The following is a 1,080,678-nucleotide window of genomic DNA, read 5'->3' on the forward strand; positions in this document are numbered from 1 at the left end:
GGTGTGACTTTGATGGTGTTTCTAGATGAAATAAGCATTTGAATTAGTGGATTATGTAAAGTAGATAGCCCTCCCCAAAGTGGGCAAACATTGTCCAATTCCTTGAGGACCCAAGTGAATAAAAAGTAGAGTAAGGGAGAATTCTTCCTCTTTCTACCTGCCTGGTAAAGTTGGGACATTGGTCTTCCCCTGCCCTTGGACTGGGATTCCTAGGCCTTCAGACTTGAGTTGGAATTATATCACTGCTTTTCCTTGGTCTCCAGCTTGCAGAATCTGTTGAAGACCTGAATAGAATAAACGTCTAGGTAAGAAAGAATTCTCTCTCTGTGTCTGACTGTTTTCAGTATGGGACATTAGCCTTCTGCCTCCTGGACTTTAATTGGAACTTACACCATTGACTCTCCTTGTTTAGGCCTTTGGTCTCAGACTAGAACTCCACTCTTAGCTCTCCTGGGTCTCCAGTTTGCTGACTACGTATCTTGGGACTTCTTAGTTGCCGTAACTGCATGAGCCAATTCCTTATAATAAATCAATATCTATCTATCTATCTATCTATCTATCTATCTATCTATCTATCTATTCTCCTATTGATTCTATTTCTCTGGAGATCCTAGACTAATAAATATTTTGGTACCAAGGACAGCATTGTCCAGTAGTGCTTTCTATGATGATGTTTCGAAATGTTGTCAATCTGTGTAGTCCAATAGAGTAGTCACTAGTCACTAGTCACATGTGGCTATTGAGTACTTAAAATGTGAATAGGATGACTAAGATGTATAGTTTAAAATTCTCATCTCATTTTAATTAATTTAAATTTAAACAGTTGGACTGTGTTAGTGTCTATCTTTTGGACAGCACAGTTCTAGGAACAAGCCATAGTTTTAAAGCTATGCTATTCCTTATAGTTGACTTTCCAGGCTTATTTCCTCCTATTCTCCTCTGTCCTTTTAGTAATTGTTTGCTACTTCAATATGCTTTGTTATTCTGATTATTTTTATTTTATTAAGGTACAAATAAGATGTTCCCTAGAGATGTAGAGCAACTTGGCTGCTCAATCATTGGAATTATAAGGTAGCTTAATATTTCACTAGGAGTCAAGTAATATTATATTTACTATTAAATAGAGTTCTTCAAAATTCTTTATTGCAGCTATTTATTTACCAACATAGCTCCTTTTATTTGGCCAATCTGGACTAAAAACTGAGTTCTCATTTGGTTTTGGTATTGTTAATCGAACCTGGCTTATTCCGTAGAACTCTGTAATATTCCTAAAAGAAGTTATATTAATACTAGTACAAATACAAATAATCTCCTAAAACATCAGACTACAAAAATGAGAAAAAACAGTTGTGTATACTTTAATATGTAAACTGTAGTTGTTTCTATCTATATATTCCAAACATTTTGCTGTCGAAAAAAGTGAGGGATAGTTAACAATGGTCAATAGTGGTTATGTATTGGGAATAAAATCACTAAAGTAACTTTTGCTGGGTGTCTGTTTTATTTATTTCAGTTTATTTATCTCTACATAATTTGTATTTTGCCAACTCATGTGTTTCTTTTGTAAACAAAAAGCTAAATCTAATTTTTTATAAGCACTGAATTTGTAGTTTGAGTGGTGCCACTTAATACTTAGAATTATTTATTAAGGAAAATAATGCCTAAAAAAGATACAAAGAGGGAAGTTAAGTAAGTCTGTATTTATACAAGTTAAACTAGAGGATAATCAGCTTTTCATGGATTCATCCATTCTTTCAGTAAGTATATGTTAAATGATTAATGTGTTTTAGCTCTTTAATTCTAGTTGCTGAAAATCCAGTCAACAAGTTGAAGTCCTTGCATTCTTCCAACTTGTATTCTAGTTGGGGAGAAAACAAATACACAAGTATAAAGTAAATTAAATAATATATAAATAAGTTCAGGTTTATAACGGGCATGAAAATAATAAAACAAAGATAGATTTGGTTGGAGGAGCAGAGGATCATCAGTAAATGACTCTCTGGAAATGCCACATTTGAGTAGACTCCTCACAAAAGTAAGAAAATGACTATATCATGATCTTGAGTAAAATGTTCCACGTAAAAAACACCCCCCACACAAAAACCTTGTGGCAAGTATGAAATTAACTTGAATGAATAGATAGAGTCATCTTCTTTAGAGATCTTTTGGTTTATTTTGCTTTGTCTTTTAATAAAGCTGATTTTCAATATTACTGTCCAAGAGTTGAGAGTTATCTCCAGAATATTTCCATTTACCTTTGGTCATTTGTAAAATAACTATGGTACATATTAGTTGCTATTAAAAGGAATCATCTTTTAGGATGAATTTAAGAAAGTGCATGATGGCCACATATCTTAGATCATTTAGATTCAATCATAATAGAGATGGAAGTTATACTACATAACATCACAAGGTCATTTTTACTCTATATATTGCAATTGCATATTTTAAAATCAGGCAATATATAGATGTTGGTATATTGCCACTTGGTTTATTCATGGAAAAATGAAGAAATAGTTAATCTTGAGATTGTAAATTTCTGAAAATTTGTGAATTTCTTTTCAATATTTATATAACATCATCAATATAAGTTGAAATTCTAGCTATAAGGTATTTCAAGTGGGGTGGGGTAAAATAATAGGTCATAACTTAAGGATATTGAATGTTTTGTAAGTAGTAGCAAAATGCTAAGTTAAAAATGCATTTAAAGGCAGTTAATATTGCTATATACTATCACACACACATGCACATAAATAAATAATACTATATAGTATGCATTATACTATATATACTATATACCAAACCCAAGGATTCTTAATGTCTCTGCAACACAGGCAGCTGACCTCATATTTAAAACGCTAGAGAGCTGGAGAATGACAGTCAATGCTTCCAGTATTCAATAAGTTAATTTTCTTTCACAATGGTCTACATTTTCACCAGGCCATGAATTTTCTTTTTCTAGGTCCATTTACTGCAAGAGTCAATTTTCTATGAGAGTCAGTTTAGCATGGATTTTTAGATTGTTTTAGTCCTGATATCTATAATGACTGTATATTTCAAGTGTTTAGATATTTCACTTAAATTTAATATTTTAAAAGAGAAATATAAATATTTCAATTAACGATGTGAAATCCCAGTAAATTTATCCATAGTTGTCAAAACTTGACACAATTTTCCCATTCACATTTCAAAAACTTTTGCCACAATTAAAACTTTTTTATTTGTTATTTATTTTTCCAGCTTTGAAGTATAACTGACAAATAAATTTGTGATATATTTAAAGTTTACGTTGTGATGATTTGATATAAGTATACATTATGAAAGGATTTTACCTGTCTAGTTAATTATGACACCCATCACCTTAAAACTGCTGACAAATTACTTTGCTCCTAATTGAATAAAAAAGGCATAAATACCACATTTATGATAAATACCAAAATTTTCAAACTGGTGGAAAAAAGTCATAAAGTACAAGCTTACTGTGGTCTCCTCTGTGAAATCTATCTTAAAAGAATTCTAATATCTATAGTACAATTGGAGGAGGAGGAGGCTGTCATCCTCTACTGTGACAGTACAGCAAAGAGAACCATAATATGCAAGGCAGGGAAAAAGTATTTGCTATCATTATATAACTTTTAAAATGAGTATTAAATGCAAGGCTTGTATTTAAAACATTTAAAAATTACTTCAAAACAAAATATTTTTGCCATAAAGTAAAGGAGAATACAAGACTTAATTATTAAAAAAAAAAAAAGTATAGAAAATCTTCCAAACAGGTTTAATATTTTATACTATTGCATATAGGAAAGCATAGATAGATGCCATCTTTTGGCAATTTATGAAATTAATTCATTGTGTGATGACTCATAAGAGGTCAGTTAATTCGTACATTTACAGAGACACTGATAATCTATGTAGATAATAATAGCCTTAAAATTATGAAATTAAGATATGTAAAGATATTTAATTTCATTCTAAGAAATGTTTTAAGTTTTAGAGATGAAGTTATCCATACAATGACAACTCTACAACATATTGACCCTTGTCACACTTTAAAATATTGAAAGATTTTACAACCATTGAGCATTTTATATTTTTAAGTTAATTGATTAATAGCATCTAAGAATCGACTATTTAGAAAATATAGCATTATCTATTCTTTGTACTTGAGGATGACATTGTTTATTCAAATGGCTAGAGCTCATGTTTTGAGTGTCCTCCCTACCCCCCGCCCTGCCCCAGGACTGGAATAAATGCAAACTCTCTTCCATTCCCCTGAGTGTGTTGGCTAAAGAGAGCTCTTAATCACATTAAAGTTTATTACTCTCATCACAGTCAAACCTACAACCATTTTCAACCTATCTAATTAAATTAATCAATTTGTTCTATGGTTTACAAGAAGAGTTACTTTTGTGTTGGGATGACAAGGAGACTCCTGGGGTTCCTGAAAATAACAATGTAACAAAAATCCTCTTGGCCTTTTAGTCTCCTCCATTTCATAGAACACCCACAAAATTCTCCCTGGGGTTGAGTGTGCAGTAAAGCACTGTTAGAGACTAGAACTTCTCTAAAAAGTCTACAAATAATAAAAGCTAGAGGATGTGGAAAAAAAGGTACCCTCCTACATGTTTGGTGGGAATGTAAATTAGTGTAGACACTATGGAGGACAGTATGGAGGTTCCTTAAATAAGTAAAAATAGACTTACTATATGATTCAGCAATCCCACTCCTGGGCATATATTCAGAAAAAACTATAATTCAGAAAGGCACGTGCACCCCAATGTTCATAGCGGCACTAATTGTAATAGCCAGGACATGGAAGTAACCTAAATGTCAATCAACAGATGACCAGGTAAAGGAGATATGGTGTATGTGTGTGTGTGTATATATATATATACACACACACACACACATACACACACAAAAAATTATTATAAAATAAAGTATTACTCAGCCATAATAAAGAATGAAATAATGCCATTTGCAGCAACAAAGATTATCATATTGAGTGAAGTAAGTCAGAGAAAGACAAATATCATATGATATCACTTATATGTGGAATCTAAAAACAAAATACAATTTCTATTTACAAACCTAAAACAGACTCATAGACATAGAAAACAAACTATGATTACCAAAGGGGAAAGGACTGGGAGGGATAAATTAGGGTTGGGGATTAACAGACACACATTACTATATATAAAATAGATAAACAACAAGGACCTACTGTATAGCACAGGAAACTTATTCAATTTCTTATAATAACATATAATGGAAAAGAATCTGAAAAGAAAATGTATATATGTATGTATATGTACAACTGAATCACTTTGCTGTACATCTGAAATGTACATTGTAAATAAACTATATTTCAATAAAATTTTTTTTAAAAAGACTGGAACTTCTCAAACTTTGCATAGTACATATAAATCACCCTGGAATCTTGTTATAATGAAGAATCTGATTTTGTAGGTATGGGGCCTCAGACTATGCAGTTCTAACAAAATTCCCAAGTGATGGTGGTAGTGTTGGACTGAGATCACATACTGCACAGCAAACCTACAGACTGTTTTAGTATATAAATCCTAATTTCTCTGGCAGTTACCAAGAAGAAAAAGAATACAGTTTGCTTCTGAGTATTGACCACAAATGCTGAGATACTCATGTTTAATTGGGGCATTTCCTTGACTATAACAATATTAGAGTAATAATTTTTTTTTTTTTTAGCTCAGTGAGACTTTAGAAGTCATCAAATGCAGCTTCCTCATACTATACTATAGTTGAGGCAACTGAGGGTCAGAAAAGTTGAATATATGCCCAAGGTCATACAGCTGGCAGAGGATGTGCCCTGGAACCCAGGAACCCTGACTACAGTTTCAATAAAGAAACCTTAACTTCTTTGGCATTTCCATCTTTATATACTCCCTGGCACAAAACATAAGCAAGAGTCAATAATGATTAAAATTTCACCTTTTGATGCTCACAATAGTTTAAATGATAGCAGTATCTTTAGACTTAACTGACTTTCCTAACAGCTAAAACTCACAGTAGGCAACTATCTACTACAATAACAAGAGTATTCACACATCCTCTTTCTTCTAAAGTCCACTCTCAGTTTTATTATGGACATTTTGCTTCTTAATTTTGAAAACCTGGGGAGAAAGGTGGAGAGAGAAATGAATGGGTCATTAGTTAAAAGGCAAGAGTTGAATTTGTGAAAGGTTGTGGCAAAGTAAGCAACAAATGGGAGAGAGCGGAGGGCCTCAGTATTGATCCTGCCTCTCATCTTTCCCTCCGTCTCCTTGCTTGCAGGTTTCTATTGTGTAGTCTTGGAAACAAAGCAGACTTTATTTATGGTGTGACTGATTTAACACTACTGAACTAGTCCATCATCTGCTAATTTGGTCCAGTTAAAAACTGGTCATAGGGAAAAGCCTGAGAATCAAGCTTGTTTGGAAACACAACTTCTGATTAATTTATGTCCTGTTTATTTATATCTCTGCTTCTAAAGGGCACTTTCAGGGTGCTGATTTATAGAGGTGGTTCTTTCCAGATTCCTGAGTTTCTTTTTATGATCACTTTTGGTTGAGTCTCTGAAGTAAGTACAGTTATGCTTTTTCTCCCTTCCTTAAGGCTGTTGTTAAGACATTTATAGAGATTGCCTAAGATTTCCTGCTATCCTGAATTAGAAAAATCCCACTAAACAGCTAGAGCCGTCAAAGCCCTTACACATTGCTGTACTAACATGTTTGCATTCTCACTTAATCCTTACAACTCCAAGAGTTAAGTACTATTATTATCCCCATTTTGCAGTTGAGGAGGCTTCTGATTTAAACATTCAAGTAAAATAAAGCACTGTGAAGCAAGAAGTGACAGCTATGGGATTTGAACCCGGGTCTACCTCATCTAGGTATACCTGACCTGACCTGTACGATACTGTCACCTGCTAGGCTCTACTGAGATCTATGCGTAGACTAAGTCAAATTCTCATGAATAACAACAAATTAATTTCCTCCACCCCTAACATTTTTTCCCTCTGCCACACAAGTTCTTGTAGGCAGGTAGGTGTTCCGCTCCCTATACTTAGCCTCTCCCACGCCCTCTGCAATCGTTCCCTTTTGCTGCTGGGAGCTTCAGAGAATGCAACTGCAGCTGGTGAGTGGGCAGGTGCAGCCACCATCTGCTCTAGGAGTCCAAATGCGCAAAAGAACTTCGCACCCAGGACCTGGCCCAGGCACCACGGATTCCAGAACCTGCTGGGGACACGCTAACCCCGCCCCCTCGCGGTGGCGATTGGCTGAACCCTTCCCGAATGCTAGGCACTGATTAATGAAGGCGCTGTCTTCTCTGCAAGTTAAGGCAAGACTCTCTAAGGAGGTGAGACCCGCCGGGGATGTGTGAATGGGGGCTTTAGTTCTTCCTGCCCGAAGGGTCCTTGAGAAGCCTGTTTGTTTTTCCCGGCGCCTGTCTCCACCCATCCCTTTCTCTCATTGGCCGGCCCTGGTGGGCGGGTGTGTTTCCATTGGCCAGGGGGCGGTGTCTGTCCCTGGCCAGGGTTGGGGCGGGGCCTCCGCCGCGCTGAGCTTGCCCTTGTGTCTGGTGCTCTGTAGAGCTGCCGCCGCCGCTGCCGCCGCAGCCGCTGCCGCCGCCGCAGCCGCTGCCGCCGCCGCCGCCTCCGCCGCCACTGCCGCCACTGCCACTGCTGCTGCTGCAGCCTGAGCATCCGGGAGCCGCCGCCGCCGCCGCTACTGCCTCTAGCGCCGCTTCCACCGCTGCCACCTCCCCTCCCAGGACCCCGAGACACCCCGAGCGCGAGCGCGGCTGCTGCTTGCTTGCTCCCCCTCTTCACCGCCCCTCCCTTCCGTGACCTACCCACTCCTTGCAGCCCTCGTCCGCACCTTCTCCGACACCCCGGCATCCTTGCACCACCTGCTCGACAGCTCCGGCGGGCGCTGGTACTTGCTGTGCGCGCCGAGAGGAAGGCAAGCTCCGAACCCGTGCCTGGCAGACCGGCTGTCACGGCTGCACCACCAGCAGGAGGAAGAGGAAAAGAAACTATTTTGCCCACCGAAACCCCATTCTGCGGGTGCTTTGCCGTTGCCGCTTCTGCAGCTGCCGATCCGCGTCCGAGGGTTCGAGCACCGCAGCGGCGCGGACCGTGGGTCCGGCGGGCTCCGCAAGGAAGACACCGGCGGAGCTCTGAGCTCTGGTGCCCCGCTTATCAGCATCTCTTTGCCCCTCTCATTCCTTCCCCAACCCTTTAGCGAAGGGACCATGATTTGGAAACGCAGCGCCGTTCTCCGCTTCTACAGCGTCTGCGGGCTCCTGCTACAAGGTAATCCCCGCCCCGCCGCGGGGAGCATCAACTTCACGCCCATTCCCCATCATCCTCACTCCACCCCATATTTCCACTCTCCCCCTTCCAGTCCCTCAGTCCCCGGCGATTTCCACCCCCTCCCCCTACTCCCCGGTGCGGCAGGGGGCAGTGGCAGTTTGCTCCAGCCCCTCGAATTTCTGATGCTGGCTCAACCCCACTCTCCCAGCAGTCAGCCCCTTACGCGGCACCTTTCGCCTTTTCATTCACCTGAGCTTCCTACATCTCTCACTATCCATCCTCGCCGGCAGCCCCTCCCCACACGCACACACACACACACACTCCCACGCCTTTTGGCTGGCAACTTGTGCCTTCTCTGAACATTCCACCCTCCCACCAACCCCCATCAGCCACCTCCCACATCACGCTCCTGACCGACCCTCTCCATCTCTTGTCATCTCTTTAACCTCCTCCCCCTTTTCGGGTCGCCTTTCTCTTTCCCCTTCTTCCCACCATCATCATATCCGTGTGTCTTTAAAAAGTGTGTGAGAGTCTGGGAGCGAGCTATTGAGACGGCGAGAACAGCAGCAGCGGCAGCACCGTGTGCATTGCAATAACATCCCCAGGAGGGAAATGTGTTGTGAGACATGTCATTCACCTAGGAAGAGAGGAGGCTGGGGTTAAGAAGATAAATTAAATAAATAAATAGATAAGAGAGGGGAAAAGAGAAAGGAAGAAAGATACGATAGGAAAAAAAGAGTGAAAAGAAAAAGAAAGAATGAATAAATGAACCAAGAAATAAAAAGAGCCAAGGGAAGGGAAAAATTGAGACTCAAAGCCACTTTGTGAACAAACCGACTTTTTTTTGTTGTTGTTGTTATTCAGTCTGTGTGTTTTTCTTTTTCTTTTCTTAAAGCCAAGAAATATATGCACTGTAGCAGTTACTTTACTGCTAAGGGATTTTCGCTTAGATTCCCTAACCTCTCCATACGCTCTCTGCCGCTTCTTTCCATAATTAATATTATCCTTTCACGTGAAATGTTAGAACCCCGGCGACCGCAGTGGAGGGAAACGGCACAAAACACTGTTATTATGCAAATCACTGGGTTTGGATGTGGACTGGCTATGGAACTGGGGTGCACTTTTCCCCAGACCCTCTCTTGGAGGAGGGAGGAGGGAGCTGTGTGGAATGGGAGGACGAGGCTGATTATGAAATAAATGGCAATACACGGAGTAGGAGTGCTTGGGGAGAGCACACTTTGGGTGGTGGTGGAAGCAGAGGCGGCATGCTAGGACTGAGTGGACAGGGGCTGTAAGGTGGAAGATTGTTGCTTTGAAGAGAGTAGTGTAGGGATGTGGCTTGAGTGTGAGATACAGGAAGGATGGATGTGAAATGATGGTCGTATGATTTTTTTTTAAGCTAGGTGATTTGATTTCTTGATAATTCTTTGCCCACCTCTAACCCTTCTGTCATCATTTGTGTATTTGTAGGAAAGATAAGTTGATCAAATTTATTTGTCCCTGGGTAAAAGGAATCTGAAAGTAAGACTCACGTAGAACAGGAGTGCAAAACCCAGTCGGCCTTTGGAGGATTTAAATGAGGTCAATGAACCATCTTTCAGCAAGTTCTTGGAATGCATCCTCTCCTGTCCTCCTCTGGTATATAGACCAGGACTGTATTTTATTTATGCATGTTTATGAATGTGAAAGAGATAATGGGCATAATTTTCCTAAATTAACTAACTGACCTTGCAGAGATATTTCTTGGAATATTTTGTGGTAATTATGTGTATTTTTTGTTTGATGTAAATTTTAGATATGTCATGTGCCAGAATCTCTGAGAAGGCAGACAGCCCATTCTTCCTGCTTATGCCGCCTGATCCCATTTCCCTCACACCCCTACCCTCGCGAGTAACCCGATGGCGGACACATTACTTGGGTTTTCAATCCGTGCTGAAACATCCTTCCGGAGACCTCACTTCACCTCTCAGTAACTTGTATTTCTCAGCTCTGCTATATGTGTGTGTGTGTGTGTGTGTGTGTGTGTGTGAGTGTGTGTGCCCGCGCGCGCGCATCCGCTCACACCACGCCGGGTAAGGGGAATGTGATATGAGGAAATCAGTTAATTTGGTGATTGCGATGAAAATTCGACACCGCTGGATGTGTTTTCCCTGCCAATCTGTGTGTGCCGGCCCCGGCACGTCACTGCACACACTGCTGGGCTGGTGCAAGAAGATTATTTATTATAGAGCATGTGGGCAATGGACTACACTTGGGGGTCGCCTCCTCTCTGCCTTCAACATTTCCCTGTGAATTGTCTATTCAGTGCACTGCAAAATAACTGTCTGCTAGTCTCTCTCTCTCTCTCTCTCTCTCTCTCTCTCAGCCTGAAGGAGGATTTACTCTTTCTCTACCCGGAGAGATTCCATCAGCTGCATTATGTTTTATTAAGGGCATGGGTCTCTTTTATTAAGTATGTAAACCAATGATTAAGACAGTGCTGCTTTTCACAGCAGACTGGGGTGAAGGGGTGAGGGGGAGTGGAAGGGGTGTTGATAACCAGAGAAAATGCACCACTGCAACCAGCAGCAGCACCAGCATCAGGTCCAAATAAATAAATAGTGTCCTAAACAGAAACCGTAGAAAGAGCACCAGCTCAAGGATTATCTGTACTTCTGAGCATCTTAGATCAAGCCATATTAATACACCAAAAGAGAGAAGAGAATTTAAAGGGGGAAAAAAATAAAAAAATAAACTAGAAGGGGGAGGAGGCGCAAAACCCCTGTTGAATTGTCTTCTCATGTTTATGGCTGCCTCACATTTATCAAACACCGTTCCAACAGACACATCACACTTTGTTGATATTGTCAGTTCCTGCTCAAACAAATTGTTATGCCTTCCTGGTCTTGGTTTTGGCTGAAAAACATTGCTTGAGGGTCCAGGTTTATGTTTCTCCCACCACTCTACTGTTTTATTAGGGCTTGGTTAGGTTGTAAAATGAAAGCTTTATTTCCTGGACACAGATTAAATACTTAGCAGGTCTTTCCTCTCTATGCCCAGGAAAGGAAGAGTAGTGAGGGAACTAGTGAGCAACTGATTTTGGACAGAGGTAGTCTGCTCTGCCTGCTAGTAGTTATGACTAGGCAAATAGTGTAGGCAGTCTCCAGCTCCTTATATTTAGCATTACCACCCCTATGGTGGTATTTTGTCACTTAAGTAGTACTTATCAATTTATTTATCCTTTCTTTATTATCCCCTTTTTTGCAGTGTGCATTAGTTTAGACAGGAATATTCATTTGAACGTATCTTCCCTGTGGCTTCACTGTGTTTTACATTGTCATCAATTTTTTTTTAACTTTTCTAGGAAGCAAACTCAATCTTTAGGCCTGTTAATATGTAGATTGATAAGCCAGTGGTGAGAATCAAGTTAATGACAAAATGAGTTTTTTTTTTTTTTAAAAAAAGGCTTAAATAATTCTATTCGACGACAATTCTATTCTACCAGCTCATCCTCAATGAGTCTTTAGGACATGAATAGTTAGATAGAAAATAAATGTATTTCTGACCAAAGGATAACTTGGAATGTAGACTATGTAGATTACAAAATTTGCTTCATTGTTAAGCTATATAGCATCCTTTTTTATTTTCCTCCGTCATAGACAGGGAAAAATCTGGGGCAAGGGCAGAGGACACTTTAGACAAATGAATTTCTTTACAATGAAGAGTGCAGAAGCTTGCCACCTGTAACTAAGACCTCTTCTTGGCTACAGAGTAAATCTAGTTCAATTTCTAACCCTCCCTGAAGCTGTATGCCTGAGGGGACACTGCAAAGATGGAGGCTGTCTTGTTTAGCACAGGAAATAACCCATAGAAAGGACAAAAAAAGAAAGAAGGGCAAAATATAACTAGAAAATAGACACACATAGAGAAGCCCTGATTTTGTGGAGAACTTTATTTCCTATTTAGAGTTAGTCTTACACAAAAACACATCCAACACAAATACTGGGGCTTTAGTTGTTTCTTTTGTTTGTTTTCGTTTTTGCCATGGGACATTTTGGTAAATGATGTGTTATAAAGAAAGATCTTCAAATTAAAGACCTATTGGACATACATATTTCTTGCCTCAGTGTGTGTCCTGCACCTCCCCTTACATTTTTAGGAAACACATTATAATACAAAATACACTTACACACTCAGTAAAATTCTGGTACCTTAATACTTCCTAAAAGCATGTCTCTCCCATTCTTTTACCTCTGCATGTGGTAACCTTAGTCATGTCGAGCTCATTTCTTATGCTGAAGGCAGTTCCTGGGATAGAGCTCACTCCTCCCTTTTTTGACTAACAGCTGAAACTTTGAAAAGATTTTGTACATAAGAGTCAGTGACTATGACTTAAACAGTCAAACATCAAACACTTAGTAATTAGGAAAATCTCTCTGCAAATGTAAGAATTTCCTTGACTAATTTAGTATCAAGATATGGAAGCTTACATTATTGTCTTTTCCCCATTTCTACAACTATTAGAACTCGGGGAGCATAATATGACAAAGGTAAGCATCAACTGAGATGGCTGACCTCTTCCTGTCTTGTCCACCAGAAGGTCAGATGCTTGAAAAATAATTGCCCCACATTTAAATAGTGAGGTAATGTCATTTTTCTTAAAGAAAAACTTACTTAAATCACTTAAACAGCAAGTAGAACTGCAAAAAATGTTGGAAAACATTCTAAGCATGCTTTTTTAAAGGAGCCCCATGTCAACATCAAGTGGTTATCAATTTTCTTTTTAAAATAAAGAATCTCTGGGGAATAAGATGATTGAGAGAAGTAAAACATGTATTATGAAGGATTTGGGTACATTAGTATTAGAACATAGACATATCATATTGATGTTTTATTTGATCAGCTGATGCATTCTATGAGATTTATTGATTAAAAAAAGTCCTTGTTTTAATAGATTGCATTAAACCTCCTTGGCAAAGTCACCCATTGTGTAGCAGCTGGCCGAGTAGGTACAGGAGGCAGGGAAAAGGGAAATTACAGATCAAGTAAGTGGAACTCAGAAGCTGAAGAGCTGAAATCAGAAGTCCTTTGTGGAATTGTTTACCCTCTTAAAACAGCTCTATTGCCTGATTTACATTCAATTTAAGCTTCCTGAGGGCAAGCCCTGAGCTTTATTATCTGTGTAACTTCTTATTCTCAATTTAGTAGTGCATAATAAATAGTGTTGGATTGAATAATGAGTATGTTATAATCAGTCACGATGGTGTTAAATGGTCCCTTCTCTTCATAATATGTCAGCACTCATACTTTGTTAAATAGTGTGTGTAAGAGTTAATTTTAACATTTTGTAACATTTTGTAGGCTGTATTGGTTTAGGAAACAGTTTTCCTATAGAAAATTATAATAGCAATAGCTCTTGAGAAACATCCTTAAACAAATGCAGTTTGATCAGTTATTCTTTAACTTGATATACCCCTACCCATGTTTTTCTTTTCCATAATTAAAAATCCCAGATTTCACAGGAGATCCATGAGAGGAAAAAAAAATGAAGGGCATGATTTAAATTTACTGATTTAACCTAAAATATTTGAAAGGACAAGTTCATTGCCAACATTTTATTTGAAAATGTCAAGCATTTTTGGAGTGCAGTTCTGTCGTATCAAAAAAAGACATCTTCTGCAAATTCCTTGTGTAAAGAGGTGGGTAAGGATTAACCTAGAGTTGTGGCAGCTGAAGCCCCCTGCTGTGTGATGATGCAAATGGCATCTCAGGTCTAACGTGCTCTGCAGCGGCAGACAAACTCGCAGGAACGCAGTCATGTGGCATAAGTGAAATGGGAAGTCTTTTCATAGCTTGTAGTGGACATGAACCATCCTTCAGCTTTTCATAACCAGAAATAATCCAGAGAATATTTCTAATCACGTGAGCTCATGACACAGCAGAAGAGAGAATTTTGTTTAGAGATGAGTGTAATAAATAAATCCTAATAAAATTATCAACGTTTTCATCAAATGAATGGTGAATAGTCCAAACTTGCAACTATCTTGCAAACTATCAGGACCACGGGTCAGTTTAATGAAAATAAATAGCAAAGTTAAAACAGGATTTCTATGCAATTATTTACATGTGTTGGACCTAATAAATGTTGAACTGGGCAATAATCTATTATCCCTCTCTTCCTTTAGTGAGTAAGAATCAGTCCCTTGGCTTTTTTTCCTTATTAGAATTTTTCCTGTTTTATGAGAATATAGTAATTTTAAAAGAAATAGGAATTAATTGTTCAATGTAGTTCAAATAGTTTATTTAGTGCCATAAAGTGAAATTTCTGTTAATGTCAAACCAGCAGAGAGTATTTCTTTTCTGAACAATTTTATTTATCATAGAGGCAAAAGCATCAAATAGGTTCCTTAATAAAAGTAAGAGTTGTGGACCAATTGTTATGGAAGCCTATCAGATAACAGTAACTAATGTAGCATTGTTTATTTTCATCCCATTTGCTACAGAACAAAATAATTGAACATACTATGCACATTGATTTTTATTCTAGAAATAAGTCCAATTGGTCTTGTTTATGTGCTCAGTGGATTTCTTTAAACAGATATGAAATTGTTTTCATGTTAGAAGTATGTATATATATGAAAATTAGGAAATACTCTGCTTAATTAGGTATGAGTTAAATATTAATGCCAAAATCAGAGGTGTAATTATTGAGAGAGGAAATATTCCTCAGTCATTTATCTATATATATACACATATGCACACGCTTAAAATACACAGTTATTTTTAGGTCTGAAGGACATTTTGTGAGTAATTAGAGTCTGGGGCTCTTAGGGATGAAGTGTGAGGAAAAGGGAAAAGTTTATTTTGTTTGCATTCATTATTTTCTTTTACCCTTTTTATGGAGGTTAAAAAAGGTACTTTTAGACTACATTTTCTTAGGCTGTAGCAATGATTAACTTTTCCACTTAAAAACATGCACACGCAAGGTTTAGAGTTTCTGAATTTGCGACAGAGCTGAACATTTGTTCTGAATTTTCTTTTGTGCTTGTGAAACTGAGTGATGGGAACCCACTGCTACCTGAATAGACACGGGGCTGAGGTTGTAAGGAGATCTGCCAGGGAGAGAGCCGGACATTAATTATTCACATTCTATTTTAGACGTCTTTGAAGTAAATATTAAGACAGTCATTGTTCCACACTGGGGATAACTCTTTCTGAGTCAGCAAGTAGCTTTCACTTGAGTATTTAAATTATCTTTCAGCCATTTGAATGCTGAAGGGGGAAGCCCCTGTTTAGTCACAGTTGCACAGTTATTCTAGGGGCTAGATACTGACGTCACTAGGGATAGTTTAGAAAATAAAAATAAGCATTCATTGGCCTTAAGGAACCAAAAAATCTTAAAGCTAAGTGTGGTCAAAGAGTGCAAATAATTTTATATAAGCAAAGAAAAGTTCATTTATAGGTTAAATTGACTCCCTTAATAATTTTATGTGTTTGATGTTGGTTTATTTACAGTAACGGTGCATTGTTTATCTGAAGTCTTCTTTGAAAACAGAGTGAGAAGGCACCTTTCCTGACAAGGATGTGCTGCCGACTGCTAAGTGTATAGCTGTTATATTGATTCAGTGTAATTTATAAAGCCAATTAATTTGTTCTTGTAAAGAAATATTTTTAGCTTCTTTGCTAAATTGTTTGCATTTAAAGATGCAAGTGCCTCCCATAATGCTTACTTAAACATCAAAGCCTAAATTTATGATGCGTAAAATATGTTTCTACTTTGGTAATAAATTCATATTTTACATTCACTTGTCCTATATCCTCCCTGGGAGAAAATGTCCCTGACGCCTATACCTTCTGTTCCTTCTCCTACCTTACCTGTCCGCTGCTTTCAATCTTAAGTAGGAGACCTAAACCGAAATGAGAGATGATTAGAGTATTTGTATTTAAAAGCAAATAAGAAAATGCACAATAAGCTTCTTATTTAATTGTTGTTCCTTTATTACACTCTATTTTATGGGCTGAAGTTTGATTAGTAACTCAGCTTCCTTTACACTCTTTAGGAATATAAAATCTCCCCACTCCACACCACCTACCAACCTGAAAGTCCCATTAAAAGAAATTAACATGGAATGAAGAATAGTTAAAGGGAGTTTTGCTAAATCTAGTCTGTGTACTGAATACCTACAGATTGGGTGTTTTTTCTTTCAACCTAAAAAGCGTGTACCCCAGTGCTTTAGCAAGGCTAGAACATGTACAATGTGCTTTTAGTAGTTTTTTGTTATTGTTATTATTGCATTTTCTGAGAGTGCAACCTCCTTAGTCTCATAATAAAAATGGCAAAAAGAGGAGGGAAGGCATATGAGTCAGCCAGCCAAACACACACAGAAAAGCCTGGCAAAGCCGACTAAATTAGCATATGCTAGGCTGAGTATTTCCCTCTGCTGTTACATAACCCCGTTCTAATAGGAAATCACTTCTCCTACTTAACCCTTTCAGGTGGTTTGGAATTCTACTGTTATGTTTCTATTTTGCTTCATTTATTTTCTCACAAATTGTGTAAATCATCTCTTGGAAGGGCTTTTATGCCAAATTCTTTTTTTTCCCTCTTCAGTCTTTCTGTATACAAATGTTCCATTCTGTGCTCAACTTCAGGATTCAAGAATCAACTTTTCTATAGCTTTCACAGAGAGGATCTAATTAGCATTTTAGGCTCTCTTCACTCGTGTGCAGCTTTCTTTAGAAAATGTATTAGTTCTATGAGGTTCCCCTACGGATTCATAATACTCTGGTTTGTTACATGTACTGTGATATTCAGTGTGCCTTAATTATGCACGTGTCCTCATTTCAAAGCCTTTTCAGGGATCATGTGGGATAGAACAGGGGTCTGGCTGTAAGTTCACTGTCATGTATTAATGTGTAGGTGGTATTCAGAGAAGGAAGTTTCTGAAGGCGATTATATATCTGTGACTCTAGTATAGCAAGCAGTTACATTCTACACTTACTAGTTACCCTGCCAAGGCAGAATGAAATTCACCATTGTGATACATAATACACTATCTGTTATTTCTAAATAGCTCTTTGCTCTGGGAATGAGATAAAATAATGAGTGAAAATGTGTATCCCCTATCCTGAATAGGGATTGTTCCTTTCACTCTCCCAAACGAAAAGACGACTCAGAAATTGTTCTTAAGTCAATACTCTGTTCCTTAACTAGCCCATTAACACATTTTTGCTGTGGTGGGATCTTGAAGTTGTACTGGTTATTATTTGAGGCTATAGATTTTTAGGTAGTATTAATTGCTTGCAATCTTATGTGCTGACAAATGTCAGTGCATTGCCAAACTTGAGGCATTATATTTTCAGTTTTTGATTTGGATGCAATGTGGACAACTGTAAAAATATACAGGGATATTGAACAAGAGAGAGAAAGAGAGGGAGAAAGAGAGAAAAACATTTTTTTTTTTAACAGGGAATACACTAGTGGAGGGACAGGTGCAATAAGGGGCTCATTTTGGTACATGTCATCATTTATAAGGAGGAGATTTTCCTACATTGCGTGAGTCTGAGAGTGTACATATGTTAATTTTACCCTTTGACTTGCATTCCTGTGTGCTATATATCATCAGAAAATTTGAATTTTATTTGTAAACATAACTTAATTTTTTTCTTTTTTTATGGCTATTGCAGTAAAAAAAATTGTAAGTTGATATACTAACAATTTTAACCAATTTTTGTTTCATTATTTTGCACAACTTTTTTTGAAGTCATATTATTATTAATGGTGGCTAAAACAATGTTGATATCCAGGAACCCATAGGAGTTTTTGATGAGAATTTTTGAGCAGAATCTGATGTGTTTTAGTAGACAAAAGAATGCCATTTGCCCTTTATTGATTATTTTAAGCATTTGTGTCTTCTTAGTTTATGAGATACCTAAGCATTTTATTTTGTCTATGCTATGATCTATATCCCTTAGTATATTTTTATTACAGCATTTTGAATGTTAGGTACTTATCTATCCACCTCCCCTAGTGGACTGTAAGCCATTAGAGGGTCATGGTCTTCATTTTATTTCAAGTGCCTAATCGAATGTCTAGCCTGTGTATTTTTTTAATGTTTTCATTCCACTGATTGATTAGTTCTCTTCTAATCCATTTCATCCTGACACATCTCTTTAATTGGATCCAAATAATATTTGTCTTTATAATTGTCAAAATGCCTATATGGTATTCTGAATAGAATAAATATTTGCAATCAACTTAAATTCGTATGTCAAGTACGAGGGAGAAGACAAAAATGGATACTAAGTAACATAATTCTAAATAATGACATACTTCACAAAAAAATGCAGAATCACTCCGTTCAGTTAAGGTAATCAGTTCAAATTTGTCCTAAAAACATTTGTCTCGTAGCTTTGAATCTCCCTGATTTCTGTCGGCATCATAACCCCTTGTCTTTTTTTCCACTTATTAAAGATTTCTATGCCTGGCCCCCAAAATATTCCTGATGATGACTGTGGGTAAACATGAAGCCAAATCACCTTACTGTTCTATTTAGAGTAGCTGGTATTTCTGGATAAATGTATAAACAAAGAGGAATTACGAACTGACCTTGATCTGCCAGATTATCAGTGAGGACTGACCTGCTTTTGTTATTGCCAAGCTATAGAGTAAAGGTTCTCTGAGTAGTCTCTGAAGTACAGATTCAGGGTACACTCTTCTCAGTTTAACCGAGGTAGATTCCATTTGTTTTATTTAAAAGAACTTTTAAAGAAAATTCTAAATATATATATATATATATATATATATTTTTTTTTTTTTTAAATGCTTAGTCATACCTCTGCATTAAGGACACATGTTTGCTATGGTTGAATTTGATTAGTTTTCTTTCTGCACTTTGAAAGACAGTGGGAGGTAGGATGGGAATATTAACCACTTTTTGAAGATAATTTAAATATAGTTAACTGGGATCTGAACACCAAGGGAGAAAAGACTTTCTACAATTTGTAGTGACGCTGTTTCCACATAAAATGTTTTAAGAAAACTTTTTCTAAAATGTACCAGTGAAATGTAGCTTTTCTTAACGGTTATATAGTTTTTCTTCAAATTTGAAAAATCAGTTTACCTGATGTCTTTCAGATTTTTGACTTGTTTCATGACTCTGGGCATTTGAAAGGATATTATTAAGTAAGTTAATTTAAGATTTACCTGAAGCCAAATCACTGTATCATCCTCGTGTAGAAATACACATTCAGTAAACAAATATCCAAAGTAAATTAAACTAGCTCAATTTATCAAGCGTTATTGCCACTTTATGGAGTTGATATTAAGAATTATATCCTCCCACAGCTTCTGTTAATACCTAAAATCTTGCTTTATGTTAAGATGTGAGTGTCAGTATGATGCAACAGCCAAGCAAGAATAACCTCGTCTTTAAGGTGGCTGCTGTTCAAGCCTTGCTGATCCACCTTCTAGAGCCTAGTGAATAAAAGGGACAATAGTTTGGGAATAGTTTTTTGTTGACTATGTCACGTTTTGAAGAAAAATTATTTTAATATGTTACCGAATTTTATTCATCTTATCGAGGATATCCCTATAAATCTGTGGTTAGAAGTGACATTTTATTTTTTTATGTGTAACCACATAGTATCTAAAACATTCAAAAAGAATCACACCTTCATATTTCTCAACATTTTTGTCATAATGGCCTATTTAGAAATTGAATTTTCAGTTTGATGTAAGAAGGAAGGGCCTTTATCTGTTACTTTAAATGCTAAAGCATTTCAGACCAACATTCTTGTTCAGCGTCACCAAAGAACAATACCTACAATATTCATTAAAAGAATATTGTACTAAATACATTGTCTTTATAAAAAGATTTGATGCTAACTAGCATGAGAAAGAATTGTGTGTTCAACAACACTTACGAATATATTTTTAAAGGTCAAGAAACATTTACAGAGGAGAGTTTCATCTCCACTGGCTTACTTTTTTTTTTTTTTAACATAGAAATGTTATGGGTGAGGTTAGACTAATGGTTTTGTGAAACTTCAATCCTCCACATCCTTTTACTTCTATAGAATAGCCAAGATAAAGATATTGATAGATGGGTAAGTTCATAGCATTTTAGAGGTTTGGTCATTACAGTCAGATTTACTTTAAATTTTTGTTTGGCTTTACCCAATTTTATTGACTATACAAATACAGACTACCAAAAAAGCTGAACAGATTATCCTTGAGGGATGTAACAGCATAAAAGTGCATTTTATAATACAAGTGTTTTTGACAGATGGGTGTGGACAGATTGGAAGACTGATAATCTTTTTATTGTTTAATAATGGTCTTCCTATAAAATAGCAGTAAATGTGATCAGGCATTAGGAATATTTTCTCCTAAGACGTTTGCATCATCTTGGTGTACCAAGATGGAGAACGGGAATGACTCGGTGATCAAGGAAGAGATAATAAGAGATACCCATGATCCTTGAGTAAATACAAGCAGCAGCAGTGCCAATATACAGTTGGTGCGGAAGTGGTACTGAGGTTGGCCTTGTGAGTATTTTTACTTTGTAGTGAGAGTTCTCTATTCTGTAGGGGGAAGAGGTATCATTGGACTAATTTAGACTTTGATTTTTTAGAAGTGCCCTGTAGCAGCAAGACATAATGGTAGGAATCAAAGGACCCAAGTTCTCATCAAACCATTCCACTATCTGAGGGATGAGCAAGTTAGTTCTCTTGTAGCTTAGTTTCATCTGTAGGTTGAGAGATTGGAACCACATCCATTCCTTAGCAATGTTGTAGAAAGATCTTAGGGATGATGACAAACTGCAGAAATGTCATTTTTCTTTTCACTTTCCACCTAAAGATGTTTTATAACACACTCAGCATAACATTAACAGTGTGCTCTTAAAATACCTTTTACTAAAATTTAATATTTTATATCTACTCATGCATTTATTCAGTATTTAAATTTTCTACATATGTTAAGAGATTTTTATTCTGATACATGTGTCTATATAAATTTCATAACTTTTTTTCCTCCATCAATGACTTTTATAAATTAATTTTGTAGGCATTTACCTGAGTTTGGGTCATACATTTTTTTCTAATGAAATTATGCCCATAGATTAGTTTTGAAAATTAGTAAATTATTGCTCCTTTATCAGGGAGTGGACTGAATTCAGGTTTAATTTTGAGTTCAGTTTTGTCTTTCTGTGCATTTAATATGTGCATATGTAAAAATTTCTACAATCATTTTATTTGTCATAGCCTTTGATTTTCTTAAACATAACATTTAAGTATTGATCCATTTTTCAACAAATACGTACTTGAAGGCAGTGTTGTAAATGTTGGATGTGAACAAGATGGAAATTTTCTGTCCTAGTAGGGCTTACACTCTAGTGACTGAAACACAGAATAAACAAATCAAAATATTGTAATGACTTAATTCTTTTTTCTCTGAAATAAAAAATGAAATTTTTGTTTTAGTGTTAAAATCTCTTCCACAGCAACAAAATGTGGGTATATCAATGAGGATATGAAATCACTGATTTAGTAACAATATAATAAACCTCACTGGGCTGTTAACATTTTTTATTTAAGGTTGGATTAAAGAGCTCTCATTTCCTGCGGTCGTTTATCCTGAAAACATTCTCAGTAAGATGCCAGTTTCTTTTTTTTTTTATTAATACAACTTGAAAGAAGCTGACAAGTGAACAAGAAATATTCAAGCATGCTCTATTCTAACTGATTTGTTCAAGAGGATGATTCATTTAATTTCATAAAGGCTCAGTGGGCCAGAACTGCGGATGACCAGGTCAGCAGAGGGAATGTAGGGGAGAAGAGGTCTGTGAGAAGGATCTATGTAACAAGCAACAATATTTAGTTTTTTAGAGCTGAAGTTCTGCTTGAGCAATTCTGATGTTACCAGCAACAGTCATTTAAAGAGCTGCTGATGCCTCAGGGAAAACACTTTTAAAGTGTCCTATCTAGAAACAATGCTCCTTGTACTGTGTCGTATATATTAAGTCTCCATCCCTTGCTTATATTACAGTACATCATGCCTGATTAAAACCTGTACGACTGTAATATGGCTTCTTGAGAGTGCCGATTAAATGTTACTCCTGAAATATTTCTTCCTGCTGAATCTCTCTGAATATGATTGAAATATTGATCACCTGGTAAACAAAGCTGGAAAATGGATGAGGATACAATTTTAAAATTTTAAAAATAGAATGAATTTTCTATACAATTATTTAAAATGTTAGGAAGTACAAAATCTTCTGAACGGGCTACAAGTACTCTTAAGGTCTTTATATTACTTCCTTCAGTATTTAACTTTGATGACCTCAATGTGCAAATAATATTATATTTCTATGTTTTTAAATAGTATAACTCATTGGCCAGTGGTATCCCTGGAGTAGATGATAAGTATCTTGTAACAGATAAGATAAAAAATTGATATATACTTTGGAAATCATAATGAGGTGGTCTAGCTTGTATAGTTCCTCTATTTAGAGACTTACTTATCTGGATTACATTCAACAGTACATCGCACAGCTAGAAAAACCTCAGCATAATCATTATCTTTAATTTTGCTTTCTTTTTATTTTAAAGGAAACTTTAAAATTAAAGCAATTCAAGTAAATGTTCTGTTGCACGTGGATAATTTGCGAAAGCGTAGTTTATACTAAATGATTTATTTTGAAAGTATATTCAGTTTTCCAAAGTAAGTCAGAGATGCACACATATTTGGAAACTTACAGAAGGAACTAGGTGGTGCTGTTCTGTCATCTTTGTGTCTTAGTGACTTCTTTGGTCCTGTTCTTGATTCATTAAACACTTTCTTACAATAGGTACATTAGATAAGATACAATTTTGGTCTCATAGTGGTATTATTTTTATTAACCAACTAAGCGTATGTTGATCTTGCATCTTTCTTTTCAGCAGTATTTTCATATAGCAGATAAAAACCTTCCTCCTAAGCAGTAAGCTATGTCACAGTTTACAATGTCTCTCATTTCTTCACTATTTAAGATAATATATTAAATTCTGAAATCTTAAGATATTTATGTTATTATGTGTTTTTAAATCCTTTGTTTTTTTTTAACTTGCCAAAACTCTTATTATCAATTTAATCAAAATTTAAAGTGATCAAATATTTGCACAGAGTTGATTTAATATAAAAATGCCACAAAATATACATGCTTAAGGAAAACTTACATTATTTGAAATACTAAAAAAAATTGAATTAAACCTTTAAAAAAGAAAAAATCCTTCTCTTGAAGTTGTTTGTTCAATTTACTTCCCTATAAGAAAAGTGACCTCAATTAGGCTGTCAGTTAATCTTTTCATGTTTCAAGATATCATTAAGTTAATTGTGTCTTCCAATCATCTTGGTGGTACCTGATGGTCTGAAATAAAATAATAGACTTATTTCAAACTAAATAGCAACAAAGGTACTCCACTGTCCATGTGTATTTTGTACACTGGTATTTCTGAGGTATATTTATTTTCTTAATAAGAATTATGGCTTCTTTCAGATACCATTAGGTTTAGGGAATCAGATAAGAGGAAACTTAAAAGGGTTGCAGTTTTTTCCATCAAAAATCATCTTGTAAGTTATGTTTTTTAATGATTTTTCAATACCTTTGCAGAAGAGTATATCATATAATTTATTTTCTAATGTAAATCTGGATATAAAATAAGGGCAAAGTGCTTCAAGAATTTTATCCACGTGCTTTCTTGTAGAACTATAGTTCTATCATTTTGAACGGGGACAAAAATAATTTATATCCTTCTTTTCTCTGATACAATAAATCCTCCTTGCTGTTAATTACATCATAAAATATTTCAGTTTTACCTTAATGAAAAAGTGAATGTTACACAGAAAACTCTTCTGTGTTATCTCCCAAATCTTTATCTTTGGAAGACAAATCAATATGGAATTGCAGAATGGTTCCATGGCATGTCATCTTACAATGCAGAGAGAATCTCTGAGATGAGCATCTTCTAGGCTAATAAGCCTAAATGAAAGTGCTGCTATACTCCTGTGCCCGTGTCTGGTCCCCTGGAATACAGCGGAAGTCACAAGTATTAAGATGAATATCAGTGGCTAAACATTTGTCAAATAAGAGTTCAGACTAGGGGAACTGCATAAGAATATTGAGATTATTCATTCCCAAGAATGCCTTCATTTTCTATTAAATGAGAATTTTCCTAAGAAGGATTATGTAAGTCCCATTTTATACTGCCGTAACCTTAAAAGGTGAAGAAACCTAATAATAAACATTATAAGACTCAATAAAAAGTCAATATTTTTATTTTGGGTGTTAATTATTTGTATTACAAAAATACTTTCTAACTTTTACATACTATTGTTAAGAGAGTAAAGCTTGGATTAGACAAAGAAATTATGACGGGTATTCATAGATAGGCCATATCTACATGCTCAAAAATATGCAGTGCATTTCTGATTTTGCATCATCCACTTTTTCAAAGTTGACATTTTGGCAACAATACTAATAATAAAGTACTCAACGTTAACATATTAGATGCCAGATTTATATTATGGAAAGTCAAATGGCACTGTCATTAGGACCAATCATTTGTAGATAGCCTATTTTTAAAATACCCCAATACTTTAAATAAAACATGATATTTGGTGAAAAACATCTAAATCATAAATGAATATATTTTAAGATTATTTTTCCTTCCAGAATATAGCAAGTGTACAGGTTATTTCATTTTATTTCTTAAGTGTCAAAAATACAAAAACCTGTATTATAACTCTGACTACTTACTGTTTTAGAGGTAAAATTAGAAGGGAAGACACTAAAATACTTCCCTGACAATGTGTTTACTTCTTGTAGTGAGGCTCCAGAATTAACACGAAAAATATGGTATGATCTTTTCATAATTTATTTTGATTATTTATTTATTAGAGATCTAGTATTAGAATAAGAAGAGGTTTTCTTCACAATTATTTTTGATGACGATTAATCTCAGGCAATGTAGCATAAGCCATTGACTATTAGTAGTGGCAGCAGATGGGTTACTTGGCGTGTCATTTTTTTCGGAAGAGCTCCATCTTTCCAAATGCTTCTTTGGTAACTTCTGACGAGGATCCTTTTTCATCTTGCCATGTTTCATCAATGATGAAAGATTTATCTCTCACGGATCTAAAGGTGTTTTTCACTTTAAAAAAGTAGACCAAAAAAAAAACAACCATGAGTAAGGGATTTCTGGATTTGTTTTGAGATCAGAGTCAGATAGCAGAATAGGTGAAAAAGTCAGAAAAAGGACTGATGATAATTAAGAGAATAAAAACAACAGTATTATGGAGAAGATGGATGTAGATCTTTTGTACCTTTAAGTATATTTTTCTTTATTATGCTGATAGAAAATAGTATCTCCAAATGAGGCCTGATAAAAAATTATAGTTGATATTAACAATCAAATTTTGATGGACCTAATGGATAGAGACACTGCAATGGTGAAGGAGATTAGAATATAACTAAACAAGAATTTTACATGATTTTTGGTGCAGCATGTCCAGAACCTAATTGTAGTGAGACAGCACAAGTAATAATTCTAACATTGTAACAGATAGGTATCGTTGATATTAATCACATATGACCAAGAATAACACAATAAATAACTTTTGGGGGAAATATTTTATCACAAACTCAATATACTTTCATGTACAACTTAGAACAAACTGAGAACTTTCTAAATATACCTCGCCTAGTTGGCTTTGATTGTGTCAATTTCTAATTCGTCCTAAAACTTGAACCCTGGTCTTCTTGTTATAGCATTAATATGAGTGGAAATAATGGAATATGATAATTAGGGAGTATTTGTGTTTTGAAGTTCAGTCTCAGGAGAAGCTCTTCTTATTGAGATTTATTGTGGCAGTTTAAAAAATGTCAACTTTTCAAAAACTTTATTATTACCCAAAAAAGTGGGTTTGCCTCTTGATGAGTGTTGAGCCAAAACACACAACCAAACTAAAGATCAGGAGAAGGAAGGATTTATTACTTGCAGAAAATGGGAGGAACACTCGGGATCTTACCCAAAGCACTGTTTCCACAAATGGCAAAATTGGGGAAGTTTGAAGGTAGGGGTATATGCATATTCATGAAGGGGCTTGAGCAGAGGAAAATTCAGCATAGAACTGGAGGCAAAGGTCTAGAGAGTCCAAGCTTTAGCTGACTGAAGTCAGGACGGTCAGGAAAGGTCAACATCATCATCCCTTAGGTTCCAGTTGATCTGGTATTTGAGCGCTTCAGGCTAACCTTACCCGTGAAACAGAATTGGGAATCTTTACAACTGATATATTATCTTTGCTATTGGTACTTCTCTTGCTTGATAACAGTCCTGCATTCTTTTGTTCCCTTAAGATCTTAATTACTGAGACCTGTTCAAGGACAAGCATTGTGACCAGGCTTAGATTACAAAGTGACTTAGATTTCTCTTATGTCCAGAAAGCCATGCCTAGTTCTCTTTCTCTGGGGACCCCTCTAACTTGTCTGCTTACAATGTCTTATTATTAACTACATACATTCAGATGTGAAACTGGGAAAAATACCACAGCAGAACAGTTCTTAAAACAGAACAATGGTTTAATCATGGATTAGTTTCCTGAGATATTGACTTCAAAACAAAACAAAACTTACAAAAGGAGTCTCTACATTTAATACCCAATATGTCAATCAGCAGGTGCATTAAAGGCAACATTGCTTGTTTGAAAATAAAATTTTTAAAATTAGGGAGAATTTGACATTTTACGGAGCCATCTTCCTTATCCAAAAGTCTAAACATAAATAAAAACTTTTAAAAGAGAATTAAGGCAGTTCAAAAAGTTTGTCTTCTCATTTCACTTACCGAAACAAAAATATCTTGTAAATTAAGAGAGATGTGACAAGCATTTAGAAATTAAAAAGGTATATTGGCTAACCTAAACATCAAGAATTTAATCTAAATGTAATAATAATCTAAGGTAGTCCCCCTGACATTATCTAAAACATTAGTATCATCAGAAGTTATCTTGTTGTCTTATTAACATGTTTGTATTTTCTACCTTTTCTCTGTTGAGGATAGGCTCTGGGAGTGCAGGGATATTGTTTTCTCTTTTTATCTCCTACTTTCGGACTGTTACCTGGCACACAGTTGTTCAATAAAATTTTTTGCTTGAATGAATACGATGCTCTTGATTTATTTTTTAAATAAAAGACTTTTTGAACAACTTCCTATAGTGAACAGAAACCAAATTAACACTTATATTTAAAATATACCTACTTAAGATTAGTTAATATGTAGTAAAGTTCTTTAAGTCCTTTTTTTAGACATATGTCCCACATTTGATTATAGACCATTTGCTGTTTGAGAACATGTGTAATTCTGTTTATTGCATGAGACTTGAAATAAAGCATAGCAGTGTTGTTGCTCATTTAAAAGCAGGGGAATTTACTTTTTGAAATGCCATATGAAAAAATTTTCAAAGTATATATTTTCTATGTTAGCTATTTATCATTGCTAGTATATAGTTCAGTGTGTGTGTGTGTGTGTGTGTGTGTGTGTGTGTGTGTGTATTTGTTACGGAAACAACAGGCCAGTCAAGAAACAAGCACCACTCGGAGGGTTGGAGTACTCAGATGTATTATGCCGGCGGGCTCAGAGGGGCTTCTGCTCCGAAGCTCTGAGCACCTCCAAGACGTGCACATGAGGTTTTATAGGGTAAAGTACAAGCTTGGGGTATTCTGCCAATAGGCATGGAACAGCTTTAGCAGCATTATCATCACAAAAGTGGAGGTGGGGAGGCAGCAAACCAACATTCCAAAGCCAGATATGTATCTTTGAAAATCCAGCTGGCTAGCAAAAAAACATAAACAGCAAACCAACACTAATTAACTTAGATTTACAAGTTAGTCCAGCAGAACTCAGATCAGTATTCCAATACTTAGATTTGTGAGTTATCCTGCCAGCCCAGCCCAGCCTCTCCACATTCCTAGACTTGTGAGTTATCTTGTTAGACCAGCCCAGCTTTTTCTTCACATATTTATATCAGAAATTTGTCTGAAGTCATGGAATAATAACTGCATTATATGAAAAAAATAAAGCCAAGGATCATAATAGGCCATGGGGGAGATTCTACGTGAGAAATATGTTCTAGTAAAATTGGATGAAAGTTTAAAATAAGTTCTGCTGTACTTTAGATTTAAACATGATCTCATTCCAACCCTATTTAAATCTTATTTCAGAGGCAGCATAATGTAAATGGAAAGTACAAGGAATAGGGCATCAAGAATTAAAGTTTTGATGACGACTGTGCCATCGGCTCTGTCACCTGGGGAAACAGCTCGTCTCTCTAGGGGTCAGTTGCTCAGAAGGTGTTAGACTTGGATCATCTCCAGTCTCTCTCACCTTGAACACTGACCACAAGTCTGCAGTTAAAATAAAATAAATGGATATACTTTGCAAAGATTAGGATATGATTATGTCTTCATCATTAAATTGAAAGTTTTAATTAGATAAAAGTGTATTAAAATGATGAAATCAATCACCAGCTGTGTTTATAAATTTCTACTGATACATAAATACTGTGTTTTTAGAAATGCATGAGTATATGTATTTGTATATGTATTATTATATGGCCTACTATTGATATATTAGTATACAAACCAATACATCTTATTCTAATTTCATTTGCTTTAAAAATGTGTGTGCATGATAATTTATTGCATTTCTGACTTTTCACCCTATTCTCTGTTAAGAGAGGCATGAATAACTAGAAAAGGGATCATTGAAGAAATACTTATTTTGTAATACACTTACAAGAAAAATCTTAAAACTGTTAAAAAGTATTATCTTAAAAGAGATTAAAAAAAAAAAAGCTTGATGATTCCAGGAATAGACTTCAATAAATACAGATTATTTTACACCAAGTGCCATAAACAACTATTTCTTATATTCATTAAGGCTCAAAACAAAGATAATGTTCTTAAACTACTCCAAGAGTTCTTTAGACTTTAATTAAGAAATAATTTTCCAGGCAGGAGTACTAGACTTTAGAATAGAAAGTGGTGAAATGCTTTCTTGGTGTCTAAAAGGACAGATTTTTTTTTTCATCTTTATTGAATGATTTGAAAGTGTGGCTTCTTAAAGATAAATTAAGAGAACTGAAGGGCTTCAAATCATGAGATAGCTCTTCAAGAAACCAGTTTGCACAAGTTCTAACGAATCCAAATTTTCACTTTTATCAAACAGAATTTGTTCTTAAGAAAGCCAAACGCTTATTTCCTTTGTAAGTATGTCATTAGATAAAGGTTATATTGATTAATTTAGAGAGGATTCATTAATAACCTCTAATCACAATCGTACAAAGAGTTAAATTCCCTTCATTATGGAGCAAGGCAAAGGCAGAGTGTTTATACGCGCTCTGGAAGGTCGATACTCAGACCAATTCACCGACAGCCCCAGATGCCTGGTTAAGCTGCCAGCACAGTTGCTTTCCGAATCTGCCAGAAAGTCAGCTGCAGCTGCAGAGAACATTCTTTTTTTTCCCACCCATCGCTAAGCCTGTGGATTTTACAATTGCGACGGAAAGAACAGAATTAGGAAATGTAATTCAGGGTGATGATCACCTCACTTACCCTATTAATGGATTTCAAATTAATTTATTATGAACAGCAAAATATAAACAGATAAGGAGAGTTTTTGCACATGTGCATGTTCTCAAATAATCCATTTAGTCACATTTGGGAAACTAACCTGGGGAGACTATCTTCAGGCTCAGTTCTATTTTATTCATTTTTGGTATTCCCAGTCATAATAATAATAAGCAGTAACCGTTTTATGCTGTGCTGTTACCTGCAGTTAGAGAAATATAACCACAGGATAACCGGTGCAGAGGGGGTGGTATATTCTCTCTTTGAAATTACACAGGACTGACCTCTTATCCTGCTTCGCTGTGTAACATAGAGCAAGTGATTTTACCTCTCTAAGCCTAAGGTGTTTCACCTAAAAAGTAAGAATTGTGATAGCCATCTCACAGGTAATTGTGAGGGCTAATTAATTCACATAGTAAAATGTCTGATAATCATGTTTGGAAAATTGTGACACAATCAATTGTGAGAGAAAATTTTAAAAATTGTTAAATCTAAAGTTTGCATTAGGTCCTCAGAATTTTGGATGCACATTGCTCAATGGTATTTTGTAAAATATTTTAAAGACAGTATTATAGGAATTAAAAGGTAATCAAATGAGGAAGATGGGAGAACCCTTAAAATAATTACAGAAAAATTTAAAAGGATATAACATCATATTCTCTCATTTCATAGTCTCAAGTTGTTTGGGCAGGAGCACTGGGGAAGGGAGAAATATGGAAGGAAAAGGGAGGATGCAATGTAGTATATTGCTGTTTATAAATTTATATGTAAGTATTGGGAGAAGAGAGGCAGTAAAATGTTGTAATAGCGATATACTTTAAAGCTAAGTAGCTTCATTTTAGATACTCTATAGCCATAGAGACAACTTGAAGAACGCTTCTGTATTTGAGTGTAGACAGCTTCGACTTGCCTATTTTTCCCTTCCTTCCCTTCCTTCCTTCCTTCCTTCCTTCCTTCCTTCCTTCCTTCCTTCCTTCCTTCCTTCTTTCCTTCCTTCCTTCTGGTAAATCAAAATTCCATATTGGAGAGAGGCTTTTCCTTTGATGAGAGTACTAAATGCATTCCTGAAAAGAGTCATCTTACTTTTGTATGGATGGATTTCAGAAACTAAATGAAATCAAATATCAACAGCATAGCCAAAAACTGTACTACCCAAGTGGGAGCTGTTGCCAAAGTCTATAGAGTGATTATATTCTCCTGTTTTTTTTTTTTTAATTTCAAGTACAATTATATTTTCGTAGAAGGCATTATTTTAAACCACAAGGGAAACCCTGCTCACATTGTCTTTGAGCTCCTCTTTTAATCAAGCTTTCTAGAAAATTCACAACGTTTAAATGGTTTCATTTAAATAATCTAATCAAGTTTTAAATGGCTATCCTGAAAGTTGGTAGTGGACCTGCTTTGCACACATTTGGATACCAAAATATGGTATCTCCCCTCACTCACTGACTTTCAGTTGAATAGATTAGTGTGGGCTTGTTTGTCCTTCTGATGTTGTGCTAAAAGGACACTTTCTCAGTGAGAAAGTAGGTCTTTTTAAGATTCATCATTTTCAAGGTCATAGAATATGCACATTGGCCATGTTTTTTTACTAAATAAAATATTCATTTGTGTTTTTAAATGTAGCTGTAAAATGAAATCTATTTTTAGTATTTTACAATATAGAACATAAATTTTAAAATAGTGTTTTAAACACATGTAACTATTTTTATGATAGTTTATGCAAATAGTCTGTACCAACATGAACTAAATATCTGAATATGAAGCTAAAATCCAGCATTGATATTTCTACCAGGCCTATAAAAAATTGAATTTTTAGGTTTTTCTTATAACACACACACACACACACCATTTTTTAATTGAGTGAGTATTATGGAAAGGGCAAAGAAGTATGTTTTTATACTGAGGAAAAGATTAGGATTGGAGTTATATTATTTTGGTTATATGTGTGAGTACTATATATATAAAACGGGAAAATCATCTTTGTTCTTTCAAAGAATTCTTTAGAACTTGAGCTGGGATTTAAAAAGATACTTGTTTGAAGATATGAAACTAATTAATAGACAAAAATTACTTTTCTCTAATAAAATAAGAGCACAAAAGTGTATCAAACACTAAAATATGAAATAGCAATATATTGTATTGAGATATAGATAAAAATTACAAACCATACAATTTTTTTGAATGTTACTTTAGTGAAGGTGGCTCTTTATGGTACCCCTTTTGAAATAGAATAGTTACAATTCCCTATTTTCTATTTAAATATTAAAGTCTTGATATTTTATTTTCATATGTATCATTTATGTGCTTTAACTACAAGACCATTAAAATGCATATTAAGATACCTTTCATCAGTTTCTTGTTTTGTACTGAATACTTCAGAGATTGAATCTTCTGCTCTGTACGTGTGATGCTGAAAACAAATCCTTATAAAATCAGTTTGTTTCTTCTTTTGGAGAGTTCCTGTCTAAATCTATTTTTTGCTCACTGAACATACAGATTTTCTTATTCTGTGTAGTCATTTGGAATTTTACTATTATGCCTGGAATTCCACAGATACCAATTTCTAACAAAACAAATTGTATAAGAAATAACTTTTAAGAGATAATTTTTAAGAGAATGTTGATGAAATGATACTTGTGCATTGCAAGGAAAGGCTTTTTTCTGTGCAAAGTTTTTTAGAGGTGTCGGAAGTCATTGTCTACCTCCCTTTCTGCTGAGAGCCAAGCAGGGAATTAAGAAAGGAAGAAAAGTGCTCTGCACACAATGGCCTTCAGTGAATATTATTGATGACTGGACACCTGCTAGGATGTAAAGGCATTTAATCCATATTATTTTGCCTTTTAACTTGTCAACTCAGATGTGGCAGCCAGAAGAGTTTTCTGTCAAACATTAGCCTTTGCACTACATTATATTTTTATTTTTCATTCTTGCAATTTCAATATACAACACAGCTGTGTCTTTAAATAATGTAAATTTTTTTAGCTATATAAAGACAAACTGAAAAAAAAATGTGTTCTCTGAATATCAAAACATCCAGAGAGTGTGATATACATAGGTGCAATTATCAACTTCCCCAAATTATTTTTTATAAAAAATTTTGCCCCAAATTTTAAATTACCTGTGGATTTTCTATCTTTACAAATGCTTTTCTTCATTGTGGTTAATTATCATGTGCTAGTAATGTGCACTAAGAATTTAATTTGTTTACCAATATACTTTAAAAGGGAGATAATGTAATATTTTTTTCCAGGAATCAGACTGACTGATGTATTTCCAGGAGATAGAGACAGTGGGTTCCTGCAATGTGGATCTTTGTCCCGTGCCTGGGTCTGTGTCTACCATGTACAGGGCTCCTAGCCTTACATCCTAAGAAATCAGTTCATTCAGACATGTTTCAGTTTTCATCTTATTTTTCTACTTATAATAGAATATAAACATTGTATTTCAACTTTTGACCTTAGAGTAACGTAATGTAACCAACATCTTGGGAGAATGTTTTGCGACACATAAGAGTTTTATGGACACCTGGAAAATTCTTTTTAGCACTTTTGATGGAAACCTTTCTCTAACCTACTATTTCTTCTTTTGTGGAAAATGAGAAAAATAATTTAACCTTTTCTGAGTGTCTCAGGACTTATTAGCCCATACTCTGCTGTGCTAGACAGCAGAGTTCTACAAATGATTTTGAGCTTTTCATGCCTCTCTCCTAATTGTGCATTATGCTTGCCTTTGACCGTCAGGTCCTTAACTTCTCTTTACAATTTGATATTAAGAATGCAAGTCAAAAAGGAAAAAAAGTGTTAAAATCCACTTAAATAATATATTGATCGACTTATTTAATAAGGCACAAACAAGGACGCAAGGGCTAGAACCCAACAAATCTAGCTATCCAGGCCAGAACTTTTTCCCATATAACAACCCCTTATTTTTAACTGCTTCCTGGGTATTTTACCAAAAGATGTGTAGGCACATAAAAACGTAGCAGGCCCAAAGAGCGAACTCATTATCTTTCCCATTCAGCTACCCGCTCCCAGCCCTCTGCATCTCTGGAATTCCCCATCTGAGTTAATGCCATTGTAGCTGCCCCAACACTTGATGTTGTCTTTAACTTCTTCCTGACCTTTTACTTTAACTTAGCCCACAGTCTCCAATATGTGGCCTTTTCTTTTCACCTCCATTGTTAGGATCTTGTTTGAATTCTTGCAATCTTTCATCTGTACTATTGTTACATTCTCTTATCAATCTGTCCCCACTCCCCCTCACCCTCCACACTGTCTCTAGGGTTATATTAAAAAAAAAAAAAAAGTCTGGTTGCTTTTCTCTTCTACGTAAAGTTCACTACAGGCTCTCTATTCTCAACACTAATTAATTAAAGCACAAACTATTGATCATGACATAAAAAGGCGTTCTCATTCCACCCCCAAATGCTGGGCACTTGTGGCTAACCACCCCACCCACTCTCTGAGTCCTGTTTCCCTTGAACTTGCAGCATTTCCCAAAGCGCACATATTTTAATATGACTTTATGCCTTTCACATGCTAAACATTAACAAGTAAGAGAGTGTACTAATCAGTCCATGCGGAACTTGAAGTAATCTTGAAAATAAGCCACATTTGATGCCCAGAGCTTTATGAGAAAGTGTTTCTAATAATTAAATCTAATTGATAATAAATTTGTTAGTCCAGGTCTGTACAGATACCAAAAGAAGTGAACAAAATGAAATCAAAGAAAACAGATTTGGGGGTTTTTGTCTTTGTAGGCTCATGCTTTGGTCTCAGTAATTATTGTTCTAAGTGTGATCAGGTTTTGATTTAATTATATAACTCCAGTACTTCAAGCCAAAGTGAATTTTTATAGGTCTGTGTTAGTTATAATCTAATATTTAGTTGATAATATTATGTTATAATCTAATGAACTATGTCATAATTATCACTCAATATTTGAAGTTAATATATTCAAAAAGGCATGGGCACTTCTGGTCAGCTGATATTTTAATTCTTAATCAGAATTGCAAAATCTGAGTCAAAATAAGGTTGATTAAAACTAGGTAATATCACAAGGTTTTAAAAATATAATTTTTATTAAGCTAATAGAATATTAAGAGTTTTAGTTTATACTTTGTCACAAAGATTTGAATCACTCTAAAAATTAATTTTTAATCATGGCTCATTAATAGTAATTAAGATGAGTGGAGAAGAAAAATGCATGTTCATCCACATTTACTTCTGCGATACAAAATGATTACACATATTTCATTTAAGATATTTTGATGTATACTTTACTCTGCCAGATGTATAGCACATGACCCATAATATCACTAAAAGCAAACTATTCCATAACATTTTTTTGCTCTTTAATGAAAGCAGCTATTTTAGTAGCAATGCTGACCTGATAATTGCTAGTGGGTCTAAATTGGATGTACTTCAGTTAATGCATCAGTAAGTGATGTACCTTAATGCAATTAAAAGATTCTAATCTAACCTAAGGAAAGCTCTTGTTCATATTGACTGCTTTAAATTCAGACTATGATTTCATATTTTTAAAATGGTCCATGGCTTCACTGACCCCATTAGTGGTATACAACTTTCCTTTGGCGTAGCCAGTTGCTGCTGAGTAAGCATTTATGAAAGCCTCGAATGAACTTCATCAGACAACTACCATTGCTTAATTTCAGAGAAAGGAACATTGAGTAAAAAACAATCAAGATATTTAATGTGGAGATTGAGGAAATACTAGATTGAAGTGAGGGATAAAAATTTATTAAGGAACCATAGTTATTCCATTTGCAATAAACTTGAGTGTAACCTTTTCACTTGATACTAACTTTTTTCTGCAAGGCATTTATTCAGATTTTATCAGACATTAGTGATGTGACTTGCAAAGTGATCAAAATGTTTAGTTTTCCTCTTGTAATTATTTGGTGATGGTACTTTTGTGTACCTGCCCACAGAACCTAATTTGTGGGGATTAAGTTTCCCTGAATGCAGGGCAGGTGGCTCACTACATCTTCCACTACTATTAGAATGAAATTCTTTAATGTAAAAAGGAAGATATTAATAGTGTGCCAAATAGGTACACTTACAGGTTAGAAATGTGCTTCTGATTTTCCCTTTGGAATGGACCGTGCATTTCTAAATCAGTGCAGACATTTGAAGAAGGACGATAGGCTTCCTAACCACGTTAACAAGGGTGTGATTGTGTCTAAGTGCATTTGGATTCCAGATTCATGGGTTTTGTATGGATTAGAGCAGTCTTCCTTGATTCTAGCAATGGGTATGTGTATCATAGCCTGGCTGACACACCAGACACCCTCACTGAGGTAGTGTCTTCTCTTGGTGTTTGTACCGGGAAGTTGGGAAACAGTGAACAAGGATCTCTGCCAGCTAGATGCCATTTTAAACTGCTAGTCTCTGCTTTTTTGTGAAATGCAAGGTAATTTGCTGGGTCTAAAGGATTTTCTCTCCTAGCTGTGAAGGAGAACTAAAGTGCAGTGCCAATTCTCTTTCAAGAAATGTCTTGGACACCCTGAATTCCTTTTCTATAGGACTCTGAGTCTATAATAATTACTAATAATATCACCCATCATATTTAATCTATAATTAATCATAGTCTTCTTCATATTATTCATGTGAATGTCTTGCCCACCAGCTGACAAACTTTCTAAAGGCTAGCTTGCCAGGTTTACCTCTCTTCTACTATGCAGTCTACTTGAACTTGGTAGGCCGTCTGTAAGTGGTGTGATTTGAGTTAAAATGGGCTAATTTGCCCCAATTGTGTTGATAATGTAACCACAATAGTATTAACTGTGATTATTAATGTGTGTTTGTTAAAAGTTACAGTGTATATAGAACTTTCCAAGCAGTCAGCATCTCATATTTGTTTATGCCTAGCCCAGCTGTCTCCCTGACTCCCTAGACCATGCAGTGCCTTGCCATCTACTAATGCACCACAACTGTTCTGTGATGCATCTGTTTTCCTAATTGCTGGAACTGATAAGGATAAATGAGTCCAGTTCCCCCCCTGCAGGGATGTGTGTGCTGTCATAAACTCACTGAACACAGCCCTTATCTGGGGGTAGAAGGATGAGAATTATCTCTGGGGAGGGTTCTGATTTGGAGGGAGAAAAATAAGAGAACACTTGAGTTGCTTTAGTGATTCTCCCATGCTCCCCACCCATTTATTGACCACCACACAGCCAGAGCTGGGTTGGATGCTGCTTTTGGATCTTCTGCCTGCCTGTTTCAGTTTCTGAGAAACACAGAGAGAGCATTTCCTTCTAAAAGACATTTTAGGTAGGTGCCAGATCTTAGTATCCTTTGATTTGGCACCAGCCTCTGGTATACATTTTATCTACTACCTCTGTTTCCTTTTCCTTTATAGCACCCTTGGTAACATTAGCCTCAGGCCAAATTTTAGCCAGTGCTCCCCTGTATTATTGAAAGAGTGGGAAATTAACAAGATAGCTATTGAGTTGTTCAGGCCTGTACTTTTAGCTAAACTGATCTTATGACTAACATGCTCCCCTCCCTGTGCGTTCTTTTCTTAGAATAACTTAACCTTTTACCCTAGAGGTCTTAAAAGAAGGTCTTGGACTGATCCTCAAGAAAATGGGCCAACCCTTCTAAATTTCTCCATAACAACAGCAAGTTCTTATCAAGATGAAAAGAATGTAACACCCTGTAGAACGCCCTGATTGTTATTACCTTTTATGTTCCATCCAGATTTTCTGTAAAACCTCAAGATCGCAACTCCACGATGGGCTCAGTCTTTAAGGCATCAGCCTGCTGTGGCTCCCTTTGCCAGGCAAAGCAATAAAGCTGTTCTTTTCTATCCTCCCAAAACTGCCTCCGAATCTCAATTCCTCTATCCCGGTACAGAGGCTGGTTTTGCAGCAACAATTTTTTTCCGGCAACACTGTTGTAACTTCCTAGATATAGAACACTTGTCTATTTATAATCTCATTAAGGACTAGGGTTTTTAGCTGTTTTATTCATTGCTCCATCCTGAACACCTCGCGCTGTCCCAACATATGGTAAATTTTCAATAAAAATTTGTTGCCATCATATAAATGTAACTCTTTTCACTTTGATTACATTCTTAGGATCACACAATATTATTGTACAGTCTGTCTTAGGTTCTTTTGCTTTAAAACCCTAATTTGTCATTTTGAACACTACCTCAATTTTTGTCTTATTTATCTATGGCTCTCAAACATGTTTAACTGAATTAATTTAATCATATGGTTCCTATTATTCAAACTTTTAGTAAGTTTTGAACGTGTTGGTATTACTGTTTTTAACTCAGTAACCCTTTTCCATATCACTAAATTCAATCTTGAAAGCCTATATTATCTATAAATTTTTCTCTTACTTAAATAAAGGATGCAATTAGCTTTTCTCTCCATCCACTGCATTGAGCTGTACTCTGCTTAAACTGTTGTAGCTCAAATATTTGTGATTTTTAAAAATGATTAACTTAGAAAATGTATAGTGAACACCTGTTAGATTCTAGATACAGTTCTAGGTTTGAGGATATAGACAGAAACAAAAGACAAAGTAGGAGGTGGTCAAGTGTTTAGGTTAAGGTGCCATTTGTGGCTAATTTAGAATTCCTGTTTGGCAGACTTTGCTATTCATGCAAACTTGGAGGACAAATGGAGTTTCTTCATGTGAAAAAGAAGTAGATGTACTACACCGCATCTGAAGTTTCTTGTGGTTTTAAAATTTAGTTATCTTTGTGTTAAATGGGATAAGATTTTTAAAAATAATTATTCTTAATGTAAAACAAGGTTGGCCAAAATATTCCATTGAGTTTTCACCTAGGTTTTAAATCCCTTCGGTTGGTTGCCTTTTGGGACAGGTTTCATTATAGTTGACTTTAAGCCTGGGTTAGTTTTACAACAGATGATCAGGCTAACATTTTAAAATATGTAGTTATGTAAACAGGTAAGTCAATAACATTGACAATTAAAATTAACATATTCTGCAAGTAGTTTTATAGCTGCTTTGATGCTTTTGTAATGGGCACGCTATCTCTGTTGACCATAATGATTAAAAGACTTCCAGTTTCATCTTGTGTTCCAGTAGAATATTTTCCTCTTTATGCTTTTCTTAGTGTATATTTTCATATATTTGCAAACAAATACTTGTTTAGCTAATGTATATTGTAAGAACTAATATCTTCTTAACTGTCAACTTCCAAATTTTAGTCAAAATTAAAACTCTTAATGCCTGGCTGCTCCCCAGCAAATTGCATGTGATTTTGTGTACATAGCTTGGTTTCTTCATCTTTGACGCTGTGAGGCTGACTTTAGCAGGACTATCTACTTTGTAGTGTTAATGTGATAATTAACTGCAATAATTTTTTAAACTTAGCACCATGGTTGTCATGTGGTAAGGTTTCTATAAATTTTAAGTATTAACGATTATTTTCTTCCCCAGCTCATTTATCATTTCTACACTTACCTGTTTTTAAGGAAACATTATAAAATAAAAGGATAATGAAAGAAGAAAGCCTTGTTATTTAAAAATAGAAGAAATAAACTAAGAACAAAGTTTAATAGGGTTATAGATTTTTATGAAGACAATTGATGAATACTTTAAGTGCAGTACTTAATTCATTGAATATTGTATATTCTGACAATATTCTACTGAAGGAAGTATTTAATATTTAATGATCTCATTATATTTAATAAAATATGAGAGTGTATGGGTTTCAAGAATATAATTCTATTAACAGAAAGGTTTCATGTAAATGAGTATCTGTGTAATTGTCCTTAAAGACTAAGCACGTTTATAATATATTAAAATGGCCTCTAAAAACCTTGTCTGAATTTCTTGGTATTTTAGATAATTAAACAAAATATTTTACTGAATTGATTTATATAGTATTTTTATTTGGGCACATGATCCAATGCAATTTTATGTAATGATTTTGCTTTGGAAGCACTGTTTTGAGTAATTCTAAAGTAGCTACAGTAACTGAGATATAACTAAATTTATAATATTTCAACATTAAAGTATAAAACATTGATTTTAAAATAATTTAAAGACTCTTTCCTGCATTAAAAAAAATCAGTTTTTAGTTTTAATTGCCTTATTCCTGTAGCTGTAGCTTAAAAAAAAATTCCTTCATTTTGCCCTCAAAAGACAAAGAATCTACATTCTTTCTTCATTTATTAAAATTATTTATAATTTTTGATTATATGTTTAATGAAGATGACTTGGAGGAGGTATCTCTTTATAGGAATCAAAGTGATCTGTAATTTACTCTTAGTCTAACATTCCTTATACAGTTACTTTTTCAACTCCTTTCTCTGTTCAAAGAGAAAAATCAAATGCATAAAAAATTCACTCATTAATTTATGTAAGTTACAGATTCTTAACTCTTTTTTCTTAGATAAAAAAATCACAAAGGTGAAAAGCACCCAACACTGTATTCTAAGAACATTTATAAATGGTGTTTAATTTTTTTTACTGTTTTATTTAAGAAATAGGTAAAATAATATATAGACATGTATAATGGGTTACAACTCTCTTCTTTAACTTCCTGTTTTGGTAACTGTCAAAAGAAACACATTAGACCTCTTTTTTTTACTGCCTTTTACTCTTTTGGGTAAGTCAAGGTTAATTATTCCAAGATAATTCCTGGCCCACGAGGCTTGTTCATTTTATTTCCAAACTATTTTGTGGTTCTGTATGTTAGCTTCATGGCCTTTACTCTGGTATTTCAGATCTCTATAGAAATCTTCCAGGGTCTGTTTTACACTTAAGAACTTATGAATCCATATAGGGCTCTGAAATGTACTGGAATATTCACTGGACCACAGGCCATTCTGGAGTGAGACCCAGATTCTAGGTGCAACAATTCCTCGGTTGCAACCTACGCACTAAGCCTATCCTGGAAAGGAGCTGGGGCAAAACTGTGAAATAGCAAAGTGCATTTGTGGTATTTTTTAATTTTCTGGACAGCCCTTTGTCTCTTTAATGCTTTCATAATCTCTCTTATAAAACAATTTCATAAATGAAATCAATCACAGATCCTAGAAAAAAAAATTGATGTTTTAGATTCATTTATAGAATTTACATTGAAAATAAAATATTTGGAAAATGCTACTTAACATACAAAAATGGATCTTTAGTAAAATAATTAGTCTCTTTGGTTCCTGGATTGAGCCAGATAGTTAGGGACTTTTTGTACCTTAAGTCATATTCTAAAGGCAGCTGCTAATCAGTAAGACTAACTCTGCTAGCAGAGTCTCACAGAGACTGCCACTCAAAAATGGCTAAAAACCAGAAGCAACAGATCTTGCTCTGCCATGACAACAGGTGTAGTGGATATGAGAATTTGTGCAAGAAGTGGAGGTGGACAGAAGCAGCCTTTTCAGGTAGTGGATGTCCTGCCCCAACATAAAGGATGATTCCCATATTTAGACCGGGTGTTGAATGTTGTCAACCCTGATTGTGTGGTTTAGTAACTCTAGTAATTTCAACTCTTACAAAACAAACTAGCTTCAGAGAAAAAAATATGAACTGGCACAGGAAGCTGGGGAGTCTTTCAGTAGCCCAGGCTGGTTCAGTATTCCACTGCTACTTCTAGGGATGCGACTGTTTATCAGCCCCAGTAGGAATGCAGAGTTGAAGAAGAGATTCCTCAGAGAAGGGAGGTTTGTTGTCAAAGGAGAAACAGGAACGTGCCTGTCCACTACAGTCATCTTTAGGATCTCATGTGGTAACTAATATTTTGACACCCGCTGATGTGGTCCAGTATCAGAAGCCACCTTAATGACTAAAGCGCTGCTGGTTCCCAAATCATATGGAGTAGTTTCCTGGGCAAGGAAAAAGGAACACTGGGAGAAAAGAGATAATACTAACTGTGGGAGAAGAAGTGGTGGTAATAGTTAAGATCAACTTACTGCAGGTCCTAGTTGTGACTGTTACAGGGTCAGCTTTAAAGAGGAGGTTTTGAACTGCGCACTGGTGATCAGTGGTGCACCATTAGGGAATGAAGAGCAGAAAGTCATAAAGGTGTGGGCTTTCCGCGGAAAACACCTTGACTCCAGCTTCCTGAAGTGAAAATCTGAAAGCCATTAGCAAAAGCACACTGGCTGATAAGAACTGTCATTTTTCCTTTCGGAAATGTTTTAAAAGAAGCTAGGTTGCTTTATTTAGCTCATTCCATGCTTGGTAGCCTTAGGGACCAGAACAAAGGATGAACTATGACCCGTGTTTCCTGCTATTATCTCTAAATGCACCTTAATATGACACTAAATATTAATGTTGTAATAGGAATTGTGACACAAAGGTAACAAAATTAAGGTTAAAGTTCTTTGTCTTCGGTTAAAATCATACTTCATTAGTGGTACAGCCACCAAATAGAATCTATTCTTTGAAATTGTTATACTTGTTCAAAAGCTTGCGAATTAGTGTAAACTTGGGACCTGCCGAACATCCTTTCAGCATTATGGGATTCCAGAACATGTGAATAGGATGTTTCAGTTGTTAGGTAATTTTCCAGATGCCTTTTTTTGTGCTCAGATAATTCAAATGGCTTCCTTTCAACACTTCAGGCTTGTCATGTACACCGTATTAGAGTGTGTAACATTTTTGAAGGAATTTGGCACAGATATCACATTTCCACTTTAACTCTCTAAGTCTGAAGAGTGCCTGCCAAGATCGGTATAAATACATCCTAATAAATATATTTTCACCATTTTTGAAGTTCCCTTATTTCAAGTGTCAATATTGTATGTGTTATGACAAGAGTGGTTTAATTAGTTATGGTTTTTACTGATATTTTGAATAAATACATTTAGACTGTATTTACAGCAAACCTCAACATTTGCAAATGATAAAGACAGCATTGATTCACATGTGATCACTCATTAAGATGCACATTTAAAAGCTTGATTTCAGTGAAGCTTTCTATGTCCTTAGGTGAGTAGGAAGGTCATTAAAATTCTCCTAAACCCTATAAGTTGGACAGTTAAAATTTAGAGTATTTCCTTACAGTCTTTCTTTTAACTGCTTTTTGGCTTGGTTGAGATCATCTTTATATACAATATTATATCCTGTTTTCTCCCCTTAACATCAAAATGTTTAGAGGGTGATTTAATAAACTGTTTTAAAATAAATTTTATTATTATTGGATATATCAAAAACTATTTTTAACTAATTTAAAATATACAAAGTTTAGTCCATCCACAAACATTCATTTCCTTGAGTCTTTTAGAAAATCTTTCTGCATAAGAGTACAAACAGCTATCAGAAGCTAACTATCTGAAATCGTTGAGGCAGCATATGTGGGCAGTGACATTCTCTAAAGGTGCCATGCTGCTGAAGACCTGCTATAATTTCAAACTAATATAATTTAAAACTGATCCTTATGGAGGATGGCAAATGTATTTGTTAAGCAGCTAAAGTGGAAATTAAAAGCAAACACAGTTTAGAATTGATTTAGTCCACCAACTTTGATATTATGTGATTCACAGCAAATTTTATAATTTCTGGAATTAATATAATTTCAAAATATGTGAATTAAGAGAACTTGCACTAATTGAGATTTGTTTAATTCAAATATGACTGCACTGTATTAGAAAGAAACTTAAATTTGGATTTGAGGACACCTGCCTTGGAATACTAGGTATGGGTGAATTTGGGGAAGTTGCTTTATCTTTCCAAGCCTCAGTTTCCTTGTCTATAATAGGGGATAATAATACTTCAGGCAATTGTTGGGGATTATGCGTAGTGCTTGTCTATATACTTGGTCCATAAAAGAGACTAGTATTATACTATTTCCTTTCATGATTGAGAATTTTGACCATTCCTCTGGCTTCTTGTTTCCGTAACAGGCTTTTAAGCCTGTGTGGAAATTCATTTCTTCTACAGAAGAACCTGGTGATTTAAAGTTGGCCAAAGATGGTATTTATCCTTGGGCTGATCAAGTGATGGGTTTTTCATCACTTGAAGGGGATTAAGAAAACTGATAAAAACCCCAGTGACATGAGAGGTTATAACCTGCTGTCTCAGTTAATTGTTAGAGATGTGAGCAGATACATGTACAGGATCTTTTAACTCAAGCAACGCCTAACCTTTCTACCTTCCCACCCCTGCTCCCTGATGGAATTGTTCACTTTATGTGTTCACAATTTCAGATGAAATGTGGATAACACCAAGTTTATTTAAATTAAAAAATAATACATAATGAAAAATAGTGACGCATGTTTATACTCAAAATATAAATTGGGTACAAACTTGTTTTCTTTGGAATAGGGTAGTAGCAAATGACAAGTTTTTAAAAGTAAGTTAAATTGCCTCATTAATGTTTGGAGTATGGTTATGAGGAAATAATGATGTGACTCACAAGTATTGGTGTACTTATTTCCTATAATCTGTGCTTCACCTTATAGTTAATTAACCTGTATAAAAAGAACTTTATTATGGTATATACATAACTACATTTTCAACTACTCTGAACTAGTCTTAATGAGACTGACTATGCAAAAAACTATTTTTGGCAGCTTTATTTACTTACATTGCTTTACTTTTTTGTATTTTTTTTAACAGTGAGGTCACTCATTCAGTGGTTTAATAGTAAAAATTATTATGCATTTTCCATTATTAATTAAAACCATGCTTTGTGTAATTTATTCAGGTCTCATATGATTTGTATTTTGTATAGAAAGTGCATTACCCTATGCTTCCTTTTCCTTTTGTCCAGGAATTTAAAAATACAACCTACTTATCTAATATCACTGTCTTTTCAATTAACAAGATAATTATGAAGTCAGCATCATTGAAAATATTCTAGTGATATCCTTTGGATCAATTTGACTAGATAAATTTGAATAAACCTATAATGCTCAAAGATATCTTAGAAATACATTGAATTAATTGAGATGGAAAGAAAATACATGGGGACAGTTAGCTTCAAGAAAATGTTTAGATGATGCTTTTATTGAAAGATACTGAAAAAAAGTACTGTTTCTCAACCCTTACATCTCCTACAGACAATAAGAGTGATTGTTATAAGCATCATTTGGGTCACAGCATGATTCTGTTTCATAACCATGTAGCAGAACTCTTTCCCAGAATTAGATTTTAAAATTAGCATTTAAATTTTTTCTTTATCTCAACAGTATTTAGAGGATGCTTTATGTCAGTTATTTTCTCTGATTTGTTCAAGGAAAACTTTAAAAATTTGAAGTTTTTACTGCCTCCTGGAAAGGATTTTCACATCTTGTACTGAGCTGAGGCACATGTTCTCATATTTGTAATCATTTTCTATGTTAAACAGTATTACTTTCATTGTCATCCCAAGATTCATGTGATGCATTTTTGGATGAGTAGACCCTAAATCTCTCTGAATTAACAAATATCTTAAATTTTGGACTGATTTCACCATTAGTTTTTTTTTTTTTTAATTGAATTATAGTCAGTTACAATGTGTCAGTCTCTGGTGTACAGCATAATTGATTTTCATGTTAGTATTTATATTATCTGAATTACAAAGAATTGTATTTCTTTTTAGAATTTATTTAAAAGCCAGAGAGAGACTTTTAAAACATGGAAAACATAAACCTGTTTTTCTCATTTCTTTTGTGAATTTGGAGAAAAATATTGGCATTTCTTATGAAAAGAAAAAGATAAAGTGAAAATCATTTGAAGTAAGTGTTTTTTTTCCATATGTTGTTTTGATTTTATATTTATTTTATATATCATTTGGTAATATTTGATCTTGTATTTATTTTATGTATCATTTAGTTACTGACTTGTATTCTTAGATTTATCTCCTTTTATAGTTTTAAACACTATCAAACTTATATATATGAATGTCCAAGAAAAAAAAAAACCTCTCCAAGTTGATATATTAAAATTGAAAACAAACACAAACAAAAACTCCTCAAAACCAACATCATGGTTCTCTTGGATTATAATGAAATGGGTGATACAGGGTTGATTTTTATCTGATAATCCAATCAAAGGTTAAAGATAGTGACATTCTCAGTATGAGAAAGCTGTTGCTGAATGTTGACAGAATATTCTGAAACTCATTTCCTTTGTTGTCATCCTGATGAAACGCGTGTTATTTAACTGTAAAGTTCATTTTTCCCCTCGTAAAATTTCAGGGGGCCCTTTTACTGCTGGATTGTCTTTGCCCGTGGGCTGTATCTTCTTAATTTGTTCAATAGGAAAAGGCAATATGTAGATTTCACAATAAAAAACAAACCTAAGTAAGCCTTCCCTATGTGTTCTTTTTCATAAAGGCTTATTTTTAACCTGTTTAAGGTACAGTAAGATATTCTTTATGAGGCTCAGATAATAAAATGGAGGAAATTATTTTGTGAAACTTGGCCACACAGCATGATCTTCCAAAAGTGATCTTTCATTAGAGTATCTTTATAAACTTAAAGATAATCCTGTGTATTTTAAACTCTGAGTTTAAATTAATAACAGATTTTGCTGCCATTTTAATATAGCAACTATGTTTTCTAGAACCAAAAATTCCCACGTAATTTTAAGACCCTAATGTTCCCTTTTTAATACGTAAAGTACAGGATGAAGGAAAATGTGTAACAACAGAGGCAGGTACTGAGGAACAAATCTCAGCAGCTACATAACTATTGATCTAATTGCAAACTGTGAAATTTTATTTTGTGATGTTGTTTATAGTTGAGCGAGAGTGTGGATTTGACTAGCTTGCAGCTCTGTAAATATTTACGTTAAGTTTTAAGTATTGTGACTAGTGCTAACAATTGTTTAGCAACTCTTTGGATTTCTCAGCCTTCATAACAGCCATATAAAAGTTTGGCTGGGAGGTTTCCAGGAGCAGACACAGAGCAGTGCATGTTATCCTATGCGGTCAGGGGCAGGCAGCCAGGGGCTCAGATTTGCAGATCCCCATTTGGCACTAATAAATAGCCACCTGGTTGACTGATGGTTATAGCTTTCATGATAAAGAAGTAAATGCTAAAAAACAACAACAACAATGACAAAAAACCTTTATATGCTACAACATTGTCTCTAGATAATCTCCCAGATAGCTTGATCTCATACTGTAAGAGTACGGACGAGACATTAAAAGTTACGTGTATATCTGGAGTATGGCAAGATTTTCCATTACAGAGCTAGCAGACTTTCCCCAAACATGATTACACTTATCACTGGTTCACAAAGAACACACTATGAATGCCAAGCCATAAGGTATTCATTTGTGAAGCTAAGTTTAACCTAGATCCTTTCGTCTCCTTGATTGCGAACACCTTTGAGAGACTTATGCATTCAGTATTAGCTTTATGTAGGGAAATACTGTCTGTTCTCATTATTGCAGTGGTTGTGTTCCATGAAGTCTCTGAAACACTGATTTAGTGAGTACTGAACCCTTGCTCCTTGGAAAAATACTGGAGAGATTCCTTGTCATGACATTTTTGTCAATGGATCGTTACATAACCTTGTTGATGTGTGTTTCTGTTTGAAGACACTAAATTTAATTTATATTGTTGATTCATTAACATTAAACTCATGGCCAACAGCACTACAACTCACGCCTGAACAAATCTTATCTAACACATGTATTTTCTCCCTAAGGCCCATCCTGGCCTTCTTGGGCTTAGGAACCTTAGATAGCACTTCAGTGCAGTGCTTGAAACCATTTTAAAGAATGAAATCATCAACATAAAGCACAATAATGTGAAAATGTGACACTAAATAGACCTTGAAAAGGACACTTTTTAGAGTATGAAAGCTGAAACCAGAAGGCAGAGTGTCCCTTTTTTCAACCTCAGCTGGGAATGTGTGCATGAGGCAACTTTTTTTTTTTTTTTTTTTTTTGCTGTTCTGCACATGGCTGCAAATGACTGAAAGCACTGAAAGTATCCATTTGAGGGTGACAGATAAGTTTTAGTGAGGAGCTGAATATTCAAATTATGGAATCTGGGAAAAATGAGGACCCACTGTACCGAATGTTGTCAACAGAATGATTTTGAAATGTGTTTGTGTCTATAATGTCTGAATGCAGCTTCCTCTTAATGCTGGAAAATAATTATGACATTTTTAAGTTGGAAGAGATCTTAGGGATAAGACTAGTTCAAACTGCCATAGCACGTAAAAATTCCCCATAAACCATCTCTGAAGAATTAACATGGATTTTAAGCTTTAGCACTTACTATGATTGGTACCCTATGAATTATACCAGCACTGACTATGATTTTTGGCTGTTTTAATAAAACCTGTATCAGTTGCTTCTACTTCTCGTCTTTTAGAGATGTAGAGCATACATCCTTTTCTTTGTTCACATGAAAAATACTTTAGAAATTCCAAGGTTGCTAATACACTGATATTTTTCTAAGTGAACTATCTTAAGATTTCTTAGTACTTGTTATGTTTTCTGTGCCTTCATTCAAACTGTTGAGTAAAAGAATAAAAGCTAAATGCAGACAGTCTTAAGCACAGTTTTAAAGCTTTCTACCAGATTGAATATGACTTTTTGTTCAATATTTTACAAATCAATTGGCTGATACAAATTCATTTTTTGTTTCTATCTTCAGTTGTTTTGTCCAAATGCTTTTTGAAAACACACAAATGCACACACAGAAGTGTGTGTGTGATTGTTCGTATTATATGCATATATATTTATGTATATACATTGTACCATAGTTAGTCATTCTGGTGACATTACCAACAGGGAAACAAAGTTAATGGCTTCACTAATAAAATTTGGTCTTACAAAGGATTAAATTCGTATGATTGTGCAATTTTTCAGTGTACTTTTCTCTACCTTCTGCCCATAAAATAAGACATGGTGGATATTCTGATTGTTACAATTATATTAACATAGATAACTTAATCTGTCTTGGGCTTTTAAAATGTAATGAGTGAATTGAGGTGTAAAAAAAAAAACTCATTAGGATCTATTTGGATTTATATGTCTTGTAATTGCCCACTTGGCATTCTTTTCCCTCTGTGTATCTCTTTTCTTGCCTTCTTTCTCTATCCACTTGTCTTCAATTTCTTTAGAGTTACTCAAATTCTTTTTAGATATCTGTTTTTGAGTTCATACCAAAATTTATGCTGTCTGTGACCCTATTCAATATTTTTAATACTTTATCATTACCTAATTAAATTTTGCCTATCTATCTATCTATCTATCTATCCAGCTAATTATCCCTTGGGGCATAACTATAATAGCTTATGGTGCCCTAAATATGCAAATTTATTTTTTGTCAAATTTATTTAAAATAGTAATCAATATGTCCAAAGATAAAAAAGGCAAGTTCTTTTTGTTGCTCACCTAGTGATGGTCATTTGTTAATCTGAATGACTCTCTTCATATCTCTACAGATATGTCTCACAGAGGTGTATTAAAGGTATATGAGATTAGATTCATTGCACCACAGCATTAAAAACATGGTAGTACCTTCTGGAAGGAATTGCTGTTGATACTGATAGCTTGATAGACAAAAGGAATACTAAATAACTTTAAAGCATTAGTATTCTTGAGACCTTTGAACTATTTTCCCTTTGAATACAATTTATTTCATGTGAAATTAAAAAAATAAAGCACTTAAATATTCTCCACTCCATTGTCTTAGTCCAATCAGGCTACCATAATAAAAATATCAGAGATTAGGTGGCTTATAAATAACAGAAATTTATTTCTCAGAGTTCTGGAGGCTGGAAAGTCCCAGACAATTCAGTGTCTTGTAGGTAAGGACTTGCTTCCTGGTTCTTACATAGCCTCTCACTGCAACCTCACGTGGTGGGAGGCTCGAGGGATCTCTCTGAGGTCTCTTTCATAAAGGCACAATCCCATTCTTGAGTGCTGTACCCTGTTGATGTCATCGCCCTAATCCCAAAGGCCCCCCACCTGCAAATACCATCACTTTGGGATTAGGTTTCAACACATACATTTTAGGGAACACAATCTTTCAATCTATGTCACCCACCAGATGTCACATACCTCAATTTGAAATTATTAAATACTTTCAAATATCTGATTGACATTTGCAGAAACACTCAGTTGAATCAAAACTACTAAATATTTTGCTGGTACTCTAATCTAGCCAAGAAAAACTGGGATGACTTCTTTGACTAATAAGTATTTGTTAGGTAAACTAATACTTTTTAAATTTCAGTGTGCATTAGGACTATATTCGGTGGTTAGGATCATAAATTCTTTTTCTTTAGCATGCTTTGCTCAATCTGATATTTATATTAATCTAATTTCATTTGTAAATATTGCTGGTGAACCTCGGCCCTAGTTATTATATCTATCCATGGAATCTTTTCTGGCTGTGTTCTTGGCCCCCTTTTCCTCTGCCTCTGCTCTATGTGTGTTCTGTTCTTTCCCCAGGGATGGCCTTCACTTCTTAGGTGCTTTATTGGTACGTCCCGTGGTGTTTTTCAAGGCTGCACCTCCTGCCGTGCACTATGATATACCTTTCTGTCAGTGAGTGACAGCCAAGAGGAATTTCCTAGACTCTTGATCTTGTTAAAGGTAGTGTTACAAAGATCAGAATTAAGAGTCAATTTCACTTTACTGCCCAGCACAACCAGAAGCATACAAATTGTAAAACATACAACATAAAGTAAAAGCATAGAGATTCATTCAAAAGAAGCAGAGAGTGACCAATTTTCAGATAGCTTAAAAAGAAAATCCTGTGTTTTTAGAACTACAGGTTATTTAGAGAATGATTTGCTGGAGTATATATGTCCCATTTTTTGTTTTTCTTTTTCTCTCTTTACAACTTTGGCTTTCTAACAACGAGCTAGTGAACACATTGATGTTGAAAGTGTCTGTTTGCAGCGTCATTTGGCAAAATTTCTAAGAAATGCCTTTTACCTGGCTTTCCTTGGAGGACCTTTATCATGAGAAAGATGTACCTGTTACAACTCTTGATGGTTTGAAATAAAAGGGCCAAATATTAAAAAGGCTATTCTAATTCTTCATTAAAATGATTTCTTCCCAGTCTCAATTTAGCTTTATTCTCACTTTTACTTGGTATGGAATGACATGATTTCTAAGAGTTAAGAAAAACTTGTTTCAGATCATTCCTTGTTAAGAAGTAAATAATGTGTTTTGCCACAGTGATCTATTATTGCTTGTTTTCTCTCAAAGATGAGACAATTTTTTCAAAGGTATTACAACTTATGGGGCTGGAAATCTTGTGGGAAAACTAGGAAAGTAACTGGAAGCGTTAAAAATATTAGATGGCTAAGATAGAGAATTCACCATATTTGGTGATAGATAAGGATCAGACAGCAAAATGGAATCTATTTTTGGAAGCACAGTCTTTTGTTGTAATCTGTTAGGCTGTTAGAGTTAGCAAGTTTTATTATTAACAGCCTGTTTCAACTGTGACTACTTTGACTAAAAAAACTGGGTTTTGTGATTTTTCTGCTATGATGTACACATTTCTTACAGAGTGTGGTGCAATGATAAAGGACTCCCAGGGAATGCTTTGATGTATTGTTATACAAATAGCTCTTACTCTACTGTTGAAAACTTTATGAAGAAAATATGATAACAAAAATCCTAATTTTAAGCATTAGCCCTGGAAAGGAGATGGAAATTTATGCATTTACAATTTTATTACTTACCTTATGGCCTTGAAATAGATGGTTTAATTTACCTGTGTATGTATGTTTCCTCATCTGTAAAATATAGATAATAAGCTAATTTGAATGTGTAAACCGTAATTATAGCTTCTTAGTTGTAAAAGGAGAGTTCTCTAGTAGCTGTATTAATAATATTTGCAGATAGGATAAAAACAAATTTTCAGTTCATAAACTTAAGAAGCAGTTGACAGTTGCCCTTTTCCCACCAAACAGTGTTGTGGTAACACAGTATCTTCTATCATTGAATTATTAATTGCTGACAATATGAAGAAGTTAGGATTTAATTTTTTTTTCACTTGGTCATATTTTTTTAAAGGGCTGATTAAAAAATTTTTTTCCTTCTAGTTTTATTCAGGTATAATTGACATACAGCACTTTATACTTTTTTGGGGGGGGCAATTAAGTTTTATTTACTTATTTTTTTAATGGAAGTACTGGGGGTTAGATCCAGGATCATGTGCTTGCTGGCACACACTCTACCACTGAGCTATACACTCCCCCCAGTCATTATGTTTTATTCATTTGTTTTCCAAAAGTTTCAGTTGTAGAAGGCGGAAGCCAAAGAAGCCTTTGTTAATTAATATGTATATCACAAAAATAGCTTTTTCTCATCCTACACATCTTTGCTAGAATTATTTTCCAGTAGGCTCTTGTGTCTTACCAAAGCAGAGGCAGTACTCTGCTTATTCAACATTCAAGAAGTACTTTCTTTGTTTTAAGCACTTAAAAACTAAAAATCAAAATAAAATAAGGCCCTATCCTTAAGATGCTTAATTTTAAAATACATCATTGAGCAAAGTAAAGAAAATGATTCCAATGTAAGTTCATACTATCATGATAGGACTGATAAGGTCATAGTGCCAAGCACATATGTAGGGTCAGGATAAATTCAGGACATTTTCTTGGTAGATCAACATCTGCGCTGACTCTTTGGATGAGTCTTTAGCCAGGCAAAGGTTGAGGATGTGGCCTACTGCTTGAAGGCCCTGAAGCAAGAGAGGAATTTCAGATAGCCAGTTTGTTAATAAGTTGAATACAAGATTTGATCCATCTCATGAAGATTATTTGAAGCCAGACTAAATAGTTTGACTTTATTTTAAAGTACATGGGATGATGCTTACAGATTTTAAGACATCCATGTCAATTTTGTCTTCTCAAAGCTTTCGTGGCAACAATATGGAGGAGTGACTAAAGGATGGTTAAGATTAATGTCTGGGAAGAGGAAGAGAATTTGATGACTTGGCATGTCCAAGCTGAAAGGACCAGTACACAGTTGAGTGCTCTGGTCTGAAGCTCAGAAAAGACGTCGGTCTAATATCATAAGAAACAATGTTCCATGTCAGTATTAAGTTTCTAGTCTCTGAATTAAATATCTGGACTACTTTATCTTCCACTGCTCTTGGTAATCAGAGGGCAGTACTCCTGATCTGAGACCATAGTCTGGAGAAGCTATATTCTGGAGAAGCAGTTGACAGACTTATCCTTAAGTGATCTTTTAGTAAATCTTTTAGACTTCCTGGCCTTAAGATCTCTGTTGAAACTACCCAACACTGTTGCTGTGAATGTAGCCACAGACAAATGTACGCAAATGGACATGGCTGTCTTCCGGTAAAACTTTATTCATAAAAAGAGACAGCTGGGTGTCTGGCTGTAGTTTGCCTCATGGAATGTGGCCAATGGAATTAAAACCAAGATACTTCAGGTTTACTACATTTAGCAGAGTACACCTTTGATTTCACTACACACACTGGGAAAATTTTTTCCCTAATTTTTTAAAAAAATTATTAGTTTATACCGTGGGTCACAGACAAGATGAAACTGTGAGGAGATAAATTGGGACAAATCCACCATGCAATAAGAATAACAGCATTTTATGCACTTGTCATAATAAGCCAGCAGCATTGTCTGGGAATACAGAGTCCAGAGATGGCACAACACAAGTTGTTTTACCAAGAAGCAAGTGATTCTAAGTTCTAATAAACGTTTGTGTCTATCTACCATCTATCTATCTATCTATTTATCTACCTTCTATCTATCTTTCTATCTGTCTGTCTGTCTGTCTATCTATCTATCTATCTATCTGATAGTCCTTGATCTGATTTGGATTAAGACCTGGATAGGGGTCCTATTGTTATTTTCCTGTCTTTCTTAGTGGAATGGATGTTTTATTTTCCAGTTGCCAGCTCTGAGTGGTTTAGTAACAAATTTTTAATTTCTCAGCTTAAAATGGGATACAGTTATTATTTTACCATTAATTTTTTTTTCTTATGGCATTTTAACTGAGTAGGAATCTAAAATTAACTCTAATTGCTGCTCTATTAATAAATACCAAAGAGAATGCTCTCCTACTAGTTTGTATAGATGTATGACCAGCAAAAGTAATTGCACACAGTCACAGGAATAGAAATGCTTTTAAGACTTACGGAAATACAAATGCAAACAATGTGGCATAGCTGGGTAGCTGTGAAATCGAAGTAGCCAGCAGATCAACCTCAATGCAGCTTTACGGAATTCTCTTTACTTAAAACAAACTTAGAGTTGACTCTGAGCCCAAAAGAGCTATGACCAGAAATAGGTCTTAGAGAAGGAGGCAGAAGTTTACAATCAAATAACGTATTTTGTGAGTGCCCAATGGGGAAAGCACTTTGGGAGCTACACTGGCTGTTTGAGCTACACAACCTTAGATCACATTCACTGTCAGACAGATTATCTGCAAACCTGAAGGAAAGCATCAAAATAGTCCCTTTGTTTCTAGTGGTATGTGGAAAAAATATATATGGTTGTATATGGTTGGAAAGGGGTTTTTCTGACTTACAACTAAATGTATGTTTTATTCTAATTTTGAGAAAAATTGAAGTTACTGGAAGTCTAACTTTTTGGACTGCAATTCCTATACCTATGTCTCTGGATGTATCCTCATAATAAATGCCAGAAACATTGTCAAGGATGGAAAAGCCAGCCTGGTTTGTTTATCCTCAGTTTGATTAACCTTTTTGTGGGACAGCGATATTTATTGCTAAGTTAATAAATGTATATTGAGATATATAATCTTATCTTCATCACTACATGTGAAGGTCAGTAAGAGGATTATTAATAATTCTAGAGAATCCATTATAATAATATTAAAAAATTTAGAGGATAAAATCTGTAAAAGGAATCACTCATGCCACTATTTTTATTTGTCTGCTTTGTTTGAATTTGCATGTTCTCTAGTGCTTCTGAAGTTGACAGCCTAATCCCTCTTATTTCATCTTAAACATCAAATATTCCTGCATTAATATACCTTAAGGTATTTTCCATCTATCAATTAGTGTGTAATAATATATTAGACACTAGGTTGAATAGTGTCTAATAGTGATATTGCTTAGATTTGAAACCTTAAACAAATTCATTTTTCTACATATGTATTTTGTACATAAGTAGTGCCAACTATGTACTAGGGTTATTGGAATCATTCAGTTTCTTCATGAGAATTACTTCTATAGATGAGAGAGCATAAATAAAATATTAATAAATGTGGAAAAAGGTCAAGAAAAATTTATCCATTTATTCAACAACTATTTTGCTCCCTACTCAAATAGTATGCAAGCTTGTGGATATACAAAGATGAATGTGGCACAGGATTCATATGTAAGGGGGTCAGCAAGCTTTTTCTGTACAGGTACAGAGAGTGATTGTTTTTAAGATTCTAATGTCTCTTTGGTGACTACTCAATTTTGCACCAGTACACAAAAGAAGCCATAGACAATATGTAAACAGATGTGACTGTGATAACATAAAACTTTATTAACAAAAACAGAGGGTCATATATGGGCCAGTGTCTAAAGTTTCTCAGCCAACCCCTGGTCTAATGGGTAATAGGAACGTATAAAGAAATTACTAAGTTTAAATGTAGTATAGGATGGAGATGTTCTAAGGATGCAGAGTTTAAATTTAACTGAGGCAATGCTTTACACAGAGTTTCGCATTTTATTTTATTTTTTATTTATTTTAATTGAAGAGTAGTTATTTCACAGTATTATATTAGTTTTGGGTGTGCAACATAGTGATTCAGTATTTTTGTAGATTATCCTTCATTTAAAGTTGTTATAAAATAATAGCTGCATTTCCCTGTGCTGTACTATATTCTTGTTGCTTATTTATTTTGTACAGAGTAGTTCACATCTCTTAATCCCCTTTGCCTATATTGCCCCTCCCCTCTTCCCTTTCCCCACTGGTAACCACTAGTTTGTTCTCTTTATCTGTGAGTCTTTTTCTGTTTTGTTATATTCATTTGCTTATTTTATTTTTTAGATTCCATATATGAGTGATAACATAGAGTATTTGCCTTTTATTTCACTAAGCATAATAACCTCTAGGTCCATCCATGTTGTTGCAAATGGAAGAATTTTATTCTTTTTATGGCTGAGTAGTATTCCACTGTACATAGATACTATATCATCTGTTAATGAACACTTAGGTTACTTCCATGTCTTTACTATTGTAAATAATGATGCTATGAACATTGGGGTGCATGTATTTTTTTGAATTAGTGTTTTCATTTTCTTTGGATGTATACCCAGGAGTGGAATTACTGGATCATATGGTAGTTCTATTTTTAGTTTTTTGGAAACCTCCATACTATTTTCCATAGTGGCCACACCAATTTACATTCCCACCAACAGTGTACAAGTTTTCCCTTTTCTCCACATCCTCATCAACATTTGTTATTTGCAGACTTTTTGTTGATAGCCATTCTGACATGTGTGAGGTGATATCTCATTGTGTTTTTGATTGACATTTCTCTGATATTAGTGATGCTGAGCATCTTTATATGTGCCTGTTGGTCATGTGTGTGTCTTCTTTGGGAAAATGTATATCCAGGTCTTTTGCCCATTTTTTAATTGAGTTGTTTGTTTTTGATATTGAGTTGCATGAGCTATTTATATATTTTGGATATTAATGCCTTATCAGTCATGTCACTTGCAAATATTTTCTCCCATTTAGCAGATTGTACTTTTCTTTTGTTGATGATTTCCTTTGCTGTGTAAAATCTTTTAAGTTTAATGACATCCCACTTGTTTATTTTTGCTTTGTTGTCTTTTGTCTTATGAGAACAAATCCAAAAAACAAATATTGGTATGATTTATATCAAATAGTGTTCTTCCTATGTTTTCTTCTAGGAGTTTTATGGTTTCCAATCTTACACTTAGGTCTTTAATTCACTTTGATTTTATTTTTGCATATGGTGTTAGAGAATGTTCCAATTTCATTCTTTTACATGTATCTTCCTCTTGCCCCAGCACCACTTATTGAAGAGAATGTCTTGTCTCTATTGTATACTCTGGTCTCCTTTGTCTTAGATTAATTGACTATAGGTCTGTGGATTTATTTCTGAGCTCTCTATTCTATTCCATAGATCTATGTGTCTGTTTTTGCACCAGTACCAAACTGTTTTGATTACTGTAGCTTTGTTGTATAGCCTGAAGTTGGAGCATATGATACTTCCAGCTTTGTTCTTATTACTCAAGATTGCTTTGGCAGAGTTTAGCATTTTAAATGGACACTTAAATAATGTGTAAAAATTAACTAGCTAGAAAAAGTAAAGAGTAGCAAGTGAACAGTTAGTCCTAAACATAAGACACAGAAAAAAACCCATAATGTATTATTTAAATAGCTCTTAAATCTGGCATTGGAATATACCAGGTGTACCCAGAGATGATGCTGGCATTAACATTAGTGCCTTGTATAGAATCCTAATGAATTTGGTGTTTGTTAAGTACTCATCAATGATGTTGACATTAACGGGGTGAAATGACAATTGTCTGTTAGGAAAATACTTCTGCTAAGAAATGGAAAAGAAGGACCTGGCAACAGTCACTGGTCTAGCTGGCTTTGTCAGAAGAGCTAATGGAAATGCCAAATTTCTGGGAATTTGAGAGGAGAGTTGGATATTCCTGGAGATTTTAGACTGGATAAATATTCCTATATAACTGTCTAAAAGAGTGAGTCTGACAAGGATCAATGCCTCTAAGATCAGCTGGTTCAGCTACCTAAGATGCTGTCATTTCTGCGTGCAAATTATGTTTGCAGACGGCACTAACTCCAGAGTTTACATCTGTTAGTTTTCAATTGATGGAATGAGGTAGGAGGCCCCTTAACTCATTCCTGGCTAAGTATTCATGTGTGAATTTTTCTATTACTTCTTGCATATATTATAAAAAAGTTACATTGGTTTTTATTTTATTTTGAAAATTTTGATGCGAAAGAAGAACACATCTTCATTTTTCCCCAGTCAGATATGGTCTCATTTGATGGCAATACACCCATTCATTTATCAGCTGGATGTTGAATTACCTTACATTTTACATTTAACTTTTCATGACTTGGTACTAACTGTCAGGGTGCTTCTTGTTAAGCAGCATAACTGGGCCCACTTATTCTTAGAATCTTATTGCCTGACAAGGTTTTAAACTTCATTGGGAAGTCTTGAGGATCTAATTTTCATTATATCAGTGGAAAAAAAAAATACAGGGAAGTAGGAACAGAGAAGAGACAGATTAGAAATCAAAAAGGAAAAGGACATACATAAATACAAGAGAGACAATAACCAATTGACTTCAGAGGTTGAAAAGGAGGCAGAAGGAATTAAAAAAGATTAAAGCACTTTTTTAATATACAGAAAGTGTTTATGGCCTTATATGTATTTCATTTTGGTTATTTTTCTTTTTTTTTTTCTTAAAGACACCAAGAAAATTAGGTTTTGGGCTCATGTCTTCCATCTCTGTACTTTTAGAATGGAGATGAGCCTGAATGACTTATAACCAATGGAATCTTTAGTATGCATTTTAGAGAAAAGGTAGCAAGAAAACGAACAAAAAAGGTAGTATTGGAAGGATTGGGGAAAAGAGAATACAGAGCTGGTGAAATGTGTTGTTGGGATAGCTTTGGCTTTCATTGCTTGTATAATAAGCTCTCCCAGGGGATCTACTTAAGAGAACCAGCCTAGTTTTTAGGAATATTTTCGGATAGGGCTTATTCTCAGATTGTGGATCACAGGAAGAGGCTGAGAATAAGTGGACCTAAACTTTCTCTCAACATTTGGCATGTCTTCTAGTATTTAGGGCTTCTTTTATCTGGTATTTTTAATCTCTGCCTGCAGATTCAAACACTGAGAGATGGAAGTGGCTTCAAAAGATTAATAGGGAAAAATGTGTAAAAGTTACCTGTGGTTGATAGGATCTGAGTGAAAGATGGATTTTATATAAATGGTGGACCTACTTAAGTCACAGCCCTAAAGGAGGCAGGAGTCCTGGGTTCTCATTTCAAAATTGCAACTACCTAAATGTGTAGCTTTGGATAATTAACCTACTCTCTCTGATGTTTGTGTGTAAAGGAGAACTGTACCAGATGACATTGATTCCAGTCACTTTATTTATTTCATTTTTGAATAATTACAAATTCCTGGGCCTTGGTAACATCTAATTTTAATTTTAAAAATATAAAATTCACTATCACATATATAACAGTAAAAGATACTCAGTATTTCAACCCCCTAAAAGTCACATGGTGACCTGTTGACTCTTAACAAAAAAAAACAGTTACGTTTTCTTTTACAAGAGTTCCTTATCATACTGGTAAATAGAGGGTGTCCCAAAAGGGATTTTGGGACAATTATTTTCAACTAATTGAAAGCTCTTTTTAAAATGTGAATACCTATAAGGAGCGTTTAGGTATCTGGGAAAGTTGAAAAATGAGTAGAACATTTTTTTAAAACAACTCAATATCCCTATATATTACCACCCCCACCCCCCACCAATAAAAAGGAACATGTTATGAAACCACAAAAGCTGAGGTTAAATCAACCTAAGAAAACAAGGGAAAACTGAAAACTAACAGGGTGTTTGATACAGTAACTAGACTGTCAAGTCCTGTATTTTATTATATCCCGGTGCTAGCACTACAAAATAAACAGAATGAACTGAGCCATCTCACATCATGTTAAGGGCTAAGAGTATTTCTGCCTCTAACATCCCATGATTCTATTACTGACAGTAAAGTTGAAATAATTTTCTAACTCTTCATTCTAAGCATTTAGAACTCTGTCGATTCTTGGCATTAAAGTTACCTATAGAATAAAAAGAATATTTTTACTACATCATAAAAATTCCTTCCCTAGGCTTGACTGTGACCTGCCCCTGTTTCTCTCTTCCTGTGGCAGGTATTGAAAGACTGTCATATGTGTCTTATGACACATAAATGTACTAGCTAATTCGTATTGCAATGGTCATTGCAAAAATAATTTGTGGATTTTATTGTAAGCCCTCTGAAACTTTTTTCTTCTTCAGTTTTCCAAAATCACTCTTTAGATCATATTTGGCAGTCATATTCTGACCTGCAGTAGAGCTACCCGTCTATTCAATTTATCTATCTTTATAATCTTTAAGGTACGTGCATCTACTCATTTCTTTGTTCCCTGCACTACTTAGCAAAGTGTTTTATTAAAATATTTTTATTTACTTAGGTGGGATTTCCAGCTCTGATTTGCTTATAGGCAAGATTTTGATGGGAAATTTTTCCTTCACAAACTTCAGAATTAATTATGGGATAAGATTAAGCTTCTTGATTGTGAAACCAATTTACATATAGCATCATATAAATAATTGATTGACTAAAAAAAATGAACATATGTATTTCATGTAGCCTGTTGTGGAATATAGTAATCTATTTCTAAATAAGATATGTAAAAAACAAATAAAAATAAATATTATGCTTGTTTTCCAAAGATTCAGTAGAATTTAGCAGTCTTCTGACTACCAGAAGATTGAAGAGAATTTTTAAATATATGGAAGCCTGACATGTGCTTGTTGTTTTGAGCAGAAATACTGTTTACACACAGAATGTATTCATCTATAAAAGATTAAATTATTTATTCAACTCTTGATTTAAACTCTAAAGAAGTGAAGAGTTTAGCCATTGAGATATAATGGCAAAGAATCTGCTTTTCTTGATATTTTAAAGGCAGAGATAGAAAAATCATTTTTTCAGTCATGACTTAGTTATGAATAGTTTGGATGCAAAGCATGAAAACATTGTTATATCTGTCTTTGTTACAAGTCAGCTTTTGAAAATAATGGTGGTTGTTGAGTACTATGGCTCTGTCAACATTATGGCATATCTCCTGTAGTAAACTTAAAGACTTTTCCAGTTTTTTCATACTTTGTTCAACTCTGTAAATGACTATTTTCTTCCAATATTACCTTTTATAAACATTTATTTATAAAATGTTTACTTTATTATCATTAATTTGTATTTAGCTTCTTAAGACTTTCATTTTAGGGGGAAGGTGTAGCTCAGTGGTAAAGCACATGCTTTGCACATGTAAGGTCCTGGGTTCAGTCCCCAGTACCTCCATTGAAAAAATAAATAAATAACCTAATTACTACCCCCCTCCGAAAAAAAGGCTTTCATTTCTTACAATATAAAATAACATATGAAGTTTAAATATATGTATATTAAATATATGTATAATATATTCTTTATTTATAACATGCAAGAGATCCCTGTTTAATTTTTTAAAGTAAATTAGGTCATAACCTGGAACATTCTATTATATTTAAAGAAGTCATTTTCTTTTCACTGTCAGTAATAAGAAAATATACAACTGTTTAAACATTTTATGCATTTACATAAAGTATGAAAAAAATTTTAAAAGCCTTACTTTCTTCCAGCAAAGATATTCCATTTTATAAAAATGAAATAATATTATATATAATGAATTCAATTAAAATTTATTTCTACATTATATAAATTATGAATCATCTAATATTGACCTTATTAATAAAATCCCAGTATCATAGTATTATTTAGATTGATGGAGCCAATTATATGCATAGCTGCAGGACACAAAAAGTACCAAGATTCACTTATTTGATATATAGTCTTATTTTTTGTATTTTTTATTGGTTCTTTACTAGCAAGAATATACAATTTTGGAGATATCCAAAAAAGAGTCAGTATTAAAATTAAAAGTGCCTTTTAATTTTCTAAGTAATATTTTTAAGATAAAATCTTGGCATAGTGATGGATATATCATAATATTAATTTATATATAAAAATTATTAACAAATTTTTTTCACTCTATGATCTGACTTACTCTGAGGATTCCTGTAACTAGAAATTTAAAAAATAAGATTCATAGAATCATGGAGAAGAAATTGACACATGATAACTGACTGTACTTCAATTAAAAAAAATCGTGAAAAAAAAATTAAAAGAAAAGAATCATGGAGAAGAAAAACCACTTCTGTCTTTGGCCTGTATGTAGCAAATCTAAAAACTGGTTCAACGAAACACAAGGAAGGGATCTAGGAAGAAAAATGTACTTTATCTTTTTCATATGACCTATTGCTTTTTCTTGCTATGTCCAAACAGCAGTTGAAAATTCTATATTTCTGATCTTCACCTACACCTTGAAACTTACCTAGGATCCTTATTTTGAGAAATACTAGAGTAAACAGAACCAAATCCTTAAACATTTTATTTTAAAGGAAAAGAAAAATAACCCACAGTTGTTATGGTTTTAGAAGTCCTGAGAAATCAAATCTTTCGAACTAAGGGGTTGTAATGACTTTAATTAAATATAATCTAAATTCTTAAAATAAAAATGTTTATTTTCAGGAAATTTTATTGATTTAGTTAATAAAAAATTGTAGTCAACAAAATCCTTTTTAAGGTACACATTATTAATTTTATTATATAGGCTTAGTGGCAAAGTTTCTCCCTATCTGTATATGTGTAGTTACCTATTGCTACGTAACAAAATATCCCTCAATGTAGCAGCTTACAGGACACCTATTTATTTTCTCACAGAGCTTGGGAGGGTTGGAGGTCTGGGTGCAGGTTTACTGGCTGGTTTTGGCTCAGGGTTTCTCACAAGGTTGCAGAGGCTACAGTATCTCAGGCTCAGGTTGTGCTTGTGTTGCTGGTAGATGTAGCCAGTGTCCAGATTCTTGTCCCATCCCAGAATTCAGAGACAAGATGCAGAGGTTAAGAAGGTAAAGAGGGGATTTATTAGGTGTAAGATAGTAAACTCCCAAGGGGAGAGTGGGCAGGCTGAAGTGAGCAGCTGCCCATGAGCTTTTTTGTCAAGTTGGTTACCTAGAGTGTAAAGATGAATGGGTGGAATATTCATTGGTAGCGGAAGGGTCCTGGGTCATATTCCCTGATTTTCATCCCAACTCCACCTTCCTGAGGGGAGGAGGGATTTTTGTCCATGTTTGGTTTGGATCAAAAGTGTCATAGCATCGTTGCATGATGGGCACTTCTAATCTTTAAGCCTAATTTTATTGAAATGAAGGCATAATGAGTAAGAGGTTACATTCAGACACTGGCAATTTCTGCCTTTTCCCCACCTTTCTTTGTTGGCCTCCAGGCTGCTCATCATCTCAAAAGCTGTGACCACTTATCAGCCCAGGGATTCCTGCTTTTCTTTGTTGTCCAGGGACTCATGGTGCGTATATGATGTAGGGTTTCCTGTACTTGGCCTGTGTCCCTCCTTTCTGTGTAATTCCTGCCATTTGGCTGTGTCCCCCTTTCTCTGTTCATATCTGGCTATATGCCTGCTCTAACACTTCCAAGCTTATTCACATGGTTGGTAGCAGCCTTCAGTTTGTCGTGGGCCTCAGTTCCTCAGTTGTCTTTCGGCTAGGAGCTTCAATTCCTAGCCATGAAGATTTGTCCCAGGACTGCTTACAATATAGCAGCTTGCTTCCCCCAGAGCCAGGGTGAGAGAGACTGAGAGAAGATCTGAGTGTTTGAGATGGAAGTCCTTGTCTTTTATAACTTGATTTAGGAAATGACATACATCACCTCTGCTATATGCTTTTGGTGACACTGAATAACTCTAGTACAAATTGGAAAGAGACTACATAAAGGCATGAATACCAGAAGGTAGGAGGCCCTGGGAGTCATTTTGGGGCCTATCTAGCATGTTCTATTTCTTTTTAAAGTTACTTCCTAGAAACACAAAATCATCTTCTGACGTAAGAGAAAGAGTTACAGTTTGATAATATAATTGTTTTTAAAAGTTCAAACTGCCAACATTCTTATATTTTGATAGGACATTCCATTTTTGTTATATCATATATATACATACACACATATGTAAATATATAGAAATAGAAATTTTTATATAGTTTTATATTATTTTACCTAAACCAGAAAAATACATCTAGAAGTTATTTTCTATGGTTGAACTGTTCATTGGGAAAATGTGGCACTTTTGAAAAATAAGTTAGCAGCTATAATTTACTGAAATTTTACTTCCATATTTTTTCACTAGATAAAAACTTGTTAATCATCATATGATACTTACTTAGAATGAATTTGCTTCATGATTATCTAAGTTTATTCACATTTTACTGCATCCCAAACAGCTCCATATATACTCCCAAGCATATACATTTAGACTCTTTGGTATTTCATTGTTTCTAAAACAATACCTTACATTGGATGCTCTTCCATGCAGATGAACCTTTTTTTAGGAAGTACTGTTTGTAAAATGTGTAAGATATTTATTATGCTAAGCATTTGAGATCATTCAAAGATGATTATTATAATGACTGCTCACAAGAAACCTTGAATTGTCTTTGGGAAAAACAAATTCACAGGAGATTCCATTATTTGAGCTAAGATAATTATCATAAGTGAAGCACAAAGAGAGTGCTTTGTGGGTTCAAGGAAAAGGGTTATCAAATGGCCTTTGGTAAGGAGAGAAAGAAAACTTTTATGGATTTTTTTGAGCTAGGTCTTAAACAATGGTTGAGGTTTCCAAAGGGGTGAACTAGGATGGAGTTTCCTTGGTGAAGAGTTTAGAACTAGCAGGACTAGGGAACATGTTTGGAGGATGCAAAATCGTCTTGCTGATTTGGGGAACACACGATTGTCTTACTTGGATGAAACTTAATAAGCAGGTGTTATATGATTATAAAGGCATCTCTGAGGAATATTGAGAAGGATTCTAAACACTAGATTGAGGTGTTAATTCTTAATTTGGGTGGAAATGGACATCCATTTTGAGCAAGAGAGAGACAGGAGCACATAGGTGCTTAGATTAATCTAGAAGCATATATCTGAATGAATTATTGTAAGAAAAGATGGATGAAAATTCATTAGGCAAAGAGAGAAGTCCACAAGGACGTAAAGTAACTTAGTGAAGCAGATTCATTCCTACGCTATAAGGACAGTTCAAGGCCAGCCTCCTCTAGAATGTTCACAGTGAGAATGGGAAGAAGGAAGCTGAATGAGAAACATGGAGAAGCACTAATTATATGAATAAATGTTTTTTTAAAAAATAAGCAAAGAAAAGTAAAAAATATTCTAAACAAATTTAAGCAATTGGAACAATCAGAAGAAAGGGAAATAAGGAGAGAAAATGGTTTATGGGATGGATATAATTATGAGTTTGAATTTAGCTCAACAGATGTAGGATTCATTGCCTCCTCCTTTGCACATTTTAATCTCAGGTAAACACCTGTCCATCCGTCTTTCAAGAAAAACTTGGAACTAGAGCCAAAGACCACAGTTTGGATAGAGATAAAGTAAGGGTAAATAGAAATGGATGTAGATAAAATACTTGAGTGAAAGGGCATTAGAGAGTGAAGAGCAACCTCAAGGGTCATCTATATGGTGGAAATAAATGAGACCCAACAAAGAGTGAGATGGAGCATTTGGAGGAGTAACTAACACCTTTATGCCATACCTAAGATTCAAAGCATTTGACGGAGCAGGTAGTTAGCAATTTCAGATGCTACAGAGAATTTTAGAAGGTGGATAAAAATTTTTGAAAGGACACATCTAATTTTTTGAAAGCAGTTGGAAAGAAGTAATGAAGACAGATTGTATGGATTTAAAGAAGGAGTGACTAGTAAGTAAATGGACTTACTAGAAATACATCATTTTTTCAAGAAATAAAGGTGAAAAGAAGAGAGAATATGATAGTATAAGGAGATATTAAAGTTGAAATTAGTTTGTATTTATTTGGAAGTTGCAAACAGATTATTAGAGGAAGAGTCGAATTTCTGAAAATATTCGCAACTCTAGATACTTTGGCATAAGGCTCAACCGATGATCTGATCCAACAATATACTGTAATGTTCTTCCTTTCTCATTTTTATCTTCATGTGAAAATAAGTGTTTCCCCAGTTGAATTCTTATTTCAGCCATAGGGAAAAATAATTCCTATCCTGAAGTAATTTTGCTAAATATTAACTTTTAAACAATAGAGTTGATGTCCTGTATTTCTCACTTGATTTCAACAAAATCCTGCCAATCAAGTTTTTGTATAGCTTTTGTCACCTTGTCTTGATTTTAAAATCTATTATTATTGACTCTACAGCTAATTTTTTTTTTAGAAGTTAGGTGTGTAATAAGGTTCTCTGCAAAATAAACTCTTAATCTTAAACACAGTACTATTGTGTTTAAGTTTCAGGCTTGTTTCCATGACATGGAGGAAAATAGTATTCATTTATGTAACCTGAGGGTTTCATTTTGTTATGAAAATTCAGGTTAAAAGTCATTGAAAGACAGAGAGAAGAGCATTATTAGACTGGAATAAATATGACTTAGGAAAGGGAATCAGAAAACTTAAAAAAAAATACTGCTTAACAGTGCTGCATAATGTGTGGTGAATACGTGTTATCAGAATGACTGTATTTCAGAACAAACTTGTCAGAATCTCAATCAGATTTTGCAACTCCTGACAACATTCTGGGCAGATAGCTGTAGGTGTCTTCATTTGAAAAGAACATGGACATGTTCTCACTATAATTATCGCTTTGCAGTATGTGTGTATGTGTGTATACGTGTAATTATAGGATATGTAAAAAAACAGCTTAATCAAAAAGTATGGAGTTTGGTATCAGAAGTCATGAGTTTTATTCTTAGGATTGGTCTTTATCTTTGTGCAAATTAGGGGAGAAGAAGTGACCATTCTAAGTCCTTTTTTATCCTCTGAAATGAAGGAAATGGTGCTACTTGCCTGTTTAGGTTAGTGAAAGCAGTAAATCAGTCCGTGGATAATTCGAAGTTGCTAGGGGGACTTTTCTTAGAACAGCGTGTTGTTCTTGAAGACTGGCCCTTCTATAGCTGCCATGTGTGTGCGCAGAAGAACAATTGACAAATTACCTTCACTTTCAATATTACTTAAAAATAGGTTCTGTCTTTTAATTAGGCACACTAACTAATGTAATAACTCCAAAACCTCAGTGATTTAACACAATGAAGTTTATTTCTCTCATTTCACAGTTTGATGTGGTTTGGAAAAACCTCCAAGCAGTGATTCAGGACCCCAGGCTATCTCCACCTCGTAGGTTTCAGTGATCCTGTGGCTTTAAGACTAGCATGCCTTTTGCCATCCATCAGCAGATAAAAAGAGAAGAGCTCTGGGGAGGTCCACTGGATACTCAACTTCCTGGCTCAGCAGTGCACCCTTATTCCACTAGCCAGAGCTAGTCACATGAACCAACTTAAATATCAGAGTGATAGGAAATTTTCTGGCTAAAATATAGTTAAGAACAAGGAGGTCAAAACTTAGGTGATCACTATAGAATGACTAACCATTCTAGTTTACTGAAACTTTCCTAGTTTGAGCATTGAAAGTTCTGCATCTTGGGAACCTCCTCAGTCCTGAGCAAACCAGGACAGTTGGCTACTCTAGCCCTGTCAACCATGGGTGCCACAGGCTTGAATGAAATGCTTTATTTATATACATAATTAAATTTCATAGTAGAGAAATGAGAATAGCAACAAGAGCTCCAAAATATTATCCAGGAATTACAGTTTAAACCTGAAATTAGCCCAGGGAATAAGCAATAACAGAAGCCACTATTAATCGTCATTAATTGAGAGCCTACAGGGTGCCAAGCAAATTATATATAATCACCAAGAGAATAGCCCAGTAAAGTATATAAAATACTCCATTTAAAGTGATGGAACTTGAGGTTCAGAAAGGTTAACTGACCAGTCCAAAATCACACTCTCCTAAAAGGTAGACAAGATTCTAAAACAGCTGCAAATGCCAAGTTCTTTCCTTCAGGTCACTGATCTTAGATGATCACACATACACACACATTTGAAATGATGTGGACTCCTAACCATACCATTTTCAATGTGTACAGATGTAGTCATCTTCCAAACAGAGATACCATGATTGATCAACCTTTGAGCTTTGAAGAACAAATTACTTTCTGGGACAGTTAATTTTTTCTTCTCTTAAAAATGGATTGGAATAGGTTTTAATATCAAGTAAAAACTATTGTGTCTAGGACTGATCCTAAATTAAGTAATTGAAGTTTTTAAATATAAAGATTGTCATAACAATTGGACCCTCTTTATGTTGTCCGGTGGTTTCAGTGAGAAACATTTTGAATTCCTGTTTAAAATATCCGAAGAGGTAACACCCGGTATAGCCCTTTAATAGAGTTAAGTATTTTTTTGCTGCCATTTTCTATAGGATTAGGTAATAAATGCTTTGGCTGCTTAGATCAGAGTTTTCCATACTCTCACTGATCATGGAAACAATTTAAAAATTATAATAGGTATCTAGCTATCAGCAATAAGTCATGAGGTAGAATGATCACATCAATCAGATTTGAGGTAAAAATAGTGATGTGCATATATCCATAACTGTAATGAACAGTTTCATTTTATTCATGATTTATCCTTTACAAGTGAATGAAATAGAAACATAAATAATGTTATCTGATTAAGAGTAAAGAGTACAAATAATGAAGAAAAAGAGAAGCATCTTTCATTTTACATTTTGGTTATAGTACTCAGCTTAAAAAGTATCACCTTTAGAATGAGAACATCTTTCTCTGTCTTTATCACATATCAGTTTAATATTAGCTATGAAGTTGAGAAATCAGATAAAGTATCGTATATGTGTGTATATTTATACACATTATACACAAATATATATTTATGTGTATATATTACATACATATATTATCTATAGTATTATATGTATAACAATACATAGAAACATATTTCTATGAATTTTATTATTTTTGAAACATAATGTAAAATGCCATTTTTTCATAGTTATTTTGTAGCAGAGGAGAAAACTAGAACTGACATTTTGGGTGCTTATCATATCATTCAGGGAGTCATGTTATATATATATATATATTTTTTTTTCTTTAGAAACAAAGCTGCTTATGTCATCTTTACAGTGAAATAGTTCAAATTTTTTTTCTGTTTTTATTACAGTTTTAAAAGCACAGGGTCCTGCTTTTCATTTTCAGCATGTGTTCCCCAGTAAATTGGTAAATGCTTCTGATACATCAATGAACGAAAATTACAAGTTGGTGCATCAGGCAGGTGACTTTACACGTTACATCTTGGAATCTATCAAGAATGGCACCAAAACACAAATGAACTTATTTACAAAACAGAAACAGACTCACAGACATAAAAAGCAAACTTATGGTTACTGGGGAAAAGAGGGCGAGAAGGGATAAATTAGAAATTCAAGATTGCAGATACTAACTACCATATATAAAATAGATAAACAACAGGTTTCTACTGTATAGCCCAGGGAACTATACTCAATATCTTGTTGTAACCTATAATGAAAAAGAAATTGAAGAGGAATATATGTGTGTATATGTATAACTGAGTCATTATACTGCACACCAGAAATTGACACAACATTCTAAACTGACTATACTTCAATAAAAAAAAAAAGAATGACATCATTTCTGAAAAAGATAAACATTATGGAATAAGCCTAGCTATGGAAATATGCCCAGAATTTTTTTTCCTTCTCATATTTAAAAATACTCTTTAGAGGAATATATTGCTAGCATCTATTTGTGTTAAGTTTGGGAAGACCTATTATGATCTCACACAATTCAGTCTGGGAATTCCTAATGGAATTAGGTTGTCCCATTAAAGTATAACATGCCTGTTTCTTCCACTGTGTCTCCCCATCCAGGGGCTGAAGCGTTTTATCACTCATACCTTTCCTCTAATAACACTGTACATTTCTGTCAATGTCACTGAGCTACTAAGAAAGGGAATGAAATGACATAGGAACAAAACGGCTTAAGAACCCAGGGCTTATCGATGGTATTGGACAAAAAGAAGAAAGAACAGCTTGACATGAGATCATCTGGAACACTGCCAGAGTAACACTGTCTGTCTTCTAAATTTGTTTATAGGAATTCCCTTGAGAACACCAGGCTTCCCAAAATCCCCATCTGCAGATGTTCTAAGCATCTCTGGTCTTTGTCATATATTTTACCCTGATTATTGAGTTTGTAATTGATGCTTGTATACACTTGAAGCTTGTAACTTCAGAGACTAAATACAGAAACATCTTTATTTTTGGAGCAGCAACACAGAAATGGTCCTCCTTGGGTCTTTCTTATTTTCCTAGTAGTCTTTATTCAAGAACAAAGGTAGATTTCTACTCCCCAAAAGAAATGTTTCAATTGTCATTTATTTAATTCTCAAACTTTTCTGATAATTGCCTTCACAACATCCTTACTAGATCCTTAACCTAAAATACTTTTCCCTTCCTTTTCCACTGGATGAGCCTCCAAATCACCCTGCTTCTCGGTTCTACCATTGCATGTTGTGTGTACCCCTACTATAACTGTTGCCCCACAGCATTGGAATTATTCCAATGTGCTTTTGTCTCATTGTTCTTTGAATTCTGTTAAGGCAGAGGCCATGACTTATTCATCAATATATATTCACTGTGTCTACATCCTGTAGTAGAGACTCAATAAATATCCATAGAGAAAAAGAAGTACACATACAAGAGTTCACACCATCTAGTTTTATCTTAATCCTAAATACAGTGCATTCATTAAGACTCCTGAATTTTATGCTAGACGCTTTTCTTATTTTATTACCTTGTATAGAACCTATTTGACACTCACTTTTTTTCGAACATCTATTAGAGGAATCATCTTAGCTGCTATGATTTAAATTTCCTATTTTAAAAATAAGTGTTTTACTCTATATGAGATAGCAAAGGCCATTGAATTGCTGAAATGCTTTCATATTAATTCATAGCATAAGCAAAGTGAGTATTTCTACTAGAAAAGAATTTTGAGTTAAGTGCCATTAACATGGATGAAAATTGCAGAACTGTTTGATTTTAAAATGGATTCATATCAGATTCTAGAGGGACATGGCAAAAATTTTACTTAGTTTCTTGTTGCTATTGGCTTTTTTTATTTGTTTATTTTTTGTGGATATTTTTTTTCTCTCTTTCTTCTTTTTTTTTTTCTTTTTTAGTATCCTGCTTCAGCTAAGAAATCCTCTGTACCATTTTTACTTATTACCTCAGTAGGATTGAGTTGTAGGATATTTTTTTCCTTTTAATATGTCTTCTGTCTTATCAAAAATGCCTTTTATTTGCGATTTCTCAGGCAATTTTTCTCTTTCCTTTCTTCCTGAAACAAGGTTGTGTCGACTGCACCAATTTCACGTTTTTGTTGTTTTTCCCTGCCTGCCCTGTCAGTTTTCCCAGTAGGCTTATTACTAGTTGTATAGATTGGATTCCTTGTTTCACTGAGTCTGGAGGAAAAAGGTCTCCGCCTCTTTCCCTTTACTTGAATTGAATTTTTTTTTTTAAATTCAAACCACAATTTTATTCAAACCAGGAATATAAAGTATATCTTGCTATTTAGACAATAAATATCATAGCTTTAAACGTGAAGGATAAAAGTTGTGTAACTTAATGTTTTAACATAGAATAAGTGACAATCTCTCCTAAATAAAGTACACATATGAATATTCTGTGCCATTTAGTTACCTATTTTTATCATTGCCTTTGTTCTTAATTTAGTGCTCTGTGTTTTAAAATGAGATGCTTGAAATAGCTGTGGTCTCTTTGTTTCATTATACCATTATACCTATTTTCTATGAGCTTAAGAGTATCTTCACTATCCAGAACAAATCATTTTTTATTCATATTACCAAGAATTTGGGATTTGCTCCTCTAGTCATATAATACACAGGTAGTTAATAGTTCTAGAAGTTTTTTGTATCACTTCCAAATAAGAAGTACATTAATTTGTCTTTCTCATATTTTGTGTGGCTTAAATATGAAGGTACCAAATACATATTCATTTTCACAGCTGTGACACTTTTAAACTTAAGTGATTCAAAAATACAGAACGGGAGTGCTCTAGTGACACATGAGTAAATCCTTTTTTTGTCTAAAGATATGAGAAGCACAAATATCTCACAAATTATATGTCATCAAAGGAAAAATACAAATAACAATAACTGTCACTTAATGGTGAACCCTAGGAGTCCAGCACTGTCCTGTGCTTCCTCTCATTTCATCTTCAGGTAGATTCTTTGAAGTGGCTCATATTCCTTTTCCGATTTGCAGACAGGAAAGGGAATCATGGAGAATTTAAGCCAGTTGCTCAGGGTGAGGTAACTTTTTAATGTGGAAGTTAGGATTCAAAACCCAGGTCTGTCTGATTCCCAAGACTGTGCACTTAATCATAATCCTCTATTTCCTATGTAATGACCATTAGTAAATTATTAAAACTTCTGATTATGCATAGGGTGATCTCAGCTTATATGTAACTATTCCACTTCACTGTGTGATCAAAATAAATTGATGTTATATCCTTATCTACATAACAAGTTATATAAGCCAAATTATAAAGCCAATTATGAGATATTAATATAGATTTGTAGTTGGTTAAATAAGGGATGCTATTATACAGTATTATAGTGTTTTTCTTTTTAACTGTTTACTAATATTTAGAGTTACTAATGGAAAAACATTAACTAACTAAACCATTATTTTTTTTATTTTGTATTTATTATTTTTAATGGAGGTACTGAGAATTGAACCTAGGACCTTGTGCATGCTAAGCATTCACTACCACTGAGCTATTATCTTCCCCCTAAACCATTATTTAAAAAAGACCCAAAACACTAAAAACTGAAACAACTAAGTAAAGGAAGTAATTTCTGCGTTTGAGTGTACATGTATATTTATTTGATTCAGAAGGAAAATTTGGTTAATATGTAACATACAATAGGTTTATTGAAAATCATGTGAATATTCATGGAAACATGAAATCCAGTAAGTGGGTAAGGTATGAATATGTTTTAGTTGAAGTTTTCTTTTTCTTACTTGTTTCATTAAATATAAATCTAGACGAATGTCATTCAGAGTTGAAAAAAACAGTATTTAAGCCAGGTATTTCTATAGCTAATTAAAACTAACTTGGTCTTTGTCAATTGAGACTGAAAAAAATAATTACACTACTTAACATTCCTTATTCAGTTCATCTTTTCAAAGTACAGAAATTCAGTGATCTGTAAAACCATGAGGTAATTTTTATCCAAGTGAAACAAGCTTCTTTCATGTTTCAGTTGAGTCAGTTAAATTATTTTTGGTTTATGTTAATTGGAATATAACTTTTGACTGTGTTCTTGAGGTTCTTAGCAGGTTAACCGAGGCCATGTAGAAGTAGTTACAGTCAAGAAACTTACTGATTCAAATGTCAAAATCATGGAAAGTTTGGAGACATACTTTATTTAAGCATGGTTTAGTTTAAGTTCAGAGAAATCATATTCTTTACTCACTAGGGTCATTTGTTCTTTTTTCCATGGGGAAATGTTAGAAAATACTGCCCCTATTAAACAAAAGATAGCTCACTTAGTAAGATACATTACTCTAACCTGACAAATTGGGCTTGTTAGCTTTTGCCCTAGTCATTGTCCTCATGTATGTCCTCTCCTGTTTGCCAGTGAAAAGTCACAAACATTGAACAATGGAGTTAATAATATCTAAGCTCATGTAGTGCATTGTTTCACATATTAGTTCCCCTGGTTCTCAAAACATCCCTGCAGAATAAGTATTGTAGAGTATTTCTCCTAAATTTGTTCAAATAGTAAGAGATGGAATTAGTAGTAAACAAGTTACTCGTTTTTAATGTTTTCACTATACCACGTTTCATAAAACACATTACTTCTGGAATTCCAAAGATGGCAGAGAGCTTCTGGATCATTGATCTAAACTCTTCTTTAATGGGTTAGAAAAATTAGGTCCATAAAAGTGTAGTGACTTGTTCAAAGATATAAAGGCTTTCTGGCTCCCAACCTCGTTTACCTTCTTCTCACCTTGCCAACACATTATTCAAAGGCAGTGCTCAAGGACTTTATGGTCAAGCCAGTGAACAATAGAACACTATATAAATGGCAGATCTAACTCATTTTATGTCAGTCTCAGACTTGTAAAATCGTAAGTTAAGAGTAAATATTTTCTTTCAGAAGAATTTGCATTATTTTTAAGAGTAAGTTTTCACAATAGTTTAAGATTTCTTTGTAAATTTTTTTTGATTTCCAAAAGTATTGTCTATTATCTTGTACTAAATATTCATTGTATGAAGTGAAAATCACATGTTGTTTTACTTATATGGACAAATTGATTACTTACTCAATATTTAATTGTAAGCCAGTTGCTAAATGAAATACAGAATGATTGTTCATTTAAAAAATTAAAATATTTTGCAAATATATTTGTGTGAAAATAATTGCATAGTTTTCAATCTGATTTAAAATATTTCCAATAAAGACAAATAGTTTTCAATTATTTTATTTGTTATTTAACTTGATAGTTAATGGAATATGAGATTAATCCTCCTCATAGTTTTATATTTTCATCAAATTATGATAATTTTCCTTTATGTATGTACTACTGATCCTCATGATTTATTACATTAAACTAAATTTTAAGAGAAACTGAAAACAAAATGCATCAGTGAAGCATATCTTCTATGTGTACCCCAAAAGGCAATGTACCAAAAATTCCAACAGTTCTTGAAAACATTCTTAATTGAATAGAGAAGTTGCCTGGAGGAACTGAGCAACAAGTGACTTATTGTTAGGGCTGGCAACACTTTTTAGAAAGCATTATTTTTTATATTGGGTTGAAATTGTGGTAGGGATATAAGTACATGTTCTACATCAATCTGCTTTGTTGAAAATGGAGATACTTGGTTTTATCTTAAAGATACTAGTGTGGACATCCTGTAATAAATTTCTTGTAAGCAACTATTTTATATACTGCTTTTAACCAACTTATGGCAATAAGAGACTAATCAAATTTAGGCATCTGCTTTTTGCAGGCTCTCTTTCTGTTAGCACATCTTTTTTTTTAGTGTTCTTGATATTTATTCATGTGATGCTTTTAGGACACTATTCTTAGCTCCTTTAAAAGAATCTTTTTAGGTAAGTAGGTGGAATAACTGAGAAAGTTCATTGGAATAATTTTTATTATGCTATAAATATATAATTATCTTAATAATCATGCTTTATACTTGATTTATGTTCTTTTATATTTCATCATATGTTTTAATAATTCTATGTTTAAAAATGAGCAAATGTATTCTTTACAATGGCATTTATTTTGATTTGGAAGTGGAAATGTTGCCAGAATAATGAAGTCTAAGGTTTTCAGATTACTTACCTTAGGCCAGGCACTGTGTTAAGAGCTTTGCATAAAATATTTTATTCAGTACTCTAATCAAACTTTTGAGGTAGTTATATTGTTGGCATTAGAACAGTCATGTTAGTGATATTGCTCATCACAGTGTGTCGGTGGCAAAGAGGTTTTGAATCCAGGTCCGCTGACATATCTGCCCAAACCAGTCTTAACTTTAATGTAAATCTCTATCATAAAATTAATTCCCTATAGTTTCACTAAAAATCCTATTTGTATATAAACATATAGAATGCTCTTTTCTTCTCTTTCAAATCATGTTGCTATTGTGCTCTAAAAATCATACATATTTTTAAAGGAGACTGATGGAAAAAACATACTCCTTGAGTTGCTAGTGTATGACAGGCACTATGTTAATTATTTACATAGATTTCCCACTTACTCCTCTGTAGCATAATCTGAGCTGAATATTGTTGTTCCCACTGTACAAATACGGAAACTTATCCTCAGAGAGTTTAAACATATCAAAGTGAGACACATAACACATGATAGAGGCCAGATTTAAACTCCGTTCAGAACACCTGTAGCGTCGTCCTTTACATGGAACCAAACCACCTGTGACTGTGACTTTTTCCCTCAACCACTATTCTCAAGATGAGGAGAGAATCAATAATGTCTAATAAATATATAACAGCTATCAGGCTTGTAGAAGATAGTATCATTAGTTTTTCTTATTTAATTTCCACAAATACATGTGATGTAGGCATCATTATTTTCATTTTACCCCTAAGAACACTGAGAATCAGAAAATATATATGATTTATCCAAAGCATAATAGTACCAGTCATTAGCTTTGTACATAGATGTGTCTAATATCAAAATCTCTGAAAGCCTTGATTTGGGGCCTCTACTTTAATGCAGAGAAAGGCAATTTATTTCAGCATATTCAAGGAGGAGAACAGAAATCTTGTGCTATTTGGTGTCAGGGTACACAAGACTGGAATACTCACCCATGTAAGAATTAAGAGTTCCATCTCCATGGACAAGTCTGAAGTTTTCTAACATCAGAGTGAAAACTCATGAAATCAGGAAACAAGGTAAAAATGATCCTCCTGTCACCAATTTCCACACCAGGAGTGTCATAAATTTGTCATCTCAACTCTTTAAAAACATTTCAAAATTGTTATCCACATCCCTAGAATATGTGTAGTTTATTAATTGGATATTCAAATTTATTCTGTTAGAGTTTTACTTAAATATAGTAATTTAAATGTGTTTCAATACTTTTTATAGCATTTATTTTCTTCTTCGCTTATAGATTTTAGACCAAAACTTGGCTACTTATCAGCTAGTTATTAAGTAGAATTATACTCTCGTATCTATTTCTGTTTGAAGAACAGAAACTATTTTAGAAGTGTTTTTTTAATATATGGAGGAATGAAATGTGCTTTTGCTTTTTTCACTCTAATTCAATTTGGTATTAAAGGTTTGCCATTTGACTGGTGTTCTGTGCATATAATAGCGAATTAAACACAATTTATTTAGGTATTTTGGCTACTTATTGACTGAATTATTCATCATGCTTGGCATTTTGTCAATCCAAATAAAATTTTTAGTGCAACTGAAACAATGAGTTTCCTATGAGACGGTAGAAGTTATTTCTTAAGATGGGATGAAGGTCTCTTTGGTGAGGCTCTTTCTCTTAAATGATGTCCATAAAAATAGATGCTAATTGTTTTCTTTCAGTTGACTTACTTTGCTAAATTTCACAAGGCAAGAAAAGGTGTATCTTGAGCTGTAGGGATCTTGAAAAGAATAGATATCAGTGGTGGCCACAGCCACTCATGTATGGATTCTGTTAATACCAGTGGGTAGTGGATTCCTCACTTTCATGATAAAGTGAAATATTCATTCAGTGCTAAAGTTTAGTGGGCTTGTATCTTCAGGATTGTCATTTTTATTCATTTCAGACCTCACTCTTTACATCCATTCTCCACCTGTTTATCTCCCTTCAAACTCTTGGTACTGTGTTCTCTGAAAACCTTCTATAACAGTTAAACTGAATCCTTACCTTGAATTTGACTAGCGAGACTAGCTCTCATCCCAGACTTTCTACAGAACATTGCCTGTATGCTTTCACTTAGCATTTTACATGAGTGGCAGGGCTGACATTCCACCAGCACTTGTTCATCCTCTTACTCTCATCCTTCTAACTTTAAATCTGGACCCCATGCTAAAGTATTTCCATTATCTGCAGATGTCACATTATTAACTTTAACGGATTTGTTTTGTTCTCACTTCCTCTGCTCCAGTCCACTTCAGCAACCCACACTTCTGATCCCAGGACGTTATCATTCCCAGAACTACTTTACTTTACTCTTTCAGACTCCAGGATTCACTCTCTGACTACCTCTCTCTATTCTAATAACACTGCTCCCTTTGTTTCACTTTTTAAAACACGTAAACCATTAACTACTCCCTCCTATCCTAGTCATGCCAGTTTAATTCCTTTTTTATTTAACCAGAATCACACAGTGAAACAATCCAGCTTCTCACCAGGGCTTTGCATCTCTTTGCTCTGTTCTTCTCATCCCTTATCTGCCCAACAGATGTATCATTAGTTGTAAGACGCTACTAAAGAAAATGGCCAGGCTTTGCAGATGAGCACATTTATGCATGAATATTGTCCAAACTCAGCTGATTAGTAATCTTTATGGTTGTCAATATTTGGCTCCTTTTCCCACAACTAATCAAAATCATTCTCTTTATCCTTAATTTTTGAGACCATCTTTTACTTCCTAAAAATGTAAGAAATTACCATGCCATCTACTTAACAGAGTAAGTCAAACCTTTCAAACATGATCTTCTTTAACTTCCTGTGACCTTCCATTTTATTCATATCGCTCTATAATATTCTTCCTTCCTGTCTCAGAGTAAGAGAACACTATTTACAACACACACATTTCTTTCCCAGCCAGATCTTCTGTCCTGGATCATCTGCCTCCTCCATGATGTTGGTTTTTGGTTAATTTCTACTCTGAAACTTTCTGTCTCACTTCCTCCTTAACAATCTATAAATTCTTTTCAGTTTGCTTATCAATCTGGGTTGCAGCAGAAAACAGATAGTATACTAAAATTAGTTTAATTTGAGTAGAGCTTCATAAAGGGACTTTTTACAGAGGGGTAGGTAGGATGTAGGGAAAATATAATGGGTAGTAAAGTACCAGGGACTAGTGACAGTGGGGTACTTTACTATTCAGAGACTGAAAATGTGAGGGGAGAATGTGGATCCTGAGCTAAGATACAGAGACAGGGCTTCCTGACAGCAGCTAGGGCCTTTGGTTGATAGATGCAGCAAGTGCCCCATTCACAGATATGGAGCCAGGGCAATAAATACTCAGAACTCAGAACTCTAATCCCTCTCCTTTCTTTGGTCGCCCACCAATGCTTTGTGTTGATTTAACTCAACATTCAGTAAGAGGACAAGGGAGACAATTGAATTAGTATATCAACCTTGCAGAGCATAGAACATGTTAAAGAAGAATCGAAGATGAGTCTAAAGGGGGACGTGAAAGACAGTCACCATATCTTAATTGGTTTTCCTTCTCAGCCCTTCTGAACCACTTGCTGATCCCAGAACATAGTGTACTCTTTCGGGGGACTGTCTGGGTAGTTGCACATGTTCCTCCAGCCCAGATTGATTTTCCTTTTCTTTTCAAGCTCCTGAAATTCATCTTCATTAGCCAATTCAAATGTTTATTTTTGAATATATTTAATTGTTGCCAGGTAATTAATCACCCCATCCTATTTTCCATTAAATCTTTATATTTCTCCAAAATAGGAATTTTTCCATTTTATGATCCTGCAAGTATCTTTACAGCAAAGTCGCCATCTCATTTGTCTTTGTATGTTCTGTACTTACTTATTGCTTGGTTAATGTTAGATAGTCAATAATTATGTATCTTATTAATCTGCATGTCATTTGTCTTTCTACCAGTCCTGAGTTCCCTACTGCTACACTAGTGTCATCTATATGCCGAATACAGTTTGTTGTGGGTAATCTGCTTGAGAAGTAAATGAAAAAATGGCTATATTTGAAATGGAAATCACTTTCTAGAAGGTTCAATAGTCCCCAGTTAACTATATGTTATCTTGAGTTACATACTTTGGAAAGGATGACCTGGAAACAAGGTCACAGAGATAACATTGGCATCAAAGACAATTCAAGGGAATCTGTTGGCAGAGGACCATGTTACATTTTTGGAAAAGCAGCCTTTCTTTTTTCTTTTTTTTTTTTCTTTTTTTTTGCAGTGCTGTTGCAAAAGCACAGAGACAGGGGAAGTTATGTAGGGACACTCAGAATTAAAAGAGACAAATTTACCCCTAGAGACACATGCACAATTTACTAAAATTGTGGTGTTATTTTTACAGAGAAATGTGAAGGAAATGATCTAACTCAGTATAATTGTTTTGAATTAAAATATATAAATTTAGTCTATGGTGCATTTTTCTCTTTAATGTTATCTATCAATCATGTATGCATTACAGTGAAATATTTAGCTCCCCCTCCTAATCCCCCAAGAAGAAGTCTGAATTCTTGTATTGAAACTTGTGCTTGGGTAGCTTCCGCCAAATTGATCGTGTGGAATATCATGCTTTGACTTTTAGGAATATTTCTCTCACATGGTTTCATTGTTCACATGCTATGCAGGCATTCCTGCATGACTTACCTTGACAGAGAGAGAGAAATAGATTAAATATGTGTGCTGTGACTTCAGTGCCCTTCTTTGCTGCCCAGTTAAGGAAAGATTGCACATTAACCTTGTCACGGCATCTGTGAGAAAAGAACATTTCTTTTTCTTAATAAAACCTGTCTCAGCTTATTCTCTAATGCTGAGATATTTTCAGTATATGTTCTCTCTCTCTCTCTCCCGCTATCTCTCTCTTTCATAGCTATCAGTGTTTTGTATTTGGAAAGGATAAGAAAAAAAAATACTTTCTGTATTTAAATTTGCAGATAAAGAAATGTAGCTGATGTTTTGCTTTTGTTTTTATTTAAGTCAAATTGAAGGATAAGTCTCTATGCCTATGCGCTATCATTTATGCTTTCTGGGGTGAAAAATTCATGTTGTTTTCACACACAAAAAAGTGAAATTAACTAGTTGTGGGGACTATATTCTCTAGCTGTCAACAGTAATTAAAAGGCAGTTTTATTCCCTAAACACACATTACATTTCACACTTTCCTGATTGAATTTTTCTCCCAAGGTGCTCACTGAATGGGAATTTAAAGTTTATTTTTAGGTAGCTCCTTTGTATTTATACTGTTTACTTTCAAACTCTTGGCAACAAGTGTAACTAAATGGCAACGTAGAGAATTTTCAACACTAAATAAAGTTGTTATAGGTTTGCTGAAACATATCCAAGACAAGCATTATCCCCTTTCTCTACTCCTCGAAAATGTTAACACAGAGTCTCTCTATTGTTTCTTGTATTCTGATCATATTTCCTTTATTTCATGATGGGTTTATGATGCTGGGCAAAAGAATTACTGTCACAAATAAAATGATAAGGAATAAATTGTCTAAAAAGGGAAGTTTTGTAATGAAGAAAGGAGTGAGACATAAAAGCAGGGGAAAGAATGACAGTTTGAGATTTTATGGAAGCTTGGAGACCAATTAAACATTAATGAATATGTTGGCTTGTTTGTGGACAAAGGGGAAAGGTAAATTCAATATATCTGTATCAAAAGGAGAAATGGCTTAAGTGGTTAGCAATCAAAAGGACCTGTAGATTCACCACATTCAGAATGCCACAAGGCGATTTATGAAACCTATTTTGGATTTTCTTTTATTGTCTAACTAGAAAGCATTATTGGATATTTCCGTATCTTTCTTTGTATGTGTGCATTTATGCTATGCTAATATTGGTTCCCTGATGGTTCTAGTCATTATACTTAGGTATTCCATTTTTCTAATAGTAACTCTCCCATAGCCTTCCAATGTTTTTCCTTTAAGATGTCTTTCAGGAAAACATGTGTTCATTGTTTTAATCAATCTGAAGTTATAGAATGATTACTGATAATGACCATTTTTGTCTTCCTACTACATACAAGGCACAGTGCTAATCATTCTTCCTGATACATATTACCTATTCCATTGACAATAAGGGCTAGATATCACTATTCCTGGTTCACAAATTATGCAAAAAGATAAACATATCTTCAGATAATAAGGATGTTTCAAAATAAAAAGGATAAATTTTAAATAATTATAAACAATTGATTCAGGGGTAAGGAGGAAAGAAATTAACCAAGGATTCTGGACTACTGACAATTATAATGGTTATAATTAACTTGTCTATGGAATTGGGAGATGAAGTATTAAAAGTCCATTTGATCTTCTCACCTAGTTCAGGTATCTCTCTGGTAAAACCACAATGTGGGACTTGTATTAACATGGGGATGTGTATTGCTATCATTGAGGTGTTAGCTGAAGCCAAGATTGGTTAGAGTAGTAAGTGTGAATTAGTTAGGGTGATAAGTATGAATGGTCTCTGTTAGATATATTCTTGTATCGCCCTGCTCCTATTTCTTTGACCCACATTTTCCACTTTGCACAGTGGACATGCAAATTAGCCAGATGAATAACAATGTGTTAAATCTGCACGGACACTCACTATTTCTATGTGGAGTTGCCCAAAGTTGATTCTTGAAAGTATCAGCTCTAGGCCTAGATTAGAGATCACCAACAGTATGTCACTCTTGCCTTTTCTATTTCTGTTCATGGTTGCTTTGTACAGAAAACTTCTTTTATTCCTATTCAGGTACTGCAGGAGGTACACCGATCTTTTGTTACCCCTTTCAAATGATCTCTGAAAATGCCTTCTACCTCTATAGTGGCCGGGAGGGTGGGAGTCTCCATCCCTGTCTCTCTAAAAGCATATCACTTAGCCTGACTGTGTGGCAGACTCTTCTCCCTTACCAAGAAGACCTTTTCTTTGTGTCTGTTTCCTTTATCTATTACTTTATATATGCCTTGGGACAGAGCCTTGCCTAGGAATGTTGCTACTTAACTTAAAACACAAGACACCTTTCTTATAAGCAGAGACTGCTTATGAGAAAAGTGTCTTCCTCCTATCTAGAAGTGGCCTGGTTCACTGCACCTTTTTTTTTTCCTTCTCCGTTCCTTCCTTTAATCTTTCTTTTCAATCTCGCTTTCTCACTTTCACTTTTTTCTTCTTCCATTTCATCCAATTTTTTAATAACAAAGATAATTACTGGGGCTAAGGTTAGCCTCTCTAGTAGCTTGAAAACTAAAACATAGAAAAAGAAAAAAGCTGTTGAGTTCTTAGAGGTCAAAGTAAGGACAGAAGAAAGCTTCTGAAAATGGGCGAAGTGAAAATCCGAAGGTCTGGTATAGTTTGCAGTCTTTTCTTTGTACTTTGTTAAAAGACGCCTCCATAATTTAACCTAACTTCCTCTGATAGTTTGAAAATTCATCTCAGTTTCTGTTTCACAAATATCAAGGACAAGTGCAGAAGAGCAAAGCAGAATCTGATCACCATGTCTAACGTGAGAGAATTTAGGCTCATTTTATCACAGCCACGTCTTCCCAAGCAAAGGAAAGGACACCTGTTATACCACAGAGGATTGTGTGAAAATTAAACAAGAAAATAAATGACATATATATAGTTCAGTTCCTGTCCTAGAACATAATAAGTACTAAACACGAAGGTAGTTTAGCTAACTTTACTGTGTCTTATTCTTATTGTATACTATACATCTCAGGGGATACCTTGATAATACCATATTCAGGTATTGTCAAATGTGCTGGTTACAAACTCTGTGGGTCTGATGCGGGAATCCACTGTCCAGGTACATACATTTTTAAATCAGTCTCAACAGGTGGCTCTGCTACTGTTGAAAGACACACCTCAGTGATTGGGTGCTGAGACATGGGATTTATACCTTTTTAAGCCCAATCCAATCTTTGATGCTAGCATGTAATTTGATCTAGTTTTTGAAACACTTTAAGCTTATTTTAATGGGAGTAAGTAAGTTGTCTATGTAGCATATAGTAAATACTTAGCAAATCACATAATTATAATCACATAATTATAATGTAGTGGGAATATGTTCCTACAAAGAAATAATTTGATGACCTTCCCAAAGTTGGCTATAACACCAAGATTAAATAAGAAATACTGTTTTGCACCTGGGGTTATCTATATTACCAACACAAATGTAGCGGTTTTTTCACTCCCTTAGCATTATAAATCCGTACTTGAGTGGAGGAATTTGCATCAAAGATGGGCTTCTGAAAGTATTTTCAAAACCTTTCTATCTTTTTATATACTTTATATTGTCTTCTCTGTTTTCTGCAAAAGGATAAAACGTAACACACACACAGAGAAATGATCTTAAATAAAGGAATGCATTGGGTACATTTGTAACAAGATTACGACACTAAGAGAACACTAGAAAACTATTGGGCAAATTGTGGGATTTTTTTCCTGTGATTTGTGAAATGAGATTCTTTTGATTTAAATTGGTTATCAGTGAGGGGTAAGTCTAAATACCTTAGTTCTATTTTACAATCTACCCCTCAGCCCTTGTGGTTGTAGTAATTAAGTTTCAGCTTCCCACAAATAATTCATGTATTTTATAAATTTTCCTAGAGCTATAGTATACTCAAAGAAAGATGAAATAAATATATTTTAACAACATTTAAATGACCTATAGTTACACAAATTTTAGTTTTTGCTCTTATGTGTCTTCCTCTTAAACCTGTATGTTTCTCTCTGAGTCCCACCAATGCTCTCTCTCTTGAAAGGAAAGTACAAAGATAGAGAATGGAGAGACCAGTAGGAGAGTTTCTTCCTTGTTTAATGTTGCTAGTATCTAGTTAAGTTAAATATTGAAGGGGAAATCAATTACCTTCTCCTCCACTTTTAACATCAAGAATCCCAGTGTTGTCCTGTCACTTGCTGCTCCCTATCTTAACTGAGTGGCAATAACAGTGAGGGGGAAAAAAATTGGCACCACTCAGCTATAGTCTTGGCAGCCAAAATCAGTACCTCCTTTAGACTTAATAAAAAGCAAAAGTTCCACACATTAGATTGATTTCAGTAAGACCAAACCTTCAGACAATATAAATGAATGTAGTTCCAAGATTCTCAGTTCACAAAGGATTAAATTCTATGAATTTTCACATAAGGAGAAATATGAGCACACAAGTATTGAATATTCACGAGTCTAATAATGAGCCTGAAAACAAAGGAACATTTCACGCAAAGATTTTGAAAAATATGAAGGAAATGTGACCTCTTTACAGTTAAAGTTACACTTTATGCTTTTCCTAAACTTTGCCTGGAGGTATGAGAAACTGAAATTGCTAAATGCAGAAAGTACTTGAACCCATGCAGATTTCAGACCTATAAGCTGATCAGAGAATTAAATGTTCATTAGTTGGAACATCCTTTAAAGGATTGATTTGTTCCTTGCCTTTGTTAGCTTGTTTGCTTGTTTGTTTGAATCAAGTCCATCCTTGCTCCACTTCTGCGGTTACCTGGAGTGATAGAGACTCATTAACGCAGATTAGTGTCTGGAAGTGAGCAACACTTAGAGATAGCAGTTCTTGTTTTCCTTTTCGAAATATTCTCTTGAGTGAAGAAAAGCCAAGGGGCTAGTTGCTAGAGGAGAATTAAGCCATCTCAAACAAACAAACAATCGGCTTAATCCTTTCTTACTCTGATGTTTATAAAGGAGCCGATTACCCATCCTTGGAATAGATGTTCTGCTACTTTGCATTCTGATTATGGTAGCTGATGGCAACAACACAAGCACAATCCTAAAGTTTAATAATAATGCATATTTTCATTTTTTTTCAGAAACAAAGTGATGAATGTTCACTAGATTCAGCACTTTAATCTCTGCTGAGGTGGCACAGCAGAAGGAATGCATAAATCGGAATCTAAGTGCAGGGAGATTTTTATTACATGAGCATTTTATTACATGATGTAAGAAATGATACTACAGGAGTTTGGCAGGAAGTCAAAACTCATTGTACAAGATCCGATTTAAATATAGTATCATGTTTTAATCTATTTTTGCCTTTGTCAAATTGACAGTCATCTTTTGTCTTGTAATTAAATATCAGTTTGGACCCTCAGGCCTCTGAGACAAATTGGTTGTATTCTTATATGTTAAACACTGACTTAATTCAGTTCAATCTTTTAATTCTTCTTCCTTTAATTACTTAGTAGCTCAAACTAATAACTGGTTTTGTTTCTTTAAACTTATCATGTAGTCTTGCCAAAGCAAATTGCTATATCTGATTTCATGTGAGCGCCAAGTTGCTTAGCAACTTAAATCTGCCTTATACTTCATCTTTTTGCATGCTCTTTAATCTTAAAAATTTTTATCAGAGTTTAACTTTAGTCATGGATCTCTATTTATTCACACAATGAGCAGTTTGTTTTTCATTGAGTTTGTGGGTGAGTTTATGTGGGATGGGGACACAGCGAGGGGGAGAGAGAGAGACAAAGAGACGGGTAGGCATCTAAAACAGACAGAAGTGGGAGTCTGAAGGGGAAAGAGAAAAGAATAAGAGAATTCATTTGTAGGGTCCTATTGTATTTTTTAGGCTCTTAAAATCTTATTTCTTTTTTACCCTTCATGTGTGGCTCACGTGTTCTGCTTTGTCTTCCAGGTACCAAGGTCCTTATTTCTAACCTCAAAGAGAGGGGACTTAATCATCTATGGTAGTTCCTGCACTATTTTGTGCATAATTGGCATTCAGGCTCAGGAGACTCTTAAAACAGACCTGATTCAGAGCCTTGTGTGGCTTTATCCCCAGGGAGAAATTATCCCTTTGGGAGGTTTGTCATCTTTGGCAGGAAGAAAATGGTGTTACTATTTCGTATTTTCATTGTGTCGTGGCAGACAGGCAGTGACTTTCCAGCCAGATCCATAGGCTAATTGTAGAAATGATGGAAAATGTCAGAATTTAAAGAAAAAAAGTGACTTAAAGTAAGTGACAGTTGTCACTTTGCTTATTTTCTGCTATTTGCTGTAACAGGCACCAAACTATAAAGGAGCATTTGAAGGAGAATAAAGATTTGTTTCACACATGCATAATGTTGAAAGGAAATGATCTTTAAATATTGGTGTGCATTCCTTCAGAATGTAATTACCTTACATTACCCTATCAGTCACTCTTCTTCATCAGGGGCCAAAAATAATTTCTCCAGCAGTCATCCATTCTTCCATACCCACTCTCATAAATGCACACTCAGAGGTGCGTTGCTTACAAATCAGGAAAACAAATGTCAACGGGGAGAGTGAGCGCCCATTAATTTTGTGCTTTCTTTTTGGGAACAACTGCTTCAACCCAGCTATTATTTGTCTCAGGCATGAAAGCAATCTTCATGCTTAAAACTGAATTGTTTATTTAAACTTTATTTATTTATTTATCTGGAGCTCAGATTTAAATAAGGCAGCGGCAGTGCTTGCTTAATGAACACCAAATTAATTTTCGATTTTGTTTATGGGATTTTGAGGCGGTTTTTGTGGATATCTTTATATTTTTCCACTCTGCTTATTTTTGCATTTCTTTTATAGAAACTCTGCAATATGTAACTAAGCCTTTTTCAGTCAGGTTTCCTTTCTTCTGCATCTGTATCACTTGCAAAATTTCTATCATGTTTTATATGAATGGTGTATGAAAGTGTCTCTTTACGTTCACCGCGGCAGAATGGTTTTGTCCAGGCCACGTGCCACCTAGCCTGACAGCTGCACGTGAATGGTAGCAGTCTCAGTCCTCTTCCAGACTGCCCTCCTGGTGATTTGAGTCAGTAACCTAAAGGGAAGTGTGTGGTCACATGTGCTTGCAAGCAAGTCTGTCAACATCAGGCACCGTGTGGTTTCTTCCAGCCCTCATCAGCATCTTCCTTTACTGGTTGTTTACAATTATCCTTGTCCAGAGGACCCAAAGCCACTTGGAAAAAAACCATACCTCTGCTGTTATCTGAGATGTAAAACCCAGTATCCATACACTGGAGCTATTTTTGGATGATCCCAAAGGTCTGATTTTTTTGAGCACCAGAAAAGAGGTCTGGTTCCAGTCATAAACAAAAGAGTGCTTTCTTCCCCACTTTAAGCAATACCATGTCCCTGGACGTCTGAATCTCTCTGTGCTGGACACTCACAGTGTGAATACACACTGGTTCATCAGTGTTTCCCCCAACTTCCTTTGGGCCTGAGTAAGGACAGGTACCATCACCTTGCTGTACCTTGCTTCTAAATCACTGAACCTGTTTCTCTCATTCCACCTAATACTACAGAGGCTCTTGTGAGTATGATTTGAGATGAAGAGATTCTGGGACTTGTGTGTTCAATTGGGGTGAGGGGAAGGATGCTTCCTATTTGTTGCAGACAGCCAAAACCATGCTCAGAACAGGGACAAATCTATTCTTGGTAAATGAAATTAATCTCCAAAAAGAGCTCGGGATTGTGAGATATAAAATGTAATCCCTCAGGCAGTTTGGCTTTTCTGCTTGGTGATGATCTGTTATAGCACTGAGTGATGAAACTTGCTTCTGGCAAAGGATTTCAGGTCAGTTGGAAAGGTCTGTCCTCTCTCCATTATAGAGGGATACATTCCAGAAGAAATTAGCAGTGGTTGGTATATCAACTTTCTAAAATTGCTTCCTCTCAGCAGTGAGGATATTCTTTGATATAGGTTATATTTCTCTCTTAGACTTTCTGCCAAGTCTTTTCTGGGCTAAAATATTGTACACTGTTCTTACCTTTTAGGAAAGACTTACCAATCAGACAGGGATGGTTCCAGGAAAGTCAGTTGCCAAGAAAAATCAGTGAAATTCTTGGGTGGATATTTGGCATCTAAGCTAAGAACATCTCGTCTATAAAAAAAAAGTTTCAGTGTCTTTTTCTTTTTTGAAAAAATCTCAACTGATAGACAGCCAGCTAGTGAATGGATATGGAATAGAAAAAATAATCCCTCAAACTGATATGTTTCCAACACTCTTCAAAAGTGGACCCAAACAAAGGATGTCCTTTGGTTCATTATAGCTGTCACTGCAAGAGTGCCTAGCAATCTCTGAAATGTCACCCTGCCTCTACACGACCTGGTATGCAAGAGATATTCTTTTAAAAAGCTACCCCATCTTTGACTGTTAGGCTGGACTCTATAGTTGTTTCCCAGCAGCCCACTGATTTATCACATCATTTGATGTTGCAGTTTGGTGTATCTTTCAAATATTTATTCTGAAACCCAGCTTCAATTACCCTACTTTAACTCACCAGGTAATAGGGGAAATCCTGAACCTGGATATACTATTTATGTAGCCTAAGAGCTATTTCATTTGGCATTCTTGTTTCCTTCTAGAAACTTATGATAGAAAATCTGATCTGCCAATTTCTGGTTAGCTATTAGTTATATAAGATGCAAATTTAATAGGAGGAAATAAAGTGTTCTATTTACATAACCTTTCAAAAGATATCTAGTTTTTGGTTTAGCTTGTTTGCATGGTGCCTTCTTTGTTTTCGTGCTTCTTGGTATGAGTATGTTGCTTACAATGTGAGCTGTATACGAGATAATCTGCTCTAGCATGGAAAAATATTAGAAATTTAATTTCTGTTTATTTTCATCTCATCTCATTTTAAAATTGATTTTATGTATATTTTACAATATTTGTAATGAGTAAGTAGGTTAGTATGTGTGTATATTTTAAAAATAAAAGTGTGCATATGTGGGGAGTGTACACAAACTGTTTTTTTTTTTGCTATGAATATGCAATTGAAGAAAGATGGAAAACAAAATTAATGACATCTTTCAAAATTGCTTTACTAAGAGATATATTGATAAATGTCTAGCACTCTACTGATGTAAGAATATATAATATCAGTTTCATGGAGCATGACTTAATTCTTTTTTAAAAAAGTACATATTGGGAAAAGGGTCATATAATTTGATTTTTAAAAATTCCATATTCTTATGTGTATTTTTAGTATAGGTCTATTCAGAAGCATTCCAAAACAAACATTTTAGAAACACTGACTGTCTTTTCCACTTGAAAGAGTGTCAGAAAGGTTGAAAAGTAGGAAGACAGAAGAAGCCAAGACAGGTGTTCACATTAATGAAAAACTTATTATCTGTGTTTTGATTATAAGTAGTGGTTGATGTATTGGAAACTAACAAACAATGTACACAAATTCCATTCCTGAGAGGTCTAATTATTTTTAAGGAAGTTTAATAATTCTGACTACACTGTCAGTCAGAAGTCATTACTTGTTCATTTGGCCTCTGGTGGTGATTTGTTTAAAATAGCCAAAGGACCTTACCATGTTGCATTATTCCAAAATATGTACAAAGATTTAGTGAACCAAAACTTTACTTCTCCTTCAGCTGCCATATTCCCAAATCCATCATGAATTTCTTTTTTTTTTTAAGAGATAAAGATAAATCCCTTAATTCATTATGACCCTAGGCATGAAATTAAACTACCATTTTCATAACCAACAGCAAAAACCCGTGGGTTCAATTATAGTTATTGGTCTGCTTTGTTGATTATATCTTCTAAAGTGTAAAGAACAGTATAGCAGTTGCCAATATTCAGTTATAATTAAAAATTTCAGCATGTAAGCATCTACTAATTAGTAGAAAAATGCAAATTCACCTTATCTCTAACAGAATAAATAAAATTAAAGAATGAATTACAAAGAAGTATAATTTTAGAATATCATTTTAAAATCTTCATGTTTTGTGACTATAAAAATGACTAAATATAACTTAGAAAAATTATGAAATTAATATAAAACGTTATTTGCCATTACATTTTAGCTATAATAATTCTTATGGACGGGCTAACATTGTAAAGTTTTTGAAAAGGTTACCTAACATGAAATTAAATAATGAAAATAATAGCTTTTAAAATACTCTTGATTACATGTAAAGATTATTGTTACATTAATTAAATAGTGGTTAGGATGTATATTCTTTTTCAGTGATCACAAAACTAGGTGAGAATTTTACCATGAGCCCGAAAAGAAAGATCCACAATAGTGAGCAACAGTTTAGCATATCCCCCAAAATAAGAAATGAGGAGTCCTGTTTATTTTTTATAACATGGAGTCAATTAAATAGAGATATTTAATGAACTACATGTTAAGTAACATAAAAAAGATTTAGCATCATATTCTGAAAGTTAACTTTTCTTTTTATATCACATTCCCTTATACAAAAATTCCTATCCAATTTTCTGTCACCATATACCTTGGCTCCAGCCTTTTTTTCATTATTTCTGTCACCAGAGACTCTGCATTTTCTTCTGTTGTAGAGCAATGATGTCCTTGCTGGATACTCTTCACCACCCTTTCACCATATCATTGTCCTTCATGACCTACCCATTTTTCATACACAGAGTACACACACACAAAATCGTTATTCTAATGAAAATAGAATTTTCTACTCTTGCTTTATAAGCTACTGTGGGTCTCACATATCTTCGTATGGAAATTGCAATACAAAACCTAATAGTGGTTCTATGACTCTACTCATAGGTAATAAAGCCTCTCTGATGATGGAAATTATAATAAGGGGTTCCCAAGCCTATTTCAATTTACTAATGGTATTTTCAATAAAGGGTAACTCTTACAGAAATGTCTATATTTTTCTCTTTAAAAAGTTGAAACAAAATCAAGGAGCAGGAGTTTGCAATCAAGGTACTGTGCTGGGAAAGAAAATTATTAAAGGGAATAAAATGGATTGAATATATACTGTATGTCACAAGCAATGTTAATATTTTTACATAAATTATTTAATCTTCACAAATGGTTTTAAAATTAATATTTCTTTTTTATACACAAGAAAAAAACTAAATTAACTAAGGATTATAAAATGCTTTATTCAATGGTTTACTTCAACTCCTATGTCCAATTCTTACAGACCAACTTACATATAATCACTCATAACTCAGCCATGACTGTCGTTGAATTATCAAGACAATGGCATAGAAATTTAATTTTGAGGGAAGTGAGAAATTATAAAGTTTATTACCCATCTTTTGACTCATGTACATCTGCAATACAGTTGTGGGGCACATACAATGTTCTAAGCATTGTGTAATGTACTCGCAGGAGAAATAAAAATAAAAATTCAAAAACATTTTTTCAAGAAACTCTTAACTTATTGGAGAAATAGTTCAGAGTCAGTGTTCTAAGAAATGAAAGGATGCATGGAGAAAATGTTGTTAGTTCACAAATGAAGTATATCGTGTTATAGGCAATCAGAGGGGGATTTGATTTGGTTTATATAATAGATAAATTTTGACATCTGTCTTAAAGGATAATTATGAGTTTGTGAATAAAAGGGTTGGAGGAAGGTGTTCTAGATAGATAAAAACATATTCAGTTTCAAGAGATTGCATAAGGTGCCTAAAACTGTACTTGTACATAGGGAACTTAAGTATGAAAAGTGGTCAAGGGCAAAATTTCCCAGAGCTTGTATTTCATGTAGGGAGTTTGGACTATGAAAGGATAAACTGATTATAGTGGCTATCCAAGAAGCAGCAGTAAAATGTCATAGCAAACATCAACCTTGAGAAAACAAAGTCAGTTTAACTGTTGTAGTAATCAAGATAAGGTACCTTTAGGATTTACACTGGGATGGTTGCCATAAAAATGGAGAGGCAGAACTCCAAAGTTCTCAAAATAAAATTAGGATGTGTAATTGAGAAGACTTGGTGACCAATTACATGTTCTATGAGGAAGAGGCAACTGTGGTTGGAGTTCCCCAAGATTCCCAAGATGTGTAAGAGGGAGTGATGAGTTCCATTTCAGGGTAGCCAAGGTTGAGATTCTGTGAACCATAGAAAGAGATAACAGCCATATATGTGGCCTAAAATGTGGTCTAGATTGGAGAGAGAAAATTCAGGATCCACAATGATGGCAAAGTTTGGGGCATAAAGAAAGTCAGCAGGGAGGAGTATTCCAAAGGAGATCCAGAAGAAAATGATGGCTAAGTTGAATATATGGAAATTCAGCATTTAAGAGTCCTTAGGAAAAAATAATAGGAAGAGAACCACATGGTCTTAATGAGAATGAAGTAAGGAATGGTGAAGTTACAGTGAGAAGGAAGTGGTTCATTGTATTAAACAGTACAGTGGTTAATTATGATGAAGTAAATGGTTCATTGACTCTGGCATTTAGATTATTGGAGGCTTTAGTGCAACAGTTTCAGTGAAAGTATTAAGAATGGAAGTTATCTTTTCTGGGTCTCATGAATTGAAAGAGAAGTGGTAGAACAATAAGTATAATATTTTGTCAAGACCTTGAGTGTGAAAAGTAAGAAAGGTAAATTTAACTTATATGGGTTGCGTGTTTAATGTTTTCTTTATCTGTTTCCTTGAGATCTGAATGTATAATTAGAAATTCTGCATAGAACCTATATTTAGATGGGAGCAATGACTTTAAAAAAATTAAATATTAACACCTACATAATGGAGTGTTCACTTGTTTCTGAAAACGAATGATAGGGTGAACAACAGGTAGATAATTAAATTCTCATCCAACTTTTTCAGTAACATAATTTTCAGTGATTTAACATTAGTTTTCCCCCCATTATACTCCTGCATTTTAAAAATGGAATTTACACAGCAAGTTTCTATAATATAGTTTTGCTTTGCCAATTTGCCATCTTAAACTATTATATCTCTTCTAATTTAAAAAGCTTTCTTTGGGGTGAAGAAAGAAGTATACCATAAGCTTCTAATGTGTGTAAAATAATATTCATGTATTGTGACATACATATAATGTTAATAGTATAGGCCTTCTTCAATGGCAAAGAGTTGCAAATCACATACTATAACAATCAGAAGTTCCAGGATTTGAGTCCTTATTATTCCAAGAATTAGCATCTAAATCTTTTCAGGTTATTTAGTTTCTTTATAGGAAAATAGGGAATTGATTTCAAATACACTTGTGAAGATTAAATAAGGTAATTTATGTAAAAGTTTTACACAATTTCCAGAATATATGTCCACCCTTTTAAAATTTTCTATACCCCCCGAGTACCTGATTATCTAAACAACTGCTCCTTATTATTTTCTTTTCCAAAATAATTTTTTTTTCTTTTAAAGGAATAAGTTAAAGGTAAATGTTGCTTAAAGAGCCTTAGGGAAACTATATTTTAGAATTTCCAATGCTGAACAAAGTATACATTTCATAGTAGGATAAATGGCTTTGAAAATGACTCCCCTAAAATATTTTGTGCAACTAAATATTTTGTATGGTAAAACCCTTGAATAATCTTAAAGCAGCACTGCTCAACCTTTGTCACATGACAAATGTAGAAAATATTATTTTAAAATTTTTATGTGTACTGGCTAATACTAGAAGGAATCAGGCTATATATGAGTCTTGTGAAAGATTTTTTATGCCTCTATATCAAATATTATGATAAAATCAATAAAGAGCATGGGGAAGATAATATAGATTGAATTTATTTAAAATTCCAAACAAAATGTTTGCTTTCAGATTTCAAGTTTCCAATCCAGTGAAAACCTGGTATCAAATATTCAAAATACTGATGAATCGCTGATTTCCAGAATTTGAATTCAGTGTTAGAACTGTAACTCTGCAGTTTATCTTGGGCACCACAGAAACAATGTATCAGCAGCAGGTGGAGAAAATTTCCTGACTGGTTTGAAGACAAAGATTCAGGGCTGCTGCATTTAATAGGAATCCCCAGCTGACCTCTCCATCTCCTCACTAGCCACACATTGGGTTGGCCTCCCTCCTTCTTGACAAGTGGAAGAGTGATAACCTTCCGTCACTCCACCAGTCCTCTTGGTAATCAGTGTACTCCATGGAGGGCCCCTGAGGCAGAGCAAATAGAGCATCTCTCAGGCCAGACTCAGTGTGGAGCAGAGAGCTATGGATTACCAGGCATTGCTCACCATGCTCACTAATAGGAACCTGCTAGCCTCTGATAACTCTTGTGGGAGACCAGAAGTCTGAATGCCCTGGTAGAAGGATCAAACTGCCTTTGCCTCAAGGAGTTAGGGCATAAGGATCTTCAAGGACATCTACACCCCATATGCAGAATTTATTTGGGCAGATCTGACCTCGAGTAAGTAGGAAATACATTGAAATAAATAAAAATATATCCAGAGAAATAAAACTCTGGAAAATGACCAAAACTTCAAAACCTGGCATGGACTAAAATGGAATGCAATTTGAGGATTTCCCCATGACTTATTATAATAAATCAGCAATCATTTGCAGAGAGTTCTACAGTTTTCTAAGCATATTTTTCTCATTAGATACTAAAAACAAAGCCATTAAGTAGGAAAAGAGGTATTATGAGCATTTTACAATTGAGGAAATGGGGAAGTGAGAGATTAGAAATCAAATGACTTGCCCAAACATTAAAAAGGTCTCTAGGTAGCAGACACATTGCTAGAATTTGGTTAATCTCAGTTATTCAAGCTAATTATAGGAAAGTCTGCACGCAATTATATATTCTTGAAAATTTAGTAACAAGGTATTCAAATTGTGGAAACTATCTTAAATTGTCCTTTCTCACTCTTCCCTCATATACTTTAAAAATGACTGTGATGCATAATTTCTGTCTAAAGAGTAAGGATATGAAGCTTTGAATTCTCCATATATTCCAGGCACACATGATGAAGGGGGCAGGGATAAGCCCCTTTCTCATGTCAGTTTTGACTTGGCATGAGGGAGTATACTAGGACTGTCAGAAGTCACTCAACTGCTGCAGAAAGTCTGCCAGCCTGCTTCATGCTATTCTTAAAGGAACGAGCAAAAAAAGCTTTCAGGCCCTTCCAAAGCTTATATGGAGACTAGCCAGACTTCTGGGATTCAGAATGGCTTGATGACTTTCTCATCTGTCACTTGAGCTGCCCTGACATTCAGAAACTTTGTACAAGTCCTTCTAGGTATAAATTTAAGGTCATTAAGTGACTCTAATTAAGAAGTCCTGCCTCATATTACTACCTTCAAAATAATTTTTCATGGCTGGGGGCTGTATGAAGGCTTTTCAACTATATCTATTAAAACAGAGATCTTCACTATTTAAGTATAGGATGCTTATTTTTTTCCCTCCCCATAAATACCTTGCAATTATATTAAATGTAGACATCTTCAGATACATGCATGTAGGCACTTCAGATGGAGTAGGGAAGAGTTGTTGGCTTAAACTATCACTAGAGATACTTCAGAAATCTCTCTTTATCAAGGTCAAACTATGCCTACATTACATAGCTAACAGATGAATATTCAAGATCTCATGTTTTTGAGGGCTGGGTTTGCTGGTGGTTTGGCAGCATCTTAGGAAGACTACTGATGGAAGACATGTTGGTATCACTACTGATATTTTTTTAAAGTATCAATATGCATCTAAATACCCAAGAATAACCCCCAGCCTCCTGTGAAAGCAAAGTGGGTAGACATGCCCTCTACATTTCCACATAAAACCATCAGTCCCTCCTTGAGGCAAACTTTACTCATTTTTTCAATTTGTTTCTCTTCCAGAGTGCCCTTAATATTTGTTTTAATTAGATCTCATTATTAAAATTACAATTGAAACAGTAGTTGGGGCTGAGACATAAAACAAAGACAATCTGCCCTTGGTATCTGCAGAGTATTGGTTCCAGGATCTCCACAGACATCAAAACCCACAGATGCTCAAGTCCCCATATAAAATGGCTTAGTATACATTTCCACTGCTATGGAAGGCCAACTGTAAATTATTTCTATGGGATAATTGGGATAGAAATTCCCCTTTAAGATACTACAGATAAAGGGATTTTTTAAATTTTAATTACACCATTTGCTCCTCAGATCTTAAACTTGCCTAACTGGATAATGAGAGTAAACATGCCCCTGAAGCTAAGGTTGAGGAAAATCTCTGATAACATGAATGAGTCTGTGGAAAGTATCCAACTCTTCTCTATCCAGTAATCACTGACTTAAATCAAATGACTTAATCAATTGACTTAAATTTTTACCCTGCCCTACAGAACCTACAATAGTTTTGTGCAGGAGCTCCATAAATGTTTGCCTGATAAAATTTCCTTGAATTCCTAATGTATATAACTTATAATTTAAAACCATTCTACTTTTAAAACATGTATTTCCATTAGTTTACATTTGTAAAATGTTTGTTACATATATACAGCAATGTCTTTTATATTACAAAAGCCATATAATTACATTTTTCAGACATGAAAAATGAATTAGTGCTGCATTATAAGTGGTGACAAATTTTCTTGTTTTTTGCAATTTCAATGAATAGTTATAGCAAGCTTCCTTGGCATAACTCAGAATAGCTCATTTGGCTCTGAATGAAAAAACTTCGATTAGTGTGAAGAGACCAATACTGTATTAAGGAAATTAAATCACAATTTTAAGATTCTGGAAGACAAATGCTGGTATCAAGGATTTCTCAGTGGGATGCGAAATATGGTTCAAAATTATTAGTGACGGGAAGAGTATTTGCCATGCTAGCAAAAATGATTTAATTTATATAATAAAGGCTAAACTTTTTAGAGCTAAATCAAAAGTTTGAAGTTATAAGCTCAAAAGTAGTGAACTACATTACAAGACTGTCAAAATATTAATGAGAAATTTGAGTGAATACAAGTATAATATCCTCTCACCAAAAGGTGAAAATGCTATTGTTTTCTTTGGCCCATCCCTACAGTCTGGAGATTGTATTAAAATTATATGGAGAAAACTATTTTGATAGCACAAAGTTTGCAGGAAGTCAAAGGAAAAATCACCTGTCAAATTCATTGTAAGAACTAAGAATAAGCTAGTTGAAGACAAAATTTGTGATGACCAACATCATGGTTTTCAAACATTAGAGGGCTCTCCTGTGAAAAACAGATGTCTCATTCCAAATGATGATTGTTGAGCAAATAAGGCAAAGCAACATTTTATAAAGAAGATTCTAGAAATTAGATTTGTTCTTCAAATGAGAAGGCCATTCTAGATATAGTGAATTCCTAATCTGTGAAGAGGATTAAGTAGAATTTGGGATCACATAATTGTTTGTAGAAGAAATGATTCAGATACTGGTTTAAACTAGATGAACTTAAATGTCCCTTGTTACACTGAAGTTCTCTGACTATGTAAAACTTTTTATAAATATGTCTTTACCATCTGGAATGACTGCCACCCTCATGTTTAATTGGGACAGCCAATCAAATTCTAAGGTCTCTTTTCAGATGGAAATGTTTTTAGTTAATTGAATTTCTTATTTTAACAGAACAGATTCCTGTAGTCCTCATGATTGCAATAAACCTTCTGTGATATTTCTTCTGTTAAAAGAGCTAAGTAATTTTAAAATGCTTACCTAATTATCACACTAATCATCTACTGTAAGAACTATATAGTTAAATTTGTTGTTTGTATTTACTGAGAGCCTTTTATGTATAAGGCAGATATAACAAAGATTATTTGAATTAAAAATAGTGCCATAAAGATGCAAGAAGGAAAAAAAGAAAAAGAAAGAAAGAAAAGAAAAATAGTTTATCTCTTTGGAAAATCAGGAAAAGCTTCAGAGGGGACAAACAGGGAGGTGATATTTAAAATAAGTGTGAGAGATGGAAATTATTTGAATTGGCAGAGACAGAGAAAACAATCCAAGTATATGAAAAAGCTGGAGAACATGGAAATGAAGAAGAATATAGAACACATAGTAAGTTGTGATTTAAATAAACTGAGAAATGATGCTGGAGATGTGATTGGAAGATCTCAGATATGGCTTTCTTAAGGCTTAGACGTTTTATAGTTAATACCATAGGCAACAAGAAATGATTAAGGGGTGAGCTAGAGGACTGCCCATTGGAAAGGTTAATTTTATGAACTACATGGCATGGGTTAAAAGAGGGGCAAGCCTGGCTTCAGAATAACCAGTTACAAGGTTATTAAAATTGTCTGGCTGAGAATTTTTGGAAAGAGGGTGCTCGTTGGAAGCGAGAAATACATTCTTTGTTCTTCAGTCATGTTTGGAAACCCTTGAATGCTCTTGGTTAGAAAAAAATGTGGCCAGGAGAGCTCTTGTAACCATTTCTGTCCACTAAATGTATAGATACAGACTTTATCTGGCAAAGGACATGCAAGTCCTCTTGATGATAAATGACACTTGCTTGGAAACACTACTTAAAAACATAAAACAATTGCTTCTCTTTGTGATGCTTGATGTACTTGAGTAAATAGCCCCAAGTCTATATGAATCTTGAGAAAGAAATATTTATTAAATATTTGAGAGGCTTCACTGGCGTGAAAAATGATTATGACTACTGCTGCAAGCGGTGGATGGGGCCTCAGAAATGGAATGTTTAATGTACTTAATATCAAGTGCTGAAAAGGTTTTCATTTTGTCCCTAATGCACTGAAAGTGTTTTAAACTACAGCATTTGATGGGGCCTGTCAGTGTACTTCTGCTATGATCCCCCGGGACCATTATTCTGTTCATTTCTTTCTGTGAATTCTTACTTATCATAATGAACCCAAAGGCAAGCAGGGCCATCCAAGGTGTGGATAAATAAAAAAGGACTATGTCATTTTAAAACTGAGAGTTCAATTGACTGTTCACAGAACTGTTTAAAAACCAGTAAGACGACATATTTTAGGGCTTAATCACAGCCTATGGATCAAGGACACAAAACTTCTCAACGTGATATGCTTATTCTAAAGCTGTCCTTGGCAACTTTCTTTTCCAAGTCATGAAAAATCTGTTTTCAGACTTATCATGAAGTTAATAAAGTGAAATTGCATGCATGCCTTACTCTGCTTCCATCATCATCCACATTATTAGAAAGTGAGTGTCATCAGCAAGTGGGATTTATTAAAAGCTCGCATGCACTAAGTGCCTTCGCTTTAAATTCAAGTGCGGATTCTCTCACGTATTTTATATGCATATTTTGGCAGTATGTCTATTCTTGAGCGTTTATGACAGTTTTTAGAGTGTCAGCTGAGGGAGGCTGAAGAGGGATCTGAGGAGTTGAGCTGCCCAACCGGAAGAAGGCGTGAGGAGCTGACATGAAGCAAAACAGCACTTTATTGCAGTACAACCGGGTGGCGCGCACAGGTGTACGCACTTGTCCTTTTATAATGCCTGCGCATGTCTGTTGTTCACAATGCGTACTCATGCTGTTGGCACATGCGTATTGTTCATAATGCGCACTCATGCTACTAGCGCATGCGTACATTTACTTCTTACCTCATACGCATGCAAGTTACTGTGAACTTTGACCTGGGTCCCACGGCCTACTCACTTAAGACGGCCAACATAGAGCCTGATGTAACTTGTGAATTATTTGCTGCTTGTCACTGGGTGTCCATTGTCGCAGAGTAGCATAACTTCTGCCATTGCAGACACCTGTTGTTCTTTTACTGTCTTTTTTTTCTATTTGTAAAGTAATTTTAATAGGCATTCCATTAATGATGCTATAGGATGCTGTGGTATGTTTCTGTTACTTGCTAGTCAAAGTGAGATCCACGGACCACATTCTGAGTAGCATTGGCATCACCTGGAAGCTTGTTAAAATGCAGCACCTCAGGCCTTAGCCCAGAGCTACCGACTCTGAAGCTGCATGTTAATTAGCTCTTCATGTGATTCATATGCCCTGTAAGGTTTGAGAAGCACCACTCTTTTTAGCTTGCAGTGTAAAATAGTTTGAAGTCAAATTATCATAGTCAAGTTCTGTAACAAGAGATAAGCTGGGTGCTCTTAACTTTTCTGTGAATATAAAATATAACTATATAGATGGTGAACATTATGTTTTTAGCCATAAGATTGCTGAACCACTGAGGTCAAAGTTATTATACAAATTAATTATTCCTTAAGTGATAGTTCCTGAGTATATGTCTAGCACTTTCTCTTCTTAATATCCCTCATGCTTTCACCTTTGCAAGGCAATTCTTTAAACGGACTCATCTGTTAAAGGAATGCAGTACTCATTCAATCACGAGAGAGAGTGGACAGTGTGGGGCGGCAGAAAGAGCTCAGGATGGAAGGTGAGAAGAAATGGTTTATAAATGTAACTTTCTTTTGTGTTAGTGATATGCTGTGAGGCAAATTACTTAAAAATGTCAGTCTTAGTTTCTTGCTTAAAATGAGGGGATGAGTTTGAACTAGAGTGTATCTAATGTTTTCAATGTAAAATTTTAAGGCTAATATTACCAATAAGAATTTTTTATTCATGTTTAATTATAAGCTCATATTGAAATCTTTATATTGCCAGGGTTTCTTTGATATAAATAGGCAAGGGGGTTAAGGTTAGAGACTCAAGTTTTGGATTTAGACATATGTGCCACTTACAGAAAGTTGTTTGGCTTTAAGCAATTATCTATTCTTTTTTCTACTTAATATGTCTATGGAGCCGCTATGAAAATTAAATGAGAAAATGTATGTAATATATCCCCTAGTATAATATCGTACACAAAAGGTCAATAATAATTGCACTTACAATGAATTTTCAACTTCTACAACTAAAATAGCAAAAATATATTTATTGATAATGCTTTGGAGGATATTACATTTAGATATAAATACTCATTATTTATAACATTGGTATCTACATTACATAAAGGGTTACTGACTGTAAAATACTTTCCAATCCTTGAGGAGTATCCAACAGATAATCAAATATGTCCTGGTTGTAAGGTTTATTGAACTAAGTATATTCATCTGACATGTACTTAATCCTAGAATAGCTGTGGTTCTAAGCTGTTGGGTATTATCAGTTGACTTCTGGTGGACACTGAAGGAAGGATGTAAATTAAATGTGTAGATCTGTGGTTTTAAATAACGACTGCTCAGTATAATCACATGTGAAGGTTTTAAAAATACCCATGCCCAGGCCCTTTCTACAGAGTTTCAAAATAACTTGGTCTCAGGTGTCAGGTTTTTACAAGCTTTTGTGTAATTCCAATGTGCGACTACAGTTGACCCTCCCTGGTGCAGAGAAGCTCTTGAATTCATTGTTGGCAGATGCTATAAATGAACAGAATATATTGACAGATTTCTTAAACAGATGAAATTCAAGCCCTGTCAACAACTTACATGTGAGTACACTTATTATGCACACACACACTCCCTCATCAAATCAAAGGCAATACTTAGTAAGATCCAAACAACATGTTTTCAGTGGAAAAAAAATAAATCTCTAAACAACAGCAGAAAAAGTCATTTAAGGATAATTATTAACTAGAAACTCATTTTCTGAAATGTTTCGCTGTGATAGGATCTTCCAGTTGGTTCATGTGTTACTATAATCCTTCATTAAAGAAAAAAGTTTTATGCCATTTTCAATCTTATACAAATTCAGGATATGCATCTGGATAATCATAAACATTATTAAATAATTATATTAAAATATGTTAATATTATAAATATTTGACTTAGTTACTATTTACCTGCAGAATCAGATTTTCAAGATTTAGCAGCATTTGTGATTTGGATTTTTTCCATTGTTAGCACGTCTTACAATGTTTATAGCTGTCCATTCTTAAATATTCAAAGTTGAGCAGGATGTAGTTGCTTATTTTCAAATAAGCAAGATAGAAAATTTACCATAATTTGATCAAAAGACAAATTAGAATAAGACAGTTTTAAATATAGCATATTGTTGTTGCCACTGGTGTTTCTAATACAAAAGAATGGAATCAGGTCCTCTGTTGCATGATTCACATCTTGTTTCCAGAAGACTGATGATTAGCAGGTGTCTTGAATGTGAATCTTTTTATTGCAGAAGTCTTTTTTCCTAGTACACTTGAATTTCCTCCAGAAGTTTCTGTATTTTGATAATAGTATTTTTACTGAAGGATTTTTTTTTTCCAAAGTAGATTTTAGGCATCTTTCAAAAGCCTTCTGACTCTTAAGATTTAGATAGATTCTTTTATCTTAAAATAGTGCAGCAAATAATTCTTGTAGAATCTTTTAATGTAATTATCATATTCTGTCTTTGTGTCTCTTTGTCTCTCTTTCTCTCTCCTATGTGTGTGTGCACATGTGTGAAACTCCAAAGAGTAATTATTTGGTTGTAAATTTTATGAAGTGCAGAATTGGTTTGTTCAGGTTATCAAACTATAAATTTATTATAGATTTAGCAGAGAAGAAAAAATAAAAATAGTTACATAAGAAAGAGAATCTTCCTAGACCAACATAAAATTTAAAAAGGGGGGGGGCATTAATATATATGGATACATGTGAATGTATGAGTATACAGAGATATATAGATGTATGTATACACACATATATATGAATTTACTCATAACTGCATTTACACACTCAATTTTGAGATCTTTTTGATATGCCCATATTATTTTTATTGTTAAAATGATTTTAAAATTAGTATCAATGTTTCTAAACATTTTATTTTAAATTTTATTAACTTGTTTTTTATATACTTGTTTATATAACTTGTTTTTTAGAAGTATCAAAATTTCTAAAAACAATTTCTGTAAAGTCTTATGGATTCACTTTAGAAAAAGAAGTGAAGATAAAAGGATTTAGGATATCAGAACAATTAATTTTTATGACTTTTTCTCTTTAAATACTGTCATTTATCAATAAAAATGATAAGAGACACTAGGGAGTAGACAAATAGAATCATGTGGTTCAGCTCTTGTTTTATAGATGGGCCAATTGTCATCCACAGGAAATAAATTATGAACCCATAAATATATAGTTAAAAGGTGAGCCAGGGATAAAAGTCAGTTCTATGCCTTCATGTCTCACTACGGTTCTTTAATGTCAATAATTCTCTATTTCAGTCTTTCTGATTTCCTGTGTCACACTTCCAGAATCCGGATTTAATATGCATGATACATTTTTGTACTCTTCAGGCTTTTATTGGTGTCAAAAATAAATATTGGTTTTATTCCTGCTTAAAACATCCTGAAATATGTCCTAATCATAAAAATTAAGAACAAGTTTCCTTTGGAGTTATCTTGTGGTAACTGAAAGTATTTTGTTTAAAAATATTTACTTTAGGCCTTACATGTTTTTGTCCAAATCATTAATCAAAAGTACACATCAAAAAAAAAGTATCCATCATTTTCACAATACTTATTTTGTTGAAATTTTAAACCAGAGATACAAATCCCAGCCTTTAGATTTTATGTAATAGTCAACAATGTTCATTTTTATTTAATATTGCAATCTAATTTTATAATGTAAGAATTTTTTAAGGACAGTAATTCTAACATTGTAGGTTAAAGAAGGGATTGTTTTATTATGTTTGATAAATATCTATTTAAAAACTCTTAGGAGAAATAATTTTATCATGATAGATAATATTCTTGAGAATGCAAGAGAACATAAAATTAAATGGATGTAATGGAAATTCCACTACATACCGAATAATACAAGTGTGCTATTGCTGCTATCATTTAACCTTTAGCTATTAAAAGGAGAAGAAAAAGTGTTCATTATTTGCAGATAATACGATAGCCTCAAAATTTCAAGAGAATCAATGAACAAAATTATTAGAATTAATATGAGACTCTGTCAAGGTGGATAGATACAAGACCAACATCCTCAAATCAATACTGTTACTTTATATCATCAACAAGCAGTTAAAACATAATAGAAAAATAGTCCCATCCAAAATAGCAATACATGACAGTACATCTAACAATGCACGAAGAGTTTCTGAGCTAAGGACAGTTACTGAAGAACTATTCATCTGTAATAATGATAACAAAGAACAACTATCAGAAATGATAGATTCTTATTCCTAAAATGTTGCCTTAAAAATGAATATTTGAAAGTTAATTCATACTTCCCCACCGACTTTCATAGCAATGTGAGAGATGTACTTTCGACTTATGAACAACAGGATTTGAACTGAGCTGGTCTACCTACAAGAGGAATTTTTTTTTTTCAGTAATAAATGCCACAGTTCTACAGGATCACATCCACCCCAGACGGTTGAGTCTGTGGTGCCAAGCAGATAGAGGGAACCTTCTACATGGGGAGCCGTCATTAAATTACAGGAGAATTTTTGACTGCATAGAGGATCACCCCAACCCGCAAGTTGTCCAAGGGTTGACTGTAATTTTCACTGGAAACTGTCCCTCCAGCATAGTATTTAGTATTAAAATGCTTCTTTTAATGGGGGAATAATACTACTACCAATAAGAGTTTAGAATGCTCATTTCTAGTCATGGACAATGCAAGGGGGACTATTTTATAAGGAGTTATTCTCAGCATTACAATCCATGTCAGAGATGCATGTAAATGGTCTGCATGTAACTCAAATAATATATATTATACCAGAATCTCATATCAGTGATACTACTGGCAATACTATATTCATAGCCAATATTTGATTTTTTTAATAAAAAGGGCATAGAGTTTACAAAACATTTCTTAGAAATGATTAATTTGTCAAAGACAAAGCAGGACAGACATCTCACCAAGTTTAGATTATTCCTACCTGGCCTATTTCCTTTGGGTCTGTTCAAGGATATATGTGGGTAGCAGTAGCTGATAGCCTGTGAACAAGCTGCAGTTGATGGTCATGGGCAATCTAACTGAATATGAAGGAGATTTTTAATTATTGTCACTAGGAAAGGCTTTATTCTTCCAGTCCAAATGCAAGTAGTACCTCCTAAACTTCAGGCACATTGATGCAGCTGTAAACAAAATAAAAAAAAAAAATAAAAAATAAAGCACAAATAGGGTGTAGGATATCAATACTGTTTATTTGCATTTAATATTAAAATGAAGTAGCTTTTTTATTATAGTTTTTGCTTTTTTGTTGATTCGCTTAGCTGCGTATTTCCTTCACTTAATTTAACAGTACAAATGAGAGCAATAAAAATATTCTGGTAGAGCATTTTTTTTCTAAGAATATACTACAAGAAAAACAATACTTTCGAGGAGTAGAGTAGAAAGTTCCAGTTCATAACTAAGTTCATAATTAAGAGCTTACACAGACACACCCCCACAGGCATGTAGACAGAGTCAGATCCCTACTTCCCACACACAACTTTTTTCCAAACTTCTAGTTTGTTGCTATTTTAACTAAATTCTACTTTTTCAATGTATTGTAAAATAAATCTTATACAATCAACACTATGGTTTAACATTTTAGCTTTAAAATTTGGAGGGAAAAAGATCATAAATACTATTTTTGGTAGAGCATTGCAGACCTAAGCAAATCAAGCAAAAAAATCAATCAATGAAAAATAAGTAAATGACAAAAATTTCCCATAATCATTTTTTGCTTTTATTTAATATTACCAGCAATTAAGCATATGTGTTTTTCAAAGTTATTTTTGCATATATTCTTATCCTAAGTGACTTTAAATGGATTGGAAATATTCCACTTAAAATAAAATGAAAATACTTGAGTCAATAAAAGCCAAATAATAATCTGAAATTGTCATTTAGTTTTAAATAATTTTTATTTAATTTATTTAAAAGTCCTTAATTATTTAAAAAGCTCATAACAAGTGATATAATGGGATCATAACATTAATATAAAGGGTAAAAAAGCACTAATACAATATTTTAACTGTTAAAAATGAATGAATATGACATTCTATTATTTTTCTGTCAGTTTTTGACTGTACTCAGAACTTTAGTTTGAATGTGACAACGATGGAGGATTTCTATAACATGAAAATCCAGAAAATTCTCATCCCTAACAATTGTTATGTTTGTCTTCATTATGGAATTATTTTAAAATTAAATCTCAGCCTACAAATAATATCAGGAATATATCAGATATTATTTAAATATGTATTCTTCTTTTGCTCTAAACTGGTTTACTGTTGGACTGTTATTTACTATGGACTATATTGGTTTAAATTAAGGCTTCACTTAAGGGTTAAAGTGTCTTAAAACTCAACTTTTTAAATCCTCTTATAAATGAATAAATGGGGAGGTTGAATAAGTAACACAGTATTCAGGAATCTCTTGTTAATCTGATTTAAACTGCAAATATATTTATAAGCATTAACTACAATTAAGTAAATAATAATTTTCAATTTTCTACTATAACTGATAATAAAAATATAAACTTTAAAATGTTTTTTACTTACATTCCAAAGTAAAGCTAACTTGTCTCTGAGTCATGGAAAAATATATTATTTCCATGAAATTACAATAAGGTTTTGATGGAAATTTAATTAAATCTTTTTGACTAATAATTTAAACAATTTTCTAAATGTCTTGATTTAGATCAAATTCACTCTAACTAGGGATATGTTTTCTGAATTTAATTTCCAATGATCCAAAGAAACATAATCAAAGAAAAGGCTTTAGTGTGGTAATCGGCAAACAGCAGATTTTAGAAGTACAGAGCTAATGCTGTGTACTAAATGTCATAGTCAAAGGCACATATGAGATGACATAAGTCTTACTATCAAACTTTAATATTTTTAAACATCCAAGTATTTGGATCATAGAAAAAGATAAATGAAATTTGAATCATGAGTCAGAATGAAAGAAAAGAGAGCTAGTAGTGGTGTGAACTTTCAGTGGGCTATTATTTTAGTTGGCTTTAAAAAGAAATTAATCAGGTGCCTTCGGGATAAAGGGAATTGTATTTGAAGTGGACTATTTTATTAATATTTTGAAATAGAATAAAGATTTTTTTAAACTAGTCAATTATCTGAAAATGAGAACAGGAGTTCCACCTTGACAAGCGGAATGTCTTAAAATAAATACTGGGGGTATATTAAAACTCATTATAAAGTGCATGGAAAAGATTTCCTGTTTCACTTGACAGCTCACTCTAACGCATTAGCAGCTTCCTCCTGGGTGTTGGAATTAATTCTGCCACAAACATGTTTAGTACATTTCAGGTCCCCTCCCCAGTAGGTTTCCACACTTCATTCTTCGAGTTATTGCTGCTTTTCTGTGTCTCAAGCTGTGTAGAGAAATGATAAGATATTGAAGGAAAACCGATTACTTTGGATAGTTGACATAATCTGTTCAGTTGTTTTTGGTACGGTTGCTTCTTTTCCCCAAGGAATTCTCAGAGGTTCTTTGCCTTTGCTAACCTTGCTCCAGGAAGCAAATTTGTATCAATTGTTATGCATTCTGTTTCCAGTATGAGATAAAGTTGGACTAATATTGCTGCTGTCATTCATTCTCCAAAGAGTGCTTTGTTTCATACCAGTGAGATTTAAGATTTTGAGATATTCTTTAGAGAAGAATATTGGAAGAGTACATGTTCTAAAAATGAACCGTTTACCTGATTCTGACATAAGCTTTCTTTCTCTCTTTTTTTAATGTTTTTGCCCAAGAATGATCAAATGATCTACTTTTCCCATGTTATGATCATCTATTTTTTCGTTGATAGGATTTTTTTTTTGCCTTGTGCTTTAGTGAAGATAAATGGAATCTTAAACAAAATAATAAGAGACTTTTCAGATATTTTATTGTGAACTATAATTTGTAATTGCTAAATAGAGCTATATATTTTCATAGGGTTTGTGATCAGAGCCAACATTTTTCTTAATCTTGCCTCTTTTTTTAAAAAAAAAATTTGGTCTCACTTTGTTCATAAAGAAGAAGGACTATTGCTCTTTGAGACCAGTGAACAGCTTCCTACCTAAGGAAACTAGAGAAATGAAATTTTTTAGGGAATACTTAGGCATTATTGTGGCAGTAACATATGTTTGATTGCTCATTGGTCAGATTAGACCCATTATATAGTTTTATTTCTCCCTTTTCCTTGTTAGCTGTTTGAACAAAAGATGAGAACTGCTCTTCTAGCAAGGTGGAATACAAGTTCTACTGGTTTAATTGAGATTATTTTACTAGAATTTAACAGAGCAATATGTACATTTCCTCTTCACCAGTGTGCCTCATGCATTGTATTTTACTGGATGGATGTGCTTTCAAAATAGTACTTTTATATCATATTTTCTATTATAGAACATAATAAAAAAGATTAGAAAGGTTATTTTTATAGACATGGAGGTTTAAAATGAAGTTACAGTATGCAATAATAATTTTTTTATAGATAATGTTAATTTTCCTTTAATTTGCAAATTAGTAAACCTTTATCATGGAAATAAACTACAGTGATGGCTGTTATCTGAAGTATCCTTATCTGATATTTCTCTTTGAATAATTTACATTTTAATTTGGAGATTTTAAATTTATTTCATACAGATCTAGTGAATGAAATCAAGTTGAAACTACATTTTATATGTTAAAAATACTATAATTTTAGTCTATAAGCTAGAACATTTCATTTCAAAATATATTGGGTTGATATTCCTCAATTTAAAATTAATTAGCTTTTGATATCAAGATTTAACTACTAGTAATTAACAGTTTTTTTTTTAATATTTTTTTTCTTTCTGGTCCCTGGATTGTACTTGTAAAATAAATAGATTGAACAGAAAATCTCAACTGTACCTTCATGCCCTAAACTTCCTTGATTTATAGCAGTGCTTATAAACTGTATCAAGCTCATAATTAGCATTTACCTTCTGAAAGAATGATTTCAAAGCATTTGATGATCTAGCCTCTTTTTTTTTTGAAAAAATATTGTTGAATGATTGAAAATGTTGAATGATTAAAAAATGACCTTTTAGTTGTGCTGTTACTCATCCTTCTAATCACAAGCAGGTAATGTGGGCCACAGAATGTGTATGTAATCCATTCTGCTCATCTTCACAAAGGAATTATTTGCCTGACAATCAACTTCGATTGTGTTTGCCACAGAAGCTGATGCAGAACTTCACTTTCGTCCAGATTTGGTTTATATAAAAAAATACAAGAACATTTTCCTTAAACCACAACAATTTATTAAGAACCTACTCCCAAGCCACGAGCCATTCTAAAGACGAGGCAAATAAGCATTGAACACTACCAGTTATGTTTTCTCAAGCTGAGGCATCATTAGGTTGTGTATATGTGGATAGAGTGGGGCTGAGACTAGACAATAAACAAATACATGAACAAATAACAGGCTAAAATGCTACAATATGTCTTAAAAAAAACCAAAATTTTTAAAAACCTAAGGAGACATTAAGTAACTGGCAAGCTACCTCAGATAGTGTAATCTGGGAAGTAAGCTCTGAAGTGGTGGCCTTAAACATCACTTATTGAATGCTGGACAAGAGGATTGTCATTGTCCCTGAAGCATAGCTGGGAGAGAAAGTCATCAGGTAAGGGCCGTCCTGAAGATTTTTTGGCTTCCTATTGATGATAGACTGTAGCAGTTGCTCCCAAAGCTGGCTGATCATTAGAGAAGTTGGGTGGAACAAAACTAATAGATGCCCTCTCCCACCCCAACTAGGAAGGGAACCCCAGGATCTGTATTTTTTAAAATTACCAGTGTGATGTGATATGCAGCCATTTTGGGAGATTACTTGCAGTTCAAACCTTTAAATGATGTTTTGCCTTTATAACCAGTCATCACCAATCTTTTCAGCCTCACCTCTTAAACACTATAAACCCCTTCCCTCCAGTACACATGCACAAAGTGATACACATGCCTCGATATGAATGTAACATTTCCAAGCTGTCACATTCTCTTCTTTTTTTCTTTTTCCTATTGCTGTAAAGATATTTTAATATCAGTTTTGTTGAGATTCAGTTCATGTCCCATGAAGTCCACACTTTAAAATGTATGATTCGGTGAGTTTTATTCACACAATTGTGCAATTATTACCACTATGTAATATTAGAACATTTTCATTAACCCCCTAAGAAATTCTGTTCCCATTACCTATTATACTTCACATTCTCTTCTGACTGGGTTGCACTCTCAGCTAAAAAATGTCTTCTAGTCTTCCTCTGCTGTGCTCTTCCACCTCAAACTACCTCACTGGTCCTCTGGTGAAATCTCATTGTCCCTTCAAATTCCAGTTAATTGTTATCTCCTTTGTGATGTCTTATAGGGTGGCACTTCCAATTTCTCCTTAATAGTGTTCTCCCATCTGTTTCAATCAATGGGGTTTGGTGATCAGTCAAGGCACTATTACAAAATATTTTTTTTAAAGAATGATACAAAAATTCCATTAAAATTTTAATTCATATTCTTACATCATCTGTTGTTCCACTAGATGGACTATTCCATAAACTCTGTGATATTCCATGAACTTTCCTAACTAACGTGGATTCACCTTGAGATTTATTCTATAGACTAAGCCATTCATTTTTACATTATTTCACACATGTCCTTTTTTTTGTATATCATATTTTCCCTTATCTCTCATTTCCTTGAGATCTTGCAGTGCTGTGGGGAGATTTGATTTTTATTTCATAGTGCTATATTGGTATTATTTGCATTTTTAAGATAAGATATTAATCATTTAATCTAGGTTAGTATATAAATAAGATTAAGAAAATTGTTAGTTACCAACCCTCTACTCCCCTTTTAATTGATATACTGATTTTCATATATTTAAAATTTTATTCATGAATAGCTTGTATTTGCCTGAATTTTACTAACAGCATTTGCTATCTGAATTCTCATGATATTAAATATTTCATAAAAGTGTCACTGTTTTTAGGAAAGTATAACTAATATTATGGTGTTGCCTACAGTAGTTTCAAAGCAATGTGCACTTAATTGAATATGTGTGTGTGTTTGTTTGTATGTGCATTAAATATTCTGGGTCCAAAGAAATACTTTTCAAGGAGGAATGAAGTGTTGGCTTTTGATTATAATCTGAAGCATGCTTTCCTAACCTATTTATTATAGGAGTTTAACAGGGACATTTATTTCACTTATGCTTGAAGTTTGTAGAATATATTCATGATTCTCTTTTTTATGAAAAGCATGTAAAGAGAGGGAGTTTCTTACTGGTTTTACCCAGAGAAGTAGGAACGGTGTGATATCTGGCAGCACTGTGGGGCCACTATATTTTATTTGTGGTCACTATTGTTAACCTCTGTGGAAACATCATTAAAGCCCAACCACAAGAGAGTTTCCTTTCTTTTTAATTCTGCAGTGTTGTCAATGGAGTTCCATTTTCATTTACCATCTCTTTCAGGTATTTGTGTCAAATAATTATTTTCCGTCTAGGTAAACCAGTTTTTGCATTGGGGACAGAATTAGTTTAAGCAGCCTTTTGTTTTTAAAATACTTATTTATATTGTTTCTTTATTAAGAAATTCAGTTACTGTAATTTTCAATAGAGTGAGGAATAAATAAAATTTATGTGGGCTATCTTTGCACACTAGGCATTGTGACATGGTTAGGGACTATTTATTTAATCATTTACCACCAAATGTCCCCCAAGAAGTGTGTATGTGTCTGTGTGTGTGTGTGTTTATTTTTCTTTTCTTTTTTTAGGGAGGTGGAGTGGAAGTAGGAGAGCAAACTCTTAAAGGAAAAAATTATAAAAGCTCAAAGAAAATATTTTCATTTTTTTCCTAGATACTGTTTTTAGAGTATACTTTAGAGAATGGTTGTTATGGATAGATATTGAGCAAGCCTTCCATTATAATATTTTCCTGGCAACTTTAACAATGGGAAAATTGGGGAATATCTATTTATACATTGATTTCCTCCCTAAACAAAACAAGACTAATACTCATCACTCTTTCTATCCATCAGTCAGTCTATCCCACCACACATTCATCTATTATCTCCCCAGCCAAGACTCAGGAAATGCACACTTAATGAACTGAAGGAGCTGGAAGAGGACAGCAGTAGTGGGACTGCATTCCAGACACACAAAGCTGGAACTCTGTAAGGACAGATCAGTCCATATTGCTTGGAAAGCTCTATTCATTAAGTTAGATCCCAAGGTTGAAATTTAAACTTTGAAACACAAAGTTAGGCTTAGAACACTGAAGAAATAAGAAATAATCCCAATAGCCCATTTAGGCAGAAAACACATTAGAATATTGCTCACTGAAGTTCCTCTGGCACTGTGTGTTCTGAGTCATGTCTATAAACTACACAATCCCTGATGTAATGGTGGCTCAGGAAGCATTTGTATAAGTGTTCAGAGTAAAGTGATTATTGCCTCATCACGAATGTTTCAAATGTTTTCAGAATGTCTACAAGATACAGTATACATGCTTCAATTAAGTTTTGTTCTTGTTTTTGTTAAGTAGCATTCGTTGAAAGATCTCTTCATATGGAGACTTTATCTTACTATACTACATCATTTTCTGAAGATTGTCCTGTGGTAATGAATTAGTCACTTTCATGTGAGCTAGACTCAAACCAGTGATTTGAAGTAATAGAATCTTTGTCTCATCAATCTCATGAACCATTTAGTCTCCATTTCAAGAGAAGTTTTAAGTCTATTTCTAAATGTGTGTTCTATTTTTATATTATGCCAATCAAATATGCTCTCAAAGGAAAGCTGAGTGAATGGCTCAATTATGGCTGTCGATGCCTTTCCCCTCAATTTCAGGACCAGTGCTCCTGAATTACTGTGGGCAAAACTTGGATGATCCCCATGGGGAAGAATAATGGAAAAGAGAGAAGAAAAGATTTGATACTATAGATTTAGAATTCAGCATTTTGGCTTAAATCTTTGTTTCCGTGACTGTTGTTACGGAGTTATATTCATTTGTGATTTGTCTACAATTTTAGGATATTGCATTTGTTTTATTTGTTCATTTAAAAAATCATTTCTGCCAAAAAATTCACTATTTTTTGCCAAAAAGCACAAAGATACTTTTGCATAATATACGTGTAATTATATAAATGTGATACAATAAAGCAACTCAAATTTTTTTTGTAACAAAGTCAGAACCCTCTTTTAAAGCACAAGTTAAACAAGGAATTTTTTTTTAGTTGTTTTAAGCTTTCTAGTAAAATCAAGTTTCCTTTGATGATCATTTTTAGGCAAGAGTTGGAAAATCAGTCCTGAATTAGAATATTTGCTTTTATTTTTTGTCTTCACTATTTGTAATTTGCTCTGTATTTACCACCTATAAATAGAAAATAGTCTAAAGAAGTGGATATCAATCATAACGATGACAAGTTACAGTTCTGTAAAGCCTAGGCGTAAGAAGTATATGAATGTGTGAGCTACATATCATTTTTCTTAATGACTACATACGACCTAACCATTCAGACCATTTTGTTTTTTTGAGTGTGAATAGATCTGAATAAGCTGATGTGATTCTCCTAAACTTGATTATGACTGCTGTAACCTAGACTGTGTTGTTATGTTTTTGCCACGACTTGGGTTTTTACCATCATCTATTTTTTTTTTTTTGGAAAATTTAATAATTGTATACATTTCTAATAACAGTATTCTAGTGCACTCATATGCTAAGCATTGTCTTCTCTTCAATTGAAAAATTGACTTTCCATTTTAGACAAGCAGAACTTTTTAAAAAGTATTTTTTATTATACATAAATGATAAGAGCGTGTTAAATACTGACATTTGACTATATTTAAAATTATACAGCCTATCTGATTTTATCTACTGGCACTCTTTTTTTTTCCTTCCCCAGCTAAGCAGTGCCCTTTATCTCAAAATGTGGTGATAGTGTGGGCTAAAATTACTGATTTTTCAACATATGCCCAAATGGTTGAATGTGAAATGTGAACAAATTAGAGAAAATACATGTGGATTTCTCTTTTATTCATTTAACACAAATTTCCAAAATATGTAGCACCACTACATTTCATAAAAAATTTATTCTTATGGAAAAATTAGATTCCACTCCTCCAGATTATTCAGAGCCATGTTCTTAGAGCATTAAATAGGAAAAGTAGTTTCATCTGTTAATTTTTAAACACTTCAACCTAAGGAAAAACAAATTATAGATTACCATTTTGAGGGTCTCAGTTTTCAAATTAAAATTTATTTCTATATGAGTAGGAAACAGTCTTTTTCACTATAACCTGAGCTATAAAATGAAATAAGGTTAAGTAAAAAAAGAAATGAAGTGTTACTTCCTGCAACTTAAAGCAAATGCCTAAGACTAGTACTCCCAAGGTGTGGTTTAGAAAGGAAATGTAATTTAATTCAAAATGTCTTGAATAGATGTATGAACCACAGCATCATAAATGGTTCTTAAAAGAGGCTAAAGTAGAATTGTACTTTAAAGCTGACATCTATCTGGAAGTTCGCCAGCAATTCTTAGGCTAAATAAACCTGCATCTGAATTAACTTGACAATTTCCTTCTTGTAAGTTTTCAGAAAAAAATAATATTTTTTATTTTTGATAGACTCTGAAATTTATAAGAGCACCATAGTGTAATAGTTAATAACATGCATCCTCAGAGTCATAGAATCTTGATTCTAATCCTCACCATTTTACTTAATAGACACATGATTTTCAGCAAACTGCTTAAGAGCTCTGTGCCTTGGTGTCTCTATGGGTAAATAAAATGGAGATACCTTTATTGTCAACCTCATAAGGTTATTATTTGTTAGTATTTTTAAAATGTTTTCAGTGTCTTGTACAGTGACTAGCACAGAGGAAGCTCTCTATAATCAATGTTAAATAATTAATAAATATTAAAATACTTTGTTAATGTCTTTGCTTACAAAATAGAAAATACATGCATTGGTATAAAGCTCTAAAAATATGTATGACGGGGAGAGGAGAAGGAAAAAAGGTAGGAAAGATGGATGGACAGATGAGAGGGGAGGGAGTGGGGGGGCAGGAGAAGAGTGTGGGAGGGAGGTGAAGTCAAGAAAGAGATTTTCCTGAGGTACAGATGTCAAGTTCTTATAAAACATAGTGGAGAAGGCATGTTACTTTTTGTGTTACAAAATTTCTTAGAGTCAGTTTTGCCCATGACAAAGGAATGGGAAACCTAAGTAGTAACTTTTCAGCAGTGTTCCCAAATTTTGTCAGGATTCCTATATTCAATTCTCTATGCTCTTGAAAAATATAACCTCAAGGATCCTTTAAAATATTTTCAATAGATTGCCTTATAGGTGGTCTTCAGTTATTTCATTGTAAATATCAAATCATGTGTACATTTGTTTTTAAGGTCTTTGAATGATGACTATGTATTTTTTTTAAGGGGATGGATAGATAATTAAGTCCAAGTAACCAATAAAATTGTAAAAGCACATGTAAATTAAGCCTAGATTCTAAGTTTAACTCAAAATAAAAGGAGCAGAATCCAACTTTCTTATGTTATGTATTGTACATAATTCTTTGTAAAAGTTGTTGATATATGACCATTTTTCTAGGACAAAGAGAGATGTTTAATTAGAAACCATAGTTCTGTCAGTAAGGTCATTCTCCAGTTATATATATTTTTATAACCATAGTCAGGGAGCATAGAGTTAGATTTTCTTCTATATCATAACAATATTATGTAAATATGTATTAAATAAAATAATATATTATACCAAAGTTAGTTTTCATGGTACTATCTTTAAACAAAAATATATTGCAATCTATAAGTAAATTATGACCCAAATTGGATAAGCTTTAACTTATTTTTACCCCTGGTTATTTTCAAATAATCTTAATTAATGATTATTATGAAAAAAATTAAAATAACTTTTCTCATGTATTATGGAGGAATATTAAATGTAAACCTATCCTTACACAGCTGTCAGTCTTTCTCCCTGAAAACTGAACAATTTATAATCCCAAAAGGACATATCTTTGAAAGATTAATCTATTTTGTGTCCTTTAGTTTGCTAATAGCTTCCACTTATTAAATATTCCCTGATGAGAAATTGCTGCTTTTACCATCCAGTCTCCTATTTTAAAAACCCTACTTCACAGGTATTAGGAGAGATGTAAGTGAAAAATAAGCCTAGTGAATGGCTGTTCAATTAGTGTGTAAAACCTTTTTAAGTGCCATTTCAAAAAGTCAGACTATAGTACTTCATAGAACTTAGAGGAGTTCATGTGCTAAAGAATTACTTATAATGATTTAATTCATTCATTTTATGGATTACAATTTCCGTTCTATTGATGCACAATGGTTTTATGTGTTTAACTCCCATTAATAGTGATGGTAGTTTTGTGCATAAAACAGAAATACACTTAAAAGAAATAGTCTCTTTTCCTAACTTTTAACTACATACCCCTTTCTTTTCTAGACCTATGTAAAATTTTGAATTTAGGCAGAAATTTAGGAGTTCCATGATAAGGGTATTTAAATTATTGACAGATTTACTTTAGAGGGATCTTTCTATCATTTAAAATCTTAGAATGATTGCCTTACAACTACAGAGGGTTTTTCTTTTTCCTGAATATGATTATTTGGGGTTAATCTTGCATGTTGCTTATTGAATCATCACAGGATATGGGAACCTTAAAAAAAAAAAACCTTGAAAATTAATTGATGATTATTAGATTGTTATAGATCATTGAAAGCTTAAAAACTATACGTTTCCCTTGGTTAAACATTTAAAAGAAGATTTTTTTCCAGTTTTTGTTGACTTTATCCAACTTCTTAATTCCATTGTGGCTTTAGTGTAGAGAATATTTAAGGCACTTGCAGTAGGGTGTCCAAAATAATTTCTTTGACTCATTGATTGCAAAAGCAAAATGTATGGACTTTTTTCCTCAATTAAGTAATTTTTTAATTGAGGTGTAACTGACATACAACATTATATTAGGTTCAGGTGTACAACATAATGATTTGGTATTTGTATATATTGTGTAATGATCACCACATAAATCTAGTTAACATCCATCACCATACATAGTTAAAGAATTTTTTTTTCTTGTGCGGGAAACTTTTAAGATCTACTCTCTTGAAACTTTCAAATATGTAATTATATTCACCATGTCATACATTACATTCCCGTGACTTATTTTATTGCTGGAAGTTTGTACCTTTTGACTCCCTTCACCTATTTTATCCACCCCAATCCCCACTCCCTACCTTTGGCAACTACCAATCTAGTTTCTGTATCTACTCTATGAGCTTTTCTTTCTTTTCTTTTTTTAAGATTCCACATATAAGTGAGATCATATGCTATTTCCCTCTTTCTTTCTAACTTATTTCATTTGGCATAATGCCTTCAGGGTCCATCCATGTTGTCATAAGTGGCAAGCTCTCATTCTTCTTTATGGCTGAATAATATTCCATTGTGTATGAGTGTGTGTACACACACACACACACACACACACCCACATTTTCTATATCCATTCATCTTTTGTGGGACAGCTAGGTTATTTCCATGTCTTGACTATTGTAAATAACGCTGCAGTGAACAAGGGGGTGCATATACCATTTCAAATTAGTGTTTTTCTTTTTTCTTATAAATACCAACAAGTGGAATTGATAGATCATGTGGTAGTTGTATGGACATTTTTTATGAGTTACCTGATGTATCAGTTGGGAATTAGCATAAAGACTTGAAGGTACTCTGAGTTTCATTTCTAGAGATAGTGGACACAACTTGCTAGTGTTGTCCAAATCTAAGAAAAGTTAGAATGAGATAATATACAGCATTTATGTGGGCTGTCCTTTTCTTTCATGATTAGATGAACTTATAAAAATGAATAATAAGTAATATAATTGGAAAGAAAGATAAATCACTTGTCTAATCAACCAAATTATGCCTTATCTGTGTTGCAATATGCATAAAGTATGAATCTATCTAAATATTAATTTACAGGAGGAATGTAAATGGCAGCTATAATTAAATAATTGATTAAAAAGTGGAACTAAAATACAGTTCTTATTACTCTCTTGCTGAAAACCTCTGATGGATCCCCATTTCACTTAAAGCAAAAGCCAATCTCCTTATACTGGCCTATTGTACTTTCAGTAGAATTATAAAAAGTAAAATTCAATAGAATATAAGAAATATAAGTAATTGTACACTTTGTAGTAGTTACATTAATAGGCAGCTAAAATTATGCTTATATAATATTTTATATGATTTGGTTTATATTTTATTTAAACCAGTATATCTAAAGTGCCAATTCAATAAATAATTAATACTGAAAATTATTAATTAGCTATTTTCCACCTTTATACTCATCTTTGAAAATCCAGTGGATATTTTACACCTCATCTCCTCTCAGTCTGGACACTAAATTTTACACAGGGATACACGTTACTTGGACTTCATAAAATTTACAATTGAAAAGTAGATTCACATACTCAAGATGTTTAAATATACTTAAAAATTTTCCAATAACTGAATTAACTGCCAAAATAAATTCCTTGTCATATCTGCATCCACACTGAATGCTTCAGTTTTAAAAGATAATTTATAAATTTATATATAAATTATAAAATTATAAATTAATTAAAATTATGTAAAATTAAAAATTTAATTTCTAAGTTGCATCAGGAACATTTCAAGTGCTCAGTGGCGATGTGTGGCTAGTGGTAACCAAATTGCATAATGTAGCTTTATTTAATACAGCTCTGGTTTTCACTCTGACCTTGCTTTCTACTATTCTCTTCCCCACTTCTCTCCAGCCACATCAGCTGCCTTCCTCTCCCTTAAACTCTGACATTCTCTCCTAGCTTGGGTCCTTTGCACTGTTTCCTCTGACTACAATGCTTCTCCTCCAGATATTGACATAGCCAACTCCCAGAACTCCTTCAAACCTTTGCTCAAATCTCAGTTTCTCAGTGGAATTTACCCTGACCCTGCTATTGAAAAATCACTTCTCTCACTCTACATTTATCCTGCTTTCATTCTTTTCTCCTTGAAACTTCTCTCTTGCTAACATCCTAAGTGATTTACTCTTATTTAAAATGTTGATTATGTTCTTTCTCCCTTGAATAGGATATAAGTTTCAAGATGATACGAATATTTTATCCCTCTTCCTTAATGACATATACCAAGCAGGTAGAGCAGTGTTTGGCACATAATTGGCATTCAGTAAGTCTTTGCTGAATTAATAATTAAATAGTTTCCTACAGTTTGGGTTTGCAAACTGAGGGGCAGTTAATGGACCCTACTTTGTGATATTCTGTTTAAGCATCCAACTTTCTCCTGTACTAAATGTCCCCTGGGAAAAGGATAGGGTCAGCGAGCACTAGACAGAGAGCCAGGGGACCTAATTTCAGCTCTCATCTCTGTTGCTATGTATCCTTAGGTAAGCCAAGTCACAATTCCCGGACTGAGATTTTTCTCCTCTATATTATGAGGAAAATGGAACCAGCATTGTAGAATTTCCTTCCATCTCCTTCCATTTCTAGAAATCCTACTTACAGCTATTCCTCTCTAACAACTATTCCAAAAATTTTTGAATAAATCCATCCACTGGGAGCAAAATGCAATTTAGCATAGCTCAGTTAGCAATCTGATGCTGTACGTATGTACAAGTCTCTGCACTCCAGAGAGTATGGTAAAAGCAGAGCCAATAATGGGAAAACAGTGAACAAATAAATGAGAGGAAATGGACATGGCCAATATTGGAGACAATGAATAGGGAACTTATGATGGTGAAGAACTCGTATTGAGAGACATAGGTATAAAATTCACTAAAATAAGTTTAATTTAGTGATCAGGTTCAAGCAATTTTTTTTTAACATCATAAGGGGCTATAAAACATAATTTGAAACAATAGAAGTTTAGCAAAGCCTGGAAATGGTATAACTTGCTACATGTAGACTTTTCTTCTCTAAATAATTGAGTTCTGTATGCCAGGGAAAATGTGAAAATAAATAACTCACTGCAGCTAGGGAGCATTTAGTTAAGAAGGGCATACTTGAAATGATAATATAGAAAGTGGAAATTTCTTTATGAGACCTACAAATTTTAATAGGATTCCAGAGGTGAGGAGAAATTATTTGTGACAGAAAAGATGAACTTCGTTGGGGGGACATTATCAGAGCATTTTAACTTGTATCTGTTACATTTACTTAATATTCCCACTTTGCCTTGTTCCTGTTGTGGTTTTATTATCTCTCTGATATGGTAGTAAATATAAGATGTATAAAAGTTTTGTAGTGAGAAACTAGAACCAGTTTCCAATTTTATATTTGTTTATACATATATATGTATATATGTATATATGTACTATATATAATTATGTTTTATATACATTCAATTATAATTTTCACTCATAATATAGTATAAACTATGAAAGAAAAAGTAATGAAAAGTGATCTCTCTCATCTTAAAGTGATAGTTCAATGCTTGAAAAGACAATGGAGGAAAATAGTGTTGATTGATTAAATCAAATTTAATGATTTTTAAAGTGCTTGTTGTTATAAAGCCAAAGTTATTACTGATATTTTAAATTGTTTTAGGGATGGACAATGATCTTACTAAAATAGTATTTCCATTAATACTACTGAAAACTAATCAAAACTGAAGTGCCATTTTAATAATTAATATCAATTATATTGCTAGCTATATTCATTAGGTTAAGTCTCTTCAAAGAGTTGTAGGTTTCTACTTTAGGATAAAAATAACCAGGAAATAAGTCAGTTTGATATTTCTTAAATACTAAGACTCTCAGATCTGTCTTCTCTCTGTGAGGCAGGTAAGGACTTGAGAAAAAAAAAGTTTCTAAGATATAATATTGTCAAGGTAATTGTGTGTTTGTTGATGTTATTATGTTTGCTGTTGTTCTTTTCATTCTGGGTTTTAATTTTTTTAATGGGCACAATTTTTAACATGATTCATATTCCTTATGGAAAACAATTAGATGAGTTCCTTTTAATGTAAAACTAACATCACTTAACCAAATGTTATTCATCCACAATAAAGTGTACTTAAAATCAGGTATTTAAAGCCATGTTGGAAATGAATCTTATTTACCAGAAGTAGTCATTATTTCTTGGGGAAAATGTCATATTAAAGCATAACAAACTTATTCTCTCAAAATTTAACTCAAGTATTGAATTAAAATGTATTAAATTATTGAGAGCTTATTACATGCCATCAGTTTTCCATATATCCAACTAGATAAACACACAGAGGCACTGTCAAATGTAGTTGCATAAAAAATCATATTAGAATTGACTTTAATTACATAATAGTTGCAATGCTTAATAGTGAAGTCAGGATATATTATTTTTAGTGTGTAAAAAATTTTAAAAATATGAAAAAGTATTTCTTTTAGGGAAAAAAATGTCAAGATTTTCATCAATTGTAACAAATGTACCACTCTGGTGAGGAAAGGGAAGGTGTTGATAATGGGGGAGAGTATGCTTGTGTGGATACAGGGAGTAAATGAGAAATGTTTGTACCTTCTTTTCAATTTTGCTGTGAACTTTAAACTGCTCTAAAAAAAAATAGTCTTAATTAAAAGGTTATGATGACTAAATGCAATGTGATATCATAGATGGGATGGTGAAACAGAAAAATGCCATTAGGGGAAAGCTAATGAAATCTGAATAAAATGTGGAGTTTAGTTAATAATAGATCAATATGAGTTTGTTAGTTGTGACAAATGTACAAGAGTAATGTAAAAAGTTAACAACTGGGGGAAAGTGGGTACAAGGTATATGGTGCTCTCTGTAGGGTCTTTGAAACGTTGCTGTCAATTTAAAACTATGCTAATATAAAAATTTACTTAGATATATGAAAAAATGTCAAGATTATCTAGGTTTAAAAACTTATAAAATAGTTACTATGTGGCAAGTACTTTTCTGATGCTCTCCATGCATTATCTCACTTAATCCTTACACAAATCCTATGGGGCAGATTCTATTATTATCCCCCCAAAATGGCTTACGAGAAAATTAAGGCACTAAGAAGTTAAACAACTTGCTCATATTAGGGATGCAGATAAGATTATGTTGTTGTTAGTTCACATAATGGCTTGTCTTCTGGTTCATTGAAGCCGTAGATCAGACAGTATTGGCCACGATAATATTTGTCAAAGCGGCTCGCCATTAAAACCCCATCACATTCATCTGAAGGGCACTCCTGATGAAGGCAGCTGATTTTGCCATTCTCATTCCCTTGATAGCATTTCAGGACAGCCAGATTGATTAATTAATCTTCTTTGTCTTATGCTTACTCTTCTTGGGAATGATGTTAAGACTTCTTCCCTTTTTTGTAGCCAGGATTTTAACTGAGGAAATTTGATGCTAGACACTGAGTTATTAACTTACTGAATCACAAAAAAGAAAGAAAAAAATATGTTGAAACAAATTCTAATTTTACGAACAATTTTATAATATATGGTATGTGTCATTTAAAATGGACCAATGAAAACTCCTTGGGAAATGAAATCTAAACCTCTTAAATATTGGTTCTGTTTATGCATGCTAGAAGACACCTCAGGATCATTAATAGATCCAAGAGCTCTTTACCTAGAGGTTATCATTGCATCTCATCAAGGTCAAAAGTAATTAAAAATTGTTGCCATGTGTTCAGTGATTACTAGCTGAGGTTCCTTGGCAATATTCCAGTATTATGAAGAGTTTTATTATAAATGGAAACTTTTTTATTGGAAAGGATGACTAAGGATTTAATAGTTAAGAGATACGAGATATGCTATCAGTTTTTCTCTGCTAAAAATTGTCTTTGGAGACCAATATTGTTTGCTCTAAAATTTTGTTTTATATAGCATAACCATAACTGTTATGTTCAAGTACTAAATTGTTTAGTCATTGTCACTTTATATGTGCACTGTCACTAACAATCACAGGTGATTCATTTTGAGATGATGACTATATATTTGTAAATCAAAATTATAAAATCTCCATTGATTTATTTTATAAGTATGTACTAGGTTTTATGTCTTTTTAAATTCACCTAAATATATATAAACTTATAAACATATTTTAAAATGAATTCTTCAAATAAAAGTGTGTGAGATTAAATATTTTACTCAATTTTGACATAAAATAACGTAATAATTTTTTTTGCCAATTGCCATGTCATAGTTGTGTTAATAAAAAAGCGACTTCTTATCTAATGAGTGTTAAAAGTAAGCAAAATTATAAATGAAATACCATTCTTTGGTAAAGCACAATTAATTTAATAACATATGATATGTTTTTAACTACTGTGTCAAACCTTGGTTTCATGTTTGGTGCACACAAACTCTACCAAGAAAAAAAGAAAGTACCTTTACAACTTTTGCTCCATTGACTGTTTTCAATGTTTAATTTTTTAATGCAGATTTATGTGCATCAAATTTTACAGAGAATCTGTATGGAAATATGGTTCAAAATAACACTGCCAGTGATCTTATTGAGAGAGAGCCATTTAGTAAAGGAATAAATGCCGGTAGCTATCCTCTAAGCATTTTTAGCTCTTTGTGCCACTGACTTCTGTAAATTATCCTATTTTTAAAACTTGTCTTGCAGGAAAGGAAAGAACAGAAAATCCATATTTAGTAGTCAACCAATAACAATTCTTTTGTGTTTTTTGAATATCTCAGAAAACAAATCATATTGAGCTCCATGGCATTAATACAAATAAACTGTTCTTTCCTACCACAGCTAGAAGGTAGCCATTGTGATTTGGGATCATCCACCAGCTTTTCAGAGCTAAGAAGAACAAAACAAAGATGTTCAATTTTGGATTAACATAGCATCTTTTATAACGTTTGCATATAGTCATGTAAAAAGAGCTGGGGTAAGGACACTTTTGTAGCATTACATCATCAGTGTAAAGCTTTACAGGAATCATTGAAACAAAGAGCATTCATATGCAGATATCTTATCAGCAGAAAGCCCAGAAACTGTCTCCCAATTTTACATTCATAACTTACGTTCAGAAGAGCTTAAGGAATAGACGTTCTCTGCAACGTTCCATTATTTCTTTCCTTCTTGAAATGAGCTTTTTACAATCTATTGGGGAAAGATATATCCACTTCCCCCCTTGGGCATGTTCAGGTGCATACAGGGCATCACTTAATACTATTTGCAGCCTTATTTTTCTTTCCTGTCAAAAGGCTTTCTTTCATTTTCACGCTTCCTATAGGGCAATAAACTTAGGTAGTCTGCACTTCTGGGGTGTCTAAAAGGAACAGAGAAATGTTGACAGAGTATTTTGCATTACTGCTGTTAAAAAACACTTCTATAAAAAAGGAATATTCTAAGTGGTCTGCTTTTACCACACTGGATTGCTTTTTAATGGTTATTTTGTGCTATTAATAACTAAGAAAACACAGTAAATCCAAATAAGCTCAGTTTAAATTAGTTTTGTAGGTATTCTTTAAGTTTTATCCTCCAAAAGGAAAAAAAAATTCTCAATGATAACTAGTATTTTGTAAATCTAGGTATTTCTAAGAAATAGTAGAAATTTAAACATATAAAAACATCTATAATGAGTATTTCAATAAAATAAAGCAGTTTTAAAAACAGGCATATATTACACTATTTTATGTGCAACAGACATTTTTTTGTTATCTTGGAAGGATTTTTAAATACCTGGAAATGAAATGTGAAGTCAAATGCATCACTTAACTTGATCGCAAACTTCCTCACACCCTAGTCTGTTCCATAGCTGGTCAGACTAATCATTACAATCTTACAGATAGATAGGAAGATAGCTACCTTTAGAAATTTTATGACATGCCTCTTAACTCCTCTTTCATGTGAATATTTCACTGTATAGTCACTTTAGCAAACCATGGATTCATGCTTGGGCAAAACCCTAGCGAATACGTATTCTTTCTGTTTAGCTGATGTGTCAAAGTGATTTAAGTGCTAAAAGAGGAGTAGGAATTCAAAAAAAGCTCAATAGTATCTTCAAGTCAGGCAACACCAAACATATAGCTTCAATTGTCATATACATCAGAAAGATTATACATCTTATAATCAGAATAACAACATCTAAGTTTGGAATTTTCAGTGGAAATATCAAAATAAAAATCTTATTAAATTTAATGTTACCTCGGTTTTCTTTTTTCCTGGATATAATTAAATTTTTTTTGAAATATTATCATCATTTATGTTCTCTTTTCATGCCAATGGCACATGCAAATTTTTTTTGAAAAGTTTTGATTTTATAATTTTGATTTAAAACATTCTCAGATGACCCCTGACTTGTTCACTTCTGATGTTGCTATTTAAATTTAGATCAACTTATCCTTGTACTGTGCCTCTTTCTCCAGGTTTTTCAGTCCTATATTAAGAAATCTTGGGGAGGAGGTTATAGCTCAGTGGTAGAGTGCATGTCTAGCATGCATGAGGTCCTGGGTTCAATCCCCAGTACCTCCGTTAAGAAACAAATTAGTAAGTCTGATTACCTACACCCCCCAAAAAAAGAAAAAGAAAAAGAAATGTAGGTTATTGTCATAAAACAAACAGAAAAAATGGAAAATAATATTTATGTTTCTAAAATATTCTTCACATTCTCCCTTTTAGATTAAAACTAATGATTAAAATGAAATCTGGGACTGTGTATTTTATTTATAGGACAGAGAAATTAGACATATTTCCTAATGTGGAAAAATGGAAGGTTTCTGAGCTTAAGGAGTCTGAGTAACCACCTACACTTTACTTTAAGAGTCATATCTATATATTGCTGTACCTCTGGTAATCTTGAATACATTACAGAACCTTTGCTTTTATCAAAAATATGATATGCAGTATGAAATCTTCATAATGTAGAATGGTGAAAAATCTTCATAATGTTGATTGGATTGCACTTTGTTTTAGGTTTATTTTATAGCAAATTATTTGCTCTTCTGTTAGGTTGGTGACTGTTGACGTCAGACACATGCAAGCATGTTACTTAGCCACTATCCAGACATGGGCAAATTTCAGAAATTGCCTGGGTCCAGTTAACTTATGTCTAAAACTACAGTGAGTTACCCTTTGTGAAGCCTCATAGACCTCATAGGAACAGAATATGTGGTAATGTCCTTCACTCTGATTCCATTTTGATTTGAGCTGGTGCCATATAAAAATATATATATAAATATGAGGAGAATTTCTTTCTACATTTTGTGGATAACAATTTAATTTCTACTTAGAAAATAAACTTGTGAAGTACCTTTCCAAGTTCAATTATCTCGATGGTTCCTTTTGTGTTTGGGATGTGCTATATTCTGAATGTCTGTGTGCCCCCAAATTCATGTGTCACTTAACCTTGAAAGTGATGGTATTAAGGAGGGGCCTTTGGGAAGTGGTTAGGTCATACAAGTGGGGCCCTCATGAGTGAGATTAATGCCCTTAGAGAAGAGGCCTGAGAAAGTTGCCTTGCCCTCCCACTGTGTGATGTTACAGTAAGAAAGTGGCTGTCATGGAGGAATTGTGATCTTATAGGACACAGAATCTTCAGGGCCTGAATCTTTTCTTTCCAGCTCCCCGAACTGTGAGAAATTTCTGTTGTTTATAATCCACCCAATTTATGTTTTTTTTTTTTTTTTTTTTTTTTTTTAATAACAATCCCAACTGACTAAGACAGGAAGATAAGTAATGCCCCACTCTGGGTGTAGAGTGAAGGAGAGCTTGATTACAGCCTCCTTCCAGGCCCTTAGCATCTCTCTAATAGTTCTCTTCTGGGCTTTGGAGATGGAGTCCAGTTTCTTTACTGGGCTTACCAAAAAAAAAATGCTTACAAGGAGGATGATTACAGCAGAGTGTGTACCACTGTCTGTCATGCAGATCTGTCTGGATATGAACAAGGAGTGTTTCAAATGTTTCAAAAAATAAGACAAAAGGGAGCCTGAGTTTGTGGCAAAAAATAATCCAGTTACCAGATATTGTTGCTGAGTATTTGTCAGCTTGATGATAGAACAGTTGTGATAGATTCTTGAGAATTAATATCGCAGAAAAACTTAATGTCACAGAAGAACTTTCATAAATACCACCTCATTTTACCTCACAACAATTCTGAGAGTTTGTGTGTGTGTGTGTATGTATATGTATGTATGTATGTGTGTGTATATATATATATATATATATATATAAATCCACATTTAATGCAGGAGGGAAAGAAAAAAAAGTTAAAATTTTTGCTCAGGTTTCCTCCATTAGTAAATGACATAGTCAGATCAAAACCAGGTCTTCTGTCTTCTGGTCCGTATCTATCTCATGTTTATAAATATATTGAAACCAGGTTACTCTCTTGAGAATCCAAGGCAGGGAAAAAGCATCATAAGGAGGAAAGAGAGAAATAATAATATTAAACAGATTGAGATATACTTGGCTTAGGGCCCTATTGAATACCTCATCATATTTTTGCAAGATAAATTAAACTGCATGCATGCTTTACAGAATAGTTGTGATTTTTTTGCTGAACCCCAATGAGCGGGATATATTATTTTGCAATACATGGACATAATGTGACTCTTTATGAAGGACAAAGTTATTTCACAGTTCTCAAATGCCACACTCTTTCTTTAGAACAGTGACTACAGATTGAAAAATGCAAAGCCCTTTTCTCTTCATAGTTATTTTTCCTCTCAGTTAATGGCATAAATCACTGAACTTTTGTTAAAACTCAACACATTTCTTTGACCTGTGACATAGAAATGACTCGATAACTAGGTGCCTGGGTGCTTGAATACATAACAATCAAGATTTTCTTATAGATGTGTAGACTTTAAGGTACATTGGTAGGAGATTTTTTGCACAGGTGCAGTGAGTAATTTTCTAGTAAAAGCCTGAACAAGGGCACTTCACATTACAGTCTGAAAAACATAATCTGAAAGAACAAAGGCATATTTGATTACGGGGAGATGTGTAGCAATGTTGGCAGCAAACACAAAGCTTCCCTAACCCTTCCTCACACGCTATTCAGTGGAATCCAACTAACTGCATATGTCCTAAAGAATTTTTTGGGAGGATGTTTATGCAAAAATTTTCCAAGTTGTAGTTTTCATGTTTTAAATACCATTTTTTTTAACTTTGAGAATGCCGTATTTGGTTGATGATAGCCATCTGTGTGTTTCTGTATCTCCGAAATTTATATATATATCTCTATATATATTTGTATAGATACTTATATATTCTATATACACATAAATATATATATATGTCTGTCATCCAGATATGAAAGCTTATTTTTCATATACTTGGTACATAAGCAGTCAAGTCTTGACCTTGATAAGGCCAGAATATAAAACTGTGGTGGCAAAAATGGTTGGCCAAAGACTGAAAAAGTTATCTCCATCCTTCACTTTTATCTTTCCATCAGAGATTTTCTCATTAAATTTCAATCAAAAATATAACATTAATAATAAATGTATTCCATGTAAGAAATCTTACTTTGCCCTCTCCTATCTCTTACCTAGTCTTGGGTAAGGATTATGGACAGTGTAATTGCTTTTGATATGTTATTTTCTCCTTTTACATATATGATCTTGAATATAAAAGGATCACACCATTTGGAGAGATAGTTTTTAATCAGGTACATTATTTTCTTGCTCCTGAAGATCCAGTTAAGAATATCCTACTCTAAAAAATATCCTACAGGGTATTTCATGGTGTATAGTTTTGGGGAACTCAGCCAACAATAAGAAAACGGTCAAAATGTTTTTCTCTACCTTTAGAAAAGCTGCGTTTTAAAAATCTCCTTTAAATCTTTTTTCCTTTGTCTATCTTTTTTTTTTAAACTCTTAATATTGTGGATACAATATTTTGTAAGCAAAATAAAGGCATGCAAACAGAAACTTCCACAAATATATGTGCTTCACAATCATAGAATGGCACAACATGTATTCCATAGAAACAGAAAATGTTGTTAGCATTGAATTTAAGTTCCTATGGAAAGAAATAGCCCATTAGAAAATAAACCTATAATGATCGATTGTATTTCTACCCGCATTAAATACTTTTACTGATATCCTGACGGAGTCATTAGCATGCAATGAAGTACCCAATTATTATATGCCCTGCTGTTTTCAACTCTTGCAGATTGTCAGTCCTCAGTTTGAAATAAGCTGCATGATGTGAAAGGCATCTCTCTTTCTGTGACTGGTCTGCTGAGCTGATACGCTTTCTGATTTCCTTAGGCTTTTCTTCAGTTCCAAGTCAATGCTAATAGCATGATCCATGCTTTTGCTTTTAAAACCATTTACACAGCAAAAGAATCCTTATAAGTTTTTCTTTATGTACCCCAGAGTTGATTTCTTTTTATTTTTTTCTTAGAATATTGGAAATGCATACATTAAAATTTGCCTGTAGCCATAGAAAACTTTTGTTTGTTTTTGTTTTTTAAAGAGTGGACAGTCTTTTTCATGTTAAGACCAATGAAATGCCCTAATGTTAAGGTGTTCAGTATCCAACTCTCACTTCTGTACAGTTTGCTTAGGGAAAAAAACAAAAGAACTTCAGGACAGAGCACATTAAACCAGTACTGCCGACGACCGAGGCCACTAGTCACATAACCAGTTCAGCTGTGGCTAGTCTAAGCTGAGGTCTTGATGACTTAGTATGAAATATGATGACTATAAAGTATCTCATGTATAACTTTTGTATTGATCGCATGGTAAAATGATAATATTTTAATAAATTGTGTTAAATATGTTAATGAAAGTTAAGTTCATCTTTTTTTCATTTTTAAAATGTGGCTACTAGAAAATTTAAAATTATATATATGACTTGTATTTAAACAGATTAAGCTATGCCATATTTTAGGTATATCTTTCAATATTAGGTTTCCTTTGGTTCTTTCTAAAGATTTTCAAAAACTTTTTGGGGAGTAATTCTAGTAGTGGAGGCGACATATTACTTTGCTGGATGTCATTTATCAAGTACTTTATTATTTATAAGTCTTTGTTTCTTTTCTTCCATGAACAATTTCATCCTTCTTTGTACTCTCCAGAACTCTCTTCATATCTGTATGTTGTATGTGTTGCAGTCTTAAAACAAACTAATAAAAGCGAGCATAATATGTACTGAAGTGGGCCCCCACGTGTATCCGATGCACCAGCAGTTAATTCCCCCAAACAACATCGTGCCAGTCATTTCTTCTGTTTCTTGCACTTTGTTTTCGGTATGCCTATGGGCATCACATCACAAACACTTGGGAAGATTTAAAGTAACACTATTCATGGGTAGAGTATCAGGGTGGGCTTGGTGATCGCAAGCAAGGGTTAAAAACTGCACATCATCATAGTGAGGACAGTCTAGGCTTAGATTTTGCTTTTTGATAAATCAAGAGGATGTCCAAGGGCAAAATGTTTTCCTTTCACACAGAATACTTAAAAAGAAGGCTCTGATATCTTTTACCAAATTTTAACGAAACTTTCTAAGTTTTAAATTAAAGAGGAAAAAATTCTAGCACAGTACCAAATAAGAAACATAGTAAGATGGGATACCAGAATTAAAAATTCTCAAAAATGGGCCTTCGATCCCAGAAGTAGTTCACAGAGGAAAAAAAAAAGTTAAAATGTTTTTAATGTGTATTATTTTCTCCAGCTAGGAAAATATATCCTATATTTCAACACAAACTGATGAAAAGTCCCAAAGAAAATCAAAAGAAAGGCTCATAGAATTAGTTCCATGCCTCTCCCATCCCTCATCCCTGCCACCCAAGTCTCTCCAGAAAAGAAGATAAGGCATTTGCTGTTTGGTACAGTCCATTAAATGATATTTATTTTTGAATAAAATCTACATTTATTTTCCCTAATCAAATACTGAAACATCAAATGATAAGCTTTATTAAAAATACATTTAATCTGCATTTTATCCAAAGTCAGATCTTTATTAGCACTTTTTATCTGGTGTGGGTATTTGCTTTTTAAGCAAATTTTAGTTTGCATTTGAGGACAGTAAATGTTTGCGTCCAGTTTTCTCAGAATCACAAAACTATAAAATGTTGCAAACCAGAAGAAGGATGATGCTTTCATTTAAAAAAAAAAAAACAAAAGGAGTTTTGTGGCTTGAACACTAAAAATATAAAGATAAAATTGGAATTCTAGAGCAGTTTCTTGGGGGAAGAAACAGAAAGGTCAAAAACTTCTGATGACAGCAGAAAAAGGTAATCCTTTTTGTAAGATCTAAAAGATGATCCTTGCATCCATGAATCTCAGTTAACAGCAAGGTCAGTGAGTAGTTTACTGACCGTCTCAAGGGTTTTAGCTACATGATGCTGGACTTCCACATGTTTCTAGATATTTATAGAGTTGGTATAGGATAAGAAAAATTTCTGATTAATTATGTATTTTTTTCTATTTCTATCTGCATATATTTGTCTTCATGTAAACAAATCTTATTTAACAATTATACCATAAGTTATTCTATATATCATTGTAAGCAAATATATATTTTACTTCAAACAGGAAAGACTTGTGAGGTTTCTAAATATTAGTTATTAATCTTCTAGGCTCAGCAATACACAGAGACTATGGAGCTGGGAATGGTAGTTTCTTTTTGCCCTTATTAGTTCATTTTGGATTTCTATCTTGATAAAGAAAGCAAATATTATAAAGTAGTCTTAGTTTGGGAGATATAATTCTGGTCCATCGCTGTTAACTTGGGATAAATTTTTTTTGGATAAGTTATTTTTATATCTCTCTGGGTAATTGAGAGGCTTCACATTTTTTTTTAGCAGTTTCACATATTTTTGTGAGCATTTGTTGAGTGCACACATGTTCATACAGAGTTATTCATTATTTTCAGAGGAAAAAATTTTATACCTCTGCATAGCATCACCTCCTCATATACTTGCATATTCTATACAGAAGCCTGAATACAAATAGTGCTAAGCTCTTTCATTTTTTCAAAGTTTTCTTACCAGTTTCTACATATTTCTACAATAGCACTTAATATTTTTATTGACTGTTGATGCCTGTTTGACTGCAGACTCTTTCTCATTCCTTTTACATCTCCACTGTACATCATGGTATTCTGTAAATATTTGTTTATTAAATGATAGTTATTTTATAGCAAATCAGAAGACTGAGGACCAATAGAATAAACACAATTTTCTGTCTACTCCTGAGTGAAAATATTGCTATCTACTGTTCCATTCTGACATCTTTGTCCATAAATTTTACATACTTTTTCAATTTGATTAATTCTACTTCTTGGACCAGCTACTGAGTTTATATTGCTTCCTGACGCTTTCCTCACATGCAGTGTAATGGCTCAAGTCCTAAAACCAGCTGAGACACATGTATCTACAAGAGAAAATATTTATAAATTTTTAATTAAGAAATTTTTACAATACCAACTGTATACATTTAAAATCTGTGGGTGAACACCAACTGCATTTTGGTGTGATAATCTGTTAAACATACTGTTTAGCAAAATTTAAAAGTATGCAAGGCTTGCAAGAATCTGAAAAACTACTTTTTATGATATCATTAATGAAGTTTATCTGAAACCATTATTTATTTGTTTTGGCACATATGGTAATACCTTCAAAGTTGGAAAAGTAAGAGCAGAATAATTGATCATAATTGGGAAATAGGCTCCTGAAAATAACTGGGTGCAGGTCTTATCAGGATCAAATAAACAGAAAGAGGGAAAAAGGAATTTCAAGATTATAGTTAAGGCCCACATAGTCAGAACTGAATAAGCTTACAATTGCATGACAAGCATGCAGTATGAAACAAAAAAAGACATACTGATTTGACATAAAAATCTTTTTTATAAAGGAAAATAGTACTGCATTATTCTACCCCTATTGGTTTATTAAGTGATGCAACTGACATAATTATTCTCTCTATTGACAATTGCATGATTAGAAAGTTTTTAATTGATATTATCAACTTGTATTAAATGTGTGCTTCCATAGCATTTTTATCCTAGAGTAATCATTATCAGAAGTATTTTGTAGGCATGGGAGATGTATAAGACAATTAATGAAACTTATTAATAGATGGGAATTTGTTGACTTTAAATGATGATTTATAATATAGCGCTGTAGACTATTTGAAGCATTGGTCTTAAAGCTGAATATTTTCTGCCTAATTACATTTAATTATTATTAATTGAAACTTTACTGAGCCATAGTTAAACAGTCCTCTGCCTAATCTGATCTATTGATCTCATGGAGGTTGTCTGTATTCTAAACAAATCTGATGATGATGTAGAATTTTGGACTTTAAAAATGTGGTTAATGCTCCAAGGATGATTTTTTTTTTTTTATTTTAAAGAATAATGGTTCAGTACATTTTGGCATTAAATTATCTCCTCCAGTCTTGATTCCCTAGAAAATTGTCCCATTTTTCTCTCTTGAATATTTTGCAACAGAACTGCAATGAAGTAATTTGACTATTTAAGAACTTGATACAATACTTCATTCCTCACATCCAAGTCATTTAAATTCTTTCCCCAGTGCCTGTTTTCCACCAGATTGTGTCCAACTTCAGCAGTTTAGTCCAGAAGTTCATTATCAACTGAACTTTTGACTCACATAAATAATTTTCAATAGATTATAATTAAACTTATATCAGAGGATTAGACCAAGTCAGAGGGGTTTCTATTTCAATAAATAGAAAATAATATTTCAGGGCTGAGGAATGAACAGTAGTATTTCTACCCTTTAACTAGAACATTTTTTTGTCTTAATTAGGGTACATTTATTTACTTTTGGCTTCCAGACTGCCCGTACTGAAAACAAGCTTGGGGTTTGAATTTTTAATACCCTAAAGAAAACAGAGTAAAATAGGACAGCATGAGGTGTTCTTGCCCACAGTTCTTTTCTGTTTGTACTATGTTTATCTTCATATACTGAAAAATGTTCCTTTTTCTGCTTTGAAATGTTGATGTGCCAAACAAATTGAATTTCTTTTTTCTCCCACGTCTCTATTGGCTAAAACAAGGAGTTTCTCTGGATTTCCATGTAACTGTTGTTTATCAGTGTGTTTTAGTCCAGTGAACTGGCTCAGCATTGCTAAGTGCTAATATTTTAACCTTCTTTTAGTTCATACCCCAATTTTTTTCAGGCATATATTGAGTTGATATTTAAATTGAATATGAGAGAAATGTGTATCAGGTAGGTTTGTATATAAAATAGCTCTCATATTTTGGGTATATGAATTTATGTAAGTCTTTTTTGGCTTGATTTGAAAACTTAATTTTAATTTTTATTATGACAAGTAATCTATGTGAATATTAAAAATAGTCACAATGGATATGTTCATCTTATGTGAGCTTGTTGTAAGATGCCTATGTAAGTATGTTCGTCAAACTTGTTTCTCAATCTGATAATTATGCATTATTAGATATGATAATTACAATGAAATATTGAAATTGACAATGGTCATTTAGAGAAGTGAATTCTTATGGAAGCATTTCTTAGTTTTTGTTTTGGTTTGTCTTTGTTTTTGCTTTACTTGGGAATAATAGTGTCATAAATTGATAGTGGACTTTTTCTATGCACTAATAAAAAAAAAGATTAAAAATCATTTTTGTTAGCCTATTAGCCTGTTTGATTTCTCCGGTATCTCCTTCAACTCAACAAAATTCTATGCTCTCCAGCCAGAGAGTTTAAGACTCATAGCAGGGTGGGTGGGGATTACCAGGAGTTGATTAAGCTGGAGTGCTTGTTTAAGTGTAGAATGCACAGGAAAAATAGTTCTCAGTAGTCTGCATGTATTGAATGTAAAATATAACTTCAAATTCCATACTGTTTTAAAATATAAACATTAAATTGCTTTTTAATTTATGTATTAAAATATATTATAAACTGCTGCAACTAGTTTTCTACTTTTTTTAAGTTTTGATCAATTTAAGTAGAGAAATATTTGCTGAAAGTTCTTTTAAAAATTGTTTCAGAAATATCTAAACAATATGAAATATTTCACGTCAGTATTTATCTTGTAAATTGCATTGTAATGCATTTCTAATTTTTTTATTTGAAGATATGTTTTTGCTTCAGCCACTGAGTTTCATCTAATGAGTAAGGAGAACAATCTTTAAACATCAATTCAAAAAATGTTAAGTGTCTCTTCAGCCTAGGAAACGTGTGGTAATTGAGTAAATAGTTGTATATGTGACTAGATTTTCAAAATCTAGCCTGACTTTAATTAATTAATTAATTAATTAATTATTTTTGGCGAGGGGAGGTATTAGGTTTATTTATTTATTTTTAGAGGAGGTACTGGGGATGGATCCCAGGACCTTGTGGATGTTAAGCATGTGCTTTACCACTAAGTTATATCCTCCCCTCTGGCCTGACTTTGATTAAATTGATCATTTTAATGTTTGAAATAAATTTTTTGTTTTAATTTTTATTTTAATCTATATTTAATTTTGTTTTAATCTATATTAAATGGAATCCCTTGTGCTCTTTTGTTTGTAGTTTTATAAGGTAGCCACACTTAAAATCATGCAAATGATGCACCCTGTGCTGAAAAACATTTTTGTATTTTGGTGATAGCTGGAAGTAGAGAGGAATAATAAAACATGAGAAACCTACTCTCAAGTTTATATGACTTCTTGTCTAAAGCCTATGATAAGTGCAACATTTCTTCTCGATGAATTTTCAGTAAGCAGGTTTTATGACCTCTTCTGTGTGAGAAGAGTAGCAGACTTATATAAATTGTTGGAAATATAGACTTAAAAATGTAAGGTTATTATCTATTTAAGGTTAAACTGATGTAGAGCACACATTGTGGCCAAAGGGGAAAGAATTTATTTCAGAGACATCTATTTATTAATGAAATATAGATAATTATTTTACAGATTAGGCTCTTTAATGCTATATTTTGTCAGCTCTACCACTGAATCAATTCTACAGGAAAGAAACACAGAATAGTCCTCTGCTTTGTTATTTCTTTTACTCTTGTCATGGTTTTAACTACTTTGAATATGTGTTTCTATTTTTTGATGAATTGTTGCTTTGATCTTTTCATTTTAAGATAACTGGTATATATAGATATTTTATGAAGTAGAGAAAAAAACAAAATTGTTGTCATTTTTATAAACAATAAAATGTTTGCATTTTCCATAATTCATTGTTTTATGATTGATCTAGTGGCTATTAGCTGTCTAAAATAATTGAATCATCTAGGTTTCTAGATCAAACTAGCTCAGCTACCAGTTTAGTGCTTTTATTGCATGTCTCACAATGTTGCCATGTCCAAAATTCAACAATGGTTCCAACTTCAAGCACATTATGAAAAAATTACTTCATATCAGTAAATAGCTTGTTCTTATTTCATAGTCAAGGTCCTAAGAATCATCCTTCACTTTTCATTTTCATTTTAATTTTTCTCTTTTTTTTAACAGCCAAACTATTTTCAATTTCCATTGCTTCTACCTCTTAAATATATCTCAAATCTGTCTCTTTTCCTGTTTCTCCTGCCACTGCTTTGTTTGACACCTAATTCCTCTACACTACTTTTACTCTTATGTGTCTTCATTTTCACATTCCCCAAACTCTTCTCCATTACAGCACATTGATTCTTAAACTAAAAAACAAAAAATATTATAAAAGAGATCACAGTCTTAATTAAAATTACTAATTTCTGTTGTAGCATTCATCACAAATTTGTAAATTTTACTTTTAAGAAATCTGTCTCGGTCTTGAGAGGCAAGATGGCAGAGTAGAAGGACGCTTGTAGCTCACCCTCTCCCACAAATACACCAAAACTCACATCTGCGGACCCACTTAGCCAACCAGAGCACCAGCCAAACTCCGACAGAACGTTGCCCTCTTCGAAAGATGAAGACGCCAAAAATCTGGTAGGAGAAAAGGAAAAAAGAAAGAAGAAAAAAGCAAAACAGTGAGGGACCAATCCCGCGGGGAGGGAGCAGCAAAGGAGGACTGGCGCTCGTTTGCTGTGTCTCTCCTCTCCATCAGAGAGGCCAGCGGGACTGAAGGGGAGCCTCCGAGGCTCAGATCTGCCCCGAGCACCACTTGACCAACAGAACTGAGTTAAACAGCCACGGAGGGTCCCCATGACACCCAGCTCGAGATGTGAGCCAGCAGCTGGGGCCAGGACGGGCCGCCCAAGCCAGGCAGAGGACTGGGGCAACTGCACTGAGGCAGCCCCAGGGAACTGCAGGGTTCTGCGCACTGTGGCTGGGAGGGGATAAGGAACAGAACAACCTCGGTCCCCCATAAATTGTGAAAAAAGCAAAGCAACACTGCTGGTGTGCCCTAGGGGGAGGGGCCTTTATCTCCTCAGACCTGCACCGCCATTACTGGCGCTTCTCGCGAGGAGAGGCGGAGCGCAGCCACAGCTGCCATCTTCTCCTGCGCATAGTGCGTGGGCGGGGGTGGGGCCGAGACCTGAATCCGGACCTGGGGCCTCTGCAACTTCCTAGGCAGGACTGAGTCTTGTTTACAGCCCAAGGCAGATAGGGTCTTTCTGCCCTGGCACCTCAGAGAACTTGCGCAGCCAAGACAGACAAGGAGTTGAGATTTGGCACGGAGCAGGGGCGGGGCCATTTCGTAGTCTTCCCTGAGCCCACCTTTGGAGTGCCAACCTGAGGCAGAGCGGGCAGCTGCACAGAGCAGCGGAGCGACCAGCGCCTGGAGAGGGTGGGCGGCCAACGGCCTTCCTGGCAGGAGCGCAGCACCTGACCACGGTGCTGGGAGGGGGAACGATCCGTTCACCTGCCTCCTGAGTGCAGCATCTGACTGTGGCATTGGGAGGGGGAATGACCTCAGCACCTGACCCAGTGTTAGGAGGGGGCACGATCTGCTAGCCAACAGCCACTGGGAGCAGCACAGATGAGGGCGCCAACAGAGGGCCTCTGGAAACAGCAAGCTGAGTTCATGAAACAGGATGAAGACACAAAGACCTCTGGATAAAATCATTAAGAGCACACCATCTCCAGGAGAACTAGATAACTGATACTCCTTAAGCCACAGTGCCAGAGAGATATGAGCAATATGAAGAAGCAGAGGAACCGCTTCCAATTAAAATATCAAGAGAAATCCCCTGAAAGCACAATCAAGGAAATAGACATTGATGGCCTACTAGATCAAGATTTCAAAAAAGGAGTGATCAAAGTGCTGAAGGAACTGAAAAGAAATAGTGTTTAGAGATATAAAATATGTCAAAAATGAAACAGAAGCTATAAAGAAGAACCAAGTAGAATTAGGAAATTCATTTGCTGAGATGAGAGCTGACCTAAAGGCTGTACAAAGCAGGCTAGATAATGCAGAGGAACGAATTAGTGACCTAGAAGACAGGATGAAAAAAAAGAAGTCCTGAATGAAAAAAAGATGCAGCCTAGGATACTCTATCCAGCAAGGCTATCCTTTAGAATAGAAGGAGAGATAAAGAACTTCACAGACAAGCAAAAACTAAAAGAGTTTAGCAACACTAAACCCATGCTAAAAGAAATAGTGACAGGTCTACTGTAAATAGAAGAGAAGCAGGATGCTACAAAAATGAGAAACTCATAACTGGAAAGTAGATAACTGCCATGAATTACAAAAAGAATAAACACAAAATTGTAAAAGAAGACATTTAAATCATTAAGAGTGGGAGAGGGAAGCAAGGAAAGCCACTGTGGAAAACAGTATGGAGATTCCTCAAAAGACTAGGAATAGACTTACCATATGACGCAGGAATCCTGCTCCGGGAAATATATCCAGAAGGAGCCCTACTTCAAAATGACACCTGCACCCCAATGTTCATAGCAGCACTATTTACAGTAGCCAAGACATGGAAACAGCCTAAATGTCCATCAACAGATGACTGAATAAAGAAGCTGTGGTATATTTATATGATGGAATACTATTCAGCCACAAAAAATGACAACATGACACCATTTGCAGCAACATGAATGTTCCTGGAGAATGTCACTCTAAGTGAAGTAAGCCAGAAAGAGAAAAAAAAAAAAATACCATGTGAGATCACTCATATGTGGAATCTAAAAACAAAAAAACCCATAAACACAAAACAGAAACAGACTCATAGACACAATACAAACTTGTGGTTGCCAAGGGGGTGGGGGGTGGGAAGGGACAGACTGGGATTTTAAAACACAGAATAGATAAACAAGGTTATACTGTATAGCACAGGGAAATATATACAAGATCTTGTGGTAACTCATAGTGAAAAAAATGTGACAATATATATATGTTCATGTATAACTAAAAAATTGTTTTCTACACTAGAATTTGACACAACATTGTAAAATGACTACTACTCAATAATAATAAATAAAATAAATCTGTCTCCTAATTTCTAAATTTCTGAATTTTATGTACATGTGTAATGTTCACTGCCACATTTTCAGCATCTTGCATTGCTAATATCCATGGCATTGCTTATCTGGTACATGTCCAATAAACATGGATGAATGAGTGAATGAATGTATGAATTCTTGCTTTAGATGCACAGGTGATTATGGGCAGAATTTACCACTGCACATCAGCTTAGACCTATTTGTTTGGCATTTCAATCTTGAGGCTCAGCTTTTATTTCTAAGTGTAACCCCCTCACCTCTTTCACAGATTAGTCCAACAGTTTAATCTCTTTGATTCCAAATCCCTTCTCTTTCACAACCACTGCCTAAAATTCATTCTACATATAACTATAATATTTATCATGTACCTCCACTGTTGGAAACTCTCCAATTATTTCCTTTTGCCTTTAAAATTAGTCCAGATTTTAAAACGTGATGCATATTCTGATGTCTTCTTGTTGCTTCAAATTTACATTTGTAACTCTCCCACCTGGAAACCTGCAGTTCTTTCAGGCTTTATTTTCTTCTTTTATGTGAAGTAAAAGCCTTTTGTTATGCCAGGACTTTGGACAAGTTTTCCCTTTTTTCTAGAACATTCTTCCTTTTTTGCTTAACATCTATCTACTCTCTCAATTTAAGGTTTTTTACATTGCTGGATATCCCCAGACAAAATTTAGAGGCCCAGCCTTCCTACTATATAAATCAGAGGACTGTATTTCTGCCATGGTGACCATTATCTTCACTGGTGCTGACACACAGAACCAGGTTAAGACACATTGATACAAGCAAATATATCTTCACATGAACTGTTAAGTTTTATGATGATTCCTTTGTAAATTTCATTTATTAAACATAACATTAGCAAACTAAAGGGAATATAAAGAAGCCATGTGAGGTTTGTAAGCCATAGATCAAAGGAAAATCAAAGAATTGAATTGAGAAGAATTTATTTACATAAAATAATGTTTCCAACATTAGTCCTAAACTATTGCTGTTATGTCATTACAAATGCTATTAAATGAAAAACTGCCCTGCATATCAAATATCTGCACTAAGGCATATATCCACTATACTCCGAGAGTGAAAGTGTTATTATTTTAAAATTTAGACAGGTTTTTCCAGAAGTGGTTTTGTCGACTTTCCTTGGGGAGGGTCGGTGTGCTGGGAGAGGAGATGCTGATTGGGGGAGGACAGAAATAAATGAGTCCTTTCCAGCAGGAGGGCTGACAGGTAGGAGATTGAAGGTAAGGTAATTAGCAAAGCTAGGTGGGAGGAGAGGTGCTTCTAGGGCAGTTCCTGAGATGAATCTGTAACTGATATCCCCATTTGTACACTGGTGTAATAGATTTTCATTTAAAATGAAATTAAAACATAATGAAGCAAATTTGATGTCTGCCAAGTTGGTTAAAATAGAGCCCTACATTTACTCACACTTCTCAGCTGAGCTGATACAATGTAGAAAAGTGAGACTAGAGTAACCTGATATTTGTTCTACCAATTTTGATAGGAAGCAAATTTACGTATGTATTTTAAAATCGTTTATAAATTAGTTTCTTCTAGAGACTTACCATTCTACTTATACAATGATAATTACCTAAGAAGTAATTTTAGTGAGTTTAACACAGTGAGTTGAGGCTTGTATTTACCTAGTAATGTTGTTCTGTAAAAGCAATAAATTATTGCCTTTCTGATGGACAATCATTTTATAAATGTATAGTTATTTATGTACATATGCCTAACTACATAGCTACATATACAAAGCCGGAGCGAAGGGTGGTAGAGATCAGCATTGTTGTGGTTTATTGTTGGGAAAATGTTAAAAACAAAACCTGAAACATTTTAAAATGTATTTTCTTTCTGAATATGGGTCAGTAGTTTCACTGAATTTTCTTTAAAAAGATAACTTTCCACATCAGCCAGGAAAACATAAAACAAAGACAAAGAGTTCAACAAATATTGATCAATTCTAGGGAATTATAATTTGGCTTTTAGAACTTTATACATTTGCACAAAGATAGATTTAAATGATGACTATCTGTAATGGTACAAGGGGAGAATGACACATTAACTACTTTATCAAATGTGTTACCTTCAATGTATAATACCTACTTGTTTGCCATTAATAAAAAAATTGAGGTGCCAGTACTCATGGGAGAATGTTTTTGAAAGTAGATTAATTTCCAACATAAATTGATTGTTAATAAGTGCCAAATTCTTAAAGGGCCATTTATCTGAATTCTTGACTTACTAGATAACAATTATCTTGATATTCCTTTCTTCTGAATTCATTTCAAATATTTTTATTCTTTCTCCGTGGATTATTTATAGAATATGAAAACTCTTACCCAATGGATTGATTTTGATATCTTTATAAACTACATTTGGTTTTTAAAATAATCATTTAAAATATTTTATTTGTAAATAGAAAGGCAGGAAATAGGGAATTTTACTCATTGTGTTCTTGTTAAATCCTAGATATGTGCATACATATCAAAATTTGGCCCCTGCAGTCATTCCAAAAGCACATTGATGGGGCTCCAGGATATTGAGGGACAATTGTCTTTAACAGGACCTTTCCTCAAGTATGGATCTTCTAGTGTGGCCCAGTAAGTTGGAAGTACAGTCTTGTTTCTGGGTTAACATGGATGAGTCACATTATTTGGTAGGCTCACAAAGAAACTATGTGACATTTTCTTATTTTTTGCTTTTGGAATACCTGGTCCTCTGATTCATTTATATGATTGGATACATGCTTAATTATATATAAATGATCCTTAAACAAATATTTATGATGCACATCACTAGGTTTTATGGGGGAATGCATAGTCCTCATTTAAAAGATGCTTAAAAGAAAAGCCAAACTCAAAATAGCATATTTTCCCTAAATACATATTAATTTATATATATATATATATATATATATATATATATATATATATATAATATTAGCTTAAAGCTTCTTTGGCCTAATAGATTTGTTTGAAAAATCCTGCTACACAAACTTGCATAAATGAGTTTAAATCAGTTTTCCAAAATTATTCAACCATTAAGCATGTTTGTTTCTGTCCAAATTCCTTTTGCCAAGCTATGCAGCACTAGAGTTTCTTGAGCACATCTGACAGACAAGTGGTGGACCTTAACTCACAGGCCCAATTACAGAATTCTACAAGAGTCATTGAAAGTCTCAGCCTTACCATCTACATTTGTAATACATTGGGTGATTGGGGTAGGTAGTCTCTATAAAGACTCCCCAACTTCCAAGTCTGCATGATTTCAATTAGAGATTAAATAGTAAACTCTATACTGCTATTAGTGTGGTAGATCTGAGAGGGGAGAGATCAATGTGGATTGTTTGATGTCTGTCTAATTAGATTTGTCCTACAGGAAGAGAGATTCTTAATAAACATTTCCAGATATTTACTCTAGGACATCAGGTAAATAGGTATTTGATTTATAAGTTGGGCTCCGTGTTAATTTATATTTAACATGTCAGAATGTCAATATATCTGTTAAAGTGTTAGTGCAGCAAATTAAATTTTGTGTGTTTTTTTGGTTTGTTTTTGTATTTGAAAAATAATTTTATATACATTTTATACTAAGAACAGCATCATATTCCTGTCAATTATAGATATGAACTATTCCCAGATCCAGGGTTGATGTAGATCTCCTAACATTTCAGTGAATATATTCTTGTACTTCGTTCTATTGCAATGTGTAGTATTTACTAATACATGACTGCTAGGTAATTTCGTTATATTCATCTCACTTTATTGTCTTATCTTTAATCTCCAGAGAATTTGGACTGCTAACTTATTTTTTTTGTTCATTATTGGTATTACCTTTCACATTTGGAGTGATAGGAAAGATTTTGAAAATACTAAATATGCCAGTATCTTTGTTTGGAATTCCATTTAGATTTTAAAGGGGTTTTAGTATGTGTGTCTTTGGTCTTACATATGGCTGCAGTTGGCAAATTTTCTCTCATAATAATTATTTTTCCCCATTTCCCCAACCCCTTTATTATCTACTCTGTCAAATTTATATACCAATGAGTAGAATAATCTTAAAGCTGAAAGATTTTTTCTTTTGTCCTTTCATCCATCCATTGCCTCTTTCCTTATCATCCATAACAGCCCCTAAGTTTATCATTATCAAGTTTTATCTTCCATGAAATTCATCTATTGTGCTCATTTAAAGTGCTTATTTCTGGGCTTCATTCACAAAACTTCCAATTTAATAGGATCTAAATTTTACCCAAGGAATCTGGAATAAACTCTCAAACATAAATTGGGGAAATGGGAGTTGTAAATAATTGGAGAATGATTTTGCACTAAAAGAAATGGGATCGGTTTCTAGGATACAAGGATTGATGTGGCACAGCGTGACATCTTCTGCACCATTGTGGTTGGCATTAGTCTTTGTTTGCATGATAGAAGCATCCAAAGGGCATTCTAGGTTGAGAAGGAGAGGAAGCACAATCTATTGCTTGCTAGATCCGACTGATTGAATTTCTGGATTCTTTATTCTTCCATACTGGAGATCACCTTCAAGAAAGTGAAAAGTCCTGTTTCATCTAGAATTTTGCCCAAAGCCAAAAGGTATAAAATATATACAGAGTAAAAGTAAGGAGAAAGTATATCAGACTAGGCCAAGGAATCTTAACTTTCTGTCTTTAATCTACCACTTATCAAATTGTATAACCGTGCATAAATCACTTCACCTTTTTGAACCTTAGCTTCAAAATTTATTACATGGATTAGATAAAATCAAAATGTCTTCCAATTCTTATATACTGAACTTGGAAGTAAGGAAATGATTTAGTTACTATTATTTATTTTCTCTTTATTTTGTAGAAGCAAGATAATATAATTTTATAGGAATTCTGATATGATCCTAGCATTCTACGGAAGACTACAAATTACTAATTTTATGAGAGCTTGATACATACTATTTGTTGATATTTAGCATGATATCCTTCTCGTGCGCACAGCTATTTTCATTACGGCAATGTTTTTGTTTTCATACCACAGTCCTCTTACCTAAAAGTTTCTTGAGTTTATCTGATCCCAAATATAATAGGCAATGGAGTTCAGTACTGAGGCTATAACATTTAGACACTAAAGCTAGTGAACTGTAGATCTGTACAAATTAACTTTGTTTTCATAAATAAGATGAAATTATGTAATAGAAGAGCAAAACTCTTAAAGAAGAGGAATTTTAGACTTCAGAGAAAACTCAGTATTCATTACAGCCATAATCAAAGTTTCATGGCAACTAGCAAACATAAAGTATAGTTATCACAAGTCTAAATGTTGGCTTTTTTTCTCATCTGTTCATAAATACTATTACAACAGTTACTCATTTTTTATCCTGGTAAGCATTTTGGACTTCATGAGAAAAAAATTTTTTTAAATGGAGGGGGGTGGGAAATCGATGCTTGAAATTTCTGGTTTCTGATGAAGACTATACTCCTCTAAAACACTTAATTTATCACCATTATTTTCAACCGGTCACAAGCACAGAAATTCAGCAGGAACTTTGCTGGGATAGAACAGAGCTTAAAAATGTGTGCTTCTTTTGTCCTTCAGTGCTAAACCAGAAAAAAAACTAAAGAGAATATCAAATATTCATGTTCTCTATAGACAACATAATTTGCCTCCAGGGAGAAGGCACCTGGCATCTTTAAGAGAATGTTCCTGCAACATACAGAGGAGGGAGAAGGAAGTGTAAAGATATTTTCTCAAAGTGCAATAATCTGAAATGGCACAAGATTTTACATGCAGGGTTTTAATGTTTTACTTGCATCTAAATGTTTCTCAGGAAGCATGAGGTGAATAAGATAATCATGGGGAATATGTGACTTAGTTAAAATTTCCCTTAGTTTCAGTAACTTGATGTAGAACATGTACTAAATCTCTTAGTAAAAGCCGATACGTATGTAATCCTTCACATGGAGTCAAAAAGAGAGGCTTATATTCTCATCATAAATATGAGTAAACATGGTAATTATAACAACATTTAAATTTAAAGTATCATATTATTTTAATTAGAACATTAAAGTAAATTGAAAGTCTGAAAGCTAAGAGACCTATCATTGCTGTATTGTTGTGTTGGGTACGTTAATAATTAGTTATTTCAAGTTCCACGTAATTAATTATTTCAATAAGCATTTATTGATCATGTACAAAGTTGTAGGATACGAAGATAAAGTTAGCAGTTTAATCTTTCATGTTTAGAATGTTCTAAATATTAGAAACTTATTCTTATGTTAAGTCAGATATATCTTTTATTATTCCTAGTTTGGACCGTAACTTCTAAGCCAGCCTCATCTTTAAATGAAAAGGTTAGATTAAATCTTCTCTGGGGATCTTTTAAACTTTAATTTTATGAGTCCATTTGATAGCCCCATAGAATTTTCTTAACTATTTTTGGAGATCTTTCATTATCTGAAAATGTACTAATTTTTCAACATCATCAAATTGACAAATTGATTGTGTGGGACTAAAAGTACTCAGATATGGTCTTCTCAGAACAGAGTACACTAGAATTCTCTAACTTCCCAAGATTCAGAATAATCATTCATGTAGCCTGAGACTGATTTAAATTTTTCAGTAGCTCTATCTCTTGTTACATGTTAACAGGAAAAATTCCAAGATGACCCCACTTCCCATAAAATCTTGCCAAGATACGCCACTCCTGCTCTGTACTATTACAAATTGTAATATTATTTTTAATATAACCACAAAATTAGCATTATCTATATCAAATTCCATCTCATTCAACTGTGTCCAACTAGTCTGTTTAAAGTGTTTTTTATTTTGATTGTGTTTCAATTTTATTAACTCCAGTCAATCCTAAAACCAGCTTAGTGTTATCTAAAATTTTGGTAAACCTGTTTTGTCTTCATTCTAAATTCTTGAATATTTCTTTTAAGAAGTATCAAAGAATCCTTGTATCTTCTGCCCCACTGCTCCCCTACCATTCATTCGGCATTTCTGGAGCTATTGTTTAACCCACTGTACCTAGCAACCATACATTCCCCCACCCATTCTAATATAGAGCATAGTGTGCTCCCTCTCTTCAAATAATTTGTAAAAGAAATTTTGTTACTGATTGCTAAAGATAGTATTTTCAGCCAGTGTATCAACCCCCAGTTTCTCAGCTCTTCTCTCCTGTAATTATTTTCTACTGAAATGCTCTGCACACGGGGCAACGTGGCAGCCTAGGGATGGAAATTTTAAAGTGACAGCATAGGTTTCACATTCTTAAGCTTTTTTGGGAAGCAGGGGACCAGAGCAATAGAGAGTCTACCTTAAAGTATGTCTATCATTGCTCATCTTTGAAGTTTAGAATTGAATTTTTATTTATTTCTTACTGTTTTTCTCATTGCTCTGCTTCTCCTCCTGCTTTCCTGCTGACTAAGGGAGCTAGAAGCAATTCACTCAGTCACCATGGCTCCTTGAGATACAGTTACACATTCTCTCCTAGGGCTTCTGCTGCTCTACATTTTTTTTTCCCAGGTAAAACACTGTTCCACAATTTAAAAAAAATTCCCAAGTGATGGCTTCATGGTTTTCTTGTAATACTGTTTCTTTTCCACTCCAGGATCTAAGTGTGCTTTTGAAATAGCTGTAAAGCTAAAGTGATTTTGGTTACTATTTTAAATCACATTTGTTCTACATGTCTAATTAAGTTCTGCTTGTCTACATAACTGATCAGTCATAGGTTACCTCATTAAACAGGGCAGAGCACTCTTTCAAGCTTGCAATCATTAGTATGGCTATATATTATTTTCTTATAACATTTTTCTTCTTACCTTGTTGCTGAATATTAAAAATTTGACAAAAAAATGCCTTATTTCTCATAATCAGTTAAAAAAACTACTTCCAACCAAAACTAGGATTTATCTTCTTATGAATGTAGTAGATTGGAAAGTTGACGAACAAGTTAAATATCATTAGCTCACCCTTAGCATCTATAGGATCTTTTCTGTAAATGTTACCAAAATATATTTAAAACATAAATAACATAGTCAAGATTTAAAATGAATTTGGATCTTTAACTTGAAATTTTATTTTCCTTAAAATCCTGAGATGCAGTAGACTTAAAAATACTCTGAAATGAATCTCTTGCAGCTGCACAGATCTTTTAAGTAAGAATTGTCACAGATAACAAGAAATGGGAAAATCCTCATCAACTGCATTTTTAGAATCAGCTTTTTTTTTAAGTACATGTAATTCAAAAATTATTTTCAGTGGTGTCATATGTAAATTAGATCCTGTATAAAGTGGTCTTAAAAAATCAAATAGGGTTGTTATATACTTTTGTCAAGTGCAATTCAATCTAACTACTGAACATTAGGAAAAATCTCAGGCAAAGAATAAAATGTCATCCAGATCAACAAACTAGTCAAATACTATTTTATGATGCTAGTCTTCTGCAGTTGTTTTGTAATAGCTCATTATTCTGTCAAGACATGGTATCAGATATACAGCCCTCCAAAAGATAAAAAGCAGACCATTTAAGTATCTTAAAATGTAATATGTTATAGTGTTAAACCTAAATTTTCTTGATCAGTTATCAGTCTAATATCTTACATGAGCATGTTTCATCTTAGAAGCATTATCCTATTAAAATCATCAAATGTAATATAGTAGACACTAATACAAGAAATGCATGTATCTAATCCATTTTATTAACAGTACTTTTTAAAAAAAAGTCTCAAACTTTTTTTTTTTTTCAGAATTGCAGGACTTGAGCTTCGAAGTATGTTTCTAAAATTATAGTTAGGGGTGAGTGAACACTATAATTTGATGAAGTTGCTGAGTTTAATCGGATATTTAATCTTTGGTTGGACAGCTTCAATTATACAATACTTAGGTGATGCTTGAGTGAATAGGATTGGGGATTTTATTATATACAGATGCTTGAGTCCGTATTTCAGTATGTTGATGATATTCACAGTTGAATTATGTGAGGTTGTGAGTGGTGAAGGGGTAGAGGGAAAATGATTCATTCCTTCCTTACAGTTATAAGATGAGTCCTACAGAGTCCATTAACCTCATCAGGAGTTGTTCCTATTGGAACACAGGCCTGCCCTAGTAGTTGAAGACTGCTGGAGCAATGCCCTTGCTTCTTAAAGTCACATAGGTCTTTGTATGGAGGGCATACAAAGTCACATGGCTTTGTAAGGAGGGCAGTCTATTAAGGAAGTTGATGCTGTTTTACAAGGAAATGAACACAGGAAATGGAATGGGAAGCAAATTACTATAACCAATAAATTACTGAGTTGACTTAATGATTTATAGAGGATTGCATATAGTTTCTTAAAGACTTTACATGACATGCTCAAATAGAAGAACTTCTTCCTTCCTTTCTCTCCCCCATATTTCAAAGGAGTCAATAATTAATTATCATATGGTACCTGGGATAAGCTAGTTATTACACTTAAACACAGGTTTAAATAGAGTCACTTCATTGGTGGTAATTTTTCTTTCACTGGCTCTTGCTTTTCTTCCTGTTAGAGGGTCCTTGGCCTTGCAGTGTCCCTGACAATGATTTCTGGGAGTTCTATATATCACCTGTGCTGAGTAATTCTTCTAGTTGCCAGGACACCTACAGTTTCTTACTCACCTGCTAACCTCACTTTCTTGGTACTGTCTGCTAATGTGCCTGTTATCTCTGCAGACTTTGTATCTGTGGATGCTGTACATGGATGCCTGGTTCTGCCTGTGAAGCCTCGTGGTACTTCATTCCATGAGATATCACTGCTGCCTTTTCAAGGCCCTATGAACCCTGGCAAATATCGCTCCATTTCTAGCATTAACCAGTGTGAGGAACTGATCAAAACTTTCCATTTCCTAAGTAATGTCTTGCCATGTACACTCCAGTTGTACCTGAGCCCTCTGGATATATGAAGCAGAGTTGAGGTTTACCACAAGGCACAATATTCTTTGTTGCAAGAAAGATAAATCATTAAACTTTGTGTAGAGAAGTTTGTGAGTTTTAACACTTTCTCTTTTAAATCATAGCTTTCTTTCCCCCTAGGAGGGACCAGAGGAAGAATATGTGAATATATTCAGAATCTTAGTCCACATCCAAAGACCAAAAATTAGTTTTCTATAATTGGGTCAAATATTTTTCTTTTCTTCAAGTATATTATCTTTGAGGAAGCTTCTGGGTCTCTAATGTACATAGACTAGTGGGCTTCATTACCAGCTTTTCAGACACACAGGCATATCTGAATCCCTGGGTTAGATATAACCTAGCCTACAACTGCTGACCACATTACAGTTTGAAGGAGGCATTTGTTTAGAGAGATGAGGAGATAAGCCTAAGAGGGTTTTTTGGTCTGTTGACTGGTTTTAATTGAAATATAGTTGACAATCAACATGGTGTAAGTTTAAGGTGTATTACATGTTGATTTGATAAATTTATATATCGCCATAGCATTAGCTAACACATCTACCATGTCACATAATTATCACTTCTTTCTTGTGGTGAGAGCATTTAAGATTTGTCTCTCAGCAACTTTTGAGGTTTATAATACAGTATTGTTGATTGTAATCACTATGCCATGCATTAGATCTTCAGAACTTAACAATTCATCTTCTAACTACAAGTTCATACCCTTTAACAATATCTCCCCAATTCCCCATGCCCAGGTCTCTGGTAATGACCATTCTACTCTCTATTTCTATGAGTTTGGCTTGCTAAGATTCCACATATAAGTGACATTTTAGAGTATTTTTGTCTTTCTCTGACTTAGCTCACTCAACATAATGTCCTCAAGGTCCATGCATGTTGTTACAAATGGCAGGATTTCCTTCTTTCTCGTGTTTATGTAATATTCCATTTTACATATATACTACATATTCTCTATCCATTCATCCATTGATGGGATATTTAGATTTTCATATCTTGGTTATTGTGAATAATGCTGCATTAAACATGGGGTGCTTCTTAATAGAAGAATGGAATATAAACCACTAGCAATTAATAATTAACATGTTCATGATGCTATTTATTTAACATAAAGTCTTAAGTAAGTCTGGCAAATGTTTGTATGCAATTTAATCACGGGTGGTTTATCCAGAAAATTCCTGAATTGTTGACATTTTGTGTGATTTATTAAAGAGGAGTAAAATACACGCTTTGGACACCGGAGGTGCATGAGATGGTATTGCTAGTATGTTGCAAAAATCTTGGAGCCTGATTTTTATTCTTACTCAGAAATCAGAATGGCAATGGAATTCTAATTTTTTTTTTTTTTTTTACTGTTTTAAGTGGCCTGTGCTGTTTTCTCATAATATAAAGTTTAATTTGGCTTTGAGCACCCATCCTTACTATTCCTATGCCATAGACTTTAGATAAAATGTCATTTCATCTTCTTTTAGATACTGTGCTGTGACATTTCTGTTGGAATATTATTTATTGGAATATTATTAAAGCAATAAACATGTGTATTATAGATAAAGAGAAAATTTTATAAATTTATAAATGTTCCTGGGAAAACAAAAATAATTGATGTGGCATTTGCATTATTAAAGCAGTTCATAATTTATTACAATTATAAGCACAGAGACCATAGGAAAAGATTCTGATATTCAACATACCTAATCATGACTGGAAAGAAGGAACATTTCCCTTTTATCCTCCTGCTGGTCTTTGCATCTCTCTTGTAGTGTATAACGGGAAACAATGAGGAACAGTGCTCCTTCCCAGTTTCAAAGAAGCCCCTTCTCCAGAGGAGTAAGAAAGAGCTGTAATATTTGGAGAAGAGTTCATTGGTGACAGAACATGCTGATTTTTCACACTGACTTTAAAGTAGGGAAGCACCAAGCTTCAAAAACCAGAAATATTTTAGTAATTTACGTTGTGGCCATTCTTGACCTGTATTTGGGCTGCTGTGAGCTGAATTTCCTGTATTTCTATTTATAGCATAAGTGAAGGTATCTAGGACTTCAAATTGCTGCATTATTTTGCCAGATTTTCCTTGCACCACCTCCTACACCAGTGTATTTTACTTTAAAGAAAAAAAAAAAAAGAAAAAGAAAGGAAAAAGCACATATAAATGTTTCCATAAAGTAATCAAGACTTTGTTCATAGGTATTATGAGTTAACAATATGGTAACCTAGAACTCATTTCTGAACAATTCAAATATAGAATACGGGCTGTGTGCATTCTATTGCTGGGCAACAGTGGACAGTCCTCAATTTCCTAGGAAACAGAATCTTAAATGGGAAAGGCTACCTTGGAAATGTTCAGGGTAAATAAAAAGCACTTACAATGAATATACTTATGTGAGTTTATGGAGGAATATATTCCCAATGGATAGTTTTAATATCTTCTGGCTAGTTAAGTCTGTGTTGCAGGAGAGGAAGGAGTGGGGACTAAAAATCAGAGATTTTAGAGACTAGGAAGAGAGTCTCCTGGCAGTTTGTAAGAAAAGACTGAGAGCCTCTAAAAATAAATTACGTACATATAAGGAGGGAGGAATTTCAATGCAACTATAAATAAAATCTCATACATTCACTCACTCATTTACTCACCTGCTTAAGAAATAATTATTGACCGTCTGTAAAAAATATAAAAAATTCAGTGTGCTAGTCTCCTATATAATTCATTGTGAAGGAATAAAAGATAAATAATCCTAGCATCTTGTCTGCAAGCACCTTTCAATATATACAAGAAAATGGTACATTCCCAAATAAGAATACTTTAAAAGGAAGTTGTCAAATGTTATAAGGAAGACACAGAGTAATTGCATTGATGTTCAGTGGAAGGTGTAATGAATTCTAACTTTCATTGAATTGGAAACAGGGTAATTCCCATGGAAGAGAAAATATTAATTTTGGCTCTAAATGACGAGTAGGCTTTGGATATCTGGCACGGGGAGAGGCATCCCACTTGAATATAAGGAAAGACATATAATGTGTAGGAACGTTGAATAGTTGAAAGAAGCCAGTGCTTGAATTACATTAGTGAGTTGACCTCAGTGGATGGAGAGCAGGTGGAAGAGGGAAGATAAGGAACTGGGATACCTTGTTAGGAAGGCTGTGTAATTTTTGAAAGGAAGTGGGATTCACAAATGATTTTTTAACAAGAGAGAATTGTTTTGGCAGAACAGAGGTCTGGTGAGTCAGGGAAGTGGGATTATATTAATCCAAACAAAACTACAGGAGCTACTGAAGTAAAAATGGGTGAATTGGGAATAGAGAACAGGAGTGAGTTAAGGAACATTTTGAAAGTGATATAAGACAGAGCAAATGATAATATGTAAACAAAGATGAGCAGATGAAAATAATTAAAAGACAGGGATTTTCCACTTAGCATTCCAGAGCAATAAAACTAATAGTATCAGAAAAGGAAATAGCTGAGGAGGAACAGGTTTGAAAGAGAAGTCACTTTCTTCAGTTTGCAGCATCCTGGTTTGAGGTATTAGTGAACCATCCAAGATGAGCTTCTCAATGCATATTATAAAAGAGGCAATGTGTTTGGACATAGGTCCCTTATTCACTTATTTCACAAATAAATGTTATGCCCTATTATGTGATAGGCACTATGCTAAGCTCTTGGGAAGTGATTAAAAGATGTAAATATCTTCTATATATGAATCTAATGGAAGATGTATCCCTCTAAACAGTCAATTATAATTCAGTATGTGTAGGTTAGGATTTGGAAATCTGTAGAGTTCAATGGAAACAAGCATGTGGGAAGTTCAGCCTTGGCCCATCGAGGAACTTGCTATGGCAGATAGCTGAAGAACCTGTAAGAGTCAACTAAGGCAGAATAGGGATGGGAAATGTGAGGGAAAATGGTCAGAAAGTGTAGCATATATATTCCACATTCAACATATAACTTGTCAAAGCTGGAGAAAATCATTAGCCTTTCATAGGTGTTCAGGTAAGTCTTAAGTTTGGATAATTTTAAAAAGGCAAAGAATTATGAGAAATAGAAGAGACTTAAGGTAGGTATATCCTTTCTGAGTATCCACGTAAGGTACAAGAAGTAGGAGGAGGAAAAGCAGAAGTGAAGACAGGGAGGAAGAAGTAGCCGGGGAAGTAATTTAACAACTGACTGTCATAAGGAAGATATGAGTTGATCATGCTATCACTGTCCCGTTTTACAAGGGCAGAGCATTAGCTGAGAATTTGTATTGGTACTGACACAAGATAACATTAGGCTCCTAAATAAAGTCTATAGCATACAGGGATGTGTGTTGAAAGTTGAGATAGAGAGGTTGAAAGGTTTTGCAAAGAAGAAAAGTGAGTATGTATGTGATTATTTTATGAGTTTTGGCAATAAAAGGAAGAATGAAAGAAGATCTACAAATGACTAAACAGCACCTGAAAAGATGTACAATATCACTAATCATTAGGAAAATGCAAACCAAAATCACAATGATGTAACATTTCAGAGCCATTAGGATGACTATTTAAAAAAAAAATAAGAGAGAAAATAACAGGTGTTGATGAGGATGTGGAGAAATTGGAACCCCTGTGCATTGCTGATGAGATTATAAAATGTTTTCCATTTCTACTGTGGAAAATGGTATGGTAGTTCCAAAGAATTAAACATGAATTACCATATGAACCATCAATTTCACTTCTCAGTCTATACCCCAAATAATAGAAAGCAGAATTGAGACAAATATTTGTTTATTTATGTCCATCACAACATTATTCACCAAAAGTTGGAAACAACCTAAATGTTCAATAGATAAATTAAAAAACATAGTATATACATACAATGAAATATTAACCTTTAAAGGAATGAAATTCTGATATATGCTACAACATGGATAAATCTTTAAGACATTATGCTAAGTGAAATAAGCCAGATGCAAAGGGACTAATATTGTATGATTCCATTTAGAGGTACTTAAAATAGTCCAATTTATAGAGAGAGAAATTAGAATAGAGTTTCTGAGGGGTTAGAGAGTGAGGAAAAGGCGGAGTTATGTTTAATGGTTACAGAATTTCGTTCTGAAACTCCAAAAACATTCTGAAGATGGATGGTGGTGATAATTGCATATAAATGACAATATATTGAATGCCACTGAACTGTACACTGTGAAGTTGCTAAAACTAAATTTTGTAGCATGTATATTTTACCTCAGTAATACAATTCTGAAAAATGAATAGAAGGCAGATTAAGTGGGAGCTTGAGGATATGTAAATTTAAGAAGAAATTATTATAGAATTTGAATCAGAAAGAACTAACCATGTTTTTAAGTTGTGGAGTAATTTAAAAAGAAAAAAGAAAAAGTAGTGAGGATGGATCTTTAGAAGAAATCAAGCTGAAATACAAAACACAAGCCTTTTATTAGGCAATTAGGACATAACTAGATAATTAATTAAGACCCAAAATAATAAATGTGGGATTAGCTAGTTTATTACACCAGCTGTGGCATATATTAATATGGTCAGCATCTATTTTGTGTGGTTTTCATTTAACCATTTTTTTTTTTTATTACTCTTCAGTTTTTCCATTTAGTTCAGCAACATGCTGGGTTTTGGGCAATGACTCAGGGAAGAGTTAGGAGGAGGAGGAAGTGGCTCCAATCAAGTTACTTAAAAAAAATCAAAACAAAGCAAAAACCCTCTGATGGTTTTGTTATGCAAACAGTTTATCCATAAGTACCAACTGTCATAGCAAAAAGCCATCCCCCAAAGGTGACAAAGGTTTCATGTATAAATTCTTTTTCTCCATAACCAGAGTGCCCATATAATTTATCCTCTGAATCAGGACACTTGGGAGTGAAAAAGGATGACAAAGATGCTATAAATACATACACTGAGACATCACGCATAAACTGGCGCAGTCCCTAAAGAAATTTGGTACTCTACTTAAGGCTAATTTTGAGGATTATCAAGGATCTAAAGTAAAGATTCAGGATGTCTGTGTTTAAAACCTCAGCCATTTAATAGTTTAGTGAACCATGAATTACTCAAGCTGGAGGGCTACTCTGACAACATTAACATTGTGTAAAATTCTTGTTATGAGGGAGAAAATGAAGAGGTAAGGATGGTACCATATTAGACTCCAAACCTTGGATTTCTAAAGAAACAGGAAGCAAAGATTCTAATTGCTTATCATAGTTGATGTGTTTTTAAATAAATAAATACTTGTGGTACAGTAGAGTGGCGATTATATGTATAATTTTGGTAAGCTTCTTCACCATGTCTTGGTTAAGGCTGCTATAATAGAACACGATAGACTTGGTGACTTACAAACAACAGAAATTATTTCTCACAGTTCTGGAGAAGGAAATCTGAAATCAAAGTACCAGCCTGGTAGGGTCTGGTGAGAACCTTCTTCTGGATTGCAAATGGCTGTTTTCTCATTGTATCCTGACATGGTGGAATGAGAGTGAGAGAGTGCTCACTGGAGTCATTTTTGTAAGAGTACTAATCCCACTCATGTGAGTGCCACTCTCATGACCTGATCACTTCCCAAAGGTCCCACCTCCTAATACCATCACATTGGGGGTTAGGATTTCAACATGTGAACTTTGGGGAGACACAAACATTCAGTCTATTACTCCACAATGCTGTATACAATCAATATGCCTAGCAAATGTGTGTTTATATATAGTATTGGTGTCAAGTTGTTTTATTTTATTGTCTTCAAGCCATTGTTTTACATGCCTATGTAATTTTTCCTACTAAGTCTTTGATTTTAAGTATATCAAAACACTTTGTATGAGAAAAGATAACCCACTTTAAAACAATTCTCACTTACTTGAACATTGAAAGTGGGTGATTGTCTGCAATCAATACCTGGTCTAAGAGACACTGAGAAAGAGACAAGTAGTCACTGAGGAGGATGTTCGAGGTTGCTGTATAATAGTTTCATCTGGAGCAGGGCTTCCCTTATACTATTGAGAAGAAAACAAATTGGACAAGAATAGTTTTATGAAGAAGAAAAAAGGAACAATTAGGTGGGACTAATGGTCCAATTAATTCCTTGTTATCCTGTTTTTACTAGGAGGTCTACTCAAATAGATACAACTTCAAGAGGAGTAGTTGGGACAGATTTCATTTCTACCAGCTCCATTCTTTTTTCTTCTTTTTTTTTTTTTTCTCACTTTGTCCACCATTGATGTGAACAGAATCAATACAGACATATCACCCTCATTCTTTAACCTAATACCTTTACAATTACCAGTCCTTCACCTGAAACACAGGTAGTGCTGAAAATGGGAAGTGAAGGACAAACAAAGAAGGAAATTCTTCAAAAATTATTGATTAGGGGCCGCATATTATAAAGCAAGGATATAAATCCATAAAAGGTTTTCAGTAGATCAGCAATCATGCTTTAAATAAACATGTTGGCACTGTTGGAAATTCAAGGCTTTTCTACTTTGTTTGGTTTGGAGATATACACTTCTGCTTTGTCAGAAAAAGTTACACTCATTTGCTTTGACATAAGAGTGTTAGTAACTTATTTAATTATCTTGGTGGAGACAAAGGAGGAGCAGAAGGATATAACAGGAGGGCAAAAGAGGAGGAAAGATCTCAAAGCCTCTTATTTAAAGGTTTATCAAATTGTCCCATTAGCCATGATCTATTTCTTTCAAGTTCACAAAGAAAGCAGCAAACCTAGGAACATTTGGTGTATATATATATTATATCCAAAGTGATTCTCTCCTCATATTCTGGATAGATATATTTTAATTATTCAGGGCATCAGTGAGTCTTTCTGTTCTACAGTTTTTTTCTGACATGCCTTTATTGTAGATAGATAATGCACCATGAGGAACTTCTTTGTGACATCAGACCACTCTGGGAGATTTATAATATCAGTTCCGAGTCCAGAGCAACTTGCTTCTTAAAGAAATCTGCCTCCCTTCTGAGCACTTAAGATCACATAGGTATGAAATAATATTTAATAATTTATAAAATGTCTTTTTCATCATAATAGCTGTGGTGAAAGAGAATAGAATTCAAATCAGATAAAATTCAAATATATAGGAGATCATCCAGAAGTGTTTTAAATTGTTTTTATAAAAACTAACATTTTCTTTTCAAATTTCACTTTCCTTTATCAAGAGGCCACATGGTTTAAAAAAATAGTTTCAAATTTATTCCTAACTTATTCTATGACAATAGTGATAACAACTGGTATTTATACCAGTTACATATTCATTTTATACCTTAAAAAATATATATAATTAAAACTTCCCCTGCTTTATTGCATTTAGTTTTTCTGATTTCATAGATAAGACACATAATCTTAGAAAAGTTAACTTGTTAAAGATGATGCAGCCAAAAAACTGATACAGCCAGGGTTCAAATGTAAGCCCTTATATCCCAGAATTTGTAATTTTTACAGTATACAAATTTGTCGATTGTGTATATTTATATGAAGGTTCTGAAGTATTTTGATTAAAAACTTACCGATGTTCCTTAAAAATGTCCCCAAATTTCAGTTTATCTCAAGCCTCATTCATCAGGGGATGAGTGTGTGGGGAATGTGGGGGGTGAGTAGTGGAGGAGCATACGGAAACCCTGTGACCTGAATTGATGAGATGGAAGTATAGTTGTGGTGAAGGTTGGTGTGGACGTAGATGGGAGATAGGCACCCTCAGAGGAGGTGTCAGTAAATGAGGAGGGGTTTTTGTGTTTAGCTGAACGACAAGTAGTAGGTACTCAGGTCGCCCTGCCCTTGCCTACTCGGGACACTGCAAAAATCAGGTCTTGGTTACAGCTGACTTTATAGAGAGAGTCTGGAGGTGGAAGTCACTGGAAGTGCAATTAGCAAGCCCAAACATGGTTCAGGAACTCTGTGGTTCTGAGAATAACCTGGCTGCAGTATGATGAATTGGTTCTTTCATTGTTGAATTCAGACATAACTGGGCAGTGCTTATTGTCATTAATTGGCTTAGATAGTTCAGTGAGCAACAGATCTGGTGTGAGAAAGGTTGGTGTTTAAAGACTGTTCTCCCACCTATTAATTGTGTGACCTTGGACAAGTTCCTTAACCTCTGTAAGACTCAGTTCCCTGATATGTGAAAGCAGGATAATAGTCTAGTGCTGGTTAATACTATGTTATCATTAGAATCATTTTATATTCTAATGTATTCTAATCATATAAAAAGCACTCAGTGCTTTCTCTGTGACCATTCATTATATTAAAGGGAAAGGATTAGGGGAATCTGGATCTTAGTTCATACACAGAAATGTTCATGTGTAGGTTTTCATATAGTGGAGCCAACTACAACCACACTGAAATATTTTATACAGGCCCTTTTACTATTCTTAAACGTTCTCCAAACTCTAAGTGAAGTCTTAAATGTTATTTCATTTATCTCCACCTGGAATGCTTAAAATTTCAAATGAGAGAACAGCCAATGATGATTTAATAGCCAATTTACTTCTGATAAATTTCTACTTCTTCTTTAACTACTTGAATGCTCTTTTTAATGAACATCCCACTTCTTGCTACCATACAAGGTCTGAGCTACCTTAACTTATTCCTGGAAATGACAGTCAATCTGAGAGGGGAAATGCCTATAAGTTAATAAGCAGAATTTTAAAATGACCCTCAAGAGCAGCAGATGAATTTCTAATTACAATTATCACTGTTGCCGCAATAATACTCTTCTGAGGTCTGAATTATGTCAGGACATTAAAAGTAAAAAGTGCATTAATATTTTTAATGCAGATCTATTATTTATAAAGCGAGTATGAAGTGGGAGCATAGATGTGAGTATATTGCCTGCTTCTTACTGCCTGTCATCCTGGTTTGTTATTCCTCCTTCCTGGGAGGACGAGGAGAATGGGCATGGACCCTGTAGTCCCATTGAGCAGGGGTCAAGGTCCAAGGTAAGCACTCACCAGCTGCATGACCTTGAACAGGTGATTGAATCTTTCTGATCTTCACCTTCCTCATTTGTAAAAGTCTGGGATAATAACTGCCCCACAAGTTTATTATGCCAATTTAAAAGATTATTAATGTGCAACTTTCAAGTTAATAGTAGATTTTCTATATGTGGTAATGATTATGTGCTTGTTATATTTATTGTTATGTTATTGTTTCTCAATCATAAGGCTTTTCTTTTCACATTGAGATGATGATAGTGACCCATAGTTTAAGATCTGTAAGCTCATACTGATGACAAGTATGTGCTGAAATAAATCACTCCCTCTCATGTGGTCCCTCTTGTATGCATCTTGAGCAGGGTATTGGTTGATATGAATGGGAGCATAAGTGATTCTATTAACTGAACCATATCACTAACACATCCATGACTTTGTTTTCATTAACAGTAGGATCCAAGTAATTGGTAAACCACTGACTTTATATAAATATACACGTGTTCTTATATAGAAGGATTCTTTTTTCTCCTTTCTTTCTTTGTAGCACTACTTTAAATACAAGAAAATTAGAAAAATAAACTTCAAGCTCCCAGGATTTCAAAGCTAAGTTAGCTTTCATACATTGACTAATTACTAATAAATAATCTACACTCTTATGAGTCAAACTTAGTGAAAGAGTTGAACGAATTTCATTGTGTCAAACTTCTAGAAATAATCATTATCACAAAAATCATGTCCTTGCCTTAGGAATTATTTACTGGTATAGAGTGCAGTATGAATGATGACATGTAAGCTTTATGCTTCTCTATTTAAATATGATGGTCAAAATTCATTCTCAATCATTCAAGATAGTGAAGGATGTTTTAAAAAATAGATATAAATGAAAATAATTCTAGGAAATACCATCTATTGCAGAAGGAAAGCTAAACAATTCCAAGCTTGAGTATGGCTGACTTAATTAAAACACAATTAACATTGTTATTGTGTAACTAATGGCTTGAAAATGGCAATGTCATGAGCCATCAATTATGGAACAGTGTATAAAACAGTAGGCGCTATAGGCTGGAATGTCACAATAAGCCTTAGGGCTTTTTTTGTTTTTTTTTCTCCTAATCTATCTGAAGTGTATTTGTCAGATTTCAACATGGCATTACAGTTGATTAAAAATGACAAACATAATGTCACTAATGAATTGTTTTTCACTGAAATACTGTTTATAGGATGTTAATAGGGATTAGGGTATTTTTATCAAGTGATATTATTTTTCCAAACCTAAGGCATTCATTTACCATATATTTTATGAGTAACTCAGCCTAGAATAAACTTTGAGGTTTTAGATACTTACAAGCCATATCAATGTCACTACGTATTTTCCTCCTATATATGCAGTTAACAGTTATTTTCTTTTTGATATTCTTTGAGAAATTTTCATTTGTGGATTTCACCATAATGTCACTGGAAATCCACTTCAGTGGATAATGGATTTCACCCTGTTATGAGGAAGCTTCATGAGGCTCTCTAAGGGTTCAGAAAGTGCCTTTCTCTTCCCAGTTTTGTTTCCTGTGTCTCCTTATTGAAATTCATTTTCAAACTTTGCATCAGTCAAATTGCTAGTCCCTTTCACCAAAGTATTTTCTTCAAACTCTCTGCCCTGCACAATACCCACCCTTTTATTTAGAACTTTTGCCATTGCTGCCTTACAAAAAATTTTTCTCTATTTCTTAGTATATTGTAAATTCTTCAAGCACTGTAATTTAAAACTGTTTAGCCGTTGATTCTCTGAACATTTTGTATACACTTATGCAAAATACATAATCAACAAATATACATTGGGGACTATAAAACATTAATTTAGAATTCATACATTAAAAATATCACAGTGAATTTTTGGGTTTTTTTTAAATTAGTGAATGTGTTCCATATAACCAACCTTTTTTGTGAAAAGATCAATTAGGTTTAATATTGTCCACTTGTTGTTACACATGAAAATAGCCTCCCTCAGCTCTAGTAGACGTACATAATTTTTTAGTTAAGAACTTTTGGTTGTTTAAAATCTAAAACTTACTAGACTCTACCACAGTAATGGACTTTCATGTAGAACAACAGACTACTTTTTCCCTGTCACATTGTTTCATTGTCTTACTTTCTGGACTTCACTGTCATTCTTTTAAAGGGTTAAATTAATTTAATTGTTTACTTGGGTTTTATGCGTTTATGCCTAGAGGTTTCCTAGAGCAAGCACATAGCTCTGTAAGATAGTTGGCCCTGCGTCTCCGGAAATCTCAGCTGGGCACAATCACTTGACAGATCTTCAGAGTAATAAAAGGCAATTCTAATGAAACACCCTGTGAAGCAAATTCCAAAAGTGATCTTTCCAGGAAGAAGCGTAAACCCCTTGGAAAAGTCATCACCTAGAATCCAGAGATACTTTGAGATGCAAATGATCCACTTGAGACAAGGGGGCACCTGTGGTTCTGTCTTGATTAGGTCTTCAGGACTCAATTTCAATAAATAAGAGAATAGAAGGAGGAGGTTCTTTTCATGAGCTCTGTCCTCAAGGTAATAAAGGCAGAGGGAAGAGTGCTAGGTGGTGTCCATTCATAATTCCTTGCTGGTCATCAGTAATTACAAGCCACTTACTGTCATTTTGAGATGTGTGTAAGGTATAACCTTCACTGTATGCTGCCTGTTTTCCTTGAGTCTTTAGTAGTGAAACTGCAAATTTTAAAGAGGGCTTATTTACTGTCTTTGGAAAAAACAGAGAAAGAAATACCAAGGGAAAAATAATCACATCCTCACTCTGGTCTTGAGGGAAACAGAACATCAAATAAGAGTGGATGGTGACAGCAACAAAGAGGCAGGACAAGAGCGGTCCGCAGGTGTCAGGAGAAAGGAGAACATGGGGAGGCTCACAGCTGAGAACAGGGCTTCAGGCTGAGCACACAAAGAATACAGTCATGAGATGCTAACTCAAAGATGCCCGTGCATGACCTAAACTATGCAAAGGACAAGAGAGGAATCAATAAATGATTTAGAAGTACTTTGTGTTATTTAGTCTTCAGTACTACTCATCAGTAATTTTCCCTGTCTTTGGACAGCTCTTGCATTTCCCCATTTGACTATATCAGCCATTACTTCTTACGTTTCCTACCCACTCACACCTTTCTTACTCCAGTATATCTACAAATTCAAAAACGTAATTAAAGTCATTTAGCATAAACTAATTTAGTGTTCTTCTTTCTCCTTTCAGCTATATTGACATCTTCATTTATCTCCAATTTATCTTCACTTTCTTTTTTTTTTAACATTTTTTATTGATTTATAATCATTTTACCATGTTGTGTCAAATTCCAGTGTTCAGCACAGTTTTTCAGTTATTCATGGACATATACACACTCATTGTCACATTTTTTTCTCTGTGAGTTATCATAACATTTTGTGTATATTTCCCTGTGCTATACAGTGTAGTCTATTCTACAATTTTGAAATCCCAGTCTATCCCTTCCCACCGTCCACCCCCCTGGTAACCACAAGTCTGTATTCTCTGTCTGTGAGTCTATTTCTGTCCTTTATTTACTCTTTGTTTTTGTTTTTGTTTTTGTTTTTTAGATTCCACATATGAGCGATCTCATATGGTATTTTTCTTTCTCTTTCTGGCTTACTTCACTTAGAATGACATTCTCCAGGAGCATCCATGTTGCTGCAAATGGCATTATGTTGTCGGTTTTTATGGCTGAGTAGTATTCCATTGTATAAATATACCACATCTTCTTTATCCAGTCACCTGTTGATGGACATTTAGGCTGTTTCCATGTTTTGCCTATTGTAAATAGTGCTGCTATGAACATTGGGGTGCAGGTGTCATCCTGAAGTAGATTTCCTTCTAGATACAAGCCCAGGAGTGGGATTCCTGGGTCATATGGTAAGTCTATTCCTAGTCTTTTGAGGAATCTCCACACTGTTTTCCATAGTGGCTGCACCAAACTGCATTCCCACCAGCAGTGTAGGAGGGTTCCCCTTTCTCCACAGCCTCTCCAGCATTTGTCATTTGTGGATTTTTGAATGACGGCCATTCTGACTGGTGTGAGGTGATACCTCATTGTAGTTTTGATTTACATTTCTCTGATAATTAGTGATATTGAGCATTTTTTCATGTGCTTTTTGATCATTTGCATGTCTTCCTTGGAGAATTGCTTGTTTAGGTCTTCTGTCCATTTTTGGATTGGGTTGTTTATTTTTTTCTTATTGAGTCGTATGAGCTGCTTATATATTCTGGAGATCAAGCCTTTGTCGGTTTCACTTGCAAAAATTTTCTCCCATTCCGTAGGTTTTCTTCTTGTTTTATTTCTGGTTTCCTTTGCTGTGCAGAAGCTTGTAAGTTTCATTAGGTCCATTTGTTTATTCTTGCTTTTATTTCTTCTAGGAGAAAATTTTTTAAATGTATGTCAGATAATGTTTTGCCTATGTTTTCCTCTAGGAGGTTTATTGTATCTTGTCTTATGTTTAAGTCTTTAATCCATTTTGAGTTGATTTTTGTATATGGTGTAAGGGAGTGTTCTAGCTTCATTGTTTTACATGCTGCTGTCCAGTTTTCCCAACACCATTTGCTGAAGAGACTGTCTTTATTCCAATGTATAATCTTCACTTTCTTTTTTTCTTCACTTAGTTTACCAGAGATGAGGTGCTTCTTCCCTTGATGGAAGCCAGTCTTTTCACATTTATACTTGTTCTCATCCCTTTTCTTGTCAACAGGGACTTTATTCCATCAATATCTTCTCTATTTCATTTACCTTTGACATCAAACTCTTCTAGTTATTCTTCTCATCCTGTATGTAAAAATTGTTCTTCTGTCTCCCCTTTCCATAACCCTCTTCAAATAAAGTCTTTTATTAGCTCTATACACTCTTAACTATATTCACCATCTCTCATCTCTCAGATTAAATTGATTCACCAACATATTACAATTTAGTTTAGTCTTCACCACTCCAATTAAACATCTAAAGTGAAATTAAACAATAACTCAATATTGTCAAATCCAGTGAGACATTAATTTGACTTACTGGAGTGTACTGTTGCCAGACATGACTTCCTAGAACTCATTACTCTCTGGAATACTGTTATTATTATTAATACAATACTTTTGTTATACTATTTACTGTATGTACTTCTCATTTCTGGGCTCCTGCTCTACCTGTCACTTACATGTTGGGGTTGTCCACAATTCTCTCAGGTTCATTACTCTTGACTTCCTCTGAGCTATCTCATCTATTTTCAAGTTTTATGCATGATCCGTGAATGGCTTTTATAATCCCCAAACCCACATCTTTGATCCGGGCCTGTTTCCTGACTTTATGTTCATATATGTATTTGTGCTGGACATGTTACGGAAATGACAGGCCAGCCAAGAAACAAGCACCACTTGGAGGGTTGGAGTACTCAGATGTATTATGCCGGCGGGTTCAGAGGGGCTTCTGTTCCGAAGCTCTGAGCACCTCCAAGACGTGCACATGAGGTTTTATAGGGTTAATTACAAGTATGGGGCTATTAGCCAATAAGGTTCAAACACAAAAAAACAAGGAATCAGTACACTGGAGCTTATCAGTTTGGAACAGATCACGTTACTGACACTTGTTGAGTTTGGATTTACGAGTTAGCTTGTTAGCCCAGTAAACTGACACTAAACTTTAGATTTACGAGTTAGCCCGGCAGAACTTATATCAGTAAACTGACACTTATCACACTTAGATTTGTGACTTAGCTCGTTAGCCCATCTGGGCTTTTTCTTTACAGACATATCTACTTAAGATTCTGCAAACTTCCTAAACACATCAGCTTTCATCTATTTTTCTTAATACTTGCCTCATTTCATTTGACAGTACCACCTAGTCACTCAAGAAAAGAGAACTAAATGTCATGTTAAAACTCTCTCTAACTTCATTGTTTGGCCAACTCATTCATTTTTATCTAGATTTAGATCTTTTGGGGAATTACCCTCTCAGAAAAAGTCCATTAAATCTCAGATTAAGCTATGCGTTCTCCTCTGTCATCCCATGGATATTTAGCATGGCATTGGCCCCAATAAAATAACCCTTTTCTAATGTGACTGCGTACCAGTGAGTGTGTTTTGTGCCTTTCAGGACAAAGAGTGATGCTTTATTTGTTATCTCAGAATTTAGCAGTGGCTGACACATCTTTAATGATCAGCAAACGTTCATTAAAGTCATCTGAATTTAGTCCATCAATATTAACTAAGATTCCTATGGCTTTCTCTTCCTTAATAGGAAAAACAAACAAATAAAAACAGCTTCTGGGCAAGTTAACTGACACTGTGTTATTGGACCTGGTTTATTTCTTTGTCAATAGCTCCAGAGTGATAACACTACTAAAAGAAAATTAAGAAACAGTGTCCTTATCTGTCATTATAGTTTAAAAAGCAAAGCAATGACATTTCTTGAATATCTTATAATTATCAATCATTGTTTTTTGACTCAGGGTACTTCCTCATTTCAGTGGATGGTCATAAGATTTATCTTTAAATTCTTATTTTATTATTACTTTTTTTGGTATAGTTAGTATTGAATATTACTTATTTGTGCTAATTGTAAAGGTCCAAAAATCTTGAAAGACCTCTGTGAGGAACAATTATCAGATAACTAATTACTCAAAAATTAACAAGATTGTTTTCTTGAATAAATCTGCTAAGTTTTGATGAACCAACAGTCATCCAAATAATTGGTAAAAGGAATATAAGTATTTAGGTAAAAGAGATTTAAGTATTTATTTAAATGTGAATAATCTTTTTCCTAGGAAGCATATAACTGAAATATGAGAAAAAAGTCTTAAAGGTCTTCAGCAGTTTCTAGGCACAATAGGCAAGTTGTTTGATATATATATATATATATACACACACACACACACACACACACACACACAGATAGCAACATATATATGAAACATATATCTATGTCTATATATCTATATATTACATATCTCATTCTGCTCTTCTGTGCTCAGGTTTATTTATTTTGGTTCATTTTTTCTGACCCTCTTGGGTCTTGCCACACAGATGTTCAAAGGTCACATAATGTTATCCAAAGTTACAAATGATTATTGCATTTAGATCTTATATTTAACATAGATGGTTTCAAAGCAAAAATTGCACAGAACAGAGTTAATTAGACAAGAAGATTTTACTCAAAGCTGTTGCAGTAGGGAACAAAGCCTGTATCTAAGTCTAGCCTCAAGTTTACTGTAACAGCTGGTGGAGGGTTTTTAAGGGTGAGCTGGGATGAGCTAGTTGAAAATGCTGGAGGATGTTATGGAGGAGGGTGCTCAGTGGGATGTGTGGAGCACAGTGAGTTATTTCCTCCATTTGTAAATGTTTTTCTCTGTGATTGGGCCATCTGTATTTGCTATTTGGTACCTGTCAAAGTTAGGCTCCATCCCCACAATAGAAACTGGGGGATATAGGTGCTATTTTCCTAAATGAATGTATTTCAGGGGATGGCTCCCAGGTCCTTGAAAAAATATTCTTGGGTAGTAAAATTGACAGGAGATTTTAAAAAATATTTACATGTATTTCAAAGGAACAGAGAAAGAACCAAAGAAAATCTCTAAGAAAAAAAAAGGAGGTCAAGTCTAAAGTCTAGTCAAGCTGAGGAAAACAATAAGGACATTTTGGTTCATAGGCATTTTAAGAATATTCAGATTCTATAGATCCATGTTAAGTAGAGGAATATGCCTGTAGTTTCATTTTGTTATGAAATTTGCCTCAGAGTAACAGAGCTAAAGACATCAGTTAGGAGGAAAGCAGTGTGATGAACTAATTTACACTAATGAAGAAATGGCAGTCTAACGTTTCACGTGAATTTGCATATTTAAAAAACGTTCACATAGGTGACACCATAATGGATGTGACAAAGTTAAAGAAAAGAATTTCAGAGGAGAGGGAAGATATGAGTGATCTTAGATGCTTGGGAACTCTTGTCACTTTACCTAAAGAGCTTCTGTGATTTATCTACTGCCTGACAGTATTCCATTACTTACTTAGGAGGCTTAAAATAAGTGAAAGAAACACTGCATTATATTAATAAAGAAAACTATAGCATTAAAAAGTGATTTGCATTTGTGAAATTCCCGAAAAGACTATTTCTCTAAAAATCTTGAAAATTTTGAAGGGAGAGATACCTTAGCGAAAACAAAATGTCTAGGTAGAGGCTAATTTTTTATCCTTCCTAAAACCTCTTTTTATTCATGAGATATTATATCAATTATATTCAATTACATAATATTTTGGCAGGAATTAAAAAAACTTAAATCAAAAAAAAAATCTGTCAGAGGTTCAAAATAATGGGAAGCTGATACTTGCAATTGATTTAGTATATAAGTTTGCCTGTTTGTTTATGCTAACTTTCATCATTAGTTTGGTACTTGCTTGTGTTATGGTAATAAAAATATATAACAAATATTTATGTATATAGAGAAAATATTTATTTTATCTGAAATGGGAAGACATTTAGTGAACTATTTCAGTTTTTGAAATTGATTTATTTCATAATTTTTTGAGGCATCTTGAAAGTAAAGAAATGAGATTACTTTCATGATCAAAAAATAGTACTCTATTCATTGTGTATGCATCTTAGATCAAAATCATCGCAAGCACAATCTTAGGGTATATTTATTTAGCTTCATTTTGGTAAATATGAATTTTGAATAAAAATGATTTTATATTGCCCCAAATTTAAAACTTTTTTTTCTTAAATCCAAAACTAACCCATAGGTAAAATGTCATTCTTTTTATTTTAAGAGAATTGTATAATATTTACAGTAACTAACACACAGATAAAATGTCATTCTTTTTATTTTAAGAGAATTGTGTAATATTTACAGTATTTTTGTTTCCATATTTTCTAGATAATTTCGGGGGAAAAGTAACCAATTTCAGAGTCAGTAATAACAATTACATATTATCATAGGCTATCATTTAAACATAAATAAAAGTAATATGAATTACTTTTTAAGTAGCATTCAACACTATGAAATTTATCTGTATGGTCATTGCAATTGGATAGCTCCACTGTTACAGCCTCAAGAATTTGTTTATAGGCAGTGTTTCTCCTTAATACTTTACTAGTTAGAATTAATGAGGATAGTAATTAATTTTTTAATTAAAAATATTTATTTTCCCTTTACTATGTGTGAGGCTCTGTCTTAGAATCTTATACAGTAATAAACCAAACAGTGACAAATCTCACATTCCTAGTGTGTAGCATCTGGGAGAAAAATATAAACAATACAGTATTTTTAAAGATTGTAAGTGCCATAGAAAAAAATAAGAAAGTAGGCAGTTCAGGGGTTGGAATTTAAAATTTTTAACATAAGAAAATATTTTTTGTTGCAAAGTTATATATATAGATAGATAGATAGATAGACAGATAGATAGATAGATATATAGATATATATTTAGATACATTGCCTCTTAAAAATTTTTACCTTAGGTCTTTTATGTTACAATATAAAATATGCTACTGTTTTCATTCCCATTAAAGTGTCTATTTTTGTATTAACCATACCTGGCATACATAGTTAAAATTAAGAAAATTACTAAGATTTTCTTAGTCTATAACTTTCTTAAATTTATAACCTGTCAAGTATGATGACACATTGTGACACATTATAACGAGTTTGCTTCTTTCCAAAATAAATTCAAGGAAAATAAAAAATAAGTAGATGTTATAGTGTTTTTGTTTAATATATATATATATATATATATATATATATACACACACATACACACACACACACACACACACACACATATATATATTGCTTTATCTTTTCCTGTTTGTTGGTATTTTTGGATGGGGGATTTTATTTCTGTCAGTTATTCTGTTAATTTATTTTTTCTAGTATAGAGGAAAAGCACCTGGATTGAGTTTAAAAACTAATTTCATTATGCAAATAGCTATATAGTATGTGCATGCATTGCATGTTATTTGGATAGTAAGTATCTGCCGAGAATATTATGATTTCATTATGCAATAAATCGGAACCTTATTTTTAAGGACAATTTTTAGTAGATTCATGATGAACTCTAAATGATATGAATTGTTAACCTTTAACTATTAAAATGTTATTATTAGTATTCAGCATGGGCAATCCATTTCCTAAACATAATCAGAGGGAAAACCAGCTTTTATTCTCCTAATGTGTAGAAAATATGCATACTGAAATGCATTTACATTTATTAAACCTCCTCTAAATAGCTGCATGCTCCAATGGAATAGACCTACTAGGAGATTTTTTTAAAAAATAGAAATTAAGTTAATTTTGTTAGAGTTATGGACCTTATGATTCCATCTTGCATTATAATGCTATATATTTTGTGTAAAATCAGTTGTAAGATTATATGGAGTTCTTGGAAAAGTGCTCTTATAAATGGCTGATAGATCAAATTTCAACCCAAGCTGAATGACATTGTATGATTGGCTCCCCATTACATGATACTGACTTCTAACAGCTAGTTGAGTTGGGGGCTTCTAGCTGGCTCAGTTTTTAAAAGTCCTGAATTCCATATATATTCAATAATTTATTTATAATTTTACCTGGAAAAAAATTTAATAATAATTCTTCCTTTACAAAGGCTGTAGGTTTGACATTGCCATATTGTGACTTCTATTTTCTTCTGCAAATTGATCCTTTTAATTAATTTTATGCTGAGTTTTCAGTTAAGTCAGGTTCAACCTGGACTCCCTCTACTATAAGGGTTGATTGAGGCTATACATTTCTCTAGGGATATCCCTATTTATGAAACATATTTTGTTTTTAGAGACTCACTCAAGACTTACTCATTTGTGATAATGATCCATGATTTTTTTTATTCTTCCCAATAAATGTATTCAAATACTGTGTATATTTGCATTGTCCAATATGGTATCCACTAGCTGCCTGTAACTATTTGTTTATATTTAATCATTTAAAATTAATTACATTAAAAATTTAGTTCCTCTATCATCCTAGCCTTATTTCAGGTCCTTAAGAACCAGATGTAGCTAGCAGTTAGAGTGGTACAGTAAAGATACAGAACATTTCCATTATTGCAGAAAATTCTATTGAGCAGTGCTAATTCATATTTTTCTTACTGATTAATAATGTACCTGAATTTACATTTTAAAAGTCAGCCTGAGTTCTTCACAGCTCTATGAATAGCAAAGCTGAAACTAGACTCCAGGTCTTTGGGCACCCAAAAAGATGCTTTTTGAGAGTTCAGCTGTCCCAGAAAGATCAGCCATTTATAATGCTCCATTTTTAATTTCCTATCCTCTCATCATTGACCCTACAACATGGGGTAAAGTTTGCAGTCAGGTGCATTTATACAAAGAAGATAATTATTAAGAGCTTCAGAAATTATATTTAATTATTGGTTTAAAAAAATGTATGGATCTGTTTAGGTTCTTCATTATGACCTAAATATTGATGTTGTTCCATAAAATGTCTGCACAGTTTATAAGATTCAAACAAGCTTAGTGATGATAGTAGACTATGCAAGTGGGCTAAATTTAATTTGTATCTTAAAGACCTTAAATTAGTCTGATGAACCTCATGACTAGTCAGAAGGTGAATGGTATTATTCAGATAGATTACTTACAGGCCATGAATATATATACCAGTGAATTCCTCTTCCAATGAGTCTTTTGGGGTTAGATCTCCCAAAGATCTAAATATCTATAAACCAGATAAATGAGCATGTTAAGACTAATCCAGTACTTCATCATCAAGGTACAGTAGTGGAAACAACTTCTATTGCTATAAGAAGTAAAAGCAGAATTTTAAAGACTATTTTATGATTCTATTTACTGAGAGAAGAGAAATTATCATTATATATAGTTTATTTCCTATGTAATTCCTCCTCCAAAATCAATTATAATTTTTCAGAATATACATATCAGATATTGAGATTTAAAAATATATTTACCTACTAGCAAATATGGTCTCCCTCATTTACACGTGATTCCAGTTCTAATCATCCTTCCCTTTGTGAAATACATGTTCATTTTCTTACTTACATACCAAAATATCATTAGGTGATACAAATCACAGCAGTGGCACTTGGACCTGGCCTGTGGCCAGTACGTCATGTCAATGTTTGGGTCCATGGAAGTTTAGGATAGCTCAACAGAGCATCTGGGAAGTAAAGCCTTCTACCTCACTTTTCCTGGAAATGGTGATTCTCTGCAATATAGCCAAAGTAAAAGAATAAACTATGAATCTTACTTAAACAATAATCTTTAAATTCTTTTTTTTGATTTTCCATTTAATGATTTTACCCTCTTAACTGCATATCATTTGTATTTCATTTGATTTATTTTCTCCATTTTATTTCCCAAATTTAGGTGATTACATATTTAAGGAAAAATTACTGTATCACTTTAATTTCCCCTTTCTTTCCTATAATTTACTATAATCATAAAAATATTCTTAAACTTATATGTCACGTTTGAGTAATAGTTTGATTCATACTGAATCCACATTAAAAATCACCTATCTGACCTACTGATGCTTAATTCATATGACTTCTTCATGTAAGTGGTTCTGACCAGCATATTCATTCTTATCACCTGAGGAATTTTAAGGAAAAAAATGCTGATGCTAGAAATTTCCCCAGACAAATTAAGAAATCTCTACACAAAGTATGATAATGTATTTTTATTTGCCAGTTCATCTCTATTTTTCTCAAATACTTGTAATTCCACCCTTCATGGAATTTAGCTAGAACCTGAAAACAACCTGATTGTCAGAAAGCTGGTATGTGGGTATATATGTATGCATGCTTGTATTGTGTCACTCCAACTTAATTAATAATTGGGGAATACCCCGTAAGACATCTTAATTCTTTATCAGCAAGTTTATAGAGGAATATTTTGTGGCTGACTTCCAATTATTTAATCTATATATCAGAATGTAGTTTGGTCTGGATATTACAAGAATCCCACAGATAGTTCCTTCTTAAGAATACAGTTTGAACTTTGTTATTTTTTCTCTGATTTTGATTATCCAATGAAAGCAATTTGAATACAAAGGTGGAAGAATGCATAAAAACTTATACTAAACCCATTATATACCCATCTGAAAACAAGTCTGATCTATTTTATGACACCTTTGTTCTCGTAGCTTTCAGGCTTCTCTTGTCACAGTATAGGCATATACTTCCCTAGAATTGTGCTTATTTACCCTGATCAAGATTATTGGTTGAATACAAACCAAGGTGACATTTGTATTGTAAATTTTAAAACTTCATGTTTTCCTGATGCCTCAAAATTCCTGCAAGCAATCTGAGCACCCAACCCAGGTGACCAAGAGCACCGGCTGGTCCCTGCCACAAGTTCTTCTTGTTCTCCTCTGATAGTGATCTAGTGATATTCAAACAGTCCAGTGAAATTCCCTCACTCCTTTTACTTGTATTCTACCTGAATCTGTGATAAAGATGCTTGGAGGTCATCCCATATGGTCCCCAGCATGGCTTGAAGTACCTCCCTCTTCTAGACCATATGAATAAAATAAATCCTTTAATTTTATATGTTTCTTCAAGGGTAATTTATATAGCTATGTTCAAGAGATTCTTAAAGACCCCCACAAGGGGGATTTAGTACCCTATTATAGCACTAGTAGAAAAACAACTTTGATATATTTCTCTTAACCATTCTGAGTTTAAAACATTGTTTATTTTAAACTGTTAAATAGCATTGTTTTCTCTACACTTTTCCTGTAGCCTTACCATTGTTGAATATAATCTGATTGCCACAAAGATGTATTGCCTAAGTCCAGGAAAATCTGCAAATATAGAACCAATGAAGTCTTTAACCAGTGTTTTTAGTGGGATATCCAATGTTTCTAATCAAGGTCAGTTCCTAAGTAACATGTAAATTTATTCAATCTAATATTGATGAGGTTAGATACAACATAGTGATTAATTGTACAGGACTTTTACGAAGTTTTCAAGATAAAGATATTCTGTCCCTGTATAAAATAATTGGTCATATGGAGTATGTGAATGCAAATAACTTACTTTAGTCCTAATATTATATGGTGTTTTATTATGGTCTCTTGAAATCTATTGTTTCATAAGCAGACTTTATCTTATCTTTCATTCACCTTAAATTACCAATAGAAAGTTGTCACTCATTTTATATGAATTCTTATATGTAACCTTATCGATGTATAAAATGTATCATGATTTTTCACAAGTAATGGCAAGTAATATTTAATTTAGATACATCAAAATAAATTTTGTCCCATGAAAATTACAGCAAACAGTAATGGGTAAGTTCAAAGAAGACTTTAAGAGAATTAAAAAAATTCCCTTGGCTCTCAGAAATTATTGTGTTTTAAGGAAGCAAGATAGGTGGGTAGATAGAAAGGGGGAAGGAATGTGAGAACACGTAAATATCTCTATTCCTAGAACACTTGTGCTCAAACAAGACACAATTTTTTATCCAAAATATTTGATCCTTGCATCCTCATTATTCACTGACCTATACTAAGCCACTTAGAAGACAATACATTTCATTAATTTATGTAGCATTTTCTAGTTTCAAAAGGTTTTCATCTTTCAAAGGATGCTCATAATATCTCTGAGATATGTTTCCACACATGTATTTTACAGGTAAAGAAATAAATTGACTACTATATACCAGGCTCCATGCTAATTACTTTAAATACCTTACCATTAGTATTCTCAATGTTTCAGAGAGTATAAGTGACTTACCTAATTGTGTCACTCTACATTATACCATAAGGACCCATTTGAAATGTGATGATTCTTTTTACAAGCTTTAGTGCAAATGTTTCCTTTTAACCTATTATTTGGCAAAGAGTATGTTTCTTCTGAATTGATGTGTTGTAATTGAATGAAATATCCACATAGCCTTCCATTCTATTGAATTCTACTAAATCACAAGCCTTCCCATTAACAATGGGACTGCTTTAAAAATCCTGATCTGGAGAGATACACATAATAATCAGATACATTGGAATTACAATGCAAATTGATAGTTAATTTAGAACAGAGTTTGAAGATGATATACCTTAGTATGAATAATATTTCAATTTACAGTGTATCTTCATGTTAAGAAAAAAAACTTTTAGAGCATATTATTTATGAACACAATCACTAACTTTAAAAAATAAGTCAAATAATTTTCAAGATGCATTTGGATGAATGATTACCACAAAAATGCAACTTTACATTTACATAAGCTACCATATTCTGAACTTGCTCTTGTTTTTAAGCACAAATTCATAGACATACAAAAATACATGCCAAATACATCACCTTTTGACATTTTGTATCAAGTGAATTATGAGGTTCAGTTTACATTGTAGCAACATGTTAATGAGAGGGCACATCTTTTATATTTAAAAATATATGCAAATAAGATACTTCCCACAATTAAGTAACAACAGCAATTAAGAAAAAATATATAAATATTTCTTTCCTATATAACCCAACTGTGGATTATGTTAGGGGTATCATAACATGGAAGTATAAATAATTAATCTACCCAGGATGTCTTTAGAATTGTTTTGGTTCTATTTTCCTGAGGGTATGACACATCATTAAGATACCAATTAAATCAATGAAGTGGATTTCTTTCAATCTATGTGCTCAAAGAAATGAACAACTGGGAATTCTTTATTTCTGAAACTAAGAAAATGTATTTATTTTTAAATTTAACATTTATAAAGAAACTTCATGAGAATTTTTACATCTTTTCACTCGCTCAGGGCTATTATTTGTACTGTTGCCAAAAATATTATTTTTCCAGATCCACAGTATTTTAGAAGAATGCATTTAGTAGATAAAATAAAGCACAAATGCTTACACACTTATTTTTACTATCAAATATAAAAACATGTTTTCACAGAATATTTAGGATAGTTGTCAGTAGTTTAATAATGTTAATAAATTTTGACTTAGCAGTTTTCTAGTGTTTGAATAATTATATAGATATATATTTTCTATCCTGGTGATTTATTATAAACTCTGATATTTAGATGATATCAGAATATAAATACCAATTAACACAACTTCCTGAGTTTCCAGTGTCTTTACCAATGAACTTTGAAATGATTTAATATTTCTAGATTTAAGTTGCCATGATTTAAATGCACAGCAGTCACTAGTAATAGAAATAATTTTACTGATTGATTTTTAGGTATATTAAAACATAATTTTAGTATTAGAAGATATTTGTTTAATTTTAGTGTATCAGTAAAATGACTGAATCTCAGTTGCACAATTGCAAAAAATAATGTTTATGTAATATGTTGAATAAATATATATTAAAATTAATGTATATAACATTCAAATACAGAATCATTAGTGTTCTTAATCCTGAAGTAGACAACTAAAAGGTTTTTCTTTATATGAATATGTATTCACACAAAAATATTAAAATAGATTCTTTTCTATCTTGACCACTTTCTACCTTATCAGAAAGAGCAGGATAAATTTATTTTCATAATTCTTAGGATGGAGTAAATTTTAGCTACTGGTAATTCACCAGTGAGAGTCAGAATTCCTTAGTGAGTCAGGTCATTGGTTTCAGCTGTTCTTTCCTTTGTTGCATTCTGTCCCCAGCAGGGAAAACTGCACCAACACACTTTATCTGCAGTGTCATGGAATATATTTTTATACTTATTATGTATTCCTAGTAATGGGTTACAGAGACTCTCCTCAAGAATGGAAAAGTGCTGCTTTTGGAGTGACAAAGAACACTCAAAGTGGTGAGAAAATACAGGAAAAACTCAATGATTTTTTAGAATGTTTTTTAGGGTGTGTGTGTGTGTGTGTGTGTGTGTGTGATATTAGTGAACTGTCCACACTTTATTTTCCAAATCCATTTGGAAATTTGGAATTAGGGATTAATAATCCATAGATTATTATGAAAAAATATCAAGTGAAATTAAATTTTATTATCTAGCAAGGTATTTCCCTTCCTAAGTTTTCAATGCTTATTTTCTGTAAAAGGCAATTTATGGTTGCAGTTATTGGCATATTGTACTATTCTAATAATTCCCTTCATAAGGACAAAAATTTACTGTATCTTATCAGTAGTTCCTGGTAAATATAATTTGTGTAAAGTAAATGGTGAACATCAGAAACTATTTTGTCTTTATAAGAGTACTATATTCTTCACAGTAGTCTCACCATCCCAAAGACAGCCCGGTGTGATGGAATACCTGGGGACTAGTGTAACTCTAACAGCATCACTTTGAGCAAACATTCACATTCCCTTGGCTTTAGTTGCTTTGTAGTAAGCTATAGTATTTAAGGATTTGAAAGGCAGGATGGGTGTGGCTTCTTTCATCCTCATTTAGGAAGCTGAGGGCAATGCTGAGAAATGGTAGAAGTGCAATTAACCCGGCAAGTTTGAGTTTTGCGTATTGAGCTCATTATAAGAAAAGGTACTGCATCCATCGTAGTCATCCAGTTGTGCAAGCTGGGAATTTTCTGTCTGGTTGGAACATGAGGGCCAAACACAGGACACAGAATTAACCCTGCTGCTAACCCTTCTGCAATAATATCGGTCTTCCTATTGGTCTTTTAAAATTTTACTCCCTTGAGCATCCTCTAATTATTTAAAAATATCCTTGAGAAGTAGGTATGAAGTTATTGTCACTATAAATACATTTTAACAATGGCAACACACACACACACACACACACGTAACATCTATTTTCTCCTGTGAGTAAAGAGAGCAAGATCTTTGGTATTTTCTTGAATTATCAAGTCATATGCTTAAATTCACCATTTGAGGCAAGACAATTTAAGTTTATGGGAATTTCATCTGAATGTCATATTTTGGCTTTTGAGTTATTTCTTTGCATTGATCAATATTTATATGTTCATAATTACATGATATAGTTGGCATGTGCTAACTTCTTATCTCAGAGTACTTGTGCTTTACCAGCTTATACAATTAATAAACTGTGGCTCATTGATTTTGTATTTAATACTGTGAGTTTTTCTTTGTAGACCAAATCACATATGTATTTATTATATGCATATTTTATTTATGAGAGCTATAGGTTATCATGCAGAAAAGCTACAAAGAAGCTTAAGGAAAGCATGAAAGAAAGACATTCTAGAATAGTCAGTCAAAGTAAAAATGTAAGTTGGGCTATGATATCTAATTAACTAATGAGGAATTGTATCCATTTTTATGGGCTTTGGTAATTTTAGCAAAAATGAGAGAGGATTTTGGGGCTCAATTTTCTCTCTCAAATAAGAGGTAATTATATTTATGATATATAAGGGCTTTTTTTTTTTCCAAAGAAAAATTACCTTGCGAGAAGGGAGAAACATCTTACCTGTGGACTGATGGGAGGAACGTGGGAAGTACAAGCCTGGGTGGGGAGGTACCTGGAGATGAAAGAGGACAGGAAAGTGGGGCTGAACAGAACAGATGGCAAGTTTAGTTTCAGCCTGGAATTCAAGACCAGTGGATAGGGAGGGCCATTAGCACATGGGCACAAATACTTAATCACCTAAAGATGAACATTCCATAAACCGGGGTTATAGTTAAGATTCAGGAACCAAAGAGTCATCAGTTTAAAAATGTGGGCTCAGCCCTCAGAAAGCTACATATATGTTCTTAAAAGGCTTGCACTCTACCAGGTTTTGTTGGATCATGCATAAAGTTACATAATAATTACATAACTTACATGCATAAAATTATATCTAAATTACTGTATATATTTTTATTTGGCATTTTAAGCACAATTATCCTTATTCAGTGCAACTGGGATTCATTGTTCTTTCAGTTGTGAAAACTAGAAAATGTATAGTTAATAATGCTAATACAAGTTAACACAAATTAAATTCTTTATTAGAAAACAATAATTTTTTTTTGTAAGGTTCTAAGGTCATGGAAGACATAGTGTCTTCAATATGTATTCAGTAACTCAGGAGGAAAGTGAGAAGATTATGGGGGAAATTGAAGTTACAGGGCAAATAATGCTCCAAACTGAAACTAAATATATAAATTGATAGTATATATTAGAATAAGGATTTAAGACACAGCTGTATTCTCAAGCACCTTTTAAAAACTGTTCTTATAAGCCCTGTCATATCTAGAAACACGCCTGGAAATGTTCCAAGTGCTTTGCAAACATTCTCTCACTTAATTCTACATTGATCCTGAGGTAGCATTATTATCTTGAGGTTTTTGTAGCTTAAAAAGGTTAAATAACTTGCTAAAATTCACATACCCAGTGATTAGAAGTTATTTAGACAGTTTGGACTTAGAGCCAGTTTCTCTGGGTCATATATCCTTTTAAAATTGCTGCTGCTTCTCAGATGCATGGCATAATATCACAGCTTGTCTTTAACCTGGCAGGATTCACAGTCTTGCTTTTAATTAGCTAATTATAAATGCTGGTTATCTAAATTAGCTGTTCTCACTCCTTAGGGGTGTAGAACCCAGAGACTCTGCTTTTGAGAGCGCCCTGGTCCTCGCTGAAACCAACTTACATAAAACCCATGATGTCTAATCCAGGTCCTTTAAACTTGATTTCTTGACAGTGAAGGTAAATTTCGTCAGGGACTAGATACGTGGATCACATAGTATTTAGTCTGTCATTTTCCTCTGTCTGGCTTCATCTTTTGTAAAAAAACCCCCCAGATTTCATATGAGAACTAGCTATCTTATTTAATACAATGAAAGAAATTAACTTCTCATGCTTCCTGAGCAGCAGTAGATTACAGTTTTCAAAGCACAGACTCTGGAGACGAGATGTTTGGGTTTAAATCTCAGTTCTGCCAGTTAGTACCTGTATAACATTGGACAAAACAGTTAAACATTTAGTGCCTCAGTTTCCTGAAATTTCTAAAATTGGGATGAGAACAGTACCTAACTGGTAGGATACGTTTTGTGAGAATTAAATATGTAACACATATAAAGTGCTTCAACAGGCATATAGGAAGCATTGTAAAAATAAAAAACAATTTGTTCTATTAGTACTGTTTGAGGAAGAGGAAGAGGAAGAGTAATAGTAGTAGCTTCATACAGAAACAGCTATTGATGTGCTTTGACCAAAACCTCTTACTTATTTCTTAACAGTAAACCCTATTATATATCATATTTTAAATATAACAGTATGCTTTTATCTATAAGATTTTAATTGACTTCCAACCCATTTTTATTCCAGCATATTCTCTAGAAATACAGATAGAAGGAGATACTGCTGATAAAAATAATTTAAACTTTCTTTAGATAAAACTCACAATTATCTGGAACTCCCCTGGGCCTCATAGTCTCTTGTGTTTTGGGCAATTTAGCACATTTTCACATCTCAATATAGCTACTTTCTCTAGTCTTGTTACCATCTGCTTCTTTCAGTAGATAATAAGATTACTTGCTCTGTCTGTGCAGCTACAACCATCCAACCCCCAAATCTATTAATGACCCCCAAATCTCAGTGGCTTAACTTCATGGAGGTTTATTTCTGATCCAGCTAGATGTTGGCCCAACCTGGGCTAGAAGAAGAATCTGTTCATTTTCACCATTCAGAGATCCAGGCTCCTGAGACCCCACTTCAGCATATGCTTCCCTGCTTTTACCATCATTCCAGTAGAGGGAGGGAGGTGGTGAAGTAGGAGAGGTTCTAAAACAACTGACAAGAAGAAACTCATATCACTTCTACCCATGTTTCTTCAGCCAAAGCAAATCACATGTTTACACTTCAAAGGAAGAAAAGGAGAGTGGATCTGTCTGTGTCAGAGAAGAGTTTTTGGAAACAGCTCTCATGATCTTCACACTGGGAAACTCACTTATCTTCTCTCTTGCACTGTGATCTTAGCTGCCTAGCCACTGGCCTTTCAAGTTAGCTTTCTGATCAAATATATACTGTGAACCAGTTAAAAATGTACAAACTCTTGATTTGAATATGGAATTTTTTCTTAACATTTGGTTGCTTTACTAAGCATGCTTTATGTTCAAGGATGTGAAAATATGAATGAAAATGGAAATTATCCAAAAGGACATGGTGTTGGCAGACAGCCTCTTAGCACTCTGAATGCATATGGGAAGCTTGTCCCCCACCTACATTGCTCACAATATATGTATAATTGCTATAGGTATTTTTTAGATTATTTTTATTGAAATAGTTTAAATGGTTATAGACTTAGCATTATTATGAAGAAGAAAATGAACTAATTATTCCCAATGAGTTGAAGTGAGGATAAATTGCAGCAAATTTAGGTGATGATCTACCTTTCATCCCTGTGAAATGAAGAATCATAAGCTATGCACCTTTTAACTGAATCTCTTCATGGAAAATGAATAGGGCATGGCAGAGTCAATCTGTTAATTTCAGCTGTATTAACCAGCCAAAGGAATTCCTGCACTGTCTCTCTGAGTCAATATAAGTCAGGACGGTGACCTTAATGAACAAATTGTCTGCCAGTTAGTGGGGTTTGCTGAAGTGTAAAGGCAAAGATTTTGTTTTGTGTGTTTAGAAAGTAATTATTTTTCCAATTTATCTCATTATCTCATTTGATATTGTATTTAAAGACATACTGTAAATTTTCATAGCAAATATATTGTAAATTCTTTTAGGGATGAGATTACAATTACAGGCTAAGAACTCTAGCTAATGATGAGCAAAACAATAGTACAAAACCAAACAAAGCTTCACAACCTAAATACTAAACACATTTTATATTTTAGTCTTTAGAATTATAAAATAATTTTAAAGTAAAATTAAACTAAAAAAGAGTAACTCCATTGTGAAAATAAGTGTATACTTAAAATATTTAAAATTTTTTTCCAGTCTGATTTCTAATGGTGTACCACAAAATGCTTGTGTTAACGTTAACACTTCACTTTGAAAAAAAAATTAATCCCCAAAGTATCATTTCTGTTTCAAGAACTGTTCAAAGGTCAACTTTTAACTTCTAACTCTTTGTCTAAACTGTAAATCATCATCATCTCTATCCTAGGATATTGCCCTAACTTCATAAGTGGCCTCCCTATTGCTACCTTTATTTTTGTTTTCAACGTGGCAGCCAGCATGTTTTTGATAAAAATATGAGTCAAAACATGTAATCCCATGGCTCACAGCTCTACAGTTGTTCCCATTTTACTCAGAGAAAACTAGAGTCTTCCCAATGGCCTATAAAGCTATACACAGCGTGGCTATTTCTGACTTGGTCTCCATATACACCTCCTACCACGTATGTCTGCTCCAGTAGCTCTGGTCTCTTTCCTGTGCCAGTAACATAGCTCAGATATCTCTTCATCAAGCCTCTTCATCTGTTTTTGCTGTTTGTTCCATTAATAATTTGTGATCCATTTGGGTTTTTACTGCATCAGAAATGTTGCAGGGTCTTATTCAAAAGTACCCTCTGTTAGCCTTTTCCAGACCACTCTCCTGACATACTTCCTCATCATCTATCCTTACCCTGTTCATTTTCCATTATACTTACCACCAACATATTCTGTATTTTATAGATACATACACACACAATCTTTCTCACTTCTGTAAAATGTAAGTTTCATGAGAGCAAGATTTGTTGGTCTGTTTTGTTCAATGCTGTGTCTCCAATACATGGAATTGAACTTGGAAAATGTTATTATTTGTACCAATAGACACAGAGATGCTGAAAGATGTAAAAACATGGAACCTGAATAGAGAGCAAGCCATTTTTATCACTCAGAACAGAATTAATACAGTGCACATGCAGTCTGGAGCATATAAGATCATGTGCCAAGTGTATGCCAAGCCATAAGGTAAATCTTGCACATCTTTCTGTAAAATCAGTCTAACCCAAAGACACGAGCTCTCACATAAAATGGACCACTTATAGCCAAGTTCCATGTTTGTATAGAATGTTTACTGTTCTATGTCAAGGAGAAAGTTTTGTGAAATTTTTTTAGAGACATTGCTTTAACACATATATGTTTTTTGAATTTGAATTCAACTTACATCCATGAATGTTTATTTGGTTATCTACCATGGGCAAGAAAATCATTACTATAGTTTCCAGATTTCTTTTATTGCTTCACTTCTTTGTATAGTTTTTTTTTTTAATGTTGGGTTGATTTTTATCAACCTTCTTAGAACAATACTGGGTACATATTAATCAATATCTATCTCATCCATATTTCTATTTATATCAGGTTTCCTGTGATTCCAATAAAGAACATTTTCATTTTCTCAGTATTCTGTTTCCTAGTGTCAATGTATAGAACTAAATAGCAGTCTCTTATTTGCAAATCTATATGGTAAAGAATAGGGACTTTACCAAATAAACTAGCTTTCAGGATTATCATAAACATTGAAAGACTATAAGGCAGGGGAGAAATTAAAGTTGAAGACCACAAATATTTTATATTAGTGTAGTTTATCACCAGTTTGATAGACAAGGGGATTATTGCTGCCATGCTCAGTAATATAGGCAAGTAGAAATAATGGAATGATACAATTTAAATTGATCTGTGGGCAATTAAGTCCATGTATATTAGCTAGCATTTTTACTTGTGTGCACACAGATGAAGATCAAGAAACAGGATATTTCACAATATGTGACATTTTGGATAAATTTAATTTACATGGAACATTTAATTTTTTCCCATCTCTACCTAATCTGCTAAATACCTGATGCTGACATGACAATATTATAAGCTTTGGGCCAAGCAGATTATCTGGATCAATATCAAACTAAGAAAAGTTATTTCAGTTTGGCATAAAAGGTTAAATACAGACAATGAAGATAAATTCTCTGGGTTTGAATTCCAACTTTGTTGCTCAGTAGCTGTATGACTTTGGGCAAGTTTTTTAACCTCTCTGTGCCTTGATTTCCTCATCTGACAGATGAGATTAATATTCACACCTCCTAGGATTGCTGTGAGTTGATATCTGTAAACATTTAGAACAGTGGCTGCGTGTACTATGTTAACAACTAGACTTGGCATCCATGGTTTCTTAAGCAACACTCAGATAACCCAATAAGGTTCTTGTTGGCTTTCTGTAATTTTAACAGTAATTGTATTTTAGTATCTCTATGCTTTATGTAAGGGTATAAATTAAAACTTTTTTGTGATGACTCTTGTTGATGAATGTCTCATCAAAGCATCATCATTCCTTCTTTGATTTTTAATTAGGACTTTGTTTTCTGCACTGGCAAATGAGAGCAAGTAGAATCTACAAACCGAAGTAAATTACTCTTTGATAAGTATTTTAACTCTATTAACTTTCTTTATTCACATATCATGATAATTAAATTTTAAAAGTTATTTTAAGAATAACTAACGTTAAATATTTTAATGAAAGTAATCATTGACTTAAAGAAATAATTATTATGTTGTCACATTTTGTATGATTGTATTTATTCCTTGAAATAAATAAAATTCTGACATGAACTGTTAAATTTCCAAATATTACTTTTGTGGGTGCATAGTTGTATAGGTAGCTTGTGTAGGTTTATCTACCTAAAAAACACAGTCTAAATAAGTGGTTTTGAGGCATTATTTCATGGAGTTTGAAGAATGATTATATTATGTGACACTTTGAAATTTACATTCACAAGATTTTGGTGTTTTGAGATGTAATTCCTTAAAAGCCACCCTGAAGATGAGGAAGACTTAAAGGCATTGAAAAGGAGTAGGTTGGGCTTGAATAAAATAATGGATTGAGCAGACAAAACCATAAGAACTAGGTGAAGTACCACATTAGTAGGGAGTAAGATTTCATTAACAGGTGACCAGATTGTTTAGGCAGTAATATAATAAAAATGACCAGGATTGAAAGGAAGAAAATGAGGCATTTTTATGAGAGAGCTCTAGAGATACATATTGAGATGTAAACTTTTCGGTTAATCAAAGTATGTAGATACCCTTTGTAAACTGTAGAGTGTGAACATTATGAGTATTAGTATAAAAATTACTAATATTACATTTCTTTTTAATTTAATATTTTTTAATCCATGTTAGTTTTTCTTTACTTTATGCTGACAGTTTTCTTAATTCTGCCGTGTTTGAATTGTTTACAACCTTCAGAAATATTTGTTCATTTGCCAATGTGGGAAACCAGTGTAGATCAATTGAATGTACCTATTTATCTATCTATAAATTTGTTCAGGATGTTACATGATTAAGAATTTCATTTATGCTCAACAATTTACGCTATTTCCATTCATGTCCTTTACAAGCTATAAATATGACATATATATGGAAATTAAGACCTGACTATGAAAATTAGAAATGGAAAGCCTCTGTAATGTTTTTAGTATTAATTACTAACCACTAAGTATAAATTGGAATATGTACATAGTGGTGGAATAGCACGTTTGTTAATTTACATAACTTGGAAACGATTTAGAAATATATAATCATACCAAGTTGCTGTTGCTTGATGAGTGATCCCACTTAAAGTTATAAACTTTATATATCAGATGTTGTAGCACTCGCAATTTCATTGTTAGGCATGATATTGACCCAACCCCATCTAGACAGGTCATTTAATGAATATCACAGTGTGTAAACAGACATGTCAGGTTCAGAAAAGCATTAGCCTAAAATGAGGTCAACGAAGGTTGATTCTCTAAGCTGTATGGACAGCTGAGCCCTCTCTCAATTCCAGTGCTCAGCCTGGCAGATAGCAGAGCCGCTTAGGCTGCTCAAAGAGGAACAGCTGCAGCAGTGACCAGGCAGTGTCCCCCTTCAGCGCTGCTTGAGAAGAGGGGGCAGCATGCAGCTTATCTCAAGAGCTATGAAGAACATGGCTAAACAAATAAGTCTGAAATTTTCAACTTTCAAAAGAAATATGCAATTTTTTGGTAGAAAACTACATTATACTTCATGTGGCATATAGAAATTATAATTATTGGACACAAATGCAAAATGTTGAAAAGGATATAGCAATGTGTTTTAGTTTTATTAATAGCACATACAACTGAATATTTTTCATGTCCTGAATGTTAAAAAAAAGAACTCCCACAAAGCAATCGTGTGACAAATATTTTCTTTTAATTTGGCATGTCTTTTCAATTTCTTCATGATTCCTTGTGATAAGCATAAGTTCTTAATTACAATATAGTAAAATTTACAATTTTCTTATGGTTAGTACTATGTTGTGACTTTTTAAAGACATTTCAGTTGTTAGATATTTTCTTCTAAAAATTTCTTTAATATTTTGATTTGCACAATTGAGACTTTAATCCCCCTTTAATTGGTACTTTGCACATGTGGAAAGTTAGACTATTATTTAGTCCTTAACACATATGTAACCGCTTGTCCTTGACTTGATTTATGAATAGCTCCCCTTTACCCACGAAACCACGAAACTGAAGTGCAAATTCTGTCTTATGGTCCAGTTGCAATCATGGGTGTGTTTCTCTCTGGGTTCTATTCTGGTCAGTATAGCTACCTGTTCCTGAATGCCACAAACTTTCATCACCATAGATTCATATGAAGTCTTGATACCTTGCAAGGTAGTATCCTTGCAAGAATACAAAACATCCCCTTGCTAACTACGGAAAACTTCTTCGGGAGTGCCTTATCCATTCTTTGAGAAGCTTATGCTCCATTTCTCAGCCACTCCTCCCTAGTTGTGCGGGAAACTGGGGTACAGAGAGGATGATTGTATCCCCAGAGAAATCCCTGACCCTTTGGGAGATCAGCAAAACCTCAAAAAGTGTTCCGTGAAGTTGTTCTCTAGTTGGAGCACATAGTAAGCCATAATATTGAAAATAGATGTCCGCAGTTCAAATAGTGTCATTTTAACATTACTTTTAAAAATAGGACTTACAAAGAATTAATAAATAGTGGCATATAAATATGCTTGCTTTTAATTTTTAAAAACAGCCATTCAGTCCACCTAGATTAAATCATCTACATCTTCTACATAGGTTGTTTATAATTAAAGTCTGAGTCTGTTAAATAGGAAATCAACTCTTATATCCACAGTATCATAGAATCACAATTTTCTCAAGCACCAACTCTTTCCCCCTCTATTTTTGCAGTGTCTTAACAATGGATATTGGTAGGTTGAATTTTCTGATAACTAGAAAGAAGCTACATGATCTTTTCTGGTACACCAGCGTGTATATCTGAGTGAAGGTTAAGGTTAACTTAATTTCTCACTTCAGCTGAAAATCAATTCTTCTACCCTTTTGTCATAATCCTATCAACTACATAGAGAAGCTGTTCTGTTCTTGAGTTATATTTGAATTTGCACAGGGAATTAAATTTTAGCTTTCAGAAACTGAAAGATTTTATAGGATGACAGGACCTTTTTGTCTGTATTTACCATAATAAGTGGTGACCCTGGAGAACTAACGGGTTTTTCATAAGGGGCCTTTGCTAAGAATAAAGGGAGTCAGAGGAGGAAGGCCAGGAGTATATCATCTTTCTGCTGCTGGGAAACGGTATACAAAGGCATTACTACACTTACACAGATAGAAAGAATGCACTTTTAAAGGACATTTAAACTGTGAGTGTTAGTAAATAAAATAATCGCTTAAATGTATCTGATGATATTTCTTGCACAGCCAGAGATTTTTTCATTGAAGAGAAAATATTTTCCTTATGAAGCTATAAGATAGTTAGCATACAGGTGTGATCATTACCCTTACCAACTTGCTCAGCTAGGATTTTAAGTTAATTCATTTGCTGAAATTCAATCTGTTAAAGTAAATCAGATGGCAAGGGCCATTTTTAGAATGTAATATGGGTACACCATCTAATTATACCAAAGGGCAAGGTTCCCCTGCGTTTATTGAGACTCACATCTTGGAATTTGCCTTCAAGTTCAACGAGCAGAGCAATGATAGATTGGAACACAAGGATGTAACAGAGAACGAATGAGTATGGGTATCAAATTATACACCTAGCCCCAGCTCAGACTCCAGATTGATGTTGTCCCTGATTTGGGGAGCACTATAGAGGCTGCCCAGTTAACTATGTACAAATTTCTCTCCTTATTTAATTTTGAGCTTTTCTTTTACTCATGCATCACTCTATCCCTGGCCTTGTTCCTGTGCTTTGAAATCCTTCCCTCCAAAAGTTCCCTTGTTGATGATTATGGATTTTTTTTTTTCACTCCTGTATTGTACCTTCCTGATCTGGCCTTCTCACAGCTAGTTTTGCCCTTTTATATACTCCCACTATCATTGTTACTGCAGAAAGGAGCCCTATGTTATTTCATCCTAGGGTAGAAGACGAAAACACTTTCTCTCAAATGTTAATAACCTTACAGGTTGTACTGCCAAAGAAAAGCATTAATCTTCTCAACACATTGCCTTAGTATAGCTAGTCATTGGGAAACTGCACAGAAAGGTTCTCACTCCAAGATCTCAGAGCTTCCTGTTACTATTACTGGAGCAAATAGCTACTATGGCAGGTAATTAAAACTCAAAATGGATTTAGTACAGAAATAAGTTGTGACACTGGTTAGTTCTGTATCATTATTTAGTTGTGTATGGTGTGGTATAAAAACATATTTACAGAGTACTTGGTTTCTTTGCTAGACATTGTAATAGTTTCTTTGCAAAAGTGATATTATTTATTCTACATAATACTTCTATCAGAGTCTACCAAAATCCCAATTTTGTAGCAGTAGAACTGAGTGTGAGGGAGGTTAAAAAAATTTTGCCCACATTACAAGAAAGCGGGTCTTAGAGTTCATAGCCCAATGGAAGTTGACTAAGTCTGAACATCAGAATCACCTTGAGAAATCCTAAAGTCACTCTGATTTTACCTTTGCATACCACTAAAGTAACAATTCACTCCTTTCAACCAAAGAAATCAGAATCTCTGTAGTTGGGACGCCAGTATTACTATTTTTGGAAAATCTGTTGGTGGTCCTAATGGTCACTGAAGGATGTTCAGTGCCCCATCTTGTGCTCTTTTAATCATGTGAAGGATTAAGATGCTTGAGATATACTCATTAGTATTATCATCAGTATTTTGGTAGTTCCTGTGGGGAATGGGTTTGGGAAGGATAAGCTAGAAAATTAACGTTTTATCACACATATTTCTTCCTTGGAAGTATGTATTTCTGGTTTTAGAAAACTAATGAAGAAGTACTGGGAAAGTAGACAGTTTCATTTGAAACTGCCTGTATTTTTCTCTCATAAATTTCACAATCGCTTGCCTTTCATCGTCCAGTCTTCTGAACATACTGCACTCTAACGTGCCTAGGATGAGCTCAGCAACTAGACTGGCCTGCCTTGTTACAGGTTTATATCTCAGGGCAGATCGATTTGAGCTGGTCATAGAGAACTGGAAACAATATTTTATTAATATTAGGAATGATGAGTCTATTAAAGAGCTTCTAGATTATAGAATATTGTATGCTTTAAGAAAAAGTTAATTTGATTTCAAATGTCTGTTGACAGTAACTTCAGTATTACAAAAATTTCTTATAATAACAATTCAAGTTTATATATGTTGTAAATCTCAAACTATTTTGCTCCATTTCTTATTATCTGTCTTCCCTGGAAGACAGAAGACCTAGTGATTGCTTTCTGTATTATTAATTCACCTTTTAGCTTTTTAATCCTAGTCTAGTTAAACCCAGTTTGTATTATTTACTAGTAGTCTGTGTAATACTCGTTAATGTTAGCCTACTTTCACTCCTATTTTTCATATCCTTAATTACTCTTGACTGGAGGCTTTGCCTGCACACACACAGGACTGTGTTAGGCCAGTGGTGAATCATGCATGTGCAAGGATGTGGGCCTCTAGGAGACTGTAGTTATGGTAACCTCCATGTGGACCACTGCCTGCTCCATTACCCTGCTTCTGACTGAATCAGTGGTGACTGGGGCTATTTGATTCTCTTATACTGCATTTGCTTACAGCACTTTATCTTGTTCATTAGAGTAGGTTTTTCTGTCGTTTCTTAGCACTTACTGACTGTGCAGTTTTGTGATCATACCCCACCTCCCCCCAAGTTCCCTTTTATATTCCTCTTTTTTAGCTCACCACATGTGACTACATAGATAACCTTCTGTCATATATTTCTTCTGATGTATTTGCATTCAAAAAATGAGCATTTTAAAAGTATCCTGCAATTGGCAATTTGGAGAAGAAAATTATGAAGATGGGAATAAAAATTACCTGTATTGGAGATTAACACTTTTTTTATTTTAGTGTTTGGTTGTGTTCATGTGTGTATATTTGTGAAAGAATGATGTGTGTGTGTGTGCGCAAAGGGAGGCGGGTGGGATGGAGAGAGAGAGAAACCAAGAGCAAGATCTGACAAAATAGTTTACGTTCAAACTGATAGCACATGTGTATATACATAAAACCAATTTACCATGGATGTGTTTTATAAATTCTTCATTTAACCATTTGAATTGCTAACATCTTTCCATATAAATAGACTTCAAAAATGATTTTGCAGTGATTGCATCATAGCCTATCATAGCAATAGAACATGATTTATTAACTATTCTCATGTTGTTTACAATTTATACTATTTAAGCTTTGTAATGTATATTTTTATGTAACTATCTAATTATAATCTTATGTTATATTAGAAGGGGAATTTACTGGAGCTAAATGTATACCCTTAGAATACTTTTGACAATTTGCTTTTCACAAAGTTTTATAATTTGAAATTCTTTTCAGCAATTTAACTTTGTTTTTTAGTAATCATTAATATGATTAAATAGATAAAAGTAGATATATATCTGTATAAATATGCATACACATACATATGAAAGGAAAGGTGGTAGCTGAAGATGGCATCAAAATATTGTTTTGTTTATTATTATTGAGATGGAATATTATCTATAATTTTAATATATTTTTCCAGAGTGAGGGTTTTTAGTACTTCCCATGATTTATTATGTTACCCATTAAATCAATCTGTGTATTTTTCCTTTATTCTTATGCTTTTAAGTTACTTCCCAATTTTAAAGTTATTTATTCACAACTTCTTTTTATGGTTTTATTTCTGTAGTTTAATTTTCTGATTTAACTCTTTAATCCATCTAGAATTCATCCTAATGAATACAAAGTAAAAATCTAATTTGATTTTTGAAATGAAGCTAATTTTCTTACGAAAATTAAAAACTATGCTTTTCTCATTGTTTTGCAAGTTTCCCTTACACACATGAACAGTGCACATTAACAGATACAAACACACACATCTATATCCACATCTACATTAGGATCTCTAAGATTAATCTATTTGTTGTCCATTTTGTAGGTTTTTAAAAAGTGAGGTGTTTAAAAATCTAGTATGGAAGCCATCTCATTCATTATCCTTCTCAAAATCTGTCTTGGATATTTTTTTTTCTTTATTCTTTTGGATAAAATTTAAAAGCATTATTTAAAGTTTAAATGCTCCATTGTTATTTTGTCTAAGCTTGCACAAATCTTACACATTTGTTCTCAAGAAATTGACATTTATGCAATAATTAGTCTTCCCATGTAGGAATAAAACTCTAAGGAATTACATAACCAGCTAAGGAATTTAATAATTGGAAGAGTTTCACATCTAATGGGAGACAGAGGAAATAAATATTACTCCTGTCCTGAATGTAAAATAAAAATGATTGAATAATTTATCCCATCTCTTTGATATGAACTCTAAATTATTAGCCAGTTTCCCCTTTCTGTGGACTAAGTCTGTCTCAGAGGCAAAGTGAGCTTGTAAAGCTGCAGGACAGATGTGTATCTTGGTAAAGCCATTTTTTGTCCTGGTTCCATTAAATAAAATATAGATGAAATATTAATTCTATTTGTCCCATTCTGTTATAAAAAAAAAAAAACTATGCTCTCCTGTTTTCTAATATTGATCACTTTAGCTGAACCAGAAAACATTTTATATCACAGCACTTATTGACCGGTTTTGCTGAAATGAATTTCAGTATATTCAAGTTTTAAACATTTGCTTTAGAGGTGTGGGGAAAAAAATGTTGAACAAAAGTTTTCAAGGATTTAGCTGGGAAAATTGGAGGGGCAGGTGTCAAATAGCTCATCGTGCCTGGCTGAGTGCTTACGTGAAGTCTGAGAGGAGGTCCCAAGACAGGCTCCCTCCTGTTTTGGTATCCCAAATGGATGTTTCAGGTCCTCCATTTTCTCAGGGCCAGCTGCCAGCTTTGAGATTCCCACTTAAGAAGCTTGGTTAAGCACGGTATCCCTCTGAGCACAGGGCATCCACAATTTCAGGGCTCAGGGTTCACACAGCCTACTAAATCCTAGGTGAAGTACACAGAATGTGCTGTCAGGAATTCTCAGTTTAATCAACAACCACAAATAAATGAGGGCAGGAACCTGGGGATGGGATGCATTTGTCTGCTGAAAGTGAGGGCATGAGAGCGTGTATCTGAGTCATGTTGTTGATACAGGTAGGAAGGTAAGACTATATTAAATCAGGATGTTGAATACAACTAGAGAAACTAAGTAGCTTTTTTTTTTTTTAAATCAATGACTATTTGTTGCACAAATATTTATTGAGCTCACTAAATGAACCAGATATGTCCTGTTAGGCTTTTAGCAGTTACCATAACTGGCCAGTTCCTCCTTATATTGTGGGGTATGGGTGAGGTCTTACAGTTTAGTCTTTTAGTAGATCTCAAAATCTTTGTCATTGTGAGGAAGAAAAGAATGAATGTATGATCAAAGAAGTTCATCTATAGGAAGAAATATGTATATTGTAACAGGAGTTCCACTATGTGTAAATAATCCTAATTATAGAGATTTATAGAAAGTGTTTACCAAATGTTTCTGATCATCATGCAGTAAATACTGACTTTTTAATTTGTACAAATTTGTCAGAAAATTTTTGTGTGTTTGTGAAGGTTTACACTTCTAAATATTCTTTCTAATTTCACCTGTTAATTTAATGATTATGGTAGCATCAGAGTTAACTAGAAAGACCATTATTCTGAAGTTTCAAAGGCCAAATGGAAGTCGGTTAACAGATACCTGATATTAAAAAAAAACGTGGTTGAGGTTTGTGTTTCTAGGGTTTATATAAAAAGGAAGACCACTTAATTTCGATGAGATTTATATATTATTTATTAACATAGTATTTTAAATTAGTAAATCTCTACAGGTGACATATTAGAGTCTTAGGATTTAATCTTAGAATTTCAGCTTTTACTTATATATTCAAATTGCACAGCAAAAATTTTTTCCAGAAAGTTATCAAGATTTATTCTTGTGTAAATCATGTACTGGCAGCATCCTTAGCAACAAAATATTTGTAAGTGTAAATAGTGCCACTATAATATCAAATAATAGCATGTATTATGCCAATGGAGACAGAAATATATTAAAGAAAATAGACATATATATGTAGGTCACTTGGAAGAAATATGTAATTTAGTTATTACTTTTCTGATAAACAAAAATTCAAGTAACCTCAGACTCAAACTCACTATGTAAATTTGAAATAGTCATACATAATGGTAATTCAGTTGTCATTCTCCATGCAACAAAGTCATATTATTGCACATCATATTCAATTATAACATGAAATTTGTAATTAGTATGATCATATCATTAACAAAAACCAATATACGTTATTGCATTTCTGCGAGTTGCAAATCTCTAATCTGTGTTAAAAAGATTGTAGAAGTCTTTGAAAGGCTTTGTAGTTTGAATGTATTATAAGCAGTTTATTTTTTGGGATCCATAGCTAAGTAAGTAGGTGTTTACCAGATGGCATTTTAGATAGATCGTAATACTCTGGTAAAAACTTCTTTGAACAAGATGGGAGAGGTGATGAAAAGCATCTTGGGGTCAGGAACCACATGAACTGAAGTGCAAAAGGAGGAAAAATTTCAATAAACACTGAGTAGTACCTCTTAGCTATACTAAAGATAAATTGATATGTCAGTGGCTGTCAGGCTATGAACAGACTGAATGATATAGACTTTGTAATTTATTTGGCAAGTAAAATGGACCCTCTGGACTTTATACTCTCAGACCATAAAGCTGTGTATTTAAGATCTAAGAAACACACATGGAACACATTCACATATTCCTGTCTCCCCAAAATGAGAACTGCTATGTATTAAAATGAAAAGACTATAGAAATCCTTATTTATTTTTCTCTTCACTTTTAATCATTGTACTTTGTTTTTATGGCCATCTGTATTCATATAATAGTTTAGAAGTAATTTTTATGTGTTGTCACAAACTTTGGCATCAATTTCAGTACTTAAAACTTGATACCATTAAGTGTGCATGTATTATTTTTGAAGAAACTGCTACTGTGAAATGAATAGACACAAGTTTCATTTTGTCTTTGGATTTCCTTGCCTTCCTTGCTTATCTGATATATTTTAATGTGCAAACTTGAGATAGCTGTGTGAAGGCAAGCTGGCATATGATGGGGGGAAAAAAGAAGGAAAGATAACTGGGAGATACCGGCAAGTATCATGAAATGTTTAGTTACTTCCTGGTGTTGTCTTTTTCAAATATGTTACAGGCAATATCAAGATATAATTCATAATTTCTCCCTCAAGGAGAGAACTGATATAGGGAATATTGAGAGATGTCTGGGTAAATCTTTGTTCCTATTTGAGCCTTTTTCTAACTCTAGCCTTTGCCTCCAATGAGCTGTCTGACACAGATCTTATTTTCAAAATTCTAAATACCCAAACATCAGTCCATCAGGGGAATGCCTGGCCTCATTGAATTCCAGTATTTAAAGTTTCTTCCATTTCCTGCTAGAAGATGCTGTAGGCATACATCTCCTGAGACTTGTTCAGAATGCAATCAAGCATGTCTTGATTTGTATAGGCAAATCTCTGCAATTGCTTTATTATTTCTTTTAGAATGAGAATCTGCCCCAAATGAATAGACACATTAGGATGTGCCCTTACTTGAGGACTTATCTTTCACATGTTTAAACATGATGATATTTATACATTATTATTTTTATAGAATAGTACATTTTACATGAAGTATTTTTTTCCATTTTGAAATGACAAACTTGCTTTCAAACTTGATAAGAGCATGTGACATGTTTTTCAAAAAAATGTTTTATATAGAAGTAGTACTTTGAATATGAAATGTATTTTAATACACATATTTAATATCAGTATGAGACATCACAAGGAATGAAAAATGTTGAAAATACCTAAAAGTCCAAAGGTCAATAGCTACATGATAAAGAGTCCTGGAATATAAGAAAACTATTTTAATTAAATCTGCTAACTGGGGACTGTAATAAGATATCGTACCAATTTCATAAATTTATTTCTAGCTCATTTAATCAGAGCTCTTGAATTACATTTATCCTTGCATATATGCAAAACACATCACAAAGGACAGATGTTAAAATACTTCATCCCTTCCATGAGATGATATTGCTTCCACAAAGATTATTTATTTTCTAAATAAAGCTAAATATATTCGTAAATCTTAAAAGAGAAATAGTTAACTCAGTGATCTAAGAAATTCTTAAGAACTTAAAAATGCACTTAAAAAGGAAGTTCTAAGCTATTTTAAAAATTATTCCTAACGTTATATTGCTTTAGGCTTCACTTAATAAATTTGCAAAAGGAAATAAGTGTTTTTTTCATATTGATGTAATGTATGCTTAAGGGTATACAGTTTTGACTTTTTTTTCATAGTGACATATGCTTCTAATAGTAAAACTAAAAACTAAAAAAACTAAAAAAATATTTAGGGATTCCTTTGCTTTTGTGTGTCAAATAATGAATAAATGTGATGAATATTATTCTTTAAGATAAAGAGTTTATACCAACTTAAGAAGTTACGTTTAAAAAATGCTCACAACAATCTATAAAATGTCAAGTTTACATTTAAAATTGGTTACTATTTTTCTCGGAAAGTGAGTGATATAGTATTTGCCTCTTAGGAGAATTAAATTACTAACCAGTAATTATATTTCTCTGAATGTAATATTCTCAGTGGATTTGTATCAACTATCTTGGGGGCATTTTGGCATATGAGATGTAGTCATGTAACTACATGGTAAAATAAAGGAAATTAAGTTCTGATAGATTGTATCTTAAATTGTCTAGTATCTTTTTATAAAAGCAATCTTTCATTTTTCCTTCCCAACAGTTTTGTGAAGTAGATTGAGTTAACCCAGATATAGTTCTTTAAGGCATAGAAGTTTGAAATATAGGCCTGAGATCATAATGTCATTTATAAAGCTGGAATTACAATTAGTGCTTGATAACTCTTAGTGAAGCTCTACTCCGTTATATTGAGTCTGCCTTTGTATTTGGTAAAGCATCTAGCAAACCAGTGTAAATGGAATGTGCTAATCTTTAGAAAACAAAGATTTAAAACACCCCTTACGCCACAAACCATGTGCTGTAATTTCTGGAAAATTTAACTTGGTGTGACATGTTATATATTAAACTGTGAATTAAGTATTAAAATACATTTAAAAGTTTGTATGTAGCATAGATATTTGATTATTCTGTAATAAGGTAGAAAGCATGAAGTATGAGAATATCTATATTCTAGAGAAAAAAATTTAAACATACTTGTTCTAGTCACAGTTGTAAGAACAGTAAGAAATATTTCACCCTTTTGAGGGTTCATAGCAAAATACACATTTCTATTGAATCAAAATTTTATATAGTATAATATGGATTAGAAATAACTAATAATTTCTTGAAAATATAAGGATCATTAGTCTTCATACAGTGCTGATTTAGGGAAATTTTAAAATAATAATTTAAAAGCTTAGATTTTTAAATGCCAAGTCAAAATATCTTTTTTCTTTTATTTATGTCAAAAACAGTAAGTTTAAATACTATTTATAAAAGACATGAGTTCACTCATCAATAGAGAGGTAGAAAAGCTGATGTATGCCATTTTATTAGATACTTGGAAAACATGCCAATCATGCCATTAAATTATACCTTCATTTTCCTAGAGCAGAATTCTGTTTATTAACATTTCACAGAAATAAAGTTAAATAAAATAGATTTATTTACTTACAAGATCATCTGGACACAAATGTTCAATTAAGAGAAAAATACCTAGTTCAAAATATCTATTTCAAAAGCAGATTTTCATACTATTGAAGCATTCCTTAGTTTTCCTTTTAGAAATAGAGATTTCATGATAAAAATAATTTTCTAAAGGCTTTATCAGTATATTTGAGGCTGTGAGATTAACCTTTGTTTCAGATGAACATTTGTGTTTCTTATTTTAAAGAATGGATGGTTTCGAATGATTCCAGTATAAAGCATGATTTCCAGGGAAAGATTTTGAAGCTTACATGGGAACTAGGTAATTTTTTTTCCTCCAATAATGCATTATTAAGTGGAAAATGCAGTGTAAATTTGAGTGAATATGCCCAGCTCTAAATTCCATTTAAAGTTTGAGAAATATTTTATTATGTAATCAACAAAGATAATTGTTTTTGCAGTAATTTTACTTTATTGGAAAGAAGTAGGCAAGAAAATGAGTATAATTCTAAGTATAAAGAGTCTATAGAATACTCACTTTAATATGACATTTTATAATAATAAAACCAGCTATCATTTGAGAGCAACTAACAATGACAAATCTTTTAGGCATTATTTCATTTCAAGTTTACAGTAGATTTGCATGGAGAAGTAAGTCATCCTACTGAACTAGAGGGAATTCAAACCCAAGTCAGCCTGACTCTGAAATGCATGCCCTCAACTACTGTGCTGTCCTGGCATTAATTTTATTTCATAATTAAAACCTTAAAATCAATTTCTAAGTTCTAATTTATAGAAGATATTTTAACTTACATTTAATGATATTCAGTACCTTTGTTTGAAAGATAATATCCTGCCTTATTACAAAGGTAGCCTATGCTGATTATAAAGTACACAAACAATGAAAATTACATCAGAAAAAAAAATTAAATACCCATAGTCATACAACCGAAAGCTTATGTATTCATTAACCACAAATTCCTTGGAACTTTTCCATATGTTTGATACATATAGGTTCATAATAGGCCCATGTACGGACAAGCAAAATTTAGGTTCCCTCCATCATGAATCTTGGAGCTTAACAGTGAAAGGAACTAAGATTGAATGAAACTTTTTGGTTATTACATAGAGTGAAAATGTTAACTAATGTTTATAAGTTGATTTTTCTGAAAGGATTATAATACGTATAATTTTGCATATTGTCAATTTTTATAATGTCTATGTTACATTCTAGTATTATACATATTTTAAATATGTATACAAATAACTTTAATATTTAGTTTCTTTAATTTTTCACCATTTACTTGGTATTTCAAGAAATATAATTCAGATAACATTTGAAACATATTTTTGTTGTATAAAACCGGACAAATTCATACTGGTGATATTTGGTGTTGTTTAAAACCATACCTTTTGCCTAAATTTTTTCTAATCTGTAAATTTGCCTTGTTGGTACTGATTTTCAATACATTATTTTCTCACTTCACTATCTCAGTCAAATTTTTGGGCCCCATGTAAATATACTATAGATTCTGAAGTAAGACTAAGTTAATGTATCTCACATTCGCTTTCAATGCAATCTGGTTTTTCTTTTGTAAAAGTCAGCATAGTCATCATTCTTCATATTCCTTACTGGAATACTAGCTACACTAAAACAAATTCCATGTCTGTCTAATTCTCTGACATACAGCAGGCACCTAATACATATTTGAAAAGTAGAAGTACAAACACCCCAGTTTTAGAATTTTAATTGTTGAATTATAGTAAAATTTATTACATTTTTGTTTCCAATTTGTGTCCATATGTCTATGCTTATTTAGATGATTTAAAAAATTAAGTTACATACGCTACTACATCATTACAACATAGTGATTTGATATTTTATACATTATGAAATAATGACCTCAGTAAGTTCAGTTTCCATCATCACCATACAAAGTAGTTGCAGTATTATTGACTGTATGCCCCATTGGTACAGTCTGTCTCCTTGATTTATTTATTTTATAGCTGGAACTTTGCACCTATTAATCCTCTTTACCTATTTTGTTCATCTGCCCTTAGCTCAATCTTCATAGTAAATTAAATGTATTATCTATAAAGTATATTTTATGTAGGCAAAATAATGCATAGCTTGAAATGTAAGCAACCTCTTATCACTCTTCAGAAGGGTTATAATGTAAGATTATGAAAGATGATTTCCCTATAGAAAGCAGGATGTTTCCATCTTCATCTTTTTCTGTGAAAACTACCAAAGAAAATTTGAAATAAGATTACTAAAAACATACAGTGATTTTCAGTGTATCGAGAAAACAGTTCATCAGATAAGATTATGATAGTATTATTTTATTGTGGAAATATTTTTTGTCAGAATTACTCATTCACGGAAGATGTTGTGTAAATTATATTTCTTTGCCACAGAGAATTCAAAAAATGTATTTTCTCCTGTTCTGATAATATGGTATTATTGTCACAAACTAAGAAACCTCAACAGGAAAATGGCCTTACTATCTAAACTACTACCAGAAATAATAGTTGAAATCAACTGCATTAAAATTAAAATAACAACAACAATAATTTTTAAGCTATTCTCTGCTATTTAATTGACATCTACTCAATATCTTCGTACATGGGTCAAATTACTTATTTAACCAGGGATACATTTGGCAATTAATTTACCCTGAAGCTTTTTAGAGTAAATTATGCTGCAGAAAATTAGATGTGTCCTGGGTAAAATATTGTGGCTTTTCAATGAGTGTGATGGTGGATTAATAATATCTGTTTTATAAATTTTCCAAGGGAAATTTTTGTGCCCTTTCTCTGCAGTGTTGAACTTTGAGGCTTTATATGTTTGCTTCTCCTTTTGTTGGTGGAGATGACCCAGATCTACTCTCACGGGAAAAAAATTATTGGCTCAGACAACTCTCACTAACCCCATTTACCTGAATAAGTTGAGTGTTCAATCACTTGGTTAAGTTTCTTTACATAACAGAATAGTATTTTAATGCTATTTCCAGCTACCAACACCACAAAATACATAAGTCTGCTGTGATTTGAAAACAGCATGACTGTTTTGCTCAAGTATCAAAAGCCTGAAACTTTTGTGCAGCCAATTCATATCCTCAGCTAGTCAAAACATATATAGATTAATCCAGAACATTGGAGTAGTGACCTTAGATGACAAGGTTTTGGTCCCTGAAACAATTGTTTTCATTGAATTTTAAATATGTATACATTAATCATATTGGAAAGCAAAGGTAAATTTTTTTTAAAGCTAATGACCTGAAGTTACAAGTGTTTTTATTCAAACAAAATAGTGCTTATCATCTTCCATTGTATTATTTTATGGCTTGCTTGATTCCATATGGACCCATGAGATGATTTATACCTTAGAATTGTTAATTTGAATACTACTTAAATGTGGCCAAAATAAATACCAGCCAACATCCTTGAAATAGATGAGTCTAGAAGGACTTTTGAGAGTGACTACTGGCTTTATGATAATTATAAGTTAAAAGTGTGGAGATTTTCTATTAAAAGAAAAGAATCATTGTTCTTCATATGTGTTGTACTTTAAGGATTTCTTTTTTTTTTCTTTTTGAATATAGAAAAAGAGTTTATTAGGTTATGCTCCCATAGACAACAGTGGGCCACACAGACGAGAGGTACCTGTGTGAACCTTAAGGGTTTCTCAGTCAGCTAAGACTGCTACCAGAAAGAGGGGAATAAAAGTTACCTCAGTTCTTAGTCTCCCCGCCCCCAAAAAAAGAATTTTTAATAAGAGACAGAAAGCGTGACATAAACAAGATTTTATTAGTTAAGTAAAACGGTAGTAAAATATAGTACACTCCCAAGAATTGGGAGCAGGCCAATCCAAGAGAGGAAAAAATCGCACTGCTACTTTGTTTCTCCTGTCTTGTATCCTGGCTTAGGGGGCATTTTTGTGATTGATTGATTTGTGTCCCGTGTGCCTTGTGCTCAGGCACGCCCATCTCTTTTGCTTATGTTCTTACCCATGATGCACACAGAGAAACCTACAGGAAGGGGTCAAACTGCAATGTTAATTACATTGTACTGAGCATTGGGTCAGGTTAAGCCAGGTCCTTCTCTCTGTTATTTTCTGGGTTGCTCCTTTCCCCTTCCTCTCCCAGTGCTAATTTCTATCTAACTGCATAACAGTACAACATGATAAAATAAATTATTCTTAGGGATGGAATAATGTGTATTTTTATACATGTATGCAGTCAAAAATAGCCTTTCACATTTAAAATGCTTTGTACATACTAACTAATCCTTATGACCTTCCACTGGAGTAAACATTATAATCCTTATTATAGATATGAGACTCAGAAAGGTTTATCTACTTGCTTATTGGTACATAAATGTAGGGATGGAGCTCAGATTAATCACCTATATTTGGTTCTTATTCATTCTTCAGTAACCCCATGTAAGTTGCTTTTTATCAATTGATTTAAGGATTAAATAATTCTATATGTATGGTTCTGTCTTTTTGTTATTTCAGCAAAAATGTAACAACACAAATATGAATATTTTAATTAATCTTTGAAATATAATTTCAAATCAAACAGTGTAGGTCAATCTCATGGTGAGATGTTTCAAGCAGCAATTGCATATAAACAGTACCTGACTTATTTTTGTGTCTCTAAAACTCAAGATTTGTCTGAATTTACACTCCAAGTAGAGTATATAATTAAACTGATATTGCATAATGAACTTCAGTTTTAAACTCAGAATATTTATATTTTACTTTCTTGTGCAATTTATAGAAATCTAAATAAAAAGCTAGAGTTAAATGTATTATTCTAATAAATTAGTCTCACATTACTTTTCCTTTAAGTAATTATTTTTGTACTACAGTTGCAGAGCATTGCCTGCTGTCAAAAAAAATTAGGTTACCTGGGGATGAATATTCTCTAATGGTTAGATCACCAGACTGCAGTCATGGGTGAGCCCCAGTTTCTATTCTTAGAATCACCCAATAATGCCCAGTCTAATCTTTTGCAAGACTCTTTAACAGCCTTCACTTTTGTTTCTTCAGTTGTAAAAAGAGAGTTCAATTCAACACGTACTTTTGATTACTTTCTAGCAAAGTAATATAAAAAAAAAAGTGAGGACACACACACACAAAATAAAAGGTTGTAATAGCCCTTAAGAGACTAAGTACCTGATGAGACAGGCATTATAAAAACAACTATTCAAATAAAATATATAGAATTTATAGAAGTTAAAGAGCAGTTGATCACTTTCAGATGGTGAGCTCAAAGATAACTTGTCTAAGTGAAAAGTGGTTGAAATGAAGTCTAGGAGGTTTTGAAAATGATAGGACATTGGTAAAAGAGATAAGGACAGAAATAAAGGTGGAGGAGACAGCATGAACAAAGGGCCAGAAATTGACAAGAATAAAGCCTGTGATGGTAGTAGTGATGGCTGCATATGGAGTGAAGGAAAATATTCTGAAACTAGTTGTGAAAGTCTTTGAAGACCAGGCTTAAGAAGTTTGAATGTTATTTTCTAGACAATTTTCTATATATTGAATGTTTTAAAGGCTGGATCTAGGTAATCATGTGATCTAGAATTACAGCTATTGGAAGATGCCCTAGGATTGACAGATCTGAACTAGAATAATGGCTGTGAGAAATGAAAGACCATATATGCTAATATCTTTCAATCTCTGTAACACATATTCAGAGGATGAACCACTCAACGTCTGAAGCTTGCAACCTCATATATAATATGTATATGTATTTAAGAAGTTGAATAAACAGGAATTTAAAAATTCCAGGTTAAACATGGAATAGGGAGGAGGCAATGTTACCTTACAAGTTACATAGATGATTTCTGACGATTTTGTAAATCAGTTCAGAACTCTTCAAAATAAAGAATTTCATGTAGTTGTAAATTATGAATGATGATTCTAACTTGTTCATGTAACAATAGAGAATATTTTTATTTTTGAGCATTTTTTAATCTGTGTTACTGATTCATTTAATTCAACCTTTCTGCTAAAATTTCTTGAGGTTTCTGTTGATCAAATATAATAGTTCTCTCTGACATTTTATGATTTTGAATCATCAAGTTTTTATTGAGTGACTGACAATTTGATAAATTTCTGAACTATCATATACGTATGTACATATATATTTGGCAGTCTACAAATAAGAAATGATAGGAAGACATTTTAGAGAGTAAGGAATTTTATTTTATTTAAAGAAAATCCATTGAAGCATAAGGGAATGAGGCATTTGAGCCCAGCAGTAATGCAAACAATTCAATTTTTAAGGCTGCTGCTACTGGCAAAATCTTTTCTTAGAAATCAGCTACTTTCCTGAATAATGCCTGATTCCTTTGTATGTAGCATTCATAGTGCATATTTTAGTTGTGTTGTTGTTACTTATTATTTTGTTTACATGTTTGGTCCTTAGGGTAAAAACTTTGTCTTTTTATATTCCATACAATATTTAGGGGAGCCTTAGAATCAAAGAAACACAGGAATTTTAAAGAACTCAGGAGGTCATCTATTCTAACCTCCTGGTCAAAAAAAACAAAAACAAAAACAAAAACAAAAATCTTTTGTGATACTCCTGGCCTCTGATTCTCTTATTTATCCTTGAAAATGCACAGTGAATTCACTCCTTTCCAAAGCAGTCCATCCCATTGTTGTGCAGGTCTCAGGATTAGAAAGTTCATTATTAAACTGAGCCGGAAGTTGCCTCACTTTAACTTCTAAACGTTGGCTCTTTGCCTTCTTGAGAAACACAGGAGTCTAATCTTTCTTTGACATAATAGACTTTCAGATATTTGAGGACTGCTTTGTGCCCTGAGAGTATGTGAAATGTACATATGAGTGGGATAAATTGTCAGGTTTATTTTTTGTTTTCTTCTGTTTATTTATCTGCTCAGAAAAATGAGATTAACTATTGGAGAATGGTTTATTATACCCCACTGCATTGATATGGGTTGTTTCTTCCCCATAAGAAAATTTCTGTTTGAAGTTTCTTATCACCAGTTGGCTCCTTTCTTAATTAAGCTTGTCTTAACAGTCAAATAAAAGCATAAAGATGAATTTTAGAGAGCCAATAGTTGAAATGAATTCAACTAATATTCAGTATTTGTCTTTTAATTCCTCTTTATTTTATATACAAATACATTTATTATAAACTATATCTGCTCTCTTAAGCTTACTAAATTTTGTATTGACATTATAAGATTTGGAGAAGTATTTCCCAGTCATTGTTGATCATATTTAAATGCGATTGAGGGAAAAGGGAAGATAGAAGATTGACTTCATCTAATAAAATGATGATGTACCAAAATCAGGAAGTGGGACACGAGTACCTCATTTATGTCCTATGTATTAGTTTGCTTTTGATTCTGTACCCAAAAGATTGTTGTTACAACCAAAGAAGAACAACAAAACAAAAAACCCAATTTAAAAAATGGGCAATGAACTTGAATATACATTTCTCTAAAGAAGATATAGAAATGGCCAGTAAGTACATAAAAAGATGCTCATCACTAGTCATTAAGGAGAGGAAAAAAATAAAATAAAACCATAAAGTGATAATATTTCACATCCTTTGGGATGGCTGTTACCAAAACTAAGCAAACAAACCAACAGAAAATAACAGGTGCTGTTAGGATGTGGAAAATTCAGAACACTTGTGCATTGCTGATGGGTATAAAATGGAAAATATTTTTCGTACTTACCCTGTGGAAAATGGTATGATGATATCGTAAGAAAATTAACTTAAAATTACCACGTAATCCAGCAATTTCGTTTCAGGGTATATAGCCAAAAGAAATGAAAGCAGACTCAGAAGATACTTGTATACCATGTTCATAGCAGCCTTATTTATTAAAGTCAAAAGGTAGAAGCAACTCAAGTGTCCATCAGCAGATGAATGTCTAAGCAAAGTGTAGTATATAAATACAACAAAATGTTATTCAACCTTAAAAAGGAAAAAAAAAACTTGACACAAATTAGAACATGGATGAACCTTGAAGATACTCAATTAAGTGGAATAAGGCAGACACAAAAGGACAAATATTTGTATGATTCTTCTGATGTGAAGTTCCTAGAGTAGTCAAATTGACAGACAATGTAGCATGGTGGGTTGCCAAGGGATGGAAAGAGGAGGTAATGAAGAACTAATGGTTAATAGGTATAGACTTCAGTAGGGAATGTGAAAAAGTCCAAAAGACGGGTGGCAATGGTTGCGAAATAATTTGAATGCACTTAATGCCACAGAACTGTTCAGGTAAAATGCTTAAAATGGTGAATTTTATGTTATGTCTTTCTTACCACAATTTTAAAAACAGGTCATTTGTTCCAATGAGAAATGAAGTAGTACAAAAGGGGGAGCAGTGAATGCAAAAGAAATTCCAGTTAAAGTATGTGTCTGTATGTAATTTGTCACATCCAACAATTTATGTAAATTACAGTATAGTTCATCTGAGTCACATCTTAATCTTATGACGTGTGGTACATTAGAAAATGGAAATAGGCAAGAAGACAAAACAATAACATTTAAAACTGTGGGTCAGGCCAATACACAATCTTGACAAATCCATTTAATAGGTTTTGAAAAGTTACCTTGAGCATTCTGAGAAAGGCTTGCCTTTGTGATGCAATAGACTGCTCTGTCACTTTGCAACACTACATACTCTTCTGTGAGCCACAATGCCTTGCCAATTCATAAGGCTCATCTGTAGATTTATATCTACACTTCTTTTGATATTTTATGTTTTCTGTTATGCAGGTATTGCCTTTATCCTTGACTTGTATAATAAGCTAAAGCAAAATTAGGTCAATACTATTAGGCATAATTTAAAAAGTGGTATCTTTGAAACAGTTTTATTCAATGAGATACTCTTAGATGAATGTCAGAAACCTCACTTTTTTCTATCAGTGATGTGCAGTTTGCTGTGGGATTTTATAATTTTCTAAAACTGACGACTTGATTGCTTTGGGGAAATTCACATGCAGATTTTACCTTGAAGAGTCAAAAAGCATTGCTAAATGATGGATCAAGTGTAATGGGATTAAGGATTTTTTCCATCCTTTTTATATTAATTACCCATCCATAAAGAGAGAAACTAATCACCCTGTCCCTGACTAATGCTCTGTAGGCTTTTGATATCTGTTTGATGAAACTATTACAAAAGATAAAGCTGGAAAAATTATTTTCTACTTTAGATATGCATATAACACTAAAGTTGGCAGGGTTTGAGTTTCGGAGACCAAATGAATATGAAGTGATTGAATGCCACCTCGCATAGAGAAGCAAAATTTAACAGCTATCTTTGATGTTAAAAATAAGTGTGATATGTGTGTTTCTAAAACCAAAGTCTGACTGCCCATTAATCAGGCTCTGCAGGCATCAATCTGTGGCCACTTGCAGTTGGCTTAGGGAAGACAAGTACATACAAGACAGTATGGGCTCATTCTCTATCTAGAGCTGGAGTCTGTCTATCCTGGTTAGACCTACCATGTCCTAGGAAATAGGAACTGTGCATGTTTTAATGTAATAGGTATACTTGTTCACCTGTTAGGACTTAGTTCTATATAAAGATAAAATCATTTCACTTTTTTCAGTTACTCCATGTGCAAAGCGATGCCCCAAAACCAGTTGGGGAGAAAGCCTCCATTAGCCACTCCTGGTGTAAGGGGAGCTAATCTCCTCTACATATATGAGTGAGTGGCCATTGACTTCAAGCTATTTTGTCTTATGTGCTCTTGATTACAGATTTAATGTTAAACATGCAAATAATTTGTACTGATCTTCAGAAATAAGTCTATAATCCAGTATCTACTTTGAGATGGCCTGGGAATGATAGCAACAAATATGTATAACACTAGAAGGTATTATAAACAACATAGAGGACAGTTTTTTTTTCTTCCCTTCGTATATGCTGATTAAGCATTGAATGTAGCACTTTGGCTAATGTATATTTCAATGGCTTAAATTAAAACTATTTACCTAGGAGACCCAACCAAGTATAACCTGATGAGTATTTTTTACTCTTCTAGAATTGCCATAATCGCTAGACATTATATATGAAATTTATGAATGAATAGGTAATTTAAACATTTACATGTAAATATTACTTGGAATAACACCTTAGAATAAGCTTTAGATTATTCAGAAATTGTGTACTGAGTTCTATTCTTTATATCTTTTTGGAAACATTTTTACCTATTAATCTCCAAAATGCATTATACTATTTTTTAAATGAGAAATTAGACAAATTTAGAATTTGTGACAGTGGATGCCCATGTGTTACATACTTTCTTAATTCTGGAGGTTTTGAATAAAAACCTGCAGAAATTTTCAGAGAAGTTTCTTTTACTTATGTTTAAATCCTAATTTTTAAACATAGTACAGGTCTTTTTCAATAGGCTTATTGAAACAATTTTTAAATTTCTAGACTTACTTTTTTCCTTATTTAAATGGATTATCTTTGTATCTATTTATAATTCTTTAATAAGTCTTTAGAAGATAGTTTTTGGATATATTCCTTCCACATGTGAAACCGACAACAAATGGTCAATGTATGATTAGCTGTATTAAGTTGACACCGATCAGTCAAATATATATAGTACACCCTGAAACACAGAGTTAAATTTATTTTATATTTTAAATATAGAATTTAAATCAGCCCCACTTTAGTGTTTATGTTGAGATTATATTCTTCATTTAATAGAATGTTAATATGATCAATTATACAAATTCAGTTTCATTTGAGAGGATCACTTTAGTACTTTATTCACATTTATAGTCCCACAAATATTTATTGAACATCTGTGCTACGCAGAGCAATGCTTCAGGCACTGGGTTTGCAGAACGGTACAGAATGGCAACCTGGGAACACAGAAAAGTACGTAAGAAATGATTAATAGATATAATCTATTATAGTACATAATAAAATAATCTCTTTTCTCTTCTACATAGCAGGACAGACGCATAATAAACAAGTTACTATATATATAGTATAGTATTAAGTGCCTGATTAAGATGACTTCTGACACTTGAAGGAAGCATAGAATTGGGAAAAATCATTTCAGGCTGAAAAAAAGGGGGAAATAAATTTTTCTCACTTGTTCACTTCTAAACATTCAGTCAGTTTTCTCCTTAATTTAAATGTTTAGTTTTCACTATTTCTATTTAAAACACGCAAAGTTCCACAGGATTTTTATATACTATTAGAAAATACCAATCATGTGGCAGAGCTTAAAGAGAGACTGGATCAGAAAAAAAAAAAAAATGAGAGAGGGAGAGGGATAGAGAGGGAGAGATTGATTTGTAATAGACGTGATCTCCAACGTCAGAGAGACTCAGGTGGAATATTACAAAAGGCCAGCATTGGGCAATATCTATCAAAATTTTAGGAATAGATACATGTAAATTGTTCTGTTTAGCAGTAAAGAATGAGAATACAAGGTAAACTTCTAGTATATATAGTGCTTTTTTTCCCTAATGTGATTCAGATCCATATTTATCATCAAACACATCTTGAAATATAATCCAGAAGGTACTGGATAAGACACACAGATCCTTAAGGAATTTGTGATACTGTTATTTCTGGGGTATAAATGATTAGGCTCTAAAAGGGAATGTGATGGAATATTTTCATGGATTTAGGTAGAAGGAAAAACAGAGGGTCTATGGCTCATCGTTGAGAAAGTTGTATGTGAAATAGTGTATAGTAATAGAATAAGGAGATACCAAACATTCACTCGAAGGGCTTAAGTGAATACAATAATTCTGGATTGAAAAACTTGGTAATATAAGGAATAATCTGATGAGAATTTTATAAGGGTGCAGTGGAATATGCATACAAATGAGCATGACATATCCACTTAACAAGTCAGATAGGTTGAGTTTTATAACAGGGAAATGCAACAGGAGATTTTATTAAAAATTTCTCCCAAGAGACCCATTTAGTGATTCAATAATGCATTTATTCAATTAACCAATAAAAATCTATGGGAATGCAACTAAGTGGCAGACACTGCTTCTATGGTCTTCTGAAGCTTAACCTCCATTGAGATGAGAAAAAAAAATTAAGAAAATAGAAAATAGAAGAGTTATATGAGAGAGTGACTTCAGTAACCTAAAGAGTTAATGAAACTCTTTCTGAGGAGACAGCATATAAGTTGGCAATTGAGTGTAAAGATATCATTCTTTGCAAGTCTTGGGGGAAATTCTCTCTATAAATGAGAGAATATTTGGTATAAATTTAGCCCATGCTGGTTGAAATTCCTCCATGGGCAAATCTACATTTATTTTATTTACCATTTTTTAAACTTTTATAAAGATATTATCAAGACTACTAACAGAATTATTTTCTATTTGTTTCTTTAACAATATTTTATTTATTACACATGTATCTAATAATTATAATTATATTATTATATAATAATTATATATATATCTCAATTTACCACATAAGAATTCTGTAAGAGATACAGGGATAAGCTGATGTAAATCAAATGGCTAAGAGAAGAATTGAAAGAATGTGTATATATATATATGTGTGTGTATATATATATATATATATATTCTTTATACATGTATATTTTAATGTGCATCATTTATATTAAATAACATTATATGTTAAATAATATATATCATTATAGATATCATATATACATCATATATATTTTTCCATTTCTAGAGTGTAAATGGTAGATTGAATGCCAAATTAATGGCAAATATATAAGAAGAAAGAAGATAAATTTATAGCGTTAAGTATCTCCTTCTAAATACTCATTAATTATGGTGCTTTTACATATGTCTACAATTCTTTGAAACTACTCCCTCCACAAGGAGGAGCTTTGTTACCCTCCTCTTGAGTGAGAGCTAAATTTAGTGACTCACTTTTATTTTTTAAGTATAGTCAGTTACAATGTGTCAATTTCTGGTATACAGTATATTGTCCCAGTCATGTATATATGTATACACATATATATATACATGTTCATACTCTTTTTCATTAAAGGTTATTGCAAAATATTGAATATAGTTCCCTGTGCTATACAGAAGAAATTTGTTATTTAATCTATTTTCATATATAGTGGCTAACATTTGCAAATCTCAAACTCCCAAATTTATCCCTTACCACCTCCTCTCCCCAGTAAACATAAGACTGTTTACTATGTCTATTTCTGTTTTGTAGATGAGTTCATTAGTTCCTTCAGTGTATGTACATATGACAACTTCTTTATCTGGTCATTTGTCGATGGACATTTAGGTTGCTTTCATATACTGGCTATTACATATAGTGCTGCTGTGAACATTGGGGTGCATGTATATTTTTGAATTAGAGTTTCCTCCAGATATACACCCAGGAGTGGGATTACTGGATCATATGGTAAATCTATTTTTAGTTTTTTGAGGAATCTCCATACTGTTTTCCATAATGGCTGCAGCATACTACATTCTCACCAGCAGTGTAGGAGGGTTCCTTTTTCTCCATAGCCTCTGCAGAATTTATTCTTTGTGGCCTTTTTAATGATGGCCATTCTGACTGGTGTGACGTGATACCTCATTGTAGTTTTAATTTGCATTTCTCTGATAATTAGCAATATTGAGCATTTTTTCATGTACCTATTGGCCATTTGTATGTCCTCACTGAAGAACCGCTTATTTAGGTCTTCTGCCCATTTTTGAATTGGGTTTTTTTTTTTTGTTGTTGTTATTAAGTTGTATGAGCTGTTTATATATTCTGAAAATTAAACCTTTGTCAGTCGTATTATTTGCAAATATTTTCTCCTATTCCATTGGTTGTTGTTTTGTTTTGCTTATGGTTTCCTTTGCTGTGCAAAAGTTTATAAGTTTAATTAGGTCCCATTTGTTAATTTTTGCTTTTATTTCTATTGCCTGGGTAGACTGCCCTAGGAGAATATTGCTAAGATTTATGTCAGAGAATGTTTTGCCTATATTTTCTTTTAGGAGGTTTATCATGTCTTATCTTGTATTTAAGTCTTTAAGCCATTTTGAGTTTATTTTTGTGTATGGAGTGAAGGAGTGTTCTAACTTCACTGAATTACATGCTGCTGTCCAGTTTTCCTAACACGACTTGCTGAAGAGACTTTCTTTACTCCATTGTATGTTCTTGCCTCTTTTGTCAAAGATTAATTGACCATAGTCCTGTGGGTTTATTTCTGGGCTCTCTATTCTGTTCCATTGATCCATGTGTCTGTTTTATGCCAATACCATGCTGCTTTGATTACTGTAGCTCTGTAGTATTGTCTGAAGTCTGGGAGGGTCAGTCCTCCAGCTTCATTCTTTTTCTTCAGTATTGCTTTGACAATTCTGGGTCTTTTGTGATTCCATATAAATTTTAAGATATTTGTTCTTGTTCTGTGAAAGATGTCATGGTCTAATGGAGTCTAGAAAAGGGAAAATAATAACTTATACTGGAGAAACTTGGCAGATACTCTCCTAACCTAGACATCTAAGTTAACTAGTAATGTCACATTGGTGTCTATACCCATAATATAATATGATGGAAAAAGAATTTCACCTTTGTAGTATTCTCTCCTAAAAATCAATAATCACATCTAATCTCGAGAAAATGCAAGGCAATCCCAAATACAGTCTACAAAATAGCTAACCATTACTCTTTAATCCTGTCAATGACAAGGAATCAGAGATTGAAAGAGGATAAGTAATATGACAGCTAAATGCAACATGGTATATTGGCTTGGACCAAGAACACAACATTTAATTTTTTTAACATCTTTTATTGATTTATAATCATTTTACAATGTTGTGTCAAATTCCAGCGTAGAGCACAATTTTTCAGTTATACATGAACATATATATATTCATTGTCACATTTTTTTCTCTGTGAGCTACCATAAGATCTTGTATATATTTCCCTGTGCTATACAGTATAATCTTGTTTATCTCTACAATTTTGAATGCAACATTTAATTTTGATCAAAGTTCTATCGTTTTGTAAGGTGCTAATACTAAGGGGAAATGGGTAAAGGAATAAGGGATCCTCTATACTGTCTTTGCACCTCTCTTAAAAATTAGTTGTTTTAAAATACCATTATTTTATGATTAAGTGCTTTAAAAAATGTTATTTCTGGTAAAGCATGTATTTTCAGTCTGGAATGGAGAACTCTTGTGCCCTGATAACTTTTACAAGTATTATATTGTGATTTAGAAACCACGTTGTTTCACTTTAATTTTAGTGACTGATGTTTAGACTGCATTATTCATTCCCATGCAAAAAAAAATAAATAAGGTGAATACAATTCAATTATGTAAAGTTATATGAAAACGGCTCTACAAAGTGTGCTATGTATAATTGCAATTTACACGAAAAGCATTCTGAATCCTCCTTTCCAGATGATGTAAGCAAAAGTTATACTCTCAAATTAATACTTAGGTTTCCAGAGGTTGCATCAGTGAAGCTGGGGAAGGATTAAGGCATTAGGGGCTAAAATCTGTCAAGTGTGGTTATGCATCTGAGATTCATTTACTGAACCATGAACATACTTTTTATTATCTTCCATGAAAATTTTGCTTCTGTAAATGAATACTGCATGTGATTATTAATACCAACCGAGATAAAAATAGAGCATGTTTGTGCAATACATTCTGTTGTTCTAGTTTGTAATCGTGGTCCTGAAATATTATCCTATGAAAACGCACAATAGGGTAATATCTTTTCTAAATTTATTTAAAGATTTCACACACACAAAAAGAACAAACAGTATGTTCCATTTCAGTATATACATGTATGCATTTAGGTGCTGAGAGAAGCCAGATATGCAGTAATTTCCATGCCTGAGACACTTTCTAACCTGCTGATGCTTAGCCCAACCCTACCAGTGCCTTCAGAAAGCTCTTTCTGCTGAGACAGCAATTTGAAACAATGGCTATTTTGAACATGTTTAGATTTGAAGATAAAAACTAATCTCTTCATAAATCTTACTGTTTCATATTAAGTTGAGCTATACAGAGAATTATGAAAAGAGCAATTTTTACCTATTTGGTATTAATACTGTCTTAAGCCCTGAAGATTGCAGAGTCTATAATGTGAGGCTCAATTTGCAGAACACAGTTCCAAAATAAGAAATGGGAGTATTTTTCTTACTATTGTGACAGTGATGAGACAGGAGGAGAATGATGCATTCAGTTCAGTCAGTTTGATAAATATTTACTTCGTGCAATCTGAATTTTAGAAAAAGTGAAGGCTGTGCCTTTTAATCATAAAGCAACAGATAAGTTAAAATATTACATTAACTGGAGTAAGAGTATGATAATAAAGAATAAAAGTAGATGTTTAGGTATTTAAATGACAGGATATGAATAAAACAGTAAGTAGATGATCAGAGAAGTGAGTTGAGAAAGTAGGATGTCACAGAAGCCAAGAAGTGAAAGCAGTTTAAGATGTATGTGTGAGAGGCAAACACAGCAAGGACGTTGATAAAGAGAAGAAAATGAGAAAGATATTTGGACTTTTGATTGAGAGATGATAAGTGACCTTGATATAAGTGTTTCAATAGATTTAAGAGCATGTTTCATAATGGTTAAAAAGCCAGTGGCTTACAAAGAAATGCAGGCGAAGGCATGTCTTTTAGTAAGTGGAATAATGCAGAAAAGGATATTGGTCTGAAGGCCAGCATTCCTTTAACAACTGATTACATTTCAGGGCTGAAAAATGATCCAATATTTTATTTCACTTTTTCTCCCTTTTTGTAATGAGAATATACCAGTTTGTTTTGTTTTATTTTACTTACTATTTCCAGTTCTTCAGACATTTGTTAGGTTTCCACTGTGTACAAATTACAGTCTTAGGCACTATGGGTGGCATTAAAATGAACAAGATAATGCTCCCTCTCCTTGAGAAAATGAAATTTTTATAAAAAGTATTTGTGGAAAAATGATAAAGAGTATAGTGTAAGGAAGACCATGCTCTAAAATACATAAGAGAATTCCTTACGTGCACTCAGGAGGGAAAAGCACGTAGGAAACTGGGCTGAAATCAGATTGGTGAGAGCTTTTAATGCCAAGCTTAGGAAATCAAGTTTATTGTGCATCCTTTATGATTATAATAAATGTTTATTTTTATGTTTGTGAAGTGTCTAGAAGATAGGATTTTGGAAGATCCCAGACCTCAGTCCTTTACCTATAGGCACATGAGCTCTGCTGAGAACTTCGGACTGCCTGAAAAGGTCAGTTAGGCTGTGCTGAAACTAGGGGAAAACGCATGCCTTTGCAGCATCTTCAGTAGTACTTTCCGACACACCTGGCATGTTGACTTTGAATGACCTTACAAAGTGCTAAAGCAGTAGGCCTCTTACAAGAGAAACATAATCCTGACTCCAAGACAGGTGACAGATAGGCTATTATTTTTGACATTCCCATGAGAAAGTACTGGAGTACTCTTCTGAATCCCAAGGTGGAAAAAGCAGAACACCAGGGGTTCTCTAGAGAAGATGCTCTATCTTTTTTGTGGCTGGGATAAATCTGGAGACAGTTCCCAGAAGTACCATGACTAATGTTCTTGGAAGGAGTCATCTATATATCGATCCAAATGAAGAATATTTATTTTAAGATTGGCATCTAACTACTCTCTCTTCTCCTCAGGAGAAAGGAAAAAAAAGTGGTGGTTCTTATTGGAAATAGAAGCATATGCTTCTCAAAATATTTAGCAGACTTTTGTATTATCTAAACCTTGATATAAACCAGGAGCAATTAAAATGTACTAAACAAAATATGCTCTTTTTTCATAGACTATGCAGTACAAACGCTTAACATCTATAGTGTTTTGAGAGGTAAATTCACATTCTTTATTATCTAATATGAATTTATAAATCAGCTTATTTATAGTAGTAGTGTATAATGACATATTTAGACACACATCTCTACTCTGCACATCCGTCCCGTCATTAAATGCTGATATTTTCTTAACAAAATACAAATGGAACATATTACTCTTGTTTCTGTATGATGGAACATGAATTTCCTCTACAGTGGAGCCTCTGAGGATTTGGTAAGAGCAGTTGAAGAACTGTGAACTGCACTTAAGCATCTTTAAAATAAAAGTCTTTAATAAACGGGAGTCATTTTGCTTCTTTAGCTGCTCTTAAGGATAGCAGCCCACAGAGGGAGAAAATACAAGAATGAATGAATGAATGCTTAATAAATATTTGTTGAATTGAATTGGGTAAGTAATTGATTATTCTTCAACTGCAAAAGACTTTTCTGGAGCTTTTAGAAGGAAGGTACTGTGGCAATTTAGCTTGATCCATGTAGCATTCAGCAGAGTGCCACGTAGCTGGAAGGTGCCGCCGTGGTAGGGCGGCGTGGAATTGGATGTGGTACAGGCATCTGAATATGATCTCAGGGACATGGTTGCTGGCAGTATACAGGGTTAAAAACTGTATATTTACGTATATTTTTAAACTAGAACAAAAGGAGGTGGCAGTTTCTGACACATAATAGATCCTTAGATCTGCCAGGAATGTTGTTTTCTTTTCTTCCATTTCAAGGTGGAAAATGAGACAAGTTCCACCAAAATTATGAATAGGTTCCATCTAGGAAAGAGCCTATAATTGCCTTCCAGTGCAATAGTGAAACAGTGCTACTGGTCACCAACTTGACTTTGAAAAAAAAAAAAACTAGAATATCTCATAATCTAAAACCCAGCGACTCACAAATGGATATCACAGTGACATTAGCAAACCCCTTTTTAAAATCTTGAAACTAAACTAAATCTGATAACAAAACAGTGTAGGTACATCTTTCCCTTTTCAGGCATGTTTCTGTCACTTTATTTATTATAATTCATTTCTTCACATGGTAAAATGGCTGCCTGCAGAAACACCTGGCTAATACAAGCTTCTCCAACACAACTCAGTCGAGATCTGGAGCTGGATATTCCTTGTTCTGAGGACACTGTGTATCTGAAGATGCTTAGCAGCATCCCTGACACTAGACACTAGATATGCCAGTAATAGACCCTCCCTAGTCTTCACAATCAAAAATGTCTGCAGCCATTACCAAATGGACCCTAAGGGATACAACAAGGCTAATGGATACATTACATGTGTGTAGTTCTATTTAGTGTAGGTTTATACTGTAGACCTAAAAGGCACAGATAATTTTCATATGAATATATTTGGTGAGCTTTCTTTATTTTAATATGCTTTGAAAGATTTGTCAATTGCTATTGTGTTAGTATTAATTGAATGATTATTACACGACATTTCTCTTTATGTTCTTGTAAAATAATGCAAGTTCCTTTTACAGTGAATGGCAATTGAACTTAAGGTACTGAATTAGTCTACACATATTATTTAATCTTAAAAATACGTATGGGATGTACATATCACAGTTAAGAAAGTTACTGTCCAGAGGACTTATATTGTCCAAGGCCACACAGCTAGAATCCAAACTTAGCTCTTCTTAATAAAACAGGTAGCCTTTCTTTCTTAGTATAGTGAAATTGCATGGTTTAGGAAGCTATAAGAAAATACTGTATCATCTCTATGTTTTGTAGGCCTCCAGTATAATATTTAGCTGGCTATTATTTTAAAACTTTCCCAGTCTTTTCAGACTTCATATTCAATAAAATTTTGAAACAATGTAATATTAATTATTTTTCCAAACATTTTTTCTTATTCCTTTTGGGAGTCCTTCCAATAATGTAACTCAGACATAAAAGAGAAACATCCCTTCCCTTCATAGTTTTTTAAGAACCTCTTTACTAAAACTGTATTGAATTTGTTATTTGAAGAAAAATGTTGGATTATAGTATTCATTTGTAATTTTGTTTCTTTGTCATTTAGTAAATGCTCAAGTTGCTGATTTATGAACCTTCCCTTGCCTGAAAGAGCCAAGGTAAATTGCAATTGGCAGTTCTGTAAAGGAGTCTAAATTATTTTCTTTCATGAATAATATGAAAAATTGAAGTGTCATTGATGTTCATTAAAAAACGCCGTGGATTTTTACAAGTACATAAATAGAAACTCTCGTCTAAAAAAAATGTAATTGAAAGAAGTGATTTTAGTGGGTTTTTTTTTTTAAACATGAAGACACTTGTCAAATCTTTGCAGACCTTGAGGCTTTTTTGGAGTATTTTGTATAGGCATATAAAGTAATTATCGTATTTCATTGGAATAACATGCACAATTTTATTTTCACATTTCAACATATCTGAATTTGTGAATCATCTTAAAATCCCCGCTGTATCAGAGTTTAATTGCCAGGATTTTTCTTTTCTAAGTACATAAAATAATGATGCAAGTGATAATTAATGTTTATATTCAATAACATAAGCATTAATGAGATTTATTAAAATCTATCAATGTTTAAAATTTTGATGCTAGAAATATTAACTCATATGTTAATTAATTTAGATAGTAACATTAACTGCTAATTGTAATTTCCATTGGATAGAATTTAAATTCTATAGCAAAAGCCTTGGCAGGACATACATTTCTAAAATATTTTCAGCATAACTTTTCTATGCTGTCATATTTTGACAAGTTACTTGTTCTTTGTTTTTGTTTTATTGCTCAGTGTATACACAAACCATTTTGAAAGATATCTGATAAATCTTTTCAAAAATGCATATGCAAGTGGCTACAAAAATGCTGTATGTCTATCAGATATGCTTATCAGTTTTAAGAGTGGGTTTTTGGCCCAGTATATGTACTGAAAATGTATTTGATTAAAAAAGTGGAAGTGATAATTATACATATTTATAATTATTTCTGTCTTTGCTCAGGATGCTTTCTGCCTATTACTTGTTTTTTATCACATAGGTAGAGGAATTTATTATATTGATAAGTTTGCTAGGCAGACATTTTATTTCCAGAATACATGGAATTCAATGAGTGTATTTCTGTTTTTCATATTTTCATATTTGTATGCCCATAAAAATATCCTGTACATGTCAATCATTATAACCTAGTTTGAACAGGAATATTATCTTAGGATTACATTTGGTTATCTGTCTTTTTTCTAAGCATGAAAAGCCCTTGATACTATATCTTTTAAGCAAGCATTTTAAAAATGAAGAGCAAATAGACAAGGGTTTTGAAGTTTGCATCTGTTGATGTAGAAAGTAAGCTATTAATATTACATATATTCAAACTAATCACAATTTATGGAATTAACTGTAAGTGAAACCATGTAGAATGACATTTCATGCTTTTGGTTTCTTGTGATGTGAAAGGGAGATGTTTTTCTCTGACAGATTACAGATTTGGTATCAACTTTCCATTCCTCAAGTTTACATTGCAAGTTATTTTTTTTTAAGTGACAAACAGAAGAAAACTGAACCTTGAATTAATAATTTTTCAGACCCAGTACTCCAAAGCTAAAGTGAAACAGGGCTTTCAAGCAATTATTTAGGTAATTGAAGTTCAAATCCGTAGCTCATTTTGGTAGAAAATCCTATTATGCTCATCAAGAGAACACATTAAATAACTGATAGGCATCTATGTTCTGAAATAAACAATGTGCAAAACTTGTCAGGCATTACTCTGCCTGTCCTCCGGAAGTTTACTGTTTTAACAGTAACTTCATAGACGTGCATAGGCACAGATAACTTGGGATAAGTGGAGTAAATGATGGTCCATTTAAAACAACAAATATTTATCATATCTTAATTTCTGTGAGTCAGAAATCTAGGCAAGCCTTAGCTGGAGGCCCTATGGCTCAGGGGCCCTCCGGCTCAGGGGCCCTCCCAAAGCTGCAGTCAAGGTGCAGACTGGGGCTACAGCCAATTTAAGGCTCAACTGAGGGTCGTTGTCCAAGCTCACTCATGTGGCTGTTGGCACTTCTCAGGTCCTCAGTGGCTGTTGTCCAGAAATATCAGTTCTCTTTTGGGCAGCTCATACGTGGCACCTGGTTTCCCTCAGCATGAGTGAGACAGAGCCAGAGAGGAAGGGCAAGACAAAAGCCAGAGTCTTTTGTAACCTAATGTGGGAAGTGACATCCCATTACTTTTGCCATATTGTATTTTTTAGAAATGAGTCCCTAGGTCCAGACCACACTCAAAATCAGGGAGTTACAAAAAAGTATAAATACTCAGAGGCCAGTATCATTGGGGGTAATTTTAGAGACTGCCTACGACAGCACCACCAGCCCTTAGTATGATGCTTGTCCTCTTCTAAAGCTAAAGTTTTTTTTTTCCTCTCTCCTTTTTGTGGTTATTTCATTTTCCCTCCATCAATAAATGTATTTTGTTTTCTCCCTTCATCACATGTTTTCCATATGCTGTAAATCTTTATAACCACACTTTCTCAATCATCTTAAACGTGAGACCAAGGAGGTACATTCATTTGTTGAATTTTATGTTCTTCATGTTGTGCAAAGTGTTGTGGTCTGAAAGTCCTGGTTATGTTGTGGTTGGACTTCAAATGAATGAAGGAAATTAATAAGTGAAATTTGCCCATGGCATTATGTTATTCCCCAAACTTACACAAAATCAATGCCTGCAGAAATTTAAAAGAAAGGTGATCATTTTGAGCAGGGCATTTTTAGAGGGGGTAGGGAACAAGAAGTGGTAGGGAAGTACTGAGCAAAGTAATGTTCATCAAATCTGAATCACTGGATGTAACGAGGGAATGTCCTCCTATGGGCTGCCATCTTCAACTTGTCGAATGTAGTGATTATTATTTCTTACCAACTTCCGTAAGTTTTAATTTCCCTTGATGAAGTAGGATTTATTGTCCTCATAAAATTTTCTTAATAAATGCAATGAGATTGGCAACTGCACCAATTAATTAGTCAAGTACATATAAAATCCCTAGTGTTCAGTTAACTCGATCTTTTAAAAAAGAGTTAAAATACAGGTATATAAAGAGCTAAAATATATAGCAAATATTTTTTATTTCAAATTTTATATTTAGAAAAGGGAAATGTAAAGCTTATTTTGTGCTTTGTAATCAGTATAGATGAGTGATATTTTATAGGCAAAACATTTATAAACAAGTAGAAGTCCCTTAGAGCAGATGTAGGCCGGTAAACTACTAATTATCTTTGAAAATAAATAGCTATGTGAAGTTCCATTCTTCTAGAGTTGCCTACTCTTTCTTTTTATATAACCTAATCAAAAGTCACACTCTTCACATTTTCTTTTATTTATACATTTTTAGGTAAATCGCACCTTGTTTTTGAATCATCAACAATAAGCAACTAAGTTTGCAACAAATACACATTACTTACAGTAATCATAACATATTAAATTAACCTGCAGCAAACATTTATTTAGCATTTACTGTGTAATACTAAAAACAGAAACTTTTCTTAGTGTTTGATAATATTAATATATTTAGTCTTCAGGATAATATTTTGACAAAAATAGTTATAATATCTACTTTTCAGATGAGACACAAATAATTTAAGTAATTTACCCACAGCTGGAACTGTGAATCTATAAGAATTTGTGCTCTAAGTAGACTGTGGTGTAATTACAAAGTTGTAGTAACTGATGTAAGTCAACAGCTCTGAATAAAAGCACCATAAAGGTAGAGGCTGTATTTTACCCTCCATTTTATATTCAAATGGTTGTTGAATGAATGAATGAGTGAATAAATGAAAATATAAACATGTTACATGACTAGCTGGGGTTTTAATAAAGCATTACTGAATTCAGAAAGCCTAAATTATGACCCAGCTTTTACAAATACCAGTCATCAGAGACACTGTTTTGTTAATTTCCAGAGGTGTTTATTTTGAACCAGCATAAAACCTGTAGTTTCTGGAAGGCTTTCACATGCAGGGTCACCAAATTCATCTTATGGAAGAGCTGCTTCTGAATAAATAATAGAATAAGGCAGCTATTTTTCATTACCTACACAAAACTCAATCTAACTTTGTTGTCATAAACTCTTTTGTTCAGATGAAATAGAATTATACTTATAAAGTGATATATTTATTGACAACTCATAATAAATCTTTCATAATGAGAAACAATATATCACATTGTCAGGAAATAAGGGCAGAAATAAGAGGCCCCTCAAATCAACTTTAGGGTGTACTAAATGATACAATTATGTTACACAAAATTGAATTTTCAAGACCTGAAGTAGTTCTTTACTGGGAAATTCTAATTGCTTCTTCCTCAACTTCTAAACAAAAGTCTTTGAGAACTCAATTATTTGGTAAAAAAATGGCACTTATCCTCTCATTTTATTCAATAGCAGATTTCATTGTGTCATACTGACATTAAGGTAAAACTATTTGGCAAATCTTAGTTTTTTCATTGTTCTTGTGCATTCATATGAGCTCATCTTCCCTTAGTCATCAGCAAGAGAGCATACTGAGCACCTGGCATGTGCTAAATGCCTTGCTACATGCTGTGTGGATGCCAAGAAGTGATGGAGGAGGAAGGAAACCCAAAGAGGTTTAAAAGTGAAAATATGTATCAGAAGTTTCACAATAAATGTGTACCGAAGAAAGTGAAAAAATGGAGATTAGTGGGAAATGAGAAAGGCTGAGAGTATTTGTGGAGGAGATGGGAAGTATGATTTTTACCAGGCTCTTAAATTGATGACAGGCATGGCGTGAAATAGGAGAAAAGGAGAAGAAAAAGGCGGCCATTTTGTAACCATAAGATTTAAATTACTATAGATTTCATGTTGGAGAACAGAGTTAAGACAGGTATGTTTCTGAGGGCCTTAAAAAGACTAAATTTGACTTATGTGTGCAAGATGACAGAGAGCCATCACAAATTCTTTTAAGATGAAAGCATGGTTTATGGAGATGGTTCTGGCAGGATAATGAGTGGTGGATTATATGGACAGTAGACATAAGAGATGGAGAAGCTGTTTATAAAGGGGGATGCTTCGGCTTTTCATGGCCAGGTAAGGAGGGTTCACGTTTCCAGAAATTAGGATAGTGTAAATGAAGAAGTATAGCTATATTTCCAAGAAACTTGATATGGAAGAACACATATAAAAACATCAGGTTTATATGGTAGAGACGAGGCAGTTTCTGTAGCAGTCACAGCACTTTGTAAGTTTGAATTTACGAGGTTGTATATGGTCTCCTTGTTTCAGTGTCCACCTTTATGCTGATGGTTCTAGATTTGGAGCAGCAGACTTATGCATAATTATAAAACCTTCTCATGGATAACTCACTGTTTTCAACCATGAATTTATACTGTTCTCCAAAATCTGCTTCTCCTTACCTCCTTACGAGGAAGAATGTCCTCCTATCTCATTCTCCTTGTTTCTGAATATGCATTTATTAATGATCCCTGTTACTCCCATATTGCTCTCAAACGCTAGTCTCCCCACTCCCCAACCCACTATCCCATGTGACTTTCCTTGTCTGGACCCTCACCCTTTCTAACTTGGACTGATATAGTAGCTCTCTCCCTCTGTCCTCACTTCCAGTCTGTTCCCACTCCAGTGCCATCTCCCTTTGCTGTGAAGCATCTTTCTACATCATGGATCTGATTATATGCCCAGTTTACAGAGTTCGTCACCTTGTTGTTCATAGAATAATTCCCAATTACCTAGAAACACAAAGGACCTTTTTAATATTTTGTACATTCAACAGATGTGTGCACCGAACACCTAAAATGTGCCAAGCACTGGCTGGGAGGGCGTAGGAAAGCAAAAACTGACATGGTGCCCACAGCCATGGTACCTAAAGTCCAGTGGGGAAGGCTGTGGCTAATCAAATAATTACATCAAAAATGTAAAATTGCAGCTGTGAAAAGTGTCACTGAGGAGTTTGCAAGGTCCTATAACTGGGATTGTACCCAAGCAGGGAGGTCAGAGATGACTGCCTATGAAAGTAGTCTAGGAAATAAAATCAGGGTAATAGATTCATGGAAGAAGAGTCTAGGGCTATCATGCTGTAGGGTTCTAGGGAGAAGAGCATTTGCATAGTCATTTGCATGCAGAAATATGCTGGGTAGTAAGGACTTAAATTTTGTCAGTTAGTCTAGAACAGAGAGAGTGGGGGCAGAATGTTGCGAAACCATGCTCAAGAGAGGAAATAGAACATGCAGTGCTTTGCAGACTGGTAAGCTTACTCTGAAATGTTGGGAGGCTAATGGGAGGTTTTATGTAGGAGGGTGGCATGAACAGAAATGCATTTAGAAAAGATCAAAGATGGTGGGTTGGCAGGGACTAATCAGTCTGGGCAGACCCAAGAGGCCAATGAGTGCTTGCTAGGACACATGGGATGACAATGGTGATCTTGAAGATCTGGGAAGAAAGAAGTTACTGTCTGATAACTGAAATGAAGTAAATGCCTATATTTGACTACAGTACAGAATGAAGAAAGAATATAGACAAAGAGTAGAAATAAGGGTAAAAAGATGAGACAGAATACAGATAAGTGGGAAGCCAGAAAGTCATAGGGGCGGCGGCAGAATGACATCTATACTTGTTATGGAAAATTTAGAATCCTAACCTGTTAGGACCATCATAGACTTGCTACCCAGGAGTCTATTTCCTCAGCAGCTTTGCCATTTGGTTTAAGAAGCTATGCAATCCCATTATTCCAGGAGCCACCGTATCACATTTTCTTGAAGTTTAATCTGAGAACTACCTGCATTGGTATCATCAAGCATATAAAAATATCTTGAGGGAGGACAGGGGCGGAGCCCAGATTCTGTATTTTTAACAAGTCCTATGAGTCTTCTTGATGGAATCTAACCTTTGAGAAATGGGCAAAACATACCTAGGTGGAGTTTAGTGTCAACATTCTCAAAATGTGTGTGGCACGTGTCAAAAATGCACATGCTCACAATACTGGGAAACCTTTGCTCATACAGATTTGGAATTCAAATTATAGTTGCATCACTTGGCTGGGTAACAGTGTATAAGCTTTTAAATTTCTGTGGAATCTGTGGATTTTTGTGGAAAATATTGGCTTTTTCAAGTTTCCTAACTCTCTCATTAGTCAAAATTATGTCCTCTGCATTTCTGAGTTTTGAACCCTACCTCTGTGAGCAGCTTTAGGGGCAGCCAGTATCTCTGCGTCATATCATGTCACACCTGGGTACTGTGAAACCTTTGTGTCCCCCACCTAAGGTCTGAACTACCTTGTGCAAGGCTGAGACAGTGGTGGCCTTCTCTACTCTGTGTTAGCAAAATGCCAGTCTGTAATGTAGGGAGTGTTTAAGCTAGATTTGGTGCAGTAAGCATCAAGAGGAAGGAGAGTCTCTTCCTCTATTCTATTGAAATTATTTTAAGTTTTGCAAGTGGTTAAGTCAGACCCATGAGTTTTTAGCCATTTCATCATAAAGAGCCAATATATTTTTGACAATATAAACAAACCATGAAAGCCAGCAAACACACACACACACACACATTTTGTAATGGGTTCAAAAACTTTCAATAGACCTGAGTTGAGAGTATCTAGTTATTGTAAAAATTCAGCTTGCAGTTCATAGCAAAGTAGGCTATAAATTTACATCTATGTGCTAAGAAAACTGAGTGACAAGTGCATGCTTACCTAAAACTCTTAGGTTAATAGCAAGTCAGTTTCTTTTCTGCTTCCAATTACAGCAGGCTAAAACCACAAGAATGGTTAAATGTTGTCTCATCACCTATAAGAGTGAGCTATTCAATAATTGACAAAAATGAAACGGAATATAAAACAATTGTCGTTTTAAACGGAGCTACTGCAATATTTGAAATACAGGGAGGAATACGATTTTTATTTTCAAAATTAATAGAAGTTTCACTCAAATCATTTTGAATACTATTGTTCCCTGGATGAAAATTCAATCCGAAACTGACAATTATGCACATGACAAATCTTTATCCTGGCTTAGAGTGTCCCCAGCAGGTAGTTTACTTATGATTAATGATTTACAATTCTTGGATATTCAGATTGGTAAATGTGCTGGAGCTTTTTAATTGCCAAACTCTTTTTACCCCCAGCTTGCCTTATGACAGCTTGCTTTCATTTTAAACATGTCGTTATGAACATGACTGAAAATGAGTGCCAAAAATATGAGGCGGCTTCGTGCATTGACTGTTATGGGCAAACACCCTGTACGAGCTTTTCTTCTGTGTTAACAAAAATAAAAATAAATTATAATTTTCTGATAGCTTGCTCAGTAGGTTCAGATTTTAAAAAGACAGTGACTACTGTTTTTTTTTGGTTATCTTCCATCATGTTTTGTTATGAGTCACAAATCAAAATATGATCAAATACCTATTTTATAATCTAGCAGATGCTAATACTTAAAATTATAACTTATGAGAAAATAGTTCAACTTTAATAATATTTGGCAAAGCTAAGAGGATATAGAAAACTATAAAGAGGTTTACAGGTTTAAGATAGTCTATCTTAGAAAAGATAGAGCAGTGCATTGATTTCTGTTTTGAAATACATGAACACTTGTTTTGGTTGATGATAGATGTGAAAATATATAAGAAAACATAGTGTGTTGAAAGAATCCTATTCTTAGAAGACCTTGACACCTATTAATTATCATCTGGGAAAAGTTATTTAAGTATCTCTAAGTTTTTGTTCACTAATCTGTACATTGAAGCTAAAAATGGCTGTCCTAATTATATCACAAGGGTTTTTGAGAATCAGATGACTCAATTTCCTGCTGAACTGTGGGCATGGTGTGGGCAAGGACCATCTTGCTTTCATTCCCTGGTAGATAATGGGCACTTCAGAATTTGCTAATGAATGAATGACTCAAATTAGAATATAAAAATGAAAGTCAAGTATAAATGGTAAAGCATTTTGTGAGTTTCCGTAAAGAAGGAAATCTTAATTGGCCTAGGGAAAATCTTCTCTGTGTTTTAGTACAATAATTGGCAGTTATCAGTTACGGAAGCTGGCATACCCTAATAACCTGGTTAGAATCTTTTTTCTTTGTTTCTTTTTGTTTTTTCAGTCTTGAAGAAAAAGAATCAGATGTATTGAGTGCTTATTTTATACATGGAGCATGTATTTATTGAGTATGTTTAGTTAAAGGTAAAGGAATAAAAACAATGCTAAAGAAATAGTTTTATAATCAAGTTGTGATTAATGCAATGTTACAATGGTAGCTTAACAAGGTAACCTAACCCCACAGCCCACAAAGTCGAAAGCAATATACCAGGAATTTTATAAGTATTTTTATTCAAGAAACGTTTATTTAGTGTGTACTTTGTGCCATTCTGTTTGACACTAGAGATAAGTGTTAGTACACAAGATAGGTTGAGATGACCTTAAACCTATGTATTATCTCCATTTTACAGATGGAGAAATAAAAGCTCCAAGACATAAGGTTTCTTGTCTAAAATAATACAGATAGTTGATTAACTGGGACTCCAACCCAAATATGTTAGATTCCACTCTGCTGCTTCCTCTAATTCACTTAGGCACTGAAGTTGGACAGGACTGTTTAGGGACTCTTCCATTTTGGGGATTCAGTGTGTCCAGTATCACTGACACAAGTCTACATAAGAGAATTATCTAAGTCTGGTGTTATGTTTTTCAAATGTCATAGTATTTATTTCTAATCCTGGTGCTGCCCTATATTTTACTTTTTTAAATGGTGCCTCCGAGGAGGACCTATGTTTAATATAGTTAAAATGTATAATCTGCCCAAGTGAATGTTCACACTGTCTGAAAGGCCTATTGCTTTTATAACCAGATCTAAGATCCATCATCCCTATGAAGTCTTTTGTCTTGGGGCAGGTTGCACTGCTTATCACAATGGTTTTCCCATAAATTCTCATCACTGCTTATTTCTGCAAATATTTCCCCTGGTGCGTTGGCTTGCCCTATTTAGTTACCCCAGTGAAGCTAGAGATATAACTTATTTAACTCTGCTTCTCTTTCATTCTATCCTCTTCAGTATTGAGCACAGAGCCTTGGATATAGTAGTACTTAGAACACAAATGTTGAAATGAATTGGCCTAATTTATAGAAATTATAACTTTATAATTATTGTTCCCTTCCAGTGTTTAGAGAAGCAATGCTATTCTGAAATCTCCTAATTTTTACGAACACTGATAACCTATTAATCAGTGTTCATTTTCAAAATAATTGTCAGTATAAAAAATTTAGCAATATTAAAATGTCCATTGGAACACACTAGAGGAGGAGTTTATTCTAATCATATTTTCTTGTATGTCTATATATCCTTTTTCTGTGACTGTTTACAATCTAATTTAACTTTCTTATGTGCTTACAATAATGTTGGCAGCATGTTTTGTTTTTTGTTTTTGCATCATACCAATACCCCCCATACATATTATGCCCCAATTTAGGCATAAATCCCACTAGTAGTATCACTTGGCTAACATCATATGACAAACTACAAGAGAACAATGTATCTTTCACAGGTAATTTTGTAATTTGATTAAAAAATTTGTTAACATATGATTTACATTTATTAAGCATATATATATATATTATAGTAGACATTAGACACTTCTGTAGTCTGTGAACAACAAAATGTATTGATTCTCTCAATGTTCTTACCTGTATGACATAAGTTCACTTATTTCTCCCCATGTGAATTAAATGTTGTCTTCATTCTTCTTTAATTGCAATATGCTTAATTTCCCTCCACTACAAGAGTGCAGCTATTTATGGCTTTAACTTCTATTAGATTTTCCATCATTTGATCTTTCCTGTTCCATTATAATATATTGTCCTTTTATGATTCATGTTGTCTTACATTTATTACTACCAAACTACAGGGCTTTTCTTCATGACATTTTTAATATGTGCTTTAGTGTACATAAAACATTAAATGATCTACAGTGAGCAATTGGTGATTCTAACTGCTCATATTCATGTTATAATGTCTGAGCCATTATTTCTGTGATCTTCTCACTATGGATTAGCAATGTGGGAAGGACAAGAAGCCAGAAAGTGTCATCTGAATTAATTCTCTGTGGTGCGTGTGTGTGTGTGTGTGTGTGTGTGTGTAAGAAAGGGAGAGACAAATGAAAACAAGAAGACAAAGAAAATCAGAAAAAAAGAAATAGAAACTGACAAACATAAAGAGAGAAAATAATTTTTTCATTAGATATTTCAAAAATTAATTTTTATCAGACTTTCAGTGTTTACAAAATTTTAAGAGTAAATGTAAGTTTTCATTTTATCTTCCCCTCCATGCCTAGCATTGTACATTTTCATGGCAAATGTTTTCTTGAATACGGGTGAATTGAATTCACGCATCTCTAATACATGTGATGGAGGAATTGAACCATGAGTTTCTGATAAATACAGCAATGCACGGATGTAAAGAAGAGTGTTTTGAATTAATTGAATAAATGGGAAGAAACCCCTAAGTTTCCTAACATCCAACCTATCATGCGCAAGTGGGGGAAACAAACCTGGAGTCAAGTGGTTATAATTAATCCTGGGAAGTCCTACTTAGACATAAAAACACACTGAAATCATGCTTAAGAGGAAAATATGACCAGCTCTGAAAAAACCAGTGACATTGTACAGAAAAAACTTCAGCTGCTTCTTAAAAAGGACACAGTTTATGACCTGTGATCTATGAAACTCACAGATGTCTTATTTAGATAAACTTGTATAATGTGTGTGTCAGTGCTTAGTAAACTCTAAAGAAATACATGCAAGTAATTGATGTTGTAATTAGAAACATCTATTTTTATGTCCCAATTGCTCTTTCTAGGAGTAATTGAAAACAGTGAAAATATTCATGTGGAGTCCTTAGCTAAGATATGTGCTTTTAGGCACATCTCTAACTTGGAAACTCAGGTTTCTAATCTATAAAATGGAAGTGAGTTAAGTGAATAAAGCCCTCATTGCAGATTTGTTGAGGTTTGTGAGGTTATGGGTATGATAGAAGGAATACTGGTATTAGTTGGTATGCAAATTTGTTAACTTCCAATGACGTCTCCTTAGTCATCAATTAACTCTTTCTGGGAAAATATTTTCACTCACTCAGTGAACATCTGGAGCACCTATTATTTCCTAGATGCTGGTAACATGGGACACAGGGCTAAAGATAACTGGTGAGGAGCTTAGAGAAGGTTGAGTCAATGAAAAGTGCTTAGACTATAAGGAATAGATATGCAGGTCACTTGGACCATACAGTGGCCCTGAAAGTCTTTCTAGAAAAGAACAGTCAATAAATAGTGACTGACTCCTATAGTATATGCTGTTATAGAGTAGTGACAGAGCCAAATCAAGGTTTGACTCTCAATAAAAGTTTGAAGGTACCATGAAAGGGTTTGGGCTAAGCTTTCTTTTGACAGAAGAACTTGATGTCAGTATAATATTATCAAAAACTTTTCTAGTTCCCAATGATTATATATTTGTGAACTCTCTAAATTTAAAGGGAAACAATATGAAGTTAGACAGCACACTATACTAATATTTGATTTTGAACTCAAGATAATCTGAATATTGAGCCCATGATGTTCCCTTCACTTCTTTAGACAGATCTTGTGATTCCTGTGCCCTTCAATATTCATCATGTAAAATTTTCCTTTGGGAGGTATCTTAAACTTATTGAAAAACAAAAACATGAAGCAAACAATAACAAGCAACCAAAAAACATACTTCATGAAGTTTTATCTTCCAAGGGTTCTGAATTTTGAGCCCCATAATCCATTTTCCAAGTTTAGCACTTACCTGTCACCCAGATTTGTTTTGTGTGTTGTTATGGATGATAACATTTAATTTTTCTTAACCTAATTTTACTCATCTGTCAAAACAGACCCTGGGATATTTGGTCACTGAAGTCATTATTTTGTTATAAATGAAATCTTAGCTTATCAAATCATACAATCAAATCACAGTGGAAGAATTTAGGTCATTTTATAAACTGTTTTAAGTGACATTTTTCAGCCAGTTGTGATAAATTAGTTAAGTTTTTTTCAAAAGTCAAGCTTTTTTCACTGTCTTTTTTTCCAGTTGTAAAATCTCAATTTAACTGAATCTTATCTATTTTATATATGTTTTGATTTTACATAAAAAATGACATTTCATATTTTAGGTCTTATGAACACACAAACAGTTGAAGATTATAAATATTAAATTGCTAAGAAAAAGACTTGAATTAGAAATACTTTTTAATTAACTTCACAATCATAATCTTTGAAATGGAATCTAATTACTGTCTTGACCTTCTCTAGGAAAATAATATTTAAGACCCTGCAAAGAAAAGACATTAAAGAGAAGTGTCTACGAGGCAGTATCAGTTACTTAGAAAAATACACACACACACACACACATACACACATATATGATGATTACAAATACTCACTTTACTATTAAACAGTAGCAGGATATTTCAAAATTGAGAGGTTACAGGCCATATGTTTAAATATTTGCATGAAACAAGTTTTAATGCAAGCACATAACCTTTTGTCAGAATGATAAATGTTGGTTCTCATTTCCTTTGTGAAGGATAACTCTTTTTATCCTCTATGATATCAATCCAAACTGCCTGTTCCAGATCTCTCAGGATATGGATAAATGAATGGGCCATCTATGGTTATTTGCTTCCTCCTCTGAATATTTATTTTCATTTTTTAGAGCCATTTCTGCTTTGTATATTGGGTAACTGACATTATCATTTATAACACCTATAGTTTATTCAAGTAAAACATATTTTGGATACACATGTATGGTATCTAGAAATTCTTATGTCTTTCTGTTTTATTTTATATCAGCTGTGTGGTATAATCATTCTCCCAAGAAAATCCCAAACTTCACTGCTATTATTTTAGCAACCATCAATCCTAAAATTCAAAATTATCAAACTTCAAAATTATAATGTATACTGAAACATTTCTACTAATCAATGTATTTTACGGGTTTAATGGAGACTAAAAAAGTCAAGAATATGATTTAAAGTAGGTGAAAAAGAAATAAAGACATTTAAGTTCAGTTAGGAGTCTCTTCAAAATAAGGAAAACAACCAATTGCATAATTTTAATTTGATTCTATTCATTTTGACAAACATTTGGCATATTATAGTTATTATATGCTCAACTGGACAAGTTAATAAACTATATACCTTGGAAGGACTTTAAAAAAAATCAGGGCATAAGAAAACTCATTCCTTTTCTCCCCTTTATTTCATGTATTTTTGTTATTATGGTAATTATTATCATTAACCTTTATTGTAGTTAGATACACATGCAGTTCTTCCAGTAGACTGGAAGTCCCTTGTAAGAGTAAAGACAGTTTTTTTTGTTTTTAATTCTTGCTACCCTGACCGTGCTCAACACATAATGCCTTCTATAAAGTCTATATTCTGACACTGTATGGTGACTCAAATGTCATCCAAAGGCACTAAATATTAGCATCTCAAAAAAGGAGTGATTTGCCTTGCACTTTTCACATTATTGATATGCTTGAGTGTTGAGTTTTCCCTCAGTATATGACCTAAATTCCCCAGGCTCTAGGTCAATTCACAAATACTACAAAACTCAAATTTAATTTTATGATTTAGGGATACTTTGTTATAACACCCTTTTGTGTGCTGTTACGAGAAATGTTTTAATAAAAGTACAATGGTAAGACTGTAACAAAAGGGTAGCAATACTGGAAGGTGTATGACTTAGTCAGATAAGACTTGCCCTAAGGATAGCAGAGCAGCTTTAATATACACACAGATGGATGGGAAACCAACAGTGAATTGAAAAATGCAAAGTTTTGCTCACAAGGTGACCGGAGAGAAAGGCAGTCAGTGGGGGTGAGGATTTTACTGGTTTAATAATAAATAGGTATACATAAATAATTAGTTTGTGACAGTTTTAATGACAACCCAGCCATGGGAGAAGATAAATCTACATATTGAAAGAAAGCAGTTAAAATGTTGACTTGCAGAATGACAGAGGTAAAAAGGATACGTTTAAGTGGAGACAGGCAGCTTGTCTAAATATGGCTAATATTAAATACAGGTGATTATAGCATTTGAAATTGAAATTAAAAATAATCTCTGATTCACGTATTTTAAAATTGCCAAGTCCCCTCAGCTGCATATTTCACCAGGTGCTGGTGCAGTTGGAACAACAAGCAGATCCAATGATTTAAAAATAACATTCACGGGTGTCACCTGATGTCACTCCAGATAAGAAATGCTGTTCCCAATCAGGGAGAACACTCTCTGGTATTCATCCTAACACAGCCCAAACCTGTGCTACATATTTATGTCATGTATTTTTAAATAATCTTTTGGATCTTGAACATATTAAATAGATTAAGCTTTCTGAGAGTTGTAAACATAGGAAAAAATGGAATGCTTTAGTTTTAGGAAGTTTATGCCTGTGTAGAGCTCTTTTAGCATGATTGGCTTTAAAGAAAATAAAGATGTTTTGATTTTTTCTCCAGATACTACAAACTGAGTCAAATATTAGTGTAATATTCACGATTTCTTCTTCAACATGATGTTGAAAGCCTACGATTTCAGGCAACTCAAGGACACAGCCTCCTAAATACATAAGCTCAGATTTGGAGAATGAAACAAACATTTATCAAAGCATTCAGGCAAGCAGTGTGCTAGGTGCTTTGTGTGCATTTACTTTTCCCAATAAAAGTCCTAGGAGGAAGATATTTTATCTATTTTACAGATAAAGTAACTGAAGTCCTGGAAGGTTAACTTGATTTCCCAAGATCAAAAAGGAACACAGCAACAAAGACAAGATTGGCCCTTAAAATTCTCTAGAAAGCACAAGCTTTTCTATATATGCACCTAAATATCGCTATAAAGGTTGTGTCTCAAATTTATGTGGAAATAAATAATGCTATAATTTTTTTAATGCATTGATACTCACTCTGATCACCCTCCTCCCACAAATTTGACTTCATAGTCTGAAAATGAAGCAGCACGAATCACAGATACATTTATGCCTATGGCTCAAATCACAGATCAGGTTTCTTTAGGCATGTGTACCACACACACACCCCCCCAAAAAAAAGAAGAAAAAAAGCTTATTTGAAACATTGTTGTGCACGACATTCACATTTCGTTAGTCTGAAAATGAACTAATTTGACTTAATTTAGAATACTACCAATTCTGTACTTTCCAAAATCTTTGAGCAGATCATGGACGGAAACTCTCTAATCTTACCAAGCAATTCTGAGTGAAAAAATATAATTGACAGGCTTATAGAAGATAAAACACAAAATGGCAGAGAGAAGATAAATAAACATGAAGTATCTAGTAACATATCATAAGTATTGTGATGATTCTAACATGTGTATATAGAACCATAGCTCACCCATGAAGGTTATGGAATTCTAGAAGAAAAATAGAGACTGAAGGGAAATATCAGACAGGAAAAGTCTAGTAATGCCATAATGCTATTTTAGAAGGTGTCAAAGAAATTAGATAACTTTGGTGTTAAGTCATAAGAAACATCAGTTGCTTCATTTTGACTTATTTGGGTGGTCCTGTAAGTCTGTTGAGACCTTTGTGAAACCAGACTTTAGTCTCTTGGCATTTTGACAATCACTTCTAGCATCATTTTTTTACCAAATATCATAAAGAATAGTATTTTTTTCTTCTCACTAATTAATAAATTGAAGAAGACAGTTAATTACTAATGAATATATTAAAGAGAACAGCATTTTCTGAAGTCTTGTAGCTTCTCCCCCCATTTTAACATTAGTGTTGTTGTTTAATTAGACTGTTCTTCAGCTTAATCATTTGCATTAAGCCTATCAACCAGTCAGTTTTCTTCATATCCAGGCTGCATTTCTTCATCTTGCACACAAAGCTTTCTTAGAGATGTTGCCAGATTCTTTGCTGAGTCTATATCCATCAAGATGACTACTTTTCCCTAAAACTAAACATGTCAAAATAACAAATAAGTTAATATGATGTGATATGAAGTGAAGTCATGCTGCCTTTATTTGACTCTACAGATAAGATATACCTTTCCTGCTAAAGAAATGGGGGGAGGAAATTAAATGCAACACATATCTAGAGAACTATGGGAACCTGTTTCAATTTATATTCCATCAAACACTAGGGAGGCTTTTATTATGAATCTTGAAACTGAAATGATCTCTTTCCTTTCTCCCCCACCCCCTTATTTAGATACTTAAGCTTTTCAGAAAATCGTAGACTTGTGCTTCTCTCTTGAGGACATCTCCTTCATAGAGGGGCTAGAAGCTGTTACCAATAATAGCTTGGTGATGATGCTACCTAATTTTTCTTGAGTGGGTGGTGAGAGGAGAGAGATTATCTCCCATCTGTGAATTGACATCTTAAAGTGGAACTCTGCAAGCTCTTCCTCATAAAAATCATACAGTATATGTATTTGTACATATATAATGACTGGCTTCTATATCTTGGAGACATTAGCGGAATTTAAATAGCTGCATCTGAAATCATAGCTACATTTCTATAATATTATTTCAATGGGAACATATTATCCCAAATTATAAAGAATATATTTGCAAATTACTTTGGGGTCTTAGTCTATTAATATTTTTAAATGATTTATGTAAGCTTTCATTTCCAAATGAGATTTAAGGCACTTATAGATAATTTGACAATTGCCTATGCAGAGATTCATTTATAAGGGCTGATTATATTATCACTCTAAATTCAGAAATCATGGATAAAGATGACCCAGAAAGTCAAATTCTTTGATACAATAAACTTGGTCTTTAAGATTGACAAAAAGCTACCAAATACCTTATTGACACCAATGTTAGGTAATGTTGTCTCATTCAACGTTTTGGTTTTAAAAAAAAGGCATATAAAAGAAACTTTATAAATTTGCCTTTTCAAAAAGATTGATTTATTGTTTATCCCACCGTAAAGATTGTGTTTATAATTATTTACAGAATTTTAGCTATTTGTATCATTGCATAATGCAGAGATAATTTTTAATAGGGTATCCATGTATAATACTCTTCTTAAAGAAGTGAGAAAGTATCATTAAAAAGGTAATAAAAACATTGATTAAAAGTTTATTATAATGAGATTTTTTTGTACTTTTTCTTAAAATTTACACTTATGTTGTCTATTACTTGTACCATCTAACCTCATTTTTCCCTCAAAGGAATATATAATGTAATTAAGTGACAACATATTCTTCCTTATAATTATATATTACATATTTAATTCTCAAGTAAACTGAATGAAAAATTAAATTTGTATAAAATATTGGGTAATTGTTCACGAAACGTAAGAGTGCTTAGAAAATACTAAACAAAATAGCTCGCATAGAAGTATTCATTTGCCTGTATGTATGTATATCTTTTTTTATACTTATCATAACATTAACGTCATTGTTTGCTAATGTTTATTTGACAAAGCCATAAAATAAACATAGCCAATTTCATTCATATAGGGCTGGAACTGAAATCAGAAAAGCGTCAGAAAATATGTCATTGTAGATTCAGCTGAAACACAGTAACAGATGAAGGATGTGAGCACTTCAGCGTGTAAGGATTTCTAAATACACACACACATCAAGTAGTGTCTATTTAGAAATAAAAAATTATAATCTGCAATTGAAAGTGGAATTGTTTTAAAAAATATAAATGCCAACTCACCTCTATTTGCATATTAATCTGTGGGACTTTTCTTATAAATAGAAATAAATAGTCTTTCCCTGCATGAAAATATTATAATACTTAATACCAACATAATGATAGCAATTGTTGAAAATAAATTAAAACAGCAAAATTATAGGCATTTGAGGAATCATTTATGGCTATTTAATGTTATTTTTGTCCTTGTAAATACAACACTTTTGAATTATAACAGACTGTCTCATTCTCAACTTTCAGGAAAATAAGAAATAGAGTTTAAGTATCTTTTTAAGTATAAGTGGAAATTTAAAAAAATGAAATATAATGATAAAAGTGTTATTTCATTTTCAGAAGACCATGTTTCCATCAATGATAAGAAATTACATTTACTTAAACATTTCTATAATTTTTAAATGTTGGTCCAGTTTCTTTTTCCTTTTCAAAGAAACTTACCGTATACTGAGAAATCAGACATTCAGCTGTGTGTTTGTAAGCCAATCATTTAAAAACATTTCTAGCTAAACAAACTGCATTTTGCAATAGATAGCTTTTCTCATGTCTTTGAACATTTGATAATAACAACAAACTTTATTTTATTTGTAATACCATAGTTGGTTTATGAAATAAAATATTAGATTATGTGAAATGCAAGGTAGTATTTTTTTTAAGTAATTGTAAAGATAGGAATTGTATGCTAGCTTGACATAGATGAAAGGTTACTTGGAAGTGCATCATAGTCTAGGCTTAGCCAAATCTACCGTTAGAACAGTATAAAAATAATTTGGAGAAGAAAAATCCATTTATCCTAAACTTCCCAATTGTTTAAATAGTTATAAAAAAATCTCTAGCATGCATAGGCAAAGGATCAAACTATAATGACTCAACATTTCTGATAAAACTTTGTCCCCTGTTTCCAGGATTGAATCCTCAATGCAGAGGCCATCAGTCTGATATTTAAATGAATTGCAAATAGTATTTTAGTTACTATTGAAAACACGGGAGTATAACCTAGTTATCCTGCATGACTGTCCCTGAAAGTCTGCCTTGCCTCCTAGTTGAAACTTACAAGAAATAAGATTAAAAAAGATGAAAAGGATTGCAAGCAATGATTAACTTGAATATTATGAAGATAATTGTGTAAAATATAAGATTATAAACCTTATCGGTTGTATAAACCTTAAAGACTTACTCCAAGAGCAATTTGAAAGAGAAGACCATAAAAGGCATAGGAGGTATTATAGTACTGGTTTTGAATTGCTGAAAGAAAAAATAATAGGATATTGGGAGTGAAGAAAGGGATAGTGTTGTATAACACTGCCAAGGTGAGCAATGTGTGCACTGACACAGAGTAGAAAATTTCCTCATCAGAGAGCTTTTCTGTCTTGTTTTACTTTATTTCTATTTTATTTATTTATTTTTTAGTAAAATTTAATGGATTGAGAAACTCAGCCACTTCTGAATGTAATGCCCTAAGAAATAGACAACAAAAATAACACTGACCTTGTCATAACCTAAAATGTTCATTTCGAAACTGTTCAGTTCAAAACAGAACTGCACTTGCTCTGTCACAGTGCTGCCAACAGTAATTGAAGGTAACTGTCACTTTAAAAGTAGCCATCAGCTCTGCCTAAATATACATTATTTTTATATAAAAACCCTGGTATCTTCTTTCAACATATATTTCAAAGAGAGCTAATACAGTGAATAAGCCTTTAAAGCAACTACATTTCTCTGTTATGCTACTGTGAAAGAAAATTGTAGTCATTAGTCAAAAAAGTGAATAAAATTGGTTATATGCTACCTAGTGACCTTGATATTGATTTTAAAAAATATTCTTATAACCTGCATGATGCCAAAACAACTACTGTTCACAACCTCACCTATATAAAGAAACTGTTTTCCATTTGAAAAACATTATACATTTGTCAGTTAAAGAAAGAGCATATCGGCCAAGTACATTTTAGTAGCTGGGATTATACTGAAGGTGAGAAATGATATCATTGTAATACAACTGCATACAATTTGATTCAAACTAATTATTTTAAATTTATCTTAAGCTCTATGGAGTTTAGAATAAGTAGGTCTGCATAAGAAATAATATTATTAGCTAATGTTAACAGCTAGAGTGAAGGCTGATGAAATAAACATTCTTATGTTTATTGGTTCAATTAGTCACAAATTTTGATAAGTTGTTAATGTGAACTCTCATTTTTTGCACCTCTAGTGTAACACAATAGAAATCCGTATAGATATTCCTACAATATGCTAGTATTTTCTTAAAGAAGTTATGTATGAGCCTCAGGCAATTTCTAGGTCTGTTTTAGTTCCTGGGATTTCAACTGAGAAAAGTGCCAATTAGTTCCAATTTTGATGATGATATTTGTGATGTGGTCTCTAATATAAAATAATTTTTGGTGGGAAATTTGGTGACATGTTTCCTCGGGATACAGACAAAGACCAATATACTCAGCATTCTATACCACTGTTTAAATGTGACATAGTCTGTCATTACCAACACATTTAAATAGAAAGTGAAAAATATCAATCCTTTTTTATGATTGCCTCTGTAATTTCAAACATAACAGTTCAGATCCTTGGAAGCATCTCAGTGTCTGACTAGATTAAACATTTAGGGTTTGTGCTTGTAATCCAATGATAATTGTTATTGGTTATATTGACTATGCCAAGGAAAGTAATTGTCATATTAAATTTAAGTCTCCTCAGCTAAAATCATATCTGGAATACTATATTCAGTTATTGGACCCATATTTGAAGGAGACATTGATAAGCTAGGGTATACCCATAGGATAATGACCATGCCAGAAAGAGGGCTTCATACCATGGGAAGAATGATCAGGGTTACTGAGAAGTTAAATTTAAGAAGAGAATGGTTGGTTAGGGAGAATCTGCTTTTTAAAAAATACTGAATACATTGTCTTGTGGTTGATACTCTAACCTGAGTCTATAAGGCACAAGAAGCTAAGATCAGTGGGTAGATTTCCTAGGAAATTTAATATGAGATAGAATTCCCTCAAAATTATAGCTGTCTAAAATTAGAATGCCTTGCTGTTGTTAGATATCTTCAAAGAGCAGATGATGTAAGCTGCCTCGGAGATTACAGAATTCATGCCTGGAGTAAAGAATTGGGTGAGGAATTCTCTACAGACTTATGTGATTTTGATGTTCTGTGAATTTAATAACTGAAATATTTCCTTGTGATAAACTTTCCCCAAATGTTTCAGTGTTCCAAATGTTCAAGACAGGAATCTATTAAGTTGAAACATGAAATTGCCAGGCTTATAAATTCAAAGTTGTTGAATAGTCGCAATTTCATTTACATCCATAGTTTTCTGAGACTAGTCTCTGAAACCGATAAAAGTGAGCAGGCCAGAAAGAAAAAAATACTGCTATTAACCTCCATTTTCTTAGCATTTGCTCGCTTAGCAAAGTTGAAACTAAATTCAGGAGATGACATGGGTTTCATTAGTAATTGGACTGGCCACAAAAATGAAATAAATAAATGAAGCTAATTGCCAGTATAGCAATCTACTTTCATAGTTGTTGACCAAATAGAGAAAGAAACAACTGAACTAAAAACAATGAAAATCACATGAGCTGGTAGTTATGAAAACTCTTCGAAAATAGAAGAGACTATGCAATTTATGCTAAATCTTTAAGGATACTAGTTTTTATGTAATAGTAAGCAGGGCGTGATAAATGAATTTATAAGGATATCATGATAGAAGTAATTACATAGAAGGAAAGTTAAACTTAATAAAAGATGAGAAATAGAAGGAAAAAAGTAGTGGGAAGTGGTGATAACCACTGTAAACAGGAGGCAGGACATCTGCACTCACTCCCAACTGTCACTAATTCTTTTAGGGATTCAGAGCAAGGCATGAAATTTCTCATGGCCTGAATTAGCTCATCTGTAACATGAGTAGGTTAGACTAATTGACCTCTAGATCAATCTAGGCTTTTGAAACCTAAAATGTTACTGATTGAAAATATTCAGAAATCAAAAGAAAATCTAGAATTCTAGCAAATGCAATCTAAGAAGAATACAACAAGAAATCAACATTTTATCATGACTAAATTAATGGTGAAAAAATATTTAGAGACCAAATTATTATTGAAAGATGTAGTCTGTGAGAAAAAAATGTACACATAATACTGGTTTTTGTGTGTGTGTTTCTTTTTGTATTTTGGTTAAATTCATCACATGGAGTTGGTTGGAATATTTGTTCAGTGCCTTGTTGGGTTTGTTACTGTGGTAACCTTGAGAATAGATCTCTGCAGGAACTACTGGACCTATGACCCCAGGTTCTGTGGTTGGCATTGAAACATCATTTCCCACTAGATACTCCTAGCCAATGGCTGAACATGGCAGGGATATTAAGATAGGTCCATTCTGGAAGGACGATTGATTCCTCTGATGGTGATTCTTTTGAAGAATACCAGATGGCCTTGCCAAGTTTCCTTGAAACTTCATTGCACTTTAAAGTGTTTCCACTCAACTATTCTTCCTTCCTTCTCCCCTTCACTCAGGGTAGGGCTGCCTCACAATCTGACAGTTCCAGCCTCTAGTGGCTCCTACCTCTTTAACTGACACAGGAATTTTCTCTCATAAATTTCTTGTATATGTAATCATCTCTCCTAGCATCTTCTTCCTGGAAGATATGGAATAATGGGTCACTTAGATCTTTTCCATTTCATTTAGTTTGCTCACTTATACATTGGAGATAATAATACCTGATTAATTTGGCTAGTAGGAAAATTATATATCATCTGTGAAAAGATAGCATTTGCTTATATGCTAGTATTTATTATTATGCTCAAAGCAAAATGGGCAACTGAGGTTTTGTTTTTTTTTATCTCACTGCTCTTATTCAAATTATGCCCTCAAACTAAATTGTCCTCTCTGCCTACACATTTCTAACTCCTCCATGACTTAGTAGAACAATCTTTAAGGCCATCTCTTTCATAAAACTTTAAAATTTAATTTCTTTCATCTTTAAAAATGACTGGTACACTTAAAATATTTTCTCTTGCATGGTCATTCATTACTTTTTGTCTGCCCCATTTGATATGGAAAATATAATGGGATCAGTGTTTTTGTTTCACCCCTATTTCTGGGAATCTCGAACCTAGGGTATCATTAAATTTTTTTGTTTTAAAATGTTTTAAAAAAATATTTGTTTGCTGGTAGCTGGTAGGTGTCATAGCAAGTAGAAATTGGCCATAGAAAAGTTTTTTTTTTTCTGTTAAATGCAATGAGAAGCCATTTATAGTTCTAAGCATGGGTTGTCAAAATAGGATCTGTGTTTTATATTGATTACCATGGACACTCTGAAGAATACAGGGGGGATGGGATTTCAGGTCTGTTCTGAAACTGAATGTTATATTTGTTATACCAAAGATGTACTGTTGCCCTTTACGTATCACTGCCTGTAACTTACTAATCATGCATTTTTTAAAAGCAGTCACTCCATTATTTTCCACCATTAATAATGAATCTGTAAGCTAACTTGTGCTATTAAACTGATGAGAAAGACATTAAGTTCTCAGGAAATAATGACCTTTCCCATATTTAAATCTGACCAGTAACTGTGATGCTGGGAAATCAATTCAGACTGGCAGCAGCAGAGATTAAGCAATAGAAATCTAATGGGGGATCTTTCTCCCTATGCGCTGGCCTGGTCTGATAAATGGCACATGTTAAAAACTTAGAGGATTTGTTCCCTTGTCCAAAAAACTACAAGATTTATTTCTTGCTTCCTCATCAAGGAGCACGATGATAAAGGAATCTTAGGCACAGATGTATGGTGGTAGGCTTCAGAGATTCTGGTATTTGTTTTAAATACTGTAACTTCATTATTTGGATGGATGTGGGTCCTTAGACTATTAAACATGAAGGAATGAGAATGCAAAACGTATTCCAAAGCTAAGCCAAAATGACACTCTCTCAGATTATCTGTGGTTCTTATCCCCTCCATTAGTGCAAGTAATCGAGTGTTTGAATTTGAAAGTGCAAGTTTATCTCATTGTTCCATTATAGGTAATAAAAGTGACCTACGTGAGGATATTAGATTAGTGATTTTACTTAGTATTCACCTTATGCTTAGAAAGTGTGAAATTGTTAACTCATTCAAATCAAGTCATTATCCAGTTATGTAACAAATAGACTCGTGCTTAAAAAGCTTAACTAAGCAGGTGCAGAGAGAAAGGAGCAGCTCTATCAAATGCTTCAGGAGACCCTTTCTACTGCTGTTCTTTATTTTTACGTCTCATTAACAGCAGTATTAACTATCACATACTGCTCATATAGAGAAAATCAGGAGAAATTAACCATTCTGCATAATCCTCTTAAAATCTTTTAAGTACAAGAAATAGTTGGCATTTTTTGTTTGTTTGATTTGTAATAATCTAGTTTCATGTCATCTTGAATCCTTCTTTTTGCCAATAGGTGGACACATGAGGACCCCTGGTATATTAGTTTGCTACAGTTGCTATAATAAAATACCATGAACTCAGTGGCTTAAACAACAGAAATTTATTTTTGCACAGTTCTAGATGCTGGAAGTCTAAGACTGAAGTGTTGGCAGGTTTGGTTTCTTGTGAGGCCTTCCTCTCTGCATTACAGATGGCCATCTTCTCACTGTGTCCTCTGTGGGTTTTCTCCATTCTAATCACTTTTTCTTATAAAGATACCAATTATACTGGATTAGGGCCCACCTATATGACCTCTTTAAAGGCTTTATTTCCAAATGCAGTCACATCCTGAATCACTGGGGGCTAGGATTTAAACATATGAATTTTGAGGGGACACAATTCAGTTCATACGAACTGGGAAGTTTTTTCCATATATTCAGTGCATATTTTTCTTTATTTGAAAAATATCCCTAATTCACATGAGGGAGAGGCTCTGTAGTAGCATCAGCTCTGACACTGTGACATCACCTCTTTAGTTTTCCATAGTTACTTGCTTTTTACAATTTTTGACTGCTATGCAGAGTGAACATGGATAATCAAAACAGAAAAGTAGGAAGAAAAGAAGAGGGTGAATAAAAGAGAAGGAAGGAAAATGAATTGAGGGATGGTCAAACACAGGTCAGGACCTCTCAGATATTATAATCAGTTTTCTCTTCCTGGGTTCCATGAAGGACACAGAGGTAGGGTGTTTCAGGAGCTTTATTGACCAGTTATCAAAAAAAGGAAGTAGAGATGGGTAGCTTTTGATGTTTTTTGAGCCCAGGCTTCTGAAAAACAAGAGAAAAAAGATGTCATTATTTCTCTTTCTAAAGGAGGTAATAATCAAAGCAGTAGTTCATTGAGCTGGAACATGCCAGTTTCTCAATTCCGCCCCCTTGGGTTCCTTTTTTGTAGTGTCTTATTTCAAATTTGTTTTGTTTTAGTAGTTTTGTCCAATGTGAACGTAAAATGCTGATTTACTGGTCAACATATGGCAAAGCCTCTAATATATGAACTATTTTTAAAACTGTCAAAGAAAGGAACACAGGGACAGCATGATCTCAGGCAGCTCTGAGACATTTCTAGAAAGTACCAAAGCAGGGCTTAATGTGGAAGACTGTGTCCCTCACCCAACTGTGCATACTTCTTTAAGATGTTTTCCTCTGAGCTTATATTTGTTTGTGATCTTTACCATGAATAATCAGATTATTGTACAGTCTCTTTTTTGTACTTCTTTAATTTAAAAAATATGAAAAAAGGACAGGCCACAGATTGGGAGAAAATATTTGTGCAACCTACAGTTGACAATGAGCTTGTATCCAAATATATAAAGAATGCTCAACAATAAGAAAATAAACAATCTAATCAAAAAATGGGCAAAAGATCTGAATATATGTATAACCAAAGAATATATACAGATAGCAAATAAATATATGCAAAGATGCCCAATACTGTATTACTTCAGGAAATTGCAAAAAACATGGAGATACCATTACACACTCCTAAGAATGCTAAACTGGCAAAACACTGACCAAACCAAATGCTAGCAAAGATGTGAAATAACAAAAAATCTGATGAATTGCTGGTGGGAATGCAAAATGGTGTTAACTACTTTGACAGACAGTTTGACCTTTTCTTAAAAAGCTAAACACAGATTTACCATATAACCCAGTGATTGCACTCCTGGGTATTTGCCCAAATTAGTTGAAAATTTGTGTCTACACAAAAACCCACGCGCCAGTGTTTATAGCAGCTTTTTTTCATAATTGCCCAAAATTGGAAGCAACCAAGATGTCCTTCAATAGTTAAATATATAAGCAAACTGTGATACAACCATACAATGGAATATTATTCAGTGATAAGATATGAGCTATCAAGCCACAAAAAGACATAGAGAAAACCTTAAATACATATTACCAATTAAAAAAATAACTAGTCTGAAAGTTACTGTATGATTCCAACCATATGACATTCTGGGCATGGCAAAACTATAGAGACAATTAAAAAAAAACAATTAGTGGTTGCCAAGGGCTCAGGGTAAGAGAGAGAAGGAGGCATACCTGGATTATGGGGACTTTATAGTTCATTGAAACTATTCTGTATGATACCATAATGGTGGCTACGTGACATTATGTGTTTATCAAAATCCACAGACCTTTTACAATACAAAGAGTACAGCCTATTGTCAACTATGGACTTTAATTAATAATATTGTTTTATTCATTGTAGGAAATGTACCATACTTCTTACAAATGTTCAAATGTTAATAGCAGGAAAAATTGTGTGGGGATAGAGGGGTTAATGGGAACTCCTTGTACTTTCTGTATAATTTTTCTGTAAACTTAATAAAACAGTCTATTACAAATACATAGGAAACAAAAAGTGCTTTAATGTAGTCTCTACCCTTCTTTCCAATACTGATATTTGCTCATTGTTTTATGCATATTAAAGAGACAGTGCAGATGAGATTTGATTAATTTTATTGAATATGCTAAGAAACATAACTTTTTACTTATTTCTACTTCATTGATAATAGATCTTGAAAAACAAGAGCTAGAAATAAAATCTCCAGTAGTTTAGGAAGATTCTTTCTGGAAAAAATTAAAAGTAGCATTGTTAATACTGACCTGTTTCACAAAATATATTATTAGTCAAATTAGGAATATGAATCACTATTAATAAAGTCTAATATAAATAATTTAAAGTATTGTGTCATTAGTAAAAATATTTATTCATAAAAACTTAGAATTAATTTTACAAATATTGTAGCGTGTTTGCCACTCTCAGCAAACCAATATACGAATGTTACCTGGAATTTACTGAGTACTTACCTATGCCAATCACCATTCTGAAGTTCTGTATGGACCATCTCAGGTAATCCTCAAACTTTACCACTTAATTAAGCACTATTATCCCTATTTTACAGATTAGAATGCCTGGGCTCTACAGAAAGTAGTAAATTTTGCAGGGTTCCACAGATAGCAAGTGGTAGAACAGGATTTGAACTCTGATTATACAGTCACTACACTGAATAGTTAACTGCTGCGTTACCTTCCACCATCCACCATTGCGGCCTCTCTTTTATTTCAAACACTTACATATGTATGGTATTGAGATAAATTGTCTACACAGGGAATATTAAATGAGCTACATAATTACAGTGGCGTGTTCATAGAATTTGAGGTTAGGCTTGTGAAATGTTCTTGTTAAACAACTGTAGAAAACATAACAGTAGAATAAAATTTATAATCCAAAAGCTAGTCTGAACTAATGAGCTCTGTGTGGTGAACACTGGGTGTGACAGTTATGCTGTCACTTTCACTCTCAAACATCAGTTCTCTGGTCTATATTATTATGAGTGGCATCTATCAGTCTGTCTCTGTCTCTCTTTCTCTCTCTCTCATTCTCCTACTATATAATCTGTAACAAAGAGAGATGGAGGCCAAATCTCTAAACTGAAAAACTAGTCACATCCCCCTTCGAGATGAAATCAAATATAGGATCCTTCATGCGGATGGCTCTTTGACATTTCCACTGTAATAACTCTGGACATTTTCTGACCACAATCATTGGCTCTATTGCTTTTTGATCAGGTGTCGCCTGCCCTCATGAAAGGCTGAGTGACATTTGGCCTCCTGGGACCTCTATACATTGGAGTCTGTATGAGTGACAACAAAACTTGTAGTGCAACCCTAAATTCTATTTACTTTGGAATTCTATTCAAGTGGACTATCAAAAAAATACCCAAATAATGTCTTCCCAATCCTGATCATCAGGGTCTATGCTGTATTTTGATGCAAGAATTATCAATTGCTGCAATGATAAATTGTAAAACACAAAATTGATATACTGTTAAAAGCACTGCATTTGATTCAATTTGCTCTTCTTTTAATAATTGATGTAAATATTTATAGACATTCATTTTTTAACCTACATTTTATAATAATTTCATTAACATCCTCAGAAGTTGTATTAGGGTTTTTATTTTCACTATAATTTCATTACAATTACATATTATTTTGGGCTGTCATCTCACCATGGCAAAATCTCTCTCTAAATTTGTTTCTTGGTATCTTTTATAGATATTCTTCCCATCTTTTTGCTTTTTTTGCCTTTGTAATAACATCTCAAATTATGTTTTCTGTCGTATTTTTTGGTGAATAATTGATGAGAAAGTATAGTAGATTTTTAAAAGTTGATTCTGTAGGCAACCATGCTGAAGGCTTTTATTTGTTCTCTTTAAGTCCTGTTAGATCATCCCTATGGATGTTTCAGGGTATGTTGGCCTGCATCTGTTGTTATCTGCTCTCCAACCATGTCAGTTTCTATTGCTTCCCTGTTGTTACCCAATTGAAACCTGGCTGGCATTAGGAGTTCTCTGCCTCATAATATTTTCGGGATGGATGATGTTATTCCCAGGGCATTGTGGGAGAAAAAAGTACAACTCACAGTTGACCCAGCTAATCATCCATCTGTAGTAAAAGATGGTGCTAGCCCCTATTGAACTCCTTGCTGCTTCTCCCCACAAAGGACCAAATACCTCTGTCCCCTCAGGTGTCCTTCCATACATTAATATTAGTTATTGGGATTGTTAATATTCCTCACTTCTGTAGCATCTCTTACATTATAATTGGGAGAGAGATTAAGATATCCATTCTACGCATAACTAACTATACAAAATGCAAAGAATATTTGTACAAAAGTATCTTTTTTACTGGAGGTTTTTTTTGTATTGTGATTATATTAAAATATTTCATTTGCCTATTTTTCTAAAGTTTACTTTTAAATAACATGTGGACTTGTGGAGCTAATTGTAAAATATGAAAATGTATGCTATTTTTACTACTTGTGTTCTTCTAAACTCTTTTTGAGTAGAAAGATGAGATTGTGGTTTAAATATTTTTTTTTAAATCACTAATATATAGTTAACATTAATTTGGAGACTCACGGACAGAACTCTTTACATGTATGACAAGCTATGCTGCAAATGGGTCTTCCATACCAACCATCATTAGCTCTTTCTCTACACACATATTAGTGTATTTCAAGGTATTGATGGATCCTGTGTGAGAAAAGTCATTGATGAGATTGATGTAAGTATAAGTGGGGACTTCAGTGACAGAGGAGTCCTTAGCAGTAAGGGCTGTAGAAAGAGAAGCAATAAAATAATCCCTTCTCTTAGGAGGTCACTTTCTGGCATGAATGAAACTGTACTAGACTTTAAGCAACTCCAGATAGTTGTATAGAAACTAGTATTTTAAATAGGCCCTTAAGCAATATTTGCTGAATGGGTAGTTAATATTTATTAAACAATATTTGATGAGGGCTGTTATGGCCATTTTGAAGATTAGGCAACTGAGGCTTAGAGCTGTCATTTTCCCCAAGGCCACACAAATACCAGAGGTCAGAGAGTAGTATTCAAACTCAGACCAGCCGAACTCCAGAGTGTTACAGCTCTTAACTGCTAGACTAGACAGAAAGAAGGGAACGCAGGGTGCTAGGAGGGTGAGATCAACTCTTAGTGAAAACTGTAAATATCTATTAGGATTAAATTTGCCTGCATGTATTAGAAACATGGATTTAAATAATATATCATTCCCAGTGATTTGTGGTTTAAAAGTAATCTCTAAGAAAAACTAATTTCATTACAGAGCTTATTCCCAATTTTATAGGAAAAACTATCAGGATACGTGTCTGTGTTACCTCACAGTGATGACAACTTTTCATTCTATATATAATGGAAAAATTGACCAGATTTGAAAAACATCTTACAACTAGACAACTGAAAACTTACTCTGATTAATTAAATTAATTCTAATAACCACTTATGTAAATAATACAAGTTCTAAGTCAACATAATTGCATGCCACTTTAATTGTTCATCTCTCTTATTAAAATTTTTTTAGTTATTAAAAAGATTGTGCTTCTTAAATAAAGTGGATTTCAAGTATCAAAGCATCAAATTTTATACTTTCATGTACTATGCTTTTTATAAACATGAGGAGGTAAATACATATTTTATGGGGGAGAGTTTTGGAGGATTTTGAAAATACTGATCTTTAATGATCAGTGTAGTTGTTTGGAAAGTGATTGTCATATAATTAATTACCATTCTCCCTTTAAAATTGGCTTTGAATTATTGTATTTTATTTGATTTTTTTGAAAAATACTTTGGGTTCTAACACTAGTCCCACCATTTACCACTATTATGTTTTTTTAATATAAAAATAGAAATAATAATAACATCTCTTGATAGCACTATTTTCAGGATTAACTGATACAGTTTATGAAAATCTTCTCTTCTGGCTTGGTACATTATAAATTCAAGATATGTAGCTATTTTTCTAAAAATATATCAATTTTTATTGGCAATAAAATCATTTACTATTGTGCTAATTTCTCAAGGAGAGGAAAGAACCCTCTAACTCTCCAGAATTTTCCTTAAAAACTTACCAGTTTGCCATAATTTACATCCTAGAAGGGAATACAATCTCATTTTAATGAGTATATAGTAAACAACTAATTTCTGTACGTTATTTTTCACTTCTTATGTCAAGTTTTGTAATTTCAGATCAAACCATTCTCATCATTTTAATACTTATTTGTGACAGGGAAAAACGATGTAGAAAGAATTCCGGAAAGAAAACAATGTGGTCTCAGACCACTGAAGAACAGCAACTTCTGGTGATTCAGCTCCCGGAGGTTAGAGGAGTGAAGTAATAATTTCCCTTGGGATAACCTGTCTTTCCTCTGAGCTCTTTGAATGTAGGGAAAGGCCCAAAGGGAAAAGTCAAGTAGCTGATCAACAGCTTAGATGACAGTGAACAAATACTTGACTAGAACATTTGTTTTAATTAAGTAATTTGATAAAGTATTGTCCAAGGTAATGCATTTGGAATATTAAGATACTTTGTTCAGGTGGCTAAGTTGATTATTTCCTGCCAGGTTTGTTTGTTTGTTTGTTTACTTATTTATTTATTTTAAGTAAGTTGACATAGAAAATAAAAGACCTTCCTAAAATCTTAACAATGTAAAATCCTCAAATATAATTGACTTTGCAAAATTGTTGTATAAATATACATATCAAAGTGCAAGGCAGTAAGGAATGCCCTTTTATATTACGATGCTCCTTGAATGTAACAAAACATTAAGTATATTAAATACTAACCATTATCCTTCTTTCTTTTCTCTTACAGGTGAGTAACTGAAGGTTAAAATCAGAGTTCCTGGATATGAAGTATTATATGCTTTTTTATTAGTGTCCTGTGGGTAAGTAAAGAAACAGACTTGGCTTAAGCACCAGATTGAATGCTGAATCATGCAAAAGACATAAATTAGTGAGGAGTTGGGCACTCTGTCACTGGGAGACATGATCAAATATTGAAAACTATTTAAAGTTAGGCCCATAAGTACTGAGGGCTGAATATTTTCTTATTTTTATGTTTTGTAATTGTGTCATTCAGAACTAGTATGCAAGTAAATTAGACTGCTTTATATTCGAATGCCAATGACTTGCTCTGATACAGTTAGTGTCAGTGGATGTTACTTCAAATGGAAGATTGTTTAAAAAATGTAACTGGAGATGTGATTTTGACTATTCCAGCTATTAACACTGAAGAGTCTATAAAATGGTAAAAAATAAAATTATATTAAGTCTAGAAATAAACTGCTTTACTGAAAAACCTATAGAAATTAGATTTTTAATCTTGGAAATATGATAGATTTCATTTTTTTAACCAATGTAATATTAAATATAGATCAAATGGAGCACACTCACAGTGGGTTAATATTTAAGAACAAGATCTTGAGAGAAAATGAATCATTCTACTCTTAAAATCTAGTAGAAAAACCTTTCAAATTATTTTATTAAAAGGGCTTTTATAGAATTAGTTTGGGAATTGTTTTCTTTTGTCAGTCATTTTTTAACAAATGCTATTTGGTCCAAGTTATTAGAAGTATTTAAAATAAATGACTCTTCAAAAATCATTTAAAAGGAGAAAACAGCTTTTACTGTGAAATCCAAATGTCAGCAAAGGCTTCTTTACTAAATATATAATTGTATTCATGGAGGTTATTAGTGCACATTGAAATTTATGAGCTGGAAATCTATTTCAAAAAATGAAAGTATTAGTTTCCTTAAAATTTGATTGTAGCATTAATAAATTATGTTATTTAAAGAATATATTCTGGAGAATGTATCCTTACGGTATGGATGAATGAATCATCAGATTTCTAATGTGATTGCATGATGCCATTTTGTAAGGAATTTTTTCTTTTCCTTTTCTTTGTCTGCTTCTGGTTTGCTAGCATTCATAAAATATGATATTGGTTTTGCTACCAAATTTAAGTAAAGTAAGATGATAAATATTTTAGACAAAAGTTTAGTTTTTTATATTGTTGCTTTATTTAATATATTGTTAAGCATGGAAGAAGATAGAAAAGAACTAGGTATTTTTTTCTTTTTTAAAATTTTTTAAATTAATTAATTGATTTATTTAACATTTTTATTGATTTATAATCATTTTACAATGTTGTGTCAAATTTCAGTGTAGAGTACAATTTACTAGGTATTTTTTCTATGTTTACATTTATGACTTTGTGTTTCTTGGCATGATATATTTTTTAATATGAAAAAAGCTATTTCTTGAAATGATTTACTTGTGATAGGATTATGTATTTACTTTAATTCCTGAAAATTATTTGTGAAGTTTATAGAAATTAACAAAATGCGTACCAGTGCTATCATGTCTCAACTTCTGATGTAATACTCTTGTCCATAAAATACTTAATTGGACCAACATCAATAACATATTCAAGCTCATCAGTCTAGGGTAATGGCTCTTATTTTGGTGGTGATTAATATGACAAAATGAATGATCTGGGGACACTTCTAATAGGGAACTTGTCCCTGAGTTTGGTACAGCATTCTCAAGGGGACAAATCTACCAGGTTAGTTCTTCTGAGATTAAGCTGTTTCAAAATTCTGCTTATTTTCTCAGTCTGCTAGGACACCTAGTAAAGAAGGTTTTGTTTTGGATGATATATACACCTATTATTTCAAAATTTGTCATCATTTTAATGTTATCACAATATTTACTCATAAATATTTGGGGCTAAATTGTCAAAATTTGATGAAGTAGCATAAATTTTGAGCATATAGAAAAGTAAGATAAGTGTTGGAATTGAACCTCTTTTATTTTTTGAGAATTAGTTCCTAGGCATCCATGTGTTTAATTATAAGTGTATAGATTTAACTTACTCTTGAGATTGACAGGAAAGCAGCAATAAAATTTTATTAAGCATCATAAACCTACAAGTATGACCTCCATGTAACATCAACAAAAGTCCAGAGCTTCAAAAATAAGAGAATATTGAAAAGCAGATTAGACTAGATGATGATAGGACATTCATTGCTGATGAAATGCATGATAAGGCTTTGATTTTAGGGAACATTCGGCTTTATGAAAAGAAATGCTCTGGGGAGAAGAATTACAGTAGGCACAAGTTTTTAAAAGACAGTTTAAAGTTGATATGTAATACACAGGAGACTTTAGATAACTGAAATATTTTTCATTCAATGAAAATTCAGTTTTCATCCAAAATGTACTTGGCTTATAAAATAGACTCTTAGGATAATATCAACTGACTGATGTTCTTTGTTCAAGAATGGGCAGTAATCTTAGTTTAGATGTTCAGCTGGTCAACAAAACATAGTTGATAAAATAATTTAGGTTAATTATACCAGTAGATACTATCATCAAAATTATTAAAGATATTCATTTTTTGGTAGATATATATTATCAAAAAGCACATTTTCTATTAATTTCAAATTTAAATAAGCTAAAAAATATCCTCATCTCTTTTAGGCATATGGTTTAATTAATTTTAAAAAATTACATTTCTGGAGAATTATATTCTGTGAAGGAAAAGCTAAATGCATCTACTCTATCCAGAACTAGCATACTAGAAATTTACTTGAAAATATTCACAATCCAATCTTCCTCTCTAGACCTTTCTTTTGAGTATCTTGTGAAAGGTGATTCAGCTGATAATAATAGAACAGCTGCATGCCCAAGATAACATCCCTTAGTCAAGAATCTTATTTCTTATATAGTTAAGGAAATCAAAATTTCAATTTGAATATTTCTTATATACTATTTGGGACTCAGGAGAGTTTTTATATAAAGTATTTCTAAGTATTCTCATGAAGTAGTGTATATAAAACTTTTCTACGTGGACTTCTCAACTATCTATATAAAAACATGTTATAGGATGTCAAATTAATACCATATAAGTTCTCTTTTTTTTTTCTGTTAAGTTGTATGTATTTCTTTTTGTTGTTACATTTGCTCTGAGTTTTTTTGTTGTTGTTTGTTTTTTGTTTTTAATATAGGGGGAGGTTTGTGTTTTCAGAGTGGTGAAAAGGACAGTATTGCTATATAGTCCTCACTTTGTAAATAAGCTAGATTTTATTTGGAAAATATAAAGCTTATTGTTTAAAGAAACATCATAAAATTCACTTCTCACCTTTACAAATACATATATATGTATGTATGTATGTGTATATATATATATATATTTCTTTATTGTTTCAAGTCTAATGACCGTGTATTAAGACTACCACATATCTGGAGAAAAAGGAACTCTCCTGAACTTTCAGTAGAATCGAAAATTAGTGCAGCCATTATGGAAAACAGTATGGAGGTTCAAAAAAAAAAAGGTTGCCATGTGATCCAGAAATTTCACTTTGAGGTATTTACCTGAAGAAAACAAAATACAAATTTGAATACATGTACTCCATTGTTCACTGCAGCATTATTTACACTAGCCAAGATTTGGAAGCAACCTTAGTCTTATGGATAGATGAATGGATAAAAAATAGATGTGTGTGTATATATGCATATATATGTATACACACATCTCTTTTATATATATATATATATACATATATATATATAACATGAAATATTACTCAGCCATTAAAATGCATTCTTGCCATTTGTGACAAGATAGATGGATCTAGAGAATATTATGCAAAGTGAAATAAGTCAAAGACAAATAATGTATGATCTAACTTATATAGGGAATCTAAAAAACAAAACAAACCAAATAAAAACAAACTCACAGATACAGAGAAAGAAAGAGTTCCAGAGGGGAGGGGGAGAGTAGGAGAGTTAGGGGCAAAATAAGTAAAAGGGATTAAAAGATAGAAACCTCCAATTATAAAATTAATAAACCACAGGAATGTAACATACAGTGTAAGAAGTATGGTGTATAATACTGTAATAACTTAGTATGGGGACAGGTGGTTGCTAGAGTTATCATGGTGAATATCTCAAAGTATACAAATGTCAAATCACGGTGTAGCACACTTGAAATTAACATAATATTGTACATCAACTATATTTCAATTTTAAAAAAGACTACCACAGATCTTTTTTAACGTATTAATAAATAACCAAATTTTAAAATATTGAACAAATTTTGAAAAGATTAAAAATCACTAGGGATTTTTTGATACTGGCTTTTTGGTCCTCTGAATATTTAATTGATTCTTTACCTTAGGAGATGCTCAGGTTTTAATATTATCTTGCCAGTGTAGATTCACTAGTAATTATTTTTTTTTTAAATCATAAAGTCAAAGCCTAAATAATGGTGCATGATGCCAGTTCTGACAGTTCAAATCTGAACTTTTGTTCGTAAAAAATAATTTTCAATATTGTTCCTCCTCTCATATGGTTATTTTACTTTTTTTTTAATGATGCAATTCATTACTCATTGCTCCTCAAAAGACCTGAAATTACTACATGCCAATGACCTTGTTTTATTGAGAATAGAGTCAAAATATGTGATCAAAAATTAAACTTTAAATGAATGAAAATAACTCACATTGGTATACTGAGACATCATATTTCTGCTGCATTTTAATAGCATTGCATATGTTTGACCTTAGTTACTAACAAATATTTATGAATGATTTGCTTAATGGATGATGTTTTCTAGAGTTCTAGATGTTGTTCAATGAAAACTACAAGGCAGTATGTATCTTTATAGCATGATGTGTCTGGTTCTTATGAAATTTCTTGATTTCTCATCAGGAATGTAAGATAATGTAACTTAAGTTATTCTACTTTTCACATAGGTGTGTGCCCAACTGATTAGAAGGTCATTTCTAAAGAACTGTCATTCATATATTAATATTGTCAAGTGGTACTCCTTTATTACTAAAAGCACTAATTACTTGCCTCAAAGTAATAATACTTTGCATTTGTAAAGTACTTTTATGCTCTTCAAAGTGATTTTGCATGCATTATCTCATTTGGTCTTAAAAGAGGGAGCCTGCTCATTAAATTGTCCAGATGGAGTGAGGAATCAGAGTGTTCAGCCATAACTAATGTCCCCTCAAACCAAGGTGAATACATATCTGGTAGGGACCTGTCTATAATAAAGAAAGGGGAAAAAAAATCAACTTCCCTGGTTATATTAGAATCAGAATTTCTCAAAATAGGCCCACTGTCCTCTTCATGTACTTTGCATAATCCTTTCTTCCCAGGTTAGTTACTGTCAGAACAAAATTCAGAAATCAGTGTATTCTGATAGATCAGACCTAATCATCTTCATTATTGTTGTTATTTAAATATTTAATATTCAAATATTTATATTAAAAAGCATTATGAAATTGATTATTTAAATCCCAAACATATTGTGCATTCCTTCCTCTAACATCTTATAGAAAAATGGACTGTAGTAATTGGATATTGTTAAAGATCAGAAGCTAAATTTTAGAGTATTTTCTACACTGAAGAGCCATAATCTGAGTCTCTTACATTGCTAAAAAAAATCTCCTACACTAAATACAGATTTCCTTTTAAATATGTATAAAAGTCATTTTATCTATGAAAAGGTTGGGTACATAGCTAATCATGCTGACCACCTTTTCAGTCTCTAGTTTATTATAACAAATAGTGTGGCAAAAATTTCAGCAACATGCAAGGGCTGTGTACTTGACTGAAGGATAATGTCTCTCTTGGGTCCTTTTGAATAAAGAGAGGTAAAACCTCAGCCAAAAACCTTGCACGGTAAAAGGTTTTAAAATAAGCATCGATTGAACTTCCTCTGGCTCAACTTATTGAAACCAAATATGAAAATATTTTTATTTATCTATCTTTGGCAGCTCCAGATTAAATAATATTGGATAAAATTGTAAAGTTTTATTTTGATTTTTTATTGACCTTGCAAAAAAGGAAAGTATTCTGAAAACAAAGTTTCTGCAGAATACTTTGCGTTATGTTTGTAACAATTTCACTATTATTTCTTGTTAGCCATTATTTTTCATTTTCAAAGCTATGATTTAGAGCAAAAGCGTAAGTATAAATCTTTGGAATCAATTTAGTTCCTTTCCACTGCAGGCTGCCATTCCAAAGTAGCTCTTTTTATAGGACCCTTGGGATGTCAGGTTTCTGAGGTCACTGAATCCATTCTATCTACTTGTTGAATAAGTCCTTCACTCCCACACTTTTCACCATCCTGCTACCAAGCATTAATTTGCTAAAATTTTGAAAACTATAGGAAAATATTAATAGGCTTTAATTTTTTTTTACAAAGTCTTGCCAAGTATTGGAATTTGGAAGGTGATTAGAAATAGTATAGTTTGATTTTTTTTTTCTTGTAAAAGTATACATTGGCTAAATCCCTATTATTTTAATCTATTTTACAAAAGACAAAAATAATACCTAGAAAACAGTGTCAGTCTTGAGTCATACAATAGCTGTTCCTACATGATTCTTTATAAGTGGGAGTCTTGCCAGGAAAACTAGACAATCCTTTACATAACTAGGGAAATCCAGGCAACCATACTGAAGTTGTCATGTGAACCATCAAAGAAAAATGATCCTGGAGTATTTCTTAAATCTGGATCAGCTTTGTGGATTCCAGAACATGTAATAAAACCCTAAAACAGTTGGAGAGTAAACTAAATACCCACTAAATGAGAATTCAGCCTGAGACTTTCCTCTTCATCCACGTTTGTGTGTGTCTAGGTGGTGTCCCTTAGACTTGACCATTTGACCAGTATTCAAGGGTAAATGATTCTTTGCTAATCTAGTCACCTGTTAAACTTATTTCTACCTTTCTTCCTCAAATTCAATGGCATGTAAATCGCTTGCAATTAAAAATGACTATTTATAAATATATTAACTATAATATATTAACTACCATGTGCCAAACAGTATGCTATATGCATTGCATATTCAGCCTCCCAAGAGCCAAACAAGAGAGAGGTTAATAACTTGTCTGTGAATGATAGTGGCTCATGGTGGTAAATTAAAAGCCAGAGGTCACCTAGCTAGCAAGTGGTGATGAGGGAATTAAAATCCAGATTTGTGTCATTACAAAGTCTATGCTTTCCCTCTACATTTGCATTATACGACCTAGAAAGTTAAAGATTGTTAATGTAAATAGATTTGGTTAGTTACTTTGTGTGTGTGTTCTAAACATCACTTTTCAAACTTCTCAAAAATTGTCATTGGTATTAAGGTATAAAATCTGTAAGACTAAATGATACAAATTAAAATTAGGGGTCATTTAACACAATGTTTGGAATGAAAAATCATCTTCAGAAGAACTGAAAAATACAAACTTGTCTGATATGAGGGGAGCCTCTTTAATAGTTAACAAATCAGAGTTTGTAAGAATTTAACCAGGCTTCTAGCAAAAACACTTCAGAAATATAGTTTAGTGACTGAACAAACTATACATCAGATAATTTAGTCAGAACATATTGTGAAGGAAATGCAAGAGTTCAATTTTTACTCTCAGTCAGTAAGACACTCAGGAAACATAAAGCTATTTTGGTTTTAAATTGCTTTTAGAGTTCTGAAATTTATGTATATTTTTATTTGTGTTTGTGCAAGAGGAAAGAAAAACTTTTTGCTACAGCTCTTTGTATTTTTATTGATATTTTATTTTATACCTGTATTGATTTGTTAAAAATCAATTCAACTAGTATTTTAATCTATTCATGATATATTGATGTTTAATAGCATCTGACTTTTTTATTCCCAGTCACAAAGAAATTGAATTAAATGGTTAAGATATAGCAATTAATAATGAGAAGCTTTTTGCTGTTGATATTGCACATGATACTAGAAATGATAGAATAAACTGCATGTCTAAAAACATGATTAACTTAACATCTTATTCTGAAAAGGGCATAACAAAGAGCTATAAAAACATTAAATTATATCAATTTCAGCGTAATTGATACACCAAAAAAATCTATAGTAGAACAAGTATGGTGTTATGTTAGATTTTTCTTTTTTGCCAAACCAAAACAAAATATTCTAAAATCTGTGAAAGAGTAATTTAATGCTCAAAGTATGAAACAAGCTATATGAATAATTTTTTTTTAAGTTTACACTGAAAGTACCAAGTGTAGTGTAAACATTTCCAACTAAAACAAGAATTGGGATATAATTTACAGAAGATTTTTTTAAACTAGAACTTGTTTTTACATTGAACAAATACTTCAAAAATAACTCAAAACGATTTTTCCTTTTAAAAAAAATTCAACATACAAAATTATATTTTATACTTAAATTAATTATATTTTCCATGAATCATTTTAAATTGGGTCAATAACTCTTACATTATTATACAATTTCTTGATTATTTAGAAATTAACCATTCATTTTGAATAGTGTGAATTTTGTTTGTCTCTGCTCTTCATTATAATTTTGACAAAGTCAGATTTCTGGGATGTTTGCTGATGCTGACTTGGCCACTTTATTTTTTCCTTTATCATGATGGGTAATTGAAAATGAACAAAAAAATCCTAATTTTAATTCAACCAATACTTGCCAAACATGTATTACAATATTAAACTATAGTGGATACAATGGAGATGCTAGTTCAGTGTCTTATGTAAAACTGATCTAAGATTCTTGATATACATGTGTAATTTAACATTGGTCTTATTCATTAGAATTATTAAATTCAACCCAAAATGCATATCTAACAACATTATAAAAATCTGTCCTGTTGTTAATTTGAAAAATTCTCAGTCTGTCATATTTTACAACAATTACTTGTTTATGAATTATTCTCTTTTCCTAGCAAAAATCTAAAATATCATAAAATTATACTTTAAATGTTTTAATATTAATTACAACTTTATGTTTAAACCAAAGAACAATAATCTTCTTGAGTTACATGCAGAGCAATTGCCTTCTGAAGTTTCTCTCACATAGCCCTATGAACTGCCACATTATCCACATTCATATATTCACTTAACAAATATTTATTCATTACATGAAGTTTATTTACTGCCTCCTATGAGCATGCTTCTGTGCTAGGCTATAACTTTGTATATTCACTGTCTCCAAATAAGGATGAAAGGTAGACGAACAAAATATTTAAAACAGAAGTGGGTCAAATATATAAAAGAAGTAATACCCAGAATACAATTATTTATAGATAGTCTCTAATTTGGCAATAAATAAAATGTTTCATGGAAACATGATCCATTGACCTAAATGAAAACATCTGATGTCATTTTTAGGGATCCTTGGTAAATCAACTTTCTCATCATAAGTGTGTTCAATCATAGAGAAGTCTGAATGAAAAAACAGTAAAAATTAGGCAACTTGATTTTGGAAAACAAAATATTGTAGAATTAATAAAGTATATGAAAAGTTTTTCATCTGTAGCATAATTACTTAGCTTCAAGAAAAAATTTATCAAGCCTCTTTTATCAGTGTTACTACATAGTGTAATTGAATACTCCTTGCTATGTTATAGTGTGAGAAAAAATAAACTGCTGTTATCAAATTGTTTCTCTATATTATTATAATTTAATATTTTTATTTGTATTGATTTAATTATTTTAGATCAAATATTCATATGGTAGTATCTCCTGCTCCAAAACAAAGCTATTACTGTAGCTTATGTTTAGATCAGGTTATGAATTTTTTTATAATTTTTAAACTTAGCAACTTCTAGTTAGCTATTATCTGAGATATTTAATGTAAAGTGAGCTAATGCCATTGTAAAAAAGCTTACTCTCTAGAGCCATCAGAATATTTCTAACTTTTTTCTTTTTTTTTTTTTTTCCATATTTGCTGTCTGTTTGAAATAATGTTTTTGCAAAACGATTCTCATCACTTTCAAACACCTGGGGTAAAACCAGATCCTAGAATTTAAAATACATAGGGCATTTGATGGTTTCAGTAGCTGGTTAAGTCATGGTTGACTCAACATTTATATTGTCCATATTAATTTATTCAACATTATATTAAATCATTATCCTTTCACATTGCCAGGATATTTTCCCTTTGTCCCTTGGAAAACAGTTTTGTGACTCATTTGAAACCAAAATAATACTTTATACATTTATTTTCATATAGAATAAAATTCAGAAAGACAACATCATAAATTTTAAAAAATATATACAATTTAAATTTATTATTTGCTCTAATTTTTTTCTAATCTCATTTGCTCAGTCCCTCGAGAAGTATACAAAGAGATAATTGAAAAATTTTAATGGATTAAGCAGACATTTGTGATTAATATATTCAGAGTTGTTAGCTCTAATTCTCATTCAGTTTACTTACCAGTGGGACAGGAAAGTTAACATGAAAAACTAAAAGAAAGAGCCTCTATAAAGGATCCTCATTAAATTTCTAATGAATTCTCTAATGACCATACTGACGATCCCATAAAACAACATAAATGAAATAACTTATTACATCTGAACATTTTTAGTTCACCAATATTTTGTTAATGGTATGGGTCATTATTTCAGTTTATAAATCCCGAACAAGTATTATATATTATAGTATATTTTATTTCACCATATTAGCTGCTTCTTTTTATTCCCTAATTCTAAAGAATATTCTAGCCATTCTTAAACAGTTTACCTAGTAACAATGTTCTGCCAGCTTGGTCTAAGCCTCCAGTAGTAAAGTCAAACTACCTCTTGCCCTTAAAAATTAATAAGAAATGGAATTTACTTGGATTATCATAAACTCTTATTAAATATATTAGTATGAAATTGAAGTAAACTATCATATGGTTAAAGTATACTCTTCTGTTTATTTAATCCAGCAATTGGTAAGCAACCAGACAAAATCCTACTAATATTTTATCAAGGAAAATGAATAGTATTTTATTTTCTCTGTATAGAGAATAAATGTACTGATGCCTTTCACAGGTACTTTAAAATAATGTGAGTCTGAAAATGACAATGTTATTATCTAGACCATAATACACAACTACATAAGTTGAGCAATTATATCCTAGATATGTTAGGTAGAATCATATAACATTGCCAATCTCCAACCATTTTGAACTACAAAAACAATATTTTCAGGTGGTTTAATGTAATGTATTCTGTGAATGAAAGGAATTGCCTAAAATAAACTAATTGATATATATCAAGTTAAATGTATTTTATAATCTGAGTATTTTTGGAAATGAATAAAAAAATAATAATTTAAACACAAATAATAAAACTGGAATAATGTTATTGGTCCAAATCTAAGATCTCTATTTTTATAGATGGACAGTTATTTTGGTTGTATAATAAATTCATGTGGAATCTCTGACAATTCTCATTTATGAATATTCCCAGTTTTAGTAATTGTCTGGGAAGCTATTTGTTAAGTATATTGGATTCAACCAAATGAATGGAAATAGCAACATTAGGGATGAATTTCCTAATGTGCTAGAGAGGTGTTTATTTGAGAGGGGGTTTACTTATGCTGTTCTTTTTATTGTATAGGTTTATTATGAAGTTCCAGTGTTATACATGAGAAAGCTCTTTGTTCCAGTTAACTCAAATTCTTTATGACTGTATTTTTGACATTTAATCCCATCCTCTTTTAGGAATTTATTTTGGCCTATAATGCCTAATTTGGTTCTAAATTGAATTTTCTTTCACTTTTCTGTTTAGAAAAATAGCTATTATTGCATGATCTTTTACTTATCAATGATTTGTGTCAGCTACTTTGGCCTTGCCTGCCTCTCAGCAAAAATGACACTTTAACCCATTTCATTTCTTCACTGTCCCATTCTCTAAACCTCTCTTCCTTTCATGGCAATTATCCTTTCACTGGCAAAGCCTCGTATGTATTCTAAGTCCAGATCCAACTTGAAAATTACAGAGACAAAAATATTACAGAGACAAACATCTTGATTTAAATGGGTCATAGAGACAAGAAATCATATAGACTGAAAAGAGACTTCAATCAGTTATTTTACCAATATGGCAAATTTGTTCTTTCGGTTAGGATTTTTCTTACATTGCTAAACTGAATGTGAAAATAGAACCATAATGACATTAGCAGAAGCAGTTAAATAACCCCATAGGCAGAAATCTGTGTTATCATAAATACTGTATCATCTCAACTTCTAGTGTCCTTCCTTTGGTCAGTGCTCATTACAGAAATATAAAAACAAAACCCATTGCAGAATAGTGTCTTTTATAAAGATTAGGATACAGGTAACCCTAATAATTAGTATATTTCTCTACTCAAATAAAGACAGGAAAACTACATTTATTACCACCATGCCGTTTTACTTTTCTGATATTTTCAAATAACTATCAGTTACTTTACACAGAAGGCAATCAAAACCTAGAAGGAATTGTGAGACCTTGGAAGAAACTTCACAAAAATATTCCTTAACTCCATAGAGTTGGAAGGATTATCAGGTCAACCTGAATGACATTCCCTTTTTCTGGTAATTTATAGATTTTTCTCGTAATGGTCAATATCTCCCCCTACCGTTATCAGGAATTTGTCATGTTAACACTCTTAATCGCCTTGTCACAAGGCCAGCACTTTCCATCAACTCTCATAAGATTTAGGAGATAGGGTAATAAGAATTAGCCCAGAATGAGAAAAGTTGCCAAATATTCTTCTGATCATAGCTCTTGACATCTCATTTTTTTTTCTCTTGATCCACTAAACAAAGATAGGTACAGCTTATACAATTTATCATGAATGCTGTAAACAAAATGAATTGCTTATGTCAACATATGGCAATAACTATTTTGAGATATACTCAGGAATAGGTGAAATTTCATAGGTCGTCTTTAAAATCCCCAAGACTCCAAATGGCCACTTGACACCACCAAGTAATTCTGTAATAATGAAGAAGGAATAGATAAGTGAGAATGAGCTGGATGTGGGATTTCATTCAATTATTGGATGCCACATGCTCTAGAGTTTGTTATGGTGTTTTATATGTAAGCAGAGATGTACAAAGTAATAAGTAATATTATTAGAACATGGCAGCTAATGTGTTAATGTCTTTAATCATAAGACATAACACTTGTATGGTGCTCATTCTCAGATATTATTCTTAGTGCTTCATGTGTATTACTTCAGTCAGTCCTCCTATACACCAAGGTAGGTGGTGTTATGCTCATCTTTAAACATGGAAACAGACACAGAGGGTTAAACACTATTCTGTCTCAAGGAATCTGACTCCAGAACCTAGCCTCTCTATGTCTACCATTGAGGTTAAGTTTATCTTTTTTTGTAAAGAACTCATCTGCTCTCAGTATTATCTGCCCCTTCTGCTGACTGTGGAGTATTTCTCAGAATCAGACTGCTCACAAAGACAAATCATGTCACCTAATTTAATGACCTTGTTGTTAGGTAAAAAATGCTATCAAGCTTAGGAAAACAAAACTGTATACATTTTGAGGTTTTATACAAGCCCATATGTTAAGATAATGTTTTAATTTTTTTCCTAATACAGTCATAAAGTTTAACCTCCATTAAAAGTTATAATGACTCTCTCAGTAACTAATAAAACAAAAAGATAAAACAGAACAAATATTCTCTAAAGAATGCCACGCTGCATTTAAAATTATGCTCACCAACGTTCAAACTCTTTGGGCTTTAGGTATTACTAGCAAGATATTTAGTTTTCTCGTGGCACAGAGGTAGGTAACTGCACTATGGCCTATCTATATGTATACAATAGATGCATGATTGCAGAGGAAATGTATGCAAATGTCTGCATACATACTGTCTTTAAAATCAAAGTTAGTGTGTGATTATGATCAAGCTTTGGGAAATCAAGTTAAATTTTCTGCTCACTCAGGCTTATGTTCCTGTTAAAACCCTATAGTTTCCTTCCTTGACGAACACCCCTTTTTTTCTCTTATTATCTAGTCTCCTGGATACCTTTACAAGTTCACTTTCCACCATTCCTGCTTCCCTGCAAGGCAGCATCAAAGATCTGTTTGTAGTTTCCTCAGTCTTCCTTTACCTTACTCTTTCCTGCTTTTACACAGGATGCTCTTTGCCTGCAATGTCTTTTCTGTTTGTGGAACAGATGAAATTCTAGAATTTCTAAGAGCCTCTGTAAAACTTTTTCTTAAGTCCTCAAAGTTTGCTGTTTCCTCTCTTTGTTGCCTAGCATCATACGTCTCTAACTGAACTGAACTTACTTGCTGTGTGACCTAGAGTTTCCTTAGATATAAATTGGGAGTAACAGTACTGCGTGGGTCAGAGTCCTGTCGAGAAAGAGATTGAATAATGTAAGTAATTAAATTGTGTTTAAGGAGAATTTAATAAAGGGTTTATTTATAAATGTGGGAAGGATACAGTAAGACTAGAAGACTAGCACAGTACAATGTTAGTAATAATAGGAGGTCCTGACCATCCCTGCACCCAAAGCGGGTAGGGGATGAACAATTTGTGAAATTGGATAAAAAGGGATATGGAGTTGTACAGGAAAGGCTGTTTAGGGGGAACTCTGATGTTTTTAGTTGAAGGACGTGGCCAGCTGAGGAAACAGATGCCCTGATATCCCTCTCCTTCCTTCCTGTCTCCAGCTGGTATTTCCTAATGGCCAGTCTCACCCAAGAGCCAGAGCCAGCGCAGGTCAGACTCTGGGACTAAAAGTCAGTTTGTGAAGGGTGATGGCACCTATCTTTTATAAAGATAAAATGAAATCATATTAAAATTAATATTCCAATTATATTTTTTAATTTGTGTAATATAATTTACTTAGTAACTGCACACAATTTTTAAATTATTCACTGTTAAAAGTAAACAGTACCAACATGAGTCTGTTACCCCAAAAGGGGAAGGGAAAAACTTGATTCTTGTCTTAACCCAAAAGAGAATGATTGAGACAGGAGTCAGAAGCATTGTGTAATGAAAAGATTTTAAAGGTTTTGTTTAGCAAAGGGAAAGTACACCTTCAAGAAGGGAGGCGGGCTGATCCAAGGGCGGAGAGCAATAGCCTTTGTCCCTTCTCTTATACCCTTGCTTAGAGGTGGTCTCTTGATTGATTGACAGCTCCTGCTGTCATGCTTGTCCCCTTTTGTGCATGTCCTTACCATGATGCACCCAGAAAAATCCAAAGGGGGGCCTAAACCACAATGCTAATTATATTACAGTGAGCAGTGGGTCATGTTCAGTTAGGTCCTTGTCAGTACTGCACAGTTACAGCTGTCCCGGTTCTAACCAGTTTCTTGCTGGCACTCATTTAGAGGAAGTAAAGCCTCTTTATGCTGAAGGCAGGCCTACCACCATTTTCCAGACCATCTTCGCTCTGCTCCACCTATCTGCTTGGTGCCCCCACTTATCTAACTACTGAACAGGTCTAATTGCTTGAAAGAGGAACTGAGGAATCATCTTTGAATCCGCATACTCCTTCATTCCCCATGTATAGTGTGTTTAGCATGGCATTTGAAATAGATCTCCTGTCAGATTGCCTGGGTCCAAATCCTATAAGATTGTTACCTTCAAGCAAATCAGAAGAAGCTATATTCCTTTAGGTGGCAGACACACTATGACTTGGTTAATGCAGCATGAGCTGGATTTCAGTCCCAATGCAACCACTGCCCGCTTTCCTTCTGGAATGAAGCACCAACACAGACACACATGAAGGCCCAGAAATCATGACTCCCTCACTTCATAGCTGTCTGACTTACCTTAACTCCTTTAGAAACTCATTTTCTTTTCTGTAAAATAGGGAGAATTGTAGTACCTACTTTATTAGATCCTTGTGGGAAGTAAATGAAGGCATATATGTAAAACTTCTAGAAAAACTCTGGAATGCATTAAACACTAGATACATCATTTCACATTCAAAATAGATCTCAATCTTTTGCCACATCCCCACTGCCTGCACCCATTACAGGCTTTATTTCTTACTGGACGATAAAAATATGTCTTTATTCATTCTCCTCTTCCAGTCTTTCCCTACTTCTAATCCTAATTCCCCACACAGAGCAAGAGTAGACATGCTGATTCTATTCTACCACATACGGAATAAAACTTTATTAATATTATTATATCTATATTTCTAGAAAAAGTCTACCTCTAATGTAATAGATATTTTGAAAACCTCCACTAGCTTAAAAAAAATTCTGAATCGCACTATCCTTATATATGAAAGTACACATGATTGTAAGAATTCTCAGCATCCAGTGCATCTCCAGCCCATGCCGTTTCCATTTGCTACAGTCTTCCATCTCCTGGCTCCTGCTCTCAGGCAGTGACACACACTCCTTTCCGGACTCTCCCTGTGATGCTCTCCTCCCTGACAACTCCCAGCTAGCAGTTCTCGCTTTCCCTGTGGACTTCTACGTCACAGTTCCTCTTCCAGCTTTTTTTCCCCATCAGGATCACTCTCTTCCATTTTTATTCCATTGCTCTGTCATTCATAGTAGCATCTCCCAACAAGGATGTGTCATTTTCATCAGCCTGAAAGATAAAATAAAACTTCTAGATCAGCAGTACCTGTAGGATTGAAAGTCTGCATTTATGAGCTATATAAAGCTTTTATGAGGCATATAAATCTGCCGGAGGAAATGCACCTGTGGAAACTAAGCAAGCTCTCCTATTCAAAAAGCTGTACCTCTGAGGCCAAAGGCCTAAGCCAAACCAATAGAAAATGAATTTTTGGATATTGACTTTGTACAAAATGCTATAAAATATTTCTACCCCCCAAAGTAAATTGTTGAACTCTAGAGATTACTCAATTATTGGTATCTTCACTCTCTCAGAAATCTCATTATTTACGAGTCTTTTTAATGCTCACAGAGTCTAATTTTGATTAACACCAAGGTTCGAAGATTATAAAGGCTCATTACAAATATATTAAAAGCTTAACTGCATTTTTAGTACATGCCTTCCACTTTGTAACTGTTTTGGCTCCTCTGTTGCTTTTCTGAAAGTGTGGTATTTTACTGCATTGTAAAAACAGTTATATTTCCTTTCTGTGGTTTGACTTTGATTTTCTTCTGCCACTTACTTCTTGGAAAAAAATAGATACATTTGCATCAGGATTTATCACACAGAAAAAACCCGTCTTCTGAAAATGTATTTTATTTTACCATTTTATATGCCAGACAGCCTTTTTACCATTTTAAGGATATTAACACTTTTTATCTGTCTTATATCTCTGAGTGGTAGGCACAATTACTTAGTTCCATTTTACAAAATAGGAAATTGAGGAACAGGGAGGTCAAGTATCGCCAAAGGCGATGCAGCCAGTGGGTGGCAGAGCCAGGTACTGAAGGCAGACACTAGGCAGACACCTACTCTTAACCACCCTATATTATGTTTTAGTGGTAAACCACGTTTTTTTATCTGACCCCAAAGTATGTACAGAGTACTAATGTAGCAGAATGCTTTTACTCATATGTGATGGAAAAAACCTCAAAATATGATTATCCTTTCTTATCCATGACAAATTTATTATTTTACACATATTGATAACTGCACCTGGACAGTATATTCTACTTTTTCTTAAAAACCACCTACACTAATGTAGTCGATTAAGATAGCACAAGCATAAACAGCTAAACCTAAAATAGCTCAGGGAGAGAGAGAAAGACAGTGAAAATCAAACACTGATTTATTCCCCTCTAGTTGGGTCTGTTTATCCATCTTTGGCCTATTTGTTAAGTTTTGAAGCTTGTTAGGAGCATCATCTTCAGTGTCTGAAAATGTAATTTTGAGGGTTTTCTTTTCATTAACAGAAGAAAAGATTAACACTTAGACGTTTGCATTGATGGGTTGGTGTCCCGTCCCAGGGTTAGTGTCTGGAGGATTATGGTCACTGACCGGAGACGTGACATCCTTAGATGTTTCTCCTTCGTCAGTTTTATGTAGAGGATGGGATTTAAAGTTATTTCTGTTATACTTCCTCATTTTTACCACTTTTTTCTTCTCAAGAGGTTTTATAAAAACCATATATATATTTATATTTGTAGTGACACAAACTAAACTAAAATGAAATGTCAGACAACTGATACTGTACAAACATGTAATTAGTGAAGTATTTCAGATTATAATTCAGGCAATTTGCTGTCATGTAAATATAATGCTCTTTTCTCTAAACTGTGTGGCTCCTCCCATTTCAAAAAGATCTTTATTTCACAGGTGCAATTATCAGAAATGTACAAGGAAAAATACAAGGTACAAAAGGGTAGGAAAAGAAAGATTATCTTTCTTTGTGGCATGAATTCAGATTCCCCAGCGGTCACTGCTTGTGTATGAGGCAACGTGGCCAACCTGAGTAGCCAAACTTGTGTTCACAGCTGATTATCCAGGATATTTAGAAGCTGGACCTTGCTTCTGCAAAGAATGTGCCTTGAGCACACTAGAAGACTGTCTTTGCAGCATTAAGAAAAGTTTTGGCAGAGAACAAAATGTTGTAAATGGCCATTTCTGGTAATTAATGCCCAAGCAATTTCCATGGTGTTCCTCTTTTTTTTTTTTTTGTTCTAAAAAGTTTCTTTCTGACATCTTGTGCTGTTACCTTGGATGCCTTTCTTCTCAAAAGCCTACTGACTAGCTGCCAAAGAGAGGCCGGTTCACACCTTGCCTTTTTTCCAGCGTGCTCTTCTGCTCCATAGAGATAGACAATACTCACAAAAGGAGGAGGGGGGAAAAAAAAGCAACTCACACAGTACCAAGATGTGCATATTGGGTGACTTTCTAAGCTGCCAGATTGCCAGAACAAAGCCTCAGGAGGATGCCAAGATGCTATCCAATCCTTGAAAAGTGAACAAAAGTACCATATCCATTAGGATCAAAAAGCATACAGAAAGAAGACAATGCTTTTTTATTTCTTTCCAACGGGTAAAACTTGATTTATTTTACCTAACATGTTAGAAATTGGTCTCTATCTTCTATGATTTTTTTTTCCTGCCACTTTGTTTTAAATGATTATGTTCCAAATAAAACTGAACAACAATTAAAAGAAGAATGAAAGATGGCATGTTCACGTGTGCAAACAAGAAGTTTTCTCCAAACTTTATTATTTTTTCATTTTTCTTTCATTTTAGAAACAGATAGATAAGTAGAATACTGTTCCAAAGTGAAGGCAGTGAAGTGTGCAACTGCCTGCCCCTGTCAGATTGATAGAGTGAAGATGTTGAACGAGATAATGGAAACTTTCTATTCAGCGAGGACTGGAATAAAGAAACCATTTCTAGTCATTCATCAGCATTGATTGGCTTAGTGCTTGAGGCACAGATCAGGAATTAGGCGTTACAAAGGGAAACTAAAACAAGTGCAATGATCCACTTTGGGAAGTGTGGTTGGCTTCTGCTTATCGTTTAGTACATAGCAATCATAATACATGGCAACAAAAACTCAGCAAAGCCTTGAACATGCAGCATGGCAGCAATGTAGGTGCATGTTTCTTCCTGTATTCTGGTTCTGCAACTTATGAATATTTTATTCTGGTAACTGGGGACACTAAGTGAATTTATATTTGGGTTTTAATCATGTTTAATTTAGAGGAATTTTATTGGTTTCTTTCTTCATCATTTGTGATGATCAAATTTTAAGAATTGTTTAGTTTTCAGAAATGGTTTAGTGATAAATAGCTACACCAAAATGCAATTTAGTGAACATGTGTGAGCGTGCATGCTGTAATTTATTTTCTGTAAAGGAGGTACTGAAAATATGTAAATGATACCTTCAGTCGTTTTCAGTTTTATTTTCCTTTAAACGTTTACAAACTTTATATGCCACAAAATGTGTATGTATTTTCACTGCACTGCATGAATGTGGTAGCTCACACGTTTGCTTTTGGGCAATTTATACCAGCAAGATGGAGTGGAGAACTGAACCAATTATCCAAATCACTCAAACCACAGGAGCACTCTGGCCTCAGTCATTTAGATACAGAATTTGAAATCAAAGTATTTCTTGGACTTGAATGGCATGGACAATTGTCTCAGTGCTCCATTATCGCTGACTATAGATTTCCAATCTGATTATGGGTCTAACATAAGATGGAAAAAAATAATAACATATAATTGTTTTTTGAGAACTTGGCTCATTCCAAAATCATTGTGCCAGGGTTTCCTAGTTCAGACACAATCTGCAAGGTTAGTCCTCTTCTGAAGATGAGTGACCTCTTAAAGCCACTCGAATACTATTTAGAACAGAGAAGTAGACACTCCTTCCTCGGTTAGTTTGCCTCTTCAAAAATCCATTTTGCTTCAACAAATTTTAAATATTTTCTTTCTGAAATGAATAATACTCCCCAATTCAGTGGAATACAACAATCCATGTAATCACAATGAATGTGAAAAAATGATTTAAATTAGTTTGACATAAATACATGTGATTATACTGGGTCAGCCATTTTAATTTGATTTATGAATTTGTAAATAATAAAAGCCAACGTTTTCAGGAAATAATTATTATTGTATCAATTATTGACACCAACTTGAGACACTTTCCAAACCAAATCCCTTTTAATTGATTTTTTTAGCATCATCTTTGTCTTTTGGCAATTTACAGAAAAGTGCTAGATTCAGCTGAAAAAAAATATGAAATGCTATGGCTTTTTCTGTGTTCAGGACTTTTTTCTTCTAGGAAAAGAAAATGAACAAGTCCTCAACATAACCAAACATATTTCTGAAGTGCTAATGGGTTTCTTGCATTTATAAATAATTGTACTTATTGCAATGGCATTCCTAAAATGCCTTGATAGCATAAAAGCTCCTAAGTAATAAATGGAGTTTGCAGTGGGTCTCAATCTGTTTGTCACCCTTGACAGACGTCCTTCACATTGGCATCATCCTATCATGCCCTGCACCTCGTCAGGAAGATCCCAAGTCATGTGCAGTTTCCAGCGTACTGTTTTCATTTTACCTTTATCCTCTGGCAGTCAATCAACCCAGTGAATACAGTGATAAGTATAATCTTAAATCTATTCTAAATAAGTCAGAGAGTAAACCATTCAAAAGCTATAGCTTTTCAGCTATAATTAATTAGTAACAAATTTTTGCTACACCTGGCGACACCATGTTTATGGATCACAGGTCTTAAGATGACTCCAAGAGGAGATCTCTAACCAGTGGAGTTTCCATTAGGTTTCTCAGAACTCTGACAAGTTAACAGTGTATATTCCTTGGGCTCCACTTTGAATAACATTGGACAAAACAGTTTTGACATTGTTCATTTCTGATGAAGAAATACGTCTTATTTCTTTTTTTCCCCTTCTCTGTTGCCTTTTCTATTACCCCTAACGTCAACTGCTTTTCTCTCCAAGTAGACATTTTGATCAGTATTAATCATAATTGTGCCAATTTCCTACTTTATTTAAACATAAAATCTCTTTTTTGAATCACTACTCTAATCATTTTCTGTCCTTTTTTTCATTTTACATTACTGACTTATGAATACTTTTCTATGGCCTTCAGTGAGTATTCTGTTTTTTATAGTAAGTTAATGTTGATTAAGTGTTTACATATCAGATCTAATGTTTCACTTGTTTTGTATCCACTAATCCTTGTGATAATGTTGAGATGATATTTACATCCTCATTTTAAAGAATGGATTTTTTTTAAGGGTCACATTGAATTACTTAACATACAGAGGAGCCTACAGGCATTTTTGGCAATTTAAATAGCTCTTTAAGAAAAAAAAAAAAAGCTTCCGCTAATATCACAACCCTTGAATTCAATAGTTGTTAAATCTGTATTTCTGCTTGTTAGTCCTAACCCTGGTCTGACTCTTCCCGGCATTATTTGAGATTTTTGAAGATAGCAATCAAGCTACTTCCACACATTCTTTTATTCAGGTCAGATGCTTTCAAATTCTTGAAAATAGATTTCATATACCACACCTCATCTCTATTTTCATCTTCATCATGTAACTCAGTGACTTTCTGAAAAGTTATGTTCATGATGTCTATGATTATATTAATAACGCATAAGCATGTATTTGCTTTCAAAACTACAGTATTAAACCTTATTGGATTTGGGTGAAATCAAACTGCATAGATTCAAATGAGACCCAATTTTTCTTAACTAAAATGACTTGTTAGGCATATTTAACCCAATTTAACAATTCTCTTCATGTTATATATTATAATTTTCTGTCAATACTTGAGATGGTTTTGAACCTTAATTCTGGCATCCAGCTGTCTCGACTCTTAATGATTTCTGTCTCTTCTAATCAAATCTTTCATTAAATATATTAAACCAAGGACTCATAAAACCATATTGATATGGATTCTTTATTCAATTTATTAAAGTTTGTTTATTCAATGAAGCTGGATTTATAATATTTTCTTGGGAAAATTCATAATAAAACCAAGATTAATTATATATTTTGTTTAAATGGTTCCACAGTATAAAAAGTACTTTTGTATAAAGTCTTCAAATTTATTTTCACAAAACCCCTGTGAATTAGTCACTGTTACTCCCCTTCAATAGTATGGAACTGAAACTCAGAGAGTTAAATAACCTATCAAAAATCATAGTTTACACATGCAGAATCGGGAATAAAACATCCCGATGTCCAGGGAATCTTCTAGTGCACAAAGCTGTCTCCCACTTTGCTCCTCCAAGAGTTGCCACATCTATTTAAATAGAAAAAATACACCCTACACAGATATTTTGATAAAGTAATGATAAAATAAAAAACAAATATATGTGTTAAATCAGTTTTTAAAATATAACATGATTTCAGAAGATTATTACTATTTTTATCTTTATAGTTATATGATACCATGATCTTTGTATGTACACACACACACACATATATATAATATACATGTATATATTATAAATGTGTAGATATATAGACCAATCTAGATAGAAACAAATATTTATATATATAGATCTGCCTAGAAGCATTTATCTATCTATCTATGTACAGTTGATGCTTGAACAACTTGGGTCTGAATTATGGAGATCCACTTACATATGGATGATTTTCAAAAAATATTTACTGCAGTACTACACAGTCTGAGGTTGGTTGAATCCACAGATATGGAACTGTGGATACAGAGGTTCAACTCTAAAGATTTTTGACTGCACGGGGATCAGAGCTCCTAACCCCACACCACTCAAGGGTCAACTGTACATATGGAGTCAGTAATGAAACCTAATCCTTTAACTGTTAACTATGATGTCATACCAGGTGATTCACATACAATATTATCTTTAATCTTCTCATTCATGATATATTATTTAATTTTCTCATAACCGTAATCCTTATATTGGAGTTGAGGAAAGTAAGATTTAGGGAGGCAATTCTATTTTGCAATATTATAGCTAATAAACAGCAGCACAGGATTTAAATACAGGTCTCACTGACCCCAGTGTCAGTGCTCTAACATATTAACACATTCTTGAAATGACTTATTGTATTTAAGAATTTTTCCCAGTAATGACATCAAGATCACCCTCTCCTAATTTCTAATGGTTATCATTTGTCCTCTTTGCAAATTAGAAACTTTAGCATCTCTGATCTTTTGGAACTTTTTATATTTTTCTGAGATTTCAAACAAAAATTGAAAATAGTGCCTCTCTGTTTGTATCTGTAACCTTCATTCTTTTTTAAAAAATATAATCTGGAAGATGACTTTGTAGATGTGTAAGTGCTTCAAAATGCCTATTGTTTTAGTAGTATCTCCTGTCTCTCTTACAATGTCCCTGACTTTTAAATGTTTTCTCTCACTTCCAATTTCCTGTTCGTTCTGGGGGGGAAATATGGAAGGGAAAAGGGAGAGAAGGAATTTTATAGGTTCTCTGCCATCTGTCATCATTAAAGCGTCTGCTTATGGGCCTGACCTTTCTTTGCTCCCTTCTTCAAACCGTAGTTGACAGAAAATGATAGAAGTGTGTTTTCTTTCATTTTGATTTAGAAACTCAGCAAAGACTTTCATATTCATTCTCTAGTCCTATCTTCTGAGCCCCACACCTGTGTTCTGAGTATTAAAAATCAACTCCAAACCTAAAACTAACATTTAACACCCTTTTCCCCAGTCCAGCCATGCTGATTAGAGGGAAATGACTGTTGAAAGAACTTCTCTTCATCTTAAGTGTGTTTCTTCCAAATGCTATTGTTCTCTTAATGTTTTACACCACATGATGGGTAAAACGCTACTTCTTCATAGTCTAGTTAAACTGTGATTGAAAAATCCTATGCTTGTTACAACATCAGTGGTAAAATGCTTTCTTTCCTTTCTTCTTTGGGATATATTTTACTCACCTAGTTATAGGCAGTGGTTTTGCTTGACCTCATTCTCTGATTCTTCTTTGGGCTTCCTTCTCAGACTATGTTTCTTTGCATGGCCAGCCCATCTAGAAACTATTGATTCTCTACAATTAATTTCTTTTTAAACTAATTTTTGCTAGCAGATCTGTGTAGCTTCAGAGCTGACTGTAAGTGCACATGCCAATGCTGAATATATCACAGTCTCTACATCTTCCGGATGGACTGTAGCTGGGTAGGCTGTGGCAAGTCCAGAATGTGACAGACCAACCTCAAATTTCACAACTAATTTTGGTGTGCTGGATTCATTATAAATCAATAAACATTTGGTTTTTGTTTACCAGGCCAACTTAAAATTCTAGTCTGTGTTCCTCAATATCATTCATTTTGGGTTGGCCTAATTATATTATATTAGTTTTTTTTAAAGCAAGATACTATAGCATTGTGTGAAACACCATCTTTGAGGGAAAATAAGTGATGTTTTTAACAGTTGGTTCTCTGGAAAAAAAATACGTGTATGTATACATACATAAGATTATTAAAAATTTTATTATGAAGGATGTATAACACAATTTTTAGAAAATAATAAAATATATATTAGTCATTGCAAAATGCATATGACCAATTTGTTCTCACAGAATGTTTTTGTTAATTTTTGCCCAATTCTTGTGCCCATAGCCACACCATAGGGCACTTTACAAATAAGAATACTTCTGATAAGGATGTTCTCTGATAATTTTAATTTAATAGATGAAATGTTTCTGGAAAAAAGAAGACATATGTTGGAACTACAGCCCTGAGTCAGTGATATGAGTGACTTCTTGCTGAATTGGATAATGGTTTTTGAATACTGTGAGAACCTATCCTCAATGTTTGTGCTATTCACTATGTAACAGCTACAGAGACTTTTAAAATTTGATCTGCATTATTTTCCTAAGTATAGAGTTTAGACAGTCAACAAAATGTATGTACAGCCCTGGTTTGTAATATTTGCCAGTTTCTGTGGTTGTAAATGGCCAATTTCAAGCTACTAAGGCACTGCTACTGAATCCTGAGTTGCAAAAAGATATGCAATAACACTATAGTATTTTGTCCATACAACAGTCATAAAACACCTCAAGAATATAGATAATAGTAAAATTTAGAAATTTAATTAGTAAATGATGAGTTTTGAGTATGTATTGCCTTTTAAAGTATAACTTATATGTTACTTTTAGTGTCATTTAATTTTTAATAATGCTTGTTTTTGACAAGTCAGACAAATTCCTGAAATTTGAATAGTTGGCTCTCACAAGCCAGTATAAGATGTTTCCAGTAACCCACTGAAATAGGATGAAACCTAATTTTGCTCAGTATTTTCCTGGCATTTTATTTAACCTCTCTGACCCACGCATTTCATCATCAGTGAGAATTAGATAAAACAACATACATAAAGCCTTTAGAACAGCATTCAGAACGTGTTAAGTGATCACTAGTAGATACTGCTTGGCTCCTATTTAAAAAAAAAAAAATCTACTTAAGTTATAACAAGAAAGACCAGACTCCATATTACCTTGAATATGACATGTTATGATTACAAAGATAAAATGTGACTTCTTGCATTATAGCAAAAATATTACATAAAAGATTGTATTTTATTCGTTGTAACATATCCGAGTTATTTACCCCTCTCTAGTTACAAATGTACTATCTATTGGAATACTTTTCCTTATAAATAACATCTGTGGATTTTTTTCCCTTAAGGCACATTTCAAACTATCATATCTGAGAGGAAGATTCCGAATTACAGTACATCATGTAGAGCACTGTGAAACTTTAAATGGGAAGACTAACTTCTATTCGGAGCCTTCAGTTTTGCCAAACTACTTTCTTTGTATCATATAATAAATACATGCTTTGCCGACTTCCTTTCTCTTCCTTCCAGCATTAAGTCTGAAGAGACTTTCTTATTCATCCACATGTTCGAACGTAGCTGTTTCTACCTTAATAGAGCCAAAATTGTCAACTTTTTCAAACAGTAATTTGTTTTCTGTGCCCTCAGGTTTGGAAGAAAATAGTCTCGTAATAGAAAATAGTAAGCTGGCTTTCTGAATTCATAAATGACTCGATTCTTTCTCGGGCTATGTTGTGCTACCTGTCTGGAGGTGTTGAGATGGCCTTCGAACAATAGGGAATGGAGTTGGTGGATAAATATGCCATAAATAACAATTTTTGCTATTTCCCACTGAGTTTTTGTGATCTCAGAGTTAAACTCTTCAAACTTCGAGACACTAACCTAGAATTGTTTTAAATTGTAAAATGAATTTAAATATGATACTAGGAGGAAAAATAATGTTACGGCTATTTAATTAAAAATTTACAAGCCACTTTCAACTAAATATATGATATATAGCATGGGTGATAGATACAGACTATGAGAGAAGGCTGACAGGTGAATAGGTTTATTTTTAATAATTATGTCTCATTATTAACCATGGGGTACTACTAATAAAAACAATACTAGGGCAAGACAAGACTAAAGTGATACAGTTTTTTAATGACTCTTTCACATCAGCTAAAGATGAGAAAAAAATAAGTATCCCTTATATAAAGGATCTAGCTAAGCAAAGTCAAGACTGCAAAGTTTTAACTGCTTCTGCATATGTCTTTAAAACACCAGGTATCATTTTATTAAGATAGAAATACAGGAACAGATACTGGGCATTTCATATTGAACTGTGTTTAATGATCTATTTTCATGACATTCCTTTGGGTAATCAGCAATTTTATTGCTTTAATATTGTAGAAGAGCTAGATTATTTTTGAAGGGGAAATAGAGGGGAAAACCCACTTTGGATCAATGACTTGACATTGCTAGTTAACTTAAAGCATAAAAATACCTATTTAAAAATCTAACTAGCAGCTCTTCATCAGTAATCAACAGCAGTCCTCTAATTATGTAGAGAAATCTGACAATGTATTAAAGAATTTCTCTTTATCAAGTAATGTGCATGGGGATTTAATATTAAGTAACCTAGACGAAGACCAAAGGAGCATAATACATTTAAAGAAAGGTGTAAACGACTATCTTTTCGAAAGTATTTTGAATGAGTTACAAATGTATCCTTTTTTTTGTCTCAATCTAGGGTACAGTTGAAAAATCAGCAATTAATAAAGTAATTTTAGACAAAAGCAAATTTCTCTACATAGTAGGATTCTTAATTGTCTTCCCAACTTTCAGTACAATTCACATAAGAAATGTTGAGTTAAATAAGGGACCTTTTTGTCGGCAGAATTGGAAACAGGTTTTAGATAAACTTACAAAAAAAATGAACTTACAGATGTTATCAGTGAATTTTATTAAAATTTATAATAAGGTGATATGACTTAGTCTGGAATATGATGGAAGGGTTCCCTGAAGAAGTGACAATTAAACTGACATCTGAGAATGAATTGGTTAGTATTGGTTACTACGTAAAAGAGAAAGGGCAGAGAGCTCTGTGTTACAGGGAAAAATTTTTGGAAAAAAACCATGGCAGATTGAAGCAACCTGATACACTGCATTTATTTCCATTAATACAAATAATTTTATTTAATTTGAAACTATTTAGATTCAAATGATTTTCAATAGGATTTAACATCATGTGGCACATTTGTAATTCTTTTTAATATTTATTAAACTAAATTGAATATAATGTGAAGCCTTCCTTCAAAACTGAAACATTGAAGTTTTATTAAGTTAATAATTTCTGTTAATCAAGAGGGAAATAGATGCTTCACAAACTGACATTTTTGATAGTCAACTTTGTCAATTTTGGTAATTCCTTTATTAGATGTTTCCTTGAACATATACAATGTAAGCATCTCATCTAAGCAAAGAACACCACAAATGTATAAAGCAGTTACAATTTTAATACACATTTGCATATATACTGTAATTTGATACTCACAAAAATATAAAAACTCATTGAATCCCATATTATTAATTAGGCATCGAAACCCTACGAAGATCATACATTCAGATTGTATGACTCCAAGCCCTTGGACATCTCTGCCATGCTGCCAGAATTTCTGGCCATTATAAAGAAAACTAAAATTAAAGAAAATCAATAAAGCTATGTTCTATGAGGCATAAAATTCTTTTCAAATACTCAAGTGAAATATAAAAAAGAAGTAAAACATTCTTTCACTCATATATAATTCTCTTAATTTTGAATGTTACAATTTTTCTTTGAACTACTCCCTAATGATATTGCTAGTCATAGTTTGTAAAAATTCATTTTCCATACCACTAAATGAATCAAATTTTATTTTATGCCATCTATTTTAACATTTAAAAAACACACAGCATCAACAAAAATCTAGTGGAGGTATTCATACTTAAATAAGATAAAATATGATAAAATAAGGTACTTTGAATTAGAAATAAAAAGTACCTAGCAATATCATCATGCTAATGAATAGAATAAATACAAATGCTCAGGAAATTTTTTTAAAATATTATAATTAACATTAAAACTAGAAATATAATACTAGTAAATAGTTTGAATACTTACCTCTAAAACCAACTAATAAGACATTCTGATGAAATACGGACACCTACAAAATTATCTAGAATTATTCATATATACTGTAACTTTTAGATAAAATATTGTCTTGAAACTTGGCTATTTACTTTTTTTTACTTGAAATAAACAAATTTAAAAGCTAGATATTTAGTTTTTAAAATATAGAATATAATGCAAAAATATCAGGTAAATTATTCAATCTTGGTCTCATATGTTGAAGAATTAATATCACAATAAAAGTATTAACATAAATCTGCTATCTGAGGAAAAAATGTGTTTAAAAAAGGATGTAGCTTCCCACCACTGGGACCTTTTGGTTAGTTTCATGATGAGAGAGTCCATTTTGAATAGTTGATTTACCATTTCCCTATCTCTTGTGCACTGAGTCAGATAACATGCCACTGGGACTTTCCTCTTGGGATCACTATATTCCATGTGACAAAAAAGACAAAAACAAAAAGAGAGACATATGGCCCTAACAACCCTCAATTTCACTTTCTTTCTCTTTTGAGGCCAAATCAATGCAAACCATCTGTTTCAAGTAGAAAATGAGTATTTTAAATTTCTTTCTTTCTGACACTTCTGTTTATATTTGTCTTTTGAGTTTTATCCTTGTTTTTAATTTTTAAAATGTTTCAGTCATACAATGTATTATTTGCTAAGGTGTCTTTCTCATTATGTTGGGACCAGTAATTTCATTTGCAGGCAAAAGAATAGTTTTTCATTAGAGACTTAGGTTTCTGGGGAAAAAGGAGCACAAACCCCCTTTAATAATAATACAGTTTTTCAAGTACCATAGGGTTTGGGTCAATCTGCTTTGCCTAATATATTGCAGAATTTTACTTTCTTCTTACAATTTTGCAGAATTTTACTTTCTTCTTACAATTACCTCAAAAATTCTACTCCTAAATTATTCACTAGATTTATTGGCCTGAGATGAAATTTTTTATAAAGCATTCAATCCTATTGACACATTCAGTCATGAAATTCATCATTTCTTTAAACCTTCATCATACTTTATACGATGGCTATTTTCAAGTAATTTCCAGTATATTTAGAGTTACATTAAGAATCAAAGAAAATCTTGATTTTACTTGAGTTTCCTAAGGTCTGGGGTGTCTGGTTTATATACCATATTCACCCAAGAAGGAAATTAAACTCTATATGCATGTGTGTATACCTGTGTGAGGGTGGGGTTTGTGTGTGATAGATTCTACATGTTTCGTATTTGGGATGTAGATAATTAATATTTTGTACAAGGTTATTACCGCCACTTTGCCTAAAATATTCTATTTGGAAAACTAGTTTTATTTTATTTATATGACCTTTTAAGCTTTATGGCTAATACGTGTGTGACCATGCTGTTTTGCCATATGTTCTGTTTACTCTTTGGCATCAACATTCCAAATCTATGAAGCTGGCCATGGTATGGTGAGAAGAAGCTGAGTGATTTCTGGTCCTCCACCAAGCCTCATGTGAATCCAGCAAACAGTAAAAAACTCAAATAGCAGGTCCCCGCTGTTTGTCCAGGGCATAAAATTCACTGTAATCTTCTCATTGGTACTCATTCCACACATATCTATAAACATGGTTAAAGCAGAAGAGAAATAAAATCTCATATGTAAGCATTGATTCTTTCTAAATGCTCCTACCCCAAATATGAATTTTATGAAAATATTTATTAAGTATAAGTTCCTTCAATAAGCTATGAACATGGAAAAAAATAATGAAAATGATTATTGCCATGTCTGACCTATGGATTCAAACTTTCTAGTTTGTCTTCAATTTTTTGAATTTTAAGCTGGGGAAGGTTAATTGCTGTTACTCTTTCATGTTTTTTGTTACACAATCACTCTGATTGGAACACCATATGAAGCTTTAGAATCTCACAGTGCCTGGGCCAGAAGTCAATGTCATCTGAAGAGATGAATGATTAGCAGTTGGTCTTGAGAAAAATAGCCTGCTGGATGGAAAATAGTTCAGAGTGACTTCATGCTCTTATTTGAATACTGCTGTTTGGTAAATCAATGCATAAGTTTGTTTTTTGTTTTGTTTTGTTATAATCTTGTATCTGCTTTTATTTATTTAAAACATTTATTACCAGAGATCAGTAAAAGATTTGCTATACTAATAAGTGCCATAATAATAAAATTTTATGGAAGGTTTTATTATCAAAATGCCTTCCTGTCTTTTAGGGCACAGAAGTATGACTCAAAAACTTGTTAGGAAATATCAAGATAGCAAGTGACATACTCTGGTTTAGTTTTAAGTTTTGAATAAGAAGGAATTTCTATAATTCTTTATTTTGTTTCCTTCATTTCATAGAAACAGAACTGGAGGCCTGGAAAGCATTAGTGTGTTACCCCAGGTCATAATGCTTGGTAATGGTAGAACCAGAAGAATAACCATCTCTTCTGACTCTAACTCTTAACTTGTTAGGACAAGTTGTCAAAATTAGAATAGCACTATATTAACTTCATCATGCATAGATTTTGGAGCTTCACAGTAGCTTTTAAATTAAAAATAAATAAAATCAGGGGATTGACATGGGGTTTTCAGAGTTTTATTTCATCAAAAATAAAATCCGAAAGTAAAATTAAATAATTATAAGGAAAGAAAAGAAAACCATCTAAAAATCAGAAATACCTAATAGCAAATTAAAGAAAATCCCTTATATAATTAATTTTAATCTAAAAATCATGCACCCTATCATTGATACTTATTTTTGTCATGTCTGTAGACCAAAGGATATCCTAACACTGGCCAACACTAATCCAACATTTTATTAAAGACCACTGTTGTAAGTTATCTGGCCTCATAACCACCCATTGAGGAAGGCTGGGCATGTCTCTTCATTTTACAAATGAGATTTTAAAAAAAGTTTCCTGTGAATGATCCAAGGTCACAGGACTAGAAAATGGCAGAGTCAGGCAAAGGAATGACAGATTCTAAGCCAAAATCTGATGTTCTTTCCACCATACAAAGCAGCTTCAGAAAAGAGAAAAATGGCTTACTCACTTGAAGAACAATATTTTTTAAATGCAGTAAAAATATAACATGAAAAACAAACATGTAAAATAATCTTGCTCTTAAGGAGCATATACAACTTGTTCTACAGTTTTCTTGATGAAAAAGAAGTATATTATTATATACAATTTTAAATCATATTCACTTTTATGCTGAAAAATACTTAAAATCAAGTTATTGTTATGAAAAAAGGCAGTTGTTTGCACAGTTCTATTGAAACAACTTTCTATAAAAATGCTTCTTTTCTCAAATGAGAAAAAAAACAAAAGGATGATATTAAATACAGACTCTTAAATTTATTTGAGATTCATTATTATGTAGTGATACAAATGGTGATTTCTCTCTGTCGCAGCACTAAAATGAAAGAAGTGAAAAATAGTACCAATCATCATATGGCTGACTTCCCACATTTATGTTTGCAGTTACTGAATTTTATTATTTTAATGGTTATAAAGAGTTTCTTTATGATTAAGCCAACATTTCTCCTGTGCTTATTCATCCATTCAGTCAAAAAATACTTATAAATCCCCTATCTTCCAGACACTGGAGATACAGCCATGAACAAACGAGACAAAAATCCCTGCCTTAACAAACATTTCAGACACTAGACAAACTGATAAGTGAAATATATTTTATGGAGCAAAGTAGGTGGTATGAAGAGTAACAACGACAGCAAAATCAGGAAGAAGGCTGAAAAAAGTGCCAAAGAGATGAGGAAGGGGGAAGACTAGTGTTCAGAAAAGGACTCACTGAGGTGGTGATTTTGAATGAAACCCAGCAGGAAGTGAGGGAGTGAGTCACATGTGGACACTTGGAGGAAGAAGATGTAGTCAGGAGGACCTTAAAAGGCAAAGACTCTGTGGCAAGATTGTGTATGGACTATTTTAAAATGACAAGTAGGCCAGCATGGTTGGAGCTGAATAAATAAGGGAGAATTTAGTAAGATATAGTAAAGTAAAAATGAATGATGGTTTAATCTGATAGAGTCCCCTGGGCCATTGAAGGGCTCTTTCTAACGAAATAGGAAGACACTGAAGGATTTTGAGTAGAAGAGGAGCATGACCTGACTTACATTTTGACAAAATCAGTCTGACAGCTGTGTTGCCAGTAAACTAGAGTTATCACAACTAAGAGGCTACTGCAAGGATCTTACAGAAACATGGTGGTGACGTGCATCCACATGCTTGCAATGGAGGTGGTGAACATGACTAGATTCTGGACGTAGTTTGAAAATGTGGCCAGTGGGATATGCTGACTGACTGAATAAAGAACATGAGGAAAAGTAGGAAAGCTGAGAATGACTCTGAGATTTTGATCTGAGCATCTACATGGATGACGTTGCCATTTGTTAAGAGAGAGGAAATTAAATGGAATTGTTTGGAGGAGATCAGAATTTTGATTTTCGACATTAGGTCTGAGATAGCTAATAGACACTTAATGGAAGTGTTGAATAAACCCTTGGATATGTGAGCTGAGAAGAGGCCCATATGGGTGATAAAATTTATGAGTCATTATCATATAAATGGTAATTAAAGCCTTGAAACTGGCAGATATCACCAAGGGAGGAATGTACATCAGAGGAGGTTATGTTCAAAGTCTGTGCTCTGAGACATACTAATGTTTATAGGAGAGAAAAGAGAGAAAATTAAGGAGGAAGTATCAAAGGTGAATGAGAGAAGGAGCCACTGGTGAGGCAGCAAAAGAACAGCAAAGTGAGATGTCACAGAAGCCACGTAGAGGGAGTGTTTCAAGGCAGAGCAAAAGATCAGCTGGGCCAGGTGCTATTAGTAGGTCAAATAGAATTGAAATTTCAATTCACTGAGAATTGGAAATAGAATTTAACAGTGTGAAGACTATGGGTAAGTGTGACAAGAGCAATTTCATTGACATTGTGAGTTAAAAAGAAAATGGGAAGAGAGGAATTAAAGATAGTGAATACAGATTTTTTAAAGAGTTTTGCTGAAAAGATAACAGAGAAATTGAGCAATATTTGAAGTGGAGTGAGTTTAATAGATATAGATAGGAGAAATAGAAGTGTGTCTGAAGCTGTTATAATAAAACAACAAAAAAATAGTTGATATAGGAGAGAGAGGATCAGATTAAAGGAGTGGTGATGTCCTTCATACAGCAACATAGGTTATCACCATGATGTCCTAGATCAGACACGAAGGGATGGATTCTAGAACACAAATGGCATGGAGCACAAACCTGAAGTTTAGAGCACAGAACACTCATTCACTAAGGAAAGATATCTAAGTGCATGGACATAAATTCAGGATGGCAGGAGACGAGGTGGTGGTGGCTTGTAGAAGATCCTTCCTAATTCATTTTATAGTCTAAGGGCTTTGAAAGCAAGATTTTCAGGTGAAAGAAAAGATGTAGAGAAGGTGGAGGAGTTTTGATGTAGACTGAAAAGTTAAAAAGTTCACTCGTAGGATGGGAGAGAAAGTAGATTCTGGACGTGCAATATTTTTTTATTTGAAGCATTAAAAGTACACTTGAAGTGGATGAGCCTAATCTTACTGAAAATAGCATATTCATTTATGTGCTTTTCTTTAGCCACGTTTAACTGTGTGAGTACAGGCATGGGATGGATTTAGAGTTAGGTTTAACTGTGGTTAGGATTTAGCTGAGTAAGTATGACAGAAGTGAGAAAGGGACAAGGAAGTTGAAGGTACATGCAAGGTAGTGATTACGATGGTAGCCGTGTCACTGAAGTGAATAATGGGGAAAAAGAGAACTTGTGGGAGTGAGTGACAGTGAAAATGTGGGCGGTTTATAGGTCCATATGCAGTTAAATTAACTTTTTGAAGTCACGTTATTGGAGAAATTGAGCTGGAGAAAAAGGAAGTATGATTAAAGTGTGGGATTCTTGACACCGAGGAGTCCTTTGGAAGTGCCAGGTAGAGCACACGCCCACCTCCAGGCACAGTGACAGGATTTTGAAAGAGGAAACTGCTGTTAGAGAACCTCAGGGAAAGACTTGTCTTCGGGTGAGAGCCAAGACTCAGTAAAGAAAGAAGGTAAAGGAACTATAAGCATAGTTCTTAATTGGATATTGCAAACAAGAAAGTCACGCTGGCTTTAACTTCACTTGAAAATGTTTCAGGCATATATGTCTTAGTACAGTGTTTTAGTAACTGCTTTTGTTTCATCTCAGATGTTAAGTTTCATCTCCATTCTAAGATTAAAAAAACAATCCAAGTAACATTAAAGTATTTTCTTAGATCATTCAGCTTGTAAATGGCAGAACTGGGTCTTAGACCCAGGTCATGTACACAGTATTTCATCAGAGTCTTTTTTTTTTTTTCTAGAGTACAGCTGATTTACAATGCTGTTAGTTTCCGGTGTACAACATAGTGATTCAGTTATACATATATATTCTTTTTCATATTCTTTTTAATTATAGGTTATTATAAGATATTGAATATATTTCTCTCAGATATACAGTAGGACCTTGTTGTTTATCTATTTTATATATAGTACTTAGTAACTGCAAATGACAAACTCCTAATTTATCTACTTCCCCCCTTTCCCCTTTGGTAACTGTAAGTTTGTTTTCTATGTCTATGAGTCTGTTTCTTCAACATTCTTAATATTTTCCCCCATAGGGCTTAATCAATCTTTTTAAATGAGGTGCTGAGAAAGTAATCCAAAGATCATCTACCTAATGCCAGGATTATGGGATGGAACATGTTTTTACTTGTTGCACATGATTCTTACATTTTCTTTCAATAAGTGAATAGGACTGTGGCCACTGGGGAAATTGCAGTGAACACAATAGACAAATTCCTTGCCTTCGTGAAATTTCATGAAGTATCTGAGGCAGGAATTAAGTATGTAATTATGCAAATGAATTTAAAAGTCTACAGCTGTAATAAATTTCAGACAAGTGGTAGCCTGCTTCAAGTGATTGAGAAGGTTTCCCTGAAGAAGCGGAACTTTAAAAAGTCATCAGTAAAAGTGGTTAGGAGTTGGGGCTGAGTAGAGAGACTCCAGCCAGAGAATCTGTGAAGACTTTGAGATGGGAAGGACCTTGGAGTCATGAAGAAAGAAAAAGAAGCCTAGCTATAAAATTTGATCATCAGGGAGGAAGAGACAAGAGACTTGGCTGAAGAGGAAATGAGGGACACATTAAGGTCATTTTATATACTCTATTTTTGTCTAAAAGCTCTAGCAAAGGTTTTGAAACAGAAGAGGAACTTGGGGCATTCTCATTTAAGAAACTGCCTAATTGAATTCCTTCTGAACAATTATGAAAATATGCAACTTGGTATCCAGTGACAGTATTGGATGTTTTTCTTCTATATTTGGCACACTTAAAAATTGCAAAGGGTACTTAGAAGTTCCTAAGGCAACTTCTAAAATACTTTTACATAGTGCATAAATTGAAGAGTGATTTAGTATATGCCATATTTGCCAGGTTTGGTTACCTTAATGATTAATTTTAGTTTTATTTTATTTTGCAATAATTGTCCCTGCTTTCTACAAAAATGTCTTTTTATATGTATATACACATATATGTACATATATAAGTATATATAAAATCTGCACATCTTTTTGGATTGCACTTTTATCTTTTTAATGAAAATATAAAATCCATATATACACAAAAACCTTGCATGGGTTTGAACATCGTGATTAAGCATTCAGTTCCATTCATTTTCTCGTTGATCTGGCTTCTGCTCTCAAATTGTTACAACTGCATATTTTGCCAAATGTTCTCTTTTAATACATGCATTTGCTAAGTGATTTCTTAGGTGCTGGGCTAACGATCATAGTATCTTTGATTTCCTTTACTGAAGCCAAGGATATATTTAAAAATAAATTAATTAATATAAAATTGACCCTGATTTCATGGTTTCGAAGCTATTTTTCTTTTTGAATTGTAGATATAAAGCAGACTTATTTTTCTGACAAGTAACACTTATTACAAAGAACCTTAGGGTCATGATGTGTGAACTATAGTATAATATAAAAATGAGGACTATTATTGGTATTTCCGAATAATTTAAAATTTCTTTGTCAAGCAGTGACCCATGTACTAACATTTTTGTCAGTTAGTCAAAGCAGATCACTATTTTCAAGGAAAAAATGAAGATACTTGTTTTGCAATGATATCTCACTTTTATGGTGTTAATGTTATACAGTGAAATGTTAAGATATATAATCATTTGTCAGTATCTCCTACAAAGAAAAACAAAAAAACAAGCAAACACACAGGAGTGTGTGCATGCACACATGCACACAGACACACTTTCTTTGACCTTGATATTAATTTAAGCTTAAATCTTTCTCTTTACTACATTCAAAATGTTTATATCTGTATAACTTTACATAGCCCTTAATCCTGGCATCTGGCTACAGCAGTCTTTATACTGAAACTATGCACTTCAGTGTAATTGAAAATCACAATTGGAAGATTCTTTAAAAAGTCCTTTGAATCAACGACACAGCATGGATTTAATAGCTTCTATTATATCCCTGTCAATTGATCACCCAACCACTATTTCAGAATTCCTGATTTCTCAAGGCCATGCATTCTGTCTTTGACTCCTAGTAACTTCTCCCGTATGTTTAGCAGTAACTTGTCTTCTTGTGCCTTCTCTCAGTTCGAGTTTTCCAACTTGGTCAACATAATGGCTAGTTTATAGTTCTCATCCACTTTGAACTGCATTTTAAGATAATAATACTGTAAAACTAACTGTATTAAATGCTATGTAAGTAAATGCTAAGTGGTGGTACAGTATCCTATTTAAAGATCCTCCTTTCTGTGGCTAGAGTTGACTCTTCTATTTATTAAATGTATGGTATTTTTGCCTTTTTAAATTCTAACTTAAATGATTCTTTATAAAAGTTAGAGTTGGAGAATTAGATGAGTTATAAATGCCTCCCATGAGCCTCTACCATTCCTTCATAAATAACTGTTTCTTTCTTCTTTTGGTCTAAAATTCTATTATTTTCCTACTGTCTAAAGCTAAGATATTGATGGCCGTGTATGACTCTGCTTCCTGCGCATATACAGGTAGCAGTCCTGGTGATTCTTCCTTTATCTCTTTATTTCTATTTTTATGAAAACTACCTTTCCCCCACCACTGGCTCCACAAATTCCTTTTTATTTCACTAATTCTAGTCTCTTTTCTAAAATCTGTGTTATATGTTTGTCCTTGAACTTTACTTAACACATTTAATAAATTAAAAATAATAGGTATCTAATCCCTAAATATTAATCATTTTCTTTTTTAAGATTGATCTTTTCAACCAACAGTCACCTATAAATTATCCTCCCCAGTAAACATAACCTGGGCATTATTTCCTAAATATTCTCCCATTCCCATTCTCAACTCTACAGCGTTGTTTACTCATTATGCATAATGCTGTCTCACTTGTCTCTCTACCCATGTGAACTCTACCTTCATTCTGAAGTACAGTTCAGGCTACTTTCTGAGCCCTTGGAGGTGTCTCCTTTAAAATTTTAAAGCATGATAAGACTTGTCCTGCTCATTTAGCACGTAGTATTACATTAGTTACGTTGATATTTTAAAATTTTGTATCTGTTCCTTTCTTCCAAAATATATCTTGAATCCTCTGAAGTCACATATATTATTTTATTCTTCTTTATCTTTGTATGCCTAACATTGTGCTTTAGAAAACATACTGTTATTTTTGTTTATATAGTACCTCAGACTCTCCTCCTAAGCAGATGTATTTCCAGGAATGGACTGATGTTGATGGTGTGTGTGTGTGTGTGTGTGTGCATGTGTGTTAGTAGTTTTAGGAAAAGTAGGAATGTTTTAAGCACCATTGCAAAATGTTTTATTTTTATAAATAGATATATGTAAATATACCTGTAAATATATGTAGGTATACAAATGTTTTACAGATTGATAAATTGATAGATTATCTTTTATATGTTGAAAATATTTCTGACTTAATGTGAGCAGGTTTACAACCCCAGTTACGGAATATCATATAATAGTACTGGACTGTGACCTTGACTTTTCTACCTTGACTTTTCTACTGCACTACCATAGTTGTGCAGATTTGATCAAATTTTGGAAATTCATATAGCTTATAAATAAATAATTATAGCACAGTTGTTCAATAACAAACAAGGTGTGTAAACATGGCTTATATTGAAGTGTCAAGAGTAGGAAATATGCTTTCATTTAAATCAATAAATAAAAAGTAATGGTGATTTACCACTGGGGCATAAATGTAGCATGTACTTTTCGGTAGTATAAATCTCTGCCATAGAAATCCCAGTCCCTAATCACTTCTATAAATATGTTATGAGATTCTAGAGTTCACGACAGTCTTGTACTCTTGGCAACCTTTCTACTGAAATAAATGAATTGGTCTGAATACACTGTAATAATGAGTCAGGGACACTCAGTGCAAACAAGCCAGGACACTTTTACTCACTTTCAGGTTTTGACAACTGAAAATACACAACTGATACTTGTATTAATCATCAAAATATTATGTTAGGGGATATAATCATTTTTTTCTAAAGGAGATTCAGTGTGTATATGTTGATCTTTTTTTATTAATGGGAATGTCTAGATATATCTTTTTGAGGAAATAAAATTTAAACTTTTGTTAGATTCAATTTTATATATCCTCCTGAAGAAACATTTCTTTATTTCTCCATGTTTATGAATTTTTAAGCTTTTTATTGACAAGGTCTTTTATTATGTTTATTAAGTCAGTGCTTCTCTTACTTTAATATTTATTGATTACCAATTTTTATTAGTAATAAAATTAGTAATTTCATCTAAAGTGTTTATTAAGATTTCCATTTTAAGAGTGTGAATTTCAGGAGTACTGAAATGAATATCTGAATATTTTAAAGGTCCCCGTGTAACCAAGTGAGAAGTGTTAGGGTAGAGCAGTAGGAAATTTTTTAACATATGTAAACTTTCAGGGCATTGAAGAAAAAATAAAAATTGACAGTAATACAGAGAATAAAAATTCTACATCCTTAAAATTTTTAAATGCAATTCTAATTTCAGATATTTGATAGTTCAAACTATTTCTACCTTAGGTAATTTTGTAATCTTAGAAATGTTGTTTCTAAAAAGGATAAAAATCATAACTTTCCTGGACCGTATGTTAATTTCTTTTTATGTTTAAGAAAATTCTTGAGTGTGGAAAGCATGTAACAGTGAAATGATGAAGAAAGAGTGCATGGAAATCATAATACAAAACACTGTAATAGCAATAAAAAAAAACATAGTGCAAATTTCTATGATCAGAATAGGGTGTGAAGAGGGAACTCCGAAGAAATTTTAAACACAGGAACCATAAATTCAAAGCCCCTTTAAACCATCACATACACACACATATCACAACCAACACCAAGCATTTTCTGAGAATAGAGTCTTAAACAGGTTATTTGCCTGTGAGGATTCCAAGAATAGAATATGGGGTATCTAATATAGCACATATAGGAGGAAAGCCAGAATCATAGAAACAGGAACCAAGATTAAATAAGAATGCCCCTTATCACAGACATAGTAGAAATAATTTAGAAAATAGGAACTTCACAATTTCTTCTGGCATCCTCAGAGTTTGTTAAAAAAGTAAAAAAATTAACAATTGAATAAACAGGATTTAAGACTAATACCTGTCATAAGGTTCAATAAATTTCCCAGAAAGTAAAACAAAAAAGGAACAATGATAGAAAATATGAAACAAAAGAGAGAGGATAAATATGAAAATTCCAACATCAGTATAATGCAGGTTCTGCAGGAAGAGAAGAGGGAAATGGATATGAGAAAAAATACACACACACACACACACGCACACACACACACACACACAGAGGAATTTTGGTTACATTGAGTTCACATGCATCTTTAAACAAGAAGTGAAAGACAAATATGATTAAAATAACTTTAGCTCAAACCTTCCTGTTACTTTATCTTACTCTCTTTCGTTTCCCAGACATTCCCCCTGCCCCAATAGACATGTTGTATGAAACTCAGTTTCGTGGCTTTGCGTCTCTTTTTTTCCCCAAAGTATTTATTCTGCCACTTAGCACTTTATAATCAGACTGCAAATGGGGATAAGTGTATAAATTGTATTGAAAAACAGAGTGCAAATAAAAATCAACAAAAGCGAAAGCCCAGGAAATATATGTAGTATTTCAGTTTTGTTAGTTTTTTACATTTTTATATGATACAAATGCTATTTTGAAATACACACACACACACACACACACACACACACACACACACACATACACATATAATGGTGTTCACATTCCAGGGTAATTTTTCTAAACTAAAATAGAATATACATCTTCAGATTGAAAAGGCCCACCAGTGCTTAGCAATGTGAATTAAAACAAAACAGGAAAAATGAAAGGAATAAAGAAATAAAAGATAAAAAGAAAATTCCAATTTCATGATAGTTTAATAAGAGATTACTAAAACTGAATGATTATCTTACTGCTATTAAAAAATTTCACCAGCAATGGCAAGTACTACAGAAGGAACAAGGAAAGTATTTTCTCTGTTCCAAATAAAAGCAATAATTTTTGTTTAGTGTCACATAGTTAGCAAAGCAATCAAAATAAAAACAAAATTCTAGACAAAACTGAAGATATATTTATTGAAGGATTTTGGAAATATGCCTCCTATGCACTTCACATGGAAAGTATTAGCTAAGGAGTTAGTAGAATCAAAAATAATTACAAGAAAGAAAATGACACGAAATAGCAAAATACTGGTCGTAAATAAGTCCAGTAAAAAGAAACTAAAACCAAAGAGAATCTTCAATCCATGATCTGGGATGGAGCATAAGTTAGTACAACCATTCAGAAATGTATTTGTCAATGTATGTAAAGAGTACATAAAATATTTAAAACTTTTGACACAGTAACTTAAGATAATTGAAAAATCAAAGATATAGGCAAATATCATAGCACTAACTCAAATAATAAAAATAACTCTGAAAAACAAAGATGCAAATAGGTAAATGACATCCCAGTTCAAATATTATTTAAAATTGTGGCCATGTTATCAGAAAATATTCTCAAGACCTATTAATCAAATTTATCTCTGGAAGTTTTCTATTTCAAAATCAAATTTACAAATGATATTTGTGACTAGAATATTGTTTCAATTTTTGTTTTTAAATAATGGATTAAGGTAACACATCTCATAGAGTCAAATATGCTTTAGAGAACTTTTTAAAGAGTGGCAAACTGTGTTAATTGCTCATTTAAACACATTTAAGCAAGTGTGAGAATAATTTTATGCATATGATGATGCAGTGAAATAGACTAAGCTCTTTGTGTTTTTGAAGAACTCACTAAATAGGTTCAACATTTTAATCATGTTGCATCAAATTATTATTTGACTGCTAAATCTACCTAAAAAAAAAATCAACAGGACTTCTTAGAATGGTTGAATAGCTGCAGATTTTGTATGTCATACCCAACATGTCTAAAAGCTTTCTCTCATTATGCAAAAAGTCATGAATAATCAGGTCAAGGCAGTATGCAAAGAAAATTATCAGACTGTGAAACTAAGGGAAGGCCTATTAGGCACAAGCTGTACACCTGTTTGCTCGTTTCTCACTTTAAATGGTTTGTCGTTCTGTTTATAAAATCTCATTACTCTGAGAGTTCTGTGAGTGAAGAAAAAATAATCCTAAAATAAATCCTACTCAACAGTAAGGCAAATTATATTTACCTGAAGAATTCTTAAAAATATAGCTAACCTATACTTAAAATGTTACATGTATGAAATATATAGGAAACATATTTTAAAATTTATATTTCAACATATATAGAATAAAACTTTTTTACTATAAAATACTGACCAATTCTAATATGAAAATCTGTCAATTAAAAAAAATTCTAGACAGTGTTATATAAACCAGAGTCAATGCTTGCCAAAATACTTCAAATATAGATATAATTCTCCCTTAAACTTAAACCTACATAGATTGCAACAAACTAAATGTGAGGTGTTATTCTATTTAGTCCTTTTACATACTGTTATTATACAGACATATTCTGCTAAGACTATACCTCAAAATAGGAATATTTCTGTTTCAATTTCATATTGTACATATCCAGCATAGTAAAACAGTAATAAGTAAAGCATGCACAATTCTTCTGTAAATCCTCAAAAAAGTCACAGATGTGAAGATTTGTACATAACATGTACATACTAGAGATTTATATTTATGTACATAGGAAGTTAAATTTTATGTGCATGGAATAATGATTTCCTTTGATATATTTGGCAAGTTGTTATATTTTATATTTTAAAAATATGTTTGAGTCTAACTTTTTTAATTGAAAAATTTCTAATATTACAATGTGACTTTTTGTTTCTAACTTTTATTTTTCTGGAATTATTACATTTAATAATATTGGTAGTACTATTATAGAAAATTAAAATAAAATATTTCCACAGAAATTTCACATTTTCATGGATGCATTTTTCTAATACTAGAATCTGTAAATTTATTCTACTTATTCAATTCTTTATTGTTTAATTCTGTAAATGTAAGGATTGCACATGAATTATGCCTATGCACCAAAAAACAGTTATTTTCAAGAAATAGAGATACTCTTAGATTCACATCATAAAGCAAGCAACAAAGATTCATTATTTACTAAAAGACTGGTATATCTGATATTTGCATTTATAGTGCTGTATTACTTGCATATGCTAACTTATGCATTCGACGAACATTACACTTTAGTTGGTCTTTTATTGTGGTTCTCACCAATGCTGTGACTTGTTATATTTAAAGTGTGAGACACTTTATGAAAAAAGCGTGCAGCAAATGAATCCTATAATTTGCCTCAGATTTGTTTATAATATATCTGTGATGCACATTATGCTTTTAGATTGTGAAATTGAGCCAATTTAATATGAACTAGAACAAGGTTTACTGAGAGATTTGAGGACAACCAAGTAATAATTTGGGAGCAAGTCATAACCTAGAGTTTGCAGAATTGCTTATCAAAGCCTCTGAAGAAGGAGTCTGGAAATATCAGTAAAAATTGCCAAAGCAAACATTTGAAGCTGTGACAATAATTTACTAATGGTGTTGAGTCTGTGTACATGAAGAAGTGGATATTGTAATAGCTTAATAAAAGATGACCAGAGGATTAATAATATTGAACTCCAGAATGTAAGAGAGGTTATACCCGATGAATACATTTTAAAGTTTCAAATCTGATGATTAAACTATATAGAGTAGAATCAATAACTTAAAATTTGACAAGAAGGCCCAAATTTTCTTTCTTGAGAACTGGGTTGAATCGCATTGTCCCACTGATTGACAGAATAAGTTATAAGGATTGCTGAGGGAGCAGCATTCCAGGTAAAGAGAACAGCAAGTGATAATATTTAGAGACAGAAGTTGGCCTACATTATTCAAGATTTGGTAAAAAAGATTCCAAATTTTACTAATTGGGATCATCAGAGCTACTGAGCTGGTGAATAGGGGATTGATATTGATGTAGTAAATCATCTCATGGGGGAGGTAGGGAAAAGTCAGGGAAGGAGTGTGGGAGCAGCAGAAGGCAAAGGCATGACATGATGTTGCACTGGGAAAAGAGCTGGCTGCTGTGTCCTATGTAGACTGTAGGTAGAGGAGTAAAGAGAGGGCAGTGGAGGAAGCAAGCGGATCACTTTGTAGGCTACTGAAGTAATTCGGGAGAAAAATGGTGGTTTCTGGGGTAAAGAGGTAGCGCTGAGATAAGATGGTAGTAAGATACTGGCTGTATTTTGAGGGTGGTGGAGACAGAATTTACTGATGCCCTAAATGTGGAGTATGAGAGAAGGTTCAGGGATGGTTTCCAGGTTATTGGAGAAAGCAATTAGAAGTGCAAAACTGCTGTTTATTGACTGTGGAAGAATTAAGATTTGAGGTTTGGACAAACATGGTTTAAGAATCCTATTTGATATTCAAGTGGAAATAGTAAATATATGAATCTGGAATTTAGAGGTGAGTTCTACCTGGAGATACAGATTTTGCTATTTTCAGCACATGTATGGTATAAAAGTCAACGTGATTATAACTGATGACTGAGAGATCAGTGAGTGTAGATGGAGAAGTGGCCTGAGGACCAAGACCCAGCATATACAGAGAGAGACGTATTGTGGCAAGGAAAGTGGGAAAGGCACTGGAAACTGTCTCAATGCTGAAGGAAGTTATGTGGATCATATTTAGAACTGAGTTAAAAAGTAAAGATGAAAGCTTTGTAATTAAAACTAAATGACCACAGGTAATTTAACTTGGGATAGAGAAGTAACTGAAGTTACTGAAATTTGCATCACAATTTACAATGAGTACAAAAATTAAATTATGGTTGCAAATTACATACAAATAAGATCTAAAGATTGCTGTCATTTAACTTTTAGTCTTGAAGCTAGAAAGCACTTTAGCTACATTTTCTTAAGTATCATTTGATAACTAAAGCCCAAATAAGTTAGTTGATTGCTACTAATTGGCCTAGTCTTGAGTCTTATCTTTCTGAGTATAAATTGCACTTTTTTCTTTATTGTCATGTGTTTTGTGCTAGAGGTATGGGTGGGATATTGTCTATACTAACATATAATAAAAGGTTAAAAAAACAAGTTTTATGATTTCAGAATGTATATTTTAGTTATTATTTAGTATCGGTAATTTGAAGTCCTAGAAATTTACACTAAAGAACCAAACCAGAAAGATCCAAATTCCTAGAAGCCTTCTTGAGAGTCACTCTTTCTGATTAACGTCTTTGGAGTAGACAGAATTTAACGGGACAAATAGCTTCAGATTTACTGTAGTCCTGCTCTCAATTGAATTGGTGGCAACGTCTTGAATAAGTAATAAAAATGTAATCAAACCAATAAGGAGTTAATTAAATCTGCTGTTAATATTATCGTTGCATTGTTTCCCATCTAATCCTTTGACAAATTCCGAACTTTAAACTACTGGGGCAATACCCTGTATCTGTATCCTGTCTCTTCCTTTTTCAAGTTAGTCACTAATGACTGTCCCTGAAAGTAACACATTGTTCTTTGAATAGGCTATGCATCCTGATTTTTGATCATGAAAGAAATTTTACGTTCACTTTTCTTAATAGCCTTATCAGGCAGTTTCGTATTCTGTGTTGCCTAACTTGTATCTTAATGGGGAAATGGGATTGTTTGGCTTGCTAATTATAGTAATAATAATTGAACACTCAAGAGATTTCCTCTCGTTCTCTTGTCAGAATCAATTTCCTTTAAAAAATAGATTATTCATTTGTATTTATCAGTCCTGTGGCATCAAAATAATAACAAAGTCATTCTTCTGATTGTTTATTCCAAATACGCAAGGACCTTATTCTTCTGGATATTTGCCATTATTAATTATTAGGCAGTTGAGAACTAAGTATTTCACTTTAATAATTATAGAATATGACTGCATGAAGTGTTCCAATTATTATTTCCTGTACATTTCCTGAAGAAAATTATATTGATACACTATAAAGAAGCTACCACTAGCATAGAATTCAATCAGTCCTAGCTTTTAAATCTCAGATCAAGCTCTTGCTAGTTAGAGACTGCGAAATCACAAAAACTTTCTGAACTTCGGCTTCCTCATCTCTTAAACTGGTACAGCATTCTACCTTGGAATATCACTGTGAGACTTTGAAGTAGTGTAAAAAGGACAACTAGTTAGAGACAGGAATATACTGAATTACAACAGGTAAAGTAAAAATGCCTTCTGTGTAGAGCAATCTGCAACCATTACCATTTGTAAGCTTTTAGAAATGTACTTTTTCCTCTATATTTACATGGATGATTTGAATTTGGTTTTGGTTAGTAATTGTTGTTTTAAATATATATATGTGTATATGTGAGTATATATACATTTTAAGTACATACACATATATGTATGAATGTATATATTCTGCAAAGAAAACAGTGTAAAAAGAGTGCAAGTACTTTTAAACGTATTAAAATATATAATAATTATTGCTAAATTAATTTATATTTTAAAAGTAGGAGAAATGCACAAATTTTATGCTGGCATATAAATTACATCTGCAGAATTTGTAATATATTCAATTACATGCATATTTCAAGTAATTGCACGGGTGAAATGGAAAGTTAGCTAGGCTAACCTGATCTGTATGCACACATGCAAATCTCAAAGATAAGATTCAGATGCAAATTTGAGTGCTGCAGTTTAGGTGTATATTCCTTTAAAGATACCTCAGTTAGAGTCAGTTTTATTTCCTCCAGTCTTCTACTTTACCAGTAAATTCTTTTTTCTGTCATAGCTAATTTCCCAGAGATAGATTAAATTGACAACCTTGACTATTATTGTTTTCTTGATTGTTTTTTGGTTTCTTCCTAGACAGATACTAAACTCAGTATTTAAGTAGGCTACTTGTTTTACCAATATTTCAGGAGGTGAATATAAAGTATACCTTTTTTTTGGCTGGAAACATTAGGTTTAGTTCTATAAATATTTATTGCCTCCTACTGTGTATCATACATTTTGCCAAGTACCAAGGTTCCTGAAACAGTGCTTGCCTGTGAATTTTCTTTGCTAAGTACCTCTTTCTTATCATCCATCCTACTGCCATTTTACAAATAAAAAAAAAATAAAAAGATACACTTTAGTAATTTGCTTAAATTTACACATCTAGTTAGTTACAGAGAGTGAGGAAGGCATTGTGTGTATCCTGACTTCCATTCAAATTATAACACGTTCTCTCCACGTTGCTAATTATGGAGGGGTGAAGCACAGAGACTACATTTTCTTTTAATTCTATGAAATCTCTGTGGAATTTCTTTTTTAAATGAGGTTGGCGACAGGAATGTCAATGGGTTAATGAAAGCAAAACTACTGCACATTTTGTGTCAAATTCACTTTAGTCTTGAAATAGTGCATGGCACTTAGGCTAGGACTTGCCTATATGCTTATAATACAGCATTCAGATAAGAGATGTCAATTATCTGGTTAATTTGTCAATGTAGACGGCCAGTCAAGCCCCAACATGAACCTTCTTTAGTGTATATAATCTGAGTTAACTGTAGACATAGTCTGAATTGATCTGTTAATTGCTAACTTTGCCTTCAATTTGATTTCTGTAGACTTTAGATGGATAAAAGCAATAATGTCACTAAAGTGTATGGCTTATCTTCTCCCTACTCCAAATCAATCTCTTAATTTTAAGAATTATTTAAATTAAAATAAAATTGCCCTTTGATAGGAGGAAGTGCCTAGGATATAACAATAAATGCTGTTTTTAACAGGCACTTATTGCTAAGACTGTTTAAAGAATTTTACTTTTAAAGATCAGGAAATTAGAGAGGTTAAGTAAATTAACCAAGGTTATATACCTAGGAAGTAGTAAAGTCACAATGTGAATTTTTCTGTAAAGCGTGTCAGATGTCTCTATTTAAAGTTCATGACTAAAGCTCAGTATGAAATCTTGTGTGTAATTAATAGATGGGTTTATCTGTAGTTTTTATTTACTATAATTAATATCTATAATAGATTAAAGATAGTCAAATTTTTGAAAATTATGAAATGTGTGGAATGTAATATCAAATTAGCCAATCCATATTTTCAATTTAAAATAGAGCATTGATCCAGAGAGACAAATGATAACTTTAAGAAAGCACATCTAGCTTTAGTTTATGAAGTCTAAATACAGCTAAGAATGCAGCAGTAGTATTCTGAACAGTAGTGCTAGAACTAGAAGATACTACATATTGTTTATAGACAACAACACATACCTTAAATTTAATAATTTTTTAAAGTTCTAAATAGAGACCTTTACAATTATCTATGTTAATAGAATATTATAATAAACATTGTTGGTTTATCTCTTTCAAGGATTGTTACCCCTGCCGTGCTTGTATGGATATGATGTACTTGTTCATTAGCATGTTTTATAGTCCAGTAATCCAACAAGACCTTCCAGCCTAGTCTTTCCCCACCACTAATTCTCCTACATACTGAAACACAAATATATTACTAAAGGACACCTAACATGTCATCCTTTAATATGAAAGATTTAGAGACTCTCCATTTCTACAAGATAAAATTCAGTCTCCCAAACTACATTCCCAGCTTCATTCTCACTATTTCCTTTTATTTATGAGATCTGATCAAACTAGATGGGGTAATCGTCTTCAAACAAACCCCATGATTTCCCACTTTCAGATGTACAGATGCACACCCTTATCTGTTGATTGCAAATACTGTGTAATTCAAGGTTTAACACATAAAGATAACTTCCCCCATTTATAGTCCCCCAGCTAAAATATAATACATTTTTACTCTAATTCTAATTACACTTATTGATTTCTTTCCCATGGTGTTATTACTTTTATTACTTTCTAATGAGCCTTTTGTAGTTTTTATATGTACTTTGTCACCCTTATAAGATGCTATGGACATTTAGGGAAGAGGCAATATCTTATTAATCATTTTATACTCCACACTACTTAACTTACAAGCTTTCCAATATAAGATGTATTAAATACACTAAGATAGACCAACATAGACTAACGTGAACTTTTATGAATACAGCTAGGAGTCAGAGAGGTTAAGTGATTTCTTATGATCCTGTGGACCAGGATTTATACCTAGATCTCTGATTCAAAAAAAAAAAAAATTCCTTATGTCTTTCTGGATGTAACAGTACTATTCATGAGGCTTTGAACTGTGATATTTAAGGGGTAGGGTGAACTTTGGCTTCATCTGCACTGGTGTTTTTCTCTAAGGGTATATGTCTAGTGGTGGGGAGATGGAGGAGCACGACAGGAGTTCCTGGGGGTGGTGGTGACACTCAGACTCCTTTACGTGGCTTCTTGGTTTTAGGTTTGCTTTCACTTTTGCACAGGATGCCTGTAATAAAATAGGGAGCAGTGGGAGAGAAATACACAGGACCATAGGGTCCCAGCCAAGCAACTGAGCTTTAAGGAAAACTAAGAACTGCCAGCCTTGGGCCTTGAACTGACTCTTTAGCTTGCTCAGAAATCTTGCCTCCTTCCCCATCCCATGCCACGAACCTTTGCATAATTACTTCCTTCTCACCACTCATGACTCCACTAAGTGTTTTGCTCCTCATAGAGACCTAACTTCTTGGAGAAGAACTAAAAACATCTATGAATTATGGAATGAGGATATATATGGCCAAATACTTTCTACTCCAAGTATTTAGGATTTTTTATAGTTCTCTAGTGTCAGATGGCATCATGCAGACATGTCAGTTTCTTGCATAAATTCGACATAGAAGGGACTTTTAACCCACCCCAGTTCTGTGGGGTTGATGTATACAAATATTCATGTCATATTTTGGGGATAATCATAAGAGTGTAGATCTAAGGGTAACATAGGAAATGTGGTACGGATCAGAAAATGTCAGTATTTAACTTTATTTTTTAAATTTTTTTTAATTGAAGCACAGTCAATTACAATGTGTCAATCTCTGGTGTACAGCATAATGTCCCAGTCATGTATATACATGCATATATTCATTTTCATATGTTTTTCCATCAAAGGTTATTTTAAGATACTGAACTAAGTTCCCTGTGCTATGCAAAAGAAACATTTTTAGATCTGTTTTTATATACAGTGGCTAACATTTGTAAATCTCAAACTCCCAAATTTATCCCTTCCCACCCCCCTTTCCCTGACAACCATAAGATTATTTACTAAGTCTGTGAGTCTTTTTCTGTTTTGTTGATGAGTTCATTTTTTTAAAAATTAAATTCCACATATGAGTGATATCATATGGTCTTTTTCTTCTCTTTCTGGCTTACCTCATTTAGAACGATGACCTCTCAGTCCATCCATGTTGCTGCAAATGGCATTATTTTATTTCTTTTTTATGGCTGAGCAGTATTCCATTGTATAAATATACCACAACTGCTTTATCTAATCATCTGTCAATGGACATTTAGGTTCATTCCATGTCTTAGCTATTGTATATAGTGCATATATCTTTTCACACTAGAGTTTCCTCCACATACATACCCAGAAGTGGGATTGCTGGATCATATGGTAAGCTGTATCTGTTTTTAGTTTTTTGAGGAATCTCCATACTGTTTTCCATACTGGCTGCACCAAACTACATTCCCACCAGCAGTGAAGGAGGGTTCCCTTTTAGGAGATGTCAGTATTTAGTCTAGTTCCCGTGAGTCCACTTGACAGTGGAGACTCTGCTGTAGAGCTATGGTACCAGGGCTCCTTTCTGCCTGTATCACTTCAGAGGTTGTAATGGAGGTGAGGGTAGTAGAGGGCTTTCAAATCCAAAACAACCAGTTTACTGATTTTCCTTTGCCTTATGTTATTGGCTTGTGATTTTTCCAGAAGCATGAGAACTATAGTACATGAAACTTAGGTTATTTTTAAAGATTCAGCAGCAGATTATTATAATGTAGTTTCTTTTCCTACTCTGAATTCTAAAGACTCAGGTAGACCCTGAAGTAAAAATATTTTTGTTTCCTTTGTAGAGGATCTATCAAAAGGAAACAAAGAATAACAAATTTCCAACAATATGACCAATATCCTCAACACTAATAGCTAAGTAGATCAACAAAGCATTCTATTATTTATAGGGATCTTTTACATATATTTTTGTCCTTTACTTATGGGAGGCATGAATAATAGATATTTTCACCCCATTTTCAAATGGAGACCCTGAGGAATACTTCTCTGAATCATTATGATTCCTTGTCCAGACACTTTCCACAAACTTGTAATCCAAGTGTACAAAATACTATGCCAATGGTTCCCAGTTACTGGTTTCTAGATCAGATCAGATCTCTGGAGAAGGTTCCATAGATGTGCAGGAAAATGAGAAAACTATGTATATTTTTAAGTTTCACATATTGTGCCTTTCATAAAGATTATATAAGTTATTCTGAGATTGTCTTTCCTAATTCTTTGGTGTTAAAATACCCTATTTTTTATAAATGGTATTCTATAGATGGCATTTATTTAAGAGTTCTTGCTTGATGAATATGGAAACTTCCTATTAGTTACCATTTGTTTTTAATTGACTGGTTATAGAAATAGAAAATACTAGATCCACTGTCACAGAGAAATATGTTGATAGTAAAATTGGCACCTGATACTTCCCAGATCTCTTTTAGACGCCAGGCTTACTGTTGAGGGAAGATTTTGGTGCCTTTTCTGAGCAGCTATAATCTAATCAGTGTCTGGGAGAGATCCAGGATCAAGAACTCAGAGGTCAGAATGCCACATGAAGGAGAGAGCAGAAATCAGAGTTAGGTTGCTGGAATAAGAAATAAAAGATCAAGATCCCATAGGAAGAAAATGATTACCAAAGGAAGAATTCTAGGTTGTCCCCTTTTATTAATAAAACTATGATGGGTATCTGCAGTGAGACAAGAGCTATACATTATATGCACAGTGAATAGGGAAAATAAGACATGGGCCAGACTACACCACAGGAAGTCTACATTTCAGGAATGATCACATTTGCTCAGTCCTCCTCAAACTGGATGTAATGTAAACACAGCCCCTGCTAAAGGGGACCCTTCCAAGTAAATCTTCCCTTCACTTCTCAAGCTGTAATTATAAAGAACATACGCTGGGTCAAGACATGCAGCTGCTGGAATGGACTGTTCGTCTTTCCCACTATTTGGTGGGGAGTGGAGGAGAGAAGAGGGTGAGATTATAAATAGAATTTTATCACTTTAATGTTTTCCCCTCTAAGTTTCCCTTCAACGTTGTAATGCCTGCTACCATTTGTGTGCTAGCATTTATCCTAGCAGCCACCAAAAGTGCTTGAGAAAGAAATAATACATAGGATTAAAATAAATAAACTCTAGAAGATGATTCCTAAATCTTTAGTTTCCCTGGGGATGGGTGGGGGCTACGTTTACATATGATGGAATATTATTTACATATAGTCTGTTTTCCATAATAAAATTGTTCTGCTGTTTATGGGTGTAAGGTGTCCTATAACGAGAGAACATGATAACTATAGAATGCTTTGGAATACTGCACTTCAGGGATGCTGGGCAAAGTACCGATAGGGCTGATGACTGTCCTGTTATGATACATTTATCTCCTCGTGTGAGTAGTTTCAAATCTCCTGATATCCTAGTTAAAATGGTTCCCCAAATAGTGTATTTTGTTGTATTATGGGGGGAGGAGATTAGGTTTAATTATTTATTAACTTTTTTTTTTACATGGAGGTACTGGGGATTGAACCCAGGACCTTGTGCATGCTAGGCAAATACTCTACCACTGAGCTATAACTTCCCCACAAAATTGTGTATTTTGAATAGCATTTCTAAAGCTTCTTAAACCTCAGAAGAAAAAAATGGTGGGTTACATGTGGTTCTTTAATAACTGAAATTTTTATATGCTTATCTTTTTTGAAATGAGTATTTTTTAGAAGTCTTTTTTTCCCTTCAACTTAAATGGTGGGTCCTTGTTTTGCTAGAAAATCATGTGTGATGATATCAGACTGAATAGTGTATTCGAATATGTGTCATTGTCATGCAAACAACTAAATTACTTTGTATTAACGTGTACACCACAAAGTGAATGGAACTCTTTGCCTCTATGATCCAATCTATTTAGGTTCTTGATCATTCATATATCCTTACATACTGTTTAAATATGGATGGCATGCTTTCTTTTTTTTGTGACTTTCACTGTAGATATATATGTGAAATTGCTTTATTGCATTTTTTAAATTAATACTTGAGCCTATTTCCAAGATATTTCCCAGATTAGTGCCAAAAAAACCCAACAACTTTTTCTGTGTAAGCTTTAAGACAATGTAGAAATCCTGAGTGCGTCCATTAAAAAAATATGACTTTGCCTCGCTAGAGATTTCATTATATTGTCTAAGAAAATGAGCAGTCTAAACCTTAAGAATTAAAAGTAAGCAATTGCTGATAATTCCATACTTATTCTTCCCCATCTTGAATACTTTTAATTATTGAAATTTTAACATATGTAAATTGTAATTTATATACTTCCTTATTAACCATCTGTAGTGTTTTTCATATATGTAATCAAAGTTTAAACTGGTTAAACTGGACACTGTATGAACTATAATCATGGCATATTGTTAGTAATAGATAGGAAGAATGCCATACAGCTGTTGTAACGTTTTCCTCAACATCACTCTGGTATATCTGCTTGAGTGAATCTGACGAAGCTTGTTGTAATTTCTAAGGAAATAATTTGCATTTTTCTTAACATTTGTATAATATAACAACTATGTACCCTTACTGGCATGATCATTGACTATAGATATTGAGAATCAAAGGTTAGACTTTGATAAATGTTTTCATTTAAAAGCCAGACAGCGTTTTGGCTGAATATTAATCACTGAAATCTGAGGAATTAATATTAATATTGAGTAATTACAATAATTTAGAATTTAGATTTTTTAAATGCAATCACAAAGAGTCACTTTTTTAGAAAAAAGCTCTTTGCAGCTATATACAACTCCTATAAAGTCTAAGCATAGTCTTTGTTATTTATGTTTGGACAAAATTTTTGTGTGTGTCTGTGTGCGTATAAAAGTACTTTTCTCATAGCATTAATTGCGCGTTGCCAAAAGGCTTCCATTGCATGACACTGTTGGAAGTACACAAAAGAGCTGTATTTGTTGCCAGTCAGAGGAATGTGTTTTCAAAACAAGGATAACATTTTATTTTTCTTTCTCCCTGGTTCTGCAGTAGTGTAAGTGTTAAAGCCTGAGAGGTTTAGAAAGCTGCAGTGAATGTGTTAAGACTGTTAATGAAGCTTCTGAATCTAAGGACAAAATTAGCTCTCACACCCACACTGCGCAAAGTACAGCAACTGTCTGATAGAATTGCATCATGACTTTTACCTGGGGACACGGGTATTATATTCAGCTGAATTGATGAAATTGGAAAGACAGATGTGCCCAAAGGACATTTTAAGAAGCTTGTACCTACATAAATTGCTTGTGAAAAATCTCTAAAATTTGAATAAGAAACCAATGTAAAATGCTTTCTGCCTGTAAACTTCAGGTCATATGATATATATTATCCAGTGTACCCCTTAAGGAGAGAGAACATTTGACTTTCTCTTTCTATCGGATAATGTATATAATGTCAAGCCCAATGAATTTTTTTTTCTTTTTTCAAAGATAAGTTCTTAGGACTTTTAGTTTAACAAGAGATGTTAGTTTGTGTCGTAGTTTGCTTAAAAACATTAAATTCAGGCTTTCATTGCAATGTGACTGGCATATAAAGTAACGCATAAAATTAAATAATTTGGATAATGTATGCAAATAGAAATAAATGGCAGAGTAAAAACAGCAATGTCAATGAACAGCTTCCCCAAAACAAGCTACTAAGAACTTTAATCTAGGTCCTTAGAAATTGAGAACTGAGAATTTAATCCTATAAGTCTCATATAAGTCTTAAATGCTTGCTTTTACAAATGGAACTGTTTCATTCCATTTTTAAGACATTTCCCTTAAGGAATGTTATTACTCGCAACTCCGCTCTATAAGGTCATGACCATTTAAGGAAGATGGCAGATACACAGATTTGCTTTAGGTTTGCTTTTCTAAGAAATGTGGAAAAAAATGTCCAAAGTCCAGAAACTTGTGACTGTCAGTAGTGAAATGATCACGTGGAAAGGGTAGCTGTCTTATTCTTACCTTACACCTTCATAGAATATCAAAATACTAGAGACTTATATGATTGTGTTTAGAAATTTCACAGTGCAGATCACAATTGAACAGAACATTCTTTCAGTATCTTAGAAAATTCTAGAAGCTGTAATTATGCCTATGTAACTGTGAAAAATGAATTCTTTGCAAAATGTTAATTCAGTGACCTTTAAGACACTAAAAACCATCTGATACTGACAGTCCTGACTCCACTTCTAACACACGCTTATTGATATTGGGAAAAAAGATAGGGTCACCTTCGAAATTCGTAAAACTGATAGTCCTGTCCACAAGAGGGCATGGGTTTTCCATAGGAAAAGGACAGCATATTAAAGTTGAAAAATAAATGATTGTAATAACTGACCTTTCTTTTAACTGACCATACTCTTAACTTTGTTTTTTAAGATGTAACAATTTAGAATTGATTTGCATAAGGACACCAATGACTTAATTTCATCATGACCCCCGACTCTGATTTCCCACAGAATTTATTACCTCTTCCACTCCTTTGGCAGTTCACATACATAACTCTTTATTATCATGTGCCTTCTTTTTATATGCTCTTTCTTTCTGATTATACTGTAAGTCCTTGAAGGACATAGGCTTTTACTTATAAATCTTCATTCCTATAGTAAAACACAATACCTTTGTTCAAGGTAGGTGATAAATTATTTGTCAATGAAGACAATAATGGTTTTGAAGTACTAAACATTGTTATAGGTATTGAAAGGTGATTTTACTAAAGAAATCGATAGTTTACAAAACATATTTACACTTATTATTTATTTGTCCCCAAATAACCACATTCTCTATTTTTACTTTACATTCTAAATATTTTTCCCTCTAGGTTTGTAATGATAAATAAATTACTGATGCAAAATGAATTTTTAACACAGACTTTTCTAATAGAGAATAGTGTCCACTTAGTGGCAAAAGCAAGATATTTTATGAAATTTCCTGTTAAATAATCCATCATGAGATTATTTCATTTTCTTTTTACCTCACTAGCTTAGCTATATTTGGAATTTAAAATTAAAATAATTTATTTTTATCTGAAAGAGAAGAATCCCACATTTTTCTTCTCTTTCTATTTATACCAAAAAAAAAATGTAATGATGTGTATGAATTACCTAGCCAGAGATCCTATAATACGTTTTTAATATGTACAGACATTAACAGAGAATTAATAGTAGCAATTTCTTGCCAAATTTCAGAGTTAGTAAATAGAACTTGTGAAAGTAACTAATCCTGAAGGATCACACAACTAAATTATAGTCGAAATAGTAAATTGACAGTCAATTCAGTGATTAAAAGCCACCAGTTACCAACAATCATGTTTATTAAATCTGCACTTTATTAAATCTAAATTGCGAAATGGATTAACACTAAAAATATAAGCCTTTTCAAAGTCAGGATATTGGCAATGTAGTTCAACAATTTCATCACCATCTTGCAAATGAGAATATTAATTTCTATTTTTTTTTGATCTTCTGTAATTTTTTTTTAGGGAGTTCAGAGTTCATCCACTGAAGTTTTAATTTATTCAAGTTTAAGCAATTGAATTATTTAAGTCCATTACTTAGAACCCATTTCAAGTAAACAAATGGAACAAATATAAATACATATAAAGCTTCTTGCCTCTTTATTCTTTGAAATAGAGGTACTACATTTGGAAAACAAACATCTAACAGGATTCAGCAATGAGTATATTATCACTCAACACAACAGAATCTGCTTTCCAATCTTGACCAACACATTATATAGAGCTTCGTGCCCAAGGTCTCCAGAGAAGGAGGACAATATCATAGAAATCACTGCTAGAAAGAAAACCTCGTATTTCTTCCTATTATAATTTCTGAAATGAAAATATTCTTTGATGAATTATCCAAAGGTAGCTCAAGATATTTTTGTTCCCAAGATTGTTCCAACTACAAATTTCCACAGCAATTCTCCAAATATACAATCTGAACTCTTAAATTTCATAAATAAGAAACATCAATTTAATTAATTTTTGGGTCCGGTTATTCTTAGTGTAAATATATCTTATTTAAGTATAAGTCTTATTGTTAAAGAACTGATTTGTGAGTGATATAGATAAAACTAATTCTTCTATGGTCAGTAATCAAGTAAACAGATTAGTGATCATGTCAATCTCATGAAGGAAATTGTATTCTATATAGGTCTCTTTTTCTGAGCAAATACTGAATAACTGTTAACTACACCGGTCAAAATCTGCATTAAAATATATTTCCATAGAAAATTAAAAATGTTTTCTTTCACTAATCCTAAAGCATTCTTTCTTTCACTAATTCTAAAGCATTCTGATATGGAACAGTTTTCATCAAATTTTAAGATATGATTAAACTCGTTCAAACTAATGTTTTGTTTCTTCCTCTATAATATGTTTTTTTATACAGCACTATAGATATGCTAGGCTGTAGGTTCTTCCAAGTGCATGGGGGCTGAAACTCTGCCCTTTGCTGTTTGTCAAACTTTATGCCCAAGAAGCTGAATCTGTCCAGAAGAAGTACCCTCTGTAACTCCATAAAGATATTATGTAGCCTGGAGGGAGTACTGCTTTTATGCCTAGGCTGTATACACACAAGATGCTTATTTTTTCTTTATTTTAATTATAACACATGCAATCAAATGCCTAAACCTTAATTGTGCAGATTAATTCTTTTTTATAAATAAAAAATTAACTTTTTATAGGATCTACTGAGCAATCATTAAATTCTGTAGAGCCATTAACTCAATATAGATCACAGGATCTTAATTATTTTTTAGAGGCTTTATCCCAATACCACCTTTAGAATTAGTATGGGTAGTATAGGGCTTTCCAGTATGTAAAACGGAACCATGTCCTAGCCAGTCTCTACCAACATGCGCATCTTCTGTAATAAATATATATGCAAATCAAGATAGAATACTTCAACACCCTTTATATTCTTTCTTGGTCAATATCCCTTCTCCCAGATGTAACCATTATCTGTCCCCATAGAAACTTTAGTCTATTCTTAAACTTCATATATATAGATGTGTGTTTTTTTAATATAACCATTATTTCACCTTTTATCCCCACAGAAACTTTGGCCTGTTCTTGAAGTTTATATATATATATATATATATATATATATATAAAAATGTGTGTTTTTTTAATTCTCAGAATTTTTAAAGGAAAGCTTTTCATTCACATATCAATTGAAATCATAACTATGTGACAACCAATACTTTAACTTTTGTATTAATTTACGTATAGAGTATATTTATATTTTAAACCAGCTTTGTTTGCCTTATTATTTAAGCTTCAGAATTTTGTTTTATACCTGGCCATTTTTGTTAGAATAAACTGAGGAAGCATAGAAATCCAGAAATTTCTGTGAACTTTTTTCAAAATAAATATCAAAGGGATGTTATACTTTTCCAAGGTGAAGGAGTGAGTTATTCCTAAAATCATCACTGAATTTCTTTGTTCCTTGATTCCTAGATTGGTGATTTATCTACTTGAATATACCTTCCCCCAAAGCTCTTCTTTTAAACATTTTATCCTAATCGGCAGAAGTTTGTTATTGAAATGACAATTAAACTAAAAAAAAAATCAATCTTTACTGTAATTAATTTTTTTTAAGCTGCAATTTTATTTCATTGTTTAGGATGTCAAAGTCTCAACCATGCTTCTCTGCTCTTTGTTAAGATAGTGCTTTGTGGTGTGAGAGAAACAATTCCCAGCTTACTAGGTCGCATGATTTCTTCACCTTTCTGTTATCTCATAAGAAAAAAAAGGTCAATTTTAATGTTATTAATTACACATAAATATTTACAACTCAGGAAAATCAAATATTCAAAAAAAAAAAAAAACCACTAGGATAACAGCTAAAAGGAACAACTTATTTTAACTTAAAAATAAAATTATATTGAAAATTTTCTTTTAGCATTAGAATTGAATCTGATAAGTGTTTTAAAATGCTGCTATTAACAATAATTATACCTTTTTTCCAAAAGTGCACCCTTGAAAAAATAGCATAAAATTTTCTATGATTGGAAAAATGTTTAAATGTGTGTAATTTGCCTAGCCTCACCCTGTACAAATACGTAATTATAAATTTTACTCATATATCTTGAAGATACCAGACACTTTTCAACCAAGACTCAGTAATTACTTTTGTTTTAGTGTCTATTTAAGTGTTTTAAAATTGCATACACATTTGGAGAAACTCCTTCTCTTGTCAGACAATTTGCCTCTTATTTCTCATTTGTTTCATCTTATTAAAAAGGGAACTAGGCTTTGGAGAAATCCTATGAAAATATTATAATTTTCCAAGTATTTTTCACACGTTTTCCCCCACGTTACAAACCTACGAGTCCTATTTGTATCCCTTCCAGTACACGGATACTTTCTTTCTTCATTCAATTAAGTACCAAACAAGCATCAGTTAAAAATTCTGAAGGACTTCAGGGAGGGTACAAGGTACAACTTACTGAGCTTAGCTACTCACTGTATTCTCCCAATTAGAAAATTAACTTTTTATAGGATATACTGAGCAATCATTAAATTCTGTAGAGCCATTAACTCAATATAGATCACAGGATCTTAATTATTTTTTAGAGGCTTTATCCCAATACCACCTTTAGAATTAGTATGGGTAGTATAGGGCTTTCCAGTATGTAAAACGGAACCATGTCCTAGCCAGTCTCTACCAACATGCGCATCTTCTGTAATAAACTTACTCAGTAACTTGATTCAATTCTTAGATTCCTTGTACACATATCAATTTACCATATCAAATAAGACAGGCAACTACATCTTTGAGACTTTGTTTCATGCTACAGCAGTACAGGAGTATTCTCAATAAGCACAAGAAGGTAGTAAAAATTATTTTTGCAGTAACAAAGATTTATTGGTGACTTTCCACAATTGGTGATAAAGTTCTCACTCTCAAAGACTTCAATTTAGTTCTTAAATTTTGAACTGGTCCAAAGAGCCGAAATGAGTTTTTCTAATTAGGGTAGATAACTGAGTTTTTAAAATCATGACTGTTTCTAGAGATACTTATGAGGCTTACTTCTATGAAGACATAAAATGAATCTTCAGTGAACAAGACTACAAGCTGAACTATTTTATTTGGTAACAAAAGGACAACTTTTCTACCTATAATTTCAGTGTCTAAAATATAACGAGCTCACAGAGAATATTGCCACTGAGATCTGAGGTGAGATTTCTTGGACTCAGAATTCCAACTTTTGGATTTACTCTCCGGAGCAGCACGTACAATTTACTTAACCTCTGTAAGCTGCAATTTATTCTTCTGTACAGTGGACAGGATATGAAAAATACATACTTCACGTGATTGTCACAAGTCTTAAGTCATGCAAATTAACTAGCATGGGACCTGGAACATAGCAAGTTCTCACTAAATGTTAGCTATTATTATTTTCATTGTTCTTGCTGTCAGTTGTTGTTGTTATTATGTAGGTTTCTAATAATGAACATCGCAGAAAAAATAAACATTTTAATGCCCAACAGAAGTCTCAATGTTAAATGGTCTGATAACTGAGTTGATTGAAATTCCAGAGGAATTGACAGTCTCTGGACATGTCAACCATTCATCCCTCTAGATTTTCTAGGCTTTATCCCAGTATCAATCAGACCATCAGAATGGTACATACCAGGCCTCTATTACTTTGAACCCCTTCGGAAATGCCTTCACAGAGCTCTGATTTGGCATCATGCCCTTGGCTTCTTATCAAAGGTCACTGCAAGAAATGGCCACAGGAAGAGTGCCTCTGCTCTTTTTGCAAAACTGCGAGTGAAGATAATGTCCATTTTAGTGTTTAATGTCCCTTAGACAAAGACTCTGGCTATAAATTCTTCCTAGAGCTAAGTTTAATGATTTTAGTATATCTTTTCTTTTGTTTTAAAGTGCCTCATCCTTTTGGGAAGCAGGAAAGCACTTTAATAATAAATAGAAGATTTCTTTTAACGTGTACAGTTCTAGAAAGTGTTGCCATCCACTCACCTATCTCCATGGTCAAGGAAGAATGAAAACTAGGAAATAAATTTTCCCTTTCCTGTTTCGAATGTAAAATGTTACCCTAATAGGAAATATTTGTATACAGAAAGATTGCCTTCAGGAGAGAGAAGAGGATGTATCATTGATGATAAAATTTCAGGGCACAAATTTTTTGGAGGGCAGAGGGCTTTACAGTCACATCATGTAAACCAGAAGTTACGAAGTGGCAGATCTTTGACTTTTGTTTGGTCTGCACAGTGTTCTAAAAAACGTTGTGAGAGGGAGGTGTTACACTTAGCCAGAATACAAGCATTCGGGCACCTATTGTCGTGCTCAAGAATTTTTCCCTGATACATTCATCTCTGTAATCAAGGTCATCTTTGTAAATGGTAGAATCTGACATAATAGCCCCACTGCATTACTTTAAGCAGAAGAGTCCCTTGAACATTTATGTAAAAGCTTGCAAAACTTGAAGCTATATTTTCTGGAAAGCTAAAGAGAATGAGAAAACAGATTTATGCAACCATCCATCAGTCGTTTCTAAAATACACTGCCTGCTTCCATTCCCTTCAGCACCATGTGGGCGCCTGGTGATGGCCCTCTCAAGGTAAACAGGGATGCTCAGCAGTATTGGTACCACCACTCCTCTCCCAGAACCTGTTCTCTTCAGTGTGGACATAGAGAAATGTAGAACTGGATTTTCTTTATTAGTTTATAAAAATTATATGTTCTGTATCATAGAGTTCGAAATATTATTCTCATAATGAAGTATAGTGATTTTGTAGGAAAAAAATGAATGCTTCTAAACTATGCTGGAGGCCAGTAACATGAGAAAATGGTTATTCTGCAGATTGGAAAACACTATCAAGCATCAGCCAGAATGATCAGCAGGCAGGAACATCCTAAAGAAAATAACTTTGTCAGTATCAGTTGGCCTTAATTTTTCTTTCCCCAACAATTTCTAGTAAATTGATATATACATGTATTACTTATCCCAATTATCTGCTGATATCATTTTACCAATAGTTATTTTTGATTAAATACCATTACTAATAAAACTCTCAGTTGTTGATAAATCTGAAAACCTGAAAGTTAGATCTTAATTTAAAGTGTGCTCTTTTGCTTTTAACAGTATACACTTAAAAACTGAAATAGCCAGTATGCATATTTTTGTTTGGATACATTGGCTTTATAATCATTTTTGTTTCAGAGTTGGGATTTATAAAATGATCAAGCCCACTAGCTCCTAAAGCAAAAACTTTCTGGGTTCCTAAGTTCTGGGTCATCACAAATCTCACAACAAAACAAAATGGAAGGTGAATAATACTCTATGGATTTCCCCCCACCCCAGGCAAAATTTCAAAGTCTAAATGATTTTCAGAGATCTGAAATCACAATAAATCCCCTGGCAATGAACAGTTGTGGGCTTATAAAGCAATAAAAATTTCACAAATGTGACTATATACTTGCAGTTCAGCATTTAGGTAAGGGTCTGTACTCCATCAGTGCGGGTACCACAATTATTTTGCTCACCAGAGGACACTGAGGGTTCTCTGTGTTCTAATATGTCAACTCTTATTCTAGAGGTCCCTCTTTGTTTATTCACTCACTTATTCTTTTACTCATTCATATATTCATTAGAGGGAACATTCTGCCTGACCTTCAGCTTCTAAAATTGACAATCCTACCTTGTGCCTTTGATTCATCTCTTTATTGGTAAAATACCGATAGTTTATTGAAGTACATCATAAAAAAGATCATGTTTCTTTCTAAGTATCAGTGGATTATGACTTAATTATGATAGTTTAGAAAGATTAATAAAGTAATTTAAAGTTAATTAAATAGAATGTCATTTCTGATATCAAAATGTAAGCTAATAATTATTTGTTGTTCTTTGTGGTGTAGTTCTTTGTGGTGTGGTTGATGATGTTTAAATAATGGTCCTACCTAAAAGAGAGACATAAATAAGCTAGACATTAAACAAACCTGATCTTTCCAATTCTAGATCTTTCATTCTTTCATTCTGTAAAATGGATTATGTGAGCACATGAAGAGCCATGATTTGATATCATCATTTTACTTGCTATAAATCACCCATAGGAATGCTTTTGTTCAGGTATTATTCTCTGTTTGGAATATTCATGTTGATTATTAGGTGAACATTAATATAGGAAAAGATGCATTAATATTTTTCCAAGTTTACTTTATTAATACTCACTGTAAAAATCTAACAGAAGGCTTGAATTAACATAATTACCAAATATTAAAATTTAAAAAAAAGTTCTCTGACAGCAACTTCAAACATCAATGGGGAATAAATCAATTTATAGCAACTTCTATTTCAAAAGAGATAAAATGAATTATAAGAGTGCATACTGACTCTAAAACCTCAGGACATTATTAATAAATATTGTTTCTATCCTAAGGTTTAGGGAGCTATGAAGTTAGTACAAAATATTATGTATTAAGAATTAATTTAGTTTTCAGCCAGGATTCCTACAGGAGGAAGACTTATGAAATTGCTCCAACTGTGCATTTCCCCTTACGACATTTGATCCCAGAGGCATATTTTAACTAAATTTGACAGCAGGAAAGAAAGTCCAAAGCTAAACAGCACCACGCGGGTTTTTGAAACAGGTGACAGCTAATGGCCCAAACAGTTCATGTTAATAATCAAATGCTGGCTACCCTGTGGATCACTACCATGTGTTAATGAGGAGAGCCTTGCTTTCTCTCTAGGCAAGCAGCTCTCTGTGAAGCTGCTAATACTCCTAAATGCTGATGGATATCCAGAGACAGAATGCAATGGTTACTACCTGCTACTAGCAACTGATGCACATCTAACTCATAGGAAATCTGATTAGTTGGGTCAAGAGTTGAGCTTTATTTATGTTTATTCCTCTAAACCACTTTAACAAGACTTTTTATAGCAAAGTTAAAAATACTTAAAATGTTAAAACGCTTCTCCTATAAGCCACAGGAAATATTTCCAGGGTTATTGCTTATGCTTTTGTATTTTCTCCTCTTAAAGGAGGAGGGTAAAACATTGTCCATGGGTACCAAATCTTTGGTTCACTTATGGCCCAATATGCCTTTGATGAGAACACACATTAGTGTCCTGCAATCTTGAGCAAAGGAGATGGTCTCTGCTGTCATGGCATGCAGTGGTGGCCACTATCCAGCCTGGCGAATGACTGTACAGCTGCAGTCCCTGGTTAGATGAAAGTCTGCTGTCATGTCCCATGGCTGAACTCACACATGAAGCCCTCACATTCCTTACACAAAAACATCACAACCGATGAGAAGTAATTCTTTATGAGTCATAGGGTGATAGATTGCTTTGCTAATCTCTTCTGGTTATACTACTTTCTCTCTTAAGACAATTGGTTACAAAATGCAATATGTAGAGGAAGACATTAGCTCTGCTTTGAATTTAGCTTTGTGGGTCACTCCTTCATTCTTGCTTTTCATTGTTTTCTCCCCCTTTCACTGCCTTGTTCAAATACAACAAAAATGGTAACTTATTGTTGCTAGCTGTTCTATAAGTACTTTAAACTTTTTTTATTCTGAATTAGTTTTCATTTTGTATTAAAGCATAGTTGATATTGCAAGATTATGTAGGTTACATATGTACAAAATAGTGATTCACAATTTTGAAAGATTATACTTCATTTATAGTTATTGTAAATACTGACTGTATTCCCCATATTGTACAATATATCCTAGTAGCTTATTTTATACCTAATAATTTGCACCTCTTACTCCCCTACCCCTATATTGTCCCTCCTCTCTTGCCTCTCACCAAAAGTACCACTAGTTTGTTCTCTATATCTGTCTGCTTATTTTTTGTTACATTCACTAGTTTATTGTATTTTTTTAGATTGCACATAGAAGTTGTTATCATACAGTATTTGTTTCTATCTGACTCATTTTATTCAGCATAATACCCTCCAAGTCCATCCATGTTGTTGCAAATGACAAAATTTTATTATTTTTTATGGCTAAGTAGTATTCCATTGTAAAAATAGACCATATCCTCTATCTATTCCTATGACGATGGACACTTAGGTGGCTTCCATATCTTGGCAATTGTAAATAATGCTGCTAGGTACATTGGGGTGCATGTATCTTTTCAAATTAATATTTATTTTTTCAAATATATACCTAAGAGTGAAATTGCTGGGTTGAATGTTAGTTCTATTCTTAGATTTTTGAGAAACCTCCATACTGTTTTGCACAGTAGCTGCACCAATTTACATTCCCACCAACAGTGTCCCTTTTCTCCACACCTTCACCAACATTTGTTATTTGTATTCTTTTTGATGATAGCTATTCTGACAGGTGTGGAATGATATCTCATTGTGGTTTTGATTTGCATTTCTCTGATGATTAACAACGTTTAGCATCTTTTCATGTGCCTGTAGGTTATTTGTATTTCCTCTTTGGAAAAATATCTATTCAGTTCTTCTGCCTACTTTTTAATTGGATTGTTTTTATGATGTTAAGTTATAAGAGTTGTTTATATATTTTGGATATTAACCCTTTATTGGTCATGTCACTTGCAAATATTTTCTCCCATTTAGTAGGTTGTCTTTTCATTTTGTCCATGGTTTCCTTGCTATGTAAAAGCTTTTAAGTTTAATTAGGTCTTCTTTTTTTTTTTTTTTTTTGCTGCTTTTATTTCCATTACTCTGGGAGAAAGATCCAAAAAATATATATTGCTTCCATTTATGTCAAAGAGTGTTTTGCCTATGTTTTCCTCCAGGAATTTTACGGTATATGGTCTTACACTTAGGTCTTTAATCTATTTTGAGCTTATTTTTGTATATGGTGTTAGAGAATGTTCTAATTTCATTTTTTCACATGTAGCTGTCCAGTTTTCCCAGTACCAATTATTGAAGAGACTATCTTTTTTCCATTGTATATTCTTGCCTCCTTTGTCATAAATTAATTGACCATAAGTGCATGGGTTTATTTCTGGGCTTTCTATCCTGTTACATTGATCTGTTTTTGTGTCATTACTGTTTTGATTACTATAGCTTTTTAGCATAGTCTGAAGTCAGGGAGCCTGATTCCACCATTCTGTTCTTTCTCAAGATTGTTTTGGCATTTGGGGTCTTTTGTGTTTCCATACAAATTATAAAATTATTTGTTCTAGTTCTGTGAAAAATGCCATTAGTATTTTGGTAGGGATTGCATTGAATCTGCAGATTGTCTTGGGTAATATGGTCATTTTAACAATATTAATTCTTCCAATCCAGGAACATGACATAACTTTCCATCTTTTTGTGTCATCTTCAATTTATTTCATAAGTGTCTTACAGTTTTCTGAGTACAGTTCTTTTATATACTTATCTTTCTCAAACTATTCCCAAAAAATTGCAGAGGAAGGAATACCTCCCAACTTATTCTACAAGACCTGATACCAAAACGAGGCAAAGATATCACAAAAAAAGAAAATTATAGGCCAATATCCACGAATGAGCTATTCTATATGTACTTTTAGTAATGCATTTATAACTTATGTTGCTTTATGCAAATTTTTTCTTACAGAAAAGTCATACTATTTCAGTTTTCTAAATATTTTTAACAAAATTGGTAAAATAGTTTTTCACATTAAAAATTATTTACTGGATATTAACAACTAATTTTCTTTCTATTTTTTTTTAACATTCTTTCTATTCTTAACACTGCCTTTTATTAGGTGCATCAACAAAAATTTAGTATTCTTATCTATAACACAAGAAAAGTATTACCTGGCCAATACATTATCTATGGTTTTTTTTGAAATACCAACTCAGGTAATACATATAATTCTGTAATAAATGCTTAATTTCTTTTTAGATGTAAGATATATTTATACTTTATTTTAGTAATAACTCTTTTCCTTTAATGATGGCTCCTAATAAATAAGTAAATTTTTTTTTATATTTTTGTAAATTTTTGCCTTTACTCTTTCCTGATAGTAAAAACCATGTCTCAAATAGAAGAATCTAAATTTGAACTCTGGGGAAAAGCCTATTGGGTTTAAAGGGGAAATTGTGAAGGCAAATACCCATATAATGTAAGCCAAAAAAAAAAACACCCATAAATAGATGGTTTTTGTGTTTATTTCTTTTGTAATAATAAAGACAGGCATATAAGACAATTTTCACTTTTCTCTTTATACTTCTATATTAGTTTCACAGAGCTGCCCTAAAAAGGAACCATAAACTAGGTGGCTTAACTAACTTCCTTTCCTAGTTTGGGAGGATAGAACTCTGAAATTTAGGTTTTGGCAGGACCTCCAAAGCTTCTGAAGTAGTATCCTTTCTTGCCTCTTCTAGCTTCTGGCAACCTCAGGTGTTTCTCAGTTTAAAGACCGGTCTCTACCTCTTTAATACATGGCTGTCTTCTCATGTGTCTCTTGTTTTCACTTAGCAGTCTCCTCTCTTGTCAGGGCACCAGGCATAATAGATTGAGGGTCTGTCCTACTCTAATATGATTTCATCTTACTAATTACATCTACCAGGACCCTATTTACAAATGAGGTTACATTCTGAGACACTGGGTTTAAGACTTCAATATATCTTTTTGTGGCATACAATTCCACTCATTACAACCACTAGAAGAAAAATAAATTTGAAAAATTTGAAGCAGCAAATATAAATGACAAAGAATGTGACTGAAATGTAACGGAAATAGGGAATAGTGAGGATGTAGCAAATTGTTGGGGCTGTATGTGACTTTTTTGGATAATTGTCAAAATAGCTGCCACTTATAATTTTTACCATGGTAAAATAAAGGCCTAATAGTCAATCTCTTAATTACCAAATATTAGCAGCAAATACTTTTTTTTAAATATAAAGTGAGGAAAAACTGAGTTCTGTGTACATACTTATTACCCATGACACAGCATTGAGTTCATTAATCTTATTTAAGATCAGAATTTCTTTTAGAAAAGTTAGAGTTTGGGTAATTTTGAAAATATATTAGCAACATAAAATATGTTTTCCCTTAACAAAATTTTGACACACTGATTTATTATTTAATGAGTATTATGTATACATATGTATTATTAAGGAATATCAAGAAGGAAGATGTTTTAAAAAGAGAAGTATTAACAAGTTGTCTTCTAACCGTAATCAGAAATAAACAAGTGATATTAAGAAGAGAGTATGCTAACAGTAATCCATCTTAGTTTTTAATCAAACTCCAGTTTAAATGAATTAATTTCAGATAAAACCAATAATGAAATAATACGGGCCCTATCTGTTTCTCTGTCTCTATTCCTAATCTCTCTGGACATCAGTTTCCTCATCTGAAAGTTTCCTTCAAATATTTTATGTCTATGCTTTATAGACTATGCAACCAAATCTCTTCCTTTAAGCACTTAGGAGCACACAATATTTTTAGAAACATATTTCCTTCAAATAATTTTCAGTGTAGAATGTCATTCCCAGAATATGCATGTTCAGCTTTGATTAAATAGTGAAGCACAATCACAGGTTAGCTGCAGAGGGATTCTAATCCTCTGTTTAGTATGCAGCTGAAATGAGGAACTGGCTGAGTGTGGTGTGTCAGTAACAAAGATCTCATTGTTTTGTTTCCACTGTGGCTTTCTCCATGGTTTTGAGCACATTGGAATCTACATTTTGAGTGCTTTTGTGAAACATTTGTTAAATAAGTTTGGCCCTCTGTTGTCAAATAGATTCACATAATATAATGACAATCTCTAATGCCCCTTGGCCTTTCTTTATCATAGAGTGTATTTCCTTGCTATTTAATTCATTTAATTTTCAACTACGACAAAAATGTTAAGTTTTAGACCTGTTTGTTTAAATAAGAAAGGGAGGGATACTTGTGGTAACATAGCAAACTGAGTTGACACATGCTAGCTCCTATCCCATTCATGTAGAAACGCTACATAAAGTAGAAAGTAAGAGAAATTCCCAGATGGCAAAACAGAGAAAGAACTCAAAGCCAGGGTATTAAGGGCACAATCTAATGCCCCAAGGGTCTAGATGTGTTCCAGTAACATGTAATGGCTATAGACTCAGACTGTGAGCTAGAGTTTTGATGCCAAGACAGATATTGGTGATAGGGCTTGGAATCAGTGTGAAATGGGTAGATTAAAATGAGTCTTCTGAGCATATCTGGGACCCTATGAGAACCCCTCCCCACAGTCATAAAACTAATATAAGAAAAATACTGTTGTCAGAAGAAGCTTGTCTACCTTCCTAGATTTTTGAATGTTGAAAACATAATTCTCTTTGAAAACTGCAGCAAGCATGGGTGTGGTTTCCTGAACCTTTATAACCTGCTGGGTACAAGAAGCACAAACTAAGATAGCATCGTAACACTTCACCTGGAACCAGCGAACTCCCTAGGGACCGGGCAGATGTATTCTGTAAAGAAGTTCTCTTACCCTATTTGAGTACAATTCCCCTGTAGGAACAAAATATTAAACACGGACCAATAATAACATATAAACTACATGAGGGAAAGTAGCCCATTAAAGCATATAGAATAAGTAACATAGCATGAACATTTGATCAGGGAACAATGTGAAAGAGACGATAAAAGAAGAATGTTTAATGTCAAACAGATTAAATAAAATTTTTAAAAAATATATGGAAAGGAGACAAAAAACCGTATTTAAAATAATATCTTCCAGACTTCAAAATGTACACATAATGCTCAATTTTAAACTATGGGTTAACCAGCAGTTTGCAGAACAAGAGCTTCCAACTAAAGTGGAAGACAGTAGACATTACAAAGCTGTAGCACTGAAAAGTGAAAAGGAGGAAATATAATGGAGGCAGAGACATAGGAATGATAAAATGAAGCAGTACAAAGATAAAGGACATGAGAAGAGGCAATATTTTAAGATAATGGCAGATACATTTCTATAATTGAATAAAAGGAAGATACAGATCCTAATTTTGAAGAAGCATGTCAAGTCCTGAACAGGATAAATAAAAACAAATCTTAGACCTAGACTCATTGTCATAAAATTACAGAAAACCAACGACAGAAAGAAAAAAAAAAACTTAAAAGCCAGAAAAAAGCAGAAAGACAAGGTAGATTACTGCTATTTTAAATCTTGTTTCTTTGTAAGTAGATTTCTCATCAGTAAAAATGAAGACCAAAAATAGTATATCTTCAGATTCCTCTAGAATTCACTTCACGTATGAGTATTTTTTAAAATTAAAATTGAATTAAAGACAATATATTTTATTGGAATTTCAAAACTCTTACTTGGAACATTCAAAAAAAGCAATAAATAATGAAATAGTATTGAGTTAGGTAGAGCATTGTAGAATGAGTTAGGGTGCTAATTTAACAAGAAAGGGTACCATATGTAAGTTTCCATGAAAATATCCATCATTAGGTTCCTTTTCTAATAATGTGGTATAATTTAATGACATATTTCATTCAACAAAATGAATAATAGAAACTACTTATTATATTTACTATTAAAGTTGCAACTTTAGGGCTCTTCTCTTAACTTCAGGTTTCATGATTAAACTGTGGCTTCTTTTGAACAGTGTTTTATGAGAGAATAAAATTTAAAGGAGCAACTTCATATGTTCTTTTTCTTTTTTAAACTTAAATGTAAATAAAATTAAAAAAAAAATTAGGCTAAGAGCTTGTATGATAGAAGATGTTATATTAGAAGTTCTGATGATCAAAATAATAACTATTATTTATTTAAAATAAAAAATGTTATACTTTCATTCATTTTGTCACTTACACCTTGTGAGTCCCTTAAAATACATACTGTTAAAATCTCCTTTTCATAGAAATGAGATAGAAGTAACAATAAATTTTAAAATTCTGTCACATTGATATAACTAAAATAATTATTCTAGGACAATGACACTCAACAAGGAAAAATTTGGTCCCCAAGGGAATTTTTGGTAATGTCTGGAGACGTTGTTGTTTGTCATAATTCAGGAGCAGGGATGCTCTTGGATCTAGTAGGTAGAAGTCAGCGATGTTGCTGAACATCCTACCATGCACAGGAAGGCTCCCACAACAAAGAATTATCTGGACCATAATGTCAGGGGTGCCACAGTAGAGAAACACTGCTCTAGGATTTCAATTAGATAAAATGCTAATCAAATTGAATAATAAAAATATGCTCTGTTTAATATAAAGCAAAGCAAAAATATGAACTTTTTTTCTACAGTAGAACCACTACTTCTCTGTGGTTTGAAACTGACTGGCATCTCATAGATGCTTCATAGTTTTCACGTAACACAAGCTCCAGTATGAAAGTTTTCTCTCTGCAGGCAGTCTCCATAGTATGATTTCTGTAGCTGCCGGCAACTTTCCCCTGACATCAGTTTGGTTCAAGGAGACAATCTTGACAACATAGCAGATGCACACCAGGGCAGCAGACTTCCGCTTTGCTCACTCCAGTTTCAGAATTCTACATGCATTTATATTGAGACAAAAATAATAAAAGATATTGACACACTTCCCTTTAAGTATTAATGCCTTATCTTTTCCAGTGTCAGCAATCTCTCAGTAATATAGCTTGCTCTAATGCTGATAAAGCATTTATTTTGTTTTCTGTAACTTCCTTTTGGGGTCTAGCTCATTTATTTTTAATTCATAATACTTTCCAGGATTTTATCTCATCGATTACTGTGTTTCAGATACCAGTTATCGTGATCCATATCTCTAAAAGGAAGTATATTGGAAATGAAAACGAAATTTCCCACAGTGGTGATCTATTCCTGTTTGATTACTTTTAAATTCTATCAGCATCTGCTATCATACCATTCTAATTCAGGAATTTCTTATTTAAGTTTTAAGATGATAAAACTTGCATTTGAAGTGAAATAATATTTCATTAAATCAGGAAAAATAAAAACTATATTGCTTAAAATGTATTCATGATATATCTTTATTTCAGCTAATGATATAGAGGAGGTATCAATTGGTTAAAAATATTACTATCTCTTTAAAAATTATATGAAGTACTATGTTGTCCTCAATTTTATTTTTTCATGTTTTTCCTCAAGAAATTAATTGAAAACAATATGATTTGACCCTATTAATTTTTCATGAATTGGGCTTATGAATCTCAAGATCTATTTTTCTAATCTGAACTGTGCTACATATGAGTCTTTGATCAGTCAGTCCATGAATAAAGAATGCTGTTTTCCAGAATTAAAAGGAAATGAAGCCTAAGGAGATATATTACAGAATAATAAGTTCTAAATAAAATATAAAACTCTTAACTTTCAGATCTCATTGTATAAATATTATGTATTTTTACACCAAATAATGTGTATTCCTGTTATATTTTTCACACTTATAGTATGAAGCAGTATTTTATATAAAGCATTTATCCTAAATCATATGCATGATTTGATAAACTAGAATCTGTAAGTTTTTCCCATGCTCAAAATATTATTTACATATATATGCCCAGTGAACAGAAATATCAAGAATTGTATAATAAATTCCATCTAGAGTTAAATATTGCTTTATGGAAACAACTAATTTATCTAAGAGTCAAAGCACATTCCAAAATACTTAATAGTTGCAATATAATATAAATGTCTTCCATCAAGTTTATGAATCTCAATAATTATATGATAATATTATTCAATATTATGTGAAAAAAAAATCACTCTCTAAAGTAGCCAGTTTTGTTTGCCTCTTATGTTTTAGAAAGCGGGTCCTGTTCTTTTTCCCTCAAGATGTCATTTTAGTTGTTGTCATCTTTCAATCATGTCTTCATCTTCCACGCAAAACTCAAGGCAAGGGTTTCAAGCTCTGCACTTGAACATGCATCTTATGTAGAGGAATGCTTTCTAATTCACAGTCTGTAGTGCTCCTCACAAGGAGTCTACACCTTTGGTGAAAAGTGTTTCATTTTTACCTGTTGGCAGCCTGATGACACAAAGTATTTGCTCATAATGCCACAATCCCTCGCCTGTGAATTGTCACCAGGCTCAGGAAATTGTTAGTAGAAATGTCCATTCTGAAAGTGTAAATAAATAAGTATGCAAAAATAATGGGGAAAATAGTATATTGGTTTCTGTTCTGTAAATGACATCTTTAGTTGTTTTGTTCTGTTTAAGTTTTTCCTTTATTCCTTTCCTTTATAAAGAAATCTCTATCTTTAAACAGAGCTCTTAAAAGTAGCCTCCAAGACAAATCATTGAGACCCATTATGATGATGTGGAAATTCAGATGAAGCCCACATTAGAACAGAGGCAAGAAGCTGTTGGATGGGATAAGAAGTTCAAACTTGTCCAATGAAGACTAATCCTGAAAAAAAAAAAAGAAATCCCTTGCATATCCAGACACTTTGAGAAAACAGTAACAATCAATATTGACTCCAAGAACAACTATTATTGTTCTCTCATTCTGATGATTTATCTCTGCCTGAGTTTCTCCAAGTCTATGGATTGGTCCTGCCCATTTTAACACTTCATACACATCCAACAAAGCAATTTTCCCTTTTTATTTCAGCTTTCTTAGCCTTTCTAATCCTGATTCCCCATAGCCTGGATATTCTTGAAAAGTTGTTTGTACTTGCTTTCTTCACTTGTCACTCACTCTGAAATCTGATGCAATCTCTACCTGTGATTTAGTAAGAAATATCTATTTAGTCTTTGTTCCAGGTTCCTGGTATAAAGCTTCTAAAATCCTTAGAATTTCCTGCGTGGTAGGGGTAATAGGAGCATCTTTTGCTATTAATAACTAGCCCCTTTCAACCAAACCTGAGCTTGTGCTAAGCAGGTGAAATGCCAGAGGAACCAACCACGTGATTGGAGGGTTCACATTTTTAGACCCAAGGATGGAAGATGGACTAGGCATCAAGTCAATCATCAATAGCTAAAGATTTAATCAGTCATGCCTACGTAACAGGAACTCCACAAAAACCCTAAATGAAGAGATTTGGAGAGCTTCCAGGTTGTTGAATACCTTCCGTTGAGAGGCTGATTCTCTTGGAGGGCATGGAAACTCCACACCCCTTACCACTTCATTGCCATATGTGTGTTTTTCTATTTAGTGGTTCCTGAATTATATTCTTTATAATAAACTGCTAATAGTAAGTACAGTGCTTTTCTGAGTTCTGTGGCCTCTTATAGCAAATTATCCACCCCAAAGAAGGGGTCATGGCAACCTATGGTTTATAGCGAGTCAGTCAAAAGTTCAGGAGACCCAGACCTATGACTGACATCTGAAATGCGAGGCAGGCTTGTGGGACTTGGCCCTTAACCTGAGGGGTTCTGTGCTAACTCTGGATAATTAGTTCCAGAACTGAATTGTCAGACACCAAATTGATAGTGTCCCAAGAGTTGGAGAATTGGTTGGTATGAGAGAAGAACACACATACTTGGTGTCAGAAATGTTGTGAGTAGAGAGAGAGAAATAGGATTCCTTTTAGTCGATATTTTTCTTTACCACCCTCTACCCATTCCTCCAAAAAGACTTCACCAAGCATATCCACAATTTCCTTTTGACTGGATGCAAAGGGAATCCCTAAGACCTTACTTAAACTTTTTGACAGCATTTAATTTTAATTTTTATATATATCCATATATATATATATATATATATATATATATATATATGTATCTTGAAATATCTATCTTGAAATTCTATCCCTTTAACTCCTTTATCTAGGTGTTTTCTTAGCATTCCTCTTAATTGTCTTAATACTGCTTTTTGTTCTCATGTGCAGGCTGCACTGTCTTCTGCTCTGTTATACTGGTGTTCCTCCAGATTGTGTCATAGCTGTCATCACCTATCACTCAATAGTTCAGATCTCACTCATGACCTGTGTAGCCCACTGCCTATCTGACAATTCAGCTTGCACATACCTTGGAGATTTAAAGACCTGTCCAAGTCTAAACAAATCCTCCTACCTTCCTACCACCTCTCTGTGTTTAATGAGCCTCTCTCTGGATCCCATTTTTACTACCAAAATAAGCAATTACAAAATCATATCAATTCTACCTATGACATATTACTAGAATCATTATATATATATATATAGAGAGAGAGAGAGAGAGAAAATATATAAATATATATATATATATATAGAAAATCTCTCTCTCTTTCATAATAAAGCTAAAAGCAATAGCATCATAACTAGATTTCCTTGCTCCAATATTCTTGCCAACTATTTTGATTCCTCTAGAAAAGTCACAATGGTCTTTCTGAAGTACAAGCCTGATTAAACCAGCTTTCAGTGCTTCCCAGAGTCACCTGTATATGGCAATATGAGGATAATGGTAGTTGAGAGAATAAGGTTGTTGACAGTATGATATGAAATAATCTAAGTCTATTTCCTAATATAGAATCTAGCGTGCAGAAGATGATCAGTAAGACTGACTGTGCTGCTGTCAATAATGCCAATGTATCTATATTTCTGTCTACACCCCATTAGCCTTAGTAGCAAGAGGACAGAGACTTCAGTCTCTTCTATGTCTTCTGTGCCTATCAGAGTACTGGCTCAAATTAGTACTCCAGACATATTTGCTCAATCAATAGATAACAAGAACAATAGAGATTTGTGTGAGACCTTATTGTTTGCAAAGTGTTTTCACTTTTTTCCCTCTTTATAAGAAAAAGGAAAATATACTTATTACTCTTACTAGCAGTGTATGGGACTAAGGTTCAAAATATTTGAGTCATGTATGCGAAGTCACAGAGCTCTTAAGTAACAGAACCAAGTATCAAAATCAAGTCTGTTAGATCCTCAGCCCTTTACTCTGTTTCCGCCTACTACCTTGACTCTTCTTAATGGCTGTATCAGTTAAATCCAGTCCTGCTGAGTCTTGACAAGGACTTTGTGTATGGTCTGAAAACAACACCCAAAATAAATCATAGCCTTTCGAGCTGTTCTTCTCCAGAAATGGTAGTGAATGAGATAGGGACCAAAAAAGCACTTTCTTTAAAAAAATACATTGTCTAAATAAAATATGACAAGTTGTTTTTTGCATAAATTGTCCCTAGGTTATTTTAAACGTAATCCCCCAAATATATCACCTGGACATAATATTTTAAATGAGCATGACTCTATGTTGAAAGAGGAATTGCTTTGTATTCTCCTAACATATTGTTTTATATTCACCTTGGCTGTATTCCAATTTACACTTGCAGATGTCTATATTTAAAAACATTCTGTGAGCATCTTCTCCCTAGTTCCACTGTCCCAGCTTCCACGGAAATTGGAGCATCAAGTCTGGCCTTTGAAGTCAGCAGCAGTGTCACAGTCTTATTTCCCATTAATTAACTGTGTGTTCAGTTTATCTCAATGTGCTCTCTTCTGTCAGCTCTGCGAGCCCTTGCCCTCTGCTGCTGGTTCTGCACAGAGCAAGAGTCTACATAAAATTAAAAATCAAAGCAGGAAGGTTTAAACTTTGCCTGATTTTTCTTACCTGGAAAAGTCTAGCAACACAGGCTGCTTTATGTTCTATATAGAATGGTAGCAAAAACACAAGCTATTGAGGCAGAGAGATGTGGTTTTGAATCATAGTCACCAACCAGCTCTCATGTTGAGGATGTCTTGTAACCTCTCTAATTTTCAGGATCCTCTTCTGTAGGAAAACAAACAAACAAACAAACAAAAACACCCCTTCCATAGAATTGTTTTCAGATATCAGAACTAAATGAGTTAATAAATCTTGAATGTTAAGCATAAGTCTGGCATATGATCTTCAAAAGATTTCTCCCTTTCTCCCTTTCATTTCTCCCTTTCTCTCTCTCTCTCTCACCCTCCATCTTTCCTTCCTTCCTTCCTATTTTTTCCTTTTCTTCCTCCCTTCTTTCCTTCCCTCCTCCTTATCTCTTGAGTAAATTTTTCTATTTTTTCCACTCTCTCTTTGTGGATTTTAATATCAACGAATCACTTTTCTAATCCACGAAGTAAAGAGTGAATGTCTACCTTGGATAGGTTGTCACTTAATTTTCCATCAGGTGACCTGATTTTAAAACTCAGTCTATGCCCCACTGTGTTCCAGTGATTGAGTCAGCATTGAGATTCAGATAAATGACAAAGGGCCTTTCTTTAAGGGACTTAACAAGTTGCTCTCAATAGCAAATATACGAATTAGAATTTGAGTCTAGAGTTAAACATGTAAGAAAATGATTGATGACAACTTAGACCTCGTATTTGAAAAGTAATAAAGTTTTATTATTGAATCAACAGAAGTTTAAGTAGGAATGATACAATATGTCCTCTCTTAACCTTCTCTGTCTTCATCCATCCCCTCCTCTTTTTCAATAACCTGTGTTTCAAGGCTAAAATAACATGACAAATATCTCTCAGAGACTGAGACAATTTCAATAACTGAGTAAGTAATCTTTGATTTCAAGTGTTTTGTATATATTCGAGTAAATCTAAAATCTCTATTGTTTTTCTAGTGAAATGTAAGTATTTCAGAAATTAAAAATAAATGTAAAGTTAGGAAAATGGAAATTCAGTTTATTTTTTTTTTTCCATTTAAGAGTAGTTGTAATGGTCAGAACACAACAAGTATGCAAGGATATATTGACTGACTTGAGTCTCATGGAAAGTGTACTCTTAGTATACTGATCTTTCTTGTAGGAAATATGATAGAATGGCTTTTAAAATGACCTGAGTTTATTTCCAGTTAAGCCAATGAAATAGCCCATAGGTTTAAGGAGTTAAACCTATTTTTAAAGGCAAATCAATAATTTTGAGTTTATTTTCAATATCTACAAATTCTATAAAATCAATAATTGTATCAATTTTGAAAAATAAAATAACTGCAGTGAATCTTGGAATGATTCTTCACAATGAATTTAAGTTTGGCCAATTTGACAGAATGTCAAGATTATTTACCTCTTTCTGTGGTAAATGCTTAATAGAAAAGGTTAGTGCCCACCTCCACCCTGCCCGGGACTACCCCAGGAAGGAGGCCAATAGTCCGCTCATGTCCACAGGCTTATGTTTTTAGGAAATTTAAGCATTGAAGCTGTTGTGCTTTTGCCATGGTTTAAATAGAAATATATGTTAGCTTGGTGGTGGTGGTAATTAAATCCGTTCTATAGCTTTTCATAGTATAAACACAATTACCAAAGAAAGTGAGAAGAAATAAGAATAATGGATGATTACAAAATTCCACAAAAAGTTTGGATTGATTTATGTCTGGAACAAGATATTAGGGTTGATAACTAAATGTCTTTTATTTTGTAATTTTGTTTGTAATCTCAGGTCACAAAATGTTTCCTTCTGCCTTTTCAACTAAAATTAAACAAGTTGCTGTAGGGTGAGAGGAATTGCTTTGTCGTGGCTTATAGTTCTGTACTTCTGCACTTCTAAAGTTTCAGTCTTTTAAAAGTGTGACTTAATAAAGAAGGAATCATTCTCTCTGTCTCTTGTTCTCTCTCTCTCTCTCTGTGTATATATGTACATACGCACACACACACACACACGTATCTATATTTATAAATATATAAAATAAACATTTTTTCATTATATATAAACTATATGTTTTAAATGTTTATTTTATATATATATATATATATATATATATATATATATATATATATATATATATATAAAATGAATATATATAAAATGAATCAATTGTCCTGTAGGCTAAATTTAAAACCAGTGATAATGACCAGATAGTTTATCAAATGATAACAATTGTTTTCTACTGATAATGTATTGCAAATCCTAATTTTATTTCTAAATTGTATTTAGCTTGTTCTTCGGTAATTCATATGCCATCTCATGACTGTGAATTACACTTCTAGTCTGAAGTATGTAAAAACTATTCTAAAAGTAGCCATTTGAAATTGTCCTCTTGGCAGCTAATTTAGGCATTCGCACGGCCCCTTGTAATCCCCAGTATTCTCAATTTACTTTACCAGCTAAACTTAAGGCATAATATTAAGTTACATGGCAATCTTTTTTAAACCTTCTAGATGAATCTCTGAGTATTGTTTTAAGTCAGACTCCTTTCTATATCCTTGAAGAGAGGAATTAGCCTTCTAGTCATTGTTTTTAGCTAAGTGTTTAAAATTGGTGAAATAGTGCAATTCTGCAGTTCTCTGGTAAAGAGTAACGCGGCTCTCATGACCGGTGGTATCTCTGAAACCCTTAGTGATATCTGATATCTGATATCTTACAGGTCAAAACTGTTGTGACCCTAACAAAACAAAACAAAACAAAACCCTAAGGATCTTTAAACGATAAAAAGGCTTTTGGTATATTTATGTATGATTCTAACATGTACTGTTTTTCTAAAAATGAATTAGAGGGGGAAAAGGTCACTATGACTTTAATTTAAGTAAGTCTTTGCTTGTATAAGCTGGAATTAAAATGAAAATTTCCAAGTTGGTCTGCCAACGTGCCTCATCTTTCCTGGGATTTTCTGACAATAATTGCAAACTCTGAAATCGACAGCTCAACCAATGACAACTTTTGGGTTTTTTCCACATTTCCAAATCGCACTGGATACAGCAGAACGATCAAATTATGACAGGCTTTTCTCTTCCAAATCAATCAAATTTTAACACAGAAATTTCCTCAAGTGTCACAAATTCTGAAGTAGAAAGGATTAAATTTTGGATGTTGCAAGCTCAAATCAGCAAATGAAATTTTATCCTTGAACATCTAAATCAATAATTAAAATATTTAGTAGATAGACTGAACCTTGAAAATATTAAGTTTAAAGAAAGCCTCCTCAGGAGATTTGTATAGATAGATAGACATCAATTGATTTGGTATTATTTCCATGGCAGTACAAAAATATTCATATTAGTCTATAATTTTATATAACCACAGCCTGATGTTATGGATTGAATTATATCCCCCTTTTCCCAAAAAGATATCTTGCAGTCCTAAAACTCATTATCTCACATTGTGACCAGAGGTAATTTGATCACAAAGACTGCACACACAGAAGGAAGACTATGCAAAGACACAGGGAGAAGGCAGTCTTCTACAAGCTAAAAGGAGAAATGCAGTTCTCAAAAGTCCTCCAGAACCAATCCTGTCAATGCTTTGATTCAGACTTTCAGCCTCCAAAAATGTCACAATAAATGTTTGTTGTTTAAGCCACCTAGTTTGTGGTAATTTATCATGGAGGCTGTAAAAAGCAAATACACACATTTATTTTTCTTAAATTCCAAAATGATCTATATAAATACGTATAAATATACACATATATTACATGTATTAATTACATAACAATATAAACTATATTTAAATGCAAATACATGAAATATTTTATGTATTTCATAAATTCAACTAGTAATTCTTAAACCATTTAGAATTTAATATTTTCCTTAAAAATATGTTTTGTGACAACAAATGACAACATGCAATTCTGGATTAGCTGTTTTGAAAAAAAAATAAGGCATATTTGAGAATTAGAGTTTTAGTTTTCATGCTTAGTAATATTTAACAGCTCTTATCTATCTTTAAAAATACAAAAATCAATTTTCTTGACTGCTGTTTAGGAGATAACTAATTTCTCACAGTTCTCTTGATTAAATTCATCTTGAGGATATTATTTTAATATATGGTAGAAATAAAGTCATTCCTAATGCTATTTCATGTTCACATAAGAGAAACCCTACATTTTCAAAGAATTGCTAGATTTTTTTTTTTTTTTTTTTTTTGGTGTCTGGACTCACAAGGATCTCCTTAACATCAAGAAATATTTGGGCCACTAACCAGCAGTTTGAACTTGGCTACTTCACCTAACCTCTCAGTCTGTTTTTCTGTTACACTGTAGGAATGTTGAACTAGACATACTGCTCTCTCTCTTTTGAACTCTCGTAAGACTTACCATCTCTACCAATAATGTCACATTTTTTGTATTATTATGATTTATTTAACCTTGTTTAAACTTTTGTATGTTTTTAACTTTCAAATATTTTTAAAGTACTGGAGATGGCAAATGAATTTAAAATTTTTATTGCAGTCTTCCAGCAACACTGGTACCACTGGAGTGTACATATTTTATTTTTTTGTGTATTCATTTCTATATTGCCTGATGCATTTTTTCTAATATGCATACAGTAAGTTAGCTGAAATATAAAAAATAAAAATATACCTGGATTTTCCCCAAAAAGGAAAAGTCTTTATAAATACATCCCAACTTATTAAAAAAAAACACTTCTGAAATTTGACAACAATAAATTTGGGGGGATGTTTACATGAAATTATAATGCTATATAATAGGAATATTTTTGTTTCCTACCACAAATAATACCAAATCAATTTCATATTTTTTCACCAACAAAATCAATTTATGAAAATTTATTAGACACCATGTGATTGGATAAAATAGTAAGCATGGATATGTTAACATTTTAAAAAGGCAATAATTAAATTCATATGAATCATTTATATTTAGGATGCTAAAGCAGCTTTCTTAGGCTGTAGAAAAAGAGTTTAAAGCTAAGTAGGGAGTTCTATTCTGTTTGACCCACAACGTTGGTAGAAGTAAGTAAGATTTCAGAATTCCTTTTATCCTTCTAGCTTTTTATGTAATATTTTTTGACTTAAGATTATTTAAAGAAATTAAATATATATATGTATCTTTCAGTATTTTTTTTCTTTTTAAAGAAAATTTAAACCTTGAGATTTAACCAAAAAAGGCCTATGAGAAATTTAAGACTTTAAAAATATACTTCTATTCTGGTCTTGGGAGTATAAATATTGCATTTTATTATTAAGCAAGGCTATTTTAAAATGAAATGATAAGAAATTATTTTGGTCACATTAAGTGGTTCAGTGAATTCCTGATGCAGTTGTCAATAAATATATCATTAGGAAATATGATATATTTTTAAATTACCAAAATGTAAACCTGTCAGTGGAGTCTTTTAAACAAATGATCTAAAACTGTTAGATATCTGTGTCTTAAAAAGGAAATTGACCTATACCTTACCCTGTGCAAAAAAAAAAAGACTAAGTCAAACCTAAAATAAACACAAAAATTCTGACTACCATAAGAAGTTTGTTTTCTATATCTATGAGTCTGTAATGAAAAAGGATATGAAAAGGAATCACTATGCTGTAAACCAGAAATTAACACAACATTGTAAACTGACCATACATCAATTAAAAAAAAAATTCTGGAAAAACATAGGGAAAATATATTTTAGCTTTATGTGATAAAAGACATATTCAGAATATGTATTTTTAAAAACTCTCAAAATAATAAGAAATGAAACAAACTATTTAAAAAATATTTGAGCAGACAACTTTAAAATTTTGACTGTTATAAAAGGTTCTTCATAGTAAATGTTTATAAGCAAAATGGAGGAACTGAAATATTCATACATTGCTAATGGGAATGTAAAATGTTCCAACAACTTTGGCAGTTTCGTAAAAGGTTAAATACACATTCTCTATGTGACCCAGCTCTTTCACACTTATTATTAACTGAAGAGAAAAGAGTTATTTATACAATTTTCAATACAAAGCTGTGTATACAAATGTTCATAGCAGTTTTATTTGTATTAGCCCCAAACTGGAAATAATCCAGATGTCCATCAACAGGTGAAAAGTTTATCCAGACAATAGAATACTACTCAGCAATATAAGGGCACAAAAAACTTTAGAAGGTAATGAATATATTCATTATCTAGATTGTGGTCATTATTTCATGGGTGTATGTTGATTGTGCAGTTTGAATCTGTATAGTTTATTCTGTTGATTCTATCTCAATAAAGCTCTTCACAAAGACAGCAAAATTTTTGTGTATACTGCCATCTACTTTGCTACACTGCTTCTAATGTCACTGCAATTATGCCACAGAAAAACTGCATATATCCTGTTATCACACAAATATGGATTTGTGTGTGTGTATATATACACACACACACATTCATATATGTGTTAATTCTAACTTAAGCCCCTGACCACAGCATCAGAACTAGTTGAGACACTTATTTAATGTAAAAAGTTCTAGGTCCAACCCTGGTCTATTAATTTAATGTTAGACAATATATTTCTAGCAAACATTCCACATGACTCTTCTGAACAGTTCAGTTTGAGAACCACTAATCTGGAGGAAATGACAAATGATATCTTCAAATTATTCAAAACTTTTAAAAATTTAAAGTTATTCTATTTCTCAATGAAACACATTTTATTACCCAAAAATAACTTTTTGTGGAGATTGAGGACCCTAATAAAGATATTTCTGAATGAAAGGCTCCAACCTGTTTAGAGAGTAAAGGAGAACATAAATATCCCAGAAGAAAAGTCCTGTATTAGTAGATGCATGAATGGATAATTAATTTGAGAAGCAAAGCATTATTTCACTAAGAATTGTTTCAATAATTTTAGTTTAAAATATTTACAGAAAGTATAACCCACAACTCCACCTTAATTTAAAAATACTGTTTTCAAGGCAGCATTTAAGTTGCATGATATGCCTACCTATTCTATCCTCCAAGAGAAATGATGGTAAAATGAGTACCTTTGAAAATGAATCAGATAAGTTCAGATAAGCTTCTATGCTTATTTGAAAACTTTAGAACCGTATCTACAAATAACAATAACCCATATTACAAACCACTGATTCTCCTTTCTGGAGATAGTATCATTGAAGAGCTATCCCAGTTAGTCTGTGAAACCCAATTATTGTTATTTTAGTGGTACTGCAGTATTATTTGCACATAAATGAATATTTTACCAGTGGAGGAGAGCAAAAGGATAGATCAGCATCCTTGACAATTTCTTTAAAAGTTAAATATACACTTACTACATGATCCAGCCATAGTAGAAATTACTGTGTTATGCATTGAAAATGAAGTGTTCCCACATCGGTTGGATCTATTATTCTAAGCTGCTTTCCTTGATAGTGTTCTACTATAGGGACAAGTTTGATGGCCAGAATTCTATAAGAACTTCATGCTGTCAAACCTATAGGTGATTCCTATCTGTTGAACAAAGCCTGAGAAAGGATCAATAAAAATTCCAAATAATCCTGGCTGATTGCTCAAAATGTCATTGCAGATAAAACTGTCAATAGTGGGATAGTAGGTGCAAGCTTACTTTATAATGCTGGATCCTGAGAAGTGCAGGCTCTCAAATTTTCGAACGAGAAAGTAGTAAATATTTAGTGTTATATAATAAGCATAGATCTGTAATATAGGGAGAATTAAATATCCCAATTTAAAAGTGTGTCACACTAGAGAAATATATCAGAATTAGTGCTAATTAGATAAAAACCTGTGGAAAGTCCTGGTACAGTGGAATCCTTGAAAACTTGTGATGGCAGAGATTCTTCCCTAGGTTTGTAGACTTGACCTTTTAAATAATGGATAATATGGGGGATATTTACTGAAATTCATTCAAGATGCAACCTGGGTCTATAAATTTGGAGCACTTGGGAGTGTTATATTATTTTCAATTCCTATTACATAACAATGAAGTGAAATGTGTATATTACTTTAAAATGAAAATTCTACTTTATAAATAACTGACATCTGTGTGAAATATGTACTGTGGAGTCCTAAACTGAATTCCATGTACTCTGAGTTTTCTCTGTTATAAAAAGGTTGTGGAAATTCAAATAATTAAAGGAAGATGAAAGACTCATTGCTAGCTTGTAGGTAGGATTAAGGATTTGGCTCAAAAACCTCTAAACTGACCTTCTTATCCCCATTTCTTAGCACAGGGCTTGCTATGCATTAAGTAATTGATGATATTTATAAATCACTGGATAAGTAAATAAACTAGTCTCATTGTCCCATCACTTATAACATTTTCAATACTTTGTAAGTAAACCTCGTTACATATGTAAGAAATTGTTTACATACTGGTTTTTTGCTGTTACTGTAGCTTTTGGCACTCTCTTCTTTTTAGACATGTATGTGCATTGTATCACCCCCTTGACTTAATACAACATCCCTATGAGACTTAATCTTTGCATTACACATAGAATAGAATCTTGCAGTGGAAGACTCAATCAGTGTTTAATTATTAATTATAAAGTAATAAAAGAATGATTGTATGGATGATTTTGAATAAATGGAATATTCATGATATGCTACAATGGTGATATACATAAAAATAATAAGCTTAACTTCTCAAAATGCCTACCTCATTCTTCCATTTTTTGTAACATGAGGGAGCCATTTTAATAGTGAGTATGAGAATATACCTCAAGGTGATACTTAGAAAAAAAGGAAAGCAATGGTTACATTGTTTGATTACAGACTAAATTTTATATCTACACTATGTCTGTAATGCTTAGGAATAACTTTTTAGTGATAACACTCACTTCTGTGCATGCAAATTGGGTAATTGTGTATCTAATTGACCACTTAGTTTGTAGTTGAGTAATTATTGTCGTCAACTGCCTCTTTGCGCATTAAATGAAGACCAGGTGAAAATGTTAATTAGGTTAATGATTTTAAATAATTTTTGTTATTGAAGAAACATGTTTTTCTGCTCCTGCTGCAGTTTTGAAATTGCTACTGAAAATGTTTTTAATATGGCCTTCCAATATTGAGGACACAGATTACAAACTAAAATTCAAATACTTGATTGAGTCAATACATCTCATTAAGGGAATCATTTTATAAAGGTTTATCATTAATTCATGAAAAGATATCAATCATGTCTTGAGGTAAGTTGAGAAGAGCTAGTAAGGTGGGACAAGTACTAATTGTCCCAATGATATATTGTGGTTTTCTATATACTTATGGCCACATTCTTTTCACTTTCTTAGAAAAATCTTAGCACACATAATTAATTTCCTTATAAGCGTGTGCATCAGTGAATGGGTTTGTTTTTTTAAAATATATAAGTGATAACATAGGACCTTCATTTCCATTAAATATGAAAAAAGTAAATAATTTTATATTAACTATAACTGAAATATAACCAAATATTTGCATTTGAAGCAAACAAAAATAATTTGAAGGCCTAGGTTTTTCATCATTTCTGCTAGGATAGCGGAAAACCTTTTATGTAGGCTTGCTTAGTCAACAACTTGTAATCAAATCTCTCCTGGAGCAAATACTGGATGATTTTCTATCATTTTTTTCAAGTTATCAAAACTGCCTCAGGTAGTTGGGTCATTAAATAGCAATAGGTATCAACAAAAAGCAGCCTCACATCATTAGTGCTAATGATGTCTCAGGCTTACATCTGAAAAATGACATATGGACATCAGAATAATTTAGGCTGATTTCAGTGAGAGATGTTTACTGCAGGATAGTTTGTAACAGCAATTGCCAGCTCAGGAAAAAAGCACAATGGGAAAGATTTCGACAAAAACATTTGTATCATAGTATAATAGTGCACTTTTACTGGTCAGCTTAATTTTACCATGACGATAAATTAAAGTTCAGCTCTGACTGGTAACATACACATGTATTAATATATCATTAGCTTGATTACTCATTTATTATAGTCAGACTCCTTAGCAAAATGATCCTAAAACTTAACTACATTTTATGATCTTTTAGAGAAGGAACCAATGTTGTTTCTACCAGTTTTTAAGTGTTAATATATAAGAATGTCTAACAAAGTACCTTAATATCTATCTATCTATCTATCTATCTAACTAACTAAACTTTTAATATCTTAATTATTTTCAATTTTAAGAATTAACTTACCTTCCCTTCAAATACTGAGGTTAAATTAAACCATGAAGAAGCCAAGATAGGAGGTGTGGCCACTTTCAATCCTTAATGTTGTTTTACATTGAGAGTGAAAAAGTAATATGAAGGGAGATCTCAGAAACCGATTATTCATTGTAATTCAGTGAATTATATTTTCAGAAATTAATCAAAATAGAACTACCAAGTGACTCAAGTTAACAGGAAAGTATCCCAGCTCAAAATGGAAAAAAGGGAAAAATTACTTGCGGGATTACTTCTATGTTGTAGACATGGAGCAAAAAAGAGGCAAATAAACAAAATACTGCAAACAAAAGAAATAAAATATTCTTGAAACTAAGTTGTCCTCTCTAACCACAATGATTTTACCATTTCCAACCTATTTTCACAAATTCACTTTCAGTTCACATCTCAAGTCACTGCAATTTGGCTCACATTCTCCACCAACATAATTCTTTTTTTAAAGCTGTCACAAGACGCCAATTACCTCCTAATTTCCAAAAGTCAGTGACTTCCAACATTATATCCCTTTAGTATCTGGCACTTTTCTCCATTAAATACTCTCTTTGATTTTACTACCACCTCCTCCTCAACACTAATCAGACCACTATGCTCTCTTTGTCAAGTCATCTTTTTCTCTGACTATTAAAAGATGGTGTAACCAAGTTTATAGCTTCTGCCTTTTTATTGTGCCTTTCTGATCTGCTCCTTCTTCTCTGAGGAGTTTGTCCTTTCATATGACTTCCATGATCTATAATTTCTGACAAGATCTGACTCATGAGTGGTTCGCTAATTTCTGGGACTAGTACATGTCTTTGGAGGCAGTATGGGCATTTTAGAGTCTGTCTGTTCAAGTGAATTATTTTCTGTTTCCCTTGACAGCATGAATTAAAAGAGTAGGCAAACCACAGTAAAACCACAAAAGACAGACTATCTTCTCTGCATTCCTTGCTTTTTGAATGGTGTTGATATGTACAAAAACAATAAAATAAAAATCTTGGGTATCTTTGTCCTTCTCATTCACCATCAACCAATTGTATGTCCATACTCCATCCAGTATCCAATTTTTATAGCTCCCAGTTTCTAAACATATGTTTAGTTTATCAGGTCTTACCTTTCAATATCAATTCACCTCAGGCCATTAACATTAATTTCTGAACTATCATCAGTCACCTCCTTTAAAGTCCCCTCCTTGAGTGCCTCACCATATTCAAGTAGAACATTGTGACCTTTCCAAGTTTGTTTCATCCTACCTTTTAATTCTAACTCTTGACATTTTCCTGAATATAACTAAAATAAAAGCAGTTTTTTCTTGTGGATATTAACAACAGCTTTAATTCTAGCATGATATAATTTTATTGGTTTTAGACAGATTAAATTATAATTAGTAATATAAAGTTAACAATAATGAAAAAATTATTTGATTGTTAATTTATATTTTAGACCATCAAAATCACATTTTCAGAAAGCTTAATGGCAACTCCTAGTTTTTCTCACTTCAATTTTTTTTAATAAAAATGTTTTTAAATATATGTTAACAACAGAGCTGAAGAATACTCTTCAGTTTTTATTGTAAAATATAAGATTTATGTTTTCAACTATAAACCTGGATTACTTAATTAGAATAGTCAAGTAGAAATTATTACATTCAGCAATGAATATCAATGATTTTTTTTTCAAGAAGTAAATATAAGAAGGAAGAATTTTATGTTACTAAGAAGTAAATATGAAATTGTTCATAGTTTACCTTCAAAGAATTAAAAATGAAAACTTTATATATAGAGATCTTAGGGTTTTTAATAATATCTTGCCATTTTAAAGATATAATTTTTCTTAAAGTTGATAAAAATACCAAAATCATAGCAAGGAACAGTTGCTATATATACAGTTTACTTGTATATTTCATTACTAGAATTGTACCATTTAAATGAAGACATACTTAATATTTTGGCCATCCATCTACCATCTTGCCCCTGACATGGCACTGGCCAATAACAATTGGTTTAAAAACCAAGAAATAAAAATGTTAAACTGTCGAGATGTGTTAGCTTCAGACTCAGGCAAACATTCATATTTTAATGTGATGATTAATCTGAATTCCAATATGTGGCACAGTGAAAATGATATGGCTTAAATCTAATTTTAATTTTGAATAATAGTTTAAATAGTAAGACAGTTTACAATTTCCAAGATTCCTCTAAGTATATTAATTGTCTCAAGGAATGACATTGTGAGCTAAGTCATATACATCATTGTTAATTGGTGGTATGGAAAAACATGAAATAAATATTTACATATATTGCTATAATTGGATTTTTTTAAAGCCTAGAGAATGAAGGACATAACCTAGTTACCCTTTCTGACCTTCAAATAACTATTCATTATAGTATTTCTGCCCTCAGGTGAACCTGCTTAACAAGAAAACTAATTCAAACTCTTTCTAGATACTAGTTGCCATTTTGACAGTCTAGCCATAGCATAAATGAAGCAAATGGGCCCAGATCTAAGTATTTTTGCATTCTAAAAAATTCTAAACACTCAGAGCATAAGCCTTGATCCTGAGTAATAGAGTGTGCAGATGGCAGGCTACATGAACATTTATTTGAAATAGAATTTTTACTTTCTCCATCTTCACTCTTTTCCTTATTTCATAGGTTCTTTGTCTTACAGGCCCTATTTATAAATAATGCTGTGACATTCATATAGTCTCACATATTTTTAATCTCTTGGAACCATTTCTGTATTAGTATCTAGACATTATACTTTAGGGAGATATTTACAGTGTTAGAAACATATTGCATTTTGTTACAGTCATTCAAAATACTGCCTTAAGCATCACTGCCGCCATCAGCGCCTCTGCATATGCCAAGTATCTGGAAAGATCTATTAACAGACGCCTGCTTACTCCAAAGTGATATTAGCATTCCTTATCAGGCTGAATTAATTGATTGAGTATAGTAGGGGAATGACTTGCATAGAAGATGTGTGTGCCTGCAGGAACAGCAAGCCTTATCAGCTGGTTACATATAAGCTTTTTTACATTAGAATTGTATGTCTCATGTCACTGGCAGAGTCTAGTGCTCTGTACACAAAGAAGATACTTATTAGATACATGCTGATTTTGGTCTGTTTAATGGAAACAGTTTAGTAACTCTTTAATACAATCCATCCTTATACCTAGATGTTCTTCTAACAGTATGTTTAATTTTGTTTAACAGTTATATTAGTTGCGGACAACCTTCATATGAAGTAATCTGCACAATAATCCTGGACAGGCCAATAATATAATAATAATTTAATAATTGTCATCATTATTGTAACAACAACTTACATTACATAATGTTGCAATGAGGTTTTTATACTTGCAATATTTTATTTAATTCAGTAAAAACCCTGTGAGATAGGTAATCTTTTCTGCTACAGAGCACATTCTTAATAACTGTTAATTTCATCCATTTTCAGTAGATTATTGAATTTCCCAGTTATGAGCTAGGATGTGGCAAAATCTGAACAAAACTACAGTTTTGCCAACTCCCAAGTATTTTTTCTGGTTCTTGATATTCTTACCATGGACTATACTACAAGTACTAATGCAATGACAGTGATGATGAAAGACATTAGATTTTGGCTCTAGATTATTCTAGAATTCCACTGAATTTCAGTTCTTGAGTAGGATAAAGTAAAATTGAGTGTACATCACTTGTGTTTTATTTATCATGCCTATATCTGCTAAACCACGAGAGTTAGCAATAGTAGACAGTTAAGTTTTAAATAATATCTTTAAGTTTTATCAAGTCTTTAGAATGTAAAAAAAGGTAGATGAGGCCAAGAAGAATTTTACGTATCTGAGATAATTTAAAATGCCTTTGCACCACTCTGAAAAGTTTAAATCTGATAGCTAACCTTTATGACACAGTGAGGCTGTGTAAAATATTCAACTCCACTTTTGTGAGCCTAGATTGGAAAACAGAGATAATAAACCCATTTTATATTTATGTGCAAAGCACTCTGTACTCTATGTCTGGCATACAGTAAATATTCATCAAATGTCAGATATTACTATTTGAATAAAAATAAATACTGCAGACAAATTAGCCTAGTATATTTAAATAATAAAAATATCTCTAATAACCTAGCTAAAGACAAGCTATTAAAGGATAGATTTTAAAATATTGAAAGAAAAATATACCTCTATAACTGCATATAATGCATACCAAATAAATAAGGACTGTATCTTTCTAATTTACTATCTCTGGTTTCTTGAGTCATTTCTTATTATTGGGATATCTTGGTCTCCTCAGAAGTAGAAATTTATGCAAACATTTTCATCTTTTTTTTTTTCTGTGCCCTTTGCCTCTTTCTGTTCCCTTTTTCTTTCTTTCTCCATTTTACTGCTTATTCTATTTTTAAAAAATATTTTCTTCAGGTGACACAGCATGAACCTATAGGCATTATCCCAAGTCACTAGGACAATTTTTGTGGAGTAATTGAGTTTCCAAAATGCTTTCAGTGACTTGGTATCATTAGGCTGTGCTAATTGCTTCTAAGGAATTGACTACAAGCCAAATTTACCCGAAGTTTAGGATAATTCTTTTTATAAAGGAAATCCTGGATTCTTCTATTTCTAAGAGTTCTTCTATTTCTAAGATCTCTTCTGACATTTTTAATCATTCTATTTTTATAATCAATGATATACCTGTAATGCATAAGTAAATAAATGTCATGATTAAGGACAAAGATAATTATGGCTTCTTAATAAAGGAATATAATATATTTTATTATTTTTCTAGAGCATAGTCAAGATAACTGAATACATGTGAAAGTTTTCTTCTACCAAGTGAGTCAGTGGAGATGGGTACATTAATTTGAATAATAGGTTAAAAATTACCTGAAAAAGTGCATCTTAATGCTATATATTTTTAAAAAGCATTGCATATAATGATATGAATATAGCTTAGGAAATATTGAATTTCTAATAGTAGAATCCATTTGGCTACAGCTCTTTATAAAGAAATAAAACCGCTAAAAATTAAAGCCTCTGCTATGTGATGTTTAACAGGAAATTTTACAACCACATAATGTTCTCTGCAATTTCCACAGGAAGAAATTTTAGGGATTATAAAGAACATTTTTTTGCCTTGTGGTAGCTTCTAGACTAAGTGCTAATTCAATAAGCTACAGCCTTTGTGTGTGTGTGTTCATAGCACATATAGGCATAGATAGACAAATATAGGTACATATATGTGTACCTATAAACATATATTTGTATATATTCAAAAAAATCTTTTTCTTAATTAGTACTTGCATTTTGAATGTGTATTCCACAGTGCCTTTTCTTTCTTCTTTCTTTCTTTTTTTTTTTTTTTTTTTTTTTTGGTTTAATTTATTGAACCCAGGATAGTAGAACTTTTCTGATCACCTCAGGATTGATAAAAATGATTGGAAAAACATTTAGGTTTTACATCCTTAAAAGTATCTCTGGAAGCCATGGGAAATATTGTCAGTTTATATGGTTGTTTTTATTTGAAGGCCCATCCACAGAATTTAATAATTTTCTGAGGTGATGAATTTATGAAATCCCTGAAGAATAATCACCACTGTCTTTGGAGATTAATTATTGTGTTATTTGCTGTCATTGATGAAGCTTTTTATCTCATCTTGCATATATTCTGCCAAGTTCCTTCTACCCTCAAATTACCTTTAGTTAAAGGCTTGCAGGGTTGGGGAATTTATCAGCAAAAACCTAGGATTTTGCATTTTTGTAATACTAAAGACTTAGTCATTGTGTTGCAGGTCTCAGGCCCCAATTCAACAATGATATTAATATTTATTGTTCAAGCTCTTTTTTTTTTATGTTTATGCCCCAGTTCTCTCTCTCTTTTCCTTCTTTCAAAGCTTGCCACAAAATAAAGTGATAAAAATGAAATCAGCAACATATAGAACATAAAAAAACTAAACTAAAATTTTTCAACTGATGGTGAAGAATCTAAAAATGTTCTAATTAGAATTTTTAGACAAGTATTTATTATATCAAGACATTGGATTAAAGAGAGGAATGAGAAGGAAGTGAAATACAATTATAGATTAAAGAGTATTATTAAACTTGATTAGTATAAATATGCCTTATTATCAAAAGAGACATTAATTTATAGAACACTGGACTGTGAACTCTAAAAATGTTGAGATAATGTGCTTGGCTCAACTATATCTGTCCGTGTTTGGCAAAAAATAAAACACTTAGGAAAAAGAAGTTGGAAGAATTGCTAAATGCAGCATATATAAATCCAATGAAAGATAAGAAATCAGAGTGATTAATATCCCTTTGCATGTATGAAGCTTAAAAATGAACTGAAACATAATGACTTCCAAAGACAAGAAGAATAAAGGAGCTTAAATAAGGATTTTTTTTTTCAATAAGCATTTATAGAACGATTATATGTCAGTTACTGAGCTGGACATTAGAAATACATATTAATACAAAGACCCTAACAAATATGTTTCTACTGAAGAAGAAATTTGATCACCTGAAAGAAAGATGAATTGCAAGTTGTAAAAACTTTTTAGGTTCATAGTCAAAAATGCAAAATTTACTCTTTGATATGGAAATTTTACTTTTTTAAATATGAAATTATAGAATATTATAACTTCTTTATTCAAATATATATAGATTATTGCCTTTATTATTTAATAATCAACTGTTTATTAAAAATGACATATTAGATTAGAGACAGTCAAGACACAACAAAAAAGTCTCACTCAGAGGAAGAGTCACATAAACAAAAAGCATGTAAAGAATGATTTTCAAGTTTCTCACAAAGGAATATTCTTCGGCAGGCCTTGTAAGATTAGAGTAGGGGATGCGGTATTACTCAATGTGGTCTTTGACCCTTGTTCATTGTATTTGGGCAGGCTCTGCTTTAGACCCGTATTCTCTTCTTTTAAGAGGAGTTATCTCAATTTTTAAAACCAAATCTTACAAAGTGGAAGGTGAGGTAGGAGTAGGAATGCGTTTTTACCATACACAAGCATATCTGAAATTGTGAAGATTTCTACCCCAAGCTGTGACACAACAAGAAGAGAATCATATATATGTCATGTGAGGGCACATCTGTAGCTGGGATTAGGAATTACTTCTTAGAAAGGATTGCTTCTCTCCCTTTCTTTAATCAGTCAAGCTCTAGTCCCTTCTTATTTGTCCTCCTCAGCCCCACCATTGGCCATTCTTCCTTCAGCATCAGTATTTTGTTTAGTGTGACCATATCTTACTACAAAAAGAGTTCACAAAAATACGCTGTTGATAACCACTGACTTAGGGTAATAACACTTGTATTAACAAATAAACACCTAAATTACTATCTGTTTTTATCTATTACCTTCCTATATCCTTTTTTTCTTGGCAATAGTTTATCTTATACATTACTTTATATGTAAATGGCACTTTATGCAGTCAGCTTTCACATTCTCTAAAATTCTACAACCACTGAGTAAATACTTATTAAATTGAATATATTTTTAGCATTCTCCAACTGTATCTTCACTATCCCAGTGTTTACAAAAATATCCCAGTCTTTATTTTCAGACCACGTTATACAAATTGAGCTTTACATTATAGGCTTGTCAACCTTCAGATCTTAAATTAGTATTAAAACATAATAGATGAGCACTGCTTTTTTCATAATGCACTGCAAAATCTAGACCAGTAGTTCTCAGCTGAGGGTGGTTTGCCCTCAGGAGACATTATTGAATGTTGAGGATGCGAGTGCTATAGGCATCGAGTGGGTGAGCCTCCCACAACACAGAATTACCTGTGTCAAGTGTGGGCATACTTCTCCATAATGATCCACAATATTTCATTTAATCCTCACAAGAATACTTGGAGGTACATAGTAATATATCAAGTTTTATTGCTAGGAAAACTAAACCAAAGAGAGGTTATGTAACATTTCCAAATTCATAGAACTAGAATAGGAACTCATATAATCTGGACCTAGAAATCTCTTGCTTAACACTATTCTAGAGTCTCTCCATATCTTCTAGAATTATTTCCTTCAAGTTATACACTGAGCACCAAATCTTTTATAGCACCTTTCTTTTATAAATAAGAACAATATAAGAATTTCTTTTTCCCCTACTCTTCTCCAATCAATTGATAAATCTTCCATACAGTGCAGCAGATAAATCATCCATCTAACCAATCAGCATTCTCTGAGTCCCTGTTCTGTTTCAGGAAAATATTAGGTTGCGGACTAAAAAGAAGAGTAGAAGATGAACAATATAACTAAGATAAACCAACACTCAGTTGCACTGCTTCAATAGCATCTACTAAGGCAATTCATAAAAGAGAATCTAAGAGTGTTTGAATCAGGGAGAAAACTTTCAAAAAGAAGCTGTATTGTATTTGAGCTTTTTACCGTGCCCTTGATTTATTTATGAATTATCTTGTTTTTGTATCAGTTCCACCTTCATAACCTCTTTCCTTTTTCAATTTTTGATTTGATTAAATTCCTTACATATTTATTGAAAATGTACTGTGTATTTAGCTCTTTGCTAGACATTTTGCTGGAATTATTTTACAGAGCTTTTGCCTGTAAAATGATAAAAATCTAGTTAAAGAGACAAGGCATGATTATACTAAAAGTTACATAATAGAAAAATAATATGAATGATCTTAAAGTAGTGTATGATTAAATGTTACAATAATTACAGGGATAGTCAAAAAAAAAATCTGAGTCCAAAAATGCAGAGTTTTTTTGTTTTGTTTTCTTTTGTTTTTAGGATGCAAAGAGCAGGGAAGTATTTGAGTAAAGATGGGACATAAATTAGACTTACATAGATTGGTTACTGTAAGTAAACGGGGAATGGGAAGGTTTCTAGGCCATTAAGACCAAGCGGAATTAAGTCCCAAGGTGTGAGAGTGAGCATGAAGTTTCTCATGCAAATACTTTCTCTGTTTATTTGTAAAAAGTAGATTATAAATATATATTTCAAAAGATATGATCGCTCCTTAATATCTGCATTGGTCAGCTCATAGGAAATTCGTTAACTTTGGTTACACTTGCACATTATATATGTAGACTGATTTGCTCACTAAACAATGAACTGTGACTACTGGCTGGACACAGTGAAGCTAGGGATAGACCCAGTTCTTAAATTTACCTCGTTAGGAACACTCTCTTTCCATTTTGTCAATCTAACAAAGTCTGGTAAGAATATTATAATTCATATACATCAAATGTACTCAGATAATTTGTCAGATAATATCTCTGGAGACTGGTCTCAATGAAAGATGATTATTCTAGCAGTTACAAGTAAGGGCTCCGAAGTTAGATTAAAATGCTTAAATCCCAGTGAGGCTTTTTGGTTTCTACTTTAAAATTGGCACCAGGATTATAAAAATTAGTATACATGTTAAAATATAGTATGTAGCACAGTGTCTACTGCATAGTAAAGATTCGGTGCATATTTAAATCATTTTATTTTGTTTTGATAATAGTGATGAGCCAAATCTAAGTTTCTAAGATTGCAAAAATGTAACATTTTAAACAATTTTATTAATTCATGTTTATCTAGTGATGGATAAATTTGGAGGTTATTTGATTTTAGAAACTTAGAATTTTTAATGATTCAATACCTGTCATTAGTATATTAGTTACAAACTATTATGTTTTCACCTCTAAACAAAAGATATATACAAACCTCTGCTTCGTGAAATTCTGTGTACATACGTGGAACAAGACAAACTTGTACATCTTGGGGTAACCCTCACAGAGGAATTTAGCTTGGGAAGTGGATTTTTTTAATGGCGTTTCACCAAATAATTTAGTTTTACTGGAAAGATCAAATGTTATGATTATTTATGGGAATTTCATTTGAGTATATCTAACAACTTTTTCTTCCAAATAGCAGATCAGTAAAGATGACCTGTATGACTTAATGCCCCTAATGCTCCTCCCAGCCCTCTGCATGCCTATCTGTCTATCTGTTTACCTATCTGGATATGCAGTGTGATCTTTAATTAAGCAAGTTATTGTACACATTTTTCAAGACCTGATTCCTGCAAAGACAGAAAGGTTATTGAAAATAACTCAGGCTCTTAGATGATTTTTGTACAATTTCCAGAAGCCATTTCACCTTGTTTTCTTGAATGTGATACTCAGTTATTGGCAAAAAAAGAAGACTGCTTGGTTTTTAAAAAATAGAGCAGGGCCTGATTCCAAAAGTGATTTTTTAGTAATTTTCAAATGTTAACCTTTCAAGTGTATAATTTTCTGAGGACCAGTTACTCATTCAAATCATTTCAAAGAGTAAACACAGCCTAGAAACACTAAATGTTTACCATCTAAGGCTTGTGATAAATGCTATGGAGGATACTAATGATCCAGAAAAAAAAGTTTTTTTACTTTAATGATTTTGTAACTTCAGCGAAGGAACGAAACAGACATAACTATAACATACAAGAAAATAAAATAAAAGACCTTTAAGGGATACAAGACTGCTCAAGGAAATTGTAAAGTGTTTTGGGAGAAAATGAATGTGAAAGGAATGATGATACAAACAAGACAAAAAGTCGTGAGGATGGACTTAAACAAAAGGCAGGATTAGAAAGACACGTAGGACATTGGGGAAATAGCAAATAACCTCAGGTTTACCCTGAGATCAGAAGGCAGTGGAAGTCTCTACTCAGCGCAGTCTTATGCTAGAAGATGCAGGGATGTTTTGAGGCTTATTGGTAAACTTGCTATTTTAAATAAGCAATTTTTCTTCTCCAGTATCCCTTCCTTCCCTTTCCTCCTTTTTTTATCCTTTCTTCTTCCTTCTTTTTCCTCTCCTTTCTTCTTTCCCTTCTTATTTCTAATGAGGGCTAATTTAAAAAGAAAAGAAAAGAAGCCTAAAGAGGTCTAGAAACTACAGGAACCAAGCAAGGAAGGTGGCCAGGCAATGTGACTGCTTAGTGGTTGTCAGCACTTATCAAGGAAGGAGGCTGAGTCAGGAGGCAGCCGGACAGCTCGGGCAGTTTAGGAGATTGGTTACAAACAGCGAAAATAATATATTTGAGGCTAATATGAGCCAGGATTCTCACAGTTGGAGAAATAAATTACAAATATGGAAAGCCTGAATAAACCCCAAGACTTGTGAGCTTTATCCTTAGTTATTGCGATTTTTCATATAGATTGATAAAGAAAGAACTATAGATATAAGTATGTATGTGTGTGTGGGTGTGCATATGTCTTCTCCCCTGAGAGGGCTTGGGAGCAGAGATACCCCAGTAGCAAAAAGCAACATCTAACACCCAGATCTTGGTTTCTTTGCGGGGAAATTACTTATTCTAAAGCTGGAACAGGAAAAGTACGAAAGGTGCCTAGAACATAATGTTGTGTCAGAAATTAAGGAAGGACTCAATGAATGACAAGCCCACACTGCCAAGTAAAGGATAATTTGAGCATCAAAATAAATAATGGATGTGATAGATTAAGACATCTTGAATAAAATAAGAATCCCTGAATCCATACTGATGTAACTAAATAAATGAATGAACCCTTTGGGAGAAGAGAAAGCTTTCTTATAGGGAAGTACCAGCTAATGAATGCAGATGGAATTAGAAAAACACCACTTGGTAACCAGGATGGTAAGGATTCAGTCAGAACTCATCAGCAGATGCAACAATTAGTGGGTGGAAGTTTTATGAAGACTAGATAAATCATATAATTTCAGTGGCTCTTCCTCTCAAAATATTTATTAATTACAAAGGGATAAGGAGTATACCTTTGCACCTTTTGGGGGGAACTCTGGAGCACAACACCTTTAAAAAGTGATCAAAGTTACCATCTCCAGTAATAGGAAGAATCAAACGCATGCACCACCTATAGCATGCAACGAAAATACAGCCTGCCTCCTGTGGCATTTCTGTCCAAATGCTTAACCTGAATCTAATCATATGGGAATACCAACAAACCCAAAATGGAAGGGCTTTCTACAAAGTAGCCTTTAATTATTTAAAAAAAAAAAATGCCAGTCATGAAAGTAAAGAAAAAATTGAGGAACTGTTTGGGATTGAAGGAAACCTAGGAGGCATAACAACTAAATGCCGAGTGTGACTGGTTTGGATCTATCTGCTGTAAAGAGAATCACTGGACAATTAATACAAATTAATTTGTTCTATGAATTGGACCATGTGTAAACATCAATTTCCTGATTTTGATTGTTGGACTGTGGTTTTTTACAGGATTGCCCTTATTCATAGAAAATATGTACTGTAGTATTCAGGATAATATCAACTTTTTCAGAGAAAATAATATGTATACATTTATATATACAGCAAAAATTATAAAGCAACTAGTATAAAATGTCCACAATTGGGGAATCTGGATGAAAGTCATATGGAAGTCCTTTCCATTGGTCTTATCACTTTGCTGTATACTTGAGATTATTTCATAAAAAAAAAAAGTTAAAAAAAAGTAATCATGGAATCAAGTCATAGAGAAGATATTTCAGCCGACTACGCAAAAAACCAAATTGAGTTTAAAGGAAACACAGCTATAATTTAAATCTACACTTAAATTAAGGTGTTGAACACTTTATTAAAACTGTCTTAGTTTCCCTGATAAGTTGCCATGAAAATTTCACACCACCATTTGAATTCGTTTTAAATAACTTCCTATAGAGAATAAAGTAGACAAATAGATCTGCTACTGTGTTACTTTGAAATTTTCACAGGAGAAGGACACTCTGCTTATAAGATGAAACACTTTTTTTTCTTTGTTTATATCCACTTCAGGCAATATGCAAACACACATATTTTTCAATAAAAACTTTGAATGGCCCAGGTGGCAAGACGCATGATAATGATTCTCGGTCAGATAAAAGTCACTTGTAGTTTGTTCTGTTATCTATAGTGAAATGGTTGTCATAAAGCACTTTTTTTTTGAATAACAACAATAATATTGAGGAAGGGTAGTGGGATCCTAGTTACTCCTCCTACATTTAATTTTGGGGAAAAAATTACACATATTCACTATTGGTTGTCATCTAACAGTGGGAAAAGGGTAGGTCCTGGGAAATGACACAATAATACACACAAATTTTTAAGTTCTTCAAAAACTTTTTATATTAAAAAACACAAAGTGTGTGTTCATTTTTCCAACTCCTGTCAGTTCCATATTGTGGGCTATTAAAGCCACTACTCAAACTAAATTTGAAATTAAATAGTATCAATATTTTACCACTAGAGAGAAATAACTTAAACCAGGACCCAGATTATTTATACTGTGTATAATTTAAAGCTTAGCAAAAACAGGAGGAAAGTGATATAATTTGTCTATAAGCTAGAGGTAATATTTAGTCATTTTCCTTATTAAGGAATAACAGTAATTTGGGGCATAATCTTTTTAAAATTCCATTAAGAAATTAAGAGAAGCAAACTATCTTAACAAAAAATAAGATCAAGTAGCTAGTTTTTCAGGACAGTACCATAACTTTTTTTCTCTTTTTTTTTAATTGAAGTATAGTCAGTTTACAATATTGTGTCAATTTCTGGTGTTTCAGTCATACGTGCACATACATATATTTATTTACCTTTGTAATATTTATTCTGTTTAACACATTGGGTATGGCGATAGTGTGTGACAATACAACAAATACATCTATTCAAACTCTCACAGTCCAAGTTTTGTCTAGAATTTGTTTTAAATACATCCTATTTTAGAATAGGAAAAATTACTCATTTTGAAGTGTCTAAAAAATTTCAGTTCTTAAACTGTTTTACTACAAAAGCCTTTCCTGAAGTAGTTTCTGGGAAGCGGGCTGAGACATGGGAGGATATTGTGAGATTTAATAAAATTTTACATTAGAGGAGTGAGAATTAGCAAGGTTGACTGTACATGTCAACATTTCAAACTTTCAGAAAAGTATATAATACCACATTCAGGTAACTTTCAGATACCAGGGAAAATTGATTTTATGTCATAAAAATGTATGCTTCTGAGTTGAAAGGATGTGCCACTTTTAAAGGCTTAAATTTTTATTTTACATTAAGTATACCAGAATCTTTTACATGAGCACAAAAGCCATTTATGTTTCAAAAACGCAATTGTATTCTTAGAACCACATATGCGTGTGTGCCCCCCCAACACACATCAATTGGTAGTGAAGAAAGGTCCTCTGCATAAAATAGGTGGCTGTAAATGGTATAATTTAAGGTACATCCAAGCCCTTATTTACCCTGTTTTATTAAGACACCACTTTATTGCATTGCTTGTGTCAGATTAATCTATTTAAATTCTTAAAAATGAAGTGCAAATATCGTATTTAGGTGATATAAATTCTAGGCCATTAAGAACCTTGGCCAGTATTTTTCAGTTGTCATAATCAACCAATGAGCCAGGCTTTCTGCCAATATGACACAGAATGGAAAGGTTTGCGGTGAGGGAGTTGGGGAGCAGAGTTCAGGCAGGACACTGAGCTTGACAGGGAGAGGGCTTCCAAGTGAAGCTTTAGGCTGAGCAGGATACTGTAAACGCTGTTTGCTACATCATTTTCATCTACTATCTTTAATGCTTACAACAAGATTGGAAATGTTATTACCCACATTTTAAAAATGCAGAGACTGAAAAACAAGGTAAAATAAATAGTCCAATGTTATACGGAGATAAAGTGGCCATGCTAGGATTCAAACTCAAAATTGTATTCTTCTACAGTTCATGCCGTTTGACTAAGTCGTGCTTCAATAAGCAGACGTGGGTCCCCATGTGCACAGGGAGAAAGCTCGCTGTCAAAACTGAGTAGAGATGTTGGATAAAGGCTACTGGAGCAAGGACTATAAACTCCAAATCTTTCTAAGACAGTTCCAAATCTTAACTCCATTATTTCCTGGTGCTTTAAAATTATATAAAAATCCTAACTACTATATTGCAATGACTGTCGTACTGATCTACTAAGTGTGCCCTAGGCTGTAGGGCACGGACACCTCTACCCGCAGGCCCAGGTCCAGAGGAGTTATGAAGCCTGGAAATAGATGAGGATCTTTTACTGTGAAAATGAGAAAGCATTTCCCTCTGTATCTTCAAGACCATTTCCTTCCAGGGAGTTACCTCTAAGTCAGGATGTTGTCAGGCAAGGTTATAAACTAAGGAAAGCAGACATCAGGTTCTACTGGCTTCCGCTTCTAATGAATCCTTGTCATCTTTTAGCCTTTCCTAACATCTTCAGCTTCTTTTTCCTACATCCCGCTATCTCCTCTGTATGTATCATGTTGTTACCAGCTGTGCTGCAGGCCCCAACCAACTGCAGAAGTGCCCTGTTCCCCTTGTTCTCTCTAATGTTGTCAGAAGTGATGAGTTTTGTCCCCATTCACTCTGAGATCTGCCTTCTCTGTCTTGATTTACGCTAGCTCAATTGTTAACAACTAGTCTTTTACCAAATAGTGTGAATTAGTTTAAATTTGAAGTTCTCTGTTAATTGATTTTATTTATTAATAGTCACGGTTCTCCAGAAAAATAAAACCAACAGAAGGTGTATATATATCCATATTTATATATCCATGTATATATATGGAGGGAGCGAGGAGAAGCGAGAGAAAGAGAGAGGGAGAGAGAGCACTTTATTTTAAGGAATTAGCTCACACAATCATGGGGGCTGGTGAGTTGGCAAGCTGGAGAACCAGGAGATCTGATGATGTAGTTCCAGTACAAAGATCAGCAGGTTCAAGACCCAGGAAAGCTGATGTTTTAGTTTAGTCAGAAGGCAGAAAAAAGCCCACATCTCACTCTAAAGGTCATTAGACAGAAAGTATTCTGTTATTCAGGCTTTTTTTTAATATTCAGGCTTTCAACTGGTAGGATGAGATTTACCCTTATTATGGAGGGCACTTTGCTTAACTCAGTCAACCAATTTAAATGTTAATCTCATCCAAGTCACCCTCACAGAAATACCGAGAATTATGTTTGACCCAATATCTGGGCATCACATGGCCCAGTTAAGTGACAAGTAAAATTAACCATCACATCTTAGCACAGGAAATCCATGTAAGCCTCTAGGGATATCAGCTTTTAGTAGTGAAGTTGCTTTCCAATGAGCATCTTTAAATACAGTAAGACAAAATGTACACTCAGAGGTCCATCCTACTTTATGAATTGCTGGTCAAGTGTTTGACCCTGTGTGTATGACAATAAGCCCTGTGAAATATTTAGATACCAACAAGCTCAGTTAGAATTAGGCAATCAGAGGTTAAAGGATGAGAGTTTTACCTATAAACTTGAAAAATGACTAGGTCTTATTAATACAAAAATTTGTGAAAAGATTTAACCCTACTCAAGAGAGAGTATTTTAAATAGATTTTCAAATACTCTATTTCTTTGTAAATAATATAATTTTATACATACAGAAAAATACTTTCTTATTCTTCCAATATACTTCAGTATCTTTCTTCAACTGATTTGATTCAAAGACAGAGAATACAAAGAAAAAAACACTTGCCCTATTACACACATGCTAGTATTTGCTGTGATAACAAGAGTCATTCAATGTCCTTTTTTATAATCATAATTTTCTGTGTAATCTTGCATTTTCAGAGCTACCTACTATGGACTCTGTTCTGGACATCTCTGTCAAGACATTTGTAATGCAATCATTACCTACACTGTCCTAAATGGCATCTTTTATCTCCTATTCAGAGATTTCAATTGCTCTTTTAAGCGTCTAGAGATTGTTTTCTCTTCACACAGCCTCTCAGCATTTATTAAGGTTCAGCGTCCAGAGATTTAACCATAAATGAAACAGTTAAATGGAATGAAGTTGTCTTCTTGCCAACACCAATCTTTTCTGTTTCTTAACGTGTTTGCATGTGAACCTGGGTACAGCTGAAACTAGCTTCACTGATGTTTATCCTGGGTGTTTATTTTTAAAGCCTCGCTCCTTCTCATTGCCTCCTCTTCCCTTTTCTGTCTTCTTCCACAATCTATGTTTACTTTCAGCACTGAACAGGGGAAAAGAAATGTTCCTATAAGTTCCTCAGAATGACTGTCTTTTAGTTTTCTTTCTTTGATTGCTTTTGTTTTTGGCTGAGGACAAACAAGTGTCCACTTGAATATACAACCTAAGTTGAATATGTCAAAAGCTTACTCCTTAAATATCACCAATGCAACTTGTTGATAAGAAGATAAGACAAAAGTGGTGAGGGAGAACACAAAACAGAACGAAACCTAGATAGTAGATAGTGTCTTAGAGTTGGGGAAGATAAGGTCAGAATTTATTGAAAATTGGACATTTCCAAAAAATGTTTGTTTCAAACAAAAATTGAACAGTCAAACCCTTTGCCTGGGCAGAAGACTCTGGAAGAATAAAGTCAAGATAACTAAGACAGGAGATTAGCACAAAATCATGTTAATGTTGACAGTAAGATGTGGTTTCAGTTCTTATGTCTGGGCTGAGTATGAGACTAGAAGATTTGGTTCTCAAGTGGTATCCAGTAAATGCTTTCATACCTCTGCTATATGAATTTGTTTCATATCCAAAATGACTACAAATTATGTTCATGTCAATGTAATTTCCTTTCAAAACAAAGTACATGTCTAATAATGAGGCCACTTTTGAAATCAGTATTCACAAAATCAAATATGTAACCTATCCTTCTTTTTGATAAGATTGTCATTTTCCTTCATACTTTGCTTTATTCCTAGTTTACTTCACAACCCCCAACAGCCAGGTTTTTTTTGCATCTTTCCTTAATATACTTCTACTCAATTATCTTCCCCCCAAACTTCTTACTCTTTTATTTTCTCATTCCTAACAACACTGAATTAACCTTTATGTAGTATCTATCTATCACTTATTCAGTTACATCATTCAGAAGTTCAAAAATACTGTGCATTTAATATAAATTAGAGTCTGAACGTGGAAAGGGGAGTCTGCTGTATTTGTACCCTCACAGAGTATTCACTTCAGCAGGGAGGCAAGACTGTACCCATTCTCTGGGACAAGAAAGTTTGGGTTATTAGCAAGGGAAAATGGGAAAGGGGGAATAGATAATTTTCCCACTTCATGGAAGAGGTGGCTTCTTGTTTTGAAAGATGGGTTGATGTTTCCCTATGGGACAAGGAGCGACTTAAAACAAGGGTATTTACTTGAAGCATGAGTTAGTGTGGAAAGAATGTTGCAATATTTTGCATGTAGCTATGATCAAATGGAAAATATTTTCAAAGAACAAGGAAAATTTTTTTTCTCAAAAAATCATTTTTTAAAGGCAAAGCTAAGTTATGCTGAAGTGAGTATTTGATGTAATAGACTGTTTCTACCTTTTCATGTTTATCACTCAGTACATTTCTCAGAAGAGTGTGTGAACATTTGATACATACATGCATTAAATCTATTGATTATTTGATGAATCATATTCCAGCTGCTTACTCAAATAAAATATTTCTAAATTTGGCATGATTGAACTAAGAAAAAGGATTATCTTTGCCAAGTTAAAGAGTTTTTGATTGAACTTAAGAGGTGTTCCTACCAGCTGGTGTTGCTTACCACAGTGGAGGAAAATGTTTCATATTTTAGAATTAGCATGTGCTCTGTTCAGGCAAGGACATCAGAATGATATCACATCAGAATAGGCATAACTTATAGGTAAAGGCAAAACTGGTTCTTCTTCAGGTTGTTGAAGGGGCGTATATTGGTAAAAAAATAGTAAAGTCTTGCTGCACTTTTCTTCCTATTCTCTCTATTTTTCCATCAGCCACGTTCCACTTTGTCCCTCAGGTGACCTTGAGTATTTAACCACCTGCTCATTTGATCAGGGCACACACAGACTCTGAAAAGCTGCCCAGGGAAGACCTGACAGGAGCATCCTTCCCACATTTGTAAAGTTTACTGCACAGGCTGAGGGAATGCAGGAATTGCTCAGCTGGCAAGTATGTCTAGTCCTGAAAACTTGGGAAAGTGCTTCTAAGTGAGCTAACGCGTTCAAGGCCTGACGCTGGCTGTATTTGAGTGGCGCCATTTAAAATGCGATTTAGAATATCGTTCTCTCGGGTGGGATTATTTTTTCAAGAGAGACTGTATGAAAATTGTGGAGACAGTTTTGCCTAGCTTGTGGGTCACTGATTTCCTTGCATATTTACTGTTAGAAAAATAGTGGAAAGATTGTGCGTGCGTGCATGTATTTATGTAATTTGTATATCCTAAAATTTGTATCATGGTAGTTTTTAGAAATACTGCATAAGCTATATCTCAAAGTTGACTTTGATTATCTGCTTAAACACATAAAGCAGATACAAGTGTATGACTTTTTATCCCTTGATATAAAAGTACATGTAACTCCCATATTTGACTGTATAATTTGAATGGTTCTTGACAGGTTAGGAATTAAAGCACTATAGGACATCTAATAATGATACGTCTGGTATATCCAAGATAACTTTATAGAATTTATGCAAATTGATTAAGTGTTATCATTTTCTGTATTATGAAAATAACACCTGAAGGCAAACCCATTTAGAAAACAACAGCGTCTACTTCTTTTTAAGTTGTGAGTCTGACTTTAGTAGAACTGTCTTGCCAAGTAAAATGTAAGAAAATAACTGCAAGATTATTTAAGCTAACAAGTTTGCATTCATATGTTAATGGTGGAAACATCAAATTTCATGTATGGTTATCACATTTTAAAGTCAGGGATACATGTGGTTTTAATTGAGGATTCAAGCTTAAAAGTTCACCTCACAGTTTTATTCATTTGGGGAATCAGCGCTGACTTGATTAATTTTTGTTTTTCTCAGAGTTTCATAGGTGTTGATCTTGTTGTTGTGGTTTTCTTACTTCCTGATTTAGAAGGTGACATACAGACTCACAATGGCAGGAGGGTAACATGCTAATTTTGCTTCCATACTATCTAGACTCCCCATCCCCCCCAAAAAAGAGGCTTTTTGATATTTATAATTTTGTGATGTAAAAAGAAAAATCACCTTTTGTCTAAAATGACTGACCATGTCAAATCCAACTTAGCTTTTCAAATAATGCTGTATTCTCTGGACCAACTGCATCCATGTGGTTCGGGTTAGTAATACACTTGAATTGTTCTTCCTCAAAGGGACAGACAGTGTGCTATGCTGCTGCTCACAGAGTCATGCTAAGCTTTACAGAAATTTTAATTTAGTACCACTGAGTCCTTAAATAGAAGTTTTTTTAAGACAGTCTACACCGAGTTTTGTTGTTTTTTTTTAACACATATGAGTTCTTGAACATTTCTCTCTCCACAGTGAACATTTTCCACTTGATCTTCTCTAGAGTGTGTGCTAATCTAGTCTTAGGGATCTTCTAATAAAATAATTTGTTCTGTCTATTATTTTTTTCTAGATAATAGTGTTTTAATATATTTGCTTATTTTTTATGCTTTAAAGAATTGAGGAGACAAGGTATGTTCCATGGACTAGAAGAATTCCAAAGTTCAGTCTTTCCTTAGCAAACTCGAAGTCAGTGGCTTTTATAACTGAGAAGAAACATGCAATAGGAGTCCACTGTATTAGAACCCTTCAGGAAAGAATCCCAGTTATGCAGTCACCTACCTCTGAATTGCATTGTAGGAAACTTTATAAAAATGACAATTGTCTCTATAATTTTTATGTTTCCTTCATCTCTGTTCTTGTCCCTTCAACTTCATCTCTCACTCCTCCCTTCGCATATAAATGAGCATAGTTTCAGAGCTTCAAGGAAATAGTTTTGTCCTTTGTTTTTCAGCTTAATGAATTCTATTTGGTTTTTTGGCATCAAGTATTTTTTTCAATGTTATTTTATCATAGTGAGTCATTATTTAGGACTTTTTGGTTTCTTTTTCCTTAGATCTTTTTTTCCCCCTAGGTTACACTCATTTCAAAATATCTTTGGCCATAATATTTCTATGTAATTTGATTTGTATGTCAAAGTAAAGCATCTTCATTAGATATCTTTCTTGCTTATTTTTTTCTTTATACACAATTTTTTAAAAATTCTATTTGCAAATCAGTGCATTAGAAATTAGTGAAGGATTAAGCAATAAATCACTTATCCTGTTTTATAATAATTGGAGTATTTGAATTATACAAATAAAAATGTTCACTTTGTTTCAAAGAAAAGTGAGAATATTTAACTTTTCATTTCAATAAACATTAAATTAGTTTAGGCTCTAAGAAGAGAGATGATTATGCATAACCACATGTGTACATTTTTCTTAATTAAATCTAAGTACAAATATTATCCTTTACTTTCCAATGTGATATTTTAGAAGGAGACCATGAATCAGGAATAAAACAGATTTACAGAATTGGGCATATCAACTTTTAAAATATGTCTTTATTTGTAACCAACTATGTGATATAATGAAAAGAGGTTTTTATTTTTAGGTAGAATGGCATATAATAATTAATTCTCTAGTGGCTAAATTAATCAATATTTGGAAAATGTTTGATTCATATATGAAATTTTAGACAAATAGTTATTCTTTTTTCAAAATGTTACCAAACTCAAGTTCGTGTGCCTGACGCACTGTGAGGCCAAACAAACCAAAATGTTGGAGTTTGGAGCATTGAAAGGCCAACCAAGGAGAATGGGGTGGCTCATGTCCAAGAAAACCCCAAACTCCCTGAAGGGTTTCAGCTGAGCATTTTTAAAGGCCCAGTAAGGGAGTGTGGGGTCACATATCAGTTCGTGCACAATTCTCTGATTGGTTGATTGAGGTAACAGGGCAATCAACACTATAAATCCCAAGTCACCAGTCAAGGTCTTGGGGCCATGTGCTCATGATCATTAAGTAGTTAATTTCTTCCATTTGGTGTTGGTATTTAGCATCTGAGAAACTCAGAATATATATAGGAGATACTATTATCTGGATGCTTCAGAGAGGAGCTACAGCAGAGGATATGGGGGGAGTCTCTTCCAGGAAGTCCTGCAGAGTCCTACTCAGTGACAAAAATATATCAAACAAAAGTACAGTCTATTGCACAGGTGAAAAAATAAGTATGTGTACATGGTTTTGTGTGCACATGTGTATTTTACATACATATGTCATTGTATAAAAAATACCAAACAGAGTGAGAAAGGCAAGCCCATTTTTTTGTTAAATTCAGAAATGTTAAACCGACTTTGTAGATTCTTGACCTCAGACAAATTGGACTAGTTTCTTTCAGTATAATTTAATAAGAAATTTTATTCAGGCTTTTAAAAAATGTGTTTTATTTAATAAGAGTTTATTGAGTATTTACTATGTGCCAAGTACTATCCTGAGTGCAGAAACAAAGCAATTAAAGTTCACATTACTCAAGAAACTTGAACTGTAGCAGGTATGTAGATGATAAAACATGGTAAGTGAGTCACATATGTAGTATAGTGATTGTGGTAAGAGGTAAAGAGGGAATAGAACAGGGAAAGGTGGAGTTGTAATATAATGCAGAGTGGCTTTTGAATAAAGCCATGTGGTAACAGAGGAAAGTATTTCAACAAGTGGTAAGACCCAAGGAAAGAGTGGGTCTATTGTTTTTGAGAAACAGTGAAAGGGCTGCTGTGGTTTATACAGAAGGGAAACAGAGAGCTAGTTATTAATTTACCCAACTTGCTCTGGACAAACTGGACAACTGCTGCCCAAGTTCCATTTTTGTCATAACATGAGTTGGAAATAAGACATCTGGTCCAAAAAAAAAAAAAAAAAAAAAGAGTCAAGGCTAAACCTAAGTGGAGGTATGAGTGCTGTAATCCACTGAATAGGTCATTTTCAAAGCATGTTCTAAATAAAGAATTCATTCTAATACTGTGGAACATGTCTTATATGGAAAAATAAATGGTTATTAAGTCAGAATTTGAATAGATTCTCTGCCAACCCTCAACAACAATCTATATAGTGGGTAGGTAGATATATTATCAGAATATTTCAACAGAAGATACAGCAAGAGCAAGCTAGATAGGAGTGTTCTAGGGCCACAGTGTTCAGGGATGTCTTCCTCTGCAACCAATTGAATTCTACAATCAGTCTTGAGGAATGATTGAGAATTAGCATGGAGAAGAGCATAAGGAAAAAAAATACTAAGGGGTGGTAGAGAAAGAGCTGTGGTGTGATGGAGCAGAGCACCCCCTATCAACTGAGAAACCATCAGGGTGGTTGGTACCCAGAGCTCCAGGAGACAGTGAAGAGCAGATGGAGTTAGTCCAGGGCCAGCCCACATGCACAGTCTGCAGGCCTGAGAGGGACTCTGGTATTTTGGCAATTGGAAAGTAGAAAAAGATTTTCTGTAGTGGAATAAGATGATGGGATCTGCATTTTGAAGACCTATAAGATATAAGTTCTTGACTTTTAGTAGCCCACAAGGCATGGGAAAGAGAATTACATACACAATATTCTTTTGCAAGGTGCACTAAGGATTCTAGAGCACAGGTAGAAACAGGGCAACTGGGCATGTTCAGATGCTTTAGTTTTCTGTTCAACTTGACATTTGTATTGACTTTTATTTTACAACTGTTACATGGAACCCCTACTATTTTATGACGCCTCTGAAAGGGGCATTTGACACAGTGACAGAAAACAATTATTTATAAATACAAAATTAAGCAAAAATGTTGGAAAATGTTAAATGGTTTCTCCAAGCCAAAATTCTACAAAATTGATTTAAAAATAAACTGAGTCAGAGGATTCATGGTATCAGTGACATTCTACTCTCTGATGGCACAGAGTACAGGGATTAGTTAGCACAAGCTTTTCTGTGATTAATGAGGCTATTGGAAAAGGTTTTTTCAATTTTATAATTGCATTGAGATCACTTTAAATTTTAATATTTTATTCTAGTTTTTTCAACTAAATACTCTGTTTTATTTCACATAGACTTCAACATATTTGGAAAAAATACCCTAAAAATAAGAGTGAGGTAGTCATTACTGGCTTAATTTTTAAAATATGGTTTGTCAGCACTCTCTATCACTCTCAGTACCAATTTATAGAAATCACAGCCAAACTCGGGGGGAAAAATGACTTACTGTAGAAATCAAGTATCACAGAAGGCAAAAAAACGTTTTAATATATGTGTCTCTCTGACTCACCTTTGAATATATATTCCTACTACCTTTCACATAATTATTTATATTTCTTCCACCTAACTTTCACCAAATTCTTATTATTGGAATCATTCTTTGGATTCAGACCATCTTTCAAAAGTAAGAAAATTAACATTGATTACTGAGTACCCATTATAGCCTATTATTTTAAACACATAGTGTTTTATTCAGTTATCCCACCAATCTTATTGGGAAGGAATCACTTTACACATATTGCAAACGAAAACTCAAATTCTCCAGTATCATGTAGCTGATAAATGGCAAAACTAGAAATTTAACCCTGTCTGTCTTACTCCCATAACTGTTCACCTATATTATAATACCTTCCCAAGAATTATGTTAAAATGCACTCATATTTCAGAGCCTGGAAGGCAGGACAATGCAGGAAAATGCCACGTCTACTCTCCAAAGAGATACAGAGTATCAATGGCAAAAAATCCAGTACAGATTGCATTATTTAAAGTTATTAACCACTATCCATAAGGTGAAAAGTGGACTTAAGGAAGCAAGTTACATTCAGGAAGACTGACAAGACAGGATGCAAACCAGGATGAGAACTCAGGCTGTACCATCAAATGGAGGAAGGGCAGCCTGACAGAGTGAACTCAGATCTCTCTGACTTCACAGTAGTTTCTGGGGCCAGTTCTTATCCTTTTACAATTCAAATGCATTTTTAGGGGGTACTGTAGTCTAAGGTATCTCAACCTAACACTGTTGGCATTTTCGTCTAGATTATCCTTTGCTGTGGGAAACTGAACTGTACACTATAGAACATTTAGCAGAATCCCTCGTCTCTACCCACTAGATGCCAGTGGCAACCCCCCCTCCCCCGACTGTGACAATCAAAAACGTCTGCAAACATGTCCGCTTCAGGAGCCAACTCACCCTCTTGAAAACCATTGCTGTAAACTATTCTGAGCTTTGCTTTCTAGACTTACTTATCTAAGAACTTCTTTGCTAAACCAAGACCAGTCTTATTCACACCAGTGTCATATCAATCCTTTCCAAGGAGATAACATAGCTCAGATTCAGAGGAAAGATTTTTGCAAGTCACTTGTAGACTCAGAGTTTAATGAAACGAAGAGCAGCAAAGTGGGCAGATTGTCTAGAAGTGCCGTCGGTAGGTGTGAGTGCGGTCAATTAAAACTGTGAGCTGAATATGCATTTTCATGTGCCTAATGACTTCTGAAAATCATTTGCTGTGATGCATTAAACCAGCCAATTTAAAGAATGATTGACCAAAGTAAAGAAATTGCATAGCCAATAAAATTGAAAACAAATTTGGGATAAATTGAGCACTGATCTTAGAAAAGCTGTTTGTGTGTAACATCCGCAAGAAATATTCATTATGAAGACATATCCACTGCATGCTGTTAAGTAAATTGTAAATTAAGGGTATAATATATGTGTGGTACAGAAATGGATAACTTAAGACTTAGAGGCTATTTTAGTGCCTGGTTAACCAAACATTGATTTCCATGAAAAATGGAAACTGCAGAGAGGAAAGAAGCTTGTGGATAGTGGGTTGCACTTAATGTGAAAGTGTGCAAAATCAACTGCAGGTTAGTAGCTGGTCATTTCTGAAACACTTTGTAATGTGACAGTGGTGTTATGTAAACTCAAAAATAAATCATTGTCTCAAGAGCCCTAAGGGAACTGGCACCATCTCTCCACCAGGATGTCTTCTTTTACAGCCTCATTACGCTTGCCAGTGATTCATGGGTGTTAGGCTTGACTGAGAAGGGTGGAAGGGGCTAAGGAACTCAGTATGCTATATTTCAACCATGCAAATGAGCATATTTCCCTGGGACTAAAAGGCAGCATTTCTAGAAGAAACGGATTAATCTCTGTCTATTCTTATTATCCTTCTGTTGAGATTTTCAAAGTAATGTAATCCATGAAAAAGCATTATCAGGATAGCGTTGCATTGCCTCTTTAGAGCTGGTCAGAGCAATTTTATCGAGTGGTGCCCTGACAGTGGACAAGCATAAGGATAACAAGGGGCAGAGGCAATATGCGTGGAATGGAAATGGTTAAGGACTAAACCTCTTGGAAATCAGGTTTTCCAAGATGTCTTCTAGGGCACAGTCTTTGGCCAGGTTATGAGTCAGTGAATAGCATTCTTCCTTCTGGGATAGAGCAGGGTCCTGACACAGCATTAATAATAAACTCCTCTTTTTTATCAGAACTACTGATTCTTTTTGAGATTCTCTTTTTTCCAGGCCATTGTGGACATAGATTTGTGAGGGGGAAAAAGAGGGAGACCAATGTAGACTCTTATAACTCCACTAATAGGCAATAAGTAAATTGAGACAATAATATTTTATTAGCATCTGTAGCACTGTCCCATGTGCCTGGCATATTGTAAGTGCTACAAAAAATGTGGCCCTAGACCTGTGAAAACAAAATTATCCTTTAAAAATTAAACTAAATTACAATATTTAAGCATAAATAATATTCTATCAGGCAGACTATCAAATTATGTTTAGGGAATCAAATCTGCAATTCTCTAGTAAAGCATTTAAATTCAGCTTTGCTATAATGCCATTGTATCCAGGGCTTCTGATAATATGATAATTATGTTATACTGAATATTCAATTAAACTAAAATGGTAAACATATACACATACAAAAGATAAATACACAAGTTTGTTCATTTTTGAAAATAGCAAATAGAGCTTCTCTCAGTTTCTAGAATACAAGTGATTTTAATAAATTAAGCAGATTAAATATTATAGATAATTACTAAAGAGAGTACTGAGAACCATTAGTAAGCAGAACATAGAAAGCTTCTATGTATTTCTGGAAAAGTATAGGAATTATATTACTAGTGACTCATCTAATATATTCACCTAATAAAACGGCAAGTGTAAAGTAAGCTTAAAAATACGTGTAATGCAGGGCAGGATAAAAAATATATATACATATATGATCCATCTATGTATTAAAAGGTAGTGTCTCGAAAAACATCAATATTCAAAACATAGCGATAAACTTTAAGTATGCAGAAACACAAATCTGACTCCCATACATCAAATTTACTCCTCAGGCCAGACTTATTTTTGATCTTTGGATCTGTGTATCTAACTGCTAGTTGGTTATCACAACTTCCACAGCATATGGACAGTTGAAGCTTGATAGGTAATAACAATTGAATCAATCATATTTTCTACTAACTTGCCTTCTCCTTGAATATTTACTTTTTGGCACCACCATTTAGAATAACCTACATCTGTCTCACCTTCTCTCCCAAATCCAGTTCATCAAATTAATCATTCCTATCACCACTGCCTTGGTGTAGGCCCTCACTATATTTTGCTGGAGCATTACAAAAGCATTAATTACTAACTCATTCTCAACTCCAGACTTGTTCCTCTCAACACATTCATCCACCTATTGTAGAGCTCACCAAGCCACTCCCTTGCCTCAGAGTCATCGTGTAGCTACAGAGAATCCTCTGCAGCATAGCATCCTGAGCATACGTACCGTTTCCCATTCATTGCCTTTGATCATGCTGCCACCTGCAGGTCCATCCCTCCTACGCCCCAGCACACACTATATCATTCATAATTCTGCATTTATTCATCTCTTTCTTGTTTAGACCATAAAAAAAATCTTGTGCCAGAGCCATCTTTTATTCCAAGGGACTAGCATAGTTCTTGGTCTATAGCGAGTGCTGAATGGTTATTGAATGGACTTTCTGAGCCATAGTTGGCAAGCACACTGACGGTGCTGACATTCTGAGATAATACTTGCAGCTAGAGCAGATTCTCTCCCAAACTCCCGTGGTTCAACAGAATAGCAGCTCCTTTCTTCGTCATCACCTAACAGTCTAACCTGAGTGTTGCATGTCAGAGGGTGGCTTTTCAGGACCCAAGTTCCTTCCATCTTGTAGCGTCACCATTGCGCAGGGTGTGGGAATCTTTTCCTTCTGGTCAGCAGAAGGAATTTGAGAAACTGGAAACGGACCAAGGCTTAAAAAGCCCTACATTGTAAGTGGAGTAAAGAAATACAGTCATTGTCTGGGAAGCTACATCCACCGATACTCTTCCCTACGAATATTTGGGAGTTAGCTCTCCATCTCTACCACATGACTTAGGAAAGCAAGAACATGTGTACTGTATTTCAGTGGAAACTAACACTTTCTGAAGGTGTTGGTAAAGGAGTAGATTTCAGTTATCTGGAGACGGTCCTTGTTTATAACTTTTTGTTACCAACAACTCTGGATGGAATTTGAGGTAGCATCAGCCTTGGGAACGCTTTTCAGAAACAATGAAGCCCATACAACTTTTGTTTGGACCTTCAACAAACGTAGGACCTGCCCAATGAAATTAGGCATATGGAATAGCTCAGATCTCCCTGCAGTAATCACATTTTACCTTCTTAAAACCAGATGTTCCCCAGCACAGGGAGAGCTGCATGTTTGCTGAAGCAGGTGGAACGTCTTCAAATAGTTCCACTTTTCGCAGAATACCATTTCGAATAAAAGAGACAGTATTTTTTCTACCTTTCAAGATAGTGCCCACATTTCCCTTATCAAAGACATCTTTTTTGAAGAAATTGCTAAATTTCTTCATAGGAATATCAAATAGCTGTAACTTCAGTTGCCCACACTCTTCCATTTGATATATGTGAAATTAAATGAAAAATCTGCCCAGTAGAGATCGGCAGGTGCTATATAAACACATCTGTAGGTCATTTAGAAATTACTATCATCACTCTTTTCATTAAAGTGACATGTATATATTTAGAAACTACTTTTCAAAAACCTAATGAAAGACTGTCCTTGGTAACTTCTCTTTATGTACACCTATAAATCAGCATTAAAATTCTCTACATGATGAAATACAGATTCTTGGCAAGGAAAAAAAAAGATTTTAATTTGTTTTACTATTTTTAAAAACTCCTGTTTGTTTATAGCATTTATACATTTGTTGTCACTGTATATGTGTAAAGGTGTTTCCTTCACATTTTCAGAGTTACACGGTTATGAATTTTCTGGTATCACATTTCCACTAACATTGAAACGATTGTATTACAATACAGAAAGAAACACATAGTTAAGGACATATCAAAATTCATACACTTACATCTACGAGGAGTGTAAGTTGTTCGTGTGAAGATTCTCAGGGCATCTCTATTGAGTTTATTGCATACTTTCAGTAAATCATTTATGCTGACATGGTGTCATGGATAAAGCCTGAATTTGTATGAGTTACAACAGCTGTTTTCTGCCTGAGCACTCAAAGTCTCACCAACGCCTGTGTTTCGCCCTGGATTCATGGAATCCCTAAGCTACCCAGCACTGCACAGGAGATGAGACATAAGCGTTTTAAGCAAATAATGGGTTTCTGTGATCATCTCACACGTGATTTCTAAATTTGATCCTTCTTGTATAGAGTTTTATATAAGGTCATTTCATAGCCTGTGTATATTGAGAAAGATAATGAACATGCATAATTTACTGAAACAGACATCTGTTAGAGGTAAATCAGTGAGGTCATTTTTATACTGAAATCTGTCGAGAAAGTCATGGAAACCAAATACTAACTTCTGATTAAAACACCTGTGGATTCAGTCGACAACACTTCATGTTGATCTGCACTGGAATTAGTTACAAAACACCAAGCTCTGCCAATGCTAACAAGTCAGAAGCTCGTTTAAAAATCCAGTTTAGCCTTTACACAAAGCATGCACATCTTAATATATGTAATTTTCAGCTATTGATTATGTAAAGGGTTGTAATGCTTTGATTCTATATTTTTATGTAGACAACAGAAGCATTTGAGAGAATCTTTACATAGGTATCTTTGGTTGTTTTCATTCTGCATTGCCTTGTGTTTATAAGGTGAGCCAATAGGTAATATAAAAGTTAAAGGGATTGTTGAAGTTAACTATAAACCCTCCACCAAAATGGACACTGAAGCCTGGAGAATTGTCTATGTTAAGACTTTATTAAATCAGAAAGCTTTTCAGAGACAGCATGTGCTGTACTTGTCTCATTAGAGTGATGTTACTGTTTTATGACTAAAAGGGGTAGATTTTAAAATATATATAATCCACAGAAAGCAATCCTCTGTATAAACTCTTCTTTCTATAGCATGTTTATTTTTGCCAATTAAATCTGGCAGTACCTATAATAAAAATGATTACAAAACTATGACCAAAATGTGCATTTATGTCTTATTTTTAGTTTATTTTAAAAATCGCAGTAGTTATATTTGAAGGTGAAAGCACAAGCTGTGTTTTCAAGACGCGTTTTTCCTCAGTAGAATTATGTCATGGGGAAACACTGCAGATATCCATCAAAGTGAAGCCTACAAGGACATAAGAGCTCGTTATTAGTGAACATTGTTTGTAACCTTCAGACGGCTTCAGCATTTCTGTCACAAAATGGCAAGCAGAATGAGAGATTAAAGCCCATCATACCCTCAAAATTAACATCACTACATAAATTATGGCTTTTATATCAATCTAAAAGGATCTTTTTTTCTTACTTTAAAACAGTGAATTATTACATCCTCCAATCTTTGTAATAAAATGTTACAGCAAGTTCAAGTTCAGTTAGGTCAGTGCTGGCTTCAGGTTAACATTATTGATTGAAACTTTCTAAAGCATCCTGGCAGATGCAGTGCAATAACTTCGGTCAGGAAACTAAGTCGAGGAACATAACATTGTGGTTCTGATGCTTGTTCTGGATGGTATGTTTGTTCCCATTGCAAGAACTTAGAAAAAAAGAAAGATAATTAAATGTAGGATTGTATAACATTGGTAAATGACAGAATGTTATTGGTCACATAGTGTTGCAAACTTTGGTAGCACATTTGCAATTAGATCTTTTGTTTATATTTTTAAGAAATAGTTTTGATAAATGAATATTTTATTCTTATATTTTAAGAAATCTAAAGCTTAAGAACGTGTAATGCTGTGATATATTTGCACTATATATTATACATACTATTTAGATATATATACTTTGTATTTTGAGAGCATATGTATATATAAATATACATATGAAATTATATATATACACACACACACAACTGGTATATATATATAGTACATAAGCATTCTTTATGGGTCAAGAAGCCTTTTTTTTTTTTTTAGCATTATTCCCTCTTTTAAACAAGGTTGATGAGATGATAGAAAATGTTGAGATGAAGGCTGCAGTCTTCTTGCATTTAATTATGTTTTATTTTGGTGGGAAGAGGGTTTTATTTAATTTTAGAGGAGGTATTGGGGATTGAACCCAGGACTTCATGCATGCTAAGCATGCACTCTATGCAATCTTCTGTAATAGAAGAAAGCTTTTCTCTTTGCCACTCTGACTGATATGGTTAATGTGTGCATCTATGACCTTGACAATTTTCAACAAACATACTTGAAGTAAAGAGAACTATACTTCAGGCAAAATATCATAACAATCAAAACCTTTGGTGGTTAAATTGACTAAAAATATTGGCCCATTATTCAATTTATTTCATTTCTGTTAGTAATAGCCTTGATTGACAGAGAGATTACTGGGTGCTTTTATTGAAATATATGGACAGAATTCAAGTTTAAAGAAAGTAATCTACAACTGATATTCTGAGGGGCCTATCATTAAGATGATATGCCTTTGTGTTGTTTATCCATTGTTTATCCATGGAGTCGTAAACCACGGAGATGACATTTGAAAATACGTAAGTGGAAAATTCGAAAAGATAGAACAATTTTCACCCTTTCAAGCACACATGTAGACCTGATATCCACTACAATGGGTAAACTCTCACATTTAAAAATTTAAATTGCACCATTTGAACTTTTTCCTCTGTGAGAAGCTCTCAGGCAGGTGAACATTCCTGTAATTGAAATCATCATGTGCATTCTGACCCTTATTGGGGAAGTTGTGTATTAGGTTCACACCAAGCAATCATGGAAGCAATTATGGGCACTTGTCCTGGGGCTGCCACAGCCCAGGTGCTGCTGCCTGATTGTCATTTGGTAATTACCTTGGTACTTCCCAACTTCTCCTTAGCATCAGTTAACAATGCAATATACTTCAAGTGAAGTCGCCTTGGAAGTACAAGTAAATACTTAATTATTTAGTTTGTGGCTTCATATAGGTGCTGTCTGCTTCACCTGGAATGCACAGATGTATAATGAAAACTGCCTTTTGAAGAGACTTGCACAGAAGTCAAAATTGGAGGTGAAATCTTTGCCATTAGCCACACAGTTCCTTTTGAAATCTAGAAGATACGTTAAATAATAGTGATGATAGAGGTATTGCCAACTTTAGGATTTTTTTCGAGTCTTTGAAGTCTGACTTTGCAGAACAGATTGTAACTCTCTGGCCCATTACACACCTGCGGAGATTTTTGGTGTTTTATTTCTCTTGGGTGAAACTGCAGAAGCCCAAACCGTGTTAATCATTGTCAGAACCAGTTGTATAAAATGCCAAAACGCAGTGAACCAAGTGTCTTATAATAAATATGACAATACAGTTAGAATGTTGTTTTGTTAGGCTTGTTATTTGTTGTAATTTTTCATTTATAATCTTGGAAAGGAGAAAGTTCTAAGGCTTTTATCAGAGAAAATTTTAACCACAGGGGAGATGTCACCATATTGTGTAAATAAGACTTTAAGTCCTTATATGATAATTAATTCAGACCAAATAAATAAACTAATTTAATAGAAGTATTTGATTAAATGCCTTAAACATGCCTGTTTTAAAAATCTTTGATATCAAACCATTACTACTAAAATCTATATTTATCTGTCACTCTGTGAATGGCATATAATTAATACAAGAATTAATTTTTTCACTATATTATTTCATATATATCTTTTATTTTATTGTCTTTCTTTTTCATTTACAACTCAATCTTAGATTTCTACCAAATAGCAAGTATAATAATTGGGTTGTGGAAAGAATAATTTTAATCTTCTAACAGTGCTTTTATGTAAAATATACATTGAATTAACTAGATTTAAAATTATTACAGATAGCTTAGCTATGTCATTGGTTTTTCCTTACACAGTAAGTATCCTGGCATGTATTTTCAACTGATTTCTCAAAGGAAACATATTCTGTAAAAATAAATATATCATAGTATATCATAAACTGCTATGTCTAATTCATGATGGACAATTCAGATACATAATATCCAAATCAAGTAATATCCATCTATTTCACATTCATGATGATGTAATTTTAACAACATATTAATTTTGAGGAAGACTTTTCTCCCTATTGAATAACTATTTACATAAATGTAAAATAGTTTAAATTTACTTGCCATCAACATTTGTTTCTTGTTAACCAACTCATAAGCAAAATGCCTTATATTATTATTTGTTTCATAAATATTTATTTTGCATGTATCTGCCAGTAAGTAATACACAAAAGGCATGCAAAGAAATACAATACATTCTCCTGGGCTACAGAACTTTACTTTGAAGTACAGTGATACCAAGGCTGAGAAAATCACTTCTCTATGTTTCCGTGATGTTCAGACTATTTTGCAGTTGTCTGTTCGCTGCTTGGAGCCTTAACTCAAGATCATAAGCTTCTTGGGCAGCGACCGTATTTGTTCATCATTACATCATTAGCTCCCAGGATAGCTCCTGGCACATAATAAGGAATCAATCAATATTTCTTTTACTGAGTGGGTTAACTAAATGCTTAACTGCTTGTAAAAGTTGGGGGAAAGTTTATGTAGTATGAGTTCTTCTGTACCATATATATTTCTTAAGGTCAACATTATAGACCCTGCTATGCTGCTCTGCCTACTTTCAGCCCAGTGACTTGCATTAAAAGGAGTGAGATTCAAATAACTGTGGTGATATAATATCAATCTTTGTTCACTGTCTTCAAGTCCTTAAGTTTCCCACTTCACTCATATATATATCACATACATGGCTACAATTGAGAATCTGGAATCTGCAGTTAGAAAGTACCTGAAATCAATTAATATGACCTTCTCAAAATTGTGATGAGGGCTGGAATAGTATGTTCTCAAAATGTGTTATCTTGTGGTGTGTTTAGGCTACACACTGAAGAAATAATTGAACTAAAAATGCACTAATGAATTATCTAATTTATCTTAATTTGCGTACATTTTTATGGCCCCTTAGCAAAGATGCCTTTCAATAATTTTAGAAATTACTAAAGCTATTATCAACTGAATTTACAATTTGACTAGAGCACTTGAATGCTTCTAAATTTTCAGGTCCAAGGCTCTGAGTTACACATCCCTAACTATTGTTCAACAATGAAAGAGAAGTATTGTGCCCTTCACAGACCACTAGCATCTGATGATCTAATTCCATCTTCAACAATAGCTACAAGGAAGAGCAAAAAATACAGTGTTGAAAGTGGTGTTTTAGCTATTGTACATGTAAATGATTAGAAGGGAGTGGGCTGAGCCCTGTAGGGGCCAATATTATTTCAGACATTTCCCTGCAGTCAATTCCCAATTTTCCATGGTAATAGAATAAGTATAGATGAGAGTCATATACACTATCTGAAAAAAAGCATTTTAGTTGGTAATGCAAACCTACATTTATTTTGCCTTCTCCACATATGTTACCTACACATGCACATATATTGTATAAATTATTTAAAATACTTACATGGCTCCTTTTCCCAAGCAGAATACAATTTATCCTGGCAGGGAAGACAATATATTTCTAATTATTTTCATAGAGAGTTTAGATGTAAACAGATGAACAGGGAAGGGAAAATCATCATTCGTTAATGTCTCTCTGTTTAAAGACCACTCTGTGTAGCCCATTTGTGTCTCAGTTGCCCACTCCATGCACTGGTTAAGGTTGTAATGCAATCTCTGTTCACAACCAGTCTCCAACCCCACCAAGAAAAAAGGACTAGGCCAATAACAATAGACTGTCTCACTTTATCTTGGGAAAAATAAAATCTAATGTAAAGGAAAAAAAAATTTTAAGAAGTCGTGATTTATTTCTCTCTATATACACCCTTCTTCCTAAATAATTTTTTGTAATAAACATTTTTTAAGGTTGAAGATGTTACCAAAGGAAGACAGAATTTTTAAAATATTTTTATTCCAATTAAGTGACCAATTTATTGCACTAAAATCCTGAATGTAAATAAGGGTGAGATTCTCAAAGATTAATGATGGAGATTTGGACCAAAGAATAATGATGGGAAATTGTTATATAAATATATTTTAAGGAGATAGTGAGAAGTGCCTGGATAATCCATTGACTGTATCCCATTCATCTTTGACAAATCCCTTGTGTTCCTGAGTTTAAAAAAATTGATTTCATAAATAGTTCTATAGGAAATTACCACTGGAAATCTCCAAAATATTTAAGGACAAAAAACTGGTATTAGATGATGCTAAATATATTTTGACATGATATACCTTTACTCATTGAAAGAAATGTTTTATTTAAAGAAATAGCAAAATCAAAAGAAGGATTATAAATAAAAGTTGCATTCTTGCTTAAACAGAATTTGAAAACTAAATATGTCTGGGAGAAAACTAAACATAAGGCTGTAACATCAGCAGTTATAAATGCTGTTATACCTACACTGATCGCAATTCATAGATTTTAAAAATATTTTTATAGCTACCCAAACTAATTTCTGAAGAACATCTAGAGATAATTCTTTTTAATTGAAGTATATAGTCAGTTACAATGTGTCAATTTCTGATGTACAGCACAGTGTCCCAGTTGTGCTTATATATACATATATTTGCTTTCATATTTTTTTCATTAACGTTATTACAAGATACTGAATATAGTTCCCTGTGCTATACAGAAAAAAAAAAGTCTTTTTAATCTATTTTTGTATATAGTGGCTAACATTTGCAAATCTCAAACTCCCAGATTTATCCCTTCCCCCCTCCTTTCCCACAGTAACCATAAGATTATTTACTTTATCTGTGAGTCTGTTTCTGTTTTGTAGATGAGTTCATTAGTGTTTTCTTTTCTCTTTCTTTTTTTTTTAAGATTTCACATATTAGTGGTATCATATGTTATTTTTCTTTCTCTTTCTGACTTACTTCACTTAGAATGACGATGTCTAGGCCCATCCATATTGCTGTAAATGGCATTATTTTATTCTTTTTATGACTGAGTAGTATTCCATTGTATAAATATACCACAACTTCTTTATCTGGTCATCTGTAGATGAACATTTAGGTTGCTTCCATGTCTTGGCTATTGTATATAGTGCTACTATGAATATTGGGATGCATGTATCTTTTCAAATTAGAGTTCCCTCAGGATATATGCCCAGGAGTGGGATTGCTGGATCATATAGTAAGTCTATTTTTAGTTTTTTGAGGCATGTCCATCCTGTTTTCCATAATGGCTGCACCAAACTATATTTCCACCAGTAGTGTAGGAGGGTTCCCTTTTCTCCACACCCTCTCCAGCATTTATTGTTCATGAAGTTTTGAATGATGGCCATTCTGACTGGCGTGAGGTGATACCTTATGGTAGTTTTGATTGTCATTTCTCTGATAGAGATATTGATCAAGCATTTCTTTCACTTGTCTATTGGCCATTTGTATGTCTTCACTGAAGAATTGCTTGTTTAGGTCTTCTGCCCATTTTTGGATTGGGTTGTTTGGTTTTTTCTTACTAAGTTGTATGAGCTGTTTATATATTTTGGAAATTAAACCTTTGTCAGTCACAAATATTTTTCTCCCATTCCATATGCTGACATTTTGTTTTACTTATAGTTTCCTTTGCTGTGCAAAAGCTTATACATTTAATTAGGTCCCATTTGTTAATTTTTGTTTCTGTTTCTATTGGCTAGGTAGACTGCCCTAGGAGAACATTGCTAAGATTTATGTCAGAGAATGTTTTGCCTATGTTTTCTTCTAGGAGGTTTATCGTGTTGTGTCTCATATTTTCAGTCTTTAAGCCATTTTGAGTTTACTTTTGTGTATGGTGTGAGGGAGTGTTCTAACTTCATTGATTTATATGCAGCTGTCCAGTTTTCCCAGCACGACTTGCTGCCAAGAGACTCTTTTCTCCATTGTATATTCTTGCCTCCTTTGTCGAAGATTAACTGACCGCAGGTCTGTGGGTTTATTTCTGGGCTCTGTATTCTGTTCCATTGATCCATGTGTCTGTCTTTATGCCAAAATGCTCTTTTGATTACTGTAGCTCTGTAGTATTGTCTGAAGTCTGGGAGGGTTATTCCTCCAGTTCCGTTCTTCTTCTTCAGTATTGCTTTGGCAATTCTGGTTCTTTTGTGATTCCATATAAACTTTAGGGTTATTTTTTCTAGTTCTGTGAAAAATGTCATGGGTAATTTGATAGGGATTGCATTAAATCTGTATATTACCTTGAGCAGTATGGCCATTTAAACAGTACTGAGTCTTCCAATCCAAGAACATGGGATATCTTTCCGTTTCTTTAAGTAGAGATGATTTTACCTGGATAGAGTGCAAATAAATTGAGTAGGACTTTAAAATCCAGGGATCTTGGTCTACATATGAGATAGCTAGATATTTCTGAGTTTGATACTAGAAATCCTCCTGTAGTGCTAAATACCTATTTATGTTTCATTAGTTCCATTTTGTTACTTAAGAGATTCTTGATGTTTCCTCAGGTAAAAACAGCATTTAGTCAATATACTCAATAAGCATTATCTTAAGACATTACTATGTCCCAAAAATAATTGCTAACTAAATGCTTTAATACGTATTTTCTAATCCCCTAAACGAGACTATCATTTAGTTATACAACTACATTTTTAGGATGAGGAAATTCAAGTTCAGAGAAGCTGCACTCGGGGCCAAACTGATACAACCAATGAGTCATCGAGTTGGCATACAAATATCTATTTGATTCCAATTAAAGTTCTTTTCACTATGCAACTTCAGTTTTTCTTCTAGTCTCTTCTTCTCATCTTTCCCAATAAGGTCACATTCACTGTCTTCTCAGCTCCCAATATAGAAATGAAAGAATAGTTTCTCAATTGTATAAGCTGAAAATAAAAAGTGAAAGAAAAAAAAAGAACAGGTTGTTGAGTTGGAGATCATTTCAATAGGTTTTTTGTCTAATAAAAATGAATGTACAACATGCTCTCTCTTTTCCCAGTTCATGTAAATCATCTTTTTGTTTATGTAAATTATAAAATTATAAAATATATATCTGATTCCCAATTCCTTTCTCCAGATAACTTAGTCTTATTAACCCTTTCCCTATAAACACTTTAATACTTTGTTCCCTTGGCAATTATGTGCTGTTTGTACAACATATTACAGTCCCTTTGCATTAGTGAATAAATCCACTTGTGATTATTCCCTTATTATTTTATATAGATTTCAATAACAACACTTAAATTTGCCTAAGTAAATTATAGTAAGTGATAGTCATTAGGTACAGACTGTGATCTGTTTTTACGCTGAGTATTTCATATGCATATGTAACAATTCTCATAGGAACAGCGTGAAATAGGTACTATCATTAAGCCATTTGACGGTAATACAACTAATGATTTCAAAGAACACCCAAGCCCTTGGACTCAAGATCATCTACACTAAATTGTTTTGAGATTTAGGTGTACTTTTAAAATGCATGCTCTGGTTCTTCATACTTGTCTCCTAAATTACACATATGTTCCCTCAGTGCACTTTGAGTTTTCACATAACATTAACAAATACATCTCAACAGGATTTAGTAACTGAAGTAATAGTGAGACATGTTTAATACCTACTCAGAGCAAGGATCATAAGACAAGATTGTTGTGTAACTAGTATTACAGTTAACTTGCCAGTTGATTAATTTTAATCTACTTGACCCATCACCTTATTAATCTCATTGTAAATGTAGCAGAGGAGAAAAAAAATGACAGTAAAACATGTTACAGATATAATATAAAAAAGGAAAACTGTAAAAAAGAAATGAAGCCACTGCACATAATAGAAGTCATTTAAAGAACTAGGAATTTAATATTCTTGCCTAAAATTATGAAAAATAAGCTGAATATCAGGCAAACATTATATATTTTTTTGAAAAAGGATATGCATGATGGTTTGCTCTCTTGTTTGAACTTGTTAGTGTTTTCTTAGTTTAATGATGTGCCATCCTGTTATATTTTTAAGGAAGAATATTGTTTGGCTATCTCTATATTACATATCAAATTTACTGCACATATTGTTTGAGCTTTGTAAGCAACATTATTGAATATATTCAATATGAATATTTTACTTTTAAAATGAAAAAACTAGAATTTTGGTATTCAAATTTAAATATAATGCCAAAAAGACAAGTTTTCAATGAACTAGAAGAAAAGTTTGGTATTTTGATATAACAGAATTTGAAATATTAATTTTTATTGAAAATTCCTTTGAGCAAATAAAATAGTTTCACATCATTAAAGTATTTGTTTCTATATAGTCACCAGATCTTTTTATGAAAACTCTTCCTACGTAATAGACTCTGCCCCTCGCTTTCATTTAATTTGCTCTTTTCTGTTGTCTCCTTCTCCTGTAATAAGAGCTTATAATAATGAACATGATATCTGGTTAATGAAGAATGCATTGCATATTTAGAGATCTACATATTTATGTGACCTTCTTTTGTTCATAAATGCTAATATTTATTGCTTCTTTGTTGAGATTTTATTTTATGTTTCATAACAAACAAAAGTATGATTAGTGAAGCTGTAAAGTTCTCATGGTAGCTGCCTGTGTTCCCAAGATAGCAGCATTAGTGTCTACAGAAGCAGTTAATGCTGTTTATCATTAGTGACAGAGGCTGGGAAGGACCTTCTGTGGCTTTTATCTTTCACCTTGCCAACAGAAGTTGATGAGCTTTCTGATTTAAATTCATAGGTGATGCTTCAGGATTTATATGCATTTCACCTGGACAAGCACACAGGTAAACCTGTCCTGCTGATGAAGACTAATTAAAATCATCCTAACATTCTAATCCTGGACATCCTTATGAAAACCATTACTTTATCCATACTCAATGCCAGAGTTGCCCAATGGAAACATGAAATATAATACAGCTCATGAAGGAGAATTATCCCATTAGTGGCTTCAAAAGGGTTAATTGCATTATGAGTGAGGTTTTTTTTTTTTTTTAGGTGGATATAAATAAATGAATGCAAGGCACATTCCTATAATGACGTAAGTCTTTACAAATTTAAGTTTTTAATAGTTACAAGAATTTTGAAATGAAGCAAGGCAGTTCCAATGATATAGCACACTTGAATCATACTGATCATTTTTTAATATAAATATTTTCCAAAGCATGGTGCCCAAGAGAAATGCCAGATGTCATCAGAAAACCCAATTTTGAGGTTGGGTTTATTTGGAAATTTGAGTGAAAGTTTAAGCAGCTTTTGCCATTATAAAAATGTTCTGTATTTAAGACAGTAACGAATATTATGATTATCCAAAAGGGTAATATGGTATCTAGTATTTCCTAAAATTTTGAGGAATCATTCTGTGTGGCTAGCTTCCCATGAAACAATATTAGAAAGATTCTTTTACCATCATTGCTCCCACAACATGTTGTTTTCAAATTTTAAATTGAATAAATCTCCATTCTTATCATCCTGCCTAATTTGAATGGTTTTCTCTTGCCCTCAGAATAAAATCTAAACTCCTTACTATGAAAAGGAGGAAGCTGTGTGGCCCAGCTCTGCTTTTGTCTTTGAACTGTAACAGGTCATTCTGCTCTTGGCTTCAGCCACACTGCTGCTAACCTCCTTGAATATGCCAAATTGTGCAATATGCAATAGTTGGTGCCTCAACACCTTTCTATTAGCTTTTCCTCCCAACAGGAGGCTCTTTTTAAAAAAATATCAGTATCACTTTTCTCTGTTCAGCGAGGTCTTCCTTCCCTTGTCTTTTCTAAAGTCTAGTGTTCCTGACTATCTCAGCTGCCTGGTAGTACTTCGTGCCTTCTAAAATTAGTTTCTGTGTGTGGCAATAAGCCCTGTGGGGACAAACCATATTAATCTTGTTCACCATCAAATCCCCAGCATGTGGGATGGAGCCCGCCACAAAGCAGGTATTCTGAACATTTCCTTGAATGAATACTTAAGATTCTCTCATAAAAACTGAGGGAAATTGGGTAAGAGGAGAGACTTCTCTTTCTTCTTTCATTCTATTCTAAAGCGTAAATACTCAGAAAAGAAAAGCAAACTGAGTATGTTATTTTCAGGAAATGAGGCATTGACTAAAATTTATTAGACGTCACCATCAAAATAATATAATATTAAATATATAACAAGGTGGTGTTTTGAAGTTGTTACTGATGAAGGTAATAAGACGTAGTGAAGAGGAATGATTGAAAACTACAGATTCCGAGATTCAGGTGGCCTGGTTTCATTACATATATAATAATAAAAGTAATCATAATAATATTGATAACAACAACAACATAAGCAAGTGGTTTTGGTATCTGAAATCAATTAAAAAAAACCAGTTAATGTTGTTAATTTACTTATTTTACCACAATTTCATAAAGATTGCTTGAGTGTTGCTAACCAGAAAACACTATTATCTAAACAATATGGTAAAATTTGTCACACCAGATAGTTTTGGGCTCATCTATAAATTATTTTTAAAGGAAGATAATCCTTTAAGTGTAATGGTATTTATTTTAAACTGTAGGTTTTAGATTAAGGTAAATACATGTTGTATATTTTCCTAAGTAACTGAAGAAGAAAAACTTTGAAAATAAAAGTCAGCTGTTTTATTTCCCTTTGGAAATTGATCTGAGTTTACTCTGATATGTGTTTGTAGGCTTGAGAAATTTGGATGGGGAGGCAAATTCTTTGACTTTCATGTGCAAGTATCCAAATATTTCATTGTAATGCAATTTTGCTCTAGCTTTAATGATATCAGCTGTATAATCTCATTTCTTTTTTGCAAGAGAAAAGCATCAGAGTAAAGGGAATAGATTTTAGTAATAACAACACACTCCACAAATCAATATTATATCCTTCAAAGGAATCTGAATTCACAGGATCGAGAAATTGTGACCCACAAGTTTATTTTCTTTTTTTATCAACAAAAATACATTTTATTCAACTTGTTATGTTTTTGGTGCTCCATCAAATTCATTTTATACAACTGGCAACTGTTACACAATAAAGACTGAAACAGTGGCTTTCATTCTATAACTAGAGTTGATACCACACTCAGCTTTCATTCTTTACTGTGACCCATCTTATTTTCTGATATGTTCTGAAAAATGCACATTCTATGCAAGAAAGGTTTGGCAAACATTCCTATTTTCCAATCTGTTTGTCAAAGTCAGCAGCAGCTGAATGGAAGAGTATTTCCGGAAAATGTGATATTTAATGGTAAGCAGTGTTGAGTCCCCTTTCAAAGAGTAAAGTTGAACTATCTTCCCCATATTACATAAATCACCTTGATTACTATATGCACATGAGTAAGGATTGTAACAGTAAATTTCTATTATAAATATCTATAGATGCACATTAATGTAGATTATAATATAAATAGATTAATAATATTTTAGGCATATTATTACAGTATGCAATTAATATAAATATTGACTGAAACTATCAGTGGTATTTAAGTTTTCAAGAACTTAAAGTTTTTCCTGACCACATGAGAAGTAGGAAGTAGGAGAAATCTGCCAGGTAACCCTGTAGCATTGATTTAGAATCATGACATCTTTTAAAGATAATGTTAAATTGAGGTAATCATAATATTTGTAAATATATATATATATATATATATCTCAACATAAGTATTGATATCTTTGCTTTATAATCAATATAAATTTCAAGGTAAAATACTTATATGAATCAGAAAAATAATATCAAACATTTTAACAGTTTTAGAGTACACAAGTTAAGTTGCATATATATTATATAAAGCTATTTTAATAAGCATATTTAATGTGAGATCTAATTTTTAATTATTAAAATGTTAATTTAAATTAAGTATGATTGCTTTGGTTAAACTCAAAAATATGCTTGAGAAAGTATCAATGTGTTATAAATCTATTAATTTCTTCCCTCTCCTAATTGTGAATTGAAGCACAAACACACTCATCCAAATAATTGAATAACAAAAATCCAGTTAAACTTTAATTCATTCACATTTTTGATATTAAATTCAGTATAGATATTTATAAATCATTGATTTTCTTAATTCAGGTTATCCTACAGTTTATGTTTCCTTCTGATTCAGATAGTCAATTATTCTTCTTTGAAGACAGATACTGTGGTTAGAGTAAAATCAAAAAGAGTTGCAAAAAAATGTAGAATAGATGTCATCCTATTTAGTTAAAGCAACTTAAAATAGCTCTGATGAATTTCATACGCTAGCTACCCAATTAATACTTTAATGAAATAATCTTCAAAGGAGAAGACTAGGATAAGCACCTCCAACATCAAACAATATTTTAGAAAATAAATACAAAGTGAGAAACTATAGCTATGAAAACATTAAATAAATGAAGAGCCAGCATTTGTTAGTAAATATTCATGTTTGCTAAATACCCCTACCTATATATTTTATTCTTTCTATGAACATAGTACTTGTGTATATGTGAATGTGTAAAATATATAAAGAAGTAATTTGTAAAGGCAAATATGGTTGATCAGAACTGATTTCTGAGTGACACATTCTGCTGAGTCGGGAATACAGATAACAGTACAGTGTGCAATTACCAGCTTTGTCCCTACGTTTTCTGCTGAGTAAGCATTACATGTAATTGATGAAAACCACATTTCATTTTGTACTGATTCCGTGAGATTTTGGCTTCTGATTTCTTGGGAGCCGATACTGATGGTAGAAGAATTAACCCTATACTCTGAATTATCTCTACATTATTTTAAAGTATAAACTGTTTGTTGGCAATTTATTCTAGTTACTACAATAATGTATTTTACAAATGAGAATTTTATGTGTTCATTCCTTTTCATTAAAACCTACATAGCCTTTTCCCAAAAGTCTGCTTGCAATGAGATATATCTTTAATAATGAAATATTTTTGAGAGTCTGTACTTTATCCAACCAAGTAAAATTTTGGTTTTATGAGTTTTGGATTGTCATAGGACCTTTCAATGGCCTGTGTAGTCTGCAGGATGCTGGGTGAATCGTCAGCAGCCAGGGCTGATTCTGTAGGGAATGCTGTAAGCTTGGCTTTCTGCTCTTCATTGGTCTTTCAAAATGTTGATATCTGGGAAAACTCAGAAAACCATTGCCTGAATCTCCAAAAGGCAGGCCCAAGAAAGAGTGCTAGAGGGTTAGAAGAAGATGAGGCCTTCTTTACTTGGCCTTTATTCAGCTCTAGAAATGACAGTTTGGGCCCCTGTAAAGTGATTAAGGCAGAAAAGACTTTCATAGATGTTGCTTTTGCTGCCAACACTTCACTTCCTCTGGAATCAGCAGGAAATCACTGCCATACATGTACTTAATCTTATCAAGTTCATTGTTTTATGTCTTGGCAATCTGTGCTAAAAATTTAGTGTGATCAATTACAAATAGAGTCAATCTTGAAACATTGCAGTGTGGCTTTCAAAAAATTATTGTATAAATACACACATCCTTGGAGACTTACTGTATGATAATTCCTTATTTCTGAAACAAAAATGAAACAAGCTAAAGCAATAACAACACAAATGGAAACAAAGTAAATTGTATTCAAAATTATTTTAGATCATTCTAGAATATGGGCAATATTAGCACAGAAGTGTTTAGGTGGTTTCCAGGGTGGTCTGTGCTAAAAAGAGGACTCTATCAAGTGTAAACAACAAGCATTAATTTAGGTCCAGAGTCACATGAGATAATGAGCAATGGCTAGACCCCTTAAACAGAGGTAGGGGGAAATAACACTACAAGGGTACCAGATGCACAGTTGAGCTCTAATAATAGTCAAAAAGCAGCTTGCTTTCTTACCTTTATTCTGATTCCTGACTCTCATGTTCTACATATTTATCTGATTTTATATATATGTGTGTGTGTGTGTGTGTATATATACATATATTTATATGAAAATAAATAAATCTTATTCACTAAATAAAGCAAGACATCTATTTTAACTGCATTTGTTTAAGAATTGTTTCCCAGTATATTTTGAAATTATGTATTGCTTTTTGATAAGATATAGTATTTTTCAGTCCTTTAGTAGAGCATAGCAATATATATTCATGTCTACAAAGCAGAGCAGCTATTAAAGTCAAAACACAATGATAGAAAATAAAACTTTTCAAATGATCCTATCATTTACAACATCATTAGTGTCTACCACTGACTTGCCTATAATGATGGAATAGAGAAAAGAAACAAATAATACACAAATCAAAGATCTGATAATTTCAAATGAAGAGGGAGGAAATTAGAATTTATTGTACTTCTATATCCTTGTAACATTTTATGTGAAATCTACATCAGTAAAACTATCAACATTTAAAAATGCAAAATTTAGATATAAGAAAATATAAAATTTCTGATTACTAGAAAAATACTAGAGTGATAGTCTAAGCATTTTATAGGCAAGACAATGGAAGAAATTTTTGAGGTTAAAAAATGCTTTTAAAAAATATTTCACACATAAATGTCCGCATATATAAACTTTTATCCACCAGAAAACTTTTAGTCAATAGTACTAGCAACCATACCATTGAATGTCTCCCATGCTTCTCTCCAATGCTGTTCTCATTCTTCCTAAGGTTAATCACTATTTTTTTCTATCATTTACTTCCTTTTTATTATAGACATGATATTTAAGCTTTTTATGATTTTTAATTTTATATCAATGATTTCATATTGTATATATTCTTTAACACCCACTTTTTCTCTCCCAACATTTCACTTTGAAGATTTTCCATTCATTTATTCATAAATTGATTTTCATTGCTCTATAGTATTTTATTTAATGAATGTAACTTACCCAATTTATTCGTCCATTCCTTCTTTGATGAATATTTGAGTGATTTCTATTTTTCTTCTTTTAAACACTGCTTCCCTGAAAAGTCTTATAAATGATGTACCAGTACAATAATTTCCAAGAATGGTATTGCTAGATTAAAGAATAGGCAAATATTCAAATTTATAGGACAAAGTCAACTCCCTTTTCAGGACAATAATATTAGTATATATATAGCAACTATTTTCAATAGGATATAGCTTTTCTTTTTGTATTATAACCTTTAATAAATAAATGGTTTAAATTTCAATGTACTGGAATTTATTGTTTTTTTCCTTTAGGAAAAGAAACAGGTTATAAACCTAGGTGCATAGAAATAGTTTCCTATATTCCCTGATAAAAGCTTAATTTATTTGCAACCATGGTGCCCAGTGTATGAAAAAAAATCAAACAACATGCGTAATTTTCCAAAACAAAAGTAGTATCTGTGATGTTTGTGTGTAGATGGAGCAGGGAGAGACTATAGATTAACTGACAACAGGAGAGAGAATCACAGACATGGCCCATTTGTTAATGTTTAGAAGTGCGTATCCTATGGCTTTACACAAATAAATAAAACTTAATCATGGACATGTTTGGTAAATAACTTGTTCATCCTTGTTTTATGAGGTTGGGCTATGATGTAGTAAAATCTATCAAATGAATAATAGCACAGGAAAGAATTGATTTTTTTGACAGGTTCACATTGTTAAGAGCCATTTATTTGAGAGATCTCCATTTTTTTTTCCCAGTGGAGAGAGAATGTGATTTTTTTAATTATGTGAAACATTGACTTTTTGTAACTGAAAATACCCTTTAAGAAACACTTTATTATCTTACAGGTGTTTTAATGTTTTGGACAGAGAACATTTTTGATGAACTGGATGCCTTAAGTCTGTATATATTGAACAGCATTTTCCCTTTGACTTAAAATTGAGTATCCTATTCTGAAAGTTTCTACTGGGTGTAATGCACACACTGATTTTGTGTGTCACATTTGTAAACACATTTTAAGGACAAATGAAGATGTTCTAATTTGTATCAAAGATTATGTTTAGAGCAAATAATATAAATATAGGACCAAGGTCCCTATGAAAAAATGTGTTGTATGGAGTGAGATTTTCTTTATGAGGAGCTCTTCGTTGAAGGAATCTTTTTTTTTTTCTTTTAGCTATATGATACTTTATTTGCATCTTTGCCTCAGTGCTCATGAGGCTGTAAAGAGTGGAGCCCACACGAATTTCAGGAATGATTCCATACTTGGAGATGCAACATAAATTCACCATAGTTAATTAATTTGGAAGTCGTTTTGGGGGTTTGTTACTTTTGTTGCCAGTGACGACTAGGTTCTTTTCCTGTCACAGAAAGAATTCAGAGAGGGGACATGGAGGTTAAGAAAGTAAAGTGAGGATTTACTAAGTGATAGATATGACACTCTCAAGGAGCAAGCGGGCAGGCTCATGTGAGCAGTTGCCCTGAGTTTCTTTGGCAAGTTGTTTACATAGAGTGTAAAAATGAATAGACAGAATATTCACTGGGGAGGGAAGGGTTTGGGGGTCTTACTCCCTGATTTTAATCCCAACTTCACCTTCCTGAAAGGTAGGAGAAGTTTTTGTCCTTATTTAGTCTGGATCGGAAGTGACATGGCATCAGTCTGTGATGGGTACTTCTAATCTGCAAGGCTGATTTTATTGAAATGATGGCATAATGAGCAAAAGGTTGTACTCAGACTCTTGAGATTCCTGCCTTTTCCCACCTTTCTTTGTCAGCCTCCAGACCACTAGTCACCCCAAAATGTGTGACCACTTAACCAGCCCAGACATTCCAGCTCTTCTTTCCCTGCCCAGGGACCCCTGTTGTTTACACAGTGTATGGTTTCCTGTATTTGGCCTGTGCCCCTCCTTTTGCCTAAACCTACCATTTGGCCTGCATCCCCCTTTATCTGCTCATATCTCACTATGCCTGCTCTAACATTTTGAGGAATATACCCTTGACCAATAAATCCTCCATAAACTAGCAGAGATTGTGGTGTATGTGATCCTCTAGAAAAAAGAGGACAAGAGAAATCCTAGGGCACTAAGGAGAGCAGGGTACCATCTGGAAGCTGGAGGGTAGGGGTGGGGTAGGGCAGGGCAACTGACAGGTCACCCGAGCAAGCTGTGGATTATGAAATCAAGGCAGTGGGCTGGGGGCTCTGTCTGTTCCTTAACTGGCAGTATGTCTAAGGACTCAGATTCTCAGTTCATCCCTGTCCATGTGGAATGCTCACTCCAGCTAGAGTAAGAGAACAGGCTTTCAAACCTTGGCTGTGCTTCTCACCAGCATTGTGTTTGTGAGCAGAGAATTTAAAAGTTTTAGTGCTTCAGGGTTTTTTGTTTGTTTGTTTTTTAATCTGGCAACTAGAGATGCAGTACCCCAGGGTTGCAATGATAAAGGAAACAATGCAGTCTGAGCACCTTGAATACTCTCTTTTGCATACAAAAAGACCACTGTTAGAAAGTTAGGGGCTTGGTGGTGGGGAATGGAGGGACTGACAGATTTACTGAGTACAGACTTTGAATTCAGAAAATCTCCACATGTTTGTTGGAAAACACAGCAAACAAGGCCTGGAACAACATGCTTCCTTATTCATATTCAGTATGCATCAGAGAGGGACCTCTTTCTCCAGTGTAGCCCTCAAATCATTCCCTTCAGTAGGTTTCTGTCTTTCTCATTCCCTTGTCTCACCCCACAAATAATAACAGGTCTATAGGCTGGCCATACCTCCTGGCTAAAGTTGGGGTTCCTAACGCAATGTCCTTCTATGGGATAACTGTGATGGTTTCAGTTTAACCAAGGCAGGCCCTCGGAACTAGGAGACAATGAAACTCATGGATTACTTGGGGCAAGGGTACACAAATTAAGGTTCTGTAGAAAGTAGCAAGGAGGGAGTGAAAACAGACCAGCTAACAAACCATGCCCACTACGCTATATTTACTGCAGGTGTCTAGAAAAGTGATTCACCCTTGCCCCAAGTCATTATGTGAGTCTGACATCATATTATAATTACCTATTCTATTTTACATGGCATGCGTACTGAAAGAAAATTTTAAGGAGATAATGTAGAAAAATAAATACTATTTGCCATAAATAAAATGAAAATGTAATAAGATCTCTCATTCAATTTAAATTGTATACTTCTCTTATGATTTTGCTACCTAGAAATAGAATCTTATTAAAATTAGTTATATGCTTTTCATTTAATTGAAGTGGCATTTATTTTATTTTCAAGTGGTAAATATGTATTACTGCAATTTTTTCTGATAATGACAAATAAATAACAGAGAAGTTAAACACTAAAATTATTTATAAATTTTTGGAGGCAGAACTCTCAGAATGAATATTTATATTAATTGGTTCCATATTTTTCATGTAATTTCATATATAAAGAAATAAAATTTTGTATTTTAGTAATTATGTAGGCTCACTATTATTTTGAACCACATATACTATTATAGGTATTCTTCTAAATAATTAAAAATTCTGTCATCATGCCTTTCAAAATTATTTATTTTACTTAGTACATGTGATTTATGGGCACAGAAACTTAAGATGGAAGCTTAGATACAACACTGGAGATCCTCGAGTCTATACATAGACACTTTGCTTTAGTTTTATATGATCTTTTGCGTCTCACTTTTGGTTGCTGAAGAAACTGTTAATGGTTTTGAATCAGATCACCTTGCAGATAAGAAAAATCAGAATAGAAGTAATTTTCCAAGAGAAGAATTGCTCTTAGAATAGGTTATTTCCTTAAAGACTCAAGAAAAGTTATTGGTTTCTTTGCATAACTCTTGAAGCTTTAAAAAATGTGGTTTTAAAGTTAAAAAAATAATTTTTTAAGAAAGGACCACATAGGTATATGTGTGTACATATGTATAAATGTGTGTATGTATGTAAATATGTATATAATATATATGACATCTTTTTGAAATGACAATAATCCTTCTCACTTCAATGTCTTTTTTTTCCCCCTGAGAGCCAAGGAAAGCTATGCAATATATAGAGTATACAACCTTATTATATGCTATTTCTGATTACGGGGAACAGCACTTGCCAGAGTGATTGATGTTTTAGCTAGTCCAGTCTTACTTCTTACTTTAGCCAGGAAATTCTGGCCAATTAAGGAGGAGAAGGGAAAACCATCAATCAAATCAAATGTGACAACCACCCCACCTCTACCATTAAAAAATACAGTTAGAAAAGTCATATCTTTCCATCTAGTCCCTTTCAAAAGGCATCAAGTGCTTTGATTTTTTTTTCCCTTGTGCACATCATGATAATTAATAAGTATTAGAAAATATTTTACAACAAGTTTCTTTCTAAAGACAAGGAATATTTCAGTGAACATACTTAACCTAGACCCACTAGGGGATCTGAACAAACGGAAGTTCTGATATCCTTTCCCTTGTGACCTGAGAGAGTTGATCTATTTCCAGTGACACTGAAGTATTTTCTCAGGTGTTATTTAAAACAAATTCTGCACATTGATTCTTATAGTTAAAGCTAAGCTTTGGAATGCCCCCTTTTAGGCATAATGTATCACCTAGGTACATTTCTATAGTACCATATAGTAATTAGATTGATTAATCATTCAAAAATTATCCTAGAAGGTCCAGTTCATGCCCATAATTTTTTCTAAATAAAATAGTCATAATCAGAACAGAGTGGAAGGGCATATTAGTGAATATAATTGTTCCAGTAATACGATGCCATAAATAGTATAAAAGTAATGTGTAAAATGTCAGGGCAGCATTGAATGATTCAGTAATGGTCCAAATTTAAAGGAGGTTAACATTTATAGAAGATATGAGGCAAACCTAGGGCCTTTGAGTTGTGGGTGATCCAAGAGTATATCCAGGGGTAAAACAAGAGCTTCACAGATAGTCTGAGGTACCAATTATATGGAGCAAGGCAGAGAAGTGAGATTTATTTGTGAGACTAAGTCAAAAACTACTCACTTGACTAGAATAATACAAATTGCAATAATCTCCTGAGTTCCTGGAATCAATCTAGCTAGCTAGCTAGCTATCCATCTATCTATCTATCTTTTATCTATCAATCTATACACGCATACCCTTTACATTGCAATTGCTGTCAAGCATAGCTCTATACAATAGAGATGAGTAGGATATCAGAGACCTAATTTAATGTGAAATAACGAGTTGTATTGATCCGAAAGAGATTTTTTTTTTATTCCTATCAAAATCTTACTTGTTCTTTGATTGAAATGAAACTGGAAGTTTTTGAGTTGATCCAAAATTAGGAGAATATTTATGAGAAAGTTAATGGCCACTTTGGGATGTCTTGACCCTGTGGTGACAAGGCATCCAGAAGGTGATGTGTATATAAGCTCCTCAAAATAACAGGAAGAATTTCTAAAATAGCATTGGAAATGAATTTGTAGATCTGTGAAGCATGTGCACAGGAGATACAGTAATAACCTTGAAAATGAATGAGATAGCAAATGATCAATCATAGGGAAAGGAGAAAAGGAGCAAAGAAAAGACCTTAAGACCACTGGCATATAGAGACTGAGAAAGGAAAAAATTACATTGAAAGTCAGCAAAAATGTAGTTAGGAAAAAAAAAAACTGCATGGGTGGTATAGCATCTTAGAAGCCAAGAGAGATTGTTTCAAAAATAAGGCAGTACTCAACATAGTACAGCATTGCAGAGATGTCAAAGAACATCAATGCTTAGAAAACTTTCTCTGATCCAATTAATATAATGTAATGAAATATTGGCAACATTTCTAAAAAGCAAGTATAGAAATTATACATATGCTGGATTACCAAGAACAATAAAGGATTTGAGCAAGGCTAAGATTTTCTTTTAAGTTTTTTGGTGTTGAAAGAATGATACTGCATGGCAGCTTGAAGGAATAGAAGTATTTAGGTCACAAGTTAGTTTTAGGCAAGTGAACCAGTAGGCACAGGGGATGGTAGCCATTTAGAAGGAGATGTGCAAAGCATGCATGAGGGAGCAGAATTCATTCCTTGAACAGGGTTCTGGATGGAAGACGAGGAGATAGTACTGTTCCAGGGACCTAGACTATAACTGAGTGGATGAAATAAAATATATAAGTGAAGGAAAGGATTAACCACAGGAAATGGAAAAGATGTTAATTCTGGTTTCTATTCTCAAATTTATTCTCAAATAAATATGTAGCTTTCAATGGGATGTCGACTGTATACTCATATTCTCACTTGTGTGTACCTTTGTGTACATATTTATCATATATACATATGGTTGAATACTATTTATATAGTATAACCCTTTCTCCATATAAAATTTTTAAGTTCCAGAAGTGAAGAACTCTTTTCTGCCCATACACTTATTGTCAAAACATTGCTTCAGCTATTCCACAGTGTCGTATCTCATCTTGAAATCAAGGACTATGCTACTTACCTATTATCTGGAGTTAGACAGACTGTGAGATGGAAGGCATAGTCTTTCAGGCTGCCAAGTCTACTTAAGGCTTGTGATTCCAACTGCAAGCAATTAGGGTTCAACTACAAAGTTAGAAAGAATAGTCTGCATATGACTACCCTCCCTCCTGATAACAGTTGTGTGTTGGGGGATTTCCCAAGACCATCCTCAGATACAGTAATTCACTAGATTCACAGATCTCACTGAAACCTATTATACTCCTAGTTATACTTGTTATAGGGAAAGGATGCAAATCAGAACCAGCTGAAAGAAGAGTCCTATAAGGTAGAGTCTACGAGGGCTCCAAATACAAAGCCTACATTGTTCTCAGGATGTATTCCCTACTGGTATCAATGTGTGACAATAAACACAGAGTGTTGCCAACCCAGGAAGCTCACTCAAACTTCAGTGTCCAGAGTATTATTGGTCCATCATTACATAGGCATGATTGATTGGTTAATTGCCCATGTGGTTAAACTCAATCTCCAGCAGCCCCTACACCTTTCAGGGAGGATGAACTGATATCACATGGTTGAAGCTCCCTGCTAAGCCTATGATTGGCCTTTCTGATGTGGCCAGTCCTAAGACTATCAGGTGAGGGCAGCCTCAACCTGAATTATCTTTTAAGTGTAAACTCCTAGGTGTGGTCAGACAGGCTTATCTTGAATAGCAAAGACACTCCTATCACTTAGGGAGTTTCAAAGGTTTAGAGTTTACCTATTAAGAGCCAAAGATAAAGAAAGGCCAGACCTCTTTGGGTAAGGCTAACTTCCTTACTTTACAATATTCTTCCATGTTTTTGAGCCAAACTCCTCACAAAAGTTGTCCAACTTTTGTTTCTAATCCAGTTGGTTTTCAGTAATATATATGTATCATTATTTACCTGTTTGGGAGAAAAAAACATATCCTATCTCTTATTCATAATAATACCACTAGTATCTTCCTTTCTGTGGCCATAAGTATATTTCTATTGCCATCCAATTATTTTCTCCCATTAAATTTCAGCAATTTCCTAAATTCTTTAGTCCTAGACATTTTTGATATCATTTGTTATGTCACTCCTTCCTTTCCACATTCCTTTTACAGCTCTCACGAAGTCTCTAGTCAGGCACTTTCATCGCCATACTTGTGAGATATTCTTGCTAATGGCCTAACTAGTTCATTTTATTATTTTTTTCTATATTTATTCTATATTTTACATTTCTGTCTGTATTCTACTTCAGTGTTCTATATGTACTCTTTATTTTGTATTCAAGCCCAAGTCCCAATCTTCTACATTGAGAATATACCATATGTGCCCCTCAAATCCTTCTTTGGTTAGGGTATTTACATTCACCAAAATATTTTCTATCTTTTATGATTCTCCTTAACAATACTTTTCCAGTAAAATATTTTTGCTTTCCCTCTTACGATTTTATGTGTGAAAAATCAAATGGAAAAACAAAGGATTGCCTTCAAAATTTCAAGACCAAGTATGTTACTTATTCGTTCGATATTTGCAAAGTACTTCGACAATTAGATGCATTTCATATTATTCCTACTCTTCCTATTTAATGATTTTCTGAAGAGAATTGTTGATAAAAGGGCAAGTAAATGTTAAAAATGTATGCATATTTCGCAAATCCTTGTAAAGTAAAAGAATGAGTCAGCACTGTAATTTCGGAAGACACAATTGGCACAGTAAATCAAACCTGTGAAAATACCTGTAAGAAGAAATAGAGGGATGATTTGAAAAATGCATTACGAATGTTTTACGTTATACATTTTTTCCCCCTGGATAATACTTATTTAACAAATATCCAATATAAGACATCATGCTAGACTCTGAGAATGAATTTTTTTCTAAATTTAAAAATACAGTTTGCTTATTTTATCTTCCACTGAAGAAGCAATCAACATTACTTGTCTTCACTTCTATTTCAAAAACACGTAAGCTTTAAAATCGTTAGTTCTTTGTTTATATTCTTAAGTTAATCAATTGCTCTTCAACCATGTCTCTTTTGGTTGTTTTCTCTCTCCTTTTCAAGGCATTGAAGAAGAAAGTCACACACACACACACACACACACACACACACACTCCCATACACCGTGTTATTCATTGCTGCCTCTGTACATTCATTTTGTCAGCCTGGCCCAAACTCCATTAGAACTGTGTTGCAGTCTAAGACTCTTCCTACCCGTGGTCCAAAGACTCTCTCTGCCTACTCCTGCTCCCTCTCCTTTATGTTTCACAGACATTTCCTCCAATATGTCTCTTGTAGGTTTAACCCTGTTTGGTGTCTGCTTCTTGAAGCACCTCAGCTAACCAATCTTTGTCCTGAAAAATAAATAAGCATACAGTGTATTCAAGTTCATAGACAACGATAAATGCTCTCATTTCTATGACTTTTTTTAAGCACAAAAATTTTCTCGTCACCAACTTAAAAATCATTTAAAAATTTTCTCAGCTCTATGAATTCCAATACACCACAGTCTCCTCCATTCATAGCCAAATTGTAAAGATCAGTTTTTGCTTGTATCAAGTTCAGTGTTGCTACCATTTATTTAGGGCAGCTTTCTAGTTATATTCATGTGATGTTAGGAAGAAGGTGAAGAGGATGTTCCAGAAAGCCATGCATATATCCACCTATGAAAAGCCAGGTTTGGTTTAAATGTGTAATGAGTAGAATTGGAAAAGTTAGGAGCTGGACTTCCTTAGCACTTCTTGATGCCTCCACTGCAGTACCTCTACTCAGACTGAATTTGACAGTCACATGTTTCTCCTTCGCAAAATATTGAGTTTTGAGAGGGTGTGAATTGTGTCTCTTGTCTCTGTAACTCTATATCCTAACACAGTTAAAAAGAGATCAATTAATTTTAGTTGAAAGAAAAAAAAACTGACTAAAAATAAGAAGCCAAAAAAAAAAAAAAAAAGGAGGAGAAATAGTAAGTTAGTTGTGAAAAGAATATATGGAAAATTTTACTGAAAGACAATTAGCTCCAAAGATCTACCCAAGAAGATATAATAAAGACAAAGGCTTTTAAAGTAGAAGAATTCACTGATGTTTAGGAATAATTAGAAAGATTTTCTGGTGGAATTAGGACTTAACCCAGATTTTGTGGGAGTAGGAGAACTGAGTGACAAGCAATGAGGAAGAAGATTCAGGTCAAAGCGAAGACTTGAACCTTACTTGTAAATGGCATGCTTAAAGGAAAATGAATAGTCCAGAGTTGACAAGATGAAGGAGGCAAATAAGAATTATACTGTACTGTATAGTACTCTAAGCTTGGTTTTGATAAGGACATTAAATAGTCTGTTGGCCTAAATGCCAAGCAGGTAGTTTCTAGCTGGGGTACATAACAATCTCATCCCTTAAAATACAGATCAGTTACATATTGATTATGGATTCTTTGATTGAGAATGTGATCTGCTCAGACCTTTTAGAACCCACACACACAGAGGGGTAGAAACTGATCATTTCTCCCTGGCCATTTAGATTATCTGCATCAATACTGATGATCAAAAGTCAGAAGAGGCTGTGGCCAGGTCACCCTCAGATCCAACTCTATGAAGAATTCCCTTTACAATGAATTTGAGATGAGAAACACCAGTATCTGTTTGTGCACTTGTAAATGACATAAAATCTATTTTTATTAGCTGTACATCACAATTTGGAAGGATGTTAGCATTGGAAATAGAGAAATCTGGAAGTTGTGAATTTTAAAAAAAGATACTAAATTGTTGGTAGAAGAGGAGTAATATTTCTGCAAAAATGTTTAAGAAGATAAAATAACAAAGGATCCCAGAACTTGGGAACTGACCTTTTAAATATTCAGTATGGTTGAAAGATTGCCCTAGGTAAGCGTGTCTTGCTAGATTTCTCCTCATCTATCAAGGTGTGATCTTTTTAAAGCTAAACCGCAATATCCAAATCCGATACCCAAAGTGTGAGAGAAGAGATTGCAAAAGTCCCTTTCTCTCACTTAGATGTTTTCCCACTTGGTATAGCTGAAATAACTTTTCTAATAGTTGTTAATCTGAAGTTTTCGCATTAATGAAGACACATAACTGTGCAACACACTCTAACGGGACTAACAGCTACAATTATTATCAATTTTTAATTTATATTGAGACAAAAAAACATTTAACAATATCTTAGTTTGCTCCCTGGAGTCTACAAAATAAATTTAATTTGTCTTATACATGACAGTCCTTAAATATTTCAACAGACTTACTATGAGCCTCTCTTGCTTAGGCAGAACATACATCCTCTTATTCTAGTAACACTTCTACTGAGGACATTTAGTATATTATTAGATTCCTAAAGCAGCTCCCCAAATTTAAAACAATTTTCAAGATAAATTCTGGCCAGAATACAATGAAGTAAAGTTATTTTTCTGGATATAAGAATTCTATTAACTCACTTTGTGGGCACCTTCATTTCACAATAATGCTTGATAAACGTAAAGTCAATTCAAATTCTATATTTCAAACCAAAACAAAATACAAATTACTGTTGAGTCAACTTCTCTTCACCTGTAGTGTAGCTAATTTTTTTTATCCCTGTGTGGAGACCTTCATATTTATCCTTATTAGCTACTATCATTTTTAACTTTGGCTCATCCTTGTAGCTTACTGGGAACTATTTGGACAATGATTCCATGCTCCATTTAGCACACTGGGAGCAAATAAGGTTTAGATCCACTTACAAGGCTGAGTTGCGTGAAGTTTCAGGGATGCAGTGTACATGTTGAGATGAAGTACAGAAAAATTGGAAGCAAAAGGCCTGTTAGCAAATAATTGGCAGTAGTCCAGGTATTAGGTCAAACAGTCCTAGAGTAAGATGGTAATTGTAGGCAAGACTATGAAAAAAAAAAAACTAACAAAAAAAAATTCAAACTAACAAAAACTAGTGACTTACTAGATGTATGTAGTAAGGAAATAGAATGAATCAAAAGCAGCTGGACTGTTAGGTTTTCAGTTTGGATATTTAGAACCTGACAGTAACTTTGACAGATATACTGAGTCCCAAAGGAAAAGGTGGTTGGAAAGAAGGATGAGGACATTGACTTAGATATATTAACTTTGAAGTGATGGTGGTACAAACAATTAGAAAGTCCCAAAGTACATACAGGTGATGGGAGGAGGCTGACCTGAAACACAGAACCAAGGTAAATGCTAAAGGTAGATACTTGATAGTCATCTATTCAGAAATGATATCTGAAGCCCAAAGAAGGGCTCAGCATTTTTCTAAGAGCCATAAATTTTCATAAAATTATTAACTCATGGATAACAGAAGTTGTATACCAGCCTAAGGAGAAAAACCTTGAGGAAGTTCTATGAAAACACATGGAAGAGTTAACATAATAGGAAGAAATGAATTGAAATAGAACAAAAAATATTGTACTTGTCTTTCAAGTATTCTTCTAATGGAGTTCTTTAATATTAATTTTTAAAGATTCAACATAAATTGTAACCACTCTTAAATCTTCATTAAGTTATTTTTTTAAATGGTGACTATTTTCCCTTACCTGTTATTAAAATATTTTATTTTCAAAGCTTCATCTTTAAGAAGTTAAGTGTATTACTATGCTTCTTAAATTCAGCATTAATTTCAGAACAATTTTTTGCTGTTTTTTTACTTTCAGTCCTGACACTCATATTTAAATAGTCTGGATAAAGTTAACTGATGGTACTTGTATAACCCTGGCTTAATTTGAAGGCAGTCCACATTTTGTATTATCTTTCTGGAATTTCATTTATCATGATTTATATATGTATTGGATCATTATTTATAAGCTATTCATTTATGTCAGAGAGAACAGTTGAGGAAAGAGTTTGTAGAGTATTATGATTGCTTAATTCTTTTATCTTTTCTCATCCCTGTTTCTGCTTGGAAAAGCTCAGCATGTGTAGAATTATATGCCTTTCATGCAAAGGCAAAAACACAATCTCTGATTATAAATTTATATTTACTGATCTTGACAAAACGACTTTCCCATATTTTTCTCCTAAAATATCATAACATTCAACATATGATGCTTTAAAAATTCAGCAAAAGAAGCAGTTGTTTGTGATTTTTTTTTAATCATGTCATCTTAATGCTTGAAACAGAAACACATAAATAAAAAGGAATGCATAATAAGGTATATATTTGATTTCAGAAAGTGATGAAAAATTGATTGTTTTAGTGTTGAAAATAATTAAATCTAATGTAATTATTTAAAAATTGATTTCAATATAGATTTGAATTAAAAAAGCATATTATATCTCAAAATTGAGAAATCCCTATCATTTAATAAATATAAATGAAAATAATGCCAGCATTAAAATACATGCAGTACAGGTGAGTTTGAAATTTTGCTTCACAAAGAAGTATGTGCCTCTCTGGAAAAGCCTGTGGATTTTTTACACAATAAAAATACAAGAGAATATATATAAACTGTTCAGTATAATGAGACCAATATTTCATATATTGGCTGGGAAAAAATCTCATTAAACTAACATTCTCAAAAGATAATAAGAAATCAGTATTTTACATCATTTAAGAGTTACCATTATGCAAATTGTACAACAATGATTGAAAGCTTTTCTTAAAAGTTTTTAGAGCAGTTTCTAATATTTCTTCAAGATTGCATATTCTATGCCAATTAAAAAATTATACTCATGTTTTAAATGTTCTTCTGCCATGAGTGTAAACATATGCTTAATATTAACTTACCATTTTCAAAATGGTGATAAAGTGATAATTAATCATTTTAAAAAATAAATATGCAATTATATTTTCAATATTGATCCTGTAGTCAAAAGTCCAAACTTTCAAGAGAATTTTTACTTAACCGTACTGAGAATTTAATTATTATTTTTATTTAATTAGAGATTTTTAATATTTTGCTGTTTGTTTATTTAATAGGTAAGTGCAGGAGATGCTCAAATTTAATTTTTCATGGCAAATTATATGTTATTTTTAATATCTACATTTTTATGCCTCACCATATTTGCATTTACTGGAATAGCAGGAATGGTAACTCAAGCCTCTTTTCTTTGATGAAGTCATCAGTAATATTATAACTTAGTTGTAATATTCCTCATGGGACTGGTAATGATTATTACTTTATTGGCAAATAAAATTACTTAAGTGAATACATTTTTCCTTCACATCAAACATTTAAATTAATTGCAGCAGCAGATCCTGTATTGTCCACATGTTGTGGTTATCCCATATTTACTGAAATTCCATGTTATTCTGTCTATAAATATAACTAAAGTAATGTTGGTATTATTCATTATTTTTCAAAATTATGAAAATACCCTTTGATGTTTATCATTTAAAATGACAAGATAATGGGGAAAGTATGGTCTTCTCAACAAATGGGGGGAAGGGTATAGTTCAGTGGTAGAGTGTGTGCGTAACATGCATGAGGTCCTGAGTTGAATCCTCAGTACCTCCATTAAATAAATAAATAAACCTAATTACCTCCCCTGTCAAAAAAAATTAAGAAAAAAATAAATAGATGAATAAAAACTTAATTACCCCCCCAAAAGACAAGAAAACAAAACAAAATGTAATAAAAACAACAAATGGAGCTGGGAAACTGGATATCCACTTGCCAAAGGATGAAGTTGGACCCTTACATTATGCCATATACAAACATTTATTCAAAATGGATCAAAGACCTAAACATGTAGAACTGTAACACTTTCAGAAGAAAATATGGAAAACCTCATGACATTGGATTTGGCAATGATTTCTTGCATATGATACCAAAACTCAGACAACAAAAAATAGATAAATTGAACTTCATTAAAATTAAAAACTTTTATACATCAAAAGATACTATCAAGAAAATGAAAAGACAATCCCTAGAGCATGTTTTTTCAAAGCATATGTCTGATAAATAATATCCAGAATATGTAAAGAACTCCTACAATTCAACAACAAAAAACAAACAATCCAATTTAAAACTGAACAAAGGACTTGAATAGACATTTCTCTAAGGAAGATATACAAATGGCCAATAAGCACATGGAATGCTAAATATCACAAACCATTAGGGAAATGTAAATCAAAACCAAAATGAGATACCACCTCACATGCATTAGAGATGGCTATTATAAAAAAACAAAAACAAAAACCAGCAAATACCAAATTTTGGTGAAGATAATGAGAAATTGGAATCCTTGTGCATTGCTGTGGAAAGCAGTTTGGCAATTCCTCAGAAAACTAAATATTGAGTTACCATATAATCCAGCAGTTCCACTTCTAGGCATGTACCCAAAATAATTAAAAGTGGAGGCTCAAAGAGATACTTGCACACCAATGTTCATGGCAGCATTATTCACGATAACTGAAAGAAGTAAACAACCCAAATGCCTATCAGCTGTTGAATGGATAAACAAAATGTATTGTGTACATACAATGGAATATTATTCAGCTTTAAAAAATGGAGGAGATTCTGACACATGTTACAACATGATGAACCTTGAAAACATTATGCTAAGTGAAATAAATCAGAAACAAAAGTCAAATATTGTACAATTACCCTTAAATGAGGTAACTTTCTCCTAAGATGTTACAATTGGAATCCAAGTGTCTGAGCTAATACCTTTAAGGAAACACCTTCATCCTCTCCCCTGACTGTCTACATTGACCAAACACAAAGGAAAAACGGAGCCTTCAGAGGAGAGAGATCCCTGAGATCTTGGGAAGCAGGATCAAGTTCCCTGTGACAGAAAGAAACTTTAAATCAGGGAAATGAGTTTAGGGAGGTAGGCCTCCACCCTTATGCCCGGAAATGCTCAGATGCAGAGAAGAGGGTTTGGCATGACACTGCTTTGATGTCTATGTTGCTGTAGGGCCAGGTGGGACTTAGAGTGGCCCTGAGCTCCAGGCTTGTCTTGGCAGCCATCAGCACTTTCTATTTCCCCAAATGCACTGTACAAGTAATCACTTCTCCTTGAGCTATAAGCAGAGCAAAGTGTGAACTATTGTCTAGAATCTGAATGTCATCCCCCAGCCTCAGCCCAAGTGATGGTCTGTCCTAGTTGGCCTACAATTGTTTGCCTTGTTAGAAATGGAACATTCCACAGAATTCCATGTGGTTAGATGTGACTCATAGAATACTGGCAGCCTGAGGCAGAGTGACCATGCCTCCCGAGCTGTGGAGGGCCTGCTGACTGCCTCAAAAATATGTTCCCAGCTTGTTTTGGAGCCTCATGCAGGACTGTGCTGATGTTGTCAACGCTTGAGACAAGTCTGAATTCTCTGGGAGACTCTGGTATGTACTGCTATGGTGATCTTTATATTAAGGAACTGACATGCTTCAAAATAAAAATGCTTCTCAAAAGATTTTCTGCCTGGGTAGAAGTATCAAAAAGCCAGTGAGAAGATTGGACTAATTACACAAGCCCGTGAAGCCCTCAAGCTGCCTGTGGTGGGAGCCAGCACCACCACCTGAAGTTATGAGTGCTGTATTTGGCATCACTTTATAAAAATCTAAACAGGTCTTCACTTTAAGACACAGGAGACTTTCTCAAAAAAGGACAGAAAAGTGAGTCCCTGAACTTTCATTTCATAGACTGATGATGGCTTACCTTTAAGGGCAGACAAAATCATTCAAAGATGCATCAAAGTTTCCCCAGCACCAAGTGACTAATGAAAAAAGCATCTTGAAAGCTTTTCAGAACAACGTAGAGCAACTTTAGTAGAAAATAATGGAGAATTCAGACGTCAATACTCATCATAAGGGAAGTCTATTGCTGCTTGCTCAAGAAACTGGAGGACGGAAGCAGAGAGTGCAGAAAATGAAGGAACAGAAAGAAATGTTTGAAAACTCAAAATGTGTGAGACAAGCAGGTCATGAATGGTAGCAAGACTGAAAAATCTTGGACTGAAGCCATGCTGAATATCCTAAGTTCGCCTTGATCTCTTTTGAGAGGATCTTGTGGATGGCAAATTGGAATTAGAGGAAAAGAGTAAATCAGAAGATGGAGATCACCTGGAATAAGTCAGGATTCGTTTTGAAGAAACTTATTATATTTTTCAGGGTCTCCTTTAAAAACAAACAGACAAACAAAAACAAAAAAACAAGAAACATCCAGAAAATTAGGTGAAGAAAATCAAAAGAATGAAGAGTTTATAGGAGAAAGAAGTCTCCAAACTGAGCAAGTATCTTAAATCTGAAAATACTCAGCTTGAATGTGAGGTTAGAAGCTTAAGATGAATGACAAATACTCCTGAAATACCTCAAGAACATGGATTGCAACTTCAGAGAAAATCAATTGAGGAAGAAATTCACTGCTTAGAGATTGAGAAAGTGTATGGAAATGTGAACTGCACATATTAGAAGGGGAACTTCTACAGGAAGATGGCCATAGCCATAGACAAAGAATTGGAAAGAACCATGTTGTTCTATCAAAACCAGACACTTTTCTCTGAGAAAAGAGTTTAAGAAACTTGGATGGCAGTTCTGTTGACTGAGAGAAAGCTCAAGAAACACAAAAAAGAAAATGATTACGACAGACTAATGCTAGTAAAACACAAGTTTAAGTTTCAGCCTTTTCCAAGTGACCTGTTTGCTCCTACTGTTCCCAAGCAGCCCACAGAGACCCGCAAGTATCAGAGATCCCCTGGATAATCAGGCCCCCCAGGAAGAAGAAGGGTCACTCACACTGGAAAGGCTCAAGGATTCAGGGTCACATGCCCGTTTAGTTCAACTTTCACAGCAGGGAAATTTGGACGGCCACAATGATAGCATGATATTTGCCTGTGTTTTCTCTCTTGAAAAATGCTTTTGGTTTATATCTTTAGTTTCACTGTGGTTATTTAGTTGATGTTACAATCACCCTTATTGAGTTTTGATAGTAGTATAGTAATACCTAAGATAGTATTTTTCAAATACATATGTTTATTATAATTCTGTGATTCCATTATTTCCACTTCATTGGACCTTCTAGAATTAGATAGTAAAAGTATTACACTTATATTTACATTAAAGAACAACTTATTTCAACCATCATTGAAGTTTGACAGGGATAGAGACATTTAAGACAATAAAGACCATTTCTATTAAGAACAGCAACAATACACAAAACAAAGAAGATGGCACTATGTGAGTACAAACAACAAACCAATCTATTTGGATCCTTAACCATACATTACAAACAAGTTCTACCCTCCATGGAATTAGCCACTAATGATTACAGAAAATGGTAGCATTTTGCCCCAATAATTGTAGGTAGATTTTTTTAAATTAATTTATAAGTTCAGTTGCTACTACATTTATGCTCCTTTTATACAGCTACACTAATATTTGAAAGGACATCAAACTCAATAGGTTTACTCATACTATTTATTGGTCATCTCCTTTATAGATTTTTGTCTTGAGATTTTTTTTTTAATTCTATATAGGATATTCTCCATATTTTACCTTTTTGTGGGTCACAAAAGAATATTTTTCTTAATAAAAATTTGAAGCAGCTAATAAAAAAAAAACAAACCATCAACTTGTTATTAAACTTATGAACTAGGAGGGCTGACCAAAGCAGTGAAATAGAATGTCAGAACAAACTGTGACTTTGCAATTCGAGCCCAGGAGCGCACCAGAGGTCCTGCTCCAGACCAATTTATCTTAAAATGTGCAGTCTTTCAAGTAATACTTCAAGATGCCAATGCCTGTACTAGGAGCTATGATCAAAAACTGTAAATCTTTTTGTCACCATGAATTGTACAAAGCAATCAATCTCAATCCCCTGGGACAAGAACTTTGCAAAAAAATAAGAAGAAATTGTTTCACCCATCCTGAAGGACTGGTAAATCATTTTCAAAATGGTGTCTTATCTAATGTCTATACATATATATATACATATATATATATACATATACACACACACAGACATACATGTATGTAAAACCTATTTTGACAATGTAATGAATAATTTAATGATTTGCTAGGAACCATGTTTTCAGCATCACTAGTATCTCACATTAAACATACTTGAAAGGCTAGGATGAAGCTTTACTGTTTGAGATGTTTTTGCTATGAACTAGTAGTTTTTCTGTGTTTGATTTTCAGAGGTTCTAAGTTTCAAGAAAAGATGTATGAATTTCTTTCTTTTGGGGGGGTATATTCTAAAGTCCTACTAGATCTTTAACTGCCTACCTCATGCCAATTTTATACTGCATAAGTTGTTTCTCTGTGAATTCAATGACACTGTATTCTTTAAAATTTAAAGATATGGTTCTTCACTGCATATCAAACAGTGAAACTGAGTGGAAAGTGCATTGGACGAAATAATTCAGTGGGATCCTCATGTGTTAATATTCACACCTTCTTTCTCAAAGGCAGTTCTGCTTGTACCTAATTTCTCTGTAGCTATGCTATACACCAGTATAGCTGTACATTTTTCTTGTAACACTTTTATGGAAAAACAAACAAAATCTTAGCCATCTGAGTTAGTAAGGATCTCTTATCTCTTCTGACATGCAGTTTGCATATAACATAATATAGAAACATTAGGAGAGATCTTATTCTTGATAAGGCACATTTTCTAGCTTTGACAACAGGATGCATACTAGAAGCATTTTTTAAAAACATAACCAACTTAGATATCATTAAACCTTCAAACGCATACATGTCCGTTTATTTCTGGGGATATATATATTTTGACATGGAGACATAATCTTGGTTTTTAGATTTCTAACTTTTAGAACACTAAATAAGCAAAGCGTTTCTTATTATGCTCTTATCTACCCAAAGCTGTCATATGTGGTTAGCTGAAGAGTGCTGAGGACAAAGGCTGTGTTGATATGACATGCTAAAAATGCATTCAATTTTTAAAAAAAATCAATAAATATTGTACTTTTTGTCAGGTTGTATAACTGAATTATATATTATGTAAAAACTAATCAAATGTTCAAAAACTGGCCTACACCAGTTGAGGTGTAAAAATGGCATGGAATTTTATGTGTAAAGGGAAATTAAATTAACAACTATATTTATGGCTTATGTGTAATATATACTTTATATACTTTATATATGAATATATGACATGCATATTTAAAGTGCAAATGTAAGTAATCAGATTTAAAGTTATAGATTGCACCTTTATTGTGCTAGTTTTGCATTCTTTAATTTAGCTTGTAAGTTTGATTTTACCTTGGAATTTTAAACTTGGGAAAGATTCAAGAATTTATTTTGGAAATTTTACATGTGGTCAACAGGCCATTTTGCCCTTTCCCCTCTCTTCATTCAGCACAGCAGTCTTGCTCTGTAAGATGCCTGTCTTTTCCATTTCATTCTATCTTCTGGCTCTTGGAACCTAATGATAATTTTAGTGATTAAATAAAGATTTGTATATTGCATATGTGTGTGTACTTTCTATCTTCCTTACAAGAAATAGTAAGTTATCAAGAGGTGAGGTGATTGGAAAAGAATAAAGGAAAAGAGTTAGGAAGGGCATTTCCATAGCGTATGCTAGAAACCATGTGCAATGATTATAAGAACTAACTGGTTTTTTTGGAATTGTTATTCAATTGCCCTGAATTTTCTGTAAACTATAAATTTCTGTAAATTTTAGAGGAAAAAATCAATCTTCAAGACAAAGCTAAATGAATTTTAATTTTTAATTCTGTTTTGAAACCCATCTGCTTGAGTTGAATAATTCTAAAATATAAAAATACCAATAAATTTGGGGACATCTGCATAGAGTAGATGTCAATGGCTTTTTCTTTATATTGTCCTGAGATTATACTAATATAAGCTTTTTTATGTACAAAATTTGCTATCAGGCACTAAGCTTGTTTGCTTACTTTGAATAAAATCTTTAATAAATTTCAGCTCTTTTAAAGTTTGTTACTGCCAAAAATCAAAGTGGGAGAAAATGGTTTTGACAAATTTTGGAGTTGTAAAAAAGTTTAGCAGTTTACACGGGTCTTTTCATGTTAAAGTTGTATTATATGTGATAGATATAATGGGTGTATTGGACACTGGACATACGCTTCTGTCATGACAAATTAGCAGAAAGTAATAACGACTTTTAAGAAATAGCCAACTGTTGGATAAAGTGCAACTTTTCAGACATCGTCAGTAGTTAAACACATAATGTTAAAGAACTTGAGAGACAACTTTTTGAGTTGTGTTGCAACTGGTCACTCTGAAAGATCTACCAGAATATAGCATCCATTTAGAACATCTTTATGTATTTTTTATTTAAAATCTCTTTATTTCTTTATACTACAGGGGTTTTGGTAGCCTGACATAGTATTACTGACTGATAATAATACAGATAACTTAATTGAGTCAATACTCTGTTCCTGACACTGTGCTAAGAGATTTACATCATGTTTCATTTTCTCTTCATGGTACAGCCATTATTATCTGGGTACTGCAGTGGGAGAGATTGGGAGCTTGAGACTAGAACTAACCAACCATGGTACCCTCTACAGGTGGAAGGGCACCGTGAGCTCCAGTTAGCCAAATTTCACATCTTAATATCTCTGTGGTACTGCTTTTCTGACTCAAATTCCTTAACAAATTCAATAATTTATATATAGATTTAGATATAAATATATTCACTCAATGTTAGCCTGGCACAAATTTAATTATGAAACTAACTTCCTTCATAAATTGAAAAGCCTTTTCTGAGCTAGCACTTATTAAAAGCTCCTACATTTTCAAATAGAATGAAATTGTACCTCCCTGACCTCTAAATTTCTCTATATATGGAACATTGCATAATAGATAAGTGCTTGATTTTGCAGGACCATTCAAGAGATACTTTTCTATTTATTTCACTAAATGTGTATTAAGCTTTATTGCTGTATTGATTATGCAAATATACCTACTTGGATTGTGTCTTCTAATTTCCTCTCTAAAGGTATTTCCCTTTAAACTTTATCATTGCCTTTGCTTTGGAGAAGAGGTAATACCAGAAGCATATGCTTTTTTTCTCAACTTCTAGAAGAGTATAACTGAAGCTTATAAGGTTTTACTCTGGGAAACGGAGACGGGAAAGTGGACTTTCCCTGAAATTTAATTATAGTCAGCATCATATTAAGTCCTTCCTGGGGATCAACTAAAATGATGTTGAAGTAGAATTGTAATGAATTTCAGAATTGAGAATTTTGCCAGGTTGTTGAGGGGAGAAATGGTATAGGGATGTAGACAGATGCCACATTGTAAAGAGATTTTATGCTATACCAGGACATTTGGACTTTCCATTATAGGTGATAATGAATCACCAAGGAAGTGAAATGGAAGAGTGATATGATCAGATGTAAATTTTACAGGTCTACTTTGGGAAGCATGGCAGATGATATTGGAGAGAGAAGAGAATAGAGATAGGGAGACTTTTTCATAGACTGTTGCCTTAAACTGGGTTAAGTTGATAAAGACCACAGAGAAGACTCTAACATTAAATGCAGACATATTTACAAAATTGCACTGAGTGAACCTCATGACTAAATGGGCAGGTTACAGATATGTTAGAAGTTAGTTGGCCACAAAATTTCTATCGGAGACAATTATATTTCAGCAAAAACATCAAGAATTGATGGCAGATTTGAGAGTGGAAAATGTGTAGATATTAACACCCTGTTCCGTTCTCTGAACAGTTTTGCATACAAGTTCTACACTCCAGACATCCTCTGAGTACTCCCTGTAGTTACTCATTTTCTCCTTTCAGCATGCTAACTCCTTCTTTTTACATCCTCCCTGGTTTAATCATCGTACTTGATATGTAAGGGGAGAAGGACAAGAAGGAACACATGCTACCAAGTTTGATCCAGCAGTAAAAGAAGTAGAACAGAGCTATTCCAAATTATGTTCTCGTTTCAAACTCCAGTTAAAATAATTAAATACACAACTGTGTGCGTTCATATGCATACCGCCCCTGAGGCCCATCATACCCCATGATTTGTGAATTTTAATTCTCACCAAATGACTTTTAAAGAATGGTTATGTTTATTTGAGAGCCATACTAAACAAATCTAGTGTTCTTCTAGCATTAGGGAAACTTCTAGGTAAATGTATTCTTGAGCATTGTATCTGATTTCACACTCATTTCAATTTTACATGTATCTCTTCTTTTTTTAAAAAAAAATCACTACATGTTGAGTTTTCTCATACAGCACACTTTCCAAACATATTTGCCATTTTGGGGTAATTTACATATGTACTATTATTGGATCACCTTCATAATTTTCTCTTTTCTATTTTAATCAAGGACTATTTCTAATGGATTTTGCCTTAAAAAAGAATTAGGTAAAACAAAGTAGTAAAACTATCTGATGTCAGATTTTGCAAATTGGTTAACAACAGTTAACTCCATTGAGAACAAGTTATTTTAAGCAACAGCCAAGTTATCCCCTGAAAAGAACCATCAGATTGAAGGAGGAAAAAAATGTTTTAGAGATATTGAAGTACATCATGAATTAAAGCTCTTTGTGGTGATAGTTACAGAAAAGAAACAAGTGTACAGGAGAAATATAATGATCCTGATGAAGAAGAGTATAAATTATGAAAGGAAACAGGCAGAACCACAAAGGAAGAACAGCCTCAGACACCAGATCTGGTGACCCACCTGAGGGCTGGTGGTGTAGTCTACTTCTAATTGCAGGCAGAACTGTGCAAGCAAATAGCTTTCTCATCTGCAATCCCATGCAAAGGATGCAGAGGTGTCCTTTTTCTGTACAAAGGATAAGTGTTCAAGCCATACTTTGACAAGGGCACCCTGAAGTACATAATGCATTCTGCCCTTGAAAACATGTTACTGTAGGTTATATATAGTTTGACATGGTACCAAGAAGACATGCTGTTATAAACTGATCTATTGTATGGTGGCTGATAGAGTGAAAAAGCAATATGATTTAGAAAGGAGGTTACTCTAGGGGTCTTATTAGAGTATATAAAGGCTTAGGAAGGGAACACAAGACGAGGGAAAGATGAATTTGTGCTGAGCTGCAGTAGGATTCATGAGCATGACTGGAAATCCCAACGAAACGTGTGCTTCACCTGCTGTGTTAAATGTTCATAGAAACTTCAAAGTTTAGAACTTTGTAGTGCTGGTAACATCAATAAAAGTTCAATATACTTTAGTGTGTTCAATTAGGTTCTTTGATTAAAATATACCTATTTATTTGTTTTCATTCTTTTTCACCTTTAAGTTACTACAAGATATTGAATATAGTCCCCTGTGCTATATAGTATGAACCTGTGGTTTATCTATTATGTATATATTAGTTAATGTCTGCAAACCTCAAATTTCAAATTTATCCCTTCCCACCTCTTCCCCACCAGCAACCATAAGTTTGTCTTCTACATCTGTGAGTCTGTTTCTGTTTTGTAAATAAGTTTGTCTTTTTTTTAGATTTGGCATATAAGTGGTATCATATGATAGTTTTCTTTTGAATATATGTATGTTCATGTATGACTGAAGCATTATACTGTACACCAGAAACTTACACAACATTGTAAACTGACTGTACTTCAATAAATATATACATATGTGTATATATAGAATGAAATAATGCCATTTGCAGAAAACATGGATGAACCTAGAGATGATCATACTAAGTGAAGTAAGTCAAAGACAAATATCATATGATATCACTCACTTATACATATACCTATTTAAACAAGGTGGTGGTGGTCATTCTTTTCTGAAAGAAACTCATCACCAAATTGTGGATTATGATTTAAAAAATTACCAGTAACAAAAATATAGATTTCCATACTGAATGGTATCATAAAGGTAGTTTGGGTCCAATCTAAGTGGCGTATTGATAAATGCTTAACAGCTGGCTCTCTGGGGGCAAAAAGTCCTGATCTGCAGCATTTAACAACTTCTGTGATTAAAATACTCTAACTATAGCTGATTTCAAGATAATACATTGGCAGCACTGAACACAGAGTTTGGAGAAGTGATGCCTATAAGGGCTCTTATAGGAACTGGCTCCAGGACATCACGGAATTTAGATTAAAAGCATCATTTCAAGAAAGATATCATATCATGCATATCACAATTTTTTGTAAGAAGTTTACCAAAAAAAGGGAATTTTGAATCAGAAGAATTTTATTGAAATTGTGGTTTATTAAGTGAAAATCAGTAATACACAGTAGATAAACTCTAGAATTTTAGAACGAGCAAAGTTTTTAGAGGTAGAAAGTTGCAAATCCAAACCATAAAATCAATTCTCTTCATGGCACATGATCAGTTTGTATTAAGACTGTAACTGAAGTCTTCTAGTCCCAAGCTAGTTCAATTTTCTATCTTGCTCTTGAGTGACCAATTTAATGGAAAAGGTATAATTAAATCAACCTGGTACAGTCTCTAATAAAGGGCAAGTGAAACTCTAGTGGAGAAGAGAAGTATCCCTTCCTGCAAAATTATTCTGCTGTTGGAAATAAAAATAGGAACACACAATTAAGAACATGGGGTTGATAGTATGAAACTTGCTTAAGGCCACACAGTACAGGTAGTTAGCAAAATGTACCACATTCTAATTATGTATAGCTTGAGAAAGGATAGTCATGTGTTTCAAACTGATGTGGGTTTTCATTACTGAAACACTGATTTAAAAAAAATGTTTTTAAGTTTGTCATTTCAAGAAAACTTGGAAGTTTTTTGAGCTAACACAAATTTTCTTCATTGCTTTTTAGCAATAATTTTCTATTTTTCTGTAGGTATATAATTTACATAGGCCCACATTCAGAAGCAAGTACATTTTCCTTAGTTTGCACATATGATTAAGGTGAAGAAATGTCCAGCTGTAAGAAAATGAAATGGGCAAGAATAGGGAAAGTGTGGATAGAGGGGCTTCTATTTCATTTATACATTTTGGTATGGAAACACAATTCTATGTTTCATGCATTTCGGTGCTGGCCAGGAGACTGGTAAGATATTTTGATAAATCAATTCACTTGTGAAATTAGTGAATTATCATAGCTGATCATATGATCTCCTTTAAGGCAAACTTCTCTAACTGTAACAATCCACTGAGTAATTAACACCATGGTGAAATGATCTTCAGCAAAACCAAAGACTTCAACAAGAGTTAGCAAATAAACATTGTTGGGTAAAAACCTACTTAGGTAAATTCTTCATAAAGACGGAAAAAAGCAGACTTGAAAACATTAACACTTTACAGATATGAATGGTGGCCATTCAATGGTCAGGGCAACTATGTCATTTTGATCTGTCCAGTAAAATGTTTATTATATAAGTAAAACTAGAGTTAGGAGACAGTTCCCCTCAAAATTCTGAAGGATTTCATGTTTTCTTTTCTCTCCTCTCTTTCCCGTTTCTCTCTCTCTCTCTCTCTCTCTTTCTCTCTCTCCAACCTGTATGTGTTGGATTTTTTTCTTTCTTTCTTTCTTTTTTTCTGTCTGTAGAGCACTGTTCAGTCCTGTAGTCTCAGTTCTTTCTGCTGGCTAAGCAATCCAGGAGCAACTTTTGATTTACATTTTTATTATGGAATTCTTAAAGCTGATAATTCTAATAAGCACTTTACCAGTTCCCCTATGGATTTCTGCAACCATCTCAAGCTTTTCACATTTTCTATTCAAACTTTACCTTACATTGCCTGTCATTTCTCATATATTTCTGACACTCTCCTTTTTCTGCCTCTGTGTAACTGGGAAAAAGAGTGAAGGGGAAATGCTATTCCTCCTTCAAGCATAACGTGGTTTTTTGTTTGTTTGTTTTTCCTATATTAGAGGCATAACTTTTCCTGAGAACTCTATCGAGTTGTTTTCAATTATTAGCTGAAAGTCTGACTATTAGCCAGAAGAATGTGTGTGTTCTTTAGTTTAAAAAAATAAGTGTTGCAAAACTGAAAGAAGTTTGTAAAGTGCAAGTGTTGACCAGGCAATTTTGGCATGACATTAATTTTAAAGAACCTCAATCTGAACCACTGAGAGTTTGTTACGTGTAGTGTTATCTCCACTATAAAACTTTGTGTTTAACTCTGTATACATAGATATTTTATCATCATACCTATAAGCAGTGGTCGTCTCATTGACTTTCAAAGAACCTGGTATCAATTTACTTACCCTCCGCATCTTCAGGAGATGTAGAAAGAGAGATGTTTGGTACAAAATATTTGAATGCATCTATATACATAGTTTAAAGCCATGGTTCTCAAACTTAGTGCACATAAGATTCACCAAAAGTGTTTGTTTAAACGTGTTTCTAGGGTCCTCCCATTCAGGAATTCCAATTCAAGAAGTCTTGAAAATGGATAAACAAATAGGCTTTGCCAAACCTGGCCTAGGAAATCGTACGTTCAATGAAGAAAAAAGTCTATTAACTGTCCCACTGACTATTTTTTCTACAAATGAATAGAAAAGATAAAATAGTTGATAGAAAATCTCTTTTATACAGATTCTTTGGGTACTTTTCCTCTGTTTTTCATTTTAGTGGTAGTATATTTTAAGAGACATTTAGACACACTTTACTCAATATTACTAATGCTGCACATTTTATAGCATGAGTTCATGAGAGCTATTAATTACATTTCTGATATAAGCTATGTACTTCAAACAAAATTTTAGCCTAATGCCTTGATTTTATGGTTATGATTTGTATACAAATAAGGGATTTAAAGGCTCATCTGCAGTAAGATCAAAGCCTGTAAGAGAGAGATGTGTTGTCAGAATCATACATAAATACATTAGAGTTTCTCTTAGGGATAAAGCAGCAAGAATATTTAATTATTGCAAATTTGTGGGGGGAGCAGTGTATAATATATTATTTATTGTGGCATTTCATGCTAGATTAAGCAACATCATAGTAATGCCAATGCCATTTAGAAGCTAAAGAATTAAAATAGAACTCCCCAGAGGACAGAAAATCATCATGTTGTTTTATACCAAAACATTTCTTGGCTAAAAATTTAACTTTTCCTATACATGCATATTTATTTCCTTATAAAATAGCTTGATGAATATATGCTGTGATTTAAAATTTTGTTCTTTTGTAATAGGAATGAAGCCCAGAGGTCTAAAATCCATTTTTTTAAAAAAAGTAAATACCCCTAAAAACCTTATTTCCAGAGTTTTCTAACTTATAGGGAATTCATATACTTGTAGCAAGAACTAAATATAATATTTTGAAATTTTTCATTATTCAATTATTTTTATGCTTTTGATGATAATCTTTCAGTTAAATTGTTCTTTATTTACCTATACAGTCAAACTTATATTTCTTAACTCACTGTATTTTCCATTTTAAAAAGGTACAGTACTGTTAGAGGCAGAAGACCTTAGACTCATGAAAATAAAGATTTCTGCGTGTATCCTGCAGAGATGTTAGAAAATAGAAATATTTTACATATGCACAATGAATTATACAGCAGAAAAGGATTATTGAACTGGGCCCCATACATTTTGTAAATGACCTTAAATTGCCACTGCTCTTCAGGGCTTGCTTTGCCCGTGCTAGTCTGACCCCAAATGAGCAATGAGAAGACAGAAGTCAGGGTGCTGTGTAGAGCAATCGAGCGTTTGTGTGAGGATGAGGGGCAGGTCTTAAATGTGAAAAAAAAAAGTTTCATGAAAGTATGCCTATACAATTTATTTTTTCTGATTAAATAATACTGTGTCATATAATAAATATTGATGTAGATACATGCATACGAAATGCATAAATTGAAAACTTTCAGTCATTAACAATTCTGAAGTTAAATACTGTGTCAGGAGAATGTCCCATATCCCAGGCAGTCTCAACATCTTGTCCCTGCAAAGTTAATCTTAGGCTCATTAAAAGGATAATGAAAAGTAGGCTGAGTCTTAACTTTTGACTAACACTCAGCTTTACTTTTCAGTTGTGCTCTATTCAAGCAAAGGCTTTGGTTATAAAAGTCTGTGCTGTGGACTTCCAGTTTGAAATACTGCATAAGATGACTAAATGCTAATGTATAGAAAAACATTCAATTTTTGTAGATGATTGAAAAGCTTATAAAAAGTTTCATCAAACATGGTAAGACGAGGAAACAGGAAAGCCTTGAGTTTTAAATTTTAAAGTCATAAAAATTTGCACTTTGTATTCATACATTCTTTACCAGCTGTTGCACATTGCATAGTGCATTCCAACAAAATCAACGTGGAAACTAACTAAATTCATATGTCAAAACTTGTTTGCAAATCCTGCCTTTTATTTTCTTCTTGTTCATTCACATTTTACTCTGATTTCTCACAGTTTTGAAGGCTGAAAAGTCCAAAATCAAGATGTTGGCAAGATAGATTTGATTTTCGACCTTTCAGCCTCCAGAACTGTGAGAAATAAATAATTGTTGTTTAAGCCACCCAGGCTATGGGAATTTGTTATAGCAGATGGAGCAACCTCAGACAAGCAGCAAGGTGTTAGAGCTTGAACTATACCATCTTCTCATATATTTTTATGTAAGTATAAGCTTTACTGGAAACATTCTTTAGAGTTCAGTAAAGAATGAACGTTAAATATCGCCTATAACTATCCCAAATGGATTTTAAACTGTCTTTATCAGTATAACATAATTAAAAAATAAGTCTGATCAGGGGATTTTAGAGCAGTGAAACTATTCTGAATATCATTGGTGGATACATGTTGTTATACATTTGTCAACATCCATAGACTATACAACGCAGAGAGTGAGCCCCATTGTAAACTGTGGATTTAGTTAATAATAAAGTATCAGTATTGGTTCATCAGTTGTAACAAAGGTACCACAGTGATGGAAGATACTAGTGGGGTGGAGGGTATATGGGAACTCTTCTATACTTTCCTTTCAATTTTCTGCAAACTTGAAAGTATATGAAAATAATTCCCATTAATTAAAAACAAACAAACAAACAAAAAACTGCTAGGCAAGTGTCACTTTTTTTCACTTATGACGAGTGTTACCTATTTTAGTTGGGTTAGACCCAGAGAGTGATCACTGTGATAAAAACTTTTTTTACGTTTCTTTTATTGCCATTGAATCTTAGACTGTATCCTGCTTATCCAAAAAACATTTTTATGTAAAAGAATATATGGCTTGTTCATATTTCTAGTGAATTGAGTAATTCTTGTAGCAATTGAAACAATCAGGAAGTAAAAAAATTAATTAACTCAGATGTAAAATTTAAACTGCACTCTCCCTCCCTTCAAAATAGTGTTTATAGTGGCAGCTGAGCATTACTGAGGTGGTTACAGGAAGAATTTCCTCTTCTAATAATTTAGAAGTAAAAGATACTGACTGTCTAACAATAGTAGAGCCTGTAGCTTCTCCATCTATACTTTTTCTCAATATTCGATTATGTTTGACCCACTTTCCTAATTTTTAAATCTTACTGGCTCATTTTGAGAGAAAAAATGAGTAGGGTTAGAAAACAAAGAGTGCAAAGATTCCAGACAAGTACAAAAGCAATTTTGTTGTCCACTGTTTTAGACTGACCTGTTCTGTGGATACTCATATTTCCACACTGAAACATTGGCCTCACTCATGTAGACCATCTATTCATCACATAATACTGACCATATGCTGTGAAAAAAACATGGGCTAAAGACCGCTGTCACTTATTGTTATGGGCTGCTTGATCTTGAGTTCTAGAATATCAAGTTTGAGAGACCACTTTGAGTCTTGAATGTTGAACAATAGAGGCTTAAGCTGGGTGGAATGAAGACTCATTTTTCTCCTCTTCTTATGGATGAATGTCCTCCATGATATCATGACAGGTGCCACTTAGCATTTCCAACAAATTTTCATGCATCTTGTATAATTGCAATAAATATAACATCTTAGGACCCATCATAGAAATATGGCTACTACTACTACAACTAATCATCATAATATTAAAACAACAACAATAATAATAATAAACTGCCTTTTTAATAATTAAGCTTGGCATCCTCTAAACCAGTGATTCCCAAACTTTGACATGTTTCAGAATAACGCGGGGAGTTTTCAAACCCAGGCGTCTGACCTCCTGCATCTACAGGCTTTCTGATTCCACAGGTCAGGACAGGGCCTGTGAGTGTGCATATCCAACAAGCTCACAGCAGATGTGCCAGTGTTAGTGACCTCAGGTCCATAGTTTGAGGACCCCTATACTGAATCAAATGACTGATGACAAATCATGCCAAAGCTTCATGAGATAAAATAGTTTTCACCATGGAAAGAGGGTCCATTTAAAAAGTGAGGCACATGTCAAGGTTTCTTTCTGAGATGGTTTTAAAGGCAGGCAGACTAAGAAAGAAGACCTACTTGTTATTTAACATGCCTACACTGGCACTGAGTTCTCTTTCAAACTTTTGCTGAACTAAAATTAGAAATAATGCCTAATGACGCTCTTTTGATCTTATACAGGCACCTACTTACCCGTGTCTGATATGGATTTCATTTTCTGATGTATTTCTTCCAATCATTAACTGCTAAGTATACTTTAAGTTTAGTTCTACATTCCAAATTAGACAATAATGCATAAAAAATGAAAGACAGGACATAAGTGACTTACTTTAATTTCTATGGTGAATATGCGGTAACATGATGATGAAATTTTCAAGGTTTCTATTTGGATGTCCTATGGAAGGAAAGGAATTTATAGCCCAAACCACTCCTCTGCAAAGAGACATGCAATGTGTTTTATTACAAAACCAAGACCCATTTTTTTCTTTCAGGTTTCCAGTTGGAAATTGTTAGAAATGGATGATAGTGGAGGCAAAATAATGAAAAAGTGAAATAGAAAATCTTCGCATCTAGGTACAGAGAGCCATAAAATATTTTTGCCAATCATATTACTTTAACAATAACAAAAAAAGGTGAGGGGAATTAAACTGTGATTCAGAGAAGGATGGCACTGAATGAAGCAAATGAAATTTCTTTGGTTTCTGTTTTTAATTTGTCAGAGTTGATGCTTACTGTACCTTTGTTGGCTTATGATAAGTGCTATATTTGAGTTTCAGTTTTTTAAAGACAAGGTAAATATTTTGGGGTAATTTTGTGAACCACAGACCTGCTAACAGTTTTGATATCACAGATTCTCACTTGCTATGACATTAATAAAATATGTGTAATTTTTGTTGTTATTTAATTAGAAGAATAAAAATTAATACACTCTTTACCTAAAGCAAAATATGAATGCTTGTATTTTTAGACTTACTGATTAGAAGAATATAAGACTCAAGGTGAAGATGAAATGCTATCATTTGACTTTGAGAAAAGACATACAAGATCAAAGAATTCTAGGCTACAAGACAGGTAGAACTGAGGAACATTTGGGAATCTGGGGGGTTTTACCCCATGTGGAGCTCTCTGCTTTCAGTCCACCCTCTATGATTATATTCTCTTTGTGTTTGTTCCTGCTGTTAAAAATAGAGCATTTGGCATTAAAAGTGATCATCATTTACTGCTTATTGTTTTAATGTATTTCTATAGACAAGTGTTTCTCTTTTTGAGTGTAGGCAGTATTTGGGAGCTAACTTAAATTATGGTTGTTATCTCTTCAACTTCTTTATTTAACATGTAGAAATTAATTCATGCAGAAGAATCATGTTTTCAAAGCCAAGAAGGATGAGAAACATTTACTCTCTTAGGTTTCTTCTCAAGTTGCCTACTGATTACTAAGTTATTTGTGATAAGTTTGCCATGTGTCCTCCAAATGTACGTGCAAACTGATTACCTCTACCTAATGGTTTTACATCTTCTCCTTTTCACTTCCAGTTAGTTTTTTGTTTTTTATTTTTTGTTTTTAATTCAGCACACTATTTGTGCTTTGCTGATGTTTACAGTATTTTGGTTCATTTGCTGTATTTACTCACAAATTGGTCACCGTGCATAATTGCTGTATGTGGACTTTTGTATAGGTTAATTTGAATTGAGTGGTTTACAAAGCAAGAAAGAAAAGGGCAGCAATTATGCAAGTAAATATGGCATATAATTCCCTTTCTGTTTAATCAGTATGGTGGCATTAAGTATCAAAACAAAGATTCATTTAATCTGTTTCTTGACATTTTCTATTGCTATTGTTTTATAGAAAAAAAATGGGAAAGAAAACAACCTAGAAAGTTTGTACCTTACTTGTCAGTGATAACTTCAGTTGTGTCTTTGTTCTTTCCCTAAGGGATTGACATTAGAGTTCAATGCAAGTTTTTTTGTGTACACATATATTTCACTTCTACATTTTAATTAAAAGTGTTATTTAATTATGCATTATAATCTGCATATATAAAACTTTTAGAATGCATATATAAATATACATGAGCCACACAGGATTGTAATAACAATTCATGTTACTTTTAAAGTTTTGCAATGTGCTGAAAAAATCTCTCTTCAAAAAACAAAAATCATCATTATTCCTGAATGCCAGAAGCAGGATTAATCATTTACAATTAAAACAGCACATCAATCTTTTAAAATACTTCCATATTATAGCTTCCTTTCACTCCTGCTTGTATTAATGTTTAATGGAACTATTCATATATAAAGATCTTTGCACATTTGTATACATTTTGAAGGTATGTGGACTCATTTATTAATCTTAGCCTATGTCTCTCTGTAAACCAAGGATAGGAAAGGGGAATAAAGTGTCATAACAGGCCAACCTAGAATAATCTAAATTCACCTCTGAGACTATGGAGGCACTCAACCTCCCTTGAAGCAAATGGTATTAGAGCCAAAGCATGTGTCTGTTAGCAGGGAAACAGAAGTTGGAGGGTGGCCGTTGGATGTTTGTCTCAATTAGCAACTCATTATTTTGTCATCAGAATTACTCTAGTCCCTGTGATTGCCAGTGGGCTGAGCCTGGTGTATACCCTCTAAAGTTCATCAAGGCCACTCTCATTGCTACGCATTCTCTCAGTCTTAGTTTCATTTACTGAGTTTTAAATTTTGTGTATGAATCTAATCACCCTGTAGTAACTTGTTTGTTTCTACATCAGCAGATTTGCCAGGTTGAAGATACTAATTCCTTTTCTGAAAATTTATACTTGAGCTTCCCTTTCAGATTCAACTATTGTCTTTTATTTAAAGAGCCTTTATTATCAGCCAGTACCCGTTTTAATCCTTTTTCTTCCTTGTCCTTTTTCGCCCAATTCCTGGTAGAAGTAAAACCTGCTTGCCTGTATATTATGCTTTAAAACCACAATAAAGAGAAATAATAATAATTATGATGATGATAATATAATTATTATTGTCATTATTATTACATGTTAACATGTAGAATACTGCCAATAAGTTAACACAGCAGTGGAGAGATTTTTGAGAGAAATATACCTTGTTTATTTATTTAGAGAAATTTTGAAATAAATTAGGCTCAGACTTTTAAAATACCACTCATCAGAATCTCAAAGTAGCATTTGTAATTTAACTGATTTGAGATTAAAATAATACTTATTTTGTATTATAGTCAAAACCATACAGAGATAGTAGACTCTTAAAAACAAAGGAAAGAACTTGAAAGATTATTTCATCTTTTTCCAAAACTTGAAACACCCTCTCTAAGAAAGTAAGAAGTAAGAAAGAAAAGTATTATTTTTTTAAATGGCTCAGTTTTATAAAGAGGATTGTACAAATGGTCCTAAATGTAAGAAACGTTGAGAGTATGTAAATTTGACAGATGTTAACATATTAGATGCACTATGGGATAAAACAGCTATTAATTTATGTCTGAAGAGACTCAAAAAAAAAAAAAAAAAGGTCAGAAGATCAGACGTTCCTAGTGGACAAAAGCTGAAAAAAAAAATATGACAGTCAAATCCTATATGACCCCAGATTAATAACAATATGACATGGTAGAGATGGGACCTAGGCAAGATATGTCAGGGTTCTCCAAAGAAACAGAACCAATAGAATATAGATAGATATAGATATACATATAGATAGATAGATATTTATCATAAGAATTGGTTCACACAGTTATGGAGGCCAAGAAGTTCTATGATCTGCTGTCTAAAAGCTGAAGAATCAGGAAAGTCTGAGAATAATGAGTTTGATGTCAGAGGGCAGGAGACGATGGATGTCCCAGCTAAAAACAGAGTGGTTTTGCCCTTTCTCTGCCTCCTTGTTCTATTCAGGCTCTCAAAGGACTGGATGGTGCCTACTCACATTGGTGAGAGTAACCATCTTTTCCCAGTCTACCAAATCAAGTGCTAATCTCTTCCAGAAATGCTCTCACAGACACACCCAGAAATAATGTTTTACACGGTACCTGGGCATCCCTTAGCCCACCCAAGTTGACATATAAAATTTGCCATCTCAGTCATTCTATTATAAATATTGATGAGATTATATTAGAGTTTTTGTTTTGTTTTAATGAATTGAGTTTTTTTCTTTTTAAAATGGATTGAAAAGAATGGAATAAAAATTTTAATATGCTTCAAGTCATATTAAAGCTAATAGAGTTAGAAGAGCAAAGACCTGAACATGGCTAACATCAAGTTTGTGAAAAGTTACAACACAGAGGACTCTTAAGCAGCCTGGTAAATGGACTTAAATAACAGGAAAAGAAAACTAGATCACATTCCAATTCTCTTAATTGTGATTGAAGTTTCAACAGTCTTTTTTTAGCATTTGGATTTGTTCTTTAGGTGAAAGAAATTCAGTAATGATTTAGATCTTACCAACCTAGAGATAGGTTATGGGATCTATTCCTTTCCAACACTGATCATTTATTATTTGATAAATGTAAAGAGTGAAAAGATGCCTTTTTTCTTTCTTAATGACACTACCTCTCAACTTCTCACCTATTTTAAAGAATTGGTGGTCAACAAAATTTTATATGTATTTTACATATATATATACACACACACACATACATACACACACACACACACACATACACACATCTGTCTTAATTGACAAGTATTAACACAAAACTGAAATAAAGGATTCTGGGTTTTCTGCCATAAATCCCAACATCATCCTTTTTAGAGAGGGGATTATATCTGGCTTCCTGAATGGTTTTTAACATCTGCTTGTTCAAGGAGAATATTAATGTGTCCTATAAAATCCAAATAGAAAAATAGGCTAATTATAACAATTGTGTCTTAAATATATTCAAATATGTAACTTTTCATGTTCTTACTGGATAAGTGAGCTTTTCTTATGCCTATTTAAAAACCTCTTTGATTTTATATAATTCCTAATGTTTAAAATCATCACGTTTGTGACTAAAGTGGTGCATACTAACCTACATAAAATATTTTCATAAACGTTTGAAAATACAGTTAATTTCAAATAATACACTTGCTATTATATGCTAGACTTGACATAGTAATAAGTTGATAAAATTTGATAAAATACAAGTTAACCTAAGATTCCATTTAATAAGAACCAAAAGCTTCAAAGACAGCATTACAAAGAGTGCTAAAATAGAAAAGAAAAAAAGTTCATCTGGAATTCCTCCAAATAAGAGAAATACAAGTCTTATTAAGATATAAATATAGGAGGTCACAAATACTGTTTACTCAAAAAATAAGTTGGTACATTTCTAATCAGTACCTTTGCCCCACCTTCTCCATCATGCATACTTAAGCAAATTAATCTAAGTAGAAAAAGTGAGATAGGGTTCAAAAGAGAATGTTTAGCTATAAATTACCACACTTAATGATCCTCTCTTGGAAACAGTAATGGCTAGTTAAAAGAGCTGAAAATGTACAGTATTTTCATCTTTTTATGCCCTATTTTCAGCATTTATTTTTTCAATCATTACATACAGGCTTAATGCAGCAAAAATATCTTTATTTTAAGCTATCTTTTAAGAATTTTATTTAATAGGATTTCCTAGTAACCTTCTCCAAAGCAGAAAGAAAAGTTGGGAAAAGATCCAGAACTTCCTGCTTGACCTAGAATGTGAACATAGCTCTCAGAAATAAATCCATGAACATGTTAGGATTATGAAGAGAAGAAGTTGAGACCATGTTTTTAATTTGTGACTTTTTTGGGGTTTTTTCTAGAATTATGTCCTTAAATTTTAATGGGCCTGGTCTTTGAAAATTACAATATTTTATTTTGCTTACCACATTGTTTCTAAGAGGAGAACGGTCCATGAAACTTTCCAAGTATATGAGCAATTTATATATCTAAGTTATATTTAATCTCTAGAATCACTATTAGTAACCCCTAAAACCAAGAATCATTTATTAAGTAAGTTGTAACATTACTCACTTATATCTTAGAACTAGATGACAAATTTATAGCTACAATAATTTGAGGGGAAATAACCAAATTCATTTTGACAAATACAAAATAGATGAACTACAGCTGACTGAATGGCTAACCTATGAATTAAATTGCACAGTAATTGTAAGCTGAAGATAGGAGCTCATTTTATCCAAATCCAAGAAGTCAGACTGTGGGTGAAATGTTGAAGCTGAATATATTTTATGCATCAAAATTGTTTGATTAGAAGGTCAAGTAGTAGGATGTAAAATATCCACCATTCTCTTCCCTGAAATTTTTTTTACTAGCTTCTAGATTTGTGATAGCTTAACCATCTAGTATTTAGCCTTTTCTTGAGAGTATAAAAGAAATAGTTGGCCAGTCAATTCACTAATAGTCTAAAAGTCAACACTGTGTGTCATAATTCCTTTTGTAAAAGCACCCAGTTTTAAGAGTCATCACTTTCTGAATTCATACTAAAATATTAGGAAATGACAGAGCAGGTATTGTTTGTGACTTAAATCCTTCACTCAGAATGTAACAGCTGTATTATCAAACCATCCTTAGAAACCGCTGCTACCTTCCAGCAGTTTATGAAAGTCACAATAGTGCCAGCATTATCTCCAACAAATAATTAATTTCATGCAAAAACTTCTGTCATCATTTTGAATATGTCTAAATCTCCATGTAAAGGCTATTGAAAACATCCTCCTACTCATAGTTAATTACATCTTGCTTTGGATAATTCTAACATTAAGGAAATAATCTTTTTTCAGCTCTTAGAGATGAAACATGGAAACCTTTGTTTTGTAGTCTGTGCATCTGTAACTCCAGTGGAATTGTAACATTTGTGATGTATCATTTGAAGCTATGAAGCAATTGTTTCTATTCCAGTTAACTCAGGGATAGCTTTTGTATTAGTTCAGCTGTAGCTAGGTACTCATTCTTGCCGTGCTCATAATGCGGCTGCAGAAGCATTTCCAAATTGCCTTGCACAAAATGTACCATTATTAATGCAACACTGTTTTTTCACTGTGAACCACTGAGTACTTTGTCATATAAAATTCACATAGATCATAGGTATGTATATAATTTATATGTAAGCTGAAAAAATTAAAAGGCACAGGGTAAAAAAAAATCATGAAAAATGTATAGTCTTACACTTAAATAGTAATAGTGAAACAACTTTCTCACTACAGGTAAGATGCAAAAATTAAAAAAAGAAATAGAGCAACTACTAAAGGGATGTGCATAATACAAAACTAATTGAAAGGCATTTTTGTGACAATCTGCATCTATCATCCATTTTGATTTTCTCTTGACCCAGTGAAGTTTTTTTTTCTTCACATTATTTTGCCTCTTTAGGTTACTTGGGTTATTGATAATATCAGGAACTACTTTAAAAGCTTGATCTCGGCAGAGCCCCGATTTACTGAATTGAAAAACATTTTCAGGGGCATTAATAGTTAAATTCTTCTATAAGCTGCAAACTCAGGGAGAATTTTATTCTTTTGGCTGAAAAGTTTGAAGCTCCTGGTTTAATTGACTGTCATTTTGGCAATAAAATATTATTTGAATTTTGAAAGAACATCACTAGAGAGTTTAACAAATATTTCCTTTTGATGTGGAAGCAGCAAACTTATAATGAGGAGGTCCTGGATGTGTGATCAGAAGACTAGGTTTGTGTTCTGACTCTGCCATGTTCTAGCTATGTTGTATTAGAGAAGTTATATGATCTCTTTATGGTCAGTTTCATCATTTACAATATAAGGATAACAATATCTCCTTCATAATATCTTTTCATAATGTGATGATGTAAAATGTATTTAAAAAGGTTTTATGCACCACGTGATGAAAGCAACTGCATGGTTTTAAATTATGTGGCTCAATGCTGAATGCTGACCTAGGATAAACAAAGGAATAAGGCACAATCTCTCCCTCCCTGAATAAGAAACATGCACAAATGACTATGTTATAATGCACTCATCATATACGGTTAAATAGAAGTATATATTTATACTTACTATAAACTTAGTTAAGCCATTTAACATTTCTCTTAGTGCAAGTTCTTTTTCTATAAAATGAAATGCTTGCCTGCATTTTTTGGCACGGACTCAGGATTAAATATCACTTATTTACTTTACATTAATTAACACCTAGTAAATGACCAAATATTGAGATAATCACTAAAAAATAAAAAAAGATAAAACATTCCCTATATTCTCATTGTAAAATAGGGAAGATAGGTAAATTATAAAAATAATTATTATCTAGGACAAATATTGGCAAATTATATCCTACGGATCAAATCTGGCCCACTGCTTGTTTTGTATGTACCAAGAAGTAAAAATGATTTTTTACATTATTAAATGTCAGATGTAAAATTTAAACAGACTATTAGTCTTTCCAAGAAAACAGTTGCTCAGTTTTGCCTCTAGGCCCACAGAGCCTAAAATCTGGCCTTTTACAGAAACAGTTTGTTGAGCTCTGATCTAGAACGATGATCAAAGCGAATGAAGTATGAATAGTTTGTTTGTAAAGGAAGTTAGGGAAAATCTGAATGAGCATATGGTGGGTCATGTAATGTGAGTAACATACAGAGTTAACTAGACAGAAGTGTGATTCTGTGTGGGCGTGTGTGTGTGTTTGCGTGTGGGTGATATGTTGGAAAGGAAAGCAGAGAATGTTCGAGTGCATGGGCAGGTGAGGACAAGTGCAGAAAATTACCAGTAGCTCAGGAGGGCTGGAGGACAAGTCCTTGTGTGTCTTGCCTGGGAAATTTTATCCTTAGGCTCGTGGAATTCAGTAGTGGACAAACTGATTATGATCATGTTTTTGTTTTAGAAGGGACACTCAGAAGGCAGTAAAAAGATTGGTAGGAGATTATTACTATAATCTGCTATCTGTGAATAAGAAGGTAGGAAGAGAAACAGAGCGAAACAGAGATAGATGGAGAGACAAGAAGGCAATAGAGAAACAATAGATTTGGAAACAAGGATGCAGTAGTGTTGCACCTTTGTGTCAGCAAAAGGGGCTTGGTATGAAAACTCCAACTAGTGAGAGTCCTTGTAAAGAGAAGGAGAAGAGATCTTGAAGACAGACAGTGCTTTCAAGAATTCGGTCTGTTAAGGGAGAAAAAGATGCTAGATAGGATTGGGTGATGTTTCCTCCACTATAAAATAGGGACTATATGACTATTTAGTTAATAAGCTTATTGAGAAGATGACATTACTGAATAAAGTGGTTTGAACTATGCCCGATAAGTAGTAAGAGCTAAATTAATATTAGCTGTTATTACCTAACTGGACAAGTAGTAGAGCTTGAATCTCAGATTTCTGCTGTAAAATTAGGATAATGACACTCACCTTTAGGGTTTTCCGGGGGATATTTGTAAAGAGCTTGCATTACAAGATTCATGCTCAATAAGTGTTGTTCAATTAGTGATGCTTATTTTCATACTTGAATACTCTCTCTGCCTTCCCCTCCTCAACATATCACACACATACATCTCTGATGCTCTAACCCCTGAGCATCATTTACATCATGTACCTGCTGAGAGGAAGGAGTCAGTAGATGTGTTAAAGACAGGGTAAAGCTACAAACATGTGATAGGGTTGTTGATATGGAAGGGACCCTGAGGAGATGAAAGGATTCATTTGGAGCCTAAACAAGCTGAATGGAAGGGTAAAGGGATTACTTTTGATGACAATTCATCCGTAAGTGCAATAAGTTTAGTTTGCTGAGAATTTTCTTAGGGTGTAGGTAACAAGTTTAAGAATGGGTACTGAAACTTTGGAATGACTACTGAATGGGAAAATAAAAAAGAAACAAAAGTACTTTTGAGCTGACCAGCTGAGTTTGAAAACCACTGACTTATACTTAATTGCATAATTTTCTTCAGCCAAGCTTTCTCGTAAGTCTAAGTGAATGAATGAAGGGGTGAGGTTTTAGAGAGCAACTTAGGAAGGAGGATAAGGTGAGGTGGAGTCCCCGGTAAAGTTGAGGGCATTGTTGGTGTAGAAGATGACACAGTCTCTTGATTATGAATATAACATAACACCTGAAAGTAGCTTTCCTAAAATTGGGAGAAGATAGGACATCAAGGAACTTGAAAGTCTCTGTGAATTTGAAGAACTTGGATATCGGCAAGTGAGAGTGAGAGACCTAGAAAGACTTGGGCCAAGAACTAGTAATTGACATCAAAGATACCCCTAGAAATATCAAATCCATAATGGCTGGTGACACAGACTAGGCATAGCCATGGGAATAAGATGCCAATGTCTTCAGTGAGCTGTGGTGGAAGGAGAGTTTAGAGTTGGAAGGAGCCACAGAGCAGTGGCAAAGGACAGGAGTGACCTGAAAATTGTTGCCTCAGGGGCTTGAATTTGGGGGCAGGGCCAAGAATTTCTGTAGAAATGACTCATTTAAAGTTTGTAAATAGAAATTTGGAATGAGTTCCCCTACCCCAAAGTTGTGGGGAGGATTTGAATGGCTGAATTCTTTAGTCATTTTTTATTCTAGAAGTCTATGGAAATTTATACTAGTAATAATTTCAATTAGAGGGGTTTATTTTATGCATTGGAGGAAGAGATGAGAACTATTCAGATTAACGGTAGCAGAACTTTATTGTACATAAAACATCACCAAAAGAGTGTGTTCAAAATACAAAGCCCATGTAGGTATGTATATGCATGACTGGGGTATTGTGCTATACACCAGAGATAGACATATTGTAATTGACTCTACTTCAATTTAAAAAAAAGTTACATTTTCCAAACAAACAAACAAACAAATGCAAATTCCAGACTCCAATCCTACAATTCCTGGTTCAGATAACTTTGAAAGGGCATAACATTTTATTTTTTAAAAAAAAAACATTCCTCATGGCAATTAATGAGCTTTGCATGAGATTGACAACAAAGTCCTGAAATCTCTAATATCACCCTAATACTTCCACCTGTATGTCTGAGGTCATAGTCATCTCATACCTTTGAACACTTTTTTGACACTATCTCAGAAAAAAAAATTCACTATGTTCCAATCATAGAGCTCACTATTCCACTGAGAGAGAACAGAACAAAAATATTCCAAACAGCTGAAATAAATACTTTAGGTGATGCACTTCATTCTATTAGGTATAAGTCATAGATATATATAAACAACTATTGAGCACATGTACGTTAAGATCTCAATTTAAAATAAAAACATACATTTATTTCTGAGTCTTTTTTCCAAAAAGGAGAATTTTTAAGCTAATAAAATACTAAATATGGAATATTTAAAACAAAGCACTCCTTGAAGTCTAAATTTAGTCAAGGCCTAGAGAATATATCAAATGACATGCATAAATTGTTGTCCCAGACAACCTTATATAATGATCAATTTATTTATGCATTTTTTTTAACACAAGGAAGTGTGTGTATGTATGTATGTATGTATGTGTGTTTTCCTCCTTCAAACAGGCTGCTAGAATTACCTTTTCTTTCCCCCTGTGGTTGGTGAACGAACTCAGTGAGGAAAACCTTATGGATGGCCTCATTAGAGGATTCCTGAAATTGCTTACTTGTGACTACCCGCCTGGAAAGCAATCTCTTGCTCCTTTGCCAGAGTGCTGGAGAAGTGGGGGTTATTGAACCCTCTGTCATGTAAGGAGCTAGCAAATAGAGATAGGTTATGCTGAGAGAAATCACAAAACTCCATTGTGTAGATGAATTCTGATTTGCGTATCGCCCCATAGAACCAGAGAATGGAATTTTTTTTTCCGATTATGGGTAATATAGAAATATGGCTAGACTAACAATCAGCTTCTTTCTTTGGATCATGCTTTAGAGCTACAAGTTTAACTATTTCTCTATAAATTGCATTATTTTGAATGAATCAAAAGAGAACTTCTACAGGAAACGATGCTTAGAATCATAGTAACACAATATATCACAGTGCTCAGAGACTACAATTTGAAGAGCATCTAATTCATTCTCAGGCTGGGTTAAAAATCATTCATTTGGAACGCTGGTGCCAGATTATACCTCTAAGCTTTCTTTGGATTTCTAGTGCCTATTCCAATTCCTGACATCTGTGGGCAATCAGTAAATGTTTGTTTGGTAAATGATAAAATAGATGTCAATCTATTGATTAACTTTGCTAAATGTATCCTTTGCAAAATTTTAGCAGGGTCACAGTTACGAAGTTTTCCTAGTATCTCCTTCACTTTAAGCAGATTTCCTCCTATTTTTTCAGTAGAAAGAAATAATTTTCAGTAATTATACTTGTACTACTAAATTTATATGCTTAAAGATTTTCACTAACTGCTGTTATTTTATCAACTAAAATCAGCGTGTAATTTCCTTTTTACTTAGATTGTAATTTCTTAATTTCGTAAGTTCTGTTACCTGTCTCTTAACCGACCTCAACATTTTAATTTTCACTTTTTTTGAGTTTGAAACTTTCAAACTAATATAGCACTAGAAACCGAAAACAGTTATTAAAATATTGTGTCAAAGTTAAGATTTTTCTCAAAATATCAATATAACCACACATTCATTCATTCACTCAACCATTCAACAAATAAAACCCCATCATGTTTCAGAAACATGGGGAATACAGCTATGGAAAAACAAATTATTGCTTTATTTATACTATTACCTGCACTTTGAATTTTACATTCTCATGAGGATTGTTGACTATCAGATTACATATTGTCATTCTGCTTTGGTTTTGTACAATGTTTCTTGTTTTGGCTGTCTGCTTATTTTAACGAAATTTTATTCTATATATTTCTGATAATACCTAAAGATCATTTTGAAGTCATTTTCAGTATTATCCTCTCAAAGTCAAACCAATTTATTTAATTTCTTATTGCTTCTGAAAACAAAAGTAAAATTGCTGAGCCATGATCCCTCACCGCCTGTTACTTGCTCATGTTATTGTGTCATTTTAAAGTTAAATAGGATCTTACTGTTTTGCTGTCTTACTGTCTCAGTTTCTATCCACTTAGGAGAAGAGATAGTGTTCAATGGAGGTGATAAAATACACCAGTATATAATGATTGTTTATAACTAGTCAGAAACTTACATTTAGGGATTATGTACAAGCCTAGTTTTGATCGTTTTATTTTTCAGGCCCATTTCTCAATGAGTTATTCAAATAATAGATGACAACTCAGCATATTTACTGTTCATACCAATTCTTCACATGCTATGGATTTAATTCACTGTGATTTTTAGCTTTCCACTTGTTTTTTGCCATATCAAAGAGTTGAAAAGCTTGGACGTTAGAGTCAGGCACACCCAGCTTTCGGGAACAGCTCTATAACTTTTACAGCGTGATGACTATGGGCAGGTTTGAACTTCTCTGACTCTTGGTCTTCTCATCTGTCATAAAACCATTCCTCCTCCTCTCCTAAGGTAATAGTACAAATTACTTTGCATTGTGTTTGGCATGCAATTGGTACCCAATAAATGGGGTCATAATGCAGCTCTTATATTTTACACCATTGAATCTTTGACATATTGTGGGCCAGTGGTTCTTTCAATCCACTAGTAAAATGAAGAGGGATGAAGCAGCAAACTTTGATTTAAGGTAATGAGAAGATAATGTGTGACTGAATTAGATCGACATTGAGGGAGCCTTGGTAGTTCTGTGATTAGGCTGGGGCCGGTGTAAACGTGTGCCACATTTCTATTTTGCCAAATTAGTCTGGACTTTGAAGCCTGATGAAGTGAGAATAACTATGGAATACAGAGATTAATTTGAAAAGAAAATCCTACAGAATTAAATGAGAGAATTTATTTAGTAAACTAAGTAAGCCGTGTGGTTTCTCTTAGCACTGATTAGGAGTTTTGAAACTTTTCTTCTTCGCTGAAGAAGTTAAGAGACTTTCAGCCACTCGGTACACACTCTTTAAACTCAGCTTCCAACAGGGTTTTAGAAGAGTAGAGATAATTTTTCTTTTTCTTTTTAATTTGGTCATGTTTCCAGTAAAAAATAATAATAAAATATATATCGTACATACATATAATGATTGTCAGCATTTACCAGGATTCCAAATAGTAGTTTGAAAACTCTAGATAGATATCATGTGATTATACTTTTACTAAAGGAACAAAATCACTATTCAACTAAATCTGACTTTAGAAAGTATATTATAACAAAATTTCTCTTAAAAATACTTCCTTGAAATGATAATTTTTAAAAATTTGGTTGATAGTGAGATAAACTATACGTGAAGAAATTTTTAAATAAAAGTAAACATTCTAGAAAACCACCATGTTTTTACTTGAATAAATATTGCTTTCACTAGAGGAGGACATCCCTATTACCTAAATCACATTCACACTCCACATACCAGAACTTTTATGTTTACTTTTCCATCATACCCTTCCAGTCCCGCCTCGTTTATGAAACTGCATTAGAAACAGCCCATAGGAATATTTCCTTCTTAACTCAATATATTTGCTTTAATAGCCATTTTATTATTAATCACACATTGGCATTAATAGTAAATTTTTATTACTTTCTGAGTATACAAAGAAAGCATTATTGTTAAGAAAAACACATCAAAGGAAAGAAAAATCACTCATTACCTCATTGTGCAGAACATTAACAATGCTCATTGATACCCTACAATCATTGTACTAAAATTATGTGTTAATGCTTCATTATATCTTGGCATGTTTTCTTTCAATATTTTCTCAATAGGAGATAATAGTAATAGTAATGATAATAATGTAAAATGGGAATTGAGGCAAGTAGATGACTGCATTCTTCTTTTGTTCTTATTCTTTTGCTTAGTATTAGTTTTGAGCATGTATCTAACCACTAAAAGTTTATCAAAAATATAATTTGATTACTAAAAATTATTCCCTACAGAGTTTTTTTTTAAGTCTTATTTAATGATTCCCTTATTTTAAGGCATTCAGTTGGTTTACAATACTTCAATTTAATAGAATATATAATGCCACAGCAAGCATTTAAGTGCAAATGATTATCTGCATCTTAGATCTGTTTGGTTTCTAACTCCTAGTGTTTGAAAGCAGCCACATTTGATAATTTTCCATGAATATAAATGCCAAAGGATGTACTCAACTACTTGTCTTTTATTTATATTATGTATATTATTATTTATATTATTTATATTATTTTATTTATATCAACCTAGTCAAAATGATGGTTAATGATTTCCTCTTATCAATAGTTGTAGATTTCAATCCTGTCCTAGTTCCAAGACAAAGGAATGATAGTTAAGGGTCATGTGCCATATTCTGAAAAAAATTATTTTAATTCTTATATGCACTGTGTATACAAAATAGTCATAAAGGACAGATTGATAGATATTTCACTTTCTTTCTCAGTGAGTATGGTTGCATTTTAATGCCTACTATTCATAAAGACAAAGTTCAATAGATAACTAATATAGAACAGGAATCTGAAATGAGTTTGGGGAGTGTATATTTTGAAGAGATAGGGAAAAAGTACACATATGACTTACTAATGAGTTGATTTATTTAACGTGAAATTCTGGTTGAATGTAAATTACTTTATCACCTTCTCTATGAATTGCAAACAAATTCTCCCTTTTGTACTATAATTTTTCTGTGCAATGTTTCTATGAAATTTTTCAGAGATTTAGCAGAAAATCAGTATATTTAATCACTTTAATTTCTCAAGTCAAATTGATTGCCATCCATTAACTCAATCAACAATTCTATACTCCAGTATGCCATGCATTTTGGGCTGCTTGACTGTCCCTGAAATTTTATGGACAATCTACTAAGACAAATAAGGAATATGTATCAAAAAGGACAATGTAGTGATGGTATTTGCACTCTAGAAATTTTCTAATCAAAATATTCAGTTGTCAGGAATATAACAGTAGAAGGTTAAAGTAATTTAGAGTCAGACTCAAAGTCATCTTCTTATCTGTATAATGTAAAAGCAAGGTAGAGTTATTTAATGTAAAACATTCTTATAAATGAAAGTAATTATTTCATTTTGTTACATTACTATTGGAGGAATTCAATCTAATGCAATTCCATTAGGAGAATTGCTTATGTGCAACATATTTTAAGATTAAAAGGTGAGACTGGTACATTGCAGTTAGAAGTCAGAGAATTGATGTATTTCTGAGGTTTTTGCAGATATGTCTACATTCATGAATGGTAAAGGCAGAAGAGATGGCAGAGATGCATGATCTTGTGCCTGAGTTTAAAGTAGTTACAGGATATCACTTGATCTGCTCCCCACAACCAGAGAAGGTGCCATTTTCATTTTAGTCATTATTAGGAAAGTTGGTTGCTACTCAAGGTTATAAAAACCCAGAGAAGAAACCTGCCCTACTTCATTATTCAGCCTCTCATTCCCCTCCATTTGGTCCTTAACCTCTCCTGGTCTTAGGCTTCTGTCTGTATAATTAATAGCCTTTTTTAGGGACTCTTCTAAATCCAAAATTCTATTGATCAACTTTACAAAAACATAGTTAGTATAAAAATTGAGATGAAGAGGCAGCCGGGGGTAACAAGTACAACCACCAGGTCAGAGTCCTAATCTTGCTCCACCACTAAAAAATTATGTGACCTTAGGTTTCAGTGTCGTCACCATTAAATGATGGTCTCAGGATCTCTGAGATTTATTTTCAGCCTAAAATCCACAATGATAACATAGGCCTTTAATTCTCTTAGGCAAGAAAAGGAGCTATCTGAATTCTATTCAGTGACATGATATAACATTGTTTCCATCACTTTTTATTAATTTAATTTCTGTTAGTCAATATTTTTCAACTTTAGATATTGCTCTCTTTTAATGTGTATACACACTCAGTCATAATTCTCACAGGTAGTCAAGTATTTCGTATTACTTTGGTCGCCTTCAGTGTTTCCTTCCTTGGATTTTAATCCCCCTATCTTAGTAATGCCATTTAATCAATGCTAGTCAATGAACTTAACATTCATGACATGTTTCCCATTTTTTAGTTGATTCTCATAATAGGCAGAGTTATATTTTAACATAGTTTACCAAACTTGATTTTCTTTATTTTGGCTATCACTGTTCATAAAAATAAATATGAAGTTGATTTTAATTCACTTTATTAACATTCTGGATTTGCCATCTTGGTGCAGAATCCCTCCAAGTATGGTAATATTACCTAGGTACCAAGATAAAACAAATAACCACATTTACCTAAAAATAATTTTACAAGTATCTCCCATGTAGAGAGACATAGTGGTGGCAAAAGAAAATTACATGTAAAAGAAATCAAACTGTAATAAGAAAGGAGGTCATGACAGAGGAGATGAAAGAAATATATGAAGAATCATTTGAAGTTCATAGAGAACTTTAAACAATGTAGAAGTGATAGAACTGACTGAGAGAAACAATATAAGAAGAGGAAGTGAAGAACAGGGAGAAAAGTTCAAATTGTAAGAACAGAATAAGAATGTGCAATAAATTAACTGAAAATGTATACAGACAGAGACCTGCTCTAAATGTAATATCGTATTATGTCTTCTGTTTGCTGCCCATAAATATTAATTTATGTATACAAAACCAGAGAAAGCATGTTGGAAATGGACACAATCTGCCCATCAACCAAGTTTTGTTCACATAATATTATACAGATGATTCAAGAAAGTTTTCATGTGCTTCTTAAGAGATGCACTGTTTTGGTCATCTCCTGTTTACATTTTCCTTGCCCTCTATCTAACCTGACAGTTGTGACACTGATGTCTTCTCCTTCTCGATGATTTGTGAATTCCTTACCCCTGTTCACTCTCATTGTTGCTCTTGCATACTGATGGAACCACCCCCCACCTTCAGACAATAAAGTTTAAAATTATTCACAGTAATCTATACTACATGCCATTTGACTCATTATAACACAGTAAATGGCTACAGAATATCAAAAAGCTTGCCAAGAAGTCAAAGACATCAGTTTTTACATGAACAGGTGTATATACAGACATCAAGAAAGTAGATAATTCTCTTTTGCTTTAAAACAGAATGAAAGGAAGTAGAATGGTTAAGAATACAAAAACAATGTAAAATAAAAGCCCAAAAACTATTAAAAATAATGCTTTCCATAAATATATATTTGTTCTTTTTCACAAAAGGGATTTTAGTTATTGAACAGTCGATGACATTTTCTGGTCAGTTGACAATATAAATGTTGCCCTCAGCCAAGAGGCCAGATTTCAGAGTTTGAGAGTCTAAGCCTGTGTTTGTTTTGTTTCTGCAGTCTTTGAAGTATTAAATATACTATTAGAGAAGGGACAAAGGGATATGTTTATAATATTATCTAAACCCAAAGATAACCTGCATGAATACTTTGAAAATAATTTTCAATGAGAAATAGAAACAATAAAAGAAAAATGATTCAAGTAATGGCTATGATATCAGTTCTTTTTTTTTTAACATTTTTTATTGATTTATAATCATTTTACAATGTTGTGTCAAATTCCAGTGTTCAGCACAATTTTTCAGTCATTCATGGACATATACACACTCATTGTCACATTTTTTTCTCTGTGAGTTATCATAACATTTTGTGTACAGACTGGGATTTCAAAATTGTAGAGTAGATAAACAAGATTACACTGTATAGCACAAGGAAATATACATCAGTTCTTGAATAAAGTTAAATATGAGTCCTTTTTTATAAGAGAGGGTTTGTTGAGCATTTCTTCTTACTGTTCGGATATACTTGACTTATAATAGGAGGGCATATATTGATATACTAAATATCTTATATCTACATCATGAATTAGGATAAGTGTGTAAGTTCTTTAAGTCAATCCTATAAATAATCAGGATGCAATCCTGTTAAGTAAACCAATATGCTTAATTGTTTAACAAACTATATTGTAATAAATGCCCTTGAGTTGATTTTGGAGCAAGTTTGATTTCTTGTATACCTCAAATAGGGTGTAAAGCCTGTGTGTTGCACAATTATGTCATGTTGTTTCTTTTAATTGAATTATGAATTATTAAGTAAATTTAAATTATACACATCACAGACCTACTGTAATCTTGGCCATAAATTATATGAAACCATACTTTACTAAATTGGTGCTATGGAACAAATTATAGGGAAATAATAATCATCCAACCAGTATTTCAGTTCAACTCACTAATCCTATGAATGGCTACCATGTAGCCTCAATATTTTCTCCAGCCCCATCCCATTCGTCTGCAGACATTTCGAGTCAAACTCCTCAAAAGATGACTTCAATGCCTTCTTCTCTTTCTTTCCAAACCTCTTTCAGTCAGGCATTTATGCCCACTATTTCACAATTTTGCTTTTGTTAAGATCATCAATGCCTTCCATGCTGTGAAACACACTTCTGTGTTTCTCATGTTACTTGACCTGTTGGCGAATAGGAAACAGCTGATTACTCTGCCGTCTCCATGAAAACTTCACCTTGACTTTTCAGCCCAGCTGGCCACTTTTTAACTGGCACGTGACTCCTTCTCATCCCACTGGTGACAGGGAAGCACTCAGTGTCTGCCCTTGAACCCGTTTTCTCCTTGCGATCCCTTGATGATCTCTTCACGGCTCATAGTTTTAAAGTTCACGTATATGCTGATAGCACTCACGTTTATATTTGTTTGCTCAGATCTGTCCTTTGCTGCCTACTCAGCATGTCCATGTAGATGTCTAACAGTCATCTCAATTTTAATGAGTCCAAAAGCTTTCTCCTAATTCCTATCCTCACAACCAATTCCTCTGACCGTATTTCCCACCTCAGTTGGCCACTCCAACTCTCCAGTTGCTTGGATCTAAGAAACTTCTCTTTCATATCCAACACACTACCCAGTAAGAATCTTACTGGCTTTACTTTCAAATAATCAAGTTTTTAAAATTATATCTTAACACTTACAGAATCTGTACTATGGCCAAATCTACCGCCCTATTTTGGGTCTGAGGGGCAGTTACTGCAAAAGTCATGTACCAATCTTCCGGCTTCTACTCCTAAGGTTTGCTACCCTAAATCTATTCTCAACACAGCAACAAGGGCGATCCTGTGAAAACATAAGTCAGTGTAGGTCACTTCCCTACTTACAGCTTCCCATCTCAATGCAATAGAAACTAAAATCTGATGAAAACGTTAGAATTGGATCTATTATTTGTCCAAACTCATATCCTACTATACTGCCAAATTTGAAACCACTCTAGTCACACTGACTTCCTGTTTTTTCCTTAAAACACACCTACGCATGCACACCCACCCGCCCCTCCATGCATACACACAAACACACACACACACACTCTCATACCCACAGCCTGACCTCAAGATTTTCATCCTTATGATTCTCTATGGTATGCAGTGCTCTGAGACACCCACATAGATCACTCCCTCAGCTTTTCAAATGACACCTTATAAATAATGCTTTCTCATCATTTAACATTGCAGTCCTCAGTCCCTACTCCCACACTCCTATCCTTTCCTACAACTATCATATAATATACTATATAATTGGCTTATTTGTTTTGTAGATTATCTGTCTCCCAAATTTAGAAATTAAGCCCTATGAGTGTTGGGCCTTTTTTTTTTCTTCCAGACGAAATCCTTCTCTATGATTCCACCTAGAACCACTCTTTGTATAATTTTTATTTGTTAAATTAATTAACTAAATACAAACGTTAGAGAAGAAATTACAGGCACTGTCCAGCAGGGGGTTGCAATATCACAAGGAGGTATTCTTGACATATTCCCATTGAATCATTAGTAGATATAAATATTTAGAACAAGCCTGAGGCATAATAAGTGCTATGTGTTTGTTATCAGTACTTACTGTGCTTTATCATTCGTATCATTAAGATCATTATCGTAACTACTGCTAAATGAGTACATACACTGTGTGTGTAGTCCTGACAATAACTTTGAAAAAAAGTAGTTTTTGGTATTATCATTTTGTTGATGAGTAAACTGAAACTTAGGGAATTTCAGTAATTTGCCAAAGGAAACAGCTTATATGCTGCAAAGTTAATATGCAAGTTTAGATCTGCCTACATCTAATGCTTGTAATTTTTCATTAAACTATACTTGTTTTCCATTAGGTTTGCTTCAAAATTGTTTAATTTACTAATAAAATACTATAAGCAGTACGTAGTCATGAATTTGTATTTAAATCTGTAGAAAAATATTCTACTGTAAAATTGTAAAACTTTGCCATGGCTATGAAATTTAATACAGCAAAATTCTTAAAATGTATGTCAAATAAGACAATAATATTATTTTGTCTGTAATGAGATTTAAGCAGATAAAAATTGTTGTCCAAAAATATGTCATAATATTCCCAAGAATTCGATTCAATTAATATTTGTTAATATACAGTAGAAAATAGGTTTTCTTGTCTTAAGGCAGATTATTTATCTGTTTGTTTAGTCAATCCACAAGCATTTATTTAATACCTAAAATATGTCAGATGCAGTCTAAATTTTGGAAATAGGACAACAACATTAGTGAGTTCCCATCACAAGGATTTCATAGTGGGAGGGGTAGAAATGAAGAGATGATAACACTGCATTTTGATACAGGCTCTGATTGATGTATGAACATAGTGCAGTGAGAGAACAGGCTGCCTTCTTGGAAAAGGGGACCAAGGGTTGAGAATTTTTTAAAAATGCACTAGCTAAAAGGGAATAACCCTTTCTGAAATAATATAAAAGTATATTATTATGTAAATATAGTACAAAATGTTCATAATATATGAGACTATTGAAAATATGCTCATCCTCAAAAGTGCAGACGAGATGCTGAACTTCCACAGATGTTTCTCTGATTATACCTGCAGGTGAGGACTAAGCACCCTGACTAGTCATCACACTATTTTTACCTCACAGGAGCATCTGTTGCATTTTACCTTGTGGTATAGTTATTTGATACTTCTTACTTTCTCTAATAGATTATAAGTTCATTGAGGACAGATATCAGCTTCTTTTTCCTTTTTTTGTATCTCCACTGTGCTTATCAAAGTGTTTAAGCATAGAAGGAAGTCAGTAATGAATGATATAATGAATTAATGAAATGATGAACTTTGTTATTCAGTGATACAAGTTGGAAGTGTAATCAGAGCCTAGGACATGAATTTAATTAAAATTTACGTAAGAGTTATGTATTCAGAAGGCCCATAGGGAGACATAAAAATGCCCCATAATTGTAGTTTCAAAGTATTATTTATGTCACAGCAAGACCATGGTCAGTAGGATCTTTCTGAATGATGAGTTCCTCAGATTTCAGAAAATCTTTCCTGTAGCATCATTTAACTACTGACTCTGTCAGAAAGTTAAACATTTGCTCTGCTGTTCAGCTTTCCTTATTTGAAAAAGAATTAGTGTTTGAAGATAAGGATAAAAAGATTATTAGAATATTTTATGAAAGATTTTCAGTGCCTCTTCAGTAATATGTTTATACATCACTTCTGGCAGCTAAATATTTAAATGACTTAGGATTAATATATGTTTTGTCAATTTCATAGTTGTAATACATACAGTAATAGAACTTGAAACTATGCCATGGGTTGAATAGGTTTTTTAAATTGCCATATTGGGCCCTAGAGGAGAAGCTCTATGATTCAAGGAGTAAGTGCCGAATCATGGGGACAGGTGCATTAAAACAGAGATCTACATTATCCTAGAAACATTATCTACATTATCCTGGGAAAACTGTACATGGAGAAGTGGAATAAGACATGTAAAAGAACATTTTAGACAATAGTTGTTGCCATTTATGTTTTAGATACTATAGTTTGATACATCCTTACTGTAATGTTACTTCTATGGTAAATTACTTGATTTTAGATTCTATTCAATATATCCATTCTGCTAAACTTAACATCTAATTTGCTTTTAATAATGGTTTTAAAATATGGTCACACTGTTCAGAATCATAAAGCTTTGCACCTTAAACATACAGGCAATGGACTGAGTAGTCTACATAAAGAATGATAAAGCAGTGACTACCCTTCACTTCACTCATCTTGTTTATTCAAGATTGCATTCCACCTACACCACAGGTTGTTGCTACAAAGGATTGCTTAAGCATTTATATTTTGCAAACATGCTCACGAAATTTTTATTACCTACATGCCCCAGTGACTAAGCAAATGACATTCGGTATTACATCAAAGTCTGTTGTGCTGAATCAAAAGCATTTCTGATTTGGGGTCCCAAGGCTTTTGAATATTTGTTTGTGTTTAAAGACATGAGTTGAATGTATTCTTTTCCCATCATGCCTCTGTTCAAGGTTAAAGTCTAGTTACTAATTATACATTGGCCAGTGCACTGTACAGTGCAATAGTTCTTATTTGCTTTTAGTTAAGGCAAAGCAAAATTTTATTTGTAATCCTGGTCCTTTCTATGTGCCAGGCATTATAGGAAAGAAAATAAACAAAACAAAACAAAACAAAACAAAAGGTGACTCTTCAGTGTGCATAATCTTAGCAAATATATCTATTTTCACTTAAAATTGGTGTTCTTACGATTTTTTATGAAGCTATTGAAATTTTCATTGCATACTTTTCATCTGGGTATACGTCCTCATGATTCTAAACAGATAATTGAAAAACTGAAAAATTCAGTCTTACATGGCAATGCACCAGTGTGTGTATAACACAGCCAGACCTAGGGATTCTCCCTATAAAGCTGTCATCATGTATGGGGTTTGTATGTTTATGTGTGTTTACACGTGTAGGACCGCATACTGATCCCTTCCTTCAACAGATTCATGACCTTGTCAAAGTCACTTAGTTATTGAATCTACATAGGCATTGGTTGTCTCATTCATCAAGCAAGAAGTTTGGCCTCACTGACTGCCCAAGTCTCCTCTAGCTTTTTAGTAATAAAACATTCTATAATTTCATTATTCTACCATTGTACGTTGATTCACATGGATTTTTTATAGGTAGAGATAAACCAGTCTTCAGCATGTCATTCTATAATTTTTCATTAGGGCTGTTAAATAAAGTCCTTTGATATGAAATATTCAAAATATTTCATGAAAGATAGAATCTGGATGAAGACTCCTTTATAGAAAGGCTAGTTCCTCTCAGCGAAAACATCTTGGAGATTTAGAATGTTTCTTTTATTATGTCAAAGTGCACTTCTGTGAATCATGACTGTCAAGAGAGTCATCACTGCTTTCATACAAATTCAGAAATAGTTCATTTGAATGAGTTTTCCTTCTGTGTTAAATAGTTTTAGTAACAGAATAAAGTTGGAGGATATTTGGAAGCAAAACCCCCAAAACCTGATGGTAAAAAGTCTTTTTCAGATATAATACATTATTTAAATATGACTTTTTTTTTTCTGAAATTAATTCCTCCTTGGCACATAAAGGGATACTCTAATCAACTCCTTATTTCCTATGTGGAAGTTAAAATGTTGACTTAAATATTACATTCATGTTAAAGTGAATGTAAAAATGAAATAAAATAAAATAAAGTGAATGTAGAAAGCAGACTATCAGTTTTTAAAATTCTCCTATGTTCACAAGAATATTATAGGGCTAAGAAAACTGTAGACATGAACTCATCCAGATATCTCATTTTACAGATAATGGAAAAATGAATAAAAATGGATAAAAGTAGATGCCCATGGTCCCTTAGCTAAATGGTAGTGGAGCTGATACTAGACTTTTTGTCGCAGTCCAGTGATCTTTCTAGCATACAGGCTGCCTCACTTTCAATGCAAATTGGTTCCAGTGGATTAATTTTTAAATGAGTACTTGCCTTATGGCTGACAGGTAAAGGGCCTGGGATGTCAGGATAAGGTTAGGAAATAGGTAAACCGAACAAGACTGAAAAGTTGTTCCCATCAAACTAAATGAGCTGCTTGCCTGATTCTTGTAAGAAGATCTAAAAGATTAACCTTTTTATTCCAATGAAGCCAAAACATCAAATCAGTGAAGAAAAACCTGTCAACCAGAAGCTTATTCTTCGTGTATTTCAACTGCATTATGTAGGGGACTGGTAAAAGTATTTGGAGTAAATTTTTTTAAATGTCATGTATAATCATAGCATAATTTACCTGTCTCATAAGTAAATTTAAATAAATAAATGAAAATAAATGCATCACCATATCTCCTTGCTGGCACCCAGGGAAAGTTAGTTTATTTAATTGTATCTGTTATAATCTTGCACACAAATACACATACATGAGTCTGAATCTCAAATTAAATGACAGCAAATTATGCTGAACAATAGATTTAGGTCTGCTGTTCAGACTAACAATTAATTTAGAACTCAAATTGAAAATGCAGATTAAATAATGCAGTAATATATAAAAGGATAGAATGAATGGCTCATTTTCACCATGTGAAAGTAAACTTCCATGAAATTTGATACTTAGGTACTCTGAAATTTTGTGGTTTAACAGAGGTATAAAACTTCCAGTCATAGATTCACTAGTACCTTTTTACAAGAAAAATCATAATGTTGTATAAACATATTCAATTTATTAATTGAAGTTTAGGTTTTCCTTCAAATACTGTATAATAGTAAATAATCAGTTGAACTTATCTTGCCTGAAAAAATAACTCGAAAAGAACATGAACTTCAAATTCAAATAGTACTGAATTTGAATCGAGGTAAATTACTTGGACAAATTTCCCAATCTCCATAATTTCTGGTTAAAAATAATGAACTGGAATGATTTTGAAGATTCAATGAGATAACATATAAGCAGCTAGGCTAATTTAGTAAGTTTTAAAAAAAAATAAACTCTAGACTGTTTTCAGCATATTTTCTCTGGCTCCAAATCCTGACTTACAAAGATAGGTAGATAATCAAAAATTGAATTAAAGTTTAGGGTTCTACTTTTTCAAGAAAAATAGATTATGGTCTTTTAATTTAAATTTACCTTTTATTTATATTTAACACAAGATGTTCAACACAAAATGAACATTTAAAAATGGGATGATTAAAAATCATGCAGTTTCATTCAAAGAGAATATGAATATTTCTATATGTTAAGATTTTTTTAATTAGCAGGATTTATGAAAATCCAGTGAACCCAGATGAAATCACATAATGCTCAAATTACTTAGGATCACACTAATACTTATTTCAGGAAAAGGAAGATATTTTGATGAGTATTTAATAACCATCTATAGTTGCATTTTTGTAACTGCTTCAGAAAATATTCTGTTAATCCTAGCCAGAAATAACAGTTCTGTCCCTGAAAACCCATGAGGTTTTGTTGTACAATTTCTGGACACCTCATTTACTCCCTTGCTAAATAGGGATTGCAGACACATTGTAGAGTCCCTTCTGGTTCACAAGCTCATTGTCTTATTCCTCTGAAAATCTCAGAGTGCCTAGCACAGCAACTTTCACACCATTTGCTCTTGATCATTTATTGGTTAGTGAATGAATGAATTACCAGTTTGGTGTTTGCTATTCTGTGCACAGAGCTGATGTCTTTAAAATGACATTTTATTTAAATTACTACCCAACAATGTTATTCTAAAAATCTTTATATCCGTTTTGTATTTAGGAACACATTAACAGCGGTCAATAATTTAGCTATTAATGTGAAGTGTCATTTCACCAGGGATCCGTCCTGTGAAATGGATGATATGGAAGCATTTATTTAAAAGAGTTTTAAGGTACTTATGTGCAGTCCAAAGCACTCAATTTCTAAGCTAAATGCTTCACTAGTTCACTCTCTGGCAAGTCTAGATGACTTTGGCTTTAAATTAGAGAGCAGTGCTTCTTCACATTCTTACTTGAAATATCATCTACATCCCACAACACTTTTTCACGTGCTTTTGTCACTCAAATAACACTTTTCTTAGTATGTGGCAGTTTCAAAAGATTCTTAGAGTATATTTTTGATTCTTAGAACAGCACCAGTATTGTTAGGGGAATTTTTTAAAGCCCCATTTGATAGTTTAAAAATCCAAGACTTGAAGAGTTTCAGCTTCTTTGCCCAAGGTTTCATATGTTAGGTGAATGGCCAGGTGAGAAGTGGTATCCAAGACTTTCAGTATCATTCCAAGTGTTTTTTTTTTTTTCCCTTTCATACTCTTTTCTTTAAGATGGCATAAAAACAGCATTACCAGAACAACAACAGCAACAATGGATATTTAAAGATAAAGCAGAAAGGGAAAAGATTGCTTTAAAGGAAACTCTCTGACATCCTCAAAGTCTATAGAATCTCATGCTTCTTTTTATTCTGTTTGTTGTCTTTGTTCTTCTGCTTTGTTGGATTTTGTTTTAATTTCTCTATTAATTTGTTGCATGTTTTCCAATGCATTTAATACATACTGTTGTTGTTTCATCCTTAATTGTATGGTGGTGAGTATCCCCACCTGTGACATTCTGTTGTTGTTTAAGGCAATTTAAAAAAACAGAGACAAATAGTTGTACCAAGCCATCAGTCTTTGTTCTTTGAAAGAACTTTTTAAAAATTCTCTTTCTTTTGGACTCTGTAGAAATTCTCCCCTAGATCATCCCAAGAGATAATCCTCAGATAAAAGGTCAGAGGCAGTTCCAATCTTGGAAGTTGCCTTGTTGCAGCAGATGTGATGTACGGCGACCATTTGGGGAATGTAATAAAATATTTAGCAAAAAATTGCATAAAAGTTATGACAGTATAATTTTATGAAAATGAAGAATCTCACGTACACACACAAACATGCAGACTCGCACACTCACACACACACACAAACACACAACACACATAAACGTACACTCTTAAATTTTGCTTAGAAAAGTCATTTAGAAACTAAAAAGCCTCCTGAGACAGAATGACTTTTTAAAATTTAAAGTTATCTTGGTAATTGTAAATAATGCTGCTATGAACATTGAGGTGCATGTATCTTTTTGAATCAGTGTTTTTTATTTTTTAGATACATACCCAGGAGTGGAATTGCTGGGTCATATGGTAGATCTATTTTTAGTTTTCTGAGAAACCTCCATGCTGTCTTCCACAGTGGCTGCACCAATTTATATTCCCATGAACAGTGTACAAGTGTTCCCATTTCTCCACATCTTCACAAACATTTTTTATTTGTGGTTTTTTTTTTTTTTTTTTTTTTTTGATGATACCCAGTTTGACAGGTGTGAGGTGATATTTCGTTGTGGTTTTGACTTGCATTTCCCAGATAATTAATGATATTGAGCATGTTTACATGTGTCTGTTGGTCATATGCATTTCCTTTTTGGAAAAATTTCTATGCAGGTCTTCTGCCTGTTTTCTAATTGGGTTGTTTGTTCATTTTTTTTTTTTTTATGTTGAGTTGTATGAGCTGCTTATATATGTTGGATATTAATCCCTTATTGATCATATCATTTGCAAATATTTTGTCCCATTCATTAGGCTGTATTTTCATTTTTCAACGGTTTCCTTTGTGGTACAAAAGCTTTTAAGTTTAATTAGATCCCATTTGTTTATTTTTGCTTCTATTTCCTTTATTTTAGGAGATGGATCCAAAAAAATATTGCTGAAGTTTATGTCAAAGGCAGTTCTGCATATGTTTTCCTCCAGGAGTTTTATGGTTTCCAGTCTTACACTTAGATCTTTAGTCCATTTTGAGTTTACTTTTGGATATGGTGTTAGAGAATGTTCTAATTTCATTCTTTTACATGTAGCTGTGTAGTTTACTAAGTCTCTTTTGAAGAAACTATCTTTTCCCCACTGTACATTCTTGCCTCTTTTGTCATAGATTAATTGAGCATAAGTGTGTGGGTTTATTTTTGGGTTCTCTATCCTGTTCTATTGATCTATGTGTCCGTTTTTGTGCTAGTACCATACTGTTTTCATTACTGTATCTTTGTAGTATAGTCTGAAGTCAAGGAGTGTGATTCCTCCAGCTCTGTTCTTCTTTCTCAAGATTATTTTAACTATTCAGGGTCTTTTGCATTTCCATACAAAATTTAAAATTATTTGTTCTGTAAAAAATGCCACTGGTAGGTATTTTGGTAGGAATTGCATTAAATCTGTAGATTGCTTTTGGTAGTATAGTCATTTTAACAAGATATGGAAGCAACCTAAGTGTCCAACACACATAATGGAATATTACTCTGTCATTAAAAACAATGAAATTTTGCCATTTGCAGCAACATGGTTGGACTTGAACAGCATATTGCTAAGTGAAATAAGTCAGACACAGAAAGACAAATATTTTATATCACTTATATGTGAAATCTAAAAAAATTACAACAAACTAGTGAATATGACAGAAAGGAAGCAAACTCACAGATATAGGGAACATGCTAGTGGTTACAGTGGGGAGGAGGCAGGGGTAATACAGAAGTGGGGAGTCAAAGGTACAAACTATTGAGAGGTTCAAGGATGTATTCTACAACATGGGGAATATAGTCAATATTTTGTAATAACTAAATGTAGAGTAACTTTTAAAAATTACATAAATATTTACATAAAATGTCCTAGTTTTTCATAGATTACAAAAATACCAGTATTAGAAAAACACAGCTAACCTTTACTTCTTTACTTTAAAATAACTTTATTAGCACACATAAGTAGGTAATTAAATTTAAAGGCACAAATTATATCATTTAATTTTTTGTTGTGTATTTTTGTAATATACAGTGATAAAATACATATCCTGAATAGAGAGGGTATCTCTTCTAAAAAAATTTCACACTCCTTTCAACTCTTTTAACATGTATTCCACATATTAATATTATTTTTGTGTCTGGTTTCCTTCAGTATATTAAAAGCACTTCCTAAATTAGCATGATTTTAGCAGTTACATCCTACCTTCATAATAAAGTTAGTATGAAAAATGATGTATGTGACTCAAAATAATACAGAATATATTTATTTTTGTATTTACTTGCCTAAAAATCTCTTTAATATACAACTTTAAAAGTTTAAGAGGTGTATGAAAAATTCTCATGAAATATACTAATCACAAATGATAGAGCAATTCTGGAATATGTGAAAGGAAATAGTCACAGTTTTTGCATAGATTGAGTATTCTGAAAATTTGGCATTAGTCTCTTGTCCATTGCACTACAATATTACAGGTAAAAGCAACCATAAAAATTAAAACTGAATATGACAGTATTTCATATGGTAAAAATTCTTATACATAGTAGATAATATTTAAATATTAAAAAGAACCAAGAAAAATTAATTAAATATAAATAAGCATCCATATTAAACTAAACTTGCCATCTCAATTTTTAAAAATACAGGAGACACAATGAACACTTAGTAGTCAGAGTCCTACTAAGAAAGCAGAAGTCAAACTGAAAAAGTGTAACTGAGCAAATGAAAGAACTAATGGTCAATGGACTGAAAAAAATGTGAAAACATTACTACTCCTAGGTTTGAAGGGGCAAAAGAGCTTAAAGAAACCAGATATGGAATCAAAATGTCCACTGGTATCAAAATGTGGGAGTTAAATTATCAACTACATCAAAATAAACGTTCACATTCAATTTAGACGTAAAAACTCGCCGAATAATATATACCCATTAATTCGACATACGCTGTGAACCAATTTGAAATGCTTAAGCATTGAGTACATTAACCATCGTTCCTGTATTTAAGGAACTTACAGTTGAATGGGAGAGGATATTATTATTAAACAAATTTTAACACATATAAGCATATCATAAATTGTGATACGTGCTATGAAAAGCAATTGTGCAATGTAGTTTATATCTTCAAGAGATGGTTTATTGACTCAAAGTTACCATAGCTTTTGATGGTTACATTGGTTGGTGTAAGTCATTTCAGACTGATCCACATTCACAACCAAAACAGCTTCACTATATAGATAAACTATGCTGTGGTCAACACAGCTGTAGTCTAAAGTAATATCTACATGGGTTAATGAAATTTTGATATGTACTTCCCTTAAAGTAGATTTCCCATGAGGATAATCTACCTTATTAAGTGAGTTTAGCTAAAAGAAGAAAAAAGTTTAAAAATTAAAGCCACAATAAAACATAAATGCAGAAGATTTAAAATTCCCTTTGAATTCAAAAGTAAAGGGTATTTAGGAAAATATTGCTAAGTAACTCAGTACATGTCGCTAATTGCACTAATTATTTTGTCGCATTTATTACCTTCATCTTTCATAGCATGAGTAATTAAGTGACAAAAACAGGTTTTATATTGTGATCAAACAGTATTCTGTTACATCCACCCTACTGATGTCTTCAAAGAAAGTGCTGTCACAGTTTTACCAGTAAAGAACTTGTAAGTTGATAAGTAGAAAAATGTCTCAGCTTAAAAAACGTAAGCCTAAGGCCTGGATGGACTTGATAGCATGGGTAAAGATACTCAAAGAAGGACTTCCGACAAAAACTAATTTAACTGCAGTTCTTCCTGTCTGTGGCATGTGGATGCTCTTTTTTAGCATGTCCATTGTAACTCATACTTAATATCACAGGATCCTGTGGATGCAACTGGAGGCATCACAAAAGGTCTTCTCAGCAGAAGGGGAGTTCTATTAATGATTGTGTTCACTGGCCAGCAGCCAACAGAAACACAACGCTCATAAGCCTCAAAAAAATTATATGACCGGCTGGGACACAGGAATAAAATAGTATCTGTGTGTGTGTGTGTGTGTGTGTGTGTGTGTGTGTGTGTGTGTGTGTGTGTGTGTGTTTAAAAGATACTGGTCAATCTCAATCTCTAGGAGTACTCTGCCTTATGATAGCAAAGATGAGATAAAATACCCAAACAAACCCAAGCAAGACCAGTATCATCTAAAAATATGTGACATGAAAAATAATGACTGCCACAGACAAAAATAATAAAATGACGTTAAATGACCTTCTTTCCATGCTCAGAGGTGCAGAACTTCAGGTCTTTACCTAACTAATTTTGACCCATAGGGAGATCAGAAGCTGCTTTCAAAGGAGTGTTTTGTGTCTGCCTGTCAGTGCATCCAAAACACACTTCAGTTGATATTGGCTAACTTTCTGATTTTAAGCATTTTTTATAACAAAAAGGCAGTATTGTTTGGTATCAGCAGACACCATTTTGAACCATCTGGTATCCAGACAGCCTGAGGCCTGGTTGAGAAAATTGATACCTGAGACTGATAGTCTATTTGGCAGCCATTCCTAGACATTGTCTAAGCTCTGACCCCATACCTACTTCAGTCACTACAAAGTTAGATTTCTAGATCACACAATACTACATAGACAGTATTATGTAACACTTGGCTATTAGGTTTCATATGTGAGTAGAGATGGCCATATAAAAATATTCATGAGACTGTTATATATCTAAGACATTGCACAAAGTATCATTCAGCTCTCCTTATCCGAATATCCACACAACAACATTATTTTGGAGTTTTAATGCTAAGAAAACACTAGTGTCTCCCAATGAATGATGTGCTAACTTTTAGTTATACGATACACATTTCTTGTCATGTTTCCCTTTTCCTTGGACTTCCAGGATGCATAGATATAATTTTGTGCTCAAACTTGTTATAGGTTTCCTTTCTGCTTGTATTTTAATATCTCTATAGTTTAGATGACTATTAGGAACAGCTGAAAATCCTTTTTGAAAGTTGCCAGGCTATATATAATAATTCAAGGAGGCTAGATCACTTAGTAAAAACTATGTTTTCCTTACAACATCACGTTGGTTTTAGATCTTCCTTTTTTTACTAAGCAGGACTTAAGCTGTCAGGTTGTTTAATGACAAGAATAGATGATTGCCCTTTAAAAAACAGCTGATACTGTAGTGTAGAGGCAAATTAGAGCAATATTTCTATAAACTTTTGAACAATTTTTATTTCAAGACACACCAGTTAAGATGTACTGTTGAAAGTCAGCCTTTTTGGGGGGGGGGTGCGTGATTTTTAATCATCCTCAAATCTATTATCAGATTCTTTAATAGGAAAAAAAAGATCTATTATAAATCTCATATTTTAAAATTTAGTGTTTGCATGAAAGGATTAAAGTGTTAGTAGTATGTCTTACTTTGTATTTCCCATTTTCTCTAGTTTAATATTAGGTCTCAGCCTACATAAAAATAAGCATCAAATAACATGATTTTTACTGACAATTTACAGTATATGTGAACATATCAACTATTATCTCATTTCTTAAAGACCCAAGTAAGATAATTGAGGACTTAGTTATAAATATTACAAATTGAAGTCTAATGCAAATTTAGCATTATTTTTATTAATGGACACTATTATATTACAGATTATGATAAAAAAGGATGTCTTCTTAATTTATTTTTATTTTATAGTAACTGTTTAAAATTTTCCATTTAGGCTAGATATTTTGAATTGACTTTGGATATATTTTGAGAGTGTGTCCCGAGGTGACAGAATTCTTTTCAGCATTCAGTGATTCACAAAATACAATTCTCAAGTTCTTTTCCACTTTAATATCCCCTGTCTCTCTTTATGTTTTTGGTATTTAAGGAAAAGTGGGCTACTATTTTACTCAGGAACACATTATCATCTCTTCCATCAAAAACTCTTTCTTTCACATTTCTCTATCTGAAATTCAATCCCCCCTTCAAGGTCAATCTCAACTGTCTCTTCATGTATGATCCTCCTTACATGACACAAACCCTTGTTTTTTGAACGTCTAAAATACTTTTTTACTTCTCTTGTGACATTTATTTTCTGCATTGTATCTTGCGGCCATGCCCCTTTTATCCTGTCTCTCTTACTAAATAATGTTCTTCTTTGACAGAAACTGGATCTTATCTATTCATTGTTCCCTGGAAATGCCTAGCTTCATGCTGTGCACATATCAGGGACTTCCCAAATATATACAGTTATTATTTTATGTCATACCACTCCTTTACTTGTGGGAAGGACATCTTTATATAATGGAAAGTCCTGCTTACAAAAACAACAATAAGCCTGGGCTCAGTCTGCAACCCAGCGGTCTGAAAGTTTTATCCATTCATTCAACAAATATATATTGATCCCCTGTGGTTATTGGTATACTACCTGAGTTGGGAAGTAGAGAATTAGAAAACGTTGTATTGACTTGCATTTTGCCATTCTTTTCCAGAACGTCTGTAAAAGATCAATTTGATTTCTCTTCTCATTGCCTTTTTGCTTCCATTCTAAGACTAGAGGAGTGATTTTGAAAGTGTGTTTCTCATAGTCATTTAGGTGCTGTTGAAAAAAGATAGGGAGCCAAGTGGGGAGTGAGCTCTGTGACTCCACCCTCTTCCTCTTTAATCAGGACAATACTAACATTCTTTCTTGCTTTATTATTAGAATTCTTGGGGTGGGGGGATAAAGAAATTTTAATCGATGGAATAAAACAAAAAAATACTTTGAAAGTCATGGTGGAAAGAAACACGGTACTAAAAAAAGGCAATCTCAGAAAGGTGAATTACATTGCATTGTTATATTATGTTGCTTTTGTGCTGAATCACTGTCAGTGTTCAAAGTGGAACTTGTTTTTGCGATGTGCCACACAATTTAAAGGGAATTGTATCATTTAACTTAATAGAAAATGGGACATGATTATAGAAGATATAGTGTTCCTGAAGACCAAATACTTTAGAAGAGACACAGGATTGAATTTCTTTTAAAAGGTAAACCAGTGCTCAGTTAGTTGTTTTCTGGTACAAGAACACTCAAGTAAAACGGCTTAGATAATCATGGTCCGGGTTGGTTCAGTGGCCCATCTTCCCTGAGATTCTCTGCATCTTCTTTTTGGAGCAAGATAGCTGCAGCAGCTCCAAGCATCTTGTCCTCTCATGATTTTGTCCCAAACAAGAAAGAGAAAAAAAAAAAAAATCTTCCTCACATCTCACTCTCCTCTTGACCTGGAGCAAAATTTTCCCAGAAGCTATCAGCATACCTTCCTTAGGTGTGGGTTGATGGCCACGCTCTACTAACAAGAGAGGCTAGAAAGTGTAGTGTGTAAGCTTTTCAGTTTCTTTCAAGGGTAGTGGATCCTGCTAGCAATAAGAAGGCAGCGAAATGTCTGCTTTGTACCAAACAGCAATGGAAAAATGGTGCTGAGGAGGAATGCTTAAAAAGAAAGAAAAAAAAAAGGGCCAAATTTTTATCTATATTTAATTAGTGTGACCCTAACCAGATGCTGAAATAAACTATATTTAAAGCATTTGTTTTGAATAAACAGCATCATTTTAATTTATGATTTTTCTTCTCTTACAGTATTAACATTACAAACGGTTAATTGTGTATCATTTGTTTTATTGCTGATTCATTTTCAGTTTATTCATATTTGATTGTCATTTACTACTTTGCCTTTTGAAGAAAGATTAAAAGCAAGTCTGTTTGAACTCTGCATGCATTTTTGATTGTTGGTGCCATTTATGTATAGTGTGAATTAAGATGTGCTTGTGTTTTTCCCTTCTTTGATGCTTGTTTTTCTGTCCACCAAACACGGGTCTTTGTTACTACATTGTTTCATCTCATTATTCTATTTTATATCTGCCAGAGAAAAAAGATTAACATATTTTTAAAAGACTTGCTTAACCAAAAGATAAATCATTTTTTGACTTTATGTGAGAGAACATTAGATACTGTGGAAAATATTTTCATCTCTTCTACCTCAACTTTATTCCACTGTATAATGACACCTTAAACTACAGAAAACCAGTTTGCAGAATTAGTATTCAAGAACTTAGCATTTATAGTTTTCCCATTTAACATTCATACTAAACTTTACATATAGTTCACAGTTTTCCAACTCAGTAGTGAACACTTCTTAAAATTGTGAAACATTAGAGGTTCAGAAAGATTGCATTATCCATTTAATTTGTTACCAAAAAGCAAAGATCACTCTGAAGATAGAGCCCAACTTTATAAAATATGCCAATTTTCAGCTTACATAAATTAATAATTGATTTTGCACTCAGACACACTTACTGATCTATAATTAAAAGACCTCCAAAAGCTATTTTTAAGCTGTCTTGCATTCTAAAATGTAACTGAAGTTTTAGAATGCAGGAAAATCTGAAGTTTTGAAGGAGGTTTGAAAGAATGGAGGCATACTCTCCAATCCATGTTTTCAGGAAGATGCCTTTAAATTTTTATAGTGAAATTTTGTATTTTGTTTTATCAGTAGGATCTTTTTCATGTATCAGGCATCTTGGTAACAGTACATAGGCAGGTGGGTAAAATTCAATATCAATTCTAACTACTGCATTTTGAGTTGCTGTCAATGTAGTATTAATATATAAATTAATATATAAGTTAATACATAAGTGTATGTACATATATATAGGACATCACCCCGATACTATCCCCATTCCTTTGAAAGGTAGGTGAGGCAAAATGCCTGCTATTAAATTGCTTTAATATTTTTGGTGTACTTTATTTACATTTGTGTTATGTGTTATGTTAAGAAAAATGTGACCATCCCATTAAAAAATTTTCCTCATAAAATAGGAGAGTTGCTAGGGGAGGGAGGTGAGCTCAGATTTATGGGAAGTAAGAACAAAGCTGTGAGGTAGTTTCTGGAGAGGCAGAACACTGAAGAGGAAAATACTCAAACCAAAAAGGGAATTTTTCCTTGTCGCAGGGAATATGAGCTCTGTCCTCCAAGACAGAAAAAGAAAGGTCTGGGAATGGAAAGGAGAAAGATTGTATTATTTTTGCCTGTCATTTCACTTTCAGTTGATTTTGTTTCATTTTATTTATTAATTAATAAACTTTATTTTTTATAAAGCAGTTTTAGGTTCACAGCAAAAATGAAGAGAAAGTACAGAGAGCTCTCATATACATTCATTTTCAGCTTTTATCAAAGAAGTATTTGCTCTTGTTTTGGCATGAGAGGTCCACACTTTAAAGAAGACTTTAAGCACAGCAGTTTAACACATAAAAAGGCTTGCTCTCTCACCCAGTCAACCCAGCAACCTGTAATATTACACTTTGTCGGATAATCTCTGCAAGATTTCAGACACAAATCAGCAAGTTTAGCAAAGACAAGCAGAGATCATATTAAATAAAAAGGCAGTGAAGAGGACCTTAAAATAATTTGAAGTCGTTTTCCTTTACACTTTCTTTCCGACAACTTTATAACATACACTTTTATGATATGTTTACTGAATTTTTTATTGATATTTTAGTTTATTTAGAGTAAAAGTTTAGCTACCATGAGTCTATGGCTCTGAGTACTCGGTCATGTTATGACTCAGGAGACAAGAATGATAACTTTCTCTTCCCCAAATGTTTCTTACACCTGTTCTTTTATTTCTGTCTGTAATCTCCACACCAACCCATGTCAAGTTCTTGGTGCCTTTGGGCTGGGTTTTACAATAATCTTTCATTTTTCAATCCTGACCTATTTTAATCGATTCTATTTAATACCATCCATGAATATTCCCAAATTGCAAATATGACACAGTCAATTCTTTACTTTGAAAGAAAGAAAGAAAGAATAAAGCTTCCATTGCCTTTTTCCTGTCCTCTATGGCTATCTAATCAATACTAAATTTTATGTCCTAAAACATTAGACTTAGATAAAGTTCATTTAAGAACTATATAGCAAATTTGAACATATTGGAATAGAAGAGAGTAATGACTTTTCAGGGGCCTGGATTTTCCACTGTTTCTGTGGAAATGAGCAGGAGAAAGGTGCTCTGATTCCACAGTACCTTGGCCCAGTTATTTAGATAGAAACATCAGCAGAACAGGCGGGAAGGGCAATTAATCAGGTTACTACTGTCTGATAAAATGATCCCTTAACACCACTCAATTCCCTTTGTTCTAATTCTGTGCTCTCAAGAGAAACATCTAATCTATAATTTCTGCCCCCTAGAGAACCTACTACCCAGGAGGGTATGCCCTTGCAGATGACTTGTCCCACTTGTCAAGCCCCAGAATATCCCTCCAATATAATTTGAAGCTTTGCTTCTAGCTTTTGAATTAGTCTCATGTGAATTTATCTCTAGCGACTTACTCCCCTTAGACCAGAACACCTGTAGCAATCTATGGATGACAAATCCATATTTCTAAACCCACACCAAGACATGGCAATTCCATTAAACTATATTTCTTGAGGCACATCCTGAAAATGTAGCCTAAGTCGCCCACAGATGTTATTAAAAAAATCAGATTGGTTTGACACACATCTTTTAAGCTTCTGCTTGATTAGTGTGATGAAGGTTTTTATTGGAATCTGTGTTAGGCATTATTTCATGGTGACTTTAGCAAAATAACTCATTCTGCTGCAAAAATTATTCTGGGTTAGTTTTGTCTTAAATCATTCCAACATCTAGACACTAAAGATACAAAACACTATGTTAGCCTTAGACTAGAATGGGATTTGCAATTCTAGAAAAATAAGTTTCAAAAGCATAAACACTGAACTCTAGTGTCTTTGATATGCATTGCACACTCCCATTAAGCAGATTTATACCATGTAAATTTTTGCATTGTGAAAGTAATATGACCACATTGCTGAAAAATCATCTCAGTATTAACCTGGTAGATATAGTTCAACAGGTATTTGTGTTTAAAGTACTTGGTTGGAGTTTCACTTTTGGCATAGGGCAATCATTTTGCCATGCCATGCCTCAATTTCCTCATCTGTACAAGGAAAATATGGTACCCACATCACAGGGCTATTCGAAAGATTAAAATATTTAACACATACAGAGTGCTTAGAACATTACATATAGCAAATTTAGTTCTTGTGATTATGTATTCTCAGATATTGGCTTATTGAAGCAGATTAGGTAGTCAGAGACCTTTTGCTTCACTTTTTGTGACTGACTTTACTGAGACCTCCAGAGTTGTGCCCATTTCATGAGTCTTGTGAATGTGAAACAAGTTCCAGGGGTTGCGGCATTCTAAAATATTTCCCCATTGTTCTAACAGATTTTGGATGGCAGATGGTCACAAAGTGTCTCTTCTCATAAGCTTTCATTATGAGGTGAGAGAGTCTATAACTTTATTGGCTTGGATTTGGTTGGTCTGAACAAATCTGTCCCTCTCAAGGAATCATTTTCAATATTTCAAAGACCCACGGTCAAGAATTCTTTATTGACTCAGAGTCTTCTGAGGGTCTAAAATAAACTTGGAGATCCATTGCTCTTCAGGTCCCAGTGGATTCACATGGTCATAGTGTCCTATTTTCTGTTTAAGAGGAAGGGATGCTATTCACAAATTTTCAAAATGTATATCAACAAATATCTACCTATGAGTGAGATAAAAATATCTGCTCTACATTTCAACCTCCACTCCTGACCCCTCAATAGAAAGACATGCTATGTGGCTTAGGTAGGTAAATAATTTGCTTTAAAATGATTCAGGAAATTATTTTACAGGATATGTCCTAAGCAGTTTTAACAAACCAAAAGTTCAACGTTAGTTTTATTATTTTTAGTTCTCTTTTAGTTCTTTTAAAACCTCTATACTCCTATACTCTTTGTTTGTATTCCTGCCAAAGGAAAGAGAAGATTCACCAATTGTAATAAATTTCATGTCTACTTCTTACCTCAAATTTTTAAGTACATTATTTCAATAGGCTTAATGTTATTGAGGTATAATATCTGATTCAAATGGAAATTTTACTTGAACTTTGGCACACCATACATTGTATTTCTCTACTTTGGTGATCAATATGTAATTCTCCAAGATGGAGTATGAGCAGTGAAGTGTAAGAATAATGAGCATATTCTGGATATGAAGCTCTGAAAAGAATTTTGGTGAGTGATGAAAGCCTAGTTATTAAAGCTTTTTCAGTATTTATGAATGACTATGACATCCTAAAAATCTATCTCTTTCCACATGTGTATAAAATTTAGACAGATTTGAAATGTGATTTTATTTCCTTTTTTAAACTGATTTTTTTCTTTGCTATTCTGACAAAAAAAAAAATGATCACTTCAGATCAAGCTCCTAGAACTTTCTTTTTTCCTCCTCCATCTTGAACTTTTTGCTTGGAGACATTTAATGAAAAGGACAAAATGAAAAAAAAAAAATCCCATCTGTATGTCTCTTTGGAAATTCAGGTTTCTTGAAGATCAGGGACAGAACTCAATAGATCCTTTAACGTTTAAACTTTCTGAATATGACATGATTTGTAATGTAGAAGTAAAGACACATCAAAGTTGGCAATTCAAAAATGTGACCTATCTATTGTATTTAACTATCAGGTGAGTTCATGAGTTTCTTCCTGCTGTGTCTCTTTCCTGTCCCATTTTAGGCAGATGGAAGAATAATAGCAATGATTTTTTTCTCTGTGTTTTTTAACAGCATAGTTTATATGAGGATACTATTAGTTTTCTCATTTAAAAAACGAAGTACAGTATCTAGATAATGCAAGTTTACAGCTCTGTACCTAAAAGAACTATAGTTACATCCAATGTTCTAATATAGAAAATAATTCTTAATCCTAAAATAGACAACTCTAGTTTGGTTGATTAAATATCTTACAGCAATATTCTCTGCTTCTTTGATTACCTAGGCTCCAACACCAATAATATGCTTAACAAAGCATATTAGGCATAGCCATATGAGAGATTGCTTAAATAATGTTTTAAAGAGCTAGAGATATCTGGTTTCAAATATAATAATCGTATGTAGTTGCTACCACCATTCAGCACCTGGGCATGCACTGAAATTGAGACATAAATGTTTATGATTGAAATTATAACTCATGAGTTATGAAAAATGTCAAATAACATCATATATATGTATATGACATGATTTATATATATATAACTATATATGTGTGTGTATATATATATAAAACTAAACAACTTTTAGTTCATAATACCTCTCTACCAACTCCAACTTTGTGTTTATTGGGTCCAAAATCATGTCATTATTTTTTATGAGTTACATATACCTAGATAAAGAGAGAAATCATTGGAGACTTTGTGTTTTATAGAGTTGGAAAGAAAGGTAAGAATATTTTTAAACTTAAATCTTAGCTTTGTCCTAATACATACCCTTGAAGATTATAGGCATATGTGGCTTTTCTTTGTTATCTTATACCCTTTCCCTTCAGTGAGAAAACCAGTCGAATGCTTCCTATTGGTAGTCATAATTAAAGCTCCATATATTAATAATATAAGGAAAAGTTTAAGAGATCAAATGAACACAGTAATTCAGTATAACTTACACAGACTATGTGTTTGTTCACTTCTTGTAGGTTATCCAACTGCATAAAGATTACCTAAAGACCATTACAGAAGGGACAGAAAATGGAATCTTTTCTGAAAGCAGAGAATTGCTAACATATGAAGTACTTGTGTTTATTTGTTAAAGCAAGTGACACCCCATTCTCTAAAGGAGAATATATTTGATCTTCCATTCAGCAATCTTATATCCTTGTAGATAAATCTTCTTTCTGTATGAATAGATATAATTCTAAACACCGTGCGCTTGTCAGATTCATGAAGTGACTTGGAGAAGGCCTTATTTTCAAAATTATCTTGTCAATTTCATTGTGACAGTAACAGAGGCAGGTAGCAGCAGTTTTCTTCTGATTATGTTAAAATCTCATCTATTATTTAGTTTAAAGCTGACAGCATATATTAAGGCTTAATGAAGGCTTTCAGTAATTTCAGACTAAATTTATCTTCCCCAATTTTATACGTTTTTGTCATTTGGGGGTTATAATTTGATCAAAGGTTAATTTCAGGAGGAGTTTTTCCAAATTACTTTAACATTAAATAAGTAGAGCATGAATTTTGCGGGAATATATCCATGTGAAACTATTTTTAGTAGAAATGGAATTATAAGACAGACATTGAAAAAAAGCTTTGACTTTTTTCTAGTTGAAAAATGAAGTAGTTACCATTTTTGCTAGTCTCATCTAGCAGTCATCACATCTAGCTTGTCCTCTCTGCACCAGGGCCAGTCATTCTAATTCATAGAATATGAATAATCTTAATCTCAATAGAAAACACTAGACTTCAATGGTCTGTGGAGTAGTATCAGATTAATTTCATAAAGATAAGAAGACAAATATTTAGATGAAAAAGTTTAAAGGCTAAACATTTTGCTAATAAAAGTAATATTGAACTTAGTTCTTTCCTTTAATTATTTAACAAAAAAAAATGTATTACTTTTCTGTAGTTTCCCTTTTCTGACAGTTTTCTCCCATTGGATGGTATCAGCTGATAGAAAATGTTTTCAGCCAGTCTGGGAAAATGTGAATTCTTAGAACTCCAAAGAAAGAGAAATTGCTTTTACTTTCCTCTCACATTCTGTCTTGGAACTAACTTAACATTTTGATCCAGCAGAGAATTGGTCTCCTGTAGCCAATACTGTGAATAACTGCCAGCTTCAATGCTTTTTTAGAATTCTCTAAATGTTATGTGGAAAACAGTGTCACAGTACATATGTTGGGGTTAAAAACCCTCCTAGCCAGATACACAACCTAAATTTTTGTAATTGCCCTATGTTGCTAATAAGATATATAGTCTCCTTTTTAATGTAAAAGTGCGGTAAACCAGAATTCATAGGTTAAAAACAAACCTGAATTCTAGTAAAAAAAAATGGTGAAGAATCTGGGTGCTTATAAATTTTTTTTGAGTGACACAGTTTGCCATTTGGTATATGATTGCTAAAAACTAAATTAAGATAGCAATCTTAGAATTTATAATTTGGTATGCTCTATTTATTAAAATTTTTATATCAATTATCACTTAACAGTTCAGCAATGCTACTTTTATTGATTCTAAGAAATGTATTGTGTTTTATGATATTGAATACCTCAAATATTAAAAATTTAAAGATGGTAATTATCATTGATAACTTGTTACCATGCTACAACTGTAAATTGGACATTTACTTCAGATTTTTCTGACCAGAAAACATGACCCAAGTCCTTGAGAAGTGGTAGCTATATCAGGAAAGCTGAGCAAGCATAGCAAAACTATACAACATAAAACTTATGGGCTGCTTTTTAAAAATATTCTCTTCACTGCTTTTAAATACTGTTTTAGTATTTTAAAGAAACTACTAACTGTGAGATAAAAGAATGTTTTCTCCGATGTGTGATGTTGTAAAACATGAAAAACATAATAGGACTGGTCAAATATATCGACACACATTCTTTCATCTTAACCACAGTTTTTGTGTTTCCCTGAAAGCTGACCCTCATATAGAGACTTGTGTGCAAGTAGTTGATTTGACTAGTGATACTAGGAAGCACTGGTCATAGAATAAAGAAGTGATTCTGTTACGGGAGTGAATTAAAGTGGAGGGGTGCTCATGAACAGGTTACCACTGTGGGCATCTGGAGCTCAAGGTTGTTGGCAACACCTGGGGGAATGCATAGACTCTGGCTCAGAGTTGTCCTACCTAAGATGAAGGAAGCTGAAGGTTACTGGATGTTTCGCCACCTCCCCACCTGTCATTGGTTGAAGACTCTTCCTGGGGAGGGACATTAATTCCCTACCATTCTTGCCTGCACCACTGCACAGTTCAGGCCTGTGCAAGTCAGAAAAAGCTTTCACGCTTAATTTTTCAAGAGTTTGTAGCTTGAATGCAAAGTGTAAGGGGTCATTGAGTGCCATGGATATATAAGCAGGGTATCCACAGCTTCTGTTAAACATGGATTAAGTTTTTGATATGGGAGTGGGAGGAGTAAAAGTAAAATCATTTTTACAGATACCTATTTAGCTTATACTATAAAACAGTGTGATAAAATTAGTGGTGGGAGTGGGTTAAAGTAGTGTAATAATTTAAATTCAAATGTTATACATGATGGTACCTTGGTGACATGCTGTCTGTTAGAAATGTGATTGAACTGGAGTCAACAGGAAGCTGCTCAGTATTGTAAAGAATATGGAGAAGTAACAGAAAAGACTAGTCCTGAGTGGGCAGGTGTGCCATGCAGGAACGGCATCTAAGGAGACCCAAAAGTTTAATTCAAATAATAGAAGTGATTAGAACTAGGTTCCATCAAACAGCATCACGTACGATCTTTAGAGTATTTCTTGGGAATCAGGCAGGAATGCGCAGTACTGTAGAAACTTTGGAAGCGAGAGAAAAGAAGAAAGAATTCAACTTCAGTTAAGAAAAGATAGCAAGTGGGTTGTGACTCAAGGTAAGAGTGAAATTTACAATGGGAGAGAAGATATGGTGTACCATGCAATATCACTAGTAAAATTTAAAGGAAGAAAACCTGAACCAAAGTCTCATCTTTTCAGTTAGGCTAGAATTGACTACAGTATTTAAAATCCAGAAGTTTACCTGGTCTGTTTATCCACAAATGTATTACAAATGCCTAGAACTGTGTCTGACATGTAGAAGGTGATCAAAAACTATTATTAGAATGGACAAATGGGTACTTCGATCTGTTTGTTGATCATTGTTCCTTGAGTAATAGAACATGATGAGCCAGGCAAAGAACATTTTTGGCAAGGGAGGTTGTGTTAGAGAAAATCAGAAGAGGAATTCAGCTGGACCATTCCATCCTTAGTACCAGAAAGTGACTTACTTCAAATTTCTACTGGATTTAATAAGGTCTATTTATATTCAAACTGCCTATTTGAATTACACCCTGGATAAAATGGAAGGATTTAATAGGTTTAGATTTCAGAATCTTAGAAAAAATGAGACATATCATTATTTAACACTGCCTTCAAAGAACTCACAAACTTTTTATGGATATAAAATATATTTGCATTTTCACACAATCAAATAACAATGCAAAAAAAAACTTGTACATTATAAAGTGGTGATGCAGAAATTCATATGAGTTAACAAGGCAGGACCACTTGGTGTGGAATAATTATGACCTAGGAATAAAGGTAAAAAAGGAGGATGTTGGGATAATTTCAAAAAACTTAAAAAAAAAATTAAACCATATGCTGAAATGTAAGTGGAATTTGTGATTCAAAAGAAAAAGGAAATAAAAGAGAAATAGAGGAAGGAGTCACATGGAGTTTTTTCAAAGTTGAATTTAGAAAAAAGTTTGTGAGAATTTAGTAGTTTAAAATGGGAAAAATGTATTGGTGATTTTTCTTCTGGAAATGTTCCAAGAGTGACTATGATGATTTTCTGAAAAGATTGTAAAGGAAAAATTTTGCAACTAATTGTAGATAGTCAAACAAATGTTTTCCAAGGTTATTTGTATTTTAAAATTCAGGGTTTGATGATATCATGAGTGTGTTACTAGATTTCAAATGAGAAGATGACTGGAGTGGCATAAGCACGAAAACTGGTGTGAGAAAGTCAGAAATAAACGATGTAAAATAAAAGACGATTTCTTTATTTCTAGCTCCTTCACTTACCTCTCAAAATTGCACTGAGTATCCTTCATCCTTGAAAAAAATCCAATGTTTAACATGTCATATCAGTTAATTTGAAATGATATCACTTGTTTTGTGATACATTAAAAACAACTTTAAAATACACGAAAATTCCACAGCTGCATGCTGCAGATTTGTTGTTTTATTCATGGTATTTTTATTTGATGTGATATTTAGTGGTTACCTTTATCACTTAGGGCAGAGGCTAAAGCTGCTCTAATGGACATTTCAAAATAGACTAATTTAAATACATAGTTTTTTTATGGCTCTCTTATGCAGTAGCCTTAAAGCAAGGGAGTGTTCCAGGCTGTCAGGAGTCTCAATTTCATATAATCACTCAGGGATGCAGGTTTGGTCAATCTTGTCCCTCTGCCATATTATAGAATGCTGACTTCTTGTCCATGTGGTCCCATTTGGATGAAACCATTGTTCCAGCTTCTATGAAGTAGAAAAAAAGTTAGGAAGGAAACGAGATCAAAGTGTGAAGTCCCAGATTCAGAAGCAATATACTTCACTTCTGCTTAATTCTATCAACAAAAGCTTAATTATACCTAACTTCAAAGGAAACCGGCAGCCATCTGCCCTGCTACCAATATATTGCTAAGGAGAGACAGAAAACCAAATTTAGGTGGCCAATCTGTGCCAAACACCCAAAATAAAAGACAGAACATGAGGTATCAACCTACTCAAATCATCAGGGTGTTTGAATTTTTTAAAGTTACATTTCTCTAAGAGTATGTATCTTTTGGTAAACAAAGGAACATGAAAATTACCATAGTTGATTTAAGGATAATCTACTGTCATTTTCTTTCCTGGTTATAGTTTTAGTGTCTTTATGCTTTTATTGTGAAAGTTTGTTTCTGACAGAGGCAAAATGGAACTAATTAGACATTAGACATTAAACATTAGAATTATAAAGCAGTATTTTTATTAAAAACAAGTCTCTGTAATATCTTCACTTAAGATTAATATCAGTTTGTACATAAATGAAGAAACTCCTAATCCTAATACACCAGGTCATTTTATTCTTCATACATTTTCTCTACCTTAGGGATCTAATAAAATCCAAATTTAAGTGTAGCCTTCAATCTCTAGGCAAACATAAGAGGATTCTTTAACAGACTGTATAGAACTTGATGATGGAAGCTTCAATTATTTTAAAGTAATCCAGACTTTTCTTATTTCTGGTGACATAGTTTAATGGAATGATTTATTTTTAATGATGTATTTTTATACCACAGTCTTCCACTACAACTCAAAAATTCTTTTTAACTTAATATTTACTATATGTTTTTCATTTCTCAATTATTTGTCTATTTTGTTCATTTAGTTGCTTGCTAAAACATTTTCTTTTTAAATTACACAGAACATTTTCTTAACTATTCTCACTTGTCCTGAAGAAAATGTGTAAGATTTAGATTTTTATATACAGATATGTTTGTAGATAGATGGAATACACAGAAATGTAAATATAGATACTGATATCTACAAAGATACAAAGACATAGAAATATAGACATGAATGCAGATGTAGATATATACAAATCTACTCTGTGTTCCTGTATCTAATTTATTGTGACATTTCCACCAACATTCACAAAAATTGGGTCACATTAGAAAATATGATATATAGTTATTGAAATTATAAATCTAAATATGAAATCTTTTCAATAATAATCTTCAGTGATTACATTTAAAATGTTCATTGTTCTTTTTTTTTTTTTTTTTTTGGCTTGTGCAATTTTGAGCTGATGTCATGTTATATATGTTGGGGGAGAAATACTTACTAAAAGCCTGGCATGCCCCATGTGTTTTATATACATCTTATTTATGCTCACAAAACCTCCACATGGTACATAGTATTAATACTTCCCTCTCTTTTCTAAAAGATGGGGAAATTAAGTCTCAGATAGATTAAGGTATTTGATAATTCTACTGAGCTATCAGTTGGTAGAGCATCTGACTTTAAAGTTTGGGCCTTTCTGTCACAATACATAAATTCCCTTTGTAAATTACTGCTAAATTTCCCTTTGCATATTGAGTTACTAGTTTCTTATAAAACAGTGATGGCAATTATGCATACTATCTTTCTTTCATATATGTGTAATTAATACTGTATCTATTTCATACAATCAAAACAGAATCTTCTTAATAAACTGAACAGTTAACTTGATTATTTATTTCATTGGATTTATATATTGTCAGTTATTATAATGAGGGTTAGATTTCCATTGAAAATGAATATTATTCTTTAAAATTCTGCCATTTAAAATGGAGTTTCAATAAATGACTGTATTAATTATTTTACTGAGCACAGTGAGAGATAATGAAGGCAGTAACAATCATGGCAGAAATACATTAATATTAAATATTTACCACATAACTCATTCTTATTGGACACAGCTGTCGATAAAATATGCCCTTACTGTTGACAAGTAGCTCCTGTGTTTTGCTTGTAGATTAGCTTGCAGCCCTGCTCTGTATTCTTTATCTTCATCACTGCACCAGTCCTTTAATTAGGCAGTGAAATCTTCTGCATAGTGATTAGGAAATCACAGTTAAGAAGGTGTTACAAAGAGATGTTTCTGGAAGCTACTCAAAATAGCTCTATGCTTTGGAAATTCCTCCATGTATGTATCAAGGAAACATGTTCATATTTGAAAAGCAAGTGACAACAGATCTTCAGTTAATCAGATTTACCCAATTTTTAATTCTCAATCCTAAATTGTTGGGTGCAAATAGAGAAAGTCTTGAACCATGGTTGGCAAAGAATGGCAACTTCATCACTTAACTTCGAAATGAAGTGGTAAAGCACTTTTGTATTGGAATTTAAACTGATTTTAGAGTCCAAGAGTATATTTGATCCCATGCAAATAATTTTGTGACTATTTTATGCTAATAAAATTTGAAAATACACATTAGAAAATTGAGAAACGGATCTATTTGCATAATTCTCCCATTACCAGCATTTTAAATTACAATATTTTATAAGAAGTACTGATTTCAGAATCAAAATTTATGATTTCAGAATTCAAAACTATAACTGACCAAGGTAAATATGACTTAATATTATCTAAAAGACTATAGGATTTATGAGACAAGTCATATTTACAGATCATTTTATCACTATGGAAAAATTATTTTTTGTTAATACAACATGTAACATTCAAGTGTAACATTCAAAGTTATTACTATTACACAAAACCAAGGTAAGAAAAATACTGTTACTATGAGAAATAATTTTAAGACATAAAAATTCAATGAAATTGGCAAGGAAAGCTGATATGCTTCTAGAATGCTAATTAGCATCTTTGAATTTTTTCATCATTTTATGCATTAGAGAGGGTTGATTTTTTCTAAGTCCCCTTTTTTTGTGATTTGGATGAGCTTTTAGTGATGGCAAAGATGATGAAAGGTAGATCATGCTGTGGGGATGAAGATATTAATATAATTTTGTTAACAAACAGAGCAATGTAGACTATGATAAAAAATAATACGGAAAATACTTTGGAAAATTAAACATGCTGCAATCAGTATCATCATATATTTTAAAGTGGTTCAAATAATATTATTTGACAAGATTTTATGTGGAAAAGGAGTACAAATAAGCTTTTTTTTTCACCAGTGTAGAATTATTTTAATCTAATTCCAGTTTTTCCTATAAGGACCAAACTATTTTTTGGTGAATAAAATTTTATCTTGTAGTTAGTCACCTTCTGGAGACAGTTCTAGATCTTTAAGTCACTGATAACTCCCTGGGGAAGATTACAGACTTTCTCTTTCCTATCATTTTTTTTCTCTGGTTCAATTTTGGAGTACGTATTCTTTCCTACTAGGCAGTGAAGGGTAGTTCTTAAGTGTAGAAGCTGTGGATCCAAACTTCCTGGATAGAAATCTGAGCTTCTACCACTTGGACAAACTCTTACATCCTTGTGACCAAAATTTCTCATCTAAAAGATAAAAATAATAATCTGTGTGCCTCATTGGGTTGTACTGATGAAATGAATTGATGTAGATTAAGTTCTTGGAACAGTGCCTGGCAAATGGTGGGCACTTAAGAGTATTGTTTTTAGGCCAGCAAAGCTAACTAATGTGTGCATTAGTTCACTTTCCTGATCTATTTTTCATAGTTGGATCATCTCCCCACAATCAAATGAAAAATAAAAAAAGAAATTGGAGACCACATAGCAGGTCGAAATTCAGTTTCAGCATCTATGATATGTATGTATTGCAGTATTCTACTCAGTCCTACACCTTATCTCAGTTCAGGACCTCTCATGTTCACTTTTCCAGAGTAAAGCCCACCAGTTTTTACATGGGCGAAACGGGAGGGGGGCATTTGTTGGTGTCCTGAACAGACAATAAACCCGTTGCATTCCCACTTCCATTTGTAATGGTGAAGATGCCGAAGTTTGGGGGATATTTTGCTGTGTAAATCAATTTGGTTTTCAACTTTACAAACTACTAGTTTAGGATTCTGTTTCTTCCAAACATCTGATAGGCAACATACCTATTTGTTCCTCTGTTTTTCAGCTTACAAATATCTCTCCTTCTCTCCTCTTCTTCCCTCATTTCTCTCTTCTATTTCCCTTGATTATATATGCTTTTTTTGAACATTATTTACCTTTCTTACAGGGCTTGAGGAGGGAGTAAAACGTAAAAAGTATGTAAAAAAAAATTTTGATCTCAGAGCCTAGAAAATACTCTTCAAAAATTTTTAATTTTTAAAAAAAATTTAAAATAATTGAGGATATTTAATGAGGGACTGAAGGTTGTTTCCTGAAAAACTCTGTTGATATTTTGCCAAATTTTCCAGCTCCTTGAAGGGTGAGCATTGCTTAAAAATATAGGTACAGACTCCTGCATCTTTTTCAGGCAACCATTTAGCCTAAACAGGGGTTTACATGAGGTCCTGATGATGGAGATGTTTGAGAGCCACTGAGTCACACATACTCTTTATCTTTCCTTTGCATCAGGGTTTAATCATCTTGCTTCTAGACTATAAGAGTAATCGAATAGTTTAAAATATGGAGAGACAGATTTTATTTTCTTTGTTACTTTTAGGCCACTTAAGCCAGGTTGACATTTCTTAGAGTTAGAATTCCCATATAATTTCAATTAAATGTGGAGGAAGCAATTTCTATTTCAAGACTTAACCTTGTGTTATAATTCATTTTGTGAAGATGTTCCCAAATTGTAAAATAAGGAGAGTGGGTAAGTTAGTGGAGAGGATATGCTGCTAGTTTTCATAATTTGTGTGAATACACATTCAAATTTCTCTGATATTTTTGGTTAAGGCCAAGTTTAAATAAGTTTTAACTTAACTGTATGAGTTTTGTTTTGTTTCAAACCAGGGAGGAAGAGAAGAAATAAAAATATAAAGCATCACATATTTCCAGCTCTACCCCCAGTTTTCTTTTATTTGCCAAGTAAGAGTCACCGGAATTATGCTGAATGGAGACAGCTAGTGAGATTCCATTTCTGTTAAAGAACTGAAACGGAAAAGTGGCAGAGGACCAACGACTAGGGCGAATAATGGATTACGGAGGCCAAGAAAGAAAGACCATTATCAAGCAGTCACAAACTCTGAGTTCTGATCCAGCAATGCCTCGAAACTGGAGCTCTCAAACATTTTGTCCAACCTCTTTTAGCTACAGTTCTCTTACTTATGAAATAACATTAAATATAATTCGCTCCTTGCATTCCTTAAGTATCGTTGCAAAGATCAGGAGAGTTTTCACTAATGAAAGTAATGAAAACTTGAGTGATAACACATAATATTCAAAGTTATTTTTATACCTTTATCCATATTAGTCGGAATTCTTCAGAGAAACGGGAGAAACAGTAATTACGTAAAGAGAGGCAGGGCGAGGTGGGGTGGGGGCAGGGCGCTGATGAGAATTAGGGTTTGCTTGAGCTAAACTCCGTAGCAAGGCGTCTGGAATTGGAGGCGCCGGAGAGCTGGGCACCAGGTGTGTCTCATCCCAGGATTCCCGCGCCGCCCCGCGAGAACGCCTGAGATACCGCGAGATTACGTTGCTTCTGGGAACAGTGGATTGAGAAAGCGGAGAAAGAGTGGAGAGGGAAGGGCAGGGGTGTATTTAAAGTTATTTCTACGTGAGATTGCAGAAGTTTGGTAAATTCAGATTCAGCTTGGTCAGCTGGGAGGCTGGAAACTCAGGAAAGAGCGGCAGCTGAAGTCTGAAAGCTGTTTGCTGGTAGAAGTTCGTCTTGCTCACAGGAGGTCAGTCTTTGCTCTGTTAAGGCCTTCAACTGTTTGTTTTTTAACGAGGCCCGTCCACATTACTGGGGGTCATCCCTTTTACTCATAGTCGTCCACATTGCTGGGGGTATCTCTTTTACTCACAGTCCACCAGTTTAAATGTTGAACTTACTCAGAAAAACACCTTAACAGAAAGCTTTGAGAATAATGTTTGACCAAATACCTGGGCGCCATGGCCCAGCGGTTTTGGCACACAGGTTGTCAATCACGTCACTTCATTGGATGATTAAAGTAGTCCTATGAATATTTCAAATATTTACATCATATTTCAAGTTGGAAACTTGCACCTTCAAAGAGGAAGTATCAGGATCTAGAGTATAATTTATATAATAGCGACAGCCTGGCATTTAAAATGTGTGTTTGTGTGGGTGTGTGTGAGCTGATATCCACTTAGAGGGCTGTTGTGCAGATTTGAAGAGTGGGTCTATGTAAAGCACTTCACACAGCTGGCAAGTTTGAAGGACTCTATGTTATAAATTATTTGTATCTTAAAAACGACTTAGTCGACATGGGCCAGGCCTGTAAATGTTAACCTGCTTCCTGGCCAAGAGAGAAGCTCCATGCGTTGATAATCTTTCTAAGCTGCAGACTCAACGTCTTTGCAGCTCAAGGAACGATTTCACAGGTGTAGCTCCAGGCGACATAACAGTTACACCTGGCAGGCACGCACCTACAAAACTCTCCAATCTAGCTTGATACTGAGAAAATAAATTTTTTTGGGAAGAGTAACAAAGAGAAAGCCAGGGAGGTTCTGGTAAATACGTAGGGTGTTTTTACCCTCCTGCGGGTTTGATTTTCAGGTGTTTATTTGGCAGTGTAAGAGTTAGGCAAACGTACAGATTATTTTCAGATGATTTTAATACTGGAATAGTAAGTATAGAACTCAGAGAAAGTTGAATTTAGGTATTCAGACCTTTTTAATTGAGGTTTGCTTCAATTAATCTGATTGCAGTACGAAGAAACAGATGTGTGCTTGGGCATTGCCGGGCTTTTGGCTAGTGTGGACCTGGCCAGTAATTATTCTTTTCAGCTCTGTTAATTTTACCAATTGGTATATTGTATTATGCTAAATTTTATATTGAACAATATGTTTTTCAGCTCTTGCAATAATCTTGAATTATAAATAATCATTGTAATGAGAAGAGATTTTAAAGACTTCCATCTTTTCTCTTTCCTCCTTTGTTTTGAGGACCCACATAGCGTCTACATTTATCTGATTTGGTTATATTCTTACAATGTAATCATTTATTATCTGTCTAAATAGGTACTAGTTTTTGCTAAGCTGTCATGGATTTTATGTAATAATGCATTGGAGTCTAAGGACTATGTCAATCTGTAAATACAGACCTACCTAATTATGAATATTTTTGTAGCAAAAGAATATGCTTATTTAATTATTTAAACTGCTCAGATTTTAAAAAAAATTTAACTTCTAAAATTAATGGAAATTTAAATATATGAAAGAAATTTTAAGGACCAGGCACTGTTTCTAGTTGTTTTAATTTTCTAAATGGATTATTATTATTATTTCATTATTTTGATTAAAATCAGTTGAAAGCATTTATTATTTTGCAGAGCTAGAAATATTCAAAATATTCAGATTGGAATGTCTGTTACATTCATTGTACACAGGTACTTAGAAAGGAAAAAAAATAACAGAAAACTGAGTTCCTGCCTATCATCTAAGTAAGACAGAATAATGAATCATTGAAGGAAAATTGTCTGCGGGTTGTCTTTATTTCAATCTAATTATACACTGCCTCAGATGATTCACCAATCTATTGAGATGTCTGTTTTTTTCAAAAAGAGATTTGCCTCAGAAGACCTGACATACTGAAAAATAAATTGCATCTGTTGGGTAAAGTTGTATCAGTATGTTGATGCACAAAGTTTTGAGAACTGTTATAAAGAGTGAGCTTCTTCATAAAACTTAATAAAATGGGGAAGAGACAAGTAGAACAATTTGAACTTTTATTCTAGCCTTACAATTACATGTAAACATTTTTCAGTATTAAGCTATTTGTATATGCTTAAGAATTTTCTCCTCCATCTCTTTTTAATAATATACATATTGAAGAAAATATTTCTTCACTTAAAAAGTAATATTAAAAAAATAAAGGAAGTTTTCAGGGAATAGTATAGAAATGTCAAATTGAAGAGGGTAGATGAATGAACTCAGCTTGTTTTGCTTCTTGTTCACTCTTTGAGATTTTTTCATGTTGCATACACGTTATCTATTGCAGTGCAAGATCGACGATTTGCCAGTGCGCTACAGAGCTGAGAAAAGCAGATTGTGCAAACTACTCAACCTGTTAAAATCTATCCCTTCATTTTTAATAATCAATTGCCATGCACAGAGTAAACTATTATTCTTAATACTTAGCTTGCAAAATAATTTAGAGACTCAGGAGCAGAATCTACTTTAAAACTGTATCCTTAAAAAGTACACTATGCTAGTTTTGTCCATCTGTCTGTCCATCTACTCACCTATCTATGAACATGACAGTAAAACCTCAGGAGTTTGGATATACTTTTGTGAAAGCAAAGATTTTGGACACATTCACCCACCCATCTATTATGGGGGCAATTAAAACATTCCTGAAAGATAATCATTTCCTCTCTATTTCAGTATTCATCATGACCGTATAGGAAACCTCTTTGATGACATTCTATTTTCAGCTCACATGATTTGCAGCATGTTAACATTGGGCAGCAGATTAGTAGCGTGATTAGTTAAAATTTTGCCTGAAGACATAACCATTAGGTATATGTTTTCCAAACTTCAAGAGGCAAGAATACCATATGGTCAAAAAGTCATCTGTTTCTTTTCTCTTACTCTTACTGACTGAAAAAACGTTAAAAGTTCGCTTTTCAATGGTTAAGTGATCTCATCCTTTTTTTTCAAAAAAAATGCTAGTATTAGTTATTTATAGGAAAATTCTCTATTAATAGTCCTTTACTTTAACACCTGGCTTGTCAACATCCTTATATATCCAAAGAAGGGAGAGATTTAAGCAGAAGGTGAATATAAGAAAAAAAAAAAGAATGTGTTAAAATTTTTAGTAGTGGTTCTAAATACTCTGAACTGTAAAGGTAGTTTAGAGTTTATATAGCACCTTTTATAGATTATAGAAGAGTAGATTAGATCCTCTTCCCATGTATATATTATTTTCTGTGTTCTCATGGAGCTTACATTTAGAAGAAAAAACTAAGGAACAAGGTGATGTACAGTGTTAAGTGTTACGATGATAAAAGAGTAGAGTGAGCTAGAATGATTGAGGTCAACATTTTCTGAAGCATTTATCTTTCTCTAACAATTCTTTTAATGATATCTTCTGGGTTATCTAGATACTGTACTGGACCATCCTCTTGCCTTCTGCAAGGATGATGAAGGAACCCTGGGCTATGTGTACAATGAACCGGTCAGATAGTCTTGACCCCTGAATAATTTAATAGCAGCTCCATCTGGCTCTATCCCCTAAATCACTCCAGTTAACTAGCAAAGTATTAAAATTCTTAGCTATTTTAAGGTTTTATTTATTTTAAAAACATAGTTGGAAAACTATTAATGGGCTACCATAATTCAAAATAAGAGTTATTGTGAAATATTAAATTGAACCGTAATATGGGCTTTCTAATAAGGCTTTAATATCTTCTTTAATTATATAACAATTTGAAATGAAAACTGTAGATAGTATGATTAGTTTAGAATCATTTCCTGACCATGGAGACCTTTCATAAATTAGTTTTTTATAAACCTCTTTTCATGAATTTGATAAGGCTTTTCCACAGCATGTTATATATAACAGTCTAAAGGCAAATGTTAATACAAAGTTTTCTGTTTTGAAATCTATTTACTAAATGTGAAATATTCGTAATGATGTTGAAAATTGAGATTATTCAACAACAGTGATGTGTTATGGAACATGAAACACTTTTGGCTTACCTTATAAGAGAATTGAGTCCTTGTTATCAGTGATTTTATTTTTAAATCTGAGTCATTGTATACATCTATAATATGTCTGAAAATGTGAATGTGGTAATATAGTGATTGAACAAGGTGCTTTGAGTGATAAAGTTTTGTTCGATTAAGTGGCAATGAGATTTGGCTCTTCATTTCACCTTCACAATTGGTTGGAAGAGTTGACCAGAAAATGAAACAAACAAAAAATGGAAACTTACCATTTCCTAGGGTAGGAAGCAACCTAGGGAATTTGATTATTGCAGAAACAAGTTTAATAAGGGATAAGCTGTATAATGTTTTATTGAAATGGAACTCTTTCCTTGACCTAATGTCTTGAGACTTCATTGAATTCTGGTGAATTGTAAAGCTAAAGAAGCAGGGTGGAGGGGAGGCAGGAGATGGATAAAAAGGAGCCATTGGACATGGCCAAGGGGACATTGGCAGTAGGACATAGTGTATTGTTGTTATTGAAGTTATTACACACTTGCAGTGTGCTCAGCCTTATGCCATGTTTTTCATAGGCATTTATCGCTTACTTCTTGGACCACATATATAAAATATGAAGTATTTTAACTATTGCACTGTGAAAAGGTAGCTATTGGTTGGGGAAACTCCCATCTAGAGTCCAAGCATCAAGAGAAGTTTCATGTAAGTGGAGTGATACAGGGGAACTGAACTGCTATGACATGCCATCCTCTATTAACTGCTCCATATAATGTTATTACATCAAATCCTGACAACAGTCTTTCTAAGGTGATATTGGCTCTTTCTGATTTTACAGAGGAGAGAAATAATAGACCCAAAGAGGTGAAATAACTTCCCTTAGGTCACATAGCAAGATAGTACTGGAGCAGGTATTCAAATCCAAATTTGTCTGCTCTACAAATCCGTGTAATTTCCTCACACCTCAATGTATCCTCACCACAGCTTTCCCCTTAGATTGACCTCTGATGTCATTTATCTGAAATGCTGAGTTTCTAAATTATACTTCAGTCTAAGGCTCATACTTGTCAAGGCTCTCTCTATGGTAGATCTGTCCTAATTTCCAATCTGAGTGGCACAGTATTAGGGAGTAACTTACTAAAGCACACTTTACTGTCAATCTTGACTCCTAAACTTTGGTTAAAAAATGATTTCTTTTACTTCAAATTCTCAAATTTCTGATCAAAGTACAGTTAAATTTAGGATGTAAACAATGATTAAGTTGTCGAGTTACTTGATTTGGAGTCTTGCTATTTTCGGTTTATTATGTAACTTTTTGGTTTGGAGGTACATCATTTTAGAGAATATTTATATATTTTATTCTAATTTAAAAACTCTGCATAGAAAGTAAAGCATTCAAAGATAGTCCTAATATGAGTTCATGGATTTCAGCGAAAAGTAATTTTACCACTTTGATAGTAGAGGCAACCAAACTGCTAAGATTAATAGATAAAGTTATTTTGGTCATTGTTTCTACCACTGGATCTTTCCAACTTTCATTGCATTTGTCAAAAAGAAAATTTAATTACATTATTTTTTACCCAATCCTCCACATCATGTAATGTATACTGCATCTGGTGCAGAAACTCATGACCAAGTCGTTCTGTCTTTGGAGAGAAGGATAATGATATAGGCAATTTACTATAGGTTGTTCACTTCATATCCTCAGTTATATGATGGACAAGATATACAGTAGCAGCTTTTTAGGACACATGAATATATTTTTTTAAAAAGCAAAGAAGTCTAATGTCGCTTGTATTGTTGTATTTTTATTTTTTCTCAAAGTATTTATATCAACAGTGCTCTCCTTTATTTGTGGTAGGAATACATTTTTTCCTCATAAAGTATAAGTGTACTTTTCTCGCTCAGTACAATTGGAGTCTGAACTTGATTCATCTTTCATCTTAAGCTCTAAGGCCTGTATTTGCATACAAGAGGAGGTAGCAAAATAGAAATAAATGTAGCTATGTTTTTTTTTCTCAGTTTACTCTTTCTTTGCAAATTTTAAATATATAAACAATATTTTTAATGTCTCATAATATATATAGCATATATGTATATAATGGTTATGTTATATTTTTATGTTTTGTGTTTGACGTAGAATCAAGCCACAGTGTTTAGTATTTATATGTGTGATCAAAATAACTCAAAGTACATACTTAAGTGGTTAATTTATCACCAGTGATCTAGTTAGGTACTCCCATATTGACAGACAAGTAAATTCTTCTTTTATTCATACTGCTTAAGCCTCTTCTGTGAATTCTGCAAGAGTGAATATATTCTTATTTAAATGAACAACTTTCTTAGTTGGATATAATCTCCTAACAGCATGACTATTAAGATGGTGAATAAAAATGTTGGAACCATTTCATTAACAAGTCAGAAAGGGCACTTTTATTTGTTTCCAACTTGGTAAAGTTTTTGTGATTTCCACCCATAAACATGGGAGGTAGGGGGTAAGAAGGTTTTGCTCTATAATAAGAGAATTACCACTGAGATTTTAGGGGGGAAAGATTTAATATCCCTTAGCACAATGTCAGTTTGTTTAAAGTGTATTTAAATTCTTGTGCTAGGATTTCTGTCAGCACAAGATAACAATCAAAGTGAAACTTTCTTCTTTCAGGTATTCAAAAGAACTTATTTTTTTCTTTCCTACTCTTAAAATATAAATACCCTGATGAACACTCTATTGATGTTATTAGTGTTCTTTGTGCGTTGGGTAGAAAGTTGTACCTCAAAAGAAGTCAGAAAGAATTGAAAATGCAAAACAATAAACACAGATCAGTGGAACTATGTGTGCTGTTCTCCTTCCTGCTGGGCAATTTCGTGTGTTACAGATGTAAAAGGGGAAAGTGTACAAGATGATTTGACTTACTCGAATACATATTAGAAAAAAAGACTTCATTTTTGTAAATGTTTATTGAAATTCAAAATATTTCTTTTATTCTTAGTGCACAATTAATATTCTCTATGCTGATTTACTGAGTTTGTAACTCTTCTCTGTGGATATGGGAAATTCTCTGTGGCATCCCCACTACTCAGAAGAAAGCACAATAACCTACCTTTCTCCTGAAGAGAAAAACGGAAGTCAATTAGTTAAGAGTTTCAAGTCTAAGTTTAATGAAACATCTTGGGTTTATTTTGGTTACAGTCATATTTCTGGGAGGTCTGAATATTCCATAATAGTTTTGGGGAATTTTTCAGAGACTTCCAAAAATAGTGGAACAATTAAAACCATTTCTTAGTTTAAGTCAATCTTAAAGGCCTTGCTCTACTTAGCAGTCTCCTTGACCTTCTCCCCTTGATTGCAATGAGTAATTTTATATTTGAAAAGCATATTACTGTACTGGACATGTGCCTAGAGTAAGGCAACCTACAGCTGTGAGGTATTTATATATTATAGATCTGTTTAAACAAGTTGTGTGTGAGGTTTAGCTTGATATTTTTCAAAGAGAATTTAGCGCATTTTTGTTGATGGTTCATAATAAAAGGAAGGATCCCATCTTGGATTAACACTCATGAGACTATTATTATGTAAGGGGCATTATAAACTAGAGAGCACATTTCCAATTCTTATACTCTATAGCTTTTAATGTAGAAAATATGCATACTTTGGATGAAACAGTAATGCAAGTGGAAATATTCAATTTTTCAATTTTGATATTTAAAGTTAATTTTTATTTGAAAATAATGTTAAAGATATATTGAGACAACTTATGTATGTCCTAGCAAGTTTTTAGAAGTATTTTACGGATACATAAATATTTTAGGAAATTATAATTGTTACATCATTCCCTTGACTTCACTGTTAGAATCTAAACACAAACATATTCACTCAGTCTTCACTAACAAGCACTTACAAAACTGCCCTTTCTGCATTCCCTTAAACATGATTTGCCCTGAAGGTGATAGAGCATAGTATGTTTTTAAACTCATATTTATGTTTTATCAATTTTGATAAAATGTATATAATATAAAATTTGCCACTTTAACCATTTTAAGAGTAAAATGTAGTCTTTAAATGCATTTATAATGTGCAACCATCACCACTATTTATTTCCAAAGCTTTTTCATCACCCTAAACAAAAAATTTCTACTCATTAAACAGTCCCATAGTAAGATTTAAAATATACTTATTGAATTTGTGAAATGTAATTGTATATAGTTTATAAGTATATAGAAATAATGATTTCTTGTATGCTTTTTCATATGTATATGTATGTGTGCATATATATACCAAGAAACAAATTTTTTATCCAAGTTGATCATATAGTGTAAACAGTTTTTTACCCACATGTTGATCATATAATGTATCAATGATATACATATTTTTAAGTGCATCAGACATAGACACACATTATAAATTGATTCTGATTTCATATGTACATTTTAATATGCTCAACTTGTATATACATAGTACTGGCATATAGTTGTGTGAGTATGTATATATATGCACACACTATGTATGTATAATGTATATATTTTATATAGATGGTCCCCAACTTATAATGTTTCAACTTAAGATTTTTCTTTCTTTTCTTTAAATAGGTCTTTTTAAATTGAAGTATAGTTAGTTTACAGTGCTGTGTTAATTTCTGGTGTACAGCATAGTGAGTCAGTTATGCACATATATATATATATATGTATATATTTCTTTTCATACTCTTTTTCTTTATAGGCCATTACACGGTATTGAACATAGTTCCCTGTGCTATACAGTAGGGCTTTGTTGTTTGTCTGTTTTGTATATAGTAGTTAGTATCTGCAAATCCTGAACTCCCAATTTATCCCCCGACCCTCTTTTCCCCAGTAACCCCAATGTTCATAGCAGCAGCATTTACAGTAGCCAAGATACAGAAGCAACCTACATGTCCATTGTCACATGATTGGATAAAGAAGTTGTAGTATATATATATATAGTAGTTGTAGTATATATATATATATACATACATACATACACATGTACAATGGAATAGTACTCGGCCATAAAAAAGAATAAAATAATGCCATTTGCAGCAACATGGATGGACCTGAAAATCGTCATACTAAGTCTTACTTACGTCTGAGTAAGCCAGAAAGAAAAAGAAAAACGTCATGTATCGTTTATATGTGTTATATTAAATTACCCAAATGAACTTATTTACAAAACAGAAACAGACTCAGACATAGAAAATTGACAAGATTTTTCAACTTTACAATGGCATGAAAGCGATAAACATTTAGTGGAAACTCTACTTTGGATTTTTATCTTTTCCTGGACTAGTGATAACTGGCACAATACTCTCTCTTGATGCTGAGCCATGGCTCCAGCTAGCTATGTAATCACAAGGTGGGACAACCAATACACTTACAACCAATCTGTTTTTCATTTTCAGTACAGTATTCAATTAACTATATGAGATATTCAACACTTCATTATAAAGTAGGCTTTGTGTTAGATGATTTTGCCCAACTGTGAGCAAATACAAGTTTTCTGAGTGTGTTTAAGGTAAGCTAGGCTAAGCTATGATTTTCAAGACATTAGATTATTAAATGCATTTTTTACTTACAACATTTTAAACTTACAGTGGGCTTATCAGAGTACAACCTTATTGTAAGCAAGGAAAGATATGTATATATGACCATGTCTAATGTCATATTCTGATATATATAAAATAGAATGAAATTTCTGTAATGTTAAATAACTTTGAAGAAGGAATAATATACCCTGTTCGAAATGAATGGTATTCTTACATTTACACAAATGGTATTTTTACTTTAAAAATCTCCCCTAATTGCTATTCTGTAACTTGGTAAGAAAAGTTACCATTATCTCTTGGCCTTTACTCTTTTTAAAAATTCTAAGGTATATAATTTCCTAAGAATGAGCTACTAAATTTGTCTACTTCCTTATTGTTAGGTCCTACTATTTTTGTTTTGAACAATTCAGTATCCTGAGTTTTTTCTTCCCTCTTCCATTAAAATGTCTGCTCTGAAAATATCTGAGTTTCTTCTCCAATGGTCTGTAGTAGCTTGGAAGCAAATCCAACGTATATATAAGATACAGATTTTCTCTGTGCAGTTACAACTTTATTTTAACAAAGAGAACCAGGCTACAAAGTTCTGCTTTCCTGGAGGTGTTTGAGCAAGGTACTTTAAATTGGTTATTAGATATTAGTGTGCCATCTCAACATGCTTCTAAGGAGGCACTGACTCTAGCACTGAAGCTCTCTTGATGTTTGTGCCTCTTATGCTCAGTATTAAACCGTGTCGTCCCTTTCCCTAAGTTGAAGGCCTTCTGCTTTATGTGTAAAACTAATGGTATGTTTTTCTTAGAATTATATAAACCTTAACAGAAAGTATTTGATAAAGGAAAAGTGTCAACACCCCTTTCCTAGCACCCAGAAACCTTTCCCAGAAACCAACCCTCTTACCAAATCAAATTCTACAACCTTCCATATTTTTTATTTTAATTTGTATTTATGAAATGCCATCAGATACATTCATGCTGATGAGATTTTTCTATTTTAGGGGGTCTGATAATATGACTAATAACTACCTTTCCTTTTAACCTCCACGTTTGTAGTCAAATAAAACTTCCGCTTCTCACTACAATACCTTAAAACCATACACATCTCTGCCTCCTATCACTGACCTTGTCAGCATTAGGACAAGTTAAATTTCAGATCTTAAAAATGCAACTACTATAAATTATTCTGACATTCTTTATCCTTAATTCTTCATTGGCCTCATAGATACTCTGTGAAACTATTTTTAGAGACTCAAATTTAATCTAACAGTCATCCATCTCCCACAGTCATACAGTCATATGACAGACTTCATATTTTTGACTCATATTTTACAGAAAGTCATTTGTTGCCTTTCATGCAATTTGCCAATATAGTATAGCAATGATTGTATATACTTGAGTACTCACAGATCCTTATCAGTACAGTAACACTTAAAGAATAAAAAGAAAAAAAGTAACATCTTTTTAAAAACAGTATAGCAATCCAGAATAATATAGATTATAATTTACATTTTTCAAAATGCAATATAAGATTAATAATTCGTATGTGTATGTTTATGCTCCTAATTAACAATAAGATAAGCCTTGACACCCAGTAAATATTTAGAATCTATGTTGAGCACCATCGCAGGTATAGAAACACAAAAAGGAATCAGGCGTATCAGGTACCCATGTCACTTACATTCAGCTGTGCAAATTGCCAAGTGTCACATATTTTAAAAATTAAAAGTATTATCCCATATTTTGAGAATAAATTACTATGCACTTGAAGAAAAGACATTCTGACTCTATAACCCTTTGGACTTGCCACTATATATAAATTCATGTTTGAAAATCAGCCCAAGCCCAAAGCATTGTTAACTTCTTTCTTTCGTGGTTCGCTGCACCTATTCAGACATTGGCTTCAAATTATTCCTTAAAGAACCCCAGCAGGTGATTGATAACTGGAAAAAGAACCACATCCATAGAAATAAATCAAACGCATCAACATCCTGCATGTGTGGTAGCCCACAGTTATTTGAGCAGCTATGTGTAGCAGCGGCATCTATTTCATTGAGGTGCTAGAATTCAAATTGGCCATCAGCAAAATCAGGATTAATTGCCTATAAACTTATAAACTACCCTCTTGTCAACGTAATTATATTTTACTAATGTGAAAAGTAACCATTTATTGCATTATATAAAACCTATAAATTAAAAAGCTCTCTGATTCACTTTTTTCCCCCTTCTCTAAGAGTTCTTAGAAGAAGAAATAAAAGGTTTTACCCCAGGAGGCATGTTTAACTCTGTGCCTATGGGTAATTCATTGGAAATTCTGTGATGTTTATGGAAAAAGATGATGAGTATGTGGTAATACAAAATCTCATAATGTACTGTTTCAGAATTCAAAGGCTCTGCTAACATCAGGAACAGTATTTTACATTCAGTAGAATTCATATTTAAAGTTAATGACGACCTTCAAAACTTGCTCTTATTTATTGCTGCTGAGTTAGGAACAGAATAGCAGAGTAGAAAATGGTGACATCAGGGTCACAGCAGGTAACTTAGGCACATTTAAAGTAAAACTCATTTGCTCCTCAGTGTAACATATGATTTATAATTTTTTATATTGCAAATTATTTAAATGATCTAGACATTAAATGCTATCTTCAGAAAATCATTTCTCAAAAATATTATTCTTTCATCTGTAAGAATTATCATGAAAATGAATGCCATCTTAATTTTTATAGTTTGTGTAATTTACATTGCATAGGTATGCATTTTTATAGGAAATTATGGAGGGGGGCAATAATAAGAAATGGAAAGTTTTTTGAGCAATAATGGAATACTTACATAAAGTTATATTGTCTGTTATAATCTTATATACATAAGTATGTTTGATTTCCACATTGAAAAGTGTTATAATAGCTTAGGAAAAAAAGATTGTTAATTAATCTAGTTTAGGCATAAATGCCTAACTAGATAAAGTGTAAATTTTATTTCCACTTTTGTTTTAAATAGTTGGAAAATTCTGTTATTTAGGAAAAGCTCTTTTTTCTCATTCTCTATTTTGTAATATCAAACTATATCCTACTAGTTGACTACAGAATAGCAAATGTTTTCCAGTAGGTTCTATTAAAAAGATTTCCAGCAGGTTTGATTATCCTTCAGATGTATATGTACAATAGCGAGGCCAATTGGAATGCATATATTTTAAAGTTACTTTATGGTAGAAGACTCTCAGTAGGCAGAGGGAACTAGGTCTGATTCTAAGTAGCTTACTGAATCCTGAAAGAATAGAAACTAACAAATGCCAGTCTCAAACATGATTTTCTGTGATATGTGTCAGATCCAAAGGAATGTAAGTTCAAAATATTATCCTTAAGTTTTTTTTCCACTCCTTTGGAAATAGAACATTAGTAGTTTTAGTTAAAAATAAAAATTCATAGTGGAGCACCCCATCTACTTCATTGAATGAATGTTTCTTGAGGCCAGGAAATGATCTGTAACTGACTTACAGAGCTGAAAATCTCTTCTGAAATACCAAACCTTTTGGCCTCAATCTTTTTCCATTTCTCCAACTCTTACCTTAATTTCTTCTTAGTACAGTGTTAGTAGGCAATGCCAACACCACGATGGGCTTCCCAAAATACTCTGATCCTTCTAGCATGCCTGAGCTGTGTTTGAACAAGTCCGTGCACATTATGGGAATGAATAAAAGAAAAACCTATCGGGGAACTGGGGCATTTAATGCCTAACAAAAACTATCTGACAAACGACACCTTATTCTTTTCTTCCATCATCAATGGTAAGGTGTAATTTCCCATCAGTCTCTTAGTTACTGTAAAATTTTGCTGCTTTTGTCCCTCCAAATGGCACACCCCATTTTGCACTGAATAGAACATCTCTTTAATTTTACCTGTTTTCTTTATTTGCATTTATTTTAGGAAGGTATTATCCAGAATCTCATCAATATAAACATTTTAAAAAACTTTATACATCAGTAATAGAACAATTATAGAAAGTTATCTACAAGTAATAAAAATGTGATTTGCTGTATTTTTATGATGCAGAATCCTTCTTTCTTCTGTTAAAGATGTTAAAACTTACACACACAGTAGTGAAGGTAAGGTTGAATCTACTAACGCTGAGGGCCTCTCAGTTTTTCCCTTGTTCAAATGTTTGAATAGATGGTAGATGAGGAAAAGAAATTCAGGTAAAAGTTAAATTAGTTTTTCCCATCAAAGTACTTTTATTTCACAAGGAATAAAACAAGGTAAAGGCAATTTTTATTTATATTAAATATTTTATATTAAAATTATATAGTTGGCATGTCTTTAGGACAGGTACTGAAACATCTTCAAACATACTACATGTAGTAGCCATGACTGGAATTTTGAAATACTTAGTAGTCCGCTTTTGGTGTATTTTTGATGCAGCCCTTTCTGAGGATTATGAGATGACGTAGATGATTTTATTATTTCTTTTGTTCAGTATTACCAAGGGTGAGATGTGTTTGTCCCTCACACATGAAAGATAGAGTAAAAAATAATTAAAATAGACCTTAATTTAATGACAAAAATTTTTTTTCTATGCATCGCTATTAAATTTGTTCAGAATATTGCGCCTATTTATTTACATCTATCCATGGCTACTATGCTGAGAATCTCATAAAGGTACTTCTCAAGGGTCATATCTATTCAACAAATGAAAGACTTCAGTTTTAGTATTATCTCAGAATAATTAATACTAACATTTTAAGAAAGAGAAATACAAACCTTATCTTACATTACTTCCTATATGATTTTTATAACTTGAAGACTGAAGGCATCTGTGTTTATAGCAGTATAAAATAAAATTCTATCTTACTATAAATGGCCAAGTAAAAAATTAACCTTGTTCTTTTATAATTAGAGTAATGGAGAATAAAATTCCTCAAATGAAAGGATTCATTTATTTATGTTACATTGTATCTCTTTAGTCAGATCTTGATAGCATAGTAGTCTTTAAATTTACAGTAAGGATAGTACAGTTTCTAGTTTAATAGATTCACAAGTTTAACATACATTTCCTTTTAAAACTATATTGTTTAAATATTTTTGTGATCTATAACATCAAGTAATATATCAGCATTAGTAATTTAGATAAAAGGAACTGTAAAATAATGAATCCCTAAAACTTACCTTTTTTTTTTTTTAAAGAGGATATATTCTAAATGTAGAGGAAAGAAACAAGCAATATCAAACCAAACTAATATGTAGATTTTATGTACAAAAATAACCCTGTCTTCCTAGAGTCAGTACATGATCAAATAACTGCCATATACTTTTTATATTCACCACTGAAATCCTGTATAATGCAATTTTATTCTGAATCATAATTCTAAAATACTAGAAAGATTGGGTCACCTAATAGTTGATTATATCCATTAGCAAATTTTATGATACCTTAGCTTCTTAAAATTCTTTGCTTTTTAGAAGCTACTTCTACTTATATTTTCTTATTTAATTCACACAAAAATCATTTTAATAGGTATTGATATTCCTATTACACACAGGCAGAAACTAAACTCATATGGACTAGGTTATTTGCCTAAGGTGATAGATTCAGGGTCACACACCTAAGGTCATAGGCTCAAAACCTAAACTCAAGTCCTTTGACTTCATAGTTCTCACTCCCCTGCGTTTGGCTACACAAGTTATAATAAACGTGCTAAGAACCATTTTAAGAAAAAAATCAAGAATAAAAAAGTTTTCTAAATGTTTTTAACTCAAAGTAAGAAAATTTGATTAATCACAGTATTCCTTTCACTCAATATTCTACTTAATAAAAAGCCTGCTGTGTTTAAGTGACCTGCTCTTATTTCTGATATGTAACATAGAAAATTGAACATTTCTGACGTGTTTTCACGATAAATACCTTGCAAGAATAATTGCTATCCACAGTTCTTAAATCAGTAATATGTGATTTGTCTTTACCAAGGAAAAATATCAACTCTTAGTTTTAAGAGAAAAATAACACACCACAGATATCCTTGAATGAAGATACCTGCAGGGAAAAAAATTGAAAATAACTTAGGCCACATCTAGGCAGGTACAGACTTATTTTTATTCAAAGTGTTTTTAATATTTAAAAAAATATATAAAATTTTTCTTCGATTTTTCTCAGAATACCCCATTCACCGTTTGTCACGTTAAGTCAGAACATTAGAGCGTATATCGTGCCATATAACCTAAAACTTGAAGACTGCCTTGTGCAGATGATAAATGTGTTCAATGGTTGTGATACTTTGCTCATTTTCAAAGCAAACATGGAAAACTCTTGCCTTAGATCAGTGAAAAGTATGGACTATAGAGCAAACGTGCCTGTAGTTATATGAGAGCTGAGATGGAACCCTGTGTCATTCTGTATGGAATGGATACGTTAGAGTTGTGTTTGGATTTGAAATTTTTAAGTAATAAGTCAAAATGAAAAAAAAAGCATAGTAAAAATGTCAAGGGAGTTGCTTACTTGGCTTAACTTTAACTTGTTTCCACAGAATTATAGCTTCTGTTTTATGGGAAATTAATTTGCTTGATAATTTTTCCAATAAAATTACAGCTATAAAAACAACCAAGAAATATAGTTTAACATCCTGTGAGCATATATGGCATAAAGAACATTTGAAGTTTTGGAAGTTATTTCAAAACATTTTAGAGTTATTTAAATTGTGTGAAAAGCTTAATTATGTCTCCTTTGCTTCATCTCTTCTTGGCAATATACCAGTTGTGGTCACACATCCATTCTTCTAGCCTCTCAAATGTTTCATTTGCATTACTCCATTAATATCTCCCATAAAAGATACCAGGCATCCCAAAATGGAGAAGGTTACTCTTTTAATCATAGTTCAACATTTAATTAATTCATTCATTGCATTCTGATTTTAGGAACCAAATTTGAAGACAACCAGTCCTCATTATCATATATTTTAAGAACTAAAAATGTGCTCTACATACTCATTTTTGAAACAGAAATATTAAAATAAAATTCACTAGTAATTTATTTAACTTACTAAAAATGTCTTGATACACTTTATGGGTCTGTTTTTCCTCCCCTTAACATCCAAGTAAGCAAGGCCTTTCTCCTTGTAAATTGATTGTTTCTAGTTAAAGAGACATTTCGTTCAGAATAAAATTGTGTGTGTATTATTTTTACTTATCTAGCGAAGATAATTTTCATTATTGAAAATTATATTTGAATTAAGAGCTACTGTCAACAAGGGATTATATCTGAAAACATAAAAAGAAGTAATAATGAAGATTCTTATATTTTGCCAGATAGTAAAGTCATCATCAAAGTGCAAGATATTTTATAGGAGAGAACAGGAAAGCCAGAATTGGTAGCATGTGGGTTCTTATTTATTCTGATACTAGACTAATAAGTACATTTCAATATCTGTATAAATAAGGAAATATTAACCAATCAAGGAGGACCTAGAGGGAAGGTTGGTTAGAACGGAAGTTACTAGTTACAGCTTGAGGCTACCCAGGCAAAACAATTCTATCCAATAAAAAATCAAAATCAACTGTTTAATGTTGGTTCTGCTCTTTTATTGCATATACTAAAATGCGTCTTTGCCAACAATGTTAGTATCAGTCACAAATACAATCATTTTAGTATCATTTCAATATATATTAGTATCTAGTAAAAGCAGCATACAATGAATCAGTTTAGATGTACTTCAGGAAACTGATTGTAAGGTTTTTCCAAGTAAATTTTTGTGATTACCAACTGAAATTTAAAGATCCTCTTTCCTATACTTCTAATTCCTTGTTACTCCCCATTGTGTTCAGTTTTCCCTTCTTGTTCGGACACAAGTATTAATTATATCCTTATGAAAATGCCCAATTTAAATAATATGAATACTCTGTAACGTACATACCAGTGTTTATTGAACTTCATGTTTTTCCTCAGACACTGCACTTTTCTTTTCTCTTAAGTAATTTACTGGAGTCATCTATGAAGGAACATTGTTAAAAATAGAACTTTGGCACTGAAACAAGCACAGGTGTTAAGTTGCCAATTAAAGTGAAGTAAACTGTCAAAAGGAACATTTTAATTATACTTTCTACATTTTGACTTTATATCTTTTCACTCTGCCAGAGTCACAACAGTGTCAATTTGGGCATGCTGCTCTAATGATTCGGCCCCTGAGTTCTCTGAGTAATCTCTCTTGCTCACCGGTCATCAGGAATGTGGTCACTGCTTTGCCTGTCTACTTGTTTGCTGCTGTGACAATATTAAACATTTAGATTTCTTGACAGCTATAAGATTTGTACCTCTGGCAGGAATAAAAGAGATGTTACCTGAGCATATCCCTGTGTGGGGTATGATTTCTCCTAACTGATAGATTATAAAAGTTCCATTTTTATAGAAACTGCCATTTAAATACTTCTGACAAGTCTCATTTCAGAGGAAAACAAATCCTCACATGTAGCAACACAACAGCAAGACTGAACTCTTTATTGCCTAGAAATGCCATGAGTTGGAGGTGTTGGTGTTTTTTGGAATAAGAGTATTTTTAAATACATTGCAAAATCAAATTTTTTTTTTTTTTGGATTTTATAAACTTGGCAGACATGGGGAAATTGGAGTTATTCTAAATTAAGGAAACAAAATTTACTCAATTATGTAATATTTATTTTTGTAACAATTTAAAAAGAAAAAAATTAATTGGGCTTACTTTTAATCAAAAGAAAGTTAACTCCCAGTTCCTTCATTTTAAATTTCAGGAAAAAGTCTGAAATTTCACACTTCTTAAAATACCACAGTCAAATATATTTGTTTTTATATGCTTCTCATTCGTTATATGCCGTTTTGTTATTTAAATTTATACAAGATAATTAGCCTCCATTTTATTAACAAATTCAGAGGTCACCTAAAACATGTTTCCAAATTCCTAAAATATAAAATATTGCATTTTACATTTTTGTTTCAAAAAGGATAGTTTTTAGTATATAGTATTCACTCCATAACTGCTTATATGCAGCACTGTCTCAAGCATGAAGTTGATCTCTGGATGACCTTGAGATTTATATACTAAAAAGTAAGAAACTAAAAACAAGCATTAGACATGGCTGTACTACACAGACAAGAAACTGAGGTGACACATTAAGCCATCATCCCCATTAAGGATTATATTGACATACTGAATTATTTTAGTCTTAATTAAAAATAATTGTGCTGCATGTGTGCTTTCTTAGCCTTTAATTAACATAAGCTCTTCAAAACCAAAGTGGCAGCATAATAATACATTCATAATTTATAGTATAAATGCTAGCCCTAGGGAAAATGCATTGCTATAATTCCCTTGTAGGTCGCTCCCGATGTCACACTGCTGATGAGAACGCCAATCAACTAGAGGATGAACAGAGAGAAAGAAGGCATTAAACATGATTTATATTTTTGAAAATATTGTTTTCTTGTTTTACTATCATGCATGCCAACTGATAGCATCTTTTTTTCTGACTTGTGTGTGTGGCATGAACTGACACATTTCCCAGTCAGGTAAATCTGTGGGTGACGTTCAAAGGAGTTTAAACAAAACAAGCTTAAATTATGCTTCCAACCAAGTAGCCTGCAAGTAGTTAAAAAGAAATGGGTGATGGCTGTGGTAAAGCAGGCACAGGCTCTTCAGAGTTACAACTAATGTTAATTTTGTGTTCTTCCATGAATATCTTTATTCAGTCCATGCCTGATGAGCTGCATTTTTGTGAGGGATCAGTGGGGCAGATAATTTAAAATAACAGACCCCCCCCAATAATTGATTTATGACCTTGAAACGATTTATAAAACTTGAACCGAGGATAGATTCACATTTTTTTTTATTATTTCTATATTTATCTTGAAGTGCAATATGAGGTATCCCAAAGGAATTCAAATTAACAAGGGAAAGTCCTAGTATTATCAATTCAGATTACACATATGTGAATTGGTCTCAGGTCATTTTGCTTTTTTTCTCTAGCTAAGAATCTAGTGCCTACTTGATCCCTATTATTCTGCTGATTTATCCTACCCCAAGACCAAATACGTCAGTGTAGCCTAGGAACTCTTGATTCATCCTTAAATAACGTGGCAAACATTAGTCTGAATGTCCCTCTTGAAACATGTTATGCAAAATGTAATAAACATTTTTCTTTAAAAACTTTAGAATTTCTTTTTGATTTCTAACTGGTAAACTGAATAAAAGTCTAAAACCAGTAGTGCGCTTTTGCTAATCAGTGCAGGAACATTTAGGGCTACCTCTCGCATGCCATGATGAAATTGTTTATCTCTTAAGGAGATAGGAGTTTTCTTTTTCTCTGTTTTAGTTTAAATTAAATGTTGGATAATAACCACTAACTTAAGAAATTTCTTCACATTTCCCATTCATTCTTTGCCAGGAAATAAAAATGATAGATTTTATTTCTGGATTTGATTTTAAATATATGCTTATTTTAACATACCATGTTCCCCCTCTAAGGAGGTAGATATATTAGTTGTCTTATACATAAAAAAATGAGGATTTTCTTTATATATTTGTGAAAAGTGAATAATCATATATAATTTATCTCAGAAATCTTCTAATGTGATGCAATTACTTCTTCATTAATTAGAAAAAAATTTTAAAGATTATTTTCTTAGACTCTCAATGTGGTAATCAATAAAGTTAGTTCCACCAATAATTGTGTATTTGTTAAATAGAGATTAGTCTTCCCAAATTATGTAAGTATTACCAATGCATTTAGTAGGATAATAATAGTTGCTATCATTATGAAATGTATGAATTGTTACCTAATCGCTTTCCCAATAATTATCTACTCTTTTGAAAGTGCATATTGTGAATCATAACTGAAATACATTTCACTAAACAATACAATAATTTTGGATTGTATATATTTTGGAAGTGATATTTGTTTGTTGAAACCACTATATGTTAAGAGAAAAAAAATCAAAAAGAATTGGAATGAGCTTAGAACTCGTCCCCCTCATGGGAGGAATTCTTTCTGAACCATCTAAAACACAGGTCATTTCACTTTTCTTCTGTCCATCTACTGATAAATAGCTCACTACTCTGCCAAATTGCCCAATTCCTATTGGACATGCTGGACTTAGAAATCTTCTCTAAAGTTGAAGAAGAATCTACTTTTCATTAGCTTCTAAATGTTTGTCCTTCTTATATACCCTTAGGGACAAAGTGGACTATATCTCCTGATTCTGCCTTGGAAAACTCCTTCAGATTCTTGAAGGGTGCTTTCATCTCCTTCAGATTTTTCTCCTTTTTAAGGTTAACACCACCAGACTTCAGCATTCTTCTTTCATACCTCTAAGTATAAAGATTTAGTGCTTCAGTGCAGCTAGTGACTTCAGACATTCAACAGCCTTACCATCACTGCTGTTCACATTTGAATCCTCCAGTCTCTATCAGTGTTACCTATTCGTAAGTTCCCATTTGGATCTTGCCTGACTGGACTGACTTTAATATCACTTTTTTATCTTATTCTGGAATTTTCCAAGCAAATTTGATGTTGATGTTCAAAAAATTTGAAAAAAATTTGATGTTCAGTTTTTTTGTTGAAGACTGGTTAAAATAAGAAAACAGGGATGCCCTTCAAATTTATATTGATACAATAGTTCACTATTTGGGGGAGCAGAATTTTCTTTAATTGCTTGTAGAATTTTTTTGCTACCTTTCAACACATATTTCTTCATCTTATTCACAAAGATAACAAAATAAAATTGATTCAATTACTTTTAGAAGTTGAGATATTGTAATTTGGTTTATGGCATCCTCTTTAAATATATTAGGTGAAACAACGAACAAAAGGTGAAACAATTAGTTTGGGGCATATCTCATTCTTGAATAATTTAACATGATACAAAGTACTTGGTATTTTCAGAGTACCTAAAATTCATGATTTTTGATTTTTTTCCATTTTAAAATGGAAAAAAAAAAACCCACCTGGAATATTTCTCACCATAAATATTTCTTAGTTTCTGAAGGAGTATCAATTAAGTACGCACTTTACTTGGACTAGAAAACTGAAAAGTATTTGAATTTCCTGGGGGCTCTCCTACATTTCTTGCACCAAACTTATCCTTTAAAAAATGATTTTCCCTCTTATTTCCACCTTAAAATTCTCTCTTTGAGAAAACAAAAGCAAAATAAGAATGCTTTCTTTTTCATCTGTTAATCCTGCACCTTCTAAAAACTATAGGACCCCTAACTCTTTAACTAATTTGTTTATCAAACATTGGGGATTTTATTTACTTAAGTTCAAGGCATTCAAAGTTGAATAAAACCTAAGTCTACTTAAAATATTTGTTAATCTTTAGTACATTTTCTTCTAAAATTATGCTTTATTATGTTTTAAGAATTTGTCTTAAATGTCATAGAATTTTTTGTCTTTAAAGTTTATTTTTAAAGTCCACTATATTATGTGGTGAAATAAGTATTATAAATAATAAGCAGTATTATAAATATATAATAATAATTATTATTTTTATCATTTTTTACTTCAGTTTGTGTGGGTCAATGCAAAGAATGAGAAGACCCAGGTTGACATATTCAGCAACTTTATTATTTTAAGTCAAAATAGATAGTATCTCCAGAACATCTATTGTGGCTCTTAGGGCAGTTAAAATGGCCACAACCAGGAAGCATTTATGAACCTGTGCATCTGGTGAAGAAAAGAGAATAAAACTTTTCATCAGAGCAAGTAGCATGTACAAAAATGTGAAGAACTCAAAGCACCCTACTATGGCATGAAGTATGAGGAAAAATTGGTAGAAAGTGAAGCTAAATTATTTGGCTCTAGTCTCTCCACCCATTTTGGAAAATAATAGAGTTCCAAAGAATTACAAGCTATTATGTTTACATATTGGAATAATAAATTTTCATTCAGCTAAATATAGGAAATACAGAAAACTATATTTTAAAGTATTCATTTAATTTCTGAATATACTGGAAAAGCAAAAATAATGTGTTTGAGAAGCTATTATAATTCTTAAAAGCTTTGTAATTCTATTTATTGTATGATTATTGTATTAGGGATATAACTTCAAAAACACTGATATATGAACATGTAGGATTTCCTAAAAATGACTCATTTTCTTACATTAAACACTTTATTTCTCTTAGAAAAGACACAGGGGGAAGACCAAGGTCTATTAGTTGGGAGAATAGCTGAGATAATTGGCCTTTAAATACTGAAAACTGCACAGTGGATGGCACTGTTCTTAGGCTGAAAGCCAAAGAAGTGAATGTTCATGGTACCCATAGTCATAGTCAGGAAAACATTAAACCCTTCACAGCTAGTAGTTTATTAAAAGTAAACACTGCACATTATTATAAAAATATGTATTATAGTATAAAAATGCGTATTAAGTTATCTTTAAACAGAAACACACGTAAAACAAAATGTTGTGTATTGGTCGCTGACAGAAATGTTATTACCAGAGGCTTTCAGGAACCTACCTAACCCTGCATTTCCCCTAGGAGCACTGGCTTAGTATTCACTAATTCAGTGTCCATGGTGACTGTACAAAATAACTGCCATGAATAATGAGCATTAACTACACATGCACACACATACATACATATAGATAGATATTTATATACACATACACACATTTTTTACTCAGAGTCAACTTTAGTGACTATTTTGAGAGTCTAATATATCACTTTAAAAGAAGTAATGTTAATAACTGACATGTACATAATGTTTTACATATTAGGAACTTAGTCTTTACAGATACATTTGGGAATCAGATTTTGTTTAAAATGTTATTTTAAAGCAACAGTGTTGATGTATGTATATCAAAAACCAGTTCTGAGCTCATAGTATCAGCAATTACATGTTTTGAATATAGTGAGAACTTCTGTAATTATACATTTTATTTGTCTCACAAATTTTGGAATGTTCTTGTCACTTCCTCCTAGAACAACAAAAACACTAACAACAGTTACAATTATGATAACAACAAAGCACACTGCTTTTCTCCAAAGACACAGTGTGACAGAGTGTCAAAAATAATCACAGGGAATGATGGAACATTCTCATGGGGTTTTTGAATTATTCTGTAGTAAATTTCACAGTCTGACAATGTTTGCTTTCCAGGCACCATGATTTTTGGTCTGTGGCAAAGAGGTCAAGTATTTAAAGGTCTCCTACTGGTTAAGCTGTCCTATAGCTCCCTTGGTAGATTGACAGTTTTAAGACCCAAATCGTCTTAACTTTCCAGTCTGGCATTTGCATTGGGAGTCTTGGAAGTGAAAATTCATCTTATCTGCATGTGAAAATTAACATTGACTTTAGTTTATTTGAATATGAACATACTTCTCGTAAAGGCAATGTAGTTTTTTGGTCTGGGCTCACATAGCTTTTTCACATTCTTCTGTGAAAAGAAAGTACTGTGTGTAATTATACAATTATTTCCTGATGGTTATGGTAGTAGGGACATTGTTGATGGAGCATCTCAGGGGCCTCTTTAAAATTTCATTATTTTGTAACTTATAAGCAAGCTACAAAACTAAGACTAGTTTTTCTGATATCCGGGAAGTCTTTTCTGGGGTTTCCAAAATATATGTCCTTTAGATTAAACTCTGTGTGTAGAACTGTTAAAATCTATCAGTAAACCAAATAAAATTCAGGTTTTTAAAAAACTGATATAGTGAGTGGGATACCTCTTAATTCTTTAATCAGACATTATTGATATTATTTAGAAATATTCTGGTAGATTTAGCCTATAGACTCAATTTTTAATTTAGTGACCAGTCAGTATTTTTGTGAATAGAGTGCTGATATAATGATTCTTCTGTAAGTTTAGCCCCACCTTGAGATTATTTTTCTGTATACACTTTTCCAATTCAGTTGTCCTAATTCTCTGACAAATTTGGTGAACAATTTGTACCAACTATCCAGTGCTTTTTAAAACATGTTTTCCAGACAGTAAAAATGCAAAATATTTAGTCTTTAGGGATCATTAAGAATTCCTTTTCTCAGAAAATCATATGTTACAGTTCATCAATTCTAAGGTACATTTTCCATCTCTGAAATTGGGATGTGTTTGATAATGGTGTATTGTAGTTTAATTTATGCAATTTCTTCTCATTGTGATACATAAAATTACTATATGCCTTATAATAGATGGCTTATTGTTTTGGTGAAGTAAATTCCATTTCTGACATATTTTTGATAAGTGGAAGAAATGTTTTTGAATTGACTTGAGGAGTTCCTATTATTGGGATTGTTTGCCATGTGATCGTTTACATTTCTCAAGGTCTTGCTTCTTCAAAGGGAGTTTCACAGTTTAGTCCTTAGTAAAAGCCAAAAATGGGTGATTCCCTCATGCTAATTCCAGATATATTATCAAAGTCTTAATAATACTTAGAGTCAGGAATATATTCCATAGCAGCTGCAGTTTAGCTTTAGAGTTGCTTTATAAAATGGTATTTTGTAATAACACATTTTTGGCTGGCACTGGTTTTTGTTTAATTTTTATGTCAGTATATACTAGTTTGAAAAAAAGAGGAAGAGAAAATTTTGGGCAGTATTATAAGTGACAAAATTATTTTTTCCTGCTACCTTAGAGTTATAATGAAATACTGTGAATATTTAAGCACTTGTAATAATATCAAAATGCCTGATGTATCAGGTAGTCGGGAAGGAAAATAACAAAGGGCAGGAAAAAAAATAGAATGAGGACTTGGTTGCCTTCTAAATGTTACTGAGCTTATTCCTCTTTACAATTCGTACTTCAAGAAATTTATAAGCAAAAAATAATGCCTACATTTGTATATGCTCTCACAAATTATTATAACACTAAATATCTAAATTTATTAAAATACTAAACATTAAATAATGGTATCACTTTTTAAAAAATTCTGTACATTTGTATGTGGTCTTTGGTTAGGTACTCTCAAACATTTTAAATGTATTTGGAGGGATTAAGCAGAAAATGATACTTCATGGAATTGGATCAACCAGAAATCTGAAGTATCCATGCAGTTACTTCAGTTCAGTTTTACTTTTTTCCAAGTGAAAAACAGAAAAAATAAAAATAAAAAAACTTTGTATCAAGCCTTCAGCATTTGGGCAAAGCAAATGCTGAGGATTTATAAAAATGTTGTAGTTATGGTGATTTAGCATCAATTTTTTAAAGAAGGTCCGTATTCAATCCCAGCTGCTTAAAAAGTTTGAAAATTCTTTTCTAAGGGATAGGAGAAGAAAATAAGCAGAATGATGATGATGCTTTACATCCTATGCGAATGACTATCTGGTGCAGAGGAAATCAATTTCACCTATGTCTTTTGCTCCTGTTAAGTTAGGAACAATAATATTTTTCAAAGAAGCTTACCAAGCTTTCGTTGAGATGAAAAATAGTATTGGAACTATAGCAATTACTCAAATATTTGGCGGTGAAAGAAGAAAGGGATCATCAAAGTATTAGAGCTCTATGAACTTTTCAAAATTACATTGATTTTTAGCTTGGAAAAATACAAATTACTAGAAGAGAATAAAAATGTATTTCTATCATTTATGATTTTTACAGTTATTACCTTTATATTTACATTATTTTTACACTTAGCAGGTATGTATGCACACAAATATATACATGCACATATGCGTATCTCCTATGTTTAATTACCTTGGCAGTGCTTTGGTATCATGCGGGCATGTTCTTAGATTTGATAACTAATTATATAAAAGGTATATGACATGAGAATAATGTAAATGAGTTTGAAAAGGAAGCCAAATTATTACATGTTTATGAAGTCTCCTTCTTAAACTGAACAAAATCTATTTCTAAGATAGTATACAAAACTGTCATAAAATTGGCAAAAGGTTGATATATTTCTTCCTTAAAAAAAAGCAAATTTAAACACTGAAAGATGCAGGAAGTCTTATAAAATAAAGAATGAGAGAGACGTAACCAAGACTTCAGGACTCAATAAAATTCCCATCAGAATGAAACTTCATGGAGAGTGGTTTCAGGTAAAGGACACACATGGTGTAAGTAATTGAGTAGATGAATTGAATGACAAGAAATATTATTGAGTTATAATGTGGTGCACCTAGGCAGAGTTTATTTATTTGTTCTTCAGATATCCTTAATCCACCTAGTTTCCTTGTGACTGCTATTTCTTGCCACCTTAGTGAATGAAGTTCAGAATGTTGTGGATTTCAGGTCTTGCAAAGGAAAGCAAAATTGCTCAGTTAGACTCTTGAGAAAGGCTTCATTTGTCGTTGTGAATTTCTTTGGTCATTGGCTACTATTGAGGAAAAAGGGAAGGGAACAAGGGATCATGCTCTGTGAACAGGGCAGATTAAACTAGCCAGATAGGTTCGTGGTATCATACATATCGTAGGAAAAAGGAAAAGAAAAGAAGGAGCTTTGATAGCTGATAACTTAATTATCTGCCACTATCAGTTTGGAAGGGCTTTTAAACATGTCCAAAATGTCTACCAAATTTTCAGCAGGAGTGACAGCAGATTTTTAAGTAAGGATAAAAATGCAGCAGTCTTTCTAGAATAAAACTCTGACAGACTGTGATGAATTACCTTATTATAGTTGCTTGCATGACAAATGTACTTGATCAGTGTTTCTTCCTGGGAATAGTTGAGCTTATCCAGAGGCAAAAGTTGAAAGGAAATGAGAGCTAACTAGTAATCCTAAGTGTAATACATCAGCATTTCTCTGAAAGTATTCAAGAAAACCTTATCAATTACTGTTTATGTCAACAGAAAGTACTTCCTCTATTCCCTCATGGTATAACCTCTTTTTGAGGATTTATTTAAGTGACTTTTTAAAAAGGGAATATAGATCACAGAAAAGGTTTTTTTTTATGTTTTCTGTTACAAGAAATGTAAGTTATTTAGCTTTTTATAAGTTTCTCAGATATGTTCCCAGCCCAAGTTTTAGATGATACAGTAGTGACACACATTTAATCATATTCCTAATATATTTTTATTTATTCAAATATCTTTATATCAGAAAATGAACAATTGGGAAAGTAGTGGAATTAAGAACACTGTGGATTGCTAGAAATATTTAAATCAGTGAGTAACAAGTTTTTAAATAAATTTATTTAATGGAACAATCATCTAAAGTATTTCTGCAACTGGATAACCTTGCTGCTCTTAGAAAACATGATCAGGAAATCAAAGGCATTGCCAAAATAGTTGAATTAATTTATATGTCACTGTTTAAGGACAGGTTGTAAAAGTGTCTACCAGGTTTTACAGTTCTACATAAAGAACAATGTAAAGCTAAGGTTTTTTTCATTACCTCAAAATTAATGGGAAAAAGTTAGGTTTCATTGTTTTGTTTGTGTTTCTTTATTTCATGTGAACATAACACAACTTAGATCATGCTGGCCTCATCTTTAATTCTTTCTTTGAAGAAATTTTATTTTCTGAGTAGTTTGAGTACTTTTATTTTCACACATGCATTAATAGGTGAATGATAATTGTGCATTGCCAGTGCCTGTGTATACTTCTTCACACATCTATTTCGATACTTGATCAGGTCAAATGATAAATATGTAAGGAGAATCTTAATGTTCTGCCACTTCTGCCTTTAAAAAATATATGCTGTGTCCAGATAGTACATGGTATATAGAGTGATCAGTTACAAAGCTCACAACCACCTGATAAATACACGTACTCATTGAAGTTTAGTTTTTGAAAAATGTGTACAGAAACAACACAATGAATGGATGACTATGTTCTGGAGTCTACAAGCAGACAAAAATCTCTCCTGTATTTTTCTAATTTTCTTAGAGTACATTATGTCCATGCATAATGTGTTCCATGTAAATGAAAACTGAGCAATGATTTTCAAACTGCAGAATGTGACCTATTAGTAAGTTATGTTAAAAGTTTGTTTATGACTAGCATTAAAAAACAGAAGAGAATAAAAAGATACAAGTATATGAATTATAGGTTTATAAAACTTCTATTTTAGTTAAATATATACACGTATGGATTTATATGTTCAAATGTATTCATAGGGTTACATCAGACAATGCATTTCTTTACTGTGGGTTGGAAAGACTGTAAAAATTGCAGGTGTAGTGATCAGGAGAAGAATCAATGATTAACATAGTAACAACAAATAAACTAAATTTGAGAAGATTAAGACCTTAGAACAGGGTTCTTATTTCTGCTGTTTATTTAGAACTACCTGAGATGTTTTGAAACATACAGATGAATGGTCTTTAATCAAATCAGTAAGTCCCAGCACTTGATGTGGGCAATATAGGTGTGTTTTGTTTTTTATTTTAGAGCTCTCCAGGTGATTAGGACATGAAGCCAAGTTCCAGAACCTCTGCCATAGAGTAGCAATCATGATAATTAAAAAAAAATTCATTTTGCTTTCACATTGTGATTTTTGACAGTTGGCATATTAGGATTTGATAATATTTAGACACCAAAAACTACAGATTAATAAATGAAAAGGGAAACTTGGGACAAGTATAAAAATTGTTTAGGGGCTATTCATATATTTTGAATACATTACATTCTATGCTTATTCAAATTTTTACTTTTGTACCAGTCAATGAGAAGAGTATCATAGAGACAAATAGTACAGTTAATTGATCAACACTGGAAGTACTGGAAACATTAAAAATGTTGTAATTGATTTTCCATCCTCTTTCAAGTAATTATATGTTAGCTCTAGTTAAACAGTAATTAAAGAGAAATAGTTGGTGGGGTTTATTTATTTGTGTATTTACGTATTGTGTGTCTTTTAAGTTTGTAATTTCATCTTTTTTTTTTTTCACCTGAAGGTCAGCTTTTCTCTTGTGAATCCTCAGAGCTTTATAGTCTCTTCTCGTTTGCAGTCACATCTGCTCTATTTTTTCACTCACGATGAATAACAAAATTTAATTGTAATGATTATGAAATGGTTAGCATTAGTGTAGAGATGTGCAGAGATTGAGGGCACTGAATACCTGTAAGAAGTGCTCTGAGCCTTTGCATTTGTCCCTCGCCATCACTACTTGGTACCTGTTGTTTCGTACAGGTGGCTCAGGTTTGTAGAGAAGAGCAGCATACACTTAGTGAATGAGTTGATTTGGACTTCAGTGTTCCTTTTTTTACTGGTGCTGTTTGTTTTGTTCTGCTTAATTTAGCTGCTCTTCAGCGTGAAACTCTCAAAGTCATTGGAAAGTCAAATTCAGAAAAGATCTAAATGATATAAACAAGTTTGACCAGCCCAAGTGATGTGAATAAGTTTGACATCTATTTAGAATGTGTGAGCAGGACCAGGATATGCAAGGCTAACTTTCCAGCCTTAGTACTGATCATTTTCAGTAACAGAAGGTCAGTCCTCAGTAACACATGTGGAAATGTAAAATGAATACAGCACAAATGTGAAAGGAAATAATTTCAAAGTTTGTGTATTCATTTGACAAAATTCTGATATTCTGTAGTCATGTTCAGGCTTTGTGCTAACTATACTTAACCTGATATATACTTCAAGTAAAATCAATTGCCAATTTTCTAAATAAATATTGAGTTGCTAGTTTGAATAATTGTTGCAAAACAATTCATCTCTTTTATTGAAGATAAAATTATCTTTGTAGAATTAAATGCTAAAAATAAGTGTTGTCTAACATTTTAAAAAATAACAGATCCCAGACCAGGTATCTCATCATTCAAGCTCTTTACCTTAAAACACTTTCTCAGATAATTTAACCAAATCAAATATAAAAACCATTAATTATAATAGCCAGATAAATTTATGAAGGTAGCCAAGGTGATTTTTTCAAAGCTTTTGTCTGAATCATGCTATGCAGCTTCAGTTGTAAACCTATTTATTATTGTGAAAAAGACTCATGTTAGCTTTTTTAAATAGAACAAGGTGAATAGTATCTTTATAATGAAGAATTCGTTTATTCAGATCTGATTAATATCCACAGGATTTGTCACTTTACAAGTCTAACTCCTCCATTAGACCATATTCTCCTTCAAGGAAAAGAATCGTAAACAAACTATTTGTCTTCATAGCTCCAGGGCCTCCCATGATGTTTAAATGAGTGAAAGAAAAGAGGAACTTAGTCCTTCAGTCTCCTCAGCAATATGGTATTTATGGATTTTTATATTCAGTACCTTCTCATGATCTCAAAAATGTAACAGAAAAGTCACTAAGTATATCTGTCTTTCAGGGATAATTTAACCAATAAGCAATTTTACATTCATGACTACATCCAGATAAACAATAACAAATAAAATTTTATAACATTTTTAAAAAAAATGCAATTATTGTTTAGCCAAGTTAATAGGAGTTATAGACATGTATAGAATTTTGCACTAGGTATTCGTTCTTGCTCATTTTTACACAGTGGTGAGTCTCTTTTATCAATAGTAATGATTTCTAACATTTCCCACCATGTCTCAGTGTAAAAGATCTTTGGAGATTATCTGATCCATATGCCTTCAATATGGATCAGGAAATAAAGTGCAAAGAGCCGAAATCCTGGAGTTGTCTTTGTGGCCACTCCTGAAATAGACCTCCGCAAGCACATATTGTTTCTTGTATTACCTCTTTTTGCTATTTATGACATATTCTTTCACTTGATGCTCACAATATCATGAGTTGGTAAACAAGGTATATGAGATAATTTTTTCCAAAATTAGCTAATTTCAGTGGTCAGCAATCTTTGTCCCTTTACAGAAATAATTTGCTGATCCTTGATTAATACTATGTTGTAAATAATGTGTATTCTATAAAGAGAAAGCCAGTTGAGCTGTGCATTAAATTGTTAACAAATATTTTTTCAAAAACAGTCTTTAAAAACATGCTTTAAAAAGACACATCAGTTTTCAGCTTACAGTTACTTGGGAGGGTTCTAGAACCTAAGATGGGGTGACAGTAAAGAATTCAGAGTGAAAAGAAAGTTGTCTGGAATGGAAATTCAAAAGGAAGGATTAGGATGATGGGGACTGACTGAGGCAGGGAGACTGGTACCTCTCTGTTTGGGACTACAAGTTCAGTGGGAGTTATGAAACTGCAACATGAAAAATAGTGTGGTCTTCTTTTGAACTTAATAAGGGGAGGCTTAAGTCCAGCAGTTGGGAACTTGTGAGATGTTAATACTTGAGAGCAAATCAGTAACAGAGCTGCTGAGAAGAGTGAATTAGGAATAAAGAACCTGATTCTGAAATCCTGTCAGCGTACTCTGTGTCTGTGTGTTAAGCTGTGCGTGCACACGTTTCCCAGAACGAGTGGCTAGAGGTCACTGTCCAGATGAAGCCAAATTATATATGTCACAAGTATGCTATGAATATATTAAATCGTATTTGGATTGATGTTTCTATAAAGAATGTATTTATTTTGAAGAGAAAAAGGGACAATAATGTCTGAAATGAAGTGAAAAGACCATTAGGCTAGAAATCAAGATCTGTAGGATCCTGGACACATCACTCAACCTCTCTGGACATTACTGTTTTTCACATTTAATATGTAGACCATGTCTAAGTTCCTTCCAGTCTTATGTTCATGTATCTATCCAAACAACCAGGAACTGGGCGGCGGGGGGGGGGGGGATGTGTTATATAAATAAACCCTAATAAGAGAAAGTAGTAATCACCATGAACTACTGGCACAAGGTTTCCGTAAGAGTCAGACAGCAGAGTATGTTGGAAACATGCTTGACGATATCATTGTCACTGTCATGGTCTAAACAACATTGCAGTCCATATCCTAGGAGGCCACTGTGGTGTGGTTAGGAAATTGATATACTATTTAGCTTTCCCCAGTGACTGTATTTAAAAAATAAATACAGACACAATTAGATGACATGATTAAAGGGTTCAAGTTACATTAATTGTTTTCAGTTTTCAAATATTATACCCCCATGTCTGTAATTTATAAGAATTTATTTGTGGCTTTCATCTATGAAGGTAGAGATAGTCTACTGCTTTAAAAGTTATAGTTTATTTGCAATCTCATATTTTCAAGAGGAACATTATGGAACATGTGACAATAATAAATAATTACATTAAAAATGAAATAAAACCAGTCTAGAGATAGGTTTCTGATTTTGAACAATAGCCTGACACAGTTGAAATTATATTGTGTTCTGAACAGTCTAGACATATCAGAAATATTAAAATTAAAATGCTCTATCCATGTCATGTATCACTAATAAAAAAGTATAGTCTTTAGCTCATTATGAAATAATGAGTGAATTATATTATAATCTCACAGAATACCAGTCTTCCTATAATTATGGTAATAATAATTTGGAATAAGCCTTTTCAAAAGAATCTAGGACAGTCTACAGATAATAAACAAAAAATAAAGCAATCTGGGCTCACTGCCCAGATTATCACAAATATATATAATGTAGCCAAGAAAGATAATAAATACTTAATACGTGTAACTGACTCTATGAGGAAGAAAAAAGAAGGAACAGTAATTGGTCGAAGCCTTGATCAAAAATTGTTACCTGTCATGAATCTCTTTTGATAAAAACCTATGTGTGTCTGTATATAGGGGTTTTTCTTGTTTGTTTGTTTGTTGTAGAATTCTTCACAAGTCCCTTTGAGATAAATAAAAGAAAACAAAGGAAGCTACCTGTCCTTTCAACATATTAAATATAGAAGAAATATCACCCAAGGAAACTGCGGTTTACCTAAAATGTTCAAATCTGCCTTGACTACGTTAATTAGAAAGTCAGTATACTCCAATTAGAAATTCTACCTCTCCATACAGATATTATATGAAATGAATTACATTTTTATTTGTAAATAGCAACCTGGGATTATTGTTTTCCATGCCTAAAATTGTCCCCAAATTACTCCCTAATGTCCTATTGATGTGGCATTCCAGTTTATTGAATGACAAAACTCTATTGCTTTATTTCCAGTTTAATTTTAAAAAGTTTAATGAAATTTTGTTCTTTGGGCTTAACAAAGTGAAAGCTAAATAACCAAATAAACAAAGAATACGTTGTGTGTTTATTACTCAGTTCTCTATTCAGTTCTCCTGGATTTTATTGGGCAATAGCTTAACTACCAATTTTTAGTTTTTCTGTGTGATAGTTCAAATATTCTTTCATCCATCTATTTATTCATTCTACAAAATACATTTTGAGTTTCTGCTAAACGTCTAACACTGTGCTAGATGTTAGAGTCAAAAAGTAAAATAGGATTTATCATCTCATGGCACTCAAAAAAAAAATGGCTACAAAAATAAAGAATCCAAAGAGAGCTGATAAACTGTGGTCTGAAATAAGGAATATAAAACACAGATTCCTAAGGAAAATATGAGAGGAAGCAACTAATCATTTCACAAATTTAATTATATTTGAGTTTTAAATATATCTTTTTTCATTTATGACCCCTAATAAGATAGTGATACTTCACACATGAAACATTTGGAATGCTGAACCTCATAGTTCAGGTGATGTAAAGGACTTCTGCTCAAACCAGGTCTCCCCTATAAGAAGGGACTTCGGTGCCCTACGAATTTGGGCTCCTTTTTCAAAATAGAAAAATGTAAACTTTTACCAATCATGAATACTCTTATTTTGGAAGATCCCAGCAGTTTATTTAGCTTCACCTCTAGGTTTGCTAATATGAAGTAGAAAAAATATGACACTTCTAGTCTTACTGTAGGCCTATAATTTGCTTTTAATTCATAGGCATATGACATTTAAAATGTACATGCCATGTAACATGTAATATGATGTGTAATTCATAGACATAGCATAACTCTTTAGACACTTTATTATTTCTACTTCATTATTACTAAACCTGATGTTAAACACTCCTGCATTCTAAAAATTCCCAGGCGGGATAGTATGATTGATACTGTAGTAGAACCATGAACAGAGCACTAATTGTAAGGATGTTTCTAAGATCTTTGGGGAAGTAATACAATTCCACAAAACTTTTGTTGTTATTTTTTATTTGAATCATTGTATGCTGATGGCAGAAAAGAAATGACAAAAATACAAGTCTTCAACTCAATAAAAATGTACTTGATGCCAAGTCATCTGTAGAGGCTCTTTTGGCTATGTGGCTTTGGAAACAAATTATTCCATTTGATTTTGTCACAACCATAAAGATCTCTGGGGTGCAAAGGAAAACAGATTGGAATGAGGGTTGTGATTGTTTATTCGCTATGTCTTATTTTGTCCACTGCAAACTTCAGAGAAATATTCTTTTGAAATTAATAGCATGTTTTTGTTTCTTTCTGTTTTAGGTAAGCACATAAATCATTCCTGGTATAATCAGACTGCATCAAGGTAAAAATGATAAAATTATATTTCGTAACACTAATCAGCATGTAAATATATATGATGTTTTAGGAAAAATGGTTAAAGACATGTTTCTTTTTGAAACTAAAGACTGAAAATACCTGTAGAAAATCTATATGTTGGGTTTTTCTGTTTTATTCTGATGTTAGTACTGTAAACTTGAAGTATTTGAAATTGTGTGTCATATTGAGTATTAGAAATATGTATTAACTACTTTAAGACATAAGAAATGCCCTTAACATTTAATTAATATATTATAGGAAATATTTGTTCCATATCCAAAATTTTTTATTTCAAAATACAGTAGAGTGCTTATAATTCCTTTGGGTTTAGCTTGCTACTTTGACTTTTTGCACTGAAGGCCCGAAGAATTCAATTTTGTATCCTGTACAGTATATGCAGGCATTTTTAGGGACACATAACTATATTTAGTTCCTTTTAGGACAAAGACAACACATTGATGATCCAGGGACCTACATGGCTTTAGAATTTATTACTTTTGAGCCTGGTAACACTGGAAGGGGAGGTGGAGACTCACTCATTATCTCAGAAAAGGAGAAAGTGCTTTTAATTAGTAGAAGAGCCATCATCATTCATTATAGTGGTTTGAAAGTAAATAATGTTCTAATTGGTACAGCAAGGGTGTTCTTCCTCCAAACAAACATGTGAACCTAGTCTTTAGTAAGTAGAGAGGCTAAATTTTACTTGCATTTTTAAATAGTCCTGCTGAAGGTATGGTTTAATTTTCTGAATGTAATTATTTGATGCTGATTTTAAATAGAGATATTATATCAATGTCAATATGATACAAAGGATCCTTTATAACAGGGGACTGAGAAGAGAGAAGGCTTATTTGACTGTTGTTTTACTCTCTTTTTACCTTTTCTTTAATGTGAGTCATTGGGACTCTGTTAAAGTAAGTGCTTTTTGGTTTTAATTAGGAACTAATATTTAGTGAATTTAATTGAGACCTCTTTTTGTTAGCATTGATAAACGTCTATGATATAAGAAAGTATGGGCAACTTCCTAAATGCTTCATAGCTGAGTATTTCTCTGGAAAGATTTAGTAATATATGTTGAAATGAGTATTGTAGTTATATTTGAAACCATTTATTTTAATTCTAAAAGTTATTTTCATTCTGTCAAAATGTATCTGTTAGGGAGAAAAAGTTCAAAATTTTTGTCAGTGTGACCACATTTTATAATGATAATGAAATAGAGATAATTTTATAGAAATTTATAATCAAAACTACCCTGTGACCTCAAAACAAAATATTTTGACTTACTCTTCCATATTCAAAAACCTGAAATTTAAGTGAAGATTATTATGTTTTTGATTAAATGAATTTTTTTTACATTTTTTATTGATTTATAATCATTTTACAATGTTGTGTCAAATTCCAGTGTTCAGCACAATTTTTCAGTCATTCATGGACATATACACACTCATTGTCACATTTTTTTCTCTGTGAGTTATCATAACATTTTGTGTATATTTCCCTGTGCTATACAGTGTAATCTTGTTTATCTATTCTACAATTTTGAAATCCCAGTCTTTCCTTCCCACCCTCCACCCCCCTGGTAACCACAAGTCTGTATTCTCTGTCTGTGAGTCTATTTCTGTCCTGTATTTACGCTTTGTTTTTGTTTGTTTGTTTTTGTTTTTGTTTTTTAGATTCCACATATGAGCGATCTCATATGGTATTTTTCTTTCTCTTTCTGGCTTACTTCACTTAGAATGATATTCTCCAGGAGCATCCATGTTGCTGCAAATGGCATTATGTTGTCGGTTTTTATGGCTGAGTAGTATTCCATTGTATAAATATACCACCTCTTCTTTATCCAGTCACCTGTTGATGGACATTTAGGCTGTTTCCATGTTTTGCCTATTGTAAATAGTGCTGCTATGAACATTGGGGTGCAGGTGTCATCCTGAAGTAGATTTCCTTCTGGATATAAGCCCAGGAGTGGGATTCCTGGGTCATATGGTAAGTCTATTCCTAGTCTTTTGAGGAATCTCCACACTGTTTTCCATAGTGGCTGCACCAAACTGCATTCCCACCAGCAGTGTAGGAGGGTTCCCCTTTCCCAACAGCCTCTCCAGCATTTGTCATTTGTGGATTTTTGAATGACGGCCATTCTGACTGGTGTGAGGTGATACCTCATTGTAGTTTTGATTTGCATTTCTCTGATAATTAGTGATATTGAGCATTTTTTCATGTGCTTTTTGATCATTTGTATGTCTTCCTTGGAGAATTGCTTGTTTAGGACTTCTGCCCATTTTTGGATTGGGTTGTTTATTTTTTTCTTATTGAGTCGTATGAGCTGCTTATATATTCTGGAGATTAAGCCTTTGTCGGTTTCACTTGCAAAAATTTTCTCCCATTCCGTAGGTTTTCTTCTTGTTTTAATTCTGGTTTCCTTTGCTGTGCAGAAGCTTGTAAGTTTCATTAGGTCCCATTTGTTTATTCTGCTTTTATTTCTTCTAGGAGAAAATTTTTGAAATGTATGTCAGATAATGTTTTGCCTATGTTTTCCTCTAGGAGGTTTATTGTATCTTGTCTTATGTTTAAGTCTTTAATCCATTTTGAGTTGATTTTTGTATATGGTGTAAGGGAGTGTTCTAGCTTCATTGTTTTACATGCTGCTGTCCAGTTTTCCCAACACCATTTGCTGAAGAGACTGTCTTTATTCCATTGTATATTCTTGCCTCCTTTGTCGAAGATGAGTTGACCAAAAGTTTGTGGGTTCATTTCTGGGCTCTCTATTCTGTTCCTTTGGTCTATATGTCTGTTTTGGTACCAATACCATGCTGTCTTGATGACTATAGCTCTATAGTATTGTCTGAGGTCTGGGAGAGTTATTCCTCCAGCCTCTTTCTTTCTCTTCAGTAATGCTTTGGCAATTCTAGGTCTTTGATGGTTCCATATAAATTGTATTATAATTTGTTCTAGTTCTGTGAAATATGTCCTGGGTAATTTGATAGGAATTGCATTAAATCTGTAGATTGCCTTGGGCAGTGTGACCTGATTAAATGAATCTTAAACAGAAAACATTTTAAAATTTGATTGATGAAAAATATTTATTAAATTAGCATAGTTGTCTACCATAGAATTAGAAATATACTTTAGTCTTTCTCTGGTAACTGAATTATGCTATGTATCAGGGTCCATTGCAGTAAATGGCCTAATAGAACATTGTGAGACGAAAGATACATGTATCGGTGCTTTTACCCAAACAAATAAAAAAATGTAAGTACAAGCAAAAAAAAAAAAAATTCTTAGCCGTCTCATACTTAGCTCATTTTATTTGACATTTTCTCTGAAATAAAAAGCAGAACAAACTTTTTGGCATTGTTAGTTGGATTCCATATAATTGATGCTTTACTTAATGTTAGTATTTCAGACTATATGATATATGTTCTTTGTCCATTGGAGGCTATACTTTGAATGTGAACACCCAACAATGACATTATGAGTCTAAGATTGATAGCTATTTGATTTAGCAACATCTGTTGTTGTTTGATGTACTCCAAGCAGATGCTCTTCCTTGAAATTCAACATGCAATTTGATTTATTCTTATGACATGTAACCTCAACAGAAGAATACTATTGCTATTTATGCACAGTTATTATAATTAACAATTGTATGTGTCTTTGGTCAAGTGAATGTCTGTAGATGGGGTCAAACATCATTAACTTTAATAAGGACAACAATGGGCAAACACTTTGAATCACTTACTCCATAAACTGGCGTAGAGTTCTTTTATGTTTCAGGGCATCTAGAGTCATTTTTTCAATTAGTGATTCACTCTTTTAATACTCTTGGAGAGTTAATGAAACACAATAACGTATGTTATCAGAATGTTCCTTTCTGTGTTTCTCGTTGTATTTCAAACCTGTCACATTATACAGAGTTGTAATGAGAAAAATATCAAGAGACAGACACTACTGTTTTTTGGATTCTCTATGCAGGTCTTGTAATATGCTGCAACACAATAAAAACCAATGTAATTGTAACTGAATTACACTATTTCATAGTTTATATGAGGACACACAGGGATTTAGGATAAATATGAGAGTGATCATGCTGAGGATTAGAGAGGTCTGATCAGGGGTTTTCTAGGCAGGAAAAAACAATCTATAAGCTTAAGTGAAAGTGTGTTTGTCCTAGGAAAACTTGGAAAATTATATAATACCATAATAGTGATTATATGTATTATAATTCTAAGGAGATCTGATAACTTGTAATGGAATATGAGTCCGATTCCCCTTTTCTGAGGAAGTCTCTTGCTCAGTGTTAACAGTCCAGTGATATCTTGTGACCTTTTATATGCAAATATGAACAATTTGGGGCTATCACAGTCTCTCATGCATTGCTCCTTAAAGGGACATTCTTAATTTCTTTTATAGTCTCAGTTTTATTTTAACCTCCATTACCTGTATTATCTTCTTTGAAGCTTGAAATTAACTTTTCTTTCTTCACCATCTTATCCTTTTCTATTTTGGTAAGCAAAGATTTTACTTTTCCACTAAATTCTAGGGGGTTTCATGCAACATAGACATGATTAATTTAATATGGTACAGTGCATCATTATTACATTATCCCATTAATCACATTCACTGAAAGAGAAGTATATCCTTTTCTATGGAGATCATTCAGAGATGTGCTGTCCTTTTGCACATGGAAGCAAAACTAATGATACTGTAATAGTAGAATATACACTTCGTCGTATTTACTTGATAATAAAAGCTTTTGCACCATCTCAACTAGCTTCTTATTAACTCGGCCTTTTGTGATCTATAGATAAAAATCTATTAAGAGACTGACCTGGAAATCAAAGCCGTGACTTTAGTCTATTTAGAATGGTACTCTAAACAATTAAGCTAACCAGCCTTTTCTAGGTCATAATTTAGGAGAAATAACAGGTGAGATCAGATAACAAAGCTAACATTACCTTTTGGATTTTCTTTTTCTACCTAAGTGTTTCTTTGGGATAGGTTGAATATGTCATCCCATCCTTAAAGTTAAATGCATTGTTCTTAAAATGTACTCTCATCCCTGCTCAGTTATGAGGCAATGACAATGCGTATCTCCTTATTCTAAAAATAAAATAAGGCAATTTAGCCTTTGTATTCTTATAATTAGCAAATGGTGGAAAGTTAAATTTTTAAATGACATAAACCTTCATCCTTATTATGGAAAGGAAATCAAATATAATTCTAATAAAATGAGCAAGTGTTTTAAAATTTCACATGGGCAGTGGATATACATTCATAAAAATGTTAATAATATCCACGATCATCCTGTTATCATTGCCACAGTCCTCAAATGGTTGAAGCTCTTATTTGAATAAGCAACTGATGGCCAAATTTAGCCTATCCTGTTGGATGCTGCCTGAGTGGAGATGCTGTGTCCCATTCCCCTTTGTGATGCCCCTTTACCTGCCATAATGGTTGTTACATTTTAGGTTCCTGTGAATACTTTTGTTGTTGTTGTTGACCTATTGCTTTACAGGGAAAAACTCTATATTGACCACATGCCAGATTTCACACAGTATAACCATAATGGAATTTAATGAATTATTTATTACAAATTATTTATTTTAAACTGCTTCTTAAAAGAGGCAAGGAAAGGTAGGTTAGTAGATTGGTAGATAGGTACTTACTTACCTACCTACATACATAGATGTATAGAAAGATTAAAAAAGAATGACTTCATTTAACAACAATTGTTCATTGTCATAGTCTTTTAGATTACCAAAGATTCTGGAAATATAACCATTAGTATCACATATTAGTTTCCTTAATAAGCAGTAAATATTCAGTGTGCAACCATTTTTTCTCTTTCAGAACCTATGCCAGGTTCTTGAAATGTATAAAGAAGGCAGCATGAAATCTGTTCTCAAAAAAGTCATTTTCATTATCTAATTGTAGAACAAAACATAAATATATGAAGTATTTTATTTATAAAAGGAAATATAAGAAACATGGTCCAATTGGACAGTAACCTCTAAATGTAAAAAATACTTTGTTTTAACTGTCATACTTCCAAAATTGTAACTTTGAACTACTTCTATTAGTAGTTTAGTGTTTGACATTAGGAAGTGAATAAATGCATAGGTGAATTAAGTGAAAATTATTTGTTTAGTACCATTTGCAGTATATAACTTAGACCTATTCTTCTTCCTTCATTTTTTTCTAACTTGCGTTGGATAACACTTATTTTCCGTTATTCCTTTGACGGTTTTGTCATTATTACTCATGCATAATTCTCCAAAAATATACTACTGTGTAAACAACTAGACCACTCTGGTTATTGTAAGTTCAAAAGAATGCTCTTTTAATTCTCCTATAGTATCATAAGCATGGATATACAAATACCTAGTCTCTTAGCTCAAAAAATGTTGATATTATTATGTTAAAGGTTTTAAAAAAATAATATTCACATTTGAATTTCCATTTTCCCTTGTTTCTACCTAAAACAATTTAGAAAAGCTTCTCATAATATTCTTGATGCTACTGCTACTTGCAGTTAAATTTAATACTTAGAGCTTTGGAGCTATTTCAAATATATCTACTGTTTAAATTTTAGAACACTGACTATTGAATATTAAGAAATTATTTTGAATACATTCTGGGATTCATCTACTGAAACTGTAAAAATAACATTGTTTCTCAACTTATATGCTTCTCCATTGAACAAACAAACAAACAAACAAATTCTGGTATAAATCATTTTGCCATATGCCAAAACTCTGGCATAAATAAGCCAAGTGCCATTATCAGTGGGAATCTGCTTGAATCCATATGTTCATTTTCAACTGAAAACATACTCTCTGTGTTCCAGCCTAAATTATGCAGTCATTTTACATCAGGAATTTTGGGCTGTTAATATCACTGTCATGATTTTAATATAATGACAACAGAAAATAGTAGTTATCCTTGAGTCTAAATTTCAGGCTTTTTGACTTTTAGTTGGCTCTTTTAACTGCACAGTTCTACAGATAGTATCAAGGATGCTTTCCAGACACTTTTCACTTAGTAAAACTATTTAATAACAACTAGAATAATAAAAAAGAAATTATTTACAAAGCAATGTATATATAACATGCACCCCATTTTCAAACAATGTGAAGACTAATGTCATAGAGCCAAATACCATTTCTCACTTAAAAACACCATCCATTACTCACTGAGCCACATACTATTTCTAATGCAAGGTCTGATTCAACCACTGAATCAGGTTAGTTGTCCTGGGGGGAGGGAAGGATGGCAGTAGGCGTATGATGAATACAGTGTTTGTTTTTGCTTCTATTTGACAGCACTCTTTTAATTATAGTGAATATACTGTCTTCTTAATTATTTTAAACGATAAATGCATAGCTATAAGACATAGTTCAGTGAAGTTCTCTGCCACATTATTACAAGGATCAACTTTTCTGCAGTTTTCCATAATGTGTTCTTCATTTCATCTTGAGACCTCAACAAAACATCTTTCACGTCCCTGTTTCTACCAACATTCTAATTTAAACAGTCTAGGTTTTTTTTTTTTTTTTTCCTATTCAATGCTTCAGAGTTCTTTCTGCATGTACCCATCAGCAAATTCCAAAGTCACTTCTAGATTTTTAGGTATTTGTTACAACACACCTCACTTTTAGGTATCAATATTTGTATTAGTCTCCTATGACTATTGTAACAAATGACCACAGGCTTGTGGCTTAAACCAATATACATACTTGATCATTTATTTACCAAAATATTTTTGTAAGAATGTATATAAATACATGAATCACTTTATTTCGTGTATATAATGCAAATTTTGAATTTTCAGAGCCAACAAATAAGGAAATTAATGTTTTTAAGCACCCATGTACTGTGACTTAGAAACTTTATTTGCATTGTTTCAGTAAGTTCTTGCAGTTATCTTAGGTACATTAAATAATCTCAGTTTCTACTTACATCATGATTGTGAAGAGTTGGACTTTTGGATATTTGCACAGATTCGTTTTCTTTTAGACACTCATCGGCCATTTGTAGCTTAGGTCAGATAAGAAAAATAATACAAATTAGTTACCTTAATAATTTCCTTTAAATAAATACATCAAAAAAATCAGAATGATTTTCAGTACATTTAAACTAGAAATTTTAAGATATACCAACTAGCTTGTGATTTTTAAAAAAATAACATTTTCTTCCATATCATTGTAGTTGTAGATTGAGAGGTGAATAGCATTATTGTCCACTGCAAAAAAGTTTTTGGTGTGGTTTGTTAATATGCTAAGCTCTCATAGTTCAGTTAGATTGGACATTTCCAGGTTCCAGTTGGAATATCTGCTATTCCACTTAAAAAAAATGCTGTGTAACGTAACTTATCTTCAAAAAGGATTAACTGTCACTATACAGGTACACGACATACCATGTAATCTCCCCGGTTAACTCATAAACTCATTCAGTGATGTACTTTTTCCCAATGTAATCTGTTTTCTATTAGCATTGTGAAAATGAAAATAATTGTCTAGAAAAAGCCAATATATTCACTCTTCCTCAAAATATCTAGAAAATTGAAGAAAAGTGAATACTTTAGGACAGGTTTCTGCATGCTTCTTTGTATTCTCTGCTTAACTTTAGATGTATCACTGGTATATATATATTTTTTTTTCTTAACTTTAGGAAAATCCACTATAAAACTTAACTAAAACAACTATAATAAATGGCATCTTTTTGAGGAATTAACTTTTTTCCCAAAAACTGCATATCCATGTATGAGAGCTTTCTAGATCTTGGCTATCTGTATCCACTTTTTTACGCTCTGCGTTATCAGGTACTTATGGGTATGTGCTTATTAACACCATTTGCGTTTAAGTGTGATGATTTGGGTCACTCTTTTATGTTTGCATCTTTGTTTATTGAAACAAAGCACTCTTTAGGATTTGTTTGTTTTAACAGTTGTAAGCTCATAATTTTCACTGAAAGTAATTCCTTTCTGTAAATGAATATTTTGAAAATGAAAAGTAATTAAAGATTAACAAAGGTAAGCAAATGGACTTTTAAAGCTCCTTAATTATTTAAAGCACAATGAGTATTTAAGATAACCAATCTTCTGCAAAAAATTAAAAACCCTGTAGCTAATTTGCATATTCAGTGAGTCCTGGAATTTCATTCACATTTGACAGGTGAGGGAATTGTGGCAGAGAGTTTAAGTGATTTATGGCAAGTCGTTAAAAAAAAAAAAAAGAGCATGTTAGGGTTAGGGTTATTTTTGCCACACATTTTACTTTTACAGTTTGTAAACCTCACACTATGTTGTTCTCATTTCTGTTCAAAAACTCACTTATCTCTTCTCCCCAGCACTCTCTTCTGAGAACTATGGCTGCCTTGGGAGTCAGCCAGGCTCCTCCTGGGTTTCCCGTCCCTGCAGCGAAATGGAAATTATCTCGATACAGTGAGCTGGAGTATGTCAACGGCTTACCTCATTTGTCCATCTTCAGGGCTCACTCTCTTTTATCTCTTGTCTGATAAACAATATTTTGCAAACTGCTACTTCATATATTTCGTTTGGCGCAGTAGGAGAGTAAATCTGGCCCTTGTTACTGCATTTTGGCCCTCTAAAGTAAGTTGAGTAGACTACACACACACACACGCACACACACACTTAGCTCCTCAAATCCCAAGCCTTCTTGGACTAAGAATTATGGAGGTACATTTAAAACAAAACAAAGATTTAATTCTGTGTGAGATATAATAGGAAGAAACTGGACTTTGGAGTCTGATGACCTGGTTTAAAATCCAGGAATGTAGCTCTGTGAGACTCTGAACAAATGACATAGTCTATCTTAGACCCATTTTTGTTGCCTGAAAAACCAAATTAAAAATTCCAAGCTCACAAGATTATATTGAAGACCAGAACACCAACCCGACTATTTAGCTCATAATAGAACTTCTAAAATGCTTGTTTTATTCTCCATTGAAATGGCTATGTTTCCGTATCAAGTTGCATAAATTTGAATGCTCAGTGTGTCAGAATACCAGTATGTATACTAAGTTACCATCTTAAAATTCTGTGAAAATAAATAACCATCCCATTTTTATAGTTAAGGAGAAGGGATCTCCATAAAATAAGGTCGGATACACAAAATAAGTAAGCATTTCTTAAAGGATTTGAACCCAGTTCACTTTTCATACAGATTTTTTCTACTTCTCTCTGCAGAGTTTAGCCTCTTTTTCATAAAATAATTTCCAAGAATGTTTTATTTTTTGAGATACAGATCTGTTAATACTAGGATTTTCAAACACTCTTCACTAGCGTTTGTTATTTCACGAACTAAATATATCTCAAATTCCATAGTATCTATAGCTATGTACTGCTGCTTCCATAAACTCTGCGTTACAATAAATATTCCAAGTGTTTTTCTCAGTAAGTGAACTTAATTTTATACACAAAATTAATGTTACTGTTTTCCTTAAAATTCTGTTTTTGGCTCTCACACACCCAAAAGACTCTTTAGTTCAGTCCTGGAAAAATATCAAAATATATACCTGTAAGGCAGTAGCTTTCACTTTTTATAGTTTATGATGGAGCATGTTTTGGTTATTCTTTGTGATAAAATATAAATTTCTGTCATGTGTGCTATAAATTGACAATGTCAAAGAAGCAGCATTTTGGAGGCTTGACAAATGTCATAACCACTTGTAAAATCACATGCTACGATTTTATGGCAGTATTTTAAAATGTTTTGCATTAGCTGCGCTCTGAATCATTATCAGGAGGATTACACTTTTTCCCTACTAGTAGTATTTTATGCTCTTTCAGTATGACATTTTCTTTTAGTCTATTTTGAGTTAATCTCCCTTTCTGTCAAATATTCTTTGGTAAAATGTTTTAACCATCCATTTTTCATACATGATCTTTGAGACTGTATTTCTCAGTCTGATTCCATGTCTCCTGTCTGCACTTAGAGACACATGCCACTTCTGCCACAATTTCACAAGCACAGATATCCACCTTTTTATCACCTTTTAAATTTATACATTTTTCTAGTGACCAAACTCAGCGATCCGTCTTAGTACTTTTTCATGTTTCTTTCCGCAGGAACCTCTCCTGTCACCTTCCTCATGTAATCACTGCAGGTACACTAAGTGCCACATTATCAGTTTGCTGCTGTGCTCTCCCAGGACATTTTGGGAAAATCCTAGGGTAGCTTAGTTTTCGAGAAATAGTGGGGAACATCAGCACACCCACATATACATAGAGGAGTGTACACGTAAAATCTTTCTTTTTAGAGCTTGGTGCTTAAGAGTGCAGAATCTGGAGTAAGCTTCCTGGGTTCAAAACCGAGCTTTTTTTTTTTTTTTTTTTAATTGAAGTATCATTGATTTACAATATTGTCTTAGTTTCAGGTGTACATCTCAGCTCTTTGAAAAATAATTGTGTGACATTCGACAAATTGCATAATCTTGTTGCGTTTCAATCTTCTTAGTAATAAAATGGGAGTGACTAACATACTTACCCATGAGTCTTGTTATGCTGAGAAGAGGGCCTGATATGTAATAGTTATCATGTAAATGTTAGCTATGACTACTGCTACCGCTAATGCTACTACTATTACTATTGCATTGACTATGATAGTAAAAGTAAAGATTCATTTAGGCAAACGTATGCCAGAAACAAAATACTGATTTTGGTGATTCATGTCATGTACCTCTCCCACACTGTCCCCAAATCTAGAGCATTCCTAGTAATGTTATTTATTTCCTTCTTATCATAAACGTCTTCTCTCAAGGGAAACAATGAAATAAGGAAACAAAAACATGGGGGCCAGGGAATAGCTCAGTGGTAGAGTACATGCTGAGCATGCACGAGGTCCTGGGTTCAATCCCCAGTAACTCTATTAAAAAAATAAATAAGTATGATTTCTTTAACCATGATTATAAATGATACTTACTTTCAAAAATTTTCTACTTATTTTTAACAGAAAGACAAATAAGGGAAATAGTTAACTTTATTAAATAAATTTTTAAGCATTGCAAAACTTGACAGTATCAATTTTTTTTAATCATCCAACTACCCTGTCAAGAAAATACCATGGGGGAAGTGAGGGGAAGGGATAGCTTAGGAGTTTGGGGTTAACAGATACACATTACTATATATAAAATGAAGAGCAAGGACCTACTATATAGCATAGGGAACTATATTCAGTTTCTATTATAAGAAATAGATTATAAATTATAAGATAATTAAATTTTTAAAATTTCTTTACAGATAAATTTAAGTTTATAAGATTATAAATTTATAATTTTACAGATTACAAGAGCCATAATGGAAAAGAAACTGAAAAAAAAATGTGTATATATATATACATGTGTATAACTGAATCGCTTTGCTGTACACATGAAATTAACATTGTAAATTGACTACACGTCAATAAAAAATAAGAATTTTTAAAAAGTAAGGCCACTAGACTTTGCAAAAGAGTATTGTACCATTTTACAAATAACGTTATTAAAGTTCATTAAAATAAATAGCTTGTTCAAGATCAGATATAAAGTAAGAGTTGGTGTTAATTATCAAGTCCTGTCTTTCTGGTTCTAGAGATAAAGAAATGAAATCTTAAGTCCAAATCTGGAATTTCTAATTGAGTAACATTCCATAACCAGCTGAATGGAATGAATAAAAGGGTGGATACTATCTTAACTAAAATTATATGGGTTTCATAATCAAATTGGTATATGCTAAAAAAAAGAAGAAAAGAAAAAAAAATCATTACTGGGTGACCTTAGGAGGGTTCCTTGATATTCTTGAAACTCAGATTCCTCATTGTCAGTGACATGGGTATAAACACCCCCTCTTTGTGAGAATATTTTGAAAATGAAATGTCTACAGCTTTTCTGGCTCAGTATGTGTGTTTCCTTCTCTTTCCATTCAAGACCTAGCACTGATTTTTACATGTGAGCACTATTCAGTGGACATCCTTTCATTAAAATCACAATTGCCTTGTAAGAGTAGCTCCTTAGTTTTCTTCTAGTTGGTCATTATTTTGATTCATTTATTTAGAATGATTTTTTTCCTTACAAGCTCATGACTAAATATGGTGTTACTTTCTTTATTTCAGAAAGTTGGTAAATGATTATAGTAGTTTTCAATCACCTCTGAAGATTAGAACTAAGAACCTGTAAAGAGGCTCGTGATGGTTGTGATGGTTGTGATGGTTGTTTCTGTTTTAAGTAGCTTATTTCTTGGCAGTCCGGACTCATAAACTATTGGAGATGCTAGTTTTTTGTGGTCTGAGTATAATTTACCACTTGAAACGAGACATAGACGACAGATTAAGGGTTTGTGAAATAATGTATATTAGTGCCAAATTTCACTCAAAGGGATATTTTTAATTTAAGTAACTGTTAATATTTGCAAGACTATTGCTCCTACTATATACATTTGTAACTCTCTGGCTTTCCTGATCTGTTTTCTCATTCTCTTCTCTCAAAATGATTTATCCAATAAAGGTAGCTAGGAAAATATTCACTTGCAAAGAAAGTGCCTTTTTTCTCCCAAATCCAAAACTATGGCCATGATCTATAAAGAAAAATGGATAGGTCAGAAAAATGTATATGAAATGAAACAGAGTAGTCATTTGCCATGGGTCAGTCCTTCAATTGCTGTGATTATGGTACATAATTATATTTTAATATTTTACACGTGACACAAATGAAAATATGGAGGAAAGTAAGCAGGCAGCATTTTGATGTTAATAATTCTTAATGAAGAAGCTACATACAGGCAGGATTTCCCTGCTCAAACTGTAATAATTTGAAGTACTTGTTACCATTGACTTGAAATATATGAAAGTGAGAAAACCTCTGTCAAAGCATATGTGCACCATCCCTGTCACTTAGGGCAAGATTTTTCACCTTTTGTTCTTTCTTTAAATTTGTAAGTGCATTTCACAAGCTATTTGCATTTTCAAAATCTTTAAATATCTCAGTAGAGCAAATCACTGTTTTGAAGCTACAGCCCTCAACCAGTTAACCCTGCTCAGCTCTACTCATGCTCATTAATCTTTACCCATGTAAAGACTGCTTTACAGTTTTAAAAACAGAAGTGTAGATGTTTGGTGGCAAATGGCTAGAGAGTGTAGATTTCATTGGCTCCTCAACACTGTAGCCTTAAAAACTCCTAGGGCAGCTGATTTTTTGCATGTTTGGGTATATTGGCATGAGCCTCCTAGAAAACTTGGTCTATGAAGTTTCCTTTGTAAGCAACCCATGTATTTCCTGTCCTCTGATGTCCAAAGGAGAATAGAGGTGGTCTTTTCTGTCTCAGTAATCTATAGCACAGCAGGTGAGCTTGATTAATGATTGGTATGAGAAACTTATTTATATACTTTAATATGTCCAGTATGGACACCTAAATGAAAACTGATTTTTAAAGTATTTCTGAGGAAGCAAAAATACAGTTCCAGCAGAACAAATTTTCTGAGATTTCATCAAATTAAGGCATAAATGAAAATTTGGCTTGTATGAATTTTATTCAAGTGGCAAGTGATACGAGCCAAGATGTGACCATTTCTCAAAAAAAAAAAAAGAAAAAAGTAAGCTTCTTGTTTTCAAACAGAGTTGTGGTGATCGTTATAAATGCTCTGCTCCCCCAAAAAGTAAAGCCCTATAAATCCAGACAGAAATAGGAAGAATAATAGGTTAAGGAATTACTATAGCTGGGGGTCATTAGCTATAATCAAGGGCCAGCTTAGAGACAGAACAAGAAGCAGAAGGTGAGTTTGATCTTTAGCCAGATCAGAAGCCATGCACTGTGGAGGCCATCTGGACACCAGAAAGCTATTTTAAATTGTGGTCAATGATTTTTATTAATTTGGAATAAGTCCTTAAATTCTAGGACAAGAACAAATCTTTCTATAGATAATCTGGGAATCTCCCTCTCTTCAGATCTCTTGTTAGTGTTATAAACTATTCTAAGCCTATCATTTTAGAAATACTACTGTCACAGAAGCTGAGATGCATGATGATATATTGCAGTTCAGTCCTAGCAAATCTGATCTCTCCATATTTACTCAGATGTGCACCATATGTTGATAATTTCTTTTTTGTATTCTTTAGGAAAAAATTCACCATCCACTTAGGAGAATACTCAATTTATTTGTGTTTAAACAGCATGTATTGAGTTTGTGATATCTGATTGCTTAAAGCAATCCATTGTCTTGGAATGTTAATGTTTCCCATAATTCTTGCTTTTCAACTGTTACTGTCATAGAGAACCATCTATATCTATACTGTTCAATACAGTAGCCACTGGCCACATGTAGTTATTTAAATTTGAATTTAAAATAACTAAAATAAAATGTATAACAAATTTGTTTCCTTCAGTGATACTGGCTCTATTTCAAGTCCTCAGTAGCCATAGGTAGATAGAGATTCATCCATCATCAGGGAAAGCGCTCTAGGACAGCCCCCTCTTCGAGACCATGTGTGGGCAAACCATGGCCTGTTAGTCAAATCCAGCACACCACCTGTTGTTATGAATTAAGTTTAACGGGCACACAGCCATGCCTGTTCGTTTAAGTGTTACGTGTGGCTGCTTTACTCCACAGAGGCAGTGTGGAGTGGTTGTGACAGATAACAGTGTCTCCCATGAATCTTAAAATATTTAGTTTCTGGCCTTTGGCAAAAGACGTCTGCTGAACTCTGATCTAGACCATAGTCTAAAGTACATTTTTAAGAGTTATAACAAGGAGCAACTCTTGACTTTTGTTTTCCATTCTTTTAATTTTTATGTAATTGATATTTTATGTAAATATGTTTCAAGGTCCCAGTCTTTTCTTGTCTAGGGCTCTTCCCGCAGAGGGATAGCCTTAAGTGCTTTTTCAGATCCAGGTAGGAAAACGATTGTAGGGAATGGCTGCTCTTGTTTATGTCAAATTGAAGTCATAAATTCTGTAGATACAGGGAATGCTGGGTATTACAATGGCTAAGCCTGCCATTACAGCCCCAAAATGTATCATAAATCAGTTTGGAGTTGGAAATATTTAGAAGCCTCTTTCTTCACGTCTGTCTTATATGTAACAAATGCAGTTCACGATGTTCCTCAGTAATTTGAAGTTCATTTTGTATTTACAGACTCGATTGCACTTTATATGCAAATGACTCATTATACTTTAGAAAAGCAGTATGTTAATTTGATTAATTTCTTACTTTATTTAGATCTTATGAAATATCACCTGCCATTCAATCTACACACCAGTTATAACAAAACAAACATTACAAAGAGCTGCAGCATTAAATTTCTCTTAATCAGAAGACAGGTATGACAGGGTTCACTTTATGCACATGTGAATACTGGATGTGCTGGAGATTTGGAACTCTTGGCTACCAATCCCTCCATGGGCCCTAAATAACCATCTCTCTGTAATAAAACTGTCTATCTAAAATAGACACCTGACAATGTTGATTCCATTTTCTATGTGGTTTGCAGTAGTTTGTGAACTAGGCAATTTCTGTTTGCAAGTCTGAGGTACAATGTAAATAAAACATTGCTTTGCAAGTATCTTTTGTGGCAATTCCTTGTATCTCACATGATGCCATCCCCTTTGAAGGAGTTTGTTTCCTCTTGTCATTGCCTCTGGTCATGGGGAATGATAAGGATAATTATGTCGTCTACCCCTGTGATACTTGGTGCTGTATGTCTCCCTGGTAGGATGCCATATTTCCTCTTTTCAAAGCAGCTTCCGTTCCTTCTGTCCACTGACTCAGCGTTAGGAAAAGGGGAAATGTTCAGCATGACACCGCAGGCGAGAATTTATTCCTGGAAGCCACAGAAGGGAAGCTAGCATGGTCTGCTGGAAAAAGCAACCCTTGAGCAGAGTAACCCTGTAGGGTCAGTTGGCCATCACACACTAGTGCTGTGTGTAGAAGGAATGATACTTTAGGACTTTGGACTTATGTCCTCATGTGGTCCTTATGGCATAACTGAATGGCTTATTAAGGGGAGTAAAATTTAGCAACTCTTGTCCCAGCAATGCTATGGGAAATTATAGCACATGAGAAGGGATATAGAGGTGGGGAAGCCTCAGACTAGTAGGGTGTTCTAGGGTATTTAGAAAGCAAGCTATGGAAAAGAAACAGGCATTTTATGTTAAACTGATTAACTGATAGAAGGGAAACACCAATTGGAAGAAAAATAAGACTATGAGAAAAGTGGAAGAGAGGATTGGTTTAAACAAAAAATATTCAGATGTGAGAAAGGATAATACAAACCCGGGATCCATTAGGAGAGGGAAATTCAGAGGAACGCTGAACAGTCCAATAGAAAAGAAAGTATAATCAATCATGGTAATTGGCCTGATAATGCTTTAGCAGCTAAATATTTTAACTTGTTTTTACATTTATATTTAGGCTCAAGATTGGCCTCTTTTGGATACTTTTAATTGCTGTATTGTTTTCTTTTTTCCTCCTCCTTTTTTTTTTTTTGAAGATCAAAAGTGATATTTATCCTACCTAAGTTTTTGCAAGAATGATTATCCCACATTGATTACATCAAGTTTTATATAAGATACTCATCCAAGGTTGTTACCACTTGGATTTTCTTTTCACTGAATTTCTTAATAAGGAGCTTTTATAGCTTTTCCACTGAGGAACTTTGTAGTGACCTTGAGTAAACTAGAAGTATGTAGGAAGACATCTGGTAGTTCAGAAATTTGTTGTTTGCATGTGAAGTAGGAGTAAGATTTAGTAAATTTGAGAGATATGTGTAGTCAGATTAGTAGAATATTATTAATGACTTTAGACTATGGTATATATTTTAATTGATGTTTATAAATAGCTTTGTTCCCTGTGGTTTTGTAATATAACATTTACCAAACTCCCTTTTTGATGGAATTTACATATGGCACATCAGGATGATTAAAAGCCAGCAGTCTTTTCACAGCATGGCAAAAAATAGGATTTGATTTATCTTTCTGCCTTGCCTACCACTTGCTGTGATGGTACTTTTGAAATTTTAATATTCTCATTTCTCATAAGGAGTTTGTTATGTAAAGTATTATGTAAATAACTTTTTACACTTCTAAGAATTGTTTTTTTGAATCTTTATTTAATAAAATAATTGTATGATGAGAGAAAAGGTGTGCTTGGTTCTTACAGCCCGTAATGTTTTCTCAAGGGATAATATGTTTTAAATTTAGCAGAATTGTATGTATTCTAACATATTGGAATGTTGAAATCACTAAGACCATGACTTTTTAATAAGTACTTAAAAGGTTTCAAAGTATTCAACATGTAGAATTATCTACCTTGGCATATATTAGCATTGCTAGAACATTGTTAAAAATTAGGACACTAACAGAGTTGAATTTGTTACTCTTCCAGCAAATGCAATTCTGAATTCTATGTTTAATTGGTAGGATATACAGAGTAGAATATATGTTAAGATATTATATGGTTATAGAGGCAGATTGATGATAATACCTGTATGGTGTGTGTGTGTGTGAGTAAGAGATAATACAATGTTAATATAAGAAGAAAACAGTTTTCTTTCCATAAATAGAATCACACTATATGGTGAGTATTTTAACATGTCAGGATTATAGCAAGTTCAATTGAGTGATATTCTAATTTAGGTAAAATAGACTGCATACTTGTTTTAATGATTTCATCCCTTGATTCCATCTAAAATAATACTAGCTACTATGAAATAAGAACTCATCATGTGTGAGAGATTTAACATCATTTTACTCTAGCCTTATCATAACCTTTTAATTATAACATTTATATTCTATGGTTGGGATAAATTTAGACTCAGATTTGATTCACATGGCAGTGGTCACAGGTAGTAAGTAGCAGTATCAAGATTTGAATCCAGATACCCATGACAAAAGCTCTATTCAAACCAACATCTACATTGTTTTATTTAAAAAATGGTGTTATTCTTCCCTTTATTAGTGAAAACCAAGACATATAAAATTTGAATATTGCAGTTACTCATTTTCCTTCCAGTAGATTGTCCTTGGATGTGGGGTTATGAGGTGAGTATTTATTCTATTGGAGAGGTGTAGGAAATTGTTCCCTCTAAAGCCACAAGACATAATTCTAACAAGAACTCTCTCCTATACAGTCCTTTAATAGCACCGTTTCATTTCCAGTGTCTAAACCACTTTCATTCTAATGGTTCCCTTTTGATCCTGTTGAACTTGTCAACAGCTCTCTGAAGTAAGTCTCATTAGATCTGTGATACAGGTGGAGATGCTGAGCTCCTGGTACAGGGGGACACAGTTGTGAAGGGGCTGTGCTGAGACTTGGGTCCAGGTCTAAAAGTAGCTGTGCCCTTTCTGCTTCACCACAGCTGCTTTCATGAATGAAAGAAGAAGGAGTCTGCTTTGTTCATGTTTATTTTAACTCTTAAGGAAAAAAAAATCACTGAAAAGTTTGAGATGCTGGTAAAGATTTCAAAGTTAAAAGCCATGGGTCTGGAAGTCAGGGTCAGATGACAGATACTGTATTATATGAAATTTTTATCAAGAATACTATTGTCAGGAAATTTTGATGCCATTTCCAGCCTGTTTGTAATAAAATCATAGTGTTAAAAGTCACCCCACATTGACTGCTTCTGTAGAAGATTTGATACTGTGGGATGTGTTTGGGTTTCTGCCATGTCAGTGTGACGTGGGAAGTGAGAGAGGTGATGGTTGGGATACAGGAATGGGTGCCTAATCAGCTACACTCACCTTTAAGGGCAACGATATGAAGTGACTACATTGTATTGTAGAGCCATTTGTGATGTTATGTGGAAGAGGCAAGGGATATGAAATGTACACTTTCCACGAGTGAATATATTTGTAAGTCAGAAAAGCTTTTTAATTCAACACTCAGATTGTGGGTATTTTCGATGGGGAAGTCTGCATTGAAAATCTCTGTGAGGGATTCACAAACATCCATTCTTGGTTTAAATGATACTTAAAGAGCTTTCATGATGACAGCTGTTTAGATCAAAATTATAAAGATTACATTTTCAAAAAACAAAAATCCAGCTTTGTGAGATTCTTCCAGAGTTTGACTTGTAATTTCACACCTTTGCCAAGTATACTGATACATAAGAATGTCATAATAGATCAGCATGACAAAGATCAATTATATTGACACATAAATCAGCATAGCTTGAAAGGTCACAATGACCTAATTTTATCAGTAAAATAGAATATTTTAAGATGATACTAAATTTTTACAAAGACTTCCTATTTTCAATTACTGCTATGAAATGTGTCCAGAATATGTGAAACCTTTGAAGTTTTCATGTTTCTCAGTTCTCGTTTTTACTTCCCCACTGCTCGTGATACCCAGTGTGCAGGAATGTCTTTGCAATTCTATCCCAGCACCCCACTCCTCAACTTACTTGTGTTACATACTCCAGCTCTATTGTTCCATTTAATATGTATGTCTGGACTTCTGTTGGAAGTCTACCAGGTAGTTTAATCAAATTTTTGTAAGTAGTTCATGTTCTTGTCAATGACTGATACTTTTTTAGTCACAATATGTCTCCATTCGTTAGTTTTTGTTTTCCCAAAGGAGAAATGAGAGAGGAAAATGAAATGGATTGAATAAGAGACGAGGATTAATTAAAGATGACCAATGTTTTTGACTTGAGCTTCTGGATGGATGCGAGTACCATTTTCTAAAATAGGAGAAAGTAGACAAGGTGAAGTTTAACTTACAGATGTTGGTGAAATTGGATAAAATCAAGAGTTCAACTTAGGAAATGTTAAGTTTGAATTGTCTCTGTGACTTCAACGCAGAAATGTTACTTAGAAAGTTCAGTATCTGTCTAGAGTTAGAAAAGGAATATTACTAGAAATAAGGATGTCTGATTCGGAGAATAGTTACAGTTATCTCAAGAGAAAATAAAAGAAAGACCAGTGCCTTGGAGAAAGCCCTTGGGATCTTCATCATGATAAATCAATCCTCCCATTAAGTGTGATTTTAATAAAATTTTTACTTTCAAATTTCATGTTATCATACTATTCATGTTATCATGAAAGCCAAATGAAATCCCTTAGGAGTATATTCATTTTTATAAAAATCTGTAGGATAAAGGTGGTTGTAATAAAACTATACTAGGTTATCACCTGTAGTAAACAAGTTACCCCCAAATCTCTCTTAATTTCCAGAGACTTACACAACAAAGCCTCTTACCAGCAGTCTACCTGCAAAGTGTTTTGATTGTTTTAGGTTTTGTACTCTTCTGTAGGTCTTTGTTGGATACGGAAGTCAATAGATAATCCTATAATATTTCATTGACATCTTTAAGGACAGATTCTTTTCATGTTAGACTGGAGGCTATTTAAAACATATTGAATGTAAAAAAAAAAAAAAAGTTAGAGATAACAAATATGCTCATCCATGAAGCCATCCTCAACCTTTATGCCAGTGGGAATGTGATCAAAATTTAAGTACAGTATTTTTGAGGCCAGACCTGGCTTCAGAGTACTACTCTATACCCTGCACATCACACAGAGAAGGTTATTTCAAACTCTGATTTTTAGTTGAAAGGTGAATCCCATTTATCATCCCCCACAATGATTTTAATGTGCAGTTGTCAAACAGTAGTCAAATAACTATTTCATAGAAAGCATTTATTGTGATGGACACTGTATTCATCTGCTAGGAGGTACCATAACAAAATACCACAGAATGGGTGGCTTAAACAATAGAAATTTATTTTCTTATAATTCTGAACGTTGGAAGTCTGAGATCAAGGTGTCAGCAGGTTTGGATTCTCCTGAGGCCTCTCTCCTGGGCTTGCAGATGACTCTCTTATCCCTGTGTCCTCACATGGGCTTTCCTCTGTGCACATTCCTGGTGTCTCTTCCTCTTATAGGAATACCAGTTCTATTGGATTAGAGCCCACCTATTTGACCCATTTTAACTTATTTACCTTCTTAGAGCCCCCAGCTCAAATTACTGTCATTTATGGGGTTAGGGCTTCAACATATGAATTTGAATTGATATTAAATCCAATAAAATGATTATTAAAATATAATCTTTCTCTCAAATACTCCCCAGTCAGTGTAGCACAAGTATATGTATGTATATATTCAATATATGCATTATGTGTATATACACATACGTGTGTATATATGTGTGTACATAGACACATACGTACACACGTATATAAATTATAGAAGTTATTATGAAGTAACTTCTTTATAAGTATAAAGTGTTCTTAGAGTGTAGACATGTATCATTAATAAGTAGAGAAATGAGAGTAGGGACCATAGGAGGATTTAGAAAGGAAAGATAAGAGGACTATATATTTAAAAATAACTAGACACCATACTACAGGATGACAGGTGCCATGTACAAGGGGTAGAGAGAATAGGTTTAAATCTTGGCACCACTGACTGTATAATCCAGATCAATTAGTTCTTCCTATATATAAAAATAATAACTTAAATTTTTGATGGAATTAAGTTATGTGATATAGGTAAAGGGGCCTCAAGTATTCCTTATTATTACCCGTGGGTTAAGTGGAAATAAAAAGTGGGATACAAATAGAAGGACAACAAGGAGTGTACATTGTTAATATTTTCTGAATAATTCAAAAAAATCAGCCTCTCCCAATCTTCTCCCATGAAAGTATAGTAGTAGCTCAGCTGCTCTCCACTAAGACATAATCTGTCATTTCCCAGAGTGATTGATCGCTCACCTCTTCCCACAAGTTGATTGCATTATGGCAGCCCATAAATTTCACTGCTCTTGTAAAGCCTTGGGATGCCTTGTGACATCTCGCCCAGATTTTAAAGCTGCCTCTCATTCACTGAACCACAAAAAGCTAGCCTTGTCCTAGAATGTTCACACAGTAGGAGCTCAGTAAAGGCCAGCTCTCTCAGTACCAAAGCAGCACCAGGAGAAAAGGAGTATCACACTGCCAGAACTCTCTGGTCCCTACCATGAGAGCTGGTTCTGTTCCCATCAAGGAGTTTGGCCTAACATTAATGCAGTTTATTAACAAAAAAACACTGAGCATTATTAATTATATTCCAGACATTGTACTAGATACTATTACAGCTCCTTCAGAGCAGAATCAAAGATTCTCTAAAGCACTGTTTTCGTTAGCCTTCACCTTTTTCACTTTGTGGGATAAGTTGTATATTTATCAGTCTTTTATAGCATTCTCAAAACCCATGTAACCATGCCACTATTAAAACTAGAGTCATTATAAGAATGATTGTATAACAAAGTAAAAATCTCATTCTAAATGGTAATCTGTGCCCTAGCTCTCCAGTCAAACTTAGTAGCTACTAGAATTGTTGGCATAGCTACTAGGGTTGGCTGCACGTCCAGCTATTGCAAAAAGAGAGAAAAACATACCCATCATTGCTGACATGACTTTATTATTTCTAAAAAAGTATAGATTTGGAAGCATTTGAACCTATTAGCTAATTATTATAAGAAAAAGAGTTTAGCATCAAGTATGTGAAACCTATCATCAATAGTGATAGATACTCTACGTTTAAGTGAGCGACACTTTATTATTTCATGTAATGATTCAAATCATTCAGCTGTTTAAGAATGCACTGTTTAGCTAACTCATCCTGGAGGACCAAATGAGGGCAAAGCTGTCAAAATCACATGGTACATAGGGTCAGATTGTACCACTAATAATTTTTATCATAAAATGTTCTTATTATGTTTTATGTTGCAAAACTAGGAACTCAAGAACTTGTACAAATTTGTTTGCATATATTGTTACTTTCTCAAGAAGTTCATTCTTCTGAATGGTAGCAGAAGTCCTGGGTCTCTGTGCAGGCAAAAATAGAGCAGATTCCACAGTGTACCTAACAAACAGGTACACTGCCTCCTAAACACATATTTACCTTTATAAAACGCCTTTGGCCCAAAGTTCAGAATATAAAAATGTCATGCATTCACTAAAAATTCATTTCATCCCAGTGTCCTGATAGCATCTATTCTCTGCTCTGAAGTAATCTTCCTCTTTTCTACTTAGTTATTTAAATTGTCTTTTACAAATTATAAGTTTAAGATTTCTTGGATGTAATATCCAAAATTGAAGAAAATTAAGATGGAAAATAGTTAAAATTATAACACAACTTAAAAGGAAACAATAATGTTGAGTAAGATGCAGGCAAGTCATCACATACTTGTTTTTGAACAGATGTGTTCTGATTAAATGTAGAGGAGAGACATATTCAACCTGGGGTCAGTGTGTAATTGCGAACTTCAGGAAGATCTGGAAGGAGGCTTACTGAGCTGGGCCTGAATTATATTATTATGAGAGAAAACCAATGAGAAACGTTCTCTGCTTTAGAGGATTATTTGAGGAAAAGCACAGAAACACAAGCAAAAGATCAAAGAGAGATGCAAGAGAATAAGTCAGTTTATGTGATAGCTTTACTACCAGGGTGGAAGTCCTAGACTGGACATAACAGACAATGGACCACTTTTATGAATTTTCTTATTCCATGGCTAAAGTCAAACTTGATGATTGATATATATATATATATATATAATAGAGACAGAAAGGAGATGAGTAAGGAAAGAAGAAAGGAAGGATCTGCTCTATTCAAACATTTAACCCAATGTTACCTAGATGCCTTAAAATTTGTAAGGTCTTTTTGTCACATCTAGGTTGGGTACATACAATATTGGCAGCCTTAGGCAGACCTATCAACGCTGCTACATATCCCAAACCCAGGCCCACATGTGGCTTAGGATCAAAACTGTGAGATGTAGTGCTTTCCAAGTCATCTTTCACCTTCAACCTCCTCCTCCTCCTCAAAAAAAAAAAAAAAAAAAAAGCCTCACTTTTTAAAAACCAGGTTGGATGAACAAGAACCAAGATCTCTATCTTATACTCTCAGCATACCAGACATCTAAATCTTGGGATGAGAATATATAGGTAAGAATGATTTCTAACTTCAGTCCTGTTTCTTCCTTCAGTCCTGTTTCTTCTCTGTCCAGTTTCTTCTCTGTCCAGTTTCCCAGCACCAGAAGAGATGACCATATATAGAGAAACTTATACTTCTTAGGGGAAGGTTTCGTTTTCTTGGAATTAAATATCACACACTATATAGACAGTAGTAATGTGATTACCTGGAATATACCTGACCATGGCAGCTCATAACACAGGAATAGCTCTTAAGAATGTCCTCAATTATATTACTCCATTGCCTTTATGCTGAAGTCACTAGGATATAGATTTTTATATACCTAAGAAGGTGATCTGATAAGGATGTTCTTCAAAATTCTGGCATCATGCTGAGCAAATCTTAGGTGGGCCTGTTGTTTGTCAACCTTGACATCTCTTTCATTTTTTAAGGTAATTAATCACCTGCAGAGATACTAAGGTTTGCCTGGCAATTTTACGTTTTGAGTTGCAACTTTAATAGCACCATCCAGATTTTATTTAAGTGGGAATTCAAATAAACAATTAAAACAGCTAATCATGCCACCTCCGTCTCTTCCCCCTTGATAACAGATGCAGAAAGCATTTCTGCCTTCTTTCTTTTCATCCTTCCCAACATATTCTTCTTTTTTTTTAAAAAAGTTGACCAGAAGAAAGATACCCTAAAGATATATAACCTAGCATTTGTTAACACTAGAATGTGTTTACAGAAATAAAAAGGATATTACTATCATTAAAGTATACCCAGAGATGATTCATTGGATTAAAAGACCAAAAAAGGATGGTAAAGGTAGTAAACTGAGCTGCAGATTACCAGCTGCAGTTTACTCACAGACATTCAGAATTATAAATGATAACTACTTTGATGAGGTCATTTCCCTGCTAACATCTGTCTATCTTTGCTGATGAAGCACAGATCATATAATCAAATGGAAAGAAGTGAGTCGAATGAGGCCAGAGAAGGTAAATGGAGCATTGTATAATTCAAGGTGTAGTCAATGGAAAAAGACATTTTTTGAGACATGTAAGCCAAGACTCTCTGCATATTGAGCAGTGAGAAATATGTCATAAACCATCTTTCTCTATCAAGGTTTTATATTTGACATTGTCTATATATTCTTTTTCATTGTCTAAGCTTTTTATGATTAAAATGAAAATGAAGAGATTTCGTTGTTTCTTATGTTTTAATAAGTCTGGAAGTAGGGATTCAAATACCTAACAAAACATGTTTTGTTGAATATGTTATTTTGATGATTATATATGTACATATATACATTGAAGTTACTCAAGTAAAATGAATTATTTGTTATAATAATGCAGAATTTCATTTGAAAACTTTTTTTTTCAATTTAGTGATAGCAGATCTGTAATAGAAAAATATCCAGCAAATGGATAGTTTTTTGCAAATATTTGTTCAGTGCTAAGCACTTGGAAATTTTGGCATGGTGATTTTATAAAATTCAAGCTGCTATCGATGATTGTTTGAATTATACAGTGCAATGGATGGCAGCAATTAACCAAGAAAATATGAAGTAAATTATCCAAATAATTAAATCAGAGCCTAAGCTGTAATTACATATTGAAAATCCACTTGCAACATTTAATAAGCTTGTTTTATTTTTTGTTATAGGAAGCTGTCTGGTATCATGTAAAGAAGGCTGACCTAGCAACTAGGGACCCTCAGTTCTACTGTCTGTTCCAAAACTAACCTATTTAGTGTCTGATTTCATCACAGGTTCTTTGGTTTTAAAATAGGAAGGCATTTGAGGAATGCTTAGGCCCTTTCCATCTCAAAAAGTGTTATGAGTCTTTGTAACACCTGTAAACCAACCAGCCACAAAGAGGAAGCTCCACTTTGTCCAACATGTTATGTATTATTTATACTGAAATAGCAGATCACTGGTGTGCATTATAATTAAGACAATCAGTATTTGGACATGCATTGAAAACTCCAGCAAAGTCCTTAGCATGGAGATCACAAGTCATCTCCACATTCATTGAATTGGCTTTTAGAAGTAATTGGCCCAGATAGGTAGGGCAGTATTTGCCCAATACCAATTCAGTGGCAGGGCCAAGGCTGATCTGGAGACCACACTTGGACAAACCACTTTTCTGCATTTCTCCTGGCCAACATGGCAGTCAATAGACATACGTGTTATGTAGAACATTAAATGGAGCCAGTGAAATTGTAGAACCAGATTTTTAGTTTTGTTCAATTTACACAAGTTTAAAAACTATTAACTTGATTTAGTTATTAGAAAACTTTAAAGTATGTTAGGAACTTGGGTATGTGAATCTATTTTTCAACTGTACCTTTTATGAAACCCACAGATCAGGTCTTTCTCATGAAAAATTAGTATCCAAGTTGAGATGTTATACAAATTGAGAATCTGAAACACACTAATCTTTTAAGACAATTACAAAAAAAGCAAAATACCTCATTGTTAAAAATATTTACCCATTGAAAATGATAATGTTTTGAATAGGATGGATTAAATAAAACATTGAAGTTAAAAAAAAAAAACGATTCATTCTGCCCTTTAGTGGCAGGGCCAAGGACGTGAACTTCATGTGGACAACTACTACACAATATGGACAAAACAGTGTTAGATCATTCTTTATTTATGAGCCTGATCTCAGTTCCAAGAACTGTGTTGTATGTAATCCAGCCTCACCTTGCCACTTGTTGCATTAACTAGGGCAAGTTATTTTATTTTTCAAGAATTAGTTTCTTTTTCTATAAAATGGCCCTTGCTTCATAGTATTCTAGAATGACTGAAGAAACTGCACTTTATAGTGGACCTACCATGGTGCTCACCAGACAATAAGTGCTCAGTAACTGAATTCAGTATTATTATGATAAAAAATAATGGTTGTGAAAGGAAAACAGGATAAGAGATGAAGAGTGGCTGACATGGATAATTTAATTCACATCCTCTCCCATCATATTCCCTAAATGATTGCTCTGCTGAGGAGATGGAATCCCTGGAGTTCCCCCCTCCCCCAGCAAATTGGCTCATTTCCATTTGTTTGTGTTTTTTGCTTTCACAATTGTTCAGGAGTATACTCTTAGAGTCTGGTAGGGGTGTGCTTACTCAAGCTTTATGCATTCTTTTTTAAGTTAGACCAAACAGCTTATCTTTGTTCCACAGAACAGCATACAGTACAGAAGAGTGTGGACTATTACAGAGAAAGCCTCTAATTCTGCTTGGAAAGATTAAGGCACTGTTGAAAAATGAACCCTTTGTCTAGCCACAGACCAGGGAAAACACAAGCCCAGAACACTACCTTCTTCCTGCCTTCTGTGCTGCTGCTCCGTGGCCTGCCCGAAAGGCACTGCCACTCATTGACTGCCCAGCCCCTCCCCAGGCCTCAGGGGTGGTGCTGCAGCAGGACTGATAATTCTCTACCATTGGGAAGAGAAGTGGACCCTCCACAACATGTTTGTTTCTGTTTTGAAAAAAACCTACCAAGAGAGTCCCCATATTATTTACCTACGGCAGCTGTATAGAGCGTACAACAAGTTGGAGAATAATTTCAGACCCTTTCAATGTTTTTTTTTATGTTAAAAAGGATCACAGGGGACCCATCTGAGATTTTGGAGGGGGACTTAATAAATAAGCTGGCATCTATCTCTGTTCCCTTGACACCTTAGGCAGTGTGTTGCGTGAGACTGTGGGCCCCAGACCTTCTCTGTGGCACTATTAAAATCAACACACACTGCCTGATTAAATCACAGGTGATTTGGATTTCACGTTGCTGACAGCTTGCTTGGAACTCTCATTTAATCCTTACATTCATCAGAAAACTCGACTGAATTCACCCTCTTTCATTGAGTTTGAGCAATTTCCTGTTATGACCTCAGAGATAACATGCCATCGTCTTAAGATGTTTAGCTAATATGAAACTGTTTTAGCCTGTGGCTTTGCCTTAGGGGAAATGTGCACCACTCTGGCCAACATGAAGGGGAAATCTGCAGCAGTGAGAGCTCGACAGTCTAATTAATTATTTAGAGGTTTCAAGGGGGAAAAAGAAGTCTGGAGTCCCAGAGTTCCCATTTGCAATGCATTAAATAATCAGAATAATAATAAGAAAAAGTAGAGGGAGACTGCCCTGGCTGTCTGGAATGTGTAAGATGTAATTTAAGGGCCAAAATTAGAAATAACCTAGGATCTTAAAGACAATTTTAAGGCTGAAGGTTATGGGAAGGCAGATCCTTCTAGAATTGTAATACTATTTTTTCCTCCTTTTGTCTTTATTTTTATATCTTGAAATGTCTGCAGAGCTTCACATCCTTGCTTCCTAAATTGCCTTCATGTATTAGAAGTCTTTGGCTGGGCATATAATTAAAGAGTCCAAATGTGAACACCAGGGAGAAAGGTGTCTAATAAAGTAAGTGGCAAATGTGAATTAGTTAAAAGTAGGTCACGTCATACATTGTAATAGCCTCCTTTGGCATCTCTCCTAACTTAGGAGATAAAAGTAATGAAAGGATGCTGCACACTTAGATCTGAGAAAGGCGTTTGTTATAGTGCTACATTATAAGTGCCTATAAATTAGATAAATAGCTGAAAGAAAACCTGGTCATAGAGAGGAAGCATAATCAGGAAACCCAAGCCCTCTAAGTAGAGAGCTGCAGGGAGTCCTAAGGGGTCAGTATTAGCACATGTTAAGTATTTTGTTAATGACATGCTCACATCTGTGGAAGACATTTTCTGATACCAGAATCAAATTATCCAGGAAACACACGGAAAGACAGAGCAACCTGTGGAGTTAACAGTAGTGAGATGAAAGTCATAATGAATGTAAACTAATGTTAAGATAGAGAATACAGAAAAGACAAATGTAACGGAGTACCTGGTTGAAAAACTGAATTGAAGACACATGTATGATATCTATGGCAATTAATTTTGTATGGCTCTTATACTTTAGAACAATTGCATGCATTAGAGAAATAACAGGAACCATAGATATAGACATACATTCACATAATAGAGTTTTTTTCCGTATACTTCCAGTATGTGAATAATCAGTAGATGAACATTAAGAAATAAGAACAGATACTTGATAGAAGAAGAAAGACAAAAATGGCTAATAAGCATGTTTACTACTCTTTAGCTATTAAATAAATTTAAATTAGAAATCTTTTTTACTAAAAGTAAGAAAAAATGATGAAAATAGTAATAGCAAACATCACTTACTACATACAAGACATTGTACTAAGTGACATATTAACTTATTTAATAATCATCACACTCTTAGGAGGCAATGATTATCATAGGCTTTTATGAGTGAGGGAGGAGTGGGGAATGAGTAGCATAAAGACACAAAACTTACGATGAAATTAACAATTTGAACTCAAGTAGTCTGGTCCCAGCATTTGTGCTTTAGTTTATGACTTTGTGCTACAACTATCCAGTGTTTCTGGAGTTGAGAAGATAAAGGCTACATCACATATTTTAGATTGAGACTATAAGCTATGAATTGGTTCTGATCTAATTAAGGAAAATTCACATGAGACTCTGATACGGGACAGAAGTTCAAAAGTTTAGGTCCATGGTCCATTCATTGAGATCAGTGATTCTTGATGTGTTGTCTCCACAAGAGCAACACAGCGGTACCTGGGATTTTGTTACAGGAGAAAATTCTTAGAACCTAGCTCAGATATATTGAATCAGAAATTGGCATTAGAGCCTGGTGATCTGTGTGGTAACAGTTTCTCTGGGAGATTTCTGGAACACTTTTAGGTTTGGGAGTCACTGCTAGATAGCACAAGCTGTTTCCTATTGGCAAATTAGATCATTGCAAATCAAAGAAATGTGTTCTTTAAATTTCCTAAACTCATATGCAAGATTTGAAAAACAGCTCATTGTATTGCTATATCCCAAACTCCTCTTTCCACCAAAAAAAGTTTCCAATATTACAAAGCAAAAGACAAAAATTCTTAACTTGACCTAAAGAATCTTACTTTCTCATTCCTCTCCCTTCCTCTCTAGGCTCCTCTTGAACTAAGCTCATCTTGGCATTCTTCATTCCAGCCACAGGTGGTTCAGTCCCCTGAGGCCACGTCATTTCCCTCCACAGGTCTTTCAGCATACCTTCCCCAAAGTTAATAATAATTTTGACCTTCTTCTCTACTAAACCCAACTCAGTCTTAGATTTGAACTTAATGATCATTTCCTTAGAAAATCCTTCACTGACAGCTGTGACTAGCAAGTCCTCTTATTTTTTGATTTTATACCTAAAATGACCTCTCTTTCGAAGCCTGTATTGTGGTTGCATTTGTATAGGTACTGATATGATTAATGTCTTGCCCCTCGAATGGACTGTGAGCTTTGTTTGGGTAGGTACTGTAAGTGACCTTTGATCATATGACGATTCATTGAACAAATGAATGCATGCATTACTTCCTTTGTATTTCTTTAAATTCTAAGCATGCAATGATTTATGAATTAAAAAGTTGATGTCTTTTGCCTTTTCAAGAATTAATAATGAAGTGTCTGTGTAAAGATTTTCTCAAATTTTGTGAAAACAAACAAAAAATCCTTGTCATTTAAAGTATTATTCATGGTGTTACCTACCTTTCCTACTATCAGGTCCCACACAATGCAGTTCTTTTTGGAGTACCTTTATGGAAATCTGAAGAAAATTCTGTACCCTCTCCTCAAAAAAAAGTCTACTTTGCATATAATTTCAAAGAACTCACAGACACCCTGAAGTCCAGATAAAAGTATTTTTGCATAATTTTGTCCTGTGAAATTTTCATTCTTCCGTATTTTGAATTATGTTTTACTGATAGTTATTAATTTAGTAAAAGGACTATAAATCTTAAATTAATTAAATTAAAATGTTTTTGTGACTATACACGCTTTTTCATAAAATGAAAAATTTCAAATTTGCAATATCCTTAAATTGCAAAAATAGATACATTATGATTACTATTTAAAAATTTTATCATTTGTATTATTTTTTCACTTTATTGGAATCAATCTTTGGGACAAGTAGTATAAAAAAGGCATGGCTAAATAAATAAAATTTTTAGAATTTTAAAACTTCAAAAGTACAAAAAACTTTAGATGTTAACTGTCCAAATATTTTATTTATACATGATGGAACTGAGATCTAAATGTGATAATTGACTCATTAGAGATCAAACAATTAGGAAGCAGATCTAAAATTAGAGCTCAGTTCTATGACATTTGATGACAACATTTAAAAAATAAATTGGAGACAGATGTACTTTATCAAATGTTAGAATCCATAAAACTTAAAATAAATTACTCTGAAAGCTGTTTAAGAAGACTTAAGTTATTCAGGGCAGTCTCATTGGAATGGGACTTTGAAACTATGTGTTCCTTTAGGAATGCGTCCTGTTTTTGATTTTAAGAGTTTATGTTCTTGACTACATATGTTTTGGTATATGTCATTAACATACTGTTCTTAGAAATGTAATTTCTTGTTTTCCATATTTAAGGTAAAATTACTCACCTATAGTTAAATAAACAACACTGGGGTACATAAGAAAATAAGTGAATGTGAGAAAAGGAAACACAGATGTACTTCTACAACAGAGTTGGAATTAGGACCAAAAAGTTAATGATACCGTTAATGATGATAACTATTTACCATGTATCAGATACTTTAGATAATTTATTATATTCTATTCTTCAAAGGAAAGCAGATACTATTCTTTGTATATAGGAAAAAAATGAATTGTCAAGAGCATAGCTTTCCCATAGACATAATTGTTAAGTGCTGCAGATCTGGCCGGTGTTGAGAAAAGCTTTTTTGAACCACTCTGCTACACAAACTATTTAGTCATGTGAGAAAATCACAATTTGGCCTCAGTTTCTTTATAAAACATTAGAATTCTATGCTTCTGCTTAAGTGATATGTGTGAAATATGTAAGTCAGTCTAACCTATAATCTTCTCCTGGAAGGCAGTGGTTCTCAGACCTGGGCATACATAAGAATCCAAGGAAAGCATTTTCAAAATGCCTTCTCCTGAGCACTTACTGCCAGAGATTTGGATTTAGGACTAGTGTGGGGCCCAGTAATATGCATTTTTATATCCACATCCAGGAGTGATGGTGGTCCCAGTGCCCTTGTAATTAAGAAAACTATTAGAACTAAACTATTTTAAAAAAAACCCCAAACATTAGAACATTAAAAATAAGTGTTACAAAAAGGTTCACTCCCTAGCTCTAGGAATGACCATCTATAAACTCTATCCTCGACAGGTATGACACAGATTATTCACACAGCTATTTTATCAGAAAAGCACCAGAGTATTTGTTCTGAGTAAAAAGGAAATCTGTGCTATATGTTATAATAAATGGTAAATAGGTAGTAAATCGATGTACTGTGTATACTTCAAAATTAATACTATCTGTGTTCTAAGGTGATACTGTATTATCTTTGAGACCTCAGTAAATGAAATTTTTTTAAAAAAATGAATGACAGAAATTAAATATGGTTCAAAAGAGGTTTATCCTTTTAAAAATCAGTGTTACATACAGAGGTACAGGAATGAGAAATTTTCATCTTTTTGTTGAAATATGCATCTAAATTAAAGGGCATATAGGATTTTAAAATTTGATTTGCTTTCAAATTGACATGAGTTTATGCTAACTGTGCTTGTCTTTAAAAACATAATTCAAATCATTGTATTACTTAACTTAAAATCTAGTGATTTTATTGAAAAAAAAATAGTATAAATATGTCACTACTTCCCCTGGGTTTTTAATGTAAAGTAAAATGTGGAGTTAGGACACATCATTCCAGTATAATAATCATACCAATTATAGGAATATTAAACACAAAAAATTGTTTTATAGGTAGTTTAACCTACACTTAATGTGTGTGATCATGGACTTGAATAGTTGCTAGTTGATGCTTTTCAACAATTTAAAGTAACCCATATTGCTTCCATCACACTCCTTGTCTCTTGCTTGGTATTTACATTCAAGCTAACATTTTTCCCACAAGATCTTAGATGCGGTTATTCTTGATTTAAAATAACTACCTTGGTCAGGATACTGACAAAATATGACAAGAACAGGAGGATGGAGTGTCTAGTAGTATTTGTCTTTCAATGTGATTCAAATTTATTTAATTTAAATATACTTTGTATAACCAAAAGTAATTACGTTGCAGGAAGATATACATGAAAGGAAATGAATCTTACTTTGAAATTTGGTGTTATTTTGATTTGTACCCTGAGTCTATATTATACTTTTAAATGTTTGTTAGAAAAAAAGTAGTAAATTTTTTGAAGCATAGAAGTACTTTATGACTTACTGTTGAATATACCTTCATATTGTCATTTGTCTCACAAGATATTTTAAATCAAATCTCCAAAGTTACATGTAGGAGAGGTTTCATATACTGTCATTTTAGTTATTCTTCATTAATTACAACAAAAAAAGTATATATACCTAGTTATAAATCAGATTTTAATGTTCATTTCAGAAATTGGAAATATATTTTAAATATTTTTGCATTTAAAATATTTATTTTTAATATTTAAATAACTAAAGATTTAATGTATTTACATACATACAGATTTTTGTATTTAACTAAAACCAGAGTAAGCCCTAAAATTTAAAGAATGGGTATTGTCCATATATCACATATAGAAGTGTGTTGTGTTTATATATTTAAACGTATATCCTTAACAATATACTATAACCTTTTAAATGTTTATAGATTTACCTTAAGAAGTGTTACTATTCAGAATATTTTAAGGTAAATTTAAAATCTAAGCAATGTAAGTGAGTTATAAAATTTCATGCAGTTTACAATGGTAGCAGTGATTATTTGTATCTTGAATCTTATCTCAAAACAGCATTTTAATGTTCATGAAGTCAGTTGAGAGAGAGCACAGATTGCTCTAGGTCAGTAAAGAAACTATTTCACAATTGTAGCTCTCTCTGAATAGCTTTGTATTCTCTCATTAAGAACAACAGTACAGAAAATCATTTACTGCTCATTTTACAAGGCACATAATATCCTGTGCATGCTTAGGCAGCTATATGGTGATTTACAAATCAGGACAGGCATCAAAATTACTGAGCTTAGAAAATAATTCACAGTGTCAATGTGAATAAATTTTTAGATTTTAACAATATATTTAGCCCAATAAAATAAGATTCTTTATTCATGAACGAATTTGAAAGGTATTCAAGCAGGACTCCTAAACCATTTACTCTGAATTATTGTTTTTATTATTTTAATACCATTTCCATGTCACTTTGTGGTAACCTTGTGATTGCATAACAAAAACTAGAAAAAGAGATCAGTGCAGGGCAGGATGAAGAGTTATAAATCAACAAGGGCATTTTTTTGCCTTTTAAAGAAGGTAGGGGAAATTTCTGTTACAGTTGCTTTAATGCCTTGAGATTTCATATAAAAATGAGCTTAGGTGATAATTTTTTTTAAAAATTGAATTAAAAACAGCATACAAATCTATACACACATATATGTATGTTTTTGTGTGTGTATATATACTTAACTGCAACTAAGATGAAAATTATCTCTGCTACTTATGAATTTGGAGAGAACAAGGAGATCAGAGAAATGATATAGGAATTAAAATAAACAACCATTATTGAAATAGTAGATTATGGGAGGGAGGGTACAGCTCAGTGGTCGTGCATGCTTAGCATGCACAAGGTCCTTGGTTCAATCTCCATTACCTCTGTTACATAATAACAAAATAAAGAAATAAAGCTAATTACCTTCCCCCTAAATTTTTTTTTTTAAAAAACACTGAAAACATAAATTTCCAATTTTTCAAAAAAATGGAAAAGCTTAAGTTACTATTTAACCTATTGCTTTTATTTAAATCTTTCCATTTATGAAAAGGATTTTCTTAGCAAAACCAAAGATAATTAAATATAATGATCACTAGCGTATGACTCAATTTGTGGTTCTGTTTAAGAATTAAAAAGAAAATGCATCCCTCTCTACAGTTTTAATAAGAGTGTAAGATTATACACACAACTAAAGTATTCCATTGCAACAATATTTTCTACTTTTGTGTTGAATGTATCGATGCACAAAATGATTCACTTAGTGGTAGGAAAGAAAAAAGCCACAAATAAACATATACTCATTTTGCTACTTGTAGGCATTTGAGAACACTTAAATCTATTGAGTCCATTTCTCATCCTTTATCCCATGTTCCTTGACAACATGACTTGGTCTTTCATAAGAAATTATTTCACTACTGTTATGATGATAATAGTAGGTGTTATTCAAAATTCAATTTCATGTTTAATCCAATAGACATAAATCTATATTTGTAAACACAAAGCCAGTCTTCGTGTTTACAAATATAGACAAAGCATTTGAAGACTAAGAAAAAAGGAGCAGAGGGCATGCTTTCAGGTACTTCTCATATTTACTTGTCTGCTCATAAAACCAGTCTTAATTGTACCTTAGGAATGCAGACCGCAAGTACTTTCCTGATGTGCCTATAGGGCATGTGAGAAGGGGAGGGAGGAATCCTTGTGTTCGCTTTGTTTCTCAATTCCACAGCATTTTATTAGAAATTTGCTAGTACTCATGTGCTGCTCATTAGATAGAATCAAATTGTTATGAGAAATGTATATATATGTCTGGAGGAAGAAGCCTCACTCTATTACTTTGCATTTAAATTTTGTACCTTAAGTTAAAGCTGGATTAATTTTATGGTTTGCAGCAAATAGTGGCTAAGTGACTCTATTTGGGGAATAAAAAAGAAATGGTATTAATGATGTTGATTCTGCCATATAAAATCTGGAATGCATTTTCTTCTCAAAATGGCTTTCAAAACATCTACCAGTGTACTTAATATTATGGTGCTTTTTTCTTACTGGACTCAATTTATAGATATATAATAAGTTAATTCAGAATTCTGCAGACTTTAAATTTATGGTTCTGTTAATGCCATCAATTTTACAAAGGAGTATTTTCTATAATATCTTCTATGTAAATATGTGAATATTTGTACATTTTATACTTGCAGCTACTTATAATAATAACTTGAGTTTTTCTAACCAAGGCTTAAGTATCCATTTTTTCTACTTTTCAGTTAGAAGTGTTGTCTGAAAAGCTATCCCAATATTTAGTATGTATGAGGTCCCATGCAGGGTACAGATGGCATCTTAACCCCATCCATATGTTTAAAGCATCTCCTTCATTTGGAAGTCTTACAGGCACCAAAACAATCATGGAAAGAAGTGGTCTTTAAATTTCAATTTTATCAAAATAAACCAGATCTCCTGTGTCTAAAACCTTTGCCAAGAATGAATTTTCTTCAGCAGACAGTAAGCCAAACCCATTTTTAAAGGCCAAGGAAAAGACTGATAAGTATGCATTAGATTATATGAGAGTTAAATTGAATTATCTTTGTTTTGGTTGTGCTATTTTTATTTATGCATACACTCTCTTGAGTATTATAAAATAACTTTCAAATAGCTTGTGTCTGTTTCTGAGAACTTTTGGATTTTACTCTCTTTATTTGATTATTTGTTATGCTGTTATATAGTATATATCATAAACATGTAATAGCATATAAATATATAATGCATTACCTATTATAAACATAATAACATGTAAGCATACTATATATTGCATGTTATAAACATGTTCATGAAAATATCTGAGATAAATACGTACTAAATGTAAGCATATATATATACATATACATCAGTATTTTATCAAAATCTTAATTAGTAATAGTTTTAATATGTAAAAGTAATTTGTTTTTTAGATTTTGTTTTTATATATGAGGAGGCATCTACTTTGATAAACCTAATATTATGTGCATTTTCCTAGTCAAGATCTAAGTGGAAATGACCTATATTAATAGGTTTCCATTTTATCAGAATACAGTCTATGTTTAATAGTGACATGAACTGTCAATGATTTATTAAGCTCCTAAATTAACATATATTAACACACTCATAAGCCACAGTTATTTCCATAGACTGAAGTTGGGTGGAGCATTTTATAGTAAATGTGGTTTTAGCTGAGTTTCTCTTCTCTTAGTGGGATCATTAAGCATTCAGAACACACAAATAACTTTTTAGAAAATTATTTTTGTTTCCTGAGCTGTAATTCTACAACAATTCAAACTTCATATGATTTTGAAAACAGGTTAAGATTTGCTGAGAGATGGGTAGAGGGAATCTCCATTCAGTGATGACAATTTTTTGAATGATATAACTCAAAGAGAAAATTTAAGGAGTGAAGGAATTTTCAGATTAGAATTTTGCATCTAAGAAAAATTTTGCCCCAAGCACCTCCTAATAAGCCTCCCTAAAGAAATTGAGGTAAACATGCCCATGTTGACCACTGAAGTGTCTTGGAAAGGAAAGGAGTTAGTTGAGTCCTAGTTCCAGTTTGGAGACTTAACTTACGCCTCTGCTAGTTCTAAAATGAATAAAAGTAATTGTTTATGGTATAGGAAAATGTAGAAGAAAGCTTATAGAAAAAAAATTATTCCTGGGAATGTGTTCACTCTTTCCATGAGACATTCCTACATGCCCGCGGTGGCTTTCAAAGCTAAACTGGTGAAGCATGAGGGGATTACAGTTTTATCAACAGCCTGATGCTGCACCAGCAGCAGGTGCACTGGCTGCATGACCAGCAAGGCCACTGGTGCCACAGAACCTGAGTCTCTGACCGTAGTCACTCTGTGTTAACACCATTATTGATGGCTATCCAGGCAAGATAGCAGTTGCCAAGGAATGAGCTGAAGTACTAGATGTTGCTTTAAAAACATAGAGGAAAGAAAGAATGAATTAAAAAAAAAAAGACCCGGATTCAAGCGCTTGGCTCATTTCTTATATTACGACTGCCAAATGTAGCCAAAGCAGCCGTGAGAGCTGCTGCCACTCCAGAGGCAGACACGCCGCGTGGAGGAAGTTGGAAAGACTGAAAAGTCAACGCTGAAACTGAAAGCAAAGTGCCAGTTCAGATGCTGAATTGTGCAAGAACAGGATGTTTTCCTTTCCTTTTTTCACAATGAGGCATTTCTTTTACTCCCTCCTGTTTTGATCAAAGACCAATATTCTCAACTCTCAGTCACCAAATTGCTATGGTTTTGCTACGTGTTTATATTTTGCTACATGTTTATACAGTACTTCTTGGTGTATATGCTTATTAACATAGATTTACTCAAAAAATAATTAAACATTAGAACGTATGGTAAATAGAATGGCAGTCACTCATGAACTCAGGCCCAAACATCAAATGCGAATATTTTGCCATATTTTACTCAGGTTTTAAAAATGAAATAAGCTGAGTGATATCCCTGCCATATGTATCTTTGAATTTTATACATTAATATGTTCTCATGTTAATATAAATTATTTATTTGAAAATGTATATTATTGATTTTGTTCTCCGTACTGTACCCCTTGCCTAGAATAAGAGCTTCTGCATAAAAGATTCTCCAAAAGGGAATCAAAATTTTTGATTGAATGAGTGCTAATGCACTGATAAATTATCCCTTTGCAATTTTCTGTTTCATTCAGTAAAATGTTTTTGATATTTATTCATGTTCAGGCTCTTCAGGTGTTAGGTAGTAATCCAGTGTGTGACTATACAGCGGTTTATTTAGTCACCCTAATGTCCATTTAGAATGGTTCTATTTTTTCTTTTCTTTTTTTTTTTTTAATATGTCAAATAGTATCCAATAATCTTTAAGTCAAAATTCCAAATTAAGGTGACCGTCAGTACGTTGATGCCGTGTTTAATATGTGCAGTGTTTCTTGCTCAATTAGAAGACGTTAAATTTCTTGGAATAATAAATGTTACTCCATTTTCATCATTATTGCCAATAATGTCATTCAATAAAGGTTAAATGGATTTCTTAGGTAAAGAAACTCTCACTTAAAAAAAAAAAAACTTCAGAGGACATATAATTTCAGTCTCCTAGGGGAATACATATTTCCTGATTTGATCCTCCATAATAATAAGACCTTGACTTACATAAAGTTGTTTAGGAGTTCAAAACAAGAGGAAGTCTGATGTTTTTGAATACCTTCATCTCAGTGCTTACAAGCAGCATTGGAGATACATCCATGAACAAAACCATCTGTTCATCTTTTCATTCATTCATTCAGTAAAAATATTTTATTCCTGTCCTTTTTAGTGTTGAATGCTAAAATGTTAAAGGCAAATAATATATTTTAATTTTAATTTTTTTCTAATTTTAATTTTTCTAATTTAAGACTCAAATTTACAAAATATCTTGCTTCCACTTACTATGTCAGCTTTATAATTTTAAAGTGGCATTTCTTGATTATAAGCAGGAAGTAAGCAAGAAAGAATAAAACCATTTGGTAAGGAGGTGATAATAATAATCAGGAAAATTCTGAAGATAATTTTGCAAAATACTTCAGATTATAGGTGAAAAAACAGGTTCAGTGAGACCAAAAACATCCCCATAAATGTATTTCAACCTTAGTACTTGAAGCTGGGTAGTGTTCACTATGCACAGATGAATTTTTGGCTTAAATACTGTAGATGCTTTGGGAAGGAGCATGGAATCCAAACATCTAGATGTGAGTCTGACTACTGGTCTTATGAACCTTCTCATAACTGTTAACTATGAAATCAAAACAATAATACCTACTTCAACTCAGAAGACATGCATAAAGTATTTAGTGTAATTCCTAACACATGGTAGAAACGTAACAATTGCTAGCTCCCTTTTTATTAATTTCCATATTTTACAGCCTGTTCTAAAATATGCATGCACTCCTCTTTTTCCTCTATTCACCCCCACCCCGGGACTAAATGGGTAACAAATGCACAAAACAGACACTAAAATGTGGTTGCTATACTTTGTTCTTGTTACACTACTTTTACCCTTGCCCAAATCCTAGAAACTTGTCCACATGTAAATATGCCACAGTCTCCATTTTATTCTTCATTGAGAAGTTATGTAATGTGGAGAAATACTTAATTTGTGACTTAATAACATTAATTCTAAGAAAGTTATTGTACAAGAAAGGCAATGATGTCCTTACAGTTTATAGTCAAGATTCCTTGAAATGTGAACACAGCACTGAACTGAAACATTTGGTTTCTGTCGTCTTGCTCAATTTATAAACTGAAACTGGTGCTACAATATCACACAGGAAAATAAGATTTTTATTTATTAGAAAATTATTAGACAACACAACTGTGCCAGAATGTTGAAAGCACCAAGCAAATGAACTTAATAAATTATTAAAAACATGAAATTCTACTGGGATTAAGAGGAGGACAGTATCACATAAAATTCATTCAAACAGGAGCAAACCTGGCAGGATACCTGCAATAAAACCTGCTCATAGTAATACTGATTTTCAGGAGTTGAGTCAGAAGACTAGGCTGAAAATTTGATAATGAAATCAAAAACCTACCTACCCACACCACAATTGTAGATCTTTTATGGCTTAGAAAATGATTCCAAATATTGGAAAAACAGAATTTTTATGGAGGAAAAACAATTTCGTTAAAACAGGAGACCCAAACTAAACTGTTCAATTGATGTTACTCAGTTATGAGACAGAAAATACAAGGAAGAGAAACACTGGAGTTTCCTAAAGATATGAAATTGTGCATTCCAAAAATATTTATTTTCATACAACATTTTGAGAATGAAGCCGCATCTTTAAAATCTGTATTTAGCTGCAATTAAACTAAAAATAGTAAATACTTCAAAGCAAGGCATGACAAATTTCAGTTAGTCAAAGTAAAATTGTAATAAGACTGAAATAGGACTGTAATAGGACTAATTTTTTGCATCACTAATAATATGTGATCTATTATATTTTAATACTTCAATCATAGTGTATTAGGTGTTTCAAGATACGAGGAAAGCCAGTAGTTTTGTTTCTCCTTAGAGAAACAAACTGTCAGCAAAATAGCTTTTTAATTTTTGTTTTGAAGAGTAGGGTAGATAAGCGCCATTTTCAACTCTCTTGATGTCTGTGTACAGGCCAGCATGACTCCTTGAACGAAACCTCAGATTTATATAGGACCACTGGAAGTCACTAAGGGGTTCTAAGGGCAATTCTCATTTTCCTGGGAACTTAAAAAAGAGAACAGATTTCCAAGGCTTTGAGTCAAGATTTCTGTTTACTTATGGAGCCACAGAGGACAGAGGCAACTGGAAATGAAGCAAGTGACTAAAATCTCCCCCATTAATTACTGATCCCAAAGGACTGTCATACGTGATGATTGCAGTGGTGCCACAGATGTCAGGAATCACAGAACAGGGGCCTCCCTGATTATTGTGACCACGCTTCCCTTACTGACAGAACCAGTATCTTAAATGAGCAGAGCTGTTTAGTATTCATTCAAGTCTTTAATTTGTCCAAGAATATTTTAACAAAGTCCGCCCCTGAATTCCTTTAGCAACATTTAGTCTTTTCAGTTGCTTGTTTTGCCTTTATGATAAGATTGTTAATAATTTCAGGGCTGGATATGTCTTTAGTCTCTATGCACATTACTGCTTAGCATGATTTTGAAAACTTAGTTGTTCAACACTATTAGGTGAAATTTGCATGTAAATAATGTCGAAAGTCTATTGTATTCTCTTTCTTTTTTTGCATTTTTTATTGTAAATATATAGAACAATATTTAACATTTAATCATTTTAGGTGTGTAATTCTGTGGCATTAAGTACGATCACACTCTTAGGCATGCTCCCTTAAAGCAGTTGGAATTTAATGGTAATAATTATAGCATAAAAATCTTAGAGATGAGATATGCGTCAAGGAGATGAGAAGTCCCAGAGGAGAGTTTAGCCTGGATAGTCCCTTGGTCCTTCATATGAGAAGACTAAAGTTAACTGAGACAGCAAACATTCTTCAACATTGTGCAGTCCTGTCCCTATATCGATACTCCTATGAACTTTTTGCTTGATTTAAGAAGTTTATAGAATCTTTATTCTACACTTTAACTGCAAAATATTAGTAAGACGTGATGAATTTATCTTCAGAACATCAAATCATGTATTTATATACATGTGTTCATTGGAAATAATTTTAATATGCATGCTTATATGTTTTTCTTAAACCAGGAAAATATATTGGTGGATCTTTAAAAATACCTGCATGTAAATACTTAGATATTATAAATTGCAGGAAAGGAGGATCAAAATATATGAGGTGTACTGATGTACTAATTCATGATTGGAAAATGAAAACTACCCTAGCATGGTAAGAAACAACTCACCTAAGACATACTTGTCTTATTTCTAAATGTGAACTTCGAACTTTGTGAAGTACATATGTTGAATAGTTATTCTGCTGAAGAGTACTGAAATGTAATATAAAAAAGTACTTAAATATTCTATAAGGATGCAAGATATACAGCCCAAAGTTTCACATACATGTAGACCTAATTTATGCCAATCAGGGCACATCTGGCAATTTTAGGAGCCAGACAAGGATTCACTAGCCATTATGCACAAAACAGTTAACTGGGTTATGGTGCTTTTAATTGCAGATGGTATCATGCCATCTTATTCATACTTCATGGAGTTCTTATGTTTATGCTCATTGAATAGCACAGTTTATAATTGCTTATAGAGTTGTTTAATTTCCATTTCATTTGAAAATGTCAAATCGTCTGAGCAAGTATGTGGCAGATCACAGAAAGAAAAGAGGACTGTGGGAAACGAAAAGGCTTTAGTGTCTAACAGCTGAGGAGACTGATGGATGTCATTCAAACTTCTCATCTCCTTCTTCCACGTCTTTCAAATTGAGTACCTCCAAAGAACCTTTGCCCTTTGTCTCCTTTTTTCTTAGCTCATCGATTTCTCTGAAGCAGCCAGGGTCAATGAGGCACACAGTTTCTAACTGTTGATTGTAGTCTTCGATTTCTACAACCTTGATCAGAGGCTTGAGTTTCTCTTTTAGCTTCTTCTCTTCGTTCACTGGAAGAATGAACCGAAGTCTCATGTGAGCGCGTTCTATCTTCATTTTCTCCTCCAACTGCTTTATCACTTCCAAAGCCTGCTGTTTGGTACTCTTGTTGGGCTTGACTGAATAGTGGATGTCCTTCATGGCTCTCTCGATAAGGATGACGGTGTACGGCCTCTTTGTTTCAGGGTTCACACATTTGTCAGCCACGATAGTTGCAATGTCCCTAAACATCTGCTCCAGCTGTGTGTGCCGTTCTTTATCTGACACCTGAACCTCTCCTTTCGTCAAAATCTGTTTACAGATTTCAGTCTGGTCATCTGTTCCGAATGCACTGATGAGATCTTCCTTCCTTGCAACCTGACCTTTAGAAACGTTTACAAACACTGAGTGGGTCTGCAGAACTTCATCAAGGTCTTTTAACACGCCGCTCCGCCAGCCGACGACCTTGTTTTTGTAGCAGGCGATTTCGAAGCGCTTCCCGGCTCGCTTCATCCGTACCACGGCCACATTGGTTAGGCGGATCTGGTTGGTGGGGGTGAAGATTGACATTGTGGCTGCTCACAGACCAAGGTCCAGCGAACCAAGGCAGACCTGCGCCTCCGGCCTGAGGGCCACCGGCGGCTCGATGTAATCACCCGGCGGCGCGCAGCACAGCAACGCCCGCAGACTGCCCTATAAGTGAAACAATTGTTCATGTTTCTGCCAACCAGTTTGTCTAGGAAAAAAAATACTTTGAAATATAACTTGAAGCACATTTTAGGCTATTTGCATTAACTATCTTTAAGAAGGGTTTAGAGTATTTTAAGAGACTGACATTTAGAGTGCATAATCTTTCATGTAAGAAGTTTCATCTTTGTCTCCTGAGGCTTCTGTTTATATATGAAGAACACTGCAGTGTGACATTTGCTAATAGTGTCTGCTGCAGGAATGTTACATCTTCAGGGTACCTTTTAGACTTATAAATTATGGCAATTATTAATGAAATAAATGAAACCATTTTAGAGCACAGAACTGTTTATTTTTAGTGTAAACTCATTGCATTTGATGTATGCCAAATTTTCTACCCTAAAAAAGTTCTAAATTTAAGAAATATCCGTATCTCTTTGTGAATCATATCTATATTCTCCTTAAACAGAAAAAAAAGCACATTTTAAATTACCACTTATTAGGTGTGCAAACTTGGAAAATATAACTCTTCTTAGCTCTAAGATAGGGATAATTAAAGTTAAATATTTTTTAGAATTATTTTACATTTAAATAATTCCCCAAAACTTTCATCTTTTTTTTAAACTAATGCTTTTTTTTTTTTTTTTGGCTTAGGGATTCCAACTTGTTTATAAATAAGTATTTGAATGTCCACAAAAATGTATAGTATGGAATATGATTCGATACTACTCAGCCATGAAAATAAAATCATGCCATTTGCTGCAACATGGATGGACCTGGTTATTGTCATTCTAAGTGAAGTAAACCAGAAAGAGAAAGAAAAATACTATATGATATAACTTATATGTGGAATCTCAAAAAAGACACAAATAAGCTTATTTACAAAACAGGAACAGAGTCACAGACATAGAAAACAAACTTATGGTAACCAGAGGGTAAAAGGATGGGAAAGGATAAATTGGGAGTTTGAGATGTGCAGATACTAACTACTATATATAAAACAGATGAACAATAAATTTATACTGTATAGCACAGAGAACTGTACTCAATATCTTGTAGCAACCTATGATGAAAAAGAATATGAAAATGAATATATGTATGTATATGTATGACTGAAACACTATGCTGTACACCAGAAATCGATACGACATTGTAAACTGACTATACTTCAACTTAAAAAAAAAAAAAAAAAGGAAGTGCTGGCTGGCTGTAGCCAACCATGTCTCTCCAAGTCTCACTTGAGTTGTATAATAATATTTGAATGCTAGTAACTCTCCAATGCTTTTTAAAAAAATATTGCTTAATACTTCATATTGTTAACTAATCAGAATTATTGCTTGATAAAATATTCCAAATTTTAATTTTGCAAATGGCCAATAAATCCTTAATATACATAGCAAAAAACTTTGCATTTAGTTCCAAGGATTTTTTTTAAAAACAGATTCTACATGAGTTCTCATCAAAACATTAGTAATAAGAATACAAAACAAGAAATGATGCATTTTATTTAGATATTTCAAAGGCAGGTGATGAAGTTTCAGACTTAAAAACTAAGAACCAATTTACTAACCTATCTAATACCCTTGAAGTATATTTTAAGTTATGAAAAAAAAAACTCTACGGTCTTTCACCCACAATAAAAATAATCTGTCCATTGAATGTATGCATGATTTCACCCTAACAGTATATTTTAAGTCTTATTTAAACTAAGATCCAGACAATCTACAGGCAAGTGAAAAATAACTTAGGTAAAATGCAAGCAACTAGAAACATATTTTAAAATATCAACTACAGAAATGTAAAATTATAAAATAATAAGTAAATCTCAGAAGCATTGCTTTTCACTGTAGAAGTTGATTTGAACAATTATTTATTATATTTAGAGTTGAATGTATGTAACCTGATCTCCCTTATTTGGGTCAGTATGAACACATTTCTTCATTTCTCTTTAAATAAAACATTTATTTCTAGAAAATACTGAAAACTTATTAATAAATGAAACTATCTCATAGTAAGATACTGCTTTACATTATTTTTGTGTGTAATGATTGAGGAGAATATGGACTTTTAAAGTTCTTTCTAAAAGTGTTCTAATACTTAAGCAGGACAGTCAATTTACAGAATATATTATTCAGTTAATCCCAGCCTCAAACAAATAAAATGCCTTGTTGAGCACTGTTTCTGCTTTGAACCAAGACAGTGATCAGAAAAGTACTCTGCAAGCAGAGATTCAGCATGTGTGATTCAGCATGTGTGCTAGGCTGAGACTTTCTGTAACTATCAGGCAATAGCGAGAATCAGATATAACATCACCTCACCTTAATAACTCAAAATTTGGAAAATCTATTCAGTGTATTAGAATTGAAATGTGTTGAATTTTTGTGTTTACTTCAGTTGAAGTAAGTGTTGTAAACTTCTGGTACTTTCAAGTGATCTATGCAGTATCATTTGATAAACTATTCCTTTTGATCACTGAGTAGTATTCCATGGTAAGAATATATATTACAGTGTGCTTAATCATTCAATCATTGAAGGATATCTGAAGTGTCTTTCTCTGTCAGAATTATTTCATTTAGCTTAATACTCTCCAGGTTTGTCCATTTTGCTGCAAATGGCAATATTTCACTCTTTTTGTGGCTGAGTAATATTCCATTGTATGTGTTTACACACGCGCACACACACACACACACATCTTTATCCATTCATCTATTGATGGACACTTAGGTTGCTTCCATATCTTGGCTATTGTAAATAGTACTGCAGTGAACAAAATGGTACATATATCTTTTTAAATTAGTGTTTTTATTTTTTTCGATAAATACCCAGAAATAGAATTGCTATACTTTATACTTTATAATCCTATTTGTGTTTTTTTGAGAAACCTCCATACTATTTTCTACAGTGGCTGCACAAATTTACATTCCTTCCAGCAGTGCATGAGGTTTCCCTTTTCCCCATGTCCTCACCAACACTTGTATCTTATCTTTTTGGTAACAGCCAGTCTGACAGTTGTGCTGTGTTATCTCATTGTGGTTTTGAGTTACATTTCCCTGATATTTAGTGACGTTGGGTACCTTTTCATGTGTTTATTGGCCCACTGTATGTCGTCTTTGGAAAAATATTTAGTCAGGTCCTCTGCCCATTTTTAAATGAGGTTTTTTTTTGATAATGAATTACTTGAGTTCTTTTTGTATTTTGGATATCAGCCCCTTATTGGAAATATGTGCAAATATCTTCTTCTATTCAGTTGCCTTTTCATTTTGTCTGTGGTTTCCTTCACTGTGAAAAAAGCTTCTTAGTCTGATTTAGTCCCATTTGTTTGCTTTTATTGCACTTACCTTGGGGAATTTTTATAGTCTCAACAGAAGCCTAAATGGGTTAATAGTTCTTACACATGAAAATGGAGGCTACCAGGGAGAATCCCACAATTACAGGGAAAATAGTATATGAAACCCAAGTAATACACTTATGAAACCCTAATAAATAGAAATTAATACCAAAACTCAAAAAAGGAATGACATATCCTGTAAGGAGCTGAACTAATTGATTTCATCAGTACAAACTGTAATTGTATGTTTAGTTTCACTTTCATAGACACAAAGCAGTTAATGTACAGATTCTAGTATTAAAGTTCTCCCGTGCTCTAACATGAATTCTTTTCTGGCATACAGAATTTTTGTGAGTACAAAAATAGGTAGTTAAAAAAAAAAACTGACTCTGAAACTTAAATTAGAGTATTGAAAAATACATAACCTAACACAGTGAGTGGATATACTGTACATTATGACAGATGGTTGTCTTATTATCTAAGGGAAAAATACAGAATTCTGGGTTCTTCTATTACAGATAGAATCTATTGCCACAAATCTGAAAATCAATAGAACTTGTTTCAGGAGAGTACATGATTACTTGATAATTTATCTTCTACACCATCTTCCAGTGAAAGTATTACCGAGATTGTGTGAGAATCTAATCAGCTGTGGAGTGCTATTGAAAAGTAAGAGTTGCAGCTCAGAAAAGGGGAACTTGAATTAAGATTTTTAAAGAACTACCTGTTTTTTTATTTTTTAACTTTATTATAAGAATAACTAAATATTAACAGTATGATCATTATTTTTCTTATCCTTGTTATGCAAAGCTGATGGTCAAGTATGGGCTCATATACGGAGCTGCTCAGAGGCTACTCTAGAACAGAGTTCCCATTACTGCACATAGGCTGTTGCTATCTGTACTTCTGCTTGTACCATTCTGAAGTAATGATTCTATACAGAGACCATCATTTGACATAAAATTCTAATTTTTTGCCTTTGAATCTGCAAAGTAAGAACATTAAACTAATACATTATCCATATGAATGTACTTTCAAGATGTTAATAATTTATGCCAGGTATTCTCATTTTATATAATTTCTTTCCTCAAAATGGCTTTCTTCGGTTGAGTTATAAAGCTTAATGAAATAGAATTATGACCTTGGACTCTTACAGTTAAGAAAACATGACAAAATTCTCCAAATAGTTTTTTCTTTTCTGCTGATTTTTTTTTACACTACTCATTTGGGAAATGTTAACTTGGAATATGTGTATGTGTGTATGTGTTTAAACATTAAAGAAAAATAGAAAAAAATTAAAAGTAACAAATTGGTGGTTTAAAAATCAGTTAAGTTTTCTTGTTAATAATGATTATGAATATATATTTCTATGTCCTTTACTTACGGATAAATGTCTATAGCATATTGGATTCTTACATCACACTGTGGACTAAGATAACTTTTCTCATGCTTTATTGAGAATTTAATATGTTGTCTCACTCAAGGATGTTAAGGTAATTCTTACCTCTAGTTGTTGATAGATTATATCTTTTGTTAAATGAGTTTGTGGCATTGATGGACAAGTTGGTGACTATTTTGTGAAAGAGGTCTGTTTTCCAGGTAGTGTTGAACTCCTGTAATACAGTCATCAGCCCTCCTTAACCTAATGTCATGAAAGGCATGGACTTGAGACAAAGTCTACTCATAGTATGTAATGAGCTCTGATATTGCACATGTCAAACATAAGGCCAACTTCCCAATCTGTCATGTAACTAATAACAAGCTAGCTTACCAGAGCTCTAATCCAAAACTTGCTGTGAATTTTCATGTTACAAAGTTTATATGAAATATATGAATTAAAATAGCTTTTTAAAGTCTATACATACAGACACACATACACTTAAATGCGTGTACATAGTGCTCTAAAAGAGTATACATAAAATGCAATGACCAGTAAATAAAATATTTTAATCAAACAGATCTCATTGCTAGAAATGGGAAAGTTATTATTGTCTTCAGACAGAAATATAGTTTAATTCAAGATTCAAATGTCAGTAACAATATAATGTAGAAAAATGTGTGCTTTCAGTGACTATATTTCTGTTACCTATAACCATACAGTGAAAGATTAGAAATCTCTTGAATTTTAATCCAGGTTTATCTTGCAAAAATATGTGTTCTCAGGAAGGTAATTTTTCCTGTCCATATTTTGTCCATTGAATTGAGTAGCCAGATTAGGGTCCAGATCTAAGATACCTAAAATGAAACTATGACATTCACAATGGCTTGCTGACACTACAAGTTGATCTGATCTTGTTCCCTGCTTTACCCTTTGTAGAATCTTTCTCACTACTAATGTTGAGTCATTTTACTGTACTGGTCTTTATGACATTTCTGCTGAGTGCCCAGTCCCCACAATCCTCTGCCACATCACTGATACCAGTTGAGAACCTACTGTAGTGATTTGCATATGAATTAAGTGATAGTTCTAAAATTCAGCTTCTGCTGTTCTTCGCTGTCCATAGTCTGATGGGCTATTCCTGATTATGCTCTAATATATCCAGGAAATAATCACTTTATCGTTCTGTGCATCCCTCCGCTTCACTTTACCTGATGTCCTCATCTGTGTAAGGCCAGACTTTGTTCGGTTAAAGTTCAAGCAAAGCCCGTCTTACTGGTCCTTGGTTCTGGCAAGTGTTTTAGTCTTAGACATCCCCTTGCTCTTTATCCGTGTTGACTGGAATTTGGATCTTGATGATTACTGCTGTCACTCAGTGCCTGATCATAAACAAAGGATGGGCTGGCTTTAGCAACACAGTTTATCTCCTTATCTAATTAGTGCATCCTTGACTGGGGTGCTGCTAAGGCAGCAAAGTTTTGGCTTCTGGTTTTGTGCTGCTAATGAGGATTTTAGTCTGCAAATGTACTTTGCCTGTAGCAACTTGGTTTATTCTCTCCATTTTCAGTCCACTTATCATCAGTCCATTACACTGTTCCAATTCTGTAAAATGATACATAGTTACAAGATTGTGTTCCTGTTGTCTCCAGGGCAGGATCATCTGCAAAAAGTATCCTCTGGCTGAATCAGGTACAGACCCACAATCTGCTCAGCTTCCTATGGCATTGCTAACCTTCACGAACTTAGTTGTTTTATCTCTTTTAGCATCATAGAAATATTCATATGGATCTATGTTAAGCAAAAATTCCAATGTCGTAAAATGTGTAGAAAATCAACATGAAATCCTGTATTGCATGATATATTCCTTTGGCTATGCATCTAGAATAGGTATTTCTTCTTTTTTATATTAGAAGCCCCATCTATGCATTGGAAAATTTCTCCTCTCACCCAATCCACGTGTTTCTGATGAAATTATTCTTTATTGTACTTTGTGCACTCTCTAGTCGGAGGAAGGGACAAGTGGCCCTGCCCTAGCCAGTCATAGAACCTCATCCTTTTCTCCAGAAGGAAGACCTATTATCCAAGTGGGATTGGAGTCCCTCATTGAGATGAAATGGATGCTGAGAGAGTGAGCATATTTCTCTTCTATTTTTAAAATCACCTTCTGTAAGGGTATTTAACTCTTTATTAGTTTATGGCCCTTCTGGCCCTGCCAGTGTCAGGCTGAGTATGAAATACAGATGGTGGTGAAGAAAGAGGTATGGATGTCTGGATCCAGCCAGCTTTTAATGAGACTACTCCTGTAATTTCCACTTACACATACCAATAAGAAGGGTTTCTTAAAAAAAAAGTGTCAAAGTATAGTTGATGTACAACATTATATATTATAGGTGTACAAAAGAATGATTCACAATTTTATAGGTTATACTCTATTTATAGTTATTATAAGATATTGGGTATATTCCCTGTGTTGTATAATATATCCTTATTTTTATACATATTAGTTTGTACGTAATAGTTTGTACCTCTTAATCCCTACCTTCAAGTTGCCCCTTCCCCATTCTCTCCTCTACACTGGTAACAACTAGTTTGTTCTTTGTATCTGTGAGTCTGCTTTTTGTTATATTCACTAATTTGTTGTATCTTTTAGATTCTACATATCAGTGATTTATACAGTATTTGTCTTTGTCTGACTTATTTCAGTTAGCATAATGCCCTCCAAGTCCATCCATATTGCTGCAAATGGCAGATTTTCACTTTTTATGACTGAGTAGTATTCTAATATATGTATGTATATATATATATAAATACGTATATATCTCTCACATTTTTATCCATTCATCTATTGATGGACATTTAGATTGCCTCTGTAGCTTGGCAATTGTAAATAATTCTGCTATGAACGTTGGGTGTACATGTATCTTTTCAAATTAGTGTTTTGGGGTATTTCGGATATATATCCAGAAATGGAATTGCTGACTCATATGGTAGTTATATTTTCAATTTTTTGAGAAACCTCCATATTGTTTTCTACAGTAGCTACATCAGTTTATATTCCCACCAAAAGTGTGCAAGGGTTCCCCTTTCTCCACACCCTTGCCAACATTTGTTACTTGTGTTCTTTTTGATGATAGCCATTTTGACAGGTGTGAGGTGAAATCTCATTGTGGTTCTCGGTTGCATTTCCCTGATGATTAGTGATGTTTAGTATCTTTTCATGTGCCTGTTGGCTATCTGCATTTCTTCTTTAGAAAAATGTCTATTCATTTCTTCTGCCTGTTTTTTGGATAGGTTACTTTTTTTTTATATTGAGTTACATGAGCTGTTTATATATGTTGGATATTAACTCCTTATCAGTCATATCATTTGCAAATATTTTCTCCCATTCAGTAGATCGTCTGTTCATTCTGTCAGTGGTTTCTTTTGCTGTACAAAAGCTTTTAAGTTTAATCAGTTCCCATTAGTTTATTTTTGCTTTTATTTCCTTTGCTTTAGGAGACAGATTCAAAAAACATTGCCACAATTTATGTCAAAGAGTGTTCTGCCTGTGTTTTCCTCTAGCAGTTTATGGTTTCCAGTCTTACATCTAAGTCTTTAATCCATTTTGAGTTTATTTTTATCTATAGTATTAGAGAATGTTCCGGTTTTCTTCTTTTGCATGTAGCTGTCCAGTTTTCCCAGCACCACTTAATGAAGAGACTGTCTTTTCTCCACTGTATATTCTTGCCTCCTTTGTCATAGATTCACTGACCATAAGTGTGTAGGTTTATTTCTGGTCTCAGTCATTTTCCATTGATCTTTGTGTCTGTTTTTGTGCCACTGTCATGATGTTTTGACTATTGTAGCTTTGTGATATAGTCTGAAGTCAGGGAGCATGATTCCTCCAGCTCCATTCTTCTTTCTCAAGATTGTTTTGGCTATTTGGGATCCTTTATGTTTCCATACAAATTTTAAAATTACTTTTTCTAGATCTGTGAAAAATGCCATTGGCAATTTAATGTGTTACATTGAATCTGTAGATTGCCTTGGGTAGTGTGGCCATTTTAATAGCATTCTTCCAATCTGAGAACACAGTATATTTATTTCCATCTGTTTGTGTTCTCTTCAATTTCTTTCATAAGTGTTCTATAGTTTTCTGAGTACAGGTCTTTTACTTCCAAGCTATTTTATTACTTTTAATGCAATAGTAAATGATAGTGTTTCCTTAATTTCTTTCTGATAGTTCAGGTTTTTTTTTTTTTTTTCCTTTTTGCTTAACCTAGTTTCAATTACAATCATTTAAGCAAGAGACTTTGATTTGCCAAAAACATACCCTTTAAAAATGATTCTTAATAGTTTGATAATCAAATGGTTTGGTAGATTTTCATGCAGGATAAAAAGAGATAATATGGAATATTTCTTTTAACATGATACTGATAGATTATATTGATTATCTGTAATTGCATACTTGATAATATTATTATGGAAAAATGGCTGACAAGAACTCTGTAAAACATAACCTATTTATGTGTACAGGTTAGGTTTTTTCCACAGAAAATATTTAAGATGACACTTGTAGTATAGTAAGATGTTAGGTAAACTGTTGAGCAAAAGAAAGGAAGGGAGATTGCAAGTGGAAATGTATTACAGATATATTTTTAAAATAGAATGCACAAATATATGTAATGAAGATTTTTAGCAAGCTGCAAGTAACTCAACATACCATGAGCTTAGGACTAAAGGTGGCAATCAACATAACATGTAAGCAGAAGTCTATGAAGAGCTCTGAACATTTCTCTGAACCTTAGTTCCATTATTCATAACATGGAGATAAGAATGATACTTTTCCTGTAGGGTTTTGTAAGTCTTAATACAGTTTGTGGAAAGTGCTTAGCCAAAAAATTGCTCAGTAAATGGTTATTGCATTAATTTTTTAGAGAAAATAAATTATGTGAATTTCCTAGTGTATCCCACAGATGGTCAATTTTACTTTAAACATAATTTATATATTGTAAAAACTAGTTATATAAGCAGTAAATTTACATCTTTTCAATAAAAAGATTTTCGTAAAGAAAATCATCTCTATTGATTTATTGTTTGCCTGACGAAATAGGCAAGACTGGCCTCTGGTGGTAGTATCTTAGAACTGCAGATGTACAGTCCCCATAGCTGAGAAATGGTTGAAAGTACTTGCCAGATTGAAACTGCATGACAGCTTCATTTGAGAATAAAAAATAATCTGGAAGCATCAAATATGAATTCTTTCCAGATAGGTTCTGTCAAAGCCCTGAATCTGAGAGATATTTTTAAAGATGAGTTTACAGCAGTCCTTCCCAAAAGCCACCTTAAAAACTGAGAAGTCGCATATATATACATATATACACACACACACACACTGTGTACACACAGACACTTTATGCACACATACCCATATATATTTGTTGGTGTAACACATATTTCATCTCTTGGAAGTTCTGTCTTCTTTTGTAAAATGTTAGTAACAGTATGTTATTGCTCTTTTGTTTGTTTATTCATTTGGATTTAATGTTCTAACTTCTCAAATTGAGGAGTTGGCAGTACTATATAAATTCTCACATTTTCTTTAAAAGTTGTGCTTTCTCCCCAATATAAGTTTTAAAATATTTTATCTCTATTCATGTAGTAATCCTTTAGTGTTTACCAAGAGCCCCCAAGAAGGGACAACAACAAATGGAACATAATTGCTAACAACATCCTATTGTTATTTAACCAAAATAAAGACCATTGTAACAAAATTCTCCTAGATATCAAGTCTAGGAGAAGACATTTGTCTCTATCAATGAACTGTTAAGCTTCCTATATAGACAGTGAAATTTATATAATCCATCTGAATGTTATTGTTTCTCTGTTTTTTGCTGATTATAACGGGTTTTCCAGCTTACATTGTGGATTCATCATTTATAAACTAACTACAAATTTTAGTTCCTTTTAGCTGCATTTTAATGACAATGATTTTTCAAACATTTTCTATTAAAAACACATTTTAAATTTAGCATTGAAGATTAAAGCCTATTTTTATGGTTGTTTTGTTGTTTTTTAAAAAAAATAGTTTCTTAAATATTCTGCTGTAATTCTTTCAAAAACATTTCTATGTAAAATCAGACAAATAGAAGACATTTCTTAGAAAACTATATGTTCTGTTTTAAAAACAGAGGTTCCATTCAGTCTCCCAAATCAGGTCCTCTTTTCCACTGAAAAATTCTCCTCTAATATTATAGGATTTATACAAACTTTCCTTATTAATCTCTCCTCATTTTTTTTTTTCCATTTAGCTTTCATGTGCTGACAGGTAGGAAGTCAGTATTGTCAGATGTACTGATGATTAGGTAGTGTTTTAAAACAAAACTAACAGCACAAAAGAGTGTATTCCAAAAGGTCAATCAAAAGACACACCACTCATCCCCTGCAAACCTTTTACCATTGCATCAAATGGATTGTGTGCAGTATCACTTTGAGAGTAGGCCCCGGGTTTTCTTTTAAAATAGATTTTCATAGTGGTATAATAGAGATGTTTTGTAATGAGAGTTAAATGAGGTTAAAAACAGGGCAAAGGCCATACAGTTTTTTGTAACACTCTAAATAGATCAAGACTTTAGAGTTGTTTTGTTTAAGAGCCCTTCTAGAAGGTAAATTTATATGCAGTTCAAGCACTTGAAACCATAATTTATTCGTCAGCATCGCTTTGTCTAGCTATTCTTCATGAAATAGCATCATGATACTTTGCAATGGAATGTGATTGTGCAACCCGATATTACTTATGTGTGCTGATAAAAGAGGAAACGATGATTGTATTCTTATTCTTTTGCATACTATGAATTTAAATTTCAATTAAGTTAGATTAGATATTCTGTTCTATGCCATCTTTATTTAACACTAGTGGTGATTAGTTTCTAATTTCAATTGCTATTGATACCAACTTTATACCCTCCCATCTGTGAATATAAAGTCAAGGCATTCACACATTTCCATTATATTTATTTGTGTTTGAAATTTACATTTTAAAATATCTTAAAATTTAACTAAGTGTGAAATGTTTCAAATTAAGAGCCACAGTTTTCTAAACATTAAAACACAATGTCAGATATTAAAGTTCAGAGCTGGTAAATTTTTTAAGCTAATTTCAAGTTGTGTCTTATTTTCTTAAATGAATAAATGAATGAATGAATACACAAATAAATGATTTTCAAGTACCTTAAATCCTGCACTAATATTTAAAACAACTAATTTGCAAGATACTTACATTAAAGTTAGATTGATTTGAGCAAGTAAGTTTGAATCATTAGCTTAATGCATAGTGTTTGAAACCTAATTCTTTTAAAATATAAAACTTCTCTGTAAACCTTCATCCTTATTTTTTTCCCCCTGTATATTCTTTGCAACCTACTGAATACCAGGCATCCACTGACTGTAGGATTCTTCCCTTATTCTCTGCCTTACCCCGCATCTGTTTGATTCCACTGTCACTGCCCTAGTTTAGAGCCTGACAGTAAACTCCTAGATGGCATGTCTGACTAGCAAATTCACCTTCCACAAAGCTGCTAGACCAACTTGTCTAAAATGTAAATTCAATCAGTGTACTCTATGGCTCCCCATTGCTTAATGATAGAGTCATGTTTTTGAAAATAGAGTGAGATAGCTATTGATTTATTCCATGTAACTATACTTACTTTGAGTTTGAGAACATAATGGCAAAATTAAGTCTCAGAGTTACTGAAGCAGTGCCATAAGCCAAAGGATGCAGAAAGTGAAAATGGAAATGGCTGTTGATATTAATTACATTTTGACTACCTCCAAGAAACCAGCAGAGACTAAATCTCATCATAATTGACAGCATAAGACTAGAAATCTGCGTATTAGAAAAATTGTTCAAAAATCCACAGTTGTCACCCTTTTTGGGTAAGGCAGCAGACTGATTGCTGGTAGTCAGGAGATTGGGTGCTAAAATGACTCTCCTTCATTTCTCTCTAACTAGGTGACAAGTCCCTTCCCTGTTTGCTGCCTTAGTCTCTACATCTGTCAAATGGGGGTAGTAATGCCTCACCTTTGTCCTAAAGGAGAAAATGAGAAAGAGATGTCATATCACTACAAATCTAGTAAAAACTAGAATTTGTAATTCTTTATTGCTGGCAAAGTGTTTTCAAATATTTTAGGCCATTTGATTGTCACAATAAGGCAGTGGTTAAAACTCTATCAGATGCTAGACACCTTTTATGTAACAAATATTTTGTAATGCTTTCTTTGCAAAATGAAATTAACAGATAATATAATTACAATACATATGAGATTTTTATAAGATAAATATAATAAAAGGAGTATGACTCAAAAAAATTTTAGTGACTGAAATTATTAAAGTAATAATATAAAATAAGAGCCAGTTTCCTAATAAAACACACTTAAAATAATTGATGGCCTTCTGCAAATAAAAAAGGGGCTCAGTATATTTTTCTGGTTTACATAAATACATTTATATGTTTGTGTGCATGTTTTTATGTGTACACATGCATTGTGTAGTATGTGAATGTTTATATATACATACGGGAGGAAGTCATCAGTCTGATTTCTTGGTATACAAATACCTCAAATAGGTAAATATTTCTACTCAGCTAAGTCATTGTCAATGGCTTTGACATCAAAATTTTCAGGACAACAAAGAATCAGTTCCATCAGTTTTTCAGTTTATAGCAGTTATTTGGAATTAAGATCATTCATATTATTTAAAACTGGGAAGATTTGAAATTTAGACAATTTATTGACCCATTTAATAATTTTAATTGTTTACTACAATGCCATCAACTTAGAATTTAGACACATTTTTCCATATTATATGTAGGAGAACATTATCTCCAGTAGGAAGTATCAAATTGCCATGTGTCACTTACATTTTACTATTTCCTTTGTTCCATTTAAGAAAAGGAAAAAGAAAAAGGAACTTTTCTAATGCGTCTTAGTTTGTGGAAAACTGTGGGTGGTAATTTAAAAGGTGGTTAGAAAATTATCCCCTAAAGACATTTTAGGTTAAACAACTTTCAGAGTAAGATTGGAACTAACCCTAAGGTATTGGAATGCAGGGGTGACGTGGGTGGTAAAGGTGGCTTGTGGCTAGAAACTAATTAGCATTGAATAAATTACTAATCAAATTTCCTTTTTCAAATATAGGTATGATTTATTCCAGGGAGGGTCTTGGTATAATTGACCTAAATATTGACCTATTTTTGCTGTCTTTTTTGGTGTCAAATAGAAGACTTTTGATAAATGGAAATTGTCAAAGGACTTTTTAAATGTTATTTCATTAACAAATTTACGTTTTTGGTAAACTATAATGCATAGCAAATCCAATTACAAAAATCTTGCAAAGTGCTGTGTAAATTTTTGTTTATGATAGCCTTGAGTTAGTATCAAATTTTGTTTGTGAGAATTGAGTGAGTTAGTACATGTAAAGTAGTTTAGAACAAGATTTGGCAAATACTAAATGCTCTGAATATGTTAGCTATCATTATTACTATTATATGTAGATTCATTCCAATATATGAAGGTATAGATTTCTATATGCATGCAGTTTCAAAGAGTAGTACATTAACATATCCAGCATTGCTTTAGGGTTTTTTGTTTGTTTTCACTTGTTGAGACTATTGAACATAAATTATCATTTTTTGGAGTATTTCCATAGATTACTTTTTTAATGATTTCTTTTCCCATAGTTTTTAGGAACATGTCTATTTTTCTGGAATGATTTCAATCACGTGAGTTTACATTGTATATAAATCTGTTTCAGCAGTAATTAACATCTACATTTGAATATTCTTTTAAAATATTTTCACATTCTCTTATTCATTAGATCAATCAACAAACAACAGAGATATGACATACTGAACAGTAGGTCCGTGAACAAATAGCTATAACATCCCTTTTAGGAAAGAAGCTAATATTAAAGGATGAAACTTATATGAGTAAAAATAATTATCTGTTATCATAATTACTAAGCAGAGATGTCTAAGAATTAGAACAAATCCTGAAGAAGTCAGTAAAGATCTTGTGAGTAAGTAGGAATTTATGAAGCAAGAGAATGAAGGGATATGTGAGGAAGAAAGTATGTTTCAAGAAATCTAGTCATTGCAACAGCATTTAATAGTTGCAACAAAATTACAAACAATCCATTGTTAAATTACTTTTAATTTAAGAAGATTTTAGAATTGAACCCTGCAACACTTGAGAGCTTACCCAATAATCCCTGGAGCAGAATAAACCTGCTTACATGTGGAAAGCTGGGCTATCGTGTCTTTATTTCCCAGAGATCTGATAATTACCTGGACAATTTCGAGACAAAAGTAGAGCCAAATAAAGACACCATTAGACACTGCAAATGCTTAGTGAGCTCCATGAATATTTAGGCTTCAAAGAAAGGTGAACTGAAGGTTTTAAGGTATGAAGTCTGGTTAAGATGTATTTTAAACCATGGTGTTTAATTTGCAGTTGTTATTTCAGAGTTACTCAGTAATATTTTGAAGAAAAAATAAACAAGCAAATAAAGTATGAAAAGTAACGAGTCAGAAATCATAGTTAGATAAACAAGCGAATCTACAAGTTGTTCAAGTAGATGATAAATTATTAATTTTAATATGCTTGGTAAACAATTTTTAAGACTTTTTATTGCAAAGGTAGTATAAAAGCACTGTCTTAGTCCGTTTGGGCTGCCATAACAAAATACCACATACATGATGGCTTAAACAGCAGAAACTTATTTTCTCACAGTTCTGGAGGCTAGAAGTCCAAAATCAGGGTTGCTAGCATGGTCAGATTCTGGAGAGCTCTCTTCCTGGCTTGCAGGTGGCACTCCTTTTTTTTACATAAAAAATAAGAAAAATCCAGGTGTCTGGAAAGCAGTCTATAGAATATTGATAATATTCTCTTGGGAATATTCTGTATATTTCAGTCTGTAGGAAATTAATCCCTCCACCTTAATCATTTCTACCTGGGCTCATTTTTATACGAAGATATAAAGTTCAAATTTAAATACAAACAGTATGCAAATAATATTATGCCATCCATTTATCTATAGTAATGCAAAGAAATTCCAATACTTAACTACTTAGTTTTTTGTGTTTATAAATATATGTTACAGTATTTGTCACCAAACAGGAATTGGGTTGCCTGCACCAAATGGTGCTATATGTGTGAAAAAGTACCCCCTTTTTGTCCCCGATATTCACATAGCCAAAGTTTGTTTCAAAAAAAAAAAAAAAGCCAAACAAGAGAAACAGGGTAGTGTTGGAACATGGATTGTTCTTGCATTCTTGCTTAGGGAAGCACAGTATTTTTAAATTTTTATAAGTTCTGAAAGTGACTGGCTCTGCTTGTAGCATCTGAAAGTTACAGTGTAGCAGTTCCCATATAATTACCCTGGAACCTGTGGTCTTATACTGTTATTCCTGAAATTCAAAGCTTGTGGTTATAAGCTGACTTTTTGGGGGAACTCTAAAGATTTTATCAATTAAACTTAATCTTTACTAGAGAATGAACTAGAATAAAGCTTTGTCAAATCAAATTTAGTGGTTAGGAAATTTATCAAAATATGTTGTGTAGAATATCTATTCAGAATGCAATTGTCTTTAAAGATGGTACCAGAACCACAATAATAAAAGATTTGGAGTTTGGAGACATGACTTTGAACCCCAACTCTTCTGATTACTATGTTGAATACATTGCTTAACACAGCTGAGCCATATGACCTTATAATATGAGGAGAAAACACATACCTTGTTTATCCCCCAGGGCTTTGGAAAGATCAAATGAGATAATACATGTGTGAAAGCTCTTAGTAAAACTTTAGTCATATAAGCATACATGTTACCATTGATTTAATGGATGTGATACTGCTTAATGGATCCCATCTAAAATAAAGTTAAACCTAGCTATGCTGCTGCTTGGGATTTTGCTCTACAATCTAATATGTACTTTTGTTTACTGAGGAGCCACCACTAATTAAAATGTGGTTGATATTCATGCTGTTCACATTTGTCCATTTTTTACCCCATCATCTATGGATAGTACTTCAGCAACACTGACAATGTACGGCAGCCATCAGCTGCAGTGTGGCTTGCCTCACACCCTCCTCTCACATGCTGGGCTTTCACAGTGGAGCCTGCTGAGACAAAACCGTTTCACAGTCTTCTTCTTCTTACTTTCCATTTATCCAGGATCAACTGAATTCTAAGCAATTCATAGCAAAAGCCTAGTTAAAAAACCAAACAGACAACCCCCCCCCAAAAAAAAACAATGAAGCACACAGAATTTCTATGAAAATCAAATGTATCTGTCTCTCCTAATGAAAATGTGAATGAAGCAAGGTAAGAGAAAAGGATAAATTACAAAAAAGCATTTCATAATTAAACTGCTATTTCCCATTTAGATTTCATTAGACAAGATGTGAAAAATAAGGACAGTTACAGATATCTCAGTTTTTACAGTAACTGAGAATAAAATTCATTTTTGGAAGTACAAATATCAATTTAAAGAAGACAAACATCATTATTTTAAACCATGTATATTAGTAAAGCTCAAAGAAGTATATATACCTCCTAATTTGGCCACACAACTTTAATAAATAACATCTTAAAAGTCCAAATCTATGATCATTTTGAAAATCCAACGTTAAGCATTATTCTCAAATGACTTATTGTTTCATTACAAAATAGAAGATGCATTCAAAGCACTTTAGCAATTGAGAATCTTTAAATAGTCTCCACATTCTGTTGTGTAGGCCTAATGGCTTTGCAGTAGGTCAGGAATTAACTTTTAGCCTATATGCAATCCTGAGAATGGCCGTATGGAAGTTAGGAAGTTTGCCACATGGAGCTTCCAGTATATGGAAGGCAAAATGAAGAATGGAGAGCACATGGGATTTATCAAGATAAAGTGATTTTGGTACCCTACAGTTGAAGATTCTAACCTTATATCTACCAATCTTACTGAAGTTTAGTTTTCTAATCTGTAAAATGGGCATACTACCACCTACCTCATTGGGAATCTATAAGGACTAAAAAAAACTTGGATACAAAATGGATGAGATAGTGCCTGGCAGAAATGTGTTGTCAATAGAAGCTACTAGGTGGTATTCTCTGGGAAAAGATAGGAAGTTAGACATAAACCAAGGCCAGGATGTCAGAAATATGGCTGCCCATGAAAGACATTATTAATGCATCAGGAAAAACTGAGCCCACATAAGTTTTATGAAAAACTTACTTGCTCCGGTAAAACTAAGGTGTATTCCTGTGTAATACATTCTTCCATGAATTAAGGTGAGGGGTCTCCTCATCCATATACCAAATGAAATGTCTTCGGTAAAGAATTCAAAGAGTATTAGGAAAACTGCCTCGAAATAACCTGCCACTGAACATACGCTAAAGTAAGATGACAATATTGGAATTCCTGATTAGTCACATTAAATGGTCAACTTCTCTGATCTTTGAGTGTGCACATCTCTTGGACCCTTTGCTTTAACCTGTTTACCAAATGGCTGTTCCAATCCCATGAGCTTCTTGGCCATTCATGAAGTGCCTCTTCTGAGAGATACATGAAATGACAGTCAGAAATAGCATGCCCATAAATTTGTATGAATTGATCTCAATTCAGTGGCAGGATCTTAAAGGAGGGTAATTTGTAAAATCCACAGCTGACTAATTTCAGAAATAAAATGTGTCATAGTAAACAGTGCACCCCTCACCTATTATTAATGTAATTGCCACACAGTATTACTAAAAAACACAAATTCAGGTAACAGAAAGATACAGATAGTTGTTAAAAACCTGACCACCACTGATGGTACATAGAAAAAATTCATTCTAAGACTCTGATGCTTTAATTTCAGTAGAGCTGGAAGGTGACCCGTGTATGGTTAAGGATGCAGAGATGATGTCTAGAAAGCATGCCTGCTAGTTGATTGGAGGGAGAATGCTCACCCCACACTGACAGTTAAGTTTATGATACCAGTGTTGCAAGAGGAGGATGGCAAGCAAGCAGCACTAAGAGCCAGCAAATCTGCATTAACATTTTATACATTGAATTTAATAATGTATTCTTCATGCTAAATAACTTGCTGAAACTTATTTCATCTGATTTGAGATGTGATTTGAGAACTGCCAATATGTTAGGCAATCTGCTGCAAAATTGTCTGTTTTCATCTAAGTATCTCTGCATCATCTTTAGCTCTGCTATGTACTGAGATTTTTTTTATGCAGCCCTACTCAGCAAATCAGAGCTTAAACTTATGTTTCCAATAGCAACAGTATGCTAGAGGGAATATTTTAGCTATATTTTGAGGCCATAAGCAAAGGTAAATGTCAGCACTAGGGCAGACATGAGGACGTGTGCAAATAGTGCACCTGCGCAGAGAACCAATTACATTAGACTGTAAACGCAGGACACCAAGTGGGAGGTAACTGCCCTCATGGTGGGATTTCCAGAGTCCTGAGAATGTCCATTCCGCTTACTGCTGGCCGATGCATTAAATATCTAACCGGTAAAAGTTCATTGTTTTAAGTCTTATGTTTCCAAAAATGCTACCCCTATTCAAAAATAAACACCACAGGGAGGGTTAAAAGGCTGTAAGTTATATTAGACACATACAGTATGAATGGGCTCATTAGAGCCAGTCCTGAGTAAAAATTTTGATTAGGAAGGTGGGGAGGGAATAATCTAAATAAAAGAAATGATGTTTGTGTGTTGTGCGTGTGTGTGTGTGTTTGTAGGGGGTATGTAATGAACATTTCATTTTAATTACTCCACTGTTTTGTTTGACTCACTGCCCAGAAGTGAGAGTTGCAGCCTCATTTGGGAACTCCCATATATTCCTAGTTCTCGTGCCATAATATTTGAGTTCCTGACTCTAAAATCTGAATTATTTAGACAAAGTGGTTTTGAGTTGAATCATCTCACTCTGGAAAGTAGTTGTGATTCACTTGAAAGCACAACAAAGTAATAGCCAGTTCCCCTGCTGCCTAGCTGCAGGACTATTTACTCTAACCAGTCCACAGTACACAATCATGCTTCTGGCCCATGACTTCCAAATCTCACAATTGTCCCTCCTTTTGTATCAGAACTATGAGCTTTACCAGTGTGTTATGCTGTTTTACCACTTGTCTTCATTCTTGGCTCCACTTGGTATATGAATATGACAATAACATCTGAATATACACATTGAAAATATAAAGACAAAAAGAATAGTTTTACATTGACTTATATTTGCAATTTTCTCTTTGCTTCTATTAAGAAAAAATTATTGAATTATTTTGAAGTGCATTGCTGCTATTTAAAAATAAAACTGAGAATGATTGTAATCATCAGGAAAGTCCTGACCAAATTACAAAAAACTTGGTGGAGTTAGGGTTGAGAATTTATAAAATGACAGTGAATAGAAAGAAGGAGTAAGAACATAAAACTGAAAATATGTTAATGGAAGAAGTGAAAAAAATGTAAAATCAAAGTAAACTTACCAGGTTTAAGGGAAAAAAGCCTCGGCCCAAGTAGGAAATTAGGAAATATGAGTATTACTACAAGGCTAAGGATAAGAAAAAAGAAACATGGCACCAAGTTGATCTTAGGAGACAGTTTCATGAAAGATAGATTTAAGAACCGACTCAAAGTGTATATTTTGTTTAGATGATAATAAATTTGACATGAAGCTATTAGCTTGGTGGTCATTGAAAGTTCACATAAAAATGAGCCTTTCTGTAAAGTTCACTGGAATCCAGATTAAAATGCTTTTAGAATAGGTAGAGCCAACCAGAGAACTGGAAAATTATCTAGGGAAGTTTATTTTACTAGCTACATCTACTCCAAAGTAGCCTTTGACATATCCCCAGAGTCCCAGCTTAGGTACAGAAAGTAGTTTGTCATAAATATCAAGGAGTGAACTCTCGAGGCCACAAGTGTAGAAGCTGTAAGAAGGCAGATGTTTCGTTGTGCTTGACCACAGTGAACTCATTACCTAAATAATTCAGATTTTCAGACTGAAAGCAAGAAAATCACTAGGACAGGTAAATGGACTAGAAAAATAAACACATGGTATGTTATAGTGAATTGAAAGGATATTTGAAAGAAAAGGCTTACAAAGAAAGCATAATTTTATTTACCAGGTACTGTGACAGTAAAACAGCTAATTATGTGAATTCCATTTTAAGTAAGAATGAATGTTTTCAGAACTGTTATAGACTTAAAAGGAACTTGGAGGGACAAGAATTAAAGGAAAAGCATTGAGGAAAAAATGGGTGAAAAGGGTCTGGAACATAGGTGATAAGGAATTATTTGCTAAGCACAAAAGGACTAAACTATGAAATAGAAATTGGCCTGTTGACAAAGACAGTGTCCTAAAGGGAAGCTAAAGCAATTTGTCTTCAACAAAAATAAATTTAATGTTAATTAAAATATCTTCATACTAGAAGCAAAAGAGAACTAGGAAGAACTTTTAGGTTACATTATACACAATTTAAAAAAAAATGAACATCAAATAAAAATATTGGGGAATTCGAATTTTCTCTTGCTTATAAGGTTGTTTCTGGTGAGTTGGTTGGTAATTTAGAGCTGTTAAACTGGGATGATTCTAGTTTGCAGTGCCTTCTGTGAGGAAAACAAGAGTCTGCTACAAAGCAGTACCGTTGTTTTCACCTAGTAATACTTCAGTGTGTAAGTCACTGTCCTGAAAATCATAAACATGGTGTGCAACACTTGTTCCTGCGTTCCTAGTTGAGAGATTGTGAGTCTGTTACTCAACTGAGCATTCAGATATTTTGTTTTTTCTTTAATTCCAACGAAACTGAACCTTTCCTGATGCTCAAATTCTGTACACTCTACAAATCTGTGAAAATTACAAAGAATTGAAGATGATCCATTTTCTTAGTGTATGTACTTTTGGAAGTCTGGACAAGTAGGAGTATATTTAAAATGCAAATATTGTACTGAGATGCTAAAAGAATTTACATTCTGAGGCTGTAGTTTAAATATAATTGCATTACATTAAAACACAGTTGGGTTTATCGTGTGATATAAATTTGGTTTATTTCTTACAGATTTTTGGTGACGAGGATTTTGTTTTGATCTTGTAGCATATACAGAAATTTCACAACCATCTCTTATAATTTGTGAAGCTTTAGCAGCAACATTTGTAAACACAAGGGGATGTTTTCACTTTTTAGTAGGGGAAGAGCAGATGGTTGGGATTAAGGGAATCACTCCTTCGTGTTTAATAATGCAGCAGGGAAGGCAGTGGCAAGCTAACTTTTCACCAAGAGAGAATAATTTTTCAGAGCATCAGCTGGATCTTTCCTAGCTAGAATAGAGCCCCTTCAGATGTGTACCATCTGCATGGGAGTGAGTCACAGCAAAAGATCTAATAATACTTGTAAAATACACTTTGTTCCCAATGAGTTCTATACAGAGAAATAATCTCTGGATTTGATGGAAAGGAGTGGTAAGGAGAAACTTGCATGTAAGTAGAGGACTGGTGGGTAGAAATTCAATAAGACAATAGAAAAGACATAGACCATGCAGTCAAATATACAAGAAACCAAGTGAAAAATCATTTAGGTAATGTTTTGGATTTATTGCAGTATATAAAAAACTCATTAAAAAAAGTATGATTTTTAAGAGAGATTATTTAAGTATAATTTAAAATACAAATTTAGTCATCACAAAAACTTTTAGAAAAGAGTAAATTTATAATATAATTAAAAAATACAAATTAATTTTACATTGAGTATAACAGGATAGAAAACAAAATATTAGTAAAATATATTATTATGTAATGCAAACAGCAACACAAAAGAAAAATTAAAGAAGGATTCTAATGACCACAAATGGTCATTGTGATTGACCTTATTACAAAGACTTTGATATATTGAAGATCAAGGGATTCTCTCAACACCTACAGTTTCACCTCCTCCACTAAGAAAAATGCAACACAGCCACACCATTTAACAGTTGTCTCCGTTCAGTTTTTGAAGTACCAGATTCTAAAGGAGATGCTTTCAAACCGTCAGTGATATGAATAGAAGGAAAAAACTGTAACCACAAAATCAGTGAGCGAACAGAAATTTGGCCTGAAGGAATCACAAGGTGGAGGATGAAATTTAACTCTTTTTCATAGTTTTGGGTCAGCAGTACTTTTATATCTAGGCCTTCATAAAAAAGAGAAAAAGCATGTGTTGTGGTGAGTATGATAGTCTCACAGCCACAGATTTAGGCATGACTATAACTAGAGAAATTGCCTTAATAAGAATTTTATGAGTCCTACATTTAAAAGGGACTTCATAGAGCCTGTACTCCATCTGCCTCCAAGTGCTTTGCCAGTGGTTGGTGTCATATATAGTGCCTTGGTTTGAAAGAGTATTTTTTCCTATTATTTGAACATAGTGTCTATATTTTTCAGGGTTTTTCCTCCATATACAGTCTAAGCTTAGCTTTTTAAAAAGATTATATTCATTTGAAAGTGTAGGCAACAGAATAAAAAGAAAAATAAAATCACTATCCTTTTTTCCCCTTGAATAATGATCCAGACAATTGAAATTCTACAACCTTAGTTTCTTCATCTATAAAATGAACAGTGTGGATCAGATGATTATTAATATAGCAACCATTAAAAAATTTACGTAGCTGTATTCTTGCCCTTTGTGAAGGATTCCTATAGTCTTAGAATATTTGTTAGGTATGAACAAAGGGGTTGTTTCAAATGACCTGCGGATAAAAATGTATGAGAGACAGAGTAAACAGATGATGTGCACATATAAGACATGGGTGCTGCTGTGATTAATAAAATAAAAATTAATAATTTCTAAAAGATCTGATAGGAAAATAAACAAATTTGGATGTCAGATTTCTGATGTTGAAATAAGGATTTTTATACTCCAAAAGGCAATGAATCTTTATGGAGTGCTAAGCAGGAAGGAGTCAAATGAAAGAATTTACATTATCTGTTAACTTGGTCAAGGACTCTTTCCAAACACTTGAAACAATTCTCATCGTCACTCCTTTCTGAGTACGAACAGAGGGAGACACAATAGAGATTTATTTCTGTTAATCATTAGACAGATTAATATAGGTTAATTGAAGATTAACATTGGAGTTGTATCAGCCAAGTGAAATGGAGGGGGAAAAAGGTAAAGCAGATTATAGTTAAATATCCTGAGGATGTATGTTATATCCTGACCACAGCTGGTTACATATTTACTCATGTAAATGCTCAAAAACAGTAATTATAATATCAGACATCTCAGCCCTATTCTCTAAAAGTATACAGTCTTCAAAATATTTTCTTTATTAACCTGAAAACAGTTGAAAGGTAATTGCAACTATTCAATGTAAAAAAATGCACGGATCCTTAAAGATCTTTTAAAGATCCTCCCTTTGTCTGGCTCAGGCTAAAGGTTTATAATGTTAGCATGCAAGTTTTTGTCTTGAACAAATTGGAAATAATAAAATATAAAAATCCCAGAGATGAATTAACCAAAATCATTTAATTTATTTAAATGAAAATATAGACATAGAGTTCACTGATAATTCAGTAGACATTTTAAATATAATTATATTTTTCATGCTTTGGAGGGAAGACAGTAGGAAGTTTTTTTGTTGCTCAAAAGTGGCTGACAGGGATGTGAATGATTAAAATTAGAAATGTTTTCAAAAGTCAGGAAGAAAGCACGAGGACCAATTGTGTGTGTGTGTGTGTGTTTGAAGTAAAAAAAAAATATATATATATATATATATATATATGAAAGAGATAATATATTTATGCTTAAGCTTTTGTTTAAAGATAGGGGTATAAGTAATCTGTGACTAGAAATGCAAAAAGAGAACATAGAGTAATACAAGTTATTCTGTGATTAGGAAGATTTTTTTGTGTTTTCATAAACAAGATATATTAAAAAAATGTTTTACTCATGAAATGCAGTGACAAAGAGCCTAGCCTTTAAATTCTGTTGCATTTGAAATATTATAACCTCAGGCTGTGGGTTCATACATTAGCCATGCTTAAAGTATGCTTGTTACTACTTGGCACCGTCAATTTTAATGCAGCTTTTGTTGGCTTTAAATAGTGAAACAAATAGAAAACAATCAGGCTCTAGTGACTTGGAACCTGGATACTAGCCCAGCTTTCATTTATTAGGACCCTGGGAAAATAAATTTAAAAGGGAAAAACTTTCAAATCTGCTTTCGGGTTACATTTAACAAGTACTTCTCCCAAGGATTCCCAAGCTTTTTTTACTTCAATTTATTCTGCTGGTTGGTAATATAAATTATAGTAGGAACTAATGCATTGCAGGACTGAAGTGTCTGTTCAAATAATTCTTGAGGCTGAATAGAGCAACAGTATTTATAGATGATTTATAAATCACAGAGACTTCTCTATTAGAGTAGCATCTGTAGCTGGGCATGGAGGTATGTGCCCTAATACTCACCTTTAGAAATCTTTGTGTTATTTAATAGTATATTCAGTGATCTACTTTGTCCACTGAAAATTATTCTGGGTATTCTAATGTTGTCCAATGGAAGAACGTGGTTAGACTGGCAAAATATGTAAATACCTTACAGAACTATATTAAATTACTGTATCATTTCCATAGTTCTACCAATATTCGGCATATCTTAATCTTACCGTTTTGTGAGAAGTCTTTTAGTGAGTGACTTGTGAGGCATTAGTCACACTTGGTAATGTAATTGTAAATGATTAGCTACCATGAAGAGTATTTCATAGTATTCCTGTTAGATGGGTGAAAAATATAAGAATTCTCCTGTTTTAAACACTGCAGATTCTGGATTATAATTGTCCAATGTAAAATAAAACCAGTAATGAAAATAAATCCTCCATATAGTTCTTGAATCTAAGACGAACACTTCCTAGAATAGATCATTTCATTTTACTTACTGATTTCTCTGTTATAGTCTAGTAACTTCTCTTCTCTAGAACTGAATTATGTTTATCTTGCTCCAAATTTTAAAAGGTCATATTTAAACACAATGTGTTCTAATTCTCTCTTTTAATAAAACTACTAAACAAATGTATTATCTCTTCAGTGGTGAGGTCTTCAGAAAGATTACCTTTCTTTTTTTTTTTTTTGACCAGGAAGCTCTGGTAAATGCAAAAAAAAAAATCCCATTTCTGTGAGAGAATTTTGTACGTTGTTAAAGCAAATTTAAAATATGAGAGTAATTTTGATACACGAAAAATGAATGTGGGATGAGAGGAGGGCTGTGTCCCAGGTCTCGGTTGAGCACCTGAGGCATGCCCTGCCAATTGTGGGTCCTTGGCTTCACGCTGAAAAGAATTCAGGCGAGCCACAGTTGAGTAAAGATAGATTTATTTAGAGAGATACATACTACATAGAATGTAGGCTGTTTCAGAAGGCGAAAGAAAGGCCATGAGTTGTAGGGGTTGGGTGCTTAGGTTTAAGTAAAAGTAGGTACATACTCCATAGGCAGAATGCAGGCCATCTCTGAAGATGAGGCAGCAAGAGAGGCCATGAAGTGCTATGTTGCTAGTTTTTATGGGCTTGGTAGCTTTACATGCCAACAAGTGGGAGGACCATTCCAACTACCCTGAGGAAGGGGCTGGGATGCCCAGGAATTGGGACAGTGCTCACTCTTTGACTTCTGTGGTTAGCCTTGGAACTGTCATGGCGCCTGTGGACATGTTATTAATCATGCTGATATATTACAATGAGCACATAATGAAGCTCAAGTTCTACTAGAAGTTAAATCTCCTGCCATCTTGAGCCTCAGGGCCTAGTGGGAGTTGAATCTTCCACCATTTTGGTGTAAATTGCTGCAACATTCCTTGAATGGCTATGTCCTTCCCCATTCCCTCCTGTCTCAATTTTATCATGTATATTTGTTTATCCATCACTGAATTATCAACATACCAAGTTATTGCTTGCATTTTTCTTCAACCTAAAGTAAATTTTGCTATTTAAATTAATTGCTGTTTGTTTTCTTATGGGAGTATTATTTTATATTTTTGTTTTTGGCATATTTATTTAACTATCTGCAAAATACATAACATTCATTCTTGACCCACACATGTCTCTGTGACTCTGTCTTCCTTTTGGTTTATGTATATAGTTTATTACCTTATTTTATGTTTTGACCATCAAGGTCCAATAGAGTAACCACACTTGAGGCCCACCTTGATCTGAGTTTGTCACTTAGGACCCAAATGACTAATTTATGAATCAAGGATGCAATATTTTCAGTTAAATTCAGATCATAGGTTCTGCGTTTAAGGAGCTTGGAAGTCTCTACTACATTTTAACAAGTAAAAAGGTGAACAGCCTAAAAATCAGCACCTTTTCTTGGATCCATAAGCAAAGGGGAAAACCCAGGGCAAAGTTCTCAAGATTGGAAAGACAGGCACAAATCAGGGAGTCAAGACACACCCAAGCAGAGACTCATAAGTGCAAGCCACCTTGAAAACCAGTGCCAGGATAGGAAGACCTGAACTGTAATTGATTTTTTTTCACAATTTTTAGAAACTTTATTTTCCATCAACCTGTTTCCATTTTAAGAGTTTGAACTGTAATTGTTGAAATGCTGAATACTTAGTGTGTACACATTTGAGAGTTAAAAAAAAAAAAACCTCCAGGGGCCTCAGCCATAGGGAAGACCTCAAAATAATGTAAAGTTTACTCGCAGGAGCTTGACCAGGCTCCCACAGTAAATATCAGAGAAAAATCCCACCAGGCAATCACAGAAAGATACTCCCCATCTCCTCCCTGCCATCTCCATGGGGGAGGTGAAAAAAACATGTGAAATATACCAGAGCATTTTGTCTTCTCAACAAGGCCTGCCCTCAAGGGAAACTAGTTAACTAGAGCCAAACCTGCTGGAGTATGATCAGAGCCTAACTGACCTGAAGAAGGGAAATTCCCAACTCCAGCTCACTCTAGCTTTCCTGTACCGTCTAAGCAGGGAGGAAAAAAAGAAAAAGAAAAAGAAGAGAGAAAAAACAAACCTGAGAAACTCGTGAAGTTTGCAGTCCAGAGGTAAAAAGGATCCCTACTGACTGAGTGACTGAGACCTAATTATAGGAATGTAGAATGCTTCCCCTCCCGGCACACCTTACCACTAGATGATTATTAAATGCCTTTTTACATTAGTTCCTTTTATGTAGTATGTTGTGCCTAGCTATTGAGAAAAAAATCACAAGGCATGCCAAGAGCAAAAATTCAGTTTAAAGAGTCAGCAAGTTAATATGCCAAGTGTGCCAGTAGATAAAGTAAATAGCATGCTGGACCAGATGGTCAGTGGAAGCAGAGTGGAAATGTTAAGAGAGAACCAAAAAGAAATACTAGAGATAAAAATACTAAAATTGAAATGAAGAATGATTTTGTTGGGCTTGTTAGTGGACTAGACACAGCTGAGGAAGGAATCTCTGAACTTGAGGAGATCTCAATAAAAATCTCCAAAAATAAAAGGCAGGGAATTAAGGTTGGGGGAAAAAAAAAACAAAAAACAGAATAGAATTTCCAAGGACTGTGGGACAACTACAAAAGGTGTAACATACACTTAATGGGAGTACCAAAGAAGGAAGAGAAGAATATTTGAAACAATAACTCAGAATTTCCTCAAATTAATGTCAGACACCAAATCACATATTCAGGAACCTCAGAGAACATCAAGCAGGATAAATGCTTAAAAAATACACCTAGAAATATCATTTTTAAACTACCAAAAATCAAAGTTAAAAAAAAAAAATCCTAGGGAAGCCAAAGGGGAAAAATATCTATTGAGGAACAAAGACAAGAATTATGACATATCCTCAGAAAACATGCACATAAGAAGAGGGTGAAATATTTAAAGTGTTGAGAGAAAATTCCCACCAATCTAGAATTTTGTACCCTGTATGATTTTCCTTCAAAAGTGAAAGAGAAAGACTTTTTCCAACAAACAAAAATTCAAGGAATTTGTTGCCAGTAAACCAGCCTTGCATGAATATTAAGAAAAGGTCATTAGAGAGAAGGAAAATATAGTTGTGTCAATTTCTGGTGTACAGCATAATGTTTCAGGCATACATATATAGATATGTATTTGTTTACATATTCTTTTTCATTATAGGTTACTATAAGATATTGTATATAGTTTCCTGTGCTATACAGTATAAACTTGTTTATTTTATATATATAAATATTTGCAAATCTCAAACTCCCAATTTATTCCTTCCTACCCCCTTTCCCCTGGTAACCCTAAGTTTGTTTTCTAGATCTGTGAGTCTGTTTCTGATTTGTAGATAAGTTCACTAGTGTCTTTGCCTTTTTTTTTTTTTTTAGATTACACATATGAGTGATATAACATGGTATTTTTCTCTTTCTGGCTTTACTTAGAATGATGATCTCCATACAAAATTGTGATTGCCAAGGGGAGGAGGGTGGGAAGGGATAGACTGAGATTTTGAGATTTATAGATACTGACAGGCATATATAGAATAGATAAACAAGTTTATAATGTATAGCACAGGGAAATATATTCAAGATCTTGTAGTAGGTCATGGTGAAAATGAACATGAAAATGAATATAGGTATATTCATGTATGACTGAAAGATTGTGCTGTACACCAGGAATTGACACAACATTGTAAACTGACTATAAATCAATTTTAAAAAAAGAAAAGATTTTCTTCAACTCCAAAAAAAAAAAAAATGACGATGAACATGATGATCTCCATGTCCATCCATGTTGCAACATGGCATTCCTTTATTCTTTTTTTGGCTGAATAGTATTCCATTGTATAAATATACCACAGTGTCTTTATCCAATCATCTGTTCATGGATCTTTAGGCTTTTTCCATGTTTTGGCTGTTGTATATAGTGCTCCTGTGAACATTGGGGTGCATGTGTCTTTTTGAATTAGATTCCTTCCAGATATATGCCCAAGAGTGGGATTGCTGGATCATATGGTAAGTCTATTTTTAGTTTTTTGAGGAATCTCCATACTGTTCTCCATAATGGCTGCACCAAACTACATTCCCACTAGCAGTGTAGGAGGGTTCTCTTTTCCCCACACCCTCTACAGCATTTATCGTTTGTGGACTTTTGAATGATGGCCATTCTGACAGGTGTGAGGTGATACCTCATGGTAGTTTTGATTTGCATTTCTCTGATAATTAGCAATATTGAGCATTTTTTCATGTGCCTATTGGCCATTTGTATGTCTTCATTGGAGAATTGCTTGTTTAGGTCTTCTGCCCATTTTTGGATTGGATTGCAAAAGTGTAAAAACTTCTAGAAGATAACATAAGAGAAAACACAAGTGACCTTGGTTTGGGTATGGTAATTCCTTTTTAGATTATAACACCAAAGACATGATCCATTGATTAAATAATTGATAAGCTGGACTCCATTGGAAATTAACAGCTTCTCTGTGAAAGACAGTATCAAGAAAATTGAAAGCTAAGCCCTAGACTGAGAGAAATATCTGCAATGGACATATCTGATAAAGGACCCTAATATAAAATATACAAGAAACCCTTAAACTCAACAGTAAGAGAACAAATAACCCAATTAACAGATGGGCTAAAGACCTATACAGACTGTTGACTTGAAACCATCAGGAGTTTTCCAGGTGAAATCTGAAATTGGTTGCCTTACCTGGAGGGCAAGAGAGATGAAGAAAAAGGTAGGCCTCTCCAGATGGGAAGATGCCAGTTTTAATAAACATGGGAACTTACATTTTAGGATTGTTTTGGGTGGCTTCAGCTGAGTAGATTTTTGCATCCACCTACCAGAATCTTAAGAGTATATAAAGAAGCTTTAAGGGGGTTCTGTCACATACACAGTCCAGATAGTCTCAGTAAAACATTATTCTCTCAAGGCTACAGCTTTAAAGCAACTCCTACTATAGGAACAGTGAGTAGAACACACATTCCAAGGGTGGAGGAATGGATAAGAAGCCTCTGATTGCCTGAGTCCAGCATTGGAGGTCAACCAGAGGTCATGTTCTCTCTATGACCTTCTCCAACACAGATGCTTCACCAAAGAAAATACACAGATGGCAAATAAGCATATGAAAAGATGGTCTACATTGTATGTCATCAGGGAAATGCAAATTAAAACAACAATGAGATACCACTACACACCTATTAGGACAGCCAAAACCCAAGACACTGACAACATCAAATGCTGGAGAGGATGTGGAGCAACAAGAATGCTCTCATTTATTGATGGTGGGGATGTGAAATGGTACAGACACTTTGGAAGACAGTTTGATGGTTTCTTCGAAACTAAACATAGTCTTATCATATAATCCAGCAATTGAACCCTTTGATATTTATCCAAAGGAGTTGAAAACATGTCCATATAAAAGCCTGCACAAAAATTTTTAAAGCACCTTTATTCATAAGTGACAAAACTTAGAAGGAACCAAGATGTCCTTCAGGAGGTGAATGGGTAGGTAGACTGTGGTACATCCAGAGAATGGAATATTATTCATTCTAAAAATCAATGAGCTATCAAACCATGAAAAGTCATGGAGGAAACTTAAATACATATTACTAAGTGAAAGAAGACAGTCTGAAAAAGCTACATTCTGTTTGATTCCAACTATATGACATTCTGGAAAAGGCAAAACTATGGAGACAATAAAAAGGTCAGTGGTTGCAGGGGTGGGGAGGATGGTGAGAAATAGTGGCAAAGCACAGAGGATATTTAGGGCAGTGAAAGTACTCCATGTGATATTATAATGATGGATATATGTCATTTTACATTTACCAAGCCCATAGAATGTACAAACAACAAGTGTGAATGTAAGGTGAACTATGGACTTTGGGTAATTATAGTGTGTCAGTTTCCTTTGTATGTTAATTATAACTTTGTATTGCTCAGGATTAAATTGGTATATTAGATATTATGGTGTTTTGGGAGAGAGGACAAAATAAATAATTTATATTTAATTTCTAGAAGGGTGCACAAGATTGTCAAGAGATTAAAAATTACTCTATACAAGAAGTAACTCAATACAGGAAGCTTGTAAAACTCTCAAATCCATATGGTACTTGAAAGGTTAGATATCATCTTAAATTTGTTTAAATCTACTTAGCACTACAATAATGCTTTGCAATAACTCAAGATAACTGAGCCTTCAACGTGCTTGTCTAGATAGGTGCATATCTTAAATACTATTTATTCATGCTAATCTGTATATAATGTACATATCTATCTCTTTGCAAGTCACATTTTTACTCTCCATCCTGCCTTTATGCTTTATCTATGTAACACCGATATTTTAGTTTCCAACTCTCGAGAGATTGCATGATAGTGGAAAACAAATTATCAAAGCAATTGCAATGTTTTCATACCTACAGGAGCTAGAAATCTCTGCTTTTAAGATTAATTATTAGTTTCAACTCCTGAAATGTAGATAGTGCTACAGGTACTCAATCAAGCTGTTGGAATGTGCTATTTTGAATAATAATGAAAGACATTTTTGTCAAAAGTGTATCTTAATATGTGAAGCTATCAGAAAGATTTATTAAATGTCAATAAAAAAATCATTTAAAAGCAGCAAGGTTGATTAGAGGATTTTCCCCCTCTTTGATTAAAAAAACAGTACAAATCTAATCACTATTTACTAAAAAACTCAAATCATAGTACTTGTCACAATATATTTAATATTCCTTAAAACCATCTGTAAGTTATTTACTTTGTAAAATAAGTCTGAATGTTGAGAAATTTTAAACATTTACTTTTAAGTACTTGTAGATAGGGTGTTTGAAATATATGTAAGTTATCGACTCTCTTTTTGTAACATTATTTTAATCATTTTATATTTCATCTAGACTGACACTATGGTAGAAACTTATAAATTTATAAGTGTGACTTTTTCCACTATACTTTGACATTGTGCTAATTACCAAAGTAAACAAGCAAAAAAACAAAAACTCACACCAGATCAACATTCTGAACGACTTTTTTTTTTTTTTTTTTTTTCAAATGAGATGCTAGCTGACTTCAGCATTCAGGCTGGACTTTAATCTTGCTCTAGGAACTCTCACTGACCTCAGAATTTCCCATAAAAATGAAACTAGATTAGGGACCTATAATTTGAAGCAGTCCTGAAATTTACCTAAAGATAAGCACCCTTTTTCTGCCTCTTCTAGAATACTAACAGTTCTGGAATTTCCAGAATCAATACTCTTTTGAAGTTTCTTAGACAACATTTATTTCTCCATTTTGTGTCACTTAAGTGCTCTATCTGCATATTCCATTGTAAAATATTTAATATCCCACATAGGGAGCAAAATTTCATGAGTTTAAATAATTTAGTTTGAAAAAAGAGCTCTAAGTATAGTGAAAATATTGCTCTAGTCATTAGAAAACTTGAAAGCTAGCACTGGTTATGTGTCTATTTAATTGATCATCTTTCAAAATATATTTATTGACATAAATATGTATTATTAGTATGTGCGAAACTTTCTGTTCTAGGCACTGATGATTCAGTAGAAAAAATAATTTAAAAAATTCCAGCATTTAATGAGTTTACATCCTAGCAATTATCTTGTGGAAATTGCTTAATTTCCATATTTATATGTATCTATCTCTCATGCATGCATATACTTAAGTAGATGGGTAGATATAAATAGATATTTTAATCCAAAGACATTATAAATATATCCTGAGGACCTCAATAATATGCAAGGAAATGCTCATTTTATTGTTGATTTTTACTAATCAAATCATTTCTAACACTTTAGAGTCATACTGAACTTCCGATTTCAAGTGCTAAGTTGCATGATGTGAAACTATTGTTTTCAGTTTTGCTGTTGTGTATCCTACAATAGCAATGACCTTTCTTTACTGTCATACTGAGTTTAAGGCAGACACCTGATTTGTTATCCACCTTAGGATTCTTTTTGGCAGTGTAACCTATTCATTTTCTTTTATCCTTTGAGTCCCTATCTTTTAGAATTACTTGCTATAAAAGTTGTATTTGTTACAGAGCAAAGGTTAGCAATTACTCTGACTTGAGGCCACTATTAGGACTTGAATATCTTTTAAGGGCTGAATTATAACATTACATTGTAGTTGGAATTAAAGTCTTTTCACCTGGGATGGGTCTTAAAGATCATCTAGTACTATCCTGTGATTTCACAGTGTTTAACCATCGAGCACAAGGTCACACAGACCGTTGGTAGCAGAGCTGGAACCAAGTCCAGAGTCCAGAGTTCTTTCTACTATCTTCCTGCCAACAGAACCCATCATTTGTATGCATTTACATCATTCTGTCTTTCTTCCTGCTCCTGTTAACAGTGTACTCTATTAACATAGATATTTGGGGTTGACTCTATGGGATTGTAAAGATTAATCTTGTCAATCTAATTCAATTTACTACTAAAACAGAATGGAAGGATAGTTAGATTGGTTGGGGATGGGGATAGCAATTATGATCATGTTTCTTGACTTTGAATACAGTTCCACAGACACAATCACAAAAATTAGGTAACTTGGAGATATAAATATTGAAACAGATAAATGCCCTAGAAATTATTGTATACATATATGTATGTTTACATGTATTTCTCTATATTTGTCTAATCTGTGATCTATTTACCTATCTTTTCCATGTTGAACGGAAACAATCAGCATACTCTGCATGTGTAGATATGTTTGTCATTTGCTCTCAAATGAGATATAGGAGACATGAAATTGTGTAACATTGATGTCTTTCTATGCTGAATATTTAAAAATATTATTTTTGAAATATGAGTAGCATGCTATGTTAATTGCATATGCATTTCTTTTCTCTTTGACTGGGGAAGCATCTTTATAAGAAGGGTATTTATTTTAAAAATATCTAAAATAACCTGTTATATTGCAATTATGATACATTAATTCAGGTTGTTTGTCAGAACATCTGAGTTTTTTAACATCACATATGATAGGATATTTCATTTCATGGAATGTTTTTGTTATTCTCGTTATTTGAATAATTCCAATTTTAGATCAACTGACAGATCCCAATTAAAATCATCATATTTGTAAACAATAAAATCTTTTTTCAGCTTTTTCTTCTTCTTTGGGATAATTTATACTAATTTTTAAACCTTTATTCCTAGGTAAATATATATTCAAATCTGTTTAATTTACTATTATTTTTTATCTAGACCATATCCCTATGTAATTTCTCTACTTCCCTTTTGGAATTCTTTCTTTGTATTCATTTATTATGCATTAGGCTCAGCAATTTTCATGAGTCTGTTGTTCATATTACTTCATATTCTCTCTTTAATTGTGTCAATTTTTTCCATTTCTGTTTTCCTCAGTTGTTATCCTCACATCTTCCATTTATGTATTTAAATTTATTTAAACAGAAGTGTGACTTAAAATTGATGCAACGTCAGCTGAAACCTTAGAGCGGCCAGAAACAATACAAAGCAAGTCAAATTAAAACTGTCAGCAGGAAACAACTTCAAATACCCTTTCTTTTCAATGGCTACTGCTGTAATTCAAACTTTCACTTAGAATTAAAAGCAATTGTGATTAAAGGCTTTCAGTTTTGACTTTTCCTTAAAATGTAGCAATGTAAGTCTATTAATGCTACAAAGGTAAATTTGTTTGAGTGTACAGTTGGGGATTTAAATAAAATGTGGTTATTTAAAACTCTTTTAATTTATGTTCCATCGCTCCCTGCTGTTAGAACCTGTTTCAGAACTTAATTATCTTGATGACTACTATAAAATTCTGTGACAAATTACCCTAGGAAATATAAGAACATAATTTAGGACAAAAAGATTTTAAATTAACTAGCTTTCGCTTAATGGAGTTCTATCAGACAACCTTTATTTTGTAACTAAATATCGATTGAGAGAGAAGTGGAAAAGATTACAGAAATCTTCATTCATTTTTGCAAACTTAGTTGTCTTCCCATGCCATATCAAATAACAAATCATATAGCACTGTCTAAAAACTTGAGGCATTGCTTTTTTCCACATTTGCTTTTATATAGAATCTTCACTTATTTATTCATTGAAGACTAAACAGAACATGAGTCCCTCTTATCTTGGTTGCTGAGCATATGATTAAAAATAGGATCACGTATTAGAATGCTCATATTTGATTCTCATGGAACAAATCAGTCTGAGTTCAGTAGTAGAACTTGGAAAAATACTCTGGTAGGGAAGGGTCAGCCACACCATCTTCAAGATCAACAAAGGCACTTTTAGATGTAACATTTTGCAATTAATTCTAGCAAAGGTATTTAGTTACATCATCCCTTCTTTGTAATTTGCATTTGACCTTTGGTGGTACTCGCTCTTATATTTCAAATTCAATGTTTTCAAGAGATTGTTTTTCATCAGAAATTCCTAGATTTCTCATCTCACCATTGTACTGTTTGCTTTTGTTCATTTATGTATTTATTTTTGGAGTAATCTTTTCTTTGCATTGACTTACACAAGAAGAGTAAAGCAAAACCCTCTTTATGCACCAGGTTATAGTGTCTACAATAAGACTAATCATGTTATTTTACTTATGCTGGTTATGTTCTTTTACCCTAAGAGGTAATACATTTCTTAATGCTTTCTCATGTTTATATTCTTTACATGTTTGTAAGTTTCTCGTATTTATATTCTTAGCACCTAACACAATGTCTGTCACATAACAGATCCCAAATTTGTGTTCAAACCCTGAACGCATAAAGGAGTAGAAATCTCCCACCCTTGAGACTGAATCATGCAGAAACTCGGTTCCCAGGCTGTATCTCTTCCAACAGCTCTGTTGACAGTACTTCTCTTGGGGGTCTGGGAGATGTGGTCTAGAGTTCATGTCTTTGGGCACTTGTTCAACTACTTAACTTTGCAAACAATGAGTTTTTACATGACTTCTTTTCATTTTTTTCCCCAGAAGGTCTTAGCTTATAAACCTTTGTTTTTCATCAATTCCAAGAACAGACTCATGTGTCAGCTCACAGTACTCTATCAGCCTTCTTGGATAATTCCCTCAGGAACTCCCTCACTGTTACTAAACTGAAAAAAAAAAATGGGGGAAATGAAGAGGGGCTGTGCACTGTTGTTAGTCACGAGGCTCTTTTCACCGGTTTGGCACCTGTCTCCCAGGCAGATCAATTTTAGTTTTATTAGTGCTTTCTGTTTCCTCTGTACTTGGTTGTGATCTGATTTCATTTCAGCTTGAGCAGTTAAATTTCAAGCAATATACTTGAAACATGTTTTAAAAGTTCCCTGCATATTTTGAAATGGGGTCTTCCAAATTAATCCATACAACCAAAAGTGAACTAGATTTCTTAAGGACTTTATTCTCATCAAGTAAGTGGTTATTAATTTTTTTTGCTATCTTTTTAATCCATATTCTAAAAATGAAATCTGTTATTTAAAGTTATTATTTAGTTTCTCTTTTTCTTTGCATTTTTAGTTAAGAAAAGGTTGAAATTTAGAAAATATTTTCTTAAACCATTTATCTCCCCTTACAGAAATTAGAACCTTACTATAAATATTCAAAGTGCATTATTTTTACTTATACTTTTCTGGTTTCCTTTCTTTCATTCACATAATTATTATATGTAAGAGAAAAAGGATCAATATCACATATACATATGATTAATGCTTCAAATTTATTATACTTTAAAATATTTTATTTAATCTTTATGTTCCCTCACCCAGTGAAATAGGCTGAAAAGATGACAATATTTGCACCAAAGGATCTGATGCTCAGAGAGGTGAATAACAGGTCTGTCTTGTGACAGTCTGTGTGAAGACTTGATATCATCTTGTCTCACATCTAGTATGTTTTGCATCTACCTCATGATGTATCTACTATGAAATCCTTTCATTTCCTTCTCTTACCCAGTGTCATTTCTAATGACTGCTACTACCAAATGTACATTGTGAGCCATGCATCAAGAACATTATATTAGTTTATGCATACAAGATCTGTGAGTGTGTGTGTATGAAATATCTGGCAATAATATAAATTTTGAAGCTCGCAATTGCTGTACGATGATGAACCAGGTGTTACCAACCAAAAACCTCTAATGATGATCATTTATACTTTCAGAAAGTTTAGTGGATGTTTTACCAACTCTTTAGATCAGTTTCATATTGTGGTGAAGATCAATTCTAGCATCTTTTCGTTGTGATGTTAATTAATTTCTGCCTAGATTCTACTTTTCTTACATATCCTCCTAAAGTAATCCATCATCATGCTAAGGCAAGGGAAATTCAATCCATCACTGCTGGATTCTGATAGCGGGCTTAGGGGGAATGCAAGTCATCTCCCCAGAAGTAATCAAACAGCTGTGATACATGCCACTTTATGCTTATATCATCATATAATAGATGACTTTCCTCTTCATGGAAGCTTGCCTGAAAATTTTCAGACAGATGGACTCTGATGCAAAGGTTTCATTTTGTGGAATTTAAGGCTGTGAACTAGTTATTGACAAATACTACATCATCAGTTCCAGTTGAAGACACAGCCTAATAAGTAGAACATTGGCACTAATCCTTATTTAATCAGGCTTAAAATGGTAATTTCAAATTGATGAGGGCACAGGGAATAGATTTTGTACTCATAAAGTGCTTCTAAAAATACCGGTAATGTGTATATACAACCCAAGGATGAAATTAAAGAGCCCCCAGCACGTATAATGAGAAGAGTAAACTATAAAGAGCATGACAAAAGTACGGCTGAAGGATCTTATAAAAACGCAGAGAGGCAAATTCCTTCTGGTCTCTCCAGTAGCACATATTCCAGTTTATAGTCTTGAAATTTAATCTAGGGAACAAATATTCATAGGATTGAAAGAGGAGGATTTTAGAATGTGAGTATAATTATCATTAAGAACTTCTGTCCTTTCTGAAGACAGTATAATCAGAGTGAACAACTCAAATGTTGAAAGGGATTTTAGAGCTCATATGACCCAAACCAATTATTTGATGGATAAGCAGGCTAAGTGAGGTTAAATTATACTCATACTGAGCTGGTCAGCGAAGATTGGAATCAGGACCTCCAGTTGCTCTGTGTTTTCTGATTTTGTCCTGCCTCTGCATACACACTCATAAAGAGCCAGCTTAAATCCATCCTGTGGGGACTCAAGCCCCATCCCCTTTCCAGCAGCTCTAGCACCCCTAATTCTGGGTACAACTGTGATGCAAATAAATTTTACTATTTACATACCTTTCCAATTTTTTTTATCCTCCCAGTGAGCTGCCCTCCAGGCCATGTTTTCCCACCCTTCTTGATTTTTAGCTAAACCTGATTTCAGCAAGGATTTATACACAGTAACACATGATCACCTCACCTGTGTTGAGAAACTCTTGCTTGAGTAACAAACCTCAAAGATAAAGCTTCGTGACCCCAGGATAAGTCTACTTGTGAACTTTTAGTACTTAAAGAAGAGTGGGACAAGAGAGCCTGTGAGGCAGACATGCCTTCCTTTCCGTGCTGCAAATGACTTTCTAGAGGCGGCTTCTTCTTAGCCACAATTGGGAATTTGGCTTTGATAACAAAAGCAGCAGCAGCAGCCAGCAGCAACTGTAGCTAATATAGGCTGGGCATGGTACTGAGAGCATTGCAGACAGCAACTGTTTTCTTTACACAACTTTTTTTTATCCCTATTTCATACTTTCATGAGGAAAGTATGGAGATGTTAAATTACTCACTGATGTCTTAAAGCTATTGAGTATCAGAGGAGGCTTTGCACTTTCATCTATCAGTGTAAAAGTTTCCTCCCAATAATACGAACGCAACATTTACTACCCTAACTGCCTTCCATGTACTAGAATTCTCTACATCACACTTGCTCCCTGTCTTTTGCATTTCCTGATCCCCAACAACTGAAAGTTAATATATGCATAGCAGAATCCTAGAGCCCACATCTTAGTTTCTGTAGAATCATGATTTAATATATCTCACTTTTGGAATAATATACAAGAAACACACATATATACATATATATATGTGTGTGTGTATATATATATATATATAGAGAGAGAGAGAGAGAGAAGATGAGATATTCATTAATATTTTGTAGCCAAGAATCACACTGAAATCTGCGACAATAGAATCAACCTTTCAGTTTTCTTATAATAAATTAGAATTATAGAATATATAATATAATATTTAATAAGTAATGTACATGTATAATAGAGGCTTGTATTATTTTACAATATTTGGAGGCACCTACTTTCTTCTAGCCATTATCTAAGTGATATGAGACATATAAAAATAAAGTCTGAAAGTTTCTGGAGCTGAAGGAGGATAGGATATCTACAATGTGAAGCAGGTTGGGCAAAGTGCCTAGAGGGTATTGCAGGTTCCTGCAGGCAATCAGGATGGGGATACTGATTTCTTACTAGGATAATCAATGAAGATTTCATGAAAGAGTTCATATCTGATCCAGAGCTTAATGTATGAATAGGATTTTGAAGAGATAAGGGGAAAGAACTGATTTCAGGCAAACACAAGGTAATAGGTGCAAGTTGAAGGTGATATGAAACATCCTGCTTTTTCTGAGTCTCTTTGGGGAATAATGTGTGAATGAGCTAGAAGGAAAGATTGAAGCCACATAATTGGAAGTGGGGAATATTGAAGAGATTTGAGCCTGCAGACAGTTTTCAAATTATTAGCAGTGAGAAAGTTTGCTGACTGAATTGGAGAGAAATTGAAGATGGAGAGGCCAATGAGAAGGCTGTGATAGCAAACAAGAATAACAATATTGAGCTTTTGTGCAGTAGCTACTTTACACATATTATGTTGGTTATTTCTTCAAAACTTCTAAAATCAGGTATCAGTTTTTAACAAATAAAAATATTAGAATTCAGAGGAGTTAGTTTACCCAAGGTCATCAGAGTTTTAAAAAGAAGGGATTTTTTTCAAGAGGTTTAAGAAGATGAAGAGTGATTAACATTTAATGATTAAATGGGTGTTGGTGAACAATTTCTTCACAGGGATGAAGGCTATAAACAGCAAAGAAAGTAAAAATTAAACTATTTTCATAAATGAATGAATACACATTTGATGACAGGAGTGCATAATAAGCTAAGGGCCTCTTACATGTTCATGAAGACATGGAAATGAATGGCTTGATGGCTGGGGGTGTAGGAAGGGGAAAGTAGGTTAACTAAGCAAGTGTCACAGGGGACGTCAAGGTAGTGAAAGATTAAGAGAGATCCTCAGAGAATTGAGAGTTTTGAAAAGTTAATAATATTCAAGCAACTATAAGTTTATTTGAAGTGGATCCTCTTTCAATTCATAAACTCATAATTAAATTAATAGTTAAACTGATACGTAGTAGAGTTTCTATCCTAGCCACTGCATATAAAGCTGCTTAACACCGCCCCCTATTTCAGTATTCTATTTTCAAACTGTGCAAGCAGGGAAAGTTTGTTCATATGTTAACTAGTTAATTTTAGTTCACAGTTGCTCTTTGTCACCAATTATCTGATAAAACTTTATTTTTAAAATAAGATTTATATTTTTGAATATATGCTCATATATTGCAAAGTAGTATATTTTCAGTAAATATTTTAGACTTGAAGGGATAGTCTCTTGCGTAGAACCACCTATTAATTAAGTCATAGATTTACTATAAATCATCACTCTGTTTCACCTCAGAATTTCTGAATTTAGTCACGTTAAATTTCTTTCTGGTTAAGATTGCAAAAAGCTTGATTTTGTTTGCCTTTTACTTGTTTAAACTTTGTGGGGCATGTTAAGAACGCTACTGACTGGCTTTGAAAACTCCAGTGGTGATAAATAAGTCACTTAGAACTATTGAATTTTGTTAATTCAGAGCAAACACAAACGAATGGCATTATAAAATACATTAGATAAAGAATCCAAACATACCAGCTATGTCAGCTTAAAAAGTCAAGGTAATTCAGTTGTACGTTATTATTTAAGAGACTTCAAGGCTTATTTTATGCTGATCAAACTAATTATACACTGTAGAATACTCTCTAGGATAATTGAACTTCTATCTTATCACTAAGATTTCTCCTGTCCTGTTGCTTTGTTAGTAGTTAAACTTAATTTGAAGTTACTTTAGGGTAAGTAATAATCTAATAAACAAAAAAGCCCCAATGAGAGGGGAAAAAAAATCAAGGGAGACATGTATTTAAAAGCATTCTTGGTTCACTTTAATTTTTCTCCGCATACCTGAGTTTGAAAATAAGTAAAATTCAAGTTAAATTAACTCCATATTTTCAGTACTACTTATCTAAATTACAGTCTCAAATATTTATGTCTTTATTTTTAATTTCAGTTGATATTTTTTTGTTTTCATTGACGCTGCTACCAGATTTCCTTCATGCTTTTACAAAGCTCTTTCTCAGCTCTACTTTCTACCTCCGCTCTCACAGGATGTCCACCTTGTGACAAATTTGTGTGACAAGGCCCATCCCTGGCTTACCAGCTACAGGAATTGCTCTAGATTGCCATCAGTGTGAAGGATGATTCCCTAACACATGTTTCATAATATACTAACTCTTTGAATTTCTGTAGTCTGAGAGGCAGTAGGGAAATGACAGGCACATGACTAGTTCATGTTAAGAGCTCTATAAACATTGTTGAATGTACATTGAATACAAAAAATATATATATTTAACTTTACTTCTTCATTTTAAATATTATGCTTTGTTCTCGTCCTTGAGTGGGAAGAACAGTACCTGATAGATTAAGGCAATAACCATTGGTATTTTGGGTTAAATTTATGTACCTAATGTATCTGCAACATGCACCTGACCAGTCTATTATGACTAAAATTGTCTTGACCTATTAATAATTAAATAAACTAATATTTTACATAATTTGAAAATAAATAGTAGGCTACATAGTGGAAAAAATAAGTAGTCCTAGAGAAATTTGTTGCTTTCATTGCTACAGTTATAAAGAGTCCACCAGTAGTTCTTATACCAAATATATGGAAGAAACAACTTCCTTGTTTGAAATATTAAATAACAAGTTGTGAGAGACATTGCATAGAATCAAATAGGAGATAAAGATCCTCCAGTGGGTAGAATCAATAATGGATAAGCATTTCCACAAATTTAGGAGGGGTGCCAACATGTTCATTCATTCAAAAAAGAGAAATAAAAAAGTGCCTGCTATATTCCCCGGATCTTTCTTGCTTGGGATACAGTTGCCCAGCCTCAAATACCTCCCTATCCTCAGTGTTTCTGTCTACTTCTACCAATGTGCTAAACACATTCAAAATTAGAGTTACGTTAATTTTTAAACAAATCAGCTCATTTTAGAGCGTTATTTCACCTTGTAGTATTACTGATGCAGATTCTTTCATTCTTATAGAACCTGGCACAGTGATGGGTACAAGATAGGTTCTCAAAAATAAAATGTCAACTGAGTGAATCAAAGGCCTTAGGTATTTCAAGCTAGGAATTTGAATACTGACACTACCTGTCTAATTGCCTTTAGGCTAAAATAGCTTGTTTTGAAAAATGAATGGGGGGGATTTATAAACCTATTTTATAATCAAGTTGATTTGGAGATCATGTCTACACCTCTTAACTGTTGTTTTGTTTTATTGTTTTTAATGTTTGGTCAGCAGTGCTGGTACAAACTGAGGCTCTAAGTTGATAATTATAATAATGTGTTTTGATTTTTAAAAAATGATCAGTGGAATGGAGTTTTATTTTCCAGGAAAATCAAAAGAATAGAAGCAGCAATCATAGAGAAAAAAGGGATTTTTTTTTTTCCAAGTCAACAGAGGGTCAGTTTATATAAGAAGCAGCTCCTGAATGGAACCACATACGTTAGCTGAATCATATTTGCCACTATTTATATGACATGTTTTATCCCGAAATTCTGATTAATTCTTCCACTATGATAGAGATATATAGATACCATTTACAAACTACTTATTGTTTTAAGCAGAACTGAGAGAGAAGAGCTTTCTAATGGCCAAAGTGACCCATCCACTTTGTAGATACCTGTTTATCTCTAACACAGTACCTGAACCTTAAAATACTAAATAAAAACTGTCAAGACAATCTTTCTGTAGCAGATTTTTTAATATAAAAGTGCTAGTGGTTCCTATTATATAGTTATTTGAATTCAAAATATTTAAACATTTTATTAATTATGCTTATACATAATTATAAAATGTTTCTTTTGGTAATTTGTTTTTTTTAATTAATCCTTAGAACAATTAATCTTTAAATTAATCTCTAGAACAATTAACGGTGTCACAAAATAGTGTATATTAAAGAGTTGATATTAATAGATGTAATAGGCAGTTGACTAAAATAAAAGCAAAGCAAGGTACTGAGTCAACTATTGTGTGTGCTACAAAGTGTCAATCACTCTTACAATTGCTTTATACGTATTAATGAATTTAATTCTTGTGAAACATGATGGAAGCTAAGGCACAAGAATATTAAAGAATCATCACCAAGATCACACAGCTAGTAAGAAACAGATGAGATTCAACTCAAAAATATCACTCTTTTGACTGCTCTTAACCACTTCATCATGGCAACTAGGAATAAATGTGTTAAGTATACCTCAAAAATGTTTTCAAATTCATAATTTATAAATATTAAGGTGACATATTAAAAATATCAATACAATAAAGGTTTTAAAATACTTTGAGAATGATTATGACAGATTTTATATTTGATTTTCAGTAGAGTAGTCAAATACAGATGATCTCTGGCTTATGATGGTTTGACTTGAAATTTTTTGACTTTATGAGAGTGGGGTGTGCATACAGTAGAGGCTGTACTGTGGATTCCAGATGATCTATTCCCAGGGTAGCAGTAGGTGGTACGGTACTCTTTCGTGATGCTGGGCAGCAGCAAGAAGCCGCAGCCCCTGTCAGCCACGTGATCACAAGTATAAACAGCTTATGTACTTTCAACTCATACTATACCCAGGCAACCATTCTGTTTTTCACCTTCAGTACAATATTAAATAAGTGATATGACATAGTCAGTACTTTATTATAAAATAAGCTTTGCGTTAGGTGATTCTGCCTAACTATAGGCTAGTGTAAGTGTTCTGAGCATATTTAAGATAGGCTGTTCTGAGCTTGGTATGGTAGGTAGCTTGGTAGGTAAGTTTGATAGGTTAGGTGTATTATATACATTTTCCACTTACAGTATTTTCAGCTTATGGGTTTTTTAGGACATAACCCCATCATAAGCCAAGGAAGATCTGTATGGACTATTTCATTTTGTTTTTATTTGTATAATACATCCTCATGAGTTGAAACTTGAGAGACTATCCTGTACTCATTTCTCTGGACGTCATAGTGTAACACAAGAGAAGTGTAGATCAGTGGATTGTAACTACTACTCACTTTGGGATTATCAGACGTGACTGACCATGTAGATGTGAAGGTCAATTTGCTGGCATATGAAATCTAATAAAATAAAAGGAGAGGAGAATGTGTATAATTAATCAAAAGAGATACTGTCAGAGGATTAAGAAAAACTCATACATAATGCTTTTCAAGATGCATTTCACGATTTGGATATAACAAAAAATATGTTTGATTTAGTCAAATGTTAGAATGTTTGATCACTGCTTTGTCATGGGTAATACAAAATTATTTCCTCAGTGAAAACATACATTTGCTTCATTGATGATAATATGATGCTGATGATGTTTCCCATGTGTCTTCATTACCTGTAAAAATCATTCTTTTGGCTACCTTCAGAACACCGCCAATAATTTATTAATAACAGACCTCAGTACATCTCACACACACACATACTCACACACACACCAGATTTCCATTTATCAAGGATTAGTTGAGTGCCTAACCTATAATGAAATGGATAAGGAATACATAAATGCATAAGTTTATCTGTGGCTCAAGATACAGTATGTTAGGTTTATAAAACAAGTTAGCAAATTTAAGATTTAAATGCTATAATGCCAAATTTTCAGCACTTTGAAAAATATTAAATATTACCTGTGATAGTCTGAAATCCACTTTCCCGTTCAGTTGAACTTTGTAACATAATAGATTTATTGTGAGGGACATTTATTGAAAGATAATAACTATAAATAGGAAAAAGCTATATTGGCAACAAATTTTTATTATTAGCTTGACAGTTAAATCTCAGTAAGTATATCAATCTCATATTGATGTCTGTTTACCTTAAGGTAACTGACTTACTAAACTGAAATCAAGCCTTTTTTTTAAAGACTCTTAATTTGCACTGTGACCAGTCATCCTGTTGATTACATGTTTAAGTACAGCCCTAATTGATCATGGAGTCTTTTGCTATAAATTACAGAAAGGGAATAACAGATTTCACAGGTTGGTTGTGGCTTAATGACAAATTTCACAGTTTGAATATAAAAAGGGTATAAACACACACAGGAATAAGGTAGTTACATGGATTCATGATGCGAAAAGTTCCTTTCTAACGCATGCAGATATATTGATAAATCAAAAGCAAGAATACAAAGGAACTATTAAGGAGTGAGGAAGTCAAAGAATGTGCTACCAATTGCATCTGTCCAAATTTTTTGTTTTAAAAAAATACACAGTTATATGCAGGCTTTAACGTTGAATATTCCTCAACATATTAACCCATTAAATAAAAGCATACAACTTAAATAAAATATTACAAAGTAAAAGTTTAGCGCTACTTATCAACTCTTAGTTAATATTTCATATACATATATATACACACACATATATATGTATATATATATGTGATATTTGCCACCCATTCTGCCTTTGATTTTTAAAGGAGTCAATCATTGTCAGGGTGTAGCACTTTGTGAGAGTGTAGCATCCTTCCTTTCCACACAACCCTGAGGGTCCTTGTATCAGACTCATAAGAACATTAATTCTGAACATTAATGATTTTGGTGAAGTTTATGAGTTTTAATGATTAAGATGCCAGGTTGAAGAAACAAAATTCTGATTCTTTCTCTTTGGGTTTGAGGATGATATAATATCTAGCATAATTTAAAATTTCTTCTTTGTAACTAGTTTTGTGGATCTTTAAAATGACTAAGAAACAGTTAAATGATTGCTAATTCAAAATGAGATAATAGAAGAATGTTGGACTTTCTTCTTATACTATTTAGAAAATAAAAGGATTAAACATAGAATTTAGTTAATAAAATATATTTTTGTTAATATCAGAACATTAAGGACATAGTAAAGTGTTTAGTCTGAGTCAGACATACCAACATCAAATTCTTCCAGGCAGTGAAACCTTATATGTGCTCTCTAAAGTCACTAAGACTTAGAGTTTTTTTGTCTTTGAATAATACAACCTTCACATTGTAAGAAAAATAATTATGATACTTAGGTTAAAAATAATATAATGGATTGAAAAAGATCTTGTGTAGCTCTTAAATAGTCTTAGTTGGTCTGCAGTACAAATAAAGCAAAAGAGGGGGAAAAAACATGAGTTTTACTTACATTCTACTCCCCTTCACTTTAGAATGATTTCTTCATGAATTCATATACTCTCTCCTTCATTTTGGTATCTAATGACACCAGTGTGCCAGGGATAGTGACTTGCTCATAATCCCTTGCTTTGGCCTGTGTGTGTATAATGCCAGATAGTTACAAACATACAAACTTCCCATGTGAAAAAGAGTTGACTTGTGTATACATAAAGTACCTGGATGTTGAAAATTTGTGTGAATTTATGGCTACATGGCTACTTAGTTTTTTTGTTTTATTTTCTTTTATTGTGCTGGCATTATTCAGACCAAGCCTAATAGGCCCTTTTATTTCTAGGTGAACTTAGTGTGTTTGATATAAATGTTAAAGTGACCACTTTAATTCCAAAATATAGTTATAGTTACTTGAGCCATTGATTTCACTGTCTTTTAGCTAAATGAAGTGTGCAGCATTGCTTTAGACACTTAGGGTTGCTGTTAAAAAGTACTACTGAGTGAATATTTGCATGCCCAATTCTTTATTATTATACAGATAACTTTATATCTCATATTCTTTATTTAATCCTAATTTCATTATTATTTATTTACTTCTTTGATGTAGATGCCTTTATGCCTCTGGATATTCTCTTTGATACCTTGTTAAATAAAAACAAGAGAGAGAGTGAGGGAGAAAAGACCATCTTTGATTTTTTGATTTCCTAGGGCCAGTATTTTCTAGAAAAATTTTCTATTTCAGTGAATCTTTATGACATTGTGAACCTTTTTGGTCTTTTCAGCCACTGCCATGTTACTAAATTTGAATGGCCTTCAAATATACAACATGGATTTAGAATAAGAATTACTTACTCCAACCAAAATAAGACAGTCTTGATAAACAGAATTTGATCAGATTAATTCCAGATATCATAAATGCTTGTCAGTTTTCTTTTTCTTTCTTCCTTCCTTTCTTTTTCTTTCTTTCCCTTTCTTCCTTCCTCGCTCCCTCCCTCCCTCCTTTCCTTCCTTCCTTCCCCTCTCTCTCCCTCCTTCTCTCTCTCTCACCCTCTCTCTTTCTTGCTTTCTTCTAGAAAAAAATTCACTGCAAACTAGACATATGAGAAATTAAAAATAATGATGACACTTTTTTAGGCTAAGAGAATTTCTTTAAACTCATCAGATTTCATTTGCACCACCAGTTCTGTATCCATATGGTGTTATCCCCTGGATCCAGAATTCCCTCATTCCAAAAGCCCCTGATATTTATAGTCACATGCTGAAAAATTTGACTTTACATCATTTATACCTTTATAGAATTTAAGACATTTGATTACTCTCCATCTCATTTCAAGCCATGTCAAAAGGTATAGTGTTCTCAGTTACAATTTCAAGAAAATCATTGACTCAGCAGATTTTGGGAACCCCCCCCCAAAAAAAAAGACTATAGTAAGGGAGAGGACTCTGAGCTTCTATTCTGGGAAGGACAGGCAGGCTTTGAGTAATAGCTAGGAAATCAGAGTTGTTGTGTGACATACTGAATGGGTGCGTGTTCAGTTACTCTGTAATTTATCAGGCATTTGTTACTGAATTGATCCACATTTTTAAAGAGTCGACAAAATTTGATAATAACTAGTAATGATATGCATTATGATCTGGGATACTAGATCAGTACTGGAATAAAAGCAGTTCATGAGAACTAAGATCTACTTCTTGATTTATTATTAGTCATATTAACATCCAAATTACCCAATTTAATTGTAAGTTCTCAAAGCAAAATCTTAAGCATGGTGTAAAGTATAATTTACAAAGATATAGATAATGCACAAACAAACACTGAAATATTATTTACACACTAAAGTTATCAGAAAGCAAGTAACTTCTACAAAAACATTTTCTTCTGGTTACATTTAATGGTTATACATATTTCTTTAAATTTGATGCTTTAGAATATTTTATCAATGTGTCAGGTGATTTTAATGTATTCAGTCCTTAAGTAATTGATATCGTTGTCACTCTCCTATAGATGTGGACACAAAGTCTAGCAGATACGAAATGAGAGAGCCCATGTGCGTGTGACCTAGAGCTCAGTGGATCTTGTCACTATATATAAAGTCTCAAAATAACGATTTAATAATTTAAACTCTCTAAATAATTATAATTATAATGAATTTGTATGTCTACCATTATAGTAAGAGTTTATTAAATAATGTCATTCAAACAGAATTTATTAACAATTCTTAACATTTATGTTAGCATCTAAATGATTTCAGTGAAAAACAGTATGATGCTTTTTTAAAAAAATAATGTTCAAGTACATTAAAAATGGAACTATAAATAGGAAAATTATTTCCATAAATAACAATTTCAAAAACTGAGTTTTATATTTGTTCATTGTATATGGAGTATATGTGGGATAGAAAACAAGGAAACTAAATATTTTGGAAACATAAATATTCATTAAATAAAGCTTTATAGGCAAAGGAATAGAAATACCTAAAGTCTTTGGCACTAGAGCTTTGAAGTTTCTGCAGCATCTGACTCCACAATTAGAATTCATACATTAATTTCCCTAGGTCTCATTAATAACAATAACAGGAATTACCCTCAACACTCTCACACTCCCTCTCTCTCTCTCTCTCTCTCTCCCTCTCTCTCTCTCTCTCTCTCTCTTTCTCTCTCTCTCTCTCTCCGAAAAACCCAGAAAACAAAACAGTAAACGCCGACCCTCTTTGTCTTATTTCTCATCGCAGGCAGGTTCTCACATCAAGAGAATGCTGTTTGAGTCAACTGCTTTTTTTCTTTCTTTCTTTCTTTCTTTTTTAACTAAGACTTTATTGTTATAAAAGTAACTGCAAAATTCAGGATTCTTTCTATAGTTTCCATACTTTTCACTTTATTCCCAAAATAAAGATCCGGATTGGGTTACATAGTTCCTAGGCAGTCCAGAGTGTATTGGTGTCCTCTGACAGAGCCAGTTCACTCTTACATTCAGATTAGCCCCTTTATCAGGCCTTCAGACTGTCTGTTGCCTTTTCCTAACGTGTGGTATGAATCCTAGCCACTCATTAGATTGCATCTGTTAGTGCTTAACAGTGGTTGAGAGCATAGAATCCAGTAATTATGGCTGAGTTCTAATCCACTTATTAGTTGTTAATTTTAGGTAATTTATTTAACCTCTCTCTGCCTTAACTTCCTGCTTAGTAAGATGATGATAATAGTGGTGTGATATGAGCGCCTGGCATATTTCAAGTCCTCGGTAAAGAAAGCCATTGTTATTTCCTCATGCGTTTATCTGCATCTCCTTCAACAAGTATTAACTGAACGAATATCAACTCAACACCAGAGGGCCAGACACCATACCATGCTCAATGGTAAATGAGAAGAAAAACAAAACACACATTAGACACTTAAAATCCTTAATATCTCACAGGAGAACAAAAATGCCTCCAAAAAATTAAAACATAACTCAATAAATCCTCTTCCAGAACCCATGGATCCAGAATACACGATGGGGTGTGGTCAAAAATATTCAAATTGTGGGTGCTACCACTCTGCCTGTTACTTTAGCAGTGAAGGTGCCGTGAGTATTGACATACAGTGGATGAAAATATAAGCATCATTTCAGGCAGTGTGTCTCTTGAAATTACAAAAACTATGTGTCACCAGCACCTAGATTTATAGATATTCACTCCTTGGAAATTCTTTTTTTTTAGGGAAAAAAATGCTATAGGAAATTAAGCTGTCAACAAAGAAAGAAAGCAAGGGAAGGGAGGGAGGAGTGGAAAGAGGAAAGAAAGAAGGAAACCAACATCTTAAACCAACTGCAGTATCAATCCTCATTTTACCAGTTTCCTTGCTGTATCACTCAAGGGACCCTCGGTCAGTGCAGATCACTGTCTGTCAGTTACATAAACCACCTCATCCTTGCAATCATAGGTTAAATTCAGTTTGGGTCTTTTGATTATAAGCTCTCTGAGGGAAGAAACTAGCTTATCTGAATCAGACCCATCAGTGTTATTTCAAGAGTTGCTGTGAAAGGACTTCTGAGGATTAAGATATCTTGAAGATCACTTCTTCCTTGCTTTTGCCTTTCTAGAAGTTTGTTTCTTTCATATTCAGGAGTTTACACTTGAAATTCTTTTCATCCCTTAGAAAGAGATTTAGATAGTGTGATCATGCATCTTATCTTTAAGGAAGAGTTCCACCACCACCCCTTGCCTCTATTCTCAATGCATGTCAATGAGTAACTAAAACTCAACATTGCTTACATAAGAGCAAAGCAAATTTGTAACTAAATTTCCTAAATCTCAGACTGTTAGAAATTCTAAAAAGACAAACACAAAGCAACCCATCAACTGATAAAAATCATTTTACAATCTATTATACAAAGCTGACTACAAAGTGTGATTAAATGTCTTTTCATGAAAGTGATAGTTATGCTCACATGTGTGAATAGACACTGAATATGATGCCAAAGCTTTAAGCTATTGGCAAGCAAAAGTGACTCATGTCCAATAACCCAGTATCCTCTCTTTTGTCAAGTCCATGGATACCAGAGTGATGAATTGACATGGAATAGAATTAAAGCTAAAGAGATGGTATTAGAATGAACAACTAGAAATATTTATATCATGTACTGTTTTAAAACAAAGAACATAAATAGTGTAATCGAATAAACAAGACATCTTTATTATTTGGCTTGCATTTTCCTGTAGAAAAGTGCATTTTAAAACTTAATGTAAAATGATAGAATTTTATGTGTAAAATTCTTAGAGCAAGCAGTGAACACACACACATACACCTATGTATAAGGATAATAGATAGACAGACAAATACAATATTGGGACTATTATGAAGGAAAAACTTAGTGAAAATTCCTTTAAGAAGTATCCATAGATTGAGATGTAAACGTATGAATAGTGATTACTTCGTTACTAATAGTATACTCTCTCAGTGCCAGCCAGCATTTTTGTAGAAGTACTGAACATACAAAATATTTTTCGAAAGAAAATTTTAATTTTAAATGTCTGTGCAATCCTCAAAACATCATCTTTTCAACAATGATTTGATATAATCTAGATTATGACACAAAGTATCAGTCCTGGGGGTATTGCTACAGTTAGAAATGTTAAAGATCAAAAACTGATCTATCCCCACCTTTCCCCAATGCTGCCATATTTTTTTGTGACTGTGCTGGTGAATATCTAACTTAGGCAAATACTTCTAAGATTTGGAAGAATACCATTTTATATGGCAGTTTTTTTTTTTTTTTGAGTTCGTTCTGGTTGTTAAAATGTTATTTTGAGGTGACATCCACTTTCTCATGCTTTCCATTTTGAAGTAAGATGTTCTTTGTTATTTTTTTAAAAAAGGAAATAAAGCTCAAAGGATGCTGTGTCAAGATAATGTTCTTCAACAGTGAGAGGCTTCCTCTAATAATGGTACTGTATTTAAACACCAGTATATAAGTTGTCCTCTTTTCTGACAGAAACATACAGTGGTTTTCTAGCTACATTGTAGTAAATCCAGTATCTGCCAGATTATCAAAAAACTATGTTTTACAATTATATATTTAAAAAAATAAGATGATGAATTGTGCTTCAGAGATGTGTTATATAAACGAGTGTATAGAAGCTGCTTTTAAGTTCTATGAGTTGTTTTTTTACATAAAAGGTAATGTCTGCTCATGAATGAAACATTTTAAATGAAATAAGGAGAGAATGATTCTGAGGGGACATCATATTCCTATGTTAATAATTTATAAGCATCTACCTATTAGAATCACTAACTAACTTTGAAATTTTGCATTAAATTCTTAGATATATTTTGCCCAGTACATATAATAGAAAGTAACTTATACTTGAAATGTGTTATGTCTTTATACGTCCTCTCTTGGTTCAGTGCAATTACTCTGTTGTAACCATGAGAGCCTGTAATGAAATAGACTCAAGTTTATTCTGGGGAGATACTCATTTCTACTAGATTCTATTGCTTCAGATCTTTTTTTTATTTCCTTTCCCTTGGAAATCTGAGAAAATCCTATGATTTGGATAATGAACACAGGGTTTTCAGATTTTTTAAATCCATCACAACGTTTCTGACACATCCAGCAATCACAAAACCAGCACTGGCCTGAGCATGATGACAACTTGTCAGACTGAAGTGCTATGCCTGCCTACCTAGGCATTTTCATGTTTTGTAGATAACAAGGTGAAAAGTGAGTAAACACTACACAACAAGAGCACAAAAGAATTTCCCATTTGCATTCCACTGCTTACATCTTCTCCAAGGATTACTGTAGTTTCACAAAATGAAAGTATATATGTAAGTTAAAATTGGCACATGAAAGATATGAATACAGATAAAACTATAAACTTAGAAAATTAGAAATTCAAACAGTTCCTTACCTTACATGAGAGATGGCCTATTTCCATATGGTCACATATGGTTAGAAACAAGGTCTGAATTCTTACAAGTAGATTTTGTAGATAGAAGTCCTTCCCCATCACCACAAATAATGATAATGATTTGGAGGACTCTTCTTTTTTTTTTTTTTTTTTTTTGAAAGGAGAAATGCAGAGCAATAGTTTACTTTATAATTAAGACACTATATTCTGTTGTTAAATATAAATCTCTGTCTAGTATTTCTTTAAGATATGTCAAATACAAATTCTACATATAGTGCTAATCTTGTTCTCTGCACCAAACTAATTTATTATCTCCATGTTAAAGGAATGTTGTAAATCTAAGATGCGTTTTAAGAATAGGATATCTTTAGGTACTTTACGGTAGTTTAGTTCATGTAGACTTGCTGGCATTACGTGTGTGTTTTCTCTTGCCTTTTTGTATTTTCCTATCTAGAATTATCACATGCAATCTTCCACAAGTTCTTTTACCTGGTTTTTGTAGTTGATTCTTCCTCTGAAGATTTATTGTTCTTTAACCATCTTTCCCCCTTCAACAAATGTTAGCCTAAACCTACTGACTTTATTTTCTTCCACTGTTTAAAGGTACATACTCATGTTGGTGACTAACCATCATACTCCCCACTCCTTTCTCCACTGGGTTTTAAAAACCTCAGTTTATTTGTTTGCAACCACTGTTGGTCAGGTATTGCAACAGGAAGATGTTATAAACCACCCCAAACCTCAGAGGCCTGTGCATTTATTTCTCACTCATGAGTCTGTAGGCTTTCTGGGGTTGTTCTGGATTCATTTGGGATGGGCTTCAGGCTCTGGGTTGAGGTCAGGTCTGACTCATATGTCTCTTATTCTTGGCTCCAGTTCAAAGAGCCCGTGAGTTACTGGAGCAAGTGCTTCTCACGGTGATTGACAGGAGTAGAAAAGGCCAAGACAAATCATGCAGCCACATTTAAAGTTTCTGCTGTGGCAACATGGCTCATGTCTGCCCACATTCCAGTGGTCAAAGCAAATCAAATGGCTGCACCCAAACTCAACGAGGCAGTGATGTTTATTTTACCAACAGTGAAGTCATAGCATGGACTGGCAAGAAAGGCAGAATTGAGAACAAAATGCCATTTATCACAACTAGTAAGAAAGCATTTTATTTCTTTTCAATGCACATGTTAACTACACATAGCTTCTGCTCCATTTAGCACCTGAAGTGGCTTAATAAAATGGCACTGGACATTAGCTTTATTGATGTGGGAAGCATATGCCCTTTCAGGTTTACAGGGTTAATTTAAATATTTTTGAAAAATATGTATCTTTAATTATGTTTACTAAAGATCCTTGATTCATTTTTTCAGATAAAGGTGTTATGTTGACTGCGTAGGGATTAACATCAATACTAAGTTGTCTTTTCTTTCCCGATAAAAGAAGCAGGTGGTAGGCACAGGAACTGAATGATCCAGGCACACACTGTTAAGTGTGAGATCCCTGGGCTGAGCGTAGACAAGAGTACTTAGATGAGAAAAAACAGGGTGAGATGAGAGGGCAGAGGGTAAGTTAGAGAGATACTACATTCCTCTTATGTTGAGTTCTTGTTTTGTAGGAAGTTGTTTGGTGTGTCCCTAAACTGGAAAATTTTATAAATACACTGTGTCAATTCAAATAACATCAATCACCTCATAACTCTTGATTCATAAGACAGCATTTCCATTCACAGTTCTCTTATAAACTGTTACTTCAAGAGTATTGTATGAATGGTTCAAAGATACAATATTTGGAAGTTTCATAGTAGTCTCCTTTTTCTTTTAAGAAAAGTAATTGTGTAATTATTGCGGATGATTTTGAAGCACACTCTCTACTGGGAAAAGAGGTAAATGTATTGCTTTATTTTGAGACTTTTTTTTTTTTTTTACTATTTGTAACAATGTTTTAATAGCTAACTATATTTAATGGTTTCAGTAATCATCTGTCAGAAGTGTTGGCTTAAGATCAGCTGCTTTAAAACTAAAAATCATATTTTGCATAATTCTTCAGTATAAAATTGGCATATTTGAAAATACTGAAGAGCAGGCCAATTCATGTAAGTCTATAGTGATTTACTCTATAACAGGTGTTCATGGTAGTTTAACCAAGAAGCTTTTTTGCTTAATTATAGACAGTGTATGTGTGGATATACTACCTACAGTTAGGTTATTTGACAACAATTTGAACCTGAATTGAATAATTTTTGTTGAAAATCCAGTTAATTTTAACAATTCACATGTGTAATCATATCCCAAAATCAAGTCAGACAGTTGTAGACCTGGTGCATAATGGGTTGGCTTCTCATAGAGAGTGTTTATAGTGTTCGTAGAAACTCATCTTCACATTATACTCCTGCCTTGTGTGGAGGGACACACTGAGAACACATCCTGCAAGCTGGTCTATAAATTTACTTTCGGGAGTTATAATCTACTACTTAATTTGCATTGTTCCCTGGCTATGAAGATCAATTGGAAAAATGTTTTTGTCTCATGAACAAATATTGTTCATTATTGTAAGTCCATGTGATAGACTGGGGAAGTAGATGGCTGTCATAACTAGAGACATGGGGGTTCAAATATCAGCTTAATATTGGTTAACTTTCTAGCTTCAATTTGCTCACCTGGAAAATAGGTACATTACTCCCACACAGGATTTATATGAGGAAAAAATAAAAACACATTGGCCTTTAAAGTTATTAGCATCATTCCTACAGTCCCTAAAATTGCTCAGTGAATAGTTTTTGATACTACTGCTGTTACTGCTATATCTTACATCTTTTTTAAAAAAATTTATGCTCCCTGAAAACTCAGATCTAAATTCTTTATCAAACTTGGGTAATTTGGCAGGACTTCAGCTGCATTCCTGTATTTTATTTCCTCTAGTATTATTAAGCATAACTTTAAGTAGACAAACGCTACATGGTCTTCTTGGTAATGTGTAATTTCACTCAACAAAGTAATATGTTTTTGTTGCATCCCATTGAATAAAAGCCCCTAATATCCTTTAAAATTGTAGAGATGCAGTCTAAATGTGTACCTCAGTGAGAATGTTAACTTTCTGAAAGCGTTTTATTATTCATAATATTTACTGGGAATGTTTAGAAGAGTGAAAATGGAGAAGACTTAGGGTATGTGAGAAGGTGCCTACCTGTCATGATTTTTAACTTTATATAAGTAATAAACTTTTATTCTATGCTGTGATCTAGAGATAATTTAAAATGAATGTAGGTTCTGTGTATCAGAACTAAGTTTCTCTCTGTTGTACTTTAATTAAAAATAAAACACTGATTTTAAATCTGCTTTTATGAATTGCTCTCAATATTTATATTTAAAATATTATAAATCAACAGATACTTTGATCCTGCTTTCATATCAAACTTCACTGTCATTCATTTTGGAAAATTGTATATAAAGCAAAATTCTTTGAAATTATACAATATTATTTTAAAATCAGAAGGCCAAATTATATATCTAAACATATGCACATTATTGCATTTTTAGTAATAGTAAATCTTTATCAGTTTTGTAACCAATGCTTATAAATTAAATGTATATTACTAATTGGCTTGGATGAAAACCTGAATACTGTAGTAGTATTTTACACAGTGTGTGCTTTGGAGATTTGCAGTTGAGGAATACTTTCTAGTTAAATTGAAAGGTCATAAGAAAGGGAAAAGATTAAATGATATCAAAGTGACAGCCTGCCTATGACAATAATTACAAACATCCTATTTAATATGAATATAGCTGATCTATCAGCTCTCTCTTAGTTATCACTGATGTCCCTTCAGTAGCAGGTAGTATTGAAAATGTTGAGTTAAACAGTTTAATTTACAATGAAATGAAATGAATCTCAGTAGAATAAATCAAATGTCTCACCCATGAAGGGTAATAATCTTTCTTCTGATAAAAAAAAAAAAAATGACATCCATGACTGAGTTATGTCTTTTCACACTTAGAAATTACGGGAAACTATTTCTAGGTAGATATTTATATCTTATTATTTAATTTTTAATAATTTTTAATAACTTTACCTGATTTTCTAAAAATATTGTCAATAAAACAGCATTTACTTTGTCAGTTTATATTGATGGCAGAAAAGTTTCTTATGTAATTGAAGAATATCAGTTATTAACTCAAAATCTGTAAATTGCAGGAACTGTAATTATTACTATGAATGTCTTTTTTTCCCCTAACTTTTAGCATTGTGCATTCTATTTTTAATGATGCCATATTTTCTCCCTTTATTTCCTTGAAAGCAGTTAGATACACATGAAAGGGAAGTTGAAATTGCCTGCTGGCATATCAAGTCAGTGCACATAGCTTGGCTTCAATCAGTGAGAGCAGAAATGAAACCCGTTACTGTGGATGAATATTTAACTGCCACAGCTAAAGGCACTGGTCCTTCAAACAGCTTGTGGAGACTGTAGGGTCAAACTAGAGAAGTTTTCATTGAGCACTATGTAGGAATTTTAGTTAAATTGCTTTCATTAGTATTAGTAAGGGACTCAAAGAAAAGACTGCATTGCACTTTAAAATAGTAGCAATAAACTAAACTTTCATTAAAATAGTTTGTTTTTTAGTAAATATCCCTTTATTATTTTGTGAGTGTCTAGAAACCACTCATAGTCAACATTATTTAGAAGGTCAGTAAAATGATGACCTTTTGTATTACTGAATATAATTCAGTCCCAGTTCTTCTAGATGCTGGCTTTGTAATTCTGCTTCCTTTCAGAAACCATTTCACCTTCCCTGCAGAGATGTACTTTAAGGACCAGCAATTTGGAATGGATCTTAATTGTCTTTCTATGAGGTTCCAATTGTGTATGTGTATATATAGACATATACACACATCCTTATGTAAATATTCGTATATATCCATATGTGAGTATATATATACACATATATTTTGTATATATATGTATCTATACATACAAATGCAAAAGAACTATGTGTAGATATGTAAAAGTAATACATTTGTAGTAAATGTTAGTCATATAAGAAAATAGAAAAAGGCTATTTGAATCAAAATGTTTTAACATTAAAATTTAGTATTCTATATTGTGAGCCTGTGAAATGACCAACCATATAGCTGCAGCATATGAGATATAATTTCGCCAGAGGTACTCAAATGAAGATAATTATGGCTTTTTCTTCACTAAAAATCTAACACTCTGTTACTTAAAATTTGAGGGACAAAAAATAAAAAGATAAAATTATACCCGATAACAAAATAAAACAAAAATAATACCCAAATAAAGGAATATACAGCAAGGAAAATATCAGCCCTCCAACAGTTCATTTCTCATTTTAGTTGAAAATAAAGTTTAAAGTTTTTATTGAAGATATAAACCAGTTAGAGAATTTGGACAATTGTGTGCGATCAACTCTGGTACAGGTACGGCAAACTGATTGCCTGTTGGTATGACTTTTACTGGATTCCCTAGATTTTCTCATCCTGATGTGGTTCTCTGCTCTATTTCAAAATAAACCACTTGCAAACGCTTCCCCAAGCGCTGGAGTTGTTTGAATGTTGGGCCGAACAGTATGAATCGGTAGTAATAAAAGCATCAGCAGGATTCATTTGCAGCCTCCTGCCGGGAGACACTTTACCTTAGCAGCTCAAATTACATTGAATCGTAATGAATGAAGAAGTGGATCCCTGCCAGGGAATAGTTTGCAACTTGGAAAAGTAGATATAATTACATAATAATTCTGCCTTTGCAGAAGGTGGCTCTGCTTTAGAAGTACCTGATGTTATTTACAGCTGTTACTTGCAGCTCTGTTTAGTCATCGTGTTGGTATATCAATCAAACCCAAGAATTTTATGTTCTTTTTATTTCTGCTTTACTGCTAAACAAAAAATGTAGTGGCATCTATTTCACTCCTGCAATCTATCTAGGATTTCAGCATCTTAACTCCTAACACTCCATTGCAGTCATTTACTAATCGTAGCTCTCTATAATATAGAAATATTTTGTAGTCTCTCTCTTCTTCTTTCCATATATATACATTTGCTTGCTATAGGATTTACCTGCATAATATATCTATCAAATACTTATGTATTTAACTCACGCAGGTATCCTATAACAAGAAATAACAAAAGTTTGAAGGGTTATTCCATGAGAATACTTTAAATCCACAGAGTTCTTTACATGTGTGTCCACATTTATTTTTGATTATTTGACTTTTTATCATTTTTCTCTTAATATTCCAAAAATTAAGGGCCATAAAAGTACTATATTGTTATCATTTTAGGTTTTTCCTGTTTTCTTAATGTGGCATAACATCATGTATTTAAGCTCAAAACATAGTAAGTATTTGAAATAAGATCTTTCTCTATTTTAGATGTGAGGATTATGATTTTATAAAAAACTTATTTATGCAGTTAGTTTTGAAAGCATATAAAACACAGGTAATAGTTTATGTACATACATATAATAGCAATCTCTGTGAACTCCATGTGGTATATTATGGCCATAATATATATGAACATATATATGAATTTTCAAGTAACTAATCAAAGATACTTTGGAATATCTTATGGATAGTACTTTATTGAAAGTACAAAGGATAATAAAACTTAATTTCCATTTAATATTTAAATGCCAAACTTATTTGTGCTTCAGAAATGTCATCCCAATTTTGTCAACAAAATGGTGGGCAAATTCTCTGCTGAAAGAAACAAGACACTAAAGTGGTGCAATAAGGAGTAAAGACCAGCAAAGGCTGATGATAAAGAGGTCAGAGAGAAAATGGCCTAATCAACAACACTGAGAACAACATTTGAACTGACTAATTTTTATAGGTGAGTTGATGTGATTGGTTGCAAATTAATAATAGATATTTTAGTAAATGCAGTTTGCAAGGGGGAAGGGAGATTAAAGCAATGGCAATTATCTATGGCCTCTTAGATGTCAGGCACGTGCTATTAGATGGCTTGCATGTATTTTACCATTTAATCTTTGCAAAAAATAAAATGCTATGAAGTTGACATTTTATAAGAAGGTTCCTTTACACACAGAGGACAAGTAACTTTCGCAAGGCAGACATCTAAACGGAGGTGACCTGTAGGTCGTCTAATGCCTGGCTAATGCAAAAACCTACCATTGCAGAGATTCACAGTGGACTTTGACTTTATACATTCTGTAGATACACAGCAGACCAGACAGGTAACAAAATTAATTAGAGATGAGCAGATAAGTTACACAACTGTGTTTCATTAAATTTTTCAAATTCCTCATTTATAATATGGGAATAATGAAAGCACCTATTTCATAGGGCTGTTATAATGTTTAAATGAGTTGATATGTGTCAGGTGGTTATTAAATGTTTCTGTTTATTTGTTTTTCTCTACCACCTGGTCTCTGTAGGGGTTTGACATTAATACCTATGATGTAAATAATAAATGACAAACAGTAAACAGACAAAAACAGATAAAATGTTCTTGATTCACTTTAGATATTTGCAATACATTTTTTCCTCTAATTATTTATCCTCTATTATTCATAGTTGTGGTGATTATGCGAGGTTTTAGGGCCTGGATCTTTGCCATGCTTGGTCAGTTCATGAATTTGCAAGATTCAGATATTCCTTGGGTTGGTTTCTTCCTCCCACCCTGGCCCTGCTTCCCTTATATCCCTGAGATCTAATCATGATAAACTTCCATTCAGACACCTCCTGACCATCTTTAATTGTGTATCATGTTGCATAGAAAATACTTTTATCACATTCTCTTGGCACACATTGACTTCTCATTCAGGATTCAATTTGAGAATTCTTTTTTGTTGGAAGTCTTACCTGGCATTACTGCCAGGTCTGCATTGTAGGAACAGTCCACTCCTCAGAACAATGGTTCTTAAATGTTCACATGCATAAAACTCACCTGAGTAGATTATTAAAAAGTGTATCTTCTTAGGTTCTATCCCCAGACACTAATTCAAAAGATATAAAGATGAAGTCAAAGAATCTGCATTTTTAACTGAGGTAAATGATATTTGTACAGTCCAGGATAATACTTGAAAGTTTGTTTTTATTAGGAAGATATGTAAAATTTATATCAAGTATTAGTTTGGAATAATTCAGTAGGCATAGTGAATGTGGCATTAAAAGTAGACTTACTAAGAAATAAAGTTAAGCATTTACCTCTTAAAATCTCTAAATGCTAATTAGGTTTTCACCTTTGATCACATTTCTCCATATAATCCCCTCCATCAGAGCAGTTAGATCTTTTAAAATATCAACCAGATCCCCTGCTTAAGACTGTCTACTAAAGTTCTATTGCCAATAGAGAAGAAAAATCCAAACCTGTTTCTCTGCCTACAAGGCATGTCTGGTCACTTCTTATCTTTCTTGTTGTAGTTTTTAGAATAATTTCCCAGTTTAAAAAAAAAATCTTTTCAACTGAATTTATTTTTAATTGCTCAAAAACACCAAACTTGTGCTCACAGTAAGGACTTTTGTCCCCACTTTTATCTGGGCAAGGATCACTCCTCTTTGCAGACAGTTGCTCAGTCTCATCACTTCAGATATCAGCTCAAATATCATCTCTTCAGAGAGGCACTCTTGAACACCGTATCTAAAATATTTCCCATCACCTCCAGCCCCTTTTCATACTGCTCCACAGTATTTCCAGCACCTAGGACAGCAGCTGGCACACTACAGCTCAATAAACATGCATTGAATAATGAATGAATTACATATAATAAAAGCTCAATTCTGTTTTCTATTACATATCTATAACATATTCTTATTCCATGAATTACAGAATTTTATGGCTAAAATATTCACATTTGTGTATTGAAATAAGTCTTTCACTAGTTATAAAAGGGCAAACTAGGCCATAGGTGCATCCACAATTTGAATGAATGTCTCTTCCACTTGAGCCAGTAATGAAGTTATATGAAAATATAGATAAGAGAAATCAGGGAGGAAGCAGGAAATTAACTAGGCAATTAAGTCTTTCCCTAAAATTACTTTGTCACTGAAACAGCTACTTTCCTTATAAAAGCTTTGTATACTTGATAGCCTAAATGTTTTAAAGCAATAACATTCTAACAATCATTTTGAATATTAGTGTGTCTATGTTTTTATATTACTAAGAGAAATGATGTCTTAAAATCAACAAAAAATAATAGGGAGAGTTTGAACAATTAGTATTAATCAAAATATACACCTTTGCTAAAATGTCCAGTTTAAATCTCAACAGATGATAGTGGTGCTATTTCAATTCCATACAAATTCCTGTTTTTATTTTATTAATACTTGCCAAATATCAGCAAATTGACTGGAACTTGAAAATTAGTATTATAACTTTGATTTTGTTATGGTTTGCTTTTTCTCTGCAAAACTTAAATGCCTTTTAATGTGAATTAAGCAAATGAGCAGTAATACCAAAACCAGAATAATTTATCATTTGATGAGCTGTTTTGTGACCAGATACTTCTATGGAAGACACTTTTGTTGGCTGAAATAAGCGAAGCTTTTTGGCTGGTTCTTTAAAATATGGCTAATTTTCTCCACTACCATATGGTTTGTAACTTCAGCCATAAGTGCTGAAATTATCAAGAACTAAATTTAGACTATGCCCATGACAGCAACACATTCAGAGATTCCCATGAGGTAAATGTCTTGCTTTTATTACTCCCATTATGGTGCACTTTTGTGAGTGTTTTGGAAATCTTCCAGTGTCTACAATAGACCCTGAGTTCACTGGCAGTTTCTTCAGAGTCACTGTGGGGACAAAAGTTTTCCTCATGAAATGTTGACTTGAAATTACATCTTTTGAAAATATAGTATATTATGTTTGCATGGAAGTTTAATGTGAGTTGTCATACCACTCTGGATAAAAATGTTGCAGAAAATACAATAAATTGAGTATTGTCTTTCTTGAAAGGTTACTGTTAATCCACATGGTAATACTTGGAAATTCAATGTAGAACTTAGGAAATCAGTAAACTATTGTCAAGTACATGTGCTATTCATCAAATCTGTTGGCAACTATAGCAATTTTTATAGCCAGGAACAATATCAGTATATGCAGTTGACTTAGTTTCCAGAATTAAATCTTGATTAATCATAATGTTTATAGTTGAGTAATATTTGTGGCTCACTGTTACCATTAGTTTTTGTTGTTGTTACTTATAATCTTTTTTGTTGTTGTTAGTTATAAAACTAGAAGCAAAAATAGATAAACTTTTTGGGGGGTTTTCAGATTTATAGCTAATTTTGTTGCACGTTTTCCCATGTGACTTACGTTGCTGGTTCAGCAGATCTAACTTACTGAAGATAATGCATCTTTCATTGATGATATTTGCATTTTTAAAGTGAAGTGCCACTACTTTCTGTTTAAGCAACCTAGTGTAATGATTGAGTCATTGAGTCTTTAATCCTATATTTTCTAATTTAGAAAATGGACATAATCTCATTTCAGAATACCATAAAATATAATGGTTTTGAGAAGTAAATATGATAATCTATTCTGCTGAACAATACAAAATTGACAGTGAATATGTCACTAACACTGAATTTGACATATCCCATTCAGTGGAGTCATGTTCAAACAATATTGATGTCCAAGACCTACCACAGACCACTTAGATCAGAATTATTAATGGTGGGGCAAGGGCATATGTATTTCCTGAAAATTCAAAGTGATTTTAATATGAAGGTAGGATTAAGAACCACTGATACATTTTTTCATAGCATCTCATATTCTCCACTTCTATAGAGACAGTCATTATATGGACAGAATAACCCTTCCATACAAAAGGATAAATAAAAGTTAAAAAAAAAAGAAAAGGTTTTTTTTTTTTTAATGAGGCTGCAAAGTCAAAATATTTTAAAATGTATTCAAATTTACTTTTGTGCCATGTAGCAGTCAAACATGGACTTTCCTAAGTGGATGATAAAGCAGTGAAAGTGGTTGTTAAGAGTATCACTGATCCTGCCTGATTTTAATTAAGGCATAAGTCCCCCCACCCCCCAAAAAAAGTATTTCTGGAAAAGTATGATCAAGTTTTGGAAATAAATATACACATGCATGCATGCATACACACACACACACACACACACACACACACACACACAAGAAGCGCTCTTTCAGTTCAAATTTCAGGGCTATTTAGATTAAAGTCTCCCTTGCCTGAGACTGCTATTAGGGGTTTTTAAGGCACAGAGAGAAGAATCTAGATGAAGCAGAGATGTTGGGGAAGGTAGGAGAGAAGAGGGTATAAGACAAAGTAACTAGCTAGTGTAAACCTGGCTATTTTCAATAAAGTATTAAAAATGCACTGCAACTCTCCTCATAGATAAACTTGATAATAAAGAGAAAGTTTTACATGATGTATTAAAGGAGTTGCAAACATGTGAATTCCAAAGTTTTATTGTTTCATATAGATAAGTATTTTATGAGACTAGTAGACTGAGCAATGCGCTGAAATCAAGACATTGCCCAGGGACTTCTTTTTCTTTTTTTCTTGATAAGTTTTTCTTTTTTTTAACACTTTTATTGTGGTATGATTCCTGTACAGGAACTACACATTTTTCAGATGTACTATTTGATGGATTTTACGGGACTTCTTTTTAAGTATTGTTTTCAAGGTATTTTCATTTTCCACTTTCTTGTAAAAGGAGTATGTATAGTTGCACCTAATTGCTGGCTTTGACTTATGTGAGTTTTAGATAGCTTCTCAGGAAGAAAAGAAGGAACTGTCTCCTTGTAGTAACCTGTGTCAAAAAGGTTGCAAAATTGCTATCAAACCAAACTTGAGTTAGTACACTTTTGTATTCTTTGGCCATTTTTGAAAAACCATTGTTTCCTGGGGATGATTATCATATGAGCCTCTAAAAAATTAATTTATCTATGGATACTACAATTTTATCCATATATCCATATAAGAGATGTACACTTAACAAGTTCTCCATGTGGTATATCAGGTCGGTCCCTAACTTTCTGATAAGACAAAGGTAGATTTTGTCACAGAGACTACATAGGAAATTTAAAAATTATATAGCTACTCTATACATTTAATTTTGAAACAATTCAAACATTTTTTAATGTTTTGAATATTTTGTTTAAAAAAGCTTTTAAAGTATGTGTTGATATGTGAATACATATTTTGACAATTTATTCCAATAATTTGTGGACCATGTTTACTGACCTAGAAAATAGGGATTACAGTAGTTCCTACCTCATGTAAACGTTGTGAAGATCAAATTATTTAATCATGAGAAATAACTAGCACAGTAACAGTCACATAATAAGAGGTTAAATAAATACTAGTTATAAAATTAATGGAATTAGTGGATGCTTCTTATGGTTCCTTTCTTTGTAGCTTGTTCTAAAACTCCATCGCTATACAGCTTCTTTTTTTTAATAGTCTCATTAAAATGATAGGAATCACGTTCTGTCTGATGCATAAACATTTCCCAAGGACGCAAGCAGTCAGTGGTACCTGTAGGAAAAGAACCTAGATCCTCTTTTCGCTTTTTTTGAAATATTCTCCTAAATCACACTGGGTCTACTTTTTCACATGGTAAAGATATTATAAATGGCTAAAGAAATTGCTATTACAGAATTGAGTCCAGCATTCCGAAGGCTAGTCACAGTAGCCTTGTGGAATAGTCTTTAAAAACAATTTTTTGATAGTGTTTCTAAAATTGTTGCACACTATAAAACAGTTTTATAGAAATAATTTCCCTAAACATTCAACATTTTGCATATTCCAAATCTTAAAACTGAAAGGAAAAAAAAATCTGAATTAAGGGTTTCCTTTTCACTCTTTTCATGTTGACTTTTCCTTGTAACACTAGTGAATAGTATCTGCTATATCATGCAGAATCCATTTTAAGATATAACAAAAAAATTAAGTGCATACAGTGTTAGAAATTAAATACATACTAATCTAGATGTTTTTACTATATAATAGTTATTTTGATTTGAATCTGGGAAAAATATGTTAATGAAAAATATATGTATTTATCTGTCCATTCAATAGGAAATTGTTGAATGTCTACTGGATTTCATTACATAATTTTTAAATAGAATAACCAATAATTCTTCTGAAAGCAAAACATTACCCTTAAATCCTTCACTTTTTCGTACTGTTTCAGCACCAAATAACCTGGTTGTGACTGCAGTCACACATATTCTCTCTTTACTGAAACGTGTGCATTTGTTCCAAGTTTATATATCATCTGATATAAAGAAATGCAAAAAAAATTGCAGGTTGATATTAAATCACATTGCAAAAACTATAATATTAATAAAAATATTACATAATTTAATTCAAATGTAACCTTTTTCCCATTTAATATGTTCTAGGTCTTGAGTTCCTTTTGCATTTAATTTTCATAAAAGCCATAGGAAGAAAGCTATGTTAAACTTTTTTTTTTGGAAGAACTAAATTTCCAAAAGTGGTAATAACTCATTCCAGAGCACCTAGTAAGTGAATGCAATAACAGAACTCAAATGCATGCGTGTCTTCTGATTTCAAAACCTATGATTCAAGACTGCATCAGGAAAAATAACATACGGAGGAGGAGATATTTATCACAAACTAGATGAGAATAAGGCCAGAACAAATCTCCTAGCCCAGTAGAATCAAGTCTAATCAAGGCGCCAAAGCTTCCCACAGCCATGTGTTTTGTGCTATACTCTGCTGATCCTAGTTGTTTCTATATATGAACAAGAGAATATGTAATTATGTAAGTAACATTTCTATAGAGTACAATTCCTGTGACCAAAAAAAAAAAAGACTGTTTGAAGAAATAAACTCCCTTAAGGAGTTTTACTGACAGTTAGGGACTGTTTAGTGGATGCTGATGTACACTACCACTGTTATCTACTAAGTGAATATGTAGACATTACAGCTGTCTCCTGAGCACTCAAATTAAGCCAGAGAGAATATTCTTTAGAAGAGTTCAACTTGAGAGGAAAGCTGTAATTTAAACATTCATATAAAATGCATAAATTTCAAAGTACATTGAAAGAGTATTATATTATGAATAAAGAAGTTTGCTCTAATTCTGGACTTATTTCAAAATTATAACATTTTATTTCTGTATTTCAGAAATTCCTTTACCAAATAACTACCTCCACAAAATAGCTGCAGCTAAATTTGTGGAAACATTCAATATATGTTTTCAAACACTGAATGTTTGTTATTGGCCGAAGTTACAATGTTTAGGACAAGAGGCATTTTCTTTCTACATACAGTTTTTACATGTTTCAGTAGAACTACTTATAAGTTCTATTTTAAGAAACTCATAGGATGTCAATGTTTTAAATTTACTGCAAATGAAAGATATTTGAGCTACACTTAGCACAGAGAATATATTACAGAGAATTTTTACTATAAGCATTTTCTTACTTTATCCTTTATGTAGGTTTTTAAAAAATAGGTAAAATTTGAAAATGCTACTGAATGTTTTTTAAATTTTGATTTAAGTGCCTTAAGTATTCCATGTATATTTTCCTTTCCTGTAGTTTATTTTTTCTTTCTCTCTAAAGAACAGTATTTCTTTGCTTTTTCTTTCCTTAACCTCAAATATAATGTCAGCAACTCGTAAGCATGCATATAAAGTACATAAAAAGATAAATATTAAGATTTTTTTTTTACTATAGTAGTTACCAAGGTGTTTTTTTCCAGTGTAAATTTAGGAACTATTTTTAAAAAGGACAGAAGGGAGAAATAGAACACCTTTTAAAGCAACAATATTAGACCTTTATGATTCTAAAGGTAGCAGTTACAGAGCAAATGCCTTGTAAAGAGTAAAATAAGAACCAAAAATAATTTTAAATTCATAGAAAACAAATTGATAGTTTGCTTTAAAAAGTTATGATATACCAAAGATGTTATTAATTAGTTTCTTTTAGTTTTTCACTTTGAACTCTGTTAGGACAATATCATGGAAGACAATATGTGTTAAAGGAAAATGCAATGTCAAGAGTGAAAAGAAAACCCTTAATTCAAAGATGTTTTTCCTTTTAGTTTCAAGATATGGATCATGCAGTCACAATTAGAGATGTGTTTAAGTAGTTTACAATCATCAGAAATTTTGGAAGGGAAATTTATACGTCTCCATTACCTAAACATTGCATTGCACACTGGACTTTACATGTTTACTGTAATATGTTACACTATGTGTGAAGCTCGGGACCAACCATTAGTGGGTACAGGGAAAGGTATCAGCTATGTGAAAACTTTTTTTTTTTTAACCACATACCATTGACTTCTTCAGGTATCAAATTCAGTTACCCTGTAGAGTGCTCCACATCCTGAATTTGTCTTAGTTTCTTCATGGTGTCCTGTAACATGTTGCTCTTTGTGTTTTCTATAAACTGATAAACAGGCCTATAATTTGTCTTCCAATTTATTTTTTTATTAACAAGTAAACATTTTTGATTCTTTTAGATTGGTAATTTAGAGGAAAGACATTTTCTTCTGAGGTGCTTGAACAGTAAATTTTGATATAAAGGAACATTAAGAGAGAGGATGCCAGCCAGAGGGATGAAGGATTCAGAGCAGAGGCAGGGAGTATCAGACAGTTTTTCTTCTACCAATTTTGACTCAGGTTTACCCTAATCAATAGTAAATTATTTGGAGAAATGCAAAGCATCCTAATAAGATCAAGCCCTGGATCCTGGTATGAAATGTGTAATATATAAAGGCCGTAGTAACTCCAATCAGGATCAGGAAAGGTGACATAAAAGGAAATATAAAATATTGAAAAAGGAAACTTTCTGCCTGACCTCCAACTTTCTTTATGGTCCAAAGCTTCAGAAAATAAGACATATGACATAAAATAGAAATACAGCATCCAGGTTAGCTTTTGTCTGCTAATTTATTCATTCATTATTTCAAAGCATGTCTAATGAGCACCTACTAAGTGCCAGGACAATGTGTTAGCTGCTCTGAGAGGACTTTGTTCATAAGTGCCCTCCATGACACTCTGATGTCATCTGCCTCTGCTTTGTGCTGCCATAGTAGCCTGTATATTTCACAGCTCTAGAACACACCACTAGGTATCGCAGTCATCTATTTCTCTATTTCACCCCCAGTAGACTGTACATTCCAAGTCTCATTTTTGTATTTGCACTACTAAATTTAATACCTTCCAATTACAGTTTCTCAAATGTTGAATGAATGAGCAAAGCACAATCCTTGCTTTAAAGAATGTTTACAGGCTTACAAACCCTTGTATTACAAGGCTCAAAACCACAAATGGTGCTTTTTATATATTATGAGAGAGTATATTATGGGAGATTTGATAATGTTCATATAGGGGAGATGACATTTAAGTGATTGTTATAATCATAATCAGATATTTGCTAGAGCTGAGGAGGAGCTGTGTTGATATGGGGAAGTTACAAGGGATAAGAAAGCATGACCTTTTTAGAGAACAGTAAGAGATCCCATGTGTCTAGAGCACAGGATTGGTGGGGTGGAAAGCAGGCTGGGACCGGATGATGACATGACTCAGACACTGTGCTAAACATTCTAGATGTTTTCCTGAAGGTAACAAGGTGTCAGTGGAAGTTACCCAAGCCAAGTGAGAGATCATTCTGATAGCTCCTTAGAGGATAAATAAGTGAAAAGGGACTGTTGGCAAGGTTTAGAAATGCTGAGAAATCCAGGAGGAAGGTTCTTAAGTAGGTCTGAATCAAGATGTCTTTAACTGGGTCTAATGGATTTTCAGCAATTTTAGGAAGTCTTTGAGCTACATTTCTACTTAGCTTCAGATGGTAAGGTCTATCACTATCTTAGACTTTGACTGAGCTACACCCCATTGTGTTTACATTCCAAACCCAGCTGAACATCATTTGAACAGTCAAACCAAGGTGATAGCATTATTAGCCTAAGCCCAGAGCCTGGATAATGACTTAGACTACTAAATCCTAGCTTTATAAGATACAGCATGTTCAAATTTAAATTAGGCACCGTCATAGAATTAAATGTCATGAACATGTTATTGTTCTAATGTACTGAATTAATGCGTTTCTAGCCTTGGCTGTTGCTGCTTCTTCATTAAAAATAAACAAACAAACAAACAAACAAACTAGTAGTAGGAAATGCTCTTTTTCCAGCTCAGTTAACCATCTATTATATAAAATTCTCTTTTCTGCCCAACATCTCATCTCTAGCATCATAAACACATAGAACTATAGTGAGAAAGCTTCGTAATAGGTTGGTTTCCAGAATAATTTTCCTAATAACATGGTTTTCATGGGAAAGAGGGAGTAATTAGAGCTGGATATTTTCTAACAAGACTCAAATCAGGTTGAAGCCGCCTACAGTCTTAGTCTTAGGTTATTTCCCTCCCCCCCAAATTCTGTTGTTAGCAGAGAAGGAAAAGGACTTTGAGATAGTATCTACAGAACTACATATAATATTTTAAAGAAAATATTTTCTTTAAGCCTCTTGAGAGAGAGGAATATCAGCTGTGATGGCTGGAGTATAGGTATAAATGAGGTGAGTGCACTTGGTACAGTTCTGGAGCTTTCCATCTCTTTGACCTTCAAAAGAGAACTTCAAAATCCACTTCACAGAGTTCAGGTGGAAATGGATACATAAGAAAAGAAGGAAGTTATTCATGCATTTGGCAAAGATTAATGGAAGGCTGTTCCTGTATGCATTACAGAGTTGTGTGACGAGTGTCTCCTCACACTTTGATGTAAAGCAGTTTCGAATGTTACTCCCTAATTTCTGGCTAGCGTGGATAGTCACCAAGAAAGTCATTCAAAGATAAAACATAGAATAAGGCCAAAATCTGAGCACAATAAAGATATTATTTGAGCTATGAAATCTAGGAAGTACTGGTTTACTACTAAAATGAGCAACTAAAATGTTAAATTGTCTAAGAAAAACAAAAAAATAAAAAGACTGAAAATGAAAAGTAAATAAAAAATACCAACTTCATAGAGAGGAGGAAGAATAGAATGGAAAGTCTGAATAAGAAAAAATTGTCATTTTCGTTGCTCTTGATGATCATGGTAAAAGGAATAAGAAATTAAAATATGATGGCAAACATCGTAGGAAAGAATTCAGGTGTCTGCTGTTTGTTCAGACAGCCTAATGCTACAGGATATAGTTGTCTACAATTTCATGTAACTTTACTTCTGAAGGTACTGCTTGGAAATGCTGTTAATGAGGCAGTGGTAATAATGAAATATCTCCTGAAAAGATGATTCATTATTCAGTGCAGTGTAGTCGAGCAAGTTTCAAGTTGTGTAATTGTGACAGGAGCAGAAAGTGACAAAGATAGAGGAAACATTGTTACTGGGTACAATTTAAATGCAGTGTTTGAGAAATGACTGGGAAAGACATTTTCCCCTGAAATTAGAATCAACTCATCTACCTTGCTTTCTTTTTCACGGTGTTTCATCATAATGTTTTCCCTTGTTGAATTTAAATGACATTTTTTTCGTACCTTGGCATATTTTTCAAGGAGATATTGTCTTAGGTATATTAATAATTCTTAAATATGTTTTAAAATACTGATTTTAATTGGAAAAACAGTTATAATCTTGATTGTTCATGGCTCAATTTCTTGGCAGATATTTCTTCTGCAAACTACTGTTGACCATAAAATCAGAATGGTGATTTTGAATTATATTGTTCTTGTTTAATGTAGCATGTACGCTTTCCTGGCTCAGAATGTGCCGTTTCACAAAGCTGTATAAAACTGGCTTACTTTTTAAAAAAATTCTCCAGCACAGGGTGGTACACTGCATGCATAATTCAACTTGTTGAAGCATCCTAGAAAACTTTTCTTTATTTTTAAAATTGTAGCAACAAGGAGAAATTAATTATTTGTTACAACACAATGAACTTTTATGCTGTATTCCCAATTTTGTTTTACACTGAAGTCTTGATTTGCAAATGTGAGTGAAAGATTGACTTTAAATATCCAGAGATGATTAGCTGCCAGCTCTAATCAAATTGAGAAGTAATTAGCAAATCAAAACTTGATTAGCTCTTTGCTTGATTTACTAAAATTATAGTTTATACCGTTTAAATAATGGGGGAGGGGAGTTTTCTATACTCCAGATACAGTAGAGTCTACTATGTTTGGGCAGGAGGGGAACTCACTACTTTAAGGACATTCTAAACTTGAAAATCCTTTTATATTCCTTTGTGATACTACAGTACGACACATTAGCATCTTACTTTTAGTTTTCTGAGAACGGAACTTTCTCTTAATTGCTACATATAATACAATGTTATATATAATTTAACTTTGTAAGGATCATTTTAAATATATGTTGAATCATTGTTTAATCATGGGTATATTCAGGATTTTTTTCAAATTCCTAGGATATAAAAACCTTGCAAGGTGTACTGACTCATGCCTAAACGACTGGATATTTAAGATTCAGGAAAGAGAAAACCATCCACCACTGTGTTAGTCAGCTAGGGCTGCTGTAACAGAAACCACAGGCTAGTGATTTAAACAACAGAATTGTACTTGCCCACAACCTCAAGCCTGGAAGTCTGGGACCAGGGTGCCAGTAGGTTGGTGTCTGGTGTGGAATCTCTCCTTGGGTTGTAGATGGTCACCTTCTTCTGTGTCCTCATGGCCTTCTGCATGCGAGGCAGCGGTGTTGGGGGTTCCCCTGATGTCTTTTCGTAGTCTTCTTAGGACACCAGTCTTGTCAGGTTAGGGCCCCAATTTTATGACCTCATTTAACCCTTATTACCTACCAAACTGTAGATCCTACCTCCATATATAGTCACATTAGTTGGAAGAGGTGGTCAGGGCTTCAATATGTGAATTTGGGGAGATGCACTTAAGTCCATAATAACCTCTGATCAGTGTTCCTGTACAAAACAGACTTAATGCAATAAGCAAATGACAGAAGAGCAGAACCATCACTGCCAGCAGCAGCTCAGGGCAGTGGGAGGGGCAGCAGCAGGATTTAGAGCCTAAAGTATCCCCAGCACCTCTGGAGGAAACAGGCAGAGCTGCAGGAATCCTTTTAGAGTTGACCCTCAAGGAATGGGTTGTTTGGTCACAGATAACAAGCTTTGGCCCAAAAGTAAGTGTGGTAGCTCTTGGCCAAGCATAGATGCAGAACTAAGTGACTTGCACTCATTTTTACAAATCCACTATATATTTCTGTAACATTGAAGTCTCAACAGTTGCCAAACCAGCAGAACATTACTGTCTGACAGCTCTTTGGTGATTTAGTCATTCATCTCTTCATTTGAGCCAGAAGGTTCAAAATATTGTTTATACATCCAGAAAAACTTGTTTTCTGGTTTCCTAAGTATACTGGCACAGATACAAGGATTTGCCCTATTAAGTGCTTTAAAAAAAAAGACTTAATAATCTTAATTGTTAAACTTATTTCTGAATTTTCAAAAAAAATGATTATAAATCCTCTTGTCTTCTCTTCACTAGAAAGTGTTCTGTGGGACATATGCAGGCATCAGTTTTTATACTTATTTTAAACCTCTGATTTTTGAAAAATTAAAATTTGATATTTAAGAATTTTACTTTCTACCCCATATCATTTATTTTTGGATATTTTCAAGTAAGGTATTTGATCAGTTTTAGAAATATGACAAGACTGTTGAAGTATTTACAGGGTGAACTTGTTTTATTGTGTTTTGCTTTGTTGTGCTTTGCAGATACTGCATTTTTTACAAATTGTAGGTTTGTGGCAACTATGTGTCCAGCAAATCTATCAAGGCCATTTCTCCAATAGCAGTTGCTCACTCCATGTCTCAGTGTCACATTTTGGTAGTTCTGGCGTTATTTCAAACATTTCTATTATTGTATTTGTTATGGTGATCTGTGATCAGTGATCTTCGATACTACTATTGCTATTGTTTTGGGGCCCCTGAACAGTACCCATACAACAGTGAACTTAATTGATAAATGTCTGTGTTCTGACTGCTCCACTGACTGGCTGTTCCCTCATCTCTCTTCTTCTGCTTGGGCCTCTCGATTCCTTGAGACACAATATTGAACTGAGGCCAGTTAATAAACCCTACAATGGCCTCCAAGTGTTTAAGTGAAAGAAAGTCATACATCCCTCACTATAAATTGAAAGCTAGAAATGATTAAATTTAGTGAGGAAGGCATGTCAAAAGCAGAGAAAAGCCAAACGCTTGGCCTTTTAGACCAGTTAGCCAAGTTGTGAATACAAAGGAAAAGTTCTTGAAGGAAATTAACAATGTAAGACTAGTGAATACACAAATGATTAAAAAAAGTAAAATAGTCTGCTGATATGGAGAAAGATTTAACGGTCTAAATAGAAGATAAAAGCAGCCACAGCATTCCCTTAAACCAAAACTTAATCTAGAGCGAAGCCGTAACTCTCTTCAATGCTTTGAAGGCTGAGAGAGGTGAGGAAGCTGCAGAGTTAAAGTTTGAAGTTAGCAGAGGTTGGTTGATGAGGTTTAAAGAAAGAAGCATCTCCATAACATAAAAGTGCAAAGTGAAGCTACTTGTTGTAGATGGTGCAGAAAGTTCCGAAGCTCTAACCAAGAAAATGAATGATGGTAGCTATGCTAAACAACAGATTTTCAGTGTAGACAAAACAGCCTTATATTGAAAGAAGATGCCATCTAGTTCCTCCAAGAGAAGTTAATGTCGGGATTCAAATCTTCAAAGGACAGGTTGACTCTCTTGTTAGGGGCTAATGCAGCTGGTGACTTGAAGTTAGAGTCAGTCCTCCCTTATCATTCTGAAAATCCTAGGGCCCTTAAGAATTATGTTAAATCTTCTCTGCCTGTGCTCTATACAAAGGAACAACAGAGCCTGGGTGACAACACATTTGTTTACCACATTATTGACTAAATATTTTAAGCCAACTCTTGAGACCTACTTTTTAGGAAAAAAGATTTATTTCAAAATATTACTGCAGATTGACAATGCACCTGTTCACCCTGGAGTTCTGATGTAGGTGTAAAATGAGATTAATGCTGTTTTCATACCTGCTAATACAGCATCCATTCTGTGGCCCATGGATTAAGAAGTAATTTTGACTCTCAAGTCTTGTTATTTAAGAAATACATTTCTGAAGGCTATAGCTGCCACAGATAGTGATTTCTCTGATGGATCTGAACAAAATCAATTGAAAATCTTCTGGAAGGGATTTACTATTCTAGATGCCATTCAGAATATTCATGATTCATTGGAAGAGGTCAAAATATCAACATTAAGAGGAGTTTGGAAGAAGTTGATTTAAACCCTCATGTATGACTGAGAGGGGTTCAAGACTTGAGTGGAGGAAGTAACTGCAGATGTGGTAGAAACAGTAAGAGAACTATAATTTTAGAAGTGGAGCCTGAAGATGTGATTGAATTGCTGCAACTTCATGATAAAATTTTAATAGATGAGAAGTTGCTTCTTGTAGGTGAGCAAAGAAGGTGGCTTACTGAGATGGAATCTACCCTGGTGCAGTTGCTGTGAAGACTGTTGGAAATGAAAAAAAAAAGTTTTGGAATATTGCATACACTTAGTTGATAAAGCAGTGACAGGATTTGAGAGGATCAACTCCAATTTTGAAAGAAATTCTACTATGGGTAAAATGCTATCAAACAGCATTGCCTGCTGCAGAGAGATTGTTCATGAAAGGAAGAGTCAGTTGATGCTACAAACGTCATTATTTTAAGAAATTGCCACAACCACCCCAACCTTCGGTAACTACCACCCTGATCAGTCAGGAGTCATCAACATCGAGGCAAAACCCCCACCAGCAAAAACATTACATTATGACTCCCTGAAGGCCCAGATGATGGTTAGCATTTTTTAGCAATAAAGTGTTTTTAATTAATAACACTTTTTTTTTCAGATATAATGCTGTTTCACACTTAATAGACTACAGTATAGTGTAAACATAACTTTTATATGCACTGGGAAACCAAAAAATTTGTGACTCACTTTATTACAATAATCACTTTATTGCTGTGGTCTGGAACCAAACCAGCAGTATCTCCAAGGTATGGCTGTATAAAAGTAGCTACGTTGTAAATTAATTTTAAGCAGAAGTCTTTATTGGAAATAAAGTAATAAAATTATAAAAATTTTCTATCTAGCAAATACATTTTTCAAGAAAATGATATTTTAAACACATTAGACTTTTGAGGCAAAGACTGTGCATTTAGATAATAGTCCTCAATTTTTCCTACTCATTTGGTTTTCTATATAAAAACAAATATAAATTTGCTTCTGTGTTTAGTAAGGAAGCTATGATACGGTTATATCAAAGTCACTGAGTAATAATAAAGATATGTTTACTTAAAGAATTAAGTATTATTTGTAATGATTGTTTTTAAATAAAAATATTCTTTGTTAATACCCTTTATAAAAGTAATCTTAGAAATAATAATAAAATAATGTATATTGAATTGAACTTTCAAAAAGTAAAAAGAAATTAAAAAGTTAAAAATACCTTTCCATTATGAATATGATATTTATTTCTGTTTTAAGAATGAGACAATGATATTTTAAATGAAAATATTCAAAGAGAAAAGAGAACAACAACAAAAAAATTGTTTATTTTGAAAAGTTGAACTTTTTAGGGGAGAACTCCCTAAGTATATTCTTTAAAAAAATCCTCAAAATGGATCATTCTTGACTTTAGATGTCCTTGCTGTGGAGTCTCTTCTAGAATTGTGTTTGAACTGGATCTGCCTTCATAAGTTAGGAAAGTGAAGTATCTAGACCAGACTCAGCAAATAATACATTTCTGTTTGTAGACTTTCCTTATCAATCAAGGCACTCTAGCTCAGACAGGATCCTAGTGGAACATTCCTTGTCATTGAAGATAGCCTCTGAGATTAAAATTGTATTCAGTGTCAAACTCGAATATTTAAGCCTTTGAATCTCCTTCTCCTTTAGAACATAATCTTTATATGAGTATCCGTAACAGCTGACTTCAAATCTTACCATTTTTTAGGAGACTGAATGAGTGCTTAGCTTTAGAATTGTTTGTGGAGGTACCAACCCAGTTAAATATCAGATAATCACTCCAAAATCAATTTCATGTTTATACGATTTGCTTGAAAGAATTATTCTGAAAATCCTGAAAACCTAATTTGTTTACTGGTGAGTAGTTACTGAAGGAGATCATTGGTCAAACCAGCAGTAGGAGTAGGATTACAAAAACTGACTTCTTGAAAAGAGAAGTCTTCCATTGCAACAGAATGAAATTATGAACCTGGCAATTTGTCTTCAGTTTCATCGCCTCTCCCAATCCAGCTCCAGAAAACCACTCTTCCATTCAGTATCTCTCTCCTAAGCACACATATGCTTATAAATGTATTAGCTAATCATAAAGTAGTTTTTATCCAAGTGTTTTACATTTTAGGAAGGGGCACTCTAAATAATCCATTAAAAAGTCTTGAAGACCCAAAGAAAGGAATAGATTTTAGGTGCCATGACACCTGGAAGAAGGGAAATTATTTGGAGTAGCAGTCTTTCTAGTTGCCCTTCAAAGCACAAGATCTGTTATACTTAAAGACCAGGCCACCTTTAAAATTAGGAGATAAAGTAATCATAAGACATATCTTTCATATTAACTGCCAATGTATATTGCTGTTGTTGATCTAATCTAATTTGTTTCTGTTTAAAAAGTAGCAATAATAAATAAAGTCTTTGGAGTACCGTCTATCTATGGTTTATGGTAAAACATTAAATATGGTATAGGTCTCTTGTAGAAATATAAAGTATGTCTGTACATAATATATAATTTTTTTTTAATCTATGGAAATTGGGAAACCTTCGTTCTAGAGCTTTTTCTAGCATTAGTTGGATTTGCGATTTTGGATGATTTAATGTTTAGGCTTTGATGTCATATGAAGGGAATTGAATTAGATCAGGGATGACAAATATGAGAGACAAAAATTCCCACAACCTCACCCCTCGCTACACCCCCATGGAAGACTCAGATAATCAGTCATGTATTCTTTCTTACTCAAAACTTGGAATATTTGTCCAAAATTTCACCACATAGCCATTGAATATCACTTGGCTTTAGCACAGAAGATGACGCCTTTTTGTAATCCTAGTATCCAGATAATCACAAAGTCTTCCTTTTGCCTCAAAAATTTTCATTGTATGATTTCTTGTGTCTAGAATGGTGCCTTATTCATAGTAAATCCCAATAATTTATTGAATATATACATTTGTAAAATCAATTTGAAGTTCATCTGTTTTGGAAACTTGAGGAAATTTTTGGAAAGTGAATATTTTTGTGATTTGAAAATTTGAGGAAACTCTTCAACATGTAAATGTTTTTATGTTTCCAGCTGATTTTAATCAAATGCCATCTTAAAATAATGTGTATTATGTGCTCACATAGTACAAGAGGCAAAAAAATAGTTCAGATGCATTTTATTTTATAATTATGTTTAGAATACTAATTATCTTCAGACATTTCTGTACTTAAAAAACTGAAGAGTCAAGTAGATATCTGTTGTCATTGAACATCAGCTGTGATCAATATTTCACATGTCTACAAAAATAAAAGGAAGGAATTGATTTGCTACTCAGTCCAGTGTTCTTATACCTGTAGGTCTTTACTGGGGTTAAGTCAGTCTACTTCTATAATTTATCTAGTATCCCACACGTATTTCCTCCTTCATTTATTCTACATTTCTATTAAATCATTTCAATTGTATATTAAATCAATAAATAAATGGAATTATCTCCTGCACATCAAGGAACTTTTTCACAGTGCTCTTGTCTGAACTTGAATACAGATTTCTGTCCATGTTTTGATAGTGTAATTTAGGTAATTGGCAGAGACAAAGCCAGTTCACAAAGTTAATTAAAATTTTCCATCTCTTCACTTTCAATTAGTTTCATTGATATGACATATTTTTTCCTATTTAATGTCTCACCATTACCACTAGGCAGTACACAGGTTATGCTAGTCTGTCAAATAAATAGTGATTATTAAAATAATCTTTAAGTAGACACTGTTTTGATGTTTTAATTGTCCTCTTGTCTTTAAGCTGAGTGTTGTAAGTAGTATTTGCTTCATTTACGTAGTATTTTAATTTGCTCTTGAAGGTTTTTTGTGTTTTTTCTTCCATGCCTGGAAACCAGAAAAGGGTAATGGAATACAAAGGAAGAAAGGAATAGAAGTATAATATATCTTACTACAGTGTGGTGGATAAAATACTTAGTTTAAAACTAGAGTCCTTAAATTATACCTGATTCTTTATGCCCGCCTTACTGTATAAAAATCATTTATGATATGGAACAAATAACTCTGTTGGCTTTGTTTAAACCTAAAGGAACTTTTATAGAAATGCTATTAAGAAAAATTTTATAGAGAAATGTTATATTCACTCTGAGGAGAAGTCTAATAATCATTGAACATTTTCTCTAATTCTGAGATTTCACCTGAATGGCTTAGTTTTACATACATACATACACATCCATTATAAAAATATTAGTATTTTTTCTTTTGATGTGTTTTTGAATTTTGCTTTTGTAAAAGTCATGTAATATTCAAAGAAGTAAATAGTATGTCAAGAATAGTAGTTTAGGTTGTTATATTTTTACTTAAAATTCAGACTCATAAAACTTCCCTCACTCTTTTTCCCTCCCACAGTGGATTTCATGTGATGTAAAAAAAAAAAAAAAGTAATACCTTACTGTTTTGATGATGTATATATTTACATATTCTACTTCCCTTCTCTTCAGAAAAAAAAAGTTAACCAGGCTGTCTGGGGGAATTTTTTTTTTTTTTAACAGAGTAACATCCTTCTGTATGGAGATTGAGATCATTTAAAATAAAATGTGTTTTAAAGCAATAATAGAAGCAATTTAGACAATAAGTACATTACAGAAAGAGTTATTTGAATTTAAGCTACTTGACCAATTCCTAAGAGAAGAGATTAGCATTATTTTTTTCTATAATGGACATCTTAACATTAATCTCTACTTTCTGAGACCACTTCTGTTTCTTAAGAGTTTTTTTTAAGTTATTTAGGAGTAAACGATTATATGTGCTATTTAGGATTATATATAGTGTAATATTTTTGTAGAGTCCTTGAAATGATCATTCTAAATTATTTTATAGAACAGAAAAGCTAACAAGTAGCCACAAAGTATGGCTGAGATATGTGTTGCTTCTGAATTTCTAGATTGCATTCTGTTTTTCAGGAAGTTCTATTTTCCATGTCTTGAAATCTGTGAAAAAAATATATTCTTAAAATGAGCAACATTTAGTTATTATGCTTCATTGTGATACTGATCCAGATATCACTGTTTTAGGGTGCATTTAGTTACAAAAATTATAATTACATGATATCTTAAGAGAAAGAATTTATTATAAGAATATGTATTCATAGAATTAAGGAAAGGCTTAAAAATGGACGTCACCAGAGTAACTGGCAGATCACCAAAGGCTCTCGTCTTGAGTTCTGCCATTCTGAGCTCATTCACTTTCTGTTTCTCATGGTTCAAATTCTAAAAGTTAGTTGGCTCAGTCCAGTTATGGATTTACTCTTATTTGGTCCAGTACTGGTTAGCTTTGGTCAGAAGAGGTTCTGTCACATTGCACAACAGGACAACCTGGTCTTTGGGAGCAGGAGCAGATGGGAGAGGACTGGGGAGAAATCAGGATTGAAGGAGAGCAAGGAAGCAATCAATAGTCATGACAGTCACCACTGTAAGGCCTTTTCAGACTTGTTCAAGTGTCTTCTCTGAAATCTCTTCATTTCTGGAGCGAGTCCTTGCCTCTCCTTTTAAATCCTAGTAGCTCTAATTCCATATAATTAAAACGATCTTGTTATATTCTGTCTTGTATGTTAGTTCTTTTTTACCACTTATTTTAGTTCCTCAATCATTGTTACTGTTCAGGTAACTGAATATCCTATATATATGGCAGAAGATTATGGTCTCAGCATTCAGCTTCCCCTGTGCACTAAGGGCACAAGGGGGGAACTTTGAAAAATTCCTCCAGGAGAAGTTGAGATCTTCATGTATACCCATTACATGATGAGGAAGTAGGGAGAAACATTTCTGTGACAAATGTTGCAAGTAATCAAGACCTATTTTCTGAACAGCCTTTGCTAGTAGTATTGGAAAAGACAAGCAAGTACATGTAATAATGTGGAGTAATGCTATAATATTCTACTAAATAAAGCAAAAGACAAAAAAACAGTTCAAACAACAAAAGATACTAATTTGTGTTTGAATATATGACTATATGAATTTGTAGGTATTTCTATACATAAATTATATTTTAGGATAAAAAAAATCTTTTGGAAAGATAAATGCCAAAATGTTAAATATGATTTCTCCAGATCAATGGTCCTCACAGTGTGGCCACCAACTGTTCTCAAAGTGTGGACATACAGCATCATTGTCACCTGGGAACTTGTTAGAAATACAAATTGTATCTGCTGAGTCAGAAATTCTGGGAATGGAGCCCAGCAATCTGAGTTTTAATACGCCTAAATACCATCAAGGTGATTCTGTTGGTACTAAAGTTTGAGAAACAGTACTTTAGATGATGTGGTTACAAGACATTTATTTTCTCCCTGGTGTTTGATGAACAAGGGTTTGTTTGATTTTAGAATGTACCACGATGTTAATTTTCTAGAGAAAGATGCCCTCTTAATAGCACATTGTATATACTTCTTTGTAAATTCCGCTCTTGCAGCACTGGTTTGCTGATAGCTTGATTGAAATTGGCTCCCAAGTATATCTCCATCTCTGCCTGTTGCAGATTGAAAGGAATATATTGAGTATGGTCCACCAAGGTTAAGGTTCATGGTTTGAATAACTTTTCAAAATGAAATATGAAATAAACTATTTTATTGCATTTCTTCAGAGCTACAGCATACGTAAAAATGTATCTTGTATAAACCATACCACATCACAAGTATGGAATAATTTAATTCATTTCAAAAATTCAAATAGTACTAATTAAATACATTCTGGAAAAGGCAAGAAACATTTTCTATTGAGCTGAGAGTCAATGTAAATGTCTCATTGCTATTCCTGAGTTTATTGATACCTTCAGGCCATATTAAAGGTCGCTTAACAAGAGCAATAACAAGGAAGAAAGCAGGTTGCAAATCAGTCTTATCTTTGGGGATTTGTAATCTACCTGTTTAATTTTTCCAGTCCCTGAAGATTTATAACAGTGATTTTACTTACATATTTTGTACTCTGGGCAATATAAAGGCACAGTGAATTAACAGGAAGGAATTTGGATAAAGAGGAAGCCTGATAGAAATGATTTTTAGGAGGCAAATAAAGACTTCCACAGGACTATAAGGAAAGAGAGATGAAGAAGGACAAATAGTGATTTCAGATATAATAAAAATGTTGAAAATGGATTATAATAAAATATTTTCAGTTGTTTTGTCTTCTTTAGAGATTGTATAAATTTCTGTATAGACTTATCTTTCTTTAAGTGAAGTTCAGGTCATACTAAACCATGATGGGTCCCAAACCTTCCTAGACTTTTTCTTTCTAAACTCTGACCACACTTATGATTTACATTCTATAATCTTAGCATTTGATTACATTAGTCTATTAACTAAATTAAAAAAATGGTTTATGAGGTCATTCTTATTTACCCAGTTATGGGGTGCATGTATTGAGACCCAAGAGTTGCAATGACTGCTTCCCTTACACCCTCACCGTGATCTTAGTAATTGTTTCAAAGGTCTATTAATTGGTTAGGGCTTTCTAGAAGCAGGAGCCAGCATGCAACATATGCATTAGTTATCTATTGAATGTTAACAAACCAACCCAAAACTTAGTGCTTTCAAACAACACATGTTTATCTCACAGTTTATTTGAATTAAGAATCTTAGGCTCAGCTTAGCTGGATCCTTTGATTCAGAGTATCTTACAAAGCTAAAATTAAGGTTTGGGGCTGGTGCAGTCATCACTAAGGCTTGGCTAGTGAATGGTCTGCTTCTAAACCCACTTGTGGTGATTAATGTCAGCATTCAGTTCCTCAGTGACTGTTGGACTGACTCAGTTTTAATGCACACAGCAAATACAAAGGTCCTAATAGCAAAGAGGAATACAGAGAGTGATGGGAGAAAGTGATAGAAAATGAAGTCAGAGGAAGAGAAGTGGAAGATTATTTATGTTGATTTTTCTCAAATGTCAATTTGCGTATGAATAACTTGGGGATCTTTTAAAATGCAGATTTAAATTCAGAAAATCTAGAATGGTGCCTCAGATTCTGCATGTCCAACACAGTGATGTTGATGTTGCTGGTAGCAAAAAAATGAGGGTATTAGAGATTATTATGCAGATTATTGACTTTTACTGGGAGTGAAGTAAACCCTGGAAGGGATTTGAATACAGGTGTAATCTGATCTTCTCCCAGGCTGATGAGTTTAGAGTACACTTTCACTGGCAGGGGTAGAGATAGGGAGACCAATAAAAAGCTATTGAAAAAAGCAGATGACAGTGACCCAGGCAAAGGCAGTAATAGTGGGAGGGGTAAGAAATTGAATTATTCTAGGTATATTTTGATGATGGAACTTACAGTATCATTTGATGTCTTGGCTATTGTATGTGAGTAAATAAGAGGAATGTAAAAGGATCTCAAGGTTTTTGACTTAAGTGACAGGAACATGGTGAGTGTTGGTTTCTGAGAAGGGAAAAACTAAAGGGAGTAACAGGTTTGTCAAGGGGAAGATCAGGAATTTTAGACAATTTAGATTTGTGATACGTATTAGATATTCAAAAGGATATGTTAAATACACTATTCTGGAGTTCAGATAATAGATCTTTTTGGAAAAAGCAGAATATAGATGGTTTTTAAATTTATGAGAGTATATGGCATTGCTTAAGGAGGAATTTCCACTAGAGAACCAGTCCAAACATTGGAACACTTGAACTTCAGGAGATTTATAAGACGAGGCTAAGGCAGCAAACAAGACTCAAAAAGAGTGACCAGTAACTTAGGAAAAAAATCAGAAGTCACCATCCCACGAGCCAAGCAAGGGAAGCATTTCAAACATTTAAGGAAGGATCAATGTTGTTCAGTGTTACTGTAAGTAAGACTTAGACTGAGAATTAACCATTAGATTAAGCATCCTGAAAGTCACTGATGACCTTGACAGGAGCAGCTCAGTGAATTTGTGGGGACAAAAGCCTTAGTGGAGTCAGCTTAAGAGAATGAGAATGAGAGTGAGAGAGAGAGTAAAAGAATCATGAATGTAAACCCAGCACCATGTTCCTAACCAGATGTAGATAGTGACTCTCCAATTTTAAGTGCATCAGAATCACCAGAAGTGCTTATTAAAACACAGATTGTTGGGCTCTGTTCCCTAAGTTTCTTAGTCAGTAGATCTGAGATGGAGCCCAAGAATATGCATTTGTAACAGTTTCCCATTTGATGCTAACACTGCTGCAGGGACCCCATTTTGAAAACTGCTGCAGTTCATCTTCCTCTTACCACTGACACCTCCCTCATATTGTTCCAAAGGCCCCCCTTCTTTTTATTCTCCTCTTCACTAACCTAGTTCAAGCCTTTCACCCCCTACTCAGTTTCCCTGCTCCCATCCCCTCCACACCTTGAAACACTGATATTCTAAAAGCATCTCACACATATAATACTGGAGTATCTTTAAAAAAAATTATGGGAAAAAAATAGAATAAATGAAACTTCCATAGATCCATCTGTCATTATCAATAATTAGAATTTATTTACATATAACTCTGACATGTTTAAGCAAAATGGACCCAGACTATTAAAATTTCTTCCTATGTGAGCATTTTGTGTCCTGTCTCTTCCTCTTGTATCCAAACTACACATCATAACTAAATCAGTCACTCAAGTGAAAGTCTCATCAACCCATGGCTCAGCTCAGGAATTTTCAGTGAATTAAGTCCAAACTGAACACCTTGAATTTAGAGATATACAGTATGGTATCAACTAGTGTATTCAGTCTAGACTCCCAGTTCCATCTCCCTGTATTCAAAACAGTTTGCACTGATTCTGAATATGTCCTAAATCTACTACAACTAAGCAAGTATTCATACAGTTTTATTTTTCTTGAATGTTCTTAACTTTTTGAAATTCTCCCACGGCCTCTGTCCTCAGATTAAAGGCATCTCTTCTGTGAAGACTTTCCTAATCTCCTGGCTAGCTGTATCTTCTCTCTCCCTCTTTAGGCCTTTTATAGCAAATTCTAGTACTTTTTCTCATCAAACTTTTTAAGGTGACACAGATCTGGATAACACAAACAGAAGGGATTTAAACCCAGATCTTAATAATTATCTCTACTTACTTAATCTCTCATCCTCAATTTTCTTGTCAATAAAGTGAAGATAATAATACATATGTTTATGTACATAGTGCATTGTAGGAATAAGTCAAGTAATTTATTACCATTAACAGGTCATGGTATACTCCTCTTATATAAAGCATTCTCAGTAAGTGTCAGTTTTGTTAACAGGCAGGAGACTTCCATTTTTACATTACAGAAATCTAATTTACACTACCTTTAATGGAAATGGAATTTAATGTTCTAATATCTTGAAAGATAAGGAATTTTCAGTCTAGGATTTCAGTCTAGGCACGTCTAGACCCAAGGTTACAAATTATATCATTATAGTTGTTCCTCTTAATATCCTGGTATCTTTAGTTGGCTTCATTCTGTATGTGGGCTTTTATTCATAGATATGTTGATGGACACTTACACTATTATAAATAAATATTTGCATGTATTTCTCTCTCTCCATATGTGTGTGTGTGTGTGTGTGTGTGTGTGTATGTATGTATGTATATATACATATATAACATACATCTTTCTTGATTCCAGTTAAAAAAAATTGATTTCTGTTAGGGTCCTTATATCATTTCAGTAGTTTATGATGGACATATTTGAATCTCTTGTCCAGCTTTGTCCTTAATGTCAAGAATATAGTCCTATGATTTCACTGCCTGGTCTTAAGCCCACCTCTGGAAAATATAATGTACAGCCTTGTCCTTACTCTTTCACTATTTAATGAAAGTGGTGGTTTCCTCGAAGAGGGTATTCCAGTGTACTAGAATATGCCTACTGCACTTTTTTTCTCTTTATTCCTTTACAGTATTATAATGTATTCCTGATCACCAAGCCGCCAGCTATATAGTTGTTTTGAATTATTGTTTAGTTGTCTCCTAAAATTTAATATACTTGAGGATATGGACTATATGTTACTCATCATTGTATCCCTTATGTAATAATACATTGCTCAAGAAAAAATTTTCAATGAAAGTTCTGGGATCAACTCGATTTAACTGAAAAGGAAAAAAGCAAACCAAAAAATAATGCAGAAAAACATCCACACACATATCTCTCTCTCTCTCTCTCTCACACACACACACACACACACACACACAGAAATCTGCAAAAATGTAAGGGGAAAATCATTTCAGGAATGCGTGCTACTGGAAATTTATATTTTCTGGCCTCCTTTAGCTCAGAATTCTAGAGAAAGTTTTCTATAAAACTTTTAGTCATATTTACATTTACTAATAAATTCAGGTGTGAATTAGAAATAAAACTTGTGACCAATATCAAAAACATGATCAGTCCAGGGCAGTGCTTCTCAAAGTTTGATGTCCATTTGTGTCACCCAGAATCTTGCTAAAATGCAGATTTTGATTCAGGTGATCTGGGGTAGGGTCTAAAATTTGATGTATCTAACAAGTTTCAAGATGTGACTGATGGAGCCCTTGTGTAGACCTCACTTTGAGTAGCATCATTTAGACTAGAGCACAAAGTGAGAATCACCTGCAGCTATGAACATATTTTTGTTTAACCAGCATAGGATTTCACCTTTTTTAAAAAGGAGTTTAAATGCCTTCTTATGATCTTAAATTCTCCTGTTTATCCAGTTTGTACTTCGTTACTTCGAAATCTATTACCTCTGTAATTTAAATGATCAGTTTTCCACCGGTGAATATTTAGGGTTTAGATGCCCATTCATTCATTGCCTCTGTTCATGCCAAATGATTCCAGTGATTCATCTGTTTCCAGGAGAGGCTCCTGATGAGAGGTGCCCTCTCTGGGACTACAAAAGTGGTGAGAGATTCCTGTATTCTTGGTCAAAATATTTGAGTAGATTTATATGTTACTCTAATCATTTCTGGTAGTTTCTAGTCTTTCTAAAATGGATGGAATACATAGTATGTTGGTGGGGGCAGGGAGGCAGTGGGGAGATGAGGTGATGCTTTGCTGGATTTTAATTTTTAGGGAACAGCAGACAGTCTGCAACCTTTTAGGCTTTCTCTTTAAGAACTTGCCATGTCCAGATCAAAGGAATTTATTAGGCTTTTAGCTCTCCTGTTTTTTTATAGCTCAAAATGAACAAATTTTCAAGTACAAAAAAAATGCTTTAAAAGAGTTCTTTTAGTCTTTATTTGAAATCTCCTGCTCTCCTTCAGTTCACAGATGTCGTACACTGAATGGAGGCATCAGACTACTACACTTTGATCATTTCACTATCTTGTTTGATTAGTGTTTCCAAACTATGGAGTTTATCAGCAGGGGGCAGGTTGATCCCTGTGGCTTATAATGGGCAAAGTATGGGGGGAAAATAGGTTTTTAGAAATCGTTTAAGATCAATCAGTTTCCTCCTTCTTCAAGGTTTAAAAATAACATCATGGACAGATAGACTTTGACACAGAATAAGATCAGATATTTCCAAAGAGAAAACTGACCAGCATGTATGGTGCACTTTTTCCCCTTTCTCTCTTTAAATTTATGACTTCCAGTCCTTAGATGATTATAAACTATAATCAAACTCCTTTTTAAAAAAAGGAAGCAAGAGGTACAACTGCTCAATTTTAACTTTCATTTACTGAGCAAACATCACTTTCAGAGTGAAGGTTAGGATTGTTAAATGAGATTTTAAAGACTTCAGCTCTTTGAAAAAGTACTGAATTGTATTGCATTGCAGCAGTTTTAACTATTGCTGCGACCTGGGAGCATGACCGTCCTCCACTTGGGGGTTGTTAATTTGCAGTTCCATAGCTGTAATTCAGGAGTAAGAGCTTTGCCTCTGATAATAAATTAACATTGAAATATAAGCCTTCTTCTTTGGTATTTTGAAAGTATCTTTGGTGGCAGTGCTCTGAGGATTATCAGCTGCTGACCTTTCAGTATGGCTGGCAACATATTAGATTAAGGATTGACTTCCTTGTAGATCTGGAGAATGCTGTCTGATTATGGATTTTTCAGTTTGGGGGTAAATGAGATCATGCGGGACTTTGGGTTTAAATAAATTTGACTAGTTTTCAATTTTAAATGCAACTAGGAGCACAGGGACCTAAAAGAAAAAAGATGCTAGTGAGACCAGATTCTCATTGTACAACTTTGCCTTGAGTATAGCCTCCCTGTGAGGCATTCAGTGGGAGCTTCATGTGATGGAGGCTATCTCAGTTGGCCAGCTGCCAGAGTTTTTCATGATATAAAGGGTCTATGCCTTCTTTATTACCCTAGTTATGTGAAGAAGAGGGCAATTCTGGATAAACTATCTCATACTAAAAAGTAAATGACTACTAGCTCAGATGACCAAATTAAAAGAATGTTAATGAAGAAAATCTCAGGTAGCTGTACAAAATAAAATGAAGATTATACCAAGGCCTATAGGAGACACTTTTTGGATTTTATAGGTACCCCAAAGTCATTTTTTAAAGTTTTACCGAAAATAATCAATAACAGTTTTAAGTTTTAGTTTCACATAGAGAGAATAAATATAAATACTTGTAATATATTGTTGTCTTTAACTAAAAGCAAGATGCCATTATATGTTATTATTTCTCTCATTTAGTTAAACAAACGAGTAGGTAATTTTATTACTTGTTTGTTTATATCTACCTTAGTTCCAAAAGGATTTAATATATTTGAGTTTTTTGGGGACATTTCAAAGTTTGTTAGAATAAATCTATGCCAAATTTCTATGGCAGTTAAATCTTCAAAATGAGATTGCTAACTACAGCATAAGCAATACTTTGACAGAAGAGTTTGATATCTGTTCACTTATTGATTATTGATAACAATTACATTTAAACAATTAATTTAAAATAATATTTAACTTTAAAATGCTGAAAATGTAGGTGATTTTTTTTTGGTTCTAGATGTACCAAGAATGGGATAATGATTAAAAAGCAGTATGATAAAAAGTGAAACAATTTCGAGAGATTTCTGTTAGTCAGGAATTCATCTCTTTCTTCATTCTCACAATTGCCACTTTACCCTCAGTTACTGTGCAGCTGTAATAATCACTAAAATGGTCTCAGCATCTCAAATATTCCCTCTCACTCTCTTTCCAGTATATCCTTCAAATTGAGTTCAGTGTTTCCTTCATAAGATGCAAATCCTCTTGCCACTCCCCCACCTCTGATTTCTAAATAGCTCTCCAGCTCTTCCCAGCCTACCTTTCATGTCTCATCTCCCTACAGTTGCCCCATTCTTCCCAGATGGAGTATTATCAGGGCCCTGCAAGTGATATTTTTTTCATGCCTTTGCACATTCTGTTCTTTGCCTGAGGACTCTATTCACCTTTCAGGAACCTGACTAACCATCTTACCATCTAGGAGGTGTGTGCTGACACCTTTTCTTCCCTCCTCCTCCAAGAATGGTGAGCACTCCTCCTCTCTAGTTCCATTAAACATCAATTATAGTACTTCTCATGGTATATTGTGATTGTTTCATTGCCTCTTTCTCTCCTAAGAGCCAGAGAGCCAGAACCTTGTTCTATTTCAGAAAAATTCACAGCCCCACCTCCACTACAAAAGTACAAAATTCCAGTAATTTCCTAAATCCTTTGTTTCTGTGCGTGACACCTTCTCCCCTTTCTGCACTCTGTATCTTGAACAATACCAGTAAGATCACCTTGTTGCCCTGACCAAGTACTTGGTCTCTTCATGGAATACAGAATTCACAGAAGCAGTAAGTATATTGGGAAGTGATACAAGCTATGTACAGATTAGAATCTAAAGACTAATGCTGACTAATCTATGATCTTGGGTAACTTCATTAAGCCCTCTTTGTTCCTGCATTTCTTCAAGTCTACCTGAGGGTGGCAGCTGTACCTACCTCATAGGGCTACAGTGAAGATTACTGCATACTCCCTGAAGCCCAATAAAGTTGCAAATGAGCACACACGGCATGTTGGTTGGACTCTTTAGATTTATGCTCACTCATTTGATGGTTTCTAAGAATCATACTATATTCCCAGTCTGTCCAGCTTTTCAGTTAGGTGACCGTGTTCAACCTTTCCCTTCTCACCTTCGACACATCTCTCATTCTTGCTTTCATCTAATGATTCTGCTTCTATTTTACGGAGAAGAATAAAAGCAATCAGAATTGAATTTGGCACACCAGGCCACTATATTTCCACCTACGTATCAAACTGTGTGCTCATGTGTGCTACCTCTTCTCTTAACATTACTAGTTGTTACTGGTGAAAACTCACTCTGAAATTATGTACAGACCCCGTCTTCTCTCATTTGGAGCTGCTGCAGAGCCTCAGCAAATGGCCCTTTCTCTTTTCTACATCAGCATAAAAAATTTCTTAAGCATAAATTTTTCACCTTTCCACTTAATCTTTCTTACTGGTATAATAGCTTGCTGCTATTTTTCTCTACTGTGAATAATTGTTGGCCCTACTTCCTTTGTAGCTACAGGCCCACTCTCCCTTCTGTATGATTGCAACAGAGCTCCTCAGAGGAGCTATCAATGTTGTCACCTGTTCCTCTGCTTTCATGCTGGCTTGAACTCACAGAAACTTGCTCTTCCACTGCCACTACTCCTTCAAAACTGTTCTAGGCAATGTTGGTGGTAAATTGTTGAGTTCCCACCTGACTTAATTAAATGAAAATATTTTATACAGTTGACTACTGAATCTTGCTGGAAACATTTGCCTGCCAGAAACCCACCCTTCAGATTTCCCCTCATTCCTCATAGGATGCTCCTTCTCAGACTCTGGGTGGTGTCTTCTTAACTCCCCAACATCTAGACTTTGATTCATCCCTGGGGCCCCTTCTCTCTTCTGTCTACTTTCATTTTATTGTTGACATTGTTCAGTCCATGCTTTTAAAAACCATCCATAAGCTGGTGATTTTCAAATTTATATCTATAGTTGAGAGCATCTGCTCTCAACTTCAGAATCACATATTCAGCCAATGTCCGCTTCTGCATCTAAAGGCATTTTAAAATCAGCATGTCCAAAAGTGAAATCCTTCTCTTCCCCTAAAATGCCTTTCTTTCATATTCTGCTACTTTTTCAGACAGTGGCAATTCCATCTTTTCAGTTTCTCTGGCCAAAAGACTTGGAGGTATCTTCACACCTCGTTCAAACACCTCTTTTAGTCACACCCTACTTCACATGCCTCAACACAATTCCTAGTGGTTCTACCTTCATTGTTTACCCAGAATCAATCCAGTGCATATTACTCTGTCACACAAGTACCCTGACACAGGCCATCACCACTTCTTGTCTCTGTAACAGCCTCCCTTGTTTACTGCCAAATCCCTGAAACTTTGAAAAGTGCCATGTATGTAGTACAGTCTCATTCAGTATTTCTGAGTAATGAATGAAGTAGGAGCTGTTAGTATTTTCAGCTGTCTTTTCCATGTTCTCTTCTATTAAACACAAGTATTTTCTACTTGAAGGCTGTATAGCAGCATCTGACATGTGGTTCAGGCTCAGTAGTTGTAAAAATCTTCACTTTCATAAAATGACCATTTCTAAAATCTTAAAATGCATTTAACTGCCCAATTTTGCTGACTATAATTTAATTTTGATATTTTGAAAAAATATTTAAATGTTGTAATATCTTGGGATCCTTATCGATACTATCCTACAGAAAATGATACGTGTTTGCTCTTTCAATCTGCATTGGTTCTTTATTATACACTGGAAGTTAGTTGCTATTTAAAATAGATTTCTAATAACAGTTAATTTTGTTTTTGATTGGTTTCCTTCAAATGAAAGTGAATGGCAGAAGTTTAACTTTGTATCCAGGCTGTGCTACCCCATTACTTTACTGCCAATAGTTGTTAATGAAAATAGAAGGATCCTTTTGCCAAGTGATTTTATTTTTTTCACTAAAGTCTTTTGTGTCTTGAAAAGTGTCCTTTGTTTTCCTGGTAATCACCCATTTCCCCCATTGTTTCCATAGCAGTGCTGATAAATTTCACTTTAAATTTTGATTATATTGTACTTCTCGTCTTTATTTTTTATTAAATGTTTATAGTTCTCATTCTCATCCGATGTTATGATTCTCTTCTACTTCCCACATCCATTCAGTCTTCTCAATAAAGTCTCAGATATGGAATCCTGATTCCCAAGTAGTAATAGGGAAGCTTTTGCTTTTGTAAGCTCTTTGAGCAAAAAAATCAGCCCATCTCAGTGTTGAATTATTACACCTTCGGTTATTCCATCTCTTATGGTATCCATTAATGCCATAATATTCAGCCCCCAAATCTTTGACCAGATTTAGACATGCTACCTAGGTTCTCTTGTCTGTCCTGCAGCAACTGAAATGATTAATGTGGTTTCCTCTATATATATGTGTCTGTGTTACCATGAGGAGGGGAGAAAGGCCTTGGTTCTTTGTCTTACCCGAGAAAAAGAATTTAAAAGGGCAACTGAAAGTGTGATGTAAACAGATAATTTTATTAATAGAGCAAAAATTAGTAACGTAGGGTACAACTCCAAGAATTGAAAGCAGGCCAACCCAAGAAAGGAAAACGGCGCAACTCCTTTGTTTCTCCTGTCTTGTATCCTGGCTTAGGGGTGTTCTGGTGATTGATTGATGGCTCTGGTCTCTTGAGTGCTCAGGCACGCCCATCTGTTTTGAGCATGCTCTTACCCGTGTTACACACAGAAAAACCTATGGGAGGGGGCCCAAACCGCAATGCTAATTACATTGTAATGAGTCATCTGTCAGAACTACTTACTGTTTAAGTAATGTTAACTCTGACTTTCTAAATCTCTATTTCCTCACCCATAAAATGGGATTCTTAATACTATTTTCCCCATAGGATTGCAGTGGAAATGAAATGACATCGTGGGAGTAAGAGATCAACACAGCACCTTTGTCAGTAATTATTGCTCAATAAATGTTAACTGGTACTATTCATTCTTCATATTCAAGACTAATTTAACCTACCTCTATATTAACAATGTTGGCTCATTGTAGATCTTCAAAAATTTTGCTTATAGAAAGTGCCTATCAATCAAGTAGCAAGTAGTTTTTACTGCCAGTTTTGGATATTTTGATATTTTTAGAATCTTGGAAAATCACCAGTTATGTCATGGTAGTGGACAGTGGTGGAGGTGACCTTTTCCTTTTCTTGACTTGCTGCTCTTTCTCCTTCTGAGAGCATACTCAGAAAATGACGAAGACATCAAACACTGAGCTTTAGCATCATTGCCCTGAGAATGAGAAAGACTGATCATGTTGTCCTAGTGCCCAAGCAAAAAGTTCTAACAAACCTAGCTTTTAAACATAAATGAATTAGATTATTGCTTTTTAGATGAACAGCATGGTTTGTCACTCATCTCCTTGAGTGTAAATGCACTTGCCACGTAGTTTATATATGTTTGATTCTGTACAGTGCCTCTGGTTATTCTCATTGTCATTAATAGTCAAATACATTTATTTCTCCAGGAAGAAATGGATGTGGATTTCACAGATGACAGACTTGTCTCACTTTTCCCCTGATAATAAAAAAATTCAATTTCCCTTTTTGTTGTTTAAAAAGCAGAAATAATTTCACCTGATAAAATGTAAATGAGGTTAACATGTCCTCTATCTCATCCACTAAAGAGCTTGTTGACTTCACGCTTGTTTACTGTATCTGTTTCTTCCTCAACTTCATTTCCCATCGTTTTATCTTGACATTTTTAGTATTCTCTTAGTGCTAAAGAAAGTTGCTTTCTTCAATAATTGATAAGATAAAGAACCCTGAGACTTCGGGACTAGCTCATTTTTTACCTAGATGGTTCCACAGCCATCATTTACAGCAGAAAGCACATTCTTTCCCCGAGGCCAAAACAATTATCTGTGACATCATAAAGAAGTTCAGCTGGCACATGTGAGAAATGCTTGATGCATTTCACTCAATGAAAGGAGGAGCAAAAGGTTAAAGGTCTTTTTGTAACTGGTATTAGGAGGTATTGAGCATAAGGAGTATGCAGCTACAATGCATAGATATATCTTTTTAAAAAATAAGCCCAATTTTACTTGCATTCTTAAAATCTAAGCAGTGGTCAGTCTAAAAGCAATTATGGTTGTCACAGTTTGAAGAGTGATGTACGCTTTCTGCCCTGAAGAATCTCAACACATTGTGAATGCCTAAGTCTTTTGGAGCAATTTCAGAAAACAAGGAGGCATGTAGTCAACAGAAGTATATAAAAGACAGATATAATAGTACAAAAGGATAGGATCTCTTTCTTTCACTCATCCTTAGAATAACACACGTCTAAGCCTATGAATAATGTAAGTACAATTAATATACAGACAATGAATTATTTTAAAAAGCAGCATCAATTGAAAATAGCAGCACTTAACATGAGGCCAGAAGCACAGACTACTTTTTCTCATATGTAGATCACTTTATTGTTGTTGTAAGTCTGTACCATTATGATGAGGGAGCATGGTGTAAGGGAGATAGTGCTGTGGGACAGAGGACCCTGGGGTTGTCTTCTCAGCTCCCCTGTTAAATGTGATCTTAATAAACTCAAACTGTCTTCCTGGGTTTCAGTGTCCTCATCTGTAGAATGAAAGAATTGGATTAGATACTCTAAACGGTCTTTTCCAGCACATTCCCCAGTTCTAATGATATTACCAACCTCCTTCTAGTCCCAGTGCAGAAGACATAGAACCCACACATCAAGCCTCAGTGAATAGCGCAAAAAAATGAGCAATACTCTTCATGTGATTTCTCAGGTTCCTATTCACATGTGAATTACTTTTGCTAATTAAAAAGAAATCTGTATTTTTTTTTTGTTCAGGAGAGAATGTCTAGAAAGAGATGAATCATAACAGTAACATATATTCCTTTTTTCTATCAACAAGCAAGAAGTATGCCTTAAATTGTCTTGCTTTTTCCAATCTCAAGTATCCCAAATACAACCCTTATTCAAGACTCTCTATTACTTGAGGTTCGTTAAGCATGATTTTCAAATCTCTGCTTTTTCTGTTGTTGGTGTGTCATTATTCTCTTCTTCCAAGTCCCCGAGCTCTATCCACCTGCAGCCTTCCAGCATTCCTTCCTAGGTCAGCTCGGATCCAAGCCAATCAAATTCATTTCCCAGCAGGTAGCACACACACACACACAAAAAGACCAAGAATATAAACCAATAGGAGTGAAAGCTAAGTATGAAATGTTAACTCATTTCTGATGGCATGTGTGATCTGAAGTTGTGTTGGGAGCATTAACTCTGAGGCAGAGATAAAGGATAAAGGAGAGAGAGAAGGAAACTGCCGGTCAAAAGAGCAGAGACCTGACGAGGGCCGCCTTCCAGAGCAGACATTGGGGTGACTACTGTGGTCACTGTGATTTGGGGCCTGTTCTTTGTGTGTTGTCACTCTACTCTTGCCCTTCCTAAGCTAAGTGGCTTCGGCCCTTCTCATCCATGTGCTGATATCCACTCCCCCTCTGTCTATTGTTCCTGACAAAGAAGAGTCAAAATGTAATATTTTAATTCAACTTTTTTAAGTGGCACAGTGACTCAGTGATCTTTTTGCCCAGACAACCCTTTTTTGGCCAAGTGTCTGTAAGATTTGGCCTTTCTTAGCCAAACTGGGCATCAAAGCACTTTGTTGAACAAAAGAGCTGCCAGTTCCTGCAGCTGAGTGATGATTCGCCTATCGAAGGAAGAATTTGCCACCCTCACTGTTTCTATTAAATTGCTTTTTTTTTGGTCTCTACACTTACAATAAATCTCCTGTCACTTGGAGCAACATGAATGAATCTCTGTAGCTTGCAACCACAAAGGCCAACTAAAATTATAAATATTTGTTGCTTGATTTCAAAGCTTGTGTATTTTGGGATGAGGATAGGAGAGAAATGTACTGCACCTTTTTTCTTCCTCTGATAATTGTCACTATGTGATTGTTATCGGAGAGCAAAGGACCTATTTTCTAACAATTTATTAACTTAAACATTAATTTCTTTTTAAATTTAATTTTATTTTTATGTGAAGTGTAGTTGATTTATAATGTTAGTTTCAGGTGTACAGCAGAGCAATTCAGTTATATATATATATTTAGATTCTTTTCCATTATAGCTTATTACAAGAAATTGAATATAGTTCCCTGTGCTAAACATTAATGTCTTTATAGTTGGCTACTACCCTTCTATTTACAAGGCAGTTACTCCTATTGCAAATGTACATATGGTGAATAGCTGGCAAGTGACTGAAGTGAGAAATGAAACCAGGATTGATCTCACTCCTCACCTGATTTCCACTGCATCCCACAGCCTTGAAACCAAAAAGACCCTACATTGGCTGACATCATGGCCTACTTTTCCCTTCTCCTTCCCTAAATCTACACCAGGCACACTGGCCCTCTTCCTCTTTCTCAGATACATCAAATGACTCACTTCCTCAGGACTCTTGCACTTGCTGTCCCCTAAGCATGAAATATCTTCCCCAGATACCTACATGGTTCACTCTCAGTTTATTCAAACCTCTGATTAAAATTTATCTCCTCATATGAGAATTCTTTGATCCCTCATTCCACCATTAGTACCATTCATTACCCTCTCTCCCCTGGTATTTCCTTCTGATTTTTCATAGTCCTTAGCAATACCTGACATTCTCTTATGTCCATTGTTTTTCTCACGTTATTTTAAAAATACACTGCCTCTGAAGTAAGCTTCATGAGTGCAGAAGTTTTCTCTTCTGGTCACTACAGAATCCACAAAAAATACTTTAGCATCTGTCATAGAGTAGATGTTCAATGAACATTCCTTGAATGAATGAAGCAAAAAATTAGCATAGGAAAATAAGTTGAAATTGTAGTAGAGTTCATCAAAAATAAATCAAGAGAAAGATGAACAGGCAGGTAATACCTCCATGACTTTAAAATATACTTCTAAGTTTTTAAAAAATAATCTATCTGATTACACTGATACTGAGTAACTGGGTAAAAATAAGCCTCTGCTCTGTGGTTATTTAAATAGCAGTATCTCTTAAAGTAACATATCACTGAGATTAGTACTCATTTGGAGGAGGAAAGATAAATGACTCCTTTGAGTTTCTGGTAACTTTGATGAATCAAAAAATATTCCGGTTGAAAACATTCATTTAGCCACTAATTCAATTGATTTTTAAATCCTCTGAAATTATGCCAGAAACACAATAAAATTAGAAAATACCTTTTCTTTTTTGACATGTTAACAGAAATGGTTGTGTATATAAAGAAATGTTTAAGCAATCTTAGGGCTAGGTTATTTAGAAAATACATAGATTTTTCTTCTTTATTTAATTTAAACTGAATCAGATTTTGCAAGTAAGCAGTAATGGCAGTTTAAAAGCCTGATAAGAGCTGAATACGTGCAGTGTTATAATACCTTATGCTTCTGTAGTTTTTCCCTTGACTGAATATAAGAACTGTGTTAATGCAGTACTTCTTGCCTGCCTGTTTATCAAACCATGGTGGGGTCAGGCTTTCTGGGACTACACTGGTAGCCTTTGAGTATAAAGAATGTCAGGTAAATGGATGTAAATTGTCTGTGTCCTGACCTGAGGGCTCAGACACAGCATCAAGGGACAAGTGTTCCACAAACCCAGCCCATTAACCAAGAAAGCCCTCTGCCTGTGCATTGCGACAGAAGGTTATAAACAGCATGCAAGTAAAAAAAAAAAAAACAAAAAAAAAACCAAAACACCTCACTGTCACTTAGTCACAATTTCTCTTCCAAGTGTAAAAGAATGCATTCTGTGAGCCAACATTATTCAGCTAGAGATTCTGTCTGCTCAGTTCTAAGACCCTGGCTACCCACCTAAAGGTCTGATTAAGAAGGAAAAATTGGGTAGTCTCCAGGGGCATACTAATTTCAAGCTTATGTGAGTGTTCCCATAGATAAATTTACTGAGGTTCCAATGTGCTTGCTTGGCAATCTATCTAGATTACTGTTGTAGGAAAAAGCCTTCCCCCAAAGCTAAATAATCATTTCTATCCATTAGGTATGAAGAAGTACCTAAAGAAACTACAATCCAAACAGAACTATTGATGATAGAGATAACAGTACTGCTCTCTCTGAAGGACCTATACTTAGGATGTTAATTGGAAGGGAGGGAGGGAGGGAATGAGACAAAAAGAGATGAAGGGAAGACAATATACTTCCTACTCTAGGTTACCAGCTCATTTAAACCCAAATGAATTTGATTAATCCTTGTACTTTCCTTGAGATTTGTGGACTATGGAGAAAAGGACGCTAAATCAGAAACACTAAGTCTTTTATTTGAATGAAGACTTTTGTGCTAGGATTATCATTGAAAGACTTTACCCAGAAATCCCATAAAGAAAAAGATTCTGGGATGCTTTCTGCCTAAGATTCATTCCAATTGTTTATATATGGACAACTTTCACTCCTCGTTGTTTCTCAAGATCACCTGTTTATTTAATAAACTCCTAATAAGAGCTAGAATAGTGTTAAGTTGGGAACATAACAGCCAATGAGAACAGAAAGGATTCCTGTACTCTGGAAGATTACATTTTAATAGAGGAGACAGATATTAATAAAAATATAGCACCCACACAAAAATGCACCAAGTTATTGTACACGCACACACAAACGTAAAGATAAACATTAAACAAACAAAAACCTACACACTATCAGTACGATGAAGGAAAAGTCTTCTGTGTTATGACAGCATATAGTTAGTCTGAAGGATTAAGGAAGGATTTTTAAAGTTGTGGTGTATGATGGTAATTATATGAGGTAAGAGAGGTGTTAACTAACCTTACTGTAATCATTTTGCAGTATATATCTGTGTATCAAATCATCATGTTGCACACCTTATACTTGTGTGGTATAATGAGTCAGTTACATCTCAGTACAGCTGGGGTGGGGGTATTTGAAGACAGTAGAAGGTGTAGAGGAGTTAAACAGGAAGGCAGCAGGAGCATTCAGTACAGAGGTACAGTGGTGGGAGAAGGTGAACCAAGACAGCAGAAAGGGGCCTGCAGCCCAAAGGAAAGCAGGCCCTGCAGCTGGATGTGGGTGGAGAGGTGGACAGGCTCTCATCATTCAGAGCCTTTTCGTTCCCATTACCCACGAAAGACCTGAAGAGGACTGTAAAGCGAGATACAAAGATTACAGATGTTCTCCCATAGTGATTTTAAGTCCATGACATCCTACGGTAATTACAGTCTCAAGAACCTAAAACTCATGTTATTTAAAAAAAATAAAAACCAGTGGTTTGCCAATAATAATTTGGAACAGGATAATCTGAATTTTTATCTTCCTGTAATTAGGAATGCATTGCTCAAATGATTAATGAAAATTATAATTAATGAATAAATACTTTATAAACATTATACTGTACACCAGAAATTGACACATTGTAACTGACTGTACTTCAATTAAAAAATAAATAAATAAAAAGAATATCAGCTTCAAAAAATAAAAAAACTATGGCTGAATATTTTAATTACTATACTCAAATTAGTATTTTATATTATCTTGAAAGTTCTCTATTGTGCTTTCAGTTCAGATAGTGTTGTAGAAATTATTATTTTTATTTTGTGTTTTGACTCTAAAGAATGAATTATTAGGTTTTACATTTGAGCTACATTACAGTTGACTAAGTTGAAATCTTTTAAACTCTCTAAGGTATCTTTCAAAGAAGTCACCAGGAATATTAATAAAGCAGAGAAGAAAAATTGCTATAGAAATATTTGGGCTCTGGAGAGCTGTTTTCTTTTATATTTAATTTCACTTCCTTGCTATGACTTCTTGGTTTTTGAAATATTAAAATGAGATAGTTTAAATAGATGAGGGCAAAATCATTAATTTGCTTGTGATGAACATGGTTTTCATGGTCCTTCAGCAAGAAAAATGTCCAAGTAAGATACCACCAGTATTTTTGGAATGATTTGTATTGATTTGCCTGCAAAGTTCATCATAAAATCTTTCTCACCACATTAATATCCTTCCTGGTGAAAACAGCTCTACTTTGGTGTCATTCATGTGACTAGAATTACAAGCATCATAAGAGACATTTTGTGCTTAAATGTTGACTTTCTGTTTGTAAAAAGATGTTTGCCCTTTATGCCTACAAGTGAACAGTTATGTTTTGGGCCCAATTTTGACAGGTAGGCCATTCTTAAGTTTTGCCCTGAGTATAGCAAAAATAGGAATATCTACATGGTTGATTTTATTTTCACCTTACTCAGTATTTGCTAACATCTGACTAATGTTCAGTTATTTGACTCACTCTTAACTCCACATACTACTAGAAAAATGGAAAAGTATTCACATGCCAGTTTTTCATTTATACTATTACGGCATATAAAATTTTAACAAATCTCATAGTGATAATAATTTAACGAGTTATCCATATCCAGATATGAATGTTCCAAATCTCCATTTTTAAGGTTATATTTAACTCTTCTACCACATAGTATTTAAACTTTAATTGATATTTTATAGAATTTCAGAAATTCATTTAGTTTTTCGAATCTCACATTTCCACTGGCCTTAGAATTCATGTTTTACTTTTAAATACAGCTATTTTAACTTCTTATGAAAATGCTTTCATTTTTCAATATATCTTTTTAATGAGAAATTTAAATGTAAAAAGAAAAAAGTAGTGAATATAAGTACTGCTGTGTTTACACCATGGATTAGAGAACTGAATTTTAGAAGCCAAGTGGCACACATACGTACTGTCCCGTCTGTTGTTCTCATGCACGCACATACAGACAGACAGAATTCTCTGCTTTACACCTCTCTCCTGGTATTGTTGTCTAGTGTTTTGCATAAAGTAGTTATTTAATAACAATTTTTTGTTGGTGGAGATAAAGAAGAAGAAATGGACAAATCAGAGTGTCTCTGTAGGGCAAGTTAAGGAAGGATTTCATAGGATGTGTTGGGAGAAACCATCCACACTCGGACGTGCATTAATCACAGACAGTGTAACTTTGGGACCAAAATGTTGTCTAAATATGATCAAAGAATTTAAGAGGTAAAAGGGACTTTCTTATTAGAAAGGTAGATTTGTTCTTGTATGTGTGTGAGTTTTGGTTAGTGGGTAGGAAATGGAATGGAGAGGAAATAATCTTCATGGCTTGAATTTGGGGGAAAAAAAAAAAGAAATCCCTGCATATTTTAACTACTCTCAGATTTTCAGCATTTTCAGGCTAATTAGCGAGACCATCCTTTTTTGAAAAGATACTGTATCATTTGGCTTTCGGCACTCATTTGTACCGAGGTAGCCAGCAGTCACCAGGCAGCTCGTGGCTGTTGACACCACAGCAGACACCTCGCTTTGATGTCTTCCTGATTCCCATGGATAAATCTGTTGCATGAGGCCTCCGTGCCTAAGTATTGAAATATAGCCCATTAACTCCATGGCGCTTCTGTCCTTTATAATAAACACGCTTACAGTCCCCTTAAAATCAATTAGTTTTACATCATAGAAGTCTAGACTCTGAGGGTGTAATGTTCATCTTGTCTGCTTCCCTCCCAAACCCCAATAGAAAGCTGGGATTCTATTTGGCATAAAAATCCCTGCCTCCTGCTATCTGTGTTACTCAAGAAACTCTTGATGATAGAATCTCCCAATGAACCCATGTCTATTATTTTAAAATATGATGCTGTTTTAAGATGAATAGTTTTTCTTTTTCTTTAACTTGTCTTAAATTATCTGTTTGTTAAAAATGTACTTTTGATTATTGCAGCATAGACCAGAGTAGTAAGAATTAAAAGCTAGTTGTTAAAACCATGTGAAATGATTTCTGGATCACGTAGAATTGTCCATCTTGAGTATCTTACTGATGATTGCAAATAGTTTCCTTCTATCAAGTTGATACTTGATTTCTTCCCATAGGATCCACTTACACCTGTTACAGTCTATTCATAAAGAGCATGTATTATTCCTCTGCCCATGACAATCCTTCCACTACATAAAAACTACTTTTTTCCCAAGCATCTTATCTTTCTAAGTTAGACATCCCCAGTTGCTTTAACATTTCCTTGTCATCCTGTTCATCATTGAACACCCTCTTCCCTCGTCCTTTTTTAAATTACCTTAAAAATGTGACGTCCTAGATTATATACAACTTTCACATGTTGTCTGCACAATGGACAAGGGACTATAACTGCCCTGTTCAGGCCCACATAGGACACTCCCAAAAATGTGGCCTAAAATTGAATGAACTTTTTTAGTTTTATCTCATTATTTCATTATGTATTGACTTTATTGCTGATTAAAATACTTATAAACAACCTTCTATCTACAGTATATATTTATTTAGTTGTGTGTATTTTTTTTAATCAAAGGAGTGATTTTACAGGTTTGGGGATAGTCATCTGGCTGGATTCAACCAAATACTTGATAATGCATGAATGTGAATATATTTTTAGCTTTTTTTTTTCATTATTTTCAACTTTATGTCATTCTTAGTATTTACCCAGGCCCTCCCTCTATGGTGTCATTTATTTCTCCAGATGCAGTGAGAGCTGGTTGGTACAAAGAGATAAGCACAACAGGGAATAGAAGCTATTTTACATGAACATGATTGGGGGAATGACCTCAAATTATAGAATAAATATTTACTGAAGATTTATTGTGCTGTGTTAAGGTAAACTAAGAGTGGAATTAAAATGATTAAAAGAAACACAGTGAATCCCTCGTCTTAAGAAATGTTTTATACAGATTACAGGAAAATATATACATAAAATAAGAGACTATTTTTGAGCAAATATGTTGCAAATTCAAAAGGGTGATATGCATGACTGAGTGATAAAGGATGGGCACTAAGGAGATATTCTGAACAGGATGTGAGTAGCTACACAAAGCATCCTTGAAGAGTTGATGTTTACATATATAAAAGAAATGATCAAGGACAAGACTTCCAAAAAATGTGGTGTGATGAAATAGTGATCTTCCCATTACTGGAGACAGACAAGCAGCATCTGATTAATCATATTTCTGATGGTTGTAGTGGGAATTCATGAATTTTCTGCCGAGTCTGCTACCTGATCTCTGCCTTTTTTCTACCTTTAATACCCTATGACAAAGAGAGTAAAAAATAAATTTTTTAAAGAAAACATTACTTTCTATACCTACATCTGCACTTAGATATCTCGAAAAAATCAGAAACAAAGTCTAGCCTCACAGGAGCTTACCAGAAATGAAAGGATAATGCAGAAGGATGTTAGACAATGATTTGCCATACTACCTGGAATTGACAAGAAGTCCTGTCTGAGAGATCCATGCAGGCCAATAATGTCAGATCAGTTTTCTTTGAGAGGTGGGAATCGAGTGGTGCTTTGAAAGCAGAGAACAGGAGGAAGATTGATGTCACAGGGGAGATGTTCAGTAAGCAGTGAGCCAGGAAACAGAAAGTAACAGATGAGTGAAGGGAGTGAGACCACCACCTTTGTGGGCATCTCATCCTAGTTCAGGACCTTATTCATTTATTCAGTCTAAGGGACTTAGCTAATCCCAGAAGTTGTGAAGGTCCCAGGCTATTTCTAGAGTGGTACCTTTTAACTAGTGCTGGCTCATGGTTCCAATTTCATGCTGATTGTTAACTAGTTTCCATACCTTTCATTTCCTACTAATACTAATCCTTGGGGTACTTACCCTTCATCATCCTACATACCATGTCAGACCAGTCCTCTAAAAATACTGCTGTGCTTAACAATCCATAATGATGGTCAGTAGTCCATGTCTGTTCCATATAGCCTGATAATAAATTTCATTCCTAATAGTATTGCTAATAGTTATTTACTGAAGATTTAACATGTACAAGGAACTGACCAGATATTTTCCATGCATTATCTCTTAATTCTCATAAAAATCCCTATGAAATTGGCAACTTAACCTTGGCACACATGGTCTAGTGTTTGTGTGATGCCTGTATCAGTTCATTGATTCATTTACTCATTCAACAAATATGTATTAAATGTGCATTATGTGTTGAATACTAGCATAAGATGGTAGATCTCAACTGAGGAGAGTTTTGCCCCCTAAGAGACATTTGGCAATGTCTGGAGATATTTTTGTTACACCTGAGAGGAATGGCTATTGACAACTGTTGAGTAGAGGTCAGGGATGCCACTAAACCTGTCAGGCAAAGAGCAGCCCCCCACAACAAAAGATCATCTGGTACCACGTGTCCATCATGCTGAGGCTGAGAAACCATGATGTCAGGTTAACAGATATAATGCCTAACAAATCAGACACATTTCTTCCCTTGTAGAACTTATGTCATTAGTTTGGGAGGCAGATATAAAATCAATAACCACTAAATTAAATATATAGATATTAAATGTGATAAATCAATGGAAAATAATATATAGGGTGCTGTAAAAGAAGAAAGCTGGAGGGGTTAATTTAGATTCTGTTGGAGGGAAGTGTCAGGGAAACCTTTTTAGAAAGCAATATTTAAACTGAAATCTAATGGAAAAGTAAGAGTTCACAAGGCTAAGCATGTGCAGAGGATCTGAAGAGAGAAGGAGCATCACATATCGAAGAGTAGGAGAAAAGCCAGTGGGAATGGACCAGAGTAAACTGGGTGTGTGTGGTGAGAGATGAGGCCAATCTCTGGTTGCCTTATGTATGTAAGTCTTTTCTCTCTAATAAGTTTGCAGATTCCCAGGAGGAGAACATGACAAATACAGTATTTATTTTCTATACTATGGAGCACCTTGAACAATATTGGGACATAATAGGTACACAATAACCTTGCTAACTCGACTTATGCATTTTTCCAGGGAATCCAATTTCTAGATTGTATTATGCCTGTTTCCACTTTGGGGGAATCGTAGGGCCTTTGACAATCTTTCCGATTAATTCAGGGATTGCTTCCCATCTCAGACCCAGCCTGACCGCTGCCATTTGTCAGGGAGTCACTGTGTCTGTAGGCTGCCTGGGGCTGCACTGAGCTTTTTATATAACCACTATTAGGAAATCACTTGCTGACAGCTGGCCTTGTTTTTGGAATTTGAATAAAAACCATAGGTTTTGTTATTCTTCCTGAAAAATTCTTAAGTACCATTCCTCTCTACTGAATATTTGTAAATTGTTTAAATAGTAAGACAAATAGTCACTTGGCTACATGAAGAATTCAGATGATTTGTAAGACCCTCAATTACCATAATCCATTTAATATCAGCAGTAAGTTAACATAAATACTCATAAAATACTTTAAGATATAGTAAAGAAAAGAAAAACCCTTTGGAATCTGAGATTTTCTTGTGAAAAATTTTCAATTACTATTAACATGGGAGGATGAATTTTTCAAAGGCCCTTGTTAGACACAGGGAAATGTCCTAAAAAGAATACTTTTGATCCATTCAAAATACTCCCTGAATTTACATTCTATTTTATAAAGGAAGTGAAGGTGTCAGTGTGGATTAGTGAAATTACGAACATCCTTCATGTTTCTAGAAAATGAGTAATACATACTTTTAAAAATCATTTTAAATAAAAGTTAAGAGAATCATCTTTGGCTGAAGTGGAATTTTGATGAAATTTCTTTCAGAGAAAAGATAAAGGGCTGATCTTTAAAATTTCATAAAAGGAATAACCTGTTTCTATTGTAACAGGTAAATAAAATACCTCTATGAACAGCTATATACCCCATACACAATTGATCTCTAGCAACTTAAGTATGCTGAGCTTAATGTTTTGTGAGATTATTTTCTTCAATGTTTCTTAGTGTATCTAGCATATAGTCAGTGCTCTGTGTGCTCCGTGTTTATTGAATGACAGGGTGAATAAATAATTATAAAAGGCCTAATTGTGTCATATATACCATGCAATATAAATTGACAAATGGTGTGTATATACACCCATATACATACACACACAGCATTTTACGTATCATTTTACTAGGACTTTGCTTTAGGCAATATTTAAATTTAGAGAAATGCAAAAATCTCTCCCTAATTATCACTCGCTCTTTTTTCGTTCTATTGATTTATGAATCGCTTGCTTTCTGGAGTTAGCATGATATTCTTCCAAGGCTGCAAAAATGGTGCAAACTTATCAAAAGGGCAGTTCCAGCTCATGTTCCTTTGGCCTCTTGCCACTCAGGGAATAAAGTTCCTGGTAGAGAACTGTGTAATTACTTCAGAGAATACTGATGTTTGAAGGAGTAAAGAAGGAACAAAATATATGAAAAATTCATGGTCCTTCATTGGCATGCATACTGTTCTTCGATTTCCATCAGACAGTAAATGAGAAGAACCTGAAGTCTTGTTTGTGTTAACAGGGCTCTTTTAGATGCTGGACAGCCCCTGTAAATAAACGCTCAGCGTGTCATGAAAAATTCTACCACTGCATACAAAAATAGACTTTGTCACATTGGGTCCGAAATATAGGTAGTGATTTTCATGACTGGCCACTGATAATAAAAAATTTACATTAATAACGAACGCATGGAAGAGAAGATGCATCATGAGTGAATGTTACCATATAGGGTCCAGAGGCAGGTGTGAGATTTACAGTTCATTAGGCATGCTGATTACATTCAGAATTAAATTAATAGAGATAAGAAGGATATCAATTTTTGCAAGTATATTTGGGAAAGCACATTCTACCTAATTTTTAAGCTAAGTGCTGCAAGTGAGGTTGAAGAATTTTCCATCTATAACAAAATTTAATGAACATACTGAATTGCAGTGCAGATTTAGTGGCATACATTAAATATGAAGCTTTCTCTAAATGATAATCTTTAAGTCATATATATATGAATGAGAGGCAGTGTATGATTTATGACATTAAAATAGCATAGCATGTTAGAACTGAAAGTAACCTTAGAAATCATCTAAAACTGGCTGCTTCATTTTGCAGGTGATGGAACTGATACCAGTGGAGTCAAATGAGTCCTCAAATTTTCATGATAAATTTCTGAAAGTTTTTAAAATTATTTTTTCCTACTCTACCAATCTGTTTAGCCTCTTATTATCACAGAAAAAAAACTAAATATCTTTTGCTTATAGGATTCCCAATTAAGTTCTGGTCCATTTCTTCTTATTAATTAATTTAGTAATTTCCAGGTTAAGATCATTGCAAAAACATAGCAGTGGACTTCTGCAAATACCTGATTTATCTCGTGTCAATGGTGTGTTTTTGCAAGTTGAGAAAAGTGTGGTAGAGACCTCAACATGCATTTTGCAATGTGTAAGAGACAGGCATTTTTATTTAGCTGTTGATCTGTTACTTTTAGCCAGGAAGCAAGGAATGTGCTTTGGTTTGCTTTTCTCACAGCTTCATTCCTCATGTGTCTCAGAGTGACACAAATAGACAGGCTGACAACAGATTTATTACCTAAAGCTCAGCTGAAAAATTAAATGATACAGCTAAAAGTCACAGTCTGCCTCAGCATCCACTTACCATTATAGGAGTGAGTGAGCACTAAAAATGTCGAATAATAAAGTGGTGAAAGTACTTGGTAGAAAAAGAAATTGGGCATAAATCGTTAATTTGATCAGTCTTGACTAACTGACCAGAATAGGACAATAATTCTTTAAAAATCTGTCCATCTTTAAATTCTTTGCCTTTCTAAATAGAGGGAAATCTAGTCCTTTCTAGTAATCTATTAGATTATCTCCCCACATTTTTACAAAGTGATAGTATTTTTTAATAGAAATTTTCCATATTTCCTTAGATTATCTGTTGAACATTACAGGAAGCTTGTTCCAGCTAAGGGATGTATGAAGGTGTTCATCAAACTGAATTTAGAGACCAAAAGAATGTTAATTTACATCTTTTCAGATGACACTGAATATATTGAATGCATAATTTAAGATAGCTAAAAAATCATTTATACAGTAAAAATTGCAAGAACACTACATATTTTTATTTTGTACTTAATTTCATCATAATTTCTGAAATTAGATTGACTCCAAAGTTTCATTTAAAATAAAAGCCAAATTCATATTCTGTATTTAGTACAAAGAAGATCTTGAATTTCGCCTTATTAAAGGTAGTTTTGCATGTCTTTCTTTTGTATTGTTTCAAAAGGAGCATTTAATGACTCTTGTGTCCTTTGTTATTTAATTTCCACAATCATGGTAGAGTTATAAGAAAATAAAAGTATCTTCAAGTCTAGGAAATTTTGGTTGGTGGGAACAACATGACCAAATGTAAAACTAATCTCATGTCTTACTGAATATGTGCCAACGCCTTCTCTTTTTTATGATTAAGTGAAAAAACCAGAAACCCCCAAAAAGTTATTTAGAAAGAGCTGCAGGGTTCAGTATCTCAGTGTACTTATGCAGTGTGGGTGAGATTATATGAACAGAATAAAACTGTTTTTACTCGAAGTGCCACTTAGACAACAAGTGTATATGATCATAGAATATATTTTAGGAGGAAATACATCCTAAATCGTTGAACTTTTCTATTTTTTTTTCCAGGGGTGAACAAAAAAGGTAGAGTTGAGAGGTTGAAAGATATTTTTGACAGCTCACTATTCCATCTAAAAGCCTCAAAATTCCCTAATGTATTTATTCGGAATTACCTCACACGATATTGTTCTTTATGGTTGTCTGATTTGCTTATATGATGCTCTCCCTGTTTTAAGTTAAAATCAGTGTGAATGCAGTAGAGCTGGGTGAGTCTTTTGATGAATAGAACCATTAGTGGAAATCTAATAACTTCACACTGATCCTGCTCCACTTATTTTTGTGCTTTCTTTTAAAATTATACCAGTTTATATTTTCAAGATTACATGAAAAATAAAACGTAAAGCTAAAGTTTGCTTTCCAAATTATGACTGATTTATCCTTTGTGACTCTGAAGGTCAAATTCTTTGACTGAATAGTTACAGTAATATTCAACATGACAAAATGCTCAGATTGCCCAGGACAATAAAGAACCAGCCTGGTATCAGTAGGAAAACTGTCTTTTTTTTATATTTTCAGCTGCATCCTTGATTCCCTCAGTTATAGAGAAAACAGTGGACATGTTAGCAGAACCCAGATGTCCTAATTTACTGTCTTTCTTTTTACTCCTGCAAGAGGTCTCTTAGAGAATAAACCCTTTGAATAAGTAATCACTGTACTTTTTCCATCTGTGATAATATTAGTGGGTCTGTGTGTGCTTGTGTGTCTTGTGTGCTATAGCAGAGAGCTGCTCTCCTCAGCAAACCCTAGGAATCATTTCTCCTGAATATAACTAGAGAAATATGATATAATATGTTCACACCTATTTGCAGACCAACCCTAACATTTGCAAGGTGTGGACCAAGAGAACAAATGGAAACCTACATACAGTAGGTCTTAATATTTAAAAATACAAATCATGCTAATAAACTATAAATTAAAATATTTTTGAATCGATTACCTTGACATTTGCATTGCCCTAAAGATCTGGAAGCATTGATTTCCATTTAGGATACTTGGATTCTTTGAATTCTCCACTTAACATGGTGATGCACACAGAGCTGTACCTGGTCCCTGGCCACTCACTTTCTACCCTAGATTTCTCTTGTGTAAGAGAAATCTTTGCTTTAAAGTGTGGACACCCCAAATCACATGTCAACTCTGCATTCACACCTTAAAGACAATTGCCTATTAGTTTAACAGTGGGCAAACCAGAAGAGAGACCCATTTATGTTCTGAAATGGCTGGAAAACATTTGGACAGCTAGCTCCAGAGTCTTGTGTGCCTAGAACATAATCAGGAGCTTGCTATTCAAAACAGCCCCCTACAAGCAGAAATGGTAAAACCAGGGATCTTGCTGGAAATGAAGAATCTGCACCTCAAAATTATTCAGTCAGAATCCTCATTTTAAAGGATCCTCAGTGAGCCCTGTATGCATCTGTGTTTGAGACCCGTTGGTCTAAAAGATGGCAGTGTGTGTGTCATAGGGGCACATCCCCTTTGCCTCTCAGATTGTTCTCCCTGTGATATCACAAACTTCCAAATCTAGGTTGTAAGATACATAAAGACATGTCTTAGCACCTCTGTAGCAAATGGCTGCTTGGGGTTTTTTTTTTTTTTTTTTTGATGAAATTACAGACTAAAGACATGCTCCCACAGAATAATTCAAATACACTGTGCAATTCAGATATCCTATCTCATACTGATAGAGAATAATGTTTTTTATAGGAGGCCTCAGTTTAAACAATCACATGATTTTATTTGGCTATAGAGATTTAAACATAAATTTATTATGATTCGTTTTCTCCTTAAAGGCATAAGCTCAAGTTCTTCTCTATACATGTAAATATGTACATTCTGCTACATGACGTATATAAGCAGCTGTTGATTATAGCCCAAATGCTGGCTGCATAAATTCACAGATTACAATACAGTTCCTTCTATTTAGCATCTAATATATTTCTAACATCGAAGACTACAGTTGAAGTTTACATTGGTGCTTTCTAAAATTTTAGTTTTACCTCAAGTCTTTCTTCAGTTTCTGCCAACATTAATCACGTGCATATTGAAAAAAATAAAAACGATGGCTATGCTTGCAGTCTCAGTTGCCTTACATGTACTTGTAAAGTAACGACAACAGTTGGTATCCTTAAAATGTTAGTAAATTTTTAATTAAATATTTAGAAATATATCTTCAACATATATCTTTATGGCTTATGTGATTAGTGACACTGTTTTTGATGATGAACATTAACTTCTATACCAAGAAGAATTAATATTAGAGGGCTAGCAATATTTGGCCTTAAATTATTTATGGATTATGGTCACTAATAACTTAAAATATTAAAATCTTTAAATCACTTAATGTTCATTTTATATAATCAAGTATGATACCAAAAATTTGGTTTTGAAAATTTTAATTTGGTGTCAAATATATCATCAAATAACCCTCAGCTGAATTAAAATAGCATTGTATATCATACAGTAAAAAAAATACATATATATTTGATAATTACATTTACTAGGTCAACTGAATTTCAGCATCATTAATTATGATTATTTACCTATAGACTAGAACATTCAAAATGATTTATAGTTGGGAAACTTAAATGAATGCCATTATAATAAGTCAAATGTAATTATTCCAGCCAATGTTTATTTTATTAATAATGTTAACAATCTTCTTTAACTTTATATAAGTTAGGAGACATGCAAACAAAGAAATGAAAGATTATGGATATAAAAATAATAATGGTGAAAAAGAAGTAATTAAAATTGTGGTAAGGAAAAAGAATGATAGAATGGATTTCTGTTTTGTGTAAGAATGAAAGATTTGTTAAAAATAATATAATTCAAGAGGAAATAAAGGACATTTGGATGAAATGTATATAAAGGATGTATATAAATGTTATGATTGGTTAGTAAATAATATTGATGTGTTTTATTTTTTTCTAATTCTTGGAAGAGGAAGACAATCCAAAGCAAAATAAACCAGTGTGCCAATGTGAGAACATACAATTAAAATGTGTGAATGACTTAGATATGCATAGTTCTCTTCTTGTTTCAGCTTCAATAGTCTTGGATTCCTCAGCTTGATTTTACAGAATGCTAGCAGTTCTAAAACATAGGAACTCGTAGACCATGAGCCTCAAGTAGGCACCAGGTGTATACATTTCACTCAAAACTCAATGATAAGACAAACACCCCATTTGAAAATATGTAAAAGATTTGGACAGTTACTTTAGCAAAAAAGATACATGATGGTAAAGAGGCAAATGAATAGATTCTTCACGTCATTTGTCAGTAGGAAAATGCAAATTGCAACCAGAGTGAAATACCATTACATACCTATTATAATATCCTAAATGAGCATAGCAAGTGTTGGTGAATGTCTGGAGGAAAGTGGAACTCCCATAACCTACTACTGGGAATGAAAAATGCTATAACCTCTTTGGCAAACCATTTGGAAGATTTTAAAAATTAAACACTCTTATCATATGGTCCAAGTTTTTCACTCCTAGGAAATTACCCAGGAGAAACAAAAACACTTTCATGACAAGACTTGGATATAAATCTTTATTACAACCATACTTGTAATAGTCAAGAATTATAAACAACCCAAATGGAGGAGGAGAATGGATAAACAAATTGTGGCATACTCATACAAAGAAATACTACTCAGCAATGCAAAGGAAAGATCTGAGAATGAGTGCAACAACATGGATGAATCTCAGCTTACTAAGTTGAGTGAAAGAATCTTGACAAAATAGAGCACATGTTATATGATTCAATTTATAAGATTCTGGAAAACAACTATAACAGAAAGATCAGTGGTGCCTGGGGATAAATGTAGAGGTAGGGAAAGGCAGGAGGGTGGTGTTAAATTGCAGGCTTTAAATATGTACAATTTATTGTATGTAATTTTTGTATTTCAAGCTATTTTAGAAAATACTACAAAGATAAAATCATGAAAAGTTGGGCACCAATACAAAAACAGTAAAACATAATGTAGCTCAACATTCTGTATTTATATGTAGTAAATGTGTATGTATGTGTGTTTATAAATATATATATATATGTGTGTGTCTATGTAAGTGTAGATATATGAGCATAAATGCATGTGTGTGTAGAGAGAGGAGAGTTAAGTATAAAATGAAGTTAAAGTAGAGGCATCATAGAGGACAGCTAAGGTGAAGCAGTTCAGGACAGCTGACTGGAGCAGAGATTATCAAGAGTTAGTGAGGACAGAATAAATAGGTACAGAAAGACAAGTTGAGACTAGATTGGCAAATGATATAGATTTTTCATTGAAAATAAGGAATTGCTGGGTCATGACATGTTTAGAGCTGTTCTTTAGGAATTTCTAAGATGTGAGGTATAGATTTGATTAAAAAAAAGATACTGAAAATGAGCAGATCATTTATGAAGCAATTATAAAAGGGGTAGGAAGAACCAATAAAATCCAACTGTGCTTAAAGATAGGGCCTGTGAAGAATGTGAAGATGAATAAGACATGAGTCTTCTTCCCAGAGTCACGCATATGAAATACGAGTATAAAGTTATTTATGAAGTAATGGGAAGCTTGCTAGGATAGGGACAACAGGAAAGGAAAAACAGAGAAGGTTCTGAAAAATAATTGGAAAGTACAGCATTTACATATGATTGGATCTGGACAAAAAGAGAAGCCAAGAGATGACTGAGGTTCTTTGCTGACAGTCTCTGAAGTGTGATACAAGGGAAATGTGACAGGCAGTTGATTAGAAAGGAGTTGCTTCATGCTTTTCTACTATAGGAGAGGAAATAAGAGAACGGAGATAGTAGAGCCTTCTCAGGAATGGGGCTGAGGAATTAGTGATGGATAGAATCAGCACAATGCCTCTACCACTAGTGTGAACCCCAGTGACTTGCCTGCCTGGGGGATTCAGATCCACTGGGGAAGTCGGTAGAGCCTGTGTATGTAAAGTTTCTGTGGGGAGAATGAAAAGTACAGGACATTTAGAGAGAAGGCACAGCTATGAGAAAATTCAAACTGATTAATACAATTAAAAGATAATCAAAACACACAAAAGGAGACATAAATAGAGGGAGGAGAGATATGGATAGAGTGGAAATGAATGTCATGCTACCCTAGCTGATAAGAGGAGCAAAACTGAGTGTACCAGCTGGCATGTTGCTTCCTAGCAGCCAAGGTAAAAAGAGAAACAAATGTGTTACCTGGTTCCTGCTGTCTCTTAGTAGCACACTTCATTGTTAGGAGAAGCAGAATTTCCTGGGACATCGGGCAGTATTCTTGATGACCAGTTTCCACTGAAAACTAGGCTGACTATTCCATTTATGTAGAGCAACAACTATCCCATAGGGCAACTTAGAAAAAGGTGCCTCATCCCTGGCAGGCAGGCGTACACTGTTGGGTGTAGGCAAGAAGATGGCAGTTTTGGAAGAAGAAAAGAAAAGCATTCCTTAGACTTCCAACAGCCAGCTCCAGAGTCACATCTTGGCCAATGAGGTGCAGGTTGAAATTCAACCAGACATGTTTATGCAGTGCACATTTGGCACTACCTAGCAATTCTGTATATAATAAGGTCATTTAAGCCACAAATTTTGTGAAATCTTGATATTACTAAGAGAAAGTATTGAAGCTACTAGAGAAAAAAGAAGTTAGAAAGTCAAATATTCAGGTGTAGAAAATATTGAGGAAAAGAGTGAGCATGTTATAATTTTTAGAGTAAATTTAAATATTTTAAACTCCAGTCCTTCCAGTTTAATTAGTTGAACCTGCAATTTTAATCCTTCTTTTGCTTTATGGAAGTTTTTTATTTTGAAGTTTGGGCTGGTGAAATCATCAGTTTAACTATCAGTTGATTTAATGCATCCTGTTTATACACCATCAGTGATTGAATAACTTACCCTCTGGTTACTGATTGCCAGTTATTTTCCATTCCAAGGCGTAGAGGCCATTAGGTTTCTTAAACTATGAGATCAGAGATATTTAGCGCAAAGCCCTATTTCAGCACTTATTCCAGTTCTTGTTCATTGTCCCTGAGGGAAGCTCATTAGTATATTTTGATGGTGCAGTTTGAAAGGATACCTTTTCCTTCCCCTACATCCCACCCTACCAGCTGTTCTAAACTCCATTAAAAACTTACAAAGAAAGGAAGATATTTTTCTTGAGAAATAGATACAAGGAAAGGGATGACTGGCTGTTGGTGGTTTTGAGAAATTCTGGAGATATTTCTAATAAACCCTTTAAACTTAAAATATTTTTTTGAAGGCTATCTGATCTGTCTTTCTTCAGACTAAGGAGCAGTTTTTCTTATCTATTATGACAACAATAACAACAGTGATTGAAATAAGATATAAAACAAAGCAAGTTAGTGTGTGTGATGGACTGACTTGTATCTCTCCCATCCCCGAATTCATATGTTAGAGCCCTTACCCACTAGCATGACTGTATTTGGAGACAGTGCCTTTAAGGAGGTAATTAAGATTAAGTGAGGCTCTGAGGGTGGGACCTTAGGCCAATATGACCAGTGTCCTTACAGGAGGGAAAGACACCAGGGAGATGTGCACACAGAGAAAAGGCCATGTGAGGACACAGCAAGAGCCAAGGAGAGAGGGCTTAGGAAGAATCAACCCTGCCAGCACAATGCTCTCAGACTTTCAGTCTTCAGAAGTGTGAGAAAATAAGTTTGTGTTGTTTAAACCAGGATTCTGTGGTATTTTGTTATGGCAGTCCTAACAGATTAATATAGCATGTCTGTTTTTCCGGTATTTAATATAAAGTATCAATAAGTACCAAATTAGTATTTATAAAATGTATTCATGCATTTATTAATTTGTTTACTGAATTGAATATTGAACACCTACTGTGTTCAGGCACTTGCTGGACCCTGGGAGTCCAAAAATGAGTGACATGGCGTGTGTCCTCACTCTGTCAGTGGAGCGTATAATTCTTTCCCCAGTTATTTCAGTTAGACATATCCTGAGTTACATGGAATGAGAACTAAATGACCCTAAATTGAAACATTTCTGTCCCTCTCCTTGACCTTCTCTCTCAGAATGTAAGCTCCTAAAGTCTAGTGCTGTTGTTTTTTTGATTGTTGCTGTGTTTCCAGAGTTTAGTGCCAGATCATAGTAGCCCATCGTCCCCTCCAAAAAACTGTCAAAATAATGATTTAAATATTTATTGTCTCATAGTGATGATTCTTCAATTTCCCAAAAATGTGAGAAGTTTATTGTAAGTATATATATTCTTAATCTATTAACATTATATTTCTTAACAAATTTCTATTCTTTTTCCATTGACATTTCACTTTAGTTGATAGAGAAATTTCACAGACTGTGCACATACATGTTACTTGCCTTGCCATTTTGAAATTAGGAAGAATTTATTAAAGGTATACGAGTCAGGAAGTTAAAGAGTTTTCATAGGTCAAGGACTCTGATCCTGTTCTTGATTCTAGGTTCTTTCATTCTTCTTTTGTTGGGCTTCCTTTGTTGGAAGTTTGTAGCACAGAATAGTTTTGAAGAAAATGTATATTAAAAATTGAATGAGCCAAAACAATATAGTTTTGTGCTTCAGTAAAAAGAAAGTTTACCCCCTTATTTCTATTTTTCTTGGTGTAGTTTATCTCAGCCCTCCATCATACCTTGTCTGAACAAGGACCTCCTAAGTGGTCTAATCTTCTTCATTCTTTATACTGATGACAAAGTTACTCTCTTAGAAAAACATAATGGTGGTTGTGCTAATGCTCTACTCGAGAAAAAAAAGATTCATAACAAATAAGGTGTTTCTGGAACCTGCAAAGTACAGTTCAGTTAATCGGTGTGGTATTTACAGTCTTTCAGTTTATCTTTTTGGCTCTGGACTCCTTTACTGTGTCCTCATGTACTTTCGAGCCCAGAGTGGAAAGTTGCAACACTCCACGTTCAAGCACTTCTGTCTGTCTTCTTGCACTGTTTGAAGTATGCTCCAACCCCATTTCTGCTTATTAAGATACTACTAATTTTTCAAATTTGAACTGTCATAACACTCTCCTTCTAATAGGATTCTCACACCATCATAGTGAAAATAAATTGCCCCTCACATTTGATCCAATCCATCCTGGTTTATAACTCTGTTATAGCCATCACATACCATATTGCATTATTAATTGTGGTCTCTTTGGTGAACTTAAGTTGCTCAAAGAACTTCCTTGTTTCTCTGGAATAACAGTAGGAAGTGGATTGTATGTGTTTGGTAAAGTGAATTCAAATTATAAAAAAAACCCCAGCATTTTAAAGAATATTGCACATAAAATAATTGGAGTATAGTTTCATATGAAAACATAAAGCTAAATTTTAGGTATGTTTTATAATAACATGTTAGAAGCATATAGTTTTCCTTTTATTGATTGATTGGAATACTTGGTAATTCATATTTATGCTTGAAATAATTTTGGTAGTGGGTCAGTACATTCTTTAGTTCCTTTATATTTATGAGAAGTTTAAAAATGTATTTATTCTTTAAGTTGTCTTTCGGTTTATTTTAATGTAATATCTACCTGAAGTATTGGTATTCAATTAGAGTGATAACATCATGTGCATGTCTATATCGGACTATAGTGTCTCAGAAGTGCTAGGTGACGGCTGGGGTATCCTGTAACATCTAGACTGGATTCTCAAAAATGTCTCACCTCATCTTAAAAATTAAAGACATAGATTTTGTGCTATAGTGTTATACTTCTGTGAAATATTTTTATAAACAGAGGAGTAGTATTAAGGTCATTGTGACTATGTCACAAGTTGGAGATTCAAAGCACTAACTAGACTTGATAGAGCCCTATTTATTGCCACAAGCTCTACTTTATTGTCTAAGTTTCTGATTGCAGCTCCATTTAGCTTTTCTGCACATAATACGAACCGTATTGCAGCTAGATTATATCTGTCATCGATGAAAGCAATATATTTTTCCACTTGTAATTCATTCTTGGTTTTCTAGATCCATAATCCTCTAGGGAGTGTCATGAATCCACATAATATTCCCCAATGCTAGATATTACATTTGTATATGTGATTTAACTGACAGATGTATAAAAATCACACACAGCTAGATAACCTCACAATGACTGTGCAGCTGTGAATCCTGAAAAATGTCGGTTATTCCAGCTGAGTTAGATGTACAATATAATCAAAATAACCAAATTCCAATTTATTCCCCTATTTTAATTGCATATATGCTGAAGATCTTAGTAACAGTGAAACAAGTAACCTATTTTCAAATATTTGTAAAGTAACACACAGAAACAATGACTCCAGATAAAAAATAATTATGTTCTTGTTGTACTTCTTTAGTGGGAATTATAAGCTCTCCAGTTCTTGGTATAGTGCAGCAATTACTTGTTTACATGCCAGTTGATAAATATCATCGTGACCTTCCCCTTTCCCTAGTGGTATAAATGGGAGGGAGACTTGGGATACAGAATAGGTGAGAAGCATATGGGTAGATGCAAATTATTGGTGATGTTCTCTTTCTTGGATTGCTGGTGTTTTCCTCTTGTTCATTATATAATACTTTATAACTGATAGGTGTATGTGTTTGCAATGTTGTATAGCTCAAATATATTTGGAACTTTTATAAGAGGGAAAGAGTATGATACTGATTTCTTTGCTCCATCCTGCATTAATCACTCAAGTTAGTATGTATGTTCTGCTAAGGAACTAGGGAGAGATTGGAGGGCCACAACTGTGTGGTTACTTATATCTTTGCATTGCTTGTTCACTGATGTAATAATAACTTAAAGTAAGATTAACTATTGATAGATTTGATTCATCTTTCTCACTGTTTAGATCTTGTGACCTCCCCTAACCTAGTTATCTACCAAAACACTTAGTGGCTTAAACAATAGCCATTTTACTATATCTCATGATTCTGGGGAGCAAAAATTTAGCCAGGTCACTACTGGGAATTTCCCTTTTTATGGCATCAATGAAAGTCACCCACTGAAATTCAGCTGGTAAAAGGGCTGGTCTGTAGAGTTCAAGAAAGTTTCACTCACAACTGACTGGTGCCTTGTGACTTTTGTCTGATGAGTGCCTTAAGATGGTCAGAATCGGACGTGAAGGCTCAGGCCTCCAAAAACACGTTTTTTAGAAAGCAGGATGGAATCTGCCGGGCCTTCCTAGCCTCGGAAGTCATGTGGCATCTCTTTGGCTGCACTCTACTAAGCAAAGGGGTCACATGATTGCCTGAATTCAGAGGGTCAGGACATAAACCCATGTCTCAATGGGAGGGGTGTCAAAGAATTTGCAGTTATGTGTTTAAACCATCACATCCATACGTGTATAGCATTGTTTTGTGCCATCATTTTATGAATTCCATATCTCTATACTTTCACATTTTTCCTAGAGGTCTCAGTCTTGTCAGATTCTAAACTGGTAAATTCTGCCAGGACCCATAATGAAGCTTGGATAAAAGTGCCCTCTACCTTTGTTTATTTATTTTCTTTACACATTGTTGCCACCATTCAATGCTCTTTAGTTTGTATGAATTGGTAAATTCTGTGGTATAACACTGATACGTATCTTCCACTACATAGATAAATAGGTAGGTAGACAGATGGAGGGAAGGAGGGAGAAGGGAAGGAAGGAAGGAAGGAAAGGGAGGGAGTGAGGGAGATCTCTATCTCTCAGTTCTGTGGCACAGAGAAATAGCACATCATGCTCAAGTTCACATCAAAAAGTGATGAGGCCTGGGGTTCTAGGCCTGGTGTTGAATGCTTTTCACAAGTAGTTGTGTTACATGAACATGACAAGCGACACTGTGTAGGCAATTTTAACAGAAAATTGATCACCTTGCAAAAACCCGTTCTTGCATTTCCATTTGTTCCATGATCATCCCTCAATTGGTTTGTAAGTACAAGGACTCAGCTCCGGATCATAAGCTTTTGGGGGCTTTCATTATATGTTCTCTTGAACTCCACATGTTGAGGCATTTAACTTATCCCGCAGAACTTCCTGCCATTTGTGAGCTTGGCTCATTAAATGTTTGCTAACAGTCTGAGAAGTCTGGGATCTGACCCCCTAATCTTCACATTCAAAAGGCCTAAGAAAAAAGAAGCTAATTGGAGTCTAATTTAACTCTGAAAAATGTACCCTACAGTTACATATTCCCCTCACATTTTATCTTTGATTATGTATAGTGAGCCCCTTCTCATTCATATAATTTGCTCATTGTGGCATACAATCTAGAAAAAGTGTTCATGGAATATGTATACTGTTAGCATGACCTCAGATTAATCTCTTTAAAAATGTTGCTTAAAACTATATTCATCCAAATAAGTTCCTTTTTATAGATTCTTTGTCTTTTTATTTTCCTTAGTAAATCTAATAATATGATTAGAGTTGCTCAGATAATCTTCCATCTCAAGGTTTTATTCATTTCTGATTCATTGTGTCTATTATTAAACCCAGCTGTTGATGTTTTTGAACAAACTGATTTCTGAATTAACTCTACATTGTGTTCTATAATAACCCCACTTCAGTATTATCATGGGTTGCTCCCAATTTACTTTTAGATAATTAAAGCCTCTCTTTATTCCTATCCAAGTTGCCTGTTTTATTTCCCAGAACACAAGGATGTGATTTCATTCATGTTGCTCTAGGGGTCTAAAGTTGATAATCATTTTTCTACATCTGCCCTCATCAGTGTCTGCTTGGAAAATTCGCTGCTGTATCCTCATCTCTTGGCTTCCTCTCATTAGCATTTGCATTCCCACTGATATAGTGCGTTTTTCTGCCACAAGCCATTCCTTGTTGTTTTCCTATGAAGTCAGTACCTTTGCATCAGAATTGTCCTAATTTCCCTAGCATATTAGATATTTTCCTTGTATTGACTTGTTTACGTGGTTTATTTACATATGACTATGTCTGCTTCAGAATTGATGACATCTATTACTGAAATATGAAAAATGCACATATATATGTATCTCAGTATCTGAATAAGCAATTCACAGATTGGTATGGGAAAAGAAAATCTAGGTCATCATAAAAAGCCTTGCTTGTTTCTCTTTAATTTTCATGCTGAAAAGCCTGTAACAATTTATATACTATTTTTTAAGTCAGAACAAAGAAAAAGTGGTTCAGATAACCGTCATAACCAATATATTCTACTGGATATTCATGTATGGGATGGCATAGCTTTAATTATATATATATATATATATATATATATATATATATATATATTTAAATCTATACTTATACAGGGTACAGGTATATTTTATATTCTATATACTTTACAGGCTTACTTGATATTTTATATACTTTGTATTAATATTTAATTACGGTATGATTTCTTACCGAATATCTACCCCTAATGTGACAAAATGAAATTATAAAAATTGTGAGGAATTTGTAAAATTTCTACTTCTCTGTAGTTATGACTTAGAACTGATGTTCTGAATGAAGCTTCTTAGATTTTATACATTTCCTTGTATAGAATACCATTATTTTTTTGCTCACCAAAATATAAATTTCCTATCAAGACAATCATTATGTAGTTTATTGTAAAATGGGCATTGAAAAATATAGTTGATGTAGTTAGGAAATTTCCTTAAAGGTAAAAGTCACTATCCTCATTATATGCCTGTATTGCTTTGTTATATGATGTCTTTCTTACTTGCCTTTTCTTAACCTGAGGAATAAAATCTACACCGAGAAGTTTACATAACCAGAAAACAGGAAGGTGCATTGTTTGAGATTATACAGATTAATTTAATGTTATGTAGTAATGTAAAAACACTTCAGTTTTATCTCTTGGAGACACGTAAACCTCTGTACTTTCCCACAGTTTTTATCAAGCAAAAATATAGATTCCCTTAGTTTAGCATTTTTAAAACAATGTATCAGTGGAATTTGCCTTTTAAGGTGTAAGATTCCCTTCATTTTTATTTTAATGTTTCTAACAGCATGCACTTGAAAGGAATTAGAGTTAAAATATCAGTAATCTGGATTTTCCTCTTACTTTCCTATGCTCCCCACCTGTGTGGGATATAAGTCTCATCATAACCAGATGTGAAGAGTTTTATTTGAAAGCCTTTCTATTTTACAAAAAGAGGACTTAGGAAAATACTTGCCTACATATTTAGCCTTCTATCACTTGCTGGTAAGGATGTGAGATATAGTTATTTTTCTGCCTTGAGAATTTCAGGTACTTGATTCTAAGCATTGAACAGAATTTGGGTGCCAATATCTGATGTTTAGAGATTTTTCTGTACAGTTCTAGAGGTTCATATATTTTGTATAATAAGCATCTCAGATCTCTTTAGTAGATAGGAAGGATGTAGATACAAAAGTAAGTAAAGTACCCTTTATCCAGCCATCATGAAGACAGTGCAATGTGAAAATACAGTCTTACAGTGTTTTTCTTAATGTTATTGAGGACATAGAAATGACAATGAACTTGATATTTGCAGAAAATTGAATAGATAGACCTGCCCCAGTCTGTTATGAACAGGTTGTTTGTGAGGACATTTTTAAAATAATAAATATATAAGGTCAATTGTGTGGGACAGTTTCAATCATGGAGTTTCTATATTTTGTTTGTTTTTTGTTTTACAACAGCTCACTTTAGCCTTGAATTAGAGCCTTTTGCCTAAAGCAGTTATTAATTTTCATTTAAAAATCCCTCAAAATGTATATATTTTAGTCAGTGAGAACTAGAAAATTAGTCATAACATCTGTTCATGATTTTTAGTAAAAATTTAGCTCCCCACATTACCAAGGTCTTTTAAAAACTATTATAATGTTTCATAACATTTGATATTTTTCAACTCAGTTTTGGCTTTTTAGTTTATAATTTTACCAGTGTTTCCAGTTCCCACTACCCATAAGAATTAAACTGACGAGTTAAAGCCACTTGTTCTAAACAAAATGGCAATGACCTCACTTGTTCTAAATACAATTTTTAGTTTAAATTTTAAACAGAAAAGTTATTTTTGACAGTATCTCTTGGCATTCAAGCAGGTTAAAACGTTTTCTCCTCTCTTTTATAAATGTCAGTGAAAACTGTCGATTTTGAACCAGTTGACACTATATGACACTCTGTTTGTATGTTTTGTTGCTTTACATGCAAGGTTTTCCTTATGGTTTATTTCTCCCTAAGAGGCGGCACTTTGTTAATATGGCTGTGTACGATTTTCTGACAAGTGCTGAACCTACGCTAACAAAAAATGGTTCTTATTTATGATATGTCAAATTACTGTTCTGAGAGTAGACCTTTTAGGTTGCATTCAGCCTTTAATTTGACTGAATTTAAACGGCATAAAATGCCTTTTAGTTGGGCCCTGGCTGGCATATTATATATCTCATTTCAATGAAAAACATTCACATGCAAATACAATTTGTTTGGAGTGAGGACAAATGTGACTATCATGACTGATGAAGGCTTTTGATCACAGTTCTGCGAACTGAAACCTTGAGAAGAAGAGGCTATTTGGGCTGGCATCTGCAGTCCCATGCATTATTTAGTTCACATTACTCATAAATCTTTTGAAGATGGGGTTTTGTGAGGCTTTAAGGAGTCGTCGTCATAGCTGTGTTGCCAGCATCAGTGTAGGCTGGAAGTGTCTGCCTGCATATGAACGCTTCCTTTAAACGTTAAGTGTTCTATAGCCCATAAAGCGTGTTACCTGAGTGCTCTAGCCAAGTTACTTTCTTAGGAAATGGAATCTGATGCCCATCCCTTCCTTACTCCTTCCACCATTGGGTCTATTGGAAGGAAAAGTTGGATGAGCATATTGTGGAGCAGTTCGCATGGATTATATGTAGAAGTGGGCAGAGCACATCAACAGAACACATATTTTTTATTCCAGCTTCAGATTAGAGTAAGCTAAACACCCACCTTCCGCCAACACCATGATCCTCTTTTCCTCCTTACCTTTTCACTGATGCAGCTGCCTGGGAAGTCCTCTCTCCTCTTTTTTCAGATTTCCACCCAACTTTTTGTAGCTGGTGAGTTGATTTTTCTAAAACTTAATCCCACTGCTGATGGAGTAGCCTAGTACACTTACATCCCTTTGGATTACTTGTTTACATATTTGTTTCTTTTTCTAGGTGGTAAGATGCCTGAGGACAGGGTTCTTGTATTAATGATATTCTTTGTTCTAGAGCAATAGCATCCCTGTAATTTATAGGGCGTGTTCAATAAATGGATATTAGAGTATCTTGACTTGAAATACCCTCACACTATGTCTCCTAATGAAACCATGGATATATCTAATATTGCTTCCAGTTTTCATAAAGGACTATCGCTTCAAAATTATTTTAAAATGTAAAATATCAAGGGAAGTTTAATGTTGGGTACACTTTAAGAAGAACATCCTATTTAGGGATCTTCTATTGGCTTTCAACTGTCACAGGGGAGTGACTCATGTTGAGACCTAGTTTTCAGAGAGTGAGTTGAAAGGCTCAATTGTAATTTGTTTGTTTTAATTTTTAAGTAATGCTTCAGAGTTTTAAAATTAATGAACAGTTGCAGTGTACGCTGCTCAATCGATGTCTCTTGCCCTCTATTTAGAGTGCAGAGTATTTGATAATCAACACTGCTGAGAAGGTTAGACCACATAATCTCTAATGGTATCTTCTAACTCTGAGATTCTCTGATTCTCTGAAGTCATCCCAGGTGGGATTTAGGCTTAACAGTAGGTGCAAATACAAGCATCCTGAATAAATTTACTTACAGTTTGACTATTTTAAAATCCTGAGAACCAATTTTATTTTATTTCTCTCTAAAATATTTTTTTCTGTAAACTGTTGGGACTTCTTAACATGTTTATTAATATGTACATATAAAATGGTTTGTGAAATTATGAAAAACAGCATCATCATAGGAACATTCTCTTCCCTGGGTAGATGCACTATTGTTCCACAGGTAGGAAGAATCAGTACCTGGTACTAAAAGTCAAGATGTATGATGTGAGGGAAAGTCCCTGTGCCAGGAGAAGGAAGATTCGGAACTTTCTCCATTCCTCTCCTTAGAAGCTGGTTAGTACTGAGAAAATCTGGAACTGTCCCTCAGGCTTTAATTTCCACATTTACAATTTGGAATTAACAGTGTCTGACCTCAGAATTTCCTTGTGAATCCTATGCAATGATAAATATGGAAACTTAAAAAAAAAGCATTAAATTATTTCTTTACTGTGAGATTTGCTAGTATCAACCTTACAAAATTTAGGATAAAGCATAGTCTGTAAAGAAAGCTTTCTGATCTTAAGAATTCATTTCCAATTTGATATAGTGAAGTTGTTGTTGTAGGTCTGTTATCTTTTCAACTTTACATTCTAGACCAGGTTGGTGTGTTTATGAATTTTTTATTTTATTTTTTTAATTTTTATTTAAGGAACTCACATTAGATGTTAGTGCTAAAATTATCACTTTTTTATTGTGAATGTGACTATTACAGACCTCAAAGTAAACTGTTACCAGCTTTAAAAAATAATGTTAATAACTACGAGCTTCTTTAACAATTTGCTGTTATTTAGTTATAAACTGCTTCATACCATTATACCTTACAGATACATATTTAAAACTTTATAACTAGCAGTATTTGTTGTGTAAAATGAACATATTATTTACCAATTCAGCAGTATTTTACAATCCCAAACTAGCAGCTAATTTACCTGTAGCACAGTATGATGTAATCTTTCTACTTGTTCTCAGTTGCAATCCGAGATTCAGGGGAAAATCGGGATCCAGAACGTATTTCTGTATAATTGTCTTCATCAAAAAGTATTTTGTCCCTCTCTCCAGGGATAAGGCTCATTTCAAATGGCGGTGTTCTGGCTATAATTTTAAACTGCCTGAATCTAATGTAAATATAAAATAATAATATTGGTTTTCTTAAGTGGATCTTGAAATCTAGATCATTACTTTGTACTTTTAACTTTTTCCATCCAGCCTTTCTCCTAGCGTTTGGCACTAATCTAGAGATGACATTTGAAGATATCTGTAGCCTGATTTGCTTCCATATGCAAAATTAAAAGTGGCTTTGTAGTAATGTTGTAACTATGTATTTTGTAACTATAAGAGTTTTCATCTATCTGCAACTCCCTCTGCTATTTTGTCATCATATTTTAATAATGGAGCCTGTTTGAAGTAACTTTGTCCCAAGATACTCTTTTGGGCTGAGTTAATGATAAACTAAAAAAAGTTTACCCAAACTGGTGTCCAGAAGATGCTGCAAAGTACAGCAAATACATTTTCTGAAACTAAACTCCTATAACCATTTTTTCCAGTCTATCTCCATATGATCTGATTAATATTATCTATTGGCATTTTACCAATTGAGGCAAACTATGTTTGGAAGCTTCTTCCCTCAAAATATTGAAATAATGATGGTTATAATACTCTGTTTAGAAAATATTTGTCTCAGATGAAAACATGTGTCATCCAGATGGTATGTCTTTTTTTCAATTACTATTCAGGTTTAAGACTGTATTTGACACAGAAGTCTGGGCCATGTTGGTTCTATAATTCATTTATAAAATAATTTTAAAGTCCATTTAAACAAGTATCTAAAGCTCTAGAAGTGGTCCAGATTATGGTATATTTAATTTTGTGTGTGTGTGTGTCTTAAAATAGAGTTCTCATCATATCTCTGAGAAATGTCACCTATATTGCTCTTGTTCTGGTGGATTTCAAATTAAGATGTGGTCACAGTAGATCCTCAGTTACTCAACATTTGTTGTTAAGCCTTAAATAAAGTGTTAATCATATCTTTCAAACCATAATATTTACCCTAAAATTCATGTTATGATTAGCCTTACTATATCAAAGTAGAATAATAATACCTACTGACCTGTCTATTGACCCAGAGGGTAACATAGCACCTAATGAAGTTTTCCGGCAAAATAAATTATGTAGAAAGCACTGACTACATCAATATAAAGTAAAAGTGTTAAATAGGAAGCACAAGCAAAGAAACATAGGAAAAGAAGATGCCATTGAGGTTCTCCGTAACATACACTGGAACCAAATATCAACAACCGAGTGCTTACCCACCTATTTACTGTTGAATCAGTAATGAAAGTTCTCTTGTCACTCATTATGGCTGTAGGTTTAATAACATCTCTGTGTCAGAAGCCGATGATATAATATTATAGTAAAAGCTCCTAGAGATCATATCTAAAGAATTTGAAACTGACATTTCTAAGTGATCATATTCCCTGCATTTAGTTTATGGAAGTGATACACTATAAATAGGCATCTAAGTGCTCCTTAAATTAGCACGCCTTAAATACTGAGTGTATGTTAAGTGTGTGTATTCTGGGTCTGAGCTCTTTTAGTGTGGGTGGCTTAATTTTAGGGAATCATGAGTCCACCTGAAGGATCAGGCAGGATGAGATCAGAGAAGCAGCAGTGGCTGATGCACAGCATCCCGGGGGTCACCTTTGACTTTGTGGGGGCTCCTCACTGGGATGGTTCACTAGAGGGCACAACCAAGTATTTTTCGATCATGTACTTATGCACGGAAGGGCTTGATCTTGCTAGCATGCTGAAATGATTGCCTTTGGATCCCCTGGAAATTGAGCAAGTTACCTGCACTACACTGAAGCAGATTAGATAGATTCCCTTAAATTATTCCTAACCACATTCTTCGTTTGCACAGCTTTTCTAGAATTAACCCATTATCTAGTAATTAGGAGTTAGGAAACATTGAGTTCATATTTACTTCATAACTATTTACTCAGATGCTGTAGACTAAATCAGCAGACGGTCCTGATTTCATATCTCTATTTATGCATCTCAAAAAAAAAAATCTCATGAAAACATTAGATTACTTCTGTTAAAATTTTTTTTCTGTTTCTGCCCCTTAACCCATTTCCTGTCACTACCCTCCTTATGCCAAAGTTGTAAACTCTTGGGGGTCAGTGTAAACCCCAGGTGGTATGAATTCTCTTCCTTTATGTCAGTGAATCTCAGTCATCCAGTATAATGATTGCAAAACTGTTATCAGTCGTTAAATGTGTTTACTATGTGATGCTTTGTTTCCGTGGTTGAAAATCATCCTCAACACTAGTACAGGGTTCAGCAGTTACTCTTTCTAAATAAGAATAAAAGTAATAGTTACCAATAGTATAATGAACTGGTTAAACTGTTATATGTGTATATGATTATATAAAATGATTGCATAATACTGTGTTCTCTATACATACACACATATATATGTATACAGACATGGGGAGAATGTTTATTATGTCCTGTTATTTTTCTCATGTCACCATCTGCCTTTGAATGTGAGCTTTTGTTGGTGGATACCATACCATTATTGGTTCCACATGACAGTTGGAGAATTTTGATGACTCAGAAAATATTCAACATATATAGTTAGCTGCTTTACTATTTTACCATTACCATTTATGGACATAAAGGTATCATTTACTTAACATATGTTTAAACTAGTAAAATGGAATATATTTTTAAATAAATTATTGAGTAGAAAAATTCTGATTAAGATGGTAATTTAGTAGAAAAATGAAAATGTAATTATAATATCTAGAAAATTAGAAATGTGACCAATCTCACTGATATGGAATTTAGTTTTCTAAGTATCTGTTTATGAAACATTTCTTAAATCTAATAGTCTTCATGTCATTGACAATAACGTATGTATACTCAATTTATCCATCAAAATTAGCCACTGAGGATCTGGGGTATAAGATAAGACTAATCTCTAGGGCTGTATTTTATTCCAGTTGTAGATTTAGGGTATTTCTAAGATAGCTTCCTGGTTTAGTAACACAGACATAAAATATAACTTCAAAGATTGCCCATGTACTTTATTTATTGAGAATCTTTTATCCTAGTATTACCTTTGTGCTTTCATAATAATATATGACTCATGTATCTAAGGGTTTGCATTTATTTTATAGTCTCTTCTAGAGGCATGAGTTTGAGCCCAATTTTTTTTACAAGGTCTTGAAACCTTCTCTCTATACTTACCAGGATAAAAGTCATAAGCCTACAGGGCAGTATGTAATATAGCATACAAATAAATTTATAAATTGGTAGTGACTCATGAAGTTAAGGGATTCTTGACAGCAAAAGAAACAAATATAGAATAAAGTAGTGTAAATATTTTATTTGTAAATTATCAGTGCTAGAAGCATAAAAACAGTGGAGAGAAAAATTCTTAATACAAAATAACAGTTAATCTTGATACATATAATTAATTCAGTATTTATAGAGTGAAGAAACATGGAAAAGAAATAATTATATAGATTACTTAATTCTCAAAATACACATGAATAAAGTGGCTAGAAGCTGAAAATAAACTTATGTTTCATTTCTGTAGAAGCAAAATGGTTATTTCGTAGAAGAAATTACTACATTCCACATTTTAGAGACTAAATTTCGTAAGCCAGAATTATTTCAGTGATTCTTGTTTGCCCTGCATATACCATAAAAACTTACTTTCATGATAGAGTGGTCTCATTCAATATAAACACCAATAATAGCTGATACTGTGCTGTTCTATATACACTATTACATGTAATCACATTATAGGAAAATTGATGTCAAGAAATAAACCTAGATATTTAATTAAATATTTAAAGACTTTTTTATTATCAGAAATTTCAGTCATCTACAAAAAGAGAGAAAATATTGTCAACAAAATGCATCCTAAGATTATTTTAAAAAGAACCCCAGGCAATAGGTCATTTTTCACAAATGCTTAATTTTGTGAAATATAATGACTTAAAAAAAAACAAACAGTGCAATATGATTTACCCCAACTAAGTATTAACAGTAATTCTGTGATACCAGAAAAGCCAGTGCTCAAATCAGGATCCAAAGTAGTCTGCACATTTGTTTGATATGTCTCTTAGGTTCTCCCTTCAAATAGTTTTTTTTTTTTAATCCCTGATGTCTATTTACTAAAGGAACCAAATACCAAAATTCCTTGTGTGTGTTTTCCCCCATTCAGGGTTTGACTAATTGCATTGATTTCATGCATTTTTTTAAATTCTCTTTATATTTTGGACATTGGAAGTTCATTGTAGAGGCATGATTCTATCCAGATTTGATTATATTGGCAAAAGTATTTCTTAAATTGTGTCCTTCCATGAAAATGTATATAATGCCTGGTAGTCACCCATTAATGGTGTTAGCTAGCATTATGTACACGTGTCTGCCTATGTATGAAAACTTAGTAAAAATTGCAGAGCAGTGGTTTTTTTTTTTTTTAGTTCTATTATTTCCTCTTTATTTGTTGGCTGGAGTATTTGTATGAAGAGAAATTTCCACTCATCAAATATTTGTTTACTCTGGGGTATAATTTTTTTAGCAAGCGTTTTTTTCTCGAGCATCATTTTTACACATTTTTTCCTAGTGTGAAAATTGTGTGATTATTAAGAAAGAAAAACTTGTGAAAGAAATTATATGAAGTCACACTTTTTCAAGTCTTCAAATTCTAATGAGCCTTCGAAGAAAATTCTTACGTTTAGATGATGTGAGTTGATAGCTAAGAAAGATGTTATTTTAAATAAATCTCAATTGATTAGTGAAAGAATGTGTTTAGCTTTGTATGGGATAGTTAGAGAAAAAGGGAGAAAATGTAGGTAGTTATCTAGCCCTGAAATATAATTATTTTAATTTCCATTTCTTGAAAAGACTGTAATAATGTGATATCTGATGAATTTGATGTAGTAGTGCTTCTTTTAAAATCAGTGTGATTTCCTCCTTTATAAAGAGGAATCAAACTCACCTGTTATTAATTAGCACTATATTGCTATACTATATCTAATGATTGCATTTTGATACAGTGGATTTTAAAATATATAATTTCAGCATGGTGTTTAGGTTGTAATTTTGCTACTAGTGGGTGACATAGAAAAAGTCACTTACCCTCTCTGGTTCTCAGTTTTGAAGTATTTTGGATCTCTTAGTTTTCATTGTATTTTTTTTCCAGGAAGTGGTGGCAATGTATTTTCTTTTATTTTTATGATTTAAACATACAAGAGTAACTTTTTCATGTTAAAAAATTATATTGCATGGAATCTACCAATGGCAATGAGGTTTTGTTTGTTTGGTTTCATTTGATTGTAGATACATTTTGGGCAAAAGAAGTATCTAATATATCTGAATATGAAGTTATAGATGTCAGGAACCTCTGTCTCCTTGGAAAGTCTAGTACTTTCTAAGTTTATTGCTTCCCTATTAAGAAACAGCAATCTCTTACCTATAAATTTGTTTATCGAAGGAAGAGTAAAAAACACTAGGCTGAAATATCAAAAGTGTTTCAAAAAGAGTCTACGTAATCCTAAAATAAAAAGGTCTGTAATGCTTTAGCATGAGCTCTGTGAATAAATTCCAGTAATGTCTTTGCTAGTTACTGAATGCTTCATTGCTAAGTAACTTCAGTAAACACTTCTAAAGGCAACCACAAATCCACAGTCACAGAATGTTCTACGTTATCCACACATTGCAAATACTAATAACACATATCACCATTTTGTTATGACACTAATCTTAAAATTAGAAATAGAAATGAAAGGAACTGGGAAAATGTGACGAGGTCAAATCAATTTTGGGGTAGGTAAGATTAATCTTCTCTGAGAATGCCCTTGTGCCCTATTTATACTCCCTGTACTTCATTCTGAGAAACACTGTTTTAGATCCACCAAGTCTGCAGAATTCTTAGTGATACTTTTCAAATAGACAGTCAACTAATGCAACAAACTAATTAACTAATTGGTAATGCAATCAGTTAGTTGTATTTTTCCTTTTTCATTATTTGTATTGGAGTTTCTAGAAATCAGCCTCATTAATATAATGCCTAATATTCACTATTTAGCATCCATGTGTAAATAGCTCTGGTATTTCCATTATTATTCACATGATTTTTCTTCAAAAGTTACATGCATAAATTTTCACATTATTAATAGTATGATTATTAGCAGTTACAAAGTTAATATTATAATTAATTATCTCTGGAAAAAGTAGTGAACAACTGTAATATAATTGCAACTTGCTGCTTTTATTATAAAGGTGAAGAAATGTTAATGTCATATCTGAAACTTTTGTCTGGTCAAAGTACCTTTACTTCCTTTCTTTTCATTTTAACTATGAACCACTAAAATTGTATTTTTAAGATAATTTTCAGTCACTTTTGGGTGGTGTGCAGTGTGCACTTTACAATTGACTTATAATTGGACTGTGCTGACAATGGAAAATCTTACAAGTATTGAACATGACATTTATGACAGTATTGCTGTCATCTTGGCTTCTTTTATTGAATATGCAAAGAATTATAATTGGGCTAACAAGCCTGGTAGCCTGGCCTCTTTCCAATTATATTAACCAGCCTAGTCTAGTATTAGCTGCCTGAACACACACAGAAACAGACACAGAGCATTTGTTTTCTTTCCTATTTTATTTTGCTATCTACCCAACAATCTAAGAGTAAAATCATCTGCCTTCATGTAATGTTGGAGAACTTTCAATAAGTCATCTCCATCCCACTGAGAAATGTGAAGATTTGCCTTCTCTATTTTTATTTCAATAATTTTTAAATAAAAGATGATTTTAATAAAAGATTAGTTGTATCTGTTACATATTTGATGCTAACTGTTACCGCAAAAACTTCTAAAGGTTTTTGGCAATTTTTCTTTGAATGTGTACTAAAAGTTTTAAGTGATGGATTTGAATTTGAAGTAAAATTTATTTTCACGTGAACAATTCTATATACTGATATATTGAAATATTTTCTTTGAAATTGAGTCAAATAACATTTTTTGTATGATCTACAAATGTCTCTCAGCTCTGTGTAATCTTAAAACAATACACAAGATGAAAATAATTTCTTAATGATTAGAATTCTGAAGTCCACTAAAATTCTACCAAGGAATTAAAAATGGAATTTTTAACTGAAAAATAAAAAGTAAGAAAAGTTAAATGAAACAGTTTGTGGTTTAAAAGATCCAAGGAGGAGGTTGTGGTGTAGCAGTTATTTGGAACACTAGATTCTGTACTTCTGTTTCTCTCTTTTTTCTTTTTGCTGATTTCCTCTTATTTTAGAACATTTCATATACTTGCATATTTTTCTCCCAAACATTCTCCACAGTTCCATCTGCAGTATTTAAGGTCTTCATCTTGTCAGTGGTTTCCTGGATAGAAATATAGGGAAAAAAAAAAAAAAAAAACCCTGGGAATCTGTCCTACAGAAGCAAAACACCAGTACAGTACACAGGGATGTGACACAGGATGTGTATTACAGTACTTTTATTAGCAGGGAAAAAAAAACCAAAACACTAAAGATAACCTGATTATCTATCAACAGGGAAATAGTCCCATAGTTCATATACACTAGAGAAACATATACAACTATTAAAATTAGTGCACTAGAACTCCATGTATTAACCTGGAAAATGTGGGAAAAGCAGGCTGCAAAGAAATGTATATAGTATGATCCTGTTTTTGGAAACAAAATACACAAAATGTACATGTTATTTCTTTTTATAAGAATAGCAAAATTTATTTTTATAACAGAAAACTTTTAATATTGATTATTTCAGCAGCAGCTTTTGGAGAAGGATGAGATACTGTTTTGTTATCTTTGTCCCCTCTTATTTTTGGCATCTGTCAATATTAAACTAAAAGGAATAGAAGCACTTCATTCATTAATTTGGAGCAAATTTCCTGGTAAAAAATGACTTTTAAGGTTTTTAAGTTTTAATATTAAATATTTTAGAGAATCTAATGGACTACAAAGTTTGTTATGAATTGTTATATCATAGGAACAATATCGCCAAAATAGTTGGTAGTTTAATTTTGTCTTTTTTTTTTAAGTTAGTTTAAATTTTATATTCATAGCAATATTGTGAACATTCTTCCTCTCCGTCCACTTTTTTTCATTTTAAAGTTGTGGAATAAACAGAGTTTGAATGGAATTATGACAGGACTTAAGGTTTCCTGAAATAGTTTTGCTTTTATTTAATATATTTTTATTTGAAAAAAATATTATTTAAAAATATGTACATTTTTTATGAACTAGTAGAAGATAATACAACAGTAAGATAGTTTTTGTGATTGTGGATAGAAATGAAGTTCTCTGTGAGTGGTCTGGCCTGTACCTAGACTTGCTAGAAATTTTTGTTTGACTCTAAGTGACTTGAAAGAATAAAGTGTACATTAAAAATTTCCATATGCTGATCATAAATACTATATCTACAATCTAAATTAAACCTCACTGAGGGTCAGTATGCCAAACTGGAGACTGCATATTTCCCAACTAGGGGATGTGTTACTTCATCTGGAACATCGTTTAGAGAATGAAAGAGCACTCCTTCTTCTGTCAATCTTTTTAAATAGTATTTAAGTCAGAATAGAACATACTGCTTCACAGTGTTTAGAGGTATCTGATCATGCATTTTGTCAAGAGGTCTTCCTTTGAGTAAAGAATTCTCCTATTAGGACTGTACTAACTTCCTCATTAAATTTACTTCTGCCCCAAATAGTGTTTACCACTAGATATAAATAAACTGAAGTTTCGACTTCTTAATGAAAATAATGCCATTTAGAGTAATGAAGTTTTCTAGTTTCATGAGCAGTGTGTTCAATCAAGCACCAAACAGCTGAAGGTTAACGCATCGTGCGATTTTGCTTTGGCTTGTAGACCTGATATTTGCATTTCGGTTAGTTGTTGACTCAGTGCATTAAATCCCAGCAGTATAAGGTAGTATCTTAGAGCGCAGATTTCAGAGTCAGATACACCTGGGATCAAATCCCAAATTTGCTTCTTTCCAGCTGTGCCATAGTCAGCAAGTAATTTGACTTTTCGAAGTTTCAGTTTTCACATCTGCAAGGCAATGATAGCAAAACTTACTTCTTGAGATCATTGCGTGGAAATGTATGTAAAGTACTCAACCCTCATCTCTGACATTTAGTAAGCACTCAATAAATGCAAGTGACCTGCCCTTGTGATTTATCCAAAAGTTATGGATTACGTTTTAATTGTTAAATAATACGAAATGTATTTAAACTGTATGTTAGTATTCTTAATTGAGTTATTAACTAAAGCTTAAAGTTAAAAACAACGTACTGAAAGAAAGATACATAGTTCTTAAAAAAATCTGATGCCTTCTGGTATTTGGAATTTGTGCTCTGTGGCTCCTATCTTTTATTCTTTCTTATTCAAGGACTTTAATCATATACTAACAAAATATAACCAATTGTCATTTTCTTTGTTGTAAGTCATATTCATCTAAAGTGTATTGATCATGTAATCATAAATTTATCATTTAGACTTTAACTAATAATAATAACATGACTTTTTTTCTTTTGAGAGGCTCTGTCTAATAATCTAATATGTTTGTTCTCTTCTCCTTGTGCAATCTTTCCTTGGTACCAGCGGCTGCTTCAAAGAATAAAGTTAAAGGTGAGCTCTTGTCCATTCTGCATGATTCACTGTGATTGTCTTCTGCTCAGTCTTCTAAGTCATCTTAAACAATAGAGCCAGTTCTGTTGGTGATGATACCAGCCCAGTGTATAGACACTAGTTGTACATTGCTCCAGATACAAACATATATTAATTGTTCAGTTTCTGATATATGTCTCTGTTTGCATGATTGCTTATGAGTTTGCTTATTTTCTTGTTTTATTTCCCACTTTATTCCAAGTGGAATAAGGTGTTTTTATGCCTAAAATTTTGCCTGTTGACTTTAGTTTTCTTGATCAAATTGAGAATTGAAAAAAATCCAGCATAAAATAAAGCTGATGTAAAGCCTCAAAATTGAACATACCTTCATAGAATTATATGAAAAGAAAATGTTAGTGTTTAGAAATTGAATATTATAAACTCCAGTTTTCTATTTATGATGTTTCTTCCATTTCCTAGTTGTGTTAAGTTTGCATTTACTAGAATCCTGAAAATATATTTTCATGAGAGAAGATAGGCTCTTCTCATGCCAGAAGAATGTCTCCCTGAAAGAAAAAGACTTTTGACTTGATGTGTCAAAGTCTTTATGGTTTTAGTAGAATTCAAACATATGTGTATATATATACATGATACTGCATAGGTTTATAGGTTATGTGTTTTTACTTCATGTTCTCTAGAACAATCTATATATTTAAAAAATGTTTTCTCCTTCTTGTATAGCAAATATATGTATTTCCTTTTTCATTTATTTTTATACAGCAAACTGAAATAACCTTACCAGTCATGTAACTGTTAGCTTAAGTTTTCTTATCCACAGAGTGTGATAACAATAAATACTTCAAAAGGTTGTGAGGATTAAGTAAAATATTTAAAACAACAGTAAACTTCTGGCTGCTACTAGTGTTTTAAACAATGCTAGTTTCCTTTTGCTTCTAACAGACCTGCTTCTTCTTTGAGGAGAATTTTCTGATTCTTTATCATTCAGTATTGTCCTGCCTAATACCTTCCTTTGTCCTTAGGAGGAATAGCCAGGTGGTTTTGTCTCTTTCTTCCCTTCTCATATGCACATCTACCATAAGGCCACCCTCCAGCCCTGCTCTCCCCCAGGTACTAGTTTTCACACTACACACAGACTCATCTTGGGAGTGTTAACTGCTCCCTGTTTATAAGACTAAGCATTTAGTGTATAGCTATTATTTTCCTAGCTGTGTATTTGTTTTATAGAATACTAAAAATGTAAAGAGCAAGATGGCAAATATCTTGTTACCCTTTGTTGAATCCTCCACATCTAGCCTAGTCTCTTTTTCAATAAATGTGCTAGAAGATTTACGTAGTCCTTGCCGCAGTAATCTTCTGATTGTGGACAAAAATAAATACATTCACAAAACAGTTAAGAAATTACTTGATAATGAATACATGTTTAATGAAATATATTTACATAATAAAAATTAAGATGTACAGCTTTAGGAATGAAGAATTAAGAACAATGTATAATATAGTGTGTTACTGGTGGGATGCAGAACTTGAGTGTCAAAAGATTTAACGAGAGGTATATATTGAGGTATCCTTACTCTTAGAGAATGCTTTATGTGGGAGGTGGGGCTCGAACTGACTCTTGAAGGATAGGTAGGATAGATATAGAAAGAAAGTAGTTCATGGCAAAAAGAATTTTAAAGTGTAGGTAAAGGTATAGAAGCAGGGATAAGTATAGTTCATTTCATATTGTGAGGACACCTTTTGAAAGAAGACCTGTGGTTTTATAAGAGTGGAGAAAATAAATTTGATGATGCAGTAGGCAGTGGAGTAATCATGAGTCATCACTGCATTTTATCATATAAAACCTCTCATAATAATCACATCTATGTTCACTTGACAGTTCTTAAAATCAGTGAACAGTAATTTAAATTATAATACACAGGTTACAAAGTATTAAATACAGGAAACCAATTCACCACTGAAGGATTACAGCTATAAATTATATTACAGGTGTCTGTCAAGTCACATCAGGACTCAAACTGGCTAGGATTTTGCAATGCAAACATATTTATGTGCCCAATTTAGAGTGTCCCACATCACCATCCCTGTTGTTCCACACCTATCCGTTTTATTTGAATCTCTTTTTTCTACTTGTATACAAGCCTACAAGGGGCTTTAGGACATAGTTTACCCTATGCGTATATTTTTTCATCTGTAGGGTGTTGTAGAGACAAGAAATAACACTTTATAAGATGAACTATGCCTCGAGTAGAAATTGAAAATTTTTCTAACAATTGAGACAGATATATATTATGTAGATAATAGAAAGAACTACTCAATGCTTTTATTGTCCAATTTCTATGTCAAGGCAAATGGTTTTCAAACAGGAAAAAAAACATTGGGTACGAGGAAAATAAAACCCAAGATAACACAAGAACAGATTGCTTAAAACTACTACATTCTCCTGGCCTGAGCAAGGTACATCCCAGGGACTCCAGGGAAGTTTGTAGAGAATCACAGTTCATTCATTTATCCTTATGGAATCATGCTAATGTTGGGAAGTTCAGAAACATTAGAGAGAGAAATGGGTTCAGATATTTTTTAAGGAGAAAGAATTACATTCGAGAAACCATAGACTGGTAAATTTGACATCACCTTCCCAATAAAATTATTAAACTCTAAAGCCAACAATTTGTGGGTACTTAAAGTCAGCAGCTATTAGTAATAGCATAGAAAATTAACTTAATTTTCTCCCTTTCATTTTTGAAAAAAAATATTGGTTATTATACCAGTATCTGAGGGCAGTAGCATAAACAGAATATATCTGAATGTCATCAAATTATGTGTCATCTTTTTTATGCAGAAACTGTCATCCTGAATATCACTAATTATTCTTTAGTGGTTAAAACCAATGTTGATTTCACAATTCTGATATTACTAATTTTTTTTAAATCTAAATGTACTGTTTCTTTTGATTTTCCATTTCCTTTGGTTTCAGTATCTTTGTACAGACTTAATTTTATTTATAACTGCTCTTTGCCTCTTTCTTTCTCTCCTTTTCTATCTTCTTCTGAAATACAGGTTTCATTCAGATTATATATTTGATCCTTGAAATCACTTCTCACAGTAATGGTTCAGGTCTCCACATCCTTTTTGAGAGATGAACTTCGATTCCTACAAAAGTTTTTAAAAGCAGCCATTTTCTACATGATTGTAAATGCACAACCCATGTTCCTCACCATTGTTGACTGTTAAGAGAAGGATAAATGATACAATCAAATTCTTCCCTTAAAAAACTTAAAACTGAGAAGGGAGAAAGGAGACAGAGGAAACTGAAAGGGAACAAGAGAAAGGAGGAGAAATGGGGAATCAATTTTGTTACACTTTGTGGCCATTGTTTTTTGTGTGTAGACTGAATAAGAAGAATTAAGCCTGAGGGGGGAAAAAAAGAATGAAGCAGGAATATACAAAGAGTGAAAGGTCAAGAGAGTGCCCTCATGGTGCTTAAATCCCTTGTTCTAACATAAGGTTCTATTTTGTTTTTGTCCTTTGGGTCTTTGACACAACTTTCTTTTAATTAAGCTTTCTATACAAATCTTTCTTGCTTGCAATCAAAATAATAGTTTTATTTTAAATTTTTTAAGTTGATTTCAGTTATCACCTTTCTAGACTTGACCTTACTACTAAGCTCCTATCTGACATTCCCATTACCCTGCTGAACACTTCCACTTGAATATTAAAGGCTAAAACTCTAATTTTTCTTTGCAAATCTGAACCCTCGAGGTTTGCTGTGTCATCTCATTTGCCTAATTTCCTAGTTTAAGGGACTTGAAACATCTTGGAGGAGTTAACCCCATAACCAATCGATGATCAAACTGTCCTAATTTTATAGGAATAAAATTACTGTCCTAATTATGTCCTAATTTTACTATGAGAATAGAAGCATTTGCAAGGATTCCTCTTCTTCAGATCATTCATTCCTCAGAGCTTGCCTGGAGTAGTTTGTAACTTGTCTCCTGCTTCAATTCTCAACACTCTGCAATCTGTCTTACCTTCATATATCGCAGTGCATTCGTATGTTAACACTACAGTCTATCCTACATTCATATACCCTACATTCATACATCTTATTGATCAAGGCTTTGCCACATAGAGAAAAAGGTACCTTAGAGTATTACTAAAATTTCTTTAAATAAAATGATTTCATTTCACTCTGTTACAAACTTATAGACTAAATGTATCTTAATGATTTATTTTCCAGAATAATATACAATTCATAAATAGTTTTAGTTCAGTAAATATATTTTTATTGTTCAATCTGATTTTTAGACTTTATTTTTAATTCAAAATTTGACAACTATAGTGGGGATAACATTTTATGCCATTTCTAGAATACCAGATTTTAGATACTACTTGTAATCATTTAATCATAATTTGTGCTCATATAAAAATTAGTACAATTATTCTGACTTTGTATAAGAATTAAAAGATAATGCAGGACACTCAGCAGTTGAAACTGAGATATATGTAGTTTAGAGAAGACTCAATTTCAATTTATTCTATTTATGTAATAGTCATACATAATATTATTAAATAAATTATTCAGGTGTGAATAAAAAAGTCTCATATTTGACAAATATGACATTTAGTGTGCCTCATTTCCCATCATATTTATACCTTTTGAGGGTGAATTGAAAGGCACATAAGAAATTGAAATTGAGGCATAGCTTCTAACTATTCTGAGATTTTTTTTCTTACGTGGGGCATCTATATTTCAGTCTGTCCTATGCAATATTCACTATATATTTTGAAGTTCTGTTTTGTAGTCACCTAGGCATAGGTCAAATCCTGGTTTTTCAGCTTACCTGATTTGAGAAACTGGACAATTGATTAAGTTCATTCAACCTTCAGTTGTGACATTTGTAAGAGATAATATATAAAAAGATATTAACTGGGAGGAGGTGGGTGGGAGAGGATAAACTGGGAGTTCGAGATTTGCAGATACTGACAGATACATATAAAATAGATAAACAAATTTATACTGTATAGCACAGGGAAATATATTCAATATCTTGTAGTAGCTCCCGGTGAAAAACAATATGAAAATGAATATGTTTATTCATGTATGACTGAAAAATTGTGCTGTATACCAGAAATTGACACAACATTGTAAACTGACTATATAACTCAATAAAAAATATTAAAAAAAAAACAGAAAAAGATATTAACCTAGGAAATGGTACATAGTAAACACTCAGTAAAATTTACCTATCATTATGGTTGCTATCATTACTACTATTATTTAAATAATATTCGTAGAAAATAAAGTGAAACAAAACAAAAAGCTATGTAGTTGAAGACAAGTCCCAAACTCCAATTTTTGTATGAGTACCAGCTTATTTCATCTTGATGGTGGCAGTCGTGTGTTTCTATTTATTATAACATTAAAATAAACATGTATAATTTAATGTAAATGATCCACCAAATAGATGTATTTTTTTCTTTCTTCACATTTAAATATTAAAATCCAAAGTATATAAATATCATTAAAGAATTTCAACTTAATGTCAAAAGAGAAAAGTTATAAAAAATATGTCACAGAAAGGTTTATATAATACTTAAAACAAAAATTACTTGCTTTTATTATCAGTAAAGAAACTGAGGAATAAGGCTATATAACTTTTTTTTGGAAAATATCACTTAACTCCTTTTTTTGAACTATGTGTAGATTTTAATTTTAAAAATATAAGGACTTATTTAAACTTTTGTGTAACAGCTACAAAATCTTCATCAAAAATAACTCAAGAAACAATTACTGAAGCTTATGTTTGTTTATCCCACACAAAGCTCATCTAAGGAAATATGTTGGGAGTGTTAGACATATGTAAGGGAATGTAAAAGCATGTTATGTTTCTGTAACATATTTACTAAGGGAAGGCACTGAGATGGTACCTTGTAGAAGGTTGTTTTCTTAATCCAGCTTCTAGTTCATTTCACTTCTCCAGGAAAATTGCTGAAGATGTTGCTCTGTGTGATAGTGCCATAATGTTTTAAAGATATAATTTATCACTACAACCTTTCCCTAACTTTTAAAAAAGTACATGACAATAATTATAACAGCTAATATTTCTTGAACGTTTACTATATGCCAGGCATTACAGTAAACATTTCACATGTGCGTTTTCTAATTTAGTCTTCATAAAACTCTTTGAGATGGGTACCAGTATTGTCCTCATTTTTAAAAGTGAGAAAAATGAAGCAGAGTTAGAAGTTTGTTTAAGTTCACGAAATGAGTCAGAGGCAGGGCAGCAATTCCAAATCTGTCTCCTGAGTTCAAGCTTTTAATCTATTAAAGTTTCTAAAGAGAACAGGTTAATCAACATTGCAGTTGACCTAATCTTTTTCATTTCTTGAAGTGCATTTACCTAGGTCCCATCCACCCAGGTAGGAATAGGCCTGGGAATGTGAGTAAAGTAGAATGGTGATGTTATCAGGAACAAATAAATTGGACCTACCTTGCTAGATATATTGGTAAAGAAAATATTATCCCAATAGACTTGTTTCTCATTGTTTTTTATTCTTTTCCTTCTGGGTTTCTCATTCATTCACCTTATGTTAACCTCACTTACTTTTTTTTGAGAAAGTGAGGAGATAATTAATTTTCAATAAGATGACTAATGTTCTAGAAAAGCTTTAGGCGTAACTAATATAACATGTTGAACTCAGAAGAGTGTAACAGGGTTAAAAAGTGTGTTCATGAAAATTTTATTGTGAGATGATTCAGTGGGTCAAAATGTATGTAATTTTACTTGTTTTTAAACTGCAGCTTCATTTGACCTGGTTTCTGTTTTTTACTTCTCACTGTATTGGGGTTTTGACTGTATTTGCTCTGTGGAGCATCTCAGTACTTACTGTTGTGTAACTGTCCCTCTTCGTGTTGCAAAGTACAGACTAGTGTGTGTTGGGTTGAAAAGACCATTCTGGATGCTCTATTTGTAAACCTAAAAGAATATTGTTTTTATTTGATTTCATGAAGCTTCGTTTTCCCCTCTGTTCTTTCTTCTCGAAATGCAAATACAGACTTGCACTTTCCTGTGGACATGTGGATAAACTTAATTCATTTACCACCAAAACAGGGTACAGCTTTGTAGAGCAATTAGAAATTAGCTTAAGCATTGCTACTTTAAGTTTATATCCTCATTTCCTTCATAAATAAATCATTGTAATACTTTTTATTCTATCTAAACACATCTCATCTGAAAGACAAGATCTTCTGGGACTCAGTTCATTCAGTTGGTTTATGTCATTCCATTATGTTAATAAAATTGATATTTGCTTATTCTACAGCTGCTGTGTGGGGCTTTAGAGAGTCTGTAATTAAAATCCCAAGGTTTGTGGCTTCTTACAGGTTTCTAAACAGAAAAAAGTCTATAATAAGGAGAAATAAAGTGATCAATGTATAATAGGCATTTAAGAGCATTTCACAACAAGTGCTATAAGGCCAACAGTTAAATTACACTAAAAATAAATTTGACTTCTTTATTTCAAATCAGATAGAGTGATGGTTCCATGTTTTTAGTAGGAAAAAAATCCTTTAACTTGACAGCATAATGTAGCATATTTATCACTAGCAGAGTGTAATGTTAAAGGCTTTGGAGGTTATCAGAGTACCTGGGTTTAGTATCTCCTCTACGATTTATTTGCTCTTTGTATCAGTAAATTAGGGATAAAAATATCAGCACTACCTAGACATAGAGTTACAACAATCACAGGAATATATGAAGGCACTTTTAAAACAGCCAACTGGTATCCAGATGTAAATTTAGTAAATAATGCACTATCACAGAGCCAGGAACGTGATACTCAGTAATAAATAAATGTGGCCTTTACTCTGATTACCTGTGTCAGTGATCCATGTGCATAGAAAGACCTTGTGATAAGGATACTCCTTTTATGCTTTTTCTTATTGAACATCTTTGGAAAGGGAGTAAAGCAAATATGTTTCTTAATTTGATAAAGTTTTACTGGATATCTGTACCTTGCTAAGATATAATAGGGAGGAAATATATATTATATATATTCTTTATTTTTTTTTTTACTTATGGGCCATTCATTCATTCATCCCTTTATCCAACATTGCCAGAGACTATCACAAATATATCAGTTAAGTTATACACTGTAGTGTGTTTTAATGTGGTAAGTGTTATGAAGAAAAAATAAAGCAGAAAACAGACAGGAATGCTTAGGTAGAGTATAGAAGGCAGGCAATTTTAATTTTGAACAGAGATCTGATAAAGGAGACATTTGAGGAGAGAATAATGTTGAGGGACCAAGCCATGTGGACATCTGGGAGAAACATTCCAAGAAGAGGAATCAGTAAGAGCAAAGGCCTTAAGCTAGTAAGGCACCTAACTTGTTGAAGGAACATTCAACAGCCCTGGGTGGTGAGAAAAGTCTGAGCTTAGGAGAGTAAATAAGAGAGGAAGTCAAAGAGGGAATGAGGACCCAAGTCATGTAAGGATTTCTGTTTTGCTCCAAGTGAGATGAAAAGCCACTGGAAGTTTAAGCAGAAGAGAGACATGTGCTGGTGTAATTTTAACAGAATCTGTCTGGATACTCTGGTGAAAACAGATTGCAATTATTACCCTTGGAAAGCTTTTTCAAGATAATCAGGGGACAGGTGATGGTAGCAGAACTAACTCATAGCAATGAAGGTGATGAGAAATGGTCTTTTGAAGTTACACTTAGTAGAATTTGCTGACTGGAAATAGGGCATGATATAAAGGATGAAGTGTAGGATGATTTCCATGCTTTATTTATTTTGCTTTTGCCTGAAGAACTGGAAGGACATAGGTACATTTACACTGTGGTGGAGACTTTGGGAGGAACATGATAGAACAGTGGAACTCAGTGAAGTTGGAAATACCTATTAAGCATCAAAGTGAAGATGACAAGAAGAAATTGGCTATATAAATATGAAATTCAGGAGAAAGTTCTACACTGTAGATAAAAGATGTGAACATTTTTATGTATGAATAATAAGTAAAGCTATAAAGTTCGATGAACTCATCTAAGACATCAGTATAGAGTAGAAAACAAAAATCTTAGGACTGAGTTTTCCAGCATGCAACCCTTAAAGAAATCACACAGATGATGAGATACACGCAAAGGAATCAGAGAAGAAGGAAAAAAGATAAGTGAAAAAAATGTTTTCAAAAAGCAAATGGTGTTCAACTGAGTTAAGTGTTCTTGGTCAAGAGAACTAGAAACTTACCATTGGATTTAGCAGTGGCAGTCATTGGGAACCTTGGTAATTGTCATTTAGTATAAAATGCAGAGATTAATCAACTATGCACCTAAAGGAATGTAAATCTGCCACTGTGAAACAAAGGTACAATGGTGTAATAATATCTGATTGCAGAGACATATACTGTAGTAAAATAAGGCTCTGGGGAAGACTTCCTGAAGGAAGTGATGATCAGAGGAGAGCTGAAGAACTAGGCAGAACTAAGTATACAAAGAAGTGAGGAAAGAACTTCCTAAGTCAAGGTAATGGTAACAGAAAGAAAGCCTATTATAGTCCTTGTGGAGGAATCAGTGGGAGCCAAGGTCAATTGAGAATGGATATCAAATCCAAAGTATCTTTCAAGACCAATGTCAAGAAGCTTACTCCCTATATTTTGTTCTAGGAGTTTTATAGTTTCAGGGTCTTATATTCAAGTATTTAATCTGTTTTGAGTTGATTTTTGTGTATGTTGTAAGATAGGGGTCCAGTTTCATTCTTTTGCATGTGGCTGTCCAAGTTTCCCAACACCATCTATTGAAGAGACTTTCTTTTTCCCATTGTATATTCTTGGCTCCTTTGTCAAAAATTAACTGATTACATATGCATGAGTTTATTTATGAGGACTCCATTCTGTTCCATTCTCTTATGCATCTACCTTTATGCCAACACCATACTATTTTTATTATGATAGCATTGTAATATAGTTTGAACTCAGAAAGCATGATGCTTCCAGCTTTGTTCTCCTTTCTCAAAATAGATTTGGCTATTCAAGGTCTTTTGTGGTTCTATACAAATTTTAGGATTGTTTGTTCTATTTGTGTGAAAAATGACACTGGAATTTTGAGAGGGATTGTATTGAAACCATAGGTTGCTTTAGGTAATATGGACATTTTAACAATATCAGTTCTTTCAATCCACGAACACAGAATATCTTTCCACTTGTTTCTTCTTCACCTTTCTCCATCAATGTCTTAATAGTTTTCAGTATACAGATCTTTCACCTCCTTGATCAATTTATCCCTAGGTATTTTATTATTTTTGATGCAGTTATAAATTAAATTGTTTTCTTACTTTCTCTTTCTGATAGTTTGTTGGTATGTAGAAACTCAACTGATTTTTGTGTATTGATTTTGTGTATTGCGACTTTACTTAAATTGTTAATTAGTTCTAACAGTTTTTTGATGGAGTCTTCTATATGTAATGTCCTACACAGTGGCTTGAAGTTTCTCTTATAGAGGAGTTTTGTTTTTGTTTTTCCTATTCTAAAAACAATGGAAAACCATTTAAAGATTTTAAAATGGAATAGGGGTGGGGATGGTAAAATATTCTCATGTTTATACTTTGAGATTACTGGATATTCATAAGAACAAATTAGAAGAGATTACTGTAGATGACAAAGAGACAAGTTGAATTGTCTGGAAAATTGCAGCAGTCCCTGGAGAAATGTTGGCCTAGAGTGTTTAGTAGTAACATCAAGGAGAAACAGACAGATTTGAGAGCATAGAAATCTGTTCAAAAATACAGTTGAAACATTTAGCAGGAAAAAAAACAAAACTGAACCATGAATTAAATAAGCACCTCTAAATATTTATGAAACGTTTTAAATACTTTATTATTCTTCATTCCTATTCATTGTCATCAACACTGCAGACCTAAAGGCAGAAACCTAGAATGATAGTCCTGATCTTGTCAATATGTCAACCCACAGAAAAGTACATTTATGTTGTACTGTGGAACAGAAGTGAAAGTGAAGGAAAGAATTATAAATTGTATTATCAGAAAAATATTAGATTCCATCTTCTTTCCCCAAAATACTTCTTACCTATATTATTGATTCTTCTAATTGAAATAATTGAAAAGTTCCATGTCTAAATAAATCAGGGGGAAGAAAACTACATTTAAAAAAACTTGTCAGGAATAATATGCTAAAAGTAATAAAAATTGCAAATCTTAATTGTATATTCTAGTTTTATTTTGAACACAGCAGATTAAAAGTTACTTATGCATTAGATTCCTGGCTATAATTCAATATAGCATTATTTGAGTGACACCAAAGCAGTAATAATGTGTGTGGCATAAGCTTCAAAAAGGTCATTAATTTAACTCACTACTTAGGTGTTTTCCCATCCTGGCCAAATAAAAACCGCCTCCTGGCAGAGTAAGATTCCAAATTCATAACATGTAATCTGTTTTATCCAAGATGGGATAATCATCCAACAGGCATTGGGTTCACTCAGTAAGCATGCTGTCTAGACACAAGGCAGGAATACTGTTTGGCTTGAAAAGCCACCGAATAGCTCATAAAGTAATTGTCTTCCAACTCATCCAGAAGTCATCTTGGGAAAGACGGTCAAATCTCTCAGCTGCCTAACCAGAGTTTAGAAATCCCAGTAATATGTATTCACAATAGCAGGCAAACTAGTTTGTGATAGCATATTCAAATGGAAACTGGGAAACAGGAAGCTAAATCCGTGTATATCAGGATACAGCTTCCCCTAAAAATTGAGATAGATATTTTTATGTAATCTGATGTTTGACTCATTGAAAACTGGGTATTTGCTTATTTGCAAATAAAAGTTACTCTTCATGCGTGAAATAGTTTCTTTCTTATAAAACTGGGGGATAAATTTAGACCTAGGTGAGATACAGCTATATAGCTAAAGATAGATTTTAAAACTACTTATAAGCCTTTTGGGAGGTGTTAACAAAATCTTTGGTATTTTTTACACATAAATGTTATTTAATATATCTGGCATGGTCAAGAGGTCATTTCAGCATGATCGTTTGACTCCATATTTATTAGAGCTAAATATGTGTTTAATGAGTATTTCTTTTATAGCTATTTCAGTCATCATAATTCACCCCATGTCTTTTTTTTTCCTTTTGTTTTTTATTTTTTTTTTAGCAGACAATTTGAGAGAAGCCAAGTTTTAAAAAGTCCTAGTCATTTTTAGGAGATTTCTTAGAATAAAACAAAAGAAAACCCATTTACTCACAGTCTAGTAACAGATAGGCTGAAATAAAGCATTTCTTATCAACTCCAATTATTCTGTTTTAAAATGTAGCAACTAGAAATGCATTTAGTGGCATAGTAATTCATTCGCATAGAATTATCCATCTATTCATTTCCAGAATATTTGTCAAATTTATGTGTAAGTCACTAGTCAAAAATAGTGATAGTATATTTTATATTTTGAAATCAAATCTAAATCTTAGCAACCATGTCAATATCAGTGATTCAAAATAAACTCTGTGTAGCTGTAGAAATGAATATGTCTTCAGGACTTTAAAAAAAAAAAAAAGACTGCATAATGCTTTTTGCAAAAACTTTCCCCAAGAAAATTAACATCACAATTTTGTCCTAGATTATCTCATTTATCATTGACTTCCACATAGCATAATGGAATGGAAGATTGCATTATCAGTCTATATATTCTACTATTAAACTTTGACTAGTACTGATTTACATACAAAACAAATTTGGGGGGAATAAAATCAGGCTGCTTTTGTATTTGGAAAGTTCTCAGTAACCTTAAAAGAGACTGTCATCTTAAAATAGATTGAAATATGGGCAGTAAGTTTTAAGATGTCAGTCATACACTATCACTTCTGAAACTGGTAGAGAAATGACTACACTAAGATATATTTTATGTTATCACTCATGCTTAAACAAATTGGACAGGATTTGCTTTCCTTGAAAATTATCTAATTGCCTCAGCTTTATCAGTAGTTCGTACGAATATAAATGACAGATCCAAAATTAACGATATATAATTGATAAAGAGAAAAGATGTAATTTATGGGGAAGTAAAGTGGCTGGAAAATGAATAAGATGACAATAAATCAATGAAAAAAACATATAAAATGTAAGTTGCATTTACTGTGAGGAATGCAGTGTAAGAGAGTGAGTGCTCTTACTCTGAAAGATAATGAAACTACTTTAATTTTAAATATCAAAGCATTTATAGTTACAGGTGAGGAAACACTGTAAATAGATAAAATGTAATAATTGCCTAAATATAAATTAAAACATAAGTATCTCATGAGACAACTGAAAATTTTAAAAAAGAGGTATGTGAGAAAATAAAATTTTAAAAATGTGAATTCTTCTTATTAAACCTCATGACGTGACATCCAGATCTTCATTCAAAACTATTATTTGTTTATTTCAGTTATTGAGAGTCATATGCAAAGGGCAAATGTGATCTCTGATATGAGATGAAAACATTCAATTCTTACTCTTGCAAATAGACTTACTTAATCAGGTGGTTTTACCTTGGAAAAATCTGTTGTCTGTGTATAGAGTGTGCTGTTCCTACTCACTTTAACTTAGAGAATGTTTTACTCTTCCAGTAGGTAAACAGTATTCCCTGTTTGCATGCCTTTTCCCAATGGGAGCTGTAATAGTATTTGATCCAGTAGCTTCAGTAAGAGATCAGGTATATTGACCTCTTCCAGACATCATGGAGACCAAGTAACTCACACTTTTCCACACTAATTCTAAAAGTTTGCTTAAGTAACCATTTTTTCAGTCTTCAGTGACTATTCTTCAGGTTTCTTATTTGAGAGACCAAAAGTTTCGCTCCACCTTGGTACTTTCATTATCATTACCGGTTCCACTGTCTTTTTATTCTCTGTCTTCATTTTTGCTTTCTCCCTCCTCTTTTTCCTTCTTGCGATTATGTGGAATATGAGGCCCTAATTTCTTCTTGTATCAGTATAGCCATTTACCACCATATTTCCTACTTTTTTTCAAATTACCAAAACAATTCACATCCATATTTAAGAAATTCAAATCCCTCAGTCAGCTGGCTCTCTTCCATTAATTGTTCTTTTCCTGTACAAGAAATTTGCCCCACAATCCTACCATGAAACACTTGGAGCCAACTTCCTTCTTTTCTTAAGCAACTCTGCAGTTCACCAGCTTGAATGAATTCCTCATATCTGATATTAATATGTATGTTCACTTTCAAATCATTCTCCCCATTCAGAGCTCAATTCTGTTCCCACCTGTTCTAGCAGCTTTTTCCAGAATAGTTCAAATAGGCATCAATAATTCTTGTCCGGGGCAAGAGTTCTTCCCTTTTCTGCAAATGGACAGACCCTTTTTGTTTCTATGTGCCTCTCACATAGCTACTGACTGAGATACCTAGTATCACTTAGTTAAATTTGATAGAATCATGCCATGAGCTTTGTTCATTTCTGTTATAGGAATTAATAGAGCCATAGGCAAAGACAAGTTGAAATTCTTCAAACACTTGAGCTGAACATCTAAGATGTTTAGATACAATCTTCTATTTCTGTATAAGGACATTAATTTCAGCCATAGCTGCCCTGTTTGTATTTTTGAAATTTCTCCTTTTAATTGGTAAGTGCATTAGTGTAAACTTACTCCTTCCTGTTTTATATAATTTATTTTTGCCAAAGGAAAAAAAATAGAGTAACTCTTATAATTTGGTTGCCACATAACAGATTATCTCACATATGGAAAATTTCCTACCTATGCCACAACCACCTTTTATTATTCAAGCTGAGATTTAAAAATCTAATGTACTTGTTACTCTATCCATTTGAGTTGTATATTTTACTCTTTCACTTACTTAGAAGTAAAATTGGAACTAAAGCATATATAATTTACTTTCTTGCCAAAGTTATCCTGGGGCTCACAGAGACAATTGGAAATTACTATTTCACAAGTCGTTTGAATTATAAGGAATCATGTAGTGAATTTCTAAATTCAAAACACTTCTTTTTACAAATTACTACTTCCTTAAAAGTTGTTGAGGGATATAAGATATATGTTTTTCCGGATATAAGATACATGTTTTTCCAGTAAGTTGACTACCTATTATGTGTTTAGCACAGGTGTAGCAGCTAGGAATACAAAGGGCTTTGTCTAGGAGTATCTAACGCTCCCTCATTTCCTATTACCAGATTATAGAATGCAGGAGCACACACTGACATTTCAAGAATCTTAAAATAAGTGTATTGTTATTTTACTTTCCCTGTTAGAGGTTTAGGATTATTGATCAGAACTAGCATTATGATAGTGTCACCTAGTGGTTCCTATGCCAAGTTGTGGGCATTTGACTGTAAAGGTTGCTTTTACTTTCAGCAGGTGAATTTCACTTGATAAAGCAAACTGTAAATGCTATGCATATATATCTTTCTCCATGCGTTAACCTTTCCTGAGACCTTGTATTAAGAGCCACTATAAAGAAATATGCTCATCATGCTAAGTGAAATAAATCAGATGGACAAAGCTAAATATCACATATCACCAATACATGGAATCAAAATATGACACAAATGAACAAAACAGAAACAGACTCACAGATACAGAAAACAAACTATGGTTAACGAAGCAGAAGGGGGAGTATAAATTAGGAGTTTGGGATTAGCAGATACAAACTACTATATATAAAATAGATTAGTAACAATGTCCTACAGTACAGCACAGGGAACCATATTCAATATCTTGTAATACGTATAATGAGAAATAATATGTATATATAAATGTATGACTGAATTACTGTGCTGTACACCAGAAACCAACACAACATTGTAAATCAACTCTACTTTAAAAAAATAGGCAAAAATAAATAATCTCAATAGGTCACTGAATATAATGATCCGAGTATATCTGCCTCTCCATTATAAACCTTTAAGAAATAGATGCTAAAATAAGTTGAATTGGTATTTTTAAATTAACTATCAGTAATATAAATTATACTTCATTGCATTTATTGATAATATCTGAGAATACTTGGGAGCAGAAATAAAAATACATAACCTGGGATATCATGAAGAATGTGTTTGCAAAACAGATCTGAAATTTATCTTTCCCATATTTAAAAATACTCAGCTACGAATATAAGTCCAGTGTTTCAATTGGCAATGCTGTGGCATTCTCCCAACGAAAGATAAAGGCCCCCTACAGAAAACAGATACAACTTTGTGGCAGGGGCTTATTGGATCAGTTCTCAAGTTCATATGCAGCACCATCATTCCACCATCTGTTTTCTTTAAAAGATAATGTATTTTTGTGTGAGATTTTTCTCCTCCGACAGCTTGTTATATATGTACTTCATTGATTTAGTTCTTTCTACGATGCAATTGCATTTTTCTTTTCTGAGCCTACCAATTTCTGCAAAGTTATGGCCAGGGCAGCTCACATTACTCTCTGGGTGGTTTATGTAAATAATAATAAAAACCCCTGAAGCTTTATCCCTGTTCCCAGTAGTATCCCACTGACCTCTTTTCAGCTTGAAAAGGTTCTATCTGTGGCTGATTTTTTTTTTCTTCCCACTGGCAATTTTCAGCCTACTGTGCTTCTTCATCTGATTTCTTGACTCTTTCTTGACTTAAGAATTAATTATTGAAATGTATCAGATGCACTCTGAAAATGTCAGTGTATTTGGTTGGATTTACTAAGAAGCACAGCTTTTCAGCCAACATGATATTGGAATTGAATTTCAAGTAGTGCCTTTCTCCACACATCGCTTTCACAGGCAACACAAAAACATAATGCAGATGATCTATACCATCTCTGAAAAGGTTTGTGCAGTAGAAGGCCATTTGTCTCTATCACTTTACAGCAGAATGTTTACCTTTGCATTTTAGTGCCTTTTTTCTCATTGAAACTTTAACAAACACTTTGTGTAGAACTACAAGAGACTCTCAGAAGCTGTCCATCTCTCCTCCTGCTTCCAAACCAGCCTGTGGCTAATTTAATCTGTCCAATTCAGATGGTTATTGATCCTGCTATAAAAGGAATTCACACCTTCTCTTGTATTTGGTGGCATATTCTGCAAGCCTTATTCTCACAAACTCAGGCACAGGAATTCATACACTGAATAGCACAGAACAGCAGCTTGACAGTGAAAGTGATTTAAACACAAAGATTAAAATCACCTGAAAAGAGATTTGAAAGCATTTATTAAAACATGCCAAGGGTGGATTTAAGAAGGGAAGAGAGGCTTAAATTCACAAGATGTAATTTTAAAACAATATTAATAAAATAATATTTTAAATAGATTGCACTTCATCCTTATTTATCAACTTATAAAATAATTATTAGGCACCTACTGTAGGACAAGCTCTGTTTCAGGTGCTTCTGTGAAGTGGAAAATGAAGCCAAAGAGAAAATCCTTATCCTTATAGAATATATGTTCTAGTGGGAGAAGTCAAACAACAGCATGGCAAAATGAGAGAACAATATAGTTATATTTGAAGGTGATTTGTAAGTTGAAGAAAGCAGAGGAAATGAGGTTGGGACATGTCTGGAGGTGGGGCAATTGCTATTTTTAGATGAATTAGACATGGCAGGGCCTTACTGAGATGATGACATTTGGACAGACTGAAGGCAGCAAGGGAGCAGACCATGAGAATATTGAGGGAAGAGGGTCATGTGTAAAGAATAAGACCAGTGCAAAGCACGTCTGGCAGGCATATACTTGTATCCCTAAGAACAAGCAAGGTGTCTGGTGTGCGTGGAGCAGACTGAGGCAGGGAAAGAAAGGAAGGAAGACACGGAGAGGAGTAGATGAAATCAGATGGGTAGCTGGACCTGGTTGCACAGGGCCTGGTAAGTTAGCTCATGGATTTGGCTTTTACAGTGAGTCAGTGGGACAGCATTGGAGGATGTCCAGCAAAGGGGTGACATGATCTGCTTTATGCATTTAAAGTCTGGTTGCTGTGTTGGGGGTAGAGACACAAATGTAATTTATCATGTGCTAGCATGAAGTTGGTGAAGAAGAAATTGCAGTTGATGTGAAAGGATAGCCAGCTGAAATTTCTCACAGTTTGTGGGCAGAATGCAAGAGAAAATAATGAGTCAAGGATGTCTACAAGACTTTGGTCCATGCCACTGGAAGGATGTCTTTCCTGTTAGCAGAGATGGGAAGACTACAAGAAATAACAAGATATATAGAGAGATATATCTATATTTATATATATGGAAAAACGTATAGTTTACATTCTATCTTCACAACTGAGGTAAATAGCTGATGTATATTCCCAGCTCTGGGAACTACTTGGAGTTGCTCAAGGATCCCCACAACCATCTGTGGCTTCTCTTTCTTCCCGTGACTCAGGGACTGACTGGCCCTACTTCCAAATCACTCTCCTACTCATGGGTTTTTCTTCTTGTGGATGTGTCTTAACTCCCCAACTCACCCTCATCATGTTTCTTACCAAATCTTTTGTTTAGGTCCAAATTTTTACTTCCTAAGATCTGGGCTTTTAAAATCTGAAAACCAGGAAAACTTCATTTCCTATAATGTTTGAACATACATATTTTCCCTGTATCATGATGCTGAACAGCCTAACTACTACCGAGTTTAGGACAGTGGGGTAGAGTGAGGAGGAGACGTAGGTGGATTAGGAGATACAGGAAAGAAATGCAATAATCGTATTTCAAAACTCCGCCACCATATTACAGTAACTACCAGAAGTATTCCAAACAACATCATCTACTTATCTGACCTTTAAATGTTTACCAAGCACTTTTACATATATTTTTTAAATTACCCTTTATTCAACCTTGTGAGACAGTAGCTTTATAGATGAGGAATATATGGCTAAAAGCGTTAAGTAATTTCTTTTAGGGTTATCTATGAATAGTTAGTTCACACATTACAGAACCTTTATCTTCATATTGCATGACAAATACTCTTTTTTACTCTACACTTCCTCAAATGTTTGTAGGTTAATAGGAATAAATTGTCCTCTCTCTATTTAAAAGGAAAGGGTGAATAAGACACTTACAGTCAATAGTGAGAGATTGACAGAGCACTGGAGAAAGTGAAGGCACCATCAGTGGGAACGAGAGGATGAGGGGCATAGAATCAACCCAGAAATCTGAGTCCTCTGTGATGTTCTAATGCCTTAAAACTGAGCAAAGGATATTTGACATTTATGATAGCAGGGTGCAATACAAAAATAGAAATCAGTGGTCAAAGATATAATATGAAGACTGTTTCATTGTTTGAAGTAGAATGAAAAAGTTTGCAAGTTTATGAAAAATTTGGACCATATTAGTGTCATTGATCTCATCATTGTCTTTATGAGATCATCAAAATTGATCTAGTGTGATCAATTTCATGTGTTTGTATATATTATGTGGCATTTGGGAAAGTTTTCTAATAGGTTATGTGCTATAAGACAGCATTCAGAACAACTAATGTGGGCCCAATACAAGGAAGCATAACAATTGATATATTAAAAAAAAAAAACTTTGATGTAAAAAAGTTTTCTTCCATAAGCTATAATGGCATCTGAATCAAAGAAATAGGGTTAATTTTCAACATTTTACTATAATATCAAATATCATTTCAATGTGCCTTTAAAAATTCATGAGTATGGAATTGTTTTATAAATTGGGAACTTTTTTTTTTCCTGTTGAAGCATAACTCCATTAGTGGGTAAAGAAGACTCTTTATGGGACTTTTTCAGGATTTTTTTTTCTCTATGAAACCTTCAAGAACATTCCTTTTCTACACATCAAAGCCTTACTCTTGTCATCTACTCTTAATAGGTCCCAATATTGTTAGCTTTTAAAATAAAAGCACTGAAAAGTTCATTGAATTCTTTTAATCAACTTTATCACATTTATGTCTAGACAGCCATTAAAAAAAATTAGCACACAGCATTGCCAAAAGAAACTGAAGCGGGCAAAACAGCTTAAATTGTCCTTGTCTCTCCTTTCTAGTCAATTTATTTCTCTACCCAGGTGTCTGATGGGTATCTGTGTTTGCGCAGGAACTCTGACTTTATCTACTCCAGCTGAATGCTCACTTATCTGAGTCTAATGATATCAGGGCTCTAGACGCAAATGGGATGGCGAAGACTTTGAGGGGGACTGTGTTAGTCACATTGCGTATGGCTGAGTTTTACTTGCTCTGCAAAGCCTTCTCTGCCTGGTTTACTCCCTTTCCACAGCTGTGTTCATCCCCATCCCATTTGGATGGCTTTCTTTTATGAGCTGCCATGGTCCCCTGGCCTTCCTCGACTACAACGCTTACTACACTTGATTGTCTTTATTTGTATGTTTCTTTATCTTCTGTACATAAACTGTTATTATCTTCTTATATAAACTGTAAGAAACTCTACTAGTCCCCAGTACAGTGCCTAGTAATCCACAGGTATTCACTGTATGTCTGAATATATGAATTATGAAAACATTCAAGCACTACACATAGATAAAGCTAGCCTAAGATGTGCTGTAAGTGCAGGACTATAAATATCATTAATGAAAACAGTAATAGCTAACTCTTATTGAGCACTTACTAAGTGCAGGTGCTTTTCTAAGCGCTTTCAGCCATTATCTCATTTCATCCTTACTACAACCTTAGAAGAAAGGGAACTGTTATGGGCTTCATTGTTATGAAAATAATTAGCATGATAATTATTGTAATATCTCTACTTTTCTAGTATAACCTATTTTTTCCTACTTATCTTCTCATTATTAAATGCTTTAATGAAGTGCAGATCAATTTTGTTATAAATTGCCAATCTAAAAAGAGAGTATTACCTCCACTAAAATGATACAATTTAAGATATATCTGTATCTTAGAACATTTTGTGGAAATGACTTAGAAAAAAAATACTGGCAGGGAAGTCCATGCAGTAATAAACACGTTTTGTGTATTTATGTTGTGTGACTACGTGCAGGGAAGGCATGCAACAGCAAAGTCACTGTCGCTAAATCCGGAATATTTTTATACGCAGATGTTCAGGAATCCACTTGAAACTGAAAAAAAGTAAATGTGTCATGATTCTACCATTCCACTTTTTTTCAGTTTCAAGTGCTAATATTTACTTTTACTATAATTATTTTTGTTTGTATAGTTGGAAGGATTTGAAGATACATTTGGTATCAATTTTGTCATTATTTGTTTACTCTCTTTACCGTTTTTGTTTTGTTTTAGTAGTATCTGACTGTTCTGTTTTCAGTTTACTGATCATCAGGAGCAAAGTGCAAAGCTGTCCTGTAAGGTCATGCCGTTGCTTTTCCCAGGCACTACTCTTGTCATTCTCCATTAGATATGAATTAGAAGCACTTTAAAAGCCACACTCTGAGAAATTTGTTGAACTGTCTTTAGACACTTTTTTGTATTCCTCTTCTTTTTAATATCAAAAGTTCAACATTGATTATACATTTTCATTTTGCTGAAAATGTCTGGTGACTTTCTAGCTAACTCTACATTTTTTGTAATATGTTTTCATCTTGAATGAGTTTATTTTGATGCTGAGGTTAGCATTTTCTGAAATGTGAGTGTTGTCTTCTCAGCTAGTTAATTTTCTAATGTCACCCCCCCCCCCTTTCTAAAATTCCCTACATGCCTTTCCGTCTTAAATCCTGCATTTGGAAATCTGGGAATAAGGCTGAAATGTTAGACTAAACACACCAACACTCTTCCTCTTGATTTCCTGCCATATTTGAAACATTCTGTGATTCACTGAAGATTACTTTGAGTTACAACCTCAGGCGTTATGGCAAATATATTCAACATTCAATTTTTATGTTCTTTAAATACATTTGTAATACATATGAAAAATAGGAGGGGAAGCATTTTTAGTATTTCTTTTCCCAGTGGTAAGAAGAATTAGATTTCTTAGTTGGACAGTTTTATGTTTCAATAAATTATTTTTTAAGCCTATTTTAAGGTTTTATTAACCTATTTTAAGGTTGGAAAAATGTCAAATGCTGTGGCACAAGATAGTTAAGAATTTTGGACATTGCTCTGATATTGCTGTGACACTGAGAGAAAAAAATTGGGGCTGTTATTTTATCAGCTAATTTACTAAGCTAGTCCCCTCCCTGCTATCAATCTGCTTACCCACAGGGGCACAAACATAACTTCAGATGTGACACTATTTACCACATCTTACAATTTAATAAGCCTAGTGAAAACTCGATTCATGAAAAGTAAACACTTACAGCTCTCTTTCTCAGAAGACTCATTACAAAATTAAATATAAGTATTGGATTTGGATTTCAGAGAAAAGAAGAGCTCAGAATTAACTAAAGTAAGTGCAATAGATCTTTTAAAGAAGTAATTAGCCAGGAGTCTTGAGAACATGAATAAAGGATGCAGATTAACATTGGAGATAGTAAAACATGGAGAGTCAGTCATCAGGGGAGAAACTCCAGAGCTGAGGCAGGAAGGGGGCAGTGACAGTGGTCTTGAAAAGGCATCTAATTTTTTACCTTCACCTTAACCCTATCCCCTAACCCCTAAATCTAACTCCTAACCCAAACGCTAACCGTAACCCTAACCTCTAACCCTAATCCTGTCCCTAGTCAGTGAATCTAAAATCCATTAAGGGAGTATGTTTGGGGATGAGAAGGACTGCATATTATACCTCACTAGAAAGTGAGCCAGTTGTAAATTAAGCTTCATTTTTCCAAAAGAAAATATTTTTTTAACTGTCTTCAAGATTTTAACAGTTAAACTTTTAAAGATATTCTTGGCATGGTTAGATATTATCTTGCAGTATTTATCACTTTAATGAGACATTTAAATTAGCATATTTTATAAAATCCATTCATTAAGAAATGGTACTTTATTTCTACTCTCATGTTTCAAGGGTGTTTTATTCAAAGTTCTCACGTAAATGTTTGACATCAGAATTTTGCCATCACCAAAGAGACTTGAGTCATTGAACATGATTTTCCTAGAGCACAGCTTTACATCTGTTTAAGTTAAGATATTGCAGCAGTTTTGATTTGATGCTGGCACTGGATATTTTAGTGCACGTCTGAAGTATCCATTTGCTATTCATAATTTACACAATATAATAAATTAATACATTTCTTAAAAAAAATTTCTTAAAGTATTTTTTAAAGACTTGACCAACCCTTGCAATTATCAAGGCATGTGCTTATAACTAAGTCCATGTTAAATTCTGTCTACTGTTATTTTTATGTTTGTAAGGATTATGTTAGGTGATTTTCTTAAGTATTCAGAGCTAGAGCTAAATGAAATCATTTGGTAGATACGTAGAGTCTTTATAAGGACTGATATCTACAGTAACTTTTCTTTTTTCTTTTCAACTTTGTAAATTGAGGTATAGTTGATGTACAATGTTACATGAATGTCAGGTGTACAACATAGTGCTTCACAATTTTTAAAGTTTATACTCCATTTATAGTTATTATAAAATGTTGGCTATATTCCTTGTGCTGTTTAATATACCCTTATAACTTATTTATTTCATGTATAATAGTTTGTACCTCTTAATCCTCTACCTCTAACTTTCCCCTCCCCCTTTCCCCTCTCTTCTTCTTCCTCCTTGATGGTAATCACTAGTTTATTCTCTGTATTTGTGAGACTATTAACAAAGAAGTGGGCAGCATGTTGGAAAATCATTATGGACATCGTGCTATCCCATGGTGGTAACAAAGAAGTGTTACCATCCTGCAACCTCAAAATGAAAGACAGTGAATATGGAGATAATGATTTCCAGGATTAGAAAAGAACAGTCTAGAGAGATCCCCTTCAAAGGTGAGACCTAGCCAGCTTGATGTGTCCCAAAAGGAAGAGAGATTCTGATTTCTCTCTCCTCTCCTCCTCTCATCTCCTGAAAGGGCCCTGCAGTTATCTTAACTAAAGTAAAAGTCAGAACAAGAGAGGCCATTGTGTAAGTCAGTGTCTCAGGACAGAAAAAGAGGAAGGGTAGAGTGTGGAGTGTGGATCTAGGCAGGCAAATGGAAGACATATGTCACAGGGAAAATTTTAATCCCTCTCCTTTCCTCTGTGTGTGTGTGTGAGAGAGAGAGAGAGAGAGAGAGAGGGAGAGGGAGAGAGAGAGACTACAAATTTAAGCTGTTCTCAAATCCGCTGACATACAGGATTTGAATTCTGACTGTACTAATGGGTTAAATTCTTGAATAGTTATCCAGAAAGAGAGAAGGCAAAGGACTGTCTGGGGAGCGAGCATCCATTCTTATGCCTCCTGCCTCTCCTTAGGAACTCTAAAGTATTCCTGCCGAAACTCAAACATGAATAAGCAGATTGCCCCGCCTGTGGAAAGGAAAAAAGCTCTAGATGTTTTAATTCTTCAGTTAAATAAAGAAGTTTTATCATGTAGATATAGAGTTGAAGTAACAAAAAAATTTTCAGAAAGAATTTAATCATTCAGTCATCAGATGTGAAAAATAATCTGGAAAACACCAGTCAACTAAGGTGGATAAAGGAAAAGGCTATCAAAGCAGAGGCTAAGTAACAAATCACCTTGAAAAAATGAGAAGTAGACTGAACAGGATTGCCTGTGATAAATTCTTTCCTTACTGGGTAGGTACACATAAAATACATGGACAGAGATATTTTTGTCCTGCAGCTGCAAAGGTAGGCAGGTCTGCTTCTTATGATTGATCATACTGTTTTTCCTTTTTAATATGGAAGAATCTGTTAAAACAAAAACAAAAACAAAACAAAATAATAGTGCTCCCAGGGATATTGGGAGTTGTGTTCTGTACAGAAGACATATGGTTGGTATACAATATTCAAACACATCAAATACTTTTCAAATGATGTGCTTTATAGCGGAAGTAGTAAGGCAGTCCTGGCTTGGATGAGGCAAGAAAGAGAGCACACTATAAGGGGATGTTGGAGGGAGAGAGGAAGAGCCTCCATGCCCTCTCCTGACATTCCACCCACCAGACACTGATGTAATCACCAATCTCAAAGCTTCCTGAATCTTGTTGTTCAAGAGTTTTTGTTGAGACTCCAATACTTAGGCAAGATTGAGTGAATTGATGCTTCCCTGACCTCTGGAGGTTGTGGCGTGGGACTGAAAGTTCCAACCCTTTACTCATTTGGCCAGCCCCTCCCTTGAAACTTTTTAAGGGCCCACCATTAGTCATCTTGTTAGTATAAACTCAAATTTGGTTGAAAGAGGCTAATTATGAATAACAAAAGAAATGCAGATCACTCGGGGTTTTGAAATTCCAAGAGTTTTTGAAGTTCTTGTGCCAGGTTCCAGGGACCAAGACCAAATATATTTATTTTTATTATACCACTGCATAAGAAGGGATTTATTGGTTTAGATATATGAAAAGTCCATGGTGAATCTAGCTTTAGACATAATTGGATATAAGGGTTCAAATAATACCATTATCTTTATGTCTCTTTCTTGTCAACTTTTGGCTCCTCTTTTTCCTAACTTGGCTTTATTCTTAGATGATCTTTGACCATGGTAGGCAATGATGGATTCTGATAGTTTCAGATTTTCTATATCTACATGATTGCCCCTTCCAAAATGAAAATGAGGAAAAGTCCCTCCCTCCCTCCCTCCCTCCCTCTCTCTCTCTCTCTCTCTCTCTCTCTCTGTCTCTCTCCCTCTCCCTGCCTCTTTCCCTCCCTCCTTCCCTCCCCACCGCTTCCTCCCTCTCTCTCTTTGCAAGTTTATATTAGTCTCTGAAAGCCGACTTTGGCCAGTTTGGGTCATGTGTCTGTTGTAAACTAATCACCATTTCAGAAGAATTGGGATTGAGTACTCTAAGTACCCTGCATGAGCCTTGTGTTCACCTTTATAAAGATGGAATCAGAACTAAATGATAGGCTGTTGCCATCCCCCCTCCCAGTCCTTTGGAAGTCAGTTTCTGAAAGTAAAAGATGCTAGGCAGAACAGGAATTAGGAAATGTCCACTTCAAGTCTTTGGGTGATATTTCCCTGAAGGATCAGTTTTAATGAAGAAAAGAAGGTAATAATAAGACACTGAGCACAGTGTAAACCTTGAGGCAATTGAAGAAACAGAGAGTAAGGCCTGAAGTGTTAGTCATTAAATATTAGTGAGAATAAATATTTCAGCAAATCTCTCTCATAGTTACATTTATTAAAAACCACAAACATACGTTTTATTGCTTCTAACAGCCTTTCTCTGTCCAGAAATTTTTAAATGTGTTTGCAGAAATAAACTTATGATACTAAGTATCTACTTCAACTTCAAGATGAAGTTAATGTTGTGATTTTAAACTTTGCTTTAAAATTAGAAAATTAATTTCCCTCAGCCTTTAAAAGGAACTCTTAATTTATCATGATAATTGAACAAACTGTGAATTCTGTTTCAACTCAGCATGTGGTGTTTCTTGTTTATAAATTTATTTTTAAGGATTTTTGAAGAAACTGATTAATTTTGATAAAATCATATAAATCTCTTAAGGTAGAAAGATGAATCTTTCTTTCCATGGGTCATTCAGTTTCTTATTTGGAAATAACACACATTTAATGGCTTGTAATGATTGAGGTGTTTTTCTTTTTAAGAAAAAAAAATAGATTTCAATGAAATTTGTTTGAGTGAAAAACAGAAGGATATGCAATGATATTCATTATGTTTTGCCAATGAGAAAACACAAGTAATTTCTAAATGACAAGATTGTTATAATAGATGATACTTAATGTTTGAAAGCATTACATATGGAAAAGACAAATAAGTAATTTATTCAATTAAACTGGTCACAGTAGTTTCACTTCATACTGTGTTTATCCAAGAAGGATATTTATAAAAGGAGATCACATGATATTTTGATTGTGACATTATATGTTTTGTGTTTATTTTACAGATAGATAGACACCACATTAAATATGAAAACTCAGACTGATGTCAAATAATTGATTTTCTTTTAAATTATCTTAACATAGCTAGTAGGATTATATTAGTGTTTTTTTCAGTCTTCCCTTATTTTGATCCCATTGAACAACACTGAATAGTTCTCTGTAATGGAAAATGGATTGCTGTTTTATTTCTTTATGAACTTTTCACAAGGTTATTCCCAAAAGTTGAAAATATAACTTACTGTATTTCTGTAAGATTCAGAAAAATTTTATATAATGAATCTCCTGCACAGTAGATAGAGTAGAATAGCATGGTTTTAATAAAAAAACATCATTTGAGTTTTTGGCACAGAGAAGTGGATATTTTAGATAATTCATTGATTTCTATTTGGGTTGTCTGAGCTCAGTAGAGGAAGATTATCTTAAGTGGAAATTGCTGAATATTAGCTGTTTATGGCCTCAAAAATATTAAATAAAAGAAAGTCTCCACTAATAAAATTTGCTTTATACTTGGGCTTAAATACCACAACAGCAATTAGGAGAAGAAATTAATGTTTATAATACTTGGAAGATAATAAGAAAGGAACTAAATAAAAAGTTTGGCTTGTATACACATATTTGCTCATCCTTTTATGTATTGATACATTTGAATATTTTTATTGAACATCTACTACATGAAAGGCAAATTGTGCTAGGTTCTTGGGCTCTGAAAGTAAAGAATCATGGCTCATGTTATTTCAGGAGCTTACAGTTGAAGGGACACAAAGACCTTGATCCTGGCTTTATGAAGCAGATAATCTGGTCAGAGAGATAGATATGTAAATGGATAATTCAAAAAAGGTATGATAAATTTTATGGATTTATAGTCACTAGATATTATAGGAACATAAGTAGAGGTGTGTTTCATTAACTGGCATAAGAGTTTGAATAAGGGGAGTGACAAATACTTGGTTTTGAGAGCTTAATAGAAGTTGAGCCAAGTGCAGAAGAAGGGTCTAAAGCCCATAAGTGCATTGAGAAGGGTCATAGTGTTGTAGATTCTGGGGACTTCAGATTTTTTATGGTGTACGTGTATGATACAGAGAACAGAATGATGGGAAATGAGGCTGGAGAATGAGAGATGATTCAGATACTAAAGGAGGATTTCTAATTTAATCTTTATGATCCATTGAAGACTCTTTAATTAGTAAGTGACCTATTCAAATTTAAGTTTTAAAAGAGTTTCTAGGTAAAAGAGTATTGCTTTGTCCTAGGCCAGCTGAATTTAGAAACTCAGGGGAAGTTTTATGGATTTCACCAGGATGTGGAGAGGATGTAAACTACTACAGACCAACAGATGGAAAAGTGTAAAGTTGAGTTGCTTTATTTGCTTTTTAATTACTCTGGATATATTATTGACTTGGCAGTGCTCACTGAGAGACAAAGGGAGGTAGAAAAACAATAATGGGCAGGGCTATATATAAACTGAAAAGTGTTTTCTTGGTAGCCCAGAGTTCAGTAAATTAGCACCAGGTTGGTACTGTCACATAATTTGCTGGTAGGAGCACAGCAGAGCAGCTTGTAAGAACAGATGAGCCAGGGCACAAATAAAGTAATGAACATAAATCAAAGGAGCCTAATTTAGCATTGGACATCTAGATGGCGGTCAGTGAGCTGATCATTAGTACCATAATGCCATGCCCAGAGGAGACTCAAAAAATATTTGTTGATAGTAATTATAAACTCAAAAAGAAACATGACTAGCATTCCGCCCCCAACCCCCTTTGGCCATCTTTGTCCAGAAAGCATTTAGGTGTTTATTGTGATTAGTCAAAGATGCTTTGCAGAGAACTGTTTTGAGTGTTATCTGGACCTGAAGATACTGTAAAATATCTTGTGTTCTTTCTAAAACAGAGGCAAATTTATTTACACCCTGTATTCTCTTTCCAGTAAAATGTCTCATCTGTGCATGTTTCTGATGATTCAATATTTGGTTTGGTTTTATTTGAAAAAGAGGTTTAGTGTATAATCCATTAAATTTAAAGACAAATATTACTAAATATGAGTGGGACTTTCAGTGTAGCAGTAATCTCACTCAGGATTAATTGCTTTGACTTTTATATTGCCAGTTTAGCTTGAACTTGTCAATCTCACATTAATTCCTCATTTTTTGTGTGTGCACTTCAAGTCTCAGTGCTCTTGCTTGACTGTTGAAAAGCCTGTCTATATATTCCTTTATTTTGCCAAGAAGAGAGAAAAATATAAATATTATTTTTAATGCATGGTCCTGAGTATGAGAAGAGGTGGAGTTGGAGTGGGACACAAAACCTAAAATAAATTATTTACATTTGGTATACTCAGACTCAATAAAGTCCACTTTTATAATAGGAAATAAGAAACACTATTGAATATGTAACTCAGGATATTATTTGGGACCGATTCTCATTTGTGGTTTGAGTTGGGACTCCAACAGAATTTGATTTCATTTTTGTTTTTAATTTAGGGGAAAAATAACAGTTACATCAGTATACAATAAATAGTCTGACTTTAATTGTCTTTTTCATTATTGTTAGAATTGTTATCTGAATATAAAGGGCACTATTTGAATTCCTATATTGTAATTGATTATTCCAGCTTAGCTAGCTCTCTTCCTGATAGTTACAGTTTCTTCAAATATACCCATTTAAATCATTTAAAATTCAAGCAAGAAAAGAAAGCAATGCAAAATTAAAGTATTTTCACTTATGATGAAATACAGTACCACACAACACAATAAAAGAACTTAGGTTGTTTTACAAGCAATTGAGATGACTCCTACATGGACATTTTAGATATACTGTTCTCTAGAATTTTTGCTTTCAATTTCATCATTGTAGATGGCAACATCTTTTATTTTAAATGTGGTGTAGAGGAAAGGATAAGTAGGGAAGAAGAGGCATTTATATACTTTTTATTCATGAGCTGCCACATAACACGTCTGCTTATGTTCCATTAGTCATAATGTATTTACATGGCTACACGTAGCTGCAAGAGAATCTGGAAATACAGTGTTTATGCTGGCAGTCACAGGCCCAGATAAAATTGAGGAAAGGAGGTCAGATATTGAGAAATGATTAACAGTCTCTACTACATTTAGTACCTTGGGAATTTTGTGTCCTCTCTCTACTTTGATTTTTGTTTACTAGCTTATAAACAGCAGAATTATAAACTCTTTTTCCCATGAACTTTCTTCAAACTTTTATATTTCCTATGAGAATAAAATATTTATTGTGGTAAATAAATGCACATGGTAAATACATAAACTTAAAAAATAATACATACATTTATGAGAAAAAGGCCCCAGTACTTCTTTTCTTAGTGTTTTACCATCTCATAAAATATTAGACCTTTTGTGATTTCTCTTTGAGAGTTTTTTATAATTTCATTTTTATGAAAGAAACATTCATATATAATGTCAGACATACTAGAAATATAAAGTTTTCTGTGCTCTCACTGCTCTAAAAAAAATGCTTTTCTAAAAATAAAATGTACACATTGGGAAAATGTTCAAATCAATGTGCTAGTTGTTACGTTGAAAATTCCATTACTGTTAATGAGGTTTGCAGGCATAACTTGCACAGCAAGTTTCTCTGAAATTTTTCCCAGCTGTGCCCTTGAAAGATGCCTACTTCTTCTTCTTTTTCTTCTTTTTTAAATCATTTTATTGGAGCAGTTGCTTTTCAACTTGTCACTTTGTGTGTTGATGGCATTTATTCTACATAAAATGTTGGACTCAAATGTAAAGGAAAGGTGTCTGTCCACTACCTTTAGTTACAAACAACTCATTGACATGAACTTTAGCACCTTAGCATAGTCCTGATATGGAACTTCTGCATAATTTATTATAAAAGAACATGAAACATTCAGAGGTTAGTGTTCGTTCAGGGATGTGCTGAAGTATTAGCAACACAAGGAACTGTGCCTTCTCTGTACATAACTTACACAAAGCAGCTGATACATTTTATGGTTCATAATAGAATTATTTTGATCCCTTTATAGTTGTTTGGAAATATTTTAAAATAATACATTAAGAGAAATTTTATTAAAACGAATTTTCTCAGCATATTTTATTTTCTGTTTTGTATACATTTCCTTAGAAGACACTTAATAGTGATTAAATCCATATTTCTTAAAAAGTACTTTAAAAATAAGTAACATATTCACATGATCTATAAAACAAAACTGTGAAAGGTTATATACCCTTTAAAATTTGTTAACATGATTTTTACACACAAACTTGCTATTTCCTAAGAAATAGAAAATTGATTTATATCACACACAAGTCCTACTGGAAGTATTGTATATTATTAGAATGAATGCCTTTAGCCATTTCCTTCAACTTCATCCTCCAAAAGGCAGGAGAGAAAGTACGTATCAGGATCACCTACAGAAACATTTGCAAACCACCCCCCTCCCCACCACCTTCCCACACTGTGCCTTACTGAGTCATCAAGTATTATCATGATTGAACTTTTTGTGTTCCTTTGTTTGGTTTATAAGTAGAGATGGGAACCTCTTTTCTTAAAATTCTGAAACACATTTATTTTCCATTTAAAAGATAATTACCAGGTCTTTTAAAGGAAAAAAATATATATACATAAAATTATTCTCCATGTATTAGTAGGGACACAACCTAAGTAAAAGCAATTAATCCTATGAATAAAATCTATCAATCCGATAAAATAAAAACCTACAGGAGGGACATTATATTGGTAACAGCATAATGAATTCAACAACAGCATTGTGCTGTCTTTCATAGAGATCAGGCTTATAGTACTTAATGAACTCTGCCCTCAAGGAGCTTATAATTTTTAATGGCTTTATGATGGATGCCTAAATATAAGTCAGACAAGGAACATGCATGATAATCTATTTTATTCGGCCAGAGGAGAATCTGGGTATGGTTGTTTGTTAAATAACTTGCATATTAGATAAAAGCAGTGAAATGAGAATGATAAAGTTACATATCGAGGTAGACAGGAACAATAAAATTTGCCCATTGTCTTAGGTGAGCTTCTGGAGGAAAAGACTCTGAGACAGAGATCTGCATGCAAAGAAAGCAGAAGTGGTTGGAAGTCAGAGCTGCAGTGCAGTCACAGCAAAAGGCTCAGCTGATCCCCTCAGGAGTGTGAACTAGGATGACTTCTCAAAGTTGTCCCTCTTGAAGTGCTGTGTGCTGGGGAGGGCGGATGGTGTGCACGGGTCAGTTGGCTTGTTTTGACTGAAGACAATTCCAAGAGAATGGCTCAGCTGGGAGTCCCCAGCTGCTGGGGAATGAGCACCTCAGGCCTGATGTGGAGTCTGAGAGGTGACCTTCATCATCCTCTCTCTCATTGACTTGAAGACAGTAAGTCATGAGTGGAAAACCTGGATTTTGAAGAATTGCTAAATGAAAGGAGGAGACTTCTTGATTTGGGTGGGAAAGATTGTTCAAATAACTAAGGCGTATTTTAAAAATTTAACACTGGAAGTCCTTTACCCAGGTAGGTGAACCCGGGAACAAGCAACTGGTGGTGGAAGAAGGTAAGTTGGAGAACAGTAGGAAACCCCACTTCATAAAGCAGACAAGAAAGTCTGTGACTAGTGAATTGAAGAAACCTAAAAATAGTGAGGTTTCAGTCCCCCTGGGGGCCCTTCACCAATTTACCACCATTGGGTACCAGTTTACTTTCTCCAATGTTACTTCTTTGGGCTCAACTCCCGGTTTGTTTCTGAAGTACTCACTAGTGACTGGAATGAGCACTAATTTTACGAACTGGAGATGTTTCTCATGCTGCTCTCTCACCTGCTCTTTCTTCATTTCAAGTCCTCCCATCCTTCAAGTCCGTCTCAGTCCCCATTTCCCCCAGGCCTTCCCTAGTGTCCTCCCTCCTGCCTTTTCCTAGTAAGTCATTGCATGTCCTCTTTCTTCTCCTCCCCTCTTCCTCATTCCCTCCCCTTTTTCTCCCCCCCGCCTTAGTTTTAACTTTCCCATTCATGTTTCTACTCTTTTTACTTTTATAATAATAGCATAAATTGTATACTATATACATTTATATGTACATATGTGTATATATACACTATGTATAGTGCATAGAGGTGTATAGGATATTATATAGTAGATTATTTCTATACTTTAGGATTTACTTTTTTCCCCACTTATCATGGCATCATATGAGATTTATTCACACATTTAGATATGTTCATTTACCTGAATTCATATATTATTATATGAATAAGGCAAGTTTCATTTACTGTTGTATCTGATGATGGTTCTTTAGATACTTTTTAAGTTTTCATTATTACAACAAAGCTATAATACATACCCTTGGACTTGGCATGTATTTGCTAGAGCATCCTAACAGGAATATGAGATCCTTGTAGGGAGGGATACTTTTAATTCCCTATGATTTCTAGCATGGGGCTGACTGCATAATTATTAATATCCTGCTGACTAGTTGGAGAGAGGTGGCTTTGAATCCAAAAGCAAGAGCCTCTGGCTTAATTGTTAAAAGGGACTAGTAGGCAGACAGTGTTTATTTGATATCATATACTAACTACGCATAATATAGGTTCTATCAACTAAAGTTACGTTACTTTCTTCTGTAGTTATGTAACGCTTACCGAATCATTTCATTTAGTTGCTGTATGTCCACTTGCTGATATATCCACAATACTGAAGTTCTTTGGAAATAATGTTATCTCCACCTGTACAAAGGTAGCTTTATATTAATTTCCCTTCCAGTAGCTCTCCTAGAAGCATATGATTTATTGCCATCTCACCAATTTATTCTGAGCGAATCAACTGTCCCGTTTTGGAAGCATTTCTTCCAGCTGTTTACAGAGGTCAGAGATTGACCATCTCTCATTTTGACCACAGCACAGCTCCTCCCTGCTCAGCCCACTTTAAACACTGTCCTCCAACCAATTGCCAGTTTGTAGCTGCCAGAATGATCTTTTCCTCTCATTCTTTTGACTGTGACTCTTTTCTCATTTCTTTCTTCCTAGTTTCATAATCTAGACATCAGGCCAGAGAACAGCAGTTTCTACCCAAAGTTTTTTATCAAAGGGCTTTGCATTGGTTTTCTCTGTCTGCACCTGTATCCTCTTCACTGCTATTACCTGGCGATCTTACTGCATTTTTTTTTTACAGTCGTTCTACTTTGCCTCCCTTTCTCTTCCATACATTTTCTGACTTGGCTTGCAAGACCTCTGTCCTCTGCCCCTAAAATATATATATATATATATTTTTAGTAGGCATGTTCAATGATTATGTAATTTGTGAGATAAATAGAGGGAAATAAGGAAAAGAAGAAAATAATCTTACCATCTAGGAATGTTGGTTGTCATCATGCTAGCGTGTTTCTTTTCTTCTTTCTGCATTATGTTAAAAAAAAATTCAGTCCCAACTATATGCTTAATCTGTATCATTTTTTTGGCTAAATACTATAAGTATTTTCCATATACCAAAATTTTTTTTGTGAACAGCATTTTTCCAGAAGAAAATAAAACTACATGGAGATACACTAGAGAGTACTTGACTGTACTCTAAAATATAATTAAAAATGAAAGAATAAGTAATATGACTGAAAAATTCAGGTAACCAGTTTAAAAGAATTACTGATAATTAGTAAAAGATTGAGTCATTTGAGAAATAGGAAGTTTAAAACTGCAAGTAGAAAAACATCATGAATAGAGAAACATCATGAGAATTAACATTCTGTATAAGGAAAAAGTGGATAAAGACTTCAGTAAGGAGCTAGACTGTAGCTTCATAGGAACTAAAAGGAATAATCTTATATACATCGAATTGAGAAAGACTCCACTTTCAAAGTAAAATCTTTAGTAGCAAAGTGTACTTGTTATACACCCAAACCTAAAATTAGCATTTGAAAGACTTAACAAGCGTTTTCCTGTGACAGGTTTATGCAGTTCCAAATTCCTTATTCACTGAGAGAAGTATCAGTGCACCACAAGTAGGGTCATGTCCAGAAAGGAATGTGAAAATGACTGTTGTTCCTCCTAAACAATTTGCAAGCCCCTAAATGATTAATAATAATTCCTTACATTTGTATAACAAAAGTGTTATAAGATCAATTTTATATTAATTATCTCCTTTTATGCTTACAACAAAGCCATGATTATATTATAATTATTATATTTTTAAATGGATAGACCAAGGTCAGAGAAGTTAAGTGATTTACTGAAGATGGGTGATACTGAGATATGGGGATAGCAAAGGGAGTCCAAACCTAACCCAATTCATTCTGTTTTTTGATTATCTTTTTTCTAATAATGTTAGGGAGGTGGCTTTGGTAAGGATGACAGAAAATGTCATCCTTTTATAACAGAAACTTTTTAATCTTAAACTCTTAATTTTCATGTCCTTCTTGGTTGTTTGGTGTATGTCGGGTATGTAGGAAATAATATGTTTTCTAAGCTTTCATAATGAACTACGTTAGTGGATATGAAAGTCTTCTCTGACTTTTAGCTGTTACACTTTTGTCTTCTGGCAATTACTACTGAAAATAAGCCCTAATGATCCTGCTTTTTTTTTTTTGAGAATTACCTAGTTGGATGCTGCTAGAATTTTAAAATATATTCTTAAAATGTTAAATGTTTCCAGCATCTGCCTGACTGAGGGTTCATTAGCCTTGTCTATGAGGTGGTAAGGACATTCAGTCTTCATATATGTGCATTTCTATTTCAAGATTTATTTTTAATCTTTACAGTCCAAGTTATGTTTTATTCTCTCTCATATGTATCTGAAGTTGAGCCCCAAACCTTATCCACCATATTTGTCATCTTCTTTCCTACTGTTTTAGTTCAGTTGTCATATTATCTTTACATTCTTGGAAGCTTTCAATTTTTCCTTTAATTCCTTTATTTTGGTTTCTAGTATCAAGATGCTCTTGAGTACTTCCAAGTCAGACTGTAGTTCTTCAGTTGCTTTGTAAAGTTACCTTGCATTTCTTTCTTATTTTATACATTTTTTTCATCCTGTGTTTTTGATTTTTCATATAACTCTATGATAAATAGAGTTCTCTTCTTGTTTCATTCTTCTCTTGTTTCATTGAGACTATTTTCCGTGTCTGATTGAGTATGTTGCTAGGAAATTGTCATCTTAGAAGAATTACTATTCATAGTCAGACCGTACCTATGCTTTTGTTTTGTTCACTCATCCATGAATTAGGAAAATTTATCCAATATTTGTGCTTTCCAACAGAGTATTCAGACTGCCTTCGATTCCACTCTCTTTTAGCATGAATATTCAGTGAATATCCCTTATATCCAAACAAGAGGGGAAAAGATGTGCATAGTTCCTGAACCAATTAATGGTATCTAGTTGGCAGACAAGTTACCATAGACCTGTTGGGTTGAGATGCAATCTTCCTCAGTTCTTACTGCCTTTTGGTTTGGTACTCTGAACAGAAGAAGTACATAAACAATGATAATATTAAATAATCACGAGGGTGATTTCTGAATTAATTTTGTCTATTTTACTTTAAAATGTTGACATTTCCTCCCTGATTCTGTAAGCAACAGCCAATTCCCCAGCTAACCAGCTGTATAAATAATGTACCTGGAGCTTATGTGCTGTCAGACATGTCTGACCAAAAAGGAAGATCTGAGACTGACAGGAGACTCTGTTAACATCCATGCCAGGGCACCGGCGTGTACTAGGATTATCCCAGGCAAACTGGGAAGTATGTTCACCCTAATTCTAGGATGTTCAGATGGATATGGAATACTAATCCAAGAATAAGGTAGCTGGGTTTTGTTAGTGTTCTGCTCCTTGAAATGGGAGCTTCCATGTACTAGAAGAATAGACACTAAGTTTTTACTCAGTCTGGTAATGTATCTCTAATCATGTGTTAAAATCTAGTCCATGTTCTCTCTTTATGTATTACATTCAATAAATATGTGTTCAATTTTGCCCATCCTCTTTGGCATAGATTAGCAGCTCCTAGTGAAGGTAGAGCAACAAATGGATTCAATAAATATTTATATGGAACATCTACTAGGGTATCATATTTTTTAACTTACTTGAAGTATATCCAAAGCATTACCCCAGTGAGTAGGTGTCAGATGTTTTAGCGCTAGTAACTAAGTATGTACCATAAAGTGAACATTTTCAAATTATATTTAGTTCTGTTAGTGGCCACCTCAAAGCTTAATCTAATGATTTAAATATATTACCTGATTTACCTTGACGTGCTCGTAACTTCTTAATGGCTGATTGTGTTAATACTGAGCGCTAGTCCATAGAGCACTGCTCCCAACATGTAACTGACCTGGATGGCTGCTTCAAAGGCACTTAGTGAAAAGAGAAAGTCTGCTTAAGCAAGAGGGGGTTTAAAAATGTAAAACTGCGTCTTCATGTTTATGATCTAGCTCCAAGCAATATGCTTAATTGTGTACCATATGCAACTGTGCCTATGTTTATTGATCAGAAGGAATGAAAGTTGCAGGGTAGCCGCAGTGCTCGTTTTCTGTCATTAAATTTCGTGCAGCCGGCTGGACTGTTGGGATCTCTTCTTTTATCACCTGATGTCTAGTCTTCTTGCCGTAGCTGTCAGTTTCACCCAGGAGAGTGGTGCTACTTCCACCCCATGATGTTATAGCACTTCCCACTTCCCCAAAACTGCATGCGACAGTACAGACGCAGTTTGAGCGTTTCAGAATTTTACAGGCCCAAAAAAGCCTCTGCTGCTGCTAGAATTTTAAAATATATTCTTAAAATGTTATAAACTTTTTCCTGTCCAGATAACCATAGGTCATACAATCGATTATCTTATAAAAGTTATGTAAACATATTTTATGAGGAAAATGCTGTGCCTTCCATGCTTAGTTTGTTCTTCTAGATATTTTATATACTAATCTAATACTTCACATGTTAACAGGTATTGCCTCTTCATTTCCTTTGTAATAGACAGCAATGCTTGGTTTTGTCTGATTTTCTCCTGTAAGTAAAAAATGCAGTAGTGTGTGGCATCTACATGACAGTGCTCAGAATACAATGAGAAGAAAAGAGGAAAAAAAAAAGTAGCAATTAACTTTCTTTGGTATTTTGCTCCTAGGACATAAAATATTGATAGCTCAATTAAAAATACGAGTTCAAATGAAATGTACTTGCTCACTGTGAATTTATATGTGATTCATTAAAAAAACAGCTTTTCTGCAGCCTCTTTCAATGGAATGTTGTAGAGCGAGGATACTGGACTGAGAAGCTGGAAACTCGTTTAACTCGTTCCTCTGCCGAGTCTGCCAGTGACTCCCTGTGCCCTGGTGGCAATCAGTTCACCTCTGGAGGCCTCAGTGTTCTCATCTGGAACATGACAGAGTAAAATTGCACACTCTAATGTCATTTCTAGATGAAAATCCAATGCTATGTGTTTATTTGGGAAGGAGACTGAAGTTTCAAGTTATCTTCACACTGTTGTACAAACCACTAAAATCGAAGCCCCAAATAAAATAATTTTATGTGATAGGAAGATGAAATGTGAAGCTTGCTTTGTGATTGTTGTTCTAGAAATATGTGAAAGTCTTATCCAGATAAAAGTGGCAGGAGGATGACAGATAATGGGAAACATAAAGCCATTGAACTGTAATATCTGGCATATCTTTTCTAATTCCTTATTTTCCACTAAATGGGATCATTTCCTTGTTGATTCCCTCATTTAAGGCCAGCAAATGGTTTTCCACAGCCCTGAATCTAGACTTGTTTGGCTGTACACTTTGGTAATCTGCTGCATGATAAGGGCAGGGATACAGTGTTCTTAACTTCTGTACTTAGCAGTGCAGGGACGCAGTGCTTGGGCTTCAGGGTCTGTGATAGATGTGGTCCGTGATCGCTGTCATTTCCAATATGTTCCTCTATGGCTCTGCTAACTCCTTTCTCATACACAACAAGCCAATCCTCTTATTTTCTATGAATTAGAAAACAATAATTCCTCTAGCAAAGGTGTGTGAGCCCTGGAAGTGAACACTTTATCAATCTAAATTAGACCATAAGCATTTTGTTCAGTGAAGCATAGGCTACAGTTCATTGGTTCAGTAATATTAAATAATTATCATGTTGGGATAATAGCACTTCCTGAACTTCTTAAACTTGTTGGTCAATCCATGAATCAATCCTTATCTCTTTTTAGAGAAGGAGGATAAAAATTAATCTTTCTCTGAATGCATTAACAGAATATGTTTTTAGTACTTTAAGTTTAAAAGAACTGAAAAGCATCTCAAGGAATATTCTAGAAATTAGTATTCTTGTAGAGTCTGGGTAGGAGAAACATAGCTTGCTTATAAAGTGCCATAAGTTACTTGAGTAAAATATATGTCTGTCTGGTATTATTCATACTTAATACTTTTAATCTGGCCTCAGCTTTTGAGTCTATGCTTTAATGTCACATGCTTTTAAATATTGTAAATATATTTAAAGAAAATGGTTAGGAAAAAATGAAGAAGAGAGCTAGGTGAGAATGAACAAAGGAATCCAAAAAGGGCTCCTCCTTTGCAGGTAAATATTCAAAAAGAAATGGAGAATGGGACAGAAATTTATGGCATGCTGATAGAATTACTTCTGAAAAGCATTTTTTTCCAAAATGAAATACCTGTCTGTCTTTATGTTCTGTCTATCTCGATAGCTGATCTATAATGAGCTGAAGAAAAGATTTTGATCTTTTCTAAGAGTGTTTTGTCAGTGATCAGAAAGAACTGGTTCAGTTTCTTTCCAAGTTGAACCAGAATGTCACAAATCAAGAAAGGTGAGGTTTTTCAGCAAAAGGGGTAGTAAATGCACTGAACCTTTACAAGCTGGTATAGTATTATATATATATATATTTTTTTTTTTTTTTTTGGTGTGTGAGTAAAATGTATGGATAAAAGGATCTGTACACCTCTGACACTATTGGAGGCAAGTGGAAATATCATGGGGAGAGAGTGAAGTTGAGGTTAGCAGGATGGTTCCTAACCAAATCATTTATGAAACATAAAACAAGTTGGACTAGTTTTAAACCTGTGCAAATAAGACACACATTCATTTGGAAAGAGAGCTTTCGTAGTGTTAACTAATCTTTTTCTTTTTTCATTAAAGCTCTTTCCAATCACTTTTAGCTTTGATATTTTTGCATTTGAATATTGAAATTTTCTTTAATTTACTTAAGCCTATATTTAAGTGATGTGTGTGGAAAGTATGTGTATGTTGCCTTTGTCTCATATGTGTATGTGTTTAAGGAGAATTTATAGAATACATAAGTTCTTAAATATAAATCATGAAAGAACACACAGACTGCTTCTCAGAAAAGAATTTGTGTATTTCTAGCTCAGTTGTACTTCCTTTGACACTGGTGACCAATATAAATATATAGTTCATTACAGAATTTCAAAGGGCTAATGAATAATGAGTCATCATTAGGGAATATTATTAACCTACTTTTTCTTTGTCTCTCTCTCTCTCTCTCTCTCTCTCTCTTTTTAAAGTATGGAGTTGGGAGAGGGGACTGACATCCAGGGATAAACTAAGAAGCTCAGTTTAAGACAGGAGGATGCTTATGCAGACCTCAAAATACAAAATCCTCTTGAGGGTCTACAAGTATCTACCTACATTTCACTTGTATCTTGGTTTAGAAACCAAATTTTCATTTTTATCTCATCTCTTATGAGTGCAGTCTTTAGTGTTTAGCAATGAGGTTTCCTTTTGGTCTGTTTTCATTTCCAGTTTTCTTCACTCTTCACTCCAAATCCTCATCTTCATTGTTCTTTCTAGCTGAAAAATGTGGTCTTTTTGTCAGATGAGTCCCTTGATGGAAGTTAGGCAATACTAGATGCTCTAACAAATAGACCCCAGATGATGATTTGAACATAGTTAATGTACTTTTTTTTTTTCACTGTTACACATCCATTGCCTTTATTACCTCATCTGCTTTTGTCCAATTTCTCTATCTGAGGCTTTATGGTGGGTGTCCATGACCAGAAGAAGAAATCATCATTCTCACAATATAGTACATAGAAGATCATCCCTGGGACTTGTTTGAAGTTTATTTTCTCAGGTCCTAACCACAGGTATTTTTGTTCAGTGATTGTGGAGCAGGGGTCTTAATGTTAAGAGTGTCTGACATGATTTTGCTTCAGCGTTCTTCACACCATGTTGCTGCAAGCACCTCTGTCTTAGAGGAGCCTTGTTCCCCGGCTCCTTTCAGCTGCTGCATCTGATAGCCCTCTGCTTGGGTGACCCCTCCCCACACAGTGGCCTGGGAAGCTGCTTCCCATTACTTTTAACTCAGTTCTTTTTTTTTTTTCTTTTTGAGGGTTAGGCAAATCTTTTTTTTATTGAGTTATAATCATTTTACAATGTTGTGTCAAATTCCAGTGTACAGCACAATTTTTCAATTATACATGAACATACATACATTCATTGTCACATTCTCTTTCGCTGTGAGCCACAACAAGATCCTGTATATGTTTCCCTGTGCTACACAGTACAGTCTTGTTTATCTATTCTACATTTTGAAATCCCATTCTTCCCCTTCCTACTCCCCATCCCCCTGGCAACCACAAGTTTGTATTCTATGTCTATGAGTCTGTTTCTGTTTTGTATTTATGTTTTGTTTTTTTTTTTTAGATTCTGCATATGAGCGATCTTGTATGGTGTTTTTCTTTCTCTTTCTGACTTACTTCACTTAGAATGACATTCTCCAGGAACACCCATGTTGCTGCAAATGGCGTTATGTTGTCAGTTTTTATGACTGAATAGTATTCCATTGTATAAGTATACCACCGCTTCTTTATCCAGTCATCTGTTGATGGACATTTAGGCTGTTTCCATGTCTTGACTATTGTAAATAGTGCTACTATGAACATGGGGGCGCAGGTGTCATTTTGAAGTAGGGTTCCTTCTCGATATATGCCCAGGAGCGGGATTCCTGGGTCATATGGTAAGTCTATTCCTAGTCTTTGAGGAATCTCCATACTGTTTTCCACAGTGGCTGCACCAAACTGCGTTCCCACCAGCAGTGTAGGAGGATTCCCTTTTCTACACAGCCTTTCCAGCATTTGTTATTTGTGGCATAGTCAATGTACTTTTATTTTCTTGTTTACCTATTGATCTGAGGTGAGTGTTCCTGATCTGAGGTGTGGCCCTTCTCAAGAAAGTTCATAGAAACAAGCTACCAAGGGCTTTGTCATCCTCTAAAGAAAAAAAGAGGCCTTAAGAGGCTATCTCAGTCAACTAGAAAGAGAGGAGGACATAGCAGAGTGCTGTGGGAATTTTTGGTGGGTCAAGCCTACAAAATAATCCCCTCTGCTCACAATCCTTTGTCATTCAACCATATGATCACACTAAAATTGAAAAGTAGAGAATGGGCAATGCGATCTACCATAAGGACAGGAAGAGGAAGAGGAACATTTTCATAAATAGCTAGCTGTCTCTGGACAAGAAATAACACTAAATGCTAGTTTTAGTCCACTTAACCCTACAACAGAAGCACTGATATCATCAAACATGTATTTTCAGATTAGAGAAATGATCACTTAAAAAGTCTTTTGTTTGTTTCTATATTCAACATATCAATTTTTTTTTAATTTAAGTGGTCAAATATGCCTATGAATTAATCACTTACAGAGGATTTACTTAGTAATTAACTTTCTAGCCAATGGAAATGTTGTCAGGCACGCTGATATGTGAGTTGATCAGTCAAATAGGGTATAGTTCAGAGAAAGACTGGAGATTGCTGTATATTGGTTTAATGTCCTTGATTTTCCCAAACTTGAAGTTGAATGAGGACTAATGTCTGTTTCAACCTTGATCATTTCTGATACCTAACATAAAGAATGACACATTGTTCATAGTAAGTGCTAAAATAATATGTATAAACATGTATCAAATGAACAAAAAAGACTAAAAGTTGATGAGACGTATAATTTCTTGTAAGTAATAACTAAATTATTAACTGTAACAGACTAAATATTTCCCTTTTAAAGGGAAAAAGTTCTACCTAGCCAGAAAAGCATTACATTAGTTTTTGAGGCTGATACTTCTTGTTTTGAAATTTATCTTGTGTTTGTGGAACTTGTTTACCTTTGATTACGCTTGGTATGAAGCTCTTGCAATCTCATTAAATTCTTTGCTGTTTTTCAGCCTTACACCACTGTTTCCTCTACATCCTTTTGCTTTCTCAAGAAAAAAAAAAAAAAAAAGGAATTTTATGTCTGTATCTGAAAATGTACCAGAGTCTAAGAACACTGGCCAAGCATTGTCTATCAATAAACACATGTATAGTCTCCTCGTTTAAATGGACAAGGGAAAATATTCAGTTGATTTCATATGCATATGGATGTTTTAAATTTAATGTGAATGTCCTAAAGACATTTTATACAGTATTATTCATGGTGGAGTTTCTTGTCATAAGACAGAAGCAATTAATAACAGAAAAACAACTATTTTCAGTGGTTTAAAGAGGAAGATTCTATGAAACATTTTTATATGTTAGTACAGCTACCATACGCAAAACAGCATACACAAACATGCATTTTAATGTAAAGATATTCAGGAACTAGTTTTCATTTTACAACAATCCCAAGGGACATTTTATTTAATGCTCATTCTTTATTATACCTTCAGTTGTAAAAATATATTCTCATGAAACCTTTTTATCAGTCTTTTGCAACCAGACAGATTACTCCCTCTTTTACACTAAGAAAAGCTCTGGAATTAGAAAATGTTTTCTTTAAAGTTTTGTATTTAATCTTTATTTTCCTGAAAGATAATGAAGACTGCCATTTCAATAGATCATCTTTAAGTCAGACATAAAATCATGTGGCACAGTAACTTTGGATAATGTTAGTAACTATTGTTAGGATAAGGAAGGCTGTAAAAAAAAAAAAAAAAAACTGGGAAAATAGCACAGCTGTATAGTTTATATTAAATAGCCAAGAGCCCCACAGCCTTAGTATTATAAATCTTCATGATACTAAAATATGATTTAAGTTTTCATTCAATTTTTCCACATGTATAGCTAAATTATTACCAATCAGTTGAATCTAGAAAATACACTTAAATACATACATATAAATTATACACAGATGCACATACACATGCACATACATCATAATGATGAGGATGAGTCCTTCACTATCAAAATTTTGTCAAGTGATTTTAATAAACCTACATTAAAACTAAGGTGTAAACAAACTCAAATTTAGAAATAAATAGAATGTTTAGCAGATGATTACTTAAGGAGACATCTAAGCAATAAGGAACTTCAGTGTCACGTATTGCTAAGACCCAAACCTTTGAATGCTTCATTTGCCAAAATTGTTTTGTCAACTTTTCTGTCAGTTATTTCAAATCTTAAAAATTAGTACATTGACTTTTCTGCAAAACAGTTAAAACTATCCCATCTAAAAATTTTTACCCTTTTCTTGTATAATGAATTAGTACAATTATCATTGTTTCTGTTAATGAAGGAATTAGTAATATGGTAGTTCCTGGCCCAGGTCTTAAAGGTATAATTCAAAAAATTTGCATAGCATTTAACAGATTATGATGTATATTATATTGATGGTATTATATTGTAGCTTCATAAACCTGAAAAATAAAATCCATTCACTGTGCCTTATTAAGAGAATCATTTTTATTCAGAATTTTATAAACTGCTCTTTCCATTTGTCTATGATGACTTTTCTTCTTTAGCTGTTAGATATTTTTGCTTCCTCTAAATTCTACTCTGTGATATAGACTCTGTGCAACACTAGGTGAATTTGTGTGTTACAAGACTAGAGGTTGATCTTCCATTATTTCAGTTACATGCAATCTGATACAATAAACTTACTTACTGACATGCAAAATGAATTATACTCTCACTTATGAGAAAACCATGCTCCAACACACAGTTGCTATTCAGATAAATCCATTCACATCTACATGTTATTAGGTACTAAATTACCTTTAAAATAATTCAGTAATTTAAAAAATAGAAGATTTTTATTAAAGGATTCTTAGAGCAAAAGAAGAAATGTAATTTTAGTACAGGCAACCATTTCTAACATGAATTCGCTGATCTAGAAAATTACTTTAATGCGCATATCAATATATAAGCCAGTTGCTTATATTTCAGCAATTTTTAAAATATCTAGAATTCCATTTTGTTATGTAATTAAAGTACAAAAGAGTTTTTCAAAGTAAAATAATAATTATGAATTCATTATTTTATCCCAGTAAAAGAATGACATGTTTATTTAATTAATTGCAATTTATTTTAAAAAATTTAAATGGGAAAAAAACTATGTTGATTCTATCTCTCTGTCTTCTTATATTGAAAAAAATTAAAATGTATTAATAGAAAAATACATCTTTAATTTTTTATGATAAAAAGACATGGTAGCTACAATTTAAGAATTGAAAATGAGGATGTTGCAAACACTAGAGTACAAGAGAGAGAAAGCAAGAACAAATGCTCTTTATGAAATACCTCTACTTGGATGTCTCAAATTCATGTACACTACTAAACTCAAATCATCATTTTCATTTTTAATATTTAACAACTTCATGCCTGTCATAATGTTTGGCATACAGTAGACGCTGAACAAATTGTTTTTGAGTGGAGAGGTGAACAGAAAATTATTTAATAAAAGACTGAATTTGAAATTCTCATCTTGCCATCCCCTAGCTATGTACTTTTAGACATATTACTTATCTTTATTTATATTGCCGATGACAATAATATTACACGTTGAGATTATCTCTGCATTTTTATTATAAGGAACTATATTTTTGTGCATTAGAGAAATGCTCTTTCAACAAAAATGGGAAGTTATTTTTAACAAAATGTTTGATATATCTTACATAAATAAACACTCATTGGTAACTGTTTTTACTTTGCAGTCATACTTATTTTATCTATTTAACTAAAGATTTCTACATTAAAAGGGAAAGAGAAATCACACATGAGTTTAGTAATATGGTAAGTATTTGAAAAACAGGATATATCTCTGATATGCCTAAAAGTTTTGTTAAATGATATGACTTGATTTGATACGGTCTTTGAATCACAGTTTAATTCATTCCTGTTTATTTGTTCCTCTAGTATAAATCAGGTTATACATTATTTATTCATGTTTCCTTTTAAACCATCTCAAATCCGTTGCTTATTATATTTCCGAGATGTATATAAATATGCATATATTTCTTTCTCTTACTTTCTTCTGCTTATGCAAATTTTTCATTTTGTATTTCAGCATTATCATTTTCATAAATACATTTTAGATGACATTCTTCTCATGACATTCCAGTGTATCTAGTTGAATGGAGCATATTTGCTATATTTTAAACTCATTTTCATGGTTGACTCTTCTCGCACCTTTACCCATATTCTTTTGCTATTCTTTATACCTTCTTACCCTTTCTCATTTCAATATGATTGACTTAAAGTGAAATCCAATTTTTGAAGCATCTTCCCACAATTTATGTTATTTCCTATAAGTGTGTAAACTCAGTGTTAGTAAGAACTTTATCTCAAATTATCTAACTTATGGGCAGACCAGTTTAGAGAACTTCTTAAATGTACCAGTTCAGAGTAGCAATAGTAGGCAGTCTGGACCACATAGAAATGATGAACAATCTTTGTGAAGCAAACTTTAAAATCAAAGTGGATAAATTCACCAATGTTACATCCCATCTCATTTTAATATGCACACCTTGTAATTGCATACATAAGGTTGCATATTCCATCATCTGTGTAAAGAAAATCAGATAGAAGTTGTACATTTGTTGGGATTACTAGTCAGTGAGAAACTGCATTTATTTCCTTATGTTTCTTGTTTGATTTCTTTACTTATTTATTTCAAGAAGGAAAGGAAATAGTACAATGGCCAGTTAACAATGATTGGATTGGGAAAGATGTAAAAGACTAAGTAATATGTAATGAGCCAATAGCCTTTTACCAACATATGACAAAGAAAAAAAATGAATATTTCATGGGCTTTTATAGCACTTGAAAATGAATAATAATTCTCAAAATAAAGACCAAGATTATTTAAGACAGATTTGCAATGTTAGATGAGGTGTAAGTGTACTCTTATATACTCTCATAGTATTTTGTATTTTTATTTCAATTTAAGTTCTATTAATGCTCTCATGAAGAAAAATAAGAATGTGATGGGTGATGTTTATATAACATTAATGCTACTAAGTTATGTGAAGTCTTAAACAGTAAAACAACAGAAATCTCTCTCAAGCTCTGTACTCTCTTTTAGCTTTTGTGAAATCTTTATTGTCAAGTTTCTTGAAAAGTGTTGGTTACACCTAATATCTTCACTTCATCACCTCTTGTTCACTTCCTAAAACACTGCATTCTGCTCTCTTTTTATGTTTTAAATTAATCTCTCCATAACAAAGCCCCTAAGACCTATTGATGGTCAGTCCCCATGGACATGTTTCTGATCTTTTATAAACTTGATTTTCCTCCAACATCTGAGGTGCAAAAATCTTTAATTCTTAAAATATTCTCTTGCCTTGGAATGTATCATTCTCTCTTCAGTAATCAACTACTTTAGTTTCCTCATCCAGTGGCTGCTATTTTGTTCATGTTCACTTGGGTTGTCTCTATCTACACTGCCCTTGGGCTTGACCCTGTGACTTGGGCAATGGAACAATAGCAAGCTTAAAGCAAAAAGAGACTTGAAATGTGCTTGCTGATTGGGTTGTACTCTTGGAACCTAAGAGCCATGAAATAAAGCCCAGTCACCACCTGTCACCCCTGCTGACAGCCAGCCTTCCCCCAGAATCAGAGCCCCCAAAAGCAGCAGACTGGCAACCATAGATAGCTTAGGGAGCACAATTCAAAATTAGAAGTGCCCTTTGGAGCTCTGTACAAATTGCCACTTCACAGAACTATGAACTATAAAAATGGTTGTTGATATAAGCCACTATGTTTTGGGGTGATTTGCTCAACAGAAAAATTTAACAGATATACTACTTTCCCTTTTGTATCTAAATCTTAATTAGTGACACCACCATCTATTCTATTATCTATCTGGAGACCCAAGGTCATTCTCAATTTTTTTTTTCCCATTTTGTCCTTCATCTAATAGGTCTTTAAGTTGTGCTGCTATTTTTAAACTTCAAATTATTTTAATATTGAAATGTTTGAAAATTTTATGAACTTTCATAATTGTGATTATGAATATATGCTAGAATTATTAAACCCCAATAATTAGAAGTGGAATGATTTGTTCATTTTGGAATATGAATTTAAATACCTCTCTCTCCCCTTAGATTCTATAGGCCACTGTCTCTTTCATAACACACACAATTTCTGATTGTCTTATATGATGCAGATATGAGCCTATTGCTAATCCTTTTATTTTATTTGTTACCTAATTAATTCTGAGCCTCTGAAAGGTTTTTGTAGTCTTCCTTCTAAAAGATAATATAGCGAATGAAAAGATGGTCTATTTGTTGAGGATTTTTTTTTTATTATTATAAAAACCAGAAATTGTGTCTGTGGTTGTTTCACTGAGATGTAAAATCTCCATCATCTTGATTCCTTGTTTAACCAAAGACTGTTTGCACAGCTTGCAAAGAATACTTTTCTAGGAAATTAATTCTCTATAGTGCCTCTGTCTCATGGCCGTGTTTGCCAGCTTTCAGGACCAGAATTTCTATTCTCATTCACAAAGCTAAGTAATACCCACAAAATCCTTGAAGGAATTTAAAATTAAGTTTCTGATAATTAGAATACAAGAGGGGAAAATTGTTAAATATTTGACACTGGAAATTCATGTGAGTGTGAGTGTCTTTTCTAATCACACCTATCATAAATGGTATGCACAGGAAGCATTTTAAAATACGGCCAACGTTATTTTTAGCAACTTAAATGCTTTGCCACTTAGCTCAAAATGACATGCCCTTTCTAAAGTAATCATGGAAACAAATGAAAATAAGGCTTCTGCCGAGCAGCCACTCAGTATAGCTTTGGAGTTGACTGAATGTATCATAGGACATTGGTAATGCTGAGCTTATTGAAACAATGCCCATCAATTGTTATACTATGTTGTCTGCTTATGCTTATAGCTGTTTCTTTTTGTTTGCATTTAATATGCCTTACTTGTAGCAGCTGTTCAGTAAATAATGTTAGAATAGATGAAAATCAACCAATATTAAGTTATTTATGTCTTAAATTTTCTTTCCTAACTTTTTAAAATCGCTTTGTCAGCAGAAAATATATCCTGCTGTGTTATAATACATGGAGGAAATACATAGTTTTAGAATCTAAGAAATCTGCTCTACCTCTTTTAAAAACTGTTCTCTTCCTTTAAATCTGTGTGTCGATTACGGAGAAAACTTGTGTAGAGACAGTGCAGAATTCTAAAATACAAAATTTGAACATGGGTGATAAAAATCTAAATCACACCAAATTGATGGGCACTCAACTGGGTCACTGTAGTTGAGTGTGGGGAGATGGAGATGAGGAACAGCAACATGAATTTAATCAAATTGCATTCTTCAGAAAGTACATTTAAAATTCAACTGAATATGAATGATATTCAATAGAGTGCTAAGCTTAACACTGTAGTTTTTCTTGGAAATTTTTTATCAAAACTGGGCCTGTTATTGCTACTTTTTAACATGACGTCAACAAAATTAAGTCTAGAAAGCTGCAAGTTACAATTAGATGATTTTTCCATTTCTATAAGAAAAAATTATTAGAAATCAATAATTTTCCTACTTTGTACATTTCAGATTTTTTGTTTGTATCTTGAAACAGCTAGCATATTCAAGAATTAGATTTACATGTTTAGGATAAACACTGTTATGTATGTATAGAAGGATTGGTAGGGGTTTGGTTAAATGAAGTAGCAAAGGTACAAAAATAAGCCATTAGAAATGGCTTAATAGTCAATGCAAACCACTGATGACCACTATTTATGCATAAGAGTGTACCCTACTTTCTACCAACCCTTCTGCTTCCTATTTGGCGTGTGTCCAAATTTCTGCTGTGTTAACATTTGCTTCTGGGAGGAGATGAAGGAAAAAAGGTCCATAAGGTTTCCATTGGCCCAGATAGTAGAAACATCTGCTGAATTCACAAGCAGCTTGCTGGCCCACTCAGCAGGGAGAATTGATGCTTATCAACCCTGCCATATGAGTTGATGTTTCCTGTGCCCTGGGGCTACACAAGCTTAATCAAGAAAGAATAAGGAAGTGCGTTACATGTCAAAATACCCTCATTAAGCAAGCATTATATTTTTTAAAGTAACTATCATGGCACTGTAAGTTATGAATTTGTAGTAATGAAATTTAAATTCTAACAAATAGTAGGGTTTATTGGATCATTTTATCATTAATTAGATATTCTGGGTAATGATGGATTCCACGCATTTAAAACTTTCCTTAAAAAGATTTAACCTTTAAACTGGAAGAGTTGGTTATCATTGTCCTTAATAAGAAAAAGTTTGTTGTCTTTATAGGTAACTTTAAAATTAGTTGGTCAATGATTCCAATAGTAAGAGTTGGGATTATAGTCCCCAAAGTGAATTTAATGAATTGTTACTAAGTATAATTATTGATTTGAATATACATACACATATATTTTCCATTTTGAAAGTAGTTGTATTTAAAAGTGTACACTCATTTCCATGTTGCTGCCAATACCCCAACCCGTTGGAACTTCTTGCATTTGCACTTTGAGTCCGTAGCTCATTCTATTCAGTGCCTGACATTTGAAAAATCTATACCTTCCAGTTATTTATTACAAATTTTGAAAAACACAATACTCGGTAGATATCTAAATTTGAGCCATGAGATGAATCAGCTACTATGAATAATATATAATCAGTATAATATATATATTTTTATTTACAAATACAATTTATAATACATAAAGAGAAAGATATCTACACCTCTAAATCTATGTGTCTGTCTCTATAGCACATATCTTTGGTTTCATTTCTATCAAAACATATGACTGGGAATTTGAAGTGAAAATCAGTTGTTGCATAAATTATAGAATTCATGAAATATGTCATAATGTATTTAGTTCCAATTTGATATGGACAGGAAACAATACAAATCAGAACAGTTTTGAGCATGAATAATGTGATTATTCTTGTAGGAAGAGCCTTTACTTCAGCAGACAGGCTATGCAGAAATGTTTTTTTGTTAATCTGATATTACCGTTGCAGTGCCCACTTTGCTAGAGCAGCAGTACAGTTTTGGTTTCATATATACACGATAATGTCCATGAGACTCAAGTAGATTTATCCAACATCAGATTTACCCAAAGGTCACAAGACAAGTGATTCAGGGATGTCAACGTCTAGCCAGAGGCTTTGTAACTTCCTGAAATGCTTCTGAATGTGCTCAGTCACTCCTTACCCGAGAGTAGACCTACTTGGTATGAGCTGCCTCACCTCAGAGAAGCCTCCACTCTGGTGTCCATTCAGCTTTATGCCTTGCTAGTCACACAGCCTTCTCAGGACTGTGTCATCAGTTCCCAGTCTCTAGTACAAATACATCTAGTCAATACTGATCATTTATTATTCAATAGATAACCTTGACAGTGAAATGTAGGTGCTTAGTCCAGTACATAGATCCAGTATACATCCATGGATTCCTTGAATAGCAAAGGTGATTCAACCAAAGTCAGATTTTTAGGATTTCCTGAGACTAGAGAAAAGACCCAGAACCAGCTGCTAATCTTTTCTTTCCAACATTATAGTGAAGAGACTATCAGCTTTGCTATAGATACATATATTTTTTCCAGATACCATTTTGCAACCATCTCTTCAGAAAAAACACCCTTCAAATTTAAGAAACTAGATGAGATAGTTTAAAATTCCACCTCAGTTTATTTTATTGAAGTTTAATTTTGATAATTTCCACTAAAAACACTTCAATTTATTCTAATATTCTAATTAACAGATTAAAGATGTAGTAACCCACCAAAAAGGATATGAGAAGATGGTATTAATTTCCTTCTCTGCCTAATCAAAAATATAATTCATATAATTATTTGAGCTGAGTTATCTGTACAAATCTATACAAAGTATCAAGTTTCATTTTAATGTTTTCCCACAGCAGTTTCCCCTTGCTCTCACAGGGCAATGTTCCCCTAGATCTAATGTGGCACTACAAAGGACTTGAACATCAAAGCATGTAAACATGGACAAGATGGGTGAAATCAACATTAATGAAATCTTTGTGCATTCAGAAATGATCAAACAGTGAAAAACACACCCTATTAACCACTGTGTTATTACATTTTTTTTCAAAAGGGAGCTTGTTCTTTGGGGAATATTTCAAGTAGATTCATAAGTTACTGCATATTGATCAACACTTAAATAATTAAAGGGATATCATTTTGAACACAGTGTTCACGTGTTCATAAAAATGTGCCCACTAGGTCCAAGGCAGAATGAAAAGTGATTTGTTTCTGCCTGTGCTATCAAGGACTTTTGACACGTCTCAGATTTATATAACAGTGGTTGCCTTGGGCATAACAATTCAGTTATTGGAAAAGAAAACACTTATTTTTATGATATTAGTCAGAGGAATTATTTTATAAAGTTTATAAAATGTACTCTTATACAGGAAAAAACTCAAATGTCTTTTTACCTCACTTTTGTTCTCTTTTGGGAACTCATTATTTATTTGATAGCATAGTATTACTATCCACCAAGGGAACTCTATCTTTGAAAAAGAAAACTGTTTTAAACATAATATTTATATCACAGATAGTTTACCAGCAAGACTTTCCTTTCTCCCAAATAACTATTGCAACTTTAAAAATAAACACTAAAATGGAAGTCCTCCATTATTAATAACAAGGATCTTCTCAAGGCAATGACACTTGAGAGTGGAAGGAAGGGATAAATCCTCTATCAAAGAGTAGGAGTTATGTGGAAATATGAGTAACAATTTTGTTTTAGTATAAGTTCAAGTCAGTAAATTTGGGTTTTCATTTACTGGAAGGTTATTTACAGTATAAAATAAAAAATACCAAGAGGTTGGTTACCTTTACAATAAATCCCCCTGATTTCATGGATTCTTTGATATTTTCTCAGTAGGGTTCTTGACTGTAAACAGACTTTTTACAGTGATTCATCTCTGAGATTAAAAAATTCTTGATTTAGGGATAATGATTAATGAGCAGAAAAAATACTATCTTCTGAGAATGTGTACTGGGTCACAGCATTTCCTTGAATGGCTTACAGTTGCATGTAGAATAAATATAAGCTCCTTATTATGATATAAAAAAATTCCTGCCATGCTTTGCCTTAACCTTCTTTCCTACCTCACCTTGGGTCATCTCATATCTCATCTGTTGCTTCTCTAGGTCCAGATGCATTGGGTTTTTTTCTTTTTCTTCCTTCCTTCCTTTCTTTCTCTCATCCTTCCTTCCTTTCTTTTCTTTTCCTTTCTTTTTTCTTTTCCTTTCTTTTCTTTTCTTTTCTCTTTTCTCTTTTCTTTTCTTCTTTTCTTTCTTTCTTTTCCAGTTTTTTCAATAGCCAGCCTCTTTGCTGCCTCTGGCTCAGGACCTTTAACAACAGTTAATTACTTTTTGACTTACTGGCTCCCTCTCAAACGTTCTTGTCCTCTGGCAATTTTTAAATGGGTAATTCTTTCTCCTCATTTGGGTTTCAGCAGAAATAGCAACACCTTTTTAGCCAGACCTTCCCATTGGGTCTCTGTGTTTTCTTGTTTTACAGTCTATCTTTAGGCAGTAATTCTAAAGATAGAACTTTCTGTCATTTCTACCTTGCTCCCAGTTGTAGCCCCAGCACCTACCATGTGAAGCATATTCTAGGCAGTATTTGTGGAATTAATTAATGTCTTGGAAGTATATTTCATAGGCAAAAGCCATTCCAAATGGAAAGAGAAGTTTCAGAAAGCATTAACATTATATATGTGTATTGTTAAAAATATATGTTTAACATATGTTAAAAAAAACAATGTTTAACCAAGTAAATTTAACGATCTAATTGGTTTTAGTAGGCAGTTCATGAATTGGGCAGCATCACATCTAGCAACAAGGAGGGTGCTCTGAGGGGTGGTACAAAATGGAAAGTTTTTATAGGAAGAAGGGTGGAGCAAGGAAGACTGTTAGTAAAATTATAGGAAGGATTATTTCTAGGCTAGGCTATCTTTGGGGGCAAGGGGAACTTCACCAGTTTCATCATGCAAGTCACCTCTTCTTCCTCTAGGGGGTGTTGGGATGTGGAGGGCCCACGTGACAGAAGACCTCATTGGTGTTGACCAGAAAATTTCAAACTGGTTGATTAAGATTATGTTTCTGGGGAAGGTCGAAACTACAGTTAGTTTGGGTATTAAATCTAGGTTTGGTATCCTGGGCTTTAGCCCAAATGATGACATTTTGGGCCTGTGTTTTTTCTGTTATATATAGTTCATATGCCTAATGTGAACTGATTATACATGATTAAATGACAGAAGTTTGACATCAGTCACATTTTTTCTTACGTGTATCTTGTGTGAAATTCACCTCAAAATTCTTTATCGCATCACAGAATCCAAAGAGTTATAATCCAGGCATCTATGTCACTCTTTTGTATGTGTATTTCTATTCAGTACACCATTGCAATTATTTAAATTTTCTACAGAGAATAATAGATGAAAAGAATATTAATGTATAGGCAACTACAGATGGTCAATATCATTTTATGCTTGCAGAGCATGCATAGATGTGGTACAATCCAAAAGAAAGATGTTACCAAGGTATATTTACTACATCTAAGTTAAATCATTAACTAGCAACAATATATTAAGCAACAATTAGAATTGGTATAATTTTTTTTTCATTTAGGATTAGGAAGAATTTGTGTGAAAACTAGATTGAAGTCCTAACATTTTCTGAATTTATAATTTTTCTCCCTGTCTTTACCTTATTTTGTTAGTTGTATTTTATATATTTGAAACAATTATGCAGTTGAAATTAGGATTTAATGATACTTGCTTTCTTTTCTTTTTTTTTCTTTTCATTTAACTTACTCCTAGAAATGTTACTAGACATTTTAATTTTCCTTGAGGTTATTAAATACTTTAAAGTGTACTGTAATTCATATTTTTGCTTTTTTAAAAGATATCATTCTTATGAGTCCTACCAACTGAAACAAAACTATTTGTATTTTTTTTTTCCCTTTTCAGTAGTATCAGGTTGAAGTTTTTCCCAGGGACTTCAATTTTAAATAGTTATGTCCCACCTAGTCCACTTTTTTTTGCCTCCAGAAGATTGATGATTGTACACTCAGCTCTGTATGACTCACCCTGTCTTCAGGAGAGTCTTACCATCTGTGTGTTTCTTTCCGGAGTATTTCCTCCAGGTTGACATCTCAATTTAGAATTTAGTTACGTGATTGAGCTTCACTGTGAACCAGACTGTGATTGTGGTCATAAATTTTTTTTCTATGGAAGGCTGCCTCTCAACTGTTCATCAGTTAGCAAGTAAAGCTAGTCAGTTCTAGGTCTTGCTCATTCACCCTGAAAACAGTATTCTAGAAAGATAAAATGACTTTATGCAAACATGTTAGTTACAACATAAGTGTGTTTTGACGTTACAGAAATAATTTGAAAATTCTCTTATTCTTTCATTTTGCCTTACAAGACATATAGTTTCCTTTTATTTAAAAATTGTTTCCTTTGCTTTTTCTTCTTCTACCTCACAAACTTGGAAGATTTATTTGTATAGGAAGAAAAGAATCGTTGTGAATATAAATGTGAACAATTCATCAAGTTCACTTTTTCCTTAAACATTTATATGGCTTCATTCAAGAAACTCTTGTTTGAATTTTTTGAGAGAAAGCCATGTTAGGGAATGAATTAAATATAGATAAATTAATGAAAACCAAAAAAATGGTTTATTTTTTAAAATAAAATTCTATTTTGGTAGTAAAGCTAGGTATATTTAATCTAGTCCACCAAGTCTGTGGTATGTAAACAGTTCTGTTTATTATGCATCTTGGCAGGGTAATAAGCAGAAAAGAAAAAGCTAAGAATATAAAGAACTGATTTTGTGCAGATACAGTTAAAAAACAATTGGAATTTTAAAAATCAGATGTTTTAAAACATGCTAAAGCAATACAACCACTAAGCAAGAACATAAAGCAGCCATAAAACAGTGTTTCCTAGGATTTTATAGGTATTATCTGAAGCTTAGAATTTTGTAATTTAGGGAAAACATACATTTTGTGATGTAGCTTAGCAATATAAAATCAACGGAAGAAACTGGAGAAATCTACTTTATGTAGAAAGAATATCTGTGGTGGGAATATTTATAATACAAAAGGCTGAGGTATACAGTCCCACAAAAACGCTTTTGAAATGCAAAAGAAGTCATTAATGTTATATTTCACCCATATTGCAAATTTCTCCAGGGCTAGCCCTGATCCTGATAATCAAAAATCAGCTCTAACTATAAATCCTATCAGAGACACAGCAATTGGCAACTAGTCTTGATGGAATGTTTTGGAGTTAAATGGGTCACCTACCTACTCAACAGTCACAGTGTAGGTCAATTGGAAACAACCCAACAGTTATCCCATAGGTCCCCTGGTCTACTGTGAGTATACAGGAAAACCTATTACCACGTTCTGGAAAAGAGAAAAAAGTGAAATTTCTATAGGAGAGTTCTGATTCTCTGGGTCAGAAGCTGTGGGAGCCACTGTAAATCTGAAAGAGCCTTTTGTCATGGATCAGAAGCCAGCAAAAGACTAGGGCCAACCTTTGGGTACAGAAGAGTTTCTGCTCCAGGAGTTGGGAGCAGAATGGGTCACCCACAATGGCCGTAGTGAACACCAGGATCTAGTCTACAGGATTGTAACTGCTGAAGCTGCCAGTTTGGCATTGTTACACTGATATCAGGATAAGAGAGCCCTTCCAACCTTTCCTGGCCTTGTAAGACCCACTGCCTGCCAGCTTTATTTCTTCCCTGCCTTGGTCTGGCAGTTGCAATGGAACACAGGTCTCCACAGTACTTCCTGTCTCTATGGAAACTGGCAGGCAGCACCAGATGGATGGCCGTGCTCCACAGTGGCTGGGCAGGGGAGGGCACGGGAGGTGGGTACTAGGTGTTACACTCTAAAAGCCACGCTGAATCTGAAAGGATGAAGTAGAATCAAAGAAAAATAAATTAATGTGGAAAAAATAAGTTTTCCTGGAAACTCATAGCAGACCCAGGGACCTCTGGGAAAACTACTAGATTGTTTGCAAGTGAACTACACAGTGACTGTGAAAACAGAATACTTCGTTTTTCAGACAAGCCTAAAAGCTAGAGTGAAATGGGCAAAAAAAAATAAATAAATAAATAAATGAGTAGGAGACTTAAGTATTTGAAAGAACAAAGGGGCATTCCAAAAGTGGAAACCTTCTACACTTGTTTATCAGCCTTAATTTTCCCTCTAATTTCCCTTCTCACATGACGGAACATTCATCGGACTTCTCTTGAGAATTATCAGCCTGCATTAATGACATTGGTGCTTTTCAAACCAGTAGGCTTTAGTATGCAATATGTGTTTCAGTCCACACAACTACTGAGCCACAACTTTCACATTAGAAGGTTATTTGTTTAGAATGCCTTCAGTAATTTAGTGGAAGTAATAGCATGCTGTGTGTGCATTTAGATATATTTTTAGACTCTAAGCAACAAGAATGATCTTGAACTTTCTAAAATGCAGGGGTTTTTTGTGTAAATACCCCAGACCAGTTGAGAGAAGAGATGAGAGAGAGAAACACAAAGCGGAGAAGAGTTAAAGGGAAGACCATAAATAATAATAGGCTATCTTTGTATTTCCTTCAAAAATGAATTACCTGTTTCTGTCCTTTCTTGTTGAGGTTTGTATTTAAGAACCTTCAACCTATTCTGCATCTACTGATCTATTTGGCTTTTGGGCTCTTCATACCCAAAACAGGAGAACCTTAACATGAGGTCACTATTTTACATGTAAAACAGCCTTCTTGCGAGGACACAAAATTATTTTAAAACAAAGCAAAACATTATGTATGCCATTTGATTCGGGTGCCAACACCTCTGCTGAATTAATTTTGTAGGTTGAGTTGACAGTTTTTACTTCTCATAAATATATTTCAACAGGAAGGGTTAAAATCCGCAGCATTTTCTAACTCATGAAAGGTTTACACTTTTTTACTGTATCTTAAATTCTCTGCAAATCTTGTCTTTAATTTGTTCCCATTCACTGTTTTTAAATCTGGTTCTTCCTTTGAGAAAATTTTGCTCATTTTCAGGAAGAAAAAAAATAATGAGGTCCTCAGTTCCTGTTGAATAACCCACAAAATTTGATCATTAACCCTGGAAAGTCGCTGACTGTCACTCCCTCTCAGATGTTCAGTGCCTCAACCTCTGCCTGTCTGTCTAGATATATCTCAGGTGATTATTGCTTTTACTAAGTAAGCACTCATGCACTCATGCCACTGTTGTGGCCCACACTTAATCTTTAGCACAGGAAAAGAGATGGAGAAAACCATTGCTTCCACTTATCATCCTTTCAGGAGATAGCAAGGCTTGAATAACGCCATTTATGAAAACAGCCTTGCTTTGGGATCGGTGTTCAAGCATGATCTTCACCTGTATGCTCTCTTTCAACAATACTGCTGGCTTCAGAGACCTCTCTTCACTGTTTTGCCTATTGCTTCTCTGTGACAACGGGCACATCACAGCCTGTCACCAAGGTTGAGGTGGCCATAATCTTAAAATTTGTTTCTTTGCATGACATGTGCTAGGCTCTTGGTGGTCAGACAGGAGGGTGTGCATGAAACGTGTGAGGGGAAGACAACTCTTAACTAACTGAGGTGAACAGAAGCCAAGATTCAGTTCATTTGATTTTGAACTTGGTAATTGCTAATCTAGACAAGGAAAGGTTTGAACCAATCTTTCCCTAAGTGTACAACAGATGGAAAACATTGAAGGAATAATGACAGCTATTTAAAAACAGGGTCAGGAGAGCTATTTTTTTTCAAAATATTGACAAATCATTCTTCATTAATTAACCTGTCTTTCACAGCAGTAAATTAGCAACTTATTTACATGTAATTACTAACAGTGACTTAAATGTTTTTCAGCCACTGATGCTAGTTAGAGAGAAACTCAGCAGCCTAAGAAAGACTTGAAGTTCAAGATCACGGTCCACAGAGTAGAGAAAAGAGGAGCTTATTTGAAAGGTTTTTATTGGAAAAACGTTATGTGGGAGGGGAAAATGGCTGTTTGGAAAGTGATTGGAGGAAAAAAGGAAAAAAATGATTAAAGAAGAGACTCAAAATATGATGAAAAAGAACTTCAAAAACAGAACTAAACTGCAGTGGAGAGAGCTTGTTGGCTTTCAGACACAACAACAGCAAAACCTTATTTATGCTGAAAATGTATGTAACAGCCCTCAGAAAAAGCATTAAGGATGGCTTTTTCAGTGCTGTGCTGTAAATGTTTAACCACTGGCTCCATGGGAGAAAACACTGACTTGAGTTGTAAGCCAATTACCACGGTGAGAATACTCCCACTGTGGTCAGTTTCACGCTCCTGACTTCTGTCACTGAGTGTGAAGAGAGAGGCCCTGCAGTCGGCTGAACCTCACAAGCTGGAGTCAGCCAGCTAGCTTGAGCACATCACTGCTTTTCCTTTAATCTCAGATGTTCCTTCACTTTATTAAAAATAGATGTAAAAGGTCTAACTGCATCTTAGACATTTTTGACTGCAAGCTATATGTTTCTTTTAGAACAGCCATTGAATCAGAATTAAGGTCATTTTATTTTCAAAGCAGTTCTCTGGTTAAGCACTTGAGGTCTCAAGACCGAAGGCAAAAGTTCAAATCCTGCCTGCTGCACTGTCTAGCTGTGTGACTGTGGGCACATTGTTTAAGGTCTCTTTGCATCAGTTTTCTCATCTTCGAGATAGAGATGATGGCTGGATTGGCATGAAGATTAAATCAATCATTGATAAAGAAAATGTACTTAGAATACTGCCTAGTATATGTGAATGTTCAGTTAAGGTTAATTGCATTTTTCATTTATTTACTGCTGACTTAGTGATGGATGAGGGATGAGATAACACAGGAAGGGTATTATTAAAATGGATGCTAATGCAAGGGAAATTGGACCAGGAAAGGAAGATAAAATATTTTCCATTTCAGAGGTCTGTCTACCTAAGAGGGCTTAGGTAGGGTTCATTATGCTTAATAAAAGAAGTTTTTGTTTTCTATGTTTTTTTCCCCCTTCAGAGCATACATTTGTCACAATCTGTCTTTTCATGTCTGTTTTGGGAGCTGAAAATGGTATTAGATATGTCTGTTCTAGATCACCATCTGTTTTATCTTCTCACATACACCTCTCAAGATTTTCAAGTAGAACTTAAAAACAAAATGTTTTAAGACTTTATACTTACAAGGCTTTTCTGATTTAGTTTTCCCATATTTTTTCAGTGAAGAATCATTCTCTCCTGTCTCTCCATTTTTGACCATGAACAAATGCAGCAGACTTGAGTTACTTCAGTCATTCTACTGTCACAATTCCCGTACAAGTGCAGTGACTGCTCTAAGAAGATGCTTTCATTTTGTATGGTGGGCACCTACACAGATACAGATTAACATATACAGTTAAGCCCTGTAGCCAATTCCTAGAGAAGTAAAATGCCCTAGGTCACCTGACTCTTATTAATTAGCTTAGAAACAAGTAAGGGAGATCCCTATTTATGAAAACAATGAAAGGACATAAATTCAAGGAAAGGAGGAAAAAATTTGGGGGCATAGGTTGCCTGGAAAAATAACCAGCTTCCACAATTCCAAATTTGAAATTGTGTTTCCTTTAAGTCTCATCACAAACTTGTTTGAAAAAAAAGTCTCCTTTGAAATCTAGGATGGTGATGAGCTTAGCCAGAAGAAGGATCTTTCTAAAATAAGGCCTCAAAGGTATGACCAATGCAATGCTTGGTAAACAAGATGAATCCTGCACCACACCTAGACTGCCTTCTCTGTGGTCTTCACACTCTCTCCTAGTTTCTGATTACTTTGCAGACTCCTTAGCAAGTTTCTCTTTCTCTATGCATCTTTTGGTGTTGATTCATACAAGGCAAGACATGATGTAACCTCCCCCAAATATTTTTCTGATGAATACATTGAGGATAAATCCTTAACTTCGTAACATACTGATATTTCTAATTGGAAAATTTAGTGATGTCTTTAGAAAGTCTCTCTGAGATCTAATTAAATGACAACCTACTGACCTTGGGCCAGGAGGAATTAAAAGAAAAAAGCAGCAGCTGACTTGATGCTGTCTCCAAGTTATAAGCAGAAGTAAGAAGCAATTCAAAGCTTTGAGAAGTAGTTTGACTGCCTACAACACTGGCTTTTGAGTTGATTTTGTAGACTACATACCCTAAGGGTATTTAGGATTAGTAAATTCTCCACATGAGTTTGCTCTCTATTGGGAAAAGCTAAATTATTTGACTGCAGGGATTTTAGGCTGCAGGTCCCAGAGAACTAAAATCATAATACTTTAAAGTCAGAATCCATGTGGGGAGAAGATGGAGGGAAGCTGTCCTCATCACCTACTGGAAGGACAAGCGTAGGTGTGCTAGTGTCTGTGGAGCCCCTAACAAATGTTAGTTTTTTCTTCTATAGATTGTTAAAGAAAGACTGAAATAATTATTAAAAGTAAATTCTAAATAGGATAGGACGTTTAAGGGCAGTTCACATTGACATCCTCTCGGATTTTAATATTAAAACTGAAATTTATGAGGACATAGTTCAGCTAGGTATGCAATTTAAAGTTTCATTGTTAAAAGAGTATTCTTTTTTTTTCATTGTTGTATTATTCACATTTAAACAAATATGAGATGACCCAGCAGCCTTTGTGGGAAAATAAGAATAAAATGTTAAACTTTCTGAACAAACTTCAGATGGTTCGTTGACTGTTTCACCATGGAGAAATCACTTAACCTCCCAGTGTCAGTTTACCCATCTGTGAAATGAGAAGGATAATATTTTCTTACGGGGATGTTTTGAAAATTATTTTGCAAATGTAGTGGATGAAATTGTTGCAAGCATCACTGCGCTTTTTCCACTTCTTTAAAGAAGAAGACACTATTATTTATGTACCCATTGATAGTCAAATTGTCATCTGGGATGAATCATGTATATTTATTAGTAGTTGTGTGCTTTTCATTACCTAAAGAATCCCCTCTTCCCCTAGATTGCTCAGTTTATGCATGATGTCAATAACTGGGGACCTGAGCAAAGTTATCTTAAAAACATTCTGAGCTCCATATTTATGAGCTGCTAATCTGGTATCGCTGGTAATTATTCCTTCTTTCTGTTTTAGCACACCTTTTCTCTGCTATTGTTTTTTGCCTCACCTCACTTCACAAGATTGATAGTTCTCCATGTTTCCCTGCTAGAGGTCACCTCTGAGCTGAAGGCAAAACATATCTCGCTCTGGCATCTGTTGACTTTCAAGTCAACTATCAAAGAATTTATTCCAGACATTGCCTAACCTCAATTTAAAAACTCCACCCTTAAGTTTACAGGAAGCTATCCTGGGAGTTGCCATAGTGACTCTTAAGAGGTTGGCATTGAGGAGGCAAAACTACTGATATCAGATTTTTCTACTTGATAGGCTTAATTATATAAGGTGGTCATGAACCTTGTGTCATTTAGGGCTGGAAAGAAATTTTCCCCTTCAGGCTCTTCTCTCTCTTATGGTGCCTTCTTGGTAGTAAGGCTTCCTGGTAGTAAGATTCTTTATGCCAGTAGCTCCAGTATAACCTCAAGTGGTGCTTGTAGTAATGATAGAATCATTACAAAACTAAAGAAGAAAAGGAAAATATATTTCATGGGTGTGATTAAGTCATCATAATGTTCTTGCACATGTAAATTATCCTTGACTTAATGAACCACCTTGCTCACATAATAGTGTTTTAACCTGGCTCTGGAAAGTCATTTTTTCTCCATGTTGATAATTGTTACCAGACTTGGCAGAGCTCATCTCCAGATCATCTTGCTGTAGTGAAATTTATGTATTATGTTCCGTGTGCATGAATTTTGTTTTAACTATTAGAAATGCTTTTACTAAGCCAAGTTATTCCATGAATTACTTTCATGAATTAGTGGGACACATAGGAAGCTAGAAATTTGATTACATTCTAATGATATCCAAAGTGACAAGGGTCATTTATAAATATATTTTTTCTTGATTATAAAAGAAATGTATATTCATTGGAAAAAATCAGGAAACTACAGAGATGAAACAAAGAAAAGTATTATCTCTATTTCTTGGTTTAGAATAATTACTTTAAGATTTTGATGAATATTCTGTAAGATGAACACTTTTTGAAGAATACTTACCTTGTTTTCTCCAACACATTCTGTATTTCTAAAAACAGCTACGTCTACAAGAAACCCTGGTGAAGTAGGATCCTTTTTTAGTCTATTTTATCAGAAATTAAATCTAAATTTCTAGTATCCATTTTTTATAGATTTTCAGCAATTATAAAAGCTACTGGCAAGTATTTTGCTTGTTTCCTCTGCTGCTTTATAGAGTTCAGTTCATCTAAAATTATTATCTTCAAAGATGACCAGGTCTAGCACCCTATAACTAATGCCAGGCTAAGGAAAATTAATGATAATCATGTTATTATTTAAATATACATCTTTATGTGTGGCTAGGAGGAAAAGAAGGTTTTCTGGAGCATGCAAAGAAGTATAAAGGAGTCCTAATGATCTGTCAAAACTGTTGTCCTTGATTAAGAGTTTTCAATTTTTTTTTTTTTTTTTTTTTTTTTACCATTTTGTAATATATAGTTTTGCTGTTGTTGTTTGGTTGGTTTGAATTTTACTTGGAGTGAGGAGTTAAGTCCATGTAGTTTTTGGGAAGTTAATCATTTTATAACTTTCATTTAATCAACATTTTCTTTAATCCCCTTTTAGGCAGCCAAGGGCAGTTTCCACTAACACAGAATGTAACGGTTGTTGAAGGAGGAACTGCAATTTTGACCTGCAGGGTTGATCAAAATGATAACACCTCCCTCCAGTGGTCAAATCCAGCTCAACAGACTCTGTACTTTGATGACAAGAAAGGTGAATACATTTTCTTTTAAATGTTTTAATCATATTCTAAAATATCCTAATTATAATGAATTTATTTTTCTGAGATGATTCAAATGATTCCTTTTGATTACCAAACTGCTACTGCTTGTATTTAAACATGTTAAATATTAAATACTTTAGTTTGCAAGTCATAAACACTAAAGATAACCTATGTCAACTTTTTAATAAAATAAACAGTTCTAATTCTGTTTCAAAAATAGTTTTATGCCTTCTCTTAACAATTATCTTTGCTCCATGTACCATATGCTTTTGTTTTTATAGATAACTTGTACATAGATTGAATATTTTGTCCTCACTCTTGGCAATAGGATATGTCATTTTTATTAACCTTAGTTAAAATATTTAGAAGATACTACATGATTTTGAAAAGTTTTGTGATTTTATTTTCATGAATTGAGTTTGAAAGAATTTCGAGAAATGATTCCTGTAATAACGTTGAGAAGTAACTAAGGAATATCTAATGTGATATTTTTAAGCTTTTAAATAAGGATTTTAATCAAAAGCTAAAAATTGATTTTATGAATTAATTAATTGCTTTAAAGTTCCACAAATATAACCCACATAAACTAGTTTAGACTTCAGATATATTCAATGAGAATGAAATTTGTATAAGTAGAAAATAAAGTATAATTTTTTTTTTATTTCATTGGTTTCTAGCAAAAATATATCTAGGTTTTATCATGCTAGCTTTACGTAAGCTTTGTGTTTTGATCTTAAATTTACTAGTGGTTTTAGGGTAGAGAAGTCACATTGACTAAAAAAAAAAAATTCAGTGTTTACTTCTCTTAGCTTCTTCATGGTGTTTGTAGGAGTTTGTTTTAAATCAAGTGATTTATGTTACTTTCCAAAGAATGAAGTTCTGTTAGTTACAAATTTAAATACATAAGCAAACAGTCACATACAGGGATTTAATAACCTCTTTTTGTTTATGATAATAATTGATTACAAGTTTTTGTAAGTAAATATTTCAAACATATGTGCCCAAACATAAGGTGACTCCAATTTTAAGGAAACCTCTCATTTGCCCAATGATATATTTCAGAAGAAAATGTTTTGGGAGATAGCAGACTTTTAAGGATGTTCATGAATAGTTAAATATATAATTGGACTAATTTGTCAATTTGATTATATGTACCTATTTAAACTAATATAAAAACATAATGAGAGGGAGGGTATAGCTCAGTGGTAGAGTGCAGTGTTTAGCACACATGAGGTCTTGGGTTCAATCCCTGGTACCTCCATTAAAAAATAATAATAATAAATAAACCTAATTAACCTCCCCCCAAAAAACAACCAAATAATAAAAAAAATTAATTTAGAAATACTGCTTTTTTCCACTCCTGCATTTAACACAATAATCTTGCTTAGCAGCACTTTTTTGAAAATGTAATATACTATCAATGAGAAATTCGTCTCAAGCAACAACTATGCATTTTTGTAGCATGGGAAAAACTTTTGTTCATTCATCCTGCAGGAGTATAATAATGATTCCTATTATATATCAACTTATTGTACTGCTTTTTAAGGAGATATTTGAGTCATGTTTACAGTGACATCTACAACAGTGAGGTCAAATACTCAGACACAAAACCAAAATCTATATGAAATATCTTTGCCTTCTCTTTTAGTGATTCTATAAGGTATCCCCCATAGAATATCTGAAGCAAGAGTTGATTCAGAGTATTTCAAGCAATACATCTATCCCGTAGAAAAGAGAGAGAAACTTGTAGTATGATATTTATAAAGACTTTATTTCTAGAAAGTCCCTCTTTTCTGTGGGACAGTCATGGTGAGAAAAACCCATCATGTTATATTTGGGATATTTAGCAATGTTCCCAAATCTTTACACTGCTACAAAACACCAAATACATCTGACCCTATGTATTGTTGAAGTATGCATTGCTTCATTTCATTTTTTGCCTTTCCCGATTGTTTTAACAGCTTAGAGCTACGTTGAAAAAAGCCCGTCTGTGTGTGTGTGTGATGTAGGAGGTTTCTATTTTTGGTATTGGACTTTTTCTAATTCTATTGTGGTTCTAATCATCAGTTGCAACAGAATGAGGAAAAGTATTGAATAAAGAAACCTTTCAGAAATGGCAACCCAATCTATCTATCCCTCTCAAGTCCTTGGTTCAGTTCCTGTGTGATGTTGTAGTAGAAGGGATCTTTGGCATTGATGTCCTTCAAATGCAAGGGTTAGAAAATTAAAGCACTTTCTGAAGATTCTATATCACAGTTTTCCCCACAACGTCTTTTTGTCTGCATTTACCTGCCTAGATCTCCTCAATCCTAAGGCTAATTTCGAGCAAACAAGCATGCTAAATTGTGCCAGAGCCGAAGTGTGAAAGCTAAGTGTGGGTTAGCATGACTAGAGTAACCCACACGTGTTGTGCAAGTGACAGCTGCTCAGGAGAACAATAGGGAAGATGAAAGGTTGTCTGTGTCACTAATTTCACCAGCTTCTACAGGTGGCTGCTACTTAAAGGCTTCATCCATGGCTCTGTTCTTATTTCTGTCTCAAATTACGTTGCCAGTTGTTCTCAGGAGCTTTCCAAACAGACTCTTTCAGGTGTATGCTTGCTGTATTGCAGTGTTTTAATTGCATCTCAAAAGATTAAAAATGCAGCTGAGGTTGAGAAGCTTTGGATGTAGCAAGTCAGTTCTCACGTGAGTTCCATATCCCAGAGCTTTAATTTCTATACTGACATAGAGTGATGAGAAGGAGGGAAGGAAGGGAGGGAGAGAAGGGGGGAAAAGGAGGGGGACAAAGAGGGGAGAGAAGGCCAGAACAACAAAACAAATGCTTCTCATTGACATTGCTGCTGCCACTATGAGCCCCAAGAGGCATTTCTAAGTAGCCTTCTATGCTACCTGGAGGTCTCCAAGGATTCTGGCTGTGAGGACTGAACAAGGATCTCTTGCGATGGTGGCCCATTGGTTCAATTAGAATTGAATAAGCCTTTCCTGTTTACTTGGAATTATTAGCTATAGTAAAGCATGCAGAGAGTGGGCAGTTGATGATCAGCTAATGGAAAATTAAGCTGAACCCCTTTTCTTAGGAGTTAGGGAGGTTAAATGTGAATATTCAGGAATTTCTTCCCAAGGGAGATAGGTATCTGGGGGTGATGGAGGAGAAATTGGCTACAGTGAAGCTAATAGTGTATTTCTTACTCAGGCAAAATAAAGAAGAGGTCAGTGCATTCAGGCTTTGCTACCTTCAGCACATTTAATGTGATCAGTACCTTTCCCCAAGTACAAGGGGAGAAAATGAGGGTCAAACACTCAAGGAAATTTGTCCACAGACATTCAGCTAATGACTAGCAATGAAGGGATTTGAATCCAGGTGTGGCATATGTTAGTTTTAACTAGAATGCTCCTGAGAACAAAGGTGCCTGGGCACAGGTCACATTAAGTATAACCCAGGTGGCCTCTGCCATTGATTTTGGCAGCTGCCTTTTAGTTAAAGAGCAGCAGTTCCTTTCAGACTCTTGAAGATGGACATACAGTAAGACAGAGGGATGCATTAGAGTCAGCACTGCTCAGTAGAACTTTCCATGATGATGACAGTGTTCTGTATCTGGGTAGAACAATTCTGTAGCCAGCAGTCACGGGTGGATACTTACATTTAATTTTAAAAAAATTAAAATTGTTTTTTTAGTCACACCAGCCATGTTTCAAGTCCTCAAAAGCCATGTATGGTTACTATTTGAAAAGCATAGTTGGAGACCATGATTCACTTGTTAGATGCCAAAATAGATCATGTTCAATTCCAGCCTTGGCTGCAAAATACGGATTTTCCACCTGAGAAAACCCCAGGTCATCATAAAAACCTACCAAATATTCAGTACATGAAATTTTGCTGTTTAAATTGCACAGGTTTGATGGGGACATTGTAGTGTAGGAGACAGGGAGTCAGATGTGACTTCTAATTCTGTTTCTGACATCACCTGGCAGAGAATGAAAAGGGGCTCATTGATATCCCACCAAATCAGATCCTCTGGTCTTTGGATCAGAATTGCATTTTTAACAATTTCCCTCTCTACTTTGTGTGCACCTGAAGACAAGAAATCATCAACCCATGAAGTAGCTATTCAGTTACAATTCCATTTTATCTTCACATGATTTCTGTCGGAAGAATTTGTTCTATAGCACTTAAGAACCTATAAATCTAAATAGAAAATAAAAATTAAGAGGAAAATTTACAGGTCTTATGGGTCAGAGGGACCTAGAACAAATGTAGCTAAAGCAACATTCACTTGTTATGGGCTGCTTCTCTTTCTTTTTACACAATTGTTACCACATCTGTTATAAATAGTAGGTAAGCATTTGGAATAGAGTAGGGAGAATGAGAGAGTAAGGAAGCGAGTTCATTGAAACACCACATGAATGCTGTGTGGTATTTGGCAATAAAATTTTTTTAAAAAAATCAATTAGATCTGCAGGTATGGGGAAAAAACAACTGAAATTATACAATCTGATCACTTAATGCTCAGGAAAGAACACTTCAGTTCCTTCCTATTATTGACAGAAAATACTTTGAACAAACATTTCCAGGAGTGCACAGTGTGTGCATTTAACAGACGTATCTGTGTGTGCTTGTGTTTGTTTTTATATCAAAATGTTAAATACATGACTTTTTTTTCTGATATCTCTTCTTTATAATAGTTTTGCTTTTTTGAATTATGCTTCAGTGAATCTCAAAAATTTCCTGAAGGAAATTTTATTCTTGAGGGAATGAAAATAAATTTTTATTAAGGGCATAGCCAAAAATCACTGGTGTTAATTATCCAATTATTCTGCTGATAATGTTACACTAATACTGGGGACAGAGAGAGAGGAAGAACATAAGTAGGGTTCCCTCAAACAAGCAGTGATAAAGAGAAGAAAAATGAGATGAACCTGAAATGAAAGTACACGTTCTCCTGGCTCCATGCCAACCAATGTCACCTGACAGCATCTAGTCCCACAACTGGTTTCAATCAATGTGACAGCCTTTAAAATAGCGAAGATTAACTCAGTAAAGCAGATATTAAGGTGGCCAATATCACCCTCCTTTTTGCTTTCTTAGGAAAAATCAGATAACATGTAAAAGTTACAATCAGGACATGAAATCAGTGATGAAAACTTGCAGTTACACATGTCTAAAAGTTTTAAATCACTCAACATGTTTACCTTTTCTTGTGGGATTCGCAGGAACCCTGAAAGGTCGGTTTTCCCCTTTTATATATGAAGAAACTGAGATTTGCAGACTTGAATAACTCAAGTAGTAAATGACAAAATAATGATAAGATGTGAATTTTCTTAAGACAAGCCTAATTCACTTCATGCTGTATCATTCTGATAAGGACTTCATTTTATTGCTTTTTGGGAGTTTGTTGTTACTTATTTATTTATTTATTTATTTTACTTTTCCTGTGGGAATTATCACTTCTTTTAGGTCTTTACTCCAAAGTCACCCTCTCAATGACAGATCACCTGAACACACTTTAGCTCATATTTTAACCACATCATGCAAATAATTTAATATGTATTAGCAGATTTGTTAGCAAGTGCATCCATATTAAATGAGTAGAAATCAGGTTCCCACTAGGAAATAAATGATACACTTGAGTTAATGACGTATGAACACACTATTTACAGATGTACAGGCTTAATTAAGGAAACTAGTCAAGATGATGTGGCATCCAGGAGCTAGGAACAGTAGGAAACCAGTAGTAACAGTAGGCAATCAGTAGTAGGCCTGAAAGGGTGACAGAGGGAGCAAAAGCTACCGTTTTGGGAACAGGCTTCTGGTGAGAAGCTGAGGCTGGTTAGGAAGGAGGGGTGTGTGGAAATATGTAAATTGACTCCTCTTTCCTCCTACCTTCTGATCTCTTATCAATGCTTCCCATGGGCAGAGCCCAAATGGAAACCATAGGTCAAGGAATCCTGGGTAGTTTAGTCTCCCGGGGCAAAGGCCAGGGAAGATAATGGGTCTGGAATATAAGCAGAAGGTAACCAGTACAATTTACCGAGCATAAATAGATATTTCTCCCTGTCCAATTTTCAGTAAAGATAATTACCATCAGAAACCTTATGTCACTCTGTGTTCACAACTACCTTCAATTGGATTACTTCTTTTTGGGAGAAATAAGTTGCAACACTCAGCCCTTTTCTGAAACACATTACTTGTTTCAGTGTTATATCCCTCAGTTTTAATACATATTTTGAACTGTGTGCTATTAAATTTCTTACAAAAATAATTTGCTTTCACTTAGTCTGCTAATGATAAAGCCACTATTGTAAATTCTCACTAAGCAGAAGGAAAATTTTCAGTTGTACATTGTGTGATTCCTACCTTTATCTCTTTATGCTAAAACCTAGCAACCTGAAGAAAAATATAATCATATACATTGTAAGTTGTATTAATTATATGGTATCTATAACAGCATCAAGATTTGAAACTTTGACATTCAAAGCCACAAATATGTGTCTAATGCTTTCCACAAACTTTAATGTTTAAGCGTTTTAGAATTCAGCATAATTCCCATACTTGATATTATATTTTAGAGAAGTTAGTTTTCACTGATATTACTACTTTTTACCTTATTTTTTGTAATGTTTTTATTTAAAAATAAAAATAAAATTTACCACAAATAAATCAATTACCTCTGTGAAAATGACCAAATTCTTGAATTAAATCCTCTTAGTTATTTCACATTGCCATTCACTAACATTTTTGTAGCAAAACCTCATAAAGAGAAAAGTTATTTCTGCAACACCAAAATATTTTATTACTTTCCGATGATTAACATGTTTTTATTCAATCTTTCATTCATTAAATAATTGACCGTGTGCCATGTGATAAGCGTTGTGCTAGGTTGTTTGCAGTTGCTGTAGCATGTTGATTTTTGAGGAGCCCATTCTATGTTGAATAGAGCTACTTGAAAGACAGGTTGTCCTGATTAAAATTAGATTTCCTTTAGTGTCTAATCATGTATGTTTCTGGGCATATATTTTACAAATATGTTTGTATGTCTGTAAGACACACAGAGTCAGTACATAGCAGTGATTTCGATGATCTTAAACCATCTGGTGAGTACCACTTCTTATGGTCATGGCCGTAGAAGTGGGATGATGGCTAGAGTCAGATTGGGTGGATAGTCAACAGCATCATGCCATCTGTTTTCATCTTCTAAAACAATTTTAAAAAATGCAAGCAATCATCAACCAGATTCTGGGGAATTGCCTTGATATCTTTTGTGACATTTCAGATCCTCAACTTTTAGAATTAGTAGTTATTAAAGAAAGCATACTTCACTAAGTAAATGTTCTTTATCTAAATATCTAAGCATATTGCTATTGAAAAGATTTCCAAGTCAGTTTCAGTTCAATTCTGTGCATATTTGTGAAATACTACTGTCCTAGGAATTATGCTGAGCATTGGAACTACTAAAATAAATAAAACATGAGTTTTTGCCCCCAAGTAGCAAGTTGTCATATATCGCCTATATGTAGAAATGGTGGCAGATATAGGGGGAAAGTATTGGGTCAAGCATTTTACAAGTAGATAAATGTAATTCTGCCTGCCGCATAATAAGACTCATTGTAGAAGATGCAGAATGCCCAAATAAAGGATAAATATATCCTAAATGAACCTAGGAAAAAATAATCTGACTTGAAAATATACATAACTGAAAACATACCTTTTTGATAATATTTTAATGAAATAATTGTAAGTAAACTATTATGTACCATTTGTCTAATATAAGAAATAGCAAGTACTATACAGGGACCTGATTTCCTTTTGAAATACTGATACAGTATCTATGTTGAATAGCCTTTTAATCAGCACAGAGACCATGGAGAATTTAATCTAACATTTTTTAAGTAAGTTCACTTCAAAACAGCATCAGTGTTATAGTTCCATAGGAAAATCTTAACAGTATCAAAAAATACTGTCCATAAAGTATAAGTTTAATTCTATTTATAATTACATAATTTTGATTCAGACTGATATAATTCTATTTTAGATTAAACATAGTGTTTATAGTTTCACTATTTAATTTTAGTGTGTTTTCCCATTTTATGTTTTTCTTAATATTTTACACCAAACTTTGAGAGTCATAACCCTATGTGAATCTACATTGTAGAAATGGTACTGATTTTTTTGAGTTTGAGGCTGATAAAATAGTGCTAGAATGCTGACATAAAAGTCATTTTACTCAAAAATTTAGAGTCCACTGAACTTCTCTGTTCTAGAGTTAAATTCCCAGGAGAAATGGATCACTTAAGCTTATACAAGGTGCCTCTACTGTGCTTTAAGGTATAACTAGGGGTGTGTGGCCACTGAGCCCAGCAATAATATAATTTTCATCTTCTACTTTCAAGTGAAGGTTCTAGTCAATAGGCTCACTATGTAGAATCCATGCAGAATATTCTTCTCACTTGACAGAATATTTTCTGTGAAAATAACCGTAACATGAAGTACAAAATGAGTAAGAAACCTCATTTTAAATATCATTACTTGGATACCCCTAATAAGTACAGCCTCTTTTTGATCCCAAGAAGCTTTTTTTAATAAGTAACTTGGAAATATTGGTCTAAGTACCAAAAAGTAGAAATAGAAACACACACAGCCATTCATTAATGGCAGTACTAATTAAAAGACTATTAAATTATGAATTTATTGTGGTTTAAAAAGTTAATGAGTATGATCCTTTCAATTTATTCACTTGGTTTTCTTCAATTATTTTAGATATTTCCTATATTTACAAATGCTGAATCTTTCTCTTCTCTCCTGTAGCTCTTCAGGTAACATTTCTCCACAATTGAAACAAAATAAAACAACTGAGAAATACCTGTTCCCAAATAAATATTTTTAATGTATTGTTTTATATTGTGTGAGCATGAAGAGTTATAAATTAGTGTAAGTACTCTATTTTCCTTAATTTATTATTGCTTTAGTCCCAGCAGGATCTTGTGAGCGATCCTTTGAAACAGCAGTGAATGAGCATTTTGCAGCACTGTGAAATGTAGGAAGCAGTGGTATTTTGGTGCTGAAGCGTGGGTGTTTGTGAGAATGAAGGCTTCGGTTTTACAGCTATTTATATTGAGAGTGGTAGGTGGACTCGAGACAAATGGAAAATGGGGAGGAGAAATGCTGAGTGATTGGACTGCCTGTTCTATGATACTCACTTTTACATCTTAGAAAGAATGGTAGTAATTTAGAAAGAATGATACTATTTTGAATATAGATGTAACATATTGTGTTTGGACTTGCAAAACCCTTTCAGATACATATAGCCCACCTGTATTTTAATGCTGAAAATTGCATGATGTGAGATTGAATGAGATTTTTCCTAAATTGTGAATTATGATAAAAGTATCTTCGGGGACCAGTAATTATATTGTTTTGTGGAAATTATCATTGGTTATTTGTCACTGATTTCTATGTAACTTAGAACCCGACCTCATGAAATTTTGCAGACATTATAGATAGATTGGTTTGTTGAAATTTACAGACTTTGTAGTCAGGACAGCTGCATTTGAATCCCAGTTTCACCATGGATTTGTGCATGATCTTGAATTGACCTGGACTAATTGCATAAACCAATCTCAGTTCCACCTTGTAGGCCTCTTGAGGCCAATGGGTTGTGAAGGGCCACCCGCTGCTGTCCAGGTGTACAGGCTGAAACTCTTCTCAGAGTTTGTTTTGTGCTTTTTGAAATGTTGGAAAACTGATGCTGTAACATCAAATGAAATAAAAACCAAAACAAAAGTCTGCCGTTGAAGACTTAAACAGTTTCTATCTAACAGGAAGTTGAGATCTTCAGTACTACCCTTAGACTGACAGTGGCTGTCAATGGGTAAATACCTGGAATAGGCCTTTTAGATAATGGAACATAGGCCAGAGGCCCTGTATTTAAATGGCAGTATTTAGCTTCACCATTTCCTAGGTGCTGTACCTGTGTTGAAGGTGAAGTGCAATGAAGGTTTCTAATTTGGAGGCTGAGTTGCTACCCTAAAGGCTTTGGGGGAAGGATGACAAGTTAGGAGGAGAGAACCTAGGAGGGAAAGGGAGTTCTTTCCCTGTCCTCCCTGCCTCACTTCTTTCGTGATTTTTTATTGAAGTGTAGTTGATTTATTATATTAGGTTCAAATGTACAACACAGTGATTCAATATTTGTATAGATTATACTCCACTTAAAGTTACTGTAAAATATTGACTATATTCCCTGTACTGTACAATATATTCTTGTAGCTTGTACATTTTACACAGTAGTTTGTGCCTCTGTCTCACTTCTTCTTATGCTGAGTGTGAGCTCTTGCAGTATGAGATTTTCATAAAGAGAGCTTGAGGCTCTCTCTCCTACAGAGCTGCCACTGAGTCTGTGTGGCAGAGTGGCATAGAACAGGAATGAAAACCAGTCCTGATACCCCAACGCTGGCAGCTACTTGAACTGATTTCTTTGCCTCTTTCTATATAGTCACTGGATATCTAGCAAATCAAAATGCATATTTCTATTTTGGTTTTACCTCCTCACTAAATACTCTCTGACTAGTCCTAGTAGTGTTTTAAACTTCTTTTGGAGTTTCTCATTATACTACCCTGCATTGTCTACAAATAACTGTGCTTCTGCCTTTCAGTAGCCACATTTCTACTTTTGTTTCCTGCCTGAGCACATCAGCTATAGTATACATCCTTTTAAAATTAGAGAAATGAAAGAAAAAAATTTAGTACTTGAACAGCTATGGGGAAGGGAGGCTTCGAGTATAGAAAGGTGAAAATAAAATAAAAATGATTTTAGCAGCTAAGGTGTGATGTGATGATGACCTGGACCAAAAAGAGAGCTAAGGAAATAGAAATAATATATTCAAAAGGTATTCAAGCAAGGAATTGTCTAGGCTTGGTCAACCAAAAATTAATTTCTAGTCTTCAAACCAGGAGCAAAGGAATCTAATTTTGAGTAGCCACACGATTGATTATATTATTAATCTACCACCATCTATTTATGTCAGAGAAGATATGACAAAGGAAATTAATTTTAATTCTCAGTTCCTAAGGGGTCCTAAGATTATAGACTCAAAATAAATTAGCAGACATTCATTTACTGTATCTTTACAATTTGACACTACATGCTCATTAAAAGTAAAATTAAGATTCAGTCATTTATTCAGGAACACTTACTGAACTGCTTTTTGCCAGGAGTTGTTCTCAGCATTTTGGATGTAGCAGAGGACAAAACAGGCAAAACTCTGCCCTCATGCAACTTACGTTCAAGTAGGAGGAAACTGGCCAGTAGTGAAATAAATACATACATACATAGTTTGTCCAAGGGTGATGAATTCTTTGAAGGAAAAACATTTAAGAGGGAGAGAGGAAGTGCCGTTTTAAATAACGTCTGAGGGAGAGCCTCATTAAGGAAGTGACATGGAAGCAAATACCCAAAAGAGAATAAAGAGCTAAATGTGCTACTGTTTCTGGGCGTGAGCAGAACAGAGGAGCAGCCTGAAATGAAAGCTCTGAGCATGTTTGAAGAAGGGCTTAGCCAGTGTGTACCGATCAGAGTGAATGGGAGAAGAGAGGCGTTGAAGGTAGAAAGGTAAGGATGTGGGGAGTGTGAGCAGTTGGGACCTTGTTGGCCACTGAAGGATTCTGGCTTTTTCTCTGGGTAAGATGCGAAACCATTGGAGGGTATTGAGCAGAACAGTGAGGTTGTCTTTTGAACATTTTACCAGTATCACTCTGGCTATTATGGGGAGAACAGACTATGGTGGGTAGGGGGTGGGGTGGGATCAGAAGCAGAGAGACCAGTTAGGAAGCCAGTGTGAATAAACCAGGTGAAAGATGAAGCTGGTTTGGACCAGATACATAGCAATGAAGGTGAGGAGAGTAAATGGAAGTCTGCGTATTTGAAAGTATTTTGACTAACTGATGGCAAGAATGTGGGGTAGAAGAGAGAAAGAGGAGTCACTTCTAGGCTTTTGGTTTGAACACCTGAAATAGTGGACTTGAAAAGAAGATGGACAAGATTGCAGGCAATGGGGGTGGTGACTGTTTTGGGGAAGATTTGGATTTGGCTTTATTACATTAAGTTTATTACACGTACAAGAGGGGGTTATATAATAAGCAATTAGGTATATAGCCTGGAATCGAGGGACTGGTTCAAGTTGAAGACCTTAAACATAGAGTGGGCATGTGTCATCAGAGTGGATGGTTCTGCCAAGAGGTTCTGGGGGAAAGTGGTCAAAGAAATGCACCCTGGAATCCATCACTAACAACAGGTTAAGGAGGTGAGGAGGAATGCCTATTTGAATCATGAATTTGAATACTCTTTTCCTTTTTTTCCCCTACTTTCCATTTATTACAGCATTTGGCCTGTGGAATAATTCTGAAAAACATATAGTGATAGAATTGAAAAGCTGATTAGTATTTTCTTTGCAATTTAACAGTTGCAAACATCCCAACTTTCATTTGCTTCCTTTGATGTTTATATATATTATACTTATCCAGAAAGTAAATTGATGCTATTGTGGTTCTTTGCATAAACCATGTTTCTTCACACATGTAAGTGTTTTAGATGAGGTTCTCTACCTTAAGGGTGCCCTTCCTTGTCTTACTTAACCCTCAAAATCCTTATAGCCAGGTGGGATACTTTGTCCTCTTTCCCAGGGAGATGTCAAGGTCAGAGAGAGGAGGTTCAGACATTGGTACCCTGCTAGGGAAATGACATCTACCAGAAGGCCATGGAAGTGGCAGGAGATCATTCCCAAGTTGGCCCTGGACATCCATGGAAGCTTCTTAGAACATCTCCAACCTTTTATGGGACTGAACCATCCACTCCCTACTCTTAGGTTAAGTTCCCTCCTATCACTGAAGAAAATAAAGTGAGAGCAAGAACAGCCATAAACAGAGCAAAACACTCCCTAAATCTTTATCTTCCCTTAGCTTAATCCAGTTTTGCTATAGGAAGTAGGAGGGAGGGGAGCAATTTGTTCTGGTTGCATGCAGAGTGAGTCAGAGGATGTGCCTCCTGCAACTTTCAGGGCAAGATCCTGGGTGTGGAGCTGCAATAGTGACCACAGCTAACAAACTGCCTCCTTCGTGGAGCCCAGTCAGCGCTTCTCACGTCATCGGCAGTGAGGGCCGTCTGTTTTCTCTAAATAAAGCCCGAGTCATACTTCTGTAAAGTACAATAAAAATGGATTATTAGCAAATGAAATACTAAAGCATACAAAATGAAAGTCCTGACTTTTCATTATTACATTTTACAAACATAGCAAATGAAAACAGAACAGCATTACAAAATTGTGTGTGTTCATTGAGTATGGGTGTATTGGGAATAGTACAGAGAATTATTATTATCCTTGTAATTGTTTTGTTATCCTGTAATCAGAACAAAACAAAACTTTACAGAATAAATAGTAATTGTTCATATTAACAATCTATATGCACACTTTGAATGAACATCGTATATATCAATTATTAAAATATTTTAATGTGACATGTGCTTCCTCATTAATTTATCTCATCTCCTTCAATTGGCTGTAGCATTTTTTTGCAGGGAATAATGTATAATCTAAACTGCTTCCATGTTTTATATTAATAGTACTTAGAGTAGAGAAATGAATCTCAGACAAGTATGTTGGCAGAAATGGAAGAGATTTTGAAGCAATTTTGAAGCAGTCTTAAGAGAATCATTTTAAACTTTTATCCAAAATAAGGCAAGTTTTACGGTAGGTTCAAAATTCATTTTCAATCCTTTCTTACTAGCCAGTTCCAGTATTTATCCTGTGACGTTATAGTTAAATAAATTTTTGATAGAAGATATCGCTTCAGGATCTATGAGTTTCTATGTGTGGCTCTTTTTTGATGAGACATACAATTCAAAATGTCCTTTCAGTATTGTAGGATAGTCTGTGATCACTTTTTTGCAAATGAGCAATATCAAGATTATCACATATTTCACTAATAATTGTACTTAATTTATAGATCATGTCTTAAAAGAATAGATTTTCTACAATTATTTTAAGCTTCTGACTTTTGTTTTGCCCTTTCACCTTACCTGCCATTGCAAAACATGTTGCATTTCTTCCTTGCAGGAAGTATTAAGACTATCAAAGACACCAAATATATCAGACAAATAAAGAAGGCTGGCTGTCTAACTCACATATATAAAATGTGAGAATGGGCTGGTTTCTTATCTTGTAGAAGCAAGAGCTTTTTTGTTGTTCAGACATTTTCAACAGAAGTTTTCAAGCTATAGCTTTTGCCTTGGTGTGCAGTAGAGTTGTCTATAATAAACTTCTATCTTGTCAGATGAAAAAGAGAATAATTTTGCACTTAATGCATTAGCTTTAAGATAATTTGAAAATTTTACTACACTGCTATAATCCCTGATGGCTGATTTGTCTTTATTGTATAGCAAGACTTTTTTTGATGAAAGAAGCAGTACATTAGTTTATGGTCTGCATTAGCTCCTTTAATCAGATTACTCCAAAATGTTTCCCTGACATCGTGGCATGCCAATCTACAGAAAACTTAAGGTACAAACCAAATTTATTGACAGAGATCACATGCTTGGAAGTCATGGCAATGTCAGGTTACTGTAAAAGTTTCTAAGCATTTATTCTCAACTTCTGTAGTTATCTCTTTGCTAGTAAGAAAGTTTGTAACTAGCACTTTGAGAAGCACTATTGTGTGTGAAATGGAGATTACACCTACTTTACAGAGGTGTGGTTAAGATTAACAATAATCTTGGAAAAGTGACTATCGAATAGTAAGTATTTGATTTAAAAGATTGTTAAATTGCATTATACAATATAGTCCATTTTGAGCAAACCTGTATTTGCAGGAAGAGATAGATAAAACATTTTATCTGAACTTAAAAATGTGGAGAATCTTATGGAGAAGTGTATTTGTCTATCTCTACCTAAGTATCTACATATAGGTATAAAGATACAGGTATGTAATTAAGAGTGTCTCTTGTAAGAGAAACTAACAAACTGATAAAGAGTGGTGACAGCTTAGACAGAGTAATTATATCAAATTAGAGAAAGCAGAAAAAGACTCAGAAGAGACGATCGATTTTGAGATTGACTTAAAAAGATGGCAGAACAAGTTGCTGCAGTTTAAGACAGCGTTCAGAGCTTTCTGTGGGTTTTGCTGCTATACCTGTCTCCTGCCACAGTTTTCCCCATGTAGGATGTACTGGGGAAATCGTGGCTAGTCTGTTTTAGCTGAGAGTGTTTGAAAAGCTTTGACTCATGGAGACTCACGATGGAGGCATTGTTATATGCAATTTCCATATAAGGCTACTGAAGCAGAGACAAGTGCAGTCACTTGCTTAAATTGGAAATGAGAGCAGTGGTGCAAGGGCATAATCGTAGGCTGTGGGACCTCACTTACAGCCTGTGCTCCCCGGCAGATGACAGTGCCCTCTCCTGTGGACTAAGTGGGAGCTAAGAATGGAAAGGTTAGGGTGAATTCACACGGGGAAAATAATAAGCACAAGGTTTTCCAGGAAAACTCAAGGTGAGCTCATAGCACACAAGGCACCCTGGGACAGATGGCTGAGGGGACAAGGTGTAGCCGTCCTGTTCACTGGCAGCGCTGTGCCCGAGGAGCCAGTGACAAGTGGGATGAGGGTGAACTAAGCACAAAAGCCGGGCGGAGTTTCGTTTCATTCTTTAGTTAAGTTTACAAAGTACATGAAGTCGCAAAAAAATCAGTTGTAGGTTTAAGCTATTTGAAGTGCCCCGAATCATCCTTGTATGTGAGAAGCAAGGCTGTCTGAGGAAAGAGCAGGGCTACATCCCTCCAATCGCATCTCCGCTCTCGGGTATTTGCCTGCCAGGTGGAGTGGCAGTCTTTCCCATGTGCAACAAGGCTGAGTAGTTCAACTGGAAAACAGTAAGGACCCAAACCAGAAAGTGGGGAAGGAAAAGAAAAAGCAACTGTGAGAAGCACTGAGAACTTTGAATCTATAGAGGCAGTAAACTTACCAAATATATTTTAGGGGGACTTGTGGGTAAGAGTCAGTTAAAATCAGTGATAACTCAGGTCTCAAACTCCTGTGAATATGATGCCCTAAAAAGAAATCAGGACTTCAGGAGAAGATGAATGTGAAAGAGTTAAATGGATGAAAATAGGGAGAATGATGAATGTTTTTGAAAAGTTTCCAAAGAAAGGGTAATTTGTATTGAATGATTTGCATACATAAATGTGTTATTACATAAACTGAAGTGTGCTCAGTTTGGGTGTTTGAGAACAGTACAAAACTAATAAGCATTTAAAGTGAAATTACCATGAGAATATGTAGCCAGATCACAGCCAAAAACACATAGCACCATCAACATGTTCAAGTTAAGAGGGTTTAATAATGAAAGTACTCATAAAGGTATGGGGAGGCTTACAGAAACCAACAAAATGCCGATGTCTCAGAGACCAACAATGTGAGAAGCTAGTCCTCTCCCTCAGCCTGAAATGGCATGTGACCTAAACCATAACCAGAATGTGCAGCCAGTACCAAAGTCAAAAGGAACACCCTGCCTTGCTCTTCTCCTGCCCTGCAGTCTCCTGGCATTGCCTTTCTTTGGCTGAACTTAATTGGAAACCTGAGGACAGAGGTTGAGGGCTGGATGCTGGGGAGATGCATTCTAGAGGGTCAGCTGCTCGGGCTGTTTGGTGTACAGAGGTGAAATGATGAAATCAGACACAACCACAGTGAGTAACAAACTTATTCACTGAGGAATCTTAAAAAGGACTATCTGTAGGATTTGGAATATATATTTTATTAATGTTTTCCAAATGAACTTTATCTGTTTTAAAGTCACTATGTGCAGTTACTTTGAAGTGCCAGGTCAGGTATGAAAGCTGACTTTCAATACTATGAAAGTTTTTTTTTTTAGATGATTTCTTTACTGGCGAGAAATGTGGATTGCATTCAAATGATTTAGAGTATTAACTATTTTAATTAATAATTTCTGTGTTCCACAATCCCAGTAATAAATCTTTGGGAGGAGAATAATAAAGCTAAAAGATTAGTTTTGTAATTGTATCAAGACAGTATAATTACTGACCTTTTGTATTATCATGTACTTTTGTAGAAAATCAGCATAATTTTTAAAAGGCCTCATTGTGATATGACTCATTTATTATAAATTTTCCAACTACATTATCAGTCACTTTACTTGGAGCATCATACAGTACCAGTGAGTTTATCATGGCATATGTGTAATTACTGGCAAACCTGACAACATTTTTGGATAAAGTTGCCCACTATACTATTTAATGAACAAATGTGCTTGGACGTAATCATTACTTTGCACTCTACTTCTGTTAAAATAATGACCGATCACATATTCACATTTCAATCATTAAAATAACAATAATTAATGGTTTTTCCTGATGGTAGGATTTTTATAGTTCTTTTCCAGATAATTTTTGTACGATTATGATCATGATTAGCATACATGTATATAATAGGGATTGTTTTAATAGGCAGATGTTAAGAGAAAGTGTGAAATATTCCCTCTTTCTCTTAATTGCAAGATGAAAAGATTCCCTCTACAGTTACCAAATGATAGTGAAAAAATGAAGGATTGGGGGCCGAAAAGAATAAACTCTTTTCTTTGAATTGAACCATGGGGAATTTCTGTAAGATTTATAACCATATTGGCTCATTGATTACTCAGATGGCAGAAAGATACTCTCAGTGTGTGCTCCTTTATCCTAATGGAAAAAGACTATTAACCCGCCTCAAAATGTATATTAAAAGTTTTAGTTTTGTTAAATGGAGAGCTCTGTTTAACCCAGTTGGAGAATTGGACCTCTCCTTGAAAAATGAGCAACCACTTTTAAAGAGTATCACTGCAATTACAAATGAAGTGCAAGTTAGAATTGAGATAGTGTTATTATATTCTGATTTCAAGATAAACGTAGTCAGGAACTATTGAATTCTTTGTGGTCCGGAGATTATGCCGAAAATTGTAATTTCAGTAAGTTATCCCCAATTGACCCCAAAATGGAAGGTCACATAAGCAGGCTATAAACTGCTTCAAGGATGCTGAAAAGCACCATTAATACTGCCTCTTTCAATGACCTTAAGTGAGAGTATTAAGGGAATCACAGCAGGTTTCATTGAGATCATTCTTTTTATTGAATAAAATTGATCATTTAAGTAAATGAATAATCATTTTTGGACAACATAATATGAAAATATATGACCATGAAAACTTGATAGCCCTCCAGCAGTGCTTGTGGAAATTGCAATCTCTCACAAATGTTATAGTGGCTGGTAACTCAGTAGAAAATTATAATGGCTGTCTAAATTCTAGTACATTTCATTTCAAGTACATTTCATAAAATATGCATTTTTACTACTTTTTTTCAGGTGCATGTGGTAATGTATATATACTGTATTGTGTAGTGGGCTGTGTAGTTTCATGGAAATACTATATTTTCTCTAGCATCAAAAACTTTGACAAGGAAGTTATAAAACTCTCTAGAAATTCAAGTGATTCACAATAAATTAGACAATGGAGAGATTATTTTACTTATATAAAGCTTAATTATTTTCAACCCGTTTTATCACTTTAGAAATTCCATTTGCTGTATTGTGTAGGAGTCAGTACAGAGACTACTAACGGGACAATTGATTAGAGAGGTTCACTTGAAAAGTTTCACAGGGATAAGTCTTCCTGAGGCTTGTTTCAGTAAGTGTTTAGAAAGAACAGTGAATGCTTTTGTACTGTGTTTTCCTCAAATACATTTAACCATATAAAGAAATCTCTACATATTTCTTCTAGGAAATCTTACAGCATTTAAACACCAACCATCTATAAAAGCTCTATTTTATGAAAAAAAAAGTCTAAAAATAGCATTGTTATGATTGTCAAAGTAAAGGCAAAATATCCTGGATTTAGTACTTATTTACATTTTTACATTTGACTTTGTTTAAAATGAGAGAAAATTTTATTGTATACTCACAAGTTATTTAATGTCCATAAATGTTACACTACTTACCCTTAAAAATCATAAATCTAGGAAAAGCAAGCTAAACACAAATACTATCCTAAATGCAAATCAAAGATTTCCATGGTGCTTTTAATGGGCTAGAGTTTTTAATTACATGGGCTTAATAAAACTTGGCTGTAGCACAGCTCAAAAATAGACAAGTTAAAAATCATCAGCTAATGAGATGGATTTGGGGTATAAACAGAAAAATCCACTTTCTGCTCTTAATCACATTTCATTTTGTGATTTTGTATTATTGAAATATGCCTTCTTTCTGACTCACTCTGTGTTTGGCGACTATGTTTCTAGGAATAAATGATGTACTTTTACTCATCAGTACTTATTCCTTGTCCAGTCTCTATAATTCATGTTCTGAGTTTGGCTTGTAATTAAAGCTACTGAGGCAATAGAACAGGACGAATCTACTGGATACATGGGGAGCAGAATGCTTACAATTGTGGCCTCATTTGCAGGGTCAAGTACTGCTTGCTCAGTTCTCCCCATTCCTTTTAGGGGAAGAAGAGGTTAGCTTTGGGTGTATTGTAATGGAATTAACATTCACAGGTGATTTCTGTGTATCACCCACAGTATTGAGTTTTCATAGGTGACATTTTTTTTTAATCTCCTCAACTTGAACACGCAGAGGCCCAGAGAAGTTAAATTGTTAATAATGACCGAACTCATAACTGGCACAGCTGAAATCTAACTATATTAGCCAAGAAATTAAAATGAGCTAGTTGGATACTTGTACGGCGTGTGGGTGTGTGAGAATGTTCCAGCACGTGAGAACGCACGTGTGCGAATGTGGAAATCACAGGTGTGATGGCCTCTTGACTTCCTTGAGATGATAGACATTACAATAAAAGATATGTTTAGCTTCCTAAAAGACGTCAAACCTGCAGTGGAAAAAATAGAAGAAAGAAAAGAAGAAAGGAGAAGCATTACTCTGCCTCCAGCCCTAGTAGCTTTGTTGGAGTTGCCTTTCCTTTTTCCTCATAGACTTGTGATTAATGTTTTGATAGACATATTTTGATACCTTTTAAAAAGCTACACTTTAAAATTTGAAAGGTGTGAGAGGCCGCTACTATAAGAACAGTTTCTGCCTCTTTTTTTTTTTTTTTTTTCCCTGACTTGTTGGCTTTATCCTGTTAATCACTGTTTACTCTGAGCTGTAGGGAAATAATCAAAGGTTGTCTAAAGTGGAGATCACAGGGGCATTTTTCATTTTGGAAACTTCAAGAAGCTGTGCTAGGTACTGTGAACCTGTAGGCAAAGCCGAGCCACAGAAACTTTCAGTGTGGATTCTGAATGAATTCTGCTTCCCCTAAACCTCAAGTGTATTTTAGAGAATTGCAATGTTTTCTGTTTGTTTTTGATTGTTGTTTTTCCTAAGGAGCCTCATGTACTTTGTCTTTTATTACTTTTTTTAGTAAAGGCACTTGCAGTTTGATTCCTGGGGGGAATTGTAGAGACCCTGTTTGTGGCTATAGCAAGTGTCATATGTATGTGTGTCATTTATGTGTGTGTGTGTGTGTGTGTGTGTGTGTATATATATATATGGAGAGGGAGAGAGAGAGAGATGCCTTGCTTACAGAAGACAGACTCATATAGACTGATGCTACTATAGCATATTCTCTCTGGCCTCAAATTCTTGTGAGTGAATTTTCCCTTTAATTAGGTCTTTTCATGTTATTCCTTTTATTTCTACCAAACGACATCGTATTTCTAGTTAAGTCCTGGCTATAAAGCACTGCATGTGTTTAAAAACCCTCAATAAAGAAAATATTTCTCTACTACTCTTGTACAGGCAGATATTTTAAATGTCATTAATTGCCCACAAATTGTCAGTTCTGAAAAAGAGTTTTAGTTTTGAGATGCCAGATGGAATAAAAATGATGTTATTGACTTGCAATGAAGGGACTGAAGCACACTGATAGCATCTGACCTTTTATCATCACTTATTTAAAGAGCTTTCAGGGGAAAAAGCGAAAACTCCCTTTAAAGACTGTAGTAACTTGCTAGTGAAGTGCATTTTTCTCAGAGTGTAGTGAGCTGAGAATAGTCAAAGGAGAAAGCCCAGAAGGCATGATTGTAAAAATGACCAGTTGCTACTGGTGGAGATGATAATTTATTCCAGTGAAAGCAAAGAAAGTATTGTGGTCACATATGGCTTCGGGTTCTGATTCTCTCCACCTTCTGCTAACTGCTAACAATAATTAGAAATTTTTAGAGGCAAACTGATCAAGGCCTAGAAGATCAGGCTTCTTCTTCAAATGTCAATAGCAGAGGTCAGGATTAATTTGTTGCTTTAAAATGTGGAAATTACTCTCCGTGTTTGAGAGCAGTATGTGGCACCCCTTAACTATATGATAAAAAGGGCCTTGGATTTCGCTGTACGTGTGTGACAGAAAGGATATCTATTTGGAAAGATTTAATAGGCTTGGAATAGAGGGTAATAGAAACCGAATTGGAGTAATTTATGTTGTGCACAGAAGAAGGTGGTCAGGAAAACTTCAAAGACGATCCTCCTGCATAACTGAAGCAGAATAGGCATTTTAAAACTATCTTCCTTTTACATGAAACTGAGTATTAATCTATTGACTCTGAGTTTATATCTTTAAAGATTTTGATATGAGCAAAGTGGCATTGATACAGCCATGTTTGTGGCTGGTCAGCTAAATCGAGGAAACTAGTTCAGATAACAGGTGAAGTTTGTCAGTGACTTATAATTAAACCTTAGAGAAAAACTGATCTTGTTGATCACGACGGTCATCAGAGAGACCGTTAGCTTCCTCAGCTCTGAAAATGAAGGTTTTAGTTTCCATAGGCCATAGTGCAATGAATTAAAAAAAAAAAAGTAAGCAAATGGCAAAAACAATGTACTACTCTCTAGGTTGGTTAATAAGGGACATTTTATGGTCTGATGTGATAAAGAACATGTACAAATCTTATTTATTTTAGAATAGTCCTCATGGTTCAAACAACACAAATGAAAATTAGCATAGCTAATTATGTTAGGAGATTTTATGTTTACCAAGTTAAATTGGGGGATCTCTGCTTCGTTCATTGGTGTGAACCAATGCCACAAAAATAAAGTGAAAATAAGCACACTGTTTCCCTGAACTATGTAGTATTTTCCAGCTTTTGAAATAGAAACCCAACTAGGCACTTATAATAGTCCTCCTTTTGCCTAAATTTCCATTAGGAAAAGAAACTCAGATACAAAGAAATTCTATAACCTTAAGGAAAAATAGTCCACTGTGGTAGATTGAAAGCATCAGAATTTGGGTGGAGCAAAGGGAGCAAGGGAAGGAGAGACGCTTTTGTGCACAGCGGTTTGTGTGTTTATTTTTGTTTTGTGTTTATTTTGTGTTTATTTTTATTATTTATGCACAGCCAGTGCATGTCAGTTATGTCTTGTCATCCTCTGGAACTGACGTGCTTCAGCCATCATTTTTGAGGTTCTATACACACGAGAATCTTGGACTAGAACAAGAAGCTTTTCTTAAAAAATAGCTAAGTAAACTCTGACAAACAATATACTGTTTAACTAAAAAGTGCTCTACTCTGTCGCTTTTTTGCCTTACGGTATATTTTTACCATAAAATATAACTTTTGAAATTAGACTTTACTGAAGGGGTTTTATATAATCAGAATGTGTTGGCACCTTGTCTTATGTAATAATAGGAAATCATTTAACTGAGATATTGTAATAAAAAATGATTGAAGTAAGTTGTCTTCATGATGGCTAATTCTTCATATAGTTCCTTCTTCCGGAGCCCTTGTAAGATGTATATTACTGGCGTAAGGTACACTGCCATCAGTTCATGATGATACTGTTATTAGCATACATAAGTCAAATGAAACGTTTGGTCATTTAGATAAGCTTCAAGCTTTTTTCATTCTTTCTTTTTTGACAACTATATTTTATAACCACTTCATCTACATGCTCAATTTGAGTTTCAAGTGCCTGAGGAACCAGTCAATGAAGCCAAGTGGCCAGTGTGGGGATCTCACTTCACCACTTAATAGCTATGTGAATTTGAACAATGGACTTGAAGTACCTGCATCTTTAAAAGGAGACAGAAATCAAAGTCTTGATCTCATGGGTCAAGACCAGCTACTTAATCAGTGGGTCTTAGCGAAAAATGGAAATGTGTGGCCCTTTGTTCAAAATTTATGAGCAATTTCAGGTTAACAACAGGAGAGTGTTAAACAAACCATTAACAGCAGAACTTTAAGCCAAGCGTGGAGCCCTTCTAAGCACTAGAGAGCTGTGTGACCCAGCTTGGAACTGTGAAGAGTAAATGAGTTTATAAGTGGAGAGAACATAGACTAGTTCCTAGCACATGTTTATTAAGCACTCAAAATATTTTTAGTAGTTATTTTCTTCAGTTTTTATTTGCAGTGTTTTGGCTATAATTTTTTTTGAAAAAAAATTTTAACTTAATAACCTATATTTTGTTTCTGTTTTGAAGTTTTAGTGCTATTGTAGGTAATAACAAAATAACTGCCTCTGAAAAGCCAGGTGGTCAAGTGATGTTATTTATTCATTTGGAGGAGGTGTGCAATGTCGGGAGTGGTAACAGGTCAAGCAGAACAAAGTTATGTTAGAGAATTTTCTTTTGGAAGATCTTTAGAGGAGAGCAATGTGATCGTGGGAGGCTGGATTGTAGGAAGATTACTTAGACCGAGATTTTAATATCCAAGACTGCTTTGGGCACAGGTGATGGAAACCCAAGTTGCTGTTGGTACCCAAAATAGGAATATATTGGTAATTCAATTCAGAGGATTGGGATAAAGTTAGGTCTCAGAATCAATTGCAATCTTGGACTTAAAATCCACTTGCTCTCTTTTTTTTTATACTGTTGCTTTTTTCTGCTTATTGCCTTTATGTTCTCAGAATAGTGACTGGCTTGTTGAATATGAAAAAAAAAAGGTTCCCAGCAACCTACGTTGTTTACATCATTTGCCTCCCAGGATCAGAGAGGGAGTCTTACTTCCCATTTTTGCACTGTAAAGAAGGTTTAATGAAAGAGGTAGGATTCTGCTGTGTTTGGTCACCTAAATACTGCACCGTGGACTGCTAGATTATGGTTGGGTTTGGGGATGTTTGCTTACCTGGTACAGACGTGAGTACTGGGAGCAGAAGCTTTGTCCAGAGTACGGCAGCCACTGTGAAGGCAGAGGTGCTAATTAAGTTCCGAAGAGAAACTATACTCTTCTCTTAAGAAGAGAGAAATTAACCTAGAGATTTAAAACAGTGAGTAAGGAAAAAGTTGAGGAAAAAAAAAGTCAAGCCTTGCTATCAGAGCATAGCACAGAGGAGGAGAAAGTACTAACTAAACCAAGTCTACAGTAATTAAGTTTATCAGAAATTTAAAAATCTCTTGTTAGAAACTTACTACTGTTGATAAATTGCTCTCACTGTCCTATGGTCACTGACTTCTCCGTCTCTGCTGTGCCTCAGTACCACCTGAGGGAGTTTAACAAAAATGTGCAAGGCCTACCCCCTGGGATTCCGATTCAGTTGGTTTGGAGCCCGGTTCCAGCAGTTTTATTTTAAAGATCCCCCTGGTGAATCTGATGTGTGGCCAAGATTGAAAATCATCAGGTATTTGACTAAATTACTTCTTATTGCTGCTGTGTAATATTTTATATTTGTATAATATGTAAAATACCTGTCATACATTTTTTTTTTTTAAATTGCCCAGTTGCAATAATAGAATAAAGATGGGGTTGTGAAGGTAACTGAGACCATTTGGATGGTTCAGAGGTGAATAAACAATTATTGTCTTTAAGGGACTTATAACCTACAGCTCAAATGTAATTGAAAGGCCCTTGCAGCAAATCCACTTAGGGACATTTATGAAAATTTCAGATGCCTTGGACTCAACCTGGCCTACTGAATTGGAATCTCTGAGTCTGGGCCTCAGAACAGGGACTTTACCAAGCTCCTCTCTTGAACAGGTGTGCATGAAAGTTTAAGAGCCATGGTCCCGTGCCTCATGCCTACTCCTCACAGCTATTTTTTCCTGAAGTAAATCTAACAGCTGAGATTCCAGTACCTTAATTAGCATTGCTGCTCACCTGGTCACTATACTTCATTGCGTAGCACGGTGCCTGGGAGGAATAAAAAAATCTCCTTTGATTTTTTCTTTTTTGTCTAACTAGCTGCATCAACCTCTTTTTAGTTATTGAAATAGTGCAATTTCCCCTCTATTTATTTAAATAACTATTCTGGATTATATGGAAATTGCTGTTTTTATATACTCTTGTCCCTGTTGTAATATTTACGGTAATTATTCTAACAGGCTGTATATTTTTTTTCTTCTGCACTTAGGTCTTATGAAAAAAGGCTAAATATAAGTAATGATAAACAGTGAAAACACGTGGTTATTATTCTTTGTGCTTTGTTCTAACCTGGAGACTTTCTTTACACTAGCTATTCTGTGGTATGTGTTATGGAGCTCGGTGAATGCACATTGCCACTGGCATACTTAACTCATGGACAAAATTCAGCTTTTTATCTGCTTGACATTAACCAAGATTAAGGGAAGGGAGCTGCAAGTGAAAAGGCAATCATATTTTGTAAGTGTAAACATGGAAGTAACGGTCACTCATTTCATGATGAGGAGGAAAACATCAGTATCCTATGTCCATACATCGCTCATTCAGGAAAAATACCAAATTTAGTTACCGTCGCTTAGATTAAGTAAATGTCAGTGTACTCTTTACAGATTTTATGAAATGGTTCATACAGTCGAAAAGAACCAATTTATCCTTGAGAATTCCAACTAATTATGGATAGTAAAAGGGGACAATAAAAGGTAGCATCATTTTTTTTCCCATCTCTTATTACTCAGTAAGATGCAGTAATTAAAATCAAGATTCTTCTAGAAATTGTGTATTTCATATTTCTCTGTATTTGTTTATAATATACCAGTGCTTTCTATGTTTTAGCCTTTTTCTGTAATTACTTGAATTTTATTCCACATGTGTCCTTTTTTGACAGTCATGTTTCTTTAGTTCAATAAATGTTATCAAGCATTCTTTGACTGTTCCTATTGCATCAACCTTAATTAGCTTTTGATTACTGTTAATTTCACAGCATTTTCCCTTTAATAAGTTGCATCAAAATGCTTTCATTTCTGTTGCAGCAAGTTTAATTAGTTTTTGAGCCTTGTTTCTGTTTTCCCTTCCATTTTTAGAAAAAAAAAATGACACCCACTTTCTTTGTTTCTATGAGGATATCCATGACTTACAACTTGATGTTCTCCGGAAGCCCTCACCTAAGACTTATAATACAAAGTCATGGTAACTTGGAGGAATGTTCCCACGGACTTACATATTTAGAGTTGCTACTGATTATTAAGAGAAAAAATAGTGTAACTTGATTTTCTAATCTTAAAAGATCTAAACTTATTTAAGACAACTCTAGAATTCTCATTGGCCCGTCAATTTAGTTAAACTGATTAGCACTTCATGTATTCAATTATGTGATACAAAATATCTGTATTTTGTCGAAACTTTATTGTGCATTTTATCTTGGGGAACCAAACTGTTACCTATAATATCTCTTAGGATAAAATGACACCCAGACTACTTTGTGTAACTTTATAGTAATGAGTTATGATTTTTAACATACTGGATGTATTTACTATTTTAAATAGCATGTACAAAATTATAATAATACATTATGCATTCATATCATTTATATTAACCCTTTGATATTTATTTATGTGACTTGAACTATGAACTGGGTCCTCTCTGGGAATTTAAAACTTTTAATTTCTTCCACCTCCCCCCTAAACATTAATAAGTAAGAGCAGAACAACTATGCATACACTGCATATTATTATTGACAACCATTCAGATATCAACTTTTCTGAATTTGTTTGTAGTACTCTATATTATAATCTACATTGTAATAATTGTAATATTAGCATAATAATCAATATAATTTTTGGGGTTCAGTGTAAGAAAAGTAAATAGCCAATTAGAGGATTGATTAAATTGATTATTATACCATAGTCCCTTGTTAACGTGAAACTCCTCAGAGAAAAAAATAACAATTGCAAAACTAAAAATTGAGCATTGCAGGTAATTGCATCCATTTGGCACATATTTAAATGCATTTTCCAGTGCTTGGTTAGAATTATTTATGGGAAGGAGGGAAAGGGGAGTAATGTAACAGAAGAGCATTACAGAGAAGAAAAGGAGCTATGTCTAGTACTATATGAGTTTAGTTCATCTTGCTTAAAAAAATACGAATCCTGGCATTTGAAGGATCTTAAAGTTCATCTAGACCTACCTTCTTTCTGATATTTTTAATTTCCATATTATTCTTCCAAATGCTCCCTCAAACTTTGGCTATTCCTATTAGGGAAAACTTCCTATCGTTAAAGGCAGTTCACACTATCTTCAGCCGGTCCTGAAATACTGGTTTTAAGCTTAAACCTGTAAGGTTGTCACTTTCACACTTGGGTTCTAATTTTACCCGATCAATCCATATGAGTGATAATTGGTGGGGCCAGGGAAATACATCGAATTACTCTAGTACACATTATATAATTAACTTTCAGAATAGCATGATGTTTGTTTAGATTCACAGATTCTACTCATAACTATACAGCAGTAAAGATAGTAGATAACAATAAAGATATATGCATATACAATTCTTCCTCATTTCATATTTAAGCAGTGTCACTGAATCTGTCACATCTTCCTTTGATTGACCTTAAAATGACTCTGATCTCTCTAATTTCATTGATATGCTTTTATTCAGAAGCCCTTATGATAGGGTTAGAAAATTTTCAGGGCATGTAGTTTGTAAAATCAACAGTTTTTGTCTTGTAACTAATTTTAATATATGTTTATTTTCTATAATAAACCCCTCTGTCACACATACACATTACTGGTATGTTGTGTCTTTTACATTTTTTTTTATATTTAATTGCTTTAATGCCTGTATTTTCCAACCCTGCAGCTGCTGCAGAGGTTAAAAAAAGTCTACCAAGAAAACATTCACGATGAGCCATCATGATTAGTGCCTCTGCGTATTGCTCCAGAGAAAAACAAATTAGCACTAGAAGGAAAATCTGTTCTGGGAAGTCCCACACCGCTGGTGTAATGGCCCATCCCCACAAGAGGATTGAATAGAATAGATCCGTTGTGACTTCCGAAATGATCGTGGCGGGCAGCCTCTGGGAGATGGGGAACAACAGCTGAAGTGATAGAGAAAATAAAATGTTCTGCTTGAATGCAAGCCATATTTGCCTGTTTTCCCCAACTCTCTTTCAGGAAATGTCGCCCTTTCAGACCAGGACACCTGCTATTTTTTTGTCAAAGCTCTGTGGCAAAAACTAGACTTGGATCAATGAGGTCTATCTTCCTGGGTCAAATCATTTCCTGTTCATGGTCACTGAAATTCATCTCAAATCTAAATTTCTTTCGGAAAGCTCTCCTATATACTAGGCACCATCACATGTCTTCTTGGCAAGATAAAAAGGTAGGAAAGCCATGTCTCTCCACGCCTCCTCTGCAGACCCTGCTCAGGAACTGAGGATAAATAGAGGATGTCACATATGTTTTCATTCAACCTCTCTTCTGTTTATTGAATTCATCCTTATGTCCCTTTCAGTTGTGATTTTGCCCTTGCTGTTAACTTCTTGCCGGAGGCAGGATTATGATTCACAAATGGTTATAGATTGATTCCTTAGATATTCATAAATTCATAAATTATTAGAGTATATAATGTAGATAAAAATTATTTAGCATTAATCTCTAGCCATTAAATAGCAGATTAAAAATATAAAAAACAATATAGAATTCTGACCACGCATTCATACAACACTAGTTACAGGTGCTTTCTGTATGAAACAGAAATGGAGAACTGTAATTACGTACTAGTAGTACTTACGTACATTTGCAGAGGAAATTAGAAAAGGAAACCATATGACTATGATGAAATGTTTAGTATCATTGGGGCTTTGGAAACTGCCATGGGTTTTACATAAACTAGAAGCATCTTTTTAAAAATACATTTTGGAAAGCCATGGAGTAATAACCAAAATATTATATTGTGATCACATTTATAAAACTGAGAAATCTTACGTTTTGTTTAGATAATTTACTTTGTTTTTCTTTTTAGCTGAGATTAATACATGGAATCAAAATAAAAGCAGAATCATTGCCTCCTAACTGTAAAGTTATCTTTACATCTTAGGATATGGTCTCTCTCTCTCTCCACCCCCTTCTTTTAGTTCTCAATGTGAATTTATAATAGGATATATGGTAGTTCTTTAAATTTTTATTATGAAGTGAAAGGTTAATTAGCCCTTTAAAAATTAATCCCATAGGGTTTTATTATTTAAATACACATTTTTTTAAAATAACACATATTTATATGAGATTTTCAAACCATTCCATTCAAAGGTAATAAACATCCAGTTTGACTTTTTCTTATTAGTTTAATAGATAAGAGAAAAATATAAAAATAATTCTACCCTCGTAGAATTATGGGGTGGGGAAGTGTTAACTAGCTCTAAGCAGGATTATCATTAATAGACATTTAAGCTGGCTTTTCTCCCAAGCCCAGCAGTACATCTGAAGATCACCTCAATGCTCCTGGTAAACAGCAGAAGCTGAAACCCCAGGAGGAACTCTAATGCAAATGTGCTTTATAACTTTCCAAAAATAAGGCTTGAGCACGAGTTTCTATTGGAAGTATTTTCAGAAAATGATTCAGTTGTGTGTGTGTGCGTGCATATGTGTGCATTTGTATGTGTGTATATTCAGGGCAGTTCATGAAAACAACAAACCTGATGTCCTTAGTTTAGGAAGTAAAAGCACTCCCACTCTTGCCTCCCTTCCCACGCACTTGGACCCACCCAGGAGGCACAGGGTGTTTAAGGACTCTGGTTCTCAGCCAGAGTCTCTTCATCCAGTCCCAGGACTGCCTCTTTATAGCTGCAATGTCGGGCAGGGAATGAAGCTCTCTAAGCTTTAGTTTCCTCATCTCTCCAAAGTGGGTATTAATATTAATAATATCTTCCTCATAGAGTTTTTGAAAGGAATATACGAAATAATCTGGTTATCAGTGATTCATGAGCCTCAAAGAAGTTTTTCTTCATGTAACAGAATAATAGTCAGTTACAAAAGATCACTTAATTTATTATCCTGAAGAGCAGATTGTGACTTGATAGCATGAGTTTAGAGTACCCTCTCGAGGTTTAGGGGTCCTTTGACAAGTTTCAGTCAAGTAATAGTTACTTTTTTAACCCCATGGATAAAGAGAGAGACATTTTAAAATAGAATAAAAACATACAAATATAAAAATCATGTTCGTTGCTCTAGCTTAGGGGGATTGATATAGCCACAATAAAAACTCCTAAAATGAAGAGAAGAAAAAAAAAATAGGAGGACTGAATTGAAAATAAGTAATAATCTGTTCAATTATACTTGGAACAATGTAAGTGAAAGACTTTCTGAAGTAAATATTCAGTTCATCAGTGATTCAAATTGGCGTTTGTTTTTCATATATTGCTATATATAAAATAAGCACTATTGAAAAACAAATCTAGAATCTATACCTTTACGCTGGGAGTCTAATCTCCTAATCATTCTCACAGTGTATTAGTAACCTATACACTTATGTGTATATTATACATAAGGAGAGATGGTAAAGCAATTTTTAAGGAACAGAGCTACTTTTAAATTGTGGTCAGAAATTTGGGTGGGATATTTAACTTTCTTCAGGGATGTCTTGGTGGTGGTGGCTCTTGACTTGGCTTTGTCTTGCAATCAGGTTTTCCTGGTGGCTTTGGACTCAAACTGAACTCATATGGTTCAAGGTCCTAGCTGGAATCGGGGTGGGGCTGGCTGGACCTGGCAATACCAGATCCTCCTCTGTGTCACTGGAAAGAGAGATATTCCAAGTGAAGAGGAAATCACAGGCCATCCTTCTTCTAAAAAAGAATCAGAGGAAGACAGCAAGATCATTTGAATTATGAAACTTTGCTATTACTCCTGTATTTTATATTAGGTGTCAAACTGCAAAACACAGTGGGTCATAAGAGTAATATCTCTCACTAACAGAGATATTACTAGATCTTCAGTGAAAAAATATGACTTCAGAATTTTTTTTCTAGCCTTGCATTTTACTTTCTATTTCCAAATGCTTAATTTAGAGAAATCAACCTTCATTCATTTGCTTAATCATTCAACCAATATACAAAAAGCACCTACCTACTATACTCTAGGATGACTGAGCAACAGAGCCATAGACAGTTAGGAACAAGTAGATTTTTTTGTTACTTCAATTTCTTATGATCCTATTTGGTACTCTCCAAGCTGGAGATGTGCAAAATACACAATGCATGGGTTGGGAGTGAGAGACAGGGTTTTCAGTGAATACTTTGCCAAAAAGATGGAATTTTAAGGGTAAATAAGTGTTTGCAATTAAGCAATAATGAAATTACAAATTCAAGACTGTGTGCCTATTTTTTCCCTTTGACCATTTGTCACATTGAGTTGTATAAAAACAAATCCTCCCAGGATATATTTAATATTAGGATGAGATCTGCTTGCTTAATATGACTGTTCAGTTTTGTTGCCAGAACCCTGTGCATCAGAATATTATTTGCAAGTCATAGTGTATTCCATTACTAACACCATGGTCTTTACAGGACCTCCTGATGTCCCTTAGGGAAACAGAAACACACACACACACACACACACACACACACACACACACCAGTAATCATGTTGATATTAACACTATGCCAACTTTTTAATAACTTCCACTCTAGCATACTAACTTGAACATGATAGGATTTGTTCAAAATGGTGATTGTTTTTCCTGTGAGACTTTTTCTCATTACACACTAGCTAATCTCTACCCCAAAGCATAGTCTAGACTGACTAGGGTAGTTAATAAAAACTGAGTATATCGACTAGGAAGATCAATGTTTCTCAGATCATTCTTCTACAAAAAACCAGAGAAACAACTATGGATTTTAAGTATATACACCAAATGAATTATCAATAATTTTTATCTCAGTATTTAATACATTAACTCTCATCCTCAGCCTTACAGATCAGGAGGTTAGGGAGTAACTTTACAAAGATTTTGCTAATTTCCTCTATTACCATATTTAATAAATATATTTTTGGCTAGATGCATTTCACATCTTTCTGGGTTATGCAGTATTTACATTTTCAGCATATAATATTTCTAGAAGAAAATAATTGAAAAAAATTAAAATGATTTCTCAGTGAGTTACTTTGAGTTGTCTATTTTACTCATTCAGTAATTTTTTTAAACGATTTTCCCCCAGATTGGAATATAAATTTAGGAATTACACAGAATAACTGGAGGAAATTATGAATATTTAAAATTTTTATTTAATGGGTAATTAGTATTAGGCGCCTATCTATTTATCCTCATGATCAACCTAGAAGTGGAATCTTTTATTAGTCTATGTTACAGATGGGAAAACTGAGCCTCAGAGAATTTAAATAATGCTGCTAAATTTATACAGTGATAGTTGGCAGAGTCAAGATGTGAATCCAGGCAGTCTGTACTTCTCATAGCCCAGTTAGTAAAAGTTAATCATACAATCGAAAAAGATGAAAGCAGACCTGGGGATGTATTCTCTGCTTCCCAGAGACAATTCCACAGAACAGTAGGAGGACCCTGCATTTAAGGAGGCAGCCAGCCATCTGTGTCTCTGTAACATTACCTAAACGTGAGCCAGTGGTTATTTATGTTCAGGGGAATGCTATTGGCCAGTTCACTGATTAGAGTCAGTCTCAGTAGCATTATGAAAGATTGCTATGATTGTGTGCTTCCAGAGAACTCTATAGTTGTAGCAGTAGTCATGCTGCTCTCCATTTGAACAACTACTGTTACCTCAGGAAGTATATACATACCACTGATTACTGAACTTTGTTATCAGTCTCTCTGAAGAATTTTAACCCCTAAATGAATTCCTTTTAATTAAAATCAACGTTCTTATAAAATATATCTTGAATTTCAAAATAACCTGTTCCTGAAAAATACTTCCAGCTTCAGAATTTGGCAACAATCACACCTTGTTTAAGAACGTGATGGAACAGAGCACACTCAGTTAAAAATAAACCCTGTTGACACAGCTTTCTATATTTTTTATAGGGTAAACTCACCAGAAGCACCAAGTTTTGAGTGTCAGTCATCATGTGTAATCCTCTCCAGTTCAGGTATTTATTTAGCATCATGATTTCCAAATTAGGGAAGTAATTTGTTGATTTGGTTCGGTTAGTGTTGTTTCTATGGAACATTTAGGGGCTTGACTTTAACAGACATTCCCTGAGGTAAGATGTGTCCGAATTTAGTACACACTAGACTCAAGAATACAGTGAATTTATTCAGGTACAAGACTTCTCAGAGATGTTGCTCTCAGATGCTCTTGCACACAGAGTATCACCAAGGAAAGGATTAAACAGGCAGATGTTTCAGTTTGGGACACACTGAAGGTATTTTCAATTCAGAATCCCATCAAGAGCGTGAAGGATGACTGAATCTGTAATAAGGAATGAAAACTTGATATATTTTACTGTCCATTAACTCGATGCTTCCCAAATGTTTTCATGTCTAGGCACGGATAGAAAATGACAATATTTATATGGCACATTGTGGGTAAGTAGACAGTGCTGCTGGTGGCCGGCAGCTGTGGGTCGAGGCTCTAGCTCTGGAGGGCTGAGGGGATTATCGCAGTGCTGGTCAGTCACAGCTGAACAAGTAGTGGTTCACGAAGAAACTCTTGATGTGTAACTCTCTGTTCTGGTTTATTCGAATGCCACTTTTCCTGTCATGCAAGGCACCAGTCACAGGGTGCTTCATCCTATGCCTTGTGTGTATCTGTTGTGGCTCTGAATTATTTTGATTTGCATAGAGTTCTTACTTATTGCATCTTCAAATGCTGAAGGTTTTTTTCCCCCCGGCACACACACACACCCTGGACATTCCCATAGAGCTTCATATGACCTGAAGTGTCATTTTATTTATTTTTAATTTTTTATACTTACTGTTTATTTTCATTTTTAGATGTGATAATGGCATCATGTCCATTTTTCCCCCTTAATAGAGGCCCTGGGAATAGAACCCAGGAACTGGTCCATGCCAGGCATGCACTCTACCACTGAGCTATACCCTCATCCCCCTGAAGCTTCATTTTAAATACAAATTTTATCTTAGGGTCTTGAGAAAGCTTTGTGAAGGCAACAGTTCCTTCCATTATGTTCGGCACAAATGTGGCTGCCTGCTGTGAAACACTGGGAATGGAATATGGTCACTTTGGCGGGTCAGAGTCATGGTGGTCTTAACACTGATTGCTGAGGCCTCCAGGACATTACAACATAAGGAGAGGCATTTGAAATCCTTTGAGAAAGGGGCCTGTCTTCTAATTCAATCCAGTTGAAAGGCTTTCTCTCTTCAAAAAACTTGGATGTAATGGCACTTACCATGTAACCCTCAAAATCCTTCCTCCCCTGTAAACTTTTGAATCATTTTATGCCCATTGTTTTATAAAATATACTAAAATATTTTGATTGTGTTCACAATCAAATTCTGGTTTGGATTGTTTTGTGTAAGAAAATTTATAATTGAATGAGCTGTCTCTTTCTTGTCTTAAATTTAGAGTCTAGAGGACAATTGTGACATTTTGCAATTGTTTCTTGTGGTTAATTGAAATAAGCATAGGGAGGTGAAGATTCTTCCCAGCTGCGATTCCCTATTGGCGTGATCTTTCTTAAATTGCTCACAGTTGTTCTATTATTTGTCCTTTCACATAGAATCATTTTACAAACAAGTGTGAAAGTTCAGCCACTTACCACATCCCCAGGTTGTAAAATAACTCATATCTACTCTTAGTAAATAGAATGGATTTTATGACCAAATCTTGTATCACTTTGTAACATCCAAAGGTAACAAACTGCATCTGTTATTCTAGTTACTTTATCATTTTTCGTGAATGTAACATCCACTGTAAACACAGCTTAATATAAATTTTCTGAAGTCACCATCCTACTATCAAAGATTTTGTCATACAGGAAAATGCAAATTTTAAATTAGTTATCAGAAACTAGACATATATTGACAGAATATACAAATTCAGGTTTGACAAAAATAATATTAAAAATTAAGTGTGTACCTCTCATTATGGAACTCGAAAGCCAGTCATCTGGTTTGTATAAATCTGTTACCTGAAAAGGCAAAGGGAAAAGACCCCGGTCCTTGTCTTGCCTGAAAGATAGGATTACAGATGGGAGACAGATAGTGTTGTGTAGCAGAAGATCTTAAAGGATTTATTAGCAAAGGGAAACTAAACCTCCAAGAAAAGGGAGACAGGCTGATCCAAGGCGGACTAGCAGTGGTCTTTGTCTGCCCTTTCTCTTACACCCTCGCGTAGAGGTGGTCTTTTGGTTGATTGATGGCTCTTCCTTGGAATGCTTAGTCATGTTTGTCCCCTTTGCATGTCCTCACCCATGACATGCACAGAAAAACCCATGGAGAGGGACACCTAAAACGCAATAGCATATTACAATGAGCATTGAGTCATGTCTGGTTAGGTCCTTCTCACTAATGCACAGCTGGGGCTGTCAGGTTCTAACCGGTTTCTTGCTGGCACTCATTTAGAAGAAGTAAAGTCCCTTTATGCTGGAGGCGGGCATAACACCATCATCTGGACCATCCTCCCTCTCCTCCACCCATCTGCACAGTGGCCCCGACTAATCTAACTGTCTAACAAATCCATGTTTATTTACAATGATGTACAGTTAGTTTGAACTATATCTAATGTGAGCTGTTCAGCTGGTTAAAAAAGTAAAATTAAAACAAAACAAATCGTTCTGAAACAGGGTTTTTAAATTATTCAGTTGCTTCTGTAAAATATGTATTTCCTGTAATCAAACCTGTTTGTTCATTTCCAATGTCATCCTATTACTGCAGATTATTTTCCACTATCACTTCAAAACTGGTCTCTGTACTTCTGGGTATGTGCATTTATTTATTTCTTTATCAGGATTAGGTTAATCTTCCTAAAATATTTTTTCAGATTATTTCAACTTGCTCTAAAAGCTCCAAATCCTTCTTATTGCCTGTTTGGTAAGCATTTCATTCTGCTTTTCCAGATTATTTGTTTTAATCATTCAAGGTCTGTTTCCCACCATTTCTCAAATAAGAATCTCCTTTGCTCTTCTAGGCTTTTATACCATATGCCTTCAGTGGATTATAGTTATTTTTGGTGCCCACTACCGGAACACCCTTCCTCCAGTTTACATCTTAACCCTCACTCCTTTTCTAATGCCTGGGCATGGACTCCCTTCTCAAAGTCAAGACTGTGAAAAACATTGGTACAGGCTTTCTCTGAGTTGCTACGAAAGTGAAAAGTTTGCATTTTTGGCTTCAGTGCCTACGTTTAAATGTTGATAGCAATTTGCTCATTTAAAATGTATTTATTGAGTGCTCTTAGGTACCAGGTTGAGTTTTCCAAACCGAGTACATAGTTACAGACAAAACAGTAGTGTTTGCTCCTTTCAGTATATTTTCAGTCTGGTGACAGAGGCAAACAGTAAATGCTCACCAGACACCCTCCCAAATAAAATGTAATTATATATTGTGAGAAGTGTTATCTTAACAAAGAAAGGACTGAGTGCTCTGAAAAAGAATAATAGGAAAAACTAATGTAGACTAAAGGAGAATTTGGTAAGGGCAAGACAATCTTAAGAAATACATTTACCTGAGAACAGAAAAGTAATACTTAGCTAACTAAACTTGTAGCAGGGGAGTTACAGAGGGGATGAGAATAGGCAGAAGAAACAGAGATTTTGGAAATAGAATTTATAAAATCCATAAGATTTTATGAAGATAGGCAATGAAGAAAAGAAAGAAATCAAGAATTTCTAGATTGAACAATTTAGGTGGCTGGGGTGCTATTTGTGAGATAATAAATCATGAGGGAGAGTATATGTATGTCAGGGGTAGAGAGGAGGCTGAATTAAGTAAATGTGTTATTTTACATGTTTCTTAAGTTTGAGATTCCTGTAATGTATCTACATGGAAATTTCATATAAACACATGGGTCTAAGAGTCTGAAGCTTACCTGCATTACTGCAGTAACTGTCAAAATAACTGGTCTTTTGCTCCAGGTGTAATCTTTGTGATCACCTGTAATGAGTTAGATTTCCATTTTCTCTGTCCAGAGTGCACCAAATGCTTACTGCGTTTGCTTATTAAGTATGCCTCTAGGTGTTCATTGGTCCTGCTAACTGATTTTCTTGGAGATAAAGTACTGTGCCTATAACAGCTCCAAGTACATAATAGACACTCAGTAAATGTTTGTTACCTGCATAAAGGAATGAATAGATAAACAGATTAAAGACTTCAGTGAGATGTATGTATTTGTCTTTTCTCTCTCCAAGAGACTGATTGCTAGTTGCAGACAAAGATCTTGTCTTAATCTTCTTCCACATCCATTACCCTGTGTAACACACTAATGGACATTAAATAAATACCCATTGATTCATGGATATTCAAGTGAGATGTACTGTTCAGTTGAACAGTTACAGAATCTGTCTGCAAAAAGGTCACCTAATTTACAGTATGTTTTCCTATTTCATAGGAAATATGGAGAGAAGAAAAATGTTTCAGTATAATGGGTCAGGACAAGAATATGGAAAAATAAAAGTGATACAGATCTAGAAACTGGCAATGTTAAGGCATGAAAACAGAGAGAAGAGGCATGTGATAACTTCGGTGTCTAAAATTGTATCTTGTGACATTTTGTTTCAGCTAAAATAGTCTAATCACCATTATTCTTTGCACATAAGGACTAAACACTTTGTGTTATACTTATTTGTTTACAGACAACTTGCCCCACAGGAAGGCTCCCTCCTCATAGCCCCAGCACGCAGCACACAGCAGTCAATCAGTACTTTTTTTGCTGATTGAATTAATGAATGCATACTGCCAATAATTAATCCTTTTCAACCTAAAACTTTTTTAAAAAGTCCTGGGTATAGGTAAGAACTCTTTTAAAATCCCAGCTGGGCAAGTCATTTTAATTTTAAACAATCTTCCTAAAGAATGTTCTTTCTCTGCCAGCATTGTCATTAGAACATTAGCGGTAATTAAAACCGTAAGTGGAAGTTCTAGATGACTGGGCAGCTGAAAAAGAACAATTAAGCATCATGGGCGGGAAGGAATTTACATTTTTTCACATAATCAAATGTATAGGTTTAAAAGAGGCATTGGAGGCCAAGGGGAACAAAATCAAAAATATATGTGTAAAAAGAAAGCCATCAAAAATAAGAGATAATGATAATGAATAGGACATTTATCTTAAATTATTTCCATTTTTTCACTTTTTTAAAATACAAAATCCAAAATTAAAGGCAATTAAACAAAAATTATATCAAAGCCTGAATATTATTAAATTATAAAACATAAGCTAGATAATTCTCTTACCCTTGTGGGTTATGAAATTACTAGAATGACTTGATTAAAATGGCCTTGCCATGCATGGTTACTTTCCTTTTATCCTTCTTGTAAATGTGTAATACACCCAAAAAGAAAGTAGGGAGAAAAAAGAATGAATTGCTTAGAGAAATATGAAATATTTCTTCCATACAACAGAAACTAGAAACTATGCAGTGAGATTGAAATAAATAATATTTACACTACTATTTTTTTTAGATTATGAGAAAATACACAGTGGTTCATCTAATATTTAGATGTTTTTAACAGAAAAATTTAAAAAGAAGGCAACAGTAAAATAGTAGGCAAATGCTATTGGTAATCAAAATAATTTAATGCTTGAAATTCCACTTTTATAAAACAACAGAATAAACTTTTCTGGGTCATTGCTCAAGGACTAACTTCTCCAAGAGTCAACCTCCTCCTTTAGTGAATTTTAAATGCAGAAATGTAAAAGATACCATTCCAATCTGTGGTGATGCTATTAAAAGTCTTAGAACCTAGGGAACTAGTGAATGAGACCAACTCAAACATGGGCACCTGACTGTGGAACTACCTGGTGTCTAGGATATAGTAGGACATGATGTTTATTAGAGATAAATTAAAAAATTACAACTCTGCAGAAAATATTCACCTATTTATTTACCCTAGTCATCCTGTAGGTAGAAAAACTAGAATTTTCTTCCAGATGCCATAATCCACCATCACCCTGTAAGTGCTTCTAAGATAATGTATGTGTGTGTGTGTCACGTCTCTAACTCAGATATCCACCTGAAGTCCTGGTTTTTCTGGGCTATTAATAATATGGATATGTCTTAGTAACTTCCCATATTGGCCCAGAATATTCTACTTTATGAATATACTATGTAGAATTTACCAAATATTTGTAGTTAGAAGAAGTTTATATCATGTACTCATGGAAAACTTTTTTATCAGACTCCATTAAAATTCTTTCCTTGTCGTGCTCCCATGAAAGGTTTTCTCCTGGTTCTAGTCTACTCTCCCCTCCTTCTACCATGTCCTCTCGTTCACTATTCAGAATTACAGTTTTATCCCATCGATTACCTTCCCACCCCAGTCAGCTTGCCGCCTAGCAGATAAAAGGGTCTACAGTGCAAGGAGCACCCTCCCTAGAACACAGTGAAATCACTATCTCTTGCCTCTCAAGCTCGCCATTGGGTCTCTTTCTGCAGCCCTTGCTGTTTCCCAAACTGTCTTGAAGATCCGTGCACTGCCCTGCAGAGGAGTTGGACAAATAAAATATACCCGTGTCATTGCAGGCTGATTATATTGCTCTTCCCCCGTTAATTTAAAATTTCATATTAAATCCAGAGGGTTCTAATTCAGTGATATGTAGATCTCCAACCTTCCCTTTTGACAGAATGAAGGATTTGTTCAAAAGGATTTGGGCAATATTTGCTTTTTTTTTTTTTTTTTTCTTTTCTTTCTGTAAAGACTTCAAGGATTTTAAAACATTTTCCTTTTCTTTCTTCATTTTAAGAAGCATTTTAATCTTAAGCAATCATACACTACTTAAACACTGATTAAGAGAGAGAGCAATGCAACACATTATAGTAGTTCACACTTATCCTTTAATTTCCTCCTCTTTGACAGTTCTGGGAATTGAAATATTTCACTTACAGTAATGGAAATTCTTTTCTCTTTGTGATAGTCTAGTGGCCTTTGGCAGTGAGAAAATATAAAGCTTGTATAGTTCCACTTAGGTAAGCATCATAAAAATAATATCTTTTAGAATATAAGTTTTTAGCCTATTATAGCATCATTATTTTAGATTCATTCCTTTCAGAAATCTGTGTTCCTCCATTTTATCTCCAAATATACAGGCAATAAACCACATATTCTGCAAGAATTATAAAGGAAAATAACATATATTTAGTTAACTACTCTGTACTCTTTCATAAAGGGTTTACTGGGTTTTGAACAGTTTCTCTAAACCTACTGTAAACATAACTTATTTAACCTAAGATAATGGAATACTGTCCCCATAGTAAGAGATTACCGCAAACTGTGTATTACCCATTGTTTCCTCAGGAACATTATAGAATATTTAAGATTTTCTTTTCTATTGCAGACCAGATCATTAAATCACTATCAGAAGCGTAATCAAGGATTATAGGCATCAACATACACTTAATCATGAATTGTTTGGAAATGGCTAAATGCAAAACTTGAGATGTTAACTTAGGTTTCCCTCCTTTCGTATGCGTGAAGCCATGCCCTGGGACAGACCATGCAAGACATTTTCTGAAGGATGGTCAGAGACATAGTAAAATATACAAGCCAAGAGGATGGACGCCTGAGAGTCAGGATCAGCAATGTTGCTGGTAGATATAGCTGGTTTACAGGTTCTTGTCTGGTCGCAGAAAGAATTCAGAGATGGGGCACAGAGGTCAAGAAAGTAAAGTGAGGATTTATTAAGGCATAGATAGTACACTCTCAAGGGGAGAGCAGGCAGGCTCAGGTGAGCGGCTGCCCAGAGTTTGGTAAGTTGGTTACATAGAATGTAAAAATGAATGGGAGGAATACTCATTGGGGAGGGAAGGGTTTGAGGGTCTATTCCCTGATTTTCATCCCAGTTCCACTTTCCCAAGGGGAGGAGGGATTTTTGTCCTTATTTAGTTTGGATTGGAAGTGTCATGGCATCGGTGCATTATGGGTACTTCTAGTCTGCAACGGTAACTTTATTGAAATGAGGGCATCATGAGCAAAATGTTACATTCAGATACTGGAGATTCTTGCCTTTTCCCACCTTTTGGGGTGGCCTCCCTGCTGCTTGTCACTCCAGAATGTGTGACCACTTACCAGTCCATTGGTTCCTGCTTTTCTTTCTCTGTCCAGGGACCCCCATTGTTTACATGATGTATGGTTTCCTGCATTCAGCCCATGCCCCTCCTTTTTGCCCAATTCTTGCCATTTGGCCTGTATCCCCCTTTCTCAGCTCGTATCTAGCTGTCTGCCTGCTCTAACATTAGTCACAGTATGGAGAAAAGCCCAAGGAATCTAAGACTAAGCAAGGGAGTTTTAGAGAACACTTGCAGCAGAGTTCTCAGGGCCTATGATAAACTCTGTTTTTTGTTGTGTAGACCCCAGGTTCCCTTGGTAGGTGTGCCTAGTTTATTTAAAGGGAAAAAAACAACAAACTGGTGCTGATAATTTGTAATCAGTTCTCATAATAATATTCACATAAACTTCGAGCTTATGAGCATTTTGACACTGTTTTTTGGAGAAACTTCTGGCATCAGTGTTTTCTTTATTATTAACATATTTTAAATTCAATTAAATTTTATTTTTCCACCATCAGCAATGCAAATTAGGGGGAATAAACACCTTTGCTTACTTATACTTGCACTGTCAGCCAAAATAAAACAAAACAAAAAGCCTGATTTTACTTCCCTTATTTTGGGAATTATATTACATTTATGAATTACTTAGAAAAGTATTATCATCTTTATAATATTCCTTCTTTCCAATCTATAAATGAATTTTTCATTCAGTTCTCTTTTCATTTAACCCACTCATGAATTAAATTTTGAAAACATATCCTGTTCCTGTTATTTGCATTAATACTTAAGTAAATCTTTTGTCTATTGTATCTTGAGTGGTTTGGGTTTTTATATTGTGAATCTATTGACCTCAGTATACTTATTAGGAATTGTAGAAACTTTGTTGAACTGTATATAATTTTAAGAGTTTTGATATATACTCCTTGACACTATTTACATGCTTAGTAGAAAGTTCATTTATTCATTCAAAATATTTCTTGATTACTTATTGTGCGCCATGCATTCTGTTGGATGCAGGAGATGCAGCAGTGGAAATAATAATAAGCTTATTTATTGATCTTACCATTAACTTTCAGTCCTAATGATTTTATATAGTTTTGTGTTAGCAATGGAGAAATTTCTGATGACCCATTGATGGGAAATAAACATGTTTCAGTTGAAAAATTACAGTCTGGAGCAACGTAATATCTCTGACTTTAGTACTGAAGGGGGTCTAGTGTGTTTTTCTAAAAGTGAAATCTTCTGATAAGTTGTGATAACATTTGCTTAACTGCTAATTAATAGAACCTCTGTGTCATCATACTGCAATTGATGAAATATGCTAAAGGATAGATTGCTCATTAACCCCTCAGGAATTATAGCTTTTGTTTATTCAAGTATATTACATTTAGCACAGTTTTCTTGTTATAAAATGCCATCTGAATATCCATTATCATTCAAACATAAGCAATTTAGTGAAATCATTAATGGGCTTAAATTAGTAAAAGTTGATGGCTTTCTAAAGTAAACTAACATTAGTGAATTGCTTTTCCAAAATATGTAAAGCAGTTTTGTTAGAGCCCACAACAGAAAAAAAAAAATGAATAAAACTATTCAACTCACATATTTCATTCACGTATTTTACTTGTGTCCTGCCCTGAGGAAGCCCAGATGGCTGAAATGTTGGCAGGTTTCTGCACCTGTAATGATAATAAACTGCTCTGTTATTACCTGAGGTTCGTGAGTTGAATACAGTTGCACCTTCCTCCGTGTTGTATGCAACCAGCGAATCAACAGTTTATATTGTATTTTTATAGGATTGGCAAATGTATCTTGCTGGATTTTGCTGAGTTCACTTTAGCAATAGAATGCCAGAGGCCACTAAAGCACCTTCATGCTGACACATTAATCATGTGCCAAAGCCTGACATGGAGTGGATTGTTACTACTATAATATATAGAAAAACACAAATAAATGGGCTATTTGATAGGCTAATAAACAAATGGATGCTTCTGACACACTGTAGAATGAGCTTAACTCCGTGTTAGTTACAGTTTTTATCGAATATCTGTGGACAAGAAGAATGTATTTGAAGGACTGAGTCAAAAAACTTTCCATTTTGCAATATTTTAGTGTGAAAATAGAGCATGCACATTGTATTATATTTGAGAGGTACAGAAATGATGAAAAGGGAGTAAGCCTCACCTACAGCCCCATCTCTGGTACAACCTCTGTTGACGTGTTAGTTTTTCTTCTTACACTAGGAAACATCACTAGGGATTTATACAAGTTATATCGTGCTTTTCTGAAGTAACCTAAACATTTTCCTATGCCATTAAACATTCCTGCAAATTCCTCTTACCAAGAATCCTCCTCCACCCCTAAACACTTTTTCTTTGTTCACTCAATTTTCTTTCTTCAAATCTGAGTTCAGTCGTCACTTTCTCAGGGGTGATTTTCCTGACTTTCCTTGCTAGAACACTTTCCAATATTAAATGCCCTCAGAGCACCTCAGACATTTTCTTTGTAGTTCTTAGGTCAGTTTTCATGTTGTTCTTATTTGTGTGAGTTTTTGAAGAAAAAAAAAAAAAAGAATCAGTGGGATTTTGGCTTGAATTGCATCAAACTTATAAATCAATTAGGAAAGTATTGTTATATTTATAATATTCATTCTGTCCATTTCATAAGTGAATTTTTCATTCAATTCTTTTTCCATTTTCATTTAACCTACTCATGTATTAAATTTTAAAAACACCCTGTTCCTAAGTGATATTTGAATTAATAATTGAGTGACTCTTTTATCTATTATATCTTGAGCTGTATATGTTGTATTATGACTCTGTTGACATTTGTATATTTATTATGAAGTGTAGAAACTTCATTGAACTCTATATAATTTCAAGAGTTTTGCTCTTGGACACTATATACTTAGTATCAAATTCATTCATTCATTCAAAAATATTTCTTAAGTTCTAACTGTGCCGTGCATTTTTTGGGATATGGGAGGTGCAGTATGAAACAAAAACCCCAAAAACCTTAGCTTCCAGGAAGGTTACAGATTAGTGAAGATATCAGATAATAAGACAAATAATACTTACACTGTGTTATATGATGCATGTTTCATGGAGAAAAATAAAGCAGGAAAGAGGAATAGATACTTAGATACTTCGGGGGAATAAGATGGTCAGGAATGTCCTAAAGGAAGTGAGAGAAGTTGTTTTGTGCTATCGGGGAGAAAGCATCACAGAATAGCTTTGAGATGGGAATGTATCTGCTGTACTCTTGGGACAGCAGCGAGATCAGTTCAGCTGGAGCAAAGTGAGCAAGGACGAGAGTAGTGTGATGGAAGCTCACAGAAGTAATGGTAGAAGGGAGGCAGATTGTATAGGGTCAAATAGACCACTGTACACTGTAAGAATTTGAGGTTTTACTTTGAGTAGAACAGGAGGCCATTGGTGGGATCTGAGCATAAGAAATGATGTGAGCTGGCTTGGGCAGGATCACTCTGGCTGCTGTGTTGAGAACAGACTATAGAGGGTTTATTAGGATTCTCTAGAAAAGCAGAACCAATAAGACAGAGATAGATAGATAGATAGATAGATAGATAGATAGATAGATACATACATACATACATACATACATACATACACACACAGACTGACTGACACACACACACACACCTGAATATAGATATCCAGATGTAGACAGAGAGAATGAGAGGGAGACAGAGATCTGTGTAAAATGAGATTTATGTTAATAGATAGGCTCACACAACTATAAGATGTCCCATGATCCATCTGCTGTTTGCAAGCTGGAGACCCAAGAAAGCTGGCCAAAGAGCCAGAAAGCCAATAGTGTAGATTCCAATCAGAATCGGAAGGCCTGAAAACCAGAAGCACTGGCGGGAGGAAAAATCAATGTCCAGCTCAAATAGACAGGCAGAGATGAAATTTTACCAATTCAGATGTTAATCTCATCCAGAAACACCCTCACAGACATGCCCAGAAATAAAGTTTAACCAGATATCCAGGCATCCTTGGCCTAGTCAAGTTGACACATAACTATCACACTGAGTAATCAGGTAACCACAAATATCAGTTAGGAGTCTCAGCAATGCAGGTGAGAAGTGTATGCAGCTTTGTTAGAGCAGGCAGATAGCTAGATACAAGCAGAGAAAGAAGGACACAGGCCAAATGGCAGGAACTGAGCCAAAAAGGAGAGGGACACAGGGCCAAATGCAGGAAACCATACATCATGTAAACAACAGAGGTCCCTGGGCAGACAGAGAAAAGCAGGAACCTCAGGACTGATGAGAAATCACACATTTGGGGGTGACAAGTGTCCTGGAGGCCGACAAAGAAAGGTGGGAAAAGGCAGGAATTTCCAGTGTCCGAATGTAACCTTTTGCTTATTATGCCTTCATTTCAATAACATTAGCCTTGCAGATTAGAAGTACCCCATCATGTACTGACACCCTGACCTTTCCAATCCAAACCAAACAATCAAAAATCCCTTCTCCCTTCAGGAAGGTGGAGTTGGGATGAAAATCAGGGAGTACTACCCTAAACCCTTCCCTCCCCAGTGAATATACCACCCATTCATTTTTACACCCTGTGTAACCAACTTGCCTAGGAAACTCAGGGCAGCTGCTCACCTGAGCCTGCCTGCTCTCCCCTCGAGAGTGTACTATCCATGAGATGGAGGAGTTTCTGGAGGAGAAGTCTGGGGAGGCACTCTAAGAATTCTGCTTCAATGTGTTAAATTGTAGATGACTCCTAAGCATCCCAGTAGAGCTGTGGTTGTATGTATCTTCTGGGGTTCAGGAGCTAGGTACAGGCTGCAGATAGAAATTCTTGAAGAAATGGTTATACATTCTTAAACTTATTAGCCTAGGTTTTAGTCATTAGATATTTGTCAATGGTGGTAATAACAACAGAAATTCGACTTAATAAAAATTATTTGTCAGGTGCTGAAATATAATGATGAATAAGAAATACTGTCCCGTCCCTCATCTGTCTTAAAGTACATTGGGATGGATAGGCCATTTAGCATTTGTTATGATTTATATTTCTTCTAATAAGTGAGAATAAGTCAAAGCTGTTAATATATGTAAGTCAAATATAACTTGAAAGAAAATTTAATATAACATGTCCTATTATATTATTAAAAACATATACATTCAATTTCATCCCTCACCCCACTTTGACACTTTGTCCATGTGTCTGCTCAATCTATTCTGTGCTCCACAAGAGCGATAATTTTTATTAATAAATAGCATGAGCAAACAATTTTATAAGTTTTTCATTGTTTTTCAAAGCTATTTTCACTTTGGTGAAAGAAACAACTCTGATCATGATCCTGTGTGTTTTAGTCTCAAAACTTTCTTTAGCTAATGATGCCTTACCTTATTTAAGTGACTTTGCTTTTACTGTTTTGTTTAGCAGTAAGATACAAACCATTTTGATCCTCACAATTAGGATACATCTTATTTTCCTTTTAATTTCTTCACTGCTATTTATTTCTAAGTGCTTATCAAGGAACTACAATTTTATAATTGAATAATAAAAACAGTATATAACGTCTACCTGATTAGATAATTCTAAACTGTTGGCATCCTGTATACTGTATACTTTCCACAGAATACTAAAGTTGAAAACTTAGAGAAAGCTTTTGAGTCACAACTCATTGAATTATATTTCTAGAATATTTCCAAGCTTGTGCCAACATAGTGTACATTGTGGGCAGTGGTGACAATATTCGTTTACAAAATGAAAATAATATGAATTTATACTAATTTTATTTCATCTAGATTAATCATAACTTACTTTTTTGCATTATGCAGTTACTATTTTTAGTTACTCTGTTAATTGTCTCATATGAGTGATACCAGAATTTAATTTTATAGAAAGTAGATAGGAGTCACCAGATATCAAACTATTTTTTATAGATTAATTTGATTGTAAGATGAAATGTGAAATATACAGTTAACACACTTGACCTTGATTTGATTTTTCAATGTATGAGAGCCAGTTTTCTCCTTTTTTCTTTTCCTTTCTTATATATTTTTAACTGAGGTGAAATTTTTATTTAATTATTTTATGTTGAAAATTGGTCTTTGTCAAAAGAATACATTCCATGTTAAATGAAAGAAATGCATTTTAGAGAAGCGAGAGATCAATAAGTTATTTTTGATGATGAACATAATTTCTCAAATACTTTTTATTTTATTGTATTTTAAAAATACAAAAAAGCATGATGAATCATATAACAAACATCAGTGTTTGCCCTACCCAGCATCATAAAAATTGCTTTATTGTGCAATATTTGTTTCAGATTTTATATGAGAAAATAAAACTACACAAAATGAAGTCCCTGTTTCCTCATTCCTAATCATGTTATAGTCATTTTCTCCCACAAAATAGTTAAAGTCCTTAATTTTATGCTTATCATTTCCTGGTGAGTTTTATGTTGTTGCTGCATATGTGTGTATCAACAAGCTATATCATTTTGCATCTTTCAAACATTATAAATAAAATCACATTGTATGTATTTTCCTGAAGTTTTGCTTTCTCAGTGGTGATTTTGAGATTTATCCACATTAATTCAGTATTTACATTTATTAATTTTCACTGCTATCTCCTATTCCTATAGAGAAAAATACCATGTGTATCAATAATTTGTCCATAGAAATTTTACATTTGTAAGTAGTATTACGAGGAATGTTCTTATATATGTGAGAAGAATTTCTGTAGCATATTTACTTGTCTTTGGAAAATGGGAAACATTTAGTTAAAAAATGAGAATGTCTTCAACTTTTCTAGATATTCACTAGTTCTCTAAAGTATTCGTATCAATTTATAGCCTTATCAGCAAAGCATAATGATCCTATTATTCATACTTTTGCCATTGCTTGCTTATACTATCAAACATTTAAATTATTAACAATTCCAGAAGTGTAAAACAGTTAATTTACATTTTTCTGACTGCAAGTGGGTTTGGCAATATTTTTCTACAAATCTTGGTTATTTCATTTTTTACTCTAGTCTGTTTATATACTTTGCCTAATTTTCTTTAAAGAGCATTTGTCTTTTTCTGATACATTTGTTTTTATGTATCCTGGATCCTAATTCTTTGTCACTTACATGTTTTGATAATATCTTATCCAATGGGCAATTTGTCCTTAACCATGGTTTTTCTTTTGTTTTACTGAGATAAAATTGGCACACAGCTGTCATTTATCATTTTTAATGTGTCTTTGGTTGAACTGAGGTTGTACATTTTAATGTTGTCAAATTTAGCAATGGTCTCTCTATGTTTTGTTCTATTGTCTTTTAAGAAAACTGTTGCTATTTGAAGTTACAAAAATATTTTCTACATTTTCTTCTGAATGAAGTATCTACCTATTGGCAATTTATTATTAATTTCTTTATCTATAATTATTTATGGGCACCTCCTCTGCATTAGGTGCTATTCTAGGTACTTGGAAATCATTTGTGAACACAACAGATATTCTGCCCTTTTAGAGCTTGAATCCTGCTGAATGGAGACAGAAAATAAAGGAGATGAGCAATTATCTCATAATAACCCTAAGGAAAAAGAAAAAGAACAGGGAGAGTGAATGTGAAATAGTAGGGATGGAGTTAAAATTTTGAAAATGGTGGCAGGAGAAGCCTTTGCTCGAGGTGAAATTTGAGTAAAGACCTGGAGGGCATGAGGGAGTTAACCATTTCCAAGTAAAGAGCTTTTGTGTGAAGGAGAAGGCAGAGTGCCTACTAAATGAACAAAGATGAAGTAGCAAACGAGTGGAGAGTGGACTGGATCTCAAGGGCTTTGAAGATGAGGTTAAGGACTTCTAGTTTTCCTCTGAGTGAAAGGGCACCCACTAAAGAGCTTTGAACAAAAGAGTAACTTACTCTGATTTATGTTATAATAGGGTCACTGGGATGCTATGTTCAGAATAGACTGAACAGGGAAGGGTAATGTTTAGTAATCCAGGTAAGATATCAGGATGGCGTGGTCCATAGTGAATGTAGTAGAGATGAGAGGTGGTGAATTTGAGGCATATATTGAGTATAAAGCTGCCAGCATTTACTAATAGATTTGATGCCTTGTACGTGAAAAATCGAGGCATAGAACAACTCAAAAAAAATTTTTTTTTCCAAAATGACCATATGACTGGAGTTGTTAACTGAGATGTGGAAGACTAAAAGAGCTGGTTTGAAGTGGAAATGCTTTCAGGAACTCTGCTTAGGACATGTTAATTCTGAGCAGCTTTTGAGATATTCAGTAGAGGTGTCAAGTTAGTTGAGTACATAGGTTGTAAATTCAGGGGGAAAGTCCAGATGGGAGATACAAATTTGGGAATTGTCAGCTATGGATGACATTGAAGCTCTGAGACAAGATGAAATCATTCTATATGCAGATTATAGGCAGGAACAGGGGAATAGACTGAATTCTGTTAAACTCAAGTGCGATCTTCCCAAGTGAAGAGATTGAAGTAAAGAAGATGTGAGGAGGTTGTGAGTAAATACGAAGGAGTGATCTTGGTTGCGAAGTGCCCCCAAGAACCCCAAACAGCACTTGACAATACAGATTTGCTGAGTGAATACATTTAGAAACTGACAGTGGATAAGGTAGGAAGAGGGGGAGGAAAGAGAGTGGGTGACATTGAAAGTGTGGTAGGATCAAAGGATTTAAGGTTCTGGTTGAATTAAAGGTGTCCCAGAGGGATGCACTGGAGAGATGAGTCAGCTGTCAGAAAGTAGGATGTGTGGAAAATATGGAAGGGCTGCATGTGTCGGTTATGATGAAGTGAAGAGCACATCCACGGAGAGTGGCTGAGGGAGGGTGGAGGGGGAGATTTTCAGAGGAGAGGAAGTCAAGGAACAATGAGCGTGATTGGAATGATTGCATAAAATTAAAATAACCAGTTTCCTTCTATCTCAAGATTTATAAGTTTTTATCATGAATGTTACTAATTTCAGAAAACACTCATGTATTTTGAGGGTTTTTCCCTTCTTTATACTTATTGGTATGGCAAAATACAGTGTTTGATTTTTTATATGTATGAACACCTTGCATTATTGAAATAAACCCAAATTGGCAAGGATGTAATAATATCTTTTATATATATATATCTCAGTGGACTCAGTTTGCTAAATTTTTTTGTTTTGTTTTCTTTGCATTTATGTTCATGAGAGATTATCCTGTGACTTCCTTTTTAAAAGTACCTCTTCAGTTTTGGTATAGAATAGATACACTATGAGATATATGTTGGGGGCTGTCAGTGTAGCCTCTGGTTGCTCCACTGCTGTTACTGATGTATATATACTTTGTCTTTCTGAGCTGTTTGCCACTGAATTCCTCAAAAATAGCTACAAATCTGATCATTCCATTTTTAAGTTTCAGTGACTGTACTTTCTAACAATATTTTAAATTAACTTCTTTTCATGTTAACCTATGTGTATATATATATATATATATATATATATAATTTTTTCATTTCTGCCTGTTTTTGTTTTGCAAATTTTTACTTTATTTTCATGAAAATTATTCTGTCATTGACTACTGGAGGCATCTCAGCCATACTCATTTTATATTCTTTGCTCAACTAAGATGCAGTATTTGTGCAGTTTTGTCTTGAATACTCTTTGAAAGTGGGGAAACTTTTTTCCCTGCCTCCCTCCCTGTTTTCCTTCCCTCTTCCCCCCTCTTTCCTGTGCTCACTCTCTCTAGTCTTGAGGTTGTACGTCGTCTTACCACATCACTGATTTCCCTAGGCCCCCAGCCCAGAGCCACTTTTTTTTTTAATTTAGGCATTTCAGGGTGTGGTGATCTAATCAGACCGCTCACTCAGTTCTTGATGAAAAGACTTTCTCTGTGTGCTCACAGCCTGAGACCTGCAGGTTGTTTGAAGCCACAGCCCAGATGGTGATGAGTTTTATTTTTAGCTGCCTTTGGGGTTGGGGAGCTCCAGGCCTTGGCTTCAAGAATTTTCTATTCCTGGTCCTGTTTGTCTGAGAGCACTTAAATCGCTTTCACTCCATAGGAGCAAACTTCAGACCTTGCTACCACTCTCCACTTTGTTATATGGTTCCTCTCTGCTTATTTTATTTGGTAGGCCAGTTTGTATGTGTGTATATAAATGTATATGTATATATGTAGGTATATATACATGCATGTATACATATGTAATTCTTTTTTTAAACTATTCTTACGTTTCAATAAATGTGTTGAGTCAAAATATGAACCTCTGCACCATCTTACCTGGAAACCCTAGTATGTCTGATATATCTGAATCAGTTTTTCCTGATAGGATACGTATTTGTTGGTAAAATATAAAAGTAATACAAACAACTTTTTAGTGAACTATACTGACACTTCCAGGAAGAAACATTTTTGAAAATTTTGCAAGTTGAATGTTGAAAAGAAAGTTTATTTCTGTTGAAAGCAATGTTTGTTTATTATAACAGGAGTATAATATTTTCTAGTTGTTATAGCCATGTCTTTTTTTTTCATGATTTTTATTAAGCTGTGAGGTGTGCATAGAAGAATCAGGTACACACAAAATCTCACTCTTAAGGAACTTGAAGTATAATAGAGACAGTATTACTGCAGATAATTATAATATGTCTTAGAGGTCAATAAATCCCAAATGAGAACTACATTTAAACAATTCAGAGAAATGGAGCATTTGAATGATGTTGGGAAGCATGATTTTCATGCAGAGGAATATGAGAGAAATAGTTTTTCAAAATAAAACAATTTGGAATTGGGAGGTTTGTACGAGGGCATAGCAGACAGAGGATGTCATGAGAACAGGGACCCAGAAGTGGGCAAGTTGGCAGGTGTACTGTAACTATTTACATTTAGCTGAGAAGTGCAAAATGGGTGTGGATAGACAGAAACCAGAATCTGTGCATGTAGAAATACATACTCCTTTTTGGGGTCCATGCACTGTTACTGAAACCCACTTCCCTTTGCTGGGCTAATTCTCTGACCTTTATTCTCTTCTGCCTAAAGCTGCCAGTCCCTGGCCTAACCCCATGTTCAAAGTTTCCAAAATGACATAAATACAAAACAGAAACAGACTCACAGGCATAGTATACAATCTTGTGGTTGCCAAGGGGGCGGGGGGTGGGAAGAGACAGACTGGGATTTTAAAATGCAGAATAATGGACAAGATTATACTGTATAGCACAGGGAAATATATACAAGATCTTGTGGTAGCTCATAGCAGAAAAAAAAATGTGACAATAAATATATATATATGTTCGTGTATAACTGAAAAATTGTGCTCTATACTAGAATTTGACACAGCATTGTAAAATGACTATCACTCAATAAAAAAAGGTAAAAAATAAAATAAAATGACATAACAAAGTTTCTAAAATGGTTTTCTCAAATCATTAGATTCTTATTTAATTACTTCCTAGCCCTAGCTCTGATTTAAGAATTTTTTGCTGCATTATCATTCCCTTGTTTTCACATTGCTTTGCAATTATCACTTTACGTATTTTATATCTGTACGTTTCATCTCCTCCAAACAAATTGCAAGCTCTTAAAAATCAGTACAGGCACTTACTACTCTTTGGAACTTCCTCTATACATATTCAGTGTTTTGAACAAATGTTTTAATTAATTTTGTATTTGGAAGAAACGTATATTAGAAAAAAGAATCCACATCCGAGGCACTCTTTTTGGGTGGTTATTTTTCTCATTTTGTCTCTATTTCTTGGTGCCTTTTTTCACTAACATTCTTCTACTCTCTTCCTGCTTGAATGCAGACATGTGTATATAAACATACACACACACACACACACACACACACACACACACACACACAAACCTGAGCACAAATGAAATACCAAGAAGGAGTAATATCTAAGAAGGGTAATGCATAACGTTTCATATAATCAAACTGTAAGTTTCCTTTTTTTAGGCAAAGATAGCATCTTAGGAAGCTAGAAAAGCAAGGTGTCCTTAAAACCGCCAACACAGTACTTTTATATATGTATAAAGGGTAGCAACTGTATGTCTAAGACGATGTTTGTGTCTTGTGCCGTCAATCACCTCCTCCTTTTATTAGGCTCAGATAGAAGATAAACAACAAGACTGACAGTCTTGTGTCCTCTGCCGTTCTGTGTCACCATCACAGACGAGAGGGTATTATGTCATCATTCAAGTCTGTCACATTTTAGTGTATTCTTCTATTTGTCTTCAAGGCTGTTTTCCTCATAATCCTCATAAACAAACACACCAACTGCCTATTTATTATATATTATTTTATTATGGAAATATTTTCCTGTAATATAATGTCCTCTACCACAGATGAGAGCATTTATGCTGCTGCCAAAGCCTCCAGAATATAGAGGTGATTTTTCCTAGGAAAATATTTCTTAAATCCATGAAAGAGTAAATACGGTATGTGGATTTTCTTTTCTCAAAATTCTATGTTACAATGAAACTGTAATGACTTTATACGTCTATGTAACATGTAAATCAAACAGAGGACTCCAAAATTTTTAACATAAACCCCCAAAGTGTTTAGTGCTACAAGAAATACTTTTTAAAAATTTTAAATTATGTTTATTTTATGAAGAATGGGATATTTCTTTAAATAATGTATGTTTGTTCAGAAAATGGATGTCTGAGCTGTAATAGTAATGAAAGTGGTGAAGAAGAAAGTATAAGAAGACTTTGATATGATTAATATGGTAATCACAACATTCTTTTTCTTTTTCTTTCTGTTTTCGGAAACACCAGCTACTTTGACATTCTCTTACATCCACGTTTTACAATGAGATTTGATGTTACATTCATTGTTAAAAAGAAGCCTTAATAAATGAAGTGGCTCAATAATTACTTAATAACCAATTTCAATACCATTTATAAAGTACCAAAAATATAATTTGCTATTTATTCTATGTTTTCTAATGTTTTAATGTTCTTAAAATAGATATGGTGTAATGTAGTTGATGGAAATGAGAAAATTCAGAAAACTGCAAGGAAGCAGGGGAAAAATGATCCCAAATTCCAGCATTCCATTAGGTACTTTTTCTGTTTTGTCATAAAGTCAATACCATACTCAACACTGAATTTTGCATCCTTCTCTTTTCAATTACGCTTACATCATTTCCCTTTGTTAAAGGTCTTCATTTGTAATATGAAGGCTTTCTCATACTCCATTAAAAAGTTTGTTTCCTCATATTGCATATTAAATTTAGTTATATTTTTTCATTATTCTAAATCATATTATGATGGCTATTTTAGTGCATAAATCTTGGTTAAAATTGAAATAACTTTTACTAGGATGGAGAGACCAGGTCTGTACTCTCCTATAATCAACAGCCTGTTCTCTTGATTTTTTTTTTCTTTCTGCAATAAAACATTTTCAAATGATTTTCTTAAGAAAGGGAAATAATCTTTTTCTGAGATCTTGCATATCTAACAATTTTTTTCTACTGCAATATCATCTAAAAGATAAATTGGTTATAAAATTTTCAGCTTATCACCTCTCATTCTCAAAGTGGTGATGAAATTAATCCTTTTGTTTCAGAGGCTTAATAACTTGCAGAATAAAAATATAGGTTAATTTTAGCCACATAAATTATTCTACTAATGCATCTTTAGATACAGTTGTCAGTGTATAAATTTTCTCAGCAATTTCTCTCTGTGTTTACACACATACACACACACACACACATACACAAAAACTACATGTATAGTTTTTCTTGCTTGTACTACCTTTTCTCCTGCCTTCTGAGAGATCTCAAGTTGGCCATCTAACATCATTGTTTCCATTTTCACTGCATTTATATGGCTTTGACTGCTGCCTTTGTTTTGGACTTGAATTCTTTTGTATTTTTAATCTATCTTCATCTTCATTTTTTATTATACCTTGTTTTCATTATATTTCAGACTATTTTTCCTATATGTGTTTCTGCCTTTTTAAAAAGAGTTTGTATTTTCTTATAGCCTACTGAGGTTCCTAAACACTCATCTAATATTTTTTCTGGTTTCTATAGCAAATCCTATAGTAATTCTTTGGGATTATGTCCCTTTCTTTTGATCAATGGCATTTTTCATTGAAACCATATTATTTTTTATTTAACCTATTTTTATTAATTACATTAGTGCAAGTTTCATTAATAAACTTACAAATTTCAGGAGTTAAAGGCAATACAAATTTAATTTTCTCTGAAGTAGTACTCAACGCACAAGGTTTTTGCATCTGTGACCTTTCACCTTGAGGAGATTCAGGGACAGGGAAGAACCACAGTTCTTCAATTTTGTGGCATTTTCATTGTCTAGAGCTTTGGAAGCCTCCACTTCAAAACCAGAGAGGGAAGGAAAGAGGGTAGAGAAGCTTTGCCAACTTCTTAAAAGCTTCAGCAATGAAGTGAAATATATTATTTCATCCATATTTCATTGACTAAATCTAGTCACATTGCTTTAATCCAAAATAAGGGGTTGTTGAGACAACCTTTACTCTGGTCAACTACCTCCTAGATTTAAAGATGAAATGGAGAGCACTTTTTGGGGGGAGAGGGGTTAGAAATCTAGTCATTTAGCCTCATTCCTCTTTTAATAGGGTGAGATCTACTCAGATCAATTCGTGGTGGCATTCAAAATGCAAATATTCTTCTCAGTTCCCTTCCTATTCTGCAACTGGATGGTAGATGAATAGGTTAACTCCTAGCACAGGTCCAAATTTGTAGTTTGCTCAATCAGGGAGGCTTAAGGCAGCCTAAGGTGGTTCTGTTGATCTTAGATGGGATCTCAACTGTCCTAATTTTTCTGGGATCTCAGTCCTGCTGCAATCCTCGTGGTGCATTTACAAAAGCTCTCCCTGTTTCCATCTTCTGCCTACATTTTTCTTATGAATTTTGAACCTCTGTGATGTACCACTGCCACTTCTAATTTTGATGGTGAGGTATTTCTTTTATTTAGAACATAAGATCTCTGGGGCTCAGTGGGAACATAATTCTGGTTGATGTGAAAGCAGCAGTTATTTAGTGACTGAAGGCCTTTTTTGTGTGTCCAATAGGGAAATCCCAGAAAGTATTCACATAGTAAGGCTGCTCTAAGTGTTTTGTGAAATGTACAAAGGGAATACAGTTTTGTAGCAGATTATTTCTAAAACACGTGTTTTTCTTGTTCACCTTTCATCGGAAGGCGATTTTATATACTCTTTCCTTTCATACAGTCCTCATTATCCCGGTGAAAGCTCTCCAAGAGAGAGCCAGGATCTTTTCTACAGAGTAGGCTGGTTGTTGGGCTACCTCAGTCTCCAAAGCCAAGTCAAGCTCAAAGCCCTAAGTCCAGAGCTCAGAGCTTGGTTGGAAAGCCAGGGAGTCACGGAGTACTGGAGCCTTTGAAGCAGTGCATGTCACACTATGGATCTACCTCCTGAGAATTAGCAAGAGTAGTGTGTGGTTGTGCTTTCTCCACGGGCTTCAGAAGGCACCTCTACAGTATATCTCAATTCAACCCAGCTACAAAGTAGGAGTTCAAGGTTACTGCTGAACCATTCTATTTAATGCAATAAAGCACAACGTCCTCTTTTATTGTAGATTTCACATGATGTGTCTAATTTGATGTATATTTTTTCTCTTCAGTAAGTTTTGGAATATTACTTGTGTGAATTACTGGAAAAAAAAAAAAGTCCCTTTCCATACTCACTCCTAAAAAGCCTTTTATCAAATTAGCTTTCATCAGTCACTCCTCATGTGTCCTGGGCTTCTCAGCTTCAATCATTTCAGTTGTACAATGGATTTTTTTCCTCCTTTATTTTAAATTGCCTTATTTATTTATATATATGATTATTTATATATATAACATATATCCCTAGCAGTGTATGTATTTATACAAAATGTATGAGCTTATATATACAATATAACTACATATATATAAAACTGTATATATTGTATAATATATACATATGAAAATTTTCTAGTATTTTATACTTTAGTTGTAGTGACATATTAAGATATGTTGCATTTTGTTTTTTATCTTTTAAATTTATCTACCTTTCACTAAAATGTTTTATAAGCAAAATATCAGTGCCATATATTTTAACACATTACCAGACTTTTAAATGTTAGCGTATAATTTAATATTGAGTAGCACTTTTAGAAACTCATTTAGAGAACGAAAAAGAAATCAAACTCTATGATGTAATATAAGAAAATTCAATGCTTTAAACCTAGAAAGTTGGATGTCATACTTCAGCTCTACACAGTAAATTGTGATTTATTTTTATTACTCTGAGATTGACTCCATTCCCACAGAATGTTTGATTTATACAAGAAGATATTTTAAAAACAATATTCATGATCAATATTAATGGGCTGATTTTTAGAGGCAGTATTTACTTTCTGGAAGATTCACACACACCTTTTCCCCACAAGAGGAGGAAACATAGTAAAAACTGGAGAAATTGAGGCCATTTGATCAGAAAGAAGATCAAGTTGTGAAACATCCAGTAACAAATACATATTGGCAATGAAAAATATTAAACATGTTTCATAGGAATCAGTGGACTAATATTAATGAAATCTGTATTATATTTATGTCTTTTGTGGTTCTACCTGAATTTCAAAAGTATAAAAGTGATTTTCTTAAATATATTAACAGGTGCCTAGATTTTGAAAGTTTCTATACTATGGAATTTATTTCACCTAATATTGTCCACAAAATGAAGGCAAAACCGTGAAAATTTAAACCAAACTTCAGACTGTAGGAGATGAGACTTTGAGATCCTAAGAAACATACACAAAGTATTCTTGAGTCATTTTCTCCTCCTATTTTACAAATCCAGTTCCAGGCTTTCACAGGGTATGGGCCCCTATAAAGGTAAAAGATCACAAATACCAAAGGCTGGTTTCTCTAATGAAGGCAGATGTTTTTCATTCTCAACTAACTTTTGTGTATAAATTTCCATAATAGCATGACATACAATCTGCTTGTCTCTTTGATAGAACTGCTCTATGAGAATAATACCACATGGCTACATACGGTGGTTTTATGGTGGGATGTGAAAAAATTAGTTTCATATGTCTTTGAGGGGACTGGTATATTGTAGGTTGTTGGAGAGAATGAAAGCTTACAGAAACTAGTTCAAATACCACATCGTTTTCTTGTTCTCTGAAAGCAGGCAAATAGTGAGCTGTATCAAATTGTGAACTGTATCAAAAGCCGAAAGATATTTTCCCAAGGAAAATAAGAAATAATGTGACAAACACCTAGAGAAATACTGTTTTGAAGAAGCCAAGAAAATATTCACAAACTTTTATTTGTGGGAGATGGGGGAGAAAAGTTTGTATAAGTCTTTGAAAATGTTTATCAGACTTTTATAGTTATTAAATTATGATTATTATCTATTAACAATCATGCCTCATAAAACTACCCATACTAGATATTGAACAGATATAATATACATTAACTACAAATTGTGTAGTATTCGTATTAGGGTAAGGCTTCTAGTAAACATGGTCTTTATTCACCAAACTAAAATGTAGTTGCATATATAGCCGCATTTGGGCATTTTGTGTTAGTAACACATCATAGTTGCTGTTGTATGTTTGTCAATTATTTAAACTTTGAGGAGTGAAGAGCATTCTGAAGACTGAAGTAAAATCGGGCTTTGCTATGTTATTTGCAGAACATGTTTGATAGGTTACTACTAGTACTGGTGTATTTGATTTTTTTTTCCAAATGCTTTGTATATCAAGTGAATCTTTTGGCACTTTAGGTGTGAATTTCATGAGCAAAGTTTCTGTTATGTTCTTATGATATCTGACAAATGGTATATTCTTTTATCCTTAACCCATTTTTCGAAGAGAGAGATAATACTATTAATAAGAATGTAATGCCTCTAATTTTTATCCCAGCAAGATGATATTAAGGAAAAGTAATCATCTGATGTAAAATATTTTATGCATTACAGTCACACACACACACACACACACACACACACACATTTGCTTTTGCATTTGTTTGATGGGAGTACTGAAACCTAAGAGAAAGACAAACCATTTTGAGCATATGCATACTAATTTTCTAAAGATGAAATTTTGAAATATACTCAATTATCTCAGCAATTCTTGATGAATCATTAACTTATAAATGACAACATTTTCAGCCTAAAATTCAGTCAAATTTCAGCTATATATTGAGCACAAAGTGTAAATTCATATTAGATGGTTTTAAAATATGGATAAATAATACTATTAATGAAATTAAAGTGTAACTCACTGTTTGAAAACACGTTCAAAATCTACTGAGTTTTTTTTTAATAGATAAAAGCATACATCAAGTATGATATGCCATTGAGTTAGTGATTCCTGATTATTGCATCTGGGCATATTTGTGATTAAACAAATTTATAAATTGAATGTGTAAATTTCAAAAGTAGGTTCCTAAAACCATTGCAAGGGACTTCAAAAGTCATTTAGGACATATTTTCATGCAATGAGAGGAAGACATTTAAACATTCCTGGCAGGAGACCAGGTTGCCATTAATTAAACAACATTTTTGACAGAGCCCACTCTCTCATGAGTTTCCTAATTACAATTGTGAAGAGCTCAATAAATAGAAAGACAGTCTCTGTATCAAATCCAAATGGACCTCTTACTAGCTTCTCAAATTGAATGATTTGATCAGGATAAGTATGATCTCCTATTCACATGTCAGTAACCACTTCATCTACTCTCAGTGTTCTCTCGTCCAGTGAAAATACTCCCCAAATTTAAATTATATATTTATCATATGTGATTTACAGTCTTGGAACTACTTTTATTCTTTATCAAAATGTACTGTATGGATTGTCAGAGAGATGAAATTACTATATACTAATAGTATATGAGTGGGTGTGTGTGTGTGTGTGTGTGTGTGTTTGCAGTGTTTTCCTTTCCCAGTAGTTATCTTAGTAAAAGTTTGTATGGAATTCTCAAGTTTTAGAGATTTTAGATGATCCCATCATTATATGAAGAATCTGTAGAACTCTCCCGTTTTGTAAAACTAAGGTCATGCTGATAGCTTAGATGACATAGTCAATAGAACATAATTAGCATTACTTTTATAGATATTTCTTCTCTGCTGAATCCAAGGAGGTGTTAAGGAGAACATGTTTGTAAACAATAGATTGGTAATTCTTTTTTATAATTTAGTAACTAAGTGGAATTATGACTAGAGACAGTCTATTATCTATTGTTTTCTATCATTCCTGGGTATCAACACCAATTTTAATATAGAAGCATTAGCATATATAGATGTAGTGGTACAAATAAACCTACAGTAGCAAGGCAGAAACTATACTAACTGCTTACTAATATCGCCCCTTCCAATGCATACAGTTGGACTGTGTTTGCTAGCCTCCCTTGAAGTACGGCCATGTGTCCAGACGTGGAATGTTAACTCAAGTGATATTCGTGTTTCCAGGCCTCTGCCAGGAAAATTTGCTACCCATGCTTCCCTAGGCTCACTTCCTCTCAGAAGGTTTTCACAGTCAAAAGATGAAGATAACAGCTAATGTCACTAATACTTGTGTAGTGTACATTGCCTCCATCAGTGGCCTTGAGCAGTCCTTTACTCTGACATGTTAGAGAAACTTCCTGTACTTCAAGCCACTAAAATGCAACTCTACTGTAAAATTAGTGGGTGTAATGATACCTAGACAGTTAACTAGAGATACGAAAGAAAATTTAAGTGCATTTGCCCTGGCTTTACAAAGTTCTTCTTGCCATATAAAATTGTAAAAGTCAAAGTAAGGTAAGCCTACTTACTATCTTAAACAGAAGGAGTAAATTTTCATAGTCTGAATCCATAGGTTTAGAAGTTTTACAGGCATGGGCTATTATATGGTGTAGGGGGATACTCACCTGCCTTAGATGTTTAAAGTTTCAGTTACATAATTCAATTTATGTCAAAATGGAGAAAGATATTTAGAATGGGGTCAGAAAAATGAGTTTTGTGTGAATTATGAACTTTTTTTGGTTTATTTTGATCTCTTAATGATATTTTGGTACTATATAAGTAAGAAAAAAACTAGCCTAATGATTTAGAAACTAAAAATCAATAGCTGGAAACTCCTTTCAAGTCAAATTTTACAAAATGAAAATTATCAGGTGCAAAGAATCTATTAGAACATAAAAAGTTCAAAGTCATTATCATGTAAAACTGTCATTTTTTCTAGAGCATACCCTCCTTACTTATTGTATGAGATGATTCACCAGGTGCACCTGCCATTTTATTTATTCAGTGAGCTTTCACTTGTTCATTCACTCTCACCTGATGGAGAGACTGGGAATTATATTCAGAGCACTGTGCTCATGGCTGTGGGCAGTAGGTAGCAGTCTCATCCGTGGCTGGATGCTCCAGGAGATTACCATATAATAAGATAAATGGTACCTATCAGCATATAAGTAATGGACCACATAATGTTCGCTTTTAATCTCTCATTAACTCAACAAATTGTTAGTGAGCTTCATGTACTTTCTTGCCCCGAAAGCCTAAAGGAAGGAGTGAATGTAGTTTGAGGTGGACAGCATGGAAGAATTTATCAACAAAGCAATATGTTAATTAGTTTGAATGATAAGTATGACCTGGAGACATGCAGGGAATATATGTTTTTACATAAAGAGGCATGGATTACGTTCTATATTTGAACAAATGTTCATGCATTTTTAAATTATTAGGCATTTTGAAGAGGGATGGGGAAATAGATCAGAAAAGTAAACGTTTCTGTTCATTAGGGCCTTATATAATGTGAGAGTTTAAATGTTACCTTACAAGAGAGATAATTGGGCAGGGATACAGATGCATTATGAATGTTGTCTGTGTGCAGAGCTTTAGGAATTTAAAAGAGTGGAAAAGTGGAGGGGTTTCCATGAGGAGGAAACTCTGAGGGACAAGACTTAGCAAAGATGAGAAGGTGGAAAGTAGAAATACCATGGAGTTTATATCCTTTCCTCAAGTATGGAAATACATTTTCCATACCCAGGCTTACTAATTTTTAGTACATGTTAGGTATGGTAACATTTTGGTTTTTTAAATGTTTCATAATAACAGATTACAAGTAGAGGAGTGAGAGTAGTGACTTTTTGTTTTTATACATTTGAAATAAGAAACTCTGGGATTTAAAAATTGAATTCTACCACTGAAAAAACTTCCTTCAAATAGTGACACAGTTTCCAGATTTATTGCTTGGGTTTTGTTCACATTTCTATTCTAAAACTCCATTTAATATGGTTTCAGTAAAAATTCAGTCCCAGCTGAAACTTGGTAGACCAAATATCAGCTCTGGAGCAATGGTTGTTTTTACCAATTTTCCAGAAGATTGATTTAGATTGTTTTATGTTGTATGACTGTAAAAGAACAAAACACAAAAGAATTCACTAGCTTGATATTTTATTCTGTCTGTATGTGTTAACTCCTTTATTTCTGGCGGTCCATAGTAGTATCATAAATAACATATACTAATTATAATCAGTATATGATTATGCTATTAACAAAATACTTGAGATATTAATGAATTAACATATATTAACACTTGTAAGAAGAATGGCTAGATTTTCATCTTAACCTTCCTCTTGTATAATATCTAGAGGCATATTTTGACGTCATACATGTCAGTACACCAACTGCAAGGTCTGAGAAGAGTCAAGAAATAGACTAGAAAAGTAAGCATGTTTCTGGTCTTTAGGGCTTTATGTGATGCGACAATTTAAATGTTATCTTACAAAAGAGATAATTGGGTAGGGATATAGGTGTATTAGGAAAATGAAAAGAGCCTGGAATCTGTGACGCATTTAAAACTATATTAGAGCTATTTGACTTGTTTTTCCTTTCTGGTTTATTAGGAAACAGATTTAATTAGCAAATATATATATATATTCTGATACACAAAGACAAAGTTGACCTCACTGAAGCTTTAATTCCTCATCCTAGTTTTTACCCTTGGGGATAGTATATATTTGAGCTGAAACAGAGAGCTGGCAGATGGCATGAATCAATTTGGTTAGTGATCAGTTCTAGAATGATCAGAAGGGGCAAAACAGAGTAGTTAGCACAGGTCTAAGGTTAGCATAGTGGATAGGGTACAGAGAGCAGGCCTGTTACAGAAGTCAGGAAACAAATAAGAGTGCTGGTCTGGGCAACCTTGAAACACCAAAGTCACAACCATGGGGAGGAATACATTATTAGTCAGCAAGCAACAGAATAAAACTTGATATTGAATCAAAGGCCACGTGCAGCATTCTTATATATATCTTTCCCCTAGGCAGAACCTGGCTTCTGCACTGCTATAGCTAAACTCCCTATAGATATCAAGTGGGGACACCTGGATGGTGGACACAAGCTGAGAACACGGAGAATGAAGGCTGACATATCTGTCTTTCTTGAAAACCCATCACACTAGTGATGTTAAACTTACTTTACTCAATGAAACTTACTGGTTGGAAAATAATATGTTTAAGAAAATTTTTAGATATATGCAGTGATTGCTTTGGCTAAATCCTATTGGTGTAGGATGGTATGCTCTTGGAAATGTATGCTCAACATTGAGAATTTAAGTAGCCAAAATGACACTAGAAATTACTTGTATCATCCTCATGTAGGCTTTCCTTTAGTTCCTGTCTACAAAATATAGTGAATTATAATAAAATAATTCAGCACATAATACTCATTTACTATATGGAATTTTCTAAAATGATGTTAATATGTACAATTATAGAATATTATATGCAAGATTGATGACCCACATGTTAAACTTAATCCAGTGAATTTTAATGGGCATCTCTATGTACTGTGATATGCGTAAAGCCTTCTGTGAAATATAAATACTTATAAAAATAAATATAAATATAAAGAGATATAATCGTGATTTCAGAAAGTTTTAGATCAAATGGATTAACTAGGAAGAAATGCAAAAACAATGGAGATGTTATCTGCTACATTTTAATAGTCTCTGAAATGTGTTTACATCATGAAATATGTTTTTATCATTTAAGCATCCTAAAATATGACATAAAGTACTACTTACGGGAAATTAAAGATAGTTGAAAATATTTCTGGTATGAAGTATGTGATCACCTTTATAAATATCACAACATTTAAGGAGGGAAAACTATTAGTACAAGTATGCACAAATTGCTATTATTTTCTTAAATGAATAGTGTTAGATAAATTCAATAGTATTAATGTTATTAAGTTAATTTGGTTTAAAACTAATTGATACACGATTTATTAAATATGCCAGTAACATTTGTTAGAAATAAGGGTAAAATGTGTCTAAAATTCACCAAGTAATCATCAGGAATTTTTATTTTACCCAATATGAATCCCAAATATACATTTGTATGATTGATGAACCATTTAGAACCAACGGTATGTTGGGAAAATAATTTTCACCGAGTTAAGTGCTATTTAATAGATTCTTATTCATTGGTCAGTACTTCTTATTTGCAGCTAAAATTAAATTCTCCAGAGGTCAGAGTTTTGAACTGTTAAATCACCTCACCAGTGGAGGATAGGCACCTAATGGCTGATGAACTGTGACCTCAGAGTAGCCCACTTAACCCACTAGCTCATTTTCATCTCTGTGATGTGTGAGCAATTACCTTTCATCCCTTTATTACACATACTCATTTGTTTTCTTCAATTATTCCTGGGATAATGTTTAAAATCTATTTTTTAATGAAATGTGTTTTTTAAAAGATAATTTAGGTAACATTCTGTATTCTCAAAGGAAAAACACCTTTTTTTTAATGATTGAATTCACTTCAGCTGACAATATGACAATTCTTTATTGAAGTTCACTATAAATACATGGGACTTGCTATGTGGAAAATATGGGTTATTTCTGATTAACTGCTACCTTTCGTGTTCATTTGGAAACCGTAAGATAACATGACAGTAGCTTCAGAGATCACTCATTCAGTATTTCATATAATTTTTCAAAGATCGGTCACTTTGTTAATAAATTTTGTAGCATGTTTCTAGGGCTTTTATGCTCAACAGCATCTAAACAGGGCACTTTTTTTTTTCTCCTTTTTTTTTTTTGGCTTTTCTCCTATGGGAGATCTTAGAGATGTATCAAAGAGGACTTCCTAATTCAGTTCTTTTTCACTCTGCTCTTACCGTAGACAGTTTGGCTTTCAGTTTCCATTCAGTAGTCATTCACCAAATACCTCCCATGCAGATAGTGATGGTTCAGGGTGCTGCAATGAGCAAGACAAAGACGCCACTCACAGAGAATCCACTGAGTTATATTACATCCCTCTTTGGACTTTTCAAGATTTCCTGTTATTCTTTCATACTTAAAATGCTGTGATAAAGTGAATTGAAGAATGACATCATAAGTATTTACAAACTTGAAAAGATAAATGCTGTAGATGTAAGATTTGCTTAAAATGTTCAATCCAGTGAGGATCTCCTCAGGCAACTCTTCTGTTTTGGAAAATAAATTATCAAGGAAATTTATGCAATAAATAATCTATGTACTAACTATGTCAGTTTCTTGGCTTTTGGGAACATGTTTTCAAGTTTTGAGTATATATTCATATATTTCAGTTCTCTAAACCATATTCCTTATACTTTTACTCAGTTGTGTAATCTCTACCTAACACTTAGCAGACTGAGGTACACAATATTTAAGTGACTTACCTGGGTTCATATGGTTAACCAATAACAAAGCTTACATTAAAATGCAGGTATTCTACTTTCAGAGCCTAATTTTTAGTCAAGGTTAGTAGGGATCATGAAACAACAAAAAAAAATTATATGATTTGGTAATCTGAGTCAATTGAGACATTTCAGACTCTAAAAATTTCAATTCTCTCAAGATTCCAAACCCCAAATATTTTAATATATCATTGCAGATTTGTTTTAAAGCACTTGACACATTACATAATATCATTAAGTTCCCATCATAATCCAAAGATGGAGATACATTATTACCCACAGAAAACCTGACCTCGTATAAGTACTTAAAGTAGATCTTTTGATTCCAAAGTTAGTGCTTTTTAGCTTTACTGCACACAAGTGGTTTAAATATGAATTTTTATATTTGTATGTATTGAGTAATTTAATTTGATTTTGGTAATGTTATATAGTTACCATATGATAGTCTGACAAAAAGAGAGTTAAATTCCTTTTGCCAAGATTCACTGAAAATTGTAAGCTCGCTCTCCCTCTGTCAGTGGGACCTGTGTTAGAGGAAATGGAATTGAACACAGGGAGTGAGTAGCATGTTTTACCCATACAGTATCATGGCAGGAACCTGAGGTTTTCCCTTTTGGTGACTTCTTTTTTAAAAAGCCAAGAAATAAGTGATAAATTTTTTTTCTAAATCAATCATAGCTTTGAAAAATGGTTGATATAGCATGAGGTCCTATTGAGGAAATGACAAATCTGTGTCCCACTGTTTTCCTCTTGCAACTGAACAAGGCATATATATATATTAGGGAGTGTAGGAGATAGAGTATGAAATAGATATTTTTATAAAATGTCTGCTGTACTCTAATGGAGTTGTAAACACAATCATAGTCTAACTTCCTTATTTTTTATATTCATTAAAAAGCAGTTTTTAAAATCTTTGCAAATATGTGTCTCCTTATGAAATTAGAGTTAACAAAGAATGGTCTCAGAGGGACTGTAATCATTAAGGTGTGTGTTTTTTGAGTAAATGGGAGGATGATTTTTTTAAATACACTTAAAATCATGAAGATTTAGAATTTTCCAGAATATTTTATATTTTCTAATTGCCTGCTTCTCTCACAAAGCACGAAGGAAAGGTACAGGCAATTTAAGAATATATGATACTTGGAATCCCTATCTTATTCTATGGCCAAGGTATATAATGAATTTTAAGCTTTGAGAACCTAACCATTTCCCCTATTCCATCAACTGTGCATAAATTTTTTAAACTGTGTTTTTAGTGTACATTCATGCCTAGTTGTGAGAAATAATATGGAGAAGTCCATGTACCCTTCACCCAAATAACATCTTGCAAAGATGTTACAACTAGAAAATTGACATTGATATAGTCCACCAATCTTATTTGGGTTTCACCAATTTTACATGCATGCATTTGTGTGTGTGTGTGTGTGTCTGTATTTAGTTTGATTCAATTTTATTACATTTGTAGGTTAATATATCCATCACCACAGTCAACATACAAAACAGTTCTATCACCACAAAGATCCCTTGTGCTGTGTTTTTTTTAATTCTTATTTTTTATTGACGTATAGTCGAAGCAATTTAGTTATACATATACATACATATGTATATTTTTTCAGATTATTTTCCATTGCAGCTTGTTACAAGAATTTGAATATAGCTGTGGTGTTATAACCACACTCATATCCCTCCCCATCCCCACCAACTCTTAACTATCCTTAACCTTTGGTAGCCACTAATCTTTTCTCTATCTCTTTCAACTTTATTTATAGAGTTTTTGATTGTATCACTTTCACTTGTATGTTTTCTTAGTAGTTGATCCAGGTATTGAAATACTATACATTTAGGACTTACCACAGTCTACCAGTTTTACCACTTCTAGTCAGGTATGGAAACCATTAGGTTCCTTTGCCCTGTCCAGTTTTTACTTGTCTTGAGCATTCCTTCCATATGTGTTGCACACTGCATCAGTCAATGTTACAATTTTTGTTTCTAACATCATGTAATGGAGAAAACTCAGGAGAAGAAGGATAGTCTATATTGTATCTATCCCAATTTTTTGTTCTTTCAATTGTTCTTTTTTCCTTCTTGATGCTCCAAAATTTCTTCTATTCTGTTTGAAGAACTTGAACTTTTCTTTAAGACAGATCTGCAAGGGAAACATATTCTTAGTTTTCCTTTTTCTAAGAATATATTTCTTTCCCCTTGATACCTGGAAGTCAGTTTCGCTGGATAAGAATCCACTATCGACAGTTCTTTCGTTTCCACACTTTGAAAAATATGCCACTCCCTTTGACCTCCATGATTTCCAATGAGAAATCTTTTATCATATGAGCTAGTGTCCTCTTACAGGTAATATATGTTTCTCTCTGGCTGCTTTCAAGGGTTTTTTTTGGTTTTTTTTTTTTCTGTTTGGATTTCAGGAGTTTAATTTTAATGTATCTTGGTAAGGACTTCTTTGGGTTTAACTTATTTCAGTTTGCTCCTCTTCTTGTTTTTGTAAATGTATTTCTTATACCAAACTTGTGAAGATTTTGATCACTATTTCTTAAATTCTTTCAGCTCCACTCTCTTTCTCTTCTTTTGGGACTCATATGGTACCAGTGTTGGATATTTTGTTATTCTCCTACAAGTCCTTGAGGCTCTGTTTTTTGTTTGTTTATTTTTGTTTGTTTGTTATTTTCCAATCTATTTTCTCTCTCTTGTTCAGAAAGGGTGAATTTTATTGTTTTATCCTTAAGTTCACTGATTATATCCACTGACATCTACATTGTACTATTAAGCCAATCTCATGAGTTGTTATGGTTATTGCATTTTGACTTCTATAATTTCCTTTTGATTCTTTTAAAATAGTTTTTATATTATTTTGCTTTCTTTATTTATTATTTGTTTTAGGATAATTAGTTAATTATTTGTTAAAGCATTTTTAACATGGGCATGGCTTCTTTAAATTCTTTGTCAGATAATTCCAACGTCTGTTTTAACTCAGTGTTAGCATCTATTGATTTTTTTTTTTGCCTTTCATTCCTTCTCAACATTTTTTATTGTTATTTTTTATTGAAGTGTAATCAGTTTGCAGTGTTAGTTTCAGATGTATAGCAAAGCGAATCAGTTATACAAATATATACATACATATATATTTTTTCTGTTTCTTTTCCATTACAGCTCATTACAAGAAATTGAATATAGTTCCCTGTGCTATGCAGTAGATCCTTATTGTTTATCTATTTTATATATAGTAATGTATATCTGTTAATCCCAAACTCGTAGTCTATCCCCCCCAATTAGATTTTCCCCCTGGTAACCAGTTTGTTTTCTATGTCCATGAGTATGTTATCTGTTGATTATTTTTTCTCATTCAAGTTATGTTTTTCCTGGTATTTGGTGTGACCAGTGATTTTTTTTTTTTTTATCACATCCTGGGCATTTGGCTATTATGTTAGGAGACTCCGTCCTATTTACATCTTCTGTTCTAGAAGGCAATCATTTTGTTTAGGTTTAGCACACAGATCTTGGCTTACATTTGTACACCATGACTATACCAACAACTTAATCTTCAGAGCCTTTGTGGTGCTAATCAGACACTTTGAGTTGTCTGGTTCCATGGGGAGTTGCATTCATCTCTACTGGTGCCACCTAAGAAGGCAGAGGAACTTCCTCAGGCCATATTTCCTAGTGTTCTAGTTGGGGTAAGTGGTTCTTTGGCTCATTGAAGATCATTTCAAAGGCTGAGTAATTATTATAGCAGGACTGACCCACCGTCCATGCTGCCCAATTGACCATTGCCTCTCAGGAGGGCAGGGGAGTCTCCAGCCCAGTGGGGAAGGAGATTGCTTTACATGGCACTTGGCAGTGTTGTGCTCACTTGATTACCCTTTTGGGTAGCCCAGTGTCTCCTGAAGTTCCTGGTAGGAATCCCATTTGATCTGCAATAAAAATGGGTCTACCTAGGCCACTTTCTGTTGCTGGGTTCTGTTTAGGAGAAGCCATGCCTCAGTTGCCTTCTACAGTTGGCTGGGGAGCCACTGTGTTGTTCCTCAGGTCCTGGTATCCCTAACTGGTCCTCTTTCCTCTTTCTACCTTTCAGAGTACTCCTTTGGTCACTTCTTGCTTAATTCCAGGTTTTATAACTACACTTAGTAAGGCGTAAAATGATATTTAAACTTTTTAATATTTTCCCCAAATGAGTCAAAAGGAGCATAAATCAGCAAGAAGCTAAGAGATCTTCAGTGAAAAAAGTCTTCTGTGATAGAAAAGGTGGTTTGAACCAAAGCATATAAAAGTATTTAACAGACAGGTACAGCAGAGGAAACAACCAATCAGAGCAAATTTAAACATCAGGTACCTGACTTGTTTTTCAGCTGAAAGTCAGCTCTTAATAAAAAGAAAAAAAAAAAAAGTTTAACAGGTATCTCTACTGCAGAGAACTTTCAAAATCCTAAGGTTCATTGTTGGTCTTTTAGAGGTCATGCAGCAGTCATAGTTTTCCAAATGTATTTGTGCATAAAAGTGAACCCTTTTGTTTACAGTTTTCTTGGCACTGGTAACCAGTGAAAGACTGTGGAGGAAAGCCATTTTTATCACTATCAACATCTACCTCATCCAAAGTGTTTTACTTACTAGATGGAATCATTTAATTAAAAAGTTATTTCTGAGAACATTAAGGAACATTTAATTCTACTTTGGTTACACAAATCTGATAAAGTATTTCAATATATTTAAACCTTCCTTTAAAACATTTCAGGAAATTAGATTTAGACATATAGCCAAAGAAAATATTTATTGTGATGTGCTAAAAATATGTAACCTAACAGTACTGACTTTTCCTGATGTTGTTCATATTTCCAATATTTTATTTTTCTAGCTTTAAGGGACAATAGGATCGAGCTGGTTCGGGCTTCCTGGCATGAATTGAGTATCAGCGTCAGTGATGTTTCTCTCTCTGATGAAGGACAATACACCTGTTCTTTATTTACAATGCCTGTCAAAACTTCCAAGGCCTATCTCACTGTTCTGGGTAAGTGCAAAGGACTAACACTATGTAATCACAAGCCAGAGAGGTGTGTACAGCAACAACAACATGAATCAATAACAAATATACACTTTGAGGATCATCCGAGGGCATTTTAAAAAGCCACTTAGTCACTTTTCCATTTTATAAATAAAGAGAGGTGTAAAGATTTATATGACTTCTGGAGAACACAGCCATTTTGTTTCCTGGCCAGCAACAGACACCACGTTTCTTGATTTTCAACTAAATTCCTTTGTGTCAGCTCATCTATATAATGCATATATGGTGATCCTTGTGTAAAGTGATAGAATAGTGAGCATACTGAGTTCAACGTGTCTATAGGATATGCCTCCATTTTCTCATCAGTTACCAATGAGGGTCTTCCCTAATATCTTTTGGCTGCTGGATATGACCCCTTTGTGTATTTCAGTGTCTTTAAAGGACCCTGACATTTCTACATACCTTCTTGCCTTTTGACTTTGTAGTTTTCTAGATTTCTAAATGAAGTGCATAATGTCACTTGTGCATGCATCTTGTAGCTTCTTTTTGTTTTTATTCTCTAAATATTGGACGATTTTTCTAAAGGTTATAGTGACACCAAAAAGCAATACATTCATAGAGATTCCAAGGCAATCAAGCTGCAGCTCAGACAGAGCTCTCTGTGATTCCACAGACGTCAGTGGCCCAATCAGCTGAAATTGCCGTAGTTCATTGAAACACACCTGTGTACTGAACAAGTTAGAGGAATTTAAAGATTGAGTTTTTTTCCCCTAGCTCTCCTTCCTTTTTTGATAGATAAAGGCAGAACACTGCATTTAAATGAACTAGTGCATGCTATTCTTTTGGGTGAGAATATTAAACTTAATCCTGCTAGTGAATTGGTTTTGTGCATAGGATGTGAAATATGTTTCTTTGCAAGTCCCACTGGGACTATTTTTATAAAAATCTTCTCAAGTCTGCCATTAAGGACAGTATATACCCACTAAAGGGAGTATTTCAGGATAACAATTGCCTAAGGTTAATGTATTGCTCTGTAGAGGAGCTACCTCGAGACCCCAAGGATAGACAAATGGCTAATTTCAGTTTATTAAATAGTGGTGTGACATAATTTTTTTAAAGGCAATATGAAGGTAACCAGAAAAAAAAAAAACAACTAGTCAGCTAATCGGAAAATGTTGATCTGTCATTTATCTTTGTTCTTGTTGTTTTAGTTTGTATTTCTTATATTGCTGCTGTCCAGTATTCTTACATTTGATGCTTTTCAAACTGAATTAAATAGTACAATAAGCTTTCAGCCTGCCTTTATGACTGAATACTTTTAGAAGAAATTTTAATAAACCTCTGTCATGACAACAGAATATGGTTGCACTCCCAAAATGTGTAGTTTTCTTTATTTCAATCACTCATATACGGGATCTGCATATTAGTTATCTGCTTATTCATTGGATGATTTGGACTCGAGAAGGTACTAAGTGGCTAGCATTAAAAATAATACATATTATGCTCCACAAAACTACAATTGCATTTCTAATACAAATGATATCAAGAGACATTCTCTACTTTAGAAGAATCAGGAAATCAGGAGTATAGTTGCAATTATTGATGAATCCCTTATTCCAAAATGCATTTTCTAGAACAAAGTACACAGAAGATAATATGTTTTTCAGCTTTAAGAATTATGAAATCAGGAATGAAAGATGCTATTTTAGATAAATCACAATTTACTAAATAATAAAGAAATGTCCTTTGCAGAGTTTACTTCCCAATGCAAGCAATCTACCTTCTTAAATCCCCATACTGGTAAATCTTAAGATATATTGAATGGTTGCTTTTAAGATTTACAAAGAGTATTTTTACAGGTAAAATTCAATTAAAAAAAAAAGACTTTGAACTAAATGCACTTTATGTTTTCAGGATAATAAATACAAATATGCATATATGCAGACACATAAGTATGTGTGTGTATATATATACACACACACATATTTTTATATATTTTAAATATTTTATTATATAGAAGTGTATTATTCTTGATTGAAGTTATTGTCCATTAAACACCCAGTTTAGTTTGTGAAAATAATAGTCATAAGAACAAATCAACCCTGGTAATTGATGTTTATTTCATTTATTTGCTTAAATTTCAGGTGTTCCTGAGAAGCCTCAAATTAGTGGATTTTCATCACCAGTTATGGAGGGAGACTTGATGCAGCTGACTTGTAAAACATCTGGTAGTAAACCTGCAGCTGATATAAGATGGTTCAAAAATGACAAAGAGATTAAAGGTAAGGAATGGGAAAAGATCTCCAAATCAAAATTAATGTGCTGAAACTAATGTGAAGTGTTAGATCCAGGGCATATTGTATTTTCTTTTTCATACCACAGTCACTTTCTGATTAAGTGTAATTTGAACCAGATTTATCTTAAATTAGGTAATTTTATAAGGTATATTAATATAATCTGTGTGTGCCCCATTTTTCTCTTATGTAAAGCAGATTTTACAATAATATATATCCAATTAGATAGTTGGAGGAATAAATGTGTTAATATATTAAAAATATATTAAAATACATAGATTTGTGCTTGACAATAACAAGCACTAAGTACATGTTAGATATGATTAATTTCCACACTCATATTCTACAGTATATGGATTATAGACAGAGAAACTCCATGAATATTTCTTCAATTTGTTGGTTTCTGGAAATACAAAGTTCTGAGAATAAAATAGCTAAACATCAATAAACCTGATTTTTAGTGGTTCTCACAGAGGACAAAAAAAGTACTTGTCTCAGTAAAAATGCACAGAAGTTTAAATATTAAGCATAATTCTGCTCTTCATGCACCTAAACTTACATACACACACACAAATATGCATTTTTAGGAGGATTAAGTTTATAGGGGAGATGGCTAATGAGGTTAATAATTTTTTTTATATTACACATGCAAATATCTTGGCTCTGATATCACTGGTACATTAAAATCCAAGTATAAGAATAATTTATTGTGATTGTTAAAAATGTTTCCTATATATATGTAGTAATATGTATCAATCTCAAGGTAATCTTCTAGGAGATGGGTTTATGCAAACCATTCTGATTATTTTAACTTATAATTCAAGTGTTGTACTAGTGGGCATGTAGACCTAACAGATAGAGTTGCCTATATTACCAAGAAATCATGGGTTAATAATCCATATAATAATTATGTCTCTTTTCTGTTTTAATTACTCTCGCTCTGTAAATTTCTTCTCAAATCAGGAACCTATTTGTAATTTATCTCTAATCACTATCTTTGTTTCAGAACCTGTAATAAATTCACTTTATTGGACTAAATTTGGAGCAATTAAAGCACCCAAGACACAAGTTAGACACATTGCTATGCTAAGTTAAACTTTCTCTTATGTTCTGCCAGGGCTCAGGAACATCCATTCTAATTCTGCCTTTAGGATATGTTTGTTTAGGTATGTGCAGTAAATGTCTGGCCTTGGTTAGAGCTTTTTTAAATGGACCCAGTACATCGCTTCCAGACTTATCTTACTATGACAAGGATCTGAGCCAGTCACTTTTTCTGCTTAAGCACTTCTGATTGAAAGCCTTAACCTGTAGGATAAGTTTAAAATCCGATTTCCTTGGCCTATAAAAAAGCTCCAGGCAGTGAATTCTTGTATCAGATGTTTTTCTGTTTGAAGGGCTTGGTTTATACTAGAATATTCTTCCTTCTTAAATACTCTCCTTCAGTTAAATTGTTTTATTACTGCACGTACATGCAACCCTTTCTGAATTCTGACATAGTTAGTTCTTCTTAATTTCTTACCATTTTATTTGTGGTTCGTGTAAATATGTCCTCAGAGAGGTCAGAGACTAACATACTAGTCATTAATACTGATTGATTGTTTTTTATATGGTAGCCTTATGAGAAACACATAATGTTTTCATAAAAATAGTTTTATAAAATATCTTACTTTTTGACAAATTTGGCTTCTGCTCTGAATGCTAGAGTTGTTCTTAAACTAAATAGAGGGACTTGTTTATATATAAAAATACATACTTTGGATCTTATAAACAGTATACTTTAAAATCATCTGATTCAGGACTAGACCAAAAATCAAAACAAAATCATGTACAGAATGAGCATAAGGTTCTGTACTCTTTTCAGAATTAGTGAAGCTTTTTTTTTCTATGCTCTTTAATGCATGGCTATCAATAGAGCATTTATTATTCCTACACTTGCATTCATAGCTTTTTATCTATTTACAGCTCTTCTTTCACATGTTTACATAGTTTGTCTTCACAACTAGCTGGTTAAATTCCTGAGTGCTCTAAACTGTTTTTTATAGGTGTATATGCACCTATTATGTATGCAGTACTCTCTGCAGAATGCACCTTCGTTACTATGGCTGTCCTCTAGATACGCCAGGTGGAAGTTCACTCCAAAATCCCTCAGCAGACACTCCTCCCTGAAGGCAGTGCTCCATCCTTGTCTTGCACTCTTGTGTTTTCAGAAATCAAAATTTGTTTTCCTATTATCATTGAACAATTTTTGCTATAATATCATGACACTTTTTAAAAAGACAATCCCTAGTATAAAGCAATGGAAAAACATAGGCTAATCAAATCCAGCTAAATTCAATTCAATAAGAAATAGTTAAAATGTGTTCCAAGTGCACAGCATTCTATGGGGCATGAGTGAATATCCGAATGAAAAAAGAGGAACCTTGACTTGGAGATATTTAAGATGACTTTGGGGTAATAGAACTAGCTATGAGGAATATTTTCCTATAAAGAGGAATGTATACTATATGTAAATCCCAAAGTAGCTATTATGGTAAGGGGAAGGATTATTTTCCATATGTTTTAACTAAGTATTGACCAGTCAGCATATTGACACTGTGTTAAGTTTCAGACTCTAGGATGGATGGAGGGATGGGCCTTCAAAGTGACTTCTGATTTCAGGATGAATTATTTTTTCTGTACAATATTTTGTCCATTTCTATCTAACATTTGAATTGAATTGCCAAGTTTCTGGGGGAACGTTGTTTCAAAGTTCTAGCTGATTACAGTTTCTTGGCCAGGATATTTATTAGAGTATAGAGCAGTGGTTCTCAAACTTTAGCCAGCATCATCATCACCTCCAGGGCCTGTTAAATCTCAGATTATAGGGCCCTGAGCCCTGGTTTTCTGATTGAGTAGGTCTGAGTGGGAACCTGAGAACTTCTGTTTTTAGTAGTGTGTTAAACGTGGGGGTAATAATGATGCTTCTGTTTGGGGACCACATTGCTAAAGAGAATAAAACGTTAGGAAGTATCAGCAACTTCTATAAAAGTCTTGTCTCTGTCTCTGAATATTGGTTTTTTCATCTGCTAAATGAGGATTATAAAGCTTGCCTCAAAGTGCTGTTGCAAGGATTTCATATAAGCCAATATGTATAAAGTGTTTTCATAGTACAAGGAATCACTGAATACATTTAGATGTTATTCTCATTATTATTATTATCTTGAGCATGATTGATGATCTGTAACAATCCCTGAATTAGTCCTAGAAATATAAACACAATAGAATTATTCCTTTAAGATATTCACATTTGGGGGTGGACGTACGAACATAAGATCTAGCAGGTCTAGTAATAGATGTAGGAACTGGCTACAGTTTTTGTACCAAGGAAGAAGCAGAGATGAGACCTGTTTTGTGGGACAGGTGAAGACAAGAATTGTTGATGAATGTAGGTCCTCAGTAAAGATTTGTTAAGTGAATAAGTGGGGTATTAAACAATGAATGAAATTCATCATATGGGTTGTGGGTAAAAGTAGGTGGTAGAACATACTTAAAAAAGGAACCACGTGCTTACACAGAGTAAAAGCATGTGATCATTTGAAGGAACTATGAAACTTTCTGAGTGACGTGGACATGGGAGGTGAGTGCAAAGGCAGGGGCCAGTTAAGTCATGGAAGGTCTTTTACTCAGATTAAGGGGTTGGAATTTATTCTGTAGGCAGTGGTGAGACATTTTCTTCTATTTGTTTTAAACAGTGGAAAGTGAACAGTCATAATTTTCATCTAACTCTGTTTTTCCCTCCCCTTGAATCTGATTCAGAAATCCCTTTGGTGCCTCTGGGCAGCTCTGTATTCAAAACTGCAGGGGGTTTCAGTGCAGCTTTTAATCTTCTGTGTAGCAAGGAAGTCTGGATATTTGCCATTAAATGTGGGGAAAAGATGTGTATTGCCTTCCTAAATCTATCAGCATCCTGAGAACTTATATAAACTTTCCATTCCATGTATAAGTTTAGTAATTTATAGTATGAGCAGTTATCATAAAATCTTAAGATTTTCTTTTCCAGCTAACTAGTTTTTCCAGGAATATGTTAGGTATAATTTGATGATAACCCTTAATGACCCACATTTTTTAAAACAATCTTTTCCCCTGGAGTGTAAGAGGGACTTGTGACTATATGTGATCTCACCGCCTTAATCATGTTACCTTACATGGCAAAAGGGATTTTACAGATATAATTATGGATCCCTTTTGAGTTTGTCAGAGGTTAGATTGTCAAGGGAAGCCTGACATAATGAGATGAGGTCTTTATAAAAGATTGACGAGCCAGAGAGACATTCTCCTCCTGGCCTGGAAATAAGCAAATAGCTATTGTGTGAACTGTCTTTAGGGGCCATGTAACGAAGAACTGTTGGTGACCTCTGGGAGCTGAAAGCTGTTCCTTAGTGACAGCTAGTGAGAATATGAGGACCTTGAATATGTAGGCTCAAGGAAATACATTTGCCAACAATCTGAGTTTGTAGGGGATACTAAAACTTAGATGGGAATCACAGCCCCTGCCAGCACCATGACACCAATTTAGTGACATTGGGAAGAGGACCAGGCTATGCCCTATCTGAACTCTTAATCCATAGAAATTGTGAAATCAGTGCACTTTGCTTGAGGACACTAAGCTGGTAAGAATCTGTTATGCAGCAAACACAGGAAGCCGATCCAGAGAGGAAGAATGATTTCTCATGGTCACACACATGGCGAAGACTGGGCTTGAATATTCTGATTCTAGGACGCAGGTCTCGAGTTTGGGAGGAAAGCTGACGGCTGAAAGAGTATTTAAGGGACGTTTAGAGCATGAGCTAATTATAATTAGGCTATGAACTAATGGGTGAAACAGATTTTAAAAAGAGGTGGATTTAAAAGAGAAGATAAATTTCAGAGGAACTTGGTAAATGATTCTGAAAATGGGGCTAAAATATGGGTCAAAGACAGTACAATTTGGGTGCCCAAGTGACTTGGATAGTGAACATGTGAAACTAAGAAAGGCATTGGGAGAAATGTATTCAGAAATAAATATGTTTATTCTTTAAAATATTGAGGTTGATGTAACTATATAGAATCTAAAAGTGAAGCTTAGCAAGCTTTTAAAGTTAGGTGACTTATAACTAAGAAAGGAATTTTGACAAAGAGGCCTATTATCTCTTAATGAAGAACATTTTTACTTTTAGCTTTTTGAAATAGTCATCACGCTTTATGTGTACAGCACGCTTCCAACAGAAACTCCCTCAGGACTCCCTCCTGACCCTGAGAATTATGCTATGTAATAACTTGCATATCCATCAAAGCCTGACTTTGTGGTGAGTTGCTGAAGCTTGTCAGTACTTAATAGTATTGCCTGTGTTCTACAAGTGTTATTTACTTATTATACATCATTTGTTCCAAATGTTTGACCATCAAGCTTAAGCTGACTTTCTTTAGCTGCATTTCCCTGTGTGAACAGGGATTTTGACCTAGATTTTAATGTTAATCAAAAATAATGCAGCAGCTCATTTTCAAGTTGGCTAAATATATTGTAATTTTACTGTGAGCTACTTAGGACATAATTTTTTCAGCATTTGGAAACGGTAGAGTGTATTTCTGAATGTTATGTTTCTCAAAAGCCTTTAGACTGCTTGGATTAGGATCACCTGAGATACTAGTTACAAAAATGCAGATTCCTGGGCTCAGTGCAGACTTTTAAAATCAGAACTCCTGGATTTCAGGCCTAGGAGTCCTAATATTTAGTAAGTACCTCTGTTGATCCTTAGGTTCACTGTAGTTTGAGAATGCATGCAATTAGAGACCAGGAAGCCGAGGATTCATGGATAATCAAAGAAAGAAAGAAAGAAAGGGGTCTCAATCTACTAAGTTTAGAAAATTACTCATTGTTCTGTGTCCTTTATGAGTCTGTTCTTAGAAGGAGATTCTCTACTGAATCGACATGTGCTTTAGTGGATTAACATTTCTGAGAATTACTGCAAAAATTCCATTAGCCAACATCTTAGCAGTATTCTTTGACTGTATGATTTTCTTTTTAAATTTGTTTTGTGTTTCCTGCATTGAACTCTATGGAATCTACTTTAAGAAATGGTAGGATATATATTTAATTTAAATACTCTGTCTGGCATTGCAAAACTAGTTTTGGCCTAATGCTTCATTAAATGTCAGTTGTACAAAACCTTAACTTAAATGAGTGAAATATTAACATGTAATCCAGAGATTGTGAATTCTCTGGAGCTAAACACAAAGGAAAGTAAAACAGGTATTTGTGTCTCCTAAGGTTAAAGCTCCTGTATCATGTATGGCAAGGATTAATTGAAAGTGTTAGTATTTAAGCTTGAAGTGTACACCATAAACCAATGATATTTTGTGTTCTTTTGTTTAAATTTGCCACTTTGAAAGTGTCCTTGCCATTTAAGTCTGGATCATGCTGGACCCCAAAGCAAATGAGGAAAAGAAATAGCATTAGTAATACCTGCTAGTGGGGGCTTGGGGGTGTGTGCGCGTGCACATACACGACCTGGAGTTTTCTGAAATGCTGTTGAGTGTGTTACCTCAAGACTCTTTCAAGACGTCATGAGATACATAAGACATCTTTTTGGAAAGAGATAAAAGAATTGATTTCTCTGGGTGTGAATAGCTGATGAAAGCAAATGATCACCAAAAATCTTTAAGAAACTTTTTTAAATTTCTTATTAAAAAAGAAAACAATTTTATTGAGATAGAAACCATCAACACAATCAAGATAATGAACATATTCACCATCTACAAAAGTTCATTCATATACCTTCATAATTCCTTCCTCCTGACCTTCTCTGCTCATCCCGCATCTCCCTCCAGGAAACCACTGCTCTGCATTATGTCATATAGATTACATTTTCTAGAATTTTATATAAATAGAACCATATAGCATATACTCTTCTTCTGATCTCTCAGGATAAATATTCTGAAATTCATCTATGTTGCGAGTATAAATATTCTTCCTGTCTATTGCTGATTAGTATTCTATTGAATATATCCATAGTATAACTTTTTTATTCATTTATCTGGTGATAGACTTTTGGGTTATTGACAGTTTGGGGCCTTGCAATAAAGCTGCTATGAACATTTGTGTATAAGTCTTTGTATGTATCTATGCTTCTGTTTCTCTTGGGTAAACGCCTAGGAGCAGAACGGTCGCGTCAAATGGCAGACCTATGTATAGTAATTTTTAAAGATATTTCCAAACTATTTTTTAACGTAGTTATACTACTTCATGAAATCCAAATTTTTAATTGTATTAATACTATTTTTTTTTTACTTTTAAAAATCATGCCTTGGTATATTATATGTAAGATACTTTTGCCTAATTCAAGATCACAAAGAATCACTTCCATAAATTTCACATTTTTTTTAGGTTTTGAATGTATTTTGAGTGATTTTATATTTTCAATGCACTTCTCTCTTATTTCTCTCAGCTGTATTATTTCTAGGTCAGTTTCGATAGATTGATTGATCTCATTATAGATAGCATTTTCCTGCTTCTTTGAACGCAGAGTAGTTTTTGATTGGATTCCAGACATTGTAAATTTTACCTTTCTGATGCTGAATATTCTCCTATTTCTATAAATATTCTTAAGCTTTGTGCTGGTTAACTTAGAAAGAGTTTAACCCTTTCAGAGCTTCTTTTAAATTCCTTAAGTGGGACTGAGTAGTTTTTATTGTAAGATTATTTTTCTCTTTTTTTTAATATATATATTTTTGTTGAAGTATAGCCAGTTTAAAATGTGTCGATTTCTGGTGTATAGCACAATGCCCCAGTCATACATGAACATGTGTATATTCATTTTCATATTCTTTTTCATTATAAGTTACTACAAGATATTGAATCTTGTTCCCTGCATTATACAGCATAAACTTGTTTATCTATTCTATATATATCAGTTGGTATCTGCAAATCTCTAACTCCAGTTTATCTCCTCTCACTCTCCCCACCCCCCGACCCAGTAACCACAAGTTTGTTTTCTGTGTCTGAGAGTCTGTTTCTGTTTTGCAAATAAATTTGTCTTTTTTTTTTTAGATTCCACATATGAGTGATATCATATGGTATTTCTCTTTCTCTTTCTGGCTTACTTCATTTAGAATGACAATCTCCAGGTCCATCCGTATTGCTGCAAATGGCATTATTTTATTATTTTTTATGGATGAGTAGTATTCCATTGTATAAATATACCACAGCTTTTTTATCCAGCCATCTGACAGTGGACATTTAGGCTGTTTCCATGTCTTAGCTATTGTAAATAGTGCAGCTGTGAACATTGGGGTGCATGTATCCTTTTGAACTAAATTTCCTTTTGGATATATGCCCAGGAGTGGGATTACTGGATCATATGGCAAGTCTATTTTTAGTCTTTTGAGGAATCTCCATAATGTTTTCCACAATGACTGTGCCAAACTACATTCCCACCAATAGTATAGGAGGGTTCCCTTTTCTCCACACCCTCCCCAGCATTTATCATTTGTGGACTTTTGAATAACAGCCATTCTGACTGGTGTGAGGTGATGATCTCATTGTAGTTTTGATTTGCATAAGAATTACTTATTTTTCATTCCTGAGGTAAAATCCTCTCAGTGCCCACGGTAACAGTAATGAGTTTTTTCAGTCAGGTTGGTTAGGACAAGCACTGTTCCCAGCCCTGAGTAAGCACCATACGCTATTTCCTCTAATCCTTTTTGATGGTTCTTGTCCATCAAACACTTTCCTCACACAGAAATGCTGATCAGTACTTACTTTGCCAAATGCTGTGGGGGGCACTGCAGATGTCTGAAGGTCTCTTTTCGTGTAGTTCCCTTCTTTTTTGATACTCTATCCTGCAAACTCTAGCTGCTTTAGTCTTCTTAGACACCCAGCTCCATCACCTGAACTCGGGAAGGCCACCAGGTTCTGCATGGGTTTCCCTCCATGTACCTCAGCCTAGACGATCTCTCAAGACATTAAACAGGGACAGATTTTAGGGTTCATCTCACTAGCTTTCCATCTTTCTGGGATCAGTGTCCATGATTATGATGTTCAGTATCTCGAAAACTTTGTTTTCAGGTAAGGGGTAAATCCAGCTTTGTTATTCCACTGGGTTGGAAGCAAAAGTTTTGTTGTCTTTGTTTTTGAAATGTGGAGAAATAGTACTTTTATTTCAATGATAGTGTGTTTTAATTTTGCCTAATTGCTTATTTGTTTTAAGATGATATAATGGATTTAGGAGGATGAACATGAATTAGAGTGAAATGTATCCCTGCTCACTTTGACAAAACATTTTAGAGTAACAATACTGCTAGATTTAAAGTTAGAAGTTATTTTATGTAGCCACAGAAATTCAGCATTGTTATGGGTTATTGTGGGAATGGAAAGAAAAGTTCTAGCATGTGTATGATGAGATAAATAAATATAAAGTATTTATAAATGAGATAAATATAAATGGATTTCACGTATTATCAAGAATGAGCATGCTATCAGTTTTTCTTTGATTTTAGTTCATGTTTTTAATCAATGCTTTTAATTTAAGGGTTCAAGTGTATACCTCAATCATCCAGGAATCATCAGCCAGTAAGCAATCTTGAGGTTATAGTAACATAAATATTCAAACCTACTAGCTTCTTAGCTAACATCTGCTAATGGAGAACTCAATCACTGTTCAAATTCCCCTCAGGTTATTTCCCCAAGACACTTTATGGCTCTTTCATGTGCGAAAAAAGATGCCTCTCCCATTCCTTAGCTTTAGATTTTTCATGGAAATGCAATTCTTTAAGGTTTTTGTGGGATACTAAGAGAGAAGGTCTTATTTTCATCAACTTTAGCAAATAATCTTCTTGGGATCCAGAAAGATAGTTTATGAAATTTATGAATCAGATCTTTCTAAAAATGATTGAATTATTTGATCAATAAAAGTCATTTGATTCAAATAATTTTTAATTACATTATAGCCTAATTGACATTAGTGAGGTAGTATCTTAATGCTTTGGTAATATTTGTTCCATTTGCATTGGTAATGGGGAATTGATAGAGACAGATTATTTTACTGAGATTATTCAATAGTAGTACAGATTAGAGTTGGTTCATAAAGTCCTAAGTACATTCTTTGACTACTACTTTATTTACTAACTTGAATACTAAACACTCTGTTTCTTGAAAGTAGTTATCATGTGTAGTGTTTATCTTCCAAGAGAGTGACCATTCCTTCTTTTTCTTCTTTTTTCTCTTTAATCAGTAACTTTTTAAGTTAATTATTTGTATTCCTCTTGAATTGCAGTCAAACATGAAATTAGCCATTTTTACTAATCTTTATATTAGTACATTTTATTTATACTTATTTATTTATATTTATATTTATTTATATGTATTGTATATACATACACACACACACACACATGCATATATATATATTCTTATATTGGAGCTTTATGGAGATACAATTAGTATACCATCAACTTTACCCAAAGTGTACAATTCAATGATTTTTAGTAAGTTCACAGAATAGTGTAACTCTTACCACAAGTAATTTTACATTTTCATCATCCTAAAGAAATTTTGTATTAGTAGTCACTCCGTATTTCCTCCCAATCTCCTCCCTGGCTCTAGGCAACCACTAATCTGTTTTCTGTCTCTATAAATTTGCCCATGGTGGATATTTCGTATGAATGAATTCATATTATTTATGGCCTTCTGTCACTAGCTTCTTAGCATAACATATTCAAGGTTTGTGTTCCAGCATACATCAGCACTTCGTTGCTGAATATTATTCCATCGTGTGCACCTACTTCATGTTACTTATTTATTTGTCAGTTGATGGACATTTGGGTCTTTACATTTTTTTGCTATTATGAATAACTCTGCTATGAAAATTTAAGTGCAAGATTTTGTATAGAAGTATGCTTTTATTTCTCTTGGGTATGTACCTAGGAAAGATATTGCTGGGTCTTATGGTTTCTCATTCATGAACTTGGGTGCTTTATGTGTGTGTATATATATGTATGTGTGTGTGTGTGTGTGTGTGTGTATGTTTGTAATTGTTAGATCTTTCTAATGGATTGACACATAAGGTTACAATTGATATAGGTTGATTTCTGTCTACCATTTCACATTTTATTTTTTCGTTTCGATTGTTTTTAATGAGAAGTCAGTTAATATTTTTTGAGTCCCTTTGTTTGTCAAAAGGTTTTCTCTTCCTGCTTTCAAGATTGATTTTTTTTTCTTTGTCTTTGTTTTTGACATTTGTGTTATAATGTGTTTGGATATAGATCTTTTATTTGCATTTAACCTATTTGAAGTTTACTGAGCTTCTTGTATGTGTAGATTAATGTTTTTCATCAAGTTAAGAAGGTTTAAATCAGTCTTTCCTCAAAAGTCTTTCTACTCCCTTATTCCTTTCCTTCTGATCTTATTACACAAGTTTTGTACTTAATGGTGTCATAAATATCTCTCAGGCTTTGTTAATTTTTCTTTATAATTTTTCTTTCTTTTCTTCAGATTATAAAATCTTCATTGATCTTGTATCTCTTGTAGTTTGTAACTACTGTTGAGTCCTCTACTAAATTTCTCATTCCAGTTATTGCATTTTTCAATTGCAGAACTTTGATTTGGCTCTTGCTTTATAATTTCTATATCTTTATTGATGTTCACAATTACTTTGTTTTACTTCTTGAAGTATGTTATATTTTAGTTCTTTGAACATATTTATAATGAATCCTTTGAAGTCTTTGTCTGTTAAATCTATCATTTGGACCTTCTTCCCAGAAGTTTTTGATGTTTGCTTTCCTTTCCTTTGTAGGAGTTACGCTTTGCTGTTATTTTCATGTCTCATTTTTTTTTTTAAATTAGACATTTAGGTAATAAACTGAGCAATTCTGGATACTGATCTCACCTTGCAGCTTATTGTTGTTTGCTTTTTCATAAATTTAGTCACTTGGGTGGACTGTTTACACTGCCTTTGACGTCACTCAGAGGACAAAGTTTTGATATGTGCATGGTCACCCTAGGAAGACAATAGTTTCTGTAGGGTTCTCTTTGACTGCTTCTTTCCCTAATATCTCTGTTAAGCTCCCCCTCTCTTGTACACTGGTATTATGCACAGCTGTTCTTCTCCACCATTTGTCAGTTGATCGTGCTGTTGTTTTTAACAATGTTCTGTGCATAAATTGTTCTGCAGCCTGATCCAATTAAATTGAGGACACTTTGCTGAAGTATTTTTTTGAGGCTAGTCTTTGAGGTTTTCTTTGATGACAGGAAGTTTCTTCCTAGCTGTTCTTTTCTCTCATAAACTAGCTGGTCTGTGGTCTAGCTTGTTGAATTCATGGGGCTACCCATCTCCTCTTACTTGCTTACTACCGAAATCTTTAATATTTTCAAGAGGTCCCTAGGTTTGGGCTTTCTCACTCTCTGTTCCAAATAGTGCCCTTAGAGAGATCTTCAGAATGCTTTTATTATGGCCTGCCTCTTCCCCTGGGCAAAATATCCATACTGCTTCTCCTGAGCTAGTGGTATGGCCTTCTTTTGAAATAACACTCACTCCTACTTTATAAGCAGGATATGGGGAAGTGGTAGTAGCCTGTGGTCTTTTTGGCTCGCCTGTCTGACTTAAAATCTCTGTTCTGTAAGTGGACTGGGTGAGAACTGTGGAGATCCTTATATTCTTGGCCAGTGAGTTGGGACTGGGTAGAGGAAGATAACCTTAATCTCTCAGCCACACTCACTCGGAATTAAGTCTCTGCAACCAAGAACAAGAGTGAGGGGAATACAAAATGCTGGCTACCTGCCTCTCCTAAAAAAATAATGTAGTCCTTGATTGGGAGCTGGCAGGGAAAAGGAGCCCCATCTTTTTTGGTCACATTCATCAGGAGTTAAACTCCCCTCCAGCTGAGCTGGAGGTGGGGTAGATGTAGTGAGCAAGACATGAGTCCAGTACCATAGACTCTACCTGGTCTTACTAAGATTTAATAGATTTCTTGAATAATCGTTTCTTCCTTTGCTGTATGCTCTTAGCACAATTTTTAGAGACTTAAATGTGTGCATGTGTGTTACTACATAATTTTCATCAGCTCTGACTGTTTCACTAGACAGAGAGTTTACAGAATTTTTTATTGTGATATTCCCTAGTTGCCCTCTGATTTTTTTATGCTCATATCTTTTCACAATGTTGACTCATAAATTATTTTATTATCTTTACGTATGTTCCTTTATTATTACAAATCATTTGTCTCTCATTTCCTGCTACTTTTTTCATATAGAAATCTATATTTCTCTTCTTGACCACTTTATATTCATAATTTAATTTTTGCCTCTGTAAGAGATGAAACTAGTCATAATTTTTCCTTTCCTTGTAAATCTAGGTAATTTTAAATTATGCTCTTCCTCTTTTTTATGAATTTTATGTAGAAAGATCATGTATGAATTTAAAATAAAAATTAATAGTTTGGTGTATTTTTAATTTAGTTTTTTTTTAATTTAGGTTTTTTTCCTTAATGATATTGTCAGTCTTCTTTCCTCCCCCTTTTTATCTGCAGTTAAATATATCTGAACTCCCATCTCTAAGTTCTTGTGCATGAAACTCTGAACTATTTGGGCTGCACTCAGGCTTACTGTGCCTATAGAAAATAGTAAAGGGGTAACTAAAAGACGGCCCAGGGCCAGTACAGATCTGAATTAAACAAAAATTCATAGCAGTCAAGAAGAGTGGGGAAAAGATAGCAAAAGAATAGAACTGCACTAGATAAAAATTATTTACTTACACTTAGTGTGTCTACTCCCCAGTCTTTGCTCATCTAACTCTAACTTTTGTACTCTTCCTAAACAGAAACTGCCCACTTATTCAGAGGATAGTCTAATGACATCTTCAGTTTTTTTCTGTAGAGTGAGGTAAAGAGGATTTAGAAAGAGGTTCAGTACTAAGAAAAGTAATGACAATTGGCTACTGCCCCCAAATGTACACACATTGACGTGGAATGATTCTACTTACTAGAAGGAAAGGAATGCTTTACTTGACTGAATATGACCATTATTTTAATTAATTCAAAGCTGATTTATTAAGCATCTATGATATTCCAGACCCTGTCCTAGATACTGGATATGAAAACTATATGGAAGTATAAAAATTAGGAAAGCTTGGAAAGAAGTGAGAGATAAGAGGGGAGAAGATTAATGGAAGAGAAAAAAGATAAAAGTAGTAAAAAAGCAAGAGATAAACAGAATTAAAATTCTAACTTATTTATTTTATAAATACATGAATTATGAACCTTGTGAATACCCTTGTGAATTTATTTTATAAATACATGAATTATGAACCTTGTGAATACCAATAACCTTGTGGGTAATTGGAAGTTAAAAATGATATGTTGCTCAGAAAACAAGATAACCTGTTGAAAAATAATCAACAAAACTGTGGTAGTACATGGTTGAGAGAAACATGGTAACGTATTCAGAAAGCTAATTTCTCATCACAAATGTTTTACTGATGCAGATGATTCATCTTCACAATAGATTGATGAGGGGCAGATTGATTTTTCTTACATGTGTTGAGTGCAACAGGATCCCATAAAATAAATTGTCTGATGACTAGAAACTTATATTCGTGTATGTGTTTCAAAGGAGTCACACTTGCCTGCTGCTTATAGAATTTACTCAAATAGATAGTTTTTTGTTTTTTTTTTTAATTTTCTTTTGGACTTTGCATAATGGATGGGCTTTTAAATTTTTTTTCTGCCATCCTTTATCATTTTGGGGGCCTACAATAAAACATTTTTTTTCTATAGAATATAAAAGAAATCATTCAATCTTCAATAGAAGAAAGGGCATTATAATCTACACAAATATAGTGACTACCCTGAGGCATCTGGCTTAGAGACAGGTAATTTTTTAAAATATTTTGCAGTCAGTTGATGTAATCCTTTTGATTCAGCCTAAGGAAATGTAGTGCACCAAATATATAGTATTTTCTTAGAAGAGATTGCAAATGAAAGTTGACTTCTCATGTCTAAACTTTTGGTTAATGGCACTGAGGTTCACTTAACGTACTCTCAAGTGAAAAGAGGTATCATAAGGTTTTCCTGACCATTGCCAAATAAAAGGAGCAAAAGAGAACCTATTTTGCTGGCCATTGTACAAGCACATTATGTAATATATGACATGCATATTTTGAAAAATGTAAATAAAAAGAAGAAATATATGTTGAAAGAGTAAAAACAGAATGGAAGCTTAGAGTGGCAATAAAAAGAAAGAAAGACAGATACAGAGAAAGGTGAGTAAAATATGTCTCAACATTCATTCATCTTTGGTTAGATCATCTCTGGCATCAATATATCCGTTGTACCCTTGCTCCTCAAAATATGTCTGTGGACCAGCATCAAACTTTCAGGCTCCACCTACAACTATTGAATCAGAATCTGCATTTTAATAAGGCACAAATGTGATTCATATGCACATTCCTTTTCAAGAAACACTACTCTTGATCACAATGTCACGTAGTAACATGGGAAAGGAGAAAAAAATGAAAACTCTAAAATAAGACAGGATGAAACAAGAATACACATGGAAGCAGCAAATCAACTCTGCAACATAAGGAAAATTTCTATTGTTTCTGTTACAGTGTAATGTGTCAGTTATTTTATAAAGCTAGGAAGCAAAATAGAAATAAATTTTAAGTACAATTTCCTGTTTGAGGAGGATGTCAGCAGAAAATTTGGAGAAAGATACTATGATTGGCTCTTTTCCATGCTTTTTCCTTTTCATCTTATGCCTTTTAGTAAACCTATAAGCTGTCACAGAAACTAATATTAAAAGCAACAAATTATACTTTTGTTTATTTTGTTGAATGATGCTCATTAAAATTTTATGTTATATACAATTGCTGTCAGATTTTATGTGTCCAATTAATATTACATTAAATGGTACTTTTGTAAAAGAAGCAGTTAAAGGAAGCAGATGTGAGTTCTTAAAATGCAGCTATTATTAAACAAATTGGAAGCAATATTTTGGAATAATTTATCATAGATAGTATAACAATTATAAAAGCGGTTTGGTAAGAGATCTAAATTTTCTTATACTGCCACTACTTAGAGCTATGAGCAAGAAAACATTGCTCATTGGACATAGATTTATAAGAAAGGATATAAAATATGAAAATGAGGCAACATTTTGTATATATTTATGAGACATTGAAAAATAAAAGAACTCATTTTTTAATATAGCTGAGATCTATAAATGCATATGTATTATCCTGATACATTTTGACTGAAAGAGGATCATTTTATCTTTTACGCTAATATTTTTTTAACTGAAATTAAATCTCATTTTTGAATGTAAAAATGTTAGAAATTACTTTGGTTAACAAAAAAGATATTTCATAAGACTAATGTTTATGAAAAACCTTGTATCCTGCATGATTAATTTATAGTTAAAAGACAGAGTTGGGAATTTTATGCTCTTTTCTTTCTTCCCAAATGTTAGAAATTTTTCTTACTCACAAAAAGTGCCTAAATTATGTACATTTTTTGTAAAAGTCTTAATTAAATCATTATTTTCCTTATTTGTGAATATGGTCATAAACATACATTTTCAAAACAAGACATGGAACATTTATCTAGTTTTATTCTTTACTAATATTTGTTTTATTTTTAAAACCAGTGACTAGGATAAATCATACTTCTGTGGAAATAAGTAAAATTCAATGAGCCATGCAAATGTCTACCCATCAAATACATAAAATTCAATATTATTTTTAAAGTCAGGTCTTTACATAGAGCATCAAACAATTTATGCATTTTATGCAAAAGAACTCTTTTCTTAAAAATATCATTGTTCATTTGAAATGAAAGTCTAAGAAATCGGAACAGCTTTCTCTGTCAACTACATTCAGCTATACTTAAGATCTTGTTAAAATGACATCTTAACCTTAGCCTATCATTTTAACTTCTAATTCATTAAAATTGCCCTCTTCTTATCAGCTACTTTAGACTTGAGAAATTTCAAATGAAATGAAAATATTATTAAATCTCTTTTCCACCGAGAACAAATAATCCCTAAGTGCACCATTTAACAATGAATCTGACTCATGCACAGTAAGTTCAAATATTGATAAGTGAATTCACATCTGGATGAAAGTATCTTCATTCATACAGAAATGAATTCTTCAGCCAAGTGAAGAGCATTTATCTGAGTATAAATTTCAGTGCAAATATATATGTATATATATTTAAATATATTTAAATACTCTAAAAATTCAGATGACTGTCCTCCTTTACTAAAGATGATGACTTTCTCATCTTAGGTATTCTTTAGCAATTATGTCCACCTCACATTGTTCATATTAAAAGCATACTTTCTTTTAGGCATACCCAGATGGTTGTGAATTTGCCCTTCCCAACTGTACTTGTGGTTCAGAGAATTAAGATTATCTTTAAGTATAACTGAAATCAAATGAAAAGATACTAATACTGTAAAATGGCCTGATTTTTCAAATGAAGTATAAAAAAAAACTTACATGAAAGAAATAAAAGTTCTATGACCTGCCATTTAATTTCTGTGTTTAACTTTTAAGATTTATTTCTGGAGTAGTTTTATTTTTCTTTGCTCAAATTGAAATGGATCAAATGTTAAACTAACAAATATTTGCTTTCCAAAATTGGGTAAAGATAGGGAGAAAGCGCTTCTAGTCAGTGTCTCGGGTAAATGAGATCTGTTACATTTTAAAAGAGAATTTCACAGAATTTTTAAATGGATATTTTATTTTCAGATGTAAAATATTTAAAAGAAGAGGATGCAAATCGCAAGACTTTCACAGTCAGCAGCACCCTGGATTTCCGAGTGGACCGCAGCGACGATGGCGTGGCAGTCATCTGTAGGGTGGACCACGAATCTCTCAATGCCACCCCTCAGGTGGCCATGCAGGTGCTAGAAATACACTGTAAGTAAATGCTACTCCTCAACTCTTTATCTTGGCAGCAGATCCCTTCATCTACATTTAAAATCATTTCAGTATTTCCTGAAGTTACAGCAAATGTGCAGCAAAATCTAGAGCAAAATGATGTAAAATTACTCTTACTAGTATTAATCACATTCAACGGAAAGTAGTCTTTGCCAGAGTATCATTCTTGACAAGGAAGAAAAGTAAAGGAGATAGCAAAAGGTTAAAACTCCTAATTATCTCTCAATTGTTGGCTTGATGTATGTGTATGCATTCTAGTTGGTAGGAAGAGCAGTAATTTTGGCAGAATCAGAGAGGTGGGAATCTGATAAAACCTCAAAGAACTTTCTAAACATAACTTTATTATATGAAACGTGGCTTCCCATCTGTTTTTTAAATTAGAATTTTTTTTTTACTATTCTTAAAAAATATACTAAATCTTTATGAAGACAGGGGCATATCTATTATGCTGTCTTTCTTAACATCGTTATTGTTTACAAGTGTTAAGAACATTAATTGGATGACTCCAGTGAGCACAGGCAGTGCTAAATGCTTTGCTGGTATTATCTCAATTCATGGTATCTCACGTAAGGACATCCGCATAACAACGTGATCAATAGTTACTACTCTCTTTAGTCATGATTTATGGATAAGAACACTGAAGTTTATAGTGGTTGAGTCACTTGGCCAAGTTCATACAACCAGCAAATGGTAGACTTATAATCATGACACTTGTAGTTAGCAAGGTCCTTGGGATATAGTAGATGATCTAGAAATATCTATCAAAATGAGAATGAGTGGAATTGAAATATGTAAGGTAAAGTTAAAAAAAGTAGAGCACAAAGAGTTATAATTCTGAATCATTTTACTTGAATATTTCATATATTAGAGTTTTTTTGGTTTGGCTTTGTTATGTGTGATAATTTATAGCTTCAATTTAGAATGCATATGTGTGATATAAAATTGCATTGAATCTTAAAATTAAGATTAAATTAAGCCTAAGTACTGATCCTCTAATATGCCTCATTGTATTTTGTTTTCATTTATCTATTCAACAAGAATATATCGAGTGCCTGCTATGAAACAGGCATTCTTTTGGGCACTGGGGTTGCAGAAGTGAAGAAAGTAGAACATCATTAACAAAACTAAGTGAGGTGGTCTCCAAGTGTCAAAAGTACCACCACTACCAGTGGCAACAAACTCTATCTAGTTCATAAACTAGAGAATTAATTTCTGCGCAAACTAGACAACTTAAGTCAAGTTTATGGCATTCAGTAACCCTACAATAAATGTCAAATGCCTTCTTTCTTAGTGGGTTCAGGCTGCTGTGACAAAAATACCATAGACTGGGTGGCTTATAAACAACAGAAGTTTGTTTCTCACAGTCCTGGAGGCCTAAAGTTCAAGACCAGGGAGCAGCCACATTCAGTATCTGGTGAGGACCTTTACCCTGGTTCATAGTCGGCCATCTTTTCTCCATGTCTGCACATGGCAGGAAGGCCATTTACAACCACAGAAAGCACAGATGTTAAAGCAGAACTAGATTTGCTATTATAAAGATGCTGTAGTTAATCACGCTAATTTTTGAGGTTTCGCTGAATATCTTGGTCTCTGCTTTCAGACCTGGTCATGGAATAGACTTGCCTTTTCTTATTCCACCCCATAGTCACTGAGTAGCTTTATCGGATTATTGTTTAGATTCTAGAGAATTGCTTATGTTTGTTGAAGCTATTTCAGCCTAGCTGTAAGATGCCAATTGTTAGCTACCAAAGTCATTTTCACTTCCTTGGAAGTCCAGAATGGAACTATTATACATATCGGGCATTTTTAGCTGTTCACCATATTTCATTGAGCATTATTAAGCAAACTTCATGGGGGAAGGCAATTGAATTATTTAATTTTTGCAGAATTTTACATAAAAAATGTTACACTTGATGGCCAATTAAAAACAACAACTCATTCTATGGTGGTTTAATATGTAAATGGCTAGAAGGCAGAGACTAAATCTATTTAAATTATTTTTTATAGCATCTAGCGTACCATCATTCAAATATGTGAAGTTAATTAAAACTAACTGATGATAATGCTGAATGTTCCTTTAGGGGTGCAGAATATTCCCCAGGGGTAGAATGAGGACTGGAAAGTAGAGAGGGACAGTTAATAACAGTTGGCATCAAAATTCAAGCAAACTGAGCAAATTGAGTGTGGTCTTCATAGACACCTAAGAATAAGGAAAAAAAGTCTCATGGTTGTTTCCAGACGCAGCAGATGGTTTCAGATAAGTTTCACATTTGTATGATGTGAAAAATTTCATGGATGCTAATGGGGGGAAATAGAAAGAAGAATTATAAAAGGGAAAAGATAGCTAGTCTTGAATGTATGGAATATAAATTTAGGATTTCCACTTTGTTTTACAATGTTTCTATTATGATTATTCACCAAGACTGGCCCCAGTAGAGGAACATTTAGTTTTTTGGACCCCCAGAGCAGAAGAGACACAATTGTTTTATGTGGTGACTGACAAGAGCAAGTATATATACCTACAGTAATGGGAAGTTATGACTACACCTGAAATAAAAACCTTGTGTTATTGCAAAAAGGCAAGTTTGATGAGAAATGACCTAAGGGTTAAACACATAGCACCAAGGAGCATAATGAAAACAAATAGTAGGAGGGGTTGCATTTCTAGAGCTAAATGTTTTAACTCTGTAACCCTGTGATACACAATTTAGAAGGACTAAGCCAAAAAAAAGTATCGCAGCAACATTCATTTCTTTATAAAATGTTAATCTTAAATTTTAATGACACTATGATGGAAGAAAGTTTCTTTAAACTTGAAATGTAAGAAAATGTACACTTTTCACTGTGAACCACAAATGCTTGCAAATTTCAAGTAATAGGTAATAGCATACTTTGCACCTGAGCAGTGGGAAAAGCCAGTCTTTTTTTTTACAGATGGATATTCTAATTCATCTTCTTATTTTTACACAGATCACGTTGAAAACAATAACTTCTGTCTGATTTAATTTTAGAACAGATTGTATGAGTCAAATTTTATTTAGTTCTCAGTAAGAATAGTGTGTCGCCTCTAACAGATAGAACTATGAACAAAATACAGAAAAGAAGAAAATAACTGAACATTCATTTTCTGTGGTGACATTGACAAAATTACATAAAAATCAGCTGTTATTGAAAATGAAAACACAAGAGACAGATTAGTAAAATATTTCAGAATAATGAGTATTATGAGAAATCATTTTAGCATTGTGGCACTGAACTGCTAATATGGATAAATAAGAACCCAAATTTTAAGTCTGTATGTGTATGTGTGTTGTAAGGTACATTATATATAATCATTGAATCATGAAATCTTAAGCTGTCAGTAATATTTGTTTAGTATTTCTACTGTGTGACAGTGCCATGCTTTTCCTATAAAACAAATAATTATTTACACATGCATGTCATCAACTTTTGAAACAATACATGGTTAAATATGTCATAGAAGAGGACCAAACTAAACAAATTCAGTATAAGCACCATATAAGAAAAAGAAAGTAAATGAAAGAGAGGAGGGAGTGAGTGACTCTAGAAGCTGCCATATTGAAATTGTGTGCTTAAATGAGATCAATCAGGTTAATGACTGTAAATAAGAAATGCAATATATACCTTAATAACCAAAAATCTCCTGGACCCATTACTATAATAACATAAGGAATTAAACGGTCAATTTACTGTCTTGATCTTTAGCTTCTTGAGGCTTTTATTTCCATTCTAAGTAACATGCAAATAAATAGTGCAATTAATCCATTTTCTGCTTAATGCCTTATGTTTAAAAATGTATTTCTAAAGAGATTCCTTTCCTGTTTTGCCCTTTTAAACAGAATTACTTTGTGCTGAGAGGAACTGAATTCTCAACTGTACATATCTGCTACTTTTCTGGGTCATGTGATATACATGATTAGTTCTCCCTTTGGGTCTACTTATTTCAATAAAATAGATTTAAAAAATGAAATTCTGCTTATTGTAGAAGAGAGTCAATACAGATGGGTTTGGAGGCGTCTAATTATTTTGTTTATAACTTCATTTCCACCGTAGACTGACATGGTACAGAAATATTTTCAAATATAGGCAGAGATTCTTTATTAAGTGTAGCTTTGGCATTTGTCTTTTTCCATTGATTGAAAAATAATTATTTCCATCTACTTAGTCCTCCCTACACAAATCTGTACACCTCTTTAGCCCAGGTAAGAGTCTTTTAAGTTGTCCTGTGTTAGTTATGTCAACTATGCTTCCACTACTTTTCCATTTGTTATAGAAAGCAGTTGATTAAATGTTTGAGGCTACATAGGTTTGTTGGACAGAAAGGTGAATGTTACAAGTAGCATTTTAAAATAACATGCCGCACACATCTGGTGTTCCATGTGTAAAATGCTGATTTTCTAATTACCTTGTCTGTGACAAATTTTCTATGGTCCAGAGGCATAGACTATAAAAGGAACCAGGAAAGGTGAAATGAAAACTATCTTTAGGTTAAATTTTAAAAATTAAAATAAACTGTTCTTTTGATACACCAAATGTCACATTTGTGCATGAGGGTGCCTTGGAAGTATTTTTAATAGAGCCCAAAATATTTCACAAACCTCATGAAATGTGTACATACTAGAATCATGAAATGATCTATTCCGCATAGCAAAAAGATATTTAACTTCATTAACAAAAGTAGCCTAATGTACAGCCTCTATTTGAGATGCCAATAGGTTTTTCAACTTTTTCAGGGAAGATACACTTATTTATTACCGTTTATCATATTACTCATAGTAATGTATTACCAGCACATTTTTATCATGAGTTAATTCTTTTTTCTTTTATATATGATAGGACTATTTTATTTAGTCCCTGGCAATATCAAATTATTAGAAGTAATTGGATCAACAAATATTTTAAGTGATCTAAATGCAAGGATTCAAATGTTACTGTAATGTTTCTATTATTAATAGGTCTAACATTTTTTGTGTTATTAAAGTCCAATGAAGAGGAGTGTATGTTTGTGAATAGATTCTAAATGTTTAAAAACAACAGATTCGTTGATTAAAATAACATAATATAGTCTCAAATGGCTTTTCCTAATCAAACTGATCATAAAATATGTATTTATAAAACTTTTTAGAAATCTTAACATTGTTTTAACCATTCAAATTAACTTCATATAAAGAGAGTCAAAAATAGTCCCCAAATGATGTAATGTATATATAGTAGAGATGTTAGTGTATCTTTTGCAGATAATGTTAGGTTATTTTAATAGAGAAAAAAATGAATAAGAAAATGAAACAATTTTGGCAAGTAAAACCTAATATAAACATGTTATTACTAGCTAGTATTTTAAAGTTTCCATTTAATAACCAATTCTATTTTATAAATCTATTTGTAAAAGATACTTAAAAACTGATTTTTTTTCAAAGTGACTGCATTTTTAATGTCCCTTATACTTTCAAGACTGTTCTAGTTCTGTTTTTCTGAATGAATTATAACACACACACACACACATGAATACAGACACACGTTTCTAAGAGAAAAATAGATGATTAGAACACTACTGTAATAGATTGATATATAAACTTTATTAGATTAGCTCTTAATATATCAGCAAAGATTGTCTATACTATTTATAATCTCGGTTCAGTAGACTTTTTTTTTAATCAAAATGCTTTATTTTTTAGAGCAGCTTTCAGTTAACAGAAAAATGAATCAGAAAGTACAGAATTCCCATATACACCATCATCTCACCTCCATCACAATGTCTCCTATTATTAACATTTTGCATTTTTGTGGCCCTTTTTTTTTTTTAACGGCTGATGAGCCAATATTAATAGATTATTATTAACAAAAGTTTATAATTTAGAGTTTGCTCTTTATGCTGTGTACTTCTTACCAATTTATAATGTCAGGTAGCCATAGACATTTTGTTTTTAGTTCTTTTTAGGTTTTAAGTTTTGGGGTTTTTTTTAATGATGTGTAGATGTAATAATAAAGGGGAAGGGATAGCAAAAAACAACTTTATTAGACTCTTTAATAAGAATTTAAATATAGCAAACTTGAATTTCTATTTAATATTTTCTGGGTTTGATGATATATATTCCCAAAATGGGCAACAACTGCCATGCAAGATCCTGGAATATATCCATATTCTAAGTACTGAGTCCAGACTTCAAATATATCTTTAATGTGTCCTCTCTTAACTGCTTCTCTTTCTTCCTGCACTTGATAGTTCATAATTTTTTTTGAAGGGAGTAAAAATACCTTTTTTCTATCATTGCAAAACATTTCATTTTTAGATTTATAAGCACCAATTACATTTTAAAAAATTATTAATGTCTTTATCATGAATTACCTTCAACATGTTTCTGCTTATAAATTATAAATTCTTTTGCACAAAGAAGCACCAAAGATGACAGAATATTGTCATATTTTCTTTTTAGCAAAATCATGTTGCAGAATACTGTGTATGAAGTCTTTCCTTGTTTCCTTATAAATTGTTCACTTACCAATTTTTGAATTTGCTAAAATTCATCGAGATTAAGTGAAGACTTCTGTTTCACCATTTTCACTAGATTCTTGACTTCTACTATCTTCTCCTTGCATTTATTGTCTGACCTAATAATTTTGAAATACCTTTCTCTGTCAGTGTCCTTCTCTTGCCATTATGAGCAGAAAATGAAGATTCTAAATTTTCAGCTGAGATCATGAGTACTAAACACCCAACAAACAACCAAATGAAACTATGATGATGGTGTTTTTATTTCTAAACTTCTCTTCCACAATCATGAAGGAAAATGCATAACCTGAACAACCCTGTAAGTAAATAGGAATCAGGCAGTGGTGATGATTTATATCACCCTTGTGTAATCCTTCCACATCAGCAACTTACTGTGATGATGGAAATGTTCTATATCTGTCCCAAAATAGTAGCCAATAGCTGGCTAGACGTGGCTGCTCAGCATGTGAAATGTGGGTCTTGTGACTAAGGAACTGCAGTTAAAATTTTATTTAATTTTAATCAATTTGCATTTAAATAGCCACATGTTGTTACTATATTGGTCAGCAACACTGTATAATTTCATCATACTTTCATTGTCATTATGTCATCCCTTTTAACATAGTTGGGGATAATTGATGAGTTAGGAATGAGTTAATAGTGAAGTAATTCATAGAATGCCAAAGTAACAAGATTTGTTACCAGAAATATGATACATATCATATCATAATATATCTTACACTGACAAAAATCAAACATATTTGTTGACATTAGGAAAATAAAAACAATTTTTTTTCCATTATAAAAGCTACAAAAAAATGTTCTCATTGTAAAGGAGAAACTTCATGGAGACCATCTGCTCTAACTATGCAATAATTTTTTTCACTTGACTTTTCTCAATTTAAATATATTTCCAAATATGCCACTAAATTTAAGAATTAGTATTACAATTTTTATTGTATTGTCATGGTGATTATGATAATTGATGATGATTTTGGCCTTTCACATATTTACCAAAATTATATCTAAGGGGACATTTTAAAGATTAGATCATGTATGAAATAAAAACAAATCTAATAGTTGACTAAATGGCTAACAAACAGGAAATGGAGTATCAACTTCCACACTAAGCTTTATAGTTTTATGCTGTCATTGTATTTGACCTAACCTGTGCATTGTGTATTAATATTGTATGTTTGTTAAATAAACATCAAACGCTTAAGCTATCCCATGACAGATTTATAAAAGCTAAAACAAGTTGATATAAATGTGTTTATTCCATTGTTTATTGTTTCTTTTTGTGTCCCCATGAGGAATCCATTTAATGTTGCTTTTGATAAACTTCATTTAAAAAAGCGTCAAAAACGTAAACAGCTTAAAAATGTTTAAAAACACAGTGAGTTCATATTTTTTGCTTTGTCCTTTAAATGATGATATGGAGCCTTTTTTTTTCAAAACTAGGCTTTCAAAAGTGTCAAAATGTCTTATCTAGTTTTGAAATTTGACAACTGGCCTTTCTGATGCCTTTTCCTAAGTAATCCATCACAGTGTTGAAACCATCAACTAGTTGAATTTGTTCTATCTCCCTCCCAAGCACAACTAACTCTATCAACAATCTTGAATCAAAACTATGCAGTTTGTATCAAATCAGACCATTAGTTTAGGAGAGTTTCATTCAATAGATTCCAAAATTTTATTTATTTTATTACTTTAACTGTTACAAATTCCTAAATTATATATTTCTTTATTCCCTAAATATTTTCATTATTCTAATAACAGGAATAAAATATTGGAGAAACAATTATATTAAGCTAAAATGTAAGTAAAGATAACAAATGAGATACAGAGAAAATGTGCTTAGAGTAATGTACTATGGAGCCCCCAATGATAGAAATTTATGAATTCAAATATAAACAAAAATATCAATGCATTTATTATGTGTATTTTTCCTGCCATCTTTTTCTTTTCCATAAGATCTTCCTTGTGACTTTACTTTATCATAGAGACATAATTTACTTTAAATTGCTTCCTGATCTGATCAGTTTTACATATTGTCAAGTATCTCCTAAAGCCTGCTTTCTGATCCTTACACTAACTTGATCACAAACTTAAGATGACTTCTTACTGCCTCTAGCAAAATGTCCACATTCTTTGGCCTGAAATTCAAGGCTTTGAAAATATAATCGCCTATAATGCTGCTCTCAGCACCCATTTTTAGGTAATGCACCCTACACTTGGAAGTATTTCTAGATGCCTCATATAGTCCACACTCTTCTCTACATCAACCTTTTGTTCAGCTCTTTGCCTCAAGTTCCTTTCTTTTATCCCTCTAGAAAATTCTGCCAGTCTAAATACTATGTATTGTTTGAATTGTTTTAAGTAGCGACTTGTTTAGGTAACTTTCTTGGTTTCTGACAAATATGTGTAATCTCTTCTTCCAGAACTCCCATGATGTTTCACCAGAATGCTGTGTTGCTTTCAGTTGTGAACTTTGCATTATTTTGAACTATGCATGATTTATCTTCCTTATTGGGACTAAATTACTGTGGATATGTAGCACTTGAATAGTAGTAGTAATGTGTCTTGTACTTATTATAAATATGTATTATTTGTACATATTTGTCAAGCAAATAAATGATGGCCACAAGAGTAAGTTTTCACTAGAATTATAAGAAGTTGTCAGACAGTTGAAAGAAAAGTACCTGATAGTTTTGAGCATTATGAAAAGAATGTTGTGAGTTAAAAGGAAAGTAAAAGTTTGAGTTTTACTGGAAAATTACAAATAGGAAAAATAAATTAGACATCTTAGAAGAAGTCAGTCTTACACAGAGAGAATGAATAGCAGGTAGTGCTGCAGCTGAAACGGTTCTGGTTAATTCTGTGTATATCAACCCACTACTCCCAATAAAAAGTGATAGACCTTGAGGTAGAGATCGAGCTTGATTTGCAGCTTTTTATTTCAGGAAAGTATCCTAATGGCCTGAGCCAGAGTATTCAGCATTTCCTTCATTTCAGATATCCAAGCATCACATATAAATGCACTCAGTTTCACAGTTCTCTAGTACTTCCCAATTCCAGTAACAAGGAAGAGATATATAGATAATGAAGTGAGTCAATATAAATATCTTAGAGGAGGACACCATTAATATTTTGGGTCCACATAATTCTTTGTTGTGGAGGGACTGTCTTGTGCATTGTAGGATGTTTATCTAATGGGTAGAAGCTACCCATTAGATAGTATCCCCTCTCCTTATCTCCTGCACTGTAATAGCCAAAAATGTCTCCAGAAATTGTCAAATGGCCTCGGGGGGACAAAATTATTGCTAATGGAGAACCATTAACTATTCCAGAGTAAACTCTAAAGTGGCTTCACAGAAGTGAATTGTTGCATAATTTTCTGTGTATTAATGAAATTACCAAGAGATTTTTATAAGGGTGCTAAATAAAGTATTTTGTTCGAAAACCATGTAATATAGTTGCCATTAAGGCAAAGAATCACAACTCCTTCACCTGCAAAATACTTAAAAGTTGCTAAATTCCCCTTGACAGAAATTTGCTGTGGGGATATTTCAATGTTATTCATGAAGAAGAAGAATATGTAAATAAGAAAGATACATTGTAATATATAAGGTAATATACAAATTTATATTTCCCCAGTTTTATTCATATGTAATTGATATATAACATTGTAATAGTTTAAGGTATACAACATAACTATTCAACCTATGTATATATAGCTGAATGATTACCATAATGTTCAATTAATATCCATCACTGCACATAATTACAGATTTTTTCCTTGCAAGAAGAACTTTTAAGATCTACTCTCCAAACAACTTTTAAATATACACTACAGTATTGTTAACTATAGTCACTGTGTTGTACATTACATCCCCAGAACTTACTAATCTTGTCACTGGAAGTTTGTACCTGTTAATCACCTTCACTCAAAGAGTATTTTCATCTGTCAAAGAAAAAAAGACATGAGAGAGAGATGTGAGAGAGTTTTTAAAAAAGTTAGAGAGACAGAGACAGAAAGGTTATGCATAGAACTCAGTAACATTGTCAGATATGTTTTACAACTTGCAGATCATGTAGAGACAAAGCAAGTCTGGGGCCCTGTTCCAATTCAACCAGATGGAGGAAGAGTTGATTCTGAATACCAATAGAGCACGTATTACCATAAGCATCAATCCCTCTTGTACTCAAAAGAGAACAGAAAACACAGACTTGCTGAGGTGTGGTAGATCAGGAGAGATTCACACTGTCGAGGTTGATGTATGATTGTGTAACGGGAGTGAGTCATTTCTCTGAGCCTTAGTTTCCTATTCTGCACAGAAAGTTAACAACAGAACCTACCTTGTATGCGATATGAGACTTCAATCAGCCTATGCATGTAGAGCATTTCCAACAATTATTTACCAAGTATTTGATCAATGTTTAGGATAACTGGAAGATAACTGTGACAAATAAATTTGACTTTATAACACACTAGTGGTCCTGATTATGGGAAAGAAATTACCAAAAAACATTACTCATTCATTTATTCAACAAATATTTAAATAAAGTCTAGGAGTTATTCTAAGACTGAGGATAAACCAGTGAACAAAATAGAAATAATCTCTTCTGTAATGAGCTTACTTTCCTAAAAATATGCTAAGTCCTCAGTAGCACCATTTATGAAAACTAATACTTGAGCTTTAGGTGTTACAGTATGAAAGTTAAAATGTACAATGCTATAATGTTACAGTGTTACAATTACAGTGAAACAATGGCTAGAAATGGGTAATAGTACTGTGCCGTGTATATTTTGGGAACTATATAAATGTTTGTTAAATGAATCATTTGGGAGTCCTCATAGGAAATAACTTTTCTGGACAAGTAAAATCATAAAACTATCAAGATAACACTTCCCTTTTACTGAAAGATCTATATAATTCCATGGGCAATGCAAATTACTGATACTTTAAGTTAAAACCATCTTTGTTTACTGAATATATTATACAACATGAAATGATACAGTAAACTAATATTGGATGTTAGTTTATGATAGTTTCTCTTATTTAGCAATTTGGCCATCATACATAATAGGCTCGATATTACTTATATATAACCTGTTGCATTTCTTCGAGTACAGAGCAAGTGAGTTTTTTAATTGGTAAAATACTTGATTTAAAACTTCCTTTTATTCACCTACCTGCAAAGCCCTTAGTGATAAATAAGTGTTGTTGAACTACTGATACTAAATACTTTAAGAGCTGGGCTTTCAGTTTGTCTATTAGGTAGTCTAATAGTAGTTTCCTCACAGATCTTTGCTCTTTTCTAAAGTCTTTGTTAAAGATATAGAAAGTCAATTCCACTGGATCAGTATCTTTACTTTGATTCAAATCCTTAGTCATTTAAATAGAACAGGAGGTGTATTTACTTCCCAAGTTCATAAAGCTTTAAAAATTTGAACAATTATTTTAAAAAAACAACATTTTACCCGTATCTATCTCTTTATAGTAATTGTATTTTTTTAAGTAAATGAGTCCTAGAATTTGTCAGATAAGTAAAAGAAATAATACTTAAGAAGGTATGTTTTCTTTTCATATTTTATTAATTTTAAAGATGGATTCTGGAGAATAATATTTTTCCTACAAAAAACGTAGAGGAAAATTTTTTTTGCTTTTTTATTAGTAAGTACTAAAAAATTATTTAATTTATTTAATTTTTATTTTTTAATAAATGTTACGCATTTTAAAGGTTGCTTTTCCATTTACAGTTGTTACAGAATATTGGCTATACTCCCCAAGTTGTACAATACATCCTTGAAAAATTATTTGTGAATGAATGACCATGTTCCTATTTTTTATATGCTTCTGCAAAACTTCTTCATTTGCTTTCATTTTGAGAGAAATAGCAAGCAACTCATTCATTGATTCATCCAACATTTAAGGAACAATTATATCAAGCATTTTACTAGGATTTGACAACATAAAATCAAATAGGTTAAGATCTTGGATTCTAAATGCTCAAAATGTGGTTAATGAAACAGCCATGTTAAAAAAATTACATTTTATTAAGTGCAGCATTTTATAATAACAGTATATATCCTATATCATGAAATCATTTAAACCTAATCATTTACTTCTTCCTGTCATTCATGTGTGTATATATTAACAAATTGTATATTATAAATGTTACATATCATGTAATATTGTATTATATACATAAATTTATGATCAATAAATAGGGTGTTAGAGTTGAATTATTTGAAAACAGTTTAAAACAAATATGAAAATTATTAGTTTGCAAAAATAAAAATCTGAGTTTAACTTATAGGATAAAGCAAATCGAAATTAATTGTGGTAATGCTAATGCATTTTCACTAACCTACCTTTTTTTTACTGTTATTAATTGGTACAATACAATATATTATATGAGTAATTTTAAAGCAGAATATCATGCACATCCACAAAGTACTGAAGAAAAAGTGTCATTCTGTTTTGTGAAGAACTGGAGCAGGATGAAACGCAACTCATATCGCACCTAGACTAGAAAATAGAGAGATTATTTCCAAAGCAAGCATGGAATTACTATATAAGTAACCTCTGGTCAGAAAAATATTTCCAATCCTTTTGAAATAAAAAACTACAACCAAGAAGAAAATCTACACATAACTTAAATATAGACAGGAGCAAAAGAAAAAAGATAAACCAGAAAACTATTTCTATAATTCTTAATAGGTAACTTGGCAAAGGCATGCATTGAAAGATTTATATTATGCAATATTTACATTCTGATTCCTATTCATATCTGGGTTAGTGAAAAGATTAATAGCATAATAAATGCATAAATGTAAAGGTTATTTTAGAAAACTATTATCCTACCATCTACTCTCCATTGCATCACTTCTGAAAAATTCCCTGCTTATTCTGATATACATATCAGAATTATATATATATATATATATGAAATATAGAAAAATATGTTTACATGGGGCTTTCAATTAAAATAAATCTTTTGAAGAAATTCTGAAAATTGAAGATTCTTTAAATTAATTCAGTTTTTGAGATGACAGTTTTTATTTTGCCTTGTTTTTGGCTCACTGAGATATCTGAGTAAGAATAGGAGTTCCCCACTAATTTAAAGGTGTTATTTCTAGAATGTTATGGCCAATTCACTAACAGTGCTTGATTAACTTCCTTATGGATATAATAATGTGACTAACGAAAATATCATAGGAGTAGTAATGATAGAGATCTTTATCATTAAGTTAAAAACCTGTTAAAGCCCAAAGTATTTCCTGTTATTAAAAAAAATTCTTTGAGAAAGAGTCACACTTGGGATCATAATCACATATCTGTAGTATGTGATACAGAAAAAATGGAATTTTGTGTATATTGCTAACATGGCATGTTTAAAGAGTAATGCTGACCTTTCATGAAACTGTAAACTAGAATTTTGGCTAATTATTTAAATAAATCTCTTCACAATTGAATGCTTCCCCTTTCAGAAACATGTAAGGAGAGAAAAGTAGTTTATTTATCTAGTATATGAATTAAAAAAAAAAAACTGCCATTTATATAATCATGGAAGGTTGTTTTCTAATGTTATCTCATGCAGAAAATTTATACCAGAAAGAGAGTCATCAATGGCCATTAACTTAAACTAAATATGTGCTAAAAGTAAAGACTAATCAAAGATTTGTGACATGAATATTTAAGATTAATTTTCCATACACATGCAGGCCCCAACAAAATTTCAAGTAAGCATTTTTGAATATTTTAAAATTAGTGTATAGAATGATAAATTAAAAATTTAGTGCAATTATTTATTTAATAATTTATTCATTAAGTACAGATTTTATATAAAGCACTATGTGAGACACTGAGGATACAACAATGACTTTTTAAAAATTATACAAGAATGAAAAAGAGAACATATGGCAGAGGTATCTGACCAAATGTGAGGGTAGTGAATGATTGTCCTCAGCACATCATAAGAGTTAAGATTTAAAAGTTAAAAAAGAGAAGGACCCCCCCCCAAAAAAATGGAGCAGTTCAGGTAATTTGTACAAATGCAAGATGAAAAATATTCATTAAAGTACCTGAAAGAAAGTATAATTATCTGGAATTCAGTGAAGGAACTGAGTATTAGAAAGCAGGAGAGTAAATATGTGAGGTGATCACAGAGAACTTAAAGACTGTGCTGATGATTTTGCTTTTAATCCTAAGAGCAATGATTTACCATATAAAGTTTTAACTAGAATATTGGTGTCATCAGATTTATGTTTGAGAAGACGGTTTTGTTTCATTCTAGAAGAAAGATGTAGAGATGTAAAAAGTTGACACGTGGGAGGCCATTTGCTATTGTGGTAAACTAGATAAAAGAAGTGGTTGTGGAGTTGTGATAAATGAGTAGATTTCACAGTTGTTTAGAAGATAGGTCAACCAGACTTGGCAATTTTGATTGGTTATAGGAAAGAGAAGAGAACAGGAGGTATCTGGTGTAAGTAACTGGACGAAGGCTGGTGGTGTCTGTAGAACTGAAATTGCTGGAAAAACAACATGTTAGGAAAGGGCTGGAGACTTTGAGTTTATTTTGGATGTATGAATGTGCCATGTCTTTTCAACATCCAAGTGGGCATGTCAGATAGGTGCTGCATATACGTAAGTGTAGCTTCTGGTAAAGAACTGCTCTAATATATAAATGTGGAAGTCATTAATGAGTAGATAGAAACTGAAGAGATGGGAGTGGCTGAAAGGACCTAGAGAGAATTATGTGAGAACAGATTGTTGATAATCTCAATATTTAAAGGTTAAGTACAAGAAGATAGCCCAAGAGAATATGAGAAAGAGTAGCCAGAAATGTAGGAGTTAAATCAGATATACGTGTGTCTGTGGAGGGGGTGGGGAGTGAAGGGGGATGAATATTAAAAAATGTGTGTGTAAGATAATTCTTAGAAATAGAGACTAATCAACATTGTGAGTAATTTTGAAACAAAAACCATAAAAGAGTATTGTATTCTATGACTTGATTTTGGTAACTGAGGTTATTTGGTGATCTTCCTGAAAGTTCCATAGAAATGCATGCTAAACTTGTTATCTGCTTTGGCATTTGCTTATAATTCAGATCCTTTATTTTGGATCTAATGGGAATGCTGAACCATGCTTCTGGGACCATTTGTTATACAAATTCTCTAATACACTACTTAAACTAAGCAGGCCGAACTAAGAGAAATGAGACTATATCCTGTCTTCCTCTCTTCTAACACCTGCCTGCTCCTGTGTATTTTAACTCACTGAGGCAGATGCTGGGGTGACTGGCCCTTTTGGCACACACCATTCCTGTGCACTGAGTAGACGGGGGCCCAGGGAAGTAACACCCGCACCCCCACCCTCAGCAATCCTCAACCAAACACAGATGAGCACTGGTCAATATTCCCTCAATACTCCTCTCCCTCACCCATCAATTAAGAGAACCCTGAGGCGTTCCCTACATTGTCTTCAGAGTTTCACAGCAGGACTGACTCCCAGTTGCCCCTGGTGTAATCTGCTCAATAATACACTCTTTTTTTTTAAAATTTTTTTAATTGAAGTATATTCAGTTTACAATGATTTGTCAATTTCTGTGTACAGCATAATGTTTCAGTCATACATGTACATACATATATTCGTTTTCATATTCTTTTTCATTATAGGTGACTACATGATATTGAACAGAAAAAAAGTGCTGTTTATCTATTTTATATATAGTAGTCAGTATCTGCAAATCTCAAACTTCCAATTTATCCCTTTCCACCCTCTTCCCCCTTGGTGACCATGTTTATTTACTATGTCTGTGAGTCTGTTTCTGAGTCTCTTATCAATAATACACTCTTTATTTACTTCCTTCCCTTCCTATCTCACTTCCCAGTGCTCCCTGAGGTCACCCCCTGTAAAAGAAATTTCTCAGGGATTGTTTGTAAGGGTTCGACATTTGTCAGGGTTCTACAGAGAAACCGGATCAACAGGATTTTTACAAAGGTGCAAATTCCAAGATCTGCAAATTGAGTCAGCAAGCTAGGGACCCAGAAGAGCTGACTTAGTTCCAGTCTGAGTCCAAAGGCCAGAGAAACCAGAAGAGATGGGCCTGTAGTTCCATCCTGAAAGCCAGTAGTCTCAAAACCCAGTCTGAGTCTGACATATCAGCTCAAATGCCATCGGACAGGAGGAATTTGTGGGAAGGTCTGCCTTTTTGTTCTATTCTGGGCTTCAGTTTATCAGATAAGCCCCACCTATCTTAGGAGAGAAATCTGCTGCTCAGTCTACTGATTTAAATGTTAATCTTGTCCCAACACACTCTCACTAAAATATCCAGAATAATGAATGAATGGCCAAAGATCTGGGCACCCCATGGTGTAGCCAAGTGACATGTAAAATTACACATCAAATTATCCCAAAATCACACTATTTTGATCTTTCTTCTCCCACCATTTTCTCTGGAATTGAAGCTTTATTTTGTATGTCAAGATGAAATTAAAAGTTGCTATTTGTATATGTGGTCAGAGTTTAAAAGATGATAGTCCTCATTTTCCCAGGATCATTCTGATTCATTCTTGTTACCCTGTATATTAAATTACTATTCCCTCTTCACTTTTAAAAATGTTCTGCTTGGAAGACAAAATTTTATGATCATCATACTAATAGATTCTGTAAATGTGATGATGATAATAGAAAAATTAGTGAAGTATATTTCAATCTTTTATTAAATGATCTTTTTCTACTGGTTAAAAATTATGATGAATATGTGTCATATTTCTTCAAATTAATTTTTTTCCTGGGTTTTATATTTCAGACTAGTTATTTTCCGTGATGTACATGAAATACCTATTTGTAAACCAAATATTATTGTTGATTATTTTTTTTTTAAGGATTGAGAAAGAATTTCTTTTTTTAAAGGATTGAGAAAGAATACATTTGGAAAGTATAAGTAATTTGTAAGTATAATGTAAGGTCTTCACAAGATCGGAGTTTATTGTTCTATAGATGACAAATCTGAGTAATATTTTTCTGAAATAAGATAACTAACCTGAAAATGACACAGTTGGTGGATATTTATTTAATTAGTTTCTAAGTCAGAAAGTGAGTATAACCTCAGGGTAGTTTAGTTCTTCTGTCACGACAGAGGGGAGAGTGAGAATAATCGTGACTGTCTGGAGCATTCAGAGCCTGGTTTGCTTATGGTTGAGAATATGAAGATCAGCGGAGATACTTTCCTATTGACTATGGAGCATGCACTAGCAAAGTCTCATAAAGGAAAGAGCGTATCTTTTCTTTTATTTTTCATTTTTCTATGAAATATGTATCTCCTGTTGATTAAAGAATATTACATGGCATAAAAGTTAGGAATATAAATGTCAAAGTGTTTTTGCATCCTCTTCCACCAAGGATGACTTTATTGTTAAATAAAAATAACTTTATAACAATTATGTTGTAGCATATGGAACAAAATATTAACTTTTCATAATACACTAAATAGCTATTTCAGATGATTTGCTAACTGTACTTTAGGGCAAACAGCATGTGCTAAGTGCTGCATTACTGCATTTTCAGAAAGATTCTGCATAATGCTTGTGAGGCATTAGTTGATCTTGAGTTCTTTGTTGGTTCCTTATTGTGAGTCCCTTGTATTCTTGCAACAATGAAAGTGTTGTTATTCAAATGCACATAAATGCATTCAGTCTATAATAATAGTATTCATAGCCATCTATAAATAGTTGAAGAAACAATTGTATGAAATGGTTGATATTTATCTGAACCACTTTTTGCAATTTCACTTTTAAATTCAGATTTCAGAAGTAATACATCAGTGGCACTCGTAAAATATTCAGATACTGTTGTTAGTTTTTCCTGGACAGGATAGTAGGTTCTTAAAATTGCATACCCTGTTTTTCACCCAATCTAAGATATCCCTTCTAAATATACACAATTAGGCTGAACATACACCAGGATGTACAATTATTAAATATGTAGTTTTATATGTGTTTAATGACTTTACTTAATATTTCTTTTTATTTTTTTCTAGATACACCATCAGTAAAGATTATACCATCTACTCCTTTTCCACAAGAAGGACAACCTTTAATTTTGACTTGTGAATCCAAAGGAAAACCACTGTAAGTAATTTAATGAGCAATAAAGTTTTTCACTGTTTCTTCTATCCTGCTTTGACTGCAGACTTTAACTGCAGAAATCCAGTGTTTCTGTCTTTTCTTGGTGGGCAAAGTGATCTCAGAACAGAAAACCCCCTGAACCATGTCTTCATTAAGTGTCTGTTGAAGATTGGTCTTTTACTTTGACATCTAGTGAAGTTTCTGGGAAGGTTTCCAGCTGTGATTTTTGTTTTCTTTTTTTTTTCCCCACTAAGATGTTTCAACCTGAAAGGAGCATGGGCTTAATCAGTCACTGTTTACATCATCAGATTGATAGAAGTTACACTTTGCTGAACCTAGTTCTCTCATGAAAAACTTTGAACATATTGAATACTCAAAATATGCCCAAGTTTTAAAGTTGCATGGGAAATCATTTTCATAAGGGAAAGCAAATCTACATTTCTTATGTAGCCCCATGAGACATAATTTGGGAATGTGATATGGTTGGAAGTAATGTGAATGAAAAGGGTCAGAAGCTCAACATTTTTAATTATAAAGTGATTTCATTGTTATATCACTTCAACTCTAAAATTTCACTTTTTGACCATGTTCATGAACAGCTAACTAGTAGAAAATCTGTATTTAATACAAAATTCAAGTATAGAAAAAATAAGCATTATTTAAAGACTGAAAGTGATTTGATCCTTCTGTAGTAACACTCTACTTGGAAATGAAAGTCATTTATTTGATCTTTTTGGAAGCTTCCAATTGATTTGCATTTCCATTTAAATTTTAATAGGAGGAATTGAATTGTTCTTTATACATGTTGGGGGAGAATAGGTTCTTGCCTCGTGCAGGAAAAAGTCAAGAGCAAGGCATGGTAAAGTGAAAGCAAGTTTATTTAGAGAGATACACACCCCGTGGACAAAGTGCAGTCTGTCTCTCTCAGAAGGGAAAATGGCTTAGGAGATAACACTCCTTAGGCAGAGTTTGGGCCATCTTGGAAAGGTGAGAGGGAGAGAAGCTGAGAGGTGTGGGGTGTTTAGTTTAAAGTAAAAGTAGATGCACACAGCATAGAGTGCAGGCTGTCTCAGAAGGCAAGAGAGAGAGCGACAGCAAGAGTGACCACGTGGTGCAGAACTGTTAGGTTTTATGGGCTGGGCAATTTCATATGCTAAGGAGTAGGAGGATTATTCCACCTACTTTGGGGAAGGGGCGAGGATTTCCAGGAAATGCACCCCTGTGCCCACATTTTGACCTTTTATGGTCAGCCCAGGAACTGTCATGGTGCCTATGGGTGTGCCATGAGTCTCCAGGTCTACTGGAAGTCTAATCTTCCACCATCTTGGTTCTGATCAGTTTGTCCTGTCCTCAATGGCTGTGTCGTTCCTTCAATGGTTGTGTCCTGCCCCCTTTCCTCCTGCTTCATATGTAAATGTATGTGATAGCTTTTCTGCCAATCAAATTTAATAACTAAAAATTTATTTCTCATAACATTTGTTATTTAAGTATAGATTTTATATTATCACATGAGGAATTTATCTAAAATAATTTTAAGACAGAAGCCTGAAATTTCAACTTCCTCAGTTGTATTGTATTATACTATTTAACGCACTAAGTGAACTCACAATTTCTTTATCACCAGTATTGATATTTTGTTTTTTTTTTAACTTTTTAACTTTTTTTATTGAGTAATAGTCATTTTACAATGTTATGTCAAATTCTAGTGTAGAGCACAATTTCTCAGTTATACATGAACATACGTATATTCATTGTCATATTTTTTTTCTGCTATGAGCTACCACAAGATCTTGTTTATATTTCCTTGTGCTATACAATATAATCTTGTTTATCTATTCTGCATTTTAAAATCCCAGTCTGTCCCTTCTCACCCCCCGCTTCCTTGGCAACCACAAGTTTGTCTTCTATGTCTATGAGTCTGTTTCTGTTTTGTTTTGTTTTGTTTTTAGATTCCTCATATGAGCGATCACATATAGTATTTTTCTTTCTCTTTCTGGCTTACTTCACTTAGAATGACATTCTACAGGAACATCCATGTTCCTGCAAATGGCGTTAAGTTGTCGGTTTTTATGGCTGAATAGTATTCCATTGTATAAATATACCACCTCTTCTTTGCTCAGTCATCTGTTGATGGACATTTAAGCTGTTTCCATGTCTTGGCTATTGTAAATAGTGCTGCTATGAACATTGGGGTGCAGGTGTCATTTTGAAGTAGGGTTCCTTCTGGATATATCCCCAGGAGTGGGATTCCTGGGTCATATGGTAAGTCTATTCCTAGTCTTTTGAGGAATCTCCATACTGTTTTCCACAATGGCTTTCCTTGCTTCCTCTCCCACTCTTAATGATTTAAATGTATTCTTTTACAATTTTGTGTTTATTCTTTTTGTAATTCATGGTAGTTATCACCTTTCCAGTTATGAGTTTCTCATTTTTGTAGCATCTTGCTTCTTTTCTATTTAGAGTAGACCTGTCAATATTTCTTTTAGCATGGGTTTAGTGTTGCTAAACTGTTTCAGTTTTTGCTTGTCTGTGAAGTTCTTTATCTCTCCTTCTATTCTAAAGGATAGCCTTGCTGGGTAGAGTATCCTAGGCTGCATCTTTTTTTCATTCAGGACTTTGAATATATCTTGCCACTCCCTTCTGGCCTGTAGTGTTTGTGTAGAGAAATCAGCTGAGAGCCTTATGGGGGTTCCCTTGTAACTCACTCTTTGCTTTTCTCTTGCTGCCTTTAGAATCATTTCTTTATCCCTGACTCTGGCCATCTTGATTATGATATGTCTTGGTGTGAGTCTGTTTGGGTCCTTCCTGTTTGGGACCCTCTGAGCCTCCTGTTCTTGGATATTTGATTCCTTTAGGTTTGGAACGTTTTCAGTCATGATATCTTCAAATACCTCTTCAATCCCCTTTGTTCTTTCTTCCCCTTCTGGAACCCCTATTATGCGTAGATTGGCACGCTTTATATTATCCCATAGGTCCCTTATATTGTTTTCATTGTTTTTTATTTGTTTTTCTCTCAGCTGTTCTGATTGGGTGCTTTCTGTTGTCCTGTCTTCTAGGTCACTTATTCGTTCCTGTGCATTATCTAGCCTGCTTTGTACAGCCTTTAGGTCAGCTCTCATCTCAGCAAATGAGTTTATTAATCCTACTTGGTTCTTCTTTATAGCTTCTATTTAATTTTTGACATATTTTATATCTCTAAACACTATTTCTTTTAGTTCCTTCAGTACTTTGATCACTCCTTTTTTGAAATCTTGATCTAGTAGGCCATCGATGTCTATTTCCTTGATCGTGCTTTCAGGGGATTTCTCTTGATCTTTAAATTGGGAGTGGTTCCTCTGCTTCTTCATATTGCTCATTATCTCTTTGGGACTGTGGCTTAAGGAGTATCAGTTATCTTGTTCTCTTGGAGACGCTGTGCTCTTAATGATTTTATCGAGAGGTCTTTGTGTCTTCGCCCTGTTTCATGAACTCAGCTTGCTGTTTCCAGAGGCCCTTAGTTGGCACCCTCGTCTGTGCTGCTCCCAGTGGCTGTGGGCTAGCAGATCACGCCCCCTCCCAACACTGGGTCTGGTGCTGATCTCTTATCCGGTGGGTGGGCGGGTCACTCCCCTTCCCGATGCTGCAGTCAGATGCTGCACTCGGGGAGGCAGGTGAGCAGATCGCACCCCCTCTCAGCACTGTGGTCAGGTGCTGCATTCCTGCCAGGAAAGCAGGTTGCCACCTGCCCTTTCCCCGCACCTGTCACTCCGCTGCTCTGTGCAGCTGCCCGCTCTGGCTCTGGTCGGTGTTCTGAAGGCGGGCTCAAGGAAGATCGCGGAATGGCTCCGCCTCTGCTCCATGCCAAATCTCAGCTCCTTATTTGTCTTGGAAGCGCAAGTTCTCTGAGGTGCCAGGGCAGAAAGACCCTATCTGCCTCCAGCTGTAAACAAGTCTCGGTCCTGCCTAGGAGGTTTCGGAGTCCCCAGGTGCGGATTCAGGTCTTGGCCCCACCCCCGCCGGGGCGCTGCGCACAAGAGAGTATGACGGCTGTGGCTGAGCCCCGCTTCTCTTCTCGCGAGAAGCCCTAGTAATGGGCGCACAAGTCTGAGGAGACAAAGGCTGTGGCGCCCCTCCACCCAGTGCACACAAGCCCTGTTGCTTTGCTTTTTTCACAATTTATGGGGGACCGAGATTGTTCTGCTCCATATCCCCTCCCAGCCAAGGCATGCAGTCCCCTGCAGTCCCCCAGGGCTGCCTCAGTGCAGCTGCCCCAGTCCTCCGCCTGGCTCAGGTGGCCTGTCCCGGCCCCAGCTGCCGGCTCGCATCTCGGGCTGGATGTCGCAGGGACCCTTTGTTCCCGTTTAACTCAGTTCTTTAGGACAGGGGGTGCTCAGGGCAGATCTGAGCCTCAGAGGCTCCCTCTCTGTCCCAGTGGCCTCCGTTGGAGAGGGGAGACCCAGCAAACGAGCACCAGTCCTTCTTTGCCGCTCCCTCCCCGCGGGACCGGTCCTACACTGTTTTGCTTTTTCTTCTTTTTCCCTTTTTTCCTACCAGATTTTTGGTGTCTTTGTCTTTCGAAGAGTGCGATGTTCTGTGTGAGTTCAGCAGGTGCTCTGGTTGGCTAAGTGGGTCCGTAGATGTGAGTTTTGGTGTATTTGTGGGAGAGGGTGAGCTACAAGCGTCCTTCTACTCTGCCGTCTTACTTCTCTCTCCAGTATTGATATTTTAAAACTGTTCTCTCTTCTAGTAATTATTTTCTAGAGAATAAAAATATACTGATTTAAAGAGAATTTTATAAATTAATCTATTTTCTATCTTTTAACAAACTTTTAAGGCATTTTCAGACCTTGAAAGGAGCACATTTTTTCATAGTAGCTTTACTACATTCATCCTGTGCAGTTCACTTTGGTAGTTCTTACCCTCTGATAAGCTTAAATTGCTTATAGAAAACATTTTTCAACGGCAGTTCGCTATCTAAATGTGGCAGTGCATTTCAGTATTATAGCTTCAAGAAGTGCTTTTGGCTGTAAGTTCAATACTTGGACTAAGAAAGAAGTGTAATAGACTCTTGGCAGCGTTTGACGTACTTAAGTCCTAATTTCTTACTCCCGGTTCTGTGTATCTAATACCAGAACTTTTTCCTCACCTTCCCTTCCATTTCAACTTTTATTCCTTTTGCTTATTATTTTCCAACTCTGTTCCTCCTTTCTCTCTCTCTTTTCTTTCTGTCTTTCTTTTTTTTTTTTTTTTTTTTTTTTTTTTTTCTTTTTTGCTTCTGTTTCTCCTTATAACCCCAGAAGTCAGCATTTGGGGATGTAATAAAGGAAGATGATCAGGATCAGGGCATGGCAAATCAGTTTTTACTTTTACCCTTTCTCCATAGTTCTGCCCCAAAGTACATATGTGTACATTCAGAATATATGTACAACTTATGCAATGAAATGAGGTGAAGATGGAAAATATATAGAATGCTTGGGAGTAAATAGATCCCTGCTCAAATAGAGCCCAATTACCTGTCAGTGGTCTACTCTTTGGTTCCATATCCACTCCCAACAACAGAAACAGAATTTTATTCACATAAATGCTTGGAGTCTGATCTGTGTAATTAGTTTATTAAGTAGTCTGTTTCTCTCAGCTCAGATATGGCTGAATAGCTGTGCCTTATTGTGGGTCTCTGTTTCAGTTACCTAGAAACAAACTCAGTGTGCAATACTCCTCTGCACTGCAGATAAATGTAAAGCCCAATGATCTCTCATTTATTTATTTAAGAATTAAAAGTTTAAGAAATAGAAAATGTCACCTTTCTCGGAAGGACCCTAATTAGTATCACTTTGCTATAGGTAGTGGAAATAAAAAGGCTCCTTATTTTACAAAAAGGAAAACTAAAGCTCAGTGTTAACCAGTGTTCCTTATTTATCCATATTTTAAATGGATGAGTCAGACTTTAAACTTAGTTCAGTCAATGCCCAAAGCTTACATTCCTTCACCGATTTTCTGCTGCTTCAGTTGCTGAATCCATATTGTCAATTATGTTAGCCAAAGTCACTTTTGAAAAACTAGGATGGGCTCTCTGATAACGTGCAGCACTGAACTGCAGTCCCTGGATGCTAGAAGTTGGAGAACTGGCTCCTCCCAGGACACTTTACTGCTGCCATTCTCTCGTTTCATGCTTTCTTCTATTTGTATGCCATTTCTGGAAATTTGCAAAATTCCTAACAAACTGACCATTTCTAGCATGAATATACAGCCATATTAAAACCTCTAATTAGTTTAGTATCTTCCAGCAATTAACTTCTAAGCTCCATAAGGGTTAAAATATTTATTACGTTTTATCTTATCATTATGGATCCTAATTTTATGTTCTCTATGCTGTGGTCCACAACTAAATCTACATTAACATTCTCTTGTATTGTATTCTTATTCCCAACTTTCTGTTTTACCATTTTCTTTCCTAAGGTCATTGGCATTAAAGGTATAGCCAACTGCTTTGATTCCTTTTTGCCTTTAGACCACTGCTTCTCTTAAGTCCTTCCTAATTATCTTAAAATACACTCATCTGCATTTTCAAAGTAACTGTCATTTCCAATAAATGAAGGCAGTATCCTCTTTAAAGACAGTCTTATTTCTAGCCTCTCTTTAGTTTTTGTTCTATCTCTAATAGTGCCAGATGAGGCAGATAGGACAAAAACCAATAAACAAACAAGGGAAGACAAAATAAATGATTGGATTTTCCCAGAAGGAAATTTTGCTGATCATAAAGCAAACAAGTCTCACTAGAGCAAAGAGAACAGAAGGCCGATTGAAATGGATTAATCAGGAAGTTAGTAGCTGGTGGGGAAGCAAAGAAAATGGGAAGACCACCCACTTCAGAAAAAGAATCATTAAACCTGGAAAAGGGTGAGAAAGTTACATCACACAGAAGTTTTAAAATGAAAAATGGTAGAGAGGCTGCCCATATTTTAAGATAGGATCAAAAAAGCCTGTAAACAGGGGGCTAAAAATGAAGTATGTGATATCATATGTACCCAGTGGGGTAGGTCCGAATTTCCTATTTTACTCCGGTAATCACTGTCAGAGTTCTGCCCCATTACTTTGCATCTATTACACCTGATTCCCCATTTTGTCATTTTTAGAATCCCTGAGAAGCAATGCTGTGGCTTAGCTTCTAATTGGCTCCTGAAACACCTAATTTCTATTATCTTTACCATTTACCTGAGCCACCTTGAATGAGCAGGTGAGACTCAGAAATGAATAATGGATATGTGATTTCTTTACATCCTGTAGCTGACTTAAATCCATGACTAAGTTGATATTGTTTCCTAAAAATATTTGACGAACGTATGATATCTTGAAGAATGAGCTATTCATGAATGATGGTGCGTTAATAGTAGCCAAGAATACCACCACTATCTTTTGTATAAATCACAGAACTGTGGAGTAGCTCAGCTTGTGCTGAGACTCATTCCCTAGCCTGGCCTCCTGTATGCTAATATTGTTTTCCTTGTTCTAAATGCGAGGGCCCTAGTGACTGTTTATGAACAATCATGCCTTATTTGCCTGCTTTGGACTGAAGCCTTTTGCTGTTTTCCTGTGGAACAGCTGCATAACTTGGGCCAGGACCAAATTGTTCCACTTGACATTGCTATAGAGGCATTCTATTCTTTCCTTAAAAGAGAGATTACTGTACATGTCTGTCTTTTGTTTTAATTTTAGTTTAAAGTGAGGACTGAGCTAATGCCAACCACTTTCCTTTCAAGTCCCCAGAGTTTTTGCAACCATCGTCTTTCTTTGGCTGAATTCCCAGGCAGCTTTCAGGCAGCAGCATTCTCCATTTATAGAAGTAGAGGGGGGGAAATAGCTGTTATATTACATTAAAGTTATGACCTTAAAAGGTGTGGGGTTGCCCCTCACATGCTGCAGCTAAAGAATCATCATTCATTTTAATCAAATGTTTAACACTTTGTAAATTTACTTCAGAAAAATAAAGGGATATTTTCAGTCATGTGTATTTATTATTTATTCTATAACAGAAAATAACTGTAGGTATTGATAAATTTTTCACTGTATCCAGCATGATGTTTATGTTGTACTTACTGTTTTACCTTCTGGTAACCACAGTGTTTCTTATGTTTTTGGCATAAATCTAGTATATGTAATTGCATAGCACATAACATTGCTATTATGTACAAGAAGAAAGATTTTCATCTTTAGGAAGACAGATCACATATCGTATAACAACTAGTGAGATATTTTAGAGGAACACTTATGCATCCATTTTCAAAATGATCAAGACTTTAAGAAGAAATTTGATAAGAACACACTGATGCATTTTCCTTTTTGCATAATAGAGCTTTTAAAACGAGATGCAAATTAAGGCAAAACAATTTTATTTGACGTCCCTGTTCTCAGCCTAGTGTGCATCTTTTTTACAAATCACAGGTTATTTACTAATTGTCATATAATCTAGTCACAGTCAGAAGTGACAAAACAAACGAGTTAAAGAAGGCAAGTTATCCAGGGTGAAATGTATTAGCCCCAAACAAAACAAAGTATAAATTTGTCAACCAAAGAACCATGCAAGAGGCTGTAAATAATAAAATAGTTTCTTTGGGGTCTTAAGAACTGCAATTCAGGAGAACACATGTTCCGATTAAACCAAAGGAATGCTCAGGGGAAAAGAAAGAGTCAGGGGCTTAAAAAGGCAAAAGGCATGAGACTGTTAAAAGTTGCCTGATGAGAATTGTGATTGACTCTGATGTGAGTCAGAAAATATTTGTCCTTAAGGAATCATGTATTATTTTAGGGTAGTCCAATAAGTAGATAGGCTGCCTCAAGTTATTTTAGGGTTAAGGGTCCAGTAAGTATCTTGAGTTTCTGGCAGATGACTTGGAAGCCTTCATTAGAACAGTGAGATCAGGAGGTCAGACTCCATCGGGCTGAGATGTGCAGAAGTCACACTTCCTTAATGCTCTCCTGGCTCCATTTTAGAGAGTTCTTTCAACAACACGGACTCCATTTTGATTTTCCTTTCACAAACTTTGGGAAAAGAGTATGAGTTACAATGATAATAATTTTATATGATTTGACCTAATGCCTAGTAGATGTTAATTATACAATACCTATCTCTCTCCTGCCATCTATGCTATAGAAAGCCATCTAATTAATCTTCAAGGTCTTTGTTTATGTTCAGATATAATACCTAAGCTGTCCTGCTCTAGGGCAGAAAAAACTGACACAGTAGAAAGGGAAATACAGTAGTAGGTTTGAAGAATAAATCTGTGCGTATCTGTTGGCCTAAGTGGTCTTGAGCAAATCGCTTAACCACACCAAAAAATTTTTTTTGATTAATAAGCTTTATATTTTTTAACAGTTTTAGGTTCACAGTGAAATTGAGTGGAAAGTGCAGACAGTTCCCATATACCCCCCATCCCGACTGATGTACAACCTCCCTCACTATCAACAGACCACACGACAGCGGTACATTTATTACAAACCTTAAATCTGCAGGGACTAATCATTTTCACCCCAAAGTCTGTAGTTCACCAATGTCACCAAGTATTTTTCTATTTTATGAAATAAAGAAACAAAAATCTAGTAAACAAATCATTTTAAATATTAATGAAAATAGATACGAAATTTATGCCTTCAAGTAATTTCATAATAAATAATAGTCATGAGGATGATAAAAAGCTATTATTCTATTAAACAATTACATATAGTGTATCTCACCAAGGTTTAAACTCAGAAGTCTTAATTATGTTTCTAATACTCATGCTGATATTGGGCTACCAGAATGACCCTGCAAACTGAATTATTATCTCAAATGTCCTCCAGGTCTCTGAAATTCAAGGTTCCAAGCAGAATAAACTCATCCTAGGACAATGATCTGTGACTTTCTAAAGAATGAACAGCAAAGGAATCCAGACTAAAGTCATGGCAAAACTGACAGAGCAACAAAGCTTTCTTAGTTGAGTTTAAATGATAATAATGAGCTGTAGGAAAGAGGAGCTGAGGCATGAACCCTCATCAGGGGTCAAATGTAAAACAACTAGAAATGGGAAAATCCTGAGCTGCTCCACAGTGTTCAGGTAGAAACTTATTTAGAACAATTGGAAAGAACCAAAAGGGGTAGAGAATGAGTCCTGGTTCCACGAATGTGGAGAAGGCTACACTGTAGAGTTCTGCTGGGATGAAAGAGACTAACTAGTTAGCTAGTTTCAACATAGACAGCCAAAGCAGGAGACCTGGAAGCTTTCAAGAAACCAAAACTAAGTGAATAGCATGGCTCATGTGTGGTTGAGAAACCAGGTCTGTAATGTAGAAGACCTTGTTCTGGTGCAGGTGTCCAAGTTCATTCATGCTTATTGTCTTATTTAAACCATACATCTACCCTGTTATAAAAGGTTTTCAAAGACTCTTATTATTGTTGTTTCGTAGATAAGGAAAATAAGTCCTGTGGAGATTATATGACCTCTTCTGTTCACGCAGTTGATAAATGGTAAAATTGGAATTAAAAGACACATTTTTAAAAATTTAACAATATTGATGGTTGTGTTTTCAAGTCTCTTATATTGTTTTTTCACAATAGCCCAGTAAAGTTGGCACAAATGAAAGAGTTCTTACAAACTTCTAGGAAAGCCTGTGTTTTAACCAAATCATTGTAAAAGATTACCAGTTATTAGTCAAACCTGTATTAGCAGATCTAAACATTATCTAAAGAGTCTTTAAATAGATCTGTAGTTTTTGCTTGGATATCATGATTGTATGCATAATAATTACTATGTTGTTAAATATAATATAATTTATAAATTTATAAATGAATATAAATATGTTTTTAAAAACCAGATTATATTATGTTCTTAATTTTTTGTATCTTTGAGAAAATTAAGACTGCAGATTAAAACTACACAGCAATATCAGTGCAAAGACCATATCAATGTAATGGTATATGATGCAGAGCCTTAGAGAGTAAATAGAATAAGCAGAAAATAAAAAATAATAAAAAAAAAAAAACACTCCTCAAAAATATATCTTTCTTGTTAAATACTGTGCTTAATATGTCACCAAAACAACTGGTGGAGTAAACATAATGAGGGACTTCTTATTGTGTAAAAACTCTCACAGAGGCAGTGGTTGGATGATAAAAGTGACAGAGCATTTAGATTGTTTATTCCCCCTTGTGTTCTGATATCTAGAGAGAGATAGTCTCCATTAATTACTTAAAAGTTTAAGACAATAGAGAGATAGTCTCCATTAATTACTTAAAAGTTTAAGACAATAGTCATTTTTTTCTAAAATGTTTTCAGAGGAATAATATTGGGAAATTATCTCCAAGTTTTCATCATTAAAAAATATATATATCCATGTGCTGTCCTTTCCGTGTGAGTTTCTTTTCTGAGGCACATATGGTCTTTGGCGTCCATCTCATGGCTTCAAAATTTAATCACACGTTGACTCTCTGGAAACACACAAGTGGTTGTCTTGGAAATGAGACTGAATATATTTGGTTTTGTTTTTGAAACAACAAGCTGACTCTCGGTAATCTCCACTGCTGTTACTTAGACTGGGCATCTGTGGTGTGTTGGGCACTCAGTCATTTTCAATTAAATGTTCTTGTGTCTTGTGAAAGTCCCACGAGAGCTTGCAGAACCATAATTATAGATCCATAGAGGAAATGTACTTCTTGAAGCAATTTTCTGGCAACAAAAACCAATTATTTTGAGGGATTAGGTAAATGTTCAGTGGGAAACTCTAACACTAAATTTTCTCAATATGTTTAAGACACCACTGTGAAATGATGCTGTCATATACTTGACTAGATTTTTAAGATGTGCACTTTTGGGCTCATGGTTTAAAAATTTATCTTTTTTTTATATATTAATTATGAGATTACATCTAAGTATTTTACTCCTTATTTGAAGATCTGTAAACATTGCATTTGTGTTTATGTAAAAACAGTCATCAAAGTGGGAATTAAGGAAAAGTATAGAAACAAAAATCACACTTAACTTTAAAAAAAGCTGAAATACTGTGCCTCATCCTTAATTTAAAAAAGTGTTAACCCATTGCTCAGCAAGTGCCATTCAATTAGGTGTTTTTTTCTCTTTGCATTTTTTTTTCCATGCAGTGTCATAATGTTAGAGCTAATATCTTTCTGGTGATCACCAGTCAACTTACTGAGATGTACATTGTTCTGTGCTGGTATATTTTGACTATCACTTTTGCATAATATATGAAGAAAACAAAATGTGGAAAACAAAATTAATTAAAAATTACTGTAGATATTTAGTATTATTTCAGTTAATGGTGATACCAAGAAAATTCCTAAGTGGAAAGCCATTTATTCATATTCTAAAGAAATTTTCTTGCATTATATGTGTTTTTACAATGCTTGGTGTGTATTGTTTCACTTTTCCAAATATAACCTCAATCATACAGTCACCCCTAAACTTTGAAGTCTGAAAAAAATTTGAACAGCAATGAACGAAGTTGTAGAAAATATGAACATTTACAGATGTCTTCAATTAGAATAGGGGGAATCTGTTAGTGATGGATGATGGTTTTAAAGCCCAGCCCTCAAATTCAGAATACCAAAAATATCTGGGAAGCTTAAAGGAAAGGAGAAAGAAAAGAGATAGACAAAATTTTTAAAGCAGGAGAAAAGAGCAGTAAATTTGAAAATTGTTGGTTTTATTAACATCAATTATGGTGAACCTGGGTTTTGGGGACATTCAGGTAAAGAACATGCTAAGTCCTGGTCACTTCAGTTCCTCTAAAACCATCACTGACTGCCCAGTAATGTATGTTCAAACTAGAGATCTTGGCTCCAAAAAAGCAGTTGAATGACTTGAAGTATGTTCTGGTTAATACTATAGAAAAATTTGATCCTTTGAGAAGGATTTCATCCAAATGATTAAAATCCTTGCAAACGTTTTAATCTTAAATTTCATTTATCTTCAGCATTTACTCACATGGAGCATTTAATTCCCCAGCTACCAGATAAATGATGTGCACTTACTTTTACTTTTCCAAGACCATTGGTTTTAATATTAGAAAAGAAACAAGTCATGGAGCAGAAGCGATTCTATAATGGTGACGCAGTGTTTAACCTAAGTATGAGACCTTATAAGGTTAATTAGCACAATTTTATAGTAGTGAAAGTAATGGATTGTAGAGTAACTTTTATATGGAAAATAGAACCCCATCATTGCAACGTGCCCTTGAACTGAATGGTTTTCAGGGATTAGGATGCTTGTAGATATATTTTATATGGTATCAAATTGTCCTTATAATGTATACAGATTGATAAAGTAGCAGATTCTGGGAAACTCAAACTCAAGTTCTTGATTTAAAAAACATGAGATGTTCCAAAATCTAGCTTAGTCAAAGGCAATTTCAAGGAGTTATTAAGTTTCAAATAAATTGAAAATAATATTTTCTTAAGAATTTTTTTAAACTATCATAGAGTCTTTAAGCTTAATGTACATTACACAGAGGGACTTACTATTGCTTGGATGAGGGAATGAATGTTTACTCAAGATTTCTTGATCTTTTAACCAGGAATTATTATTCTGTGTTCAAAGAAAAAAATGTTAACTATAGATAAGGCATGGGTAATTGTTTTGCTTTAGCACAGTCCTTGAGAGATTAGCTTAAGCATTTGTCACAGTCTTGAATATTTTTCCTTCAGTGCTAAAATCTGTCACTCCTTCAGGATCATAGCAATCTTATCTTTTCTGGGGATAATCTTTTATTTTTTGCACCACAAATTGGCTGGAATTATACAGTGTGTGGTATGAATGCTTTGTTTCTCAGAAGTGTTAAAATAATCATCAGTGAACGGTACCTTATCGCTAAAAAGTGGTCCAGGATTTCACAGCACTCTCAAAAATGCCATTATTTTCAAGTCGTCTAAAGAGCACTTACCTCTTGCATATAGGTTATTTTCTATTCTTTTCTACAAGCTTCTAAACTTGTAGGCAAGAAGAACCTTAAGAAATCAGAATCAAGTAGCCTATGCTCAGATTAATCAGAATAGAAGAAATCCATTTCTTGTTTTCTACTGAGGTTTTAAATCTAATGATGACGTTAACATTGATGTTATTGTCCCGTCTAAATCTCATTCTTAATGTAAAGAGACTCCTCCTACTTGACACTATACTAGTGTAATAGTTCATTTCAGGAATTTACATGAGTAGATAAATTTAGAGTCAGACCTTCCACTTGCAATTCAATAAGTAGGCTTGAATTTTCCACTTCAAAGTGACTTTATTACTGCATTGAACACCTTTGACCCTGTCAGAAATACTGATGGTGATATTTAAGTGGGGGCTTTCATTGTTGAGCTTTTCAACAGAAATCTCTGGGATTCTCAAACTGCAAATAGAAAAAAAATTCATTGCTTTTCATAACAAGAATTGTACAGCTATGGGAATTATCTATTCTGAGTAAAGACTAACCCTTAAGAATTATGAAGATATAGCAAGATTGAAGAATACACCCAGAAACCACTAACACCAGAACAGAGGGGAAACCAATGAGAAAAAAAATTGAAGAACCGTTTTACTCTTTCTGTCACACACACACACAGATAAACAAAGAGATGCTTATTAAATGAGTCAATAAAAATAATTTCAACAGGTTAGAAACACAATGGAAAATTACACATTTAAAAGAGAAGTAAAGAATTTTCTTCTTCTCTTTCTCTCTCTCTTTTTTTTAATCTCTTCATTTACTGTGTTTTTCCAGCCCTAAAATTTGAAATATTAGGGCAGAGCTCCATTAACAAATGATGATACCAGCTGTACCAAAGTACAGATTTTGCAAAAATAATTATTTTAAATATTACATTGAAGAACTATGGAAGGCAGAAATGAGTTGATCTAATCCTATATTCTAAACATTTATGGTAATATGTGAGATATATTTCCACATATCAGAAAAACAAAAACTTTTTTTTAAGTCATGAAATACTCGAAGACACGGTCATGAAGTGTATTTTACTTTAAAATTGCCTTTCATTGTCTTCATGTGCGTTCTTAATGATGACTTCAAGAAGTTTTTAAAAAAATCAACCATTTACTCTCTGATTTTTTTCAGTTTAGATGTTCTGATAGAAAGACAGAGAAGATGGAGAAGTTGGTTTCATCAGGGCTGGGAATTAACCATTTAAGCACAATGGATGGGAAAAGAAAAACATATTGATTGCACAGTAATACTGATTAAAGAGAGATGTAAAGTTAGGAGAGGGTTGAAGAAGAAAGGTAAATTATGGGTTCAGTAGTTATGATTGGAGGTTTTGATGATGAGCTGAATAGTGAACTGAAAAGATTGGAGGTTATGGTTGAAAAAATAGAAATATTTAAGGTAGTGAAGCAATGATAATGACAAAGTGTAGTGTGTGATCGTGGCTGAGTAGGACTAACAAAATGATTATTGGATGTGAGAGGTTCAGAGAACTGGGAGGTCAAGGTATTGGATGGATTATATATGTAAATGTGTAAGTCAGTGAATGTTTAAAGAGATTCTTTCTTTTCTGATAATGTTAATTTCTTTTGACTTCTCTAAGATGTATTGAACTACATCGTCTTTCTATCCTCATCACCTAAGAAAGAGTATTCCATGATGTTTGGTAATTTGCTCTTTTGTTTTTTCTCTTATTTTTGGACCTTTGCTTGGCTCCAATCTCTCTGTAAAAAGAATTCCAGTCCTGCCTTCTGCTCTGATTTCTCATTTCCTTATTGTTGGCTGGAGATGTATTTCTTGATTTTCTTCTGGCACTTGAATTTGGTATTCCTCAAACTGAAATTATTAACTTTTCCTTTCCTCTGTTTCTCAGCTTGTTTCCAACCTGGTTTATGTTGTGTTTTTCATTTGGTTGATTGGTTGATTGGTCTTGCATTATTATTTTTTTCCTATTTAGGACTAAGAATGTTCTTATGAAACAGACTAGACGCCATAAAGAGGGTTCCTCTTCTCTTTTCATTAGCACCATACATTTTCTGGCTCCAAAAAGTTTTGTCTCCTTTCCCAAGAGCTTTTCAAGTATCTTCTGTTATTCTATGCTTTCCTTTATTATCACTCCAACTTCATGTAAAACTTTTTCTCTCTTCAGATCTCTCTATATATGGTCTCTTCATTGAATTTTTGTTTTTCAGATAAGTCCAATTGGTGTTCTTAAGGGAAACTCTGATAAGGTATATTTACTCCTCAAAAGCCTTAGCAAAATATTTTCATTATTCACAAAAGTCTGAAATTATTCACCTGATACTCAAGGCCAGGGTTGAGTGCATTGCTAAAAAATGTTCAGGTTTAAATGTACAGGTTTGTGTTTTATCCCCAGACATCTCTGTTCCAAATTTTTTTCATTTATTTGCTTTTGTTCATTCTCCTCTTTGTGACCAAGATGTTTACTACCACATTCATTCTGTATTCCCTATTAATGGTATCATCAGTCTTTAGGCCTAATACTAAAATAGTACTTTTTCATGTTCACCTTTTTGTCCCATAAATATTGTCTTGGACTGAGATTCTTATGAACATTTTGGTTGTGTTCCTTAATATCAACTTACATCTTGACTTTTGATTTTATTACTCTCAACTGAGTTATCATATCAAGTGCTTTTAACTTTGCCCTTTATTAGCTTGTTATCTTAGCACTAACAATATTACCTATTAACTCTATACTCTTCCCTGGCATTCACCATATTTGAATTCATCTATTCAACAGTATGGCCTCTGAAAGGCAGGATTCCTAACCAAGGTTGACTCTTGAGTTGGCATCTTCCATTTCTGCCCCTCAAAATCCTGCCATAATTAAAGACATGAATCAAGAGTTATATCTTCCGTAAGGTTTCAGGCGGTTTCAGACAAAGCTGTGCCACATTGGTGACACCAGGTACAAAGGTATAATTCCAGGTATCTCTGTGCAAGGCTGCTCCAATAACCCAAAGGCAGACCTCCAGAGACCAGCAGGTATGAGCCATTTAGGCACAGAATCTGGGGCACAGGACCTGCCATATATCAGTGACTGCTGTAATGACTTAGAAAATCAGTTCCTTAATACATGTGTGCTTAGTTAAGGAGAATAGTATTAAATTATATTTGCTATACCTTCAAGTCTTCTGAGTGAGTACATTATGGTTTTTTGGGTACCTTATAGATGTTACTACATGGTTATCCACAAAATGGGTGTCAGATATTTATAAGTTGCTTGATTTACTTAATTCACAGAATATGTAATGTTTCGTATATTTTTTGTCTGTACATATGTTTAAATCCAATAGGCCAGAACCTGTTTTGTGGACGAAGGATGGTGGAGAATTACCGGATCCTGACCGAATGGTTGTGAGCGGTAGGGAGCTAAACATTCTTTTCCTCAACAAAACGGATAATGGTACATATCGATGTGAAGCCACAAACACCATTGGCCAAAGCAGCGCAGAGTACGTTCTCATTGTACATGGTGAGTACTTTTTTTACATTATTATAGGTGGAAGAATAAATGACCTGAAAAACTGCCTAAATTTATCACAATCTTTAGAATAATAAACAGATTTAAGCAGGTTTTCTCTTTCTTTCAGAACCACTTCTCATAAGTGTAAATATCTCCAAGATTCACAGTTAATATGTTCTATCAAACTAATAAAATAAGATACAGCTAGAAATAAGAATTATTTTTGTGAAATATTTTCATTATAAATATAATACATAATATTTGGTGAATAGTAAATCATATTAATGGTTTTCTTTACATTTTACAAATAAAGCCTAGTTATAAATCAGAATCATGAAAATTGTATTTCCCTTATGTTAATTTTTGGTAGTATTATAAACATACATCTTATAATCACTATTACTAGTTTCACAAAGAGTGATAGCATGTCATTGAGATTAGCAAGACAGGTATACATGATTAATGATAACTGCATTCAGTTCTTACGAACAATAATTTGAAAAGCCCAAAAGACATTTTTCCTCCTCTACACTAATCTCACAATTTGAGTAAATATAACAAAATGACAAAAAGAGATACCAGTACCCAAGATTAAGAGAAACTCTGTTTTTCCCAGCCTCCAAAAGCCATGACAGGTTGTTCACGAGGTAGCTTTAACGTACTGTTAGATTTTGCTGAGCATTTATAAGCTTGGTAAATATCACAATAAACAAAACTAGTCAGATTTCTTTACTGCAGGACTTCTCAGAGTTTATTTACATGATACAATGTGAATCTCCAAGAGAAAAATTCATTAGAGATTGTAAAATTTTTCTTATGTGTTTCACCACCAAGAAATCCTTTTCTAAGACTAATGTGTTCTCCACAATATTACAGCATTTGAATGAATATTGTGTGAAAATTATGCAATGCTGTAATAAATCCAGTGGATCTTAGAAATTATGAAGTATATTTATTTGACATCTCTCCCTTGAATCTTAGTATAAAATACTATAAGAAACTTAGGTTAATTCTATGCCTTTCCAAAAAGGAATTTTGGGGATAAGAGATTTAATTTTAGGGAAAAAATAATCCTGTTTGTGTTTTTTTCAAGGTATTTGTTTTGTTATGATACAGTCCAAAATTGGAGAAATAATAATATAGATTAACATATAATATTAAATAAAATACAAACTTCTTATTTTCAAACTGCTTTAGTGTATACCATCTCTCAGCTCTTAACCCTCGGTCACTGAAGGCAAATGAACGCTTGCAGTGAATATTACTGTCTACATATGAGCATCTTGAAGATAGTAGGCTGAGAAAGTCGTTTCTAACATCTTATGAATTGTGCAAATTCCAACTTTTGGGAAAGATCAGCCTAAATCAAATTAGACTGATAAATTGGAATTGAATGCAGTAACCCCCCGTAGACACACTCTGCCAGGCTCCCTGCTAGAGGGAATATAACAACCACTGAGTGTGTCAAGAAGATAAGTTAGATCCTTAGAGCAGGATCTAGGAGTAGCTTTAGTTCATGCTGACCTGGATGTTTAGATCCTACAGTCACATAAGTGAAGTCTGATTCACACTCAGCTTTCTAAGTGCGTCTCCCATTTTGGGGGAACCTGAGGGCACATTGTATTAGCATGTCAGTTTGTGTCGAAAGCAATATGACATAAAAATACAGAGAATTAGAAGGGAAGTGACAGAAAAAATAATATACTTAGATGAAAAGTATGTCATTCTTTTTTTTTTTTTTAAGTAATTCAAGTGGGGAAAATTAATATGTTCTCCCAGTGTTTGCAAGCTAGCCAACGGCATGGTTTCCTAAATAGCCAAGCTACCTTTAGGTCATTGGCAGTTGACATATTTCTAATAAATACTTCTCTAAGCACTTTGTAAGAAGTCATTTTTGGCTTTACTTTTTGAACTACAATTCATCAAAAGCACCCCATAGATTAATGCTATTCCTGCTGCTAGATAAATGCTGTGAAGTTCAATAGTGGTTTACCTAGGATTATTGACACAAGTAATGAGAGGCTCGATGAAACAGTGAAACAATATTACACTGTGTTTAAAAAGGGCTCCAGTTGGGTTCATTACAAAATAAAGGGTCCCCCCAACCTTTACACACAGGGTATAATGTTTCATTAGTCACTGGCTGTATAAACATAAAAAGGTCCTCTTCTGTTAATGGTTTGGCTGTTTCAAAACCTGACTAAATGATGAAATTTGAGTGGCATTCCTATCTATAATGAATGCTGTATGCATTTCAGAATGGAGTGATAAGTGATCATTTGTGAGAACTTTACCCTTTTATCTTGTACACCAAGTTTGATTTTACATTAGCTGTGATAATTTAATGAAGCTCCAGCACAGAAGGGCCTTTCATGAGCTGAGACCGTGTCTTTGACTCCACCACAGTTACCTAGGTCCTATTGATTCTTAACTTGATGGAGGTCTGAGCACTTTGCTGTGAAATCATCTGTTATCTAGATGGCATCCTAATGGTTAGATTTTATTCTTTGGGTGTCAATGAAAGTGCATTATTTAAATGTTATCACATTTAATTGTTAACAGCACTGACATTTTGTGTTATGGACACTGGAGGGTTTTTTCCCCCCTCCTAATTACACCTTTGCAAATTTCAGCCTTAGAACTACAGACGGTAATTTGAAACTGCTAGTCTGAAACTCACCCTCAATGAAAGGCCTAACGAAACTCAGCATACAACTGCCTCTAAGATAAAGCATTATACTTTTGAAATATTTGCACTGTGGAGAGTCTATTAGGAAAGAAGCTCATTTTTCATTAACAAGTTCAGCAATGGAAAAATTAATCTGCTAAATTGGTAGCCATAGTTATGCTATGAATTCCTGTCAGCACAGTAGCTTTGAGTTTTTTTGTTTCTGTATAAAAATATTGAAGTTATTTGCATGCTGTTATTGGTATTTGCTATTTATTTATTTATTTAGAATGCTAATTACTTCCATATTAGTGGTTTTGAAATATGCTATTCCATTGCTGCTTTTACTTTTTGGAGAACTCAGGTCAAGAGAAATATTCATTCACCAAATAAATATTTAGCACTTATTCATGGAGTGCAAAGGCACTGTAGGAGCAAAGATGATTAGCACTCAAGAAGTTTAAACATGGAAGATAAGCATTTGAGTAATTGTAATATAAAAATAGAATAGTTATGAGAAGATGGATATACAATGATGTAGATGTTCAGATTTTGTGACAACATGGTCCAAGTGTCTGGAATTAAAAAAAGTTAAAATAAACCAGTACTGCTAGATTATTCATAAACAAATGGCATACATTATAAATGGAAGCACCCACCAGTGCCAGGTACACAGACATGCAATAAGTCAGAGTATCATTATTATAATATTACTAGTAGTCTTACGATATCTAAGGCAGTCTCAGTCCAGTGCTCTGGTATAATATTTAGCTAAGAGTTGCATACAATTTACTACCCATAGTCTTTCCTGAATGGTACCCAGATCGTAAATTAGGTTATTCCTATTGAAGAATGAGAAAATTCTAAATTCTTGTTAATTAAGCATTAGAGAAACTCTTAAAAATTCAACAGTGTAGCAAATTAGCAATACAGAGAGAACATAGTAAAAGTTATAATCACTCTTGTTTCTCTGATGAAACATCTAGTTCAGAGAGTTTGGGTAAAATACCTTCTCCCCAAAGAAAGACTACCCATATTTGCATCTTTTAGTATAGAGATCATAGAAGATACCTATTTATCACACAAGAAATTGCTTCAGAGAATTACAGATGACTTGAGACTAATCTTATTTTGTGGTTTGAAATAATTCAAGATTTTATGTTTATGTGTCATCCATGGATTAAAAAATACTATTTTGAAAGCATCAGAAGCATATAGTATGTGGGAAATTTTGAAAGAATATCTATAAAGAGGGAAAAACCAAATTATTACATCCCCTCAACTCCTAAACTTCTTCCTCAACTATCCCGATGGCTTTTACCTCCCTTTATACTCATGCTGGAGAAATTCACAGCCTCGCCTCAATATACAGATGGAAGATGGACAGAGATGCTGGAACTCTTTAGTATCATCTCAAGTCTCAAAATCCCCCCCCCCACCAGGATTCAGGAAGAAATACAGTAATACAAGTAAAAAATAATAATAATAACATTTTTTCTTCTACACTAACAGCAGGTCCAGATCATAAGAAAACCCACTGCACTTAGCACCCACCTCAGGCTTGTCTCAGACAGTCATGGCAGAGTTCAGATGCACTATTCCAGAAAGTTTTTCAAGATACTCCTCCATCACTCTTCAAATTTACTTTTCCTATTAACATAGTAACCCTTCCATGAAATTTGTAACTGTTTCGCCACTACTTTTATTCCATTACTTCATAGTTTTTCAACTTATGTAAATAAGATTTTACAACAATTCATTACTTCATTATTTTAAATCTTGCTCTTCTTATTTTGAATAAAATTATCTACTGTGCACTTTTTCCACATTTTCACTTTATGTGTACATATTCTGCTTTCCTAGCAAAGTTCATCATTATAGCCATACAAAAACAAGTAAAATTCTCTATAAGTAGTATTATTATCATAGTAGAAAGTGAAATAGGATAAAAAACATGTTCATGCAATGCCAGTCAGTTTACTGACAGTTGCTGACTTTGTATCCCTGAAATACCACTTGACAGCCATGGTTGGCTTGATTTGTTCATGTATCCATTGAAATGAATACTGATGAAAAATGTGATGTTGCTTTTTATTTGTTTGTTACTAGGATAATTTACCTCAGAAATAACACATATATAGAATAGGATCCATGCCATTTTATTGTTAGCTAGTAAAGAACAATTATAAAAAGGGTGTTTCAGATTTTTAATTTTTATAGTAAGAGAGACTCCAGTTTAGTGAAAGGTATCAAGTTATTAAATATGCCTTTCCAGCTTAAAAAAAATCGATACAACTGCTACTTTCATTTCACTCTGCTTTTATTGTTGATAATAAATGTCAAAAATAAACAGAGACAGAAAGTTGTACAGCAGGATGTTACAGACTGCTGCATCAAACCAACCTTCCGAGTTCTGTGGTGCATTCATTTAGACATCTGTCTCTTTCAGACACTATAGGTAAAGGCAGATTCACTTTCCATCCCAGATACTGATTCCCTCTTTCAGTTGATTTGCTTACCATGGGAGAGAAGCAAACTGAGTCATAGAAGGTAGCCTTTCTTTCACTTTAACAAACATTTCTAAACCATCTCATTTCTTTCAAATATTTAACTAATGTGCAAGATACAAATTCAGTTGCTTTATGGTTATTAGTACGGACCCTAAAGTTAACAAAATAATCAATATAAATACAGGTGAATGCCATAATAGTTATGAAGCAGGTGAGGAATATCATAAAATAATATCCTAAATTGGTTTTTAAATTTGTCTTACTCTGGAACTAAGCAAATATGATTATGATACATACTATCCTAGTCTCAGAGTATCTAGTTTACATACTCATCTTATGGTTATCAGTGATTTGAAAGCTAATGAGAACTCTCATCAATTAAAATGAAAAATGTACTTCTGTGCTTCATAGTAAATGTGTAGCTAGACTAAAAGGTTGGCAATCACACCTACATTTACTATTACAATTACCCAGCAATGAAACATTTAGAAATATTGAGAGTCTACATGAATTTCTTTTTTTGCTTAGTTGTACTGTTAGGAAAGGTGATACAGTCAGGATGGAGGTAAGAGAGTGAATCTTGGAGCTCAGATAAGTGGTGGGAGGTGGGAAAGAGAAACCTGGATTACGGACAGATGTACAGCCTAGCAAACATTAAAAAGAGATTCAGCTAAAATCTGTTTCCTCACATAGAAACAGACCTACCAGTTGGTAAATTAATTCTGTATGCTCATAATGAGCATTTTTCCTTTGGAGATGCTCTCTTTAGAAGCAGAGATGGAAAAATATACGGTGTAGGAAGAAAAGGACAGAAAAAATATCCATATGGAACAACAAACATCACACTAAGGGAAGAGCCCTGTGGTTGCTGCTCTCATCTCTGGTTGAGAGTTTCCAGACAGTACACTAGTTGGATGAGTCTTAAAACAGTACTTTCTTTAATCGCAGAGATAAAATAGAGCATTTCTGGACATGAATAAGCAGGGAGAGCTGTGATGCCTGCAGGAAAGGCGTACCTCTGACTGGATGAATATGCTGTTGCACTCTGCAGAGGGAAGTGGGATGGGATCAAATAGTGAAGACAGGAGCACTGCTTTCGTTACAAAATATTTTGAAAGGGGATGTGTGCAGACATACTCAACATGGAGTTGACACTTCATTTCATTTCTCTAAGACGAGCATAAAGTGGATACAGTTTCAACTTTCAGGGCAAAAATTCAGATACCACTCAGAAATAAATGTTTCTATCCTACCTAGATGGACCACTAACTGAAATGTCCATGAGGAAAACCCTCATTCCTGCCCGAAGGGCAGAAAGACTCTATCATCCAGCAAGTCCAACATTTAAAACATTTTTTCTTGCACTATTTATATATGATCTTTTCTATCAATTACAGAAAGATAAATGAAACATGAGGATTATACGCATGGCACTTAGATTTTCTGAATTTTTTTATGTGCTAAAAAGGTTAGATTATGATTTTACAAAATGCACAAAGCTCTTCTACCCAAGTATATATGCATTCATTCATTAGAGAATTAAAGCAATATTCAGTGGTCCATGGGGGAAATATTGGCATTCCTTTTTAGAAACAAAGGCATGCTTAACCAGATTTTATATAAAACCTGCTCTGTAGCTTCTTACAATGTAGTTTTTACACACATTGTAGCAACATCACATGCTTATTCTGGAGTCTGGGAAATATCCTTGATTCTGCTCTGCCCTTCTCTCTCCAATTCATCAGTAAGTTCTGCCAACACTATTTCCAAACCATTTTCCCAGAATGACTGCTTCTTTCCACCATCTTCTCTAGCCTAGACTATTGAAACATTGTCCAGTGGCTTCCCTGCTTCCACTTCTCCACACAGTTGCAATATATAAATATTTTTAATACATATTACTTCATATCTTCCCCAATTTAAATTTATCCAAAGGCATTTCATCACACTTACTATAAAACCCAAATCCTTATTACCCTAGCTTACCAAACCCAGCATATATAAAACTTCTTTGAGGCATGGCCTGAAAATTCACATCCCAATGCTATACTATCTAATAGTTTACCATTTCAGGAAATCTTTCTTGAGTAGCTACTATATATAAAGTGGTAGGCCATGCACTGTAGTTCCTATAATAAATAAATAAATACTCTCAACTGTGCCTGGGCTTTTTAGTAAAAATATACCAGTGAGGTGTTTTCACTCATATGTTTCGCCGTGATGCAATTTCACAGAGGTTTCAAGGTCCTCTCACTAATTGTAATAATCCAGGAGACATAGCCAGGAGAATATGAAATTCCATAATTAGAAATATATTACTTTGTCGAAATGTTCGCTTCTTTGTTGAACCTATATTTTAAAAGTAAATAATTTGGGGAAGGTTATCAATTTGTAACAGTAAATTCCATGTGGGAGTCAGTTTATTAAATAAGCTTTTCTAAGGTTAAGAAAGATCTTGCTTTTTGTGAGAACTCTGAACTCCAGGGATACCGGTGATAGGAGGGAATATGGAAAGTGGAACTCAATAGGTATTTTTCACAATTCGACTTAACATTATTCTTAGTGTTTATTAGGGATTATCTGCCATGGTGCATCAAAGAGTCTCTATTTATTAATATGCATACATAAAAGTATCTGTAGATAGCCCTCGTTGGTTTTGTTAAGCTATGGAATAGTAAGTTTATAATTTTTTTGAATCATTCTCACATTCTCATTTAATTTTCATTAAATAAGCTTTTATATTACAATGTTAAATATTATATTTGGATGCAATTACTACATTTAAAAATTGTCAGACAACAAACATGTATGTGAAAACTAGAATTCACTAAAATTAGTGCTGTGTCATAACTTCCAATTTAGTGGCAGCATTTTTCAACTTATACATGTTTGTAATATAGGATAGTAGTACAACTTAGTTAAGCCCTAAGGATATTCAGTTCAGGATTCCATATCCCAGTGTTACTCATTTATGGAATTTGTGTATTAAATATGAGGAGAAATCAAGTTAAAGCGAGAAATAAATCTAAGTTCCCTGATGAGAAGTCTATATAACAATATAAATATATAACGTGTATGTTAAGCAGCTATTTTGCACAATGGAAAATAAACATTGGAAAAAAAATAAGATCAAGCAGAGAAAGTTTAAGAGAGGTTTGAATCATAGCATGACATATTTAAATAAGGGTGACTTGATGAGAAGAGTGATTTTTGTCCCCTAAAAAGTTCACTGACATTAGCATTTCTTATTATCACATTCATATTACCATTAATTTTTTCCAAGTGCACATGAGATTATCTTGAAGTTGGGAGAGATACATAATTTACAGTTATAAGTTACCATATAAGCTTACTTTATTGCATTTTTAAATCTGAACCAACACCTTTAGGGACTGTATGAATCTTCTGAAGTTATGTAAATTTTTTTACATTTACTAATTTCTTTGAGTGAAGATGTTTTGCTTTTAGAAGATCAACTGTAATCCATCACTGATAAAGAAGCTGGTCCAAAAAGATTGTATAAATGACCAGGTCTAAACTCAGTGTTTTAGATGAAGAAGCATAGATACATAGGGATTAAATTATAGGCAAAATGTCTCTCATCTATTTAATCACAGAACCTAGATGAAAAATCCAAACATCCAGATTTCTCAATCAGTGTTTTTCTACTCATCAGACTTCCTCTTGTGTATATTTATCTTTGATTTAAGGTTTTCGTTTAATGAGTGACAATGATAGTCTCCCAAAGGAAACTGAAATCCTTACAGAAGTTAAAGTATTAGATCAAATCATCTGGTTTCCTTTTTGTTAAATTACTTTTAGGAAGGAGCTTCCAGAATGAAAGTAGGAGGAGCTAAATAATGTAGAATCCCCTACATCAAAGGCATGTTTTTCCCCTACTTTAAATTTCACTTTACATTGTCAGTTTGGAGTGGAAAAGAGGATTTTAAAAGAAAAAAAAAAAACACAGTTTTTTTTTTTTTCAAATAACAGACTGGTTTTATTCATAAACTTTTTTTGTAATTACATAGGACTGTTGGTTACCGCCTACAGTTTAAAATTGCAGTACTTTTCATTTTTCATTTTTCAAGAACAGCTTTTTTTTTATATTGTATAAAGATTCCATTTAGTATGTGAAGCCAGTGGAAGCTATCAGAGGAATGAAAAGGGATTCATTCAAATCTAATTTTTAAAAGGGCTCTTTTTTATGAAGCAGATGAGGTTCTCATAGGGCTCTGGAGGAGGAGGCATGCTCTGGCGAGCTGAGGCCTTGTCAACCTGGTGGTTGTCATTTGAGTAAGAGCCTTGGTGCTGTTATCCATTCTTATGCTATAATCCAAATAGGCTGCTACAGGTAGCTGACCATAATGGGAACAGATAAACGTTCTTCTCTGCACAGGCAAAAAAGCAAATACAGTAAACTTTTCCTCTTACAATTGCTTCCTATGGCAGTGCAATTATCAGTAAGGTTGAAGATGCCCTATTATTTTTTTAAATTAAGAAATATGAATAGCTTCTATCAAAAAGACACTTCTTGCCTTAATACTTCTTGTACACGTTGAGTTCTGACCCTTCTGTATCTCCACTAATAATCCTTGGTTTGGATTCACTCTTGATTACCCTGGGTCCCCCCTGGGGGAGTAAGTGATACGAAGCAGAAAGGAAGTAGACATATGGAGTCCAGGCTAAATGGTAGCAGTTTTTCTTGCTGTTGAATACTGGTCCTTGGAGAGAAATAAGCAACTTGGGCTTTGGGACTCTTTAGACTTAATTTTGCTTTGAAAATCCATTCTGAATGGGCCAGAATGCCATTTTTAAAAAGAGAAGCTGCCACAAAACAAAACAGGTTGACAAGTTAGAAATTATTGTACACTGCATTTGTAGAGAACAGAACATACCTTTAACCTGAAAAGCTCGTTATTGGGGAAAAGGTGCTGTACCACTCTTCAATTTATTGTATACAGCGCTTGTTGGAACTGATTTTATTTTGACAAGGTTATACAGGATCTGTTGTGCTCTAATAAGCTCCAATAACAAAATACGGTTGCATTTTTTGAATTCTTTCATTAGAATGTGAAAAAAGGGGCCCTTTTTCTGTTATTTTGAATTGGGAGTTATGATTTAGAGCTCTAACACTTTTAATAATACTGAAAGTCTGCATTCAGAATATAAGATTTTTCAGTGTGCTTCATTTTTATTTTTTAAATAATCATTTAGATTTGAAGACTGTTATCAGGAATCCCTGAAAATTATTTCATACATGTAAAAGGAGGAGGGAGGGACAGTTTTTTGCAGAGGTTTACCATATCTAAGGCTCAATTACTGGTTCATGTTATTAAAAATTATACCATAATCTACTGACAACATTGCTTTTACCACCAAAAGATGTATTATTTATAAAGCACCAGTCAAATACAAAGCGTAGAGCTAGATACCCTGAGGAAGCACAGAAGTATACCATGGAGTCTATTCTCTGTTATCTTATCATCTTGTTAGTTCATGAAAAAAATGAAATATATATATATATATATATATATATATATATATATATATATATATATATATATCATGGACTTGTGTGCCAAGTGAATGTTACAACTTCCCAATTTTCAAGCATTAATTTCATGAAGAGGTTTTATATGTATTCTGTTTGCTGTGAGCTTTATTATTAATAAGAGTTAGAATAGTCAAGTGTGTTAATTGTTTATGTAAATTAGATAAAATTTTAAAATGTTACCATAGTGCTGCAATGTATTTTGATAGGTTTTCTCCACTGAGGTAGGGAGCAAGAGAGATGTGGAGCTAGTGAGAGGCACTTAGCTCTGGGTATGTTCAGAGTAGTGTGTCATGAATGTAATCATCATCGTCATGGGAGAGTGGTATTGGTAACAAAATGAGGGAAGCCGTAGATAAACTCAGAAAGCATCTAAAGGATTCAGGGAAGGGAAGTCAGCTGGGATTTATTTGGTCAAGTCTTCCCAGAACAGACAGGAATCAGGCAGAAACTTGAGAGTAGCATTCTACTAGGTGCATCAAGAAAAGGAAAGCTATTCTAAGATGAGACTAGACAATACTGAGAGACTGGGTCAGAGTAAACTTGTCCCAAGGCAAAATGACATGTTAAAAAACAAAGACATGTTGATTTATAAAGATTGAGCTAATAGTTTAATTGGAGAGATAGGTACATAAATACCATGTCATGGTGATAAATAATAAACATGTGTAGAGGTGTGTACGCAGTGCTTAAAAGCATTTGGTGAAAGATGTTAACTGTGTAGAATTGGGGGTTGCTTTACAAGTAAGATTATGTTTAAACTGGACTTGAAAGATGGACAAGAAAGGGAAAATTATTGTTGTGAATCAGGTTGTGGCTCTGAGAACATGGCAGCAAAGAGAACAGAAAGAGCTGAGTCTAAAACTTAGGGAAAACGTTTGTGTCAGGGCAGAAATCTTGGGTGCTGGGCTTTGGCTTTTTTGTTTATGTTAACCTGGCACTATAAGCAATAAAGACAAGGAGTTAGACATATGTGCTCTAGGGAACTCTAGCCCCTGCTTTTCCAGAAAACCTTAACATTGAGATGTCTCAAGACAATGATGGGTACAGATTGGAGTTCATATCACAGTCATCTGGGTTTTAAGCAGGAGAGAGGGTGGACTGATGAATTTATCAAAACAAAGTTTAGCCATGGTCCCTGAACAAAAATTTTAGTTTCCTGATTCAATGACTTTGTTGTGTGAGCTGAAATTGTGTTTCTGCAAGTGAATAGGTTCTTACAGAAGTAACCCATAGTATTTACATTGCATATATTTGTAACGCAACATTCATTCACATGAATAACTTTTGCAGCCTACTTAGACTCTGCATTTATTATGCAATTGTGCAGTTGACTAGATTTGGGGTTCTGTCTGACATTACTGAAATACTCCTGAATTTTCCTTTTACATTAGAGTGGCATTTTGTATATGTTACAAGCAAAATGAAAACTGTAATTTATTCTAATTCAACCTTATGTGTAGGTAAAACTATAAGCAAATATTTTCACGTCTTGGAACCTTTACTTTTCTCAGTTTCCTATCAATAAAAATGCTCGTATTTTTCCCTTAAAAGAAATCCCTGATTTTACCATGGCTACTATAGTTTTCACCAAAATTATAAAGTTTTAGATAATGAATCATAGACCTGTATGAATTCACTTTAATATCTTATTTAAACCATGAAGCTATTTTAGCAAGTCTTATCCGTTTTAATATACAGTGGGTAAGTAGTCACCTAAGACTTAGTCTGCCAGTGAAAGATGTTAAACATATAATCACAGTTTCAGAGAAATTGGTGTAACGTATTTGTATACATTGTGATAAAAATTTTTACCAACTTGAAAGAAATTGTTATATAGCAGTCAAATTTCTTATTAACTAAAGTATGTTTTAAATTTTGATTTTGAGGAATTTTATTGCAATTTCTCTTGTTTGAATTTAAAATATATCTAAATAATTTATATTATTTAAATTATAATCTAAAATAAGTTCAATCTAATTATCTTCACTTTGTTCACTTCTCAAAATACCTTTTTTTATCCACCACATAGTTTATCAATGACTAACTTCATTACTTATGCCTTAGCATCTAGAAGCTGTATAATACAGCTAATATCTTTTGTAAATTATAAATGCTGAAATTCTTATTTTAGCCATTATGTCAGGCAAATTCAACAGTATTTGATTAAATCAACAATTCTCCAAGGAAAATGACAATAAAAATATTGAGCCCATCTTTGTATTATAGAATCAGAGATGAAATATTATATAGTTAATTGATTGACCTATCTATTAGATAGGTATCATTCTGAATTTTAATAAGTTGCTTACCATTAATTTTTCTTTTTTATTTATAGTTATCTTAGTGTCCATCTAAATATTCTTTAATAACAGAGTGTTAACCTGTAAGGCATATATTAAAATCTTCTAGAACTGACTAGTAATATTCAAAAAATTACTTAAAATATTAATATGACTGAAGAGTATCTGGCTTTATGAACTGAGTAAATTAATGTCGAACCAGGATTAAGTTACTTTTATTTTGTGTGTGTGCATGTGTATAATTCTTCTGCATATAAATCAGTGTATTTTTATTCTTCAGAAATAAAAATGAGTATGCCTTAGAAGGGGAAAAAATGACCTACATTTTATATCCTGTACTATATTTGATTGTATATTCTTTGTATTAACAGTATAATGGCTTTAAAAATGTACCAGACATGCTCAAAAATGAAGCAAATGATTATTTGTGTTTCCAATTTCGTATTTCCTTATGAAAATGTAGCTCTATTGTCACAACCACTGTCTAAAAGGCCATAAGCAAATGCACCAAACCAGGACCTTTTAAATAATTGTTGAATGATGCCAAATATTGCCACTTGCTTGGAGAATTGGAAACTAGAGAGATAGATGTTTGGATTTAGGAAGACAACTCAGAGTTTTACTAAGAGTTAACAACCAGGCAGATAAAATAAATGATCTTGAGATGGAAATGTTGGAAGAACCTCTCTTATCTTTAGGAAATACTCTCTGAAATACAACTATATGTGTGTGTGTAATTTTGAGAGAAGGAAACGCTATCTCAGAGTCCTCTCATCCATTAAATGGGGATAATAATAGAAAACCCATAAATTTGTCATGATCATTCACCACTGATCACAGTGAGAATTGCTTAGTGAGCCCTCGTGGCCTTACACCCTTTCTCAAAAAGTCTTAAATCAGGTCAAGATGGAGAGAGTTCATAAGGAGATGTAGAGTATGTGAATCTCAGGTCAGGCTCACACAGCTTTCAAAGTAGCAGGATGTGTAGGCAAAGATTCATTTTGTTAGCAAGGAAATTTATTGAAGGAAGTTGTAAGTTGTGGTCTTGAAAATATATCCTTCAGAAAATAAAAACTATATATTAAAGACAGAGAAGAATTTTTTTGAGCGGAAGTAATTAAATCTTTTAGTTCTGTATTAACTACTTGACCCTGCTGGAATTGTTTTTAAAAAGCGGACTTTTCTAGGCCCCCTAAAATATGTTATATGTTTATTATGCTGTGAACAAATTCATCTAATAATTATTTATTGACCTTCTAAACTGTGCTAGGTGACACAACAATGAAGTAGGCAGAGTTCTTCCATTCAAAGATTAATTGCCAAGTTGGGAGGCTAACACCAATAAAATCAGAGCAGGTAGAAAGTTTAGATAGAAGTACCACATAATTTCCTTAGTCTTTCTGAGCATTCCAACCAATTTGAGTTAATCTTACATTGTTGAATTGTAGCTGATTTTGATCAATCTCCTGGTGTTGAGTATTTAGATTATTTCAGCTTTGCAATTTCACAATAGAGTCGAAATAATTGCATGAACATTCATGTAGGTTAAAAAGAAAAAGCAGAAAATGAAGAAATCCTCTATTTTTGCAAAAATGAAAATATTTAAGATGTTTCAGAACACATAGGATGAAATAATGTTACTAGTGACTAAAATATATATAACAGTGACTGAGAGAGATTTCTTATTTGATAGGTCATTGGCTTGACCTAATAGTCATGTTGACCAAGGTGCTTTCCATCAAATTCTTCTCAGCCAGTTTGTTTTTAGGTACATGTGAAGTCAAGGGGGAAGAATGAAAGAGAATGATGAGCAATTAAGCAGAAGCCAGACTCTGAGTCAATAATGGGTGGTGTTATCTCATCTATCTGGACAGTTTAAAAGACTCTAGGGAAGTCCACTTAAAGTGGATTAACAATTACTAAAACTACCCATTGTTTTTATGTTCTTTGAATATTAGCTGTGGTGGGGGGAAACCTATAAATCATGCATTTTCACAATTACACGAAGTAAGGATACTGTTTAGTTTATATAAGAATGCTCATAGTACCTGAAAATATATAGACACTCTCCAAAACAAATCAGAATTTATTGTTACCCATCTTGGTTGATAGGGAATAAGGAAAAGAAATCCGAACAATGCGTTTGTTTTTTTTTGCTAACTAAAAAATTAAATTAAAATGGTAAAATCTGTCATTTTCACTCCAGTTGTTAAGACTCAAATGATATAGCTAACTTTGAAACACTGCTTTTCAAATCCAATGGAATTTTAGTCTCACCCTTTGAGAGCAAATAATCTAATATTTTATAAAGTGTGATAGACTTGGTAATATCAAGTTCTTTACATGGAGTTTTTCAGGACTAATATAATTATATGTTCTTATATTTGATAGACCCGGAAGATATTTCCCTCGGTGTTAATTAAATACATATATTTTGAGATCCTCATGGTCAAATGATTTTGCTAACAGATAAAGGATACATTATTTTCTATGTTAGATATGCATGAAAATTAAAATTACACATGCTTTTTAATTTAGAAAATGCTTTTTATTTACCTCCAGCCTGCCGAAACTATTTAGGAAAGCTTACAATGAAAATAAGACAATATTATACAAATTAGTAAACAAGAAGCATATGTGCACATATAGCATGTTTATTCATTTACACTGTTGTTAAAGTCAGTTCTACTTTATGATCATGGTGATCGCACTCCAGGCAATACCCATTTTCTCTAGTGATTAATGTAGCACCACTGGATTTTCAGAAGGTTGTTTTGTTAATTTGACTGGCCAGGAAACATTTTCCCTGTTGAAAAACAGGTGTAAACATCAGTACCAAAGATAACACATGCTGTTGTTTGATGTCTCTAGTGTAGAGAATTTAGCAGGTTAAAATCTAAGGATGAGTAAGGCTATTTATCAGAAGTGAAAGACTAGAAAAATTTTGGTGTAACTCAGAGACTTTGAGAAAATGACAGGAAGACTTTTAATAGCAAAATAATCTGTTAAGCACTCTGAATATATAGGGGTTGTGTGGCAAACATGTGAAATCAAACCCCAGCACAGTAATTACAGGTAATTTGTGAATTGTCTCTAATTTCCTCACTGTGTAAATTATATGCCCATCCACTTGAGACAAGATTTGACTCTGAGGATTTTACCGAGGTTTTCGTAGCTTGACACTGGCTATATTGTTTCAGTGTTCTCTATGCTGCTCTTCAAATTTTCAGCTGGTTTTGAGTGAAAGGCAGGAAACCCATTTCTGTTTATTATGTGCTCTGTATTGAAATCTCCTGTCAACTTTTGGCAACTTTGACTAATTATGGATTAGGGATTGAATGTTATGGTTCAAATCTGTGTTCAGTAACCTCTCCTAGGTATGCCAAATGAAATAAATCCTCAACATTTCATAATACTGAGTTCCGTGCTAGTTGACTCAATACTTGTTAAAGACTCCTAGGTACTGCCAAATTGTTAGAAGGCGTTACCAGCTAACCAGGGTAAGAATTGCAAGACTCTAAGCCGTACATTAACATCATTTGTGAGAAAAGCAAAAGCAAAATAATAATAATAACAATTGGCTTCCTTTTTGTTTGTTTCTAAAGATTGCTTTCATCCTATTTCTTATTAAGTTTTCCTAAAAAAAAAATCAAAAAGCATTTAACATGCATATACTCATCCATCGTTAACATTCCTTTAATCTTATATGGTGGTGTTATTTGTGTTTATTTTCTGTTGTTTTGTTTCTTTGTTTACTTCTTTGACAAAGCATGTCATTTTTTGTTTTATCTATCTGTATTTTGCTACTGCATGTCAAACTTTTTAAATGACTCAGCAGACAAATGAATTCTTGTCATTTTAAATTTCACTCTAAATATTGCAAACAATCTGCTTGTTCTCAGACATTGCTCCAACTTATTGCTTTGGGTAGGAGCAGGAGAAACAGAAGTGAACAAAAAAATGACAAGAACTGGGAGGTACAGCCAGCTTTGTACCTGATAATCTGTTTAAGCCTGTTAAAGTGAAACCTAAATAAGATGTATGTATTTATAATTTGAATCATTTGTGTTTCTCTTTTGTTTGCATGATATGATTTTGTTTTATATTTTGTTTTTTTCCACTCACCAGATGTTCCCAACACTTTGCCTCCCACTACTATCATCCCCTCCCTTACCACTGCAACAGTCACAACCACTGTAGCCATAACAACCAGCCCAACCACATCTGCAACAACCAGCAACATAAGAGGTACAGTATGCTTCTTTGTTACGGCCTGGAAAACACATTAAATGGAGCGTTAAAGGGTTTTTTAAAAAGGGTCGAGGAACTGAGATCCAATTTTACTGAATTATAAGAAGTAATTAAGTCACCCCAATTACTATCAGTTAGGGTTATTGGACTAAAATGTGAGCCAAGATAGTACATTATCATTTTTCTTAGTGTCATTTATGACTCTTGAAAATGTTTCAGAATATAAATTACAAATATATGGAGCTCTATAACATTGAGAATTTAAAATGTTATCATGGGACACTGTTGTTTTGCCTTACCTTATAAATGCAAACAAAGAAATAAGATATTCAAGGATACAGAGATAGTTTTTGCTTTTTTAAGACCCTATCAATGTTTATGATTTGTTATTCCTCTGCAATTAGATTAAAATACCTACATTCGTGAATTTATTCTAAAATTGACCTTATCCATGGGGTCACTATGAACTAGTCACCACATGGAACTTTTAAGTAAATATTCAACATATTATCCTAAAGTGATCTGCTGAGTGGATCTACTTATTCTACTAACAGAATTCTCTAAAAGCAGAATGCTCTAGATTGCCAGAAATTGATAATTTGGCTCCATGAGTAATTTCTTGTATGTTTACTAATAAGTATCTTTGCTTCAAGGAGAACAACCTAAAAGAAACTGAAGTAATAACCCTAAAGGGCAAAACATAATTACATCATGGTTTAGAAATATGAAAAGGCATTTCTAAGTAGTGATTAAGTGGTTAGTAGATAAAGAAGAAATAAAAAGTTGTTTGAGCGCGTTATAGAAAAACACGTTTTAAACTTTATTTCTGCAGAAGCAATGTTCAGAGACAATTTGTCCTATTTAAGTCTGTCTTTTTCTACTTCTTATATGTGTTTTGTGTCATGTTGGCTATACTAATGCGTGTTAAGCCTAACTATTTTTAAATCATGGGTACTTTACAATAATATATATATCTAATTATAATTTCATCAAGGATAGACTTAACATTGTGTTTCTTTACTTTCTCTTGTTCCAGAAAAAAATATTTTAATATCTGTTAATTGTTAATTTTTAATAATTGTGTTAACTCTATTATACAGTATATAAGATTGAGAGCTAAAGTTTGATGACAGTAGGAGTAAGAATTTCTCAAAAACACCTGTTATTACTAAACAAGCTGTATTTGAGCTAAATCTGTAAGTAGAACGGTTCAAAGATCTTTCTCATAATTTATATTAAAATGGGAGGAAAATAATAAAAATGAAGAAGAAGGTAAAAAGTACTTCATGATATTATATGAAATGAAAGATATCTAAAGTTATACTTTGCTTTAATTTATTGTCTTTCTAAAGATTTGTACAGACGGTAATTCAAATAAAGTGTGATTATTGCATACTAACAAAATCTCTGTGATAATGTTAAGTTCTGAATGTACAAACAAGTCCTTTCGATGGAAAAGGAGAGAGATATATTAACCTTTATTTTTTAAAAAGACCTTCTTATAACAAGAAAAGCCTAATAATCAATGGTTCCTTCTTTCTTCAACAAATGTTTATTGAGTACCTGCTACGTATATATAGGTCTATGCCAGGCCCTAAAATTATGAAAATAAGAATTTTGTATCTAAAATCACTAGCAGTTAAATTAATGCATTTTCCCACAAATAACCAGTGCCTATGCTTAATTAGTAGAAAGTATTTATGTTCTTTTTGAATATATATATTAGACTAAAATAAGAGAAAATGTCTTACTTCAAAGTGAAGTATTTTAACAACATTCTTTTATATTTGTTCACGTGCATCTTAAGTGAAGTCTTACCAATTTCATTTTAGCCAGCCTCTTAAAATGAAATCAGTTTTCTACTTTTTCAAGTAAATTTACTTTTTTTATAGGTTTCCTAAGATGTTTTATGAACTTTGACACCATGAAATTTAAAAGTGCTGAAAAGAGTTCATTCTTCACTCAAAGGAACACATGAATAAATAAAACTCTAAGAAGACATACACACACACACACACACACTTATCATTCCCTTTTTTTATTTAATAATTGAAAGAAAATATGTTGAAAATGGCACCAAGATATGTGAAAAGAAAATGTATTTTATAACAATTCATAGCATCTAATTTACATGAAAAAAATAGTAGCACCGACATTGAATGTTAGTCTGGTGTCTATTTTTTTCCCTCCTATCTTCAACAAACAAGTGGGGACTGAAGAAATCACCAAGCCCACTGCATGATGAATGGTCTAGTCCACATTTGAGGGAATGAGGGATTCAGTCAATACACAAACATTGTTATGATTTTTCTACTCTGTCCCTTTTAATTTATATGATATTTGTTTATTTAAGCATTCCCTATTAAATTAGAGTCTTCAGATGCAATTATATTTTAAGTGGAATTCACTTATCTATAAATTAGTGAAAGATGTTTCAAAATTATGGTCAAATAATATCATAAAAAGAATACGTGAAAAAAAAATAAGAATGTGTGGCCTAAGAAAAGCTGAGAGCTAAATATTTTCAGCTTGTAGATTTTTTTTTAAGTTTACTAATTTCATCCCTTTCTCTCATTCAGTAATCTGAAGTAAAATAACCATATTTAATTTTATTAGGTTTAAATGACATTTCTTTAAATTCCATAAACTATATTTCTTTATATATATATATATATATATATATATATTTAATAAATGACCACAAATGAATCACTGTTCACTTCTCCATTTACACTCTTTCATCACCCCTGCTGTTGCTGAGTTTTCTATACTAAGATACGATAAACATCCAATTTAAACAAATTAAAGAATTACAGCTATGGCTATATTAGAAATCAAGATAAAAGAGAGGAAAAGAAGCTGCTCAAATGGTCAGTCATAACCTTGAGAATTTGTACATCTCTTCAGTTTGTACATGAAATGCATCCTTTGTGCAGGAAGAGGAGCTTCAACCATATGGGAGAAAGCTGGCAATTAGCAGTATCTTGTTACAAATAAAGGTGCTAAAACACAGAGAAGGAAGCAAACTTGAGCAGTCATGGGAAAGACAGAGAATAAGTGAGCCCTGGAGAATCTTTAGGTGTGAGCAGTGGTTTTTCTCTTTACAAAGGCTTTTGTCTTGAACAGTGCACCAAATTTAGCATCCACATTTTCATAAGAAACAGTTAATTCCAAGATTGTCTTGAGGATTGGATAGTATCTAAAGTTCTGGCAATATAATCAGCAATCAGTGTATGACAATTTTGTTCAGTTCTTTTTAGTAAAACAAATGTGTTTACATGTAGTTGCATCATACTATTGATAAAATGGTATATTTTCCCATAGTAATTCTAGTTTTAATTCTTGCAAAATTCTTTGGTGTTAGTGCACTGATTACATTTTAATTTCAACCTATTTTTAAATGACTATGTGAAAAAATTAAAAGTTAAAAATGGCACTAGTGTATATGGAACTTACTATATATCCTCAAATATAATAATTTATCAATTTTCTGTGAAATTTATGGTATTCTTGATTTGTATCATAAATCTAAAATCTAAACATTTTATAAATCTCTTAAGTATTTTGCATTACCGAAGTCCTTTACAATACATTTTAATTTCTGCTTTTAGAAATTGCAGTTTTTTTAAGACTAGTGACCTGATCAATCCTATCATCTAATTCAGAAAATACATACACACACACACACACACACACACACGTGCACTTATATACATATACTCTTATAAATGTTTTAGGGTTTTTTTAGGTCACTATAGTAAATTTTAATCAGATAAATTTTAATGAATTAAATATGATCATTTATAAAATTGTTCCAAATGAACTGATGTGATTTCTAGTATTAATACTATTTTTTCATGGTTTGTTTAACTTGAAAACATTTTTTTAAATGTTTATCATATTGTATAATTTTAATTTTATAACTGTCTCATAATCTAGGAATTTTTAGCAGCACCCTCATTCACAGATAATGATATAAAGTTATTGAAAATTCAGGAAACAAATATGAGACATAGGGACATGTACTAGTGATTATGTCTACTTATCATGATTTTTAAAATTAAAATTCACAAATGAATCTTTTGTACTTACCAAGAGAGAAAAACTCTTAAACTCTTAATTTGTTTAGGAGTTACCTGTTTCTGCCTTTGCAAGACTCTTAAGTATGCTACAAGAATAGAAATACATGGGAGGAACATGTGAAATATCTGATATACTGCCTCTCCTAAAACTGAGCCTGTTCAAATACATCATGAATTTTAATATATTAGGGGAAAAAATCCTAAAATTGATGATGAAATTGTTTATATAATCTATGTAAAAATCCAAATAAATTATTGGTTCAAATATAGATTTAGTTTTACATCAGACTTTATAAATGGGTAAAATAATTTTTTGTTAATAAAATAATATCATTTGTCCTGTAATCTCAACCAAATTATTAGCTATAATGAGGTAATTGCATTGGAACCATATTTCAGAATGGCCATGCAAAATGAAAACAAAGGACGTATTTTTTTTAAAGGTAAGAAATCAGTCATTATCAAACTACCTCCAGTGAATAATAAAGACCAATCTCACCAAATCTATAGCTGGGTCCTATTGTATTGGTCCCAGTCTACTGACAGTGATGCTTTAGGTTAGGAATGCTTGCCTCGGTTCCCATTACGTGTACGAGCCCCCACAAACATTTCCTCTACTAGGGCCAGTATTGTGGTTGGACCAGCTTGAGTTCTTAATGTTATCACAGTATGCACTTCAGCAAGAAACTGACAGAGAACTTTAAAGAACAAAATTTACTACTCACAGATCCTGGCGGACCACATAGCGAGGTCACAGGTAGAAAGAGAGAGAGAGCACAGGGTCCTGGGGCTCTGCCTTTATTAGGGTTCAAAGGTGGGGTGTTGAGTTTCATGGGTTCACTCTTTATTAGCGAATTTAAAGCATAAGAGTAGGAATTAGAGCTCAGGAAGGTAGAAGCCAGGTTGCTCAAAGTGATCAGTTGTCTAAGTTACCCAGGGCTTTCTGAAATAAAGAACTTCACAGGTGGGGCAGCCTAGTTCCTTATCTGGATGTTTTGCTACAGCTGGCAATACGTTTATTCAAGATGGATGTCTTTTGAAATGGGTGCTTCCACTTACACAATCAATAGCTTAATGTCAAGCACTTACACTATAGGTACTCAATTCTTCACAATTAGATTACACACTAATTTAGTTATTTATGTTTAAAAATACAACATTGAGTAAAATATTTTAAATTCTTCATGTAAAGTAAAATGCATTTTAGCATGCTTTAGAATGAATATAGCTCCAGTCTAGAATTAAAGATCCATAATTTTTAGCCCATATGCTGCCATTGTAATTTTCAAATCATATAAATCATAAAACTTAACTATTTAAACGTAAGTGAATTTAGAGACCTGTTTGACCATTAAGTACAATCCTAAAATATTGCTCTTTAAAAGATCTTCCCTATTTGAAGCAATCTTAGTGACTTGTAGAAAAAAATTGTATATCCACAGTTAAGCTATATGAAATGCAAATAAGTTGCTAAAGTATTTCCTTTGTGTCAGCATACAGAAATTGAGATGAATTGTACAATTCTACTCATATTTAATATGGGTATTTTTAATGAACTACAATTGCCTAAAATGTTGATTATGAAATAGTATTTTTGTATGCAGATTTCTTTACTTCAATTATTTTTTAATTTCTCTGGTTTCAAAATACAATAAGCTAAGGTAAAATAAATACAAAATGCATATATGTGCACATCAAACCACTATCTGAAGCATCTATTTAATTAAATCAGAATAAAAAGCAATAATGATCTGGCCCCTGCTTCTAATTTCTATTTCCTTTAGGTCAAAAGAAAAAATCTAGTCTATCTGTATTTTATTTTTATTTGATTTCATTAATGTGTTCCCTCCTTTCCTTTTTGGCATAGATACTTAAAAAAAAATAGGATACAAAGAGATAAAGAAACATTTATCAGAATAAAAGAAAAAGAACACCAGCACTGAGAAAGAATGAATGGAGTAAAAATCATTATAGCTCTGCATTAGTCAAAATAAATGCATTCAAACAGAGCATCTGCAATGGTAAAATATATCATCTTGACACAGTTAAATCCCAAAGTGTGCAAATCAAGAAATTGTTTATGAGCTTGTATTATGAGTATTTAGCTATTAAAAATGTTCTAGTTTTATCGGTGGTAATAAAGCACAATTTGCATGGTGTTGTGAGCTTTCAAAAATTAAGTGTCAATATGTTGGGCTTTTTTTCACTTGACAAAAATTAAGTAATAATTCAGTCTCCAGATGGTCCATATACAGGGACCTGCTTATCTGCAAAAAGACAGGTTTCCACATTAGGCTGTAAGTGTAGCTCAATTTCCACTAGTCTTTTTAAAAACAATAATTATTGTATAAAGTTGACTTTCAAAATTAAATATGTGAAACATAGTTCATCATGGAAATAGGATACTAAAATGCTTCTTACTTGGCAAGAACAAACACCACGTATGATCTATAATTGGAGGTGCTCTCAACCTTACTAAAAGTACCATATTGTTAATACTGAAGGGAGTGGCTACAGTCTGGATATGAGTAGGGTTGCTGATTGGGTTCCCGGTCCTTTAGCCAGCTATGGACGCACACAGTTGAATATTAGCAATGTTTCAGATTAGATTATTCCAAAATAGCACAGAATGCTAAAGTTATTCTTTCTATTCTAGTAGATCTTATTTGGAATAAGAATCACTTATTACATATGACCATTTTTAAAACTAAATGGAGCATTTGCCTCTGAATTTTATGAAGTTGAACTCTGGCAAAGTTTGAAAATCTCTTAAATGTTACTTATTTCCTTATGGCATTTGGGAAATATTTGAGGAAAACTGGCATTCGTATTTTCTCTCCAGTACCACCTATTAAGGGAAGCATAACACTTATGCTCTATTCTATTTTCTAAGGGCATTCTTGTGGCTTGTGCAATTTAAAACATCAAACATTTTTAAGAGTTTCATTTTAAGCTTATTTATTTCTTGGCTTAGATCAGTTTAAACAGAAATATTTGTTCCATTAGTTTATATTTCTTTTAAGTAAACAGTTCTAATATTGTTTCTACTTCTATAAGTGTAGAAGTATCTTAATTGATTTTATGGTAATAATTCTAGATTTAATATAATCTAATACTAGATACATTTCCTGCAAAACAACCTCTAAGAGAGAGAAGAAAATGTCCCCTAGTAGACTCTGTGCCATTGTCTTGAATTCATCTCTATATAATATGCATATACATATAAATATTACATTAAAATGTCCCATAATTATTATATTCCAGAAAGCACATTGCTATAAAATATTAAGACTAAATGAGTTACTTATTATTAGGAGGATAATCTGTTTTATATTTTAAAAGCTTGGGCTACAAATATGAATAAATGTATTTCCCGAACATCTCTGAAATTATTTTAAAAATCATTAATAAACCAAACTGGTTGTGTCTTTCTTACTAACCAATGAATTAAATTTATGAGCTGTGCCTTTGAAGCTGAGAAGATTGCTGGCACTGCCTTTGCTTCTTTGACACTCCACATGAAACACAGTTAATAACCTCCCATGTAAGCTTGGAGAAACACCGAATTGATACTAATTATACCAACTTTGGGATAGAAGGTGACCTTGACTTCAGCTGGAACTTTCTGCCGGGACAGTAAATAAGAGCAAATGCCACAAAGCATGACTTCTGCGAAGAGTCTAATACAATCTATTAAATGTAAGTTCTTGGAATTGCAGTAAGTGCTGGGATAATTGTGATATTTTAAAACATCTCTTGCTTCACTACTACAGCAGTTTCTTATTTTTCTAGATTTTAAATAATCTCTCATTAGTTTTCTGTACTCATTTAAATTAAGCTGTGGCCAGGAAATTAAAAGCTACTTGATGCAAAGTGTGTGTGAGGGGACTGCAGGGCAAGGAGACAGAGTTTTCCAAATGGCTTCTCAAATATGTACGTAATATTTATACAATTTTAGTATCAGAATTGCTTATGCTGAAGCTCTGATAATACTGACTCTTCAATAAGGAAATGTCTTTATAAAAGTATTAAGAAAAATGACTATGAAAAAGCAATAGTGCCAGTAGATACACAAGTTTAAACTATTGCCAGAAAACCTGTCAAGACCAATGATGTGTAGCAGTTTCACAGGTAAAAATCTTAGTTCAGTGTTAAAAAAGAGTCAATAAAATTACTCTAAATGCTAAGAGGTGAGGGAGAATAGAAACTCAGCTCTCTTCACTGATATTGTTTAAAGAATTACATTAGTGTAAAGGGAATTCTGTTCAAAGTGTTCAGTATAATAAATGGAATTACCTAAGACTAGTTATTTTTCCTTTTAGAAAAAACAGAGATGAACTCAACTATTTCCAGGGCTGTCTTATTTAACCCACTAGTAAGCAAAGAATGCTGATCAATGAAAGTTTAAATAGGAATGGAGCACTTTGAAGCAACATGAGGAATTGCATTAGATTCACCAAGAAACGTATTTTTTTCAGAGGCATTTGAACCATTTTTGATGTCTAAGCCCAGGTTTCATAGGAAGGAAGCACAAATGCTCTTTCTAGGGTAGTCTGTGTTAAACTGGGTAAGTTACAATAGTCTTGATACATTTTTTTTTTCTTTTTCCTTGAAGTCATTTTCCTTAAGTATTAATTATAAGATTATTACTTTTTCCTAGTATAGATAGTGTGTTACTCAGGATATCAGCAGGGCCTGATGGCAGTCTCAAACGGGTGTAGCTGAAGAGTTTTTAATGAGGACACTTTCACAGACTTACAGACAGAGTTTGGGGAACTAGTAAGGGAGGAGGACAGTCCAGCTCGCAATAGTAAGATGCCAGCACTGGGCCTAAAGAGCCAGAGGAAGTGAGCAGGGTTATCTCAGTCAGAGAAGAACTGGAGCCAGAAAAGGGGCAGCTCGAGAAGAGCAGTGGTCACAGGACACAAACGGTATCTCACTCAACCAGGTGGGGATATTGGAGCAGGAGGGATAAATTTCACACCTCTTTCTTCTCTCATCGTCCAATAACTTTCTATTAGTTGAATCCCTCTGAAAATCAGAGATCAAGTAACCTGAGCAAAGCAGTGCACAGAAGTCAGGTTCCCAGAGCAAAGATCAAGGCACAAAAGGATGAGGGATGGATTTAGGGACCAGATGGAGAATGAACAGTGGAGATACGTGTGTTTAGCACATTATCTAATTTGCTTAGAATATGTCGTCTAATTTGTACACTTAGGGTGATTTAAAATGTCAGATTTTATCTTAGTCTTGGATTTCTCTCATAGACATGCATATTATAAGTCTATAATAGAAAACTAGTAATGGTGGTAAGAGAGCAGCCCTCCCAATTCACTTTAACACATAATTTCCCTTTCCAGGCTTAAGTTGGAGAGACAAGTGCTCTAGATGGTTGAAGGCAGATTACGAACCTGATAGGGCTGGCTTTGTTATTAGACACAAAGAAATGTTTTTAAAGTCTATTTTTATCATTTAAATAACCTACTTTCCAAGAGAAAGCCATTTTTAATCTTGGTATGAGGACTATCCGTCTAGTTTGTTGGGTGATGAGAGATCCCTCATTTGAAATATTTTCAAATCTACTTGTACGAACGCAGACTATATATTGGATTTGAACTAAGGGCTTTGAAAATATTAGTTGCGGGGAGGCAGAAGCTCTAAAAGTGAGCTAGCCATAAGTTAATAATAAACTGATATAGATATGTCTTATTAACTTTCTATTTAAGGTATTTTAGTGTCAGTTAGACAAATAATTTTCAGTCCTGAGATAATAGCTTTTCAGCATAGGAAATCATTTTCTTGAGAGAAGATTTTAGAAAGAGCAATCATAGTCTTTAATATATAGCATTATCTCTATGCCTTTGATGTTTTTAAAGTATGTGTACATTATTAATTGAGTTAAGTTGGTAGATTGGAAACATATAAAAGAAAACCAGTTCAGCTTGTTTTCACTCTGAAATATGTTTGTCTGTGCGACAGCTTGTGTCCCTTAGCATTTCCCTCTGATAGGTCAGAAAGTTTTGTTCCAAGTGGGATATTACAATAGTTTTTTAAAAGGACTAAGAAGAGCATTCTAATTTTTCTGGTATGTCTGTCCTCTCCCCTAGTTCTGAAAGTTAGCTGGAAATTCAGCACTACATCTCAGAATGCTGCTTTAGGGAACCACAAACAAATCTTCATATACTTTTCTCTCAGTCTTACAGGTTAAATCCAGATATGTTCCATCTTAATTCCAAGGTGAAAGAAATGAGTATGCAAATAAGAAGTAAATTCTAAGGGCTTCTCTTACTAGTTCATGTTCATATTTTTAATTTCTCTACTCAGTTTGGCAATATGTCAATGTAATTTTTCCATGTTAGTATATCAATGTGGGAGTTTTAAAGTAACTTTTAAAATGATAGGATGCTTTAGTAAAAGCTAAAAATGGTAAAAGAAAAAAAACACAATTTAAACATATAGTTATCGATTCACTAGTTTAACAAAATATGCCATATCTGAACTCATCATGAGATGGTGAAAGTAATTGCTGGGGGCAGGATATTTATGTTTCGTCCTGACTTGGCCTCTGGACATGTGATCTCAGGCAAGGAAATTCATTTCTCCTCATCCCAGTGGACTATGTGAATTCCAGGTGTGTCTCAATTCTGAGTCCTCCACCAGGATTTCAGGGACGAGTATAATTTTGGTTATTTTTTAATCAGAGCCTATAATTACCTATAATTTAATTGTAGGTAAAATCCCTTTGCCATTTTAAATAATTTCAGTAATTCCCTTAGCATTCTACACTTCCAGCTTTTTATGTTTGAATGCTCTGAAAAGCTAAAAGAGTAAAAATGAATTATGAGACTCTGACCACTCACTGTATTTGGCCTTTTGGTCACCTTTCTCTAGCCATTGACCCATCTCTTCTCCCGTCACTTCCATTTGCACACTCATTTCCCTCCAGTGCTTTCTCTTACAAACCTTTATACACCTGAACATCACTCTACCAGTAAGATTTCCAACCTTACATTATGAGGTAAAGTAAACATTGAGTTCCAGCTATGATGGCCATAAAACTAATGTGTACAGTCCATTTTCACAATTCTGCTGTTGGGCCCGGGTCTCTCCTGGTCAGCTACTTTGTAGCCAAAGTCTACAGCTTAGACAAACTTTCTGATACTCTTTTCTATTGGAACTTAAGATATCCCTTTTGACTGCATTAAAATGGTTATAGAAAAATTGTGAAGATTATGGCTTCTGGACTCATATTATCTAGGCTCTTTTTTCCACTTTGCCACTCATACGGCTTGTGACTTTCCTTAAACTCTCTGTGCCTCTGTTTCCTGACAGAAAAAGCATAGAAAATAATAATAGTATCAGCCTTACAATGTAGTTTTCAAAATTGAATGTATTTTTACATTTAACTTGCTTTAAAAAATGCCTTGCTCATAACAAATACTTAATAATTGTTAGTTTTTATAATTATTAACCATTTTTTAAAAATTTAACCATCTAAACAAGGTAGGATAAAAGTGACTGCATATTTGTTAGTATCAATGAGATGAACTGACAGTTGCTAGGTTAAGGCTACAATGTATGGTTAATAGACCATCCTTTAAATCATGTAAGTCCTCTTTGAAATCTAAAATTTAAGGATTTCTGTGATTTACAGTCAATAAGATAAAACAGAGTCCCCGTGTACTTCCTTATTATTCAGTCCAACCAGATCAATTATCAAATGAATCAGAAACATAATTTTTAAACAAAAGTAATTTATTTTATAATTACTTTTCTAACTGAATATTAACAGGCATTTAAATGGCCTTCAGTAGCAGAAATATCTAGTTTGGATCCCAGGTCCATGATATGCACATTATACCTTAAGCTCCAATTTTCTCATCTCTAAAATGATTGTATTAACTTACTTACAGGGTTATTTTAGGCATTAAAACAAATATTAATTTTCTGTTATTGTCATAATATGGATGATTTTCTAAATATAGGGGATTGTTATGTATTAAAGTTATATACTATTAATTTTTTTTAAAATTCAGGCTTGTTAATTGCAAGTGACACCATTTTCATGTTAAAATATTTCATCATCATTAATTAGTGCAACTTAATATTCATCTTTGATATATTGACCCAATAGAACCAATTATCTTAAACAACCAATTAATAAATCCAGTTGGTTAAAATATATTTAAACTCCTCCAGTAAATTATTCTATAAAATATTTGGGAAATTACCTAAACACATTCAAGATTTAGCAGACTTATTTCTCATTGATTAGTTACATTTCAAAATTTATTTATCCTTCTAACAATTTAAATCATTTTTCTGTATTTCTCATTTTAAACAAGTTTATCATAGATAAATTAGTTCTAAAATGTTAAGCAAAATGAAGGAAAAGGAAGGTCATTCTTTATCCCATACTCTTGAAAGAAACTGTTATAGTTTGGGAATATTAGAAATTTTTTAAAAATCTACATGTTTATAGTATTTATACAAAAATTATTATGTGAATGTTATTTTGCATTTTATCACTTTTCTATATCGATTATCTTACTTGTCAATGATTATAATTCCACATCTCTTTTGATGTTTTCCTGAGTTTAAATGAACTTCTTCAAATGAAAGGACAAATATAAAAAAGTGTTTCGTTTCTCCAAATTCTGAAAATTGTAATTTTCAGAATGTTTTTTGTATTTAGTCAGCGTTAGTTTACCTATAGTGAAATATTAAACTGTAGATGAGTTTATGGTTCCAAATATATATTGAAAATATAGATAGACAGCAATTTTTAAAATTTTTTGAAGTCCAAAACAATTAAGAGATCCAATGAACATTATAGTAAAATAGTATTTTACCACTTTACTGAGTGGATTAATTTAATTAAAACTCAGTATTTTATAAGCTCTAAATATCTCAATAATTTACTACTCAGTATGTGGCAAAAATACCTATTTTGAAAAGGTATTTTTTAGAAGTCACACTCATTGATTTCAGAATAAAATGAGAGATCTGCATTATTATTATCATGATAAACAGTTTAAATAATCTTCTACCCAATATTAAATTATTCACCTTAAAACTTTACTCTTTCTTAAGTGATACTCAACATTTATCTGATGTCAGGTTTATCAGCCACAATGTCCCTGAGTAATTCTTGTATTTATTGGGAAATTTTAAAATGGTAGCAGAATTACAGAATGATAGAAATAATCTTCAGAGCCATGCAGCCTACCTTAACCTTCACTTTCTAGGTGAGAAAATTGAATTGAAGAAAAATGAGATTTTTTTTATGGCCATATGCCATTTGATGCTCTAACCAGGCCTAAAACCATATTCTCTGGAATCATTTTTTTCTTTGACAGTAATCCATGCTAGGTATTATTTTCCTACAGACAAAGACATGGATTGACATTTTCTAATTTTATATGTAGTCCAAATTACATGATTTAGGAAGAGAAAAGGGAGAGAGATTTTTAAATAATATATATACAAGACCTTATACACTTGAAAAAATCTTAATACTATAAAACAGAAATAAGGAGAATCAAAATTTGAGAATTTACGTTCTTTCAAACTATGCCACTAGGAATCATTGACTCTTCAATCTGCAAAGGACTTTCCATTTTTTTCTTTTACTGATGATCACATAGCTAGTTTCAAAATTAGAACTAAAATTGGCGAACACGTAATTCTATTCACTACACTGTACTTCCTTCCAAATAGTACAACAGTTTATTTAGAGAATCAAATAAAGAAAAACAACGGGTAAACTAATTTTTGTTGACCCACTTGTACATGTGTGAAGGTCTTATTAGTATTCCTTTAGAAACATACAGATAACATGCTAGACCTGGCTAAAACCTTACTGTTCTGCAATATTCTGAGGAACTTCCTAATTCTTTTTCATAACATTTAGCAAATACATTTTATACTTTATTTTCTATATATCCATACCTTAACCTGATGGGAACCTCATTTTTAAATCTGAAAAACAGTTGTTAGGATTAATTATTTCACTGGCTTTTCTTAAACATCTAGTTTTAGCAATTCATTAAATAAGTCTTAAAACAAGATAAAGGATTCCTAACTTCCTCTGAAAGTCCGGTCCTTATACTTACTGATCATTCCTGCTATTTTTATTAACTTCCTCCCCTAACACATTCTAGTCGGGAAAGCCTCATCTTATTATCAGCATGGAACTGAAATTGTTTTGTCTTCCTTCCAGAAATGACCTCTCTGGAGTCTATCCAGGGTCAGGGCTGTCACTTTCTTCTCTCAGTGCAGTTTGGCTTTAAAATGAAAGTGTTGTGTTAAATTATACCTGAAGGTTCAGGTGTTCGAAAACTAAAGGGAGTCACTTCCAAAGTTTTATCTATGAGGCCCAAAGAAGATAAAACAACATAAATATAATTACCGGAGTAAAGAATTTACCTTCAGAATGAACTCTTAATGGAAGCTCATTGTATTATTTGCATAACTACAACTTAATTTTGTTATTAGAACCACTAACTTTAACAGCGTCTTTTTGGCTATGTATCCATAATCTATAAACTGGGGGCCATAATTATAAATGTGGGAAGTGTTTAGAAATTGTAAAATATCACAAGTATATGTTTCTCATTACTGTTTTATTTTTTAAACCTTTCTCAAACTCCTACCTGTCAGTAATCATTTTTTTTTAAGTGGGAAAAGAAAAACATAAATATTCTAAGAAAATCCCAAATAAAATATACTCATTTCTTTTTTTTTTAAAAAAAGGACCATTTAAAAAATTTAGTCAGTTGAAATTTTACCTCCATAATATTTAGTTAATATGTCATTTATGTAATATTGCTACAGTTGTGATATAATCATGTAAAATGGGGAGAAGGTGATGTTTTCACTTTCCTTAAACAATTCATCTTCTTTTTTTTACTTTTCATGTACCTTTTAAAATAGTCATGAAATTCCATGGTCTGGTCTTTATTTTGGTCAGGAGGAAAACGAATGTATCAGTGAATCGTGTGAGATCAGACTCAAGAGAAACGTGTATCATTTATCAATTTGTTCTTTAAATATTTATTGGAATCTTTATTTTGCATTAAAAATTCAGTATGATTAGAAGCATATGAGGTCCACCTTTCATTAAGAAGGATCACCCTACCTAAAAGGAGAGAAGGGTGAAGTGAATGTGAAGAGGTTTCTTAATAGAGGGGCCCCACCAGATATAGACAGTGTTAGCATAATTGAAATACTTAGGAAATGGTACTAGGGAAGCATACATGCATAGTTCTTTTCATTTTTGTTTGGAAAAATTCCCAATTTCATAGTGTGATAAAACAGATTGACAACTTAGCTTTTCTTATTTCTGCAGCTAATTTTCTAAATTTTGACACTTTTGTGACATTGATGGCAAGGGCAATTTTACCCTCTCTGGGAGCCTGGGGAATAGGTTCCTTTAATAATATTTATATTTCTTCAAAATGTTTTTATCTGTAAGATAGGTGTCTTCAGACACAACTAGGGTTTGGAGATATAAAACATGAATGGAAGAGCAGCATGTGCGAGGCAACAGTATATAAATGGAGCATTACACAATCAGCTAGGCTACAATTAAGCATAAAAAAGAAGCATAATGAAAGATAAGTCTTCATTTATTCATCCATGCATTTATCGATTCAGTAAGTTTTTCTATGGACAGGAAGGAGCAAATGATAAGAAGCTTAAAAGTTTAGAGTTTATTCAGGATGTGATGAGAAATAATTTAAGCAAAATGAAGAAAGTTTAGATTAAGCTTTGAAAGATCACTCTGTCATGGTGTGATGGGTGGAAGACTGGAGAAGACAGAAAAGGCAGGAAGCCAGTGAAGAAATCTAGGTAATTCAAGAGAAAGACTTGGAGAAGGACAGGAGCCAAAGACATGGAGAAGAGGGAAAGGTTTCAAGAAATATGGGAAAGTAAAATTGATAGATTTTGTTAATGATTAGGTAAAAGATTTTACTTTAAAGGGTAGGAAATCCCAAAATGGCTCTCAGGATTTTAAGTTGGATTTCAGGGTATTTGGTGCCTTCATCAGAATAAAGACTGTAAGAGAATAAAGAATAATTTTATTGGGAAAAATGATATGCTCCATTTTAAACATGTAGTGTTTGAAATACCTTTGCAACAGCCAAATGAAGGTGTTTAATAACTAGGACATAAGATATGTCATCTAGGATAGAAATGCAGTTTTCGGACTGACTTTTGTATAGATGAAGGGTAAGCCATAGAGGAGAAATATAACTTCAATAGAATGTGTGAATTAGGAAGATAAGAATGCTAAAGTTTATACCCTGTAATTTAAAAAACAAATGATGAGAATCTAAGGGTCATGTTGAGAAATGCAAAGGTGTGAAGTTGTGGCCAGAATAGTGAGATGACAGCAGAGAGAAAAGTGTCACATGAGCTAGGGTGGGAGTTAGCTAGGGAGGCTCATAGCGCCAGCCGGCTCAGAAAGGCCAAGTGCGATAGCCTGTGAAATATATTTCTTAATTTGATTTATGCGGGGAGTGTTTGATGGATTTAGAAAAAAATAGTTTTATGAAATAATAGAATAAAAATCAGATTGCAGGACTTGAGAAGTGAATGGGAGGTAAAAAGTACAGCAAGTCAGTGAAAAAACAGAAAGTTTGTTATTTCAAGAATGTTGTCTGAGAAGAAAAGGAGATACCAAGCAGACAGAAGGCAACATAAAGTCAATTAACATCTTTGAAGGACAGTGTGAACTTAGCATTGCTTTTTAATGCTGTGAGAAGAGAGCTCGGAAAAAAAAAAAGTTGTTCAACATATGGTTTAAAAAAGATATATGCTGATAGAATAAATCCCTAAATATTCAAAATGGCATTATATATAAAATATTATTTTATAATATATATTTAATGTAGTATATATAGTAATATATAATATTTTTTAATGTAAGCATTAACCTTGAACACAAGGAGACATTCTCTGTACAATGAGACTGAAGAGAAAAGTTATTAATAGTAATGGACAGAGAAAAGTTTGCCAGCAATGGGAAGTATGATCAGGGAAAGTGGAAATTTAGTAAGAGATTTTACCCAATGGCCTGTGTTTTCTCTGTAAAGTAGGGGAGATAATTTTCCAAGATGGATAAAATGAGCATAGAAGGGATCTTTAAGAAAGTGGTCAAGTTTTAAAATGGTTGCTGTACAAATGAAAAAGGAGATTGAGTAGGAACACATTGTAATTTCTGGGAAAGATGTCTTCATTCATTACACAAATTATTACAACATTCTCTAATTTGCTCCTGGAGGTCATCATAGGGAACCTTCCTAAGGAAGTGATATTTGCTAGACATGAATGATTTATGCAAGATGTGAAACTGAGGAATGGAGAGATGAGGAGGAAGAACGAGCATTTCACAATCAGGGAACAGCAAATGCAAAGGTCCTAAAGTGATAAAGAGCGTGGCCATTAAAAAATCCAGAAAGAGTGTCATGGAGACTGGAATGCAGATTGTCAAGAGAATGGTATGAAAGTGTGCAGTAGCTAGTTGGGTTAGATCCTGTAGAATCTTAAACTTATTTTAAGGATTTGAGCTAGTATCCTAAGAGTAATTGAAGAAAGAAATAGGGAAGGACGGAAGAAAGGAAGAGAGGAAGGGAGAGAGGGAGGGAAGGAGGAAAAAAAGGGAATCCTAAATTGGTTTTAAGCAAAATAACACTATAATCACATTTGCACTTAAAATATATTTCTGTCTGTCAGGGAACAAATATCTAAGAGGTGAGCAAGAGAGGACGGTGGGAGAAAGGTGAAGGAGCTATTGAAATAATTTTGGTGAGAGACGATAATGGTTTAGACTAGGATATTAGAACAATTGACAGAAAGGTGGAATAATTTAACATAAAAATCTGTAGGTTTTCTAATTCTTTGGTTATATGGACTAAAGACCATCAATATGTCACAAGCTGGCTTACCAAACTTACCCAAATTTCTAGGTTTCTAAAATTAATAGATGGTGGTGCTATTCACTGAGATAAGACACATTGGTGGTAGAAGTAGAATTATAAGCTTGTTTTGAACATATTGAGCTTGTTGTGTATTTGATATCCCCAAGTAGAAACAAAATATTGAATAGATAATTGAATATACAGATTTGTAGCTTAGGCTAGTTATTGGGCATATAGAATTGGCTAAAGCCAAGTTTGGGATCATGTAGATAGATTATATAAGAACAGAAAATTCAGTCTTCAACTGGAAACCATGAACTTACAGTAGTTCAAAGTCACAAAGTTTTCTGATTATTTTCAGATTTTTGAAAAGGCCATGTTTCAAATGAATGTACAGATGCTTTGATTGAAGAAGAAATGGCGTTGAGATTAGGCAAATTAGTGAAAGGAAGAGATCAAGGATTCTCAGGAGTGATGGTTTTTAATCTAAAACATAGACTAATGGACTGGACAAACACAGATGAATTAACAAGCAGAGAGTGAGAGGAAAGGAGTATAAGATCTTGAAAAGTAAGAGTTTATAGCCAAATAAAGAATATTAGAATTAAAAATTCTGAGGTGGAAAGCTTCTGAGTGATCCAGAGGGTGGCCATGTGAATGGTTTGCCCAACTCTGCTATAAGATCAGAATGAGAAAGGTTTTAAAGCAATGAAATAATGGTTAGATTAGAATTTAATGTTTAATACTAGGATATACAAGTCTGGAGCTAAGAGTTCATAAGCCATTGATGTATAGTTGTAGATGTATGAATGTCTCTTTCAGCTGAATATTGAAATTTCCCAGGGTCATTAAAGGACTTAGGTTTTGTGAACCTGACAGAAAAATTGTTCAAGAAAATTGGAAGATTCGTCAGTGGGTTAGAAACAGGTAAGAGTGGGTGGTAGCATGAGCCACCACCAAAAAGGATAAAAGGAATCTGAAATATTGATAGACCCTGAACTATTTATTCTTCAGTTCAGGGAATTTTCTTCTTAATGGCAGAGTACTTGCGATAATTAATTTTTAATCACGTGAGCATGGATACAAAGTAAGAAGATGTATAAACATAAGGAGCAAATTTCATCAGCCTGTATTTGCCTGGTGAGCTGCCTATATTCTTCTACAGGTTATACCTTTTGAATGAGCAAATCCTTGAGTCCTCAAGAATTAGTGTTACTCTTTGTTAGAGTTCTGAATTAACCTGCAAGAGTCTATTATTTGAGCTCCCTTTTCACTGATGCCATATTGACAGTGCACTATTATTAACACACTGTTTTCTCAAGAGTAGAAAATTGTACTAGTTTTATGCTTTCTCTAGTACAGTCATGATCCCACTGTGCCTCCTGGAGGTGATACACAACTCATCCTCATTCAGCTTCACTCACCTACGTGGAGGTCATCCTTTAGAGCTGCATGATCTCCAGGCTCGGTTAAGACCACCTGTCACCTTCTCCTGGGGAACTTCCTGAAGTTAAATTTCCTTAACTTTATTTTTAATATTACCCCTGGAGAACCGGTTATGTAGATCTAAGGTGGACTCGTAGAATCTATGATTTTTAAAGCTCTCTGGAACAGAAGAGTTTAGAAACTACTACTTCAAAGTTGGTTCATAAATGAGACTTTCAAAATCATGTTTCAATGTTGCCTTATTTTATCCTCAGAGTTTAGGTTCCCACTCAGTTTTATGGATACCTTGTTCTCACCACCATCTACTACCTACAGCAGGTTTCTAGTTATTATTTGTCATCAAACTTATAATGCAATAATTTAGTGTGAGAAAATTGAAAAATTATTTGAAAACAAAAGGTTTAAAGCAATATAACATATTATTCTTTATGTATCCCTCCTCTCTATTTCAGACTGTTGTGAAAAGACATCCTTCCACTTCAGGACTGTTTGTTTATCAAACGGCTTTAGGAGATAGAGATAGTATCCCCCTCTTGGCAGAGGGCAGGTTTACCAACCAGCCAATAAAGATGATGTCACCCTCCAGGGCAAATGGCAAATATGGGGCAAGTCTTCTGGCAGTCCATTGTAAGGGACTGGGGATCTCTGTCCTCAGCTGATAAAAACAAACTGTGCACAGCAGCATCCGCTAGTCAACTCCTCCTTGCCCCCCCCCCCAGCACTTGGGGTAAAAGGGGAATCAACACAATCTGAAGTGCATGGGAGTTGCTGTATGGCAGTAAATTCCTTTGTCTCTAACCCAAGAGTCTCATACCTTCTGCCAGCATCTATGAAACGATAGCAGGTTACCTTGTTAGCTTGTAAGCAGGATACAATCTGAAAACATTCACAGTTCTTGACATATCTGTAATTAAAAAGTGAGAACATTTATCTCATAGAATTGTTGTGATTATAATATTGCTGAGAGTATACAGACAATAAATGTAAAGTGTTTAGAATAATGCCTGGTATGTATGGAATAATTTCAAAACACCTTACCTGTGAATAGTACTAGTATTAGTAGCCATAGAAACACCTGCACGCTCAGCATCACTCACAGGTACATGGCAAAAACACACTGAAACTAAACTTCGTATCTTAAATAATGAATTCCTAACTTAAAACTCTTTGTCACATTAAATTAGGAACAAACTCAAATAACTGCTAGAATCAGTCAGGTGAAGTAAATTGGTAGGAACTGTGTGAAGCCAGAGTGAAGAGAAAAATCTTTCTCTGGAAGGGAGCAGCCCTTAGTGTGTCCGGCTGATTATTGTTCTGTGGGAAAATGATGGGTCCAGTGTTGCCAAATAATCTGATTTTAAAAGACACTTCATAATACTACAACATGCTAATTTATTGTGAAATACACTTTCATGTATATTTTGAGCCCATGGGTTCAAAATGTGTCCCCTCATGGGGTCAATCACAAGCCCCAACAGGTTGACAAAGATTTTCACCTCTAGTGACAGAATTGTCAGCATGGTGTCAGGAACCAGGAGAGGGGTCTGAGGTTAGAAATACATACTTCATCCCATTACACAGATAGTATCTTCACCATTCCTCCATTGTTGTTGGTATTGACGACCATTCTGCTTTAGCACTTCCTTTGGTGGCAGCTTTCTATAGCAGCAGTCTTGTTCATTTGAGAATATGAACCCACCTCTTGGCTCTGGTCCCTCTGGCATCCTGCTGCTGCTCTCTCTTCCCTAAATCTAACAGCGGAGTAACAGGTTGAGCTTGACTGCATCCCAGATTCCAGCAATTTAGTAGTGTTTATTTAACTCTGCCTATATTCACAGCGGATTTGACAAGGCTTATCAAAATATGCATATAGTACAAAGAATAGTAACAATTATACTGATGATAAAAAGTAGTAACAATGGAGGGTATAATTGGGTAGGAAAAAGAAGGGAAGGAAGAATAAAGTGACACTGGGTAGTATTTATAGATTCCTCTTTACATATTCTAAGATTCTGCACACTGGTTAGGCATGGAACATACATTCAAACTGAGCCTTCTAGCAACCAAGGCAAAGGGAAAAATGGACTTATGGAGTTTTTTCTTTTGCATCAAGCTGTGAAGTACCAGACTTACCTCTTATTGCCTAATCCGCACTTTTCTTTTGCAAGAAAATGACGTTTGGGAGAGATTTAGATCAAAGAAAGAGCAAATAAAAGAGAATTTCACAGGTTATCAGACTTTGGCTGGTGATTTGAACCTCTCTAGCTGATACACTCCTAAAGAGTGTATAATACTGTCAAGCCCAAGGAAGTATTTGAATTACTACAAGAATTTTTGACCCCTCTAAGATTTTAGGTTTTCATGTTCTGTTCAGTTAATGTGGAGAAAAATAATGAAAGATCGTGACATTTTTACCAAACTGCAAAAAAGACATTCTTATCGTGAATTTTAGGTGAATAGTATCTTGCTCTTTCTAGTGAACATCTCCTGCAAATTAATCTCAGACAGGCCAAAATAGAGCTAAGAGGAAAATGTGAATTGTAGCTCAAGGAATTGGAAATAGATTTTGCTGACTTGGCTATGTGGTTTATAGCTTGGGAGTTCCTGGTTCATCACATCATGAAATTCCAGCTAACCATGGCATTCTAACATCACATGTAAGATAATTTTGAATTTGAGAATCAATTTTGTTTTCCAAAATAGAGCGTTATTCCAAAGGGCAGTACAGCAAGATGTAAAAAATCAGTATCTTTTCTAGTCAATGTAAATCTTACTTTGTAGACTGGGAATGAAAGAAAAGTGCAGCTCTTTTTCACTGTCACATTATAACATAAAACAAATTGGCTTTTATTTTTCCATTTAGTTACATTTTCATTCAAAAGAAAAACAGAACACTAAATCTTTAGTTCATTTATACAGAACATTTGAACATCATACACATCTGATTACAAACTGTAAAAAATTATGAATCATTGTAGAATCATTCTACTATATTATGTAATTTTGAAAAATGAAAATGGGATTCTCATCATTACATTCACTTTGCATAAATGTGATTTTCAAACAAAAACTACCAACCTTATGTGATGCTGAATTCAATGCTTGGGTAAGATGGTAGAAGGTAATTTGTAATCTATGCAAACTAAAATGACAGTTTCAAAAGACAGTGAAAATCTTTAGTCACCCAAGAGGATTTAAAGGGCTAAATTTTAATTTGCAGTCTTGATCCTTAATAATTAAAAAGCAAAGAGGTCCATTTTAATGTTTTTTCTAGTTCAAGGACAATTTGGTTCTAAATTGACCCAGGTGAACTTTATGTAATTTGATTAATAAGGTTATCTTCTCACAAATTTGTGAGGATTATGCTTTGAAAAATGCTATTAATTTTTATCTTTTTTTCAGTTTTCAATTATATGGAGTATCACTTACTAATGTTAAATTAACTAGTGTTCTCAGTATATCAGTGCATTTGAAACAAAACAGCCTTTCTTTTCCCCAAATGATCTCTTCTATATGAGAAAAGAACAATTAGTATAGAACACAGGCTTTTTGGCAGTAACGACTTTCACTGAAGATAAACACATAAAGTTGTTTATTACGTATTAAAGGCTAAAGAGCTTGAAATCTAACATTTGAAGAAATGCTGACTTGGTGTTGTATAATTCTTTCCAGTATTCAAATAATCAAAAGCAAAATGGTGTCTGTGGTAGACCTACACTGCAGTATTAAAATTACCTGTGCCCATAAATGGTAGAAAACATTTGTTCCTCTAGAACCTGATCTTCAATTATTTCAGAAGTTTAAGGGCAGAGAATCTGTTTTGAAAGCTTTGGCAAATTAATTAATTAATTTAGTTAGCTTGTTTTCTTACCTTTTTTTTTTTTTTTAATGTAAGAAGGTAATTGTGTTTTTGGAGTTCCCATACCCTTACTTTGATATGTTGTTCGTTGTATTTTTTAAAGAGAAGTTTTAAGTGGTATTTTGTTAAAACTCCAAAATATGTTTATATGACTTATTTTGATAAATTTTAGCCTGCTTTGGCATTTTCAGCACATGAAGTAGTTGACAATGCGGCTATTTAATTACAAAAAACTGATTTTTTTTTCCACAACATAAAAGGTAATTTTCTTTTCAAGAGCTGTTTGGAAACTTTTTTTTTTTAATTGTCAAATAAAGATTCTGAGACAAGTTTCTAAATGGATTTTATTGGTATTACTTTTGAATTTTACATTTTCTCATTTATATTTTGTATTTAGGTAATACCTTAAATGATGGCTTTGTTTTTTGTTGATTGTCTTGGTAAAAGTTGCTTGAGACTTGGTGATCCTTGCTCTTCCTTCTAAGACTACCTGGGAAATTTCTCATTAACCTCTGCTTTATTTAATCTTTTCAACCCTTTAATTTGAATTCATGTAAATAGCAATAAATAAAATAAAAATGGTCACTTCAAATTGATAATAGTATGAATTATCCAGATAATTATCTGGAAAACACATGTGAACTATTACTTGTTGTAGAAACATATAAGGAATTGCAATCCTTGACAGGCCAAATAATATTACAAATATAAATAAGCTGAATAATAGCAAAAAATAGAGTTGATCTGATAGACATATATCCAATTTTGCCCTTCAAATAAGGATTTTTTTTCTTACATATGACTAAGCTTATTTTTAAAAAATCAATCATCTATTGAGTAGCAAAGAAAGAGCAATCAGTAAAAGATAATGTAAAAACATGATTACAAATTATTTTCACTGGCACTAATTCAGTAATTCTAGAATACAATGACAATAGAAGAAAAAAATTAAGTGGCAATATAAACAATATTTAGAAATAAATGAGTCAAACATAAAGAATAAACCTTCAATTAAAAACTACTTAGAAAACAGCAGACTTATGAAATACGTAAGCACTGTCTGAAATGTTATTCACAGGAAAATTCAAGCACTGAACATCTTCATTGGGAGAAAGAAAGAAAGGGAGGGAGGGAGTTAGAGAGGAAGGAAGGAAGGGAAGAAGAAAGGAAAAAAGACAGGAAGATGCAAATCTTAGAATATAATCAGAAAAAAATTTAATATAATAAAGTATAATAAAGGAAATAAAAGCAGAAATTAACTAATTAGAGAGTAGGCCATAGGACTGATAAAGTCAGCAAAGAAGCCAATAAAGCTTTCAGACCACTAATTAATCCTTTCAAGAAAAAAAAATCATTAATATATGAAATTAATGAAGAGAATAAAGATTTCCAATAAAGACAAGATTAAAACAATTAAAAGAAAATGCACTCCATAACTCATAAAGATTTGAGAAACTGTATGTAATAAGTATGTTTCTAGGAAAATATAAATTATAAAAATCTATTTAGTAGAAAATGTAAATAAATTTCTAGATACTGTGAAGGGATGTGCTTTTTATTATAGGCCTGTCAATTATATCAAAACTCAAAGAAATAGATGCTCTTTTTAAACACATCCCAAGCACAGAGGAAAAAGCAAAGATTTTTATTTCTTTTTATATAATGCCAGCAAAATATCAGTGGTAAAGTCTTATAAAGATAGCACAGAGGAAAAAAAAACTGGGAAATCAAATTTAATTTGTAAATATTGATGCAAAAATCTTAAATGAAATACTAGCAAAAATAAATCGGTAATATGTTAAAATAATCATATGCTTTAACAAAGTTAATTTATTATCAATAATTAAATATTAAACTTTGGTTTGATATTAAGAAATCCATTTATATAATTAACCATATTAATAGGTAGTGAGAAATTCAGTAAAGTGAAAGATTACAAAGTTCAAAATTTAACAGCCTAGAAAACATAATGAAAGTTTACAGCCTTTTAATTGTAACAAGAATTGTGTATAGAACCTTAGAGAAAAATATTAATGCCATATACACTTTAGAGGAACCCAAATGAACTGAATAAATAGAAAGATATACTTTAATGTTGAATAGAAATATAAAATATTATATAAATGTTAGCATATATTATTTTTTATTTTTAGTCTGTGACTCTATAAAAAATGTAGCAATCAGCATTCTGTTAAAAGAGCAATCAGTAAAAGATAATGTAAAAAGATGATTACAAATTATTTTCACTGGCACTAATTCAAAAATTCTAGAATATAATGACAATAGAAGAAAAAAATTAAGTGGCAATATAAACAATATTTAGAAATAAACAAGTCAAACATAAAGAATAAACCTTCAATTAAAAATTACTGTAATTTTCTGTTTCCATGTGTTAATAGATCAATTTCAATATAAAATATCTTCTTTCTTAAGCATGAAGACATATATTTATTTTTATATACTATAAATTTATTATAAATATATAAATTATAATTTGTTATTAAATAAATATATTTTATATCATAAAGTAAGTTTAATACTGTATTTAATATATCAGTGAATTAAATGCATATTGTAATAGAATAACAGACATGGAAAGGTTCTGGGAGCCATTCTGTTCGATATGCTTGACTTAAATTCATACCCATGTTGCTTCAGCCTGTTGTAGCTTGGTAGCACACGATGTATTACCATCTTTAAGAAAAGTTAATAATTTTATTATCTAAGTGAAAAAAATCATTTTATAGTTACCTTGAAAATTTTGTAATGTGTAACTAACTCATGTCATTCTGCAGGAAGATATTACTTCTTAAGCTCAATTATTTTATAATAGGTGGTAATTTATATCTTATTGAGATGAAGAAATAGAGGGAAATACTATGTAAACATGTTATGAAGCTATTACTTACATATATGTGCAGATACCTACTTAACTATTTTTTATGTTTAATTACTAATAAGCACCTTGTATGAGATAAACTGTTAGAATTATTTTCTGTGTTACAATCTATCACTTGAAAAGTTTCCAGATAAGATATGAGTAAGAGAAAATTGTGTACATATTTTCTCATTCTATAGCAAAAATTATTTTGAGTTTGAGGTTAATGACAGATAAGGAAAATTTCTGGTGAAAGAGGAAGGAAATATAATTAAATGATAGTACAGTAATGTGCCACTAGTTGTAACTCTCATTTCTTTCCTCAAAGCATAAAAGCTACCACAAGGTTTTTTAATCATAGCCCACCAAATTATCATTCTCATCAGCCTGGAGTTACAAATGGGGGAAAGATGGAAAACTTAAAACTTATCCTTTTATTGTCTCTGAAAATAATTTCTAAAATCTTAACCTTCTGAATTCAGTCTCTGGCATTTTATGATAATGTTAACACTTAGGGGAATCATTATGTTTTATTCATATTTAATGATGATTAATAGTCTTTGCTGTATAATCAAGATAAAATAGTACAGTTCCTGAAAATTGTTCTTTTCTATAATAAAGAAAACAGAAATTACTAAGGACTCAATTAGGGATTTAAAATAAATTTAAAGTAACAAAAGGATTTATCTTAAAACTTTCATCTTTTTTGAAGAGATGAAGTTGGAATGAGAATATTTAGATAGAAAACAAGGTTAAATTTTTTTCCAGAATAAGAAAATTAATCCTAAAGAAATAATACAGTAGTTATTTTCTAACTATTATATATCAAGCATTAGTGCCGATTGGTTTTAGCTGTCCTGCAGAACTATTTCTTTCCCCTCAAGTTAATACCACTCTGAACAAGCTGAAGAGAAACTGGTTTGCAAACTGGCACCTAAGTAAGTCTTCAGTTTGGAGTATCTTATAAGTGAATAATTTTATAATAACATAAGTAAGAAACAGACTAGAAAAGATATCTTTATAGGTCCTCAGACTCTTAATGATTTGATCAAATAGATATTATGCCCTATTCCTATTCTAGATATGTTTTGCTAATTAACTCCATGATATCTCAAAACTGTCTTTTGATTTCTGAAAAAAATGTATAAAGTACTTTTAATTGGTCATAAAATATTTAGCAAATACTATTACAGGAAAAAAAATTCTGTGTGTTATTGCAGTTGGCTTTGCATAAAAATCATGGTATGTATGCCCTGGAAAACTATTTCTTACATTTATCCACTTCAATTCCTCTTTGAAAATCTGTGTTATTTAATTATGCTGCCCCACAGAGCAATATATTTCTTCCTATCATAGGGTACAGTGATGTACCCTAGCTAACAATAATGTATAAACTCATCGTGTGTATATGGCACAAGTCGTCTCTAAAACTGTTTTTTAAAGATTATCTCATCACTTCTTATATATTTACAAAAATATCGGTGGAAAACATATTTATTTGGACCAAAGATAGATTACATTTAGGCTAAGATGTGACTTCAAGTAGGTGATGCAATTCTTAAGTGAAAACATTTCTCATTTGAAAATATCAGATTAGTCTTAATAGCCCTGAAAAGTGCATATTTTCTGGAACTTGTCCGTAACAGCCTAAAATTTAGAGGACTTTTTGAGAAGTATCAATAGCTGAAAAAACTTGACCACTAGATAGCATTAGTATTGGCACAAAAACTAAAACTATTTGCAGTATTCAATTATGTTGTCCTTTTCATCATTATAACCTTACTTTTATCAGAAAGTATAAATGAGGACCTACTTATACAACATAAGTAAAAGCTGATACCTTTACAAATACTCATAATAACCATTTTTATTTTTTCCGTATAAATATGTGTATACACACACACTCACTCTTAGAGGGTGTGCGTGTCTCCTCATTTTCTGACCTCCAAATGGTTATTTAACATATATAACATAGATGATTCATTTTTTAAATATTTACAGGCCTCAGTCATATTCCTGGCTCTTAAGAATTTAGTTTGTTATTAATTTGGCTCACTTTTTACAGAAAACATACATAAAAGTGTACAGTCTCAAACATAAAATAAACTTTCTGCTGTGTTACTTTTTTTAGTGACCCTGATGGAAACATTCACATATAGGCTGCCCTTCCATTGCCACATAACTGAAACTAGGCTTCAAGGAATGGAAAATTTAGGGCAAAAACCAAGAAAATGATTTTTCTGGTTAAGATCTGCAGGGTGTTGACTTTTTACTTTTTATTTTATCCTCATTCCCCTCTTTCTAGTTCATGTGCAAGGAAAACTAGGCTATGGCAAATAGTATAAAAGGGGAAAAATAGCAAAATCTCAAAAACTCAATATGCTAAATGAATTTCCAATATTGGCAGATATTAATTGAGAAATTTTTCTCTTTTGAGTCCCAAAATATGTTTAAAAATGGTTAACACATTCTAGGTTTATACATCGTATCCTGTGAGAGACAACATTCTCTCAGAATATCCTGTGATGAATTCTTTTATAGATGCTCACTATAGAAAAACCCGTAACTCAAATAGATAGTTATCCTGGATGAATCTTTAGCTCTTTGCTAATACCTTTTAGAGAATGACTTGCATCTCTGCTTTACTTCTGAAAGAAATGCAGTAACTGTCTTCCAGAGTTACAGTTCTTCTAAAGTTCTGTCTTCTACTTATAAATGACACTGACCATTTAGAAGGAGCTAGGTTTTAGAACTATCAACTGTCCCTTAATATCAGCCCCCATCTCAAAGTTTCACAAAGACAGGAATCTGTATTAAGAACAAATCTGGAGAATGCAAAGTCTGATTTAATTCTTTCCTTCCTTATATTTCCCACTAAATCTCGGGTGTGACCAAAAGAGGTAAATCCATAGACATACCCCATAGTCTATTCTGCTCTTGTCTATGCTTCTATTTTAATTGAAATTTGCCCTCATTTTCCTCACTAGCCCAAAACTCTACTTGCTGCTTGCCAATGTAAAATTCACACTGTTTGATAAACTAAATCATATTAATTTATAAATAGGATACTGTTCACCTTAGAATCTTCTTTTTCCTGAATAGTTTCAGTGAGATGCAGCCTTTGGGAAGAATAGCCCTTTAATCATTGTCTAGTTGGCCCTATCATGATAGAGTGGCCCCTTTAACAGGTCTAAACCTTACTACATAAGTTCTGACCTACCTTTCACTTAACACAGGACAGATCACGTTTCTAATGTTATCACCCCAATGCATATTTATGTTCTGAACTTTATTATTTTTCACTTGTCCTGGCTTAGAGCATCATGAATTTGAAACTCTACTGAGGGGTTATAATTAGAAGTTATGTAGTGAACAGTAGTTGAAATAAAGGAAAATGATATTCTTTCTAAAAGATACTTTATAGAACATTGTAGAACTCATCACATCTTCAGATAAATACTGAAATTATCTTTGGCCTGAGATCTTTTTAAATTAGGACTTTATTAGTAATTGGGAGTAATTATATATTGATTTGACATTAATACATTGACTCCACAATTGTCCATGCTCTGTAACGATAAATCTGTAACAAAAACAAAAACTGGCTTTATTAGATGCCAACAAAAGCTTTGATCATGTTAAACATTTTTGCAAATATTTCTGCCAACAAGCATGTTTGGAGTTATTTCAGAGATCTTGCAAAACTGACTACATATTTAAGAGTCAAGTATAAAAATGAGTGATGCTCTATTAGTGTCAGTTTTCTTGACATTGGTCTAGAATATTAGCCTCTACTAGGAGCTTACACAAGCATCTTTCCTTTTTTAGCAAAATTTTTTCTTAAAGTAATCTTTTTTATAAGGCTATGGACAAACTATTTTCTAGGAACTTAAAAAAATTATTCCTGGCTCATAGTCACCTAAAGTTCAAGTTATACTTATTTTTAAGATCTCTATACAAATGATTTTACCTTATCTTCCTTTCAGTCTTCATCTGATAAACATTTCCTTCATTCTTATGCGCAGATTTTGGGATAATGGTGGGGAATATATTAAGCTAATTTGTTTATTTGGGAAAGGGCAGGTAGATGTTAGGTTTTAAGTTTATAATGTATCATCTAAATTAAAAAATAAAATATAAAAATATGGTTTATATTACACAATTTTTATATGACAAGATTTTGTTGACTTCTCTCATTTATTTCTTCTCAACCTTGCAATAACTGTGGTACTAAGCATGAGGAATACAGAAAAAAATGTTTACTTATTCATGAGGAATTTAAAGACTAATAATAATGAAGACATAATTTAAACAAATAAACTCAATAAGTTTGAGATTATTTCTTAGCAACCCAAAAGAGTGATTATTTTTGAAAGATATGCAGGTGCTCATATGAAGTAAAATAATATTGATAATGATAATCAAATAACAATAGCTACCATTAATTATTTATTATATACTAGTGAATGTGCTGTTTTATAAGATTAGAAACAGTTTCCAAGAAGGTAAGTTGTATATTCAAGGTTTTTCAACACAGGCAAGTCTGTGATTCAGATCCAGATCTGCCTGACTCCAGAATTCTCTGCCTTTCATTACATTGCATTGCATTTTTGTATCTGAATTTAAAACATGGAAGATTGAGGACTAGAGGAGAACTTTGCTGTAGAAAGAAAGCCAAACAGAGAGTCAGGACACTGGAGGTTTTAGCCCCAATTATGCCATTTGCTTGCTGTATAACTTTAGGTAAGTCATGCTTTTCACTGAGCTTGGTAAATTTGAGGTAATCATATCTGCACCATTGTTTCCTGTTTGTGTGTGTGTGTGTGCGTGCACACAGTGTGCAGACCAGTAGAAACCATGGTGTAAGCAATAAAGTCCTATAGAAATTAAGGTCTTCCACAGTCTCACAACTGTCACTGTCTTGCAGACATATTTTGTTGGCACTTTATCAGCCATTCCATGCTTTGTTAAATGATGCTATTCGGTATGTCTTTTCCCTGCCTTGCCATCTGAAACATTTCTACTTATGCTTGTAAACCTTGTACAGATGTCAGTTTCTCTGATAGACCTCTTTTATCCTCATCTTGTATGTTCTCACAGCTCTTCATAAAAGAGAGGGTTAGAGAACCTAGCCACTCTGCTGTTGTGATTCTTTTTGATCTGCCAGATTCTGCCAATAGACCCTGAGCTGCTTAATGGATTTTCATTGCCTGGAAAAAAAAGGAGGTGCTCCATAAGTTTGTGTAGATACAAAATCAAGATATTAAAATTATAAACATTGGTTTAAGTATATGTATTTTTATGGTTAATTTGGCTAAGCAAGGACCTGTCTTACAGCTTGTAAACAGCTTACAAAAGGAGAAACAACCCAGATGGATTCTCCTCAACAGCATATTAGATTTATGATACTCAAAAAAACAAACAGAAGAATGAATAGAATTCAGACTCTTTGCTCTGAAAAAAGAGTGAATTAATATTAAGTAAAAGGATTGATCATCATTCATTTTAAAGTATGTTTTAGAGATTTTTCAATTTAATTGTCCAGTGTAGTTCCCTCACCTTGCTCCTCCCATTTCACTCTTCTTTCCATAGCATTAGTTTATTCCTTTAGATTTTGTTGGATAACATTGAAATATTTATATACAACATACTTACTTCTGTTGAGTTTAAAGCATCTTCCAGGCAGTGTGTGTCACATATCAGAATGCATGAGTTTATCCCTATGATACAATGTTATTTATAATCCAAAGTAAAATGAGGGGGGGAAAAACCCTTACACCCACAGTAGAGAGGAGATGATCATTTTTCATCCATCTTTTCATTGTGTTTATCATAAATCATTTTAGGACACACCTTTTCAATGCATAGCTGCTCTTAATTAGACATATTGTCACAGGAAGTCTCATTTTCTTTTTGAGTGTTGCCACCAGCAGCAAAACATCCATTTCCTTATAATTGATTTTCAAGTTTATTTAAAATGCTCCATGAGGCATAGCATAAGTGAAATGACTCATCATGTTTATGGGAATATCTTGAGGATAAAAGTTATCTTTGAGTGATTTTAGCGTATTAAATGTAAAATAGAAACATAGTTCTTTAAAATCTATTTTAAAATAGTTTTTACTGTATAGCTTTTAATTTTGGGGTTTTTTTTTTCAATTTTTAAATTACTGCTCTTTATAATAATATTAGTAGTCAATTCCAAAAACATCAATGAGAGGATCTATATGAATTAAATACTAGGCTAGGCTTTAGGAATGTACAAGAAAGTGAAAATTGACTTGTTCTCTCAGGAGCATCCCAAAGCAGTTTGGTAAATATCCATATCATCATATTATTGCAAAGAGGTTCAAAAGACCCAGGATACAGGTCATTCCCTCTACCTTATTTTAGAAAATTTTAATTCCTATGTTCTTTGATCAAAGAACTCACAGTCCATTTTGAAAAGTTAACATCTAGATACCAAGTTGTAATCCAATGAATTTCTTTTCTAGAAATACTGTGTGTCTCACAAAGTTGAATTTCATTAACTTCATATAAAAATGTATATAGCAACAGCAAAGTAATGTTTTATGTTGACTTTGTAAATGATTATGGAGAAGCAACCTACAGAACTACATGTGAATAATAAAGGGTGATTGTAGTATTTGAGTTAAAATAATCCTTTTGTGTAATATATACTTACATACAAAAGTAGATTCAGTTACTCATTTAACAAATATTTGAGATGTAAGTCTTATAAATAACAGAAAAATGAGTAAGGCATTATTAATTACTTTCAAATAGTTTCCAATCTAATAAAGAGAAGCATAGCTAGCAATCACTATAAAAGTGAATTTTAAAATATCAAGAACCATAAGAGAAAATTGTTTGCAAAATGCATAGCAGGTCACATAAAAGAGATTCAGACATTGTTCTAACATTATTTCCCAAAATGTATTTTCTTCTTTCATCCTTCTTCTTTTCTTAATACAAAGGCTCTTTGGAGCCAGGGTAGTGAAACTTACAACCTGCATATTTTACTATTTCCTATCCCTTTTATATATCTCAAACTACCTCTAGGTACTTTCAAATGGGTTAAACAGCTTGAAGACAACTGTTACAGAGGAAAGAACATAAGCTGTGAAGCCTGACATAGCTGGATTAAAATCTTCATTTTTATATTGTAGCTGAGTGAGCAAGTTATATAATTTTCTTAACCATCAGTATTCTTATCTGTAAATTGGGGTAATCATTACCTCACTTGGATTAAATTATAGAAAACACCTATAGTACCCAATACAATGTTCCAGTACATTAATGGCTGCTCCTCAATAGCATGATTTTTATCTCAGAGATATGAAAAAAGGATGAGTAGAGTCCTGACAACTGCAGTGGGGACTGGCTATGGGTGGATAAGGATACAATGAATTGTGGGAGCCATGTTGAAAAGCATGAGAAAGAGGCAGAAGATGAAATCCCCCTATGCCAGCTAGACTGGAAAATAAAAGCTTTGATGTCGAATAGAGGGAAATAAGCCTGGAGAGGATGAGTTTTGGAACATTCTTGTGATGAGTCTTAAATGCCACACCAACAAGAGATACTTAACTTCCTGGGCAATGGAGAACAATTGAGTATTTTTGGATGGAGAAGTGACATGATCATAATTGTGCTTTGAGCACATTAAATTTGTAATTGGCCTTTGAACAAAAGAGTGGAGAGAGTCTAAAGGCTGAGAGGCAATTTAAGATATGATTGTTCAAGTCAAAGAAAATGAGGATCTGGCATAGACTGGGGACATAGCAGAAAAGAGGAAGCTAATAGTATGGGAATGAATTAAAAGAATTTAATAGGTTGTTATTTATAGAGAACAAAGGAAAAGGAATATATTTTTAAATGCTGACAAGAAGCAGGAGAGAGGTAGTGTTATAAGATAATAGGATTTATTTTGGAAAAATATTTAAATGGTGGTTGCCATTTCTTCTCAACACTCATCACTTTTCTTGGGCCAAGGATAATGGGAACAGGGAAAAGGTTCTTTGTCTCAATTCATCAACTTATTAATGAGTAAATAAAGGTTGAGAGGGTAAGTGGCTTGCCATTGTTCCCTCAGCTAATAAAAAGATTTTAAATTTCTGGATTCTAGACCACAACTATATTCATTACTCTGGGTTGGCTGTTAACATTCCAGAGAACATCTCAAGAGAAAATGCCTAGCATTATACTGATATTTGAAACTTGTATTTGGACTTTGGAGAGGTAAATTGTTATATGAGTCACCGACACGGAATCTACAGTCATAGGGATAACATTGCCAGGAAAATGAGTACTAAGGGAGAGGCTATTTGAAGTTACATTATTGAGGAAGATGTATTTTTAGAAAGTAGCAGTGGAGAAACAAAGAAAAAAGAATTGAATCTTGTTGATAAAAGGTAATTTAAAATGAGACAGATTTGTAAGTTAAGGAAGGAGAAAACAAAAAAAAATAAGAGTGATAAAGAGAGGTTTAATGGATAAGGGTTAAGAAATATCACTTGTTTTGGACTAGCTATTCCAAGAAGACGTTTGAGAGGATGTTTTTATTTTACTAATAGGAGATGAAAGCAAAATTTAGTTCCTATTATAGTGGCCTGAAACATGGAGACAGAGAATACTTGTGCTGAATTATAGTGATACATTTTGGAATTGAGTTGCTGTTTACAGGCATCATAAGAGAGAAGATTTGAATAGTCTTATAAAGAAAAAATGTCGCTGTTGAAATCTTGGAACCAGCTAACAAAAATGACCAATTTCAGTTTTTCTCTTTTCTGGATAAACACCTGGTGCTCTTAAGGACATTTCTAGCTCTGAAATTCAATGTGAATTGTAGTGATTATGATTTACTGTGCTTTTCTGCTGAAGAATTTCTCATTTACTGTTCCTTGGGACATCTGTCCATATCACATGATGTGGCAATTAAATACCAATGTCAAAGAAATTGTTTGACATACATTCAAATTTGACCACACAGGTGAGCGGGAGTTCAGTCACTGAGTTCTTGCTTTATAAGCCCAGAAACTCAGTTTCACCACATTGTTCACAGGTGATAAAACTGACTGTAAGAGGCAACACTGTAAGGGTTGAGAACATGTCTTCTTTGACTTTAAACCTAACACAGGGTCTTGAAAACAGAAGGCATTCATGAATGAATAAATAGATGAATGAAGGCATAGAACGTATATTTATCTATGCCTTAATGCACAGGTAATAATTTGTTTTTTTAAACCGTGTGAAGAAACTAGTATTTTAGATTTCAAATCTTTAGAAAATACTTTAAAAACTCGTGATGTGGTCAGTAAAACAAAAGTTACGGTATTAGTGTAAATCTTCTAGGTGTGTTGAACGAACATTTTAGGAAAAATACTAAAGCAGAGATAGACATAATTAAGCTAAAAAAATCATTAATTACCCTGGATCATAACAGAGAGCTTATTGTGGACAATTTCTTAAATGAGAAGGGGAGGAAATCATAATGATAGATATGACTTAATGTATGTTGGGGACAGGGAGAGAAGAGGGTTGGATGAATGCCTTCTGTTTTCAAGACCCTGTGTTAGGTTTAAAGTCAAAGAAGACATGTTCTCAACCCTTACAGTGTTGCCTCTTACAGTCAGTTTGATGTAAGCAATCTTATCAACTTAGATATTTTCTATTCTCTATATGTGAATGAAAAGTCATTCCTCCATTGTTATTGAGTTTGACTAAATTTATAGTTTTGGGGTGGACATTGAGTAAAATTCACAAACCAAATTAGCAACATATAGACACTGTGATATTATGGCTTTTATATATTTCACAAAGAAAGCTCAAATATCCCTTTCATCTAATTTGAGATATAGAAGGCCACTGAAATTTTCCTGAATAAAACTGTTGGTAATTTGTCTGCCAGTTATCAAACGGGTACATAAAGTTTAAAAAACAGCTGGTTTTTCAAAGGACATCTGTGTTATGGCTAGACTAGACATTAAGTATTTAGTAAACAATGCTATAAAATATAAACTAGGCTTTTAAAGGATAAAAGTTTCTTCCTTGTCTTACCAATTGTTATAATAAAATGGAGCAAACAGCAATAACTAAAAGGAAATTTTTAATGCACTTCAGATGTGCCTTTTCTGATGTAGCTATAAAGTATATTAATAGCTTTGAAGAAATTAAAGTCAATGAACTATATATATATATATAACCTTGTAGTAAAAGCATAAGATGGAATTGCTTTAACTCTATACTTATAACTATAAATGATAAGAATTTGTTATCATTTGATAATTCAGATGTGACCAAAAGATGATATTCTGATCAATTACTGGTTTGGAGCTGTACTTTGAAATGAAGCTCACATGCCCTTGATTTTACATTTAGAACTTAGATTTTGTAAGAACACTAACTGGGCAATTAAATATATTCAAATATTTTGTAAACCATTTATTCAGAGCTAACTGTAATTTATATGAAATAATGAATTTTTTTCTAAACTCCCCTTAAAACCACCCCCACCTTTCTCATTCCCTGCGGATTAACTTATCTCTTATTTTCCCCCAAATACTGAGGTTCTTTGATGAAATGTTTCTTTATTTTCTTTGTATGTAAAATCATACTATATCAATCTCTTTCTTCTTATCTGATCTTATCTCTCATTTAAAAATAAAACTCTTTCAACTCCTTTATTCCTTAATGTCTGCTGCCATCTCATCTTTTCTCTCCACTCTCACAGCGCAAATATCCTCACCTTCTACTCGCCTCAGAACTCAGTGGTTCCTGATAGACTTGGGCACCACTCCACAACCAACTTACATGACAAAGTCACCAAGGACTCCTGTGGTCCTAAACTTCATGATCTTTATCTTAACAAAATTTGTCAAACTTTCCTACCTAAGTATTCAAGTATATATGAACTTTTCTAAGTGTAAACACATGTATCAAGTTGCTTTGTAGATAATAGGTAAATAAACCCTGTTGTAAGACAAGACATTTTTTGAAGACTTGGTTTTGATTATATTTTTTACATAAAACACAACGTTCTTTCTTATGAATTTCTGGATTGATCAGTTGATGATACAAGAAGATATATTTCCCCCCCTGGCATTTGCTGTACTGATAGCTGATGAATATATTTGCATAAGTTTGGGAAGTTTTGTTTTAGCTGATCTTTCAGTGACATTCTTAAATATTCTTGAATATTCTGTACTTGTGTTATGTGAAAAAACACTTTTTTGTCTTCCAATCTCTCTAACATCTCTTAGTCTTCCTTGTGGGCTTCTAATCCACTTTATATCTTCAAGTTTATATTCTTGTCCTTTTGTCTTTTCACTTCATCCCGGTGGAGACCATCTAGTTTAGTAGTTTCAGTGAGAATCACTGTATGAATTACTCTCTATTTCCAATGTAGAACTTTCTGATGAGCTCCAGCTTTGTATGCTCAGTTATCCAGTAGAAGTTGACACTATTCTATAGATAATACTCCGTATGTCCTGAAACAGACTCATTGACCCTACTCCAGATTTACACTACCTCCTATATTGTGTCTCCTCACTTATCTGCTCTGAGTTTAGGTTTTTAATCTGCAAAGTAAAGATAATGAAACCTACTTCACACAAATGTATTAAAAGAGAAAATATATGTAGTATATTTTTTAAAGTGTCTGGCAGATGCTAAATACTCAAATAGTTGAAATCTCGTTAACATTATTATTAATTACAGGGACTATATCTTGTGTATTACTGGGTCAAACATGTTGCCTGATACAGTTAAGGTTCTCTAAAAATATTATTAGAGTGAATAACAGTAAATAAATGCATCAATACTGGTCTGAGAAGAAACAGCAACCACAAAAAAATTTTTTTTTCCTAACATCAAGTCCAAGATCTCTGCCCCTGATGGAATCCCCGTAATTTCTCTCAGACACTGATCCCTTAATCATCCCCTTTACAGCTCGTATCTTCCAGTTCTCCATAATAACTCCTTTGGTGTTACCCTTAAATTATTTTCTGATTTCTCCTATTGCAAAATGCCCTAGGTCAACCTACCAATCTTCCTAGCTAGAATTCTACATTTTCCATGCCCCTGAAAAGCCTTGATACACTGAGTTTGTACCCACTGAAAATTTGTCACTCACTCATTTTAACCTTCTAATCAACTTTGGATCATTACCTCTCATCCCCAGTTCTCCAGGGAATCCACTGGTCTTTTTATAGTTACTGACCTTTACCGTTCAGTGTTATTTGATAACTTTTGACAAACACTTCTTTTTTATACTATTCTTCTTGATAATGATCTAAGCATCTTCCTGGGTTTTCTACTAAGGTTTTGACCGCTATATTAGCATCTTTTCCTACTTCCTGTTGCTAAATTTCTTCTGCTTCCCTCTCTACAATCTCTCCTTTAATTTCAACATCATGGCAATCAGACATCCTTTTCTTTAGTCTAAATCTCTCTCCAAAGTGTTACATTCAACTGCCACATCTCTGGTTAAACAATCTCCAGAACTCCAAAATTAGTATGGATGAAATTGATATTAAACTATTCCTCTATCGGTTAGATCCAATTTATAAATTACTTTGCTAGTTTTGTATCGAGGGAAAGTTACTTAAACCCTCAGCATGTCTATATCCTTATCTGTAAGATGGGAATAAAACAGTATCTCTCTCATAAACAGTTACAGGGATTAAAGGAGTCACTGCATGTGATGATCATGGAGCAGTTATGAACATAGAAGAGAAGCTGTTGTATGTGTGGTAGTTATTTTTAACAATTGCCTTTTGATTTTAAGGGCTTTGTTTTTTTTTTTTTGCCACTGATTCAAATATGCAATATTTAGTTCTTTCTGACATCAGTCTTCACTATTCTGTTCTCTTTGCCAAAATCCTAGTTCTGGTTCTTCTGTTCTCTACTTTGTTACTATTTCTATTAACGTTCTTAACTTATCTCTATACTTTTAGCTACTACTCTTTCTTGCAAGGACTAACTTATCTTTTTATATACATTTAACAGACAGTTTTTTTTTCTTTTTCTAAGTAGAGTTGATTTACAATATTGTGTTAGTTTCAAGTGTACAACAAAGTGATCCAGCTATACATATATTTTTTCCAGTTCTTTTCCTTATAGGATATTACAAGATTTTGGATATAGTTCCCTGTGCTGTACAGTAAATACTTACCACTTATCTATTTTCTATATAGTGGTATGTATCTGTTAAACCCATACTCCTAATTTATCCCTCTCCCGCTTTCTCCTTTGGTAACCATAAATTTGTTTTCTATGTCTGTGAGTCTGTTTCTGTTTTGCAAATAAGTTCATTTGCATTGTCTTTTAGATTCCACATATAAGTGATATCACTTAATATTTGCCTTTCTCTGGATGACTTTACTTGGTAGGATAATCTCTAGATCCATCCAGGTTGCTACAAATGACAACATTTCATTCTTTTTTATGGCTGAGTAATATTCTACTGTATGTATATACTACATCTTCTTTATCCATTCATCCATCAGTGAATATTTAGATTGCTTCTATGTTTTTGCTATTGTAAATAGTGGTGCTATGAACATTGGGGTACCTGTATCTTTTAAAATTAGTTTTTATCTTTTTTGGGTATATGCACAGGAGTGGGATTGCTGGATCATATGGTAACTCTATTTTTATTTTTTTTAAGAAACATCTGTACTGTTTTCACAGTGGCTGTATCAATCTACATTCCTACTGACAGTTTAGGAGGATTCCCTTTTCTCCACACCCTCTCCAACATTTATCATTTGTAGAATTTTTGATGATGGCCATTCTGACTGGTGTGATGTGATACCTCATGGTAGTTTTGATTTGCATTTCTCCAATAGTTAGGAATGTTGAGCATCTTTTCATGTGCCTGTTGGCCACCTGAATGTCTTCTTTGGAGAAATGTCCATTCAGGTCCTCTGCCCGTTTTCTGATTGGGTTGTCTGGGGTTTTTTTTATATTGAGCTGTATGAGCTGTTTTATATTTTGGAAATTAACCCCTTTTTGGTCACATCATTTACAAATATTTTCTCCCATTTCATAGGTTGTCTTTTCACTTTGTTTATGGTTCCCTTTGCTGTGCAAACGCTTAAAAGTTTCACAAGGTCCCACTTATTTATTTTTGCTTTTATTTCTTTTATCTTGGGAGACTGATTTAAGAAAATATTGCTACAATTTATGTCAGAGAATGATTTGCCAGTGTTCTCTTTTAGGAGTTTTATGGTCTCATGTCTTATATTTAAGTCTTTAAGTCATTTTGTTTATTTTTGTATATAGTGTGAGGAAGTATTCCAACTTCATTGATTTACATGCCAATGTCCAGCCTTCTCAACACCACTTAATGAAGAGACTGTTTTTTCTCTATTGTATATTCTTGCCTCTTTTGTCGAAGATTAATTGACCGTAGGTAGTGGTTTATCTCTGGGCTCTCTCTTTTGTTCCTTTTATCTGTATGTCTGTTTTTTGTCAATACCACACTGTTTTGATTACTGTAGCTTTATAGTATTGAATATACAGGTTTTAAGTTGATGATAGTGTTGTTTTCTTTCAATAATATCACCTGTGCACTTTTTAGTATAATTAAATATTTCTTGCTTTCCATTTTTTTCTACCAAGTAGTTAGTTTAATGGCTAAACTTCAATCCCCTACCCAATCCCCTTGCTACTTTTGTTAAGCACAAACATGTAACCATAGTGACAGCATGTAATATGAAAACACAAGTCCAAGTAGGAAGGTTGGCAGTATTTCTTATAGGCTACATTTATTTTAGCCTATATTAAGCATTGGCTGTTAAATGGATGTGTAACAGGAAAATTTAATCATTTTTTTTCTCCCATGTGCAATTTAACACTTTAGAGATGACAGCAGTGCCTTTTAGCGAGAAACAGAGCACTATGATGAAAGAAGAATGGAAATATGATTAGGGACACCTTTTCTTTGGAAAAAGAAAGGCACCAAAAATATACTGAATAAGGCATTAAAAGAGATGGAATTTGTATAGTTACATTTTGTAAAAAGACATACGTAACATATAAGCACACCTCAAGAGGCTAGATTTCAAATGAACAATAAATTATTGTAAGGTTCTTAGAAATGTATTTTACTTATTTCTTTTTAAGATTTAAAAATTACATTCTTTATTGGAATACCTTTAGGCATAAACTAAAGTAAAATATATCATAAGCCAAACATATACTCTCAGAGACTGCTAGAAAGTCATAACTTAGGGCTAAGATTTTTATTAGGTTGTAGAGTTTTTTCCTCTTGTGAATAAAAAGAAAGTTCATTTTAGGAAAAATAAAACCTACATTGTTTTCTCAACTTCTTCTTAACATGTATTAAATCCACTGAGTGAGGCTTCTAGGAAATGAAGACAAACAAGTGAGCCCAGAACTCTGAGAATAAGGAGTTTTGGTTGCCCCTTGGAAGTTATGAGAGAAATTTCATGTCCAAGGAGATAGATAGGGTATGTTTTGGCTTGTCCTCAAAGCTCTTGCTGACCCAATGACAGTCTTCTGACTCAGAGTCTACCTTAACCTGGCTTCTTTGAACCTTTCCCTCTAAACTAATTAATCCTCAGGCTAGCTACTTCCTTTGAAACTTATCCTACCTGACCATAGACTAATTTCAATTATAGCTGTTCCCCCCGACTTCCCCAGCATGTCCATGTCCTGGTTCTCTAAACCATATTCTCCATAATAAATTCCTTATAATTCTAAACTCTATGCCTTTTTTTTTCTGAGCTAGAGTAAGAAAGTATACCAATATAATAATTTAATTTAACTTAATTAACATAATTTAGTTGGTGCTTACCTCCCCTCGGCTCCCCTCCTCTGCCCCTGCAAAGTTTCATGAAGTAGAAGCTACTATCTTCATTTACACTTGAGGGAACTTGAATATAGCATTGTTAAGCAATTTACCTAAGGCTATACTGTTAGTAAATTACCTAGGTGGGATTTGACCCATGCCTATATGAGATTTCCATCATCCTTTCCTGCCTCTAGTGACAGATATTTGGGAATTAGTGTTAGAATAAACATTTAGCAGGAGAATCTGGAAGGTAGGACAGCAATGTGAAAATTGTTCTTTGCTCTCCTCCATAACTGTCACTGCTTCCATAAGCTCCTGTTAGTCTCTTTGTACCAGTTTTTCAAGATAATGTTTAGTCTGCATGTATGTGCAGCAAACGTACTTAGAATTTCTTTAGGAACTGCCATTATTGGGAGCGGGAAGGATAGCTAATAAGCTTCTGTGCTATTCTTGGTCATTTAAATTGATTGGCTAATTTGTTCTACCAGTCTTCCTGGAACTTGAAGATAATTATATTATTGGTCTTTAATCTCTAGAATCACCCCTTTCCTTTATAAAGGCAGGCATTCCAATGGCTCCTTTCCAGTTTCCAGGGAGTCTAAGTTATTGAAAATAGTTAATTAATTCACTCATAATCCAGTTCTCATCTACCCTGGAATATATCAACATGTGCTGCTAAATTGGACTACATAAGCAAACATTCCTTTAAACTGCCCTTCCAACCTTGTTTCCATGGAACTTTTCCTTTTCTGTGCCTTCTCATCTATCAGAAATGAAACATTTCCTTGGACTTCCTTTTTTATTATGTGTAACTGGAATTCTTCTCTCCATACTATAGGTTTTTTTTTTTCCAGGCCAATACATTTTCTTGTCTTTTCTCGATAGTAATAGTAATAATAAATAAAATTATTTTAATGAGGTGGGGGCTAAGTCCTTTATATAGGTAAGTCTATTGAATTCTTACAGCAACCTTATACAATAAATGCTATTCTTGTCCTCATTTTACACTTAGTGAGTCTCAGGGACAGAGAAGCTCATATTTGTCCTAAGTCACAACTTGAAAGTGACAAAAGTCACATTTTAACTCAGAAAGTCTGAGTCTAGAACCCACACTCTCAACCATTTGCTATGCTTTCCAACCTCATTTTCTGAAAGTTCAACTCAAAGAATGCAATTCATTTCAGTTCAATAAATACTTATTAAGGACCATTATATTAAAAAATTTAAAAGGCTAGTTTATATTGTAACATTCTATGTTATATGCCTAGTTAACTTAGATTATGTGGTTTTTTCTTTCTCCTTTAGCTTTCCTGTACACACTCTGATTAATATTTTGTTTACATCTGACCTTTATAAGCATATTTTTCTAAAATTTAGTAGTATTTTCAGTTGTGATCATTTGTTTTTAAAATAGGTAACATCTCTGCCATCCTATATAAATTAAGCATCAAGGACCTTAACAAGTGATAATTTATTATATTATTTGTTCTTATCCTTTATAGATATCCCATCTCTATTAAGCAAATTTTCCTAGGCGGTTAGTTCTGAACTACCAGAGATTTTGCTCTCTAGGGAATATTTGGTAATGTCTGGGGACATGTTTTACTGTAACCACTTGGGGAATACTGGTATCTATTGGGTAGAGGCCAGGGATGCTGTCAAACATCCTATAATGCACAGGACGGCACCCAAAACAAAATAGTACCCACCTCAAAAAATGTCAGTAGTGTCAAGATAGAGAAATTCGGAGTTCTAAGCTATCCCTGGGGGCTTTTACATTAGCAGAGAAACTAGGAATGAACTATGTTTTTTCTTCTTAGGCAAAGGTCAGTGGTTTGATTGGCTTTATTCATACCCCACTCCAAAACCACCCCTCCAAAAAAAATCCTTTATTTCTACTGTTTGCCAGTAATTTAATTAGAAACCAATATGTTAGGTTTTCTTTCTTTAAAACATAGATATGTTAATGATAACAGTGACTGACACAACATCTGTGAAATTTTCTATCAAAAATTTGCTTAGCTCTCAATGCTTTTACTATGCTATTGATGTTGTTTGCCAAAGTAAATATCCAGACTTCATTCATTTGTCAAAATTTGGGCATCTTTATAATGCAACCAAACATTTATCTAGTATCTTAATTTCCAGTCCCCTTAGATATTGTCTTCTGTCATTTAGAACAAGTTTCTGGCTGTTTATGAAATTGAGTTTGCCTTTTTCAAATAGTTTGAGCACAATTGTCATTTAGTAAAATAAACATGGTTCCATTATTTCTTAACGTCTTCCTTAACAAGTATAAGATTAGACTACATCTCACAAACTCCCATTGGGCAGCACTTAAGGAGTGAGTAATATTTCTGTCTGACTAAGTCAAGTAATCCCAAATGTAAGGAATTTACAGGAAGGCATCAGGGACTGTTACAATAGACATATTGCAGTATGTCACTGGAAATCAGCAACTCCCCACATGTTTGATCAACAGCCAGATGGAAGCTTTTATCACATTTATTTAATCTGAAATCCACATGGTAATTACACTGGACCTTTGATTCAAAGCTTTATTAGTGTCTCAAGAGAAGTCAGGAAATGAGTTTGTCAGTTGCAAACTGATGTAGTCATGACCCTCTGGGTAGACTTTACATCTATCACTGCCTAGACTAGAGTACTGCTACAAATCACATTGTACCTTAAGGAAGTTAAATAAAGTAAAAGCTTTGTTAACCTATGTAAGAGGAGAAAGGGGCTCCTGATCAGGCCAGAATATCACTTACTCTCTTGTTCACTCGTGTTTCTCTAACTGGTCTCCCTCAATGAGTGGTGAGTGAATAAGATGTGATATAAATTACATGGCCAATGTCTCACAAAATAAATTTATCAAAACACAAACAAAGGCATATTAAAGTGAAATATTCCCATGTTTCTAGTCTCCTCCCAGATCCTGAGTATCTGTTACACTTAAATTTAGTGGATGTGAATATACATGAAATTTCCTTGAATTTGTGATAGGAAAAGGAAGGTATCACAAAACCTACTTTTCAGAACTTCCCAGTTAGGAAAATACTGGATAGCAAAACTCTAGTATTCAATGAGCTAATCTTCAGCACTCTACTTCAGTAGTTTTATATAACACTAAAACATGAGTAAGCAAAGCTGAACCGTATTAATATCTATAAAAAACATTGGAATAATATGCCTGTTAAAAGTAGATGGAGGTTATCTCTGGAGGATAGGGTAATGGAAAACTTCAAATTAACATTACATTTTCCTTTAATATTTGTAAATTTATATTTTCATTAAATCTTTTTATTTTCAAAGTCAGAAAAAGGAATTTTAAAAAAGAAATACATACACACAACCTTCCAAGTGTTCAGTTGCACTTTTTTTTGTTGTTTTTCAAGGAAAAAATGTAATTAAAACTTTGAAATCCATAAAGCAGATGATTACTAAAAAAAATAATAGGTTTCTATTAATATAGGATAATATAACTAATGAGAAATAGGTAATTAAATCTCATGCACATTCTGAAATGACTTCAAAAATTTTATTACTTGATCAAAACTCTTTTAATGGCTATTACTGTTGTCCTAATAAACTTACATAGGATTTTTATCCTAATTAAAATGCTAATTAAAAAACATAAAATCATCCTATCAATAATTTAGCTTTTTTTTTTTTTCACTTTTAGCTAGTATTATATACACTGCAGCTATTTTGTGGCTCTCTCACATCTCAGTTGAGAATGTCTTTAAGTTTGGTGACCCCTTTCTATTGATATCACTACGATCATCTCAAATTAGGATAGACCTTGAAAAATGTCAATTATATAAACAAAAATAACATATATTGACCATCTACTGTGCTGGGCACCATGCTAAGAACTTCCCATGTCAAATCTCATTTCACCTTCACAAAAATGCTAAAGACAGATGATCAGTAAAGATAACATTTTATAAAAGCATAAACCAAGGCTCAATGAGAGTAAAATAAATTGTTCAGAGTCATTCAATCCATACTTGATTGAATCCAGTCTGAGCCTCTTGGATTATAAGATTTAATTGGAACTATGATTCACTTAGTGTCACATTTTTATGGTATCTTTGTAAAGAATTGTTTTAAGGCTCATTTTTTCCTCTATTTTGTACTTACAGCAACAAAAAAACTTATGGATTCTATATACTTAAATTTTTTTTTTATATACTTAAAAAAGCAAACACTTACAAGTCAGCAAGCAAAATGGAAAAGTGGATATTAACACTTCTGGTACTGAGCTGTCTGTAGTCTTACCATATGACCTTGAGAAAGTAACTTAGCTCTTGGTTAGTTTCTTGATGTGTTATCTTGCAAGGCCGTTTGAACTCTTGGTGAATGACAGATTCTAGGAAAGAATGCAGAAAAAGTGATTTTGTGTGGAGGTGGGAGAAAAGGGAAAGAAAGGAATGAAGCAACATTTCATTTATTATAAAAACTGAAACAATTATGCTAAATTTGCAAGTATGATTATGACTACATTAGGTTTCAACTCACAATTAGAATATGATTTATCTTTGGTTACATATTTAATGATATTTATGAAGGACCTAATCTCCTCCTCTAAATGGTATGTATATTGCTTAAGTAGAGGAAAGATACAAGGCTCTGTCATTGAAATTCTAAAACATTCTTAGGTATTAAGTACCACTTCAAAAAGGTTTTAGGAAATGACTCTTATGACTGTATGGCATAGTTTAGAATATAGAGTACAGGTATTTAAATATTGCCGTTCAAATTTTTCTTCAGTCTATTTTGAATGACCTTAGTGAATGCATCTCAGAGCTTTTAGTTAGGTCTTTTCATTTGTATTTTTAGACTATAATGTGCTGTGTAATAATTTTTAAAATGAATAATTACACTTTATGCATAACAAGAATTTAGGCCCAGTGAATTTTAACAATGATGTAGAACAAAATTTTACATATACTCATACTTCATATTAACTTGTAAGGGCAGAATTATTTTATAGGTATATCTGCTACTCATTAATATTTAAGTCAGTTTTCTCTAAAGAATTTGTTACAGGTTTAGTTAGTTGCATTTTTGCATACTTATTTCTTAAATTTAAAAAATCACATTCCATTAATTCATAAATATGCAAATTTCATGTATGCTTAAATTGAAAGCGTTATCATAACTTAAGCATGATATGTTTTGTGCAGACTTTTTCATTCGTTTTGGGAACAATGGAGTTTATTTCAAACTCACAAACATTTACACAGTTATTTCTGTCATTATATCAGTGTCTAGATCTGTAAGCTAATAATCTTTTTTTTAATTAAACTATTAATGATTAAGGATAAAGCAGCTCCACATAGGTATTAAATATATAAATTATGTACAATGGAGGTACATCAAGAGTTAACTACACTGAAGTTTTACAGTAATATTTTCCTCAGAATTCATGTTAAAAGAGTTTGGTATAACCTTCACCCAAAGTTCTTCCTATATTTGGTTAAGTAAGTCTATGCAATAGATCCAAGAATAGTAAGTGACATTCTGAATTGCTTTTTATAATACAGCATGTGAAATATCCTACTGCATTTCTTTACTATAACTCATCAATTAAATTAAGAGACTGAATTTTGTTTGTAAGTCAATAATTTGAACTCTAAACATACCTCTCTTCATTACCTTTTGGGCCTAGGTAGATTTATTTGTGATCTTGCTAAATCTAGCCATCATTTACAGCTTTGGCCATTTTGGAAATTAAATTCTGGAGTATGGGGTGAGGAGGAAATTCAGTGACGCTTCCTTCTTGACATCTCATTTCTCATTTCCTCGTGGAATGATCTCAGAAGAGAATACAACACATAGAGCAAAGAATCTCGAGAGAGGAATCCCTTCTGAAATGTGGGAAAGTTGTTCAGAAGAACATTTCTGTTTAGGCATCTGTTAAGTCAGGTAGCTACTTTGCAATACACATTAGTCATGATCTAGTCTCTTGATAGCACTTCTCCTGTGAAAATAATTTTACACCAGTCTAATTCATCTTGCATTAGGTTCTGTTTTCAGTTTGGAGCTTGATACCTAAGTTATAATAAAAAATTATTAAAAATTTACAGTAAAATCCACTATATTTGTTATGAAAACACTATGTGATAATATTAACTTATGGATAAAATTAGTTAATATTCATTTAACAAATGTAATTAAAGTAATTATGGTTTTAATAAATATTAGTGATGATTATTATCTTTTATGGGACAGGTGTTGTACTAAGACCTTTATATTTATTACTTCATATGATTTACACAAAAGTTCTCTGTGATTCATACTATTATTCTATGTTATATAGACTTTATATGAGGCAGAGAGAGGTTATTGATCACACAGCTAGTGTATAAAGGACCAGTAAGGGAAGGACAGGAGAGATTTATTTTCTATTTAAATGTAATTTAGTATATTTTAAAAATAGAGTAATAATCCAATAAGCTTAAGGTTTTAGTATTTAAAATGTGCACAAGCCTTTCACTATCGTATGTGATGCCTTTCCTAAATGGTGTATAAAGAGAACATGTAAATTATATTCTTCTGAATATTTTCATTATTGTAACTGTGGAACCGGTTCAGTGACCATTCATCGTGGTTTTAAAAACATATATGAACACAGTCAATATGACTATAATAATTATCACCAGAATAATCAATTCAGAAATGATAATACCATGCAATTTGTTTGATTGAATTGACTGTTGATATTGATAGTACACATTTCAATGATGACTGGTTTATAAAACAAATTTTTTTAGTAGAGATAGTATTGTGTTTCTGGTGTATTGGCCCATAAAAAATAAACCTGTTTATACAAGTGATCCTTCCCCACCATTTTAAATGTTTATTCTTCCATCTCAAGAATTTCTGCATATGGACAGACATCATAAACAGTTGGTACAGACTGAATATTTTAGAATAATGTTGAACATTATACTTTCATTGTCAAACATTTATTCTATATATTTTATAAGTATTTAAAAAATAAATCTGTCCTATTATTGTTGTTTCCCCTGGAAGCATATTTAATGCAATTATTATCAGGTCAGCTGTCTTTTTTTTTTTTTTTTTTTTTTTTTTTTTTAGTTTGGTTTAAGAAGAAATGGGCTTAAGTCAAAACTTTACTCTTTTGCAGAAATCATTGCATATAATTTATTTAGCCCCTAGTCTGCTTTAAAATATTTTAATTCATACTCTTCAATTTGTAAGAGTACAATGCCAAAAAAGAAATATGGCAATGTCATAAACTAGTCATTTGTATTCTTCTTAATAGTTGTTCCCATTTATTCATTTTATGTGTGTAGACTGAGACCAGTGATGTGCAGAGTTAGGTATTGTTGACATTGAAGGCAGAAAAGTTCCAAGTTAGAAAGACACAAGGCAATAGAATAAAAAGCAGCAGCTTCTACAAATCACAGAAACAGAAAAGAAATTGGACACTGTAGAATGAATTTGAGTATATTATTTCCTGAAAAAAACAATGTAAAACTACAAAATACAAATTTGTTTATGGTCTCTATCTGTATAAAGCTGATTATTTTACTCACATTGTATTTCTTGAATACCTATTAGATGTGACTTATATGCACAGATTCCATATAAACTGATTTCAACAATAACTCTTTGAGGAAGGCAGAGCAGGTGTATATCCTTATTTATAGATGTAAAAACTGAAACTCTTAGAAGGTCAGACTGAGACTAGTATTTGGGTCTTACGGTTCTGAGTGTGATACTATTTTAGATCTTCTCTGATCTTAAAGAGCAATTGCCTTTTCATTTATTTTTATGCAATTTTAAAGGTTACTTTGCATTTACAGTTACTACAAAATATTGGCTCTACTTTTCCATGTTGTAAGTACATCTCTTACACCCAATAGTTTGTACCTCCCACCCCTCCACCCTTATATTGAGACTGTTATTTAATTCAGGTAAATTACACTCTCTGTCATTGTCTAACTGAGAACATAGCTGACTTTTCCAAGCAGCAAATAACCCATGGGTACCCCCAAAACTTATGTTATTCTCACTTTGATCACATAGATAACCTTAAAAACCATTCTTCTCTCCCACACCCTTCATGTTATCAAGCAGGTAATCTGGCAAGTTCTCTCCCCTTTTGGATATCAGTGCTAACGAGGAGGTGAAGCATTTCGTGAAGGGCCCTGGCCCTAAGAGCTATGTTACTGTGCTGATTGAGAGTGCTCTCTGGAATGTTCAAACTCATCAGAGCTGAAACTTTTCCTCATTTGAAGTAATCAAGGAAATATGACCCTGAGTTCTCCAGAGAAAGAAAGATCAGTGAAATGAAGAGAATTCTGCTAGAACCTACTTTATCCAAAAATATAAATATCTTTTTAAGAGAAATCTTCTGCTTAAATGTTTGTTCTCAAGGACAAATGGAGTATCTTATCCAAGTATAAACTTTGTTTGGGCCTAGCCCTTTATTAACCGTTTAGAAATATAAGTTAGTAAAGGCAATTGTTAGGTAATTGGAAAACCTGTAAGTCATCACAAATGATGAGTAGATCTTGAGAGGGGATCATTCTCAGAAGAGAAAATCTGTAGCTCAATGCATGAAATTAGTGTAGGATGCAGCAACACTTCACTTTCGTGTCTATGACAGTCACACTTCACTTGCTGAAATGCTTTATAAATTGATTATATCTCTAAGCTAAACAACCTTGAAACACCAAATTCAAAGCAACACAAACAAAACAGTGATTTTATAATTAGTGTCAAAATCTTTCTGAATAAGAATCTATGTGCCATTAATACCTGGAAACATACGGTGGCGTTTGCTGCCTATGAGCTTGATGTAAAACAAATTTATGGTACAATAAATACACTCTTGAGAGGAAAGGCTAAGTGGTGGGCTTGCTGGGATTTTTTTTCCTTTTATATGAAAACCTGTTGTATGATGTAGCATTAATTTAGGACCTTTGATTTAGAGTCCCTGTATACATTGTTTATAGTAAAATTTATGTGTAAGTCACTGCATACACACAAAGAACAATATATTTTCATGTTTTCTATCCTTTAGGGATTGTTTTTAAGGTTTTTGTCAGAAACAGTAATTGTACATAAAATTAAAAGATAATAGATGACCCTTAAGTGAACATAGTGACTTATTTCTCTCCAGGGACGTTGCCAATGTCATATACTGCCAAAGGACATATATTTTTTCTGCATAAATTATGTATAACTACTTCTAATGTTTTGCCATAGTGACCCTCTTCCTGAAGCATTACTCTATTTAAAGAGGGGAAAGTTGAATCTTAAGTACATAAAAATATTCTAATTTAATGTTAGAATCAAATTATCTGAAGCATTAAGTACAAATCTAGATGAGTCATTTTTACTTAGCACTAATTTCTAAACTATTTAGATAGTAACAGTATTATTATAATTAAATAATTTCATACCATGAAGGAGTAGCCATCCACTGTTCAGCACAGCAAATTGGTATCTAAAGATCCAAGTTCTGTCTGGAATTCAGCATAAGAATTGATTCACTCAGTTTGGTTGGTTCTAAGATCAGTGTAAAAGTGCTTTTCCAACTATATTACAAGTCTAAGACAAAACTTTTATCTTCAAGAAGATAGTTTTTAGGGGGAAGATAAAACCAGAGTAAGTGAATTAATTCGAGAGTAAAAACTTTTGCGTTAAATAATCATGGCTGATTGACATGGAAAGACGGGTCACTGTGGTTTGGAATTCGCCTAGCCAGAGGGAAGAAGGAAAGTCTTTACAGGAGGAAGAAACAGCACTAGCAAGGAGGTCATTTAGCAGGGATGGGCATTGAATTCCTCTTCATGACAGAAGAAAAGAGAACACAATTATGTGAAAAGATAAAACCCTAGAATATATTTTCTCAACCAACTCCTGTTCTCAAAATAGGAGTCATCTGGCACATCTTAAAAATGAATTTTCATAATTATTTTTAAAGCTTTTCAAAAATTAATCCAAAACTTGCTTAAGCAGGCTGTCTCAGAGTTTATCAATCTTTATATTAATAATAACTCTGATTTTCTGAGTCAACACTTTACATGGATTGAATAAAATAAGCCATTTATAATACAGAACCTGGCACAGATTAAATAAATAAATTATTCTCTCATTTAATCCTCACCCATCATCAGACTCCCACAAGTTTCATTTTATCCAATTTCATGTTATACAAATCTTCTGCTATTCCTGTCCCTTGTCTTTCAAATATTCAGACACTTAGGATGCTTCACCATTACCACAGAGAGTAAAAGTCCTAAAAGAGTCTTTTAAAAAATCAAAAATTAAAAAAAAGAAAGCTGTGTTTTTATACACAGCAGTTTATATTTTCCAACTTCTTTCCCTCATATAACTGACATTTAGATAATGCTTACCTTACAGTGTGTCAGACATTCTTCTAAGCCCTTTATGTACAGTAACAACCCTAGGAAATAAGAAGTCTTCACATTCTACAGATGAGAAGGTTAAGAAATTGGCCCAAAGTCAACCTGATAGTAGTTAAGTGGTTTAAGGTTTGGTGTAAACAATCTGTAAATCCAGGATTTCGTGAGCAATTTCTTCCACTTGAAAAACTTTCACTGACTTTTCTGCTTCATTCTACCATTTGCCTTCTACATATGTACATAATACAACATAGTTTCACCCCAGGAATGATTTCATCTGATGCTCTTGACATCACTCACTACATCTTAACCACTACGAAACACTGGGGTGTGAGCAGAGAGAGGGTAGGGGTTTGTAGTCTAACTCACTACAGCACCTAATACAGTTGCACTAAAAGGAATTGATCTGGGCAGTCTTGGGCCTGCTTGTCTACAGGCCATTAGCTGGTGACGATTACACATTATCCAGACTTGCCCAAATCTATTTTTCAATGCCTTAAATTTTCACATAATTCAAGTGAGATAATAAATAAAAGATATCATACTATAGTTTCTGTGTTAGTCAGTTCAGGCTGCTATAACAAAATACCATAGACTGAGTGACTTACACAACAGAAATGTATTTCTCACAGTCTGGAGTCTGGAAGACTAAGATCAGGGTGTCAGCTTTGCTGGGCTCTGGTTGAAAGCTTTCTTCCTGGCTTGCAGATAGCTGCCTTCAAGCTGTGTCCTCACATGACAGAGAGATTGAGAGACTAAGAGAGAGAGAGAGAGACAGAAAGCTTACTCTCTAGTATATTTTCTTAAGAGGGCACTAATCTCATCATGAAGACCTCACCATCATGACCTTATTTAAACTTAGTTTTCTCCTAAAGGCCCCATCTCCAAATACCATCACATTTGGGGTTAGAGCTTCAACATATGAATTTTGAGGGGGACATAATTCATCCACAGCAATTTCTTAGAAAAGAAAATCCTACTTTCCAAGGTCTTAAATATCCTATATAAGGATATAATTCCCAGCAAATAGGGAATTAACTGGAATTGCTAAATATCAGTTGATTGTGATACAGAATCACATATAGGAAACTAAACTTGAAAAACTATGCTTTCTGTTTCTAACAGTGATAAGCCCAGTTTTACATGTATTTTTGTAAGTTTAATTTCACAATTTTGGAACCATTTTATTGCTAAACTGAAATTTCTAAGAGAGTTTTCCATCACTTCTAAAAAAAAAACCCCATAAATTCCAAAATGAATGCAAAGTATCAATATAAGAGGCTTTATTGTTGAAGTGGCTCTTTGCATACATTCCAGTATCATATTTGGCTTAAACTTATTCTACTCTTCTCTTGATTATTTAACTCTTGATATTCCATGACTCTGAGTTACTAGGAAATTACGTTGGTGAGTTTTGCGTAAGAGGTACTTGATTCTCTTCACAAAATCTTCTATTCATTCCAGAATTTCCTACTCTTCTATTTTTTTGATATTGACATTGAAGTCTACTCCTAGATTTACCAAAGATTTCTCTTAACTTGAATTTAGTCTCAAACTTTACTAGCAATTTTTAGTCTATTATTTAATTCACTACTCCACATTTTTTTCTGAATTGATACTGAACTGTTGATAATGAACCTGCAGTCTGAACTCTGACATAGAAAGTTTTGTAGATAGTTTTTATTAGATTTCAGTAAAAAATAAGTAAAAATTTCTTATCAACCTCACAAATAAGCAAATTAGCATTCTTAGTATAGTGCATGTCCTTAGAGATTTATCTTTTTTTAAATTATAATTGTTAATGCAAATTTGTCTTTGAAAATACATTTTAATACATAAGGACAATCATTTTCTTTTAAAAATGATCTTAGAACATAATTTAAAATATTTACATAAAACGATTTTCAATTCTTACCATTTTACTAAAGTAGGAAATCATATGCAATGAAATATATATTGTAAAATAATTCAAATTCTTAAATTAAAATCTATGCAGTGTTGGCTGCCCCTCTTTCTCCCTCTTTGGAGATGGCCCACATTCTGTCTATGGAATGTGTACCTACTTTTAATCTGAGCACCCAACCCCTACACCTCATGGCCTTTCTCTTGCCTTTCAATTTATCTCTCTGAATAAATCTACTTTCACTCAAAAAAAAAAAAAAAAAAACCTATGCAGTATTTATGATTTATCCCGGCTATGATCCTAGAAAGCTAGATCATTTTTCTTTAGGGTTTTCACTTCTTATTTTATGGGGACAAAACATAATAGACTAGGCACTTGATAATAGAAATCCCCAGCAATGATTTCAGAGACAGAATTATATATTTTAGGACTTCTCTATACTAAGATTTTAAATAAAACTATATGGTGATTTTCTAAATATCAGAAATTACTAATACTAAAAATTATTTGACATAATTTTCTCTTTGGAGTTCTTTATTAAAAGTCCAGTAACCCTGACTAACAGATGTTAAGCTCAGAAAGTTTTAATTCTGCAGTATTCTTCATGTTTTGTGCATTGTCAAGTAGAAGAGATTTCTAACATATTGCCAAATCTATTGGAAATTACTCACTTCCATGTTAACAGGCTAATTCCAGCAAGTCATGGGCTAATGCTTGATGATGAATAATAGTCTTTAAAGACACTTGGTGTATTTGCTGAATAATACTGCAGACTCAGCTATCTGTAAAGAACCTTCAGAGAAAGAACCTTATCTTTTTATTACTGTGACAGTAGGAGAGGGATGAGAGCAAGGATATATGAGAGATTCCCACTGGGACATAACCATTTAAATTACATATTATCTCTGCATTGTTCAAGTGGTACTTATCTGATCTTCAACCTCAATCACTTGTTGTAGTTGCTAAGAATAGAAATTAAGGACAGGCTTTTACTTCTAACAGTTATGGGGAAACATAAAAAGCATAACCAAAAATGTTAGTTTAAAAATAGACATGCAAAGAAGCATTCTGTATAACCATATTATCTCTGAAATCTTAAAAAATCCTGGGACTGTATGTTGACTTATTTTGTTGATGAGATTAAAGGTAAAGGTTGCAATGTTTCCTTAATATATTATAAAAGTACATGCAGAACATTCATGAGTAGGGTCAAATAAATATAAGTGTTATAGATTACTTTCTCTGGAAGTTTTATATTTATCTATTTACATCTATATATATGCATCTGAAACTCGGAAAGTATATTCAGTGATGAATATGATAAATTTAAATTGATTTAAAACAACTTCTAACAGATCAAGTTGTCTTTTTAAAAAAATAAATTGTACAAAACAGGGTGGGGGGTGGTCTACATGTTGTCTGAGACTCTTATTTTGAAAGTGAAGATTTTAGGGAAAAATATGTGAAATTGTTACCAGGAGGAGGGAAATAAAAGTTACCTTAGTTCTTTGTCACCCAGAAAAAATGAATTTTTAACAAGAGACAGAAAGCTTGATTAAAAACAGAAGATTTTATTTATTAGCAAAGTAAAAAGGTAGTAAAATATAGTACACCCCTGAGAATTGGGGGCGGGCCAGCCCAAGAGAGGAAAAATGGTGCTGCCCTTTGTTTTTCCTGTTCTTATATCCTTGCTTAGGGGGCATGTTAATGTTTGACTGATTATTGACAGCTTACTGTGTTCATTGACTGCTCAGGCTGATTGATTGACGGACTTGTACTCAGGCATACCCATCTCTTTTACGCATGTTTTTACTCATTTTGTACACAGAGTCACCTATGGGATGGGGCTCAAACTGCAATGTTAATTACATTATAATGAGCACTGTGCCAAGTTAACTCAGGTCCTTCTCTCTACTGCGCAACCATAGCTTTCGATTCTAGCCAGCTTCTTTGCTGGCCCTCATTTAGAGAAAGTAAAAGGTTTTGGAGCACCTTATCCTGAGTGTAGGCTTACTGTTATTTTCTGGGTTGTTCCCTCCCCCTTCCTCTCCCTTTACCCAGTGCTCATTTCTGTCTAATGAATCAATGAAATCTTTCCACAATAATTGTCTACATCCCACGGCTCTTTCTTCAATCCATCCACTACGTATAGATGTCACATGATTTGTATATCTGCTATGAAGACAGTTTCTGTAGCTGGATTGGTCTGCAGTATTACAGCTTATCAGGAATAAACACCAACCTCAGGAAAGAGAATTCATCTTCAAAACATCTCAACATTAAGAATAAAAATAAGAAAAGAAAATGCAAAGATGTGCAAACAGAATTTAAAATTTCAATTTGCAGCCAATGAAAAATGTTTGCAATGAAAGAAGAGAAATAATATATGCTCTCCAAGGAAAACCATTTTCCCAGACATTTAAATGGAATTATTATAATAAAATGAAGAAAATATTATAAAGCTATCATTTTTTATTGTCAATCTTATAAAACTGTTCAGAATATCTGCTAAATAAGCACAAAGTGGAATTAAATAGAAAGTGTAGTTAAACCAAAGTCACAATCAAAAACAAAATCCTTTTGGAAGAAATAAGGTAAATCTATGGTAGAAAATCAAATCATCTAAACATGATAAACTTGGGAAGAACAATGAAAACAAAACATAACCTAGTAAAATGATTATAATAATAGGAAAGAGGGAATGACATATATGAAACATAAAATGTGGAGTCTCTACCAGTGTGTAATTGGATTTTCCAAGAAAGAAAATAGAAAGAAGAATAATTGTTAATCAAAAGTAGAGTGAAAATAAGAATGCATAAACCAAAAGACAAATGAACTAAATCTGATTTTAATAAAACAGTAGGTTTGCAAATGAAGCAAAATTCTGACTAGAGACAAACTACAAAATGTATCCAGCTAAAATATCAAAAAAAAAAAAAAAATGGAAGACCAAAATTTTCTAATAGCAATCATGCAGAAAAAGTAGGTCACTTTAAAATGTGAATGATTTTTAAAGATTTTCTTTAAAGGAGAGGAGGCAAAACAAACCTGAATGATGTTAGATCTATTTAGGAAGAAATGGAGGCAAAACAAATTGTCAAAACATTGACAAATTGGTTTCTATTATTATTAGTCAAAAGATAAAAACCAGGGATTTCTTTAGCCAGTTGAATGTTTATTCACAACAAAATAATACTTACTTAGATATTCATGGTTCAAGAATGTTGCTATCAGGAAATTTTCTTTTGACAAGATGTGTGCTTTATATCATCAAAGGATAAATACCTTTACTATCAACTTTCCAATAAATAAAAACTATAAAAGTAACTCTAGATATTAAAATAAGTAAAGAGACCAACTAGTGTCAAAAGGAGAATTGTGGCAAGTCCATTTAAATTTCTGATGCATTTCTGAGATCATCAGAATCAGGATGAATTGTCATTATTGTTTACAAAGCACTAGTGCAGTAGAAAAAAGAAAATATAATATTGAAAAGAAAAACCTTAAGGGAACAACTGAAATACTACTTAAAATAGTAGGAAAATTAATGGAGTTTGATGGTCAGGAAACAAAAATGAAAAATATAATCTTGACAAATTCTAGACATAATGCTTTAGAAAATAGAGTACAAAAAATGGGAATAAAAAAGGCATAAAGTTAATGAAAAATTAGTAACATTTAAAAATATTGCAAAACCAATATTAATTTTTTCTAAATATTAAATATTAAAAATATTGTTTAAAAATGGGGAAGAACATTAATGAAAATATGCAGGTCCTGTATCAGAAAACTACACAACTTATTAAAATGCACTAAATATTTAAATAATTGAAGAATCATACCATGCTCCTGCATGTGCACTATATAAAAGAAAAATCTATAGATTAGTACAATCCTAATAAATAATTTATTTTATTTTTGTTTCTTGTAGAAATATTCTGAACTTGATCTAAGCTTTCTCCTCCAAGACATGAAAATGATTTTTAAAACTACGATACTAGTTTCTCCTCATGGAGAATAGACTGGAATATACAGAAACACATAAAATAGGTAGACATTTAGTTTATGGTAAGTGACAAAACTATTGATGAAAGAAATAATATGGAGGACAACTGGCTGTCACAGAAGAATTAAACTCATATTTTATACCTTAGTCTCAAATCATAGACCAAAATATATTTTAGGTGGATTAAAATATAATAAAAATGATAAATAACAACAAAAATCTCTATGTGTATAATCTTACAGCAAAAGCCTTTCAAGTCATGACCCACAAGTCAGATATCATAACTAAAAACTTTGATAGATTTAATTACATAAAATTGTAAGACTTATCTATGGCTGAAGGAATTAGAAATGAAAAATAAATATAAAGAAATTGCTGAAAACGTTCATCCTTTTATGGAGAGAGCTCTTAAAACAGAAAAATTGAATAGAAAAAAAGTTAAGCTGCATAAAGAGGCATTTCAAAATTAATTAATTAATATGGGCAAAAGTATTTAGACATATCTATGTTAACATATAATTTAATAAATACAAAATATTTAACACTTTCAATATTAGATTGGCAATTTTTCTTTTAATTGTAATACCTGATATTAGTACTACATGGAGAAAAAGAATCTCTCCAGTGCAGTTGGTGGAGGATGAATTTGTAATCATTCTGCAATATAATCTGGCAGTATTTATCAAAAGTCTTTTAAAAAGGTTTACATCCTCTGATCCAGCAATACCACTTCTCACATTTTACCTTCAGGAAGTAAGACAGGTACAGATGTCTGAACAAGGGTGACTTCTCAGTTCCCCAAAAGCGTGCTCAGTCCTGAGAGATATTCAGCAAATAAAATGAATACAATTTATGACTATATGGTTTTGAGTGGGAGCTTGAATAAGAGGGGGAATTTGAAACTGATTCTAAAGTATCCAAGCTAGGAATACAAATAGGGAATTCAGAGAAATGGTGGATTTATATTTTCCTTTTTTTTTTTTTTTTGTTTCTTTTGGATATTTATAGCCAATGCCAGGAATTAAGGGAAATACAAGAAATATATAATAAAAACATAAATTAACAATAGTTTCTGTAACAGAGTAACTTTCTAATGCCCAATGTTTTGAAAATAAAGCTTTTTATTTTCTTTAAGCTGTTTGACGATATATATATTCTTAGTTGGGCAATTTTTTTTTTCCAAGTGGATATTCAGTTACTCATGGCCTGACTTATTCTTGTTACTCTCTTATTTTCAACTTGTAAACCTGAGATCACCCTGGAAGGTTACATACGGGAGCTTTTTATTGGCTGAGTCTTCTTTCAGTTGTCTAGAACACAAATCCCATGGTTACAGTCAACTGCAAGTGAAGCTGGTAAATGTTTAGCTCTGCACACTGAAAGAAAAGCAAACAAGTTAATTATCAGCTAGAAATCTCTGCCCCGATATACCATTTTGATCACCAAATATTTTTTCACCTTTTTTTTTTCTCACTCAAACCACTGCCAGACCCTATCCAAAGAGACAACTTGACGTCCCATCAAGTCAATATATCCAACTTAAAGACCAAGGTCCTCAAATATGCCCAGTCCTCTTCATCATATCCAAATGCATTAGTCTAGGGACAAATGAACCAGAAGACACATTTTAATGCTTCTATCCATCCCATACATAAAACACTAGAAGAGAGCCAGGAAAAGCACTCCTTAATATAAATGCTCTCTTTTGGAAATAGAGGAAGAATGGGAAACACTGAGTAGTCACTGATCCATAATAATTATGAAAATATGCCAGATTGGCATGAAAAGGTCCCTCTGCCTTGGCAATAGTTGTAGTTCCCTGAAGAAAATGGATTCTTTTCTGTTCGTTCTTTGTTGCTTCTCCCTTATGGGAAATCCTGCCTTGTGGGAAATTCAGCCTTGTCAGTGATGCTCCGTGGCCAAATCAGAAGTGGGCATTTGGGAATATGCCTTCTGTGGGGACTACACAGCCTCTTACTTTCACCAAGTTTGGGAGTCCAAAAATTGTTTGAAGTTTTAAATAGTCAGACATTTTTTTTTCTTTTTTCCATAGCTAGACATATGTTTTTTGACACAGTGGGTCCATTAAAAACAAAGTAGACTCCTAATCTATTTGTCAGATTTATGTGCCTATAACCAGAGTTCAAGATTTTTGAAAGCATAATTACCAGGTGTAATTTCTTTCTTTACTTTATCCCTCCTCTATATCCCTCTTACAGGCCAAAATCAGCTCCTGTGAAGCTAAATTTGCAACGGGCTTGGGAGGGTAGGCAGTACACTCAATCTACCTTTGCCACAGGGCTGAGTCTTAGTGAATTTTGTTGCTCAAAACTTCACTTAGGTTTTGTTTGTTTGTTTGTTTGTTTGTTTGTTTGTTTTTATTGAAGTATAGTCAGTTTACAATGTGTCCATTTCTGGTGTACTTGTGCAGGTTTTATCAATAGTTGATTTTCTAAACTTTTGAGTACCCAAATGTGGGTCTTTCTTTGATTTTTTCATTTGTTTGAAAACTGGCCATCCTTTACTGAGCTCAGCTCTTTCCTGTAATACCTTACTAAAGGCAGAATGTAAAAGTATACGATTAATCTAATCTTTCCAGCCACTTCCTTTAAAACTAAAAGTGCAACAGGCACTTAGTCTTCAATGTTGGGTAGTCATCATCCTCCTTCTATCAATAACACACCACCATTTGCAACATCCCCCTCTCCTTGAAGTATGTCCTCCCCTTTGTCAACTACAGTGTACTCTGCAGAATCTCTTCCTACCCCACTGTTCTCTCTCTCTCAGTCCACTCTGACTTCTTCAGGCTTTGAAATATGGGGGTTTTCAGGACTCAATTTTCAGACCTTTTTCTCTCTCTATCAAGACTCACTCCCTTGAGGAGTTCATCAATTTTAGCTTTAAATAATATTTATATAATGATAGATCTTGTTATAATCTCTGACCCCACCCTTTCCTAGGACATAATTGTATTTTTAACATGGGATAATTGTGTTTGTCACATTAAAAAATGCACACCCCCCATATTTTCAGATGGAGAAAAGGAGGAAGAAAAAGCATATAACTACACAAAATCGTTTATGTGTATTTGTTTATCCAGGTTCTCCCTTTAGATACAAAAGCAATGCCAACAGTGATTAATGTGTCAAATGTTATACCCCCTAAGTATCTTGTACATTATAGGCACACAATAAATATCTGTTGACTAGATGATTGGTGTAATACTCATTAATAAAATTTTATTTTCATGTGCCGATTTTCAAATGAACTCATTTGAAGACATATATGTACTCTATGTCTAAATAACACACTGACTAGAGCAATAATGTTCCTCTCTTTTCTAGATCCCAATGCTCTGGCTGGCCAGACTGGCCCTGATCATGCTCTTATAGGAGGAATTGTGGCTGTAGTTGTATTTGTCACACTGTGTTCTATATTTTTGCTTGGTCGATATCTGGCAAGACATAAAGGTAGGTAATATTTAATAAAGTGTTCTTAAGTTTGGCCAAAAAATTCTGAAGATTAGCCTTATCATGAAATATTGTACGAGTGTGTGTATGAGACAGGGTGAGGGGAGAGAGAGAGATCTAAATACTAAATTACTTCAGAGAATTCTTGATTATTTTACTCCATGTTAAAGTTGGATTGGCTTAGCAAAATAATGTTGAGCCAGTGGCCAAAAGTCAGAGGCTCATTAAAAAAAAAATAATGATAATACAAGCAAGTTTGTACTTCATCTCTAGGACTGAAATTTAACTATTTAACATTAAACATTTGGTCAGTGTTGTTGTTTGTAGGCTTCTGGACACATATGTGGCCATATTAGTGAGGAGAATATGTGGTATTTTGCAATGGACTAGGTAGCAAACTACTGATATAATCTACTTTTAAATGGAATTACCAAACTGAATGTGGTGACATCTTTGATGTGACCGCTTTCAGCATCTTAACAAAGGACCCTTATTGCTACAGCTGCACAGATCACATAGTCTGTAGCCATCACTAAGGAAATTAAAGTACTCATTACTCATTCCTGTTTGGCTGTTGCCTCTAGTCAACTTGGCCACAGCTTCATCGACAACATAGACCTGAAACTTGAAAGAAAGCGTACAGCTTTAGCAGAGTGAACTATGTGGTTTCTTATGTCTCAGAATATGTTCCAACATATAAGAAATCTGGCATAAGTGTCTTCCTAAATGAATGTTGCTTGAATACTGGCTGCTTGACCGGTCTGACAGAACTAACGTACTTTTCTTCCAATGCCCACAGGAACATACTTAACAAATGAAGCAAAGGGAGCTGAAGACGCACCAGATGCTGACACAGCCATTATCAATGCTGAGGGCAGCCAAGTCAATGCTGAAGAGAAAAAAGAATATTTCATTTAAAATACAGGCCAAGATTCTGAATTTTCCTTCCCAGGCTGGCTGCTGGAGAAAACTGGCTATCATCTTTCAGAATTCATTTCTACCATCTTCTGCTACCTTTATTAACTTCCATCCTGTACTGCTATCAGTAGCCAGTATATACCAACAATCAGCTGTCAAAAGCATCATTCTTTAATTACTGTACCATCCATAATGCAGGACATTTCTTACTGCCTAAATTCCACACCATCGCTCTTTTAACATACAGTGCTTGAATATACAGCCTTAACAATGTTAATCATCTCCTTGGATCATGATATTGAATTGTTTTTATACATTGAAAAAAATGTATGCAGAGCCCCCGTCCCCCCTCATTTTTTATTCTCTTCGAATCATAGATCTTGGCAGTTTGCCACTGGACAGCTTTCACAAGGAACAGGATTAGGTAAAGACCTAATGTGCATATGTTTAATCAGATATTAGAGGTTTACAATGCTTTCTACATGTCTTTCTTCAAAGACATGTTTTGGAAGCATATGCCCTAGAAAACACAAACTGAAAAAAAAAAACCCACTGTAGTGTAGATTCTGGAATGTTTGCGATTATACTGGTAAAGCTGTATCAATTTGCTATTTAAAAATATAGTATTTGATACAGAAGCCATGTGTCTGGAGTGCAATCATGACATGGTATCGTATATAATGATATAGATCCTACTATCAAGTTATTTTAGCTTCATATACCAATAAATTTTATGGCTTTGAGAGTCACTGAGATTCCATTCATTTCTCTAATTTGATTCTGTAATTTATTTGCTCCACAAAGACTCACCTGCCTAAACAGAATTGAAATATCCATAGGGCACAATTTTGAGACATTTTAGTATCTGTATATAGTGCATATAATAAATCCAATTAAACATTATTTGATACATATTTAACTTTTTTGGCTGTAGGTAATTCAGTCATGAGTAAGCATTTTCTAATGTCCATTATATCCCTTTAGATATTACTTAAACCAATATTATAAGTAGATAACATGTATTAGTATTTTTGTCTGTATGTCCTAGCACTGTTCAACAACAAATTTTTCTAGTTCTTGTTAATTTTTATTTGTTATACAATGGAAGCACAATGTTATAAGGAAAGGTAATTTTAAGCTAACAACCAGTGCACAGCCTCAGGTTTTAAATGACAACTACAGTTGAATAATAACCTAAAAATAAACTCTTAGTTTGCTAAAAATTTACAAATTTTAATTTGGCAGTTCCAGAGCTGCTTACCTATGTTGGTTTGCCAAAAAGAAGTGTTTAAGATATGTTTTCTGTATAAATGAACTAATTCTTTATATTAAATTCCTGTCTATGCATTTTGTGAGGTACAAACTTATGAAACAGTGAGTGATAGAGAATTTCTGCCATGCTTTTAACTCCAAGGTGAAAGTCTCTTTCTCTGGATTATTTCTGAAATTTTGATGTATTTAACCATTAAGAAATGCTGTATTCTTAAATATGACACAGAGTCAATCTAAAGTCATATTATTTCTCCTAAGAAAAATACGATATTACTAGATTAGTTCTCATTAGACTTATTATATGCTGAAGATTAAAAAATCCAGTAAGGTAAAAATTATTTTCCCATTCAAAAGCATTGCACCTTTATGAAGAAAACAAATGTGACAATGTGGTAGCTATTCTTGTGATGTCTGAAAGCATGATGGCCTATGGTTTTAAAAATAATATCTTGGAATTTATTTTTGGGAAATGAGAATGGTTGAGTATGACATCATGTATTACTATCAAATGAAAGACAAGGGTGCTGTATCTTAGATTATTTATCAGAAAAGTATAAGTCTTTTAAGGACGTTAGAATTTTTAAATTTTTTTGACTGTTGAAGCATTTATCTTGTTGATTTCTCACAAAAGAAAAAGGACGATGTCAGTCAAGCAGCACTTTTTCAGAATATACAGAACATAAATAATATGATGTGGTTGAGTGTTAACATAATAAATCATATACAGTATGACATTTTAAGGAAATAAGTCTGCATTGATGTGATTGCATGCTTGTTTTTACAGTTCACTCCATACCATCTGTGGAAAAATGCAATAATATGTTAATATAGTATGGTAGTTTGAGAGAATCAGGTAGGTGCTACTAGACACATTGAAACTAGAATAGGTTTATAAACTGTTCATAACTTTCAATGCATAATCTTTAGAAAGACTCCACAAAGCAAAATTCATCCTGTTAGTACAAAATGGAAGGGTTCTTATTAGAGAAGTAAGTTGTATAAACTGCATCATCAGTTACTATTTAAAGCCTAATTTCAGGATGCACTTACAAAATTGCTACTCTTCATTGATGCCGTATTTACATCCCTCTTCATTTCATCTGTATTCTGCTCGGCTCCAACTGCTAAATTGTTGCCTAAATAACTCAATCATTATTTATAGCACTGTAAAATTAGAAACCCAAAATTGGTTGCATTTCAAGACTTTTGACTTTTAACCCTTTACAGTAATCTAAAAACTCATTAGAACTCTGTAAAAGAAACTAACTGGTTTGTGAGTGCTAATCAAATATTCTGCCAGTTAAAACAGATTTTGAATTAGGTATCATTTTCAATTACTGAAAGAAAATAGCAATGGAATTATATTTTCCTATCTTTAAAAATAACTTGATTTCCACCAAACAAGGAGATAAATTGTAGAAACTCTGCTCATTTCTAAAAAAAAAAATCGGAAAAAAATAGGAAATAACATTTCTAAATGGACTGTGTCAATTGCAATGCCTGAAACGTACACACTTGTATGCCCAGAGAGCCCAACTCTGTCTTTGTTTAGTGACCACCATAGCCACAAAATTCAATGGAAGGAGTGTGTACACACATACACACCCTTGGTAGAACATGGAACATTATTCTTTCCCCAAAGTAGCTATTCTCTGCCCATGTAATGTTTACAGTGTAAAGTGATTGTCCTCCATCCAAAAAAGTGTAAACAGCATTCTTTTTTTTCTTATTTCCATTTTTGAGTGTCCTAGATAGAACAATTATCAAAATTGAGAAGAAAAAGGAAAGTTTGTGAGTGCAAGAGCAAAGATAGCATGAGCAAAGTATCGATGTGTGTGTGTGTGTCCATGTGCCTGCGTGCACGCATGTGTGTGTGAGAGAGAGGGAAAGTGAGAGAGTTCATCTTGCTTTCTTTTACCAGAGAATCCAAGCAGCAGTTTAAGGAACCTGACATTGGAATTTAATCTAGAAACTGGATGATCTCATATTGATTCAAGATGCTTAATCTTGCATTGAAATCCCACAATTAAAATAACAGATAGAGAAAGAAAACTAACTTTCCTAAATATGGCAAAGAAGCTAACACCTCCTTTATTTTTATTTCTTTGTAAAAATATAAATATCTCAATTAGAAGGACAGGCTCACTTGTAATTACGTACTCATGATTGTAACAGCATTGCGATTCCACATAGGCACGTGTACAGCAGCTGTTTGATGGTGATGGTTCTTCCATGTAACATAGCAGTTATCGTGTAATTTAGTGCCACTTATTGCAAAGTGTTACCAAGGGGAACATTTGAAATACCTTTTCTTTTTCTTTGGCCATAAGGATAATTCAATGAATGATAAATATGAAATTTCATATTCCATTTTTTAATCATAGAGAAAGTGCAAAACCTCATATCTTACTGCAACTTCCCCGTCCTATTGCTAACTACTTACAGCCCTCTAAAACTGCCCACCAGAATCCCCCTTTGCAAATGTAATCTGTGATGAATATACCATACAAAACAAAAAACCAAAAAACAGCTGGCAACCACAGCTGAAAGAAATGAAACACCTAAGAAGAATTACCGAGTAATGCTTTTAATTAAGTGGCACAAAGTACACACTAAAAACTATGCAAAATATAGGTAACTACAGTGTACGTACATGTAAGTATCTTGTACTTGCTGTGTATGGATGTTGGAAACCCATGTAATTATAATATGCATTTTGAATATTGGGAAAGAGGAAATCTTAGTGTAGATAATAGAATTTGTTTTGAAATATACACTGGCAATACGGAAATACACTCAGTGCAATATCTGCAACTCTATTGCTGAATACTTAATGCAAAGGGATTTTAAAAAATTCTTCAAGATCTAAGAGGTTGCTAATCTTCGCCTCCCTCATATGAAAGCATTAATTAAAAATACAACTGACATAACAACACATTAAGTTTTTCTTACTTAATCATTAACATGACACAATAAAATTAGTACACCTAGTTTTTAGCTGGAGAGAAAGAAATAACCTGAGTTTTAAACTTTGATTCAACCTAGTTGAATTTGGATATGTTATGTTGAATATGGTATGTTTTAATGGATAGTGGTACTTTTATTACAAGTACAAATTTATTCAAAGAACATAGGTTACCTTTAATAGTTAGAGCCACTATATCTTAATGGGACCTTTTAATATATTTTCTTTTTCTATTCTTTCTTCCCTTTCTCTCTCTGTTTCATCCCAAACATGCCCTTTGCACCTATACCCTTCCAAAGGCAATGGATTGAAAGTAGCAAGATTTGAAAAGAGAGCTAAAGGGGACAACATGTAAAAATGGGTTCTAAACTCATCAGCATTTTTATGTATTGAGATTATTAATATTGAATGCAATAGTTATTGGATATAGCTGGTAAGTTCTCTGCCATGCATACTTACAATAATTCTTCTACCTCTCACTTTTAACATGGGCTATGATACTTCAATATAAATAGAAGAAATAACTATTTACAAGATATCCCAGGAAGCACTCTTTTGGGACTATCATAACAGTCCGCTCCCCACCCCCTGGGAGATCTCAAAAGCCAACTTTACTTTTAGTGTATTCGATGGTGTATGGATCTACATTTGTTTTTCCTTTTCTATCAGTAATTTTTCCTATAAGCAAAAATACAATAACTTTCTAAGGATAGTTCTTCTCATGCCTATTTACTATTTCAATGTGATATAATTGTGTTGATTTTAAAACAGTACTTTAAATGGCAACACTTTGCAATCCAAGCTGACATTTCATTTACTACTTGAAATGAAATAATTTCTTATAAATTAATACTGTGCTTTTAAGTAAAAATCATATATGTGATTTATTTTCCCAAGAAGTGTTATCTATGTAAGACCAATATTTAAGTATTTAAAATTGCCTCCTTAACAAATAATCCCTGAATAGTGACTGCAAAGTATTGCCACAAATGCCCACTTTATTTTGTCTGCATAGACATATGAATTCTTCAAAGGCTGTAATTTAATTCTTCTGAAAGGAAATGACACTTTGAAAAGAGATTTTTTTCCTTTAGAGAGAAAGGACATAAAAATTATCTCAAATTATGATGCTGAATCTATAAAATATGCTTAAAGTTAAAGTAAGGTATTTCTGTTATGTGGTTATGTTACAAATGATATTTGGTGTAATCTTTAACATCTTTTCTATATATATATATGTGCACATACATATATATATATATTACAATAAATGTATAGTTATTTTGGAGAGAGTGGGCCCAAATGTGAAAAAAGATGTAAAGAAAAAAAAATATTTTCCCCTATGAAATATAATGTATATTTCAAAAGAAGAAACTTAAAAGATATCTGAAGATTGCAGGGGCAAAAGAAAAACCTACCAGGGCTCAGCACTTAAGCACTTTTCCCACATCCAGGGTCAGAACAGCAGTGATTCCTACATGGACTTTTAAGTGCGGAATGAAACGCCACATTTCACTTAGACACCGTACTGTCAAACCTCAAGTGTTTTCTTTCTTCAGATGCTTTTCCTTGTACATGATACTAGTAATACTTTTCTCTTTATATTTGCTGATAGTGAAAGTTATATGCAATAAAATATTTGATGGTTGAAAGCAGTGGTCACCCGTTGGTTAAAAAAAAAAAAAACTGAAATGTAAACTGAATTGTTATCTCTATCGTTTTTGCTTTTTCTCTGTGTTTCTAATGTATTGAATGAGTCTCATAAATAGAAAGAAAAGTAATTTAGAAAATTTTCAAAACTAGTACTCTTTCTCCTTCTAAATGTATAAAATTCATCTCTTTACAAATTGATTTAACTGTACCTGCTGTACTTATTGTAGATTCAATGACGCAGTTAAGTAGTAACCCAAGGATTTATGAGTTTGGGATTACTGACCTATTTTCTTCATATTCACTTCACATCAATATTTGCAAATTGGTTGTTTAGCTTTTCATTCAACCAAAAAATATTCCCTCAAGAAAGCTCCATTTTTATCATAAATATTTCAACATAACCAACATCGGAACAAGTCTGCCATGTTAAAAAGAATTTAAAGACTTATCTCAGAAAATGGTACCCAGAAATGCAGGTGTTCCCAGTAATGTAGCTTCAAAAAGGAAATGTCCTATTTATATGACATGAAATTCATAACTTTTGGAAGGGTATATTTATGACAGCATAAAAATAAACTCTGTGCTGTAAAGAAGATGCACCGAAATCAAGCATATTGCACAGAAGATAAGGAAACACAACTACTGAATCTACTGTTACCATTAACATTTTCAAAAACCAAAATGCATATTGTAATATTAGGTACATGACACTTGCATGTTGATATGCCTATATACTTACAAAGTATTCAATGTGTACTTAGTGGCGCTTAAAATATGTCATGTACAACTCTTATAAACATTCTTACAGGGTTCCCATTTGCACTTCATCTTTCAGTAAAGTCTTGTCAGAAAAAAACTGTCTGATACATATGGAAACAAATAAAATTTGAGTTTTAGTTATGTTGGACATTATTGAATTGTTTATTCATTTAGTTGTTTAGGCTTGAAAACAGACATTGAAAGGTGGAAAATTTTTTTTCCATTGACAGATTATGAAAGATGTTACAAAACATACTATTTTATGCCAAGCACATCATTTTGCATATCTTTTTCAATTTCATACATTGTCCATTCATTTTAGATTTTCTCAGTGATGCCCATTTTCTTTGTAAATTTCTTAATGGAAGTTTTAAAAACTAAGCAGTAGTAAAATAAATGTTATTTTATTTGTACAACATTTAATCGTTACTCCTTGGAATATACGAACCTTGTAATATGCTAAGGGTTAAAAAAAATGTTGCTGACTTAAGGAAATTTGCTTGAAATTGCCAAAATTCCAAAAATCTGTAAAGGTAATTTTACAAACACTTATGTGTGCTTACTAATACTGACTAGGAACAGAAGCAAAAATACCTAAAACTTTTTTTTTTTTTAATTTTCACACTCTAACCAGTATTATATATCTCAACTACCTAAGATAATGCAATTAATAATATATCCATTCTAGGCTTATGCCAATAAGAATTTGAGATAAGCTTTTAAATTTATGGAGGATTTTCTTTGTGTCTTTGGAAGTTCACTTACCATAAGGTATTTTATAGTCTACTTTAAATAACAGATTTTGTTATACAGGGTAAGCCAAAGGCTGTACAAGAATTAGTGTCATTGGGTCTGATATTTGTGTTAGACCATGAAATATTCCATTAAAATTTATCTGTAAATACAAGGCAAGATTTTGTATCTGGTTTATTTTATGAAATAATGTTTTGTTTACTTTCATTCATTTTTTCCTAGCAAAAGAAGCCCTGTGATACAAGTTAGCAAATTTGATCCTATGTGGAAGATCCAATTCAACACTGAAAGACATTTGAAGTAATACATTCATAGACACGATTCTTTATTTCTTTTACAGTTACCCAAAGTGCCCACTCTTACTCGAGCTCTTCCATCAGATACGTACATGACATCCTTGTTTCCTAGATAAATCAGTTCCATCTTTTCATAATGGCAATTGTTGTTTCTGTCAAAGCATTATTTGGCATTCTTTTAAAATCAAGGAAGCATACTGAAAATGCTACTTAACAGAATCCACTAAAATATAAAATCTAAGTGTTTTTAATTAATAATTGCATAGGAGGAGGGGAGGATATAGCTCAAGTGGCAGAGTGCATGATAAGCATGCACAAGGTCTTGGGTTCAGTCCCCAGTATCTCCATTAAAAAAAAACAACAACTAATAATAAGTAAATAAATAGACCTGATGACCTCCCCCCAAAAATAAAATAATAAATAAATAAATTTTAAAAAATTGCAGAGGAGTTTTAGTCTATGAGAAGGATTTTCACTATGTGACAATCCTGGGATAATGCTAAAAATAATTGTACACTCCTTTAAAACAAGAACTTTCAGGAAATAGTCTTAAATGGTTTTCAAACCATACTTTGGTTTGGGAAATTTAAAGATAATTTTTTCCTAATGTTTTGAAACCTGGCAAATTAAAAAAATGTATAGAAAGAAAATTAAAGGGGGAAGAAGCAATTTCCCGGTTGCATTTTAAATGCTACTTGGTGCTACTCTACATTGCATGTGATTTAATCAAAACAGAACTAGTGAATACTTACTATATATTAAATCCCTTACCTCATGAACTCCCCCAAGAACCTGACTATAGCATCTTATGCCTAGCCCTTCAAAAACCTCTTGATTATTAAATTATCCTTCTAAGTACTGACCATTTTCTGTATTTTTGGCATTACTGTGTTGGAGAAAGAAGTGGGAAATTCTAATTTTTTTTAAAGTATAATTATGAAAAAAGTCTCATGCTTAAACAAACAGAAAAACAAATAGCCTATCTTTCAACCATTGTTCATAGTCTCAAATTCAATGGTTATTTCTATGAAGATTTTCTATTTTGATTTTTTTTAAATAGGGCTGATTAATAAGTTAATAGTTCATTATGCTAGAAAATTTAGGAAATCAACTTACCTTCTGAAGAGTGGCTATAACAATGCTCAGAATGAGAACATCGTTAGATGTTCTAAAAACAGGTGTCCTGCACATACTATCAAAACTTTACTTTTTGTCTTTACTAAACTGAATCCTACACAGGGTGCATAGAATATGAGCACATGGCAAATTTAAAGACTACATTTTCACGTCTGTTGGAGTTGGTATACAATAATAATGCTGTGTAGGACTTTTACACTAATAAAATATTTCTGGAAAGCAACGTAATACTTCCGGAATGTGCTAATCATTCATTCACTCTAAGATACGAAAACATATTTAACTAGTAAAATTGGTGTATCAGAATTATATGTCTTTTTTACTCCCAAATTAAGAGAATATCAGAAGATGAGTTTTTTTCCAACGTGTTGGGAGAAAAAAATAAATAGAGGGGAATTGGAAAAATCTTCAAAGTAAGGTTTGTCTGGCAGTTTTACCAAATGGGAACATCTTAATACCCATTTTCCAGAAATCAGAGAAGCTTTATGAAATGGGATCAAAAAGGGTTTATGATTTCACAAACTCCTCAGCTCCACTGCAGGGGGATTTGGGGATTAAGTACTCCTACTTTACCTACATAATCTACCAATGGCATGTTCATTTATTTCAAAAAGTACCTATTTAAAATTAATTTGTTTCCATGAAAATGTAAACCTATCAACTTTGTGCCTCTTGCCCTAAATTATTCATTCCTGTGCTTCAGGCTACTTCCTGCTCTTAAGCACCAAATAACACATGTATTGTCTCAGGTGACACTGAAGTCCTTACTATTTTCTGAGGTAGCATGGAAGGCCTTAGCATATGCAATCATATTTTGCTTACAGATTTTCCTGCTAATCTGATGGAGTCATGTAAAGTTGGGCACACACAGTATTTTGGTTAGAAATCAGAGCACATTTTAAGTCTAACCATGAACTACAGGCTAAGATTCTCTGCTATAATCTTACACCAAGTGTCATGTCCCCAGGGGGGAAAATGCTCCTCATTCATGTCTGCCCTTCGTACGCAGCCACTACCTGTGATCTTGGTAGTAAGGCATTGGGGTTCCATCCCCCCGACATAATAAGAAATACATAATTTTTGTTCCCCTACCAGCACCATCACCCCCAATCCCTGCACACACCTGTGTCTGGCAAAACAAACAAACAAACAAACAACAACCTTGGACTCTCCAGAAGTGATGTGTCTTTTTCTGTGCTGGGAGAAATGACTGGTAGTGGAGGGCTCCCAGGTAGCCTCAGCATGGAAGCTGGTTGCCAGGGGAACCAACCAGGTGATTAGAGCATTGGAACTTTTAGCCCCAACCCCCTGACCTCCAGGGAAGGGGAACCTCCTGGAGGTTGAGTCAATTACCAATGGCCAGTTATCCAATCTATTATACCTATGTAATGAAGCCTGCATAAAGAATCCCTAATCTATGAAGCTGGGAGAGTTTTCCCGTCGATGAACACGTGGAGGTGCTGGGAGGGTGGAGCGCTTGGAGAGGGCTAGCAAATTCTGCGCCCCTTTCCCCATACCTTGCCCTGTGCATCTCTTCTACCTGGTTGCTCCTGAGGTATATCCTTTTGTAATAAACTGGTAATCTGGTAAATAAACTTTTTCTGAGTTCTGCGAGCCATTCTAGTGCATGATCAAAATTGAGAGGCTTGTGGATACCCATGATTTATAGCCAAGTCACTCAGAAGTTGCAGGTAACCTGGGGGCTCACTGCTTGCAATTGGTATCTGAAGTCATGGCACTCTTGTGAGACTGAGCTTTTAACCTGTGGGTCTTGCTTTAACTCCAGACAGTTAGTGTTAGAATTGAGTTCAATTGTAGGACTTACAGCTGGTGTCAGAGAATTGGTTGGTGTGGGAATCCCTGCCCCGCCTCCCCTTCCACCACAGATTTGGACTACAGAAATATTCAGTGAGAGTAGAGAGTTGCTTTTCCCTTCACCCACCATGTGAGTCTCTAAATCTAAATACTTTCTGCCTCCCCAGAGACATAGAAGAAATATCATTTTCCCACCAAAGATAATTTTGAAAAAAAAAATCCCAAGCAAGTATCACATTTTATAAAAGAGGAAACTCAGGTATAAGAAGTCACATACATGCCTATTTAGTGGAAGAGCATGTTTAGAGCATAAAGCTAACTACAGAATGCCATTGCCTCTCTGTTATGCAGTTTTTTTGCCCCTGGGAACATAGGTTCTCCTTTCCCTGACATTCCCTGACATTGTTTGTAGAACATTATTAGCTGTGTTCATCTGTCAGAGGCATCATCTACATTGCAGGAATCTTGGAGTCACTGCTGGTAAACTCCTAAGATTCTGAGCTTCTTTTTGTGTCCTCACAAATGAATGATTGAAATACAGTGTGATGTAAATTGTGTTTAATGAGGTTGCTGACGGGGAAGTAGGACCCAAAGCGGAGTTACGTTGTTTTATTTTTGTTGTTGTTTGTTTGTTTTTTTTTAATGGCTGTGTGTAAAGGAGAAAGGAACAGTTTGGGAACGTGACAATCATGGAGGTAAGAAATGAATAACTTTCTACTAGAGGAGGCTTTGGTCACGCCAGGGGAGCATACAGGTGTTGGGAAGTGCCTGGTGAAGAGGAGTATATCTTCCCAATTTATTGTACTAATTAGCTTGGTGCTCTGGAGGCAAAGTTACTGAAATACCGCTGGAAATGATCATATCATAGGCAATCAAAGCCCAACATTACAAGCAAACCAAAGCAACAGACTCCATTTATTGAAAAAATTAGTCACGTTGTGTCAAATATACAAATGGGAATCTGTTTAAATCCAGATTTAGGTAGTTAGGGGTCTGCTTACATTTATAATCTCAGGCAATACTAGTTCTTATGTAGCATGACTTGTTCCTTGAAGCTATAATCCAAAACTTACCATCAGGGTTGGTTTCATGGGTGGGTGACCAGTGGAGAGGATGTCCGTGCTTGAGGTTTAATATCCTGCAGTGGCCATCTTGAAGTTCTTCATAATTTTATCTTAGAATTTGTGTTTGGTAAGTGAAGTCCAATAAGGGGTGAGGGTGGGGTAAGGGAGCATGTGCTGGGGCCCAGGAGCTTCCGCTCCTGTTAAGATTCTGCCTCTTGCCACCTTTTTGCCCAACAGGGCCATTTCTCAGCTGCCCTTCCCAGACTCATACCCAGTGACCACTGCAGCCCATGCCAGGTGGGGGCTTAGGCACAGGCATGGGGACATTTGGGTCAGGATGTCCTTGCCCCAAGTGTGGAGTTGCAGGGCTGGCCAATGACTGTGGGGATCTGCACTCATCTGGGAATATCCCTGTGCCCAAGGGATGACAACATTAAATAGCAGATAAAGACCAGTATTACAGGTTAAAAGAGGGACAGTACAAGAAAGAAAAAGCTTTTCCCCCCAATTTTTGAACAATGTATGTCACATTTTCATTTTGCAGAGAGCTCTGCAAAATGCTTACCATTTTGATAGTATAGAATGATAAATCATTTTCAAAATTATGTTTAGAATGACCCTCGACTATTTTCAGATGCCTTGATTATGGGTATGTGGTAGGATATGGAATTATGATTTTGTCTATTTTTTGGTTAAACATGCTATAAATCTTTCCACGTCTATATTTCAGGAGAGACACACCGTTTGTGTTACTGGTTCAAAATTGTAAGGCAGAAGTTACATAGGAAATTAATGTTTTCACTTTTTTTCTTTCTACATTCTTAACTACTGTGTGGCCGATAAAAGTACAAAAATGAAAGATAGCATATTCTCTTGAAAATAAATAATCCAAACCACACAGATAAAATATATGGCCCTGTGCTATTTATGTAACTCAGGGAAAGGGCTTGGCTAATCATCTCAGGTTATTTTCTGAGACATCATCTTAATGTAGCATTGGAAGTGGCAAAAAAAAAAAAAAAAAAAAAAGCCAACAAGATAGTGTAACTTGAATAATAGGTTAAAGAACAAATAGAGAATAACAGTAAAAAGCAATTTACATTCCCTTATAATTAAAGTTAAGAACCAGGTGGAACTTTGACTCCAAATTACGAGAAGGTTGAAGAGGTGAATTCAGAAAAGTAAGCAAGAAACAGATCATGGATTCTTGCAAGTCCCATTAAGGAGTATGTGGGGGTGGGCTGCCCGGGGGTCTGGGAGTGTCGCCCTGAGGGTGGAGCATGTCAGGTCTCATTTGGGGGTCCAGAGCAAAGCGAGGGGCCAGATGCAGATCTGGATGTTCTCAGGTGTGAAGGGTTATACGGAGGCTGGGAGAGGTCAGGGCAGGCCGACTCGAGCAGAGGAGCTCACAGGACCGTATTTTAGGGAGGGGTTGGCCCAGGAAGCCGGGCCCGCGCACCACCCACCCGCACACCGACTTCCGCTCCCGCCCCCGCTGCGGCCAGACGGCGCCGCCCGGCGGGGCTTAGGTGGTCTCGCCAGGGGCTGTGCGCTGGCCGCTCCACGCGCGCCGGGGAGAGCCGGTCACCCTGCGCCTTCCTGGGGCGCGGGCGTCCCTCCCCGCGGATCCCTGAAGCGCCAGCCTCCCGGCCCGCGCCTGTGCTCTGCACATTCGTTGACTGAGAGTAGTTTGTCGACCGGTGAGTACGATGAAACCTGAAAGATGCTAGGGCTTGGCGAGATCCAAGCTTGAGTGTAACGGGGACTATGGTCTCTACATTGGGCAAAGAAGAAAGGGAATACACGAGAGAGGGAGACATTAAAAAGTGGTCATATCAGTGGGTTATCTTTGCTGGGTTAGGAAATTGAGCGAATGGGAGAGAAAGTTGGCTTTTGAAATTCAGAGTGAGGGAAGCCTGCAGCTGTTGGTAATGATAACGTCTCCAGTAGGATTCTGAGAGCAGGTGCCTTAGTTAAGGTGGAAGGTAATATCACTAAAGAGGGGGTGCAGGAAATGCTGGGCCAGAATCGTATGTGTAAATATTGAAAACACCTGGGATTGACACAACTGTTGTCATGAACTGTGGTCAATTAGGAGCAAGAACTGCAGAAAGATTGTTTAGAGGGTTAGCATATATGAGGAGGCAGCAGAGGTGCTGTAATCTGATGAAACAAAATACAAAATAGGATCGGGGAGACGATGGGAGACAGCTTGAAGCAGCAGTGAAAAGACGGGCGTTGTGCCGACTCTACCTCCAAGGCCAATCCTAATGAAGGCTGGGAGGGCGAGCCGCCAACAGTTGGGCGTGGTCATTCGGAGGCTGAACGACTAGGGTTCTTTGAATTTTTGCGGAGCCCGACAGAAACTGGATAAAAACAAAAGTACATTGATTGCGCCGGATTCAGTGTAAAAATTGATGGTTAAGAGGTAGGGAGATTTCTAGAAGAGTGCGAAGTTCTGGAGTTCTATCCACTTCTGCTTCTCAAAGTGGGGAGAACAGAGAAGGGTGTTTATACGCCAAACACCTGGACCCACTCTGGGCCCATGCCAACGGGGTATATTGTATATATTTTTAATTTTCTTCATATTATGATATTTTGATATCTTAGAAAACCTTTCTGGTTGAGGAGAGACTGCTCCTCTCCCTGCTAGCCAGTTCTCAAGTGCTAGCAAAGGGTTCTCTGAGGAGCGAGTCTGTGATATGCAGACTATTCCAGGGCTGTACCCACTCTGGCCCACGCACCCCGGGAGGTGATAAGCCTTTACCCTCGACATCCTGGGGACGGGGACCATGCAATTAGAGACCACACATCGCCCAGAACTAGAAACCAAATAGCTGCTGTGTTTTTTCGGTGTATAGACTTAGATGGACATTTGGTGTATAAATATTATGTTGTCATCATTTGTAGTCGTCAGTGTTTTAAAGAGCTCTTCTTCTTTTATAATGCTTTTTGGCCTGAGATCTACCTGTATGATATAAGGATTTAAACCTCTGCTGCTTAGTGCCTTTATTTGCCAGATAAATCTTTGTCTATCCCTTTATTTTAGTCTCTTTCATTCGTTGTGTTTTAAGTGTCTCTTTTAAGTACAGCATAGAGTTAAGTTTTGCCTAAAGGTTATCAGAAAGTATTTCTTTCAATAGGTGAGTTAAACCCAATTACCTTTATTACTGTGACTAATATGTTTGACTTGAACTCTGTCATACTTAATTTTTAATGTATTTTGGTGTTAGGAAAATATTTGCTTTACATAGTGCTCCTATATTGAGTTCATAAATATTTACACATTTTATATCCTCTTGTTGGATTGACCCCTTTATCATTATATAATGACCATCTTTGTCTCTTACTACAGTCTTTGTCCAAGAGTCTATTTTGTCTAACATAAGTATAGCTACCCCAGCTGTTTTTTGGTGTCCATTTATATGGAATATATATATTTTTCCATTTCTTCACTTTCAGTCTGTGTGTGTCCTTACTTCTGAAGCGAATCTCCTGTAGGCAGCATATAGATGGGTCTTTTTAAAAAAAATCCATTTAGCCACTTTATGTCTTTTCATTGGAGAAATAGTATATTTGCATTTAAAGTAATTATTCATAGGTATGTAGTCATTGTCATTTTGTTGTTTTCTAAGTCTCCCTTGTAGTTCTTTTGTTTCTTCTCTTTACTCCCTTCCTTTTTGATCTGATGATTTTCTGTCATGGCATTCTTAGAATCCTTTCTCTTTATTTTTTGTGTATATGCCATAGGTTTTTTTTCTTTGTGATCACCATGAGGTTTACATAAAACAGCTTGTATTTATTTATAACAGGCTATTCTATGTTTGAACACAACTTATGTTTGAACACATTCTATAGGTCTACATTTTTACTCCCCTCCTGTAATTTTGTAATTTTATATTTTTGATGATACAATTTACATATTTTCATTTTACATATCCATTAAAATTATCGTATAGTTATTTTTAGTACTTTTGCCTTTTAACCTTCATTCTTTATTACTAAGTAACCTACCACCTTTACATCATATTATTCTGAATTTAATATATACTTACCTTTTCCAGTGAGATTTATACTTTTTATGTTTTCTTTTTACTAATTAGTGCTCTTTTGTTTCAGTTTGAAAAATTCCCTTTAACATTTCTTGTAAGGCTGGTCTAGTGGTGATAAACTCCTTTAGGTTTTGCTTCTGTGGAAAACTCTCCTTCAATTCTGAATGACATCTTTGCTGGGTAGAGTAATCTTGGCTGGCAGGGTTTTTTTTTTCTTTTTCTATCAGCACTTTGAATATGTTGTTCCACTCCCTTCTGACCTGCAAAATTTCTGCTGAAAATTCTGCTAATTGACTTATGGAGGTCCCCTTGTACATAGTACATAGTAAGTTATTTTCCTCTTGCTGCTTTTAAGATTCTCACTTTATTCTTAACTTTTGACACTCTAATTATAATGTGTCTTGGTATGAGTAGTCTCTTCTAGATTTTTAAACAGTATGATTTTAATATGATTTTTTGATTTATCATTTTTGATATAATCTATTGACTTAAAAATATTTTCAGCAAAATTTTATTTAATGTGGTGTGAGTAAAGCCTGACTACTTCAACTTTCATATTTTTATATAAAAACTTCACCAGAATTGAAACCTTTTACTCTTTTAAAAATACTGTCAGTAAAATGAAAATGAATATACAATATTGGTAAATGAGATTGTACATCTGATAAAGGCTTTTCTTTTCCTCACAATTAAGACATATCACCAGATAAAAAGTAGACAAAACATGAATGGACTCTTCACTTGAAAAGATATACAAATGAAAAAGAAAACAAAACATGCTTAAAATCACCAGTCACAAGAAAAATGCAAAATAAAATCATGATGAAGTAATACTACACACCCACTAGGATGGCTGTATTCACAATAACAGATGCACATGTTGGTGAGGGTTTAAACTGGAACCTGATCTTTTTCTGGTGGGTCACTTTAGAAAACAGTTTGGTAATTTCTTAAAATTTGAGCATACATCTATGATACGAATCTGGAAACCCAAGAGAAATGTATCTACACAAGCAGATAATGTATACTTATAAAAACATCCAAGAATATTCAGAGTAGCAGTTGATTCATAACAGTTCAAAACTGGAAAGAACCCAAACATACATCAACCGGCAAATGCTTAGAAAATATTGTATATCTATACAATAATAGTACTCAATAATAAAAAGGCATGAACTGTTGATCTAGAACATGGATGTGTGAATATCAAAAGCATTATATTATGAATAAGAAGCCAGACGTAACATAATACATACTTTATGATTCCACTTATGTAAATTTCTAAAAGAGATAAAACCATAATGACAGCTAATCAGTTTCTCAGGGATGAGGTTGGGGAGGGTAACTGAAGCGACACAAGGGAAATTTGGGGGGCTACACAAGGGAAATTTGGGGGGCTATAGAAATGATCTATATTGTAACTGTTACTGTAGTTACATGACTGTACGCATTTGTCAGTACTTTCAAACAATGTGTAGAATTGGTGAACTTTATTACATATAAGTTATATTTCAAAGAAGCCGATTTAAAATACTAGCGACAGGATAGAATATATGATAAGTCATACTAGGATGAATTTTATCCATATGGGAAAATACTATTTTCCTACATCAGACCATATTACAAATGAATTTTAGGGTAGATTAAAGAGGAGGAGATAAATATACTAGGGAAAATAATCCAGAGAAGTTTTCTCTCCTGCCTAAAGTTTTAATAAAAGAGTTGGAGAGCAAGAGTGAAAGTGAAAGAAATGTGATAAAAGATCTGAAGAATATATGAAAAATATGTAACTGTCATTATGAGTATCAGCTAAATAGGTGCATATTATATCTCTTGCACTTTATTTTAAAATAATAACACTACACAGTAACAATTTTAAGAACAGGCAAAATTGGAATCAGGCAGGAATTTTGAAAACAACAGGGATAGTTGTTAACCATAGGAACATCCATAGCCAAAAATAATTATTAGTAATTTATTCTCAAAGATTAATCCTTCTTGAAGGACAATAAATAATTATAGAATGTTATCCTGCTACAAGTAACTACACTTTCCAGCAAATGTCTGAGAGTAAAATAAATTTGCTGGGACAAATTGTATTTTTATCAACGACCACAGAAATATTTCCAGTCAAACATCACATTTTCCTTCACGGACAGATAATATCTGTTGTCCACCCTTTTGAATCTGGGAAGTGGCTTCAGACTGCTCCAAACCAAAGAGTATCACAGAAGCCTTACTCTGTAAATTCCAAGGCAAAGTCATATCAGGGACACAGCTTCCCCTTGACTATCTCTTGGAACACATGCTTTGAAGTCTGGGTGTCCATGTAGCAAGTCCAACTACCTAGAAAATGCTATGTTGAAAAATCACATAATAATAGAGATGCCAAGGAGTCCTAGCCATTCTGGTGCTCAGCCGAGGCACAAGCATATATGAGTAAATGAAATTTCAGATGAGTCCAGACTACAGGCTTCAAGCTTCCCCTGCTGATACGAAGTGGAGCAGAAACATATTGGCCCTGCTGAGGCACCAGCCCAGACACCAAATCTGTGAGCAAATAATTATTTTTACACCACTAAGTTTAGGGGCTTTGTATGCAGCATTAGTATTCAGAACATTTGTCTAAAAATATAAGGTGGATAGAAAATGTAAAAAGAAACACAATCTGTCAGTAAGTTTGTTTTTTGATAAGACTTTTATGGGGGAGTGGTCATTTCATGTCTGCATCTTCAGACAACATGGAGAATGTAGAACAGGAGCTTAGAAAAGAGGTCTGGAGGAGCTAGAGATTTGGAGGACATTAACTCAAAAGTGATTTTTCTGATGAAGATATATGTGCTGGACCTTTATGTTTCCAAGAGTCTGATCACTCCTGGTTCAAGATTGTCTGAGGTGGGAAATGAGACAGAATCCTTATGGGTTTTTTTTTTTTGTTTTTTTTGTTTTTTTATTTCCCATCATCATATACCTACTTATTCAAGTTCATGCTATCAACATTAATTCCTAGTTTTTCTGTCAATTTTAAGTAGGCTCTGTAACGTCAGGGTGATTACAAATTAAAGGCTAAATTGGAACTTGGAATGACTAAACTTCTAGCTGTCCCAGAGTTGCATCATGCCACAGTGGCGATGCTGGTGAGAAAATGACAGCCGTTTAAGGCACCTAATTCTTAATCTGTCTGTTACCCTAACTCAATACTTTGCCTTCCCTCTTTACAACAGGCACTAAACTTTTGGAAAGAACTTGTAAGTAGAAGATTTCAGATTCATAAAGAGAAGTAAAAAGAAATATAACGGGCCTTGGCAAATATAACTGAAAATAAAATGTGAAATGGGTCTTAGTATACAAAAGATATTTCTGAACATATAGAAACATGCTAGAAAGATTATAGCCCTTGAAACAGATGAGATTTGGAATGCACGTTTTGCTGTTATATCAAGTAAATTGAAGTAAGTATCAATGAAACAACTCAGTGTAAGTAAGATATATATATAGTGAAATACAAGAACTCGAGGAAAAGTGATACATTTATTTACTTATGAGGGAGGAAAATACCATTATAGAAATAAAGGTTACATTGGAAATCAAGAAAAATGTATCCTAAAAATAGTTAAAGAGATAGAGGAGAGAATTAATAAACTTAAGCCAAGTAAAATGTAAAAATGTGTGAAGATTTTAAAAGAAATTAGTAACTGTGTATGATAGAAAAGATGATCTAATGTATGCATTATTGCTAACTCTTATAAAGAAAGCAAAACAAGGGATACGAATTATGAAAGCAGAAACAAATGGAAAAGTTTTTCAAAGAGACAGTTTAAGAAAACTTGCATAAAATAAATGAAAATTTGAGGGGTGGGTATAGCTCAGTGGTAGAGGGCATGCACGAGGTCCTGTGTTAATCCCCAACCTCCATTACAAAGATTAAAAAAATAAATACATGAAAACTTAAAGCCATATGCTAAAATCACAACTTGTATTTAGAAAAAAAAGAAAAAAAGATTCAAGTCATTTGACACAAGTGTACTTCAAGAAAAAAAATAAATAATCCTATAGCATTCAGAGGGAAAATTCAGTTTGTCCTTAAACTGGAATAAATAAAGCTGGCTTCAGAACTCAGTTGTAACAATGTGAAAATCTGAAAATGAAGCAGCATTGTTTCAAAATCATTGGGAAAGTAAGAGCAATTCAGAAATTTTAGATCAAGCTAAACTCTTATTCAAGCATGAAAATAACAGAGAAATTTGTAAATTCAGGAAACACGATCCTAATTAGCGAATTTAGAGGACAAGCTTTAGCAAAGAGATGAATGGAGCAACTTAATAAAAACTAGTGAATTTAAAATCTTTGTAAATGCCAATTCAGCTCCACAACTCTGACAATGAAGGTGACAGAACGTGGGAGGAGAAAATCGTGATACAGAGTGGTGATATGTAAATAATAATACATACCAGTGCTCCCCAGAAGATAATGGAATGAGGCCATAGAAGGCGTGGAGGGCGAGAAGGGAACACAGAGAACCTGAAGCACACACTGGCTAAGCACAGTTCTGGTGTCAGGCTTTTTCAGGTCAAAAGCCTTGGCTCTGCGGCTTATCTGCTCTGTGACCGTGGTTTGGCCCCCGTGCCTGCTACTTCACATCTGCGTAAAGTTGTGTCGCAGTGTTCAGCCACATAACGGCTGTAGCGGCATTAGTCAGTGTTTGCAGAGTACTTGGATCAGTGCTTGGCACATTTTATCCCCTGGAAAAGTAGCCTTTAATTAAACATACAGGATATTGCTTAAGAGCTCAGTCTTTTTTTTTTTTTTTTAATTGAAATACAGTCAGTTTACAGTGTTGTGTTACTTTCTGGTGTACAGCATAGTGGTTTAGTTATACATGCATATATTCCTTTACATATTATTTTTCATTATAAGCTATTAAAAGGTGTTGAACGTAGTTATCTGTGCTCTACAGTAGGACTTTGTTGTTTCCCTATTTTACAGATAGTAGTCAGTATCTGCAAATCCCGAACTCCCAGTTTATCCCTCCACCCCTGCCATCTTCCCTTCTGGTATCCACAAGTTTGTTTTCTAGTCTGTGAGTCTCTTTCTGTTTTGTGAATAAGTTCATTTGTTTCATTTTTTTGGATTCCACATATAAGTGATATGAAGGTATTTTTCTTTCTCTTTCTGGCTTCCTTCACTTAGCATGACAATCTCCAGATCCATTCATGTTGTTGCAAAATGGGATTATTTTATTCTTTTATATGGCTGAGTAGTATTCCATTACACAAACACACACACACACACACACACACACACACACACACTCTACGTCTTCTTTATCCAGTCATCTGTTGATGGACATTTATTTAGTTTGCTTCCATGTCTTGGCTATTGTGAATAGTGCTGCTATGAGCATTGAGGTTCATGTATCTTTTCATATTAGAGTTTCCTCCAGATATATGCCCAGGAGTGGGATTGCTGAATCACATGGTAAGAATAAATGCTGGGGAGGGTATGGGGAACGGGAACCCACCTACACTGTTGGTGGGAATGTAATTTGGTACAGCCACTATGGAAAACACTATGGAGATTTCTTAAGAGCTCAGTCTTTAGGACTAACTGGGTTCAGATCTCAGGTCCAAATCCAGTTCTTTATAAAGAGAGTCTAAAATTTTAATTTTACCTTCTCTTACCCTTTTGGAGTCTCTTAAAGGGAAATAGACTTAAATTCCCCCACCAGTATGAATTATACTATTCCTCCTCAATTTGGAATGAAGGGAGTGGCTACAGTAATTCTTTCTTAAACTGATGTATGTATAAAAACATTCTGGTTTTTAAATTAAAAAAAAATTAATGATACAAAGAACTTTGCCTGTGTTACCTTGAAAGCCCTCCTCCTAACCCATTTACAATGTTCAGTGTACCTTTCAAGGTCATATATATTCTCCTATATGTACTCTATTTTACCAAGACCCTGTTTTGAGACCTTCAGTTTTTGTCATTTTAAAGAATATTGTGAAAAATTATCTTGTAGTGAAATCTTTATATCCATCCATTCTTACTTCTTTTTAATAAATTCTTAGAAGTAGAATTGTCTCAAAGGGATGGACTATTGATAATTATTTTAAAATATTTATAAAAACTATAGTAATTTATATTCTCATAATTTTCCCATGGCTCCTGGGGGTTTCTGTTGCTCCCTTTGCCAACAACCAATGTCAGGATTAGTGTTGAAGTTGAAAGTGATACCTCATTACTTGGTTTCGCATACAATTTGTTAATTGTACGACCACATAGAATAAATATTAAGCACAGGATTTGAGAACCAGAATCTTTTACATTCAAATCCTGAATTTGCCAATTTCTGGCAATGTATCCTGCAAGTGAACCTTACTGAGACTCAGTTTCTCCACCTGTGAAATAGGAAAATTACAGTGCTTTGCTGTATTTTTGGAGAGTCTGTCTGATATGTTGCATGTTGAGTTGCTTGTACCTGGTATATGAATCATCATTGGTACCTAATGTGAATATATCCTTCATGTATTAGTGATGTATATTTGTAGGTAAAGAGTATCTTCATATTCTTTGCACATTTTATTGAGGTGTATGTCATAGTCCTCTTCTCTGGCTTTGGGTTTTTTGTTTGTTTGTTTGTTTTTATTGGTTTGTTTGCTTGCTTTTGTGGTAGAGGGCTGTTAAATGTAAGTTGACATCCAGGAGATTGGCCTGTTACCTGGCAGCTCTCAGTTTGCCTATGACTATTCTTGCTTGGTAGCTCCCAGAAAGGCTGCTTTGGAAAACTTACTGATTTTCCAATAATTGTTGTCATTTCTACATCTGCGCCTAGCCTGCCCTTTTTTCCCTTTCTCACAGGCCACAGTCCCTGCTTCCTTCCTGTAATTCTGCTTTCTCCAGAAGGGTAACTGTGAGTGTGGCCTTGCTGCCTTCCTCTGTCTGGTCCCATCTGTGCTGTATGCAATGGAAATTAATCTGCCCTCCTAGCAGGTGTGTATGATTATTTCCCAGTTTACACTTCTGATGCTGGTGTCTCTCCAGGATTGGTTCATGACAAACTCGTATTCATGTTGATACCTTACCCAGAGTTAATCCAGGAAACATATTCAGACAATCAACATTTATAAATATTGGTTTGTCAGCTTGTTTATGTCTTTTCCTCCCCAGGGAAACAATTAATTTGGCATGAATTCTTCAGATGTTCTTGGCTAGCTTCCAGGCGTTTAAAATAGATAAAAATTTGCAAAAGCATGTTTAATTTCGTGTCATCTTTGAACCCACTTACATATCCTCTGTTTAACTGAACTCTCTATTGAATGTAAATATTTTATTACTTTTGTTTTTCTTTAACAGAATTAAAAAGAATGTTGTCTTGTTAGAGATGTAGTTCTCCATCCAAAAGTACCTCCAACTGCGGGAACAGTACACTATGAAATGGCATGGTTTCTAACAAATTGTCTAATATCTAATTAAGAATTAGGGTCTCTTACTCTGTTTTTTGTGTCATGCATGGGAGACAAAAGTACTAAAACCTCACTCAAATATCACAGTTATTATGTTGGTAATATAAATCACTTCTATTTCTGTTTATGTCTCTTCCTCTTTACTGTTTTAGAAAGTAGATAGGCTTTATATAAAAAGGAAAAAAATCTTCAAATGTAGGAAAAATATAAAATCTAAGCTTTGGAGAAATATGTATATTTAAACAAATTGCTCATGCTTCTCTAAAAGCCTAAATTGCTTCTGAGAGTCCTGCTTATCACATCAAGTGTTTGTCAAAGCTCTTTATCATCCTTCATCTGTATCAGGATGGAATAAGAAACACCTATTGTCTGCTAGTCCAGTACTGCTACCCAATATTTTTGGTTATTTTTTATTCCAACCTGGGCCTGTAAAAACACATAATATAGTTAAGTTTCTCTACTGAAGAAGAAAATTTGCTAAAATATATTCTGGTGCTATTTTTAGTTTGTATTAGCTTGACCTTCTTCATGAGCTCAAAGTATGCTATCTTCCCTCCATCCTCCAAATCCCTTGAATTACAAGCAAATGCTCCTCTTTCAGTTGTTCGCTACTCAATCGATTTAAACACTTTACAGTATTGGTGCATATAAGTTTGACCTATGGACTACTTGCAGTGGTATTACCTAGGAACTTTTAAACATGCAAAATTTCAGTTTATACTTCAGACTTACTGAGTCACAACATGCATTTGTTTATGTATTTTTTGCCATTCTAAGAAGTGTTCAGTGGTATCTCATTATTTTCCCTTGACTGTTTGTTATTTACAAATATTTACTGATTGAGTGTTAAATTTCATTTTTGATTACATATAAACTTGAATAATTTTTCAAATGTTTAATGGCCTTTTGTATTTTTCCTTCTCTCTGTTAATTTTTTTTAAAATACTGATTATTGCATTTATGCAATACTACCATGATTATCCTTTTTTTTTTTTTTTTTTTTTTCCAGCTTTTAACACCATCTGCCCTGGGTGCCAGGGCAACAACTGGGTTTAAAATCCAGCATAACCTGAATGGGGACATGCTGGACCTGATAATGAAGGAAAGACACTCCACCAGCAAAGTTGCTTGAATTGGCCAGCATGTACTGGTAGGTGTCAAAGAGTACCCCTGGCACTGGATTATTATTTTTTTTGTAGTTCTCTCATCCCCACTGTTTGCCTCTGACAACAACCAGTCTGTTCTCTATATCTGTGAGCCTTTTTTGTTCTGCTTTGTTTTGGATTTTAAGATTCCACATTTACAAGAGGTGATAATGGCATTTCTCTTTATCTGTCTGACTTACTTCACTTCGTAAGATGCCCTTGAGGTCCATCCATGTCGCAGATAGTAGGATTTCATTTTTTTATGGCTGAATAATATTACATTGTACATACACACCACAATTTTTTTATCCGTTCATCCATTGATGGACACTTAGATTTTTTTCCATATCTTGACTATTGTAAATAATGCTGCAGCATACATGGGGTGATTATATCTTTCCAAGTTAGTGTTTTTATTTTCTTCAGATGAATACCCAGGAGTGGAGTTGCTGGATCGTATGGTACTTTTGTTTTTAGTTGTTTGAAGAACCTCCCTTTATTGTACTGTTGTATCCTGTTCAGTATTCTTTCTAAGTGCTACCTTAATATCATCTATGTTGATACCAGTTGGACTTACCCATTTTTTTCCAGTTGACATGCAATCGACAGAGAAATTTTGATTTCTTTAATAGCTCTACGTTCGAAGTAAGTTCAGAGTCCAGTAACTATTTCTGTAAATTTTCTATTTGTTAAACTACATGCTTACAAGTACAAGTACAGTGACTGTCTCACACGTCGAAGGACCTGCAGTGCCGTGGTGGCTGAGGTCAGTGGGTAAAGAGGACACATTTTGGACTTGACTTTAAAAAATCTGTGTTCTGCTAATTGTTTTTGTGGCCTAGTTAAGTAATTTAAGATTTCTGAGATTCCACTTCTTTACCCATAAAATCTAATTATGCATACTTTGTGGATATGTTAAAGAATAACTTATGGTATTTGACAGCGGTCAGTAGGACAGGTTTTGAGGATTAGCCAGACCTCAAGGGGAAACCTGGTTCGAAAGGCCGCTGCCACCTGTATAATCTTGTGCAGATCAAACACTTACGAGCACTTCAGTTTCCACAGGGTAAAATGCGGACAATAACCTTTGTCTCATATAGGTATCGAAACTATTAAACCAGATAATGTATGTCAAACACGCCCCATTTTTCCATTATAGTCTTAAATAGTATCTATAATTATATTAACTTCTAAAGAAGGTCAGTTTACGTTAACTTTTTTCTGCCGTCATTTTCCCTTCCTTACACTTGCTGTGCTGCACAGATTGGCTTCAGGAGCTCTGGTTTCAAGTGTTGTTCTGATGACTTCTGGCCCTGTGTCAATACTATTTCTGGATTTGATGTGTTATTTATGGAACTGGAACCATAAAGCTCAGGTGAGATGAAGGATGTTAAAATGCTGTGACAACTCTAAAATGATGTAAATAATGTGAGTTGTTTATTAAGTTATATTGCAGATGTTAATTAGTCATCTACCTATTCCTTCAGCAAATATTTATTGAATATATAAGAAGTTCTAGGCATTGTGTTGGATACTCAGGAGTGATGCAGATAGGCTCTGCTTTAAAGGAGCCACAAACTAGCGGATGATGCAGTCACGTGCACGGCGTCTGCAGTGGTGTGATGTGTTCGTGGTAGGGGTAGGCACATGCGACTGAAGGATAGCTCTTCATTGAGTACAGCCAGAATTCTTCTGCCTGAATTCAAATGAAAATATTGCAATTGAAGGATGATTGTTCTCTTTTCAATGGTCAACTCTGGTTTTCCCTCTGTGGTAGTTAATTTTATGTGGCCATTTGATGGGGCAGTGGAGTGCCCAGACATTTGGCCAAGCGTTATTCTGGGTGTGTCTGTGGGGGAGTTTCTGTATGAGACTAACATTTGAATTGGTAAATGGAATAAAACAACCTTCCCTGTTGTGGGTGGGCCTCATCCTATCAGTTGAAGATCTGAATAAAAGAAAAGGGCTAAGTAAGGAGGAAGTCCTCTTCCCTGACTAAATGAGCTGGGATGTTGGTCCCTTCCAGCCTCCGGACTCAGACTGCAACACTGGCTCTCCTTGCGTGTTGATCCTGCTGGCTTTTGGTCTGGAACATGTACCATAGGCTCTCCTGGTGCTCTGGCTTGCTGACTGCAGGTCTTGGGACTTCTTGTCCTCTGTAATCACATAAGACAATTCCTTATAACACATATTTGTGCACACATGCACACTCTATTGGTTTTATTTCTCTGGAGAACTTAGCCTGATTCACCCCATTTTTAATCCAGTCTCTTACTGTGTCTCCCCTCTAATTCCCCTACCCTTCTATGATAGGGAAGATCCATTAAATAACTGCTCAAAATAAGATGGTTTCAGAGCTAATTCAGATGAAACTATTTTCCTTGGCAGATGTGGGACTATAGAAGAATTGAGGGGAAAAAATGATGTGTGTGCCAGTTATTCAATGTGTTTGTACAACTTTTTTTTCCTCCAGCAAAATGCGTTGAGGCCCTATGCCATTCTGAACTCTACTGGTATCTTGTAATTTGCCTTTTCATCTATACCTACCCAGGAAATGATGACCTTTTATCTTTAACTTCAAAAGACATATTCTTAACTTAGCTCTATCCCCAGGTAAAAATTACACAGAATCTGCTGAACCACCACTGATGTAAGAAACACTGATGCAAAAGCCGTTAGCTTCTTAGTCATATCCTTTTATTATTGTGTTTGTCTTCATGGTTCAAAAGATGCCAAATGCAAAGTTTACAGCAGTGGCTGACGGAGAGATTCTTTGCCAGCAGCAAAATAGTTCAAGTGAGTTGTAAAATCCGCATGGTCAAATTGAATTCAGAGAAAGTTTGACTCACTCCTAGAGGCAATGATTAATTTCATTACAGGGGAAAAAAAAAAGTCCGCCAAGTTAGTCTGTCAGTCACAATGTCTAATTTCATTGAAATGCTTAAAAAGTTATGGGATAAAAAGCTTAGTTCTGTGTGAATTTTCAGATACTGTCAGTGGCAGCAGAACACAAACCATGCACTAGCAGTTGACTGTATATGAAATAGATTAGGGTACGCAGTTGTAGCTAAGAATATATTGTCTAGACTTAACCACTAAGCAACATTTTCAAAGGGGCCGCCCTGGGGCCTAATGTCTACAGGAATGCATTCAATACATATCTTTGCTTAAATAATATATGGTGTTTTTGAGCATTATGCTTAGAGTTTAGAATCACCATCCAAAAAAAGTGAGAAGATAAATTATATAAAACTGAATTTTAGAGAAGGAAAGTAAGAGAAAGAAGGGAAACTGTGAAAAGGTGTTTTTCATTTGTACTTTATTCCTACAGTATTAATCATGAATTATGTGTGTGTGTTCTTTATACAAAGGAAAAAACATTGAGGTAAAAATGTCTGAGAGACCTGTGTCATTAGAAGTGAGAGCTTTGGCTAGACAGTATCAGTATTTCTGGTAGCTCTGGAATTCTAAGTGTTTTTCATCGTGTAAGACTTCATTCATACAGAAGTGTCAGTGTTTGAATTTCTTTACCTGGACTGCTGAGTTTCAAATTATTGTATGGCCAACAAAGTTTATTCTTGAAAGAAAACGAAGATACAGTCTATAAAATAGAGAACAATTATATGCTGGCTTAATATATCTTAAGTCATGATTTCATTAGTAAAAGCATTCTTATATGAACTGGCGTGATATTTGCAAATACTAAAATCCTCTTTGATTGTAAGGCATTATTACCTTTAAAAATTCAGAGGGATATTTTAAAGGCTTATAGCATTAAATAATATGTATCTGTCTTCCAGTGTCTATATTAAATTTGGGTTGCAAATTTTTTTTTTTTAACAAAACATGCTTTATTTAGTGAAAACTGGTGAATGTGGGAAGGGCATGATAGAAGTGTACAGGGGCTGGAAATGAAAGGGTCAGGGGTCACACGGCAGGGACATAACAACTCAGGATGGAGGAGCCAGAGATCAGAAGACTTGGAGGTGGGTGGTTGGTTCTTTGATAACTTATTGCCTGCTCTCCTAGGGGCTATGTGAGGCTCAAAACCCCTGGGGGTTCCAGAGGCCTCACCATCACAGGAAGGCTTGTCCCTGTGAGCCTAGGGAGGCCCTGCCCCCCAAAACAGTGGGAACTCTTGGGGACAGGATAAAAGCATCTGGACAGCAAGCAGCCTTCACACTGGGCCCACAGGTCAAGGGTTGGTCTGAGATGGGGATGTCCAGGGTGGAGAAAGAGCCAGAAACTTGGAAGCATCACCTCTTTGGTTCCATAACCCAAAGGTGAGGAACACCAGTAGCAGAGCCCAGGTGGGTTACCAAATGGATTAACAACCCCTGCCTTCTCCCAAAATAAAAAGCAAAACCAACCCTAAAGCTGTTATGGATCACCACCTCCAGGGTTCCATCTCAGCGGTTAGGCTCCACTGCCAAGGGAGCCCATACTCCCCTACCCAAATTAGACGCAATTCTTAGTGGGGCGCTCAGGGACCCCAGGAGGTGGTATGTGGGGCTGATGCCGAGTATTGGGCCATGTAATTGCTGGAGCCCTGGGACCCCCAAGAGGGGCAGGTGCAGCACAGTAGCTCCCCACCCAGCAACAAAAGGCCGGAGGCACCCCAGCCCACATAGAGGGAGGCTCCCAGCTCCCACTTTTGGGCCTCAGCCACCAGGGGGTTGTAGAAGTCTCGAATGATGGTGTTGGCTGTCCAGCACACAGGTATCAGGGTCCAGATCCCCGAGATGACAAAGATGATCCCTGAGGTGAGCACCAGTTGGGCCTTAGAGTCCTTGTCCATCACGCAGGTGGTGCACTTGGCTCCCGCAAGGTAGATCAGGAAGCCGAGCAGGGCCATAAGAGAGTGATGATGCTGAGGGCTCGGGCAGCCTGCTGGTCCTGCGGCAGCGCCAGTAGTGAGTCAGGACTGCATCTGGCCTGTGCTCTGCACCACGCAGGACAACCACAGCCCCTCCCACACCACCTGGGCCACCACGATGCTGTTGCCGATGAAGGCAGTCACTTTCCACAGGGGCAGGGCACCAGGACACCAGGGCATTCACCCAGCCAAGCAGTGACAGGACGATCCCCAGGATTTGCAGACCAGCAAGGGCCACGGTGAGGTGGAGGTTGAGGAGCTGCACTGCGAAGGAGTCCACAAAGATTCGAAGTAGCTGGCTGAGTGTGGGTTGCAATTTTTAGTAATTGTGGTTAGCTAATCTGGAAAAAAAGAGTGAGGAATTAAGTGGGTGGTTCCTTTTCCATTCAAATTTTAAATAAATATTTCATGAAAGAATTTTTATGTAATTTAAAAAATTTATGTTAATGTATGTCTGGCAAGAATGTATGAACATTTGCATTAAAGCAGGAAGTATGGTAGATTAAGGATGGAAAAGAGCAGGAATTTTAGATTCCAGAAATAAATATGTTGTTTCTGTTTGATTTCAAAGTCACAGTAACAATGATGCAAAAAGTGGCAAGTGTGAGTCCTGCAACTTTATTCTTTTTAAAGATTGTTTTGGGTATTCAGGTTTTCTTGCAATTCATATGATTTTTAGGATCATTGTGTTAATTTATGCAAAAAGGGGAATTAGGATTTTGCAAGGGAGTGCATTGAATCTGTAGATCAGATTTGGGGTGTTTTGCTCTTTCAATCATATTTAACCTTCTCATCCATAAACAGCAGCTATCTTGCCTTTTTTTTAAAACAATGCTTTAAAAGATTTATTTTCTTTCTAAATGTTTGTATAGGAAAGGGTAACATTTATTTTCACTTACAACAAGTTTCTGTTCCTACAATAGCAGAGTTTGTAAAAAAGATCAACCTAGCAACAAATCTTTTCTTTTCCCCTTGTAAGACAAGGCATGTGCCCAGTGAAATGAAAATGAAACTGTGGCAAAAAAGTGACTTTCACTTTAAGGATTCACTTTATTACCAGAAAACTCAGGGATCTGAGGCATGGGACTTGAGGGCCCTAACACCTTCTAGTGTTATCCGAGGGGCACAAGGACCAGATCACCTAGTTGGGTCCTTCTCTTCCTTCCCATGAACCAAGCAGTCCAGGAGACAGTGAAGACATTGACATTTCTGGGCACTGAGCATGACCTTCTTCCCTTCAAACAGGAGTTTTCTCTGGAAGTATTCTGTGCTTAAATGAGAAAAATAGTAACACCTCATGTTTTATTATAGTTTTGTAGCTTTCCAAGCATTTTCACATGATGGATCACAGACTTGGGGGTTTCACAGACTAGTACAATTTTAAAAAGAAGAAAATATTATCACCAGTGTATCCAGCTTTGTATTTTGTCAAATAAAGATATCTGAGAGAGAAAATGTTATTGTATACCATCACCACCACACATGAAAAGACATGATCATAGAAAAAGAGCAAGGAGGTAATTTTTTGTAAAAAAAAAGTCCTTTAGCCTAAAATTGACTTTTTGAAAAATTCACTATACTATCCTAAATTTGCTCATTTTTCTGCAAGGTTCTAAAAACTTCATCAAAGACTTTTACAACCAGCCTCTGTAGGAGGCAACACAGAAATTACTGTCCTCTTACCTGCCAAGAAATGTGCAGTAAGAGTGTGAGGTAGTAGCAAGCTCTGGTGGTGCTGCCACCGATGGACCACAAACCACATTTGAGCATCAAGACCTAGACCCTGGATGGAGTCCTGTTTTAACTATTTACCAGCTAGGAAGGCTTGGGAAACTTTATCTGAAAGCCCTAGAAAAGAGATTGCAATTCTCTTGCCCTGAAGGCCTAAAGTTTTAGTGTAGGGTCCAGGGGTAGGTGAGGTTTAGTTGCCTTTTCTTGACTCCCCTGCAGATTAGAGTGATCTCCCCAAGGCCAGGCCATGCTTTGTCTTTCCTGCATTTCCCAGATTATAGCCAGGGGCTCTATTTGCTTAGTCAGCAGAATTCCGTTTGTGGTTATCATTTCCCGCATGGCTTTGTAGCCCTCAGAGAAACATTTAAAATGTGATTAGATACTGCTCTTCAGACTGGCCTGGTTAGAAAACCTATGAATTCTCCCTAGTATCTTTTAATAAATGGCTTTTCTTGATTCATACTATTAGTTTCAGATGTACAACATATTGATTCAATATTTTTATAGATTATGCACTTAAAATTATTACCAAAAATACCTATATTTCCTTTGCTATGCAATATATCCTTGTTGCTTATTTACTTAATGCATAGTAGTTAGTATCTCTTAATCCCGTTCCCCTATCATGCCCCTCCCCCTTTCCTTTCCCCACTAGTAAGTGTGCTCTCTGTATCTGTTTCTGTCTTTAAATATATATTTATGTTTTATTTTAGATTCTACATGTAAATGGTAACATAAAGTATTTGTCTTTGTATGACTTATTTTAATACAGATAATACTATCTAGGTCCACTACATTGTTGCATGTGACATATTCTTTTTTATGGCTGAATAATAGTTCACTGTATGTACATACTATATCTTCTTTATCCATTCATTTGTTAATGAGCACTTGGGTTGCTTTCATATCTTGACTGTTCTAAATAATGCTGCTATGAATATTGGAATGCATGTATCTTTCTGAATTAGTGTTTTTGTTTTCTTCAGATACATATGCAGTAATGGAATTGCTGGATCATATGATAATATGGTAGTTCTATTTTTCAGTTTTTTGATGAAATGTTTTCCATAGTGGCAGTACCAGTTTACAATCCCACTAACACTGTACTGAGGTTTCCTTTTTTCCCTGTTTTATTTGTCAACTTTTTGATGGTAGCCATTTTGACAAGTATGAGGTGATATCTCATTGTAGTTTTGATTTGCATTTCTCTGATGATTAATGATAGCATTTTTTTCATGTGACTATTGGCCATCTGTATATCTTCTCTGGAAAGACGTCTAGTCATGTCCTCTGCACATTTTTTAATCAGATTTTTTAATATTGATTTGTATGAGCTGTTTATATATTTTGGATATTAACCCCCTTATCAGTCATATAATTTGCAAATATTTTCCCCCATTAAGTAGGTTGTCTTTTCATTTTGTCAGTGGTTTCCTTTGCTGTGCAAAAGCTTTTAAATTTAATTAGGTCCCATGTGTTTGTTTGTGCTTTTATTTCTTTTGCCTTAGGAGGCTGATCCAAGAAAATATTGCTGTGATTTATGTCAAAGAATGTTCTGCCTTTGTTTTTTTCTAGGAGTTTTATGGTTTCAGTTCTTACATTTAGATCTTCAATTCATTTTGGATTAAATCTCTTCAGTCTCTTATTTTATTTATTTTGGATTCTTTCTCTTTTCCTCTTGATGAACCTGGCTAAAGGTTTATCAGTTTGATTTATCTTTTCAGAAAATGAGCTCTTGGTTTCATTGATCTTTTCTCTTTTTTTTGGTGTTTGTTTAATTCCTTTCTGATCTTCATTATTCCCTTCTGTTGCCTTTGGGCTTTGTTTATTATTCTTTTCCTAATTCCTTTTAATGGAAGGTTAGGTTATTTATTTGAGATTTTTCTTTATTTCTGGAGGTAGGCCTGTTTTGCTATAAACTTCCCTTTTAGAACTGCATTTGCTGCCTCCCATAGATTTTAGAGAACTGTTTCCATTTTCATTGTCTTGAGGCATTTCCTGATTTCGTCTTTGATTTCTTTATTGTCCAATTGATTTTTTTAGTAGCATGTTATTTAGTCTCCTTGTGTTTTTTGAGTTTTTCTTATCTTCTTCCTGTAGTGGATTTGTAGTTTCATAGTGTTGTGGCTGGAAAAAAGTTTGATATGCTTTGTGTTATGTTAAACTTAAGGCTTGTGGTCTCGCAAGTGATCTATCCTGGAGAATATTCCATGATCACTTGAAAAGAATATGCATTCTGCTGTGTTTGGATGGAATGTCCTATAGATAACTACTAAATCCAACTAGTCTTTTTTGTCAAATAGGACCTAATGATCACTGTTTCCTTATTGATTTTTTTTTTTTGTCTGGATGATCTGTCCATTGATGTAAGTGGGGTGTTAAAGTCCCTATGATTGTTGTATTATTATAGATTTCTCAAATTTATATCTGTTAAAATTTGCTTTCTGTATTTCAGTGCTCCTGCATTGGGTGCATATATGTTAATGAGTGTAATATCCTATCCTTGTATTGATCCAGTTTATAATTGTACAATACCCTTCTTTTAATTTTGTTACTAACTTTATTTTAAACTCTGTTTTGTCTGATACGGGTATTGCCACCCCCACTCTCTTGTTCTTTCATGAAATATCTTTTTCTATCCCCTCACCCATTCTGTGTGTGCTTTAGCTCTGAGGTGAGCCTCTAATAGGCAAGATATTAATGGGTTTTATTTTTTTTTATCCAATCAGCCACCCTGTGTCTCTTGACATTTAAAATGATTTTTGATAGATATGCTCTTTGCTGTTTTGTTACTTATTTTCTGGTTGTCTTTGTATTTCTTCTCTTTTCTTTTATTTCTTTTAGGTTTTTTTTTTGTTTGTTTGTTTGTTTTTTGTTTTTTTACCTTGTGGTTTGATTTGATTATTTTTCTTTAGTGGTATGCTTCTGTTCTTCTCTCTCTTGTTTTTGTGGATCTGTTTTAGGTTTTCCATTTGTGGTAACCATGAGGTTCATATTTGCTGACCTATAACTGTGTCTCCTTGTATTAAATAAGTAGTCCTTTAAGTTCAAACACACTAAAAGATCTACATTTTTTTTTTACTCTCCTCCTGTCACTGTGTTTTTGATGCCACATTTTATATCTTCATGTTTATCCCTTTACTGGTTATTGTAGTTATAATTTATTTTATAATTTTTTGTCTTTTAATATTTATATTAGCTTATTTAAGTGGTTGATCCTCAAACTTTACTGTATATTTGCCTTCACTAGTGAGATTTTCCCTTTCTTAGAGATACTTGTTACAACCTTTTCTTTTCTTCTTAGAGAAGACCCTTTAACATTTCTTTCATGGTAAGTTTAGTATTGATGAACTATTTTAGTTTTTGCTTGTCTAAGATGTTCCTTATCTCTCCTTCAATTCTAAATGATAATATTGCCTGGCAGAGTAGCTAAGGTTGCAGGTTTTTCCCTTTCAGCCTTTTGAATATATCATGCTGCTCCTTTCTGGCCTGAAGAGGGAAGTACAGAGGGTCTCAAACAAGATGAACCCAAACAGACCTACATCATGACATATAATTAAAATGAAAAATGTAAAGATAAGGAGAAAATTCTAAAGACAGCATGGAAAAAAAAAGAGGCATAAATGAGGGAGCCCTCATAAGACTATCAGTTGATTTTTCTATCTTACATTTATTGAGGTCATCTTTTTTATTTTTTCCCAATGATTTTCTTTTTTATTTTTCAGTGTATAAGTTTTCACTTCTTTTGTTAATTTGCTCCTAAATATTTACATATTTTTTGGCAATCCTATTGCAAAATAAATTTGTCTTTAAATTTTATTTGGATTTTTCATTGGCAATATATAAAAATACAAATCATCTTTGTACATTGATCTTTAACCCTGAAACTTTGTTGAACTTTCTTAGTTCTAATTTTTTTTTTTTTTGATTACTGGGATTTCTCTCTTCAAGGTTATATCACCTGTGAATAGAGATAATTTTGCATTTTGCATCTTTCTTTCCAATCTGAAACTTTTATTTATTTTTCTTACTTAATTGCTTGGGCAAAATTTTTCAGTACAGTGTTCATACAAGTGATGGGTATCTTTGTTGTTGCTTAAGGGGAAAATATTCAGTCTTTCACTATTAACTATGATCAGATTTGTGGGTTTTCATCGATGCCCTTTATCAGAGTGAGAAATAGTTTGTTGAATGTTTTTACCAGGAAAGGGTATTGGATTTTGCTAAATGTTCTTTCTGTGTTTGTTTAGATGATCATGAGGGTTTTTTCACTTATTCTATTATAGTGTATGTACCACAATTATTAATTTTCATATTTTGAACAAAACTTGTGTTCTTGGGATAAATCCTGTTTGATTGTGATGTATTACTCTTTTAAAGTGCTGCTGGATTTGGTTTGCCAGCATTTTTTTTTTTTTTTTGAGAATTTTTTTGGGTCTAGTCCATAAGGGATACTGATTTTTATGTTTTCCCCCCTCCCTTGGGATTTTATTTTGTTTTGTTTTTTTGTATCAAAGAACTACTTGCCTCATGGGATAAATTGAGAGATATTCCCTTCTCTTCTGTTTTTTAAAGGCTTGTGAAGGATTTTTGTTAACTCTTCTGTGAACATTTGGTAGAATTCATCAGTGAAGTCATGTGGTTTGAACTTTTCTTTGTAGGAAGTTTGTTTAAATATTAATTCAACTACTTTAGTTATCGTAAGTCCACTTAGATGTTCTGTTTCTTCTTGGGTCAGTGTCAGTATTTATGTCTTCAGAAATTTGTTTATGTCATCTAGTTCCTAATTTGTTGCTATATAATTTATAGTATTTTCCCCCTTATCATCCTTTTTTATTTCTGCAAGAGTAGTAATTGTGTCCCTTCTTTCATTTTTGTTTTAAAGATGTGATTCTTTTTTTTTTTTTTTTTTTTTTTTTTTTTATGGTCAGTATAGATAAAGGCATGCCAATTTTGTTGTTCTTTTCAAAGAACCAGCTTTTGGTTTCATTCATTTTCTTTATTGTTTTCCTCTTCTTTATTTTATTTTTCCCACTCTGGTTTTTATAATTATCTTTCTTCTGCTTGATTTAGGTTTTTTTCCTAGATTATTATTTAAATTAATTTAATTTTTTAGAAGTCTTTATTTTTAGAGCTCTTTTGTTTACAATAAAATGAGAGAAAAGTACAGAGATTTTCCATATCCCTCCAACATGCATAGCCTCCCTCATAATTGTCACTTACCAAAATGATACACTTTTTACCAAGGGTGAGCTTACATTGACATATCAAAATAACCCAAAGTCTATAGTTTGTTTTGTCTTGGTGTTGTATATTCTGTGAGTTTATACAAACATATAATGACATATATTCATGACTATATTATCATACAGACTATTTCACTATCCTAAAAATCCTTTGTGTTCTGCCAGTTCATCTCTCTCTCTCTTCATATCTGGCAACCACTGATTTTTATTGACTCATTAGTTTTGCTTTTTCCAGAATGTTATATAGTGAGAATGATACTGTATGTATAGATTGGCTTCTTTCACTTAGTACTATGCACGTAAGGTCCATCTAGGTCTTTTCATGGCTTGATTGCTCCATTTTTTTGTTTCGATCAAGTGCTGAATTGTTCCATTATCTGGATGTGCTAAAGCAACATTTTGGTTGCTTCCAAGTTTTGGCAATTATAAATAAAAATTATATAAATATCTTTGTGCAAGTTTTTATGTGGACATAAGTTTTCAACTCTTTTGGGTAAATACCAAAGAGTGTGATTGCTGGATTTTATATGTTTAGTTTTGTAAGAAACTGCCAAACTCTTCAAAAATGTCTGTACCATTTTGCATTCCCACCAGCAGTGTATGAGAGTTCTTGCTGTGTCATATTCTCACCAGGATTTGGTGTTGTCAGTGTTCTGGATTTTGGCCATTCTTATGGGTGTATAGTGGTATCTCATTATTGTTTTAATTTTCACTTCCCTGATGACATATGATGTGGAGCATCTTTTGATGGGCTTATTTTCCATCTATATATCTTTCTTAGTAAAGTTTCTGTTAAGTTTTTGACTCATTTTTCAATCAGGCTGTTTATTTTCCTATTGTTAAGTTTTAAGTGTTCTTTGTGTATTTTGGACAACAGCCATTTATCAAATGTGTTTTTTTGCAAATACTTTCTCCTAGTCATGGCTTATTTTCTAATTCTCTTGGTATTGTCTTTCACATAGCAGGGATTTTTTTAAATTTTAACAAAGTCATACTTATCAGTTATGTCTTTCATGATTGTGTCTTTGGTGTATCTAAAAAGGCATCCTCATAGCTAATGTCATCTATGTTTTCTCTTATGTTATCCCCTAGGAGTTACATATTTTTGTGTTTTATACTAAGGTCTGTGATAGAGTTTAAGTTAATTTTTGTGACAGATGTAAGATCTGTGTCTAGATTCTTTTTTTTTTTTTTTTTTGCATGTGGTTGGATGTTTAGTTGTTCCAGCATTATTTGTTCAAGAAACTACCTTTTTTTTTTTTTACCATTCCATAAAGCTGTACTTTATTGTGCAGTTGAACTGCATAATCTTTATTTTTGAATCAATATAATGTGAGTGCTGAGTAATTTTTTTCATAATCCAAAAATCTATTACGAATTCTCAACTACAAAAAAATAGTTTGAGAGTTGCTGAAAGAGTACAAACGAATTCCGCGTCTGGATCCTTCTCATCCGTCCGAGGCTGCGCTCAGGATCTTAGGCTGTATGTGAGGCTCAGGAGAAGGGTGGCGCAGCCTGGCTGCAGATCAAAGGCACCCCTCCTGGTCCATGTATCCAGCCATCCTCTGTGAAAGAGGAAGTCTCAGTTTGTCACTTGAAATACTGTGGGATTCTGTGGCTTCTGGGAAGATATTGGCTCTGTGGGTTAGGAAAGCAGGGATCAAAAAGACCCACTACTCAGAAGAAGGTCGTGAAAACAGCAAGCTCAATGGAGCTCGACCCAGGCGGTCTTCACAGACAAAGCAGAGAGAGTCTGGTGCCGGTGGGCAAGGCCGACTGAGGCGGGCAGCTGTGGGCCCTCTGCCCTTGCCTGCGTCTTGGTGGTGAGCCCGTGACCAGCAGCACGTCAGTCCAGCATCAGAGGAGCTAAGGAAGCCCTCTGAGTTCCACTGCAGAGTTCCTCAGGCTCCCACTGCCTCTGCCGGAGATTCCCCGACGCCCACGTTCAGGACTCTGCTGGTTCCTGGGTCCAACCATCCCAGAGTGGCAGGCAGGGAGGCTCCAAGCAGTGTGAGATGCAGCCAAAAGCCTCCTGGTTTCATTTTGTTGAGCCTGAGGCGGCCGGAGCCGAGGTGAAGACCAGGTGGCCGGACTCGGCACGCTGGAGGGAGCGCCCCGTGGTGGCGGCGGCGACCCGGCCCCGCGTCCTCAGGTTGGTCTCTCCGGCTGTTGGCGGGTCCTGGGCGAGTTGAAGGCTGTCGCGGTTCCAGCTCTCTGAGCCGCCGCTGCTCCGCTGCCCCGCTGCTCCAGTGTATGTATTGTTTTTGCTCCTTTGTCAAAAGTTAGCTGACTATATTTTTATGAGTCTATTTGTGGGCTTTTTGTTCCATTGATCTATTTGTCTATTCTTTCACCAGTACCACATTGTCTTTATTACCGTAGTTTTAAAGTAGGTCTTGAAGGCAGTTAGTATCACCTCTACAGTTTGTTCTTCTCCTTCAGTATTGTGTTGGCTATTCTGGGTCTTTAGCTTCCCATATAAATTTTGGAATAAGTTTGTTGACATCCATAAAACTACTTGCTGAGATTTTGATTGATGCTGCTTTGAATATATAAACCAAATTGCGAAGAACTGACATTTTGACAATATTTAGTCTTCCTACCCATAAGCATGGAATATCTCACTTATTTGATTCTTTTTTATTGTTTATAAAGGTTTTATAGTTTTTCTCCTGTCATCTTGTACATACTTTGTTAAATTTATACCAATATATGTTATTTGGAAGGGATGCTAATGTAAATGACATTATGTTTTTAATTTTCATTTCCACTTGTTCACTGCTAATTTTTAAGAAAGGTGTTGACTTTTGTATATTGACCTTGTATCCTGTAACCTTGCTCTAATTTCTTATTCATTACAGGAGTTTTTTGTTGATTCTTTCAGATTTTCTGTGTAGATAATCATGTAACCTGTGAACAAAGACATTTTTATGTCTTTCTTCCCAATCTGTGTACCTTTAATTTCCTTTTCTTGCCTTATTGCATGAACAAGGACTTCCAGTACAGTGTTGAAAAGGAGTGATGAGAGGGAACATCCTTGCCTTATACCTGATCTTACTGAGAAAGCTTTGAGTTTCTCACCATTAAGTGTGTTAAGTATGATGTTAGTTGTAGATTTTTTGAAGACAGTCTTTATCAAGTTGAGAAAGTTCCTGTCTACTGTTTTTTAGATTCTTAGGATGGAAGGTTAGGCTATTAATTTGAAATTACTTTCATTTTTAATATAAGTATTTAACAGATATCAACTTCCCTCTAAGCACTGCTTTAGCTGCATTCACTATGTTTTGGGATGTTTTGTTTTCATTTCACTCATCCCAATGTATTTTTAAAATTTATCTTTTTTTTTTCCTTTTCTAAAATTGAGTTGTTTAATTTATATGCATTTATGAGTTTCGCAAATTTTCTTCTGCATTGGTTTTAATTGTACTCCACTTGGCCAGAGAAAGTATATTTTGTATACTTTAAATCTTTTTGAATGTATTTAAACCTGTTTTATGGTATAGCAAATGGTATATATTAGAGAATGTTCCACGTGCACTTGAGAAGAATGTGTCACCTGCTATTGTTGGATAGAATGATTTATAGCTATCTGTTAAGTCTACTTGGTTTATAGTGTTACTTAAGTCTTCTATTTTCTTCTTAATCTTCTCTCTTGTTCCATGCATTACTGAAAATTGGATATTAAATTCTCTAACTATTATTATTGAATTGTCTATTTCTACTTTTACTTCTGTCACTTTTTGCTTTCTGTATTTTGGGGCTCAGTTGTTAAATACATACTGTTTATAATTTTCATGTCTTCCTGATGAGTTGATCCTTTTTTACCTTAAAATAGCCTTCTTTGTGTCTACCAAAATTGTTTTAGAGTCTATTTTATGTATGATACCATAGCCACTACAGCTGTGTTTTTGGTGCTGTTTGCATTGTTTAACTTTTTACACTGTTGTACTTTCAGTCTATCTGTATCTAATTTTAAATATGTCTCCTATGATAATATATTGTTAATCACTTTTAAAACTCACTCTACCAATTTCTACCTTTGAGTTGGAGTGTTTAATCCACTTATATTTAATGTAATTACTGATAAAGTATGATTTATGTCTCCCATTTAATTATTTTCTTTGGATATGTTCTGTTTACTTTTTGTTCCTCAAGTTTTTTTATTGCTGCCTTCTTTTGTGTTAAATATCTTCTAGTACACCGATTCAATTCTCTTGTTGCTTCTTTTACTATATATATTTTAGTTATTTTCTTAAAGCCTGCTCTGTGGATTACAGTTGACATTTATTTTAAAAAAAAGCTAACAACTTGATTTTTAAAAAGTAATATATTGTGGAAACTCTAGAAATCAACTACCACTTCCCTCCGGGATACGTTGTTTTCACTGCTTGATGCTGCTTCTGTTTGTTCAGTGACTTGCCTGGACTAATTCTCTGAAGTCGGTATTCTGTTTCATGTGAGGCCATTGAAGTCTCTGGTTAGTTCTGTTGTCAGCTAATGATTGGATGGAGATTTCCTTAGATGTTCTGAACCATTAAATCTCCGAGCCTCTGCCAAGAGTTTCCACGTGTGTCTTGAGGTGTGTGTTTAATGGTTTGACAGGTAGTTTGCAACTTTTCCTTAGCCTTTACTTGCTTGAGGAGAGCCTTAAGGTCAGTCAGAAGAGAGAGAGTCGGGTCTTCTCATGTCTTCCCTAGGCACGTGCAAAGCACGTCATAAATGCATGGCCCACTAGATTCCTGGGAATATGTCAGAGGAATATGACATTTTATTTCTCAGTGTTTTCTTTTTAAGATTTTTTTCAGACTCTTGTTAGTTCCACCCAGACAGCTTCAGTGTTAAGCAATTAGCCCTGATCATTTACCACAAATGCCTTGGGGATGTGACTGTTCCCACTGAGTAAACTTCTAGAATCAGTTTAAATTAAGACAAAGTCTGATAATGAAGCTTCCAGCAAGCTGCCAGACAGGTCGAATAGTAACAGTTGGAGATAAGGGTTTGTGGCACTGCAGATCTGTCCTCACTCCTCCATAGCTTCTAGCACGGTTTTCAGAGCTACCACAGTTGCCAGGCTATCGGTTTTCAAAGCCACTGAAGAATTAGAAAGGGATATGATTAGGGCAAATTAAAGTGACACAAATCTCACTTTCCTTTCTTAAAGCTGAGATTCAGCTGTTTATTTCTTTCTTCTTTTTAATAAATGCCTTTTTAATAAATGCCCTAGTTACAAGTCTTTAGTAATTTCCAGAGTTCTAAAACAGTTGCTTTTGACAGTTTTTGTTAGTACTCTTTTGGCTTTTATGGAGAGGCAGATTTTCAGAGGCCTTTACCCCATCACTCTGGACCATTCTTATGTTTTTGTAGTTTCTGTTTCAAAGTTTGCTAAATTTCTTGACTCAAGAATACAGATTAGTAGCTACTAAAATACAAAGTGGAAAAAAATAGTCAGAGTTTTAAGATTGACCCTGAGGGTGGAGTGGAGGATATTGTCTGGAAAGGAGGACTGAGAGAGATGTCTGAGAGCGAAGTTTGTAAATATCTTGACAGATTTTGGTTATGTTGCTGAGTCCAAACTCGTTCTGCTTGCCACACGACAGGGCAGTAAATGGGGAGACGAGGTGTTGGGGCAAGGAATAACGACTTTATTTGGAAAGCTGGCAGACCAAGAGGATGGCCGACTAACGTCTTGGAGAACCATCCTGCTCTAGTCAGAATACAGGTTCCTTTTATACAAAAAATAAGGGAGGGGGTCCGGTTGATTGTTGTAATCTTGCTGCAGGCATCCTTTGTTCTTGCAGCTGTTCCCGTGGGCTAGGTCATGGTGAGCCTGTAAACCTCTAACAAAATAAAGGTTATTCTCTACTACAGTTACACAGTTTTAGGCTGTGTCAGAAATCAGTGGATCTACATTCAAAATCTGTGCATTTTATTGTGTGTAAGTTTTATATTAAAAGAAAAATTATAAATAAATATTGAACTCTAGTCATACTTTGTGTTCTAAAGTATCTACAGTAAAACTAACTGATGTCTACAATCAATTTACTTGAAATGTGTCCAAAATAAGATAGATTCCTGGATAGGTAGAGGAATCGATACGTATGTTTAAAAAGTAAGTTTCACGAAAGTTAATGATATACGGGTATTTATTATAAAATCTTTCCAACTTTGCATTAATTTTGAAAAAATGTAGTAAAATGTTAGGGTAAGCACTTAAAGTAGAAGATAGGTAATAGGTTTGAAACATACTTTATCTTTCTAATAGTGTCCCAATATAAATGACTAGTGTTTTTCCAGAGTTAAGAAACTTTGGAAACACAGCTAGGAATCTAACAGGATTAAAGTCAATCCTTGCCAGAGGGGTATAGCCAAAATCTTCCAGAAATTCAGGAAATGTTAAAAAAAAAAAAAAAAAAAAGTTACATCTCCTAAACTGTGAAGAGAGAAATTAGTGTCATTAATAGCTCTATATAGCTGATATTTTAGAGGGTTTTTTTTGTATTAGAATAAAAACATGAAATACTACTTTTCATTTTTCGATAGGATTTCTGTAAAAATAAAAGAAGTAGTAGATGAATCAGATTTGAAACTTTACGAGACCAGTGAACACAGTGGCTTAGCTCAAGGCACTATAAAAATAAAAGTGGTTCCTAGGAATCCTGTGAGGTGAAAATTGTACATGCCAGCATAGAAATGCAATCCTGTCATTGTACCCTGGGACCACCTTCTTTTTCCCTGAAACTTTGTGAGGCCACAGTCTAAAATTTAACATAAAGTATAATGTTTTGTCATCCAGACTAGATTGCCTCTCTTCTACAGAGCTGCTAGGTTGTTATTTAATGTGGTTGCATGATGCAGAGCCTGGCTATATGTGGTAAAAATGTTATCAGCAGTCACCGCCACAGCACAATCTATTACATAATTGGAAGCGCGGAGTAGTGCCTTTGGAGTTGAGAGGGAGAAACTGACTAGCTGGCTCATCACGCTGTTTAACAAAGCAGGAGTCAGGACTGTAAGCAGGAACAGACTGACATCACAGGTCATCTCGGCTGTGTGGATCTCTACACCTGAGAGAGAGAATGGAGCCCAGATACACAAGGATGTTTGAGTGCTGTTTAATCACCCAAGGAGATGTCTGTGCTGTGTTCATATTGCTCTCTTTTATGGACAAATAGGAGTTCTTAGCACAATAAATGTGCTGAATCTCTGGCTTTAGAGGTAAAAAAAAAAAAAAAAAAGGAACTTCGTGATAACTAGAAAAGACATTTTTAATAACTAGTATCTCATACAGAACCAGGCACACATAGTAGTGATCCTGGCAATGTTTGCTGATTAAATAAAGGCATGAATGAATTAATGAATTTTTTCAGCACACCTTTATACAATGAGTACTGTTTGCCCGGATCTGTGCTGGATTGCTTTCAGTACACAAATGTTTGTGGTGCTAGGTCTCAAGAAACCTACAGAATCTCAGGGAAGATGAATTATTACAAATATTTATATCACAAGGCAGAAAATAATAAAGAAGATATGTGAGAGATATAATTTGAGAGCTACTGGAACACGAAAGAAGGTAGAATCATCTTGGAAGACTCTCAGTTACAGTTGGAAGGATGCTAAGATTTTAATAAAAGTGAAGATGGGAAATTTAGGATATTACAGGTAAATTTACATAGAAGAATGGGAATGGAATGGACGTAACAACATATAATTTTCTTTTCTTAATCAGCTTTATGCAATTTACACATAATATAAAAGTCTATAGTTCAGTGAGGTTTGATACATTTATGTGATCTTATAACCTCAACCACATTTCTATCACTTGTAGGCAAGTTTCCTCATGTTACTGCATTAGTATCCTATTGCCATTGAAACAACCACAAAAGTAGCGGCTTGAATCAACACAAATGTAATCTTTTACACTTCTGGACATTAGAAGCTCAAAGTGAGTCTTCTGGAAATAAAGTATGGACAGAGTTGGCTCCTTGAGCAGTCTCCAAGGGAAAATCCCTTGCTTTGCTTGCCTCTTGCAGTTTCTAGAAGCTGTCAGTATTCCTTGGCTTGTGGCCCTATCACTCCAGTCTTCCACTGTCACATCGGTTCTCCTCTTCCTGTCACTACTCCTGTGCCCATCTTTCTGACTTCACCATCTGCTCATTGTGATTACGAAAAGCCCACCTGGATAACTGAGGATAATATTCCCATTGCAAAGTCCTTAAATTAATCACATCTTCAAAGCCTTTACCATATGGGGTGAGAGGCATTTACTGAGCTCACCACATGCATTCTGATTTTAGTCTCTTGCCCTAAACCTTTAGCCCTAGAAATCACTGCTTTTTATCACTATAGTTTTGCCTTTTCTAGAAAGCAATATAAATAGAATCATACAGCATCCAACAGTCTTTTGTTTCTGGCTTCTTTTACTTGGCTTGATACTTTTGAGATTCATCCATGTAGTTGAGGTTAACAGAAGATTTTATCTTTTATTATGGAATAGTTATCAATTTGCATGGATATATGACAGTTTGTTTATTCATTCACCAGATGATGGTTGTTTAAGTTTTTCCCAGGTTTTGACTATTATGAATAAAACTGCTGTGAATATTTTATTAACAGAATTGTTTTAAAATGTATTTTCTTTCTCTTGGTCAAAAACGTAGGTGTTTATAGAATGTCTGTCATATAGTAAGAGTATTTTTAACTTCATAAGAAGCCATTAAACTCTTCTCCAATGTGGTTGTGCCATTGTGTATTTTCAGCACATGCGATTCACTTAATCCCTATCTTTCCAACAGTTGTTATTATTGTTGATTTGTTTTTAGCCATTCTGGATGGTATGCAGTGGTATGTCATTGTGTTTTTTATATTCCAGTAATGATTGATCATTTTGTGTGCCTATTTGCAATTGAAATATCATGATTTGACATTTGCATACATTATGAAATAATAACCACAGTAAGTCTAGTAAACATCTGTCCCCATACAGTTAATACACTATTATTGACCATATTCCTTATGCTGTATATTACATCCCCTGGCTTACATATCATGTAACTGGAGGTTTGTATCTCTTAATCCCCTTCACCTATTTCACACTCTCCAACCTCTTCCTCTGGCAACCACCCATTTTTTCTTTGTATCTGTTTTCATTTTGTTTTGTTTTGTTTTTTTAAGATTCCACATGTGAGATCGTGTGGTATTTGTCTTTGTCTGACTTGTTTCACTTAGGATAATACAAACTAAATCCATCCATGTTGCCCCAAATGGCAAGATCTCACCCTTTTTTATGACAGTAATATTCCATTGTATATACACACACACACTACACCTTCTTTATCTATTCACCTATCAATGGACACTTAGGTTCCATATATACTGGCTATTGTAAATAATGCTGCAATGAACATTGTGGTGGGTGCATATATCTTTTCAAATGGCTGCTTTTGTTATCTTTGGGTAAATACCCAGAAGTTAAATTGCTGGATAATATGGCAGTTCTATTTTTAATTTTTGAGGAACCTCCATACTGTTTTACATAGTAGTTGCACCAATTTCCATTCCCACCAACAGCCCACAAGGGTTTCCCTTTTCTCTACATCCTTGCCAACATATGTTATTTGTAATATCCATTTGATAGCCATTCTGACAGGTGTAAGGGGATATCTCCTTGTGGTTTTGATTTGCATTTCCCTGATGATTAATGATGTTCAGCATCTTTTTATATGTCTGTCATCCATCTGTATGACTTTGGAAAAATGGCTATTCAGGTCCCCTGCCCATTTTTAATCTTTTTTTTTTTTGACGTTGAGTTGTATGAGTACTTTGTATATTTTGAATAGTAACCTTTTATTGGATGTATTATTTACAAATATCTTCTTCTGTTCAGTAGGATGCCTTTTTATTTTGTTGACAGTTTCCTTTGTTTTGCAAAGGCTTTTTAGTTTGATGTAGTCTCATTTGCTTATTTTTCCTTTTGTTTCTTTGCCTGAGGATACAGATCCAAAAAAATACTGCTGAGACTGATGTCAGTGAGCGTACTGCCTGTGTTTTCTTCCAGCAGTTTTATGGTTTCAAGTCTTACATTTAGGGTTTTGATTTGTTTTGAGTTTATTTTTATATACGGTGTGTTCAGTTTGATTCTTTTGCATATAGCTGTCTAGTTTTCCCAGCACCATTTATTAAAGAGGATTTTTTTTTTGACTGTTTATTCTTGCCTCTTTTGTCCTAGATTAATTGGGCATATAAGTATGAGTTTATTTCTGGGCTCTCTTGTTCCATTGATCTGTACCTCTGTGTTTGTGCCAGTACCATACTGTTTTGATTACTGTAGCTTTGTTGTACAGTTTGAAAGCAGGAGGCATGATCTCTCCAGCTTTGTTCTTCTCTCTCAAGATTGCTTTTGCTATTTGGAGGCCTTTGTATTTCCATACAAATTTTAGATTTATTTGTTTTAGTTCTATGAAAGTTGCCATTGTTATTTTGATAGAGATTGCACTGGATCTTCAATTTGCCTTGGGTCATATGCCCATTTTAACAATGTAAATTCCTCTACTCCGTGAGTATGGTATAATCTTCTCATTTGTTTGTGTCATCTTCAATTTCTTTCTTTAGTGTCTTACAGTTTTCTGAGTACAAGTCTGTTACCTCCTTAGTTACATTTATTCCTAGATATTTTATCACTTTGTTGCACTTGAAATGGGATTGTTTTCTTGATCTGATAGATTATTGTTAGTTTATACAAACAACATTCATGCATATTAATTTTACAAGTTTATTGAAAATACTAGTTTTAGTAGCATTTTGGTTGTGTCTTTAGGATTTTTTATATGTAGTATCACATTACCTGCAAAGAGTGACAGTTTCTCTTCTTTCTGAATTCCTTTTATTTATTTTTTTCTTATATGATGCCTGTGGTTTGGACTTTCAATAATATGTTGAATAAATGAGGTGAGACTAAGCATTCTTGTCTTGATCCTGATCTTAAAAGAAATGCTTTCAGCTTTATATCATTGACTTCATCTTCTCTCTCTTTTACCAAATTTTTAAATTAATTTCTTCCATCATAATTTTAATTTCTAAAAGTCTTCTCATGAATGCTAATGGCTCTATTGCATACATATACTTGTGGTTTAGAGAGTTAATGACATAGTTTTTACTACTCCTCTCTTTCTGCATCATCTTACTCTTCAGTATACATTTTTTTCTTTCGTGCTGATACTTTCTTCAAAAGTTTGTGAGTCTTGGTCATCTGTCCATAGTTCAGAAAGACACATGATGGTTGACTGGATAATTGGGTAGTTAGTGTAGGTGGGAGGGTTGACTAAACCTGTGGGTTTTGCTTTAAGGACATCATGCAGAGAGCTGAGTGCAGCTATAGACAGGTGTGGAGATTTCAGCATTACCTTTAGGTTAATACACTCTAGAACCTTCTGATCCTTTGGCTGGCAGAGAGATACATGCAGATTATGGAAAAACCGTCCTCATAAGGCTTTTAAATAATTCCTTGTTCCCAAACAGTCATGATTCTTCTGCAGTTTGCCATTCCAAGCATTACTGAGTCCTAAGTCTAGAGTTGCACTGGGTCAAAGAACTTCTTGATACCCACTTCTGGAAAGGACATTAGGCTGCAGCTTTTTCTGTCCATCCTATTAATTTCTAGCCCTGCATAGTCAGACTTCTATTGAAATGTCACTTATTCTAGTAATTTTCTAATATTCCTTCCTTGTTCTCATTATTATTATGGTGTTATTTACTTTGTTTTTATCATTTTATTTTACTCTCAAGATAGGAAATTAATAAGTAATATTGTTTTCAGTACATCTATAAATACAGAGTCAATCAATGAGAACAAAAGTTGTTTTGATGGATAAAACAACTAGAAATTACAGGTTATATCTGATAAGTTAAACTCATCTATCAGTATGAGAATCTAATTTATATTTTTATCTTACAGTTTCTGGAAATCCCGACTCACATGTTTAAGTTATTGGAAGCACTACATTTTTTACATGGATATTGTCCTTTTAAGTACATTGAAAATCCATTCACTGAAATTAAAACTTCTGTTCAGAAAATTGAATGAAGGAAGTGGGGAAACTGTTACAAAGTGAATAGCAAGTGGTAACATTTTCTTAAACTCTGTTCCAAAAATAGAAAAGTTCTGTAACATGAAACGTACATGAGAATTACATATGAGATGATGTCATTATGCTTTCTGTTGTGTATTCACTGACTCACTTGACCATCATGCTGTGTTGGATAGCTAATGGTTGAGTCCTACTTGCTCCTGCATGTTGAATTGCATGTGGAGCATGTGCTCTTTTTTATGTGCCCAGTGGTAAAAGTTTTATGAAGCGATATGCAGATATATTAATGAGAAGAAATGACATATTTATAAAATTTCAAGTTTAATACCAGAGATATTAAGAAAAAGTTTTATTCTGATACAGACCCTTCAAAGGATAAACCAGACAGATTGAGGTAAATGTATTAGTGGTGTACAATCTGCTAAATTGTGATATTATACACAGTTGAGTGTTTAAACATTGGATTTCTCAAATTATAGCTTGCCAGTTACGGTTCTAAAATGGGAACTTTAAAGCCTCTTTAAATTGGAAGCATGTAGTTCTCCCCCCAGAAAAGAAAAGAACAAAATATACTTGAAGGTAATACATTTGCCAGCCTTAGTGAGTATCTGAACTCTCAATTTCCCATCAGATTACCTTAGGTAGTAGTACATATTCAAAAAATTATATAGCAGGTTTTATTTAATATTCCCTAATATTTCAAAGAGGATCATAGCAGGAGGCACACATTAGAATTTTAAATTTGAGAAGGAAAAGGCTACAAATATTATAAATTATGAATGCTAAATTTTGATGGGATAGAGTCCATGAATACTTTAACATTCTGTAGTAGTTGCATACACTAGAAGTCAACTGCAAAGAAGCACAAGCAAAACTGTAGACCTTATTTAAAAATGCCATCTCCACCCCCTCTTGGGGCAGTATATGAAAGCCTGACTTTGTTTAATTGAAGTATAGTCAGTTTACAATGTTGTGTTAATTTCTGGTGTACAGCATAGTGATTCAGTTACACGTGTACCTGTATATTCCTTTTCATATTCTTTTTCATTATGGGTTATTACAAGCTATTGATACAGTTCCCTGTGCTATACAGCAGGACCTTGTTTGTCTAGTCTGTATCTAGTAGTTTGTATCTGCTAATCCTAAATTCCTGATTTATCCCTCCTCACTACCCCCCACCCCATAGCCATAAGTTGGTTTTCTATGTCTGTGAGTCTCTCTGTTTTGTAAATAAGTTAATTTGTGTCCTTTTTTTAAATTAGATTCCACATATAAGTGATATCATATGGTACTTTTCTTTCTCTTTCTGGCTTAGTATGACAGTCCCCGGGTCCATCCATGTTGCAGCAAATGGCATTATTTCATTCTCTTTTATGGCTGAGTAGTATTTCATTGCATCTGTCTATCTGTCTGTCTGTCTATGTCACATCTTCTTCATCCAGTCAGTCATCTGTCAATGGACATTTAGGTTGTTTCCATGTCTTGGCTATTGTAAATAGCGGAGAGCCTGACTTCTGAGGGTCTAATAGAAGCAGGAACTAGATGAAATCAGGGAGTGATACAGCTCTCAGTTTCCCACTTTTCCAGCTCATATGGTGTCCTGCCTCTGCGTGCCTGTTTCAACTTGTTGGCCCATCTTTCCCTGCTTCTCCATGAATATGGTAGAAGATGTTTCCACTGCTCCTCTGCCCCAACATTTCCCCACACCTGCTCCCCTTTGCACAGGCACACCTCATTCCTTAGCTGTCATCTGGTATTTAGTCCATCCATATGCAGATAACCTGAGTAGTCTCCTTGCTGTCAGGTGTCCTTTCCTGGTCCCTTCAACTCTGTAGAGTCCTGGAATATAAAAAGTCTGCTGAGGCACCAAACTGTGGAGTGGTCAGTTGTGGCTGTAAGTGAGCAGTGAGTGGCTGCAGCTCTGAGGGAAAGGGAAATGCCACTTATCAGAGAATGTTGTTTCTCCAGCAGAAGTAAGCAGAACAGGGAAGATGATTCTCTATTTATTAACAAGTGAATTAATAACTCTCTACTCTCCTGTAGGGATTGGGTTAGCACTGCTTGGCTGGCACTTCCCCCAACTTGCTTTCCAAAATACAAACAGGTTATTTTAGGCTTAGAGGCTGTGCAGAAATTTCTCTATTATCGCCTTGCTCTGCTATTTTGAAGAGATCATCAGAATTTGACTCTGGTTATTTAGAATTTTTGAGTTTTTATATTAAATGAGGTTGAATTCAGGTTAAAACAAGAATGAATCAGGAGTGAACTATATGCTTTCCTTCTAGTTGGTGGAAATAATTACCAAAGCTGTCTTAGAGGGAGCTTTTGATAATGTTAGTAACCCTCTTGTAATACAGTTAGTACTCTAGCTAGAAAAAGAAGAGCACAGAAGCAAAATTAACATAATAAATTCTCATCAGTGTGTGGCTTGAGGGTTTTAAATGGGGCTTAAACAAAATCAGCCTGTAGGTAGTTATAAGATTGGAGAATACAATACCTAACATTGGTGAGCTGTTACAGAAGCAAAGAGCATTTGGACAACAGAGATGATGGACTCTAGAAATACCATATGAGTAAATTAAAGTGTAAGTCTGGATTTTTATTTTGACTTGGATAGCCTCTATTTTTAAGTAATATCCATGGTTTCAGTAAATTATCCATGTATGTGGAGAATATGACAAAAATACCACCTCAATAGAATTTCTAAAAATTAATTTTTAAATAAGCTAATCATACATGGATCAGCTTCCATGGATGCTTACTATCCAGAGACACATTCATATATTACAGTTGGCATTTCAAAAGCTGATCAATACATACTACTTTAATAATCTTCCTGTGCATAAAGGGACAGGAGGTTGTGAATTTCAATGTTAAAGCTTCTATTATAGAGTTCATGTTAGAATTTTCACTAAGAGACTATTGACTGTTTTCTGTGTAAAATATTAGGATACCTTATTTTTTAAAAGTAGAAACGTCTGACTGCCAGAGTGTTGTCATCAGAGGCAGGGCTGATGTCGGAGACACCTCTCATGTGCTTTCCTCAGTGAGGCCCCTGCTTCTTTTAGGGAAATATTTCCCCCTCATTTGAGCCACTAACACTTTTATGTGCTTTTTTTAAAAAACATATTGCAACAGGAAATCCTCTTTCATATTGTGCACTGGTGATTTTGTCAACTGAAATAAAAACACACAGTGTGAGAGCTGTTTCAGTTTTATTACTGAGGACTGTAGCGCAGGAGAAGGCGTCCCAGAGTTGGCCCTCCAGGGAGGCGAGGGTGGAGGTCAGCATGTATGTAATTGTGGAGAAGAGGTACATGCGAGCGAGCACACAGCTTGGTAGAAGGTTGCTACCAGTCGAGAGGCACAGATACCTCAATTCATTATTTTAGTGCTTTTCTAAGTATGGGAAGATGCAAGAAATTGGCTTCATAAAATTTCCTGAAAATATCTAACCATCCGAAGGCCCATTCTGCTAGTTTTCCCAGAGCACAGAGTGCCTCATTCCTGATCTCTGCTCCTTCCAGGGTATGTTGAAAGTCAGCGACTGCAGTGGCCAATAACTTAGTCCTTGTAGAGCCAGATGGCGAGTGACATCCTTCAGTTGGCAGTTTGATAACATATTTTCTCCCCTAAGTGCTGATGTACGTATCTTTGGTACAGTATACGCAGCATACAGTGCCAGGAAGGGGAGTGAATCAGGCTAGGCACACCAGGGGTTTCATGGTTGGGTACGTGAATGAATGAATGAACATGCATTCCGCCACCAGAAAGAGCAATTCCAATAGGAAACTATCATTACATATGGCAAGTGGAATACAGTTGGATTAACAGAAAAACTAGAAACATAAGCATTGTGAAATGGCCTTTTTATACTTAACCCTTTTCTACATGACTGCCTTGAATAGAACTCAGTACCACGGAGCCCCATCCAGCTTCCACTATCGGAGCGGCCCCTGCCGTGATGGCAGCAGCCAACAGACAGCATCTCTGGTTCCTGTAGCACCAGGCTTGAGAGCACCCAATAGCTTTCTCCTTTCTAAATTTTTTTTCCTTTCCAAGCTTTATAATGTTTGAGACTCAAAGTGATGAAAAGGATAAGATATATCCAGATTGCCTCTATTATGTCTTTGCTCAGTTCAACTCCTCGTTCATGTACCTCTTTGACAAATGAACCCAGATAACAATCTTACCTTTGTGTGGCTAAGCAGAGGGTACAAGAATATACAGCTGGTCAGAAGGTGGAGCTGGGATTAGAACTCTTGTCTGGCTTTTAGTCTTTTTATGTCAGTGGTTCTGCAGTTCATGTACCAGCTAGAGCAGCTTCCCTAAGTGGGGAGACTGGCCGTGGGCAGGGAAGAGCAGGAGGAGACTCCCCTCCCCCTTCCACTGAAACCCATTAAAGTGTCCTTCACTTAATCAGCAAGATTTTGTTGTCCACGCCTGTGGATTGGAAGAAATCAGATGAGCAACTCATGATAGCATGGTCCATGGACTTTGGAAGTTGGTAAGAGTAACTAATAGAGCAAATGCTAGGAGACTGGCTGCTTCAAATGGAAGTACGTGATGGTCTCACAGGTAATTAGCAGGGAAACATGTAGTGTAATTTCAGGGACTGCAGTTAAACCAGCCACTAGAATCCTGAAAGTAGGAGTTTTTCAGGTTTTAGATATGGGTTAGGGGAATAGGAGTAACCAGAAATTCTTGGTCCACGTGCTTAATGTTACTTTTTTGTTTCAATCAGTCTTCTTAATAAAATAGAGAACATAGCTTATTTATTTCAGACAGTTGTAAGTTTTCTTGAGAGAGGGCTATAACATGGGTAAAACATCACTCAAACTAATTAATGGGAAAATCCATGGAAGTTTGCAGAAAGTATTGCGCTATGTCATCAAAACAGCTGTTTTGTATTCACTGTGAACTTGGCGAAAGATTCTGTCCTGGGGGCTATGAAAAGATGACACATAAATTCTCAATGAGCACAAGAGGTGTTTACATTTACTGGGGAGGCTAAGATACGGGTAAAAATACCTGTGATGCAAAATATTTAAATTGGTAAATTAAATTACCATTATAGCCAGAGTAAATATTTTTAGTAATAGGAGAGAAAAATTAATTAAATGAAAATTCAGTTGTTCAAGGTTCAGGAAGCAAAACTGATTATTAAGGCATTTCAGCAACATGATAATTAGTAGGATGATTCAGTTTTGCACTAAGCCCAATTTGACCTTACAGAAATTGAAATCTCAGTCTCCTAACAAGACAGAAACTATCAGATGAGAAAAGAGCAATTATGAATTGATGCCCAGGCTCTGACAACTATTTACATAAAAGTGTGTCCTCTAATGCAGTGCAGGAGTATTTTGTCAGACAATAATGCTTGGAGGCATTAAAAAGCACCTGCTACTTTAAAAAGTTTTGCCTTGGCAGACAGGCATCAAACTGAAAATTATGGATACAAATTTCCATTGTTTGAAAACATGCTCATTAGGATAGATAAAAACAAGGGCTACTTGTCACTTACTTTCTTTGTTGTATAGTCAGTACTGTCTAATATCTGTTTCCTTTACTAAGTGTAAGCACATAGATTGTGCTGGTGAACATTTTTATGTGTGTCTTATTGTTAAAGAATAATCAAAGAAGACAATTTGGGCAGTACAGACTTTGACCTTTCATGAAATGGACAGTCTTCATTCTGAGAACTGCAGAATCTGGCAGAAGACGGGAAACTTTTACAGGATAAAGACTAAAGAACAAGAAAGTCAAGGATATACAATAGAGTAAAGACAGGCTCTTCAACAAGTGGTGTTGGGAAAACTGGACAGCCACATGTAAATCAGTTAAGTTAGAACACTCCCTCACACCACACAAAAAAATAAACTCCAAATGGCTTAAAGATTTAAATATAAGACAAGACACTATACACCTCCTAGAAGAAAACATAGGCAAAACATTTTCTGACCTAAATCTTAGCAGTGTTCTCCTTAGGGTAGTCTACCCAGACAAGAGAAATAAAAGCAAAAATGAACAAATGGGACCTAATTTAACTAATGAGCTTTTGCACAGCAAAGGAAACCATAAGTGAAACAAAATGACAGCCTATGTAATGGGAGAAAATATTTGCAAAGGATGAGACTGACAGGTGCTTAATTTCCAGCATATATAAACAGCTCACATAGCTTAATAACAACAACAACAAAAACAGAAACAATCCAATCCAAAAATGGACAGAAGACCTAAAAAGCAATTCTCCACTGAAGACATACAAATAGCCAATAGGCACATGAAAAAATGGTCAGTATTGCTAATGATCAGAGAAATGCAAATCAAAACTACCATGAGGTATCACCTCACACCAGTTAGAATGACCATTACTTAAAAGTCCACAAATGATAAATGCTGGAAAGGGTGCAGAGAAAAGGGAACCCTCCTACACTGTTGGTGGGAATGTAGTTTGCTGAAACCATTGTGGAAAGCAGGATGGAGTTTCCTCAAAAGACTGAAAACAGACTTACCAGTTGATCCAGCAATCCCGCTCCTGGGCATATATCCAGAGGGAACTTTAATTCAAAAAGACACCTGCACCCCAATGTTCATAGCAGCACTATTTACAATAGCCAAGACATGGAAACAACCTAAACATCCATTGACAGATGACTGGATAAAGAAGTTGTGGTATATTTATACAGTGGAATATTGTTCAGCCATAAAAAAGAATAAAAATAATGCCTTTTGAAGTAAAAGGGATGGACCTAAGTGAAGTAAGCCAGAAAGAAAAAGAAAAATACGATATGCTGTCACTCATATGAGGAACCAAAAAAAAAAAAAAAAAGAGGGAGAGACACAAATGAACTTATTTACAAAACAGAAACAGATTCACAGACATAGAAAACAATCTTATGGTTACCAGTGGGGAATGGGGGTGGGAAAGGATAAATTGGAGTTTGAGATTTGCAGATACTGACTACTATATATAAAATAGATATATAAGAAGTTTCTTCTGTATAGCACAGGGAACTATATTCAATATCTTGTAATAACCTATAATGAAAAAATATGAAAACGAATATATTTATGTGTATGTATAACTGAAACATTATGCGATACACCAGAAATTGACACAACATTGTAAACTGACCATACTTCAATAAACAAACAAAAAAGAACAAGAAAGGGGAAAAAAACATCTGATTGGCTAGGGCCACACAGTCAACCTTGTTTGAGGTGAGACGGAACAAGCATATAAGTATGGAGCCCAGAGTTGGTTTAGTGTTTAGGGATTAGCTAACTGGATGTACTGTGTTTCTGGTCAAGCAGATCATTTACAGGGACAGGGAAGTTATCTAGGGTTTGGTTTGCTGAAGAAAGAAAGAAACAAAGACAATTTGCCTAAAAAAGAAATCAAATTCCATAAGCACTAAAAGTAATTTCTTTTTGTTCTCCCCCTTGAAGAATACCTGGTTTAAACATACTTGTAATCTACAGAATGACTCAATATGCAATTTGGATTTCTACCACCGTAATTAGTGTCTTATGCTATAAAATAGGTTACTACCAAATCTGTGGCTTATTACAACACAAATTCATTATTTCATGTTTTGTGGATGAGACTGGGTTTCCCAGGGCTGAAGTCAAGGTTTTGGCTGTACTGTTTCTTGTGGAGGCTCTGGGGATGAATCTGCTTCCAAGATCATTCGGGTTGTTGGCAGAATTAAGTTGCGTGCAGTTTTAGGACTGGAGCCCCCGTTTCCTTGTTGGCTGTCAAGGCCTTTCTTATTTTCTGGAGGCTGCCCACCTTCCGGGTTCGTGGCCCTCTTCCTCCAATTTCAAGCCAGTAAAAGAGAGTTGCATCCTTGCCTTTGGATTCACCTCCCTGCTGCCTCTCTCTCCTGCCACATCTCCTGCTTCCAGCTGGGACATTTTTCTGCTTTTAAGATTCAGGTGATTAGATTGGGCCCACCTGGACCGTCCGGGTTGCTCCCCCTGCTTTAAAATAAGTCAGTTGATTAGGAACGTGATTCCATCAGCAGTGTCCTTGCTCAGCAGTACAGCACCTAGATTAGTGTTGGCTTAAATAACCAGGCAGCCTTACAGAAACCTTTTTTGTAATTTTGCCTACCATAGTCATTACCTTTTATCTGGTGATCTTTATAAGTAAATTTGAGATATTATTTAAAGACCAACACTTAATTCCTCATTCAGATACACTTGAAAAACAGACAACTTCAACATAAACTGATTATGAATATATTTCTTCCATGAAGAACTAATCATTACTGAAAATTACCATTATTTGAAAATAAAGGCCTTTATAAACAGTGAAATCCCATTTAAGCCCAGGTGTTTGTAAGAAAATAATACATTTTTATGATTCTACCTTTTGAAAATGGTACTTAGGCAAGAAGGTATAAAGTCCCTGTTTTTTGTTCACCCCACTGTCTCGACAAATACATACATCAACTTTAAACTTTGTCCAGTTTGAAGAAGTCACAGAACTTCCCTATGTAACTTTCACTGTATATAGTGATTATTTCACCTAAATTCTTCATGCTAAACCTCAGAATGTTAAATGATTCATCCAAAGTCAAATGATTGGTACTTGGAAGCCAGCCCTTTTATTTCCTTGAATATCAAAATATTTCTTGATATAGATCAAATGTCATTAAACATAGATAATGTAAGTTTTCCTTTAATATTTACCTGCTTACAGAATTATTGGGTTAGTATTATCTTTCAAAAGTTTTTTTTTAAGATTTTTAATATTATCTTATTTGCTTTTAGTTACCTCTTTCTCTTGGATAATCAAACTTAGTGAATATATATAATATATATATAAATATACATATACACATATATTTATATATATATTGTATATATATATGTTTTTCAGTTATCAAGGTTATTAAAATGTTCCTCACTGAACCAGACTAAATCTGACAGTAATCAATCAGAACCTCTACAGGTGACCTTGTAACTAGCTATGTAACTTGCTAAATGTTTTACTTCAGCTACTAATAAGTTTAACAAAAAGACCAAAAAAAGTCGTGTCAATGCAAAGTTTAATCAGATGTTTCTTTTCCTTGAAATTCTAAGTTGTTTTTGTTTTTTGTTTTTTGTTTTTAACTAGAAAGTGGTGTATGAGCTTTTCTATATGGCTATGTTTCTTTTTTTTTTTTTTTTTTTGAGTAAAGGTAGATTTATTCAGAGAGATACATTGAAAGGCACGAGAAAGGCCATGAGGTGTGGGGGTTGGGTGCTCAGATTAAAAGTAGGTACACACTCCATAGACAGAGTGTGGGCCGTCTCCGTCTCCAAAGAGGGAGGGAGAGGGGACAGCCTATGTTTCTTTTATCTGCAGCTTTAAAAAAATTATGTGATGATGATCTTTCCAGTATTTTTAGATACTTTTAGCTCTTATGACACCTAACATTTTAGATATTACAGACTTATATAATCAAATCATGTGCAATTTTTGTTTTTCCTTTAAAAATGAAGATTGTTACTTCACATCCTTTTTTGTTCACTCATCCATTTATCTGGTGTTTATTGGGCAACTATGTTGTGTCGGGGACACACAATAAAAAACATGAAATTCCCACCCTCATAACATTTACATTCTAATGTGGAGATAAATAAGAAACAGAGGGAAAAAAATCCTTTCTATTTCAGAAAGTTTAAGTGCTGGAACAAAATAAAGCGGTGTAAACAGGGAGAGAACAAAGGCAGGGTGGCAGGTGTGCTGTTTTACAGAGGAGGTGGGGAGGGGTGGATGGAGCCGGTGCAGACACCTGAGTCCGGGGAAGAGCTGGGGGAGGGGCTTCATGGGTAGAAGGTGAGCAGGTGCGAGTCCTGAGCCCAGAGTGAGCCTGGAGGCATGAGGGAGCAAGCAGCCGAGTCGGCTGCACAGGGAAGGTGATAGAAAGCTCAGAGAAGAGCAGGCCCAGCCCTCACATTTCAGGATGGGGCTAGAGTCCAAATGAAGGTTCCAGATCACATGCCTAAAATTAAAAAGTTCTAAATCAAGCTGCAGTCACGGCCTGGCCAGCATCCCTACCTCACGACCTGGAGGTTGAAGGGGGCTTTTCTCTTTGGCCAGGCTTGGGGCCTCTGAGCCTGGTTGAGAGCACTGATGAGTTGAGGCTGGGCAGAGGGGAACCTGGGGTGGTACTCAGGATGCCTGGATGGTCACTAGACCCAGTTGAATCCAAGCAAGAGCCTGACCTGGTCCATCTCCGCAGAGAGCCGGAATAGGGTAGGTTTTCCTCGCCATGCCAAATTTTTCTGACTTGGGATTTCTAGGCTGCTTGAAAAGCCTTCCACTTACCTCATCCCAGAGGAGGCAGCTTGGATGACTTGGGAGACCTTCAGCTTTAAACACAGGTAGGCGGTTTTTTCCTCTATCATGCATCTTCATCTGGCACGTCTTCTGTAATTCTTGTTTGACAGTTAAACTTTCAAAAACTGTTCTAAAGGGACAAAAAGAAAAAAAAAATCCTTGTGTTTTGATATCTGTGAAAAACATCACTTACTAATATGCAGGAGGCTCCGAGGGTGGACTGAAGGTGAGGGTTGAGAGATTGTCAGGGCCAAGCCTCCTAGAGGTTTTAAGGCTGTGTTAGAAATTCAGATATTTATCTTCACGCAGTAGAACATGTTTGGAGGGTTGACTCTAGACTTAGATTGAAAGTCTGTTTGTAGGGTTCCGCCAGTCGAAATGTTTCCTCATTGTGAGTTGGCAAATTGCATGTTTCTTTTCTTGCAATCTCGACTTCATTCTCAGTGAATTGTGCCATTGTATCTTTGGTGATTATAGGCTGTGAACTCATCCTAGGTGGGACTTCATCTGTGGATATATTTTTTTTCCAAATTTTGGAGCAATATCAAACTTAGAAAAACGTTAGAAATCTGGCCCAAATAAAACTTCTCATTTTTTCCCCAACTATCTGAGAGTAGATTGTCAAAGTCAAACTCCATTAATTCCAAATACTTTATATTTCCTACAAACAAGAGTATTGTGTGTAACCACAAAATAACCATCACATTCAGGAAACTAACATTTATGCAGTACAGCTGTTGAGACTCCGAAGGCTCCATGGAACTAGACTTTGGAGAGGTTGCAGTTATTTGTAGGGATAAAGATCATCTATTGACATTGGAGTGAGCGGCTGAAGTAAAGACTATTGAAGGAGAGTAATTAATAGAACTGATAGGCCCCAGTTTGAAAGGTTTATCTGCACCTGTGTTGAAATCATTTATGACAGGTAATTCTGGTAGAGCTAAAAGGGGAACCAGAAGAAACAATCTAGGGGTTAGATAGGTAAAAGAAAAATTGTGGAGTAGTTGGTAACAGAATATGATAACATGGGATTCAGGGTTGAATGTTGTTGTCATTGGAGACGAGAGAATGTTTTAAAAATCTGTGAAGGGTATCATGGACAGCTAGATCATCTCCACTCCCAGAGGAACAGAACTGTGCAGAGAAGATACAGCCGCTGCCTGACAGGCCCCCAGGGAAAGGCAGGCCTTCAGGAGAAAGTGGGGATTATCTTGAACAAGAAGGTGACAAGAATGATTGTGTCCTTGACTTAAATGACTGCAATCTCAAATGTGCTTTGAATATTATATTCAAAACTTTTTGTATTTTGTATTGAGAGGGTTTAAAATTTTTTTTTAACTTTTCAATTTAATTGAAGTCAGCTACAGTGTCTCAATTTCTGGTGTACAGCATAATATCCCAGTCATACATACATATATGTACATATATTTGTTTTCATGTTCTTTTTCATTAAAGGTTATTACAAGATACTGAATATAGTTACCTGCATTATACAGAACAAATTTGTTTTTTTAATCTATTTTTATATAGAGTACTTAATATTTGCAAATCTCAAACTCCCAATTTATCCCTTCCCACCCCCGTTTCCCCAGGGACCGTAAGATTGTTTACTATGTCTGGGAGTCTGTTTCTGTTTTGTAGATGAGTTCATTAATGTCTTTTTTCTTTTTTAAAATGCCACATATGAATAATATCGTATGGTATTTTTCTTTCTCTTTCTGGCTTACTTCACTTAGAATGATGATCTCCAGATCCATCCATGTTGCTGCAAATGGCATTATTTTATTCTTTTTTTTTTTTTTTTACAGCTGAGTAGTATTCCATTGAATAAATATACCACAACTTTATCCAGTCATCTGTCAATGGACGTTTAGGTTGTTTCCATGTCTTGGCTGTTGTAAATAGTGCTGCTGTGAACATTGGGGTGCATGTATTTTTTCAAATTAGAGTTCTCTCTGGGTATACCTAGGAGTGGGATTGCTGGATCATATGGTAAGTCTGTTTTTAGTCTTTTGAGGAGTCTCCACCCTGTTTTCCATAATGGCTACACCAAACTACATTCCCACCAACAGTGTAGGAGGGTTGCCCTTTCTCCACACCCTTTCCAGCATTTATCATTTGTGGACTTTTAAATGATAGCCATTCTGACTGAGGTAATACTTCATTGTAGTTTTGATTTGCGTTTCTCTGATAATTAACAATATTGAGCATTTTTTATGTGCCTATTAGCCACTTATATATCTTCACTGGAGAGTTGCTTGTTTAGGTCTTCTGTCCATTTTGGGGTTGGGTTGGCTTTTTTGTTATTAAGTTGTATCAGCTGTTTATATATTCTGGAAATTAAGCTTTTGTCAGACTCATCATTTGCAAATATTTTCTCCCATTCCATAGGTTTTCATTTTGTTTTGCTTATGGTTTCTTTTGCTGTGCAAAAGCTTATAAGTTTAATTAGGTTTCATTTGTTTGTCTTTGCTTTCAATTTCTATTGTCTGGGTAGACTGCCCTAGGAGAACATTGCTAAGATTTATGTCAGAGAGTGTTTTGCCTTGTATTGAGAGGTTTTTACGATATCTAGATTGCCTTGTTTTCAGAAGTTTTCTGAAGTTGTGGGCAGGGAGGAGAGAGAGAAGAGAGAAAGGGGGAGAAGTGGGGAAAGGAGGGAGGGAGGAGGGTTTCTTTATAGAAATAGTACCAAGGAGTAGAACTAACTGCATTTTATTCAGAGCCCTAAAATTCACTGTATATTTGGGACATGAAGTTACCCAGGATTTTTTTTTCTTCTCATTTTCCTTTAACTCCAGACTGTCAATCAAATCCTGTATTTTCCATCTCCAAAAATTACCTGCAGTCAGCTTCTCTCCGGCTCTCACCTGCCTCCACTCTAGTCTAACCAGCAGCATCACTTGCATTTGTACTGTTCTCCCTGACTCCAATTTTAACAGCTTCAATTTATTCTCCACATATTAGGCAGCTTCATAAAAACACATCAAATCATGTCACTTCTTGGACTTAAACCCTTCAACTGCTTTCCACTCTCCTCAGGATGAATTTAAAACTGTACCAGAGATAGTAACTTATTACGTGAAATGTCTGCCCACTTTTCCAGCATCATTTCTTGCCGTTTCTCCATAGCGTGTAACAATCCAGCCACATGGACTTCCTGTCAGCTTTTAATCTATTCCAGACTCTTCATAGTACAAAAATTGTCACACATTTTCCTTTCCTCTCTGCTCCTTCCTCCCTCCAACACACATATACATACCTGACCCCGTTCTATTCATGACTCATTCCTTTGCGTACTTCTGGGTCCCTTTTTACATGTTGCATTGTTTGAGGGGTCTTTGTTTACTATTCTTTCAGTCAGTTATTGGGTTATTCTCTACCTCTGCATTCAGTGTGTTTTCTTCATAACAGATCTCTCTCTCTCTCACACACACACACACACACACATTTGTTATGTGATTTATTTATTGTCTATTTCCCAAGAGGAATATGCTAGCAAAATGCAGAATCCATATGTGTTTCATTAGTTAACAAATGCCTGCTACCTGGTACTTAATACACAGTTACTGAATGATTGAGTGAATTATTCAGTCATCTAGGTAGGAGGACTATTTGATAAGGCTTGATTACTATTATAAATAGAGTAGAAATAGAAATATGTGTTTATTCATTTACTTATTTACTATACTTGTAACAATGTTTGTTAAACCCTTCTTGACAATGTGTAAAGCATGTGAATGAGTGAATTTTGAGCCTCCGCCTCTTAGTATCTCACAAAAATTGTTAGGTTCTGAGCCCAAGAGGTATTAAAATAATTATCAGAAGTAGGTAAGTTTAGATGTCTTGGCTTGGACTTACAGGTTTGAGGTTTGAAGTCTGTGGTCCAGAGATGGATAAAATGACTGATACTAATCTGTGTAAAGAGAAATGGTGACATCTTATGACAACTGATATTCATTAGCCAGGAGAATCCAACAAAGGGACATGAGTTACGGCATTACAGACATACCTAGCTGCATGCATACCTAGTAACAAGGTACGTAAGTCATGATTATTGATTAAAACAACGAAGGTGAGCTCTAGTTAACTAAGAAAAAAAGAAATGATGGCAGGGTTATTGAATGGCCAGTCTGAATGGTCAGCGATCTGGAGAACGTGGCTTAAGAAACCAGGAAGAATTGAATAAGCCTAAGGCCTTGAGAACAAGCCAGGGTCACGGAGCAGGATATCAGGTGGTCACCACTGGTGAGCAGCTCCTGCTGCATCACTGTGGGCTTAGCCTCCAGTCCCCTGGAACATCTTTGCCTGGTTCTGTCCAGTTTTGCAAAATCTAGTCCCTCAAGCTGATTCTTTTTTGCAAGACCTGCTTGCTTGCCTTCTGTTTTGGTAAAGGAAAGGGGCTCTTGACTCTCACCAAAGCAAAAAGATAATGAGTGCTTTCCCCATAAATAGACACTAGCAACCTTCAAATGAGAACTGTTCACTGCATACATTACAATATTTCTGCCTTTTTGATCAGTAAAATTGTAAGAACTGGGTAACTTATTTGCATTGGCACTGATTAGTTTCACATGAAATTTGTAGCCAGCATTGACTGGGCTTGGACACTTACCATTAAGTTCCCAAGACTGCAGCTGTCAAGGTACCAAACCCCAAGGCTTGTATTGATTTCTCCTCCCCATAGGAACGCACAGTGAAATATCTGCTAATCTTACACTTTACTTTCCTCAATAAATATTCGGAGTAGCTACCACATGCCTAATTAAAAAAATTCCCTAATTGGCGAAGGCCACTGATTGATGATCCAGTTTTGTAAAGTACCAGTTGTTCATAGTATAAGAGAGCCGAGCCCTGCAGAAATAATAGCCCAAGTTGGACACATGGGTCTAGCTTTTATGATGGTCAAATGGATGAGAAAGATTATAATGGCACCTAAACATCTGCTGAAACTAACTGTATCAATGATCTGTGAACCAAGCCATGCTTTTGTGATGGACTGTTACCACTTCAAAGACATAATTATGGCTGATGAGATCAAACATTTACTTTTTTAAAAGAACACCTGAGTATAAAATTATACATTGCCCTATAGCATTTAGGATCTTATCAAGGAGAACCATCTCGCCTTCAAAAATAAAAATTAAATGGAGCAGATATGACTCAAAACGCACTTACCATGTGATACTTTTCCATAGCATGAGAGAAGTTCACGGGATTTGCAGTTTGCAAATATTGCTTCTTAATAAAGCATAACAGTTAGTTGTTTCAGGTCTGAAGGAACCACATAATAGGCATAAATCAGATAAATGCTCTTTTACCCTGGAGCCCTCTTCAGGGGATATCTATCGATGGAGATCTGTGACAGTGGACACACTCCAGTAGCTCATGAATCTTATCTGCTAAATATAGTAGGCAACGGAGTCAAAGATCAATAAAAAGATTAATGGTTTTAATTACCCCTACATAACCAGTTGTGGGTAAAATTTTACTTGCTACTTTCACTGAGGGTAGCACACCGCAGTCAGCGTTCCAGTGAAGCTAATTTGACTTTCTGCTTGGTAAATTGCTCATTGACAGTCCTGTAATGAGTCTGCTCTGTGTGTGACTGAATACTGAACAAGCTTCCGCTTTCTAAAATCAGGGGGAAAAGGCCATAAAACTGATGAATGACCTATAAACAATTTCCTTGTGAAAAATACTAGGAAATAAGACAATCTTCAGGGAAAAGTTTCCCTGCTTAAGCCGTATGGAGCAAGCAAAATAGTACCAGATCAGTGTTGTATTTATGGAGCTGCATGAGCTATTCTGACACTGACAAACATCTTCTGAAGATGCATGGAGTAACCGACAAATTATTTTCTTTTTGACAAAGGACAGAGACAACTTTAATGTGTGTGATTTGATTATGATTATTGATGTTTAGAGAGGAAACTACTTCACAGCCCGTGTATGTATTTGTAAATCCACACACAAGAATAAGTGGGGCTCTGAAAGGTTTCCAGCAGTTCTTTTTAAATAATGCCCTGGTGAGCCCTGGGCTTTAGTGTCATATTTCTGGGTTTGCACATCTATACAAGGAATCAAGACATTGCGTCGTAATATCAAAGATCCCTCAAGGAAGAGTGAGCAGAATCACGGGTATAACTTTTTGTTTTTTATTTTAGTTTTAGTTTTGTTGGTTTGAAGAATGGATGTTGCTTTTTTTTTTTTTTAGAAAAATATTCATCTTGAAACTATTCATTTTACTACATTTGTCTGACTGTGTAATTTGTATTAGCTGTCCTCTTCTCAATTAGCATTATTAGAATGTTCTCAATATAACTCTAAATTAGGTGGTGAAAATCAAGTATTAATGAGCTATTGAATACAAATGTTCTGGAATGCCTGTGCTGGGGATGTGAGTTCTGAGGGCCACTCAAGCCACAGTAATGAAAGACCAGGGGATTCTATTAAGCCAGTGCATAAGTGTGAGATTTTTTTTATACCATGTTAAAGGAAAATAAAGATATTCCATAGAGCAATTCAGTTATTTCCAAACCAGACTATCTTGGTTTATTTGCTCAGTGAACCTGCTGATAGCGTGTGACATGGATGTAAAACTGGTCCCTCTGAAACTGTTCTTTATTTCTGAGGACAAGAAATAAGTATCTGCAGTAGAGGCATGAAAGTATTCAAAGGGAAAGAATAGCAAACAAAAATATTCCATGAAAAAAACATTTAGAGAATATTTGTATAACTACTGTACTACAATTAAATCGTTTAAGGAAAAAATTGAGCAGAAAATGTTCATTTGCAGAGAAAAATGTACACTATTAAACATGTTGTGTATCAGTGAAATCGTTCCAAAATACATAAGTTACATATTGGCAGACTAAAATAGAGAAATAGACATTCATAGTGGGAGACATTTAGCAACACAACATGAAGTGGAATTAGATTAAAAAAAAAAAAACAGTCCTGGTGATCATATAAAGGAAACTATTAGGAAATACATATTATGAACAAATATGGAAGTAAAATCATATACAAGGCCAAAATCTTACGTTCTTAAGGGGAAATAAATTTTAAAATATTAAATAACCCAAATATTCTGAAAAACTGTAAAAATTCTAAGTGAACCACTCCAGAAAATAATTTTGAACCATTTATAAAATAACTTTGAAATTAAAAAATTCTCCAAGATGAGTAACAATGAATGTGTCTCAATCACAATTTTATGCCAACATTAAAAAAGATAGGAAAAAGTCTGACAATTAATTAGTAAGCTAAGCACTGAATTAAATAGGTTCAAAGTAGTCATAGAATAACCTTCAGTAATGTCAAAGGTAAGCATGAGTAGAAATGAAAGTAATATATAGTAGAGAAAAACCACAAAGCTAAAAGTTGGTTTTAAGACTAATTCAACTGAAAAGCTTGAGAATATCTTATAAAAAATAAAACAGATGTTAGAAATAAACAATATTAGAATTGAAAAGTTGACATAAATGTGTACATATATGCATACATTCAGCAGAGATTATGTGGTTAGTTTGTTAAAAATTATATTTGAAATTTGAAATTTATATAAGATAGAAGTATTCTTTAAAAAGTGAACCTTTGCTCAAAAAAATAGAAAATCTCAATAAAAACAACCGTTAAAACTATTCAATTGCAGGTAAAGTATATTTTGACCTCAAAGTGTTTTAAAACAGTACCTGACCCAGAGATTTTACAGATGATTTCTACCAAAAATAGGTAGTTACAATTTCAAAGTTAATTTTTTTAATTGGAAGAAAGAAACTTTTCAAATTTTATGTGTCCCACATAGCCTACATATCAAAACTAACAAAGACAATATGATGCCAGAAAAATACAAGTTATTTCATTGAATACAGATGAAAACACATTTATAACAATACAAGGTAAAATAATGTGTATTAAAATAGGGCAGGACCAAGTTGCCTTTATCTTTGCTAGTGCCAGATTGGTTTAAATGTAAGGAAATCTATAGTGTAATTAGCCACATTAGTCACATTAATACATTAAATTAACAAACAGGGATGATCATTTCACTGGATGTAGTAAAAACATTAAATAAAATTCAGCATCCATCCATAATAAAATAAATTCATAGCTAAATCAGAATAGAGGAGACTTCTGTTCTGAAGGTTAAATGCCAAACATACATTAAGCATCATAATGATGAAGGTTAAAAGAGTTAGTTTTAGATTAGCTAAATAATACCTGCTATCACTCTATGAGTAAGAGAGTAAAAGTTCAATATACACAAGTCAATTATATTCATTTTTATATATCCTCAGGAAAATGTTAAAAAATGTAAAATTTTAAAATGCCACTTAAAATGATAACTACCTATATAAAATAAGGTATCTAAATTCACCAAAAGATGTATTAAAATTGAATTACTATTAAATCTTCTTTGAAAGACATAAATTCTGTGCTATCCAGCCTCTGAAAAGGACCCAGTGATCCCTTCCTCTTCATAAATATGTGTCATAGTCCATGGCTTCATTTACCAGGGGAAGTCTGTGTGACCAATGTGTATGGTAGAGCTGCTAGTATGTTTCCTCCAAGTTTCGATTATAAGAGACCTTGGCTTCTGTCTTAGGTAATCTCTTGCTTTCCCTCTTGGATCACTTATCCTGGAGAAAGCAAGCCGAGACATTGTGAGTAGCCCTATGGATACATGAGGGTATAAAATGTGCAGCCAATAGCCTGTTAAGAACTGAGACCTACCATCAACCATATATGTGATCCTGGAAGCAAACTTTCTAGCCACAGTCAAGCTTTGAAATAGCTTCTGTTCTGACTAGTAGCTTAACTGCAACCTAGTAAAAAGCTCTGAGTCAGAACCACCAGCTAAGACACTCTTGATTCCTGATCTTCAGAAACTATATAAGATAATAAAGATTTGTTGCTATAAGATGCTACATTTTGAGGTGTGTTGACTGGGACTGATCATGCATTTGTAAGCAGCTGATAAGTTGAGTTTCTCATTTCCATGTCTGGAAGTAGGCTTGCTATTGATACGCATGATGGAGTTAACTATGCCTCTTATCATTTAGCTGGTTAGCCCTGGTTTGTTCTGGTGGTGGCAGGCACAAGTTCTCAAAGAGTAGTGCTTGCACGAAGTCTTGCAGACATCAAGACTTATACAAGCGTTTTGTAAGACTGTGCTTTGTGGTTTGTTTGTTTGTTTTAAACACCAATATATTACAGTTCTCTAGAGAATCAGCACCTATGTATGTGTGTGTGTGTGTGTGTGTGTCTATTGATGGATTGACTGGGAATGGTTCATGCAGTGATGGAGGCTGGCAAGTCTACATCTGCAGCGTGGCCAGCAGTCTGGAGACCCAGGGAAAATCTTGTGTTGTAGTTCAGGTTTAAATTCTCCCTTCTGCAGAATTCTCTCTTGCTCTGGGGAGGTCCATTTTTTGCTCTATTCAGATTTCAACTGCTTGGATAAGGCCCACCCTCCTTATGGAGTACAATCTGTCTACTCAAAAACCACTTATTTAAATGTTAATCTCATACAAAAACACTCTCACAGAAACAGCCAGGATAATGTCTGACCACCTGTCTGGGCACCATGCCTCAGCCACGATGACACAGATCATTCACTGTCACAGTCAAACTGGTCAAGAAAACCTGATGTAGTGAAATGCAGATTCTTCCTCTTCATGAGAAGAGTTAAAAATCTCATTGCAAAAGCATACACCATACAGGAATGGGAAAATGGCTGTCCAGTTTTTGGACAATATGCCACAGAATGGCAGATGATTCAGTGTTAGGGTTATGTCTGAGGAAGAACAGGAGGGTGAGCAGAGAGGATGGGGCCTGCGGGTACTGGTATCTGGGTGGTAAATATATGAGTGCTTGTTGTATTGTGCTTTAGACCTTAAATATTCATAACTATGAATACTCACATGTAAGCATATTGTGATACTGATATTGTGATTTATAAAAAGAAATGTGTATCTGGCACAGAGCTCCTAAACCCACTGGAATTTCCTAAGTGATGAGAGATAAAGGCATCTTTTGTTATGTCAGTGAGGTGACTTTGGGAAAGTGCCTAGGTAACCTAAGACTGGAGGTTGGTTGCCAGGGGAGCGAACCACACCATAAGATGGTGAGAACTTCCAGTCCTCCCTCCCCAACCTTCAGGGAGAGGAGAGGGCCTGGAGGTTGAATCAATTACAGGGGCCAGTGATTTAGCGAATTATGCCTATGTAACGAAGCCTCCATAAAAGCATAAAAGAACGGGGTTTGGAGGACTTCTGGGTTGGTGAACACATGAAGATTTGGGGAGGGCAGGGCACTGGGAGAGGACGTGGAAGCCCCGTGCCCTTTGCTTATACCTCACCCTATTCATCTCTTTCATCTGGCTGTTCTGAGTTTATACCGTTTTATAATAAGCTGGTACTCTAGTAAGTAAAATGTTTCTCTGAGTTCTGTAAGTACTCTAGCGAAGTAATCAAACCCAGGGAGGGGGGTCTTTGGACCATCCAACCTATGGCTGGTTGGTCAAAACACAGGGGACAACCTGGGTTGAAACTGGCATCTGCAGTGATGGAAGGGTGGGGACCCTCTTCTAGGGCTGAACCTTTAACCTGTGGGATCTGATACTGTCTCCAGGTGGATGGTGTCAGAATTGAGTTGAATTGTGGGACAACACCCAGCTAGTGTCCAAAAGTTTCTTGGTAGTGTGGAGGAAAACGCCCAATATAAAAATTACTGACTAGAATTGTACATCTCTACATATGTGTGAAATTTAAAATCAAAACGTCATGGTCTGATTACCCTTTCATAATACTGTAGGAAAGTTTGGATCTTAGATTAGGCTATTTCAGGTATTATGGCTTGTTCAGAGTTTGTATTATGAAGGTAAATCCTGTATTTGCAGCATATTTTTGTACATATTAAAGTAGAGTTTCTGTCGCATGCAGAGGCCTTTGTTTTCAAGTCACATTAATGCAGCCTCTGTACTTAGAAATAGCTAATCTCAATAGAGACAGAACACATGTGTGCACATGGTATTTTGCTGTCCTTTCTTTTTTTTTAAGTTTGTTGCTTTATGAAATATTGAGGATAATTTTTCACAGAGACACTGCCTCTCCTAATTAGATGACTGGTTCGAAACAGGCACATTTAAAAATAAGAAATAGTGACATATTACTGAGACATTCTTGTTGAAATCAGGTGCAAGTGTATAAAACCTAGATTGCACGTACGTAGATTATGTGACATTGATATTGGAATACTTAAGACAGAAAGCATTTGGTTCTTTTGAGGTAAATTGATGTGAACCAAAATGTGATTAAATGGCCAGAGATGGTGCTTATTTTGTGCTTGCCTTAATAACTAGAGACTGCATGCCATTATGAATGAGACTAACTGGTGGCAGGATGCTCTGTTTCAACCACTGACTTGCAGGAAGACCTAAGCAAATCACTCAGCTTTCAGGGCCATGATTCCCCCATTTCTGGAATCAAATTTCTGATCTGATCTTTCTCTCAAAGAGTCTATGGATTATGATTTTTCATTCTTACGAAAAGATTAACTTTTCTACTTTGTGATTAGGTGTCATATCACTCACTTCTAATCAGAAAATGGTTTTCACTGTAAATAGCAAGGTATTTTACTCCTAATTTTCTAGCATTTAAAACTCAGATGGTACTCAGGGTAGTTGTAGATAAGTTACCACTCCTGGGGATCTGTCATTGATTTATTTTTCACGCACACTATCTCTTATGAAGCTATGAGAATTTCTGAAATTCTGTGATTCTTTTCAAGTTATTTAAAGGTGGATGCAAGTGAAACCAAGGTGTGTACCTTTTTGTGTTTTTCACATCATAGTCGTAATTTCATCGTATACAACTTTGTTGGGTGGATGAAAATTGCATACTCATTCTTCCATCCAGTGTATTTGCTGGGCAAACAATTAGAATTCTGTTTTATACTACAGTGTTGTGTTTACAACCTATGTATTCTAAACTTAGAGAAGTTTTTTTTTTCCCCTTCTGGGGAGGAAATACATCCTTGAAAAAATTTTTTAAATGTGTTCTTAAAAAAAAAAAGTGGAAAGGTAAAGTCAGTATTGAAATACTGTGGTCCAAGAGTGATTGCAACATGCTTTGGGATAAAGACAAGAATATAAACAGTTAAATCTGAGCACATAACCTTCCAAAGTATTTGGAATGAGAGGTTGTATTATATAATAGGTAAGAACCTGGACACCATAGCCAGAGTGCCATTACAGGGCTTAGAATAGTGCCTTACATATAACAGTCAGCCATGCATGTGTTTGCCAAATCGATGTCCAAATGGCCTCACTCATTGGCAGAATGAAGCTTTGTGATAATTCTTGCATCTAAAATAAACTCTACTCTGATGTGTAAAGCAAAAATATTGAAAGATAAACAAGTAAAAGTTTATCAGCCTGTATGAATCATTTGTTTTGACATACTTTGTTTGAATGTATACAGTCAAAACTACTCTAAGAAATAGCTGCAGAATAAACAGAAATGTACCCATGTGGGTTAATTAAGGTCTGTAACTGCCCTAGTTATGACAGCTGGCATAGTCTGGAACAAGGCTTTCCTTACCTCATAATGACTGACTTGCACTCAAAGGGAAAGTTTTATGTTCCTTTTTCATTATTTTATACTACCCAGAATAAATACAACTTAATAGACCTGGCTGTTAAATAAAGCATTTTGATCACAGACCTAGTGACAAAGATGAACGTCTGCTTGAGACACATTTACAGAATAATCACGGGGGTCAGTGACCAGGGCCAAACAGGGAAGATAGTATCTGACCTCTGCACTCTGCCACTTGTATGACATTAAACAATGGAATAATCATCAAGGAACTAAGCTTTTTAATATTTATTGAAAATATGCTACATGCTGTGTAGTATTCCAGCATTCTTGAGGGAGATGTTGCCTGTTAATTTGTGTTTAAAGGAGGGCTTCACAGGGGAGGAAAAGGCTGGAAAGGGCTCTGTGGGGTCTGATCTTCAGCCCCATACACATTGTTAGTTTCAGGTCCCATGATATGTGGATTACATAGCCCTAGAATTTTTGTGGCGGTACTATGAGTGTGATTGTATTTACTGTTGTTCTTTTAGTGATATTAATACAAGTATAAAATAATAATTCACCTGAATGATAAATTACTTCAATGAGTAGGATTCAGGGTGAGAGCAATGAGTATTGAGTTTGTATCTGCTTTGAGCCACAAGCAGAGAATATCAATACGCCTGTGTTCTGAGGAATCTGTCCTCGAAAGTTAATAAAAATAACACCAAATAAAAGATGTAGTAATTTAACCCACTGGTTATCCAAAGGCACGTCTGAAAAAAAGACTAGAATTCTCCTACTGTGGTAATAGTCGTGTTGAGAAGAGTGGAAAATAAATGTGTAAGATGCCTTGAACCCAAAGGGTAATGACTGGTGAAAGAACAAGAATTTCTGTCAGGAACTGATAATTCTGGACTCGTAATTATCGGTTTGGATGAGGATTTTTTTTTAAAGTTCCTTTAAAATTAGATGAATTTTCAAAATTCTTTTTGGAGAGTTGAATTAAGGGTACATATATTTTTTCTTCAGATAATTTTCCTATATTTTCAAATTTTTCTACCACAGCTGTATGACTTTATAAGTAAAATGAGCACCGTTTATAAATTATTTACATTTAATGTATCTGTTAATGCAGCGTAAAATTTTCCCTGTGCCATGAATGCATGTGCAGTATACCCAGATTTTGTATCATAGACCCATAAGAACAACTTTTTTTAGGAGTCTGTCAGCAAAACTACAACACAAACTTTGGCTTTGCTCTCCTTGTACCTCAGCTAGTTCTTCTGTTAAGCTCAACAGCCTGTGTAACTATAACCTAAGGTTTAAATAAATATATTGCTAGGTAAGTGTACCTGGGGTTTGGAGATAGAAATGTATAAAGGATAAAGTAGAAAATGAGGGAGGCAAAGGACTGTCTTAGCTTGAGTTCCCTGGGGGCAGAGGCTGAAACAAAGATGTGGGTGAAGGAGATTTAAGGAGGAAGGACTCCCAGGAGAAGTGGAGGATTAGTGTACCCGCTCTCGATTGAGGAGATATTGGTGGGGCATCAGCATTACTCACTAAGAGACACTTAGTAGTTGGAAAGCCTCACTTTTTGGTTTGTTTTAAAAACAACGACAACAACAGGAAAACAGGATTTCATAGAGGAAAGGACATGAACTTTTCACCCACATCTGGATGATGAATTTTAAAACCATCACTAAACTTTGCTGAATCTCAGTTTCCTCCAGTATAAAATGTCCTTGTCAGCTAGCTGTATTTCTAAAACATCTTGGAAAGTGCTTGGAGCATCCTAGGTGCTCAGTAAGTGTAAGTACTTGCCTCGTGACACCAATCACTTGTGTCAACCTTGTTTATTCCTTAAAATTAGCTTGTATTTGCAGGGTGCTTGAGAGTTTGCTAAGCTCTACATGCATTCTCTTATTTAAACTTTATAAAGATCTTCTGAGGTCAGTAGGTCATGCATCATTATCTTTTACACATCAACAGGTACAGATTCAGAGATGGCATATGCGAGAGAAACTGTGTTAGTTAACTACTGCTGGGTAACAACTTACTCTTAAGCATAGTAGTTTAAAACACTTCACGTTTATTATCTCACAATTTCTGTGGGTCAAGAATCAGAGCCCAGCTTTGTTGAGTTCTCTGATTCAGGGTCTTTGATAAACCTGAAATCAAGATGCTGGCCCGGCTCTCTCAGAAGGCTGCAGTCGCAGTATGGGCAGGGGTCGTGGTTGTCCCAAGGTTTAACACTGGGGCACGATTCACTTCCAAGATCCCTCAGTGGCTGTTGGCAGGATTTTGTTCATTATAGTCTGGTGGACTGAGGGCCTCAGTTCCTTACTGGATGGGTCTTTCCAACATTACATCTTTCTTCATGAGAGTGAGCAAGCCAAGGACATGGGGAAAGAAAATCAGTAAGTACTGGCAAGAAAGAAATGTTCTCTAACATAATCAGTGAAGTGACCTGTCCTTTTTACTGTATTCCTTTCTTAAAAACAAGGAAAGGTCCAGCCCACACTCAATGAAAGGGGCTTATACAAGGATGTAAATACCAGGAGGTTGGTGTCATCGTGAGGCATGTCAGAGCTGCCTACGACAGAAACCGGTTTTTTTGTTTGTTTTGGTTTACTTTTTGTTGTCTACTGTGTCAGAAATTGGGCTATTCAACGTAATCCACACAACCACCTTGATGGATACTTTTCTCTTTTTTACCTTTGGAAAAGGACAGTTTTGATTAACCAATTTTACAGGGTCACATTGCTAGTAAGTAGCACATAGGTGCCCAAATTGTAATGATGCAAATAGACTACATGGTCTGACTTCTATTAGATGTCAAGAACAGTATCTGATCCCTTCCTGTGCCTTGCACAGTGGCTTGTTTTATACAGTTAGCATCCAAAAAATAGTTGTTGAATGAAGAAAGTGAACGACAGGCTGACCAGAGGAATATTATCCTTTATTTTCTTCATTTATCTTTTTGAAACTCCAGACACAGGCAGAAAGTGGATAAAGTAAAAACAGTTATGTTTGATGAATAGTATCTTCAGTGTCCCTTCTAATTCTTCAGCATAGGATGGAGATTATTTTTCCCTTGCAAAGGCAAACTGAACTGAACTCTGTCCAATGTGTCAATGCTTATGATTGCTTTATTAGGCAAGCTTATGCCACTCATAGCTTATCAGATTTTAAATTACCATATAAATTTCCATAGTTAGACAATATAGGAGACGTCAGTTTAAAAAGCATCTAATCTTATTTTCAAAGTTAGATAAGAAACAATCAACACTTTAGAATGAAAGCAATACCCCTAAGCTGGAAAGTGAGAACCTAACAATATTATGGAGACTCATCACCATTAGCTATCACAGTCATGATACTTGCAAAATAGAAACACTGGTTTAATTAATTGTAACACCTGCAGGGTGAGAGGATCCCGAATCTGCTGCTTGATGGGGAGGTGGGGGCTGGCAGAACACATTCCAGGTTTCACTGAACAAATCTATAAATTAACCTAGAATACATGATAAAGGGAATGCAAGTTCCATTCTAATTGTGAATTCCATTCCTATGGCTATTATGCTAACAAGTGAAATTTTTTTCTTTTATTTTTACCTATCCTTTTTTTTTTAACTGAAGTATATTCAATTTACAATGTTGTGTTACTTTCTGGTGTACAGCATAGTTATTCATTTCCCTATATACGTATTTACATGTAAAACCTATCTTTTTTGATATAACTTTCACATAATTTCAAGTTCAGTCTTTTCATCAATGTACTCATTTCACCCCAGGTGGCCAGGTAGGATTCTTCATTAAATCTAAGAAAGCAACAGGGCAAAATCAATTAAATTACAAAGTAAATTTTATGTTCCATTTGGAATTTAGTAGTTGGCTAATTTCAGATTTTGTTCCGAGGCTTGGTTTTATTTGACTGCACACATGGCTTTCTGTGCTGCTAGATGGTCAGCTATTTGTGAATAGGGGATAAATCACATGTTTATTTTTCTCAAAGCATATGACATAAAATCTTGTATCTAAGCCAGGAATCACTATATTAAACAAAACATAGCTTGAGATAAATAAAAGGTTGGCATTTTTAAGAAACTTTCAGCATCCCCATAATGGAGTAAGTGAATCCAGTTGTTAACAAGGGCATAACAAAAGGACTTTGAAAATTCAGGTATTACGATAAGGAAATATATAGGAAAACGGTATTGTACAGAATAAAACAATGCTTAAGTAAAAAGGCTGAACTACAAAAAATGTTTTTGCATAAAAAACACATCAGAATTCAGCTAATACTTCGGTGTTTCTCTGCCAGTTGCAGAATCACTTAATTATTCAGTGATAATGGCTAATGAACATTTAAAAATATTCACCCTCACTAATAATTAAAGAAATGAAAATTAAGATAATAAAATTTGATATTCACCTATAAAATTAGCACTTTTAACTGCAACAATGCAGTGCTAAAGGATGCCAAGAAGTCACTCACACATGTACATGTGCACACACAAACAATAAACATACACACATACTTTCAGCTGAAAATAACTCAAGTGCTCAATAGTACAGGAATGAATTAAGAAAATTATTTCAGCAGCAATAAACATGAAATAAACTTTAGGATGCTATTTACGATAGCATACTAAACCAAATAGAACCAAAGTGAATGAAAGATATTCAAGGCAATGAAACAAGATTGAAAGAAACTAAAGAGGACCTAAATAAATGGAGGAACATATGATGCTCATGGATTGAAATATATTGAGAGATAGAAAGAGATTAAAGGAATGGAGAAAACTTGGTAAAGATATTATCCTCAAATTGATTGATAGATCCACTAAAATCCCAGTGAAATCCCCACAGATTTGTGTGGGTGTGTATTTGTGTAGAAATTGACAAGCTGATTCTAAAATTCATAGGGAAATGCAATTTCCAAAGCATTCTAAAAAAGCACAATGCACAGGACTTGCTCTGTCGTGTATCAAGACTTATTGTAAAGCTAGAATGGGTGGTATTAGCGCAAGAATAGACTAATAAGTCAGTGGAAAAGAACAGAGCCCAGAAACAGACCCATGAATATATGTATTTAGGAGAAGGGAAAATATATTCTTATAATAAAACACAATCATTGAAATGAAGAGTATTAATTAAATGAGGGAATGCTTATCACGTGTTTGTTGGAAAAAAGCAAGATTAAAAGGTTTATCAATATGGTTTTAGCTATTTAAATTGCATGGTTATTGGGACAAAAATATCAATATCAGATACCATTTCTAGATCATAATAGGGGACTTTTTGTCTTCCTATACCTTCATGAATTTAGCAAATCACAGGTATAACTTTTTATAATTAGAAATAACTTTAATATCAGAAAATGGAAGTACAAGGTGAGAGAAACTCTTTAGACAGTGAATAATTATATTAAACAAATTATTCATTTCAAGTTATTAAATTTAGATGTGATCATTCTCATTTTTTCTCTACAATCTTAGAGAGTGTGAGAAATTGAAAGCAAATACTCAGGTATTTTAGAGGTGAATTTTGAATATACATGTCAATAATTGTGACTTTGAAGAAAGAAGCTTGGGAAGTACAACGGAAAGCAAACACTGAAATGCAAGTGACAGAGACTCAGTGACTCTATTTTCACTTTGAATATTTAACAGTGTCAAAATTCAACTTCTACAGCCTCCGAGTCCTGCAGGAGTCTTTGTTACGAGAGCATAGCTTTTGCAATTTTACAGAATGTTCCCTTAAAAACATTTCTTTTAAGTTAATTTATTCAATAATGTTTACTTTGTTGGAATTTATATAGTGCTATACTTTATTGAACAGGTCCTCTGAAAGGAAAATATTGAAGTGTTTTTTATTAGATGTAACCTTTAGTTTTCTTTAATGCCTACAGTTGAACGGAATTCAAGGCAGTATTCCTCTAAATCTGTCAGTTTTATTCATACATCTAAATGCTCTAACCTTGGAAATACGTAGTAAGCACAGGGACATTGGAAAGGAAATAAGAAAGACAATACTTGAAAATAAAGAAAAGGAAACACAATTTTGCATTTGCAGGTACTTATGTGAGTCCAAGTGTTCTTGAAGGAGACACTTCTCTCACTTACTCTGTCAACACTGCTGAGCGGGGCTGGCCCCAAGCCCTAGTACCACATATGGCGATGTATCCTAAGTTTGCAAAATCAGATTGTTCTACCACCTTCCTCTGATCAAATAAATTGTGTAGGTCCAGGAATGGAATATTTGGACAAGTAGAGCTACTCTCAGTTGTGTTCTTTTTTCATGAATTTATATGGCACAAGAGAAGAAAAGCTATTTTGTCTTCATACTAAGTCTAGGGCTCCTGATGTTATCTGTGCACCATGTGAGGAATCTCCTTAAGAGTGGACCGCACAGAGGACACTATAAATGAAAAAGAGAGAGAGAGAGAATCCTGATGACATAGCTAGAAACCTGTGTCTGGACATTTCTGAATTCTCAGTGGCATGTACCACTATATTGACATGAAATGGTTTAAACTGGTCACTTGAAACAAAAAATAGTCCCATATTCAGATCTGTACATTACAGTTGCCGTGTTTCTCAGCCAAATGTTACCAGGTCACAAGAAGAAAAAGATCTCACCTAGTCTACATCAGAGCTTCTTCCCAGTATTGAAGCCAGCAGATAAAACAGGTTGGAAAATGTGGATTCACAGAAATTCCTTATATATGCAAGATGGGAAAGTCAATGGGCAAAATGTATGAGGTACCAAAGTTCATGAGCAGTTAGTCTCATCACAGTGCCTTCTGTTTACAACCCAAGTCTGAACATGGATCTGTTGTTCACTGCCAACGTCCCTCTCAGGCTACCCCTTAAGGTGGAGTTAGCTAAAACCAGACTACCCCACCTCTTAATACTATTTACTTCATTTGCTTGTGGCTTTTTGTATTATAATCCTGGTAATACTAGGTAAGGTCTTCATAACCAGGGCAACCCAGAGCAGGGCTTACTTACACAGTGTTCTTGACAGCTCTCATTCGTGTGTGAAATTCTTCTTTCTTAGCTGGTTATGAAAGCACCTCCTCCTTGTTATTCTGATTGGGACAATTCCGTTTAGCAGCAAAGGACTCATGACAGCTTATTTCTCTTAGCCTTAGGTCTTTACTTATATATAGCATAGCCATTAAGAGCATGGATGATGGGGCCAAATTGTGAGGTTAGAAGATTGGCCCCACCAATTACTAGCTGTGTGATCTTGGGGGAAATTACTAAATTATTTTGTACCTCATTTTTTTTCTCATTTCTAAGAAGTGGAGAGGAAGAGGACCTTAATCATGCTGATTTTTTTTTAATGAACTTAATTTTTTTAGGACAGTTTTAGATTTATAGAAAAATTGAGAACGTAGTACAGGAGTTCCCATATACTCCATACTTGGTTTCTCCTGTTACTAACCTCTTTTGGTGCATTTGTTAAAATGAATGACCCAATATTGTTATGTTATTCTTAACTAAAGTCCATACTTTATTTAGATTTCCTTAGTAGGTACCTTATATCTTTTCCAGTTCCAGGATCTCATCCAGGTTACACATTACATTTTAGCTATCATGTCTCCTTAGACTCTTGACTGTCAGTTTTCTTCTTCATTTTGATGGAGCAAATACTCCATTAATTTTCTTAGGGTGAATGGGATGCAAGTTCTACAGACATTACATCTCTGAAATTGCTTCTATTTTACCTTCCTATTTTATTAACAGTTTGGTCGGGTGTAGAGTTTAAAAGAGTTTAAAAGTTACTTTCTTTGTCAGAATTTTGAAGGCATATGTCCCATGTGGTTATTTGGATTGCATTGAATCTATAGATCAATTTTGGGGAAATGGACTTGTTAACAACCTTGAATCTTCCAATCCATCAACATGGTGTATCTCGCATGGATTTCTATCCTCTTTTCTCAGAGCAGTTTAGAGGCCACGTACCTTTTATTAAATTTTATCCTAATTATTTTAGTTTGAGATGCTATTGTGAATAGTATTTTTATTAATTTTATTTTCCTAATTTTGTTGCTAGTATTAGATAAATCATACTGACTTTGAGGAGGTTAATTAAATTATACTTTTATTATTTGTTTAAACTATACTTTTATTATTGTTGTAATAATATTTACTAGTATTGTTATTACCATCTTCATTATTATTACTACATCTTTGGTAGTATACATACATTTTACCTCAGAGTTCTTAATATTCTTAATGTAATGCAATAGAATATGTTCTTCAGTTTGAAATTACATGAAGGGCAAGAGAGAGAAAAAAATATCTTTAAAACTTCAGTTTATATTAGAGAAACTGTAGCATGTTTTACACTCTAAGGTGAGAGAATTTTCAAATTGGTGAAGAGAATTTTTAATCACATTGAAAGGATTGTAATTACCCAATTAAAACTAACTCTGCAGCACATTGGTTGGGAAGCTCTTCTTTAAATAAAATTATATTTGATAAGGAGTGGCCTTTATGTGTGTTTTTGCTGATGAGGAAAACTTGTGATGCCTTATAAATCAAAGATGACAAGGTTTTTTGATCAATTGTATGATAATATAATAATGGATAATTCTTCATATGTGAAGATTAACTCTATGAAAACCAAGGCTAACTTCTTAAATAATAACTTAAAATAGTTACATTTGATAAGTCACAAAGTTAGGAATATGATGATCATATGAATAAATATAGCCAATTGTTGGATTATATTAGTTTCTAGGAATGTCCATTCCTACTTTGCATTCTGGAAGTGGGAAAACAAAGACAGATCTGGACCAAAACTCCGTTTATCACCTGACATTCAAGCCGCATTGTGTTCTGAGTGCCCAGAGATTATCATCACTTCAGACTCAGTATCCAGTAACCCTATTTATTTTCTCTAATTCAGTTACATGGTAAACGATTTCAGGTCTCTTAAGGAAAGTGTCTGGAAATACATACTTGTAGAACTGTTAGAGTTTTCTCAAGGTCACACAGTCCCTTTTAAGAAGAGACTCCAGCTGTATAGATTGACTCAGGTCTGGGCATTGGGTGCAAAGCCATGATTACTTATTGTGGTGATTTATGTTAGGCTTTTATTTATCAGATCTATGATCTTTGTTTTGTTTTGTTTTTGTTTTACTTCTAAATGTAAAGTTGGTCTTTGAGTCTATTGCCTATCTATTACAGTTTTAGGGCTATCAAAATTAATAAAGCTACTACAGAAAATGTCTGATCGTCACATCATTATGATCACAGTTCAGTCCCTGCTGCCTTACAGGAACCATATGCATCATCTCAAGACTCTACTGAAATGAGGGAACCCTTTTAAAGTATGGGTTGCCCCCTGTGATTCCTGCCTGCAGAGTATGTCATTGCAAGGATGAGAAGTTCTACAGTGGATGTAATCCATTTATTTCTCAATAACTTGGTGAAGGAGTGATTAAAAACTTAAAACTGTTTATTTAACAATCTTTCAAACATTTACATCACTTGAAATTATATTTGAACACTATTCATAAATCTCTTTCTGTTAACATACCAAACTCAGTCATTATCCTCTTGGCTCCTAGGAATTTCTGTATGGCATCAGAGGCCGCAGAGTCCTCTGCAAGTCAATACAGTGTATGTACACCCTTCGCTTTTACGTTTCCATTGAGTTTTTGCAATTATTCAAATTGCCCCTATGGGACATAAAATGTTTATTAACAGTGAAGTTCTTAGATTTGTGTGTGGTATAAAATACAGGTTCATAACCCCATTTTTATAATTCTAAGAGCAAAAACAAATGATCCTTTTTTTTTTCTTTTTTTATGTTTGGCAGCAGCCACATTTGGTGGCTAAACTTGACCTAAACTAATATTAGCACTGATAGTCTTATTTAGCCCACTTGGTGTGAATGTTGAGAAACAAGACATTAAATTACAGAGTGTGGATGGAGATGTTACATAATATATGATATACGCAAAATCCATTGACTCCAAGAGTTTCAGATAAAGGATTATGGGCCTTTATTATGTTTCTCTCTTTCTTGATTTACTTTGATCATTATTTCCCTCTTTTTCATCTAGCCCACAAGGTCATATACTCATTATTATCTGCTATGAATTCTTACGATTCATAAGATGATGTTGATCTTATTACTTTTATTGAGTGACTGATTTTTTTATTCTTAATGAGGCAGAATAATAAATTCCTTTTAAAAATGACTCAACTATATTTCTTTTTGAAAACAATGAATATAATTAATTTGGTGAAATTAAATATCTGTCCTTTCAGAATTTTAATGTTTAAATTTAAATTTAAAATATAATTTCAATAGTTTGTGTTGTTTAATCTCATACTTTTTTTTTTTAATTTGTATATGATTTGCTTTAAATCATTTGTAAGAGGACAGATCATCTCTTTTTCTGTTGTATGTGATTTTTTTTGGAGGTCAATGCTTTGAACTCATAAGCTGTATTGTTTTTAAATAATTTTACATTTTACAGATGTCTATTTTCCTACCGAAATGGTCGACAAATATGGCATTAAAAATAATAAGTCAATAATGAGACAATACAGTGAGGACAATTTTATGTATTTTTATAGAACTCAGTAATTATTTTCTCTAGATTCAAAGTCTTATTTTCATTGGAAATTATATTATTTTTTTACACTGGAGCCAAGCCAACTATGCCAGCATCTTAATAAAAATTCTCAATAGTTAGTCCCCATATCTTGTTTCTGAGGCATTTGATTCCCCCTACTAGGTCACAGTTCACAGGCCTTAAATGGAAAAAGAATGGAAAGAAATATATCCCCTCTTCTTTGAAAACGCCATCCTTTCTGATTCTTGGGTCTTCCTCAAGACTTTATATTTTGCCCTGAACAACTGCAGTCAGCAGTGTCCCTGCTGTGGTCATTTCCAGGCTCTGGGATTGTCAGTTCCTCCTGTGGACGGTGCTGGTAATGAGTGTGAATGTCAGCTGGTGCTCTCTGTGTCACCTCCACGCATGTCCCTGAGACACTGAAATACACTCTGTCCTTCGCTGTGTCTCCTCACTCTGCTTCTGCTCCTGCCTGCTGTGATGATGGGGAGCCCCTCCTCCTTCGTGTTACACTTCTCACTCACCTGGGAAATTCTCCTCACACTTGACAAACGCTCATAGAGGCTGCCTGATGTTATCTCTTACATCTCACAGACAAGAAAATGGCCGAATTGATCCCATAGTGCGACACCTTGAAGTGAAACCTGAGGGAAGTCAGTCTTTGCTCCTCTCTGTCCCATGGCTTCTGCTAGCATAAGGAGTGTGGACCTTGAGTCTCAGATCTTCGCACTTTCTTCTCTCTTGGGGGAGCTGGGAGTGAACTGGAAAAAGTAGCTCAGTCTTCTGTATATGTGTGTACTTTGGCAACTCCTGCTGGCCCCCACCATCCAATACGTAGTGAATGATGAGGTGATGGACTTCCAGCCCATTCTCATGTTATCTTCCCCACCCCCAAACTTTTCTAATTAATGTATCTCTCCAAACCCTGCAAATCACTCATTTTTTCCTTGGAGGGGGAATTCCACTTGGTCCAGGGTCTTCAAGTGCATGTTAAAGAGCCTCTTTTGCTGTGCCCTTCACAGGCCTGTCACCCTGTGCTTTGTTGCAAAGCAGCCATTTTTTTTTCCTAGACACAGCAGTGCTTTAAGGTTTTACAAGACCATTTTGCTGGCTTCCAATCTCTGACTTAATAACTACTCTCTATGTATGTGTGTGTTCTGTTAGAAACCTACATCAAATAAAAACTTTACTGTTTCAAAAGCTTTACTCAAACCAACCTACTTCCTGACTATGATTGTTCTTCATCTTTAAGCATCTGTTACCAACCAAGTCAAGCATGCAGAGAGGCATTGAACACACAGCATGGTGAGTGTTCATCTGGGTACTCATATGAAAGCTGGACTGCATGGAGTCGAGTGGAGAATGGCCACAGCTCTTGGTGTCCAGCATTCATGAGCATGAGCTGATGTGCCTCCGCTGAACTCAATTACATAAGTCTGCAACATTTCACAGTAGCAGAGAGGTGTTAAATATCTTTAATTCCAAGTGGAATGGAGCTATCCTTATAAAGTGGATGCTGAGCAGGGAGCAATTGGTTTGTTACCTAAATTTCAGAGTCGGGGGCCTCCCTATAAAATACAGTCTATTGACAACACCTAAATACAACCAGGAAACACGTGAGGTTCGAACACAGGGAATACATTAAGATATTTACATCCCAGATTTCTTCATTTTAAAAGATCTTTGATAGAAAAGAGTTGGAGGTAAACGTACTAGACTCTGAACAGGAGAGAGTCCATTAGCACGTTCAAAGGGACATCCGCCCTGATGCAGAGAAGAAAACACAGAATTAAATTTTCTCACTAGGATTTTCTGAAGTGTCACCACTCAGTGAGAATACAGCCACAAAGGGAAAATTTACATTTATGTTTTCTCACTAATTCAAGAAGCAAAGACGAGGCAAAAAAAGAAAAGGATTGTTCCATTTTCTAGTCTCAGTTGACTTTGCTGCTTCTCTGAGAACAGGGTGGGGAAGGCAAGAGGATGTATAATACATCGAATTCTGCTCTGACAGCTGGGAGACAATACTGCTATGCTAAGAGTTCTGGGGGCAGAATCCCATAATTCAGTGGTTTCATTCTGACGCGTGTTCCACTTCTTTTCCCACTGAGCTCATTTACAGTCCCAAGCAGTTTCTCCCTGTCACTTCCCATTTGTGTCGCCGATGTCCGTGTTTTTTCTTTCCTTTAGAGATCATCCCTGTCACAACCCATCTTCCTTCTGTCTTGTTGTCGTCTCTCCTTGAGCCTTTCCAGCCCCTTTCTTCTGTCTCCCTCACTTGCCATCACCTAAAGGTTAATGAGGCAGACCTTCTCCTGGGTGAAAATGCTCTGCGTGGACTTTCTGAAGCTTGGGAACCATGACCGTCCTTTTCCTGCGTTTTACAGCATACCTCAGTTTCAGGAGGTGGGAGCTGTGTAGGTTTTTCCTTAGTGATAAAGTTAGCCTTTGAAAAATCTAAAATATTCAGAGAGCTTTTGTGACTCCCTCCTCTTACTTCTTTTTGCTGCTTTTCTGTAATGGAATTAGTGCTTGTGTATGCAGCAGAGTTGAGAGGTTGGAAGGATGACCAGAGGCTGGAGATGCTCTGTATCATAGTCACTTAACATGGGTTAAGACATGTTTTAAGAAATAGCCAGTATCATAGATTTTAGCCAACTGTGCACTTCAGTTTGAAATCCGATTTTCCCAAATCCTGACTTGTTCTCTATCTGCCAGGCTTTTAATGAAACCATTAAACTTGTCCTCTCATGACTGTGGACATAGGATAACAGTTGTTGTCATATACACAATCTCTAGAAGCTTGTTAAGACTTAGAAAGTAATTTTATTCAAGATCGTTTGCCCCAAATCCAAACTGATCAATTATATTTATGATTGAGTTAGTACATGTATACTTATTTCAAAAAATAGACATTATAGGTAATTATAAAGAAGAAAGTAAAACTTTTAAAAATTTCCATGATGGGTGTTGTTTCTAGACATATATTTCATCACTAAGTAATGAAGTGTGTGAATGTGGTATATACACATAAGTAAATAGCATCACAAATGTAATTTAAAAATGTGTCAACATTTTTTAGAGTGCTATATAGAAGTTTATGTACTATTATTTCTTCTGTCATTAGTATTAGCATTCCTTGAGTGGTTGTGCTTATATCCAACGTAACATTCAAATCTGAGCTATATATATTATTATTTCATTTATACAAGTAGCCAGATATTTTATTTTAAGAGCTTCTGTATGTGTAGATTAAGAGGGTGGGTCTCAGAGCTAGATTTTCTGGGTTCAAATCCTAGCTCCCCCACTTATTAGCTGTGTTACCTTTGTCAAGTTGCTCAGTTTCTTTGTGCCTCAGTTTTCTTAGCACCTTAAAATCATGAGGGTAAAAATCATAACTACAACTTAGCGTTGTTATGAAATTTAAATGTGTTAATATATATTAAAACATTAAGCCTAGTATTTAGCAGAGAGTGGTACATGTTAATTACCACATTTATGATTAGAGCTTCTCATAGTCAGCCTAGTTAGTATCTCTCACGGTCTCATTTATTTCTTTTAGCTCCTGCATAAAGCTGCATATTTTCTTTTGTTTGATATTTAAAGACAAAAGTTACTATTGTTATTTATTATGAATTCAGTGTTAGATATTGAAAGTAATATTAAATTTCTGTCTTAGTCTTTTAATGTAGGACATTTAAATCTTACATAATCCTCCCACATATATAGCTTTCTGCCAGCCCCTCACTATCTTCTGATGGTAAAATTTCTAAGATGTTATGCTACAATAATTGTAGTTAGAGTAATTAACAAATAGTGATTATGTATTTACCTGCAAAGTAGAGAATCAGGGTGGAATGTTGGGGCACATCCTTAGTTCAGGCATCACCCCTAAAGGTGTTTGTGAACAAATTCTATGATATGATTTTTTTTTTAAGTAGATGAAACTTATTTTGGAAGTCTGGGTTAAGGAATGCCATTGGGGCTTCAGAAAAGTTCTGTAATACAAAAAGGCTAAGAGGAAAGGAATTTCATTTTCCTATAATAGCTTTTGTTTTTTCGGATCTCTACCCTTGCCTTTTCAAATCTCTTTAAAATAAGCTTGAGGAAAAAAAAAAGTTAGCGCCAAATGGAAATCAGCTCTTTAATTCTACCTTTTTATAATTCTGAAGCTACAGCTGACCCTCCTCAATATGGCCTTCCTTTTTAACATTAATTACCTTGTTATCTGAGAGATGCAGCAGCTCTCCCCTGTCTGCTTAGGAAGAGTGCCAGCAGGGCAACGGTTGGAAGTGAATTACCATGATTGTTCGGGGCTTTAGAAAGCCCTCTCTGCTGTCTATTCTTCCTAGACTCCTGGTAGAGTCACTTGGGGGTGTTGTCTAATTCGGTGTTCCTGTGTCCACTGTCCAGCAAATGTATGTTTATACTGTATGTATATAACCAATTATACTGTGGCTAGGGGCAATGTCTCTTCTGGATTCTTCACATGCCTATGATTAGAAAACCTGCTGTCGGACTCCTGGGCATGCCCTCACTCAGGAGGTGGGGAGAAAGCTGATTCCATTTGCCGACAGGTTTTGCTCATTCAGATGGTTGGTTCTGACCACGAGGGTAGGCAGGCAGCTTGCTTCGCGTTCCCCAACACTATCGTTTTTCTTGCGCTCAGAGAAGAGTAGGGCTTATTAGCAAAAATGTTAAGATTCAGAACCATAAGAAGGATATTGGAGTCAACACACCCAGTCTATTTACTTAGCTTGATTATTTTGACTGCATCCATTTGTCACTTCAGCTTAAAGCCAGTTTGGCCAATTTGATTCAATTGACTGGCTCTTTCACTGAAGTGACCAGTCAATGCTAACAAATTGGTTGTGTTTGTAGAAACTCATTAGGTTTTTATCTCTTGCATTGTGTCTGCCATAGATACGGAATCAAGAATTTGACACAGACTTTGCTTTTAGCTCTTATGGCAAGGCGGGTGGAGAAAGGATCATGGCTGGAATTTTATAGATTTGAGATGGGCAAAATAACCATTATTGATTTAGGCTACAAGCTAGCCCCCAGGTATTAATTATTATCAAGTCAATAATGTTTGAGATTACATTGTGCTTTCTTGAAAGGTTTTCCTTTTTTTTTTTTTTTTAAATAAGCACTTAGTGTTATGCTCCTTGCTCTGAGCACCTGGGTAGTCAATCAATGTGTGACTGGGAGGAAAGTAATGTCTACCCAAGTGTCATGCAGACTGTTTCTTGGAAGAGAAGAAACCACTTTTTTGCCAAGAGGAGCAGTGCTGACCATCAACATGATTCTGGTATTTGAGTTTCATTTATTTCAAACTTCTTGTTTGCCATCCCAAGGGCCACATATCTTAAAGGCTTCAGCATGTCAGCTGGGTAATTGCTGTAATAATAATCTGGTATAAAAGTCAGTAGCTTTTTACTATCCAGCAAAATAATTTTCTGGCATTTTTGTGTTGTGTCCAGGCAACAGTTTTAGCTACCAGCTACATTAATCATGGGGAATAATTTATAAGAATAAATTAGAGGATGAATCTTAATACCCTCTTTGTGTGCAATTTCATTTTCATTTTAAGTAAACTATACTTGTCTCGGTGCTTGTTGCTGGGTAGTATAAGGCGTGCTCTGAGCCCAGGGAATGTGGTCAGCGCCTCTGGAAGAATCCATGGTGCTTGTATTAGGAATCTTGGACTGCAAACAAGGGAAACTGAAGCTAACTAAGCAAAGGGAGATTTCACACGGTGATTTATGGAGCTCACAGGGATAACTGGATGCTGAGAAAGCAGCGCAGGAGCCAGGGAAGAACCTGGATTCCAGGTAGCAAGGCACAATGGGTAGTTTCTCTAGGTCACCATTGTGGGAGTGAGTCTGGGACCAGCATCTCCAGTTTTTTTCCAGTCTTGATTGGCCATATCAGCAGAATGTATCCAGTAGGGAAAAGGTCTTTCCCAGCAGAATATTGGAATGGTTACAAAAAGTACAGGAAATGGATCTTGGATAACAAACATAATAAATGTCCTCCCTGTAGGGACATGGGCTAGTCATTTGAAATAAGAATGGAAAGTTTTTGGTGTCATCAGTCTCCAAATGGAGATTGAGATCTCTGGCATTCTGTCACAGAAAAAACTTTTATTTCTCACAGAAACAAAACAAAACAAGATGAATTGTTCTTTGGTGGGCCATGGTAACTTTGCTCTCTTCTTTAACAATGAGTTGAGTATTTAAACCAAGAAAAAAAAATATAAATGTAGGAGGAGAGGGATTTTTGTTTGTTTTGCTTATTATCCTATTCACTAAATTTAGTGCAGTGCCTGGAACATGTAACCAATTTTTCAGTATCACCTGCAATAAGCAACCCTTTTAAGAATCTCGCTTACTTATTCTTTGATATGCCTGACTCCTGAAGAAATTAAAAAGAAACTGCCTTTGTATATACAAAATGGAAGTTTTACTTGGATTTTACCATGGCCAACAATCTTAGTTTCACGAGAGTAATCCCAATTCTCAGAACGTGCTTTCTTGGAAGTTCAGACTCTACTGAATTGGGGCTGTAAGGTGAGAGCAGGATTATTCTGCCAGCCATCTTGAGGAGCCTAGGACTATTCAGATGATTGAGTATGTTCATGTTTAGAGAAGCATGCATGGAATATGTGATATTGCCTAATATCAAATGCCTGTGTTACTACATTTGATAACATCTATCTCTTAAGGTCCTGAACATTCCATCTCATTGAGAAAAAGAGTCAAAGTAGATTCCAGCCCACAGAAGGAACATATGATTAACTGGTAACTCTCAGACATCCTTCATAGGTTGCCAAAAAATATGGGTGAATTCCCAATCTTGTATTAACATATATTGACAAGAGGGTGCCGTGAGCATAAAATTTCATTGATGTTGGGCAAGGCTGTGGGGGTATGTGTAGGAGACTAATGAGAGATAAAAATGCATCCAGGGATTGCCTTCGGCTGTCAGATGGATGGTGGAGTTACTGACTACGTGAGGGACTCCATACGGAAGAGCAGGATTAAGGAAGAAGCTGATGACCACTCAGGGTGACTGAACATTCCTTACCTTTTAGTAACGGTTTAAAATACCTTGTGCTTGTGTACTGATGCTTTAAGTCTTAAACACTTGTTTCTGCTGGGATTTGTCCTATTTCCTCTTCAGGGTGAGGTGCTGGTAGCGATGCAGTTCTCACTGAAGCCCCTGTGCTCCCCTGGCGCTGCAGTCTGCCTGCGTCACACCAGGAGATCACAGTGTCCTAGTTTAGAATTCACTGGTTGCATAATACATTTTGGCAGTTCTACATCATAATTTTTTTTATTCAGGTATGGCAGTAGCTCACAAATAAATTCTTGGCATGGGCTGGAAAAGTCTTTTTAATATTCAAGCCATCCTAATTAGAAAAATACAGAATTGAGGAGAAATACTCTTAACTAGAATCAGAAGCTTCCTTTTCAGATTATGTTCTACATTCAATTTGGTTGTAAAGACAAGCCCCCTTTTTTTTTTTTTTCTTCTCAGTAGAAATACATTTTTGCTCTAGTTTTTCTTTCTTTTTTCCAAATCTATTGTTGACACCTATAGGGCATACCTTGTTTCAAAGGACATCAGAGAGAGTTTATTCATTCTTTACTGTGTTCACTAAAAAGAAAAGTTCATTCACAATGAAATCTCAGTGACCTGTTTGTGTGTGGGTGTGTGTTTCAGGAAGGCCTTCTCTAAAATCACCGCAAATAGGTATTATTCTAATATATTGAGTAGTCATTCTCTTGGCTGTCTGTTGAACTAAGAACTTATCTATCTGCTAGTGCTTATTGTTCCTACCTACCCAATACTGAACTTGATACAGTAGAAGAATCAACAAAGACTCCAGACTTAAGTCTGGCCTTTGAATGGTTCAGAACTCTGTTTGCTAGCTCCTTCAGCCCAATGCCTTCCACTGACAGAAAGTTTTCCTGGTGGTGGCATGGTGCCAAGGTTTGGGTTTTCTCACCTCTATCCTGAGTAATTTTTATCACAGACAAAATTCACTAGTGAAAACTAAGGGAATATTGGATGAGTCCTTTTAGATTCTTAAAGGTAGAGTGACCACATGATTTCTCTCAGAAACCAGAACTCTTCGAGTAAAGGCAGACAATATTAAAAACTTAAACAAACAAAACAAAACAAAACTAGTTGTAAGCCAGGATTATCCTAGGCAAACTAGGATGTATGTGGACCTGACATGTAGACAGTATGCATTTGGACCACCTGGCTAGTATTTGTGACAACCTAATACGGATCACTGTACTTACCATTGTGCTGGTGGTGTTCAGTCTGAAATAAGTGAGTAATAGAGTAAGTTAAATGATAAATATCTAGAAATTATAACAGCTAAGACTTGCCAAGTGGCAATATAGGGCAAAGTTCCTTTGAATATGCAGTATTTTATTAAACTTGCTAATTTACCCACTCAGATTTCCCATCTGTTTGGATGTCATGGTGTCACCCCTACGTAGATGTACACATAGCAGGGAGGACTCCTTATTTTGCAATTTTAGTAACTAATCTTTACCCATATACTCGGGAAATCTTTACTACGGAGAGAAATACTCTGACGCAAACACCAACTTTCTTACTTGTGATTTTGCTAATTGTGGCCTATTAAAAGCAAGAACGATGACCACTATTAGATATTTTTCCTAAACGGCAGTTTATGCTCTGGAGATTATTCACATAATACCCGTTTCTGCCGTCTGAATGGTCTGACTCTGACATAACCACTTCAGTGAAGGTTTTCTAACCTCTATCAATAAATTTTAGCTATCTTCAGCCAAAATGATGTCATGGCCCTGTTTTCTCATGCAGAGCTGGTGTTTATTTCCCAAGGTGATGTCCTTGGATGAGCTGAACTTTCTCCCTGAATAGGGAAAAGCCCATCAGAATTCTGCAATCAAATACTGGATCTTTGGCCGGGCACTCAAAAAGTTTACTTTTGCAAAATATATAATGCCAACAAAAATTTAATTAAAAGCAAGACCTTTTCTGTGACCTTAATTTTAAACCATAGACAAAAACTAAGAAATTGAATGATAATAAACTTACAATATTTGAAAACTTATTCTAGATACATTTTAAAAACCATGAGATTTTAGAAAAATATATTGCCAAAATGTTTCAGTAAACCTTTTTAATTTGAAAAGCCTAAGGAAGTGAATTTTACTAACTAGGAATTCAGTAATTTAAAATCTGGGCAGTAGGTTCAAGTTTCATACCTTTCGTGAGTTCAAGGAGGCAGATTTGGATGACACAGTTTTTGATAAGTGTGCCTATTACCAGCTTTAAAATTACCTATAAAGAACATATTCAACTTTTATCAGTGTAAAATATTTAAATTTAACCCTATGAATACTCTCAGGGTCCTTTGAACTCAAACTTTTGCGGTTTCTTTTTAAGAAGTTCTATCTACTGTGAGAATTGATGCTACGTGACTTTTATTCTTTTTAAAAGATCTCTCAATAAATAAAGAGAAAGTTTACATTTTTAATAGCTGGATAAAGTGAGTTTTATTCTATTTCTCCAAGGGTCCCTTGGGGACTTTTATAAATGTGATTTATTATGGAAACTTGATGATCTGCTTTTCCCGTATATTCTGTGCACAAGCGCCTTTCTGGGATGTACGGGTGGTCTGGAAAGGCACAGAGGGACAGCACGAAGATGTTGCCTACTAGCCTCCCTGGTCTCTGGAGAGGGCTGATGTTGGCCCTGAGATTTGTGTTAAATTAGGAGCCTGACCCTCAGGCTGTAGCTTTTAAACAAACAAGCCTCTTTTCTGGGAAAGACTAGGGGATGGACATTTCTGTCTGCTGCCTCTGCTGCAAGCCCTGGGAGGGTAGCCAGACAAGTCATTAAGAACCCTTTAAGAACTGTTCTTTGGTTTCTATGGTCTTGTGGACACACAGCCTATTGGTGTTCAGCGCTAGGTGTTCTGGAGGCAGGTGGGAATCTTAAAAAGTTTTTAAGTCCAAACTCTTCACTCCTTGAGAACTTGGGAGTTACGAGTTTCTGTCAAATGAATGTTGCCATACTAAGGGTGGGGTTTATGGTAAGATGTGTCTCTGCCTCTCCTGTCAGTTACAGTATGAGTTTTTTTCTCCTTCACCTAACATGTGGGAATCATTTAACTAGTTTCTGGACTTCATTCAGAGGGCATTTTTTCATATGTAGCAGTAGATTCAGTATGTCCATGGAAGGAAATGAGTTCAGGAGCCTCTTACATTGCTATTTTGGACTGGAAATTGCTAAGTTACTCTAATTGAGATTAAGGAAATAAAAGAATGGTGGAATCACCTGGTAGGATGATTCAATAGTGAAACAAATAATCAACTTTTAATCATCTGTCAATTTTCTTGTTACACTGCCTAAAATATTGTATCATTCTTCAAAAAGGTTTATAAGAGACATTGGTGCCACCTTCTTTGTAGCATTTTGTTGAAGTTTTCATCATACAGAATTAAGAACACAGAATTGTTTCAGGTTTTCCATCTGTATTGGCAATGAGTAGAGCATTGACAACAGAAGTTTCAAAATTAATAGGCAAATGAGAAAATACATGCAGAGTCAGTACCACTCAAGATTCTAATAATGATGGTGAAGTTTATGTCTTTAGATGACCATAAATTACATGAATTTTCTCAAACTCCAGAATTAGTAAGCAGTATTGAATAAGTGAACCATCATTTCTAGGGACAAAAAAATGAAATATGATGTTCTCGGGCAGTACTTCATTCAACGGAAGGTATTTCATCATGCATGCTTTATGATAAGGATATGAGGAGTGGTTTTTTTTTCTTTAAAAAAAAATGACTATTTTCAGTTTTTATTATGTTTGTTTACCAAAACATACTTGATACATTTCATAAGCAGACAAAAGCTGAAGGCTGAAATGCATGCAAAGATTATTGGAAGGATATTTATCTAATTGACATGGAAAACAATTTATTGGCTTTTTAAATAGGGGTGTTCCTAAACCTGAAAATAAAACGTTTACAATTATGAAGCACAGAAGACAACCATTTTCTTTTTTTAAAAAAATAAGAGCAGTGGAATATTCAAGGGCATTATGCTTTGGTGATATAAATGCAAGAAGAACAAGATAAGTGCTAAACTAGAACCCATTAGAGATGTGTTTGAAATCTGGAATCAGTATTTCCAAGATAAGAATGTTTCAGGTCCATGCTTAAAAGTTGCTGAGCAGTTAAATGAATTCAAAGAATGTCCATTTGGGGTACATGCTTTCAAAAAAAAAAAGTAAAATTTATGGTGTGTTATGTTTAAAATCTTATTAAAATTTCTAATAAATCTGTTATTCACTGTATCTTAAGTCTTACATCTATAATGTAATTATGTATTTATGTATATATACATATACATTATGTAAATATGTATTAAATATATTTATTTAAAAAAAGAAAAACAGCTATTTGGACTCAGAGGATGAGTGATGATGACTGATTTTTCAGGTGTACTGCAGTTAATTTAACCAGGCCCATAGTGCTTGAGCATGTATATGTTTGATAAAAATAAACCTCTGTAATTTTTATCTTCCTGCCTTTTTTCTCCTCTCCCAGATAATAATAAATAGACATGATTATCATATTAAGGAACTGTGGATTGTGTGACGTAGTGTATTTTGAAAGCTTAGCTATAACAGTGTGTTCACATTACAGAATTCCTAGCTTGAAGTGTATGGGTAGTTCCTGCTGGTTGAATCAACCAATTAATTACTAGAATATTTAAAGTGTTGAGTGTGATTGTGGGCGTGGCAGTAAACAGGCCTCAAGTGTTTGGTATTAACACGTATATGTATTGTAAGACTTGAGATATGTGTAAATAGCAATATTTGAGTTAACAGTCTCCTATACAAACCAAAGCATGATGTACATGATTCAGTCAGTAGCACTCACTCCTGTTACCTTTACAACAGGAATAGTTTTTGAAAGAAGCTGTTTAGATAAAGGGCCATTAAAACATTTTGCCAGAATTTGCCATGAAATAGCACAAGAAATGATATTTTGTTTTTCACACTATTAATAATGAGCCACGTGAATAAATCAACCCCTCTGAGCTGCATATTTTTAATTCTGTAAATGGAAGGATGCTAACATGATCTCTAAATGATTCCACCCCAGAAAAATCTCGATACCAATATCTTGGATGGCCCTCCGACCACCCAGGGATTCAGTTTGGACCCACAGCTTCTTCTAACCTAGATCTGATTTAAAAGGTACCTAATAATTACAGAAACGGCTGGAGCTGATTGGTCTCCAATTTGAGCAGCTTCTTCTCGCGTTCTTGCTCTATTCCCATCCCTTTCATCTTTCTGTATGTGAAATGACTGATTCGTGTGAGTGTTTTCCCTTAGGCTGTGTAATACAGGAGTAGAGCCGAATCAGGATGGTTCACTATTTTAACTCCAGTGACTAGAACAATTTTCAGGATACAACAGAAGCATAATAAATACTGATCAAATGGCTACATGAATTAATTAACAAACAAACATAATAACAGAATATTACACCTAAGTTTATCTTGTTTTCTTCTCTTGTACGAACAGTAGAGAAAAAAAAAAGTTCAAATAAAATTCAGGTAGCACAGTAAAATATCAACTTCTGGGGACTTCTGACAACTTATAAATATTATTCTTTCCCCCCTGCAAACTAAATCTATTTCTCACTCTTGCTTGCTTGCTTTCATACCCACACACAAACAATCGGATTTTCCTGATTTCCGACTCCAGTAGAATCAGGTCAGCAGTGAGGACAGAAGCAATAAATCTCTTTATCTCTGTTGACTTTTATGGAACTGACATCTCTTAAAATATTTTTCTTGACTTTGGTGCTTTTCTACTGACTGATTAGGCAGTAGGGCACGGCAGTCAATTGAATCTCCTGAAATCTAATATTAAAAGCGGAAACGGAAGGACCTGAGGGGCAGCAGAATAAGTGAAGAGGACTAAAGGAGGTCCAGTAATTCTTTTCCAAAAAATCGGAAATTGCATTTAAGTGTTAGCCTTTCTGTCTATCCAAGTTACTGTCTTTGTGACTCTGACATTCTCTGTTTTCTGTCATCAAGACAGCATTCCACGTTTTTATGTTAGTAATAAACTCAGCTGCTGAAAATTGATTGGTGATAAATGTATTACAAAGTCAAATGTACATATCTAATGCCAAGTAGGAAGGAAAACATTTCTCCATTGTGATGGAATAGACAGGTTATCTAAGATAATGGAATGTGCAAAACAGAAACACAAGCTCTGGGAGATTTTATTTGTGTTTTGGGGTAAAGTTGATTTGGGCATACGAGCATTTGCAGGAATGAATAACGAGTCAAAAATCTGGGCCATTAAACTACAGAAGAGCATCACAAGTCCTGTCTCCTTCAACTTCTAGTAAGTATGGATATGGATGACACCAAGGTGCAACTGAATAGTATCCAGATGGTTGAAGACATAATTAAATTTTCAAAAGCCATACGGAGATTTTTGCTAAAGCACGGTGTCACTTAGCCAACTCTATAAACAATTTCCAAAGTAGCTTTATTTAAATCCCCAGGTTAATATGAGAAACAAAACCAAAAACACAAACAGAAAAAAAAAAAACAAACAATGAAAATTCATCTAGACTCCTCCCACAAGGAAATGAACATCTTCCCTATCTCAAGAGATAGTCAGTATTTGTACAATGACATAAATCCTGCATGATACAAGAAAGTATGATGACTTCATCTGGAGGCAGAGAGCTTCTAATTTCCTATCCTTTTCTTGCAGTTCTTTACTCAGGATCTCATAGAGAAGGCTTAAGTGGGAGGCTGTCACAGCGCCTAATAGCTTCTTGTTTATTTGCTCTACAAGGCCCAAGAAGGCTTGGAAAAGAGCCATTTAATTTCACTTTTTGTATTTTTTACCGGAATAGCTTTCTATAAAAACATCCAGTAGGTAACATGAAGAGAGGTGATCAAGAAACATGATTGAGGGATGAAAAAAAAAAATCAGTCTTTTTCATTATATACAGATTTTCAATATTGCAAATTTTCCCAGCTTCAAATTCAACCTGAAGAACTGGAAAAGTTAAAGCTTTTTGGCTTTTTTTGCTGTTTTTTTTTGTTTTTTTTTTAAACATTCCATATAAATATAGTCAAAACAAAATATAATCTGAAGTCCCTACGTTTGCGTGTCAGGCTGCTTATTCTCAGACAGGTAGTCATTGGAATGGGTTTAGCTGATGGACTGTTTCTTCTCTGAGACCTTTTAATGGAAGAGAAAAATATTTAAAATTTGGTAATTCCAACACTGAAGAGAATTTGATAATGCAAATTAGGAGTTCTTTCTTTGTTTGAGCCACTTAACTCTGGACCAGTTTTGTGATACAGTCCTATGGTTGGTGTAGAAATTTCTTAAAGAAAAAAAAAAATCCATGTAGAAATTCTAGGATGGAAATGGTTCAGCAAGACATATTTAGGTATATGTTTGTCCTGCTTACTGCTCAGTGATACTTTAGGGTGGAATTTAAATCATCTCAAACCTTCCAGCGTGCACTGGATTCTAACTTGTCTCCATATAGACTCAAGTCCCTACTTAGACTAGTAACCTACAGCCAAATTTTTAATCTTATAGACCTTCTTTAGCCAATAGAAGGAGAGATTTGGAATAGAGAACTTTCGCCGCCTCTTCCTGTTCTCAAAACCATTAGAATATTCAGAAGTTGAAGCACTAAAACAAAAGTTAAGCAGAGAACTTTGGTTAAAAGGCTCTGTGGGTGATTGCTGCCTTGTTTTTGTCCAATTTCCTTACTTTCAAGTTGTGATTAAGAAATGAAATTAGAAAAAAGACAGTATACTAGATTCTGAAGTAGTCATATTTAGTTTCAGGAATCCGGCAGCTGAAGCACAGAAATCATTTGAAATCTACAAAATTATTTGAAAACTAGTTATTTAAAAATGCTTCTTTTTGCTCAATCTCTACCTTCCACTTTTGTTCTTTTCCTTCCAATTGTTATTACTACCCTAATTATTAAATTACTTGCATGGAATGATTTACAATAAAATAAGAATAAGTCATGTCAAATGTAGATAACATCGCACGATATGTTCTATCACCACTTTTTGACATTTATTTGTAATATATTCACTTCATAAATTGCAAGATCATATAAGAAACAATGGTAGCAGTTGCCAATCTATGAACTCTAATCTTGGGAGAAGGTGTGTACAGTTTAAATGTTAAATATCAGCTGAAGTTACTTGAATTCACATTATAGATGTTAGTGTTGAGATATGGGTAAGAATTAAATTGGCTTTTCAGGTAGTTTTGAGGATTGGCTCATATAAATATCAAAGCATGTTTGAGAGACATTAATTCCATGAAAATAGTTTTACAATTACTTTAACTGCTTTTATTAATTCTTGCTTTGAGTAGCAGTAGAATTTGATGAGATTTCATAAGGCTGAAATGCTCCTTACCATCTGTTTTACAGTACACATCAGCAAAGGGAATATCCAGGTTCCCTTCTTGATAGGTGAACTATATTATACCAGGTTCTTCCCCTAACATTGCTCATGACTGTTGTTAATTTTAGCCTGGTGGCAATTAAGAATCCTGGTTTTCTCACCATCTGCAGAAGAGTTATTCATTAGGTAGGACACCATGAGGAACAGATAAGTGTCCAAGGAAAGATAATTGAAAGTCACTGTAATTCTCCTCAAACACTTTGTCCACCTGTCAGGCTCTTTGGCATAACAAAATCACTTTTCTGTCAATTTTGAGTTTTTCAATAGCTCAGGAGATTCTGAGAATATCAGTCTCTTGTTGAAAAAAGAAGTCCTGGAACATCAGAGCTTTCTGTTTCTCAAGGCAAATGATTAGTTTGCTAAATATAAATAAAAATCCAATTTGCCTGACACTTTGGAATATCTTAAAGTAAATATGCAAATTGGAAAATCTCCTTCACCAGAGCTGCATTATAAATTAGGGTGAGCTTTAAAAAAAGAAGAAGAAGAAAAAAAGCAGTGAGTTTAAAGCCACTTTAATAAGTTCTTTTTGCTTCTAGTCCCCCTCCCATCCCTGTCAACTTCTTTGCTTTATTTTCTCCTTTTCAAACTTTCTCCCTTTGAAGTTCACAGCTTTGAAAGGTACTATTTGTTATTTTATGTCTTCTCTTTCTTTTCCTATAGGGTCTTTCTGTTACCTCTTTGTTAGATATTTAGGGGAAGTTGTGTTTGTGGGTGACCTCTGAGTGGTCTTTGGCTTCGGGATATACTTCTGTTTTCTTAGTCTGCTGACTTGGGAGGCGGGCTTGACAACCTGTTAAGTGAGTATTGATCAACTTTGTGTTGGTTGTCATTTTTGTCAGTCGCTTTGGATATGTATGCATGTATGTGCGTGCTTTATTCCACTGCATCCTCTTGTAATGATGTATCCATTCTTCAGTTTATAATTAAGTACAAAATCAAAGCACAGAAACCTTAAAACTTCTATTTTCAAATCACGGCCTAGCATTCGCCTCAAAAATTATGCTATGCCTGTTCTCTCTTCCACCTTCCTCACCTTAAATGCATTGGATCGTTTACGTGCTGGCCTCATGCATCTGGCATGTTCTCTGTACATTCACAACAGAGGGAGACCCTAGTGTGGGCAGCACACTGTTGGGCACTCATGTGTCCCATCAGTCTAGACCTTGTGCTTCACCAGCCACTGATCACATTAGCGTTATAGGACTGGCATTTCATGATGAACCTTGCGGCCAACTGCACGTCCAGATATACCCATCCTGTAATTTTCACAATTTTTAAACAAATGTAAGACTTTTTTTGTGATATTCCTGTTCAACTTAATCTTGTTTCCTTGGACTGAGCAATCTAGCTTAAGATCATTTTGCATCTGATTCTTTCAATTATCATAGCTCTCAACTGTATGCCGTTCAAAATTTAATAAGCATACTCTCTGTGTCCTATTCTAGACAATAAATTCTTTGTACAGAGAAAGACCAAAGACAGAATCGAACTAGAAGAAAATTCTAGTCAGATTGACATTAATTGATATGTTCTATGTTACAAATGTATTTCAGATCCTCAAGAGTATTAAGAAAATCATGTCAAATATATCAACAAAATTAAAAATGATTATGTGGTAGTTTCCAAATCAATAATACCAGTAAAACTGCTAAAACACAAATGAGCCAATTTTTATGTAACTTTTAATAACTCCTTTCTGATATCCAATTATTTTAATTTTATTTTTTAAATGCCCATAAGCTTCTTGTTTAATACTTCTTCCTTTTCCCAGCATTTCATGTAGGCTATTAGTTTAATCACTTCCACATAAGTGATATTTAACACAGTCTATTAAGGCCTAGTTTTACATGGGAAGAAAGCTCTGATTTTATAATGAAAATCATCTAGGAAAGGGAATACATATTATAATTAGTTTCCCTGAAACGCATCTATTCTGTTAAGTGAGGATGAACGAACAGAGTTATTAGAATGCAGTGGGTATTTTACAAATTATGGCTTACTTCCCTGAGCACCACCCCAAACCATAGACTGATTAAATCAGCCAAATGACTACTATGTATTCTGTGCTGTACAGTAAAGAAAGTGAAGTACAAGTTTGGGTTTTATAAATTCAATACACTTAAGAGATGTGAAATCTAGAAAGTGAGACAAAAATATCAAATTAGTAATAAAAATGCATATATAAAATAATGTTTTACATTCTTGTTATTCAGTTAGACATAAATGAAAGCTGTAGTAGATGGGAAAATAACAGATGAGTATACTAATTTAAAAATCACATCTGTGTACTTTATCTCATTTAATCAGAAGGTTATGGGAAAATAAGACATAATTGTCGTATTAGGCCTAATATGAAAGTCCAGTGTTATGAGCTGCCATGATGTCTGGAGGGCCTCAGATGGCCTTTCTGCAAGTTGTCCTCCCCACCAGGCTCCTGCACAGATATGGTTCTCTAGCCAAATTAACCCTATTATTAAAGGGACCAGACAAATTTCTTGCTTATACCTGAGTAACAGGTTTCAGATCCCTGCCAGCCCATGGAATAATTCATACAAGTCAACGGTATCCCTCCTTTGGTGCCAGGGGGCACCTCACCCTCTCGATAACTACAAAATTTAGCTCCCGCAGTCTCTGGTGGTCCACTGTGTTCTTAAGTGCAACCCCTGTGGGGCGGTGAATGGCATGTAGGGTCTTCTACTCCCCGGGCTATGAGTATTTGTGATTGATAATACTCATATTATCTCATTTGTGCAGAGTTGAATGCTGTGTGTTCAGGCATTCCCATAATCTAACGGCAAGAATAATCCCTCACTAATGGGGTGAATAGGAGGTGTTTAAAATGCTAAACCCCATCTTAAAGAATTAGTCTATGGACAGTGAGGACATTAACCTAAACAGAAGAGGAAAAATAAGAAGGCATTCTGAATTAAAAAAAAAAAAAATAATGGCCACAGTGCATTTGTGGCACAAGGTGAAGACTGTCTTGGCTAGAGTAGAAGGTACTTTGGTACTTTTGAGTGATCAATGTATTTAAAGATCATGGGCCATGAAAATTATTCAAAGGAACTGGATAGGAATTTTTCAAAGGAATTATTCAAAGGAACAGTGTTTGCTGGATTCATGAGTTTGCGAAAGAAAGTGTCCTGATAAGAGCTGTATTTGAGGAAGATTAGAAATATGGAAGACATAAAATCTCAGGGTTAGTAGAAATTTTAAGGCTTTAAGTCTCCCTTTCAAGGCTTGGGTCTCCTCTCCCAGGTTCTTGCCACGTGATCATCCAGTAAAGCTTAAGTTTGAATATGTATCCTACCTACCTTCCATGCCATCTTTGGGTACCTCTACCTTGTAAAAAATTTTAACTTCAATTTGATGCTTGTACATGTTATTCCTATTATAACTATAAGATCCAAAGAAACAAGTTTAATTACCCTTCCATGGGACAGAAAGAAACTTTTATGTACTGCAACTGGGACCCAAGGAAGCTCACTGTATTATCCACCATAATTGGAGCAGAGAGCTGCAAAGCAGAATTCAAATCCAGTTTTTCCAATTAATAGTCTTCCCATTACACTACTGTTGTCATTGACAAAGACAAGGAAGTTATAACATGTATCTATGGGTTATTTTACCTTGAGCAGTTGAAAAACATGCTCTAATTTTGTGGTGCGAAGCTTAAAATAAAACGACTATGGCTTTTTTATATACATGTACCCAGATTTTTTCCTCATCTTTAAGGATACGGACTTTCACATCTTGGAAGTGTATACAATTAAGAAAAGTAATTACTGCTTTTTTTTTTAATTAAATGTAACCAGTTAAAGTTTCTATTATTTTGTTTTAAAATAATTAACATGGAAGTCCTTTGAAAAGATGAATATTCTTCTCCAAAGGGAATTTTCTGACTCTGTATAGCACCTTTGCATTAGTTAAATTCCCAGATGGAACATGTGCATTCAAATGCTTTCAAATACTTTAGATCCCCAAACTACGGAAACTGATGCTTCACAATTGCTTTGTAATTACAACTAGCATAATTATATAAATAACACAGGTCAAAACTCAGGAGCTGTAGCTTTCTCATATGAGAATGGTTGAGGGCTCTACCTTTTGCACTGTATTTTCTGTTAATGTTATTTTGGTGTTGATAAACTCAGATATTGTCATAAATTGAGTACCCCTGGCATATGAAAAGGCATCTACTTTTTTTTTTTTAATTGGAAAGATTATAAGTAGAAGCGTCAAATAGATTTTGGTATGTATGCAAATGTAATTCATCTGTTTTTTTTTTCTGTCTAAACTAGAATCATAAAGTTGAATATCACATTAAGATCTGTATTAGTTATTCAGGTGATACAATTTCTTTTCTTCTTCCTTTTTTTTTTTTTTTAACACAAAAATGCCCTGGAGCATTAAATCTTTTTTGTATTCATCTGAGTAACTAGAAAAAGAACTTTGTAGTGGTTGCTTGAAAATGAAAACTGCTGGGAACTGAGGGGGAGGAGATGTATGCAGTTCTTTGTCCTGAGTCTCAGCTTGTGGGGCACACAATTCTACCGTGAAGAATGAGTTCTGTGGGATTTTTATACCTTTATTATAGAAAATAGAAGTTTGAACTTGAGGATATTTTCCCCTTTTTTATGACATTGTAATGTTTTGGACAGATAAATTCCAAACTCTAAGGAGCAATCTAAAACCTTTGAAACATAAAGACTGAAAGTAACAATAAGTTACAAACAAAATGAGCTTTGTAAGCTCTACAATAGGAAGTCACTTCATCACATTACCTTTCATATTTCTCTTCAAAGCAGACGAACCTTCCCAGTCTGTGTATATTGTTAATAAAATATAGCACCAATTCCCATGACAATTTATTGAACTACACTCACCTTCTGTTATTACCAAAAGACTAAAAAATCTCAAGTCCACGTGCAGCAGACCCATGGGTTTGTGGGGTGGGAATTGGAATAAAGGGAAATATGTGGGAACTAAATGAGAGCTCTGAGCAAGGACATGACTTATCCCATTCATAAGTTAATACTGCCTACATGAGCAAAGGATAAATCTAACACTCAGTCTAACAACATATTGTGTCATTCCTGTGATTGTTTATCTCTACTGGCATCTAAGGAAGTGTTCACATCTCTCTTTGGAGATAAGAGGAGTGATCAGAGCCATCAGTAGAGGCAGGAACAAATCTGCTTCTGGAGGTCACAGACAAATACTGCAGGCTTGGGAAGGAGGCCGCTCTCAGACACACTGACCCTTCGACTGCTGCTAACTTCAGGAATGACTGGAAGGCTTCTTTGGTAACACACCTGTGTTCAAATAATGCTTCCTCTCATTACGGTGATGATAAGGCTTATGAGGTGGTTTGGCTGCTAGTGTTTACCAGCAATGTGGCTCCAGCAGGAAAGGAGGGCAGAGGTGACATCTCCAAGTGATAGGTTCTTGACCTGGTTTATTAGGAATAGAAAACACCCTTTTTGGAATTCCCAGATTTAACATAATCCAGCTTACATTTAAAGGGTCACAATAGCTTTAGACTGTAGGAGTATAAGAACAGAAGCAGGGAGACCAGTTGGGGGCTAGTGCAGTACCCGCTGGAAAGAAGGCAGGAGGCATGAATCAGAAGGACGGCTGTGCAGACGGAATCAGGTGGACAGATTTAGGGTGAGTTTGAAGGTATACTTGGCATGCTTGTCTGATGTGATGTGAGAGAAAGAACGGGGGATATATGACTTTTTTTTTTTTTTAATCTGAGCAATAGATGTATGGAGGAATCTTATGTGTGACATCAGACCATTGGAGGAGAAGTAGATTAGGGAGAAAGAAAACAAATGCTTGGGTTCAGATATGTCAAGTTTGAGATGGCAATTAGACATCCAGGAGAAGATGTGAGCAGGTAGAAATAGGAATATGGTATCTGGGTGATAGGTAGAGACCAGAGACAGACAGCTGAGTGCCATCAGTAGGAAGATATTTCAAGTCATGAGCCTGAATAATAACAGGAGTGAGTATAGAGAGTGAGGGGGACTCCACGAGTAAGCCTTCTGGCATAGAGAAAGTTTGCATTAAATACTTCGCCTTAGCGAGTCCAAACCCTGCTGTGAAAATCTCCGCCACAACCATAAACCCTGACTTCTATGTTTCCCCTGTGCCAGGCTGATAACCCTATTTCTCCTATCTCCTGCCCATCAAGGATGCATTTTGTTTTTCTTAACTGAATGAAACTCTACTCTACAGGCAGTCCAAAGCTTTCTTTAAAAACCAGCCAGCTTTTGCTCAGGTCACACCTCATAAGCAAAAGTCAACTCTTCGTTGGTTTGAAGACTTGGGAATCTAGCCACGTGCCGTGTGAGACACAGCCATGCTGAACAGATTCACCCACCTTCAGACCTCTAGGTAGTTGATGTCTTTTCTAAACTATGAAAGGGGAGAGGAGTTTCAAGTAGCATTCAGGGTTCTGCAGTAGTCTTCTTGAACAGTGAGCTGCTTGATGTTACTTCCTTGTTCCCCGCTCTACGTGAGAAAGTTGGAGAGGAATGGGGAACTCAGAAACAGTGTGTCTTCCATCCCATCTTTGCAGAAATAATGCAGTTCATATGAGAGGTGTAGAGAAAGAAAAGCCACGTTCCTTCTACCCTTCTGAGTTCTTGGTTGAGACTTCTATAACAAAAGACAGATTAATAAGAGAAAAAGAAACTGAAGTTTATTAACACATAAAACTCACATATACCTGACTGATGCCCAGGGAAAAGTGAGTAACTCTTCAAGGTGGTTTATAATTCAGGATTAAATGCCATCTTGATAGTAAAATACTCTTTTAAGGTGGAGTAAATGATTTTTTGGAAAGATGAATGGGCTTTTAGAAGAAACAAAAACCTTTGTGACAAAGTTTGTCTGGGTGTGGTAGTCCCCTCCCCTGGGAGCCAGTCTTCCCTGGTTGATGAAACTGTCAGGGAGGGGTTTATGACAATTGAGTTCCTCTTGGAGAATATGGTTTTTGGCCGATAAGGGGAATTTAGAGAAAGCCTCTCCCTGCATTTGTTGTTTATCAGGTGTCTACGGTGCAAAAAAAAAAAATCAATATACCAAAGCAGCATATTTTGGGGCGTCATATTCTGCTACCCTTCAGTGATTATCAGAGTTACCCCCTTATCTGCAGCCTCTGGCTTCACCTGTGTGCCCCATGTAGAAATACAGAACACCTTCCGTAAGCATCAGGGTTGGTGCTCATGCCTACCCAGTGTGTTGTGTGCACTGTGGCTGTTTGGCCTTCAGTGTCAGTTCTCCCAGAGGAAAGTGTTCTGAGCATCTGACCATGAAACCTAAAGATGTTTTGCTTCAGGACTTTTGATGTGTTCCTATCACAGAGTATATTTTGTGGTCCAGCACTCCTGTTGTTCTAAGAACTGGAACGCCTAGTAAATTTGCCTGGTTCTCAATTACTGTACAGCAAAAGTCTAGTTGCTTAAAATAGAAACCATTTTATGTAATCCTACAAATAAATATGCGGTGAAGGAACTTGGGAAGTTTGTCAATAGGTATCACGCGGTTAGGCTTAGAGTCACAGGTAACAGACTGAGAGGTCTTGAACAATGAGCTAGAACTGAGTTCAGTGATGAATATTCTTGACTTTGATCTGCTATAATGGAGTGAGACTTCTGGGGACCTTGAGAGGGTGAGAGGGGATATTCTACATTGAGAGAGACGTGAATCATTGGAGGCCAGAGGACAGACTGGGGTGGGGGGGGGAGTCATTGAATATCACTTTAAATGATCCCTGCCTTCTGGTATTCCTGCCCGTGTGTCCTCTCCCTTTGAGTATGGGCTGGATCTAGTGGTTTGTTTCTAAAAGGTAGAATATGGCAAAAATTATGGAATGCCACTTCCACGAATAGGTTTTCAAAGACTCTGACCTCTGTCCTTCTAGTAGACTTTCTCTGTTGTTTTCTCAGCATGCGTTGTTTTGGGTCCCCCCCCCCCTAATTTTTAATTGAAGTGTAATTGATTTATCAGAACGCATGTTTTTATGAAGCAGGCTGCCTTATTGGAGAAGCCCATGTGGCAAGGAACTGAGGGCAGCCTATGGCCAATAGTCAGTGAGTAATTGACCTTGTCAGTTTTCTCACAACCTTTGAGAAATGGAATCCTTCTCTCAGTCACACGATCTTGGAAGCAAATCCAAGATCTAAAGCCCAGTGGACATCTTGCTATACAGCCCGTGGGAGATGCTGAAGTAGAGGCCCAGGACACGTTGTGCCAGATTTCTGACCCACAGCAACTGTGAGATAACAAATGAGTGCCGTTCTAAGTTTGTGATACTTCAGGTCACTTATCTGCTGTTCTGCATCTGTAGATAACAAATGCAGAACCTTTACTGCCTTCCATTTTTGCTTCTTTCTGATTGTTAGCTTAATTTGAATTATGGCTTGACTTCTTCCACAAAGTGGGGATATGGCTCCTGACTATTTTGAAGTTTTATGTCTCGTAGCTTTTGCCACCAGACAAGGACTGACTCTCTCTCTCTGACCTCCGACTAGTTAGGATAAACATTTAGATATGTAAACCAAATTGTACCATTGACCCTCTTAGATCTCTCACTCCCAAAGGCTTCTGATTATGTTTAAAATAAAATACAATTTTTTCCACAGGCTGGGACTTTCCATGAATGGGATATTTCTTCTCTTACCCACCACTTCATCTTTTTAAAAAAATTTCCCCCACCGCACCCAACAAATTCTCCCTGATCACTTTCAGTCCACCCTTGTCCTTCTGTCCTCAACTACACACACTCGCTCAGACCTCTTCTATCCCACCAGGCTGTCCAAAATTCTGCATCCTTGCCTCAATTGTTTTTCTCTTTGATCTTTGTTCTCCTGGACCTTTCCATCCTTCTCATCTCACCAAAAACGTTCTCTTTAAAGAACTGTCTTCATATTCCAGCTAAAGTAGTAGCCAACTCCAAGACAACCTGTACACATTTTCCTGTTTAATTTCTGCATGATATATTCCATTGCCATCTGAAATCATCTTACATACATACATATTTATTACTTGTTTTCTTCCTATTAGATTGTTAGTTCCATGTGTTACCCCAAAGGGGGAAGGGAGAAGACCCCAGTTCTTGTTTTACCCGAGAATAATTTAAATGGGAGACTGAAAGAGTGGTATAAGCAGAAAGTTTTATTAGTAAAGCAAAAGTTAGCAAAGCAAAGTACACCTTTGAGAATTGAAGGGGTCCAACCCAAAAGAGGAAAATGGCATTGCTCCTTTGTTTCTCCTGTCTTGTATCCTGGCTTAGGGGCTGTTCTTGTGATTGATTGACGGCTCAGGTCCCCTGAGTGCACAGGCACATGCATCTTCTTTGCACATGTTCTTACCATGGTGAACACAGAAAAACCTACAGGAGGGGTTCTAAACCGCAATGCTAATTACATTATAATGAGCATTGGGTTATGTTAAGTCAGGTCCTTCTCTCTACTGCCCGCATCGTCCGCTTCTTTACTGACACTCATTTAGAGAAAGTAAAACTCTTTGAAGCCCCTTATCCTGAGCGCAGGTGTACTGTTACCTTCTGGGTTGCTCCCTCCACCTTCTTCTCCCCCTGCCCAGTGCTCATTTCTGTCTAACTACCTAACACATGAACTAACAGGGGCCTAGTATTTCATTGCTATGAGTTCAGGGTTTGTTAAATGAATAGTGAATGAGTGAATTAACTACAGGAATATTGGACTTGCAGTATTATACATATAACTCAGCATGATTTCTTTCTTACAGATGAGGAGGCTGTTGGAGAGGTTGGTGTAAGATTGGCAGTGGCCTGTCGTGGAGATTTGTTAAAGGGAATTTGATAGAGAGGAATATTGTCTGACATACATCCTCTATGGGGCTTATGTAGAAATTTTCTTTGTGTTGGGTACAATTTCTTTTAAGTAATACTAAAGAAATGCCATCTTGAACACCATTTTGCATTCATTACTGAGGACGAAAATCACGAGTTTACTTCTGGGCATATGAGCTTCAAAGGGCCTTGAAGACATCTTCATGTATATAACAAACGGTTGGATATTATGTTTCTCATACAGGGAAAAGCGGTTTGAGTTAATGATATATGCTTGTGTGTTTTGTGTAGGGAACGAAACTTAAGCCTTGGAATAGGTAAAATGTCCCGGGGAGAGAGTGTTGGGGATGCAAAAATAGATTAAGGCCAAACACTGATGCACTTGATTATTTAAAGGCTGGAGGAGGGATAGCAGTCAACAGTGGAGACAGATGAGAGTCCAGAAACATTAGAGGAAAATCGTAAATAGAAGCTAGGGGAGATCATATTTCAAGAAGCAAGTAGCAGCAACATATATCCAAAGTTAGCATGTCAGATAAAATGAGAAGAAATTGGCCATTCACTTTAAAATCACAAAAGTCATTGTTACCATAACGAAAAAAATTTCTGTGGAGCGAGGACTGAAGTCAGACTGAGGTGAATTGAAGAGAGAATGAAAGTTAGGAGTAAAAGTTCACACGTGAAAAAAGTTGAACAAAGTGACAAGATTATTAGCACGATTTCTGTGACCCTTCTGCCTCCCTCCTTCAGGAGAAAGTCTGGCCATTTAATCTACATATGGTGAAAGCGAATTCAGCCTTGAATGTATATTTTCACCTGAATGCTTTTCTTTCATTGAATTTATTGGTCTTTGTTTCCCAGCATCTGTTTCCTCTTTATTCTTTAATAATAGACCAAGAGTAATGGAAATCATCCAGGAACTGACACTGCATTGAAATAAACCTGGAAGTGAGACTCCAAATTCAGTTTTAATAAGATCTAAATGTGTCCCTTTGAAATTATTACTTACCTGTAAAAGAAGCAGATTTTGCAAACTCTCTTAAGATCTTTCACTTTCCCCAATTCCATGTGAATGTTTTAAGACCGCATTTTACTTAAAACCATTGTGAGTAATTTGCATTTTAGTTGTGAAATATGGGCATAGATAAACAATTATCCAACCTTCCAGGGAGCTTTTTAATTTAATTATTAGAAATCTACTCACTTATTATTTGTCTTCAACAGAAAAATAATTAACAGATGTTCTGTTTTCCAACTAGATTTTAATTTTCTGCAAATAAGTTGATAAGTTGACATTCTATCTAGGTAAACATCACAGGCATATTAAATTAATTCAAATAAAACCAGATGAGAGCATATTCTCTTTAAATAAATAATATGTATAGTTAATATTTTATTTTATTGTGTATAATCCTCTTACTCCTATATCTAGAATACTATTCAAAAAAAAAAAAACTTGCCATTTTAGTTTCCACATAAAAGTTTAACCACAGAGTTAACCATATGTTCAATTGAGGAATTTATCCCTAATTATGAGTTTTATAACAATGATTCTCTCCTGTGAGAAACAGAAACTAGGAAAGACTTTTCGTGAAAATACAGTTTGAATTTTTCTTTCTTTCTTTCTTTCTTTTTTTTTTTTTTTTTGACAAACTGCAATTTGAACTTTCCATCAGCATTTCAAAAATAAGTTTGTCAGGATGAGAAAAGGAAGACAATGCAGCCGCCTACTTTCCTGACGCCTGCTGTGCTTTCCAAATGATGATTTTGGCATTTGCGCTTTGCTATAGCAAAGAAAAGAAATAAAAGTAAGATTCAGATAAGGTCTGGTTCTATGATAATATCTGTAACTTCTAAATGACCAACGTAAGGCAGAAACACATCTACGTTAGTATTTTGGCACCTAATTCAGTTTCTCCCCTAGACTCGAAGGTGCCGTGTAGATGATACACTTTAGAATCAATTATTTTTATTACATTCATGAAAACACAAAGAAATTTGCTCCTATGAATTATGAAGGAAATGTTTAGGTGCCTTAAAAAATAAAAAACAAGAAATCTTGGTTTCAGAGTAAACCTAGATGATGTTATCTCTATGGCAACTTAAAAAAAAAATCACTTTCCATGTACTAGTGCCATGGCAGGCTTTCTATAATTCAGTAATTTATTATGATAAAGGTAAAATGTACTTTTAGAAATGTGAGCATCTAGTTACACTACCTAAATTCACCAGTTTAGAAGTAAAAGCTTGCATAATTTTACTACCTTTCTTTGGACCGCACAGTTTTCTTGGAGCACATCTGGGACAGTACCACATCTGACTCTTTGCTTGGCAGTACTGTGTATTACACAAGACCAATTGCCCATCAGAAGCCCATGTTACTTTTCTAAAGGCAAATGCCAGGCCACTAGTACCCTGCATTCTGTTTCAGTAGGTCTGAGGAGTGACAAAGTCATGTCTGACTGTGGTGTGTAGACAGCTGGGGAATGACTGTTAAATACTCAAAACTTGCCTTATCTGCTCACTAGAGGTCATAGAATGTTAGTCTTACTTGACTGAATAGATATTTGTTTAGAAGAGTTGTGTCCAGAGTGGAGTAGGTAGCATCCTTAGGACATATTATAACATGGCATGGAATTCTCATATCATCACTTGGGAATCAGTACTTTCCAGATCCTACAGCTTTTACTCACAGTGTGTGTTATTACTAAGGAGTCAAAACTTCAATAGAAAATCTTGGTGTGTCATATATTTATGTGTGTGTATGTTTAGTTTCTTCTGAATACTAGTGTTTCTACTAAGGAAAGCATTTAATAATCAAGACTCATTTTTTTCCTAAAGCCAAAAACTGAAGATAAGCAAACCTCTTTTCATTTCCTTTTCACATTATCTGTTTTCTGTTTATTACTAAAGACGCAATTGTAATTCTGGTACAATGTTTGATATTCTCCCAGGTTCTAGGTAGAAAAAATATTAGTCATAAAGATAGATTGTTGGTTAATCATTTTTTTTAACTAACAATAATCTCTCCCCTTCTTTCTCCTCTCTGTAGATAATAGTGTTTTTATTTAAGAACACAACTTTACAATCAGAGAACTGGAGGCTTGGGTCCTGTGTCTGCTTGTTTCCAGTCTGTTACTTAACTCAAGTTACTTAGATTCTCTAAAGTCTTCATTTCCTAATTTTAAAATGATAATAATATTTGCTTTAATCATTATTGTAAGCATTGAATATGAGAAGATGTGTGAAACCATTAACATACTGCCCAAGACATATAAGTTATTAATTGATTAATAAGATTTCATTATTGCATTATCAATAAGAAAACTGAAGAAAATGAATATTGCCATGGACTTAATATTTGTGTTCCCCCAAATTCATATATTAAAACTCCAATCCCCAATATGATTGTATTGGAGGTGAGGCCTTTAGGAGGTAATTAGGTCTAAAGAGTGGAGCCTTCAAGAGTGGAATTAGTGCCCTTTTGACAGAGACACAAAGAAATGATCTCTCTCTCTACCATCTAAGGACATACCAAGAACTGAGAAATGAACTTCTGACTTTTAAGCCACCCAGTCCTTGGAATTCTGTTAGAACAGCCCAAACAGACTAAGACAGAAATATTGGAATAATAATGGGAAACTCACAGGAATAAGAAAAACCTGGGAAAACAAACATAGGAATCAGTGGATCCATGATTCTCCCTGACATTTTCCAGGAGTTTTAAAACAGCCTCTTTTGAGTGTTTCATCTACCTTTTGTCCATATGTTACTCTGCTCAAGATTTAGATTTCTGGGAGAGTATGAGTGGTCCACCTGGGTCCGGTGCACTCTGCAAGGGTGAGGGGAGGAGCATGCAGAGTGACAGGTCTTTGATAGACATTTCCATGAAGAACACAGGGAATGTAAGAATTGTTCCATAAAGAAAAGAGGGACAGTGATTTTTAAAGAAAAAGGATGAGAGAGAACGGTTGGGGAAATATCTACTATATTCATCCTTGTATGTTTGAAATATAAAGAGACATTCACACACAAATACTTTTTTCATTTCAATTTTGAAATGTCCCCACTTTACATAATTGTATATCATGAGCATGTACACATGCACACACACACACTGTACCCTATTTCTACAGGGTTATAGCCTGAATATCAATGACAAGTACTTGGCCTTGAGTGATGCCCATTTTTCCTATAAAATGTTGTAACATGATGTGAGAGTCTAAACTATGAACATAAATGTATAAGTTTATGTTTATTTACCTCTAAAACACTTTATATAGATTAGCAGAAGAAAGATCATTGGAAAGGTATAGCAAGATATATGATTAAATATATATTTGGGCTATGAAGTGAGATCATGATTCTTTTCTAATATGCAATTAAAACCCCAGTTGTAGTTGATTTTCTTTCATATGGTCACATCCATTAAACTAACATCTGGGGTAAGACCTCTCCAGAAGCTGGACAAAGCAAGCAAGCAAGCCACCAATCAGCCAACAAACTTCCTTTTCCAGATAGCCTTGCGACTCGGTTTTGGGATGTGACTTCATTTTCACCGATCGCTGCATTTGTGTGAATTGCCAGACTTGTGTAAGCTTGGAAGATTAATTGAAGTGGAGAATATCTTTCTTTCCTCTGCTTCTCATATATATGGTGCCTACCCTAGTCATGGAGATGCTGTAATTTTAGGTGTCAACCTGCAATGGTGAGGCTGTGAGTTCATTGATTGATTTATTGCCCATGCAGATTAAGCAACAGACATGGCTGTAGGACAAGCAGTCGCAGAGGTGGTAGAGGTTTCTGATATTATGAACTGAAGTGAACGCACCTATGTTCCTAAAGATAACCATCCCAAATGCTGTTTCCTGATTTCCCTTCTCTGCTGATTGTGGCAGAGAAGGCAGCTCTTTGGACCAGATCTGTAGTATTGTTGCTGCTCATTCACTGGTGGAGTGATCTAAACTTTTTTCCTCAGTTATTTGAAGCCTTGACAATCTTTCCTGTTTTGTTTTGCAGTCATGTAACCGTAAAAACTTTGGACATAGTAGAGAACAGAAAGCATCCCAATCACCTGAGCGCCAATTGCACTTTCCTAGGCTCCTATTTTATAGTAGGTGTCTTACTGTCCTTTATCACTCTTCTGTTACTGGAAATATTCTACCCAACACTGAAACACCCCTTTTTGTTTTCTTACCTATTTAATGGCATGAACAACCCCCAATGACCAACTCTTAGATTCCAAACTAGTGAAACTATTGTTGGGGCCCTGAGTAAAAAGTATTTCTCCCTTGGGTGATAAAATCTTGAAGTCCACAGAACCTGACTTCTTGGTGAAAAAGTCAAAAACATGATGGTATATAGTTGTGTATATACATGATGTCACTAACAGTTCCATCCATTGGTTCTGGGACCCATGCATGTTTACCGGTAGGAGAAACTGCGACTCTAATTGGTATCTGATTCCAGTCTCATCCTACAAGTTAGTATGTCGTTGCATCATTCAGTGAAACTGTTTCTAGATGGTAAAGTAGATAGTACCAGGTAATCCCAAAGGCATCAGCCTGTTGCCCTACTTTTACTTTAGCTATTAAAATGCTCTATGAGTGAGTCAGTACTATGTGAACTAGCATAAGATGGATAGTGTACAATGCGTGTGGCAAGTCTATTTTTAGAAGTGCTGGCAGTTATTTAAAGGTAGGGGCCATCCATCTCCACAATAAAGTCTATTCCAGGGAAGAAAAAAGTAGCTTTAACTTTTAATATAAAAGGAGCTTAGTATAATAAATGCTTCTAGATATGTTTCTTGAAGACATTGTCAAATGGGAACCAGAAGTTTGATTTATTTGTTGTTTGTTTGTTTTCATTGCTGGAAACATACAATCTAGATCAGAGAAGTCAAGTCAGTCTTAGTAGAGATCCAGTGACAGCCTCGATCTCCACTATCTTGGGCATTTTTATGAGTTTACAAAATGTCCAAAGATATCCGTGCACTGGACTTGTTGATAAGGGTACTGATTTTTCATCCACAGAGTAGGTCATTGTATCTACTTGATTGCCAAGAGCCTGTAACATAGAGGGACTTCTCTGATGATCTTTTACAAGGAATATGAACATCCTTATTGTCTGATTTCATTCCAAATGTACCGTTTCATGTTCACCCCTTCCTCTGGTAAGCAGAATGAGGTTCAGTATAGGAATGACATGTTTATGCTCAGTTTTTGTCTATCTAGTTATTCTAGATAAACCAAATGTTTTAATTTACACTTACTTTTTAGGAATATAATTTCTGGTAGGTTTAAATATTTTTATTTTCTCAAAGTGGTACAATATACATTTTAATTATTTTAGCTTATACTTTTTTTTGTCTTGCTGTTTTTTTTTTTCCTGTTTATTTATTTTTTAATTTAGTATACAGTTCTGGGGCTCTCTGTTTTAAACTTAATATCCGTATCCAAAAAGGGACTGAGCATCAGTAACTGGTAGGTAGCTTGAATCTCTCAGAGTATGAATCAGGACACATACATTTTTGAGGTTCTTTCTGATTGGAAACTTAAGCATGTAGGAATTGTTAACTGGAAAGTCTAACTCAGTGAGGGTGAGATTTCTGCATAATCTTGTCCACTTATACCTCATTCACTTCCATGAAGATAGGTTTCCTGGTAACTTCCTTTCCAGTATTCGTATTTGGACTAAGTTTCCTAATGAGAGATTTCCTTTGCAAGCTAGACAGCAATTTTAGGGACACACACACAAAAAAAGATAAGCTACTCTACTGAAGTTTTTCTTATAGGTATAAAAAAAGTTAACACACAAATAACTAACAAAAATATGAAACACAAATGCAGGTGATGCATGGTTAAAAAATAAACAGTACAATAAGATCTATTTCAAGACTATAATTTCTTAGTAATCATTTTAATGAAATATCAATAAAAATGATGGTGGATTTGAATAGATTTCTATTTCATTTGAAAAATGTAAAAAACAAATATGTAGTGTGAAATTTTCATGGATTTAATAACTCTCTGAACTTAGCCCACATTCTTGGTTAATACTAATTGCCAATTTGATAGGGTTTATTTTATTTATTAAACTATAGTTAATTTACAATATTGTGTTAGTTTCAGGGGTATAGCTTCAGATTATTTTCCATTATAGGTTATTACAAGATATTGAATATAGTTCCCTGTGCTATACAGTAGGTATTTGTTGTTTATTTTATACATGGTAGTGTGTGTCTGTTAATCCTATACTCCTAATGTATCCCTCCGTCCACCACTTTCCCCTTTGGTAACCATAAGTTTGTTTTCTATGTCTGTGAGTCTGTTTCTGTTTTGTAAATAAGTTGATTTATATTGTATTTTTTAATTCCCCATAAGTGTGGTATGTGATATTTGTCTTTCTCTGCCTGACTTATTTCACTTAATATGATAATCTCTAGGTCCATCATGTTACTGCAAATGGCAATACTTCATTCTTTTTTATGGCTGAGTTATATTCCATTTTGTGTGTGTGTGTGTGTGTGTATGTTTGTGTGTGTCTGTATATGTGTGTGTATATATATATACTGCATTTTCTTTATCCATTTATCTGTTGATGGTCACTTAGATTGTTTCCATATCTTGGCTGTTGTGAATAGAACTGCTTTGAACATTGGTGTGTGCAAATCTTTTTGAATTAGAGTTTTCATCTTTTCTAGATATATACCCAGTTTGGATGAGGAATTTTAAATGTAGCACTTAGAGTCTTTTATCTTTAAAAGCAGAAGTCTGTTTATCTCCTATAGAGGACAACTTTTCTTGCCACCTAACTCATGAAAGAAAGAACATATTATAAATCAACGTGTGTCTTATATCTCTTGAGGAAGCATTTCTGCAGGCTTCATAAGACCTTTAGTGGAAAAGATTCTAACCATAAATATTTGTACTTGAGGGTTGTATAACTTGAAGCATAACTTAAACCTCTTGAGGTCTCTGAAGCCAAACACTGATTTTGTTTTGCTCAGCCATTTGAAGTGCATTTTTCAATGGTCCAGTGGGCCCTTGATGGGTGATAAAATAGTGTTTTATATCACACCAATCAAGCCCCCTAGAGTTAACAGGTAAGGGGGAAGGCTAAGGATAAACACTAACTTGTCAAAACTTCAATCCTCAGTCTTACTTTTCTCATCCTCTGCAACAGTACAGACTTGGCTATTGTCTTACTTGACAGCTAGTTAGGTAATTGCCAGCCATTAAGGTAGTCCTTGTCACCATAAATTAAAGGTTAGAATGAGTCATTAAAATACATCAAATACAGTATATGCAGTTCTTATGAGGTTTAGCACATAGAAGACCCTACAAACTCTGTAACTTCTAACTGAGAGGACTTCTGAGAGGGGACTGAGTAGATTCTGGGCAACACTCCCACCTCTACCAAGCCTTCATACCTTACATTTAAAACACATAGCAGTAAAAATGTAATGCTGTCAATGAAAAGATGTAGCTGAAAAGAGAAAAAGAGAAAAGAAAGAGAAATCTGCAGGTACTAAAAGGGACTTTCTAGCTGTGGCAGTAAAATGGAAGTTGAAGCTGTATGACTGGCTGAGATACTGGGGCTGGTACAGGCCTGAGAGCCTGGGGTGTTAATGTACTTAGAGGGTCCAGCGTTGTAATTTTAAGCCCTGCTATGGCAGAGCTGTGTCTGGCCCAGCCTAATAAAGCCAGTAGCTTGAAAAGCAATGTATACTCACTGAAGCTTCCACCTGCTGGTTAAATTGTACCTATGAGGAAAATTGGATCTGAGCTATGGCCATTTGAGGAAGTGAGTCCCCATTTCACAATATGTGTGCAACTGGGTTGAGATTCTTTTGATCAGATGGAAAGGTTTCATAACTCATCCATGGGGAGGGAGTTTTTAGTGGGTTTTTAAGCTTTATTTCTTTTTTTTTTTTTATTTTAATTGTGTTTACCGGTGCTCTTTTGGTTTAAAACAATGTGAAGGGACTATCCTAGAAAAGTGTGCCACTCAGGATACAGTGAGAACAGTGACCCACACTGAGTGGAGTCAGACCTATATCTACTCAGAAACCATCTCCTCAGAGGAGATTTTCCTGCCTGCTCTGCACAACAGTGCAGCGCCACCTCATTCTCTGCCCTTCACCATGTGGTATTTTCTGATTTATCTCCACCTGACATATTTCACATTTCTTTGTGTTTTTAACTCTCTTTCCTCATTAAAATATAAGCTTCATACGTCAGTGTATTGCTGGTTTTGTACTTTGCTGTATATTCAGAACCTAGAAACTGTATCTGGCATGCAGTATCACTCAATAAATACTTGTTGAAATTGCTGAATGAAAGTTTGAGCATAAGTAGACAATAAATATGACAAGTCTTGCCCACAGATTTAAACATGAGTTGCAGAATTGTTTGAATCAAAGAACAACATAATACTGAAAATTTGTAGCTCTCTCTGTTTTTCTATATGTAAGCTATTGTGTATTATTTGGTAACAGAAAGTGGCAAGATCTGGGGAATAGGTGCAAAAATGACCTGGAAAATTACATAAATTAGATATAAAATGAAATTGGCTTTTTATTGGCCATTTTCAAGTATTAGTCACCAAGTATGAGTTCCCATGTCACACTGAGAGCTGAGAATAGTCAAAAGAAGCAGGTGAGAAGCTTTTGCTAAGGAAAAAAATGATCTAGGTGCTAATATCCAAAATCGCATCACACCTTGCTAAGGGCAGAGCAGTTGGTGATACCCAGTTTTGAAGTCAGCTCATCTATTGATGGAATCAACATTTGAAGTTAATTTATCAAGCACATAGCTGGATAGAGGTCTACCAACCTCACCTCAGGGATGGATTAAAGCAGTACATGAAATAGCTCAAGATGGTAGAATATAGCAGGACATTTTCAGAATTTAAACAACCAAGATCTCTTCCCATTGGAATATTACAATCTACAGCAGCAATCAAGAACATTAGTGGAAACAATATGGCATTAAAGCATATCAAAATATCAAGAGGAACAAAAATTAAATGTATTAATTATCATTGTGGTCAGTGTCCACATCGTACCTGGCTCTGTAAGAACACAAAGTGACTGCCAAGGATGCCATGATGATGCCTTTCACCTCTGTCATGGGGCTGCCACTGTTTACTGCTCTGGACTGATCGTCTAAAGTGTCCTCATTAAGACTATATCATCATCTTGTCAGTAGACATTTTACCAGTGTCTGATCTTTTCCTGGAATGTATTTGCTCAGTTTAGATTTGAAAACAATGCAGTTAATCACAACATAAGTAATTTGTATAGGCTTGCTCGAGGTAAGATCCTGGTAGGAGACAGGATTTAAAAGTTTTTTTTCCTATATCTTTTCACTACAGAATTAATTTTAATCACAATTTACATAATATTTAAGTTAATATTCGTATTATACCCATATTTATTGTTTACTCAAAGTTTTTTTTAGTTATACAGACTTTTCATTCCGTGCTCCCCCCCACACACACTTTTTACTTTTGTTTAGTCTTGAGATCTGTTTGATGTAATTGTCCCTAATGGTACCTTTTGCATCTAATAAACCTCTTCCTCCTCCTTCTTCATCACTTAAAGCATTTTCATTATTAAAATGTGTAATCTACTTAGTTTTACCAGCCATCCTTTTATTATTACTTATTTGAAATATCTGCATTTTTATTCAGCTCAAATTAAGGACCACAATCAATTTATCCTAAATTGTCTTCATACAAAATGTTAGGAAAGCCTGAAACACAGTTGGGGGGAAAGTCAAAAGTAGTGTCTCTCAGAAATTTCTGTTTTCCAAGAATTCTGAACTTAGAGTGTCACACCCTAAAATAGTGAGTCTCAGAGTGTGAATCCAGGGTTAAGGGCACCAGAATCACCCATGAACTTGTGGACAGTGTCATGTCTGGGGTCTAATTGCTGGCACACTGACGTGGAGTCTCTGGAGAGGGAGCCTATGGCAATTTTAACGCACACAGTATTTTGAGAACTTGGGTCCAGGAGCCCCAGAAACTTCACAGACAGAAAAAGTAAATGAGATAAGAATGATCATTTGAAGTGTGATTTGAAGTTTTTGTTTTTTCAAAGATCTCTATAGAAGAAAAATTGAGTAAAGAGATATATGTTTAGTGTTCACAGCCTCCCATAGCAGGATAATAATTCAAGTCCCAACCAGGTGTACAGATACCACCCATTACAATCTGAATTCACCAGGCCTTATGACAAGGAGACCCGTGTGAATGTAAATAGATCGATCATTCAGTAAGCCTGGCATCATGGAGATGCGCTGGGATTTATGATACTCTAAGATATCACAAGTGGTTAAGAATAGGAGGTATTGTTAAATCACACATGGTAATTAATGATCAGTGGGTATTTTGTTAGGTATTCTGTAGCTATTTCAAAGTATATGAATCTTACCCCCAAAATCTTAAATATGTATGAAAAACTTATCTTTCATAAATGAAGCAAAGTTTATAATAGAGTTTAGTCTTTAAACTTTAGACATTTCATTGATTAAAGAGTCTCGAAACATTTTTGAAAGATGGTGTGGTGGAATTAAAAACACCCAAATGTGGCATTGAAGTGGGAGGATGTTATTATTCATTCATGACTGAAGGAATCCCACAAATTATGATAATTGAAAGTGGCTTTGAAATATGTCTTGGGAGTTTAGCTTTCTCCTAGGGAAATTAATGCCTTATTTGTTCCCATAGAGCTGTGGGACATGGGATCTGGTCTTATTAATTGTGACATTATTTACTAAATGCATGTGTTTTCATAGACATGATAGAAGTGCCTGAGTGCATAGTTAATCTTAGCTACATAGGGTTTTCAGAAATTTCAAGGATTATTCTGAGTATATGGCTCTGGTCATAGCCAAACCAAATACATGGAAAGTATGAGGACAAACTATAGATGCATATATTTATTTCTTGAGAGCCCTCACATGTTCAATTTAAAATATTTACAGCTCAAACTCTGAAGGCTAAATTCCATTAATGAAGTTGGTTTTTTGGAAAAAAAGGGTATGGTGTTGCCTCAGAATGTGACTTAGCAGGAAACTCAGGAACCATGTTTTCTATCTCTGTGCCAAGAATTAGCTCATAATGTTGACCATGCCAAAAACTAAAGAAAGCCAGCAGCTTCCCCCCAGCCAAATCTTCCACCTGATTTTTTTCTTTTCCTTTTAATATCCCTTTGCAGTTTATAAGTAGCAATAACTATACTTAGGGCATATTTTTAATCAACTTCATCATTGAGCTCAGTAAATTCATATGGCATTGATGAGCTCAGTAAATTCAGATGGCGTTGAATCAAAGTTAAAAAAAAAAAGTACATGAGATTTGAAAAACTACTTTGTTCTTCAACTTTATTGAGTATCTACTATGTACCAGGTACTAAGCTAAGTATTGAGGTAAAAATATAAAAAACACAATCCTTGCAACCATCTAATGATGGCAAAAGATGTTATAACTAGCGGAATATCAGTGGAAAAGTAAAAGAAGACATTTCAGGTAAAATCCAAAGGATGTATAGAAACCAAGGAAAGACAGGAAGCTAGTACATCGCAGTGAGGGCAGTAGCATGTGTGTAGACAATTATGCATGTAAATCATGAGGCATTTATGAGAATTCAGTTCTGGGTATACATTCTGTCATAGTCTTAGCACCCACCAAAATGAACAGATGCCGTTAGTATTTTATAAGTGCCTGGAAAAAAAAGTTAAAGTTAAGGCAGCCTGATTGTACAGCCCATACAAAAATAGGTGTTTACTATTAATTTTTAATACTCAATAAATATTTATTAAATATTAAAGCATTTAATAAATTGGAAACCATGGTCAGAATTTTATTAACTAGATTGTTAAATCCTAAGGTAGAAGAATCTGGTGCCTCATACTACTAAATTTATTTAGGATAAGTATCTTAGTTATTTTGTATAGGTTTACCATATTCTGGGAGCTTTTTAAGAGAAATAATCATGGAGGTCAAGGCATTATTTTAATCTTTGTTCTTCAGCTATACACACACATACACATACATACATAGACAAACACACATACTCTATATGGAACACAGCTAGCATAATATATGAATCAAATAACTTTTTGAACCTAAATATTAGATAACATCTAATGAACAGAGTATGAGATGTTTCACAGAAGTCTAAAATACATAGTGTGAAGATAGAGAGAAGTTACAAAATAGGAAGTAGAAAGGGAAAGGCTAGCCAAAGGTGTGAGTAAGACCAGAGTTGAAAAGAAGAAACAAATATATATATGATCCTTGGAATTTGCAAATGTTTCTAAGGGCTTTGGATGTAGGTTGGCTGACTTGATTTATATTATCAAAAAAATGTTTGTAAACTTGCTATTTAATAACCTTAGCCTTACAGACTTGAAATAAATTATTTTATGGCATACATATATAAAAGTTACATTATTTCATAAAATGTATCCATAACCATTTATATCAGATATAGGTATCTGTTTATAACAAGCAATTAACAACTATACAATAAGGCTGATACTCTGCTACTCAGGACTTTCTATTTACCCTCTCCCTTATTGTAAAAGCACCTTCCAGAAGCAGTGAATTTCACTTGTGAGGATCGAATATTTTAATAATGGCGTTTGATGATGTTCACAAAAATGGATGTTTGCATGATTTGAAAAGATAATCAGTCTCATAGCTGGGTCACGTTTGTATTGATGACCAGGAAGTATCTGAATATCTCCTATTTTGAGACCAATTTTATAGGAGTCTGTCGAGAACACAGGAAGAAAATAAAATAACAGCCAAGGGAGATGACCAAGGCGTTGTCCTACATAATTTCAGCATATGTTGCAACAGTAAATTCTATTCACTGTCTTGAATAACATTTCAAATGTCCCTTATTTTACCTTCATACTTGTCACTAGCATTTATAAATATTCAATTTATCTAAAAAACTACTTTGACCCTCTTAAGCTAGCCTCTGTTTTTACCGTTTTTTCAAGTTAGTATCATTACTTTATATATAGTAAACTTATCCCTTCCTTGTAAGACTGTGGTTTATTTTCATTTAGCCTCTCAAGTTTCATAACATGATGATACTCTGTATGTTCCTTAAATACAGTTTTGCTCCCTTTTGTCCTGAAGAAGAAAGCACTCTCATAAACTGTCCTCTGTTCTCATTTGAGTTTAAACCCAATTGCAAAGTGGATTAAAAGACCAAACAGATAAAATTAACCTAATCTTCAGCATTCTGGATTTATTGTGATTTAGAGACAAATTAAGCCAGAAATGTAATGATGACAAGAATTTTACACAATTCATATAGTTGAGTGTTTCTAAATGAACTTTATGGAAATACTTTAAATGCTTATTTCTTTGGTTTCCTTTTATAAAGGAAAATATGTATTAATTTAGGTATTTAGCTATTAAAATATGTATTTAATATGTGTTAATTTACATACTTAGCTATTCAAGGAACATGCAACCTTAAAAATGCATTTGTTCTCCTGTCTGAAAATATATATTAAAGGATAAAAATCAGTTAAATATTTAAAATCGTACTCTTTATGTTTGAGTGTATAATTCTTTCTTTATAAAATTACTAATTAGATATATAGGAAAATAGACTATTGATAAAAGGAAAAAGATAAAGTTGCCACTTAGCTATTTATTTTAAAGCTATTTTAATCCTTATTTTCTTCTTTTAAGATATAAAGAAAACAAGAGGAAAGAGCTGTAACTAATTTGTTGGGTTCATACTATTATTTGTTAGGGACTATGCTGACAGCTTTGAAATATGTCATTAAATATGTAAAATTATCAACTGTAGTGAAGACAGTAATTCCTACTTGAAAACAGGCTCAGAAAGTTACATCACTTCAAAGACACACAGTTGGCATGTGATGGATTAAGAAGAGCATATAAAACATAATGGCTTTTGCTGCTTTTATAAAATATAGTATTGAAAGTTCCAGCCAGAGCAATTAAGCAATGAAGAAAGGAAGGAAAGAAGGAAGGAAAAAAGGGAAAGAATTAAGCAATTAAATAAAATCATAGTAATTGGAAAGGAGGAAGGACAATTTTCTCTGCACGTGACATGAACTTAAATGTAGAAAACCCTAATGAGTCCACACACACACACACACAAACTGTTTAGTGAATAAATTCAGCAACATTTCAGAATACAAATTCAATGTACAAAAATCAGTTAAGTTTTTATACACTGACAATGAACAATCCAAAAAGTAAAATAAGAAAATGGTCCATTTACAAAAGCATCAAAATGAATAAAATACTTAGGTTAACTTAGCCAAGGAAGCTAAACTGGTACACTGAAATGACAAAATGTTGCTGAAAGAAAGTACAAATGTATGGAAAGATACGTGTTTATGAATTGGAAGACATAATATTGCTAAGATGTTAATGCCACCCAAAGCAATCTACAGGTTGAATGCAATCCCTTTCAAAGTTCCAGTGATGCCTTTTCGCATAAATAGAAAAACCCATCCTAAAATTTGTATCTTGAAGGATTGTAAATAGACAAAACAATCTTGAAAATGAACAAAGTTGGAGGAGTCGTGATCTGATTTTAAAACTTACTTTGAATCTGCAGTGTTCAAAAGAGTGTGTTACTGTCATAAAGGTAGACATATAGACCAATAGAATAGAATAGAGAGCTGAGAAATAAACTTTTACATACATGAACAAATGATCTCCAACCATGTATTCAAATCAAGGAGTTGAAAGCAAGTTGTCAAACAGATCTTTGCACACCATGTTCATAGCAGCATTTTTCACAATACTCAAAGGGTGAAAATAAACCAAATGTCAACTGGAGGTTGGATGGATAAGCAAAATGTAGCTTATACATACAATGGAGTATAACAACCTTTATAAAAAGTGAAGTTCTGATATATGCTACAGCATGGGTGAACCTTCAGAACATTATGCTGACTGAAATAGGCTAGACATAAAAGAATAAATGTTACGTGATTTTACTAGAATAATCCATTCATAGAGACATAAAATAGAATGGTGGTAACCAGTGGCTGGAGGCAGAAAGGAATGGGGGTTACTGTTTAATGGGCACAGCTTCAGTTTGGGATGATGAAAAGCTATGGAGTTGGTAGTGATGATGGTTGCATAAGAATGTGAATGTATTTAATGCTACTGAGTTGTTCACCTAAAAATGGCTAAATTGGTAAATTTTATGTCATGTATATTTACTACAATTTTTTTTTTAAGTATGGGAGGAGAAGATCTATTTAAACGATTGATAACCTGCAGTTATGATAAAGGAAGGAGGAGATTATGCTAATATTTGTAGTGATACACTGTTAGCTGGGATGCCTTCTAGGTTCTTTATGTAGATTTTTTTTGTCACATAATTGTCATATAATCTACACTACTTATTTTGCCTGCCTTTTTTTTTTTTTTTTTTTTTTTTTGGTGGAGGATGTTGAAACTCTCACTTTGACTCAAAATTACATTGCACATAAGTAGCAAAGACAAGATTTAAAAGGCTGCTTCTCTGCTCCCAAATTCAGTCCTTCCCAGTATACTTTTGACAACCTTAAAGGATATATTTTCCTCCCTTCAACAATGAAGGAATTTTGTCTACTTAAATTCTGTTAATTAGCATATAAAATGGTTTATAAGTCATAATAAATTAGTGCCATCGTGACCAACTAAATTTTCACAGGCAAAGAGATGATCATTATTTATGATTGTTAGTTTTATTTCCATTATATGTACTCAGTAATTATAGAAAATTTGTCATGTGTTAAAACTATGATAACACATATTTAAATATATTAATTTACATATATTTAAAGATCATTGTTATTATAACAGACATAAGAATATTGCAAGATGTTACTATAATTTGACCCCTTATGTCTGCTGGAAACATACACAATAACACCAAGCATACAAAGTTATAGGGGAAAGCATTTTTGGTAAATGCATTATTTTTATAAATGTATACTATATTTGATTTACCAATTGAGTACTTGAGAATGATTAAACAAAGTCTGTCTTGTCACTATTAACAAAGAAATACAAGGTTATAATCCATTGAGTAAGAAATAATAAATGGTGATGACCATGAATTTCTAAGTGGAATGGTAGAATGTAATTCATATTTATAAATATATGGGAACCAATATATGTTCATTATAAGTCACTTTCTAAAAAAGTTACTTAGTCTGAATACCCTGTTTCTTAGAAGATTGTGACAAAATAGGGTATCAGGGAAAAGAGGAAATTTCTTAAAAGGTAACATAGAAGATTACATTTAAAAAATAATTTTTAGGAAATGTCTCCTAGCTTTAATAAGACCTTTTATTTTCAGATGGGTACGATTCAGTTTTTTTCTCAAATTGACAAGTGGATCAGAAGGGTATTTGTGGGTAATTCTTAATTTTTTACACAGGGAATTATGTAGTAGTAAAGATGATAGTTACTTTTGAAAATAAGTAAAAATAATGTCTATATTAAATTCTTGAATGTTCCATCCTTTTAAGCTATATGCTACCTTTTATTTTCAAATGCACTTATATATAAATATAACTGGATATGTATTCTCAGAGAAACCTGCTGAAAAAGTGAGTCTTAAAACAAATTTAGGAAGAATTTTAATCAGTTATATTTACCAAAACCATCATCAACAGACCAATCGAGCAGAACTGGGCTTCACTGTCTTTTTAAACTCTGGTTAAGAATCAAGACAAAAGAAAAGCAGAGCATTTCAGTTCCTCCTGATGCGAAGCAACTGTACCAGTTTTTGTTCCGTTTCCTCATCTTGCTGGAGACAAGGTCTTCAATCATTTGCTAAATTTTCTTAGGATCTTATTGGTTGTTAAACATTGTTTCATTTTGTGTAAAAGACTGAATTAACAGAGGGACTAAAATGATATTAAAAATAAACAAAAACAATAATCAGAGACTTGAGTTTGACATAAAATCTTAGTTTAACAGGGTGGATGACAAAGAATGTATTAGATAGCATAAGATTTTTTTTCCTCCTTAGCAGAGAAGTCCTCCTAAAATATTGATACTGTGAAGTGTTTATGTAATGTGCACAAAATAAAATCTCTTTGCTAGATAATGATTTTTCTTTTTAAAGTTATGAGACATCTCTTGACAATTCTCTTATTAGTTACATGTAGAATTGGAATTCTTTTATCTGGAACTTGGGAATAAAAATGAAAAAAATCAAATGTATTTTCTAAGAAGTCAGGTAAGTAAAATGGAGGAAGGAACAAAGAGGATGGTAAAACCCAAGGACAGCAGAATGATCTGGGAAAATGAAAACAAAGTGGGAAGTAGCAAAGAAATGGAGAATTGCATTTCAACAAGTATTAAAGTTTTAATTATACCAGATGAATAAGTTCTAGAGCTCTGCCATGCATTGTGTCTGTAGCCAACAGACTGTACTGTGCATTTAAAAATTTGTTAAGAGTGTACATATCACATTAAGTGTTCTTACAAGGACGGCACCAATAATAATGACAATAATAAAAGAAGTAGAAGGCAATGAGTGATACAAATGGATGAATAAAGTAACTCATTAATGGCTAACAAAGATCACCAGTGAATGAAAAATAAATAAGATAGATGGCACAATACGTAGGACAAGGAGGGAAATAGAAGTTTGTTCACATACTGATTATGTTATTTAACTGCTAAATTTCAAACTACTAAAGTATATGTTGTGATATTTGAGAAATACGATGAACAGTTTACAGTGGTAGATGTATAAAAGACAACAGAAAGGGGTTGCTCTGTCGAATAGTAAACAATCCCATTCTTGTGTGTCTATTTATCCTCTTTCTCAGTTGCATTATATTTTTCCTTTTGTAAATGCTATGCAGTTGTTACCAGGGAGGGCACTATCTGCAGAGGATAAATTAAATTCTTTTTTTAACTCTATTTTATTTTTAGATTACAATGTAAATATTTCCCCGTGATTAAAGCTGCTCAAGACATGCTTATTATATGCTTATTATTTATATAAATTCATACAGAGGGTCAGATTGATTTTTTAAAAATTGTGTATTGTGAATCCTTAATCAAAGTCTTTGTGCTTGCTATTAGCCTTGGGAATAGAAGGCTAAGCAGAGGTCCAATGGTGAACTCTTGGAAGTTCTTTCTTCATTTTAAACATTAATAGAGTTATTTTTAGTCATTAATTTTGTAACAAAGGAAATTGATGCATGTTCAAGATTTAATAGAGAGCTTCAAGATTTTGATAACACTGCATGATGACATTTCTTAACTCAGTGAAGTTAAAGGATCAGAATGTGTGGAATGTACATCCAGACTACACCTAGTGATGTGGGGCATCTCTGTCATTTTTGGTCAGAGGCAAATAATAGGACATGGGGAAATTGCTGTGATCCCTCCTAAGGTTGTGGTGTGGCACATTTACAGGTCTGCATGAGCAGTTGGATGCTTTCTTAGTTCATCATTCATGAGTTGTTTCACCAGCCCTGTCAACAGTTAGTCCTCTAAGGAGCAATCATCCACATCTTGCAATCCTCTAGGACTACAAACTCATTCTGCAACAAGCAGTTAGAGTGATGCTGCTTACTTGAGCCTCAAAATGGCATTGTGTTGTCATATAACCCTCAGTTGCCAGACGGAAGTAGGGTCCAGTAGTAATTGGAAAGCTCCAAATGTTTGGCGTAGTTGCATTCTCTAGTTTAATCACTTGCCTTATGCTTTTCCTTGTATTTTTTGAATATTAATGGTTATCATGGGGCATAAAAGATATACATCTTAATGAGCAAAACTAAAGAGGCCTTCTAATGTTCTTGAACTGACAAGCTAGAGACTGAGATGGGCTCTACACAGATGACTTTTTTTTTTTAAAGTGGGAATGTAATAGCCTCTGGAGATTCTTGGTCAGGACAGATAGATGTTTCTTCAGGTCTTGCTTAGACATTAGAGATTTATGATATGAATATATTAGAATATATTTCATCTGCTCCTTAAATCTGAAACAAAGAAGTGCCCTTGATTTGGAGAGAAAAGTTTTTAAAAGGCACATCAATGTGAAATAGATGATTTGGACATTTTGCTGACACTCAGGTAATTTTTGTTTGGAAAGAAGCATTCTTCTTGCTTCTGTCTTGATAGCCTGAGCCAGTGACTTTGACCAAGTGACATGGGATGTTAATGTGGGGATTATAATTTAAAGCTGAAATTTAATTGTGAAGCACTCTTAGTCTTTCCCACTGTCTCTCCTCCTTTCCAAGTATGAGTGCATTTTATTAATGTTAACTAAAATCTTTAATGCCTACAGAATACTTGAACTATCACCCATTATTGATAGCATAATATAATATTATTTTCCTAGCCATGGTTTTCCAAATATACCTCAGTAGTAGAGCTGTGTAATTTTTTCAAAAGAAAAATAGTAGCTATAATTGATATCACTTTTTTTTTTTTGCCTTTTGGAAATCTTGGAACAATCGTGTATTTTTTGATGCATAAAAATGTATATAACAAATTTGTAAATTATAAAGCATAGTAAAAAAAAAAGATATCAAATGAAACCACAAACATTACTGCCACCTTATTACTCTTCCCCATTCCATTGTCATGCCTCTCATTGTAGTGAGAATTTTTTAAAATTTGGAATTTTTTTGTGTGCTATATGTATGTAATTATTGCACATATGCATTCTTACATGATACATTATTATTATTTTTACTGAATGAAAGATTCTTTAAATTCTACAGCACTTTACAATTTTCAAAAGTTTCACACACATGATTTCATATAATCCCATAACAACTCTTTATTTATTTTTTTCTACCTTTATATTGTCCCTCCCCACTACCCTCTCCCCACTGGTAACCACTAGTTTGTTCTATCTGTGAATCTGCTTCTTTTTTGTTTCATTCACTAGCTTACTGTATTTTTCTGATTCCACATACAGTATTTGTCTTTCTCTGTCTGACATTTCACTTAGTGTAATGTCCTCCAAGTCCAACCATGTTGCTGCAAATGGCAAAATTTCATTCTTTTTATGACTGAGTAGTATTCCATTGTATATAATATACCACATCATCTTTATACACTCATCTATTGGTGAACACTTAGATGCTTCCATACCTTGGCAAATGTAAATAATGCTGCTGTGAGCATTGAGGTGCATGTATCTTTTAAAATTAGTGGTTTTGTTTTTTTCTGGAAATATACCCAGGAATGGAATTGTAGGCTCATATAGTAGTTCTATTTTTATTTTTTCGAGAAACCTCCATACTGTTTTCTGCAGTGGCTACACCAATTTATGTTCCCACCGACTTAGCAGGAGGATTCCTTTTTCTCCACATCCTTGCCAACATTTATTTGTGTTGTCTTTGATGATAGCCATTCTGTGAGTTGTGAGGTGATACCTCATTGTAGTTTTGATTTGCATTTCCCTGATGATTAGTGGTGACTTCAGACTATACTACACAGCTACAGTGATCAAAACAGTACGGTACTAGTACAAAAACAGACACATAGATCAATGGAATAGAAAAGAGAGGTCAGACATTTGATCCCACACATTTGAGGTCAATTATTGATGACAAAGGAGGCAAGAATATACAATGGAGAAAAGACAGTCTCTTCAATAAGCGGTGCTGGGAAAACTGGACAGCTAATTGTAAAAGAATGAAATTAGAACATTTTCTACCACCACATACAAAAATAAACTCATAATGGGTTAATGACCTAAATGTAAGACCAGATACTCCTAGAGGAAAACAGGAATAACACTCTGACATAAATCACAGCAATATTTTTTTAATCTGTCTCCTAAAACAAAGGAAATAAAAGCAAAAATAAACAAGTAGGACCTAATTAAACTGAAAATCTTTTGCACAGCAAAGGAAACTATCAGTAAAATAAATGACAACCTACTGAGTAAGAAGATATTTGCGAATAATATGACTGATAAGGTATTAATATCTAAAATGTGAACAGCTCACATACCTCAACATCAAAAAAACAAACAAACAACCTGATTGAAAAATGGGCGGAAGAACTGAATATACATTTTTCCAGAGAGGAAATGCAGATGGCCAATTAATTTTATTTCTTTTGAGCTTTTTAAAGTGTTTTTGTAATTTAAGAAGTTTTTAATATTTTTTATTAAATTATTTATTTATTTATTTATTATTAATATATTTATTTATTTATTATTAATATATTTATTAAATAATAATTTTCAACATTATGTTTCCAAATTTCATCCATGTTATTTCTATGCAGTTTTTCATTTGTTACCATTATTTTATAACATTACTCTACATAAATACATTATGATTTCGTTATATATTTTCCTATATTTTGGGGCTGTTTCCATTTTTTGGTAAATACAAACAGTGCTGCTTTGAATATTCTTGTACATGTTTTCTAGGGCACATTTGCAGGAATTTGTCTAGCCTAGAAGTGGAGTTGCTAGGTTTTAGTATTTGCACATATTATTACAGAAGATAATGGCAAAAATTTTTCCAATGTAATTTATCAATGTATTCCACTAGCAGTATATACATAGTTCCCTGTGTTCTATATTCCCACCATTTTTGGTATTGTCAGGCACTACCAGTCTTATGAATATAAAAGTTTCTCATTATAGTCTAATTTTGCGTATTCCTAATTAGTAATGAAGTGTGAGCATCTTTTATTTGCTTTTCTTATTTGGTTCTTGTTCTAAGTAAACTCTTCTTATGTTTGAATAGTACTTCTTTGCTAAGGCCCATAAGAGATTCTTTTGTCTTTTAAAGGTTTTATAATTTTATTTTACTTAAGTCTTTAATATATTTGAAGTTGATTATTGTGGATCTTGTGAGCTAATTTCATTTTCTTTTTTCTATGTGAATAACTAATTGTCCCAGCACCACTAATTAAACAGTCTCTTTTGTCCTTAATTATTGATTGCCATGATTTCTGTCATATGTTAAGTATTCTTTGATTAATAGATATTTTAGATGTATTCTCCATTCCTGTTTTAAAGCCACATTAACTTAAAAATTATAGTTTTCTAATAAACCTTAATATTTGGTGTAGATCTTCCAAACTTGCTCTTTTTCTTCAGGAACTTCTTGGTTACTCCCAGACCTTGCAATTCAATACAAATTTTAGAAAAATCTTGCTAAAAATGTTACAGTAATTTCATTGAACCTGTAGATCAATGTTGATAAAAATAACTAGACTCTTTACAATCCAAGAACACTGTAGCTTATTTATGTCTTTTTAAATGTCTCACAACGAAGTTTGTAATTTTCTGCAAACATACCTTACCATATTTTATTCAGAGATGACATATTTTAATTAGCATTGCAAATTATGTCTGATGTATTCCTTCTGAATGTCCTTTCTGAATATTTCAGTTCTTCAAAAATGTAGTTAGTATTTGAACATTAATATTGCATTCAACAGCTTTCTTAATATCTGTTTTAATTCTAAAATTTTTATGAATATTTTTATAATTTGTATACAATTGTATCATCCCTGAATAATAGCAATTTTGTTTCTTTCCTTCTAATCCTTATAAAGGTTATTTTTCTTGTTTAATGCATTGGGTATGTATTCCAATGCATTAGAGACAGCTGTGATATAAGTCATCCTTGTGTTGATTGTGATTTTAAATGAAATACTTCTAAATTTTTACCACTAAATATTATTTTCCTGTTGATTCTCTTCATTAAATTGAGGCTAATCCTAATTTGCCAACAATTTTTGTCATGGATGAAATTTGAATTAATAACAATATGCCAGTATTTATTGACTTAATCATTTCATTTAGCCTCTTAATGTGGTAATCACATTTACAGAGTTTTTAGTGATAGACCACTCTTGCAGTTGTGGAATAAATCAAGCACAGTCACGGTATAGCACCTTTTCATGCACTGCTGGATTAAGTTAGCTAATATTTTGTTTAGGATTTTACATCTATATTTATAAGGAGAATTAGACTGTAGTTTACCCATCTCATTACATCCTTGACTACAGTTGATAATGTGAGTAGGGGACTATATCCTCTTTTTAATTCTTTGAAAGAGTTTATGTAAGTTTTGAACTATCTCTTTTTAGAGTTACATAGGGATTACCCATAAAACATTTTTGTCCTGGAATTTGCTTTTTGGAACATTAAAAAAAGCTGATTCAGTTAGTTTATTTATTTGCTTCGAGAATGTTTGAGCTTTATTTCTTCCTAATTCAATTGTGGTAGCGTAGATTTTTCTAAGAATTTGTCCATTTTTTCTAAATAGTAGATAAACTTCTTTCACTTCTTTAAATCAGGCTCTGAAATGATATATACACTCATTTCTTAGTTAAATTTCTATAATGATTCTTTTTTGTTATATTAGATTTTTAAATAGATTAATTTATAAGTACATACATTTATATTATTTATAAATTTTATCACCATGTAACTTATTTGTATTTTATTTATGATAATTGAAACTGACTTTTTTAAATGTTTTTACTGTCTCATTTATATCCTAGTATGTGACCAATGTTCTTTAGGTG

The 1,080,678-nt window shown here is 33.8% G+C and overlaps 2 protein-coding genes, 2 long non-coding RNA genes and 1 pseudogene across 7 annotated transcripts; 2 read left to right on the top strand and 3 right to left on the bottom strand.

Moving 5' to 3' along the window:
- Positions 1 to 8,221: 8,221 nt before the first annotated feature.
- On the top strand, positions 8,222 to 956,429 carry CADM2 (cell adhesion molecule 2). 4 transcript variants are annotated; one of them, XM_032477416.1, is made up of 11 exons: positions 8,237 to 8,335; positions 677,581 to 677,607; positions 741,365 to 741,514; positions 812,390 to 812,542; positions 814,681 to 814,818; positions 832,593 to 832,763; positions 851,347 to 851,437; positions 868,699 to 868,877; positions 886,032 to 886,151; positions 947,830 to 947,955; positions 948,755 to 956,429. In XM_032477416.1, the coding sequence occupies exons 1-11, from the start codon at positions 8,275 to 8,277 to the stop codon at positions 948,871 to 948,873; spliced, it is 1,335 nt and encodes a 444-aa protein (XP_032333307.1). In that variant the 5' UTR covers positions 8,237 to 8,274; the 3' UTR covers positions 948,874 to 956,429. The 4 variants fall into 4 exon arrangements, with proteins under 4 accessions (XP_032333314.1, XP_032333307.1, XP_032333327.1 ...); XM_032477436.1 differs by lacking the exons at positions 947,830 to 947,955; positions 948,755 to 956,429 and adding exons at positions 894,789 to 894,793; positions 896,041 to 896,054 and having other exon boundaries at positions 886,032 to 886,199; XM_032477423.1 differs by lacking the exon at positions 677,581 to 677,607 and having other exon boundaries at positions 8,222 to 8,335.
- On the bottom strand, positions 266,486 to 275,734 carry LOC116663023. Its single transcript, XR_004319033.1, has 3 exons — positions 275,417 to 275,734; positions 269,429 to 269,431; positions 266,486 to 266,496 (listed from the first exon to the last, which is right to left on the bottom strand). It is a non-coding gene; the product is annotated as an uncharacterized LOC116663023 (long non-coding RNA).
- LOC116663027 lies at positions 519,763 to 521,979 on the top strand. The gene is made up of 3 exons (XR_004319037.1): positions 519,763 to 519,887; positions 520,279 to 520,280; positions 521,966 to 521,979. It is a non-coding gene; the product is annotated as an uncharacterized LOC116663027 (long non-coding RNA).
- Positions 541,172 to 542,154, bottom strand: LOC102509761 (ribosome maturation protein SBDS). The gene has a single exon (XM_032477444.1). The coding sequence runs from the start codon at positions 542,023 to 542,025 to the stop codon at positions 541,273 to 541,275; it is 753 nt and encodes a 250-aa protein (XP_032333335.1). The 5' UTR covers positions 542,026 to 542,154; the 3' UTR covers positions 541,172 to 541,272.
- Positions 956,430 to 977,708: 21,279 nt separating the features above from the next.
- Positions 977,709 to 978,445, bottom strand: LOC102511893 (annotated as a pseudogene).
- Positions 978,446 to 1,080,678: the final 102,233 nt, after the last annotated feature.

This window comes from Camelus ferus, chromosome 1 (genome assembly GCF_009834535.1).
Source record: "Camelus ferus isolate YT-003-E chromosome 1, BCGSAC_Cfer_1.0, whole genome shotgun sequence".
In the NCBI taxonomy this organism is placed as follows: Eukaryota; Metazoa; Chordata; class Mammalia; order Artiodactyla; family Camelidae; genus Camelus; species Camelus ferus.

What these genes read in the sequence shown, in the direction of transcription:
- CADM2 (XM_032477416.1), top strand. Translation starts at nt 8,275, where the DNA reads ATGATTTGGAAACGCAGCGCCGTTCTCCGCTTCTACAGCGTCTGCGGG. An exon ending in GTACTTTGATGACAAGAAAG is followed by an intron (nt 741,515 to 812,389) that starts GTGAATACATTT and finishes TTATTTTTCTAG; the next exon opens with CTTTAAGGGACAATAGGATC. An exon ending in GCAGGTGCTAGAAATACACT is followed by an intron (nt 832,764 to 851,346) that starts GTAAGTAAATGC and finishes ATTTTTTTCTAG; the next exon opens with ATACACCATCAGTAAAGATT.
- LOC102509761 (XM_032477444.1), bottom strand. Translation starts at nt 542,025, where the DNA reads ATGTCAATCTTCACCCCCACCAACCAGATCCGCCTAACCAATGTGGCC.